General features: G+C 38.5%; 2 protein-coding genes, 2 non-coding genes and 5 pseudogenes across 7 annotated transcripts; 8 read left to right on the top strand and 1 right to left on the bottom strand.

Moving 5' to 3' along the window:
- Positions 1 to 14,375: 14,375 nt before the first annotated feature.
- LOC142423903 (checkpoint protein HUS1 pseudogene) lies at positions 14,376 to 15,408 on the bottom strand (annotated as a pseudogene).
- A 98,553-nt stretch (positions 15,409 to 113,961) lies between these two features.
- LOC142425005 (U1 spliceosomal RNA) lies at positions 113,962 to 114,121 on the top strand. Its single transcript, XR_012779410.1, has one exon. It is a non-coding gene; the product is annotated as a U1 spliceosomal RNA (small nuclear RNA).
- A 66,146-nt stretch (positions 114,122 to 180,267) lies between these two features.
- Positions 180,268 to 198,507, top strand: LOC142424023 (peptidyl-prolyl cis-trans isomerase A pseudogene; annotated as a pseudogene).
- Positions 198,508 to 222,579: 24,072 nt separating this feature from the next.
- Positions 222,580 to 223,275, top strand: LOC142424488 (MARCKS-related protein pseudogene; annotated as a pseudogene).
- Positions 223,276 to 226,884: 3,609 nt separating this feature from the next.
- On the top strand, positions 226,885 to 227,015 carry LOC142425186 (small nucleolar RNA SNORA69). The gene has a single exon (XR_012779543.1). It is a non-coding gene; the product is annotated as a small nucleolar RNA SNORA69 (small nucleolar RNA).
- Positions 227,016 to 297,138: 70,123 nt separating this feature from the next.
- Positions 297,139 to 837,931, top strand: GALNT13 (polypeptide N-acetylgalactosaminyltransferase 13). 4 transcript variants are annotated; one of them, XM_075529412.1, is made up of 12 exons: positions 297,139 to 297,378; positions 301,915 to 301,933; positions 469,370 to 469,525; positions 583,950 to 584,116; positions 585,489 to 585,696; positions 590,602 to 590,772; positions 606,840 to 606,957; positions 640,240 to 640,420; positions 770,282 to 770,421; positions 788,984 to 789,082; positions 819,575 to 819,709; positions 837,643 to 837,931. In XM_075529412.1, exons 1-12 carry the CDS (start codon positions 297,237 to 297,239, stop codon positions 837,781 to 837,783), a joined length of 1,677 nt encoding a protein of 558 aa, XP_075385527.1. In that variant the 5' UTR covers positions 297,139 to 297,236; the 3' UTR covers positions 837,784 to 837,931. The 4 variants fall into 4 exon arrangements, with proteins under 4 accessions (XP_075385527.1, XP_075385528.1, XP_075385526.1 ...); XM_075529413.1 differs by lacking the exon at positions 301,915 to 301,933 and having other exon boundaries at positions 469,357 to 469,525; XM_075529411.1 differs by lacking the exons at positions 301,915 to 301,933; positions 837,643 to 837,931 and adding an exon at positions 832,609 to 832,767 and having other exon boundaries at positions 469,357 to 469,525.
- LOC142423905 (large ribosomal subunit protein uL24-like) lies at positions 425,238 to 425,690 on the top strand (annotated as a pseudogene).
- Positions 470,410 to 472,010, top strand: LOC142424733 (T-complex protein 1 subunit eta pseudogene; annotated as a pseudogene).
- Positions 537,360 to 538,794, top strand: LOC142424486 (serine/threonine-protein phosphatase PP1-gamma catalytic subunit). Its single transcript, XM_075529738.1, has one exon. The coding sequence runs from the start codon at positions 537,521 to 537,523 to the stop codon at positions 538,490 to 538,492; it is 972 nt and encodes a 323-aa protein (XP_075385853.1). The 5' UTR covers positions 537,360 to 537,520; the 3' UTR covers positions 538,493 to 538,794.
- Positions 837,932 to 1,153,433: the final 315,502 nt, after the last annotated feature.

Below are 1,153,433 nucleotides of genomic sequence, written 5' to 3'. Positions count from 1 at the left end.
CCTGACCTAGGACACAGAGCTGGGGCATTAGAAAAACAACGAGAGTGGCAGTCTACTGACAACAGCAGAACCAACAGCCCAAGCACAGGACAGAGGGTGGGCTTCCTGAGCCATTAAGCAAGTAAAGAAGAGCGTCTTCAGACAGGAAGCTCATTTGCAGAGTACAGTGCCTCCAGGCACTTAATGGGGGAAGCAAACCTATCTCCCCAATTAAGTGTCTTCAGTCATGCTTCAAGTTTTTTCCTTCAGAACCATTTGTTTTTGAAATGGTTGAATACCAACCAGTTCTTTGTGGTACAATGAATCAGTGTCTCTCCCCATCCCGACACCCCATTTTCCTTTGATGCTCCTATGTCTGTCAGTATTTTACCCATAGAATCCTTCCATCTTGTAACTTGATGCCGGGCTCTTTCCTTCAGCTCTTTCAGCTGGAGCTATGTGGAGTGGGTTCTTCCTTTTAAGATTTCAACTCCAGGGCTGTGCACATTTCATTTGGTCTCTTGTAGCTGCTCTTTGAAATGTTCTGTTCAGCTTTTTACTTCATCATTTCTTCCGTTTACTTTAGCTACCAGAAGTTGAGCAGCTAGTACCAGGGTCTCTTCTGATACCCAATTTGATCTTTCCTTTCTTTCTTGTATTTTTAATGACCTGCTTTCTTCATGTATGATGTTCTTGATGTCATCCCACAATACATCAGGTTTTCTGGCTGTAGGGTTCAATGCATCAAATCTGTTCTTGAGATGTTCTAGAAATCCAGGTAGAACATACTCAGGGTTGTAGCTTGGTTCTCTTGGGCGTGTTTTAATTCTCTTCTATTCAACTTGAACTTACACAGAAGTTGCTGATGTTCTGTTCCACAGACAACCCCTGGCTTCATTTTGGCTACCAATATTTCAAGTCTTCATTGTCTCTTTCCATAGATGTAGTCATGCTCTTCTCTCTGTATTCCAACAGGCCAAGGCTGTCACAGCAAAACTCTAACTACGGCCTGACCTGGTGGCACTCTTGGAGAACTTGAAAGAGAGAAAATGTGCTAGCCAGTGACTCAGAGGAACTAGCTTTGGGAGAGATTTGAGCCTCAAATGTTGGTGGGCATAGCATTTTCTACTTTCTCTTCAGGAGCAAGTTCCTGGGAGAGGGCAAGGTCACAGAAGTGGAATAGGCAGGAATTTCCAGTTCAGTTAAGGTCTTTAGTAAAGGGGATAGGGGAATAGGTGCATTCCAGGAATGAGGACGTACATGGGGTGTTCTAGTGAATTGGGTTTTAATTCCTAAGGTTAAAATTCCCCATTAATATTTCCCTTATAAGACCATGTATCCAATTGCCATTTATGCTGCTGAAAATGATTTTTGTGATGAAAAAGCCATGTCTTACAAAATCATGAAGTATCCAATTATCTTTGTATCACTAAGGCTATATTTTCAATGACTGTTCTTTCTCCCTTGTTTCTAACTTTGGCATTTGATTGCCAATAATTATGCATAGTGATTGTATGTTTGATCAATTTAAGACTGAAGAAGTCGGTAGAATTCTTCAATTCTTCATCAGCTTTAGTGCTTTGTGCATATATTTGAATAATCATTTTATTAACAGCATTTGTATGCATATTGATATTGTCATATCACAGACAGCATTTTACTTCAAGATTGATCTTGAAATGTTTAAAGATGATTGCTACCCCATTCCTTTTGAAATTGTCATTCTTGGCATAGTAAATTAAATCATTGTTGAATGTAAAATGGCCAATATCAGTCCATTTCAGTTCACTAATGCCTACGATATAACTCTTTATGTGTTCCACTTCTTTTATAATGAATTTCAATTTTCCTAGGTTCATACTTCCATAGATTTACACCAGGATTTTCTAACAGTTGGCCATACTCTGGTGGCTTGGCTTGGCTGTGATGCTGGAAGCTTTGTCACAGGTATTTGAAATACCAGCAGGGTCACTCATGGTGCACAGGTTTACAGACCACCGAGAAGGAATAGGCTGTTCGTTTCGAAGGGATTGGTCACTGAAAACCTCAGGAACAGCAGCAGGACACTGTCAGATCGAATGCTGGAAGATGAGCTCCTCAGGTTGGAAGGTCCTCAAAGTACAACCGAGGAAGAACGTCCTCCTCAAAGTAGAGCTGGTCATAGTGATGTGGGTGGAGGGAGGCTTTCAAGACTTTCATTTGCTGAGGGGGCATGATATAAAATGAGTGTGAACAGTTGAAAACACCATAATCAGAACATTGGATTTATGAATAATGAACCTAATTATAAGGTATAGAACTAACTACCCCACATTGACCTTCTTAAATCTCTGTCCTTCACCCCATGGCTATGACCCTGAGTCTTGCTGCTCTTATAGATTCCTACCACCTTAGGACTTCGACAGATTGCTCAAGTGCATTTTCAAGGAGAGGCAGGTTGTATGGAAACTCTATATTTGTAGTCTGAGACAAAGATAGAACACTTTTGTCCCCAAAATCACTTCCTTGAGTTTTTATATTGAGTTTATGTTTGTGTTTCTTCCATTTCGCTTCATTAACAAATGTGTTAATGGGAAAACTGTGAACTCATGGCATCCTAGGTGTTCCTTCTCCACGCTTATATTCCACTTTTAGTCTTACAAAATCACTAGGAAGCACTTGTCAGTATGCTTCTTCTTTCAAAATTCACGGAAGAGAAAACGCCATCTGCATATGGTAAGCTCTCATGTCCTCACTATGGTGAAACATTTCTCTTAATTAAAAACATTAATACAAATTAAGCGTAAAGACTTAGAGGCGAGGTTACTTCAGATTACATCCTATAAGAATATGAAGAAAAATGTGTGCTTCGTGGCATAATGCTCTCTGCTGAGCTTGAGGCTGGATGTGGCCTAGCCCAAAGATGACTTATATACTTAATTTTACACATTAAAGTTTAATGACTTTTTAAACATAATATGCCTTTACCAAATAGCTTTTTTTCTTTCCCCAAAGCATAATTTCAGGGGAATGTAAGAATAATAGTTTGGGATGTACTGTCATGTTTTATTTTTTTCCTTCCTAGTATACTTTTAACTATTTATTATTGATTTTTAAGAAGCATTTTCTCTAATAGCACTGCTATTTCTTGCCAGGTTTTATAAAATTCTGAGATAAAAGGATCTGAAGCCAATTTTTTTTACTTCTTCTGCCTGGTGGAAAAAATTAAAATTATGCAAGGAGAATAATTTTCATTGATTGTGACATCTATCATCATATATGCATGCACAGTTGCTTTTCACTCCAGAATGATAGGTTTTCTAAATTAAGACAATCTTGGATCAAAGAAAATATTTTTTGAAGGAGCTCTCCATAAGTTTCCAGGGACAACATTTTCCAGGGAAAGTATTTTGATATGCGAGGCAATGCTTGTTTCAAAAGCACTTATATCAGAATGTTCCTGGGAAGACATTCATAGGATCTTAATTTCACATTCCTTTCTCCTGTGGACATTTTATTCCCCATGCAACAAAGGAGATAGTGAAAAGAGGTTACAGAGTGGCAGGGAGACTTCTTTTACAATAGGTCTCTAGGCAACTAGCTGTGGTGGCAGTGTTTGCTGCACAATGGCACTAGGATCTTAACTTTGTCCGCAGTGCTTAAAGCCCATTGCTGTGCAATCCATTCTTACTCACAGTGACCCAATAGGATAAAGGAGAACTGTTGCCGAGGCTGTTCAAGGCTGTAAAACTTTACAGAAGAAGGGCAAGATAGCTTTTGTAAATCTGTACAGAAGGGAGTGGACAGATCCTTCTCCATATCCCTTGTGAATTTGAACTGCCCAGTTCTTTGATTAGCAGCCAATCACTTAACTAGCACATTATTAAGTCTCTGTGGAGAGGTGTCTTACATGTTACCGAGTAGATTCATTCTCACATGACCTCACTTGATCCCCACCTTGTGTAGTATGTAAGAAAAATATTATTCTTTCTATTTTGTGCATGAATGTAAAAGTCAGAGTATATTGACCATGTAGGATCTCATAATAAACAGTGAAGATTAAATATAATACAGGAATACTTGGTCCCCATGTGTAATTCTTTCTGTGTACCTTATAGTCATGTACACTGGCTGAATGAATAAAAATTAAAATAATATTTTCTTTCAAATGATGTACACTGACTGAGTAAATAAAAATTAACAGAAAACTTTCTCTTTAGCTTAAATACAGCTATAATTAATCTAATTCAAATATTAATGACTTCTGAAAATTAGGATAATAATTTTAACTAATGAACACTTTATTCTAATAATAAAAAAGTTCAGTCACTATGAGATTAAAAATACTGAATGAAATAATTTAGAAACTTGGGGAAGTATTAAGTACACAGAATATCTTAAATGATTACTGTTCATTTTTAAAGTGCATATTTCATCCAGGTTTTATAATTAAAAGATTTTTTAATATGGAACATATTTACTTATAGGAATCAAACTAGTATTTATCAAATCTCAGGCATATTAGTAAAAACTGAAAGGAGAGATATGTGAACCTGTATTGTTGGACTGGCCTCTCTAATGCCTATCATGAAAGTAATTTCCTAACTGACTTAACAGATCAAAGATTCAAGTAAAGCAGAAAGTGGAGCAGTAGTTCTGGTCTATAGGAAGCCGAAGAGGCGTCTGTAGAACTAAAGGGGGCAAGGTGAGAATCAGTCATAGGATGGAGACTGATTTCAGGGTAATGAAAAAGAATCCATGAATAAGGACAATTGGGTGAAAAAGGAGTTCAACTTGATTATGTGGAGCAACTATTGGTACTTCTAACCGCACAATGGTGAGTGAATGAATTGATGTAGCAGCATAGGCAATCAAGGCAGAATAGACCATACCCTGTCTGCTGTACCCCCTGTTCCTCCAACATCACCAGCTTTCTTCTCCTTCCCAGGTGGAGGATGACTGGAGTTCACCTGCACACTGGCCTTAAGGATATTCCATCATTTCTAAGTAGACAATGCTCTTGAAATGGAAAGCATTCTTCATGTGAGAAGGACAAACTCTTCATGTGAGAGGACTATAGTTATAGGCATTCGAGCTTATGAGAGAGCTAAAATTATTACTAACAACACATTCTTTTTCTTTATAATAACAGGTCAGGAAAAGTGGTAACAATGAATTATTTGAGGAAAGTGGGATTTGGATGAATTAAGCAGATAACACAATGCTATTGGTTTGATCTCACATTTAACTACAAAGAACTAAGTGAGCAGCATTGAAAATCCATAAGTGAATACATTCACTTATGGAAACCTGATTCTTTAAAAAAGGACCAAAACACATTGAATAGGAAAAGAGATGCCTCTAACAGATGGTTCTAGTTAAACTGGATCTCCATATGCAGGAAAATGAAACATGATTCATACATTGACTCTATACAAAAATAACTTAAGTTGGACCAAAAGCCTAAATGTACACCCTGAAACCACACTTCCTGCGCTTCCTCCAAGATAGACTTGTTTATTCTCCTGCAAAAACAAACAGCCAACAAAAACATGCATAAATATGTATGAACTTGAAGAAAATTGAAGAATGATGTCAGCATTCAGTAAGGGAGAAAACAACACAAAAAAGATTAAGGCAAAGGAAGAGACTAGGAAAAACAGAAGAATAAATAAACAAAAAAAGCAAATACAACAAATATTACATACCCAATTCTGCAATAACAGCAGTAACACTAATCTACTAGTGGATACACAGATAAACAATCCAAACAAGAATGGGAAGATGATGATCACCACACTCACATACATACATACACACAAATAGGTGTCATAGATGATATCTTTACACATGTATTTATATGTGCTATAGATATATCCATGAATATAGTAGAGCAGAAAAGGGGTAAAATTACAAAAACTTCCTAGTCATAACCATTCCTTCAAAAATGTCATGAAAAAAAGGAATCAAAAGATCATGGAAACAATTCCATGAACTTTTTGAAGCTTCTTAGTACCCTTTCACCATACTTATTCAATCTGTATGCTGAGCAAATAATGTGAGGAACTGGGATCTCTGCAGTATCAGAATTGTAGGAAGACTCATTAATGACCTGAAATATGTGGATCTTTCTTGCTTAAAGCTGAGGACTTGAAGCACTTACTGATGAAGATCAAAGAATACAGTCTTCAATATCGATGAGAACTCAACAAAAACAAACAATACAAAATCCTCATAACTAGACCATTAAGCAACATCATGATAAGCAGGAATGGGATTGATAATGTTAAGAATTTCATTTTAATTGGATCCACAACCAACACCTATGGAAGCACCTGCCAAGATGGAATGAGTTACGTCATTGTGCTGTCTGCTACTAAAGGTCTCTGTACAGTGTTAAAAAGCAGAGATTTTGCTTAGAGAATTGAAATGTGCCTGTTCCAAACCATGGTATTTTCAGCTACTTCATATGCATGTGAATGTGGGTCAGCAGATAAGGAAGAAAACCCATTGGTGTGTTTGAATTACAGTGATAGAAAAAAATAATTAATGTGCCATGGACTGCCATAGCAATGAACAACATCTTCTTAAAAGAAGTAACACTACAATGTTTTTTGGATGTGAGGAAGGCAAGATGTTGTCTATTGCACTCACAGTCCTTGGAGAAGGATATCATGCTTATTAAAGTAGAGGGATCCTCAGAAAAGGAAGCCCTTCAGGAAGATGGGATGGAACAGTGGCTGCAACAATGGGCCCCAACATGGGAATGATTGAGGATCACATAGGATTGGCGTGCTGCAGTTTGTCATACATAGAGTTGGAAGCAACTCATAGGCACCTAATGAGAAGTAGTAACCTTACAGTTTCCATCAAAGAAGAGGACATGATTTTTGTGTATCCTTTATCTGCATATTTGCTTCATGTTACTAGCATCGATTCAAGCTTTCATCATTTTGAACACCAGTTGGTATCTTTCTGAATGAATAACCTGTAAGTTCCCCAGCTGACTATCCAGCTGATGAGCTTGCAAAAGGCACATAAATGGCTGCCGTAAACTAAGATAGAAGCAGCATGAGTTGTCATATTCAAAACACATTTCCAACTCTCTTTATCGTAGTTGCCTATACATAAATAAATAAAATATTGAATGCATCCCAAGGTAATTTTAAAAGTTTGAACTTATTAGAAATTTTATTTTGGCACTATCTCTTAGAGTTTAAGCAAATGTGTTTCATAATAAATTGGTACATTCATATAATATTAGACTCCATTGTCAAAGGTGATAAAAGTATTTTGCAATTACCTCCATAATAACATTATGAGACAAATGGATTCATAAATGTAGATGCAGAATGATAACAGTGGTTGATATATGCTACTCTGCTCTCTAGTTGTTAATTGAAAAGAAATGCAAAAATGTCATCAGTTCTTCTAAAAATAATTAACCTCACATATATTTGAAAATGTCTTGCAGTTTATTTCTTTTTCTTTTTACCATCTGAAGCAATGGTGTGTGTTTCACCAAAATGACAATAAAATGTTGGGGCCATTTTTCAACATAAATGTATTCTTTTTATTAAGATAATCTTGTAGTTAGATATGAAAACAAATATTTAAAAGTCATTCTAATATACTCCAGTCCTGATTGTCAGATTACTCAATTACCATGAGGCTTTGATTGACGTGGTTCCATCGGCACGTACTTTTGCACACGCTGTTGTTTGTGCTGCTGGAAATGTTTGCTTATTTCTTTTCCCCCAACAGTCTTGTTTGCACATAATTTACATATCATACGATTGAGGAGTTCAATCTTTCAATTATATGGAGTGGGAAGTGTTTTTAAAGTGGCTGATGCTGTAGTAGAGTAGCGATTAATATTTGTGAATCTGTATTGATATCTTTTTGAGAATGAAACAGTAATTAAAGGAAAAGAAGAAGATCATAAAAAATGTTTTCACTCAGTTACTAATAAGGCTGTAACTAATGATGTTATAATTCAGTGATAAAATAATCTTGTTAATGTTGAGGAAATTAAAAAATATTGTATTAGTCCATTTACAATTATATTTATCACATATTAATCTATGATTAAAATTGCATTGTCTGGGGTGGAAATGGGGCCTGGAGGGTAACAGCAGGAATTAAAGCACTGGGTCACATCAGCCCTGGTGACAGCATTAATTTGAAGCGGCTTTTCTGATGTGGCTTCAAAATCAGAAACAGATACATTCAGATTAGCACTACGTTTTCAAAGAAATCAGGGTGAGTCATGGAAATTACAATAGAAAAGGTCATGGAAATTACAATAGCCTTGATTTATTTTTTCATTTAATTAACATTAGGTGAATATGCTTATAATATCCATATTTCATTGACTACACAAAAAATCAACTGTGGTTCATAACCAATTATGGATAATATTGCCAAGAATGGATATTCCAGAATACCTAATCGTGCTCCTGTGGAATACAACAAGATAGATTTGTTTTAGAAAGGACATGCAATAGTTTAAATCCAGAAAGGTGAGCATCAGGGTTTATCTTTTCACCATTCACAATAGGTATGGTGAGAACCTGATCCAAGAAACTTGTCTGCTTGGAGAAAAACACAGCATCAGGACTGGAGGAAGACTCGCAACAACCTGCAATAGTAAGGAGACCAGACTTTCACATTGGGAAAGCAGGACACCAGCGGGACACTATTGAAAAAACTTATATCCACTTACTGTTTAACTTTTTTCCACTTCCACACTAAATGCCAAGTCCAGATGTCAAGTGAAGGTCTCAAACTCTGTGCTCCGCCCACAGCATTAAGGTGGACTCAGCTTGAGGGAGGAAAGCGCGTCCCCGGATGTGGGGTGTCTCGCAGCCTGAGGGGCTCATCTCCTAGGACTACATCAGAGGGTTTTCTGCTGGTGTTCAGAAGGCTGTCAGTGTTCAGTTTTTCAGAAGAGCATTGCCTCTTTCTTCCTCCTGGTTTATCTTAGCTTGGAAGTTCCACTGAAACCTGCCCACTAGGAGTGAACACATTGGCATTGAAATAAATTGCCAGCTCACAGCAAAATGCAAGCCATCGCAGGGCAATAACCTGAAACAGAAATGGTGGGATCTCCAGCACACCTTCAAAAAAATTTTTAAGTCCAATTAAAGCAGTGATTTCTGAGGCAAACTGCTGGGCCAGTTAAGTTCAAGGCAGAGAGGTCAGCTCAGAAAGTTATGGAGACCGTACTTGGGGGTTCCAAAGGGATCACCTACACAGATTTTCTCAAAAGATACAGGGTAATAATGAGGCCTTATTATGAAGATGCTTTAAGAAAATTGAAAGTGTAACAATGAGAACAGGCTAGCAAAGCGTGGCTGAGGATTTTTTCCCACCACAGCACTGCACTTGTTCATTCATGAAAAGTAGCAAGCACATCTCATTGGGAAACATTAAGGCATTCACCCTGTAGCTCTGCTCTTGCCAGTACAGACTTCTTCTTGTCCTCAAAACTCCAAGAATATCTGAAAGAAATACCAGTTAAATCCCTTGAGGAAACCATAATGGACATCTTAATGTGGTGTCTCCGTAAAAAAAAAAAGTGCATAATGTTTTCAGGGAATGTTAAAGAGGTAAATGCACAGATGCAGATGGAGAATATGTGAAGAAGCAATAGCTTCACGTGTTGATATTTCTAATAAAGGTTTCTAGCATTTTGTAGGAACACCTTCATATATGTACATTATGTGTGTGTATACACACATATGTGGGTGTATGTCAGAATCATAATATAGAAAGTATTCTAATTGGGTCCAACTGAAATCCACTGCCATCAAGTTGATTCCAACTCTTAGTGATGCTATATAATGTTCCCAAGGCTTTCTCTGATGGAGTGGCTGATGGTTTTGAAGGTGTGGTTAGCAGCCTCAAATCTACCCACCCTCATTTCTAGAAGTGTTTGCAAAGCACTGTACTTATCTTTGAGTTATCTGAGAACAGAAAACTATGGGGAAATGAGAGCGAGTTATTTAATCTCTTCCATTTGCAAATGACCTACCTACCTACCTACCTACCTACCTACCTACCTACCTGCCCTATACTGCCTTCAAGATGATTCAGACTTAAATGTCATAGAGACTACATGCATGCCAAATGTTAGGCAAACAGTAAAATAAAATGTGAGAATCATGCTATCATTTGTGTAAACATTAAATATGAAGACACATGAGACACAAAATATAAGCCTATATAGTTTTAGTCATAAATGCCATCGAGTCATTGGAAGGCTACTATGGGCTTGGGGGTTTAGAAAAGAGAAAGGGAGAGGGAAAGGACGCTAGCACTATAAAGAAGGTTACTTGCATCTCTTGTTGCTGGATGGACACCTCAGTCAGAGTGGAGGAAGGGATACAGACAGGTCCATTTATCTTGGGTAGAAACTACTGGAAGAAGTGGGAAACAGTCAATCTTCTAGATTCAGATAAGAAATGAGGTTATGGCCTAGAGTGGTGGAGTGCAATCCAGCTTTCAGAAAAAGTGACATTGCTGTAGCAATTATAACACAAACGTTAAGAAGACGTTGGCAAGACACCAAATCCTCAACAGTCCCAAACCGGACAGGTAATGATGAAGAAAACAATGAAATGGATGAACGTCTCATAGTGGGCTTGAGGGTGGTGGTGAATCTTCTGCGCCATCTCCATGAAGTCATTGGTTCTGGCACATAGTTGATCACTGGGACTTGGAGAAGTATGTTCTTTTCAGCTCCTTCAAAGATGCTAGAGAAATGCCCAGTGCAGCAAAGACACGTTTCAGATAGGAACATACAAGGGAATTCTTTCATCATTTGACAGCAAGAATGAGTGCCTCAGAAGTGTGTATTGGGACAATGTTCAGGGTGAGTGAAAAAGGGAAGAGACAGTAGGGAGCTATAAGAATATATAGCAACATTTCTCATTTACTCTCACAATAATCATATGAAATGGATAATGATTCATCCGCTCTCTGACAATTGAAGAATAGGAGGCACAAAAAAGAGTACATGGTTTGCTAAGATCAAAAGTGCTGGGTCATTCCAGACATCTGTGGCTAAGCTCTGACTCAACAAGATCCACTACCTTCATAGATGTCATTCAGGATTATATTTATTACAACCTTTAGAATAAAGTGGCTCTTTAGATCAACATTTTCAACTTCAATTTTTCACAATATTTTCCAAGTCAACATTTTTCAGGTGTACAATTGAGTTTTATCATTTACATTGACCAGGCTGTACACCCATCACCCATAATCATGGCCAAATTCCCTGTCACCGTGCACTCACGTTTTTAAGTTTAAGGTCACCTCTTTTTAATCTCCAATTATTCTCTTAGAACCTAAAGCAGTTGACCGTCTATTTGAGACAAGCTTGGCAAATTTCACTATAACATAGCAAATTTGAGCTCTCACTACCCTTCCCATGTGTGTTCGTGTGCGCCTTAGCTACAGTCTCGGGCTGACTTTGGATATTGATTTCATTTGGTTGCCAACATCCCTCAATTGATGTAGAGAAAGCAGGCTGGTCTATTAATATACACAGGGCTGCCTTCTGCAGCATAGGCTTGAAGTGACTTTTTTTTTTTTTTCAGAAAAATAATTTATTTATATAATAGTTTTTAGGAAATACATAAATTGAAATAAAAACCAGAGAAAAAAACGTATGTTTTATATATATACCTTCTGAATCTTTTACTCAGACATGTATTTTCTCTAGAACCAGAATTATAATACAAATATCATTGTCTAATTTGTTTTCTTCACTTACTTATAAGTAATAAACATTTTACCATACCAGTACCTATTTCTATTACATTTACATTTTAGAGTATAAAATATTGTATCAACAATAGATTATTTAGCCATCATCTATGTGCTCATTTTTAAGGACAGCTCCACTGTGGCAGTAAAATAGTGATTCAACTTCTTTATTAGTACATATTCCTATAGGTAAATGTAAAATGTCAAAGGGTACATATATTTTTTCATAAGGCTTCTCATATATAAGACCAAATTGGACTCTAGAAGTTATTCTGATTTACAATCCTACCAGCAGTGTGTAAATGGGTTCATTTCTTTCCCTAATAATATTCAAGTAATACCAGTTGTAATAAATTATCTTAATAATTTTATAACTGTCTTTCAAGCTTTCTTTTTAGACTACACCTATTAGTATCCATACAGACATATAGAAATTGTTAATACAAGATATTCATCAATGTCATGAAATATCTTCCCGACCTGGCAGCAGATATCCGAATTCCAGGCCCAAGCCCTCAAAGATACGGTGTGAACACAGCCCTTCAGAGCAAGCAAGGTGTCACACTGTACATCCAGCCTGGGGGAAGTATGTCGTCCATTCCTAGCTTTAACAAGGAAGGAAGGAGGATTATGAGACCACCTTGATATCAATCACCTACTTGCTGGCTCAGAGATTCTTAACTATCTTTGGTTCAGCACAGGAAATGGTCACCAAAGTAGTGTGGCACGCTGAGCAAGACTCCGCCTGCTCCAGCACTGAGGACAGCAGGCAGTAAATTCTCACATCACCACAAACAGCGTGTTTCCCTTGAAAGCTCAGGAAGCCATTTCAAAGAGATTTAAACACCTTAAATGTTACTCTTAAATAACTTATAAAATTACATTTGTTGCTCCATGCGGGGCTGCTAAACACAGGCCAGCTGTCTGAAACCAGCAGTCGCTGTGTGGGAAGAAGAGGAAGCTTGTACTCCTGTAAGGGTTTTCAGTCCGGGAGGCTCACAGTGAAGTTCTACTCTGTCCTCTCGAGTTCCTGGCAGAATTTGTCCTTAGGATTGTTCAATGAAACACCAGGCATAGTTCCATAAAGTCTATGGTTTTCTCTTTCCATTACGGGAGGTTAGAATTATCCTGTTTTTATAGGCATCTGAGTGTTGGAGGACTTGATAAACACTCAGAAATAGCAAACCTGGTACAAGAAGCAGAAAGATATCTGTTTCAGGACTCCTGATGAAAAACTCTTTGAATTAGCCACATTCCACACACAGGAAATAACCTTGAGCCATATTGCCAAAAACAAGTAGTATCTGGAAAAAAAAAAAACCCAAAACTTCACTATCTAGCAGCTTGTTCTTGTTCGGTGCCAGCAACTAGTCTTCTGCCAGTCTCATGCCTCTTCTGTTGTGTGCTGCTGCTGACTCCAGTGTCAGAGACAGCCAGCGCCACGTGTCTCCTCAGTCCAGGAGTTCTCAGCACAGGCACCCTGGTTCCAAAGGAATTTTTTCCCCCTTTCTTAATGGTAGTGATATCTTCCTTCAGTCTCTGGAATTGGTACTTTTAAAGCCTGGTGGGTTGGCAAAACTGATTAATTCAACTTGGGTTCTATATACTTTATTTGTAGTAACAAGCCCACTCCCCTTTATAATGGTTTCTAAAACTCATTTGCTTTAGCCTACAGTCCAATCTGCACAAGGGTTCCATCCACCTTAATTGCAGAATTGGAGCAAATCATATAGTGGAAATTATAAAACCATAGCTTGAAAGGCCGAGATAGAAGCAATTCTTTACAAAACACAATCATTCAGCAAGGAAGTGTGAAGATAAGGGTCATGCCTCATAAGCCCTGGGTTCAAATCCCATCCCCGACACTATCTGTATGACCCTGGGCAGATTAATGTGCCAATCCTGCAAAATGAAGCCACAGCACACTCCTTAAGATGCCTCCACTGTCTTCTTCTGGATGGTCCAGAAAGAAAGGCCTTTCTCAGGCTGCACCTTGACATCTGGCTTGCGAACAACAGAATGCACAAGTACAAAGGTGAAGATCATAGCAAAACCAGAGGGCACTGTGTGCAATGCAAATGAGGAAGGCTATTAACTACAAGCAATATATTTCCTTACAAAATCAAAATCATCTTTTAAAAATTCAGAACTGATTTTCTAGATTGGTAAGTCCCTGTTTTAATAGCAAATGTAAAATTTTATAAAAGAATTTTCAGATACTGTTTCATTTTGCATCATGAATTTTAAGTTTTATATCTATAGTTGGAATTTTTACTAAGAGATTTTAAATAAACAAAATTATAGCCTCCAATTTTAAAATTTAATGACAAAATATCACAGCCCATTTAAACACTTTTAAACAAAAGAAGTGACATTTGAGTTATTCATTTTCCTAAATCTGAAAAAGCCAAAAACCTACTACTGTTAAGTCAATTCCAACTTAAAGTGACTATCTAGAACAGACAGAATTGCTCCATAGTGTTTCTGAGACTGTGAACCTTTATGGTAGCAGATAAGCTCATCTTCCGCCCATGGGATGGCTGATGGTTTTGATTGCCAATAGTAGTCCAACATTTAGCTCACTGCACCTTTAAGACTCCAAAGCCAAAAAAGATTAAAATAATTTTTTCTTTGCGCTAATTTCCAATTTTTGCATACTCTTACAAATTCTGATACTATACCAGGTCTGAAATAACATGAAATTTTCACAACTTCGCCATTAAAAACAGGTATTTAAGGTCTGGATAAATAACTTCCAACTTTTCTTCTACCATAAAAGCAAAACAAAACAGATGTGAAAATAAAGAAGTTTTATGAAATAATGTGCTTATCCAGCTGTTTCCTTAATTCACTCTTTAGTTAGAACGTGTTCAACATATTATTCTGAGAATGGTGACAAATGACTTAGAATCCATGAACCTATAACCTCTTTCTCATCACAACAAAGGTCTTTGGGGCCCAAGGTTGGTGTTAAGACAGCGCTGGAATGAAATACTGAAGGGACACATCTTCATGAAGCAAATCGAAATGAATTATCCGGTTATTCACAATATTGCACAAGGCCTTTGTAGGATTTACTTGTTGTCCAGCAAGAAACTGTAGGAACTTCTTAATATCTATGCGTACTTCAGCCATTTCTTCCAGGTTTCTACTTTGAGAAGGACTTTCAGAACCTAAAGGAGGGCTTCCAAGATCTTTAAAATGAGTTGTAACACACACTAAATCAGTTTCTATTTTCAAGTTCAATTCTCCATTTAGGTTTGCTTCAATAATAAGGTGATTGCTAATATTTTTCATTTTTTCCACAACACTCTTCATAGTCTTCAGCACTGGTAAGTAAATACTAACATCCGATTCTGGAACTGTAAGTCCTTCCACAGCTTTCTAGGAATAACTCTTATGGGGATGTCATGTGTCACAGTGCGACTACTGTTTGATATAGACAACAGTTCTAGAGAGACTGTCAGGCAGGGGAAATGCTTATTAGTCAGCTTGACTTTCAAGGCTCTGGCATTCTGCGCAGTTTTCAAGGCTCGAGATAAGTTTTCTGAAGTCAATTCTACATAAATCTCATTGTTTTCTTCTGATATACCTTCCATTTGAAATTCATTGAAGAAATTCTCGCGTGAAGTTGTTCAGACAGGCCGCGTCCACGATCTTGGCCCGAAACTTCATGGCTGGCCTCGCAGTCCGACCAGCGGAGCATCGGCTGGCGTCGGACCAGCGTCCCGTCGGCCTGAAGTGACTTTTAAAGAGGGTGTTTGAAGGAAACTTGATGTCTAGATCCTAGTACATAGGATTACCAATAATAAGATCCAAAACTAGATAGCAGTCTCAGTCAAGATCTCTCCGGAACTTTGGCTTCCCAAGCCACATCTCCCCAGATTATCTTATAGAAACATCCTTGAGCCTCATGTAGCCTGACAACCCATTGACTTGTCAACTGCTCTCCTTTTCATAGATTAACTGCTTAGGAACATTCTTTGAAACAAATATCACAACCTACTTCTGGCTCAACTGCCCAGCTTACGTGGATCTCTATCGCCCCTGCATTGTTATTGCACTGATTAGATGCATCACTCATCAGTGATTTCATCTTTAGATTATAATGTGGCCAATTATATATACATATACATATACACATATATATATATACTATTTTATTAGGGACTCATACAACTCTTATCACAATCCATACATACATCAATTGTATAAAGCACATCCGTACATTCTTTGCCCTCATCATTTTCAAAGCATTTGCTCTCCACTTAAGCCCTTTGCATCAGGTCCTCCTTTGTCCCCTCCCTCACCAATTATATTTTTATGAGGCTCTATAATATGTAATTCAGTAGACTAGAGATAACTCACTCACCCTATGGAGTATGCTTTTGATTCTCCTATCAATTTTTATGTCCCATGAGCATATTGTGTATGTATTTCATGTTATTTCCAACAATGCAAGCCAGATTCAGAAGAGGACATGGAATGAACTATATCAAGATGTCATAAGAATGTTGGATGGAAACAGAGAAGATATAAAAAAAGTTTCACTCTGTTTCTTTTTTATGTAAGGGCATTTGACTGTTTGGGTCCTAAAAGTTATGAAAACATTACAAAGAATGGGATTGCCAGAACAATTCATTGTGCTCATACAGAACCTGTAAACAGACTGAGGAAGTCATTCAAATAAGGGGTTATTTCATGTTTTAAATGAGGAAATGTATGTGTCAACATTAAAGTTTTTCACAATATTTATTCAGTGAGTATGCTGAGTAAATAATACCAGCAACTAGACAATGTGAAGAAGAATAGAGCATCCGAATGTAAGGGAAATTTATTAAAAACTTATGATATGCAGATGACAAAAACAATAGCTGAGGATGAAGAGAACTTGAAGCACTAACGGATTATGATTAAATAATACAATCTTCAGTGTGGATTATGCCATAACATTAAAATTTTTTTCACAACTTGCCCAATAAGCAACATTATGATAAGTAAATAAAGGATAACGTTGTCAAGAATTTCATTGCACCTGAATCCACTATGAACACTAACAGAATCAACAGTCAAGAGCTCATCAAAGGACGCATGGCCGAGCTACTGCAAAAGGATTCTTGAAAGTTCTTAAAAGAAACGATGTCACTTTGAGGATATAATGTGTGTCTGATCCAAGTCAGGGTAGTTTCAATCACCTCATATGGCTCTGAAAACTGAAAAATATGTAAGACAGACAAAAGAAGAACAATTGCATTTGCATTGCGGTGTTGATGACAATATTGAATCCACGGCTGTCCTGAAGAATAAACATATCGGTACTGGAAGAAGTACAACCGGAATGCTCCTCTGAAGTGAGGATCATGAGACTCGAGCTCAGTATTTGGGACATGTTGGAAGGAGAGAGCAGGCCTTGGAGAAAAGGACATCATATTTGGTAACATAGGGTCAGTGAAACTGAGGCAGATTCTCAGTGAGATGGGTTGACATAGTAGCTGCAACAATGTTCCAAACACAGCAATGATTATGACAGTGGTGCAGGACCAGGTGCTGTCTTGTTCTGTTGTACCTGTGGCTGGTGTTACTGACTGGACAGCATCCAATAACAACAACGAATATGTTGCAGGAGACCCAGTCTCGAGTTTATGAAGTCCACTGGTGATGACCTGCCCTATTTATAATGGATAACTTTTTCACATGGGAAATTATTGCAACGTACCAATGCATGCTTGTTGCTGGTAGATTTGCATTTTTCCCCTCAAGACAATTCAGAAATCCAAACTCTACTGTGAAATTTATTCAATATTGAATATTTGTTTAAACTAATTTGAAACATCATGTGAGGCAAATAAATTCATCAGTTGATCTATGAATCCACATGGTTTTACCTTTCGGTGAATATGTATCTGATATTTTGATATAATATTTAGAACACTGAACTCAAAAACATGAACATCATAACCTAATATTTTATCACATACTGTTTATTTCTGTAAACCAGAGTATAACATACAAAATTATCTAGGATGATTAAGAAACCCTATTTCATGTACATATATTACCAAAGGGTTTTTTGAACATTTTAATGTTATATCGAAATACAGTAATGATGGGAAATTCAACTATCTGGTCTGAATTCCTACAATCATGAATTAATACATCATTTATAAACAATATTAATATAGACATTCGTAGATCCTAATGACAGTAACCAGATTCTACAGATGCGAGAGTCAAACCTTTTTGTGAAACTCCAAGGAGATGCAATATTCTGTTCTTTCTTAGGTCTGGGTTTCAGCTCAATTTAACAAACATATCTCGAGTGTCTGTTCTGTGTGAGACATCCTGATAGATGTACAGAGAACAAAAAGATGAGTTAAAATTTCATACCTTCCCTACGCATCTGCTTACATCATCTTTGCTTATGTAATTTCTGCCAATTCCCACAAGTCCAAATCTTATCCAACTTCTCTTAAATGCAAACCACTAAACACAAATTAAAAAACACAGTACAAAAGAGAAACTAAAACAATCCTATGAGTACTCACCTTTCAAAATACAAGCCTTTATTAGTTTCAGCGAAGGGGAAAATGTATTAATTCAAACTATGAGGTGCAGCCTCATGCAAATAAGCAGATCACCACAAAGATAATACAAGGCAATTTTCTAGTAATGTGGTAAGGAGGCCTATGGCATAGCTATGACTAACCAAAAACAGGAGTTTTCCAAAATATTATAATTTATGTCTCAATAAATCAGAGATAAGACCAGTTATGTGTATTCACTTATTTTTACAGACAACGCACTGTCTCCTATGGCATTGCATTGCTCTAGATGCTGGACACTTAGCTGTGAACGAGATCGCCAACCTCTTACTCTCATGGTATGTACATTAGAGTGGCAAAGACGGATGCTGAACAAAAAAGAATTATAGTTCAATTGCACAGAATGCTTTGATGAAAATAAAACAGCATAATGTGATAGGAAATGCGTAAGTAGAAAGTAAGAGCAACGTTAGTTGGTTTGGTCATTAAACGTGGAGGTGGTGTGTGAGCAGAGATCTGGTAATATGGAGTAACTAGAAATGGGACTACCAGTAAACCAAGCAGAGAACACAGAATTCGCATCTTTTAAGAATAAAAGAGAGTAAGTGTAGCAAGGACCTGAAGGAACAAGGGATAGAGCAGCAGACAACAACTACAAGTAAAACAGCAGGCTTTGTTTACCAGTATAAGAATTTTGGGATTTATTTGCAATGTAATGAGCAATCATTGAAGGATTTTAAGCAGGAAATTGATTCAATATTTCAGAGATCACTGTGGTAATTGGACTTGATGGATGGTTTTTAATTTTGTGAGATGAAAAAAAAAGATTGGTAAGCTCAGCAGTTCTGAGTGTATTAGCTTTGCCATAGTAGCAACTCACCAATCTCAATGGTATAAAAACAAACATTTCTCATGCTACCTGTCAGCAGCTGCAGTTCGGCTGCTGGCGCTCTGCTCTGTGTGCCTGTTTAGCTCCAGTCCAGGCTGATGGAGCAGCCTCTCTTTGAAACACAGTCCCACGGCAAGGGGTGGGTACCTGGTAATGCCTCATTTTTCTTAAAGCTTCTGCCCAGATCTAATTTGAAGCTGCTTTTGTCACTTTCGTCCAGGTAAGTTCTAGCCACTTTCACTCGCAATGGTCAGAGAAAGTCCTATGACTGAGCACTCTAAGACGCTGGGACAACCTTCTTCTCCCAAAGCGGACGCTGCAGGTGCACAGCACCGTGTGAGTCGAGGCCAGCCTTTTACAGAGGAGGAATTGAATAGCTAGGAGTAATATGACCTGCTGCAAGAAGTAAAAGTGATAGGTTTAGATGGGGAAAAAAAGAAGTGTGATGGAAATATCTTCTGAAACGGGCAAGTCTCAAGCACAAGATTCTTGTGACAAGAGAAAGACGTCAGAATCCATTGTATGAGAACAAACAAGCACTTTGCTTTGCCATCAGCAAACTTTGGACCCTGAGCAATTTACTGCACTTGTTCAGGATCTATTTTCTTCATCTGTAACATAAATGGGTTGGTACTACAATTAAGGATGATTAATGATAATGAACTTGGCTTTCAAGGGGCCCTTGTTACAATTATATGGAAGATAACTTTCATTTTAGTTTTTATTATTTTTACTTCATCAGGTAAATAATTTTATATAGTATATATTGTATTTACACAAAAGTATATATTATATAATGATTTATTTCATTATTTTTATTTTATTATGTGGATATGCATATTTTCCCGGGGTGGGGGGTTGTGTTGGGGGGATCTACATTGGCTGCTCCAAAATCACTGGAATCTGACAAACAACGAGAGCTTTTTTTTCTTCTAACAGGATTGTCTCCTTGAAAATGACTCTGCATATGCACCGAGTCTTCTTGCCGCGGGAAGTTTAATGACTTTCTTTCCCATTCCTGCCTTTTTTATGTACGTTTGTGTGTTCAGTGCCATGGAGCCTCTTCCAGAGCACGGGAATCCCAGGCACGGCAGAAGGAGACACTGCCTGGTCCTGAGCCACCCTAGTCCTTTAAAAAATTATATTAAAGAACATGAATTGTAACAAAGCGACAAAAAGGAAACGATTCAAAACCAACAAATAGCCTGCTAATTAAAATTAGTACTCTAATATCATTTCTTCCACATCCTTTTCCATGGGTATACTAGTATATATAATCAATTCTCTCATGCATAGCTAAATCTAGCTTATTAAAAACGAACACAGAGGAGGTCGAAACAAACATTCTGCGGCTTTCTTTTTTGATAATGATTTTTGAAGATCCTTCCATAGTGACATTATATACATGTATATGTCTATTGTGTGTACACTATATGTAAACAACTGTACTAACAGACAATATCATGTTAGGTGGGGGAAAATGGAAATGGTCAAGAAAATTTTACTGTATTCAGTCCACAACCAATACTCCTGGAAGCAGCAGTCAAGAAATCAAATAACATATACTGCATAGGAAAAATCTGTTGCATGCGATCTGTTTAAAGTATTAGAGAGCAAAGATGTCATGTGAGGATTACGTTGTGCCTAACCCAAGCCATCATTTGTTCAATCTCCTCATAAACACATGCCAGCTGGAAAATGAATCAGGAAGATGGGTTAGAATTTTTACAGTTGAATGATGGTGCTGGCAAAGACCACTGAAAGAACCATGGAGTGCCAGAAGAACAAGCAAACCAATCTTGGAGGAAGCGCCACCCGAATGCTCCTTAAAAGTGAAGCTGGTCAGGACGTCTGTCTCATGTAACTTGGACATCTTATCAGGAGCATGGCAAAGGAGAGGGGCACCAAACAAACCCAACAACACAAAGGAAGATCCTCAATGAGACGGATTGATCCACTGACTCTTACAATCAGTTCAAACATAACAATTGTGAGGCGGGTACAGGACCAGGGAGTGCTTCTGTCTCTGCATGCGTTCACTGTGCATCAAAGCTGACTCAGTGGCACCTGACGACAACTGCTTTCTCTTTGTTCCTGGCACTGGAAGGCTTTGGGCATTTATTTTTTTCCAGGATGTTAATGTTTGTCCTGGATTGAATTGTGCTCTCCTAAAAAATAGGTCAATATTATTAATTATCCTATATCTAGTTACCAGATACAATGATCCTATTTGTTGCAAATCTTAACTACTGTGCAGGTCACAAGGCAGGATTAGAAGTAGTTATGTTAATGAGGCAGGATACAATATGCAGGGTTATGTTGAATCTTGAGTCTATCTCTTTTGAAATATAAAAGAGATTAAGCAAGTGATTAAACTAGAGTAGAGAGGAAGGGGCTTACTACCATCAAGTAAAAAGAATTAGAGCTAAAGGTGTCCTTTGAACGTAAGGTGCCTGTGCTGAGAACCTCCTAGATCCAAGGGAAGACGGACGTGAAGGCACATCCAAGGATCACTGAGCCTACAGATTTGGAAGCACTATGTCGTAGTTACATGATTTTATGTCAACTTGAAGATGGAAGAAACTGTAGGGTGGAATGTAAGCTTTCAATCAGCTCACAGCCTGACGATGTCTCCTTGGGGGGTGTGGCTTTCTTATAGTCTGGTGTCCTGCCATGTTCCCACTGATCATGGATCCACCCATCGTCTATGATCTTCCTCTATTCTGCAGCATTGCATGTAGATAAGTGAGTCTGAAGAGGGACTGATGGACTTGTATCAGGCGTATGGACTTGAGTTGGAATGGGCCGGGATGGCTTCTTGATACATAATTATTTCTTGATGAAAAGCCCTTTCTTGTGCACAGTTGAGTGTCACTGAATTGGTTTCTCTAGTCAACCTGGCCTAACACAGAAGACAAAGGTCTTACTCCAGAGCTAACACAGAAAGAAAACCTTCTCCTAAAGCTAGTGCCCTGGATTCTGAATTCTAGAGCCCTAAACTGTGAGACAATACATTTCCATTCTTCAAATCTGTGGTATTCCTGTTATAAAACAAAAAAAGCAAACCCATTCCCATGGAGCCAATTCTGACTCCTAGCAAGCTTAGGGCTTTTTGAGAAGAAATCTTTTCAGGAAAAGAAAGCCTCATTTGTCTTCCATGGAGATTGCTGGTTTGAATCCATGACCTTGAGGTTAGCAGTCCTATGCTTCCCTGACAATACCAAGAGAGTTCCTTCTTTCTGCCATAGCAACATTTAATAGCTAAGATATTGTCTTTATTTCTTTATTATAGACCCCCCTGCAGAGCCTTGTTATATCTAGGAAATGTACAATCTTTGTTTTGTGAGACGGGGTAGTGACCACTGTGGTGCACTGCCCAGATTCTACCTCTGAGACTGTGACATTCAGTTCCTCACTGCTAATGGAACCTGGTGGCCCCATGGGTTTCACATTGGGCTCTTAACCAGGTTGGCAATATGAAGTCACTGGCTGCTCTTCAGAAGAAAGATGAAGTGTTCTGTTCCAGTATAAGTCTGCGGTCTTGAAAACCCACAGGGACAACTCTATTTTGTCGGTTGGAGTCACTACGGGTTGGAGTCAATTCTGGAATCTACAGGTTGGAAACATTCTAATGGATGACTTTTCACCACTGAATTCCTCTAGAGGATTTTTCCCTTGGTTTTGGAGGAATGAATAATCCAAAAATCAGCTCCCCTCTCTACAGTTAACCCACATCAGATGACTGGATAATGAAGGTCTATAAGGATTTAGTTCCCTTGCTCCAACGTGGAAAAGTTCTCAGGCACCGTCCCAGCTCCAGAGGCCTTGGCATAATTGGCAGTTGCAATAAATGTCAGCTTCTCCCTTACCCTTTATTGAAGAGCATTCTCTGAGAGACTTTCTGCTCACACATTCTGCTTACCTCCATCTCTGCTTTCTAGAGAAGACGGTCTGGAAAGGTCAGAGACAGATTAATTTCTGTAATAACTGCTTAGATCTCTCTGACAATCAAGAAGTCAAATCTAATAACATTGCGCTGTGGGCTCATCAGCAATGTACAGTTTCTGTTGCATGAAGCATCCGACTGCACAGATCTCCTCAGCAATAATTTGCTCATCTAATTGCAATGTGTCCTATAATGAAAATCCACCACAGTAAATGTTGTTTTTTTCCTGTTTGAATAATTATCTTCTACAATCAAAGACTAATTTTGTTGTTGTTGTTGTTGCTTTAAAAACCGACCTGTTTAGAAGAAGTATGGGCAGAGTATTCCTTAGAGGCGAGGATGGAAAGACATGACTTGCGTGCTTTGGACATATTGCCAGAAGAGACCAGCTCCCGGGGGGTAGCATTCTTGGTAAAGTGGAGGGGCAGCATAAAAGAGGAAGGCCTCCAAAGAGATGGATTGATGCCGTGGTTGCAACAATGGGCTCAGGCACAGGGACAATTATGAGGAGGATGCAGGACCGCGCAGGGCTGCATTTTGTTCTGTACAGGGTCGCTATGGGTCAGAACCAACCGTAGGACCTAACAACATACTCTCAAAGAAGCATACTGCAGGATCTTGATGGAAATCATGTATTTGATATGACTGTTTTGTTCTTACAATGGAATAAACAAAGGCTTTCAACGTTGAGTTCACATTTTTGTTTACTGGTATACAAGCACAAAAGGCAAACATTTGTGTTATTATTTTGTTTCCTGCTCTCAGCTAAACCAAAAAAAAAAAAAAAAGCCAAATGCACTTCCATCAAGTCAATGCCTACTCATTGTGTTGTTGTAGGACATGCTAGAACTGCCCCTGTGAGTTTCCTTGACAAATGTCTAAGGGAGTAGACAGCCCCATTTGGACAGGACAGAACTGTCCCTGTGAGTTTCCGTGACAAATGTCTAAGGGAGTAGGCAGCCCCATGTGTTTCCCTTAGAGTGGCTGGTGGTTTGGAACTGCTGACCTTGCCGTCAGCAGCCCAATGCGTAAGCACCACGACACTAGGTTCTCTCTATGTCTTCAGTCTTAGGACAGTTTCCTAGATGCACACTAGTGAGTAGAAATTGTCCAAGAAATTCTTCCCTGTGGAAATCCTTTCAGAGTATTCCCTAGTCTTCTTGCCAGCCCGACCTATTACCCAATGCAGGAGAGCCATCGGGGGAAGGGAAGAATGAGAGGTGTAAGCAGGAAAAATAAACTCTAGCACTGTTGTTTTTCTTCTATGAGTAAATGGATATCTGGCAGGAATTTTAAGTTTCCAATGAACACCTTACCACAGAAGCTTCTACAATTGGTCCACATTTACCTTCCAAGTGGACACATAATACACAATAAGAAGTATATCAAATATGATCAGCAATGTCAGCAAAAAAAACAAAATCATAATTAAAATGTCGTAAAACTAGACTTTTCATGTGTCCCTTCAGAGCTGTAGGAAGAGAGGAAGAGACCCATATGGAAATAATATACTTGAAGTTGATAAGGTTTCTGGTAATGTGCTGACAGCAAATCACTATTTAATTTTGGTCATGTGAAGGGAAAAGAAGAAAATGTTTACTGAGCTTTAAGCTAGTCAGTCGGCTGCAGAGAAATAAAATAGATCGATTTCATTACCTGAATGCAGATGATTGACATTCTGAGTGTCAGTTTGAAATCTGGCTGCAATGAGTCTCTTCCAATTAGAGAATTTTCCCGAAGGACAATTTTCAGTGGCTCTATACTGAGGGGCATGTCTTGCTCATGATAATAAAGGACATGTTAGCAGCTGCCAGTAGAATTCTACTTCTTCATCGTCTACCATGTGCCCTGCTAATTAGTTCAACTTCACCCTGGGAGAGCTGTCGATGTGGGGAAGGGAAGCTATTCTTTCTCATTGCCAGCTTGCTTTTTATTCCTTCCTGAAAAGAAAATGTCAGTCATGCTTAATTGTGTTAAATTAGGTGTGATGGGTTTAAAACAGTCCTGGTCTTCTTGGAACTCAACTAAATCATTCAAATTCTCACTTCTTTCTGAGCCCCACATCGGGGTTTCAAACCTTATCGGAGACGTGTCATCTTTGTGAATTAAATTGCTACATGTGCCCAAGGTTACCTAACTGCTTTTTCTGACCACATGTCATCATCATTGTCATGAGGCCTTAAATGTCATCCTATGTATAGAGTTCTACAAGGAAAGAGTCAGAGCACCAGAGCCTTCAAGGACCCTTTCATGGAATTCTGAATCAGACAATATGGCTGATCACACACACAAGTGTCGGGATGAATGTAAAGTCCTTATTAATTTGAACTTGACACATTTGAAATTGCTAATCTTCCAGACCTCAGACAATTCTCATCCTCGAAGAAAGAATGACTAAGAAAATAACAGATTTCACAGCAGAGACTGGCTGCAAAGAAAAAAAGAAATATGCTTTCAAGCATGTGTGCATTGACTTATGTGTTTTACTTGTATGTGAATTCATTCATTCCACCATAATTCATAGTGCTATGGATGCTTTCGAATCATATAGGAGCGCTCTAGGATCTGAAGGATACAAACCAAATAAAGGTCGCGCAAGCACGGTCTTAAGAAGCTGGTTATATAATTAGATTGTACCGATATCTGTGGTTAGTAAAATTGGGTTGAACCAGTAGGGCATATCCTTTCAAAGACAGTTTGGGCTGCTTTAATTTTGGATTTAAAGATTGTTTTCGCAGGTAATATTTTGTTCTCATTTAATCCCAGTTGACTCATTCTATCAACACCTATTCCAAACTGATTCCAGCTGACGTCCTATTTATAAATTTTATGTAAATTTTACCAGATGTAGTTAATATAACCTGACATAAACAACCTTCAGGGAAAGCAAAGATAACAAACACAAAACATGTATCCCTTTCCAAATACCATATAAATTAACATTGAAAGCACCAGAGACCCAAGCACATAATATGTGTAAAGTGAGTATATGGTGATATAATTTATAAAATATATTTGGGAAAAAAAGGAAAAAGCTTATTTGCATAATTTAGTAAATTTTCTCAGTTGAACTTACAGTTCCTTTTAAATTTGTACTTCATTCATTGATTTCCTGTAATATGTTTTCAACTATCTCAGAATTTTCATTTTATATTAGAACATAGTATTCTATCTAGTACTTATATCTGAAAAAATGAGCGTGATAAAACAGGGCATTATAGCATGTGACCGCTATGTTTTAGGATACTATGTAAGGGTACGTCAAACAGTATCACTTGTATGGTCTCCGTTTACATGTGCATGGGTTTCTACCAAACACAATGTGTTTAAACAAGTGTCTGTGGTCAATCAATGGATGTGGACAAATTCTATCAGAACTGTACTTGGCTTGGTTTGTTAGGGAGTTTTCAAAAAATAAGTATAATCAACTAAGTGACTCCTGAGGGAATTTGCTAAGGCACTTAAATTCAAGTTAGAGAGATGAGCTCAGGTTAAAGGATGGGCTACTGAGTTAAACGTGGGACTGCTGTTTGACAGGTCAGCACTTCTAGACTGCCAGCTCACCTCACCTCCTTGGTGGAGAGAGATGAAGCTGTCTGCTCCGCTAGAGTTTTGGAAAACCGACAGGTGGTTTTTCTCTGTCCTACAGGGTGGCTATTAGTTGACATTTACTCTATAGCCATGAATTTTGAGTTTGAGACTACTGATAGATTTTATCGAAGGATGTAGGTCAATAACAGAGGCTTATTTTGATAGTTTATTTTAGAAAATTTAAAACCGCATCAGAAAGAAAAAGGCCAGCTTTTTAAAAATTTCTCTTTCTCATCAGAATAATGTACCTGTTCATTGTTTGAGGGTTAGCAAGTGCTACTGTATGAGCCTGTCACTGGGAAATCTTATCTACTCCACAGCCCAAATGTTGTGCCTCCAGGCTTCTATTTGTTCCCCAAGCTAAATATATGTATATATACATATATATGGAAGATTATTTGAATTCAAGGATGCCCAAACTGCCATTTGACATGATGAAAATCAAAGAGCACAGAATTCCTTGGGGAATGGCTAGAGAGATGGAAACTCTGCCCTCAGAGTGGACAGACCTAGACTGGGGATATGGTGAGGAATAATAGTTTCATATGTTGATATTTCTTGTTTCATAAGAGATTCTCTGCTTTTAAGGCAACATTCGTTTACTTACCCTTAGTATTCTGACTTTTATATCACAGTAGAAAAATCTGAGGAACTATTGAGCTAAATTGTTTCTGCACAAATTAAAGCATTATATGAAGGTCTTAATTTCAACTAAGATGTTGATTTTTTAAGTTGTCTTAGCCTGTCAGTTGACTTATTCATCAACCTACCCATCTTTCACTTATTTGTCCAACCTTCAGTCATGTATTCAAACAACAGCTATCCAATTAGATACTGTAAATTGTTGTTGTTGTTAGGTGTTAGGTGCTACCAAATCAGTTCCAGCTCATAGCCTTCCTATGTACACCGTAACGAATACTGGCTGGTCCTACACCATCCTCACAATTGTTGGGGACCATAGTTGCACCACTGTGTAAATCCATATCTAGAGATGGGGGCATAGACATTCCAGTGGGAGAAAGTAGTATGAGCAATGCTGTGCGAACAGGAAACCAGACAATGTGAAAGGGGATAAAAACTATAAAGATAGTTGGATGAGTTGGTCATTCTGTATTACTTTACTATGGTTTCACGCTCTTTGACATTTCTCCATTAAAGATTAATGTCGACATCCCCTTTGAATCAGAACAGGTTTGTGACTAATGGAGTAGAGTGGAAGCAATCGGGTTATGAAAGGCCAGGCACCCTGTGCCTGCTTCTCAGGAGGTTCGCTCTGGGGATGGCAGCCACCACATAGAAATAAGACCACCTTGAGACTGCCACGTGGGGAAGGCCATGTAAAGGTACTGGAGTTGACACTAGGCATAGCATGCTGCTTTTACGGCCAGCCCAGCCAAACCTGATTCCTGAACCCCTAGGCTGTAATTATCTGCAACAAAGTGAGAACTGCCCCATGATTCCTTTGGGAATGTTCTGACCCACAAACGGTAAGCTAAATATAATAGTTGTTTCTTTACGCCATTGAGGTGAGGAGAAGGTCTGGTATGGAGAAAACCCACCAGGGTCCCTTTTTAATTTTACTATTCATTGTAAATTATTAAAAGCAATCTGTAATACTTTACTCAGTTTCTTGTCAAGCATTTATTGAGCATCTGTATATTGCTAGACCTTATGAAGAAAAAATTTTCATCCTTTTCCTACTTTCCAGAAACGTGTGGTCTATTGGCAGGGAGAATTTTTTTTTTTTAAAGCCACCCAATGTCATCAAGTAAATCCTACCTCATAGTGACCCCATAGGACATAGTAGAATGCTTCTTTCTGTTTCTGAGACCATAGATGCTTACAGGCACATACAGCCTCATCTTTCTCCTGTGAAGGAGCTGATGGATTTGAACCACTGACCTTGTAGTTAGTGGATCAATATTTAACCCACTCTGTCACCAGGGCTATTTAAGAGTTGGTATATTTTTTAAATGAAAGACTATTACACACAATAAAGTATTGCTACACAATTGTATAAGCCTTTATTAAAAATATTAAAATGTGAAGTTATTGTTTCTTGGCATAGCTTCCATCTAAGGTTGTATACTTCTGAAGGCAGTGATGCCATCTGGTTACCTGGTTCCTGGAGATTTCTGCACTCTTCAGTTTACTTTGGCTTACTCTGTGTCAAAATCAAAGTTTTGGCACTCGCAAAAAGACAAGCCAAAAAACACTGCCATCGAGTCAATTCTGACTCATGGCGACTCATAGGTGAGGGTAGAACTGCCCTGGTGGGCTTCTGAGACTGTAACTCTTTGGGGGAGAAGAAAACTGTGTCTTTCTCTCTCCTTGGTGGCTTCAAAAGGCATACTTTGCTGATGGAAACTTGTAACTTGCGATCGCTACACTACCATGGTTACCTAGAGGGACTAGAATCATATTCTTTTGAAATGATCTTTCAGCTTGGACAAACAAAAAGTCTGAAGAGGCAATATCAGGACTAAGATGAATGGGAAAAGGTTTCACAATGCATTTTTTTTGCATTTGAATTATGGTGTTGTCAAGGAATATTGAAAGAACCATGGACTGCCATAAGAAGATTAAAGACAACAACAACAACAACAAAATGGAACCAATGAGACAGCAGCTAGCAACAACCATCAGAACAACCATCAATGCTGACACTGGACTGTATCTTAGATTTTTGTCACTCTGGATTGTTATTGTTAGATAAGTGGTAGACTTTTGAATGTGAAATTTCAAGTAATTTCTATTTGTAATTTTTTTCAATTATGGCTTTTAGTATTTGCTGTGTTAGTTACTTTGGTTTCCCTTTTAAAATTTCTTATTAAAACTTATAAATTAGGTGTGATTTATATTTCAGATCATCTACTTTGTATGCAACAGTTTAACAGCGCAAATTGTCAATCAAACTCCCCAGTAATTTACCCTCCCCCACTCTCTGATGTCTTTTCTCCAACGTGTGAATTCCTTCATCTCTGTTAACACCTGCCCACTCTGCAGCCCATGGCTTCATCTTCCCTCTGCTGTCACCCTCCCTCCGGCATTCCCCAAAGTCTCTTTCTCTTTGGCATGAAAATATTCATCTTTAATTTGTTCTCCCTTATAACAGTGGTCCTATATAATATTTATCCTTTCATAATTTTTGTAATTTCACTCAGCTAGATATTCTTTTTAAAAAATCATTTTATTGGGGGCCCTAACAACTGTTATCACAATCCATACATCTATCCACTGTGGAAAGCACATTTGTACATCTGTTGTCATCATCGTTTTCAAAATATTTGCTTTCTACTTGAGCTCTTGGTATCAGCTCCTCATTTTCCCCACTCCCTCCCTTATGAACCCTTAATCATTTATAAATTATTATTTTTCATGTCTTACACTGACCACTGTCTCCCTTCACCCACTTTTCTGTTGTTCATCTCCCTAGGAGAAAGGGGTAAAATGTAGATCATTGTGATCAGTTTTCTCTTTCTACCCATCCCTTCCCCCTACCAACCTGGTATCGCTACTTCATTATTGGTCCTGAGGGTTTATCTGTCCTGGATTCCCTGTGTTGCGAGCATTTATCCGTCCCAGTGTACATGCTCTGGTTTTGCCAGATTTATAAGGTAGAATTGTCGGCATAATATCCTTGAAGTCCATCTATGTTGTGAAGTACTTCATGGTTTCATTATTGATTTTTAGTATTCCATTGTGTGTATGTACCAAAATTTCTTTATTACTGATTTGCCTTTGGGTTGTTTCTATATTCTTGCTGTTGTGAACAGTGCCACCATGAACGTAGGTGTGTATATGTTTGTTTGTGCTATGACTTACTTCTTTAGCATGTATACCCAGCAGAGGGATTACTGGATCACATGGACCTTCTATTGCCAGTTGTTTGAGGTAGCCCCCTATCTCTTTTGCTAGTGGTGATATATATTTGCAGTTCCACCAGAAGCATATGAGGGTTTTGATCTCTCTGCAGCTTCTCCAGCATTTGCTACTGTCTGTGTTTTTGAACTTGGCTGTCAATATCTGTGTAATGCGATATCTCATCATTGCTTTGATGAGATGGCTAATGATCCCAGACAGCTAGTGATCAAGAGCATTTCTTCCTATGTCTATTGGCCATTTGGATGGTGTGTTCGACAGGGTTCTCTAGAGAGACAAACCAGATTGCTAGTAATTATATATAAATATATTTATAAAGATAGATATATAATATTAGAAATGAACCGTTAAATTATATACAGATAGATAATACAAGAAATTAACAGTTAAATTATAAAACAGTGAGACACTAACAGTCCTTTAAGGCTTGAGAGCCGCCAGTTGCCAGTTCCCTACTGTAGCGAGAGCTGGGCTATATATCTCCAGGCAGCAAACAGCAAGGCAGGTCCCCAACTGTCATCAACTGTCGGTCCCCAGCTCCAGAGATGAACATTCCAATCATGTGGGCTTAAAGGGACCTCAACTTACAGCGACACAGTCCACAGGCTAGGCATCGCACAGGTACTGTACCCCTTTAAACTGAGGCACAGAGCAAGCAAGGTGAGGCTCACCGAGCCATTTATCCCTCTGCCTTTCAGCTAATCCTACTTGTGTTTATCGGCCAGGCTGGCACAATAAACTATCGCAGATGGCTTATTTGGTGAATTGTTTTTTTCCTTTGTCCACTTAAAAAAAACAATTTGAGTGACATATATTCATTTACCAAACAATTCAATGAGTAAAATATTTTTAAATTCTACAATCATCACCACAGTCAACATTGGGGCCTTTTATTCAGTCTTGTACTCCAGTTGTTATTAGATTGTTATTAGCTCTCCATCTCTCCCCAAACCTCCCTGCTTTAGTGCTAACACACTATTAGTCGTTACTGTCTCTGTAGATTTAGCTATCCTGGATGTCATAAAAAGAAATTCATACAAAGAAAAACATCATTACAACAAAATAAAACACAGATAAACCTCAATCCAAAAGAAAACAGAACAAATTAAGAATGAATCAAAGGGAAAACAAATGATAAAATCTTAAATGTAAGATGCTGGGCAATATAAGATAACATAATAATTTATAAATTATTAAGGGTTCATGAGGGAGGGGGAACAGAGAAGGAGGGGGAGGGAAAAAAAGGAAAACCAGCTGATTCCAGGAACCCAAGCGGAAGGCGAAGTTTGAGAATGATGAGGGCAACGAATGTATAAGGGTGCTTTACTCAACTGATGTATGCATGGATTGTGATAAGAGTTGTATGAGCCCCAATAAAATTAGTTTTAAAATATCTTACATTTAAATTTAATTAAATCTGCATTAATCCACTTTCCTCTGTACTCTAAGAGCAAGGCTATTCATGTTTCTAGGCAATAGTTTTAGTAAGTTTAATGGAGATTCTTCCACCAGGAGACTGCAAAATGATTTTGGGTTTTCTGTAATCTATGGCCTTCTACATTCCAAGTGCTCAGATTTTAAGCTGTAATACAGTTCCCTCCTCTGATCTAAGATGTTATTGTTTACAATCCTTAGACCACACAGGCTGGTGTGCTTCTTCCATGTAGACTTAGCTGATAGCCTAGGTGACTGCTTGTTTTAAGATAAGGATTTAAAACCCCAAGACACTATTCTTTAGGATAGCTGGTCTTTTGACTACTTTTTAATTGGGGTTTTTATTTTTTTTTATTGAAGTGTTACAGTTTTCTATAGATTTTAGAGACTAGTTGTTGTGTTTATTATTATCATAATTGTTAACATAATTAATAAACATTGTTAATTATTATCAGTTACTACTCTTTTGATAAAATCTTCTGACGCACATAGGTGTCTCATTTTTAGTAGATCCCTGTCATCTATTTTGTCATCGATTGTGTGTGCTTCCTTCATTATATCAGATGTTGTGTCTATATTCTGCCCTGTACTAAGGCCCTTATGTTAGGATGGCTTTTTTATGTCTTGTGAAAAAGTGAACAAAATACTAGAGTCACCCAGTACAAGTCTGCTAAGGGTCTAGACGTTTCAGAGATGAAAGTTTAGGTCACCTATCAATCAAACAAACATGACCATCTGAGGTGTGTGCTGACAGCACAGAGAGTGCAGACTGAATAGGAGAAAAAGAACATTATACATATTAGCTCAACCACATGATCAGTTGTAGAAAATATGCAATAGTTATGAATATTTTACCCTTGTCTGTAAATATTTTTGTGAAATTATGAATCAGTACTCTCCTTTCTCTTTGTTCCTCTAGCATCTAAAATAGACTATATTATTAGTAATGTAACTTTACATCTGATTTTTTAAATTAAATATATCAAAAGGGTAGAGTGACTCAGAAGAGGAATAAGCATCTTCTAAAAGATGGATGAAAGGAATTTATTGGAGAGAGGTTAGCGTTGTTGGCTACACTCAACAAGCGTCCATTCTGGTGGCTCAAAGCATGCTTCTATTACTGTATTTATTTGGAAGCTTCAAGTGTGGTTATAAGAATATAGTTTCAGTATAGTGCTAAACTGTCAATGGATAGAACATCGTGGCTTCGTACTGCTTCAGCTTAGCCACGTTTGAATCAGTTTTCCAGAAGACCATGAAAGAAAGTAGATAAACGTGAAGCAGCAGTCATCTCGTTATGCTCGGAAGGCCTTGATAGGGCTAGGTACTGCTGAAAATTAAGCAAGTTTCTGATGATCTATCTGCGGTTCATCTTGCATTTTATGTATCTCTTTTTTCAACTTCTCTGAGAAGAGAAGTTCTCTTTTCAGGTTCTCTTTTCTGGTCCAGGTGTAATACCAGTCAGAGAGGGAAGAGAGATAACTTACCTTGTAAAACGCCTGCTTCACTATGATTGACATTTCTGATACACATAGGTTCTACTTTGTCTTTGTGGATTCCCATTTTTTCTTAGAATTTGGAGTTTGTCCTCAGAGATGCTAATATTTCCTTGCTTCCTCCTACGTTACACCCACAATTCCTTCTCAGATATAAAGGTAATTGCATTACCCTAGTCTGCACCAAACAAACCATGATTGCATAAAGTCTAAGTCCTGGAAGTCCCTTGGGGTGTAACGCTCACAGTGATTCTGCTTCTCTAAGCAAATCCTGACTGATACATGAAACAGCTTCAGAAAGTTTGTTTGGAGTTTTATACTATTTTTTTTTCCCCGCCGAGTTGTGGGTGTGGGTTGTCTGGTTCACTAAATACATTTTGGTATATGTCTTTGCTCTAGTTTCCTCATTTTGAAAATTACAAGAAAAATTCAATACATCACAGAAACATGCATACTTTGTGCATTGCACAAATCATCCATTGTTGCATCTTAAGTTTGACAACTTTGTCCAATTCCATCTTCATCCAGGTATCCTTTCAGCATTTCGAACATAGTATATCCAAAACAAAAACAACATATTCTTTCCCAAAATCTTCTGCCTTTTATAAAAGTCAAACAGTATCACTTTTTTTTCACCATTAGCAGACTTCAATAGATCAGTTTAACTCTGCAGATTATATCCCTCCTTTGAATTTTAGAGAGGATACAGCAAAATCTCTTCTGTGCACTTCCCCCTTTTTCCTCATTTCTCTACAACTTATCCTTCAAGCTCAAACTGAATTCAGTTTCTTTCACGTCTTACTTTAATTCATTTCTATACCTTCAACCCAATGCACTCTAATATAGTCCCTCATTATTCTGAATCCCATAATGTATTTTCACTTTTCTGGAGAATTTATCATAATGTTGTTAGTTTATTATATATACATTAGTTTAATACATATATCTATCACCTGTATTATACCTGCATACCACAGAACCATCGGGTAGGGGTCCTATTTTAGTTTCCATTTGACTAAATAAATATTTCTTGAATAGGTGCTTTAATATAGGAAGAGATGTAGAAAAAGGAAGAGAAGTTTTCAAATGAAGCAGATGAATATCCCGTGGAACAAGCATCACACCGTACTATGGGATAAATGAGGAACGGACTTAAGAGAAGGCATCAGCTGTTTTATTTCTGGTCCTACAGAGAGAAAAATGAATATGCCTGCTCCTATTCCCCAAAGGAAATTTTAAAAATGTTTTTGTTCCCTACCTGAAGCAAAAATAATTAGAAAATTTAAAAACAGAAGATAATAAACAGCAGGCATTTATGGACCAAAATGATTTAGTGATAGAATCATATAAGAATTTGTATAAAGGAATGTAAAAATATGCTCAAATTGCAAGGGATAATAATATAAGGATTACATAATTTCTGTCACCATAAACTTGGCACAAATACATTGTACCTTAAAGAGCTGTACAAAGCTCATAGTCTGTTTTAAATTTGATCATCTACTATTTAGGTAGAATTAACACATTGCCTACATGTTGTTTACAGAACCAATGAAAGTGGATGTGACATTCCCAGTTTTCTTTATGGGGTGCCGTTTCCTACGTCACTGGTCATGTGATGACATTCCGAATGTCTCTGTGCCTTTCTCTCATGCAACTCCATACCCTGCCCATCCTATGAGGGGATGACTATATATGAATCTCTTACTCTTTTCTAGTTTCTCATTTTATCATGAGTCCACCTCATAAGACTAGAGGTTCAAGTTGATTCTGACTCAGGTTGACCCTATGTACTCCAGTGGAAAAATACACTCCACGAGCGTTTTGAAGATGGCAAGCAGATAGTGCCACTTTCCGTGGCCATCATGTGCTTGACTGCAACCCCTGGAGCCTCATAATATGTGAATTCCAGTTACAGCTAATACTAATTTTACAGCTTTACACAAAGAGCCTTAATGATATGGGTGATTTCGTCTCCTTCCTCTTCCTCTCCTCCTCCTTTCCTTAATTCCTCCTCCTCCTCCTCTTCTTTCCTATCCCATACCTCTCTCTCTCTCTTTTTGTCTTAAGGTCTCAGACCAAAATTTAGCCTCTGACTTGTCAAAAATATGAAGAGATATGCCCTCCAAAATGGCATGTCAGTCAAATTCCCTAAGGATGTGAGCACCACCGATGATCATCTTAAATTAAGTTGTCTGATATAGGCATAAGAATGTATATTGAGGGGACGAGGATGAAGCTTCGGGCCCACAGTCATTACACCTGCTATAAATTGGTAAAGTGTCTTTGTCAAAATATGCCTTTCAAGGGATACAGCAAATCAAGCAGATCTGAGTTTGTTTGTGGAAAAGATCCCATTGTGACCTTGAATTTTGTCCTGGTCATATTAATCTTGGGAGATTGTACTCATTTCATATTGCTTCTCTGTAGTTTATTCTTATAATCTTCCTGGAATGTTGGTCCACTTATTGTTTTTCTCTTAACTATTATTCTCTTCAGTAGGACTACATCCTTTCGATATAAAGCGTGCTAATTTCCTCACTCACCCTCATAGTATCCGTCCCAATAAAAAGATTTATTAATAAAAAATGACAACAACTAAATAAGGAACAAAAATACAGCCAAAAGTTTCTGTTCATGCTATTATACCCTTCTCAACTTCCTTTTGTCTTTCTTCAGAGTCATCTTCACTCACTACCTGTGTCCTTATTTTGTGCCTTCATCTCCCACTCTTGGACACTGAAACCAGTGTTCTTTTGTCAACTGAAATTGCTCTTTGCATCATTTGTCACGATCTGTGTGACTGTGAAATTCAATGTGTCTGTGCTAGAATCACAGCCTCATTGCAAAAGTCCAAATATAAGAAATATATCTCAAAGGCGGGGTATTGGGGTCTATTTTGTTTATTAAAAAACAAAAATATTATGGACTTGAAATGTGGCAAAGTGAGCATTCTTAAACACACACACGTATATATACATGTTATTTAATATTGCTCTAATCCTCAACTTCAGTGGATACTCCTTGGCACATTTTTTAAGCTCCCATGTACCCAGCTTGCATTGTGGGGATTCTATCTTATTGAGTTACAAATGTGTATCCTAGCAACTCAGCATCACTCTGGATGCTCGGTGTCATAACATGTACTCTAGTGGACACTGTATGTCATTTATCTTAAGAAAATTATGTTGAGTTCACCAGAGTGCATGTTTGATAACCTACCCATAATACACCGCATATTCTTGTTTATTCTTTTTATTTGTATCATTTTTAGCAGATGAAGAGGTTAATTAACCACATTCTTTTGGCTCTCCAACTTCTATTTCTTGTTAATTGAAATTACACAGACTTCTTTAACATCCTAGTAACATTTCTATTTTATGCTCACCTCCTTGCGTATCTTATAATTTTACTACACCTAGGTTTATCCCTCTAATTTAATATCTTACAAAGGCTTATCTTTTGAGCTCCTGCTAAATACTTCCAACTGGTTTTTTTCTAGTCCACAAGCTTATATTTTCATCTCTGAAAGCAATCCATTATTTTCTACATTTAGGAGACAGTCAAAATCCCTGTCCTTGCATAAAATAATAGATAATATGTTGATAATGTAGTTCTTTGGAAATATATATCAAGAATCTTCATCAACAAATTTGGTAAGGCCACAAGTTACTTTATCATGAAATTTACAGAAAACTAGATTTTGTAACATGTTTGTATATACTTGAGGTCTATGTGATTTTGAAATACTTAGTAAGATGAAATTATTTGATGCCTACAAAATGTAATGGAGTGAAAGGACAAGTTTTCAGAACCTCTGGTTTCTGAAAAGATTGCATAAGTACAGAAACATGTCATGGGGAAAGAATGTGACTTCAGTGTAATGATAATCCAGATTAATTTAATTAGAAAATAAATGACCAGAGGGAGGAAATGGTCATTTCTTGTCTGAATTGATTAGAATGCATCTGGGTTATTACCATTAGTTATGGTTTCTACCCTTAGACATCTTTCATAAATGGAATGAAGGATGTTTTGAAAGCCAGGTGAGTGATTAGAATAAAATAAAATTGAGACTACTTAACCAGGGAGGGAAATGTGTATGATAGTTCCATTGATTGATTTTAAATACTTTACAGGATTTTGTGCAGATCAGAGAGATGTGAAGCACAGTGATTGTAACTAATTGAATTATGTTTCCTAAAAATGATGTGCTAAAGTCTTAATTCCTGTGCTTGTGACTGCGATGTTATGAAATAATTTTTTTCCTCTTCTAATGTTATTGACATTATATGCGATTAAGCTGTGTTTTATAAAACATGAAAAATAGACCAGAGATGCCCTGGGCAAGACAGCATATGATGACCTGTCTGTATGTCAAGGAATACCAAAAAATTCCCATGGTTTCTTTGGAGTGGTGATTCAACATCAAAAGATCAAGGACATTTCTCTTACTCCCTGAAAAGAAACAAGAAACGATATCTCGGCAGAGTGTAACTCTGAGTTCCGAATTCTAGCCTTCAAAACGAATTCCCATCATTTCAATAAATTCCCATCATTGTGGTATTTTGATTTCAGCAGCACTAGCAAACTAAAACAGTAATTAATATTCAAGGGTTAATATCAAGCAAACTTGAATTGAAATCTTGGCCATGGCATTCCATAGTTGTGTGCAATTTTAGCAAATCATTTAACCCTTCAGTTTCCATTCATTTCCTCTAGCTTCATTAAGTGTCTGGGACATTGACATGAATAATCTTTGACTAGTATGTAATACTCACTCACTGCCATCGCCATTGAGTCAACTCTGACTCATAGCAATCCTAAAGGACAAAGTAGAAGTGGCCCTGTAGTTTTTGAAGCTGTAACTGTTTATGGAAACAGAAAGCCTCATCTGTATTCCCCTGAGCAGCTGATGAATTTTAACTGCTTACCTTTTTGGTTAGCAGGCCAATGGAAAACCCATGATGCTGCCAGGGTACATTGATGCATAGTAAATTGTCAGTGGTTATCATTATTTTTATCTGTAAGTGTAAACTACAAAAGTAGATTTTAGCAAAATGAAAAGTTTTCATCCACAAATACAGAGAACATGTATAAATTAGAAAGATTACTCTCAAGACATATCTCATCATATGGCTCAACTTCATCTCAATAAATTCCAGTGTGATTTCAGGGGATTAATGAGTTGAAACATATGATCTCTAATCACGTTACAATTGTACTCTATGATGATCCTCAACCAGTGCATATCCAAAGCAACACATGTTCCTGGAAGAAATGAGTAGATGAGTTTAACACTAAGGTAGTGAGAGAAATGACCTTGATCTTCTGACGTAAAATAACCCTCCCTGCTTCCGCATTTGATCTGTTAAAGCACGAGTGAAAATAATGGTAAAAATAACTTTTGCCAGGTACCTTCATTAATATGTTTTTGGGAGTAACTCCTCTTTCCGGAATCCCTACAACCTTAATGAAAAATGATTTGACACACCTGGGAACTTCTTTTTTTTTTTCTTCAAGGAAGTTGGTTGTGCTTTATTTTCAGAATCAGAATCACATCACCCACACAGCATACACTTCAATCATTCAATCATATCAAGAAGAATTGGGCAATCATGGCCACAGCCCATTTTAGAAGCTTTTATTCCTTTCTCTTTTTCATGGTTAAATCGCCTTTAACATGGGTTGTGTAATCACCGCCAGTTCTAGTGCTGCCTCCCCCTTCCTCCTGCCTTCATGGTTTGCTCCCTGCATTCCCTCCCCCTCCCTAAGTAAGGTGTATTTTTTGCTTGTTTTGTTGTTATTGTTTTTAATAATTTTATTGGGGGCTCATACAGTTCTTTTCACAATCCATACAACCATCCATTGTGTCAAGTACATTTGTACATATGTTGCCATCGTTATTTTCAAACCTTTTTCTTTCCACTTGAGCCCTTGGCACAACTGCTGGCTCTTAACAGTTATCCTTTGGGTCAGATTCAGCTGCCTATTTTTTAAACGTTTTATTAGGGGTTCGTACAACTCTTATCACAATCCATACATACATCAATTGTTTAAAGCACCCTTGTACATTCATTGCCCTCATCATTTTCAAAGCATTGGCTCTCCTCTTAAGGCCTTGGCATCAGGTCCTCTTTTCCCCCTCCATCCCCACTCTCCCTCCCTCATGAGCCTTTGATAATGTATAAATTATTATTTTGTCACATCCTTCCCTGTCCAACGTCTCCCTTCACCCCCTTTTCTGTTGTCCATCCCCCAGGGAGGAGGTCACATGCAGATCCCTGTAATCGGTTCCCTCTTTCCAACCCACTCTCCCTCTACCCTCCCAGTATCACCACTCACATCCCTGGTCCTGAAGGTATCATCCTCTCTGGATTCCCTGTGCCTCTAGCTCCCATCTGCACCAGTATACATCCTCTGCTCTAGATAGACTTGCAAGGCACAATTTGGATCATGATAGTGGGGCAGGGGGTAGGGGGAGGGAAGAAGCATTTAGGAACTAGAGGAAAGCTGTATTCTTCATCGGTGCTAGATCACACCCTGACTGACTCATCTCCTCCTCTAGACCCCTCTGCAAGGGGATCTTCAGTAGCCAACAAATGGGCTTTGGGTCTCCACTCTGCACTTCCCCCTTCATTCACTATGGTAAGATTTTTTTGTTCTGATGATGCCTTATACCTGATCCCTTCGACACCTCGTGATCACACAGGCTGGTGTGCTTCTTCCGTGTGGGTTTTGTTGCTTCTGGGCTAGATGGCCACTTGAAGAAAGCTGTGGTGCCCATCTATCAAAAGATATAGGGCCTGGGGCCTTAAAGGCTTGAAGATAAACAAGCGGCCAACTAGCTCAGAAGCAACAAAGCTCAAATGGAAGAGCAAACCAGCCTGTGTGATCACGAGGTTCCAAAGGGATCAGTTACCAGGTATCAAAGAACAAAAATTCATATCATTGGGTGCACACCTCCATGATACATTCTCTAAGGACAAACGGGTACATAAGGAAATGTGGCGAAGGAAGCTGATGGTGGCCGGCTATCAAAAGATATAGCGTCTGGGGTCTTAAAGACCCATCTGGGAACTTCTATGCTTTCAATTTAAAGCAGTCATGGCAGAAGGAAGACATTAACTGTAAAAACCTGTCTTCACTTTTAGCTACCACTGTCCCCTACAAAACAGATACCGGCATTTAAAAAAATTAACTAATGATACGAGTTGTACGAGCCCCCAATAAAATGATTAAACAACAATAGCAAGAATAAAACAAAGAAAATCTTGGTGAAATCAGCAGCTCTTACTGTGGTCCTATGATAATTTTGCCATACAACACATGTATCCTGGGTGAGTCATGCAGTGCTGTGACTCAAACTCTTGCTGCGATTTACTCCAAACAAAACATGGTAGTCAACATGTCTTTAGTTCTCTAGAGACCACAACCTGGGCCAATAAAAAATCTAATTTTTGTAGAATTTGAAAAGTTTTACATCATTTTACTTATTATCTGGAAGAAACTAAAAGTTCACGCGGATAATACAATATTGAGAGAGATATACAAACAACTTAGATGAGTGACAGGAGTGGAATTTGTTAAGACAATTTTAAGTATAAGTTTATATAGAAGTTTTTTCTTCGTTGCTTTCACATTATGCCTAAGCCATTTCCACAGCAGTTGCCTGCACGATTATGTGTGTATTATGCTTCTGCTATCGCTGCACATGAACTCTTTATTGCTTAATGGGGAAAAATAGTATTTTCTGCCAAGTAAATACTACAAAAGGGTAATTAACCTAATTCTTTCTTCTTGAGAGTCACATTGAATTAATATTAAAATATTTAACTTGGGTACCAGGCATTTCCATGAAGCACTCAGCCATGCAGAGTGTTGACAAACTGTGAAACATCATTGGAGCATGCATTTGCTTTGGCCTCATTATTCTTTCAAATTGTTCATTCCTGGGTGATTTTCTCATTGATAGTGTTAGGATAAGGAGTGTATATCACTCATTCAGAATTCATTTCATTTATTTTGGTAACCCCGCTTCTACCCAAATTAGTACAGCATTTCACTAGCCCAGTTAATAGTAATTTACTGTTTGATCCTAATGGAGTTTCAAATACTTTGTTAGTGCAATCACCCGAGTCCATAAGAAAGCACAGAACCCAATAAAAGTAAATGATTTTCATGTACTGAAGAAGCCGTCAGCACCCACCTATAATTGAGAGAGATTGTCTATGACAGGGGTGCTCACATTTTTCCAGCATGCAAGCTACTTACAAAATGATCAAGTCGAAATGATCTATCAACTACAAAAATGAACAACATATATTTATTTATTACATTTATTCATGAATGCATTGAGAATTCTTTATATGTGCAATGTATGTGTATGTACCTTGCATAACCACAGGAGTCAATATTGCACAACACAACACACTTTTAATTATGTGCATTTTTGGCATTACCTGAGTTGACTCTGATGACTTGCACTGAATGCAATGAGCCAGGGATGCATAGTCCGGACAGTAGCTGCTGACAGCCCGCCTCAAACACACTTCCAAATGATCATCAGTCATGGTGGAACGGTACTTGGACTTATTAATCTTTATGTGGGAAAAGGCTGAATCTCATGAATAAGTAGAGTCGAATCATGCAGTCAAGAGGTAGCATATTTTCTCATGTCTGGGTACTTTCCCTCTGCGAGTAAGTTCCAGGAACTTTTCATGCTCTCTGGACTTCAGCTGAATGTCAGCTTGTAGTGCCAAAATCTCCCATTCCGTATGAAAGTGATACGTCTTTGTTTTCTTACTTGGCCCAACTTCCCACTCACTTTAATACCCTTTCTTAAAAATTGGCCAGTATCTTAGCTTGTCAGTTTTGCACACTTAGCGCAGTTGTTTGCACAATCGTTTGACACCTAAGATTGCATGTGATTGTGTGCACTGTTGATCAATTAAGTGACGGGATTGATGATAGGTTTACATCTATTTTTTTTAATACCATGCGATCTACCCCCTCTACATTTGCGATCGACGGATAGATCGTGATCAGCGTATTGAGCACCCCTGATCTATAAACACAATCTTGACAAATCACAGAAATTAGAAGAGGAAGGAAAAATAATTTTTGTTTGTTATTTTCTTAGGTTGTGTTCTTTCAAATTAAGCTTATGAGAATCAATGATTACTGTTAAGCTTTCATATTAAAAATATATTTAGTATTGAGTTATGTTTTCCCCAAAGATAGGCTGAAATCCTCACCCCTATCTACACTCTTTTTAGGTTTCCTGCATTATTCAACGTTTTACTCATAGAATCCCTCAATATTAAAAGTAGATGCTTCAAATGTTTCTTTAGTTTTTTGTCAGCTAGGGAAATTCAGGTTATGTTATTTTATTTTAGTTTTCTAACTCCAGTTCCTTAAACATTTCATTATAACATATAACTTTTATTTGTCTTTTCAAGCTGCCTTTTGAAAATTCTTGTTCCATTCTTTACCATTTCTGAAAGTCACTCTGGTTACTCTGTAGTCAAGATCAAATTTTAGAGTGTCTTTGGATGCTCAACTTGATCTTCTCTTTTCCCTTTCTTGTCTTTTTAATGACTTTCTGCTTTTATTGCATGTGCTGTTCTTGATACTATCCCATATTTCCTTTGGTTTGGGGTTTTTAGTTCTTGATGCACCAAAATTCTTCGTGAAATAGCCTCTAAATTTCAGTGGAAAATATATCAGGTCATATTTGGGGTATCGTGGATATTTTAATTTTCTTCAGCTTCTTCCTAAATATGTAAGTAAGCAATTGGTGATCTGTTTCCCAACATTCCAATGGCCTTGTTTAGACTGGTGATACTTGGTTTTTCCATGATCTGTTTCCACAAATGGAGTCAACTTAGCCCCTGCTTTTCTCATCTGGTGAGATTCAGATGCCTAGGCAGTCTCTTTGTTGTTTCACAAAGATATCACAGTGAACACCTCATTGGCTTAAATATTCTATAATGTGGCCTTTAGTGTTATTTCTATCCCCAAAGCCCTGTATTCCATCAATGAATCCTTCCTTTCTATCTTTCCCATTTAAATTGCCAGCAATGTATCTTGATACATATTTGATCCAATTCAGCTGTAGAAATCAGTAAAATTCATCATTTTTGAGTAATTTACTGTAGTGTTTGGTATGTAAATTTGATTCTTAGTTGTATTAACTGGACTCATTTGTAGGTATGTGCACATTATCCCCTCACAGACAGCATTGTCCTTCAAGATATATCTTTTAAAAATACCTTTATTGGCATATATGTCGCATGTAATACAATTTGATTGTTTAATCACATCAAGAAGAGTTGTGCAATCATCACTACAATCAATTTCAGAACATTTTCTTCACATACTTATTGTTGTGAGCTCTCCAGCTCCCCAGCTCACAACCTGTTCTGCCATGCCCCTTGGTAAATGCCAGTCCAGTCACGGCATCTACGGATTTACCAATCCTGGATTTAATATACAGAAAATCATATAACACATGGAGAAAACAGGAATATAAAAACAGAAAACAACATGCAACTGCTTTGTCCCTGGTTTTTGTCAGTCCTGTAATAATCAATTACATGTTTACCCAACTCAGCATAGCCAATAAACAGGCATTTCATCTCACTAATGCCTAGGTTGTCAATTGTTATGTGCTCCATTTTATTTTTTACTACTCATTTTCCTAAATTTATACTTTGTACATTCCATGTTCAATTACTAAGAGATGTTTGAGGCTGTTTCTTTTCCTATTGAGTCATGCCACCTGGGCAAATGCAGACCCTGAAAACTTTGCTCCATCCACATCATCAGAGCTGACTCTAAGGAGGCAGCTCTTTTTGGATCATATTTACCATGTGCTACCACCAGAGGAGATCATCTCCCAGCAGCATACCCGACAGTGTGCCAGCATGATCCGCGAGGTTTACAATCAGTCATTTTTCCGAAGTGGTCTGCATGTTTCTTCTTCCTGCCTTCTCAGTCCAGAAACTACTGAACTCTGTTCGCCACGAGTAAACCTGCCAGCATTGGAAATACTGATGGCATAGCTTCACCCATCGCAGCAACATTCAACCCACCACAGTACGACAAACTGATAGACAAGTGGTGGATGATAGTTCCAGGTGTTGCTTTTCTATTGTGTCCCACTACTCAGGGAGTGGGAACCAAGGGCGGTCAGATGACAGAATTATACGTCGATTGATTCAGTCTTACAGTGGGCCCAGTACATCCAGAAAACTATCAGTAATCACTATAAAGAGTTTTTTTTCTTTCAACCTATTTTATTAGGACCTCATCCAGACATCATACCACTCTGTGGTTCGATTATATCAGGCAGGGTCATGCAATCGCTACCACAAGCAGTTTCAAAACATTTTCTTCCTTCTTTACCCATCATATCAGCTCCCCTTTAAACCCGCCCCCCTCTCCACCACCTGTTATACCACCAAGGGACCCTCATTTTAGTCATTTTCTCTGCTGTTCACCTGGTCTAGGTTTCATATGCCGGAAAACATAGAAAACTACATAACAGAAAGTCAAGAAGACTACCAACAGTGTCAGAATACAACAGCCAAACCCCAATATATATCATTTTTTAAGCAGAAAATTTTTAAATATCCAATCAAGCAAAAAGTGTATCAAAGAGGAGGTCAAATGACAAGGATTTAACCATCCAAGTCAGATTTATCAGTTCAATCTACTACAGCAGTCCCTCCAATATTTTCTGATAGCTAGGTTATTCATTCCCCCTCAATTAGGATTAGCGAGAAATTGCCAGAGGCTTCTTTATTCCCTGTGTGGATCCTGGCTTCCACTGTATTTTTGGCTTCCACTGTCATTCATAGCCTCTGCATACCAGAATTCGGCTTTGGATTCTATAATCATTGGACCCCAAATATTGGTGTGCTTCTTCTACATGGGCTTAGTTGATGCCTCACTTACATGGCTACTTATTTGAAAACATCTTTGCCATATGCAGAAGGCCATCTTGCTTTGTGAAAGTAGAGAGGACATGAAGCCATTACTGATGCAAACCAACGACTACAACGCACAGATTAGTATGACATAGAAAAAGTTTCTCACTCCTGGACCAATAAACAATATCATGATGAAAGAATAAAAGAATGAAGTTTTCAAGGATTCTATTTTACTTAGATCCATAATCCATGCATAGGGAAGAACCAGTGAAGAAATAAAATGACATTGCATACAGTAAATCTACTGGGAAAAAGAAAACCCAACTCTTTAAAGGTTAAAAAACAAAAACCTCACTTTGAGGACTGAGGTGTACCTGCTAGTCGTGGTATTTCCAGTTACCTCGTGCATGTGAACGCTGGACAGTGAATAAGGAAGGGTGGAGAAGAATTGCTGCCCTCCAATGATTGGACTGGTGAAGAATGATGCCTACCTTCGCTGCAAGGAAAGCAGATAAACCCATGTTGGAAAAGGTGCAACTGGGATGCTTCTAGAATCAAGGATGTGGAGACATCGGCTCACATGTGTTGGACATGGTATCAGGAGGGGTCACTTGCTGGAGAATGAACGTCGTGCTCATAGACAGTCGGAGAAAAAGAAGACTCTCATTCAGTGAGACGAATTGACACAGTGGCTTGAAAACTGGCCTCACATAGAGCAATGAGTGTGAGAATGGGGCAATGCTTGCTGTTTTATACGTAAAATTGCCGTGAGTTAAATCTACTTGATCTCATCTTAAAACAACAACAACGAAAGTAATATTCTATTTATATGGCAGTTGTTTACCTGGTACATTTGTTCTTAAAAACTTTCCCAGCTATCTTATATATTATGAGCATTCTTATTATGTGTACGAGGGGGCTTTCAAATGGCTGTGGGAAAACCGAATTAAAGATAATCGATTATGTCCACACCATTTTGAAGTCCACGTGGATAATACTTTAACAAAATAAAAATAATAAAGCATAGCTTATCCCAGAAAATACCACCAAAGGTGGTGCCATGAGAAGATGTATGTGTGTTCATTCTTTCTGCCCAGTGGAAAAGAAAAATGAGTCTTGTAGAATGGAGCTATAAACTTAATCAGGTCTTGACTTCAGTTGTAACTGCTATTCCAGCTATCTTTGCTTTGGTGGAATAAATCAGCTGAGGCTCTGGTGCCTGATATGCAGCTATTGATTTGGAAAAAGCTATTTTCTCTATATTGATTAGCAAAGACCACCAGAAGCAGTTCGCCTTCATTTGGCAGGACAGCAACACACCTTAGTTATCTGACTCTTTGTCATAATCTCCTATGCAACAGTCTCACTCACTTGCCTTTCCATCTGTTCATGGGACATACGTGTGGTCCATTTCATTGACATAATTTTGCTGTTTGAATATGATGAACCGGGTCCCTAGAGACCAAAGGTAAGAGGGTAAAGATTACTGCTCATGACACCCACAAAGTTGCTACTTCAGGGAGCTAGCCACACTGGAAATACTCCTTCCAAATGAAAGAATGCTTTTATACATTTCACTCCAAATACTATGAATAAAATAAAATCACAGCTTGGTAGATCATTCTTATCTTAGAGGCAATATATAGTAAATTTTTGTAGTCTCTCAGGTCCATTTAGTATTTAGTGCTTATCATTGCTAGCTCTGAGAGAATCTCAGAAAAATAAACTACTGGGAATCTGGTCCCACATACACTATCAATTGTTCTGCTCAGGATTTTTCGATCTCATTAGATTCAATTGTAATCCAGATGTTTGTTACAGTTAGAAATGCTTTTATAATCTCTTGCAAGTCCTAGTAACAGAACCACAAAGTAAACTTTTGGATTTGGAGTCAAAATCCCTGCCTTCTGCAGGAAATTATTCTGTTGTTGTAGAAAAGGTTCAGGTTTACACCTGGGACCTGGGAGGCCTGACAAAGCCCCTGCATGAGTGTGTAGTTGTACAGTTGAGTGGATATCGTGACACTCCTTAATCAAATGCATCTTAAATTAGGCTACCAAATCCCCAAGCCAAGCCACCGACTACGGTTGAGTCTTCCTCACAGCAACCCCCTGGGACAAAAGTGGAACGGCCATGTTGGTCTCCAAGGCTGTCGTTATGGAGCAACTGGTGAAGTCTCACTGCTGGTGTTCTGGTTAGCAATGGTGAGCAGCCAATGAGGGACCCATGGCACCAACCCAAATGCCTGACTCCTGGCGAATTCCCCAGGAGTTGTTGACAGAGAATTGACATCTTCAGGGCTGATTCATTGTGCAGTTTGGGTCACCAAACGATTTCAGTGGGGCTGGTGATCTAGTCACCGTAAATCCACATTCGTATGACCCAAATTTCAGATTCTTAAAATAAAGCCAAGTCTTCAGCATGAACAAAGTTTTGTATCCACACAGGTTAGGCACAACGTGCAATTCTGATCAGGGAATGATAGCATCCCTCTCCAAATTCAAGTTCCCAGACACTAGCCAATCTTAAAAGCAAATCTCAATATGCATCTCAGGCCTGCTATGCTAGTGGTTTTCTGCACAGTAATCAAATATGTGCAGGCCTCCTATCACTTCCAATCTTTCAAAATGAGGATTTGATTCATCCTACCAACTAAGAAGCACTATCAATTGAAGGATGGAAATGAAAGATTCTCAGAATATGTGCTAAAAGATCAAAGTCATTAAGTGTCAAGTATGACCTCCTAACCAGATTTACTTTGAGAAAGGAGAACATTGGGAGTTGTGTATGGTCTCTTCCTATCTATTTAAATGAAATTTTAATGTATCTTTATAGAAAGTAAAATGTAACTAAATTGAAAGGATTAAACATGTCAGAAGATGGGAATTCAGGTTTTCCTTTTGGAGGAAGTGATACAGTTTTTATTTTCCAAAGGCTAATTGCATAACATTTGGCAAACAAACAGATTGTTTTCTATTCTTTTCCCCATCCAGCCTGTCAGGAGGATGCGGTTAGCATGTTGATACTGTTAGCCAAAGTAGGGAAGTGTAGTCATTTCTTTTTTCCATCCTGGCTTTTTCTAGGACTTCATCTCTTGGGACTGTTATTTCTCAGGCCCTCTTGTTTGGAAGGATCAGACAATTTTGTGTTTCTACAACCTAAACTCTTCCCAGGAGATCCACTCTCATAAGAACTAACAGAGGTGGGCAGGGAGGGGGAAAATGAGGACCTGATGCCAGGGGCTTAAGTGGAGAATGATGAGGGCAATGAATGTACAGATGTGCTTTACACAAATGATGTATATATGGATTGTGATAAGAGTTGTATGAGCCCCCAATAAAATGATTAAAAGAGAAAGAGAAATGTTAAGGTACTGGAAAAAAAAGAACTAACAGAGGTGGGAATCGGAAGTAGTTTTCTAAAATGATTCCTCTAATGCTGCCTATGGGCGTGGGTCCTAAAAGTGTGATGATCAGCAAAAGCCTTTAAGTGTTTTCCTGCAAGTAACCTCCCCATCGTTTCCAGGAAGCTGTATTTCACCAGCAGTTCCCCGCCCCCGGCCCCCAACCATTAGAGTGGCAGCATGCTCTTTTCTTTCCACACTACAACAGGAGTTGTAACCCTCAAAGTTAACAGTAGTCTCTTGCACCTGCTGCTCCTCTAGACCCAGCATTAGTTCTGCAAGTATCTAGTTTTCAACATAAAGTTTATCTTTGTGGATAAAGACTGTGGTGGCTGGTTTTATATGACTTTATGCCTGCTTCCCCTTCATTTCCATCTTCTGCAACTGTGTGGCTTCCTGAAATCATCACAATATTTTCATATTTCTCTCAGACTTGGGAGAGAGACATTGGTGATCCTGCAGGACTCAGGCCAGAAATGGCATCACTCTGTCTCACATTTTATTGTCACATGACCCTGCTGTGCTGCGTGGATTTGGGAGCCGTAACCTTCCATCGTTTCAAGAAAGTATGGAGCACTAGATTTTTGTGACTATGATTTGTGAATATGTCAGGAGAAGCTTTCCAGGCACTGAAAAGAGCTAAGACCTTGAGACATTCAAGAAACAGCGAGGGGACCAGTGTGGTTGGAGCTGGTTAATGTATGGGGTGAATAATAGGAGGTGGAATGAGATGTAATGGAGTGCTAGCATTGGCTTTTAATCTGAATGACATGGATGGACTGGAGATATTAGAACTGTGGAGTAACATGATGTGATTTGTATTTTAATAAGGATTTCCATTTGTCGTTTCTGCAAGTAGTTCGTAGTCATTAGCTAGAGGACAGATAACTGAGAGCAGCAGAGTAGCTAAGAGAGGTATGAGACATGTTAATTTTCTTTACATGCTTTGCACAGTTCACAAGCAGGATATGTTCATAGACTGGATAAAAAGAACATCAAATTTTGGGTCTGAAAAAAAGAAAGTATGGACTTGCCCTCCACTCACACCACATATTTACCAGAAGAATCCATTTGGGAAGATATTAGATGCTTGTTTCTAGACATGCTAAGTTTAAGATTAAAATACCAAACAGAAAGATTATTCTACACGTGCATGGATAAGATGTGTATTAAAGAGGTATACTTTGAGTCATCATAAGTTAGATAACAACTAGGTGCATGAAACAGGGAGATAGTGCAGAGAGTAAGTAGATATGGAGAAGAAGCAAGGACCACCCCTTCAGATATGTCAGCATTAGGCAGACAGAACGAGGAAACACTAGATGAGGGACTGAAGAGTAGCCTATGACATAATAGTAAGGCAACCGAGGTGTCCTAGAAACCACATCAATAATGAAGAGGCTTCGAGGCTGAGTAAGTGATCCAGATTACTGATAATCAGGTAACATCAAGTAACATGAGGTCTAGGAATTGACTTTGGGTTTTAGTAAGATAACCACCCTCACAAAAGCAGTCTGCCCAATGGTGTAATTAAAGTATGATGAATACTTGTTTTCCATATTCTCTTCATGCTTTAAATCTTTTGTTGTCTTAGTCTTTCTTCTTTCCATTAAAAAAAACTTAATGCTTTCTTGCAAGTTACTAGCTCTGTTTTTCACTTGATCTAACTTGAAAAATCTATCATTTTATTACTTTCTAACGGTATAAGCTTTTACCTAGAATTCCTTCTATTATTTTTCATCCCCTCTTTAATTTTACTTCTTATTCTGCAAGCTCTTCTCCTAGAGGTTAGAAATCTCATTAGCATGCTTTTCTCAATTGGTAGCATGTGTGTTGTTCTAGGTCAGGTGCTTCACTTGCCTACCTTTCTCTCCCCTTCCTTCCTTCTTTCTATCTTTGCCATCGTTCTGTGTTCTGTCTTAGTAATTTTAAAGTGGTTTTGCTTGTTTGTTTATTTGTTTGTTTGCTTGTTTGTGTTTAGCGTATGCATGAAGACGTCTCATCCACATTCTTATTTGGCTAACATTATGGTGGCTAGATTGGGATTGGAGTCCAACCCTTTTTGCCCATCTTGTCAGATCTCCATTACTCTCTCAATTCAATTGGAGACTGCTCACTGCTACCAAGCCTACTCTGATAAATAGAGATTGTACAAGACAGGGCAGACCTGCCCTTTTCGATCTCTGAGAGTTTTCATCTTTGGAGTAGACTGCCTCATCTTTCTCCCAGAAAAGTGGGTAGGTTCAAACCGCTGACTTTGAGGTAAGCGTCTCAGCACATAGACAACTATGCAACCAGGGCCTGGCATTCTGTTAATATATCTAGTTATGGAAAGTCTGTACTTTCCTTTGAACAAATTATTAAGGGAAAAGTACCCAAAACAACAGTCTACACATTGCTTAGCTTGAAAGCATCAAATAAAGACTACTAAACTTGAAGTGAGACACTTCTGCTGTGTAATTTCTATCAAGCTACTTAATGATGCTATTTAAGTCACCCTACGGCATTTGGCACAGCTTCTTTTGAGTAAAAGAGTATTGAATTAGATGATTTCTAAAGACTATTCCATATGAAAATTTCTAATTTTTTCAAATACTTCAACATATTCTACAGTTCTAAAGGTTATTTTATGTTCCAAATTCCCAAATGTTTTAGCACATATTTTAATCAGCAGATAATCCACATATCATGCAATCCATTAGTTTAATCCTATTATGAAGAATTGTGTAATCTTCACCACAGACAATTTTAGAACATTTTCTTCTTTCTTGCAATTATTGTTGCTAGCTCCCCATTTCTCTCCAACATCCCCTAACCCGTCCTTGTGTAATTATTCATTCAGTTACTATCGCTATAGATTTACCATTCCTGTATTTCACATACAGAAAAATAGTCAAAGCAAAATCAAGAAACAAATACACCAAAAATACTCATCAACATGACAAACATCAAACAGAAAAACTTCAATAAAATAGAAAGCATAAATATAACAGTGTATCTTAAAAACATTAATATTATCATTCTGGTTTAAACACAACCCTATTGAGATGTTAAAATAGTAAAACTCAAGAGAAAATGAGTGAGTTTTAAATATCAAGCATTTTATTATTCAAAACTGACTTTTATTCTCATCAACAAAACATTAAATATAAGTATCATTCAACAGTTTGACTCATAGAAATTGACTTTTTATGTAATAACTAAAATTTGCGATTAAATGCTAACATGCTTGTAGACATATTTCATAGGTTTTCTTTTCTTTTCTCTTTTAACGTTTAGAAAATCAAAGCTAAGGAAAATAAGTTATTCACTTGACTGACACTAAGCACAACTATATTATTTGAGCATTATATTAACTTTTCTTGAAACACCTCTAATTTTTAGTGACTTTCTGTGCACAGCAAGCGGCTGCCGTATAATTTTCCCATTGGAAACATAATGCACTTCCCTCTTAATACACAGATGTACCTAGTTTCCGATGAACACGCAAAAATCTCTCCTTTTAAAGCATTACACTTTTTGTAATTATAATAGAATAGCAAAGTGGCTTTTGTTTGAGTGTGCGTGCGACTTTGGAGAACTATTTGCAAATGAATTATAGTTTCATTTTTCTGCTACCTCCTTTCTGAGATATGTCATCTGAACCAATGACTTATTTCCAGCCAGATAGCAAATGCAGGCTGAAGTCTTGCTGTTAGGTTCACCGAAACCCAAATATTTCCACCCAGATTAGCAACACAAGGGATTTCTGGCAGCGTCAGAGTAGAGCATTCTTTTCAATATATGTTTAATGTAATAAGTCCCACAAGACTGTCACCCAGTGAATTCTTGTTTTACTCATAAGTCAGATGCTAAATGCTAACTGTAAAGCTAGAGTAGTGGGGGAAATTCAGTCATTTCATTTATCCTGATCCAGTTAATTTTGCAATGGTCATGTCAGCTGCAGAACATTGCATACCTCAGCATTCTTAGAAGCAGCCACATATATTAGACTGTTCAAAATATTTTGCTGTATGTGTAGATTTTGCAACAGGGAAGATTAGGTGCAGACACTTATTTTTGCATAGATCTATCATTAAAAATGGCCAATGGTAATATTTGGAAGCAAGAGCTCTGGATTTAGGCGAAAGCTGATTTTTGAATTATAGCTCCTCAGTGGACTAACCTTGGGCAAGTCATTTGGAGTTCGTCTCTATTTCCTCCCTGTAAAATAAATATCAGTACTATCTAAGTCATCTGTGTTAGGAGGATTAGTGATAAATACCTTATTGCCAAACTTTCTGTTCCTTGATAGAGGCATTGACTATTGAACAAGGGATAATAAGTCATCACAAAACGTGGTGACATTTTTTTTAAAGGAGTCTACTCAAAATAGTGGCTGCCAGGGGGGTCTGCTGAGCCAGTTAAATTCAAAGTAGATAGGGAAGCTCACAAGATTCCAACTGCTTTTGGGATTGCCAAAAGGAGTCCTGGTGGTGTAGACGCTTACAGGTTGGGCTTCTGACCACAAGGTGAATAGTTCAAGACCACCAGCTCTCTGAGCAAGGCAAGATGAGGCTTTCTAATCCCATAAAAAGTTTCAGTCTCAGAAACCCATAGGGCAGTTCTTATCTGTCCAAGAGGGTCACAATGAGAAAGCAAAATGGTTTTTGGTAATCTTAATAAAATTTTTTTCTAAAAAGATACATGAGGATCAAAGGGGTTATTAGGAAGAAGTTTAAATAAAAATTGAAAACTGCATTGATGAGACAAAGGCCAAGAAAACTTCAGCAAGAAACTTTTTTACCCCCTTCTCCAATCACTGAAATGCACCTTCTCATGCTAAGGGCTGCCTTATGAGAATGTTGCTGAGAAACCTTAAGCCATCCATCAAAAAACCCTGTATTGCTCCTTCCAAATTCTTTTTGTTCTCCAAAGACACACACAAAAAAAACTTTTACAAGAAACACAGTTTGAGGTAGTGTAAATTGAGAGGAGTATTATGTGGGTAAGAGTTAAAGAGATAGTAACATCTTCGTTAGGAGTGTGTGGACTTAGTGGAGAGGATGTTGAGCAATGATAGCTTCATTTCGATTTTTTTGTAATAAAGGTGTCCATGGTTATGTAGCACTCAATACCTTTTGATTGACACGCCTATAACAGTAACTCAATTGGCTGGTGCTCATCTGATTTAGAATGGGGTTTTTAATCATGAATTAAAATATAGGTTATTTCCAGATCTGTTATATATGGATATTATTTTCCTGGGACCATTGAAACACATTCTTTTTTGTGACAAAGCACATACGATGGAAAGCCCACATTTCAAGCCTTTGATCCCTCTGCATACCTGTGAAAAAACTTCCCACTGTCAAAGCAAGTCATATAGACCATCCTAGAACCCAAGAGGATGAGAAAGTGGTAGAATCACATTGCAGCAGACATGGGTACAGTGGAGATGAAATAATTGGGACTCAGCAACATGCACCACCAGCACAAGTTTCTCTTAGTATGATTTCTTAACTTTGTAAACTTAAAAACATAAAATAGCACCTGTCATGTTATTTTCCTCTTCAATTAGCTTTTTAAAAGTCTCTGCTTCTTGTTGATGACTATATATTTTTACTGCTATTGATTATTTAAATATAGTTCTACAGAAGGCCGTATCAACTCTAGCACCAATATAAAGAGCAGTATTTGCAAATGAAAACCAGTTATAAATTTGTGTTGAAATCAAAAGTGTGCAAACACATTTCCATGGGTTCTAGATGCATAATTTAAATTATGTCAAATCATTTAATTTTTATATGTAACGACTCAATGAAATTGATAGATCATGACCTCACTCTTAAACATTTCTATTCTGTACATGTGAACAAACGAAAATGCACAGATGTAAATAGACTCAGTTTTGCACCTCATGAAATAGACCTTCATATTCTGAGATGTACATTTCACAGCACTTCCTATGTGCCCATTTCTTTCTTTCTTTCTCATCATTTTTACTGTTCTTTTATTTTCTTCCCTTTCAGAATGATTTCTATTTCAATTTACTTTCCACTTCTCGTTCAGGATGTAAGTTCTACTTCAAATGTTGTTCCTTCTCAGGGCAGCACAGAGGAAATGAGCATGACTGTGGGAGCGCTTGTCCTTCATTCAATGAAATGAATTACCAAGACTTTCTGAACTATTATATCCTATCCTCAAAGTAACATTAGGAATTTAAAACTACATTTCACAATTGGAAAAATAAATGTCTTGAGTCTTACAACAACCCCCTGGCTAAAGGGTGAATAGTCAGATGCTTTATCTATATCATCGTACACACCATTCATTATGAAACTATAAGACCAATTATAAAAAGATACAACCAATCCACAGGGAATCCTGATCATATTTGTGGTTGGTAAGCAATATCAACATTTGAAGAAACATAATTATGTTCATACCTCCTCAGATAAAAGCCAGAATGTCATTTCCCAGCTTCCTTTGAGGCATGGGGCTAAAACCTATCAATGAGATCCATGAGTGAAAGACCTCAGCATATGCACTAGAGGCCATGAGCCTCTGCACCTCTGCTCTGTGTGATCAAGCTTGAGGATGCTGTGAAGGCTTCCCTTGAGAGAGTAACTTTCAGGGGTAAGTCAGTTGTCTTCTGTTTCCCCTCCGTTACCTCTCTTTACCTCCAAGCCAATTACTAACTTCATACTGCAAAATGTTCCTTGGGAGAATTACAATTCAAACTTGAAAGTAGAAATCGCATGTGAAAAAAATGGGTTACATAAGAGGATGAAATCTGAAGGTATTAGACCATGGAGATAGGGACACAGTCTTAGACCAGAGCAAAGTTATCAGCATCATTGTAGTGCCAGAAGTTTATAATTGTATGTTTGAAGGTTGCTAACATCAAGGTGTTGCTATACATATTTCAGGTTAAGTAGGCCAAAATTAATCTGTCATCACCTGCAGTAAATTGCAGTAATATGCCAAAAAGGTATTTGGTAAAATGAGGAGAAAGGCCACGGGGAGATGGCAGCATTGGGTTCAGTTCAGTGTGTTCAACTGTTGCCTCCTTCCCACCTGTCTTCCATTGTGACGACACTCTGGCTCACTTTAATTTTCATATTTGTAATTTCTATTTTCTGTGTGAAACCATCTCTAAGCAACCTTTATTCTGAAACAAAACGATAATTATTCTGATTAGAAGAGAGCCTCCTGGAACAAGTGGTATGTGTTTGCTCTCAACAGTTTATGAAAAAGAGTGGGGCATTATTGGGGTATTCATTCCACAGTCTTTACAGAGACTTAAAAGAAGCTCATTTCTCTTAGACTGACGAGCCTCTTTAGGACACACATGTGAATAATAATTTTTTAAAGTACTGCTACTAGAGTTCCAACTTATATGTGCTTGGGCTTATTCCAAACAAAACATATTTAAACCTGGCTCAGCAATCCATAAGTTACAGCTGACAGGTTCTCTCAGTAACATACTGCTCTTAATCTCTTAATTCATGACACACTTAATTAGTGTGTCATTTAAAAAAGAACAAGAAGGTACATTCAAAACAGTGGCTTTCAAGAATATCTGCTATTGTTAGGTGCCATCATGTCTACTTTGATTGGCAGTGACCTTAAGCACTGCACTGTCCTGTCCCATCCTCAGACCTGTTCCTGTGCTGGAGCCCCTGCTGCCGGCCTTATGTTAACTGTCTCACTGGGGGCCTTCCTCTTTTCTACTGGCCCTCGACTGTACCAAGCATAATGATCTTCCCCAGAGACTGGTCTCTCTTTATAATGCGTCCAAAGTGTGAAAGATGGAGTCTTGCCATCCTTGCCTCTAAGGAGCACTCTGGCCATACTTCTTCCAGGAGAGATTTCTTTGTCGTTTTTATCAGTCCATGACACTTTCAATATTCTTCTCTAGCACCACAATTCAAATGTATCAATTCTGTTTTGGTCATCCTTATTCAATGTCCAACTTTCCTATGCATATAAGGCAATATCATTGCTTCGGTCAGGCCCACCTCAGTCCTCAAAGTTAACATCCTTGCGTTGTAATACTTTATTTTTAAAAATCATTTTGTTGGGGACGTGAAGAACTCTTATCACAATCTATACATGCATCCATTGTGTCAAGCACATTTGTACATTTGTTGCCATCATCCTTCTCAAAACATTTGCTTTCTACTAGAGCCCTTGGTATCAGTTCCTTATTTTCCCCCTCCCTCCCTGTTCCCTCTCCCTCATTAACCCTTGATAATTTATCAATTATTATTATTTTGTCATATCTTACACTCTCTGACATCTTCCTTCGCCCACGTTTCTTTTGTCCATACCCCAGGGAGGATGTTATATGTAGATCCTTATAATCGGTTCCTCCTTTCTCCCTCACCTTCCCTCCACCCTCCAGGTATCACCACTCTCACCACTGGTCTTGAAGGGATCATCTCTTTTGGATTCCCTGTGTTTCCAGTTCCTGTCTGTACCAGTGTACATCCTCTAGTCTAGCCAGATTTGTAAGGTAGAATTGGGATCATGATAGTGGCGGAGGAAGCCTTTAAGAACTAGAGGAAAGCTGTATGTTTCAATGTTGCTGCACCCTGACTGGCTTGTCTCCTTCCCGTGACCATTCTGTAAGGGGGTGTCCAGTTGCCTACAGATGACCTTTGGGTCTCCACTCTGCACTCACCCTCATTTACAATGATGGGATTTTTTTGTTCTTTGACATCTAATACCTGATCCCTTCGACACCTCATGGTCACACGGGGTGGTGTGCTTCTTCCATGTGGGTTTTGTTGCTTCTGAGCTAGATGGTTGCTTGTTTTCCTTCAAGCCTTTAAGACCCCAGATGCTATACCTTTTGATAGCCAGGCACCACCAGCTTTCTTCACCACATTTGCTTATGCACCCATTTTTCTTCAGTGATTGTATCAGGGAGGTGAGCACACAATGATATGAATTTTTGTTCTTTGATGCCTGATAACTGATCCCTTCGGCACCTCGTGGTCATACAGGCTGGTGTTCTTCATTTATGAAAGAAAAATAGATGTTTTTGAATTATGGTGCTACTAAAGAATATCCTGTGTGCCTTGAATTATCAGAAGAATTAAAAAATTTGTCTTAAAACAAGTATGGTACAAAGGCTTCGTAGAAGTGAGAATAGCAGGACGTCATCTCGTGTGTTCTGGTCATGTGGTCAGGAGGGAACAGTCCCTGGAGAAGAGCATCATTCTGAGCAAGGTGGAGGGCCCACAACAAAGAGGAAGACCCTCAATGAGAGATCAGTTGACACAGTGGCTGCGACAAAGTGTTCAAACTTAGAAACCATTGTTAGGATGGTGTCGGACTGGGAAGTGTCCTATTCTCTTGTACATTGGTTATTACTGTGAGTCAGAACCCACTCAGCGGTACTTAAAAATGACAGTATGTCTATTTGTATTTACTATATTAGAAGTTAAACAATGAGAATTTTTTGAAACATAACATAAAAGTACAGATTTCATTAGCTGTCACAGAGACGGCATCATCATACATCTTGGAATCTCTGAAAAATCCCACATAGACTCATAAGGGAATAAAGGCGAAAAGGGCCAACTGTATCTCTACACTATTATAAAACTATTTTTGACCTGTGGATTACCTGAAAAGGCCTCAGTATTCCCAAGAGGCCTGAACCATGTTGGTCTCAACATTGAGAATAATTGGTCTAAATTATTTTATGTATCCCCACCTCCTGATGCAATTATCATCTAAACTGTACACTTTAATCTTTTTTTTTCTTTTCTTCTTTTACATTTTATTAGGGACTCATACAACTCTTACCACAATCCATACATATACATACATCAATTGTATAAAGCACATCCATACATTCCCTGCCCCAATCATTCTCAAGGCATTTGCTCTCCACTTAAGCCCCTTGCATCAGGTCCTCTTTTTTTTCCCCTCCTCCCTCCCTATTCCCCCCTCCCTCCCCATTCCCCCCTCCCTCATATGCCCTTGGTAATTTATACATCGTTGTTTTGTCATATCTTGCCCTATCCGGAGTCTCCCTTCCCCCCTTCTCTGCTGTCCCTCTCCCAGGGAAGAGGTCACATGTGGATCCTTGTAATCAGTTCCCCCTTTCCGAAGTGCATATTTTACTTTGCCAATTAGATTATCGCTCCTAGAAAGTCTATACTTGTTTTCTTTCTTTTTCACTATTAACACGAGTAGGCAGGGCGATGCAGAGTTTCGTTCTGTGGTGCATAGGGTCACTGTGGGTCAGAGCTGACTCTTGATGGCATCTAATAACAATCACCACCACCATGTGTGATTTGTATCTAAATAAAGATAATGTTTTCTTGGAAAAAAAAACACGAGTAGGTAGCTATTCAATATCGTTTTTGGTTTACTCAGTATGTAGCTATTTAATAACTATAGACATTGGTACTATTTTAAGTGACCTTATTATGGTAAATGATATGTAAGTTACATTAACTCATTTTGATTCTTAGTATCTTTGTTAAATTAGGAATTTTATTATTTTAAAGAATCAAGTACCCTTGAGAGTGCCCAATTCCCAAAGTGAGGGTACAGTATGTTAAAAAGACCACCATTCCCAGTTTATCATTCTTAATCTGTTTCTTTTAAGAGTCAAACTCTTAGAAATTCAATTGGATGATAATGAGGGGAAAAAATGTTTGTCCTGTAAGTGAAAAGAACTAACTTTAAAACAATATTTAAAACCTCCATTCCTCTGAGCTTTGTCATGAAAAAGTTGTTGTGCAATTACTCTGCTCTAAAGTGAGCTCACTAAACCATTTGCAATCATTACTAAAGCCAAGTCTTTGAAGGAGTCATCTATCAACATTATGAAGAATGCTGAAATTGATTCATGAAAATTGCTATTATAATTTGACCCAAATCTGTAGCTTTATACCATTCACAGTGTGAACTGAGGAACACTAGTGAAAATATTATCAAAAATATGACCTCAAGTTAGAGCTTGATGTTATTGTCAAAACCCAAAAGCTCCAATGATGTCACTATAGGTAACTTGAAATAGCTTAATCTATCATTTCTCTCAGAGATAATCACAATAAAAGTTATCATGTATTGAGCACCTCATTAGGGCCTGCTAAGAATCCTTTGCATTTCTCCCTTTCAATCCCTGCAGCCACTCTGTGAAGTAGTGATCATTATTCCCTTTCAAGGTTCAGTAAATGGAAGTTCGGGGAGGCTTAGATTATTCCTACCATCATTTAGCTAAAAGTGGCAGTCAGAAATGTAACCAAAGTTTGTTTAATGTTAAAGCTGCAGTTTTTAATAAATGTCTTAATGGAAAATTAAGTGATTTATATTGGTTAGATGAAGGTCTCTTAGTAGTAGCAAATATACCCCAATTCTCAGTGGCTTCATAAGCCAAACACTTGCTGGTGGTACAAATGATCACCAAGCCAACTAGTGCCAAAAGGTCAGAGATGCCAGTCTGCCCAGATGCACACTGAAATTAAGGTCTTGGAAACTACTTCTGAATGTTTACCCATAAAAAATTCCATGGAGCATAGTATTAGCCTGGCGCAGATGAGGTCCCTGAGAGCTGGCGTTGACCAGAAGGCAACTGATACTGGGGTTATGCCGCCAAAATATGTTGCTCATTCATGATAGATGTTCATCATAGGTAGGCTCAGCTGCACACATTTTTTTAAACATGCAAATTAACAAAGGCTAATCCATTGGATGATCATTGGATGTTGTGGCAATATAAAGGATACAAGGAGAATTATGCACTGGCTGTTAAAAGCTTAGCTTTCGAATATATTTTATTTATCATATCAAATGGCGAGGCCTGACTTCATTGACTATGTGATGGGAAGATTGAAAATTATAATTAAGGTAGTCATTTTGATATTCTAAGTAAAGATTAAAATTTTAAAAAGGATCTACCACTTCAAATGTTAACTCTTTTAGTCTCACTAAGAATAAAGGACTTTATAGCTCTTTTTGAGGTGAAGGACAGTAATACCTGAAATTATTAGTATGTTTTTAGAAACTTCAAGAGTGGCAAGTCATAAAATATGTATTAAATAATTGACCATTGTTTTCATACCTCTATTTTTATCAACAAGGTTAAGAATGTACTTCTAGTGTAAACATGTTTACATTATTTCAAAATAGCAGTTATAGCTGTTGCATGTATGTATTATTTCAAAATAACAGCATAACTATTGCACACCAATAGAAATAGTAGGTTGCATTTTAAAAGAAGCTACTAATTTATTAGTTCTTCAAAGAAGAAGAATCACTGAAATTTAACAAATCCATTTTTATGCCTCCTGCCCGATCTCTTTATTAATATTATTCTAGTCTCTCATCAGTATTATCGTAGTCTGTCTTTAATCTTGTTCCATTGATTGTTCTTCTCACGAGGGCGTGTGGAGAACCATATCAATGTTACATTGGATTATCACTTCTACCTAGAGTAACTGAATCCCAGAACAAAATCTTCTCGTTTATCCTGCATCATGGTGAGCTCTTGTGAACCTGGGACATAATCCCTGGAAGTATCGGCATATTTATTGGCTTTTCAAATTTTAAATCAATCATTGTGATGTGGCAGTATTTATGAATCATTATTTCCAGGAAGATCTCCACAATCTGTCTAAGATCTAGAGACCTGTTCTCTATAAGTGTTTTCAAGGTAATGTTTCATATTAGGAAATTACATAAAATATACTTTGGGTTCATGTATGAATAATGAAATACTACCTTTGTTCATCTGTTTGACCATACGCATTCCAAAATATTTCCCCAATTCTACCATTCTCCAGAAAACTAAATCCCAATAGCACTTTGGACTGGCCATTGGACTACTACCCACAAGGTCAGCGGTCCAAACTCACCAGTCCCTTCACAAAAGAAGGGTTAGGTTGTCTGCTACCATAAGCATGTCATCTTGGACAGTGTGTTATCAGGTCAGTTGGCAGGTTGCTGAAGACTGTCAAGGTGGGTCAGCAATTTAGCTGGCTGTTGGTTCAAGTCCAAAGAACCAGAGGTTGATAAGCCAGATGCAGGATTCAGACTCAGCCAGAAGAAAACAAGTTTTCCCACAGTATCTACTTAGATTCGAAGTAGGCCACACCCGTGGGGCAATTAATAGCATCAGGGCCACAACCTGAAGAAGTGTGTGCCATTTCATGCTAATCTTATCACGTAATGAGTGCTTTCAACAGATTGGCTGTGACTACATTGTGTTAAGTGGGGGGTCAAGAGGGATGCTTACTGCCATTGAGTCAACTTTGACACATAATTGACCCTATAGGTCAAAGTAGAACCACCCCTGTAGGTTCCCCAGACTGCAATCTTTACAGAAGCAGAAAACTTCACCTTTCTCCTGGAAAGCAGCTAGTGTTTTCTAACTGTTGACATGTACCCGACTGTGCCACCAGGTTCCCTGCAAGGGGCATGCCTGGGCATTAAGTGCCAAACCACTGAGGACCCTGCTCAGGGAAACTCACACAAGACCTTAACTGCCACAATTAGAAAGAACATTCTTCGTATGAAGCATCTTTATGCCCTGCCATTCTTATTTCCCACTATTCTAAAGAAAGTGATACATCGTGGTCACAGACATATTTTTTGAATGAGGAATCACTGGGACTTTTAAAAATGTTTAGTGTTATAATTAAGGATAGGAAAGAATGGGCAGTGAACAAGTATTAAATAAGAAATACTTAAGGCATTGTTTCAATCATTGCAAGAATTCCCATCAGCCTAAATGAAGACAAAATTAAAATGGCAAAAGCTAAAATTATAGATACACACACTTGAGAGTTTTCTACTGAGCCTGTTAGTTCGTATAGTTATTGAGTCTGCACAGAGATCTTAGAAAAAAAGTAGGCAAACACACAGTCAGTAAAATTACTTTGTCTGTAACCCTTACCTCCTTGCATCCTTCTCATTCCTTCCATGTCTCCCCCACGTGCTTTGTTTTAGATAGCAGTGCTGGAGAAGATTGCTGTAGCTGTTAATTGAGAGCTAATTAAAATTTCAAATGCCACTTGGAAATTTCACAGTCCTATTTCCTGAGGTTAACCATGAATAGAAACCATACATGTGGAGTGGGTGGTTTTCTCTGCCAGGGTTTCCCTTCTGACACTTGATTCCAGCTCACCTCTGGGCCTAGCACTCAAGTGGCTTAGCAGTTCCGAAGGGTTCTTCAGACTTTCACACTGGCTTCATCTTGAAATCCTGTTGCTTGCTCATCCATCTCAGTGGTTAACTTCACTGGGCTCAGTGGAATTTACTACATAATTGATCTCTAAGAGATCATTGTAATTAAGGGTATTTTTTGCGTGTTCCTACCAAGTGGTCATTGCTACCAATAGCTTTGGAAATCATTGGGTAGATTGAAGTCTGGAGCACACTGTCTTCAGTAACACTAGGGACCTCAGAGCACGGCTGTCTGCTCGGCACCCTCCTGCCTCCCAAGGCTTTGGGCTGACCTTGGCCCTTCCTTGGCATGTCAGCGCTCTCCCAGCTGCGACTGGTGCACTGCCTTTGAACAGTTTTAAATAGTAGATGCGAATGGCTTTAGGGTCTTGCAGTTCTCCCAGCAGGTATCAGGACCTTCTATTACTTTAAACGCAATGTGCTTTGAAAATACACATAAATTAAAGCTACAGTTCCATCTCCATTGTTTGGCATACACTACTTGTCAACTTTTCAGAAAGCAAAAGGCTGATGTAAGGCACTCATACCAGCAGGCTTGGGTCAGAGTATTTCCTTCATCTGCGCCGCCCCACCCCCCGACTTCTTCTTTACTCCACCCATTCCTCTTTTCCTTATCCTGCAGTCACACTCGCAAGACTCAGTTTGCTTTCTGTTTTTTTAAAGCTATCTGCTAACCCCAGGTATTTTCTCACTTTGCAGGGCTGAAATGGACACCGTCTCAGACTAGCGTCTTCTCATTTTCGGTACACGTACAAAGGGGGCCTGGGTTTTCTGAGTAAAGAACTCTGGGATGTTGACTCTCACAATCAATCCCCCCGCCCCCAATCCCCATGTTGTTGAATAGACAGAAGTGTTTGCATCGGTAACAAAGGGTTGTGAATTTAGAAGGGATGGAGGCGTGTAAAACAGAACATGTGCCCTGTTACATGTCAGTTGAGCCGGTTCCTTCCTCACCTATAGCAGCGACTGCCATCGTCTGTACAGCAATGATGGAGAGTGAGAAAGAGAACGAGGCGAACTAATTGTGTGAAGGAGCTTTGGTCTCAGTAAACAGCTCAGATACCCCGGAGCTGGCTCAGTGATAGGCGCCATGGCCAGTGCAACGACTTTACTGCTGGTAGTCAGACATCATATCTTTTGTTAGACTCTGTGACGGAGTCATTCTGGAGCGCACACCGTTCTGGTGAGAATTGTTTACTGTAATTTACTGATAGGTTACAGTCGCCATTTCAGCCTTCTTCGCTCGTAGGACTCCGGGAGACCGGGCTCATCACACTGGGAAACCGTCTCCACGATGCCTCTCGGAGTTCCCGGTCACCCGTAGTGCAATCTGCGTGTCCTCGGAGAAATAGCCGCTGTGTCGCATGACTGGCCATTGCTTCTCCACTGGAAGGGGGTCTCTAAATGTGGGTGCCATCACAATGTCCGACCACCAGACACTTTCTTAGGACTCCGTAATGATTTATGGAATTTTAAATAACATCCCACTTAGCACTAGAGAAGAACTTATGTCTAATACATCTCAAAGAAAATAACTTTATGTCTAATACTCCCCTCATTTCTCTGTTCCAAACAGGAAAGTCTCTTTCTGAAAACATACCGTAACTTTTTGTAATGAGCACATTTCTCTTCACCAGGGCAGCTGGTGGTCTGGAATCGCCCACCTTTCAAGGATCAGTTGGTAAGAGAGATTTTAGGACTTAAAAGGGCTGGAGGAGATGCCAAGCAAAACTCACGCTTGGTTAAATGGCCATCCACCTGGCTCCTTTCTCCCCTGTAGTAGACAGCGCCATCGTTACGTCAAGTGTGATTGAGCGTTAGAGCGGGCCATTAAACTGTTGGTGTAAGCACTGCACCCCACGTCTTCTCAAAACACGGACCAGATAGAATATCTTCTATTGTGTTATCATGAAGCAAACCTGCTCCTTTCCAAAGAAATCTGGAATCTTAATAAAACCACTGACTCCAGATGACGTCGGTTTGACGGCATCTCACTTGGCACGCTCTCCACCCCGCCCTGGCACCTCATCTACAACAGTGAAGATTAAGGCGCCAGAATGTTCATAACCTTATTCACTAGGACACTTGGGACAAAACGTGCCAGCCTGGGTGGCAGTGCTTATCCCCATGATATAGGCACACTCCCTGTTGCACCTCTCAAAATAATAAACATTCTACTCGCTCTCTCTTCCCCCGCTCCTTCTATTGGCTGCTCGTTGTGCCTAATTGCTAACAGTGTGATCACTTGCGGGAAAGAAAAGCACTTATTAGGGAGTCCCACTGCATTCTGCAGGGATTCATTCCAGTTTAGCATTCTTTCAGACAAGTAGTAAAGCAGACGTTTGCGAGTACTATCGCATTTTAAGGAGAGAAGGAGGCCCCTATGGAGAAAACAACTTCTAATATACCAGGACAGGTGTCCTCCTAATTCATTTGGAAGTTATTCTTCCACCACCACCACCCCCCATCTCCTCCTAGTGGAGGGGACTTCAACTAGATGTTATCCAGAGAGAGAAGGCAACTAAGAGGACTATATCAACATTTTCACATATAAGCACGGTACAGATTGGCTTCCTGCCATTTAATATTTACAGATAATTTTTAAACTTCCACAAATAGATTTTCTGCACTGCTACGACTTTTCATAGCAAGCACATATTCCCATCCAAAGCACAAACCCTTAATGTTTCAGAAGCACGCTGAATTTTTTAAGACTGAAGCTCTTGTAGTAATGGTTAACCTAGTCTTATCGCAGTCTGATAGCTGGGTTACTTTGAGTAAGAACTGAACAGATTGTATAGAAATCAGGCAAAATTGCCTTAACATTTAGTACTGGGTCATCAATTATTTATAGCTTGATTCACTTATAAAATTAATAAGCCCAGCAGAGACAAGAAACAAAGATACTTAAAAATTAGTAAAATTCTTACTCACAGTCACCAGATGTCTGTAACCTCTTTACATCACTGTGGAGGAGGGGCAGGAAGGAGAACTGAGTGTGAGAATTCTGTTCATGTCTCTTTTTGTTTTAAACAGGTCAGCAGAGTCTTGTGAATCTAATAGTGGTGGATGCATCTCCAGGGGTCCGGTAGCAACCAGGGTCCGCCAGCAAGACGATGAAGGCAGAGAGAGGGGGAGATTTCCAGGACCTTCTATATGAGAAGGCCATGCCCCTAAGGAGTTACCCTCAGGCTGTGACCTGATTGACAGGTTAAACTCCATCCCCACACTTTTATATACAAATTGACATAAAATTATGTGAGTTAGTTTATTGTGCCAACCTGGCCAATAAACACACGTGGGGTTAATTGAAGGGCAGAGGATTAAATGGCTCAGTGAGCCTCGCCTTTTGAGTTCTCGAGTCTCTTGCTTTCTGATGGTCGAACCAGGGTGCAGCTGCCTTAGCCAGGTCCCTGGTTCACTTGGCAAGGCTCACTTCTGCAAGACATCCCTGAGGAAAAGCCACATGGACCTACCCCGATGCAGCCCTGTGTGCTTGAACGTCCGTGTGGAGTTCCCTGCCAGCGCTGAGATGCTACAATACTGACCGGGCTTTCCTCCTGAAGTCGGTGTCATTGTGTGTGTTTTTTGATGTGGAGGAGAACTTTGTGGATTGGCGTCAGACATATGGGTTAGTGTTGGACTTGTGGGCTTGGAATGCGCTGGCTTGGGATGTTTTCTTGATGCACATTTAACCTTTATGTAGAACTCTCTCTCATACATGAGTTTCTGTGGATTTGTTTCTCTACTGTACCCAGACTAGCACATTATGTAACTCCCACAACACTTGAAGTTTGAGTCCATCCACAAGCACCTCAGAAGATAATCTATTTATAAAAAACCAGCCACTAGAAATCTAATGGAACACATTTCTGCTGTGAGACACAAGAAGGCCTTGCTTTGAAATCAATGCGATGGCAACTCCATGACCCTTCCATTCTTTTTATTTACTTATTTTGTTGTTGTTATTTTGAAGAAAATACACAGGAAAACATAGGCTACTTCAACAAGTTCTACATGTAGACTTTAGTGACATTGATTCAATCCTTTGAAGTGTGGGACTATTCTTACTCCCCTTTTTTGAGTTATTCCTCCCTCATGAACATCAACTTCATTGTCCTCTGAGGTTCCTCTTTAGTCTTTTGAGTTGTTTCTGTCAATTTGATCCAATATAGAGAATTTTTAAAAGAACACAGTGATCAAGGCAGACGTTTATCATGAGATAAGCTAAACTACTGACCCATCCCCACCCTATAAACCTTAATGAGTCTTAGCTTTCTTATCTATATATTATAAATGACAATAATACCTACTCATGTTAACTTCAGTGTCATGAGGGTCTACCTTAGTACTTAAAAAACCCCAAGGTCCTGTATGAACACAATATGCTGCTGCTGGCAGGGGCTTTTAAATCTGTATGTAAGTCCTATGTTTCTCCACTAGTTGGCTCGTTAAACTCTGAGGTTCCATATTTTTGTAGAAAAGAAAGTCATGGAGATCATCTTTCCATTCTTTGAGAAGGGCTGTCCACTAAGCATCATTAACTAGGTCAAGGTGAGTCCCACTGGGACACCCCCCCCTCTGTTTTAATTGTGTTGATGATGATGGGGTGGGGAGTGTAACTTTGAGTTTTATGTGTCCCATTTGGGGCTGAGAGGGTCTAGCTACTGTGACGGCAACAATCCCCTAATCAACAGTGGCTGGTAGGATCTGAGAATGGTTAGCTGGAAAAAGGAGCGACTTGGGTAATATGATTAATGTTAGAGTTTGGGGGTTAGCAAAAGTTTGAATTGCTACTATCTGAAACGGAAAATATTTATGGTCCCTAACACACGTCATACTGTGTCCCAGTAGTTACCTATAAGTAGCTTTTCTAAAGGCTTAATTGACATTGATTGAAAGATAACTCTTTAATAGTCAATATATTTGTTTCCATGTTTTTTTTTTTATCAAATTCCACCTGGAAAAGGTAATATCATTTAGAAACCTTTATATCCCAAATTACTATGAAGACGTGAGGAAAAGATAAACAAACACACAAGCAAATGAATACAATTAAGTAAACAAGGATCTTGTGAAAAATGTTTAAGAATACCTTTTGAAAAATAAAAGTTTAAAAAGCATGTACCATTCTACTCCACAGTGTCCAAAAATCTGGCCCAATCTGCCAGCTTCACAGATGTTCCTTTTGAGGGAGATGGCTGCCACTAGCAGTTGGTCCCAAAAATGTAATTTGAACACTAATTGGCATTCTTAATGTGCTGCAAATTTTAATCATATGAAAAAATGAGGCATTTCATACTATCCCACTTTATCAAGCATTTCACATGATGGTGAATGTTTTGAAGTATTTTCCCTTTGTTCTGAGTACATTCTTTACAATGTCTTGTGTGCCTGAGTGTACAACTTCACTAGTAATAATCGGAGTGTAAAATATTACTGGAAAATACAGACCAAAAAACCAAACTCACAGTCATTGGGTCGATGCCGACACATAGCCACCCTGACTGTAACTGTTTACAGGGGTAGAAAGCTCACTTTTTCTACTGAAGGTCTGCTAGTGGTTTTGAACTGTGGGCCAAAACGGCTTCTGGCAGTGTGTTTGTTTGTTTATCTGTTTTATATTAATATGAGATTACCATTCTCTTAGGAAGCTTTTTGATTCCAATATAATAAATCTTAAAATAAATATATCATGGGGAAAGAGAAAAATATTTAGAATAGAGTTTTTGTTTATGGAGATGGAAATTTGGGCAGCAGTTATTGATAATGGTTACATAGTTTGATGTATGACTAGTTTTATTGAGTTGTACATATGGGATTGGCAAAAATATGTCCTTTATATTTTTACTACAATAAAAATTTATTAATGAAGACTTCAAGGGAAATTCCAAACAATTTTCATGAATATTTGAAATGGTTTTGGGAATCCTTCACTGGAAATAAACATATCAAACATACATACTCACACGTATGTGCAGAAATTGTACACAAATTTGGCAAAGTATTTCTGTACCTAAACTCCATGTATCATTGTAGTGGTTGTGAAGTATAGTTGTATTTACTCCCATTCATAAAACCCCTGCGCAGAGCAGAGGAAGCAGTGCCTGGTGCACAGCATCCTCACATTCTTTGCCACGCTGGGGCACTGTTGCAGCTCTCGTGTCCATCCATCTCATTGAGGGCCTTCCTCTTTTTTGCTGACCCTCTCCTTTATCAAGCATGATGATTTTCCCCAGTGAATGATCCTTCCTAGGCAGAGGACCTAAGATGAACTCTCACCACCCTCATTTCCAGGGAACACCCTTGCCGTCCTTCTCCCAACACAGATTTAATTGATTTTTCCTGGCAGTTAATGTGCAGTAAATTATCTTCCCGACATAATTCAGAGGCATCAGCTATTCATCTATCTTCACTCATTCTTCAACTTTCATATGCACTGGATGAAAATAAAAATACCATGCCTTGGGTTAGGACTTAAATCTTCAAAGTGACGTCTTTGTGTTTCTACATTTGAAAAATTAGCAGATTTGCCTAATACAGTATGTCATTTGATTTCTTGGCTACTGTCTCCATGGATGTTGATTGTAGATCTAAGTAAAACACAATCATTGACAACATCATTCTTTACCTATCTTGATGTTGTTTATTGCTTTATTTATGTTGAGATGAGTTTTTGATCATCACCAGTAAGTGCTTCATGTACTCTTTGGTTTCAGCAAACAAAATTGCATCATTTGCAAATTTACAAGTCATCAGTCTTCTTCCAACCCTGATGCCACCTTCTTCTCCATACAGTCCAACAAACACGAGCACGTTCTTTCCTTTGTTCAGCGTGCATATTGGATAAGTACACGAACTCTGGCACAAAGCTTGCCTGATTTTAGACCATGTGGTGACGCCTTGCTCTGTTCAAACTATGGCCTCTTTGTCTGTCTACTGATTCCACATGAGCACAAAGTTCCATTGTCTGCAATGTTACTCATATTGTGCTATGTTTCACACAATGGAATGCCTTTGTGTAGTCAATAAAACACAAGAAAACATCTTTCTGGTATTCTCTGCTTTTAGTCAAGAGACATTTGGCATTAGCATTGATAAGCTTCCTATCAAGTGATCTTTTGAATCTGGCTTGAATTTCTGACAGTTCCTTATCAATGTCCTGCTGCCAGCACTGTAGACTCGTCATCAAAATATGGTCACATCTCCATGTGCATACACTCCATACATAAGTTCATCTAAATTGTAACTTTAGCCACTTGGGAAATTTTAATTAGAAAGATTGACTGAAATGACAGGTCAAAGTTATATCTAGTAGTACTCATCAACATAAAAAAACCTACAAGGTTTTTTTTTTATTGAGAAGCAATACTCTATGTTAATTTTTCTTAAACCATTTCCCATTGTAGGCATGATTTGAGTGTAATAAAATATGGTTTATCAAGGCATGTTTTAATGAGATTCCTTCAAACTGAATTTAATAAGATACTCCAGGTGTTGCCAGGCCAAAGAAAACTCACTCACAGTGAAAGTCTAACCTTGTACTTATTCTATTTTCCACAAATAAAACCACCTTATTTTAAAGGTATATGCAAATAAGATATCATATTTAACTCACATTATTCTCATTATTTGAAAAGCAAAACAAAAAAACAGCCTTCAAACTGGTTCAGAGTGGCTACTATGCTACTGAAAATAAGAGTATCTTACATATTACAGAGCACCCACACCTCTTGTGCACAAGTAGTGACCTAAATATGAGGCAGACGCCACTTAAAGATGGAGTCCAGCACATCCAGAGTTGCCTGATGAGCTAAGAGATGTCGTTGCTATGCAATACAGACATGACCGCTTTGCTTTAGTAGATTGTGAGTGGGCCATTTAGAAAAATTAAGACCTAAAGAAAGTGAAAAAAATTAATCTTCAAGGTCCAATCTTGTTTTTTTGTTCAAATTGAATATTAGGTTAGTACTATTCTGCAGTCTAACAGAATAGACTGGTTTGCCTATTTGAGAGTTTTGCATAAATTGAATTGTAAAGTCTATACACTTAATTCTGGCTTCCTTTGCTCAACAATGCATATGATAGGTTTGCATATAGCTTTGCATAAGTTTTCACATCAGTTACTGTAATTGTTGCATGTTATCTCATTTGATGTAGGCCACCACTTCTTCATCTGTTCTACAAATGTTTGACATTTGGTAAGCTCCACTTTTATGTGATTATCAGTAGGGTTGCAATGAACATTCCAGTTTTCACATTTTTGTTAGGATGAGAAGGAAGAGGAATGGAGTGGAATGAGATGGATTTACTGGGTTACAGTGCACTTGTTCAGTTTTAATAAATTCTGCCATGGAGTCTTTTAAAGCGGTTTGCAGATTTCCACTCCCAATAGCAGCAAACGGGTTTTACACAAAATCTATAATCTGCACTTTAAAACTGGGTGGTTTCTGCATTTAGCATTTGGGCTGGTCCGGTTGGTGTGCATTAGTAACATTTTGTTACTTGATGTCATAGTTCCTAATTACTAATCAAGTTTAGGCAACTGAAATAATAAGCAGCAGCATGATAAATAGAGCAAATATTGAAATTGTCAAATATTTCATTTTACTTGGATCCACAGGCAGCGTCCACAAAAAGAGCAGTCAAAAATTAAAAGACATGTTCTACTGGGCAAATTTACTACTCCATCCCTCTTTAAAGTGTTAAAAGAACAGCGATGTCACCGTGCGGATTAACGTAACCTGATTCAAGCCATACTGTTGTTAATCCCCTCATGTGCAGGTGAGAGCTGGACAATGGACAATAAGAAAAATCGATTCATTAGAATTATGGGCTTCGTTAAGAATACTGAAGTTACCACGGCCTGCCAGAAAACCAAGCACATTGGTCACGGTGGAAGTACAGTCAGAACGCCCCTTAGAAGCCATACTGGTGAAGATTCTTCTGGTGAACTTTGCACAGGATATCAGCAGGGACTAGTCCTGGGAGAGCACATCACTCTTCGTAATCTAAAGGGTCAGCAGAAAGGAGAAAATCCCAAGGACTGGCCCAGTAGCTGTACCAGTGGGCTCAGACATAGCAATTCTGCGGAGGGCGCAGTGCTGAACTGTCTTGTTCTGTTGAACATAGGATCCTAGGGGCGCAGAGCCAACTCGATGAGTCCTACCAAAAACAAAAACAACAACAATCACTTTTTGTATGTTTCATGACCATTTGAATATCTCCTTGTGTTGAATGTCTGTACAAAAGAGTTCTTACACTTGCTATTATTATTTATTTATAGGATGAATTTAGATATTTTGGATTTAAATATTTGGGCAAATAGATGTATTGTGAATATGTTCTTATTGCTGAGGATTGACTTTCCAGTTTTTAATCTTATTTCTTAGTTTTAATTTTCCACAATGTGTCTTTTTAGAAACTGAAAATGCATAGCTCCACTTGGATATATAAAAACACTGTAAATATATCCTCTTTCAGAAATGAGGGACACTGTATGTCATACCAGGTCACTAAAGCCACTTACTCATGACTCAATATGACAGGAGTAGATGGAGAACTGTGGAGGTCTTGCTCGAAGCTTGTAATATGCTAACGGCTATAGCACAAGATGTGGTGAAAAAGTGAGCGATACAATTCAACGTGCTAACATGCCTGTGAGAAAGGTGGAAAGATGATTGAATCCTGATGAATCATTGACAGCCACTACCTACCTCCGTGTATCTAAGCCACCTGAGGTTTATTTGTGGTGAAAACATTTGTATCAAACAAAACTTAAACATTATTAGGTTGCAAATAGTATCTTCTCACTCATTTGAATGATCACTCTCTAGATTAAAATCTGCAAGAAATTAAACTCTTGACTTTAGCCTGCCCTTTGAGTCATTGATAAGCTTCAAGATGGCAGGGACTATGTCTGTTTATTCATATGATAACACCTAACACAGTTCCTGAAAGGTTAATATATATATAATATAATATAGTACAATATAAATATAATATATATTTGTAGAATCATTTTCTTTAAACCATAGTGATATAAGCAGTTGCATGCAGTTGCTTCCTCATCTTCTTAATCATTTTTGCACTGTATCCCAGTACCTGCCTAGATATACATATATTTGCACACTTTTTCTGCTGTATATAAATGGATAATTTCAGCAACCCTGCATGCAGCTCATTTCAGTGAGGATCTTTGGAACGGATGTTATTAAGTCTCAAAAGCAGCTTCTCTGTGTGTAAGACATTTAGCTGCTATTTGAGCAAATGGTTATTGGCAATAACGTGACAGTCTGAAGTAGAAGCCACGGCAGGCATGTAGTGCCAACGTGTTCATTTCATAGCAGGTGAACTCAGGGAATACGACTGACTCTCAGAAATAATTGTGAATAATGCAAGAAAATGGACTTGGGCTCTTCAGGGATTTTTCAGCATCGTAGTTTATACATTTAAGTCACTTCTCCTTTTCAACAATGTTCCCTTCCAACTTGCTGAAACTATCGGGGACTCACCCCTTCAGTATCGGAGTCATTTCTTCCACCTTACTCTTTCTTGGTGGCCTAGTTGCGTAGCTGCCTTACACGCTATGGTACAGCTCAGGGAAATCTTGGGTGTCTGTTTCGTTTCTTAAATTGACATCGTTAAATGAGAGTAAGTCTTGAGACCCCCTTAAGACATCTTTGCCCTATGTACCTCATTGAAGTTTGCTCGCACCCCAAAAGTCTCTGTTCTTTGTATGTCCTTACAGGCCCTCTCGCATACCCTGTATAATGTTTTCCAGGGAGGTTTCGCCTTTACAACTAAAATTGTGTTATAATTAACATTCCCTCACACAAGCATTTGCTTTCTTCTTTTTCTCATCTTCAAGGTCCTCCTGGATTTTCTCTTGGGAAAAACGTAGGGACACAAAAACTCAAAGATATCTGATTGCAACTATTCCAACTAATTGACTTATCAAAACACAGCTCTACCAAAATTTACCATGGGCAAACAAGCTTGAAGTTGAGTCTTAAGAGAAGTAAACAAAGATCAAGGGATAGGTTTGCATACAAGGGCGTCTGCATGGAGTTGAGTCAATTCTGGCTCATGATGACCCCATGTGAGAGATCAAAAATGTAAACATGCCTCATACAGTCATCTTTACTGGAGAAGATTGTCAAGTCTTTCCTATTAAGCTTCTGGGTGCTTTTGAACTGCCAAACTTTCTGAGGAGCAAAAATCCCGTGAATATACAAATCATCCAAAGTTGTGTTAGCGTTGAGTGGGTGTCCAAGGAATGGGCTCTCTTCCATGGCTCTGCATTGCTTGCCTTTCAGTAACAGCAGATGCAATTGGATTCTGCACTACGCTGGAGGTCAGAAACCGTACTCTGATCAAGTCAAAGTTTTTGGCTTAAGTAAAGATGAACTATTTCAAGCCAGTCACTGTATTAAAGTTCCATCCATTTTAAATTCTGCTTTTTTAAATCAAAAATACTAGCTTTGAAATGCTGGATAGTAACTTGCCAGAAGGCCACAACCCAAACCTAGATCTCTCTTTTCTGCACCTTCCTGCATCCATCCTGTGATGCGGCCACAAACCTGGCAGTCTCCATCAGCACTTTTAGCCCACTGGCTGCTTGACAGTCAGACCGAACTCCTGTCTGACACTATCGGGAGACAAGCATGAGAGTCACCGCTGCAGGGCTTCCACTTAAGAGAGCTCAGTGTCAAATTTGGATTGGCACCTCTGAATTTTTATTTTCAGAGAGTTTAATTAATATCCATGGACATGCCCTATCTACTTTTATTTGATGAGAGCAAGGCTTGCTTAACAGACTTATTTTAAAGAACCAAATTTTGAGTTTGTACTCTGGAGCCTACTTTTGTTTTGCTTGAGTGCAAGACTATTGCTCAGTAGAAAGAATAGACTTTGACTCTCCAAACTCTTAGGCACCCAAAGCCTTAATCATCATACTCATAACATTGTACCATGTGGCATGCAAAATCAGCTACCCTTGTAAGGGTTGCAATGATATTAGACAAAAGTGATATTATTGGGAAAGCAACTCTAAAAAGTCTTTTTGGAATTAGGCCATCTCAATGACAGGCACAGTGGGTTTTTTAATTGTAAAAACTCTAATGAGATGGCTTTTTGTCTTTTGTCAAAGCAGCAGAAAGTTTTAATTAATTGGGATAACTGATTCGCATGACTTGATCATTACAGAAGAGTCTAATTAATTGGGCTAGTTAACTCAGTTGACCTTTTCATAGTAGGCGCACCTAAAGTGCCAAATAAGCACGTCACTGATTTAGGTACAGGCATCAGTATTATTTCCAATCAGCTGAAAACCGTACATCTGCATTCTCAGATCAAATCGGGCTAGCCTTTCTGCCAATGCCGACTTGTAAGGTAGCATTCATGGTTTCCCAGCTACAGTTTAGTCAAGTGACTGCTATTTTTGCATTTGTGTCAGAAATGTTATGCTTTGCTAACCTTATTTTTGGCAATGCTCTGTAGTACAAAGAATGAAACTGGGGGCAGCGGGGGTGGGGTGGGTGTAGTTGCTCTCAGAGAAAGAAAACATCCCCCCCCAAAAAAAATTCCTCAACTGGGCTCTATAAGAACCTGATGTCTTTTTTTAATGTGAAAAAGATAAAACTACCAATGCGCATTACATTGAGAAATGTGAAATGTAAAAGATACAACATGCAAGTGCTTAGTACAAAATTTAGTAGGCTATTAGGCTTTCCTAGTATAGGTGTGTCTTCTGAATTCCTAGATAAATAACTACATCATTACCACTACCACTTCTGATGATTTAATGATATATAAGAAGTTTATTTCAGTATTTTCTTTAACAATACTATATTTGTTTCTATATTTTCATTGGTCTGTGCTTTTAAAAATTATACTATTCTTTCTTAAAATATGTATTTCTCATTTATTCACAGTGGATCAATTATATTAATCTACCTTCAAATCCACTGATTCCTTTTTTAGCTATCTCCATTTAGCTGTTAGCCTAACTAGTGAGATTTTAATTACAGTATCATATTTTTCAATCTCTAAAATTTCTATTATACCTATTTCTGTTCTTATGCTAAAAATTCCTCTCTTCTCCTATTGCAAGCATATTGCCTGTACTTAATGTCATTGTTAGGTTCTATTCAGTCATTTCCAACTCATAGCAACCTTGTGTGTAATAGAAAGAAAAACTGGTGGGTCCATTGTTATGTTCCTGGCTAATCCCTCTGAGATGGATGACTTACAAGTCTGTTCTGGGTCTGGAAGCCCCATGAGTGACCTTGCTGGTGTGAAAAATACCAGTGACATAGCTTCCAAAATGGTAGTAACACGCAAGCCACCACAGAGAGAGAAACATACAGACAAGGGGGGCTTTCACTGAATGGCTCCATTTCATTTCTTGTCGCCACATCCAGCATCTGGGTCATTTCACACTGGTCTCTTCTCTCAGGAGTCATTAAACATTTCATGGATCTTTTCTTATTGAGCGATTTTAGATTTGAAATCAAGAGTGGCTTCTGAGGGGATCTGCTAGGTCAATTAAATTCAAGATAGAGAGGTCAGTTTGAAAAGATTGTGATGCCTGCTCTTTTGGGGGACCCCAAAGGAGTCATATGGATAGACTTTCCGCCAAGAACACAGCATGATCATGAAGATTTAATATGAAGAATTTTAAGAAAAATGAAAACTGCACTGGTGAGAAAAACATCAAGAAAGTTACATAGAGGATTCCCCACCACCATCCCCCCAAAGACAATCCCACTGCCTTTGAGTTGACGCTGACTCACAGTGTCACTACAGGTCAGGGTGGAACTGCTCCTGCAAGTTTCAGAGACTAACTGTTTACAGGAGTAGAAAGCCCCTTCTTTCCTCCAGGAAGTGATTGGATGGTGGTTTCAAACCGCCGACCTTGTGGATCAAAGCCCAATGGGTAACCTGTCTGCCAACCTGCGAATTCTTCAAGGGAAGCAAGTCCTACAAGTGTTTCATAGGGAACCTTACCCCATCCACTCTAAATCCCTGATCTTGCCCCTTCAGACTTCTTTTGCTCCTAAAATGCAAACATTAAAAAGAAACACAACTGCCGTTTGACGTGGTATAAATCAGAGATAACAGGATACTTTGGGCTATGGGCAGAGAGAGTGAAACGTCCCTGGAAAGAGGGCACCTTCAAACATAATAGCTTCATATTTCTGTTTAATCGATGTTTCCATGATTTTGAACAATACTTTTTAAGAAAGATATGTATCTTTCTAATCAAACGTGATTAAACTCTAGACACCTGTCATCTTCTGCCTAAAACTTTGCAAAACCGTTGAGATATCCTTGTTCCGTGTCTCTTTACCACTGGGACGGGGGGTGTTAATGAAACTGTCAAACCTACAAGTGAAATGAATCTTGAGATTTTTTAAAGTGTTAGAAAGAAAGAAAATGAGACAGCACTTGTCAATGCTGTTGAAGTTTTCAAAATAGCACCAGTAAGAGTTAAACATTAGTAAAGCCATTCCAGCGGCGTTTAGGAAATGCAGTTTGTTCAACCTCTGTTGTCCCCTTAAAAAAGCAACGTATCATGACATTAAAAAAGGAATTTAAAACTCTCTAGAGGGAGGTACAAAGTTACAGCAGTTTCCCAGCGCCCTGTGCCATCTCGCGGGTAAGGTGAAAGCTGTGTTTCTGCCCCTGGCACTCACTGCTTCTGGGTTAGAAGAGGGAGGAGGCATCGGGTATCATGCACCACATCTAGGGACCTTTGCCTGCTTGAGAGTAGGCTGCAGAGGTGTGCTCCTCTTAGGAGGGGAGAGTTATACTTTCCCTCGCTCCTTCATCTCACACGGAGAGAGGGACACTGAGATGCTGTCCTTGTCTAAGTAACATGTAGCTTGGAACTCAGCCTCTAGTCCTTCCTGAGAGGCAACTGGTCTACTGCAACCACCAGGAGGGATTTAGCTAAGGTGGCCCGGCCCTTGGGTTTGGGGCTGGGGAGTAGCCCAGAAAGTGATCATGACAACATCCCTGATGAAATAATCATTGATGTGGGAAATATTCCACATGCGTCACCAGGAGACTAGGTAGGGCCCATGGACTGAGGCAAGGGGTCCCTGAAATCGACACATCACTCTGTTACTGCTGCTAGCCTAAAAGAAGAAGAAAAAAACATTCCAGGGCCTTTCGATGTCCCTTAGCTACCTGTTTGCAGCAAACACTAACAAGTAGTCTTTGAAGTCATGTAATAACTGTCTTAAGGGATCTTTCTGCATTAACCCGAGTCTTGATTTTGGTCTTATACCCATTGTTTCTCTTAGTGGTAAACAAACAATGGATATTAAGAACAAAACAAAAAAGCAATGTTGCTACCTATTTCAGATTTTAAAGTTTTACACACACAAAAAAATGAACATCGTGGGCTAGCCCACCACCTAGCCTTGCCCTATAACTATATATATATAGCCTAGCCCTATAACTATATATATATATATAGCCCTATAACTTATTATATTAGGCTGGGTTAACTAGCGAAACAAATCCACTGACACTCATATATGTGTAAAAAAGAGTTTTACATCAAGAAGTAATTATAGGAAAATATCCTCGCCCAGTCCAACTGAAGTCCACAAGTCCCTCTTCAGACTCATGCAGTCACATATAGTGATGCAGAATGCAGAAAGAGCACAGGCTGGTGGGTGCCAAGGGCAGAGGTTCTAGCAGGTATATCATAGTGGCTGGCTAGCAGGAGGATGAAGCAAGAGAGAGCAGGAGGTTCATAGGGCCCTCCTTAAGAGAAGGACAGTACCATCTCACTGTGACTGGATTAACAGGCTAGACCACCCCTACACGTTTATGTATCAAGTTGACATGAAATTATGTAGCTATCACATTTATCCTCATATTCTTCCAGAGAAAGATTATTTATTTGTTGTCACATATTTTTCTTTTAAAAAAATTAATTGGGATTAATACATATATCAAATCATTCCATGTTTCAATCATGTCTGTGTTAGTCTGGGTTGCCTAGAGAAACAAATTCATAGACACTCATATGTGTAAGAAAGAGATTTTTATATAAGAGCAATTGAATATTGAGAAAACATCCCAACCCAGTCCAGATCAAGTCCATAAGTCTGATATTAGCCCATATATCTGTTCCCTATCTACAAAGTCCTCTTCAGACTCACGAAACACATGCAATGATGCCGATTGCAGGAATGTCACGGGCCAGTGGGTGGGAAGTCTTGTGGATCCAGTGGCATTGTAAGCATCTCAGCTATGGCAGGGGTCTCCACATGGCTTCTCCAGCGCAGGGTGCTAGCGTAGTGCCATGTGTCTAGTCAGATGCAATGTCTCCCAGGGAGTGAGTCGAGAGAGTGTGTGTCTCCTGCCTCCAAAGAAGAAATACAGGAGTTCTCAAAATCCTCAGGAGAAGGCCATGCCCACAGAGAGGCCTCATTGACTATGACCTGATTGACAGCCTAGACTCCAGCCCTTCGCTCTTAATCCTCTCAAATTGACAAACAAATAGATAACTACCACAGCGTCCAACAGAATTGTACATTCACTACCACAATCAGTTTTCAAACACCCTTTTTCGATACGGACCCTTTGAGGTCATCATCCCTTCAGCCTTCAGTGTTGTTTTGGAAGGCAATTGACTTCATTCAGTTGTTGTTTTAGAAGGCAATTCACTTCACTTCATTCAAATGGTAGCCACTACTGAGCATCTCAGTTGGGCAGCTTTGGGAATGTCCAATATGTGGAGCTCAGTGCTAGCTAGAGACTGAAGCAGCATTAGTGTAGTGGATTTTGGTCACCCGCTATCAGTTCTTCCTTTTAGGGATCCGCTTTTGCTTACCAGTAGCTTTTCTCTGATTTGTAAGACCCAAAAGGCCATATGTTACAATGAGTTTTAGCCTCCTTGTGAATTGTATTTAAGCTGAAAGCTATAAATCTGGAGAGTGTAGCCACACTGGTGGTGGAAGATAGACTTCATTGTACTCTGTCATTTAAGTGGATTAAAATAAGTCTGAAAGCATCTCCTGCATTTCTGTCCAGCTTCTTACATTTAGGTTTCTTAAGATTATTCCTTTGGATTTGCATTTTTAAATTCATCATAATTGTATTGTATCATCAGCATTTTATGTTGGTGTTCAAAATGCAATTGAATTTCATTATTTGTGGGTTACAATCATAAACCATTTTACTCATCCAGAACTTTCATCTTGTATTATATGCCTAGATATGATTCCTGTTTCAATACTTCAGTTTCCTCCTCCAATCTTATCAAATATCCATGTGTTAACTAGCATTACCTTTCTGTTCTATCAGCTCCGATTTATATCTTCCATGGTTTTGTCTTTTCTTCTTTTCTTTGGGAGACTTTTCTTCAACTGCTGATATTATTTAATTCTGCTTCCTGGAGGTTTTTAATCTACTTTTTTGCACAATGGTTTTGCATAAGCCCATTTTATTGCTAATTTCTCAGTCTAGCTTCCCTTCTCATCCCTAGAGTATATGGTTGATGAACAATAAACCTCCGTCCTTGAGTGAGGAATCCAAATAATAGAACTAATATACTTTAATATATTTTGCAGTGTAACACTAGAACTGTTCCTGTTTATATTGGTGTTGCTTTTTATTTCTCCTTTTATGTCTTTTTCTCTATTGCAGGGTGTTTTCTCAAGGTAAATTGTAAAGCCACACACATTTGACCTCTGCTCTCAAATAGGAGACTTGTCCATTTTCCTTTAGAGCATCACACTCTGAATGTTTAATAATTTAGGTGTGATGAGTATTCAAACTTTATTTCTTCATTTAATTACAACCACATTATTGTAGTTGGTCATTTTTATATCTTCTGGCAAGGTATTTATAAGTATCCTCCAGCAGATCATTAAAATGAGTACCCAAATCCTCATCTCCAACTTACTTTCCTCAACAGAGCATAAAGAAATGGATATATCCTGTGATTATTACTGATTGATGTTTTTACCATATTGATTTTGTAAGAAGTTACTTCCTGCCACCCTCTACCATATACCTGACAGACAATGCCCCTTATGTAGATTGTGTAAAAATTATGTTTAAAAATTATGTTGCCACGATAACATCAATCTAAGGAGGAAATATATATATACATTTATATATATATATTTATATATATACAATTATATAGTAAAGTTGAAGAATATTATTTAGACATTTTATCTTTCTTAAAATAAATGCATACGTGTAATGAGAACTATTATACATTTAAGTTTGAAATGCAAAAGAAGAAATAAATAGCATTAAGTTTGGAATGCAAAATATTTTATTCAGAGAATAATCATACAGTTAAGATCACATGAATGGTTTTCTGGGGCTCAATTTAGTATATTGATGAAAAACTAATTATTAAACTAAATATTTTGCCTCATTTAAACTAAAAAGAGAAAAACACTTTAGTGATAAATAACATATATTTATGTAATAAAATATGTAGCTTTAGGCTCTTCTAAAATATGTTTTGCTCTATTAATTTTATCATTTTAATGTGATAGCTTTGTTTGAAATTATTGGTTCACAAAATTAAATCAATTTCCGTTTATTTTGTGTTCTTTTAGTAGAATTTAATAAGATCAACAACTCACATTTTAACATGCAATTTATGTAAGCTTGATTTTTACTATTAAGGAGCACTTTAAAAAAGTAAACTTTTAATCGCCCTGCTAAATACACATGTATAAGTAGACAGAGACAGTTTAAACATCAAACACATAGGTAGGCAAGATATAAGTCTTTTGAAAGTTAAAAATGCCATTCACATGTAAGGTACTTTTGCTACTTCAGCTTGTTGATTTATCACAAAAGAGATGGTGTCTCTAAGACACCCTTAGCATCGTTGTTATTTACAACTGTTGATTGGTACTACTGAATTGACTTATAGAGAGAAAAAACTAATTTCATAGTGGAGACTTGCTTGAATTTTGATGTTTCTATTCCACTTACAAAAAATATCTAGAAGAGACAAGTGTGTAGAAAACACAGTGTGTTCGTCATTTCTTGAGTTGTGAGGAGAACTAGAGAGAATTGTTTCTTAGAGTTTCCTGAGCTTCTGTTAAGGAGCATAGGAAATTTTGGAAATGAATAGTGGGTGTAGCCACACATGAAAAACCTAACTAATGTCCCTCAAGTATAATATATACACAAAAATATTGAAATGTTATGTATACCAGAAGGCTTCACAAACTTTGTGGGGGGAAATGTAATGTAAAGATAATGGAATTCCTCCACAACCTTGTGAGATTTCCCTCAGATGTACCTAAAATGTTTTTTTTTTCCTTTAAAAGAAGGTGATTTAGCACTTTTATTCTAATGAAGGGCTGGGCCAAGTAAGAATTCAGAAATAGTCTTGAGCATAAAAAACATCACTGTCATAGAGTCAATTCCAACTCAGAGGGACACTAGCTGCCCCTGTGGGTTTTCAAACCCATAAATCTCCACCAGAGCAGACAGGCCCAGCTTTTGCCTTCAGAGTGGCTGCAATTAACAGCCCAGCAGGCAATCCACTATGTCAACTAGTCGTGAAATGTATTACAGTTGGAAACATTATAATTTATCTTTTTTTAATGTAGCCGTACTTTTGTCCAATTGATAGACTGTAAAATATATTTCCTTGGGAAGAAAGACCGGATGATCTACTTCCATAAAGATTACAGCAAAGAAAACCCTATGGGGCAGTTCTACACTGTTACATGGGTCACTATGAGTCAGAATTGATTCAGTCACACCCCACACAGCAACTGGACAAAGGGGAGCTTGTGGTGCTGTGGATTAAGTGCTGGATGGCCATCGGAGCTCTTTGGGAGAAGGATGTAGCAGGCTGCTTCCATAAACATGTGTAACTCTGCAAACCCGATGGAGTAGTTCTATTCTGTTCATGGGTTCTTACTTAACTCATCGTTTTTCTATAAACCCAGCTCTAATTCTCAACATCAACACTAATAAGAACAAATGTTGTTCTTATTGTTAGGTTCCTTCAAGTTAATTTCATTTTATAGCTACCCTATGCATAACAGAACAAAATACTTCCCAGTCCTTTGCCATCTTGGCAAATGTTTGAGCCTATTGTTGCAACCACTGTTTCAATTCATCTTGCTGAAGACCATCCATTTCCGTGCTGTCATTCTCCTCTACCAGTAGAGAGCATAGTGGTCATGCACACTGGTTAAGCTCAGCAGTTTGAAAACAGTTCTTTGTGGGAGGAAAATGGAACTTTCTACTCCCATAAAGAGAGTCATGAGAAAGGGGGAACCCATCACAAGGTTGGATATATAGCTCCCCTCACCAAAGGGGACAAATAACAGAAATGTAGGTGAAGGGAGGAAATGAACAGTATAAGATATGAAATATCAATAACAGTCTATAATTGACCAAGAATACACAAGGGTGGAAGAAGGGGAGGAGCTTATACCAGGGGTTCAAGTAGAAAATGTTTTGGAAATGATAATGATAACATTAGTACAAACATCCTTGATACAATTGATGTATGGCACGTTATAAGAGCTGTAAGAGCCCCCAATAAAATAGGTTTTTATTTTTAAAGTTACATCTCAGAAATTCACAAAGGCAGTTCTACCTAGTCCTATTGGATTGCTATGAATCAGAATTAATTCGATGGCAGAGAGTTTGATTTTGGTGCTACTTTACCAAACATGATGTCTTTCTCTAGGGACAGGTCTCTCCTAACAGCATGTCCAAAGTACATGATATGAAGTGTTAGCATCCTTGCCCTTAAGGAGCACCTGGCTGTATTTTTCAAGACAGGTGGTTCTTTTTCAATATTCTTCACCAGCACAACAATTCAAAAAGATTGATTCTTCTTTATCTTCCTTAATCAATGTCCGACTCTCACATGCATATGAGGCAATTGAAAATACTGTGGCTTGGGTTAAGCCCACCTAAATAGTCAACGTAACCTCCTTGCTTTTCAACACTTTGACGAAGCCTTATGCCGCGGTTTCACCCAATGAAATGTGTCCTTTGACAGCTTATCCACTGCCTCCTACAGCATTGGTTGTGGATCCAAGCAAGATTGAATTCTTGATAACTTGAATCTTTTCTCTGTTTATCATGATGTTACCTATTGGTCCACTGGTGAGAACTTTGGTTTTCTCTACAAAGAATTATAATCCACACTGAAGGCTGCAATCCTTGATCTTTATCAGCAAGTGCTTCAAGTCCTCACTTTCAGCAAGCAAGGCTGTGTTATGTTCATAACAAAGGTTGTCAATAAGCCTTCTTCCAATTCTGATGCCACATTCTTTTCCGTATAAGCCAGTTTCTCTGAGTATTTGCTCAGCATGCAGAATGAATGATTATGGCAAGAGAAAACAACCCTGGTGCACACTTTCCTGATTTTAAACAATGCAGGATTCCCTTGTTTCATTTGTACAACTGCATCTTGACCAATATGCAGGATCCTAAGGAGCAAAATGAAGTCTTCTGGAATTCCTAGTCTTCTCAAGACTATCCATAGTTAGTTATAATCAAGACAGTCAAATGCCTTTGCATAGTCAATAAAACACAAGTAAACATCTTTCTGGTATTCTACGCTTTGAGCCAAGATCCATCTGACATCAACAACAGTATCCTTAGTTTCATGTCTTCTGAATCTGGCATGAACCTCTGGAAGCTTCCTGTCAATAGACTGCTAATGTTATTTGATTATTTTCAGCAACATTTTGCTACCATGTGATATCAATGATATGATTCCATAATTTGAGCATTCTGATGGGTCACCTTACTTTGGAATGGGTGCAAACATATTTCTTCCAGTCAGGTAGCCAAGAAGCTCTCTTCCTAATTTCCTGGCATAGACAATTGAGTGCTCCCTGTGTGTCATGAACTTGTTGAAACATTTCACTTGATAGTCCATCAATTACTGGAGCCTTGGTTTTAGCTAATGCTTTCAGGGCAGCTTAAACATTTTCCTTCAGAACCATCCATTTGTCCTTGCTCTTCGGGGATATGTTATCCCGGAAATGGTGGAAGGTCAACTAGTTCTTTTGGGCGCAGTGGCCGTATATTTTTTCATTTTCTTCTGATGCTTCCCGCATCATTCAATATTTTCCCCAAAGAATCTTTCAATATTGCAACTTGAGGTTTGAATTTAGTTCTTTCAGTTAAGGTATGCTTGGTGTATTCTTTCTTTGGGGGCTTCTAACTCCAGGTCTTTGCACATTTTATTATGATATTTTACATTGTCTTCTGGAGATTCCCTTTAAAATTTTCAATTAAACTCTTTTACTTCACCATTTCTTCTACTTGGCTTAGCTACTCTACAATTAGGGACAAGCTCCAGTCTCTTCTACATCCACTTTGATCGTTCTTTTCTTTCCTTTATTTAATGACCATTTGCATTCTGTGTGTGAGAGGTTCTTGATGTCATCCCACAGCTTTACATCTTCTGTCATGAGCATTCCATGGGTCAGATCTATTCTTGAAACCTTCTCAAAATTCAGGTGAAATATACTCAGCATCATATTTTGGTTCTAGTGGGATTGTTTCCATTTTCTTCAGCTTCAACTTCAATTCATATACGAGCAGAAAGCCTAGTTCACAGGTGCCTGGACTGGTTTCAGGTGCTAATATGCATTGCACTTCTCCAGTGACTCTCCCCACAGATGTGGTCAATTTGATTTTCGTGTATTCCAGCTGGCGAAGTCCTTATGTATAGTCACCTTTTGTGTTCTTGAAAAAAAAAGTTATTTGTGAATTCCAGCCAATTTCTATCACCAAGACCTTATTTTCCGGCTTCTGTACCTTCCCTGTTTGTATTTCAATCACTAAAAAGTATTAGTGCCTCTTGATTGCTGTTTGATAGATTTCAGACTGAAGACATTGGCAGAATACTTTAAGTTTGACATCAGTAACGTTAGTGGCTGTAGTGTAGATTTGAATATTAATGTATGATTAGATTGCCTTGTCTAGAGACATATATTATCACAGTCAGTATTTTACTTCAGGAGAGATACTGCAGTGTTCTTTTGGATGAGGTTTCCTCTTAAATGTGATGCGGTTCCTTCTGGGCATCATAAGCCATGTGGTTTTCTGATTCAAAAGGGCACTATCAGTCCATGTATACTCAGCAAAACATAGAATATCGATCTACCTGCATTGCAATTCATTTGTTACAGCTTCAAATTTTCCTATCTTCATCCTTTGTGCATTCCAAGTTCCAGTGATTAATTGATGTCTGTAGCTGTTTCCTTTCTTTTTGAGATATGCTTTGTCAGCAGACGAAGGTCCTGCAGGTTCTACTCCACTGCTATCATTGTGGTTGACTCTACTCAGGCTTCCTCGGTCATCGTTTGAGCACCTTCTGACCTCAGGGGCTCATTTTCTTGCCTTGCTCTAACGATGCATTGCTCTTGTTCATGAGTTTTCACATCTGGCAATGTTTTGGTGCTGTCCATAAGACTTTCCGCCACCATTCCTCACAGTGGACAGCATATTCCATCTGTGTAGTGTGTTTCTTAGTCTCAAAGATCTGCTGAAACCTGTTTGTTTGTTTGTTTGTTTGTTTGTTTTTTGAGGGGTGACCCTGGTGGTATTTGAAATACCAGTGACATACATCACTGGCATATGAGCACTTAGCAGAATTTTAAAATAACTTAGACTTCATAGAGCTAGGAATATCACACATGCATCTATACACTTACCTCAACTGGCTATTTTTGGTTATTTGATTAATTTATAATCAATTCATACATTACTGGTGGAGTCAGTAATCTTTCTGGAAAGGTATTGAAATATATATTATTGTCTACTATGTTAAATAATCTATGGTATGTTATACAGCGTTTAAATTATGTATGTAAATTTTTACTACTGGAAAATTAATATAATAAATCCAACAAGTAATATACATAAATAAATCATAGTAAAAATTCATAGAAATCAAGATTGAATAATGGAATGTGATATGGTAATATATGTTTAGTGACTACATCTGCATGGTGATCTTATAGATAGTATTTCACACAATAATTTATGATTTCTCACATAAATTTTCCTCATTGCTTCCCTAAACTTGAATCACCTTTGGTCCAATAAGTAAATTTACAAGATTAAGGGCAATATACCTAAAATTTTAATTTTTTATCATATACTCAGAATATACTCTATATTTGATTTGATGCTATGTTAAAAGCATTTTAAAATTATACATTTACTTATTTTAGTGCAAGAAATAATTTTTCTACAGCCTTCACTAAATGCAATGCACTGAATAATACTGAAAGACTAGCTTCTATACAATTACTAGAAAATAAGCACATATATTATTCCAAGATATGTTTGAACATCTGTGGCAGTCCATCATCTACTGTCAACTTGCAAAGGGGTGGAGTCTAGCCTTTCGGTCAAGTCTCAGCTTGATGACCTCATTTGGATGCATGAAGAAGATAAATAGCTCCCTGGAGGACAGATACTTAACTCCCTGTGAGACATTCCTGTTGACAGGCCACATGATGCTATGCTGATGGCAGCCAGCATATTGGAGGTGGAGAAACCACGTGAAGACCCACACCAGCACTAACATGCTTCCACTGCCACGGGATCCACAAGACTTCCCATCCACTAGCCTGTGATCTTCCTAAATTCGGCATCATTGCATGGCTGCGTGAGTCTAAAGAGGAATTTATGGACTAGTTTTGACATATGGGGTAATATCAGACTTATGGACTTGATATGGACTGGGCTGGGATGTTTTCTTAATGTACAATTGCTCTTTGATATAAAATTCTCTCTTACACACATATGAGTATCTGTGAATTTGTTTCTCTAGTCAACCCAGATTAATACTGTATCTTCTTCTAATTTTATAATTCATTATCACTATTATCTTATTAAGATCTATAGTTATTCGTTATAAAATTAGTTGATAATAAACAATGAACTCACTCTTCAAATAAGGTAGCAATCTCCTAACTGGAAATACAAATAATGAATAGAAAATTTAAGAAGAGAAAATAATGTTTTAGTACAGATTTATTATTAACATAAGGAAAGCAGATTGTGCTTGTTCACTCTTCTATTTAACTCAGAATTTTGACACCAGTGTAAATCTTATGGGCATCAAGCAAGTCTATCATTTCCTTTGAAGTATGTTTTAATCTCAAAAATGTGGTTGAGAAAAAAATATTCTAAGTTTGTACTTGTATTCTTCTGATAGACTGTAAAAATTCCTCTTGAAATGTGCTCCATAAGGTCAAGGTTCACCAGCACTTTGGGTTTCTCTGCTTATTTTCCCCATAGCACCACATTAGCTTTCTCCGAGTACAACACAGCTTCACTGCCTCACGGCAGCTATTGAATTACTACTTGTAGCTTCAGAATGTCAATGCCAGCAAAGTATTAACATCCAAGGGGAGCCGCGTTCCATTTCTCAATTACTAGTTCTTCCATTCCTTGTGCTATCTATCATGACAATTCCTGAACGAACTACCTCTAAAGCACACATTTACTGAAAACATTTGTAAAGTGAATGTTAAGGGGGGTGGGGGAAAGCCTGTCATCTTCTGGAAGAATTTTTGCAGCTCTCTTTGCTCTGCATCTCTGACATTTCAGAAATTGCTTCAACCTCAGTGAATCTGGGCTTTGAGTCTATTTCCTAGACTCCTTATTTTAGAAGTTCTCCACTTCAATTTCAAAGCCACTAAGTTTCTCCTCTGCCCTGGCCCAGGCTGCTTTTAGCCTGTCAACAGTCTGATTTCTTCAGTGAAATGGAGCACCCATAATGAAAAAGTGGTTTCATCACATCTTGTTTGTCTTCTTTTAAGGTTCCCTCTGGGTGAGCTACATTTATTTGCTGAACTTCTGTTTGCTTTTTAAAATGAGACTTTGGCAATTTGTAATAATTACTATAATGAGATGAACTGTGTCCCCACCTCAAAAATATGTGTACTAATTCCTAGCCTCTTTGCTTGTGGGAATAGTCCCATTGGGGGATGGGTTTTCTTTGTCATGTTAATGTGACAGGATTAGTGTAGGTTGTATTTTGAGATATAGAAGAGGTGAGATGCAAATTAGCAAGCATAGCTGGGGGCAGAGACTTGTCAAGAAACTTGGAGAACTCTAAAGATTCAGAAAGCAGAAGCTGCAGGGGTGAAGACCTGCCTCCAGAGCCTACAGAGAACACATGTGCTCTCCTGGATCTTGTATTTGGAGTTCATACGTCTAGCTAGTCTCCTAAGCTGGGAGCATATAAAGTTCTGTTTATTAAACCACCAACCTGTGCTATATCTGTCATGGCAGCACTAGATAAGGCACCCATTGGAAAAACTACTGAAAAGTTATGTTTATAATAAGTGTATCAGCTGCTCTTGATTTGTTTAAATCGGTGGTTGGCCATCAAGATTGTTTCTAATTGAAGTAAAACCTTACACACACAATGTAGACAACTTCAATACTACCTAATGCAATCTAAAATGCAACACAATTCGCACCAAGTCCCAACGTCATTCGTTAAAGAAATGGGAAAACTAGCTACAGACTTCATATGGACAGGGAAAAGGCCCAGGATGAGAATGAACAAACTCACAGTCATCAAGCTCGTGCCCACTCAGAGGGACCCATTAGAACAGGGTTGAAATGCCCCATGAATTTCCCAAGCGCAATCTCAGTCTTTCTCCAGCAGCAAATCTGCTAGTTTCAAATTGCTGACCTTGTGGATGGCAACCCACAGCATAACCGACCAAGACTCCTGAGAAGGAACAGAGATTCTTTCATTCTTTCTTTTTTTAAAAGAATAAAGTAGGAAGGTTCAGACCACTAGACTTCCAAAACTATTTCACAGCCATGGTTGTCAAAACCGCCTGGGACTGGTACAATGATGGATACGTAGAACAATGATGGATACATAGAACAAAGCAACAGAATAGAAAAGCCAGGAATAAATGCATTACCTACAGGCAACGGATTCTTTTTACTGAGGACTAAAACACATCAAATAGGAAAGGGACACACTCTTAAACAAAGGATGCTGGGAAAATTGGATCTACATCTACAGAAAATTAAATAGGACCCATCCCTTGTCCTGTACACAGCAATGAATTCAAGATGAACTAGAAACCTAAATATAAACCCCAGAGCTATAAGGATCATCAATGAGAAAATTAGGACACACTCAAAATCCCTATTGTAGGTCATACACAAACAATCAAATCAAATAAAGGTAACGCACAGAGTGGACGACAAAATAGATGATTTGGACTTACTAAAAATGAAACGTTCATGCACATCAAAAGACTTTTCAAAGGAGTAAAATGAGAGCCTACAATGGCACAATGGACAAGGGGCTAATTCGTAAAATCTAGAGACTTCTCCACCACCTCAAAAGAAAAAACAATCCAATTAGGCCAGCCCCATTACCAACTAAGTGGACAGCACCACCCTCCCTCCTCACCCCCCCACCCCGCCCCCAGATGTATTAACGTCAGGAGACAGCACTGAAGCTACAGCTCAAGAGGGACTGGTCTGGTCAGAGCACACAGGTGCAAAGGAAGATGGGGAAAAAAAAGAGTGAAGCACAGTTGGCTCACCAAACCCTGAGGACAATGTCCCTGCTCAGAACAGCAATGCACAGAGATGACCACAGGGCCGGACCCACCACGAGACACAGCATTCCTAAGTGACCCATAACACCACAGGGGACAACACTAGAGACACACAGCAGAAATTGTACCCGCCATGAGTTCACTACCCCGAAGCCAGCCTCTGGGGACATGTAGCCGAGCAGCAGGGGGAGCAGAACAATGAAGTCCCCAGGGATAGAGGCAGTGCCAGGGAATGGCACTCCATCAGACTCAACTGGAAAGCACCCGTGAAGGACAACAAATAGACCCTGAACTATTTATACATTTTTAGGTGTGTGTTGTTGTTGTAGCTTTTGTTTTACTTTCAATTGTTGCTTAATTGTACTCAGTCTTGTGGTGGTACATAGCATGTCTACCTGGAAGGGATAGGCGGGATAAACAAGCCAAAAGAGAGAACAATGGGATGACAGTTCTGGGGGGACATGAGAGTAGGGGAGGCAGGGGAAAGGAAGTGGGTGTTAACAAACCCAGGGACAAGAGACCAACAAATGATACAAAATCAGTGGCAAGGAGGGTGTAAGAGGTCTGGCAGGACTGGATCAAGGGCAATGTAACCAAGAGGAATTCCCAAAACCCAACTGAAGGCTGAACATGATAGTGGGACAAGAGGAAAGTACAAAGAAATAGAGGAAAGAAGTAGGAGGCAAACGGTAGTCATAGAGATTTAAATATAAAGCCGCAAATATTTTTATATACGAGGGGGAAATAGGTTTATGTACATATATTTATAGGTTGAGTATTAAGAAAACAGATGGACAAATACTCCCTCAACACAAGAACATTTTGTTCTAACCATTTGGTAGTCTGAGATTCTCACCTTCCTGGAATGATTGCTGAAGACAATGGGTGCACAAGCAAACATGGTGAAGAAAACTGATGGTGCCCGGCTACCAAAAGATGTAGCATCTGAAGTCTCGAAGACCTGAAGATAAACAAGCAGCCATCTAGCTGAGAAACAACAAAACACACATGGAAGAAGCGAACCAGCCTGTCACGACTCAATCACTGAGGACAAAGTGAGTGCATAAGCAAAAGTGGTGAAGAAAGCTGACGGTGTCTGGCTGTCAAAAGATATAGAATCTGGCATCCTATAGGCTAAAAGATAAACAAGAGTCCATCTAACTGAGAAACAATAAAGCCTACATGGAAGAAGAACACCAGCCTGTGAGATCACAAGGCGTTAAAAAGATCAGGTATCAGATATCAAAGACCAAAAAAAAAAAAAAAGTCACAACATCGTGAATGAGTGGGAGTGCGGAGAGGGGACCAGAGCCTATCTTTGGACATCCCCTTACAAAAGGGCTATGAAGAGGAGATGAACCAGTCAGGGTGCAGTGTAGCAACAATGAAATATACAATTTTCCTCTAGTTCTTAAATGCTTCCTTCCCCCCACCTATCATGATCCCAGTTCTACCTTATATATCTGGCTGGACCAGAGGATGTACACTGGCAAAAATAGCAACTGGAAATACAGGGAATCCAGGACAGATGAACCCCTCAGGACCAGTGGTGAGAGTGGCGATATCGGAAGGGTGGAGGGAAGGTGAAGGAGAAAAGGGGAACAGATTACAAGGTCTACATATAACCTCCTCCCTGGGGGATGGACAGTGGAGAAGTGGGTAAGGGGAGATGTCAGATGGTGTAAGATATGACAAAATAATAATTTATAAATTATCAAAGATTAAGGGGTTAGGAGCAGGGGGAGCAGAGAGAAAGGGGGAAAATGAGGAGCTGATATCAAGGGCTCCAGTAGAAAGCAGGTGTTTTGAGAATGATAATGGCAACATATATGCAAATGTGCTTGACACAATGCATGCATATATGGATTGTGATAGGAATTGTATGAGCCCCCAATAAAATGATATAATAAAAAGTGTGCGAATGACAGGGACAGTTCACCAACAATGAAACTCAAATGGCTAACAAACACATTTTTTAAATGCTCAAGATCACTAACCATCTATATCACCTTATATCCATAATGATAGCTCAATTAAAAATTTAAATTAAAAAAAAGGGACAGAACCTCAAATGCTGGAGGAGAAACAAAGGGTTTGGAAAGCTTACACACATGCCCACAGGTAGGCCTGTAAATATATACCACCATTGTGGAAAGCAATCTAGCTCTACTAAAAGTAACTGGGACAAATGCCACATGTTTACCATTAAGAATATCAGCTATACCTTTGCATCTACCCCAAAGAAGAAGCAGGCAGAACACGAACAATGTGTGCTCTCCCATGTCCATTGCCCCACAATTCATAATAGCACAAAGCTGAAAACAGCCCACCTGTACAAGAAGATCTAAAGAAACTCTGGTACAAACACATAATGGAATACTAAGCATCCCTAAAATCAGTGATGAAATCATGAAACACCTCATGAAATGGATGGACCTGGAAACCATTATACTAAGAGAAGCAAATAAATCATAAAAGGAAACGTATTGAATGAGTCCACTACTATAAAGATAAACACCAAGGCAAAGGCAGGCTTCTGTTCTAAGGTCATGCAATCTTCTAATCCAGTCTTCCAACCAACGAAGTTGTTGGTTTGCCTAGTATTCATGAACTGTATATCACCCCCTTAGTTATATGTCTTAAAGACTCTGGAAGAGGAGGCTTCACCTCGGCCGGAATGAGTTTCTGAAGAGGGGGCGGGAGATCAATCACTCCCTACAATATAACATCGGTCTACAGTCACCCCAAATCAACAGATCCTCCTACAAAAGTGATTAGTGAATTGACTGAAAATTCAAGTCAAGAGGTGATTGGGGTGGACGTTCAGGATAGGTCTCTTTTGAAGAAGCAACTACTCTTCTGTTGGTGGGTAAACCAGGTAGAGCAACCTACCACTGGGAGGCAATGTATAACATCATTTGTATAGACCCAAAGGGGAGAATCCGTCCAATACTATGTTCCTAATTAGATACTTTCAATTTCGTTTCTGTCCAACCCCGGTGATCCAGGCTGAGTATTGCAAGCAACTGGGAATTTAGACTCTGTCCTTTGGAGGTACACAACTTCCTTCATAGCTCACAGCAAAAGGATCCAATTTGGAAATCCTACTAAGTGAACTGGCCTTTACCTTAAACTCGCCTGTATTAAACTTACAGAAATTGGATTATTTGGGTGTTTTTCAGAACTCCCTTGGACTTACGAGCCTAGTGTGAGAAGAAGCAGAAGACTGCTGCCCCAAAGTTATGGAATTGGGGTCATTAGACTTGGGCTCAGACCTCCGGCTCTGAGGGTGGCCTGGAATTACTATGTGTTTCCCGTTTTCATGTTTTCTTTGCTTTTTTATGGCACATGTTAGCCTAGCAGGCATAGTTCTGCCTTTGTGAATGAATCTTATTGAAAGTTTTGCCCTATCCAGACCCTCATTATTTATGTAAATAGTACCCCATCATTTAAGCTTTTAATCTGTACAAGTCAATGATTCATGTTTTTCCTGTCTAAATCCCTGATTGATATGTGTATAATTTCCTTTTCTTTCAACAGTATTTAAATTGTATACCATTTGCTAAGCTAATGATACTATAAATAAAATGCCTTATGCTTCATGGGAAAGATTTTTAATGTCTCCAACAAAATAATAATGAGGCCTCTAAAGTGAATCAGAGGCATATAAAGACCATAGATAAATTAATGAACGTTGGGCTCATTCCCAATCATTGCTTTTACCTAAGAACACAGTTTTATGAATAATCACCCTCATGAAAAGTTCACTGAAGATATGGGTGCTGTCGGTGGTGTGGTGAAGCAATAAGGTGATGCCCAGCTATCAGAAAGAATGGCATTTTGAGGTCTTACACTCTTATTTTAAAACAAGCAACCATTCAAGTGAGGTATCAACAAAACAGATGAGCAAGAAGCATACCAGCCTGTGCGACCCAACGTTGTAAATAATTAAAGGCAAATCCAGAGGATGGAAATGGTACCTGAGGTTAAACTGTGAATACCTTTTTTTTGCAAAAGGTTATAGATGACAACAGAAGCCCCAAATTCATTTGCTGGGGTCCCCACGTGGATAAAGCCTTCAGTGGATCCCCTCTGACCACAGTGCAGGGATGTAAATTGCCTTGCTCTCAGACAGAGAGCAGGTATCCACCAGCCTGTGGCCCTCCTGTTTCTTCATCCTCCTTCCTTATGAGCTTATGGAGCTACCTTAGTCAGAGAAGCCATCAGTTCACATCTGCTCTGTGGATTTAAACTGTCCTGTACTTACCCACTTCTTCAACTGTGCAGCCACTTATATACATATCTGTGTGTGTCTGTCGGTATGACTGTCTGTATGTGTATGTGTGTGTGTGTTGTACCTATGGCGGAAAAAAAAACTAACTGGAGAATGTTCTGTTATCTATATTTTGGCACAAAGCAAAAAAGTCAAGTGAGTTTTAGAACAATGAAATTATATTTTGCCTTGAGTTAGTGAACAACTGGATGTTGTTAGGTACTGTGGAGCCGGTTCTGACACATAGCAACCCTGTTCAACAAAACGTAACACTGCCTCCGTATCGCTTGAAGTCACCACTAGGGGATGATCTGCTGTACACTAAAAGTGGATCATTGCTACATTTTCATGTGCTATTTTTCCAGAAGTACTTATACATCAATAATTCACACCATAAATTACGGTGCAATTTCAGGTATTGATGTACTGAAATGATGTGTGTGTTAGAGGGGGCTCCTCTTTTTCCGTGAAATAGGGTTTTAGGACAATGGCACACTATTTAAGGTTAAGAATCACTGTATCCACCAGTATACAATAGCCTTTGCTGTAATGAAAAACAATACTACAAATCGGTGACTTAGTACAACAAAGAGGAGTCCTGGGCACATAGTGGTTATTTATTGGGCTGTGAACCACAAGGCCAGCAGTTCAAAACCACCAGTTACTCCATGGGAGAAAGATGAGGCTTTCTAATATTGTAAAGAGTTATAGTCTCAGACATTCTCAGGGGCAGGGCTGCACTGTCATTACAGCGTCACTATAAGTCCACATTGAGTTGATGACAGTGAGTACTAGAGCAAGCATACCCAATGTACTCCTTTGATAATTAAGGCAAGGAAGAGAGGGCTGGAGAGTTGACTCATTGTGTCCATGGACAGAACTAACAGATTTTCTTACCACTCACATTTCTTTGGTCAAAGTCATTGAGAAAAGAGTTTTGAGAGGAAGTTGTTAAAATAAGTTTTTAAAATAAAATATTATCTAAGAAGATTATATAGATATCATATTTAAAATCCTTTAATCAATTTTGTTACTTCTCTGACTAAATTTTCCCATGTCGAAGTGCTCACAGAATATCTAACTTGAGTGATTTAGTGTTAACTGAAAGTTAGATAAGGAGACTAGCCTGAAGAAAACTCAAAGATGCATAGAAGGATACGCCCCTAGAGAGACGTTTCCATTAAGAACATTCACATTGTCCAAAGGACCAAGGGGCAGTCTGTCCCAGGATGTAGATCCTGTAACTCAGTGAAATGTAGATTGTACTGCCGGATGGGAATACCATTAAACTCTGAAAAAAGAATACAACAATACAGATGTACTGACCGAGGGGTATAAAGGTCCCAACCATATGGGAGAAGGCAAGAAAGACTTTGAAAGAAATCTCACTGTCTTCCAGACCTGTCAGTAAAATGTATGCTAATTCTGATCCTATCTCTGTGATTGACTGCAGTGGCTGGTGGCCTGTCCTTTAGTTCAGGTTCATAATCACGTGGGTGAATGTTACCTTTAAGAGACAAGTGGATGAAATTGACTCTCCACTAATGGAAGATAACAGGATATTGGAAACAGTAGACATGCCTGCTAAAATAGCTTCTCATCCATCCTATTGAAATCTATTTCCAAATAGGCGATGGCTAGAAGTAGGAGATGGAGCCTTGGTGAAGTGTTGGGTCGTGCGTTTGGCTGATAACCATAGGACAGCAACTTGAAACCGCCAGCTGCCCTACAGGAGAAAAGGTACCAGCTCAGAAAGTCACAAGGGCAGGTTGATTCTGTCCTACAGGGTCTCTATGAGTTGGAATCATTCAGTGGCGATGATTGTGACTTGTGTGTTTGCTAGTTTGTTGGTTTTTAAGTAACAGAAGAAGTGTTTGATGGCTAACCAAAAAGTTAGAGATTCAAGTCCATCCAAAGGCACCAAAGATCGCTGGTCTTTTTTTCTCTCGCTGCTAAGAAGTTTAAATATTCTCAACTCTGTCATAAACTGCTAATTATTCTTCATTTTCCTCCTGAACTTTACTTTGAATGCCAGAAGTTAATGCATATAGCAAAGTAGGAACAGCAATGAAAGTGTGTAAGAAGCAGGTATAGGAGGCAGATCTGGATTCAAATCCCTGATCTAAAATTGACGTAGCATTTTGTCTTGGAATAATTAATCTCTCAGAGTTCAAATTTTCAATGTCTATTCTTAGGGTTTTTTTGGTTTGGTTTTGTGTTTTGAACTGCTACATTAGCTGTGACTGTAACTCAGTGCGTGTCTAGTATTTTGTAAATTGAGCAAAGTTCAGAGATGGCGTGGTGGTTCTACAGCTTCATGTCAACTTGATACATGAGTGCAGCGGAGGAATCTAACTTGTCAATGAAGCCACAGCTTGATGTTGCCTCCTGGTAGGTAAGGCCTTCTCATGAAGATTCTGGAAACTTCCTGTCTTTCTCCCTAGAAATGGGCCACATTCTCTCTCTGGTTCATTTTCCTGTTGAGGAGCCACACTCAGGAGCTAGAGGAGCCAGGTGGAGATGCTTCCACCATCACTAGACCCACAAGTGGATCCACTTTTTACCCACCGGCTCGTGATCTTCCTGCATTTGGCATCATTACATGTGCTTTGTGAGTCTGAAGAGGAATTTGTGGACTACTATCAGACATGTGGTTAATATAAGACTTATGGACTTGATCTGGACTGGGCTGTTTTCTTAATATATAATTGCTCTTTTATAAAAGCTCTTTCCTATACATACCTGGTGTCTCTGGCTTTGTTTCTCTTGTCAATCTGGACTAACACAGATGGGAACATAGATCAGGTGATGATTTTCCCCTTTGGTCCTCTAGAAAGAAGTCCAGGCTGAAGAGTGAACATGAAAATTCATTTATTCTGTTTATTAAAGGCTTGACATTTGTTCTGAGCCTGTGAAGAGATGTTCATTAGTAGTTAAAGTGTTAGAAGTATTCTGTCTATTAAAAACTTAGCCAATGGCACTGATATAATTTTCAAGTCATGTTTTACAGTTACTACAAAGATGTCAATTCTTATTCTCAGGTGTCTCATTTTAAAAATGCATTATTGTATCTTGATTTCTATGGCATACATACCATATTATGAATACTTGCATTTTAAAATGTCAATAAAATTGAATGTACAATACAATTCAAATAAAATAGCCTTTAACTTCAACTACATGATATGTAAGGAAACTTTAAAATAGTATACTTATTATTTCCACATAGTATTATGAGTAGGGAATTCAATATTAGTCCCAAATGCATTGCTATGTTCCATTTTTATATTAAAAAAATAATCTGGCAGAAAAAGCTGATCTGTATGTTTCAAGATTCATAATAAAAACAATATTTCATGACTGGTAGTTTTACTAGGAAAAGCAGTTTTCATAAAACATCTGGCTTACAATAGCGAAGTTGGTTCCAATTTTTCTTAGATGTAAATATAATATTCAAAAATAAGAAAACAAGATTTCTAGTTTTTCTTTTCTATTTTTTATCAGCCACTATAGTCTTTGAATAAATCAATAAATGTTTACATTCTTTTACTGTTCAGCTTCATTTCCATCTAGTTTAACATGTGTGGTGAATGTAATGTAGCCTCTCAACAAACTTCTGTTCTATTACATCCTGCATGATTCAACAAGACATCATCAGAGTCTATAATAGCTTTGGTGAACTACCCTGCTATCTCAGTCAGACCACAAGAATGAACTCTACAGTAAAACAAGGAGTCGGTAGATAGCATTTTCCCTTTTCCATGACAATGATCCATTACATAATGGTTTCATACAAGTCATACCTTAAATCATGTCATCCTAGCTACTATCATTTTCTTGGGAACAGACATCATAAGTTATCTTCCTGTCCCTTCGACCTTCATATCACTCCTCGTAAACTTTACTTAACCCACCTTTGGGGCCCCTGAAGTCACTTAAACTGTCAAGGTGGGATGCTGACCCACAATGATGTGCAGGGGTGGAGGTTAGCTTGTCAATCAGGTCACAGCTTGATGGTAACTCCTTGTGGGCATGGTCTTCTCATAATGAGGGTCCTGAGAACCTCCCCCGCCCTCACTCTGCCTTCACCTTCCTGCTGGCTGACCCTTGGTGGCCGCTAGAGCCCTTGCTATGTGTCCACTGCCATTGCATCCACAAGATTTTGCCCCCACCAGCCTGTGATACTCCTGCATTCTGCATCATTGCACGTGGCTTTGTGAGTCTGAAAAGGAACCTCTGGACAAGTATTGGGCTTATAGACTTGAGCTGGACTGAATAAATAATTATTTCTTGATATAAATCTCTCTCGCATTTATATGAGTGTCACTGGATTTGTTTCTCTTGTCAAACTGGCTTAACATAGAGCCTCTTGCTCTTTTCACACACATAATCTGCTCTACTATTTACAGAGTAAGCCAATCACTACATCATTTCCTACTGGTCATTGTCAAGAGAATGACTTGGGTATGGAAGACTTCAAGACACATAGTGAGTTGAGACTTTTTTTTTTTAAAACTCACTATTCTCAAAATAGCAGTGTAGTTTCCTCCCAGATGTGAAAGCTGTGAACAAAAATGCGTATTTATCTTATATCTTGGTTATATGCCAAGCTCCCAGACCAGTGCCTGGGACACAGCAATGGCTAATAGAGACATAAAGGAGATCTGGTGGTGCTGTTAGGTGAGCATCAGATCACTAACCGCTAGGCACTCAACAGGACAAGCAGTAGTCTACCTGCTCCCATCGGGATTTGCAGCTTTGAAACCCCTCTGCAGGGTTGTTATGATTTGGAATGGAGACAATGGCAGTGGGTTAGAAGAGAGGCACAACTTCTGCTTTCTTGGAGCTTGCAGTTTAATGGGGACGATGAGTAGCAACCACAGGAAAATTATAATGGAGTATGGTAATATATGATACTCTCTGATGGACACCCGAGGGTGCTCTGTACTGCGTGAAGGATAGTCCTATAAACCAGGATATGAGAGGAAATTTGATATTAGCTATGTGACGTGCCAAGACCAGAGCAAAGCGTGCCAGGGGCAATGGCATTCTGGACAAGGGAAACCTCAGGTTCTAAGGGATGGAGATTTTTTGTCCACTTTCTTGCAGGAACTGAAAATCTTTTTTCCTCAAATATTAGAATCACCACGGAGCCTTAAAATTACTTTTTGCCATGTCCGTTTGCAGCATATTGGATTGAAAACAATAATGGTCTCAGAAACTATGCAGTTGTTACATTAGCTTTGTCGCTGAGCAAGTTCAGGAATGTGGCCATGACTTTCTATTACCTCATTTTCTTCATTCTGCCCATGCCATCATGACGGTTGCAAGAAAGATGCACCTGGGGACTTCTTGGTGTCAGAGGTCAAGCGACGACACCTGTAGAGGGTTGATTAACTTCCTTTCCAATTCAGATGTACAACACGCACTGGATGATGAAGCGCATATATACATGCCACGCAGGGATGAGGAGGCAGTTGCTCCCTAGCATATGGATTCTTTTTGGGGCTCATAAACTCTATGACATTTGAAAAGGGTGCTTCAAGTATCTAACATGTGACGGTAGGTATAAGTGATTTTCACAAACCTCATAAAGAATACTAAAGATGAGTTGGTTTGGTTTTGAGAAAAACTTTCCCCAAATAAAAAGAAACAAAAATGTAAATTTTGATTGTCTAAATAGTTTCAGAAGAATTTGCATATCCACAATACACTTGCTTCCTAATAAAATCAAAGTATTGTTTTCCATTGACTACCAGGAGGAGACATGAGGTTTTGAGTCTCTCCTTTCTCGCGCAAGAAGGAATTTAGGTGAGGGGCAGCAGTAAGATAATCGTTCATGTGAAGGAACGATTGCTTTTATTGAAGGGGTGCTTGGATGTGGAGTGCCAAAGGGCCCCCTGCTAATCTTAGGGGTAGGGTTTTATTCAGCAAATGACAGACTTCCACCATTGGCTAGTTTACTAGCTGGCCTTCTTCTATTGGCTGGCTTCTGCTATTTCTGGCAGGTCTCCTCTTGGTTGAGAACCTACCTGTTCCAGGTAGATGCATCGCTGCACCTCAGAATTCATGCTATGCCCTTGTTGCCAGTCTATTCAGCCACTGATGGGGTAGGGAACATGCCATCTCTCTCATCTCACACCCTTTCACTCCCTCTGCCTCTCCTATGGAGGAGGAAATACGTCTTCTCTGCCCTTCACCTTCCTTTGTGCTGAGCAGGCTTAGGAGATGTGTGCCTCTTCACCTTCCTTTGACCACTTCACAAAGCTCCGTGAGCTCACATCCCTCTCCTTTTCCAAGCGACACTGTTCAAATCCTTTTGGAAGCTGAGGGGTGAAGATCATCCTTCTGGAACTGCTTCCCAGTGGACAAGGAGGAAGAGCTGATTTGTGTGGTAGCATTTTTATTCCCCAGTGGGCAAAGGGCAAGCACATGCATGAAATCTGGTAGCAATCCAATCTAAGCAGTTGAGAGGTAGGCTGGACAATGCTGGCTGAATGATGACCACACAGCTTCCAGCCTGGAAGAGACAAGACAGACAAGGGCAACAAAAATACACGGACCAAAAAAGAAGCAGGAGAATAACAGAGGTCAAAGGACCCAGGAAGGGTAGAAACCAGAAGGCCCATTACCATATATCAGACCAGGTGCTCCATTCACATGCAGCTTGAGCCTCTAGTTCTCTTGCACATCCCAGGAGCTGGCAGTTATGTTCTTGAACTAGGCCCATTTAGTTTGCCCAGGAGCTGCATTCATCCTTGAGCATGGTACCAATTCCACCTTTGGCTGCTGTCAGCATGTCTAGCCTCCATCACTTCTGGAGAACAACTGCCAGAAGAGAATTGATCTGAGCAAGCATCATACTGAATGGCTGTTCTGTCTTAATGTGGGGTTGTGCTAGTTCAGAAGGAAGGTTAACATATATACTTCTGTCAGAGCCCATCCCAGTGGGTCTGGCAGAGGTCCCTCCAATTCCCGCTGCATGCTGATCTTTAATTGAGAGGGTTCAGTGGCCCTGCTCTTTTGGACATTCCACGTGTGGCGCTATGGGAATGGGCATTATGGGTTGTGGCAAGACAACAGGTAGAGTAGGTATGGCACATCCTAGACTACAGACCCCTCTCCAGTTAGTTGGTGAACATTGACAGGCAGAACTTCTGTAGACAAAATGCATTCCCTTTGGGGGAGAGAGAGATCCTGACATATAGTATGAGGCTGAGTGGATCTTATTAGTTCAATTCCATCAAAGCACATATTATTAACCATAAGTATTAGCAAAGGGTGCTGGTGTGAGAGGCTGAGACAGGGAGCAGTGTGCTGAATAGAGCTGCCAGGTCATCTTCCCCAAACATGACATGCCCAGTATTGTCATGAAAAACTCTTCCTTTTGAACTATGAGAAATAAGGCACCAGTTATCTGATTTTATATACCACCGCCCTCCCCCACTAGAGTTAGCCGTTAAAGGTCAATGTCACACCCTGGAAGCCTCCCTTGGTAAAACCTCCCCATACAATATAGTCTCTCAGAGATATGGAGAGGAGAAATGGTTGATTCCTTAAGGAGGATCTGAGAGGTGGGAAAATTTCCTATTGGAAAATGGATGGCCACTAGGCTTTCTACTTCCATCAACAGTACTGCTCCAGAAATCCACAGAGGCGTCTACTCTGACCTGTAGGGGCCATATGCGTGGACAATATCTTGATGGCAGTGAATAGACTTGTAAGACGAATAGATTAGGATTTCCACTGGACACCCATTAATAAAGGAAGGCAGGGGGCTGAAGACAAAGCAGAGCCTGAGCTTTAAGGACAATGCCAGTTTAAGCCAGTCCTACAACCGGATGGGCAAAGACCATTTTTGCCATGGATGCACATATACCCTGATATCTAGAGGGAGCTGAGTAATGCATTAATCCCTCTACTTGGGTTCAAAGCCACAGGGGGAAGACCATGCTTCCCTAGACCAAGCTAGGGCCTCGACATGCACCCAACAAGAATTGCTCTAAGAGATGAGAGCTAACAGCTGAACCCCTAACAGGTGAACAGATTAACTGATTGCAGTGTGGCAGTAAAAGAGATTTAGCTGGTGTAGGCACAATATAACAAGAAAAGAATCCTTGTGTAGCTTATAGTCATTAGGTTTTTTTTAAGTACTCCAGATCCCCCAGTGGCTTCTTATAGGTCCTGTTGATAGCCTTGAACTCATTAGTTTCAGATGATGCCTGGTGGTAACGTTTGACTCTGAAATGGGGTGACCAGCTGGTTAGTCCTGAGAGTCTAGTTTGTATAGTGCATTTAAAGCAGGTGGGGTGACAACTTTGATCTCAGATTTCGAGTGTGTTTGTTAAAATTTAGCCAAAGTTGTGGCAAATGGAAGGAGTTGGTCCAGTTCTGTATCTGGCCCAGCACTCTATCCCTTGCTGTGAAGGGTTCCATATAAAGCCTCAAAGGGGCTGAACCCTTTGAGTGGGGTTGGACTATTTCTAATCCTGAGCAAAGGAAGAATTTGTGGACAATTTTGACCCATTTCCTAGCAAATTTTGGTGACGGATCTTTTGAACAATTGATTACCCCTTTTTAATATTCTTAATGATTGGGGTCACTAGGCTGAGAATTGCTGCCAAGTATTGCCCAGGGCATTATTAGCTCTGGTAAAGCCAGTGGTACCATTGTCACTCTGCAGAGAGGCCAAAGCAGGAATCACTTCTTATAATACTATCTTGACCACAACCTGTGCTCTTGCTGCGCTCCTTGGGAAGGCTTCCATCCAGGCTGTAAAGAGAAGCTAAGAGGTATCAATATCCCCGGCCTATACGTGTTTGGGTGTGATCAGGCAACCAGTCCTCTCCAGGGCAGGTCCCTCTTCTTTGACCTGCCTCCACGAACTGCAGGCGTCGCTGGGGATTTTGCATAGCCCATGAGTGGCTGCTTTGACTCACTTGTTTGATAACATTTTGTAATCCCTTTCCCATGAAAAATTTCCTACACGTTTGAGTCAATGTTTCCTCCCAAAATATCGGATGTCACGCAGACCATGAACCACTTTCCATGGTATTCTCTGAGGCCGGTGTCAGCCTGCGCATGCCTGAAACCAATCTCCAGCACCCTTGTCATCCTATTCTGTGCAGCCCCCTTCACCCCCCACGCCCCCAGCACCACCATGTTGCTCTGTGAGCGTAGCAAGGCGAGTATTCTTTCAGGGTCACATTAGGGGTGAGAGCTCCCCGGGCGTTCATTTCCTTCATAGAAGCCGGCTTCGTTGCGTGATCTGCAAGATGATTTCTTTGGGGAATTTCATCCTTCTCTTCGGATGCCCTTTGCAGTAAACTCCTGCTAGTTCTTGAGGAAATGGTACAGCGTCTGAAAGCCTCAAAACGTAGACCCATATTTCATTGGTCCCAGTTTCGCATTTAGGCAGCCTCTTGCTCTACAGAGAGTGGCATAAGAGTAAAGAGTGTGCACCTTGAATCAACATAAATATTTGATTTCTTCCCTACTCCCTGCCCAGGGCCCCGGGCTCCTGTGACTGCTGCATATCCCGCATAGCAGCCCCGTTTACAACGCTGCTTCTGTCTGACACCCCCTTCATCAGGTTTGAAGGCTCTGGTGGCCTAGCGCAAACCACTAGCGTTTACCCGATGGGCCCTCTCACTCGGGGACAGAAGCCGTGTGGGGAGCTGGCGTTCGAGCAGCCAACTCAAGCCTGGCAGCACGGTATGTGATGGTGAATGAACCTTTAATATTGACTAAAAGCCAAGCTGATATGAGGTGTGCACAGTGATATCATACCCAGCGGTGTGTTAAATGCCCCCTCTAGACGCATTGCTGCTGCTGCTACCAACCGGAGGCAATGGAACCACCCTGGACCATTGTGTCCAGTTCTCTGGGAAAGGACCTTATGTCAGTAGAACATGGGTCGTCGGGTTCTCTATATTTGGTAGGTTTAGGATTGGAGCTTGTATCAGGGCCTTTTGTAAATGCTCCAAGTCTTTTTGTTCCTTGTTCCCAACTGATGTTGGTCGGTGCTTCCTGACTGCTCTCTTTTAAGGCATTTTAAACGGGTGGGTTTTCAAAACATAACCCCATATCCATAGTCTACAATACTATAGGAAGGCTCAGAATTATTTTTGAGGTTTTTTTGAGAGGTGGACTCAGAAAGTCCCAGGATGGCTCACACTCTATTAGATCAGGGGATCGATCTCCAACCCACCCCCACCCAGCCCAGCCCCTGCCAAAGGACAATACTTGGCCCACGTATTTGATTTTTTTTGGTAGAATTTGGTTCTTTTTGGAATGGAGGAGGGACAGGGTGTATTTTCTATTCCCTTTCTTGAGAAAAATTTAGGATTTGTGTTACACGCTGTAGAGGAGACCTGGTGGCATAGGGGTTATGCATTGGGCTGCTAATCGCAAGGTCAGCAATTTGAAACTACCAACCACTCTGTAAGAGAAAGATGAGGCTTTCTAGTCCTATACAAAGTTACTCTTTCAAAAACTCACAGGGACAGTTCTTCCCTGTAGGGTCACCAAGAGTCAGAACTGACTCAAGGGCGATAACTTTGGTTTGGGGTTTTTCCATGGGATATTCAGGATCCAGCTCAGTATGTGTAATTAGTGCCTCTCTCTCAGTTGTTTCACAAAGGCAGTTGGATTCTTCTGAAGCCATTGGTTAAGGGTTACACATTTGTTATAATTAATTGTTTTCCGTTGGAAATTTCTCACTTCTTGTAAAAGACAGAGAGCACATGGTCTCTTCACCATTTCCCTTCTGTTGAATCGGAATCCAAGTTGGACTCAGTAGCATGTGAGGTACGGCTTCTCTCCTCGGTGGGGCATTGTCATTCTGATATGCATTTCATAAGCATATGGAAATGTTTTTCTCTTAATACCCTTGTTCTTAGAGATGGTCAAAGCATCTTGAAAGATCATATTGCCATCTTTCTGAGACAAATGACATGTTAGTGTTATCTTTCTCCATTCCTTAATAAATTGGCTGGAGTCATCTGTAAAGCTCTGTAATTTATCTCTAATGCTTCCTAAGGCCTGTGTGCTGAATGGGGCTTGGATTGGCACTATGCCATCTGGCCCCGGGGTTTCTCATAAAAGTTAAGGGCACCTGCCCAGAGGGCAGTGACTCAGACTCTTTCTGCCTTGCCACCGTGCTTTCCCTGGGCTCTGAATGGTTCTGAATGAGGTGGGCTCTGTTGTAGGCTGAACTAGCCATTGGCTCCTGGAGCCCCATGTGGGAAGGCTGAGTGCTGGCTTTTACATTCTTGGATTCTGGTTTATTCTGTCCCCAGATTTATAAGAAGGCAGCATCAATTTGTAAATTTTGGCATAATTGGGGAGCTGTTCACAGACCTATGAAAACCTGCATATAGGGGACTTATGTCCATTCCCCTTGCCTTTTGCCAAACAAGTCTAGTTGTAAGATGATATAATTTAGACTACCATTTTCAGACCAAATTTTCCCACTGTCTAGTTTATACTGAGGCCAAGAATACTGTTGCAAAAGAATACTGGTTGCAAAAGAATAAAGAACACTGGTGTTTTTGCTTTGTCGGGCCAGAGGATCAAACCTGTGTCAGTGGTTAAGGAAGGAGCTCAGCGGTGTATCGGAAGTGTTGTGTTTTGGTGTCTGTTTTGTCATAGTCCACAGTCTCTACGTTTTCCCGCTGCGTTCAATGAATCATTGCAATAGCCACTCAGCACTCCTGGGCAGTGTTCGTGATGAAAGGGTTTAAAGAAAGATTACAGTACAGGTGGAAATGCTCACAATATAGTTGTTCAACCAGTCCACGTTACAAAATGCTTTGAGAGCTGCTCGGATGCCCAAAGGGCATGCCGCTCCAATGTGAACCTCTTTCCAAAGGCACCCCAATTCCAGCTCTTTGGGTCATCGAACCCAAGTACCTGAATTAAGTACCCAGAGGCACCCCCACTCCTCAATGTAGCCTCTTGCCCCAAAGCACTCAGCTTGTCTTGCTCTGCGGTGGGAAGTCCACCATCCTGCCTCATGTTCTGGTTCCTGCTCCTTTTGCCACTGGTCCTTTGCCTCTCCTCTGACATCACAGCCCTCTCCTGGACCTCAGAGTCCAGCGGGCATGCTCCACTCCCAGCTCTTGCCAATAGTTAGATCCCCTCCCCTGCTTCTCACAGGGCCCAATTTAAGTCCAGTAGGAGGACAATGGCACTGAAACTGGTAACAATTACTCACAGGTGACTCTTATCAGTGTCTCCCCCACCTTCTTACCCAGATTCATTTAGAGAAAGGTCGCTTGGTATGACTAACAGAGACTTTAACTACAGGAGTCATATTAAATACCTCACTTCCCCTGCAGTTTCCCATCTGAATGAAAGCAGAGATCATGGCCAAGGCAGGTCTTGAGTGATTCTGTCCTAGAAAAATGTCACATGCCATTTGAGGGACCAAATAATGCAGCCTTTGAAGGAGCTTGCCAGTACAGCATATTACACTCGCGTTCCTTCCATTTCACATTAGGAATGAAAACCGCAGGCCTGAAATCTATTTTGATTTTGAAAACACTCTTTGAAGATAGATAATAGGCTCATTTGTTTTCTTTGTTCTTTTACACACAAGGGAATAGCGTTTCTATTTTACATGTTTCAAAGGAAAATGCAAATTTTTTAATTTAAAGACTAATGAATCTAACAGAATTTTAAAAATGTTAACTATTTTTATTGTCTTTTACATTAGGGTATTTCTTTAATTCTTATTTCAATTATACTTTATCTTCCTTCGTAATACTAATAATGGTTGAAATAAAAGTACATAGTAAACAAATAATTTAATCTTAGAAATCTATTCAAAGGTCTTTCACAGTATATGTCTATTTTTATCTAATAGGGAGATTGATTCTTATAAGGCTATCTACAGTTTCATAGTCCATATGTAGGTTACTTTAAATTATCAGAAAGTGGAAGAAATATTCCTTTAGTTATGAAGTGTCGGTTTTAGAAATTACTACCAAAGAGATGAATTCCATTTCACTATGGAAGACTGGGCAGTTTAATCAAAATTCAACTCTTGTATATAAAATTAATTATTTATTTTCCTAGGGTCTATGTTGATAACCTTTAAAGATCACCGATATTTTCTCTCAAAATAAATAAAAGCTAAGTAAAAAATCATAAAATTAAAACATTAGGTATGGTATGTTAAATGTGTTTAGTGTTTCCTTTTAAGTTAAGAGAATTCAATCTTCTTTTCTATGCTCTTTTAAAACTTGCTCTTTTAGTTTATTTCATTTAGCTTAATTTTTCTCTTTTAGCTTATTGTCAGTTATTTAGAAAGAACCCAACACCATAAAAGATAATTTAATGTAAGAACATGCTGCTAAGCAGAGCTATGTTCAAAACATTTAAGACAAACATGCATTATCTTCGTTTCTGAGTTTACTAACTATATTACAACAAAAACATTAAAATGCTATTTGAAGAAGAAATAATAAGCATTTAAACAATGATATGATAAGCGTGGTAAAATATGTCTCATTCATATCTGTACTAAAGAAATGCTTCACATACAAATATAACAATGCTCTAGGACAGATTGTTCTATTTCGATCCTTACTATAGTTTCAAAACAAGGTGAAGAAGGAGAGAGACAGATCACACAAACTCAGCCAATCTGCCTTTCAGATGAGCCAGCCCAGTGGGAATGGATGCCCTGACTGTAGTTAATTTTCTTTAAAACAATTTCATTAGTAGTATCATACTAGTGATGGATAATCCAGTTACAAAAGTATAATTTTTTGAGACAATGATGTGCCAACAAAGTTAACTGAATACAAAATTCAGAACCAATTATTGCGCATTAGATCATTTTGCAGATATATTTGATGATTAAAAATATATACCTTGTTTACCAAGGTTTCCATCAGATTCATTTCCAATTCCAACTTCCACTAAGATTTGCATTCTTTGAATCTACATTATAACAATATTATCAGGTGGTTCTTGCGTATACATATGGTTTTGTGTGATTATAAACTGTAGATTTTGATTCAGTATATCTGAATGAAAATGCAAATTCTCAGCAGTAAGTGATACTGGAATGAACCAGCTAGAAGCCCTGCTGTTTACTGACATCAAAGCTGAAGGAATTATTCTCAGTGGAAAAAACAGTGGGCTGTATTACCTAATCTTGGAATTGATTCACACCTGCCAATGATTACAGTAAAATAGGACTAGGGTGACTTTCTGGACCAAAAACAAGTTTTATACTCAGACTCAGGAAAAGAAATCCCACATCTTTGACATCTTTGTATTCATTTATTTATTTTATTCATTTAACCATTTATTCTGGGTCCTTCAGAGAAACAAAACCAGTGATTAATATATATTATAATTAGAAATACTATAAATAGAAATTATGTATATGATTACATATATAATTACATACACAGTTACTATTTAGAATGATATGAATAGAAACATTATAAGAAGACATCATTTACATATTTATAAATAAGAAATTATGTATATATTATAAATACAAGTATAGCTTTATATACATTATATACATTGTTCCAATTTATATCCATAGAATTTCTATTTATAGCATTTCTCTATTTATACTTATCTTTATAGTTATATCATAAAGCGGCTCACATAGTTGTAGAAATGGCTACCTGCAGTCCAGTTCAAACCATGCGTCAGATATTAAGCAGGAGACTTTTTCTGACTCATGTAACTGCCAAGGCTGGTGAACATCAAAGCAGGAAGACCACAGGCTGGTGGTGACCGAGGAGGATGAATCCCAGTTCAGCAGACCAGGACCATGATTGCAGAGTTAAATTAATCCTAGCTCCAGAGTTGCAATCTGGTAGGTCCCCAAACTCCCAGAATTGGCAGTGAGCCAATTACTGTGGGACAGAGGGCAAGAGAGGATAGAGAGGGGGAGATTCTTCTCTCTGGTAAATATTCATGTGGCATACATTATAGTATGAATATCCATGTGGTATATATATCTATGTGGTATAAACATATATGGCACACATTGTAATTAAATTACACATTACATAATTAAATTTATATGTGGTGCATATTGTAATAAAACCACACGTTGTCCATAATTGAAACACTGTAACTGTCACAATTCAGCAAACTCAGATGCTTATATTCTGTAAGCAATCAGGTGATGTAAAGTACTCATGTTAAAGAAACTAATAGGAATTTTTAACTCGTCAAATGCCATGGTAAGCGATTTATGTATAAAAATAAAGATGATCAGTTAAGTACAACAACATAAGATCCTAAATTTACTACATAACCTTTTAAAGGACAAACTCTTGGTACTATAAAATGACTGAAATTCACAACATGCTTTGAAGCACACTAAGGCAATATTACAGTAAAACATATTTTTTGGTCAAGATATTCTATTTCAGGGGGATAGGAAAACATGGATTGATGTTAATGGGTATGAGGTTTTCACTTGGAATGATGAAATTGTATTTGAATTAGATTGCCATAATGATGTAGGACACTGAATGTACTAAATGCCACGGTACACTATATAATGGTCTATTTTATTTAACATGTATTTCATCTCAATAAAACAAAAATCTAAAAGAAGTCTATAGTAGTTGGATGATTTTATGTCAACTGGATGGCTAGGAATGCCGTTAAATAGTCAATCAAGTGGTTGCTTAATGGTCCTTCCCTGTGGGGTGGGGGTAGCCTTTTGTTATGAGTGAGGGACTCTGGGGACTGCTCTGGCCACTCATCCTCCCTGCCTACTGAAACTCAGTGTGCCTACAGTCACCAGAGCACTGCCATGTTTCCACAGACTTTGTATCCACAAGACTCTGCACCCACCGGCCTGTGATCTTCTTGCATTGTGTATCACCCCTCTGCCTCATCAGCTCACGGATACATGAGTCTGAAGAGGGTCCTGGCTTCCATCAGACTTGTAGACTGGAGTTGGACTTGGCTGGGATGCTTTCTTACGTGTTGATATAAAATTCTTTCTCATTCATAGAGGGGTGTCATCATTTTCTTTAGGTAACCATGAATCACAAAGAGGATCCATGTTTCGAATATATTATTTTTATGTACAATCAAGTCAATTATGGCTGTGACCTGGTGGTGTAATGGTTACACATTGGACTGCTAATCACAAAGTCAGCAGTTCAAAACCACCATCCACACCACAAGGCAGAAAGAGAAGACTTCTACTTCAATAAAGACTTACATCTCGGAAAGTCACAGGGGCACTTCCTCCCTGTCCTATAGTATCAGAATCCACTTGATGGCAGTGTGCTTGACTGGAGTTGATCACATCAATTCTAACTCACAGTGACACTCTGTGATAGAGTGGAACTACTCCAGAGTCGTTCTTACGTTGTAATCTTCGAGGTAGAAGTGTGTGTAAGATCCCAAGAAAGTGAAAGACGTCTTGTCCCAAAATTTGGTATAATGAATTAAAATAATAATAATAACAGAACTTCCTTTCTGTTTATTCAAAGTTACTCTACCCTTCTGTTTGAGACAAAGAGCACATTTATTTATCTCAGCAATTAAATAGCCATAATTAGTAGGGAAAAAAACCATGAGTGTGTTTGATGCAATAAATGGAATACATTTATTTCTCTCATCAGTTCACTTTAGCACATTTTTTAACAAATGGAAAGAAATGGTTTGTATTTTAACTCTGTATGATATACATTATCAAAGGGAGAATCAGTAACACGCTTGGTGACTATTAACGTGAAAGCTAGTAGTAGGGAACAATTAATGCTTACTTTTCAGTCACCACGGAGGAGAACTGAATAACAAAGCTTCTAACAGCAAGTCTACTAGATGGGAATGGACTGAAACTTGCTTCTTTGTTGTTTTCTAAACAGGATACACATTTGGTATGCAACTTCAATCTGAAAGAGAAAAGCATTCAGAAGCATTTTCATTAGGCTATAAATCATGACCGGACAGAGGTAAGAGGTACATGTATGCTATGTTTCCATAAGTAGTTACATAGAATGACTTGTGATGTTCCCAGTCTTTGCAAGAGTGTTAGGTTATAATCTGACCAATGGCCCCTTTTTAACTACTCTCTAGACTGACCGAGTAACATCCACTATACACAGTAACGGAACCGCAGTCATCCTAAATATTAATCCCATTGACTCAATATATTTCATCTCAAAGGATTCCACTAGAATGGTTCCACTGTGTGCGCTTCCTTCTCCACCTTCAGTGAGCATGGGTGGAGGCTTAATGTGTTTCCCTGAACCCCATCAGTAACGCTCCTTGTGGTCACTGGAAGTGCATTATGAAAGAATGAAAAATCTCCCTGTGGGATTAGAGGCTGATATTCTGGTGAGATTCAGTTAAACTTCTATGCTTTGAAATAAAGTTAAGAATAAAATTTTGATGAAGACAGGCTGGTACTATTTGACCTATGGTGAATTCTATTCCAATCTCCCTGTGAGGAAGGCCCATTGAAGAATTCAGCCAATTAGAAGTGCAATCATATTTGGGAAAAACTGATGGAAGAAGGTAAAATAGGACTTTCATATTTGACTGTGTCTTTCTGGGGTATTTTTGAAATAGAGTTTACTGTCAAAAAGCACCAGGATATTCCATGTGTGGTTTGTGCATCACCAGCATTGTCATTGCCTGGACATTTGTATGCAGCCTGAAATTCTAAAAGTCCTACTACACAATGTCCCGATTTGATTCACGTTAATTCATTGTCTCTGGGTTAGCCAATGATTTGTCTTGAACTTATAATACAGATCTGTTGTGGCTCTTTTTTTCCCCCCTGCTATTTCCATTTTTAACTTCATAAATATAAAATACTTGAATGGGAAACAGTATAACATTGGCTTGTTCAGTTTCCAATTAAGTGTTTGAATAAATTTACTATCTCATGAAAATATGCATGGAATATTTTGAAAAGAATGCTTGGTGGTAAAGCAAAGCATATGCTTGAATAGGTGAATGATATATTTTCATAGTTTATTTCTGATTCCGCGTTTTTGTCACTGCAATAACTGGCATCAGTGGCCGTAACTGATCTCCTCGGGTCTCTCCATTGCCAGGAGGCAGGACCCAGATATGCCTCCATGCTCTATCCGTCTTTCCTGCTCTGGCACTGCTAGTTCTTCCTACCAGCTCTGCCTCTGTGCAGAGCTTGATGACTCACAGAACTCAAAGACAATGCTCAGAATGATGGGGGTAATTAGAGAAGCTAGGAGCCCTAGTGGTCTAATAGTTATGCAATGAGCTGCTAACTACAAGGTCAGCAGTTCAAATCTACCAGCCACTTGTAGGAAGAAAGATGAGGCTTTCTAATCTCATAATTTGTCTCTGAAACACACAAGGACAGTTTTACCCTGCATTAAAGGGTTGCTATGAATTAGCACGAACGTGCTGACATTGAGCTAGGTTTTCAATTTCAGGTAAATTAATAGGTGACCACTAGTCAGGATAAGTTATTAATCAAGATACAGGCACTGGCCCACAGCAACACCTCTCCTCAGCCAGCCAGCAAGTCTCTCTCCGGTCCCCAACCTTTCATCTGCATAGTCCCTTGGCCTGTGCTTCCAGGGCCCAGGAATCCAGTCCACTGGTTGCTCTATCCCACAGTTCTACAGTCTGCAGCGACTATGGGGAGAAGACACTCCATAGTCTTGATTCTGTTCTGTACCACAGTCTCTGGTGCATCTGGTCTCAAAGGACTTCGTTCACCACTGCAGACAGAAATTTTGCACATGCTCTTTCAAGGTGCTGAACATTCTCTCTCTTCGCCGTTGCTTCAAAGATGTAATGTCCTCATAGCCTGGGCGGGGGGCGGGGTATAGGGGACTCAGTACCAAAAAATGATCCAAGCCCCTCTATTTGTGTTATGCACACACCCTATTTACGTAGCCACACACAGTCATTTGGTGGGAATTACAGGGGCTTGAACACAAGAGTCATATTATCAACATGAATTGTTTAATATCTTGAAGGCTTGTCTTCAAACAGCCTTCTAAGTGAAGCATCAACTAAGTCCACATGAAAGAAGCACTCCTTACACATACCTGGCAAGGTCAATGCCATTATTATGAATGTGGTCTTCCCATGGTGAGGCGTATTGCACTCCAGATGTGCTGACCCCTGTGATTTCCCCAAATGTGGGAAACTCGACAGCATAATTTGTGGTAGTGGGGGACTTCGTTTACTCTCTCCCCTGATAAAGGGGGGGGGGAGAAAGACACACTCCAGCCTTTGTGATCCAAAGGTGGTGAATAATAAAATCCAAATCCAAAGAAGGGAGTGGTATTAGAACTTAAATTGTGAACACCTGGTTTGTAGAAGACTGCAGATGACAGTGGAAGCCCAAAATCCATCTGTAAGGTCCACACATGGATGAAGCCTCTGGTGACTCCCCTCTGACCATAATTGAGGGATGTGAATACTCCTGCTATCATACAGAGAGCATTGTGAAGTCAGACATAGCTAGGTTAAAATGTAATACCTTATTATTGGGTCTCCCTGTGGATAAGTTATTTCAATTTAAAAAGTTGAGGGAAATACATGTGGATTAAGCCTGTGCGAAATCCCCTCTGACCTTCTCATTTGATCTACCTTTCAACCCATTTTAAATTTATTCTAATTTTTAATACTTTTTGCTTTATTTTCCACTGAAGTTTTCCCTCTGTTTTACATTGTTAATATATTTCGTTCATTTAAAAAATTGTGTGAGCATGAGATTCAGGATAAGTAAATCTATAGAGACCATAACTGGATCAATGGTTCCGTAAGGGTTTGGTGGGAAAAGTTGAAGGGAAATGGGGACCTATTAATCATGAGGGCAAGAATGAAGAAAATGTCCTAAAATCGATTACGATGATGATTGTACAACTCTTCTTAATATGATTGAACTACTGTAGTTTTGATTTTTTAATTACATGCCAATAAAACTATTTATGAAAAAAGAAATTTCATTAAACCACTATGTTAGTCTTGGTACATTAGAGAAACAAATCCACAGAAACTCATATGTATAAGGCAGAGTTTTATGTAAAGGGTAAGTGCACATCAAGAAACCATCCCAAGCCAGTGCTGCCCAAGCCCACAAGTCCAACATTAGCCCATATGCCCGACACCAATCTACAAAGTCCTCCTCCATCTCACAAAACACACACAATGATGCCGACTGCAGGAGGAAAGCCGAGTCAATGAACATGTAAGCATCTCAACACTGGCTGGGTTCTCCACTTGTCTGCTCCAGCACCCAGGACTGCATCAGATTAGGTCTATGTGGCTTCTCCTTGGGGATGTCTTGCAGAAAGTGAGCCTTGCAAGCTGAAGCAGGGAACTGGCAATGGCAGCTGCACCCTGGTCTGACGATCACAAAACAAGAGACCCGAGAACTAGGCAGGTGAGGCTCGCCGAGCCATTTATACCTCCACCCTTCAATTAACCCCACATGTGTTTATTGGCCAGGTTGGCACAATAAACTAACTACCTCAACCACCATCACCATTAGAGTTTGGGTGTTTTATGTGAATTCATCTCCTAACATGGATACAGTGTTTACTGATGATGATGAAGTACTAGCACAACTTAATTATAAATTTTTCAAATACGAACGTGATTTTCACTGATATAGCATAAAAATCATTGTTAGATTTAATATAAAGATATATTTAGAAGCAGTTCACTCTTGTTTAATAATTAAAAGGGAATAATTCAAAGAAAGAATTTTCAAAAAAAAAAAAGAAAGAGTTTTCTATAGAAATGATTCTAAGGGAAATGATCAAATATATGAGGAGGTACCCCCTCAAAAATTGAATTTTTTTCAAAGCTATGTATTATATTATTTTTGCAAAACAACTTTATCACATTCAAAGCACTCTCCATTACACTTAATACATTACTCGAACTGTGATTCCATTTTGGAAACATTTTTCAAATTCATCTGTTGGAAGACTGGCGGCACTTCCCTTCTTTTTCTCGTCACCTCTTCATCTTCAAGTTGCTGTCCTTTCATGTTCCTCTGCATTCACATAAACAAAAAGAAGTCACACAGTGAGGTCAGGTAAGTAAAGTGCATGGGGCAAGAGAGGCATGGCTGTTTTTTGTCAAAAGTTTGCACACAATGAGATGGATGCATGAGCAGGTGCATTGTTGTGGTTGCAAAACTAGTCCCCCATCTGCAACAAATCAGACCTTTTTTGGTTTCACACTGTTATGGAATCTTTTCAGAACCTCTAAATCAGTGGTTCTCAACCTTCCTAATGCTGTGACCCTTTGATACAGTTCATGTTGTGGTGACTGACCAACCATAAAATTATTTTCATTGCTACTTCATCACTGTAATTTTGCTACGGTTATGAATTGGGTGACTCCTGTGAAAGGGTCGATTAGCCTCCAAAGGGGTCACAACCCACAGGTTGAGAACCATTGCTGTAAATAGAGAGCTGATTAACAGTTTGACGTGGCGGAATGAAATTCAAATGCACTACTAGTCAACATTTCATTTGTTCAGCAAGTTGACGGAAGTCCAGAAGAGGTTTTATCAACAATTGACATTTTACCTCTTTTGAAATGACAAAACCACTGGTACACTTGAGTTTTTCCCAAAGTGCTGTCCCTGTAAGTTGTGTTCAACATCACATCACAACAGTTTCTCCAGGAAACAAAATTTCACAGCTGCACACTGTTCTCTTAAATTGCCAATCATAAAAAGCAAGGTTTCAGCAAAACCGCTTTTACGAAAAATTCCACTGTGACCAGAGAGAACCTTCCTGGGTGAGGCCACTGGGTGCACTAACCTAGAGCAAGTTGCTTGATGCTTGCTTAGCCGAAACATTTCACACTACAAAAGCTCTGCTCTACCCAGAACAATTCCAGTTTTCTTGGTGGGGTACTTCTGAATATGAAGGGACTGGCAAGAGAAAAGATGACACACTATGCTAGATAAGAGGGTAGACAAGTGTTAACTAGGAAGCAAGGGTAGATACCATTCTGCAAGAAGGAGAACAGAAAACAAAGAAGGCACAGGGCAAGCTATTGGGTGGTTAGATAAGTACTTTAAGTTGCTGAATACAAACCTGATTATCTGAAGTGTAAACCTCCAGCTAAATCACAATTTTAAAATGTGTAATTAGTGAAAAAGTTCATCATCTCTCCATGTCATTTTCCATGATTTGAAGCCTCCTTGCAGTGTTGGGTGTGGAGCAGTTGTGTTTCTTACCTTGGTCATAACTCATTTACGACATTTGAAATTGGAGTCATCAAAAGTTATCTTACCATAGTTGGTGTTTTTCCTGATATCATTCGTTATCTAGACTTAAGCGGCCATCTAGCTCAGAAGCAACAAAGCCCACATGAAGAAGCACACCAGCCTATGTGACCATGAGCTTTTGAAGGGATCAGGTATCAAGCATCAAAGAACAAAAAACCATATCATTGTAAATGAGGGTGAGTGCAGAGTGGAGACTCAAAGCTCATAGGCAGGCAACTGGAAACCCCCTTACTGAAGGGTTGTGGGGAGGAGATGAGCCAGTCAGGGTGCGGGGTAGCAATGATGAAACATATAACTTTCCTCTAGTTCTTAAATGCTTCCCCCCACACACTATCATGATCCCAATTCTACCTTACAAATCTGGCTAGACCATAGGATGCACATTGGTACAGATAGCAACTGGAAACACAGGGAATCCAGGACAGGTGACCCCTTTAGGACCAGTGGTGAGAGTGGCAATGTGGAGGGAATGTGGGGTGGGAAGGGGGAACCAATTACAAGAATCTACATATGGCCTCATCCCTGGGGCATGGACAGCAGAGAAGAGGGCAGGGGGAGACATAGGACAGTGGAACATATGACAAAATAATAATTTATGAATTATGAAGGGTTCATGAGGAAGGGGTAATGGGGAGGGAGGGGAAAAATGAGGAGCCGATATTAAGGGCTCAAGTAGAAAGTATATGTTTTGAGAATGATGATGGCAACAAATGTACATATGTACTTGACACAATGTATGTATGTATGTATGTATATATTGTGATAAGAATTGTACGAGTCCCCAATAAAATGATTTAAAGAACCCTTTTGAAATGAAAGTTGGGACTATTATAAGTTTTTTCAAGACTTATTTTTAAACTTTAGTTTCCTATGTTTACTCTTTAATATTTGTTTATAAATAACAATCATTTCTTAAATGTAATAGTTAAAATTATGGAAATTTTAATAATAAAGACATGTTCCCTTTAAAAAAAGACTTACTTTGGTTTTATTATGTCATTCTCACAAAACAGAGGACTCATGTCACTGTCAGGTCAGCAATGTGTTGCTAACCACAAAGTTGTGTTAAAACCTACCACGTGATCTGTAGCAGGAAGGTGAGGTTATCTGTTCCTTTATAGGTTTGCAGCCTCAGAAATTCCTTATATTGTTGCTGAGATTCACCATTCACTCATGGCTTTGGGTTTACTAAAAAAAAAAAAAAAGGCAAAATTGTCTTTCTCCTGTTCCTATCTGAATTTCATTAGTATTGTTGCTGGTACTTGAAGGGTATGTTTAAATATCTGTTGATATATATATATATATATATGTAGGTGCATCTAAGATTAATAGTAGGTTATTTCAGATCATATTAAATGATCCAAAGATGACTCTGACTCTTGGTGCCAAGTAAACTCAAAGCTTTAGACATCTAATTATTTTTAAAATAGCCAAGAACAGAATTTTAACCATTTAGAGTCTGCAAAGAAAAAGGATGCTTCCTCCCCCCAACTACCATGATCCGAATTCTACCTTGCAGGGCTGGATAGGACAGAGGCTGTACACTGGTACATATGAGGGTAGGAGGTACAGGGAATCCAGGGTGGATGATACCTTCAGGACCAAGGGCGTGAGGGACGATGCTGGGAGAGTGGAGGGTGAGTGGGTTGGAAAGGGGGAACTGATTACAAGGAGCCACATGTGACCTCTTCCCTGGGAGAGGGACAGCAGAGAAGGGGGGAAGGGAGACCCCGAATAGGGCAAGATATGACAAAATAACGAGGTATAAATTACCAAGGGCAAATGAGGGAGGGGGGAAAGGGGAGGGAGGGGGGGAAAAAAAAGAGGACCTGATGCAAGGGGCTTAAGTGGAGAGCAAATGCCTTGAGAATGATTGGGGCAGGGAATGTATGGATGTGCTTTATACAATTGATGTATGTATATGTATGAATTGTGGTAAGAGTTTTTGGAGTCCCTAATAAAATGTAAAAGAAGAAAAGAGAAAAAAATGATAAGGGCAAAGACTGTACAGATGTGCTTTATACAGTTGATGTATGTATATGTATGAACTGTGAAAAGAATTGTATCAGCCCCAATAAATTGTTAAGAAAAAAAAAAAGAAAAAGGATGGAGGAAAGCTACAGCTGTCTTTGTTGTATATAATTAAAATGATAAGTAAGCATTTAACTCTGTTAGCCATTAATAATTTGGAGATTATTTGTTACTACATACTAGGCTTGCCTAAACTTACTGACACAGGGATCAGTTGTTCCCTGTCAATCAACTAATGTCACAATCTAAATTCATTTTAACCTCTTCCCCCAAACTCCCCTTGTTTCTGTGTTATGGCTTCGCTTTACTCCTTATTTCTGTTTCTATGTGGTATCACTTGATCTATTTCTTCTTCTGCTATAATTTCAATTATTTTTTTATTTCCTTCCCTTTCTGCTTTTCACACCTACCATTGACTCTCTAACTGGTATCTCCCAAGAGTATTGGTCTTTTGAGCATAATATTTGTTTTATACTACTTAATAGCTATTAACCTTAATTTTAGCACATATGTGAGCTATGGTGTAGCATGCCAATTGCTATAATTAAATTTATAACATATGTACTTATATTTTCTTCTTAGAATAATGAAGTGATATGATAGTTTCTGTCTTCTAGATTTTCTCAAAATGTTAGCATATAAAGGTGCAATGATTTATTTTTTTGTCCATATATGCACTAAGAATCTGTAATATAAATGAAAAGAAAACTCAGTTGCTACTGTTCTTTTTTCTATTAACCAAAATATAGACTTTAATGAAAATCACAATGAGATCTTATTTCAGCATCTATTTGGTTTGACATAGCATCAGTCACTTTAGTATTAGTCACAGGAGAGGAATAATATCATTCTATTCAATTTTCTCAGTTGTGATTTTGTTAATATAAACTTTATAGTAGAAAGGAAGAGTTCTTCATAATCTCCCGGAACTCCTCATTCTACTGTGTTTATGAAGCCATCTTATCCTTACAACCACCTTTTAGCGTGTTCATTCTTAAAACATCAGAGACTATGGCTGCCAATCTCATGAAGTATCTCTGAGAATAATACATTTGAATTACTTTTATCACTTACAATATTTATCTTATCAGGAGATATATAATGAAAACTTTTTAACTTTTATTCAATTTTCACAAATTCTTATTCTTATACAGGTTTATTTCATTTACTCACTATGTTACAGAAACCAAAAACTCAAAATACCGCTAAAATTTTGAGTGGAATCCAGTCGGAATAGGAGCAGGCTCATAACCCATCAGCTTCCAGAACAAAGCTGTGGTATACGTAATGGCCACAGATGGGAGAAGTAGTATTAGATATTGCACTGATTTATCCCCACACATTTGTAGGGAAAATACCAATGCGGCTATTCTCTGAGTGTTTGATACTCACTTCACTGAGTTTCAGTTCTCTCAACAATAAAGCAAATTCATTTTCCCATTCATTAAAGCAAATGGGAGAGCTCATTTTGATGACATGCCCATTCCACAATTTCACTGGCAGTGTTACCAGGCTACCTTTCAGCATTCCCAGCTGATCAGCTTGGAATTCTGTCAGGAACTTTCCAAGGACTTTTAGGCTCAAAGTGTTTTGTACTTCTTGCCTTTTCCAGGAGCATCCTTTAACATTTCCCCAATTCTAATGGATAATTTCATTATGACTCTCAACAGCTAACCTTGAGATTGGCAATCTGAATTTACCCAGTGGTTCTTTGTAAGAAAGAGCTGCCAATCTGCTCCCATAATGACTGCAGCCTGGAACATTCTATGGGGCTGTTGTCTCTGTTACACAGTGTCCTTCTGAATCATAATTGGCTTCAACACCTAAGAAGAGAAATAACATTTCATTATGTGAGCTACCATTTCCTAACTTTCAAATACACACCCTTTTGGAGTGAACACAACTTTATTAATGAAAGGGGGGATATTATATAATATAAATCAGACAAGGTTAACTTTTAAAACCCTGTGAGTGGACAAGCAATGAGGGAGTCAGATGGAATCCAGGTAGAAACACCTGCCCAGGACTCCTGTTGCTAGACCATAAAATTAAGAGGTGAGGAGGCCAATACTGGGAAGTAGGGTGCTAAAAATAGATTCAGTGTAAAGGGTCTGGTTCAGACCGCCCCCTGTGAATTTCACCCAGGGAGCAACCTGAGAACGCGCTGAAACACTCTAAGCTCACTGTATCTGTCCATGGGCTCTACTAAACACTTGCCAGGATGGCATCCGCCATCCCTTCCTGGGCCCAAAATAAAAGACCTGCAGTGAGCCGTAATTTACCCAGGCTGCTGTCTAAAAGAGGTCATAATCCCCAGTTCGTGGAAAACCTCTGAGAACTATCCATAAGACCTCACAACAGAGTTCCTCTCTCTGCTATTCTTCATGCTCCTGAAGTCCAGGAACTGGGTGACTATATTGGTCCCCTCTTTACCCATCTATCCAGCTCCATGCCTGCCAGTGTGGGTAACAATAGATAATTAGATAATAATTTGCTGTGATTGAAGACCCCCTGGGATATTTACCCTTGACAGAACGCAATTCCCCAGAATACAACTGGCAGGCTGTGCGTGATAGTGGTGGGAGTGATGCAGGAGTGAAGCTAGGGGAGAATTCAATTACAGTCAGCCCCAAACCCACTCCGCCAATCTGATCCCCTTCTCTGGGGTACAGCGCAGCACAGCCCTGATACCAGGGCACCACACAAGCCCATTATAAAAAGGAGAAAATTTTAAAAAGAAGAAGAAGCAAACAAACAACAAAAACGCTCTCAATTCCAGTCTGTGGTCCATTGTGTAACTTTGAATGCAAGCAGCCAGAACTCTGTCCTGTCTTTGAGCATAAAATAACAACTCATCTCCATAGCACAACCTAGAAATTTAACATAACAAAATGGGGAAATTGAACAGGTCTGGTAGCTATCAGCCCAAGCCAAAAGCCAGTTCTGGGTTCCACAGAAAGTCTTTAAAAGGCTGCAAATTGTGAACAGGCAGACTATACCAGGCCCTTACCCATGCTACAGTCCTGCCCCAGCCCAGTCAGTGGCAACCTACAGTCACATGCCTCAGCCAAGACTCCAAGGCCCTCCAATTGCCAGTGGCAACTGAGTCTTCGCAGCACCCTGCCTAAATAGCAGTCTGACTCACCACCATAGTAGGTAACAGGTAGTCCTCAAAACCAGAAAGCTCAGGGCCCCTTGGTCTCCAGAGACATGATACCTAGTTCCAAAATGACATGCAAAGAGCAACATACTTCAACACCCTCAAGAATAAAACAAGAAAAACAAAATGCAACAATGGAAGTAGTCACAAATCTAATGACACTCATAGAATCAGACACTAATCTGCCACAAAAATAAATTTTCAGAATGCTGCTTAGAGTAATTCAGGATATGACGGAAGCAATGCAGGAGAAGGATGCAATGATAGAGGAGATGGAGCCTATAATAGAGGGAATGAAGTCCATACCACCAAAGGGAAATACAGGAACTAATGGATGAAGTAACAAGCAAAATACAAGATCACTGACCTCACCAACAGATTAGTAGATGCATAGAATCATACCAGCAACCTCAAGGACATCCAGACAGACTTCAACAAACAGGAAAGACAGTCAAACAAGATAATCAGAAAGGCAGAAGAAAATCTGACATCAATGACAGATGCTGTGAAGAGGAAAAATATTTAAATAATTTATCTACCAGAACAAGACTCAACAAAGAAGCCAAAGCTAAATTAGCAAGGGAATTTCTGGAAGCAAACTTCACCACCTTAATGAATGAGAATCAGACACTCATACAGGAAGCAAAGAAAGTACCATTTAGACTCAACCTCAGAATTAATCACCAAGGTTGTATTACCCAACTTTGAGGAAAAAGAGAAAACTTAAAGAGAAGCAAGAGGTAAAAAAAAAGGTGGTCACGAACAATGGTGCTTAGGTAAGAATGTGCTCATATCTATCAGCAGAAACCATGAAGAGGAGGAGAGAGTGAAGTAGCATCTTCTAAAAGTTGAAAGAAAAAAATGCCCCCACGGGAATCCTCTACTTTGCCAAATTTTCTATTAAGATAGATGGTGAGGTAAGAGTCTTCCAGGACAAGGGGAAACACAGAGAATACACCATAAGACACTCATCCCTGAAGAAAATCCTTGCCAAATCACTATGGTCAGAAGACCAACATCCACCAATCACAAACAGGAAACCGCCAAATAGAGCAACTCCACTTGGATGTGAATGCACTGAAAACAATTACCAAGATAAAATTGCCTCAGAGGGAAAAGGCAAGAATGGAGCCTCAAACAGAGAGCACACTGATATGAAGGGAGATAGAAAAACACCAAACACAACACAGGTACAAGATGACAGCAATGAACCCACAGATCGTGATAACTCTGAATGTCAATGGCCCCAACTCATCCATTAATAGAAAAAGGCTAGCAGAGTGGCTCAGAAAACATAACCCATCAAACTGTTGCCTGAAAGAGAAATATCTGAAACTCACAGAAAAAAAAAAACTAAGAAGAAAAGACTGGCAGAAAATATACCAGGCAAATGGTAACTTAAAAAAAAAAACAGGGTTTGCAATCCTAATCTCTGACAAAATTGACCTAAAGGTGCAAACCATAATGAGACAAGGAAAAGCACTATATAATGCCATTCCTCAATATTCCTCTATCGCTGCCAGTACACCTGTTGTGGAGCTTTGGGGATTTTCATGTCAACTGCAAAAAGCAATAGTTTCACCTGCTCCTCTCCCAGATACAGAGCAAAACCAAGCAAAATATACAACAAAGCAACAACAACAACAAACCAATGACAAAAAAAACAAAACACAAGAAAGAAAAGTTTGTAGTTAGTTCATGAATTGTTCAATGGCCTTAAGGAGTGTTTTCCAGTCCAGTCTGTTAGGGCACCATGCCCTGGCCCCAGAGTCCACCATCAGCATCCCTGGGGACCTTGCCCTCCGTTCCCTTGTTCTTCTGTTGCACCCCCTTAGTGTTTTGCCTCAGTGTGGTGGGATCAGATCAGGCACAATTCCCACACTATGTCTCCGGTGTTGTCCCCTGTAGGGCTATGGGTCAGTGAGGGATGTTCTGTCTCATAGTGGGGCTGGCCATGTAGTCCTCTCTGTGGACTGGCTGCTCTAACCGGGAACATTGTCCTCAAGGCCTGGTGGACCAGGATGTGCTCCACTCTCTCCTCATCCCCCTTCATCTGGTCTCGTGTTCTCTGATCAGATATGTCTCACTCCCAGAGCTTCAGATTCAGTGCCATCCTATCAAATACATTCTTCTGGTGGGAGGGTCAGGTGCAGGACTAATAATTACCTGAGAACATGCAAAGGGAGGCTGGGGCCCATGGAGAATCAATCATAATGGGTACAATAAGAAAATGTTCTAAAGGTGTTTGTGGTGATGACTGCATAACTCTTCTTAATATGAGTGAACTGTTGACTTGCATGACATGATAATTCTGTCCCAATAAGGCTATTTTTTAAAATACTAGGGCTTGATATAATGGAAGTTAATGTTAAAAATCTGTAACGCGAAATTGAAGGAATTACCAGAAGGAGACAAACTCAGCTCATCAAACAAGGATTTCAATGTAGATTTTGTCTGTTACAATACTTTGGACTATGTATATTTGTTTTTTCTTCTATTTTTATGTAAGTGAGGTAATAATATTTGACCTTTTTCATTGGCTTATATCATTCAGCATCTTTTTAGCCTCACAGATACTAAAATATGTATCAAAATTTAATTTCATCTCCTGAGTGCAGGAAGAAGACTGAGCTTTCTACTCCGGTATTCTAGTGTCTGTACAGACTACATTTTGTTTATTCATTTATCCAACGATGGGATTTTTGATGTTGTGACTACTCCTGCAATGGCTATTGGTGTACAAGTCTCATTGCGTCTCTGCTTTCAAGGTTTTGGCTATATACCTAAGAATGGGATGGTTGAGTCAGGTGGTAAGTCTGTTTTTAGTTTGTTTGAGAAACCATGGCACTGTTTTCCACACTGACAGTTTCAGTTTGCATGCCATGCAAAAGACATTGAGGCCATATCTGACCTCCGGTGGCTAGGAAACGGAGGAGAATCCAACTCCTCATCAGCCTAAGGGCGATAGCCATGAGAGAGAGATCAGACTTGCCTCCCTCCTCCATTCTTCTTCCTTACTCTAGTCAAACACCAACTGCTCCTCCTTTGACTCTCTACTTTCCTGCTCGATTTGATAATTCTTTGCAATGGCCCCACAGAAAACAGTCACACTACAGGGGTTTTATTAGAGAAGTTAATCCAAAAACTCTCAAGGTCACTACCATCGAGTTGATTCAAACTCCACAAGTCAGGAATAGTAAATAGAAAGTAAACAGCCATTGGTTATTCATAGTAACCCCGCACATCAACCAGCAGCCAAGTCTCTCAGCCAGGTGGTCACTTGGCCACTGCCTCCATGGTTCAGGAAGCCAGCCCACTGCTCTGGCTCAAAGTCCTAGCATCTCAGTGTTGTTCCTCTGCTCTATATTATGGTCTCCTGATCTTGACTTCTATTCTCGGCAGGGCACCTTGGCTGCTGCCTTCACCATATCGAACAGGGGTTTCTAATGAGCTCTGCTGGTGGCTCTTCTTCCTTGATGGTCCCTGATATTCTCTCCTGTTTCCAGCTTCCTTTTTTTAGTCACAGGAATGGCACCTTAAACTGACCAATTCCCTCCATTCATGCTCCACACCCTCCATTTGCTTATTGTTGTTAGGGGCCACTGAGTCAGTTCCCACTCATATGTACAACAGGACATACAACTCCCACCTTTGTGCAACAGAATGAAACACTCCCTGGTCCTGCACTATCCTTACCACTGTTTTGATATTTGTGCCCAGTGCTAAAGCCACTGTGTCAATACTTTGAGTTGAGGGCCTTCCTCTTTCTCTGTGCCTCCACTTTACCAAGTATGATGTGTTTCTCCAGGGATTGGTCTCTCTGATAACTTGTCCAAAGTACTAGAGATGAAATCTCAACACCCTTGCCTCTAAGGATCCATCTGTACTTCTTCCAGGACAGATTTTTTTTTTTTTAGCAGTTTGTGGTACTTTCAATATTCTTTGCCAACATTATAGTTCAAATGTATCAAATTTTCTTCTGTCATCCTTATTCAGTGTTCAATTATCACATGCATATGAGACAATTGAAAATTCCGTGGTTTGGGTCAGGCATACCTTAGCCCTGGAAGTAACATCCTTGCTTTTCAACACTGTAGGGAAGTCTTGTGTAGCAAATTGACCCAAGGCAATGTGTCATTTGATCTCTTGGCTGCTGCTTCTATGAGCTTTGATTGTGAATTCAAGCAAGACAAAATCCTAGACTATTCAACCCTTTGCCCGTTTATCATGATGTTACCTATTAGACCAATTGGAAGGATTTTTTTTCTGTACATCAAGTTTTAATTCATACTGCAGGTTCCCATTCTCGATCTTCATCAGCAAGAGTGCAAGCCCTCCTCACTTTCAATGAGCAAGGTTTTGTCATTGGCATATCACAGATTGTTAAGAAGCCCTCCCACAATCCTAATGCCACATTCTTCTCCATATAATCCAGCTTTTCTGATTATTTGCTCAGCGTATGGAACCGTTATTGTCACTAGCTTTTTTGTTTCTTTGTTTCAGTGTGTTTTCTGATATATGAAATCCAGGCTAGATGAATCTACAGAGATAGAAATGGGAGTAATGATTTATTGGGGGGGGTGACAGGGGAGGATGGGGAAAATGAGGAGCTACAAGGAGCACAAGAAAGAAGAAAATATTCTTTAAAAGACTGTGGTGATGATTGTACAACCCTTCTTGATCTGATTCAACTATTGAATTGTATGATGTGGATTATGTCAATAAACTTTAAAAAATTAAAATCACTATGTGAAGTAAAGCAAGCAAAAGGACATATATGCTTCCAATTGTATAAAATATTCAGAACAGGCAAAGCCATAGACACAGAAGGTAGATTAGTGGTTGTCAAAACTTTGGAGAAGGGCAATTCAGAATGACTGCTAATGTGTACAGGGTTTCTCTTCAGAGAGATAAGAATGTTCTAAAACTTCATACTCTGCAAATGTGCACTTTAAAGGATAAACTTTATGGTATGGTAGGTAGAGTACATCTCAATGAAGCTACTAAAACAAAAGTAAGCCACTATCTTTAAGGTCTCTATCTGTCACACATGTTCCCATTCTCTCATACACGTTACTCTACTAATCAACCTGGCAATTCTTTTAAGAAATATTTCTTCACTCATCAATTCAAGTTTTTATTACTCTAAAAGCACTGTGAATAGTTATTTAAAGGTCTGTATCTGATCATTCTAATTTCATTATTCCTGAGATATGATTATACCATCTAGTACTTCTATTTGTGGTATCCCGATTATTTGCGTTTTGTGAATTTTTTCTTACTCTTTTTTCCCCTTGTTTAATTGTGAAGCCATCATTTTTTATTAAAGGTGTTTTTTGTTCCTTAAAGAATGTTAGCAGATACTTTTGTTAGATACCTGACTAAAATATTAAACTAGATTCTGTTTTGACTGAATCCTGTGAGCTAAAGTGAGTTTTCTTATCCCTGTTTGTGTGTGTGTGTGTCTACGAACAGTGTAGGAAACCAAATAAAACATCAATACATCCTTTAAAATGTGAAACTGTGTTTTCATTCTATGCCAACGGTAGCTTTAAAAAAAAAACGTTTTCTCATTTTATCTTCAAACTCCTCTAGAAATTCAATATTAGCAACATTCAGCTCAACAACTAAAAGGAAACATTGCTAAGGAATGTGAAGTTTATAAAATGTAGCTTTTTCCTGCAGCATTCCCAGGTGGCGCCCATTCTCTTTCGTTCATCCCATTACCCTTGTGCCCGCAGGTGGTAAGATTGGCTTCCTGGTTCTCGTTCCATCCCTCTTCTCCTTCTGCTCCCTTCACTGCAGGTTATCAGGCTAGGCTTTCAGCCGATCCCTTACCAGCCCTCTTTGTGACTGTTATCCACTGATCTCCACAGTTCTTTTCATTTTGAAAGTATCTTAGGAGTGGCTTCATCATTTTTATAACCCTCTTCCCATTATTATGCAATAGCAACTTCAAGCTTTAGTTTATTGACCCATTCAACAGTGAGTTTCAAAAATTCCATATGCAAACACCCACGCTGACCATTACATGTCCTTTGCCTAATTCACCCTAGTCTCTTCTCTCCAACAATGATTTTCCCCCCATTGAAGCATCCAGTTCGTTGACCCAACATATTCTTCACTTTCGTCTGCCTTATCTTATTCTCCATTTTCCCTTCCCACACGCTGCTCTCCATGATTAATCACTTTAATCACCTCCTTGCAGAGACCCTCAACTCCCTTGCTTTGCTCTTGTGCTCACCAACTGGCCCGGAAAAATGCTGACCTTGATTAAGCTCATCATTTTGCTTACTCCGTGCATGCACCTGAATATCTGAACATGCCTGGAGAAAAACACAAAATCATGCTGTTTGCACTTTAAATTTACAGTCACTAATCTTCAGTGGGCACTCAGGAGCACTAAGCATTACTGTGATGTCTCCCTCGTGCACTAGCTTGCCTGCTCATCAGAGCTCTTTCATATTTCATCTTAAACCCTCTCACCATCTTCACTGAAAAATTATGAAAACTCTTCTTGCTTCACTGATGGCATGCAAGCCTCTATGAGAAGATATTCTCATCTTTATTTTTTCCATCAAATATTCCAGCTTTCATTTACCTGCACCCCGTTGCACATTGTATCGGCTGGGACGCATTTGCAATCAAGGAGCAAAATACACTACTACAATGCTTTTAAGAAGAAGGTTTTTAATATACATTACAAGAAGATCAGAGATGTGTGGCTTCAGGATTGGCTAAATTATTTTCACACCTAATGGTGACCATTTTTTAACGATCCTCATGATCTCAAGGGAGCCTCCACAATCCTAATATTCTAATACATTTTAGTACACCATGTACTGATACATTTTAACAAAGAAGCATTTCTCCTTGCTCCTCTCTTTCAATAAGTGGTGGTAGAGAATCCCCAAAATTCTCCAAAAATCTTTCACATACATCAACTTGAGCAGAATTGAATCATGCTCCCACCCCTGAATCAATCATTTTCAATAGTAAATATCATCGATCATTTTCAATTGTAAATATCATGGTTGGTTGTACTAAATCCATTCAAGTTGGCCCTCTTATACTAAATTATCATTGCCCAAGTTCTGAACATATTTTGGAAAGCAGGAAATAGAAGTTATTGTAGAACATTAACTTCGTAGTTTGCTTTTTCCACTCTTACAGTGGATGGCTTGTCTCTGTATCTATTAAAGTCAAACTCACCATGGGGATGAGTACATTGGGTTCTATCCTTGCTTCCGCAAGGGGTTGTCTCTCTTTTTTGGGAAATATCAACAATTTTATTATTTCTGTCAGGTATTATTGAATATTTTAAATTAATATTTAATTTTTATTTATTTTTTGATCATTTTATTGGGGGCTCATACAACTCTTATCACAATCCATAATCCATCCATTGTATCTAGCACATTTGTACATTTGTTGCCATCATCATTCTCAAAATATTTGCTTTCTACTTGAGCCCTTGGTATCAATCAGCTCCTCATTTTCCCCCTCCCCCTTACCATGAACCCTTGATAACTTATAAATTATTATTATTTTGTCATATCTTACACCATCTGACATTTCCCTTCACCCACTTCTCTGCTGTCCACCCCCCAGGGAGGAGGTTATATGTAGATCCTTGTCATCTGTTCCCACCTTCTCCCTCACCTTCCCTCTACACTCCTGGTATTTCTACTCTCAGCATTGGTCCTGAGGGATTCATCTGTCCTGATTCCCTGTGTTTCCAGTTCCTATCTGTGCCAGTGTATATCCTCCAGTCCAGCCGGATTTGTAAGGTCGAATTGGGATCATGATAGTGGGGGGGGAGGAAGCATTCAAAAATTTGAGGAAAATTGCATATTTCATCATTGTTATACTGTGGCCATCTAGCTAAGGAGCAACAAAGCTCACATGGAAGAAGCACACCAGCCTACCTGGACAGGTTCACTACAGACAAAGCAGGTGCATAAGCAAATGCGGTGAAGGAAGCTGATGGTGCCTCTGGCAATCAAAAGATATAGAATTTGGGATCCTATAGGCTGGAAGACAAACAAGGGGCCACCTAACTGAGAAACCACAAAGCCCACATGGAAGATGCACACCAACCTGTGAAATCACAAGGCATTGAAGGGATCAGGCATCAAAGACAAAAAAAAAATCACAGCATTGTGAATGAGGAGTGTGGGGTGGGGACCCAGGGCCCATCTGTGGGAAATTGGACATCCCCTTGCAGAAGGGCTGCGGGGCGGAGACGAGCCAGTCAGGGTGCAGTGTAGCAAGGGGATTGTCTCTTAAACAGAACCTTTTTCTTCTGCATCCATAACCTCTCCCTTTCTATTCTAGCATAACATCAACTTATGCACATATGATTTATTGTCAAACAAATACTCTGTTTTGACCTGGATTCCTTCTAACTATGCCAGAAAACATGTTAAAAGTATCATGTATACCCACAATTTCCACATTTTTTAATTCTGTATAGTCGGATTAAATTATTAGAGCTTCACATTTTAAAAGCTTTAACTGTATGTGCATTTATTTATCTGAGTATGTGTGAATAAATATCTAGTGATTATAGTTTCCTCTCATTAAAAACATTCTGAACATGTTTCTCTAAATGCCATCAATATTTTAAGGCCCCCCTATATAACTTGTTATTTTACATTGCATCCAATCTTTCAAATTGAGCTGGAGAGAGAGAAGAGAAAATTAAGAATAACAAGCCTAGAAAAGATCAGCAAAATGAGTAGAGAAGTGTAGAAAATAATGGGACTAAGGGAAGCCATTTTAATATGAGCACCTGTCAAATTCATTGACTTTAAAGCATGGTAACTTTTTTTAAAACAAGACCGAGTGCCATTTCCTTCTGTGTGTAAGCCAATGTGTTTAGCAAAATGCTTTTCTTATAAATAGATACAAGTAGTTATTTTCCATGAATAATTTTTCAAGATATACAGCATTTTCAGAAAGATTAATCAAACGTCACACGTGAATTTCACGACCACTTGGTGAGAGAGGCTCAAAAAGAATATCATTGTTTTACTACTGTGTGATTTTAGAAAGTCACATAACCTCTCTGTGCCCCATTTCATCCTAAGGACAATGAGGACCAGATCTTGGCAAAACTGTACTGAGGACCTATTTTCTTTAATACCCAAAGAACAGCAAAGCAAAATAGAGAAACTGAGATGCAGAGAGGTTAAGATCACCCAATTGATGAGTGATGGGTCCTTGATCAAAATTTAGGTCTTATTCTCAGTGATGATTATTATAAATTTCCCGGACAATTAACCCCCATTGTTTATTTAATTGGCATCCAGCCACAAAGGATTGATTCTGTACAAATGAATAATGCAGGTACTGTGATATGGAGTTAGCCTACTTTGGCCCAATATCCCTCTTTCAACTTTAAAAATGTAGTACCGGGGGCTAATCAAAGATAATAATATTGGAAGATCTTTATGCCCCAGGGGATGATCATGAGTCTCTCTACCATAAATTAACCACGAGGTTTTGAAAGAAAACCAAAGGCAAATAAAACAAACAAACGAAAAACATAGGCCCTGGAATGGATTGTGGGCTCGGACTAAATTCTAGCTCCAACTTAAGAATAATTACTTCTTGCATCATGGCCCTGTTCGATACTCAGTACTCGCCCTCAGGAAGTGAGCACCAAAGATATAGTTGCTATAGCAAAAATGTGATGAAGAAATTAGATGGTTCCTGGCTATCAGATAAAATAGCACCTGGGTCTTAAAGGACTGTCTCCAAACAAGCAGCCATCTAAGTGAGATGTCAACTAAATTCACATGGAAGAAGCACACCCTCATCAGTCACCATCATATAATCAAAGGAGGGATTACTATCAGAATTTACATTGTGAGAATCTGGCTTGCAGAAAGCTACGGATGACAGTAGGAGGCCAAGATACATTTGTAAGACTCCAGTGAAATCCCTTTAGCCACAATTGAAGGATTGGAAGGAAGTGGCTACTAAACAGAGTGCATTAAAGAGCTGACTATAGAAGATCAAAGGGATAAACCTCACTTAAACAGTTAAAACTTTGTCAGTTGATCCCCCTCTGATGCATGCAGGAGCTAATCTGGTTTTCAACATTTTCTGTATTTTTGTTTTGCTTTCTTCATCTTAGAGTTTATCTCAGAAAATGCTGTTATTGGGTTCATCCTCTTGAAGTCGTTTTTCAGTATATGGAACCTAGGACTGAAGAACCTATAGGGAAAGCAGGCAGAATAAGGGGTGCAGGGGACAGCACAGTGGATGTAGGAGGCGGGTGGGCAAAGGGGAGATGATATCAAGGAGTCTGGGAAGGAAAGAAATGTCTGGAAACTGATTGTGGTAGTAATTGTACATTACTGCTTGATGTGATTGAACTAGGGAATGATATATGTATTAACTTATAATTAATAATAGATTTTGTTTTAAAATTAGGTCTTTTACTTTAATATTTTAACTTTGTCATATTATTGTATTCAATAAATATAACTTTATGATTTAAAAATAACTTCAATGCCAGGAAAACAGAAAAAGAAACTTTTGAGAAATTGGTATTTGTCTTCCTTCCTGACAATGAGCATTAAAACACTGATTAGCTCTATCTCTTTTTTCAGGCTGCTGAGAAACTGAATCAAATTTAAAGCATAATCATCGCATTTGTCTGTCTTTATTGCCTTTATCTTCATTGCCTTTATCTATGTCTAATTTGTATTCCGTTTTCCCCTAGTAATTACCTCTGACATACATTTTCTTATTAGTGTTCTTCTGAATTTCTTTGAAGAGTTACTCACTCTCGTTGAATAAATAAATTCTTGCTATCTACCCTAGTCAGAATTTTCGACATAGAGTTACCCAGGAGAGAAGTAGATGAATCGCAAGCCAAAGCCTACAACTTGGACCTTCCACCCTGTGGCTATGTATTTAGGGCGCATAATTGAAACCACGATTGGTTTCTCTCTGTGAGATGTCTTAATATATGCGGAATGCCTCTTCCATTGTCAGTGACACAGGACTCTTTTTGTGTCCAAGGCTCAGCTGCCCTGGCACCAACAGTCTTTCTTTCTTTCTTTCTTTCTTTCTTTCTTTTTTTTTTTAACATTTTATTAGGGGTTCATACAACTCTTATCACAATCCATACATATACATACATCAATTGTGTAAAGCACATCTGTACATTCCCTTCCCTAATCATTTTCAAAGCATTTGCTCTCCACTTAAGCCCTTTGCATCAGGTCCTCTTTTTTTACCCCTCCCTCCCCGCTACCCTCTCCCTCATGAGCCCTTGATAATTTATAGATTGCTATTTTGTCATATCTTGCCCTATCTGGCGTTTCCCTTCACCCCCTTCTCTGCTGCCCATCCCCCAGGGAGGAGGTCATACGCCGATTCCTGTAATCAGTTCCCCCTTTCCAAACCACTCACCCCCTACTCTCCAAACATCGCCCCTCACCCCGTGGTTCTGAAGGTATCATCCACCCTGGATTCCCTGTGCCTCCAGCTCCTATATGCACCAGTGTACAACCTCTGCTCTATCCAGACTTGCAAGGTAGAATTCAGATCATGGTAGTTGAGGGGGAGGAAACATCCAGGATCTGGAGGAAAGCTGTATTCTTCATCGGTGCCATATCGCACCCTGACTGACTCATCTCCTCCCCCAGAACCCTCTGTGAGGGGTCTCCAGTGGACAACAAATGGGCTTTGGGTCTCCACTCTGCACTTTCCCCTTCATTCACTATGGTAAGATTTTTTTTTTTTTTGATGATGATGATGCCTTATCCCTGATCCCTTTGGCACCTCGTGATTGCATAGGCTGGTGTGCTTCTTCCATGTGGGCTTTGTTGCTTCTGAGCGAGCTAGATGGCCGCTAGTTTATCTTCAAGCCTTTAAGACCCCAGTCACTATCTCTTTTGATAGCCAGGCATCATCAGCTTTCTTCGCCACATTTACTTATTCACCCGCTTTGGCTTCAGCAGTTGTGTCAGGAGGGTGAGCATCATAGAATGCCAATTTAATAGAAAAAAGTATTCATGCATTGAGGGAGTGCTTGAGTAGAGGCCCAAGTCCTTCCGCCATCTTAATACTAAATCTATAAATATAGACACATAGATCTATTTCCCCATCCATATATATATATTTGCATGTACATGTCTTTGTCTAGACCTCCATAAATGCCCCTTGACTCCTAGCTCTTTCCTCGATTTCCCTTGACTTTCCTCCTGCCCCACTATCATGCTCCATCCCCACCTGGGTTACAGCTATACCTCTTCTTTACTTTACCTTACCCTTGATCATTCCCTACCAGGCCTGCCACTCCCCACTCACCAGCAATTTAGAACCCATGTTGTTCCCTTGTCCCTGGGTTTGTTAACACCACTTCCTTACCCCCCCCACCTCCCCCTATCCCAAGTTCCCCCAGAACTGTCGGTCCCATTGTTTTTCCTCCAGTTAGTTCATCCAGCCTGTCTTATTTAGACAGACCTGTGGAGATAATAACATGCACAAAAACAAGACAGAGGAAAACAAAGCAACAGTATACAACAAAACAACAAACCACTGACAAAGACCAAAACAAAATACATCAAGAAAGAAAAGCTTGTAGTTAGTTCAAGGATCATTTGTTGGGCTTTAGGGGTGTTTTCCAGTCCAGTCTGTTGGGGCACCACGCCCTGGCCCCAAAGTCCACTTTCAGCATTCCCTGGGGACCTTGCCACTCCATTCCCTTGCTGTTCCACTGCATTCCCCCAGTGATTTGCCTCGGTGTGGTGGAGTCAGGTCAGGTGCAATTCCCACACTGTGTCTCCAGTGCTGTCCCCTGTAGTGCCATTGGTCACTGAGGGGCATCATGTCTCATAGTGGGGCCAGCCAGGTTGTCCTCTCTGTGGACTGGCTGCTCTACTCAGGAACATTATCCTCATGACCTGGTGGGCCAGTTTGTGGTCCACTGTCTCCTCCTCCTCCTTCATCTGCTCCCTTGTACTCTGATCAGACATGTTCCTCTCCCAGAGCTGCAGAATCAATGTCGTCCTTTGAAACAAATTCTTCTTGGGGGAGGGGCAGGAATCCACTTAAGTTTTGGTGCTGGGGCCAGCCTCCCAGACCTCTCCACTGGTTCCCTACTCCACACCGGGATGTTGCATTCCCACCTTGCAGTACTGGGTTGAAGTCTGATCCCACTTTCCCTGTGGAGATATAAACAATACCCTCCCCTTTGGTGGGTTAGTGCCCCATGCCCCCGCTTCCCTTTTCTTCCTTATATTCATCATTTTATTTTCCTTTCCCCACTTCCTCCCCAGTTGTCTAACATGTGCATCCCCGGTTTTGATCTGGTCTCTGCCATACTACACAGTTTTCAGCCCCCAAATTTTTGTAAACAGTAGCTTTTTCCCTATGCCCCTTTTGCATTTTATTTTATTTTTATTTTGTTAATACTTACCTCAGCGGACTCATGTTGTACTTGACCTTTTGTGCCTGACTTACTTCGCTTAGCATAATTTCCTCCAGTTCTTCCCATGCCGCTATGTGCCTCATACATTCATCACTGCTTTTTAGTGATGCGTAGTACTCCATTGTATGTATATACCACAGTTTTTTAATCCAATCGTCAGTTGATGAAAAATTGGGTTGCTTCCAGCTCCTTGCAATTGTGAACTGTGCCCCAATGAACATTGGAGCTCACACCGGGGTTCTTCAAAACTCACACATTTGCCACAGAGCCTATACATTTCTTCCCTGTCTCTCTCTCTCTCCTTTTAAGATATATTCTAGTTCTAGAACCATTTTACAAATACAGAATAAATGTGAATAAAAATATAAAGTGCTCTTATGACCCCCACCGCCCTTGCTCCAAAACAGATTTTCTTATTATTAAAATCTAGCATGAATGTGGTCCATTCGTAACAATTGATGAACCAATGTTGATGTATGCTTAACTAAACTCCATAGTCTATATTTGGATTCACTTACTTTGACAAATAGACAATGTCATATGACCAATGTTAACATATCTTGCACAAGAAATTCACTGCTCTTAAAATAATCTGTATTTCCCCTAATTATTCCTACGACCCCAGAGTCTTTGGTAGCTACTAGTATTTTCACTGTTTTGTCTTTTAAAGAATGTCGTGTGTTTAGAACAAAATAATATTAAGTGGTGCAGCCTGGTTTGACTCAACAGTATGCACTCAAGTTTCCTCCACACTCCTTGATAACTCATTTCTTTTGCTATCAGAATAGCATTCTATTGTGTAGATGCATCATTGTTCACTTGGTCATTTACCTATCAAAGGATATCGTTGATTATTTAAAACTCACAGCAGTTTGAAAACCCCACCAGCCAGCCTCAAGGGAGAAAGATAAGGTTCACTATTCCCTTTAAGAGATCTAATCTGAGAAACCCTTGGGGGCAGTCCTGCTCTGTCCTATAGGGTTGCTATGAGTCAGAATTGACTTAATGGAAGTCAGGCTTTGTTTCTTTGTTGGTTTTTGTTTGTTTGTTTTGTTTTTTCAGCATAATATTTATGAATAAAGGTACTATAAACACTCATGGGAACATTTTGTATGGACATACATTTCCAATTTATTTGAGTAAATACCTGGGCCAGTGGTTGCTAGATCATATGGTAAGCCAATATTCATTTTGGTAAGAAATTGCCAGATTTTCTTCCTGAGTTGCTGTTCATTTCACATTCCTACCAGACATGAATGAGGATTTATGTTGCTCAAAATCCTTGTCAACATTTGGTTTTGTCAGTAATTTGGATTTTAGCTCTGTTAATAGGCATGGAGTGGAATTTTAAAGTTGTTAACTTTACAAGTCACATAGCTGCTGAGAATCATTTCCTTTGCTTGCCTGCCATATGTTTATACTCTTTGGTGAAATATAGAGATATATCTTTTGCCCATTTTAATTGAGTTGTTTGTGTTCTTCTGTTTGAGGTCTGAGAGCTCTTTTTATATCTTGGGTACAAATTTATTTATCAAATATGTATTTTACCAATTATCTCTCACTGTGTGACCTGTCGTTTTTATATATATAATTTTTTTCATGGAGCAGGACATTATGCTTGGTGAAGAGGATCCGTAAAGGAAAGAAAGACCTCCAACAAGGTGAGTTACATGGTGACTACACCACCGGCTCAAGTACAGCAATAATTATGAGGATGGCGTGAGACCAGGTGACATATTGTCCTGTTATATATAAGGCCTACATGAGTCACAATCTCTAGGATTCTACAGCACCTAACCACAACATATAACATCCAAATTTAACATTTTCCAACTACATTCAACATATTTCCATCAGTCAATTCTGATTTAAACCAACACAATAGGATACAGTGTAACTGTCCCTTAGGGTTCAAGGCTGTAATCTTTATGGAATCAAATTGTCACCTCCTTCTCCACAGAGCAGATGTAGCTTTTAAACTATTGACCTTCTGTTAGTAGTAAGTACTTAATCACTATGCCACTGTGTTCGTCTGAGTACATTAGAGAAACAAATCCATATGTATAAGAGAGAGTTTGATATACAGGGTAAGGGCACATCAAGAAAACATCCCAAGCCAGTGCTGCCCAAGCCCACACGTCCAACATTAGCCCATACGTCCAACACCAATCCACAAAGTCCTCCTCCATCCCACAAAACACACGCAATGATGTGGCTGCAGGAGGAAACCTGAGTCAGTGAACATGTAAACAACTCAGTGCTAGCAGGGGTCTCCACACGGCTGCTCCAGCACCCAGGGCTGCATCAGGGTAGGTCCATATGGATTCTCTTCAAGGATGTATTGCAGGAAGTGAGCTTTGCCAGTTGAAGCGGGGAACTGGCTAAGGCAGCTGCACCCTGGTCCGACCATCAGAAAGCAAGAGACCTGAGAACTACAAAGAAGGAAGCTCACGGAGCCATTTATCTCTCCGCCCTTCAATTAACCACACATGTGTTTATCAGTCAGGTTGGCACAGTAAACTTTAACTATCTCAGGCACCATAGCTCCTTTGTCTAAGTATATTAACATTAATTATGCAGTTTAATAATTATTTACATGAGCTTGAAACCTTTCAACTACCTTTCAGATCAAGATATAGAACATTTTCAAGGTCTCCATCAGATTCCATTATGCCCTATCTTATCTATAACAACCCACCAAAAGGAAGAGATATTTGGAAAAGAATCAGGTATTTAAAAAAGAATTAGGTATTAATGGACACACAAAGAAAGCTGAATACGAACCCAAGGTGGGTAGTTGGTTATGCCCTGTGCTGCCAATTACGAGGTCAGTTGTTGAAGCCACCATTCACTCTGCAGGCTTTTAAAGATGTAAAGGTTTGGAAATCCAAAGGGAAGTTCTTCGCTGTGCTATTGCATCACGATGAGCTAGAATCCATTAGGTGGCAGACGGCATTTCCTTCTTTCATATGGGAGGCTGTGCAACGTAGACAGGGACTACAAGCTTAATATTGCAACACCAGAACCCAGCTTGAGGAGAGTGAAAAAGAAAAATGTAAAGGTATCTACATGAAAGGTGTGAGGGTAATTTAGAATGATGGAAATGTAAGACTTCATAGCAATGTTCATGAATATTTTGAAAATCCAAATTTTTCCTCCTCAAATAACATAATAAACATCTCAGAGCACACCTTAATATACAGAAGACAATGGTTAATTCATGTTAAATGTTTCAGAAGCGAGGTTGCCTCAAAGCTTCTTCACAAGAAACATACTAACTTTTCTTTTAAGAATTTCTGTTCAGAGGTGAAGAAGTGCCATCTTATGACAAGAAGGTAGCATTTTAATTTTAATAAAAGAAATGGAACTCTGGCAGACCCATTTTGGGTTTCAGAACATTGGGATCCCTTTTTTTGGGGGGATCCCTTTTTATTGTACCAAGCTCACTACCAGTCAGTTGATTCCAATTGATAGCAACCCTGTAGGACAAAGTGGACTATTTCCTGTGGGTTCTGAGGCTGTAACTATGTGCAGAAGCAGAAAACTTCATCCTTCTCTTGCAGAGGGCTGGGTGGGCTCAGAGCTGACCTTGTGGTTAGGGGTCAAACACATAACCCATTACGTCATCAGGGTTCCTTATTGTACAGAGACTTATTTCTGGTGACTATTAAGGTAACAAATTGTAACTGCCTCTATTCAGTGCCTAATGAAGGTGGCAAGATAACTGGGTTAAATTCCAAGTTCGTGTAATTTGCACGGTTCAAATATGTCTTTGGATCAAATGACACCGTATGGAGTATTACTTAACCTAAATATTTAGTACAACATAGCCTAGTTTAAATAAAGCCGGCACATGCGTCCTCTACCTCGGGCTAGCTAACGCCTTAAACTATGCAGCTTTTCCATGGGCGAGCAGAGTGAAGAGTGGTAAATGGCATGTGTTCTATATGTGAACAACTAGAGCTGATCAGGGCAAACTGGTGCCATTTTTGAATCAGGATGTCAAAATATTTCCAGAAAGAAGTCTAACATGTGAGTTACCAAAATGTGTGCCATGTAAGCCCAATATTATCTGGATCACATTGTCCATTCCTCGATGCATTCCCTATGCAAACAAAGCATCCTGTTCCTTCTCTTCTGTAAATGGTTACATCTTATAGAAATGCTGACTATCTGTGCGCCTCCAGGTTTTCATTCTCTGTTTGCAAAATTATCTGAGCCATTTTACATAATTTTTGTTACTTGAGTCACTGGTATTGCTGATAGACTAAACTGTGTCAAAAATTTCAGAATGTTCATCTAACAACTACGCTTTTACCGGTCTCCGTCATTTCTTATCAGCGTTTTGTAGAGATTTGACTTCTTCTTGAGTTTATCATTTCATTATAATTTCTGCTTCACATGAGTCCATCTGTCAGTTTTTAATTATTATCTATTTTCCTTTTGGGTATCCAGAATCTAAGTGTACATTTCCCTGTTACAAATAAGTAAGAAACAGTTCCTGAAGTGGAGCTAGGGATATGGTGAAGATGGAACAAGGCTGGCACACTGTTTTTCAGGACTCGGAGGTGCTAAAGAATTTGTACATAAAACATACTCAATATGGTACAATAGATTCACATTGTTACATCATTTAAATTTTGCTTAGCTATTTGCAATATGTTTAGATGTTTGTTAGTATCCAAAATACTATCAAACAGAAACCAAACTCACTGCCTTGAGGACTCAAGCATGTGGACTCAAGCATCCCTATAGGACAGGGTAGAACTGCCCGCTGAGTGTCCACGACTGTGACCATTTGCAGAGGAGAAAGTTCAGTCTTTCTCCCGCACAGCAGCTGGAGGTTTCAAACTGTTGACCTTGAGTTTAGTAGCCCAACAGGTAACGACTGCACCACAAGACCTCCCGACGAGTACTAAGAGTACTACAGATGTGTAAATAGCCTCAACTTTATGGTCTACGTGTACCCAAACAGCTTTGAATAAATTCTGGAATCAGAAAGTAGCGGATCATGAAGACAAGTTCCCTAAAGATGAGCTTTAAGGAAAAGCATGCATTTTCTCTGCCTCTTCTTACCTCCTGTACAGAGTAAGGCTAAGAGTATATTCTTAAATTATTCAGCTCTGAGGACCTCAGAGATCAAGCTACCTAAGCTATACTTACTTGCTTTCTACAACTTCCCTCCAAGTTCCTCTCTATAATCGAGGATCCCTGGTGGCATAATGGTTACCTATGGGGCTGTCAACCACTATAGCAGCACCTTGAAACCACTAACTGCTCCTGGGTGAGAAAGGAAGCTTTCTTCTTCCATAAAGAGATACAGTGTCAGAAGCCCTCAGGGGCAGTTCTCCTCTGTCCTATAATCGCTATGAGTTGGAACCAACTCAATCACAGTGAATTTTTGTCTCTATCATCAGTGTCTGGAAATCTCAGTCTAGCAAGAACATGCCCTCCAAGCTCTTCATAAACACCCAAGTCTAAGGCATCCACTTGCATCGGGCTGTTGGATTGCCAAACAAGAGATCAGCAGTTCAAAGCCACCAGGAGAAAGATAAGGCTGTCTGTTCCCATTAAGATGTAGAACCGCAGACACCCTGTATATGGTTGCTATGAGTCAGAATCAACCCTGATGGCTGCGGGCCTGTTTTGTTTGGTTTAATCTATGTCATAGTTAAGGGCTTATAACAAAAACCTTTTTTATTCAGTCCCCCTCCCCGCCCCGCCTCACGTTCTACAGGTCAGGGATTTTTCACAAGGATGATCAAGACTTGTATTTAATTTACATTTTATCAGTGAGGACATTCACTTATCTCTATTTAATTGGCTACTAGACGTAACCAGGAGATTCAATAAGCTTCCTATGAATCAACTTGATGTTTTTGCACATGATCTCTCTGTCTTTTCTTCTGGTATGTCACCAACCACGTAGATGTCCTTTACATATTTGAATCATGCCACTTAGCTTCCAAGAGGGAAGACAAAAGGTAGTAGGCATCTTAAAGTCTGGTTCAGATCAGGTGCATCATTGCTTCTTCCACATTTTACTAGTCCAAACTGATTCGAGAGGAGGAGAAACTGACTTGACTATTTGGTTAAAGGAGCTGCCATCTCTTTTCCAATGCGAGTTGATATCCTTGCAGCCACCACTGCAAACACTGTACCCCCGGGAGACATAATACTGTTGTCCAGGATCACCAGATCGCTCTACTCCTGGCCAGGCAAAGTTTCTGATGGATTGCATTGATTGTTCTCTTGACTCAGCTTCAAATACCTTCTGACTTAGACCTTCGGCTCCCTAAACTCGCTTCCTAATTTCAAGCCCAGCTAAATTTGCTGCATACATGCACTCTCCTGGAATAGGGTTTGGCTCATTCTTCTAACTCTCTGAGGGAGAAACCCCTGTATCCTGGGGGCAAGGTGGGACGGAGGAGGGAAGCATAGCAGTGCTCTTCATGTCAGGCTGAGACCTCTCTCTTTTTTCATAGAGTCTAGAATCAACTCGAAGGTAGTGACTTGTTTTGTTTCGCTTTTTCATATCTTGTAAATTGCCTCCATTTATCTTAAATTTACCTGTAAGAGCTCCAGTGATCCTACAAAAGCTTGTGCTGACTATTTGCCAAATACTCCTCTCTTCTGTCATTATTTCCAAGCTTATTATTAACCTGATCATTCTTTTGCAGGTGAGATCCATTTGGCTGAAATTCCTTCAGGTGAACACACTTAACTTGGGGAGCATAAATAGGGCAAAGCAAGTGCAGCAGCCGATGCCTTAGTAACAGTAGTTTTTGAATAATACTTTTTTTGGTTTTTTTTTTTTACATTTTCAGTTCTCTTGCCCTATAATTACTATACCGCTCTTGATGTATATAATCATGCTGTGTAAAAACTTAGGTGAGATGCCTGGGGGAAATTGGAGGCACCATTGAGAATATTCATTTGCTACACTCCATTCAGGTAGAACTATACCATCACATGAAGGACTATGTTGTTTTGGGTATTAGCTGCCAGTTGAGCCACTTCTATCTCTAACGCCATCTACAACCGATTCCAGTGCCAGCATCCATTTGGCCATCCACTGGGATAATCCATCTCCTTAAGGTCCTCCTCTTTTCAATGCTTTAGCAAGCATGATGTCCTTCATCATAGACTGGTCCCTCCTGATAACAAATCCAAAATACATGAGATGAAGTCTCCATCCTCAATTCTGTGTCTTTTCAAGCATAGACTTGTTTGCTTTTTTGGCTCTCCACGTTATATTTAATGTTCATTACTAACACCTTAATCAAAAGTCATCAATTATTCTTAGTGATTCATTATTTATTGTCCAATTTTCACATGCGTAGGAGGTGATTGGAAAGACCATAGCTTGATTCAGGTGTTCCTGAGCCAAGCCTTCAAAGTCAACTTTGCTTTTTAACACTTCAAGGACTTCTCTTGCAGCATGTTTACCTAACTCCATGCATTGTTCTATTTTCTGACAACTGCTTCCATGGATGTTGATTGTGGTGCTAAGTAAAGGTAAAGTATTAAAATTTTCTATCTGTTCTCTTTTTATAATGACGTCACATATTGATCCAGGACGGAGTGGGTTTTTTGTTTTGCTTTGTTTTTGTATCTTAATGTTGATGTGAAATGATCTTCATTTTTGCAACAAAGATTATGTTGTATTCATACTTCAGGTTTTTAATTCAGGATCTTATTTTGAGTGTCTTCCAACCAGGGAAGTCATCTTCTAGCACTGTATCAGATACTGTTCCTCGCTCTTCATAAGGTTTTCACTGGCCACTTGGTCAGAAATGGACCATCAGTTCTTAGCATGTCTTATTCTGGAAGCTCTACTGAAACATATCCACCATTGCTGATCCTAATACTATTTCAAGTACCACTGTCATATCTTCCAGCTTCACAACAACATATAAGGATGATAACATGACAGGCAGGCAGATATATAAAGTATATACAAGGGAAACAGTGTTTTTTAACTTTTTTATTGTGAGAAGAGTCTGGAAAGTATAGCAGTTGGTTACGTGTTGGGTTGCTAACTGCAAGGTCGCAAGGTCAACAGCTCTAAACCATTAGCAGCTCCGCTGGAGAAAGATGAAGCATTGTACTCCCATAAAGAATGTGTGCCGGAAGCCCGCAGGAGCAGTTCTACTCTGTGTAAAGTGTATGAGTTGGATTTGACTTGACGGTAGTGAGTTTGATTTTGTACATATGAAAAAGTATATATTTATATATAGTGCATTCAACAACTTAAACAACTTATGAAGCCTCCCAGTGGCTTCCCTATCCATCCTTTCTTTGATCAGCTCCCTCTTGAAGAATATTGTTTTCCCTTTCACCTACGTTAACACCTGTCTACCCTCTAGCCTATTACTATAACCATCAAAGTCTATTTCTTATGATAGAAAACCTTTTCTTGATTATTTTTCATAACGGTGGTCTCCTACAATATTTGTGCTTTTGTGTTTGCCTCATTTCACTCAATATGCTGTCCTCCAAATCCATCCATCATAAGGAGTTTCACAATTATTCTTTAACGATGTGTATTATTCTATTGTGTGTGTATATCAGTTTATGAATCCAGTCTTCCACTGATGGGCATTTAGGCTGCTTCCATCTTCTTGCTGTGGAGAGTGGCAAGCACCTGGGTGCACATCGGTAGGTTTGTGCTCTGTCCCTTATTTTTGTAGGGTAGCAATCAAGTAGTGTGATTGCAGGGCTCTAACGTGCTTCTATTCCCAAGTGCTTGAGGAAGCTCCACATGGCTTTCCACAGTCATTGTACTGTTGGATAATCCCACTAACAGTGTAGGAGGGTTTCCATTTTACTATGCCTCCTCCAGCAGTTGTTGTTCTCTGCTTTTTTGAAATTTGTTATTAATTCTGGGTTAAAGTAGGATCTTATCATGCTTTGTGTACATTCCAGGGATGACTTGGGGTGCAGATCATTTCTTCACTTGTTTGTTGGCCACCTGAACGCCTTTATTAGCATGCTGTCTGTTCATGTCCTCTGTCCATTTTTAATTGAGTTATTCATCTTTTTCTGGTTGATGCTTAAGTTTTCTATAGGTTTAGAGATCAATCCAAATTGTACATCCCCACTGGGAATTTTTGAAGTCACCTTGTATCTATTTTCAAATAGAAATTGCTAAATGGGGAAGGCATAATGTGTAGTAACTCTAAGACTTATTCTTTCAGTCTTCTTATTCTCAAAACCTACAAGTGCGAGTGTGTGGAGGTAATAGCTACAAGCCATTTCATAATGCGAGTGAGTGCAGATCTGGCCTATGAGGACAATAATTCTGCAGGGCTTGCAATAAGTGCTTCCACTTTTTTTGCTTTTTGTTAAACAAAATGGCACAATAAGAAAAATATCCTCAAATAGTCACTTGTCACAAAATCCCAAGGCACGATTTTGTTATTGTTCTCAGCTACTGTTACTATGTTTTCATTAGAATGTGGTGAAAGTTTATTCTTTTATGTTTAGAAAAGCTGTCAAACCTTAAATTCATTTCTCTGAGACTCACATCAAATTTTTAATCCTGTACCCCAATATACATTTATTTATTCCTTTAACATTTCTATTTCTTATGTTTGTGAAATGACTATTTACGACTACTCCTCTGATTCTTTGATTTTCTCACTCAGCCGCTGTGCTAAATGAGGTGCGCGTACAAGTGCACCATGTATATGCATGCAGCCTTCCACAAAGCTTACGTTCTAGGGGCTGAGGGAGAAAACAAACGAGTAAGCAAATGAATGTGTGTTGCAATCTTAGAGTCAAGTTTTATAAAGAAATAGAGAATTGGGATAGAAAGTAATTCACTAGAGGAAAAAGTGGATGGTGGGTGGTGGGAGGTTCTCATTTATACAGTCTTTGAAAGGCTTTCTGACTCTGAAATGGTGGTATTTGATCAGAGAATCGACTGAGCGTGAAAAAATGTATAGGCAGAACATTCAAACCTGGCACAGAATCTACACAGGCCTGAGGAGTTATTAAATTATATATGTACAAGAAGTAGTAAGAGAGTCAAGAGAAGCAAATAGGGAGCGAAAGTAGCCGAGTTAGGAGAGGTCTGAGGCAGGGTGTGATGAAATTATTTGTATGTCATACATAATGTCTAATAGATTAAGGGCAGTGGAACTTATCAGGCATTGATGATGCCATACATAAGTACTCTGATCCACTGATCAGGTTCCTTAGTGGGTGCCAGTTTGAAGAGAATTCACAGATGGTTACATGACCTTTGAGCTTATGGTGCATGTAGTCCTACTACTTGGTTCATATCACCTTATAATTTCTAGATTTCTGGAAGTATATGTGGTAGGTAATGGCAACATGTTGAGTCACACCCAAGCACCAATAGGAAAGTTGTAAAGTAGACTCTGTGTTCTGGAGCAAAACCCATATATTTAAAGTAAAAGAAATGTTCTCTGTTTAAGAAGCATCTCCTGGCAAGGCATCCAGCCAGCCAGCCTAAGAGACTACCTTCGTCTCCCATTTTCCTAGGAGACTAAAAAGCTACTTGGAACAAATTTATAGCATCAGATATACTCCATCCATGTAGTGGCATCAATTCAAATTATTTAGATGAATACATATTATTGGTATGGGTTTATCTTTCATGCCAAGCATCACTATTAAAAGGATCCCGATGAGTCTAATTTTCCAGTAAGAATCCTGCATAATAGAAGGGCAAATTGACTTTTGTTGAAGGAAACACGATAAGGGGCACATGGCATGCGGAAGCTGAGGTTTGCTAGAACTTTGCGATGGTGTGATGGGCAGAATGGTAAGATGGGTTTGCAAGCTTGTCGGCCTCTATTCACTAGTGTATTCACACTTTCTTCTGATTATACCATCAAATGCTAAGTTAGTTGTTACTGTGAAGGGAGTTTACAAGTATATTAAATGCCCCCAAATTAATCAAACAAACTAACTCAGTATTACTGGATCGACTCCTTCTCATAGCTACCCTACAGGACGAGGTAGACCTGCACCTGTGAGTTTCCTAGACCATAACTCTTTATGGGACCAGGAAAATCTACCCTTCTTCCTCCCAGGTGTTGGTGGTTTCCAACTGCTGACCTGGGAGTTAGCAACCAAATGTGTAACCACTATACCAACAGGGTTCCTAAAGCAGTTGACTTTAACATCGGAGTTGTTTTGTTTTGTTTCATTTTGCTTTTTGGTTTGTTTTGTATTGGTGGACCTAAATACACAAGGCCTTTACAAGCAAAGAGATTTCTGGTTGGTACCACGGAAGAAACCCTCATGATACAGTGTTCAGTGCTCAACTGGTCACCAAAAGGTTTGTAGTCCGGGCTCACCTTGTGAGAAAGATGTGACAGTCTCCCATGAAGATTCAAAGCCTTGGAAACACCATGGGACAGGTCCACTGTCATAAAGGGTAATTATAAGTCAGGATCACCTCAAAGGCAGTAGGTTTAGATGGAAAGAAAACATAGTCTCAAACACTGGAGAGATATGGTGCCTCATTGCTGAACTGGAGATTAACGGGCTACTTGGCAAAACATGCAGGCAGTGTCTATGAACTGAGAGTGGCTCCCCCATGACATCAAGCCTTAGTCATCTTAGTCCTCCAACAACCAAGAACTAAATCAGCTGATCAGCCAGACAAATTCCCCCAGAGGCTCTGCATGAGAATTCCATTTAGCCAACATTCTGATTACATTTCAACCTGGTGAAGTCAGCAAAGAACCTATATACACCCACATGCTAAATCTCTTACTTACAGAAATCTAACACATGAGTCTTCTTTTAAGCTACTAAACGGTCACTTACTGCTTAGTTATTTTGTGACAAGTGGGCAGATGAATGAAGAGCAGCAACAGAAGCAGAAAGACCAGACATAAGATTATTTAAAGGGTCAAAAAGAGCTTCTGGGGCTTTGACAATGGTGGCTGCATTAGATTGAGTTAAAACTAAACCCAGGATTGGTGAAGTTCCAGAGACAGCAAGTAGACTAAGGGTTTCTAGGGGGTGGGAGTGGGGGTACTCTGGGGTTAGGGGATAGTGATGATGTCAAAGGGTCCAGGATGGAAAAAAATGCTTGGAAACTGGTTGTGGTAGCAATTGTATGATACTGATTGATGTGATTGAACTATCGAATGATTTGATACATGTATTAATCCCCAATTTAAACAACTAAATAAAGGCAAAAATATAGAAACAAACTAGACAGATTTAAGAGTAAACTGAAGATTCAGAAAAGTTGAACTTTGGCTTGAGCAATTAGACTGATGTGTTGTAGGAAAATGTGGAAAAGAAAGCTGCTGATGCAGGGCTGGTAGGAGATAGGATGAGGGCAGAGGGAGCAGACATGTCTATTTTGAACATGTTAATTTTGTGAATTCTATTAGAGTCCCAAGGTAAGATACCGAGGGGACTGTTAAATATGTGAACTTGGAGCTTACGGAGTAGGTCGGTAAATAAAATTTGGAATAATAAATATATAAATGGCATTTTATATTTTAAACTAGAAAGTAGAATTTCATAGTAGGTATTTGGAAAATGCTAACTCAAACTCTCCCAAAAGGCATTTACACTATTGGAACTTTAAAGAACTAGCTTTTGATATTTAGAAAAGATAAATTCCCTTTATTATATTGGTTATTGCAAAAGCCTCATCTAAGTTTGGTTTGGAGGGAATAATAGAGCAACCTACTAATTCTGAGAATTTATTGAAGTTAGTGCATATATTACTCAACAGTTTTATATTTTATAAAACGTATGTGATTTAGTCTTAAATTTTTATGAATGGCAATTGGAAAATACTTTAAGAAGTACAGCATTCATAATTTTTCCTTCTGAAATAATTACTCTAAAACTTGTTGTGTTTTCTAGAATCATACCCAAGGCATTATTTTTTATTTAGATTTTTATGTTTCCTTTTACTTTACTTGTTTAAAGAGTTTCAAGATGTATTAATGTATATTTTTAGGATGTGCTTTTCAATTAATTCAAAATATCTCATCACATGGCTCTGCCATAATTTTATTCTTGGTTAGACATTTAGTTCATTTACAGTTTGTATTATTATAAATGGAATTTCTCTTTATTTCATATCTCTTTACTAAAGCCTTGCTCATCTGCATGTGAAAGCTAGATAATGAATAAGAAAGACTGCAGAAAAATCGATTCCTTTGAATTGTAGTGTTGGCAAAGAATACTGAAATTACCATAGACTGCATAAGGATCGAATAACTCAGTCTTGAAAGATGTCCCACCAGATGCTCCTTATATGTGCAGATGGCAAGGTGCTGTCATATGTACTTTGGACATGTGCTCAGGAGAGACCGATCCCTAGAACAGGACAGTGCACTTGGCAAAGAAGAGGGTCTGAGAAAAGAGCATGACTCTCAACAAGCCAGAGGGACACTATGGCTGGGACAGTGGATCCAAGCACAAAACCCTTGGGAGGAGTGCCCGGGACATGGCCGTGTCTCATATTATAGGCAGGCTCGCTATGATTCAGGATCCATTAGACAGCACCCCAGGTCTGCAGTTTTACGTCCACCAGCAATTTAGTGGGAGAATAGACTTGGTGACCTTAAGGTTCACAGCTGAGAAAACTCTGTGATGCACTTCCATCGTACAAGATCACTATGAACTGCAATAGATTCCTTGGCACACGGCAATAACAAGACCCTGATTCATTACATATTTATTTGCATGGAAATAAAATCTCTAAATACATTTGGGGAAAAGGGGGGGCATCCTTTGAGCCAGTTATTACATCATTGCCTCCCAGTCAAATCGACTCATTTCCTCTCCAGTAAAGGAGCCCTGTGGAGCCCTGGGGGTGTAGTGGCTATGCATTAGGTATGGTCCGCATGGTCAGGGGCAGCTCCGTGAGAGAAAGACTGGGCTCTCTGCTGCTGTAAACAGCTTCAGTCTTGGAAACCCACAGGTGGTTGCTGTGAGTCAGCGTTGACTAGAAGGAAGTGAGAGAGAGAATCCTTGTGAAATCATAAATGTTTATTGTGCCAACCTGGCCATGAACACTTGTGGGATTAATTGAAGGGCATTGAGATAAATGACTAGGAGAGTCTCGCCTTTCTTGTCTCTTGCTCTTTGATCATTGGACCAGTGTGCGGCTGCCTTGTTTGTTCTGTACCTCAGTTTGCAAGCTGCACTATCTGTGGGACACCTAACTCCTGGACTGTGTCGCTGTAATTTGAGGTTCCTTCGAGACCTGCCTCGTCACACTATAGGAACTTACATCTCTTGAGATGGGGACTGTCGGACCCTGTCATCTGGCTGACTGTTGGTGACCTGCCTTGCTGTTTGCTGCCTGTGCATAGATAGCCTGAATTGCTCTATAGAGGACTACCCAGCGGCCCTCAAGACTTGACGGACTGCCAGTGCCTCACAGCTGTCTCATGGGAGTGATTTGCATTGAGCCATCTGTACTGCTTTATAGATGAATTAACTATTTATGTTATCCATCTATCTATATAAATATATATCTAGAACTATGAGAGTTCTGATTTGGTTTCTCTAGAGAACCCTGTCTAACGCACCTTGGAAAACCAGCAGTTACCCTTTGGGGTGCAAGGTCATCAGTTTGAAGCCACCAGCTGCTGTGAGGAAGAAAGGTGGCACTCTATTTCTGTAAAGAGTTATAGTCTTGGAAACTCACAGGGAGCAGTTCTAACCTGTCCTCTGGGGTCAATAAGCATTGGATCAGCAGTTCAAGTTCACCAGGTGTGGGAAAGAAAGTTGAGATTTTCTACTCCTGTAAAGATTTACATTCTCAGAACCATGCAGGAACAGAGAGTTGACTCAATGATAGTGAGAAAGTTGCTCTGTGTCAGATTCTGCCTACAGGAGCTTGCTAGAGGGAGGCTCCAAGCAGGATAACAGACTAGAGAATTATTCCTACCTATCTACCTCCTGCAAAGAGCTCTGGGGGTTACACAATGAGCTGCTAACTGCAAGGTCAGCAGTTCAAAACCACTAGCCCTCACCTTAGGAGAGAGATGGGGCTTTCTACTCCCATGAAGAGCTACAGTCTTGGAAATCATGGGGGGAGTTCTATGCTTTCATGTAGGGTCACTATTTGTCATACTGGACTTGGTGACAGTGAGTTTGGTTTGTGTGTTATTCTGGGTAGACTAGAGACAATTCATAAACATTCATATTCTATGAGAGCTTTATCTAAAGGGTAATGGTACATTAATCATCCCAACACAGTCCAGTGTAAGCCCCTATGTCCAACATCGATCTACAAAGTCCTCCTCAAATTCACAAAACACACACAATGATGCCGACTACAGGAGGAAAGCTGAATCAGTGAGCGTGTAAGCATCTCAGCTCTGCCAGGGGTCTCCACGTGGCTGCTCCAGCACCCAGGGCTGTAGGATGTGGCTTCTCAGGGATGTCTCACAAGAAGTGAACCTTGCTGGCTGAGGCAGAGAACTAGCTAAGGCAGGCGCAACTGGTCTTACCATCAGAGAGCAATAGACCAGACAGGTGAGGCTCACGAAGCCATTTATCTCTCTGCCCATCAATTAACGCCACATATATTCATCGGTCAGGTTGGCACAATAAACCTTAACTATCACTGTTTGGTGTTTGGATCTGCTTCCTGTAGAAATCTAATGTTCTAGTGGGTAACATTTTTGGCTGCTAACTGCAAGGTCAACAGTTCAAATCCACCAACACTCCTCAACAAAAGATGAGGCTGTCTACTTCTATAAAGATTTTCAGTCTCGGAACTCCTAGGAAGCAGTTCTACTCCCTAGGAGTCAGTGTCAATTCAGTAGCAGTGTTTTTGTTTTTCACTCTTCTTCTGAAGCGTTACCAGACCACTTGTGTTTCTGCGAGTCTCCCCTTAGCAGTACATTTCCACCCTGCCGGCAATAATCTCTTCCTCTGCAGCGATATCCACTTTGCAGTTCTCACCACTTAACAGGACGGGCTTCCCTACAGCCCCTCAGAGATCTCCACACATACCTATAGCACACGCTCGGAAGTCTGAGTTTCATCTCTGGGGTAACTCTCATTCTAAGTATTAGAAATTAGAACATCTTCCTTTTGTTTCTTCAGCCGTAGATGTGATGACGCCTTCTATAAAAGAAAACAGTTCTCTTTTTACCTTTTTCCATTATCTGCTGAACAACTTTAGACCTAGTATATATTCCAGTAACTGAGTTGGCTTTTCTCTTAATTATACACCAAGTAACAACTAGAATAGTATAGTTTCTCCATTTATTGATTTCTTTTGTCTTTATAAAGAATATTATATTTCTACATTCATTTTCACATGTCTACTTAATTTTGAGCTATTTTGTTTTCGGGGCGTATCTTTCCAATACACAGCAGAGAGCTAGCAAAAGCTGGAACAAGGGAAAACATTTTACTTCTATCTTGATTTTAGTAAAAAAAAATTTTTGCAATGAAAAATCACTATTTCAGGGGCTTAGCATTGGAGCTGTTTCTAGTAGAATACATGTTTCAAAAGACCAAGTTTTAAAGTGAAGTCTACCTATTCCACCAATGTTTGAATAACTTGACTTTCCAGGTAAAGGTCTGATTCAAAATACACATTCACTGTGAAAAAAATGGGACAGGCAAAATGTAAAATAATAAAGACAAGAAAAAATCACAGTGGGCATTTCTAAAAATAGCAATTATTTTCAAAGGAAGCGGTATTTGTAGTGAGTTACAAATGTTATTGGTGATGTGATCCATGAAGGCATAAAATAAAATTTTCTTTGTTTCAGTGTGAAAGTCTTGATAGGTCCATTTTGCCATGATCAAAACAAGTTTAAAAATAAGTGAAGTGATCACAGTAAATAAATTGCTCAGAGAATTAGGTCTGTCATCATGAAAGTTCTTTATATAAATATTTATCATCAGGGAGTATGATAATCATACAATAAAAGTTAGGATTTCAGTTGTAGAAAGGCAGATCTGATTGTTTGCTAACAGATTGCATTGTTAATGAGCATTATATATAACATTGTATTGCAGTTCTTTATTTCTATCAAGGTTAAGATGATAAAATTAAATAAAGCCAAAACTGGTTAAGTTACCTGTGATGGATATCGGATGGCATGTTACATGTGTTACATATGCATTGGACTGCTTCCCTTCAGATCAGCCATTCAAATTCAACTCGCATCGCCTCCTCCAGAAAAAGATGAGGCTCTCTGCTCCTGGAAAGACTGATAATCTTGAAAACTCAAGGGAGCATTTTTACTCTGCCCTGTAGGTTAGATATGAGTTGGAATAAACTCGATGGCAAGAGGAAGAAGAATATTATTGGGCTTAGGGGCCATGAAGTCAGTTCCACCCATAGCAACCATGTTCACACACAAAAGTGAAGCGCTGGCCAGTCTTGCTCCGTCCTGAAACCACAGCTACGTTTGAGCCCTTTGTCTCAGCCACTGTATTCACCCGTATTCCTGCTTTTCACTGACTCTCCACTTTGCCAAGCAGGATGTCTTTCTCTAGGGACTGGTCCCTCTTTTGACATGTATAAATTACAGAAGACAAAGTTTAACCTTTCTCACTTCTAAGTGTTCTGGCTGCCCTTTTTTCAGGACAGATTTGTTTGTTCTTCTGGCAGTCTGGTAATTTCAATATTCTTTCCCGACTCTATAATTTATATACATCAATTCTTCTGTCGTCTTTATTCATTGTTCAGTTGTTGCATCCATATGAAGCTTAGATTGCGTGCACCTTAGTCCACAAAGTCACCTGCTTGTTTTTCAGGATTTTAAAGAGATCTGGTGTGGCAGAATTACCCAAAGAAATGGGTCCTTTGATCTCTTGACTGCTGCTTCCATGGCACTGATTGTGAATCCAAGCAAAACAAAATCCATTACAACTTCAAACTTTTCTCTACTTGTCATGATATTATCTATGGGTCCAGTTATAAGATGTAATCCCTACTGAAGTTTGCAATCCTCAATCTTCAGCAGCAAGTCCTTCAAGTCTTCCTTATTTTGAGTAAGCAAGGTTGTATCATCTGCATATCTCAGGTTGTTAAAAAGCCTTTCTTTGATACTGATACCACATTCTTCTTCATAGAATCCACCTTCTCTTATTATTTGCTGAGCATACAAATTGAGCAAGTATGATGAAATAATACAATCCTGACACACACCTTTCTTGTTTTTAAACCATGCAATATTTCCTTGTTCTGTTCACACAACTGCCTCTTGATCCATGTACAGGTGCACTTGAGCACAAGTAAGAAAAACCTCAGAAGAGCCAAATGTATTATGTGTTTTGGGGATAATGCTATATATTTATTTAGAACAAAGTAGGAAAGCATTGTTTTTAAAGGACTGGCTTGTAAATATTTTAGATTTTGTGGGCCAGCTCATCTCTATCACAACTACTCAACTTGGCCAATGTGTACACAAAACAGCTACAGGTATGAGTACACAAATAAACATGACTATGGTGCAAGGAAACCTTGTTTACAGGAGCAGAGAGTGGGCTGAATTTGGTCCGTGGATTATAGTTTGCCAACTTCTGCCTTAGACAGTGGGCCAAAGAGACTATGTAATCAATGAACCAAGGACAAACATGTTGCGGTGCTAGGTTCCTATGATTTTAAAATATGGTGAGAATGTGGTAATGGTACGCTATCAAGTTTCGCTGCATATGATCATCTTCAAGTGAACTATGCTGTAGCTACATCCCCAATATTATGACTTCAAAATCATGTTACTGACAAAACTTGTTGAATCTGCAGAAATTTTTCCTCTTGCTAGTTAAATACACCAAACTAAACTCATGGCCATTGAGTGGGTTTCAATTCACCGCGATCCTATATGACAGGATAGAACTTCCCTTTGGATTTATGAGATTGTACCTGTTTATAAGAGTAGAAAGAAAATAAAAGTAGAAAGCTATTCTTTCTCACAAAAGTCCAGTCAGAATGCTCTTTAACGTGAAAATGGCAAGATTTCGTCTCAACTGCTTTGAGCGTGTCATTAGGAGACCATTCGCTGGAGAAGGGCATACTGCTTAGTAAACTAGAGGGACAACGAGGAAGAGGAAAGCTTTTGATGAAACAGATTGACAAAGTGGCTACAATGATGGCTTCAAACATAAGAAACGTTGTGAGGATTGTCCAGAGCTGGGAGTGTTTGGTTCTGATGTACATCCATCCATTCACTATGAGTCAGAACTGACTTAATAGCATGTAACAACAACTTTGAGAGAAAAGAAATTAGGACTCTAAAAAACTCTTCCTCAACTTTTAAATGTTGAAAATTAATATGATTTTTTAAAATTCTGTGTGTTGGGGTGGGAGGTGGGACTTGGAGGGGACAAAGCAGTGTGTGAGTGTGCAAAATGCATCCGATGGCTTAGAGTGACCTAGGAACCACTAGGCACAACTTTTCTTCGGTGAATTCAAATTTGGAACACGGGGAGGCAGAGTTTTGAAGAAGAAAAGAAACTGACAGCTATTGAGGCGGCGGTGGAGTCATGGCAAGATGAAGGCATATGTGTCTGAAGCATGGTCTGCGCTTAGTAAATATTTGCTTTTCAAATTAAATAAACAATTCTTTGAGTTAAATATTTGAACTACTATAAAATATGCGCAAGCAGAATAAGTCAATTGGCAGTAAATCACTTGAGAGAACAGTAGAAAAGAGATGCAAAGAAAAACAGATGCTCAAAAGGAGATATTTAGGACATGAGAAAGAAGCTGGTTCCTAGAGTAGTATCTTTTTAACCAAGTTTATCTTTTTCTGAACCAAAAATGTAACCCTTGTTACAGAACCAGTAAAGTATGAAAACGTTGTTGTTTTTAGATGCTGTTGAGTTTGTTGTGACTCATGGAGACCCTGTGTACAACAGAACAAAGCACTGCCAGTCTTGTCCCATCCTCACAATTGCTGCTATGTTTGTGTCCGTGTTACAGTCACTGTGTGAATCCACCTTGTGGAGACTCTTCCTCTTTTTCACTGACGATCTGCTTGACTGAGCATCATGACCTTTTCCCGACATCATGTCCCGCGTAAGTAAGACGAAATCTCCCCACCCTGCTTCTGAGGAACATTTGGGCAGTACCTCTCAAAGGCAAATGTCTCTGTTTTTCTGAAAGTCCTTGTTACTTTCCACGCTGTCTGCCAAGCACACAATTTAAAAGCATTGATTCTCCTTTGGTCTTCCTAATTCATTATCCAATTTTGCCATGATTATGAGGTGATTGAAAATACCCTGGGCTCAGGTGAAGCTTAATCCTCAAAGTGACATGCTGGAATGAGTTGGTTTCTTGATGCCACCTTCCATGAGCATTGAATGTAGATCCAAATCGAAGTTAAATGCTCGACATCTTCATCGACGGGTGTGTAAAGACCTCATTCTTTCAGCAAACAAGATTATATCATCTGGCTGTGAGGTTTAATCTTTCTTGTGGGGTTCCAGAGAAGTGCCCATGCAGAATACATATGGAAACTTCAAAAAGTTCATGGAAAGGGTAAATTAAAAGATAAAATGATAAAATATGAACTTAACTTCTCAACATAAGTTTCATTAAATTAGAGGCACTTTTGTAAGCAATGATATTTGCCATTTACTCCATCCATCCCTTAACAAATAAGGGTGCTGGAAACTTAATCATGTCTGTGCCTTTGATGCATAATTAACTCAAGAAAATTAGGTGCCCTCTAAGGATTATTTTTTTAAGGTTAGAAAACAAAAAGAACTCAAAAGAAGCCGAATCAGGTCTGAAAAGCAGATGCCTAATGATTTCCCGTGAAAATTCTCACAAAGTTACCCTTGTTTACTGAAAGGAATGAGCAGGAGCCTGATCAGAAGGGAGAAGGATTCTCTGGTGAAATATTTTTCTACAACTCTTTGGCTAACGTTCTCAAATTACTTTTGTAATAAGCAGACAGTATCATTATTTGTACTACCAGAAAGTCAGTAAGCAAAATTCCTTTCCAAGTAACCAAACCAAATCCGAAATATGTCAAGTATATTCTGACCCATCACAACCATATAAGACAGATTATGATTGCCTAGAGGGGGTTCTGAGGGTGTCAATTTTTATAACCGAAAGCTTCACCTTTCTCTAGCAGAGAGGCTAATGAGTTCAAACTACCAACCAACATTGCCTTTCTTATAAGGTGCAGTTGAGTGCATTCTAAATCACAGGGACTCCGTGTTATGACACTCTGTCCAATCCTATGCTATTCTCGCAATTCTTCATGTTTGACCTCATTTTTTCCGCCAAGGAGTCAATCTATCTTATCCAGGAACTTCCTGTTTTCTCTGCTACTTTTCCAAGCAGGATGTTCTCCAGAGACTAGCCCCTGCTTATAACACATCTAAAGTACAAGAAACAAAGTCTTGTCATCCTTGCTCCTAAGAAGCTCACTGGCTGTACTGCTTCCAAGACAGATATTTTTTATTTTAATTGGCAGTCCATGGAACTTTCGATGTTCTTTGATAGCACCACAATTCAAATGAACAGAATTTTCTTCAGTCTTCATTATTCAATGTCCAATTTTCACACACACACGCACACACACACACACGAGGTGATTGAAACTATAATGGCACATCTTAATCCCTAAAGTAACATCTTTGCTTTTCAACATTTTAAAGAGGTTTTGTGCAGTGGATTTACCTAATACAATGTCTTATTTGACTGGTACATCCCTGAGTATTGATTGTAAATGCAGGAAAGATTAGATCCTTGACAATTTCACTATTTGCTCTGTTTACCACGATGTTACTTCATGGTCTAGTTGTAAAGGTTCTGGTTTTCTTTATGTTAAATTTTAAACCACACTGAAGGTTGCAATCCTTGATCTGCATCAGGAAGTATTTCAAGTCCTCCTCCTTACTTTCAGAAGGCAAAGTTGTGTCATCTGCACACCACAGGTTAAGAAACCTCCTTCCAATCCTAAGGCTACATTCTTCTTCATATAGCCCAGCTTCTCTGATTATTTGCTCAGCCCACAGATTGAATAATTATGGTGAGAGGACACATACTCCTCTAATTTAAACTTTGTAGCTCTCCAGTTTTCTGCTCTTGAAGAACAGACTAAATGGTCCTTTGATTTATGTAGCGTTTCCACATGAGCACAGTGAAGTGTTTTGGAATTCCCCTTCTTCTCAGGCTACACATAGCTTTTTATAATCCACACAGTCAAAATCCTTGGCATAGTCAATGAAACCAAGTAAACATCTTTCTGGTATTCTCTGCTCTCAGGCAAGGTTCATCTTACATTAGCAATGCTATCCCTTGTTCCAAGTCCTCGTCTCAATTCAGCCTGAGTTTCTGGCAACTCCCTGTCAATGTACTGCTGTAATCACTGTTGGATGATCATCACCAAAATTTACTTGCATGTGATATTTTTCAATAATTTTTTTAGTTTGTAGGGTTACCTTTCTTGGAATGGTCACAAATATGGATCTCTTCCAGTCAGTTGTACAAGAAACTGTCTCCAGTTTTCTTAACATCGAGGAGTGGGTGTTTTCAGTGCTTTATCAGCTTGTTGAAATATTTCAATTAGTATTCCACTAGTTCTTGGGGCCTAGCTTTAGGTGAATGCTTTCAGTGCAGCTTGGACTTCCTCCTTCAGCACCATTGCCTCTTGCTCATAGACTACCTCTTAAAATGATTTTATGCCAACTATTTCTTTTTGTTACAGTGACTGTGTATTCTTTCCATCTTCTTGTGATGCTTTCCACATCATTAAACATTTTATCCATAGAATATTTCAATGTTACAACTCGGGGCTTGGATTTTTTTCTTTAGTTCTTTCCATTGAAGCTATGTTGAGCATATTCTTCAGTTTTGGTTTTTGAAATCTAGGTCTTTATTTTATTATAGTACTTTGTCTTCTGCAGTTACCCTTTGAAGTTTTCTGGTCAGCTATTTGACTTCATCATTTCTTCTATTTGTCTTAGCTAATCTATGATTAAGAGCACAGTTCAGAGTCTCTCTAACACTCATTCTGATTTTTCTTTTTTCCTGTATTTTTTTCTTTTAAAAATAATTTTATTGGGGACTCGTACAACTCTTATCACAATCCATACATACATCCATGTGTCACGCACATTTGTACATTTGTTGCCATCATCATTGTTGAAATATTTTCTTTCTGTTCGAGCCCTTGGTATCAGCTCCTAATTTTTCCCTCCCTCCCTGCCCTCCCTACCTCACAAGCCCTTGATAATTTATAAATGATTATTATTTTGTCATGTCTTACACTATGTGATGTCGCCCTTCACCGAATTTTCTGTTGTTCACCCTTTCTACCCCACCTTCCCCTTACCCTCCTGGTAATGCTACTCTCATTATTGGTCCTGACGAGTTCATCTGTCCTGGATTCCCTGTGTTTCCAGTTTTTATCTGTACCAGTGTACATCCTCTGGTCTGGACAGGTTTGTAAGGTAGAACTGGGATCATTATAGTGGTGGGGGGAAGACAGAGGAAGCATTAAAAAAATAGAGGAAAGTTGTATGTTTCAGTGGTGCTATACTGCACCCTGACTGTCTTGTCTCCTCCACATAACCCTTCTATAAGGGATGTCCAGTTGCCTACAGATGGGTTTGGGGACTCCATTCAGCACTCTCCCTCATTCACAATGATATGATTTTTTGTTCTTTGATGCCTGATTCCGGATACCATTAATACCTCGTGATCACACAGACTGGTGTGCTTCTTCCATGTCGGCTTTGTTGCTTCTCAGTTAGATAGCTGCATGTTTACCTTCAAGCCTTTAAGACCCCAGATGCTATATCTCTTGATAGTCGGGCACCATCAGCTTTCTTCACATTTGCTTATGCACTGATTTTGTCTTCAGCGGTAATCGTGTCAGGAAAGTAAGCACCATGGAATGCCAGAACAAAGTATTTTTGCATTGAGGGAGTACTTGAGTAGAGGTTCAAAGTCCATCTGCTACCTTAATACTAAACCTATAAATATATGCACATAGATCTATATCCCCATCATATATAAACATATTTATATATGTACGTGTTTGTATTTAGACCTCTGTAAATGCCCTTTGCCTCCTAGTACTTTCTTCTATTTCCTTTTACTTTCCTCTTGTCCCACTATCATGCTCAGCCTTCTATTGAATTTCAGTAATTCCCCTCGGTTACATTTCCCTTGATCAAGCACTACCAGGCCTCCTACACCCTCCTTGCCATCTATTTTGTATCACTTGCTGTTCCCCTGTCCCTGGGTTTGTTAACACTCACTTTCTTTCCCCTGCCTCCCTCTGTCTCATGTTCCCTTGGAACTGTTTGTCCCGTTGCTTTCTCCTCCAGATTGTTTATCCTGCCAATCTTATCTAGATAGACCTGCAGAGATAATAATATGCACAAAAACAAGACAGAGCAAAACAAAGCAGCAAAACAACAAACCAATGACAAAAAAATAAGGAAAGCCTGTAAATAGTTCAAGATCTGTTTGCTGACTTTTAGGAGTATTTTCTGGTCAAATTTGATGTGGTGCCAAGCCCTGGCCCCAAAGTCTAGTTTTGTTATTCCCTTGGGACGTCCTTGCTCAGCTCCCCTTGCTGCTCTGTTGCACACACTTAGTGTTTTGCCTCGGTATGATGAGCTCAGATCTGGAGCAACTCCCACACTGTGTCTCCAATGTTGTGGCCCTGTAGGGCTATGGGATAGTGAAGGATTTCATGTCTTTTAGTGGGGCCAGCCATATGGTCCTCTCTATGCATTCATTAGCTGCTCTGAGCAGGAATATGGTCCTCAAGGCTTGATGGGCTAGGATGTGCTCCACTCTCGCTTCCTCGCCCTTCATTTGCTCCTTGTGCTCTGATCAGACTTATCCATCTCCCTGACCTTCAGTGCCGTCCTCTGAAGTAAATTCTTCTGCGGGGAGGGGTATCTGACCACGTAGTTGGGATTGGGGCCGGCCACTCAGACCTCTCAGTTGGTTCCCTGCTTCATGCCTGTATGTTACGTTCACATCTTGGCACCATGGGTTGAAGTCTGGTCCCTCTTTCCCAGTGGAGATATAAACAATATCCTCCCCTTGGTGGGTGAGTGCCCTGTTCCCATGCTACCCATTTTTTTTCTTTTTCCTTCCCTCCTTTTTAATTGGCTGCCATATGTATCACTGGATTTGGACTGGCCACTGCCACATTATCTGGACCTCACCCCAGGAATATTTGTATACAGTAGCTTATTCCCTATGCCCCCTTTGTATTTTTTTTTAAACTCACCTCAGCAGACTCATGTTGTACTTGTCCTTTTGTGCTTGGCTTACTTCGCTTAGTATAATTTCCTCAAGTTCTTCCCATGCAGCGATGTGCTTCATGTATTCACCACTGCATTTTAGCAATGTGTATGAATGTATGTACCAGTTTTTTAATCCATTTGTGTGTTGATGGAAATTTGGGTTGTTTCCAAGTCCTTGCAATTGTGACCTGTGCCACGATGAACATTGGAGCACAAATGTCTGGCCGTGGTTTGTTTCTTGCCTCTTCTGGGCATATGTCCAGTAGGGGGAATTGCTGGGTCATATGGTAGCTCGATTTCCATCTGTTTTAGACATCGCCAGATCGATTTCCATAGTGTCTGTACATACCAATGGGGCCACCTGCAGTGGATAGTTCCCATCTCACCACAGCCCCTCCAACACTTGTTGCATTCTGATTTTTTGCATGGGGCTATCTTTGAGGGTGTAAGTTAGTATCTCATAGTTCTTTTAATTTGCATTTCTCTTATGGCTAAAGGTTGGGAACATTATATCATTTGTTTATTGGCCATTCGGATTTCTGGTCATGTGAAACTTCTGTTCAGGTCCTCTGCCCACCTCCTAAGTGGGCAATTATTTTTTTTTCTTTTGAAAGCTACCTGAGTATTATAGATTTTAGTAATAAGGCCTTTGTCTGATTTGTCATTGCTAAAGATATGTTCCCAGTCCGTGAGCTCTCTTATCTTTACCTCGAGGTCTGTGATTCACCTTGAGTTTATTCTTGTACATGGAGTAAGATAAGGGTCTTGCTTCATTTTTCTGCAGGTACATATCCATGTTTTCCAGCACCACTTGTTGAAGAGGGCATCTACTTCCCATTGGATATTTTTGGGCCCTTATCAAATATTAGTTATCTGTATGCTGATGATTGTATTTCTGGGTTTCAGTTCTTTTCCATTGGACTGAGTATCTGTCATAACAATACCATGCGGTTACGACCACTGCGGCTGTATAATATGTGCTCTGTGGCTGTATAATATGTGCTAAAGTCAGGTAAAGCAAGCCCTCCCACTGTGTCCTTCTTCTTGAGGAGTTCTTTGCTAATTCTGGGCTTCTTCCCTCTCCATAAGAAGTTGGTAATTATTTTTTTTCCATTTCTTTGAAGAAAGATGAGGGTAATTCTATCAAGATTGCATTAAATTTATATAGTGCCTGGGGCAGAACTAACATCTTGACTTTATTGAGTCTTCCAATCCACGAGCATGGGATATCCTTCCATTTGTTGAGGTCACTCCTTGTTTCTTATAATAGTGTTCTGTGGTTTTCCCCGTATCCTCATCTATCGATATCATCATGTGGTTCTTATAATTTTTAATGTCAATTTGACAAATGATACTGTCTTTCATATGTTGAACTATCCATGCATCCGTGATATGAATCCCACTTGGTCATGGTGAATTATTTGTTTTATATACTGTTGTATTCTATTGGCCAGTATGTTGTTAAGGATTTTTGCATCGATGTTCATTAGGAATATTGTTCTGTATTTCTCTATTCTTATGGGATGCCTTCCTAATTTCAGTATCAGAGTAATATTAGTTTCATAGAAGGAGTTCGGGGGTTTGCCATCTTTTTCTATGTTCTTGAAGAGTTTGTGTAAGATTGGTGTCAGTTCTTCCCTGAATGCTTGGTAGAAATCTTCTTATTTGGGAAACTTTATATGTGATTGTTTGTTTTCCCTAGCTGTTCTCATGATTTTCTCCTTTCCCTCAAAGTTAGATAGGTTAACTATTAAGTGCTTTGGTGACGTCTTCTTAGGATTCAGTCTAGCTGGTGTTCTTTCAGCCTCCTGAATGGTTGCCTGGTTTTCATTCATTAAGTTTGGGGAATTTTCCTCCCAAGAATTTTCTCACTAGTTTTGCAGATGACTTCTTTGTTGTGTCTTCTTCTGGTTATCCAATTGTTCTGATGTTGTTCCTCGTCATAGCATCAGACATAGCTATTAGGTTTTCTTCAGCTTCTCTAATGATCTTATTAAATTTTTATTCGCATTTGTTAAAGTCATCTTGGGTATCCTCTAGGTCACTGGTGCGGTTCTCTGCCTCCTCCAGTTTGCTGGTGAAGTCCATGAGTCTGCTACTGGTTTTTGTTATGTTTTCACTAAGCTCTTGTATCTCCCTTTGGTGTATGGTCTTTATCTCCTCTATCATTGCATCCTGTTTTGTATTATTTCCCTAATACTTGTATGACTTCAACCGGCAATCTGAAAATTTCTTTCCGTGACAAATCAATGTCCGCTTCTTCTATGCACATTGTTAGGCTCAGGACATTTTCGGCCATTGCCTTTGATTTCTCCTGTTTTTTTCATTGAGTTTGTTGAGGCTGATTGCTGTTTGCATTGTGTGGTTTTAGAGGAGCCAGGTTCCATTTTACAGGGAGTCAAAGAGCACTGCCTTTCTCCATGAGACTCATAGGAATGCTTCTTTGAATTGCCTGCAGCTAATTGCACTATGAAATTTGCTTACCGTTTTATCCTCATGTGGCTTCACTCTTTCCCAGTAACCAGTATTCTGTTATTTGGAGGGCAAATTGGATGGTCCTCTCAGGGGACACTGGGTGGGTGGTTTGGAACCCACGAGGATGGTGCTTTATTGGGTGATCTCACAAGCCATGGTGGTGCGGCCTATAGCAGCTTGGGGTTCCACAGAGCATGTGTGAGTATGCCTGCTGCAACAGGAGTGCCACAGAAGGCTGGTGGGTTGCCAGCTTTGTTGTAGAGTACAGAAAATGGTGGGTGGAATTGTCCTGGTGTGGTAGATCACCGCGGAGTGTGGGCAGAGATTCCTGCAGCAGCATGAAGCATTGGCGAGTGTTGGCCAAGATGCTTTAGGCTGTGTGAGGCACTACAGCAGGAGGGAGGAAGAAGTTCCCTCAATCACATGGGACCACAGAGGACAGGTAGGAGCTCCCCCACTCATGCAGGCAGGATTTACCCTGAAGAAGGTGGGCATGATTTCCCCAGCCATGTGTTAAGCACTGTAGAGGGTGGGTGGGCAGAATTTTCCCCAGAAGAGGGTGGGCAGGATTTCCACCTGCAAGAAGTTGGGCAGCACATCCCCTGGTGGATGGTGGGTGGGCTTTCCCCAGCCTCAGGTTATGTTGCAGAGGGTGTAGCACTCCCAGCTGGGTGCATGGCAGGCATAAATGCCCTAGGCTAAGAGGTGTGGTCTGGAGGTCTGCAGTAGTGTGTGAGAGAAAAGGGAATTTTAAAAAGTAAAAAAATAATAATAATAATGCCGCTGAATCTGTGAGGGGATAGAGAGAAGGGAAACTAAAGTAACAATATAGCTGAGCCCCGATCCCTGACTGTGGGGCTAGAGGGGTTTAATCCCTGCCCCAAGGCAGAGGCAAACTGTGGCTGTGCTAATCTAAAGCCCCTGCACCGACTGCAAATGGTCCCGCCTTCTGCTGAGACAATGTTGGGAGTGATAAGGGCAAACCCTTGTGGGCTTCCATGGTGGTAAGCCAAAAGCCCCCAGCTCCTCAAAAATTAGTGTATCTGTGCCTACTTTTCTTTATGCTGCTCCTCCTGCAACCCGGTAGTGTGGCATGTCCCTTTTAGTAACTCTCCTGCACTGATTTCTGCAGAGTCCCTTCTCATTCCTGTATTTTTAATGACCTTTTGCTTTCTTCATGTGTGGTATTCTTGATGCCATACCATAGCACCTCAAGTAGTATACCATTGGTGTTCGAGTTTATTCTTGAGGTGTTCTAGAAATTCAGGTAAGATATACTCAAGGTCATATTTTATTTCTTGTGACATTTTCCTTGATTCATACTTCATAATCCCACATTATGATTATTAATAAGTGTTTACAATGGTTTCCTCTAATTTTGAGTCATGTCCCCATCAGAAAATAAAGGTCTTGAAGGCTTTATTCCATCTATGTTATTATGATTAACTACTTTAAGAAATAAACTCTTCCTCAGTCATATTTTAAGCACCTTCTGATCTGACGGACTCCTCTTCTGTACTGACTCGGAACATTCTCTGCTTGTCTTCGTTAGTCTTTCAATGTATGACTATTATTCTGTTATTCACAAGCTGTGTGGTGGCTAATTCCGCAGAAGTGGACAGCCTGTTCCTTCTTTGTAGTCTATGCTCAGTCTGAAAGCTCGGCTCAAATGTCTTCCTTGGTGACCCTGCTGGCATTTGAAATGCCAGGACCTAGATTTCAGCATCACAGGAACACACCAGCTACCACAGTTCAACAAAGTGTATCTTGGTCCCCCCAAAACTGAACTCAACACCATCGAGTGAATGCTGACTCATAGTGATTCCCTGTGAGTTTCCAGGGGCGTAACGGTTTATGGAAATAGAAAGCCCAGTCTTTCTCTCTCAGAGCTGCAGGTGGTTTGGATCTGCCCACCATATGGACTACACCCCAACAAGTAACCACTAAGCCACCAGAGCACTCTATCTTAATCCTGCTTATTTAAAATTTCTGTAGAAAGTTCTGTCTGTAGCTGGTCTAAGAAGAAGAGTTTTGGCAGCCATCAAACAGCAAATTTGCTCCACTTTATTTTTCAATTAACATTGTGTAATCTGAGCCAATTGAGATGTTAAGGAGACAATGTGTTTTTTCATGTGGCTCTGCTAGCCAAAGTCTTTAACCCCAACCAAGCAAACTTTTTTCTGTATGGTCCTGGGCAAGCATTTAGGGCAAACCACTGATTCATCTGTGGGCGATTGTTAAAAGGATTCATTGACTTTCCATTCTACCAGGTATAAAATATCAGTGTTCTGGGAAGGAGGAGGGATGAATTAACTTCGAGCAAAAGCTCTAGAATGGAGCATATCTTCTGTACCCTGAGATTCCTGTCCAGTGCACCTCCTTGATTAAGAAGAGAGCTGTGATATCAGTGGAGAAGTAGAAGAACCAGGAGACGGAGCATGAATAATTTTAGAAAGAAGTTTGAATTGTGGAGTGGGGTACTTTGGGGACTTAATTGGGGGAGGTGGGCTTGCCAACACACAGTGTTGGAGCTGAGTCCCTTCAGTCTGTGGCTTACCAAAGTGGGGTGTCTCTGGGCACCTAATTTTGGAAGCTCATCATGCTTACCCACAGAGCTTGAGCTGAGTGCCTTTGGGTTGAGGTTTATATTGGAGCAACATGCTTTTAGCTCATTTATTATAGGCCCTACAGAACTTTATAATATGTTTCGACTGAATAACGATATCCTGAGCATTGCTTTCCTGCCTTGAAACCTGTTAACTCCCTTAATAAACTCTAGTCCTAGAGTTCTGTGTGGCCAAAGCAATGAATTATCAAACTAAGTAGTTTGAAAAGTAGAGAGTTTTGTGAATCACAGAACAGATGTTTATGGTATTTGCAATTTTTTTCTGCTGTTAGTCATTGTTACTTTTAAATTCAGGCAATAAGAAGACTGTTTCCTTAAAAACTGATGTAATGGTATGCTGTGTGGGCCTTCATCATCAACCTTACCTTGATTGCCCTTTCTTGAAACAAATTATCCATTTGTAAATTACTCCCACCAAAAGAACTTTTCCTGCACGGGTCTGATAAGAAGCTGGGCAATTCACCTGTGCATAATTGTGACCAGGATTCCCTGTAATGTCTTCCTGCTGTGCATAAAATGAACCCTGTGGAAGACAGAAGAGGAATATAATTACCAGCAAAGAGAGGATCACACCCTCTAGAACCGGGATCGTGTGCAATGTATCTATCTCCTCGATCCAGAATGCAGGACATTTGAGATGCAGCCGTAGAACCAGGAGCCAGAGCATAGAAAGAATGATGGATGTCCCAACCCATAGAGAAAATAGAGATGAGTGCTTTTGTGCAGAAGGCTGTCTTGCAAAATCAGGTGTCTCTGAGCCCTTAATGAAAGGGGACTTGTTGACTCATGGAGCTTGAACTGAATCCCTTCAGGCGGAAGTGTACAGAAGAGTGGTTGTTCTTTGAGCATTTTATTAGCAGGCCTGAAAGAACTTTGTTACATGTCCTGATAACCTACTCATCATTGAGCATTTCTCACTGTCATTGCAACTTCTTGACTGCCTTAATAAATCATGTAATTATGAATTTTGTGTTCTGTGTAGTCATTGAAATGGGGAAAAAAAGAAATAAAAAATAATGTGGCATACTTTTCAATCTTCTGATAAATGATATCTTGTGTGGATAGTTTAACCGGTCAACTAATCAATAATTTCCATATTAAAAAAAGAAAGTCAGAAAGGTAAAATAGATCATTCTAATTAAGACACACAAGGTCCACTTCCTCTTCATAATTTGAGGTGATTTGACCATTCTAATTGAGTATCTTTTTCATCTGCCCCAAATATCTGTTGGCCCCAAACAAATCAGATCAATACAGGCCCCAACTGCTGATCTTACATGTATCACTTTCTCTTCTGACCTCAACCACTGGGAGCTAGGTCATGCTGCACAAGTCTCAGGCAAGCTGCCAAGTTAGCCCAAGACCTCTGATGCCTGCTACAAGCTTAAAAGTTACTTTCACATTTGTACTTTTGACCTACTTGCTATAAATGGAGGTTCCTTCTACCAACTCAGGGTCCCAGCCTCCTGCACATCTGACATGCTACTTCACACTAAAGTCTTGATTCTAATATTTCAATAAAATGACTCAGTAATTTCAGATAGTGCTGTACTTACAGTTGCAATTTTATTATAGGGAACATCCCAATGAAGAGACACAGACTTACGTCTAGGGAAGTTCTCAGCTCACAATTGCATGTCTGTAAAAGGGCTGTGCTACCTTTCCAATCATACTGAGGTATTTTCCCAACCAGCAAGTCCATGAAACACTGGGGCCTTATTGCATAGACCTGATTAATTCAGCCATGTTCCCCTTCCAACCTTGGTGTTCTTTGTGGACTAACCAGTTCCTTCCTGGGTCCCTCATTAGAATAAGCTTGAAGGTGTGATCTAAGGGACTTAATAAAAGACACTTTAATCACTTGAGAAAGTTAAACATTTTCAAAAGTTCTTTCCCAGGAAAGAACACTTGACTGTGTGGTCATCACAAGCTATGGATAGTCTTGAGAAGAATGGTAATTCCAGAACACTTTCTGTGCCCATGTAGAACTTGTACATGGACCAAGAGGTAGACATGAGAACAGAATAAGGGAATGCTGTATGGTTTAAAATCGAGGAAGGTGTGCATCAAGGTTGTATCCTTTCACCACGCTTGTCCACTCTGGATGTAGAGCAAATAATCAGAGAAGCTGGGCTATATCAAGAAGAACACAGCATCAGGATTCAAGGAAGGCTTATTAACTCCCTTCTATGTGCACTTGACACAATTTACCTTGCTGAAAGTTTGGAGGACTTGAAGCACTTGCTGATGAAGATCAAGGACCTAAGGCTTTAATATAGATTACAACCCAATGTAGAGAAAACCAAAATCCTTACAACTGGACCAAAAGACAGCATCATGATAAATGAGAAAAGATTGACATTGTCAAGGATTTCCTCTTGCTTGGATCCGCAATCAATGCTCATGGAAGCAGCAGTTAAGTGATCCAGTGATGCATTGCATTGAGTAAATCTGCTGTACAGACCTCTTTAAAGTAGTAAGAAGCAAGAATATTACTTTGAGAACTAAGGCATGCCTGACCCAAGCCCTGGTATTTTCAATTGCCTCATGTGCATGTGAAATTGGAGATCGAATAAGGAAGGCTGAAGAAAAATCAATGCATTTGAACTATGGTGCCGGTGAAAAAATATTCAAAGCATTGTGGACTGCAAAAAGAACCAAAAAACTCTCTTGGAAGAATTACAGCCTGAATGCTTCTCAGAGGCAAATCACTCAGAGACCAAATCACTCCTATTTTGGTCATGTTGTAAGAAGAGACATATCTCTGGACAAAGATATTATGCTTGGTAAAGTGGGGGTGCATAGGAAAAGAAGACGACCCTCAGTGTGATTGATTGACAGAGTGGCTGCAACAATGGGCTTGCTCAAGTAGAGGGACTTTGTGAGAATGGCAGATACCAGGATGTGTTTCATTGTTTTGTAGGTAGGATAGCTTTGAGTTGGAACTGACTTGATGGCACTCTGCAACAACATCTAGGAAATATAGACAATTTTAACTCTGATTTCAACATCTGAATGCAATGAAGCCAAAGTACTAATTATGAATTATGTAAACCACCGGAAAATATTTCTGAATTTGAAATTCATGTATCTAACCGATTACTCATAATTTGCAGCTTCATTAGTTGCTGAACTTTCTTGAACTATTTTGGATTACATATCTATTATTTTTTCATCATTGATGAAATTAGATACTGAAAAATCTGGGCCTTGATTAGATGAATTTTCACTGCCAAGGCACTCTATGAACAAGGTGTGTTCATGAATTAAGAGATGCAGGGCTTCACAACAAGAAGTAAATAAAACAAACAAATAAACAAAAACCCAAAAGAAATATTCCATGACCTGCCTCCATCATGGAAACTTGCCATTATGTAAAGCTAAATTTGTGACCAATAGATGAAGTAGTAGTGGGAAAAGTCTGATTTTCTTAAAACACAATCATATAGGAGATGGGTATGATGCTTCTCTTAAGTCATAATACCTACTTTCTTTGTTGCTTATTGATGTGGTAATGTGGCATATTACAGACATTACTTGCCTAAAACTGGCATTATCCATAGAGTTGTCCCTAATGAACTAAAATACAGAATAAATAAATAGGCTAACAAATAGAAATAATTTCATAAACCCATGAGCAATAGCAATTCATTTAGCTCTTTTTGAAACATTATTTTTCTCTTGAGTTTTAAAAATGTCTAGTGCTTTACTTTTATTATCTATAAATATTATATAAATTTGCTTTTATAATTAAAGCTATATGCTAGGAAGTTACATAGGAATGTATAACATTACAGTGATAATGCTCTTCTTATGAATATTCAGAAGCCCCGGTGGCATGGTTGGGCTATGGTTCAAGGTCAGTGGTTCAAACCCACCAGCCACCACATGGGAGAAAGATGAGGCTGTCTGCTTCCGTAAAGATTTATGGTCTTGGAAACCCTAAAGAACAGTGCTACTCTGTCCAATAGGGTCACTATGAGCAGGAATCAAATTAGTGAGTGTGATTAAGAAGCATTGCATCAATCTGTATAATCTATTTTAAAATGCAATAACCTCCAAGGTCGCAATATTGAGGGGGAAATGTCTACCAATAATCTAATACATGCTGAACTCTCAGTGAGCTCTCAATGTGTCAAAATACTTGCAGATAAAAGCTGCCACAAGCAATTGAGTGATTTTAGGAATGTTTCATAAAAGGCTAAGCATAGGTAAGCCACAGGGTAATAGAGTACCTCGAGACAGAACTGCAGCTTGCAAGAGCGATGTGGTAAGGATTTCCTGCAGACAAAATAACCTTAAGTCAAGAAATACAGTGAGGCTAGAGCGATATTGGAGGGAAGTAGTGGAGGCATTATATATCTTGCTCTCATTCACCTACTCTAATCTCCTGATCGTGTTGCCCATTGGCCAATGCCAAGCAGAAGTCTGGAGTCACTCTTTATAGGTCAACCTTTCAGAAAACTGATCAGTTTGCAAAGGGTGAAGATTGCAACTGAAGAGGTAAATTGAAGGCATTCAGCACAGATTCTAATCTGGTATTTGTGGCTTCTTTTTGTGGGTGTAAGCTTGAAAAGTTACTTACACAGAGTGGATCTGAGACTCCTTATCTTTCAAATAAGTTCCCTTATAAATTCTAAATTGTCATGGTTCCTTGAAAGCAAATTTCAAATTACTTGTACTTGTATCAGAAAGGTGTTACACTACTTACTGAAAAAAAAAAATATGTCAGGTTCTCTTAATAATTTAAGGGTTTACGTCAATTACTACTTTTATATGGCTTTAGGACCACATTACTTACTGTTGGCAATTAACTTAGCCTTTAAGTACAAAGGCTCTACAGTAAGAATTTTAGCTATTTAATATTTTCTTTCCTATGGAGGAATTCTTTTGAACCTCACTTCATTTCTCCACTATAATTTATCTCATTTTATGTATAAAATTATTCACCACTTTAAAAATAGTACCTATCCCATTTAAAACAATCTATTCTATTGTAACTTTAAAATATAAAATTTAGGCTTAATTTAATTCATCTGTAGGTACTTTAACTTAGCTGAGGAGCCCTGGTGGTACAGTGGTTAAAGGGATTGGCTGCTTATCAAAAGGTAGGCTGTTTGCACTCATGAGTGGTTCTGCTAGAGTCAGATATGGAGGTTGACTTCTCTCAAGATTTATAGATTTGGAAACCCTCTGTGAAGTTCTACCCCATTCTATAGGGTTGACGAGAGTTGATATCAACTCGGTGGTAGGGTGCTTGGATTTTACTTAGCTCAGGAAATTATTGTCAGAGAATATGATGGGATAACTAACCATCTTTGAGCACATCTTCATAATAAATTATATTAGGATAGGACTTAAAACTGAAGAGTAAAGATATTAAATAGAAAGTCCTAGATGACATAGCTAAGTGGAGAAGCCAGGATTTGACAATAGAGCTATTTCATTACAAAGCAGAAGAACTTCCTTGAAATACAGAGAATAGTATTTATTCACTTCTCCCACTATTTCTGATAAATTTTATTCTACAATGTATGCCTGTTCTGAAGAAAATTACATCGGGATCTCTGTTATGGCTAGAGCTCAAATTTAAAGTGGGCAGTCTGAACGTATTGAATTATAAGTTCCTTGTAATCAAATGGTCTCTAATTATGACAAGGTATTTTTGACATCCAGGAAAATGTAACTCTACACTTAAACAAGTACCAGAAGATGGCGTTTACATTTCAGATGGTAATTGATGGCATATTTCAGGTTTAGGATTTAAGCTTTTTCAGCCAAGGGAAGGCAAAGGCAGTAAGTACTCAGGTCGTGTGGCTTCTGACAGAAAAGAAAATAACGGGGGCTGAGGAGAGGACAGGAAGTTCAGAAAGATTCTGTTTCATGTCGGTAGCTTATTGAAGAACAATTCTGTTACTGAGGATAATTTGAAAACTGAAGAAACATAAAATATGCCCATAATCCCAAAGAACTATTAAAGAAATGAGTACATGAAATATGAAAGAAAATTGAAGCTAACCCATCATCCTTTAAAATCATATCCCTGTCATGCGTACCTGAGAAGCCATGTTGAGGAAAGAAGAAAAACTGAGCAGCACTTAATGGTCTTATGGCCAGAGGATACACTATTGGAGATCATGGACTACCAAAGAAGAGAAGTCCTGGACAATACATACTGAAGATCATGGACTAGCAAAGAAAACAACACCAGGAAGCATCCTGCCTCAGAGGAAGGGAGAAATGGAAATACAAGAGACCTAGCAAAAGACTGAAAAGTAACTTCAAATTCGCTCAGTCACAGACAAGATGAAGGTTCTCTTCTCTGACTGAAACTGCTGTCAGAACTCACACACACACAAATCCCCTGAGAGAATGATTATGTCAGCCAAAACTTCAGGTAGGTTTCCTTTTTTTTAATACACAAAGGCTGACATCCGGTTTAAAAAACAAAACAAAAAAATTGACAAGCTTGGCAAAAGAAAGTCAAATGACAAAAACAAAAAGGAAAAATCAAGAGAAAAAGAAGTCAATGCAAGCAAGATAGAAGAGTAAGCATACATGATTTTTAAATCATAGTGATTGATATGCCAATGAAACTATTTGACAAGATTGAGAATTTCACCAATCTTTGAAAACAAAAACACCTCACTTCCATTGAGTTGATTCTGCTTCCTGGGACACCATGGGTCAGGGCAGACCTGTCCTGGAGGGTTTCCAAGACTATTACTCTTCAGGGGAACATAAAGCTTTGTCTGTTTCCCACAACGCTGATGGTTTCAAACTGCATTCCTTGTGGTTATCAGCCGCATGCGTAACCATTATGTTACCAGGCTCCTGTCACCAAAAATTAGAATACGCATGATATAAGGTCTAATAGACATTTTAGAGCTGAACAATTGTTCTATTAAGAATTCAGTAGATGCATTTTACCACAGAGTAAACACAGCACAAGACACGATGAGTGAAATAGAACATAGGGAAATAGGGAAAAGCGACACTAAAGCTATCTGAGATGTGACGGAAAGATGAAACATGAGTGTTTGTAAGTGCTGGATAGAAGAGGAAGAAAGAACCTGAATCGGTAGTTGAGGACACAATGGTGAGTCTTCTCCATAACTGACCACACATTCAACCATTCTGAAACTTGCACAGGATAAATAAAGAATGCACTAATTCTGTATGTACCTCTAACACTGCTGGGAACCAAACACAAATATTAAAGCCAGGAAGAAAATGGGTTATTTTCAAAGAAATAGCACTAGACCAGAGAGCTGACATCTCAATAAAAGTTAATGAAAAAATAAGACAGTGAGATGGCATCTTCAAGTGCCGAAAGAAAGCCAACAAAGACTTTTACATCCAGAAACAAGTACCCTTCAGGAATAAAGGCAAAGTAAAAGTTTGTTAAAATCTTCAGACGGACAGCAATTCTTTATCAGCAGATCACCACTAAAAATAAACACTTAATCTAAATTATTCAGGCATGAGTAAAATGATCCCATAAAAAACAAATAAAAATGTAGAAAGAAAAGAAGATAGAAAATATAAATATATGGAAAAAATAAAAATTGATAATTTATAAAATAATAAGTATTGCCTCTAAGATTTAACTCCCCCTTAAACATGTACCAAATAAAACAGAATCTTGGAATCCTTGTAAGGTGAGAAAGTAGTAAAGAAATATGAAGTTGTCATAGGTACTATCATTGTCAGGAAAAATCATAGTAAAATGCATTTTCTTAGGTCTATAGTAATCACTGAAAAAATAATGGATGAATAAGAAATCAATGACATTCTAAAAATGAAAATAACTAATTTCTCAAACTATTTTTAAAGTAAGATATCTACCTTAAACTTAGACAGAAATCAAATGAAACGTCAGCAATCTAAATAGTATAATTTTAAAAAATCATTTTATTGGGACTCATAAAATTCTTATCACAATCCGTACATACATCAATTTTGTAAAGCACACTTATACATTTGTTGCCCTCATCATTCTCAAAATTCGCCTTCCGCTTGGGTTCCTGGAATCAGCTCCTCATTTTCCTTTTTTCCCTCCCCCTCCCTCCTCCCTCCCTCAGCCCTCATGAACTCTTAATAATTTATAAATTATTGTTTTACTCACACTGTCTGGCATCTCCCTTCACCCACTTTTCTGTTGCCCATCACCCAGAGATGAGGTTATATGTAGATCCCCATGATCAGTTCCCCCTTTCTAGCCCACCTTCCCTCCCGGTATTGCCACTCTCACTGCTGGTCCTGAGGGGTTCATCTGTCCTAGATTCCCTGTGTTTCCTATTCCCATCTATACTGCTGTGCATCCTCTGGTCTAACCAGGTTTGCAAGGTAGAATTGGGATCATGATAGTTGGGGGGAGGATGCGTTTAAGAACTGGAGGAAGGTTGTGAGTTTCATTATTGCTACACCGAACCCTGAGTGACTCATTTTCTCCCCCACTACCCCTCTGCAAGGGATGTCCAGTTGTCTACAGATGGCATTGGGTCCCCATCATGTGCTCCCTCATTTACAATGATGTCATCCCTCCCACACCTTTGGTGCTGGAAACCTGGTCCCCTCGGCCCTTAGTGTTCACACATGTTGGTGTGCTGCTTCCATGTGGACTTTGTTGTTTCTGGGCTAGATGGCCACTTATTTACTTTTAAGCCTTTAAGTCCCCAGATGCTATATCTCTCAATAGCTAGGCACCATCAGCCTTCTTCACCACATTTGCTTATGCACACATTGTCTTCAGTGTTTATGTGGGGAAGGTGATCACACTTAGTAATATAATTTAAAGATAACATTAAAACATAATTTTCATGAAAGTTAAATTATAACTACAAAATAAATATATGCTAAATACGTCATTTAACTTATGAGTGGACCTTGCAGATGTTACAAGCATTAGAAAAGAGAATCTTAAATGCAGACACATTTATAAATCACAAATATTGACATGACATCTAAGTAGAAGCAGACCTTATTCAAGATATGAGAAATGGAAATAACTGAATTTCCACAAAATGGTTTAGAATTTGCTTGCCTATAAGTTTACAGAGTTATCAAATATGTCATCAATAATGAAAGGTCAGAATTATATAATCTAGAAAAATATAAGGAAGCACAATTTTATGTGTAGACCTAATGTATGATCTTTAAAAGGAACATAGGTTAAGTATGTTTACATGAAAGCTGAAAATAATGAAAAATGCATCTCATGTAAATACTAATGAAAAGAGCTATAATAGCCAAATTAATTAGACAAAGTAGACTTTCAAAGAAGAGTCATGCATTTCATAATGATAATCTACTTAAGAAGATAATATAATAATTGTAAATTTTAAGCACTCAAATATGATCATAAGGAGCCCTGGTGGTGTAGTCAGTCACATGTTGGGCTGCCACAGACCCACCAGCTGCCCCACAGAAGGAAGATAAGCCTTTCTGCTCTTAAAAAGGTTGACAGTCACAGAAACCCAAAGAGGAAGTTCAACTCCCTCTTATAGAATTGCTATGAGTTGGAATCAACTCAGTGGCTGGGAGATCAGGGTTTTGTTCTTGATTTTTAGAACTCTACTTTCCCTTTTAAATATATGGGCAAAAATGGACAGATTTTAATCAACAGACAAATATAAAAGTATGATGACATTTTAAACACAAGTTTCTTGGTTAGTGATACAAGCAAACAAAAACTTAGTAAAATGTAGAATATTAAGTATTCTTGATATCAAATTATTATGTTTAGTGCACACATATACACTGCATACATAATACTGTATCCAAAACTAGGAGTAAATATAGACATGGAACATACACCAAAGACTCAACAGAACCCCAAATAATGAAATCATCCATTCTCTGACAACAGTGAGATAGCAGTCAATAACAGAACATGAAATTTCCTAGATATTTGGAAAATAAGCATGCCACATGACACTTCTAAACAACCCACTGGTAGAAGTTGTACTTATGATGGGAATTAGAAAGTATTTTGAACTGTGTGATAATAAATATATGTATGAAAATTATTATGTATATAAAGCAGTGTTTACAGAAAACTGTGTGTTGCCTCTTAAATTTTTCTCCCTCACAATAGCCAAGGATTTATTAGGAAATGCTCTCAAGAGAAACTGGTGAGGGGATGAAGCAGGCCAGTGATAAAGGCTAAAAACCTATGAAAAACAATGATTTTACTAAAAGCTTAACCTCTAACTGATGCTAGGGGGCTTTGTAGAGCTTAAATTGCCTTTTAGCGTGAGTCCTACATGGAGTCAAGACAGTTGGCTTATGAATATCTGAGTCAGTCAGTAACAGAATTAGCTAGTAGCACCCCAGAAAGATGTAAATTGCCAGACATTTCAAGCTTTTCAAATAGTCTAGGCAATTCTCTGAAGTAGGTCGCAGCTATAAACCATAAGCTGCAAAAGGTAAAGAAATTTAAAAATGGAAAATACGGTGATTTGGTCCCCGAAAAATTATACCTTAAATAATCCTATGGGTGAAGTTCTACTGTTATATATGGTCTCTATGGAATTCAACTGCATGTGCAAAACAATAGTAAAATGGACGGCCTCTGGGAAATTTAAACTCCTAAGTCTTCATGGATCTCCATATGGGTAAGGTAGCTCCAGTATTCAGTCCTGTCAAGTAGTCCTCGCAGTAATCCCTGAAGAAGGTACCACACACTATTAGCAGCAAAGCACATAGAAATGGAAGTGTGGGCTTATAGCACTTTTAAAGGGAATACAAAGGGGTTTGGGCAAATCATTGTCTTAGAAAATCAATGCGTAAGATTATATCTGGACGAGGTGTCGAAGGGATCAGGTATAAGGCATCATCAGAAAAAAAAAAAAAACTTACCATAGTGAATGACGGGGAAAGTACAGAGTGGAGACCCAAAGCCCATTTGTCGGCCACTAGAGATCCTCTCACAGAGGGGTCTAGGGGAGGAGATGAGTCAGTCAGGGTGCGATGTAGCACCGATGAAGAATATAGCTTTCCTCCAGTTCCTAAATGCTTCCTCCCCCCCCCCCAAATACCATGATCCGAGTTCTACCTTGCAAGTCTGGATGGAGCAGAGAATGTACACTGGTGCAGATAGGAGCTGGAGGCACAGGGAATCCAGGGTGGATGATACCTTCAGGACCAGGGGTGTGAGGGGCGATATTGGGAGAGTAGAGGGTGAGTGGGTTGGAAAGGGGGAACCGATTACAAGGATCTACATGTGACCCCTCCCTGAGGGACGGACAACAGAAAAGGGGGTGAAGGGAGACGCCAGACAGGCAAAGATATGACAAAATAATAATCTATAAATTATCAAGGGCTCATGAGGGAGGGGGGAGCGGGGAGGGAGGGGAAAAAGAGGACCTGATGCAAAGGGCTTAAGTGGAGAGCAAATGCTTTAAAAATGATGAGGACAAAGAATGTACAGATATGCTTTACACAAGTGACGTATGTATGGATTGTGATAAGAGTTGTATGAGTCCCTAATAAAATGTTAAAAAAAGAAGTTACAAAGATAAAAGCAAGTCAAATGCAAAACATTGTAAAAATGGAGAAAATAATAAGTATGTGAGCTGAAATGAATGAACTAGAAGACATATAAAATGGAGAACATCAATAAAGCCAAAAGTTATGTTTTTAATGACAATAAAAGTAAAAACCAAACTCACTGCCATTGGGTCTCTTCCTGCTCACAGCGACCCTGTAGAACAGGATAGAACTGTCCGTGTGGTTCTCTGAGACTGTACATCTTAATGGAAGTATAAAGTGTCCTTTTCTCCCACACTCATAAAACAGGTTTGGTAAAAGGATCAAGATCTGAAAGAAACATAATTAAAATATAATGAAAGGGAACCTCAAGTATTAGGGATTCTTAAAAAGGAATAAGCACTATAGATTTTACAGAGAATACAAATATAGGACAATCTAATAGAAGGCAGTGAATACAGAGATGGTGTATACATCCCCAATAGTCAGTCACATCCATTACACTTGTAACTCACCTACTCAGTTATATCTAATTGGAATTCCAAAATAAGAAGAGATGAAAAAGAAACAGAAAATTATTGAGAATTTATTGGCAGAATATTTCTCTACTGTCATTTAAAAAGAGAAGATATCCACCCAGAAAGCTAAAAACAATACGTAACAGAATAGATGCCTAAGAAAATAATCGAGATATATGATAGTCAAATTTTCCAAAGACAAACCTTAGAGCAGCTTAGGAAAAACAAAATGTTATCAATAAAGGGATTCAATACGATTAAGTGCTGATTATCAGAAATCATGCAGTAAAGAGGGAATGGAGTGGCATAAACAAAATCCTCAGGGAAGGGGTTGCAAACAAGAATTATCTATTCAGATAAATTGTCCCTCAAATATGATGGTGAATAAGGAGATAACCAAGCAGTGGAAATTAAGAAAATTTGTAGAAACATAACTAACCTCATAAGAAACACTAAAAGAAGTCTATTGTAGAGTACCAGCAATATCACATAACAACTTGAGATTAAGACATACAGTAACATTCATTACCTGTTAAGAAACTCAGATAAAGTTTTTAAAAAATGAAAAAAAATAAAACTCTAGAACTAAAAAAAGAAAAATATAAATATGTAAACAGTGACAATTACAAAGCATAAAGAGGGAATAAATAATGTACTTAGTGAGCTTCCAGATAGAGCAATTTAAGATGATATCAGGATAACAAAGACTGTTTTACTCTTAGAAAGATAAAAAAAATTCAGAGTAAACATGCACACAAAAATGAATAAACTTTTTAAAGAAAAAAGAAGAAAATCTTAAGGATAAAACAAATAATCAGTACAATGGAAGTAAATGAAAATATAAATCATAAACAAAATTAGCTCAGCACAGAAGTCTATGAAACAAACAAATGATCAGCTACACATGCACACAGCACAGCAAAACAACTGCAGTAATTCATATCTATTAATAACTATATGAAATGTATATGAATTATGTATACCAATGAAAAGACAGAATTGCAGAATGGATTCCAAGAAAGATCATAAGTAGCATTACTGATTTTTGATAAAACAGACTCTGAAGCACAAACAAGCATAAGAAACCAGGGAAGACATTAACGATTAAAGTGTCAACTCAACCAGAGAACATTACCATGATGTATGTCTACACACCCAATGAAAAAACTCTCAAATACATAACCCAAATTTTAACATGAACGAAAATAGAAACGAACACTTTTAAAAGTGGAATTTTTAACACACTACTTTGAAGGAAATGACAGGGCAGTTAGAAAGACATTCAACAAAGATACAGAAATTTTAAATAATGCAATCGACCAATCTGATCGCATAGACCGATATAGAACACTCCTCCTAACCACAGCACATACCATATACACTCAAGTAGTAGCTGACCTGAATATAAGCCAAAGCACATAATTTTATCACAAAAACTGGAAAAACATTGACTCGAGTATAAGGTGGGAAATGCAGCAGCTACTGGTAAATTTTGAAATAAAAATAGATATCAATAAAATTACATTAATTGAGGCATCATTAGGTTAAATGTTTTTGAATATTTATTTCAAAGAAAAACAGTAAACTAGCTCTGTAAGTGGAAAAGAGGGTCAACAAAAACAATACGGTTTCAACAATAACTATGCACGCTGCCTTACTGCATGCACACAACTCAGCTTGTATAGTTTGAGGCCTAGCGCAGGCTGATGATATTCTAGAATGTGATGACATGACTGTTTGCACAGAGCAGCCTGTGACAGGGCTCATAATATGCACGCTGCATTGTGTACGCACTGTGTACGCATGCACTGCATTACTGCATACGCAGTGTTACCGCATATGACGGAAAGTGCTAACAACACATGCAGTAACACAGTGCGTACACAGTGTGGTGTGTATATCATGAGCCCTAACACAGGCTGCTCTATGCAAGCATAGTCATCACTGGGTCCAGATAGGGGTTAATAAGAAAATAAAACATAAAATATAGCAGACTAAGTACTGTAAATAGACGTACTGTATATCCAAGACCAGAGATATACCAGTACTTGTATACCAGTACTTGTATTCAACAATGCTTGGGCAGAGCAAGGGGGCGTGACCAGCATGAGTAAGACTAAAGGCTACATCATTGGTCACAGCCCTGGAGAGGAGCAGAAGAAGAGCAGCCACATCCGACGTTCATCTGACAAGGATGCGGTGCGCCCCAGGTACCAGTGCACAGAAGCAGGCAGGGTCTCACCCAGTACAGCACGGACAACACAGAGGCTGCCAGCGTGCAGGAGAAAAGAAGGGCGATGGTCTCAGCAGTCATTGGATCGCCCACAGAGGCTGCAGGCAACCACAGATGAGCGAGAGAGTCCAGTGAACACTCAAACTGCACAGGAAAACAGGTAAGTGAGACCTCCACGCCAGTATAAACGGAGGGGAGCATTTTCAGCATAAAACCTGCGCTGAAACACTCGGCTTATACATGAGTAGATGCGGTAATCTTTTTCCGCACACATGGATCACTCTCCAGAAAAGACTGGATGTTAAGCCCGAAAACAAGTCCCAATCAATAATAAAAAGATGTAAATAATACAAATCATCTTCTTTGACCACAACCAAAAAAAAATTAGAAATCAATAAAAGGGAAAACATCAAAAACATGAAACTGCATAACATTTTCCTTAAAAATCAGAAGTAGAAGAAATAAACATTGAAACCACAAAATTCCCAGAACCAAACAAGAACAAAAACAAGGTATTCAAACATGTAGGTCCCACTAAGTTCTCAGAGACCAATTGATAGCAACAAATGCACACATCAAAAAAAGAAGAGAGATAAAAAGAATCAAAAATTAACCGCTAATCGAACTCCAACAATGAGAAAAAGAACAGGAAAAAAAATGCCAGCCCAGAAGAAAGGAGTGTATAAGATAGGAAAACAGTAGAAAGAGTTTAAAAGACTAGGAATTGGTTCATCGAAAAGATTAAGAAAATGTACAAGCACAGGTCAATTTAAGAGCAGAAAATAAAATGCAAAGGACGAGTAAGAGATAAAATAGGTGATGTTACAAGCAATGCAAATGAAACAAAAAGGATACTAGAGTATTATCAGGAAGTTTACTTCACTAAATTTATAAACCTAGGAGAAGTGGAAAAATTTCTAGACATGCACTGTCTACTTAAACTAACACAGGTTGAGGTAGAAACTTTGGATAGACCCAAGAGAAGAAATTGAGCAAGTTATTAAAAAATAATAAATCCTCCAAACAATAATAAAAATTCTGGGGCCAGCTGGCTTCACTGGTAAATTTTACTAAATGCTAAGAGCAGGGCTGACATCCTTTCTATTCAAACTATTCCAGAACATAGAAAAGGCTCGAATTATCCTAAATTCATTCTATAAAGAAAGCCTAGCCCTGATACCAGGGTCAAGCAAAGACCTCACCCAAAAAAGAAACTTATAGACTAATATCTCTCAGGAACACAGACACAAAAAGTCTCAACAATATCCTATGCAATAGATCCCAACATCATATAAAAATACAGCATGATCAACTGACATTCATACCAGAAATACTCCCTTTGGATTCCCGATGCTATAAATCTTGGCAAGAGAGCTTCCTTATTTTCCCATGGGGAAGCTACTAGTTTTGAATTGCTGACTTTACAGTTAGAAGTCCAGTTTGTAATGTCCTGTCCCAGCTAGGCATTACATAAAAATTCATCATCAAATAATGAATACTGAATAAAAATGGATGAATCAGATTCATGGTGCTTGAGAAGAATATTGCACGTTTCAGGGAGTGTTTAAAAGGACCAATGGTTCTGTTTTGCAAGAAGTACAGGCAGAGTGCTCCTTAGAGGCAAGGATGGTGGCCTTTGCTTTCTTACTTTGCACATGCTGTCAGCAGGGACAGGCCCTGGAGAAGGACTTCATGCGTGGTAAAGCAGAGGGACAGCGAAAGAGAGGAAGGCTCTCAAGAAGGTGGCCTGACACCATGACCGCCATAATGATCTCAGGCAAAGAACAACTGTGAGAATGTTGCACGATGGGACAGTGTTTTGTTCTGTTGTGCATAAGGTCTCCATGGATCAGAACGGAAGCAATGGCACCTAACAAGACCGCCAGAGCTCACAATGAGTGTGAATGAACTTGATGGCAATTAGTTTGCTTTTTAGAAAAAAAAAATAGCAATGTAATCTAAATGGGGCTTAATGGGATCCATCCAGCCATTTCATTGATAGTTTATTCAAGGGAGAGAAGAGTAAATACAGGGCTATTGTGATAACTGACATCATAAATTATGCCTGCTTTGTTCATTGAGATTGCTTTGTTTTTATATTTGGCACTGTGGTTCATTGTTCCCAGACCTCATATTTTAAGAGAAACCAAGAATGAAGATTTGTGAAATAAGAAAAATCTTAATTTTCTAGAAATTGTTCACTCTGTTTTGTTCTGAAGACACACACAGTCTATATAGCGTTTGGCTGGAATTGTGCTACTGAATCCTGCTCCTTAACCTCCAAGCTACTTTCCTTTATCTTGCAGGGACTGGTCTCTGACAACACGTCCAAAGTCCAGGAGACAAAGCCTCCCAGTCCTGGCCTCCAAGCAGCACTCTTGGCCTTGTCTTCCAAGACAGAGTGGTTTGTTCTTTCAGCAGTTCATGAAACATTCAATATTCGTCACCAGCTCCATAATTCAAATGCACTCTTTCTTTTGGTCTTCCTTTTTCAATGTCCAATTTTCACACGCCTATGAGACAATTGAAAATAGCATGGCTTAATACACAGATGAGTCTCCAAGCAGGTGCTGGTTTGATTTCTGTTTTTACTCTTTAACTTTCAGTGAGATTTTCCTTTTCCTTTGCAGAGTCTTCTGACATGACCAGTTGTTTGAGGGCTGCATTGCAAAGTGGAAATGGCAAGGAGGAAAAGAATTGTTTCCGTTCCAGTGCCTTTGGCGGCCACATTTTTCTTGGATATTTATTTCGCAATATAGAGAAGTTAATAATTGATAAAAGAAAAATGTGAGTAAAACACTTTCCAACTACTAGTTAGCATTGGGTAAAAACGCTAACTAATGAAAGAACTTACATTGACCCTGATTCAGAGAGAGTGATTATAAAACGCAACCTTGAAAATACTTCCTAAATGTCATTAAAATACTCGTGTAAATTTCTATTCAAAGACTACATATTTATTTTAAAATCTTGAAACCATCACACACAGTTTTGATAGAATATTGTAAATACTGTAATACTATTCAATATGAGCAGTCAGAATAATTGGTTTAAAATTCTGTTCAAATATTTATAGAAGATGTTATATTACAGATGACATTCATAAACATATGTATAAAACTAGTTCCTTCCTCCATTGACACTGCTAACAAAAAATGTAATGGTTAAAAGGTAGATAAAGAAATTGGAAAAAGAAGTCCTAGATAATCCATGTTTCAATAATAGGAAAGTAAATTGCATGTGAACACATACACTTATTCAAGGATTATATATATATTAGAAACTCTGGAAATTGAACTGACAAAAGAATGTGTGATAAGCTTGAAGTTATTTTCCATACTTCTTCGTAAAGAAAAGTTCTGTCTTTTCAAACTGTTGGCATGATCATCAAAGTGCTTTCTGTCATGTTTCCATTTTGGTGCCTTCTTGAAAGGTACTTATTTTTCACTTCCTAAGCACATTGGGACATCTCTTTTCTTGTTAGAGAAATGTTTCAGTGGTGAAAATGGATATTGTTGTTGCTAGGTGCCATCAAGTCAATGATGCAACTCTGTGCACAATGGAAAGAAACACTGCCCGGTTCTGTAACATCTTCACAATGGTTTCTATGTCTGAGCTCTTTGTTGGGGCCGCTGTATCAGGACATCTCCTTGCGGGCCTTCTTTTGTGCTCCCCCTCAACTTTACCAAGCACGATGTCCTTCTCCAGTGACTGGTCTCTCCTGACAACATGTTCAAATACAGGAGACCAAGTTTCACCATCCTTGCCTCTACGGAGCACTCTTGGCCATATTCTTCCAAGACAGTTGGTTTGTTCTTTTGGCAGTCTGTGGCACTTTCAATATTCGTCACCAGCTCCATAATTCAAATACACTGATTCTCCTTTGGTCTTCCTTATTCAATGTGCAATTTTCATACGCTTATGAAGTAATTGGAAATATCATGGGTTCTGTTAGGTACATCTTAGGCCTTAAATTAACATTCTTGCTTTTTTAATACTCTGAAGAGGTCTTCTGCAGCAGATTCAATCAATGCAATGCACCCTTTGATCTCCTGACTGCTGCTTCCCTGAGCATTTTGGATCCAATCAAGAAAGAAACCTTGACAAATTCAACTCAGTCTCCATTGATCATGATTTTACCTATTGGTCCAATTTGGAGGATTTTGCTCTTCTTTACATTGAGTTGCAATCCATAATAAATTGGTCTTCATCGGCAAGCACTTTAAGGGATCCTCATTCAGCAAGCAAGCAAGAATGTGTCATCTGCATCTCACAGATTGTTAATAAGCCTAACTCTAATCGTGATGCTACACTCTTCTTTATATAATCCAGCTTCTCTGATGATTTGCTCAACGTAAAGATTGAATAAGTATGGTGAAAGGATACAATGCGGATGCACACCTTTCCTGATTTTAAACCATGCAGTATTCACTTGTTCTGTTTGCATACGTGCCTCTTGTTCCATGTACAAGTTCTGTGTGAGCACAATGAATATTCTGCAATTCCCATTCTTCTCAAGAGTACCCATAGTTTCTTATAAGACACACAGTTGAGTGCCTGGGCATAGTCAGTAAAACACAAGCAAACATCTTTCTAGGATTCTCTGCTTTCAGTCAAGAGCCATCTGATATAAGCAATGATATGTCGTGTCTTATGTCCTCTTCTGAATCTGGCCTGAACCTCCTACAGCTCCCTTGATGGATGATCATGCAAATTTGTTGGATGATCTTCAGCAAAATTTTGCTAGCATTTGATGTGAATGGTGTTCTATAGGAGTCTACTACTATTAGAAGAAATACCAACTTAAATCTTAGCCCTATAATGCTGGAATTTTTAATTTCAGGAAAAACATTTTTTAATTCATTACTTTCATAGTTATCAATATATATAAAAACCAAAATATATTTTAAAAATATAAAATTTGCAATGTTTTTTTAAATGCAACCAAATTGTCACATTCGTCCATGCATTTATAATACAAGAATAAAAATGCACTTTCATTTCTATATTATTTTTCATCTTATGTTATTTATAAAATATAATACAAAATTTATTTGTTTATAATTTTAGTTAGTGTGAAATTGAACAAAACATTTTTTTCTTTTGTGATACAAAAATGAACTTTGCATTTGCTGCAGAAAAATACTAGTGGACTCTTTCAATTTAAAATTTTGCATCTTCCTCTGTGACCTCAGGGTAATGGTGAAGACCATCCAAATGGGTAACTCTTCCAAGAATAATTTTGATGGCAGGACCTCTTCTCTTTTTGTTAGCAAACTCAACATCAGTAAAGCTAGTAGAAGGTCTGCCTCTTTTTGTTTGTCTATTACTTTTTCCTTCAAGAAGAGGAGCTTCAGTGATGTTCATTTTAAACTCTTGCAGACTTTGGATTTTTTTTTTTAACTGAAGGCTCTCAGTCTCTACGATAAAGTAGACAAGAGTTCACAACAGTCACATCTATAAAATGAAAAAGAAATGTGATAATATTTTTTGATCTGATGTGAATTCTGTACAGTGCAATTAGCAAGTCTATCAAATTAAGCAGTGTACCCCAAAATTGCTTAAGTTCCTGGCTACTCAGTGCAAGATGTTTATTGGGATTTTGCTGGATTGCATAAAGATTTGATTGGTTGACAATATGAGTAATGATATCCTTTGAGAAAAAATGTCTAAAATATTCAACAGAATATTTTACTACCTCAGAAGAATTTACTTGTCCTAAGCATTCAGGCATAGGTCTAGCTGTACCATCTCCATAATGTGCCGCCAAAGAGGAATTCTTTGATTTCTTGATGTAGCTGGCTTTGAACTTGTAGTTATTGGAATTGATGCTTCAACTTCAACAACTGAAGTTTCTAACTCACCTTCACTAGTATTATCATTACTAACTATGAGGTCTTCTCATTTATCCAAATCAGAATAATCTGGCGTATATTCACTTCCTATCATAGTAAAAAATAAATATTGTTATCAAAATAGTTTGAATAGCAATATAATTAAAATTTTATATTGTAAAATCAAAAATTTAAAATATAATACATGTTTTATTTACCGATTTCATCCATATTAGCATCTGCTACCTTGTCTAAGTCTGTACTGCTTCCATCTAGGTCATAAATTGACCATTTTCTATAAAACAAATCACAATCCATGCTGTGGTAATTTTTGTCACTGTCGATTCAAAAGACAAATGTAATTAAGTTGTTACGTTTTGAAAAATGGAAATATATAATAAATATGTTTTTATGAGTATTACACCTTTGACATAAAAACTACAGTTATATGAACATATACAAAAAAAATCAACACTAATACTTCACTAGATTGAAAATTATCGTAAAATGCACTGAACGCAAACAACCACTTAACCTCAAACGCATAATCGGTCAAACCATGTGCCACTAGTCAAGCATTTTGCCGCTAAAATGCGTTACTAGCGGTTTGTATTTGTACTAGTCAAGTGCTGTGATTTCATCGACATCTTTGTCGGCTCCAAAAGCTTTATATTTCGGTACCAGACGCGTTTTAATTAATTGTTATGAAAACGTCGCGTTCGGCATTATAGGGTTAGGAACTAATTCCTGAACAAAAGGAGAGAAGGCTACCTACCAGCTGTGAACCACACATCATCTCCTGTTTGCAGCACTTCACAAGAGCCCATGTGAAGGAGGAGATCCCACATTGCCTAGGTCATTCCTTCCAGAGGCGGGCATTTGGAGATGACCATCTACTGGGTTCTATACAACACCCAAATGAGGCTGGGGAAAATCAATGGGCTCCATGTGGTAGCTCAATTTCCATCTGTTTTAGATATCGCTAAATTGATTTCCATAATGGCTGAACGTAACTACAGGACCACCAGCACTATCTCCCCACATCCCCTCCAACACTTGTTGCTTTCTTATTTTTTGAATTGGGCTATCTTTGATGGTGTTACGTAGTATCTCATTGTTTTAATTTGCATTTCTCTTATGGCTAATCATCAGGAACATTTTCTTATATATTTATTGGTCATTCAGATTTCTGCCCTTGTGAAACTTCTGTTTAGATCCTTTGCCCACCTCCTCATTGGGCAATTAGTTTTTTTTCTTTTTGGAAGCTAGCTGGGTATTGTAGATTTTAGTAATAAGGCGTTTATCTGACGTGTCATTGCTAAAGATGGTTTCCCAGTCCGTGGGCTCTCTTATTACTCTCTTGCTAAATTCTTTCTGTGTACACAGGTGTTTCATCTTCAGTTTATCCCACTTGTCAATCTGTGACTCATCTGTATTTGTGTCCTTCCCTATTTCTGATAGCCTATGGGTTCCCTGCACCAAAGTTCTCAAGTTGGTTCCAGTTCCCTCATTATTGGCCCCAATAGTTTGGAGTTTTATGCTGAGGTCTGTGATCCACCTTGAGTTTATTCTTGTGCATGGAGTGAGATAAGGGTCTTGCTTCATTTTTCTGCAGGTAGATATCCTTTTTCTGAGCATTTGATATTTTTGGGCCCTTATCAAAGATCAATTGTCTGTATGCTGATGATTTTATTTCTGGGGTTTCAGTTATTTTCCATTGATCTGAGTATCTGTCATACCAATATCATGGGAGTTTGACATGCTAAAGTCAGGTAAGGCAAGCCTTTCCCTTGTGTCCTTCTTCTTGAGGAATTCTCTGCGAATTCTTGGCTTATTCCCTCTCTATATAAAGTTGGTAATCAGTTTTTCCATTTCTTTGAAGAAAGATGAGGGTAATTTTATCGGGATTGAATTATACTTATACAGTGCCATTGGCAGAACTGACATCTTTATTACATTGAGTCTTCCAATCCACAAACATGGGATATTCTTCCATTTGTTGAGGTCACACTTCATTTCTTGTAATAGTGTTCTGTAGTTTTCCTTATATAATTATTTTGTTCTTTTAGTCAGCTATATCCCTGGATATTTGAATTTGTGCTTGTCTATTGTCAAGGGTACCACCTTTTTGATCTCCTCTTCTGTGGTCTTATCTGATGTGTATAGCAGTCTGATGGATTTGTTTGTTGATCTTGTATCCTGCCACTCTGCCAAACTCCTCTACTGCTTCCAGTACTCTACTCGTGGAGCTTTTGGAATTTTCCATTTATAAAATCATATCACCTGCAAATACCGATAGTTTCACCTCTTTTTTCCCCTGGTGAATACCTTGGTGTCTCTTCTTTCCTTATGCTGTTAGCTAAAACCTCCAGTAATATGTTAAATAAGAGTGGGGACAAGTAGTATCCTTGTTTGGTCCCTTTTTTTTCAGTGGAACTGTGTTTGTCTTTTCTCCATTGACTACCTCATTGACTGTTGGCTTTTCATATATAGCTTGTATTATCTTGAGGAATTTTCCTTCCATTCCTATCTTCTTGAGTTTCTTAAACAGGAATTGATGTTGGATGTTGTTGAACACTTTTTCCTCATCTATCGATATTATCATATGGTTCTTATAGCTTTTCATGTCAATTTGGTAAATGATACTAATGGTCTTTTGCATATGGAACCATCTCTGCACCCCTGGTATGAATCCTACTTGATCATGGTGAATTATTTGTTTTATATACTGTTGTATTCTACTGGATAGTATTTTGTTAAGGATTTTTGCATTAATGTTCATTAAGGGTATTTATCTATCATTCTCAGTTCTTGTGGGACCCCTCCCTGGTTTTGGTTTCAGAGTTATACTAGTTTCATAGAAGGAGTTTGGGAGTTTGCCGTCCTTTTCTATGTTCTGGAAGAGTTTGTGTAGGATTGGTGTCAGTTCTTCCCTGAATGCTTGGTAGAATTCTCCTGTGAAGCCATCTGGTCCAGGGAATTCTTTGTTGGTAATCCCTTGATAACCTTGTCTATTTCTTATATTGCTATGGGTCTATTGAGATTCTTGACATCCTTCAGGGATAGTCTAGGGAGGGATTGTTCTTCTAAGAATTTGTCCGTGTCTTCCAAGTTATTGAATTTTATTCCATTAGGTTCTGGTTTAATGTCCTCTCTTTTATCCCTCATCCTTGCTATTGAAATATGTTCCCTCCTTTCTTTGGTTATGTTTGACAGTGGTCTGTCAATTCTGGTTATCCTTTCAAAGAACCAACTTTTAGCAGCATTAATATATTTTATTTTGCTTTCTTGCTTATACTTTCCTTTCTGTATTGTTTTTGGTTATTTTTCTTTTTAGGTGTGTGTGTGTGTGTGTGTGTGTGTGTTCTGTTTGTTTAGTTGTTGGGTGGCTTATGGCTGCTATTGTAGCAGATGGTCTTATAGGTTTGTGATTTTGCCATAGTACAACCACCAAAGTAAACTTGAGGTGTGCAAACCTCGTGGACAAGCAGATGGAGTCCAGGCTCCTAATTAACTGTAGCCCCAATTCAAGAACATCTAGTTCTGAGAAAAGACCCTGATCAATACTGACCTTCATGAAATGATCACTAAATATAAGGATTCTAAAGCAAAATGCGATGAAGAAAGTAGAAGGTGCCCAGCTGTCTGGGGTCTTAAAGGCTTGCATACAAACTAGCAGCCATCTAAGGGAGGAGTCATCTAAGTCCACATGGGAGAAGCATACCAATTTGTGTTATCCAAAGATGACAATTAAAAAATTGTAATATGGTGAAGGGAAAAGTATCAAAGCTACATTTGTCAGAGCTAAAATTATGAACACCCAATTTGTAGAAGGCTATGGAGGGCATTGAGAGCCCCAAACCCATCCACAGAGTATCTAGTCAGCCTGAGCTGCTGGCAGATATGCGTTGGCCACCAATAAGAGTCTAGAACAGCCTTATTATCAGGGATAGAACATTGTACTCTTGATTATGCTGGAGAAAACTTGAAACTTGGCCAGTTGACTTTTCTATACACCCAAGCTGACTTGGTTCTGGGTGCAAGTATCTCTTACTTGCTCTAATGCAGAAATTTCTTCCCTGGCTTTTTGAATGTTAATGGGGGGTCTTTTCTTGCTTACTCGTAATTTGTAGTTTTGTTTTTATATTATTATTAGTTTATCCTTACCAACTTATGATTATTTTTTATATTGTTTATCTTGCGTTTCCCAGTTTGTGACACACAGGAGGAGTGGGTGCAGAGTGATAATAATTGATACGGGGTTGATGGGGACTGAAGATGGGATAGGGAGGGAAACGGGATTTCACGAGTAAAAAAATGAAGGGTGGTGTGGGGAGGGAGCAGTGGAACTGAATGTGATTGCACAACTCATTTTAAAGGCAATTTAACCATTGCGGAGGTGATTTCTAAAATCAATGTGGTAATGATTGTTGTACATGAACTGAACAAGAACAACTCAGATTCCGGTAAGAAGCAGAATAGTTTATTAAAGGGGACAGAAAGGAGAAAAAGAACCTGCACAGAGACCAGCCCTCTGAAGAGAGAGGGTGGTCTCGATCACTCACAGACTTGGGTTTATATATGGTGGGGTCAACAATGGGGTTTTGCAGCTGTGCGAGCAAGCAGGAACAGAAGCAGACCTGTGGTTGGCCTTTAGCTGAGCATTTTGGGAACTTTATCTGTAAGTTTCTGATCACAATGTCCTGAACATTCTGGGGATCTTATCTGTAAGTTTCTGGTCATTAGATCCTCTAGTCCCTTTGTACTTAAACAAATGTTACTAAGTTTTGATTTTTCTAAGCATCTGAGTCATTTATGGGAACTTTCCCACTCCCCTTCTTGTATGACTTTTAAATACAAAATGGCTTCGCTGAGGCTATGTCCCACATGATCATACAATTATCCCTGATATGGTTGAATGATTGAATTGTATTACATGTAAATTATGTGCCAATAAAAGTGTTTTAATCAGTAATCAAGAACAAAGATGTCACTTTGGGACTAAGATGTACTTCACCTAAGCTATGATATCTTCACCTCCTATGATTGAGAAGGCTAGACAATGAATAAATAGGATTGCATTTGGATTATAGTGTTGATGAAGAATGTCGAAAGTACCATGGAGAGGCAGAGGAACGTACACATTTCTTTGGGAAGCGTCTTGTGAGACTGTGCCTTGGAGGAGAGTGTGGTGACATTTGGTCTCACATTCTTTGGACATATTATCAGGAGAAATTACTCCTTGGAAAAAGATACCATGCTTGGTAAAATGGAAAATCAGTGGGAAAAGTGAACAAAGTCAAGATGGATTGTCATAGTGGCTTCAACAATGGGCTTAAACATAACCAGTGAGGATGGCCCAGTGAAATGTTATGATTTTGAGTAGACAGTGTATTATTTAATTATAAAATATATATATTCTCCCTGTTGTTAGTTTGATTCATGAAGACCTCAGGCACATTGGATTACAAACTATGATTAAATGTAGATTGGATTGGTTTGGTGTATTATTTAATTATAAAAATATATCTATTGTCCCTGTTGTTAGTTTGATTAATGAAGACCTCAGGCACATTGGATTACAAACTATGATTAAATGTAGATTGGATTGTTTTGACCCATACGGTTTTCAATGACTCATTTTCACAAGTGGATTGCCAAATCTCATGGTCCTCCTTAAGTCTAGAAACTCCACTGAAACCTGTTCAACAGCAAAGCAAGAAGCCAGCCTCGATTGACACATAGATAATGGCTGCATTTCACATGCATTATCTGACAATCACATGTGGATCTCCTATATGGAAAATGATAATACTATCTTTGAACAATCACTGCCCTCTACAATACACTAAAAACCCAAACCCATTGCCATGAAACCAATTCCATCTCACAGGGATACTTATTTTTATCAAAAAATAACTCCTATTAGAGAGGCACACAGTGAGTATAACATAGCTGCTAGGTGATACAATTGCACATGTTCATTTAAAGTCTATCAACCGTACACCCTTGAGTTTAAGAAAGAATATTTAAAGGTGGAAAGCCAAACAAATAAAAAACAACTCCCCCCCCCAAAAAAAAGCTATTGTGTAGGTCATCCCGTGAAAGCGGGTTTGATTTTTCATTTCCTGGTTTCTATGGTTTGCTTGTGAAGATTAGGGAAGTAGGAGCCACACTGTGGAAAGAGATGACCCTGCTGTTTTTGCTGTACATTCCTTTCTTTAGTGAGTGCCTGGTGTCCATGACAGTGAGGTTAAAATCTAGCTACTGGAGCTCATAGAATTGTTACATTTGTGGCAAAGAAAGTGGTATTGTTTTCAATTTTTAACCCTTCTAAATCTGTTCATCATTCTACTGATGAAAAGTCCTTAAAAATCTATTTCAAATCATACACATCAAACAACACAATTAGTTCTAATTATCTATGTTATAAGCGGTAGCTATAAAGCCCAAATTTTGAATGGCTATTTGAAATATAACTTTAGAATAAAATCAAAATTAAAACCAATAAAAACTTTTATTATACTAATAAATATTTATTTACTAATTAATAAAATATTTTATACTAATTTTTATAAGATCTTACATCCAAAATCAAAATATGAAATTCGAACTTTTAGGTATTTAAAACATCTTAATGGTTAATTAACTTCATTGATTTTATATGATATGGATTATTGATCCAAGACAATCTTCTTTCAAACATTGTTACATACTCAATCCAGTATTTTTACTCTAATACCATAGATTTATCTTAGAATCATGAAATTTATTTAAAATTTATAGATTTGTTTTCTTGTTCCTGACTGATTTAATGCAATGCTTGTTTTACTATAGTTTTCAAATGATAAAAGGAAATAGATATAGCAATATAACCCATTTCCATCACGTCAATTCTGAATCATGGCCCAATATAGGGTTTCTGAGGCTATAAATACTTACAGGAACAAATAGTTGCATCTTTTTCTTATGGAGAGGTTGATGGGCTTGAACCATAGACCTTTCCATTAGCAGTCCAATACTTAGTTGAAAGTGTCACTAGAACTCCTTAGAGATCTGTGTGTTTGTGTATGAATGATATTATACATTTTCAAAAACTTAATGGACTCTTAAGTATTTCAAGATAAAGAAAAACCAAATAATGCATTCATTTTGTATATTTATTATGTCATTCAAATTTAAGTCAAAGTTTAAGTATTTCAATAAAGTGAAATATAACATCTGTTCAGTCAAGTTTAGTTTGGTTACTTGAATTTCACACATTTTATTTTAATTATTGTCATTTTATTAATAAATGGTAGTCATTGTTCTGTTATTCTCTTAAATACTGGGAAAATTGAACCTTTATTTTAGTTTGGTAATATAGATGGATTGAAAGTGAAATGGACTACTTCATTTTTATCCAAATCCATAAAAATATCTTGGTTGGATCTAGGACTATTGAAACATTCAACTTAAGACTTTCCCCCTTTTTTCCGATTAAATACTGCACAATTTATTAATGCACTTATTTTAATTATCTCATGCAGTACACATAAACAGTTCTGTTTTGTATATGGTACAACACAAATATTTGTTTTGAATGTGATTGCTATAAAATAATGAGGTTGAAGAGGAAAACCTAATTTGATTCTGAGAATCTTAAAAAAATAAACTTTTAAAATCTGGCTAGACGAGAGGTTGTACACTGGTACAGTTATGAACTGGAAACATAGGGAATCCAGGGCAGATGATCTCTTCAGGACCAGTGATGACAGTGGCGATACAAGGAGGGTGCAGGGAGGGTAAGGTGGAAAGAGGGAACCGATTATGAGAATCTACATATAACCTCCTCCCTAGGAGATGGACAACAGAAAAGTGGGTGAAGGGAGACATTGGGAAAGTGTAAGATATGACTAAATAATAATTTATAAATTATCAAGTGTTCATGAGGGAGTAGGGAGAAAGGGGGAAAATGAGGAGGTGATGCCAGGGGCTTAGGTGGAGAGCAAATATTTTAAGAATGATTAGGGCAATGGATGTACAGATGTGCTTTACACAATTGACACATGTATAGATTATCGTAAGAGTTGTATGAGCCCCTAATAAAATGATTAAATTTTTTAAATAGTGGCTTTGATCCTTTTATGTTCCTTTATATCTGACTCACTCAAACTCTACAATACAATAACTATTACATTTAAGCATTGATAGAAAAGAGCACTAAAGTGGTGATCTATAACCACTGCTGGTTAAAGGGTTTTCTGTTTGTTACACTTAGTATGTTGTGATTATGAGTAAAGTCCCCAAATAATGAGTTGAAAAGTACTGGAAACCAAAAGGGTGACATTTGTCCAAACACAAATCCCAAAAGGCAGGGATATTGGACATGGAAAACTCAGGAAGGAAATTGGAAGAGTATAGCTATATTGAGGGAATTGTAACCAATGTCACAAAACAAAAGTTTCTGAATTGTTGAATGAAAAATGAATTTTTTCCTGTAAATTTTACCCAAAATAGTAACAAAAAAGTGTATGTCTGATGCGATTAAGAAATATGTGACTGTGTTATTTTGTGCATATTATTATCTCTGCAGGTCTATCTATAAAAGATAGGCGGGGTAAGCAATCTGGAGGAGAAAACAATTGGACCGATGGTTCTGGGGGTGCATGGGAGAGAGGGAGGTGGGGGAAAGGAAGTGGGTGTTAACAAGCCCAGGGACAAGGGAACAATAAGGGATCCAAAATGATGGCGAGAGGGTGTAGGAGGCGTGGTAGGGCTTGATCAAAGGCATTATAACCAAGATGAATTACTGAAATCCAAATGAAGCCTGAGCATGATAGTGGGGCAAGAAGAAAGTAAAAGTAAACAGAGGAGAGAACTAGGAGGCAAAGGGCATTTATAGGGGGTCTAAATACAGGCATGTGCATATGTAAATATATTTATATATGATGATGGGGAAATAGATCTATGTGCATATGTTTATAGGTTTAGTATTAAGGTAGCAGATCGACATTGGGCCTCAACTCAAGTACTGCCTCAATGCAAAAATACTTTTTTCTATTAAACTGGCATTCCATGATACTCTCCTTCCCAGCACAATTGCAGAAGACAAAGCAGGTGCATAAGCAAATGTGTTGAAGAAAGCTGATGGTGCCAAGTTATCAAAAGATATAGCATCTGGGCTCTTAAAGGCTTGAAGCTAAACAAGCGGCCATCTAACTGAAAAGCAACAACGCCCACATGGAAGAAGCACACCAGCCTGAGTGATCACGAGGTGCTGATAGGATCAGGTATCAGGCTTCAAAGAACAAAAAGTCGTATCATTGTGTATGAGGGAGATTGCGGAGTGGAGTCACAAAGCACATCTGTAGACAACTGGACATCCCATTACAGAAAGGTCGTGGGGAGGAGACCAGCCAGTCAGGGTGCAGTATAGCACCAATGAAACATACAACTTTCCTCTCATTTTTTAATGCTACCTCCCTCACTATCATGATCCCAAGGCTACCTTATAAATCCAGCCAGAGCATGTACACTGGTACAGATTAGAGCTGGAAACACAGGGAATCCAGGACAGATAAACCCCTCAGGACCAGTAATGAGTAGTGTTACCAGGAGAGCAAGGGGAAGGTGGGGTAGAAAGGGGGAACTGATCACCATGATCTACATATAACCCCCTTCCTAGGGGACAGACATCAGAAAAGTAGGTGAAGGTAGACATCAGACAGTGAAAGACATGAAAAAATAATAATTTATAAATTATCAAGAGTTTGTGAGGGAGGAAGGGTGGGGAAAATGAGGAGCTCATACCAAGGGCTCAAGTAGAAAGCGAATGTTTTGAGAATGATGATGGCAACAAATGTTCAAATGTGCTTGACACAATGGATGGATGGATGGATGGATGGATGGATTGTGATAAGAGCCTTATGAGCCCCAATAAAAAGATTTTTAAAAAAAGAGAAAAGAATGGGCTATTTAAAATATAGCTTTAGAATAAAATCAAATTTAAAACCAATAAAATATTTTATTTTAGTAATATTTATTTATAAATAAATAACACATTTTATTTTATACTAATTTTATAAGATCTTACATCCAAAATCAAAATATGAAATTAGAACATTTTTAGGTATTTAAAATATCTTCTTTAGCTAATGGGTTATTTGAACTTTAATGAGCATGGAAAATATTCTTGGCATGATGATGTAATATATATGTATATATATATATGTAATGTATAAATTACTGCCTACTATGTGTCAGGCAATCAGCTCATATGACTGTAAAAGCTGGACAATGGTAAATAACAAACAATTGATTTATTCCAACTATGGTGTTACTGAAGTACATTGAATCGCCCACAGACTGTGAGAGCTATGACCAAAGTGGACTTTGTAGCGATACAATCAAAATGCTCTTTATAAGGCAAAACTTTTCCTAACTATGGATGCATCATCAGGAAACATCAGTTTCTAGAAAAGCACACAAATCTGGTAAAGTAAATTGTCAATAAATGAAGGACATCCTCAATGAGTTGGCTACAACAATGAACTCAAATATACCAAGTATCATGATCATAGTACAAGACTGGTTAATCTTTCTTTCTTCTTCGTTTTCTTTGTTGTGCATAAGATCACCATGAACCTGAGTTGACCCAAAGCAACTTCCAAGAGCAATATGCTAGACATAATCCTCTTACTGGAAATAATGGCATGGCCTCTGTCTTCCCAGAATTCAACTTCTAAATCGAATGTATCCATACAATTTACTCATAGTTGAGTGAAAAATTGTTGAATTGGGGATATGTAATTGCTTTATTCTTTTAATGCTGATGGCACCTAAGAGTTTATATTTGCCACTCAATTTAATAAAGATACAGGGAGTTTAAGTGACAACTAAACCACTTTCTCTTATAAATGCCAATGTTTTCCCACATTGTCTGACTTTTCATCTATTTACTTATCTGTATTTATCTATACTTAATGGTACAGTCAGGCATTTTCACGTTACCCTAAGCTCCATCCTATTTTCTTATCTTTCTCAATGCATTGTGAATAATGGTGTAGTGTGACCGCAGCATTATAGGGAGAAACCCATTTGTTGCTCTCCGTGGTGCTGGAAAAATCACTGCAAGATGAACTTGGTTGTTTCCACTAACACTTTGGCTGTGATGCATACTTCCTAATTAGGATTTCAGAACAAAGGGTAAAAAGGACTAGCACCGAGGAGAATAATACACAAGGAAGGTTTACAGGAGAGGCTTAGACATTTATTACCTATTGTCACTGAATTGATTCTGATTCATAGTGAACCAAAGGGCACAGTAGGAATTCTCAAGGCTGAAATCATGACCAGTTCAGATTGCCACGTCTGTCTTCCCAGAGCTGATGGTACAAATCCCTGACCCTTCTAATTAACAGCTGAGTACTTTAACCACTGCTCCATCAGAGTTACCTATTACTAGATAGGTAGATTGATTGATTCATTCTACTAAAGTTACTATACAATAGGCACTGTGTGTGGAGGGAATATAAAACAACAACCCTCATATAAAAACAAATCTGTTTTTCTGCACTTCTGTACCCTGTATACAAATGGAGAAAATAGACATTTATCACACAACATGGAACAATGTAAACTTTCAAATGTATTAACTTCAAAGAAGGATGCAGGGTATTATGAGTGAAGATATAAACTAGAGAAAATTTTAGTGTACCAATGTGGCACTTGCTTAAAAATGATTTGTAGCTTTGCAGATGTTGCCGCCTGAATTTGTAGTCTTGTCTGGCCCTGTTGTGTCCAGACACGGGCAACCCTAGTTTGTTTGTCAACGTAGCCATTGACGGCAAGCCCCTCGACTGCGTCTCTTTCGAGCTATTTGCAGACAAAGGTCCAAAGACAGCAGAAAACTCGGGCACTCTGAGCACCGGGAGAAAGGTTTTGGTGATAAAGATTCCTGCCTTCACAGAATCATTCCAGGGTTTATGTGCCAGGGTGGTGACTTCACACGCCATAATGGCACTAGTTGGCAAGTCCATCTATGGAGAGAAATTTGAAGACGAGAAATTCATCCTGAAGCACACAGGTCCTGGCATCCTTTCTATGGCAGATGCTGGGCCCAATGCGAATGGTTCCCAGGCTTTTATCTGCACTGCTAAGACTGAATGGTTGATGGTAAGCACATGGTCTAAGGTCATGAAAGAAGGCATGAGCACTGTGTGAGCCATGGAGCATTTTGGTTCCAGGATTGGCAAGACATTCGAGAAGATCACCATAGCTGACTGTGGACAACTCTAATTAAATTTGATCTGGGTTTTCATGTTTTTTATCTTAAGTGCCAGACCATTCCTTGTGTAGCTTGGGAAATCACCCTTCTGTTCCCCATGTGCTTGCAGTATCGTTTAATCTTGGGCTCTCACTCAAGGTCTTTGGGTTTCCTACTTTCCTTACTCCCCCTAAGTCCAGGTGGAAAGCAGAGTTAAGTTTATGATTATGAAATAAAGCTAAACAATAAATATGATTTATGAATTTTCACATTATTAAATTATGGGGCAAAATTTGTTGAAAAACATCATTTATTAAATTGTCTAAGAGTCCAAATGAAAATATTATGATAACTTGCCACCACAACCTCAATTTTTATGGATAGATTTTATACTTGAAATGGTTGTAATATCTCCTGATGATGCTATTTATAATAGTTGAGCATCATGCTGATAAAATTTGTTTGCCCAATTAGGTGAGAGAGATTTTAAACATTTAAATTTATGATCAAATATTTATATTACTTAAAATTATACTTAAATACATTGGTTCTACTTTTCTTTCGTGATATTTATGATTTAAATTACTTGGGGGTTATAAATGAATTTTAAATCTAATCAACCTTATCAGAGAATCCAAAATTATGATAACATTTAACTTGAAAATGTCCACGAATTATTAGAATAACCAATTTACAGCTTATGTAGTTAGATGTAAAATAAAAATCAACAGTTCTCACATATAGAACAGAATTATCTGATATTTATGTTGCCCAAATGTGGGTCATTACTGGACATTCTGCCTACAAAGAGTTTCTGATTAATCTCCTTGTTCCTCCATGACCATGAACTGAAGCTCAAATTGCATGTCATAATTTTGGGGTTTTTTTGGGGGAGGATAAATCATTTAGCGATTTCATGAGTCCTTTTCCACTGACCTACAGCTTAATGCTGAACTAGATATCCTGAAGCATATGTCTCCTTACCAATGTAATTTTCAAAAATAGTAGAAAACAAACTCAGACCCTTCTCTGTTTAAGTCATCTTCCAAGAATCCCTCTTCAGGTTACATATGCCCAGAGAGTATGTAACTATGATGTCTGGCAACTTGAGGTCTCCCTACTTGGTCATTGCTAAAGAATTAGATGATTAGTACATTGTGGCACATCTGTATATCATTTTGGTGCACTAGTTGGAAAATTGTCATCTTACCTTGCTTATTTTTCATGAAAATTTATAACCATTCTATACAAGTACATATTTATTTAATTAGAACTTAGGTTTCCAATCTTGTTAGGCCAATCACCTTCATTTCAGAAACAAAAAGCAAACAACATCAACAACAAAACTTCTGTTCTCTTCTTTGGCAATGAACAATTTTGTACTATAGTTCATAATCCAGGAGAAAGTGTAAATACTTGCCTTTGCAGGTCCCTCCCTCCCATCATTCCAGTCCCAGGGAGTGGTACTTCCTGTTTGGGAAATAGTGGTTTATAACATACCTCACTAGAAGGTAATACCTCATGAAAGTATGGTATTTCCCCCCTCACTGTTGTGTTTTCCGAGCCTTGGAAATAACTGTCATGCTGTAGACACTCAATAAATATTCTTTGGGTGAATTGTCTATTCTTTGAGGGCTGTCTTTATTTTCCTCTTTTATTTCAGCATCTATCCAAGTGTAGACCCTAATGAGATAAGAGGAGTTTTATACAGTTTTTTTCTGTAGGGGATGCTAAAATTTTAGACTGTTTCTTAAGAACAAGGAGAAGTTGCTGAAGTGTTACAATGAGAAAGAAATGTTACTATATTTTCATCTTACACCTAACACGTTCTTTTTGTTTCTGTTAATAATGGTACCTCCAGTCTCCAAGTCATCTAATCTTAGAAATCTGAAAGAGAATGTAACATTATTTTTCTTGCTACTACATTGCTAACAATTTGTCTTGACCTGACAATTTAATTTCAGAAGCTATATCTGTACCAACCGTACATTTCCACCTGAATTCAAGCCTTGGCAACTACCGAGCAGGTAACCGTCACAGCCAAATCCTTCTCCCTGTTTTCAGTGTTCTCCATTAAAGCTGCTCTGTGTTGTACAGCCTGTTGAGTAATATTCATCATATATATATAATCATGATATCTGTTCACCGATTAAAGTAAAATTGTTAGTTCTCTATTAAACAAACAAAAGCATAACATAACTTAAAAAATTCTCAACACTCATTCCCATAAATATCTCACATATGTCTTCTTATGAGGTGGGTAAAGATGGCTGTACACTTAGAGATGCATACAGAGGCCAACATTATGAAAATCCTTAGCCATAATCTAACCCCTTAGGGCTCAGGATCATAGTCTCATGGGACACCTAGATCAATTGGCATACCATAACCTTCACAGACAATGTTCTATGTCCAACTTTGGTGATTTGAAAGGGGGGTCCTTAAAGCTCATGAACAGCCATCTCAGTTGCAACTATTGTTTGTACCTGTCTGGAGGATAGAAGATTGTTGGAAATAGAAGATGCATGGGCATGTCATCCAAAGGAGCAATGGACCACATGGACATTGTAGGACCCTGAGAAAAGAAGAATTAGATGGTGCCTGGATACTGCTACCAATGGCTCTGAATGGGATCCCATCAGAATGTCCTGGATGGGATGGGAGAAGAAAAAAAGCTTAAAATAATTTAAAAAGACCAGACTTGCAGGCCAGATAGAGACTGGAGGTTTCTCTGAAACTAAGGTCCATACTCACCCTAAAGTAATAAATGAACTCATCCTCATGGTTCAATTTTCCATCAAGTAATAGTCTATAAGGGAACAACTCTATTAGTAAGGTACAACAATGCCTTAGAATAATCAACCATTTGAGATCAAAAGAGTAGCATTTACCCAAGGATAAAAATGCAGAAGTATTAGGGAAGCAGAAAAAATGTACCCGGGAAACACAATGAGGAAGTGAGGAAAATGATGTTTTCTTATGGCAATTGTGATTAATGAGATGGAACAAAATGTGTATGAGATATTGAACGAAAAATGGATCTAATCTACTCTGTAAACCTTCACCCAATTCACAATAATGAGTAAAAAATAAAAAAAATAGACAACTTCCATGTAAAAGAAATGCAATTAAATGATTACAAAATATTCCTACATATTCTTCCATCATACTTACCAGTTGTTAACAGTTCATTTCATTGGCTACATCATTCTCTTTCTGTGAGTATGCATACATACATCTACATAGATAACATTTTATTTTTAGGTGAAAACTCGCACCATGAATTTTATTCACATTTAACAATTTTTAAGCAAATTGTTCTACCTCATTTGTAATTTTCACAGTGTGTCAGTATTCTTATTATTTCTATTCTGTTTCCATTGATACAGGTTCCCTTTCCCTCTTTGCCTTCTCACCTTTGCTTCTGGATAAATGGCAGTTTGCTCACGTAGTTAAATGCAGAGCTACATTAACCATAGGTGATATTGCTTATTTTATAATCCAATATATAGTTTGGCTGAAATGTGGCCTCGGGGATTGGTTTCAATTCTAGATGAAAAGAGTATTGTAGAGCAATAATCTCAGCGGCTCCTCTTGGCACAATCAGTCCAATTAACCTGGCCTCTCTCTATGTATTTTTGAACAGTTTGCAAATAATTTATGGGATTCATACTCTTTTTAATCGAAGATATTTTGTATGCATTTATTAAAAGCAATTGCTTTCTCAAATCCAATAGTAAAAATGATTAAAATACAGTGATTTAAAGTTAATATAAAACTTATATAATTTAACATTAACAATAGTCTAAGTTTAGATATTGGAGGTTTCATTCACATTTTCACTATTATTTCAATAATGTCTTTGATAGCTATTTTCCCTGTCAAGGTTCCAATTCTGGATTATATATTGCATTTAGTAGTCATGTACAAGGTGTCAAATTATGCCCCCCCCAACATATGTGTTGTAAATCTTAATCCCTATAACAATGGTAAAATTATCATTGGGAAATGGGTTTTCTTTGCTATGTTAATCAGGCCCTATCATGCTGAGTTTTAAGCCATTTGAGACATAAAAAGTAGAATTTAGTACAAGCAAAGATAGGAGAAAGTAGATTTCATGCTACATCAAATCAGCAAGGACTCATGTATAAGACTTTCTCTGTGATCCATCAGAGAAAGAAAGCCCGCGCCTACAGTTAACACTCTGAATTTGGACTTCTAGTCTCCTCAGCTGAAAGATCATGCAATTCTGTTGATCAGTGTCAGCCTCATAGGGTATTACTGTTAGAACGGAAGTCTCTTTAATCTCTTTTTTCCTTAAACAATTCCTCATCTGTGATTTTCAAGACAAGCCATTCTGAAACAACAGACACAGGATATTTTGTGGAGATTTCCCTGAATTTGTATTTTTCTCAGTTTCTTCAGAAGTACATTACATTATGACTTTTAGCTAAAATACAGAGACCAGTCAGCAACCTGCTCAGCCTTTGTAAGTAAATTCCACAGCTTCTTGCCAAAGGAGGCTGCTCTTAGGATATGAGAGATTGTCACAGGTGTTGGGATATACCTCCTATACTGCCCATAATCAACCTATACTTTCTTTCCTGATGATCTATCTCTTTTCAACCCTTTGCTTCCAGGGAAAGTATCTCATCACAGCAAATGGACATCATTTATGATCAGACCTGGACCACTGAGCATGTGCAAGAAGGCAATTATAATCCTCAGGCCACCTCAGAACAAAAGGAGTTTGGTTAAGGAACTAATAGACGCTGGAAAGACATCACCAATCCAACTCAGAAGACTTTTGAAAGCAAGGGGTTCGTTAAGGCATATCCTGTCAAGACATATAATGCTACCCTATGCATATTTATGATCGTTCTGTGAAATCTGTTACATATTCATAAACCTCTCAATTAATGTCTTGGTGTGAAAGTATAGAACTCTAACGTGAGTCAGAAATACAGGATTCTGGTAGTAGGGCAGGAGGAAAGTCAAGGGAGATGGAGGAAAGAGTTAGGAGTCAAAGGGCATTCATGGAAGTCTAGACAAAGACATGTACATGCAAATATATATAGGAGGATGGGGAAATAGATCTATGTGTCTATATTTATAGGTCAAATATTAAGGTGGCGGAAGGACCTTGGGCCTCTACTCAAACACTCCCTCAATGCATGAATACCTTCTTTTATTAAATTGGAACTCTATGATGCTCACTCTCCTGACACAACGGCTGGAGCCAAAGTGGGTGAACAAGTAAATGTGGTGAAGAAAGCTGATGGTGCCCGGCTATCAAAAGAGATAGTGACTGGGGTCTTAAAGGCTTGAAGATAAACAAGCGGCCATCTAGCTCAGAAGCAACAAAGTCCACATGGAAGAACACACCAGCCTGTGTGATCGAGTGGTCCCAAAGGGATCAGTTACCAGGCATCAAAGAACAAAAAATCATATCATTGACTGCACACCTCCATGATAGGATCGCTGAAGACAAATGGGTGCATAAGCAAATGTGGTGAAGAAAGCTGATGGTGCCCGGCTATCAAAAGAGATAGTGTCTGGGGTCTTAAAGGCTTGAAGGTGAACAAGCGGCCATCTAGCTCAGAAGCAAAGAAGCCCACATGGAAGAAGCACACCGGCCAGTGCGATCACGAGGTGCCAAGGGACCAGGTATAAGGCATCATGCAACAACAACAAAAAAAGATATAAGTGTGTGTATGTATGTGTATATATGTGTATATGTATATATATACCATATTAAATGAAGGGGGAAGTGCAGAGTGGAGACCCAAGGCCCAAGTGTCGACCAATGGAGATCCCCTCATAGAGGGGTTTAGGAGAAGAGATGGGTTAATTAGGGTGTGAGGTAGTACCGATGAAGAACACAGCTTTCTCCCAGATCCTGGATGCTTCCTCCCCCCAACTACCATGATCCGAATTCTACCTTGCAGGGCTGGATAGGACAGAGGCTGTACACTGGTGCATATGAGGGTTGGAGGTACAGGGAATCCAGGGTGGATGATACCTTAAGGACCAAGGGTGTGAGGGACGATGCTGGGAGAGTGGAGGGTGAGTGGGTTGGAAAGGGGGAAGTGATTACAAGGATCCACATGTGACCTCTTCCCTGGGAGAGGAACAGCAGAGAAGGGGGGAAGGGAGACTCCGGATAGGGCAAGATATGACAAAACAACGATGTATAAATTACCAAGGGCATATGAGGGAGGGGGGAATGGGGAGGGAGGGGGGAAAAAAAAGAGGACCTGATGCAAGGGGCTTAAGTGGAGAGCAAATGCCTTGAGAATGTTTGGGGCAGAGAATGTATGGATGTGCTTTATACAATTGATGTATGTATATGTATGGATTGTGGTAAGAGTTGTATGAGTCCCTAATAAAATGTAAAAGAAGAAAAGAGAAAAAAATGATTAGGGCAAAGACTGTACAGATGTGCTTTATACAATTGATGTATGTATATGTATGAACTGTGAAAAGAATTGTATGAGCCCCAATAAATTGTTAAAATAAAAAATAAAAAAAATCTTCCCTACAAAAAAAAAGAAATACAGGATTCGATAAAGCATTTTAAAGACAAAAGTAAAATAAAATAAAACTGTAATCCTCTTTTACAGTAGCTTACCTTAGCGATTAGCCCATGTTTGATCCTTGCTTGATTAACTAAAGTTTTTTTCTTTTACTTTTACATAGTCTCTATCTTTGTTTCTCAATTTTTCTGAGTGAGACCTAGGTTGGTAACAATATCAAACACATAATATCATGTTCTTTTCAGTGCAGGACATAATATGAAACATGATGCCACCTGGTTCTATTAATCTTGATGGCTTGGCTAAACTACCAGATTATCTATCAGAGTTGTCCACTATATCATATTTTTTTTATTCTGTTGTACTCCAGAATAGTGTATCGTAATGTATACTTTAAAAAATGGTCTCAAATGATTCCTATTTGTGCGTATATCTCCTTTATAAAATGTTTGCAAGTTTAGTCACTGGGATATGGAATATGTTCCTCCACCCCTACAAACAAGCCTCCACCATCTGATTTCCTTGGGCTAATGGGACACTGATAAGTAAATGTGTGTCTGAGGGGTGTTTTGAAAGTTGGCAAATGCTATCAGTGAAGACAGAACTAACCTACTGGAGGATGGTAGATCAAGTTGAACAAAATGAACTCTCCCTGTTGAGCTGGCCTCTCAACATTAATAACGCATGCCAGCCACTAGACATGTGAATTAGGTCATCCCAGAGTCCAGGAAGTGATCCAACCAGCATAGTGGTTATGTTTAGCGACCTGAAATGGACTGGTATTGGCTATTTTGAATCAGAAAAAGCATATGGTTTACTATGCCAGGCATGACACAATTCAGAGGAATGGTATTACATTTATTGTCAAAAGTACATATTAAGGTCTATCTAATCCCTGCAATAGGATTATACATATCTACCTTCAAGGGAATCCAATCAATATAACTATTATTCAAATTTATGCACTAATAACCAAAGCTAATGATGAAGAAATCAAAGAATTCTGCTAACATCTTCAGTCTGAAATTGATGAAACATGTAACCAAGATGTATTATTAGTGCTGATTATTAGTGATTGGAAGCAAATTTGAAACAGATAGGAAAGACCAGTAGTTAGAGAATATGGTCTTCATGATAGAAATGAGGGTGGAAATCCCAAGATACAATTTTTCAAGCCAACATCTTTTTCCTAGCAAATGCCTTTCTTCAACAATAAAATGCTGTCTATATACAAGCACTTCTTCAGATGGAATACACAGAAATCATATTGAATACATCTGTGGAAAGAGATGATGGAGCAGCTCAATACCAGCAGCTAAAACCAGGCCAAGGCCTGACTGTGGAACAGACTCAGTCGCTCATATGAAAGTTCAGGTTGATGCTGAAGAAAATTAAATCACGTTCACAAGAGGCTAAGTATGTCGTTCACCCTGTCCCACCTGCATATCAAGAACATCTCAAGAACAGACGTGCCTCACTGAAAACTAATGACAAAAGGCCTGATGAGCTATGGGAGCACAGCAAGAAGATCATTCATGAAGCAACAAAAGGTTGTTAAAATACAAGAAAGAAAGAAAAGATCAAAGTGGATGCCAGAAGGGACTCTGAAATTTGCACTTATTATAGAGTAGCTTAGACAAATGGCAGAAATTATGAAGTCAGAGAGTTGAATAGAAAATGTCAAAAGGCCAGTTTGGGAAGACAAAGTCAAATATTATAATAAAATTTGCAAAGACCAAGAGTTAGAAAAGCAAAAAGGAAGAACATGCTTAGCACATCTTAAACTGTATTAACTCAAGAGAAATTCCAAGCCTTGGGTTGAAAGATTCTGTGGACAAACTACTTAGTGGTTCAGAAAGCATCAAAAGAACATGGAAAGACACAGAATCACTGTACCAAAGAGAAGCCAACATTCCAGCACCTCAGGAGGTAGCATAGGAACCAGTGGTGCTGAAGGAAGACTTTAAAGCTGCATGAACACACTAGCCAAATACAAGGATCCAGGAATAGATGAAATATCAACTGAAATGTTTTAACATGCTATTGAAGCACTGGAAATACTTAATCCTTTATGCCAGGAATTAGGAAGACAGCTACTTGGCCAACTGATTGGGAGAGATCCATATTTCTATTCATTCCAAATAAAAATCACCAAACAGAATTGATATCACATGCAAATAAAATGTTACTGAAGATCACCCAACAATGGTTGTAGCATTATATTGATAGAGAGGTGTAAGCAGTTCAGGCTGGAGTCAGAAGAGACCATGAAATACAGAGCTAGTATGTGGATGGTCTTGAAAAGAATGGCAATTCAAGAACACTTCATTGTGGTCATGCCAAAATTTTGTAAGGATCAAGAGGCAGTTGTGTGCATAGAACAAAAGAATTTTGCATGCTTTAAAATCAAGAAATATATCAGAGTTGTATCCTCTCACCATACTTATTCAATCTATATATGCTGAGTAAATCATCAGAGAAACTGGATTCTCTGAAAAAGAACGCAGCATCAGGATTAGTGGAAGGGTTGTTAGCAACCTGTGAGATGCAGATGACACAGCTTGCTTGCTGAATGTGAAGATTGCTTGAAGCACTTGATGTTGAAGATCCCAGATTGCAGCCTTCAGTATGGATGACAACTCAATGTAACTAGATCCATTGGTAACCTCATGATAAGTGGAGAAAAGACAGAAGTTGTCAAGGACTTTGTCTTGTTTGGATCCATCATCAATGCTCATGGAAGCAGCAGTCAAGAGATCAAATGATGGATTGCACTGGGTAAATCTGCTGCAGAAAACCTCTTTCTTTATAGTGAAAAGCAAGGATGTTATTTTAAGGACTAAGGTGTGGCTGATCCGCAATGGTATTCTCAGTTGCCTCATTATGCATGTGAAAGTTGCACATTGGATAAAGAAGACCAAAGAAGAGTTAATGAGTTTGAATTATGATGCTGGAAAAGATTATTGAAAGTACCATGGACCACTAACAGGACCAATACATCTCTCTAGGAAGAAGTATGGCCAGACTTCTGCTCAGAGGCATGAATAGGGAGACTTCATCTCACACATTTTAGACATGTTGTCAGGAGAGACCAGTCTCCATAGGACGGCAGGCTTAGTAAAGTAGAGGGGCTGGGAAAAGAGGAAGGCCGTCAATGAGTTGTCACGAAGTGTCTGCACCAATGGGCTCGAGCAGAGGAGCAATTGTGAAGGGGGCACATTTTCATTTCCTGTGCACAGGGTCGCTGTGGGTCTGAAACCACTGGATGGCACCTAACAAGGAAAACAACATTTTGCCAAAAACACCCCACAAACCCCAACATGCGATTTAGAAAGGAGAGCGAAAGCACATGCGAAGGCACTTTTTGAGAATGAATGGACCCTTATATCACTCCTTTCATGTAAGAAATCGGAGACTGAAGAAACTTCAGCCACTGTAGGGAGCCCAGAGGAAACAGGGAATCAATGGCAAAGTAGGGACTTGAATTCAGCCATCCAGTTTTTTAAAAGAGTTCGCATGGCAGTTGGGAAATAGATCCTGCCCCCCGTCCCCCCACCAGTTACTCAAAGTTTAAAACTCATAGACATCCAGTTGGTCTGAACTTGATCAAGTGGAGTCTGAAGGCATCCCTGAGGCAGGCACTGTTTTAAGACCCTTCCGTGAATTTAACTCAGCAAGTATCATGGACTTTCAGCTTGCCCAAACTTTACTTAGAAATAAAAGCATCGGGCTTCTGAGCATGTGAATGTCTGTTAAGCAATGAAAGGATACCTTCCCGACTGAGCAGGGAATTTTTAGGTCTCCTTCCCAGAACCAGTCAAAGTCTGCCTTTGGTCTTTCACTCTCCACAGAAATCCACAACGTAGGGCAGCACTCTGTGGTTCCAGTTCTCTTACGGCGCATTCGGTGGCAGCAGCCGCTGCCTACCGCAACGCAGGCATCGCCTCTGGATGGGTAAACTTGAATGGGCAACAGGACATCTTCTGTCTGTCCTTTCTATCTCAGGGCGCCAAAACCTCAAGTCCTCCGAGCATCATTTCATTGGAGAGAGGACTGCGGGATGGGGTTCCCCGAACTTTCCCCGAGGGCAGTTCCTGATGCCCCAACCGCCCAGTCGGAGGCTCGCAGGTCTGAGCGTCGACCGCGGAGTAAGCCTGCCGGCTGGGGACGGGTCCCCGGGGTAGTCGGGGTGGCGCGTCACTCTCGGAGGACCAGAACAGACCCCTCGGTGGTTCTCGGGGGCCGTGCCTGCCAAGTATCGCGGGACTTGTGCACATCGCAGAAGCGGCTGCTCCCGGAGCAGCTGGAGCGCGCTCGGTGCGCAGCGCCCCAGCCCGGGAGAAGCTGGAGGGAGGAGGGAGCCGGGTTGGGGGTGCTGGTTACGTAAATGATACCGGCCCAGTGAGAGGCCTCCAGGCTGGGGCTGCTGGAGGGGGAGGGGCTGCGAGGAGGAGGGGCTGCGAGGAGGAGGGGCTGCGAGGGAGGGGGTCAGGGGGCGGGGGCGAAGTGACCAGGCGGCGGCGGCGGCGGCTTTGCTGAGGTGACGAGTGTGCCCGGAGCCCTCGCTCCGTCTCCTGCGCTCCGTCGGCCGCGCGCGCCCCGCCTGCCAGCCCGCCGCCGCCGCGCTATGAGGGCTCCTCTCCGGGGCTGGCCGCAGCCGGAGGCGGCTCGCTCGGCTCAACGGGAAGTGTGAAAACCGCGGCGCGGGCGGGAGCCGGCCGACTCCAGGTGAGCGCGGGCTCGGCGGCGCGTCGGCAAGACCCGGGTGGGGACTCCGTGCGTGGACGCCGGTGCCTCTTTTTGGGGACCTTGGCCGCGGACCGCAGGGCTCCGTCTGCCTCGCTGCTTCATACTCGGCTGAGGCGAGCGCAGCCCCGCGGCCAAAGTGCCGGGGCAAAGTCGTGCGGCGAGCGCGGGCGTGCGGAGCCGTGCGCCCCGGCTGGTCCCAGGACAGGGCTGCGGGCACAGCAGACGCGGCGGGCGCCCCAGCGCCCCGAGCGCGCTTCCCCGGGTCCGCCGGCGCGGCGCGGGGACCGCGAGGCGCAGAACTTTCTGCCGCGCCCTGCCCTCTCCGGAGCCTTTCGCTGCCACTCGCCGGAGCGGAGGGCGTCCGCGCCCCCTGCGTCCCGGTGGCCCTTGGCGGCGGGAGTGCCTTGACCTTCCCGCCCGGCAACTTTGTCCAAGCAGCAGCAGCCGGCGGGTGAGCGTTTCTACGTTGGGGTTCCCGGCGAGCTCGGGGTGTCGGGCGTCTACCTCAAAGGGTGCTTTCTCCCCTCTGTACCTCTCCCTGCGCGTCTCCCTCTCCCTCTCTCTGTGTCTCTGACTCCCCCCCACCTGTCTCTGTTGGGACGTCTCTACGGCCCGTCTCTTCTATCTTTGCAGCTGATTCTCTGTCGGGTAATATTTTCTCATCTTTCTGCCTTTCCCTGCCGCTCTTCCAACTCCCCTTCTGCGATCCCCCTGCTTCAGCTCCCGGATCCGATCCCAAGACGCTTGGGCTCCAGGGGCAGCTCCGGCACGTCTGGGACCGACGTGTCATGGACCAGCCTCTGTGGGGCTGTTGCGGAGTCTTGAGCTAAGTGAGCGGCACTGGAGGCAGAGGGGAGGGCGCCTCGTCTGCTCCCCAGTCCGAAGGCGCCGCGCTGCTGCGGGTCAGAGCGCAGGGAGACTCTCCGTGGGCACAGCGACCGTTTTGCGAGCTTCCACAGTTGAGTCTTCAGGGGGAGAAGTCACGGTCTGCATCAGCTGGAGATGAACCAGCGGGCAGAAGCAGAAGCTACAGGCAGCCGGGAGGATACTAACGTCAGAAGAGATTGGGGCAAAGGTGGTGTCAGCAGAGGAGGGATGAGAGCACAGGGACAGAGGAGCCAGGTCTGCCTCCAACTACCTTGCGCTCAGCCTTGGGAAAGCGGTTTCCAGGGGAGAAATCCCAGGTTCCGCCCGGAAACCGCCTACTGGGTGTATTTTGAAAGGTTTTTGGCTGCTCTGCTCCAGCCCCCTGAAATGGAATGTTTCCTCAGAGACCTCAGATTTTCAGCAACCTTTATATGAGGACTCCAAAGTGTCTGCTCTCTGTCTCCCCCTTTTTGCGTGTGTGTGTTTGCGCGCGTGTGTGTGTACACGCGCGCGCGTGCATAAGCACGTTTTGGCGTTCTTGCCCTCCAGTGTTCTAGACAACCACGGGTTTGAGAGTATGGAGAAGGCAGCCCAGCCTTTTAGCGACCCCTGCTTTGAGCCTCTCCTCTCCTGGACCATTCTTCCCCACGCCTGTCTTTTTCCTTGTCTTGACTGGAATTGCATTGCTAATCTTCCCTTAGCTGATCCCTTGTTGCTCTCTAGCAACTCCTCCTCCTTGGCATGGAAAGCCTGCTCGTGTGTTTTCAAAGGACAGATCTCGAGACTTTTCATAGCCTAAGGCGACTTAGAAGACAAGGAGATATTTTTCTGTATTGTTCGCCACAAACTAGGATTTCACAGGAGTTCTGCTTGCCCATTCCCACCTTCAACCCAACTGACAGTTTTCCGTGGTTGTTTTTACTTGTTTAAGGAACTGTCTTAAATTCGCCATTTCTATACTGCTTATCCCATTCGAGGGTTTACCTGTTTGGATACACAGAACCCTGAAGTCTCCTATCAGGCTTGGTTGGAGTGGAAGAAAGCAAAGTGTTGGTGAAGTAATTTGGAGTGTGTGTGGGGGGGATTAGACAGGGATGTAGATTGTGTTACATTTGCAGATCCTCCTGCAGTGGGGGAAGGAAGTGAGTGGTCAAGGGGAACTTGGATAGTTGACTATAGGCAGCTGTCATGGACTGTGCCAATGAACCTAACCCTAGAAGCTGAATGATAGCTCGTCTCTGTTTTATTTAGTCATTTATGGATGAGAATTGAGGACTAGTAGATGGGATATAGAAACAGGAGCCCACTGCTCTATTTAAGCTAGCTTGCAGGGCTTCAAACCGGTTCATTCTAGTTGACCACCTGCTGAAAATTTGCATTTCCACCACAGACTTATTAAATCAGGATCTACCTTTTAGAATCTTATGAGGCAATATCTCTGTATAAGAATCTGTTCAAGCATAGCTTCTGATTCAGTATATTAAGTGCACATTCTCAGAAGAGGGTTGAATGAAGCTGTTTGAAACTCCACTGTACTTTTGCCCCCTCTGCAAGTTTTTAATTTGACAAGTGTTCTTTGATAGCCATCACAGAACCAAAGGAATGAGTGCAGAGGAACTGCTGAATGCCATCCCTCCATCGTCTTACCTGAAAGTAAACTGGGGCATGACACAATTTTGGTTGAATACCTTTGTGTAGCTCTTCATAGGTGAAAACTTGACATTTCAATGCAAAGAACAGATGTGTCACCTTAAGATATTTTGGAGCTATAAATCGATCTATGAACTGCATCACTTACCCTAGATAATTTATAGGTTTCATTAGTGCTTCAAATATAGTGTGATACAAGATGCATATAAAAATATTGCCAAAATACCTGGAGACAACCTTCCTGATGAACGATGTTGAGGGGACTCCATTGGCTATTTTTTTAATAATATACTGGTGGCCTCCTAAAATAGTTGGAGATTTACCATGGTTCTGTGCAATATTATTGCAAGGCAACTTGCTTATAGAATATTACTTATAAATCACTTGATAGCCTCATCTACCTAACCTTTGCATTTAAAAGCTGTATTTAAAAAGGTGGTATTTCTGGTGGATGAGGTGTCTTCTGATTTCTTATGGATTTAATGACACACATTTAACTCAAAATGTGTGTTTATTTCCGGCTAGGCAGTTGTGTCAGAGGGAAGGTTTCCATCATTGTCAACCTGCTTTTTAGAAGTGGTGGTTCCAACACGAACAGTTCTCTTTAATAGGGATAATACCCTTAATCAAGACTTTGGAATTTTAGGGGAGGGTGCGAGCAAAAGCAGCTAAGAGATCATTCTTAGTGGTTTTCCTTTCTAATTGGGCAAACTGGGCTAGCTCTACTGTTGTCCTAAGTGATGAGAGTAAGGAAAATGAGTCATCGGCCGAAAACATGAATGGAACTAAGAACTACGTGAAAAAAGCACAATGCCATATTGCTGATGAGTGCTCATTGTGTTTTCCAAAAATGAACACTCCCTAGAGTCTTGCCTTCTAACTCACTGGCCTTATTAGACATTTTATTATCCAGTGACACATCTTGTTATAACCAGACTGTTGATTGTGGCTTTCAATAAACCACTTTCCTTGGGGTTGTGTCTTTGTCAGTGGGACTATTTAGGCATCTTAAAACTAAGGGATATAATGAGATTGCAACTTTGAAGTCTGAGTACCTAATATCAAAGGATTTTAATAGGTAAGTCTAAATCCTTCTGCTAATCTGAGAGTAAACACCTTTGGAACCGCAAATCAAAACCTAAGCATATATGCTCAATGTTGACTCTATTTAACTTGGCATTTTTGAATATCAGCTACATCATGTGTGTGTACACATACACCCAGAGCATATGTCTGAAAATATTAACATCATTTAAAAAACTGTTTCTGATTTTAGTAGATTAGATTTACACTTAAAATTCCTATCTTAAGACACAGTGTTAATTAAGCTCTTTTTTTACTGACTTACAGACAGATATATTTTGAAGAGTCTAGAATTCTGTCATGAAATTGAATGCTTAGAGAATTCAAAGAAATTAGGCACAAATTATTATGCATGAAAATTCAATAATAATTGGTCATTCATTTGAGACACTGCACTTGTCTTTGGGAGCAGAATTATAAACCAAACAGACAATTCATTGGGTACTTGTTTCTCTTGCTTTAGATTTAAACCTATTTCCATCTTTTCAATGTAGTGGGTTAATAATAATTTATTAAATCGGCTTAGTTTGATTACTAAGAAATGCTAACAGGTGGTTACAAACACTGGAATGATTCTGACTAATCTATTTTCTAATGCCTCTTGTTAAAGGTGTTAGCTGGAAATACTTTTCAGCTGTGGCTATTACAGGTGTGCTTTCTTGGTATATCTCAGGACCTATTTATTTCTGGTGAGATGCTTAACTTTTATGGGTCTGTGTCACAAGCTATTAACAGATTGTTGCAGCTAAAATTCTAAAGGGTAAAGATATGCTAGAGGGAGCCTGCCTTTCTTCCAAGGGCCCAACATCACTCAAATATCCACAAAATTGTCATCCTTATGAACTCTTTGCTGAGATTTTTCATTCTTTTGAAGGCTACCCTGCTGTAATGTGGAACTATTGTTCTCTCTTCCTAATAGGACAAAACACTGTGGGTTATTAATTTTTAATTCTCCCAAGAAATCTTGAAAGGGATGTAGAAGACAATTACCATTTTCATCTTAGGAAGGGACATATTTGTGCCAAGTTATAGGTTATGTGAGAATATTAAATACAGTGTCTGTATCAAAAAGTCAGGATTCCTTTGTATTATTATCTTTTTGGAAGTGCCCACTGTTAAGATAGAGGGGGGCTGGCCAAGTTATATCCTGGTTTTCATTGTGGTGGTGAATTAATTGGGACTCTGTTTCATACATTAAACTATATTGTATTGTCACTTCAATCTTATTTAAGCACTTGTAGAGCGTTATAGGAAGAGTGTGATTAAATGTTAATTGATGCTTTTGGTGAGCATAATGCATGTGGTGTTGTGAAGATAAACAGAAAAGAATGTAAAAATAGGTCTTATTGACATATACTTCACCTATTGTACCGTGAACCAATCAGTCATATTAATAAGTGCACAGTCAACACCACAATATCAGAACATTTTCTCCTCACACTTATTGTTGTTCATGCCTCATTTTCCGCCAACCTTCTTTGCCAATCCCCTAAGTAACTATTAATTCAGTTACTGTGTAGTGGTTTTTGTATACAGAAAACCATTCAAAACAAACAGAAAGTAAACAAAAAATCCAACAACAATGAATGGACAAAACAGAAAAATCTCATTTTAAAAGAAAGCAGAAAATGTTAAAAATAGAAAAACTTTAAAATGGATCAAAAGGGGAATCAAAGGATGAAGTGTTTCATTTTAACCTAACGGCATCTGTCGGAATAGCTTTACAGTGCTCTCTGCTGGATAGCAAGGCTGCTCACTTGATCGGAGGGCATTCCCTGGAGGTTCACCCATGGGGCCTGCGAATAGATTTGGGCTTCCACTGTCGTCATTGCCTGGGCACACTGGGTGCCATAATTGAGTCCTTTTCCTCCTTTAGATTTGGATTTCATGATTTACAATCTTTGGTCACACAGGCTGGTGTGCTTCGCCCGTGCAGACTTAATTGATGCCTCACTTAGATGACTGCTTATTTGAAGGCAAGACTTCAAAACCTCAGATGCTATTCTTTTATTGTTATCATTTTATTGAGCAGTCTAACAGATATCATGACATTCCAAAGTTCAATCACATCAAGCAAAGTTGTAAAAATGCTACCACATTCAGTTTCAAACATTTTCTCTCTTCTTGAACTCCTTGATATCAGCTCCCTTTATCCCCTCCCTCCCCCACCATATCTCTCCTACCTTCCTTCCTTCCTTCCTTCCTTCCTTCCTTCCTTCCTTCCTTCCTTCCTTCCTTCCTTCCTTCCTTCCTCTCTCTCTCTCTCTCTTTCTGGTTTGCCATATCTTACACAATCCAATATATCCATTTACATACAGTTCTGTTGTTGAAGCCCATCAAGTGGGGTTATACAGTCATCAGTGCTGTCAGCTCCCCATTCCACAACCCCACCCCCACTCTGCCCGTACCCTCAGGGACCCCTTACTCCTGTTACTGTTGACTTTTATCTACCAAAGGATCTTAACTATAGAAATGAACATATGCAGCTCTACCATGATTAATGAGGTAAAACAAGTGAAAACTATAATAGTAAGGGAGGAAATATTAAAGAACTAGAGGATAATTATGTGGTTCATCAGTGCCATTCCGCACCCTGGATTTATCATCCCTTCCATGTATCCCTTCTAAGAGGGACTATCTAATTACCTTACAATGAGTTTTTGATCTCCCTTACGTCCACACCCCTTCACATTGATTTGGTTGCTTGTTTTGGAACTTCTAATACCTCTTCTTATCAACACCTCATGATCACATAGCTGGTGTGCTTCTTCCACGTGGGCTTTTTTGCTCCTCTGCTAGATGGCCTCATGTTTAACTATACGCCTTTAAGACCTCAGGTACTGTATCTTTTGATAGCCTGGCACCATCATCTTTCTCACTACATTTGCTTATGCACCCATTTTATCTTCAGCGATCATGTCAGGAATGTGAGTATCGTATATTGCGACATTATTAGAACTAACCGTTCTTGTACTGAGGTATGTTTTAAGTAGAGGCCCAGAGTCCATCTGCTTCCTTGTTGCATCTGCTTATATATACATGTATAAACAAAGACACACACACACATATATATTTTTGCTTATTTCCTCTTTTTTTTCCCCTCACTGCACTTTGCTATCAGACCTGTGTCTTCATTGGCCTCGTGTAATAAGAACTAATTGTTCTTAGGTTAGGGTTAGAATTAAGTATGAGTCTCAAATCCATTCATTTATTGATGGTTTACATATGTCTTTGGTTCACTTTAGTAACACCATTATCATTTTATGATAGAGAATGGATTGGGATTTTATTGTTTATAAATCATAATTCACCCCCCTGCAGCACACGGTGATTTTATTGATAGTGTCATTAATTCAGTCCATGGTGTACAATTTAAAACATTAATGAGAAAAAGAAATTATGTAAGTGCAGGTGGTCATTAGGCCTGAGTACATGAATTGCTGACTCGCACCGATTAAATTCCTAAGTAACTAGACACTGCATGAACAGTGGGGAGTTGGTTATGGGGAAAAACTAGACAAAAAACTTAAAGCTTCCCCTGTACATTAAAAATATCATCTAAATGTGATTTCACAGATATGAGTAAATGTCATCATAGTCTCCTAATATTAGTTTCCTGGATAGATTATAAAGCAGATCACCTTTTCTTTACTAATAAAGTGAATTTTGACATATGGGGAGGATTATGCATATTCTTGTAGATCAGAAGTGTAATAACTGACTTAATTTCCTCTTGAGGTTTTTAATTCATAATTAGCTTCTTATGATGGAGAAGGTAGGAGTTATATGACTATCGAGATTCCACAATAGTCTGAAGAATGAAACAAAAGACGAAAACAAAACATCACTATCTTGGCAATAAATACATCTGTCCAAAGCTTACTTATGATGAAGTTAAAATTCTGGATTCATTTCAATAACTAAAATGTATTGGGTGCTTTGTTTGTCTTCAAATGTAGCAAATGCTCCACAGGTCTTATCACGTTGTATAGCCATCCCCATTGTGTAATGAACACTCAGCGCTCAGTGTCACAAGCTAGTGTGTGTAACAGTCAACTGCCCTATCGTTCTTTCTGGCTCCCAAATCTGTCCCCTCATCGTTCTCAATCTGAAATTTTCACTGACTAGTAAAATTTCAACAACAACAAGATCAAAATAGCAAAATAAAATGAGGCAACAGCCTAGGCTTATGAAGGTTTCTTTTGCTGAGTAAACCTTACTTGAAAAGTCTGCTTATATTAGAATCATTTGATAAGAGTCGGTGTTCTAACCCCAACTAAAGTAGAAACATGAAATCTCAAAAAAGCAGCTCTTTAAATAGATTAAATTTAGCTTCCTATTCATTTTTCTACATTATCCCTATTTGTCTAATTTAACCTGATTTTATCAGAGTGCTGTTTATTTCATCGCTGTATGTAGACAGTTCTTGGGAACCCTTGCCTGATCTGAACTAGTCTGATCGTTTACACTGCTCCCAGTCCACAGCCATACAGCACAGGCCAGCATGGTAGCTGTATCCCAGCCTCTCTGAGACATAATACCGCTGACTTAGTCTGTCCTTTTTTTAGTTGCAAGTGTGGATAACAGAATCTGGACCCAGGAAAGAAGCTAGAAAATTGCTCTAGTGTCATTTGACTGCATTTGAGTTTATTGAAAGAAATGCGTATTGGAGATAACTTACTCTTTTGCAGTACTTACTATAAAACATGGCCAGTGATTTGTAGCTGTTAAGAGCTCAGTTGCTAACTGAAAAGTTGACCGTTTGAATTTACCCAGTGGCTCCATGGGAGAAAGATTTAGTGATCTGCCTCTATAAATATTACAACCAAGAAACACCTATGGACTAGTTCTACCCTGGCATATACATGTATATGCTATGAGCTGGCATATACTCAACCCAGCAACAAGATGGTGCCCACTGTGAGTTGAGGACATGCATGGCTGTAGAATTTGCTCCTCTGGCCTTTCCTGTAGTCGATAACCTCCAATGTCTTAAGAGTTTATGCTGCTGTCCTAAAATCAACAACAACTTTTTTTTTGCCTTAGGACAAAGCAATTTTGCTTTAGGAAAGAAAGAAAATTTCAAGATTAATCCTCTTTAACTTCTTTTGTAAAACTGATGGGTAGTAAATCCCAATTTGCTTTGGAGAGTGACTTGTGGCTATCAAAGAGGAAAACAATGCTGGTAAGGTATGAAATCTAGCTAAATTGACCTAAGGTATTATTTGTCTAATTGCTACCAAGCCAGCCTGTAAATCAAAATGATTGAAGAGTTGAAAACATAAAACAGCTTGTTCAATTTTACTGATGCTGATTCTTAGTTACTTAAGATGGGTCCAGGGTTTTTTTCTGTACCAGTAGTTACTGTGTTTCTGAAGTTCAGTGAAATTTGGAGCAACAAGTCTAGTTGATACAACTCTTTTGGGGAGTAGAAAGCCCTGTTTTTCTCCCACAGAGCGGCTGTAGTGGTTGATGGTATATGAACTGATGACCTTGTAGATTATAGCCCAACGTGTTATCACTAAGCCACTAGAGGTTCCATAAAGAGTTATAGTCTTGGAAACACTGTGTTCTATACTGACATTATGAGTGGGCATTGATTCAAGGGCCTTGAGATTTTTGTTTGAATCTAGTTTAAGAACAAAGTCTTAAAGCTTTTAAAATTATTTTAATTTAACAAAATTACCTACACTCTGCTATGGGCACTATTTGTGTTATATCCATGATGAGTATTGAATCGATGATACTTAATCATAACAAACTGAAATAGTAGGTTTTATTAGTACGAGGAAACCGAGGTTGAAACACAGAAAGGCTAAGCAAGTTGTCAAATGTAGTCTTCCAATGTAACTGAGGTACGTAGAGTTGGACACACACACACAAAATACTTATCTTTTAAGAGCCATAGCATTAAATTAGAAAAGGAAGGCATTGACAAAGAAGACAGTTAAACTTGGGGAAATCAGTGGTTTTCTTCAAATACATTCATCATTGACTTTATCCCTACTTAGATACCCAACAACATATACCAAGAAATTAACACAGAGTAATATACATAAGTTAACAAGCAAAAACAAAGAAAAGTTAAAAATATTATAAATCAATATTGTTTCAATCCTAATTAATATATTTAAAAACTATATTATTTATATCTCTAAAAATCTCTATATTACAGACTTCAGTTTATGACTAAGGTACAGTTATAACTGAACTATGAATAATCCATTTTATTGATATACTATTGATAAATTATAAAAATAATGCTAGGAACTACATATTTATAAATTTTTGGAATTTTGACAATTCTGGATAGCTTAAGTATGATTTATTTTGGGAGCATTTTATATCATGGAATATCTAAAATAACTTAGAATCACTTAACTGATATTTTACTCTTTAACAAAATAAAATTTCCTCTAACATCTAGGTTCTGTGTGATTTCTGCAGACTCCTGCTGCTAAATGTTTTTGTTTAATATACCAAAGCAGTTTTTTAAATTGTGGCTTTTCTTTTGTATTTTTGTAAAATAAACTTGAGCGTAGACTAAGTGATGTTTGATTAGATTTTATAATATATATTTGAATTAGATATGTCCTGTAATGTGTCCAAGGGGCCCTGTTGGCATAGTGGTTACGCTTTGGGTAGGTGGGTATTCCTCAAGGTAAACCTTGCATTCCTCAAGGTCGGCAGTTTGAAACTGCCAGCTGCTATGCAGGAGAAAGATCAGGTTCAGCTCAAGTTAATAATTACAGTCCTGTAACTCACAGGGCAGTTCTACCCTCTTGTATAAGGTTGCTGTGTGTCAACATTGACTTGATGGCAGTGAATTTGGTTTGCGTTTTATAATGAGTCCAAAGTCCCTGGGTGGTAAAATGGTTTACTCACCTGAAGATTGGTAGTTCAAATCCATCCACCATTGCTGTGGTAGAAAGGCGTGGTGATCTCTTTCCATGAAATTGCACCCAAGACTGCTCTATGGATCTCAGTGCTGCCTTTAACACCAAGACTCAGAAAGGTTAAGCAAGTCATTTTTGAGTCAGCTCAATGGCAATGAGTTTTGTTCTCGGTTTTTTCTTAATACTGTGCTTCTGAAGTCCTGGGTGGTGGACCACTTAATGCTTTTGGCTGCTTACTGAAAAGTTGGCGGTTTGTGTCGCCCAAAAGTGCCCAGAAGAAGGTTCTGATGGTCTACTTAGAAAACCTTGCAAATCCCATCAAGTACAGTTCTCTGAGACACACAAGACGTCACCTTTAGTTGCGCTGGACTCCAAGACAACTTTTATTCTTAATTTAAATCACGAGTCACTTTTATTTTTCTATTCAAATGGCATTTTCCAGATTCTGTGTTGAATTAAGGGTTAAAGGTATTAACAATGATATATGTTGCAAGGCTCAGTACAATCTATTCTCCATTTCTCATCGTGAATTCCAATTATTTGTTTGAATCCCTAAGGCATATTTCTTTGATCCTGTTGATACTTCAGCCTCAAAAGGGATTGTACTAATGTTACCTATCTTGAAAAATAATGGAAAGTCTTATGGCTCTGGTCATCATGTAAATTTTACCTCTTACTGTTTAGATTTTAAATGGGCTGCTATATTTTCTGAGCACTGTATTGTTGTTTCTTAATATTCCTGTTCTTGCTGCTCCCCTCTCCCCCCACACACATTTCCTTCCTCCTTTCTTTTGTTCCTATGGTGTTTCATAAATTCAATACATCTTGATATATTTGAATTGAATTATATAATAGTACTATTGACACTGAAAAAATAAATAAATAAGAGGTTCTGTTAGTTTTATCCCTTAGTTTTTGAGTAGATATGAGACAAACATCGCCATTCTTGCATCTAGGTCATTTAACAGGAGGCTGGGGATGCTAAATCTGCATCTCATTACCCTTTTCTACTTTTAGAATTGTGTGCTCAGGCCCTATGGTCAGTTGGCAAGCCTATGGTTCCAAGGGAACACTGTGCATTTGAGGGGATGCCAATTTCAGTTACCACCAAGTTCCCCTATTCCTTGATCAGGTGTTCCTTTAAAAATAATGTCTTCTATTAATAACGCTACACAACTGACTGCATGTCAAAAACTCATTTTGATCCTGATAAAATGTGGTCAACTGTTAGAACGATTTTTGCCCTGTTGCTTCCACACTCTGACATAGAATAGTATCCCACCCTACTCCACTCCCCCTCTCCCCCCCCCCCGTGTTTAGGGAACTTAGAGAAGACATTTTGTCACAGATTTCTAAAGATTTTTATTGTTTGTACTAAATTGAGATGAATCATAGGTAATTGGATGGTGCAGCTGAATTAACAAATTGAATTGCTACTTATGAGACACTTCATTTGCTGTTGCAGACAACAATAGACCCATTCTGCTTCTAAAATGCACACGTCCTCATTATCTATATAAAGTTTGAATTCAAGTAGGATAACAGCTGTACGTCATTCCCATTTCTTTGGAAGGGAAACTACCTTCTATAGATGTAAGGTATTTGCAACTACCTCATTAAATAAATTTAAACTTAAAAACAAAGCAAACCCCTTAAAAAATGTTAATCCGTGGCCTCATTCCCTACAAACAGGACAAAGTACAAGACATTTCATCAACAGGACATCAATATTATTACTGTCATCCTGTGTACCTCAAGATTGGTACAGATGTGGAATTTGCATTTATGTCAAGAGAGCCCTGTTTGAATCATTTTGAATAGCATCATTACCATGATCACTATGGTTATCAGTGATAGTGTAATGATTTTGCTTATTCTTGGGCTTCTCATCGTTGAAATACCTAAATGTTTCAAGGGTACCTTCAGGGGCCTTGGTGGCACACTGGCCAAGCAGTCAGGCACTAATCAAAGCGTTGGTGGTTTGAGACTGCCAGCGGCACCTCGGGGCATGAACAGTGGCAGACTGCTGCTATGAAGGTGACAGCCTTTGAAAGCCTGAGGCCCAGTTCTGATCACTCACTGTGAGTTGCACCATCTCACCAATTGGCCTTCCAAGACTCTACTAATGGAATATCGAGTGAAAAAACAAAACAAAAATAGTTGGAATAGTTATTAAAGAGTTAAAGGAATAATTCTCAAATTTCAGAAGGAGATAATTTCCATATCCACTCAAAATATCAATAATTGTAAGGATAAAGCCAGGACACTTTCAGACATGTAAAGACTAAAAATGTTCTCTTAAAATATAACCTTTCTGAGCCAGGCCTACCCCGCCGAACTATCCCTGCGGCGCGAGCCCGGGGCGGCTCTGGGCGCCCCCGAAGACCCCCACCCAGCATGGGCAGCCAGAGCTCTAAGGCTCCCCAGGGCGACGTGAACGCCGAGGAGGCCGCGGGCGCTTCCCCCGCCAAGGCCAATGGACAGGAGAACGGCCACGTGAAAAGCAATGGAGACTTGTCCCCCAAGGGTGAAGGGGAGTCGGCCCCTGCGAACGGAACAGAGGAGGCTGCTGGGGCGACCGGCGATGCCATCGAGCCAGCACCCCCCACCCAGGGCATTGAAGCCAAGGGGGAGGCCCCCCACAAGGAGACCCCCAAGAAGAAGAAGAAATTCTCTTTCAAGAAGCCTTTCAAATTGAGCGGCCTGTCCTTCAAGAGAAATCGCAAGGAGGGTGGGGGGGACTCCTCGGCCTCCTCCCCCACAGAGGAAGAGCAAGAGCAGGGGGAGACGGGTGCCTGCAGTGACGAAGGCACTGCCCTGGAAGGGAAGGCTGCCACCCCTGAGAGCCAGGAGCCCCAGGCCAAGGGGGCAGAGGCTGGTGCCGCCTCTCAGGGAGGAGACACGGAAGAAGAGCCAGGGCCCCAGGCTGCTGAGCCGTCCACTCCCTCAGAGCCAGAGAGTGGCCCGACAGCGGCCAGCGAGCAGAATGAGTAGCTGGGTGGGGGCAGGTGGGTGATCTCGAAGCTCCAAGAACTGTGCTGTCCTTGCGAGGTCACTGCCTGGACCTGGTGCCCCGGCTGCTTTCCTGTGCCCAGAAAGGAAGGGGCTGTCGCCCCCTCCCAGCCACGTCCCCTCTCCCTCCTGTGGATTCTCCCATCATCCATCAGGCCTTCCTCATGGGGCCAGTTGAAGATGGTCCTTACAGTCCCCCAAGTTAGGTTAGTGATGTGAAATGCCCTCCCTCCTTCCCTGTCCCTACCCCTGCACAAGCAATTGCTGGTTTTCTTCCCTAAATCTTATCCAATAGGTTTTGTTTATCCTGCTCCCCGAGTCCCTGAGCCAGAAGTGGGGTGCCTACACTCCAAAACCAGCTTTCCCCCAGTTGAGTTTTTAGTCTCTTGTGCTGTGCCTAGTGGCCCCAGGGCTGGGGAGGACACTGTCCCGTCTAGGTTTTTATAAACATCTTACTCAAGTTCAAACCTCTCAGCTGTGAATCCACTTGTGTCTCTTTTTTGACTTGGTGAGCAAGTATTAGGCTTTGGGGTGGGAGAGATGTAATGTGAAAACAACTCCTTTCCTCTGTTCCCTGCCCCCTCCCTCTCGTTGTAAATAACTTTTAATGGCCAACCCCCGATTTGTATCTTCTTTTGTTTTTCTATTTTAATTGCTAAAACCACTCTCTTCCACCTGGTCTCACTGTCACCTTTGTAAAAGGAATAAATGTTGTCCCTTAAAAAAAATATATAACCTTTCTTCCAAGATTACTTGAGGTGGTACCCCAGAAAAATGACTATAATTTAGAGAAAGGAAGATATGACATCATAGATATAAAGTAGTCCTAGATGGCAAATAATTCATGTTCTTTCAATCCCATGTGAATTGGTTTAAGTAAATGAAGGGGTTTGCTTGGTGGAAGGCCCCAAGACTAAAGAGGTATATTATAGAGCATTTAAGGTAAAAGAAGTATTTGAAAACATAGTTACAAGAAAGAAAAATTACAAACAATAGAATACACAAGAGGAAAATAATCTCATAAAACTTTCTGGCTCTAAAATGAACAATATTTTCATATTTATTAAGTATAAATAGTAGAAACAGATTTTCAAATTTTAGTATTACTTTTTAGATAGAATTGTAGAAGATAATCATGTCCTAGGACACAATGTAAATATTGTCAACATTGACATTGTCATAGCAAATGTATAAATGGTTGAGACTGGGTGTAGGGCATAGGAATTGAAGAAAACTATACAATTTGTTGACTTTAACTACATTTGTCAGGAGTCCTTATGGCATAGTGAATTAGGAGTGGCTGATATGTGCAAGATTGGTAGTTCAAACCAACAGTCCTGCTTAGGGAGAAAGATGAGGCTTCCTCTTACAGGCTCAGTTCTACTCTTCTCTATGGGGCCACTATGAGTTGGACTTGGCTTGATGGCATGCTGTCTTTGCTGGGGCCATTGAGTCAGTCCCAACTCAACAGCAACCCTTTGTGTAGCCGAACAAATCACTGCCTAGTCCCGCACCCTCCTCAAACTGTTATGTTTGAGATTGTTGTTGTGACCACTATGAAAATCCATTTCCTGGAGGTCTTCCTCTTTTTTGCTGACTTTTTGCTTTACAAAGCAGATGTTCTTCTCCGGGGGTCTGGTCTCTACTCATAATATGTCCAAATGCATGAAATGAATTCTTGCCATTCATGCCTCTAAGTAGTATTCTAGTTGTACTTCTTCCAAGACAGATTTGTTTGTTCTTCCGGCATTCCCCATTACTTTCAGTGTGTTCTGCCAATACCGTAGTTCAAACGCATCCATTCTTCTTTGTCGTCCTACACATTTACATTCATCATACTGTGCAGCCACCACTTATAAACATTGCTAAAAGAATTCCATCAATCCTAACAGAAGGTCAGTGTTCCCTAAGCAATGACCCTTTCTCTCCTCTTCCTCCAAGTACTAGCAATTACGAATAAGCTTTGGTCTCTGTCTTAAACAAAAAAACAAAAAGCAAAAAAAAACAACAACCAAGTCCTTTACCACTCAATCGATTCTGACTCATAGTGACTACTTCACAGGGTTTCGAAGCTACAAATCTTTACAAAGCAAACTTCCACATCTTTTCCCTCATGGAGTGGCCAGTGGATTTGAATCATTGATCTTTTGGTTGGCAGCAAAGTGCTTGACCACTGTTCCACCACGGCATTTATTTGCATAGTGTAGCTATTTCATGTAAATGAGTTGATTCACTATTTGTGCCTTTGGAACTGACTGGTTTTATGCAACATAATCATTTTAAAGTTCTTCCACGGAGAAGCATTTCTCAGTTTTCCTTTTTTTTTATATTGTGGAATAGTATTCCACAATATATATGTACCATACTTACGGAATTCCCAGTTCCTGTCGTGTACTCATGGCTTAGCATCATTTACCTATGACCATCAATTTAACAAACGGAAAACTTTTTTAAAAAGGTAATTAACTTTCTGAAAAGAAAAGATGTGGCAGAGGGAGAGAGAGAAAGAAGGTGAAGGAGGGAGGATGGGGAGATAGAGCTGGAGAAGGAGGGAGGGAGAACATAAAGATAAAAAAACAAAACAAAACAACATAGACATATGGAGGCTCAGCATCCCAAGACTCAAAAAAAAAAGACAGGGTATTAGCTCAAATGAGAGATGAAATTAGGAGCTTCCTTAGGAGGGAGGGAGGGTGAGATAAATGGAGGGTGGGCATGTGAGGGAGAGACAGAGCGAGAAAGAGAGAAATAAATTAGGAAGCTTCTAAGCTCTTCCAACCATGGTTTAGGACTATATAAACCAAAAAGGTTTTATGAAACTTGAGAGTAAAGTTTGCTTTCAATATATGTTAAAGTTATAGTATTTTTGAGATCTGAAAAGTGAAGGGGTCCTGAAATAACCGAAAAAGGGATATTAACAAATCATTCTTTAAGTGAATACGTGGTTTCTGATTGCGATTGCTGTTTCTTCCTTTGGTTATAGCCTTTTACCAGGTGTGAGGTGATCTAGTTTTGCGGGCACACATTGGGAACAGCCAGAATTTCTTTGTTCTATTAAAGCACCCTAGTTTGATGAACCAGGTGTCCCTTACATATCTTTTTTAAAAGTCAGAATTTTGACCATTAATTAGCAATTGTTAGCATATATGTTCATTCTAGTGTAAGAAAAATGAGATGCAAGTGTGCAGGAGGCCACAAAACCCAGTTAACTTTTTAAAAATTGCCACAGAGTCAATTCTGACACGTGTCACTCCCTCCTATCCATTCACCTATTACCTGTCTTCTCATCGTAGAAATGCAATCCATTGAGTTTTCGATCGCTGATTTTTGGCAAGTACTTCTCCTCATCTTTAGTTTGAGGTACTTTTGGGTGATAGAATGTTGCTAGACCGATGGTTTGTTCATAGAAAATATATTTTTTCAGACACATAAACAGTGACTATAGAAGTGAGCTTCTCCAGATGGAATGCCCAGAAATCAAATTAACTGCATCTGTGGAAAGAGGAAACAGAGAATCTCAATTTTGGCAGTTAATACCAGGCCAGGAGCTGAATATGGAACAGAGTATCAATTGCACATATGTAAGTTCAAGTTCATGCAGAAGAAAATTCAAACAAAAGCTGACTGCAATTACAGTATTTCGGTTTGTAGAAGTACTGCCATTATCCTGCTGAGAGAAAAAGCCATGTTGGCCAGCTCTAGTTTTGCTTCTGCAGGCGAGATCATGACTGGTCAGCACATACAATTATGAAGAATAGAGAAAAAAAGAAGAAAATTCAAACAAGTCCATGATAGCCAAAATAGAACCTTGAGTCTATCTGACCTGAATATCAAGAACATCTTAAGAATAGATTTATTGCATTGAGAACTAATGACAGAAGATCCGATGAACTGTGGGAGGACATCAAAAACATAATTTATGAAGCAAGCAAGAAGTCATTCAAAAGACAAGAAATAAAATGTCAATGTGGATGTCAAAAGAAATTCTGAAATTTGTTCTTAACTGTATAGTACCTTAGGCAAATGGAAGAAATGATAAAGTTAAAGAGTCAAATGGGAAATTTCAAAGGGCAGCTCGAGAAGACAAAGTAAAATATGATACTGAAATGTGCAAAGACCTAGAGTTAGATAACCAAACAGGGAGAATCTGCTTAGCATATCTTAAAGAACTCAAGGGGGGAAAAAAATCAAGCCTTGAGTTGCAATATTGAAAGATTCTATGGGCAAAATATTGAATGATGCAGGAAGCATCAAGGGAAGATGGAAAGAATACACAGAGTCACTGTACTGAAAGAACTAGTCCACACTCCACCATTCATGAGATAACAGTGCAAGAACAAATGACCTTGAAGAAAAAATTTCAAGCACTGAGAATTATCCAAAAACAAGGCTCCAGGAATTGATGGAAATGTTTCAACAAGCTGATGAATAAGATAGCTATTTGCCCAACTGATTAGAAGAGAACCATATTATTCCAATTCCAAAGAAAGATGACCCAAATGAATGTTCAAATTTAGAAAAATACCATTAATACAACATTCCAGTAAAATTCTGCTGTGGATCATCCAACAATGACTGCAGCAGTACATTGAGGCTTCAGTTGCCAGGCTAGATTTAGAAGAGGACATGGAACAAGGAATATCATGGCTGATGTCAAATGAGCTTTGCTGAAAGCAGGGGATGCCAGAGATGTTTACTTGTGTTTTATCAACTGTGCCAAGGCATTTGACTGTGTATGCATTTTAATGTTGGACCTTGAATAAGGAAGACTAAAGAAGACATGAAGCATTTGAATTATGGTGCTGGTGAAGAATATTAAGATTACCACAGACTACCAAAATAGCAAATAAATCTATCTTGGGAGAAGTTCAGCCAGAGTGGTCTCTAAAGGCAAGGATGGCGAGACTTTGTCTCACATACTTTGAACATGCCGTCAAAAGAAACCCGTTCCTGAAGAAGATCATCATACTTGGTCAAATAGAGGGGCAGTTTGAGAAGGATTAATACAAAGTTAGTCTTGAAGGAATTGAAAGTTAAAGTTGTCTTCAAAAGTCCAGTTTTTCCAATTTGCTATACCACTTTTGTATCCCTGATATTAACCACCACACCTCCCCTCCAATTTGTGCAATTCACTGCAATGTCTCAGAGATTGTGGAGTTGGCAATACCCAGATTTAAGTTCAGATGTCTGTCTGGAGTATTCTCATGTAGACTACATTGGGTTGCTGACTCACAAGGCTGTCAAGGCTGATAGATCAAGTTGAACAACAGGCTGCCTGCTGTTCAGTTAAGTCTCAAGAATCAGGGTTCAGGTAGAGCCATGTCAGACACAGCATCCAGAGCAAGAGAGTGAACTTTTTCAAAATTGCTCAATGTAGGTCAAGATGGCTACTGTGGTCCTAGCCAAAAGTTTTCTTAGGGCGGTAACTCATAATTGATTGGTGTTCATCAAAGGGTGTCTCAACACTAGTCTTTTGTGCACACTCAGTTGGGAAGTGGTAGATTATAACCATAGTGGCTAACCCAACTCTGGGGTTTTGATCTTAGCCCAAAATCAAACTCACTGCCATCGAGTTGATTCTGTCTCATAACGACCCTCTAAAACAGGGTAGAACTACCTCTGGGTTTCTGAGACTGTAACTTTTTTCAAGAGGAGAAAAGCCCCATCTTTTTCTTATGGAGGGCTGGTGATTTTGAACTATTGACCTAGGGTTAGCAGCCCACCATGGGACCACTAAGCCACTAGTACTGGCTTTTGTCTTCTGTTGTCATAAGGTTAGGTAGAAGGCACATGGATGGCTTTCCTGGATTTTGGCTATGTCTGAAATAGTCAGCCAGCTCATGACCCCAGCATCCTGCTTCTAATCAAGCAGCTGGCAGTTTGCTTATTAAGAAAACCACTTAAGATCAGAAGTTAGTTCTTGTTTTAATACAGATATTAAAGATGATTGCTAATCAGTAGACTACCTCCAAGGAAGCGAAGGATGATTACTTGAGTCCCAGCCCCTAGTAAGGTGGGGACTTAAAATGTATCTCATCATAATTCTGCTTCATTAGCATAACAGATAACGCACTCCAATATGGAATTATAACCAAAGATGTAGAGACTAAGATCTATAATACATTGCAAAATGAAAGACTATGACTCGGAGGGCCATATTATGGACTATGCTGCACATATTTTGTTACTGGATTATTAAAATGAAGGCAATAGGAACACTCATTAATGCAAACATAGGTAAGTCTCACTGTGTCCCTTGGTCTCTTTTAAGTGCTTTACACAATATTAACTCATTTAATTCTCACAACATTATTATATATTTATTTTAAGTCACATCATGATTGTAACTACTTCAGTAGGTTTCCATGAAGGTAAAAGTAACAATGTATTTTACATATACAGATTATTGTGAGTGGTACTTTGGTCCAAAAATTCAAAACCAAACTCATAGCCCTCAAGTCGATTTGAACTCACAATGGCCCTATAGGACAAGGTAGAACTGCCATTTCCAGTTTCCAGGAATGTAAATTTTTATGGGAGTGGAAAGCATTGTTGTTTTTTCCCAAGGAGTGGCTAATGGTTTCAAACTACACTTTTCCCAGTGTTTAACCACTGGGCACGTAGGAAGTGCTTAGTCAGTGCTAGCGATTATGGAAATTGGATGACACAGACGCATCAAAAGCTGGTGGAAGAAATACACAGAATGACTGTCCCCCAAATAATTGGTTGGCATATAGCCATTTGAAGAAGTAGCATCTGATCAAGAACGGACAGTACTGAAGGTCGTGGCAAAAAGCAAGGCTCTGGGAATTGCTGGGATACTACATGAAATATTGCAACAAAAATTTTCAGTGATGGAGGGACATACTCATTTATTCCAAGAAATCTGTAAGATAGCTATCTGGCCAACTTGGTGGAGGAAATCTCTATATGTGTTCATTTTGAAAAAAAGCATCTACTAGAATGTGAATATTATGGAATATTAATGATATCACAAGAAACTGTAATTTTGATGAAGATACTTCAAAATAGTTGCAGTAGAGTATCAACAGGGAATTATCACAAATTCTAGACATCCTCAAAAGAGGATATGGAATAAGGATATCATTTTTAACATCATGTTGGCAGGAAAGAGAGACTACTAGAGAGATGTTAGCCTGTGTTTTATTAGCTATGCAAAGACATTTGACTAGGTGAGTCATAACAAAATAAGATAACTTTGCAGAGAATAAGCTTCCCAGACACTGAATTGTGCTCACGTGGAACCTGTACGGGGCTGAGGCCGTTGTTTGACCAGAACAAGGTGATTCTGTGCAGTTTAAAATCAGAAAAGGTGTGCATCAGGGTTGTGTCCTTTGAGCACACAGTAAATCCTTATGCTTTACCTTGTTCGATTTTCTGTCGGCTAGACTGGGCCATGAGTCTCAGTAGTTTCACAACTGAGGCCTCCTCCGTATTATGCCTGGACAGTGTAATCAGCTCCATAGTGAATCTGCTAGGAGCAGCAAGGCAGTTAGTTGTAAGAGGAATAGCGAAGTACAACTTCCTTACTCGGGTCATAGTCTTGGTGCAATTGAAAGAAACTTTCCTTGCCGGGGGGGGGGGGGGGAAGGTGTGTGTGTGTGTGTGTGTGTGTGTGTCCTACTCCTGTTTAAGCAGACTTTCTAGAAAGGCTTGTCTTTTCTGGCTGGCGTTGATCCTGAATCTATCCCATTGACCTTTGGTTCTTTGGTCATGAACCAACAACCTTTTATATTGCCTGCTGACCTTGGATTCATTTAACTCTGCCATCATGAACCTGTGCTCTTCCTGTTTTCTATTTCATTTTCCTGTCTCTGATTCCTTAGCCCCAGCAGATATGTTAGTCAGGATTCCTTACAGCTTAACATCTAACCAATGGAACTGAATTTAACGGCACTTACTTGCTTCTTGATATAAATTTATATGAGTATTTGGTTTTGCTTCTTTGGAGAACCAGCCTAACACAATGGAGAAATAATCTGAGAAACTAAGACTATTTGGAGAAGAATAGGTTGGTAGAAAGACTCATTTACAACCTGCAATATGCAGATGATCACAACTTTGCTGAAAATGAAGGGGACAAATTATACTTACTGATGAAGATCAAAAACTATATCCTTCAATTACACACCAACAAAGAGAAAATTAAAATCCTTACAATTGGACCAATGAGGAAGATCATGATCAATGGAGAAGGGATTGAGGTTTTCAAGAATTTCATTTTTCTAGGTTCCATAATCAATACAAAAATAGCGGTCAAGAAAGCACATGTCTTATTGAAATTGGACAAATCTGCCATAAATGATCTCTTAATTGTTAAAAAGCAGGGACATCACTTTGAGACCTAAGCAACATTATTTTCAAAAGTCTCATATACATTAAAAGCTGAACAACTGAAAAATGATTGATATATTTGAATTATTGTGAAAAAATTAAAATATACCATGGACTGTATGAAGAAAGGACAAATCTGCCTTGGAATATATATATATGTATATATATTCATGTCATATACTGTCATATACTGTCCACACATTATATATGAGGATAGACTAGTCACTAAAAAGACCTGCTTGGAGTGCGAGGCTGAGTTCTCTAGAGAAGCAAAACCAGTGACATTTCTATATGTATATATGAGAGAAATTTAAATCAAGAAAATGGCTCAGGCAGTTGTCGAAATGGTCAAGACTGAGTGAAAATAAAAGAAGCTTCCCCACAGTGTCTTTATGTGGGAATTAGGCCACATCTTTCAATTGCTTGCAGGTCTTTGACCTGAGCAAGGCGATTATCTCAAAACTCACTGCCATGGAGGTGATTCTGACTCATTGTGGCTCTATAGGACACAGTAAAACTGGCTCTGCGAGTTTCCAAGAGTGTCACTTTTTACAGGAGTAGAAAGCCCTATTTTTTCCCCCTGAAGTTAGCTGCTGTGATATCGAACTGCTAACCTTGAAGTTAATAACCCAATAGGTAACCCCTAAACCACCAGGGCTTCAAGAGTTTATATTCCTTCCAAGTCTTCCTATAACTGATTTGTTGTTCACAGCAGACCCCATTATGGAGTTGATGGCCTTGAGTTTGGTCACATCATTGGGCATTACCAAATCTTCAGGAAAAAAACACAGACTCCTGACCCAACTAAATTGACAAAAAAAATCCATCTTTTAGTCTTGGTAAAGAAGAGGACCATCAATAACGAGCAGACCCTCAGTGAAATATGGCTGAAACAGTGGACTTCAATGAGCTTACAGTTGTGAGGATGCTGCAGTCTTTCATTATGTTATACACAGAATCACTATGAATCGTGATGGACTCAGTGGCACTGGACAGTGACATTATTTGTGTACATTTTCTGCTAAGGTCCTCTAATGGCTTCAGTGTGATAGTTGCCTAATAGATAGAGCTTGGCTTACTGATTTGCAAAATAAAATTCTTAGACCTGGAAAAGTTTGTATATAACCTCCAGGAACAACTACAACATTGGGTCCTAGGTGATAATAAATAAATGGCAGTCAAATATAGAATTGAAACCAAGCCAAATGAATCACAGTAAAATTGCACTAGTTAAATATTTTCAAATCTTAACTGTAGAGAAAAGGAAAGGTAAATGGGTGAAGACAAAGGTAAATTCATATATAATAAATATTAACATTGTACACACACAGTGCTTAACAAGATAATATCAGTTTGCAAAAAATATATATGTGTATACATTCTTCATATCCCTTGTAAAATTCAATCATACTGCGGATTTTTGTTAGGTATTCTTGGTTATGTTAAATCTTCAGCCTCCATTTCTCTCTTCGTTTTTTGATAAGTGTTGACTGGGTTGTTTTTGGAGGCTCCTTGGAGACACTGGTAAATAAGTGTGTTTTCTGGGAACATGAAAATCTAAAAGTTTTAAAACATATTGTCATAGAAACCTTATTCCTTTGAATGAAAAATACAAAAGGTTAGTGTTATTTTCTATATTTTAGAGACAGAGATTTCATTTTCAGTATGTCTTGTTCTTTTAATTGATTTGGAGATTTTGATTTTATTATTTAGAAGAAATCACAATTTAAATAAATTATAATTGATTTCCCTTTTAGAAATATTTGAATTTAACTTTTCTTATCACATGAAGAGAATATTTGGTTTTGGTTACTGATATTCTATCATTTCCTTCAGAGTAATTTGTGCAAATGATAATGATACATAAATTAATAAACTGCTGGTGGGAATCTAATGATACCTCTTGCTGTTTTTGATTTATTTCTCGATCACTTGCAGACTTGAAGTGTACCAGAACTAATATTTTAATTTAACCTACAACCTTTTCAACTCCCAAAACATGTTCAGTAAAGTGTAAATATTAAGGAAAATAGTAAAGGACTAAATTGTTTTATGATTTTTGGGAGTTTAAGAAGTGACATGCTATTAAGTATATACATGTTTATCTGTGTTTGTTAAAAACGTATTTATATTACAAGGCAAATAATGAAAGCTAGTTACATAATCTATTAGTATGTTTCCCATTGTGATTTAAGTAATTTTCTAGTGCTGCCTAAAATAATGTTGAGACTTCAGCTTGAATTTGCCTCTCATCTTGCTTTTGCGTGACATTTGAATATAGTTTGAAAGTGATGAAGATGAAAACTTTATGAAAAACTTCAGTAATTTCACAAAGACTTCCTCCATGATAAAAGTAGAAATGCAAGGGATAACACCTGATTTGTCTAAGAACTCTGCCCAAGGTGAGCAATTCTCAAGCACGCTGTATCAAGTCCTCTAGTTTTGTTGGCATGTGCCTACCAAAATGTCCCACCACCAGTAATGCTTTCATAGGGTGAGTGCCAATTAAATTAACCCTGTAAACTTATTTTGTGAGTAATCTTCATTTTCTTTAACACCAAATTCTGGAAATTAATAATAGTAACTTTTACTCCATTTTTAATAAAGACCAAAATATACAAAGATTAAGCAATAGGATTTTGCAATTGATTTTTGACTGACATCAAATCAGGGAAACACTGTGCCTGATGTTTGATGGAGGGCCAATGTATGCTATATCTCTGTGTCTGTGTTTTCTGAAAAGTTGGTATTAAATGGGGGTTTTAAGTTTTATGTACTACTTAGGTGGTTCTTTAAAACTACGTTATCGTGTTCTGGGTGAAAGTATATGAAGCAAAGTGTTCTCCTTCAATAATTTCTACCCTTGTTGTTCACTAACGTTGTTTACATTCTTCACATTTTGTCCACATTTGACCCAACAAAATGCAGAAATTATTGATCAATATCATTAACCTGTAAGTAAAATTTTGCTGAAGATAATTCAAATATAGTTGCAGCAATACACCGATAGGGAGCTGCCCCCAATTCAGCTTGGATTCTGAAGGGATACACGACATAGTGTATCAGTATAGCATTTTTCTTGAGTGTGGCTTAGTAGCATCATTTATATTAATCAAATCGTGCACACTTCACTCACATTCGTGCTGTTTTTCCTATCACCATAAATAGAAGTGACTTTTCCTAGAGATGTTTCTCCTTCTATCACTGGTCCCAAACAAAACAAACTTCACAGCAATGGAGTCAATGCCAGCTCAGAGTGACCTCCCAGGACCAGCTGAAACCTGCCCTGTGAGTTGCTGGGAACAGAAAGCTCCATCTTTCTGCTGAAGTGGGGCTGGTGGTTTCTTTCAAACTTGCAGTTAGCAAGTCAACGCGGAAACTCCCCAGCAGCAGGGCTCCTTCACTTCACCTCTGCACAAATGGCGCTGTTCCAAAAAATAGTAAGTAACAAAGTTCTCAAAGATGCAGGGACAATGGGACACAGTAATACGCTTTTAGGAATGTAAAATGATGGAACCACTGTGGAAAACAGTCTGGTGATTCCCCCAAAAGTTGAAAATTGTAGGACATTATACTGAGCAAGATAATCAATCACAAACGAACAGAAATTGATATCACTTTTAAGAACTTATAAAAAGGATACCCAGTATTTACTGGTGAGTACTGACCTATTCCTTAACTTACACATACAGGGACTCAATGTTTATGGAGTCCTTGCTCCTCACCATCACTCAATTGAAGTAAAAAGTATTGATCTTCTTTTGATAGTTCAGATTTATTCTTAATTTGAAATTGCTTAATTAGGTGTAGTTTCTTTTGCTCTTATGTTAGACTAAATGAACTTTTGTCAATAATAAAAAGTTATAGCTTCTTTGTCTAAAACCTTTCCTTTCTGTACAGTTTCAATAGAACTTTTAAAAAATCAAATTTTACAAGTAGTTACTCAAGTGTTTAGTCAATTTCAATTTTTTTGATATACTTTTCTCTTTCCCTTAAAATGAAAATGTAAATCCATACAGATATTCACACATACCTTAAAACTACCGTAATTAGTATGGAACATCACTTAATGTATGTGTTTTAATGACTCTTGAGCTATTTTCTGATTCTTTGTATTTTCAAAAGCTCCTATACATTTAGTGATTTCCATGGTAAAAGTATTATATAATATCAATCTAAATATCATGTTATTATAATATTCTCAAAACTTGTATACTTGTATTTGGTGAAAGGTCTATATTCATAATTATATGATATGTATAATTGTAGGACAGTAAAACCTTGCCACATATTTATACAGAAGCGTCTGTACTTCATTGGTGCATGAAATGATTCTTACTTAATCAGTCAATATACATAATAAATCTGGCCAGTGATTTTGGGATCCACTTACTTTAAGGCACGATGTTAGTGAAAGATCAGATGCTCCCAAAATTTCATTAAGAGGCATCCACTTAAACTCGACTTTAAGCAATGGGTTAATTTACCCTGTGAAATTACGGAGTACTTTTGCAATTCTAAAACCCTGGGAAATCCCCTAGGCAAAATTCTTTTTCCCGTGTGTCTGCATTTCTGCTTGCTCTCTGTCACATCTCTGCGTCACTGAAGTCTCTTATGCTATTATGAAGCTGATTTTCTTATTCTTGCTTCTGAAGATTATTTCCTCATTCAGGGATGAAAAACATTTGTAAAATAGAGTACATCTTATCATAAGGTCATGCTTTCAAAATTAAGAAATGGCCTCTTGTACCATGAGCAAGCGTAAATCGCACTTGTCTAAAAGAACAGTATTACACATTCACAAAAATATGAGATAGTACACATTGCTATTTTGTGGGCATTTTTGTTTTTCTTCCCATGTTTTCCCCATGTCTTCATACCATAACTGTGTTTTAGAGGAAAATGTGAGCCTCATTTGTTCATGTGCCACTGCACAGGGGTTTCAAGGACAGTGAAGTTCTTTAGTATCGAGAATTCTGATCTGATGATATGCTTGGCTGATTGCCATCAAGCAAGTGATTCAGAGGCCTTAAGAATTCTGATCTCACACACTGTGCATTTGGTCTCAGGGATAAATGAAACTATATGAAAACAATTTTTCTCGCATATATTTTTCTTATTCTGGATGCACACTTTCTATTTATTAAAATAAATCTTGAGTGTATAGCTCTTGCTGACTCCCATAGATGAGTCTGCCTATGTGCTTGCTGGAATGGTCCAATAGCAGCAACAGCACAAACAACAGACAACAAGCGAAGCAACTTGTATCCCCAGGTTGGTGCTGTGTTGGTGTTGCCCTGTTTCCCCTCCCTTCAAGCGCCCACACTCCTGTGACACGTAGTGCCTGAGATTGCTTGGCTGCTCTTAGGGTTAGTGCTGTCACACCTGAATAGGGAGTAGCTTCCCTTTATTATCCTGTAGCTCTCGGGAGTGTAGAGCTAGTCAACTGCATTGACTTTCTGACCCTTCCGTATGTTTCTCTAAGAATGGATCTGATCAAAGATTTGATACTTATGAAATATTTAATACAAGCATTTTAACCTGTGCCTATAGTTCATTGAACCCCTTCTATCTGCATAAATGGTAATTGTTTATCTTTAATCTCTCTGTCTAGTATGGTTAATGAAAGGAAAGCTGACAGTCCAACATGGCTTTTTTTTTTGGTGCTGTAGCTAGCAAAATGCTGTACACAATTAAGTTCTCACTACATGCACTTGACTAGATTGCATATGCCAGATATGTCCCCTGGGCTTTCCAGAGCAGCACAGGCCCTTTGGAAAACCATGCAGACCAGGGAGGATGGAGGTCAGTCGAATTTTCATCTGGCTTTCGCAGTGGGATAGTTGAAATTGCCTCTCCAATGTGCTATATTAATGACTTTTTGTGATTCCCCCACCCTCCGATGTTCCATTGTCAGTCAGTCAAAGAGCGTGCACTTTATATACTCTTGTCACACTCATTGGGTATTTGAAATAGCAATCCCTTCATGATTTTCAGAGTGACCCTAGAGTTCTGCCACTCTGTCATTTATAAGAATTTGTCTGGAACATGAAGTCACAGAGTTTAAGAGGGAAAGAGATTTCAAGGTATGATCCTGTCAACCACTTGCCCTCATCCAAGGTTGTGCTTAGTATAAACCACAGACTGACATGTTTCTCTAATAGGAATCTACCTCACACCATGCAGTCTGTTACATATTGCATGTAGCCAGCCGATAGAAGGATCTCTCTAAATATAGCTGAACACTATAAACCTTTGAGAGTTCTTCAGGCTACATTTTAAATTCATTAGTATGTCATTCAAGACACTTCAAAGCTTATCTCTCACGACCTTTAAAGCCCTACAGCTTTTCTTTTGTCTATTTTCCGAGGTTTCTGAATTATTTTCCTGTACCTGCACACGTCATAGATGCCCATGATACGGTTTCTTTACTCACACTGCTTCTTACCTTAAGAATTACCTGTCTTCATATATAATGCATCCAGGAATAGCTCAAGTGACCTCACTTCTGTAATTCCTTGGGAGGATTGCTTTTTTTCCTTTTATCTGTTCCCTTAGCATGCTTTCTTTTATTAAAATAATTTTATCGACATAAAATCCACATATTATACAATTCCGTAGTTCAGTCATAGTAAGAAGAAATGTGCATGCAGCACCACAATCAATTTTAGAACATTTCCTCATTTTCTTAGTGATTGTTAGCTCCCCATTTCTCCCTAACCATGCCCAAGAAGCTGTTGTTGGGTGCTGCTGTTGGTTCTGACCCATAGTGACCTTATGCACAATGAGTGGAATGATGCTCAGCCCTGCACCATCCTCCCAAGTGTTTCCATGCTTGAGCTCCTTGTTGCAGCCACTGTGCAAATCTATCTTGCTGAGGGCCTTCCTCTTTTTCGCTGACCCTCGACTCTGCCAAGCGTGATGTCCTTCTCTCGGGACTGGTCTCTCCTGACATCATGCCCAAAGTATAGAAGATGAAGTTTTGCCAACTTTGCCTCTGAGGAGCACTCTGGCTTTATTTTTTCTGACAGGTTTGTTTCTTCTTGGCAGACTATGGTGATTTCAAAATCCTTTGCCAGCACTGCAATTCAAGCACTTCAATTCTTCGATCTCATCCACCGTTCAGCTTTCACATACATATGAAGTGATTGAAAACAAATACTACCTTAGTCCTTAAAGTGACCTCCTTGCCTTTCATCACGCTAAAGAGTCCTTGTGCAGCAGGTTAACCCAAGACAACCTTGATCTTGAATGTTGCTTCCATCAGCCTTCTTGTGGGTCCAAACCAGATGAAGCCCTTCAATCTTTTCTCCTTTTATCATGAGGCTACCTATTGGTTCAGTCGTGATGATCTGGGTCTTTACATTGAGCTGAAATTCCTACTGAAGACTGCAATTCTTGATCTTCATCAGCAAGTGCTTCAAGTCCTACTCACATTCAGCAAGCAGGGCTGTGCTATCTGTATGTATCAGGTTGTTACTAAGCCTCCATCAGTCATGATGCTACTTTCTCAGCTTCTCTGAGGATTTGCTTAGCATATATATTGAATAAGTATGGTGAGAGGATACAACCCTTACAAACACCTTTCCTAATTTTAAACCTTACAGTATTCCCTTCTCTGTTTGTACAACTGCCTCTTGATCCATGTATGCGGGGGATTAGACCAGCTATCCCGCATCAAGCTGGGTTCGAACTGAGGTGTGCAGATGATAGGAAAACAAAGAGCTATGTACAAAGCATGGGATCGGGAGGACTCCAATCTGATGGACTGGAGTCTGGAGTATATTTGAAGCTTGGTGTATATACTCTTCTTACAAAAGGGAATTGGTCACAAAACAAACATCAAAGAACTTAAATGTTTCCAAACTTTTATCTATGCAAATGTTACTTAACTAGGCACAGTTTCTTAACTTTAGAATAACAAAAGCACTAGGTTCAAGGACAATCACACGGATATGCAGGATTCAAGAGGGTCTCAAAGAGATCATAAATAGCTGAGTTATCCCTCAATGCTTTTAGCAGCAAAGTCACAAACAGTCGTTTTGCAATGCTTTTGTCTGCAGAGACACAGAGGCACCAGGAATTAGTCACCATCAGTAAATACCTCGAGCAGCCGGATGCTTCCTACACATGTACAAGTTCAGCATGAACGCCATGAAATGTTCTAGAATTCTCATTTTTCTTCAGGCTATCCGCCATAGTTTGTTACTATTCATACAGTGGAATGGTTCAGCAACATCAGTGAAACACAAGTAAGTATCTTTCTGGTATTCTCTGCTTTGAGCCAAGATCCATCTGACATCAACAATGATATTCCATGTTCCATGTTATCTTCTGAACCCAGCCTGAACCTGGCAGTTCCCTGTCATTGTTGTTGGACGATCTACAGCAGAATTTTACTTGCATGTGTTATTAATGCTCTTTTTCTATAATTTGAGCATTTTGGAGGTGGATTTTTTTTTTGAAAAGGTACAAATATGGATCTCTTCACTAACTGCCAACTAACTGCCTTCCATATTTCCCGGCATAGATCGATGAGTGAATGCTTTCAGAGCTCTCATCAGCTTGTTGAAACTTTTCAATTGGTATTTCATCAATTTTTGGAGTTTTGTTTTGGGCTATTGTTTTCAGTGCAGCTTGAACTTCTTTCTTCAGTACCATTGGTTCTTGCTCTTCTGCATTATTTCATATTTGCCCTTAAGGTCTCTCATGATTGCAATTCGAGTTTTAGTTTTGAATTCTTTCAGTTTAAGATAGGCTGAGTGTGTTTTGCCTTTTTGGCTTTCTAACTCTCAGTCTTCTCACATTTCATTATAATTTTAGACTTTGTGTTCTTGAGCTGCCCTTTGAAATGTTCTGTTCTGCTCTCTCACCCCCTCATTTCTTCCGTTTGCCTTAGCTGTTCTACAAGTAAGAGCACGATTCAGAGACTCTTCTGACATCCATTTTGCCCTTTTCTTTTTTTATTCTTTTAATGACCTATTGCTTTCTTCATGTATGATGTTCAGATGTCCTCTCGCAGCTCATCTGGTCTTCTTTCATTGGTGTTCAGTGCAACAAACCTGCTTTGGAGATATTTTTGATATTCAGGTGGGATAGAGTTGTATTTTTCCTTTCGTAAACTTATTTTATTTTTCTTTGGTTATATTCTGAACATACAGATGAGAAATTGATGGTCTACTGATATTGAGCCTCTCCATCAACTCTTCCCACAGATGTAGTTAATTTGATTGCTACATGTTCCAGCTGGAGAAGTCCATGTTGTTGAAAACAGATATTTGCTATGTAGAAGTTGTTATTCTTACAAAATTCTATCATGCATTCTCCAACTTCATGTCGATCACTAAGACCCGATTTTTAAGATACTCTTCATTCCTTGTTTCCACCTTTTCCACTCTATTACCAGTTATTAGCAATGATTGTATGTTTGATAAATTTCAGACTGAAGAAAGTTTTTGATTTCTGCACCATTACCTTTAGCGGTTGGTACATAAATTTGAATAATAATTGTATTTAATGGACATCCTTCCTTGGAGGCAGGCAGATCTAATTCTGTCCCAGGCAGCATTGTACTTCAAGGTAGACTTGAACTCTCCTTTTTGATGATGAACGCAGCCCCGTTCCTCTTGATTGTTTAATTCCAGGGAGTGTAACCCATATGATTCAGTGATTCAAAATGGCCAATGTCAGCCCACTTGAGCTCAGTGACCCCATGCTATTATTGGCATGCATTCCATGCAACACTTGATGACCTGCAATTGTCCTCGAGTCATAGTTTGTGTATTCCAAGTTCCAATTACTTATTGATATTTGCATCTGTTTTTTCTTTCTCCTTTTGAGTTGTGCCCCATTAGCAACAGTTGATCCCAAAGGTTCCACCCCCACTGGCTTTACTCCATTCATGTCACCACAGTTGATGCTTCTTTGAGAGGACAGCTTCCTCTCAGTCATAGCTGGAGCGCCTTCTGTCCCAAGGGGCCCTTCGTGTTGCACTGTATCTGCCAGTGTTGAGCTTCCATTAATTCGGCCTTCAGTACTACCTGACAATATTTGGATTCTGTGCATAAAGTTTTCTGGGGCTATTTCCTTGTAAGTGCACAGCCAATTCCTTCATCATATTCTGTTCTTATTCTGAAAGTTCTGCTGATACCTGTTCACTTTGGGTGACTCTTCTGGCCTTTATAGCTTCCAGTATTACAGGAATAAAATGTCACCACAGTATGACAAACTGAGGACAATTGTGCCCCGACATAATGATTAATTTAGTTACTTTCTATAAAGATTAACCAATCCTAGATTTCATATATGGAAAACATACAAAACAACAAGGAGAAAAATGGCAAAATAATGCAGAGAAAAACCCTAGATAAATATAAAGCAGAATATATTAAAAACTGGAACAAATTTAAAATAGGTCAAAACTAAGGTCAAGCGATAAAGTGTTATATTTTAACCTAATTGCCCCTGCAATAATCCACTTTACAGTGCACTCTGTTAGCAAAGTTAGTTACATCCTTGGTCTGTGGGCAGAGGGAATTCATCAGAGGCTTAAGCTACGTGGGGACACTGGATGAATTTTGAGCTTCCACTGTCATCTATAGTCATTAAACTCTAATACAGTTTCTTCCTCCATATTTGAATTTTATTATTTGCAATTCTTGGAACACACAGATGCTTCCCCTGGGTGGACTTAGCTGTCATCTCACTTAGATGGCTTCTAGTTTTAATACACAATCCTTCAAGACCCTAGATGCTGTTCTTTCTGATAGTAGGGCAATATCTGATAGATGATATTACAGAAAGGATTGGTATGTCAAGATAGAACCTGAAATACTGTTTTGGATGGTGAATATGACATCATTCCTTTTGGATCTGTTACCCAGCATAACATAGTTTCCCTTTGACCACACTTTGCTGTAGAACCTGTCTGTTTTTAGTGATCTCTTCATGGGAGAGTATGTAGGGCCATGTCATACAAACTAATTGTTTTAGATTAGGGTTACGATTAACTTAGCATTTTATCCCTATAGCTTTTGCTAATTCTGAGCATTTTATCATAGGTAGCTAGTTCCGTATTTGTCTATTTTATATCAGAAGCTATCTCAAAATAGAGATACATCATTCCTCATTGTACCACTCACTGCAAGCTAGCAACTCCGTAAAATGAAGGGTATTCAAAATTTCTTAGAAACATATGATTATCTTTAATTTCATTTTTCCACAAGCTTTTTGAGGCACTGTCATACAGCAGACTACTCAACCAATGTCTTGACTGTATTGTTAAATGTTGATTCAGTACAATAAAGTGCTGTGGGCTTAATCATGCACTACTGAGTGAATCTTGTTGAGGCATCCTTTTCCTGGAATAAAATGACAATATGAAAATATTAATATAGTTTTTCCAAAAATAATTATCACAGATTTTTGAAAATCTGAGCTTCAAAAACCAAAATTCAAACAGACTACCTTTGAGCATATTCCTACTCATAGTGTCCCTATAGGTTGTGTTTCTGAGACTATACATTTTTATATGAGCAAAGGTCTCATCTTTCCATGGTGCATTTTTTAGCTGCATCTGTTAGGCTTCTTTCCATGGTGCAACTGTTAGGCTCAAACTGCTGACGTTGCAGTTAGCAGCCAATCATGTAACCCACTGTGCCACCAGGGCTCCTTAGGTTCGAAAGGGACATACAAGACCATTTGCTATATGAATTCAGTGTGAAAGTTTTCCCATGGGCTGAGCTTACATTTGATTCCTTGTAAGATTCCCCTTATTGTGTTAGTATTGTTTTTAGTGAGCAGAGAGAACACATTTATACTCTTTTTCGCAGTATTCTTGTAGGTTTGTTGCTTTTGTTTATGCTTTATATTTTCCATTATAGTGGATGAATGCTTCTCTACCATCCAAGTATAATTAACATGTGTGCCAGTAGACATCATCAACTAACTAGAAAAACAACTAGATATAATTTTAAATAATTGAGCATAATATAACTGACATAGCTAGAATATAGAGACAGATAAAATAAAAATGTAATTGAAATTTTGGTCAGCATATACTCATTAGCATACGTGATTTCAGATGTATAAATACCTAAGCAATATCATATCAATGCAATGTGCTTCTAGATTTTAGACTCTAGGATGATCATTTTGTGATTGCTCTGGAGGAAACCATCTTTAAATTCCATGGCTTAAAACATAAATTTTTAAAAATCATTTTTAAGTTCAGGGGTTTGGAAGGAGCTCTGTGGGGGACTCTGGATTATGCTGGAAATGACAGATCAGAGGGAATGATGTGGATTCACCATCAAAAACAACATTTCAGACTCTATGTAGAAGTGCAATTCTTTATGTGATAGAATCGTATCTGAATTCCTACAAGGAATGCCACTTAATGCAGTATTATTCAAATGACCCACCCAGCTAGCATTGAAGAAACTGAAGAGTTCTACCAACTTTTTAAGTCTGAAATTGATTAAACATGCATTGATTATTATTGATGATTGTATTGCAAAGTTGAAAACAATGAAGGATTAGTAGTTGGAATATATGGCCTTGGTTATAGTAACAAAGCTGAAGATCACATAATAGAATTTCGCAAGACTAATGATTTCTTCATTACAATTTCCTTTTACTATATGATTTATTATATATGTGGCCTCACCAATTAGAAATCAAATGAACTACATCATTTCTCTGGGAAAAGATGATGGGGAAACTCAATATTATCAGCCAAAACAAGAGCACAAGCCTACTTCAGAACTGACTATCAGTTGCTCATGGGTAAATTCAGGTTGAAGCAGAAGAAGTTTAAAACATCTGCAAAAGCTAAAATACAACCATGAAGATTTGCTACCTAAATTTAGAAAAGATCTCAAGAACACACTTTAGTCATTGAACACTGATGACCAAAGACCAAGATGAGTTGAGAATGATGTCAAGAATATCATTAAAAAGATAGGGGAAAAAAACTCAAATGCACACCAGAAGAGACTCTGAAACTTTGATGGAGAATAGCTAAAATCAAAGGGAAGAAATGATAAAGTAAAATTGCTGAGCAGAAAAAAATCAAAGTCATCTCGAAGACAAAATATAGCATTACAATGAACTGTGAAAAATTGGAACTTGAAAATCAAAAGGGAAGAACACACTCAGATGAAAAATTGAAGAAGCAATTCAAGCATTGAACAGTAATATTGAAGGATTGTGTGGGGACAATATAGAACGATACAGGCAGTAGCAAATGAAGATAGAAGGGATAGACAGTTACTGTATCAAAAAAATTTTGTCAATATTCAACAATTTCAAGAGCTAGCATGTGACAAAGAATTGATAATATTGAAAGAAGAAATCCAAACTGTACTGAAGGCATTAGCAAAAAACAAAGTTTTAGGAATTGACAAAATATCAATTGAAATGTGTCAAGAAAATGATACAGTGCTGTAAGCACTCAGTAGCCTATGCCAAAAATTTCAGAACATAGCTTTGGCCAATCAAACAGGAGATATCCATATTTGTGTTCATTCCAGAGGAACTTGAACCAACAGGATGAGGAAGTTATTGAACAATGTCATTAATATCATATAAGTAAAGTTCTGCTAACGATAATTCAAAAACAGTAGTAGCAGTACATTTGACAGGAGGATACCAGAAATTGAAACAGATTCAGAAGAGGAGGACAGAAAACAAGATATATTTGCTTATATCAGATGAAACTTGGTTGATAATATAGAGTATCAGAAAGATATTTGTTTGTGTTTCATTGACTATGCAAAATCATTCAGTAGTGTAGGTCTTGATAAACTATGACTAATTTTATAAAGAATGAGAATTCCAAAACACTTCATAACATTGCATTGCGCTCATGCAGCACTGCTACTTGGAATACAGGAGGTTGCTTGAATATAATATGGGAATACTCCCTGGTTTAAAATCCAGGAAGTTATTTCAGGGTTATATCCTTTCATCATATTTGATCTTTCTGTATGCTGAGTAAATCATTTGTAAAGCAAAACTCTATGAAGAAAAGGATAGTAGAATTGGAAGAAGACACATTAGCATATAATACCTGTAATATGCAGATAATGCAACTTTGCTTGATGGAAGCTGAGAGGATTTAAAGCACTTACTGTTGAAGTTCAAAGGTTACATCTTTCAGTATGAATTACAACTCAATGGAAAGAAATGAAAAATACACAGATACAGGAAAAAGATTGAAGTTGTCAAGAACTTCACTTTACTGAATCCATAGTCAATGCTCAGGCATCAGTCAGGCAACTGCTGCACATGACCTGTTAAAAGTGTTCAAGGGTGCAGATACCACCAAGAGGACCAAGGTGTGCCTGGCCCAATTGGTATGTTCTATCACTTCGTGGGGCTGTGAAACTTTACCGTGAATAAGGAAGACAGAAAAATGGATCCATTTGAATTAATGGTGTTGGAGAGGAATATTGAAAGTACCATGGACTGCCAGAGGAACAGCTGAAGCTGGTCTGGAGAAAATTCATCCAGAAGCCTCCTTCGAAGTGAAGGTAGCCAGATTTCACCTCAGACACTCTGGAAATGTTATCAGGAGGGCCCAGTCCCTGGAGAAGGACATCATGCTTGATCAAGTAGCGTGTCAGTGAAGATGAAGAAAGCTTTTGCATGAGATGGATTGATATAATGCTTGCAACAATCAGCTCAAACATAGCAATGCTAGTGATGATGCTGTAGGATTGAGCAATGAATGTTTCATTCTGTTGCACATAAGTTCACTATGAGTTTTCTCTGACTCTGTGACACTCAGCAATAACATGCAGGCTAAAGTCATCTAATGACTCAAAGAAATGGCTGACCAGTGTGTTCCTTTACTTCTATGCCGGGTACCTGTGTGCTTCTATCCCTGGCCTTGCTCCCCTACAGGGTCATCTGCAAGTTTTACTTGTCTGAATAGGGTTCCAAGAGGTCGGAAGCAGAAGATGGCATTCCAATTCAAAGGCTGTGCTTAGAAATGGTACCATATTCTGTCACTTCCACCCTACTGCCTTGATGAAAGGAATCCCAGAGTCGGTTCAGATTTCAGGAGAGGAAATCAACCTCACTTGCTACTGGGAGACTGGCAAACTCACGACAGAAGAATGTGTGGCATAGAAAATGTTACTTTTTTTCAAAATAAAACCTATCCCCCAACATATGGATGGTGTAGTGCAGTCAGGGAATTTATTTCTAACTTTTGAAACCTTATTCTCAGAAGTATGTGCAAAATGTGATAAGTTAAAACAGTGGCATAACACAGGGAAAATCATAAGTAATAATCATAAGCCATTGAGGTAGTTAGTTTATTGTCCCAACCTGGCCAATAAACACAAGTGGGGTTAATTGAAGGGTGGAGGGATTAATGGCTCAATGAGCTTAGCCTTTCTAGTTCTCAGGTTTCTTGCTTTGTGATGGTCGCACCAGGGTGCAGCTGCCTTATAAGTTCCCTGCTTCAGCTGGCAAGGCTGATTTCCTGCAAGACATCCCCAAGGAGAAGCCTCATGGGCCTACCCTGATGCAGCCCTGGGGGCTGGAGCAGCTGTGTGGAGGCGCTGGCAGCGCTGAAATACTTCCATGTTCAGCAACTCTGCTTTTCTCCTGTAGTCGGCATCACTGTTTCTGTTTTGTGAGATGGAGGAGGACTTTGTGGACTGGTGTTGGACATATGGGTTAATATTAGACTTGTGGGCTTGGGCAGCATTGGGTTCAGATGTTTTCTTGATGCGCACTTAACCTTTTTATAAAACTCTCTCTTATACATGAGTTTCTGTGGATTTGTTTCTCTAAAGTACCCAGAATAACACAGCCATGAAATTAAATGAAGTCACATCCTTCACAGAAGTTCAGAACATTTTCAGAACACTCTCCCAATTGTACCTTGTCATTTGAAAGGCCCTGGCTTTACTTCTAGCTCTAAAGTTGATAAAATTTCGTTAAAAAATTTATAACTATTATCTCAATAATTTTTAGTTTTTGCTCCTGTTAAAGCCATTTCCTTTCTTTAAATCTAATTTTAAAAGAATCCTTCAAACAATTAGATATAATTAAATTTATAAATTATTTCCTTTTACCAAACGTAACTATTGCTATGTGAGTTATTTTGAATGTATCCTAAATGTTAATTCCTTTTACTTCTATGCACTGAATCTCAGAAAAATTTTCATTTTAATTGATTTTACTTGGGAGAGTTAATATTTGTTAGCTAAATAATCAATAAAACCATGATAGAGAAAATTTTAATTTGTACTTACTGCAATTTTTAGATAATATGTATCAGAGTTGTATTTAGTGTCTACATGGTAGCATTGAATAACGACTACTCATTTTCTTTAAAAAAAAATGAAGTCCTGATATTCACAGTCCATGCGTGGATTTATAATATCTATATATTGGGTCTTTGTAGCTATAGAATGATATAGTAATTATTCTCATGTTCTCAAAATAGCTATGAGGGTTTCAATCTTTATGTCTACACATAACAGCTAAGGAACGAGATAGTTTCTCTTAGAAAACAACTGGGAGGCCCATTCACTTCACATGAAGAAATTGCACTCTATTAAAATTTTTGATATCTTCATCTTACTGCTTAATTAAGCCCCAATTTTGTTTGTACTAGTTCATAGCTCTTTTAAAAAATACATTGTTTTATTTGTGTTGATATAGCAAATATACACAGCAGAACATACACCAGTTCAACAATTTTTTCAAGTAGAGTTTAGTAACATTGATTAAATTCTTTGACTTGTGCATCCATTCTTTCCTTTCCAAATTGTTCCTCTCACATTAACATAAACTTACTGCCCTGAATGTTATGTATTGGATCTTTCTAGTTGCTCTTGTCAATTTGATCCCATACTCATTGTGGTAGGTAGGAGATTTTATGTCAACATGAAGATGTATGAAGGTGGAGGGGTGGAGTCCAACCTGTCAATCAGGTCACAGCCTGATGGTACCTCCTTGGGGTGTGGCCTTCTTAAAAGTGGGGAAATTAGGAATCTCCCCTCTTCTCTGCCCCTTTACCTTCTTGCTCACTGGGACTCTGCTACCAACCCAGGGAGCTGCTGGAGCCCTACCGTGTTTCCACGGACCTTGGATCCACATGACTTTGCACCCACTGGCCTAAAAACTTAATGCATTTTGTGTCATTGTATGTGGCTTTGTGAGTCTGAGGAGCGATTTATGGACTAGCATCAGATTTCTGGATTTGAATTGGGCTAGGCTAGGATGCCTTCTTGATATGGAATTACTTCTCACATGGTTGCATGTCACAGGGTTTGTTTCTTATACACAGTCGAGTCTCACTGGATTTGTTTCTCGAGACTCCCCAGCCTAACACACTCGTATACCCTACCAGACCGATTAACATTAAGTCTTATTTGACTCATAGTGATTCTATAAGATAGGGAAGAAAAATGCTCCACAGAGTTTTCAAGACAGTGGTCTCTGTGATTTTAATTTTGTTCCACGTTTTCTATCATTATATCAAGGACCTTCTAATGTAATCTTTTTTTTAAGAGCAATTTGTAATGGTAGCAGGGAATCATGTAGTTCCTCTGACTTACGGGTTGTAGAGATTAATGTTTGTGTGGATCATTAGTACATCACTGTAATTGTTTCTCTACGTCTTTCAATTGCTTTCCTCCAGCTGGGGAGAGACCAATTATATAATAATTGTATATTAGACAGCCTCTCATGAGCTTTTAAAACTTCAAATACTATTTCAAAGTAGGATATTGTACAACATTGCCTTTGTGAACTGTGTTAAAACATTCAACTTTAATATCACCCAAAACAATGGTTCTGAACCCCTAGCCCTGCCGCTCATTCTTCCTATGTGTTTGGTTATGTATATTTTCATAGCTTTTCCCTCTCTGTTTTATACTACATTCATGGATTTATTTGTAGTAAAGGTAAAGACACATGTACAGATATATTTTGTGAAGCATATATATATATAGTCATGCCCTGTCAATCTTTATAAATATTCATGAATACATATATATCTATCTATATATGCAGATATGTGTTCATATATGAATATCTATGTATAATTACACAAGTGCCACTCTATTATAATTTTAGGAAAAAAATATTTTAAACCATGTATCTTCAAAAGTTCATGCAAACCTTTCATTATCTTTGAATTTAGTTTTTTCTATGAACTCTTTGAAGCCTTCTTTTATGATTTCTGCATATGAATAAATAATATTTCTAAACAAGAATTTTGTGAGTTGATGGTATTTATATCATACATATAGCCATCATTTACTTAGTTGATCCCTGATGATTAAATATTTTATTTTTCTCTTCTGGTTTTACAATTATAAATGATACTGTGATTAAGTGTTTTGATTGTGAATATTTGAATCTCTAGTTCTTACAACAACTTCATGGAATTGGAAACACTAGTGAAAAAATAAAGATATTGAAAGAAAAGGTGACATTTCTTCCCCAGAGAGTTGGAAAGAATGAAATGAAGGCGTAGAAAATGCATTACTTCCGTCTGTGTTTGTGGGCACAGGCAGAGTGAGTCCTCATACTGCCCTAGTGAAGCCCTTGCCTATCATCTGAAAGACCAGAAATGTAGACCCACCAGTGATTCTGAGAGAAAAGCTCTGGTGATCTGGCCCTGTACTGATTCCAGCCTCAGAAATGCCTGGGGCGTTTCTACTTTGCCCCTTAGGTTCCCTACTGATTGGAGTCAGCTGGATGGCACATAACAGCTACAGCAGAAATCATCTTTTGAGTTCTTGGGGCACTTGATAAACTCTTTATTCATTAAACATTCAGTGGAAAACAATAAGTACGAAGTACAGGAATTGACTGAAAACTCACCTGAGTTAAGAAATGGGTCTCTGATTTCTTCCTAACCACATAGGCAAAGAAGAGGTATGAAGGAAATAATTTGAAGTCAAGATTTCCACAATGCACTTTGTCACAGATCAATTGGCAGGGGTGTCCAGGATCCTGGTGAAGGTACTCCTGAGGGATTTAATCCTGGTTGGAAGAATGAATATGGAAGTATGTACTAATAATGTAATATATAATAATATAAGTTAATAGCACAATAATATAAGTTAATTGCAAGAAAATTACGTTACAACAACCAGGAGATCTTGATTTGTCCCATAATCCATGATTGAAATGAGCACAGAACCATTATTAAGTTGTATTGGTAGTAGAAAAGACTATGAATTTCAGCTTTAAGCTCTTTAAGGTAAAAATGAAAATGTAAGGTAGATAGAGAAAGAGACAGAGACAGACTAGAGATAGCATTAAAAGTTTTAGATTAATTGACCTTGCTTTGATATCTAGGAAAATGGAGGAATAAATCAAGAAGACAATTGATTTTAATATATCCCAAAGAAGAGGGAAAACGGGAGTGACAAACAGCATGACTGTGAAAGCAGTAAATCACCTTTGAGTTCATTTAATTTTATTCTCTAACCCAATGACAGGACTTAAAAATTAGAAGAAGCCAGAGTTCATATATCTTCACTGCAGTAAGCTTACGTTTCTTTGTTACACAATGTTCTCATCAACCAGTAGAGAAAATGTAGTCTTGAGAAAACGGAAGTATAGCTTGTTATTTGCCAAGTAAGCATCCAGACAAACCTATTAGATGTTTATAAGATGCTAATTGTATTCATTTCTAGAAATTAAGACTGATAAATGTGTAATTGTCTGTCTAAGAAAGATGCTAAATTTGTGGTAGATTTACAGGATTCCAAAATTTGAAATAAGTTGGATGGTTAAAAATGTGATGAGTTGTATGATCCCCCAATAAAATGATTTTTTTAAAAGGTAAACTTCTGCAATGTGGATATTTTCCTTCGTATTTATTTACTTTGAGATTTGAAGCACTCAGGTCAGATATTTTGTAGAGCATCATCAGTTTAGATTTGCCTCGGTTTCCTAGGATTACAGTCAGCTTTATGCATGCTTGGTCAGTGTGGCCCACAATTACGTTCTGTTCTTCTCAGTACAGTATACCTAGAGACACTGATATGTATTATTCTCATTATCAATGCTCTTGACATCTATTACTTGTTTAAGGTTGTCTCCCAAATTTTTTCCACTACTGGTCACTATTTTTCCTATTATTAACACGTATTTCTTGTGACTGCATTATGGAAAAACTTTGTCATACAATTTCAACTGTAAGTGCTGATACACTTTTTTGTCCTCTACTTTATAAATTCTTACTTCAGTGTTCCCTTAATACCGCTTCTCTGGTCTTACAATGAGTTAGGAGGTAAACCTGGTGGTGTCATGGGTACACACTGGGCTTCTGTCCTCAAGATGGGCAGTTCTAAACCCTGAACCACTCCGCTGGAGAAAGTCTGAGTTTGCTACTTCCCTGGACAGTTAGTCTCGGAAATTCACAGGGGCAGGTCTAGCCTGTCCTAAAGGATCACTATGAGTCAGCATCCATTCTATGGCAGATAGATAATGAATGAGTTAAGTCTTGAGCTGCTAACTGCATGGTCAGAGGTTCAAACCCCACAGTTACTCAGAGGGATATTGTTTGCTCCTGTAAAGTCTTAGTTTTACAAATCCAAAGGAAAAGTTCTATTCTGTCTTATAAGGTCACTATGAGTCTGGATGGATTTGATAGCAGTGAATGAGTAGTGAAACTCCATCATCTCATCTATATTTGATAGGTGGCATTCTACTTTAAAGAGACAGTTTTCTTTTCCAAAATACATGTTTTTAAAAAATCTGTTGCTTGGTGTCTTTGTTTAGCGATTCTAATATTTTATAATAGCCATTTTCATTGTGCAATTGACCCCCATTTTGCCTGTGGGAGACTCTAAAAGCTGGGGTCTGTGACCCTTTTTCATGGCCCTATCATTTAAAAAACTTCTCTGGGAAAAAAATATCTTGTCGCTTCAAACACTGTATGCATTTAAGTCTCTTCTGTGTAGTCAGTGTGCTAATATGCCAGCCTAGTTTCAGTATGTGGCAATTTAAACAGGCATTTTTTTTCTGCAAGTGATATTTTTGTGTCACTGTTAGGATTTATATTTTCCTATACTTCTTGGTTCTTTTAAAAAATTTGTGTTTGGACCATTCTATATTTATGAAATACCTCTGATAGGAGCTTGAAAGATAGTTCTGCTCAAATTTCTGTCTGAGTCTCTATTTATAGATACTTTAACATTTTTATTATTCTCAAATTCCCAGTTAAATCGAAGGCCTAGGATTTATGTGTTTTTATTTCTTTTTGTTGGCTGTAAATATATATATATAAAGGAATACATATATTAAAATATATAGATTTATTTTTGAAGATATGTAGAGTTTCAGATTTAAGAAATTGCTATTACCACAGCTACCTAGAAATTCAAGGTTGATTTGTGAATAATCTGCAAAATATGTTATTTCAGTACTCTTTGCAGTATGCCATGGTGTAACCAGAATTTTGGGGTTTCGTGGTTTCACCTTTGTGGTAAAAGCTTTCATAATAATGTGGATCTAGTTAAATGGAAGGTTTTTTAATGTTTTCTTTAAAATCATTTAAATGTTTTATCAAAGGATAGAAATATCAATCCCTAAGATACTTGTTTTCTGGACCTATGATAAATGTAAAGCAATTATTTTAGATCATGGGTTATATACCAATTCATTGTGTTTGTTACTTTCTCTGTTAACATTAAAATGACCAAATATATGGAAATTAGAAATCAAACCCTTATAATACACATGTATAGATTAAAACAATAATCAATGGGTTGATTGTTACAAGTCCAGTGAAAAATAATAGTCGTAGACAGTCCCTTTAACTGATGAATACACTTCTTAGACATCAATAAAATATTTTCTATAGCTTCATAGGGCAGGGAGAACTTACTTTGTTGGTAGATAAAAGCAAGCTTGAGTCAGGAACAAATCTTAAAATTGACAGAGTAGAAGACAGTTTGCAAAAAGATTGCCCGGAGCGCTGTCTAGGGTGGAAGAACCCTTCCTGTGGCCCGCATGGAAGCTGCAGTTAGACACTTGAATTCTTATGAGAATTAGGCTAATTTTAAATAGTGAACTCTTCTACTGCATGCGGTGTGACAAACAATACACGTCAGTCATCAGGCTTGATGCTGTATTAGCCGTCCAATTGGCAATCCCTCTTCTGGGCGCTACCACATAGCTGGTTCTTGTAGCGAGAAGAGGGTCAGAAACCCACCACTTTGGACCTCGGTTCTGTCAAAATAGGCACGTCACAGGATGGGTCAACCTCAGTTATCGTGCCTGTGGGCTTAATATGTTAACAGATGAAGGAATATGCAGATGAGCTTTTTAAAATACCTTCATAATTCTCTTCAAATACCATATGCTAGTTGAATTAGTATCTTCTACTGAAATGTGGAAGCATTCCATTTGTAAAGATAAATAATTTTTTGACTTTTGCCCTTCAACTATAAGTTTACTAACTATATAGAATTTCTTCTTGTTTGAGAGACTTCATATTGAGCGTTAATAAAATCATTTAGCTCTGTACCAGGGAGAGCTCACTGCCTTTCTGGTGTCTTTCACACATCAGAGGAAGATAAATTAGTCTTTCTACTTAGAATAATTGTTCTGCATGTTGCACAGTTGATTTGGTTACAGTTGGTTTGGGTGAGTGTAAGAGCACCTTTCCTGTATTAGGAAACTGCTGTTTCTGCTTGGGCTATGAAAAACCTAATCTCTCTGGGCAGAAATTCCGTTGGTGTTATGATGAAAGATGATGTTCTTGCAAATATTCTCGCTCTCACATGGTAATATTTATTTGTATTGTCTAGTGTGTATATGATTGGTTTTAAACAACATTCTAAAAGAGTTATGGGTAATTTTTATGAGAATTCATTTTATCTGGCTTCTTTTAAACAATTCCTTTATAAAGCACTATACGTAGTGACATAAGATCCATTTAAGTGGAGCATATTTTAAGCAATGTAATTAATATATGGTCTTTTCAAACCCCTCCTGTATTTTTGAGGAAATATCATTGTACTTACGGTGACTTCCTGGAAAATAGAGATCAAGTCTGATGTGGAGGTTTGTGATAAGTGCAAATGGCATACCTGAATTTTTCAGTGTGTTTGGTTTTCAATTAGAATTGAAAGGCAATTACAAAGTGTATTGATGCAATTCTCTGGATAAGTAAAGAAAAATTCTCTTCTCCTTAGTTATCTACACATATCAGACAAAAGGGCATTTTGCAAACTTGAATTATTTGAATAATCCCCTTAGCTCTCCAGCTAAATTTATGTATAAACATCTCATATTTTAAAATTGCTTTCCTCAGTTCTGTCAATCTTGTGGGGATAGAGTGTTCTTTTGAAATAATTCTCAAGCCAACGGAGAGTTTTCCTACTTAACCGTCCCCTCCTGGACTGATCTTTAGAATATTTGCATATACTTGGGAATACTTGCATTCATCATCCCATTTACGGTTTGCTAGTGGTATGCTTGCAGATCCTTAGTTCAGTATGTTAGCGTCTGAGTGTATGTTGGTCTAGATTCTTTTTTCCTGTGACCTTGGCAAATTGCTTACTCTTTTGGATTTTTTGCTTCTTCCACAGATGCATTTTGTAGGAGTATTTTGAGGATGAATGTTTGCAAATCATTTTGAAATTGCCAAGGACTATATACAGTAAGTAATACATATTTTTATTTTCCCTCTCAATTGCAGTCAGGCTGAATGAATTTGGCAGACAGTCATAAAAGAACCCATTTCTACTTACAGTTCTTGACATTTGTGAATATTGAAGGAAAATGTATATAAAAGCTAAGAATTTGATCAGCAATTTGCGAGTCTGAATTAAATTGTACAATTTCAAGGTTTCTCAATGGCTGGTTTTATTATTGTTCTGTGTCTATAGCACATAATGTTTCCCACATATTCTTTAAATGAAAAGTGTAAAGAGAATGCTTAATGATATTAACCACTGTCGATAGTGACATTAAAATAAATGACAGAAAGGTTTGTTCTGATAGCACTGTTGGGTATGTGTTAGACGGCTAACCTTGAGGTTCAAAGGTCTCTTCAGGAGAAAAATGGTCCCGTTTGCTCCTACAAAGTTCGACAGTTTCCGACATTCTATAGAAGGGTCACTATGAGCCAGAGTGGAGTTCATGTAGTAGGTTTGGTTTGGTTAAAGTTTTGCTATTTATCAAGTTAATTTGTAGGATTCTTATATTAATCTTTCTAAAATATTTTGTAAACCCTCCTAATTTCTATTCCGATTTTGTAAATAAAAACTGAGGCCTGGGAAGGTTTAGTTGCTTGTTCATTATCTCTTCTAAGGGATGAATCTTGGCTTTGAAAACAAGACTTTACTAAATGTTGCCTCCAGCAATCATTTAGAAAAAATTAACTAATTTTGACCCAAGAACCAGAAAAATAAGAGTTTAACCCAATCTAGTGATTTCACTTAAATTATTGTCTGCTTATCTAGAAAATGTTCCAGATTTAAAATTTTTATTATTATTTATCATTTCATGACTTTTGTTTCAAAAGATGGTTTACAATTTCTGATTTGGACTGCTTTAACTTAGTTCAGAAATAAGTGAAAATGTGGTTGTCTGAAAGAATGTTAAGAATTATCTAAGCTATTCTTTGATAAAAGGTGTTCTAAATGAAAGTTCTAAAGCTACTTAAGTCTTCTTCCAGCTAGTAAAACAGCAAGGAAACTGTACAGTATGATGTACATCTTAAAATTGGCAGGGTCTGTAGAATTGGAGTCTGAGTCTTACATCCCTGTCACTTGATTTGATTTTGGGATCTGATGTGATTTATTGATATGGGATTATCTAATGGGCAATTTCAGAATATAACTTCCAGAAAAATATAGAAAAACCATGGCAGTATTGGTGTTTGTACATTTTCTCCCAATGTACCTAGTTTAAAAAAGGTATTGTAGTTATTTAAGAATCCAACTCTAAACTCTGACTTCTTAGCTTTAAAACCTAGCTGTTTCCACTTTTTAACGATCTAATATTGAACAAATTGTGTAGTACTTTTTCTATAAGATAGATACGAGGTTGGGATCTACTATATTTGTGATGAATGAGTTAATCTAAGTAAAATACGTGGCTTAGTTCTTAGTAACTTTGAAGTAAATATTAGCATTTATCAAACTATCATTGGTTAATTTGGACATATCAATTCAAGTATATTTGAGAATCAGACCTCCTTATTTCATAAACTGACCATACAATGTATGTAGCACAGGTACTTAGTGGATACTGTTGACTGCTCAAGACGATTAAAAGTTTCGCTTTTATAAGCAAGATGAGTTAATAGATTATTTTACTTCAGATAATCCATTGAGCCAAGAAGTATTTATGTATACCTACATGAAGAAACAAGCTGTGGGTTCAATTGAGGGCTTCAGAAAGTTCATGAAAAAATGGAATTAAAACACAATGGAATTATGTCCCATTTTTTTACTCCCCTTCTTGTATACAAAACCAAACCAAACCCATTGGTGTCACATTGAATTCAACTGATAGTGACTTCTCAGGCAGAATAGAACTACCCCATGGGGTTTCCAAGGCTGCCTGTCATCTTTGCAGAGAAGAGACAGCCTGGCATATCTTTTTCTTGTGAAATCCTGGTGGGTTTGCATTGCCAGCCTTTTGACTTGTAGCTGAGTGCTGTGCATATAATACAGAAGCTATATGTGTGAGTATTCTGTTTATTGAGCATGCGTATAATACGGTATATATATTTGGTTTATTGACCATAGAAATAAGAGTGAAAGTGTGTATTTGTATATTTCTGGAGAGAAATGGCACTTATGAAGTACCTGTGGAGTCTGAAACGCTTACCTTGAAGGAGACAGGGCGGGGTCATTAAAAATAAATGAAGAAAATAGTTGGCAGGTTTGTTGAATAATTTGTAAGAACAATCATACCCATGGTTTTATTAAATATTTCATAGAAACTGAAGGATTGGTGAAAAGAATGCTATATAACATATTAATATCATCTCGTATACTTTACATAAACATCTTACTTAATCTAAGCAATAATATCATTCATTAGGAATATATGTTATCTTCTCCATTTTTCATATGAGGGAATGTACAACAGAAAGTTTAAATCTCTCATTATGGTAATGAAACTCCAGGCTAATCTAATTCTAAAGCTTTTCTTTATCCTCTTAACCTAGGTATTAAGTATGGTGAATCTCTGGCTGATCTTTCTGTTTTTAACTTGTATAAAAACATTGTTTCCAAATCTCATTTCATAAAACCATGCATGCCTTTAGTAGATGAGTAGTTTATGATTACATTTCAAGTAAAATAAAATAAATAACAATTGCCTTGTATTGTCAATAGAATTACTTAATGTCTAAAATGAATTGCCCTGAAAAAAATTGGTTAGTGATTAAAGAACAACTTAGCAAATTAAAAAGCTCTTTTTGAGGGCAGAAGCCATCCTTTATAATTTTAACTTGTCAGAAGTGACTGCACTTTTTCTCTTGTAGGCCTTCAACCACTCCATGAGGTGCAGAGTAGTTTAGAATAGGGAGTTCCCCTTGACTTAAAGATTTTTTCCCCCATTTTCTTGTGTTTCAGAGTGCATTTTTTTTTTTTTACACCTTGGCTACCTTGAAGCTTCCTGTACCTTTTCAATTCTTTACTAATCTTAATGGGATCCCTAGAGGTGCAGTGGGTTATGTATTGGGCTGTTAACTGTAAGGTTAGCTGTTTGAAACCACCAGCCACTCTGAAGGAGAAAGATAAAGCTTTCTACTCCCTTAAAGAGGGAGGTCGGTAGTTTATTGTGCCAACCTGGCAGATAAACACATGTGAGATTAATTGAAGGGCGGAGAGAAAAATGGCTCCTTGAGCCTCGCCTTTCTAGTTCTCAGGTCTCTTGCTTTCTGATAGTCGGACCAGGGTGCAGCTGCCTTAGCCAGTTCCCTGCTTTAGCTGACAAGGCTGACTTCCTGGTGTCATAGTGTGTGTTTTGTGAGATAAAGGAGGACTTTGTGGATTGGTGTCACACATAAGGGTTAATGTTGGACTTGTGGTCTTGGGCAGCACTGGGTTGGGATGTTTTCTTGATGTATACTTACCCTATATATAAAACTCTCTCTTATATATGAGTTTCTGTGGATTTGTTTCTCTAAAGTACCCAGACTAACACAAAGAGTTACAGTCTCAGAAAACCACAGAGCCCCTTCTACTCTGTCCTATTGAGTTCTGATCTGGATTGACTCAATGACAGTGAGTTTTCCTTGAGTAATATTTAGCTTATTATACTTAAGGCACGCATTATTCTGAATCTCATGCCATTTTCACTTTACTAAGCAAACATCTTCAACATTCTACTTTGGTCATATTTTCCAACTTAATTCTTATTTAAAGGAATGCCAGTCCCAGTTACTATAGAGTAGAGATTCTTAATCATGATGACCCCATAATTTTCAGAGTAAAAACATTTGTATTCAATGACTGATTCTTTTTTGAAATAGATACCTGGCTCTTTCTTCTCATGTGCATATGTTGGACCTGAGTCTCAGTATGTCAGTTAAAAGTTGAGCTCATTAACCATTTGCTCTTTTGAAAGATCATAACTATAGAAATGGATTAAGTCTTGTACTTCCTGTTTATTTTACTTCTGCGAGGGAAGAGTTTACAGATTACTTCTTTTAATTTTCAGTATTGGTCTCTGGAAGACAAAGGTAGTGATTTCATTTCATAATTTTATTTCATCCTATCTAATAAATATTTATTGCCATCTTCTATACTCTATGAGCCATGGTGAGAAAATAGAAAAGAAAGACAAGAATTACTCTCAAGGTCAGTTTGAGATCACTGTCTCCTCCTCAGGAGAGACATGGGGCTTTCTACTGTGAAGAGTTACAGCCTCGTAACCCACAGGGCCAGGTCCACTCTGTCATGGGGTCACTCTGAATCACCATTAACTCGATGGCAGTGAGTGTGGAGTTTTGATATATATACATAAAGCAGTAGATAGAGTAAATTACATCTGAGGAATGGTAAAAACTAAGCAAAATAATAAAATAAATTTCAAATGATTAAAGTAATAATAAAAGGTCCAGACCTGTGGAAACATAAAATGTTAAAAGATTTACCAGAAAGGAGATATCATCTTGAATTGCATCAGTCCAAAGTTTCACCCAGGAGATTGCATTGGAGTTTTGTCTTGATGTGAGTGGGAAATTTTAACATAAAAGTGAAAGCAAATGGCATACTCAGGCTTCAAGGTGAAAAGGCATAACTCACACTCAAGAATAATAAAGCAATACATTCAGAAACTACATTTCTTATGTTTGACTAGATATAGTTAATACTAGAAAATAGAGCTTGAGCTATAATACAAATGATAACCAATATAAGAAATTTGAATGTAACTGTTAGGACAATTAAAGAGATGTAAGAATAAATATTTTGTCAGGGCCAATTCTGTGCACAACAAATAAAGTTTCTCTTTTGCATATTAGTCTGGTGGTATCTTCCTAACATGTTGCAGCTGGCAGACTTAGATGCCAGTTGTCCCTCGTGGAGCAGGTGGTTAGTGCTGAAATGTGCATGGTTCAAACCCTCAGAGAGGGACCTTAGGAGCCAGGACCGGCAATCTCCTTCTCAAAGCCTTGAAAATCCAATGGAGCAGTTCCATGCTGTAAACATGAGATCCAGGCAAGTTGGCATAAACATCCAAAAATAGCAAAATGTACTATAAGAAAGAAGGACAATGGTCATCATAGTGGAAATAATGAGGAAGGAATGGATGCCGTTGAGATTTTGAAGGAAATAGGGTCAGGGAATAATATTAATAATTAACACTTGTATAGAATTTACTAAGCACCAAGCTGTGTTGTAATTGCTTTACATTTGTTGTTTTATTTTAACAAACTCCAGGAACACAGCTAAGCCCACAGGCATCAAGGCTTCAAGTATGTTCTGATTCACAGCCACGCTAAAAAAAATCCTGAGCGGTAGACACGGATGCGTCTTCACTTTACACAAGAGGAAACAGAAAAAAGAGTTAATGAAGTAAATCATTCCTGGTCACATCACTGGAAGCTAGCAGAGCTGGTAATTGAGTGCCGTCTAAATCAAAACCCACTGTCATAGATTTCGGTCCCTAAAGAACTAGCCTAAGAAGTGGTAAACTTTAGAGGTGGGGTGTCAGTTTCTCTGACAATTGATCATTTATTTTCCAATTCTGTTAACCTTGAAAACTCAGTTAGCTATTTAAACCCACACTTAGAATGAATCAGTCTCTGAAACTATAAATCTCTAGGAGAGCAGGCTCATAATCCTTGTCCCGCAGAGGAGCTCTTGGTTTTGAACAACTGACTTTGGGATTTGCAGCCCGATGCCTAGCCCTCAGAGGCACTGAGGAGGGTGGCAATTTCCTGACTTTTAGGAAGATATCCCTTATGGCTAGTGATGCATGGCTTGTATATTTTCACTTGTTCTGGGAAACAGTGTAATTTATGATATTACTCGATTATAAATTAGAATAGTAAATATGCCATCTTAATATGATTTCCTACCTCAGCAGAGTTTAAAAGGAAACAAGAGTAGAGTCCTAAATTAAAGGTTGACTGTGTTGAGTCCAGGAAAGGCCAATATTTTAGACTTGGTTTACCCATCATTCTAAACAATAATTTTGACAAGGGGAAAAATAGCACTCAACATAGGGAATGTCTTTTTTTTTTCAAATTGTAGCATATGCAGATCATGGATTCTAAAATCATACTGTATGGGTTTGAATTTGAGACAGACCTGTGTTGTTGTGTTAGCTGTGGGACTATGGGTTCATTAAGCTTTCTCTGGTGTCCTAATTGCTTCACCACTGACATGTGATCAAATAGTACTATCTCATCTGAGTATTGTAAATGTTAAATGGGAGTGTATAAATAAAAGCTAGTTATCATAATGATTCCCTTAATCTAAAACAATTTTGGGTTTATAAATATAAATAAAGTTAAAACTACTCTAAGATTTTTATTGAGTGTTTTAGTGTATTGAGGGCACAAAGTAAAGATTTTTTACCAGTAAAGACCATTTGACTATTACAAATGTCAAGAAATAGTGCATTTCCTGCTTCTGAGAAGCTGTTTTTGCCACTTTTTTGTAATTTCATCAACCAACTCACCGACAGATAACATTATCTTGACCTTTGTGATATTCATTTCTTTGCGTTTCTTTTATAATTTTAACATCTCAGCATGTATCCCTAAATACTTATGTACATAGTAATCATAAAACTTGAATTTCTTATGTCAGGCTTCGATGCCTGAGATTATATTTATAAGCTCCATCATTTTTGTGTGGTTCATTAATTTTAATTATTATATACTATTCCTTCTATAAAAAATAGCACCTATTCTTTTTAGTGTCTGTGGATGCTTGAGCAGTTTTTAGCTGTGGATCATGATAGACAATGTTGCTATTGACATTCTTTTAATGTTTCTTGACGCACATGCACATACATTTCTCTTTGATATATATTAAAGTTTTGTGGCTGTCATCACTTGCTCAAATGACTTGGGTGTTTATTGTGTCATCCTTTTTTTTTCTTAAACATTTTATTGGGGGCTCTTAAAGCTCGTATCAAAATCCATCCATCCCATCCATTGTGTCAAGCACATTTGTACATATGTTGCCATCATCATTCTCAAACCATTTTCTTTCTACTTGAGCCCTTATGTATCAGCACCTTATTTTTTCTCTATCTCTCATCCACCATTGTTCCCTATGAATCCTTGATAATTTATAAATTATTATTATTTATTCATGTCTTACACTAACTGATATCTCCTTTTACCCACTTTTCTGTTGTCCATCGCCCCTGGGCGGGGGTTATATGTAGAGCACTGTGATCAGGTCCGCATTTCTGCCCTACCTTCCCCTTACCCTCCTGGTATGGCTAATCTCATTATTGCCCCTGAGGGGTTTATCTGTCCTGGATTCCCTGTGTTTCCAGTCTTATCTATACCAGTGTACATGCACTGGTCTAGCCAGATTTGTGAGGTAGAATTGGGTCATGATAGGGGGCAGGGGAAGAATCATTAAAGAACTAGAGGAAAGTTGTATGTTTCATTGGTACTATAGTGTACCCTGACTGGTTTATCTCTTCCTTGTGACCTTTCTGTAAGAGGATGTCTAGTTGCCTACAGATAAGCCTTGAGTTCCCAATCTGAACTCCCCCTCATTCATGATATGATTTTTTTGTTCTTGGTCTTTGATGTCTGATACCTGATCCCATTGACACCTCATGATCACACAGGCTGGTGTGCTTCTTTCATGTGGACTTTGTTTTATGGTTATTTATAGAAGCTAGTTATATTTGGCTTTCCTTTAAATGTGCAGTTTTTTTTCTTTTTTGGGTTCTTTTTCACTTCTTTCTACTTTATTTTATTATTTCAATTTTATTAGGAGTTCTACAGATATCATAACAATCCATGCTTCAATTAGATCAAGCATGCTTGTACAGTTGTTGCCACCATGATTTTCAAAAAATTTTCTTTCATTCTTTGGTATCAGCTCCCCTTTATCTCCTTCCTACCCCACCGACTCCCCCAGGAACTCTTGTTATTATATTAAATATTGTTGTGATCCTAACTTCCCCGACCCCAATATCTCACACCATCCAGTGTATATGTTCACTTGTCACTCTGTTATGAGTTCCCCTCTAGTGGGTTACAGAGATTTCATTGACATCAGTCCCCTGCCCCTGCCCCTCTTTCTGGACCCTCAGGGAATCATTGCCCCTTTTACAATTCCTGAAGGTTTCGTCTCTCTGGGATTTCATGTGTGGAAAAATCTCCCTTCTACTTGGCTTGCTCACCAGGCCTTTCTTAAGGAATCTCTGGGTGGACTGGAATTCCCAACATTTTGGTTAGCAACCAAATATCTTAATTGTTTATACCATGCAGTTATCGACATAAAATAAATCCACTGCCATCCATTCAATCCTGACTCATATTGCCCCTGTGAGACTGTAAATTATTTTAGGGACAGACAACTTTAACTCTTTTTCAATAGAATGACTGATAAGTTTAAAACACTGGCCTTGTGGTTAGCAACCCAGTTCGTGACTCACAAAGGGCATTGTATAACTTTTATTTATTTAGGTCTTGAAAATGTCTCTCATCTCAAGTGTATTGTATGGTCCTCTGCACATTGATGTGAGGATCTCAGTTGCCCCAGTGGCTACACTGCTCTGAGAGCTCAGTGGTCTATATCTTCCATCCACGCCACAGGAGAAAGACTCAGCGCTCTGCTCACAAACATGACAGCCTCGGGAAGCCTTGGGCAGTTCCACTCTTTCCTCCAGGGCATGCTGAACTGAAGTCCACCTGATGGCAAGGGTTTGGTTTGGTTTGGGTGTATAATGATGTTATATATTTTGGTGCATTTTATACCTAGATGTTTTAGGAGCTTTTAATATTGTTATAAACCATGCATTTACAAATATTTTATGTTTGTTATTTGTGTAAAGAAATGCAAGTTTTATGTTAACTGTACTGCTTTCGTGCTCACAAATGTGTAGCGTATTGATCTTTTGGCATTCCATATCTTTTTTGACAACTTTCAATTTTCTTAGGTTAATACTGTGCACATTCCACTTATGAATGAATGTGTGTAGTTATTTAGTTTGAGTTGTGCCCTATCAACTGGTGAAGGTCCCTCCAAACGTGTTCCATCCTCTTAATTCAGGACAGCTCAACATTGAGGTTGCAGCTCTTCCTTAGTCACACACAACTACCCTGAGGAGCACATCTTGCAGCCTTTCTACACTGCTTAAGGCTAATAATCCCTCAGGAGTGCCAGCGTAGTCTGGTGGTTCTGCTGATACCTGTCCACCAGGGATGATTCTGCTGGTATTTGAAATTCTGTGGTATAACGTCCATCATGACAGCAACATACAATCCACTGCACTGACAAATGAGTGTGGGTGACAGATGAGCCTTAGATGTGTCACTAAATGAGGAATATAATTTACAGCTGTGATGAGGAGCAGAGATATGTGTGATCTAAAAGTACATCGACACATTGAGCAGATTTACTATGCTAAACACTTAAAGGTTCAGTTGGTAAAGTACATAAAATACCTTCACCCTTCCATTCTGGAGGTTATAAGTAAAAAAAAAAAAAAACAACAGTAGAATAGAACTATCAGTAAACCCTTGTTTTGAAGTTTGCATTCGATTCTGAAAATCATTTAATCATTCTACACTATTCCATAAGGTGTGTGCTAACTGGGTTCCCGTGCACACTATTGGGCAGAAACTAGCAAGGCATGACCATGACCAGGTGTGTGAGGTGTCTCCCTGAGGTCAACTTTCAGATACGATATTTCACTACATCTGCAGCACCCTGTGTCCGGCTGACACAAATAGCAAATCACCGTGTGGCTCTAGTGCTGTTTGCTTTTCCTGAATTTTCTAGTCTGAATCCATGTTAAAGGTTCAGTCTTTATAAATAGCAAGTTATTATTAAATGCCTGATTGCCATATAGGAAGCTAGTTTTCTTAATTAAATGAATTTAATGCAACACAATTTCCAGTTTTTAAGAAGATACATGTATATGAAGAATATATATGTATATATATATTTGTTTATTTCAAAGCTAACAAATTCTAAGTTTATCTAGCATCATCTGAGTGTATGTTTATTTATATGGTTGCTACCATAAAATTCTTTAATGGAAATATATATATATATATATATATATATATATATATGTTCATGAATTATATTTGTGTGCTGCATCGTGGTTATGTGTTGCGCTGCGATTGCATGGTCAGTAGTTCGAAGCCACCAGCAGCTCTGCAGGAGAAGCCTGGGCGTTCTCTCCCATAAACAGTTACCAGCCCAGAAACCCACAGGAGGCTGCTTGCTGTAAGCCAGCATTGATTGCATGGGAGCAAGTGTGACTCTTTTTAAAGTTTGTGTGTGTGTGTGTGTGTGTGTGTGTGTGTGTGTGTGAGAGAGAGAGAGAGAGAGAGAGAGAGAGGAACTAGAATTAATGTAAGCAGCAGTCAGGAAAATAAATGATTGCATTGGGCAAATAAAATACATCTTAAAAGTGTTACAGAGTAAAGATGTCACTTTGAGGACTAAGGTGTGCCTGACACGGGCCATTGCATTTTCAATCGCCCCATATGCCTGCAAAAATGGGATTAGGAAGACTGGATTAGGAAGAACTGATGTATTGGAAATGTGGTGCTGGCAAAGATTATTCACTATTCTGTGAACTGCCAGAAGAAAAAGTAACTGTTTGTTAGTACAGCCAGCATGCTCCTTACAAGCGAGGATGGCAATACTTTATCTCAGGTACTTTGGGGCATCTTGTCAGGAGGCACCAGTTCCTGGAAGGACATCATGCTTGATACAGTAGAGGGTGAGTGGACAAGAGAAACCTTCCACAAGAGGAGCTGACACGGTGGCTTAAACTGGGCCTCAGTGGATTTAAACTTAGGAGCAATTGTGAAGATGGCACAGCGCTGGACATTGTTCTGTTGTATATTCAGTCAATATTAGTAGGAATTTACTGGGCAGAATCTAAAAACAACACAGTTACCATTTTAAATATAGAGATTCATGTGATTGTGCATGTTTATAGATTTGGTAACTACTACCCCAAATCAGAATATGAAACATTTACAATACCCAAAAGGTTTCCTTCATGTCCTTGTCTTAGTTAATGAGTGCTGTTTTGACAGAAATATTGTAAATGAGTGGCTTTAGAATATACAAATTTATTTCCTTACATCTTAGAAAGCTAGTAATCTGAATACTCTAGAGGAGGCCGTATCTCCCTCTTTGCTCTGGAGCAAGGTCCTTGTCTTTCAGAGCTTCTGCCCTTGGGTGAATTTCACGTAGCTTCACATTTATATCTCCCATATCTGCTTCCTTTGCTTTCTTTATTAATATGTTTATATCTCAAAAGAGATTGAGTCAAGATGCACTGTACACCAATGTGCTTCATTCCCAAATGGGATTATAATCATAGATGTAGTTATTAGGAATTGCATTTTATATTTTTGAGGGACATAATTCAATATATAACATTCTCCTCTTTAGTGATCAAAAATTCATGTCTTCCCACATGCAAAACACATTTACCCCATTATTACATTATCTCAAAAGTCTTAAATCTACTCTAAGCTGATCTCATAGTCTTGAGATTCGATAAGCGGCTGCCCCGTTCTTGGATCCAGGACACATTGGACTCACTAGCTTCTTGGAAACCAAGACGACTATTTTGCTTCTGCACCTTCTAATTGTTCTACTGATCTTTCAGCTGTTCCAGGGATGGCCTTTTCCTTTTAATGTCAAGCAGGGGTTTCAACCTGGCGGCTGTGGGCCACATGTGGCCCCGAGGTAATTTTTTATGGCCTGCGATGCTCTGAAATAAAATGAATATAGAAAAAAATTGTTATGAAGAAAATAGCGCTTAGGGGAGATCAAGGCAATACCGCACACACAATTCCCGCGTTAACCCTTTAAGTACTGAAGATGAGTACACACGTGGCGCAGGGCCTTTCCTGGGCGCCTGTGGACCTGTATAAACACGCTGACTCCGTTCCGGTGACGTTTGGAAGTGATGTGTCTGCCACCCTCAGTGTCACGTAATGTAAACCGATCCCAATAGCGGAAAGGTTAAAAAGAGCACTCTGGGCTGTGCTGTTACGAATCATACCTAGCGGCTGCGCTAGTTCACATTTTTAGAGGGAAGCCATTACGATTGTGCATCATATTTGTCAGCTGTCCTACATTTTGTTGTTTTGTTTTAGCGACTTTGTTATCTTTTCCGGTCACAACATAACTGGTAAGTGAAAACTACCCTGTTTCCCCCAAAATAAGACAGTGTCTTACATTAATTTTTTCTCCCAAAGATGCGCTAGGTCTTATTTTCAGGGATGTCTTATTTTTCCATGAAGAAGAATATGGTACACATTTATGGTTGAGCAAAACAAAAAGGAAATTTATTACCTCTATACAGTACGGTAGTAGTTGTTATCATAAACCAGCATAACCAGACAAACTGTGAATCCCACAGTATCAAGCATTTCTTGTAACTACCATTATTTCCATGTACAACAATCTATAGTACTTTTACTCAATTATTCAATGACAGTCATGTCATATATTCTGGAACATCATCATCACAATCCAAGCCCTTATTTTCAGGGAGGTCTTCTTTTTGGGGGGGGGGATGCCTTATATTTCAGCAAGAGGCAAAACTAAGTAGGTCTTCTTTTAGGGGGATGTCTTACTTTCACGGAAACAGTAGTAGTATGAAAGCGCTGGCAAGTTTTGGTTTAAAAGAATAATTTTAGTTTTATAAATACACTAAGTAAAATAAATGTTTAAATACAAGCAATTATATAGTGTTTTAATGTTCCCATCCATATTCCTGCATCCTCACTTCAAAATATAAACTTAACAAAATTTGTAAATATGATGTGATCCACGTGAATCTTGCCTGTTGCGCCAAATGGCTTGCATTTTAATGGAGTGTGACACCCCTGATATAAGGCAACAAATGCACCTTCTGTGATTATTTGCTAACGATAGCATTACAACAGACAGATAGCACACTTTCCTTTCCTTCTTTCTCTGTGCACTGATGGATTTCTCCTGCGGTAGCTCATTAGATTAATCCGTCACCAGGTTCATTCTCTTCAGAAAGATGTAGTCATGTTCTTGATGAACGTTCTAGGACACTTGCCCTCAGTTTGCATCATATCCTTGGCTAAATATTTAGATTGTTTTCATTTTGTATAATTCAACGTTAAGTCCATCTTTTTCCTTTTGCATTTTACTGTAAGTAAGCAGCAAGGAGAGAAACCATGTGTCCCACTTAAGATCTTGTTTCAAAATATCCACAGGTAGATATTCAAGTTGATCACTTACAAGTTCTACCTTCCTCCAGATATGGGAAGATAATTCAGATAGTTTTTGTTTGCCACTGTATAAAAACTGTCACCTCTCCTCTGTTGTTCATTCAAAGGCTCGCCATTTACCTTTAAAGCCTCACCAGTAGCACACTTTAACGTCCACATTTCTAGCAATGTTCTGCTGTTGTTGCCCTAGCTATTCTCCAAGGCAATAGACTTCCTACATATCTCTCTTAATTTGCTTCTAAATTCTCACCATGTTACCCAAATATTGGGCTCGTGCCCTGGAGCAATGAACCTCATCAGCAGCCACTCCACGTTGAGCAAAGAAAGAAAAAAAACAACTGGTTTATTTCAGGAGGCTAGCCAATGATGCATCTTTCCAGTAATTAATGCTGTCTAGTGGGTGCTCTAATTTTTCCAGTTTGCAAGTGATGTTTATACTAATTTTTCTATCAACCATTTATTACATGCAGGAGAGCTATAATTTGCACATAACAGGTTGCACAAAGCCATAAAGCACAATAAGTGAAGAAAACATTGTGTAGATATTTTAAAATGTCCATTATCTTGACATCTACTTTACAAATGACCATATCTTATCAATTTTATCCAATGACCTAGAAAGCTGGAGGGATAAATTCTACTCCAAACTCAGAAAACCAAATTCCCTACCATTCAGTCAACTCCACACACAGCTATCCTACAGGACGGAGTATGGGCTGCCCTGGCTGTACATCTTTTAAGGGAGGAAAAAGCCTCATCTTTCTCCTTCCAAGTGATTGGTGGGTTTGAATTGTTGCCCTTGTGGTTAGCAGTACAAAGGTGTATCCGCTGCACTACCAGGTCTCCTTTAATTTGTAAATACACAACAGGCTACACCAAACCCAAACCAAACACTACCATTGATTCAATGTCGACTCATAGCAGCCCTATAAGTCAGGGTAGACCTTTCCTTGTGGGTTTCCCGGATTGTAACTCTTTAGAGGAGTAGAAGTTCCTGTCTACACAAGCAGTAATTCACCTTCCAAACTCTGTTTCAACCCTGGGAAACAGTGGAAACACACAGTGTATATATGCAGAGCAAAACTGATTATACTAAAACTGATTATATTTAAACATAAACCAAAACCAAACTCACTGTAGGAGAAAGATGAGACTTTCTGCTCCCAAAAAGACTTAGTTTCAAAACCCACAGGGCAGTTCTACATTGTCCTACAGGGTCACTCTGAGTTGGCATCAACATCATGTGCACACGTTTGATTTTGGTCGAAGGTTAAGAAGTTGAAATTTAGGGTGCTAGCTCCAGGAGAAGGCTTTCTTGTCCTCTTGGCCTTGGAGGTATGCCCTTGTCCATTTGAGCTTCTGCTTTTGGCTCATCCCCATGTGGCCGGATATCACTCCTTCCTCATTTCTGCTTCTCTTGCCTCCTTGTTTAATGTTTTAAAAATGAATAAATAAATAAAATTTAAACCATTTTTTGACATAGATTCCATGTACCATAAAATTTAATTTTTGTTTAATCTATTTTATATTTCAAAAGAGATGGAATCAAGACATACCTTTTTTTTTTTTTTTGCAAAATCTGCCAAATTACTCTTAACAGTGACAACCCATCCCAAAATGGAATTATTACCAAATATGTAAAAACACATGAAAATACATATTTTTTGGTGAAAACAATTCAATCTGTAACAGTCAATTCCAGTCAAGAACCTTTTAACTTATATATATATATTTTTTAATTTTTATTTTTACCTCCTTAGGGAAAGCATGAAATACTATGCAGGTAAATTTCAGTGTTTTAAATTTTTCTACACGTAACAATAATTCTGCCCCGAATAAAAACTTCTAAGTAGTACTGACGATTGCAATAAAACATAACAATACTATTGCAAGTAATAAGCCTTATGTACACTTACTGAAATGAAATAGTTGCATTTTGAAAACCTCATAAAATTTTATCCAAATCTTCCATCTGCAAACTAAAAAATAGAGCCACAAGACAGACTGGTGAGTGTTTTATTGGTCATGTTGCCAGGCAACCTCAGGCAGTATCAGAGACACCCAATTGAGCAGCCATAGAGTCAGACTCCAAGGTTTCTTGGAAACAGAAGGGTCCTGCTGACAGGGACAGAAAGGAAAGAGAGAGGGAGAGAGGAAGGACAAGAGGGGGATGAGGGAGGGAGGGAGGGAGGGAGAGAGAGAGAGAGAGAGAGAGAGAGAGAGAGAGAGAGTGTTATCTGAGCATTTATCTATGTTAATCATGACTTTAACAGTTTCTTCTAGAGATGTGCAGTTAGCTTAAAGGAAAATCTTCTGAGTTTCTCTTCCTCTACTGTGTTACCCTGCTTTTCTGCCTTTACATATGAGTGCAAAGGTTTGGCAAGCTGCATTCTCACTATTCTTTAGACAAATGTTGCAAATCATTTAAACTATATTCAAACTCTGTTTAAGAATCCAATGATGTTTTAATCATAGATTTTTATGTTTGAGCTGCAATATTTAAAATAGTTAATTTGAATTTTCAATGGATATATTTAGTTGAAAAACATTGAAATGTGAATGCACACATTAAAAAAACACCATAAAAGAGCCAATTCGAGTTAATCCTTTTTTGTACATATGCCACATCTTCTGATAGAGATGAACAGAATATGTCTCACACAAAGGAAGAAATAAGATAATTAGTTGAGAAATTAACAATCTTACCAAAAGATTGCCTACTGTTTTTTTCCTATGGAGTGAAATCCTCTACTATAGCTAAGTGACATTATTGAGAAGGCTGTAATTTCTCAGGAATATAATTACCATGTAAATAGCAATAAAACAGAGTGAGAAAAATTAATCGTTGATGCCTTCCTTTATCACACACTTCCTTTTGTGCCGCATTACTCTCTGTTGCACTTAAGGGCTTAGACGTTAGTCACTGTAGCCTCAGTTCGTCGAAGGCAAAGACTGTTTCATAAATTGATTAGCTATGAATTAATAGCTATAACTTTCATAAATTGCAGAGTCTAGACACACAGTAGGTACCAGTAAATGTGTATAGTATTCAGAATTATTGTGAAGATGACTATCATTAGCAAACTTTTCATTATGAATCTTGGAAATGATGACTTTGAAGGGATATATATTTATATCTAAACATTAAAGAGTTGGTATGCTTTAGTAGTTTAGAACAGGGCTTTGGCTCAGACTACATGGGTGTGTAAGCTAGTCCAGCCAGTTATCAACTAAATAACCCAAGGTTACATAGTTATACAGCAAGGTTCTATAACCCTCTGGACTACTTCACTTTCGTTGGTTTCACCTGGAGTGAGAATACCCTTATCCAAAGGTGGTGGGGAAACTGATTTGTGTCCATAAAAATAAATGTTAGAAAATGTTTAGACATTAGACATAATAGTTAATAGGAAAACTATCAGACTATTAAGATCATCGTAGTACCATAGAGTCTTCAAAAAGCCACCCAACTCTCACCGTTGGTGGTTTAACATTATCAAAAGCTGTAGCCACTTGAATGTTTAAAACAGAAATGAAATACTTTTTTATACATCATTTGTTCTCTTTATTTTGCTGGCAAAATATTACTAGGGAGCAAATATAGCTGTTGAAAGATTTTGGAAAGTATAGCCTATTAGCATATCTTTCATTAAAAGATAGGAAGCCACGTGTATATGTTGCTAGAAAAAAAATACTGCCATGTACCATCTCCAGTCATGCTTACTTTGTCGCCCCTGGTTGTTAGAAGTCTGCGACTGCTTATGGGTAATATATGGTGCATCTAAGTGTAGTAGTCATAAGGAGGGCAGCATGAATTATGTGGATGAGGTTTGACTCCTCTATTATGTAATCCTCGCTCTAAGAATTTGGGATGAAACCCTCAAGTGCATCCTCGACTCTGCAAAGAAATGTTTACGCACCTGAGTTAGTTTATTGTGCCAACCTGGCTGATAAACACATGTGGGATTAATTGAAGGGCGAAGGGATAAATGGCTTGGTGAGCCTCGCCTTTCTAGTTCTTGGGCCTCTTGCTTTGTGATGGTCACACCAGGGTGTAGCTGCCTTAGCAGTTCCCTGCTTCAGCTGGCTAGGCTAACTTCCTACAAGGCATCCCCAAGGAGAAGCCACATGGACCTACCCTGATGCAGCCCTGGGTGCTGGAGCAGCCGTGTGGAGACCCCTGCCAGCGCTGAGATGTTTACACGTGCACTGACTCGGCTTTCCTCCTGCAGTCGGCATCATTGTGTGTGTTTTGTGAGATGGAGGAGCACTTTGTTGGATTGGTGTTGGACATATGGGTTAATGTTGGACTTGTGAGCTTGGGCAGCACTGGGTTGGGATGTTTTCTTGATGTGCACGTACCCTTTATATAAAACTCTGTCTTATACATGAGTTTCTGTGGATTTGTGTCTCTAAAGTGCCCAGACTTACATATTATGGTACCTTGGGAGTGGGGCGCTAGAGAAACAAATCATAAGTAGATGTTTATTTGACCTCTCCCTCATGGTAGTTTTTCTTTGTCTAGCCAGAGGTCAGATAAAGCCACACTTTACTCAGCTGTTTTATGGGGAAATATAGGAAGTAGAAAAATAGAAAGTAAGCCTACTTGCTTTGAGCCATGAAAATTTGGTCTTTAGATGGGTTTAGGCCATGCCTGCAAAGAGAGCTTTGAAAATGTCTCTCCTAGTGCTTTGGAGTACTCAGGAACCAGTAGTCTTTGTCAGAAGCTGGAAAAAATCTGGCACCATGAAAACTCTCTTCTAGGACTGAATGTTAAAGGAGCCTGAGAGCAGGCTGAAATGCTGGTTAGGTGACCACCTGGATTTACTTGTTGAGTGGAAGTGAGAGAAATGCTGCAATAAAGAGACGAGTTGAGTTTAGCCACTGACACCTGTGCACGTGGTTTACAGGAAAATGAGGAGAAATGAGAGCGGGCTGACTGGTCTAAGGTTCATGATCTGCGTGAGAGGACAAGGCGAACAATGGGCGCCCTGTGGAGGCTGAGTGAGGCAGCCCACATTGATTTGACCAGAACCCGACCAGCTGGAGATTTTTGAGCCTGTGAACTGGTGCATATTGTTGCTTACTTTATAGATGGCCTGTCCAGATTTGACTTTGCTTACAGATGCAGACTGTACAAGGTTCTAACTGGAATGAAGACTTTTCATGTTGAAAAATATGTTTGTCTTTTCAGAGAACTGGGTTGATGGAAGTGGGCAGTATGTAAATTGGATACCCAAAATTGGAGGAGATAAAAGACATGAAGGGTTTGGCTTTCATTGGTGGTGGTGGGGGGGGTGGGTGGAAATTCACAGGATTACAGGCTTAAGGTGTAGGTATTACTAAAATGCAATGTGAAGCTAAAGAATTATGTACAAGTGCCAGGTTGGCAAGGGGTGGATTGAGTTAGTTAATTGGGCCAACCTGGCCGATAAACACATGTGGGATTAATTGAAGGACAGATGGATAAATGGTTCTGTGAGTCTCGCCTTTCTAGTTCTTGGGTCTCTTGCTTTGTGATGGTAGCACCAGGGTGTAGCTGCCTTAGCAGTTCCCTGCTTCAGCTTGCAAGGCTGACTTCCTGCAAGGCATCCCCAAGGAGAAGCCACATGGACCTACCCCGATGCAGCCCTGGGTGCTGGAGTAGCCGTGTGGAGACTCCTGCCAGCGCTGAGATGTTTACACATTCACTGACTCTGCTTTCCTCCTGCATTCGGCATCGTTGCATGTGTTTTGTGAGATGGAGGAGGACTTTGTGAATTGATGTCCGACATATGGGCTAATGGATTAATGTTGGACTTGTGGGCTTGGGAAGCACTGGGTTGGGATGTTTTATTGATACTCACTTAACCTTTATATAAAACTCTCTTATACATGAGTTTCTATGGATTTGTTTCTCTAAAGTACCCAGCTTTCTATAGGGGTATTGATCTACAAAGTCACATACCTTTGCATAGTCAGTAAAACATGAGTGCATATCTTTTTGTTATTTGTTGTTTTCATTAAAGATTCATCTGATATCAGCAATGATATCCCTTGTTCCACCTACATTTCTGAATACAGTTTGAACCTCTGGCAGCTTCCTCTCAATGTATTGCTGTGACTTTTGTTGGATGATTGTCAGCAAAATTTTAATTTCATGTGGTATCAAAGATATTCTGTAAATTGAACATTGTTAGGTCACCTTTCTTTGGAATGGGCATATATATTCATTTCTTGCAGTCAGTTGATCAAGTATCTGCTTTCCAGATGTCTTGGAATTGTCAATGAGTGCTTCTAGTTCTTCATTTGTTTTTTTGAAACATTTCACAAGGTATTCCATCAATTCTTGCATCCTTGTATTTGGCTAATCCTTCTTGTGTAGCTTGAGCTTCTTTTAGTACCATGGGCTCTCACTCTTATGCTAAGTTTTGAAATGATTGAATGTTGACTAGTTCTTTTGGGTACAGTACGTCTATGTGCTCATATCCTTTGGAAGCTTTCTGCATCATGTAATATTTTACCTCAGAATTCTTTATGATTGCAACTCGAAGTTTTGATTTTTCCTATAGTTCTTTCAATTTAAGATATACTGAATGTGTTCTTCCTTTTTCATTTTATAATCCTAGGTCTTTGCATATTTCACTATAATATTTTACATTGCCTTCTCAAGGTGCCCTTTGAAATTTGCTGTTCAGTTTATTTACTTTATGTTTTCTTCCACTTGTCTTTGTTACCTTATGATTAAGAGCAAGTTTCAGAGTCTCTTTGACATCTACTAGGAATTTCTCTTTCTTTCCTGACTTTGTAGTAGCCTTTTGCTTCCTTCACGTCTGATGCTCTTGATGTTATCCCACCACGCTTCAGCTCTCCTGTCATCAGTGTCCAACGCAGTGCATCTGTTCTTCAGATGGCCTCAAATTTCAAGTGAAACAGACTCTTATTTTGGTTTTCGTGGACTTGTTTTCTTTCTCTTCAGATTCATCCTGAAGTCATATATGAGTAATTGATGGTCTGCTCCACAGTTGGCTCCTGGCCTTGTTTTAACGGCTTATATTTATATCCTTCATTATCTCTTCTCACAGAGGTAGTCTCTTTGAGTTTTTGTGTGTTCTATCTAGAGACGTCCATGTGCATAGTTGCCTTTTGTATTTTTGAAAAAAGCTATTTGCTATGTAGAAGTCATTTGTCATGCATAATTCTATCATCTGGTCTCCAGCTTTTTTTCTATCAAGACTATATTTTCCAACTACTGTTCCTCTCTATTTCCAACTTTTGCATTCCAATGGCCAATAAGTATCAATGCATCTTGACTGCATGTTTGATCAATTTCAGACTGAAGATGGTGGTAGAATTCTTCAATTCCTTCATCATATGCTTTCATGATTGGTGTGCCAATGTGAACAATAGTTGTATTGACTGGATTGTATGTCCATATAGATTATTGTATCTGAGGAAATGTTGTACTTTGTCACAAAGGTCAATGGACACTCCTGGTGTAATATAGTTTTTTTTTCTTCCCCCCACCCCCTCAATTTTTGTTTTCTTTTTGTTTGGTCTCTTGTCATTGTTGGTTTGCCTACTTTTATAAGGCAGGTGTGGGAAGCTAGCTTGAGGAGAAATCCATGGGATTGATGGTCCCGGAGGGAACTGGGGAGAGGTAGTAGGGGAAGCATGTGGTGAGCAAACAACATCATAGACAGCTGCACAACTAGGGAATTAAAATCAACAAAAAGGCTGTAGAAATAATGTCTCCAGATAGAATACCTGGGGGTGATGGAGCAACAGCAATCTAGCTGAGAGGAAGTACTAAGAGGTGAAAGTAGGGCAGGAGTAAGGTAAAAGGAAACAGAGGAAGGATTTAGGAAGCAAAACTGGATAGAGGTATAAGCTGAGGTATGTACATGTATACATATATTAATCCATAAAATAGAGGCATTGGCTTATGTGCATCTCTTTATATGACAATACACTGAGGTAGTAGACTTCCCTCAATGCAAGGACACTTTGTTCTAACAAATTGGCATTCTGTGATGCTCACCCTGCCAGCATGATCACTGAAGACAAAATGGGTGCATAAGCAAATGTGGTGAAGAAAACAGATGGTGTCCAGCTATTAAAAGATTTAGCATCTGGGGTCTTAAAGGCTTGAAGATAAACAAGTGGCCATTCAGCACAGAGAAGCAACAAGACCACAGGGAAGAAGCACACCAGCTGGTGTGATCATTAGGTGTCATCGCAACTAGGTAACAGGCATCAGTAGATCCATAACAAACAAACCAACATATCTTTGAAAACTAGGGGGGTAGGAGCAGAGACCTAACGCTCATCTGTAGACAATGAAACACCCCGCCCCCTTGCCCCCCTCCCCCCACAGTTGGGTTACAGGGAAGTAATGAGTCAATCGGGGCAGTAAAGTACCAATGAAACACAATATTCCTCTGGTTCTTTGATGCTTCCTGAGCCCCCACAGTAATGACCCAATGCTGCGTCTCACTTCGGACTAGACCAGAGCATGTACACAGGTATATGTAAGAGATAGAGAGTTCGCAGCACACACAATCCAGGAACAGGAATGGGAATATCAATACCAGAGGGTAGGGGAAGTCTGGAGAGGAGAGGAGAAGGGGGGAACAAATGGCATTGAATGACACAGAACCACACACACCCCTTTGGGGGGCAAGTAACAGAAACCATTGGGTAAGGGAGACAGTGATCAGTGTGAGATGAAAATAGTAAAAATTTAATCTATCAAGGGGTCGTGAGGGTAGGGTCCAGAAGGAGGGACAAAAGAGCTGATGCCAAGAACTCAATAGAAAATAAATGTCTAGAAAAGAGTGATGGCAACATATATACAAATATGCCTGATATAATTAATGTATGGATTGTGATAAGAGTTGCAAGAGCCCCAATAAAAACTTTTTATTAAAAAATAAAAGATCTGGAAGGGTCCCTTTTGAGAACGAATGCAGTGCCAGATCTCTTGAATCTTTCATTCCTGCAATGGGGAATCATGATTTTCTGATTCAAAATGCCCACTATCGGTCCATAACAGCCCACTAGTACCTAGAATATCAATCTTCATGCGTTCTGTTCCAATTTTGACCCCTTCCAATTTTCATACTGTGGACGTTCAACTCCCAGTTGTTAGTAGATGTTTGCAGCGACTTCTTCTTTGGAGCCTTGCCCCATCAGCAATTGAAAGTCCTAACGGCTTTAATTTCCAAGGCTTCACTCCATACACTTCATGATGCTCGACTCTCCTTTGAGAAGGCAGCTCTTCGGCAGTCATGTTTTGAGTGCCTTCTGACCTGATGAGCTCATCTTCTGGCACTATCTCTGACAATGTTCTACTTCTGTTCTTTAAGTTTTCAGTGTCACAACATTCTATGTAAAAGGTTTTCAGTGGCTAATTACTCAGGAGTAGACACCCTGTCCCTTATTTGAAGTGTGCTCTTAGTCTGGAAGCTCTGCTGAAACCTGTTCACTTGGGTGGCCCTGCTGCAATTTGAAATACCAATGACATAACTTCCAGCATCACAGTAACACATAAGCCACCGCAGTACTAGAAACTGACAGACAAGTGCTATCTAAGATGTAAATTTACCCATTTCCATAATCCTTTGTGATACCCTTTTGCATAAATTAATATTTACATGCCTTCTCTGGTACTTATGTCTCTAAGAATTGTATATATTCTAAAAAATCTAATTCAAAGAAATCCTTTCTTTAGATGCAGCCTCCCTCCTTTTTGTTTATGTGTTGTCATTGGAAATATGTCAAATTTCCTTTCTGCCTCAAAACAAAAGTGCATGTGGGCACAACTCCTCTCTTTATTCTAAGTCTACTTTCAGACGTACCCTAATTCTGATTCTACTCACCAACACGTTTTCCAGGAATTGTCTATAATCCCTGTCTTATATCCTCACATTCCATTCACACTCACACTTCCAACACACTTAGGCTGGTGTTGACTCCTATCGATTTTCTGAAATTGCTCTAAGGTCACCAACATAAATCCTGTGACTAAATATAGAATCTATTCCATGGATGTCTTAGAACTATTTTGTACCGTCGATCACTCCTATTTGCAAATCATCTCTCTGCTGGAATCTATGGCTTTGCGCTCCTCTGTCTTCGTTCTTTGATAGCCCTTGTCCAATCCCATTTGCGGACTTAAACTTCCTACAAATTTGTATTCTTTAAGATTCTCTTTAACACCTTTTTTTTGGCCCTAGAATTCTGTATTTTTCGTGGCTTCAATTAGCATCTGTTTCTTGCCTCCCCCACATTTACCTCTCCTGAAATCCAGTTCCTACGCTCACCCCCCTTCTGTGTAGCTCGACTCATAGGACTCTCAGAGCTTCAAAATCAACAAATTCTACCAGCATATTTATGAATACTTCTTAATGTTTTTAAAGTAAATTGTAAACAATATATTTATTATAAACTACTAATTAGAATTTATAAAGGAAAATAAAAGTAATAAAATTGTACTTTTAAAAAATAGTACTGGTCCGGGATGTCTTAATCTTAAACCATCTAAAAAAAAATAAATTCATTATCATCAAGTCGGCTCTACCCTAAAGAAACCCTTCAAGACAGAGTAGAACTGCCCTTTTGGATTTCCAAACCTGTAAGTTTTTATGGAAGCAGAAAGCCTCATCCTTCTCTCACGGAGCAGCTGATGAGTTTAAATCGCTGCCCTTGCCCTTAGCAGCCTAACCCACTGCTGGTAGTCTAACACACTGCTACTCTGTACTCTTGAGTGGGCCTTAGATTTCCTCCACAACTGCTAATATTACAGACTTCTATAAAGGAAAGTGTCCTAAGCTACTAACACGGTAGGGAAAATTTAGATACGCATTTTTTCTTTTCTAAAATAAATAAAATGAACAGCTTCCATGTGGTTAAATTTGAATCTCCTCTTTCTACATTGTATTAACAGATTATTTTGAACAGTATTATATGGAGCTAGATGCTAGCAATAGTTAACATGAGTAATTACTGTATGCTAGTTATTCTGCTTTCTTGCTTCTTCCTTTATGCTCATAATTTTTCACTATGAGCCTATAAGTGGGTACAAATCTTAATGCCACTTTGTAAGTGTGGAAACTGGGACTCATTAACCTGTCTGTTATCTTCAGATTAGGGTGTAGCAGAGGGAAAATTGGGACCACAGTCTGTGTAATACTCTTAATTATACTATATATTGTGTTTTAAAAAATATTTTTTCTATATTTCTGACAATTATGCAAACATTTACTGTTTTTGGTGCTTTAGGGATTTTGCCTCATTAGTGTCTCATCCTGACATTTGACTACAGGTACAGACTTTCTTCTGTCTCAGCAGTTATAACTCTGGTTTAAATTGGAATGAAGAGGAATTTAGATAATGCCGTCAGGCTTTACCAAAATCAAAACCTTTTGCCATTGAATGAATTCCTACTTGGATTTCCAAGTCTGTTAGTCTTCATGGGAGCAGAGAGCCTCATGTTTTCCCATTGGAGTGGCTACTTGCCTTGAAACACTCACCTTAAGGTTAGAAACCCAAAGCAAAACAAGGGTTTTCTGCAGGATAGAAAATGGAGATTTATGGAGGAATGTTGTAATGGCTAAGTGATAATTCTGACTTTTTCCAAGGTCGAGGATGAAGATATGAATATAGACATTTGAAAAAGAATTGGAGAAACAATTGATAAGTGGAAAAAAAAGCTGTTCTGTATTGCCAGTTGAAACTGAAAAGAATAATTCACATCAGGTAATTTTTAATCACTGGGAGGAGAGGACAATAATGAGAGGAAGTGAGATGAATTAAAAGGGGATGCAAGACATATAATAAAGTATAAAAGCAAATTGTAATATAAAATATGAAAGAATTGGGAATAACCAGGAATTAACAATGGCATAAAAAGCAAACTCCCATCCATCAGTGACAAGATATTATTGACTCAGAATCCTGCTTTAGTACATGTCGTTTAACGAAATATGAAGCAAAGAAGGAAACTATGAAGTTGATTGCTGTTCTGCTGGGGTGGAGCTGAATGGATATGAAAAATCTGAGAAGAATTTTTATACTTGTGGGTTTGGGTGGGAGGGGATTCATGCCAGCATTTTCTTTCTCAATTAGAACACTTTCAGTCTACACAAATTAATAGATAAGAGATTTGGGAATGGAGCACACTTACTGATTTCTTCTGTTGTCATTCAGCAGTTAGGATGTATTTACTATGCTTATCAAAATCAAAAGAAAATATTACAAGCATTCAGCCACTAAATTCATAGAGCTTTTCCTTGGGCTAACCAAATATTATTGATTTTGAGACTTTTTCCCTTTGTTGTTTGAGATATAAACTATAAAATTTTCTATAGAAAATATATAAAATATTTGCTTTTATTATTTGACCTTTGACTAAAAACAGTGAGAAGAAAAATTATTTAATGGTTTATTGCTTATCAGTCCTCTCTTCTAAATTTAAGAGGTCTTATTTCAAGAAAGGAAACCTAATGATTGAGATTAGATTCTGATGGATTGGAAGCCACATTCTTTTTCTTCCTTTCCTCCCTTTGCCAAAATACTGCATCTACAAATTCTCCAACTTCTGGTGGATAATCTGAAAGAAAAATTACTTTCAGAATTGGAGTTAATTGGCAGTGAGTAGCAAAAGAAACTAAACAAGCATGCAACTCTTGTTGAGCCAGAGATGTAAGGTTATTTTGCTGTTGTTTAAAAAATAATTGTTGTCATTCGACTCACTGCCATTGAGTTGATTCTGACACAAAGCATCCTTCTAGGGCAAGGTAGAATTTCCTTGTGGGTTTGAGACTGTAGCTTTCATCTCAGTAGAAACCCTCACTTTTCTCCGTCAGCATATCTGGTGGTTTTGAACTGCTGATATTTCAGTTAGCAGTCCAACATGTAATCCACAGTGCTATATTTTTAAGTTAGGGATTTAGAAACACTCTATAGAATATATAATATTTTAATTAAAACAGATTATGTCATAGATTATTTTATTCTCTCAAAGTAAACACTGGCCTGCTTTATTTTAATAGTGATTTTTTTTTTTGCTCGTGCTAATTCAATTTTGAAATTTGGTTATTTTAGTGGAGTTCAGGAAGAAAGATGGGGAATTCTACTACTGTAAAAAATTACAGTCTTGGAAACCCTATAGGTTTGTCCTATAGGCTTGCTAACAAGTCGGAATCAACTCTTGGTGGTGTGTTTTGAGTGGAGTTGACTATAACTCACACCAATGATTGAATGAAGCTATACAAATCGCTAACAGGGGCCTGCTGAGTTTCCACTTCACTGGCTCTAAAGATGAGCCTTCTTGGAAGCAGGAGAAGAGACAAATCCTAGGAATCTGGGGAGAAGAGTCCTCAATGTAGCAGGTTTGGGATCTCCACCATAAGTTGTGGAGGCCAAGATCAAAGGCACCAAGGGAAAGAACCATGAGCCAGAAGAGAGGAGTAGCCCTGAGACGGAGGCTGTGAGGCAGAGCAGTAGCCTGGTTTCCAGGCCCATGGAGCCAGAAGTCAAAGGATCACTTGGCAAAGAGGATAAGGACAGAGAGTCTAGGCTGCCGCCAGTGAGGGCATGACTGTCTTTGTACTGTTTACTGATTCTGGTTTGTGGTTCCCTGTTGACTCCCCAATAGACCTTCCTAAATGTGAGCATTGTCTGTGGGTTCTGTCTGGCCATTGCTGTGAATCATTGAACCAAGCAAAGAAGTGGAGCTCTGGCAGCAATGGTGGGGTCAGGACGGGAAAGGAGGTTGGAAGTTGGAGGCATGTCCTGCCCCTGCCTCGTGACAGCAGTGACAACACCAGAGGAGGTCGGATTTGGCCCCTTCCTCCATGTCATTTTCACAGTGACTTGCTGGCATTAGTGCCACCATATATATTTTTCCAAATTATTATATGTGACTGATATGAATGCAGGTTTTTTGTTAACCAACATTATCTTTCTTGGCTATCTCGATTAACCTACCATTTCCATCTACATTCTATATTGATTTCCACCAATTAGCCTACCATTTCCATCTATATTATACATTATCTACTTGGACTATTTGGGGGTCCAAGTAGATATTTTAAAATTACATGTATCATGTTCTTCACCTAAGTGAAAAAGGAAACTCATTTGTGTTGCTTATTATTAAAATCATAGTTGGATTTCAGTGGAATAGAAGATACAGCGTTGATAGCGTTTAGAACTGAACGGTCTTCCTCACTTTCCCGATCCCTTTGAACTACTGATCCCGATGGTTTAAAGAGGATCTTTACTTTGAATAAAAGCCACATGTGCAACAAGAAAAAGATAGTTCCTGAGTCCTCAGTGAGACCTCAGGCTTGGAGAGTTAGCCACTTTCATCAAAGGAAAGTAGAGTTTTATAGAATTTGACATGTAGGGCAAGCTTCGATCTTTCTGAAGCCACATACATTCTGTATGTACGAGAGACTAGAAAAAGAAATTTGGAAACCATGTGCTTAAATCAACACCCCCCCATGAGAGCCTCTTCCTTCTTTCCTTTCCCATTTACTATATTTTACAAATAACTTTGAAAGTGCTTTATGCCCCTTTTATTTCACTGTACTTCATTATAACTGTTGGCACACGTGCATTTGTACATAGGTAACTCAGGATTTTATTATATAGCACTGTCGGTGGCTTTCTTATTTATTTTTAAATGAAAAATGATCTTCCCTGTCCTACTGGTAATACACTAGTGTACCGAAAACCAAACCAACTGCCATCGCCCGGTGCGATGCATAGTTATCCTGCGGGCACAGGAGGACTGCTCCATGGCCTTTCAAAATCCAAACTCACCGTCATCAAGTGACTTCCAGTTCACATCGACACCACCGGACAGGGTAGCCCTGCCCCTGTGCGTTTCCCAGACTCTCACTGTGCGTGGGAGGAGGATGGCTTGTCTTCCTCCCTCCGAGCAGCTTATGTTTCAAACTGCTAACCTTGCGGTTAGAAGCGCAAGGCTTGACCCCTATGCCGTCAGGCTTTAGAGGGCTGCAAACCTGTGGGAGCAGACTGCAGCCTGTTTCTCTCTCGGGGTAATTGGTGGGTTTGAATCACTAACCTGTTGGTTAGCAGCTGAGTACTTTGACCACGAGTCATCAGGGCTCTTTTGGGTACAGTTTCTGGATAGTTTAGAAAGTTAGAAGAGTACAAAAATAAAATCCCATTTCCCCCCCTCCTTTCTCCAGTGTTTTCATATACACAAGTTAACAAACAAGTTGCGATCACGGTGTATAAGCAATGGGTATCTTGATGTGTTCAATTTCATACGATCAAGTAAGCATTTCTCATGTTATTACCAAATGTCATAAATTTTATAACAGCTGAATAATATACTGTCAATTAGATATGTATCAATTTGAATTCTTTTAAATAAATAATGCTGTTTAGCATCTCTGCATAAAGCCTTTTCTCTGAGAATTTTACAGAAGAGTTTTTCAGTAGAGAAATTACTAATTCCCTGTATATGATTATTCCTAAGAAACTAGGTCAAAAAGCATTTCATTTTTAAAATTTATTAAGCCATGTTTATCACAAAATGTTTCCAAAGGATAGTTTATGCACTAAAACAATAGGGCAGTGTCCAAAGCTCACTGGGGTCTGAGACAGTGCACAAATGAGCCCGGCTTTAGTTTTCTAGACTGAGCCTGAGATTTTATTTTAACATCTTTCTCACGCTGCTTATAATTATCAGAATGTTGCAGGGAATAGAGTCTCTCTGCTAAAGGATAATAAACCACACACATTTCTTTGTGAGGGAAAATTACCAATATATATTTTCAACTGATACATTTTAATGAATGATCTGTTTCATCTAAGCTTTGCTTGAATACAAATTTTCGTTAAAAAGTTTAAAATTTTAATTCATATTTCTTTAATTATCAAAATTCCTAATTAAATTCATATGTAGTTTTTCCAGATGTTGGAAACACTCTCACCTTATTTGTGGGTAACTATTTGTGTCTTTTTTATATGTAGTGTCAATCCTTGCCTAGCTTTTAAATGTTGAAAATTTTTATATGTCTAGAATTTTATTTTATGTAGGTACTGAATTGGGGACTACTGAATCAGTATTCTGATTATTTAGTTTTTTATTTGTCACTTAACTTGTGATTGATACCTCCACCAGTATGCAGGGGGGAAAATGGAACTTGTACCTAAGTACATGTCAATTTTGATAAGATATTCGTTTGCATCTTTGTTTTGTGTGGACAAAGTTAAACACTTCACTTGTTCCCACTTTTACTTATTTATCTTTTTCAAAAAGAATTCCATTTATCACATGTGGTAAAAAAATTCACTGAGCTAATATGTGCAGGCAGTTAAAGAAAAATTACATTTCAATATTGTACTACAAACTAAGAAAGGAATTCTAAGCCATAATACTTAGGAGTGAAGCCCGTCCTCCACCCCAGACCTGGGTCTAGTGCAGTGGGTCCATTGGGTTAGGAGTTGGACTGCTAGCTCCAAGGTCAAGCCTTTGGAAACCACCAGCTGCTCCACATGAGAAAGAGGAGGCTTTCTTCCTCCCATAAGATTGACAGCCTCAGAAATTCCTAGTGGTTGCTATGAGTTGGTGTTCAAAATAACACCCACTGCCATAGACTCCATTCTGGTGCACAGAGGCCTAATCGCAGGGGGTCAGACTGCTGCTGTGGATTTCTGAGACTGGAACCCTGCACAGGAGTGGAAAGCCCTGTCATTTTCCCATGGAGCAGATGGGGGTTCTCAACAGCCGGCCTTGTGGTTAGCAACACAAACATACTCACCACACCACCGGGGCTCCTGAGTTTGGGTTTGAGGACGTCTTTTAATCACTAGGAGTCGTGGTTACACGATTGGGTAAGTGTTCGACTGCTACTGTCTGTGCTCATGAAACGTTCCACAGCCTCTGATACCCCCTGTAGTGTTGTTATAAGTCAGAATCAAGCAGGTGGCAGTGTATTTTTTTAATCATTTCAATTAATGAATTAATGTGTTTGAGACTTAGAATTCTAATCTCTGTGCTTAAAAAAAAGTCCTAATTTCTCCCTCTCATTAATTGCCAACTGTAACACTCAGGAGAGAAAGATGAGGCTCTCTGCTACTGTAAAGTATTCCTGTAAGGCACGGGTGTCAAACTGGTGGCCCATGGGCCACATGTGGTCCCCAAGGCAATTTTTTTGTGGCCCACGATACTCTGAAATAAAATTAAAATAGAAAAAATTGTTATGAAGAAAGTAGTGCTTAGGGGAGATCAAGGCAATACCGTACACACAATTCTCTTGTTACATTTTATTTCAGAGCAACGGGGCCCACAAAAAATTACCTTGGGGGCTGCATACGGCCTGCAGGCTACCAGTTTGACCCGTGCTGTAAAGAGTTACAGTCTTGGAAATCCACTCGGGCAATTATGCCCTGTCCTGAAGGGGTGCTGTGAGTTGGAATTGACACAGTGGTGGTGAGTTTGGTTTGGTTTGGCAATAGTCAGGTTGACCCAAATATTTTTGGAGGATAATTTTATATTATTCTTCATTATCTTTCACAAAATGTGTGTGTTTTTTTGGGGGGAAAAAGACCAACAAAACCCTAGACAAGGAATGGCCACATTGTCTTACACATTTCAAAGCAAGAACTCTTGTGACTCGTTCCATAGTTTTTCCATTCTGATGAATTCTGAAGCCTTAAGCCCAACTGGGAAGCTGAGGTTAAGACTTTCTAATGGCCTGATGTCTCAGTGGAAACCTTTATTTTATTTTAATCACGAGATTTATGGCAGAAGATGGCCAGCTAGCTGGTATGTGTCTATTGGGAACTGTCTAGAGGCTTTAGTGTTGTCTTAAATCTTTAGTTTTTATATCTAGTTGAACATTTTGGTTTTCTGGTTTCTCCTCTTGGTGACTATTAATGGACATTCTTAAACCACTAGTATTCTGTGTTAAGATAACATAGATATAGATGCTGAGCAGACATTAAACACATTAAACAATTTAAATGAATTTTGAGCAATTTTATATTGAATAAAATTTTAAGACTACTTAGTTTCATTACCTTTTTAAGCTTTGTATATTGCTTTTTAAACAAGTTTTCTTTAAGATCATTTTTATTTCATTATCTTTCAGTGATCAAATATTACTTAAGGTCCATTATATTGTCTTTTGGACTGACATGTGTAACAACATGTCATAGAATGACTATCTGCACATGGAAACATGGCTGGAAAAAAATCAATGTTAAGCCACCTGACCCACTGATGCAGGGGCTGACTGTGGAAGAGACTGTCAATTGTTCATATGTAAGTTCAAGTTGAGGGTTAAAATATTAAAACAGATACAGGAGAGTCAGAATGTGACCTTGAGTACAGTGTAGTCTACCTAAATTTCAAGAACATTTCAAGAGTACACTTTAATCATTGAACACTAATGGCAAAAGACCTAAGGAGCTGTGGGATGACATCATGCTTAAGGAAAGCAAAACATAGCACAAAACAAAAATACAGGAAAGAAAAAACAAACTGCTTGGTAGAAGAGACTCTGAAATTTCCTCTTGAACATAAAATAGCTAAAGCAAATTTGGGGAAAACAGTTAAAAGAGATAAACAAAGGGAGTCTTGAGAAAACAAGGTTATTTATTAGAGTGCAATGAACAAAGTCCCGACGGCAGAAAAACAAAAAGGACGAACACTCTCAACATATTTCAAGCTGAAATAAATGAAAAAAAAAAAGTCTTAAGGTGCAGTACTGAATGATTCTCTGGACCAAACACTGAGCAACATAGGAAGCATTAAAAGATGATGGAAGGGAGTACACAGTCACTTTACCAAAATGAACTGGTTAACATTCAACAATTTCAAGAGATAGCATACTAATAAGAATCAATGGTGCTAGACGAAGTCCAAGCTGCACTGAAAACATTAACCAAAAAAAGGGTGTCTCAGTGGGAGTTAACAGAATACCAGTATACATGATGTAGCACTGGGAGCACTCACCCATCTAGGTCAAGGATTTGAAAGACAACAACCTGGCCAACCAACTGTAAAAGATTGCTATTTGTGCCCATTCCAAAGACAGGCGATCCAACAGAATGTGAAAATTATTGAACAGTATCATTAAGATCACATGCAAGCCAAATTTTGCTGAATATCACTCAACATCGGTTGCAGCAGTTATTGATAGGGAGTTGCCAGAAATTAAAATCAGATTTGGAAGAGGATTTGGCATGAAGGACATCATTGTTGATGTCAGATAGATCTTGACTGAGAGCAGAGAATAACAGAAATTTGTTTACTTGTGCTTTATTGGTCATTATACAAAGCTATTCCGCAGTGTGGATCCAACAAACTGGATAGTCTGGAGAAGAATGAGAATTCCACTCCACATCATTGTGCTCATGCACAATCTGTATATGGACCAAGAGACTGTCACTTGAACAGAAAAAGGGAATACTGCTTTTCTTAAAATTAGGAAGGGTGTGCATCTGGGTTATATCATTTCACTACATTTATTCAAGCTGTATGTTCAGCAACTTACCTGAGAAGCTGGATTATATAAAGAAGTAAGTGGCAACAGGATTGGAAGAAGGCTCACTAACAACCTTTGTTATGGTACAAAGTTGCTTGTTTAAAGTGAGGTGTTGATGCACTTGCTGCTGATGATCTGGGGCCTTCATTGTGGACTACAATTGAGTGTTAAGAAAAACAAAATCCTCACAACTGGACAAATAGGTAACATAATAAACTGAGGTAAGATTGAAATTGTGAAGGGTTTAATTTTGCTTGAATTCACAATCAATGCTCATGAAAACATCAGTCAAGAAACCAAAGGACGTATTGAATTGGGTAAATCTGCTGCATAAGACTTCTTCCAAGTGTTGAAGAGCAGGGGTTATTTTGAGGAGTAAGGTCTATATTTTTATTCCACTTTTTAGTTCAGTCATATTGTAATCACCTTATCTGCATGTGGAAGTTTGACACTGTACAAGGAAGACTGTAGAAGAATTGATGCATTTGAATTTTGGTGCTGGTGAAGAATATTGAAACTACCATGCACTACCGGAGAAACAAGCCAATCTGATGGCAAAAGGAAGTCAGAATGCTCTTTGGATGGGAGGATAGCAAGACTTTATATTCCATATCTTGAATGTGTGATCTGGAGAGACTGGCCCCTGGAAAAGGACATCATCCTTGGAAAGTAGAGGGTCACTGAAAAGCGGGAAGACCCTCAACAAGACAAGTTGACACAGTGGGTGCACCAATTGCTCAGAAAAAAACAAACAGGATGCACAGGATCTGGCACTGTGTCAGTCTATTGTTCTTCATTCAATAACAGTTGGCAAGACAGCAGCACTTCACAACATCTGATTTATGAACATATTTTTGCTTATGAACGTTTTTTCCAGCTTCATAATTTTAAGGAATCTCTCTAAGCCCAGCTAAAGGAGCCCTGGTGGCTTGTTTACTGGGTTTTGAGTTGGTTTGCTCACCACAAGGTCAGTGATTCAAATCCATCAGCCACCTGTGAAGACTGACCTTTTCTGAAATGTTTAGGAGAAGTTCTCCTCTTCCCAATAGAGTTGTTTTGAGTCAATAACAGCAGGTTTGGTTTGCGTTTATTAGGCCAAACTCTATTTGTTGTTATATTCTCTCAACACTAATAATTACACATAATGGCTCTTAAATAAAACATTATTTAAAGTAGTTTACACTTTGCAGGCACTCTAGATGCTTCATTTACAGGCATTCCTTGGAGACATTTTGGGGTTGGTTCTAGATCACCACGCTAAAGTGAGTACCACAATCAAGAGGGTCACATTTTCCCCCAGTGCATGCAAGAAAAATTATTTACAATATGCTCCAGTCTACTAACGGTGCACTAACATTAGAAAAGTTTAATAGTACAACTCCGTGATATGATTGGAACTGTTCAATTGTATGATGTAAATTATATGCCAATAAAACTGTTAAAAAAAAAAAGGAAAAAGTTTGAAACTGAGAGAATCACCAAAATGTGACATGGAGACACAGAGTGTGCACATGCTGTTGGAAAAAAATGGTGCTTATAGGCTTGTGAAATGCAACCTTGGTACAAGCTTTCAAGTTTTAAAAAGCAAAATATCTGAGAAACACAATTTAAAAAATGTAATAAAGGGAGGTATGCCTGTTCTCCCTTTCTGAGCCCTACACCGATACTCCTGTTGATCGTCCTGGCTCCTAAACCAGAGGTGGGGATTGTGTCTTCTGTTTTAATTTGGAGTCTACCTGGCAGGTATAGAGTTAAATATAAGTATATCAATGAGAGAAGCATTTTACTTTTTATCATTAAGTTAGCAGTTTTAGTCTGAAAGTAATACATGCTCATATTAAAACTTCAAACCCACAGCAGACTATTGAGTAAAATATAAAAGCTATCTACTAATCATTTCTAAGCCTCAGAGATACCAAGTGTAGCTAGTGAATCCTACCAGATATTTTCTACACATAAAAAAAAAATCACACAAATACACCTAGTCACACTTGCTGACTTTTCTGTATATGATGCATTGAGGTTTGTAAAGAGACTGGAATTGGATTTCGCCCTATTTAAATCTAGTAAGTTCATTTCTCACTGTCTTTATGAAGCTGGTATAAGACATGTTCAAGTCAGAGCAAAAGATACTTTAACTCATGGTATAGCCAAGCAGCACGGGCATCAGAAGTGTCTGAGTCAGTTCCATTTGCATTTTCCGTCCCATGAGGACAGAGTTGACAGCCCAAATCATGACGACATACTTACTGAGTTGCATTAGAGGAAAAGAAAAATAATGTTGAGGAATCTACTACTTTATAGCAAGTAGTGAAAGTCTGTCTTTTTATCTCAGCAGGAGATCTCACCTTATTCTTCAAGGTTGCTTGTGGCAAACACAGCCCTATAAATGACCTTGGTACAGAGTAGTCATGACCTTGAATTCTAGGACATGTAGGGGCATGCCCTAAACATGTAGGCATGCCCTAGACATGTAGGCATGAAGGAAACCAATGAAGTGTCTTCCTCTTTGTCCTCTATCAGCTTGATTTCTGGCGAATTTTCATATACCATGCCACTGGACACTCTGATTAACAGAGATTAAGACCAATGATTCAATTTGTAACAGTTAAAAAATTTAAGGCTACTGTTAACTGCCCAGGATCTCTGGTGGTGTAATGATTATGCATTGAGTTGCGATCTGTAAGGTCCTCAGTTCTGAGTCGCCAGCCTCGAGAGTTACTTTAGCCGTTACTCTGCTATAGAGTCACAGCCTCAGAGCCCCACAGGGGCAGTTCTACCCTGTTCTATAGGGTTTCCATGAGTCAGAATTGACTCGATGGTAGTGAGTTTGAGACACTGTTAACTACAAGGTGAGGCCTACAGTGTGAATCTCAATCATGTACTGCATTCAGTATCTTGGATTCAATCACTGTACATATATCTCAGGAAGCGTAAAGTATTCTTTTATAGAGCAAGGATGTAGCCTAGGCTCTGTCAGTTTTCAGTGAAACTAGTGTGAGGCAGTGAAGGCTGATTAGGTGATCTTAGTTATCATTGCAATGAATGGTCTCAAATCCCAATCCTTAATGATGAGATACAATCCATGGCCCATTCTTCCATGCATGTAGACATAGAACCGAATGGGGCACAGGTCAGTCCTGTTTAAGATTTGTTGTTAAATTTGATTTGTGTCACCATTATGTTGCTTAAACATATGCACTCTTGTCTAAGGTGTGTAGCTTAGATTGCCATGCATGGCATAACTCAAAGCAATTCCCATATCAGAAGGAGGTGAATTCCTATCACCCAGATTAAAATGAATTTACCTGTGTTCTTGTCTTTATGGGTTAGGAGGACAGGCCTCTCTTTAGGACCTATTACTTAGAACTATCAATAAATAACAGGAGAATATTATTGGACCAACTATGTTCACGTGAACTTTTGGTTTCAAAGTACTTGGAAGAGGGCAGCAGATAAAGCAGCACACCACCTTGCTAGCTGCGACCGCTACTTGTCGCAGGCAGGCTGTGCATTGCTGTGTCATGATGTGATGTTGGATCTAAGTGACAAGATTGAATGGACATTCCTTCTCATCTCTCTGGGTCTAAGCTGCTGCTTCATCAAGTCTAGGCTAGTTGTTGCCTCACCATAACAATGACATGTGGGGTCTTCCTTCTCGGTAACTACAACTTTATTTATTTCAGTTATCTCTTACTCTCACTGGGACTTTTTCTATGGAGCTTAAGTGTGAATGGTATTAGAACCATTTTACACAATGTATAAGGCCTCATTATGTTTTCCACGTTACTTTATATGAGTCTTTGTCATAGTATTCAGTGAGCAGTGTACTGAAACATGTTCTTATTACTTTAATGATCTAGTATCCTTTCAAATCAACAGAATAATCCTAGTTGAACCAGAGTTAAATTAGAAAGTCTTGTCTTTAGCAAGGCTGCCACTTGAAGGTATATCATGCCATCAGATTAGCTTGAAGTTGCTGATAGGGCGAAGAAAGATATCATGCCAAGGAGTGGTCAGAGTATAAGCTATATTCACAAAATATGTCTATGGAATCTCTCACCTCTTCTATCATGATCATTGCCCTGGAAATGGTCAAAGGAAGGTGAACTGGTTGGCAAATATCTTTTTTTCAGACAGCTTTGGAAGAGATCATTCTAGAACTTGAGGACAGAAGGAAGTATGAAAGATCTACCTAATACACTGGCTGATCTATTGTTGAGTAGCCTCTGTGTAAGGCATATCCCTGTTAAATTGTAGATGCTCTGGAACTTTGACACGTGACCAACTTTAGTTTCATAAACTGCAATGGTACTACTGGAGGTGGATGGTTGGGTTAGATTGAAGTTTCTATAACCCGACACTAAGTAGGATAGTGACTTGGATTCTTTTATCAAATAGAGCCATATACATCCCTATCTCTAGAAACAGCCATCTCATTCTGAAGTATACTGGAACTGGTACAGATGGACTTGAGTTTTCTTTAACAGGAAGATGTGAACCTCACTGTTAGTTTCCTCCTCCTCTTCCTCCTCCACCTCCTTCTTCTGCAAGCTTCTGAAATTAGGCTACCGGACTCTGGATAGATTGAGGGCAGAAAGGAGAGAGAAGCTCCATGCTGATGAACAACTTTTGCATTTACTTTGAGATTAGAATGGCCACTCAAATGCACTTTGAATATTTCTGCAATTCAAAGTTCTATGTTGACTAATAAGGCCCTCATGACTGGAATCATTTATCAGTGTTGTGAACTCTAGCCCAAACCACGTTGTCTTTTTGTGGACTTTATGGTTTGCTGCCCCATTGTCATGAAAATGTCCCTTCCTTTGGCCCAGAGGGGAATAACCACGCAGGTATTTTTCAAGAGTCTTAATGGCTGAGCTGTTGTTGCAGCTGCTTTATCATTCCTTGTCATGAGGGACTTCCTCCTGTCCTCTGACCCTCTGCTTCATCCTCCTGATGACAGGTCCAAAAGAGGTGAGATGAAGTCTTGTCGTTATTGCTCTAAAGAGTATCATAGCTACACCTCTCCCTCCAGTATTGCGGCTGGAGCTTTGAATATTGTCTTCAGTCTTCTCAGCTGAGTGCATTCTGCCATTTTAGCTTGGCATAGCTCATGATATTATTTTACTTTGTCCTTTTGATCCACTCTTAAAAAAAATCTTCTTTTCAACTCTTTTTATTTTCCCAGTTTCCCTTAGCTCATCTATGCATTTTAGATGTATTAATTCATTTAATAAGCATCCACCTTATGAATAAGTATAAACATTATTCTTACTTTGTATATAGGGAAGCTGGAGCATAGAACACTTCAGTAACTTGAATAAAGGCTTACAATTAGTGATTGTGTTTGTACCCAAATACACATTATGGCAAAATAACTGCAATATTCTTTTTTTAAGGTTATATGATTACCTCATGATGATCAACTTGCCGCATAATCCTCTTGTTAGTTAACTGAAAGGAGACCTGTGGTGCTAACAAAAGTTCCACAATTTGAACTCAGAAGTGGTTTCTTGGGCGGAACTGGCACTATTTGCTTTCATAAAAGAGTCCAGCTTTGAGAAGCAGATAAGGCAGTTCTATCCTGTCCTACATAGTCACTGTGTTTTAATTGCATTTGATAGTAATGATTTGTTTTTTTTTGTGGGGGAGTTGGTTTAATTAAATGTAATTCAGGACAGTTTTGTATTTATTTCTTCATCTCTCCAAGTATGCATCGAACATTATTTTTGTCTCAATGTATCTTTTTATGTGGATTGACTTTACAGCTATGAATGGATTTCCTTGTTGTAACTTAATATTTAATCTTCATTTATAACTAGATGAGTCTTTTTATCAATCTTGAACCTAATTACAGACATTTTCAGTGCTTTATAGGATTAATCATTTCATAAAGTAAATTTGGCAAAATTGCCCAGTCATCTGCTCACCAAAGCTCCTACAGAGTTATTTAAAACCTTTTCAGTGTGTTGGGTACCGGAAACTTCTGGGAGCACAACCTGCAGTCTTATGTACTATCTTTCAGAATCTTTCTGCAGCCTCATCAAAGAGACGGAACACATTTGTACCTATTATGTAATTTTATACAAAAGGGAATATATGACTATAGATAAAAATTTGTCTAGAAGTAACTCTACTAGATTTGCTGGGCAAGTTTATGGTTGTTTAGAGATCACTTCTGATTTATAACAGATTTCTTCTTATTTTAAAAAATATGATTACTGAACCGGAAAACTATGGAGATTTTATTCTACTATTATTTTTTCAAACCAGTGCTTGATATAGCTCACTTATTAGTCAAAATTGATTTGATGGCAGTCAGTTTTGCTTAGTTTTAGTAAATATAGGACAAATGGCATGCATTTTAAAGGTAAAATCCAATAACATCGTATAGACTATGCGATTCGCTATATAGGGGCAAGGAGAAAAGAGAGGCAACATGACTAACAAAAGGACAGATGGGACTAAATGATTTTCTAGGTGCATTATGTAGAGGCATATTTTTGAAGAGGGGACTATCTACCTTCAAACGGTATTTAGAACAATTAGAAGAGTGTCATATTTTTTATAGAAGATCCTGTAGTTTATGGAATTTGGTTATTATCCAAGTGGAGCTGGCAAACTAGTGAAAATGTAGACCTTTAATTTCCCGATTACTTGAGAAACCAAACTATGTTTGCAAATAAATAAGGGCTTATTGGAATAAGAATAATAATACAGATGCTGGTTTTCTTAAATAAACCTGGTCCACCAGCTGTGTTGATATTGGTTAATGTTCTTGTGTATAATGTACCATCTTTCTGCTTAATCAGTTGTGTTCTTTTGAAAAAGAGTCTTAGAACATGATCCCCGGCATTTCTACTTTGTGAATAGTAAAATTCTGTATTTTTCGGGTATAGTTAAATAATTAGAAATTTTAAATACAAAAAGAAAGGCTGTTTCATACATAAGACCATGCAAATATCAATTTAGTTTTGTCACAAAAAACACAAGAGTGTTAATGTCTTGATACATTGATCTAGCAGACTATAAAATTAGAATAATTTGAGTAATGCTTGGAGTGGCCATAGCTGATTAGAACTTTATTCATAACTATAGCCTAAATTAAATTCATTAACTTCAACTATACAGTTCCTATTGGAAATGGACTCATATTAGACAGTTTAAAATTCAATATTAAGTCATTTAAGTAATTAAAGACTTTCTTTTAGAGTGATATCTTCCTATTTTCTTTTAAAACAACCCTCTCCTACCTCATCTGCTAAGCCTCAAAATATTTGGTGAAGTCAACAGCGCAGGAAATATGTTAAAGGAAAAGAAATGAAGCACATGGGCACAATGTCTACTTCAAGGTCATCTATTTATTCAATTGCAGAACCAAGGATGGCGTTGTTTATAAGCTTCAAAGACCTTTACAACCTCTACAACCTAGGGGTAATCATTTGCTAACCATCTTTGTATTGGATATGTGGAATATTATCTTCAATAAACTGAAGGACTGAGTCCATCTTAGGACCAAGAGAAATGAAAAATTTCATAGCTTGAATGATTATTTCAAGTTCAGAAAAGCTTATTCAAGCTATAGGGGGAAACTATTTTCCAGTTACCCAGTTTAGAGGCTGAGTAACAATATTTAACTACCATTTTTACAAAAAGTGAAATGGAAATAAAATGAGCTAGATAATTAGGTTGCCATATATTTAAAAGAGAAGCAGCAAATAAGCAACGAAACAAACAAGTCCCAAATGTCATGTGTTCATTGCATTTGCACATTTTGATGATCTTTTTGTTTTAGAAAAAAAGGACATCCTCAATGAATAGAAATCTTATATGGAAAATTGAAAATAGACTTTGTTATAATAATTGCTTTGTTAATTGCCACTCTGTGAATTTTAATTTGTTAGACTAGAACAGTCAGCAGCTTTTGTGTTGCTTTTTGATGCTTAAGTCAGCTGCCATTAATTTAGAGAGCCTCCTCCTGAGCAAATTGTCCTTTGATATTTTTATGTTGACAAATGTTATGAAAGACGTGTACTGTCCTTACGTTTAATGGCAGTTTACTGGAAATATTTCTGTCACAAACATGTTATCCTGTTCACATCACATTGTTTAACTCACTTGATCTTGTATAAAATATAGCAATTGATATGTGATTAGTTTGAGTTGAATTTATCACACAGATAGAAGCTGATTGGGTAGCTGTTATTTGTATAAGTCAAAGAATACAAATAGATATCTGTAGACATACGATGTTAATTTTACATTTAATTTTGAATATGTCTTTACTATGCCCTTTAGAATTCTGGATCTGGTTGTTTTAAATCACTTTGCACTAATATATAGTTTCTCCTCTACTAAAATGTTTGAATGTATACTAGCTATTCTAGAATACACATCTGTTGTGGTGCCTTTTGTGCAGACCAGATGGGGTCGTAACAGCTAAATAACGGTTGATTTATTTCATGAATTGCCTATTTGAGAGTCTGAGGAAGTTTTGTTTTTTTTCCTGTTTTCTATCTCTGTGATGATGCTCTCAAGATGTGCTGCACGAGCGATCGTGCTTAGTCACCGCAGCAGAGGCTCACGGTTGGCATTGATATCCTCATTCTACAGATAAGAAAATTGAGGTTCGGAAAGACCTCCACAGCTAGGAAGTTGGTAAACCAAGATGGTAATCTCTGAAGGCTAACTCTTAGCTGGTATATTAAATTGTAATCACATGATTATTCTGATTTCAACACTATCAACTCTTTAGAAATATGATTCATGATAATTTTAGAACTGTGCTATTTGACCACCTGGTACCATAAGAATATTATGGCAGGACTTTAAAGCAGAGATGACACACTTTGAAGGAATCACATGATTTGTCAAGGGTTCCAAAGAGTAGTGGCAGATGTGGGATTTGTTGTTAGAATTTTAGCTACTAGGCTTGCTTACAACATTCATCCATGTGAGCTTCTAGTTTTGCATCTCAAGGCCCAGGTGATTAATTATATGGACACTTTATTCTTTATAGTAGATATTATTTAAATGAAACAAAATATATAATAAATGATATATCCCTTTTATTAATTTTTTACAGTGGGATGCATCCTGCTTTCCTTCTGGAGTTCAACTCAGTGGCTTGGATTTCTCACAGCCACGTCTGTCTTTGATCTGCGTGCTAACTAAAAATCAAGGAGCGACATGAGGAGATTCGTTTACTGCAAGGTGGTGCTAGCCACTTCACTGATGTGGGTGCTCGTTGATGTCTTCTTGCTTCTCTACTTCAGCGAGTGTAACAAATGCGACGACAGGAAGGAGAGACCCTTGCTGCCTGCACTGAGGGGTAAGTGGGGAGGAAGTGGAACTGATTTTTCCAGAGATCAGGGTGGAGATTCATGACAAAACATGAAACTTGAAAATAAGGGTTATTTCTGCATCCTGACTTAGATGAGCCCTGGGCATATTTATTAATGTGCATTAAACTATTGGGAAGCCACTTTGGTTTTCTGGGAGAACTTTCCAGCTACAATAGTTCTAACATGCTGTGACTGCAGGGGAAGACTGATTTGGTGACCATTGCGTCTAATTTGGGATCCAAGCTCACAAAATCTCAAAGTATTTACACAGCAAGGAAATAACATTAAAGTGAAATGCATACGAGAATGAGGCAAATGGGAGGTATAGCAAGCTGGAGCTGTGCAGGTCACCTCTAACACTTTGTAATGCAATTAATAGCAAGAAAACACTTATTAAAGAAAACACATGTTGGTGGCAAGATCCAACATGTGGGCCACTGCTTTGTGAGCCCTACTTTAAAGGTAAATGATAATTTCAAATGTTTTATAAAGATATTTCGGCTACAGTATTTTACTCTATTGGGAACCAGTTTCAATGATTAGTCAGCAATGAATTCTACGGGAAAAGAAGTCTTAAATAAAGATTTATATAAATGCCGATTTGTTAAATTGAGACTAGATATTTATTTCCTGCAGAATGATTCCAAGTAATTTCCACTAGGAAATTTTTGTTAATTTCTAGATTTGGGGGTATAATTCTATTTCTGAAATATACCTAGTATATGAGTGTATTTTAAAGTATGCAAGCATATTTGACATTAGTTTATTCCCATGAAATTAAACATTTTTTACTTGTAATTTGGCTTAGAACCTTAGTTTTTTGCTTAGTAAAACTTTTATTTTTTAACAGAACACAAGGTAAATTTAACTGAGATCCAGTTGAAATGTTTGTATCTTTTGAAAAACTACTGAATTTAGATTTTCACTTAATGAATTCACAGCCTTTGATGTTACTTATGTTTTACAAGTTATTATTAATAAGCATAAAAATACACAGAAATGCATTGACACTATCTAGTTTTATTAGGTTTCAGGAAGAACAAGAGAGCATTTCTAAAAACTAATTTTTGTTGAAACAGTATTTTGGGTATTCTAAGTTTGCGTAGGATTGTAATAATGCTCTCAAGTTATATAGGAGAGACTCAAATATTTTTGTCTACTTTTCCAAGTGGGTTTTTCTTTCACTGTAGTGTTTAACGAGCACAAAGTATTAAGAGGGATTACTTTGGAAAGGAGTACGTTTCAACTCATTTAGATAGTTTATATGCATTTTTAATGCTTTAATACTATAATTATTCAGAGAAGAGAACTGTATGAGCCTATCAGTTTTGATAAATGGACATGGGATTGATTTGCTGACCTTTGGGTAAAATCCAAGAATAAATCAAGTGCCTCTGCTTCTTTGTGAAATCAATTGGGCTGCTGCTTGCCTGAACGTGGAAGTGTGTTTTGATTGATTTCATGAGTTTGGAACGATCACTCTGTCACTTCTTGAATGGAAGCCTCAGGATTGGTCACACGCAAAGAAATGCTATGACCTGACTCAGCAAGATTTTGACTTCTTTTATTGGTGCAGTTTTGATGGTTTAAGTTCTTATTATTCAGTCTTAAATCTTAGAATATGAAATTTAATGATTCAAGGCAAAAAAATCATGATTTTTCCTTGTCCTTAAATTTCAAGATTCAATATATTCTCTCTATTTTTGACTTGTGTATTGCTCTACATTAAGGACATTTTACTTTGAATAAGAGGGATGAACAACAGAAACTTGGGTGAAGGGAGACAGTGGTCAGTCTAAGATATAAAAACAGTATTTATAATTTATGAAGGAGTCACGAGGTTAGGGAGAAGAGGAGGGCTAAAAAGAAGAGCTGGATGCAAGGGCTCAAACAGAAAGTAAATGTTTAGAAAATGATGATGACAACTTATGTACAAATGTGCTGGACATAACTGATGTATGCAATGTTATAAGAGCTGTGAGAGCCCCTGATCAAATGATTTTTTAAAAAAGGAGGTGCTTTCAAAATTCCCTTCTAGTTCTAAATTTTAAACAATTCCTAAATATCTACTATTAGCACACACTATATTTTGAGGACTTTTATTCATTTAATAAACTATCATTTATGTGATATATAACTTCTATCAGAGTCTATAATGAACAATAGAGTAAACGTCTCTCACTTCCTTGAAATATGTCAACATATCTATAAATATACATATATCTGTAGCTTAATAAAACAATTAATTTGTTTTCTAAAAAGAGGAAACAATGTGGATCTAGTATAAGAGGAAAATTAAAGTATAGCGTTTAAGTGGAAATATAAGAGATGAAAGTAGAAAACAGCTGCTTGAAGTACAAAATAAAAACTCTTCACTGAATGATAAATAATTTAGAACACAGTGGAGTCTTCTTAAGGAGGAAAATACAGAATTGGAATGCAACTTAGAAGATACTGGGTTTTATAATCTTTATAAATTTTACCAGTGAATTAGAAATACATCCCAGAAAGAAACCCACACATATTTGACACATTTAGTATATGACAGAAGAGGCACTGCAGATCATTGGGGAAATGGGTCTATTCAATGAATGAAGCTAAATATAAAATGTTAAGAACACAAATATGTTAGGGTTCTCTAGAGAAACAAAACCAGGAAAATTATTTTATATATATATATATATGGGGAGAGAGAGAGAGAGAGAGAGAGAGAGAGAGAGAGAGAGAGAGAGAGAGAGAGAGAGAGAGAGAGAGAGATACAACATACAAAAATAAACAGCGAATTAATCTATGGAGCAGTACAAATGTCTCAGTGCAACTCTACCATGAGACAGCTAATACACTGGAAGTCCTTCAAGACTTGATTGCTGCTGGGTGCAAGTCAAGGAAACAGACAGCTGAGTCCTCTGTAGGGCAATTCAGGTAATCTGGGCACAGGCAGCAAATGCAGCGAGGCAGGTCACCATCAGTCAGCCAGATGACAAGGTCCAACAGCCCCCAGCTCAAGCAATGCATACTCCAGTAACATGGCAAAGCAGGTGTTGAAAGAACCTCAAACTACAGTGACACAGTCCACGGGTTAGGTGTACCACCAGTAGTGTAGCTTGCAGATTGAGGCAGAGAACCAGCTAAGGCAGCCACACACTGCTCTGATCATCAAACAGCAAGAGACAAGAAAGGTGAGGCTCGCCAAGCCATTTATCTCTCTGTCTTTCAATTAATCCTACATGTGTTAATTGGCACCTATCACAACATGCAGAAATGAAATCGATGTCATAACTCAAGATAAACTTTGGAAATATTAAGGATTTAAATGTAAACCAACAATAGCAACAACAATACAGCAATATTTTTGCAATTTTAACAAAAAATAAATAGGTATGTGTAAGTGCTTTGATTAAGCAACATTTTCTTAAGCAAAAGACAAAAACATTTGTTATAAAAGGAAATATACATTGGACTGTACTAAAAATGAAGAATTTAGTTGATTCACAATTGACTTCCATAATATAGAAAAATATCACTACCTACTTTAGAACATATTCAAAGAACAACTGACAGATTAGTTTCAATTAGTATCTATATAAAACCTCTATTTTAATAAGAAAGTCTCAAATAGAAAAAAAGGTATGAAATGTGAAAAAATATCATAAAAAGGAAGCCAATCAATAACCCCCAAAAAACAAAAATGAAAAAAACCATATTAATCCCAAACAAAGGCAAATCCTGCCATCCTGTCAATGCTGACTCAAAGTGACCCTTTAGGACAGCAAAGAACTGCCGCTTTGAGTTTCTCTGAGACTGTAACTCTTGTTGGGAGTAGAAAGCATAGTTTTTCTCAAAAAGGAAGCGCATACTGCAAATAAACGTATGCAGAAATAGCATCAGTTATGAACAGGGAAATTTTAGTCAGGAATGTAGTAACACTTATCTCTATTCAATTTGCAGATTTAAAAAGACTCCTCTTGCAGATCTTTAAAAGGCTGATAGATCAATTTTAGTGTCGATTAGCACCCTTTTGTAATAACTCCAGATACAAAGTATGCCTTTACAGTTGGTTACACATATGGATCTCTTCTAGTCAGTTGGCCATGAGCTCCAAATTGCTTCGAGCAGACGAAGGAGAGCTTCCAGCATTGCATCGACTTGTTGAATGTCTCGATCGATATTTTGTCAATTCCCAGAGCCCCGTTGTCCCCCATTGCCTTCAGTGTAGTTTGGATTTCTGTATTCAGTATCATTGGTTCTAGATCACATGCTACCTTTTGAAATGACTGAATGTTGATGGAGTCTTTTTTGTACAGTGATTCTGTGTATATTCCTTCTGCCCTCTCTTGATGTTTCTTTTGCTATTCAATGTGTTGCCCACAATATTACAACTAGAGGCTTGACCTTTTCTTTATTTCTTCCGGCTGGAGACATGTTGTGTGACTTCTTTCCTTTTGGTTTCCTTACTCCTGGCCTTTTTTGCCTTCTGTTTCAGCTTTGCTCCTCATTACTTCTTTTGCATTCGCTCTCTGCAGTTCAAGAGCCAGTTGCAGAGTCTTTTCTGACAGCCACTTTGCCTTTTGTTTTCCCCCGTGTCGTGTCTTTAATGCCCCTTGGGCTTCTTCATGTAGGATGTTTTGGAGGTCATCTCACAGCTCATCTGGTGTTTGCTCATTAGTTTTCACGAGAGTCAAATTGGTTTTTGAAATGGTCTTTAAATTCATATGCTATATATTCAAGGCTGTTTCTTGACTCTCATGGACTTGTTTTAATTTTTTTCAACTTGAACTTAGAGGATCCCTGTTGGCCTAGTGGTTACGTATTTGGCTACTAACTACAAGTTCAGCAGTTCGAAACCACCAGCTTCTGAGCGAGAAAGATGGGGCTTTCTATGTCTGTATAGAGATACAATCTCAGAAACTCACAGGGGGTGCTCTGCCTTGTCCTATCGGCATGCTGTGATTTGGCAGCTACTTGATCACGGTGAGTTTTGTTTTTTTTTCTCATATCTTAACTTAAACCTGCATAAGAGCAATTTATTGTCTGTGCCTCACTGTCCCTGGCCTTGTTCTGATTGACAATATTGAGTTTCTCCATTGTCTTATTCCATAGCTGTAATTGATTCCTTTCTATTCCGCCCCATGTGGTCCACATATATAGTTGCTGCTTATGTTGTTGGATAAAGCTATTTTGAATGAATATATTATTTGTCTTGACAAGTTCCCTCCATTGGTGGTGTTATTCCTGTCACCAAGCCCATCTATTTCAACTACTGCTTTTTTCTTTTTAAGTAGCATTGATGGTGCAGTGAAATATGATTTGGGCTGCTAATTGCAAGGTCCGTAATTTAATCTCACCAGGTAAAGATGAGTTTTCTGTTTCATACAGATTCACAGCCTCAGAAGCCCAAAGGAGCAGTTTTCCTTTGTCTGTAGGGTTGCTCTCTGTTGCAGTGAGAATGGTAGCGGCGCTGACTTTTTATTTGTATCCTCTTTCTATGTTTCCAATTTATGTATTGCAATCCCAAGTAATTATCAGTGCATTTTATTTTTTAATTGATCGATTGAAGATGCCAATACAAAGCCTTCAACTTCTTAAACTTGGCAATTAGTGGTTGGTGTGTGTACTTGAGTAGTAGTTGTGTGATCTAACTTTCCTTGTAAGCATATGGACCTTATCCAATCGCTGACAACGTCGGGCTTTAAGATAGATCTTGAAATGTTCTGTTTGAAAATGTGCTCCATTTCTCTTTAATGTGTCTTTCCTGTCATAGTAGACTCTACGAGTATGTTTATTCAATTAAAAAATGGCCACTGGAAGTCCTTTTAATTATAGCTGTATTAATACTGAGGTCAGATGGCTGAAAGGAGAGACTACCAGAAACATATTTAGTTGTGTTTTAAAAACATTTGACTGAGTGGATCATAACAAACTCTGGATAACATTGTGAAGAATGAGAATTCTAGAACACTTAATTATGTTCACGTGGAACCTGTGCATAGATCAAGAGGCAGTCTTTCAAACAGAACAAAAGGATAGTGAATGGTTTAAAATCAGGAAAGCTGTGTGACAGGGTTTACATTTCAGCACACGTACAAGTCTGCATACTGAACAGATAATCTAAGAAACTAGCCTATATGAAGAAGTAAATTGCCACAGGACTGGAAGAAGTTTCATTAACGAACTGGGCTATGCAAATAACACATCTTGCTTGCTGAAAGTGAGGACGATTTGTAGGATTTACTGGTGAAGTTTAAAGACTAGTTTCCAGTAGAAATTTACATCTCAATTTAAACATATTGACAGTTTTCTCACTTAGACAAATAAAACACAATCATGATAATTTGAGAAAAGAATGAAATTATCAACTCTTTCATTTTACCTGGACCCACAATCAATGCCTATGGAAGCAGCTTTCCAATAATCTTATGAATAAAACCTGGAGAATGGGTTGAAGAAGCTTGTTAGAAATTCTGGGTAGAAGGTTGTAAGGGTCTTCTGTATATTTCCTGTAAGTTGTGATAATAACTTATAAGATATGAGAGAAATAATTAGAATCTAGAGGTATTTACAATATGTACATGTGAAGGCGGATCCTTGTCCAGCTCTGAAAGATAAAGGATTTGATGGAAATGTAAGGAGAAACAGCAGTTTGGTTGCAGAGCAGTTTCGATCCCATTTTTGGGAAAGGGTAGCAGGTAGCAGGAGATGACTGGAAGGTAAGCTTTGAATTAATTTTGTACGTGTTTCAACTGCAGCACCTATAGGCAACTGATGGGAAAATTTCCATAGCAAGTTGGCTAACTTACCTAATCCATCAAAATCAAATATTAGAAATGCCACTTTTATGGACATCCTTTTTAAAATGAATTTTCTCTTCCTTATTAAATGGAGTATGGAATATAATTGATTGCTACTGACTCTGCATTTTCGTTGTGTCCATCAATTATTAAATGATGCTGTAAGTAAGAGATGATTTTAGGGACTCTATGGGGGCACATAGATAGGCTCCAATTTTAGAATCAAGTGTAAGAATCCCCTTTCCTGTCTTTGTGTTGTGTTGCTTTTTTAAGGTCTCTTTTTGTTGTCATAGGCATGTATTTTGGGAAGATGCTAATTTTTTTTGCAATCTGGAACTAAAATGTTTTAAATTAAACTAAAACTAAAATGTACAAGAGGACATTTATACATTCAAACTGAACTGGAAATGTAAGGGGTACATCTTACTTTCAAGTTGGAATAGTTCCAATTGGTATTTGAGAGGAAAAGTCTTTTCAAAGACCAATGCTTCTGGGAATTGTGCTAGATCTGATCCCACCAGACTAAGGCAAAACACTAAGGTCGTGCAGCAGAATAGCAAGGGGAGCAGAGCAACAAAGTCCACAGGGAATACTAAAAATAGATTTTGGAACCAGAGCGTGGTACCCCATCAGACTCGACCAAAAAACACCCTTAAAGGCCAACAAACAGTTCTTGAATTAACTACAGGCCTTCCCCCCCCCCACACACACACACTGGCTTTTTGTTGTTGTTTTCTTTTGTTGTTTTGTTTTGCTCTCTCTTGTTTTTGTGCATGTTATTATCTCTGCAGGTCTATCTAAATAAGATAGGATGGATGAACAATCTGGAGGAGAAAACAATGGCACCAATGGTTGGGGGGAGAGGGCCATGGGAGATGGGAGGTGGGGGACAAGGAAGTGGTGTTACCAAACCCAGGGACAAGGGAACAACAAGTGATCCAAGTCATTGGCGAGGAGGGTGTAGGAGACCTGGTAGGGAATGAACAAGGGTAATGTAACCAAGAGGTATTACTGAAACCCAGAGGAAGGCTGAGCATTATAGCAGGACAAGAGCAAAGTAAAAGGAAATAGAGTCAAGAATTAGGAGACAAAGGGCATTTATAGAGATCTAAATAAAATTTTAATAAAGGCGTGTCCATATGTAAATATATATATGAGGATAGGAAATAGATTTATGTGCATATATTTACAGGTTTAGTATTAAGGTAGCAGATGGACATTGGGCCTCCACTCAAGTACTCCCTCAATGCAAGAATACTTTATTCTATGAAACTGGCATTCCATGAGGCTCACCTTCCTGACACCATCACTGAAGACAAAGTGAGTGCATAAGCAAATGTGGTGTAGAAATCTGATGGTACCCGCCTATCAAAAGATATGACACCTGGCGTCTTAAAGTCTTGAAGGCAAACAAGCAGCTATCAAGCTCAGAAGCAACAAAGCCCCACATGGAAGAAGCACACTAGCTTGTGTGGTCACAAGGTGCCAAAGAGATCAGTTATCAGGCATCAAAGAACAAAAAAAAATATCGCTGTGAATGAGGGGGACTGCAGATTGGCCACCCAAGACCCATCTTTAGGCAACTGGACATCCCCTTACAGAAGGGTCACGGGGAGGAGATGAACTAGTCAGGGTGCAGTGTAGCAGCCATGAAACATACAACTTTCCTCTGCTCATTCCTAAATGCTTCCTCTCCCACCACGCCGCCGCCCTTCCCCCCTTACTATCATGATACCAATTCTACCTTGCAAGTCTGGCTAGACCAGAGAATGTACTGGAAACACAGGGAATCCAGGACAGATGATCTCTTCAGGACCAGTGGTGAGAGTGGCGATACCAGGAGAGTGGAGGGAGGATGGGGTGAAAAGGGGAAACTGATTACAAGGATCTACATTTAACCTCCTATCTGGGTGATAGACAACAGAAAGGTGGATGAAAGCAGAAGGCAGACTGTGTAAGATATGACAAAATAATAATTTATAAATTATCAAATGTTCATGATGGAGAGGGGAGTGAGGATGGAGGGGGAAAATGAGCTGATACAAAGAGCTCAAGTAGAAATCAAATGTTTTTAGAATGATGATGGCAACAAATGTACCAATGTGCTCGACACAATGGATGTATTTATGGATTGTGATAAGAGTTGTATGAGCCCCAAATAAAATGATTAAATAATCTTTTAAAAGACTAGTGCTTCTACAGTACCGTAGCACATACTTTGGGGATTTTTACTGTTGTATGGCAGGTCTGTATTCTTACATGTCCTAGTCCTAGCTTCCCTACTAATAGTCCAGATCTTTAGTCAAGATGCCTCTGGTCATGTTGCAAATAAGGTGACCATAAATATTGATTTATATTCATTTTGATTTTTAAATATATAAAAACAGTTTATAGCAATATGTAACATTGATTTATATATTTATATTTCTAGAAAATAAGATGAATCCTCAAATGAATAATTGCATCTTTCTAGTTTTCATTTCCAAGCCACTCCCAGCAACCTACCCTGTGCACTGTCCAGGGCTGCACCCCCTCATAACTGTTTTAGGGTTTGCACTCCTTCTTGCAGCCACTATGCCAACCCATCTTTCCTGTTGGCATGCATGCTCAGAGTATGTGAAAGGAAAGCTTGCCAGTCTTGCCGCTAAAGAATACTCCAGCTGTATTTCTTACAAGACAGGTCTACTTGTTGCTTTGGTAGTCCATAATACCTTCAGTATCCTTCACCAGAACCATACTTCAAGTGCTTAGACTCTTCTTGGGGTTTTCCTCATTATTATCTAAATTTTGCATGAATCTGAGGCAATTAAGAATACTATGGGGTGGATCCGGCACACCTGGGCCCTCCCTCAAAGTAACAGCAGTGCTTTTCAGCACTTTGAAGAGGTCCGTGCAGCAGATGGACTCAGTGCAATGAAGGCATCAGTACATCTCTTCACTGCGGCTTCTGTGAGCATTGATTGTGGATCCAAGCAAGACACAATTCTCAGCCATTTCCAACTTTCCTTCATTTCTCATGATGTTACCGACTGATCCACTTGTGCGGATTTGGGGCTTCTTTACAGTGATTTGTACTCTATACCAAAGGCTGCAATCATTTATCTTCATCAGCAAATGCTTCAAGTCCCCTCATTTTAAACAAGCAAGGGCCTGTGATGTGCATATCACAAGGTGCTGCTAAACGTTCCTCAAATTCCGATACCTCATTCTTCTTCATATAATCCAGTCTCTGATTATTTGCTCAGCTTCCCTGTGTGTATCAGGGGAGAAAGGAAGTTAGCATTATAGAAGTGACAAGGCATAACGATGATGTACCAGCAGGAGAAAGACTATATGAAATGCACACAAGAAAAGAAAATGGAGTTTGGTAATATTCTTTGATTTAAAGATACAATTTTCAATTATATACTGAATAGAGTTTACGGGGTAGTAAATTGGGGACAAGACTGTATAGCAGATAATCCAATAAAAAAAATGAGAAGGGACAGATGTTATTTCTGTCCAGTAAAAGTTCTTGTCATTTCAAGGCTTCTTTATGTTGTAGTTCAGTCAACTGAATAAAATAGACTTTATATTAGTTTTCTCTGCCTTTTGCACTTAAAAGAGTGCCTTGTTCATGGTAAGAACTCAATTAACTATTTTAAAAAGGATGAAGGGTGAATGTATAATTAGCCTGGCATGTTATGAGAGTTCACATGATCACAAAGTAACTAATTTCAATTTTGGATCAACACATTCACAATAATTCATTTATCACAACTAAAGTTGGCATTTTGCAATTGTTTGGTCTGCATTTATCATCTACATGTATCGCAGATTGATAATTACTTTATTTTGCCCAAACACACACACGCAATTTGGCTTCTACCCAAATAGGCAATTTTATGACTAAGGGACTGTGCTTTAGTTCTATTTTATTCTAGCATCCGTCTCACTTTGCAGAGGGTTTGAGAAGATAAGCAAGCACCTATTGACACTGTGATAGTGCATTCAGTGAATGGCATTCTGAATGGAGCAGGCTTGTCCTGTAGGATGTATGGTAGGGAGGAACCAATACATAGAGGACCAATACACAAGAAGGGCATTTATGTAAATTAGACTGAGGTACTTTAACAAGTGGAGGTAGTTTTGTGTTATGTTTAATTAATTTGTAAAATAGGGATAAGGAGAAAGAGGAAAATAGAAAATAACAATGAGACTGCTGGATAGTTTGAGAAGTGTGAAGAATCAACTTAAGGAAAATTACTGAGAGTGAAGAGATGAAATATAGAATAGGACTCATAATGGCTTCATATAAATACAGTTTTGTGTGTTAGTCTGGGCAGACTAGAGAAACAAATCCATGGTCACACATTTGTGTATAAGAAAGAGGTTTATATACAAGAGCAATTGAACATGGAAAAAAAAATCCCAGCCTCTTCCAGATCAAACCCATAAGTCCAATATTAGCCTATATGTCTGATCCCAATCTATAAAGTCCTCTTCAGACTCATGAAACACATGCAATGATGCCAAATGCAGGACTATCACAAGACAGTGGGTAGAAAGTCTTTTGAACCAGTGGCGTAAGTATCTCAGCACTGGCAGGGGTCTCTCTGTGGCTTCTCTGGCCTCCGAGGTCTGGTTGCATCCATGTGGCTTGTCTTCTGCAATGTCTCCCAGGGAGTTGCAGAGGGAGAGACGTGTCTTCTATCTCCAAGGAAGAAGTACCAGATTTCCCAGAATTCTCAGGAGAAGGCCAGACCCACAGATGTCTCATTGGCTAGCTCCAGTTTGACAGCCTAGACTCCACCCCTATATTCTTAATCCTTAAATTGACATCAGATTAAGTGACTACCCACTTTGCAATATGATTGAGGCTAAAAGTAGTTAAGGAATCGTGTTGTTTGTAATCATCTCTGCCACTGGGCCAATGGTGACTCACAGTGACTCCCCTGTGGGTTTCCATGACTGTAACTGTTTAGGGGAGCAGAATTCAGTCTTTCTCCCCCAGAGCTGCTGGTGGTTTTGAACAGCCCACCATGTGGACCATACTCAGACCAATGCACAGCAACTACACCACCAAGGCACATAATAATCTATAATGAGGTTCAATTTATCCTAATAAAATGCCCTATTTAAGTGTATGGTTTGATGAGTTTTGACAACTGGATGCCTTGGCTCAAAACCGCATGCCCCTTCATAGTCATTTCTAAAGCCTACCCCAAAGCGATCACTGATGTGATTGCATGAATCATCGATTAGTGTGTTACCTGGTTTAGAATGTTGTAAGAATGGAATTATGCGTGTGTGTCAGCTCTGTTGCTGTGAGGAGTCCCACAGTATGTGTGAGCCACCGTTTGTTCATTCACCTGTTGGTGTGCACTTGGATGCTTCTGTCTCGACTATTGTGAGCAAACTTGTTACACTTGTACCCAAGTCTGTGTGTGAACATATGTTTTCACATTTCTTGGGCAATTACCAAGTCGTGGAAGTGCTGAGTAGTTTGCTAAGTGCATGTTTAATTTTATAAGAAGCTGCCAAACTGTTCTCCCAAGTTGTTATACAATTTTATATTTCTATCAACAATCTAGGCGAGATCTAGTTACTCCACTATCTTACCAGAACTTCCAATTTTAGCCATTTTAGTGATTCTTTATGGCTGTTTCATTTTGACTTTAATTTATATTTCTATTGATTATGGAATGTAAGGATTCCACCAAGAAACCACCAGTAACTTCCTAAGTGATCTCAGCAAATCCAGTCTCTTTACTAAAGTCCTGGTGGTACACTGGTGACACGCTGGGCTACTAACCACAGTATCAGTAGGTCAAAACCACTAGAGACTGGGGGAAAATAAACTTTCGACTTCACCCCATAAAGAGTTACTGCCCCAGAAACTGCAAGGGCAATTTTTATCCTGCTCCATGAGTTGGAATTGACTTGATGGCAGTGAGTTTGATATCAAAGACTGCAATATATATATTCATTTCAAACCCCTCTCTGAAATTTTAGACCCTTGTGGTCACGACTTACTTGACATATTCTTTTGGATGCTAAGAAACATCTCAAACTAGGTCCAAAACAGGACTTCCATCAGAGCTTTTCTGCCTGTATTTTCTCAATTTCACTTTAAGCAACCCTGCCATTCCTGGCACTTAGGCAAAGCTTGTGGCTGTTGTGACGTGCCTTCGGGTCAGCTCCTCCTTGAGTTACTCTATAAACAACAGAAAGCACCACTGCCCGCTCCTGTGCCACCCTCACAATTGTTGTGTTGGAGCCCGTTATTGCGTCCCTGTGTCAATGCATCTTACGTTCCTCTTTTTTGCTGCCTTTCTACTTCCCCAACCATGACGTGCCTGTTCCAGGGACTGGCCTCTCCTGATAACATATCTAACGTGCTCGCATGCTTCTAAGGAGCATTCTAACTCTTCTTTCAAGCCAGATTTGTATATTCTTTTGGCAGTAAAGGTCCTCTCAGTATTCTCCCCTAGCACCATCATTCAGATACAGCGATTCCTGTTCTGTCTTCCTTATTCAATGCCCTATTTTCACATGCATATGATCCGGCAAATTGGAATGCATGGCTTACGTCAAACCTTAGTCATCCTTACCTTTCCCAACCCCTCTCTCATATTCTACTTTAGTAGACCCTATTTACTCTTTCTTCCACATACATTTGGAATTCAACCACTCTTACCAATTCACTAAGTCTCTTTGTTCCTAACCTCACTCATATATCACATATTCTCAACAGCGCAGCCAGAGTGGTTCTTTTGCAATCCAAGCGAGATTGGCTTTCCTTTGCTCAAATCCCTTTGCGAGCTTTCTGCCATTAGGAACCTAGTACTGCCATCACTAGAAGAAAGAGAGACGATGGCAAGGGGTCCAGATAGGAAAAGAATGGTTGAAAACTTATTGTGGTAGCAATTGTGCAATTCTGCTTGATGGGATTGAACTGTGGAATAATATGTTATGTGTCTTAAATCCCCACTAATAAATATAATAATAAAAAGGAGGAGAAGGAGGAAGGGGAGAAGGAGGAGCACAACAATAACCACATACTCTCTCTCTCTCGCTCTCTCTCTCTCTCTCTCTCTCGCTCTCTCTCAGGTCGGAGGGTTTAAGGGACTTGATGTTATTGTCTTGGCTTTCAGTAGGCCGAGAAATCTGAAGTCAGGCTGTGACTCTAGAGGAAAATCCTCCTCTATGTCTGTGTCTTGAAGCTCCTGGTAATCTTGTCTTTCTAAGCTTGCTGATGCACCTACTGTGCGCGTCTGTATTCACATACAATCTTTCCCTTAAATGTGTGCGTTTCTACCTATTCTGCCATTTTTATAAGATACCACTCAGAAGTGATTAGGTTTAGGGCACACTTCACATGTGTATGGCCTCGTAAACATAACAAAAGACAGACAGCCCCTGTGTTCAGAGGGTCTTATTTGCTGATACTGGGATTTAGGACTTCCATACTTTTTAGGGGGCCATACAACTCAATCCATACGGTCCAGTCACTCAGAGTAAAATGTAAGCCCTTATAATGACCTACCATTTGCCATGCAATATGCCTGATGTCATTACTGCCTGTCCCAGTTTTCATCCCATTCACTTCACTTTAGTTATACTGATTTACTTGCTATTCTTTGAACACACCAGGTGTCTTCTGTACGTGGTTGGCATTTATGTTTTACTGCGCTCAAGCTACTTACCTGATGGAATTACTTTACTCTTCTAACACATTTTTAAGGCATTTATTCAAGTGTTCTTGTCTTAGTGTAGCCTCCACGGTTGGTTGTACCATTTGAAACATAAACCACTGTTCACCTATGGTCCCCATATCTTTCTTTCCAGCTCTATTGTTTTCCATTATACTCTTTATCACCTGATATATATTTCCCTCATTTACATTTTTCTTTTATTCCCCACCTCTTGTCTAACAAGAATGACACACGTGCTGTCACATGAATGAAGAGGGAGCTTTGGTGGCATGGTGCATTCAACAGTGGGCTGCTGACTGCAGGTTGGTCAGCACGCCAAGTCCACCAGCCCCGCAGACCCGTGTGAGGGAGGAAGCTGTTGAAGCAGATATGTCTGTAGGTCTCTAAGAATTAGGACTGCGCAGTGCATTTGCTGTTTCACACAGTTGGATTTGACTTGATGGCACCCAATAACAGTGACAATATGAGAGGAAGGAATATTTTTCTTTCTTCATATTTATCGTATTACTCCATTTCCTAATACCAGTTGTGCCTGGCCAACAGATGTGTGAATGAGACAAGGAATACTGTGTTGTCAAGATAGAACGATCCCTGAAGCAAGATTTTAACTTCGGTTCGAACAATACTTTAATGCAAGAGAGAATAATGTCTCTAATTAGAAATCTGTACACACATAAACAGTATGTAAACATTACCAAGAGATAATGGTGGCATGAATTGTTCAAATACGGGTTTTCCAGCAGCTGGAACAGTCAAAGATTTTGTATTTAATCACATAATTTTACAGTATTAAAAATACATATTACTGCATATGGTAAATTTTCTCACTTTTTATAGACATTTTTTGAAAAACTTTTAACCACTAGTAACCATTGTTCAGAATTCTAGAGGGATAAGCTTACACAAAGAATGAAAACAGGGCTTATCCCAAATTATCAAGTAATTTATTCTGGATACTGAAGGTGGTGACAGGAAGTCTTCGTCTTTGATGTTATATGCTGTCGCAAATACATCTCTCCATCTTCTTAACAGTAAAGTGTTTCATAGTCCTCTGAGGGCATGAATAAATATTTAACCAAGTTACCTATTGTAGAAAAATGGGTATGGAACTAATAATGTGTAAGTTTTTACCGATTCAGGTAAGTAGATGGTTATATAATCATATTTCATCATTTAAATTTCTCAATTCATTGGACAAAAGGAATTACAAATGAGCTACAAGCCATGTTATAATATCTTCATATGACTTTTAGGTTCACAGAGTAAAACGTATTTGTTTCTAATAAATCATATTAGAACACCTTGACCTTGATACCCACGCGACCAGCAACAAATGGAAAGAGCAGTGAGCTGATGCTGAGCTGTAGAACTGCTAACGGACTCGGAGTCACCTGGCCTCGAAACTTTCATGGACACAGAACATAGTTTCTCAAATAAAATCTGATTTATAGAACTAGAATTATGTGAATAGACTTATTGATAGATAAAATACATAAATTTCCAATATAATTTATCAATTTGTGGTACATAGTTTATTGGGTTTTTTTTCCCTGACAAGGAAATGGAGATTGGACAAACATATACAAATTATCAGTTAGAAAGTGAGTCAGAGGCTAAGAGAAAAATGCTAAGGACCTTGAGGATCCTATACTGAGTCTAAAATGGCCTGTAACATTTACATCCCTCTTTCCTTTCTTAAAATCTCACGAATTTTATATATTTTCCTGCAACAAATGACCAAGACTCACCATTGCTTACCAAGAATTAGCATTGTTCATGAATTCATTATTCATCATGCACTTTGTTGGGGTACTGGTCATAGTTCAAGTACTACCGACCTGTGGGAGAAAGACGTGGCAGTCTGCTGAAATAAAGATTGTAGCCTTGAACATCTTATTTGGGCAATTCTACTCTGTCCTATAGAGTTGTTATGAATTAAAATTAATATCACAGCAACAGGTTTGATTTTAGGTGACCAGTAGTCCACTGATTTTTTTTGTAGTCCCATGCTTAAGTTAACCCATTGCTCTTCCAAACTCTTATAGTGCCGTATCTAAGTGTCTGATTCTGTAACGTCCCCTAGTGTCTGTTTGGTTTTGCTTTGTTTTTCCTTGATAACTGAAATTGGTTTGAGTTCAGGATTTATGATTCGATGATGACTTCAGAAAAATATATCTACGAAGTATCTTCCATAGAACATACATGGAACCAATATGTGGTGAATGAATAAAGTTTTAGAAATACCTCGAATGGATGTTTAACGGAGACAAAAATATTTTCTCATAGTTTGGGTGCATTAATTCCATCTTCAATCAGCCTATCCTTATCACCTGTAGGCAAACTACCTCTCCCTGCCTCCCAAATTTATCAAGGTGATTGATCAGGTCTACTGCCCGTCCTTGTAACTTTGGGATTTCACCTGGGAAGTTCACTGGTCAGAAGAGTATGTGTAAAGTTTCTGAAAGAGGATGTGGCTACCGTAAGGTTTGGGATAGTAGCAGGACCCTCCAGGGGAACACATGACTTTGTTTCAGGCACTAATGAACACTTCAGAAGACTTGGCCTGTGATCTGATTCTAAGAGGTCACAGACTCAAAAATTTTAATGAGCAAAATGCTGCACACATGGGGTTACCACGAGTTACCTTGAATGAAAGGCAACCAATGCTGATGGTGGTTGGCACAGTGGACTTTAGTGTGAAACAAGCCCGAATCTTAATACAAACCTTTCGTTCCATAGAGGTTTAACTATGTTCAGTCCATTTGTCATGGTGCGATTCAAGTTCTTCATATGGAAGACACTAATTCACTTAAAAAATATCTATTGAATGCCTGGTATAAGCTTGACATTTCTCTCTGTGCTGGAATGAGTCAACAAAACAAAAAGGAAACTTTTGTGGTTTGCCTAACAGTAGGGAGATGGGATATATAATAACTGAATTGATAATCAGTTGAGGATTCATGTCCCCATAAAGTTGTATAACCTTGGAAAGCCAAAGGAGCAGTTCTATTCTGCCCTATAGGGTCACTAGCAGTCAGAATTAACTTGATGGCAGTGGGTTTGTTTTATTGGTTTATGTTTTATAATAAGTACTATTAAAGTAAAACAACACAATGTGTGTGAGGGTATTAGGATTTGGGAAGGGTGGTAATGAAGGGAAAGGATGGAAATTTATCTTTCCATAATTGAGGTATTCTTCTTGCCCAGATTTCTAGAAATCATAGAGCTACTAGAAGAATTTTTATTTTAGAAATAAAGATTGATTTGGACTACCTATTACTTTGGCCTGTCAGATGGTCCTAGGGAATTGGATTGTGTGGAAGTAAAGAAAGTTGGCTTTGACAGTTTAATCTTCCTAGGCCTTTATTACATAACATGATGTATTGCATATATATATACACACACATATATAGGACATTATATATATATAATTTTTTTAAATGACGAGTACTCAAAGCCTAAACAAACCCACTGCCTTTGAGTCAATTCTGACTCATATTGACCTTATAATGTTTCTGGCGTTATCAGTCTTAAGTGAGCAGAAACTCATCTTTCTCCTGTGGAGCATCTCTTGGGTTTGACCTGCTAAGCTTGGTGGTAGCAGTCCACCAGTTAACACACAACCCTGAACTTCTTTATTAGTATAATAAATTTATGGGTGTCACCATTGGAAATTACTGAAATTATTTTACACCATGGTTCTCAACCTTCCTAATACCATGATCCTTTAATATGGTGTGGTGACCCCTCAACCATAAAATTATTTTGTTGCTTCTTCATAACTGTAATTTTGCTATTGTTATGATTGGGGCGGCCCCTGTGAAAGGGTCATTTGACTGCAAAGGGGTCATGACCCACAGCTTGTGAACCACTGGTTTACACCATTATCTGGATTGTCTATGATTTTAAAACCACCATTAATTGATGTGACTCATAGCCACCTTGTAGGACAGGGTAGAAGTTTCCCTGTGAGTTTGTGACTGTTACTCTTTACAGGAGTAGAAAGACACGTCTTTCTGTAGTGTAGTGCTGGGTGGGTTTTAGCCTGCTGGCCCATAATTAGCAACCAAATGCGTAACCACTACACCACCAGGGTTCCTTGAGTCTATCCATTAGTGAGGGGAAAAAGCTAAGGATGATTTAATTTAGGCAATATACATGTATAAGATAATATCCATATATAATTAATTTTATTTTCTTAATAATGTTTTCTCCTCCTTATAAGCATATCATAGCATTCAGCTAGGATTGGCTAAATCCAAAATTCTTGTTGTGTCTTTAAATCTCTTGATCAGTTGCTGCTTATCCAGAATCCATGCTAGATTTGCCCAGAGCGCTTGGAAGCAAATGGTTCTGAATGGACATCACTTCCCCTTTACTTTTCTGCTAGAACTGGTCCTGGATGTGACCCAAGCATTCGTGTTTTGAAATTTTCTCCCTTATATATCATCTGCAGCCCATTTCGAGGACCAGGGGCACTCGGGACCTTTATTCTCCTGCCATTCCTTCCACCACGTTCTCTTCTCTCATGGAAACGGTTTTCCATTCGCCTCATTATAAGTTATGCCCAGCTCAGAGCTTTTGTATATTCAACTTCAACTACTTAAAAAGCCCCCCCCTACTCCTAAATTCATGAATTTTATATTTCAACAATTTTTTATTACTTACATACTCTGTGGATAGAACAGAAGTCAACAAAGCAAAACAAAAAAACACATTTCTCTGAGATTGTCTTCCTTTCTCATCATTAAATCATTAACTTTAAGTATCACATCCCTGCACTCTTTCCCTGACCACCTAAACTAGTCTTTCTCAACTTCTCTGTCTCCTTACTGTTTTAATTTCTTATTTAGGATGAATGTGTCCTATGTTTTTCTATGATATTGTGTTTCTCACTGTTAGAACAAATGTATAATTAAGGGGAAATTTGCATGTCTGACTACATTGTATTGTCTGCTGTAATATTGACTGGGCAAAGAAGATACTCAGTAATTAACCAATCAATTATATAACATAACCAAATGTATCTACTATAGTTTCTAAATGGACTTATATTTGCCATACATTTAATGAAGTGTTTGAGCTTTATAGGGCCCTGTAAAATCATGAATGATAATTTTCAATTTTGATTTCTTTGTAAAGAGTACCTCCAAATATTGATATGTTTCAGGTCCCATGAAACTTGGATCTATCCTGTTCCTCACCTAAATGGCCCTTCCATCCTCTGAGACTATTACTTTCAGTCTCCCTTTAGGTCTAGGAATGAATTCACTCATGGGACTCGGATTTCAGCAGAAGCCTAGAGAGAGGTCTGCATGTTGGGCAATGACGCTAGGGCGATTCTAGTCACCGCTGAGAATAACCAACTCTTTGATATCAAAAGGACGACATTTACAGAAGGACAAAGCTCACAAGGCAGAAAGGAGTAGGGAAGAAGAAGGAATTGGAAACACAGAGAAGTGGAATATGTTACATTGTCAGGATTGCAACCAATGGCAGGAAAATGTCCGTGAATTGTTGAATGAAAAATTGATTTCTTCTGTAAATCTTCACCCAATTCTCAGTAAAATCCTAAGCTAATTGATCATTAGTCATCAAAGTAACATTTGATCACTTCATTTGGGCTGGTAAACTATTTCTACTTTTAAGATGAACAGCCTGTGTTGAAATCTGTGGATAAATCATTTGGAAGCAAAATCAATATTTGAGGTAATAGTTATTTTGGAAAAGGAGTTCATATTGGCTATTGCTACAGAACCAGCTGTTTTGGTCTATCTGCTGTGTTGAACTATTTACAATAAGAAGTATAGGAATATATTTAATTTTATACTAGTGATTTCTTTTTAAATCATTTTTGGGGGGCTTATACAACTCATCCATTGGGTCAAGCACTTTTGTACATTTGTTTCCCTCATCATTCTCAAAACATTTGCTTTCTACTTGAGCTCTTGGTATCAGCTCCTTATTTTTCACTCCCTTCTCCCCGCTCCCCCATCCCTCATGAACCCTTGATAATTTATAAATTAGGGCTTTGTTATTACACCATCCGACATCTCCCTTCATCCACTTCTCCGCTGTCTGTCCCCTAGGTAGGAGGTTATATGTAGATCCTTGTACTAAGTTCCCCCTTTCTACCCCACCTTCCCTCCACCCTCCCAGCACCACCACTTTCACCACTGGTTCTGAGGGGTTCATCTGTCCTGGATTCCCCATGTTTCCAGTTCCTATCTGTACCAGTATACATCCTCCGGTCCAGCCTGATTTGTACGGTAGAATTGGGGTCATGATGGGGGGGTGAGCATTCAAGAACTAGAGGACAGTTGTATGTTTCGTCATTGCTACACTGCACCCTGACTGGCTCGTCTCCTCCTTGTGGTCCTTCTGCAAGCAATGTCCAATTTCCCACAGATGCGCCCTGGGTCCTCACTCCGCACTCCCCCTCATTCACCATGCTATGATTTTTTTAAAGTAATTTCTAAGGTGCTCTGATGGCACAGGGCTTAAAATGCTCAGCTGTCAACTGAAAGATCCATGAGTTCAAATCTACCAACCACCCCAAAGGAGGAAGCGATGTGACAGTCTGATTATTTGGAAGTATATGATTAATTATTTTATTTTATATTTGCATATTTTAGAACTCTTTTTGTTAAAGCATGAATAGGAAATATTTGAATTGACAATATTCAGTGTTCATTTGAGAGTTGTAAAATTACCCTTTATTAAAAAATGATGATGTGCATGTTTAAATGCATTTTAACTTTATTAGGATAAAGTATGGGCATAGGTACATTTAAAGAAAACTTCATGAGCACGAACCCTGCCTCCTCTAATAATAAAGGACCTGTTAGCATTAACGAGATCGACACGTTCTCCTTGCAGTCCTTTAAAGAACATTACTTCTGTCAATGAGGGAGAATGATTTTCTTTGAGAAAGACCTGTGAATAAGTATTGTACCTGAAACAAAGTCTAAAAATAGTAACTTGCCATTCAAAGCTTTTCAGATTTTGTTTCAATATTTCTTTACATCTATTTCCACTCCAGGGAAAGGGCTCTAGTCAGGATTCTTTAAAGTATTCTGTTTTTTCCTTTAAAGTATTCTTGAATCATTTAAACTGTGTGTTTTTGTGCATCTCTTTTACTTGGTTTGTGGTGTGCTGTTTATTGTGTTAGAAATTTAAACCTATGAGCTGCGCTGTAGGAGAAAGATAAGGTGGTCTGCTCCCCCTCTTCCTCCTCCTCCTTCTCCAAGATGCACTGCTTTGTTACCCCTACAGAGCAGTTCTGTGTTGTATAGGGTCACTGTGGATTGACATGACCTCATGAGCAGTGGGTTTTTATTTGTCTAGCTCGTTCTTGATAGTGAAGGGTGATCCTCAGAAAAATAGCATCCATATTACCTGGACTATTTTTGAAAAGTTCAGACGCTCAGTTTCCACTCAAACATACTAACTCGGAATCAGAAGAGTAACAAGACCCACAGGTGATTGACCTACACAGTGTTAGTCTGGGTGGACTAGAGAAACAAATTCACAGATACTTGTGTGTATAAGAAAGAGCTTTATATACAAGAGCAATTGAATATTGAGAAAACAGTCCAACCCAGTCCAGAACAAGTCCTTAAATTCGGTATTACCCCATATGTCCAATACCAATCTATAAATTCCTCTTTAGACTCACGAACCAAATGCAGTGATGCTGAATGCAGGAAGATCACAGGCCAAAGGGTGCAACGTATTGTGGATCCAGTGGTGGTAGGTGCATCTCAGCGCAAGCAAGGGTCTCCATGAGGTTCCTTCAGCTACAAGACTCTGAAAGCCTCAGCGTAGCTCCATCAGTCTCATCGTCAGTAATACCTCGCAGGGAGTGTGTCTGTGTCCGGTGAGCTATTTATTTCCTTCGTGCCTCCAAATGAGGTCATCAAGCTGCGACCTGATTGACAGGCTAACCTCCACCCCGTCACTCTTTTCTCAAATTGACAAGAGATTCTGTAATAACCACATAGACATTAAAGATTAAAGAGGATGGTTGAATGTAGGTCTTTAAAGTTTCAGCTTTGAGAATTCCTTCTACCTTCTCCTCAACACCACACTCAAGTACCCCCTCGCCTCTGAAGTCTTCCCTGCGTGCTCTAGGGAAATGTGATCCCTCAGTGTGCTCTCTAGTTTTGAGAACGTAAACCGTCTCCTAGTGAAATGACTTTCAGGTAGATTAAAAAATGTTTAGATATCTATTAACACCTCTTAGAATGAATGTACTCATGCTCCCCAGAATATTGTAATGGTGTGCTGAATCTGGTGAAAACAGTTTCTCATAAGTAAAAAGCCCAAGCTACTGGTAACTGTTAGGATTGTTGGTTCTCGGGTCAGAAACACCCCATCATCTCTGTCCTTGACTGAAACAGTAGCATAGGATGGAGATCTTAAAAGGCTCCCTACATTCTCATTATGGCTGAGATCTCTGAACCTAGGTTTCAAACATCATCCTTCTTTGGAAACCTGTAATTTAAGCAGGTTGGATGTGATTCTTTAGCTTGCTGTCCACTGTGTGAATATTTCTACATTCTAAGCCTTACTTTTCATATCTGTTAAACACATGTACTAACAATGCAATAATATACACTCATAAAGTAATTATTAGGATTAAAGTATGAAATGTCTAGAACATTTAGCATAGTACTTTCTGTTCAATGAAAATTATTAAATGACTGATTATAGTTTATTTTAAATCAGCATTACTGTTATTGTGACTGTATGAGGAAAGTTGATTATTTTAAAAAATTAACTTATCTCATTTATATTTACCTTCAGAGACTTATACCAAATCAGGTGTTTTGAGCTTTACGTAAGAATATTTTCATGAAGCTTGTTGGTGAGTCAGCTGGCTCGCCACACTGATTTAAATAATGTGTCGGGTTGCTGAGGGGCAAGGGGCCAACATTTAATGTGGTGATAAAGGCTTCTTGCTTTTGTGCCAATCGATAACCTGTAAGTGAATCAGAGGCACTTACAACTAGATATCCAGAAATGAATTAAAAATAGATTCACTGCTGGGTGGAGTCAGGGATATGATATCAAGCTTCTGCCAACATGAAGTGACCTTTGATGCATATTCCTCTTTTACCTTCTGCCCTCCCTTAATGTTTGCTGATTTTAAGAGTTGGTTGGCATGCCTTTATGCTTAAAAGGACACCGAAGGCTTGAGCGGTTTAATTAGTAATAACTTTGAAAATAATTTCAAATCATGGTCATTCTCTAGCTGTAGAGTCATCATGTGAAGGGATTTTATGTAGGATTATTGATAGGCTTCAGACTAATCCAAAATATAACAAATCTAAAAAAAAGGAGTACATTTAGCCATCTAATGTGAAGCTAAGGAGTTCTGTTAGCCTCTGGTTAGGTAGTCTGTTGCCAATCTCAAGGTCAGGGGTTTAAAGCCACCAGCCACTCTGCAGGAGGCAGAATAGCCTGTCTACTTCTGGAAAGATCCAGAATCTCAGAAACCCTGTCTTGGGTCATGATATGTCTTGGTCGACTTCATGGCAATGGACTCGCTTCTTTTAGTTTAACTCTGCTTCTTACTAGAGAGTCATAGGATGCAAACTTATAAATCTGGAAATACAGCAATTTAGCTTGGTCAAGAATATGAGAAAATTAAGTGGAAATTAGGTTTTATTCTTCAGGAGGTTATATAATCTATTTTGTATTGAGGGACGATATGAGCTGAGGCCCAAGGTCCATCGTATCCTCAGTTTATTGCCTTATAAATACATGTACATAAGCCAATACCTCTATTTTTATGGATTAATGTATTTACATAAGTGCACACCTCTGTTAATACCTCTAAAGCTTTGCTTCCTAGAGCTTTCCTTTGTTTCCTTTTGCCTACTCCTACCCCACCATCATGTTCCCCCTTCTTCCACCTCTTAGTACTTCCTCTTAGCTAGATTGGTGTTGGTCTAATAGCCACAGGATCTCTACAGCCTCCTAGATATTGGTTTTAATTCCCTAGTTGTTCCCTATCTATGGCGTTGTTTGCTTACCACAACCTTCCCTGAACTACCTTCTCCCTGCAAGACCCTCTGGGGCTGTTGGCCCCATTGCTTTCTCTAGAGTTTGCTTCCCATGCCTGTCACATATAAGTAGGCAAACCAGCAATGCCCTAGGCCAAAAAATAAGAAAACAAAAGGTTGAAAAAAAGAAGAGACAAAAAAACCCCAAGCATACATAGTTCCAGGTCTGTCTGCTGGCCTTTATGAATCTCTCCCCCCTGGTCCTGGGGGAGTTCCAGGGGCTGCCCCTCCTAGCCCAAAATCTTTAAGAGATTTGTGGATTGACTCTGCTCCAATTGCTTATCTGTTCTGCTCCCTTCTTGGTTTTTCCCACTGTGGGGGATTCAGGCCACTTTATCTACCCGTAGTTCGTCCCCATTATTGTCCTCTGCCACCATCCAGTCCAGTTAGGGGACAACATGTCTTGAGTGGCTGGGAGTCCTAGAGTCTTCTCTGTGCTTTAGCAGCTCCATGGAGGGACATCATCTTCTGGGCTTTGTGTACCAATATGGAGTCGAGGCTGACTGTCCCTTTCTCTCTTTCCTTCTTGGTTTGCTTCCCTGTGGATGTGGGAAGTCAGCTCCTTTCCCCCACCTGGAGGTGTAGTGTTGTTCTCTGTGGCACATACTTCCAGGGTAGGGGTCAGATTGGCTCTGGTTTGGGCCAGCCGTGTAGCCTACTCTTTTCATTCAGCTCCCCATGTGGTTATGTTGCCCCCCTGGGTTGGTGTGCCATGGCGGGGTCTGTACGCATGTAGAAGCAAGAGTTAAAGCTCATGACACATGGAACCAGGAACAAGAGTAGAAATAGCGATACCAAAAGGGTAGGGTGAAGTCAGGGAGAATGGGGAGGAAGGGGGGTTACTGATCACAATAAGTAGCAGATAACCACACATACCTCTCCTAGGAGAAGAACATCAGAAACCAGAGGGAAAAGAAGGCAGAAGTCGGTTTGAGATATGAACATAATCACAATCTATAATGTATCAAGGGGCTAGGAGGGTGGCGGGTGGGAGGAAGGGATTAAAAAGAGGAGCTGATCTCAAGGGCTCAATAGAAAGTAAATGTCTAAAAAAGAACGATGGTAATATATGTACAAATATGTCTGCTACAATTGATGTATGGATTGTAATAAGAGCCCCCCAAAATGATCTTAAAAAACAAAACAAAAATGAATCCACTATTTAACTGATGAAAGCTTAAGGAACTATATATAGTCTGTGTAAGACAGCTTTCTTAGTGCTGGTGTATATATGATGGTGAGCCAGAGGGCCCTACCAACACAAAAGAGAAAAAACCTTTAAAAACAGAATTGCAATTTGAGTTACCCTGTGGTAAGTACTTCAAATTATATATGATCCCATAAATGGAATTCTATGATCCCATAAATGGTGGCTTGATCTTCAATGCGGTCAGGTCTAGGACAGGAAGGAATTGACAATATATGAAGGACTTTTATTATTGCTGGACCACACGGACCAAGGCGGCTAGTAGAAAAGCAAATCATTCAAGGCCATATTTAGGTTTTCTTTTATAATTCTAAAAGTATAGGGGAACCATTTACGTATTTTAAATAAGGATATCATAAAGTCATGTATGCAAATATATGTTAACTTCTGTATGACAAAATAGACTAGAAGACATAAAGAAATGGATGAGAGGGAAGATTGTTAGGAGAATATTTCAGTCATGTAGGAAGTAATCATGGCCACTGGGACCAAGTTCCTAGTCAGTAAGTATTGGACTGCGAACTTGAAGGAGGCAGTTGACACCCACTAACTGCTCATTGGGAGAAAGATTAGTCTGTCTCATAAATATTTACAGCCTCCAGTGCACCACATTCAAAGGGTTTCTTTCCATCAGAATCAATTCAATGGCAGTGGGTTTGGGTGGATAAGGTTAGTGGCAGTTGAGATGGAGAAGAACTAACTGACTTTGGAAAGATACAGGGAGCGCAATGAGCACCACTTGGAAAGGGTTGATACTGGTTAGAGGTGAATGAAAGGGAGGTACTCCAGATGATCCCTGGTTTCTTGCTTGGATTGTTACAAGACAGCAACCTGTCCTTTGAACTTGAATTTAATCTTGGCTACATTGTTTTTGAGAGACTGATGTAGGTTCCTGAGTAGGAATTTAGATATATGTCTCTGGAGTGTAGAAGACAAATAAGGGGACTCGGTGTAAGTTGAAAACTATCTTGAAGATAAATGCAAGGGAATCGTTTTTTACGTATTTAAAACTTGCTATTTGCCATGTCCCCTTCCTTGAACTGTTGGTAGACAAGAGAAGTTTTTACAGAATTTCCACGCATGCACTGCTTTGCTCTCTAATTTTCCGACCCCTGAGGACCCATGGAGGTGCCTTAGAGCACCTGTGGGCATTGAGGAAAGGGTGCGTGCTTCACCAGTTTCATCAATTTCCATCTCACTCTTGAAAAAGGATTTATGTTGTTTTTTAATTCACCACATTAACTGATAGGGACTCTTTAATATTTTATTTTTTAAAGGGGTGGAAGCTCATTTTTCATTCTGAAAATATAAAGGTCAACTATTAAACTTACCTGTCAACATATGTCTTTAGAGATGCATCTGGAGTCAAAGGGACTTGTTTGATCTCATATGAAACTATTTTCATTCCTGTAATAGTCTTGTAAGATAATTATCAGAAATAGTAGGGCAGCAGCGTCTTCAATTCACAATAGAACATTATACATTTTGTCCTCTCTACTGAGATCAGTAATTCATTCTGCTAGTCAGCTTTAAGTTTTCTCTACTAGTTGTATGGAAAGGAAAACAGTGGTCCATATCAAAATTCTTTTTCCTTGGATGGAACAATCTAAGATTATATATAGGAATTTTGATATATATATATATATATATAGTTAGTTACTTTTAATGTCTGTTAGTTAATTTATTAGTTGGAGCTGACGATGGCTTCTGACAACATTGTGCTTGTTAATAGCATATCATTTTCAGAAGTATCAGGGACCCTTGCCCTTTCACTTGCAAGGAAGAACAAATAATTATCACACACAGAACATCCCTTTACTACAAGAACTGAAAAGGTGTATAATTTCAACTTTCTGATGATTTTTCAAACTGACATTCAACTCTTACAAGTGTGTGCTGAGAGAAATTAATGTTTTTTTCTCTTGTATTTCATTACAGCCCACAAAAACAAACACAGTACCAACATTTATCATTTTAGGCAAGTGAAATGTCAGGAATCAGAGTGTCAGGCTCAGAGAGAAGTAGAATAAAATTCTGTGGAATAGAGCTTTATGATCCATTTGCAAAGATGGAAACATACTTGGCTCATCTTAGTAAGTAAATACAGCTAAATTTATTTAAATATTGATCTGTTTTCAGTGGAAGGATTAAATGAATTTTAAAATGTGGATGTTATAAAAGTATGCAGAGCATTTTCTACTGTGATACAAATACTGGGCTGTGTCTCTTTACAAGTCTGTAAATAGGTTGCTGATAACTGCAAATTCTCTTGTAAATTGTCACTGTCATCTATCACCAAGTTTATGTGATGAAGTCAGTGTTCCTAAGAAAAAATAGTGACATGGACAGATTAGTTTCTGCATAGCACCTGTCAGTGTAGGTAGGTCTAGCATTTTATCGGTGGATACTTCTCTCTTTGTAGTAACTGGAATAACATCCATCTCTAATTCTTTAACAAAGGGTATGAAGTGTCCACTTTTATGCTTTCTATATATACACTCATGTGTATAAAGATGCATGTTTCATTTCCCAAGAGGATTTATAGTTACTCATAAATGCAACTTTTTAAGAAATTCCAAATGACAATAGTTTGGTCAAGGAAGATAAAAAGCTGATATTTCCTATGAAAGGATTCTGAGACTCTCTAAGTGTGAAGGTGTTTCAGATGGTGGAAGTTACTGTCCTTTTTTGAGAGGAAAATAAAGAAGAATAACTTGAGGTTATCGACAGATGGATTGACTGCTGCTTCCTTGGGTATTGATTGTGGTCCCAAGTAAGAACAAACCCTTGACAATTTTAATATTTTCTATTTATTGTGATGCTACTCATTTATATGAGGTGTAACGTCACCTTTCTGAAGGGTGGAATTTTGTATCTTCATCAGTAAGTGTATCAAGTCCTTTTCACTATCAGCAAGCGAAGCTGTACCTCTGCATGTGGCAGGTTGGTCGAGAGCTTTCCCCCTGCCCTTGCTGTTTTCCCAGCACACATCATTACAGATTGGGGAAGTCTGGGCAGAGGAGGCCACTCTGACACGCAGCTCTCCTGACGTGAATGCACACAGCATCCACGTCTCTTCTAACAGCTGCTCTTGCTTTATGTACAGGTTCCGCATGAGCACAAGGAAGTGTCCTGGAATTCCATTTTTTGCAGTTTTATCCATAATTTTCTATGATCTGCATAGCCCAATGCTTTTGCATAGTGAATACAACACAGGTAAACATCTTTGTGGTTTTCTCTGCGTACACAACCAATGCCTGTTGAATCAGCAGTCAAGGAATCAAAGGACACATTGCAGCGAGGCGCTTTATGACCCAGGACCTCAGAAGTGCTCAGAAGGCACATGGCACTTGGAGGATTAATGCGTACCTGATCCAGACCATGGCATTTTCTGTCTCCTCGGGTGCCTGTGAAAGCTGGCCTCGGAGGAAGGAAGAACGAAGACGGATTTGGCCTTGAATGACGCTGTTGGCAGTCCGCTGCCAGATGAGTGAGTGAATCGGTCCCCGGAGAGTTATGGGTAGAGTACCTCTCGAGAGCCAGTTAGCCGGGACCTTTCCCCATGTATTTGGGCCATGTCATCAGGAGAACAGTCTCCAGTTCGTGGAGAATGACAGACTGCGTTGTAAAGTAGAGATTGAGCCAAAAAGAGGAAGACGTTCAAGAAGGTGGCGTGACGCAGTGTCTGCAACAGTGGGCGGAACGTGGGAATGGTTGTATTCCGCATTGCCACTCTGGGCCAGAGCTGATTTTACCCCACCTAACAGCATTCGCGGCAACATGGGAAGGGCTATTTCTACTTGGAAATGATTTAGCAATCTTTATTAAGCTAGTCAAAAACAGAAAATGCAATCTTAAAGTATGTCTAATTTATTTATAAGCTTTCTAATATTCTTAGGTACAAATTAGGACTAAGTATTGGTAATATATGATGAAATTTGCTATAGTTCCTTTAATTTTTACCAATTTTTGGTGTAAATATGAATGTGGGTTTCATTTCTGGATAGCTTAGTTTCAGATAGAATTTCCAAAGAAATCTGGTCTAAGTTATTAGATTAATAAGTAAATTACAATCATTTATGAAACTGAAGTATATCAAGTTTTAAGTTCATCATCTCAAATAAGAAAATGTTTGTTTGCCCTTTAAGTAGCACACCAGTCATATCTATCTAAAAATTAAGCTCAGTGTGATACTCAGACAAAAATTTGGCTTTTATTTACAGGTTATTTAATTATTTTAAAACTAGAACTCCGAATATACATTTCAAACGGCATAATGTAATTCTCTCCCTTCTATTCCCCATTTAATTTTATGATTTGTTGCGGTTATTGGCTAATGTGGTTCCATGTCCAGCTACTGCATTGTTCAATACCTGATAGTTTATGTTCACAGTAGTGAACCATTTAAGCTTTAGGCATTCCCGCAAGCTCTGATTTCCAAATATGAGAAGCTAAAATGAGATTTCATTTGCACAATAAAGTAGTAAATTGAAATTTATTCCAGGGCAATCCTTCATGTCTTTGGCATTCTACTTTGATTTTGTAACACTTGTTTAATATGTGACAGTGTGTATTGGTCTTAATGAAATGAACATATTTTATTCTGTGCCCTTTATAATGTGCCATCCTGACATTTTCAAGAAAGATGTCATTTGTCTTGTTTCTTTTCAAGAAAATATTGTGTGTCTCCCTCCAAGAGAGGAAAGATAATGTGAGAAAAGATAGGCAAATATTTAATAGTACCATAGAACTACAGCATTTTTACTTAGCTTAACGAATGATCTATCATATTTGATTATCTAGTCATTTTAATTGGAGGGTTTTATGTTTTACAATGAAACATTACTAAAGGAAAATGATTGAATGTTTTATTTTTTAGTTCTAGGAAATTTAGCTTTAGAAGTTTAATGAAACACTTAATTCTGAAGCTGTGTTTTGCTCAGGAATGATATTTCAAGGCAATTCCTTGATTATTATGTTTCAGTATTTAATCGTTATTTGAACTTATATACTAGATCCTTGGCAATGTATTTGTAAGCTAGTATAATAAAGGACTCTAGCCAAACACCAGGTAACATTGGTAGACTGCAAGGACCAGAGAAGCTAACATTCAAATATATCCTAAAATGAGATTTAAAGAAAGATATTTGTTACCGTTAATATTATTTAAATTTTATTACTTGAGTTGCATAAAATCTAACTTTAAAAATTTCCACTATATAATAATTTTTCACCAGTCATTTTTTCTCCTTAACGAGTTTAAGCTGAAGTGTACATATGCATACAGTTAGCAGTCAGTACTTTCAAGTGTATGCTAGTTATGATTAGTTTTTTCAAGTGTTGTATAATCACCTATCCATTCCACATTCCTCAGTTTACCCTGAAAATTACTAGTCAGCTTTTTGTGTATTATTCAGTATTTCTACACTGATATTTCTGATTTGTTTTTTGTCTTTTTTCCTCTCTGCTTCTTTTAGGATAGTGTTTTTGCTGTCAAGTTTACTGATTGTGTCTTTTGCTGTACTGAATCTCTTTAATCCTACTGAGATCATAATTTTCTACAACATGTTTTATCTCCAGATGAGCTTCTCTAACAAATAAGCACCATCTTTCTGTAAGAGTTACCTGAAATAATTTTGAACATTATTATCCATATAACTATTGAGAACAAATATGTATATTTTTGTAAATATATATTTTATAAAAATAAATTAATTTTGTACTAAATTTCAGTGACTAAACTATTTAGAATCAAATGCTATCTTAAATGGTAGACCTTACTTAACTATTTAGTGTTTGGGGGAAGTAACTGCATCTACCTCATAAGCTTAATTGATATTGCTCATCCATGGAGGCTTCAAAAAGAGAACAAAAACTGTTCCCAAGCTTTCCAAAGCCCCTCTGTATATAGCACTTCATAGGAAATAATAAAGTAGTAAAGACTATTATAGTTACCACGGTTATTACTTGGTATTCATGATTTCTAAATGCTAAAATTTAATTTGTATTATTCAAATGTAATGAGGTTTATTATTTCTAAATCTCAGGAACATCACTTTTTCAAGAAAAGGCTACCATCCTTTAAAAACTCACCTCTCAAAAGCCAGCTTAAATGTCAATTTCTCGATCATTTTCTGACAGTATCCTGCACATCTCTCCTCTTCACCTTAGCTAAATAAGGACGCTTCAAACCATTTATGGAAGAGTGGAATCAAAAGATACGGAAAATGTTCAAGCACTTTTGCAGGCCCTCATGTAACATAAACTTTTTATTTTCAAATGTACTTTTGCTTTTTCTGTGATTTGAGTGAAGGTTAACATAGAAAACTTGTTGCCCTTTCAACAGTTCACACCCCTTTATTCCATGTCAATTATCACAGCACCCTACCCACTCCTGTGTTCACTGTTCCCTCTGGGCCTCCTTTCCTTTCCCCCTTCCCCTTCCCCCTTCCCCCTTCCCTCTTCCCCCTTCTCCCTTCCCCCTTCCCCCTTGCCCCCTCCCCTCCCCTTCCCCCCTCCCCTTCCCCCCTCGCCCCCTCCCCTCCCCTTCCCCCCTCCCCTTCCCCCCTCCTCTCCCCTCCCCTTCCCTTCCCTTCCCTTCCTGCCTCCTGAGGTTTCTCTCAGGAGGAGCACTGGCTTTTATGTTTCACCTGGTGGCTGCTTGCTGGGTTTAAGGGAGGTACACCCCCCTGATGTTATTGTCTCCTTCTCCAGTGACAGTGGAGCCTGGAGTGTGCCTTCAGTTCAGTCACAAGGTGATGAATGTAATCCACTCTTTTTCACATGCTATTCCTCATGCATCTTGCTTTTTGCCTTAAACTTTGATCGTTTTACTTATGAATGTTTTCCCCTTGGACCATGATTTCCTGTAAGGCTTGAATTTTAATTTTTAAAATTTATTTTCATGAAACACAATACCTGTCATAACAGGTGTGTAATGTTGAGGAACCATATACAACAAATCAAACAAAATCTCAAAAAATAAAAGTGAACTTTTACATGTACAATTTTTGTTTCGTTAGTTTGAGTTACTCTCATAAACAGACTTGCACAGCTTCCTTGTCTCAATAAGCTACAGAATATAAAATGTTCAGTCCTAACTGAACATCTCCTAGACTTCCAGGCCTGTTGACCTGATACAGTTTCCTATTTCATTATTTATTAAAATGCTATCCAGGAAGCTGAATTTGGTGATGGTTTGCAATACTGCGTTTTTATTGGAAATCTTTGCCTGTATTTAGTTTCATTGATGTAAGTTGTTACATGACCCTAGGTTGGCCGTCCAGGGCAGAGCACTGGTGCAGTGTTGTGTTAGTTCTGCAATTGGCTCTCAGTCAGCTAAGCAGTACTACAAGTTCTGTGAAGTTACCTAGAGCGCAGTACTACAAGTTCTGTGAAGTTACTTAGAGAGCAGTACTACAAGTACTATGAAGTTACTTAGAGAGCAGTACTACAAATACTATGAAGTTACTTAGAGAGCAGTACTACAAGTTCTGTGAAGTTACTTAGAGAGCAGTACTACAAGTTCTGTGAAGTTACTTAGAGAGCAGTACTACAAGTACTATGAAGTTACTTAGAGAGCAGTACTACAAGTACTATGAAGTTACTTAGAGAGCAGTACTACAAGTTCTGTGAAGTTACTTAGAGAGCAGTACTACAAGTTCTGTGAAGTTACTTAGAGAGCAGTACTACAAGTTCTGTGAAGTTACTTAGAGAGCAGTACTACAAGTACTATGAAGTTACTTAGAGAGCAGTACTACAAATACTATGAAGTTACTTAGAGAGCAGTACTACAAGTACTGTGAAGTTACTTAGGTGGCATTACTAATGATGAGGCACTGAGACTTTGAGCAGAAGTCCTTGAGAAATAGCTGTTTTCTACTACTTGGTTCTGGTATTAGAGAGAGAGGGGCGGGGAGAGAGAAAGAGAGAGAGAGAGAGCTGCATCTCTGTGATTCTTTCTTATTAATTTTAGCTATTTTATCTAATAAAGAATTTGTTTTGAAATACCAAATGCTTAATTTCGAGGTTGATGTACTATGGAAGAGTACCAGTGAGAGATTGTAACCCTTTTAAAAAATAAATGTACTTCGGACTTCTTAATAAAGGAGTTATATATACTTGAAAGATAATTTTGCTCATGTAAAACAAAAGATTTCTCGTTCCAAATGAAATGCTCCATATGAATTAGTTGCCATGTGTAGTAGCACTTGCTGTGACTTCAGTGTCCTTGGTCATGTGATAAGCGTCAACTTGGTGACTATCAGAGTCTGGTATAGCGCATTCGAACATTGCTCACCTGGTGCCGTGCTCCCAGCAGTACTCCATGTGAATTTATGGATACTCACAATCATAAAGATGATTTGTGCGTTTATTCCCTGCCTCCGAATATATTTTAAGTTATGTTTATTATATTTATGTGTGTGTAGATCTATGTTTGGGATTATTCTTTGAAAAAAGGTAACCGGTCTGTTGGTGGAAAGCCTCTGAAAGGTTTTGCTATGCTCAAACAATATTTTATTTTTTGAGATAAAAGATGGTGAAAGGGGAATTATAAAAGATAATATGGGAATTTAGATAAGAAATGTCTCATGCAAGGGGATTCTTGGTCCTGGTAAAGTTTCTACTTCCTGTGAGCTCAGGTCATTAGTTAGAACAGGACCTCTGATTTAGGCATAGATCCAGTTAATATGAGGGGATTTCAAAAAGTTTATTGTCAATTGAATGAAAAGGTCATAGAAAATTTTCCTGAATGTTTTGAAGACTTTAATAGATCAAAATGGACAATTTTGGGTGTCAGAAAATCAATGATCTTTATGGCTTATGAGTGTCTCCATATTGGATTTAAATTAAGGCATTTTTGATTTTGCAACCTGCAAAATTTGGGTACTCATATTTGTCATAAGAGATGGAAGTTCAATTATGAAGAAAAAATTTTTAGTAATCCTGATAAAGTCATATTCCTCTTATAACTGTAAAAGGCCACATTCTTTGTCTTTCCTTATTCAATATTTGACTTTCATATTCAGATGAGACAATTGAGAATACCATGGCTTAGGTCAGGCACACCTTAGTTCTCAAAATATCATTCTTATTTTCAGCACTTGAAAAAGTCTTGTGCCGCAGACTTACCCAATTCAGTACATCATTTGCTCTCTTTACTGCTGCTTCCATGAGATTGATTGTGGATCCAAGCAAAATGAAATCCTGACAAGTGCAATCTTTTCCCCATTTATCATGATATTACCCGTTGTTCCAGTGATGCAGATTTTGGTCTTCCTTACACTGAGTTGTAATCCATATGGAAATCTGCACTCCTTGCTCTTCAGCCAGTGCTTCAAGTCTTCCCCACTTTCAGCAAGCAAGGTCGTGTCTTCTGTCTATAACAACTTGTTATAAGCAGAACTTCCTCTTTTTAGATGTCAACCAATATTTATATAGGGCCCAATAATTATAATAAAACCTAACCAATTTAATTTTTTAGTCTTTGGGACTGAGCATAAAGTAACATGAATGAAGCAGAGTTTCTTCTCTTTTTAAGGCAACTTGTGGGTAAAAATCTCGATGTGGAAGGATGTTTCTGGCAGGCTGTATTGCATGTTGAAAGGACCACGTGTGGCCAAACCTAGGAAGCTATCACAGAGTGTATGTAGCACAGAGCTCTTGGTTGCACCATTGTTTTGTGCATGCACACAGCAGACTACTATAGCAATGAAAACATGCATATTCTCTTTTCTCTCCTGACATGTTTTACAAATTTGGTTGAAAGTGCTAGGTAGTTAAAAAGTTAGTGACGAGGTCTTGGCTTGCTTGTGCGGTCTGGTGGTCTTCGTGGGAGGAGAGAGATCCTTGCGTGTCCCGGAGCAGTCTATGCCAGGCTGCATGGTCAAAGGAATCCTATGGGTGCCGCGTAAAACCTGAAGCTTCTTTGAACTTTCATTAAATTCACTTGGATCATGAAAAAAAAAAAAAAGTTAGTGACGATGTGCAATTCTGAGCTAGAGCTGTTTGATCTTAGAATCCCTAGTGTGTTGGACAAAGAAAAGTTTAGAGGTGAATAAACTTGTTTGACTACCATAACAAGAGGTCCAATATGATAAGGATGATCAGTACCTGCAGAGATAAAGCAAAAAATAAATGGTCATAATACATGGAAATAAGACCTTAGAAACAAAGAGAATAAAAAGTCGGAGATTATGCTTTCGTTTATTTTCTTTTTAAAATTATTTCACTGGGGCTCATATAACTCTGATAACAATCCATATATAATTATGCCAAGCACATCTGTACATCTGCTGTCATCATCATTCTCAAAACATCCTGAGCCCTTGGTATCAGCTCCTCATTTTTCCCCTCCTCACTCACGAACCCTTGATTATTTACAAATTTCTATTATTTTGTCATGTCCTACATTGTCCGATGTCTCCCTTTACCCACTTTTTTGTTGTCTGTTCCCCAAGAAGGGAGTTGTATGTAGATCCTTGTGAATGGTTCCCCCTTTCTACCCTACCTTCCCCTGCCCCTCCTGGTATCAGCACTCTCATTATTGATCCTCAGCGGTTTATCTGTACTGGATTCCCTGTGTTATCTGTACCAGTGTACATGTTCTATCGTAGCCGGATTTGTAAGGTAGAATTGGGATCATGATAGTGGGGGGAAAGGTGGAGGAAGCATTAAAGAATTAGAGGAATGCTGTATGTTTCATTGGTGCTATACTGTACCCTGGCTGGCTCGTCTCTTCCCCATGACCCTCCTGTAAGGGGATCCTTCTAAAAGTAGATCCCATGACCCTTCTAAAAGGGGTGCCCCTTTTATTTTCTTTTTATTGGGATTTAACATTCCATTGTTCAATGACTTCAAGTAGAATTGTACAATGCATACCCCAATCAGTTTCCAGACATATTTTTCCTACATGGACTCCTTGACATTGTCTCCCTCTCACTACACCACCACCACTGTACCCCCAAACCCTTCTTCTGCTTGTTGTCTCTATAGGCTCCTCAATTCTGGGTTTCATACACTGAAAACTGGAAAAGCACATAAGACAGCTTCAAGAGGGTGATCCCCAATGACATAACACCTCTTAATACACTGTAATATGAACACACAGAAACCACAAAAACCAGTACAAACCAAAAATACATAAAATTTGGAAACCAGATCAGGTTCGGCCTGCATCAAAGGTGGGATCTACTGAGAAGGTTTTACTGTCCAAGTCAGATTTATGCCTTTGATCTTCTATACTCATCTCTCCCAAGCACTCTGGTTGGTGACCACTTTCCTCGCATCCTTCAGTTTTTAGATAGGGGAGTTCTCCGGAGGCTTACCTCTTCCAGTTCCCCAAATGAATCTTGGGCTCCCACTGTCACCTGTTGCCGTTTGCACACCAGATTCTCACAATTTACTCTCTGACTTCAGATTATATGCATTACAATCCTTTGTTGACTGGTGATGGTGTGCTTCTTCCAATTTAGTTGACATCTCATTTAGATGGCTGCTGCTTTGGAGACAAGTCTTTAAGGTCCTAGTGACTGATAGCTGACACCATCTAAATTCTTTGCCACATTTTGTTATTGCTTCCATATCTTCTGTGTGTTTTTCCTGAGGGTGAGTGTGGATCAGGGCCACGATGTAAGAAGTAATTGTTCTTAAATGGAGGTAGGATTTAATGTGAGCCCCAAACCCATTTCTGGATTTATGATTTTTTTTGGTTGTAATTTGTTATTGCCTGGGAGTTAATACATATGTCGTATCATTCAATAGTTAATCCTGTCAAACAGAATTGTACAGTTGCTTTCATAATCAGTCTCCAAGTACACTTTTCCTTCCTTGACTCCTTGACATTATCTCCCCACCCCTCCTATGACCCGGCCCCCACCCTCTGGAAACCTTGCTCTCTTTGCTGTCCCCACAGGCTTGTCAATCCTGGGGTTCATTTATTGACAAAAACCCAGGAAAACAAATAACTTCAGCACCTCCAAGTTACACCCTAATATGAACAAGCATGAACAAAATAAAACACAATGTCCACAGGCTTGCTAGAATAATAGAAACCTTAAGACAGCATGTAGGCTGTGGATGTAGCAAGACCTCATTTATCCGCCAACAGCAGTCCACCGCTCTTGGTACAGCTGTCTTCCACTTCCTCAGACACCATGCGTTTTCCGACTTCAGTCCTCATGGTGCACGTGTGTCTGCGGTGCAGCCCAGTTCACCCAGCGGGGTTCCTGCATGGGGTCTCTCTAATGTAGCCTCTGGAGCATGTCATGCGCACAGAAGATCGGGGACTCGGTGACCAGGTGTCCCAAGGCCCCAGGTCTGGGTTCCTGGGATACTTTCAGATCCCTGAGTTCAGTATTGCCCACCTGCTGCACACCGCCGAGGACACTCCCCACCTAGTGTCCTCCAAACAGTCCTCTTTCATCCCACTTGGAGGTCTGCCTTCCCTCCCTCCTACCAAAAGACACTCACAGGCACTGCCCCAAACACGACTTTCCCCTCTGCTCTCTCCTGCACTGCCTCTCCAGTCAGGAAGCTTCATCCCTCTGTCAGGGCCAGCTCCCTCTCTGGGGACCCTCACCAGAGATCCACAGGCAACCACTCGGCAGATAACACCCCCAACACCCCCCCCCACCACCACCACCAAGTTGATACTAAAAAACCCTTTAATTGGATGCTGCCAAATGAATTCTGACTCATAGCCACCATATCTTGGGTTCTGAGCTGGAATATCTTTATGCAAACAATCGTGAGGCTGGCGCAGGACTGGGCCGTGTCTTGTTCTGTAGTACATAGGGTTGCTGTGAATTGCAACGGACTTGATGTTCACTGAACACACAGCAATCTTTAGGTGATCACAGATCCTCACCTTGCTCTTGTGGAGCAGCTGGTTGGTGTGAAACTGCCGACCTCTCGGTTAGCAGTCTACTGCTACCTCTTCCACGAGTCCACTGTGTCACTGACAGTTCTGACAAGTTACCTTTCTTCGTCATCATAATACATTTAACTTTTCTTGGATTCATTTCTGATGGTTCTTGGGGTGATATGTATCATATGATCAAATATATTGTAGCCGGAGCAAATGTTGCCTATTACATATGCTGTTTAATTCAAACCATAGCATTTCATTTGAAGCAATGTGGCTGGTGGTTTTGAACTGGTGACTTTGGGGATTAGGAGCTTAACAAATAAGCTACAATTCTACCAGGCCACACTTTTCTTAATCAAGAGCAGGTCAGTTATGCACAAGTAACATTTATAGAAGGGTTCTTATGAGCATTTATTATGCAAATATTATTCCACTAATATAACTATTTATAGATTTTTCCTTCTATATTTTCCATTTCTACATCTAAAAAGCTGCCTTTTTGGTTTCTATTTTTTTCTTTTTGGTTAATTTAAAAAGCTAAGGCACTACGAGGTTAATTAGCTTGCGAAAGATCACACGATTAATAAATGTGGAGCTGGTATTCTAAGTCAGGCATCTGTCATTTAAAAAAAGATTGAAGAAGAAAAAGAGATGTAAGGAAGGCGGCAAGTTGTGACAAAAGATCAAGCAGGAGATGGATTTGTCATCAGGGGATTGCCTGTATCATAATTTGTTTTTAAAGACTTCTCTAAAATTAATTCCATGGGTTGTAAATGTTAGAATTCCAAATCTCTGTAATATGAGGTATACTTGTAGTAAATAATTGGGTATCTTATAAGTATTTTCAGTTTCATAGAAAAAGTCTCCCCATATTTAATGCTGACATGAAAATGAGTCATTGGGGAATGACAGATTTCAGTAATCTGTGTTGAGGAAAATTAGGCTTACTTAATCATATTTAAAAAAATATGTTTCAGAGTCTGGTATGACATTCATTACATATAGTGGTGCACTGATCTTTGGAAAATAAAACAAGAGTAGGCTTGAGAATATGGAATGATAGATATCCCAAAGTAGTGCTTAGAAACAAGTCTAAATGAATAATGTGTACTTTCTAAGCTTACACAGCAAACCTGAAAACTTCCTTCTGTAACTTTGAACTAGTTCAGAGTGAGAATTTTAGAAAACTGGTGCACAAATGGTTGTAGCAATTGTTTCGCCATTAGACGAGCAGACTGGAACATAAAATTGGCTATTAGCCTCAACTTTAAATACTTTGTAGAATGGTGAAAACAACTGAGGCTAGCAAATTGACTTCCTTTGGGGATGAGCGCCCCGGGTTTGACTAAATTTGCGTGCGGTAATTTCCTAATCTCTCGGGCCATATGTTCAACTGACCTTTGGGAAATTGAACAAAGGGAAACAACATGCTGGCTTCCTACAAAACCACCCTCGTTCTTCCACCCAGCAAAGCCTTCTCCCTGGTAGTCAACCAGAACAGAACATCACATGGATTTAACAAAATCAAACCAAACAAGAAACCGAAGACAGAATGGAGGGTGGTGGGCAAACAACTAATGGGAACACTGGGGCTATTGTGTAATTCATTCCAGTAAAGCATGTTGTAGGCTACATTGTGGGGGGGAGAGATAAATGAAGGGTAGCTGACACTGTGCCTTGATGAAGGGCTGAGGGCTGGAGAGACTAGGGTGGGATCAAGTCGGTGACAGAGGGGAGCTCTGAGTCAGGAGGACCTTCAGGTCAGTGGCAGACTGATGAAGCATAGGAAGGATATTGACAAGATCTTGCATAACCAGACCAGATATCACCAAGTAGAACAACTTTGCTTGGAATATTTAATGGCTGATTTTTTAATATATTTTTTGGAAGTTGATCATGGGACTTTCACCCAAGACATCTCTTTAGTAGTGGAGTACATTACTGGTTTACACCATTCTGGGATTCAGAATTTGAGAAACCATGTTGAGAGATCCAAGTCAGGGACAAAAGTAGAAGCAGGCACGTGGATTCCATGGTTCTCTATTAAAAAGAAAGGATCCCTGACTCTTAAATACTTTGTAAGTAACCGCTACTTTATAAGGAGAGTAACTTGGCAATAAAGAGATTTTTGGCTTTGGTTTGTGTGGTTCATGATATTGAGGGAATTATTAAATTGAGGTGGAGATATATCTATGGAGAAATAATTATAATTCGTTAAGCACTGTATCAGAGACACTGTGTGGAGTCATTAAGGGATGGATTTAGCACAGGTTTTCATGTCATTACAGTTTTTACCGGCTGTAATGCCCTCAATAAATTGTTCAATTTTTAAACTTACTTCTCCACATCTTTAAAAGGGAGTAATTATATTATGGGTCATTGATTTTTGTCTTGGATCAGTGTACTGAATATCATCAAATACTTCTGTTTCCTTACTGACAGTTTTGAACTCAATATTGCTAAAGATAGAACTAAAGAAAGTGGAAGACTGATAGTATCAATAATGTTCTTGAAATAATGGGTGAGTGAAATTTAAAAGCACAATATCAACCTTGATAATTATTAACTCTATTTTGAAGAACTAAACCTCTTAGAGAAATAATATCTAATTATTTTGTACTAGGATCTAATGCATTACTAATTATGATTGCTCCATTTTTATATTATGCTTTAAATCTGAGTTTTTAAAAATAGAGAAATAGAAACCACTTAATTTAAATATTCAGCACTCATGAAGAAATGGAAATAAAAATGAAGTGATTAATACTTTAGTGGATTTCAATATCTTGCATGCGTGTGTGCTAAGAGGGTATACATTTGTTCATTTGACTAATTTCTAGGGGAGAGGTTCAGTACAAACTATTATGATGAAATAAAATGACAGTGGATGTCAGGATTGTTCAGTAAGAATTATAAATTGCAATTTATTAGTTTGTGGAAATGTATCTGGAATTAAAATAGAATAAAGTTATATATTTTAAGTACAATAGTTTGAAAAAGAAATGCAGTGGACGAAGTTCGGTTTAACCTCAACATTGACAAATCTAATTGTACATTTCTCAATATTTCTATGTTAGTAAAGGTAAAGGTGGTCCTAGAGCAAGTGTGAGTACTTCTCTTCAGTACCTCATCTGAAAAACAAAGTGAATTTGTAACATTCTGCTCTGGCTTATTAGGAAGACAATACAGCACTCTTGCAATTTTTGTTGATTTTATAAAAAAGTAAAAGCAAACAAACAAAAATTAGAAAGCTTATGGCAGTATTCAAAGTATAAAAGTTAAAAACACGTGTAAAAGTCAATGTGCCCTAAGCATAGCCCTAGAACCCATGTCTATTAGGAGCATCAGTGATTTTCCTTGAGACCTATAGATATAAATTAATTATCATGATATTTTTCTTGTACATCTTATATATTTCCAAAATACTCAATTGTCTGCCATCATTACAATTTTTCAAATGTCTACTTTATTAGAGAATATACTATGAAGTTAAGCATGATATAGTCTAGGGAAGCATTTACTTGATTAGTAAAGGCTAGTCCTATCTATTTTATGAAGTAGTTCTGAGACATTCAGCAGGTCAGACATTCATAACTTATATATTTTGATCATCCCACTCAAAATGGCAATTGAACTTATAAAACATGGAATGGTTATCTAGATCATAGATTCCCAAACTTATTTGGCCTACCAATGCTTTTCCAAAAAAAAGAAATTACTCAGTACCTTCCTGGCAATTAGCATTTTTTGTTCTCTAGCCCCTAAGTTGGGATAACATGTAGGTATCTGTTTTTACAGCTCCCCTGGAATGTTCCAGTGTCCCCCCTGGGGCAGTGTTACCCACTTTGGGAAACACTGAATTGGAACTTTGAAGATTCACCACTATTTTTATATTTTCTTAGACTGAATATTTGCTATCAACTCACCATGCAGTTTGCTCATCCAACATACATTGTAAAAGATGATATTATTATGACTAAATTCTACTAACATGTTAGAGAATATGCAATAACAATATAAAATTTTGTTGGTTGTATATAATCCCTTAATTTTCAACGAAGTATGGAAATTCATTGTTCATCTATGACCCTATTTCAGATACACACACACACACACGAAGGGGCTTTTAAAAGGTTTGTTGAGAAATGGAAAGAAAAGATAATAATTTTTTTCATAAATGTCTTGAACCCTTATATATATTTAAATTCATTGTATATAATTTAAAGGCTTACATAATGATCACTCATTGGCTATTAGGTGCTGTGAAGTCAATCCCCACTCTTAGTCACACAAGAGAATGAGATCCTGCTGGCTCCTTGGCCATCCTCACACTCCTTGCTTTGGTTGCGCCCATTCTCACAGTTTTTGTGCCAGTCCATCTACTTGAGAACCGTACACTTTGTGGCTAACTCTCAACTTCCCCAGCCACGATGTCTTTCTCCAGACACTAATGTCTCATGACAACGCATCTCAAGTAAGTGTGAGGATGTTCGAACTTCTCCACTACCAAGGAGTATTGTGGGTATGCTTCTTCCAAGAGAGATGACTTTGTCCTTCTGGTGTTTCATGCTATAGTGCACATTTTTGTTTTGTTTTGCTAACAACATAGCTCAAATGCCTCAGTCCTTTTGAATTGCTTGTTAAAGGTTTTATAAAGCTCTCAACACATTTTAATTAACATGGTTTGTGTTCCCTCTTCTCTCCTTGGTGTTATGTTAGATAGGCGGTTATGAGGGGACCGCTAATAAAAAAAGGTCTGCAGGTGGAAACCACCAACCACTCTACGGGAGAAAGATGAGGCTTTCTATGTCCCAAATGGTGTTCTTTTGGAAACTCACAGGGGGAGTTCTCTGCCAGAATCTACTCGATGGCAGTATTTTTTATATAATATGTATATATTATATATCTATATCTATAGGTATAAATACACAAATAATTGTTGAGCACACAGAAGCCCCGTTTGCTCAGTCGAAGCCCTGGCGATACAGTGGGTTTTGCGCTGAACTGGAAATTTTGAACCTACCAGCCGCTCCTTGGAAGAAAGAGGAGGTATCTGTACCTGTAAAGATGTACCACCTCCGAAAGCCACAGGGCCAGTTTTAGGTCAGTTGTCTGGTTCAGAATCTGTTTGGTTTAGGAGGCATTGTGTCTGTGTTGAATTGTTACTGCAAGGCTGATAGTTCAAACCTACCATTTGCCCTGAGAGGAAAACGAAGCTAGCAGCTCCTGTTAAGATTTGCAATTTTGGAAATGCTATTTAGAGTCCACGTGAGTCAAAATCCAGTCGACAGTATTGGGTTTGGCTTAGTTTGGGGCTTATATATTAATGTATAATCCCCAGGCAACTAGTGTTTATAACTTGTCTGCTAACCTGAAGATCCAAGGTTCAAACCCTTAGTCTACTCCAGAAGAGAAGTCTGCTTCTGCAGTGCTGTCAGCCTGTCTTATAGGGTTGGTATGAACTGGAATCAACTAAATGATAATGGGTTATATTTTCATTTTGGAACCAAGGCAGGGCTATCTATAAATTAATAAGAGATTCTTTTTGCTCTTAAGAGTTTAAAAGGAACTTAGACATATTTTATGTTATACCCTAGCTGGTGTCTTAATTTTCTTTCAATTGTTGTATACAAGTCTTTGATCAACCTTTGATTTTATCATAGGATTACTTCAAATGTTTTGATTTATAATAGAGAATTCAAATACAGTATTAAACTCCTCTGAGATATTAAGCTATTCATTATTGACCTGACTTCATACGATGGAGTAATATGATAAATGAAAGTGCATTTGTTTTGATTTTGACAGAATAAGAACCATAAAATAAACATAGGTTCGATGTTCTATGTACTCATAATTTGAGCTTTCCGTGTTTTTATTTGAAGCAACTATTTAATTGGTTTTATAGATCAGACCTTACTGAGGATATAACAGTTAATCTAACTTTCCTTAATCATCACTGGCGGGAAGAGGTATACGATTTCTGCACTGCTGGGAGTAATTTTGCGACAGATATCGCTGACACATGTATGTACACCTGCAAGGGAAATACATGTTTACAAAAAAGAGCAAACAGATAAACATACTAGTTGGGTGGTGATGCCACACTATCAGAATTGTATATATTTTTATTGTTTATAATTTCAGGGGAAAAATCAGTACAGAGTGTGTTTAAAGGTAGAAAGAATGGAATGACAAATTTAGCAGTTGATTAATACAGGATTTATATAATCTGTCGCTTTATAACCTCATCACTATGTTAAGAAAGTATTGCACCCTGTGCTGCATTTTTCAATCTAGGCTTTAGTATTTTTAACTTCTATGAATACTATATATTCATATATTTTGAATTTGATCTTTTGAAATTGTATGAGATAAGTAAACTTTAAATGTATTGTATGATGGCTTACTGATAATAATTTAAAATTGTGGAAATGGCTGTCATATTTACATTGAAGTCAGGCAATGATTACCTTATATTGTAGTGATATTTTAAACAAGATAATACTATTCAGTGATTAAGGATATTTAATTATGTAAATCATATTTCTTGATTACTTTTGGAATCAAACTTTTATTATCTGTGATACTTGATCGTTAGAAATTTGCGCCCATTATTGTATTTTTTTAAATGTCCAATATAGATTCCTTAGCACATTATATTTAAGATTAAACTGCTGGCGGCTTTTATTTATTGTTCAGTTGTTTGTCCCCCACATGGAATTTATGCCCCGGGACCATAATGTTAGATTGAAGAACAACCCCCGAATTTATATTCAGGGAAGGATCCTTTGCCCTGGAACCCAGAAGACAAACCAAACCCGGGGTGAGTTTATCTTCTTCTTCAGAAGACAGCCTGCTGACAATTCACAGATGGATCAAAATATATTTAGGAGAAATTTCGCATATGTAGTGTAATCTGTCTCTTTTCTTGTGTTTAAAATCAGAACTCCTGGTTCCATCAAGGTTAACTAAATAAAGTCTTTTCAAATGGTCATGTGCATAACAATCACTAAGAGAGACTTATACCAGTTTTAACAATTCCCTCCACCAGACTTTGATTCAAATATGTCTAGGAGTACTGGTGATTTAGAATTTGCATTTTTAATAAGGATTCAAGTGTTACTGGTGCTGCTATTCAAGGACACATGATGAATAGCACTGAGGCCGATAAAGTTAATTACTCATATATTAGTCTAATGTTAAAACTTTTGAGGGTAATATGTTCATTTAGTGATTAGACACACAGAAATATTTTCTACATGCTTGGATGCTAAAATTAGTAAAATTTTGAAGGTATAAATTTGGTGATAATTATATTGAACATCTAGTTTTACTCAATAAAAAGTTAACAATGAATAATTACATGAAATTCTTAATTCCAAGGATCATGGGCCTGTAGAAATCAAAATGAAAGCAGCATTTATTGATGATCATGGATTTGAAAATCACATGGATTATTAATTTAAAGAGAATATTAAAAATTGATTATACCTCATATATACAGTAAAATGCTTAATGCCTGCGAATGAGGGAAGCAATCGATCAAGTTTATATTTAAGCTAAATCGTTAAAATTAAAAACTCATTTTAAAAATATATTTCCTAATGAATTCATCACAGATTTTAATGCTGAAAAGCAGAAGTAAATTTTCTTTAAAAGTGTACCGGTCTCTAGCTTACTATCAAGGAACCTTGGTGGCATAGTGGCCACACATTGGGCTGCTCACTGCAAAGTCAGCTGTTCAAAACCACCAGCCACTCAAAGGAGAAAGATGGAGTTTTCTCCTCCCTTAAAGAGATACAGTCTCAGAAACTTACGGGAACAGTTCCGTCTTGCCCTGTAGTTTGCTACGAGTTGGCATTGACTGGATGGTAATGAGCTTGGAGCTTTAGAAATTATTAGTGCTCCATCTTATAATTTGGTGACAACTATCTTAAAATAAAATCTTGCAAAATACAAGATGGATTTTTTGAATCCCAACAATTAAGAACCATCTCTTTGCAAATGAAATGTCCTAAAGAGAAAGAAGTATAAAACACATCACTATGAGCATAGGTCTGAAAATAAAAGTTACCAAAGAGTGGACACTTGAGGAACTAACATTCTAGAAAGAGGGGAGAGCCCATCATTAAACACGGCTTTATCTTTTGGACATTTCCCAGTTTGCATGAGCATATTTTGTTATAAGAGGGAAACTGTCCAAGGAGGAGCTACAGTGCTAGACACGCACCCTAAAAGGGCGCTCCTATCGGAGAGTGGTCCTGATAGCTGGAATACTAAGGTGACCCCAATACTGTGGCATGCAACATGCTAAGATGATGCCTAAGGCACGCAACTTTGGACACGAGGGTTCCCCAGACTTGTGGAAGCATATAGTTCAACACTCCTGGAACTTTCCCAGGAACTGTTTCAAGGCCCACACGGTGAGCAAAAACAAACAAGCTCACGGTCATCCAGTCTATGCTGACTTACACTGACCTTATCGAACAGGAAGAATTGCCTGTGTGAGTTTTCCACACTGTCACTCTTTGTGGGAGTAGAAAGCCCTGTCTTTTTCCTGTGGTGCGACTGCTAGTTTCAAACTTCTAACCTTCAGGATGGCAGCCTAGCACGTAATCACTACGCCCCCAGTGCTCTTCTTGAATGTGGGCAAGAGCTATGATGGTAGCTAATTACTGTAATAGTAATGGTGAAGACATTCTACAGATGTAATCCATGCCCTTAAACAGCTCCTTCTGAGTTAATCACATATGTGATCATGGGTGTCTATGGTTCTCATATTGATCCCTTTCTAACTTATCCTTTGTATACGGGAGCTTCAGAATCTTCAGTGATCAAATGTAAGGTTATGGCTACTCAATCCATACAACTTGTTTCATTTCTCAATATTTTATTCTGAAATTGTGGTAATAATATGTTCTTCATTAGATTTGTACGAGTTGATTCAGCTTGATTTCTTCTTCGTTTCAATGATATAAACCAAGGATAAGATCTGGATAAACATTCACCAAGGCTTTAACAGTGGCTGCCTTAGGTATCGGACTGTGAGGTGCTGAATTGGAGAAAGAGAAGGGAAACTTCACGTCTTCTTCATGCACAACTTTCCTTCTTACTTATTTTTCATAGGAGCATGGTTTACTCTTTTGCGTTCTGATTTCTAAAGTTGAACCAACAGTTCTATATGACAGGGCCCAAATCATTTCATTAATAATTCAATTAGTCTTAAGGAAAGTCATGACTAATTACAGACTAGTTTAGACCTGATGACACAGTGGGTAACCCCTCCCATGTTCAATGCCGAGACACAGCCTTTCCTGTTACCCATGTTCATCAGAGTGTTACCTCTGGATGCCAGTCTCAGTTGATCATGTACTTCATATAATTTATTAGACTCTCCTTGAAATTAGTTCTGTCATTCAATGCCTTTCTCTTTCAAAAGGCAGTGGATCAGGTCTTCTCATTCAGTTCAACTTCAAGAGCATAAGGTCCATTATGTTCTCAAAACACACTATATATCCTTTTCCCATCTCCTAGCTAGGCTTAGTACATTACTACCTATAGTAATGTGTTTTTTGTTTACATTCATTTTCTAGTCTCTTATTTCTTATTTATGCTGGCCCCAATGTATGTCCTTTATAATAAATCCATAATTATAAATATAATGCTTTCCTGGTTATATGTATCAACTTAGTGTATTCCTTGAAGAGGTAGTAGAAGGCTCCAAATTTGTAGTTAGTAAAAGAAAAGTGAGTCGCCTCAAGGAGCCGACAAGCATATGGATTCGATCTGAAGTCTAGGGCTGATCTGGCCGACTGGAGGACTTAAATTTGGGAAATCTGACGAATCCAGTTGTGTAGGAAAGAAGTATTGCCTTTGTAGTTTGTGTTGGAGGACACAAACACATGCAGCATTTTGTAACTTAAAATATGCGAGGTTACTGTTTGAGGAAATAAAATTTGACAGATATATCATAATTTTATTATAGCTTGTGAATTGATTTTTATCATTTCTTCCAATATTTTCCCAAGAATGCTATTTAAGGTAAGGGTCTCTATCATTAGCAGATGTATTCCTGCAGGTACTTCTGCCTCCATAAAGATACACTTAAAAATGTATATTTCCCAATTCCAATCCTTTAATATTCAAAAAAAATTCTCTCTGCATTCTAATATGTCATATTTTTCCTGTGATTATTTTAGCAAGTTCTCTAGAGTACCTGAGCATTTGAAAGTGTATATAAAATCTATCATTTAATCAGTCTCATATATTGATCAGAATTTTTTGTTACTTTATTCAGAGTATTGAATTCTGGGGCATTTTAAGGGACATGCTTATATTTTTATAGAGAAATACATTAATGCAATTTAAACATATGGATTAAAACTGGACAAAATACTCATAGCTTTAGATTTCTATAGAAACTTGCAAAGACTATTATTTAAACCCAGTGGTTCTCAACCTTCCTACTGCCGCAACCCTTTAATACAGCTCCTCATGTTGTGGTGACCCCCCAACCATAAAATTATTTTCATTGCTACTTCATAACTGTAATATTGCTACTGTTATGAATTTGGTGACCCCTGTTAAAGGGTCATTCAACCTCTAAAGGGGTCGTGACCCACAGGTAGAGAACTATCGCTTTAACCATAAAAAAACAAAAGAAAAAAACAACAACAGTAACAATAAACTAGACAATGTGCAACTACATTGTTTTTCTACAACTCATGAAAGAACTGAGATCACAGGGAAACCAGCCAATCTGAAACCTACAGTAGAATAAGGATAAATTTATGTAGTTGGGGCTGATGTCACTGGACCTCAGTAATAATTTAACACACTGGATGGTGATTAAAAAAATAATGAGAACCCTCAGATTGCATTTATTTTTCCCTCTGGTGTGGGATTCAGTTTTCACTGTGGAAACTGCTGAAAACACCAGTCATATCCTTTTCTTCTTATGAGGCAGTAAATTATTTTAATCTAACAGTACTAATAATCATATAAGTAAAATAATGTAAATGTACCACTAAAACAGAAAATCACAAGATCCAAATAGACTTGAAAGACATCTTAAACATGAAAACATAGTAAAATAAAGGAAAAAGCTAACCTAATTACTATTGAGTAAATACTGACACATATTGACACCATAGAACACAGGAGAAATGACCCTTTGGGTTTCTAAGGTTATAAATCTTTACTTGCGGAAAAGCCGCATCTTTCTTCTGTAGAATGGCTGATGGATTTGAACTATTAACCTTATGGATTGAAGTCCCACATGAATCCACTACACCACCAAGGCTACATAGTGAAGTAAAAAGGATGGAAAAAATAGACATATCATGCTAACTACAAATACCTATAGATCCATATCCATATATATGAATATCAGCAAATATAAATAAGCAATACTAACTGCTTCAAAAGGACATTAGGGTTGCTATTGTTTCGTGTTGTCACATTGACTCGAATGCATAGCGACCCTTGCTGACAGAGAGCTTCCTGATAGGGTGTCCAGGCCATGGACCTTTTGCAGGCAGATCACCAGCCCTTGCTTTTCTCCTGTGGACGGACTGCTGAACTCGAATTTCACTTCACAGCTGAGACCTTAACCATGACACCTTGGACCTTTCTCAGCAATGATAAAGGAGGCCACTTTTCCTGGAAGGCAAATGTGCACACATTTTCATTCACCTAGCAGCAGAGCCTCAGAGTATGTGAAACAAAAATGTATAAAATCTAAAGAAACGGTAATTCCACATTTATAGTTTATGTTTTCCACATATTTCTCAGTCATTAATAGAATAACAAAGAAGATCATCGTCCATGTACAGCACTATAGATTCCCTGTAAATCCTTGCTTGTTGAGAGACGTACTCATATCTGGTTTTCTGGTAGACAGTGATTGTCTAATGACTTCTCTTGTCTTCACCTTTTAAATTTATACCAAATTAGAACTGATTGGCTGTTTCTCCCCAAAGTATATATAAATGTATTTGTTCTGAAGGGTTGTATATTAAGACAAATTAAATCTGTGTTTCATTTATTATTGCATTTTGCCAACTATTAGTGTCCAAGTTAAGAAATATTGCGATAGCAACAGTTATTTCTCCAGAGCCCTTCATAAATCACCAAGTGAAAATATTTCATACTATATCGCTCCTTTGTTCAAATTGATCTACTCTGAAAGTTGAAAAGGAAAGAAAAACGTTGATATACCTGACCATTCCAGCTGCTTAGAATGGGAGTCACACAGTTTGCATTGCAGACGCCATCAGAGTTAAAGCTGTTAAACCTATGCAGATGTCACAGAATGTGGAAAAACAGAAGCATCCCACAGAGTAGGTGTTTCCCTGCAAACAACTTAAACATCAAGTGCCATTCCTAAACTGTAAGTCTGTCTTAGAACAAAGCAAAAACAGAAGGCACTGCCATGTAGTAGGTACTGACTCCTAGAGACTCTATAGGACAAGGTAGAACTGGCCCTGTGAGTGTATAACACTTTACTGTGTACAGAGAAAGCCCTGTCTGCCCTGCGGAGCAGCTCATAGTATCAAACTGCTGACCCTGGGTTAGCAGCTCCACTTGCAACCACAATGCCACCAGGGCTCCTTCAACTGAACTCACCTGCTATTCATTTGGTGCACACTTAGAAATTATCATGTTTTAGATATACAAGTGTTCCCTACTTCTCTAAAGTGTGCTTTCCACTACTTTTATGAAAGATCTACCTTAGTATCTGTACTAACCAAAAGAAATTAAAAGTTGTTTTTTTCTTGTAAGAGAAAAGGTGACAAAACAAGCATTCAGCATTTATATTACAGAGAGCCATGAAAGAGGCCAAGCAAACTCCAGTGAGAGTAGCATTTCGAAGCCTCTCCCCTTGGGAACTACTTTCAACATGTCTTTATTAAGTTCTTCTCGCTTTGCACTGTGCCTATAAACTCTACCTATTAGTCCTTTAAGGTTTTATTGTTACTTGATATTATTTGTTAGTTTACCTTTTGGGTTTGGGAATGGTCCAAAAAATCCTCCGTATACATTAATGGTCCCTGCTGCTCTGCTACGTATTGTTTTGCCTTAAGAAAGGGTTCATAGAGATTCTTTACATTCTGTAGTGCAGGGAAGCTCTGTACTCTCAATAATTTATGTATCTGCATGTTTGTGAATATACAAATATGACATTTTTTATATATACTGGTCATTAAATGAAAATAAATTGTTATTAAAGTGCATTTGCTTTACATTGTCACGTTCCATGATATTATTTTTATATCAGCTCTGGCTCTTCAATTAGCTTAGAAAGAACTAATGAAACTGAAGTGTTGTACAGCTCTCAGGTCCAGTCACCAAGAGCCTGATTCTGACCTCTCCAGGGTGGAAAGGTCATGTTTGTTGAGATCACTTTACTGGAAAATTGTCGTTCCATTAGGTATCAATTCTCTAAGGGAACCATTCGTCTGTAAATGCTTTCTACTGGACTGTCAGCTTTGCTGGGTCCAGAGCTAAGTGATTCCTGGTTCTATCAAACAGATCATTGTCTGGAGCAGAAGATGTGCACACAGATACACACACGTGCACACACACACACACACACACACACATACATTACAGTAACTTTTGAGAAATGTTATGACAGATGGTGGCAAAGGTGCTGTGAAAGCAGAAATTCTAATGTGTTAACTGGTTTTCCCAATTAAAATTAATTATTTGTTGTGTCTTTATAACATTTTTATTAATTCAAACTAAAATAGTAGAAAAACTACACATACAAGTATACACGCATACATGAAGGTAAGTAAAAAAATATTTCTGCAAAATAATAGATACCTGTATTGAACAAACATATCAAAATGTGAAAGCATTATTTCTCCATATATCTTCTACCGAGCTTTTCACCTTCTGTAGGCATTGTTTCCGTATCTCTAACTTTCTCCTGAAGAGTTCTTCTCGGTGTCATTACACCATATCAAAATGGCAGTGTGGACATCCTCCATGGACTCAAGTTTTATTCATTTTCAATATTCTCTGATTTGGAGGAATAAAATGAAGTCTGTAGGAACCAGAGGAGGGCCATTGTCTGGCTGAGGTAACCTTTCCTGGCAGAATTTTCATAGCACAGCACTTGCTTGCCCCCTCCCCCCAATTAACAGATTCCTTGTTATGATAGGGGACAACAAAAATCCTTGGCACAACTTTCCTGGTTTTTCCCCCCTCAGTTTACCATTTAGTACTTAAAATGTGTGTTTATGGTCAGCCCCTTGATGGTCCCTGTCCTTTGAGGATCTCTGTGAAGTTTGTGGGGATGGAGCCGGGTTAGTCTTTTTTTATTTATAAGGCTGCTGTGAGTTGGCGCCAGCTAGGTGGCACCTAACAACAATATCATTAAGATTATAACTTTGAAGTCCCCCCAAATAGTCATAACTTTATAAGCTGACCTCTCTGCCTTGAGTTGAATCAGCCCTCCAGACCCCCTCCCCGCCCCCCCCACGCCACAGAAGCCATTGTTTGATTTGATATTTTTTGAACTCCCCCCCCCCCAATTAGATTAAAAATTCAAACTCTCTGCCATCAAGTTGATTCTGACCCACAGAGACCCGAGAGGACCTGGTAGAACTGCCCCTGTGGGTTACCGAGGCTGTAACACTTTACAGGAGTAGAAAGCTTCATCTTTTTCCCATGGAACCCCTGATGGTTTTGAACTGCTGACTTCTTGGTTAGCAGCCCAATGCTTACCAATATGTCACCAGGACTTCTCCCTAATAAGTCTCGTGAATTGCTTAGAGAACTTGTCTGCCAACAGTAATCATAGAGATGTTTAAACATACTTTTGGTTTGGAGTTAACCGGTACATTGGTGTAGTGAATCCTAGTATCATACATTTTGACTTACATACTTTTTGCTATTTATATGTTGAAATTGTTCTTAGGAAAAAAAGTTTATGCTTATGGTCCCACTCACTGCAGTGAGTTGATTTTACTTCCTCGTGACGTAATATAGCATTTCTTGGGCTGGAGATCCAGAAGCAGTAGGCGTATCTTACTCCCGAGGAATGACTGACTACTAGGTTTAAACTGCCAGCCTTTGATTTCCAGTCCAATGCTCACCTGACGGCACCATCAGCTCTCCCATTCTTAGGTGCTCGTAATCATTAACAACAACATAAAAAATTCATCAGCAAAATATAGAAAAAATATGGCAAAGACAAACACTTTTAATTCCACAAATCAACTTTTTTTTTTGCTTCTTTTTTGGCTCAAACCTATTCCTTATTATTCACAGGATGTTCACATCCTCTCTGTGGTGCCATGTGGTAATTTTAAGGATAGCATCTGTTTTTGTAGAAAATGCTGCTGTGAAACTTCATGAATAATAATAATAAAACAACCAGAAACCCAAATTTAATGCTTGGAGCTGCAGCTAAGGTGTGGGGTCATGTTGGTAGTTCATCACTCATATCACATGGCTAGATATTATGAATGTAGTGGTTATCTTGTTTATAGCTAATAATGTCTGTTTTATAGACTTCAGGACTTGTGTGTGGTCTTATGGTCTCTGTAATGCCTCCATTGCTGAAAGTTTTGGCTATAGAAACTACACAGCTGGCTTTTAAAAATTCTTGACATTTGACAACTATCAACTTTTTCTTGTTTGCCACAGTGATTTCATTGTTATTTTCAAACCTTGTATCTGAGTAATCTGTCTCACTGCCTTTTTAACTTTTTAAAAAGACAGACTTGATTGGGCTTTGAAAATGCAAATTTTTCATCGTCTCTAAAATGTATGATTTTATCTTAGGCAATATGAAGTGGTTTTCTTCTTTGGAAAATATTAAGACAATCCATCAAATCTAATATGAAAACAGTGATGTTAAATTTACACCCCCAAATGAGGTGTTTTGTGAATTAGTTTATATAAATTACCAAGACAGTTAAAAATAAGGATTTGACAAATGCTAAGTTCAGAATTTCTAGTACGTGGCTTATCATGTTGAGCGAATACACTTTCAGAGACAGACATTAAAGTTTATGCCAATACTAGAGAAATATTCTCTTATGACAAAACCATATTATATAATTGCTGTTGATAGAGAAAATTTATAGTGTTTTCTGAAATCCCCCCAAAATTGGGAATATATATCTAAATATAAATTTCATTTTTTTCTTTGGTTTGTACAATATCTTATACCAATCAAAATCAGATTTGAACTGTGGCATGCTTTGGATCAAATGGCATGAATATGGCTTGATATTATTTTGCCAAAATTTCTGTTCAGCCAAAAATCAACTGCTCATTTTACTTTGCTTTTTCAGACTTCTAAGAAATTAGAGAGAAATACAGAGAAATTTAGAATAGGTGCAACAACGTTCATCAATTTACAAAGATTCCATCGGCTTTAATCAGTTCAGCCGTATATTAATGTGCTTCCCCCCTTGAATTATACAACCGTCTTTGAAATCTCATGGGGGGCAGGGAGGGAGGGTGGAAAGGTCTGTGTGTTTTTCTTTTTCTTTGTACTTTGAACCCACAACACTGAAATTAAACTAACCTGTTACCATAGATTTGATTCTGATTCATAGTGATCCTACAGATAGAATAGAATCACCCTGTAGATTTCCAAGATTAAATCAGTATGGACACAACCTGCCACATTTTTCTGCTGTGGAGTTGCTGGTGGGTTTGAACTGACCGCCATTTGGTTGACACCCAAGCACTGCACCACCATACCACCAGGAGCTTTACAGTACCTTCAGGGGCTCTTTATTCATGTGGACGATGCTGCTTCTGTGTTTACATCGAATTATATGCCTTGTGTTGTGGCATATGGTTTGTTCATGTTTGCCATCCCGACTGCTTTGTAAACCTCATGGCAATGAGTACTGGGATTTAATTATATTTATTCATTGTATAAAACAGGTGTTTGGTAATTTGATTGAATTGGATTGAACCAAGTGGTAGCTACCTGGAACATGTTTTGTAATTGATCTATAAAAGACCTATAAGTAACATTAATAGGTCTTTTACATTTAACAGTTAATAAGTAACATTTCCTATACAATAGCTGTTCTGTATTTATCTGCTCTAATCGGTATCAGGGCTGCGGCTGCAGTACAGGTTGTCAGGCCTTGTGTCAGACATCTGTAAAGGAGAGGAGAGGGAGAAACAGTTTGATGGGTGCAGAGGGTCCTGGAAGAGGCCGTTACAAGTAGAATTTGGGTTCTTCCCTGAATATTCACTCTTACTTAATTTTACCTGGTTTGTTACCTTGAACATAACGTAGAAAGAATGACACTTGTACATTAATTTCAGTTTTCTTCCCAGTCACTGCAGAAATAGATATTGATGATCAAATATGTATTCGTGATTTTATGTACATAGTATATAGTCCCTCCATTAAAAGAAAGCTATTCAGTCCGTGGGATAATAAAATATGAGTCTGGACTATAGTGCAATATGTATATTCAAAAGGGAATAGATGAGTGAGATAGGCTTGATTTATTATGGAAGACTCTGCGGAAGATCATATTGGAATTGGATGTTGCAAAAAAAAAAACCAAAACATATATAATCCTAAGCAAGTGGGGGAATGGGAGTGCTGGTGATAAGAAAGGCAGGAGGCCCTAGTCTTGTTCATAAGAATTTGCTAAGTGAAGTGTCAGAAGTTATCGAATAGATTGATTTTGGGGAAAGATCAAGTTAAAGAGCTATAAAAATGAAACCTTAATAAAAGCTACTTCAAGAAAATATTTTAATGAAGCAGTTCTGGGAAAATGATTTATACTGGGGGAATAATTTAATAGTTAATATTCTGGAGTAACAGGCAAATTTTAAGAAATCTTGTTGTCATTTATGTACATGTTCAAATTTTGAATGATGTTCCTATGTAATATAAATTGAGGCTTCTTTAAAAGCTTCATTTAAAAGTTAACTTTCTAGGACACTTTTCTTGTGTCACTGAATTGTTTTCTCACATCCTAAATTTTTATTTTCAAAATGTATTTGAAAATAATATTTATACAAAGATTTTATTACATGGCATTTAAAATAACAAAATATTACTTCTTGAATTTGCTAAAATCTAGTATTCAGTGACATAACTAATATAATTTTGATGAATTATCAAGTCTCTATCCCATGTAATTCTATATTGTGAGATTTTTGTGGAATATTTTATGACATCATTTTTCATATTGTAACTCATAATCTTTATTAAAATATTATTGTTATTATATCACTAATAGACTTGCACTCACTTCTAATATAAATCATAAAACTTCAAGACTTAACATCTAATTAAGACTTAAATTAAGAAATTTTGTAGACTTTAAAGTAAAACACTGAATTACCTTGACATCTGTAATTCATACATTATGTGTTCTCTAATGCTTCTAACTAATGCAATGCCTTACATTTATCAGACAGTAACTTGTGTTTATTCACATATCATTTACATATTGAACACTCTGTAAAATAGTTATCTCATTTTCTAGAAAATTGTAGATAAAAGAATTAATGCCTCAAAATGCTATTAGCAGACATAAGGTGCAAGGATGGAATGATGCAATATACTCCTTGTTAAAACAAATACCGAGCGAGATAATCTTAAATTGTGGGAAGACACAAACCGGCAGCCTACTGAAGTCAGAGAACCAAACCCCCAAACTGTTTAACCCCTGCCGTAGAGTCCATTCCAATTTGAAGTTACCCTGTAAGACAAAATAGAGCTGTTTGGATGTCCCAGACTGTCAATCTTTGCTTCTTATGTGGAGGTCTTCTTTGAGCAAGGTCTGGAACCATTTGATAGCACTATTGTGGCAACATGGCATTGTTGACTTGGGGATCAGTCAGTGCTGCAGATTAATTACAACTCCAGGCACGCTATCATTTTCAAGGTGGACTTTAATTGACCTACAGAGAGCTATACTTTGGCACATTGTAAGACGACCGAGAGACAAGAAACTGCTTTATGAAACTAATGTGGCAGGATGTCTGAGATATGAATAACTAGGTAAAAGGAAAAGAGAAGGGATAAACCCATATCAAGCTCATTGCCATCTAGTCCATGCTGCTTTTAGCAGCCCTGCAGGGCAGGGCAGAACTGCCCCCATGGGTTTCTGAGACTGTAACTAATTAAGGGAGTGGAAAGCCTCATCTCTCTCCTTTGGAGCTGCTGATGGTTTTGAACTGCTGATCTTGTAAGTAGCAGCCTAACCTTGTAACCCTAGATGTTGAAGACTTATAAGAAGTCAGCTCGCAGGCCTTAATGAATGATTGCATAGAGAGGTTGAAGAGAAAGAAGGTCAACACGGTGTTTTTTGTGGTTACTAATCGAATATGTATATAAATGGAACACTTAGGCAGACACAGTATTTTGAAGGAGATAATAAAATCAAGCTGAGTCATGTTTAATCTGAAGGTCATAATAGATCTAGTTCTGGTGTTAACCATTTGGAAGCTATTACCTGGAAATGGATTCGATTCTAACTGATATGGACAACGGCTGTGATGGATAGGGCAAAAAGAAGCGGAGGGCATTCTAGACAGACTCACATGTTCTTTGAATAATGAAGGAACTGGTGATAGAAACTTGAATATATCAACACAATAGGAAATAAAGGTGGGTTATGGATTGGAACCTTGAGGCCCAATTATGGAGGGAAAAGATCCAATGGTTGAAAGCTGATGTGCTTTTTAATTGAAGAAAGTTATAGGAAAGTTACATGAATGCCACGATGCTAATCAAGTAGTGGTGGAATGGGTGGATTTTATGTAGTCATACCTGTGTGGCTTTTGGCTGTTGTCATTGGAAAGTATAAAAAGCAAACAAATAAGACAGAAAATTCACTGCCCTCAAGTTGAATCTTAGCAACTTACAAGACAGAGAAGAGGTGTCCCATAGGCGTCCCCAGGATGGAGCATTCCCCGAAGGGAGGGTCTCTGGCGAGTGGACACTCCCACGTGTCAGTTGGCAGCCACATGCTTCAGCACCGTGCCACCAAGCCTCTCTTTCGAACCTAGCACCCTCTGTCACCCTTGCTCCAGCCATCTTTCCACAGACTTTCCCTTCTGGACTACCTGACTTAGCTAGATATTTCCTTTTGTTTCTGTAACCTGTTGAATAGGCAGACAGCTCTGGAGACACACTCTTTGGCTTCAGGAAAAAAGGAGGAAAAAAACACTATCCTGCTGTTACACGCCTGCTTTCCCAGGCAGATGAGAAGCAGGCTTCAGTGTCTCAGGAAAGCACCGGCCTCCGATTCCGGGCAGCAGGCCTGCCGTTCCTGTGAGGGGAAAACAAAACAACCCCAGTGAAATGATGAAAGCAAACCGAAACAAAAGCGAAGCCACAGCCAGGTTTAAAAAACATTGGTTCTTACCATTCCGCTCCCTGATAAGATTCAACACCCACCTGCTGTTATTTCCATATTTCTTTAAAAGTTTCTCTCCCCCCTTGAGAAGTAAACATGGGGAAACACAGGATTATACATCCTATCCGGATGGCCATTTGTAGACACTGCACATTTCAAGTAGGCGCTGGCATGACATCTCCTTTTAGGTGTGGGACCTATGATGAGCTATGTCATACCGGGTTGACGCAGTCCTGTGTTTTCTCTACATAATATATTTTCCCTAATATTTGGCAAACTTTTCTTTTAAATGCTGCAGGAGAAAATTTTAGGCATAGCACCATGCCATCTTAGAAATTTTTCTTGTTATACTTTTCATATAGTAAGTATGATTTTTCCTTAGGTAAATTTTTATTTCATGTAACTTATTTCTACTGCTGTGGAAAATAACTAGACTTGCAATGACTTTATGAGCCTTTCTGTCATCCTAACTCACATTTACACTTGTAACATTATACCCAAGCAGCTGCCTTGTCTTTCTGGTTTTCTAGTTAATATGATATGTTTCACTGACTTGCATTTTTCAATTTTCTAGATATTTTGGATACATTTGCTAAAGCTGGAAGGAGAATCTTAATAAATAATGATTTAATGACATCTGCTCTGTTCCTGAACTTTTATTGATCTTCAAGAATGAGACTTTTCCAGTAGAGACTAATACACCAGGGGTACTAGAAATCTTGTATTTCCCACTTCTGTCAGAAAGTAGGTTTTCTGATCAACCTGAAGATAGCATATGATGTAGCCAGGAGTACATGCGTGTAAGTTAGCAGACTAGTTTAATCTTGCCTGATCTGGAATGTTGGTGGCATTAAGCAAGAAAAAATATTTGAAAGCTTCATTTTCTTTAGCTATAAAACAAGGATGAAAGTTGTGATGCTTAACTAACTTTGCTGTCATTAATAATTTGTTAATTAATAAGCTGCTCTATTTTAACTCCTGTAAAGTGTTACTTTCAATGGCAGTTCGTGAGTGAGTCTGGCGTATGGAATGCTTCCCATGTCAAGGATATTACAGCTTTTCTGCATACTACAGAATGCTTGCCTGAATCATCATGTTGATTTAATGTTGTTCCTGTTGGAGACTCACGTCGTTGTTCTGTGCCCTCAAGTTGATCGCCACGCACAGTGACCCTGTCTGGATGACGGAACAGTCGCTTTGTAGGGCTTTCTAGACTGTAATCTTTAACTAACATTTGGACTCGTGGGTTTGACTCTCATAGTTTCACACCTTAGCCTCTTCACCCACTAGGTTCCTTATGGGACCCTTATTGTGAAACTTACAGCTGTTTTTCTCAACTTCAGCACTGTGGACATTAGGTCTAGGGAAATCTTTGTGGTGAGAGGTATATTGTGCATTGCAGGCGCTTAGCGGAATCTTTCATTTCATCCCACTAGATACTAGTAGTAACAACCACCTCTAATTTGACATCTAAAAATATCTCCAAAAAAGAAAAATCAAACAAAATCAAAATAAACTCACTGCCTTCCATTGAACTCTGATACATTGCAACCCTGTAGGACAGGGTAGAACTGCTCCTGTGGGTTTCTGAGAGTGTAACTCCTTACAGGAGTAGAAAGCCCCATCTTTCCCTCAGTGGAGTGACTTGTGGTTTTGAACCAGAGGCTGACCTTGCAGTTGACCTTGCATATTGCTGGTTGTTAATAATCTTTCCTCTAGTCCTGATGCTGTATTTTTCTTTACATAATTTCAAAAGTGAGAATACATAAGCATATCTTCCTTTCACAATTATATTGCATATTTATTGTGTTATGAATTTGTCTATTTTTGTGTTAGCTTTTATAATTGAAAATATATTATCTACGAAGTAGCTGGAGCCCTCTTGGTGACTAGATTACATTCTAGGTGTCTAACTGCACCGTCCACAGTTAGTCACTGTAGTCAGCTCTGCCAGAGAAAGATGAGGCTGTCTGCTCGCACCGAGATTTATAGTCTTGGAAACCCAAAGAGGCAGTTAGGCCCTGTCCTACAGGAGTCTGGAAACGACTCCGTGGCAGTGGGGGAATGCCCCAAGTGCGGCAGGTACCGTTCAGTTCTCCCTATTCTTAGTTTCACAGCTAATTCTCTAAATGAATTACAAGAAGAGACATGGGGAGCAGGGCTCTCAAAAATATTGCATCTAAGTGATTCTGTCATGAATTTCGAAAAGAGAAGTATTGCCCCACTTTAGGTTTCTGAGGCTGTAAATCTTTGCAAAAGTAAGAACCTTGCCTTGCCCGTCTCCCAAGAAGTGGCTCTAGATTTAGCCGTTGACCTGTGGTTAGTGGTCCAGTGCTTACCTGACAGCACCACTATGCCCATGTTGCTGTTGTGGCTATGTGTCATTGAGTTGGTTCCAACCCATTGCTACCCTTTGTACAGCAAAGCAAAACCCTGCCCATTCCCGCTCCAGCTTCACAATTGTTCCTGTGCCCACTCCCCTTGTTGCAGCCCCCGTGCCAAGCCATCTTGTTCAGCGCTTTCCTCTCTTTGGCTGACCGTTTACTTTGCCAGACATGGTGTCCTTCCGAGGATTGTTCTCTCTGACAGCCGGTCAAAAATAGGTCAGACGAAGTCTCGCTATCCCTGCCTTTCAGGCACACTCTTGCTGTACTTTTTCTAAGACAGTTTGCTTCTCCTTTAACAGCCATGGTGCTTTCAGCATTGTTTGCCGGCACCACAACTGAAAGGCATAGATTCGTCTTCAGTCTTCCTTATTCAGTGTTCAATGTTCACATTCATATGAGGTAATTAAATACCGTGGCTTCAGTTAGGCACATGTTCGTCCTTAAAGTAATGTCTTTGCTTTTTCCATAAAGAGGTCTTGAGCAAGTGCAACATGTCAACCCTTCCTTTGATCTCTTGACTGCCGCTTCCATGAGCATTGATTGTGGATCCAAGTAAGATGAAATCCATGACAACTTAAACAGTTTCTCCATTTATCATGAATTTACTGGCTCAGTGTGAGGATTTTGATTTTTTTCTACATTGAGTTACAATCCAGAATTGAGGCTACAATCCTTGAACTTCATTAGCAAGTGCTTCAAGTCCTCCTCACATTAAAAAAGTGAGGTGTGTCCTCTGCATATTGCACGTTGTTAATAAGCCTTCCTCTACTCCTGATGCTCTATTCTTCTTTACATAATCTAGATTATCTGATTGCTTGCTTAACTAAGCACATAGGACAGTGTAAACTCTGAAATAAGATTTTCCTGAAGAAATTCTATTGTAGAGTTTATGTAAAGCACATAGGGTAGTATGAACTGATAGAATTTCTTCTGGGAAACTTCAGGAACATCGTGTGAGACTGAGAGACAATACTGCGATAAGAACCAGCAACATTTCTAACTCTCAGAAACAATATCCACCTTATTATCTCCTTGATCAGAGATTGAGTGGAAATCAGAAGATACTGCCAAGGAGACCTCAGGTGTCAGAATATCCTGTTCTGTACTGTAAAACCTGTTAAATTTCACTCCTATTTAAATCTCAATCACAGACCGAATGACATGGTAAAAAAGTATTTCATTCGCTTTTGAAGTTGAAGTCTTCAAGAATCAATCGTTAAGATAACTGTTTGGATCAGTGTGGTGAAGTAAATATTGTTAGTGTGGCTCTTCTACTTATTTCCCCATAACTGTCACAGTGACTGGGTGGAACCATGCAGATAAGATGTAGAGAACTCTAACTCAGGGGTTAGTCAATTCTGCCATTTCTCTGGCTGTAAGACTGAGAAGCAGGAACAGAGAGAATTTCTAGGCCCATCAAAGAAGAGGAACTATCGACTGAGCACTTGCATGCATGATCCCTGCCTGGAGTGGGGGAAGTAACAGAAGCCAGCCATGCTCTGAGATCATGTGGCAGCTAGACAAAGCAGCAGATGTGTTTCCTGAGTTATGCAGGCAGAAGCCAAAGATCCATGGAACTAAGAGTGTGAGGACCAGGAAGAGAATTGGCTGCAGGCTAAGAAGGGATGATGCTGTCGACCAGTGTCTGCTTCCTTAATATTGTCTGATCCTGGCCTGTGCTTAGGTAACCTGTTAACTTCCCCAATGACCCCACACTCCAATAATTGTAGATATTATCTGTGAGTTCTACATGGCCACTGCAATGTTTTATTGAACCCAGACATGAAATGGCTGCACAGATCGATTAATAATCTTAGCATTGAATGCATAACATATGAATCTAGAAAACGGAAAGTCATCAAAAACAAAATGGAGCTTGCAAACCACTCTCCTGGTCATTAATGAGCTGAAATGAACGGAGTCAGACAATAATCTGATTTACTATGTGGGGAAGAACAAATGCAAGAGGAATCGTGTCACCTTCATCATCAGAAAGAACATTGCAGGCTCTACCTCAAAGCATAATGCTTTCTCTGATAGGATAATATGTTATTCCTCAAATTTACATACAAACTGCTAAAGCTAGTAATGAAAAAAATTGAAAAATTCTACCAATTCTTCGGTCTGAATTCATTAAACATACACCAGATACATTGATAATTACTTGGGATTTGAATGCAAATATTGAAAACAAAAATAAAAAGTAACTAATTGGATTCTGTGATGGTGATTGAAGTAAGCTTTTAAGACAACATAAACAGTGACAATATATGTGGACTTCATGAGGTTGATTTAGCAAGAATCAAACTGACTGCATATGTGGGAAAAGCCGAGAGAGAACCTCAATATTCTCAGTCAAAACAAAGCCTGGGTCAGTTGTGCAACAGATCAGTTGTTCACATGCAAGTTCAGGTTCAGGTTAAAAGTAAAACAAGTTAACGATCACCAAAATGCAAAATATAGTCCACCTGAATTCAGAGAAGACCTCAAGAACAAATGTAACCCATTGAACACTGATGATTGAAGGTGAGAAGAGCAGTGGGATCATCATGCACCAAGAAAGACAAGGGACTTTAAAAGACAGGAACGAAAGAGAATAGAAAGTGAAGGTCAGAAAAGAGTCCAAGACTAGCTTGGGAACGTACAGTAGCTAAAGCAAGTGAAAGAAACAATGAAGTAAAAACACAGAGAAATTCAAAAGCCAACTTCAGAAGAAATAATCAAGCATGAAGATAAAATATGGAAAATCCTTGAGATAGAAAACTGAAAGGGACCATGTCCTGCTCTTCTCAAGATGAAAGAACTGAAGATAACAATTCTAGCTTAGAGCTGCAATATTAAAAGCCTCCACGGTGCTAAAGGAAGCATTAGAAGAAGATGGAAACAATGCAGCCATTGTGCCCTCCAAAATCGGTTGCTATTCAATCATTTCAGTTTGTCCTTGTTAGTTGCCAACACACAGTGACCCTGTGTACAAAACTGCCCAGTCTTCACCATCTCATCATTGCTACCATTTTTTAGCTCCGTGTTGCAGCCATTGGGTCAATCCATTTTGTCGAATGTCTTTTGCTTTTTTGCTGCCCGTCTAATTAGCCATGATGTCTCTTTTCCAGGAACTGGTTTTTCCAAATAACAAGTACATGAGACACCATTCTAAGAGATTGTATGTAATTAAGAACAGATGGTATTTCAGGAAACACTCCAACATGAAATGGAGGCACTAGCTCTAAATAAAGCTCTAGGAATTAAAAAGCTACCAATTGAAATATTTCAACAAACCAAAGGAGTTCTGGAAGATTCACTAATATATGACAAGACATTTGGAAGAGAGCTACCTGACTGACTGACGACTGAACAGGATCCACATCTGGGCCCATTCCAAAGAACAGTGACTTAACAGACTAAGAAAACCATTGAACAATATCATTAATATCATAAGGAATTAAAATTTTGCAGAAGATAAAATATTGCAGCAATACACTGACAAGATATTACCATGAATTCAAGCCATTTTTAGAAGAGGACATGGAAGGAGGGATATCATTAGTAACGGCAGCTGATCTTGGCTGAAAGCAGAGCATATCAGAATCCGGTGTACTGGTGAGTCATAAGCAACTATGGATAACATTGTGAAATATGAGTAGTTCAGATGATTTTTGTGCTTATGTAGAACTTGTACATAATCCAAGAGTCAGTTCAAACAGAATATGAGGATGGTACATGGTTTAAAATCAGGAAAAGTGTGCTTCAGGGTTGCACATTTCAATATTTGTGCTGAGCAAATAATCTGAAAATCTTGATGATATGACTAAGAATAATTTTAGCCTGTGCTATGTGAATCACACAAACTTGCTGGCTGTCAATTTTTTTAAAAAAGAGCATTTAAAGAATGTACTCATAAAAATTAAAGACTACATCCTTGAGTAAGGATTACAACTCAATATAACAAACAAATAAATAAAATAAAAACATTCACAACTGGCTGAACAGAGATCATCATGATAAGTGGAAAAAAGACTTAAATTGTCAGGGATTTCATTTTACTTGTATCCTCAATCATTGTTCATGAAGCAACAGTCAAGAAATCAAATGACATGTTGTAGGAAGCAAATCTGCTACTCAAGATTTCTTTAAAATGTTAAAGTAGAAGGATGTCACTATGAGGACCAAGATGCACCTGACCCGAGCCATGTTATTTTCTGCTGCCTCTATGCATATGTAAACTCGACAGTGATTAAGGACCTGATGCATTGGCGTTATTATGTTGGTTAAGAATATTGCAAGCATGATCGACTGTCAGAAGAACAAACATCTTGTCTTTGAGGAAATGCAGGCAGACACATTTTGGAAGTTATGAAGGTGAGCCTTCGTCTCATCTACTCTGAACAGTGTATCAGGGGAGACCACTCCTTGAGAAGGGCATCCACTCTATGAGGTAAATGGTCAGCTTTAAAGAAGGAAACCCTGCTGGACACAGTGGCGGGCGGCATCAATGGGCTCAGGCATAACTCTCGTGAGATGGCACATTTCTGATCATCGTTTCGTTTCTTTGCATATAAGGTAGGTGTGAGTTGGCACCAGCTTCATGATAACTAACGCAGCAACATGATTCATAATCATTTTCATGTACCTGTTGATTACCTGAAGATCCTCTTTGGTGTATGCCCATTTAAAAATTTTTGTTTGTCTTTTTATTGTTGAGGGGTTGAAGTTTCTGTACATGTTGCAAAATGCTTTCCCAGTCTCTGTACTGTGTTCTCTTGTTAAAGTCCTTGGATAAGTATGCACATAGAATTTGTAGACGGTCCCAGTGATTCTACTTTATCTTCTGTTTGTGCTGTCATAGTTTAGTGTGATAGGCTACTTCTCTTGAAAATTAGGTCCCCAAGTTTTGACCTATGTTATTTTCCAGGAAGTGAATATTTTTACCTTTAACATTTTCATTGGTGTCCATTTTGCGCTAGTTTTTGAGCATGGTTTAAGCATGAATCCTTATTCATTTTTCTATGTTGGTATTTCCAGTTTTTCCATCGCCATTTGGTAGACTATTTCTTATCTTTTGAATGAACTTTCTCTCAAGTCATGAGCTGTCAATGGTCAGATGCCTGTTTCTGGATGAGTTTCCTTCTGTGTTCCTAATTCTATTGTACAGTTACTTACCATGACTGTATAGGAAGTTTTGAAATCAAGAAGTGTGAAGTCCCAAATTTGCTCTCCTTCTTCAATATTATTTTGGCTCCTGGGGCCTTCTTTTTGTTTCTACAGGTCACTTTTAGCTCTCTGCAATAGTTTTCTTAGTAATTTATGTCTCTGGTTAGACTTACTCCTTTTGGGTAAACTAATATTATTCTATTACTTTCTTTTCTAAAGTTTTTTTTTTACTGTAGAGAAGTTCAGTAGAAATGTGTATGTTGATTTCTTTGTGCTGGGTTTTTTTTTTTCAAAGGGGGGATTTTTTCTTTTATTAATTCTGGTATTTTCAATATCTTCTTTGTTATGATTTTGTTCAAATTTATATCTCCATTTGGGAAAGTTCAGGTAGGCAGTATGTTTCTAGAAATTTGTTTAATTTGTTTTCAAATTTGTTGGAGTAGTTTTTTTTTTGGTCTTGCTTCCGTCTTTATTTCTTTTTTTTTTTAAATTTATTTTAACAATTTATTGGGGCTCATACAATTCTTTTCACAGTTCATACATATACATACATCAATTGTATAAAGCCCATCTGTACAGTCTTTGCCCTAATCATTTTTTTTCTCTTTTCTTCTTTTACATTTTATTAGGGACTCATACAACTCTTACCACAATCCATACATATACATACATCAATTGTATAAAGCATATCCATACATTCCCTGCCCCAATTATTCTCAAGGCATTTGCTCTCCACTTAAGCCCCTTGCATCAGGTCCTCTTTTTTTTTTTCCCCCTCCCTCCCCATTCCCCCTTCCCTCATATGCCCTTGGTAATTTATACCTCGTTATTTTGTCATATCTTGCCCTATCCGGAGTCTCCCTTCCCCCCTTGTCTGCTGTCCCTCTCCCAGGGAAGAGGTCACATGTGGATCCTTGTAATCAGTTCCCCCTTTCCAACCCACTCACCCTCCACTCTCCCAGCATCGTCCCTCACACCCTTGGTCCTGAAGGTATCATCCACCCTGGATTCCCTGTACCTCCAACCCTCATATGAACCAGTGTACAGCCTGTGTCCTATCCAGCCCTGCAAGGTAGAATTCGGATCATGGTAGTTGGGGGGAGGAAGCATCCAGGATCTGGGGGAAAGCTGTGTTCTTCATCGATACTACCTCACACCCTAATTAACCCATCTGTTGGAGTAGTTTTATAGATGATTCTATCAAGAATCTTTTTATTTCACGATTCGGTTATAATATCATACTTCTCATTTCCTATTTTCATTAAACTGTATATTCTCTTTTTTCTTATGTAAATTTTGCCAGCAGTTTGTTGATTTTATTGATTCACTCAAAGAAACAATTTCTAGGCTTGTTATTTCCATTTTCTAATAGTCAGTATTTTTAAAATGATGCATAAGGCAGTTCTTACATGTTTAATATTTTTGTTGTTCTTTCTGCTATTGATTTCTAGTTTAATATTATATGGTCAGAGATGCTGTGTATTGCTTAAAGGCTTTTTAATTTATTGAAACTTGCTCTTGGGTCTAACACATGTTCTCTTCCTGAATATGAGCCATGTGCATTGGAATAGAAGTTAACGTTGTTGCTGTTGGTTGCTGTATCCTGTACATATGTATGGGGTTTAGTAGTTGAATATTCTGTTTAGATCATCTGTATCTTTTTTGGAATTTTTTCTCATTGTTTAACCCATCAAAAGTGACATGTGCATCGTCTATTCTTGCGGATCAGTTCACACGCTTTTCAATGTCGTCAGAATTTGTTTTATGTATTTTGGAGCACTTATTTTGGTGGGTACTTAACCATGCAATATGGTTAAATTTATTGCTATATAATAGCCTTTTGTATCTAAGAGAGGATTTTGAAATAAAGTTTATATTATCAGAGACTGCCATTTCTGCTTCTTTTTGGTTACCATTTTCTTTATATATATATATTTATTTCACCTTTTGAAGTTTAGCTTATTTATGCTTTAGTGTCTTCTGTGGGTCCCTTCTTGGTAACTTGTTGGTGGCTGTTTCAGCCACTCTACAATACGTATGACTCTATACATGTGCCTTTAAACCATACCCATGTGATTACTGATAGATATTAATTTACTGTAGTCATTTTGTCATGCTTTTTTTGTATGTGTGTGTATGAGATTTTTGTCATGTTTGTTATTCTACTTAATTTTTGTGCTGTTACTGTTATTTAATATTTTCCATTTTGTTTCCTTCATTGTTGGTGATTTTATGTTTATTGAGTTTGTGGTTTTCTTCTTCCTTATATTGTGGATTAGACTTATGGTTGGTTGGTTAGTTAGTTAGTTTAGTTAGTTAGTTAGTTAGTTGTTAGCTGTCCTCAGAATTCTTTCTCTGCTGTTCAATATGGAAAGTTTTATTGTGGTATGTATTTGTGTCTTTCTATTGGGGTCTATCCATATGAACTTTTTAGCTTCGTGGATGGGCACCTGTTTCTCTTTCATGATATCAGGGAAGTTGTTTGTCCATGAATTCTCTGTACTTTCCCCCCCCACTCTCCTTTTCTGCTGACATACTATTATGTAGAGAATATTCTACTGTATAATAATTCCTATAAAAATACCTCTGCTTTAAAAACAATTCTTTAGTCTTTTTTCTGATTGTTCCTATAACAAGTTAGTGTCAAGTGATTTGCTATTCCTTTTTCAGAATTTATTCATCAATCAATTATAATTCTGTATTTTTTCAAGTTACTTTTTTCTGAAAGTTCACTGTAAATTCTTGGATTTCTGCTTGTTTCTTTGTATTGTCATTGTCTGTATTTTGTTCTTGTGTTGATTTTCTAAATTGTATGTCTGTGATTGTATGGTGTGTGTGTGTGTTTCTTCATCTCTTTGAAGAGCTTATGTAGAAACATTTCAATGTCTTATCATTAGTTCTTCTACCATTGTTTCCTCAAGACAGTTTTCTGCCTATTTTACTCACTTGTTTGAGACATCTTTTTCCATTTTTACATATGATTTTTTTTCCTTTTTGTCTTCTGTTTTCAAGACATTGAGATTTCACAATACTTATGAAGGAATTTAATAATGTTCTGGAAAATTTAATTAAAAGATAATAAAATATAGGGTTAAGGGTCTACTATACTGGCTATTGTTCTGACCTTACTTTCTGGTTAAATCCTCTCTTTATGGTCACCTGGATTCCTAGGACTTTCTTGCTCTTTCTTTCTTTAGATCCAGTGCATATTTAATATAGTTTGCTTGGCTTTGGGTTTATCTACACGTTACATGACTCCTACTGGGCATTCTGTCAACTTGTCTTCCTTTGCTTCTCATCTGGGGATGTTACTTCCTTTATCTCATGATGACAGTGCTGCACCTGGCCAAATGGCAGGGCAACTATAGTCTATAAATCACCTTGTTTGCTTATTTTTTAAATAAATCATCTTACTGGGGGATGTTATGTATATTATAACAATCCATACCTCCATCATCACATGGACATGTACAGTTGTTGGCATTAACAGTTTCTAAACATCTTTCTTCTTGAGCCCTTTGATATTAATTCCTCTTTTTCCCCCTCCCTCCCCTCCCTGCCACCCTACCACCCGTGAGAACCCTTAATAGATTATGTATTGTTATTATGTATACATATCTTACACCACCTATTCCATCCCTTTACCTACTATCCTGATATTTGTCCCCCTCAAGGGAGGTTATTCTTCCATCATTGTTATCCATGATCCATTTCCATACTTCCTCCATCTTTCCTTACCCTACCCTCCTGGCATCATTACTCCCATTTCTGATTTCGAGAGGGTTTACCTTTCCTGGATTCCATATATTGAAAGCTCTCGTCTGTGCCACAGCATGTACACTTGTCTAGTGGGATTTGGAAGGTGGGGCTGATATCATATTAATTGAGGAAGGACAAATTAAAGAACCAGAGTAGCTTTGTGTGTTTTGTTGGTACCAAACTGTCCCCTGGTTGTAATTTCTCCTCCAAGCAACCCCTCTGCACCTGGATGTCCCATTATCCACTGATGGGCTCTAGGTCTCCACCTTGTCCTCCCTCCATCACCTCAGTGAGGTTGTTTATTTTTGTCATTGCTGTTTTTATTCAGTGTCCCTTTCCTTTGGTGTTTAATTTTTGTGTGTTTTTGTTGGCTATTTGTTTGGTTTCAAAATTTTTATCGGTATCCATTTAATTCTGTTTCGCTGTTTCTCACTGTAGCAGAGCAGTGTATAGAACTAAGTCACCATCATGGGCTGTCGTAATGCTTACTGCCTTTGAATAAAGGCCAAGTTTGTTCTTCTCTAGTCTTTTACCTTCATGAAAGCAGTCAATGCTTGTTTCCTGTTTGTGCCTATAGAACCTGTGCTTGTTGTTGTACCTATCTCATAGTGCAGGAAATGTTTATGAAAGGATACATGTCTTAAGTAAACCACTGCCTTCCTGACCCGTCTCCTTTCCTAATGTCAACTCGAATTTATATCCACATACTCTTTAACCCAATGAAATTATTTAGTTTTCCTCTGACATGTCCCCTATACATTTTATTTCTACTTTCTTCTGTTTAAAATAGCTTTCCTCTCCCTTTTCTCCATATTGAAGTTTGCCAAATCCTAAGAACCATTAGATTCAAGCATACCGTCTTCCTAAATTCCCTATAATATTCTTGCCCAGTTTTTCCCCTTTAAAATCTTCCTCTGTGTTTTATCTGCATTTAGTTTGCTACATTTACTTTCTTTCTTTTTAGCCAAACTTATTGACTATGTTTTCTCTTCCTTAGGTAAGGTAAGTGAATGTAGAAGGTAGGAAAGACCTTCAGTCCTCTTTATTCTTGTGTTCAAGATATTGGAACGAATGAACAAATGATGTCTTTACTCAAATTCATAACAGAAATAGGATTATTTTAATGGGTATTTTCCCTTCTAGATATTTGTAAAACTCCCTGTAGCTGATAAGGTTCATTAAATTGTAGCAAAACATGGGTCTTGACGATGCTTGAATAACTTATTTGAGATACAGAGTAAAAAAGAACATTGAATTTGGAGTTGGGTCTTGAGTTCTCTATCTAGTTTCTCTATAGACTGGTTGCGTAACCTTGACCTCAAACTCCACTCAAGATCCTCCGTACTTTGTCTAAAAATAACCAATGTGGTACCTGGCAATAATGGTGACCAGTAAGTGCTTCTACCCCCTACTTTTCTTATTATTCTTTTTCTTGGGGTTTCTTCTCTTTTTCTTCACATTCCTCCCCTTAAAACTAATAATTTTCTTCAAATGTTTTAAGCCTTTCGAATAAAAAAATTATTGTATATATTTTATAGCAAACCAATTTGGTCTTCTATTATAGTACTTTTGATTCATTTATGTAAATATGGGGGGTACATTTGTTTTTTATTGGCAGTCAGCAGATTTATTAAACATAGTGACAATATGCCTACAATGAAAGTATATACATACTTTGAAAAATTTTATTGGTTAACAATAGTTAGATATGTTGCTTACATCTACCTCCCCAATCTGCTTCAGGATGAGTTACTTGAATAGAAAGGACAAATACTGATTTAACAAAGGAGCAAAGACAATTAAATGGAGAAAAGGATTTAACAAATGATAGTTGAGCATTTGAGCATCTGTATGCATAAATAATTAACCTTCCATATGTCAAACCCTATACAAAACTTAACTTAAATCATTGCTCATGACAAGAATCTGGCAATATATTGCCACTCAACACATTCCAAAGGACACGGAGTAGAAAATTTATCTATAAATAGAGAATAGACAGAAAATATTATTAGGCATTAAAAAACAAAACCAAAAGCAAACTCCTCTGGAAGAACATTATAATGGAATTAAGACTGTAAGATGATTTCACAATGTGTTATAGCTCATTTTTTGCCCCAAGAAGACACACAAGGGAGAAGACCTACATGCACAGGATGTGTGGGACAAATTTTATCCTGATGTCTCTCCTCAGTAAATTTAGGAAGACAAGACTTTGCCACCACCAACGCCTTCAGCACATCTGGAAGGATTTGAGAACTCTATGGACCCCGGGAGGGAAATAAGTTGGGATTGATTAGATAGCAATGAGTTTTTTGTTTGTTTGTTTATTGCTGACTTTTTTTGTTTGATCCCTCGATTGGGAGTAAAGATGTCAGTGACACTTTGTAAAAATCCATGCTTTATAATTAAATAGAATAGAAAGAAAACCTCACTTAGATATTTTGAGAATGATTGATTTTTTTGCTTACATACATCAGGTCTTTCTCATGTTTTGCTGTTCTGTGATTTCAATAAAAGTTTTTATAATCCTTAAAAGAGGTCACAGATCTACAAGTATATGTAAAAAAACACAAACTATAAAAATGTCCAGAAGTAAACAGGGCAATTTTGTAACCCATGCTTAAGGCAAAGATAGCTGAGATCAAACTTTACAGAACAGTTCATAAAATGAAAATACCGATAGACAGAACTTCATAAAACTAAGAACATTACTTTTTCAATGTCAGTGTTATAAAAAAAATAAAATCATAGCAACCAAGAGAAAATGAATGCAAATCATGTATCGATAAGTATCTTTTATTAAAAATTTGTGTAACCCCTTTAAAAGATCACAAACTGGTTCTATTTATATAATATCCTATGTGAAATATACTTTTTAAAAAGACAAAACATATTGGTGTATGTCAGAGGATAGTGTTAAAGGGTACATTTTTCTGCAAAAGAACACTGGTGAATCTCTGGAAAGAAGAAATGTTTTATATCTTGTTGCGGTGAGTGTCATAATTATGTTTTCCAAATTTATAGAACTATACATCAAAATTTATAGAACTATACATCAAAAGGTTCCCTGGTGGCATAGTGGTTACACATTGGTTTGCTAACTGCGGTGTTAGCAGTTCAAAACCACTAGTCCACTTGGTAGGAGAAAGATGAGGCTTTCTATGTGTGTGAACAGTTGGAAACCCACAGGTTTCCTGTCCTATAGGGTCCCTATGAGCCAGAATCGACTCGATGCCAGTGGTTTCATTTGGTTATTTTTTGCAGCATTAAAAAGTGTGAATGCCATTATATAATTCATGATTCAATTAAAATCGGAAATATCAATGTATGAATTAATGTTAACTCACACTTCATTTTAAGACACATGTAAGTAGAGAGGGACCGTGGTTGGCTGTGCTAATTTCATACTTGAGGCAAAAGATATCTCAACTAAGATAATTGGCTAAGATATTGGAAGGGGGAAGATCTCTTGGGAAAAGGTAGGAATTTCTAGTTTGAGGTAAAGTGTGACAAACCAAAAGATTCTGGTTGAAGGAGCCTGCAGGAGGCACCCTTCCCTTGGCAGATCCAAACAACGTGATTTTTTTTTTTTTAATTTGGGACTCTTACATCTCTTATCACAATCCATACATTCATCCACTGGGTCAAGCCCATTTGCACATATGCCACCATCATCATTTTCAAAGCATTCTCTTCCCACTTGAGCCCTTGATGTCAGCTCCCCAATTCTTCCCCCTCTCTCCCCTGCCTGCACTCCCTCAGGAACCCCTGATAAATTATGGAAACTTAGTTTCATATTTCACATCGTCCTCAGTCACCCCTCACCCACTTTTCATCCCCATGGGAGGGGGCTATAGGTCAGGTTGATCCTTGTGATTGATTCCCCCTTCCCCCTCCCACCCTCCTCTAATCTTCCTGGTGTCTCTACTCTCATTGTTACCCAGGAGGGGTTTATCTATCCGGAGTCCCTGTGTTGTGGGATCTTATCTGTAGCACTGTGCATGTTCTGGTCTAATCTGATTTGTAGGGTAGATTTGAGGTCATGATAGTGGGATGAAGGAAGCTAGATGAAAGTTGTGTGTTTCATCAGTGCTATACTGCACCCTCACTGGCTCATCTCTTCCCTGTGACCCCTCTGTGAGGGGATGTCCAAGTGTCTACAGATGGGCATTGGGTCTCCACTGCATGTCCCTCCTCATTCACATTGGGTATGATTTTGTTCTGGGTCTTAGATACCTGATACCTCATCCCATTGATACCTCATGATCACACAGGGTGGTGTGCTTCTTCCATGTGGGTTGTGTTGCTTCTGAGCTAGATGGCAATCTGTTTATCTTCAAGCCTTGAAGACCCCAGACACTGTATCTTTTCATAAGCAGACACCATCAGCTTTCTTCACGACATTTGCTTATGCACCCATTTTGTCTCCAGTGATAGTGTTGGGAAGGTGAGCATCACAGAATGTTGGATTGTTAGAACAGTGTTCTTGTTTTGAGGGAGTACTTGATTCAACGCCCAATTGCTTTCTGCAACCTTAATTCTTAACATATAGATATGAGTACATAGTCTATTCCTCTCTTGATATAAATATATATTGCATATATGTGTGTATATATATTTGTGTACATGTGCACATGCCTATATTTAGATCTCTATAAATGTCCTTTGCCTCCTGGTTCTTTCATCTATTTCCTTTTACACTGTTCTTATCCCAACCTCATGTTCACCCCTTAATCGGGATTAGTAATTCCTCACTGCTACATTGCCCTTCATTAAGCCCCGCTGGTCATCCTATGGTCTTCTTTCCATTGATTTTAGTTCATTTATTGTTCCCTTGTCTCTGGGTTGGTACTCCCCTAGTCCCATAGACCCTGGAACAATTGGTCCCTTTCTTTTCATCTCCAAATTATTTATCCGACCTCTTCTCTAGATAGACATGCACATCCATTAATAAGTGCAAAAAGCAGGCAACGCCAAATAAAACAACAAAGGAAGCCAAATTAAACAAAACAATAACAACCAATAAAAAAACCCCAAACAAATTAACAATAACATAAAGAAGGCCACTGACAAAAATTGAAAAGCCTATAAATAGTTCAAGGTCTTTTTGTGCACCTTTAAGAGTGTTTTCCAGTTGAGTCTGATGGGATGACACACTCCCAAGTCTATTTTTGGAATACCTCAAGCATTTCCTCACTTTGCTCCCCTTCCTGCTCTCTTGCATGCCCTTAATGTTTTGCCCCACCATGATGGGGTCAGATTGTGTGCAATTCCTGTATTATGTCTCCAGTGTTGTCTCTTGCAGCAATAAGGTTTAGTGAGGAACGTCTTGTCTCATAGTGGGACCAGTCCGATGCTCCTCTCTGTGGGTTGTCTGCTCTGATCAGGAATATCGTCCTAGGGGCTTGGTGTGCCAGGGGAGCCTCTCCTCCCTCTCTGTCCCTTTTTGTTTCTCCCATGTGCTCTGATCTGATGCGCCCCTCGCACCAAGCTGTAGCCCAGGGTTGTCCTCTGAAGTACATTAGTTGGATTAGGGCCGGCCCCGCAGACCTCTCTTGGTTCCCTGGTACATGCCACTATGTTGTATTCATGTCTTGGCTCATTGGGATGAAGCCTGTGGAGGTATAAACAAAAACCTCCCGTTGAGGGGTTAGTGCCCCCCACCTACCCATGTCTTTTTTTCTTATTCTCTCTCCCCCCTCTCTTATTTAGTTGGCTGCCGTATGTATCCCTGGTTTGCGTTTGGCCCCTGCCATAGTTGCTGGACCTCATTCCAGGGATGTATGTATAATAGTAGCTTTTCCCCTATGCCCTGTTTTAAAAATTTTTTTAAATTTTAAGCTTACCTCAGTGGACTCGTGTTGTACTTGTTCTTTTGACAATATAATTTCTAAGTGTTGTGGCTTCCTTATGGTTGAAATAAGCAGTCATGATTCTCATGGCTTCTTTAATTATATGTATAGAAAAATGCAATGAGCTAATATTGTCCTCTCATATCATCACAGAAAAATTTGTTAATATAAAGACAAATGGGGGTTCTTCCCTTTTCTTAAAAAAAGAAGGAATATTTCATCTCATTGTATTGCCTCAAAGGCTGGACTATTATTTCAAGAAAGGTTTTATATGTGGAAGCTAGTTATTTTCACTGTGATGACAAGCATATGTAGTGATTTTACAATTGCGGCATATCTGGAAAGTTTAAATGTAATTTGCCTATATCTACCTAGCTAGTCAGTTGCCAGATAAGCCTTTCAACTCAGCAATTTTGACGATTAATTTTTCAGCCTTTTGAGTTTGCCCATGTTAAATTCACCTCCTTTTACCCAGCCTGTAGGACTTAGGGTTTATGAGTGATATAGTTGGTTATACGTTGGGATGCTAACTTCAAGGTTGGCAGTTTTATCACCACGTCTTTACACGAGAAAGCAGAGGCATTCTGCTCACGTAAAGATGTAGTCTCGGAGACCTACAGAGACCATTCGGGTCATGATGGATGTGATGGCAGAGAGTGATAACTTTGGGCAATATATTTAATTCTATGTACACAGTTTATCAAGATATTTGAAATAATAGCCTTAACCCTTAAATCAAACAAATATGAACAGCAACCAAAATAACCTCACTGTGATCTAGTCAATGCCAACTCCTGAGGTTATGGGCAGAGAAAGCCTTGTCTTTCTCCAGTGGGACTACTGGTGATGTTGAACTATTGAGCTTATAGATACATTGTAAAATGCTACATGTACATAGAAATGGGGTACACAGAAGTATGTACTCAGGAAGGTAGCTGATTGTACCTAAATCAATTTTTTGCTTCCTCCCTTTCTCCCTGAGTTGGTTTGGATTTAGTTCTTTTTACATCAGGCCATTTAGGTCCTTTGTCAAACAGTGATGTGGATATTTATAATATTATAATATGACAAATATTAGAATATTTGTCAAAGGGTTTTGATAGTGTGTGGTCTGTGACTTACAGCTTAAGGAACCCCTACTGTATGGATCTAAAGAAATATATAGTTTGTTTGAGTTTACCATGGATGAATGACCCAAGATATTTGCAAGGTGAAAACATCTTAATAGCTAAAGGTCATCCCTTTGTTTCTTGTTTTCTTTTTCCTTCTGAAAACTCAGATCACATCTGTCCTACTGTATTCTTGGTGTGTATAAACATCTTGAACAGAAGGAAGGCATCTTTCTATTATTATACCTGCATATAAACACTGAGGTTCATGACTCTTTTCTTTCCCCTTTTATCAGTTTCTTGCCTGAGGAATTCTGATTTATTCATTTTCCCTTTATCTTATATTCAATATTTTTCTCCTTTCCTGCTCTAAACCTCTGCTTATGAATAAAATGCCTTCTTTTTGCATGGAGCTATTTTTACAAATACATGCACATTTATTTACTGCGTTCTGTTTTGATTCCCTATTGTGCTGATAGGAATTTTTTTTGTACATGATTGTTTCTCTTTTATGACACAGGTTCAGTTTCTTCATTGGCTTTCTTTTCCCTTCTGCCCCCTCCTCAGAATGTTTTCTCTGCTATTTTTTCCTTTATTATTTCAGGAATGCATTCTGATCAAGTGTGGCGAGAATTTAAAATAATCCATTTTTGTTTTCACGCTTTGAAGTGGCGTTCTCTGCCTGCACTATTACTACGATGAGGAGCAAAGATAGAAGGGTGATGAAAGGAACAGAAACCATGCCATAGAAGTTACCACCCGTTGAATATTTATTCTAGAATTTAGGAAATATATTTATAAAATAATTTACATTTAGCTTTAAAAAACTTTGATAGGTTTTCTTTTTATTTTTTTTAAATTAAGGTGAAAAGCATACCTGCTAAGGTATGCCATAATCCCTCAAAATGATATTTTTTCATATACATATTAACAAAATTAATTTCTCTCCTTATTTACTGGCCTCCCATTGGCTGAAGGGAGTGTGGATGCCTTATATGTTCCTTTACAAGCATTGCCTCAGCAATACATCCCAAGAGCCAATAACTAACTTCAGTGTGGGAGGTGAAAAAGAAAATCCGTCAAATTGACAGCAAAATTGTTTGGTAAACATTTTGTCACAGAAAGCTGTGTGAATTGAAAACTACATCTACTATAAGATGTCTCAGAAAATGGAAATTATGAGTGTACCATTAAATGGTTTTTATATATACTGTACCATTTCAGTTGACTACATGACATATTTGGAATCGACTCAGTGGCAGTGAGTTTAATTGGTTTGGGATATGACATATTCAGTGTCAAATTATATTGCTAAAATATGATATTGATACATAATTTTGTTAATGCGAATTAGTGTCTGTTGGAAGTTCATAAATCTGCCACCACCACCAGCAGCAGCTGCTGTTGAATCAATTCTATTCACCTCTTTAGGCATCAGAGTAGAACTTTTCTCTGTAAGGTTTTCAGTAGTTAATATCTCAGTAGCTCACCAGGTTCTTTCTTTCTCTACACAGAGGGGTAGACTTGAATGTCTCTAACTTTTTGGTTGTGGATAAGCATGTTAATCACTTGTACCATACGGGGTATATTTATGTCAGAGGATCAGTCTAGACAATGTTTGATGAGATCCTAGTCTCTCTGGTTAACTAAACCCAACACAATTATTTCTCTATTCAGGATTTTCCTCATATGTTGGGGTCTTTCATACACATATGAATACATGTACATATGTTTACTTTGGTGCTGTGTTTCTGAAGACACATCTGTCCCCTGGGAACAGCAATCTTCCTATGAGAAAGTGGGAACACAGTTTTAATGGTCTTTAATCTTTCTTCACCTTTTTCAACATGTACCCTTTTTAAAAATTGAAACAGCAGGTACATAAAGAGTTATAGCTGTATGTGGACTGAAGAAAATGCAATATGCTTTTAAAATGGGCATGTGATGTAGAGTTTATTGTACTACATGCCTTAGTAGTCATGGAAGATTTATTTTCTGACCATACACTTCACATTAATTAAAATATATCCTATCCTTGGTGGCATATGCACTATTTCAGAGACAAAATAACTGTACAAAAACTAAACTAGAGATAAGCACATAATTATAAGATTTCATTAAATTCCATCTAATTGAATGAGAATAAATAATTGGGGGAAGTGTCCTACATATGAAATTTAAGGGAAGAAGCCTTCTGGATAAGAAAGAGGAGGGACACTTTTTCTGCCGATAGAATGTCTGTGTGCAGGAGTAGAGGTTCACTTGTTAAAATACACAGCTAACTTCAAAGACAGCACAAAAGCAAGCTAGTGTCTGTGTCCAGACACAGTCTTGTAAAATTATATGTTTTCTCCCCACAATTTCAGAATTACTTGAATTAGTAATATTGCATTTTCAAGTCATGCTTTTAGAGGCTTGTGGTCTAAACAAAATAAAAGCAGTAAGGACTAATGGTCCCTGTCCAACTTTAGCACATAATGTACATCGCTACTGAATCAAGTCCTGGATTTTTCTTCAGAGGTTAGCTAAGGGAACACTGGCAGAATTGTAGGCTAGGCATTGGGCTGCTATTCCCAAGGTTAGCAGATTGAAACCACCAGCCACCGGCAGGAGAAAGGTGAGGCTTCCCTGAGTTTGGGGCTCACACTAAGTCCTAGCTTTAATGTAAGAATAATCCGTTCATATATCATGGCCTTGCCCAATACTCCCCTTCACGACAGGCTCACCTGGCTACCAACGGAATAGTGTCTGGGGTCTTAAAAGCTTGTATTCAAGCGAGCAGCCATCTAAGTGAGGAGTCAACTGAGACTACTAGGAAGAAGCAGAGATGACAATTAACAAAATTCAAACATGGCGAAAGGAAAGGCATCAGAATGTGAGGGATGGCGAAAGCCCAAATCCCATCTTCAGAGTCTCTAGTCACACTGAGCCGTTGGTATGTCTGCTCTAGCCACAAGCAAGAGCCTCAAACACTCTAACAATCAGGCAGACACTATTGTAATCTTGATTATGCTGGACCACCTCAGTACTTGGCCAGCTGACCATCCTATAGACACTACCTGAATTTGTTCTGGGTAGAGTATCTTTTAATTGGTCCATGACATAAATTTATTCCCAGGCTTTTTGAATGTTGATGGGTTTATTTTCCTTCTTAGCATTATTTGCATTTTTTACATCATTATGGTTTTATCCTTACCATTTAGTGTGACTGTTTTTGATTGTTTTCTGTTGGGTATCCGAGCTGTGAAGCACAGGAGCGGTGGATTCATAATGAGAATAACTTATACAAGGGGATGTAAGGAAAACAGGAGTGGGGGTGTGTGCGATAGGGAATGAAAGAGGATTTCGGGAGTAAATGATGAAGGGGGATGGGGGAGGGAGCACTAAATGGATTTTGAATGCACAACTCATTTTAAAGCTGACTTTCCATGGTGGGGGGAGGGGCACTCTAAAATTGATGTGGTGATGCTAGTGTAATTCTCCTTCATATGACTGAATGGTTGAGCTATTATATTGTATGATCTGTAAATTGTGTGCCAAAAAACGATGGCAAAAAGAAATATAGAAAACAAAGCAACCAAACAAAGGAAAGATGCTCCATCTCAGAAACACTTCAGGGCCAGCTGTACTCTTCCTATAGGGTCACTGTCAATTGGAATGAACTCAGTGGCAATGAGGTTTTGTTGTTTTTGGTTTTGCTTGCTACTGCAATTCTCTGATAGGCTTTTCTTAGAATCAGAATTATTATCCATCCAAGTGAAACAGCTTTAACTCACTCCCTTCCCTTGAGTCAATTCCAACATATTGTGACAGAGTAGAACTGCCCCTGAGGGTTCTGAGACTATAAAGCCTTGGAGAAGCAGACAGACTTACCTTGTTACTCCTGCGGAGTGACTATTAGGCTTGAACTACTGGCGTTGTTGGTAGCACTTCACCGTCTAATCCAAGCCCCAAGTATGTTAAACTGATTTTATCTTAATTAATGAGAATTGAAATTTACTTTTAACAATATAAAGTTGAAAATCAAAAGAAAAATACTGGGTTATTTTTTTCAGGATAAAATATAGTTGGATGGTTTCAGGCAAAAGTCAGTACAACTGTTGAATCTGATATTCTCCAACTGTGTCTTCCAATTTGTTTAAAAAATCCCTTCCACAGTATATTGTACTGTCTGATAATAATTTATTGCACTACATCTAGGTTTATATTATTCTCATAAAAGTAACCTTACATTTTAAACCTAAGGTGAGATATTGGTCAGTTTATCCTACAACCTCTTGAAATCAAACTCACTTCAATGAGTTGATTGCAAGTCATTTTGACCCAATAGTGCAGAGTGAGTGGAACTGCTTGACAGGGTTTTTGAAGCTGGAAGTCTTTGCCAAAACAGACAGCCTACCTCTCTGCTACCTAGTGGCCAGCGGATTTAGACTGTTCTCCTCTCTGTGCCCAGGACTCCACCTAGCTATGATTTAACCAATATACTATCTAATCAACTGAACAGTTTAGAGAGCTTCCCAATAGTTTGTCCTTTTTATATTACTACCTAGAATTTTTGGTTCTTCCTTTTGGGTTAATTATCAGTAATTTTAATGCATTTATATTTATTAATTTTACAGCTTTCCTTCAATCCAGAGAAATTGAAATAAAATTGTATCTGATATTTATGATGACGGTCAAATTTTAGTTAAGCTCTTAAGTGTGTCTTTGCTTAAATCCTGATGACTAAGATTACATCTTAAAAGCAGTTAATTGTATACTTGGAACTAGCACAAAACAAGACCCTAGGAATTGATAGAACACGAGTGAAATGCTTCAGCAAGCTAATGAACTGGAAGCACTCCCTTGTCTGTGCAAAGGGATTTGGAAGATGGCTATTTGGCTAATTAACTGTAAGACATCCATATTTGTGCCCATTTCAAAGAAAAGTGACCCAACCGAGTGCTCACACTATAGAACAGTATCATTGATATCACATGCAAGTAAAATTTTGATGAAGATTATCCAACAACAATTGCAGCAACACTCTGACAGAGAACTGCCATAGGTTCAGGCCTGACTCAGAAGAGGAAATGGAACAAGGGATGTCATTGCTGTTGTCAGATGAATCTTGGGCAAAAGCAGAGAATTCAAGAAAGATGTTTATTGTGTTTTATTGATTATGCAAAAGCATTAGACTGTGTGAACCATAATACTTTATGGAAAAGCTTGAGAAGAACGGGAATTCTAGAACACTTCATTGTGCTCATTTGGATCTTATATATGGAACAAGAGGCAGTTGTTTGAACCGAACAAAGCTATGCTGCATGGTTTAAAATCAGGAAAGGTGGAAGTCAGAGTTCTATCCTCTCACTATACTGGTTCAATCTGTATGCTGAGCAAATAAACAAAGAAGCTGGTTTACATGAAAAAGAATGTGGCATCAGTGTTATAAAAAGTCTGATTAACAGCCTGCAGTATGCAGAAAATACAAGATTGATGGCTGAAAGATAGGAAGATTGTTAGTACTTGCTGATGAAGATCAAGGAATGTAGCCTTCAGTATGGATTACACCTGGATGTCAAGAAGACCCAAATCCTCACAACTGAACCAATAGGTAACCTGGTGATAAATGAAGAAAAGGTTGACGTTGTCAAGGATTTTGTTTTTCTTGGATCCACAATCAGTGCTCATGGAAGTAGCAGTCAAGAGATCAAAGGGCACATTGAATTAGGCAAATCTTTTAATAGCATTGAAAGCAAGTAGGTTTCTTTGAGGACTAAGGTTTGTCTGACCCAAGCCATGGTATTTTCCATTGCCTCATCTGCATGTGTAAGTTAGACAATGAAAACGAAGACCAAAGAAGAATTGATGCATTTGAATTGTGGTGCTGGAAAAGAATATTGAATATACCATGGACAACTAAGAGAACAAACTGATCTCTCTTGGATGGAATATTGCCAGAGTGCTCCTTAGAGGCAAGGATGGCAAGACTTTGTCTTACATACTTCGTACATGTTTTCAGGAGAGACTAGGTCCTGAGAAGGACCTCATGCTTTGTGAAGTGGAGTAGTGGAAAAAAGAATGACTGTCTGGCCCCAGGACCATAAATTAAGTGGATTCCTGCCCCTCCCCCGAGAAGAATTTGTTCCAAAGGGCGACATTGATTCTGCAGCTCCGGGACATGGACATATGTGATCAGAGCACACGGGAGCAGATGAAGGGGGAGGAGGAGAGAGTGGAGCACAGCCTGGCCCACCAGGCTGTGAGGATGATGTTCCTGAATAGAGGAGCCAGTCCACAGAGAGAACAATATAGCTGGTCCCACTATGAGACATGATGCCCCTCAGTGACCAAGGGCGATACAGGGGACAGCACCGGAAACACAGTGTGGGAATTGCACCTGACGTGATCCCACCACACCGAGGCAAAGCACTGGGGGAGTGCAGCGGAACAGCAAGGGAATGGAGTGGCTAGGTCCCCAGGGAATGCTGAAAGTGGACTTTGGGGCCAGGGTGTGGTGCCCCAACAGACTGGACTGGAAAACACTCCTAAGGGCCAGCAAACGATCCCTGAACTAACTACAAGCTTTTCTTTCTTGATTTGTTCTTTGTCAGTGGTTTATTGTTGTTGTTTTGTTGTCTGGTTGTATACTGTTGCTTTGTTTTCCTCTGTCTTGTTTTCGTGCATATTATTGTTTTCACAGGTCTGTCTAAATAAGACAGGCTTGATGAACTATCTGGAGGAAAAACAACGGGACTGACAGTTCGGGCGGGGGGGGGGAGGTTGACTTGGGATAGGGGGAAATGAGGGGGTAAGGAAGTGGTGTTAACAAACACAGTGACAAGGGAACAACATGCGACCCAAAATAGTAGTGAGGGGGGAGTGGCAGGCCTGGTAGGGAATGATCAAGGGTAAGGTAACTTAAGAAGAGGTATAGCTGTAGCCCAGGTGGGGACGGCGAATGGTAGTAGGGCAGGAGGAAAGTCATTGGAGGTGGAGGAAAGGGCTAGGAGTCAAAGGGCATTTATAGAGGTCTAGACAAAGACATGTACATGCAAATATATATATGAGGATGGGGAAATAGATCTATGTGTCTATATAGGTTTAGTATTAAGATGGCAGAAGGACCTTGGGCCTCTACTCAAGCACTCCCTCAATGCATGAATACTTTCTTTTATTAAATTGGCACTCTACGATGCTCACCCTCCCAACACAACAGCTGAAACCAAAGCGGGTAAACAAGTAAATGTGGTGAAGAAAGCTGATGGTGCCCGGCTATCAAAAGAGATAGTGTCTGGGGTCTTAAAGGCTTGAAGATAAACTAGCGGCCATCTAGCTCAGAAGCAACAAAGCCCAAATGGAAGAACACACCAGTCTGTGTGATCATGTGGTCCCGAAGGGATCAGTTATCAGGCATCAAAGAACAATAAATCATATCATTGACTGCACACCTCCATGATACGATCACCGAAGACAAACGAGTGCGTAAGCAAATGTGGCGAAGAAAGCTGATGGTGCTCGGCTACCAAAAGAAATAGTGTCTGGGGTCTTAAAGGCTTGAAGGTGAACAAGTGGCCATCTAGCTCAGAAGCAATAAAGCCCACATGGAAGAAGCACACCAGCCTGTGAAATCACGAGGTGCCAAAGGGACCAAGTATAAGGCATCATATACCATAGTGAATGAAGGGGGGAGTGCAGAGTGGAGACCCAAAGCCCATTTGTCGGCCACTGGAGATCCCCTCATAGAGGGGTTTAGGAGAGGAGATGGGTCAGTCAGGGTGTAATGTAGTACCGATGAAGAATACAGCTTTCCCCCGGATCCTGGATGCTTCCTCCCTCTAACTACCATGATCCAAATTCTACCTTGCAGGACTGGATAGGGCAGAGGTTGTACACTGGTGCATATGGGAGCTGGAGGCACAGGGAATCCAGGGTGGATGATACCTTCAGGACCAGGGGTGTGAGGGGCGATACTGGGAGAGTGGAGGGTGAGTGGGTTGGAAAGGGGGAACTGATTACTAGGAGCCACATGTGACCTCCTCCCTGGGAGATGGACGGCAGAGAAGTGGGGGGGGAAGGGAGACTCTGGATAGGGCAAGATATGACAAAATAACAATATATAAATTATCAAGGGCTCATGAGGGAGGGGGCAGCAGGGAGGGAGGGGAAAAAAAGGAGAACCTGATGCAAGGGGCTTAAGTGGAGAGCAAGTGCTTTGAAAATAATTAGGGCAAAGAATGTATGGATGTGCTTTATACAATTGATGTATGTATATGTATGGATTGTGATAAGAGTTGTATGAGCCCCTAATAAAATGTAAAAAAAATAATGACTGTTGAGGAGATGGACTGACCCTGCGGCCTCAAAGACGGGATGATGAGGCATAGGACAAGTTGTAAGGTTGGCTCAGGGCTATACAGTGCTCCTTTCTGTTGTGCACAGAACAGACTCAATGGCACCTCACAAGAGCCACAGTAGAGCTTGAGTCTTAGAACGTTAAGGAGAATAATGTAAATGTATCCATTGTATTCCTTGAATTTTCAAGACTCAAGAATTTCTACAAAGACTGTGTTTTATTTCTGACAACCTGCAACTGAAGAAGACATAAAGAAGAGGGAACCTAGTTCATTTTAGAATATTGAATAAAACAAAGCAAACAAAAACATGATCAGAGGGTAGGTGTGTCCTGTGCACCATATTTCTTGTCTTTCCCTCCCTCTTATTCCCTAAGTTCATTCAGCACTAATTGGTTAAGTTCTTGTGAAACAAAGGGGAACAAAAGAGCCTTTGTCCTAGAAAATTTTATAATCTATAATGCAGCTGAGATGCACTAATAGACAACAGCCACAAAACCTATGCAGCTTCATGTTAGGGGTGGGGGTGGGGGGTAAAGCAGGAAAACATAACCCAGCTGTGGGGTGAGACACAACAAAGGTATCTTTTTGAAGGAACTAGACTTAACATGTTTCTTTAGAAAATCAGTAATGTTTAATAAATATTTGAGTAGGATTTACATAAAAATTAGACTTTTGACTGTTATCCTGGTTTATATATGACTTAGAATCCATGGCTCTTTACTAAGAAAGATGTGCTTTTGGAGCACTTATTTCTGTAGATATCAAACATACATTGATTTTTTAATTTCATCAATACAGGTAGTACGTATTGAATACATGCTTTGTGTGTGTCATTACTCATGAGACACAGGAAATCATATACTCTAAATATAATAGACCACTAGAAAGAAATAAATGTCTTGTTGGACAAAGATAAAGGCGGACAGAAAATGGTGCAGGTTGGGGGAAGTGACATTAATTAAGGATGCGAGGGATGAAGGAGGCTAGGTCACTTAAGGCCTTTTAATCCATTGCAGACTTTGCATTTCACTCTCGGTGAAAAGAAAAATTATTTGTGAGGTTTTTAGGAGAAAATTGCCATAGTGTGTATATTACTTCTGAAAGGATTATACTGGCCATTGTTCTCAGGCTTCAGGAAGAGACCGGGTAAAAGCAAGCCTACCAGTTAGAAGGTGATTACACAACCCAATTGCAGCTCGCTCTGACTAGAGTAGAGTAGAGAGATGCAGTCAGAGTCTACGTTTCGAAGTTAGCGCTGAGAGGTTTGGCTGATAAGTCATTTGAGAAAAAGACGGCAATGAAGGATGAACCAAGATTTTAAGCCTGGACAAATGGAAAGATGCAGTTATCATGAATTGAATGAAAGAAACTGTTTGACCCCTTCCCCTGATCTGCTGATACTGCTGTTTTGTGGTAGGATGTAGATGAATCTGGTTGTAGAATATTGATGGTGTACTTTGAGAAAAATGGGGAAAAGTTTTTAAAAATACTATTGTTTTTAATTAAAGGGGTTTTAGCAATTTTCAACCTTTCTTTCTATTGAAAAAGGAGCCCTGTTGCCAATGTGGGTTAAGCACTGAAACGTCAGCAATCAGAACACACCAGTTCTCCAGCTTCTCTGGGCAAGAAAGAGGAGACTCCTTGTTTCGACATTGACGCGTGACACCGAAAAGCATGGGGGCAGTTCTCAGAGATCTGAGTGAGAGTCAAGTCTACCACAGTGAGGGTTGGGCTTTCTTTTTCCTCTCTTCCCAGTGAATAATCTTTAGAATTTTGCAGTCTCTAGGAGAATAGGAAAAATCATATTGCTAATAATTTAATAGGTAAATATTCCCAGTAATAACAGGTATCAAGTTGTATTTAAAGTATCGTGTTTGGTCTCCATGTATAAATATTTAATTCTCCTCTGATTGTCTATGCACCATTATGATAAGCAACTCTATAGAATTATTCTGAAAAAAATGTACAGTGCTATTTTAACAATTAAATAAATCTCATCCATTTGTCACTTATGCAGCAACTCTTGCAGATTTTCAAAATGATTATATTTTTTCATAGTTACTCACCAAGTTGCTGCTAATGCTTTAGCTTCATAATGTACATAGTTTTCACAGTAATTCTGTTATTTAAATAAATTTCTCATAGCTTTGGAGCCCTGATAGCCTAGTGGTTATGCATTGGACTCCTAGGTATACGTTAAAGTGATTAGAAAATACTAGGCACTCCATGGGACAAAGACAATGGCTTTCTAAGCCAGTAAAGAGATACACTATTCTCAGGTTGCATTATGATCCCTTTTTGGTATGAAGTGGCGAGCTAACAGAAAGGTCTAGTCTTCAGGCTGGCTCCAGTCTGACCTTTGCTGACCTCCTCCCAAGAAGAATGCACTGCAGAAAACAGCACTGGAGATACAGTCCCTGGAGAGGGGCCCTTCAGCCCAGACCACAGAGGAGTCAACTAAGGGAGAAAGGAGGTGCAGGCACAGAGAGAGGGAGAGAGAGAGAGAGAGAGAGAGAGAGAGAGAGAGAGAGAGAGAGAGAGAGAGAGAGAGAGAGAACACGAACTGCATTCTGCTCAGAGCAGCAAATGTACCAATGCACAGAGAGGACCTTGGGGCTGGCTTCACCCCATGACAAGAAACCCCTCACTGACTCCCAGTGCTAAGGGGGAAAGCACTGGAGACACAGTGCAGGTGTTGTGCCTGGTCTGTTGTACCCACCCCCCTCCACACATACACACCACAGTGAAACACCAAGGGAACGCAACAGAGCAGCAAGAGGTGAGGTTCACGAGGAGTCCTGAAAATAGACTTCAGAATTGTGGATGGGGCATGGCACTGCGTCAGACCCGATTGGAAAACATTCAGAGGTTCAGCAGAAAGACCTGGAACTATTTATAGGCTTTCTTTCTTTTCTCTCTCTTTCTTTTTCTTTTTTTTTAAACTCATGTCTATAACCAGTCCTGAGGAGAAAACAGGGCCAAGCACTCTGGGGGGACACTGGAGAGGAGGAGGTGGGAGAAAGGGAGGGGGAACTAACAAAGGCAGGAAAAAGAGAAAAAGGAGAGCTCTGAAATCGATGGTGAGGAGGCTGTAGAATGCCTGGTGGGGTTTGATCAAAAGCACTGCAGCCAAGAGAATATTGAGAGTCCAATGGAAGTCAAATATGATAGTGGGACGGGAGAAACGTACCAAGGAGTAGAGGAAGGAACTAGGAGGCAAAAAACATTTATAGAGGTATAAATGTAGGCATGCACATATGTAAATATATTAATACATAGTAGAGATGTAAGTTTATATACATATATTTAAATGTTAAGTATTAAGGTAGCAGATGGGCGCATTGGGTCACTACTCAAGAACTCCCTCAATGTAAGAACACTTTGTTCTAACAATCTGCGACTCTATGGTTCTTACCTTCCTGAGAGGATCACCAAAGTCAAAATGGGTACATAAGCAAATGTGGTGTAGAAAGCTGATGGTACCTGGCTATTAAAAGATAGCATCTGGGTCATAATAGCTTGAAGGTAAACAAGCGACCACCTAGCAGGGAAGCAACAAAGCCCACAATGAAGAACAACACCAACCTGTGTGATCACGAGGTGTTGATGGGATCAGGTATTAGAAGATCCCAAACAAACAAATATATTGATGCAAATGAGGATCTAAGTGGAAACCCAAAGCTCATCTGTAGAAAATTGTACATTTCCGCACAGAAGGGTCAGAAGGGAGGAATGAATAAGACAGGGTGCAGTATAGCACCTAAAAACACACAACATTCCTCTAGTTCTTTAATGCTTCCTCTCCCCCACTATCATGGCCCCAGTTCCACCTTACAAATCCAGCTAGACCAGAGCATGTACACTGGTACAGATAAGAGTTCTGGACACATGGAATCCAGGACAGATAAACCCCTCAGGAACAGTAATGGGAGTAGCTATACCATGAGGGTAAGAGTAAGGTGCAGGAGAGGGGGAGAGATGGGGAACTGACTACAATGATAGATGTATAACACCTCCTTACCTACCCCCCCCACACCCACCAGCGGGGCAAGCAACAGAAATGTGGGCAAAGGGAGACAGCAGATGGTGTAAGATATGAAAATAATTCATCAGGGGTCCACGAGGGTGGGAGGGTGGGGAAAGGAGTGAAAAGAGGTGCTGGTACCAAAATGATGATGGCAACTATGTTAGTCTGGGTAGAATAGAGAAACAAATTCATGGACACTCATATGTGTATAGAAAGAGCTTTATATACAAGAGCAATTGAATATTGAGTCCAGATCAAGTCCTTAAGTCTGGTATTAGTCCATATGTCTGATACCAATCTATATAATCCTCTTTAGACTCACGAATCACATGCAATGATGCTGAGTGCAGGACAGTCACAGGCCAGTGGGTGGGAAGTCCTGTGGATCCAGTGAAGGTGTGAGCATCTCAGCACTGGCAGGGGTCTCCATGTGGCTTCTCCAGCTCCCTGGGCACAGGCTCTGTCAGCATAGCACCATGTGTCTTGTCAGTAGAGCATCTCTCAGGGAGTGAGCTGAGAGAGTGTCTCCACCTCCAAGGAGAAAATACAGGAGTTCCCTGGCAAACACAGCAGAACACTACCCAGGAAACAAGGGGAGGGAGTAGTTTCCTGCACCTAGGGGAACGGAGTTGTACTTTTAAGTCCAGTTGCGTATGTACAAAATATTCCCTCCAAAGAAACAATAAACTTTGGAGGATAAATAAAGGTACCACAGTGTGCAGCACCAGGAAAGTTGCTAGTTTGACAAAACTCTTTTTAAATGTCTGAACTTGCTTGAATTTCTTCAAAAACTTGAATTTCTAATAAAAATTAATCAGAAAGAAGGCTGGTGATCTACTTCTGAAAAAATTAACCCTTGAAAAGCCCCGGGAAGACAGGTTAATTCTGAAACACCTGCTCTCTCATAAGTTGGAATTTACTAAATGGCACTTTTTATTTTTTGGTATTTTTTTAACCCAACAGGATGCCTTAGGACATGCAGGCTAAAGAGATTGGGAGCAGATTTGGAGACACAAAGAAATACAGCTAACCTGAGGTTTTCTTTTTAAATGAGGAGTTTATATTGAGATAATAAAAGCAATCAAATATGATACCTTTTGAAAAATAATTTTCTTGGTGTGTTTTTTACAATTTTTAGAAATATCATCTAACTTGTAGAAAAGCAATGAAAAGAATATTATAAATAACTCCCATATATCTTTACCCAGATTTTATGTTCTTTACATTTCTTTTCATCTGTCAAATATATTTTATGCATCCTGGTCTTATTTTAAGTAGTTCAGTGTTTATGTCCAAAATTCTTTTTGAAATTCCCTTATGTGAGCACACTGAAGTTATCAATAAAAATGATAACTGGTAAACATTTGAATCTGTTCCTGTATCCCAATTATGTATATGCCTAGATGCCATTACTCACTGCACTCCTCCAGTCCAGGGTATATTCAACAATCCGATAGTGCCTTTGATTAGCATGTTTGGACTCCTTAATCTGACATTAGGCTGTGCTAGGTTGCTTATTGAAAGGCCAGAGGTTCAATTCCTCCAATCACTGCCTGGGAGAAAGATGGCTTCGTCCACTTCTGTAAAGACTTTCAACCTTAGAACCCTTTGAGACAGTTCTTCTCGGTTCTAAAGGGTTGCTCTGATTTGGAATTGACTTGATGGCAGTGTGTTTTGTTGGCTTGCTTTTGGTAACCTGACTTATTTCTCTAGCCTTTCTTGACATGATTTCATTGGATTAGTAAAAGGAGAAAGATGGATTGGGTCTGAATAGAAACAGGATTAGCCTTGGCATTAAAATAGAGATCCCCTTTTAAATGATAGAATATTCTTCAATTTGGTTTTGTCAGATATATTCTCATTAATAGGTCTAGGTTATGTCTCTTTAGCAGGATTTTACATAGGTGATATTTTAGTAAATTTTATTGTCATTAATGTGAGTATACCTTTATATACCCATATTTGCATCCCTTCCTGTCTTGTGACATAAGTATTATTTATTATTTGATACCTAGATAGTAGTCAGAACTATTATTTCTTTATTACGGAATGAAGTTTTTAATGTAAAATGCTCTTTTTTCTCATTTTGTCCATTTGGGATTAATTTTTATATGATACCATCAGAATCACTGTGTCTGCTTTTTTATGATTTTAATTTGTCTGCAACATATTTTCCATCCATGCATTTTCAGCTTCTTTGAACCAATATGTTATACACTGTGTAGTATAGAATTAAGGTTTATTTAAGAACACACAAATATAACTTTCTTTCAATAGAGAAGACACACTAATTGACACTTATTGGCATATTTCAGATATTTTGTTTCAATTTGGTCAGATCTTTTGTGGTGAGTGCTTTATATTTATTGTAAATTCATTTGATACATGAAATATTCTTATATGTTTTATATGTTACCTATATGCATATTTTATAAATCTATCAAACATACATACACTTATGTATGTATGTATGCATGTATCTATGTATGTTTGTTTATTGTCAACTTGGCTGGGCCAAGATTCTAAGTAGTTGGCAGTTGAGGGCTCCCCTGTGATGTGATCAAACATAATGTAATAAAGGCCATGAAGGAATCTGCTGTGAGCAGCCAAGCAGTTGTGGTCAGATTATTATGGAGTTCAGCCCCTTAATCAGATCATAACCCTAATGATGTATCTTCAGGTTAGTGACTGACTTCATATATACGCTGACACTGCTGGGAAACAGCTTGCTTTTTGCTATTCTGGATTCTTCACCCAGCTCATTAGCCTTCAGTTCTTTGGGCTTGAGGAGCCCTGTAGGCATATGGTTGTACATTGGCCTGGAATCCACAGGCCAGGTGTTAGAAGCCACCAGCGATGCCAAGGGAGAAAGATGGGACTTTCTCCTCCTGTAAAGAGTTGTAGTCTCAGAAACACACAAGCCGTTCTGTTCTACCCTGCCCTTTAGGGTTGCTATGAGTGGGCATTGACTCAATGGTAATGAGTTGTTGAATGGTTTACTGGACTTGAGCCAAGGGTTGTCCTACTGCCTGCAGACCCTGCAAGCCATCAGAGTCTGACATCTGACCTGCTGACCTTGGTTTCATCTGCCTCTGCATCCAGTAGGTCTGGTCTTCCTGCTTCCTGTTAGCTACAGGCATCTGGAAAAGCCTACTGGTTAACATCTGACCCACTAACTTAAACCAGTCTGGGCTTACCTGCTTTTGAAATTGTGAGAGCCACTTTCTTGATATAAACAATGTTATATATATGTTCCTTCTTTAGACAACCCAGTCTAACACAATATGTAATATTGTTCTGTATACATTTGGTATATATGCCAACTCAATGTTAAACATTGTTACTATTACACATATTAAGTGTCTCTTTAACTTTTTTCTATTTGAGTATATAGAAACGTTTTAAAATTTTATTCTCGTATACATCTAGGTTGTTAGTACTGTGTTTATTCCCTTTCCTTATGCAACATTTATGATTTTATAAGCCTATGTGGACTGTATCTTTTGACTACCTAATTAGCAATACAATAATAATTTTCTGCTTTTCCTCTTTCATTTCCTTTTTCAGATTCTTATAGATACATTATCTGAGATCATAATCCATGTATATAATACTTATAACTGTTTCTATTTTTGTAGTCGTAGCTATGTAAAAATTATATAATGCTCACCATCTTGCCTTTCATATAACAAACAATCAAAAACTGAAAACACCTTTTCTCTTTTGCTTGGTTGAAGCTAATCTTCAAATAGATCTCGTAGGAATGTTACATATGTACAAAATTCCTTCAATTCTCAAACACTCACATATATTTTTCTGTAGTTCTGATATTCAAAAGAAGTTTTAACTGAATGGAATATCCTTGACTCACACATAAAAGCAGATTTAAAAGCCCATCCTTTATCATGAATTAGGTGAAGATTTACAGAGCAGTCACTTTTACATTCAATAATTCATACACATTTTTTTTTACAACTCATCCACTGTAATCCCTTCAAGGTGAACTCACCTACTCTGACTTTTTCCTCTGTTCTTGTTTTTACTCCTCTTCCTCTGCAAACCCTGGGGACTTTTATTTGGATTAATAATGCTCTTTTATTTTCATTTAGCTGATTATTTTCCTTATTAGCATTACCACTGGGGGAGGGACGATCATTTCCAGACCTGAAGGGTGACTCCAGACCCAAATGTTGAAGATCCCACCTGTCTTTTTCCACCTAGCAAACCAGCTCTCCATTATGACTCTCACTATTGTTTCTCATTTGCTCCCACTTTGCTGTCCGGAACCTTGCACTGTGATCCTTTCCAGAGTTGTTGACAGTCGTAGTTTCTCTGGTCTCGGGTTTGAGGAGATTGAGGTTAGCATGGTCTCTCAGTCCCTTGGGTTGTTTCCATGTCTTTTGATTTTTACCACTCTTCTTTCCTCCAGGGAGGGACATCAACGTTGCACGTTAGAGAGCTGCTCACACATTCTTCAGATGCGAGTTGCTATTCAGTCAAGTAGATGTAGACCCTTGTGTTTTTGAACTATTGTGTATTTGAACCAAAGACTCTGTCCTGGTTCTACTTCCGACTTTGCTTAATAAATTCTCTCTCCTTCCTGAGTTTTGTCCATTTCTGGCATTATTGTGTGCTCATGATTCAGGGTATAATTTCATGTCTCTAATTCTAAGTGTAGGTATACTTGGTTCTCTTTGAAGTGTTTCGTGTTTCTTTCGGTTTCATGTTTGTTTTTGAGAAAACAGTTTTGACAGCAGATTTATTTTCTCACAATCATTGCTTTGGTTAGCGCTTCATGGAAACTGCTTTTCCCACCTAATCTTATTTATTTGGTGAACAGGACTCTCAGTTGAAGAACATTCCTTCTTATGATTTATGCTTCTTTTTCCCAGTTTGTTTTTCAGTGTCCATAGTGGTGGGGAGAAGGTAGGTTTAGTGCATATTGCTGCTCTTTTTTCCCTGCAAGAAACATAATTATCTCCTATTATTTCCTCATTTTTCTTTACAAGCACACATTTCTTACTTTTCTTTATATCTGATTATCTCTGGGCAATAATATTTATTCAAGGCTCCACTTGCAATCCTGTTGTGTGTGTGTGTGTGTGTATACAGTTATAGTTATATATTGAATCACTTAACTACTAAATAACTCAGTCCAAGCAGTGATTCATTTCTTCAATATATATTGAATAGCATGAACTACATGACCACTGAGTGTTATGCTTTTTGACAATATGGTGGTAGGATGTCCAGATGTTTAAAAATTGTCAGCTTTTCCACATATCACGGTCAGAACGAGTCTGGACCTCAAATGACTCCTTCCTATTCAAAGTGATGTCGATTTTATTCTGGAATTATTCAGTATTTTTTCTCACTATTGACATGCTATCTTAAACCCCCGATTATCAGTTATTTTTAGGTGTCATTGAGTTGCTTCTGATCTGTAAGGATGCTGTGTACAATGGAATAAAGCACTCCTTGGTCCTAACCTCTTCTCGCATCAGTTGCTATGTTTGACCTCATTGTGTCAACCCATAGCTCTGAGAATTTTTTCACTTTTTTACTGACTCTTTACTATGTCAAATGTGATGTCCTTCTCTCAGCCTCAGGTCCTTTCTAATAAGATGGACATCCAACACCCCCATTCTCGAATCTAACAAGCATTCTGGCTGTACATCTCCTAAGACAGATTTGGAATTCTCCTTTCAATACCACTAATTCTTGTTTATTTACTGTGCTTTCAAATGATGGATACTGTGTACAGTGTCCATTTATGTGTAAAGTTATTTCCTATGAATAAGTCATTGTTTCACAACATTCTATCCTTCCTGTTTGCTTCCAACTTTTGCTTTCCACTCACCAATAATTATAAATGCACCAATTTTATACTGAAGACATTGATAGACTTCTGCAATTTCTTCATCCCTAGCTTTAGTGGTTGCTGAGTAAATGTGAAGAAGAGACATATTAACTGGACTTCCTTGTAGGTGTATAGTTATTATCCTGTCACGAAAGCGTTATTTTTCTAGATAAATCTTGAAATGTTCTTTCTCACAATGAATACAATGCTATTTCTCTAGGGTGTTTCATTTCCACCGTAGGAAACTATGATTGTCTGAATCAAATAGCCATTTCAACTCAAGAATTGCTTAGGATATTGATGTTTGTATGTTCCATTCCCGTCTTCCTAGATTCACCATTAAAATATGCAAAGTTCTGATTATTAATGTTTCTACTAATTTTGAGTTGTGCCCTATTTGAAAATAAGTCTTCAAAGCTTTTCTCCAAATCATATCATTATGGAAAATGCTTCTTCGAAGAAGAAACTCTTCCTCTGCCATATTTTCTTTTTCCAGTTTTAACGGCTCAAATTCAGGAAGTATATCTGACAATATTCCATTGATATTCATATGATTTTCAGTGAGTTATCTCTTGGAATTGGATCGCCTGTTCCTTCTCTGTAATCTGTTCTTAGTCTCAAAGCTCCACTTAAACTTGTTCAGCTTGGATGTCCCTGTGAGTATTTGAGCATAGTTCCAGTATCATAGCAACACTGATACTAAGATAGTAGAGCAAAGTTAAAAGTGGGGGATAATGTCTCCATACAGCCCCTGCTCCCTCCAAAAGAATGTACTTCAGAGGACAGCACTGAAACTAGAGCTCAGGGAGAGGGACATGTCTGATCAGAGCATGCAGGAGCAAATGAAGGGAGAGGAAGAGAGAGTGGGGCACATCCTGGCCCACCAAGCCTTGACGATGATATCCCTGCTCAGAGAAGCCAATGCACAGAGCGGATCATATGGCTAACCCCATTATGAGACATGTCATTCCTCAGTGACCCATATCCCTATTGGGACAACACTGGAAACACAGTGTGGAAATCGTACCCGATCTGACCCTGCCACACCAAGGCAAACACTAAGGGTGTGCAACAGAACAGCAAGAGAAGCAGAGAAAGGAAGTCCCGAGGGAATACCATGGTGTGGCACCCCATAAGACGACCTGAAAACACTCCTAAAGGTCAACAAACAGACCTTGAACTATTAAAAAAAGACAGAAAATTTTGATATTCTGGGATCATGATAGTGGGGGTGAGGAAGCATTTAAGAACTAGAGGAAAGTTATGTTTCATCATTGCTACCCTGCACCCTGACTGGCTCATCTCCTCCCCACAACCCTTCAGTAATGGGGTGTCTGGTTGGCTACCGATGGGTTTTGAATCTCTATTCAGCAATCACTCACATTTACAATGATAAGATTTTTTTTGTTCCTTGATGCTTGATACCTAATCCCTTTGACAGCTCGTGGTCACACAGACTGTTGTGTTTCTTCCATGTGGGCTTAGTTGCTTCTGAACTAGATGGCCACTTGTTTATCTTTGAGCCTTTAAGACCCCAAACACTATATCTTTTGATAGCAGGCACCATCAGATTTCTTCACTACATTTGCTTATGCACGTTTGTCTTCAGTGATCATATCATGAAGGTGGGCACCCACTGATAAAGTTTTTAGTTCTTTGATGTCTGATAACTGGTCCTTTCTACACCTCGTGGTCAGACAGGCTGGTGTGCTTCTTCCATGTGGGCTTTGATGCTTCTGAGCTAGATGGAAACTTGTTTATCTTCACGCCTTTAATACCCCAGATGTGATATCTTTTGATAGCCAGGCACCATCAGGTTTCTTCACCACATTTGCTCATGTACACATTTTTCTTCAGCAATCGTGTCGGGAAGGTGTGCATCCTGGATTAACAACGTGTTCTTGCACTGAGTAAATGCTTGAGTGGAGCCCCAATGTCCGCTTAATACTAAAACCTATAAATATACGCTCATAGATCTGTTTCCCCACACTCTTATATAAATATATTTACATATGTACATTCTAGTCTTTAGAGGTCTATAAATACCCTGTGTCACCTAGTTCTTTCCTCTATTTCCTATTACTTTCCTCTTGTTCCACAATCATGCTCAGCCTTCATCTGGGTTTCATTAATTTCTCTCAGTTACTTTGCCCTTGCTGAATCCCTACCAGGCCTCTCACACCCTCCTTGCTACTGATTTTGGATCACTTATTGCTCCCCTGTCCCTAGTTTGGTCAGTAACACCTCCTTACCCTCTCCACCCCCTCTCCCATGTCCCTTCAGAACCATTGGTCTTTTTGTTTTCTCCTCCAGACTATTCATCCAGTCTATCTTATCTAGATACATCTGTATAGATAATAATATGTACCAACAATCAAGTTATAGCAAGATAGGAGATGAGTGAGAACATAGCAATGACAACAACAAAGAAACCCAATTTCCCATAGAAGAATAAATTAATTAAAAGAAAAAAATTAAAAAAGAAAGAAAAACCTGTAAATAGATCAAGATCTGATTTTTGATCTCTAGCCCTGTCCTTCAATCAGGTCCAATGGGGCACCATGCTTTGGCCCCAGCGTCTGTCCTTTGTACTCCCTTGGTGGCTCCCAGCTCTGCTCCCACAGTTGCTCTGCCGCACACTTTTTGTGGTTTGTCTCAGTGTCACAGGGTCAGTCTGGGTCAGTCCCAACCCTGAGTCTCCAGTGTTGTCCCCCTTAGGGCCCTGGGCCATCAAGTGATGGCGTGTCTCGTGGTGGGCTAATCCATATTGTCCACTCTGTCCATTGGTTGTTCAGAGCAGGGATATCATCCTCCAGGCCTGATGGACCAGGATGTGCTCCACTCTCTCTTCCTCCCCCTTCTTTGCTCCCATTTGCTCTGATCAAACATACCCCTCTCCCCTAGCTGTGGCTTCAGTGCTGTCCTCTCAAGTAAAACCTTCTGAGGTGAGGGGCAGTTGTCCACGTAGCTGGTATGGGGGCCGAGCCCTCAGGCCTCTCCACTGGCTCCCCACCCCTTGTCAGCATACTGCATTCGTCTGGCACTGGCTTTATATCTGGTCCCTCTTTCCGTGTGTAGACCCAAACAATACCCTCCCTTGGGTGGGTCAGTGCCCTATTCCCCCATCACACATCATTTTTTTTCTTTCCACTTCATTTAGCAATAAAAAATTCATTTTCTCATTGCAAAATGAATTTTTTAAAACTGCATTCACAAAAGGGCTCAAACAGAATGCCTAGTAAGGAATCTCAAAGAAGATGTATGAGTCATTTATGCTGACAACTTCTAAGCACCCCTGAGAGAAATGATGAAGAACAGTATAAATCTGTAGGTTTAAAGTAATTTCCATTAATATAATTATATTTTAGTTGTACGTTTATAATCTAATTCTAATATTTAAATAGACAAACTTTGGATAACATAGCATGCCTTGAATAATGTGTATCAAGAAGAACGCATACAGATTTTGGAATTCATAAATTTTCAGTATGTAACAGACTATATGGCTGGTGCGAGGGTCAACAAATCGTCCATTGGAGTAGACTGTAAAGTGCAGCAAGAGGCCAAGACATACACACTGAGGCAGAAAAGGTGATCTCTTACTTAGATTGGAGATTCCATCTTTCCATGCATTGAAATCAATTTGAAATGGATTAAGGGCACTTTAGAGGTTCTATCATTTTTCTATCCAGACTTATTGAATATTGAGTACATAGTTTATGAATCAATGGCAATTGGCATAAAATTCATTCTGAGGCAATTATGAGACTACTAACTGGAAAACAATTTTAAATTCATTAACTTATACTCAAAATTATGCTCATCTATATAAACATACAGTGCATCTCAGTTAGTAATTTTTCTCTGCCCATACTTAAAGTTCATTCCTTAATGTTTCTTTATTTCCATGGTTTTATTCAAGAGATCATGAAATGACTGTCAACACTAGTAAAATAGTGTTGAGTGGTCATACCTAGTAGACAATTGGAATTGCGTGTCTGTCTCCTTCTGGGAAACATCACGGCAGTCTGAGGTGGGGCAATTATAGCTCCAAGTCATAGATAAAATGGAATGATAAGGTCACAATATTCTGCCACATTTTAATTCTGAACATTAAAATGCTTCTCACGAATAAAAGAATTAAATAAAGCCAAAGGGCTTATCTTCTGGATCAGTAAAACAAAGTGTGACCATTTCTGAAATGGGCAGACATGTGCATGGTGGATGGATTTGAATTTGCTCTATGACAGCGATTCCCAAAGTGTATCTGTCTAGTTGAGGAAGCTTCAAAAGTCATGAAAAAATGGAACTCAAAGGTAAAGACAATTTTGCACAAATTTTTTAAACCATCTTCTAGCTGTGGTTTCCTGAGGTCTTTACATAAAGCGCATGAATTCATTCCCCCCCCCCCCCGCCTGTTGTTGTGACACCTCACAACATGAAGTCAGTTTTGACCCATATCAACACTTTGCACAACAGAAGGAAACCCTGCCTGGTCCTGTGTCATCCTCTCAATGGTTTCTATGCTTGGGCCCACTGTTGCCATGGTTGCAATCCATCTTGTTGAGGGATCTTCCTCTTTTTCACGGACCATCCACTTTAGCAAGCATGACATCTTTCTCTAGGGACTGGTCTCTCCTGATAATATGTCCAAAATATATAAGACGAAGGTCTTGCCATCCTTCTCTCTCAAGGGCACTCTTGCCATACAATACAAAAATGTCCTTAACCTATGCCATAAGCAAGAAGTGGTCAGCAAAGTTATTGATGTCGAATCAAGGCAGTGGGTATACTTATAATTTATGTGAAATGGGAAGTCATAATACAGGGCTTTTCTTGTAAAGCCAAGAGAAAAGGCAGTCAAGAGGAAAGGTACATGTGCAGTTGGTTAACTATCATATTGAAATGTTCATCTAGTTTTCTTATAGCATATCTATCTATCATCTATATATCTATTTATTCATTCATTCATTTATTAGCATCATTTGTAAATGAAAGACTCACAGAGAACTCCAGGTATTCAAACCTGATTACCTAGCACAGATTTTTCTTGAATACTTGTGAAATGAACTTTTGATTTTATGCAACCAATTGCAGTATTTTTCCCCAGTGATGCAAATTAAGCATTCATGTGAGAAATACAACTTTAGAAAACTTGCAACTTTTATTGTGAACTTGGTAGCTACCCAACATTTTGCATTTGCTCTGAGGAGATCTGTGATGATAGAAATCAATGTGATGTTTTGTGTTGCACAATGGGTTAATATTTGGATGAGCCGAAAACTCAATAAACCAATATTCTCCAAATGAACAATACTTGATGTTACAGAATCATACATAAGGATAGAGTAAGTAGTGAGACAGGACGAATCTCTGGCCCATGCTTCTGATTGTAAACTTACAGAGCATTCCCTTGTTCTGTTCAAATGCCTGCCTTGTCGTAATGTCCAGGTTCCGCCTGAGCGCTCCATGGTGGTCTGGAATTCTCCTTCATCGGCGTGCTCTCTATAGTTTGCTATAAAGCACACGGTCGATTGCCTTTGTATAGTCAGTGAAACACAAGAAAACATCTTCCAGTTAGTCTCTGCTTGCAGCCAAGATCAATCTGATGTTTGCAAAGAAATTCCTTATTCTGAGCCCTCTTCTGGTCCAGCTTGGATTTCTGGCAGCTCCTTGTCAATGAGCTGATGCAGCCATTATTGAATTCATTTCAGCAAATTTTACTTTCCTGTGATATTAATTATATTGTAAAATTTTCACCTATGACTTTCCAAGTCTGTGAGTCTTTACAGGAACAGACAGCCTCATCTTTCTCCCATGGAGTGGCTGAGGAGTTTCCACCACTGAACTTTCCGGTCGCAGCTGACTGCTCTCACTCAGCTTTCACTCACTCTCTTGGGCTATGGCTTAATGGAACCGAGAGCTTTAATTCTTCCACACGCTAAGTCAAAGGGATAGGAACGTTGTCAGAAAGAGAAGGAGGTGGTAGCATTCCCTGTTGAGGAGCAGCAAATATTTGATAAGGTGAAATATAACCTCTAACTTATAAAACCAGAGCCAGCTGCCATTGAATCAATTCTGATTCATAGCAATCCAATATATGATCTTATAACATGAGGTACTATTATTCAAATTGTGGATATGAGAAAATTGAGATACAGAGAGTCTAGGTAACTTGCCCAAGCTCAGAGATATAATAAATGGTGGCGCTGGGGTGCAAACCTCAGCATTTCCGTTTCAGAGACTCCTGTGGTCCCAAGAGAGATCAATTACATTCAATTGAAAGTACCTCGTCCCTTAGAGTATATTATAAATACGAAACCCTATATTTGATTGAACTAGTTGGATAAATTCTTTGATAAGTGATAAGCTTGATGCAATGGCTCAATTCAGTTTTAAACTGAGACTGCCTAAAATAAACCAAGCTCTGTTGTCAACATAGAGGCAAGTGTTGCAAACCTACTGTATTTTCGGCAGGAATTAAGGACTTTGGTAAGTTTGGGTAAGGAGGACTCATCCTGTAAACACTTGAGGAGGATTCATTACAGAATACATGAAATACTGTCCTCCAAGGCGTAGTAAATCTCTAAATTGGTTTGGCTTCCTTGGTATATACTGTAAGTGAAACTTATTAATGTTTGTAGCATTTCCTAAAATAGCCTCTAAAATCTATTCTACATTAAGTTCACTTTTAACTACTATTTGAAGTAATAACTTTTCCTAAAGGATGCCAAATATAAGTTCTAAAGTTTTAATAGTTAGGGTAGAATGAATACCAAAATTTATAGAACCATCAATTAGTGTTAACCGTGAAAAGAAGTAGGATATCCTGCCCTGAGGTTATGTGCCTATTATTTTGTATGTTTAGTGGAGGAATTTATCAATGCAGTTGAGTATACAGCTACAAAACCTCATTAATTTTAGCTTTGCTTGCTCATGTACTAGAGCCCCTTAGGGGAGTTTTGGTTTGCAAGGCTTTATAGATTTACCAGACCCATAATTGTCCTAGAATAATTTATTTCCAGGATTCCCACTAGGTTATATCTATCATTTGAAACCAGATAATTTGAAAGTGAAGCATAACTTTCCCCGGATCCAAATAGGAGCAGATAATTCTCTTAAAATATACAAAAGAGTAATCAAATTTAAATGGTTAACATTATTTGTGACATTATCCATGGTTAAATGGACACAAATTAAAATAAAATGTCATTTTATAAATTTGATAGAAATTGAATTGTATCATAAAGGGTTGGTGAGGGTGGGGCTAATGGACATGCTTATACAGTGTTAGTGAGAGCACAACTTTTGGAGAATGTAATTCGAGATCATATATAGAATTATATATAGGCCTCGATGTAGACTTACATTAGGGCCCTAGACATTGACTTCTAAGAATACTCAAGGGTTTTAGTGAAAGGTTTACCTGGCCAGGTCCTTTGTAGCATTGAGCAAATGGATACAATGCTGAAGGTTTGAATCAACTATGGTCTGTATAGAGCAATCTTTCCCATGTTCTTGTGGGTTGTCAAAATGATTCTGACTCGGGGCAACCCCATGGGACAGGGTAGCCCGTATGTCACTAGAGCTCTTATTGTCCAGTGTAGGACATAGTAAGTGTTCAATGCTGAGTAAAAACAGCAAATTTCACAAGTTGCTAACACAGGATGATCCCAGTTTTTGAAATGTCAAAATTTATATCAAACTGTTGACAGCAGCTATTAACTGTGCTGGAAAGAAATGGGTGACTCTTGTTACTTATAAAAACCTGTATTTTCCAAATATTTTGAAAATCATTTGATTATTGTATAATCTTTAACAGGAGCTCTGGTTACATGTTGGTTCCTGCCTGCATGACCTGCAGTTTGAAACCACCGGACGCTGTGAGAGAATGACCGGGCTTTCTACTCCCATAAAGAGTTACAGTCTCAGAATCCCACAGGACACTCCACTCCAGTCCTGTAGAGTCCGGTGATTGTGCAATCAGCAAAGACTTTAAAAAATCAAATGACATAAATAATGTATAAATATCTCAGTTGGAGGAGTTAGCTTCTTGACTACCATCTGCTTTAGCAAATGTCTTTCAATCCACAGCAAAGGGGTGTGTGTTTTGTGTGTGTGTGTGTGTGTGTAGTTCATTTAATTCAAGTAGAGTCTGACCATTTGTATTTTGGGTGTAAGTTATCTTTAATGAAATTCACTGATGCTAGAGGTAGAACAAATGCATGTGATTTGTTCATTGTACATTCACATTCGTTTGGTAAATGCTCTCTCTCAGACTAAAGTCAAGTCTCTCAGACTTTAGACTCTCAGACTAATATAAAGAAAGATGTTAAATATCCTATGAGGCTCCAAGGAGGGTGATTTTAGGCATAATGAAATTTATTTTATCTTTCTCTACCCTTGAGTGATGTTAAGGTGGCATCGCTGTGCACTGCTGACCATGTCTTCATGGGGACTTGGAGTTCTTGGGTGGGAAACAAGTGAGCGCTAGGCTATTAACTTAAAAATTGGTAGCTTGAATCCACCCAGTGGTGCCTCAGACATAGGTCTAGTGTTCTCCTGGAAGGTCACTGTCAGAATGTACTGAATAGCAGCTTTTTTTTTTTTTTTTTTGATGACTTCCATTCATGAAACAGTTATTTCATTTCAAAGTAATTAAACTGGTATCATTCGTATTTTATTGTCCTATGTGTTGAATAGTTTGAGTGTAAAAAACTCGATATTTTCTTCTTTCTGTCTCTCCCAACTACCAGATGCATTATGTTTTTGAGAACATAATAAATGATAGAGAATAAATCGCTAGGCTCAGGTTTGTATTCCTGCATAAATGCAGTACATCTAGAAGTTCAGAGAGCAGACGCAAGGAGTATTATTGTCATGTAACCTACTAAATACGATTCCATTCCTCTGTGCCTCAGTTGCCTCAGTACAGTAAAGTGAGAAAATAATACCACTCATCTTTGAAGTTGTGGAATTACATGAGATAACGCTTAAAAATCACTTAGAATAGGGCCTGGCACAGCGAGTGTGCCATTGCCATTGTTATGCGATGAGTTCTTTGCTAAGGGGCTATGAAGTCTATCATGCCTAACTTTGGCTTTTAGGAATGCGTAAATGTATTCAAAGCTGGGAATAGTTTTTGGCCCAGTACTCTCATATGAAGGGATGTAGAAGGCAATAAACATATGTAGAGTTAATCATCAAGATATTTCTGGATTTAGAAAAAAATGCATGATAACCAGCATATTCATTGATTAATTCATAATTAGGGAGATAAAATTTATGAATACTGTGGGATATCATTAAAGTGCTCTTAGCAGGGCACATTGTGAAGGGACGCACAAGGCAGTAGAGTAATAAATAATTGGGAATTGGAATAAAAGCAGCTCATTCCATTTTGATAGAAGGCATTATGCAAGCAGTTTCCCCTAATTGAACATTTTCTTCTTGAAACTAGATAATTAAATAAAGCAGAATGATTTTGGAATAAAATAACCTTTTAGGTAATTTGAAGAACCATGGTAGTGTAGTGGTTATGCCTTGGACTGTTCGCTGCAGTGGCAGCAGTTCAAAAACCCCCAGCTGTCCCACTGGAGAAGGATGAACCTTTCTTCTCTTGTAAAGAGTTACAGTCTTGAAAAACCACCAGGGCAGTTCTTCCCTGCCCTCTAGGGTCACTATGAATTGGATCCAATTGAATGACAGTGAGGTTGTTTTTGCTTTTTAAGTAATTTATGATTAAGGTTTATAATGATAATTATTAATAAGCATGACCATCAAAAAGAGTGAAATGAAAATAAGATGAAATTTTGCTTGAACCTTCTTAAATGATATTGAAATTATAGAAATATTGAAATATTAATAAAGATTATTGAACACAATGCATATTATATATCATCCTTTTGTTTAATATGCATTTTTAGGTAATCAGAACTTTGTAGTAGCATGTATTTGGACATATTTTTATTAGATAGCACTAAGCTACTTTCAATTTATAATGACCCATTATACAAGAGTATGAAACACTGCTCCATCTTATGGTGTTGTCAAAATTAATACAATATTTGAGCCCATTGTTTTAGCCACTGTGTCAATGCATCTCATTGAAGGTCTTCCTCTTTTACACCAACCCTCAACTTGAAGAAGAATGGTGTTATACAGGGATGGGTCCTTTCGGATGAGATGTCCAAAAATTCAAAGTAATTCTTCTACTTCTTTATTCATTTACAAGGTTTTTCATGTATATGAGGTAGTTGGTTAGACCAGGGCATGGGTCGAGTACACTTCCATCTTCAAAGTGAAATCTTAGATTCTGAACACTTTAAGACAGTGGTTCTCAACCTATGGGTCACGACCCCTTTTGGGGGTTGAACAACCTTTTCACAGGGGTCACCAATTCATAACAATAGCAAAATGAGTTATGAAGTATCAACGAAAATAATTTTATGATTGGGGGATCACCACAACATGAAGAACTGTATTAAAGGGTCACGGCGTCAGGAAGGTTGAGAACCACTGCTTTAAGAGATCATTTGCAGCAGAGTTACCCAATGCAGCAATACATGACTTTATTTCTTGACAGCTCCTTCCAGGTTTGTTGATTGCAAATCTGTGGAAAATGCCATTTTTGGCAACATCAATCTTCATTTTCTATAATATTTTCAGCTGTGAATATTTTTTTAAATTCATACTAAAGGCTATAGTCTTTTTAATATAATTTGTAATAATTTATTACAGAAGCAATAGGAAGCTAATAGTATTTTTTAAGCTTTTACTTATTTTAATAGTTTTATTAGGGCCTCATATAACTCTTATCACAGTCCATACATATATCAATTGTATAAATCACATTTGTACATTCATTGCTCTCATCATTATCAAAACATTTGCTCTCCACTTAAGCCCCTGCCATCAGGTCCTTTTTTTTCCCCCTCGCTCCCCGCTCCCCCCTCCCTCATGAACCCTTGATAATTTATAAATTATTATTTTGTCATATCTTGCCCTGTCCGATGTCTCCCTTCACCCACTTTTCTGTTGTCCATCCCCCAGGGAGAAGGTCACATGTAGATCTTTGTAATCAGTTCCCCCTTCCCAAACCACATTCCCTCTACCCTCCCAATATCACCACTCTCACCACTGGCCCTGAAGGGATCATCTGCCCTGGATTCCCTGTGTTGCTAGTTCCTATCTGTACATCCTCTGGTCTAGCCAGACTTGCAAGGTAGAATTGGGGTCATGATAATTGGAGGGGGGAGGGGAGGAGTGGAGGGAAAAGTAACCTATAGGAACTAGAGAAAAGTTGTATTTTTCATCGTTGCTACATAGCACCCTGACTGACTTGTCTCCTCCCCTTAACCCCTCTGTAAGGGGATATCCAGTGGCCTACAAATGTGTTTTGTGTCTGCTCTGCATGCCCCCCCTCTCATTCACTATGGTAAGATTTTTTGTTTTGATGATGCCTGATACCTGATCCCTTCCACACCTTGTGATCACACAGGCTGGTGTACTTCTTCCATGTGGATTTTGTTGCTTCTGAGCTAGATGACCGCATGTTTACCTTCAAGCCTTTAAAACCCCAGAAGCTATATCTTCTATAGCCAGGCATCATCAGCTTTTTTTCGCCACATGTGCTTATGCACCCATTTGTCTTCAGCATTCATATCATGGAGGTGTGCACCCAATGATATGATTTTTATGTTCTTTTATGCCTGATAACTGATCCCTTCAGCACCTCATCACACAGGCTGGTGTGCTTCTTGCATGTGGCTTTGTTGCTTCTAAGCTAGATGGCCACTTGTTTAACTTCAAGCCATTAAGACCCCAGACACTATGTCTTTTGAATGCCAGGCACCATCAGCTTTCTTCACCACATTTGCTTATGCACCGCTTTGTCTTCAGCAGTTGTGTCAGAAAGGTGAGCATCATAGAATGCGAATTTAATAGAAGAAAGTATTCTTGTATTGAGGGAGTGCTTGAGTGGAGGCCATGTCCTTCTGCTACCTTAATACTAAACCTATAAATATATGCACATACATCTATTTCCCCATCCTCATAAATATATTTGCATATGTATATGTCCTTATCTAGATCTCTATAAATAAGGCTATATAGTCTTTTATCTTTATCAGTAAGTACTTAAAGTCCTCTTTGCTTATAAAAGAAAGGTCGTGTCATCTTCATATCACATCTTGTTATTGAGATTTTTCCAGACCTTATTCCTTATAATCACATTCTGCTTATTAGGAGATATATGTATATATATCACATTATTTGCTCACATTATATATATATGTATATATATCACATTATTTGCTCAACATGCAGAATAAATAAATATAGTGAAAGGATGCTTTGGAGGCTTTGTACAGGCAACTGGTCCACTTATTCATCCCACAGAACTGTACTGGGCAAGAACTGAACTACAACTGCTCCCCTCAACTCTACGCCACTTAAGAGGAATGATTGCAACTGTTAAAAAAAGAATAAATTATGTAAGACACTTCAAAAGATGATGGAAGGAATGTGTACAGAACTGGTATACCTTCAACCATTTCCAGGAGTAGCATATAATCCTGAACTGATGTTACTGAATAAAAGTCCAATCTGCACTTTCACTGAAGGCACTAGTCTAAAACAAGAAGTCAGGAATTGAAGGAATACCAAGTGAATTGAAATGTGTCCTCAAGCTGATGAAGCACTTGAAATACTCTTTAACCTAGGCCAATAAATTTGAATGATATCTATATGGCCAATTGACTAGAAGAAAGCCACGTTTGTGCTCATTCCAAAGCAAGGTGATCCAACCGAGTGTGGAAACTGTTCATCAATATCATTAATATCACATGCAACTAAAATTTTGTTGGAGAAAATTCAACAAAGGTTGGAGCAGTGCATGGACCGAGACATGCTAGAATTCCAAGACAGAGTAAGAAGACGACAAAGCACAATGGACATCATCACTCAGGTGAGATTGATCTTGGATGAAACAGAGTATCAGGGAAGTGTTTGTTTGTGTTTTATTGACAATACCAAGTTATTCTACTGTGTGGGTCACAACAAGCTATGGATGACCTTGCAAAGAAAGAGACTTCCAGAATACCCCATTGATCAGAAGCTGAACCAGCGTACGGAGCAAGAGACAATTGTTTGAAGAGAACAGTGGTGCATGGTTCAAATCAGGAAAAGTGTTTGTCAAAATTGGTTCCTTTCACCTACTTACTGATTCTGTATGTTTAACAAATGCTCTGAGAAGCTGGACCACATGCCGAATAGTGTGACATCGGGATTAGAGAAAGACAGTATAACAGCCTACAATGTGCAGATTTTCTGGTGAAAGTGAGGAGCACTTGAAAGACTTGTGCTGAAGATCATGGCCTGCCGCTTTAAGACTGAATTGCCACAATGTAAAGGAAACCAGAATCCTCCCCTCTCGTCTGTCAGACAGCACTAGTTTACATGGAGAAAGGATTGAAACCTCTTCAAAGTGCTGAAGAGCAAGGATGACACTCTGAGGACTTTGGTGTGCCTGACCCAAGCTATGGTTTTACAAATCACTTCATCTACATGTGAAAAATGGACAGTGAATAAGGAAGAAGGCAGACGGATGATGGCAACATATGTGCAAATGTGTGTAACACAGAGGATGCATGGATTGTTATAAGCGCTGTAAGAGCCACCAATAAAATGATTAAGAATAAAAAGAATGAAGAAGAATCAATGCATTTGAATGATGGCATAGGCGAAGAATATTCAAAGTACCATATACTTCCAGAAGAACAAACTAATCTGCCTTTGAAGTAGTGCACCCAGAACGTTCCCTAAAAAGAGGATGACAAGACTTTATTTTTCATATTTTGGGCATCTTAACAGGAGAGGGAAATCCCTGGAAAAGAACATCAGCCTTGGAAAACTCGAAAGTCATGAAAACAGGAGACCTTCAATGAGAGCCACTGACACGATGGCTGCAATGACAGGCTCAACCAGAACAGCAGTTTTGCAGATGGCGCAGGACTACCATCAGAACCTATACCAATGTGAGTCAGAACCTACACCAAAGTGCCTAACTAGAACAACAGCAGCAAAAGATCACCCTTCATGATTAAGGTTTTCAAGTGATTCCTTTAAAATTTAATGAAGAAAATAAGTAAACATAAGAGAGGTATAATTTAAAAAATTAAAATAGACTAAGAAATGTGCTTTCTCTTACAATATTTTGTTTCTCTTCTGATTTTTATAATTTATTACCATTGCCACACAGAATTCACAGACAATGCTCATGGTGATGGGGTGGATTAAGGAGATTACCAGGTTACAATTCAGATGATACATGCCCACTGCAGAGTTGTTTAGATAGGACAGTTTCTTCTCTGCCATGCCTTCTGGCAGGAGTCTTTCTAACCCTCTGCCTGGTCCTAAACATGGTCTTTGGCATGCTCAGGAAATTTACAAAGCTCTTTTAGGGTTCCCAATGAATACTTCAGAGCCTACCACATTGCTTTAAGCCTTAACCTGAAGGCAATTAGCTACAGTTCTGTGGGTCAGCAAAATTCAGCTCCACCAAGAACTGTCCAAAGACAACCCACTCCACAGGCCAGCTTCCTTTCTTAAAGGATCCTTCTTGCTTACTCTTTGGGCTGGGGATCCATTGCTTTGGCTCAAGCTCTGGCTTGTGTTTCTGCTCCTGCTATTCCTCTTGTACTCCAGCACACAGGGCTCTCAGGATCTAAATGGCTTGCTCCATTCCCAGCTCTTTCTTGCTGCTAGCGACATTCCCCACCTCCCGCTTCTGAGAATGGCTCATTTTATACTCAGTAGGATGACAGTCACGATGAACCCTGTCAGCAATCACTCACAGGTGTATCATAATACAAACAATACCCTTCCCTACTTTCTTACTCAGACCCATCAGCAAAATGAAGCCCATTTGATAGGAGTAACAAAGGCTATGACTAGGAAGTCGAGATCTTTAAAATGACTTTTTGTTTCTTAGGATGGGGCAAGGAGTGAATCATTTACCTGATTTTTAATTTGCCAACTTCTTTGGGTACTCCTGATATGTGAAAGATAGAACCAGATTACAGCATATACACAGAGCTCAATGACCCTTTAGATGATCACATCTTGTGGAAACATCTACATATGTACTTGCCCTCTATACATCGACCAATCAGAGGATACTATCAAAGCACTGACATTTCAGCTACTTTACTTTCATAGTTATCAATGTATATATATATATATATATATATATATATATATATATATATATATATATATATATAATTAACTATTATGAAAACGTCGTACTTGGCCTTATAGGGCTAACTATCTGGATGTGCATGTAATATCCAGGCTGATCCCTGTAGTTACCTGGGAGCCTTTGATTTGGCTAACTTTAACATAAACTCAATCGGGACAGCTGCTATCTAAACATTGGTCTCATTTCTGGAGACTGGTCTTCATCCTGTCATGATTTGTATATTTCAATTCTACATTTTTTTCTGTTCTCTCTCAATATTTCAAATCACCCCCAAATCAATACTCTAATTTCTCTTGATATTGAAGCACTTATTTTAAGACAGGCACAGTTGCTCACCTATGCCCTTTACTTCAAGACAACTTGTGTTCAGGACTCAGTAATTTCTCATCTCCTTTTATCACACTGTGTTAGGCAGGGTTCTCTAGAGAAACAAAACCAGGACACTTATGATTAGACATATAGGCTTATGCAACAAGAAGGAATATAATAGTTAATTAGTCCACACAGCAGCATAGAGGGTTCAGTTCAACTCACTTCCATGGAACAGTTAATATACTGGAAGCCCTTCAACTCATGTAGGCTGCTGTGTCCAAGGTCAAGGAAGTAGGCAGAAGAGTCCTCCCTAGGGTAAGGCAGACAGAGTCTGCCCATAGGTACCAAACAACAGGATGGCTCAGCAACAATCAGTAGCTCTGGAGCGTAGCAAAGAAGGTCTGGATGGGACATTGAACTCAAGCAACACTGGGTGACAAGATCCACCAGCCTCAAGCTCAGGCTATGCATGCATCGGCAGCATGACAAGGTGTAGCTCCATGATCCCTGGTTGGCTTGGAACACAGGTAACTCACACACAGCAACTCACAGGTTGAGGCCGAGAAGCAGCTAAAGCAGCAGCACTTGGGTGCAATCACCAAAGGGATTACCAGCGAGCTAGAGAGGAGGCTGGGTGTTGCAGAGCCATTTATCTGTTTGCTCTCCAATCAAACTGTGACCTCACTAATCCCACAGGTTCCTATTAGCCATGGTTGACAAAATAAACCTAACTGTCACACATAGTCATGCTTGCCATTTCCATTTTTTGACAACAGAAACAATTCCATTAAAGATAGAAAAATACGTAATGATGAATCCAGTGTTATTCATTGTAAAGGTTCCACACTCAGAGCGCAAGTTACAGATCTGAAACACACCCTCAAATACTTTCTCTTTACATTGCATACCCAAATCATGCGCCTTTAGCCGTACTACATTGTTGTTGTTTTCTCCCATACTACTGAACAGCATTTTCATAAATATTATGCTATCCAGTATCCAAATGTAGTTTGCCTCGAAGGTAGACCATTGTCAAATGACCATCGATTTATCTTCCTCATGCCTTTATAATAAATCTGGTATTTAACCATTTGTAGTAGATTCAACCTTTAATGGACACTTGTGGTTGGGCCACAATAAAATATTGTGCTTGAGCCTTGAGTCGCTTAGTCTCCCTGGACTATAATTCAAGCAGTTTCCTGTCAGCTCAACCCAAAGATCCTTTAAGCATTTTATGAATATGGACATGTTCTTATTATATCACAGATTGTTAGCATTCTAGCTCCTTGTTAAAGTCTCAAAACTGGTTCCAAATCCTGTATCCAAATGCAGGTATGCATCACTTAACTTCCACAAAATACATTCTATTAAATAGGGCATTATTTGATTTGGAAATGGTTTGAACCCCAGATTATATTAAGATAGTTTCTCATTAAGTCTAGTATGTTAAAACCATGTGGTGGCCTTTTAGGCAGAGTCCAAGAGCTTTATCCAGTGGATATAGGAGGCCAGCCTTACAGGTGGGTGGCAGGGACTGTGCCAAGAACTGGACTGGGGATTTGGAAGAGGGTCACAAAGGAGTGTCAAAGGCACACAGGGAACCTGAAGGGAGTGGGTGTGCAGGTGTTGGGGGCAAGACTGAAAGTGATGGCCGTGGCTGCGGCTGGCTGGTTGCTGCAGCCATTTCCTGAGCAATTGTAGCTGCAACTGCGGCCTGAAATGGGGAGTGTGTGAGCGCACTGAGTCCCACTAGCACATCCAGGGCCTGTTGCAGGAAGACAGGCTCTTCCCTGCACTAGGGAGTAAACATTTGCGTGACTGCAGAGTAAGTGACAATAGCTAGCGAGGGGAGTGGGCGGGCAGAGGGAATAGGTGGTGCTGGTGTGTGGTGTGATCTGGAATCCTGCTGTGTGATCGCTCTGCTGTATGCTTTAGGTCTGGGAAACTTAGTGGGGAATAATAGTATAAAGAAATCTACTGTACCTTAAAAATAAAGCAAATGGTTGGGATCATGTGTGTATATGTGGTCAGCTCTTGCTCAAATGAATGTTCTACTATGTAGGAGTGATAGTCAAGCAGTTCTTCTAGTACTTCTACCAGCAGACGTGTTCTGCTCAATTCTTAGGCGCTCCTGATAGCAAGGTGCTCGAAAGTATAAAGACAAGGGAGGTTGGATTGCCTTGATTTCATAAACGGATGCATGTTAGTGATCTGCCCTCTTTGTGTCTTTAAACATTATGATATACTCATGAATTATATAAACGGAAACTAAGGTGAAATAAATTAGCTAAACATAGCTGCAGATGAGCTGCCATTTGGCTTGGTGCTGTGGGTCTTCGTAGTAAGAATTTCCCATCATCTTATGTGCCAGAGTTGTTGAGATTTCTGCATGCTATTTGAAATGTCTCGATGTCCATGGCACAAACTTCAAAACTTAATTTGATTGTATTTATGTATATATATATATATATATATATATATATATATATATATATATATATATATATTTCTGTATCCTCATTTCTTCATGAAGGTGTTGACTGCTGATGCTGACAATTCTTAATGTTCTTACGTGCTGAAGTGGGAGGGTTACTTAGGTTTTCAGAATACACACGGGCAGATGGATAGTGCAGAAAATGGTTCTTTTTCTCAAAAGAACAAATCCTATATACTAAATATTTGGTTGAAGAAGTAAGCATTAATTTGTTCTTATTTCTTAGTTGAAGAAAGAGGTAGTGATCTTGAGGACATCGCTTTGACCTAGACCAGGGGTTCTTAACCGTCCTAATGCCTCAACCCTTTAATACAGTTCCTCATGTTATGGTGACCTCAAACCATAAAATGATTTTTGTTGCTACTTCATAACTGTAATTTTGCTACTGTTATGAATTGGGAGACCCCTGTGAAAGGGTTGTTTTATCCCCAATGGATCCCAACCCACAGGTTAAGAACCGCTGACCTAGAAGTTCCTTCAACCCTTTGACTTCTACTCCGTGGCTATGTTTTTTTAGCACTCACCTTGTGATGACTTGCAACACTGATCATTAAGCAGTTTCCTGTTGTCCTTTCACGGCTCCCAGCTCTGCCCACCATTCCCCTTGCTGTGGTAGTGGCCGCAGTTCTATTGTAGTGCCTATGACAAAGGAAGAGGCAGCAGCAGCAAGGGTCTGCAAGAGGAGGTCACGATGATCCACTTTTGTATTTAGAGGAGATTAACAGCATGGAGGGTGATGGAAAATTAGTATTAACTGTTATGGAAATGATTTACAGTTAGTATAGGAATAGAGAGAAATCGTATCCTAAATTGAAAGAATGAAGGGGTAAGATTTTGAAAAAGTCTTTGTGGTGGGAATGGAGTCCAGATTAAAGGGATTTGAGAAAGTTGCAGTCCAGCCACACTTTATTAACAACAAGAGTAGCTTCCAAAGATTAGGTAATAGTGTGAAACTTGGTGCTCTGCACAAAGGGGTGTTGACCATATCAGCCCTTCTCTATACTGTGAATGCCTTACTGGACACTTTGTGAGATCACATGTCATCCCCCTCACCCACACCCTCTCTGGACAGAACAGCCCCTCCTTCACCTGGAGAAGAAGTCCATATTGTTTTGTGGAGCTAGATTTCCCCCAGGACCACCCCTCTCTGTGTTTTCCGTATTAACCCTCATATTATTTTCAGGATGGGTGGCCCTGGCTTACCCTCAGTGCCAAAATATTGCTGGTGACTGTGAGGGGCAGGGGCCTCTCTGTTCATGACTGGGAGGTTCTGCATGCCTCTGATGGGTTGCATACTGCTCAATGGTCCATTGCTCAATCTGGGCCACCCTGTGGCTCTTTCTGGGTCACCCTCACTCTCCTTTCTTATATCCTCATTTGAATTGACAGTCTAGTACAGGGAGCAGCAAACTATACCTCTTGAGTTATACACATCTCTTTCAGTAGGTATATGTGACTCTGAAGGAAAATTAAAATTTTTACTGAAGATAATGGTGATTTTATTTGTTTGTTAAAATATATTGCTGTCTCTTGAATAATGTTAAATTGTTGTGAGGGCAGTTTTGGCTCTTCATCTCAAAAGTTTGCTGACCCCTGATCGAGAACATTTTCAGAGGCTCTGATGTCCAGGCCCAGGCTCTGTCCTGGAACTGTAGCTACTACTCACCACTCACCCACCCAGCCAACTTGACCCTCCATCTCCTTTGACCCCTAGGGGAAGGAGTCTAGGAAGTTAACGGGGCCTAGTGAACTGACATGTGGTCCCCAGCCACCTATCTCAGAGACCCTTGTGACCACAGCCCAACCCATTCATGACATTCCTTGGATTCCGATTGCATATCTAAGCATATGTATTTATTGATTTGCAAGGCAGGCCCTTCTTCAGGACACCAAGCTCTTGTGGGAACCGAGGACCTGATGGGCAGTGTCTCCTCCTGGCTGGCCCACTGCAGACCCTGCTGTGCTCCTCCAGCACCATGGCATATATGAGAGACTGTGTACTCTCCTCTTTTCAGTGGTAAAATGCTTCAAAACTGGAGCTTCCTCGCTCTAGTCTTCTGTGCTCTCTCCACCAGTCAGAGACTTCTTCAAAGACTACTGCATTTTTTTATTGCCAGATGTGTGCCATTAATGTGCAAAACAGTCAAATAATAGGTGTTTTACTATTGTAAATGTGGAATGCTACATAAGGATGTAGTCCATAAATGAAGTGCAGTTGTTTATGTAAATAGACCTACACTGGTCTTCTAAAACACTGCTGCATTTTTATTGTAGAAAAGATGAAAATACATCCATTGGTTGCTTTTTAGAGTTCCAAGTAGTAACAGTCTAAAAGTGATATTTTAATCTATGTGTGGGCTGTGCATATGGAGTTTGGTCTTCTGTTGTCATCCATAGCCTTCTGCCCCCCTGACCATAGTGGAGGGAAGTGAATGCAGCCTTGTTATTAGACAGAGAGCCTTGTGACGTTTATTATGGTAGCTGTAGCTGGTTATAATGTGTTAACTTACTTGCATTTTGTTTGGACTCATTTTAAAGTCATTTCAGTTAGAGAGATAGCAAAAACAATGTGAATTAAGCCTCTCTTCAATCACCTCTCACCATAGACTGGGGGTGTGCATAGCCTAGCTATCATGCTGCGCGCAGTAGGAAGCGGATTATTGCAGAAACAGTGAGGTTAAAATTTAGGATCTTATGATTGGATTTTCCTTTTGATACATTTTAAAGTTGTTCTAGTACTTAATACTTTCTGCTTTATTTTTTATTCAGATTTTTCTCTGTTTTACTATGCTATTGTCCTTAGTGATATTTTATTATTTTTGTATATATTTTGCATATGAAATCTAGGATAGAAAAATCTATAGACACACTAACTGGATATCTTGGCTACTTGCGGGCATTAGAGGAAGTTAGAGAGAAATGGGGAGCTAATAAGTATAGAAAAGAAAAGATATTCTGAAATTGATTGTGGTGATAATCATATGGCTCTTTTGATGTAATTAAACTGTCATTGTGTGATATGTGGATTATGTGCCAACAAAACTGTTAAATGTGATATTTTAATAGTTAGTGTCATTGTATAATAATAATAGTTAAATCTCTACAAGATCGTTTTCATTAAATTTCTCACTTTCATTTTCAAGGCCATTTTCTAAAATAAGCCACTTGACTTTATTTTGGGAAATGTGATGCTGAACTCAATAACAAGATTTTAGGTTTATAGGCATTCTAATACACCAAACCAACCTGAGTTGTAAAAAAAAAAAAAAAAAAAGGAGGTTGTTCTATTTTCAATATGAAAAGAACAAGGAACTACTTAAAACTAAATTGAGACCCGGAAACACTATGACAAGTGGAAGGCAAGCTCAAAAAAGCCTTGATGGAACCAGGACTAAGGGTCCGGCTGCCGCTCTGTGGGGCGAGGGGGCTTGGAAAGCTACTTCGGGGAAGATTCTAGCTCCGGAAGCCGGTGGGCATTTCTCCTGTGGACTATTTTGCTCTGTCACAAAGGTTGGCTTGATCTGTTGATACCTACCACCAACAATAGCAAGATAAACTCACTACATCTTAGGTTATTTATTTTAAATGAGTACAATATAGTCTCCAACTTACATAAATGCTCTTCCAAAAAACTCCTGGCTATCCACTCAACTCCAACTCAAAATAACCTATTGGACAAAGGAGAACCTTCATTTTTCTGAGACTTTAAGTTTTTACGATGTAAGTCGCCTCATATTTCTTCTGTAGAACGCCTGGTGGGTTCAAACCACTGACTTTGTTACTAGCAGCTCAACTATTAGCCACTATGCCACCAGTACTCCTATAACACTGCTTACAGCAAAACTGAGTATTAAAAGTAATCCATGTACGTGCCAACTAAATCACAGGGATTTGTTTTAGTGAAAATGATAGAGAAGGTCATTGTTAATGCTCATGTAGGATTTCACAATATTGTTGACTAAGAAAACTGCATATTATTATTAACAATGCTCTCTTATTTCTAGCTGACAGTCTCTTCTGTGTTCACTAGTCAATGTAGACAGGTTCTAGTAACACTGTTTAAAAGTGATTAGATGCACCTTTTTATTTTGGATAATTTAGGATGATCATCAATTTTGAACATTCACATCAAGTTTCTTGCTTATGTTTGAAGCTCCTTTATCCTCTTTCACCGGTAACTCTTTCTTCTTGCTCATGAAGGCAATTTAATTGCTTTCAAGTAATTCCAAGGTCATGCTTAGTTATTGGTCCTGTGCCTGTTTTTCCAGAAGATTTTCTATAATGAAACTGCCAGAAAACCCCATTTTATACAATTGATCTATATTTATACTGCTGCCAAGTGGTGCTAGCTCCCCACCATCTCCAGGAAATCGAAATATTTGGCAGAACTTATTCTCAAAAGATAAAAACACTCCCAATACAAGAAAGTACCAATTTAGATGATTTCTTTGTAGAAGAACAGGGCTCTTTATTTGTTTTTTGCTTAGGTTAAATTTGTGGCAACTAAAAATTGTACATTGAAACTAATTGCTGATTTAAGCCAAATACAGTTAGAATTCTAATACACCCTGGAAGAATAGCTATGTGAATGTATTCTCTTTGCTCTTATAAATTGCTCATATTAAATGTAGCATTTTCAGGTACCAAATAGCTTCTTAAAAACTAATTGTAAAAAAAATTACACCTGAATGCATATATTAGGGAAAATTGAGGTAGATAATTCATTAAAAATTCATGGACTTTATAAGAAATCAATAAACTGTCCCATCAAGTCAGTTCCCACTCAGGGTGACCTTGTGCAGTACAGTCTAGCTGCTCCACCAGTTTTCTTGGCTGTTGTTTCTATGGAGGTAGATGCTAAGCCATATTTTATTATCTCACTGGATGCGTTTGAGCAACCCAAAGGCCATGGGAGGATGGTCCCAGAGCTCTGGAGTTCCAGAGTCTCAGGCTAGCTTTCTGCTTCCATCATTTACTTTCAGTACACTTCAGGCAACATCCCTAAACTCTGAACTTCAGTATCTTTGTTATTCATACAACAGTATTTATTTGAAGATTACCTATGGTAATGTGTCTTAAACTTTCGTGGTAGATGGAGTTTATCTCCCACATTCTGCCTTTTATGAATAATTCAAGAATGAAAATTACATTTTCTCAAATAGTTTGTATTTTACCTTGAAAATTTTAGAGCTCCATGTGTGGTATATAGTTCAGAATATATTAGCATCGTATACGCTTGTAAAATTTTATAGTGTCGTTTGTTAAACTGTTGTTGCCTATTGTCAGTCAGTAAGATTATAAAAAACTGTAATGTGAAACTAGAAAAAAGTTATATATCCATAATATTGTTTTTTCCAAAAATTCATTTTACGTTTTCTCTCTGGAAACAAAAAGAATGGGCTAAAGGTAAATTTCTTAGGCTTTCCAATAGATTATACTAGAAAATTTTAAGGCAATAATTTTGCAGTCTTGAACTATGTTGCATATCAACTGAAGACACATGTTGGTAGAATTCTACCACTTGTTATATTCGAATTTTACAGGAAAGTTTTTTTACCTTTAGCATGCACAAATCCATCTTATACTTTCTTCAGTGTTCTTTCATTTTATTGAGCCTATGACATTCTTATAATACTACTGAATTGTACTTTGGGGTGGTTCTCTCGTCTGCATCCATTGTCAAGTGAATTTATGAATTGTATTAATTGTAAGACAGTTGTTTAGGTCATGAAGCACTTTCATGGTCTTTGTCTATCATAGCCATAATTAATCTTTTTGCTGTCCAGTGCACACTGACTCATTGATTCTATAAGACAGAGTGGAACTTACCCCTATATTTTTAAGGCTATAATATATATGGCGTTAGACTGCCACATCTTTTTCCGATGCAGCAGCTGGTGGATTTGAGCTGTCACCATTTAGGTTAGCAGTCAAGGATTAACCACTGTGGTGGTCTTGGATATCAAATTTCAACCACTACCCTCCCTTCCACTAAATAATTGAAATACTTTATCCCTTTATTTGCTTAACCAACCAAAAATGCAAACCCATTGCCATTGAATTAATGTTTACTTATGGTTTTACATAAGAGCACTACTCTATATTGTTTAAAATGTTTGTTTTATTTTTGGCTGAAATCATTGTGGGTCTACAGGGTTTTCTTTCATGATACCACTATATTAGTAATGAAGTATAACTAATTTGCTCCCTTCAGGGCCCTTTTAGCTTTGTTAATACTCTTCAAATAATGCTGTTCACAGTTCTCTTAAAAGAAGTGTGAGGATCATCAATAGCAAAGAGGGTGGGAGTGGCCTGGTAGGGATTCAGCAAGTGCAAGGTAACCTAGGGAAATTACTGAAACCAAAATTAAGGCTGAACATGACAGTGGGATAAGAGGAAACTAAAAGGAAATAGCGGGAGGAACTAGGTGACAAAGAGTATTTATAGAGGTCCAAAGACTGGAATGTACATATTGAAATATATTTATTTGAGTGTGGGGAAACAGATCTATGTACATATATTTATAGGGTTAGTATTAAGGCAGCAGATGGACATTGGGCCTCCACTCAAGCACTTACTCAATGCAAGAACACTTTGTTCTATTAATTTGGCATTCCAGGATGCACACCTTCCCGACATGATTGCTGAAGAAAAAGGTGTGCATAAGCAAATGTGGTGAAGAAAGTTTATGGTGACCGGATATCAAAAGATAAAGCATTTAGGGTTTTAAAGACTTGAAGATAAACAAGAGGCCATCTAGCTGAGAAGCATCAAAGCCCACGTGGAAGAAGCACACCAGCTTGACTGACCATGAGGTGTAGAAGGGACCAGTTATCAGACATCAAAGAACTAAAAACCATATCAGTGTGTGCCCACCTTACTGACATGACCAATAAAGACAAAAGTGTGCATAAACATATATGAAGAAAGCTAATGGTGCCCGGCTATCAAAAGATATAGCGTCTGGGGTCTTAAAGGCTTAACGATAAACAAGCGGCCATCTAGCTGAGAAGCATCAAAGCCCACATGGAAAAAGCAAACAAGCCTGTCTGATCACAAGGTACAGAAGGGACCAGTTATCAGACATCAAAGAGCTAAAAATCATATCAATGGGTGCCCACCTCCCTAATAACGATCAATGAAGACAAACGTGTGCATAAGCAAATGTGGTAAAGAAAGCTGATGTTGCCCAACTATCAAAGGATATAGCATCTAGGGTCTTAAAAGTTCGAAGATAAACTAGTGGTCATCTAGTTCAGAAGCAACAAAGCCCACATGGAAGAAACACACTAGCCTGTGTGACCACGAGCTGTCAAAGGGATCAGGTATCAAGCATCAAGGACCAAAAAAATCCTATCATTGAAAATGTGGGTAGTGCAGAGTGGAGACTCAAAGCCCAGTGGTAGTGAACCAGACACCGCTTGCTGAAGGGTTGTGGGGAGGAGATGAACCAGGCAGGGTGTAGGGTAGCAACGATGAAACCTATAACTTTTCTCTAGTTCTTAAATACTTCCCCCTCCCCCACTATCATGATCCCAATTCTACCTTACAAATCTGGCTAGACCAGAGGATGTACATTGGCACAGATAGCAACTGGAAACACTGGGAATCCAGGACAAATGACTCCTCCAGGACCAGTGGTGAGAGTGGCGATGCCTGGAGGGTGGAGAAAATGTGGGATAGAAAGGGGGAACTGATTACAAGAATCTATGCATAACCTCCTCCCTGGGGGGGGGGGGCGGTGTCAGCAGAGAAGAAGGTGGCGGGAGGCGTCAGACAGTGTAATATATGGCAAAATAATAATAATTTATGAATGATGAAGGTTTCATAAGGTCGGGGGAGTGGGGAGGGAGGGGGAAATGAGCAGCAGATATTAAGGGCTCAAGTAGAAGACAATTGTTTTGAGAATGATGATGGCAACAAATTACATATGTTCTTGACACAATGGATGTATGTATGGATTGTGATAAGAATTGTACAAGCCCCCAATAAAATGATTAAAAACAAACAAACAAACGAAGAGATCAGACGACAGAGCATTGAGGGAAACAGGAATCGTGAGGGGAAGTGTGCACTTTTACATAACCGTCTTTTCAGTCCAACTCAAAACCCCACGTCCATTGAGTTGATTCAAACTTAGAATAACCCTTTGTAGAGTTTCTGAGTCAGGAGTCGCAGGGCCCATGCTATTGGAACTCAGATTCACAATCAATGCTCATGGAAGCAGCAGTCAGGAAATTAAACAATACATGACAGTGGACAAATCTGTTGCAGAAGACCTCTTTAGTGTTTTGAAGAACAAGAATGTCCCTTTGAGGACTCAAGTATGCCTACACCAACACATGCATGGTGTTCTTAATCACATCAGAAGCGTGTGAATGTACAGCAGTGAATAAGGATGATGTGTAAGTATTGACTGTTGGTGTAGACTGCTAGAAGAACAAAGAGATCTGTCTTGGAGGAGTACAACCAGGATGCTCCTCAGAAGGGAGAATGGGGAGATTTGTCTCATGCACTTTGGGTATGTTATCAGGAGAGACCAATCCTTGGACGAAGACATCATGTTTGGTAAAGTAATGGGTTGGAGAAAAAGTGGAAGACTCTCGATGACATCGATTAATATGGTAGCTGCCACAATGGGATCAAACTAACAGCAATTGTGAGGATGGTGCCGAACTCAAAAGTGTGTGGCTCTGTTGTACAAAGGGTCTCTATAAATGGAAACAGATTGGATGGGAAGTAACAATAGCATCAGTTCAGGGATTGTAATTATGCTAGAATACTGTGTAAGTTTTGTCATTTTTGTCTCGTTATCCACAAGAATTTCAGAGAATTGAACATCATTGTTTAACATGTCTTTTTCCAGTCTTCAATTCTCTTTCTTTGAAATAATCTTATACATATACATCTATACAGATGGGGATGGAAGACTGGTGAGATGAGATTTATCAAGATAGGGATTGTAATGCAGTATTTGAAAATTTGATACCAAAAAGAAAGAACAAATCATCTATTTTTAAACAGAGAAAGTAAAATGATTGATATGGAAAGAGTGTTAGATAGGTCTGACCAGAGAAAACCAATGGCACTCATATATGTATGTGAAAGGACTTTATATCAGGAAGTAATTTGATATCAAAATGTCCCAACCTAGACCAACTTAAGTCCATGGATCTGATGCTAGTTGAAGTCTTCCTCAGGTTCGTGTAGCCACATACCTACGAAGCAGAAAGGGGAAGGGGAAGCAGGGGAATCACAGGTCTGTGGGTGCACAGTCCCAAGGTTCTGCGGTTAGTGGGAGTATGGCAGGGCACCGACGGTTCCCAGGGTCAGCAGCCCACACTGTGGCACCTCTGGATGCACACACGGAATCCAAGCAGGGTGAAAGGTGAAGGGCAAGAGAGTGAGATAGTATGTCCTTCTTGTAAACAGGCCACACCTACAAAGAGGCATTACCAGGCTACCAACTCACTGACAGATCAGACCCCACCCCTACCTCCACAGAGGAACCATGGAGTTGACATAAAATCTGACCACCTTAGTAAGTGAATTTGACTTTCAGTGCTAATAGAGTTGAAAAATAAATGAACAAATCTTATCTATAATATTAATATCCCCAGAATATGGACACACATATCAGAGATTTCTCTTGGATTTTGGATATTCTGACCCTTAGAGAAAATTATAATTTCATTAAAATGCAAATATTAAATGTATACCTCTTTAGCCTTTCTCTTTTCTTTGCAAAAGTCCCCCCAGAATCTTAAAACTAAATCTTTGTCTGAGCTTTCATAATCACATTTTATCTTATAGCATTTCTGTAGTCATTTTTTCATCATGATATACTACTGATTGTGTTTCACTTTATGTTAATGCTTTTTATCAGGATAAAGTTTTAATAAATTAGCTCATATTATTTGTGAAGAAGGAGATTGTAAAGACATAATTATGTGCACAGAAGTATAATACAATGTGAAAAGTTTTAGCACACAGTTAAAAAGGTATCAGTACAAGTGCCCACAGATTGTGTTTCATACACTAAAATTATTTTACAAAGACCTTGAATCTCCAATTTATTTTGTTAATGTAACCCTGGCATTTACCTGTGTTGTTACATTCTAATGTTCTTATATTTTATTGTTTTATTTTATTTTTAGTATATGTAAAGTACATATTCTGTACTTTCACTAGATTCAAGCTCTTTTTCCTTTTTCTAATTGGTCTTATTGTAACTCTCTTTAGGCTGTATTTTAATATTTTTAAAATATTGGGATCTGTATATTCTGGAAACGTGCTCCATTCTGGAAACTATTCTGGAAATTAATGTCAGTTAATTTTTTCTACATACATTATAAAAGGTGTAATTGTACTTATTTTAAAATGAAATATCAAACAATTGGGAGAAATTGTTGCAAAAAAAGTTTCAGTGGCTTTTTTTTTTGCAAACACAGTAATGCAAACGCATAGGATAAATGCTGAGATACATACATAGATTGGTATGCAAGACCAATGAGCTAAGGAGATTAACAAGACAAGAATTTTAAAGAGTGTTTTGAAATATGATACCAAAAAGAAAGAACAACACCCATGTTTGCTTGAATTTAGTTTTTATTGCTGGATTTTCTTTCTTTTTAACTGATTGTGATTAATATATATATTAAGTGATTCCATAGTTCAACCATGTCCAGCAGAATTGTACATTTGCTACCACAATCAGTTTGCAAGCATTCTTTTTCTAAATGAACCTGTTGATGTAGTCACCCCTTTCCTTCACCCCCACCTCTGTACCCCTTCCTACCAAACCCACCCACTTTTGATAACAGTGAAGGTAAAATGTTTACATATCTTCAATAAAGGGGAAAAAAGAGCTAATGTAGTCCTTTGAATGAGCATTAATAAAGTGATCAAGTAAGTGATTGCTTGTGAGGTAAATGGTGGTCTGAAACACACACAAAATGAGTAGTGGGTACAAATGTCTGAAAAAGAAGAGACATGTTTAAGTACCTACTAACTAGTACCTTAGTGAAACTGTGCAATCCTAAAAATGATTATGAAGATGATGAAGCTACAAGAAAAATAGTCTGTAGTGAAGATCAATGGAAACATAGACAAATCCCTTATTTCCCATGTACTATGGTTACTAAGCATGTTTTGTCATGCTTCTTATAATAAGGACACTGGAAATACCAATGGTCTCCCGAACTTGCCCTTCCATCGTAAACCTCTGTCATACACGTGAAGTGAGGCAAGGTTATAGTGATAAGAACCCGCGATTTTTGACACATCAGGCCCAGTGTAGAGCTTCCACCCTGGAAATGGGGAAGGTATTTTTTCAATTATTTTCACCTGGGATAGGTCTACCACAGCTGGGTCATGGAGGGAAAGAGAAATGGTGATGCTCTGTTCTCCCAGGAGGATGGATACCTTCTCTCTTGATTGTGAATGAGGAGAGTTCTCTGTGTTTGCATTGTGTGGAGTGGAGCTTCTCTCTCAGCCTGAGCTGTGTATGGAGAGAAGAAATAGGTTAATGGCTCAAGATATGGTAGATTTTCTCCTGCTGTAGTGACATTTTCACAGTACCAGAAATAAAATCAACCGTTTTTGTGGAAGGATAACACGTTTCTCAAAATTGGGTGGCATGCAATTCTCTCAGTTGTTGAAATGTTCCAAACTGCAGGGAGAGAACTGTGAAGCTTTTATTTGGTGAAGCAAAGACTTAGTGCTTGCAATGGGTTTTAGAAAACAGAAAACCAAAAATGGGTTGGCTATTCAACTACACTCTTTCTTTACATTACTCTACCATCTGCCATTAAACTCTAGTGTGGGATTAGACACCAATGCTAATTTCTTAACTTCTTGGAATAGGTTTGACCGAGACACTTTTTGAGCATCATTACATCATTAATCTAGTCCTACGAAACTGAGCAAGCTCTATGCATGTTTTTTTTTTATTTCTCACAGAAACAAGCTATACTTCTACCTAATTATGAATTTTACAAAAAAATTAGCAGAAAAATGGTGAAGGTCACATTATGTGAATAAAGTTTAGTTTGTAGGCTTGGTTAATTGACTTATACCTTATCTTGGTTTCAGAGTAATCAGAGAATTGTATGACATCATCTTTAACATAATAATCTCATGTTGACCAAAGTATTTCTCCCTAGGACAAGCTGAAAAAACATTGAGAATATTTTTTAATAAAAATTCCTAGCATAAGCAAAACAAACAAATGAAAACACATTCCCTTCCTTACTCATTTTATGTTACAAGCAGTTAAACTCTGACAATAAGTTGAATTGCTTCTTCAGTGTGACAGATAAGACTTCAAGCCTAGTTACAGCTTGATATAAAAATGGAATTTGGTTTATATCGATTTTTAAATTCTTACCAAGCACCTCAAGTTTTGGGATCTACACACACCTTCATCTTTATGAGATTTTTCTCAAGTAAATCATTCTTTACTTGCTGGGTACCTTCAGACAAATTTTCAGAGATTTTAAAAGAAAATAAAAGTTGTGTTAGTCTGGGTGGACTACAGATCAAATTCATAAACATGCATACGGCTACAAGGGGAAGGTTTATAGACAAGAGCAATTGAGCATTGAGAAAACATCCCAGCCCAATCCAGATCAAGTCCATAATCTGATATTAGCCCATATTTCCTATATCAACCTAAAAAGTTCTCCTCAGACTCAGGAACACACGCAATGACACCGAATGCAGAAGATCACAGGCCAGTGGGTAGAAAGTCTGTGGATCCAGTGTCATTGGAAACATCTCAGTCCTGGTATGGGTCTCTCTGTGGTTTCTCCGGCTTCCAAGGTCTGGTTGCATCCATGTGACTTTTCTTCTGCAATGTCTCCCAGGGAGTGGCAGAGTGAGAGAGAGAGAGAGAGGAGAGAGGAGAGAGAGGTGTTTTCATCCTCCAAATAGAAAGTACCAGATTTCCCAGAATTTTCAGGAGAAGGCCATGCCCACACAGAAGTCTCTATGGCTTATCTCCAGAATGACAGCCTAGATTCCACCCCTACACTCTTCATCCTTAAATTGACACCAGATTAGGTGACTGCCACAAAAGTTAACCACTTTTGTTACCATGTTCTTATACTTGTAGAGAGTTCTCTCCTATAGAGCGTCCATGTACTTCCTTCCACTATTCCAGAAGACATTGTTTCCTGCGTGTTGAATTGCCACCACTTAAATGAGTGTTACGTATACTTACATGTCAATAATTATGGCCTATCCTGGAATGGAGGGGGGGGGGAACATGTTTGTCAGGAATGTTCTAAAGAAGCAGAAACAGGAAGACTGGAAACAGTATTACCATTTATTAAAAAATATAAACTGATGTGAGTAGATTGGCATTGTTTTGAAAGATATCTCTATATAAGAAGATATATATTGATCACTACTTTGAAATGCACTTTTGAAATAATTAAAGAATTAAAGTGTGGGGATTTTCAATTTTGTTTAAAAAATTAAGTGAAATAACTTTACGAATATGATCTTTTATGGAACTGGGTAAAAAAATTATAGCAAGTCATAGTCTGCATTTGTGTCTTCTCAATATCTACATGAAGATATCAAATGTAAGTTAATCAATCCAATTTTATAATATAAAAATATATATTGACATCATGTATTATTCCAATAGAAATCATTGTATTTTTGCAGTGTTAAATTTATTAATGTCATCCAAAATAAATATAAGCTCATCAAAAAAATCAAACTTGATTTACTCATTTCATCCTTTTGAAAACCTAGATATTTTGTCTTACAAAATGTATCTTCAGCACATTTCCCAGTCTGTTTTAAAATAACCTGTGTGATTGAGTTTCCACCACAGAATCAGGAAGCTGTTCCATAATTCATTTATTTTTCATAGTCAGGAAATAGCTCCAGATATTCAACCCCAATTTCCTTTACCTTTATAAAAATAACTTTTCTCTATTAGGATAATTTATTTTTATTCTGCTCACTTATGCCTATAGATTTTCTCCATTTGACACATCTTTATGGAAGAGTTACGTATTCACTATTTTTATATTTGAAAATTTAAATAAAGCATTAAAAAATCCAAACCATAATGCTGAATAGAATAAGATTTTGTGGTTACAACAAGAAAACAACACAATTTTCAACTCAAATTTTTTATATACTGGTTTAGGACACTTTATTTGATGAACCAGACTAATTAGTAAATCTGTGTTATTAGTAAGAATGAAAGACATCAGGAAACTTACGGAACCGGAAGAGGCTTGTAACTCTTTTCCCTGTTGGGGTCATCGCTGAAGGAGTAGCCGCCAAAATGAAGTTCAATCCCTTTGTGACTTTGGACCAGAGCAAAAACCGGAAAAGGCATTTCAATGCCCCTTCCCACGTTCGCAGGAAGATTATGTCTTCCCTGCTTTCCAAGGAACTTAGAAATACAATGTCTGGTCCATGCCTATCCGCAAGGATGATGAAGTTCAGGTTGTGCGAGGACACTACAAAGGTCAGCAGATTGGCAAAGTGGTCCAGGTTTACCGGAAGAAGTACGTCATCTACATTGAGCGGGTGCAGCGAGATAAAGCTAACGGCACCACTGTCCATGTGGGCATTCACCCCAGCAAGGTGGTGATTACGAGGTTAAAACTGGACAAAGACCGCAAAAAGATCCTGGAGCAGAAAGCCAAATCTCTCCAAGTCGGAAAGGAAAAGGGAAAATACAAGGAAGATTCACTTGAGAAGATGCAAGAGTGAAATATCTTGTACACAACTTCCATTAAAAGCAGCACATTTGAAAAAAAAAAGAATGAAAGAAATCATTTAATAACAGTCAATTCTTTGTAGTAGATGTAACAACTGCTTAAGCTATCTTAGGCTGCACTATTGAATTTTACTTTTGTAATTTTATATAGTTATTGAAACTTTCTTGTTTTATTGCTCAGGCTAAAATTGAAGTGTAGTGTTCAAAATATTTGATGAAGTATCTCATGGCATCGTTGTCAAGATTTCTATATATCCATTTGGAACTGATATTAAACAGATAGGCTTAAGACAATGTATGCTGATTTTAAAATTTTATATAATTCTTAATACTTTGGGAAATATGATAGATGGATTTCTACTCAATTTTTAATTTTCTATTTTTATCTCTGATTTAAATCAAACAAAAGGACATTTTACATCTTATTACAAGTGTAAGTTATGACCAAGTAGGAGAATATATTGAATATAATGCCTCAAAAATTCAATATTCTTAAAATAATATTCACCAACCGAAAAAAAGACTATTATATCTTCACATACAATATATTAAGCATTAAAAGATATGGTAAATTAAAAAGATTAAAATCAAAATATATTATTTGTATCATCTCTATATTTGCCAAAGTATTTTCATTGCACTTTATTATTAAATTTATGTTTTGATAATTTTAAACAAAATAATTGAGCTTATTTATCGAACGTGTCATCTTCAGTCCCTTTTGTATTAAATCAAGGTTATTGTATTATCTTTAAATGGTTGAATGTCTTATAAAATGTTAGTAAACATTTTTGCTCATAGTTACTTAGTTTGGTTAGACAATGACACCTAATCGTTTATCTGAATTGTTTTTATCCTATCATAGCAATTTTAATATTCCCTAAAAAATGGAGTAATTGTTACCCACTTTTGTAAGATCTACCAAATAATCCGTTTCAGGCTCTATAATGAATACTACATATAACGGGGTTTCAAAAATTGTGGATGCTACTGGCATCCAGGTGCCCTCTAATCCACTGTTTGTGAACACTGCTCTGTGTTTGATCCATTTTTCTGCTGGGCTAATTATTTACACTAGTGTTTTGATTTCCGTCTCTCTTCTTTCATCTAAACCAGCAGTTGCACCTTAGATGGCCACTCTCCAAAGTAGGGTGTAGAACCTTGCTTTTGTGAACTATGCCAACAAAATCCACCTTGGTGACCCACCAGATTACTGGAGAAGCAGGAAATATAGGTAGAAAGTGGGATACGTGATGGTACTCTGATTATGTGTTCTGTAAATCTTTACCCATTTCCCAATTTAAAAAATTGTTTAAATAGTTTGGGGAAAAATATCCCATTATCTGTTCATTCTATTTTTTTGAAGCCTCATTTTGAACATTGAAATCTCAAGACTGCTTTGTGCTCATTAGGGATCGTTCCTTTCTTTGCTTGTTTTAGTATCAAACGACTCTGTCACTACAAGCTAAGTGTAGAGATCCTTGCTGCCAGTAGAGGCAGTTCATGCTTCCTGTTGGCAGAAAAAAACAAACAAGAACCAAACTCAAAAGCAAAATCAAATTTAAAGGGCTATAATTTAATTATGTATGGTTGTTCAACTCATTTCCAGCTACTCAGGCCTGTGAGTCAGTCCTTAAAAATTGTAAAATCTCAGCAAGTTAACGGCAGTCATTTTTTGTTAAAGCTCATCTCTATTGGTTCAGGTAATTGTACATGGCTCACTTTAAACCTAATTCGGTTTTAAAATAAGAACTAATTAGAATCATTAAGAAGAAAAGCTGCAGTCAATGTTTGACATTGTGTATGCATTAGAAGGCCCTGTCATTTTTCTGAAGGTGCTTTGCTAGACTAAGTGAGATATGCAAGATGTCTATTATAATATGGAACTTTAGGCGGTTAAAAGCAACTACCCAATTTGACACGCATGCTCCGTGCGGACTCTGTCTCCTGCAGTGCTGAAAATATCTCCTCCAATTTACTTAATTAACTGAAAACTGTCACTGTTGGAGTTGCGCTGGCATAGCCAGAGCCTTAGAAATGCACAATTATTCATGCTGGAGTCAGAGTGGTTATAAGGGCGTCTATGGAAGTTCTGGGTTAGTTCAGTTTCAACACTGAGAGAAATGTACAGTGTAGCAGTGACAGTGGATGTGAGATCAAAGAAGCAAGTAGCTTATTTTTAATGAGAAATGTGATATGTAAAGTAACAGATATGAAAACAGAAAATGTGTCGGGTATAGGTAGAGAGGGTATTTCTTAAAAGAGCTCCCTGGTAGCCTAGTAGGTTATGCTCTAGGCTTCAAGCTTTAAGGTCTGCAGTTCGAAATCACCAGTCACTCCGTGGGAGAAAGCTGTTTTCTGCTCCAGATTCTGTGAAGATTTACAGCTGTGGAAACCCCGGTGGCTGTTCTACTCCTATGGGATCGATTTAAATCTGAATTAACTCAGTGGCGGTGAGCTTGTCTTCGGTATTTTTTTCCCTTGTAAGAAGAAATGGAGAGCTGGGCGTACAGTGTGATAAGCCGTTCAAACTTACCAGCTGCTCTGCGGAAGAAGGATGCGGCTCTACTTCTGCAGACTTCTGGCCACCCACAAACTAGCGAGCAGCTCCACTCTGCCCTATCAGGCTGTGATGAGTCGGGATAAATCTCATATAGTGAGTTTGGGTTGGTTTGTGAGTTTGGATAAATCTCATATAGTGAGTTTGGATTGGTTTGTAAAGACGAGTAACTTCAATTTCTATGCTATGCCAAGCAAATATTTAGGCTTTGTCCTAGTGTTCATTTGAAAACATAGAATGCTCAACACATCAACATTCAAAGTAGCAAGTAGAAAAATGTAAAATACAAACTCAAGTACTTATAGCTGTAAAATATTTCATGTATCATTAAAGGAAAATATTCTGTATCATATTTCATAAGGCTCCATTGTTGAGAAATAAAACAGTCTGAATAAAGAAAACGAGATGTGAAATAGGAAGTAATTGGTGAATAGTTCTCTTAGACTGTAACTTTATAAATTGCTGGATAGCAGATAATTCTGGTGAGTATTTTTTGCTTTTTAATGATATTGGCAACCCACATGATATCAATGATTACTGAAGTTATTAAGAGAAACAAAAATATAATTAATATTTTATTATCTTAAAATCTAGTAAACAAGTTTTTATGTTTAATTTTTGCATAGTAAAGCAATATTTATTTAACATCTTTAGAATTTGTGCCCACCATTACATAAAAAGGCTGTGATTTTTAGGTGCTCTCAATCAGTTGACTCGTAGCAACCCCATATGAAACAGAATAATGTACTACCCAGTCCTGTGCCTTTGTTCTTGCCGTTATATTTGAGTGTGTTGATACCGCCTCCATGTTAATCTGCCTTGTTAAGTCTTCGTCTGTTTTGCTAACCCTTCCGCTATTCCAAATGGGGTTTCCCTTTCAAAGAACTGGTCTCTCCTGACAACACATCCAAAGAACAAGAGTCCAAATCGTCCCAGTCTCACTTCTAAGAGCATTCTGGCTGTACTTCTTCCAAGACCGGTGTTTTTGTTCTTCTGGCAATCCATACGACTTTCAATATTCTTCACCAAATGTATCAGTTCTTCTGTGATATTTTTTATTCATTATGCAACTTTCACATGCATACAAGGAAGTACCATGGCGTGGGCCAGGCCACCTGTGTCTTCAAAGAGACATGATCTCTCTTGAACACGTTAAGAGCACTTTTGCAGCAGATGTGCCCAATGCACTGTGTTATATGATCCCTTCAGCATTGCTTGATGACCACTGTTTGTGGATCCAGGCAAAATGAAATTCCTGACAACTTCAATCTCTGCACCGTTTGTCATGATGTGGTCAGCATGGTTATTTGCATGTTTCATGAGAACGATACATTAGCTATAACCAGATCAAACAAACGAAAACAACCAAATGCATTGACACAGAGTTAATTTTTGACTCATAATGACCCTTTAGGGCATAGTACAATCTCCCAACTGGGTTTTAAATGTTGTAACTTTGGTGTTGCTGTGATTTAGATTCTGGGCTGGTAAGCACAAGGTTAAAAAAAATGTATACTCTCTTTAGGGTGGCTCTGAGGCAAAATTAACTCCTTGGCCATGGGCTAAGGATTTTGGTCAGAATATTTATGAAACACGACTGTTACAGCTTTCTCCCACAGAAATGCTGGGAGGGTCCAAGCGCTGATCTCTTGATTAAAAGACAAACACTTAATCACTGTGCTACCAGGGCCCCAAATTAGCTGTCTTCTTTAATAAACATTTCTGCAGAGTATTAAAAGAAGGCACATTATCCAAAATGAAGAAGACTTGTCAGAATCAATAACATATTAAAATAGTTAAATAAAAATATAGAACAACAACAATAAAAACTATTTGTGTATAAAGCATTTTGGCAGATACCATTTTATATGGAGCCAGTAGAAATTCATGAGATGTTTCCCTAATTTTAAAAATTAGAAAGTTTGCCATATGGTAAAGCCCCTGAACAATCCTGCACAACTACTATATAACAAAGCTCAACTGAAACCCAGGAAATTTTGGCCTAAATTTTGTTGTTTTTCTCTCTAAACCAGCTACTTGTTGGATTAAATAAAAGCAATATGTAAATATAACCGTATAGTGCGATAAGTGACCTGACTTGTCATTTAAATAAGACTCCTAGTGTGGCACTTTTGTGGCTGATTCCTATCTATAGAACCTGTCATTCTTTAGAGATTGGTGTTCTATTTTCACATGTCTAACAAGGAGTTTTCTCTGAGGCCATCATGTAAAGCTCCTTTCAGATTGGGGATACATTTTGTGTTGCTGAGTTATCGTTGTTTTCTGAGTGCTGATTTTTATTTGTTTGCTTGTTTTAAAAAATGCTACTGAGCAGATCTTTAAAGCCAACTCAACGAGTTTCTCTAAAATTAGGTCACTAAGGAGAGTTTCCACGGTAGCCAAGTGTTCTTTTCCTGTGAGAACAGCAGAGGCACAAATCTCAGATCAAATGTGTGAACCATGGCCTGTTCTCCTCTTTGGCTATTTCCATGTTGAAAGCCTTGGTGTAATGTTGCACAACTTTATCCTACATTCTTATCTGTTCTCTGTTACTCTAGACTCTTTGGGTTGCTAATGCCTTCATTTTTTAAAACAAACTAAAATAAGAAATGTGAAACAGTCATTTGTCAGGACTGATCCTTGCCTTAAGTTGCCATTTCAACTGTTCTCTAAGTGCACATTTGGTTCAAAGAAAACGTTACCTGTCCAAATAAGACTTGGGATTTTACATTTTAATTGATGTTGATTATAATAGAACTTTCTGTGCCCTTCTCCCCAGACACTTGTCAATATTTAACTTGGCAATAAGTACTACTGTACCATATTTTATTGGCAGATCGGTTTTAATATTTAAGGAATGTGTTAGTCAATTAAAACATTCTGTTGATTTAAACATTTTACATATGACAATTTTTGTCACTATAGCACCTTCTATTTATTATTTTTTCTAATTGAATATATGTATATTTTATTAACTGACTTTCTTCCCCCTTTTTTAGTGGAAGAAATTCTTATGGAAGTTTTGTCAAAAAGTGTTACTATTAGGATTCCAATTAAGACCAAATATATTTAAGCGTACCTCTGCAATAAGTAGACTCATTCAGATAAGTGTCCTCAGTTACATACTTGTCTTAGTCTCAACTGAATGTCTTTTAAAAATCCAATCAAAATAGTGAATCTGATCATGAATATATTTACATATGTGCATGTCTGTATTTAGGCGTCTCTGTATGTACTTTGCCTCCTACTCCTTTCCTCTATTTCCTTTCGCTTTCCTCCCGTCCCACTACCATGTTCAGCCTTCATTCTGGTTTCAGTAATTCCTCTCAGTTACCTTGCCCTTGGCACTCCCTACCAGTCCTCCCATCCCCTCCCTCCTCTTGTTTTGAACCACTCAGTGTTCCCTTGTCCCTGTGTTGGGCAACACCTCCTCCCTTCCCCTACCTCCCACGCTCTCCTGTCCCTCCAGGACCGTTGGTCCCGTTATTTTCTTCTCTCAATATTTGTCCAGCCTATCTTGTCTAGGTGGACCTGCTGATATAGTAATATGTGCATACAAATTCAGAAGACTTTGACAGTGCCTAAGTGGCACATATGAACATGGCTTTGACAGCAGCAACACCAACAAGCTGATATGATTATGGGGGCAATAGGCCTAAATAGGTTCAGTAGTAGGGTAGCAGATGGACATTGGGCCTCCTCATGCATACTCCCCCAATACAATAGCACCTCGCTCTGCTAAACGGTCATTGCATGATACCCACCTTCCCGACATGATCACAGAAGACAGACGTGTGTGTAAGCAAAAGTGGTGAAGAAAGCTGATGGTGCCCAGCTATCAAAAAGATACAGCGTCTGGGGTCTTAACGGCTTGAAGGCAAACAAGCGGCCATCTAGCTCAGAAGCAACAAAGCCCACAGAGAAGAAGCACACAGCCTAAGCGAATACAAGGTGTTGAATGGACCATATAGCAGACACCAAGGAACAAAAACAATCATTGTGTGATCACCTTCCTCACATAATCGCTGAAGATGAAAGTGTGCATAAGCAAGTGTGAAGAAGGTTGATGGTGCCCGGCTACTGAGAGATATAGTGTCTGGGGACTTAAAGACTTGCCCAGAAGCAACCAAGCCCACACGGAAGCAGCACACCAACATAGGTGATCGTGAAGGGCAGAGGAGACCAGGTCTCAAACAACAAAGGCGGGGTGGTGGTGAGAATCACATTACCGTGAATGAGGGGGAGTGCATGATGGGGACCCAATGCCCATCTGTAGACAGCTGGACATCCCTTCCAGAGAGGTAGTGGGGAGGAGATGAGTCACTCAGGGTTCAGTGTAGCAACAATGAAACTCAAAACCTTCCTCTAGTTCCTGAACGCTTCCTCCCCTCCCAATTATCATGACCCCAATTCTACCTTACGGACCTGGTTATACCAGAGTATGTACAGCGGTGCAGTTGGGATCTGGAAACAGAGGGAATCTAGCACAAACCCCCTCAACACCTGCGGTAGGAGTGGCAACTCCAGGAGGGAAGGTGGTGTAGAAAGGGAGAACCGATCTTGGAGATCTATGTATAACCTCCTCTCTGGGAAATGGGCAATGGGGAGGTGGGTGAGGGGAGACACCGGGCAGTGTAAGATAAGATATAATAATTATTTATAAACTATTAAGGGACCAGGGGGAAGGGGGGAGGGAGGGGGAGGGGGAGGAAGGAAACCGAGCTGATTCCAGGAACCCAAGTGGAAGGTGAATTTTGAGAATGACGAGTGCAACGAATGTATAAGGGTTCTTTGTTCCATTGATGTATGTATGGATTGTGATAAGAGTTCTATGAGCCCCAATAAAAAGATTTATTAATTTAAAAAAATAGTGAATCTGATGAAATCTGTAAGGCCAGTTAACTTCAAGGCAAAAAACTCAAGTGACTTATTTCGGGGTGGGTGTGCATGTGCATGTGTGTGTCTAAATGGGTAATTTTTATATATTTTCCTGAAGAACAACCAGAGGGTCTCGTAGGACAAAAATAAGAAAAATGAAACCATATTGAAAAGAAAATGACAATTTTTTTTCTTGGGAGGAATTGTTTTCCATCATACAAATACTCGTGATCATTTTTCAAAGGTAGTTAGGGATGTCATGTGGGAATTTTATTGGGGAGGTATCCACCCTACAGCCTGGATATTACCCCTTCAGAATTTTCCTTCCTCAAACAAAGAACATTAACATGGAACACAATTTGTGTCCCTCTAGTATGGCAGATATTCATTTTGATGAGGTATAAATTGAAGAGTGCAGAGTTCTTTGTGAATGGTTAGAGAGATGGAAAACTTTCAAATGTGTATAGACTTCGATGGAGGACATATCAAGGAATAGTAGCTTCATTTTTAAAAGTTTTGCTCAAGAAAGGTTTGGATTCATTTACAGCAATACTTTCTGCCTCAGTCTGTGCATGACGTTTATTGTATAATTTCAACTGGATGGAATAGTAATTTCTGTGAGAAATGTTTTCAAAGCAAGGAACCCAACTCTGCTTGCCCAGGACTCAGTAAAACTGACAGGAGCTGTTCACAGAGGGCCAAGTGGTTGTAGTGAAGTTTACTGACTATTGCTTTCATGTAGTTCCTGCAGCTGCTAACTTAATTTTCAGAATTTTAACTACCATTAAGTCTTACTGCTTGTTTACAGTTACTTGTGCTATTAATGTATAACATGATTTACTAGCACAGAAGCATATATTATTCTATCACATATTTTCTATATATGATGATAACTGTATTTCAGTATAATTCCCCTCAAATTGGCATGGAAATGGCTAGGACAGTCTCATTTAAAAATGATAGACATACCGTATGTCTCAACAATGATATGATTCTAGAAGCTTCTCATTCTCTATGTATAGACTCTTAATTTATTTTCCCGTACAGTATCCTCTCAATTGATATTGATACTTGTGGTTCCAATGAAACAAATACTTCTCTTTGTTACTACTGATTAGTTATGAAATGCCACAGTTATGCTTTGTAAAAGGTCAAACACTATTGACAATTTCCTGTTGAACCTCAGAAGAATGCAAACTCGTTGGCTTATTTATCAAGTCCTGGTGGGAATGATGGTGAGTCTGTTAAGATGTGGCACCATTCTTTCTTGCATGATTTGAAACATTGAAAATATGAAAAGGTGTCAACATTCTGCAGCTTAAATGTCATCTTTATTATTGAACAATATTTTGTTAGACATAGATCTTGCAGGAGGGCCAAATGACTCTTATCTAAATCTGATTATTAGGCAGATCTAACCAGCCTGACAGTTTGTTTTGGAAAAGTTCCAAAAAAATCAAGAATCAAGACCACTGCCTTTTCATCTATTCTGATTTATAGCAATCTTACAAGACAGAGTAAAACTGTACCATGATGATTCTCAAGTTGTAATTCCTTAGGAATTGCACAACATGCTGAGGTGGAGCAGGGGAGTGAACTGCCCATCTTGTTCTTAGTAGTCCAACACTTTACCAACTGTGCCACCAGGGGTACTTGGGCCCTCTTGGCAAGTCTGGTGCCCACAATCTACCCTTCTAATGTGTGTGCTTCGCAAGTGAAACAGACTGAGCCACTGGGCCAGGGGTGTGACAGGAAACACAGTTTCTATCAGAATAAAAAGTGGCAACAAACCATAATACTTGACTCCTTAGGAGGGAGGGAATGGAACAGCTTGCCAGTATCATTTGAGATCAACTTTGATAATGAATCCCAAGAACACTGAAAATAGGGAAATGGGGAAAAAATGAATGAACAGATTTATTTGAAAACATTGTCAAAAGAGGCAAGGAATGTATCTTCTCTGGGATAGAAGGCTTGCTAATTATCGTGCTTTTACATTACATGACAGCAGAGTTGGAGTCACACCCAACTAAATATATGGAACAAGTACAGCTTTACAGAAAGTATATGTTCTCATGCGTAATACATATTATATACCATACTTGCGGTGGCGCTTCAGTAAGTTTTGGGGGAAATTAGATTTTTCCATGAACTTTTTAAGGCCCCTCAAACATTTGGATACATAGGAATTCAAAACATATTATTATGAAATCATAGACTCCCTTTAATTTGCAAAAGTATAAAAAGATGACCCTGTTGCTCAACAGTCCGCCCTTGTGGTTGATGCACTTCTGAAGATGGTCTTTCCTGCTCTCTCAGCCTTCCCCAGAGAAGTCTCCATTCTGAGCCGTGGACCCCATCAGAATGGCATTCTCAAAGCAGTCCATCCACGTGCTCCTTTGTTTACATTCTTGCACTTTTAGCGACAAGCAGACATCTAAAAGCCAAGGCCAGGACTCTTTGGTGAATTGGATTAGGCTTCCAGGCAAAAGTATCATAGGACAGCCTTTGTTACCCTCACAGAATAAAAGCATGCAATGTTATGCTGGACAAATATTCCTCATCAGAGCTAGTTTGAACTTTACCTCACTAATGCACTTTTCAATCTATTTTTCTTTTTAAATCTTACTATATATTTTTTCTTTTTAAATCTTACTATAAGTCCTCATGATGGATTCCTGGTGGTGTAGTGGTCACATAAGGGGGTGCTAACTGCAAGGTTCACAGTTCAAAACCACCAGCTGCTCCAAGGGAGGAAGAAAAGGCTGGCTTTACAGTCTTGGGCATCTCTGGGCAGTTCTACTCTGCCCTAGAAGGTCAACATCGGTTGCGATTGAGTGAGTTTATTTATCTGTTTGGTGTTTAAGCCCCCACAATCAGTCTGTGTATTTCAAGAAAGTCTACTAGGATTACCCCTTTAGAATTCAAAAAAATTACCTTCTGACCGACCCTCTGTCTTGACTATAATTGACCCCAAAGGTCCCTTTGATTTGGCCTATTTTTTTTCTGCTTGGCACCCTAATAAGACGTAGGAGCCCTCGTGCTGTAGTAGATTATGCATGGGTGTACACAAGGTCAGCAGTTCTAAACCACCCATCCAGGGACAAAGATGAGGCTTTCTGTTCCTATGATGATTTCCAGTCTTGGAGAGCCACAAGGGCCTGTTCTACTTCACTCTATAGTACCATAATGAGTAAGAATTGGCTTGATGGCAATGAGTTTGATTTAAAAAAAACTTTTTCTAATGAGACTAAGACAACTATGTTGAGAGGATTTGTCTACAGCCATCGATGGGTTTCAGTGACATGTTTGAGCATGTTTTGTTCGAAATGAACTTGTGCATGCATGAATTGGGAGCGTAGTAGCAATATTTTTTAATTTACTCATATAGTATGTATTACATATTATATAAGAATACATATGACTATATAGTGATAAATAAAATAAAAATGATTGATTGTGGGTCTTGCGATGTGGGATTATTATTTTCCTTAGAAACATTATATGGTTTCCAGTTAATCTTTTGCAGTTGCCACCCCCAAAATGTCTGGCCCTTCGGATGGCGACCCCTATGTCGCACAGTAGAACCAGGCTCTGTAGAGCACGCTGCGCTGATCTTTGGAAGGACAGTAGCAAGCCTTCTCCAGCTGTGCCTATGGAGCCCTGGGCTGTACCACTAAGGACTCCTTGCTTAATTACCATCGCTTCATGCTGCAAAAAGAAAAATACAGTTTACATGCCAGAGCAGCGGAACAGAATCCTAAAACTGTTCCGATGGATCTAAGGTGCAGGACTAACAGCAGGAATTTTTAGAGTCATAGGATCAGCACCCGGTCCGATGCTTCATAATTGTACCATTGGACCAAGCAGTTAAATTTCCTCTTTTTCAGTTTATATATCTTTACCCTAGGCTTCTCTTTATGTACATCACAGGGTGTTTAGACCAGCATTAGAACATTATTGAAGTAAGTAATATGGCAACATTTTAGAAAGCTGCATACTCTAAAGCTGAAACCTATGATTTAGATTTTTAAAAGCCAGGTAAGCCATAAAAGAAGCAAGGGAAACACTGTACAAATTTTAAAGTGGGATCATTCAATTGTGGGAGTAAGAATTTATTCAAATAAAAAAAGTGTTCATCTTGAATTTTTTGGGGGGGAGAGCAGATATTTTCAAAGATAAATATATGCCTGGAGGGAGCCACCATGACAGTTCACAAACAGAAACCTGATGGCAGTGCATGTCCTCGCTCAGAAATACTGTGTGCTAACACAGTACAGAATAAGGGAAGAATGACGCTGGCCTTTCTGGACTGATGAAGACTCATCATAGATGATTTGAAGGAATATCTTCAAGGATTATCATACAGGGGTAAATAGCATGTTTTGAGGACCTACTACATTCCAGGATCTGCACTGAAAACAAAATAAATCCCATTGCCATCGATTTGACCCTGCATAAGGTTCTGAAACTCTAAATCATTATAGGACCGGAAAACAGCATCTTTTCCCCATGGGGGGTGGGTTTGAACCTCTGAACTTGTAGTTTCCAATCCAACACCCAATCCACAACATAAGGTGAGTTGCAGTCTATTTTCATCAGTGTACATGAGGGATCAAAACACATAAAGATGAAGTAAATATATCTGTCATATGCCTGGCGGTGTGATATTCACTCCATTGCTGAAGAGGTGGTTTGTAATGAAAGTCTGGTCATTCCTCCAACATCACTTACATCTGGCTACTTATCTTTCGGATACCACATGATGTATAATTTCTTAAAGGGCACTTTTCATTCGGTTGGATCGTCCTGTTAATGAGTAGGTTTCATTCGGTTAGATCGTTCTGCTAATAGGTAGATTAGGTCAGGTAGTCCTGTTAATGAGAACACCCTGAAGTTGAAGTGGGTAAGTGCTTGGCTGCTGACTGAAAGGTTCCCCATTTGACCTACCAGCCACCCTGTGGAGAAAGATGTGGCAGTCTGCTTCTCTGATTATAGCCGTGGAACTGCTGTGATAATACTACCCAGTGTGATAGGGATACTCTGATTTCCAGATTTGGTTCCCTTTTTTGCTTTTGTTTTTGTTATTTCTATTGACTGTGCTCAGGATTCCGTGGAGACCTCCACCATAATATATCTCATGCTTTATTGTGCCAACTCTTCAATGTTGCCCTCCATGATGCCAGGGTGCAGCATGCCCTGCTGGTGTAGTTGGTACACAGGGGCTGCTAACTGAAAGTTTAGCGATTAGAAAGTACCAGCCACAGTGTGGAAGGTGAGGCTTTGTACTCCTTTAAAGGGTACAGTCCTGGAAACACTGAGTCAGAATTTACTCGATGACCGTGAGCTATCTTCAAGGAAAAATCCATCTTTTACAATTGTTAAGTGTTCAGTAATATTTGTTGGATGAGAGAATGAGTAAATGAATGAATGGAGTCTATAGTCTCAATATGATAAGAGTCGGCCTAGTGGAAAGAGCACATAAATACATTTCAGCTACACATAATGAGAGGAGCCATGGTGGCACAGAGGGTTAAGCATTAGACAACACGATTGAATCAAGTCACTCAGTGGAAGAGCTGTGGTGCTTGTGATCTTGGAGGGGCTCTGGGTCAGTGAGGTAAAAAGCAGAAGTACAGGGATCATGTGACATTAAGATTTGTGCCAGCATGCACATTCATTGTTTGATGTGGGATTTCTTGAGCATGACGCCTGACACCAGCTACAAAAACAAAAACAAACCCGATCACCTTTCTTACAAAATGTACACGCCACCTTTGAGCTCCAATAGCCCAATAATCAGCTGCTCCATTGCTGAGAGATCAGTGCTCTACAGCCATCCGACTGTTCTGCGAGAGAAAGACCTGGCAATTGCCTCCTGTAGGAATGACAACCAAGAAAAAGCGATGAGACACTTCTGCTCTGTCTGATTCGATCCCTGTGAGTCCGACATCTCCCCTGCTCCTGAGATCTTTAGAAGCACGGGTCTCTGAATCATCTTTTACATTAGCCTGTCTCCTGGAAACCAACTAGCACAATGTGTATATATTTCATTGTGGAACTAGATTTCCATTATGTTATTTTATATAATGCTATACATGGCTTCTTTTTTGCACAATACATATATGTGATCTTTTTAAAGCCAATGTAGAAATACAGTATGTGAACATATAATTTATAGTTATGTACATGCACTTCTTTAAAAATTCAAGTTGTATTCTCCTTTAACCTTTCTGATACAAAATTGCAAAGATTAAAGAAACAGTCTCCCTTGATTAGAAATTCAGCGAAAAAAGGGAAGCACATCAAATAGAAAATAATCTGTTTGAAAGAAAAGATTTGTTTTAAAATTCTGCAAGAATAAATATTCATATGGAATAAAAAACACGTAAGATAAGCAAATGAAAGACAGTGGTATATTAAATAAATAAAATAAAACCATTTCATTTAGCAATAAAACAAACATCAAAAATCATATCCCCAGTTTATTTCAATGAAAGGAGGCTTTTATTTTCACATGAGGATGTCATAAATTGCACTTTTTTCTTTCAAATTAATGCTACATTATTATTTCAATGAAATTCTATTGCATATCTGCTCTATTCAAAGCTGCAGATTAGACTTCACGGGAAACAGAGACTAGAAACATCTATGTTTTCCCTTAGGTTGTAATCTAGTGGACAAAGTGGATACGTGCATAAAAATAAACAATACCATAAAGCCTCTGGGATGTGGCTGAACTGGAGAAGTGTCCTGGTCAGGAAATGATGGGCAATGCCAGTAGAAGGACATTTTCATCAGGACAACACATCCTGCTTTTAAAAAAGGATATTGTTTAAGGAATCTACATAGAGTTCAAGCCCATTTTGTATAAGTATCTTGTTAAACTAACCACTTTATTAAAATAATCAAACTTTTGAAACATCTCATCGCCGATATCCTGAAACATGAGATGTCAATCATTTTGTTATAACCCTTTGCCTGAAACATGAGATGTCAATCATTTTGTTATAACCCTTTGCCAGGTGAGGCAATATCATAATCTTCATTAAATATACTTAACACAATAGCTACAGATGGTAAAAGTTCTTTAGAAACCACACTTTTGCTTGTAAACATGTAAGAGAACTGAACAGAATCTGATTTTAACAAAACCAAGGGACTCTGTTATAAATTTTATTTCATACTGATTTATATAAATTTAAAAGAGCCACATGTACCTAGTAACTACCACATTGGGAAGCATAACATCACATTTGACATGTTTTCATTGATATTAAATATGTTTACTTTAATCAGTTAAACAAGTGTTCATTGATGAGGTACCGAACACAAGATATGGCCAAGTATGGTAGTCATCTAATCTGGTGTCAATTTAAGAATTAAAAGTACAGACATGGAGTCTAGGCTGTCAGTCTGGAGATAGCCAATGAGACTTCTGTGGGCCTGGCCTTCTGAGAATTCTGGGAAATCTGGTACTTAATCCTTGGAGGTGTAAGACACCTCTCTCTCTCTCTCTGCCACTCCCTGGGAGACATTGAAGAAGACAAGCCACATGGACACAACCAGACCTCAGAAGCCAGAGAAGCCACAGAGCAGAGATGCTTACAACGCCACTGGACCCAAAGACTTCCTACCCACTGGCTTGTGATTGTCCTGCATTTGGCTTCATTGTTTGTGTTTCGTGAGTCTGAAGAGGACTTTATAGGTTGGTATCGGACATGTGGGCTAGTATCGGAATTATGGACTTGATCTGAACTGCGTTGGTATCTTTTCTCAGTGTTCAATTGCTCTTGTATATAAACCTCTCCCTTATATACATATGTGTTGATTAATTTGTTTCTCTAGTCTACCCAGACTAACACACCAAGTAAGAGCAAATTAAGGAGTCTCTCCGATTCTCAGCAATTCATTCAGCCTTCACTGCCAGTGAAAATCCACAGGAGGTTGGCCTCCTGAAACATGATGTAAAGCTAAAGGAACAAAGGGTCAAGGCAGTTGGAAGATGAAAACCGTGCATAGGGGATGTGGTCATAGATTTTAGAGCAGCATTATGGTAGCATCATATGGACCTTTTTAATTGCCTTCTCTTCCATATGCATGTCCAATAAAACACAGTAAATATACTCAGTAGTTTGTTCTTGTTGTTGAGTGGATCAGTTGTTAAAGATATCAGCTATAAAATGAGAAGGATTGAGGAACACATTGCAGTTGTACAATGTACAATTAAAAGAAAAACAGAGAACTCACTTCCATCATGTCCAATGTGACTGATAGCAACCCCATGTGACAAGGTAGAACTGCCCCTATGGGTTCTCAAGGCTGAAACTCTTTACTGGAGAAGACCACTTTGTGTTTCTCTAAAGGACCAGCAGTAGTTTCAAGCTGATGACCTTTCAGGTAGGGGCTTGATGAGCAACCCCTGTACCACCAGGGTAGAACGTATAAGGTTTGATAATTAATGGAATGAGAAGCTTGACAGCAAAGTTGGATTCAAAGTAATTGCAGAAAAAAAAGTGGGTAAGGGGCTGGTTTGGAGTGCCCCCTGCACTGTGACCGTTTTAAAAGTCTGGAGAAGTGGCCAAGCAACTACAGGTGGAACAAAATTCACCCCTTATTATTGATGAACGTGTAATGAATTATTTAAAGTCTGACCAAGCTATTTGTTGAACATGTTAACAAACATTAGTTCAGTTTCAGTTAAGGAACCTTTCATAAGACCTTAAATATAAAAAAATACACAAACCAGACTCCTTGCCATCAAGTTGATTCCAATTCCTAATGGCCCTATAGAACAGAGTAAGATTTCCCCAAACTGAACTACTGCCCTAGTGGTTAAAACCTAAACCTGCTATGGCACCAGGGTTCTTAAGATTATAAAGTGATACCAAACTCACTGCCATCAAGTCAATGCTGTTTTAGACACCCTATCATATATAGGACAGGGTAGAACTGCCCCTTGATTTTCTAAGATTATAACTCTTTCTGGTGGTGGAAAGCCCTGACTTGCTCCCCAGAGGTGGCTGGTCATTTCGAAGTGCTGGCCTTGAGGATTATAGTCCAACATATAACCACTAAGCCATCAGGGCTTCTATAAAGTTATACAAAAATAAAGATATATACTTACCTTTCAAACGTTAAAGGAAACACAATGTTTTTACTAATGCTACTGAAGCCAAAATGAGATAACTGAATAAAATTAACAAACATAGGTTCAGATAGATTAGTAAAGATCATTTGGTTTGCGTTTTAAAAACACCATATGAATGACAAATTGTCATCTTTTGTTTTTCTATAATTGCACAGGATTTTTGATGGAAGATAGAAAAGAAAACGAGTTGTTAGGTTTTTATAAACAGCTTGATAATATAAGGCTGAATCCAAAAGTATTGCTAAAACTCATAGAAACCCTTATTACACAAAAGTATACAAAAGTGAAGCTATTGTTTCTGCCGTAGCCTCCATCATTTGTACACCTTTGAAGACAGTGGTTCCCTATCTCCAACAGCTCTTCCCCAAAGAACTCTGCATTCTTTGGTGCACACCACGTCAAAATGACAATGTGAACAACCTGCAGGGACTGAAATACTCTTCCTTGAATTCTGTTCTTTGAATTACTATATTTTGCATATTTTCCTTTAATTTAGAATACAAAATGAAGTCTGATAGGGTGAATTCTCTTAAGCCAACACTTGCTCTCAAACCAAACCAAACTATTGCCAATAAGTCAATGCTGACTTCTAGTGACCCAATAAGACAAGGGTCAAACTGTCCCTGGGAATTTCGGGGACAATAATTGTCTACAGGAAGAGAAAGCTCAGTCTTTCTTCTGCAGGGCTGCTGGTGATTCCCAACTGCGAACCTTCTGGATCTCAGCCCAATATGGAATCACTACACCACCAGGGCTGCTGCAAGCCAATACTTGCAACTTTTGAAAGTGAACAGGCGGATTGTCATGTTGATGCATGTTGAGTTATCTCATGTGTAATTCTTTTAATTCCAGGAGGTATGTTTGTCACTACTCTCTTCAATACAGGCTGGACTTCTTCCTTTAATACCATTTATTCTTGATCATCTGCTAGCTATCTTCCAAAATGATTGATTGCTTACCATTACTTCTGGCATATGTCTGTGCCTTGCTCCCACCTTATTTTTATGCTACCAGAGTTGTTCATTATGTAGCTTGTAGAATCTGTAAATCAAAGCAATAATTTTTCTTTACAACTTTCCATTTGAGAGAAGCCCATTGTGTTCTTCCCTTTTGGTTTTCTAACTCAAGATCTTTGCATGTTATTATAATACATCACGTTGCCTTCTAAATCAGCCCTTTGAAATCTTCTGTTCAGCTCTGTTATTTAATTATTTCTTCAAACATTTATTTTAATGGATGTCAATTTTCTGGCTTTCCAAGAAGAATAATCAGTTCACTAGTAAAGAGAAACTCTTTGTAACAGTGATAATGGGATAACGTAAAAATTGATTAAAGTACAAATATGCTTTAAGAATTATCCAATGAAATATTATGATTTTAAATCATATTTTATTTATGCAGCCACATTTTATTAAATGAGAGATCAGAATTGCTTTTAAGTTTATGTTGATCAGATAATTAACCACATTAAAACATATGTTTATGTAATTCTTCATCGTGGGGACATTTGAGAAAAAGGTGAAAGGGCACAGACCCAGGGTTCAAGCTTCCTGGATATGATTCATACTTCACCATTTGCTGGCTGGGTAAGCTTGGAAATTACTTACACTTTTTGTGCTTTCTCTGCTGTACAACTGAAGAGCACTCATCCTGTAGGCTTGTTCTGCAGATTAAATCAGTCATTGTATGTAAGGCACTTTAGATAGTTGAGCACATGAAGACAATATTAAAATTACTGGTTTCATTCATTTTGCTTTACATTGAACCAATTGTCATTGGAAGCATTTCTCCTGAGACCAGTACCAAAGGATATCATCTACGGATATGAAAACACACAGTGTGTCAAAGAGAATGATGAATTACGTGTGTGCCGGAGGCAGGACGATAAGGCCTTTGACTGGTTTGGGTTTTTTTTTGGCTGGCACACTCCAGCTCTCTTTTCTAGAGCTTGCTGGACTGGTACATTTGGATCAATACATACTTGGTTAATTAAAATGAAATATTTGAATTAAAATGCATACAAAGAGACATTATCATTCTCTGCTACATTTACAAGAGTAAAATGTTCATTTATATTGAACAGTTATAACTAAAGAGAAAATGCAGAACTGCTTTAAGAAAGATTTGTACAAGGAAACATCCTTGGATTAGACCATTTTTTAGGGGGTAAAAAAAAAGACTGCAAAATGTGTTGTTATGTCATTGGGATACGATTGCACAAAAGAAGATAGCAGTTGTCAAAACATGAGGGAAACTTAGAAGGCGAGGGAAAGTAACAAAGGGTAGGATGCTTGTTAGTCATAATGAATCCTGAACTTGCCGTCTAAGAGAAATGTATTACCTTGAATATTGCACAGTGTAAAATTTGATACATTTTGGTTTTACCTCTTTTGTTTCCTTTCCCCCCCCTATTCTGCTAACTCACCGATATCAATGAAGAATCAAGGTTGCCTAAATAATTACAGGAAAAGTAAAACTTCATGACTCTGTCTTTGGAGCTACCTATACGATTTGTTTTTAAAAAGACACAAGAACATATTTTCACAGTAAAATAGTGTCATTACAGAATGATACTCTAGCTCTACCTTATAAAGGAGATAATCTACCTTTTTTAAGACTTACAGGTTGGACTTTTTTACTTTTTTATGAAGCAACACAGATTTCCTCAGAGAGCAAATAATTGTACTTCATAAGCACCTCGCTTTGGTACTTTTCAGGGTTCTGTTGAAGAAGGGTCTGTGGTGGTGTTGTGGTTATGTGTTGGGCTGCTACCGAAAGGCCAGCAGTTCAAAACCACCAGCTGCTTTGCCATAGACAGACAGGTACTGCAACTCTCATAAACAATTAAAGTGTGGAATCTCACAGGGCCAGTCCTACCCTGTCCTACTAGTCAGCGTTGATTTGATGACAGTGTTTTTTGTTCTGTTTTTAATATTGAGTATGATAATCAGGACATAAAGAAACTTGGCTGCACCACTGTTGCTTCCATCAGTCTATTTTTTTTCTGAAATCACATGTTTTTGAATTAAATGATTGTTAAAAATATGAAGATAAATCACAAGACTTCTTGAATTGAAAGCTAAACTTTTGTTATTTTAATTTGTGACATATAGACTAGGTAAAAGAATATATTCTTACTCAAAAAAGCTTCATTTAGAACTACATTTTTATATTAACAATAAATGAATCAAACCCCATTTTCCCTATTGTGACATTTTTGTGGTTCTGGAATTGTGTCTGATAAATCTGTAGGGATCTAGGTTTTGTGAACTGCAAAGATATATGTGTTTAAACATATAATGCTTATATCTGCCTAGTTTAACCATTTTTAATTATTTTATCTCTCATACATGAGTGCAGCAAATAGACTAGATATAGGAGAAAAGAGACCAGAGTAAAGCAATTGAGGTGGAAGGTCTTTCCAAGGAATGATGAAATGCTTTTGTGCTTCCTCAGTAGGAAGATGAAAAAAAAAAATCGTTCAATATGTAATCTTAAAGCTGACATCCAAAAGAGTTTCTTGTAGCAACACTTAAAAAAAAAGCAATTTTGAAATAACATGAGTATTTTTACTCTGTGTGCTCTAAAATAAATTAATAAAGAGAATGATTTAAAATTATGTGATGCAAGGGAATAAATATAAAATAAGTATGAAAAATTAGAGTGATACTTAAGATATATACTAAATTAATACATTAGTTGCCACTCTGCAGTAGTATGAAAAAAGTGAAATTAGCCACAAATTGCAATGAGATTGCCTATTCTCTGATCTTCTGATATTAAAATACTTTAAATTTTAGAATTTTTAATTACTGCTATTATTTGTTTCTGCAGAAAGCATGATCTTGGAGTAAAGTGTGGAACGTGACAGTGCTGGAGTAAGCTTTCATTGATACTGAATAGACTGTACATCGGGTCTCAGATTGTTCATAGTGAACTGGACAATCAAATAAAGTGCAGAAACTCCCCAAAAGTATATATATATATAAACACATATATGTAAACCACAAAAACTGAATTTCAGTATTTAAATTAGTAATGTGTGTGTCCTGAAATTAAAGACATCTATATACAGGTGTGAAATTGTTGAGAAGACATAACCACATAGTATACATTTATTCTATACATGACTACAAATATAGAAGATATTTAAATATTTACCAACCAAAATATGGCCATATATTTATATTTGCATTTGAATAGACACATATAAGTACATATATGTGTTTGTATATATATTTATTATATATAATCTGATAGAGTAAGGATTTTAATAGGAAACTAGAAAGGAAGAGAAGATTTGCTGCTTACCCTTAGGCTTCATCTATTGTCAGTCACTTTGTGCTGGTTTGCTAATTTAATCTGTGGCTTATCTGGGTGCATAACGAATCACAATCTCTCCTGGTCCTTGTGGAGCTACCAAAATTCTGTTACAATAATAGCATTTTGATCTCACAACGGCGGGTAGATTCGACAACAATTTATATGAATCTGAGGAGTTGTGGCAAAGAGTGTGCCCATGCAATTATACACACTATTAATGATGTTTATTCTAATGTCAGTATTTAAACATTGGAATTATGCATTCCATGAATGCGTGCTAAATGATTGTTGACTTATCCCTTGTTCTGGATGGCTGAGTTCCTAGGACTCGTGAACACTTTAATAAAGGGCAGGTGTAGTGTGTGGCAAGCTCTGAAACATTAATGGCATATTTGCATTATTCAGACACTACATTGAATTTAATCCTTTTAACTATTAAATAAAGTCATTATTTATTTTGGCATGTTATTAATATCCTACTTATGCTTAATAGTATTAACCAATAGAAATGCTCCAATGCAATAAAGAATTTTAAAACTCAGACTAAATTAATGCTAAATTATTAAAATAAGATTTTTAATAACTCTGAGTAAATGCAAACATCAGCTGGCTTTATACAGATGGCCAATAAAGCATTGGAATGCTCCAAAAGCTAACCATAAGGGGTGGCAGTAGGAGGCAGGTAGTGATTAGCTGCATGATCCTTGAGATTAACTTTTAGTTTTGATAAAATTGAATTTTTTTTCTCTCTTGCTGTTTTTCTCCATAGAAAAATAATGATCAAAATGCCACCTGGCAAGGGATATAGTTCACATTGTGAATTTTTGTACAAATTTACATCAATTTTTTGATGGTCAGATAATTTTTTTGATTTAGAAATCAAAGAACCATTTAGGCAATAGGACACTTGGGTCCATTGCTTAAAAAGCAATGTAGAAGAAATGTCACCATATATTTGACATGAGTCTAAGGAGTAGGACAGATGGTCTGGCATTCTCTCCAAGATGCACAAGATTTTGTCTCCTAACTGGTTCTCTAGCAGTCTTCAGATACTGTTTTATTCTTATCTAGCCGACTGCTTCTGGAGGCTTCAGACAAGTGGATATTCTTAGCAGGAATCTCTGCTGTATTTCATTTTCTATACAATGAGTAGATTGTATCATAATCGCAAGTCAACAGTGAGCAATTTATATGGCAACAAATGGAAGGTGCTGACAAATTTGTTAAAGCCAGAAAAAGTGATTTCCAGATTTTTGCCTCTCCTGGAAGAAAATATTTTAAACAAAATGTGAAAGGTGTTTAATTGAATCAACCTCCACCAATTTGTCATGAATGGTGCCTTATGTGGGTCTCATTGCTGGCTCGTGTTGTTGACAAAGAGGATGGTCATCACCATATCAATTTTGGTGAAAAGTTCATGTTATAATTCTTGTGTATAGTCTTCATGTATGCTATTCTGGCCACTTAATCCTTTTCTCATCGAGCAAACACTGGGTTTACTGTAAAACAGACTGACCAGCAGCCAGAAGCATATTTTTGTGCCCATGTAGTTATTGAGAAATGCCTCTGTAGCGGGTGTGAATATTTATTATGTATACCTGCTTGCAGAGGGCCACTCATATAGCCAGCCATCAGACCTGCTTGCCATTCATCTTCAGACCTTGTTCTTCGCAAGTCCCTTTACGGTCAGCATGCCTGTTAGGAACTTCTCATGGGATTGGGCAGATCTATACCCTGGGCCATAGTTTCCTGGTAACCGGGTTCAGTCTGATTGAATCTGAATTTTTACCTGATGGGGAAGTTCCTTTTACCTATAGACACCAGAGTGGGATTGTAAAGAAGCAGTTTCCAATGGATTCTGGAAAACATCAAACAATAACAAGTGCATTACCATCGAGTTGATTTCAGACCCTGGCCTGATAGAGAATAGAACTATAAAGAATCAGGGAGGTCGATATGCAACCCATTTTCCTGCAACCCCTTGGGGTGCATTCATACCACCAACCCTTTCAGTTGTACTGATTGCTAACCTTGCAGCACCCAAGCATTTCTGGTGTTAGCATACAGGGTATATTATTATTTAATCTAGGCCTATACTTTTCTTCTATTCACTGGTCATAAAATTATAGCTGGGAGCGACAACTCCACAACAGCTCCACAGAGGGACAAGAGCAATCCTTCGTCTTTGCTCCAGTCCTGTCTTTTCCTCTCCTGTCGGGGATTTGCTGAGGAGCAGCCAGCGGACAAAGGTGGCAGCATCTCAGGATACAGAGCAAACGGTAAAGGTTCTGAGTGATCTCTGCAGTGGGAAATGAAAGGCACTTCTCACTAGTGCTGCCAACAAGGCCTCATAGTCAAAAGTTAGGCGCCCTCAAGTCGTCTCTGATACACGGTGCCTCCGCAACAGAACGAACGCTGCCTGGCCGTGTGCCACCATCACAATTCCGAGGGTCAAGCCCATTGCTGCAGCCGCTTCTCAATAACTCTCCTTGACAATCTTCCTGGTTTTTTGTTGACCATCCACTTTACCGAGCTTGATGTCCTTTGATAGCACCGGTTTTCAACCTATGGGTGTCAATCAGGTGTTGCCTGATTCATAAAAGAAGCAAAATGATAGTTATAGAGTAGCAACCAAAATAATTTTATGGTTGGAGGATCACCACAACATGAGGAACTGCATTAAAAGGTTGCGGCATTAGGAAGGTTGAGAACCACTCTTCTATAGGGACGAGGGTAGCATAGTGGTTATGGATTGGGCTGCTCACGAAAAGGTCAGCTGTTTGAAACCACCAGCTACTCCAAGGAAGAAAGGCACAGCTTCTGTGCATGCAGAGGGTTACAGTCTAGGAAAGCCACAGGTAGTTCTGCCCTGTCCTGTGGGGTTGCTTTGAGTTGGCATCTACTCAATGCCAGTGAGTTGAGATTTCTCTTGATAGCATGGCCAAAGTCTATGAGACCAACCTTTGCCATTCTTGATTGGAAGGAGATTTCTCGCTGAGATTTATTCGTTCTCCTGGGAGTGCATGGGAATTTGAATATTCCTTGCTAGCACTATAATTAAAATGCATCAGTTAGTCTTTGGTCTTTTTTTTATTCATGGTCCAACATGCATATGAAGCAATTGATGATACCATGGCTGTGTTTAGGTGTACCTTCAAAGTGACATCCTTGCTCACAATCTGTAGTAGATTTTGTTTTTCACAACAAGATATTTTAGGGTATTTGAGGTTATCTATAATACTTTGGTGTTCACACTTGATTCAGTAATATTTAATAATTTATAATTACTGACATTAATAAATAATATTTTTATCTTGTCATAGACTGAGAAGATCCTTCTAAAAATTTTCCTCATATTTCATTTAGTGAATAACAATAAATTCAGAGATTATGAAACATTCAGTACAATTCCATTATAATATTGAACATTACCTTAGGAAATCAGCATTAAGATATATTTCCATGTCTTCACATAGATGGAAAGGCAGATACTGCAATTCCCTTTGTCTTTTAGACGAAAATGCATTTGTTTGTAAACTTAGGGAATCCTGTCTGTCGTGATATATTGAACACTAGAGATTTATTATTGTCCACCTCAGGAATAATTTATAATAAATGTAGGGCTGTGGAAGGAACGTCTTTAAAATGATCATAATTCTATTGGAGATATCCTCCTACAAAAGACTTGCAAAGCATCTTGCAGCCAAAATTGGTGCATTGATTTCCAAGGACTTTGTGTAGTTTTATTGAGTTATTTATTTTCTCCCAACAATGAAAGTAGTGGTGGTGGGGGCTGGATAGAATTTCTATTTAAACTGAATCTGAAGAACCACTCCAAGATGAAGGCTTTTTACATGTTCTTAATGAAGGAGCTCATTTCTAATGCAGGAGGAAATGATTTCACATTTCAGCATTATTTTATTACCTTAGGGCACATTTTAAAAGTTGAGACAACATTCCCCGCCCCACCCCACCCCGGACACATTTATGACTGTAACATGTGCCAAACAACCTCTTACTGTATTTAAGAATAGTATGGTTTTAATGGATGTGCAGAATGCTTTTGTAGGGATGATTGAGAAATTGATGTCAGACATGCTTATATTACTGGGCAGATTTATCTTTTCCTAAACAGTGAAACAAGGACCTTGTTACTTGTTCTTCCTCAATCTCAGTGTTTTTCTTATTTTTGAATTTTAATGATATTCCTTTGAGGAACTTCTCTCATGGAAAGAATATTCTTCTTTCCAGACAATCTTCTATCTGACTGTATCTTACATAGATTAAGATACAGCTATTATATATGACTTCCATCAGGTATTATACATGATACATATCCTGCTTCTTAAAAAGGCTGACATTCACAGATTTTACTTTCTACTTGTCATTGTAAAGGAAAAGTTTTGTCCATTTTCACTGAAGTTATAGTTTTGATTATTCCATTACTAAAATAATCTTTTTGGGTAATGTTGACCTGAGTTAGAAACTACAGATAATACAAAAGAAAATTGAAAAAAGTTTCTTTTAAATTAATGAATCGTTGCTAATCTTTTAACATATATATCATCTTTGTTTTATTTCTATTTTTTACAAAAATGGGTGTACTTTGTAACATAGTGTAATGGCCTTATTTTTTCACCAGGTGTAGTGTAACATCTTTATCATTAAATATTCTTTTACAGCATACTTTTAGTTATTGTATCATTTTAGCATATGTGCATTGTTATGTGCTCAGTCAATGCCTGTTCACAGAAACATGTGCGTTACTGAGTCCTGCACCATCCTCCTGATTGTGCTTATGTGTGAATATGTCGTTGCAGCCTGTGTCGGTCCATCTTGTTGGGGATCTTCCCCTTTGTCACTGCACCTCCACTTTATCAGTAAAGGTCTCTTCTGCCAGGGGCTGGTCTTTCTTGACATGTCCAGGGTCTCACACTGCTTGCTTTTACAGAGAATTCTAGCTCCATTTGTTCCAAGACAGGTTGTGTGGTTCTTCTGGCCACCCATTGTATTTTCAATACCTTCATTAGCATCATAATTCAAATCTGTGGCTTCCTTAGTGAGTGTTAGTCTTTCACATGCATATGAATCAATCAAAAACATCATGATTGGGCCTGACCTACCTTAGTCCTCAAAATAACCTCCTTATTTTTCAGTCTTGACTCTTTAAGCAGGCCCTGTGCCCCTGATGTACTTTAATGCAATGCATTGTTGCACCTCTTGACATCTGCTTTCAGGAGCATTGATTGTGGATCCTAGCAAGATGAGTTTCTTGCCAACTTCAGTCTTTTCGCCTTTTAGCATGTGTTACTTATTGGTCCATTTGTGAGGGCGTTTTGTTTTCTTTGCATTGACTTGTAATCCAAAGCTGAAGGCTGCACCCCTTGATGTTCATCAGCAAGTTATTCAAGTCCTCCTCGCTTTCAGCCAGCAAGATTGAATCATCTGCATATTGCAGGTTGTTAATAAGCTTTCCTCCAATCATTATGTCTCATTCTTCTTCATATAAATTAGCTTCTTGGCATATTTGCTAAGTGCACTGAGTGGATACGTGTGATGAGAGGATACAGCCCTGACACACACCTCTCTTGATTTTTTACACCATTCAGTATTCCCTTGTCCCTTTCCCACAAGCACCTCTTGATCCAAGAACAGTTTCCACAGTAGCACAATGCAGGGTTCTGGAATTCCCATTCTTCTCAAGCTTATCCATAGCTTATTACAATCCAGACAGTCGGATGTCTTTATAGTCACACAAGTAAACATCTTTCTGGTTTTCTCTGCTTTGACTTAGGGTTGGATGCTTTGATCAGTCTCATAGGCAGAAGATGAGTGTGGGTGGGGCTCAATCACACTAATAGAAATAGCATGGTCAGCTAAACTTAAAAATCAGTGATTTGATAGTGGTTTAGCACAGTGGTGTTTCTCCTCCCTGCTGAAATATACATGATGAAGTTGGTATTCCTGGTCAACAGTTGGCCTTTCTCTGAGTGATGATGCACAGGCTTGGTTACAACCTTCTTTTGGCGCAGCTCTCTGGAACAAAAGGCTTCGAGTAGTGTGACAGCATGGTAAATGGAATAGAGACTCACCCATGGGAAGTATGTATAGGCTAGGTCTGGCTTTGGCATATTTGATTTGCATGTTCTTTTCACTGCACCAGAATCAGTTACATGTGCCCACTTGGCTGCAGCAGAGGCTGCAGAAGGTTCTATGTCCAGAGACAGAAAAAATGGATTTGTTCAATATTTAGGAACACTCTGTAACATGCAAACATAATGTTACCATAGTTTTATAACATGAATATTGGAATAATATAAAAGCTATTCAACCAACGAAGAGAGATTGATTCCATACCAGAAAGTTAAATTCAATCCATCTTGTGGAGATCCTTCTACTTTACCAAGCTTGATGTCCTGCTCCAGGGGCTGTTCTCTCCTGACAGTACGTGAAAAATATGTCAGACTAAGTCTTGCTCACTGTCCTTGCCTCTAAGGAGTACTCTGGCTGCACTTTGTTCAGAATTGATGTGTTTGTCATTTTAGCAGTCCGTGAGACTTTGAATATTCTTCGTCAGCCCAATATTTCAAATCTATTGTTTCTTTTTTTGTCTTTGTTGTTCATTGTTCAACTTTGACATATGCCTGAAGCAAATAAAAAGTATCATCCTGGCTCTAAAGAGGTCTTGCACAGAAGATTTACCTAATGCAGCGCTTCTTTTGATTTCCTGACTGCTGCTTCCCTGAGCGTTGATTGTGGATCCAAGCAAGACAGAATCCTTGACCATGTCAGCCTTTTCTCCGTTTTTGGTGATGTTACCTATTGGTCCAGTTGCGAGGATTACACATTGACTTTTAATTCATAATGAAGATTTTAATCATTGATCATCATCAGCAAGTGCTTTGGTGGCTCCTCAATTTCAGCAAGCAAAGTTGTGTCATTTGCATGCAATAGGTTGTTAATAAATAAGAGTTTAGGGGGTTTGTTTGTTTAATGGTGTAAAGGTGTTTTTTTCCAGCGGAAACATTTTAGGAGTTCTTTCAGATCTAAGGCTCAGAAAATCAGGATTTTATGAGAATGTGATAAAAAACCTATTCTTCCTTTACACCCTTTCAATCAGAATTCTTTTATATCTTCTTTGATCAAAACGCACAGCAATTACAGCTTGGCACCATTCAGCACTTGTGAAATTATGGTAAAGGAAGTAATTGTGCATGGAGGCAATTCTTATTTATATTTTTTAAAAGAAGGAAAGATGAATTTGGAGTTCAGTGTTCCCTTGGCTCGGCAGATGATCTTTCACTTATTTTGCTAGCTGATGAAAAATACTCTCTATTGATTATCTAGTTGGAGACACACTCCCGGGAAGCATTAGCTAATGTCTGCTGCATTTGATCCAGTCTGGACTTGCTATTTACAACCTTCTGCCTGCATAACAGGATTGCTGAAATGTAAGGAAGGAAAGTCAGATCACCACTAAGGTCGTCATAAAAGATGAAAAATGAAGATATTATCAGACGTGTTGGTTTAATGAGGTGATTTTTTTCAAAGTCATAGTCAACGAATTACTCTGTGTTGTTACATTGATAGAATTAATTTGGTTGTTGAATTTTTAAGTTAAATACAATATTGCTATTTAAAGCCATTTACATTCTCCCACAGAAATGGGCCACAGAACATTTATATCGAGCTTCTTTTTTTTTTTTTAAACATTTTATTAGGGGCTCATACAACACTTATCACAATCCATACATAGACATACATCAATTGTATAAAGCACATCTGTACATATTTTGCCCTAATCATTTTCTTTTTTTTTTTTTTCTTCTTTTACATTTTATTAGGGACTCCAACAACTCTTACCACAATCCATACATATACATACATCAATTGTACAAAGCACACCCATACACTCCCTGTCCCAATCACTCTCAAGGCATTTGCTCTTCACCTAAGCCCCTTGCATCAGGTCCTCCTTTTTTTCCCCCCCTCCCTCCCTTTTCCCCCCTCCCTCATATGCCCTTGGTAATTTATACCTCGTTATTTTGTCATATCTTGCCCTATTCGGGGTCTCCCTTCCCCCCTTCTCTGCTGTCCCTCTCCCAGGGAAGAGGTCACATGTGGCTCCTTGTAATCAGTTTCCCCTTTCCAACCCACTCACCCTCCACTCTCCCAGCATCGTCCCTCACTCCCTTGGTCCTGGACGTATCATCCACCCTGGATTCCCTGTATCTCCAACCCTCCTATGTACCAGTGTACAGCCTCTGTCCTATCCAGCCCTGCAAGGTAGAATTCGGATCATGGTAGTTGGGGGGAGGAAGCATCCAGGATCTGGGGGAAAGCTGTGTTCTTCATCGATACTACCTCACACCCTAATTAACCCATCTCCTCTCCTATCGAGCTTCTTTTAACAAGAACTATCCTTGGCAAGTCTGGGTAGTTCATTTGGCAAGAGAGCGTGGTCTAGAAGCTAAAGTTTCAATGCTAGTTCTAGTGTGTTTCCTCTTCCATAGATTTTGGTAGATTTTTATTATTATAGACAACTGAAATTTTCTTGTTTGTTATAATGGGGATCACACACTTCATTAATGATCTATGAAACTGGAGAGACAGGAGCATGCATTTATTTATATTTCCTTCTAAAGGTTGACTATATTGCACACACATACACACACATTAAAAAGGACAAACAGAAAATGTAGGAGGTAATATCAAGTAAAGAAAATTCCTAAGGACCAAATATAGACCAAAAAGCGGTGACTAATTTAGGGAACCATTCTCTTTCCCCTCTTAGTTTACGTCAGCATTATCTATTCAGTAAGCATTGTCTACTACTAGAAGTCATTCCCCGAGAATACCAGTGTCAGATACAGCTGTCCGTCACAAGGTCCGCTGAATTCACAGAGCTGGGATCTTAGCTCCAAGTACTCCTACAGATAAAAAGAATAAGGTAGGAGAAGCCGGACATCCCCGCCTCTTGCTGCTCCTTCTGTTTCCTTCCTAACCACCTTGTGTGGAAGACTAGAGCCAGCCAGGTTGCTGTAGCCTGTTGATGAAGTAAGGGAAAAAAGAAGACAGATAATAATAGTAATAATGTAAGAAGCACAGCATATACATCTGTTGCAAAGCGAAGGTGCCGTTTTCTAATGGGTGGTGGGCAACTGAACTCAAGGACATATATGCCTCTTATGAGTCAGTGACCATTCTGATCAATGTTTAGAACATGATTAGTTCATTGCAGCTGGTCTAGTTTATCTACCTGACACCATGACAAAAGAAAAACCAACCCAAAAAACTGGACCTTTTAAAGTCTCGCTGTGGAAAGTAGGAGTCGTGTGTGCTAAGGCAGTTCATCTGCCATTTATATATAAGAAGGCGAAGTTTCGCCTCCTCTTTCTACCTTGTTCAAAGCCAAGTGAAGTGGGGAGATAGCTAAAAAGTGTCCCAAAGATGGGGGGACTGCGCTATTGGAGTGACTGGAGGTTGGGCTGCCCATCGAATAGGCCTGCTCTCGGGTGCTACTGGGACAGTAAAGGGAGAGATCTTAGGGAAACTTGACTGGCGCCTTTGGAGTTTGAAAGCATATGTGAACCAAACCAATAATTGGTGGCTTCTGCCTGGAGTATTCCTAAACCACGAGTGGACCTGGGTTGCGACAGAGGAAGAGGAGAGACTAGATATCACGGTGACGTTTACTCCCGACACTTTGTATGGCAAAGGTGTTTGAACTTCCTTTGCATAGGGGGGAACTGTCCACACAAATAAAAATATTTTTAGTGAACTACTTCCATTCTTCCCATCCCTCTGAGGAATAAGATGCCATTCTTTGTGTGTCTGTCTTTGTCCGTGTGCTTGATTCTGAGAGCAGAGAGTACGAACTCAGTCAATTTTTGTGTTCAGAAGGATTGGAAATCAAAGACAGAGTAAACCAGTTTACCTGAGAAATGAGTCGCGGAAGGAGTCTGGTGATGAATTATCTTCCAAATGAGATTTGTGCTAGCTTCTGGAAACCCTGAAAGCAACTCAGAGGAACTGGGTTTATTTTGTGGTAAGCTGAGTCATATTTAAAGTCTTTCCATTTCGTGAAGCCTGATAGAGACAGAATGGGACAGGTCTGCCTTGTCTTTTCAGGTCTGGCAAGTTTTCAGCCGTTGAGAGGGTCTTGTCACTGTCCCAGTGCTCCTTCCCAAGGAAAGCATTTGTGTTTTCCTTCTCTGACAGGTTTCCCACTAACACAGTGTGTGCCTTTCACAGATTTTAGCGGACAAGCAGTCCCCAGGTTACAAGCCTCTGATGTACATGTAACTATAGATAAAACCATGTGCTTAACATCTCTTACATTAAACAGTGGTTCACCATAATAGGTTTACCTTGTGTCCTGAATGTAGACATTTTTATTACTATTGTTATTACATTATGAGAGAGTAAAAAGTATTTTTAGTGGTTTCCAGCACATACCTGCATGAATTAATTCCAAACATGCCTCTCCAACCCAGCGGATGGCTGCGAGTAAGTTTTCTCAGTGATACACTTGTCTTTGTCTCTGTAGGCTACCTTCAAAACAAAACAAGATGGACCCAATTAAAATAGTGACTTCTCAGGAGAGCTCCTGGGTTAGTTTAAATGCAAGGCCAGCAGGTCATCTCAGAAAGCTAGGGCAACTCTGTTTGGTGATTCCAAAGGCTTATTAGGCTTGACAGATGTTCTCAGACGACACAGGGCTATCATGGGACCTTTTAAAACTTTGAATAAAATAAAAAACAGCTTTTGAGAGAAAAGAGCAAGAAAGTTGTGCATTGATTTGTTTCCATCATGATTATGCACCTGCATGTTCTTTTAGGGTAACAAAACTGTCCTATAAAATTTTTTCTTGTGAAACTTTACCCTATCTACCCTATAGCCCAGATCTTGCCCCTTTGGCCATCTTATTGTTTCCAACACACACACACACACACACACACAAACACACACGCACAACATTGAAAAGGAACATGCTTAGACTCGCTCGAGGATGGCACACCGACTTTTTTGACTTGTATAAATTGAAAGGCTCCGAATGCCTTGCAAAATGGTTACTCAAAGCTAAACACACCGCCAATGAGTCCATACTGATTCACAGAAACCCTTATGAGACTGGGTAGTGCATTTCTGAGACTGTAACTCTTTACAGGAGGAGGTTAGTGGTTTTGAACTGCTGACCTTGCAGCCCAACACATAAGCACTCTATCAGCAGAGCTCTTCTATGGTTAGCAAGAGGGAAAGTCTGCCTTTAGGATTGTATAGATATACATGGAGGATAAGTCAAGAAACAAAAGGTTCATATTTACCTATCTTTAATAATGGTTCCCATGATTTTATATCAATAGTTTTTGACTTGCCTTCTTCCTATGGTATTAAAGATATTCTAGTGTACCCGGAAGTTTTTTTTTTTAAAGTCTTGCACTATGCATTAACTCCTGAGAAAATAATTTGACTAATGTATGTGAGATACAAAGTATACTCAATTGTTTCAATTTACATACATGCTTGAACTGAAAGAAATGAGCAATGAAATTGGTTCATAATCCAGGTTTGTCTGTAAGTGATGTACAAGGAAAACGACCCATTACTTGAGGAAATTTAACTTTATGACCATTGGGTCTGAATATATAAAGATGAGACAGACTAAAATTCAATGTTTCTAATGTATTACATTGGAAGAAAGAAAAGCAAAAGAAGAATTACATTGTCAATGAAGAGATTTTAAATGTAGTAATAGATCTGAGTTAGCAAGGAAGGTGACTCTACAAAAATTGTGAATGTGTGCATGCACATATGTGTGCATGAGCATGTGTGTGAGAGCATGGCACACGTGTGTGACAGCATGGCACATAATAACTATTAAAGTTGGTTCAATATTAACTTTTTAATGAAATATCTAGTCATTGTTGGAGATTTTTGTCTGTTTGCTTCCTGTTTGTGTTTCCTATGAGTTTCTGTATGTGAAGCCCAGCACAGGTAGATCGACTGAGACAGTATGTAACTGGACTGACAATTAGTGGGGGAGGTAAGGTAAATGAGAACAGGAAGAAAATATTCTTAAATTGCTTGCAGTGATGATTGTCCAAATCTTCTTAATATAATTGAATGATGAAATTGTAGGATATGTGAGGTATATCCCAATAAATATACAGTAATATGTATTTTAATGTTTTTAGAAAAATTGATATATTCATTCTTTAACAAAAAATCATTACCCTAAATTCCAGATTAAATGTGTTCTTAAAATTCTATATTTGGGCTGCACGACTCCTTTCAAATGGAAAATGTTTTCTTGCTGTGCGTGGAACATGTCTAAAAATAAGAAAATGATTACTATTCAATGTGGATAAATAAATAATGCTATTAATATGTAGCGCATTTATCTTATATAGACTTACAGTTGGTTGGTTTATATTTTGGGGATCATCTGCCCTCTTGAATATTCCAATATTAGAGTAAAGCTTTTAAATCTTTACAATATGTCTTATATAAAAACCAAACCAAACTTGCTGCTATCGAGTAGATTCCAACTCAGAGTGACCCCAGAGGGAAAAATAGAACTGCCTCTGGGTTTCTGAGACTGCAACTCTTTCTGGGGATAAAAAGCCTCATCTACCTTTACGGGAGCAGCTGGTGGATTTGAACTGCCGACCTTGGAGTTAGCAGCCTACCTAAAAACCACTCTGCCACCAGTGTTATATAAATATAATGAAAATATTTATTAAATGGGTCTGCTTTTATCATATTTATGCAAATTATACAATGCTATTTTGATTCAAATTAGTTTTATATATCTGTTTAATGATTACAGAATATAATTTGGATGTGAAAATAACTTCAAAATAATGTTTATGTTTATGTCATCCAAAGCAGATTTGGAGTTGGGACAATTCAAACTAGAGTCAATAACAAAGGATCCACAAATTATGCCGTTGAGTTGATCCCTTTGTATAACATCTGATGAGGCCTGTATGCTTAGTTGCCATTTATGTTGTTGGGAAAAATTATTTTCAATAGCTAAGTCATTGATCTTTCAAAATTCCATCCTACAAGTTTTGGCTTAATTTCTTATCACCAATGCCACATTTTCTAACTACTAATTCATCTTATTTCTATTTTATATTCCAATTTTCAATAATTACTAACACATCTTGATAGCATATTTGATCAATTTCAGACTACAGAAATTGGTACAATATTTTCAATTTCTTCATGTTTGGGAATACTTGGTGCATAAATTTGAATAAAAGTTATATTAACTGTTCTATGAAGGCATAGAGATATTGTTCTCTCACCAGTAGTGTTGCAATTTAGGATAAATGTTAAAATTTTCTTTATTTTGATGGATGCATTGCTATTCCTGTTCAATTTATCATTTCTGGCATAGTACACTGTATCACTGTACGATTCATAATGGCCCATACCTAGTTATTTCACCTCACTATTGCCTAGCATATCAATCTTGAAGTGTTCCATTTTTCCCTCTTTTTTAGTTGTTGTTTTGGTAAATTCTTGCCAGTGAAATTTAGTTTTCATTCAGCAACGCATACATGTTTACTTCATAATCGTAGTGCAATTTCCTCAGTATCACGCATTCTTCCACTTCCTTCCTGGGTGCAGCGAGTAGCCCTTTCTTGCCTTCTGCTGAAGTCTCACATAACTACTTGTTAGCGAATGCTGCTGTTCTGCCCAGGGTTAAGTTAAAAGGTGATCCTCAGGAGATGCCTTCATTTCAATGTGAAAGATCTTCAAGGCCCACCTCATCTCAGGAGTTTCACCATTCTCTATCAGAGCATCAACTTTGTTTTGTTTGTTTTATGAAAGGTTTTCATTCAGTGATCCCTTTTGTGATGCTAATCAGAACAGTTAATAGCAATAGCTGGGCACCATCTAGTTCTGGCAGGGTAATGGAGGCTGTGCTTCATGCGATTCCTTACTTCGCTGGATTATTTATTCCCTTAAATCCCTGATTATGGTTCCTTGCTAGCCTCTTTGGTTGGCCCCTGTCACTGGACTTGAAGACTTAAACCTTACGCTCATGGGACATGTAGGCCAATTGGCATAACATAGTTCACAGACAATATGCTATGTTCTTCTGTGGTGAGTTATGACTGAGTCAAAGAATCCCTTTCATTTTTTTACAACTTCGAGTTTTCCTAGATTCAGACTTTAGGCCTTTCATGTTCTATTGCTCTTGGATGTTCTCCTTCTTGAAGGTAGACTTTCCTTGGATAAAGCTGTTCGTCCCTAGTCTCATAATTTGAGTGCTTTCCCACTGGAGGGGCTCAGTTTCCAGCACCATGGTAACCAATGTTCTAGTACCTCAGTAGTCATTGTTCACTAGACAAATATTCTAGATGTAGATAGCTAGTCCTTTCTCCTAATTGTCTTTGTCTGGAAGCTCTGCTGAAACCTTGTGCTGTGAGTGACTGTGACGATATCTGAAATATCACAGGAATAGCTATCACGATCACAGCAACATGCAAACCACCACAGTGCCACTGGCATGCGTGTGGCAGCTTAAGCTATAAAGGGGGATAAATTAGCATGTGAACACACTGCGAGAGCCCCTTGTAAAGATATCTGTAAATCAGACAAATCACATAGCCCAGTTGCTTATTCTTTTCCATTTCCTATTTCTGTTACTTGAACAGAAAAAGTTGCACTCTTTTTTTTTCTAGCTAGATCAGTGGTTCTCAACCTATGGGTTGCGAGCCCTTTGGGGGTCGAACGACCCTTTCACAGGGTCACTTAACACATAGTGCAAATCAGGTCTTTGCATTTCTATTCATAACAGTAGCAAAATTAGAGTGATGAAGTAGCAACGAAAATCATGTTATGTGTGAGGGTCACCCCCACAAGAGGAACTGTATGAAAGGATGACGGCAGTAGGAAGGGGGAGAACCACTGAGCTAGATACATTCTTGCAGGTAAAATCCACTAACAGGGAAACCAAATGATTGGTTGCACAGTGTAGTCAGTTAGCATTCTTTGTATCTGAGCAATGTGCAAAACGCCAGTGTTTCTTCAAGCATAATAAAACAACTGATACGATGTCAAATGTACATTCATCAGAGGCGTTGAGACGTAAATACATTTAACTCTGAGGAAAAGACACTTAACATGATGTACATGAAACTGTTGTCTAATTATCCACCAAGAAACTGAGAACCATTAAGGAGAAAGATTGTAGATGCTTACATAATAGCTCTAGCTATAAGGGCTGCTGCTTTTTTTTGATGCTGCATTATCCCTGATCCCTTGGCCCCTCGTGATCGCACAGGCTGGTGTGCTTCTTCCATGTGGGTTTTGCTGCTTCTGAGAAGGCTGCTGCTTTATAACAATTTAGGTTTTATTGATCATAGTATTCAAAGTATAACTTAATGCATTTATTTCAATTGTAGTTGACAAAAGTCTTAATAATATTCCACAGAGAGTATGGTCACATCTTTGAATATATTGCTGATACCAGCACCTTTTTTGGCCCTAACTTGATCTTCATATCAAAGATGTTGACCTTGAGCCTCATGTGCTTTCAAGTATGGGTAAAAGAAAAATTAAATCATCTACCCTTTCAAATTTGAAGCCATTCTATGGAATCTGGTATTTTCTCTGCCATATTGTTATTATTAGGTATTATTGAGCCAGTTCTGACTCATAGTGGCCCTGTGCACAACAGAGGGAAGCCAGGCGTGGTCCTGCACCATCACGCAATTGCTATGTTATAGTCCATTGTTGCTGCCACTGTGTCAGTTCACTTCATCATGCATGATGTCCTTTTCCAGAGACAAGTGGCTCCTGATAACATGTCCAAAGTTGATGAGAGGAAATCTTGCCATCCTCATTCACTGGACCATACTGGTAGTACTGCCTGCAAAATATGAGGTGGTCCCCTTCCCAAAATTGGATTTTTTTTTCAAAGCTACGTATTTAATTTTTTTCTCCAAACAACCCTTATCACCTTCAAAATACTATCCAGTACACTTGATCCATTTGTCAAGTCTGTGATTCTATTCTTGGAAAACGTTTCTCAAACTCATCTATTTAGATGGCTTATAGCACCTCCGACTTTTTTTGTGTGTGACCTCTTCTATGTCATCAAATCACTGTCCTTTCATGTCCCTCTGTATTCATGGACACTAAAAGAAGTTACACAGCGAGTTCAGGTGCGTGATGCAAGAAAGGCATGTTATTTTTTGCCTAAAACTGGAGCACTGAGATGGCTGTGTGAGCAGGCGCACGGTGGTGGCAAAACCAGTTCCCTGTCTGCCACAAATCACGCCTTTTTTGTCGCACACTGTTATGCAATCTTTTCAGAACCTCTAAATAGAAAGCTTGAGTAACAGTCTGGCCTGGTGGAACAAACTTCAAATGCATTTAAGTTCACATTTTCTACTGTCAAGGAAGTTGATGAATATCCAGAACAAGGTTTGTCATCAATTGACATTTTACCTGTTTTGAAATAAGAAAACTACCCATACACTTGCGTTTTTCCCATAGAGCTATCCTTGTAAGGTGTGTTCAACATCAAAACAGTTCCGGCAGCATTTTTCAAGAGCAGGAAACAAAATTTCACAATGGCATGCTATTCTCTTAAATCGGCCCTCACAATAAATGAGGTTCAAGCAAAACTGATTTTAGGGAATAAAAATCACCGTGACCAGAGAGAACCTTCCCTGGTGCTGTCACTGGATGCACTGACTCAGAGTAAGTTGATGGAGGCCTGCAAAATGGGAAAAATGCCTATTCTGAAAGCTCTGCTCCGGGTGCCCTCTCTCAGATTTGTTTGTTCTTCTGGCAAACCATGATACTTTATATATTTTTTCGCCATCCCCAGATTTCAAATGCATCAATTGTTCTCTGGCATTTTAATGTCCCACTTTTACATACGTTTGAGTCAATTGAAGATACTAAAGTTTGAATTAGGCACACCGCAGCACTTAAAGCAACATCATCTTTGTTCTTCAATAAAGAGATCACGTGCAACAGATTTGCCTATTGCGAAGTGTCCTTTGATTTTTTGACTGCTGCTTCCATGAGCGTTGATTGTGGATCTAACAACTTCAATATTTTCTCCATTTTCCATGATGGTCCAGTTGTGAAGATTTTGTTGTGTTGTTTAAATGAAGTGTTAGGAGCCTTGATGGTTACATGTTGTGGTGCTAACTGCAAGGTCAGACGTGTGAATTGACAATCTATTCCATGGAGTAAAAATGACATTTTCTAATCCTGTTAGGATTTATAGTCTGGAAACCTGCAAGGGAAGTTCGACTTTGTTATTTTATGGTCACAATCAGTCAGAATCGACCTGATGGCAGTGAATTTGGAGTTTTGAGTTTGGCTTTGAAGTATAATTCATATTGAACACTGTAGTTCTTGATCTTCAAGAGCCTCAAGTACTTATTTTCAGCCAGCAAGGTTGTGTAGTCTGTCTGTTGCACGCTGTTAATAACGTTTCCCCAATCCCGATGCCTCATTCTTCTTCCTATAGCTCTGCTTCTTGAATTATTTGCTCAGTATAGAGATTGAATAAGTATGTGTCAGGATACAATCTTAACACACTTTTCTTGATTTTAAACTTTACAGTAATCCCTTGTTCTGTTTGAATGACTCCCTGTTGGTCCATGTGCAGGTTCTGGGATTCCCGTTATTTTCAATGATACTCACAGTTTATTATGATCATTACAGCCGAATTTCTTTGCATGGTCAATAAAACACTAGTAAACGTTTCATTTTTCCTGGTACTCTTTGCTTGCAGTCCATCTGATGTGGGAGATGGTACTCCTTGCTTCATATGTTCCCTGAATTCAGTTTGAATTTCTGGCCGCTCCTCATCTTTGTACTGCTGCAACCACTCTGGAATGATCTTTAGCAAATTTTACTTGCATGTCACATTAATAATAAATACATATTTTTTAATTTGTGCATTCTGTTGGGTCATCTTTCTTTGGAATGGATATAAATGTGGATTTCTTCCAATCAGTTGGCCAGGTAGCTGTCTCTAAGTTTTCTTGGTATAGGGGACTGAGTGCAGTACTACGTGCTTCATTAGCTTATTGAAATATATCTGCTGGTATTCTGGCCATTCCCAGAGCCTTGATTTCCACTAATATTTCAGTGCAACTTGGAATTCTTTCTTCAGTACCATTGGTTCTTTCTTATATGCTACTGAAATGGCAGAATGTTGACTAATTTTTTTGTTGTGGTTGTTATTTTGGGGGAAGGTAGAGCCAATTTGTGTATTCTTTCCATCTTCTTTTGATGCATCCACTATGATTCAAGATTGTTCCTGTAGAATTTTTCAATTCTGCAACTAGAGACTTGAACTCCCACACGCCCGTCAGTTCTTTCAGTATAGGGTATACTAAGCTTGTTCTTCCATTTTAATTAACTCAAGTTCTTTGCACATTTTCTTATAATAGTTTACTTGTCTTCTTGAGCTGCCTTTGAAATTTTCTTTTCAGCTTTTTTACTTCATTGTATCTTCCATATTATTTAGCTATTCATTTTCTCCCATCCAGTTTTCTTCCTGTCTTTTAATGAATCTTTGTTTTCTTCAAGTAGGATGTTCTTGATGGCATCCCAGTGATATCCAGGTCTCTGTCCTTAGTGTTTAGTGAATTAAATCTGTTCTCTATATCTTCTCTAACTTCAGAGATTATCCCAAAAGGTGAGTTATACTCAAGGTCATATTTTGGCTCTCATTGACTTGATTTAATTTTCTTCAACATTAACTCAAGGTCATATTTTGGCTCTCATTGACTTGCTTTAATTTTTTTCAACATTAACATGAGCCATTGATGATTTGTTCCACAATCAGCCCTGCCTGGCCTGGGTTTAGCTGCTGATATTGAGCTTCTACATCATCTCTTCCCACAGATGTAATCAGTTTGATTTCTGTGTATTTTGTCTGGAGAAGACCACATCTATAGGTTACATTAATATTGTTAAAAGACAGAGTTTGCAATGAAGTCATTGGTTTTGCAAAATTCAATCATGTGATCTTCAGATTTGTTTTTATTATTGGGGTCATATTTTCCAACCACTGTTACTTCCTCTTTGTTTCCAACTTTTCCATTTCAGTTGTGCATCTTCTGGCACAAGAGCCAGCAATGCTCCACTGCTATTGAGGAGTTTTCAGTGCTGGATAATGTTTAACTACTATCCATAATGTTTTCAGTTTTCAGCATATCTTGATGGCCCATTTAATTAAATCCAGAGTCTAGGATGTTTTAGAAGTATTCAATTTCTTCACATCTAGCTTTAGTGGACACTGCATAAGTTTCATTAACTAAATTGCCTTGTACACAGGTAGATATTCTGTCACTAACTGCAATGTACTTCAAGATAGATTTTGAAATTTTCTTTTAATGACGAATGCAACACCATTCCTCTTGAATCTGCCATTCTGAGAATAATAACTTATACGGTCATCTGGTCCTAAATAGTCAACACCAGTTCATTTCACTTCACGAATGCCTAGAGCATTGATCTTTATGCATTCCGGTTCATTTTTAATGACTGAATTTTTCTAAATTCACACTTTGTAAGTATCATGTCCAATTATTAATAGATGTTTGTACCTGCTTCTTCTAATTTTGAGTCATCTTCCATCACTAAATGGAGGTCCTGAGAGCCTTCCTCCCTCCATGTTATTATTGTTGGTCTATGTTGAGTAGATAACTTCCATTCCCGTATTGTGATTGCCTTCCAACTCCATCTTTTGGCACTATATCCAATAATATGCCACTATCATTAATGAGCTTTCCAGTCTCTCAAGGTCCCCCGGCTACCTGTATGCCTTTCAGTGGCGCATTCCTTAGACATGAACATCCTATTCCTTCTTCATCTTCTCATCTTGATTTAGAAGCTCTGCTGAAACCTGGTGAATTTGTTTGACCCCAGTGGTGTTTGAAAAACCAGCAGCAAAGCTTCCAGCAACACGGGAAGACAAATGGTGGTCCCTGCTATTAAAATATCTCATTTTGTTTTGACTTTTGTGGAGGACATTGTGTAGACATCAGGGGTGAGTGGCTTTATTAATTTATAAAGTTTAAAAGATAGCTGACATAAATTTCTTTACGCCAGAATTATTCATTGTACTTCTATAAAAAAGAAACTTTACCCAGCAAAACTAAAGAATTCCTATTCCTGTCTCTTTAAATTAAGGCTACAGATTATAATATGTAAACAGACAAAAATCATTCTCGATTCAAATGTACGGGTCGGGAGAGAGTGATATTGTCCTTCACTTCAAACGTGAAGTACTGCCTTTGGGAAATGTAAATATTGGTTGTTAATACTAACAGTGCTTTGTTTAAAAAGAAAAAAACATTAGAGATGGAAGGTACATTACTGACTCTCAAAGTCATTCTCTCACCAAGGGCACAAATTAACCCAAGCTTATGCTGACAACTGCATCTAATTTTAGGGTCAACTCCTCATATAAATTACCACTAGTAAAGTTTTCTTCCATACATTAAGTGGCATATGCCTACTTATATTTTTTCTGCCATTATTTCATTGTTAAATATGAAGGAGTTATTAATGGTGACATAGTGGGTTATGTGCTGGGAGCTAACAAAGTCAGCAGGTCAAACCCACCAGCAGCTCCGGGGAAGAAAGATGAGTCTTTCTCCTTCTGTGATGATGTATAGTCTCAGAAATCCAAAGAAATCTCAGTTTTATTCTGTCCTGTCGGGTTGCTGTGAGTCAGAAGTAACTATGGCATTAAGTAGATGTGAGAGATACTTTCTTAATATAAAACTTTTAAATGTTTCAAGTTCTGATACATATTAGTTTTTTAATTTTCCAGTTCTTACCATTTTTTCTCTATTTGGGAAATTTTCTAGGCTAATTAACTATCTGTTAACCATATCTGAAAGTATTCAGAAATGCCTGTACTCTTTTGTTATTTGACTCATATCATTGGGAAGTTATGTGAAGCACAATCAAAAGGATAACCAATTATATATTAGTACACTCTTGATATTCTATAACTGTGAATATCAAATCAGAGAACAGTTTATTCATTATATCCAATTGTAACTTTCAGCTATATTCTTATGTTATTTAAACATTTGCATTTTTACTAAATGCTATCATATACCAGGAGTCTTGGTGGCACAGTGGTAAAAGTACTCAACTGTCCAGTGATAGGTGTATACTTTGAACCCACCAGCCACGCCATGGGGAGAAGATGCAGCAGTGTGCTTCCATGAAGATTAATGGCCTCAACAATCACATTGAGCAGGCTGACTCTGTCCTACGGTATCAATATGAGTCAGAATCGACTCCAGGGTACTAGATTTGGTCTGAGTATTACTTATAATGTATGAATTATTTTCACACACATTATCATTAAGTTTTTAAAAAATAATTCTTAAAGTAGGCTGGATCCAAATATCTGTTTGGAAATGGATGTTAGTCATTTTCATGTGTTGGTTGTGATCAAGGTATCTTCTACTCATAAAGTTCATGGTGAATTCATCTTCCAGTTAGTATTCTGTAGTGATCTCTAGGGTTTTAATAAAGTCAGTTTTGGAAATAGATTTCAATCCCTCCCCCCCACCTAATCTTTCTCAGTCTGGGGAGTTTACTGAAACCTGTTCACAATAGGTGATCCCGAAATACTGACAGCATAGTTCCCAATGGCATAGCCGTGCACAGGCCACTAAAGTATTGCAAATTAACTAAAGTTTGGATGAGTCAGGACCAGAATTGCATTTCCCCCCATTTTATCCTCATTTAATAGCAAATTAAAGGAACCCTGGGAGAACTATAGTTAAGATTGTGGCTGCTACCTCCAAGGTCTTTAGGAGAAATATGTGAGATCTTTCTGGGAACTGATAACTTATTCGCTGCTGTGGACTTGATTCCAACATGGAAACCCCATGGGACAATCCTGTTCTATTCTATAGGTCCCTATGGATCAGAACATAGCCTTGACAGCAATAGGTTAAAGGATAAATTAGGGCTCAATAAGATTGACTAAAACTTGATTGTATTCTTCTCTTTTAAGGCATATACACACATGTACATGCACACATGTAAATATGTATTTAGAAGCTGCTTTGGTATCATGATGATTTGGAGGAAATAATAACAGTCTGGGATTGTCATACTGAACAGCCACACCCACTTTGGCTTTTTAATTTCTGTTGAGGAGTGCCAAGTAGTCAACACTAACTTGACAGCTGAAATTATATGTCACCATCATGAAACTTAATTGTATTCATTTCAAAATACTTTTGGCAAATGAATCCATTTTCTGTGGGGAAATGGAGTCATTGGCTATCTTTTCAAAAAGACACAATGGCAATAGATATGTAAACTAAGGAAACATATTTGATAGGAAAAGAGATTAATATTAGTAAACTTTGAAAAGTACTTTTTGTTTCAAAGCTTTTGTTGTGGCCAGGGCAAAATTTTATGTCTAAGTTATGGAACACATAAACAAAAAAGTTCAGGTTTTGGTATTTTGTATTAATTTTTAAATATTAATAACTGCTCAGATCATATATATTAACTATAAAGGTATAATTGATATAATAAATTAAATTGCCTCTATTATATGTTTTATAAATAAGCTATAAAATTTCCTAAAGATATTAATAAATTAATATGCAAATTAATACTTCAGAATTGAACTCAAGGCATGAGTTTATTTATCCAGTTCATTATCTCTGTGTTTGTATATGTGTGTGTACCTGTGTATGTTTTACAGCTGTTATTTCAAGGAACCAAGAAGGACCAGGAGAGATGGGAAAAGCTGTGCTGATTCCTAAAGATGACCAGGAGAAGATGAAAGAACTGTTTAAAATCAATCAGTTTAACCTTATGGCCAGTGATTTGATTGCCCTTAACAGAAGTCTGCCAGATGTAAGATTAGAAGGGTGAGTTTAAAAGTGTTATATGATTTCATTTTTTTGTCAGTCCCTATATTTCAAAGTATTTCAGAATATTGGCTAACTCACTTTATTTTAATTCTAGAACTATACTATTGTGAGTATGATATTGAAGGAAATTTTGGTGCAGGCATGAGAAATACGGACTTTTTCTCTCTGACAGAGAAAATACACAACGACTTGCGAAAACTTTTAGAATGCTTAGGTCCAGTAAGGTTTTCATCATGAACTGTTTTTGTTTTGCTTTGTCTTATCTTGCCCAGAACAGAACAAACCTGCTATTTGATAGATAATTTGCTTCTCTACATAGAAAGATTTATGTACTTTGATATGAAAATCTGTCAGCTTTGCTATTGCAGTATAAATATTGTCATTGCTTCTTGATTCTTTGGACCTTTAGAATTCATTTAGTAAGGGGTCTAGTATTTTATGCAGCTATTTATAATAAGAATGCTCAGTTATCATCCATAGAAGTAGTATTCACTTGAAATAATAATTCTGCAGAAAAATTATATTGAAAAATATAACTGTGCCTGATTAATGGTAAGCTATGTGCTAGATAGTTGGCCATATTTTGAATAGATGTAGTAAAACTAAAAAAGATTATTGGCAGTTTTGCCCTCCTAGTATTTATTTAGTCCCTATAAAACAAACCCAACATTAACAAAATTTTGCCTTGATATTTTTGAAGAGCTCTAAGTTTAAAGACATACCAACATGCATTTCTCTATAAACATGTTATTCATATGGAAATAATGGTTTCCGTGGAGGCCGGGACTTAGAGAAGGGAGGAGCAAGGGCGGTGCACTAGATGAGCTATCCACCGCAGTTATCCTGTTGAAAGAGGGGACAGCTAGCGCGCAGGGCTTCCCCAGCTCGCGAGTAACATGGGTGCCTGCCAGGTGATCGCCGAGGCTGTGGGGCCACCCTGGGCCCTCGGGACATGGACAAGCTCGTTGTGCATGGGCGAAGTGAAGCAACAATTTCGAATGATGGAGCTACAATTCTGAAGTTCCTCAATGTTGCCCATCCTGTAGTAAAGATTTTAATAGACAATGCCAAGTCCCAAGACGCTGAGGTTGGTGACCCTCTTGGCTGCGGAGTTTCTCAAGCAAGTGAATCACTGTGTGGAGGAATGGTTGCACCCCCAGATCATCATCTGAGCTTTCTGCACTGCCACCCAATTGGCAGTTAGCAAGATCGAAGAAATCACCGTGACTGTGAAGAGAGAAGAGAGAGTGGAGCAGAGGAAGCTGCTGGAGACGTGTTCCAAGTCCGCGCTGGGCTCCACGCTGATCTCCCAGCAGAAAACCTTCTTTGCGAAGATGGCGGTTGAGGCTGTGATGATGCTCGATGACCTGCTGCCACTCAAGATGATTGGCATCACGAAAGTACAAGGTGGAGCCCTGGAGCAGTCCCAGCTGGTCGCTGGCGTTGAGTTCAAGAAGACGTTCTCTTACGCCGGCTTTGAAATGCAGCCCCCAAAGTACAGTAACCCCAAGATTGAATGCCCTGCTGACCGTGGAGCTGGAGCTGAAAGCCGAGAAGGACAGCGCAGGGGTCCGAGTGCACACGGGAGCATTGCCAGGCAATTGTTGATGCTGAGTGGACCATCTCGATTACCAGTTGGAGAAGATCCATCGCTCTGGAGCCAAAGTCGTCTTGTACAAACTCCCTATCGGGGAGGTGGCCACCCAACACTTTGCTGACCGGGACTGGTTCTGTGCTGGCCGAGTGCCCGAAGAGGAGCTGATTCTGATTAGAACAGTGACGGCCCGCGGAGGCTCCGTCCAGACCAGTGTGAACGCTCTGTCTGCAGAAGGTCTTCCAGGAGACCCAGATTGGAGGCGAGAGGTACAATTTCTTCACGGGCTGCCCCAAGGCCGAGACCTGCACGATCACCCTCGGCGGCGGGCCTGAGCAGTTTATGGAGGAGACAGAGCACTCCCTGCACGACACCATCATGATCGTCAAGCGCGCCATCAAGAACGATTCGGTGGTGGCTGGCGGTGGGAACATTGAGATGGAGCTCTCCAAGAACCCCCGGGATTACGCCAGGACCATCCCCGCGAAGCAGCAGCTGCTGATCGGGGCCTATGCCAAGGCCTTGGAGTTCATCCCACGCCAGCCGTGCGACAACGCGGGCTTGGATGCCACCAACATCCTCAACAAGCTGTGTGTGTGGCGTGCCCAGGGAGGCATGTGGTACAGGGTGGACATGAACAACAAGGACATTGATGATAACTTCGAGGCCTTCGTGTGGGAGCCAGCCGTGGTGCGTGTCAATGCCCTGATGGCACCTAGGAAGTAGCATTGCCTCATCGTGTCTGTAGATGGAACTGCAGATGCTCCACCATGCGGAGCTGGCAGGGGGCGGGGAGAGGGGGGTTTGGAATTGAGCAATAGCCTGCTCAGCATGGGATTGCTTCACAGCTGGCTCGAAGGTAGTGATTGGCACACTGTGTGCTCATAAGGAGTTATTTAAATAAACTTAAGGTCTAGTGTTATCTTTACAGAAAAAAAAGAAATAATGATTTTCTTTATATATAGTAAATCACAAGTAATTTAAATATACCGTGCCCTTACACCTCTATAGTACAATATTACATTGTCAGTGTGGTGATATTGCCATCATATTTACTAAATTTAATAGTAAAATTTTCTTTCAGAAACGTTTCGAGTAAGACCAAATGAGAATACCCAACATTTTTTTGAGATTCATTTTACCAGAAGGTGCATTCTGTAGCTAAGTAACTGTTACTTCACACTTTTCATTGGAAGTTATTGCAACATCTTTTTCAACAAGATTACAAATAACCACATGTTATAGACAATTTTAGTCCCCAGTAAATGATCAAAACTTAACACTTTAAATTTTTGCATCCCAAGGACCTCATGTAATTTAATGTCTAATTTTGCTCATATGTGTCTGTTTGTTTGTATATATGCAAACAATTGTTATGTTGATATGCTTATCTTCGAAATAAGTTCTAGCATTTCAGATGCTAACTTTCATCATGTTAGAATGCTACATTCATCACTTTCATTGCTTTCTTTTGTATGACAAGTTGTGATGAAATGAATAAATCTGATTGTAAAGTATTCAGGAAATCTACATATACAATACTTCTGAGTTTTCAAAGATATTGATATAAAACTATCAGAATGTAAACAATTTAAATTTTATACCAGAGTTGGGATTTTCACAGTAAAACTTGCTTTAGTAGAGAGCCAGGGCTTAAAATAACACGTTAATAGAGCAGTCACTTCAAAGTTTTGTGGCCAAAAATTATGTCTTCTTTTTTAGAGTCACATAGCGTATTAATTACCCGAGCACTTAAAGCTTATACTGTGGAACACCTGAAAATTTTTAAGTGGAATATAAAAGTCACTTAATGGAAAAGGTATATAAAACATCAGATTTAATTTGGTTATTATTGTTTCAACTGTGAGATTTATCAAGTATTCCATAAGATATTTGTGAAATAAGTCACTGTAAATTTTATGTTTATATTGTATCATAGTGCACACTATTATCAAGGATGCAGAAATGCCATTCAAAATTCCTAGACAAATCATAAAGTGTGTATGAGGTTCATTAGGGACAATTGCAAGTCATCTTAAAATATTCATTTGTGTGATTGTCTGGAAACAAATAATGTAGAATGTTGTCCCAAGAATCAGAACTCTACATTGTCATTTAAAAGATGTTGAAATGTGCTAACACTCATTTGATCTAAAAACATATTTTTTAGTTTTAGCACTATAATTTATGGTTCATTTTGCATAGTTATATTTAATAAATATATGTATTATTAAACTAGACTAATTGATGACATATATAAATATGAAAAATAATATCCACTAATAGGAAACAGAACTCATTCCATCTAATTGATTCCAACTCATAGCAACCCTACAAATAATTGTTTAAGAAATAGATCTAATTGATTTCGTTGGAAATTTTGAGTTGCTAGGTAAGAAGTATCTGAAGTGCTAAGCAGTCAATTCATTCAAACATCTGGCCATATTTAACTTTACGGTACCCTTAAAACTGGTTTGACTCTTGGGGAAATCGTCCAAATATGTTCATGTTATGCATATCTCAACGTGAATCTACAAATATTTAAGGTATGTTCAGAGGGCTAACTCTGAATAAAGATTCCATGTTTTCTTTGACTGGAGGCTAGATAAACATAGCTCTTCTTGGAGGCGATTGTGAGGAAACAGGAAACTGGATAATAGATCATTCCTAAGAAAGTTTAAAATAATGTATTTAATATAGTTATCTTATTAATATATGTGATGCATTTATATAATAATTATTTCAGAGGCATAAAAACATTTATTACAGACTATCAGAGTGTTTGGATCCTTTTGGTAAAAGCAGGATTGGAGACCTTTTTCAAGGCCTCCCATTACTGATATTTTTGTTGTAGTCTGTTTATATGTACGATACAACACCAGAAAGCTGTAACTAACTTCCTTCCACTATACACCTTGCAGAAAATTAAAAAAGTACAACTGTTATAAAATTCTGTGTGATTCAGAACTTTGAGAAAATTGGGTACTTAATTGAAAAAATGGATTATTGCATCAGCATTTAGGGTTTTGTTATTATGTGCTCATTTTTTAGATTTTGTAAATTTCTGTATAGTTTATATTTTAGGAAAGAGGATTTAAATACTTCTGTTTTCAGCAAGTAAATAAATACTCGGAGCTATTAATTTATTTTGGTTTTTTAATGTTATGTTCAGTGAGAAAATGAGAGAGAAAAAGAAGTTAATAAACTAAAGAAACACATTGAGATATTAAACATGTATTTTTGAACATGTGTTATATAACAAAATCTGTTCTACATGAAAAAAAGCATCTTTCCTCCCAGTTTCATTGAACTGGACACAAATAAAAGAGTTAAAGTGTGGAGAATAGAGTAGTAAGAGAGAGTTTCTTTGAGAAACTCACATTAAAAAGGCTTGAATAGGCAGTAACTATTCAAGAGTCTTGGTGGCACCAGGGGATAAGCATTGGGCTGTTAACTTACAGGTCGGCAGTTCAAACCTACCAGGTACTCTATATGGGCACTGTACCTTGGCATCAACTGGATAGCACTGGGTTTGATTTTAGTTCATTAAAATATTAAAATTGTTAATTTTTTATATAGTGAGCTGCTAACTATTGACTATGTTCCTAGAGCAGAGAATGTTAGAAATATAACCAACTAAGAAAGAACTCTGATGGTACAATGGCTAAAGCATTCGCCCGCTAACTGAAAGTCCAATGGTTTAAACACACCAGATGCCTCCCAGAAGGAAGGAGGGGCATTTCATTTGCGTCCGTGAATATGTACAACCTATAGACTCTCTGAGGAAGTTATATGAGTAGGAAGTAATTCAAGTTCAAGGAATTTTGGGGGGTGGTGGGTAGGGGGAACCAACCAAGAAGTGCCTTAATGAAAGGCCTGATGGTAAACATCTGAAAAGTCACAGCCGTGGAAACCCTGTGGAGTATCGTGTTCCTCTGCTGGCATGGGTCTCCGTGTGTCAGAATCAATTTGAGAAAAATTGGTTTGGGTTGATAGATATAAAATGTCATAAAGATACAAAAACAACTATACAAATATTAAGCAAGTGTATGGATACACACATGCGTATGTATTATTTAAAGGAAGTACTGAATTTTCATTTTTGAAAGTTTATAACATTATTTTATTTCCTAAGTTATATATTTTTAAAATTCATAGATGTATAAAAATACCTTATAAGAGGTTCTTATGCACTAGCCAAAACAGATCTTGGCAACTGATGATAACCCTTTCTTGTATGCTTTTGTGGAAGTAGATAAATAAATATCATCATGATCATTATTAATTGGGTATGTACATGATTTTACTCCATTAAATGCAAAAAAAATGGGATTAAGAACCACATGTGGATATATGTTTGAACAATAGGAGAAAACTCTGTAGACATGTAGTCAAAACTCAGGATGCAAATCTGACTCTCTAGTTTAATCTCAGGAAAGTCATTCATTTCCCAGCACCCTGTAGTGACTTAAAAAAAATCTATATGTAGGGTCCTGGGATCATTGGCTTGAATCTTTAATAGTTTAAAAAAGAGATAGCGAGCATTGTGACAGGATTTTATTCAGGAAAGAATGTAAAGTTTTATAATTTTATCCCCTTACCCAATGTCAATTTATAGTAAACTTTTCATCTACTCCACTTTCTATTAGATTGAGGTGTCAGTTTTGTCTGACTCTTCTTGATGGGTCCTTGGTTGGCGCCTGCCCCGAGCATGCATGGGGAAACTGGGATGGAAGGAAATGCAAACATGGTAAAGGGACTGATGACTGCCTGGGGACCCACAGTAGTAGGGAGGAGACGATGGGGAATCCACCTCAATGAGTAAAAGGAAAATACAAGATTCCAAAGTTGATTGTGAAGTGATTGCACAGAATTTCGTAATATGATTGAATCATTGAATTGTATATGTTAATTATAACTACAAAAAATTTTTAAAGAAATCAGAAGATACATGAAAAGAAAAGAAAAAATAAGAAAGAAAAGAGTTGCCCTGATTTCCTACTGAAATTATATATATATGTGAAAGACTTGGGGGCTCCATTATTATTGTATTATCAATTGGTTGAATTATCTTTAGGCCTCAAATTCTTTTTTGTTCTAAGAGAAAATTATTAAGCAATTGCCTTTTCCTTTTAACTTGTGCAATTCTTATTGTATACCAAGTTAACAGTATTTAATGGCTGAATATGAATTTTTAAAAGTTATATACAATTAACACAAAACTCTAAGTTTCTCTAGCACTTACTTATAATCAGACATTTCATAACACTTAGAGCTCTACTATTGATTGGTTTGAAGGTCCTAATTCACTTGGCCTTTAAATATATTTCATCACAAAAAGATGAAATAGAAAATGTGCATCAGGTATTTATATCCTAGACTAAGTATGTGCTATTTATGTAAGCATACTTCCAAGCTGATAAAATGAAAAAGACAAACAATCCTCCATTGTTAACAGAAAAGAGTGTTAATAATCAGATATTGAATAAGTTGCTCTCAAAGGACATAGTTTATTTACTATATAAAATACAAGTAGGCCAAAGTATGTATTTTCTAGCTTGAACCTCATAAGCACATCTGTCTGTTCATATGCATTGCCTTTACATAAATTAAAATATGATAAATGCAGCATGGGTTTCTAAGGACAATGGAAAATGAGAATGTTAATTGGATTTCTGATCTCTGTTCCACATCTTTTCTTTTTAATTTTAGAAATATAATATTTATATGCTAAATTTTTTGCCAGCAAAGATAATCATGCTATCTATAATCCATTGACTTATGTAATGTATTCTTGTGTATGGTAGAATTCACTACCCAATATGTAGGTACAAACATGCCTCTTTGATTGTGCTTCACTTTATTGTGTTTTGCAGATATTGTCTTTTTACAAAGTGAAGATTTGTGGCAGCCTCTATTGAACACAAGTTTATTGGTACTATTTCTCCAACATTATGTGTTCACTTTGTGACTCTGTGTCACATTTTGGTACTTCTCACAATATCTCAAACTCTTTCATAATACTATGGCAAACTTAGTAGACTACCAGAACCAACCTGCTGCCACCTTCTTAATCCATGGGTCCATTGGGGACCCTTAGTAGGCCTCAATATCAGGTACACATGAACTTGACAGGCAGTGGGAAAGCCAAACTACATGTGAGTTGCTTTCTTGTTTTGTCAGCTCTGTTGTCAATTGGTGGCACTGAAGGTGCAGTATCACTGAGGTACGCCTGTCGTATGATAGGATGTCTTTCTGTACGTGTGCCTGTGTGTGAAGGGAGAGGTAGTGATATTTTACTGTTACCTTTTGTTAATAGTATTGCTGAACTATTTAACTTTTATTTTACATGTGATGTGGGTCAGACATATCTAGGTAGGATTTTTTTAATAAAAAATGTGTGTAGTAGAATTGTCTGTCGACATAACAACATATTTCACAAGTTCGCTTACATTTGAACTGTCCCTAACACGCCTCATATAATTTTCTGACATTATTATTATGAACTTTTTGCAATGTTTACTTTCCTCTGTTGTTGCAACTTAGTGACAGGTGTCTATTCATAACCTCATCTTACCGCCCCCCCAAAATTTATTATTTCATATGTTCAGCATTTATCACTATCTAATTGTGAATTCATGAAACCAGGAGAACAAATAAGGATGTTACATGTACAAGATTTGAATGATCTAAAACACTATGGCACGTGTCAGTGTGAATTCAGAAATACAATTGTGTGAAGCCAGACTTTATAGAATGATTGTATATGGATCCAGGCTTAGACAAAAACAAGACATTTTTACACAGGAGAATAAAAATATATAAAAATGATAAATATCAAAGGGTTGAGTAATAGTGTAAACGTTAAATACAAATTTGCTTATCTGAAATGTAAAGTCCCACCTAAATTGCAATTTTACAATGTTAAAAAAGAAGAAGGAAAAGAAAAAGAATGAGGAGCCACCAACAGACCTCGCAGAGGCACTGGAAGCGCCCAAGGGTGCAGCAGGAAGGCTCTGGAACAGTGCACAGGAGCCTTGTCAAGACCGATCCAATAGCTGCAGTGCTTCCTGGGCCCTGGAGGCAGAGGCCAAGGGACCATGTGGTTGAGAAATGGAGAACCTGAACAGCATGCCTACCGCAATGACCGTGAAGAGGACAAATGAACTTTATCCTCACCCCAGAATTATGGGGTGCAGAGGGGAGCAAATGTGTGAGAGCTGTGTGTTGAGGGGACAGCTAGTCCTCATTAGAGGAAGGGAAATGAAAGCACTGGGTTAGAATATGAATTTTAGATGGACATTGATATGGAGCCTTCTTGTCATCTGTCCTCCCAAGGGCTTCAGGAGCTCTGGTGGCATTGTGGGTTAGGTGTTCGCCTGCTAACCACGAGGTTGGCGGTTTAAATCCACCAGCCATGCTTTAGGAGAAAGCGAGGTCTATCGACTCCCGTAAAGATGTATAAGGTCACTAAGAGTCAACACAAGGAACACTGGCGGTGTAGTGGGTGCAGCACTGGGCAGCGAACCTCAAGGTCAGTTCAAGACCACCAGGTGGGATAAAGGAGAAAGCTCACTGGTGGGCTTGAACTGTCGGTGTTGTGATTTGCAGTCCATCGTGTCACCTGTATGTCAGCAGAGCTCCTTAGTTAACACTGATGACTGTTAATGTTTGCTTGTATGTCTAATATATTCTTGGTTTTGTATTTTTTGATTCTACATGACTTGAAACAAAATTGCTTATTTTTTATCTTCATTGAAAATCAGATCTCATAATAAAAAATGTGAATGTTCTTGTTTTTTTAAAGTATAGATTTTTTAAAAGAAAGGAAAATATAAACGCGTTGGGCAATTTAAGAATGGGAAAACTGGTACATTTAGAGAAGGAGCATATGCAGTGCTTGGAAGAAACTGCCAAAGTAACTAATCATTCCACATGAAAGGCTGTGTTAGACTGGATTCTCAGGAGAAGTGAAAGCAGTGGAATTTGTGTGTGTATTCATATAGAAAGAGATTTACATCAAGAAATGCTTCACATAGTTGTACAAGTGAAATGCAGTACACTCAGTTCCTATGGGTCAGATGAAAGCTGGGAGCTTCTCCTAATTACTGTGCTGCAGCCGATGACACACAGGAAGCAGAAGCAGGAAGCCACAGGCTGGTGAGTGCAGAGGCTGAATGAATTTGAGATTAGTCAAATGAATCCAAGGTAACCATTCAGTGGATGGCACTCCGAATCCATAGATGATCTAACAGGAAGTTGAAGGATGAGTTGCAGGAGACAGATCCATCAGAAGTCAGCTTACTTCCCCACAGCATCAGTCAAGTTTAGCTACCTCCTGAATGAAACCCCCCATGAATTGTATAAAGAGTGTGAACAAACTAAGGTGGTCATTCTTCCCACAACTGCTTGGCTGCTTCACAGAAGATCCCTTTATGGAGTTGACCACACTGTGTTAGATAACATCATGGGAGAATTTGGAGCACCCAATTTGACGTGAAACCTAACTCTTGCATAGGCCTAGAAAGGATGACAGAGAACTCCCAAAACAAGATTTCTTCCTTTTAAACATGACTTGGCAGATGGCTCTGTGGCATAGTAGATTTTGTTTATTATTATTTTTAAAGATTTTCTTGTAGAATGTCATAAAAATACTAAATAAGGGAAGTCTAGGTTTAATAAGACCTTATAGTTGCTATTCTATTTATTTAGATATATAAAGACAAGAGAGAAGTATAGGGCAGTTTCCCCAGAAATAACATACTATGCATATTTAGAAATATAATGAAGGGACAGCATAAACAATAACTTTCCTAGTGATGAACAGGTGACTGAGTTTTCAATCGCGTGCACGTGTGTGTGTGAATCTGACGTAGACAGTGCTCAGGAAGGACTTGTAAATACAAGTTATCCAAAATACATTTTAAAGTGGCATTTCAGAATTAATTACTGACTGGATATAAGAAGATTCTTAGTCTTCAGAAGATGATCCTAATTCAAATTTGGTTAACTCAGATATTGGTATTATTGCTAGTAGATTACACACATACAAACTACATACACATATGTAAAAATAAACTCAGACACAGAGAGATAGGTGTACTTAAATATTACTTTTAATCTGGGTACTAAAATTCATTCCATGGGTGAGCACGTTGTATAAACCAATGCATGAAAGAAATTATTATCATTTGCCAACATTTTTATCACTGTATGAATGTTGTAGTAAATCTCAAATTAAGAAGAGAGCATTTGGGAAAGAAACTAGAGATCTAATTAATATTCTCTTTTTCTAGTTCTCCTTTGTGAGATCAATGCTAGATTTATCTAAATAATGTTGCCATGAATATAAAATGAATCTATATAATTTGCTTAAGCTATAATATTTTTATAATTCATCCTTTAAATGTAAGTCTTTTGTGTACAGAATTTAGTTTTTTCCTGTCTACATGAAAGAATATTTTTAAAAATAGAGATGATGTCCTAACAGATATATGCAAATTGGTTGCACTTTAGAAAGCATACACTACTCCTATTGTGGGGAGGAGGGGAAGCAGACATAAGAAGAATATATGACTCCCGAAAGAAATTCTTCCTGGATTCCTCTTATTATGGACAGATATTTTCTGCACACATATCAATGTCTTAAGGGAAGGCTAAATTGTTCTAGTGACAAATTGCAATGTTATTTTCAGGGAAAATTATATTTCATCGCTAATATAGTTTTAGCTCATAGCAGTGAGGACATTTATTTATTGATACGGGAAATGTTGGCATATGTAAAAATTCTAATTGCAGAATATAATTGAAACCCTCATGAATTACAAAATCTCTTTGTAGAAGGCAATGCACTTTGTGGATGGCAATTGCCATAAAAGAAAACATTTAGGGTTTGAATTTTAATTTTGATAATTTTGTTGCACTAAACCTATCAAACATGGTGTCAAAAGTAGATAAAGATAATTTTGTTCACTATAAATCCAACTTGAAAAACTAAACTGTTATGCACTGACTTATATCCTATAAAAATATATGTCGGCTTATTAAACTATGATTCTTGGTATTATGCAATTATCCTCAATTTTGTGATCAGATCTAATTATCCTATGTGCTCTAAATCCTAAACTCTGTGATATAAATTCACAAGTCTTCTGTCAGTTTATCATATTTTGGTGGTTTGTATTGCTTTGATGGTGCAAGCGAGGGCGGCAGTATCTCAAATACAAGCAGGGTCATTCTCTTGGGTAAGTTGCAGTGGAACTGCGACACTGAAAAGACAGTGAAGAAAGGCCTGTAGATTCACTTCTTAAAAAAAAAAAATCATTGATGATCTTCTGAATCGGTTTGCCTGACAGTGTGCAGAGATGAAGATGTACCCTTTATTGTGGAAGACACTCCAGCTACAATTAGAAGAATTCCCTCCTTGAAGTGTCTCCAAACTCACTGCCACTGAGGTGATTCCAGCTCGCAGTGACTTGGACCTTGAATGACAAGGATGGCATAGGGTTCACTATATCTTCCTTAGCTGATATGACATGACGCAGATGTTATAAAAAAAACAAGCTGTAATGATACAAAGTATGAATGTAGGAAAAATTGGAAGTTGTAATAAATGAAATGATGTGCATTAAGAGTCGTAACCTAGGCATTAATGAACTAAAATGGACTGACTTTAATCACATTGAATTGGACAGTTATATGGTTTTCTCTGCAGGAATGACAAATTAAAAAGTAATAGTGTTTTACTGATTTAAATTCAAGGTTTATGCTAAAATACAGTAATGAATTAATAGGGTAATATCTATAGGTCCATGTTGAAAACCAGTTAATAACATAAAATGAATATATAGAATTAAAATAAAGGGAAAGTATAAACAATAATTTCAGGAGTGATGAACAGGTGACTGAATTTTCAATCATGTATGTGTGTGTTTTAGTAGACAGTGCTCAGGGAGGACTTGTTAAAATATGCTTATTGTTCAAATTTACACTCCAACCTCTAAAACAAAGATGAATAAATTTCAACATTTACTAACTTTTACAAACATGTAATCAAGATGCACTGATAACTGTGATTGATTGGAATGCAAAAGTTGGGAAGAAAAGAAATAGGATTCGGAGGTGGGAAATATGGCCTTGGTAATCTGCAGAAGCAAGATAGAATTGTGTAAGGTCAGCAACACAACCTGTGCAGATACCACTTTTCATCAATGCAGACACCTAGCTACTTGGAACTCGCTGGATAGGATATCCAGGAATCAAATCCACAACAGCTGTGGACAGAGGCAATGGAGAAGGTGTGATCAAGTGAAATTTCTTACTATAACTCTTCTACCTGTGTTTCTTTCATTCCCACAAGGTGCTTAGGTGGATGCGTAACACTAACAGAAAGGTTGATCTGTTTAATTGCCACAATTCTGCTTCAAGGATAAACTGTGGCCCTGGGAAGAGGGAGACCCCCCTGGACCAGTACAAGTGGATCACACTTGAGATCTCTACCTGATGCGGCAGAGCACAAGGCCCGAGGTTTAGGAGAGGAGACCATGAGATGGACCAGAGGAGGAGCATCACCACTAGGAGACTGTGAGGCAGACAATGGGGCTGGCTTCATGGCTTACAAAGGCAGAGACCAAGGGAGCACACAGCGGAGAGGGTTATTAGTAGACGAAGACTTGGCTGCTGGTTGAGAGAGCTGTTGCTGTGGACCAGTCACTGCATTGGTCATTAATCCTGGCTTGTGGTGACCTGTTAATTCACCTAAAATACTCATTACTGGTGAGTTTTCTTTGTGAGAAACTTTAAACAAATCATAAAATAAGATTTTTAATTATTTCGACTGAATTAAAGAACTTCTCAAGACTCCATTTGGGGCTTTGAACTCTAATTACTCCAGGTCAGATTGAACACTAATTACTCCAGGTCAGGATATTACTCATGAAGACAGCAAAAGGCTATTTAAAAAGTAGGAAAGGAAGGCCAAAATGTATATCCAAGTTAAAAAAACAAACAAAACTAATGGGCACTAGATGTACAGGAGCTACCATGAGAGGAAGAGATAATAAAAATAAAAAGCTCAGCAGAAGATTTCACAAAACAGCACGATAAGGCAAAGTAAACTGTTACAATGAAATTTGTATAAAAACAGGAGTTAGGAAACCACAAAGGAAGAAGATGCACAATGTCTTCAAGCTGGAAGAAATGAAGAAAAAATTCAAACTTCCAGTTGTCTTATTAAAGGATTCTGTGAAAATAAACATTGATCTATTTGGGAGACAACACAATAAGATGGAAGGAATGCACAGGTGGCTGTAGTGACATTAGTCCATGTTCAACCGTTTCAAAAGATAGTTTATGTTAAAAGTGACCGTAATGAAGCACTTGATGAAAAGCATGGATCTTGGAATTGGCGGAATGCCAATGAGGGTTGTGGCATTAGGAAGGTTGAGAACCACTGATCTATATCAAGGTTTTGGAAGACCACTACTTGGTCAAATAACTGGAAAAATCATATTCATATTTCAAAGAAAAGTAATCCAACAGTATGGGTGTGGGAGTTATTGAAAAATATCATTACTATCAGACACATAAAATGCTAATAAATATAATTAGCATAAGGTTGCAGCAGTACTTCTGCAAGGATCATAGCCCACTATGGATAGCAATATAAAGAATGGGAATCCTTGACCACCTCATTAGACTCCGGGGAACCTGTTTATAGACCAGCAGACTGTTCATTGACCAGAACACAGGGCTGCTGGGTGGTTTAAAATTAAGAAAGCACTATGTCAAGGTTCTCAACTTATAGAACATTTATTTAATCTGTTTGCTGAACAAATAATCTTAGAAACTCGATGATATGAAGCACTTAGCATCCAGACTGAAGGATGAAAACTAATGACCGCAGGTTTGATGGCTGAAAGCACAGGGGATTGGAAGTACTTCCTGATGGAAACCAAAGCTGACAACCTTCAATATACACAGAGGACACCGTCTTTACAGGTGGGCGAATGAACAATATTACAGTAAATGAGAAAATAATGAGCCTGGTGAGATTTTTATGAACCCATAGCAAACTTTCATGGAAGCGGGAGTTCCTGCTTCCTTCTGTTTGTCCTTCCTACTTAGCTATGGTTGTGATAGAGTAATAACGTAATTGGGTGGCTTTTAAAAACACACATCAGTTTTGGAGGCTAGCGGTGCAAATTCAGGGTGCCATCTCTAAGGGAAGGTTTAAGTTAAGGCTGTTCCGGTTCCAAAAACAGTGCTGGGCCTCTTTGTTGAAAGGTGTTTATTGCATTGTCCAAATCTGCAAAAGATTTTTTTTAATTTGTTACAAAAGCAAGGATGTCACTTTCAGGACAAAGGTGCACCTGTTCCAAGCCATGGTTTTTCAATCACTCCTACATGTGCAAAAGCTGGGCAATGAAGAATGAAGGCTGGAGAAAACATGATGCATTTGAACTGTAGTATTGGCAAAGAATATCACATATGCCACGGCTGCAAGAATATGGAAGGAATCTTTCTTGGCCGAAGAGTAAGAGTGAAAGCGCTCCTCCAAAGGGTGGATGTCAAGAATTGTCCCCTGTCTTTTGTGTTTATAACTGGAGATACCAGTCACTGGAGAGGCACATCGTGCTTGGTACAGGGCTGGTGAAAAGAACGAAGGCCTTTAATAAGATGAAATGGCACAGTGGCTGCAACAGGGACACACACATGGACACAATTGTGAAGATGACAGCAGATTGAGCCTTAAGTAGGAGTGCTATAAGTCGGACGAATTTTTTTTTTAATTTTAACAATTTATTAGGGGCTCATACAATTCTTATCACAGTTCATACATATATATACATCAATTGTATAAAGCACATCTGTACAGTTTTTACCCTAATCATTTTTTTCTCCTCTTTTCTTTTTTTACATTTTATTAGGGACTCATACAACTCTTATCACCATCCATACATATACACACATCAATTGTATAAAGCATATCCATACATTCCCTGCCCCAATCATTCTCAAGGCATTTGCTCTCCACTTAAGCCCTTTGCATCAGGTCCTCTTTTTTTTCCCCCTAAGTCGGACGAATTTTATGGCATCTAATAATTTGATGTTAATGAGGTAGAGTTAAAGACAATTTTGTTAATGAGGACGGATACAGCTGCATGATTGGGTTGTACAGATAAGATCGACTCCTGTACACCAAGAAAGGGAGTAGTGTGTCCTTCAGACCCTTCTATTTTTGCTGAGAAGCTCTCCACGCATTAGAAGATTGAGCCCGAGAAGCATGGGGAACTGCCATGAATGCTGGTTCCACAGGAGTTGACAGGAGAAAAGAATCTCCTCTCAGAGCCAACAGGATAATAAGCCTTCCCCCTGACCTGGAAGACGGGATTGGACTGCTAGCCACAAACTGTGAGAAAATTCATTAGGTTTTATAAAGCCATCCAACCATGGTGTTTCTATTATAACAGCATTAAATAGCTAGGACAGGCACGTAGGTAATGATTATAGTTTTGGTAAAAATGCATGCATAACTTATATATTTCCCGGTATTTCCTACATTCCAGTGTCTTATTTTTTCAATGAGGGAATGAATTCTTCTGTTCCTATGTGTTCTTGATTAATATATATGTATTATTAGTACATTGTCATTGGAAGACTTCTGCTCTTTTTTACATAATATGCAATGTATGAGGGGGTACACCCTCAAAAAACCAGATTTTTTTCAAAGCAATATTTTTTACAAAACAACCTTATCATCTTCAAAGTATTCTCATTACACTTAAAATATTTGTCAAATCTGCAATTCCCTTCTTGGAAACATCTTTCAAACTCAGATGTTTGGGTGGCTGACAGCACCTCCCTCATTTTTTTTTGTCATCAAATCTCTGTCCTTTCATGTCCCTCTTCATTCACACATAAAAAGAGAAGTCACTTTGAGTGAGGTTAGGTGAGTAATGTGTGTGGATGTTTTTTTGCCCAAAACTGGTGCACTGAGATGACTGCATGAGCAGGTGCAATGTCACGATGGCAAAACCAGTGCCCCATCTGCCACAAATCAGACTTTTATTGTTGCACACTGACACGCCATCTTTTCAAAACCTCTAAATGGAAAGCTGGGTTAACAGTCTGACCTGGTGGAAAGAACTCCAAATGCACTACAAGTCAACACTTTGGTCCATTTGGGAAGTTGATGGATGTCCAGAACGAGGTTTTTCATCGGTGGACATTTCACCTTTTGGAAATGAGAAAACCACTCTTCCACTTGAGTTTTTCCCATAGCGCTGTCCTTGTGAGCAGTGTTCAACATCACGACAGTTTCGGAGGCATTTTTCCCAAGCAGGAAACAACACTTCACAGCTGTACACTGTTCCTTTAAATCAGCCAACACACAAAAAATGAGATTCCAGCAAAACTGCTTCTATGAAAGATTCCATGTGACCAGAGAGAGCCTTCCCAGGTGACACCGCAGGGTGCGCTGACTGATGAGTTGCTAGATGCTTGCCTCTTGATGCTTCTCTTTTGTCTTGTGAATGAAGAGGGACATGAAAGGACACTAGATCACAGGGAAAATGCATGCTAAGAAAGCTCCTCTCTACCCAATGCAATGCTGGCATTTGAGGGGTGTAGCCCCTGGTCATTTCTGTGATTTTCATTCAGAAATTCAAATGTAAAGACTGCTATAAAGAAGCTATTTTATCCTCGTACTATGCAAGATGGTGTTGAATTTTACAATGTCAATTATTAGATAAAATTCATTTTAGTAGTACTTATCTAGAGTGTCCCTTTGAATAGTATTTAGTGATAATTTTACAAGTAAGTATTACACACAGAATTATGTTTGTAAGCATCTATACCATAAATGAGCACTGGTGGGTAAATATTGGACTGCTTATGAAATAGTCAAGTGCTCGAAATCACCAGCTTCTTCATGGGAGAAAGACGAGGCTGTCTGCTTACATAAAGATTCAAAGCTTCAGATCCATATATAGACTCAGAATTGACTCAATGGCAGTGAGTGAGTAAACAAACTAGGAAAGTTGTTTACTCCAGACATAATTATTAACATGTATTAATAAATTGCCTGATAATCGTTAATGTAGCTATTAGACCAAATGTACGAAATGTTTACTGTGTGGACAAGATTATATTAAGTAGCTACGTTCCTGAATTATCTCTTGGAACTCTCCGTAAGTGTGCCATGTTTTACAGAAAAGGAATATATCTAAAGGGATTAAGGAATTATCCAGATTCGTGCAGTCAATATTTTAATTCGGGGAATCTATCTCCAAGTACCTGCTTTCCAAAACTCTAAAACATCAATATGGATATAAAAGTGGATGGAGACAAAATTAAGTTATGTGACTAATACCTTAAAAGGAACAATGTAGAGTGTTAGACGTTGAATGATGAGTGACATCTGTCTCAGACGTAAGGAAGAAAGCAGAACTTCCAGGTAGAAGAGTGCTGGAGAAGAGGCAGAAAGTAACATGATTATATGGGGGTTTGAAAAGACATTATAATCCTGAGTTTATTTAGAACAATACTTGTACTGTCATGCTGGCTTATATTAAATATCCTCAAGCATACCTCTAAGGTGTTGGTCACCAATTATTTATATTTCTTGTACAGTGTCCTTTTTACCTTGTAAGTGATCACTTCATAATTACAATACTTTTTTCATTCCTTATAAACTTGCTCTCTGATTGTCACTATCGGTTAATAATCTTGTACCACTGAGCAAAAGGAGCAAATAAAAGAAAATCCCTACTAGTTCCACCATGACGTGTTTGTGCTGAGATGCATTTGTAATTCTATATCTGCTCTTCAATTGTTGCGAACGTGTTGTCTGTGTTCATAACGCTAGCAAACTCGTATTGCGCACTAGATTACAAAGTGCCCTTTTCTGAATTACAAAGGACCTTTTACAGCAGTTATCTCTGCCCTTCCACCATCTATTCTTGTATCTCTCTTGGGTTATTACTAACAACATGCAAACATGCTGTTTATTCTCCCTTCAAAACAAAAGGTGCATAGCATTTTTACATAATTAATCATCTTCTCCTAGATATGTCTATTTCCCGTACATTGTTGTTTCTAAAACTTTTTGTAGTTGACTGTATTCATCATAAAGGACTCCTCCTTCTATTTTGTCCGAAGTCCACTTCAGTTAACTTTTATCCTCACAATACCAACAATCTACTCGTGCCAAAATGTCTAGTGTCCCCTATGTTGTTATATTTAATGATCCGTCTTCGATACACTTGTCTCTTTACTAGCAACAAAATTGGACACAGCTGATTACAATCTCTTTCTTGAAATTATTTTCACTTGACTTTCAAGTCATTATAGACTCCAATTTCCTCTTCTCTATTACTTCCTAGTTTATTTGTAAATATCACTTTTTCTAACTTTTAAACCAGGTGTGCCCAAATGATCAATTATTGGAAAGGTCTTATATTCTATTGACACTTCCTTGTGATTTGATGTAGTTTCTTAATTCTTAATATTACCTCAATTTCCAGGTCATTCTTCTTCTCTGACATCCAGAATTGAATATCTGTTTTGTTTTCTGCTTCAGATGAGATGGAAATCTCATCTAAAGCTCAACAAGTACAAAACTTAGCACCATACAAGATAGTCCATACAAGACCTCTCCTTTTTGTCCCCCAAGGAATTCATTATTTTAAAAAGTGAAAACTTAATTCTCCCGCTTCATCAAATCACACCTTAGAGTCAACATCGATTGCTTTCTTCCTCTTAAAACCTACCTCTGCTTCTTTAATAAAAAAAAAAAAAAGCTTTTGCCCAACCTTGTATCACAGCGACCCTATATGCCAGGGTAGAACTGACAGGGTAAGTTTCCAAGTTGTAGTTGTTTACAGGAATAGGAAGCCCCGTCTTCCTCTGATGGAGTGTTTTGTTGCTTTCAAACTGCTGGCCTGACCCTTACCAGTCCAACACCTAACAGTTCGGCTACCAGTGTTTGCGACTCAGTGGCAGTGAGAGCACTTTATTTGTATGGCTACGTTTTAGTCCAAGCCAGTATTTTTCACCTAAATTATTGCAGTTACCCAACTAAATGTTCTGCTGATTTTCATTGTGATGTTTCCTTTGAAGACTTACAATCTCTGATTGCTGTAGAAAGCATAGGGGTCCTTGCAGTTTATGCTACTACTAGGGGACTGCATGATTTAAAATTAGGAAAGATCGGCATCGGGTGTGTGTGTTCTTTGTTTTCACAATACCTATTCAATCCATCTGCTGAGCAAATAGTTCAAGAAGCTGGATTCTATGAAAACTAATGTGGCGTATGGAATGCAGGAGGCTTATTAACAGCCTGCGGTATGCAGATGGCACTATCTGGCTCACTGACAGTGAGGAGGACTTGAAGCACTTACTGTTGAATGTCAAGGAGAGCAGCCTTCAATATGGATTGCAACCCAATGTAAAGAAAAGCTCACAGCATAACCATAGTTAACATAATGACGAATGGACAGAGGCTTGAAGTTGTCAAGAACTGCATCTTACACGGATCCTTAATCAGTGCTCAGGGAAGTAGCAGTCAAGACACTGCATTGGGCTAGTCTCCTGTACGAGACCTCTTACAAGTATTCAGAGAATAGATGTCACTTTGAAGTTTTCTCGATACCTCTGGGTCCTTTCCTCAAATGGCACATTATATAAAATTACACTTACCATGATGATTCATATCTCCCTGGTATGATTTATTTTATACTATTGAGCAGCTGTCCTCCAACTGTGGCCTGAGGGCCACATGAAGCCCGCCAAGGACATTTATCCGGCCCACTGGGTGTTTTTGTCCCATTTGGTTTTTTTACTTCAAAATAAGATAAGTGCAGTATGCATAGGGATTTGTTCATATATACTTTTAAATTACCATCCAGCCCTCCAACGGGAATGAAGGACAGTGAACTGGCCCCTGTTTAAAAAGTCTGAGGACCCCTGCTATTGAGTATCTAATACAGTATGCTTAGTTATGTATCTGTTTTTGTCTACTTCCTGTAATTGACCATAAGTTCATCGGACTCAGATTTATTTGTATGTTTTGTACACTGCTATTTGCTCAGTTCTTGAGAAAGACCTTCGCTGTAATTTGGACACAGTAAATCTTTGTTTTACAAAATAAATAAATGACAATCTATATTCCAATTGAGGAAGCAGTAAGAAGAAAAGCTTCCCTTTGATATTTTTAATTTAAGAGCCATTAACTTTTTGAGTCGGGAATACTAAAATGATAGAGGTATATTTGTGTGGCGCATGGTTATCCTTTTTGCCATTCTTCCCCTCAAGCAGAGTAGTTGGGTGTGGAGCAGAATATGAAATGTGGCAATGGGAAATAGTACAATATTGAATTACTACAATGTGGTCTATAAAATATCACAGCCACTGCTAAAACTAGTTCATATGCAGTTGTTTCTAAGAGGGGATTAACAGTTGACTAAATTTAAAATCATTGGTCCTCATTTACCTCCTAGATTTTGAACAAGCATTGTATGTCAATCATGCTTGAACGTTCTGAATCCCCAGGCCTTAGTTACCTTCTCCAATTTCCCAAAGGCTTTAAGCACAGGGATCATTGTTCCCATCTTACAATTAAGAAAACGGAGCCATAAAGAGGGAAGTTGCTTGTTAGGGCTAAACTATTGGGAAACGTTTTGTCCAAAAATCTGACTTTGCTCTCAGATCTCCCTGGCCAGGCTTTGGATAATTCATATAGTCTCTTTGCTAATTTTAGCTCTTAGAAAACCCTCATTATGAGATTCTAAAATGTAGAGTCTAGTTTGGGGGCTAATACTGGTTGGCCATCATAGGGTCCAATGCACTAAAGACTCAGGAGCTGACTTCTGTCAACTTCCCAGTAATTTCCTATTTTGGACAATCCACCCCACTACCTAAAACAAACAATCTGCTTCCAGATTTCTCAGGCTGAGCTATCGGGCTTCTACACTGTCCACTTGCTCTTAAGAATCTGAGGAATTTTCACAACCAAAATGTGGAAGTGTAACTTCTCCAACCATTGACTCTCCTCCTCTACCCATACAGACTCCTACAGTGGTTGGTTCCTGTCTAGTATGTCTCTGAATATCCGATAACAATTACAGTCTCCCAAGTACATTCTCAGTGTGTTCTTTCATGTCATAATAGGAGTCGCCTTTGGCCACACTCCCAGCACCTTTAAAGTATCTCACCAAGACGGAGTTGCTGATTTTATTAGCTGTCACAAACTGAGATCAGATCCCTGGGGTCATTACAACTTGACGTGAGGGATGAAAAAAAAATTTTCTCCTTTGCTCCAGAAGTAAGAAGCACCTACGTGCACATACCCAGTGCTTTGAATTCCCTTACCTCATTGACCTTAGGGAGTGGCTGATGCCCTAAGGAACATGTGTTTTTCTCTGCCCATTATACTTCCTTGCTGTATTTGTGTGTTCACACAGTATTAATATTGCAAAGCCCAGGTTTGGATAATGTCCCTCTGTGCTCCTGATGCCTCGTACTGGGCTTCCTTGGGAGGACAAAGGACATGGATTTGTGTGTGCAGCAATGGTGGCAGGGATGGCAAGAAGACTGCGATCATAAAGTTGAAGCATACATGTCTACAAAATGCCACAGTGTTGTCTCCGATGTATACCAGGGATCCAAATGAATGTCCTATATACTATTCATGAGTAATCAGCTACAATGGATATTATTCATTTGCGGCATCTAAAACTAAATGCCAAATGCATCTCAAAACCAGACCATTGCGATACACTTTGGCGTAGAAAGGAAAATACGAGTTCCCTGCTGTCCAGGATACGCATTGTGGTGGGAGTAAGGGTAATAGGGAAGAACAGGGAAGGTTAAAGTGAGTGGGTTAGACAGATGGCTCGGACTTAAAGAACGCAGAGAATGGTTGATAAAAAAAATAATGAGCGCGGCATTGGGGAGTCAAAGGAACATGAACAATCCCAGCAGGAAGATTTAAGGAACATAGTATGAGATGAGACCTTAAAAGGTTTGCTATAGTCGACCACCAAAGGTACGCAGTAACAAATAACACTTGAAAAGCATTTCTTTCAGAGGTAGAAAAACAGGCTAAAAAAAAAAAAACAAGAAAAAAAGAAAGCAGGCGATAGGAGAAGTTAAGGTTGAGTGATATAACGTAATCGTGTGAAATTTTTCTTTTGAAAAGTAGCATTGTGGATTTTCACTTGAACACACTCTATATCAGTAACAATAAAAAATGTGCAATATACTTGAAATCTAAGGACTACAGAAATCTTTGTTAAGAGAAAAACTGCTAATGTTTACGTGTGGGCAAGTGTCCATTTAGTTGTTATATTTTTACATCATGTACAATTCAACCACAACATAATAACTTTAAAAAGATATTTAGGGCCTTTTGTAAACCGTTTTGGTATCTGACAGCCAGTTTAGCTGTCAGAGATTTTAACAGAATTAAATTGCTTCTGTGGTGTGCTTAATATCCTTTGTACCAAAATGTCAACCTAGAGAGCAGGAGGCTGAGAGAAATGACCTAGAGGGGAGGGGCCTATGTCTCAATTGCAGACTGGCTCCAGTGAACCAAGTCTGGAAGAACTTCATTGGAACTGCACAACTTTTATTCCTTTGGATGATATTGAAGGTAGGCACAGAGTATCTGTAATTTATATCTGCCTTTGTACTAATGGAATACTGTTGACCCACCAAGAACACCACTAGGTGTAGTGATAGAGATAAGTAACAGCAAAGTGCCCTTTTGGCCCTACTTAAAAATGGTAACCATCAAATATTTGTTGGCAGATTGTGGGTTTTACTATCATGAATATATAATGCTAGCAATTAATATGTCACTTTTAAAAATATGAATAAACTGTTCTTTACTATACTTGTAGCAATCCTATAAGAGTTTTTATGATTGTGTGTTTATGTATATTTCCCACTCAGATAGTTTAAACTATTTTCAACAGTTTAGCTGTCAAATGAATTATTGTTTTACTCATCACTTATAGATGAGGAGTAATGGACAGCCATAGGTGTAGTTTCCCCAAACCATTTGTAGAACAGCGCAAACCTCTCTCTCCACTGACGTTGCTCGAGCGCATGCGTGTTCATCTCACTGCTGTTTTTATCTGACCCACACTGGCTGTGGTGGTCACGTGTGGATTGGTATCCAGGACCTCGGTTGGTCTGTTCTTTCTGCACATGAACTACCCAGAAGGAGCCACAGGAGTAGAGTGAGTCAACATGAGAAAAGACGTCTATTCTGAGGAAGAAGATAATAATTTCAGGGCATTAAGAGAAATGAGAGAGATTAGGTAATGAGTGGTAGAAATAGCTGGTTTAAACTGAAATTTTTTTAAAAAAACCTATTCAAAATATGCATTTTTAAGAGCTTCCCCCTTCTCATAAGCTGCTACATTCCTTCTGATCCAATATTTGCCTTCCAAAGATTTGGGTCTCTTATTTATAAAAGCATTGAACTCGATGTAATTCAGATTTTCACAGTTCTACACTTCTTTATTATGTCATGCAGATGTAGTGGTTTATGCAACAGGCTGCTAATTGCAAAGTCGGTAATTTAACTTTCCCTGCTGCTCCTTTAAAGATTTACAGTTCTGGAAATATACGGGGTACGTCTAGTCTGTCCTATAGGGTTGCGATGAGTCAGAATTGATTTTATGATAGTGAAATTATTTTTAAAGATTTCATATTAAAATGAAGGTTTTCTTAAGATGTAAACATTGTTGTTTGATGAGGACAATTGGGCTACTGTGTACTCCCCAGCATGAGAGAACTTTCTATCACACTGATTCACAGGGGCTGGTGTTATTTTTGAAACCTTCTAGAAGGCATTTTGTAGGCTATCCCAATGTTTAAAGTCAAGCAATATTCAGAAGAAAAGAAGTTATACATTCAGCTATTCAATTTTTGAAGGCTTTATCAGGTAATAGGGATTTCCTTAATAATAATCATAAAGTGATGTTTGGACAATTAATGTCTTAAGTATATCAAAATACGGATGGAAAGGCTATAGCCTTCCATTTCTGAGTTGGTTTAGAGGTTGGAATTATAACTTAAAGACTTTAAATATGTATATGGCTTCATCAATTACAACTATTATCAACAAAAAATTATGAAGTTATGAGTGCCTGCCATTGAAATGAGAGCTACGATGAACTCAAGGAAACAGTTAAAAAAGAAACATAGTTATATATTACTTTTCATGAAAATAATATATAGGGCTAAGAGTTCCAAAGATGAAACTTTGCTTACTGGGAAGGGAAAGATAAAACTTACTTTATTTAAAAGTTTATTCGATTTATTTGTTCAAAAAGTTTGTGTCATTTTAGCATTGAAAAAATATTCCTGAGGAATTTTAGCAGATGATGTTTTAGTTTTATGTACTACAAATTCCCACTTAGAATTTGAATATAGAATGGTTGTAATTTCAATTTTGAATATGTTACATATATGCGTATTTATCCTGATATAAAATTCAGAAAATTTAAAAAGGAAAAAGCAACTTTATTATTTATTTGCACAAATAGAAAGATATTTATGTTTTTACAATAGGCTTTATTTTTAGGAAACTGACTTCTTGTTTTTTCACTATTAATATTCTATTGTCTAACAGAATATTTGTCAGAAAGTCTAATACTCAATATTTAAATATTAAGTTTAAAAAGATACTCTTTAAAAATCATTTTATTTGGGGCACTTACAGGTCTTATCACAATCCATACATCCATCCATTGCATCAAGCACAGTTGTACACATGTTGCCATCGTCATTTTCAAAACATTTTCTTTCTACTGAACCCTTGATATCAGCTCTTTTTCCCCATTCTCCACCTTCCCTCCTTCATGAACCCTTGATAACTTATAACCCCTCCCCCCATCTTATACTTACCACTGTTTCTCTTCACCCACTTTTTTGTTGTCCTTCCCCCAAGGAAGGAGTTATATATAGGTCATTGTGACTGATTTCCCCTTTCTCCCCCCACCTACCCCTTCCCCTCCTGTTTTCTCTATTCTCCTTATTGGCCCTGAGGGATTTATCTGTCCTGATTCCCTGTGTTGAAAGCTCTTATCTGTACCTGTGTGCATGCTCTGGTCTAGTCAGAAGTGTAAGGAAGAACTGAGGTCATTATAGTGGGGGGTGGGGAGAAAGCGTTAAAGGACTAGAGGAAAGTTGTATGTTTCATTGGTGCACATACAAACTGCACTTTGAGACTGGCCATTTTTGAAAAACCAAAAGTCCAAGCGAATGGGAAGTTCCACATTCACTGTGAAGTATGCCTGTGTCTCCAGAGAGTCTCAAGAGTGAATTCAGAAATGGAAAGCAAATGGAAATGTCAGGATAAAACTTTTATTTTTTGTTAAATAAACATTAGTTTGAGTGCAATATTTTAAAAAGAAATCAAAAGCGATTACTGCCTTTTAGAGTAGACTAAAGCAATCCAACAAATGTCTCTCAAGTAGAAAGACTTGATAGTCTTGTGTTTTTATATTATTGCATTTTCATTTCTGTCTTCCTTCACCCCCACCCTCAAATCAATACATTTGGAAATAATCTACCTGTCTGTTTTTATTATAGGAAAGTCCCTTTCTCTATTGGGTTTCTCTTTGATCTTTCTTTTACACATTGGGTAATTGTCACAGTTTTCAGTGCTTGGAAAATAAGTAGTGTATATGTATTTATTTACAGCTGCATCATTTCAGCAGAGTTCAAATAAAATCAATTCTAAAAAGTATGATACATTGGCTAAATAATTCTTACATATGGTTGAAGAAACTGTGAATGGTTATTTGCTGTTTCTTATTTTAATATTTTTCTATCTATTTTCATAAGTAGATTTCATCTATCTGAGGTATTAAATAATATTGCTATTTTTGTTAGTGGACTGATACCATGATGTAACAGGTCTGTAATTCTTTATAGTAAAATCATTTTAAGCATATTGTGCCTCTTTCTGTTGGGTGATGGGCAAGTCAGAATGAAGGACTAGTAAGGGGCACTGATTATAATCTTGGACAAGAGAAAGAAAGTGAAATTGGAACAAAATCTGACTCCATGCTGAGAAGAAAATTGCACAAAGATAAAGGCTATCAGTAGAACTTACTAGTAAGGATATCACTGGTTCAAATACACTAGGTGGCAGAGGATTTTGAATTGATTGTATACTCAAGAGATTATTGGTAAAAGCCACTGTTTGCTTGGGTATTTGGAATTAAGACTTCTTTAAGTCTTTGTGAGAAGTCTGACTATCTATGACCTCTAGCTGGTATGCCATTTAATTTCTGTTAGAGTCTCACTAAATAAAATTGTTTTATCCTTATTTTAAAAGACTGATCTAGGAGGTCTCAACTACTTCAAAAAAGAAATACTGTTAGGGGCTACCAGGTGCCAGACACTCTACCAGATACCTTATTGGTACATACAAGACATTTCCTTGGCAATATGGAATCGCATTCTAAGTGAAGAAATGTACACTCAAAACACTGTCTGCATGAACATATTTTTTATATGAACATCTTGTAGCATAACAAATTGATCTGTTTCTGGAGGAGACGTTTATGTTAATTGTTTGGTAGCTGCTGTTGAGTTGGCCCCGATGTATGGCAACTCCATGTAGATATCTGTAACATGTAGACAATATGTTATTGGACTGATTGAGGAGGTCTGGGCTCATTGAACTATTGCCAATTAAGCGACTTTCACAAATTGGTTTAAATGCTTCAAACCTGAAACAGAACCCACTCCGCGGATCACCTGGCAGCCAATGGAGGCATGTCTATAAATGAACAGCCATACTTGTGAGGAATGTACTCCTCAGAATAATGAGCTGTATCACACCAAAGGGGTAGATTTTACACAAAAACAAAGGTCAGAAGGCAAGGACAGACAGGGAACATGATAAGCAAAGACAAGGAAGCCGGGAGGAAGGAGGATGGGTGCATTGAGAGAATTGCCGCTGATATTAGGAAACAACATATATAAAAATAAATAAATGGAAAATTGATGTTCTCTGTAAACTTGTAGCCAAGCCACAATAAAAAAAGGTTTTAAAACAAGCCAAAATAGCCAAAATGACATAAGAGCTTTGTAACATAGACTGTGGACACCAAAGTTCATTGCAGCATTATTTGCAGTTCCAAAAAGATGAAATCAGTTTAAGTGTCGACAGCATCAATGAAATTAAGGGATAAACCAACCAAGGCAGCTGCCATAAAAATACAAGTATTGTATGAAACCACTATTTTAAAAAAGCACAAATTTATAAAATCACAGATTTTTACAAAAGGTTTGTACACACACACGCACACTACATTATTTGATGGTCACCAGGGATGAGAGAGGAAGGCAGGGAAAATACTAATGGATCGAAGACAGGTATTAATAATTTTGATGAGAAAGACAATAAACACGAGAGGGGAAATCAGCTGAACATAACCAAAGCAAGGAAGGCACTGAGAAGAATGTAAGAATAAAGGATGCATATTCTAATTAGTATAAGAGCCAATCTTGGGACAAGAGTGTTAACAGTACTCTAAAAATGACTACTGAGGTAGATGGATATGCTAAAGAGGTGAGTGAAGGGTACAAAGAAGCCTTCCTGCCTGCAGATGTAGGTGGTTGTGGATGTTTCTGCACACACAACTGTAGGTCCATGTGTACATCAGTAAGACAGTCGAAGATGCAGAGAGCTCAGTCTAATGGGGACTTTGCAGACATCAGTAAGCACCTCACAGGAAAAAGTTTCTAGGCTTGAAAGCGAAGGAATATAGAGTCTGATAACAAGGAAAATGGAATTGAAATGTAATGGAAGTTTGCACTAACTTTTGAAGCCTCATTGTATGACATAATTATATTAATTATATTTTATTCCAAAGAGGTGGTTAATGTTAAAGATTACCATTTCCATCAGCATTATAATAATAATGCTCTTTATTTTGTATATTGTTGTGAGCATTCAATGAAGTAAATGAGCAAAGATAGATAATGTCCAGTTATTTAAATAGCATTTGAATATTATTACACTTTCCTATAAGAAACTTAATGAAGTAAACACAATAACATTGCCACATGAAAGTATGAGCCCCTATAATAAAATGCAAGAGTTTATTTAGCAAATTGATGCTGTGGGGCAACTTTATGTCAATTTTTTGGAAAAGGTGTGGATTTCTCGACGAGTCATATCCAAATACATCTGCAGTAGTTGAACCTTGGGTTATGTACTTAAATTTTCTTGGTTTCAATTTTCTCCACTGATCGGTCACTGATGATCAAAGGGACGAGACTGTTGAAGCACATAGTTTTGTCTCATCTTGTTTGACATTCAATAATATTGATTTCCCTTATCTTGGCTGAAAAACAGAAGTGAGCTTAGAAATGCTATTGAGATTAAACCATGACATAAAGGCCTTGTTAGGAATTTTCCAAATGAACCTTCCCAGGCAGAGAATTTTTCTTTCTCAACCACTCCTTATGAAATAACAGTATTGTCATTCACAGAGCAGGGTGGGAGAGTTCGGAGGGAGATAATAACACCTGCCACTTCAAGAATCTGCTTTCAATTCCATTTGCCTCCCACCTAACTCTCCTACAACATTTTGAAACATGATTTTTCTAGTAGGGCATACTGAAAATTTTACAATTTTGATCTATGTAATAATTGTTATTGTTGCTGCTGTTACACGCCTTTGAACCTGTTTTGATTCATAGTGCCCTGTGTGCAACAGACGGAGATCCCACCCTCCTATACCATTTCCCAAAGTGTTCTTCTGTGTGAGCCCATTCTTGCCCCCACTGTGTCCGTCCATCTTGTCAAGGGCCTTCCTCTTTTGGCTGCCCCTCTGCTTTATCAAGCATGATGTCCTCCTCCGGGGCCTGGTCTCTCCTTAGCTCATATCCAAATCGCAAGAGATGAAGGCATGCCATCTGCGCATCTAGGGAGAATTCTGGCTGTACTTCTTCTAAGACAGATTTGCTGGTTATTTGGCAGTCCATATAATTTTAATAGTCTTTGCCAACACCTTTGGATGCAAATATTCTTTTTTTATCTACCTTATAACTTTCACATGCATATGAGGCTATTGAAAGTACCATAACTTAGATTAGACATACCTTAGTCTTACTTTTCAGCAACTTCCAGAGGCCCTCTGCTGCCAATGTATCCAATACAATGCATCTTCTGATATCTTGCTTGCTGCTTCTGTGAGCACTGATTGTGGATCCTAGAAAAATTAAATTCTTGACAATTTAAATCCATTTATTATAGTATTACGTATTGGTCCAATTGTGAGGAGTTTGTTGTTCTTTATGTTGAGTTGTAATCTATATTGAGGGCTGCCAACCTTAATCTTCATCAGCTAGTGTTTCAAGTCCTCCCCACTTTCAGCAGTAAGGTGGTACCATCTGCATATTGCAGGTTCATAAGCCTTCCTCTAATCCAGAGGACAAGAGGCCCAGGGACAGCAGGAGGCCTGACTATAGGGGTCACAAAGGAGAAACTGTCCTGGATGAATAACTGTATCCTGGGCATTTATCACCTGAATTGTAATCTGTTCACTTCCCTGATAAACCCTAATCATGAGTGTAGTCTGTGAGCTCTGGGTTGCAATGAATTATCCAACCTATCTGTGTTGGAACACTAGTGAAATAGTGGTTACTATTTGGGATGCTCACTGCTAGGTCAGGAGTTCGACCCAGCAGCCTCTCCTCTGGAGACTGTTGGATTTTCTATTCACATAAAATGTTACAGTCTGAGACACTCACAGGTCCAGTTCTACCCTGCCGTACAGGGTCATGAGTTGGCAACAGTTTGATGGCAGAGAGTTTAAACACGGTGTTAGAATAGGGCGGAAAGGAAGAGTAGGTGGTGGCAAGCCTGACCTCTTGTTGTGGACATCAGCTTTGGGAGCAGGAGGAGAACCGATGTCAACCCCTACCCTCACAATTTAACTCACAACACTGCGTGAATTAGACATCAGACATCACCTAGAGAATCACAAGCCATCCCATAGAGTTTATAACTGGATGAGACAGATAAGATACAAACATGGGTTTGGGGGTTCCCAGGAAATGCTCGGTCTACATTGGGCAGTCGGAGCCCCTTGGCAGTTCAGTAGAATCTCCTGACTGTCTTTTAAAGGAAGGCACCAGGGATGTATGAGCACAGAAGTGCTAAACTGTTTCTCAGGTTCACAGCTTGTTTTATCAGCGATTTCAAGAAGATTCCACTTGAGAGCTTTGTATTCCTGGCCTGCTGCTAGTCACTAATGATATAATCCACTTGTGAAAAGGGCGGTAAATGGTGGGTTATATTAACTCTGCTTTGAATTTCCTTTTCATAATTATTTTCCATTTCTTTTTATCCCTACTATTTGCTTTGAATTTCCTTTTCATAATTATTTTCCATTTCTTTTTATCCCTACTATTTTTTTGTTTAGTAGACATAAATTTTGTTTGCACTGCACAATGGAACACACACACACACACACACAGAATCATCCAAAGTTAAATGTAAGTTTACATTTCACCTGACTTTAAGTTAAACATCAAATATAAATCTGAATCTCTGAAAAACTGAGGTTAAACTAAGTTTACAAATCAAAGGGGTTATTTTTACAGATCGCTTCAAATGATCTCACCCCCAGATCTAAATCTTAGAATGATACCTAACCATTTTTTATTGAGTTTGCTCTTAGCCAGGTGACCCTGTACAAGGCAGACTAGAACTGTTCCATAGGCTTTTCCGTGGTGGGTGTTTTCTGGGTCGTTTTTCAGGCCTTTCTTTAGAAGCACTCTGGGTAATCTCAAATGTCTGCCAAGTTGGTGTGTGCCTAAGCGTTTTAATGGGTGGTGTCACCTGGGACTCTGCACATAAAATAAGTAAACAGTAATTCATTTGCAATGAGTTTGAAATTCAGGATTACTTAGTAAAGAGAATGCTTAAATGAAATAATTTCACATGGAATCTCTTTTTTCCTTTACATTGTATCCTGCATTGGATGAAAGTGCACGAAGTGAATGTTTTCTGTTTATACCCCTTTTGTTTCATGTCATTGGTGGCAGTCCCCACAATCTATAACTTCCCTCCTCCTCCTCTGTCTTCCCTGTTTCCATTCCTCATTCTTTTGTAGCCCTTCTGCAGGTTGTCCCTGGAGAAATGTGGCTTTCTTAATTGCAAGGAGTTGAATGATCCAAAGCATGCACGCCTCCTTCCTGTCCTTGTTCCTCTTTCAGCCCTGTCTGTGCTGTGGTCGGGGAATGAGTTCATTTGTGCACCTGAAGGATGACTGCAAGTCATAGTCCCAAGGTTTCCACTAGTCACTATCTGACCAGTAACCCTGGTTGGTCTTTTCTAAGATTGTTCATCTTTCCCCATATGTTGACCCCACTGGATCCAAAACATTCGAATGTGGTCCCTTTCCGAGCAGTTCGTAGTGGTGGCCAGGCACCATCTAGTTTTTGTCTCAGGGTAGTAGAGCGTAGGGCGACATGTTTCCATGCAGCTTTGATTTTTCTCTGCTTTTCTTTGTGACAGGGAGAGACCAATAGTTACAGCTTATGTCATTGTTGAAGGCTTTTTATCCCCAGTTACTGCTCGACAGGGCAGGACGCAGAGCATTTTCTTTGTAGACTGTTCTGTGCTATTTGACCTTGGTGTCTTTAAAGGCCATGGCCCTGAGTCTCCACATTCAGAGACTAATTCCTTTCCTAGGTTTGGTTCTGTCTAAGACGCCTCTGAACGTTGCCCCATTGTGTTCCACCATCCCCACGGAGATATTTATCACAAAGATCAATGCACATGCATAGATAGCCTGTGTCAGACCCCCATGCACTTGCGGATAAATTGACATCTTCCCTCGCATGCCAGTCAGTCGTGCAGCTACTCACATGTATGTGTCCAACCATGCAACTAAAGATCACCCCTTTGTGGGGTTGTGTAGGTAACAGTGTATATCTTTGTTGCTTTCACTCCCTCAGCATGTTTCCTGCCTCCCTTATATTTTGCTGGTCTCCATCTTACTACATTATCTTCCCTTTCATTCAAATGAACATGTCTACCCGCTTGTCAGTGACTTCCCCTCTCATTTCATCCCATTCCTGGTGATCAGCTAAGAATATTTATTTTAGTGTGAAAATCATGTTTTAACTTTCTTCAACATATATACTTGTCCCTCCGTGGCTGATCTTTCATTCAGCATGATGTCCCCCAGATTCACCCACAGTATAAGTTGTTTCATAGATTCAGCTCATGTCGAGTAGTATTCCATTGTGCTCATGGGTCATGGTTTGTTAATTAGAAAAGATAATTGAAGTTAAATTCACATTACGTGCTTTCCGTTCTCTCACTGATCTGATCAGTTGGCTGTTCTTAGAGGAGGTTCATCAGGCAATTTCCTCACAGTGCTTGCAAACTCTTCAACAAACATCAATATTCCTTAAGAGAGTTGTGGATCCACTAGAAGAAATGGAGATAGTGAGCCATGAGAGATGGCAAATGAGTTTGTACATGTCTCATCCGCGCCTATTGCCCTGGCCCCTGGAAGTGAGGAATCAGAAGCAGAGACAATGGACTTGCTGGTCTGAAGTGTGTGTGTGTGTCTGTTGGGGGGGTGGGGGTGGACTCACGGTCTTACAGCTGGTACCAGGAATCTAGTGTGAAGGGCTGTAGGTGAGACGAGCAAAGCTGGCCAAATGAGAAACGTGGTTGACATCGTAAACCCAAACCAAAGACTCACTGCCATCCAGTCTTTGCTGACTCACAGCTCGCCTGTAGGACAGGATAGAACTATTAGGAGATTCTAACAGTTTACAGGAGTAGAAAACCCTGTGTTTTTTTTTTCCTGAGGAGCAGCTGGTGGTTTTGAACTGCTGATCTTTTGGACAATGTATGCTTCCATAAATTGCCACAATTTGATGACTTGATCTTCACTAGACTTTGCTAAGAATGCAGATGCTCAGAGTTATAACCAGTAGAGAAAATCTTCAGATCAAAGAGCAGGGTTCCTCCTCAGAGTTTTGGTTTGAGAGTTACAGAAAATTTAAAACTTGGTTCTCTAAATGGAGAGATAAAGGGAATGAAGTGGTTGGCTTACATAACTTCGTGGGTGTGCTTACATTAAGACGCTGGGGAACAAAGAAGATTCCCACTACAGAGTTTCTTCTTTTACTGTTGGGTGTGGGAAGGGGATGGTGTGGGGAGATGTTGACCAAGTTATACTATTCACTTGTGAGTGCTGTTTGCTTACAGAGTTCCTTGTGATTGTAAAAAACTGTAATTGTAGAGTGCTGACCATGGAAAATCCTGCTAGACTAGATTACAGTGGCCAAACCTAACCCCCTATAATGCTTTGTTATGCTGATGGGGATAATCTTTTCTGAGTTAAACTATAGCAGACACCAGGACATTTGAAGCTGAGATGGTTTTTTGAGAACCCAACAAGATTTGAAGGATACCTGCAGTAGCCTGAGGAACTAACCTCAATGACTGTAGCCTGAGGACTTTCTCCTTCCTGAAGTACTGATTATTATTGTGACTGGGAAGGGGAAATTGTTCTTAAAGTATGAGAAGGCCGTGGCCAGACATGAAGTACCTGTGGTACAATGGATCGCTTTTATTTGGCCTTTCTAGCTAGTACGGTTTTTTATACATGGAAGAGAATTTTCCTACCCAATCACTTTGCAAATAACTTTTGTGGAACTCTGAGATGGGGGTGGGTTGGCTTTGATAACTTTCTAGGCTGAAAATGGGCCATCCCAGAGGTGAAAAAGGAAACTTTAATATAAACTAAAATGATAAGCCAGTATAGTGCATCCTTTGAACCCAAGATTCCTGAAATGAGAACCTCAGTAGATGAGGTAGAGCGCTCTGATGTAAGAGATGATGAGAGACAGCAAGCAGGAGCAATAGCAGCAACAGCAGAGACATGATTACGACAGAGACAACAGAAGCAGTAAAACCAGGAGCCAAGCATGTGGGTTTCCCATTCCACAGATACAATAGAAAGTGGGGTGCCTTTTGGAAGAATCCTTGCTTGTAAAGAGTGCCCCATGGGCACTTATCAGCAGAGGGAAATAAGCTTTGTAACTCTTTCCTGCACAAGGCAAAGACCAAGGGAGGGAGGCCTGGAGAGACATGTGTCTGTGGACAATGCTGATAATAGGCTGTCTTGAACAAAGAACTGTAACCTGGTCATTTCTGATCTGGAATTGTAACCTGTTGCTTCCTTAATAAACTCCAAAATCCTGAGTATCGTTTGTGAGTTCTGTGTGGCCAATGCAAAGAATAATTGGACTCTGCAGAAATGATGAAACCCAGAAGTGGTGTGCATCTTGAGAGGATCTTTAGAGTGACAGATTTGATAAATTTTGAAGACTGGAGGAATACATTGTAGGAATCAGCCTTAGGCTGTTGATCTTGATCTTGTCAATTTAGAACAGTGGTTCTCAAATTTCCTAATGTCATGACCCTTGAATACAGTTCCTCATGTTGTGGTGACCCTCCCCAACCATAAAATTATTTTCATTGCTACTTCATAACTGTAATTTTGCTACTGTTATAATTCGGGTGACTCCTGTGAAAGGGTCATTTGACCTCCAGAGGGGGTCGGTTGAGGACTGCTAATTTAGAGGAAGCAGAAGTCCCTTCCATTATTGCGATTTCTTTTCCCAAATACATTGCATTTAAAGTTCTACACACTCTTTCCAGGTCCATTTGCAGTCACGTCTCCACATCTTCCATGTCGTCCAGACACACTGACTCACCATGTAGTTTCTGGAGCCTGCAGTTGCTTCTCATTGATAGCATCTTTTTACCACGCTGTTCCTTTTGGTAAATTTCTTGTCTTCATCAACCCCACTTGCAAAACAGTCGCGTGACCCATCAAAATCATCCTTAATTTAAACTGAGAGTCCCTTTCTCATTTTCCCCACATCCACTTATTCTTTCCGAAAATGGGAAGTAGTTCCCTTCCCTATGTCTCCAGTGCACTCTTATTTATATCCTCTTGAGATATAGATATAGATATATCATATATATATATATATATATATATTAGGTGCATCCTCACCCATAGACAGGGCATTTTTTTCAAAACCATTTTATTGGGAGTGAATACAGATATCATATAATTTCATAGTTCAATGACATCAAGCAGTATTGTACAATTGCGACCACAGTTAACTAACATTTTTTTTCCTTCCTGGACTCCTTGACATTGTCAGCCTTTATCTCCAAACACAGCACCACTACTGTATGCCCACCCCCACCCCCCAGAAACCCTTAACCTACTTGTTGTCCCTATAGGTTTATCAATCCTGGGTGTTCTTTACTCTGATTGCCCTTTACATGCCGGCTTCCTGCTCTAGAGGGTAAGTCAGAGATTGTCTTTCCCTAAGATATAGGGAATTTTTAGGAATTGTTCAGTGGACAAAGGAATAAATGGGTAATGAATCTGTGTGTATGTGAACTATATAGTGTTATTTCCCGCCCCATTTCTTATAATTAAATTAAGAAAGGAGAAATGTGTTGATTAACTGCATATGATGGAACATTGTGTTGAGCCTTCTCAAACAGATTTAAAATTACAAGTGAACATAGAATACTTTCTAAATGGGAAAGTTGAGGAGAAGCTATGTAAAATGTGGGAGATGTTCTTAATATTCTCACTACATGTCAGCATCTCACAGCAGAGTGATTTTTGCAAGTTAATAAGGTCGAGAATTCAAGGACTATTCTGACATTCATTTTGAAATGAAATGTCTTGTGTTTGCTTATTTTATTCTTAAACAAGTTATCAAGGCACGCTAGATGCTAATTTTAAGAGTTCGTCCTTCTTATCTGACATTTATAACTAAAAGAAGCTTCAGCTACAGCTTCTTATCCAAGCATAGCAACTTCCGAAGCAAGGACATTTAAGTGTCAGTATGCATATTTTTGCATGTGGGGGGCTCCCGTTTCTGGATGAAAATCCTGAAAAGTGTGTTTTCAGCTACTCTGACATAATTCTATTTGTTACTTGACTGCATATCCAATCAAATACTTTGGGAGGCAGATGTTTTTGGACACACATTTTTCTATAACTGGCTTAGAGTGCATTTTATTATGTGCTTGATTTGAAAACAAATTTCACAGCAAAATTTACAGAAATATGCTGCTTAGTTTGTAGTGCAATTCACATACTCAGCATGAATACCAATTTATGAAGGTGTCATCAAGTTGTGTAAACCAACCCAAACACAGATCATACAGATGGCGTTGAAGGCATCGGTGCCAGAAAAATAATCTGTGACATCTGGAGCCTTCTCTTAACTGTTTCATCTGTGTGTGTGTGTGTGTTGGTTATTTTTTTTTTAATCAGTTACTATTTTAATCTATTTCCAAATCCAGGCCAGTGCATGGAAACATGGAAATTGTTTTCCTGAGCATTAAAAGCAAAAGGCTAATTGTAGATAATTATTGTTCTTTAATTTTATATTGCTTTAACATAATTAGCATGTGGGATATATTTTGGTAGTTTATTTTCTTCCATTGATTTTTGTCCTTTGTGTTCTTGTTGTTTTGTGTCTGGCCATCCAACAAACTAGTTACTTTAAAAAAATTAGTGTATACAATCATTTTTCAATATCTTCATTTATTATTTCTTATTTTTCTATATTACTGAAAAAAAACACATTTTCCCTTCTGCTTATAGCATTGATAATACATGTTGGAAAAAATAAATGCAAATATATAAAAAAGAATATTAAAATAACCACCTAAAATAAATTAGCCATTCATGATTAAAAACTCCTTGTTCTAAATTATTATCTTTGATTGGGTATCTCTACTTGTATGATTAACTGAAATGATAATGATTCATGTCTCTTTTTACTTAGGATGAGTAGACTTTATTATGATTATAAAAACTGCTCTATAATTAATTTCATGGATATCTGTCAATGTCAGCAACTATAGATCTGCATAAGTATTCTAGAGATAAAACTAGTGTTCCCGGAATATACTATTTTATATTTAATCTTTTACCAATATATATTTAGTCACTTTTATGGCTTTGAAGACTATATTGACAGTACATTATTTAACAGGGGAACAATTTTAGGAATCAGATCAGAATCTATTAGGAAAGCAACATTTCAAGTTCATATCCTTTAAAATAAAATGAATGATTCTTAAACATAAAACTTTCTCAGTCTTTTTCAACAAAGAAGCATTTATTTAATGCCCATAAAATTTCTCTCATTTACTTAACTCTATTTCTGGTAAATAATTCAAAAAATAACAATTTTAAGGGTTATTACTTGTTTAAAGTGAATGTGAACTTATTCTGGACCGGATCTACAAACTTGAAGATGAATTAATGCTGCTTTACTATTTTAAACAAGCAAATGTGATAGGTTTTCACAATAGGAAATATAAGCTTTAATAACAAAGCACTTTTCTTTAATTCACTCTGAATAACTATTGGATCCCATAAGCACAAACAGAAATAATTTTCATTTTAGTTGATTCTGTATAATTGAAAACTGGAAAGAAATAAAAAGAAAACTGAGGATTTGCATGTTAGAGATGTCAAAAATGTTTTGAATTTTTATTTTTTTAATTGCAGATACTGAGTATCAGCAGTATTTCACCATTTTGATCAGTTTTTTTTAGTGTCTAAGTTAATGGTTTGCATGCTAAAGTCTACTAATTAGCGTACTCCTCAAAAGTTTCAGACTTTTTTCTTTCTTCAAATAATCATTTATTACTTCTTTCTCCTAAGTTTTAAGTCTGCTAACCTAAAAAGAATAATTATAAGAATGATAGCATCATTGAAATAACAAATAATATGTATTTAGAGAGTTCTTAATAAATGTCAAATGTATGTTAGACATTTTATATAGCTTGCCCATATAATTCTTTAGCACTGAGTTTAATGCTATTCACAGCACTTTTTATAAAATAAGGACACAGAGACTCAACGAGGTCCACAAATAAGGGCACGTAGGCTTAAAGAGGCCCAAGAAGGCTATGCTAGTGCATTGAGAAATAGAACTCCAAATCAAGTTTGTTTCCCTCCCAAAATTATGTGACCACATAACTAAAGTAGCTCAGTTCACGAAATTATTTGATTTATTTAATGTTTCTTTCCTTGTATAAACTGTACAATGTCAAATTACTACTGATTCCTTGACTGGGTCTTAGCAATGTTTGTCGATATTTGGAGGTTTTCCTAGCATAAAAAGAACTGGTCTGGTACTTCAGTGACCAACTGATTTCTGTGTACAGTGGTTCCAGGTTTATTCTGGGGTTATTCGGCCTTCTTCTCTCTGAATAATAAACCAGCTGTCCTTGAGTCAGTTCAGACTCATAGCACTGGTATCTCAAAATACTGTCAGAACCTGCAGTGTCTTCATAATTGCTTTTGTGTTTGAAGATATCGTTGCAACTACTGTGTCAATCCATCCCATTGAGAGTCTTTCCATTTCTTACCCGACCCTCTCATTTCCCAACCTTGGTGTCTTTCTCCATGAACTCTCCTGAGTCTCCTGACAACATGTCCAAAGTACCTAAGACCAAAGCAAGCCATCCTTATAAATGCAACATTATAGCTGTATTTCTTCCAAGACAATTGTATTTGTTCGCCTGGCAATGCAAGGTATATTGAATATTCTTTAATATTATTTTCCCACATTCTAAGTAAGAGACTTCCTTATCCATGATCCAGCTTTTGAATATATCATATATATTTGTGTATGAGCCGAATTTTTTTTAGCACATTTTAATGTAGTTTTGTGGTAAAATTAGGTGCCTCGGCTGATATTTGGGTCGGCTTATACTCGAGTATATAGGATACATACGAGGTGGCTGAAAATACCGTGACTTGAGTTAGATCTAAGTTTTCAAAGTGGCGTCTTTTCTGTTTAAACACTTTAAAGATACATTTTGCAGCAGATTTGTCTAATGCAACACGTTAAGCGATGTCCAGATTGCTGTCTTCATAGGCGGTGTTTGTGGATTCAAGCAAAATGAAATTCTTGACAACTTTACTCTTTTCTCCTGACTTCCTTTATTTGCCCAGTTGTGAAGATTTTTGTTTTCTTTATGTTGATGTGAAGCAGCCGAGCCCTGGTGGGGTAGTGGTTATGAGTCGGGCTGCTGCTAACCACAAGGTCTGCAGCTTGAAAGCACCAGACACATCTTTCTACTCCTATCAAAAGGGAGTCTGATCTGGGAAATCCGCAGGGGCAGAGCTACCTTGTCCTGCTGAGTCGCTATGCTTCTGAATCAGCTGTGACTTCATTTGTTTCTTGTGGTTATGTTAAAGGATGGTTCAGACTATAGTCTTGTATCTTATTCAGGAAGTGTTCATGTATCTCTTGCTTTCAGCAAGCAAGATTGGGTTATCTACATAGCCCAGGTTGTTAATGGACTTGTCTCCAATTCTGAGGTAGTATTCCTCATGTGGTCCCGCTTCTTTGGTTATGTGACCAACATGCAGATCAAATAAGTATCATGAAAAGATTTAACTCTGACACACATCTTTCCTGATTTTAAACCATTCTGTATCTCCTCATTCTGTTTCAACAACTACATTTTGGTCTCTGTACAGTTTCCACATGAGCACAATGTACTATTCTGGGTTTCCTATTTCCCACAGTGATAGATGTAAATTGTCATGATCTGCACAATTGAATGACTTTCTAGTCAATAGAACACAAGTAAGTATCTTTCTGGTGTTCTGTACTTCCAGCCAAGTTTCATCCGATATCAGCAGTGAGATCCCTTGTTATTCATTCTCCTCTAAATCCGGCTTGAATTTGTGGCAGCTCCCTCAGGATGCGCTGCTGCAACTGTTTTTGAAACTTTTCCAGCAAAATTTTGCTTGCATGTGCAAGTAAATGATAATGTTTGATGCTTTTTGTGTTCAGTTGGATCTCCTTTCTTTGGAATAGACATGGGCATAGGTTATTTCCAGGACATGAGCTGTCTTCCTGATTGCTTTGCCTACACAGACTATGGGTACCTCTAGCATTGTATTCATTTGTTGAAATATTTCTACTGGTTTCCACCAATTCCTGGACCCTTGTTTTTCAACAAGATCATCAATCCAGTGTGCCTGTTTCCTTCCATAGCTTTGCTTCTTGGTCAAATGTTATCTGCTGAAATAGTGGAGTGCAGACACTTTTCAGTACAATGACACAGTTGTGTACTACTAACTTCTATTTTTGATACCTTCCTACATCATATTTTGCCCAAATAATTTTCAGTGTTGAAACTCAAGCTTAAATTTCTCCCCCAGCTTTTTCAGCTTGAAAAATGCTCCCTGTGTTCTTTCTTGTTGTTTTTTTAACTACGTGTCCCTTCACATTGTATTGCAGTATTGTCCCTTGTCTTCTTGAATCACCCTTTGAAATCTTCTGTTCAGCTCTTTACCTCATGCCCCCCCCTTTTTTCTTTAGGTTCCATACGTTGTAGAGCAAGGTTCCCTCTCTTCTGACGTCCATTTTCTTCTGCTCTTCGGTTCTTAGTGTTTAAAACATCAAATCTACACTTGAGATGGTTTCCTAATCAGGTGAAACATTCTCAATATAATAAGGCTAGAAAAAATTATCAATGGAGTTTTTGTACTCTGCAATATTTAAACTCACTTGTCTTGCTAGCATTTTCAGAACATTTTCTACTTATGCACAAGCATATCATCTTGCGGTTCATGTGTGCCCATTTTATTTCACATAATTTGAGACATGTACAATATCAGAAAGTCACTTTGGTTAATATCACAACGTTAACAGAGAAGCATTTACTGAGAGATAAGTATTGTAATTGCAATCCTTTCAAGGTTAACATGAAGAATATGAAGAACACACAATTTTGAAAATTCCAATGTTTGTATAATTAACTTCTTAATCCTCAGCAAAAAACCTCAGCCACTTGGAGTCCTTAAATTGTCAGAATCACTTTGTTAATTGTCCAAGAACATGCTGTCCAAGTTTCCAATTAATTAGTTATAATTTGTCAATCATTCATTCAGTTAACAACATTACTGCTTGAGAAACAACACTTTCCCCGGTGCTTTTATACTACATACCCGTGATGTTAGGGAAAGTAGCAGAAGTGCTTTAGGCTTGCTTTCCATTTCACTAGATTATTTCAAAGATGCTGTGAACATGTGTTGGCAAAGAGTCTAAGGACAAGTAGTACAGTTTGATCCTGGTGTTGTGATTCATGCTGAGGGGTCCGTCACTACCCCACCATTGCTTTAACATACTTGAAAACTTGAAAAACACTGCAACTACCCGTCTGCATCTCTTTACTGGATTCTTTTTACTGTCAACTTTCTATATTGAGAAGCTGAAGGTGTCAAATAGGGTTTTGAATGTAATTGATTTTATTCATGAAACCCAATCCTTTGACCCCATAGGTGCATACATGGGCCCTGTAGAGGAATGAGTTGCATAACTTGTAGTCACTTTGTTTATCTTCATTTTTAAACCTAAGCATTTTTTTACAGCTAGATGTTCAGGATGTGACCTAACATATCTGCCACATTTTCAAGTATGACTGAACTGTATTTTGGGAAAGCAACATCCTCATTTGTCAGCAACATTAGCCTGAGTAGAAGTCAGAAATATGGTCAATAATAGAAGCAAAAGAAACAATCATGTAGGAAAATTAAATTCCACCAAAATTATCTGCAATATTTTTGCTTTTATGTATCTTATACCACCAGTAAGAACTGTTAAGATTATGATGCTGTAGAAACTCTCATTGATGTGTGAGAGAGTGGGGTCTAGATTAACAATAAATGGTACTTAATGAAGTCAAAATAAAAATCTTTGTACTGTACTTGGTACTTGTGTAAGACCTAGCTAAGTTTAAATTATTTGCAGCAATTATTTTTCATGTATTTATAATATAGCTTCAGTGATTTTCCATCATTCTGCAGAAAATTCTTGAAAGATGATAGAAAGGTAAACAAGAAAGCAATAGAAAAATGTGTTTAAAAATATTGTGTTGAACCAATTCCAAGGGCACTGACTAGGAATAGACATGCCATTTTCTGTCTCTCATATCTACATTTCTCTCTCTCTTAGCACTACCTCCTTTCACTGCAGTGCAACTTGCCCCAAATTGGGGGTAGGAAGCGTAGTTGTTGAAGTTTCTACTTGTAGTAATGTGAAGTCCTTGGTGGACAGATGTCTCGATATCACAGGGAAGAAACCCTGACATCAATGGTCAGACAGTCACACAAAACAATGACCAGGATTTAGAACCAGACAGCCCTCACATGGACATTATGGCTGGAGTAAGGATTAGAGTATGACTCGAGTGTTTATTATTTAGATAACCCTCAAGTAATGATTAGTTATTATCCTTGGGAAAGAGACTGGTGGTTGTGAAGAAAAAATAAATGTGTACACTATAGAGACTCATTGTTTTAAGATTTCTTAAATATATTCAAAGATATTATAAATTACAGTTTTAAAATATATTCATGTTGAATAAAAATAAAATTCATTACCAGGCAGACTGCCAGCTGGGAAAAAGAAAACACAAAAAGATGCTGTTTGTGAGCCGAGCTAAGGTTTTTCAAGTAACCTAATTAGTATTTATTAATGTTAAGTATAAAAAGATGAGCATATTAATCTAACAGCAAAAATATTTGATTAACAGCAGACTTTCTGAATATACTTTGTTCTCAAAGTATAAAATATTATTTCATACTCAAAGTATGGCCTTTTGTGTTAGTCATTATTGCCCTAGTTTAAAATAGATTTTAAGTCCCTGGTTCTTCCACTTTTAATTGTGGTAGAATCAATTATCTAAACTTTCTGAGCCTCAATTTTCTAATTTAAAAATCTGATTTCATCATCCTACCTTGTGGGGTTAAAAATTTTTCAAGGTAATGTAAGGGAGCCATTTACAAATACAGTGATGGTTATTTTCTTAAAATTGTTTATATGATCATGCTTTCTAATCTTTTAGATAGACATAGAGTGAGAGTATGGATGTTTTAAAAGTGATCAATATTACATATAAAATGAAAAAGGAGTAAACATTGGAAGTCAATTTCAAAAATAGAGATTAATTTGATGGTTAAACTTAAGAGCATTGCCAATAAACACACCACTAATGATATTTTAGGGCCCCTGGGGGTGCTCCTTGGTGAACACCGGTCTGCTGATCTCAAGAGTTCAAACCCACCAGCACCTCCTAGGGGGGAGGATGAGGTCCAGCTCACATAAAGATTTACAGCCTCAGAAATGCTATGTAGGCCACTGTGAGTTGATACCTACTTGACCTAAGTGGGGAGTGCTGGTAAAGCTGCCTTTTACTCCGTCAGCCCTCCTGGGATTGGGTGTTTGTCCAAGGATACATAAAGCTGCTCCCCGGTGTTAGCAGTATTTCCTTCAACTTGTAGGAAGAAAACAAAATGGGAAATAATTCACATTTTTGTACCTATGACACTGTTAAATTGAATTTTTCTCTTTAGTTTCAATATGTCAGATGCATGTGGTTTTAAACACCATAAGAATAACATGGCAATTAAACATTTTAATGCTAAAATGTTAGATCATAAAATACACCTTATTTGTGGGTTTGCTTTTCAGTCTTGTTCTCTTTAAAATTCCCCCAAATACTCCTTAGAGGCAGGCTTGCTTGCAGCAGGGTCCATGATGTGAGAAGACTGTAACTCAATTTTCTGATTTAATAGTGCAGGGCTATTCGAGCATGAAATTACCTCCTTCATGTAGAGCAATCCCCTTTGCCTGGCAAGTCAAGGCTCAAAAACTTGATGTCTACTGTGATTACAGTTGTTGACCCAACCGATTGTTGCTGGAATCAGAGTCAAGCTTTTCTGTATGGCCCACTGAAGAATATATGTCTCTTCAAACAGTTAAAAGGTGAATATAGGTATGTGCCTGCTCTTAGACTCTCAACACTGTGTGATCAACCTGCCGGGTTAAAGGGAAAACAAACATGATGATGGGCCAGATGGAAAGTGTTGTGTTTTTAAGTGAATAGAAAGTGCTTTTCCCAAGAAAGAAAATAAGTTTCTTGTAATAAAAATGCAAGCAGGTTTGAGGATTACAGAGAAGGGAAAGTCCAGCTCAGTGATGTCTGTGAACATCTGCTATGTAGGAAACAATCCGTTTGCTCTTTCCTCATTAACTTAATCAAACACCACACTGTGCTGCTGTTTGCAGCCTCTGAAGTCTGAACATAGAAATTGCGTCAAAGCTGGCCAGTAGTAACTGACTGTGTACCCCAAAGGGCGGGCACATGTGCATTTTTAGGGATTCTTCGTCGTATTTGGCTCTTTTAAACGCAGCAGGGGAATCACAGAGTGTTGAAATTCTGAGCAGAACCACGTCCTTATTTATTAGGTGCATTTTATTATTATCTTTAATAGTCACTCGAAACCAACAGGATGAGAGATGAAACTGATTTTAATAATATATTTAAATATGTATTTCATCAATAGCATAGCCATTTAACACACAAAATATCATTATTTGATCTTTTTCTTTCTTGTTTTAAATGATGTCTTCAAAATCTTTGCAAATTGCACTTCCAGCATATTTCAAGTCCTCAGTAGCACGTATGTTCCTATCCACTACAGGGGAAGTATCTTTAATATCTTAACATCATAAAATATTCTCTCTGATTCAAGATGTTTTGTGATTTGCAGAATCCTTTAACAAACGGTAAACACTGGAAAGAACTAATAACGAAAAATGGGCAAGGGCAGCTGCTTTAGTGAGACTTCCTTAATATGACATGGGCATAAAATATTTATTTATTTGCATATACAATGGTAACCATGACACATTTCACATGCACACACACACACACAAATATGTGTCTTCTTGGCTTACTGAATTTTGTTGTCCTCAGCAGAGTAATGAATTGTGGAGTTAGGTTTACTTAGAATTTAAAGACTAAACAACTGCTACTCAGTAGAACAAGACAGATCTGGAAGGCTGTATTTATGCACAGGGCCCGGGTGGTTGCTGGGAAGATTTTGTGGGGACCTCTCAGAGCGATTGGGGATATCGAGATACGAGCGGAGAAAGGCAGCAAGCCATCTTTTGTTGTGTGATGTGAGATGAACTGCCCTGTATTACCGTTGTCAGTGCTTTAGATGAAAATGTTAAGGGATTCTCCATTGGGGAACAACAGAATCGATGTTTTTGAAGTTTCTCTTGAATTTTAACATGGTGTCATGAATTTAGCTGAAATTCTATGGGTTTTATATTGTGGGTTATATGTTTATATTCACTGGAGTTAAATGACCACAAACGTAGCTTTGCTTTAAAGTAAAGTCTGTGCCTATTACCAGTTTTGGAGTATACACATTTGTTTAAACTTGACAACAGTCTGAAGTGAATCATGTATTTTGCTTCTTTTCATGTATGTATGAGAGAACAAGGCATATGATTTACATATATCTTTCTAAAATTTGTTTATGTTTCCTACCCAACAATGAAGTCTACACTTATAGATTTCTAATATCTCATTGTCACTTCTTCAGTGAATGGAACTCTTGTGGCATTGTGGGTTATGTATTGGGCTGATAATTACAAGATCAGCAGTTCAAAACCACCTCGTCTGTGGGAGAAGGATGAGATTGTCTACTGTCCTGAAGAATCCCAGTCTTGGACCCCCACAGGAGCAGTTTTCCTCTATCATACAAATCTGTTATGAATCCAAATTGATTCACTAGCTTTGAGTCCAATGATGGAAAATCCAGAAACCTTTAGAAATACATTTTTACATTATTTAATGGCACATGATGTAACAGCAGTCATTTCTAAGGAAATATCTAAGATTTTGAATGTTCTAATTTTTTATTTTCTAAAATTTTAGGTGTCGCTTGAATAAAATGGCAAAACGCATTGTAAAATGCTTGTTTCCATATTTTAAAAATGTAGACATTAAAACTCATGAACAGCTCACATTCACATTATGGAAATTCAAATTTGTTAGCATTTCTTTAAATTGACTATATGTTTTATTTATGGAATAAAAGAACTATTGATAAGCATTAATTAAAATAGAAGTTAAAGTCACACATGTTTTAAAATGTTTTTTGATGTGTCGTTTAGCAAAATATACAAATTAATGAAATTGATATGCATGTGTTTTGCCCTGTGTCAGAATAAGATTACAAATATTACTGTTTCTGGATGATGAAAGCAAGTGTTTTTATTATGAAATATAAAGATGTATCTTAGTGTACATTTTCACTCCAACTTCTCTCCTATACTCTTAAGCAGTGCTATTTCGGGTGGTCCATTCTTTCATTCCTTGTACATAGAGCCAAGAATCCTCAGGCTGGGAAATATGCAAGTGTGCATCTTTCTATTGTGTCTATCTGGAAGCTTTGTTCAGGAGACAATAAGTGTCCTTGTTCAAAGTTGTGCAGACTGCTATAGTCATTTGCTTTCTGAAGGATCAAGGCCATGGTTAACCATCACTTGAATGATCTAGCTTTTTCTTCCTCTGCAAATTCCTTGGAAGAACTTACTTCCTCCAGATACCTGGTCTTTGATGAACCCTCCTTGTTTTTGATGTGGAGTGGTGGAAGCCCACTCTCTGTCTTAATAAACTTTGTCACTCTATATTGGATTTTCTTAGTTCCTTGAGATAACAATTGATGACATTTGTTCTCATATAATTTACAACCCAACTTATTTCTTGTGTGTAGTTATCAACAATTCCTGTTGCTTTCTAATATTAAGAGACAAAAAAATTGTCTCTGGAGCCAAGAGTTCTGTGTCTCCGTTCCAGGTCTACCTCTTATTAACTGCTTTGTGTTAAGTTACTTAACCTCCTTGTGCCTTAGTTTGTCCTATCTGAAGTAGGTATAATAGTTACAGACCTACTTATAGGCTTACTTTGAGGGCTAGATGTGTTAAGTCACTTAAAATACTTTGAATAGTGCCTGTTATTTGGTCAGCAGCCAATATGCATCCAGTATCAATATCATTTTCAGATACCACTTTTGTACAGCATTATTCTAGACTGTATATCAGAATTCTCTGATGAACAAGTTCAAATCTAGCTATATGAACCTTAACCTAACTTATATAAACTAAAATTCTTGGATAGCTAATCCTTTCAAATAGAATATCCATACGTGATTCTGGTGTTCGTATAGGTATGTGAGTATGACTACTGTAGACAGACATTGTCAATTGAATTTGTTTACTTTTGATTAATTACAAACTGAACATATACTAATATGGCCTTGTTCTTTTTCAGTGACTCTAGACTACTACTCAATATTATTTTGTGATTGTTCACTTAAAATGAGAGACCAAAACCCTTGTTTTATTTTATTTTTTCTTGCCAGCATTCAATTGGCAAAAAAGCAGAGTTGGAAATATGAATACACTGGGTCACTGTTTCCCAAATAAGCTATAATGGATAGAACGCAAGGCGATGTGATTTGTGCTAACCTTCATTGTGGACAGCCATGTCTTACTACAGGGACGGTGACCAATTGGTCTGTTTTAGCCAGGTGATGCCTCTAAAGGTCTCTGTGTCTTAATTTCCATCGATATTTTTCTGTTCCATTCAGAGTATAGCTTCAGTTTTCTCCAGATAAACATTTTAGTTTCCCCCAATAGTATTATTAACTACATATTACTGCATAACCCCTAGAAGTCTAGCCATCTTATGGGGATTATCTATATCCTCACAATAATGTGATGAATCTGTCACTGTATTGCCTATAAGGAGTCCGTGGTCTTAGGTCATAAAGTTTTAATGTGGTATTTACATAATCTAGTGTCAATTTGAGGATTAAGAGTATAGAGGTGGAGTCTAGGCTGTTAATCAGGATATGGCCAATGAGATCTCTGTGTGAGCATGCCCTTCCCCTAAGGATTCTCGGAATTGCTGAACTTTCCTCTTTAGAGGTGGGAGACTCTCTGCTCACACCCTGCGAGACATAGCAGTTGACAAGACACATGGACCCACCCTGATGCAGCCCTGGGTGCTGAAGAAGCCATACAGAGACCTCTGCCAGCACTGAGATGTTTCCAGTGACACTGGACCCAAAGACTTTCTACCCACTGGCCTGTGATCTTCTACATTCGGCGCCATTGCGTGTGTTTTGTCAGTCTGAAGAAGACTTAATAAATTGGTATCGGACATATGGGCTAATATCGGACTTATGAGCTTGATCTGGACTGGGCTGGGATGTTTTCTCAATGTTTAATTGATCTTGTATATAAATCTCTTATACACATATGTGTGTCCATGGATTTGTTTCTCTAGTCTATCCAGACTAACACATTTAGAAACATGCCCCTATTTATCCCAGGCCTAAGTGATACACTAGTATTTTCAACATTTAGCCTCAAGAGTCTGACTTGAAGGCCACCTTGTCACCATCGCTCTGTGCTGCTGCCCCCTTCAATGACAGTTCTTCTGCCGGATCCTCTGGAGAATAAATGCAGCCGCTTAAGGACTGCTGTTTCTGGGAAGCGGGACTAGTCTTAGTCTTGAATTTTTCTCTCTTGCTCTTTCCTAACTTGTTCTTAGCATTTCAAGTTTGGACGCCACTGAGACCTGCTTTCCATCTTCTTCCCAAAAGCTCACCACGGAAGAAAAGCCGCGTGTTCTCCATCAGGGCCCTTTCCTTCAGGCATAATTAAATAATCCACACCAATAAAGGCACTGGACCATGTGAAACCGAGAGTTCCCGAGGAACCATCGTTCTCCTAAGTTTTAAAGGTGGCTGCTCATTTCAAATGTTTCCAATAAAATACGTTACCTTAAATTCAACTTTCATGTTGTGATCTGGATCTTCTGGGTGCCTGGCCCTGTTGGAGATTTTCAGCTCTTCCAGTCTGACACAGCTTTCCTTGTCTGAGCTTGCTTTGTTTAGTGGGGGAGACCTTGCCTACAAGCAGAGTTTTATAGCATCTTGGTGGTAATTAAACATGAGCCTTTACATATTTAGCAAAAATATTCTTGGCTTTGGGCCTTAAACCAAGCCCTGGAGGTGGTACTGAGTAAGCATCAGATGGCTAACTGTAAGGTCCGTTGTTCAAATCTACCCACCACTGTGTGGGAGAAAGATGAGGCAATCCTGTACGGATTTCAAGCTTCAGGAACCCTTTGTAGGGTCACTGTAAGTCAGAGTCCATTTGATGTCAGTGGATGTTTCGAGGGTTATGAACTTAAATGAATCATTCTGGTTCAACTTTTAAATCAAAGGATAAAGGCATGTACAAACTAGCCCTGCACAGCTACACCTGTATAATGAAAAAAAAATCACTGGACAGTATCCATTCATCCTGTTGGCTCCTGCTCCACCTGCAAGGGAACAGAGCCCCAGCATCTCTCCTGTGTCCAAACACATGGAAACAGTAACATCTAAACCACTATAGAAGTTGGAGCCCATTCCCTTCCCCACATTGATTTCCTGAGAACATCATCTTTCCATTAGTCAGGGACAATGGGGCATCACAAATACTTGCTGGCATCTTCAGAGTAAGAAGCATCTTCTTTCCCCCCGTACCCCCCCCCACCCCACTCCTCGGGAGCTATGGGAGAAGAGAGACTTTCTTTTCCTATACTTTTGCACACAAGATTGTGAATCCTGCAACAGTTGCAGCTATTTCTGGTACAAAGAGCAAAAAAAAAGTCTCACAAAGATAAGACACTCAGACAAAAGAAAAAAGAAGGCCTGATGGCATTGTTAGACTTCTCTGGGCTTTTCAATTCCTGTTTATGCTTCAAGTTGCGTTGTCTGGGATTTTGATTACATACACCAAAGAGCATCTTCAAAGAACTTCAGGAGACACAGTACTTACTTGAATCATAAACCTCTGTATTAATTATTTCTTAGTCCTACCAAAGGCACAGAGGTAAGTCCTTAGCTAAAATTCAGATGGCCTAAAGAAAGAAATTCAAAGTAAATGATAACAAATGTTATTTCCTGTTTTGTGTAAAGACTGTAGTTAAAAGGCTATTATCCAGACAACCTAATGAGCAATCGGTATTTGAAACACCAGTACTATTAGAAGAGACCCGTCTCTGGAGGAGTATAAGATGCTTGGTAAAGGAACAGGACAGTAAAAAAGAGTAAAACTTGACAAGACGGATTGGCACAGCGGCTGCATGGATGAGCTCAGACAGAAGAACAATCATGGGGATGACACGGGGCCAGGCAGTGTTTCTAACTGTTGGACTTAGGATCTCTATGAGTCGGCACCAACTGGAGCATGTCTAACAATAACAAGCTCGCTTTAAGCGGCTTGCCAGGGTGATTAAGGTTATTTTTATTATGCCAACTTTAGTGATCATGGCAAATAAAACCATGGTTTATTAGTCACTTTTTAATTGTAGATTTATACTTTACAAATAAAAGCTAATGTTCTTTGATACTTATTGTACTTAAATGTCAACTAATTCATTGCTCTTAAAGTCGTCTTTCCATAACTCTGCTGCTGAATGTCCTTTGTCCTTATGGCCTTTCACAGCTTACTGCTATTCCAACTCATGGCCACCCTACATAGGGATTTCAGAGAGGTGATCTTTATGAACGCTGAATGCCACATCTGTTTCCTGTTGAATGGTCTAGGGCAGGGGTGGTGGTTTGGGGAGGGGGGTGATCTTGTGTGTGATTTCCCTTTCAATTAGCATCCTAATGCCCACCTATGAGGACATTCTGCCTATAGCTGAGAACTATGAGTTCCTCATTTGGTCAGCTCTGATTACATGCTTTTCTTCATCAAGCCATGAAGGATCCCTTTGCTATGTATTTCCCTTGGCTCAATAAAAAATGTGTATTTACACGGGAGGTTTTTTTTTTTTTTTTTTTAGAAATTTACACTTATACCTTAATTTTCTACTTACAATCTTTACACATCTTCAGAATAAATTCCTTGAGCTTCCTGAAGGTGTTTGATTATTTTAAAATAGTCCATAGCTATAACAAGTTCTCCTGAGCTTAAAGACATGGCTACCATCTGGGAACAGAAAACTGGGGTGGGTCTTAAAAGGGTTTACATCTGAAGAAAGCAAGATTTTGAACACGAAGGGGTCTTTTTGAAGTGAATTTCCTAAGTGAAGTGTACTTTCCAAATGAAAGTACAAAACAAAAATATAAGTCCTCTTGATCTTGACATGGAGTAAAATGATCCCGTAAAAATTATAAGTTGGAAGTGGGGGTGGTTAAGGTTTGAGAAATTAATATGCCCATTTCATAAAGTGCACTATCAAGATATATGTGGGTAATGCAGCAAGAAACAGACATTTGGGCATAAAACACTAAAAAAACATAAGAAAATACATCTAATAGAATAATTGATAATAGTACTGCCACAACAGTATGATATTTGTGAAAGAAATGCACTGAGCCTCGGGTTAGTATTACAAAATTTCAAAAATAAAATCAGATATTCCGTGTAAAATGCTTACATACTTTAAATTTAAAACACGTTATTTAGTGCTCCCTAAAGTTAACCGTCAAGAGTGCTGTAATGCCTGCAACTTTCCTATGGATGTGACCTCCAGGTAGCAGGAGATGAGGAGACTATGGCTTTTCATTATAAACTTTGCTGCGTTTTTTATCCATTAGCATGTCATTTTCAGTGAAAAATGTTCATCCAGTTAGTTTCAGAGAATTGATTCTGTTCCACCATTAATGTCTCTCTTGGATTTGTCTTATTTAAATTTTACTAATAGAAAAATAATAGCCTAGTCAAAAATTTCTGTGAAAATAGGAATGCAAGTAGAAAGAGGGAGTATTTTTTTGTTTAAGAAACATTAAAAAGAAAACCCATAACACTGTACATAATTAGTTTAGGTTTCATTTGACTCTTATAACTTAGGTACAATTTAAACTTAACTGTAGTGAAAATTTTTAACTTTGAAAAAAAAATTCAAATACAAGTTCATAATATATTAAACTTCAGTAAGTTGACATCTGATAATGTTTCCTTTTTAAATATATGATCAAATGTAATAATTAGTTTAATTTTGTGTTTTATGACAGTTTCTAAGACAAGGTAGTTTATATGAGATTTTACAGTTGTTGGGAATTAAATAAGATATGTCTGAGTGGAATAATGTTTCCTTATGTACATGTTAGTTTCATTTTTTTAGATGGAAAAGTAATGTTGTAATTTCAACCTAAAATGTTATTAGGGACATAAATGTAGAGATTTTAATACTATTAGGGTGAAAATACTTCAAATGTTTGAAATCTAATTTCAGAATGTGTCCTTTTCACATAGCAAGCAAAGACAGGATTTTTTTTACTTCAGAGTAAGGAATCTTTTATCTGAACTGTGTCTTGCAATTTCTGAGACTTGTAATAATCAAGGCTTGGCTTTAAAGAGTAATAAATTATTCAGATATACAGTATACCTTTGATTTTAGTTTTCTGAGTCAGAACCCCAGAGGGATGAGTAGGAGCCACATTGCAATGAGTGTCTCAGAAAGCATTACCTCCACCCAAGTCAGCACATTTCCCTGAATGTCACGGGCATCTCTAAGAGTCAGGTAGCTTTAACATCCAGGAATATATTTTATCACAGTTGAAGAGGCGAAAAGCCCAATGTAGAACACCTATCTGCTTGGAACATAGGTCCTTGTCTCTTGTACATATTTGTGGGCTGAGCCTTCCGTTTGAGATTCTGTGCCTGGGCTTCAACATGCTCTGGGTCTGGAATGCTGTCAATACCAGGAACTTGGGTCCACAGATGTGCTTCTTCGGGACTTTTATTTTCTGGTGCAACCAGGTCCTTTTTTCTTCTGTGTATTTCTTCTTCCTTTTATCTCGTATGAGATAACAAGTCCTGTGTGCCGAAATAGAGGAAAGAAGTAGGTGACAAAGGGTATTTACAAAGGTCTAAATTCAGGCATGTACACGTGTAAATATGTTTATATAGGATAGTGGGGAAATAGATCTACGTGCATATATTTAGAGGTTTAGTATTAAGGCAGCAGATGGACATTGGGCCTCCACTCAAATACTTACTCAATGCAAGAACACTTTGTTCTATTAAATTGGCATTCCATGATGCACACCTTCCCGGCACAATTGCTGAAGACAAATGTGTGCATAAACAAATGTGAAGAAAGCTGATGGTGCCTGGCTATCAAAAGATATAGCATCTGACGTCTTAAAGGCTTGAAGATAAACAAGCGGCCATCTAGCTCAGAAGCAACAAAGCCCACATGGAAGAAGCACACCAGCCTGTGTGACCACGAGCTTTCGAAGGAATCAGGTATCAAGCATCAAAGAACAAAAAATCATATCTTTATAAATGAGGGTGAGTGCAGAGTGGAGACTCAAAGCCCATCTGTAGGCAACTGAATACCCCCCATATTGATGGGTTGTGGGGAGAAGTTGAGCCAGTCAGGGTGCCTTGTAACAATGATGAGGCATATAACTTCCCTCTAGTTCTTAAATGCTTCCTCCTCCCCACTATCATGATCCAAATTCTGCCTTACAAATCTGGCTAGATCAGAGGATGTATATTGGTACAGATAGTAACTGGAAACACAGGGAATCCAGGACAGATGACCCCTTCAGGACCAGTGGTAAGAATGGCGATGCCTGGAGGGTGGAGGGAATGTGGGATGGAAAGGGAGAACCGATGACAAGCATCTACATATAGCCTCCTCCCTGGGGGATGGACAGCAGAGAAATGGGTGGGGGGAGAAGACATCAGACAGTGTAACATATGAAAAAAAATTATGAATTATGAAGGGTTCGTGAGGAAGGAGGGAGTGAGGAGGGAGGGGTAAAAATGAGTAGATATTAAGGGCTCAAGTAGAAGGCAAATGTTTTGAGAATGATGGTGGCAACAAATGTACAAACGTGCTTGATACAATGGATGCGTGTATGGATTGTACGTGTCTCCAATAAAATGATTTTAAAAAAAAGAAGTCCTATATGCCATACCCCAGGGAAATTCCCTGCCAGGAGAGCAGGTAAAGGCATGGCATACCAGGCTAATGTCCTACAGCTGAATGAATGACTGATCACATCAGACCATACTCTGGGGGAAGAACGCTTCACATACATCACTTGCCAACTGTATCATCACATAACAGCCAAACCACTGAGGATAAAGGCACAACCAAGTGAATTCACTATTCAGAACATAGTTCAATTCAGGCCAACTAACAAATCTTTTCTTTTTTTTCCAGAGGGGCAGATGTTAGATGGGTGAATCAATCTTTAAAGAATTACAAATAGTAAAGCATCAACATTTTGAGAAACCTTTATATCTGTACATTTTAATTTTAGGAATATATTTGGTACATCATTTTAATTTTATTCAGTCATTAGCCCTGATGATTTCTAAGTTGTTGAAATATCTTTTTTTTTTTAATTGGGAGCTCTTACAACTCTTATCACAATCCACACATATATCCATTATATCAACTACATCTGTACATATGTTGCCATCATCTTTTTCAAACCATTTTATACTTGAGCCGTTGGTATCAACTCCTCATTTTTTACCTCCCTCCACCATGAACCAATGACAATTTATAAACTTTTTTTCAGGTCTTACACTCACCGCTGTGCCCATTCGCCTTTTCTGTTGTCTGTCCCCCTGGGAGGGTGTTATATTGTCAATCATTGTGATCAGTTCCCCCTTACTCATCCCCCACCCCCTTTTCCTTAGCCTCCTAGTATTGCTACTTCTGTATTGTCCTGAACAGTTTATCTGTACTGGATTCCCTGCGTTGGAGCTCTGATTTTGTATCAGGGTACATGTTCTGTTTCATTGGTGCTATACTATACCCTAATTGACTCATCTCTTCCTTGTGGTTCTTCTAACAGGGGAAGTCCAATTGACCACTGATGGGCTTTGGGTCTCCATTCTTCTCTCCCTCTCATTCACATCAATGATATTTTGTTTTGTTTTGTGTCTTTGATACCTGATACCTGACCCATCAATACCCCCAAGTCACAGTTTGTTGTGATTTTTCCATGTGGGCTTTGTTGCTTCTCAACTAGATGGCCACTTGTTTAACTGCAAGCCTTTAAGATCCCAGATGCAATATCTTTTGATAGCTGGGCACCATCTGCTTTCTTCACCATATTGCTTCTGCACCCATTTTGTCTTCAGCTGTCCTGCCGGGAAGGTGAGAATCATAGAGTGCTGGGTTATTAAAACAAAGTGTTCTTGCATTGAGGGAGTACTTGAGTAGAGGCCCAATGTCCATCTGCTACCTTAATACTTATAAATATACGTACATAGATCTATTCCATGCGATTGTATATAAATGTATTTACATATATTCATGCCTTTATTTAGACCTCTATAAATGTCCTTTGCCTCCTAGTTCTTTCTTCTATTTCCTTTTACTTTTCTCTTGTCCCACTATCATGTTCGGTCCTTGTTCAGGTTTTTGGTGATTCCTCTTGGCTATATTGCCCTTCTTCTAACCCCCAACCCAACAACCGTCCTATGCCCTCTTGGCCATCAACTTTAGATCACTTATTCTTCCTCTGTCCCTGGATTTGTAAGTACCCCCATCCTTTCCCCCACCTCCTTTTTCCCATGTCTCCTTGGAACAGTCGGTCCCATTGTTCTCTCTTCTGGATTGTTCATCCCACCTACTTGGTCCAGATAGACATGCAGAGAAATTGATACATGCTAAAACAAAGCAAAGCAAAACATAACAACAAAAGAAAACAAAATCAACTAAAAAGTAAATACAGATTTTTATTTTTAATTTTATTAATCTTAATTATGTGTTGAGCCTGAGAAAAATCTTTGAAGTTGCCCTTGCAAATTGAAACCAATGCCTTGCCTATTTTTTAAAATGTATATATGAAAATCTTTTCTCATTTTCTTTAATTCTATGCAAATCCCCTCCGTCTTTCACTCGGAGAGTGCAGTACTAGTAAGCATGACAGCTCTAGAAAAGAGATGAATACGTGGTCTGGTGAGTGTCTGGAGGGGAGGTAAAGAAAATGCTGCCCAGCCTTTTAAATGAATTATCTCATTTGCCTCTCATTGTCACAAAATTGAGAAAAGCCCAGATAGTGTCGTGGAATACACACTGAGATGCTAATCACAATGTTGGGGGTTAAAAATCCAACAGCTGCTCCAGAGGCGAAAGATGAAGATTCTACCCTGTCAAAGAGTTATAACTGGGAAACCCCACTCGCTCTCCGCCCTACAGGGTCGCTGTGACTTACTCTGACTCCTTAGCAACAAGGTTTTTGGTTACAAAGTTTGATTAATGAATATGATGGAGCTATTCATATTTTTCAGTGTATTGTGAGGTATGTCTAGAAGCTAGCTAAAACTTTAATATCTATATTTAATATCTATATGACTTATATAGGTGTTAAATAACAACCTTTATTTAACATCTATATTTTAACTTTATAATTCTGTGTTTCCATGAAAAGACAGTCTAATTTTACAATTACCAAATTAACTTAAAATAACTTTAAAATGTAATAACTTCTTATGTTTGGGATCTGTGTATGCGTGTGGGAATGTATGTGTGTGATAATGTAGGGAAGTATAAAAATACGTGTATAATTTCTGTGTATGTAAAGTGAATTTTGTATTACTTTGTGAGTGGTATTACTAAGAGCAGCTGGCTATCTGAAGGAATCATGACCAGCCTACAAAGAATTGTCGCAGGTATTAATAATGTAATCTGAATGACTGCACAGTGATGAAATTATACTGTCAGTAGTTAATAAAGACAATAGAAAGTCTTGCATGAATGTATATTGATGACAGTGTGGGGGAATAATTCTCTCTAGGTTCACTGTGAAATCCTGGCATGTCATAGAGGCTTTGTTTGATTTGTTGCTGTTGCATTCTTGACAGAAATTCAATTTGGGGAGGATGCTCTGAGACCAACGCATCTGTTACCTGCTTTGTGAAGCATAGTATTAAAGGCTGCCTCATCCCTATTAGCAATCATGAGGAGAAGGCCTCCGTGACTCCGGCGCACATGTACATCATCACCTCCGATCTTATGTAGCGTAGCAGGGGATTGCGCCCTTTAGATAGCTATTCCTTGTGGAGTTAGATAATTTTGCAGCTTAAACACACAAAAGCAATGAAAATCATAGACCATTAAATGTTGTTTTTCACCAAGGCTTTAATTTTTTTACCCTAAATCTTTTTGCCTGAGAAATTTTCAACATGAGAAAGCATTTCCAGATTCATTATGTGTTTGATTTTGAATTAATCTTTGTTCATTGCATATTCTGAAAGTTTTTATTGTTACCAATTTTTTGGAGATTCCCCCACACCTTCAGTTACTGAACCCCCTATGGAATTGCCAGAGAGAGAGGGGGAGAGAGAGAATCCTTCGTTATGTCCATCTTTCACCCGAAGTCTCCTTTCTCTTCATTTGTCGTCTTGTAATGGTAAGACACAATTTTAATTCGACCTTAATATTCATGTGTCCAAAGGTGAGGTAAGAAGAATTGCTACTAGGCTTTCCGTTCATACGTGCCTGGGTTTACTCCAAACCAACTGCATTTAAATGCGTTTCTGCGACCAGTGGATGGTTGCCATGGGTCTGTTAGTCAAACGTTCCTCTGGGGGTCGTGAGAATCTATTTCAAAACCTGGTCCAATCACAATGTGATCACACAGAGGATCTTCTAGCTCAGCTGCATTTACAGCTACAGAGAGGACAACTCAGATGTATTAACTCCCAATTAATAATAATATTTTTTAAGGCAAATGTACTGGGATAATCTTGGTGTGTTTTCCCAAAATCACACAAATCCATTAAGAATATTTATCATGTGAAAGTTTTAAGAAAACGGAGCGCTGTGTTGCTGAGAAAAAGGGTTGGAAATTTGCACAAGGAATTTTTTTTCCCATTAAGACAGTGCATCTACTAATTCTTCATGGGTTGCCAGGGCTGCCCGACACGAATTCCATTGAATCACTGTATCCCATCCACCCTACAGTGCTTATCATAGTCTTTCATGTTTCTTTTTGATCCTCAATCTCAAAGAACATTTAAAAGGAACGTGGTTTGAGCACCCTTGCGGGACTCAATGCTGATACGCTGATATGGTCTAAATCAAAGACTAGAACAGAAGAATGCAGTATGTGGAGAACAAAATAATTCACTTTTTTATTTTCTTTTAACAAATACATCTATGATTTTATAGCAATATGTTTGACTTACTCTTTTATTTGAGAATTATTTGCTTGTGACTTAAAAAGTAGTGTCTAGTTGAGAAGATGTTTTCAAAAGATGGATTTGTGCCCGCCATGTCTTTGTCTTCCCTTAACTTCCTTGCGGCTACCGGGACCTATTGATGAGCGCTGGCCCTGGGGTTTGCCCTGGCCTCTAGGCTATCCATCTGACGTTGTTCTCATTGTTTACAGTTTCTCTCTTGACAGTCACATTTTCATAAGTAAGCTGCCCTATTGAAAGCAGCCTTCTGCTTCTGTAATGTTTGTACTGCTTACTCTTCAATGTGCTTACATCCAAATTGCTCTTGTGAAGCACCTAGCGTGCGTCAGAGAAGATAGACGAATGACATTAGGACAGAAGAATAATGGACATCCAGAGAATTTTAGCAAATCATTGATACAAGAGAACATGAAAACTTTGTCTTCGTAGGAAATGGTTGGATCAGGGGCATTGAGCAAGATCCTAGTCAGATAATGTTTGAGCTAGATTTTGAAGGGTATCTATCTACATTTTAATCTTGTCTTTAACCTGCTGAAAGATCTTATTTTTCAGGCACTACAGTTTCTCTTAAGGTATTTGAGCACTTGAACCTGCTTTAAGAATTTTTTCTCAATTAAGATAAGCATAAAGTGATTATATTATAATTTTTAGCTGTAACTCTTCAGGTAAACTCTTCAGAGATTAGCATTACAGATGTATGGCATGTTGCCTCTCCTCAGTCATGGTCCATATTGCTCACAGTGACTTAACATCACTTAGGAAAAGAATAAAACATTAGTCTGGAAAAAAAGCAAGGTATTTTACTGTCTAACGGATGGCTAATACACAAATTCAACCTTTCCATATAAAACATTTATAAATTAAATGAGTCCCAGCCCTTCACTGGCCTGTTCATCTTTCAATTATTTTAAAATGTGGAGATATATATAAATAATAGCAAATTACCATCAATAGTTTCTATATAAAAGTGCATCATACACACTCAGATATATGAATAAAGACTCTGAATCTTGAGCCTACAACTGAATTGTTTGCTACGCTAGATCTTTTAATAGATTGGAGGAGATTAAAAGACTTTTATTATATAATTCAGGGGATTTTGAATCTATCAGCCTATGAAACATGCCTATAAATCATTGATCTAAATTTTGTATACCAGGCAATGGAAATACATAGTTTTTACATTTTTAATGTGTTTTTTTTCTCAGACCCTCTAATAAAAAATATCCTTGAACTTGAAACTTCTTGTAACTCCATTTTGGTGGGATATAAAATAATTTAGTATGAACATTCATCACAAGTTTTTCTTAAAGCAGACCTACCAGAAAAAAATGAAGAATTCGATGCAAATGTTTCATGGTCTTCCTCATTCACTTCCAATTCTGTTTTTACATTTAACATCTGGATGATTAATAACATATTAATATTCCAAAATATGACACTCTCAACTTACCAAGGTTGACTTACTGTCAATCTATCAGGCCTGGCATCCCTAATTGTACTAGAGTTGTCTTCTCTGTGTCACATTTTCTGTACTGTTTTTTTCATGGCATTTTTTTTTTTCTGAAACGCTTCCTGCTTGGAAATGACTTTCAAACATGTTCAAACCTGAAATTTGAAAGCTCTCCCCGCTTCCTGATTTACAGAGAAGTCTTTTCCTCCACTCCTGCTCCAGTTGCCCCTGCATTCCTAAATGGCAATCCTTCGGAGAAAACTCAGGGACCTGTCCTAATAGTTTGTTTTCATTTATAATTTCCATTTCAGCTAGTGGGCATACTTTGCCACATATCCTGAATCCTCTAGAAAACAACAACAAATGTTCTTGAGTCCATTTGGCCTCAGGGGAAGCCGGTGTGTGTCAGAGGAGAAGGAATCCATAGGGCTTTATTGGCGGCTGCCTTTACAGAAACAAATTGCCTGGCTATTATTATGCTGTGCCATTGGGAGGGCTTCAGCCACCCACCTTTGGGTTAGTTGTCTAGCACATACTTTTAGGTTCCGATTGCATTTCAGTAAATCCCAGAGTTCTTCTCTCCTAAGCCATTGGTCACATGGCTTCTCTCTACCTCCTCTAGTACCACATTATACAAGTCTATTTCGATCAGGACTCGGTGTGCGTTCAATATTCCATCCCATTCTCTAGGACCCATTATTCTTTTCTCCTCTTTGAGGTTTTCTGATGTATAAATCATCTCAGATTGATTTTGGTAGATTAGTCAAATCTAAATTCAAATATTGACTTTCTCAGGTAGCCCTTCACTTGCCAACCTTACTGTACAGTGCGCAAACCCAGCAGCTCCCTCAGTACATTATTAGCCTCTGTGATTATTGTCATGGACCTTTGTCTTTTTAAATATTATGTACTGATTTACTCCAAATTTTTTGCCACAAACATGTACGTTTTTGACTTCCTTATGCCTATGGGAGTCCTAGCTTGGAAGAGTGCTATAAAAGCAGGCACACAATAAATATATTAATAGAGATTATTTTTCTCAGCAGTATAACTGAGTTCATTAGTTGACATTCTTATTTCCACTTAGAAAGCTCCTGCGTGGTGAGAGAATGGTACCCTAGTTCGTTCTCTCTCTCTCTCTCTCTCTCTCTCTCTCTCTCTCTATATATATATATATATATATATATATATATATATATATATATATATGTGTGTGTGTGTGTGTGTGTGTATGTATGTGTATATATGTGTGTGTATATGTGTAATAACACTATATCTATATAGATATTGTTTTAATAAAACTATATATATAGTTTTATTAGGGGCTCATACAAATCATCACAATACATACATACTTCAGTTGTGTAAAGGACATTTGTACATTCATTGCCCTCATCATTCTCAAAACATTTGCTCTCCACCTAAGCCCCTGGCATCAGCTCCTCATTTTCCCCTTCCTCCCCACTCCCCCCTCCTTCATGAACCCTTGATAATCTATTAATTATTATTTTGTCATATCTTGCCCTATCCAACGTCTCCTTCACCTACTTTTCTATTGTCTGTCCCCCATGGAGGAGGTTATATGTAGATCCTTGTAATTGGTTCCCCCTTTCCAACCCACCCTCCTTCAACCCTCCAAGTATCGCCACTCACACCACTGGTCCTGAAGGGATTATCCACCCTGGGTTTCCTGTGTTTCCAGTTCCTAATATGGTCTAGCCATATATGTAAGGTAAAATTGAGATCATGATAGTGGGGTGGAGGGAAGCATTTAGGAACTAGAAGAAAGTAGTATGTATCAACATTAGTACATCACACCCTGACTGGCTTGTCTCCTCCCGAGACCCTTCTGTAAGGCGATATCCAGTGGCCTACAAATGGACTTTGGGTCTCCACTCCACACTCCTTCACTCATTCAAAATGATGATTTTTTGTTTTGATGATGCCTGATACCTGATCCCTTCAACACCTGGTGATTGCACAGGCTGGTGTGCTTCTTCCATGTGGGCTTTGTTGCTTCTGAGCTAGATGGCCCCTTGCTTACCTTCAAGCTTTGAGACCCCAGATGCTATATCTTTTGAATGCCGGGCACCATCAGCTCTCTTCACCACATTTGCTTATTCACCCACTTTGTCTTCAGTGATTGTGTTAGGAAGGTGAGCATCATAGAATGCCAATTCAATAGAAGAAAATATTCTTGCATTGAGGGAGTACTTGAGTGGAGGCCCAATCTCCTTCTGCTACATTAACTCTAAACCTGTAAATATATGCACATAGATCTAATGCCTCATCCTCAAATATAAATACATTTACATATACTCATGCCTTTATTTAGACCTCTATAAATGCCCTTTGCCTCCGAGGTCTTTCCTCTATTTCCTTTGGCTTTCCTCTTGTTCTACTCTCATGCTCAGTTTTAATTTGGGTTTCAGTGATTCCTCTTGGTTATATTACTTGTTAAAGAGAGCATCTGCTTCCCATTGGATATTTTGGGGGCCCTTATTAAAGATCAGTTGTCTGTATGCTCATAATTTTATTTCTGTGTTTTCAGTTATTTTACATTGGTCTGAGTATCTGTCACTGTACCAATACCATGTGGTTTTGACAACTGTGGCTGTATAGTAATGTGCTAATGTCAGATAAAGCAAGTGCTCCAACTGAATCCTTCTTGAGGAGTTCTCTGCTAATTCTGGGCCTCTTCCCTCTCCATATGCAGTTGGTAATCAGTTTTTCCATTTCTTTGAAGAAAGATGGGGGAAATTGTATCGGGATTGCTTTAATTTATATAGTGCCTTCTACAGAACTGACATCTTTACTATGTTGAGTTTTCTAATCACAAGCATGGGATATTCTTCCATTTGTGAGGTTGCTCTTGGTTTCTTGCAATAGTGTTCTGTAGTTTTCCCCATATAGATTTTTGTCCTTTTAATCAGGTATATCCCTAGATATTTCAGTTTGTGTGTTGCTATTGTGAAGGGTACCGCCTTCTTGATCTTCTCTTTTGCGGTCTTATCTGATGTGTATAGCAGTCTGATGTACTTTTGTTTCTTGATCTTGTATCCTGTCACTCTGCCAAACTCCTCTATTGCTTCCAGTACTCCCCTTGTGGAATTTTTTGGATTTTTCATATATAGAATCATATCATCCGTGAATAATGATGATTTCACCTCTTCATTACCCAGACGAATATCTTTGATGTCTTTTCTTTCCCTTATGCCATTAGCTAAAACCTCCAGCATGAAATTACATAAGAGTGGGTACATAGGGTATCCTTGTCTGGTTCCCTTTTTCAGTGGGATTATGTTAGTCTTTTTTCCATTGACTACCACGTTGGCTGTTGGTTTTTCATATATAACTTGTATTGTCTTGAAGAATTTTCCTTCCATTCCTATCTTCTCAAGTGTCTTAAACAGGAATTGGTGTTGTATGTTGTTGAATGATTTTTCTGCATATGTCAATATTATCATGTGGTTCTTATAATTTTTCATGTCAATATGGCGAGTGATATTAATGGTCTTTCATATGTTGAACCATCACTGCATCCCTGGTATGAAGCCCACTTGGTCATGGTTAATTATTTGCTTTCTGTACTTTGTCTTCTATTGGCCAATATTTTGTTAAGGATTCTTGCATCGATGTTCATTAGGAATATTGGCCTGTAGTTCTCAATTTTTGTGGGATCCTTACCCAGTTTTGGTATCAGAGTTATACTAGCTTCCTAGAAGGAATTCTGGAGTTGCTGTCTTTATTTATGTTCTTGAAGAGTTTGTGTAGGATTGGTGTTAGTTCTTCCCTAAATGTTTGGTAGAATTCTCTAGTGAAGCCATCAGGTCCATGGGATTTTTTTCTTGGTAATCCCTCGATATCCATGTGTATTTCTTCTATTGCTATGGGTCTGTTGAGCTTCCTGATATCCTTTGGGGACACTCTGGGGACGGATTGTTTTTCCAAGAATTTGTCCATGTCATCCAAGTTGTTGAATTCATTGGAGTACAATCCTTCGTAGTACTGTGTAATTATCTTTTTTATTTCATTAGTGTCTGTTGTAATGGCCCCTCTTTCATTCCTTATTCTTTCTATTGAAATGTGTTCCTTTCTTTGTTTAGATTTTCCAGTGGTCTGTCAATTCTGTTTATAATTTCAAAGAACCAACTTTTAGCAGCATTTAATTTTTCTATAATTTTCTTATTTTCCCTCTCCTGAATCTCAGCCCTAATTTTTATTATTAATTTTCTTTTGCTATTAGTAGGATTGTCTAGCTTATTCTGCTCTAGTTGTTGTAAATTCTGTGCCAGTATATCAATCATGACTCTCTCTTCCTTTCTCAAGTGTTCATGTATTGCTATTAATCTTCCTATGTTTACTGCCTTTGCTATGTCCCATAAGTTTTGGTACATTATGTTGTCATTCTTGTTGGTTTCTAGAAATTTCCTAATTTCATCGCTGATCTGTGCCAGTATGCACTCCTTTTGCAGTACAGAGTTATTCATCCTCTAATGGTTTTTTCTTGTTTCCTTAGTCTTCCTTTAATTGATTTCCAGCCTTAAGGCACAGTTGTCAGTGAGAGAGATGTCTGTATGATACTAATATGCTTAAATTTATGTTGATTTTCCTTATGGCTCAGCATGTGGTCTATCTTAGAATATGTGCCATGTGTGCTTGAAAAGATTTGGAATTTCTTTGTATTTGGATGAAAAGCTCTATAAATATATATCAGGTCAAATTATCAAATTGTAGTGTTTAGATCTATAGTTTACTTGTTGAGGTTCTTTTTTTGTGATCTATCTATCTCAGAACAGTGTATTAAAGGCACCCACTATAATTGTTGAGGCTATGATTTCTTTCTTCATCTTTTGGAGTATTTGTTTGACATATTCATCGGGTCTGTCATTCAAGGAATATGTGTTTACAATGCTTAGTGGTTCTTTGTGTACCATTTCTATGAGCATTATATAATGTCACTCCTTAACTCTTTTTATGGGTTGCACACTGAGGTCAATTTTATCCGAGATTAGGATTGCAACCCCTGCTTTTCTTGAATTTCTGTTTGCTTGGTGTGCCATTCTTCAGCCTTTGCTTCTCAGCTTATTTTTGTCTGTAGCCTTGAGCTGTGTTTCCTGTACTGCAGCACATTGATGGGTTGTGTTTTCTAAGCCAGTCTGCTAGCCTCAGTCTTTTAATGTCTGAGTTCAGGCCATTGATATTCAGGGTTATTATTTCCATCTGAAGACTCAGTGATGTCATCTTATATCTTTTGTGTTGGGTGTTACCCCACCTTCCTTTCTCAGTATGTTGTGCATGTCTGTGCATGTGTATCATACTTGACTTCTTTCCATCCTTAAGCCAATGCTATCTTGGGATCTGTTTTCTTTTTATTGCCCCCTGGGTGAGGTTTTTCTGTGTGGTGGTCTCTTATTTATGCTTAGTGAGTGTTGTTTTTCTGTCATACTGGGTTGGCAAGGATCTTTTGTAGGGCTGTGTCTTAGTCTTCATATATCGTGTGGTAATTAGTTATTTTAATGCTATGCTAGCCCTGAGACTAACAGGGAGATCAGTCTGTGTTTCCTATGGTCACATTAAATAAGTTATGGATGAATCCAAATGGATGCACAAATTCATAGGTGGATGGATGGCTAATGAAGGGCAGGACAGTAAGACAAGGGACCCTGGAGGTACACTGATTGTGATTTTTATATTTTGTGTTTTTTACTCTAAGATTATATATATATAGTTTTTACTCTAAGACATATATGTATAGTTTTTTACTCTGAGACATATATATAGTGTAAATTATATATATATTAAATATGTATTATAAAAATATATTTGGTAAAACCATGCTTTAAATACACCTGCTAACTTGGACTCAATTATTTGTCTACTAAACAGATTAGAGTCATATTTGTATAAAAGGAATAGAGTTTTGCAGTTAAGAGATACTTTTAAGGTCCAGAACAACAAAGTATTCCACTGTGCAGAAGCAACATAGCTTTTTTTTCCAAATGTATCTATCGTCTCTATGATAACATGTGCTAGTCTCAAATTAACCAAATTTACTGCTACTGATTTTGGAGTCGATGATATGATGGGCTGCTAACTGATAGGTCAGCAGTTAGAAACCACCAGCCACTCAGCAAAAGAAAGATTAATCTCTTTGCTTCTGTAAAGATTTATAGGAAACCCTCAAGGGCACTTCTACTCCATCGTATGGGACCGCTATGAATGTACACTTTTCTTGTTCCTAATTATATCTTACCTATGTGCCTTTAACAGGCTTGTGCTATCCTTTTTCCAGTATTATTTTCATCAAGTCCATTCCTCTTTCTGCTACTTGAAAGATATTGAAATATTTATAATATAAAACATCGCTTTACTAAGTGTCAAACATTTGAATTATGGTGTTGATGAATATGGGAAGCACACTGAAAGTATCATGGCCTGCCAGAGGAACAAATCAATCTGTATTGAAAGAACTAAGGCCAAAATACTCCTCAGTAGCAAGGATGACAGACTTTGTCTTGCATACTTTGGAAATGCTATCAGGAGACACCTGTTCTTGGATAAGGACATGATACGTGGTAAAGTGAAAAAGCAGAAGACCTTCTTCTATGGGATGGAGTCAGTCACCCAGTGACTGCCATAATGGCCTTAAACATGTTAACAATTGTGAGGATTTCAACGTACCAGTCAGTGTTTCTTTCTGTTGAACATAAGCTTGCTATGAATTCGATCTAGGGGTGTAGTAGTCCCATGTTGGGCAGTTAACCTGATGGGAAGCAGTTGGAAACCACCAGCTTGTACAAGGGAGAAAAACTAGTAGTTCAATTTCTAAAGAGTTACCGACTTGGAAACCCATAGGGACAGTTTTATCCTGTCCTATAAAGTCACTATGAGTTGGAATAGATAAAATGCCAGGGATGGATTGAGTCGTGCTCCTCAGAAATATCAATCAACTAGGATGGGCCAAGGTTCTTTGGGTTTGACATTTATGTGATGATGTAATGTGAAAGTTATGTAATGATGTAATCATCCTCTATGATGTGATCAGCCAATTAGTTGTTAAGGTGATTAAAGTAAGATGCAATACTCTTACTTGGGTCTGAGCCCTGACTGGAAATAAGGGGCATTTCCCTGGGGTCTGACCTTCACCACCTCTCACCACATGAGGGCTAACAAGAGAGAGAAGCAATCAGAAGAGGAACCAGACCAGCATCAAGAAAGAATGTCCAGCAGTAGAATGCACCCTTTGGGCTCAGTCTCTGTGCTGAGAACCTTTTAGACCAGGGGAAAACAGATGCTAAGATACTGGGAACCCCCATGGGACTGTTGGCCCACAGATGTTGAAAAGACACAAAAACCTGTCTCCAGATCTGATAACATGATAAAGTCTCCTATTAGACCCAGCACACTGAAATGGGATTTAGAGTCTCTTAAATGGTGAGAACATGAATTTCAGGATGTTGAAACCATCCAATTTGGGAAGTTGTTGTAGGTCTAGAAAACTGAAACACTAAATAAGGTCCCCTGTTGCCTTCTACTGATTGTTGCTAAGTGTGTTAAATTAGGTATGCTTGTCTCGTGGTTCCAGTGGGGAGTGAAGGAGGAAGCAGGGAGCGGGGCGGCTGGGGGGGACCCGCCGCGGCTGCTGCCACCGCCGCCACCACCGCCTCTGTGCTCATGGCGTGGGAAGGAGGTGTGAGTCCCGGGCGGGAGCCGGCGGCGGCGCCGCTGCGGGAGGGTAGGCGGTGGGACGGCGATGGCGGATATAGATAAACTCAACATCGACAGCATCATCCAACGGCTGCTGGAAGTGAGAGGGTCCAAGCCTGGGAAGAATGTCCAACTCCAGGAGAATGAAATCAGGGGTCTGTGCTTAAAGTCTCGGGAGATCTTTCTCAGTCAGCCTATCCTGCTGGAACTTGAAGCGCCACTCAAAATATGTGGTGACATCCATGGGCAGTACTATGATTTGCTTCGACTCTTTGAGTACGGTGGTTTCCCACCAGAAAGCAACTACCTATTTCTTGGGGACTACGTAGACCGGGGGAAGCAGTCCTTGGAGACTATCTGCCTCTTACTGGCCTACAAAATAAAATACCCGGAGAACTTTTTTCTTCTCAGAGGGAACCATGAATGTGCCAGCATCAATAGAATTTATGGATTTTATGATGAATGTAAAAGAAAATACAATATTAAACTCTGGAAAACGTTTACAGACTGCTTTAACTGTTTGCCGATAGCCGCCATCGTGGATGAGAAAATATTCTGCTGTCATGGAGGTTTGTCACCAGATCTTCAATCTATGGAGCAGATTCGGCGAATTATGCGACCAACTGATGTACCCGATCAAGGTCTCCTTTGTGATCTTTTGTGGTCTGACCCCGATAAAGACGTCTTAGGCTGGGGTGAAAACGACAGAGGAGTGTCCTTCACATTTGGTGCGGAAGTGGTTGCAAAATTTCTTCATAAGCATGATCTGGATCTTATTTGTAGAGCCCATCAGGTGGTTGAAGATGGATATGAATTTTTTGCCAAGAGGCAGTTGGTCACTCTGTTTTCGGCCCCCAATTACTGTGGAGAGTTTGACAATGCTGGTGCCATGATGAGTGTGGATGAGACGCTGATGTGCTCTTTTCAGATTTTAAAGCCGGCAGAGAAAAAGAAGCCGAATGCCACTAGACCCGTCACACCGCCAAGGGGTATGATCACAAAGCAAGCCAAGAAATAGATGTCCTTTTGACACTGCCTAGTTGGGACTTGTACCATAGAGTATATAACTTTCCTTTCTGAAACTGCAATGTGTACTGGTCAGCTTGCTCAAATAGATCTGTGTTAGTGGGCCCTCCCCCCATTTTTGATGACTGAACATCATTTGCTGGTTATAGCAGCAAATGAAAGCCCCTCTCCACTCCCAAGACAAAGAATTTGTTTGGTTTTTAAATTCTCTAGTCCTTTTGCAAACACCTTGAATAATGGCGTTAAAGCTGCTTACACCCAGGACAGTTTGGCCTGTCTTAAGGGTGCAAAGGCAGTTGATTTTTCCCCCACCCCCAATTCAGTACAACCCGTGCATAATGTAAATGCGTTTTCTTTAGGGCATAAAGAGAGCCCTAGGGTGCTCTGAATCTGTACATGAATCTATGTCATTGTCATAAAATGCATACTGTTGATATATAAAAAAAATTAGGTATGCTTGTAACTTCAGTTATGTTTTATTTCTCATCTCCATATCCCCATGTAGCTTTCCCATTGCTGAACCTTTTGTTATCTATCCTTTTCTTTATTATTTTGTATTATTTTTCTTTTATTTCCATACTTAATTTTGTTATACATTTTTATTGTAAGCATTTCCACTTGTGTATTTTTTCTAAAAGATCATCCAAAGGCAGACGTCTTTCCAGTTTCTCTCTGATTTATTTCCCTCATCAGGCAAAAGGGATACTAAATTACTTATTTTGTAGAAAGATTGTTAAGTGACTACTTATGTTTGGCATAAGCCATGATTATTAGGTTCTAGTTATATCATGATCATTATTGATTACTAATGTAATAATTTCTTATTACCACAGTCCTGCTCATGTTTATAAAGAATTAATAAAGATCAGGTAACTAACTACATTTATGAACCTAGGATTAAGGGACAGAAAGAGTAAAACTATGGGGAAAATGTTAGAAATTAACTGAAACTAGTGAAACCTCTACACTGGCTTAACTCTTTATCTCTTAGTATGTTTACCAACTTTGCCTTGAGAAATTATTCTTTCTAAGATGCACACTGAGTTTCTTCATAGATCGTAGTATGCGTTCAGCACCATTGGGTGATATTCAGGTGTGTAAATAGCTTTGAAAAATAACTTCACTGTGTATCCTTTACAGTAATACCCTTATTTCTAACACTTCCATAAAATTCATTTTGTTATTTTCCAATTCAACAATAAATAGATAAAGAACTTATTATTTTAGTAACCATTAAGGGTACCTGCAATTTTCAGTAATTTTCCAATTAGATCAAAGAGGAGACTATATCATATAGTTCAGAAAAATGGAATTAGCAATCAAAAAGTCATTCTAGAAATAGCTGTATAAAGAGCAGGAATTATCTTATATAAATTAATAGTTGCTTATTTTTGTAGCTGACATTCACAATATTATTCATTATGTATTATATGCTCATTCTTAAAACTGACCAGGTGACTGGACTTTCAACTTTTTCTACTGTGGAAAATATAAAATAAAGTCAGATAATTTATTTGAATATACTATATATGTGTATATATATGTATATATATATATAATTATAAAACAAGTGCAATGGTTCCTTCAAGCTTGAAACTGACTCCACTCATAGGAATCAGTTTTCAGCCAAACAATGTCAGAATAATAATACAATTAAAGGAAATTAGGTAGGCATTTATCCCTCAGTAACAATGTATGCATAGGAATGCATCCCTCAATACCAAATCAGCTATCTAGGACTGAAATGGCATTTGTCCAAAATGAAATCTCAGAACAAGGAAAGAGCAAGAGCGAAGGGCGAATGGAAAGGAACATGAAAAGGAAGCGGGAGATGTGGTGTTACATTGCAGGGATTGCAACCAATGTGTATAAATTGTCGAATGGAAAACTGCCCTAATTTGTAAACTTTCACCGAAACCAGTAAAGAAGTTTAAAGAAAAATCAATACATACAGCTATAAATATATAACATAATGTGTGAAATTTCATAACATTTCATAATATTTGTTGAGCATGTATTCATTTCCCTATTTAATCCTCAAAACTCTGAGGCCAGAGCTAATTACCCTGAGGTACCCTCCTAGAACCCAGATTCAATCAAGCTTCCGTTTGATCAGAGAGCCTGATAATCTAATATACAAAACACTGCACTATTCATGCTGATACCCTAAAGAGTACATACATGACTTAATAAAATACTTGAACCAGTGCTAGGTATATATAATATGCGCATCATATATTTTATTACCACAGATGCCTTAGTTATTCATAATCACTTAGTTTTTCATAACCGCCTAATCTCTTTGAAATTGTATATATTTTAATCCTACATGAATAATTATACTGAGATTAATATATGTATTTCCTACATTGAGGGACAAAGAAGAGTAAATTCTTTTTTTTTTAACTCACATTCTTTCTGCTATGCTTCAAGGGTGCCCATAATCATAGTATTGGAGAGTTTGATGGGTAAAGCCCTATTTCCCCTTTGTGTTTTCTGTATAACTTTATAAGCATTGATCAAATCAGGTCATAGCTCCAGACTGAAGAGACAGAATTGTCAGTTTGTTTGGATAGAACAAAAAATTAGGAAGAACGACTTTCTAAGGAGAGAGAGAGAGAGAGAGAGAGAGAGAGAGAGAGAGAGAGAGAAGGGTTAGACAAGTTCAGAAAAAAAGAGAAAGTACCAATAAATAAAAGTAAATGATATTATTGGGCCTGAATTAAATGAGAATGCCCAAATCCCTCATAAAAGCCAATTTAATTAAATCTCAGGATACAGTTCAGTTTTGTAGCATTTGTTGTTGACCTTTTTTTAGGTTCCAAATTCAGTAGAGAATTTAATGAAAGTTAAGAATTTTTTCTCCCAAGCTAAATGCGTGCATGCAAATACATACCAGCTCTTGTGGTATAATTTATCAGACAGAATCCAGTGGATGAACTTCAGGTTAATAACTTCTGACCAAATCTATCAATTAGGATTCACTCTAGCAAATTGCACTCGATTTGCACTCTCTCTTGCTAAAGAACTTTTTCCCCTGGTAATTTTTTTGCTTAAAAAAAATTTTTTTTTTTTACTGATTTAACCCATGATGTTTTTCCCTATCATGTATAATGCCTGCACTGTTCCATCTCTCTAAATCTTCTAGACAACATTTCATTTTCTTTCAGATTAGGGATTCGTAATTTCCAAAGATTTCAACGCATGCAAAGTAGGTTTTGGTGGCATTGTCTCATATCTATTGTATGTTAATTGAATTTGAAAGATGTACACTGTACACCTCCATTGAGAAAATTGGTACATTTTAAATTCTAGAAGAATGAAATTATACAAGCCTTATATCTAAATTTTAAATTGGATAGACTCTACTGTGGTAGTTTTATAATATATTGTTAGTTTGAGAGGATTAAGAGTGAAGGGGTGGAGTTTAGCCTGTCAATCAGGTCGTAGCTTGACGACCTCATTTGGAAGCACTAAGGAGATAAATACCTCTTTGGAGGTGGGACACATGCTCAGTCCCTGTGAGACATACTCATTGACATGGCCCATGGAGACTGGCTGATGGCAGCCAGAGCTGGAGAAGCCACATGGAGACCCCTGCCAGGTTGACATGCTTACAATACAACCGAACCCACAAAACTTCCCACCCACTGGACTGTGATCTCCGGCATTTGGTGACATTGCATGTGTTTTGTGAGTCTGAAGAGAACTTGCACGTTGGTATTGGATATATGGGTTGCTATCAGCCTTATGGACTGGATCCAGCCCGGGCTGGAAGGTTTGCTCAATATTCAGTTCTCTTGTACATAAAGCTTTTTCTCATGTAATATGAGTGTCTTTGAATTTGTTTTTGTAGTCTACCCAGACTAACACACTACTAGAGCAACATTCAATTCTGTGTATTTTAAATCACTGACATGTTCATTAAAAACCCGTTGATTGATCTCCCTGGAATAGTTGGACAATTTATCTTGATAGTAATGTTTTTAGTTTTTGATATTTTCCTCATGTTATGGATTTTTTGTTACTGAGGATACAACCTACTTTGAGAAATATGGGTCAAAGTACTGAGTTAGTTACCATATAGACTCGTGTATATGATGAGTTTTTCAGCGCAAAAAAGTGCTGAAAAACGGGTCCTGCTTATACAAGGGTCAGTGGTACCCCTGCAAGGTGTAACATCTCACTACCCCCCCCACCCTCCCCAGGTAATGGGATGAGCGCCCGTTATCTCACGGGTGATTGCCGCTTCTCTGCTGTTCATTCAAAGCCCTGCTGACACTGCTGGGCTTTGAATGCTTATTTACTCACATCTAACCAATCAGAGCCATCCTATGATGTGTATCTTTGAATAAGCCTTTTAAAGACCATGTGTGAATGATGTGGCATGAATGGATGTCATCTGGTCAAGCCCGACTAACAAAAGGAGGAAATCTCATGAAGCCTGGCATAGAGTAAATAGCAAAGTGGGTTCGAGATGCATGGGAAGACATTCCAGAAGACATGGTGCGACATGCCTTCCAGAAATGTAGTATTAGTAATGCTATGGATGGCAGTGAAGACTGAGCTTTGTATGAAAATGACAGCATTGATGGTGATGACGGCGATCTCAGTGAGGACAGCATCTATGATGACCTCACACCAGCTGAAGCTCTGCATTGGGATACGGATGATGATGAGGAATCCAGTTTTGAAGGATTTTAACTCTTTACATTTTAGCTTGGTTACTGATTGAGCTCAGGGAATAGTGCTCTTAAGGTATCACTGTTGAAACCTTATTGTTTCTGTTGAACCTATTTTCCACTTACTGTGCTGGTTTACTGTTAAATGCCTTGTTCTTTTATTTAAAATACATATTTAAATACTTTACCCCACTGATGTCTCAATTTTTAGTAATTTTATTTTCATTTGTTTGAATTATTGAAACTCATCAATAGCTTCTGCATTTTCCACCCTAGGCTTATACTCGAGTCAATCAGTTTTTCTGGTTTCCCAGGTAATAATTAGGTACCTTAGCTTATACTCGGGTCAGCTTATATTTGAGTATATATGGTTGCTTATTGTGCCAACCTGGCCGATAAACACATATGGGGTTAATTGAAGGGCGGAGGGATTAAATGGCTCTGTAAGCCTTGCCTTTCTAGTTCTCAGGTCTCTTGCTTTGTGATGGTCGGACCAGGGTGCATCTGCCTTAGCAGTTCCCTGTTTCAGCTTGCAAGGCTGACTTCCTGCAAGACATCCCCAAGGAAAAGCCACATGGACCTACCCTGATGCAGCCTTGGGTGCTGGAAAAGCCATGTGGAGGCCCCTGCCAGCATTGAGATGCTTATACATTCACTGATTCGGCTTTCCTCCTGCAGTCGGGATCATTGTGTCTGTTTTGTGAGATAGAGGAAGACTTTGTGGATTGGTGTCCGACATACTGGTTAATGGGTTACTGTTGGACTTCTGGGCTTGGGCCGCACTGGGTTGGGATGTTTTCTTGATGCGCACTTAACCTTTGTATAAAACTTTCTCTTATACATGAGTTTCTGTGGATTTGTTTCTCTAAAGTAGACTAAAACAAGTACAATTTAAATTATAGTAATGTTTTATTTATTTATGGAATTAAGGGCCCAGTGATTTGCTAGTTACTTGGAATATAATATGATTAATATACAAGTGGCCTTGTTCCCATGAGGCTTTCAAGTTATTTAAGACAGATGGTTAGCCATTAAAATACAAAATGAATTTCATATTATATATTGTGATAGTAAAGTGGAGGAAGACATAATTTTGAAGGGACACTTTTCCTTGAGGCTTGTATTCCTGGATTAATAAATATTTATGTGTGTATATATTTAAGCTTATGTCAGCAAGATGACCAGTATCTGAGTTTACAGTAGTGGTTGAGGGAAAACAATTCCTTGAATGGAAGGTTCCTAGCACACTTAGGGACCTGAATAAAGAACAAGGTCCCTTAGCATTATAAGTTATTGCAAGAGTTAAAGCAATCATTGTTTGACAAAAAAGCTGTTGATGTTGCTGTTGAGTGTCTTTAAGTTACCTCAAGCTCATTAAGACATGACAGGCAACAGAAAACTTGCCCCTTCTCTCCCCACCCTCATTGTTTGTTTCCTTTGAGTCCATTGGTGCAGTCATTGTGTCAATTCATCTCATTGAAAGTCTCCTTTTTTATTCTGACTTTCTAAATTATCCAACCTGCTTGCCTTTTTAAGTGGTAGGGTCTTATACTATGTCTAAGCTATGTGAAATAAAGCCTTCCCTTTTTCACCTTTAAGGAGTATTAGAGCCATAGACAGGTGTGTTGATTCTGTCTGGCAGTAGAGAACATTCAATATCCTTCCGCAATGCAGTAATTCCACAGCATCAACTCTACCCTGGTTTTCCCTCTTGGCTGTCCCACTTCACATGTATATGAGGGTATTGAAAATATGCCGTGGATCAGAAAAACCTGAATCCTCACAGTAATATATTTGTTCTTTAGTTATCTCAGTATATCTTTGTGCTGCAGATTTTCCCAGCGCATTTCTTGATTGCCGCTGCTATGAGCTTTGATTGTGGATCCAAGGAATATGAAATGATTGACAATCTGAATGTTTTCTCCACTTGTCTATTGATCCAGTTGTGGAGAGTTTGGTTTTCTTTGCATTGAATTATCATCTATACTGAAGGGCGCAGTGTTGGTTTCTCGTAAGCTATGGTCTGTCTCCAACCCTGATGCTGCCCTCTACTTTGTTGTCTTATTTCTCAAATTGTTTGCTCAGACGACAGATTGAAAACATGTGGTGAGGGGACCCATCCCTGATGCACATCTTTGCTGATTTTGAAGTATGTCAAATCCTCTTGTCCTTGTCAAATGTCTGCCTCCTTTTCTAGTTTCCTGTTTAACATGAGCAAGATTAAGTGCTCTGTAACTCTCATTCTTTACAATGGCATCCATTGTTTTCCATGATCCACACAGTTGATTGCCTTTGCTTAGCCAATAAAATGCAAATGACCATCTTTCTGGTACTCTCTGCTTTCAGCCAAGATCCATCTAATATCAGCAGTGATATCCCTCATGGCACCACCTTTTCTAAATCTGGCTCAAGTTTCTGTCAGTTCCCTGATGATGAACTGCTGCATCCATTTTTAGAGGCTTTTATTTATTATTTTTTTTCTTTTAGGAAATATTTGCTTGAACATATTAATGATTTTGTTTGATAATTCCCACATTCTGGTGGGTCACCTTTCTTTGGAAAACTCACAAATAGAGATCTCTTCTATTCAACTGTCTACCTAACTCTCTTCCAGATTTCTTGGCATCGACTAGAGAGAGCTTCCAGTAGTCCTGCATTAGTTTGTTGAAACATTCCAATTGGTATTCAACCAATTCCTGAAGCATTTTTGTTTTTCTGTTTGTTTGTTATTAATTTCAGAGCATCTTGGACTTCTTTCTTAAAATAACATCAGTTCTTGATCATATGCTATCTCTTGAAGTGCTTTAATGTAGACAAATGATTTTGTTTCAGTGATTATGTGTATCCTTTCTATCTTCTTTGATAGATGCTTCTTTGAATGATGCTTTCCTGCATCATTCAAAATTTTGCTATGAAATACTTTAATAATTCAATTGGAGGATTGAATATTTTCTTCGGTTATTTAAGTTTGAGATATTTTGAGCATATTTCCGTTTTGTTTTCTAATTCCAGGTATTTTCACATGTCATGCTACTGCTTTAAATCAGTGGTTCTCAGCCTGTGGGTCACGATCGCTTTGGGGGTTGAATGACCCTTCCCTAGGGGTTGCCCAATTCACAACAGTATCAAAATTACAGTTATGAAATAGCAACAATATAATTTTATGCTTGGGAGACTCACCACAACATGAGGAGCAGTATTAAAGGGTCATGGCATTCGGACGGCTGAGAACCTCTGCTGTAAATAATCTTCTCGAGCTACCCTTTAAATGTTCCTGCTCATTTCTTTCACTTCACTATTTCTTCCCTTTGCTTGAGCTATTTTACATTCAAAAAAAAGTTTCAGAATCTGCTCTGACATACACCTTGGTTTTTTTTTCCTCCCTGTTATATCTTTAAAATAAATGTATTGTAAAATATATCTGGATTTACATATCAGATCATTGTTTTTATATGAAACAAATGGTAGGAGCAGGCAAGTTGAAGGCATGCACCAAGTCCCTCGATCCATTATTACGCTGGAGGGCTCTTATAAGCAAAGGTTGATGAGCCCAAGATTGGCACAAAGACTCCAGGTTGGTCGCTTCAGATGTTGGTGGGTCAAATGGCAGGCTGCTGACCATTGAAGGATCCCCAGAAAACGTATCATGTTGTTGGTTCAAGTCGAAAGAGCCAGGGAGGTCAATGAGCCAGGTACCAAGCAGCTTTACCACGGAGTCCACAAGTCTAGGAAGCTGGTCACACCATCATCAGGGGTATGATCAGGGTAAGGCCGTTGCATATCACCTTAACCTTCTTATTCCATGATGGAGTTGACTACATTGTGTTGGTTCTATTTCACAGGGGATTAATTGGTCTTAACTGTCAAATCTCTGAAAATCATAGCCCAGTCAATTTGATTCAAAATTCTTTTTTTTTTTTGTGGCTCTTTTCAGTTTATTGCATGAAGGAGTTACACTAGTCAAAGTTAAAAGTGGACCCCAAATGGTTACATCATACAAGCTGTGAGGTTTTAAACTTGTGACAAGGGACAGAGGGAATTTTTCTACTCATTGCAAGGAAATCCTCACTTAAGCTTCCGTGAGCCACAAGCACTTAAAACCCATGAACCTTCAGCTGGTCATCCTTAGCAAGTCCAGTCTCTACAAGGAACTGGCATATGTTCTTGTGCTGGTCACCCTGGAGCTGAATCACTTCTCCATATTCTGGATGCTCAGTCACAGTACCATTGCAGGCAAACTTCTTCTTAAAGGCCTTCCCTAGCTTCCTTTTGTTGTAGTCATCAGCGATCCCTTGGACAGTGGTCAGGGTCTTCCTGCCGTTGCGCTGTTGAATTCTTATCTGGATATAATCCTCTGTCCCCGCAGGCAGCAGGTCATCACCCTTACTTGCATGAGCAAAGGGGTGGAAAGAGTGGAGGTTCTGGATAGCGGACATACGATACGATTCCTTTTCCTCGGTGGAAACGGCCTGAGGAAGGCGGCGGCTGGAGAAGGCGGGCAGGGGGGACGGAGCGTCAGAAGCAAGGGGGCTCGAGGGGGAGGCTGCTGAGACCTCGGCGGCGGCTCAGTGACTGGGGCCTCAAAATTCTTACTATCCCAATCTAACTCTTGTCATCTTTGCACCGTGAACCATATATTATCCCTAAATAAAAATGATAAAGTCATATTTTCCTCTAACATGATAAAACTAATATGCATACAACTGAAAATGCACTAACCACTTTAAGCATTAGATGTCATAACTCAATATAATTAAATAATTGATACATATATACAAGGAGTAAAGACTCATACAAGTGGCAGTCCTTGTTTCCATAACTTATCACAGGACCATGCTTGGCATTTAGAACTCTTTCCTTCCCCGACCTATGTCTTTTTCTCCACGTTTTCAACAAACACCTCTGATGGTTATGGTTCTTTGTCTGGCTGGATGATTCATACTTTCATTCCTGAAGGATATGAGCCATCAGTAGTTGTGTTAGGCAGAGTTCTCTAGAGACAAAACCGGTAATGTTTATGTGTACATTAATAGAAAGAGATATATATCAAGAAATGAATCACACAGTTGTTGTTGTTTGTTGTTAGATTCCATCAAGTCAGCTCTGACTCACAGAGACCTTGGATACAACAGAATAAAACACTGCTTGGTCCTGTTTCATCCTCCAAATTGTTCTTATGTTTGAGCCTGTCAATGCAGCCATGGGGTCAATCCGTCTTGTTGAAAGTCTTCCTCTGTCTGCCTTGCCTATAACTTTACTAAATATGATGTCATTCTCCAGGGCTGCTCTCTCCTGACAACATGTCCAAAATACTTGAGACAAAGTCTTGCCATCCTTGTCTGCAAGCATATTTTGACTGATTCTTCCAAGACAGGTTGGTTTGTTCTTTGGGCATTCCATGGAGCTTTCCGTATTCTTTGCCAGCACCATAATTCAAACGAGTTGGTCTTCTTTCTTCAAGTTTCCAACTTGCACATGCATATAAGGCAACTGAAAATAGCCTGGCTTGGGTTAGACACACCGCAGTTCTTAGTTCTTACCAGCCTTGGTTTTCCAAACTTTAAACAGACCTTGTGCAGCAGATATGCAATGCCATGCACTGTTTTATCTCCTGACTGCTACTTCCATAATCATTTGTCGTGGGTCCATGTAAAACTAAATCCTTGACAAATCTACTTTTTCTGCATTTATCATGACGTTACCTATTGATCCAATTGTAAGGATTTGGGGGTTTCTTTTAATTGAGTATGGTCTATACTGAAGACTGTGATCCCTGGTCTTCATCAGGAGTGCTTCAAGTCCTTACTTTCAGCAAGCAAGATTGTGTTTATCTGCATATTACAGGTTGTTAATAAGCCTCCTTTCAATCCTGATGCTACATTCTTCTTCATAAATCTAGCTTCTCTGTAGAAATTGTAGAAGAAGGTAAGTCTGATCCAGTTCAAGTCCATATGACAGATGGCAAGCTTGAGGCACTCTAGACCAGTGTAGCAACAGGAATTAAGACAAAAGAGAAAGACCACAGGCTGGTGAATGCAGAGCCTCATTGATCTAAGGTTGACTCAATGGCTTCAAGATCTATGGTCAGTTGATTGCTCTTGGGGTCAGCAGGTGATATGACAAGATCTTGACAGATGAGATGCAAGATCCAGATCCATCAGAAGACATGAGCTGGCTTCCCACAGTGTAGAAGCTTGGTCAGTATGCACTAGAAGAGTAGGCCACACCCTGGATGAAGCCGCCCATCAATCATATAAAGGCTATGACCAGATTAAGGAATTGTTATTCACCCTATTCTTTCCGCAACTGCTTGGCTGCTTCACCGAAGATCCCAACATGGAGTTGACCATCCGATGTTGGAAGACTTCATGGGAAAATCCTGGCAAACCACAAGTGACACAAAGCCTAACGATCACAGTGGCTGTAGTTTACCATTGCTTTTTATCACAGCAGAGCAGTACTAACAGCCATACTAAAAGATCTCCTGGATTCAAGACAGAGTCTTTTTTCCCTTGTTTATGCAATTTCCCCTTTGTAACATTACTGGGAGGTGACTGAAGGTTCTGAGCCTATCCACTCCTCAGTTCTTAGCCCACTCACAAGGAATATTACAGGATAGGGACACAATTCAAACCAGACTCAGATTAAAAGGGTTGAACTGAAATGTGAGTTTCTTGACTAGATATGTTGGGGGGAAATACAAAGGGCCCTTAGCTTGGGAAAATGTAGAGCCACACCTTTTTTTTTTTTAATTCTGTTCATGGCAGACCTCCTATCATTGGCTGGCTTTCTGGTGGGTCCTCTGTCTTGCACTCTAACACCCCAGACTTTATGCTGTGCCTTGTCTCAAAACCAGAGTCTCTTCATTCATTTGGGGAACTTCCTTTCTTTCTCTACCCAGCCTTTTCACTCTCTGTGGTCTCTTCAATTGATGAGAAAATGTGTCTTACTGCTCTTCACCTTCTTTTGTGCTGGAGATAAAACACTGCTCCACCTCTCTTTGTCACCTGTCATTGTCACCTTTCCCCCTGCCCATTTCCATCTGGCTATCAGTATTCATTTTCAATACAAGAATTCTCTGCTTTGTCTGTTGATCTATAGGCCTGAGGGGCCCAAAGTAGTTGGCAGCATTCTTAAGCTCCTGTCCAATTGAATAAGTATTGTCTCCAGATGGGAATGCCCTTTGGTTTGGAACTAAGGTCTCTAGGCATGAAGGGCATAAATATCTTAGAAACAGGAAGCAAACATGTTGTGAGTGGGTCATTAAGAGTAACAGAAAGGGGTGCTATTCCCATTTTCACCCCTTAGCTCCTAGACCCAGAAATCTTGGTTATTGTAGAAAAGGAAGTAAAACACTTAAAAAAAAAAAAGGGGGGGGGGGCATTGTGCTTTCAAAATCCAAAGATGTCCACAAAGTGTTGTGCCTCCTTTTTAGATGTGGGAGGGGCTCGATGCTATGACTTACATTTCATATTAGTAGGAAGACCTTGTTGTGTGCCACATCTTCAGATGCTTCGACATTTCATAGTGGAAGCGGCCTTGATACTTGCCATGCAAACCTCACTATCAAGCAGAATACACTCAGGGTTGCATTTTGGCTCTAGTGGAATTATTTTAAATTTCATCAGTTTCTACATAAGCTTACATATGAGCAACTGATGATTGCTCCACAGAAAACTCTTGGCCTTCTTTTTGCTGATGGTATTGGATTTTTTCATTATCTCTTCCCTCAGATATTGTTAATTTGATCCCTCTCCATTTCATGTGGCAAGATCCATGTGTATGGCCTCAGCTTATATTGTTGTTAAAAGAGGTTTACAATGAAAAAGTTACTGAACTTTCAAAATTCTATCATAGGATCTCTTACTATGTTTCTAGCACCAAAGCCATATTTTTCAACTACTGATCCTCACTATTTTGAGGGTCCATTATTTGACAAGATCTTTATATTTCTGTGCCATAGTAAGATTTTTTTATTTCATATAATCACCACCCATCAATTAGTTGTCATACTTTGATTGCATATTGCTATGCTATATCAGATACTATGGTGGGAAAGTTTTAGGTGATCTGAGGTTTATGGTTTCAGACTAGGGAGAGAAATTAGGCTGTCTCTACCTGTAGAAAGCTGTATTGTTTACAATACAATATTATCTTTTATAGTGCTGAAATGAGCCCCTGGGTTATAAGGCAATCAAAATAAAAGGGATTGCAACAATGGAATTGAGTATAATTTATCACATAAATGGTTAAAATGACATATATCCTGGCAATGTTTAATTCTGCTGCATATGGGGCCACCATGAGTCAGCTTAGAGTCCATGACAACTATCGAAACCTATCATGTAATATAATTGAGATCATTTAGACATTTCATCCTGAAGAATTATATGATGATTCTTTAAACATAATTTTGAATTGGATATGAAAAACTCTTTGAATTGGCAGTAAACATCACCATCCATTGCTCCCAAACTCAATTATCTGCCATCTAGTTCATGCTGACTCACAGCGAACCCCGTGGGGTTTCTGAGACTGTAACTTTTTATAAGAATAGAAAGCCCAGGCTTTCTCCCCATTGCTATCAATTTGATTACAATTCATAGGACCCATATAAGACTGAGTAAACCTGCTCCTGAGGGCTTCTGAAATGATTTGGGGGACAGCCTGCATCATCTTTGTCCTTCAGCGTGGTTTGTACCACTGACCTTTAGTTATAGATATGCATTATTCACTGCACCACCATGGATCCTTGGAAATAAGTACAATGACAAGGAAATTATTTAGAAAGGTACTTTTCTACCACAGAAAAGTCAATTATAGCGGTTTGAATAAGGAGGGAGAGTGAAGGTAGACAAAAGACAATGAAATCAAGATACATTTAGGAAGTAGATTACACAGAACTAGGATGTGGAGAAGCAGTGTTAGAAATGGCTCGGAGGTTTATGGTTTAAATAACTTGATGGGTGTAAATATATTTTTAGAAAGGGGGAAAGCTAAAAAAGTGGCTGGTTTGATATTTCAATTTTGGATATGTTCATTTTGAGATGCCAGTGAGACATTAAAGTGAATAAATCAAGTTGAGAACCCAGAGGAGAGATTAGGACTTGGTAAAAAATATGGGGATTGTCAGCATGCAAATGATATTGAAAGCTATGGCTCTTGATGAGATTTCCTAAAAGGTAATTATAGACGTGGAAAAGCAGATGATCCAAAGTTAGTCTTGAGGATATATAGAGATGAAGTAGAAGAAGACAATCCATGGAAGCATACTGGAAAGGAATTATTAGAGAGAAACAGAATATCCCAGAAAGCGGGTATTTCAAGAATGTTGTCAAAAAGGAATGTTAACCTATGATAAAGTTCTACTACGATAAAGGCTGAACAATGTCCATTGAGTGTGAACAATGAAAGGTATTAGGGACAAAAATTTTGGGTAGATGTTTGAGAATTAATTGTCACAGAAAATGATAAGTGGAGGGCAATGGATGTATAAATGTGCTTTATACAATTGATGTATGTATGGATTGTGAAAAGAGTTGTATGGCCCCCTAATAAAACAATTAATAAATAAACAAGGAAAAAGGGAAAAAATGATAATGGAAGAAGTGGAGACAGCTATGGTAGGCAATTTTTAAAAACTTATTCTCTGAAAGGGTGCAAAGTAACTTTTAGTGGGTAAAAATTTGAAAATATACCATCAAACAAATATGTTCAATGTGCTTCTCCTTACTTACTCTCTCAGTCTCCCTTTCTTACTTTTTTTTAAGCCAAATATATACTAAAGCAAGTTGAAATGCCTGGAAAAATAATCCAAAATTAGATAGATATTTGCATAATAAATATAATCCAAGGAGGCTTCTAAAGTTTGTGGATCAATGGAATTGAAAGACAATTGCTGGTAGATGGACATTGGGCCTCAACTCAAGTACTCCTTCAATACAAGAACACTTTGTTCTAACAATCTGTCATTCTGTGATGCTCAACTTCCCAACACAATCGCTGAAGACAAAATGGTACCTAAATAAATGTGGTGAAGAAAGTTGATGGTGCCTGGCTATCAAAAGATAAAGCATCTGGGGTCTTAAAGGCTTGAAGATTAAAAAACGACCATCTAGCCAAGAAACAACAAAGCCCACATGGAACAACTCACCAGCCTGTGTGATTTTGAAGTGTTGATAGGATCAGGTACCAGGCATCTAAGACCCAGACAAAATCATACCCAAGGTGAATGATGGGAGGGTGAGGGGGAAGGGAGCATGAAGTGAAAACCCAATACCCATCTGTAGATAATTGGACATCCTCCTACAGTGGGGTCACTGGGAAGAAATGAGCCACTCAGGATGCAGTATAGCACCAATGAAACACAACTTTTCTCTAGTTCTGTGGTACTTCCTTCACCCCACTATGATGACCTCAATTCTACCTTACAAATTGAATTAGACCAGAACCTGTGCACTGGTTCAGATAAGAGCCTGAAACACAAGGAATCCTGGATAGATATACCCCCCAGAGCCAACAATGAGAGTAGAGATACCAGGAAGAGTAGGGGAGGGTGTGGAGAGAAAGGAGGAATGGGTCACAAGGATCAACCTATAACCCCCTCTCTACAGAAAAGTGTGTGAGGGGCAACAGAGGACGATGTAAGATATGAAAATAATAATTTATAACTTATGAAGGGTTTGTGAGGGAGGGAAGGTGGAGGAGAGAGAGGGAAGAAATGGGGAGCTGATATCAGGGGTTCAAGTGGGAAGAGAATGCTTTGAAAATGATGATGGCAGCATATGTGCAACTGTGCTTGACACACTGGATGAATGTATGGATTGTGACGAGATGTAAGAGACCCCAATAAAAGTATTTAATAAAAATAGATAAAAAGAGACAATTGTATATTTGAGTCCAATTTATATCCCTTTGATATGATATAATGCTTACTTATAATTGTGGATATTCTTTTCCAATTTCTGTTCAGTTAGTGATGCTTAGTTCAGTTAGTTTACCCTGCCAACTAGGCCTCTGCTGGGACATGTGGGCAGATTTTAATCAGGTCACAGCTTGATTGGAGGGCAACCAAGATAAATGATTTCAGAGGCTGACCTTCCATCTTTCTTCCTCCCTGGTGGTCAAACCAGTATGCTGCTGCTTGAGCTAGTCTTTTGCCTCAACTGTGTGCTGCACTACCTGTGGGCCAAGCCAACCCTTGGAGCATGTTGCCTTGCTGTGCATCACTAGAGACCTAGTGAAGGACCTACAGTATATTAACTGTTCTAAGAAAGTGAGTTAAACTGAGCAATCTGTTTATGCTGTATTGACTAATTAGCTGTTATCTTCCATATATATATATATATATATATATATATATAAAGTGTCCTGGCTTTGTTTCTCTAGAGAAACTTGCTTAATACAGTTTGATACATACTTTTTCATTAACTACAATAGTAGATATAAAATAGGATTTAGTTAAAAATCATTTTAAAAATCATTGTGAAAATAGAGAAGTAAGGGGTACTTATTCATCACGATAGTTCAAGTCAAAGGACAAAACACCAAATACAGATTACTTTCAAGACTTGATTTGAAGAGAAAGCATGATCTTATCTTCTATAAAGATGAAGGAGAGTGGATTTAGGTAGGAAGCTTGCCTGTTTTGTTTTTCTTTAAAGTATTGAGGTAAGGGGCGGGGTAGTGTAATGGGTTGCAAATTAGGCTGGACACCACAAGGTCAGCAGTTTCAAATCACTCACTGCTTTGTGGGAGAAAGATGAGGTTTTCTATTCCTGTAAAGATTTAGTCTTGGAAAATCCCAGAGGTAGCTTTGTTTTGTTCTGTAGGATCGCTTTGAATTGGAATGGAATATGGTAGTGAGCTTGGTTTTTGGAGTTTGGAGTGGACAAAAGATAGAGTAGAAAAATAAGTGATACAAATAGGCTAATAAAGAACAGAGTTGTGGATGTAATTTCCAAACCCTGGGTTTGGCAGTCTACTGATTGAAATATTTCAACAAATGCATGTGACACTGGAAGCCTGTGTCAAGAATTTGGAGAGCAGTGACCTGTCAAACCACCAGCAATTACATGGGAGTATTAAATATGTCAACACTGCTTTTTGTTGTGCTGTTGTTTTTTGTTTACTTTTGTCTCCCAAACTCACTCTCGTGTTACTTAAATGATATCATTCCAAGTTTTGTTTTTAATTTTATGTATCATATGTTCTACTTGATTTATCTGCCTTTTAATTTTCATGAAGGAGTTCTGGTTTTAAAATAGTTAGGTGCTCATCTGCTAACAAAAAGGTCAGCGGTTTAAACCCAGCAGCTGTTCCATAGGAGGAAGCAGCAGCAGTCAGCTTCACTAAACATTTACAGCCTGAGACATTCTGGAGGACAGGTCTACACTGATCTATAGGGTTGCTCTGCGTTGGAACCGATTCTATGGTGGTCCACTAGGAGTTTGCGTTCAGTGCCATCAAACAATATTCCTAAACATGTTCTTCTGGCAGTATTGGTATCATGGGTTTTATGGGGCTTGCTAATTTTGAGGATTTCTCATGTACATAAAGTCTTAGAGATATGTACATTTAGAAAATCCTTGCTAAGTAATTCACATTCTTGTGACTTGAGAATCAAGTTATATGAAGATTAAAATTATTTCCTTGAGTAATGCATGTTCATGGTTTACAATATAAAGAAGAAAGCAGTAGCCAAACTTCACTGAAATATTTGAAGTAGAAATTGAAAACCCAAACAACAAAGTAAAACCGAGTGCTTTGGAAAACACTTCTAAGATATTTTCAGAGATTCTGTGTGACCACAATGTATTTCTGCTTCCTGATAATCAGGAGCCCAGGCAGCACTGTTGGATAAGAGTTGGTGTGCTCACCAAAGAATGAGCAGTTCGGACCCAGCAGCGACCCCGAGGGAGAAAGATGAGTCTACCTAGTCGGATAAAAGTTTACAGTCTCAGGAAACCTCTACTGGGTTGCTATGTGTCAGAATTGACTCAAGAACAATATGGCTTGATGGATTTTTGTTGATACTATACAAAATCGCTCAGCGTATATCCCAGGTATATAGTACAGGTCTAAAAATCTACAAAGCTATTGACAGTGAGTCAACCCATAGCTACCCTGTAGGGAGCAGGAAAAACTGTCCCATAGGGTTTCCCAGACTATAGGTCTTTGTGGAAGATGACTGCCACATGTTTCGCTTGTGGAGCAGCTAGTGGATTAGAAACATCCACCCTTCAGTTCAAAGCTGAATGCTTAACCATTACATTACCAAAACTATTGTAAGGGTCAAAAAGTGTTACCAGTCTCTGACAAAAAGTATTGTTACTAAGCTTCCAGTTTGTACATGCATGGATTTATTCCCTCAAATGTCCTAGCATTTCTCTGCCACCAGTGGAAGCCTGCAGGTAAGTTTTCACAGTAACACCTTGTCTTAGTTTTATCAGGGCACCTACAAAATGAACGTCCAATCAGAACAGTAGCTTCAGAGGGTATCTGCTGAGTCAGCTGAATTCAAAGACCAGAGGTCAGCTCAGAAGGTTATTATATTGGTTTGAGGGACTCTGAAGGCAAATTCTTGATAGATTTTCTTTAAGAATGCGGATGATCCCAGAAGCATATTATGAAGAAGTTTTAAGAAAATGGAACTGCACTGTTTAGGGAAAGCTTGGGAAAGTTCGGCCAAGGATTTTTGTTTTTCTAGCTTGACAGTGCATCTCTTTGCTCCTCTTTGAGTTTAGCCAGCATATTCTGAGGAGGATCTTATTGGGAAATCCACCCTTTCGTCTTTACCTTGCCCTTTTGCACTTAGTTTTCTTGTTCCTAAATATCAAAGAGCATTTAAAAGGAACATGATTGGCATTCATCAAGGATGCTAAAACTATGATTTTGGTATGTGCTAAGTCAAACCATGCAGGATTTCCTCAGGATGCCACTGACCTCACTGTCTTCAAGTTGATTCTGTCTCTTAGCAACCCTGTAGGCAAGAGTAGAATTGTCCCAGGGAGTTTCTGAGACGACCTCTTCATGAGAGTAGAAAGTCTTTGTTTTCTCCAGTGAAGGTCCTAGGAATCTCAAATTGCTGACCTTGGAGTTAGTAGTCCAATGCATAACCCGGCACAGCACGAGGGCTCCTTCTTTATATCCACTAAGGCAGGGAGAATGCAACAAACACATGCTATGAGACCAGGAGGATATTTTAGTTTTCAGGCTACTGGGATATCCTATCAATAAGAATGATAGATCAAATCCTAGGAAATAAAAGCCAATAGATATTTTACAAAGAAGCTAGACAATAAAAGTTCAAGTACATAAACCCGTCAACCTAAAGAGCGAATGATCCAGCCTTCATCACTGGAGTTGTGTAGTCAGCCAGGAGCACTGACATTCAAATAGGATGATATTTACTCAGCTTGTCAACCAAGAATGCCCTGTGTATTCTAGTATCAGCTGTACACAGAAATGAGATAATAAACACATTTCTTCCTCAGTCTTTAATTTCTCCTTCCCTAGTGACTCTTCTCTAGAATTACAGACACTTCCACTTGGCTTCCATTCAATAAATAAAATAAACTATATATATATTCATGTGGATACTTTAGAAAAACAAATCCATGGAAACCCATGTATAAGAGAGTTTTACGTAAAGGTTAAGTGCACATCAAGAAAATATCCCAACCCAGTGCTGCCCAAGCCCCATATGTCCAACACCAGTCCACAACGTCCTCCTCCATCTCACAAAACAGACACAACAATGCCAAATGCAGGAGGAAAGCTGAGTCTGAATGTGTAAACATCTCAGCTCTGGCAGGAGTCTCCACAAGGCTGATCCAGCACCCAGGGCTGCATCTGGGGAGGTCTATGTGGCTTCTCCTGGGGATGTCTTGCAGGAAGTCAGCCTTGCAAGCTGAAGCAGGGCACTGGCTAAGGCAGCTGCACCCTGCTGCGACCATCACAAAGCAGAGACCTGAGAGAACTATAAAGGCGAGGCTCACTGAGCCATTTATCCCACTGCCCTTCAATTAACCCCACATGTGTTTATCAGCCAGGTTGGCACAATACATTAACTCAATATTTATATATAATACACACACACTTGTATGAGTATACATGTATACCTTTCCTTGGCCCTGATTCTTACATTGACCATGACACTATTTCTCACTTTGTCTACTCAAGAGAGATTTTAGGGAAAGTATTCTATTCTGATTTAGTCACCTCCAATTTACTACTTAAATCTGTCTAATTGGAAACCTGACCTACAAGAACATCTGTTTAATCTCATCTCATCAGAATTGTTAAGAGTCTCAATGGCAGGAAGTCCAGTAGTCAGATTTTTCTATCTTATTACCTATTACTTAACACTGTTTTCAAAGCCAGCATCTATTATAATTTTTATTCTTATTGGAATAACCCTTTGATGAAATATTTTATCTAATTAAATAGTTTTCTCATGCAGTTAGGTATTTGTTTTGACTGTTGGCTTGAGGTTGATGCTGTTCCCCAAGTGTGGAATCCTAATTATAAAATGGAGTATAATTTGAGATCTGGGTGGATTCCTTTGTATTTAATATTTAATAATCATAAACACGGTAATATTCTCATTAGGAGATGGAAAAGCAGTTCTACTCGGTGCTAGTAACTCATTCCAATGACAGTGCATTCCCTCCTGTAACATGTATGAAATGTTTAGATTCCAAACACTAACTTTATTCACTGCCACCTTTGAATACTGTATTCTCTGCTGCCTTCCTCAGAATGCAGAAGCTTCTATTTAAAGAACACAAAGATTGACATAAAAATGAACATTGTTCTTATACTTAGAAAAATAATATGTTTATCTTATTATAGAAAATTCCATTTTGGTTCTGTTCAATGACTTTTTGTTTTTTTTTAACCTCACTCTTTGAAGTACAGCACAAACTGGCTTTCTTGTTCCTGAGAAAGCCACGTTGTTTAGCACTTTCATGAAATAATGAAACCACGCACTATTTCTCAAAGCAAGTTCCTCAATAGTTGTCACAATAAAAAATCTGTTCATCTTGGGGGAAAAATGGAAATGTTATGAGTCACTGTCTGATCTTGACATTACAGGAAACTCACCATTTTTCACTTTTCTCATCTTGAGTTCTCTACATATTTCTTTTCTTTAGTTTCTTTTTAGGTTGATGATACTCTCAGTGGAGAATAAAGTACCACACTTTGTCTATATTTTATTTTAAAATTTTTTGATGGAATCATATCTAACCTTGAAAATCTTAAAATAACTATTTAATTTCCTTAAATAATATTTGATAAATGGTTTGGTGAATCAGCATTGGCCAATGAAAGAAACCTTTGAAATATGTGATTGCTATTCCTCATCAATACTGTTATTTCATATAAACAATATGTTGAACCTCCATCATCCTGAAAGATAAAGATTATTTAGTAATAATAAATTCAGATGTGGATTAACTTTATAAAACATGAAATAGCCCACCCACTGCTGTTAAATCAGGTCTGACTTATAAACCTATGTAGCATTTCTGAGGATATAAACCTTCAGGAAATAAGATAAATGCATATTTTTTCTCAAGGTGGGTTTGAATTGCTGACCTCTGAGTTCACAGTCCAAAGCTTATCTGAGTGCCACCAGGAGTCGTTTTATATTATTTTAATCCCTGCCATTGTTTTTATAAATGTCTGAAATAATTTTGACGGAGACTATTATTTTTGTTCCCTGCCTGTTGCTATATCCTTTATAACTTTGAACTGTATGAGGAAATTTTCCCTGCTCACTCCTGGGACCAGCAGAGACTAGATCTGTTCTCAGCACAGCCACCAATATTTTCAAGATTTGTCATATTGTTTTCCTAATATATATATCTAGAAATCATCTACTAAGTTTATGAATCTTTAAACTCTATTATAAATAAAATTTGAAATAATGAGTAAATATATTTACACAGAGTGCATAGATAGATAGATAGATAGATAGATAGATAGATAGATAGATAAATTATTTTATTGGGGGCTCACACAACTCTTATCATAATCCATACATACATCCATTGTGTTAATCACATTTGTACATTTGTTGCCATCATCATTCTCCAAACATTTCCTTTCTGCTTGAGCCCTTGGTATCAGCTCCTCATTTTTTCCTCTTTTTCCCTGCTCCCCCTCCCTCATGAACCCTTGATAATTTATAAATTATTATTATTTTGTCATATCTGACATTGTCTGATGTCTCCCTTCACCCACTTTTCTACTGTTCATCCCCCAGGGAGGAGGTTGTATGTAGATCCTTGTAATCAGTTACTCCTTTGTACCCTACCTTCCCTCCACCCTCCTGGTATCGCCCCTCTCAGCACTGGTCTTGAATGGTCATCTGTCCTGGATTCCCTGTGTTTCCATTCCTGTACTAGTGTACATCCTCTGGTCTAGCCAGATTTGTAAGGTAGAATTGGGATCATGGTAGTGGGGGGTGGGGGGAGGAGGAAACATTTAGGAATTAGAGGAAAGTTGTGTGTTTTATCATTGCTACACTTCACTCCGACTGGCTCATATCCTCCTGTGAACCTTCTTTAAGGGATTTCCAGTTGCCTACAGATGTATCTTGTGTCCCCAAAAAGCACTCCCCCACATTCACAATGATTTTATTTTTTGTTCTTTGATGCCTGATACCTAATCCTTTCGACACCTCATGATCACACAGACTGGTGTTCTTCTTCCATGTGGGCTTGGTTGCTTCTTAGTTAGATGGCTGTTTATTTACCTTCAAGCCTTTAAGACATCAGACACTATATCTATTGATAGCTGGGCACCATTCACTTTCTTCACCACTTTTGCTTATGTACCCATTTGTCTTCAGCAAATAAATGATATTTTTTAAAGATTTGTCTTTCTTAGTAAGTCCCAGGCACAATATTAGTCATTTCTAACTTCTGCCAGCTTCTACCCCTTCTTTCCTCATCATGGATCCATATTTACCTGAGGAAATTCTCTTGTCAGGGATTATTTTAACTGTATAAAGAACAAATCCTAGTGCTGGTTTCAGTATGCCAATCCATCTGACAATGATCAACATGGAAGTTGCAGTAGGGAAACAGAAAGTATATATACCCTAAGTGGTTACACCTCAGAATTGTTTTTGTTGAGGTTTTGTGATTTCAAGTAAATTCTTACTCACAGTTAGTGTGTTAGGTTGAGTTTTATACTGCAGGACAAGTGACACGTGTATATGTGTGTGTGTGTGTATACCTGGAGCCTTCTCTTGATTCCATCACTATGAGGACTGAAGAACTATGAAGCACAAAGACCAATCAGGAAGCAGGACTACAAAGTAGGAAGATCACAGGCTTGAGGTTCAGAACTAGATGATTCAAAGTCAGCAGGCCAAGTTTCTGACAAGAGTTCAATGAAGCCAAGGTTAGCAAGCCAGATGGCAGCTGCTGATGGCTCCCAGTGTCGGCAGGTAATATGGCTGAAGTCCACAGAACCAGAGGTCGATTAACCAGATACAGGATCCAGATCCAGCAAGAAGCAAACTAGCTTTCCCCACAGTGTCAATGTATGTAGGAATCAGGTCACACCACCAAAGAAACTTCCTCTCAATTGCATTAAGACTTCGTCCTGAATAAGGGGGTTATGCATCACCCTAATTTCCCACCAATACTTGGCTACTCACAGCATATCCCATTATGGAGTTATTACATTATGTTAGGTCACACCATGGGGAACACACCATACTACTGAGAATCCTACCCAGTCCTATTGACACATACCTAACCATCCTGTTGTCTTCATAAATTATAGGTCATGACCTCATATGGGGTCATGTAACTGAATATGTAGGTCACAAAAATTGCTGAGAAGGAAAGGTTTTTGAATAGCCTACCACCAAAAGTTTATTTAAAATCAAATGCATAACGAATCTGCGGTGTTTCTGAGAGCACTTGCCCATGGGTGAAAAGAATTTGTGAAATGAAAGAAAAGTTTGAGGGGCCTTATGACAGGACCTATAGGACAAATTAGATCTTCCCAATTCAGCTTCCTATAAAAAGATTATAGGAATATAAATTATCTCTTAAAGCTTGGGCTAGTTCAGTAAATGTGAGCACATTAGTGTCAGTGGCCTTAAATAGGGAGCTATCTGTGTAATAACAAAGATTAAATCAACATGTTTTATGTAGCTCACTACAATAGTGATCGCCAAGTTATTTAGGCTGCTGAATAGATACCACATGTATAGGGGAGAGATTATATCACTGTGCTTTCCAGTGTGTAACTTCTGATGAATTGGTGACTTTATTTCTTAGAATTCTTTGCTAGAATTCAAATTGCATATTTTAAACAAACCATTTGTCAATTATCTTATTGCTAGTAAGTGTATGTGTCACCAGAATTTTAATTTTTCAATAGTAATGGCTGTTCTTTACTATGTTACATTGAAAGTAAGAATGGGTATGTTTGACATTTTGATATGGCTTTCAGCTACTGAGGCATGACATTTTATATTACATTTAGCAATACCAATGCGACTAAAGGCATTTATGAGGTGTTACTGATGGCATAGGAGGACTTGACATATGGAGCTTGCTTTGCCAATTTGGAAAATTCTCAGTAAGAAGGACATGCTTGTAAGCTTTAGGTAGAAAGAGGCATTTACACTGCTAGTTGGTGTGTGTGTATGTGTGTAAGACAATGCATCCTCTGCAAGTTGTCCTAGTGTTATTTACAACTAATGGTGGGTAAACCCATGTGTTGCAGACAAAATGAGATTCCTCGTATCTTGAAGGTTGTGACCTTTCAGGAATAGGTTGTTTCCTGACTCACCTCAGGGTGGGATTGAACCACCAATTTTGGGGCTGGTAGTCAAAAGGGAGAGGTCATAAAAATGCACAAGAATGCATGTTATAAATTGAAAATATGTCAAATCTGACTAGAAACACAGCCTAATTCGTCTCGAATTCCTGCAGCACAGCATTAGTTCTGAGGTATCTACATGTTTTAACTCTGTAATAACTCTGCCTCTTTTGTCTGAGATCTGGGACAGTGTATTTGTCTCCTGTCTGTGGAAGTCATGGCCTTCTAGAATTCAGGATGTACTACTCAGTCTAGATCAGCCTTTGCCTTCCTTTGCTTTCGTGGAAGCCTACCCAAGGTTGTCAAGGTGACCTTAAGCCAGAGAATAATGTAGATATGGTGCCCTTGGAAACCATATTTCTTTCCTCCCTGACTCCTCCCACTTCATTATCTTAAACCCCTTACACCTAATGGCCATTCAAAGACCACACTCTGCTCACAAGGACAGTCCACTTAGGAAACCCATGTGGTCAAACACCTGTTCCATTCTCTACCAGTCTTCAATCTTCACATAATTCCAATTTTCTCCTTTCCTGAATGCTTTTTGATATCAAAAAAGGGAAGAAAATATACATTTAGCATTTACGATGTGCCCAACACACACTTTATATATCTACTCTTTGCTTAACAGGGATCCCTGGTGGTTAAGAGAGTAGCCATGAGGTTGCTAAGTGCAAAGTCAGCCAATCAAACCCACCATCCCCATCTGGAAGATGAGGCTTTCTCCTTCTATGGAAATTTACTACCTCTGAACCCCAAAAATGGCAGGTCCACTCTGTCCTGTAGGATAATTATGAGTCAATCAACTCAATGATAGTGAGCTTGTTTGTTTTTGTTTAATATTAGCCTTTTTTTCTCCCTTGTCTTTTTTTGTAATCGTGTCATCCTACAATTCTTATCACAGTCCACACATCATGCATTGTGTCAAGCATATTTGCACATTTGTTGCCATCATCATTCTCAAAACATTTGCTTTCTACTTGAGCCCTTAGTATCAGCTCTTCATTTTCCCCCTCCCTCCCCACTGCCCCTCCCTCATGAACTCTTGATTATTTATGAATTATTGTTTTGTCATATCTTACATTGTCCGACTCTCTCTTCATGCACTTTTCTGTTGTCCATCTCCCAGGGAGGAGGTTATATGTATATCGTCGTAATCAGTTACCCCTTTCTACCCCATCCTTCCCTCTACCATCCCGTATTGCCCCTCTCATAATTGTTCCTGAAGAGATCATCTGTCCTGAATTCCCTGTGTTTCCAGTTCCTATCTGTACACCTCTGGTCTAACCAGATTTGTAAGGTAGAATTGGGATCATGATAGTTGGGGGAGGAAGAACTAGAGGAAAGTTGTATGTTTCATCGTTGATATCCTGCACCCTGATTGGCTCCTCTCCTCCCCATGATCCTTCTGTAAGGGAGTGTCCAGTTGCCTACAGATAGGTTTTGGGTCTCCACTCTGCACTCACTCTCATTTACAATGATATGATTTTTTTGTTCTTTGATGCCTGATACCTGATCCCTTCGACAGCTCTTAGTCTTCAGAGAGTGTGTCGGGAAGATGTGCATCATGGGATGCCAATTTAATAGAACAAAGTGTTCTTGTATTGAGTAATTACTTGAGTGGAGGTCCACTGTCCATCTGCTGCCTTAATACTAAACCTATAAATATATGTATGTGGATCTATTTTCCCCCATCCTATGTACATATATTTACATACATACATGCCTGTATTTAGACCTCTATAAATACCCTTTACTTTCCAGTTCTTTCCTCTATTTCCTTTTACTTTTCTCTTGTTCCACTATCATGCTCAGCCTTCATTTGGGTTTCAGTCATTTCTTTCGGTTACATTGCCTTTGCCGAATCCCTACCAGGCCTCTCACACCCTCATTGCCACTAATTTTGGATCACTTGTTGTTCCCTTGCCTGTGGGTTAATCAACACCACCTCTTTTCCCCCACCTCCCCCTCTTCCTTTTCCTCCAAAAACTATTGGTCCTGTTGTTTTCTCCTCCAGACTGTTCATCCAACCTATATTATCAAGATAATCTGCAGAGATAATAATATGCACCAAAAAACAAGGCATAGCAAGACAAAGCAACCAAAAAATAGTAATGTCGCTTTGTCTTGCTATTTTTCTTTTACTCTATCAGTGAATCCTGTCCATTCCACTTTTACAGTAACTTTCGTTTCCATCACTTCTCATTTTCCACCCCCACCAGCACCCTCCTGGATTACAGCAGTTGCCTCCTAAAGGGACTCCCTACACCAGTCCTTGTCTTTACAGTTTTATACCAGCACAGCAGGCAGAGTGATCCTTTTACAACAGCAGTCCAATCATGTAATACCCCTCTTTAGAATCTCTAGAAGGTCCCCATTTTAGGCAGAGCAAACCGCCCCCAAACATACACAGGTCTACAAAGCCCTGGGTGCTCTGCAGCCTCCTGCTTCCCTGGCCTCGTTCCCACCACAGGTTCCCTGTCTCCTTTCACTCCAGCCACCCTGGAGTCTTCTCTGTTGCTCAGAAACGTAAGCACAGTAATGACTGCCTCAGAGCCTTCCCACTTGCCAGAAACCAGGTCCATCAGATATCTGCATGAGCATCTATCACCCTATGTGAAAATGAAATATTTTATAGAACTGATGACTGAGCAGCTGCTATTGATTTGTTAATCTCTTCATCCCCTCAATGATTGGCTGCTTCCGGAGGGCAAGCGCGGTGGCTGTTTTGTTCACTGCTCTGTCCTGTGCAACTGCAGTAGTCCCTGGCTCAAAGTAGGCAAGGGGACAGTCATAGGGCTTAAAAAAAGAAGAAGAAAAAAACACGTTAGGTTAGACAGGTGAAGGCATTTGTCAAAGTTTAGGTAATATAAATGAATTTTGTATATTTTATTACATATATATTTTTTTATTATTCAAAGAAAGCACTGAACCCAAACTAGCATTCTAGTGAATGATTAGAATGCTGGAATAATTAGTGTTCTGAATAACATGAAGTTATTCTGGAAGCCTAAACTAGTTAATCTACATGAGAGAATTACTCTTGAAGAAAGATGAGGCCGTCTGTTCTTATAAAGATTTATGGTCTCAGACACCCTAGGAAGCAATTCTCTGTGCTGTTGGGTTGCTATGAGTCAGAGTTGATGATAGGGGGTTGAGTTGGAATTATATATTAAAACATCATATATAGTTCTATAATTAGAAGTGTGATTTAGGGCGTGGGTAAATGAATAGAAATAGAAATCCCAAAACCTCATTGTCCTTCAGGACCAGTGGTGAGAGAGGCGATACTGGAGGGTAGCGGGAAGGTGGGGTAGAAAGGGGGAACCAATTATAAGGATCTACATATAACCTCCTCCCTGGGGGATGGACAACAGAAAAGCAGGTGAAGGTAGATGTCGGCCAATGTAAGATATGACAAAACAACAGTAATTTATGAATTATGAAGGGTTCATGAGGCAGGGGGAGCAGGGAGGGAGGGGGAAAATGAGCTGATACCAAAGGCTTAACTGGAGAGCAAATATTTTGAGAATGATGAGGGCAACAAATGTACAAATGTGCTTGACCCAATTGATGTATGTAAGGATTGTGATAAGAGTTGTATGAGCCCCTAATAAAATGATTCAAACAAAGAAACAAACCTCATTGTCATCTCTTAGCGACGTTAGAGCACAGGGTGAATTTCTTGGTGAGTTTCCCAGACAGAAACACAAGCAGAGCTTCATGGGTTGGCTAGTGATTTTCAGCACTGGACATTGCAGTTAGCAGCCCAATGTACAAGTGCTATGGCATCGGGGCTCCTAAAATGGTGGAAAGGTACTCAAAGGATAGGATATAGAAGCAAACCAAAAACACATGAGTATTTAATAAACAAATGCCATCTCATGTCACTGTCATAACTCAAAGTAATCCTGGGAACACTGGTTAGTCATATGGCAATCGATAAAATTAGAGCCATACTCCACAAAATCAAAATAACTAAGTTCCACATCAATCAATCAATTAGTTGGTGACCTAAATGCTACAAATAAATAAATAAATAAAACTAATTCAATTCCTCTATGACAAGGGTGAAGGAAAATGCTCTGAATCCATAATGAAAATGCACATGCAATAACAATTTATGAATTTGATTATATAAAATAAAACAAACTCTTGCATGAAAATACAAATAATAAACTGGAATATATTACCACATATCTCACAGATAAAGCATAAATACACCTATAATCTAAAGAAACACAAGCATACAAAACAAACAAATAAGAACTCAACAATACAAAAAATTTGAATGGACAGTTCGCAAAAATAATATTCAATATTGACTTTTGAACAAATTAAGATGTGGTATACACCTCTTTGCTAATTAGAAAATAAAAAGTTAAAATCACACCACCAGACTGTTTCTCTCACCTACCATACTGTTGACTATGTAAACGTAAGATAACACATTTGATTTTCACGTATATAATAAAATAAAATCTATCACCCAGTCATGGTGGTAATGCAGACTGGAGCAAACCTTATGGAGAGGAGTTTGTGCAATCTAACAACGGGCAGATGCATTGGCCATTTGACTCGGTCCACTTCTAGGAATGTACCCTGAGGATACAGCTTAATATGTTTGGAAAATGATATGTGTAAGTTATATGTTACAGGAATTAGTCATCTATAGATAATGTACCAACTACATGAGAGAGTGTGAAAATAAGGAATTCTACAGCTCCAAAAGGACCTTCCTAAAAAGTGCTCCTTAATTACAAAGCAAACAAGGCAGTGGAGCAACCAGGGAGACGCGATCTTACTGCAGTACGTCAACGTTAGCATTATCAGTGGCACACGCTGACATCATGTTCTCCCTGATACGATGCGCTATGAGGAAAGAGTACACTCTTTTGTGTCTTGCCAGAAAAAAAAAAACTTTCATGCATTCACTGCTGTGGAAACATCAGACAATACTCCTCTCCACAAAAGTATTTGCCTGTTGCTATTATTAATGCTTATGGCTGCACTCCAAAGGCAAAGGGTATGAATTTTTAAAAAGATGATTTTCTTTACAAAATGGGGTGCAAAGGTGTATGCACCAGAAATTCACAGCGTATATAGTAAGTTCATTGATTTTCCAACTGCTGTTGCTGGTAGGTGCTGTGGGGCCAACTGTACCTCTTAGCAGCATATGTTATCCCTGGAGGAGACACTGCCCTGCGCTCCCCCATCCTCACAGTTTTTAAACGTGTGCACGCATTGTTGTAGCCACCGTGGAACCCATCTCTCGGAGGGTCTCCCACTTTGTGATGACCTTTGGTTTCACCCAGCCTGGCACCCATACCCAGGAACTGTTCCCCTGGTAGAACATTTCCAAATTACTTGAGATGAAAACTCACCATCCTTGCTTCCCAGAAGCGTTCACGTTGGACCCTCCCAACACAGATTTGTCTGTGCTGCTGGTGGTCCCGGATACTTTCAACAATCTTCATCAGCATCATCAGTTAAAAGCGTCAATTCTTTTGCAGTCTTATTCATTTTCCAGTTTCCATATGTAGATGAGGAGATTGGACATACGACAGCTTGGATCAGGCAAACCTTGGTCCTCAAAGGGACATCCTTGCTTTTCAGCAGATTAAAAAGGTTTGTGCAGCTGGTTTGTCTAATGCAATACGTTTGGGTTCTTGACTGATGTTTCTGTGAGCATTCCATGTGGATCCAAGCAAAAGGAAATCTTTGATAATGTCAGTCTGTTCTTTGTTTAGCATGATGCTGTTGTCCAGTTGTGGGGATTTCATTTTATTTATATTGATTTATAATCCATACTGAAGGCTGCAGTCTTCGATTTTTATCAGCAAGTATTTCTAGTCCACCTCACTTTCAGAAATAAAAATTGTCTTTCTTCTCAATGCTATACATATTTTACTATGATCACACAGTTGATTGCCTTTCAATACTCAACAAAACTAAATAAACACCTTGCTGGTATTCTGTTTTCAGCTAAGATCAAGCTGTCATCCGCATGGATGTTCTAGATATGTGTGTATGTTTGTATATAAGCCAAAATAAGTATTATTACCAGGGTTACAGTTTGTAAAGCACGGGTTTATTCCAAAGAAAGTCTGTTTCCATATATCTTTACCATCAGTGCATCACCACTGACAAGTTCTCCCATGTATTTGCTGGTCTTAATCTCATTAAAGTGTCTTTAAAAAACAAAAGAAAACAAAAAAGTGTCCAGTAAAAACGGTGGCTTCATGGGAGACATGTTGGACCAGTTATGTTGAAGGCAGAGGTCAGCTCAGAACTCTATGATGATGTTTTTTGAAATCTCAAGTGCTAGTTTTGTTAAGAATATTGTAAACTGTCTTCGTTTAAAAGAAAGACAGGAAAGTCAAAACAAGTCCTCTTTTTTGTCCATCACAACACAGCGTCTGCTCATCTTTGGGATTAGCAGGAGCTTTGTTCAAGGAGAATTTCAGTGGGAACTCCCCCACCCCCGTACAGCCCCGATCTTGTCCCTTCTGACTTCTCTTTGTTCCCCAAACTCAAAGAATATTGAAAAGAACAACATTTGAGTCCCTTACAGATGATAAAACTGCTATTTTGTCATTGTGTAAATGCAAGAGCACAGGATTCTTCAGGGAAAGTTTAGAGAGATGGAAATACCACCTTCAAAAGTTCATAGTCCTGGATGGAAGATATGTCAACAAAAAATAGCTTCATATTTTGTTATTTTTCAATAAAATGTTTTGTAATACTTTCTAAACTTATTTTACCCCACCCATGACATACACACATTAGAACAACAACAGAAAGCATCTCTACTCTGGAGTCCATTCTGACTCATATAAGCCCTGTAGAAGTCCTATTCCGTGGTACCACTGCCCAGCAGTCCTGGGTACAACAGAATGAAACTCTGTCTGACTTTACTTTGTTACTACATTTTCACCTATATATAAAGCCATATATATATATCTATATATAAAAGTATACCTACAAAAACATACCAATTTTTATCAAACAAACTTCAAAATGTGTAGCTGTTGTTTCTTGCCACATCCTCTATCCAGGTCAGTCTATCTATTTATGTTTATAATTAACACCATCAAAAGGGAAAAGCTTCTGAAGCAGTGGGAAAATAATCCCCCAAAGCTCACAAATTTTACTCTGTACAAAAATCGAGGAGACTCTTCACCTTCACCTTGTTTAAATAAATGCAATAAAGAAATAAAATAAATGACTGTCTGTTCCGCATGCATTCCATCCCTTATTTGTAACCTAAAACTGCAGCTGCATCTCTGGAGACAGAATCCATCATCTTCATTGGAACAACTTCCACTTGTTCTGGCCTCAGGGCATCCAGGCAGACTGGTCTAATGTGGCCGGTGCACAAAGATGCCCACCTGAATGGTGAGTGGGAGCTGAATTCGAGCCTGGATTCTTCTCAGCATGCTGTGCACCTGGCTAGGAAGAGTCTGTGTCTCAGTGGGAGAAAGAGAGCCTTATTCTGGTCACAAAAACTTAATTTTATTTTTTAAATCTTAAGCAGCAAGATTCCTACTGTAGAGAGGTGAAACATTTTTCTCATAGCTCAAATCTCAATACAGGTTAGCTAGCCAGATTCTACTTCAGTGAGTCACATTTACCCCTTCAGTGAACGCTGGTATCTCTCTCTGTTGCCTCTTTAGCCCTGAGCTCTACTTCCCTGGTTATACCTCTGACCGATGACCAGATTATCTGTTTCCCTTTGTGTTTGCTAATGTCCATTGAAGCATGTGAAATGTCAATATTTTACATGATAAGTGGTGTCCACATTTATCATGCTGTTCAACCACTGCACCTATTTGTTCTCAAAGTGTCCCATCAACATTAACAGCCATAAGAAGAAATGACATCATGATACATGTAAAAATATGGATGAAGTTTGAAATCATGATCCTGAGTGAAATGAAATCACTTCCTAATACCTTTTATAGCCAATCCTCTGGAACTTTCACCAAATGAGTGGATGGGACGATGTGACAAATTGTAGAGGATTGAACTCAAGAATTGGTCACTTTTTTCATTCCTCTGCATGTAAATAAAGCCACCTGCTAATCAAGAAGAGAGAGGATCCTGAGACCATAAGAAAGAATAGCCACCAGCAAAACATCTAAGATCTTCATTTGAGCGATAGAGGCAGCCGAAGCTTCAAGGCTGCGACCATGAGACAGAACAGAGGGGCAGGGCAGAGCCTATGAACTTGAGTGCTGGGCTACCTGGTTCACAAACAAGACTGAGGCCAAGGCACCATATGCTTAAGAGACTGAGGACCAGAGGGCTGGATGAGATTTCTCTCTGAATTAATGTAGTTTTTCTCTTTCTGACCTTTCATGAAAATTCTCTTCTGGATTTGGACTCAGTTGCACGATACTTTATCTGATATTAGCGTTATATTTTTTGTTTTTGGGCACCTCGTGGCAATATCCACCTCTTGTTAGTACCAGGCTGTTATCAATACAGACTGCAACTCTTTATGGGAGTAGAAAGCCCCCTCTTTGTACTGCGCTGCAACTAGTGGTTTAAAACTGCCGACCTTGTGGTTAGCAACCCAGTGCATAACAACTGTAGGCTGGCTTCTCTTTGAAACATATAAATCAAAAGGAACTCGAGTGGTGTAGTGGCGTACGCATTGGGATGCTCACTGCAAGATTATCAGTTTGAACCCACTAGCTGCTCAGAGGGGGCAAGATGAGGCTTTCTGCTTATGAACAGCCGTGTAAAGGTGCAACTATGACTCTCTCCCCATCCAGAGGAAAGAGAAGAGATGAAAATCAAAGATAACATGGAAGCGCTGAGTCCCGTGGTTTAATGGAATTTAAGAATATAGGTTTCCACCCTGCTGCGATCAGAACGAGATATTTCGTGGCTGCCATGACCACCTGCTCTGAACAGGGTTTGCATTAGGACCTGAGGAGAGTGGGAGAAAAATGTGGAACTAGACTTGGAATCATCAAGAGACCAGTCTTGTTCAAGAGAGACTGGTGGACTCCCTGGAACTGTAGCCCGTGGTCACTTTTCAGGATTGGAATTGAAATCACTCCATGACACAGATTGTAGCCATATCATTGAAAATGTTTATGAAAGGGAACAATGGCACTAGGAGGGATCTCACCTTAGAATAGTCAACCATTGGAAATGGAAGAAGGTGGACAGTTACTCAGGAACCGTCTCTACAAGGATTCAGAAGGAAGGAGGCATGGAAACAGGAAACACAGGGAGGAAGTGGAATCCCTGATGTTGCCTTGTTGGATTGCAATCAGTGAGAGGAAGCAGCCTGTTTTTGAATTTCTAAAGGAAAATCGTCTTTGGAAACCTTCACCCAATTAAGAACAAAATTAACAATCAAAAGACAGATGAAGAATATTTGGACATTAACTTCTGGGCGTTGTTTGATTTTAACATCAGGAAAGGAAGAGCCATCAAAAAAGTTTAAATGGAGAGAATATGGAGTGTTTCATTTTGGTCTGTATGAAGATTTATCTTTGGAAAGAGACTGTTTCCACAGATGCCCCATATTTACTTGATATCATCACTGAGCGGAAGAGAAATGGTACAGGGAGAGGATTCAGTAGTTGGGAAGGATTAAAAGTAATAATAATAACTCAGAGGAATAATAACTGACTTAGAGACTGATTGATGTTGGCAGAGAAGGAAAGGAAAAATTGTCGATGCATCCCAATTTTTTTGCTTTGAATCTCGCTAAATGGTGTCAGAGAACTGAAAAAGACGAGGCCCCTGTGGTTATTGACCTGGTGGTCCCGGTCCACTGATATAAAAGGCGTTGTCATTTTTACTAAGAGATGCAAGCTTTAAAATTTATGAATGGCCCTAGTGGATAAATATGTGGCAAAGTTACTTTAATTATAGTTATCACACTCAATAAATGCATCTACTGTAAACAAAGTATGGTTAAGTACTCTTACTAGCATGGAAGAGTTATATTCAGTGGTTACAGAAGCAGAGCCTCATAAATTAATGTTCCAAAGTCACATAGACCATAGAAGTTACTTTTATGGAATTGTTTACTTTCAGCTGCAAGCTTAGTTATATTTCATTTTAAAATTCAGCAGTTATTCACAATTGAAAGAACATTTAACTTGCTTACACTGTATTCTTGACTTTCTTTCTCATTTTTATGGCTTAAAAAAGACTGTTTATTAACTATTGCCATCATGGAAGTAACAGGAATAAGTGTGTGTTATTGTTATTTATTTGGTAGAAATTAAACTCCCGATCAATTGTGTTTTAAAACATGCAGCCCAGGTGTCAGTAAGGGCATTCATTGTTTCAGTATCAAGAAATTAGTAGTCAAAATTCCTGGAGAATAATCTATGGAAGCCTAGAACCCTTTTAAGATGTATGTAATTTATTTAGACCTATGATTTTATGACCATCTTTGTTCCTGCATTCTCTGTTGCTCACAGGGAAACCAGATATGAACTTTAACTTACTTCTTCAATTAGAGGTTTAATCACAAAAGCACTATACAACCCATTTGTCGATAGATTAGGTCTGATGCACAATCAGAGGGAAGATTGGACTACGCTATAACACTTCAGTCTTTGGTGGGAGAGATGGTCAACTCTGTCTAAAGTTGTGGCTATGCAGGGAGAACATGACCCTCTGGTTTTTTTCCCAGTGAAAACCTATATGCAGAGATTAAGGTAAATTAGCAATAGATCTAACTAAGATCCGAGCCAGCCAGAGAAGTTTAGGGTTAATGGCCGTACATGATTTAGAAGTGAGAGAGAAATAGAATCTTCAGTTCATACTGCTGTTCTGGTCAGACAAGCACAGCACTTCTCAAGCCTGGATGACCTAGATACCAGATAGATTATGGGAACTGCAGTGGAAGCGACAAATAAAATGGAGGCTTAGTTACAGGAATCAAAGAATAAAATTCACCTTCTTAGAACCCATGTCAGTGGTTAGAAGCCAATCTGCAACAAGACAAACTCAATGATTTTGGAGATTGTATATTTAATTTTGAGCCCCAGTGGCATAGTGGGTTAAAAAGCCTTGGGCTGTCAACTGCAAGGTCGGCACTTCAAACCCACCAGACACTCGATGGGAGAAAGGTGAGTCTTTCTGCTCCCGGACAGAGATACAGACTTAGCGACCTTAAGGAGCAGTTCTGCTCTGTACTCTAGGGTCAATCTGAGTTGGAATTAATCTGATGACAGTAAATTTGGATTTCTTAAATATTTTTATATATAATATACACTGCTTCATAATGTGAGACTAGCATAATGATCATTTAATCACATAATTCTCTATATTTTAAGTTGGTCTCCTCAGAGATCCTTCAGGGTAGGTATGGCTGCTGTTCTACTCTGGTCTCGGTACTGAAAAAAAAGTGAAATTTATGGAGGTTGTTAACATATCTCAACTGATGGAATAAAGATGCCAACAAGTCTTTCAACTACTGAGCTTGGTCCACTATGTTCAAATAGGAATAATATTACTTAGACTTGAGGATAAGGTGTTATAAGCTAAAGTATATTTTTGCCATTCCTTAGTTCTTATATATTTGTTTGTCTTGGTTTGAAAAGCTAGGAAAACAAAATCAATTCAAGCTATGCAAAATCGTTTCACAATGGTACATCTCTAGTTTAAAGTATAAAGAGCCCCACTGGCACAGTGGGTTAAGCATCAAGTTGCTAACCAGAAGGCCAGCAGTCACAGCCCACCAAGCATGATGACAGAGGAAGAGGAGGCTGTCGGTTCCTATCAGAATGTATCACGTCAGAAAGCAGAGGAGCGGGTCTGCTCTAGCTACAGGGTCTCTGTGATCAGAATTGACTAGATAGCAATGTGTGGGCTAGCCTAGATTATTGCAATGATAAAATATCATGAGGACACTGATCCAATAATACATGAAATAAGAGCCTGCCTCCCCGTGACATTTTCATTAATTTCTTCTGTTACTAAATATATATTTTTGAGACATATAGTTTGTTCGATTCTGGAGAGTCACTAACAAATAAATGTTTTTTCTTTCTTTTTAAGACACCCCTAGTCAATTACCTGTCGTTGATTTATGGTGAAAAAAGGAGCGGGCTGTATTGTTTTCTCTGGGATTACAGGACAGAAGGAAGTTGACAGACTTCTAGTTACTTCCAGTCAAGTAATCTCCAACCAGGAATCTCAATGACTGATTTCAAACAAAAGCCACAAATACAAGGGAATTTGGGGGGGGGGGGAATGTTCTTCAGAGTAATCTCACTTTTTTCAACAATCTTAAAAAGTAAAAGTAAGAAACATGGAGTGTAGCCAATAGAAAATTAGCCAAGGATTAGCACAGATCCCATATAGGTTGCAAATAAAGGCATTTGAGATGTTGAATAAAAATCTGATTCTATTTTACTTGAATTTCCTGGTTAATTGTGACTCATGGGGACTTATTTTTAGAAGGCCTTATATAGAAAGGGAACTCACGGTCAGTTTGACTCAGAATGACCCTGTAAGACAGGGTGGAATTGCCCTGTGAGTTTCTGAGACTGTAATTTTTTTACGAGTAGAAAATCCTGTCTTCCTATTATAGAACAGGCTGGTGGTTTTGAATTTTCGATCTCCCAGTTAGCTGTCCGGCTTGTAACCACGACACCACCTGGATGTAACCACAACCAGCGTGTCAAAACTGGGGCACAATCAAGAGCTTCCTTTTATTTGCCAGCCCAGGTTGTTCAGTTAGTATGAAAGCATCTTCTTTCTGTTGGCCATGTTTTCTTTTCCTGGACCCATGGAGAAGGGTAGCGCTTCCTCTGGGTATGTGAAGGCTAATTATTAGGAAACGTGGTGATTACCCATATGCTGCAAAGCAGTGCAATTCACTTAGCTCTTAACAAAAAGAACTATATCAAGAATTTGCGTTGCAAGTCTTATATTTTTAATTACTGTTATTAATCATCTTTGCCTGAGGCAGTGAAAAGTAACCATTGACTCACGGAGGAGCCCTCTACCCAGCCATGGGAAGGAGTGCCACAGTCTTTGTTTTAAGGCCGAATACTGTTGCTTGTAACCAAGGCACTGTGTAATTACGGACCGTTTGTTATTTCACAATCTCATCTTACTGTCTATGTTTCTCATTTTGATGTGGAATGTTGTGGTTAGTAGCTTATCTGCAAACATTAGTATGGTTTTGAAAAGGACGACATCAAATTTTAACTGTTTATGTTCCCATAATATGTACACTGCCAAAAGGAGAGATGGTAAGTAGCTACATTGTCTTGCTGAGTTTTCTTGTTCCAGACATGGGAAGCATACTTTTATCCCTACAGTCTCTTCACAGTAGCACGGCTAGATGTATTTCTCATATATTTATCAATAATAGATAAAACACTGGACCAACATTGTGTACATCCGCAGGAGAGAGAAACTGCAAATAAAACGAGACTTTCTGAGCTCCCATGCTCACCCTCTGAGGGAATAATGTCTTATTCGTTTCAATCCATGTAAATAAAAAGGTAATACTGGCCTCATCATCTCGTGTGAAGCGATTACAAGGAGGCCAAAAGTTTTACATCTATTTTAAATAACTATCTCTCGTTCATTAATTTGCTGCACAAATGAATTTCAAAGCGGCCAGCTGCTGCCGTCTAGCGGCCTGGTCCTGGGATGGGTAATGCTTTTGAGTGCTCATCCCTCTGTCAGCGATTTGAACCCACCAATGCGACTCTCTGCCCCCGGGAAGAGTTAGAACAGCGCTTCTCAGCCTCACTGATGCCGCTGCGACCCTTCATATCGTTCCTCACGCGGTGGTGACCCCCAACCATCATGTGATTTCCGATGCTCCTTCGTGACTGTCATTTTGCTACTGTTATGAATCGTCATGTAAATATCCAATCTGCAGGATGCATTTTCATTGTTAGAAATTGAACATCATGAAAGCATAGTGATTCATCACAAAACAATATGACATTATTATATTGTGAAATATTTATTTCTAATAACAAATCAATGAAATTTTGTCTTGAAGCATTGCACGCTGGGTACTTGTCTGAGGGTTTTTCCGCATGTGGGCGGACCAAACATGGAGACAGAGAGATGAGTTGTGTCTCGGTTCCTGAGACCATTGGAAATATGTATTTTCCAATGGTCTTAGGTGATCCCTGTGAAAGGGTCGTTTGACTCCCAAAGGGGTCGCAATCCACAGGTTGAGAACCACTGATTTATATCTTCAGAAACCCACAAGAGCAGTTCTACTCTGTCCATAGGTTGGTTATGAGTTAGAATCACTGAACTGTATGACAATGAGACATTTGTATTAAATAATACTAGGTGAAAATCCCCTACTTTTGCTAAACATTTGAATCATTAAGGTAGTTTAACAACAAAAAACACCCCATTGGCTGTAACCGTGTGCCAGACATTTCAGTCTAAATCAGATTTTCTGTTGCTATAAGCCATACACCAGTTTTCTTTTCTCGAAGCTCATGAAGCATTTCCAATGTGTGTCCAAGATTGAACTACGCATGTATTATTGCAGAATTAAAAGAGAACACATTTTCAATATTTACAATCATTATAGATTCAAGGTGTTACAATATAGTAAAAATATAAACTATTGCCATGATAATAGTTTGTATTTTTTATTTCTGATTTTAATGAAATACCAGATTTTAAGAAGTTGATTTTATCCATGGACATAGAAGTATTCCTTTCAAATCGATAAAAATTACCAGTTTGTCACATTTTCTTAACGTGATTACATGTATGGTATACCTCCATAATAAAGTGAATTTCTGCCAATCTCACTACCATTGAGTCGATTCTGACTCATGGCAACCCTACAGCACAGAGGAGAACTGCCCTGTGGATTTCTGAGACTGTACCTCCTTATGGGAGTAGAAAGCCCCGTCTGGTTTCAAACACTAACACTGTGGTTAGAATAGCCCAAGACATATCCTACTATGCCTCCCTCCACCACCACCATCGCCAGGGGGCAGAGTCAGTCCAGCTCATGGTCTCTGGTGAAGCAGTGCATTAAGCATTGGGCTGCTAGCCGGAAGCTTAGCAGTTTGAAACCACTAACCACTCTGAAAGAGAAAGATGAGGGATTCCCCTCCCGCTCAGACTGACAAATATTTAACAAATATTTTAGAGAAGAATATTTGGTCAGAATGCAAATGTTTTAAGGGGAAAGTGACTTCCTATGTTTAGTTTTATTGAAATTATAATAAAAGGTTATTTTTGTTTGATTTAAAGAAATATTGTGAGTGTTAGAATAAGATATACTTTAACTCAAATGTGTCTTCTTCCTAATTTCTCAAACCCCAATGATATCCTTTAATATATCTTGCATGATATGTAATATAAAATGTTGATAATTATTGCTATTATTACTTTATTATTTCACACATCACTGAACTAGCCAACCTGAGGTTGTATTTTTTGCTTGGGCTTACTAGACAGAATTTATTTTACATTGGTACATAAAATCATGGCATATCTTACTATAGTGGAAATCACGATTTTGCTGAAATATAGGCAACAGAAACTATATAATGCAAAATGCTTACTCATATAAGTCTATGCTTTTAAGAAATGGACATATTAAACAATTAATTTTATAACTTAAACTATCCTAGTACACAATGTCTTCTCAGCTCAATAACTATGTCTTTACAGTGGAAGAAGAACTAATGTAAATACTAGTCACATTTTGTTTTTATGCCACATTACGTAATGACATAAAGGAAATGCTCTGAAATTATATATAATAGCTGTATTAATGGTAAATTAGTTCATTATAACTTTGACAGATACAATAAATACACAATTATCATGTGCAAGTACATTTCTATTTAATTATCAAAACAAAGTACATAAAATAAGTTGGCATAGCTAATTATCTGCTTTTTGATGGACACTTTAAATTATTTATCTAAAAGTGAATATATCATCCATATTCTTTTGTTATCATTTAATAGAGCATACATATATTACGGTATAGAATAAAGCATTTTTTTCTTTTCTGCAAGCCTGTGGAAGCCAACGGTTGTGACAGTTTCATTGCTTCCAGCCTGTGTTCCCAGCGTCAGTCGATGTGGCATGCCTTTCCACACACTGATGATCAGGAGGCTGGTGCTGCTGACAGTGATCCTGACCATGCTGTTACGAGCATCTCAGTGGGATGTGCTTTTTTGTTGCAACAGATTAAGGGAGACCTGAGGGAAATGGTGGTGAGCAATTTTCTGACTTTGCAAGGTGCATTTATTGATGCATTTCTTGAGGTTGAGAGTCAAATTATAAAGCACATAGAAATCATTTGAGTCTTGCAGCCAGGGTGAAGAGAAAAAAAACGAAAAATCAAACTCCCCCTGCCTATAATTTGATTTTTCTAGTAGGCACAATATCTTAGAAATTGTGGGCACTTAATAAATGTTTGTCAAATAAGATATATAGACCAAATGCTATAATAGGGTATACTCACATTCTTACTTTGACGTATTGCAGAATGCATTGTTGAATAGGTGATATTTTAGTTTGTTTCAAAAGATACTTAACATACACAGTTTTATTATATTCCCTCATCTCCTAAATCTTATTGGCTTTTTAAATTTATGAGTGAAGGAAAATTAGCTGTCATGATGCTATATTGTATCATGTTTTTGGTGGCTCGTGAGTGCTTGATTAATTTTATTTTATGCAATTGTTTTTGTCTTTTTCTCCAGAAGATTTTATTTTAAAAAATTACATCAAGCTGCATAAAATTCTCCTGTTCTTGATTTCTGGTAATGTCTTTTGATAGTCTATAATCAGGATGATTAAAGATTACATGACCACAAGTATGTTAACTTTGTGCTGAGCAGCTAGAGGAGTACACAGATTATTTAGCAGAATTTATAATTTTGGATTGCTTGAAAAAATAATGTGGGCTTCATTGGACTCATAAAGGAGCCCTGGTGGCATTGTGGGTTAGACGATTGGCTGCAAAGCTCAAGGGCCATGGTTCAATCCCCCAGCTGATCCTTGGGATAAAGATGAGGTTTTCTGCTCCCTTAAAGATTTACTGTCTCAGGTCTGAGGAGCCAGCCCCAATCCCAACTACATGGACACCTGCCCCTCGCCCTAGAAGAATTTATTTCAGAGGACAGCACTGAAGCTGCATCTCAGGGAGAGGGACATGTCTGATCAGAGCACACAGGAGCAAATGAAGGGGGAGGAAGAGAGAGTGGACCACAACCTGGCCCACCAAGCCTTGAGGACTATATTCCCGCTCAGAGCAGCCAATGCACGGAGGGAACCACATGGCTGGCCCCACTATGAGACACGACTTCCCTTACTGATCCATGGAACAACACTGGAGCCACAGTGTGGGAATTGCGCCTGATCTGATCCCACCACACCGAGGCAAAACACGGTGTGCAACAGAACAGCAAAGGAAGCAGAGGAACGAAGTCCCCAGGGAACACCACAAATAGACTCTGGGGCCAGGTCTTGGCACCCCATCTGACTCAACCGGAAAACACTCCTAAAGGCCAACAAACAGTCCTTGAACTAACTACAGGGTTTTTTTTCTTTTATTGTTTTTTTTTTGTCATTGGCTTTTTCTTGTTATTGTTTTGCTTTCTTTTGTTGCTTTGTTTTGTTCTGTCTTGTTTTGTGCATGTTATTATCTCTGCAGGTATGTTTATATAAAATAGGCTGGATGAATAATCTAGAGGAGAAAACAATGGGACTGATGGTTCCAGGGGACCTGAGAGATGGGGAATGAAGTGGGGAGGAGGTGGTGTTAACAAACCCAGGCACAAGGCAACAACAAGTGATTTAAATCAGTGGTGAGGATGGTGTAGGAGGCCTGGTAGGGTGTGATCAAGGGTAATGTAACTGAGAGGAATTAACCGAAACCCAAATGTAGGCTGAGCATGATGTGGGACAAGTGGAAAGTAAAAGGAAATAGAGGAAAGAGCTAGGAGGCAAAAGACATGTATAGAGGTCTAAATAAAGACATATACATATGCAAGTATATTTATAAGGATAGGGAAATAGATCTCTGTGCATACATATATACAGGTTTAGTATTAAGGTAGCAGATGAGCACTGGGCCTCCACTCAAGTACTCCCTCAGTGCAAGAACACTTTGTTCTATTAAACTGGCATTCCATGATGCTCACCTTGACACGATCACAGAAGACAAAGCGGGTGCATAAGCTGATGGAGCCCGGCTATCAAAAGATATAGCATTTCAGGTCTTAAAGGCTTGAAGGCAAACAAGCGGCCATCTAGTTTAGAAGCAACAAAGCCCACATGGAAGAAACACACCAGCCTGTGTGATCACAAGGTGCCCAAGGGATCAGTTATCAGGCATCAAAGAATAAAAAAAACCATATCACTGTGAATGAGGGGAGTGCAGATTGGGGACCCAAGACTCATCTATAGGCCACTGAACATCTCCTTACAGAAGGGCCACAGGGAGGAGAAAAGCCAGTCGGGGTGCCATGTAGCAATGATGAAACACAACTTTCCTCTAGTTCCTAAATGCTTCCTTCCCTCATCCCCCGCTAACATACTCCCAATTATACTTTATAAATCTGGCTAGACCAGAGGATGTACACTGGTACATATAGGAACCAGAAACACAGGGAATCCAGGACAGATGATCCCTTCAGGACCAGTTGTGAGAGTGGTGATACCGGGAGGGTGGAAGGAGGGTGGAGTGGAAAGGGGGAACCGATTACAAAGACCTACGTATAAACTCCCCCCTGGGGGATGGACGACAGAAAAGTGGGTGAAGGGAAATGGCGGACAGTGTAAGATATGACAAAATAATAATTTATAAATTATCAAGGGCTCAAGAGGGAGTGGGGAGCGGAGAGAGAGGGGAAAAATGAGGAGCTGATACCAAGAGTTCAAGCAGAAAGCAAATGTTTTGAGAACGATGATGGCACATACAAATGTGCTCGACACAATGGTTGTATCTATGAATTGTGATAAGAGTTGTACAAACCCCCCAAAATGATTAAAAAAAGATTTACTGTCTCAGTCACCCATTGAGATGTTTTACTCTGTCCTCTCAGGTAGCTATGAGTCAGAATCAACTATATAACCCTGGTTTTTCTTCGGGGTTGGATTCTGAAGCAAAGTTAAAAGCTTTTCAAAATATCATTATTTTCTAAAATGATGACATTTTTTTAGTAGCTCCTTACCTATCTGTGCTCCAGGGATCACAAGCATTTGGATCAACTGGGAATTTTTAGAGATGTAGAATCTTAGGGTCTATCGCAAACTTATTGAATTCAATATGACTTCAAATCCCCAGGTGTTCCTAGGAATCGAAAAGTTTTAGAAGCACTGATAGCTTAGTCTTTCGTTGATCTCTTATTTTTATAATAAAATTGATGTGTGGATTGTTATGAGAGCTGGAACAGTCCCCAATAAAATAAGGCACTACATTAGATTATATAAAGTCTTCCCAGAATGTATGTCAACTCAGAGACTGTGGATATGACCTTATTTGAAAATAGGCTATTGAGAGAAGTGATCAAATTAAAGTGAGGTCATACTTGATCAGGTTGGACTCTAATCCAATGATTTCACCATTTCTGTCCAGTAGATTCTAGTTCATAGTGACCTCCACGAAATTGCCCCTCTTCATACAAGAAGATCACGTCATATTTCTTCCCCTAAGTGACTGGTGGCTTCACACCACTAACCTTTTAGGAAGCTGCTTAACATTTAACCACTATGCCATCAGGGTCTCGTATCCACTGGCTAATTTCCATGTAAGAAGAGGGAAATTTGCACACAGAAATGCATACAGAGAATCAGTTCTGTAAAGATAGAGGCATAAATTTCAGTGAGTGCTGTAACTTCAAGCAAAGGGCTCTCAGGTATGACGAGCAATCACCAGAAGCAGACACGGGCAAGGGTAGAATATTTACTAGAACTTTTTGAAATTGTGTCCCTGCAATACCTTGATTTTTAGCCTTCAGAAGTATGAGAGAATACATTTCAATTGCTGTAAAACACCGGTTTGTGGTACTTTGTTACAGTAGCTTTAGAAATCTACACAGGTATTAAATGGGAATCTGAAATAAGGTATCTATCATCCTAGACTTACCCGTTGGATTGTTAGTTCAAATGGCAGTTTGAAAACACCAGGCTCCACAGGACAGAGATGAGATTTTCTATTCCCAAGAGATTTAGTCTTGGAAACCAACAGGGCCAGATCTACCCTGCCCTATAGGTTTGCTACGAGTCAAAATTAGCTCATGGCAGTGAGATTTTTCTATGGATAGCATTTACAAATCGAATGAAAAACATTCATTTTACAGGCTTCAAACCCCTCTGAATATGTGTCTTTTAATATTCTTGACTGATTTATAAAAAAAACAAACAACTCTCAACAAAAATAAAATTCTGTCCATTGAATGAGTTCTTTATTCTCTGTTGTCACTGATCTTGTGTCTACAGGCTCAAATTATTATTTTAGATTCTTAAACTCATGAGAATCATGATGCTTTGTTCCCTATAGGAATTAAAATAAAAGAGAAAATAATAATTATGCATATTTCATTTTCCAAATGCCAAGTGATTACTCAGAGCATGTCTGAAAAGAAAATAATTTTAGGTATTTATAAAATGCTTTCTTAGTGATGAGCTTTCAAGATTAAAGTCATGTGACTACTGGTGTTTTGGATTCTTGGGATCAGAATAAAGGACCATGGTGGTGCCATGGGTTAAGCACAGGGTTGCCAAGCTGAAAGTCAGCATTTTCACACACCAGACAACAAGGTGAGGTTTTCCTCTCCATTATAGATTTATGATCTGAAGGAGCAGTTGGCCGATAGGGTCACTATAAGTCAGAATAAACTATAGATGGGTGATCAGAATGAAAAATAAAGTGATTTTCATGCTCTCTTCTTCACTGTTTTTCAGATGCAAGACAAAGGTCTACCCTGACGACCTTCCCAACACGAGTGTAGTGATAGTGTTTCATAACGAGGCTTGGAGCACCCTGCTGAGAACCGTGCACAGTGTCATCAACCGTTCCCCACACTATCTGCTCTCTGAGGTTATCTTGGTGGATGATGCCAGTGAAAGAGGTATAACTGTTTGTCTTATATAATTTTAATTAGTGTGTTAGTCCCGGTAGACTAGCGAAACAAATTCATAAACATGCATATGTGTATGTGTATAGGAGAGAGTTTTATGTAAAGGGTGATTGTACATTAAGAAAGCATCCCTTCCCAGTCCAGTCCAAGCCCAGATGTCTGATACCAATCTAGAAAGTTCTCTTCAGACTCATGAAACACATGCAATGACACCGAATGCAGGATGATCACAGGCCAGTAGAAAGTCTTTGGATCCAGTGGTGTTGTAAGCATCTCAGAGCTGGCAGGAGTCTCCACATAGCTTCTCCAGCTTCCTGGGCTGCATCAGGGTAGGTCCATGTGGCTTCTCCTCAGGGATATCTCTCAGGGAGTCAGCAGAGAGAGAGAATGTCTCCTGACTCCAAGGAGGAAAACTAGGAATTCCCGGAATTCTCAGGAGAAGGCCATGTCCACACAGATACTTCATGGGTTATATCTTGATTGATAGGCTAGATTCCACCCCTTCACTCATAAGCTTCTCAAGTCCCAAATTGACACCATATTATGTAACTACCATAATTAGAAAGGCTGATAATGATGATCAAAGACATAGCTGATGAACAATTTGTATGTGCAAGTTACCCACAAGCACCTATAATATTTTCATCAGCATACTTTATCAATGTCAGCTATACAAGAAGTAATGATTTCTTTCATGTACTCTCATGACTCCATTTGGTTCTTCCTGTTGTTCGAAAAGGGGTCTCAGTGGTGTATTGGAGTAAGTCATGCATTGCTAACCGCAAGGTTGATGGTTCAAGCCTCCAGGTTGATGGTTCAACCTTGTTGATGGTTTAAGCCACTTCTTAGGAAACAGATGAACCTTCTCCTCCAATTATCTCAGAAACCTGAGGGAGCACTTCTCTTCAGTTCTACAGGGTGACTCTATGACAGTGACCTTGAACTTTTAAGCTAATCTGAGAAATCGGCAAAACATATCTTTCAAAAAGTTCCAGTGTTTACCTTCTTTTTTACAACCCATATAATTACGTTACTGAGAATTTATGTGACTTCCTTGCCTTCTCTTCTTTTCATCAGACAAAAGCAAATAACCTCTAATTCAAGAGACTGTGTTTTCCATTGTGACCAAGTTTTCAAAATTAGAGTGTAGAATCATATTAACTTCTGATTTTATCCTTATACTTGTCAGCCAAGTATCACAGAGGGTAGATAGGTAGAGTGATTGATGCAAACTCTCTATCTTTATTTCATCTAATGAGAACAAATAAACAAATGGATAATAAGAATTTGACCCTGATCTTTGCGTATTGCTTTTCTCCCAGTGCAGTAGCTCTGTACAACAGTCTCTAATTGTATGTTACAGATTTTCTCAAGTTGACATTAGAGAATTATGTGAAAAATTTGGAAGTGCCAGTAAAAATTATTAGGATGGAAGAGCGCTCCGGGTTAATACGTGCCCGCCTTCGCGGAGCAGCTGCTTCAAAAGGGCAGGTCATAACTTTTCTGGATGCACATTGTGAATGCACTTTCGGATGGCTGGAACCCTTGCTGGCCAGAATAAAGGAAGACAGGTAGGAAATAATGTTGCATGTTTCTCTGGGTTTTGTCTGAACCTTAGGACAATCCTGCTATCCCCCAGAACTCCCTTGCTTCAGTTATCAGAAGGATTAGTCTCTAGCCTTAAAAAATTGCTTTTGTTGTTTTAATAAATAAAATCTTGTCTTATTTATGCTGGATGTGGTGGGGCACTTGATTGATAAAATTGCCAAATAAGTCAAACAAGAAAAGACGTGTTGAATATATATATATGGAGAAAAAGATCAGTTCAATTTGAAGTAGTATCGTATTTGATAAAGCACATTTTGAAAGCACCACATTGATTCTTACAACCTCTGATGAGGTAGGTAATGCATCTATTCTTATCTGTAGCTAGTAGGAAGAAACAAAGGAGTAAAACACATTGCCTTCCTGCTTACTGAATATTCTGATAACATCAATAACAATTCACTTTTCCCCATTTCAAGATCAGGGGTCTTTTTCCCGTATCAACACCCTCAGTCAGAATCTAGTTCAAATACCTTGAGGACCTTAAAAACAGATGTGCATTTAAACAGTTACATACCCCCCACTGGCAAACAAGCCATGCTTGGAAACAATATGCACAGCATCATTATAACCATAGCAAACTGTACTCATTTAAAAATCTTGCCACTTTGTATGTAGACATCTGAAAATTTTATTAACCCTTCAAAAAATTAAAATTCCTTAATGAAAATTTCTTCTGATTATGATGCTACAAGGTATCAGCTTTATTTTTCAGATATTCATAAACACTGAAATAAATGAATACAAATTGCAAGTCCCTAATGCTGCCAACCATCTTAAAAGCCTATCTAGCAAGATTTACATAACACTCCTTGCATAGTCATTTCACCTACAATAGAAAGCGCTCTCTGGACTTGAAGTTTTTAATTACACATCTAAGACATATGCTCCTTAGCCTAACCTAGCACAGGCACATCACATAAATGACAGGATTTGGTTCTTGCCAGGAAGATGGATGGAGACTGTCAGTAAAATGAACCATAGCAGTTGAAGTTAGCAGTAGGAACCGTTCAGTAAGCTGAGTGTAATACATAGCTAATTACAGTTTTCCACTCTATGTGTCCCACCATACCCACAGGAGGGTAAGCTTGCAAAATAAGCAGAATTTGGAGCATCTAACATGCATTTACTAGCCAATTTTCATATACTATCATTCTTTTGAAAACACAAATTTTATTTTCAAGTTGGGAGATTTTAATATAATATTGTCTTAATGTAGACATGCACAAGAGATTTATTCCTAAGTCAATAACACATTTAAATTATAGTCACAGATAGAAGTTAACTCTAAACTGTTGTTCTGGACATTAATTCTAGTAGGGTGTTGTCATAACCAACCAGTTACAATCAAGTTGATCTGATTCATGACAATTCTGTATGTGTCCAAGAAAAACTGTCTTCATTCTCTCTCTCTCTCTCTCTCTCCCTCCCTCCCTCCCTCCCCACCCTCCCTCTCCCCTTTTCTTTATAATCCAAGAAAGGCTATTTATTGGTGGAATTTCAGATGTGAGAGTTGGAGGGTTCCCACTGATAAACTAAAAATTACATCTTCTATAGAATCATCTGTTTCCTTTTCCTTCTGTATATATGACATAATTTGCTAGGAACTGGAGTGCAAGTTGTTCTTGACTCAATTTTTTTGGCTGTTTTTAAAAATAATATATTATGGCATAAGTAAACACTTACAAACCAAGTTAGTTTTCCAGCCAGCAATTCATATGCATAACTGGTTGCAATCCCTGTTAGTACACTCCCCAATTTCACGTCTGTCTGTCCATTTCCATTCGTCCAGTTTCCCCCTGCCCCCCCCAATCCTCTCCACTCCACCCCACCCCTGCCTTCTGCTTCCTTTGGGAAAATGCTGCTCTTAGGATCATGTCCGTGATTTTTTCTGAGCCTGACTTTATAGAATAAGAGGTGACTTTTCAGAGAGGCTTCAGTTATATGTGAGAAGTTTAAGACCATTGTTTTGGGGTTCTAGCATTTTCTATGAGACTAATAAATGTAGCTGGTGTTTTATGAGTTTATAAATTGAATTTTGTCCCACCTTTTGCCCTTTTATATCCGGGATTTCTAAGAAGATCCTGGTCAGATCAGAAGGTAATTGTAGCCAGACACTCTCTAGTTCTTCTGGTCTCGGGTTAGTAGAGGCTGTGGTCCCGGGGATCTATTACGCATTTGAACAATTTCTCCCCGCCCCTCTGGAATCTCTGGTTTTCCTCTTCCTTCTTTGCTCTGGACAAAAAGAGACCTATAGTTGTGACTTACAAAGTACTCACAACTTTTAAGGCCCTAGCCGCTACTCACCACAATTAAGATGTAGAACATTCTCTTTATATCCATGTTCTCCCACACTGGTTCAGCTTACATAACTGGCGATATATCCATGCACACAGTATTATTTGTTATGAATGTTGCAGGATTATATATGTAATAGCTTTTCCATTGCTGCCTTTCAGTGACATCTTTGAACTTTGGCTATGTTATCCTGACATCCACTATGTTGTGTGTTGTCCTTTTGTCACCAAAGTTGGCATGTGTATACTACCTTATTGATTCTTCCCCTCTTCCCGTCCAATCCCTGGTTCCCCCAAATATTGTTTCTCCTTGTGGGTAAACCTCTTCTTGACCTGTCATAATAGTAATCTCACAAGGTATCTCTCCTTTTGTGATTGGCTTATTGCACTCAGCACGTTCTCTGGATCCTTCCATGTTGTGAGATATTTTGTGGACTTACGATTGTTTTAACGCTGTGCTAAAAGATATGTAACTCCAGTGTATGCATGCACTACAGTTTACTTAGCCATTTATCCCTTGATTGGCATATGGACTCTTTATATTTTTAATTTCTGAACATGTGTGCACATGTCTATATATGTATGTGGGATTGCTGGATCATATAATATTTCTATTTCTAACTTTTGCAGGAAGTGCCTATACTGCTTTCATTAATGTTCACTGTTTTACCTCTCTAGCTTCAATTATCCCTTACAAAAGCTACACAGAACTCACTGAAAAAATCATGACTAAAAGATATTAAAGAAGTTAACAAGTTGTAGTTCCAGGGAAAAATACTCAGGGTTGAATTGGTTATCGGGACACGTAACCAAGTTCTTTCTGGTCTGCTACTAAATGACCAAAGGGCATGCCCTCTGCTATAAGCTTCAACCCTGCAAAAAGCAAAGGCTCGAAACCCTTGGGAGGGCAGTTCTACCCTGTCCTAGAGTGTCACTGTGAGTCAGAATTGACTTGCTGGCTGGGAGTTTCGTGTGTGTGTGTGTGTGTGTGTGTGTGTGTGTGTGTGTTTGGGTCTCCTGTGCTCTAAGCTGTGATCTGCAGGGTCAGCAGTTTGAAACTACCAGCTGCTCTGCTGGTATGGCTACTTCCACCAAGAGCTCAGTGATGGAAACCCACAGGGGGCGCTGCCCAGTACTGTGGGCTCCATGCGAGTTGGTAGCAACTTGTTGGCAGTGCGAGTTCTTTTGTGCAGCACTCTACTTTTTGTTTCGGTTCTATAATCCATTGCAGTGGCCACTCAGAAGTCGCAGATAATATTCAAGATTAAGGGGTTTGTTAAAGGAGTTAACAGGCGAGAAATGCTCCAAATTCACTTGTTCAGTCAGGACAAATTATAGAATTGTTTCAGGGCAGCTAATAAATTCTCAAAGGCATGATACGCTGCTGTAAGCCTCCACTCAAAGGGGCTCAATGTCAGCTCCTTTGGTCAGCTTCCTGAAATTAAGTGCCACTGCCAAACTCCTGCCCAGAAGCACTTAGCCGATTGGCTTCTTGGGTGGGAAGTTCACTGCTGTGTTTCATGGTCTGGCTCCTGGCCTGTTGCTGCTTCCCTGTCACTCCCCTGATGTCAAGCTGTCTTCCTGGTCAGGGAAGTTTACTACACAGAAATCTTGGGGGAAAGGAGGCTGTGTGCCAATCGCAGGTTCCTTCTGAAAGTACACTTCCCCCCTCCTGCTTCTGAGATGGCTCATTTATACTCCGCAGGATGGCAAAAACAATGAATCCTGTTTATAACTACGCACAGCTGAAACCTATCACTTCCTCTACTTCCTCTTACCCTGGCCCATCAGGAAAAGGTTGATGGGAGCTACAGAGATGATGGCCAGAAGAACCACATTAAATAATCCACTGCCCTACAATGTCCTTTGCCTATTAATTGGATTGTCCTTTTGCTGTTTCCATGGGTATTGTTTGTGGATTCCACTAAAATAAATTCTATGACAACTTAAATATTTCATGCATCTGGCCTGGTATTGCCGATTATTCTATTGTGAGGATTTTCCCCCTTCTTTTTGATGTCTAATTTACATTCTTCCCAGCTAAAATATATTTTTAGATGAAGTAATAGATCATTATTTTCTATTATTGTTGTTTCTTTGTTTTTTTCTTCAGGATGCTTATCTCAGAATTCTCTCTATAAGCTATCCTATCTTATTTGAGATGCAAACGGGATCTAATTTGCTATCATCTAGTCTCCCCTCTGTGCATGCTATTGATTATCAGTGGGTTATAGCTACAATGATGCGTATTCTCAAAGCAGCGTCACTAATCATGCTGTGGATAGAGGGTTTATGAAAAATAGACCATGTTCATCCTGCTGAGTTATGACTTAGAACACACTTGGAAATCAGCTTGAAAGTCAATTAGTATATTTGATTAGATTCCATGTGATTCTATAAAGTAGATTATAAGGAAGTTGTGGTCAAAATAAATGTTTCCATAGAGAAAAAGATAAAATGAAAATAAAGTCATTAAAATCACAAAATAATTAATTTTAGTAGATCAATTATATTTTGATGGAGCTAATAAAAATGCATCATTTATATGTAAGTTGATTTTCATTTTTTCTGTAGGAAGACAGTTGTGTGCCCTATTATCGATGTGATTAGTGATGATACCTTTGAATATATGGCTGGGTCAGATATGACTTATGGGGGTTTTAACTGGAAACTGAATTTCCGCTGGTATCCAGTTCCCCAAAGAGAAATGGACAGAAGGAAAGGAGACAGAACATTGCCTGTCAGGTATGTGAATTATATCTGCTAAAAGTTAGCATGTATATTCCTGGAATAATAAAGCGAGTATTATAAATGTGTCTTCTTGTTTTAAGGTTTATTTGAAGTCATGTATTTACTCTTCACATATATATCTACATTGTATATAGTGCCAGGAAATATTTAAAATCAAATAAGTTAGTCTTGAGAACATTTAGTTCCTTAGTATTTTATGTGTTATATTTAAATATAGTATTTTATCACAAATAGCTCTCTGTAAAATCATTTATAGGTGATAAATAGGTTCAATAAATCAGTATTTAGTTGGAATAATAGAGACTTGCCCGAACATTGTAATGCACTCTTGGTCATTATCTGATTCAAGAAGACTGCCTCATAACCTATGGAAGAGATGGCTTATCATCGTAAGACTATTTATTTAAAAATGGATTTTTAAAAACTAAATTCAACAATGAGCTCAAGGAAAAGGTGAGTTCTAGCTATTTGCTGTTGAACAATTGAATGCTGAGGTCCAGTAGCCCACTTATAGAGGTATTATTACATGAATGAGAAAAATATATGTGGCTCCTGAAAGTGACCTTGAGATATATGAAGTCCTTCAATATTTGAAATATAATCTATCTAGTAACACTCAAATCTTACTATAATCTTTGGATTTACTAAGCTTTCTTGAGCCTTATCTTTAATAACCAGAGGCAAAACAGGGGGTCCCATTGTTTTTAGGAACCCAATTTTTCCACATTATAGTTTCACTTAATGTTAATTAATTTTTAAGCTTCCGACCTCAAATGAAAAACTATCATACTATTTTGTCAATATCTCTAAGTATTGATAAAGTTATTAATCCCTAAAAACCAAAGTTTAAAATAAAGCAAGTTTTTACTCATTGTTACTTTTTTGTTTTTGATTTTCATTCTTTGGCAAAATGCGTGCTTTGTTTAATTTGGATTCCTCACAGAGTCAAAGAGTGAATAATTAACAGTCAACATTTGTAGTAAGAAATTACTGATCTTACTCATAAAAGGAAAGGTCTACATAGAAATCAATCATTGTTTCTCAGTTCTCATTAACTGGAACAAATGTGAAATATTGAGCTTATTTTAGCCACCATTCATGTGAGTTTATTACAGTAATGAGGAGAGCTGATAAAACATAAGTATATTTCATTTGTTCACCCCAGGAACAGCCTATCATTTCATTTTCCAAAATGCTGAGGAAACCAGAGCAAGAGAAACCCAGAAACCTCAGTCCTTGCTTGAAGTCTTTAGATTTTTATGTCCAAAGGTTAATTAATTCACCGGCTGTGTTAGAGCAGCCTGCAGGTAATTTTCATCAGCATAGCTGTAATGTGAACTTCCTTTGTACGTGTAATCTATTACTTGAAGATGTGATCATTTTTCTCACATTCACACAAACAGATAAATCATTCTAGGTGTTGAATGCAGATTTTTTTTCTGCTTGATTAACAGAATTCTGAATAGCAAAGTGATTAAAATGAGGTTGAAATTTTAGTTTTCTTAGTGAAATGCATCATTTAAAATGCCATTTATGATAGAATATTATAGTCACTGTAATTGGCTAGTTAGTCATCATTTAGAAATACAATCATGGATATGCATAAATTGAGAACCAACTTGAACTTGTGACCGAAACTCACTGATGACATATGTAAAGCTTCTACAGAGTATAGTTCTCATTAATCTATTGGCCAGCTCTGGATCCTTGGTGGCCTACTGGTTGTGCCTTGAGCTGCTAACCTCAGTTGCAGCAGTTTGAAACCACAAGCCGGGCGGAAGAAGAAACTATAGCATAAAGTGTCACAGCCTCAGAAACCCATGTGGGAAGATCTACCCTGGTTTTCAGGGTTGCTATGAGTCAGAATCAACCTGATGGCAATGAGTTTGGTTTGCTTTTGGTTGGGATTTGATATGTTCATTTTGATAGGAAATGGAGTTCATGAGACACTGTCATTTATAAAAGTATAGGTATGGTCTAATCACATAATAACCCTGACTGGCCTTCCTTAATCAGTAAATTCTCCTTGACATTTTAGTGACTATATTTGATGACTTTTTAGGAATACCTCAATTATGTCTACAACAGTTGTATTATATTTGATTACAAAAGCAGTGGTTCTCCACCTTCCTAATGCGTGACCCTTTAATATAGTTCCTCATGCGGTGGCGATCCCCCAACATTAAAATTATTTTCATTGCTACTTCATAGCTGTAATTTTGCTACTGTTATGAATTGGGTGACCCCTTGTAAAGGGTCATTCAATCCCCAAAAGGGTCCTGACCCATAGGTTGAGAACCACTGCAATAGAATAAGTTATTTTAACAGAGGTTGGAAACTAAGAGCTTGTGTGCCAGATATGACCTGTAGATGTGTTTTGTTTTATACAAATCTTACATTTAATAAAACAACACATTTTTTTCAACATTTGAAATGTTTTAAATAAAAAATCAGTATTGCCAGGTTTTCTTGAAAAGTTGTCTTGTTTAAGTGACTCAGCTGGAGTTTTGTTGGAGCTAAGGAAGGAAGGGATAAGCCAGTCAGCGAGCAGTATAGCAAAGACAAAACACACAACTTTCCTCTAGTTCTTTAATGCTTCCTCCCCCGCCCCCTCACTGTCATGACCACGGTTCTACCTTACTAATCAAACTAGACTGGAGCATGGACACACATGGACTCCAGGACAGATAAACCCCTCAGCAACAGTAATGGGAGTTTCAATACCATGAGGGTAGGGGACTTGGGGGGAGAAAGGCATGAACAGGGGAACCAATTGCAATGATCGACATATTAATGTCCTCCCTCCCACCAGCCAGGAGGGAGAACAAAAGAAAAGTGGGTGAAGGGAGTCAGCGGTCAATGTAAAGTATGAAAATAGTAATAATTTATTATTTATCAAGGGTTCACGAGGTGGTAGGGTGGGAAAATGAGGGGAAAAAGAGGAGCTGATACTAAGAGCTCAAGTAGAAAGAAAACATTTTGAAAATGATGATAATACATATGTATAAATGTGTGTGAAATATGGAATGTTATAAGCGCCCCCAATAAAGTTATTTATTTGAAAACAATCAAATGAAAGTTTATCCCTTTCCTCACAATTCTTTATAAGTCTTTCCTTGATGGAGGCATGAGGTCAGTTGCTTCTTGGTATGATTTTTCTTTTTCTTTTTTTACATCAACTTTTCTTGCAGAAGTATTATTTTGCATTTGCATCTAAAACAAAATGAGAGAATTATGTTTATTGCAATCAACTTCCTTCAGGTGTTAACTCCATGTTTTCTGGCCTCTACCATTGAAGTAACAGTCTAGACCCAGAGCCATCTCTAACCCCCTCTGGTGACACAGAGGGAGATCCAATTTCACACCAGCCCAAGGTTGATTGCCACAAGGCCAAGGTCAGACACGCCTCTATCTTCCATTCCTTTTAACTCTTTTCTGATACCCTAGTCTCTTCCATGGCATTCTACTTCTTTTGCATAATTGTTTTTGCAATGTTTACACAGAACTCCCAGAAAATAACCACAATAATTGTGGATATTAGGGAAGTTAGGAAACCTTGGTGGCATAGTGAGATATGTGTTGTTCAGCAGATTGAAACTACCAGCCCCACAGAGGAAGAAATATGAGGCTTTCTATGGTCTTCAAAACCCATTGGGGAACTTCTATTCAATCCTATAGGGCTGTTTTGAGTTGGAATCATCTCAATGTCAATGAGTTTGATTTGGTTTGGATTAAGAAGTTAACAGGTTACCAAAGGTCAGGATCATAAAACATTAAGGATACAGTCACTACTTCACCGTAGTACCTCTTCTAAGACAGTGGCTAAGTCTAGTTCTTTGTCACACTCTCCATTGGCCTATCCCTCTGTGGATCAGGAAGCTCACTTGTGACCCTGGCTCTCTGCTGCATGGTCTAAGCAATGCAGTTCTTCTCTTCTGGTCCCTCTGCTGCTGCTGCTGCTGCTGCTGCTGCTGCTGCTGCCTCTACCATTTCAGAAAGGGATCTGATACCCACTGTAAAAGTGGCTCATCTTTCTTCATGGTCACAGAATTCTCTCTCTCTCTGCTTCTCACTTGGCTCTCCTATACCCAGTGGAATGGGAAAACTAACCGATCCCTAGTTAGAGACTTCCACACTTTATTTGCATGATCTTACCTGATCATTTGATGGAAGTTATAGAGAAATGGATAGAAGAATCCTAAGGAATTTTGTTTCACTCCATCACCTTTTTAATTTGTGACCCACATCTGAAAATATCATTCCAGTTGCCATTGAATCAATACTGACTTACATTGATCCCATGCGTGTTAGAATAGAATTATGGTCATAGAGTTTTTCAAAGGATTTTTGGGGAGTAGAATGGCAAAACTTTGGGAATTGATTAATAAGCCTTTCAAACTAAGATGCCTCTGGCTCCTACATTTCAGTTAGAAATCAATTTGCTCTTTGTCTGGGAAATGATTGAATCTGTAACTCATAAAATATATTAGTTCCAAACAAACAAACATGCATTTATATGATCTAATGGAATAGGTCTCTGGGAGAATAAATTAGCTTGTAGTGCATACACATTCACTGTCACCGAATCAACTCCAACCCATAGCAACATGGGACAGGGAAGAACTCTCCCTGTGGCTTGCCAAGACTCTAAGTCTCTAGAGGAGTAGAAAGCCTCATCTTTCTCCAGTGTAGTGGCCAGTGGTTTCAAACTAATGATCCTGCAGTTTGTAGCCCAATGCATAATCCACTCCAACACTAGGGTTCTTCTCTTCAAATCATTTGATTAGTTTGAGGATGCATTATACATTTTTTTCTAACACCTAAAATTCTCCAGTTCACTTGAATTAAGCTATCGGAATGAGTTTGATTCCATTTGTAAAATCTATGTATGCCCACTCTTCAGCATTGCGACAGGTACTAGGCAGACTGAAATGAATATGTCCTTCTCGGTTCTGAAGTCAGTCAGTATGGTACTGGCCATTTTTGTATTGGACAAAGCAGGGAGACCAATTTACATGGAATCAGTGTGTATTCCAGGGACAGCTATAATCACTATGGAAATGATGTTACATCTGGAAAAGAGCCAGGCTCAAATGTTATTGATTGTTTAACTTTTTAAATTGTACCCTGTAAATGACCCTCAATTAATAGGTTTGTAGATATTAGTTTAAAAGTCTAATGATGAAAAAAATCATTAGAAACCTATCATTTAAATTCTTTCTTGCCTAATGAACTTTTTATCCTTTTGTTTCTTACCTCATGAACTCTTTTCTAATGATATTTTATTGAGTTATAAAATATGTAATGCATATACAATGAGGGACATCCACAGCCCCATGAAGTATGGCTAATGCATACGTTCCTGTATGAACGACCCCCATGAACATCTACATCTGCACATGTACAAACTTCTTTATAGCATGCACAAAGCAAAGTAACTAATAATTTATTTTCATTTTCACAGACACTTTTTAATAGCCTTTCTTGGTCAAATTCCCTGTCTCCAGTAAGACAAGCATTGTATAGAATCAACTTGACGCCAAACAACAACATTTTCTATCACTATTTTTTAGTTTTGTATCAATGTATAAAAATAGATTCACTCACTGTTCTTTTGACTCATGGAGTCTTTTATATTATTTATTACTGATATGTTAAGATGACTTGCTCCATTTTCCACTTTGAGTATTATATTTAAGTACATTCTCAAAGTATAACAAGAGTTTTAGATTTTCTGAGTTCTTGCTATCATTATAAATCAAATGTAAATGTAATAATTAGTTATTCTTGACATCATTGAATGACTTTGATATCCCTTTTATTACCGTTGGATCGCTCATATTTATTTTTTCTCTCAGTTGGAGTTAGGAATTTATTAAAAAGATCAAATAAATTATGTACATGAGTAATAATATCCCGGATTACAACTCTTTTGCCTTAATTGTGAACAGCACAGAATATTCACATGTTATTTCTTGTAGGTTGTCAAAGAATATGCACTTAAATGAGCTCTGGCTGTTCTGGCTTCCTTTTTATTATTTTCCTTTTTATCAATCAGATATTCTGCAGTAAAAAAAAATTTCAGTCAAACTAGTATATACCTGCAGCATAGAAAAGCCTTTGTGACATTTCTAAAAAAAGAAATAGAGAAATAAATTCTAAAACAACAACACAAAAAAGGTCAATAATTTAAGCAAAGCAAAAACTTTGAAAGAATGTTTGAACTTTGGAATGTTCAACTACTCAACATCCATGCTTATCATTGTTAAGATCTCATATATGTTGGTTTTGAAGAAAATAGGGGAAAAAATTTCCCAGCACAGATGAGCCCACAAAGTCCCCAGAAGAAAAGACTCTGTAAGCTGCCTCTTTGTGATTACAGCCACGAAACCCAGTTTAGAAGAACAGTTCTACTCTGGAACCCTTGTTAGCCACCAGGAACTTGCTGGCAATAACAACATCAACAATTCATTTTGGAAGTAATAAATCTAATGAGAGCAAGAAAACCAATGAGAAATATAGAAAGTTTCAGGGTAATGGATTGCATTATCAATTTACAGTGAATATTTCATAATGTATCAAAATGTTTGAAAGGATTTGCTTCCTGTTTGCCCTATTATTTATTATTTGTTCCTTATTAAGAATAAAGTGAAGAATGAAAGGAAAATATTAAAATTCCCGCTAATTAGTGTATATCACTTTGGAAGTTTATGGCTATCTCAGGCTGTGAGGATTATGAAAAGGATTAAGGAAAGGGGAACCTATAACAACTCTTTTACTGTGAATATAGCCCTTAAAGCACAGCCAAGATCTCTGGTGCCAGTTCAGATTGGTAAATGGATTCTTCCGCAGCCAAACAAGCCACTTTGTCCATATTCAGCAGGACTTCCTTTAGCTTGCCTTCTTGTCCTTTAAAAGTAGCTTTCTCTGTGTTGCATCAGAGCTCCCGGGTTTGAGTCCACTCCTTTGCTCAAAGACCAAGCTAGCATCAACTCTGAAAGTAACTGTTTCTTCTTTATAGAAAGCTGTATCTTTATACAGATGCTCAAGTGAATGTCATGGTGCATAACAGTCCCAAATGTTCCATTTTTTTCACTGCAAAAATATTTAATCACATTCAAGATTTGATAATTCTGAGTATCTGAGCCTCCTCTTTTCCCTCTCTTCTCACTGTGTTGGGTTTAGAGGACAGAAAAAGGGAAATAGAAGAGAAGCAATGTTTACTTTCCACCTGGAATCTCAACCTGCAAATTATTTTACCATACAAAACTATTAATATTTATTATTAAAAAATAAATATAAATTTGAGGTGATTGAAATTACCATGGCTCAGGTGAGGTGCATAATATTCCTCAAAGTGAATTTTTTTCCCTGTAGCACATTAAAGAGGCTTTCTTCTAATGAATTGCCCGATCTAATAATTTGATTTCTTGAGCATTGCTTCCATCGGGTTGAGTATGGATTCAAGCAAAATGAAATCTTTGAAAACATCAGTTTTTTCGTTGCGTATCATGATTCATTACGACGCCTATTGGTCCAGTCGTGAGGACGTTCATAACGTTTGTAGGTTGGGGTGTAGTCCACACTGAAGGCTGTAGTCTCTGATATCCATGAGGATGTGCTGGAAGCCATCTTCACGTTCTGCAAGCAAAGTGGTGTCATCTGCATATCACAGTTTGTTCAGGGGCATCTTCTCATTCTGATGCTAAATTCATTTTGGAAGTAATAAACATCTTCGTATCCCAATTCAGTCTGGATTATTTGCTCAGCATACCAACTTAAAAAGTATGTTGAAAACATAAACTGGTGCATAGTTTTGCTGATTTTTAACAGTTTAGTATCTCTGTTTCCTTTTTAAACAATGGCCTCTTGGGCTTTGTGCGGGTCATGCGTGGATTCAAGTAAATGTTTTGGATTTCCCATTCTTGACAATGTTATCCATAAATTGTGGTGATCTACACTGTCAAATGCCTTTGCATTGCTGAAAACACGGAGGAAAACATCCTTCTACTGTTAGTTTCTTTTTTTTTTTTTTGGAATTACAAAGCTACATTTAATACTTTGGGGTGAGCCCCACAGGAATAAAAAACACTGGGAAGGGGTAACCCCCTCACCTCCCAGGTGTGGCCCAGGGGGCGAGGGGCTACCTGAGGGGAAGGGAGCACAACAGGGACCCACTGCAGACTCAGGGCAAAGGGAATGCCATCGGTGCTGGGACCTGTGAGCACTACAGGAGGAACGCGAGCGTGGTGGGACTGGCTCCAGGCACACAGGCGAAGGGCAAGAGGGTTGGACACGAAGCCACAGAGCTACTTGGGTTCCTCCTTCTTCTCGTTTGCCTTTTTCTGCTTCTGCTGCATGATCTCCGAGTCCCTCTGCTTGCGGGCAGCAGCAGAAAGCCCGTCATCTCGGCGCTTTCCATATTCTTTTGGCGGGCAAGCTCGCCTTGGTTACCGCGGGTCATGGCGACGGCAGACGGCAGCGGCTCCGGCCTGCCTAGGTTGCGTCCCCTCATTCTGGCTGACGTTGCAGGCCCTGTTAGTTTCTTTCAACCAAAATATATCTGGTAGGGCTTTTAAAAATCCTGGAAGAGTTCTCATTTATCAATTTGTTAGATGCAACAATTCCTTTTGTTATTGTATCGATGACATTGCAAGTCATTTTAACTTTTCAGATTTATTGTTCTAGGGCCACTGAGATATATGACTCGTGTGTTCATTTTATTTAAAAGTAACTAATCCAGTATATTTGACATATTTACATAAATATACATAAATATACTTTATAAGCATCACAAACCTTAGAAGGAGATAGAGTGAAAGAATAAGCTAGAAGGGGAAGATTTTGTCCAGATTGGGTGAAAGTGCTACAATTATCTTTTATGGAAATGATTTGGATAGCACTGTATATGCCAAAGATGAGAAGATGTGAAACATTTACCGAATGAACTAATGAAAAACAGAACTTTTTTTTTTAAGGAATCAGAGTAGTGAAAAGGGAGTAAACAGAATTTTCTCCATGCAGAAAACTTGAGTTCAGTTCCCAGGCAATAATACTCACGTGCAATTTCCACTTATCTGAGCTGATCCTGGATAAGTTTCAGAGCAGGCTTCAAACTTAGAAACATTAGGAAGAAAGGCCTACCCATCTGCTTCTGAAAACTGGCCAGTAAAAACCTGATAGATTACAATGCTTAAATCCAGAGCAGACTATGAAGATGTCTGAGAAACAGATAGCATTTTATTCCATTGTCCACCTGGTCACCATAATATTCGGAGTGAACATATGCATTAAGTGCCAATTTTGTAGAACTTAATAACAACAAAAGTTACAAAAAAGTTTATTGTGTGTGGTACCACATCACTGATTATAGTATCAGAGGCTGAAATTTGTGTACTGAAATGAATTTGAGGATCTGGCTAGTATTCCTAGAGGAATTTTTATTAAAAATAATTAATCTGGAGAATAACTTTGCTGTAACAGAAGCTAGCATTAACAAACAGAAATGGTGATTATGATAAAAGAGATCATAGAGTAAAAAGTTCTTTAGGAAAATGGAAGTATTTGGGAATTAATAGAATCTAGGCCAAAAATAAAGTGTTAAAATGAGATTTTGTCCATTTATAATAGGAAATCAGGAAAAATAGACCAGAAAGAAAGAAAAAAAATATGTGGAAAGGGTGGAAAATCAAAGTGGTACATTTTAACTATTGAGCAGAGTCAGAAATGTTATGTTGGAAGAAAACATCTAGTCAGTAATTAAAAAAATGTCTGGTGCAGAGGGAAGAAATGAGAAATTAAAACACCCATCAAAAGTCAGCCCCATAAACGGTACAGGTAAAGAAAAGGTCCTGACCAAAGAGCTTAAGCAGGAAGAGAATAGAGAGCGAAGAGACACTGAAAGACCCTTAGAAGAACTACATTTCAGAAAAAGAAAAGATAATTATTAAATACACTTATCTGAAAAAATATTACAATAATACTGTACTCACGTCACAGATGTCTTAACCAAGAACTTGTCCAGACTGATCACCAGAAGTGGAAAAGAAGAAGGGGCTTGAAAAGGTGTCGTACAATGAGTAGTCAGACTTGGAGAAGGGACGCCTCCGTGGAGCGATGCCACGGGGATGAGGGGTGGAAAGGTATTAGGGGCGCGGATACAGTGTGTGAAATGCTGAGAGAAGGCTGTTGGAGTTCAGAATCAACTGGAGCCTTTGAAAAAGAACGTAAGATTAGATGAAATACAGGATCTAAATTCTAGTTAGAAGGCCAAAGGAGTCGAGGGAGTACATAGAAAGTATCCTTTCAATAAGAATATTTCATTTGAAGGCAATCTAAAATATATGCCCTTGATTTGAATGAGTGCAATGGATTAAAACATGTATTTTAGTAAGAGATGGACTGTAACTGAGCAGATTTGTAATCTCCAGGTGAAAACTTGAGAAAACAAAGGTATGAAACATAAATGTAAGCGTCAATGCGTATACAGCTGGATGAATTGTAAGGAAAGAAATGTTGAAGGGCACAGTATGGCAGCCCCAAATGGGGGGAAAGGAATATATTTCACTCCCACACTAAAAGGAGGAGGTTGCCTGGAGGAAAATGAATAAACAATATCAAGGAGAAATTGAAGAAGTTTGAATTTCACACATTTATGAATCCCATCTTGAAAAGAGTCTGTTGTTTTTGCGTGTGTGTTTGGGTGGGTGGGTGCAGGGGGGAGGTGGGGGTGTTAGGGATTAGTTAAAAGGAGACATGGGTATAATTAAACATAAATGTAACGATTGTTAGTTGTCTGTGGAGCAAGCAGAGATTCGATAGCATGGATCTGTAGTATAATCAATTGGTCTCATCATATTACTTTTCTAATGATTCTTTGATTTACACAAAAATGTAGGTGAAGTAAAGAATAAATTTACCAAGACTGTGAGACACAAAAGTAAAATTAATTCAGGCAAGGACAAGGAACCAAAGGTGCTAAGCTCGACAATACAGACAGGGCAGAATAATAAAGCAGGGGGAGAGGAGAGGAGAGAGAATAAGGACTCATAATTACTGAAAAAGAATAAAAATGTAGGAAATTGTATTTTCCGAAGCAGCCTTAATTTCAAGTAAGGGTATGTGCATATGGAGAGTTAAAATCAAGTGCAAGGTAATTAGAGCTGACTAGTTTTGCAAACACTATGGCCATGGTACTTTAAGGGGTGTTCAAATGGATAGTGAAATCTCCACATATAACGGGAAGGGCTGATGAGAGGAAGACTTGAAGTTTATTTAAACCAACTGTAAGGCATATTTGAGAGATCTCAAGATATTATAAAAATGATATGTATATTTAATGTGATATGTTTTGAGAGGGAATAGGAGAAGGATGAGTTATTTGGCTGAGAAATTTTCAGAGGTACAATCTATTTTGGAAAAGGGTGTTTTGGGTACTAGACAATTTTTACTATTTCACAAAGATAGAAAAAATTACAGTTTTATGTTACAGACCATACTGAATTAAAAAAAAAAAACAACTGTTGGAATTTCCCGGTGTAAGAGAACACTTTATAAGTGGCTCTGAATGGAGTGTGGTAAGATAAAGCCACCACAGCAGAGTACTGAAATAAGTTTATTTATCTATTTACTTTCTTTTTTTAGAATTAGCATACCAGGACTTGATATGAAGCTAAATTATAGTAAATGTACAATTTGTATCTAATTATTTAAACATAGCCCCTAGGGCAAAAGAACATGCAAACTTAAGTGTAGCTCACTGAAAAATAAGTCGAATTTTAAAAAACACACACTAACCTAGATAGACTGATGTCTTCCATAGTTCGATGCAATATCATGACAATTGACCCTACAAACAGCTCTGTGGTCAGCAGAACTACTAGACCATTCATTTCCAGAGAGGAGCCAAGGTATGTGTCCTTCCATGTCTCTTTGCCCTTTGTATGTGTTCACCACCTTAAATCACTTCAGTATAAGCACCAACAACTCTCATCTGACCGCAGAGATACAAAGGCCCTCAGTTAGTAGATACCAAAAGTTAATAACACCCCACTCCTTTAGAAAGACTCATATATGAATCAACTTTACATTGTATTTTTCTCTATTTATGCCACCATTCAATAAAATGAAACAAGTAGAAGTAATCCAAAAGATGCTGCTTAACTAACTGACTGCAATAATGAATCGCCTAGCCCTTCTGAGACTTTATGTTGTGCGTGGCAGCGTGTTGCGTGCTTTCTGATATCCAGTCGCTTCATCCTATCTACTTACTGTGGGGGAGACAGTGCTCACAGGCATTTGGATGGTTATTCTTTTCCAAATATACTTGATTGAATATTTGGTTGGTTGTTTTGACATTGTGACTGACTGTACGAATCAAACAATTCTACTTAATTCAATTTTAATCCAAGTATTTAATTTGCTAGGCACTTTTGAACTCATTGTACACACCAAACAAGCCTACACTTTCAGCTGTTGAGTAAATTCTAACTTGTAGTGAGTGGATAGGATAGAGTTGAACTGCCCCATACGATTTCCAAGGCTATAAATCTTCAGGGTAGCAGACCTTGACATCCTTTCCCATGGATCCACTGTTGGATTTGCACTACTGACTTTCCAATTAGCAGCAGAATACTTGACCATTGCGCCCCAGGGCCTTCAGGTCCACAGGACTTATGTAAGGAAAGCATCACGCACCCGGCATTGTAGTGAACTCGGCACCGAGCATGTTGTACTGCATGACGGCGACTGTAGATGGTAAATACTATGTAACACAGCATGACATTTCTCGACTGTGTGAGAGAGCTGACATGGAACATCTGAGGGCTTGGGATCCTCTCTAGGTGTATCTTTCTTCAGAAAAGCACAGCGAGGTTTTTCTTTCTTTCGTGAGGAATTATAATCAAATTGTTTATTACCTTCAAGTGTAAGTAGAATTTATTATTGTTATTCTTATGTTTAAACATGCATAATTTATTTTTATCCATTAATTACATATTTTTTCACGTATTTATAAGAAGGATGACCGACTGAAAGAAGAAATTCATTATATATTCCCATACATTCATTCTTTATTAGTAAGCAGATAAGTGGTTAGGTGCTTGAAACTGATCATTAAAAATGCATCACTTAACATTCTTAAGCACTTGGTTGCGTTATGATAGGATAATTGCTACAATTTTTGTTTCACATTTTATTAAATAGACTAGCCAGCACGGTAATACCTTATGTAGTTATTGCTATAGAGTCCCAAAACCCCAATCAGGTGCGGGTCATGACTACTCCATAATTACCATCTGGTTAGCTTTGTTAGTGTTTCTCATTATAACTCAGAAGGTCAATGATACTATTCATGACAGGAACCCAGCAAGGCTGGAAGTAATAAAACAGCTCTGAGGCTAGGCAAGGATTGGCCACACCTACTGATGGGGAGTTAATTACTTGAGTATAAAATAGTGAGAGCACTGGGAGAAATACAGAACTTTGCCATATGGTCAATGTCCAAGTATTAGATTATTTGATGGGTTTTCAATGAACTCTACTGTTCTATTAGAGATATGAAAATAACCTATGACAAAGGATGTTATCACTTACAGAAAAGCAGTACTCACTTCAAAAATAATAAATAAATCTCACTGCACTAGCCAGTATGAAAGGCGGGAGCCTGTAAGCCGTGATGTTACCTTCCATCCTTCTTTATCCTATTCTCATACTAACCATTCCTCCCATGGCACTCTACTTCTATGCTGGTTCCATAAATTTTTTTTAAATAATGATCATAAAGAACTCAAAGACCAGGCTCATGATTGAGGGAGTTTGTGAGGGAAGTTAATAGATAAGTTACACAAAGTCAGGATCAGTAAACAGTGCGAATACAATCATAGGTCATCTCACCTCAGCCAGCAACACAATCTCTCTGGTCCTCAGCTTCCCAGTCACCTGGTAGGAACCTGTCCACAGCAACACCTCTTCTCAGCTAAATTTATCTCAGATCGTCACTCTTTGTGGTCCCTTGGTTTCTGCCTTTGTAAACCAGGAAGTGATCCCGTCTGTCCCTCTGTTCCACAGTCCGGGGGAATAGCTTTGATGGAAGTGTGTTTGTTGATGGCTGACCAGTTCCCCAAAAGAAATGAAGGAAAATGTGACCGTAGAATTACAGTTACATTCCCACAAGCCCACAGGGCCAGTTCTACCTGTCCTATGGGGTCAGACATGGACTTAATGACAGTTAAGTTTTCTGCTTTATCCTGTAAAAGGAGCCTTGGTGTCATAATGATTATGCGTTGGGTTGTTAACCTCAAGATCAGCAGGTCAAAATTACCAGCTACACTTTGGGAGAGAGATGAGAGATAATCCATTAACTTGCCTGGGAAACCCACAGGGGCAATTCTACCCTACCTTTATAGGGTCATGACAGGGTTAAATTCACTGGCTGGAAGTGAGTGAGTTTGGGTTTTATCCTATAACACAGAACTCTTTCCAAAAGGGAACCATAGCCACAGGCATGGAGTACGGAATTATAATAAATCCCATCACGAATTATGGTTAGAAAGCCTATATGCATTTACTGCATCTTACTCACAGATTACTTAGTTGATTATTCTGAATCTAAATATGCTGATCAGTGTTTCTGATCATTGGCAGTTCATCAGAATACCCCGGGACTTTATAACATACCTAATGTCTGGCATAGCCCCAGACTAATTAAATCTGAACTTTTCAAGAATGGTATGCAGGCATAAGTTCTCTTTCTAAAGTGTCCGGACCCGCGGGAACTTCAATGCGGACCCTGGACGAGGGAGTGGGAATTGGGGGGACAAGAGACAGAAAAATGGAGACAAGACAGCAGTCTGATCAAGTCTCATTTATTGAGTAAAAGACTACAGTTTATATAGGCCAGGGAAAGAGAAACAAGACGCAGGTGTTTCCCTGAGAACAATGACCGCAGAACAAACAGTTCCTGTGGAAAGTTACAGAGCTCAGGCAAGAAAGATCAAGACAATGGCCCGGCCTCATGGCTCCGGACAGGCAAGGTTATGGCCGGGCCTCATGGCTCCCGACACATGGCTGCTAACACCACCGCCAGGCTGATAAACACGAAATACATCCTAATGATAGGAGTGGGCATGAGTTGAGCGCACACAGCAATAGCAGCATGTGACTGCTAACTTTCAAACATGGTCCATGTGGATCCAGGTGGGGAAAGCTAGACTTTTCCCGCTTTGCTTTAGTTCACGGTGCTTACATGGAGAGGCGGGTAGAGCTCACGCATTGATCGTTGTCTGTATGGAATTAATACATGTAAAACTTAACATGTTTACATCTCTTTAAAGGTATCTCAAATGTATGAACCACAAGTCATTTATTCCTAAGAGAAAATAATTTTAGAATCCATGCCAAATATCTTTCAAAATTACTGAATAGTGTATGACGTTTATCTTTACCCATGGGACTTTGTGATTACTTTTGTTATTTTTAATTAGATTCAGAAAATAAAAACAATGAGATGTAATATGATTATGCTAAGAATATTTTATAAAAATCATTAGGTGTTTATTTCCTATAAATATTTTATAGCATTTAACAATTTTCATAATGGATTAGGTGATTCATCTTTTCATAGTAAAACCATGTCTACAAGTTTCCAGTGTTCACATTAAAATTAGTTATAATTGTGTGACAAAAGACTATGGCTTGTAATTTCATGATCAGCTCATTATAGTAAGGGCAGGGCTAAAGGAACTAAATTCTCTTTACTACACCTTTCATAAGGGTTGTAGATCTCTCAGTCTTAAATGACCAGTGCTCATTCAATGTATCTATTTGATTATTCTAAGAAAAATATAGACTCATCTAAACAGTTCTATGGAAAATGTGAAATAAAATGCTGTTTGTAACTTTTGCAATCTCTTAAACTTTGACTTTAAATTTCCAGTTTGAGATTTTTGAGAACCTTTTTTATTTTTTAATTTAAAATGTCTCCGAAATACTTTGCTGCAATCTCATGAAACGCCACACATTGTTTTCAAAAGATATTCTTTTCTTTTTGTTTTTTCAACTAGGACCCCTACTATGGCTGGTGGCCTATTTTCTATTGACAGAAACTACTTTGAAGAGATAGGAACTTACGATGCAGGAATGGATATCTGGGGTGGAGAGAATCTTGAAATGTCTTTTAGGGTAATTGCATTTTACTTTATTTTTTGACACAACATATTATGCTGTAGCATGCACATATCAGACCCACTACTTTCCTATCAAATCTTTTTCTTTTTTTGAAGTGATGAAAATTACTGATCAGTTTATAATTCTAATACATATTTAGAAGCTTTGCTAGAATTTCATTGCATGCAATATTTACTGTAAAATGGTGGATTTAGGTATTTTTAAAGTTATGAAAATAATTATTTGATTAAAGAGAAAATATATCTGGATCTTTAATTATTTTTAATGGAGAAAGCTTTTATTTAAGTAAAACAATATTCTACTAAATTGCTTTGTGTTTTTAAATGAAATTTGGAAGGGATAATGTGAACTGAATTTGAAATTGCTTACTGACAGCATTCTTAAATACTAAGTATTTTAAAATAACTTTAAATGTGACACATTTATAAAAGAATTCTGGGTAGAACACTAAGTAATATGAATAATTTTTAATAATGCAAACTCTTTTATTAGATTTCTTTTCAAGTATAGAGCAGTTGGGGATCCATTTCTGGCAAATAATATCCTAGGAAACATATACCATAAATAATATTATTATTTTGGTATCTTCAAAATTTTAATTATGGACATATAAATATGCCACAATACTAAAGTTTAGTTAAAAATTGATATACTTTTTTCCCTTTATCTAAACTGCATATAGTTGTGTTTCCATTTTTTAAAAAGTTAATTAATAATAATGTTTTTTCTTCCACCAGAAATTTAGTGAAAAGTATTTAAATTGTTCTATGGTTTTGTCTAATTATTTGTATGATAAAATTATTAATATTAGATATTTTATATATGGAGTTCAAGTCATGTCTTAATTTCACAATTAGAAAGTTAATTTTTAAAAATTAATATTAAAAATACTATATAAGAGAATGTAAAAACTTGAAAATAAGACACTTCAATTATTTATGATTTCAGTTATTTTAAAAGTATAAGAATGAGCTTTATATATTAATTTGCCTATGAACTTCCTAGTGGCCTAATGTCTGAAAAAATAATTAGTTAATGTTATTTTGTTATTCTCATATTTGTTACGTGATTTTTTTAAATTATGTAATCTTGACATGAGTTCACTGGTACATTTTTGCACAGCCAACTGGGAAATTGGAGTACTAAAACTTGTTACAAAGCGTAGTTCTCAAAGTGAATAAAATAGTTGGTGTTTTTTAAGTCAGAGTATCCATGCATTGCTCATTGCTATTGAGTTTATGCCCACCCATAGTGAGCTTAAAGGACAGAGTGGAACTCCATGACTGTAAATCATTATGGGAGCCAGCAAACCCATCTTCTCCCTATAATGCACCTAGTGATTAGCAGCTCAAAGCTTAATCCACTGCAACACCCATGCTCCTGAGTTGATTGAACTTTTAAAAATAATTGGCTTTTACATTTAGATATAATGGTAACACTACTGTTTACTCATCCATTATTCAATAATCCTCAAGTATTGAGATTAATGAGAAGAAACAAAGTAACATAATAATATTGCTAATATCTATGATCTCGTTTCTTAACTTTTTCCTTTTCCTTTCTTAAATTACACTCCCTTTCCTTCTTGCTTGCTAAGCTTTTGGATCAGTGTATAAAGTAGGATATCACCAGGAAATGCAATAGGCATATAAATAAATCAGATATACACACATATATATGTGATAGTTGACATAGATACCAAGGAGACAAAGAGAGTGCAGCTAAAGGTACTAAGCATGATCAGAATGCATGATCAGATCCTTAGAAAATTAAACAGGTTTCCTCTAATTGGTAGCTTGATATTATGAAGAAATAAAATATTGTGACTATTTTTCAAATATTTTAAACCTATTTTAAAATATGATTTTAAATATTTTAAAAGTATATCCTTAATTTCAAATATAAATTTATTTTTACTGTAAGTTTGCTCTTTTTTATCCTTTTGTTTTTTATTCCACTCTTCATTTATATTTTGCTTTTCTCGACATGGGTTTGCTTAAAATTAGTACCCAAATGAAGAATATATTAAATAAGAGAATATGTTAAAATGTTATATTGATAAAAGAGTGAAATCATAACTCTTTAGATTAATTTGATGAGAATATACATGACAGTGAAATGAGAGTATATTGAGGATTTATAATCAGAAAGCTTGGGTCTGATATCCTATTCAGTTATTAGACAAAAACATATTAAACTGGTAGTATGTTCTCTACACTCTACGTGCTGAGGATAAAACAATGAATAAAGCAAAATATCTCTTTCCTCTCGAAGAACAACATTTGTATTGCAGAGATACACATATATTACTGACAATAAACTAATATTTCTTTTATATATTTGCGTAAGGTTTCTTTTTCATTGTCTATGAATGTAGACAAATATATTAACTTCAACTGCTAAAAGCCAATTACAGTATCACTGAAGTTCTTGAACTTGTGGTTCCTAAGTAAAAAGTATATACCAACTTAGAACACCATCCAATAAAAAGAACTGCATTATTGTACATCTACAACAGTGTTGCTTGATTTTTGATATCCAGGACAGTATGGGAATTTACAAGCATGTACAAATCTGATGAAATATTAAAAGCAACAATAACCAAATTTTACACCAACTAGGAAAGAGTTCCCACTATTACCAACCATGCTGGAAAACTTGGTAATTTCTGGGTATTTTTTATAGAAAGTTAAGTGTGAGTAGTATAAACCTGTTGTTATTATAATAAAAGAAGGAGCTAAAACTAATAAGACAACCATGAAGATAAAATGGAATTTAAACTCATAATCACTAAAAAGAAGGTAGTTAAAGAACAAAAAAAGAATAAAGGATCACAAATGGAAAAGATGAAAAAATTCAAACTGGACTAGAGTAGTAATCTTATTCAAATCAAACAAACACCTGAGTTAAGAGGTATTGAATAAAAAATTGAATAACAAGGGAAGATTCAACAGTAGGATATTTACAAAAAAAATACTTCACATACAAATATATCAATGCACTAAAAGTAAAAGATATGCCATAATAACACTACTCTTAAGAAGCATATTTACCTGTAGTTTTATTATAGAAAAATATACTTTCAAAGTGATATTGTGGCCAATTCATTCATAAAGTATAGGAAACAAACAATCATCTATCTAATAACAAAAATTAAAAATACATGAAGAGACAGTGATAAAAATAAAGGAGAAATAGCTAACCCCAAAATTAAAGCCAGAGATGAAGTATCACTTTACTAAATAATTGATAAAAAGCTAGACAAAATAAATCAGTAGAGTTAATAACTTTTCAATTTAATTAAGTGACATTTATAACGCACACTATCCAACCATAGTCAGACACACTTTTCCATCTGCACACAAAACACTTAACAATATAGAGGATTTTCTGGGCCACACATCAAGTTCAAAGATATATCATAGGATTCAACTAGTTACTGATCAAGATGAATCAAGTGAATAATTATTGCTGTTGTAAGGTGGCCTCAACTCAGTTGTGATGCACAGTGTACCCGCATGCAACAGAAGACAACACGGCTCTCTCCGGTCCCATTCTCACCCGAGTTTATGTTTGAGTCCATCAGTGTCGCGCCTGTGTCAATCTATCTTAGCGAAGTTCTTCCTCTCTTGTGCTCTCCCGTTACTTTTTCAAGCATCTCTCCATGGACTAGTGTCTGCTCACAATATGTCCAAAGTAGGTGAGAGGAAACCCTGGGGGGTTTCTGAGACTGAAAATTTTATGGAAGCAAAAAGTCCCATCTTTCTCCCACGGAACAGCTCAGTGGCTGGTTATGTATATATAATCTTACCAATATTTTAAGCGAAAATAAGGATCCTGCTCAAACTCATTCTATGACACCAAGGTTACTCAAATTCTAAAGCCCATTAAAGACATAGCAAGGAAAAAAAACAAACCTACCAGCTAATACTCCTTATGAGCATACTAAAAAAAAAAAAAAGATTTTTAAGTTGATTCTGACTCATAGTGCCCCCATGGGAGAAAGGAGAACAGTCCCCGTGGGTTTCTGAAACTCTAAAATTTTTTTTTAATTTTAACAATTTATTAGGGGCTCATACAATTCTCATCACAGTTCATACATATACATACATCAATTGTATAAAGCACATCTATACAGTCTTTGCCCTGATCATTTTTTTCTCCTCTTTTCTTTTTTACATTTTATTAGGGACTCATACAACTCTTATCACCATCCATACATATACATACATCAATTGTATAAAGCACATCCATACATTCCCTGCCCCAATCATTCTCAAGGCATTTGCTCTCCACTTAAGCCCCTTGCATCAGGTCCTCTTTTTTTTTTTTTCCCTCCCTCCCCTTTCCCCCATCCCTCATGTGCCCTTGGTAATTTATACCTCGTTATTTTGTCATATCTTGCCCTATCCGGAGTCTCTTTTCCCCCCCTTCAGAAGGGACACATGACATTTCTAGAGGGTCATGAAAATATGCTTTGATTTAATAATGATTGCGATTTCATAGCTGGCTGCATGTCATTAATTATCATGCAGTATAATTTAAACATGTTCAGTTTATAATAAGATGGCTTCAAAAAGTTTGTGAGAAAATAGAACTTAAAGATAATGGGATTTTTTCATGTACTTTTTGAAGACCCCGTATATGTCAATAAAGCTGTTAAAATGCGCGCGCGTGCACACACACACACACACACACACAAACACACACACACAGGCTTCCTCCCACTTTAGATGTCTGTATTTAAGACAGATTCTCAATATAACGTCAGTGATTTACGTTTAATTTTTCCTCTTGCTCTGGTTCCAACAATCTGCCTCTTATGACTGTTATATGGTTTAAATTGAATAATATATTAAAATTTTTAAGATGTAGTGCACTATGAAAATATTAGCTATATTCTCATGGCCTTTAACATTATAAATGGTTTTATAAGTGACAAATATTGTAAGAGGATGCAATTTAATTTACTTCAATAAGACTATGGAAATTGTGTTTTCCTTTTAAATTACAATAAAGACATACTATGTATTTATTGGACAAATATGTCAGTGAAATATTTCCCTATGTTAAATACATTTACTTCTACATTGCCCAAGGAATGAAGTGGAAATGAGAGTAAAGCTGACATGAGAAATCATGGAAAAACAAAAGGGGGAGGTCCCTATTAAATAGAATAGTATGGTAAATGAGGTGGAAAAGCTTGTAGCCATTTGGGGATTGCAGTGTCCATGTATTTTTAAATATTTTCTAGGAGTACCCATACCATTTCAAATTTTGACAGGTGAAAATGTCAGTCATAATAATTTGCTAGACAGAATCAGCCCAGGTCGTTTCTATTAGAGCCAGACCAAATCGTGAACACATTGCAGTCATGTGGATTGACTGTTTTAACATCAGTGCTCAGAGTGAGATTTGCTGGCATTTATACTACCATGTAGAGCCAAGGATGGCAAGACTTTATCTTCCCTACTTAGGACATATTGTCAGACATATTGCTCAAGGAGATGGATTGATACCGTGGCTGCCAGAATGGGCTCCAGCATGGGGAAAATTGTAAGGATGGTACAGGACTGGGCAGGGATTCGTTGTTCTATAAGGTTGCTTTGGGTCAGAACTGACTTGATGGTACCTAACAACAAAAACATACCGCAGCTTTGTTTTAAGTATTTTCGCACCTCTCACTAGTTCAAGAAAGCCTTGCTTAAATCATAGGTACAATATTTCTGAGAGATCACGGTGTTTTTATAGATAGTCTTACATCTGTCAAGTATTTTTTAAAAGCCCTGTCAGGAGAAACCATGAACTAATAATTAATTAAAGTGTTTACATGCACACTACTCATTCAAAATAATGTGATAGAACTTTATTTTTTTAAGTAAAAGGAATACTGATTTCTAAATTCCCTTCAACCACATCTGCCAGTTTGCTCTCCTGTGGTGGCTCGTCATTGGGATGCTCAGAGCTGTGATGCTGGCATTCCGAATACCAGCAGGGAAATTCAGGGTGAAGGGGTTTCAGTGGAGTTTACAAATTAAGACCAAATAGGAATAAAGACCTAGAATGTACTTCTAAAAATACTGTCTAATGTCAGCCTTACAAATAGAAGCAAAATGGTATTGTCCTGGGAAACAAAAATAACTGGCCAGTGTTTAAGCATTTCAAGAGGTGTGAGCAAAGCCAATAGTATTAAAGGAAGACATTTAGCCTACACTGAAGACGTAGGTGTAAAAGAATCTCCAGGATTTGGTGAACAAGCAGTTGAGAGGTTTCAACAGACTGATGAAACAGCAGAATTTCTCACTGATCCACGATGTCAAATATTCTGGAAGACATGGCCAGGCACCTGGGAGATATCTGTATCTGTGCCCTCAGAAAAGAAAGGTTATCCGACTAAATGCAGAGATTATTGAACAATATTATTATTATCACATACAGGAAAATGTTTGCTGACAAAAGTTCAAAAATATTTGCAGTAGTACATCAAAAAACGCTGCCAGAAATTCAAGCCAAATTCATAAAAGGATGTAGAACAAGAAATTCCATGGCTGATGCTAGATGAAAATTATGAGAAAGCAGGGAATATCAGGAAAGCGTTAACCAGTGCTTTACTGACTACGCAAAGGCATATGTTGGTTTGGATCATAACAAGCTGTGAATTTGCATAGATTTTCAAATAAAAGGATTTCCTGGACGCATAATTATGCCCAGGCAAAATCTGTACTTTGACCAAGAGTCATTCATTTGATGCTCAGTGGTTTAAAATTAGGACAACCGTGTGCCAGGTTTGTTTCCTTTCTCCATACTTCAATTGTATTCTCTGCAACTAATCTGAGAAGTTGACTAGATGGTGAAACGGGGCATTCCCATTGGAGGGAGCCTCACTGACAACCTGTGATAGGCAGAAAGCACAGGCTTCCTTGTTGAAAAAAAAAAAGAGGCCTTGAAGAATTGATGAAGATCAAAGATGTCCTCTTTCTGTATGGATTACACCTCAAGATAAGGAAAATGAAAATACTCAAGACAGAACCCAAAGCATCATCATGCTAAGTGCTGAAACACCCATGGAAGCAAAGTAATCAAGCATTTTAGTACCAGTTTGAGGCTTAAGGTTTCCCTGATCAAGGTCTGCAATTCTCAGAATAGCATGCAATGCAACATATGAATGAATGTGGAAGACAATAATAGTTGATGCCTTTGAATTCTGGTGTTGGTAGAGAATATTAAATATGCCATAGAATTACAGAAGAAGTAACCTATCTTTCCTTGAGAGAAGAGTCAGTATCTTTCTTATAAGCCAAGATTGTGGGACTTCACGTCATAAACTTTGGACATGTTACCAGGCTGTCATCCAGTAGAGGAAGAAGGCTCTACAAGATGGACTGGCATAGTGGCTGACACATGGATTCTAACAGCAATGATTGTGAGGTGGGCACAGGACTGGGCAATGTTTATTTCTGTTGTATGCAGATTTGCTATGAGTTGGAACCAACTTGTGGCATATGACATGTGTTACCTTAGGAAAAGCAAATGAACAATATGGAAAATAGACATTAATCTAACATTAGCAAAAATACTTGTACAGTTATAATAGGCTACGGCTTGATACATACATATCTCATCATTAAAAAGTCCTTATATACCACACTGGATAATGAGAATGGATTTATATTGCATGAGTCTCTGATGTGATTCTTCACCTTGTAAATTGTGAAAACATGCTTATATATTTGGAAATATAAAGTAGTTTAGGAGATCTAGGACGGTGGAACTTAATTCTAGTCTTTAGTTATATTTTATACCTATGTCACTATTTCTTAAAATAATATTTTTAAAGATTTATTTCTAGAGGAAAAATATTTGGGGCTTATTTGTTAATACTTATTAAAATACATGAGGTTACTTATATGTAACTCATTAAAATAATTCTAAGTATAAAGACATAAATCAATCACAAGTTTCAGAGAAATCGAAAATTAAGTGAGGTTTCATGCTTCTTTATGTCCTATTTCTGATACCGTCTGTTTCTTTTGGATATTCTCAATCTTCCTTAATCTATCCCAAGGTTCTGAGGATCCCTGGTGGCAGAGTGGTGACAAGCTGGGATAAGATGCACAAGCTTAGCTGTTCAAAACTGTAGTGGCTCCAAGAGAGAAAAGAGTTACTCTCAGAAATCCAGAGGGACAGTACTATCCTGTCTACAGAGTCGCCATGAATCATAACTGACAGAACTGAGTTGCTTCCCAAGTATGAGAATATAACAAAGCCTCATTTTCCCATTTTTCTATTCAATCTGACATTGTTGACTCATTTACCACTTTTCTCTCTGATCCTAAACACCTGGAGCTCGGCCAGCTCTCCCAAGTTCAAAGGATCTAGTCCTTCAGCCCACCAAAAAGGCAAATGGCCAGGACTTTTCCTACTTCCCTTCAGACCTGCTGGTTCCCTTGAGTCCATTGGGTGCAATAGTTGACTGGAACTCACAGAACTGACAGCAAAGGCGATACTTAAGGTTACATAGTTACTGTAACAAAAAGGATAGAAAACAGCATGAGCGCAAAGAACTGCCAACCAGGAACACATGGAGCGTTTCCAGGGGAATGCATCCTTCTTGGTGGAGTTGATGTCTTTCCACAGGAACTGCTGTCTTTTCCTAACCATTTCTGGTCTAGCTTCCAAGTCTGGACTAGTTTCCTGCTGGTGTCATGGTTGAGGTCTCATTATATTGGCATGACAAAGGTTTGCATGATTGGGCCCTCATTCCAAAGGAGTGTTAATGCTTTATTATATTAAATAATAAATAAAACTAAAATTCACTGCCACTGAGTCCATTCCAACTCATAGCAACCCTGTAGAACAATGGTTCTCAACCTGTAGGTCACGACCCCTTTGGGGTTCACAACAGTAGCAAAATTATAGTCATGAAGAAGCGATGAAAACAATTTTATGGTTGGTGGATCACCACAACCTGAGGAACTGTCGTAAAGGATCGCGGCATTAGGAAGGTTGAGAACCCCTGCTGTAGAATATAGTACAATTGCCGTTCTGGGTCTCTGAGGCTATCAAACTTTGTGGGAAAGAAAGTCCCATCTGGCTGGTGAATTCAACCTGCTGCACTTGCACTTGGCAGCCTGTCTAGGCCGCTGGTGCTCCTTGTTCCATAGACCTCATAAACCATGGCCACTTTCTTCCCTGATTTTGTTCTGATTTTTTGTTGTTGTCTGACTTTTCCCCACTCATTTGCACAACCACTCAAGTGTTAGCTAGAAATTATAAAAAACATGAGCAATGCACAAAATTTACTAAGAAAGTTTTTAAGATCTCTCTCAGATTAGATCCAAAACCCAAATTACTTTACTCAAGCTAATTTTTTTTGTCTCATAGGTAGAAACTTTGAGTAAGCACTAGGTCTGTAAAGAAGCTTCTTGGTGGCTAAATCAAACCATATTATTTAACCTCTCTTCAGAAAAGAGAAAATATATATGTCCATTTATAAAGAAACATCACTAGATGCAAAAGGCCACACCCAGTAGATAGAAACAGCAGATGTCTTCAGAGATATCCTGGTCACCCTCCAGTAGCACGCTTCCATCCTATTCTGAGTTTTTTCACAAGTAAATAATCAAATCCCGTTGCTTCTAGTGCTTTGATCTGTAAAGGACTGTCATTAAAAAAGATGTAACACCATGTAGACTTTCTCTCTTAGAGTAGCATTTAGACATTATTTTCTTAAATATAACACATCTCAATGAAAGCTAGCTAAACTGTTAGCTAATTCACGATTGAATTATCTTAAGAGTTGCCATAAATAACTTCTTTTTAACTGAAAGTAGAATCCAGACACTTGAGATGCAAACAGATAGGTATTAACATTAGTGTGCAGTCATGGAAAGTAGAGTATTAATATTTCCCCTTGCAGCAGCTTACCCCATATTTTCACAGCTTTGCTTAGCCAAATTGCTTGCGTGAAAAAATTAGAAAAAAACAATAACAAAACAAAAATAATTTAATCAAACATTGTAGGAATTAAAATTTAATTAAGATATAAATTTTCCTTATATTTTTGGGCATTCTCTGTTATCCATTCATCCAATAAATAATTGATAGTTAACCTGTTATGTGCCACACTGTGCCAGGTACTAGAGATAAATCTTTTAACTGGTTTCTTAGAACTAAACATGCAAAGTAAATATTATAGAGAAGTATAACATGAGCTTGTTAGTAAAATACATAAATCCTATAGGAAGATATAGGAAAATAAGATTGTGTTTTTTAAAATGAGTACCGGAAAACCAGTAGATGCTAACATTGAAAAGAATAATAATAAATCATTTTAGGCATATAATCTACTGGGAGAACACAATCATGAACAGTCAAGCTAACCTCTTCCAAAAAATAGCATGCCTGCTTCCCGTTCATGACCTCATGCAACTGGATTATTGGAATATTTATTTGGAGGAGTACAAAATCTATTTATTAGCTATGAATATATAGCTTATTCTGTCTACTATCTTTTTACTTCATACATCTCTGAATAACTGAATTTTTGTGTATGTGAGTGTATGTGAGTGTGAATAATTAAATATCTTGAAATCCTATAATGTAACTGTCTGACAGTAGTTATTATTAAGGACATTATGTGAAAATAAATATATGGATTAAAAAGATTACAGCAGGTGGGGTCTTTTTTGCAAATAAACGTGAGTGGTACTCCCCAGGCATTCTAAAAGAGGTGAAGCTTGCATAGCCTAGAACATTAGTAAATTATGGAACCTTGAAAGATAGACATTAAATGCAAAAAAAGAGGAAGAAATGGAATGAAAAATGGTACAAAACTAGTAATTTATTTTATTTCCACTAATATATAAATCAGAAAAGACATTTTTGTATGGTTTATTTAGAAATACGTGTGGAAATCTATTTTATCAGACCATTACTCTAGTTGTGAATTTTTTTTGTTTCTTCGTTTCCTGTCTTCTTATACTCTACCATTAATAGGAGATCTATGTATATGGAATTATAATAAATTTATTTCTGATATAAATTTATGAACTGTGATAGAAACATCTTCATGATGTTGTTTCTTTAAATATACAGGGTATGTTAAGTACACTAAGCAGAATTTCCCTGAATGTAAAAAATAACGAGCCAGTATGTTTGGCTCTTTAGAGGATTTTCAGTCCACAAAGGCACCAACAATATTGTGAGAGAAAGTTCTCTAGAAGGTCATGTTTAGAAAATACATCAAACATTTGAAACTGTTCTTCTCCTGCAATGCTCATGTGCACGGAGAGACCACAACTATGCATGTTACCTTTAATATATATATATATATACATGATCTCCCTGAGCTCGTAGCTGAAGGTCCTCAATCTGACCGTTGGGATTTATGGCCATAAAAGACCTGTAGGACAAATGGCATGTGCTCAGAATCACTGAACGAACAAGTTTGACATGTCTGTACTTTACGTGAGGCTCCCATTAAGTGTGCTTAATCATAAAAAAATGGTACATTATTCATGCTGATTTACATATATAACACCCCAAATAGCATGATAATGAAATGCTTCAGGATTGTTATTTTTCCTCCTCTAAATGTGTGCTGCTATTTATTGGCTTTACATTATTAATTTTACAAAATACAGGTCCCAGCTTTCTTTTATGAAAAGGAAACTTTAAAGTTCCAGTCTCCAAAAATAGCTTCTGGTTATGAAGTTTAAAAATTACTTATATATGGGTTGCAATTATGAGATCAGTCTGTCAATTAAATTCAAATGAGGTTTAAAACTCACATTGAGGGAGTTTTCGGGTTAATTTTAGAATATTTACTTTGTGCTAGGATGTGGGCCATATGGGGTTAAAAAGGCGAAGACAGAATTCCTGATCTCACAGAGCCTTTTCTAGAAGAAGATGATTGACAATAAATTCATAAAGAGCAAAATCACCCTGCTAATTTCAGACAGTGATGAATGCCTTACAATAAGAAAGTGTCCAGAGAGAGGTTGTGAGTATTAAGATGGGTGAGTGGCAGGGTTGAGTGTGGGGAGTAGAGCAGTACCTTAACTAGCATTCTATGTAAGGACACCTCAGGGCCATTTAATAAGACAGGATAGAACTGCCCCTGTAGGTTTCCAAGGGAAAAGCCTCTTCTTTCTCCCTCAGAGTACCTAGTGGTTTTGAATTGCTGACCTTGAAGTTAGGCATCCAACACATACCCCCAGAGCTCCTTAGATTCCAATATCCTGAATCTGTGGACAAGGATCCAATCTTTAGTGTATTTTCTCTGTAACCACAAACAGCAAAGAAACTCAATGGGAGAGAGTGAATTCCATTGCATAGTGACCCTATAGGACATGATTTTATATATATATATATATATATATATATATATATATATATATATATATATATATATGACAGGATTTTATATATATTTATATATATATATATTTATTAACTCTGTGAGTTTCCAAGTCTATAACTCTTGACAGCAGTAAAAAATCTCATCTTTCTCCCACTATGTACCAAAACTTGCTAAATATGAGGAATACAGAAGTTAGAAGAAACAGTTAAAAGAAAGCACTTGTTTTCTAGGAATTTGTGTTTCGACAAGATTACATTTGATTATCATTTTTATAGATTCTTTTGCAGTTACTAATCTGATGGATCTTATTATGATCTAAATATATGTAGAGTTGCTTTATTGCCATACAGTTTTTTCATTTACTCAATCTTGTAAATAGATCAAATGCTTTGCACTTGACTACCTCTGTAGTAGGCAGCTTTCGATCTTGCCTTATTTTTCCCGTTAATCCACATAGAGAGCTGCATACCTGTATCTGAACTAGGCATGAAAGGCAGATATACCAATTGCTGTTCCTGATTTCAATCAGTGTCTAGATCTATAAACTATCGAATAGAACATGGCAGATTAGGGTATTTCAGATATTATTTGGAGGCACATATTAAATCAAAAGAGAAGTAGATCACACTGGGGACAAGATCAGTCAGGAAGAAAACCGTAAATTAAAAACTCAAGTCTCATCTCACAGAAAGCAGAGGAAATCAAAGTCTTAGGATCACCATAGCTCACCTGTCCTCTCAGGTTACTATGTGGTGCTTGGAGCCTACATTTAGGCGAAAGTGTCCAACGCATCCCAACTTTTGTTTTCTCCCTTGAAAAGTACATGGATGAAGCATCACTAAACCGTTCAGTAAATATTTTGCAGAGGTTCAATAGGTTCACATGGCAGAACTAATGAAGTACCTATCAAAAACACAGTTTTCTAGCTGCTTAAGTGTGACCCCTAAAGATTGACAGCATAAAATTACAAATTGTTGTTTCTGTAGATGTGCATTCAGTTAGAAAACCTACTGCACCTTGCTTAGCCAAAATTAATGCATTCAAAATTATACTCAAGTACTTTTTATTAAAGAGCCAAAATTAAATCTCTATGGCAACAACTGCAATAAATGTGCAACATCTTAAGCTATGATTATTCTGTCAAGCATAGTGATGTCTTTCTTAAATAGATGACTTCCAATTGCTTCACTGTTGCTCTAGTCGACCAGAAATGTAATGTAAAAAGGAAAGCAATTATAAGATTTATTTAAATCAGGCTGAATGATTTCAGCAATAACAGAGTCTAGATACTAGAAATGTCTTCAGGATGTGAAGTAATAATGCTGAAAGAAGTCTTTGATCCGATGCACCTGTTCTGAACATGAACATGAACTACCAATGACTGATTTAAGTACTACTGAAAATCTAGGAGTGGGTTTCTAGTTGTGCTTTTATTAACTACCCTCAAAATGATATCTAATTTAACAATTATCATTTTATATATAATTATTAAAACTTGATGAATTATAAATTCTATAAGTATTATCACATTAGCTATAGTTTATACTGAAAAGTGCTAAATTGTTTTTTGTAATTGGCACGTAATTACTAGAGTGTACTTATTGCCCACATAATGAGGAGGGTAAGCCAAAATGTTGCTATAACAAAACTGCAGAAAATATCTTCAACAAATATATTGAAGTAGGAAATTATTTTTAAGCATCTTATCCTAAACTGAGACTTCTATAGGCAGTGTTTCTCTCTAACCCTTCTGATACCCCTCAATCCACCCCACCCCAAAAAAACACCTTTGAACCTGTTTGATTTATACCAGTCATAACAGCAATTTGGGCATCCATGAAAGCCTCATTGTATTTCTTTAAAGCATGGGGTCACAATGGCAGTCTGCAGGCCACATACAGCCCCCAAGGTAATTTTTTATGGCCCATGATGCTCTGAAATAAAATGAACATAGAAAAATTGTTAGGAAGAAAATAGCACATAGGGGAGATCGAGACAATACCAAACACACAATTCCCTCATTACGTTTTATTTCAGAGCATCATGGGACACAAAAAATTACCTCAGGGGCCTCATGCAGCCTGCGGGCCACCAGGTTGACACCCCTGCTCTAAAATGATCTTTGATTTAGAGGACTAAAAATATGTCACAAAGGTAAAATCAGGCTGTAGGGTGGATATGGTTTCTCAACAGAATTCTTGTAGCAGAGGCCTTGCTACCCTTGCAGAAGTAGTGTTGTCATGATGGGGGGTGGGGGATGGGGGAATCCCTTGGCACAATTTTCCTGACCCTTGTCTTACTAGTGCAGTTTCCAAATTTTCTTAAAATTTTCCTCAAATGAGCCCCTGTATCATATTATGACTTTTGAGAACTTTTATCAAACCTGGCCCTTTGGCATTCTTCCAAAGCCTACCATCATGTACTTTTGAGTTGACCTCTTTTCCTTGAACTTGACTGGGCTCGCAGATCACCTGGAAAGACACATGTTTCATTGTGCTTTTAAGGGAAGCACCCTCCTGAGACCAAGCCCAGTGTGCTATTGAGAAAACTGGTCTGCAGTCACCTACTGACGAGGGAAACATGTTGGACCACATTTTGTTTGGAATAAACCTACACACATAGGAGCAGAAACACACGAGTAGCAGTGTGTTCTGAGGTACACTCGTGTATCTGTAAGCCTACTCCAGCATTGGAAATTTTACTACATTTTTCAGCTGTTTAATTATTGTAGTTCTCATCTACATACAATCCCTACGCTAAACTTTTCCTCTATTTCAATATTAATTGGTGAACTAAATCCTATATATTGCTTTTAAAAATGTATAGTTAAATTGGTCAATCATTTTATATGCTGTAGTTTTGATTGATTAACCAAACTTACTGGGAGAAGGTATCAGAACTTCTGAAATTAGTGAATTAAAATATGAATACACACTAAACTGCTTTAGGTAAAATAGAGTACACTAATCTATAATGATATACTTGAGTAGTAATTAGACCCAAGGGCAAACTATTGCTCCTTGACCCCTTCTGTAGTCATGTAAGCGAAGAAGGACATTGAGATTGAAAGTGTCCATTTCAGACGTGAGGAGCAACAGGGACATTCTAGACTCTGTGAGGCCATGAAAAGTTCAAAGTGCACCTGGGAAAGTTGAAAATGTGCTGCAAAGCCGTGACAACGTATAAGGAAGGTGACAGATGTGAGAAGATGGCTTTACAGAATTTATAATTAAATGTTTGAGAGTAGATGAGTTTTCCAAGGAAGACAATAGGAGGAGTTGAAGAGCAAGGCATGTCTTGAGATAGCGCCTACATTGAGTAGTAGAAGAAAGATGATAAAGTGAATGCCAGGTCAAAGCTGTCAGAGAAAAATATCATGTCGCAGAAACTTAGAAAGTTACGGTGATTGGCAACGCTGTCAAGTATTGCAGGTTATAAAGAAGTGTGGAAAATGCAAGATCAGAAGAGGCTTCATGAGCAGTTCAGGAGAGAGTAGAACCAGAATTCTAAAATGTGAAGGGCTTAGATCATTGGTTTGCGAAAATTTTAGGGGGAAAGATATATATTTTAAAGAATATGTCAGTCAACTGGGAAAGGGGGAAGCATTGTAACCAGAAAGATAAATATGATGAAAGCCATTATTTTATCATTTCTATTCTTTTGTTTTAACCATGGGAATAATGTAGAATTTAAACTAATAGGAAGGGTTTGTAGGTTGAATTATGTCCCTCCAAAAAAAGATAGTTTCAAATACCCTTTACCTGTGAATGTGACCTTATTTGGAAATAGTCTTTGCAAATATGATCAAGTTAAAATGAGGTCATAGTGAATTTGAGCGCGCCCTCATCTAATGGCTAGTGTGCTATGAAGAAAAGAAATTTAGGCAGAAACACTCTCACGAAGACGGCCCTGTGAAGACAGAGGTACAAATGGAGGCAATTGCCGGTTACAAATTGCCAAAGACTGTCAGCAACCAACAGGAGCGAGGAAAGGCAAGAATGGAATACTTGTTTGTCTTCATACAGAGCACGACACTGCCACAACCTTGATATTAAACGTCTTACCTCAGCACTGGAAAAGAATGCATGTCTGTGGTTAAAAGCCATTCCATTACTAGTATATTGTTATGATGGTCACACTAAGCTAATATCAACGATTCAAAGGAGGTGATGAGATTGAGGAAGAAATTTGATGTTAGAAATACATGTAAGTATTGGGAAACTATGAAGTCAAGTCCAAAGAATAGCTACACAATCATAGCAAATGTTATTAAACCGGAGAATAGCAAGATACAATGCTGCTATTTCTTGATATCTCCTCCATCCAGGTCTCTGCAGTTCTTCTGGTGCTGTTTCCATCTTTCTAGCTTTTTACCCGAATAATTGGGTCCAGTTTCACCTATACCCTCTCAAAAGGGCAGTGTCGCCATTCTCGAAGGACTCACAGCATGCTCCTTTTACATTCTCTTTGAGTTCCTAGATCCAAAAGAGGCTGAAAGGGCAAGAGCAGGGCTCTTGTGTGGCTGGACATCTCACAGGATAGCCGTAGTAACCCTTGGAAAACGAGCGGGTGCATGGTTGTGAGAGGAGAAAAAAATCCCTCAGCACAGTATTCTCAGGCTTTCATCCAAATTAACCTCCCAAATGACCCTGTGTCCTTTGAACAGCTGTAACATGGCCCGTTGGAACCCCCCCTCCCAAGCTCTTGTCAAAACCTCTCTGCTTTTCATTGAACTCACCCAACATGTCCCTAGGAAACTACTGCTTTGGTGGATCTTGTTTTTGAAGGAATCGTAATGAAACGAAGACAAGTATATTGCTACAAAAACTATTCTGCACCCGTCCACTGCTCACTGCGACACATATAAACACAATTTGTTTAGGGAAAAATGCATGCACATATAAACTAGAACCCCAGCAGCAATACTTTTAAACTGGCCCTGGCGCTTGCCGTGACTTTTGGTTGGGCTACTTCTCTAGCACAATTTCTCTTTTTTGACAGTCCAGAAAGCCTCTCGGACTGTAATAAAGATGTTTCTGATGATGGAGTGTAGGATTTGCATAAACCTTGCCATTCAAAGAAATATTGTCCTATTTATAGAAATATTAAAGTACATCTTTGTAACATTTCATAGGCTGCATAGCAATTTCATACGCATTTATTTGCTATGGCCTCAATAAAATGATATGGATGAGTTCATTTTACCATATTCTATAGCTGAAGATGTAGTCAGTCAACCTACGTTTCCTGACTCAAAATTTAGCATGTTTTTGTTATGTGTTCAAGAGCCAAGATCAGAGTTGGTTGATTTTTCCCTCCGCTAAGATGGGAGAAGGAATTAAGCCCATATGAGACACTTCCAGGTGGCAATGAGGAGAAAGTCAGATCACCTATTCTTGAGCTCAAGCAAAGTAGGCAGTAAAAGATTTTCAAAAGAGAGGGCCATTGATTGTTATCGAGTCTTAATAAGAGAACATTTTGGATTAAACATTTGCCTCTTCCACAAGACTTTTTAACAAGTGTTTAGATGTTCTGTATGGAACAAACTTTAATTGCCACAAGAATAGCTTCCTTCAATTCCAGTGAATGAGAGAAAAGTGAATTATTTCTACTGTACTTTAAGTATCATACATGGAGAAACCAAGTTTTCACTGCTCTACTTTTTGTATGCCACTGACATGTAAGCATGTTAATATTTCTAGAGTTGCTATTTCTTGCTTCTTTCTTTCTTTACTCTTGTAACTCACATTGACTACTGTATTCGATATATGTGTATATGTAGATATACAAAGAAAAGCTATAGTTTCCTTCGAGGTGGATCAGTCTAGCAATTTTAACATATTATTTATCTCTTTAAATAAAGAAATACTTTATAGAAAGAAAAACAAAGGTGGCTACTAAATGATTTTTAAAATGGAATTCTAGTTTTCCATGGACAACTTTAGGATTTCATGTGTGCTCCTCAGGGAAAGTATTTATCTGAAGCAGAACATATAACGTCCTATGAAAATGTCTCTCAAGTGCCTGACACTCACACAAAAGCAAACTTTCTCTAACTGATTAGCACCAGGGAGCTGGTGTGTTTGGGGGGGGGGGGCTCAGGGTAATCTGTCGTTGAGTTGGGGAGTGAATAGCTTTCAAAATAATCTTTTCTTGTAGGTTTAAGAGACTACCCTTCAACTGTTAAATGCAAAATGATGGCTAGGCTTTAATATATCTAATTCGAAATCTCACAGCTAGACTTGGCTGTGAGCTCGTGGGAAGCCACGTAGTATTGGTTCTTTGTGTCCAGAGCCCAGCACAGTGCTTGGCACAAAGTCAGTGACTCATATATGCATACTCAATCGATGCTTGCCTTGTCCTAAGGGAAGCATTTGAGAGGAGAGAGGATATTTTCTACCTTCTAATGTAGCGTGGTGTCTTGCATTTGGAATGCACTGCTTGGACCTATTCCAAGTTTTACAGACAGTTCCTCAGTTTTGAACACCCAATTTGAAGACATTGTCTTCTTGCCCTTTAATGGTATGGAAGTTTGCCCTCACTCTGAAACGATTGAACCAACCCCTACCCCAGCAAATTCTTCATCACAATCACCGTCACATGCTGCACAGGCAGCTTTTAAATAAATGACTATGTTTCAAGCCTTTTGCGCTCTAAAACCTAAATCCAACTAAACCCAGAGTGATCAAGTCAGTTTCCACAGATAGTGTCCCTTCAGGACAGAGAATCCAGCCTTATAGACTCCCAAGGGCTCAACAGAAGAACATGTGTGAGGATGGACCAGGATTGGGTGAGAGGTCATTCTGTTGCATGTCGGGTGGCTGTGATTCCGTACTCTCTCAGCGGCACCTCACACCGGCAGACTTCCCCAGGCTGTACATCTTCACAGAGGCAGGCGGACTCTCTCTCCCCAGCTTCCTGCACAAAAGTAAAGCTAAGTAAACCCCATATGTCCTTGATCCCATGCACTTAACAATTTGACTCGAAAACATACAGATCTCGTTCATAACCAGGAACTGCGTGTAGTAAGACTCATTTAAACATATGCTATGGCTATGACCGGGTGAGGTGGACAAGTTACAGATGGAGACACTGAGTATTGGTCAGACCAGATTTCTTTCCTCATCTAAGCTCTTTTGAAATATTCTTGGCATCTGAAAAAGAGTCAGGGGATGTAGGCACACAGTGCAGCTGAGTACCCAGGTGGCTGCTAATATGCAGAGGGGACTGTTCTGGCATGCATTCCAGGGCAGCCTCACAGCTGTCCTGACATGTTCTGTGACTAGAAGCAGCAGATGTTACTGATAGCTGACAGGCGGTCAGACCATCGGGCATCGGACACCAATAAAAAATGCCCAGTGTCTGACCCAAATGTCACAGCCACCCAATTCTCTTCTCAAATAATTATGAATGTTTTATATTCAAACTTGAAGGGTTAATTGTACAACCAAGGAAAGCCAAAATTCCAATAATTTTTCTTTTGTCTTAGTAAGTATTCTGCTTCAGTGCTTTGGACATAATTCTAAGATTTTCACACAAAATTATTGACAGGAAAAATCACTGTACTACATATTATTTTTTGTTTCCATGAATTATTCATGGGAAATTTATACTAATAAAAATAATTGTGTGTGTGTAAATACGAAGAGCTACATGGTAATGTTCTCCTGCAGGCCTTCCTTGTACATTACCCAGGAGCTTCCAGAGCCACGAGGCTGCTTTATGCTCACTTTCATTTCTTGTCTGTGGCATTCCAACATGCCATTTAAGGAAAATAAAATATATTTGCCAATCAGTACTTCGTGTTCATCTGAAGTTTTAAAGGGATTGAAAATGTGATAAGCAGTCCCAGTAAGACGTGGAATGGTGGCTGATGAGAACTCTCGTGACCACGGGAAATACAGACGCCATAATGTGTGATAATTCTGAAGGCTACTTCTGAGCATAGAAGAAACTCAGCCATCATCAAACTCACTTCTCTTATTATATGTTAGTTTCTTTTCACAACTCTGATGATCGAGTGACTTGCTCTAAATTCTATAATCACTTGGTGACAACACCAAAATGCTACTTTCCAATTTCAAATCTGATGCAATCTTCTCTTTTCCATGCAAATAATAATTCGGTTTTCAAAAAACATTAAAACTTCAAGTAAATTGCTAAGCCTGTCTCTGGCCACTAGCAACGCAAGTGACTTCAGGGCATAGCAGCTTGCCGTATATGAATCTTCATTTTGACATATTTTGATTACCTTGGTTCTGCTCTAGAGACTTTTACAGATCTGATGAGTCTCTTCAATTGCATTATATAGTAAAACTAAGCCAAGAGGCATATGAAACAATTAGATTGAAGAAGGTGTTCCCCCAAGTAAGCGTGTCTATGAGGAATAACTAGCAAATATCATGTCATAAATAGCTTGAAATGCCTACTGAACCCAGTGTGTGCCACTCCTGAATAATGACTTTCACACGTCTTGTGCTTACCTATACTCACTCTTCAAGACTCACAGTTCTTGAGGATCTCAAGAGAGTCTTTTAGAGTTTGCTTTAACTGAAAAAAAAAATATTTTTCAACCTTTTTACATACCCTGTTTCCCTGAAAGAAAAACATCCCCTGAAAATGAGACCTATTTACAGTGTTGCCTCTTGCTGAAATATAAGCCATCCCCCCAAAAATAAGACTTTCCCGAAAATAAGCCCCCCCCCCCGAAGCTACTGTAACTCTGAATTCTGGACAGTAGCGGCGGCCACGCAACTCACTGTTGGCCACAGCGCAGCTGGAGCAGATAGGAAATGCGAGGTCTCTTTTAATAAAACAATAAACAATAAATGTGTACCATATTCTTCTTCATGGAAAAGTAGGACATCCCCTGAAAATAAGACCTAGCACATCTTTGGTAGCAAAAATTAATAAGACACTATCTTATTTTCAAGGAAACAGGGTATCAGCATAGTAGAGAGTAGAAATGTGGAAAATATTGTTTGTGAAAAACAATGGCAGAGAATGAAATATTTCAGAAACTGGGTCAGCAAGAGGACATTTGTCATTCCTTTGAAGGACTAAGAAAGTGATCGCTTTAGTTCCTTATTCCATTTTCCAGGAGTGATTGGGTGGGACTATACAAATCAGGCAGGTCTAACACTAATAGACGGCATTGGTCAAGCTTTGTTCCATGCCCAAACCCCTATCACAGTAAGGCTGGGCCATCTTTGAGGCAGAAGAGAAGAGAGAAACCCGGACCTTGAAAGACCACTGAGACCAGATGTGTCAGAAACCACAGACTCATGGGAGCAGTGCCAAGACTATGGGGTACCTTCTCTTCATCTACTCTGAAGCTGTGGGATGGTGGGATCAAGTGACAGGTGGACTGCTTTCCTGGCCCATGGAGGATAAGGGAAAGGAGCCACATGGCTGAGTGATTAATAACTGGAGAGAGACTTTGCCACCAGGTGGCTGAGGAGCTGTGACCTAGAAAGAGAGCTTTATCTACTGGCTGAGGACACCAATAATTGTATCCTTACTGTTGGCTGATCCTGATTTGTGGTGAACTATTGACTTCCTTAGGCACCCTGGTGGTGTCCTCCTTATAAGATGGCCTGTGATCAGCAAGGTCCAGAGTGTAAAAGCACCAGCCACTCAGTGGGGGAGACATGGGGCTGTCTATTCCCTCAGTAATTGTAGACTAAGAAGCTCACAGGGCCATTCTCCTCTGTCCTATGAGGTTGTTATGAGTCAGCGTCAACTAGATGGCAGTGAGTTTGGTTTTGATTTTTTTACTTCTCTAATAACCTTTCTTAATTGTGATTATTGTCTGTGAGTTTGGTGGACGATTGCAACAAATGACGAGCAGCGCATAGATATAGAATGGCATGGGAGGAGGAGTGGGTATTGTCAGAATAATAGCGAAGGATGGAGCCTGACGACATGTCTGAATCCTGCCTCTTGGCAATGGGGATGCCAAAAGAAGTCAGGTATACCCACCTCCCATGTTGTTTTCTATTACAATAAACCACAATGGAGAGCCATATCTGACCTCCTCTGGCTTCCCACCTGCCACAAGCTGCCAGGCATGTCCATTTCAGTTGTCATTTTCCATTGGAAGAAATGGCAATAGAAGGCAATATATGATTTTTTTATGGCTTTTCCATTGCCATGAGGCAGTGGTTAATCCTGCCTCCATGTTCTATCCTTCTCTATGAATTTGGACACCTGTCATTCTTTCTACACCCTTCTACAACTATGCTGTGTTTCATAATTTATTGCAATGGCCACATAGAACTCACAGATAATACTTGCAACTAAAGGGGATTAATACTGAAATCAATAGGTGACTACAAGTCAAGACCAGTAAACAGTAGGATATGGTCACTGGTCTCCTTGACCAGTAGCCACATCACTTTTTGGGGCATTAATCTCTTAACCACATAGCAACCAAGTCTCTCTCTGGTCCTTAATCTCTCAGCCATGTGGTTCCATGGGTTTTGCTTCCATGACCCAGCAAGAGCCATTCAGCTTGTCAATCAGCCCCACAATTCCATCGTCTTGGCCCAGATGAGAAGAAGGTACCCTATAATCTTGGCACTGCGCCTCTGAGGCTCCACTTCATGGTCTCTGACACATTCTGGTCTCTGTGTCCTCTGCCACTTCACACAGAGTTCTTGAAGTGCTCTTCCAAGGTCGTCTGGTTTTTTTTCTTGACTTCTGCTTCAAAGATGGCTCAGACTTACATCCTGGTCCCGGGTGGGCAGTAGTAGAAATTGACCAATCCTTACAGCCAGGAAGGCTGTTAATAACAACTGACAGACCCCCTCTTTTAGCGTCACACATGCCCTGTTTGCATAGTGCCAGTCATTTGATGGGTGTTACAGAGATTTTGGTAAAAGAACCATATGAAGAAATTCCACCCCACCAGACATATTTTTAAAACATTGCAGAAAATGCCCCTATGATTTTCTATGCTGATTCTAGTAGAGTAATCAATAAATAACATGCATTGCATGTCATTGCTGTTACGTACTATTGAGTTGGCTTCACCTCTCGTGACCTTGAAACTAACTGGCCTGGTACTATCCTCCTAATCATAGTGACGTTTGAGTCCATCCATGCAGCCGCCATGTAAATCCCTCTTGTCGAGAGACTTCCTCCTCGTGCTGACGTTCTCCTTTTCCAGAGCTGGTCTCTCCCGCTAGCATGTCTACAGTATTTGAGATGAACTCTCACCATCCTGGCTTCTAAGGAGCATTCTGGCTATACTTCTTCCAAGATAGATGTATTTTTCCTTTTGGCCGTCCAGATTGCCTCCCTCCTCTTCACCAGCACTATAATACAATTGTGCACACTCTTCTTTTGTCTTCCTTATTCCATGTCCAACTTTCACATGCTTTAGTCCTCAGATCTTTGCTCTTCAACACTTTGAAGTCTTGTTTAGCAGATTTACCCGATGCAATGTGTTGTTGGTTTTCTTGACATCTGCTTCCATGAGCAGATTGTGAATTCAAGAAAAATGAAATCCTGACAACTTCAAACTTTTCTTTGTTTATCATGATGAAAGACTGGGAAAACTTACTCGTCTATACCAGGAAATTTGGAAGGTGGCTGGTTACCTGGCCAACTGACTAGAAGAGATGTATATTTGTACCCATTCTACAAAAAGGTGATCCATCAGAAATTCACAAATGATGGAACAATATCATTGATATCACATGCAAATAAAAGTTTGCTGAAGATCCTTCAAGAAAGATAGCAGCAGTACATTGACAAGGAGCTGCCAGAGGTCCAGACCAGTTTCAGCAGAGGACATGGAACAAAGGACATCATTGCTGATGTCAGACAGACCTCATCTGAAAGCAGAGAATAGCAGAAAGGTGTTTACTTGTGTACTATTGACTATCCAAAGGCATTGAACTCTGTAGATCATTGAGCACTATTGTGATTTAAACGTATTTTTCACGGGTGCAAACACTGATTAAGTAGTATATTTGAATTTTTAATAGTATATCAATTACACTCTAATTTTTAAAAAGGAAAAATGTTAATTTTTAGTGAGAAAATGGGAGGGGAGATAATGTTAATGTGTATGAAGGACTAATATATATATGCATATGTACATATATAATCTTATATAAACAGGGTCTTTAAAAAGTCAACAGATATTAGAAATAGTAGATAATAAATTTTTCCATGAACTTTTTATAGTTCTTTCATACTATAGATACATATGAAATTAATTATAGCATAAAGTATGCATGCAAATGTATACATATATATGTACACACAGGGATTCCAAAGTTCACAGAAAAATGTTATACCTTAAAAAAAAGGTAATTCAGAATTTTCCATGAACTCCCTGTAGCCCAGGTGTGTGTGTGTTTGTGTGTATGCATGTATAGACATTTAGCCAGATAGCAAAGTATAACATTTAGATCTAAGTGGTGTCCTATAGAGGTTGATATTAAATGTTATAAGAATGGATTGAAAACATAAATTAACAAAAGCTGGCATAATCAAAATTTAGTTATTCGAAGATCATATCTTGTCTGACATTAGTGAGCCTCAATCCTCAGAGTGCTGTGTGACATTTTATCCTAGTCTCACAATGACCTAGAAATGGAAGCCTAGTGAGCAGAGATACCTGAAGCCCCCGTTAGAGATGCCCAGTCGGGATGTAATCTCTGTTACTAGAGCCTGTACTCATAACCGTTTGTCTATGTGCTCTCCATGGTGAATTGTTATTGTTGCTGATTTGGAGGCATATTTCAAAGGACGTTATGCCAGGGATAGTGTGTATATGAGGAAGGGAATAAAGATTCATTTAAAAACAATCTGCTGCCTTAATTTGGAACAAACACCATACAATGAAAAGCAACAGTATCACTAGTACTGAGATGAAAAAGTTGGAACTGATGAGGTTTTGAACTTTAATTAAAATGTTTCCAATATAGGTAGCAAAATACATAAAAAGGACAGGGTCTGTTAGGTCATTGTGTCCTAGCTACGGAAAGAAAATTAAATAGATAACCAAATGAACAATGAGCACTTTACAGTATGATTAACAACCTTCTCCATCATCGAAAATGCTCTCCTAAAAATATCTGGGGATGAAGGCAAACACCCAGCTTCAGTCCTCTGCGGATAAAAGGACGGGTTCTGTTTTATGCCTAGTAGCCTTTCTTTGAGAATGAGATGTGAATAGTAGTGTATGGGAAGCCTAGAAAATAAAAAGCAGACCTATTTGATGAAGCAAAGTCAGTTTGGATATCATGTGTTCATACGGACGAGGTACCATGTTTTATTCGGTTTACCGTGTTTGCCCAAGCATTTTAAAATAATTTCAGAAAGCCAAATGTAGTCTTTTACTTGACCGTTCTTTTAAACTTTCCATGCTGTACTTAAACTCTGAGACACTGCTATTACAATAAAAGGCACCTTTTCCTGACTTCGATACATTAAAAAATTCATTTGTTGTATACAGAAGTTGATTTCCCTGTGTTGTAGCAATAAAACATGCTAAATATTATTCAGGTTTCCTTTTGGTTTATCCTTTATGAAGTGTTAGGTATAATGTTTGATGCATACAGTTTTATTAGTGTGCAACTAAAACACCAGCCCTCCTGTCATGGAGTTAATTTTGACACATGGTGCTCCAATGTGTTACAGAGTAGAACTAGTCAAAGGATTTTTTTAAATAAATTAATCTGTCATTCAATTTTATTAAGCACACTTGTACATATGTTGCATAAACATTTCCAAAACATTTTCTTTCTACTTGAGCCCTGCATATCAAGTCCTCTTTTCCCCCTCCCTCCCCCAACCTCTTACCACATGAATCCTTGCTCAATTATGTATTATAGCTATTATTTTGTGACTTACACTGCCCGTTGTCTTCTTTCACCCACATTTCTGTTATTCATCTTTCTGGAGGGGTTGGCTATATATCCAATCTGGTGAGGGCTTTCCCCTTTCCATCCTCCTCACCCCCACCACTAGCTCCCTACCCTCGTGATATTGCTATTCCCACTAACTGTTATCTGTCCCAATTCCATGTGTCGAGAGCAATTATTTGTACAAGTGTTTGTACACTGTTCTAGCCACATTTGTTAGGTAGAAGTGGGTCATGGTAGTAGCGAGGAGGAACCATTCAGGAACTAAAGGAATGAGGTGGCTTCATTGGTGCTATCTTGTACCCTGGTTGAGTTGTCTGTTCTTTATAACCTTCCTGTGGGGGGATGTCAAATTGTATACCAATGGACTTTGGGTCTCCACTCCAACACCCCTCATTCACATCGATATAATTGTTTCTTTGGGATCTTTTGATACCAGATACCTGATCCTATTGATACCTCATGATCACACAGGTTGGTTTTACTGACTCTCTATTTTACCAAATATGATGCCCTTCCCAAGATCAGGTTCTTCCTGATAATATGTCCAAAGTAGTTAACATGATGTCACCCCATCCTCAAGTTTAAGAACTCTGTATTTCTTCCAAGACAGACTTGTTTGTTCTAGGAGTTATGGTTGGTTCAGTATTCATTGCCAACATCACAGTTCTTTTCAGGTGTCAATTCTTCTCCAGTATTGCTGACTCATTGTCCAGTGTCCATGCATAAAGAGGTGAATGGAAGGACCATAACTCGGGTCTGTCTCACCTGCATGATCTCAGTGAAATATTTCCTCTTTAAATCTTAAAAGTGGTCTCTGCCGTAGACTTGTCAAATGCAATGTGTCATTTAATTTCTTGATTGCTGCTTCCAGTAGCCTAGATTGCAGAGCCAGCTAAACTGACATTGATGGCAACGTCAATCTTTTCTCATAGGTCCACGTGAGGATTTTTTTGGTTTTGTTTTCTTCACACTGAACTGTGGTCTGTATTGAACTCTGTATTCTTTGACCTTCAGCAGTAAGTGCCCCAAGGCATCTCAGCTTTCAGTAGGCTGTTCATTTGCATATCTCAGATGCAGTGTTCTTCGTATAGACAGCCTCTTGGCCGATTTGCTAAATATACAGATTGTGTAAGTAATGTGAAATGACTCAACCTTGACATGCAGTTTCTGAATTTAAGGCAGTCTCACACCTTTGTTCTGTTCAAAAGAGGGCTTCTTGTTTTATGTACAGGTTTCATCTGAGCACAATAATGTATGCTATTAGTGATATTATTTTATAATATCCTTGTTATGAGTGTGTCGCCTTTCTTTGGAATAGTTGAAAATTGGATCTCTTCCTGTCAATATGTCAGGTAGTTGTCGTCCACATTCCTTAGCATAGATAAGTAGCTGTGTTGCGTACTGGATTGATTGTTGACGCTTTTCACTCAGTATTCCTTGTTTTTTGTAAATACCTTCAATGCGATTGATTTTTGATCATATGATCTTTCTTGAAATGGTTGTCCATAAATTTTGTTGTCGTTGCTATGAGGACTCTATGTGTGTAGTTTTCCTTTTTCTTTCAGTGTTTCATTCAATATTTTTTCATAAAATCTTTCAATATTGCAGTTCACGGACTCGCTACCATCTCTTCTTTCAGATGTACTCATATGAATCCCGTGTGGTGTATTTGGTTAGGTCTCCATGCATCACAATTCAAACCTCAAATTCTTCCTGTGAGTCCATTCTGATTCATGGCAACACTTTCTAACCAAGTAGGATGAGCTCCTTGGCTTTCTGAAGCTATATTCTTTACAGGAGCAGAGTGTCATCGTTCTTCACTAGAGTGGCTGGTTCTGAACTGCTGACCTTGTGCTTAGGAGCTCAACATGTAATCCACTCCACCAACAGGGCTCAAAAAAAGAGCTGAACAGAAAATTTCAAACTGCAGTTCAAGAAGACAAAGGTCATAACTGTAGAAAAGTACAAAGCACAAAAGTACAAAGATCTCTGTTTTTTTCATGTATGGTTGCCATTTATGTTGTTAGAGAATGTTTTCAATGGAGAAGTCATTAGTCTTGTGAGAATTGATCAATTAATGCCCTTGTAGTCATACTTTCTAATGTTTATAGTGTAATTCTGGGCTCTATGCTATGGGCTATAATCCCATTTTGATGGAAGCTCTCGGATATATTAGTGCACAGGTTTAAAGTGGAATTAATTTCTGATTTAGTGGAGGTGTGAACCAGGTCATACCCATTGTTTTCTTGGAGATATGGTGTTCAGAACACAAAAACCACACTTCAGAACCATTCATTTGCCTGTATAAGAGTGATCTTGGAAGCAAAGACAAATCCCAGGACAATTGGAAGAAGAGATACCAGAGTAGCCCATTGAGAACTCTGTTTAATGCATGAAGCAGCAAGGGAAAACCAGAAGCACCAGAGGTGGAGGCAAGGAGATCATGACTAACTAACACAGATGGAATGTGGATTTTCTTACTATTATTAGAAATGTGAAATGCCAATTAACAAAAGAAGTGTTAAATATGGAGTAAAGCAACCAAAACTAAACCTACTGCCACTGAGTCCATTCCAAAGCATGGCGACCCTACATCCAATTCCAAGGCTGTAAATCCGTATGGGAGCAGATAGTCTCCTTCTTCCTCAGAGCATCTGATGGGCTTGATCCACTGATTCAGTGACACTTTTTAACTGTAAAGCACTACCAGGCCTCTTAAGTGAGGAATAGGTGTATATAGTTGATGATATTTTACATAAAAATAGATAATATAATAGATAGGATTTACACTTTAACTGTAAAATAGAATTATATTTTATTGTGCCTTTTAAACTTTTTGTTTATATATTTTTGAACAAAAATCATAAAGGATAAGATTTGAACTAAGTTCCAATATAGTAGTGAGGACAAGGATTGCTAGTTTTTGAAAAAGCTAGAGAATAGGCAAACTAGTGAAACCATTAGGAAAACATAGGGATAGAGTCTAGGCCAGGCGTTGGCAAACTTTTGAAATGGGAGAGCCAATTCTGTCCCTCACAATGAGTTAAAAATTATTCAAGAGCTATAAATATATTTTTGAAAATGAATGGAATCACCATTATTTGAATATTATCCTTTAAATTTTTTCAATTTTCTATTTTATGCCAGAGCCACATGTAAATATCAAAAAAGCCACATATGGCTTGCAAGCCAGTTTGCCAACTCTGCTCTAAACTAGCATGCCATCTTTATAAAGAAAAATCAATTCCCCTGATTTTAGTAGCCAAGAAAATTGTGTGAAATTATAAGAATTATTAGATTTCATTCTGGAAAGGAAAGGAAGTTTCTAGTCCATTAAAGAACTGGACTACTTAAAAGTGCAGTGTCTTCTGCGCTCAGAAGGAAAATAAATTTCATTCTTTTTTTTATGAATTCTTTATCATTTCAGTATTGGGTTGGAACTCATTCTGCTAATGTTAGACTGTTTACAAATTTAGAAAAGGAGAAAGACTTGATTCCACTCGAAAGACACAAGCCATGTTATTAACTATCACTGGCTATTTGGCATCTCCCGCCCTCTGTTAAAAATAGATCTTTGTTACTGCTATGTAAGTCCAATAACAAAATTTCCTAAGTTGAATATCCCTTGAGGAGTCAGTTGGATAAAAATTTTTTTTAAAACAAGACAAGAGCAAAAACTGTCTTACTCTATCAGATGCAGCAAATAAAAACAGTGTTAGGTACCATATAAGACCAAGTCCTACAAATTTTATATTGAAGTCAATTTTACTACGTGGAAGAAGAAAACTGTAGTCTATTTATTATATAAATAATGTTACATTATTTGAAACAAATACCATTTACATGTAGTAACATGTATAAAATAGCACGGATTACCCAAAGATAAAAAAAATCTCTATTGGAGGAAGTACAATCAGAACGTTTCTATGAAGCAGGCATGTCGAGACATGGGCTCACATGTTTTGGATATGTTGTCAGGAGAGACCGGTCCCGGAAAAAGAACAGTGTGTTCTATTAAAGCAGAGAAGCAGTGAAAAAGAGGAATACGGATGGAAACAGTACCTTCAACAATGGCCCCCAAACGTAACCGCAATGATGCAGATGACACAGGACAGGGAATGTTTTGTTCTGCTGTGCGTAGAGTTGCTTTGTGTAGGAACTTACTCAATGGCACCTGACATCAAAAGTAACACATTACTACAAAATGATACAAACCTTGCTAAAGGAAAGTATCAAAATATGAAGCTATTTTTTTGTCTGAAAATATCCACTTCTGCCAGTGGTGTTTTCTTCTCTCTAACCTTACCCCCAAATAATTCTGCACCCTTAGCTATACCACAACCAAACCGAAATCCCAGCATTCTTGAGGGACTCAAGTCATTGGGTTTATTTGAAGTGTTCTTAGAATTGGAGGAAGAAAAGAAGTATGCGTGGACAAGATTAGGACTTCGATGTGGTTTGAATGGATGGCATATGGCTTCCCAGTGAAATCCCTGGACGGCCCTGGCTTCCCGTGATGCACTGTGAAAAGAATTCCTTGGCACAGATTTCTGATTTCTTTCTTCCCAATACTATTGCCAATCTTCTTAAAACTTCTTCCTAAGAAAACTCAGTGATCATATTGTGTGTTTAGAGAAAATAAGTTAAGGTTATCCTTTTTGTATCAAAAACAAAACCAAAAACTTCTCATCATTACCTGAGCTGGCATCTCTGTATTGAATGTAACTTGTGGAGAAAATCCCCTTGGAAACCATTGTTTGTACTGAGCCTTGTTCATAGTATCATATTGGTAGATTCAAGAATTGTATCAAGTCATTCCACAAAGTCTTCTCCGTTACCTTTAATAGTCCCTAACAGACTGATGGGAAATATCAGCTCTTTGAGTTTGCCAACTTTCATGTAACAATTTTGGCACATATTGAGCCAAAAGCTTGCTGAGACTAAAATGTGCTCTTAAAATTGAAAATGCCAACTCCCGTGAGATCCCAATCTCAGTAGCTGTCACATCAACGGTAATCTGCTCCTCTTCTCCAAGTCTTTGGACTTCAGCTGTGATGACCATCTTTCCTCTCTTGGCTCATATTTGAGGTCTTTCTGACCTTCTTTAACACACTTGACCCTTCCAAAATTGTTTCATGGGTGGCAACATGCCCTTAAACTTATTGCAATGCTTCAATGACTTGGGAATATGTCCTGTTCAGTTTTGTTAAAAATTTAATAATAAACTTGACCTCTAAAATGTTTTTAATGACACAAAAAGTATCATTTTTTTCTGGAGACATAAGATGACTAGTAGGTGGGGTCTTACAGGCATGTATCAAAACAAGCAGCCATCTCAGTGAGGCATCAATAAAATGTACATGAAAGAAGCATACTCGCCCATGTGATCCAAGGACTTTGAATGATAAAAGACAAATACAAAGGAGGGAGTGGTATCAGAGCTTATCTGGTTTGTAGAAGAATGAATGACAATGGAAGCTCAAAATCCATTTACAGAGTCTTTACCAAGATTAAGCCTTTAGCAAATACTCTGAGTTTAGTAGAGTGGAGTGAATGGGCTTGCTGTCAGACAGCAAGCACTGTAAAGTCAATTGTGGCAGGTAGAGTTATGTTAAAATATATGACCTTAGGAATATGAAATCCAGGAGAGGCAGATCTGTAGCCCTGTTGACAGCGGAACCTTGGTGGAGTATTGGTTACTCGTTGATCTGCTAACTTCAAGGTCAGCAGTTTGAAACCACCTTTCCCTCTGAGGGAGAAAGACAGAACATTCTTCTCCCATAAAGAGGTACAGTCTTGGAAACTCACAGGGGTCGTTTTATCCTGTCCTATAGGGTCACTATGAGTTGGCATCGTCTTGATGGCAGTGAGTTTTTGTTTTATAATGACAGCAACTGGGTTGGTGATTGCTTAGGGGTCTGGCCTGGGATGAATGGGTGGAAATGGGGTGCTAACAACCATGAGCATTGGAAGAAAATGCTCTGAAAATGAATGTGATCATGAGTGTACAAATATTCATAATATGATTGAATGATTATATTATATGATATGTAAAGCATATGCCAATAAAACTATTTTTTAAAAGTGAAAGAGAGAAACATAAGTTACTGAGAGAACATTTTTGCCACCAGACACTAATCATAAAGCTATTTAAACACATTATGTTTAAAATAAATCTGTGTATGCATGAACTAGATCACTAAGAGCAGTGCTTTTTGACTCATCCATGTATTGGTATGGCTTTTGGCCTTTAATTACAATTTATGTAATTACAAAATGATAAAGCATTTTGTAGAAGTAAGTGCTTCATCATTTTTTGTACAATACCTTGTTTCAACTGTATTCCACGAAATATAAGACACAGTTTCTGTCCTCAAAGAACTCATATTTTTAACAGCGAGATGGTAGAATCAAACAATTACTTATAATAAATTTCTCCAGTAAATGCATTTCTAAAATACAAAAGACACACAATACTAAATCTTCCCACAGAGTTTTCAAAAGGAAGTAATCTTGAAGTGATTTTGAAAGACACATAGATGTAAGTAGATGTTAATAAGTTCAAGCACAGTTTAATAAACAATAATGATGTACCCAACACCTATATTGCAAAGGGTATAAACAGCTTTAAATGCAAGGTCATTTAGGAGTCCAGCCAGATAGAGTGCAGTAAACCGATTTTTCTCCAAATCAAGTGCAGGATATCACATACTTACGCATTTATTCATTCATAGTACATTTCATATACCCAATGTCTATGAAACAACAAATACCTTAACTAATGGAAAGTAGATAATCCAAAGACAATAATTCTATCTTACTTCCATGTTTCTAGTGCTACAAATATTTACGTAGATCCAGTTGTTCAAAATTAGAATCCTTGCCAAAGGTTAGTTCCAAGTTTTACGTCCATTCTATATTTTCTTGAAATTGAAACATGGAATATGTAAGATGTGGTCATAGTGAGTCTCCATTGCTTCCGACGTTATTTATAATGATTGAGATTTAAAAATCATCTCCTTTCCGCAGATTTGGCAGTGTGGCGGCTCCTTGGAGATTGTGACCTGCTCCCACGTGGGCCACGTTTTTCGGAAGGCAACCCCCTACACTTTCCCTGGTGGGACTGGTCATGTCATAAACAAAAACAACCGGAGACTGGCAGAAGTCTGGATGGATGAATTTAAAGATTTCTTCTATATTATTTCCCCAGGTAAGCAATTCTGACATTCCTTTCTTGTGCTGAATGTGTTTCGTTGTTGCTACTACTTCATTATTGTTAAAGTAAACTATTGTTTATGGCCATACTATTATTTTCTAAAAGCACACTTGGTAAAGTTATACTAAAAGACCAGTCTGTTAGCTCTGTGCATCGTGTGCCTAGGCGGGAAAGACTGCACTGGTCTCAAATACGTATTCTTTGTTTTGTTTCCAGAACAAGCATCATGTCAGGAAACAGTGCAAACCATGCAGAGAGATCTGAATTTAATGCACATTTATCACTCTATTAAGGAAATATCTGTCAGGTTTAACAGGGTTGCTTTATACAGTCTTACTCTCCTAGGATCTGAAAGAGGAAATGAGTAAAAGAGTTTATGTTGGACGGCCATTATGCCACTGTTAAAAATGTGCACTTGAACTGTATTTAATGACATAGTAAATTGCTTTTGAATAAATTTGAGAGGCACCATAATGCACTCATTGCCTTCCTAGTGGCCTATTAGAGTAGAGAGTAGAGTAGAACTGCCACATTGGATTTTTCTTCGTCTTTTTAACCACTATTTTATTGTAAATATAAATTAGGTGGGGGTGGAGCTGGCTGTAGGGTGTCCAAGGTGATCTGGGAGCCCACCAATACATCCTTCTCATGTGGCGCTTTTGGGGGCTTTGAAGAGTTGGCCCTTTGGGTAGCAGCCAATCACCTAAGCCATTCCACCACCGGTGCTCCTTGAAACAATGCAGGACTAGGAGGTAGTATCCTACACTAGTCACAGAAAAGACTAAAGACAGTTAAGCAAAAATAGGGTATTAGTTGGTGGGATTATGAATAATTTCATTCATATTCCTATTATTTTCTCTATTTTCTCAAGAAATATGGGTTAAAAATGTTTTTTTCTAAATCATTAGCAGAAATAAAATAAGCCCGTGAGGCACTTTGATAAATGTTCACTACTATGATAATGTGGCATAACATTGTAAGTTAATTCAGTCTTTTCATAACTTTCTATAATTTCCCCAATATCTATATTATTTTTAATTATGCGAAGCATTAAGAAAGAAAATAAAACAGTTTGAGAATATACTGATAAAAACTCACAGGACTACCATGAAGAGCCCAAAACCTAGGAAGAAAAACTAAAGAATAAGTTACCTAATAGGGATGCAAGTTTATTTATAGCATCACCGAAATGCTCTATGTTGGTGTTCTACAGCTCTCGGTGGCCATGACGGTCATTATTATGTAATCCATCAGATTAACATGACCATAGCATCTTTCTATGGAATAATCTACATTGCTTGGGAGAAACAAATTGAGGTCTAATTGGCATGCTCTGTGTCCAGAATGTACATGAGCCTATTAAAACACCACTTCTAGTGAAGAGTGTGACCAGAAGATGAGCAGAAAAAACTTTTTTCTTATTAAGAACCACTATTGCTACATAGAGAAGAAAAATAAGGGTAATGTATATGCAAATGGGTGACTGGAGGATTGTTTTTCAGACGTTCTTCAGCCTCTTCTATGTCAGGTCACTATTGCCAGGAAGAGCGTCTCATGCATACATGTGCTACTCTGGGCTGTAGCTCCCAGTCCAGATGTTCGCAGAGTTGAGTTCAGCAAGATCATGTAAAATTTCAGCAAGGCAGTGACATTTATGTAACCTTTCTCATTTTTCGTTTCTTGGTGCTTTTTAAATTCACATCAAATGCTTGTAGAAATGTAGACGCTCAAATATGAATAAAGGGATAATAGGAGAAAGAAGTGTGTTATGTGAGATTACATGCAACTCACTCTCAGAAATATCAGTAACGCCCAGGGTCACTGCCACACAGGTATTTTATACTCATCCCTAATGAACATTATTCTCTTAAAGTCGTGTGGTCGTCTTTTGTATAATTTTTTCCTGAGTGAAAAAAGCAGATAAATGGGAGAAGCAATTCCCAAACGGCAATGAAATGACAAGTTTTCGCATTTAAAGGATGAGCAAGAAAGCCTGCTCTCTGGAACTAATGACTTCATGTTGCTCAGCAGGGTTGTTTGTATATCCTGTAAGCTATAGTTTCCCTATTACAATAAATATCATTTGGAAGCTTATTGTTCTTATGAAAAGGACACATTTGAATCTGGAAAGGTCCTTTGGAAAGCAGGGAAAGGGCATTTAGGGCATATGGTGCTCGGATCTGAGGACTTCCTAAGGGCAGTTCCACTTATGTATGTCTGAGACAGCCGCGTTGACAAGCACGCGGTCTGCCTCCCACGGTGCATGTGGGGGAGGAGGACAACCAAAACCATGAAGCAATAAATTGCTTCTCAGTGGAAACGAAATAATGGGATTAAATTGAAACCTGGAGCTGGATTTCTGAAAACCATTCTAGCCCTGGGCAGCCTTCAAGTCATCCCCAACAGATGATGTGTGTTGCTGTTAAGGCAAGACTCTGTTATTTATATGGTGTCCAGCATTTTGTGAGCAGGCAACTTTTATTCATTTTTTAGTCTATATGTGTTGACAGTTTCTATTTCTCCTAAAATCAAAATATAGATTTGTTGCTATTCTTTAAAATTGTTGATTTTATATTATTTTTTTATCCTTGAGGAATAGGTGAGTTTGTCTAGAGAAAAAGCTGTATATGTGTATATGTGTATGAGGGGCTAACAGGCACTCCTGCTTATATTGTTCCCTATAATATACCTATACACACATTTATCCAAAACTTACTTCATTTCCCAGAACACTTTTATAATTTGACTAAGGAAATTGTTCTCTTTAGAAGTGCCTCTGTACTTCTGTTACCGTATTCAGCACGTCTTGGGAGAAGACCTCTATTCGTTACACAAGTACTATTTTAGTATTGAATCTTATTTTCCATTTAGCAGTTTTTTAATATCAATATGTAAGTTCTGAGCTTTTATGACTAGATTCAGACATCGATTTTTCTCCCTTCCAATATGATCTAAAAAATACTTCCTGCCTGAAGGGATGAGTCAGCCAGGGTGCAGTATAGCACCAATGAAATGCACAGTATTCCTCGGTTCCTCGAGGCTTCCTCACCCCCCATATCATGACCCCAGCTCGACTTTACAAATCCGCTTAGACCAGAGCATGTATACTGTGACAGACAAGAGTGCTTGCCACATGGAATCCAGGACAGATAAAACTTTCAGGAGCAGAAATAGGAGTAGCAATACCAAGAGGGTAGGGGGAAGGAGGGGGGAAAGGAGTGGGAAAGGGGGAACTGATCACAATGCTCAATATATAACCACCACCACCACCCACCCACCCCAATGGGGAAGAACAACAGAAGCCTGGGCAAAGGGGGACAGTGGTTGGTGTAAGATATGAAAATAATAATAATTGATCAAGGGTTCACGAGGGTGGGAGGGGTGGGGGAAGGAGGGAAGGAAGAGGAGCTAATACCAAGGGCTCAAACAGAAATAAAATGTTTAGAAGATGATGATGGCAACATATGTACCAATGTGCTTGATGCAATTGACATATGGATTGTTATAAGAGCTGTAAGAGCTCCCAATAAAATGATGGGGGGAAAATGCCCAAACCTTCCTGCCTGCTTTCTTGGGTCACCTCAGGGATGCTTCCGCTCTGCCTTTTTCTCTGGAAATGATACATCTTCCAGCGTTGATAGCATGGCTAACACATCAGCCACTTGCTGGGCTGTTTACATGTTTGCTTTACAGTCTCTATATCCAAAGTAATCCATGAACTTGTATTTCTATTGGCTAGGAACATTCCTGTCACAGTCCTTGATTTAAAAAACAGTTGAATAATTAGAATGAATAAAGAATAAATACAATTTTAAGGAAGCTACTGTTGTCTCATCCTTTATTTTCAATTCCTCATGGATATTTGGTTTGTACCAAAGAATCTCTTCCCAGCATTGAATGGGGAGATTTTGTTCCATCTCTACTCCAGTCCTTGCTTCAGGACCCACTGATTTGGGAGGGGGAAAGGATGCTTTTCATATATCTGAAATCACATTTTTCTGTGCTTTCCGTCGGCTGGATTCCACCATTGTCAAAGTGCACACTGGGATAAAATCTCACTATCCAAAGCCAGTGGAAAAGCTTACAGACACGATGATAATATTCTCTAATGAAGCAGCATACTGCTTTAAATTGTTTTGACACAGAGTAGTTTTTATTTTTTCCCATATGATGTCCATTAATTTAAAGCTAAAATAAGACTGTAAAAAATCAATACAGAAGAATTAGCTTTATACTGCCCCCCTGACCCTGATACTCATTTTATGTCTGAACTGTCTTGGTCTTTAAAAGATCATTAGCTACGACAATATTGATAAAATTGACATTGTCTAATTATGTCCTTAACTGAGCTTATGGATGAAGAGTAGTGGTATATTGAAGTCGTGTAGATTTTAAACACTGATTTAGTTTCGTTTCTGGCTTTCTTCTTAAGGAGGTAAATACTAATGCATCATCGATTTTTAAAGGCCCTAGACTCTCAAAGCCCACAGCAGTTTTCACTCATAACTGGGCTGTTTCAGCTGAAGCCAATCTGACTGTCGTAGCAAATCCTCTGCAAGGAAACGAAGTAAGCAGAAGCCACGCCTCAAGGAGCACCCATTAGAAATGGCAACACATGTCCCCTTGTCGGCCACTGGTCAGACGCTTCAAAACCTTAATATAGGCAGGGTACAGTCCTAACACCGACCATGCATTAGAAATGCTGGGTGTCTGTACATAGTGATTTTCCTTCTTTAGGGACATTGATTTCTCCGTATGTTTGGATTGATATGGCGAGAAGCAGCTCTTCTTTAATTCTTAGTTCTTTGTTTGCTTAATAGGCAGGTTGTGCCCTTTTTGGTACAGAAACAAATAGAATTTCAAGATTCTCAAACCATGCTATTAAAGGTTTTTATATGTAAAGGAGTAAACAGCTTATTTTTCCTTTCTGCTATTGGAGTGTTTTGATCTGTCTTCCGGTTATGTACAAACTCTATTTTGAAATTAAATCTCCTGTTTGTTGATCTTTTGAAATGCCTCAGGATAATCAGTTTCTCAAAGACAGCTGCTTTTAAGTATCACTTTTGCATGATTAGTAAAGTAAAAGACATATTCTTGTCTGTAGTTATCTATAAAATACAAGTATGCATCAACATGGCGATTTTTAAAAAGATACAATAGTTAACCACCAGCCTTTGGAGTGTAGAAGATAATTTATTCTAAAAATCATTACAGTTCAGTTCAAATTCATACAAGCTGATTTTGTAAACATGGATTTTTATGTTCTAGCAAAAATTTCAGCATACAGATTTTATTTTTATAATAATTTAGGGATATCAGTTTTGTTTGAATTAATATGAATTTATCTACAAGGAAAGTGCCGCACTTGTAAAGGTAAAGTACATCTGTATCAATGTTTGTAGAATTATTATTCTTTTTTTTCAGCATCAGACCAGAAAGCATCAAGTGAATATCGTATCATGAAGAAAAAAAATCCAAATCACTTTAATATGCCACTTTCAGATGACATAGATGCCCCTTATTGTGTTTCCTGTTGAAATACTAATGTTTTAATAATTAATGGAAGAGCTATATTAGATGTTTTAGTACAGCAGGTAAACTACTACTTTTTCTAGCTACGATCAATCAAAAACACATTTCAATTCTATAAATCTTTAAGAATTAGGTAAATTTTTATAATTAGCCTTTTCCCTGATATGTTGTTAATTTGCATTTTATAATCCTGAAAACAGTTTGCATTTTGCTTCATTTGGTAAGCATTTATTAAGTCTCCACTTTACTCTGTAAGCAGAGAGCTAGAACGTCTTTCCTTGGCTCTTAAAGAGAACACTGTCTTCATGGTCACATTTAATCGGCTTAAACGAAAATAAGTGTTGAGCACCTAATCACCAGGCACCAAAGGTTAGGAGCTAACTGTAAGGCGCTCCGTGGCTGCTTCATCTTCTTGATCCTTCCTCCCTCCTGCACACTTCGCTGTCAAGAGTCCTCACACCCCATTTCCTCATTCCGACACTTAAACTTTGCCTACACTTAAAGCTTCCTACACGGAAGCTTCTGACTATCTTGATGGATCTCCTTCCGCAGATCTTGCCCACTCCCCATCCTATTTTTTTCCAAACAGATTTGTTAGCATATAATTCATATATCATGCAATCCAGTAGTTCACTCACATCAAGAAGAGTTGTATCATCATCACCGCAATCAGCTTTAGAAAATTTTGTTCACTCGTATACCCATCCTCATAAGCTCCCCATTCCTCCCCCAATCATATCCCCAAGGAACCATTAATCCTCACCTCTTACAAATCCACTTGCTAACCAAAGGAACCTACTCTTGACAACACTCCCACTTAACCAAAGGCAACTTCCATCTGATTTGCTCGTTCATGTAAAGGAGCCTGTTGCCCTTAGGGTTTCTTTCTTCTAATCATAAGCATTTATCTGTAGACCTGTGTTCCCTTGGACTCTACTAGATCCTCAAGTCTTTCTTAGAGGAATTTCAGGAGAAACTTGAATATCCAACATTTTGGTTAGGGGTCAAACATTTAAACTTTGGTACTGCCCTGGTACTCCTCTAATTTGCCTTTTCTTAAACAAACAAACAAACACATAAGTAAATAAATATATTTGTTGCTGAGAATATCACACACACAGAGATACCAGTTCAAGTTTCCACATATGCAGTTCAGTGACGCTGGTTCCATTCTTTGAGGGATGCTGTCGTTCTTGGCCTCCTCTTCTAAGTTGATTCTCCCCTATTAACATACTTGCTGTTCCCTAAGGTTCCTATCTGATCTGTCAAAGTGCTGTTTTCAATTTAACTCATACAGATAGATCTCAGAAGAACGTACTGCTCAAGGCAGACATTTTTTTTTACTAGTTAAGCCAAGCTATGATTTAGTTTTGTTGTTATTTTCTTCTTTCTGTTTTTTTATTGTTTCTTTTGATTCCCGAACTTATGAAGCCCAGAAGGAGGGGAAGCGTAGAGACAATAACTGATGCAGTGGTTTATGAGATGGGGTGTGGTGGGGGTGTAGGGAAGTGGGGAGAGTGAGGGAAACTGGGGGGCAAACAATGAATGCTGGAGCAGGGAGGAAGATTTGCAACTAATTGGGATGATATATGTACACGTTTTTTTAAAAGCTAATTCTGGCATGTGAATATTATATCAAAAAAGTAATGGGAACAAACAAAAACAAAGATATGAAACCAAACGACCTATACTTACCACGGGTGAAGGAGGAAGCTTTTGCTAAGGAAGTATTGGGTTTATGCTAATGATCGTGGAATAATTTGGAAGGGGTCTCAATAATGCTTATACAACATGAAGAGTGTGACCAATGGCACTGAACTGTACATGTAGAAGTTGTTAAATTGGAGAATATTTTGTTTGGTATATTTTTGCCAAAATTGAACAAAAAATTACAGGAAAAACAATGATTAAAAGGAAAAAGAAAATGTTCTAAAATTGATTGTGGTGATGCTCAGACAACTCATCTTTTAGAATTAACCATTGAATTTTATGATATGTGGATGAAGTGCCAAACTACTGTTAAAAAAGGAAGTGAGATGAAGTTTCACTATCCTCAAATTTTAAAAATAAAAGGAGAAAATTAGTGGATGTATTTGGTTTAAGGTTTAATGCAGCAGTTTCAAGGGTTCATCAAGCCTCCTTGGTTACAGAGCAGTTGAGTTTCATGAGAATTTGACATTCAGTTCTGGATTTCCCTGCCTACCATCAAGATTGTTCTTTAAAATCTTTGCCTCACCCACATAGAAGAAATACAGCAGCCTGTGTGATCACAAGGTGTCGAAGGGATCAGGCATCAAGGAACAAAAAATCAAATCATTGTGAATAAGGGGGAGTACAGATTCGGGACCCAAGACCCATCTGGAGGTAACTGGACATCCCCTTAGGGAGGAGATGAGCCAGTCAGGGTGCAGTGTAGCAATGATTAAAGATAAAAATTTCCTCTAGTTCCTAAATGCATCCTCCTGCCCTGACTATCATGATCTCAATTCTACCTTACAAATCTGGCTGAACCAGAAAATGCACACTGGTACAGATAGGAACCTGGAACACAGGGAATCCAGGACAGATGATCCCTTCAGGGCCAATGCTGAGAGTGGTGATATCTGGAGGGTGGAGAGAAAGTGGGGTATAAAAGGGGAACCGATTACAAGGATCTACATATAACCTCCTCCCTGGGGATGGACAACAGAAAAGTGGGTGAAGGGAGACATCGGACAGTGTGAGACATGACAAAATAATAATTTATAAATTATCAAGGGTTCATGAGTGAGTAGGGAGCAGGGAGGGAGGGGAAAACGAAGAGTGGATACCAAGGGTTCAAGTAGAAAGCAAATGTTGTGAGAATGATGGCAACAGGTATACAAATGTGCTTGACACAATGGATGGATGGATGGATGAATTGTGATAAGAGTTGTACGAGCCCCCAGCCCCCAATAAAATGATTAAAATACAATCTTTGCATCAAGTGCTCAGTAATAGTAGCAATGCTCTTCGGATCGTATGACAGAGGAGGCAGTTCTCCATGGGGACAGTTAGTCACATGGTCCGTATTCAGTTTGTGTTCAACCCACCAACATCTTAAGGGCCACAAAGAGTTGGAAGTCCAGATGTCGGAAAGGGCTCGGCCTTATCCAGTTCTTGCCTACCTCTCCAGACTTTCCCCCTACAGTTTCGGGCTTCACACCCCGCACGCCAGCCACTTTCTTTCCTTCAGCTTTATACAAGGAAACTCTATTTGTTGCGATGATGATGGTTTTTACATTTTTGCCTTTTTAGCACAAATATGTTTTTTAAATTGTTGGTTATTTTTTATATGTCAAGATGATAACATCTAGAAGTACCATTCACTACCACTGCTTCCCTGTCCCAAAATAATGCACCATTAATAGTTGGATAGTATTATTTAACGCATTGCCCTATACATTTGCATATTGTGGTAGTTACATAATCTAGTGTCAATTTAGGACTTGAGAGGATTCAGACTGAATGGGTGGAGTCTAGTCTGTCAATCTGGTCATAACCAGTGAGGCCTCTGTGTGGGCATGACCTTCTGAAAATTCTGGGATATCCAGTATTTCCTCCTGGGAGGCAAGAGACACCTCTCTCTCTGCTCTCTCTCTGGGAAACACTGCACCTGACAAGACTGATGGAACTACTCTAGTGCTCTGAGCTGGAGAAGCCACATGGACCTACCCCGATGCAACCAGACCTCTGAAGCCAGAGAAGCTACATGGAGACCCCTGCCAGTGCGATATGCTTACTCCTTTGGATCCAAAGACTGTCCACCCATTGGCCTGTGATCATCCTGAACTCAGTGTCATTACATGTGTTTTGTGAGTCTGAAGTGGACTTTATAGATTGGTATTAGACACATTGGCTAATATTGGATTTATGGGCTTGAACTAGACTGGGTCATGATGCTTTCTTAATGTACAATTACCCTTTATATAAAACTCTCTCTTATACACATATGAGTTTTTATGGACTTGTTTCTCTAGTCTACCTAGAATAACTCACACATATATAAAGAAACAGGGTGGTTAATAGAAAGTGTTTATTTTCTTCTTTAACTTATTAATATATTTTCTAGTGATCTGTACACACCTTAGACAGGATTTTGCCATTCTACTATAGAAGTATAATATCTTATACATTAAGCCACTGGTTTTCAACCTTCCTAATGCCAAGACCCTTTAATACAGTTCCTAGTGTGGTGGTGACCCCCCTCCTACCATAAAAATATTTTCATCGCTAGTTTATAATTATAATTTTGCTACTGTTATGAATCAGGCAACCCTTGTGAAAGGGTTGTTCAACCGCCAAAGGGCTCACAACACCCAGGTTGAGAACTGCTGCATTAAATAATTAAACACGTTATATTTGTTAGCTGCCAACAAGTTATATTTCCAAGTAAAACAGAGCAAAGCACTACCTTGACCTGCACTTCACAGTTGCTGTTTGGATTCAGTGTTGCAGCCACTGTGCTGACCTGCTTAATTAAGGGTCTTGTTGTTTGTGTCACTGTTGCTTTGCTTTACTAATCCTGAAATCTTTCTCCAGGGACTAGTTCCTCATTAGGACATGTTCAAAGTACATGAGACAAACTCTCCCCATCTTCTCCCATTCTAAAGGGCATTCTGGCTGTGATTCTTTCTATAGACTATCATCACTTTAGTTGTCACTTCTTTTATATTTTTTGTATCCATAGAGAGGTGTGTGAGTATTTGTGGTGTGTGTGTGTGTTGAGTCTATTCTGTTTCATAGTAGCCTACAGCACAGAAAAGAAGCCCCATAGTTTCCCAACCTGAAATCTTTACTGAAACCGACTGCTACATCCTGTGGAGCAATTGCTGCGTTTGAATCGCTGGCCTTTTGGTTAGCTATCCTGTGCTTAATGACTGCACCACCAAGGAGCTTATGAAAGGGGCCCTCGAAAGTTAATAGGAAAGTACTCTTATCTTTTAATTCCATGTTCACCAACTCTCTGAAGTCTGATTGTAAGTTTATGTTTTTCTTTACCATAAGTGCTACTAGAATCAGACATCTGACAATTTGTTGTTGACCCTTGGATTTCTAATTTAAAGAAATTAGAAATCATCATCAAAGTCATCTTTTCATTCATATTCACTTTTTGTTTTGCCGCTGCTTTGCTTTTCTGTTTCTCTTTTGTAATTTCATAGTTCTTTATGTTTTCTAACAATTCATATTTTATCCATTATATCCATTACAAATATTTTCTCTAGAATAAAATTTTGATGTGTATTAACTCAGAAAATAATTTAAATTTGGAAATAAAATAGTTAATTGTCTGAATATTTTAACTTAGATTTGGTAAAAACATTTTCTCTCAAACTTGACAAAATGCCTAACACTTTTTAGGGGCCAAGGAAATATTGGATGAATGATTAAAACTTCTGTTGAGTAAAATTTTGAAGTTAGTTTTTACTTTTGAAGCCAAAAATCTACATGGACAGTATTATTTTTATGACAGAGTAAGATGACTCTCGTGAGGAAAATATTATACTTCCATGAAGCATAAATAAAAGTATTAGTTATAGCATCTACTGTTTTGTTTCCCACATTTTATTTTATATTAAATTCAATCTATTACAATGATAGCATGGGTTCCTGTTAGAATAATTCTCTCTTTTTTTATCATTTGATTGGGGGCTTGCACAACTCCGACCATAATCCATATATATATCCATTTTCCTTCTACTTGAGCCCTTGATATCAGCTCTTCATCCCCCCCCCATCACGAACCCTGGATAATTTGTAAATTATTATGATTTTGTCATGTCTTACACTATCCGATGTCTTCCTTCGCCCACTTTTCTGTTGTCCATCCCCCCAAGGAGGTTTTATATGTAGATCCTTGTAATTGGTTTCCCCTTTGTCCCCACCTTCCCTCTACCCTCCCGATATTGCCACTCTCACTATTGGTCCTGAGGGGGTCCATTTGTCGTGTATTCCCTGTGTTTCCAGGTCTTATCTGTAACAATGTACATCCTTTTGTCCAGCCAGTTTGTAAGGTAAAATTGGGAACATGATAGTGGGGGTGGGGAGGAGGAAGCATTAGAGAACTAGAGGAAATTTGTATGTTTCATCGTTGCTACCCTGCACTCTGAGTGGCTCGTCTCCTCCCCGTGACCCTTCTGTAAGGGGATGTCCAGATGTCTACAGATGGGCTTTGGGTATCCACTCTGCTCCCGCCTCACTCACAGTGATATGCTTTTAGTTCTTTAATGCTCAATACCTGATCCTATAAATGCCTCATGATCACACAGGCTGGTGTGTTTCTTCCATGTGGGCTTTGTTGCTTCTCAGCTAGATATCCGTCTGTCTACCTTCAAACCTTTAAGACCCCAGATGCTATATCTTTTGATAGTTGGGCACCATCAGCTCTCCTCATCACATTTGCTTATGCACCCGCTTTGTCTTTGGTGATCATGTGGGGAAGGTGAGCATCATGGAATGCCAGTTTAATAGAGCAAAGTGTTCTTGTATTGAGAGAGTACTTGAGTAGAGTCCCAATGTCCATCTGCTTTCTTAATAATAGAACTATAAATATACACAGATCTATTTCCCCATCATCATATATAAATATATTTACATATGTACATGTCTGTACTTAGACCTCTGTAAATTCCCCTTGCCTCCTAGTTCTTTCTTCTATTTCTAGAGTAATTCTTTCAAAATATCATGCATTGTATTTTTGGTCTATAAAACTTAAAGAACAGATGACATAAATAGTATTTATTGAAAGGTGTTAAACTATTGACTTCAAAAACCGGAGTAGATCTCTGTGGAGTCCTACTCTCTGGTTAGCCATTCTACAATTAGTTGATGTAATTTAGTTTCATAAAGAAACACATTATTATCAACTGGAGTCCCTTCGCAGTATTTATAGACTGTATTTACTGTGCTATGTCTTAGTATCCCTGAGTGATGCAAAGGATTAAGCCCGGATTTCTACCTTAAAGATTGATGATGCCATGGCAAGCCTGGCAATTGACTTTCAAAGGGAAATGGCATCAAAACCGGATGGAGTGCCACTCCACACCACATGCTCGGGGCCCCCATGAGTTAGAGGGCACTCAGCAGCAACTTATATGGAAAATAACACTATAAACTGTCATACCCCTTGATCTAGTTATTGTTTTTTTTAATAAATGTGCTCTATATTCTATTTCAAGTGGGCTGGATACATCGTGGTTCTTTTTTACTTTTCTGTGGATCTGGTGGGAGAAAGGTTGTTCATGAGCTGACAGGAATTTCTATCCCCATAAAGAGTTACAGTCTCAGAAAAAGACAGGGACAATTTACCTTTTCCTATAAGGTTCCTGTGTTGGTATCAACTCAAGGACAGTGAGTTTGGCTTTTGGTTTTGTTTGTTTTAGAATTATTTCATCAATCATCTGTCAGTTTGTCCAGCTGGATTGGTGTGATGACGGTTAAGATGTGTGTCAACTTGACTGGGCCCTGATTCTCTGATCCAGCAGTTATGATGCCTTCATCTCCCACAATGAGATCTGATGTAATATAAACACCTCTCTCCAGGGTTAGATCTACTATGAATAGCCAATCTGCTGAAAGGGAGTCACCTGTTAATGTGGGCAACATCAAACACATGGAGCATTTTAAAACTTGGTGGGAAATAGAATGCAAAGATAATGAAAAATGTCCATAAATGTTCGGAAGCTATCTCATATATGGACACTCTAGCAAAGCTTGCTAGTTTTTCAATTGCTCTGTGCCCTGCATCCAGCTTGCCTTATTTGACTTTATGCTCTTAGACTTTGAGCCAGTGGCTGCTGTACTGCAAACATTAAAAAAAGAAACAACAAACAAACCAAAGAATAGGAAATCCAGGACACTCTACTGTGCTCATGGACCCTACTGTGCTCATTCCAAGGAACATACCCTTTAAACATGGGCAGAGAATTGTGTACATTTGTTAAAATAGAACAAAGAACTACCTCATGGCTTAAAATCAGGAAAAGCGTGTGTGAAGATCTTACCCTTTCACTGTAATTAGTCAATTTGTATGCTGTGAAAATAGTGCAAGTAGTGACCGAAGAAAAATCAAGCATCAAGATTAGAGAACAGCTCATTAACAACCTTTGATATGCAGATGACACAACCTTGTTTGCTAAAAGTAGAGAGGACTTGAAGCACTTGCCGAGAAAGATTCAAGAATATGCCCTTTAGTATGAGTTACAATTCAATGTACAGCAACACAAATCGTCACTCTGGAGAAAATGCTCCCGTTGGATTTCATTTTCTTTGGATTCACCATCAACAGTCATGGACTCAGCAGTTAGGAAATCAAACAGTCTGTTGCTTTGGGCAAATCTGCTGCAAAGACCTCTTTAATGTTTTAAAAAACAAAGATTTCACTTTGAGGACTAAAGTGCACCTGACCTAAGCCACAGGATTTTCCAGCACCTCATATGCATGTGAAAGCTAGACAATGAATAAGGAAGACCAAAAAGAATTGCTGCCTTTGAATTATGGTACTGGCAAAGAATATTGACTATATTCTGGGTTGCCAGGAGAATAAGCAATTCTGTCCTGATACAAGTACAGGTCGGATTGCTCCTTTGAAATGAGGATAAGAAGACTTTATCTCACAAGCTTTGGACATGTCATCAGAAGAAACCAGTCCCGGGAGAAGGGCCTCAAGTAAAGTAGAAATTCAGTGGGAAAAAAAGAAGGCTTGCAAGGACATGAATTGACACAGTAGCTGCAACCACGGGCTCAAACAGTAAAAACTGTGAGCAATAGGATTGGCCACTGTTTCATTCTCTTGTCGATGGGGTTTGTTTTGAAACCTAATCAAGGCTACCTAACAACAAGACTCTGTTGAACTAGTCAGAAGGAAGTTCAACCCTTTAAAAATAAGTCAAAATCATTGGGAATGAACACTTATGTAAGATGTTTGGGGCGTAATTCTCAACACTTGATTGAAGGGTTTTGGTTTGATAAAAAAGAGTATTAAATTTGAATAAAACATGGTGTACACAGAAGCTTTATTCTACCTACCTCTACCTGGCTGGTTATTCTTCAGAATGCCAACTTTCATTATTTAATTTTAGCATAATTCAACTTGAACAGCTTAGAATTATATAATTAAATCATTCTGTTTCAATTATGAATCTTACCTCACTTGAGCAGATCAATTTGACACCCTGAAGAAGTAAGCCACTTACATAAAATTATTGGGGTCGGGTGGATGTACAATACAGACATCTTGATGCTAGGGTTGTCAGCACAATTTGCCAGCATTATGTTGTTGGACCCGGTTTCCCAAGCATACCATATGGTCAAAGGAGAAGCTTTACTGAGCCAGTGCCCTAGAGTCAGCTCTCGCTCAATGTCTCTCAGTCTGGAGCTCTACACAAACTCTGGTTCATATAACAGCAAACCATGAGTGCGTACGGTGTCTTTCCACATCCAATCCCAAGTGCACATACTGACTAGGCCGGATGAACTACTCAAGGACTCCCCCCTGGTAACCATTATGCGCATGGGCAGCAGCCCACCAAAATTTTGAATCTGGTAGCTCTGAGCGGGAAAATTGTGCCAAAATGGCAAGCTTAAGCTATGGAAAAATACAGAAGTAAGATTCAGCAGGTTAGCAAATGAGCCCGAGGTTACTTCAACATGTATGGCAGATCACATTTGCCTTGGGAACTTATGTTGTCTTTTTCTATAGTCGGGTTCCTATTTCAAAATCCCCTTCACCTAATTTATGTTATACTTGTCTTCAGACAATTTTAAATAAAGAACGGGTTCAATTTGAGAAGGGCTAAGTTATGTGTATCCTCTAAGGAAAGTGATTAGTGTAGACTAGAGTAACATTTAAAGAATTGAGGAGCTCATCTTTTTATAGACTCATGAATTTAATTAATTATGTACAGTCAGAAATAAGTCATCATTCTGTATGAATTATCTAGAAAGTATAATTTAGCGAATGCATTTAAATTTACATATGATGTTATTAATAGAATGAAGGTGTGTTCTAGACTTAGGGGAACACTAATAAGATGTTCAAAAATTAATTCTTTAACTTGTATGATTTAAAATTAAATTAGTTGAAGTATAATGATAATGATCTTACTGCTGAAGGGTAACTCTGTTAGTATTCTCATTATTAAATGAATTTTTTGTTGTTCTTTATTCTTTAATCATTACTAGTTATTTGACTTATGTTGATATTATAAGCTGACTTAAAGTGATATTATGTTGCTGATGCATTATAGGTCATTGTTAATAAAAATGGAGTAATGAATTTGAAAATTATCATTGATTAGGAATTCTTAAATACATTTTAAAATGGGAGATTTTTATTATTTCAGCATACTATGATTTAAATACTGCAAACATTGTATGGGGACCACATCTGACCTACTTCAGCTTCAGTAAAGGGGAATCCAATTCCACATCTGCAGAAGAAGGATTTCTACAAAGCAGCGAGCACCCTTCTTTTGTCCTATTCTGACACACAGCATTGCAACCAGGGCAGTGCTTTTCGCTGGCTTCAGTAATGGTTGCAGTGGCCACACAGAAACCAGACAATACCCATAATTGTAAGGATTTCTTAAGACAGTTAAAAATTTACCAGAAGTCAGAATCCGAACACATTAAGGAAAGGGTCCTATGTCAATAGCAGTACCTCTTCTTGGCCATGCCAGTCGGTACATATGTAGTTCACAGCCTCTCAAGTTCAAAATCCATTGACCTCTGCCCTGCTTTTAAAAGTGTCACAAATTACCTTTAGAGCTGATGAGTGCCCAAAGGGCACCCCTCTCTGTAAGTCAGCCTCCCACCCAAAGGAACCTAGCTTTGTTCTGTGGGCGGAGAAGGTCACATTCCTATCAGTCTTGGTGCTTCTCTGTGCTCTGCATCTTGGTCTCAGTACGGTGCTCTGCTGCTTCTGACACGTCTGGCAGGGAACTTTACACATGCTCAGTCCACTCGTGGCTCTTCTTTCTTGAGGGTCAGGAATTCTGGTCCTGCTTCTGAGATATTGTATTCAGCAGGGTTCTCTAGAGAAACAAAACCAGAACATTTATGGTTATATATATGTATGAGAGGATAGTTTTATACAGCAAGAAGGAATATAACAGCTAATTAATCCACACAGCAGTATAGAGGGCTCAGTTCCACTCACTTGTTTGGAACAATTAATATACTGGAAGTCCTTCAACTCACTTGGGCTGCCTGGTCCAAGGTCAAGGAAACAAGCAGTAGAGTCTTCACTCAGGCAAGGCAGGCAGAGTCTAGCCTCAGCCAGCAGACAGCAGGGTGGGTCAGTAAAAGTCAGTAGCTTAGGACCTTAGTGAAGCTGGCCTTGATGGGATCTCAAACTCAAGCATGGTGACAGGATCCACTGGCCTCAAGCTCTAGTGATATATGCACCCGCAGTGTGGTGAAGCAGGTCTCCCTCAAGCTCCATGGGTTGACTTGGCCCACAGGTAGTGCAGCACACAGGTTGAGGCAGAGAACTAGCTAAAGTAGCAGCATACTGGTCTGATCACCAGGGAGCAAGAGGATGATGGGATGCCAACTGTTTTTATTTCAGTCATCCTCCAATCAAGCTGTGACTCAACCAAACTCCACCCACATTGTCCCGTTGACCTAGTTGGCACAATATACCCAACTATCACTAATCCCTGAGATAGAGTCCTTTACATTTTCTATGCACACTCACACCCAATTGCTGCGTCAAAGTTACAAAGACTATGAACTCCAGAGACAAACCAGGAAATTTCATGTCACCACTTCAAGTGTGTTTTCATTGAAATCATTATTGCAACAAAAGAACTTAGATTCCAAGGGTTGGCGTAAGTTACTTATTTAATTTAAGGTATTTAAATAAAAGTGGTTGGCTATACATTGTAGTTTGTGGTGGACTGTTGTTTATGACTTTTATCTTAGGTTAATGCTTTCACTCACAGAAGTTCCTGAGTGGAACGATAATTGAGATGAGCCCCTAGAGGGCCAGGGAGGCCAGATAATCATAACTATTATTCTAGCCTTGAGTGAGTGAAAGCTTCCTACCAAATTATAGAAAAATCCATGGTCTTTATGTTGACTTCTCATGTTCAATAATCTTTCTAACACTCACAACAAAAACAAAACAATCAAAAGCATGAACGTTATTTAAAATATTTAGCTCTGGCTTTACCTGTAAGAAGTACAGAAAATGAGGAAAGTGTAAAGGGGAGCCTGTAAAGCTAAATGCATACACAGTAGGTTTTTACAGACATCTGAAGAGGAGACACTTTTGTTTCACCAAGTGTAGGGGGACTGATTTCAATGAACCAGTCATACGGATGACTGTACAAATCACTAAAAAAAATCATCTAGGGAATCTTTCTAGCCATATTCATTTCTATTCTCCTATGTGATATCATGGGATTTCATTTTAACCAAATGGTGTTTTGATAATATTTTATAAAATATATCAATTGGACTAAGTATTATTTCAATATTAAGTACTATATTATAGAAATCAGACTCTTTTATTCAGTAGCATATTTTCATTTCTTTTGGTGGTAAGTTTACTTGTCTCATCATATTCATACAAAGTAACTTTCAATTCACTCCAAAAGGAATGATTCTAGATTTTATAGTAGCTTTAGGAGCCCTGGTGGTTTAGTGGCTAAGCAATAAACTGTGATCCACATGGTTGGTAGCTCAAAACCACCAGCAGCTCTACAGGAGCAAGATTGGGCTTTCTACTCCTGTAAACAGTTCATCTCAGAAATCCATAGGGGTGCTCTCTATGAGTTAGTGTTGACTCAAGTGCAGTGAGTTGATAGCAGATTTATAGTAAATAGAGCTTTATTATAAAACCCTTTATAGTAAAGATAAATGATGTAATGCTTGATGCATATATACATATATATTATGCAGGTGTCTTATAATTTTTGCATAAGAAAAAGACTCATTTACAAAATAATAAAACTCTCATTTCCTTATGTCATTGTTAACATTTGGGTAAGGGGAAAATAGATCAGAAACCCTCTTGAAGTCTGATCAAATAAATATTTTTCTCAAAAGCATCGTGTTCAACATTTTCATGCAAATTGGGAGTTTATTGATGTGTCTGTTTCCACTTATGGAAACAGGTGAATTGAAGACTCCAAGACCCCAAGAAAGATTGTTAATTTTTAAGTTAAGAAACTATTCAGATTTGCTAGTTTCAGTTCATAATATAAGCATGTTAAGGGTTACTTGCTCTCTCTAGCATTAAATACTTTCTGTTTAAAAGGCAATTGAAGAAGATAGTAATTCCAACTTTCACATTCTGTGGTCTTATGAAATAACTAGTGTCTTTAATTCATTTGAAATATGAGACCATACTTTGCCACTTGATCATGAAAGCAGGAGTGGGATGACTCAGCAGTACTCACAGAGAGGAAGTATATATTTATATATTATCTGACTCAGCCTTTTTAAAGCATGGGAACAAAGCTCATGGGACAAGAGCCTGAAATAGGGAGGACAAATGTCTTACTCTGAAAGACTAGGAAACCAATTAAACGGAAATAAACCTAGATATTAGTGGCTGCTTTGATTTGAAGAACTCTCTTTGACCAAAGGAAATGAGCAATTTTAGAATTTATGATGTAGTTTTGTTTACTTTCATTTTTCGGTAAGTTAGATTTTCTTTAACTCAATATTGGTGGTAGTTGGATATTGATATATTTTGATTGGCTTCATTCTTGTTTTCTATTTTTAAATAACCAGGTACGCTAACACACAACAATATTATTTTATAACTCAGCAGGGTGATCCGTCACTTTCCACAGGGCATGGACAAAGTTGGAGTTCAGCTGGCTGTTAGGCTACTCCGAAGGGTCCAAGTTGTTTCAGTCATGTGACTGGTGCCTTTGTATAATGGTTCAGCGCCTGCGCTGAAGAAGAACAGTTGACTTACATGCTTACCTGTGGCCTAACAAACTTCAGCTACTCCAAAAACTTTCATGGATGGCTGTCTCCCAGAACAAATGTTTTCAAGAGCCTGTACAAAAGTGGCAGCAAGTACCATGAACCAGTCTCAGAAACCCTGCCATGTCACTTCATCCACATTCTAATGATGAAGTAAGTCACGAAGGTGAACTCAGATTCAGGAAGAGGTATTTTATACCCAGCTCTACAAGGAAAGAATAGTAAACATTTGCAGCAATTTTTAATCAGTCTGTAGAAGGAGCCCTGGAAAGGCAAAAAAATTCTTGGTACGAGTAGCAACCTCAGTGGTTTGAAATGACTAACCTTTTTGCCCACTGAGTAAGGCAATACATGGCGATCTTGTATTTTATATTCTAATACATTTAAGTGACTAATTTTAAGAAGATATATGTTGTTATAAGTTACTTGGCAAATGCTCCTTCAGCAACTTTATGCAGCTCTGCTCTCTAAGGATGAGGATAAGGGATTGTCAGCCTGGAAGAGAAGAAATCAATCCTCTCTCAATTTCCACATTTCTGAGGTGAAACCACAGTGGGGAAAATAAGAAAGGACACCAAGACATCAGGAAGACCAGTGAATTGATTCAGGCGCTGTCAGAAAAAGTCGCTATGAATGCAATGATTGTGGTACAAAAGCGCATTTTGAGATCTTGAATTTTGACTAGTCTCACGGTCACCTCCTCCCTGGTTGAGTTTCCCTGTTGCAAATCACTCCATACTTCTGAGTTGCCTCGCCTGTTAGTGGTGTTTGCCTCTTGGCGTTCTGTCTCTTTCGGGGGGTCTCAGCTGCCACCACCTCCCCTGGATATTGACACTAGTGGCATTGTCTCACTGTATTTGCTATCTTCACCACAAGCTCCCTCAAAGGGTGAGGTGAATAGGAGATGAGGAAATAATCGATACTTTCAGTCAAGGTCCTGGGAACCCTTTTTTCAAGGAACAACCCTGTCTCTGCTCCTAAGCCTGAGAAATGATTCAGAAAATCTTCTAAGATAGCAAAACATCATCTCATTGCTTCTGGAAGTGAGGCTTTGCTTCTGCCTGCATTCTTAGGACAGTATTCATACAGTATTCAAGGTCAGTTTAAACTCAGTCATCGGCATTCTGGCCCACCTCTGCATCCAGCAAACTTGATTCAACTCTGCCAAGGTAGGGCGCTCAAGCACACTGGATCCTACGCAGGTAAATGCGATGGCGCCTTGAGAAGCCTTGCTACGTCTGCAATTAGGATCTAAGCTCACGGAGAGGCATTATTTGCACCCAACTTGTTTATAGGGGTTCCCCAGTTATATTCGTTTTATATTATGCTACTTCAAATTGCAAAATGAAAAGTGTTCTGAATTTGAACAATTTGACCCTCTTTCCCATTACTAAGTAATTATAAGCTCTCTTCCCTTTGTAATAACTCAAAGAAATTAAAATACAAACTTATCCCTCCACAATTTATTATTTTCCCATCTCAGCTGGATGGTAATAAGGACAGAAAACAATACAGGAAGAGTAGAACTGAAGTAATTAAGATGTCGAAATATTTTTTCTTCAGGATAAGGACTTTTAGAACACTTCTACCTCATCATAAATATTCCTTTTATAGCATTGAGTATTTTCCTTATTAAAAAGAAACATGGAATAAAACTAATAAAGGCCTGGGATATCATTTTAAAAATAATGAAAGATTTTTAAATAAGGGGGAAAGTAGATGGCAATAATTTGGCTAAATTATCTTTGGAAATAATCTACAGTGAGGAAGAACCAATTAAACGACCACATTTTTTTTACTTTGGTTTAGAAATTTCACTGCATTTAAAAATATTCTTTTAAGCCAACTGCCTCTAAATTTTTAATGAAAATAAATTCAGAGAAAAATGACAATAGGATATTATTTCGACAAAATCCATGTACTATGAATGATGCTCAATTTTATCAATTACCTAGCGATACTATTTTGTGAGCTTTGCAGCAAGGTAGTGAAAACTGATTTGAAACTCCTTTATTTTTATTCCATTAACCAATAACAGCTAACTCTTGGAATACATAGATCATTTTTGCTTAAAAAAAAACCCAGAAGGGCAAATGTGCTATCTTCATGGAAGAGAGAAGCTCTTTGGAGCAAAAGGCTCAAGGCAATTTCACTAAGGAAGAATTCATTCGGCTTGAACAGCAGCTAGGCATCGCTTGCGGATGCTCTATTTGGAGATTCAATGCATGTGTTATGTGTTGCATAATTTATTTTATCTTAGAGAAAAATATTAGCTCATTACCTCTTGGACTCCATATTCAGAATACCATTTTCTCACCATTGGTTAGCAATCCAGATATATTTTAGACTCTATGTAGTGGTTCAAACTCGTTCGCCAACCTGTGGTAGGAAGACGTGGTAGTCTTCTCCCCTCCGACTTGAACAGTTAAAACTGTCACTTGATCCGCCTCTGATGCATACTGGACTCGATCTGGTTTTCAATATTTTCTTGGTTTTGTTAGGGCGTATCTTAGAGATGTTATGTCATTGGAAGTCACCCTCATGAAGTTGTGTTATATGGTTTTTTTGTTATTTTATTGGGAGCTTATACAGCTCTTATCACAATCCAGACATCCATGTGTCAAACACATTTGTACCTATGTTGCCATCATCATTTTCAAAACATTTTCTTTATACTTGAGCCCTTAGTATCAGCTCCTCATTTTATTTTCCCTGCCTCATGAACCCTTGATCATTTATAAACTTTCATTTTAGTCATGTCCTAACATCGAACACTGTCTCCTTTCATCCACTTTTCTGTTGTCCGTCCCCCTGGGAGGGGATTATATGTAGATCATTGTGATCGGTTCCCCCTTTCTCCTCTTACCTTCTCCTCCCCCTCCTGATATCACTCCTCTCATTATTGGTCCTGAGGGTATTGTATATTCTTCTGTGATTTGGGATATGGAACTCAGGATTGGTGAACATATAGGGAAAGCAAGTAGAATGAAGGTTTCAGGATGGGGTGGGCACAGTGGGTATGTGTGGGTGAGTGAAAGGGAGACAGTGTCAAGGAGTTCAGGAAGAAAAAAGAATGTTTGGAAATTAATTGTGGGAGCAATTGTGCAAATCTACTTGACAAGATTGAACTACAGAATGATGTGATATTAACTCTCAACTGATAATACATTTAAGAATAGTGTAGTCTTGCAAAAGTCATATGTGGCAATTCCTATTCTGTTCTATAGGGTTGCTATGCATTGGAATCCACTGGAGGGCAAGACATTTGATTTTATCTTCCCATCCATTTGCTGTTGAGTTTATTCTAACACATGGCAACCCTATCTAAGCATATCAGAGTATAAATGTACTCCACAGAGTTTTCAGGGTCTGATTTTAGATCACTAGGGTTAGTTTTGTTTTTTAATTGATTTTTATTGGGGTCTTAGAGATATTATAATAATCCATAAATCAATTACATTACGCAAACTTGTTCAAAACATTTTCTTTGTACTTGAGCCCTTGATATTAGCTCCTCTTTATTCCCCCCTTCCCCCAACCTACCACCCTCGTGAACCCTATATAAATTATATATTATTATTGTTCTTTTTTTCATATCTTACACCATGCAATGTATCCCTTCACCACAGTTCAGTTTTTGTTCCCCTCGAGGGGAGTTATACATCCATCATTGCTATCAGTCCTCCCCCTGCAACTTATTGTGACCTCACAGAATCATCACTCTCATTACTGCTTCTGAGGGGTTTATCCATCCTGGCTTCCATTTGTCTAAAGCTCTTTCTGTACTAATGTACGTACACCAGTCTAACAGGATTTGTTAGATCAAATTGGGTCCATGGTGGGTGGGGAGGGGGGGTGAAGCATTAAAGAAGTAGAGGAATGTTGTGTGTTTCATTGGTGCTATGCTGCACCTTGAAAAGGGGTCACTTCCATGTGTCCCTTTTGTGAGGGAGTTTCCAATTATCAACAGATGACCTTTGGGTCTCCACTCTGACCCTTCTCCTTCATAACGATATGACTGTTTTTTATCTTCTGATAACTGATCCCATTGACACCTTGTGATCACACAGGCTGATGTGCTTCTTCCATGTGATCACTAGGCCTTTTTAACCACCTCTAAGTGGCCTTAAACATAGATCATTTTCACTTAGCATACAGATGCAAGAGGAAATGGTGTGCAGGCCATATTGGGCCTCCTCTGGCTTCAGAATGGAGAAGCCAATTCCATACAGGCCAAGGCCAGTTGTCACAATGCAAGACTGGACAAGCCGCTTCACCCTTCCTTAGCCTTTGGTGATTCCAAGCATTGTCCTCACAACACTCCACTTTTCGCTGGCTTACCACAATCCAGGGTCAGAAAACATTGAAGGCCTAGCCCTTTGTACACAGCAGCAGTCCGTCACATCATGCAAGCATCTGTGTCTTTCTCTGGACCTGAACCTATCAGACATGTGGCCCCTTATCCTCTGCCTGCTTCTGTGACTGAGGAGCCCCACCATTGTGTCTCATGATCTTGCCATGACTCCGTTACTCTTTCTCAAGGTCTCTGTGTTGTGGGTCTGGTGCCTCTGCCATTTCGGTTGGTGGCTCTTCAGTCTCCATGGTCACCAGATTTCATGTTCTTGCTTTTCTACCCCTGCATCCCCCTGCCCTCCCCACCAAATTGTTGGAAGTTACAAAGACAATGGAAGGGTGATGATCCATTCCAAGTGATTCCACTCACCACAATAAATTACCCATTTGAATCCCTTGGGGACTTCCGTATCTTTACATATCCTCCTTTTAGCCCAGATTGTTCTCGCTTCTTATTCATCTAGAAAATGCCTTTAAGACCTTGTTCAGGTCTACTTTTCTACCGAATCATTTTCTATGATACGTTATCTGTGTCCCTAAAACGGCCTTTATAAAAATAAAAGCAAAAAACAATATGCTTTTATATTTGCATGAGTCTAGTTACATCTTTCACTAACAAAGAGGGCCTCAAGTGTGCTTCAAGGACCCTTCTCTACCTGTAAATGGAATGAGAAGTTGCTGTGCTATATGAATGAACAAATAAAAATATTGTCTTTTTATATGACTCTGAATACACTTGAATATTATGAGATTTATGTCTCTGCTAGTGCATACCATGCCATTTTATCAGATGTTATGGCCTATAAGAAGAGCCATTCTGGAAATATTGAAGTAGGGAAAAAGCACTGAACATCTCCGAGTATATAGATGAATGTTGTGGGAGACATAACAGACAACAGCCTTCTTTCTCCACTGACTCTAGAAATTGGAAAATAAAAACTGACTTTGTAGCCAGAATATTCAAGTCTTGGTTTTATAATATTTCTCTATTTTGGATTAATCCTTGTATCCTGGTGAACTTCAACAACTTATTTGTAAATTAGAACTAATAAAATTTTCTCTGCCTGTCTTACTGAAATACTACATGTATCTAAACAATTGAGATAACGAAGATGAAGGAACGTGGACTATTAAATTCTGCCTCGTGCTTTTCAAATGAAATGTCTAATTTTCAGAAGGAATATTCCTTACTGATTCCAATTATCTAGATACTTCGAGCTCAGAAAAGCAAGGGTAGAGCACTCTTACAATACACCTACCTTTCTAAACTGTTAGCTGAGCCAAAAATAGATGTCATAGAACATGAATTTGTCTTCATTCTTCATGGGTTGTTTTCCCTGTATTCTGACTTGCCAAGAACTGTAGTCCATGCTTTCTCTCTCCCAGAGCCAGAGTTAGTAATAATATATGTGTTATAAGAGATCAATTTACAAAATCACATTAATTCAAGCCTACAAGCAAATTCCAAAGATTTGTTAGTTGTTTTTTATTTGAAGACTGAAGAACATGAGTAAAACACTTATTCACACATATGTTGACTGTGAGTTATTTGGGGGTAGGGCAAGCAATGTTAAACACATGGATGTTTGTCTTTCCTCTCCGGAAGCCTCCCTAATCTTTATGCCACCGTTTCTTCATGTTTTCCAAGAAAGAATCACTGGATTTCATTGAACTACTATAGAATTGCTCAAAGATTAGTTTTAAAATGTCACATTGCGTTGGATATGTGTATCTTCTCCAAAGAGAAAAACAGGTTTTTAAATGAAATCTGCCTGCCTTCTTTTTGCATTGCCAAGATGTACCTCCCGATCTCCACACCTGTGCCTTGTAAGGGCTCAGGTACAGTGATTCTTGAAAAATGATGGAGGTTTTGTTTCCTTTTATTTTTTTCTCTAGGTTCTTTAACACCAACTAAAGGAAATAAGATGATCTGAATATGAATAAAACGTGATTTATTTTTCCAGGGAATGGTCTCTCCTGATAATATTTCCTATGTACATAAGATTCTCCTTTCTTCTAAAGAGCATTCTGGCTGTACATCTTCCAAAACAGATGTGTTTATTCTTTTGGCAATCTATGGTATGTTCAGTATTCTTTACTATACATCCTTCCTTTTTAAGAATTTAAAGAGGTCTTGTACAGCAGATTTAACTAACGTAATGGTGCATGTGCTAGTCTAGTTTGACTAGAAACACAAATTCACAGACATTCATATGTGTATAAGAAAGAGCTTTATCTGTCCTGACACTATTGCCTAAGACAAAGTGGGTGCATAAGTAAATGTGAAGAAAGCTGATGGTGCCCGGCTATCAAAAGATATAGCGTCTGGGATCTTAAAAGCTTGAAGATGAACAGGCGGCCATCTAGCTGAGAAGCATCAAGGTCCACAGGGAAGAAGCACACCAGCTTATCACAAAACAATCACTGAAGACAAAGTGGATGTATAAGCAAATGTGGTGAAGAAAGCTGATGGTGCCTGGTTATCAAAAGATAGAGAGTCTGGGGTCCTATAGGCTAGAAGATAAACAAGCAGTAATCTAACTGAGAAACAACAAAGCCCACATGGAATAAGCACACCAATCTGTGAGATCACAAGGCGCCGAAGGTATCAGGTGCAAACATCAAAGACCAAATAAATCATAGCATTGGGAGTAAGAGGGAGTGCGGAGTGGAGACCCAGGGCCTGTCTATGGGCAATTGGACATCCCCTTGTAGAAGGGCTGCGGGGAGGAAATGAGCCAGTAAGGGTGCAGTGTAGCAATGATGAAACGTACAATTTTCCTCTAGTTCTCTAATGCTTCCTCCCCCCACTATCATGATCCCAATTCTACCTTACAAATCTGGCTGGGCCAGAGGATGTTTACTACTGGTACTGATAGGAACTGGAAACACAGGGAATCCAGGACAGATGAACCCCTCAGGACCAGTGGTGAGAGTGGTGATACCGGGAGGAAAGAGGGAAGGTGAGGGAGAAAGGGGGAACAGATTACAAGGGTCTATGTATAACCTCCTCCCTGGGGGACGGACAGCAGAGAAGTGGGTGAAGAGAGATGTCAGACAGTGTAAGATATGACAAAATAATAATAATTTAAATTATCAAGAGTTCATGAGGGTGGGGGGAGCAGAGAGGGAGGGGGAAAATGAAGAGCTGATACCAAGGGCTCAAGTAGAAAGCACATGGTTTGAGAAGGATTAGGGAAACAAATGTACAAATGTGCTTGACGCAATGGGTGGGTGTATGGATTTTGATAAGAGTTGTATGAGCCCCCAATAAAATGATTTTAAAAAAAGAAAGAGCTTTATATACAAGAGAAATTTAATATTAAGAAAATATACCAGCCCAGTCCAGATCAAGTCCATAAGTCCAATATTGGCCCATATGTCCAATACCAATTTATAAAGTCCTCTTCAGACTCATGAAAAACATGCAATAGTGCTGAATGCAAGATCACAGGCCAGAGAGTGGAAAGTCTTGTGGATCCAGTGGTGGTGTTAGCATCTCAGTGCTGGCATGGGTCTCCACATGGCTCCTCCAGCTCCAAACCTCTAGTGTAGCTCCATGTGTCTGTTCTACAGGAATGTCTCACAGGGAGTACGAGCTATTTATCTCCTTAGTATCTCCAAATGAGGTCATCAGGCTGCGACCTGACCTGATTGACAGGTTAAACTCTACCCTTTCACTCTTAAATCTCAAATCGACAACAGATTATGTAACTACCACAGAGCATTCGATCTCTTGACTGTTACTGCCATCAACATTGATTGTGGATACAAGCAAGACAAAATTCTTGACAACTGCAAACTTTTCTCCTTTTATCGTGATGTTACCTACTGGTCCAATCCCGAGGGTTTTTCTTTGCTTTACATTGAATTTAAGAGAAAGTTGAGGCTTTCAAATATTTTGCTGATAGGATCTTTCAACATTGCAACGTGAGGTTTGAGTCTCATAAATCCACCGGGGCAGTTCCCATCTTCTCTGTAGGGTTGCAATCAGTCAGAATTGACTAGAAGGCAGTTACATTAAAGTTGTAATCCATACTGAAGGCCACAGTCCTTGATCTTCATGAGCATGTGCCTTGAATACTCCTCACTTTCAGCAAGAAAGGTTATTCTATTAGTTTATCACAGGCTGTTACCAAACCTTCCTCCTTCCCTGATGCTGCATTCCTCTTCATGTAAGCCAGCCTCTCTGCTTATTCGCTCAGCACACAGATTGAATAAGAATGGTGAAAGGATGCAGCTGATGCACAAGTTTCTTGATTTTTGAACCATGAAGCATTCCTTGCTTTCTCCCCACAGCTGCCTCTTGATCCATGCACGTTTCTACAAGAGCACAATTCCATGTTCTGGTATTCTCCTTCTTCTGAATGCTATTCGGTTTACTATGGATTGTATGTCAAAACCTTAGCAGGTCAATAAAACACAATATATTTTTGGTATTGTCTATTGTCAGTCAAGAATCATTCAAGATGCACATTGATAATCTTTTCCCATTTTATAATTTGAATCTGACCTGAACCTCTGGTAGCTCCTTATCAATTTACAATTTCTGTTGGATGACCATCAGCAACATTTTATTTCCATGTGATATCAACGATATTGTTCTATACTGCATATTCCTTTGGGTCACCTTTCTTTGAAATGGGTGTAAGTATGGGTTTCTTCCAGTTAATTGGCCAAAATGTTGTCTTTTGAATTTCTTGGCATAGAGTTGCAATGTGCTCACAGTGCTTTATCAGCCTGTTGAAACATTTCATTTGGTATTCAATTTCTGGATCCTGGATTTTTGCCCTTCAGTGAATCTTGAACTTCTTCCTTCAGTTCCATTGCTCCCATATCATATGCATCCTTTTGTAAAAGTTGAAGATCAACTAGTTCTTTTTAGTAGAGTGACTTTGAATGTTTTCTCTATCTTCTTTTGATACTTCCTGCCTCATTAAATATTTTGCTGATAGAAACTTACAATATTGCAGCTTGAGGTTTGCGCTTTTTCTTGAGTTCTGTCAGTGTAAGATATGCTGAATGTGGTCTTCTTTTTGGTTTTCCAACTCTAAGGCTTTGCATATTTCATGGTATGTCTTTGTCCTCTTTAGCTGCCCATTGTAATTTTCTGTTTAGCTCTTTGAATCATTTCTTTCATTTATCTTAACTCTCTCCCATTAAGAGTAAGTTTCAAGAGTCTCTTCTGATGTCCACTTTGATAGTTTTTTCTTTTCTATATCTTTAATGGCCTTTTCCTCTCTTCATGTATGATGTTCTTCATGTTATCACACAGCGCCTCAGGCCTTCTGCTGTCAAATCAGTTCTTAAGGTGTTAATGAAATTCAAGTGGGATATACTCAAGGTGGCATTTTTGCTTCAGTGGACTTGGACTTGCATATGAGCAATAATGGTCTGTTTTAGAGTTTTAACTGATAATGCTATGCAAATAGCTTGGTATCAAACAGTTGAGGTTTTTTCTTTCTTTCTTTCTTCCTTTCACTCTTTCTTGAGAGGAGACAGACAAAAAAATTCTCAAGGAGCAGTGAAATATGGTATCACAAATATTACTAGAATACACTTCTCATTTCTCTGTCATGGCAAATAATTCTTATGAGGACCTTCTAGAAAGTATTTATAAGAGATCGAACTGAATGGTTAAGCATCTTGAGAAAAATGGGAAAGTAATGTCCCATGAGGAAACACAACCATGTGAGTTCAAAAGAAATATAAATGACTGAATGTGTGCTTGACATCTTCACCTTAAAGACCTCAGCTGCTGTGTAGTGTTGATAGGCTCTACAGTTGTAGATAAAGACCTCTATAATAGTATCATCCATGATTAATATCCAAGGAAAGACACAACATTAATTTCATTTGTTAAACCAAAAGGCTAGTTTCAAATGAAAGAATTAGGTGTCATTTGGAATTCAGTAAGAGAATAACTATCACTTTTTCTTTAGCAAGGAGAAACACCCATCACTTTAGTTTGTCTAGATTGAGGGAAAAGCTGCTAATTGCTGTTAGAATGGCAGGAGATATTCATATATAAACATTTCTAGTCATTGCTCAACACTGGTATTTTGAAGTGTTTCAGCATTTCTATTACATACAGACTTAAAGAATTCATTCCAATTTCAGTGATTTAAGAAGTAATCTAACACTAAATCATATGGAAAATAGGACAATATTATAGGGAAAAAAGTCTATTGAGTTGAATATGTGCACATTTATTTGCTCCCCTCAATGATTTTATTCAAAAAATGGCAAATACTAAACATCAATATTTCAATCCCAATAATATAATTGTGTTTCTTTGAAAGAATTGGTTCTCTAGGTAAAATGTTTATTTTTAATGCATTCCTAGAGCAATTGTATAAGAATCATTTTGTTCAATCACTAGACCATTTCATTTAGTAAATTTAATAATGTATATTTCCTTTATCATAGAATGAATACATGTTTATGCTGAAAAGTAAAAATATAGATTTTTTTAAGCAGTGAGAAACAACTGAAATTCTAGCAGCAAAGAAAATCACTGTGGAAAACTGTGTGTGTGTGTGTGTCTGTGTGTGTGTGTGTGTGTGTGTGTGTGTTCTTCTATTCCCTCAAAGGAACAGAAAGAAATAAAAGGGAGAAGAAAATAAAGAAAATGTTGTGTACCTTTTCTAAGTAAAAAATTATCATTAATTCCTAATATATGTTATTATATTATTATATAGATTAATCAAGTTTACCTAAATCCCAATTCCCATAATTCAAGTCATTTGATTGATACCACCTAGTAATATTGATATATTAGATAGTATGAATAGTGAATTAGAGAAGGAGCCACTTGCATATATAAGTACCCAATGAACCTAGAAGTTTCATTGAATAAATAAGGTCCTGCTATGCTTTAAATAGAAAAAGAAAAAAAAAGACACTTAGGGTCTAATGCAATCAGTAGTAATAGAACCAAAATCAAAACGACCGCCATCCAATCTATTCTGGCTCTTATAAGGAGAGAGTAGAATCGCCCCATAGGACTCTGGAGGCTATAAAACTTTATGGAAACTCAGGTGATGCGTTCTAATTGCCAACGTTTCATTTACCAGCCAAAATCTTACCCACCACACGGCTGGGGCCCCGACTTAGTGCTAGAGATATTTTAATAAGAGATCCAGAAGACAAGGCCCACTGACTTGCTAGTCTTCTTTTAAAAGCTGCTGACCTAAAGTCCTGTGGGAAAACTAGTGAGCTGTGACAACTCAGGTCCTGAGAAGTCACGTACATTCTTGATGACTGCTTCATTCAAATCCAGGCTACTCTTGCCTTCCACCTCAGATGGAAGACCACAGGGACCACAATTTACATTTCAAATCATCCCTTGGGTTTATTTCACTTGTAGAACCTCTCCTATTAAGCACCGAATGAATGCAAAGTTCCTGTTTGGGTGAAGCATTTTATTTTAAGTGCAGTTTTATTTCACAAGTGCCTTTAAAATGTAGCTTAGAATTCCAAGATCGAGGACAAGCTCTTTTATCTAAGTCAGCTTAATAAACACACAAGTTAAAAAAGAGTATAAAGTTCATTTGAGAATGATCAAATTTATATTCTGATGAGAGCCCTTGGAAGGCATTACAACTTACCATTCAATATTTGCAATTTTAATGTCCTGATACTTGTTAGGAAGGAAAGCTACAGAGAAATTATTTTTCATTAATTTAGCATTCCTTCGGCAGGAGCACACCTTCGCTGCGAGGACACTTTGGGACTCTCAATTGGTAAATCCCTTGGAAAGGAATCCTGAGTGGTTCAGTTTCTTAGTCCAAATTCTTTTCTATTCCAGTGTCCAGAATGATATCTTAGCCAAAAATAGATGTAATCTGAGTAATTCTGAAGATATACCATCCTAAATGATTAGCATATGAATATAAACTATAAATCTTATGAAATATGATTTTGTCAGAAGAAATGCAGGTGTCCTGGAGACATAGCAGGTTTTTCCTGGGGCTACTAACTGCAAGGTGAGCAGTCGGCAACCCCTCGCTGCAAGGCGGCGAAAGATGAGGATGAGGCCATCACTCTGACCAAGAGTTACAGTCTCAGCAACCGACAGGCTGTTTTCGTCGGTCCTGGGGGCTGCTGAGAGTTGGAATCAATGGAAGGGCAGTGAGGTGTTTTTCTTGTTAGTGTTAACTTTGTCCTTCCTTTTATTGTAGCTTATCAAAGTCAGCAGTACAAACTCCTACCCTTGCACCCTGCTCTAGCCCCACCTCTACCTGTCCACAGGTTGTCTGCTTCTGTAAATTTGTACCATCTTGGAAACTCTATGGAGCAGTGATTGTCTATCCTACAGGATTGTTAGGAGTCAGAATCAACTCTTGTCACAGGGATTAATGAAGAGCAATGAAAGTCCCTGGGTAAACAACTGGTGAAGCACGGAAACTCTAGTCCAAAGACAGGCAGTTCAAACCCTCTCCAAGACACTTCTGAAGACAAACCTGCCCATCACAGCCTTGGAAACCTAAGGGAGTCAAGTTCTACTCGCCACTCACCTGAGTGCCTTGAGTCAGAATCCATTGAAAGGCATCCCTCCAAAACAGAGTGAAGAAATTCACGTGTTTGCATTTCCATACCAGGCAGCCTCTGGGAACCTGCAAAGTAAGAATAATAAATTAAGGCCTATTAAAAAAAACAAATGAAACCTCACTGTCTTGGAGGCAGTGCTTACGCATGGTAGTGACCCTGGGAGGGCAGGGTCCCTGCCCCATTGAGTTTCTATGAAAGTGGAATGCCCCAACTTTCTCCAGCTGAGCCTCTGGTGGTCTCAAACAGCAGCCTTTCCAATCTCAGGCCAGCATGCAACCACGGTGCCACCAGGGCGCCTATATTTGAACTTAAAGCCTTAGTTTGTGGAAGACTAAGGTTTTCAGAGGGGCCTTTAACTCCATTCTTAGGCTTGACATACACTCTGCGTCCATTGGGGTCTTTGTAGCCATTAGCAATATAAAAGGCTTTGTGCTCCCCTCATGCCGAATGCGTTGAAAATAGATTATGTCTCCCCTAACCAGTCCAAGGCGGGCAGTCTCTCCCTCAAGGGAATTGACTGACTTGCCTTTAATGGTTACTGGGTGCCAGGGCTACATGGTCATGAACCCAGCACCCATCGTGTGAACTTTTCTAAGGTACAACAGTGTGTACCTGCCCCCATTATGGTCCCTTTCTAGCTTCTATGGTCCCAACTGGACACTGAAGAATTGATCTGCTGCCAATCAAAAATACGTGATAATTTCTTCTGTGATCTATAATTAGCTTGGGGATCCTTTGTATAACATCATGATGTCATGTTGATGGGTGTTTTTTTTTTATTATTGTTTTTTATCTGGATTATTTGCCTGTTTTGTCTTTGTCCTCCTTTGGACTTAATTAAGCAGTCTCTGTAAATTATATTTTTACATGAGTCTTTTATTCTCCTGGAATGTGCCAAATTTTAAAGTGAAAATGCTACCATTTAAAATGCTCTTGTTAGTGTAGTGGTTACATGTTGGGCTGCCATCTGCATGGCCACCGGTTCAAAACTACTAGCAGCTCCTCCAGAGAAAGACTGGGCTTTCTATTCCCATAAACAGTAACAGTCTCAGAAATCCAGAGGAGGTCACTTTGAGTCAGCATCGACTCCATGACAGTAAGTTTGGTTTATTGTTCAGAGTTAAGCATCTTACTCTTAGCTCACTATAAAAGATGTTATGCTATGATATGAGATAAATATAAAATATGGTTTTCCTGTTTTCAAAGTAATATGTGTTTGCTACTAAATTTGGAGAAAATGGATGAAGAAGACATTTGCTTTATGCATAAATTATGGGGGCGAAGGAAGCGAATGAGTATGGTTTGCAGTTGTGTTTTAATATTTTATGTTTTACAACGAGAGATTTGAGGTTAATATCTTCAAATATTTCAATTTTAAAAATATGCACACCTGAGTTGTAGATACAGAGTTATTCTCTCTATGAATATTTTATAATAGAAAATAACCATTTAAATGCTCATAGGCTTAGAACATAGTGATATTCACTTTTGTGTTAACCTTCTAGCCCTTGTAATATGAATATCCAAAAATACATACTCCTCACTTATCAACTATCGTGTTATTAAGCATTTTGGGCTTATGGAATCATTGAAAAAATGCTGATTATTTTCACCGTAGTTATAAATTCCTGATAGTAAAGAATTAAGAGATTCTAGTGAGAATAAGGCAAGAGGAGAAAGATGGGATGTTTCATTACAGCAAAGAGCTATAGTCTCAGAAACCCAGGGGGCCAGTTCTACCCTGTCCTATAAGGTAGCTGTATGTCAGAAAATACACAGTGGCAGTGAGTTTGGTTTGGAGTTTGAATGTGAGAGTAATTCTGTCTGTGATGATTATGTTTCAACTCAGCTAGAACACGATTCTCAATAATTCAGTCATATAGTAATGTAATTTTGCACTTATATGATGATGTAATTTGATAGTTACATAGTGAAGTAATATGAGAGTTATGTAAGGATGAAACAATATTTCATTTTGTGATCTGAAGCAGTCATCCTCCATTTTTGCTTAAAGCTTCTTGTTACATAACAGCCTGATCTTTGGAACCCAACCATGCCAAGAAATGAAGAGCAATTATATATGTTTTGTTCAAAAAAATGGAATTATATTTTATATCGATCATTAAACCATGTATTACACATTTACACATCAACATACATCAATGACATATATTATATGTAAATTACTATTTTTACATGTTGGTACTCTAGTATTAATTTTTATTATTATCAAAATAAAGCCAACTCACATGCAAAATAAAAAAAATCCAACTAACTGGTAGGCAAACGGCATAAGAAGACAATTCACAAAAGATGACATTCACAAACAAACACATGAGAAAATGCTTATGATCACTATCCATCAACAAAACAGAGACCAACAAATATTGGAGATGGTGCGGAGAGAAGGAAACTCTTCTACACGACTGGTGGTCTCATAAGTATGTACTATCATTGTCGACAGTGATGTGGAGCTACCTAAAGCAACTGGCCATAGAAATACCATGCATTCCATCAATCCCTCTGCTGGGTATCTACCTGAAGACATGAACTAGAATATAAACAGTTGTATGCTCCCCCACGGTTGCTACAGCACAGTTCACAATAGCCAGAAGTTGGCAGCAGATCAGAAACCCATTAGTAGAAGGAAGGATAAGGACGCCCTGGTACATACATACTATGGAATACTATGCATCCATAAAAAAACAGTGATGAGAACTTAAAACACCTCATGACATGGATGGATTTGGCAACCATTATGCTGAGTGAAGTCAGTCAATCCTAAAAGGGCAAATATTATATGCATTCACTTCTATAAGGATAAACACTTAGAGAAGATACCTTCTGCCTTCAGGTCATATAACCTTTAATCTGGTCTACCAAGCAATGAAGAAGAGAGCCAGCCTAGTGTCCATGAACCATGTGTGACCCCTCTATAGGTACATCTTACAAGTAAAAAACACACCTGAACAGAGGATCCCTGACCTTGACTGGGCTCAGTCCCTCGAGATGAGGAAAGAGAGAGAAATCCATTCAGTTGCTGCCATATACCATTGAACTAAACTCACCCCAAATCAACAGACACTCATACACCAGTGATAAGCGAACCTCAATGAAAATTCAACTCAATATGGGCAGAAGCGTCATGCATTTCTGGGAGAAGGTGAACAGATGTATGATGGCAGGCAAATTGGGTGATGCAACATCCCATTGAGGAAAAAAGCTCTTAACAGTATTTATATAGAAACCAAGGGAAGCATACACCATGTACTAGAATCTTAATCGGATATTTTTGACCTAGTTTCTATCCAGCTCTTTTTGACCCACTCAGTGAACTTGACTTTACCTCACACTCACATATAGCAGATTTATGGAACTGACGTACTTCCCTGGATTTAAAGCTGAAACATTCTCCCGTGAGAAGAAGCAGTTGGTTGCTCTCCCATGGTTATGGAATTGGCAGTCCTTGGATTTTGGTGAGATCCCTTGCTTTGAGTACCCAGTGATGGGGGACTGGGCCTACCATAGGCTGACGATTTCAAAGCCCTTCTTCCTCTCTTATGACATGCATTAACCTTGTGGGCACAGCTGTGCATTTATCAATGAGTACTACTGAAAGTGCTGCCCTGTCACCAACCTCCATTGCTTGTATACATAGTATTTAATTACTTAAGAAATTAATTAGTATAAATTAACAGTTAACATATTGTACTCTGAAACCTGCCTGTACTTGTATAATTTCCTCTTCTCAACAGCTTTTAAATTCTATATTATTGGCTAATTAATGACATCAATAGTATTACATTATGCCCTAGGGGATGGGATAGTCTTTATCATAAATTGATAATGCTATCTCTAAAACAAACCAGAAACATATTTAAACCACAGGCATATGAATGGATTTGGGGCTTGCTCTTAATTCTAAGAGCAAGTAGTTATTTGACATGGCCTGACTTGAAGCCCACCCTCATGAAAAGATCACTGAAGATCTGGTGCAAAATGTGGTGAAGAAACCAGATGGCGTCTGGCTATCAGGAAGATTCGGGGCTGAGGCATGGTGGGAAGAGCATTGGGCTGCTTCGTAGTAGGTTGTTTCATTGTTGCTCCAGTTGACCTCCAACTCATGAAATTCTGCACCATAACCACTATTCCTCTTGATTGGTTGTGATCCAGAGGGGTTTTAGTATCTGATTTTCAGAAGCAGGTTGTCAGGACTTTCTTCCTGGTCCATGCTAGACTGGTAACCAGACTAGCCATAATTCTCAACCAGCCTTTTATCACAACACAAAAGTCCCCACCAAGAAACTCAGAGTGACAGAGCATGAGAACCAATGGCTGGAAATGAGCCCAGGTCTCTTGCATGGAAAGCAATAATTCATCTACTAAATTATTGCTGTTCTCATAATTTAAATTGATAGAAGATATTTTAAAACGAGAGAAATATAATATGCTGTTGATAATTAATGTTTACCATTCTCTTTCTCTCTATAATGGCTTCTACAATTGGTTAGGTTTGGTGAACTCTTTGACAGATAATAAATAATATATAAATTTATTGTTCCTATTTTGAAATATCTTTGAAAAATTGAGGTGCTTTTCTTACAGTGAAATATTAAATTCTTTTAGGCTAAAGTTAAAGTGCTGTAATGTATTTCAATACTTAAAACATTTTGTTATTAAGAAACATGTCCAAATGTGAACTATATACAATATTTGAAAATAAATTTCAATTGTTCCCATCCCCAATATAGGTAGTCTTAAAGAAACATAGAGAATATGTGAATGGATATGCAGGATAACTTTTGGTGTTAGGTTTTAGGGAAAAAATTAATCTTGATTTATGTTCATACACATGAAAGGATATCTACTTCCCTGGCAATGGATATTAAATTATCTGATGTTTCTAATTACTGTTTTATATTTTGATTTCCAAGGAATCATTTGACCCTTTCTGTAGGAAAGCTCCATTTTCATAGTCATTTTGCTGCCTGGGTTGTCTCTCTGTGTACACAAGAAGTTTCAGATGGATAGCCTATCACCCAATGACTGGACGGGATTCTTTTGCTCAAATTATTAAAGGTTTATCAGTAGATGAATTATACTCCCAGGTCCAATACATGCCTTATAAACATATATTTAATATTCTTTTTTATCACAGGAATATTTTAAAGGTACATGAGATGGTGTTATACACACTGATTTTAAAAACCGTTGTCCTAATTCAATTTTCAAAATGACAGACATTGAAATAATCTCAATGCTATGTAATGGCATTGAAATAATAGATTCCCTCGACACTTCTTGGGTCAGTAAGGTTTAGTATTGTCTAGTCCCATTCCTTGGGTTTTAGTATTTAGCCTTTGCTACAACTTTCTAACTGAATCGGGATAGCATGATTACCTCCTCTCTCAGTGCTCTACCTGTAACCCACTCCATCCTCCTTGGGTGCCCTCAGCCTTCCTTATCTATGTTAAATGCATTATTGTTCAAACACCATGCCGGAAAAATGATTTGGCTCTACTGTCACTTCGCATTGAGTTTTTTATGACCTTGATTTAATAAAATGTTCTGAAATCAATATCTTTTTTTTACTTACTTTTATCCCCTGATGTCATAAATTGATGCTGATGGAAAAATGAAACGACTCGTTTCCTTTGGTAGTTGGAGGAAAATCATGTAGTCAAACAACCTGAATTTAAAGCAAAACTTGCCTTTCATTGAATTCCGCCTACAGAGTCTGTGGCATAAAGAGAATCCTGTGGCTGTAATTAAGCCTATTCTTTTGTTGGAAATCATCAGTAGAAAGATGCAGAATAACCCTTCATTGGTAATAAGCTGTTATTGAATAGCATTTTATGTTTTTGAAATATTTTTAAAAGCATTTTATCTTCATAATAATGTTGTAAGTTAGGCAGTCATAGATTTTATTTTATCATATATGTCCTAGGCATACATGTGTATAAAACACATATAATTCTATCTTACCATTTTAATTATTCTATAAATATTTACAGATATAGGACTTTTGAACTTATTCAAGATCTCATAAGTATAAAGTGATGTATCTGTGGCTTGAGGCAGATATTTGTATTTCTTTCTCCAAAATCTGTTCAGAGCCTTGACCGCCACCACCTTTTAATAGAAAATGAAAGCAGCCACAAAAATAAAGTTTTCTTACAATTGTAGCTCCAAATAATATGCCATTATTCAATACAGGTATTTTTAATTTCTACTTTACCAGTGAAATAAAACAGATGAAATGGTACCTTCATAGACTTTACAGTGTAGTAGAACAATGTAAATAGTTGAAATGTGTAGTATGTATAATATGGGGATAATGCTATGGAAAAATAAAGCAGGAAAATACTGGAGCATGGAATGTAGTTTTAACTAAATCGGTAATCAAATAATGTCTCATTGAGATGACTTTTGAACAAAAGCCTACTCATATAGCACAGTTTTCCAGGCTGAACAGGGAAGCCTCTGGAAGAACAGCACCATGGGTGCATGGATGGAACACCATATCACCAGACAGACTTCTGAAAAATGAGGTCAGTGGGGCTGATGGAGAAAAGCTCAGGGAAATGGGAAGTAAGGGCAAATTACTTAACATCTTGTAGGACACCGCAGAGACCCTTGCAGTTTTTGTAAATGAAGTTGAGAACCATGGAGAGTTTGAAGACAGGAGTGACATGATCTTACTTAGTTTATAACAGGTCCCTGTCTGTCTTATTGAAATAGATGGTAGATTGCTAGAGGGAAGTGAAACGACAAGTGGTGTTGTGGGTAGGTGGCTTTGAATCAGTTCTGACTCATAATCACTTACACACAACAGAATGAAACACCGCTGGATCCTACACCATCCGCACAATCATCGCCAGGTTGAGCCCTTTGTTACAGCCACTCTGTCAATCTAAATCCTCGACCATCTTCTCTTTAGCTGCTCCTCCACCGCACCATGCAGATGTCTCTCCTAATAACATGACCACATAAGTCATAGGAGTCTTGCTATCTTGCCTTCAAGAATTCTGGTTGTACTCCTTCAAAGACAGACTTGCTTGCCTTCCTGGCACCCTGGGGATGTTCAGTCTTCTGTGCCAACATCGTGATTCAAGCGATCAGTTCTGAGGTGATCCTTGTCCAGTGCTCTGCTCGCACATGCTCATGAAGAGTTTGAAAATATCGTGGCTTGGGCTAGGCACAACCCAAGCAAAATTAAATCCCTAGCAACTTCAATGTGGTCTCTGTTTATCATGATGTGTTCTGTTGGTCCAGCTGTGAGGATTTGGGTTTTCTTTGCATTGAGTTCCCATCCAGACCGAAGGCTGCAGTCTGATTTTCATCATCGGGTGCTTCAAGTTCTCATTTCCAGCAGGCAAGGTTCTATTACCTGCAAATGACTGGGCAATAAGAAGCCTTCCTCCTATCCTGATGCCATATTCTTCTTCATATAGCCCAGCCCCTCGGATTATTTGCTGAGCATCCGACTGGAGTTATATGGTTAAAGAATACACCCTAATGGACATCTTCTCTCATTGTAAACAATGCAATATTCTTTTGTGTTGGTATAAAATTGTTGTTTTTACAGGTTCTATGTGAGCATGATGAAATGTTCCAAAATTTCCTTTCTTATCAATCTAACTGTGAGATATTGTTAGAGGTAATTGGGAGATGGCATGCAAAGATTGGATTTCAGATATACTGTGGCAATAGAATCAATGATAATTTATATGGAAAACATGTGTGATATAAGAGAATGATAGAAAATAGAGATAGCACTTTTTTTTGCCTGAACAGGAAGTGGAATTTCCATTAATCTGGATGCAAGGACTGAGTGTAATATGTTTAGAAGGGAGTTCACATGATTTGTTTTAGACACTTTATGTTTGAAGTTAATTTAGACATGCAGATTTTAAAATAGAAGTCTATGGCTCAGCAAAAACATTCAGTCTGAAGATATAAATTTGCATATCATGTCCTCGTAGACAATTTTAACGTCAGAACTCAATAAGTTCACCAAGAGAGCATTAAAAAATAAATCTAATGTGGGGTGAATAATGAGGTAGTTCAATGTTCATAATCATAAAGTTACTTATTGATGTCTCAAATATTGGTTGAGTTATACAATAAGCTTTAATTTTAAACTCCATAACCTTCCATAAATTTCAGTGTATAGGGCGTAGTTTGTACAAAGGGTTAAGAAACTATGGTCCATGAGGTTAATCTAGTAGTTCATTGTGGTTTTTATAGCCTCTTAACACACATACATATTTATGAAATTTAGGCTTTGGTGTACATGAGTAAGATTTTAATACACACAGCCACGCTCATGGTGTAGGGCTGATTTAGATAGTTTACAAAACAAAGTTGAGTAGCTGTAACAGAAACCACAGAACCTAAAATATTTACTGTCTGGCCATTTATGAAGGAACACTGGTGGCGTGGCTGTTATGTGTTGGGCTATGATCTGCAAAGACAGCAGTTTGAAACCACCAGCTAGCTGCTCCAAGGGAGGCTGAGGGGGCTTTCTTCTCCTGTAAGGAGTTGCTGTGTGGGCAACTCATAGGGGCAGTTCTACCCTGTCCTATAGGGTTACTATGAGTTGGCATGAACTCGATGACTGTGAATTTGTTTTGAGCCCTTTATGGGGCAAAAAAATAAGAAGAAGACCATTTCTTGGTTTGTGCAATCCTATACAGTTGTAGGTATATACAACCATGTAGTTTATCAGAAATCTTCGCTGTAATGGAACTATTTAAACCTTGTTTATTAGAGCATGCATAGTTTAATTTACCAGAATGAAGTCCAGTGGCCTTGCTCCCTTGTTCCTGAGATGCTGCTATTTGAAAAGTGTTTTTCAAGCATCACAGCATGGACCTTTCTCTGACTGAAAGGAAAGTCATAGACACAGAGATCAAATAAGTTATTAGTGTACCAACTTGGCTATCTCTGGTTTGAAGCCTGAGCTCTCGTACTCTACTGCAAAGGCTGCCTCGTGGAGCTATGCACATAAAGCAGAAATACTGTGTGTGGCTTCAGCTGGTTCCTCTCAAAGGAGATTCCAGTGACGTGGAGAAGATGCAGAAAATGTTAGTAGGCAACTGTAATGAAAAAATAATATTAAAGAACTGTTACTATCCTCAGATGGCTAAAATTAATTGCTTTAGAGGAGAATGAGTGTATCAGTTAATACTCATCCATAAATTCATTAATTTTAATAAAATTCTCTAATAAGTTGTAACTGAAAAAATATGCATAGCATTTGCCATTTCAACATTTGCTATCTATATGAATCAGTGAGGCCTATTACCTCAATCCTGTATAAGGTAGCATTGAGAAGTTTTTTGTCATCATAAACATGAAAAGACTCACTTCTTCCTAAGCAGTGATTTCTCTATTTTTATCTACTTCCTAACTGTGGTAAAACCTATTAAATCCTTAGCTCCGTGCATTTACTTACTCTACCTATTTAATATTAGTGATATCATAGAAAATAGTTACTGTTTTCATTAATTACTTTACTCAGAATGTTTTCAATTTTCATCTATGTTGTAATAACTATTAGCAATTCATTTCTCTCTATAGCAATGCTCCACTTTGCGCGCGTGCGTGTGTGTGTGTGTAGGTAGATAGCATGTTTTGTTTAACCATATGTCTGTTGATGAACAATTGGGTTATTCTCACACTTTGTGAATATTGCTGGAAAGAACATTGGTGTATACATTAGAAAAAGTGGTTATTGGGACCTGTAGATAAAATGGTAATGGTATATTCCTTGATTCCAAGAAATGTTTATTGGAGTGAGCAAACCACCTAGTGGGCATCAGGGACACATAGGGTACATGCCTATAGGCCAGATATGTATTAGAACACTAGAGCTTTCTTTTTTTTCTTTTTAAATCATTTTATTGGGGGCTCTTGCAATTCTTATCACAATCCATACATCCATCCATTGTGTCAAGCACATATGTACATTTTTTGCCATCATCGTTCTCAAAACATCTGCCTTCTACTTGAGCCCTTAATATCGGCTGTTCATTTTCCCCCTCCCTCCCCACTCCCCCATACCTCATGAATCCTTCATAATTCATAAATTATAATTATTTTGTCATATGTTACAACACTAGAGCTTTCAATGAAAAAAAGGAGATGATTTGGAAATTCATTGCTAACCTTTGAAATTAAGATGAATGAGCCAATCAACAAGTAATTGTCATGCCCTTCTCCAAACAGCTTGGTGTTGCATCTGTCAAACATTCTGACATGATCGACTGTACACAGGATACGACCTTAGCATTTCTGGGTTTTCTGTATATGCTATCCCAAGTAATGGTTACAACATTGATGTGCATGGTAAATCAAGTTCATTTGTAATTACTAATATAATTAGAAAGAGACCGGCAGTCCTCCCAGGGATTTTAGTTACATAAAATGAGATAATGATTCTGAAAGAGACTATGAAAATATTTTACTTTTTGTTCTTATTTTAGGAAGGTTGCTTCTCTTGCTGTTGTTACTTTGCCTAATTGAACCCTTGACAATAATGTTTTACATTTTGAGAAGATATGCAATTCTGTCTCTTGTGACTATTTATAGACAGAATATTTCAGTGTGTTAAATGGCACCTTAGTGGCTTAAAAATATGAGTAAAGCTCCTAATATACTGTATTTTCTTTTTCCTCGTATTTTCTCTGACCCATTACTGTTTAGAACATGTTTTTAAATATGAGCTTTATTCAGAAATCTGTCCAGATTTCTTCAGATCCCTTATCAAGCAGACTTATTAACCTCAGATCTAAAGTACTTCACTTTCAAAACACAAAAAAAGACATTGTCTGTGGATTCCATAATTGCTTGGTATAAATTTATAAATTTTAAGCAAATCCATTCTAAAACTGTAGAACTCACAAATAAATTTATGTTTTGCTGTTGACTGACCTGAAAAAGATTTTAAACAAGTCACAGTGCTGCTGTTACTGTCGTCCTTTTATCTTTGAACTAACAGACAATGTTCTGACAGTGTTAAAGGACATTTGAATTTGTCTGCAGAAAACAGCCCTCAGCTGACATTAATGCTTTCACACAGGAATAAAATAAAACTCGCAAAGATATAAATTTGACATTATGGAGATACATTGTTTGAGTGAATTTCCATTCAAATCCATTATCCCATTCAATCTTTTTTAAAAAAGAATTTATAATATAGGTGTTATTATCCCCATTTTTTCTTGTGAAGAATGAGCCCAAGATAGTTGACTACTCTGTCTGTGACTGCATGATTAAGAAACGCTGGAGGCAGGATTAAGCTTGGTCATCCTCTTCCAATTTTATTCTCCCTCAATGATTTAATCTTTTAGTACTATCAATCCTACACTCAAAATTTCAAATATGCTCACCTCTAGGACACCCCATTATGTGTCATCATCAATCATTACTACACAGATAAAAATGATTTAGTCAATTAAGTAGACAGACAAGAAAACTGGAAAGGAATATTGTCATGGTGGATGGAGGAAGAGATTAAAGCAAGATAAACATTGACTTTGAAAGAGCTAAGTAGGATGCGGTCGGTGATGGGATCTGGAGCCACCAGCCTTGAGGGATTCAAGAACAACCCGGTGAAAGGGAGGTCAACGTTCTAGAGCAGTGGTTCTCCACCTTCGTCAGGCCTGACGCTTTCACATAGTTCCTCATATGGTGGTGACCCCAACCATACAATTGTTTCATTGTCACTTCATCACTGTCATTTTGCTACTGTTATTAATTGGGTGTGTCCCCTGTGAAAGGGTCATTTGATCCTCAAAAGGCTTGTAGCCCACAGGTTGAGAACTGCTTGCTGTTCTAGACAGATTCAAAGAATATGGGAAAGTTGGGGAAAAAAAGTTTGCTCTACAATTTAGCACCATGTTGAAAACACATTTTATGCTGCCCAACGCCGTTGAGTCGCGGTAAACTTGTGTATAAGACAACTAAGTATTGCCCGGTCCTGCACAATCTTCATGATCATTTGTATACCTAGATCAATTACTGTGGTTACCGTTTAATGCCTCTAACCCAGGGGCTCATCTTCCTGCATATAAATAATGCTATGTTGTGATCCACAGGCCTTTACCGACTAAGTTTAAGAAGTAGGTCACCAAGTTCCATCGGCCTTCGTACAAAAGCGCAGCTGAAATGCGGGACTCACATAGCTTAGCAACAGCCGCCTCACTGCCATCGCGACCTTTTACATATAGAAAGTGGCATACCCAAAGGTTGTTTATTATTTTATGAGTTAATCCTTAAATAATAATAAAAGGGGACAAAGATTATGGTATAATTTTTAAAATAATCATTACAAAATTGAATAATACCTGACCAGAAAACAATACACCTGCTATTTAAGCTATTTCTATACTGCTTCTATATTGCTATATTCTTCACTTTTATCTGAGCCTCGCTGGCTGTGTGATTTATCCTTCACCACCTTTTCACTGTAGGAGAAGGATCCCGTTCCTCTAGAGGTAGGCCAGTTAGACAATAGTCATTGTGTTTGACATATAAGAAACAGGTGACTTCTCTTCTCGGAACATATTATGTTCATCTTTGAAAAAAAATCTTTTCTGCTTCTGCTGTACTTACAGATATAGTTCTGACAACACATTTAGCTCTTTGAACACTGTCAGGCATTGCGTAATTCACACATTATATCTTGTGGCTATTTGGGTACAACACAAAGATGAAACAAATGACAGTGTGTCACCTTCTTGTTGAGCACTTTTTATGCGGTATGCTTGTTTACTGAAGTGACAAATGCAAGGGTTGTGTGGAATATTTCACTGAAAATATGAGTTTTATGAAATGAATACATAAATATTATGAGCATAGTTCCATATAATTGTTTATACCTGTGGACAGAATGAACAATACTACAGACACTTAGAATATGCTGTTGAGCAGATGAATGTTAAAAAAGAATAAGGAATATAAAATTGTGATTTCCATATTGGTTCACTGACCAGCTTCCCTCCTTAGCGAGAACCCTGATAGCAAGCGCCATTTTAACAACCTGTGTGCCAAATTCAACAAAGAATCAGGTATCGGTTCTGCCGAACTGGAGTGAACCAGCTGAATCCCACCAGTGGAACAGTTCTAGGTGTACTGTCCTGCAGAAGCTATCAGTGCGTGATAAACTGACAGACGGGTAATGGACCGTGCCTTAAGGTCCATGTTCTGGTGAAAGAAATCAACAAGGGCAGGATTTCTCATGAAGCATCTTTTTAGATCTCCTCAAACCGAATCAGCAAGGAGACTCGAACTGCTCATGCCCTTCACTCTTGAGAGTTCTCTTGATTGGCGACTGTTGGTTCTGTTGATTGGCGACTGTTGGTTCTGTTGATTGGCGAGGGATCCTTCTCTGACTTTTGCTGTTATTCTGACCCCTTGTCATTAGGTCTCACTGAGTGGGTTCTGACCCTTAACAACTCTAAGTGTAACAGAACCAATGCTGTTGAGTTCTGCACCATCCTCACTGCTCTTCCTAGATTTGAGCCCATTTTTGCAGCCCCTGTGTCAATCTATCTTGCCGAGGTGTTTCCCCTTCTGCACATCCCCTCCAGTGTATTAAGCATGATATCCTTGTCCAGGGACTCCTGTCTTCTGAGAACATGTCCAAAGGACATGAGACAAAATCGTGCCATCCTTGCTTCTAAGGAGCATTCTGGCTGTATTTCTTCCAGGACAAATTTGTCTGTGCTTTTGGCAGTCCACAGTACCTTCCATAGTCCTGGCCAGCACCACACTTCAAATGATCTGACCTCTTAGCAGGCCGCAAGTGTACAAGTAGTCCCCAAATCCTTGTAGCATAAACCAGATGGTCCACTTAGATCAAGAGCACCCCTACAGACTGAATCCAAGTTCATCAAATGATCCAACAACTCTTAGCTCATCGAGTTGGGGTATTTTTGTTTTGTTTTTCTTCCTCCCCATGGGAAGACTCTAGGCTCCAATAAAGTGTAATTCAATAGGATACCTTACAATCATGGAAGGATTCTGTGATTCGGTACCGTTTAGCACATCCAAAGGGATGCACTGAAACAGTGACTGCAACCATGGGCGGGCAGTCCTGTGAGGATGCAGCAGGACCTGGCAGTGTGTCCTTCTGCTGCGCAAGGGGTTGCTATGGGTTGGAACGGACTCCACGGCACCAAACAACAACAGGAGTGTGCAAATGTCATCTCTCCTGTACAGCCTTTCAAGTCAGTATGGACTGGCAGTGTTTTCACCTGCACTGCAGCCTGGCTTCTTCAGTGAGCTGTAGAGCCTTTTATTGGTTCCCAAACTAGGAGCTGCTGCCAAAAAAAAGTTCCTCTGTACGTCTTTTATCTCCCTCCCCGCCCCATTCACCAAAGCTGAAATGTCCTAATCCTGTACACAATCTCTATCATAGTCCAATTACCAACCCAGAGGCCACGGGGTTGGTTCCAACTCACAGCGACCCTGTGTGTTTTAAAGTATGTACCCCTGGGCTGCACATTTTCCAGAGCACAACCTTTTGGAAGCAGGTTGTTTTCCTTTCACAGTAACTCTGAGAAGGTTTACACCTCCAACCTTTTACTTACCGATAACTGGTTACGGATTTCACCTTCCAGGCGCCTATTATAATCTAAGGCATCACTTTATTGTTTGTAATGGAAACTCATACACAAGCTGGACAATGAATAGCTTTGTTATGTGTTGCTAGCACACTGTTTCAAATGCCTCCTTTTCTTGTTTTGCTAACAGATATCTAAGTCCCTAATTTTTATATTTGGGGCTACTCAGTCATTTTTTATTTGTCATTAAAGACAAAATTCTGCTCAACTTTGTAAATGACCCACCCTCTAATAGTTTCACCATGTAATTACTATTAGGTTGATTTCTCTATATCCATCATTCACTTATAGATATGTATCCCCTGAAGTCTATGTTTTCTCAGAATATTGAAACAAATACAACTGAGGTAGCATTGCCAACCGATGTCAAGGGAGAGAAATGTTTAGTCTTTTCAATTCTACCCAACTTAAATGATGATGCAGATCCAAGCCAGAATTGCATAATGAAGTCAGAAAGGAACAGCTAGACACGGCAGTCAGAACTTGGCGTGTGTGATTTGCATCGTGCTCACCACAAGTCTCTTTGGTCCTGCTGCCAGTAAATCGAATCTGTCTCATCTCCCTCCTATAAGACAGAGTAGACTGCTCTTGTGGATGTCTGGGCTGTTCATCTTTACAGGAGCAGTCTCGTCTTTCTCCCCAGGAACCAATGGAGGTTTTGAAGGGCCAACTTTTAGTCCAGCAACTCCACTTGTGACCCACTACGCAACCAAGCTTCTTACTCTCATGGTTAGCTACTCCTTGTTTTCATATTATGAAACTGGGGCTATGAAAGCCCAAGTAATTGTTTCAGATTATCCAGATAGAAACGAGTGGGGCCGATCTGTGCATCTAAAAACATCTGGCTCAGATGTTGCAATCTCTTCACTCAATGGACACTTCTAAGACTATTTAACTTACAAAGGGCATTCATGACTGTGCTTCCCTGAAAATAAGACAAACCCATAAAATAAGCTGTTGCAGGATTTCTAAGCTTTTGTGCAATATAAGCCATCCCCGGACAATAGGCAAGGCTCTGCAGCACACCGGCGCGGGGCGGTCATGGAGACAGACGGGCAGTCCTGCTCCTGTGCCCACAGTGACAGCTGCTATCTCGGAGCGGACCGGAGTGGTGCAGCAGCCCCATGAACAAGGTCGGCCCCCCCGTCAGGTCCCGGTGGCTTGTGCATGCTGCAAGCTGAGCCACAGAGGGAGATGCAGACATGAGAGTCAAAGTCTCCATGAAGTGAGGAGCAGGATGCTCTCTGCTTTCGGTGTTGTGTGTCCTCAGGGGGAAGAAGGAACGCTGTGACTGTCATTTGACTCAGCACCGTGGATGAATGTTCCCGAAGAAGACGACTTAACCATCTTTGGATCAATGCAGATGGTTGTACCCTACTGAATAAAAACAAGACATCCCCTGAAAATAAGCCAGCGTGTGTCCTCTTGAGGAAAAATAAATATGACAGTGTCTTATTTCCGGGAAAACACAGTAGTGATAGTATTGCTTCAGAAGTAGGTAGAAATGATTGAGTTCTTACTAGGTAACTATCACCTGGCTAAAGACTTGTGCTTTACATTATCTTAAATTGACCACAACATTGTCGAGCTGTACTTTAACTCTGCTTTACAGAGAAGGAAAGAGAGGCTTAGGTCACAGAGGTACCCAGTATTTGGAGAGAGACGTCTAATCTTGGTTGTGTTTTGCAACTTCTGACCCTTAAGCACTATATAATTAAGCCTCCATTTACTCTATATTGCCTTCAATTTTAAATGACTTCCTAGTCATTTGAGAGTGGAAGAAACCTTCGCTTTTGAATGGCTGCCCAGAGTTCCATGAGCACATTTGTTAGACTAGGCACTCTTAATATATTCACTGCCACTTTAATGGTGTTAATAGTGCTGATTAGTTTCACAGTGTTAAAATGAGCCTTCCCACTTTTTGTTGTTTTGTTTGTTTACTTAAGTATACTTTGTTTTTGGCAAAAAGCAAGAGGGAAGAAACACCCACACATCCCCAGATTTGTTAGTTCCCAGCTAGTGCGTGAGCTCCTTTGAAAAGTGGTGTGCATCCCCCCCTGACAGGAGCATTCACCCTGAAGTCTGTTATATTCATAAGAGAAGCAGGGTATCTATTTCATGTTTGGGCCTGGCCTGACTGGGACTGTGATGTGCTCTGAGTTGCTTCCAACTGTGTGTCCCAGCAGGGGAATCTATTTGAGGAAGTTCCTATATCATTTTATACCAGACAGTAGCAACACCTTCAAACAGAAGACCCTGACATCTTTATTCTGCAAGATCCTGGAAAGGCACTTAAATCTCTGGTTCTCTGGAGTCTGCACATTATTCAGCGGTGGGCATTGGGGATGAAAACGCATAGTCAGAATCAAACAGATGCCTATCCATAACTTTTTAAAGGGTCATGGAAATAAAAAGGGTCCGTGAATTCCTTCTGATAATTCTGCCTTTCTATGTTTTTCACTATTTTTTAATAGAAGTGAACACTGTAACTTCAACAGAACCTCTGCTGCAGGTTTGTTAAAATGATTTAAATACAAAAGTATTTGAAAATCTCATAACAACTTTTTTTCTCCTATTAATATAATCCTAAAGAGTATGAAAAAATGTTTGAAGAATATCCAGAAAGTATCACAAAATCCCCCAATCATGGTGTAACCTAGTGTTGTATCATCCAAAGAGAGGTTCATAAGCTGAGCATCTATGGAGCAGCATTTAATGATCACAGTCATAAAACCATCAACCTGAGTCAGAGGACACATAAGTTATGCTGGAGCATGGGCTTTACCCTGTTACAACCCTATCCATGAGATCTGGATAAAATACAGCCACCTGACATGATAGACAGGATGTGTGTGTATATAGCATATTCATATATGTATCTATACGCACATGCATGTATATATGTGTATGCCTATATGTATATGTACACACATGTGTGTATGTGTGTAAATACCACAGAGCACAACATAATGCTACATAAAATAGTTTATTACACATTTAGTAAAATGTGTAAAAAAAATAAAAATGTACAATATTTGAAAAAATTCCTAGCCAAAGTATAGATGAACATGGGAACATTTTTTTTTTAATTCTAGAGTTCTCGGAACTTGAATAAAATCAAATTCTTCACAGCCAACACTCGTGGCACCTCTAATATTAAAACTGTCACAACTCATTTCTTGGGATGCGAATGAACAAGGTTCTATTTACTGTGAAATCGTTAAAATGGAGAGAGTTGGGGTATACAATAAATCCAAAGCCTAGGCTGGCACAGGTGCAGAAAGGAGCTAGAGGGGACAGATGGACTTAACCAGAAGTTGGGAAATAGCTGATCCAGAAAAGTGACTTACTGTGCTAAATATTGGGGCACTGATAGCAGATGACTGTCCAGGCCCACAGGCAGCATAAAATCTACGTAGTTGAGGAGCTGAGTCTTTCTCACGTCTGTAGAGCGTGGTTCAGAGCAGAAGTAGGATTCTACCAGTGGAGTCTTCCAGAAGTATCAGGGCTCTAGTTATTAGACTGGGCGTAGTCCATAAATAGATGTCAGTGTCTTAGGTACTGCCAAGAGCAACTCAGAAACTCAGCCACCTAGAATTTCAGGGCTCTGTGGATAAAGTAATAATGCAGAAACTATTGTATTAGAAACAGAGCATTAATTCAGAGTCTGAATAACAGTAAAGGTGACTTTGATATATTTATTTAAACTTTATTCATTGGTTCTCCCTCTGTACAGATGGACATGCTGGGTACAGCAATGTATAGTAATACAGCGCGACAGCTCACACACGCTCATCTGGCAGTGTGGAGGACGGCGGGTATGAGAGGAGGCGTAACACTGCTTGGGAGTGGGAACCGAAAATATCAGGGATTAAACAGTGGCTTCCATGAGAATTTTTCACTTGAACCATGGCCTAAATTACAAGTAGACCTTAGCCTTTCCATTTCAAGAAGAACGTTTAAGATGGAGGAACTGCACATAAGAAGCATGATCTATAAGAGAAAAGTAAACAGTTTGTTTGGTGAAGATTAAGTTACATGCGTGAGAAATGAAAAGGATGCAGGATTTGAAGCTGGAAGCAAGGTGTTTACAGGAAGGTTCACATATGCCCTTTGGGCAAGATTGCAAGGTTTTTTTTTACTCAGAGATGACTTAACACACTTTACTTTTCATTCTTTATCATCATTTGTGGAAGGCCTTGAAATATATTTGAGAAATGGTGTTGTTGGGCATGGTCATATTATTTTGAAAGATACCAGATTCCATAAAGCATGAAGAATTTCAATAGAAAACATGAGTTAATATGTTATAATATTCTTCTTACATCATATTGCAGAAGTCTGCAGTTGTGAGTGGACATGAGGAAAAATGAAATAAGTAAGAGCTCTACTTTATGAAATCAAGCAGTCAGTTGTACAAATAAATCTCTTATAAGATTATGTGGATCCAGGCATCTCTATCACATGGAGTAATATACACTAAATATTTTGATCACTGAAACAAGTAATTTTATATAGTAGTTTATATAAAAGAGAGAAACCAAATACAAATATTAATCAACCATAGCTTATAATAATTTTATCACAGGCTTTCTTTTTCCTCTGAAGTAAATTGTTTGCTAAATGTACTATCCCTCAGGAAGACAAATATTTCACATGAAAATTTTCCATTATTTTGTTTTCATGAGGAAAATAATTTTCATATTTCTTTTTGTACATTAGACAATGATAACACAAAGCTAGTACGTAATGCATATGTGTTTTTACAATTGGGAAAATCTTACATGATTTTTTTATTGACATAATTGTGAGGTCGTATCAATTTGTTTCCAACCCCCAGCAAACCTAAGCTCAATAGAAAAGATCACAGCCCAGTCTTATGTCATCCGTAACAATCATTGTTATGTTTTAGAACATTGGTGCAAACACTGGCAATCCTTCTTCTTCGGAATCTTCCTTTTATTTATTAACCTTTTCTTTTTACCAAATATGATGTCCTACCTGGTTACGTATCCCTCCTGATAATATGTCCAAAGTAAGTGAGACAAAGAAATCTTTGCTTCTCAGGAGCATGCTGGCTATTTTTCAAATATTTATTTTATGAAATACTATCACTATTTTCATTAATGAAATTATAAATTGGGTATCAAGGATGTACAGTGAATCACAAGTGTCACCCTATCCCTTTAAGCCTGCCTAGCTTACAGTTTTGCTATGAGTCAGAACTGACGCTATGCCAGGGAGTTGGGTTTGGGACTGAGTCTATAGTTTGATAATAAGAAAGCAAACCCATAAATAAGATTAATTGGCATAGGCTCTCCTTGATCTACACATCGTCTCCTGTTCTGGAATACTACTGTTTTCTTTTAAACTTTAAGTCACAGGTAGATGACACAGAGTATAACCTTTGATCAGTAGATGCTATTATTTATCAAGTGCTCACATTTCATTGACTATAAGTACATTTATAGTTTACCAAGTACTTTCAGATTTGCCATCTCATTTGGTCCTTGCAATAAGTCATATGAAGAAAAGGGTCTCACCGCCTTTTCTTGTTTTTTAATACTAGGCTTTGTTGAGCCATTAAAAATTATTGATATTTGAACATTTTTTTATTTCCACAAATAAGTATTTCTTACGGTTCAATCTAATACCTCCTTAAATATGGAGAATGTGAGTGCTTTTTCCTATGCTAAATAATCATGGCTCTTAAGCTTCAGCAACCTGGCTCCCTGGCAAACTCACTGCATTTTGATGTCATGTTATTCACAACACGAAAATGAAAGAAGGACAATGTCAACATCAACTGTGGAACAGCAGAGTCAGCTTGCCCTATTGCTTTTCCCCTAAAACTAAAAAATCTAAAATCATGGTCATGTTTGCAAGGTTTCCCAAATGTTCTTACTTAGATTTATTTTCATTAATGCTTCTGCATTTATATTTTCAATATGGAAAAGACCAGAAAAATGTGAGTCAACCTATAAAGCATAGCATTAACCAATGTATCCTTCATAGCACAGTGCATGACACACAGTAGATACTCAATCTTCTTCAACTGATTAACCAATAAATTAATTAAAATAACTAGGCAATCAAGTATTAAGGAGTAGTAGAAAAGTGACATGCTAAATTTGGATTATGTCGAATATTTTTATAGATATTGTAATGTTAAACATAGGAAACTGAAAATAAGGTTTGTTTCCTGAACTCTATTCATGATGAGATATCTTCTTGAATGACATTAACTAAATAACATTACCTAGGACATTAATTTTCTCAAAGTAGGTGGAATGGCAACTAGGTCAATAAGACATTGTACTTTGGGCATTTATTTCAAAGTTGTTAAATATTTCCCTCTATTTTGAAAACACTTTTTGACTAGCTTACCTTTTGTGTCTGATGATGAAAAAGGAAGTTTGTGATTAGTATCATTATCAAACAAACTTTAGTGGATAATATATAACAAAAGATCTATTCAAAGTGTTAAAGAAGTCACTGTAAGGACTAAGGTGTGCATGACCTGAGCCAATATATGTTAAATTGTTTGTATCAGCAGTTCTCCATCTGTGGGTCGTGAACTTTTCACAGCAGTCACCTAAGACCTTCGGAAAACACATATTTCTGTGGATCTTAGGAACTGAGACACCGCTCCTCTATCCATCTCCAGGCGGGTCCACCCTATGCAGACATGCCCACATATGGTACCAGGTGTGAAGACTGTTACCCATGCTACACATGATTCAAGACGAAATTTCATTTATTTGCAATTAGAAATAAATGTTTCACAATATATAATTGTTTTGTGATTAATCACTATGCTTTCATTATGTTCAATTTTTAATAATGAAAATACATCCTGCATATCAGACACTTACATTATGATTCTTAACAGTAGCAAAATTACAGTTATGAAGTAGTGACGAAAGTCATTTTATGGTTGGGGGTCACCACCACATGAGGAACTGTATGAAAGGGTCGCAGCATGAGGAAGGTGAGAATTGCTGCTTTATATGCCTGTGAAAACTGGGCACTGAGCAAAGACGAGCGAGAAGAATTTATGCATTTGATATATGATATTGGTGAAGGGTATTGAGTGTACTTGCGGTTGACAGGAGAATAAATCAAAATGTTCTCTGAAAGGGATCATCTAAGTTGGACATGCTATGGAGGAGGACCCAAACCCAAACCAACTCACTGTCATCCAGTCGATGCCAGCTCAGAATGACCTTATAGGACAGAGGAGAGTACCCCTCGGTGTCCCCAAGACTAAATCCTCATCAGAGAAAACAATATTATCTTTTCCTACACAGTGGTGAGTGGGTTTCAACTGCTGATCTTGTGGTCAGTAGCCCCATGTGTAGACACTCTCGGAGCTCTTTGGGAGGTATCAGTCCATGGGAAAATTCAGGCTCAGAAAGCTAGAGCAGGCTTCTCAACACAATGGATTGACACAGTGGTTGCAAACATAGCTAAGATTGTGAGGAAGGCAATGACCTGGAAGGGGTTGAGTGCTATTGGCCTACTCCTAGAGTTGACACTACTTAACAACAGCATCTGTTTCGATAACCTGTATTTCATTGAAATGTTGAAGTATTTGGAGACATCAGTACATTGCTGTTTTGTGCTATTGAGTTGATTCCTATTGATAGAAACGCACATTGACGGAGTAGAACTCCCCTGTAGCTGTTGCTCGCCGTAATCTTCGTGGGATCCTTGGCTCTTTGCTACCACACAGCACTTGGTGGGTGTGAACAACTTGACTTTACAATTTTTTATTGACATATGATCCATATACCATACATTTCAAAGGGTTGAATGTGTTAGAAAGAGGTGTGCAATCTTCACTACCATCAATTTTAGAACATTTTCTTCATTTTGTCTTCATTATTATCTCATTTCCCCACAAGATAACTATTACATAACCCAAGAAACTATTATCTAGTGCTGTCCCTGTAGATGTAGCTATGCTGAATTTCATATTACAAAATCACACAAAAACCCCAGCAACCACCTCAAAATAAAGCAGAATAATATATCAACAAAAAATAAGAAAATAATAAACTATAACAAATTAAAAATGGTTCAAGTCTTGAGCTGCGCAAGGCAGCATTATAAGAACTAACTGTTCTTAGGTTAGGGTTTTTGGGAATCACCAACTTTTTGATGATCTATTAAGAGTTTAACAATTCTATCAGTCAGGCTCCTTGATATGAATATATTCCCATTTACATATGCATAGCATTAAAACTATTCAGTATTTGTATTTTAGCTAAAATTTACATAAAATAAATGATAACCCTCTTAAATTCATATTTGCTAACTTTTGATGAATGTACCAAACTTTTTAAACCAAATTCCTCTCCAAGTGGTAGTACATTACCATTACTCCAGAGAGCTTCCCTAGACTCTTGGTCAACCGGACCATTTTCCTAACAAAAGCAACCACGTTGATGGCTTCCTGTCATACATGTGATTTTTTTCTTGGTCTGTATTTTCAGATAAAGATGACATAGTTTGGGCTGTTGTACAGGACTTGTTTTATGCTGAAGTTTTTTTTTTCATTGCAATCTATCCATGAGGGTGTATGTGTAAGTAGTGTCCTTCTACTGTCATGTAGGATGCTCTTGCTTCAGAGATTGCATTTTATTGATGGATACCTAGATATTTCCACAATTGTTTTTCCAATATGAACATTTATGGACAACTTCTTGTCCTCATATAATATGGATAAGATCCAGAAGAAGAATTTCTTAGAGAGGCTAAGTACATATTTAATTAATGAGAAATAACCAAATTGCTTTTCAATCTCACCAACAATGTATGAAAGTTATGATTGCTCACATCCTCAGAAATTTAATGTCATCAATCACTATTTTTTTAATATTCTTGGTATATATGGTGCTATCACCTTATGGTTCTAATTTTAATTTCCCTAATGACTATATGTTTATTTAAGTACTTTTTTTACTGTGATTAGTAGTCATTTAAATATGTTTTGAAATATCTGTTCATATATTTTCTGGTTTTTAAATTGTCTTGTATTTTTATATTATTTATTTGTAGGAATTTTAATATAACTTGCATACTTGTTCATTGTCAGGTATGTTTCATCTGACTTCTCTATTATGTATTTTATTAATAGTGCATTTTTATAGGTAGAACTTTAAAAATATTTTCATGAAGTTTGAGTTTTATGGTTGTAGTTGTTTAATGTGTCTTCTTGAAAATATGATATCTACCCTCAAATTTCAATATTATTTTCCTGTGCTTATTTCAAAAGATGTAGGCTTTAACTTTTATATTATATTCCATGGTCAATTTTAAATTATTATCACTATGCTTAGTGTGAGAAAGGAGCACTAATGGCATCATTTGTTACGTGTTGGGCTGCTAACCACAAAGTTGATGGTTCAAACCCACCAGCTGCTTCTTGGAAAAGGAATGAGGTGTTCTGCTTCCATAAAGATTTGCAGCCTCAGAACCCTTCAGAGGCATTTTTACCCTTCTGTGCACTGTTATTAGGAGTCAGTATGAGTCAGACCACTGTAGCTTATTTCAGATCTAAATGAGGTTTTCTCTCATTTAAACTTTATTATTCTGTCATCTACATTCAGTAATCACTAAATTATTTAGAAAAATGCACCACCAGAACATCTTTTGGAAAACATTCCCATTCTTCGATTTTATATGTTTAATATGTACAATTTTAGGTGTGTATGTCCAAACCTCTGCTGTTAAATTTAGCTATATACTAATCTGTTATTCATATTTTATCATTAAATTGATTTTCAAGCAACACTATTTGTCTAAGCCGAAAGCTAAGAAAATACAGATGGATGGATGGATGGATTGTGCTTTTCAAATGAACATTAAATATTGAGCTATTAACATGTATATTAATATATTATATATAACTATCTTTCTCTTGAGAGCAACAAAATGTTCATGGCAAAATGAAATTAAAAGACAATGTAATTTTCCACAAAATTCTATAAGCCCCTCATATTTAACAGTGGTACAGGTATCTATGTGTTTAAGAAGCATTTTTGTTGTTTGTATCACCTATGTAAATACTTATATCTGATAATACTTGCTTTATCGATCAGGTAGTCAATTAAAAATAAATACAAATGTGGAAATTACAGTAGTATATTGGAAAGTGCAGTATTTTCCAGTATTATATTGGGAATTAAATAGGAGATATATGTTCTAATTGCATTTATATCTCTTCCTTGAAATATATTCTTGGGTTCATGTACACATGGAAAGCCTAGGATCATTATGTAGCCATGAGAATGTCTTCTAGATCTTAGCATTCTAGGAGTCTGAGAGATGCTATGTATTCTAGGCCAGATGACTATGAATATTTTAGTGTGTTATTGATAAGAATGCTCTTTGATTTTAGTGCTCTGTGTGAATTTTCATAATCTTATTAGAGATGAGTGGTTGGCTTAGGGTGCCGTGTCCATCCCTGGGGTCTCCCTTGACACTTCCTTTGGGGTTGGAAAGTCCAGGCTGCTGACGTAGGGAACACGAGGTCGTCCTCACTAACTGTAGTCACTAGTAAAATGTCATCACCAAGCACCATGAGTAGAAGCCAGCAGTAGAAAAATGCTTCTTATTGCAGCTCCCACGGTGTTTCTGACGATTGGGTGAGATAGTCGGGGCACAGGAGGTCACCACAAACCGCCTGTGACATTCAGCTCAGATGCTGGCTAGGTACCATTGGTGTGTGTCTGTGGATGGCAAGGAATCGCAGTTTCAACGCTGTTATGTCCAAATGGGCTTATAAAATAGACTATTGATTACATGATTACATAAAATAAACTCCACATTTTAACTTTTCTCTATTTAAATAAAAGCATGGACTCTTTTTGAACTTCTGTACTCCAATTCTAACTTACTCATCTCAGCACATTTTGACTGTGTCTTAGGTTGGAGTGCATTATGCCTTTTCATATGGTAAATATCCCTGGAGAATATGATATTTTTACATGCTGGGGATGGAAAAGTCACTGCCCTGGAGTGAATGCTGACCCCTCTGTGGTAGCAACCCTCTGGGGTTTCTGAGATACTAACTCTTTTGAAGAGCAGGGAGCCCAGTCTTTCACCCAAGGAGCTGCTGGTGGTTTTGAACTGCTGACCATGCACATCGCAATCCAACACTAGAAAACTACTTCTGGTTTTTTTCTGTTTTTACATAAATTAAAAGGTCCTCTATACACATACATTAAACCAAGAAGGCAACTCTGTAAAACAGTAAATTTGATTGCCATGAACTAGTGACTCCATTATTGCTGATAATATTGCCTAGAAATGAAAAGATTGAGGGTTTATTTATTATTGGAAACCAATTATATACATATCAAGGGACCTGCATTCACTTTTCTGAAAAAATTGGACAATATGTTATATATTAAAACTAGGTCTAGGTTCAAAATCATTAAAATGGAAAATTCCCCATCATATTATTACTTGTTCATCATTTACTTTAAATATTAGGAGAGGTACACCATTACCCAAAAGGAGGATAACAACCACTCCATCATTGTTTCCTTTGCTATTTGTCCTTTTTCTCTTCTCAGGATTGAAAAGAAATACACTGTAGTGTTTTCGTCAAATATATCCTCACTTACTAATTTGATTCCTACATGCCTGGAATTCTTTAATCATAATGCTCGCTCGTTTTGTTCACATCACTGTTGCTTTTACACAGGCAACATGACTACCTCCTCAGTACTTTCAGAGTGCTGCCCTCCAAGCTGTTAGCTTACAAGATGCTGCTTTGAAAGGAATGTGCTGCTTGTGGTCATGCCTGGGGATTTGTTAACTCGCTGAAATTCACTAAAAACAGACCCTGTTTTTGGCTGTTCCTTATTTCTATCTGAATTCCTTCTCTAAATAACTGTAATAAAATAGGACAAAACAAATTTCGATAGGTACTTCCATCGCAGCCCATCTGTTCAGTTATGCTATATGGCAAGGGCCTAGGCTTATCTCTCCTGCTGCTGGTAGGGCTGCCTTAATAAAGCGTGGTGAATCAGAACAGTGAGGCACTTCACTGACCTTCATTCCTGGGGGTGTGGGGAGGTTCAGCTCCCCTCCCCCACCCACTACAGGGGAGCCAAAACAGCAGTCAAGCAGCTAGGAGTCCTAGAGATGGGAGTACAAAGGGTATTGGACCCAGACCAGGTGCCCCTTTCAAGATCGTCCTGAAGACAGAGTGATGGCAGGACAAGTCCAACTTATACCCTACCAATAGACACATGAAATCCAGACATTAGAGACCAATATACCCTCCAAGTTCAAATGAAGAGTAGAGACATTTAAATGATGGTTCAGAGTCAAGAGTGAGCTGGTGGGCAGAGACCAGATAATTCAGCTCCAGAGCTGATCCTGACGCAGCTGAAAGGAAAAGGCCTCAGCAGCCTTCTCTGTATAAACTGGGGAATTGGTAGGATGAAGAGAACAGGACATGTTGAGAGCTATCTTAGCACTTGAAGGCTAGAATGAGGCAAGGGGGTACTCTGACTTTCTCCTTACCCTCCCAGTCACACTCCTCAGATTCTGCTTCTTTCAAAAGAATATAAAGTAAGACAATCTGCTTGATTCATGGGTCATCTGCTCTTTCTCCAAAATGGTCTTGCACATTTTATTATATTTTATTTGAATGTAAACACAATTACTGAGCAGTAAATAATGATTTTCCTTACTCACTGATTACTTAGTGCATGTTGATGCTAGAGATACATTGATTTTGTACAAGCCTGGCTTAAAATGGAGCAGATGAGGTATGTAAGGGCTTACTGAAAATCAATATGAATTAGATTGCCGCTCCCCAGTAAAACTGATTATAAGTTTAAATGGCTATTTTCTTAAACCTAATGTGATAGAATGCTGTCTAAGGCGATCTAAGATGGACTGGATGAAAATGAAACCTCAAAAATAGGTACAACAATAACAACAAAAATTGGTACAACAGTGGAAACTTATGAGTTAGGAATCATAGATAGTAGATGACATACTGTGTCTGGAAATAGTGAATTTTACTTAATCAGTGGATAGCATACTTGACAATAAGATCAAAAGATGGTTATGTTCTTTTGAGTTATTATTTCATGACCTTGACTACCTTTCTTCATAGAGTATGTATTTATGTGTATTCACATATACATGTTACAGCAATATATTCTCTGCTTTGTTCTAAATGTCAGAGAGCTGGCTGGATAAGTTCAGTTCAAGGAAGATCATTAGCATTTATGTCCTTGTTTACTGCAGTTGCTTCCAATGTAAAAAAAATAATAATCCCATTATGATTCCTTGGTCAATATTCTAGTGTCTTCTCCCCCTTTCACGTGGAAACATTCTTATTATTTGTATTACTGAAAATTTAAAAAAATAAGCAATTAATTTCCCAATTTCTTTCCTAACTAAAACTTGGTGGTTCGGAAAGGCTAGATGGGAGGTATATTTGCCAGCGAGGATTAATTGATTTTTTTATCCTAATACAGAGAAGTGAAACAATCTAAAATGATTGTGGACTTTTTGTTTCTCCATTACTAGAACTATTCACCAATTCTAGAAGTATTTCCTGTTCTAGAAATATTCACCGATTCACCAATGTAGGTTTTGCCTACATTGCATGTTCAGGTTAAAAATGATGCAGACTGGAAACAATGCATCTATGCGTGAACGGCTACTCTGAAAGTCTCTTATATTGAGGGAGACTATTGTATAAAATCCTTATTCAGAATATGTCTTGCAGCCTGTGATGTGTACTATCATGAAGATAGTGCAAAGAATGAGCAACCTTAAAAGTATACACAAAGTTAGCATGAGTTGGAGCTGACCAATGGCAACTGACAGCAAGTATGCAGTGCAGTTGGGATATGTAGAAACACAAAGCTGAGCTGCCGGTTTCAAGGAGCTCACACGTTGGCATAGGGTCATACTAACTATCAAAAATACTATCATTCTTATTCAAACTGTGAGTAGAGGTAAGCAAGGAGGCATTTGAAGAGGGTTGTGAAGATGAGCTATACTTTCAAAGAGCAAGGATTGCAGGATGAATATGGATTGATGAGAAAGGCAGGGGACACCAAAAGTTATGAAAACACGAAGCTGCATCATTCTATCGGTGTGTTATGCTAAGTCGCATGTGCTAAGCATGGCACAATTTGGGGGAAAATAACACCTAATTGCCATGCATGTTCGTCAAACTCAAACCCTTAAAGTTTGATCAGCTTTCTTCTACTCTTACAAAGTTTGATTCTGAGAGATTTTATTAAGGACACACTGCTGCTATGTTGGCCTATTTGTAAATCAATAGATGTACCAATAATCTAAATACACAGCTTATATGAAATTCAATATACACACTTCTTTCAAGGTTGGTGCATAAATATGTGCATTTGTGTGTGTTTTTGTACAAACCTAAATTAGGCTGTGGTTTAATCTCTGAAAGCGCCCACAGACATAACTTTTATTGATTTATTAGAACCAGTTGCTGGGGTGCTGCTTTGATGGTGGCCTCCTGTGTCACAGTAGAGCTGTGCTCCATCATATTTTTAATATCTTATTTTCAGAAAGCAGATCACTCCTTGTCTTAATTCCTCATGCCACTGTACTAGAAATGCCACACATGGGTGACTTTAAAACACAGAACTTAACGTCCTTACAGTTTAAGAGGCTGCAAATCTGAGTCCAGGGCTCCAGCTCCAAGGAAAGGCTCTCTTCCTACCCACCCCTCCCTTCACACCCCCCCCCAAAAAAACTTTCTTTCAGCTTCTCTGTCACTGACATTCCTTGGATTCTGGCTGATCTCCAGGTGGCATCTATCTATCTTTTGCATGCAGGTGTTGCTTGTGTCTTGTTCCTACTCTGTTCTTCTGATATGTCGAAAGGAGCAAGATTAAGACAGAGCCCATACTGACAGGGCTTCATGAACGGCATACAGAAGAGAATCGTTTCCAGCTTGGATAAAGTGTAGTTTAGGAGGCGATGATTTCGACGCATATTTTTGGTGGACGCAATTCAATCTGTAATGTCAGGCCTTTCACTTGAGGAGCCCCTGGTGTATGTATCTGACCTCCAGTTTTCCAATCAGAAGTTCAGCTCTTTAACTGCCACACCTAAGGACTCCAGCCAGTGGCTAATCCTTACCAAACAGCTCTGCCACTTCTCTCGGCTCTGTGATGCTTCCCATGGCTCTCTAATAAGCTAAACCAAACCCACTGATGCCAAGTCAACCATGACTCACAGCATCCCATTAGGAAAGAGTAGGACTGAGGGTTTCTGAGAACGTAAGCCCTCATGGGACAGACAAGTTTGTCTTTCTCCTCTGCAGTGATTGGTGATCACTCTATAATTAGCACCCCAATGCTCCACCCACCTTGCCACCAGGACTCCTAGAACCGAGTGCTACTGGAATCCTTTTGTATAAATTAAGATTAATAGTTGTATATCATCTTTCAGACACTGTAGACAGGATGGCTTTAGGATAAATGTAAATTGCCTAAGTCATTTCCTGTCTCATGGGGAGCACTTAGCAAATGTCCCTGTTACCAATTACGATTGTGTAGCCATTATTCGTTAGCACTATCATCATATCTACTCATGCTGAGTTGATGTCTCCCACTGAGGTAACTGATGGCATCACACCAGCCTCCCACCCCCTATGTGGACTTCCTTCCTGATATCTAGAATTCTAAGTATTAGTATCCATTTTAGTCATAAAATAATATTTAATAAATATAGTTATAAATTGCTTAGTGTAATAATTCTTAGATGATATGAATACTAACAAGAATATTGTTTTATAAAATATTTTTATACTGAATTAGATTTGTTACAATATCATTAATACCTTAAGGGGTAATGCTTTAGTTTCCTCTTATTCTTTTAAGTATTCATTCACAAAATGTTATTAATATTGGTTCACAAATATTCATTACCACAACATGGTGGATTAAAATTTCAAGCTCATAAGAGTTGTATGAGCCCCTAATAAAATGATTAAAACTAACTAACTAAATAAAAAAATCTCAAGCTCACTGCCACCGAGTAGATGCTGACTCATAAAAGTCCTGTAGGTCAGTGCAGAACTTCCCCATTTGAGTTTCTGAGAATTTAACTTACAACAGTAGACAGCTACATCTTTCTCCTTCATAGCACCTAGTGGGTTGGAACCACTGTCCTCGAGGCTAGCAGCTTAATCCATATTCCACCAGAGCCTATTGTATCTAAAACACAAGCAAATGTTATGATATTAGAGACTATAAAAATAATCAGCATCAACAAAAACACTGGGGAGGCTTGTGCCCCTTACAGATGAAACATGTGATTAATATCATCATTATAATTGAGTAATTATAACATCTATGTTTTAAAAAAGTAAAGAAGTATAGTGTTGACCCTTATGAGTATATTGATATATATAAGCTGGGCTTATGAAAAATAATTCTGTTGCTATAGCAAACCAACATGCTATTTTTATGAAATATAATAAAATTCAGCGGAAACACTGTGCATTTAATAGACAGTCATTTTGGTGTCATTCTCTCTGGTTGGGTCACCCACTGCAGCATGACGTCTCATACCCTTTTAGTGATGCCACTGTACTCAGTTTTTGAGCACAAACCCTAGCTCCTTTACCTTATCCCATATGCCTGATTTAGTCTTTCTACCAGTTTCGTTGAGCTGTGCCTTGGGCAATGACTCTCCAGCCTTGTAGTTCTGGTTTTCTGGGAACTTAATATTTTAGCGCCTGTTATCCTCTGAAGTGTTAATTCTTTGGGGAACCTAATTTGCACAGGTCTTAAAGTGAATCACCTTTGACTACTATATTTGATCAGTTTGTTCAGTTTCAGGTAAGAGATGCCACCACCGTCATATAAAGCCACGTAGAAGAGACAGAGTGTGGTCTATCTCTTTGAAAACAGGAAACAGGAGTGGCATGGGCAGTGAGGATATGGAGACAATCGGGACCACAGGTGAAGGTGGCAACCTATTATTTTTACAGAAGCGTAGACAATCAGAATTCAAATGACCCTTCGAAGTTTCCATTCTAATACTTATTAAGACAGTGTGCCATGAATTTCTCCCCTCACCTCAAAGAGTAAATCTAGTTGAATATGGGCTAGTCTTCTAACTTGTTTTTATAGTATAAGTTACTGTGAAATTTCAGAGCCCAGGACAGAGAGGTTTCTGTCTTTTATCGCTCTATCCTGAAAACGAGATGGACACTGAACAAGTCAGTTCGAACCTAATGGAGGACAAGGAACCACATGAAGAGTTCCCGTGGATGAAGCCTTCCCAGACCGAGTCCTCCAAAGTGAACTGTTGTTGCTGTTGATAGGAGCTGTCTAGACCATTCTAACCCTTAGCGACGCTCTGCACAGCAAACTAAAAGCTGCCCAGTGCTGGGCTATGCTCACAATCTTCTATGTTTAAGTCCATAGATGTCCTCACTGTGTCAATCCATCTTGTTGAAAGTCTTCCTCTTTTTCACTGCCCTACTAGTTTACCAATTAAGATGCCCTCCTCCAGGGATTTGTCTCTCTGACAGTATGTCCAAAATACATGAGAGAAAGTCTTGCTAGCCTTGATTCTAAGGAACATTTCAAGACAGATTTGATCATTCTTTTGCCAGTCCATGTTGCTTTCAATACTCTTAGCCGGCTCCACAATTCACCATTTTTCAGTCTTTTTCTTCTTCAATGTCCAACCTTCACATCCATATGATGCAATTGAAAATACCATGGCTTGGATCAGGTGCACTTTATTTATTTATTTTTAATCAGTTTATTGGGGGCTCATACAACTCTTATCACAATCCATCCACCCATTCATTGTGCCAAGCACATTTGTACATTTGTTGTCATCATCATTTTCCAAACATTTTCTTTCTACTTGAGCCATTGGTATCAGCTCCTCATTATTTCCCCTCACTAACCCACCCTCCCTCCCTCATGAACTCTTGATAGTCTATAAATTATTTTTTTCATGTGTTATACTGATCTATGTCTCCCTTTACCCACTTTTCTGTTGTTCATCCCCCGGGGAGGGGGTTGTAGGTAGATCATTATGAATGGTTCCCCCTTTCTCCTCCCACCTTCCCCTTATCCTCCTGGTATGGCTACTCTCAATATTGGTCCTGAGGGATTTATCTGTCTTGGATTCCCTGTATTTCCAGCTCTTATCTGCACCCATGTACATACTTTGGTCCAGCCAGATTTGTAAGGTAGAATGGGGGTCATGACAGTGGTGGGGAGGAAGCATTAAAGAACTAGAAGAAAGGTGTACTTTAATCCTCAAAGCAACATCCTTACTTTTCAATAATCTCAAGAGGTATTATGCACCACATTTGTCAAATGCTTTGATCTCTTGACTGCTGCTTCCATGAGCCTCGACTGTAGATCCAAGCAAGAGGAAAATCCTTGACAATTTGCATCTTTTCTGTTTATCATGATGTTACCTACTGCTCCGGTTGTGAGGATTTTGGTTTTGTTTCCATTGAGACGCCATCTACACTGTAGGCAGCAATCCTTGATCTGCATCAGCAAGTGCCCCAGCTTGTCCTTACTTTTGGCAAGCAATTATGTTATCTCCATAAGCCTTCCTCCAACTTTGATGCCTCATTGTTCTTCATATAATCCAGCTTCTCTAAGATTTCTTCATCCTGCTGATTAAGCCTGGTGAGAAGATACAACCCTGATGCACACCTTTCCTGATTTTAGTCAATGCATTGGACTCTTGTTCAGTTAGGACAACTGCCTCTTGGCCGATGTACTAGTTCCGAATAAGCACAATCAAGTGTTCTGGATCCCAATTCTTCTCAAGGCGCTCTATAGATTTTATTGATCCACACAAATACCTTGGCATAGTCAATAAAACACAAGTAGACATCTTTTTGGTTCTCTGCTTTCAGCCAAGATCCATCTGACATCAGCAATGACAGACCTTTTTCCACACCCTCTTCTGAATCCAGCCTGAACCTTTGGCAGCTCTCATTGGACTGCTTCAACATTTTAGACGATCTTCAGTAAAATGTACTTTCGTGTGGTATTACTCTCTACTCTGAGCATTCTGCTGGGTCACCTTTCTCTGGAATGGGCACCTCTGTTTCTCTTCCTGTGAGGTGCATAAGTAGCTGACTTCCACTTTTCCTGGCATAGACACGTAAGTGCTGAAACATTTCCATAGGTATCCCATCGATTCCTAGAGCCTTGCTTTTAGTTAATTATTGCAGTGCAGCTTGAACTTCTTTCCTCAGCGCCCTTGGGATTTGCTCATATGCTACCTCTTGAATGATTGAAGTTCAAGCAGCTCTGTTTGATACAGTGAATGTGTGTGTGCTTTCTGTCTTCTTTTCATAATCCCTGTCTCATCCAATATTTGCCCAGAGACTCTTTGAATATTGCAGCTCAAGGCTTGAACTTTTCTTTAGTATTTTCAGATGAAGATATGCCAAGGGTGTTCTTCCCTTTGGGTTTTCTATCTGTATTGCATTATGATATTTCGCTTTGTCTCTAGAACATGCCCTTTGGAACTTGTGATTCAGCTCTTTGACTTCATCATTTCTTCCATGTACCTTAGATGCACTGTGAGTAAGAGCAAGTTTCAGAGTCATTTCTGACATACGCATAGGTCTTTTCTTTACTATGTGTTTAATGATCTTTTGCTTCATGTGTGATGCTCTTGGCATCACACCACAGCCTCTCGGGTCTTCTGTAATTCATGTTTATGGCACCAAGTCTGATCTTGAAATGCTCTTGAAATTCAGGTGGGATAGATGGAAGATTAGATTTTGGCCTTTGTGGACTTGTTTTAATTTTATACAACTTCAAATTGAACTTACATAAGGACACTTGGTGGTCTTTTCCACAATTAGCCACTGGCCTAGTTTTAGCTACTGGTATTGAGCTTCTCCTGTGTCCCTGCCCACAGATGTAGTCAACTATATTTCTGTGGACTCCATTTGGACAAATCCATGTGTAGAGTTGCCTTTTGTATTGCTAAGAAAAAGGCCTTTGGGCTGAAAATGTCATTGGCCTTGCAAAATTCTAGCATGCAATCTCCAGGTTGGTTTCTCTCACCAAGACCATATTTCCCAACTACTGTTCCTTCATCTCTTTTCCCAGCTTTTTCATGCCAGGAGCACTCACTGCCACTGAGTCACTGTAGAGGATTGCTAGTCGGCGAGAGAGCATGCTGGAGCTGCCCCCCGTCAATTCCTAAGATTAATTCTTTATGGGAACAGAAAGCTCCGTTCGTTCTCTCGAGGACTGGCTGGCAATTTGAAACCACCCACCTTGTGGTTAGCAGCCCCACATAACTACGATGCCACCAGCACTACCGTTTGCACCCCAGTCATCAATAGGTAGCACACACCTTGATTGCATATTTGATCAATTTCAGATGGAAAACATTTGTAGAACTCTTCAGTACTTTTTGTTGACAGTGCATAAATATGAATAATATTAATTTTATTAATTATTTCCTTGTATCTGGATAGATATAATCCTATCACAAACAGCGCTGTATCTCCAGATAGATTTTGAAATATCCTTTTGGACAATGAGTTCAAGGCCATGATTCTTGATTATTTTATTCCTAGCATTATATACATATGGATTTGTGACTAAAAGTGGCCAATACCAGTCCATTTTAGCTCACTAATGCCTAGAATGTTGATTTTTATGCATTCCATTTCATTGTTTACAACTTTCCCCTTGCAACATTCATAGTTCGTGCAGTTCAGGCACTGACTAGTGATGGACATTTGCAGCCGTTTATTCATTTTTGAGTCCTGCCCCATCAGCAAAGGAAGCCTTTACTGCCACCGGCTTGATTCCACCGTGCCAACATGGGCAGCTCTCCTGTGAGAAGACAGCTCTGCCTCAGTCACCTTTTGAGTGAGAGACTGGTCGGAGAGGCTCATCTTCTGACACCGTCTCTGAAAAATCCCACTTTTTTTCATGAGATTTTCAATAGAAAACAATGTTATGATTCTATCCAGCAAGTTTTCAGTGACTAGCTCTTCAGAAATGGATAGTCTCTTTCTTCTCCAGTCTGTTCTTAATGTGGAAGCTCTACTGAAACCTGTTCCCCTGTCCACCCTGCTGACATCTGGAATACTGGGGCATCGCTCCCAGCGTCAAAGCAACACACAAGCCACCACAGTGTGACAAACTGACAGACACATGTGGCACAAACTAACTCGCTGCCATCAACTAAAAAACCCTCAGAAATGCATGAGGGCCTAAGGCAGAAAATTCTCTCTCTCTCTCTCTCTCTCTCTATCTCTCTCTCTCTCTCACACACACACACACACACACACACACACACACATCACAGACAAATAGCTCAATCCAGCCTGATTTTTCACATGCAGTATTGTAAGCTAAACATTACTCTTCTTAGGCACTCAATTTGGGGGTGGTTTGTTCTGCAGCCATGCTGTTACAATTACCAATGCATAAATCGCCTCTAAATCTATAGTATTCCTCACAATTGGCCAACAAGCTTCTGCATTACGTAAGAGATACTCTTGTTCCTTTTCATTGTTTGTCCTAATTTCTATGAGTGAGGAGACTCTCCCATCTAATCAATCCAGGTCAATCTTTAAATTCCATACTTATGAGTATATGACATTCATTAATTAAGCTTTCACTATAGTCAATTTAAATCATTTTTTAAAAAAATTCTCTCCATTTTTGTTATACTGAATTCCATTGTGCAGTTTTACATATTTTATTGTTCAGTATTTATTTTTGTTTATGATCTATTTAACTCCAGTTATAGGAGCTTGGATTTTCTTGGTTTAAAGTAGTTGAAGCTTGTTTTTGTTTCCCACCCAATATTATCAGTTTCTGGGACTTGATGAAAACTTTTCAATCTACTTGATTTTGTTCTTTAGAACATTTTTCTAGTGTTCTACCTCACTCAGAAATCTCACTGCCACCGAGTCAATGCCAATTCTTAGTTACCCACGGAACAGGGTGTATTGCTTCTGTAAGTTTCTGAGATTGTATGTCTAAGTCTTTATGGGAGTATAAAGCTGGTTGTTTTTGAACTGTTGACCCTGAAGATCACACCTAATACCACCAAGGCTCCTTTACTGCAGTCCAATGGTACCTAACAACCCAAACCCAAATCTGTACACTTGCCTTTATGGGACAGGTTTGAAATGCGCATAGGGTTTCCAAGACTGTCAATCTTTATGAAAGCAGAGAGTCACATGTTCTCCCACAAAGCAGACTGTGGATTTGCCTACCAACCTCTCAGTTAGCAACCAAGTGCTGAAATCACTGCAATGCCAATACAAACCCACGCCTAAACTCAGACTCAATTTTACCGTCAGTAAGCCAATTCTGCCACATGGTGACTGTATAGGGTATAGAACTTTTTCTCATGGTTTCTGAGCTAGTAAATATTTACCAGAGAGATCAGCTCATGGGTTTGAACCACTGTCCTTTCAGTTAGCAGCCTGACACCTAACCCACAGCATCATCAATTCTCATTAGTTGGGTAAAACCCCCATTGGCTAGGTATGCCAGATGTGTGCTTATTCAAGCAGCTCATTTTATTTGAAACACTACTCTTTCATCATTCCTGAATTCCCATTATGGCTGAGATGGTCCCAACATTTGACTTAGTCCCAGGGATTTGGGAGAAGTACTCTGAATTATGTATATGACTGCATGGTATTTGTTTTATTTTATTTCTTCAATTTCCTGATCATTTGTTATGAATTTCTGTGATGGACCCAGTGATGATTCTGCCAGTCATAGTTCTCTATCAATCCATCAGCTAATTATATGAGCTTATCATGAAAATTCAATTTTGTTACCATCGTAATTCTGCACACTCTGACCCATTATAGTAATTAAGAAGAATGAAAGTATATGTGTGCATGCACACACACTCTCTCTCTCACACACACACACCAAGAAGAGTGTGATGGAGTTAAATGGTTATGTGTATATCCTGAAATTTAAATGTGGGCAAAATCTTTGTCGGTTTGCTATTTATGTAGAGCTCTTTTAGAATAAATATGAAAAATAAAGCCTGGAGTTTAAAAAGACTATTGAAGTGATTTCTCATGCCTTTAATATCATGGTTATGCAGTTGTGTTGTTGAGTCAGTGCCTTTATTCATCTGAAAATATTATCCCAGTGCTTTATCTTACATAGAAAGGAATCACATTGGAGCACTGCTCAGTGGGTTGCCAAAAAGTTTTCATTCTTTATAGCCATTGGATCAAAATAACCGGGGATCTAATGAAACAAGTCTCAATCAGCTTACCTTTTAGTTGACTATTTTTGTAAAAAACATTTTAAAAAATCATCCTTAGTATGAAAATTACATAAGCTGATAATCACACAGTTATGTATTGAATGGAATAAAATTAAAAGGATTTTATATTGAGAAAACAGAGATGACATGTTAGAGTTAGACTTTTAACATTAAAATTATATCATAAATGTCTATTTGTGGACAAGCGATATTGAATTGAGAGGCAAAGGAAATAATGTGCCAATTAATAATTACAGAATGATAATTTCTAGTTTTATTTTATGCAGTTAAAACAAACAATTCTGAATTGCCTATGGCTCTAGAGGTTTAATTGTGCAATCTTTTCATTAGTTGAGAAGACTTTTAATGCAACTTTATAAAGATATTAATATATTGTTCAATATCTTTTATTCTATGTGAAATCAACAAAATTTTATGATTGTCCAGCACTGGACATAGAAGTTCAAGGGACATTATCTGTTTTGTAGGGGATTCTTTCAAGATTGAGAGAATAATGTGCTGGAAATTTAAATATATATACAGGGTATAATTTTTAAACTAACCTAAACAAAAATGAAATATTCTTAAAATCTATCAATAGTTTAACTTAACTAGTAAAGAAAGAGTATCTCATCTGAGCCTCTGCTCTTATTAGATCCACATGGGACCCATTTGAAAAAGGAACTTAAAAGATTAGATAGAAAACTTAAGGGACCGTGAGTTGATATTAATAAAGGCCTGCATACATGATGGTGAGAATTGTTGCCCAATTCAAATAATATAATCAAATGTCAATAAGATTTGTGCATGTAAAAATGATAGCATTGGTATATATGTTCTGCTGTGTATACTCTCAAAAGCAACACAACTAAGATCATCGAAAGAGCCTCAGGAAATGGTCAATAGATAACAGGCATGAAAAGATCTCAGCAACTACTGGAAGGTTCCCCAAGGAGGGCTATCCTGCACTTCCTGGGATGGAGAAAATGAATTAAAAAGCCAGACCAGAGTTTGTTAAAGAGAGAGCACAATGCTGCTGCCCACAGGCTCCACTTTACCACACTCTCTGTGCACCCTGCTCCACCCCAGCACAGCTGATATTTTCTGAGTCCTGAGGCAACCCAGCCAGCAAAGCTCTTCCCACGCTGGCTTCTGGGGACCCTGTGGATGGCAGATCGTGTGCGTAACATGGCAAAGACATTCTCAGTACCCAAGCGGCATTTTTCTTTTCTTTTTTTGGGCCATTTTTCCATTCCTTCTGTCATGCTTTCTTTAACAGAGCCCCCCTCTCCGTATGTCCCATCTCCCTCAGGGAGCAAACATTTACACACCATTTTATTTTCTTCAGTTGCTGTGCTTTTGTTCCAATATAATACTTTTATTACTTTTCTAGTTTTCTCCTAATTCCTCTCCAGAGCTACTCCACCCTACTGAGGCTGAGTACTGGCTACCCCCCCCCCCCGCCCCACTCCCTCCGCCACGCTGTCAAAGCCAGAGGAAGGTTTGTAAATTGAACACATCCACCCTCACTAGAGTGATTTTTTTCTCTTTGGTTCTCTCGGAGTGCACAGATGTGCCCACATTCACTGTCATAGCAACAGAACTGTAGTACCCAGGACCGAGCCACACCCGTCTGTTGCTGCTCTGTCTCTCCTACTCCTTCCCGCACATCCACCCATTATCCCTTCTCTTCTCTTTCTCTTTTGAAATATATTTCCATGAAACTTAATTGTGGATGCCCCTCTTCAAATACATTTCTCTTCATTTTTACCAATCCTTTGGTCTATGCAGAAAGCCACTTATTATTACTATCATTAATTTTATTTGAGTCTCTCTCCTCTTCCCACCCACTTCCCTACTTGCCCATCTCTCTCCCTTTCTGTTTTCCTCTATGTATTCCTACTCCTTTCAGAACTCCCCTATGTCATTACACAGACACAGCTACACTTGTAGGACCCAGCAGCTCACATTCCTCTCATAGCTGTACACGAAGACACAGGAGTCAACCACAGTGAACTGAAAAATCAACAAAAGTGACTCAAACCCAATGGAGTACTCTGAAAGGAATCCCTGGAACTTCTGAAAACAAAATTCAGAAGAATGATGGGGGTCTTTCAAGAGATGTGGGTATATTAGTCTGGGAGAATAGAGAAACAAAATTCATAGACACTCATATTGTATAAGAGAGAGTTTTATAGAAAGGGTAAGCGTACATTAAGAAAGCATTCCCACCCAGTCCAGTCCAAGCCCATAAGTCTAACATTAGCCCATATGTCCGAGACCGATCTGTAAAGTCCTCCACGATCTCACAAAACACACACAATGATGCCAAAGGCAGGAGGAAAGCCTAATCAGTGAGCATGTAAACATCTCAGCGCTCAGGGGTCTCCACACAGTGTCGCCAGCACCCAGGCTGCATCGGGGTAGGTCCATGTGGCTTCTCCTTAGGGAACTCTCACGTGAAGTGAGCCTTGCCAGCTGAGGCAGAGAGCTAGCTAAGGCAACCTCACACTGGTCTGACCACCAGAAAGCAAGAGATCAGAGAACTCAAAAGGTGAGGCTCACTGAGCCATTTATCTCTCCACCCTTCAATTAATCCTATATGTGTTTATCAGCCAGGTTGGCACACTTAGCCTTCACTATCACAGTGTGTAACACTCATGAGAGCAGAAACATTAAAAAACTGAAGTTGTTAAGTCAAAAGGAAACTCAGAAGATAAACAATTAAATAACAGAATTAGGAATCATAGTAAAAGACTCGAGGAACAGAATGGAAGAAGAGGAAATCAAATCAATGAACTCAAAGACAATCACTCTGCCTATAATCAGCAACATTCATAAAAAAGGAGGAACGAGTAGATAACCTCAAAATGAAATGGGCACTATCAAGAGAAACACTGTTCATCTTATCAGAAGAGTGCTGGAGCAAGAAGAAATAAAAAATGTACAGAGAAAATAATACAAGTAATTGTGGAAGAACATTTACCTAACTCACGAAGGCAAAATAACTATTTAAAAAGCTGAGAGAACCCTAAATTGAGACTCCAATGCTCTCCCAGTCAAAGTATAGGAGAGAATCCTGAAGGCAAAGGAAAAAGAACAGCACTTACAAAGGAAAACTGAAAAGGATAATGCAGTACTTCTCAGCAGAAACTATGCAGGCAAGAAGACAATGGAGTGACACATCTAAACTTCTGAAAGACCAAGAAAAAGAGAAAGAAGCTTACCAATTAAGAATCCCATAGCCATCAAAAGTATCTGGATTTAAGAAATCAGGTATTTCTACCTAGAGAAAAAGTGAAATAATTTCTAAACACAAGACTCTCATTACAAAACATTAACCAATTTACTTTGCACAGAGAATCAAAACAGCAGACAAACCCAAGAAGATCACACATCACAATTCTACCAAGAAACTAATACAATGAAAGCAGCCCTTGAACCACACAGAAGTAGAGGAGGAACAAATAAACTAATAAAACCACAAAAAATAAATAAATGAAAAGGGGATAGAAACACAAATAGAGCAAAATGACTGTAACGACAAAAAGGCAGGAATGGCAATTTTCATCTCTGATAAAACAGACTTCAAGGCAAATACAATGAGAGACAAAGATGGACACTGCATCACGATGAAAAGAACAACACACCAAGAACATATAACCTTTTACAACACAAATCCACCCAATGATAGACCCTAGAAATGTGCCAATCAAATTCTAATAGTAAGGAATACCGAAATAAACATCTGGCTAGTAATAGTAGGAGACTTCAACACACCACTCTCAAGGTAAAACAGATAATCAGTAAAGAAACTCAGTCAAGAAACAAAAGGGCTAAATAACACAAGCAGCCAGCTCAATTTCCTAGACATATACAGAGCACTCCAGCAAACAAATCATAATGTTGATTCTTCTCCAGTGTACTTGGTACGTACTCTACAAAGCAAGTGTCAAAAATTAAATAAACATTGATATTCTACAATCCATTTTTAAGATCCAAATTCTATAAGGCTGGAAATAAAAAATGGAAAGCCAGGAACATAAAGACAAATAAATGGAGAATGAACAACATACTACTTAAAAATGATGGAGTAATGACCAAATAAGGGATGTTATTAAAAAAATTCCTGATACAAGCAAGAACAATTACACCTTTGGGACACAGCAAAAGCAGTTGTCAGAGGGAAATTTATAGCAGTCAACATACACATAAAAAAAGAGAGAAAATCCCAAATCAGCACCTTACCACAGCACCTCCAAAAACTGGAACAAGGGCAACAACATAAACTCTCCAACAGAGAAAAAGAAAGCATAAAGATTAGTGTAGAAATAAATTGGAAAACATGAAATAAATCAACAAGACAAGAAGTTAAATTTTGAAAGGATTAGCAACATTGGCAAACTGCTGGTAAACTTAACAAAGGAAAAGAAAGATAATATGTAAATATTTAGAAGTAGAGATGAAAATCATGACATAGCATATTCAAATAAAAAACAATAACATATTACTACAAAAGATTATATTCCAACAAGCATAAAAAAATATATACCCAAGTGAACCCAGATGTATGTAGAAACCCTGAAAAGTCCCATAAGTAAAGAAGAAAAAGAGAAGGTCACCAAGGAATTTCCAACCAAGAAAAACCCAGAACCCACATAGCTTCCGAAGGGAACTCGAGCAAGTAGTCAGGGAAAAACCTTCTCCAATTCTACAGACTGTTCCACAATACAAAGAGGCACAGCACACTTATCCTGGGAAGTGAACATAATCAAAACACCACAGCTAGGTAAAGAGCACAAAAAGCACAGGAAATGACAGACCAATATTTCTCATGAACCTAGACACAAAAATTGTCATCAAAGTCTGGCCAATAGAATCCAACAACATCTCAGAAATAAAGTTCTCATGACCAAGTGTGATTTGCAAGGATAGTTCAACATGTGAAAAACAACTAATGTAATCCACCATAAAAGCAAGGCAAAGACTAAGAACCACGTAATCATATCAAAGGAGGCAGAAAAAGCATCTCTTCATGCTTTGTGACAATATCCAACACCCATTTCAGATTAAAAATATTGAATAAAAAAGGAATGGAATGGATATTCCACAGCACAATAAAGGCCATACATGGATAGCCAACAGTCGCTATCATGCTTATTGGGGAAGACCTGAAAAGAATTTCCCTAAAATTTGGAACTAGAGAAGGGTGCCCATTATTACCAATATTATTTAACATTACACTAGACATCTTAGTCAAAATCATTAGACAACATAAATAAATCAAGGGAATACAATTTGGCAAAGAAGAATTAAATTTTGCTATTGGCAAATGATATGATTTTATATAGAGAAAATGCCAAAGACTCCACAAACATATTGTTGAAACAGCTGAAGGATTTGGTAAGGTAACAGAATACAAAAAAACAAATAGAGATCCATTGAATTCCTCCATACCAGTGATGATAGGTGCTAAAATGACAGCAAAAATCATATCATTTCCAACAGCCGTACAAAAGATGAAATAATAGGAAATAGACCTAACTAAAGAAACAAAAGAGCTGAACAAATTAACTACACAAAACATTATTAGAAGAAACCTACACAAACAGAAGAATACACTATCTGTTTCACTAGAAAGCTTAATATTGTGAAAATATCAGTACTACCTTAATTAATCTCCAAAAAGAATGCAATTTTGGTCCAAAAATTGCATTTTTGGATAAAATGGAAAACTGATTGCCAACTTCATATGGAGAGAGAGAGGCCCACCTAAGCAAAGAACATATCTAAAATAAGCGCACAGTGGGAGATCGCACACTGTCCAGCCGAAAACGCACTGCATGGCCCCAGTAGTCCAAACTGCTCGCGTGCAACGATGAATACATGGAGCAGGAGAGAGAACCTGGGAATAAAAGCATCACCTGGTTTTCTAAAGAGGCCCAAAAAGATGAAATGGGAGAGGAACGCAATTTTCAACACATGGTGCTGGAAAAATCGGATGGTCATTTGCAGAAAAATGCAACAGGACTCGTCCTATGCCCCATGCATGAAAGATGAATTCAAAATGGATCAGAGATCTATATATAAACCCCAGTGTATCAATGAATACCTTGGCATAAACCTAAGGGCCTCATTGCAGGGCATGTACAGAAAACCAAATATACTAAAGGAAGGACCCACATTAGAAGGGAAGATAGATGACTGGGGCTGATTACAAGTAAACACTTATGCACATCAAAAGACTTCATCAGAAGACTAAAACTAGAGCTCATTGATTGGGAAAAACCTTTAGCAAAGTCACAACAAACAAGGGACTTATTACTAAAATCTAGAGAATTCTATAATACTTCAATAAGAAAAAACTCTATTAAAAAGGTGAACAAGCAGCCATCTAGCTCAGAAGCAATAAAGCCTACATGGAAGAAGCACACCAGCCAGTGCGATCACAAGGTGCCAAAGGGACCAGGTATAAGGCATCATGCAAAATATATATATATATGTATATATGTGTATATATATACCATAGTGAATGAAGGGGGAAGTGCAGAGTGTAGACCCAAGGCCCAAGTGTCGGCCACTGGAGATCCCCACTGGAGATGGGTCAGTCAGGGTGCGATGTAGCACCGATGAAGAACACAGCTTTCCCCCAGATCCTGCATGCTTCCTCTCCCCAACTCCCATGATCCGAATTCTACCTTGCAGGACTGGATAGGGCAGAGGTTGTACACTGGTACATATGGGAGCTGGAGGCACAGGGAATTCAGGGTGGATGATACCTTCAGGACCAGGGGTGTGAGGGGAGATGCTGGGAGAGTGGAGGGTGAGTGGGTTGGAAAGGGGGAACTGATTACAATGATCTACATGTGACCTCCTCCCTGGGAGATGGACAGCAGAGAAGTGGGGGGAAGGGAGACTCCGGATAGGGCAAGATATGACAAAATAACAATCTATAAATTATCAAGGGCTTATGAGGGAGGGGGGAGCGGAGAGGGAGGGGAAAAAAAGAGGACCTGATGCAAAGGGCTTAAGTGGAGAGCAAATGCTTTGAAAATGATTAGGGCAAAGAATGTACAGATGTGCTTTATACAATTGATGTATGTATATGTATGGATTGTGATAAGAGTTGCATGAGCCCCTAATAAAATGTAAAAAAAGAAAAAAGAAAATGATTAGGGCAAAGAATGTACAGATGTGCTTTATACAATTGATGTATGTATACGTATGGACTGTGATAAGAGTTGTATGAGCCCCTAATAAAATGTTAAAAAAAGGTGAACAAAGGATATGAACATAAGCAGTGGCACTCAAATGATTAAAAAATATGTGGAAATGCTCGCAATCACTAGCTGTCTGGAAGAGGAAAATCAAGACTATGGTTAGTTAATATCTTATACCCACAAAAATAGCACAATTACAAAATAAATAAAAGCAGAATAAAAAATGCTGGAGAGTGATGCGGAGAGATGCGAATTCTTCTACACTGCTGGAGGCTTGTCAATCAACCTTTTCACAACCACTGTGGAAAGTGATATGGTCCTCCCTGAACCGGTGCGAATGGAAATCTCATCCTGCTCAGCTCAGCAACCCCCTATAGATTAGAGAGAACCCGAGGAGATGGGCACTGTAGCACAGTTCCCAATAGCAAGAAACTGGAAAAATCCCAATGCTCATCAGTGGGAGAATGGATTAAAAACCCAAACCTGGAATATGCACACAATGGAGTAATATGGATCCCTAAAAGCCAAGCAAACAACAGCGATAAAATAACTCATGCTGTGAAGGGACCTGCAAATCACCATGCTGGGTGAAGTTAGTCAATCACAAAAGGAAAAACACCATGAGTCCACTTATGAAAGGATCAACACATAGATGAAGACAGGCTTCTCCTTCCAGGTCATATAATGTTCTAATCTGGTCTCCCAGGCAACGCAGTAGAGATGCCTAACATCAATGAACCATATATCAATCCCTTTGAATGTACATCTTAAAAAACACTTGACCGAAGAGACTTCACCTCAACTGGGGTCATTTTTTCAAAAGAAGGGAGAGAGAAAAAGTAGTTAGTTGCTATCATACAACGTTATGGTAACCACCACCCCCCCCCCCCACCACCACAAAACTTACTGCTACATAGTGGATTCCAATTCATAGCTACTCTGTAGGACGGGGTAGAACTGCCCCTGTAAGTTTCTGAGAGTGGGATTTTTCATGGAAGCAGGAAGGCACATCCTTCTCTGGCAGAGCAGCTGATGGAGTGAGTCAGTCGATTTAAACTGCTGACCTTGTGGTGAGCAGCCCAGCATGTAACTCACTCTTTCACCAGGCCTCCTAATGCTGTGCTAAGATCATCTCAAATAATCAGAAATTCTTTTTTATTATTAAATATTTTATTGGGGCTCTTACATCTCTTATCACAATCCATACATTCATCCTGTGTGTCAAGCACAATCGCACATTTGCCACCATCATCACTTTCAAAGCATTCTCATCCCACTTGAGACCCAGGTATCAGCTCCCCATTTCTCCCTCTCCCTCCCCCGCTCACCACCCTCATGAACTCTTGATAAGTTATAGATTAGTATTTTCATATCTTACATTGTCCTCCGTCATCCCTCACCCACTTTTTCATTTTTCGTCCCCCTGGGAGGGGGCTCTAGGGTGGTCCTTGTGATTCATTTTCCTTTTATCCCCCCACCCTCCCCTAATCCTCCTGGTATCTCTGCTGCCCTTGTTGGCCTTGAGGGGTTTATCGATCCTGGATTTCCTGTGTTGCAGGCGCTTATCTGTAGCGGTGTACATGCTCTGGTCTAATTTGTAAGGCAGAATTGAGGTCATGATGGTGGGGGGAAGGAAGCACCAAAGAAACTACAGCAGTGGTTCTCAACTTTCTGAATACCACTGCCCTTTAATACAGTTCATCATATTGTGGTGCCCCCAACCATAAAGTGATTTTCTTTGCTACTTCATAACTGTAATCTGGTTACTGTTATGAAGTGGGTGACCCCTGTGAAAGGGTCATTTGACCCCCAAAGGGATATGACCCACAGGTTGAGAACTTCTGAACTAGAGGAGACTTGCGTGTTTCATCAGTGCTATACTGAACCCTACCTGGCTCATCTTTTCCCAGTGAACCCTCTGTGAGGGGATGTCCAATTGTCTACTGATGGGCATTGGGTCTCCACTCCATGCTGCCCCTCCAAATTCACATTGGGTATGATTTTGTTCTAGGTCTTAGATGCATGATAACTGATCCCATCAATACCTCATGATCACACCGGCTGGTGTGCTTCTTTTATGTGGAATTTGTTTCTTCTTAGCTAGATGGCCAGTTGTTTATCTTCAAGCCTTTATGACCCCAGAGGCTATATTTTTTAACAGCCAGGCACCATTATGTTTATTCACCCCATTTGCTTATGCACCCATTTTGTCTTCAGTGATCATGTCTGGGGGTGAGCATCACAGAATGCCGGATTATTAGAACAAAGTGTTCTTGTCTTCAGGTAGTTCTTGAGTCGAGGCTCAATGTCCATCTGCAACCTTAATTCTTAGCATATAGATATGAGTACATAATTCTTTTGCCCTCTCGTTTTATATATATGTATATATAGTTACATATGTAATGCCTATATTTAGACCTCTATAAATCTCTTTTATCTCCTGGTTCTTTCCTCTATTTCCTTTTACTTTCCTCTTGTCCCACCATCTTGTTCGGCCTTCATTCGGGTTTATTAATTCCGTGCTACTACATTGCCCTTGATTAAGCACTACTAGGCATCCTATGCCCTTCTCTCCACTGATTTTAGTTCACTTGTTTGCTTGTCCCTGGGTTGGTTCCCCGCCCCTTCCTTTCTCCCACCTCCTCTTCTCCCTTATCACCCCCAGAACCATTGGTCCCGTTTTTCCATCTCCAAATTGTTTATTCCGCCTATAATATCTAGATAGACATGCAGATACATTAATCAGCACAAAACCAGGCAAAGACAAACAAAACAAAAAAGGAAGGTGAGACCAACAAAACAATAACAACAACAAAAAGTAAGCCACTGACAAAAATGGAAAAGCCTATAAATAGTTAAAGGTCTATTAATTGGCCTTTATGAGTGTTTTCCTGTTGAGTCTGATGGGGTGCCACACTCAATCTCCAAAGTCTACTTTTGGTATTCCTGGAGGGGGCGGGGGTGGATTTCATCACTTTGCTCCCCTTGCTGCTCTGTTGCACGCCCTTAGTGTTTCTCCCCAGTGTGATGGGGTCAGATTGTGTACAATTCCCACACTGTGTCTCCAATGTTGTCCCCCACAGCACTATGGCTTAGTGAGGGACATCGTGTGGTGGGGCCAGCCCTATGGTCCTCTCTGTGCAGTGTCTGCTCTGAGGATTATTGTCCTCAGGGCTTGATGGGCCAGGATGTTCTCCCCACCCCATCTACCCCTTTTCTTTTCTCCCATGTGCTCCAATCAGATGTGCCCCTCTCCCCAAGTTGTAGCCCCAGTGATGTCCTCTGAAGTGAATTCTTCTGAGGGGGAGAGTAGTGTCCACATAGTTAGGATTGGGACCGTCCCCGTAGACCTCTCTGTTGGTTCCCTGGTACATGCCAGTATGTGGTATTCACGTCCTGGTGCATATCTTCTAAGCCTAGTTTCTCTCTCCCTCTCCTGTGGAGATATAAACAATACCCTCCCCTTGGGTGGGTTAGTGCCCTGCTCCCCTTCTACCCATGTATTTTTTCTTCTTATTTAGTTGGCTGCCATATGTATCCCTGGACTGGGTTTGGCCCCTGACACAGTAGCAGGACCTCACCTGAGGGATATATGTATATAATATCTTTTCCCCTATGCCCCATTTTTTTAAGCTTACCTCAATGGACTCATGTTGTACTTGATCTTTGAGGCTTGGCTTACTTCACTTAGCATTGTTTCCTCCAGTTCTTCCCATGCGGCAATGTGCTTCATGCATTCATCACTCATTTTTAGAGACACGTAGTACTACATGTATGTATGTACAACAGTTTTTTGATCCATTCGTCTGTTGATGGAAATTTGGGTTGTTTCCAACTCCTTGCAATTGTAAACTGTGCCTTGATGAACATTGGAGCACAGATGTCTGGCCATGGTTTGTTTCTTGCCTCTTCTGGGTATATGCCCAGTAGGGAGATTGCTGGGTAATATGGTAGTTCAATTTATGTCTCTTTTAAATATAGCCAAATTGATTTCCATAATGGCTGTACATACCTAAAGGTCCACCAGCAGTGGATGAGAGTTCCTATCTAACTACAGCTCCTCCAAATCTTGTTACTTTCTGATATTTTGAATTGGGTTATCTTTGAGGCTGCTAGGTGGTATCTCATAGGTATTTTAATTTGCATTTCTCTTATGGCTAATAATCTGAAACATTTTCTCATATGTTTATTGGCCATTCAGATTTCTGCCCCTGTGAAACTTCTGTTCAGGTCCTTTGTCCACAACCTTTGTTAACAGTTAGATTATTTCTTATTGTAAGCTTGCAAAGTATTGTAGATTTTCGTAATAAGGGCTTTTCTTAATCAGAGAGATCTACCAGATAAGCAAGACTTGCTGGAAATTGACATCCAGCTGAGGGGAGGGAGACATGTACATCTCCGACATGGTTGTTACACTTCTGTTAGTGGGTATATTGGATGGAGAAACCGCCCATGGGGAAACAAATAAATATTAAAAAACTCTAAAAAATAGTTAACCCAAGGTGAGAATACACCTGCACTCTCTTCCTAATTGGACTTTTTTTTTCCTTTAGTAAATAAACTCTCATATTGAAAAGTAAAGCAAAACAAAGGAGACCAAATACTGCAAATAACCTCTGTATTTTCAAAACCTGTTATATAGAACTGCACATCGACAGTCTCCTTTACAATACCTTGGAAGCAGTTCTGGATTGTAATAGCAATGGATACATTCGAATCTTCTATAATGTGCATGTTAATACAAGTTGTGTTTTGGGGTGCCAACGTACTGAATAATTTCTTATGCATAAACATTGGTCACAGTGCATCCATGCTGACAGGAGCAGGAGTCAGTGATGCAGCCACTCTGCTCAGCGGCTGGTAGAGGCAAAGAACTTGTAGAGGACTCCTGAGAAACCGTTACCCCTGGACCCATTTTATGGGATGCAGGATCCTGCCAGAGATACCAAGAGTTGAAAAAAAAAAAAGACATCCTTCTAAAGGCTGTGTGAGACACCCCTATTATTAAAACAAAGAAGTAGGCTAATTGGATGCTTTTGACTTAGTTTCTATCCAGCCCTTGGCAGCCCAGGCTAAGCAAACTGGACTTTACTTCACACTCATCTATCACAGATTCAAGGAACTACTATACTCCCTTGGAGTTAGGGCTAAATAGCTCTAGTGTGAGAAGAAGCAGAGGATTGATATCTCAAGTTTATGGACTTGGAGGTCATTGTACTTTAGTTATAACTTTTTGTTCTGAGATTGTCCAATGAATGGCAGCCTGCGACTACCATGTATTTACTATTTTAATACTTTCTTGCCTTCTTATGCTATTAGCTTTCTTTGCCTTCTAATGTATTAGTTTGGTAGGCATGGTTCTGCCCTTGTGAATGTTATTGGAAGTTTTTCCCTATTACTAATTCCCATTGTTTATGTAAATAATGTCCATTCACTTAAAAGTTTAATCTGTATAAGTCAACAATTCATACACTGCAGTATGAATCCAGCCTATCTTTGTGCAAAAAACAGTGTTTTGAAATCTACACTATGAGCTAAATTAATATCAGTGGAATTACTACATGCCCCAGGGAGATGATTGATAAAATTCTCCATCATAAAATGATAATGATTTCTCTAAAGTGAACCAGAGATATATATATAAACCATAGATATATGAATGGATTTGGGGAACACACATAATTCAAGCCCATATCTAAGAATAATTCATTCTTAGGACACAGACCTACTCAATATTCCCCTTCATAAAGAGATCACTAGCGATGCGGGTACTGTAACTAACTGTGGTGAAGAAACCAAATGCAGCATAGCTATCAGAAAGAATAGCTGTCTGGGATTTAAATATCGATCTTAAAACAAGCAGCTATTTAATTAAAGTATCACCTCACTCCAAAGCAAACCAGTGTCTGTGATCCAAGGATTGTAAATAATAAAATCCAAATCTGAAGAAGGGAATGGTATTAGGACTTAAATCATGAATCCTCAGGTTTGCCGAAGACTTCTAATGACAGTGGAAGCCCCAAACCCATTTGCAAGGTCCCCACATGGACTAACGCTCTAGTGAATACACTCTGACCATAGTTGAGGGGTGTGGGACAGCTGTAAGCTCCATTATGGCAGATGTCGTCAGGTTAAACTGCAATGCCTTATCATTTCATCTCCTTATTGTTGTTAGGTGTCATCAAGTAAGTTCTGACTCATAGCAACCCTATGCACAACAGAACAAAACACGGCTTGGGTCTACTCCATCATCACAATTGGTCCTATACTTGAGTCTACTGTTGCAGCCAGGCTGTCAACCTATCTCCTTGAAGGCCTTCCTCTCTTGCCATACTCCTCTAGTAGCAAGCATAATCTTCTGGAACTGTTTTCTCCAGACAATATGTCCAAGCTATGTAAAATGAAGTTTCACCATCCTCACCACCAAGGAGCATTCTAGAAGGACTTGTTTGTCTTTGGGGGCAGCCTATGGGACTCTCAATATTCTTTTCTAACACCAAATTCAAACACATCAATTCCTCTCTGGTCTTCGCTATTCAATGTCCAACTTTCACATGCATATGAGGCCACTGAAAACACCATGGCCTGGGTCAGGCACACCTTAGTCCTCAGAGTAACATCTTTACTCTTCAATAAAGGGGTCTTGTGCAGCAGATTTATCCACTGCAACCCATCTTTTGCTCTCTATACTACTGCTTCCATGAACATTGGTTGTGGATCTAGGCAAGACAGAATCTGTGACTTTAATCTGATTTTGATTTATCATGATGATACCTCTTAATCCAGTTGTGAGATTCTTGATCTTCCTTACACTGAGTTGTAATCCATACTGAAGGATCTTCATCATCAAGTGCTTCAAGTCCTCCTCACTTTCAGCAAGAAAGATGTGTCATCCATATAGTGAAGGTTGTTAATAAGCCTTCCTGCAATCCTGATGCAACATTCTTCTTCATATAGTCCAGCTTCTCTGATGATTTGTCCAGCAGACAGATTGAATAATATGGTGAGAGGATGCAACCATGAAGCACATCTTTCCTGATTTGAAAACACACAGTATGCCCTTGTTCTGTTTGCACAACCGATTCTCAATCACATATAAGTTCTGCATGAACATGATCAAGTTTCCTGGAATTTTCATTCTACTCAGTGATTTTCATTAAGGCAGATTTAGTTAATTTAAAATGCAAAGCCTTATCATTTGATCTCACTTTGGGCCGATTTTGAAGTTGTTTCATTTTTTAATATTTTTCGCTTTCTTTTTATTGAGGTTTTCTGTTGAGTCATCAGTGTTGTGTATGTTTACTTCTTGTTTGTGTTGAAATCATAGCGGGGGGTTTCCTGGAAAATGAGGAGCTGACAACAATGAGTTCTTAAAGAAAAAAATCTGAAACTGTGGCGATGATTGCACAACTCTGCTTAATACGAATGAATAATGTGAAGAATATGCCAATGAAATTATTTTCAAAAGTAGGACAAATAATGTATTTGAAAAAAAAAGAGTGGCTCCTAGTTGATAATTATCAATACCACAGAAGGAATTGTACATTAAAATAATACTCTTAGAAAGACTACTTTTTTTAGGTCATTTAATTCATATCTCACTTCAAACAAATGTAGAAGTTAATTTTTATCTATTTTCTTTGATAATTGCTATTCTACTATTTTAATATATATTGAATTCTGATATTTTAATGCAAAAGTATAACTAAATGCCAATCTACTGCTCCTAAATTTAGCCCTGGGTAATACATTACTAAACTGAATGACTCTTGATAATCTAGTTCAACACTTCTTAATTTATCTATGAGAAATAGAATCCTACTTAGCGGGTGATGTTGACATCTACTCTATTATGTCCTTCCCTTTTGAATAGGTAAGATCATTAACTTTATAGAGGCGCTATCCATTCATTCCAGTCACTAAGAACTCTCAACAAGTAACATACACATTAGGCTTCGGGAATTCAGAAACACAGGTGTTGTTCACATTCAATTGCATATAAACACTGCAGTAGTTACACAATTTTATGTCAACTTGATAAATAAGTGTAGCAGTGGAGTCTAGCCTATCATTCAGGTAAGAGTTCTTTCTCTGCCTTGGTCTTCCTGTTGATGAGTTATGCTGAGACTTGCAGAGACCTGCAAGAGCCCTCTCTCTGCCTCTCTTTCCTGTTGAAGAGCCACCCTTGGAGACCTGGAGGAACCACATAGAGACTTGGCCATCACTGAGATGCTTCCACAGCCATTGGATCCACAAGATTTTGCACCCACCAGCCTGTGATCTTCTTGCGTCATTGCATGTGACTGTATAAGTCTGAAGAAGAATTTATAGGCTAGCATTGAACTTACAGGGTCATATCAGACATATAGATTTGATTTGAACTGGGCTGGGATGTTTTCTAAATATATAATTACTCTTTGATATAAAGCTCTTTCTTATACATCTATGAGTGCCTCTGGATTTGTTTCTCTAGCCAACCGGGCCTAACATAAATACATAGCTTATATGCAAGTCAAGCCTAACTATAATTTTCAGTTAAAAAGCAAAAACAGAGAAACACACAACTCTACTAACATGAAATAATAGAAAGGAATATATGATGTGCTCTTTTTCTAAATTGAAAATATTAAAACAAAGAGAATTTTTTAAATGTGTGCCAAAATGGTTCCATATATTGAACATATTTTATTGTTATAATTTGTCTTTCAATCTAATGTATTACTAGAAAAATCTCATACCAGTTTTGTTTTATAGGTTAGTTTTGCAACTATTAAATTCAATTTACAAAAAAGTATATTTATTTCTTAATGTGAAGTGGGCTCATAAAATAAGATCATTCTATCCATGGACTGAGGTTTGCCATTGTGACTAGAAGACAGGAAATGCTTTTACTTCAAAGCAAGAAAGAACAGTCATAGGCTTGGTATTCCAATGCCTGCATTCTTTCCTGTTAGATAGTCAATAAATGTAATTAGGTTGACTGACTGACTAAAGCTTACTTACAGAATAGAAGGAACTATCTCTATAAAAGGAAATTACTCTTTGCAGCCAAATCTTCTGAAGGATGTCTTTAATGCAAAGAGCAATGAGTATTTCCCTCCAGAGAACACTGACCCAATAACAGTCTGGTGAAGAGATCTAGGCCTGTGTCCATTAGTGTAAAGTCAATGCTGTCGATTATCATCAAATGCTTTCATCATTTCCACTGGCGTACTTAAGAAATAAATATCATTGAAGACAACTAAATCCTGTCTATGTGTTCTTGTAATTAATCTTAATTAATAATACATTAACTATTTTCCTGATTGTATGTACATACATCATTTGTCATTGATTCTTACCAAAGCCATTAGGGAGGATTTAGTGGCATATCATAGTCAGTCTCAAGGTTATTCTTTTTATGGCATTATTATTTCATTGCTCCTCCAAAAGGCTCTATATTATGAGAGTCAGCATATTTGCTGTTGGTATTAGAAAGAAAATTAAGGTTCTTGTATTCTTTATGAAAAATATTTTTTAAGGTTTTTTTGTGAGTTTTAAAAATATAGTTTTGAAAATACTATACATATACATACATACATACACAAACATATACACACATATATAAACACACACACTGCCATAGAGTCAATTCCAGCTCATCATGATCCTACAGGATAGAGTTAGTGTTGCTCCATAGGATTTTTGTAACACTCTCCTGAAGCTGTTAGCCTCATAATTTTCCCCAGGAGTGACTGCTGTGTTTGAACCAGTGAACATGCGGTTAGCAGGCCAATGCTTTTCCCACTGTGCCTCTAGTGTTAATAGTGCCTGTGTGTTTGTATATATATATATATATATATATATATATATATATATATATATATATATGTATATATATATGCTTATATGCATACAATAATATACACATGAGTGTGTATCATGTATATTTATTTCTGTTACTCTATCATTGATCACATGCACCATGCCTGTCATACATGACATAATGTGAAGGGTCAACCATAACCTAAGTAGGGAGACTAAGTAAACTAACAATTGTCTCTCCTCCTTGGGGCTGACAAAACTTCAAGTGCCACAAATAAAGTCTTTTTAAATCTTCTTCAAGCCATTATTAATTTCCAAAATGTATTATATTGTGTCAAGACTTCTAAGCAATGGTAATCAGGTGAGAATTGCTGGGTGAGAATCCAGATGACTCTTAAGATGAACCAAAGACAGTAGTTCCATTTCTGTAAGATAGATGGAGACAGGCAGCCCTGGATAGTAATTAATGTGTGTGTGTTTGGGGAAGCAATCGAGATAAAGGAAAGATAGAGGCTGTAATTACACAAAACAAGTCCAAGTTTAGGGCAGATGGTCATAAATGAGTCAATTGCAGGATGTCACGAAGGTACAGAGACTTCAACAAACTAGGCAAAAGGTTGAGGGTGAGTGTGTTGGGACTGATTAGCATGAATTATAAGTAATAGAAATGGAGACATCCGTGGAATCCCCTTTCCCTGAGGCCTGAGTGGACACTAGGAGAAAAACAGTCCACTGTTGCGTAGCTTCATTTTCTCCAAGTATTGTATATGGGTGCGATGATACATTTCCTTCCGGGTGCTGTTCCGTGTGCCATTGCTGGCCTCAAGTCCATTCTAACCCAGAGCAACTCTCTCGATTTTTTAAATGCGGAACCACCTCCTTGTCTTTCCTAGACTAAAAATCTTCAAAGGAGTATATCACGTCTTTCTTTTCTCCTGTGAGGTTTCTCAAACAAAACAAAAACTCACTGCCATCCAGTCATAGTGACCCACTATGTATTTCTGAGACTTTAAACTGGAGTAGAAAGCCTGATCTTTCTCTCAGGGAGCTGCTGGTGGTTTAGAATGCTGATCTTGCGGATCACAGTGCAACAGGTAACCACTACATCACGAGGACTCCTTTTGGTTAGCAGCCAAGCGCACAACCACTTTGCTACCAGGACTCCTTAAATTATGGACAAAATTGATATAGTAATAGGACCCAAAGTTGATTTGTTTATGGCAAAGTAAAATTCATTAGCTTTATTTGGAGGAAAAAAGTAAAGTTGTTAATAGTGCAGATCAGAAACGCCTGCATGTAGATCCAGCCAAACCCATTAACGTCTACCATCAGGTCAGTTCTAACTCACAGAAATGCTATCGAACACAATAGAACTACCCTTTGGGTTTTACACAGCTAACCATGTTTATGGAGTAACAACCTCATTTTTCTTCCCCAGAGAGGTTCGTGGGTTCAAACTGTTCATCTTGCAGTTAGTACCCCATGCTGTAGCCCACTATTCCACCAGGGTTCCTATGCATCTAGAGCCAGACTCCATTAATTAGTAGTTGCACAACATTGAAAGAATAATCTGGCGCCTTTCATCCTCAGACTATTTAATTTCTAAAATGGAGAACATCATTTATCTTTCAAAGTTTTTTAAAAAGTAATACGTATTAATTGAGAAAATGTGTGTAATTAATATTAGGCATATTATTTGGAACATATAAAGTCTCATTAAGTATTTGTTTTTGTTGCTCCTGCTTATTAGTAGTATATTCATTTATAAGTCATACTAAGATTGGATAGCTTAGTATGAACAATGAAAGTTAAAATAATCAAACCAGGAAAGATTGAATCCTAATAGAACTTGCAAATATGTGTTCCAATTCAAAGATTAGCACATATAGAGATAGATATAGCTGTAGATATCAAGTGTGGAAGCAATAAAATAAAGGAATAGACTTTTAAAATTTGTAATTGCTTTAGAGTTGTACAAAGGGAATTCTCTAGACCTAGTGCTGAAAGTTTCCAGTTTTAGGAACGTTAGGTGTAAACCTTGAATGTAGTGACAAAATTCATTGAAGCAAACCTAACAAGTTCATTCTAAGAATAACCATCAGTGACTGGAGAATTAAAACAAAAAACAATTACATCAATCGCCTCTCTATGTTTAATCTCTCAATGTCCTAAAATAATTCCCCCAAAAGGAACGAAACATTAAATAAAAGAAGGTTGGAGGATATTATAGAAACACCATCCAGCAAGGAGACAGCCAATGAAAGCACAGTTGTGTTCCCTACCCACTATCCGTGGAGCCTCTCTCTTCCATCCCCAGATTTACAGTCAAGGGTCCTGACTGATACTGTGAGCTGGCATTACAGGCAAATGGTGAAAGATAAGTTACTCTCAAAAGCTCAAGGTCAGTGTTGTTTACTTCATCTCAATAACAATAGATTTAGCTATTTTCTCCACCAGATATTTATGGCAAACATGAATTTTCCTGATTTCTTTTGAAAATTTCAATGGAATCTTTTATCACTGTGCAACCAGGGCACCTTATAAAATAATATAAAAGCTTTAAATTATATTATAATGACACATTAAGAATGAATTTTAATGATCTTACCAATTTTTCTATTGATAAAGTATAAGAAGGAAGGTTGGATATGATCAACAATTATCTAAAATGTAATAATTATAGAACAAAAGCATTAAAGGCTGAAAATATTTGTTGTCGAAAATAAGACTGAGGTAGAAAAAGAAAATACAAGAGTAAGGTCTATATATTTATGATATACAGATTCTCATAATCATTTCTGAAATGTAGTTGACTGACAAATGACCTTTAATACTCAGTAGTCGAGATTAGATTTAGAAAAATAATAAAATTTGAAATATATGGATTTTTTTAAAATTCCAGAAGTCAAATGGCTTTAATGAATTGACTTTGATCAAAAGAAAGCATAATAAATTGTATTAAATGATCTTCAACTTTCAGGAAAAGAGATATTACTACAGATGTTCTATAACATTACTACTTCCTACTAAAAGTCTACATGCATCTCCTTTTTTCTTTTAATATGCTCACGCCTTGGCCCTTGAACAACATGGGCTTGAACTGCACAGGACCCCTCGCACACGAATGTTTCCCCTCTTTGCTGTGTGCTCCGTGATGGAGATTGCCCACTAACATGCCACAGGACCGTAATCCTCTCGGCATGATGGTTCCCTTCTCTAGGGAAGGAGTTCAAAGGGGTGATGGGCTATCAGTTACCACAGAGAGGACCTGTTCAAGTGGAGAGGATGAGCTTCTGGTGGGGTGATGTCATTTTAAACCAAAACGCACCAATCTTGAAATCACCCCAATAGCAACAGAGGGGGGAAAAATCTGAGTGTAAGTGGTTCGGTGCAGTTCATACCCATGTGTTTCAAGGCTCAAATGAGTTTACTAAGACCGCTTTCCCCACCAAGGGACAGTGAGAATGTATATATTAGTCAGACAAAACTTGCCACAACGTAGAAATCCCTGCCAAAACTAAGATGAGATCAAAACTCCCTATGGGAGTGTGGAAGAGCCGTGCAGACTATCTTTTCCCTTAAATTGAGGTTGACCCTTTCCTCATGGGTACCTTTCTCAAGGAATGAGATACTTCTCCTGTGAACATTTTCAAGTCAGATATCTTCCAAGTAGACTTCTTTGACATGTTTCATGTGTAATGAGGTTTAGCTTTTGAGGACTGACCCGATCTGAAGCAGCAAGTGGGACCGGGTGGGCCTGCCGCCGGGATTACCGTATGAGAGCGAGTGCCAGAACCAGTCTAGTTGACTTGTGCTCCATTGTTGAAGTGCGCACTGTCGATTGATTTCTCATTACTTAATTGGTGGTGATACTTGCATTATGCAGTCATGAGAACTAGACTTGGGGTGGAGGCTATTGTCCATAAACTTGACTTTTAATGATTTTTTTTATTGTCACCACATAGAAATCCCTACCAAAATGAGGTGGAGGCATTTATATTTCAGATCATCAACTGCACTTAACAGTTTAAACTCATCCTTAGCCCCACGACCAATGTTTTACCCCACTGAGTTCCCCTCTCCTTAAGGACCTCCATTTTCACCTTCCCAAAAGTCGGTATCTGCCAACCTCCAGTCTGCTGCTTCGTCCTCACAACCCTGCCCTACCTCCCTTGCGAACCTGAATAATCTCTTATATGCAATAGTTGTCCTTTTATGATTGATTAACTTCACTCAGCTTAATGTTCTTCACATCCGTCCACGACGTGAGTTGTTTCATGGTTTCCTCATTGCTTTTACTGATGCATAGTACTCCACTGTATGTACCAACGTGTCTTTATCTAGTTCTTTACTATTGGGCACGTTAGCAATTTCTAACTTCTTGCCACTGTGGACAGTGCTGAGATGAACATGGGAGTGTATATGTCTTCTGTTCATCTTATGGTTCTGTCTTCTTCAGGGCATATAACCAGAAGGGATGTTGCTGGATCATATGGAATTTCTATTCCCAGTTGTCTGAGTTATCACCACCCCATTTTCCACAAAGTTGTACGCTTGGCTTTTTATTATTATCTCAATGTAACACCACAGAAAAGTCTCCAGTGCTTTGTTGTTGATCATAAAAGTTATCAAGGCCAACAAGACACCACTGAAGTGCTAATCCCCTTAGCTTCCTTTAAAGGTCATATTTTACTGGGTTTGTAGCACAAGTCAACATTTCACTTTATCATAAAATTGAAGAACATAGGGTAGAAAATACAAGTTCAGCAAGTTTATTTTATTGAAAATTGTATTGATTTATCTAAGGCAGAAGTTGTTCTTGTGTACAGTTTCCTGTACATTGCAACCAAACTCACGGTAGAATGAAACTGCCTCGTCCTGCTCTGCCCTCACAATCATTCTTACGCTGAGCCCATTGCTACAGCCACTGTGCCCACCCATCTTGTTGAAGGCCTTCCTTTCTTCACTTCCCCTCTTCTCTACCAAGCAGGATGCAGCTGTCCAGGAACTGGCCTCTCCTGACATGTTCAAAGTATGTCAGAGGACTTCTCTCCATCCTTGCTTCTAAGGAGCAGATGAACCATACTTCATCGAAGATGGTTTTGTTTGCCCTTTTAGCAGTCCTTGGTACTTTCAATATTCTTCACCAGCACCACAATTCAAATACACTGATTCTTCTTCAGTCTTTCTTATTCAGTGTCCAACTTTAATATGCAGATGAGGCAATTGAAAATACCTTAGCCTGAGTCAGGTACACCTTAGTCCCCAAAGTAACATCCTTGCTCTTCAATACTGTAAAGAGGTCTTGTGCAGCAAATTTACCTATTGCAAACCATCTTTTGCTATCTGGACTGCTGCATCCATGAGCATTGATTGTGGATCAAAGCCAGGCAAAATCTGTGACTTCAATCCTTTCTCCATTTATCATGTTACCTATTAATGCAGTGTGAGAATCTTGGTATGCCTTCCATTGAGTTGTAATCCATACAGAAGCCTGCATTCCAGGATCTTCTTTAGCAAACAAGTGCTTCTAGACCTTAATTTCGCAAGAAAGTTGAATCATCTGTATATCACACGTTATTAAAAACCCTTTCTCTAAAACTATTGCCACATTCTTCTGCATATAATCTCTGATGGTTTTGTCAGCATACTAAGTGTGGTAGGAAGATACAACCCTGGCACACACCTGTTGTGATTTGAAAGCATGCACTATCCCCTTGTTCTGTTTGCACAACTAACCGCCTCTTGATCCACATACAAGTTCTGCACGGGAACAATGAAGGGTCCTGGGATTCCCATTCTTCTCAAGGCTAATCAGAGTTTGTTATAGTCCCCACAAGTGAATACCTTAGCCTAGTCTATGCATGACTAATAAACATCTTTCTGGTATTCTTTGCGTCGAACCAAGGTCCATCTGAAGTCAGCAATAATATTCTTTGCTCCAAGTCTTCTTTTAATCCGGCCTGAACCTCTCCCAGCTCCCTGTCAATGTACTGCTGCAACCGTTGTTGGATGAACTTCAACAAAAATGTACTTGTATGTGATATCAGTGGTATGAGTTTATACTTTGAGCATTCTGTTGGGATATTATTCTTTGTAATAGATACAAATATGGATCACCCCCCCCCACCCCATCAAGTCTTCCCAATTTCCTAGCATTGAGGAGTAGTTGCTTCCAGTGTTTCATCAGTTTGATGAGACATTTCAATTAGTATTCCATCAATTCTTGAAGCTTTGTTTTTTCCTAATGCTTTCAGTGTAACTTGAGCTTATTCCTCCAGCACCATTGGCTCTTGCTCATATGCTACCTCTTGAATTAGTTAAATGTCAAAAGTTCTTTTTGGTACAGTGAATCTTTGTACTCTTTCCATCTTTTTTAATGCTTCCTGCCTTATTCAATATTTTGCCCATAGACTCAGTATTGCAACTCAAGATTTGAATCTATTTTTCAGTTCTTTCAGTTTAAGATATTCTGAGTGTGTTCTTTCTTTTTGGTTTTCTAACTCTAGGTCTTTGGACATATCATTATAATGAGTAACTTTTTCTTCTTAAGCTACCCTTTGAAATGTTCTATTCAGCTCCTTAGTTTCATTATTTATTCCACGTGGCTTAGCTGCTCTAGAATTTAGCTTCAGTCTCTTCTGGCATTCACTTTGATGCGTTCTTTCTTTGCTGTCTTTTTAATGATCTTTTGCTTTCTTCCTGAATCATGTACTTGATTTCATCAAGTCTTCTCTTATTTCAACAAAGTGTTCAATTGATCAAATATATTCTTGCGATATTCTCAAATTTCAGAAGGGAGAGACTCAAAGTCATACTTTGGTTATTGTGGTTTGTTTTCATTTTCATTAACTTCAACCTAACGCCGCATCTGTCTGTTACACAATTAGCTCCTAGCCTGGTTTTCACTGCTGATACTGAGCTTTTCCATTATGTCTTCTCATAGATGTACTCAAATTGATTTCTGTGTATTCCATCTGGAGAAGTCGTGTATATAGTTAATATGGAGTTAGAGTCAACAGACTTTGCTTGTGGATTGAATGAAGGAGGGTGGGGGAAAAACAGAAGTACAAACTTGTTTAAGTATAAATTTTAGTTATGAGCAGCCATGTGATGGAAGGTGCAATTTTCTAAGATAGAGAAACTTGAAGGAACAGCGGTTAGGAAGGCAGAGTCAATAAAATGTACTGGGGTGCTGACAGAAAGGTTGACAATTAGAACCCCCTCAAAGGCACCTCAGAAGAAAGTCCTCCAGATCTGCTTCTGAAAGATCACCCAATCCACTTAATCCACGTCATTGAGTCTATTTCAGAGCAGCCCTGTAGGGCAGAGTAAGGGTATCTTAAGGGTATCTAAGACTGTAAAACGTTATGCAGATAAACAGTCTCATTTTTGTCCTATGGCAATGCTGGTGACCTTGTAGTGAGCTGCTGACCTTGTACCCACAGTACCACCAGCGCTCCATTAGAAAGGTCACAGTATTAAGATTCCCAAGGAATGGAGCCTACTCTGAAATACATGTGGTCTCTATTGGTTGGAACTGACTCAAAAGCAGGATTTTATTTTATTTTGTGGAGGAAAACCTAGAGTTTTCTTTTGAGTATATTGAGGTAGCCTCATAAATATTAAAGTGTAGGGAGAAAGACTGGGCTTTTTACCCCCATAAACAATTACCGTCTCAGAAACCCACAGGGTATCTCTAAGTCAGCAGTGCATTCTTGGCAGTGAGTTTGGAGTTTGGGAGGTGTCAAACAGTTGGATTGATAACTCTTCAATCGGGATTAGTGTTAACACGTTGAGAGTGATCTACATATAGATAGAACTTAACTCCATCCAACACCATGAGCTTATTTAGGCAGAAAGTTTCAATTAAAACAAAGAGTTCATAATTGATTCTCAGCATTTCACCATTTAACAGGCCAGCAGGAAGCAACCTCAAATAGAAATCTGTAAGGGTATCCGGATAAAAAGAAAGCAATGGTAGGATGGTGATGTGGAGATCTGGAAAAGAGACATTGGTAGGAAAGGAATAGATATGTGTGTGGAATACGGCTAAGAAGCATGATGTTGACAAAGAATCGACTGTTAGAGCTGACAGTATGAAAGTAGTTGATATCCTTGCTTTGAAAGGTCAATGTCATGGGTGCTAGAAACCATAGGAGAGTAGGCAGAAGGTGGAATGGAAGGTGTATAACTGGAAAAAAAAATCTCAGACCCTCCACCCTGGTTTCATGTTAGAATCACCTGGGGTCTTGCTAAGTACTGATGTCTGATCGCAGACAGGTCAAATCTCAAAACAATTAGATCAGAATTTCTGGGCATGAATGGATGAGGAGTTTGGAAATTATCATTTAAAAACTATTCCCCAGGTGATTATGCTACCACTGAGAACCATTCATTATATAGGCAAATGTTTCCAAAAGTTTCTATTTTTGATTTTTTTTAATTTGGGAAGAGCAAATTTGCCACACAAAAAGTTTGTTTTCTTTTGTTGTTCACTTTATGGTAATGTCAATTATATTTTTATAAGGAATACTATCAGGATATTTATGTACTAAAATCAGTATGTATTATAGAAGGGAAAACTGGTGATTCGGGATAAAGAGGAGATAATAGCTGGAGGAAAGACCTTGAGGAGATCAAAAGGGAGAGAAACACTGCATATTTTTAGGTACCACATCTTTTGGTAGCAGCAAAGGCAATTATATTTTCGACTACTAGAGGAATTCATCTTGACTGATTTTCAAAAGTAGTAACTGCCTGAATGTAGAAAAGATAGGACATATGCCATTAACTATATTTTTTGCTTTCTGTAGTTTTGAATGCATATTCAAAAATGATTTAAAAAATCATACCTAATTTTACAAATCTTATATATTCTTATAATTGAAGATCAATCCTCACACATCAGGTTTTTATAAAATCTTAGTTTTCCATAGAAATATTAGTGTTTTGAGTATTAGTATTATGATTAAAAATCTGTGCACAGACATGAGGAAAGGTGCTTTCACAGCTCTTCTTGATCTGTTTGAAACATTTAATTGTATATGTTAATATCTCAATAAAAATAAAAAGTAAACAGTAATAAAGATTTAAGACTATATTGTGTGATTGTTTTTGCATGTCTATCTAGATAACATAAGTGGGATAAACAATCCCAAGGGAAAGAAAGATCATCAGTTCTGGGGGGACATGTGAGAGGGGTAGTGGGGGAAATGAAGGGGTGGGCCAACAAACCCAGGGACAATGGAATGACATGTAATCTAAAATCGATGGCTAGGAGGGTGGGGGATGCCTGGTGGGGATTAATCAAATGCAATGTAGCCAAGTGGAATTAACAAAAGTCAAATGAAGTTCAAGCATGATAGTGGGACAAGAGGAAAGTAAAAGGAAATAGAGGAAAGAAGTATCAGGAAAAGGACATTTATAGAGGTCTAAATACAAACATGACCATATATGTAAATATATTTGTATTTAAAAATAAGGAAATAGATCTATGTACATAAATTTATATATTAAGTATTAAGATAGCAGATGGCCATTGGACCTCAACTCAAGTACTCCCTCAATGCAAGAATACTTTGTCCTCATAACTGGCATTCTGTGATGTTCACTTTTCTGACATGGTTGCTGAAGACAAAAATGGGTACATAAGTGAATGGGGTGAATAAGGTTGATGGTGCATGGCTATCAAAAGATGTAGTGTCTGGGGTTTAAAGGCTTGAAGATATACAAGCATCCATCTAGCTGAGAAGCAACAAAACCTAAATGGAATAAGCATACCAGCCTATGTGACCATGAGGTGTTGATGGGTTCAGGTGTCACACATCAAAGACCCAGAACAAAAAATCTTATCTAAGTGAATGAGAGGGAGTGTGGAGTGGAGACGCAAAGCCCATCTGTGGACAATTGGACATCCCCTCACATAAGGGTCACAAGGAAGAGAGGATCCAGTCTGGGTGCAGTATAGAACTGATGAAACATGAAACTTTCCTCTAGTTCTTTAATGTTTCCTCACCCCACACCCCACTATCGTAACCCCAGTTCTACCTTACAAATCTAGCTAGACCAGAACATGTGCATGGGTACAGATAAGAGTTTGCAACACAGGGAATCCTGGACAGATAAACCCCTCAGGACCAATACTGAGAGTAGCGATACCAGGAGGCTAGGGAGAATGTGGGGGGAGAAAAAGGGAACCAATCACAATGATCAACATTTAACCCCCACAAGGCGACAAGTAGAAAAGTGGATGGAGGGAGACAGCAGTCTGTGTAAGACATGAAAAGAAAAGTATAAATCTTCAAGGGTTCATAGGGGTGGGAAAATGGGAGGAGGGAAAAAATAAGGAGCTGATACCAAGGGCTCAAAATGGAAAGCAAATGTTTTGAAAAAGATGATGACAACATATGTACAAATGTGCTTGACACAATGAATGGATGGATGGATTGTGATAGGAGCTATAAGAGACCCTAGTAAGATGATTTTTAAAAAAGAAGGGTACTTTTTGCTGAATAAGTTAGGCCTCTTTGTTAAAATTCTAAAGCCTACTTGTACTCTAAAAACAAACAAAAAGCCTTTTTTTAAATTAGGTTTTAAAGAAGTTACCTAGATTTTAAAAATGAATGCTTTAACTTAGAACTTGTAGAATTTATTCAAATTTAGTGATCATTTATTGTCCTAAAACCTTACATGAGATGTGTCTATTTGAGAAGAGACTAGAACTTCCTCAGCTAATAAGCCAGAGATTCTCAGTATTTGAGGATATGGAAGAATTCTTCTTTCTGCTTTACTGATTTATTTGTACAGTTGCAAATTTTCCTAGCAAGTAGAGGCAATAGAGGGAAGATTTAAGGTAATATAGGAAAAATTTAAGCCATGATCCATTAAAAAGAGGCTTATAGGTTATTACAAAATTCATACAAATAGTTATGTTCAGATGCATTCATCATCCCAATGCCATTTGTGATATTGTATAGGAATAAAACCAGATTTAACACTAGAGGAATAGGCAAGTTAAAAATGGCATATTACATATTAACAAAGTGATTTTAATTGGGAAGATATTTAGGAATAATGTATTGTGAAAAACGAAATACAAAATATAGCATATTTTATCTATCTAATTATATATATGCACTATATATATAATTATAGAAAATAAATGTGATAAATATTATTTTGGCTTATTTCTAGGTGGTGGGATTGTGTATAATTTATTTTTATTTATGTTAAAAGATTTCCAGAGTGAACATACATTGTATACATTCAGAAGTCTTATCTTTATATAGATATTTAATGATGTTCATGCTAACATTTCATCTATGTGGATTCCTTTTAAAATTTGATAATGTTAAAATGTTATAAGACAGACTGAGTCTTTCATTTGATCAATAATATGTCTAAAATTGGTACTTTGGAGCATGTATTATTAATTAAAATAAAAAATCTGTCTAGGAGGTGACTTAAAAAAGTTGAAGTGTTTTCCTCGCCAGTTCGAAGCCAGCAGTTGCTCCACAGGAGAAAAGACAACGCTTTTCACTGTAACAACATGCGCAAAGTACACATGAGAAGAAGCCTCATTCTCTTTGCCTCTAAGGAGCATTCTCGCTTTACTTCTTCCAAGACAGATTTATTTGTCATTTTGGCAGTCCTTGGTACTTTCAATATTCAATATCCCTTATCATCACCATCATTTCTACTGCATAGAGCATAATCCTGAGGAAATGTTCTTTCAATTGCATCAGGGCTATGACTTGTACAAGAGTGGTACTTCCTACCACTAATCTCCTTACAACTGATTGGCTATTAGGGGATGGATCCCATTATGGATTCCCTACATTGTGTTAGGCGCCATCATTGGGGATTAGTAGGTCTTACCTGTCAAACCACTGAGAATCCTTTATCAACAAAACTGGTATAAAACCTAATGACCACAGGTTCTATTCCTTGACTTTTCCCCCCCAAACAATCGTGCATTAAACATTAAAAAAAATTTTTGCATTAAACATTTTACCTACTTTTAAAATAAGTAATCATTCTTTGTTTCTGTTTTTTTTTATTCAGTTTTGTTTCTTTGGCTAACAAAATCACGTAGAAAAATATTGTTTTAATTACAGATGATAATAACAGTGAACACATTTCGTATTGGTTTTTCCACCTTGATCCTATAATAGTTTACTAGTATGACAATGTGATAGTTACATAATCTGTACTTTGGGAGTGGATTACTAGAGAAACAAATCATGAAGATGGAGAGTGGATATTTGTTTGACCCCTGCCTCATGGTAATTTCTCTTCTTTGGCTAGCTGGAGGTCAGATGTGTCCATGCAGTTTACTGGGTGGTTTTCTGGAAAGAATATGGGAAGTTAAAGTTTTGATTATTTTCTTTGGTTGTAGTCTTTGGTTATTCCTGGGTGAAATAGTGAAAGTGAATGTGATTAATATCTATTTTGAGCTCAGGCAACAAAATCGTCCCTTGAATTTCTCAGAGCTGCTTAGGGAAAATGCCTGACAGAAAGTCAAAATGGCTGACAGAAAGTCTGTTTCTGGCTTGATGCTGTCAGAGGATTAATCTCATATTTTGTATCATTAGAATAGTTTAGTCAAGGATTAAGATAAGATAGATAAGGATTGAACTTGACTGTTTTAAGAATTGAATTTAGGTTTTGATTTTACTTTGTTTATACTGATTTCTTATGCTTATTGTTATTGATATAATGATTGATGGAACTGATTATACGGAAGTATGAAAATAGTAAGCCCACCTGTTTTCAACCATTAAAATTGGAGCATTGAATGGGTTTAGGACATGCCTACAAAGAAGGCTCAGAAGAGATGAGCCCCACCAAGTGTCTTCAGTGCTCAGGACATTCAAAGATGAAAAGACTTGTCCAGGTGGCTTTTGACAGATTGAAGGAAAAATAGGAACTCTGGATTTTTGAATTTTGAACCACTGGTAACATCAGAAGCTGGAGAAAATCTGGAACCATGAGCAAAACTCTTCTCTAGGACTGAGTGTTAAAGGGAGCCTGTGTGGCAGCTGCTTGCATCCACTTGAGTGGAAGTGGGAGAAAAGCAGCAACAGAGAGATGGGCTGAGTCTGGCCACTGAACCTGTGGATCTGGTTCACAGGGACTAGAGCAGAAGAGGAGAGCGGATTGACTGGTCTGAAGTTCATGACCTAGAACAAGGGGGCTAGGGTTGTTGAGCATTTGTGACAGGGCTCATGGTCAAAAGGCAAGGCAGTCTATGGGCACCCTGGTGAGGCTAAGTGAGGCAGCCCACAATGACTAAGCTGACTAGAACCCAACCAAATGAAGAGAAGGTATTTGAGCCTGTGAACTGGTGCATGTTGCTGCTGACTTATAGATGGCCTGTCCTGATTTGACTTTGTTTGTGGATGTGGACTTCACAAGGTTCCACCTGGGATGAAGATTATTCACATCAAAGAATATGGTTGTCTCCTCACAGCACTGGGTTGATGTGGACAGAAAAAGGCATGAAGTGGCTAGCTTACAAACTTTCATAGGTGTAAGACTGTATTCATAGGAATAGGTTCATAGGATTATGGTGTATGTGTTCACATAAATATAGAATATTTGTGTTTTGTTCACTTATAGAATGTTATGTTTAAATGAGGGTGGCACATTTTGAATTGTATGCATTTTAGCCATATCCTGTTAGACACGGATATGATTTTTTTATTGTTTGTTTGAAAATTACATATGACTAAAGAGTTGTGTGAAAATGTCAAATTGACAAGGGGTGGCTGTGGTAGTTACATAAGCTGTTGTTAACTTGACACTATTTAAAGTGAGTCAATCAGGTCGCAGCTTGATGACCTCATTTGGAGGCACTAAGGAGATAAATAGCTCGCTGGAGGCAGGACACACACTCACTCCCGAAAGACATCCCTGTTGACAAGTCACAGAGTTATGCTGATGGCAGCCAGAGCCTTTGAGCTGGAGGAGACATGTGGAGACCCACACCAGCACTAAGAAGCTTCCACCACCACTGGATCCACAAGATTTTCCACCCACTGGCCTGTGACCTTCCTGCACTCGGCGTCATTGCATGTGTTGCCTGAGTATGAAGAGGAATTTACAGACTGGTACTGGACATATGGGCTAATATCAGATTTGTGGTCTTGATCTGGTCTGGGCTGGGATGTGTCCTTAATCTACGATTACACAAAAAGCTTTATATAAAATAAAGCTCTTTCCTATACACATATGAGTGTCTATGAATCTGTTTCTCTGGTCTACCCAGACTAACACAGATAAGAATATTCTTTCTGGGCCTATAAGGATGTTAGAATGTAATTTTTGAGGTTTCTGTGCGCGTTACTTTGTTTTTAAAGACCCATCGCATACATCAAAGTGCTTTGTTGATCTCAGAATATACTATAACTTCTCAAAGCCTTTGGTGATGGTCTCCATTTGTTGTGTCAACTGAGACTCTTCTTCAGTTACAGTATGAAAGGGCTACCTTTACTTCACTTCTTTCTCCGATCTCAGCGTCCTTCTTCATTCACAATATAGACATTGGAGCTGTGACTGTGAGACTTATTTCTGAAAGCCTTAGAGCCTCATGTGGATTTTAGGTACTCAGTAAACCTTATCCAAGTGTTTTGCCCAGTCTCCTTTTAGTTAGAGAAGCGATACCAGTATGATTATTACCCTAGTGAAGATGGTGTAGCCTTTTCAAGTCTTATGTAGGCATAATTACTTTTCACCCTTTAAAGCATATGGGAAGATGGTTAAATGCGTGTTCATTGACACGGGAACTGCCTTAGCACAAGAAAAACTGATGAGCAGTTAAAGCAGTTAGGGGCCATTACGAGAGATTAAGCTCTAAATTTAAGCTTAACTATAAACTTCAGAACTGAGCAAGAAAAAGGGAGTGGGGACCCATTACCTAATTATGATACATGTCCGTGGGGAGAGGATTTCAAGTACGTGAGCTACACTAGTCCAGACTTCAACGCACATAACTGCTTCATTAGCTCCACTTATCACCCCTTGCAAAAACACTATCTAATGCTTCCGTCTGAGTTCATGAAAGTGTGCCTTTCCTACCAAAGGGTCAATCCCATATGGAAGTTAGAATTGACAAAAGTTCAACCCAGACTCTTTTCTTATTTTGAAATTATTCTTCTGGTTTAATTTTAAACATTTCTTAGAAATAAAGTCAAATAACCAATTGAAGAGAAACCGTGATTTCATTCATCTTTATGATGAAATCCGTTCCAATTATTGAAAAATAATCAGTTTCACTGCCATTGAGTCACTTCTGACTTAGAGTAACACCATAAGTGTGTAGTTACATAATCTAGTGTCAACTTGTGAAGGGGTGGAGCCTAGCCTGCCAATCAGGTCACAGCTTGATGACCTCCTTGGGAGGCACCACGGAGATAAATAGCTCACTGGAGGCCAGATACACTATTCCCTGCAAGACATTCCTCCTGACAAACCACATGGAGCTAAGCTGATGTTAGTCAGTGTCCTGAAGCTGGAGGAGCCACGTGGAAACCCACACCGGCTATAAATGCTTCTACAGCCATTGGATCCACCTGACTTTCCACCCACTGGCGTACGATCTTCCTGCACTCGGCATTACTTCACTGCTGCGTGAGCCTGAGGAGGAATTTATGGACTGGTATCAGACATATAGGCTAATACTGGACTTATGGACTTGATCTGGACTGGACTAGAATGTTTTCTTAACATACAATTACTCTTTGCTTTGAAGTTCTTTCTTATACGTATTTGAGTTGCCTCTGGATTTGTATCTCTAGTTCCCCCAGAATAACACAATAAGGCAGAGTAAAACTTTGGGTTTCCAAGGTTACAGATCTTTACTGGAGCAGAAAACCTCATCTTTTTTCTACGCAGCAGCTGGTGGATTTGAACAGCTGACCTGTGGTTAGTAGTCCATAACTAATCTGCTCTACCTTTGGGGCTCCTTGATCAATTCTTTAGAACACAACTATTCATTCAATGGTCAAAACAGAATGATGAAGAACTAAGGGTGCTCAGGACTCTGGGAAAAGGGAAAAGTGATTACTGACCTAAGAGAGCATCACAGAAGCTACACCCAGGGACACAGATCAAATACACACCATGCACTTTTATCACACGCCTCAAGAGAAACCTTGGGCCCCTTGCTTTGCTCTTCTCAGGAGCTAGCAATTTAGAAGGTTCTTTCCTGCTGATCTGGGACTTGCCTTAAAAGAATTATAATAGACAGAAATAAATGCAGTTACTAGCCTAGATAATTGATTACTGAGAATGGCTACAGGAATGGGGACACTAATGCAGGAAGACAAACAAAACTGGGAAGCCACCAAAGGGCTGGCTGCAGTAATCAATCAATTTATTTATGCTTCCCTTTCTCATCCACCTCAAGGGGGTCAAAACAACTTTGATAATGCAATTTCCAAACCACTTACAAAGCAGGCAAATTGTGGTCTATCTGGTGTGCTCTTCAGAGAGCATGCATCTTCCTCCTGCTACTATTTCACGGGGATAGCAAACCTAACCACACTATTGGAAGCAGTGTGTTTTAAAAGGGAAAGACTTCCATCTGCTGGAGTCTATGAGTAATAAGGTGTGGGCAAGTCCATGTTAGATTTTTCTTTTGTGTTGGCAATGAATAATGTGGCATGTCCACGTAGAGGTTTCATAATTCATATAATTTGTATTTGATAGGGACAATCTAGTCATTAAAATGGACACTTTTAGATGTTAAAAATATGATGTCCAGAAGGGACTAAAAATGAATTAGATAACTTGAATTTCTTTTCATTTGAAAATGATATAAGGCAATTAAATATCTAATGCTGCTATTCTATTTATTAAGAAGAGAACTAAGACAATTAATAAGAATTAAAATAGATGAATAAAAACAGCTTTATTTGAATTGCCCAGATGATTAAAATTGAATAAGATTTTTAAAATTCACTTGGTTTAGTGTTCATAATTGTTTTGTTTTTTATCTATGGCTTTTTATGAGCAAAGCCCACCTTAATCAAAGTCCTCTCTGTTGAATTCAGCTAATGCAATTTAATGACTTGTCTTCTTGCTTATGTTACAATATTTGTCCACACACAAATGAGATAAAAAGGTAGTGCTACAAAATCATACAAAGCTTTATTAAACAAAGGGATCAAAATACAAAGCTACTGTTTCCTGATATACCCCACATCTAGGTGCATGTACTTCTGAAGGCGACGATCTCATCGCCCTAATTCCTCGTTAAAGAATCCTGGTCTCTTCAACTTGCCCACACCTCAGTGCACCTCCTCAAGGGACTCAAACCATGTTCTTTTCACATGTTCTTTGCATTGGGGAACCAAAAGAAGTCAAGTGGACAAGAACAAGAGTGCAGGCTGGATAGGATAGGTTGTTCAAGATCTCTTTAAAATATTGGAGGAGAAGGGTGTCACTTTGAAGGCCTAGCTGTACCTGACCCCAAATAGAGTATATTCAGTCAACTTATATGAGTGTGAAAATTGGACATGGCATTGAGTAAGAAAGGCCAAAGAAGAATCAATGCATTTGAATTGTGGTCATGGTGAAAAATATTGATAGTACCGGGGACTTCCGGAAGAACAAACAAATCTGCTTTCAAGAAGTACAGTTATAATGTTTCTTGGAAGTGAGGTGATTAAATGTCATCATGTGTACTTTGGACAGGTAATCAGGAGAGACCAATTTTGAGAGAAGGAGATCACGTTTAATAAAGTGGAGAGACAGTGAAAACGGTGAAGACCCTCAATGGGGTGGAATGATGTCGCTGAAATAGCAATGGGCTCAAGGATCATTCTGAGGATGGCATAGGGCATGGCTGTGTTTCATTCAGCTATAGGCGTAGTGTCACTATGATTTGGAACCACTTAAAGGCATCTAACACACACACACACATATTCCTCTTTGGTCTGTCCAGTCAGTTCTGACTCATAATGTTCATATATACAACTTAAGAGCACTCTGCCTGGCCCTGTACAATCTGCAAAATCATTGATATATTTGAGTCCATAGTTGAGGTACTGTGTCTATCCATCTTTATCAGAGTTGTCTTTTTACTGACCTCTAATTAAAAAGTGTGACATGCTTCTCCAGGAGTTAGTCCGTCCTCATATCAACAGCAGCCTCCCATGTAAGGAGAATTCTTATTCTACTTCCTATAGGATATATTTATCCATTCAGCCAGCTTGTGCTACATAGTATTCTCCAACTCTTTTAATTTACATTCATAAATTCTTCTTTGGTCTTTCTTCATCATTGCCCAGCTTTTGAATACATCTGAGGTAACTGAAAATATTATGGCTTATGTCAGATCCACCTTAGCCCTCAAAATGACTCCTTTGTTTCCAGGTAAAATGAAATCTTTGACAACTTTATTCTTTTTTTTTTTCTTTCGGTGTTTCATGTTGTTTCTTATAGAACACGTTGTGAGGATTTTTTTCTTTCTGTGGAGGCATAACTCAACTGAAGGCTGTTGCCGTTGATCTTCATCTTTAATACTTGAAATAAATGTTTCGAGTCCTCTTTCAGCAAGAAATGCTGTGTCTTCTGCATATGAAAAGCTATTAATAAATCATCCTCCAATTCTAGTGCTGCATTCTTCTCCATGTCATCCAGCGTCTGCATTGTTTGCTCAGCATGCAGATTGAATTAGTGTGGTGAGCAGATATATCCTCCTGTATACCTTTCCTGCTTTAAAACCACACGGTAGTCTCTTGGTCTGTTTGAATGATTGCCTTTTTCGTTGATGTTTAGATTAGATTGGCATGTACACAATTAAGTATTCTGAAGTTCCCTTTTATGATGTTATCCACAGTCTTCTATGATTGACATATTTGGTCACCTTCTCATTATCAATGGAAATAGTAATCATCTTTCCTGGTGTTCCTTGCTCTCAGACAAAATACATTCTGACGTCAGCAGTAGTATTCCTCAATCCACACCCTCTTCTGAATTTCTGGCAGTTTCCGATAGATGTACTACTATAACTTTTTAAAAATTATCTTCAGAAAAACTTACTTACCTGTGATATTCATGGTATTGTTAGTTTCCTGATTCGGTTGGATTGCCTTCCTTTGGGATGAACATCAATACGCACCTTCAGTTGGTTGGTCGGGTAGCTGTCTTCCACTATTCTCGGCATGGATGAGTGAATATTCCCAGTGTTGCTTCTGATATTTAAACAGCTCAGTTGATTTTCATTCAATTGCTCGACGAGCCTGATTTTACTCCATTTCCTTCAGTGCAATTTGAACTTCTTCAGTACCATCAATTCTTGATCATGTGCTACCTCATGAAATGGTTGAAAAAAATGAATACTTCTATTTGGTACCATGATTCTGTGTATCCTTGTCACCTATTTGTTGTTATTTCCTGCACTGTTCAATATTTTGTCTAAAATTCTTCAATAGCACACTTGAGGCTGAACTTTTCTTCAGTTCCTTCAGCTTGAGAAATGCTGAATGCACTTTTTTCTCTATACATTGTCTAGCCACAAATCTTTGCCTATTTCATTAGAATATTTTATTTTGCTTTCTTGTACCATCCTATGAAAATCTGTGATCTGTTCTTACATCACCTTTTCTAGCTGCTTTAGCATCTCTGCTTCTGAGAACAATATTCATTGTCTGTTCTTATCACCAATTTTGGTCATTTATAGCTTTTCTTTTTAATGACCTGTGCTTTTTGTCATATGCGGTGCTCTTGATGTCATCCCTCAGCTTTTCTGGTCTTTGCTCATTACTGTTCAGTAGATAAAATCTGTCCTTGTGATGGTTTCTAAATTTAAGCAGGACACACCAGGACCATACTTTGGCTCTCACTGATTGGTTTTAATTTTCTTCAGCAACAACTTGATCTTGCCCATGAGCCTATGGTGGTCTGTTCCACAGTTGACTCTAGACCTTCTTCTTTGTCACCGTATTGAGCTTCTCCATTGTCTATTTCCACAATGTGATTGAATTTATTCTTATTATGCTCTGGAGTGAGGTCCACGGGGATAGTTGCCATTTATATTGTTGATAAAGGCATTTGCAATGAATAAATCACTGGACTTACAAAGTTGTATTCTGCATTCTCTGTGTTTGTATCACCGTGGCCATATTTTTTCAGGTACCAATTCTGTTTTCTTACCATTACCAGTAATTAGCAATGCATTTTGATTACATGTTTGTTCCATTTCAGAATGCCAAGTTGGTAAAAATATTTAATTTTTTGTATTTGGCATCAGTGGTAGGTGCCTAAATTTGGATAACCACATTTACTGCTCTTCCTTGTTGGCATAATGCAATAGCATATGTTGTCATGGCTCTTTCCCCTTATATTTGTTTTTTATCCTTATTTTTAAAATAGTTTTATTGGGATATAATCATTCAATCATATTAGTGTTTTAGGAATGTCCACCACAATCAATAATAGAACATTTTCTCCTTGTACCCCTTGTCCTTAGCTCCCTATTTCTTCCCATCCTTCCTTGCCATGACCCTAGTCAATTATCCATCCAGCTCATCTCTGTAGTTCCACCTATCCTGGATTTAATAGACAGAAAATAATAGAAACCACAAACAGTATGTAAAACAAACAATAAACAAAGCAACAATGACGAGACAAAATAAAAAAAACTAAGAATGTTTGAATTTGGACTTTGTAGTGAGCAGCTCAGTACATAAATTATAAAAGGTAATGGAGCAGTCGTTCTTAAGTATTAGTTTGAAACTAATGATTTACTCTATCTAGTAAGTTGTCTGAGTTTTTCTCATCTTTTTCTGATCTACCATTTCACCAATTTATGGCCCATGCTTATTGACAGTGGTGGATTTTTTAAAATTTGATTTTATTTTTGAATCATAAAATGTCTTACTACTCACCCAAAATAAAGCATTATTTTTGTAATTTTTACACTTGCTTTCCTAGAAACCAAGACTCTCTAAATTTACCATGAAGGGAGAATTGCTGTGTGTTATGACTTTAGTCCATGTAATAATATGAAAATATGGAAAGGAAATGTTTTTTTTTAATAAAATTTAAAGGGAAATACCAAATAAATTAAAAGTTACAAAGGAAGTATTAGCATTTCTTAAAATAAGTTATTTATTCATTTAACAAACACTTATTGATTAATATGCACTAGTCATAGGTTTCTACATGAAATGTTTAAAAATCCTCATCTACCTGGAACCTGCCAGACAATAAACAAATGAATACTGTTTGATTGTGGTAATGGTAGAAGTGATTAAAAAATCATAGAATGGGGTAGAATGCACATAACATTTTAGATAGGGTAGTCAGGGAGGGCCTGAGAGAGTTTCTCATTTTGCCCATAGTTACAGTGTGCCTGGCTGTGGAACAAATCACAGGGTGTCCTGAGGACATACAACCCCCCTGACATGCATTCTTCAAGTTGTCTACTTTCTCTTCCTTCCTCAGAGCAACAAGAGAGAGAAACACTGCCTGGTCTTATGCCGTCCTGTCAATTGTTCATGATGCAGCCACCATGCTGATCTATCTTTCTGAGGGCCTTCTTCTGCTTTAATGCCCCTCCACTTTATCAGACATGGTGTCCTCTCCAGGGAGGAGTCTCCCCTGACAACATATCCGAAACCAGTTACATGAACTCCTGCCATCTGTGCTTCTAAGGGGCATTCTGGCTGTACTTCTTCCAAGACAGATTTGTTTGCTGTTTTGGTAGCCCGTGGTACTTTAATGTTCTTCACCAGCACCATAACTCCAACAAAATGATTCTTCCATGCTCTGCCTTATTTGATGCCCTGCTTTCACATGCATCTGAAGCAATTGAAATACTGTGACTGGAGCCAGGCACACCTAGCCTTCGAGCCAAGCTCCTTAATTTTCAACACCTAAATGCAGTGCTTTAACCAATACAGTGGATTGTTAGAGCTCTTGACTACTGCTTCCATGAACACTGATTGTAGATCCAAGCAAGTTGAAATCTTTGACAACATCAGTCCTTTCTGAATTTCATCCTGTTGTTACCTAGGAGGTTTGGGGCCTTCTTATATTGAACTGTAATCCATACCAAAGGGGGAAAGTCCAAGTAGACTACTCAAATTGAAGGCCCACAGACCATCTCATCTCTATTTTGTTTTCTACGAAACAGGCGCAGGGATAACCAGTTCTCTGTAAAAGGAACCTACTTGGCAAACCACACTTACATGCAACCCCATTCAAGGACCTCACGGTAGGGATGGGGGGAGAAGTTGTCCTGTGTTATACTGGCTCAAAGTACAGATGAATAATATATAATATTTCACAAATGTTACTAAATTCCTTGATTGACTCATTTTAAATGCTCTGAAATGTGTCACTTCATGCCTCTTCTCTTGAGACAATAGGCAATATAGAAATAGTACTTTATGGTCTAGAGAACAACTCCTTCTCTTAATTTCTGCCATCAAGAGAACTCAGATGCATAGAAAATGTACCCCCAATCATTATTCAAACTCTCTGGTGACCATGCTTAATATAACACAGTTTGCACCTCAGACTGCATTTTATGTGGCTTAAATTAACCATGTTTAGGGCAAATGGTTTGGAACAATTCATGTACTGCTAAGATATGTCCTAATACATCCAGTTCAAAGCTCAGCTGGCAGAAAAAAACACAGGAAAGAGTTAGGGAACCCTCCGACTTCACAAAGATGGAGGAACCTTAGTCTCAAATCAGCATCAGCTGCTCCTGGCCAATTCATGAGACCGAGGTCAAGCATCCACCTCCAACTTTCCTACCAAGTCACACACCAGCTCTCGCCTGCGACACACGCTACTGCTCAGCTGGGTTCGAGAATTCATTGCAATGACCACACATAACCCATGAAGCTTACTCATGCTTGTGTGCTTTAATGGGGAAATTAGCAGGATACAATCTTTACAAGAAAAGCCACATAAATATAATAATTTATTCTCTTGGCCAAATAACTTTTAAAATGTGGTTTGATGGTAATAAAATATGTCTTAATGGTTAAGAGGGAACATATATACTCTTATCAAATAAACTTGGCATGCAAAAAAAGCCACGTATTTCCTTTTCACCTCTCTCTTTGGAATACCTTAAATTAAATTGCTGCTAATAAGAACTGATGAAATTTTCCTAACATTTTAAAAATCCTGTTGTTACTAGTTGCCTTCCAGTTGATTCTAAGTCATGCTATGCCCGTGGACACAGAGGAGAAAAGTTCAGTAGGACTTCAAAGACCGTGGTGCTTCAAAAATAAATGACCGGGCCTAACTCCCTGGAAGCTTCTGCTTGTGTTTAAACCTGCAACTTTTCAGCTAGCACTCTATAGCTTAACCCAAACTCGATCTGTTTAATCATGGAGATCTTGCTTAGGAGACCATGAGTAAATATTAAAACAGGGCCTTAGCATAAATGATTTTAAAGTCATTCATTCTGGGCCTATTTACATTGTCTAACCAACTCCCACAGTCATTTCCTCAGTTACTTGATTCTCATGCTTTACATACAAAATAAACATCTAAAAGTTAATTATCTAGAAACTATTTAAAATATGAAAGCATACTCGTGTGTTAATAAAAGCAGAGACCCACAGTGTCTATATTCTGTAAATATTGAAATTTAATGCTGGCTTGTGATCAAACAGAAGTCTATAGTTATATTGTTTAGCAAGCTTACATTTTAGTCTTCTTTTAAATTAGCACACAGTCCCATCACAGTGCCTGACAGAGGGCCTTTAGCGCAGTGAACACTGACCGTTGAGCAAGAGGAAAGCAATGCAAGATGTGTTTATGTGTCGCTGCATGAAACAGATTACACTGCCTTAGATTACTGATCCCTATGAAAAGATAATAAAGCCCTGGCTTAATGACTGTTGTTTGAAGTAGCAAATATCTTCCTCCAGGGTTGAAGTATCTGAAAATTGCTTCTGAATTTTCTCAACTCTGACAGAAGGCACGCAAATTAAACTTAAAATTTTGTTTGCATTTGTATCTAAAATACAATAAAAGTGATTTGGTAATCTAAATATTTTATTTTATTTTTTCACATGACAGTAGTTAATTTTCTTAAGCTTTCATTCTGTGCCAGACACTTTTTTATGAATTCCCTAATTTATCTCCTCACAGTTATTCTATAAAGTGGTAACATTATATTTCTTGTATCCTCAAGGCCGACTGGCTAGTGAATGGTGGATCTGGGATGCTAACACACAGAAGGGTCATTTTCAGACATGGATTAGTCACACATTGAAACTATACTCTTTCCCTTTATTCTCTATGGTGATTATTAACACATACCATTTAGAACTTGGCATAATATCTTGGGAGATGGAGGTAGGATATATTTGTTTATGAATCCATAAATGGAACCTTTTGAGGAATTAATGATAATACTAATGGTTTATAACATTCCCTCCAGAAATTTTTCTTGTTTTTCTGGGATATTTATATAGGATTACAATCATCCTATACATACTGTGTTGGGGTGTAATGCCTCATATGGCTCTTCTACCAAAGTCCCTGTAATTCCCACCAAATTGTTGGGTGGGACTATGGAATGAGGGTATATGGAACACGAGTATAGGGGATTAGTCAGTTTCATTACCGTCCTCCTGACTATATGAATGAGCCATTTTTGAAATATCAGTAGAGAAGAGAAAGGCCCAGAGGACCTTGGGAGAGGACATTCAAGATCTCTGTCTGAAGTGGCAGAAGCCACTGAGACCAGCTCTGTCACAGACCGCGGCATTGAGACTCCAAGGAGCAGTGCTGAGACGAGGGGTTCCTTCTTATCTGACCTGTGACCAGGGAACTGTGGGACAGAGCAACAGGCAGGTTCCCTTCCTGGCCCATGGAGGCAAAGGCTGAGGGACTTTGTGGCTAAGAGACCAAGGTCCCGAGAGAGACTTGGAGACCATGTGGCTGAGAGGCTGAGAACCAAAGAGAAACATGGCTGCTAGCCGAGGATCGCTGATCCTGACTTGTGGTACCCCAGTAGCCATCCTCATTTAAACAGAAAAGGCACTGCCACCAAGTCCATGCCAACAAATAGTAGTTAGTGAGTGATGCCTTTTCACCTTGCCACCTCTAAGCCATCCTTGGTCACTGTCACGGGCACTTGCATTTTATTCTAGTCTAAAATAATTATTTTAATTTATATTTCACTAAGTCACTGTCACTGAATCATGGTCGAATCATGGCTACCTTATAACAGGATAGAATTGCCCCTGTGAGACCCAAAGTCCACCTGTAAGCAAGTGGACATCCCTTTACAGAGGGGTGGGGGGGTGAGGAGAAGAGCCAGTCAGGGTGCAGTGTAGCACCTTTGAAACATGCAACTTTCCTCTAGTTCTTTAATGCTCCCTCCCCCTTCCCCCACTATCATGATCCCAATTCTAGCTTACAAATCTGGTTAGACAAGAGGATGTACACTGGTGTAGATAGGAACTGGAAACACAGGAAATCCAGGACAGATGACTCCTTCAGGACCAGTGGTGGGAGTGGTGATGCCAGGAGGGTGGAGGGAGGGTGGAGTAGAAAGGGGGAACCAATCACACAGATCTACATATAACCTCCTCCCTGGGGGACAGGCAACAGAAAAGTAGGTGAAGGGAGATGTCAGACAGTGTAAGATATGACAAAATAATACTTTATAAATAACCAAGGGTTCATGAGGGAGGCGGGAGCGGGGAGGGAGGTGGAAAATGAGCTGATAACAAGGGCTCAAGTAGAAAGTAAGTGTTTTGAGAATGATGACGACAACAAATGTACACATGCGCTTGACACAATGGATGGATGTATGGATTGTGGTAAGAAGTGTACGAGCCCCCAATAAAATGATTTAAATAAACAAACAAAGAATTGTCCCCTGTGAGTTTTCGAAACAGGAACGCTTTACCTTCCAGGAATGGAAACTCCCATCTCCTCTGTACAGGGTGCTGGTGGTTTCCAACTGCAGACCTTGAGGGTCACAGCCCAACGTGTAACCATTACATCAGCAGAACCTCTTCCCTAATAAAGCCCCTTCAGTAGGAATCTTGACTGCAAGTTCTGTGTGGTCATTGCCAAGAATGATCAAACCCCGCATAGATGTGGGAGGATTGGTTGGTATCAGGACAAGTAAAGAATGGGTCATATTGGCTTGTTTATTCCTGCCTTGTGACAAACGGGAAGCCAGAGAGGGTCAGATATGTCGAGCGCCGTTGCTATTTATTACACAGACAAAAAAGAGAACATACTGCATCGTTTGAGATGATACACGAGGACAATGCCCACTTAGTTACCCATTGCTGTATAACAAAGGACCCCAGTTAGTGGCTTGAACCCCATGAATGTATCATTTCACAGCTTCCCTGGGTCCAGAGTCTGGACACAGCATGGCTTGATACAGGGCTCAGAATCTCTCCCATGGCTTCAATCTAGGTGACCCAAGGAGCCTCAGTAGCCTTCTGGGCTGAACTAGAGAAAGCTCCGCTTGCCAGTTCACGTAGGCATTGGCAAAATTGGTTCTCTGTACATGATCCGACTAAAGGCTTCGGTGTCTCATTGGCTGTTGCTTCTAAGCCATTTTCAGTTTCTTTTCCTGTATCTGTCTCCTTGGGACAGTTCACAACAAGCTTGGTTATGTCATCAAAGCCAGTAAGAGAGAGTTGAGAGAATCTGTGAGCATGATGTGTTACAGTCTTATGTAACATTAGTACAGAAATGACATCCCAATACCTGGTTATATTTTATTTGTTGGAAGCAATTCAGTTCACAGGGTCTGCTCACATGCCAAGGAAAGGAAGTCCACAAAGTTGTAAATATCAGGAAGTGAGGATAATTGAGGGCTATCTAACAGTCTGTTCACCAAAGACAAAATATGAAAAAATGGATTATATCTAAAAAGATCACTGGTTATAAAGGAAAATAAGACATCTCGATGATTCTCTTGTAATGTCTATTTGGTTGCTGTACAAACTCAGCATGATTCAAAGCTTTCTTCCTCAGAGAAATCATCCTTGACTGTATCTCCCCAATTATTAGTGAATTGATTGCCTATGCTGTGCATGTATTCTCTGTACGCCTTGCAAATATATCTGTAATCTTACAATTAGAAAATTGCAATAAATAGGGATTAAGCTTGTATTAAGCTGGATTCTTTAGAGAAGGAAGACCAACGACATTTGGGGAGTAATATATTGAGGAAATGGCTCACACCTTGTAGAAATAGGTGCCAAGTCTGATTTCAAGTCTGTAGATCAGATGTTAAGCTGGAGGCTTGTGGCTGGTGTAGCTTTGGGGACTGATGAACCTGGGATTGGAAGGGACACCACGGACTGCACAGGTGATTGAATTCATAGCTGGCAGGTCAGATGGCAGGTTTTGAAGGCTCCTGGAACTAGCAGGCAATCCTGAAGACCATTGACTCATGTTTTAAAAAGAGAGAAAGAAAGAGATCCAGATGCCAAATGCTGGATTCAGCAAAAAAGCAATTAAGCTTCCCCACAGTGTCCACTTCCATAGAAATTAGACCACACCCTCAAGGAAAAGTCATTTCATTTGCTTCAAGGCAGCACCCCGAGTAAATTGTCCCCAATTTAATGTCCCTAATGCCTGTTCTTTACTTCAACACATTTTACTTATTAGTCGCTTGAGACAGTCACTCGAGTTGGTGACTAAGGTAAATATGTTGAATTAAAGGCAGTCAGTTGAAAGTCAAGAAGCCTAGATTCCAAAGAAAGCTTTTCAGTTTGTCAGTCCTGCCACTTCATACAAGTCTAATCACCTTTTCTGATCCTCAGATTAAAAAAGAAAAATCTGTGACATCATTTCTAACCTAAATAATTACATTTATGATGCAAGTTTGTGATGCCATATGTTGATAATGAACATTTTTCTACTAGGTTGAATTTTTTCTCCCAGAATATTTCAGCACTTGCCTCTGTCATCTTCTAATCAATGATTCTGTGGTAGCTAACTAACTCGCAACAGACACAGACAAAGGAGAGGCAAACTTATATGAAAAACACATCTGATATTCTTAATAGAATTTGAATATTGAATACTTGAATATTACAGCTATGGTATAATTTACAATATTTCCCTTTCCTCTAGACAAATCAAACCCGCCCCAAATAAGACAGGAACGATACTCCAACCACCGCACACATACTCTTTCTTTTAAAATGTTACCCCCTTCCCAGTGGCTCCACAGTTCCCTCCAGACACTCGGAGGGTTTGTTAAATTAAACAGACTTAGAGGAATAAAAGCTGGAGGAAAAAATGTGATTATCCGGACGGGAAGAAAGTCATTGCAGGCATTCCGTAGACTGCTGTTGTTGGCTGCTATGTACACAGCTGTGGCCCAGAGCATCCAATGCACAGTGGAACAAAAAGTAGAGTGTCAGAACAGTAGACAGCTGACTGCCGTGTGCACAGTACAGCTGACACATCCGGCTGCTTTCATCGTGACTGAATAACGGCTGAGAAGGTCTCATACCAACCATATTAGGTCTGTTTTGTGAACTGTGTCCTACGCATGCAATAAATACACTTTCCTTTATTTTCATTATCAAGCATAGTATGATTATAGGAGATAAACCCTACACAGAGACCCCAGGAGCTATATATTTCTCTACCATTCCCCAAACCATAAGTTACTTTCATGCTTATTGAACTTTTTGTTGCTTCTAGAGTAACAGTACATACTATCCTGGAGTTAACTCACGCCACTTCTATCACCCTTTCCAATTCACCTATTTATAGTCGTCTATACCGCATGGGACAATGGATTGAACATAGAGTTGGAGAATGTTTTATGCAATTATTTTTGAAACTAGAAATTAGTATGCTCTCTTAGAACACTTTTTTAGCATCTCATTTTCTACTGTTTTTAATGGGTCATCTTAATTGAGAAGCCAGGCTGATTATGTAATTAGTTGCTTTGTTTGTCTGTTTTTTCCTTTTAGTTTAATTTGTAGCATCTGTGTCACAGTCCCTCCAAAGCACAATTACAGGCGGGGGAAGTGGCGAGTGCGGGGATGTGTCGAGTTTCAGTTTCATTTTATTAGTACTTTGGGTTCAGGAAAATAGTTGGGCTGAGACCTTCAACGATACCTGTAGGGCTGTGTTTGTGAGAAGCCATGACAGTGACGTGTAGACTTGCTTCCCTTTGAAAGGGTAGCTGTGCCAAAGTCAGTAGCTGACCTCCCACTCTTCATCAACACACAATGGAAGTGCTCAGGCTCAGGAAATCACCAGCCTACCCCTCTATTCAGAGATGGGGTGCCTCCTTAGGTCTCGATCCACATTAAAACCACCCAGATCATAAGGAACATTTAGGAAGCATTCACGGAGCCCTGCTGTCGTGTTTCCATGTTGGGCTGTGACCTTCGAGGTCAGTAGAGTGACAGCTTCGGACACTCACAGGGGCCGTTCTGCAAGTTGGCACCAACTCTATGGCAGTGAGTTTGGTTTACAGTTCAGTAAGCATTTACTATGTATCATGAATTTTATGAATGCTTGACATACTAAAATATTTATATTTTAATATAAATATAATATTTAATATAAATATTTATATTTATTTATAATATGTTTAACACTCTGAGGAAAGTGTTAATATGGTCTCCGTTTAATAAGTGAAGACACTAACATCTGATCAAATTCTTTTTTTTTAATTGAAATATTTCTTTAATTTTTCAACTACAACACTCAAGAGGTTGCCATGAGGTAAAATCAACTCAAAGACAAGAGGTACTAATCGATGTATACATACCTAAATACTCATGCATATATAACTGAGACATAAATTATAGAACCATGGTTATTAAAATAACTACGTGGTATTGCTCAACAATACATCCAACTTTTATTTTAACATAATGCGCAAACAATCCGAATCCACAAATAACAACTGTAATAGCAGCATTCAATAAATTAAATTATGTTTTTCATCAGGCAATTCTTTTTGATTATTAATCATTTTATTGAGGACTCTTGAAGATATTTTTTTAATCTTTTTATTGGGGCTCATAAGGCTCTTAAAAAATATGCCCCATGTCACAAATCCAGGACATCACCGAGGGGGGTTCAAATCCAAGAAGTTTGCTCTAGACTAATCGATCTGCTGGCTTCTTAATCACCTTTAACTGCAGCCCCATGTAGTCTAAGGCCTTTCCCTAGACTGTAGAGGGTAAACCTGTGCTCATTACATGACACAGCGGTAATTCCGTTTAAGAAATTATGCACTCTAGGTTTACATTCTGTTGACCTAGATAATCAAGAATTGGCTGAGTATATTCAGTTTGGAGTTAATGTGTTTTGTAATATAATCTCACATATTACTTGAGTTAATAAGATGTGACAACCAATCCACAATAATGTCCCTGGGCTATGTAAGTTATTGTTTTGTTTTCCCCCCAATAACTCATAATTTAAAAACATAATTAGATTTCCTTATTGACTTTGCAGAAAATAATACTGACTACATAAAACCTGGCTGGTCATTTCCCTAAATAATTCAAATTATTGTACAGTGTTATTTGTTAATAAGACGAAGTAACAAATGTGGGGTCATAGTGTAACATAAAGGGTAAGTAAGAAAGTATTGCCACAGGGGTTCCACTTTATGCATGCACTGATCAATTCCAAATGATATGTGTTTACAAGGTGTCTTTAAAATATGATCTACAAACTGACTGCTTTGCTATCTACTTGGTGAGTTTAGCCACCAAGAGGTCAGCTCAAACGAATGACCTACATACACCACTTCTGGTGTACCCTGGGGAGACTGTTCCTGAAACTAAGTCTAAGGCTGTCAAATTTTCTAAAATTTTGAGAAGAGTGAATAAAAGGCCACAGGGTGGCTGGGAGGGTTTTCAAGAGTGGGCCTACTGGAACCCTGTTGGCTCAGGTAGATATGGTGAAGGGTAGTTGACCAGAGGTGCCTTATATTTTTTTCTTTGTCGTTAACCTGACAACCATTGGCTTACACTCTTTCTGAGCATCTTTTTTTTTTGCTACAAAGCAATGGAGGCTTGAATGAATGAGTTCTTGTTCCACTCTCTTCCTTTTCACAAAGTAAATCTAGTTGACGCCTCGTATTATAGCTGAATAACTCTGGATCCACTTTCACTCATCCCAAGCCGGCAATGTTGGTAGGTGTCCTCCAGTCAGTTGTAATACATCGTCACGCTGTGCACAACTGAAACACTGCCGCTGTGTTACAGCCTTTGACAACCGGCTAGTGTTGTAGTCACACAATATGATAGAAGACATGTGTTTCTCTGGACAGCATGCCTCCTTTGTGAGGATGTTCTTGGATACTTGTCTGATTGTTCATTCCTTAGCCAGGACTCACATACTCACTCAAAACCAAACCTAGGTTAAACCTAGAATTATTTTCAAAATCCGAATCTGAACAGGCCTTAAGTCACAACTGTCTGTGCTACAAAGAAATAATGGAGATCATTCCTGGCCCTCCACAACTCATTGATGCATTCACAGAGATGTCTAATCAGTGTTTACATCAAGCTTCCAAAGGCGAATCCCAGTTTGTCTAACTCACATGGAAATTCTGATTAAGTTTCTTATTTTGCACCGCTTAAACCTGGGGAAACCTTCAGGTGTGCATTGGATTATTAACCACAAGTTTGGTAGTTCAAAGTCATTAGCTGAAACAGCGAGGAGCACAATGAGATTACCTGCTCCATGAAGATTTATAGCCTTAGAAATCTGATGTGGGATCTTTGAGTTGGAATGCACTATAAGGCAAGCAGGTTGCTGTGTTTTGCCTTTCTAAGACAGGGTGACCCACCCAAAAGACATTTTGGATGAAGCAAATTTCTGATTCTCAAAGACTGAGGTCTCTAGCCAGAGATCCCCTTTGCCCAGTTGCACCCATTCTTTCGAAACAAAGGCTCAGTTTGGGGAATGCTGAGGTTTGCTGGAGAGGGTGGAAGGAACTCAGCAGGGTCCTGAATCTTCATGTGTGCTCAATTGGAGCAGGCTTAACTGAGGGACCTAATATTCCCTACCCAACAAAACAAACAAATGAACAAATAAAACAATCTCACTGTCATTGACTCCATAGGAGAGGATGGAACTTCCCCTGTGAGTTTCTGATACTGTAACTCTACAAGAATGGGGGTTCCAGTCTTTCTCCCCCTCGGTGTCCCAAATAGACTGCCAACTTTTTACCTGACTCAGAGGGAGCCCCTCCCTAGGTGCATAGTCATTAATCTTTGCGAAAGAGAAAGTAGCTGTGATTGCAAAGTGCAGAGCAAGGAACGCCTCCAAACCCCAAACTCCCTTCAGTGGAGTCGATTCACACTCACTTCCGAGGCTGGTTTCCAGATCTGACTCCTTGAAAGGCTGGGATATTCGAATTTGTGGGGCGGTGGACAAGGAATTACACATATTTGTGAAATGGGATGGGCCAAGACAGGACTGATTGACTTCATGACACCTCAGTTTAAAGGACTGCACAATATTTCATGCTCGATGTAGGAGAAAACTGTGACTTTCTACTCCCATAAACAGACTCAGAAATCGACAGGAGGCAGTCCGGCTCTGTCCTCTAGGGTCGCAGTGAAGTGGCACCAGGTGGATGGCAGTGGGTTGGGTTTGAGTTTGGGTACAGAGGCATACAGAAAGTGTTTGGGATTTTGTGCTTTCAGAATGTTGTTCTAGGAGGTTTGATAAATTGGTACAATTGGCTGAGAGTTTCAGCGGACATGTGGATGCCGGAGGAGGTGAGTGTTTGGGAAAAGTTAGCTTCTGAGAGCTACTTCTGGGTTCTGAGAGAAAGGGAAGTTATACGCGACGATGAATTGCAAAAACAATAGGGTAACTGTGGGGAATTTCCTTTCTTAAAACAAAACAAAAACACTCACTACCTTTGGGTCAGTGCCAGCTCAGTGTGACCTTGTAAGACAGGGTAGAACTGCCCTTGTAAGGTTCTGAGATGGTAAGTCTCCCCTAGAGGAGAAATCCCCTCTGTCTTCTGCGGAGTGGCTGGTGGTTTTAAACTGCCAACCCTGCAGATCACAACCCAATGAGTAACCCCAAGACCACCTTTTTCTTAAAAAGGTCACTCATTTTGGTAGTTACATAATCTGTTGTCAATTTGAGAGGATTAAGAGCGAAGGGGTGGAGTGTAGCCTGCCAATCAGGGTGCAGCTTGATGACCTCATTTGGAGGCACTAAGGAGATAAATAGCTCGCTGTAGGCAGGGCAAGTGGTGCTCCCTCTCACTCCCATTGAGAAGCACATGGAGCTAGAGCCTGGATCTTCCCTGATGTGGCTGAGGCCTGGCAGCTGGAGGAGCCATGTGGAGACCCCTGCCAGTGCTGAGATGCTTAATGACACACGACTCTCCACCCACTGGCCTGTGATATTTCTGCATTCGGCATCATTGCATATGTTTCATGAGTCTGAAGAGCACTTTTTCTAGATCGGTATCAGATATATGGGCTAATATCAGACATATGGACTTGATCTGGACTGAGCCGGGATGTTTTCTCAATATTCAATTGCTCTTTTAGATAAGCCTCTTTCTTAGACACATATGAGTGTCTATGAATTTGTTTATTTAGTCTACCTGAACTAACACACTCATTAATACCCCTGGGAATTTCTTCCAAGTCCCTACAGCCTTTCAGCCAATGTCCGTGGCAGTGCAATCTAGAAAGTACCAAAGGAAGGTTATTTTTTTTTATTATTTTAGGCAACAGCCAGAGAATGATTCTCTTGCATCTACTCTAGTCATAGGTTTTTGCATGTGTAAATACTCATGTAGGAGCCCTGGCACTGCAGTGAGTTACAAGTCGGGCTGCTAACCACAGGCTCAACACTTAGAAACCACCGGTCTTCTGCTGGAGCGGATGAAGCTTTCTACTTCCATGCAGATTTACAGTCTCAGAAGCCCACAAGGGCAGTTACAATCTGCCTGTAGGGATGCTATGAGTCAGAATTGACTAGATGACATCGAGTTTGGGTTGTTTGGAATCTTTATGGTAGAGACAGTCGCATCTTTTTCCTAAAGAGCACCTGGTGGGGTTGAACTTACAGCCAGCAGCCCAGTGCTTCCCGAACCGAATCACCAGTGCTCCATCCCACGAGTTTAAAAACAACAAATAAAATCTGCTGCCATAGCATTGATACAACTCACAGCAACCTTACAGATTGTACAGAGTATAACTGTCCCTGTGGGTTTCTGAGGCTGTAAATCTTTCTGAACAGAGAAAATCTCATCTTTCCTGTCCAAGTAACTGATGGATTTGAACTGCTGGTTTTGTGGTTAGCAGCCCGACACATGTCCCACTAGCTGCCAGGGCGCCACTGATTAACAGAATTGTGAGCTGTTTTTAAAACTGAATTCCATAGGGGCATTAGAAACAATTATAGAAGAATATATGGGTTGGGGGAAGCATGTTGCAAATGCTTATTACAATATAAAGAACTTCAGAAAAAAACAGTTGTGTTTTTTAATATACATTGACTGAATGGAAATTAATCTTTTTTAATACATAAATAAAGGGTATATAAATAATTACCATATTATAAATATAGATATTTACAGGTGCTTTTAGATTATTTGACATGTTTATCTGTATTTTGGAATTGTTAACAAGAATGCATATTTCTCAAATAATTTCGTGCACATGAATCTATCCTTACTAACTGGGTAGAACGTGCACACAAGTGTGTTTCCTACATGCAGTACGACATGTGGGGCTGGTGGCCACACACTTCTACTGCTGTAGTCTCTGAAGGATGCGAAGCTCTGGCTGGAAAGTCCTTGCTTGGGGAAAGCTCCTAAGGAGTGCACATTTTATAGTCCATTTGCTTCTACGGATATCGAATTGACCTTTAATTTAAAAGGTTATTGTAAAGTTGCACTTTTCTTATTTCTCATGTTTTTATTCATCTGGGACAAAGAGGTAGAATATGAAATCTTTATTGTTACATTGAACTGAAGTTTGAAGCAATTACCTAGAAAACTCATCCCTAGCCTTGCTCTCGTCTTTGACTATAGAACAGACAGAGGTAACTAAGTTGAAAGGTTGCCTGGTGGTTGGTTCTTCTGCATAGCAAGCTCTCAGGGGAAGCTCTGTTCCCTATACAATTTATTGTCATTTTTATTCCATTAAAATAAAATTACAACACTAATAGTAAATGATAAATTCAAAAGCTAACTACTAAATATTATTAGCTGGCATGGCCATCATCTTCTTAATGTGTCCTGGCTAGTACTTCCTAATGAGAGGTTATGAGTCTGAGCAATTTGTGTGCATAGCAAAAATGAAAAAAGTAGTAGTTTTAATTTAAAAAACTAATAAGAGTTCCAACAATCCCCTAAGGCTCTGACATATTATAATACTTAGATATTCTGGAATAGAATCATCTTTAATAATCTTTACTATGGAGTACCTTAAACTCAGAACCCACTGGCATTGGCAGATTCTATGTCATAGCTATTGATAGGGCATACAAGAGCTGCCCCAGAGGTTTTTTAGGCTGTAACTTTTTGTTATTTTACTTGGGGGCTCTTATAGCTCTTATCATAATCCATACATGTATCCATTGTGTCAAACACTATTGTACATATGTTGTCATCATCTTTTTCAAAACATTTTCTTTCTACTTGAGCCCTTGATATCAGCTCCTCATTTTTGTCCCTCCCTCCCAAGGCTGTAATTCTTTATCAGGCAAAAAAAAAAAAGGCTCACCTTTCTCCTGTGGAGCATCCGGTGGATTTGAACTGTGGACTTTACAATTAGCATCCCAACAGGTGACTCAATTTACCGCCCGGGCTCAGGTGATACAGATGGCTAATATATTTGACTGCTGACTCAATGGATAGAGGCCTGGCAGTTTGCTTTGAAAGAATTATAGCCCTGAGGAGAACAGCCATTCTCTGACACACACAGAAACAGCACGAAGATGTGTAACTCAGGACCTCTGTTGTGAGGGTATGTGAGTAACGAGGTGCGAGGAGTTTTTCAAATTAATTAGCTTTTCATTTTAATTATAGTTTCTGAGGAGAGAGAAAAGAAAAAGCTGATCTGTATTCATAAAGTTAATGAGGACAATTGTTCAAATTATATAACTAACAAAATAAAATTATTTTAATTTCGATGGGACTTTGAAAAAATATATATGTATAAATGCTTACTCTGGAGCATGCAAACTGGTTTTCATCCTTGGCAAATGTGTTAATATAATTTCCTCATATTAAAAAATCCATATTTATTTGCAAAGTTTAAACTATTAAAAAGATGTATTTTTCTTTCTAATTTTTGAGTAGCAAAATTATTTTATCAGCGTTTTGCTTTCTTATTTCTTGTTTAATTTTATTTAGTTGTAATGAGAATATAACATTAAACATATTTTCATTTTCACATTGCAAGGTGTCGCCAATTGATTCACTCTCACAGTGACCCTATGCAGTAACCATTAACTGAGTCTTCGGCGTCTTCACCATAGTTGCTTCGTTTGACCCACTTGTTGAGAGTCTTGCTCTTTTTGCTGCCCCCCCCCCACTCTACCAAGCATGGTGACCTTCTCCAGGGACTGGTCCCTCCTGATAGCATGTCTAAAGCACCTGACACTTTTCCCCATTCTCCCTTGTAGGGAACATTCTGGCTATACTTTGTCAAGACAAATTTTTTCAGTTTCATAGATGTCCATGGTCCTTTCAATATCATTTGCTAACAATATGACTCAGATGCATCAATTCTTCTGGAGGTTGACTTTTTTATTGTCTAACTTTTGACTGCATATGAGATAAGTATTGCTACTAGGTATCCAGTTCTTACATGCACACATTATCCCAAAGGAATCATGTTTAACACATCTCTGTGATTATTGGATTGCTACAGAAAAGATGCAGGGTTTTAGAGAAACAACATCTTTACATTTTGATATTTTTGGAGATTAAATATTCAATGATTTTATAGCAATACGTTTTTCCCTATCCTCATAATACATTTGTATTGGATACACAGTCTTAGGAAGACCACCTGTGGTAACCCCAGAAGCTCCTGCCTTAAATCATTTTTAGTGTTAACAGGTGGAGAGGATACTAATTATAGACTTACAGTGGTCGCAGACAATTCTCAGAGTGCATGTCTATTAGACCCTTGTATTATTGTTTTTCATATGTCTGTCCTTAAACCGATCATTGGGGTCTGAGTTGGGTATAAGGTTGAGAAATGAACTGCTGGGACTGCCATGAGTGGTACTCAGTATTTGCCATGGGGGCAAAGGCTGCATCCCTTGGGAATTTGTGAGAAGTACAATGGCTAGGCCTTACTCCACAGCTACTGAATCAGAATCTTCACCTTCAACAGAGTCTCTTATGATAAGGCTTTAATCTGAGCTCCCCAACTGAGGAAGGGCGATGAGATCAGCCCAACACAACCTACCCAAACTGATAGCGAGAGTAGAATAGGATGGTTGGTGACCAAAAGATTATTTGAGTACTGTTACCAGACTCTATCAGGGGTCCTAAAACTTTTTAAACAGGGGGCCAGTTCACTGTCCCTCAGACCGATTGGAGGGCCAGACTATAGCTTTAAAAAAAAAACTATGAACAAATTCCTATGCACACTACACATATCTTATTTTGAAGTAAAACACTAAATGAGGCAAAAACACCTGGCAGGCCGGGTAAATGTCCTAGGTGGGTTACATGTGGCCCCTGGCCCATAGTTTGATGACCCCTACTCTAGATGTTTGCTGAACATGCAACATAATGATATCCATTATAATATACTATCTCACATGCTCATCACGTCACTGTAGATTCACAGTGACCCTGCGTGGGTTTCTGAGACGCTCACTATTTACAGTAGAAAGCCCAGTCTTGGGCTTAATAACAAAAAAAAAAGAAAGCCCACTTTTTCTTCTACGGGGATGCTAGTGATTTTGAACTGCTAACCATGCAGATTGAAATCTGACGTATAACCTCTACACCACCGGCACTCAAAATCTGCTATTCAGAAAGCATTTATATTCAGTAATAAATAATGCTGATGTTATTTTAACATTTTCTGGCATTACTTAATTTAAAATCCATAACACTTTATAAGACATGATTTGAAAAATCACTTCGGGCTTCAAGGAACGCACTAATTTTGTCTAAAGTGGTTATTGAGAGACAATGAATAAATCACTCTATAATTTGATAACTTTCTTAATCTATCATGCAATATCAATACATGTTATGGGGCAAGTACGGAGCATGGAAACATACAGACTATCTGAGGACAATGTGAAGAAGGAATTCCTTTGAGGTTCAGAGAAAACGTGAGGAATTGAAATGTAAGCAGAGACAGAAACAAAGTGCCAGGGTATTCACATTTCAAAATTAAATGGGAAGAGTAGCAAGTTTTGAATTCGGAGCATTCTTGGCATGTTTGAAGAAAAGCAGAGTAGGAGAAAGCCATGGTGACTAACAAGAAGTGAGCGCAGGTGAGGAGCTCTGTGAGATGGGCCAGAGCCAACTCATAACGGCTCTCTAGGCAGTGAGAGTGGCCATTATTTTTAATACAGTGGAAAAGCATAAGAATTTTTTGAGCAGCAGAGTTACATGATTTGATTTATATTCTTATAGACATTGTCTATAGACAATTTCAAATAAACAGCAGATGGGGGAATGAAAAATATCAGGGAGGCCAGGTAGGACGCTATTGCATGATATAAATGTCTACTAGTCTAGCAATGACTTTAAAATGACTGAGAGCAAGACGGTATAAATAGGCCAGAGATATAGTGCAAACACAGAGCTAACAGTAATTGGTGATAAATTGAGTATGTATTGGAGGTAAAGAGACTTAATCATGATTTTATGCAGGCAAAATGAGTGCTTGTGTGTGCTAGTTACAGAAACAGAACAAGTTGAAGAATTAAAATAACTATTTTGTGTATTAGCTTTGAACCTTTGTACTACATGGCCCAGGAGCCCTGGTGGCACAGTGATGTCATCAGGCCATGTTCAGTGGTGTGTATTCACCGTGCACTGTGTTGGGACAGAGGTCGTAGGCTGCGTCCTTAAACTGTCGCGTTCCTTGGAAACCCCATCTGGCCATTCTCTGTCACTCAGGGTTGCTATGGATCATAATTAGCTGCCTGGCCACACGTTCCTGCTTTTAAAATTAGGTATGGAAATAAAAATAATGGGCAAGACGTTGGAGGGGCATGTGATGTCATTTAGAATTTAGAGACGAGTGAGATAGTATTGGAAGTCATGGATCTGAATCATCTCATTGAAGCTCCTGGGATACTCTAATGTCTGTGGCCCCGATGAGGACTAAGCAAATGCCCCAGAGAAAGAGGCATCGGGCGGGGGAGGGTGGGGCATGGCGAGCTTGGGCTCCTGGTTTCCAAGGGGGCCAAGAAGGGAGTGGTGAGTTACACAGAAAGGTTCCTTTAAGGCAGAATAAACAAAGGTTGAGAATTGAACCCGAGGGGAGGCGAAGTCTTGTTTGGAAGAGTGTGTGAGAGCTAAGGTAATCGAATTAGCAGGTCGATCAGCGTGCAACAGAAGGTAGACAGAATCTCTGAAGGTGAGTTTTTTACTTTTTTATATGGTTGTTGGTTTTTGTATGGTATAAAAACAAACCAGATAATAGCCATTTTTCATTCCTCTCAGGAATGATCCAAAGTATCGGGGAAAATGATATTTCATGGAGGATAACTTGTTTTATCAACAACTCTTTCAAATAGCAGGAAACAATAGAATCCGAAGTGTTAGTAGAATCATTAACTTCAAAGAGTTCAGAAGAGTGTTGATCTGCTTACCAGGGGATCAGGCAGATACAAAAATCCATATTGACATGTGGGTCAGGTGGCTCTATTCTGAGTATTTTGATTTTCTTATAAAACATTCTTCACTGTTATTGGATGTGAATGGAAACAAGTACTGGAAATTTGAGACGTGAAAAGAAAGTATAACTGAGTCAGCATGGGAGCAAATGGCTTGCCGAAGAGAACATGTAATACAATTGGCCTCCAGTACAAAAGGGAATAATTAAGACTGATGACCACAAATAACTAGCAGACACATTTGCTCTTATTTTCTCTCCACAATCCTCAGTGAAGGGTTAGAGGGGGATAAAGGTAAATTGGTGAATGCAGGCTAGGTTAACAAAAAATTATAAGAGCTCATAGGTTTAAGAAAAAATAGATTTATACATGTTCCAGTTAAATGATGACGTGATGTGAAGGTGAGGGGAAGGGGAATGGATGGGGCTCTACTCCAGCACTCTGTGACCAGCCCTGTTAGTGTATAACCGCTCCATCTGGAATCAAGAAGAGAGGGTTGGACATTTTCATGCCTGCTCTTCTAGGATTTAGACTTGAAGTGACATACTCCACAGGTCAAGATCAATTGTTTGTCCCTGCCTAACTGAAAGAGTATGGGAAATTTGGTGGAGTACATAGAATGTTTGGTGAACTCTGCTGTCTCTTACAGAATCTCTCACTTATGAGATATATATATATATCTTAACCCAAATATAAGATATATATTTGCATATTCCTAAATAATTTGTTGGAGAAAGGAGAAGCTTTGAACTCTCATAAAAGGTTAGAATTTCAGAAACTCATAGGAGCAATTCTACCCTGTTCTATAGGGTCTAAATGACTTGCTATAGACTGAATAATTGAGTTTGGTTTAGGGAAATATTATTTAAAATAATTCTCCTAGATTGGAATAAAATGCAGGCCCCAGTGACAGTGACAGTGACAAAGGGTGGTTTAGAGGTGGCAGGTGAGAAGGGGTCACTACTCTTTGCCAAATATGATATGGGCAATGGATGTTTTCTCTGATCTAATGTAAAGTGATATGCAAATGAATCTCCAAGCAATCCTTCAGCTCAGAAAACTACTCATCAACTCCTCCCAGGGAAGTGTCCTGTAGCCATGACTCTTGCATATCTGCACGATGAAAGAGGGTGTGGCTATTATGAAATATCTCACCTGAATTAAATGGACTCAGACTCAAAAATGAAACCAGCACAGTAAGACTGACTACTGAAAAGAGTCTGGTTAAGGCACAGTGCATCCCTGTTCCCTAGACCCAATGGCATCTATTTATATGATTTTGAGGACTAAGCACTGGAATTAGATCATTTCAATTGCTAGAACATTTAATACAATTAAGCCATTAGTGGGTTGCTTCAATAAATGCTTTGAGTGTCTTTGAAGGTAATACTCCAGATTTGCAGTTCTAGAGAGAATTATTTTGAAAGCAAATAATTGTTTAAAAAGCCCAAAGATCTTGTTTTCTGTTCAAGGACCAACTAGAAAAATCAATATTTTTTAAGGAAGGAAATGGGTTGGCTGTCTGAACATCAATTGAATGCTTTCTAACCAAAAATAAAGAGTCTGTTCAGCAGAGGAGAGGGTAGCAGCAGAGAAGGAGGCCTAATGCATGATGAGCTTCAAACACACTGGCACTTTTGAGGGCACCAGATCCTGATATGAAAGGTCTTTAAACGATTCCTCCTTACTTGACAGAATGATCAAGCCTCTTTGTTCCTTGTCTGGCACAGAAAACCCTAAATATGCAGGTGTTTTTGCTTTTCTTTCCTTTTTGCCTCTGCCACCCCTGGTTATTTACTGGTCTGACAGATACAATTAACCTTTTCAAAATATCCTAGAGAGTAACTGAAAATGTGTGACAGTTATTTCATCCTTTCAGATAAATGTCATTGTGAGTACATAACAGCGAGAAATGTATAAGTTGCTATATGTGTTTATAAATATTAGTGATATTGTTTCTATTTTCAAACTATAAAGTGCTCTGTTATGATAAAAATGTTAATTTTTTATTTCATATAATCTGTTATATGAATTAAATATAAGCAACTTTAATATACACATGGATAAATTCCTGTCAGTTTGTTATTTTAGCTGATTTATACTTCTTCACTACTAACTTACTTTTTCCAAGGACTTGAAGTGATTTACAGTAAGTCATAAGCAATAACAACACAATCAATGAGGAAATAGTCAAGTCTACAGTAAACTTAGTCTAGAAGTTTGAAAAAAGGGAATAAGAACATTTACGTATAGTTCATTATGAGGACCACATTTATTTAAATTCTATCGTTGGTGAATAAATTAAACTATAAGAATAATATGAACATTTTCAAAAATTTTGGAGCCATTGACATTTTCTTAAGGAGAAACAGAACAGATCTTAAAATTTGATTGTAAGGTGCTAAATTGATATTAATCTTTTACTTACCAGTAATTGACTAATTGTTCAATCAAAGAAGTACAAATACTTGGTAATAAACATTTGCTTTTTAAAAGTCATAACGAGAGAAGAGACTGTATGTTGTCTTCTTTTAATGTTGCTAATTGAATGATAGCAGGAAAGCCAGAGTAGCAGCAGCTGCCATGGTAATTATAGAGGGAGACACACCTGAGAGTAAACAGGATGACAGTGCTGAAACGAAACTAGCACACACTCATTTACGTGTTTCTGTGAAATATTCCAGGTGTTGTCAAAGTGGATTACGGAGATGTGTCGATCAGAAAGACACTCAGAGAGAATCTGCAGTGTAAGCCCTTTTCTTGGTACCTTGAAAACATCTATCCGGACTCCCAGATCCCAAGACGTTATTACTCACTTGGTGAGGTATGAATTATTTATTTTGGTTAAGTTATAAATATATTTGCAAATGGAGCAGTTTCTAAGGTGCTTAGTAGTTTTCGTGTTATGAATAAAATCCTTTAAGAGTTTTAGAATGGATCCGTGGTAAATAACTTCTCATATTTCACAAGGACTCGATGGGTCCTTATCATTGGAAATTATAATAGAAAAGGAAATGTTTAACACTAGATGAATAATATTTTCTTGTTTTGGTAACAACAGTTTAAAAGTTGGGGATCTAAAATTTACCGTAGGCACCAAGGAGCTTGCATTTTTACCAGACACATTTATTAATATTTGTACATTTAAAATAAAATTCGATAACTTAAAATACATATATTGATTTATTGAAAACAATGTAACAACCTATTCTATGTTAACATGAGCATATTTTATGAAAAATAATAAGTTTACAAAATGGAAAACAGATGAATAGTATTGTTTCTCATTTTTGTAAATTCTGTTATTATCTAGCTTAATAGAAAATAGCTAGATCCTCATATCTGCTTTGACATTCAGTCTGTTATAAGGCTAACACCTGCAATTTTATATGTATCTCAACTCGGGAAAATTACAGAGACATCTATGAGAGAGTAAGAGTGAAAAATGGCAAATAATATGTCAGAATGATTATTACAATCATATTGACTTTTTAAGCCTCTTGGGAAATATTGGTCTATACCATTTGAAAACAATTATACTTAGAACTACAAACAACTGGTATTATATAACTATATAAACACATATATTTAATTGTTCAAATGATTATTCCCTTATGAATCATATGAATATTATAAATTAGTACCACCACTGATCAATCAGTTTGTCTTACTGTGGTGGCTTGTGTACTTCTGTGATGTGGGAAGCCATGGCAAATCCCAGCAGTGTCTCCCAAGGTGGCCAGGTTTCAGCAAAGAAGGACTAGACTTTATACTTCAGAGAAATTAGCCACTGAAACCCTCTGAACAGCAGCAGAACATTGTCAGATACTGAAATTCTCATAAATCGCAGCGGAAAATTCTGAGATTCTGTTCCAAAAGATCAACCCCTCAGGTTGAAAGAGATATGACTGAGGAAGAGCTACCTTTTCAAAGTAGACTTGACCATAATTGAAAGGATGCAGTAAAGTTAAGGGGGCCTCCATTTGTTGATGGAGCATGATGCAAAATAGAAAATAACAACTGGAAGCATCTATTAATAATTAGAGCTTGGAACGTATGAAACCTGAATCTAGGAAAATTGGAAGTGATCAAAAATTAAATGAAATCCACAAAGATCAAGAACCTAGCATTAGTGAAGTGAAATGGACTGGTATTTTCCATTTTGAATCTGATAATCAGATGACTTAGTATACCAGGAATGTCAAATTCAAATAGAATGCTGTCACCTGCATTGGCAAAAAAGGACATTTCAAGATTTATATTGAAGTACATTGTTGTCTGTGACAGGATTATATCCTCATATCCATATGAATTGCAAGAAAGCCAATCAATACAACTATTATTCAAATTTATGCCCCACCACCAATGCTAGTAATGAAGAAATTGAAGAATTGTACTGACTTTTTCAGTCTGAAATTGATCAAACATGAAATCAAGATGCATCGATAATTATTGGTGATTAGAACTCAAAAGTTGGAAACAAAGAAAAGGGAACAGTAGATGGAAAACTTGTCCTTGTAATAGAAACAAAGCTGGAGACCTCATGATCATAGATTGCAAGACCCACAGCTTGTTCGTTGCAAATACCTTTTCAACAACACAAAAATCACTATACATGCACAAGATGGAATACTCACAAATGACGTTAGCCACATCTGTGAGAAGAAATAACTGAGAAGTTCAGTATGCACAGTCAAATGAGGCCAAGAGTTGACTGCAGAAGAGACCATCAATTGCTCATATGTAAGTCAGATTGAAGTTGAATAAAAGTAAAACACATCCATAAGTGCCCCAAAAAACCGACCTTGACTATATCCTTCCTGAATTTCAAGAACATCTCAAGAATACATTTACCTTCTAAGAATAGGTTTAATTCATTGATTTAATTAAAGAAGACTTAATGAGCTGCATGCATGAGTAAAACAGAAGGTCATTAAAAAGACCGGAAAGAAAGAAAAGTTCAAAGTGATATCAGAAGAGGTTCAGAAATCTGCTCTTGAGTGTAGAGAAGCTGAGGAAAATGGAGAAAATGAAGAAATGAAGGATCAGAACAGAAGATTTCAAAAGGCAGCTCCAGATGACAAAGTATTATAACGAAATGTGCAAAGACCTAGAGTTAGAAACCCTTAAAGGAAGATCATACTCATCGTATCTTAAGTTGAAAGATCGGAGGGGGGGGGGGACGGGGAGGATCCTTGAGTTGCAATATTAAAAGATTCTGTGGACAGAATTTTGAAATATGGAGGAAGCATCAAAAGAAGATGGCAGGAATACCAAAAATTACTCTACCAAAGGAAAGTGGTCAGCATTCAACCATTTCAAGAGACGGCATATAACCAAAAACTGAAGGAACAAGTCCAAGCTTCGTTTAATGCATTAGCCAAAAAATGTCCAGGAACTGATAGAACATCAATATTGAGAAACCCCATAATCTCACAATTGGACCAATATGCAGCATCAATATTAATAGAGAAAAGATTGAAGTTGACAAGGCTTTCATTTGCTGGGCCCACAGTCAATGCGCATAGAAGCAGCAGTCAAGAAATCAAAGCACTGGGTAAATGTGTTGTACAAATCTCCTTAAAGTGTTGAAAAACACAGATTTTGAAGATTAAGGTGCAACTGACTTGTTTTTAGGTGCTGTTGAGATGGTTTCTACTCAGAGAGACCATAGGGTCAGGGAGAACTGCCCCTGTGACTGTCTGAGACTTCAACTCTTGACAGGAGTAGAAAGGCCAGTCTTTCTCCCATGGAGTTGGTGGTAGTTTGCAACTGCTGACCTTGCTGTCAACAACCCAGTGTATAACCACTGTGCCACAAGGGCCCATAAACCATAGTATTTTCTATCACCTTATATGCATATGGACATTGTCATTGAGAAAAGAAAAGTCTGAACAATAATTTATATATTAGCATTTTGGTCTCCGCCAAGAATGTAGAAAGTACCACGGACTGGTCCAAACAAACATGTCTGTCTTGGAAGAAGTACAGCTATGATCCTCTGTAAACCTAGGATGAGGAGACGTTGTCTCACATACGTTGAAGATGTTACCAGGAAAGACCAGTCCCTAGAAAAGTTACCATGCTACTTGAAGTGGAAGGGAAATAAAAATTAGGAAGGCTCTTGAGATGGATTGACTGTGACTGCAACAATGGTCTCAAACACAATAACAATTGTGCGGGTGGTGTATGAGTGAAGAGTTATTTGTACTTAGGTTTGCTATGAATTGGAACCAGCTAGATTGAACCTAACAACAATAAATATGTTAGTAATTTCCAATTTCATAGGGTTTGGGTTTAAGATTCAGATTTTAATTCAATATTGGTTGTAAAAAATCAGTCAGCACCAATTGTATAATATATTAGGGACTAATTACTAAATAGGTTGCTTCTTAGGTTAAAATTCTTTTGTTTTCTTTTTTCTATTACAATGATAGAATATCTGAAAATGTATATGGTCCAACGATGGGCTTTTCTGGGTCTTGCAACTTTAATATTAACTTGCATTATTTATAATTAACTGAAAAACAATGAAAGAATGATTTCAAATAGTCAAGATCTATATGCTATCACTAATGCCATAAGGTTTTTGTATTCCATTTGCAAAATAAGTGAGGATGCTTTATAAGCTTAAGAACGCTGTTTATGTGTCAGTGTTTAAAATAGAGTTCTACAGAAGCTTCCCAATGAAATGATTCTCTATTTAAAATTTGTTGTGTACTGAATACAAGAAATGAAGAAATAAGATCTTTTGTTCTGGTGGTAGAGAGTTTCTCCCACTGGAGCCAAAAACCCAGCTGATAAGTAAACATTGATTTCTTTCTTTAAAAAAAAAAAGGATGTTGGACCAGAGGTGGAAATAAGGCAAATATGAGCCAAGATTATAGTTTGTAAATTCCCTGGGGTCACCAGTGTGACTCCTGTGGGCTACTCAGGGCTCTGAGATAGAACCTAGATTTACTTCCAAGTTATAATCTAATTTTATGCTTTCCTGCACTACATCATGGAAACCTAATTGACCTTCTAAAACCAGGTAAAATATATAGTATACATCAACCTCTACGTGATGTATAAATTTCTTTGTACAACCTACTCATTTTAAATTAGCTATCATATATAATGGATCATGTGGCCATATTTTAAGTTATAGAAATATCTTGAAATTCCTTTTTGGTTGTTGTTTGTTTTTTTAGAGAGCAAAAGAGTTTCTCTGTTTTTTAAATTATTCAGGAAAAGCAGCATGTTGAGATGTGTAAAGACCAAGCTCTCTAGTCAAATCAAGAAGGACGGAAATCTTGGTCACACAGCTTATAAGCTGAGTAGTCTCTGATACCTTTCTCAGCTAATTGAAGCAATACCATCAGTGTTTCTTATTCATGGATTAAACCAAACACGGATTGAAAGTATTAGGGAAAAAACAGCTCCTAAAACAGCAATAAAGTCAAAACAATCCCTCAGAATCCAAGAGGAAGCATACACTTTATGTGTAGCATTGACACTGTGTTAGTTATTTTATGTGTTAACCCCACTGCCGTCCAGTTGAGTGGGACTCACAGCAAGTCTGTATAACGTTTCCCAGCTATAAATGCTGACTGGAGCAGAGAGCCTCGGCTTCCTCCATAAAAGTGGCTGGTGGTTTGAACAGTTGGCCTTAAAGCTAGCAGTCCAATGTTTACAGTCCCCCTAGGGCTCCATACAAGTAATCTAGATATCATTTGAATTATAATGGAGGATGCTAGTAGCTTATATGCAAGGAGTGTGCCATTGTCTCTAGGGAGCTTGAGAATCCATGTATTTTGGTTTTCATGGAGAGTCCTGGAAATAATCGCCATGCATATACCATTGGGCAGCTCTACAGGATTCTAGTGATGACTGGAATCCCTGCATGGCACAAATGATTAAGGTAATAGGGGTATTTCAAACATAGGACTGCTGATTTCCTTCTGAAAATTCAGCCATTGAAAACTCAGGTTCACTTCAGTTTCACTCGCAGTCAGAACCAACTCTATAATCACTGATTATAGTCAACTCTAGATAATAGAAAGCTTAGTATAATAGTTGACAAGGAGTTGTAGCAGCAATATTAGTAATTGTTATAGTAAATATTATAGCTATCACTTATTGATCTCTAAATAAACAAAGCATTGTGAGAGGTTGTTTTATGAGAACTTTGTCCTATAAAAATAGCAACTGCAAGACTTGGGTGCTGGGTAGAAAGTCTACTTTCTACTGCGTAGAAAATCTAAGGGAGTGGCCTCTGGTTTGCACAGCAAGGTAACCAATGACATCAGGGTTCAAGTCCATATTAGTCTGACCCTAGAGCTCACTTTTTAATGTAAATGACAGAGAAAGGAGCTTATTTTTTAGAATGTATTTATTAAGATATTATTATTAAGTAAGAGGGTGGACTACTAGTTGTGACATATATTGAGGACATGAAGTTAAATAAGGAAAGATCCTTACACTTAAGCAATCCACTGTGTGGTAATGTGAGGCAATGATAGAGATAATTTGAAAATGTAAAAAATTCATAAGAGATATGAATGCTATGAATCACTGTTTTTAAACCCAGTTCATCAAGATACCTAGGAGATATATTTAGCTTTTAACATCCTGGTGTATGAAGGTATCATAGTTCACCATGTTCAAACTAGTCTTCTATGGAAACAGAAGAACTTATTCCCTAAGCACTAGTTTCCCATTCCATTTCTTTTTTAAGTACTTTTATTGGGAGCTCTTACGTATCTTATCACAATCCACACATTCCTCCAATGTGTCAAGCACACTTGCCACCATCATCATTTTCAAAGCATTCTCTTCTTACTTGAGCCCCTGATATCAGCTCCCCATTTCTTCCCCCTTCCTCTCCCGCCCTCCCTCCCTCATGAACCCTTGATAAGTTATAGATTATTTCTTCCATATCTTACATCGTTCTCCGTTGCCCACTTTTCCATTATTTGTCCTCCTGGGAGGGGGTTCTAGTTTGATCCTTGTGATCAATTCCCCCTTTATACCCCCACCATCCCCTAATCCTCCTGGTATCTCTACTCTCCTTATTGGCCTTATCTAATCCAATTTGTAAGGTAGAATTGAGGCCATGGTAATGGGGTGAATGAAGCATCAAAGAGCTAGAGGAAAGCTGTGTGTTTCATTGGTGCTATACTGCACCCTGATTGGCTCATCTCTTCCTTGTGACCCCTCTGTGAGGGGATGTCCAATTGTCTGCAGATGGGCATTGGGTCTCCACTCCATTCCCCCCATGCACCTTAGGTATGGTTTTATTCTGGGTCTTAGATGTCTGATACCTGATCCCATCAACACCTCATGATCACATAGGCTGGTTTGCTTCTTCCATGTGGGCTTTGTTGCTTCTCAGCTAGATGGCTACTTGTTTCTCTTCAAGCCTTTAAGACTTCAGATGCTTTATATTTTGATAGCTGGGCACCATCAAGAAGGTGAGCATCACAGAATGCTGGATTGTTAGAACGAAGTGTTCTTGCATTAAGGGAGTACTTGATTTGAGGCCAATGTCCATCTGCAACCTTAATTCTTAACATATAGATATGAGTACATAGTTCTATTCACTGCTCATTATATATATTTGCATATATGCATGCCTATATTTAGGCCTCTATAAATGTCCTTCATCTCCAGGTTCTTCCCTCTATTTCCTTTTCACTTCCCTCTTGGCCCACCATCATGTTCGGTCTTCATCCGGGTTTAGTAATTCCATGCTGCTACATTGCCCTTCATTGAGCCCCAGTAGACATTCTACAGCCTTCCTTCCATTGATATTTAGTTCATTTGTTGTTCTTTTGTCCCTGGGTTGGGCCCCCAGCTGCCTTTCTCCCCCCTCCCCTTCTCCTGTACCCCCAGAATCATTGGTCTTGTTCTTTTCAATTTTTTATCCTTCCTATCTTATCTAGATAATAAGTGCAAAAACCAGGTAAAGTCAAATAAAATAATAAGGGAAGTCAAAACCAACAAAACATAACAACAACAAAAAAGAAAAACAAAATAACCATAGCAAAAAGAAAGCCACTGACAAAAATGGAAAAACCTATAAAGAATTCAAGGTCTGCTTGTTGGCCTTTATGAGTGTTTTCCAGTCGGGTCTGATGGGGTACCCCACTCAGTCTCCCAAGTCTATTTTTGGTATTCCCTGAGGGTTTCATCACTCTGCTCCCCCTGCTGCTCTGCTGGATGCCCTCAGTGCCTCGCCCCAGCGTGATGGGGCCAGACCAGACACTATTCCTGCACTGTGTCTTCAGTGCTGTGCCCCGCAGCACCATGGTTCAATGAGGGTAGCCTTGGTGCGTGGTGGGGCCACCCCTATGGTTCTCCCTGTGCATTGTCTGATGGGAGCCGGAACATCGTCCTTGGGGCTTGGAGGGCCAGGATATCCTCCCCTCTCTCCCCATCCCTTTGCATTTCTCCATGTGCTCTAATCTGACACGCCCCTCTCCCCAAGCTGTAGTCCCAGAGCTGTCCTCTGCTGTTCATTCTTCTGAGGTGGGGGTGGGGTGGGATGGGGGTGTCCACATAGTTGGGATTGGTCCCGGCCTGCAGACTTCTCTAATGGTTCCCTGATACATGCTGGTACATTGTATTCACGTCTTGGTGCATTGGGTTGAAGCCTGGTTTCTCTCTCCTCCTGTGGAGATACAAACAGTACCCTCCCCTTGGGTGTATTAGTGCCCTGCTCCCCCCTACCCATGTCTTTTTCTCTTTCTCTCTATCTTTCCCCTTCTTATTTCAATTTCATGTAGCCATGTATACATAATTTAAGAGGAACAATTTGATAATGAGTTAGAGTGAGTTCTTAATGGATAATAGACATTTACCTAAAGCCTTTCTCAGCAAAACCATTTTGCTGCTTGGCATTAACTTTCATTGGAGGAATGTCAAATGCTGTTTTTTCTTGTACATATAAAGGTCATTCTCTTGAAAAGTTGAGTCCCAAAGTGCTCACGCTCCTTGTTATCAGGCAACCAAGGCAGTATCGGTTTTGTAGCATCTTCATATGGGAGCTGTGGTGGCGCAGTGGTTAAGCATGTGGATGCTAACCTAAAGATCAGCTCCCACTCACTGGCCATGTCCTGGGCGAAATGGGACAGTCTGTCTCCATAAAGATTACACCCTTGAAAATTTGGAGTCGAGTTCTACTCTATCCTGTAGGGCAGTGGTTCTCAACCTTCCTAATGCCGCGACCATTTAATAGAGTTCCTCTGTTTTGGTGACCCCTCAACCATAACATTATTTTTGTTGTTACTTCATAACTGTAATTTTGTTACTATTGTGAATTGGGTGACTCCTGTAAAAGGGTCATTCGACTCCCAAAGGGGCCACGACCCACAGATTGAGAACCACTGCTGTAGGGTCATTGTGAGTAATAGTTGACTTGAAGATGATAGATTTTTTTGTTTGCTGTATTCATCACTCAGTTTCAAGTTAAATATTTAAAATTTTATTTATTAAGTTTCAATATTTTCCTAAAGCATTTATACTTAATATTGCTACTACCGGTGAATAAAAACCTTTTTAAGTTGATTCATTTTTTAATCATTTTACTGGGGGCTCTTATAGCTCTTATCACAATACACATATACAACCATTGTGTCAAACACATTTGCGTATTTTTTGCCATCATCATTTTCAAAACATTTTCTTTCTACTTGAGCCCTTGGTATCAGCTCATGTTTCCTCTCCTTTCCTCCCTCCCTCATGAACTGTCGATAATTTATGTTATTATGTTTTGATAGCATTTTTTGCTATATTGGAAGATGCAGTGGCAAATGATGTATTCCAGCTCCCTACTCTAATATACATATAAACAAAAAAGCCATTGCTGTGGAGTCTGTTCTGATGCCTGTTGGCCCTATTGAACAAAGCCCACTCCCCGTTGGAATTTCAAGACTGTCATCTTTACAGGGACAGACCACCATAGCTATAGGCTATTAGATTTGTGTTTAGCTGTGCCAGGTGCCACTGTACCATGAGGCCCCTTCCATACACATGTTGATGTTGTTGTTGCTGGAAGGAGCCAGCTAGTAAGTCCTGCTTCATAGCAGGCCTTTATACACCAGAGCAAAACACTGCTGGGGCCGGCACCCTCCTCACAGCAGTTGCTGTGATTGAGCTCATTGTTAACAGCCAGTGTGTCCATTTACCCCACTGAGGGGCTTTCTCCTTTCTCTGAACCTCTCTTTTACTAAGAATAATGTAGTCCCAGGACTTCCCAATAGAAAGCCCACAGCACATGAGGAGAAGTCTTACTCTCCTTGCTTTGAGGAACATTCCAGCATTTCTTTCAGGACAGATGTTGTTTGCTCTTCTGGAAGTCCATTCCACATTTAATAACCTTTGCCAGCCCTATAATTTAATATATAGACAGTGCCTTGGTGGCTCAGGGATGACATGTTCAATTGCTAACCAAGAAGTCAATTGTTCTAATCTGCTAGCGCTCCGCAGGAGAACAGTATGGCGATCTGCTTCAGTAAAGACTTGTAGGTTCTCTGGCTTGATGGCAATGAGGTTTTCTTTTTCTTTTTTGGTTATTATCACAATGGTTATTAGAATTATTGATATCAGACATCATTGTTGTACTTTTTAATATAAGTGCATCTTACCCACATAATTGAAATATGACTTTACCCATCCCATAAATTGCATGCAATGTCCAATGGGAAGTTCAAAGTTGTTCAATTGCTTTGAACTAAAACCGCTAAGTAGGTTAATGAGGCATGCTCCTTTTAGACTCAGTAAGGAAGTTAAGCTCTTTGAAGTATTAAATTCTCTACTTAACTGGCCCTTTAGATTCTGATCTTATAAACACAAAGAGTAATTCAAGTAATCTATGGAAAGATATTACTCCAAAGTACTAATACCTCATTTCAAATGTTGGACTGTGACATGCTAGCATTCTGAGAAAGGCGGGGAGTGGGATGGAGGGGAGATTGTAAAGAATATTACAGGTCAAAGAAAGAAGAAAAGGATTTCTAAAGCCTAAACATTTAGCCCTTGGGACTTAACATTTTCGTGTTGCTTTCAAGATTATTTGACATGAGTGTTAGGAATTGTGTATTCCCTATTTCACCTCCGCACGGCTTTCATAAAGATGTGCAGCCTCGGACACCCACGGAAGCAGCTCTACTCTATCCTAAGAGTTATGATGAGTCAGAATTGACAGGTCAGTGGAAGGTTTTTATCTTCTAACCATGACAACTTTTAAACAAGTATGAAGTTCCTTGTGTACACTGGCATTGTATTGCTGAAGTGTTGTTTCAGAGTACCCTTATGTAACTAAATATAAACATTTCTGAAGCTGTTCTTTTTTGGAGATTATGAGCAAAATCAGAAATGGCCAAATGCAGATGCAGACCCACTTAGTGTTTTATCCTCTTTGTTAGCGATCAGGGGATCTATTGATAGATTCTCCAGCTTCTTGCCTCTTTAATCTGATAACCAGTTGTTTTTTAAAGCCTCATTTCTGCTAACTAACACAGATGAGGACATACTCTCTGCCCATGTTTGTTTGTTTTCTTATTTTAGACCCAAACGTTTGATGATCTAGTAGCTAGTATCTAATTTCCATTGCAGGGGATCTGAAGAAGGATATTTATAGGCATAGTATTTCATTCTTCAGATGCCAGCCTGCAATAGAGTAAGTAGACTGTATAACACATCTGTGAACAAAATGAACTATTACTTGATTAAAAATATTGCTAATAAATAGATTTAAATGGATTACAATTTTAATACTCAAATATATACTGGAACAAATATTGCAACAAACTATCAGTTTGATTCTTATTATAGGCTCTCAAATTGCTGTAATACACTAATGCAAATGAAAACATTCATTTTTTATGTTCTTTAGTTTCATTTTTATGGAATGCAGTTAAGATATCATTAACATAAATATTTAAATCTCAGTCGTTAATCAGGATATTCTAAACTAGGCTACATAAGCAAAATCAGCCTGGATGTATTAAATATACATATAGATGTTGCTTTCATCCTGTGATTTATTCCCAATTTAGTAAACAGAAAATAAACCCTGATATGTATACACCAGAGCAATTATAAAAAACATTAATATTAAATTCTGAAATTCACTGTAAATGTGCCTATTTCGTTCATTGCCAAGCAAAGACAAGCCAAATATGATAGAGTTATGTAAAACAATGAGTAACGCAATGTGCTATTGACAAATAAGTACATGTTAAAGCAAAAAAAAGATAATATAAAGTTTAGCTTGTGTTATCTTTAGAACTGGATTCACGTATTAGTTTATAAAATACAAAAGTTGGGAAAAGGTATGTCATTTTTTTTTTAAGTTGCTGGTGCAGTTTGCCTTTACAGACCAGCAGAGGGAGCAAGAGGTAAAAAAACAAATTCCTGCCTGGTGAGAACCTGCCCATAATGCTGCAGCGGCTGAAAACAAACGTTTAGAAAAAGATTCTCCAATTTCCAGTTTCAAAACCTAAGTGGGAAAAGTGCTCTCAAATATATATTATATCCTTAGGAATTGTGCTTTCCAGTAATAAAAAGTTGTGTGCAAACAAAGAAATCTCAGAGCTGACAATGAAAATGAACACCATGCTGATAATAGATGGTATATTCAAAGTCATCATATAAAATGAAGAATGGCTCCCCCACCCTAATATAATTATCATCATAGAGGTCATAGGATAGACTGAAAAAGAATTTTTTGAGATTTTAAAATATAAATTTCATTCGTTCTTATCTACTTCAAAATACAATATTGAATCTGTTCTTATCTTTTCCTGTGCAAGTAAACACATTTCCCTCAAATCTCTCTTTTCTCCCTACTGTTTTATTGTTATAAAATTCACATATCATATAATCCCATAGTTTAGTTGCCTTTAAAAACAGTTGTATATACATCATTACAATCAGTTCTAACGCATCTTCTTCCCTCCTGCATTCATAATTCTTCTCAATTACCTCCTCTATCCCCCTCCACCATTGCATCAATTATTGTCCCTACACATACAATCTTTCTGTGTTTCATAAACTAGGAAACATCAGAAACAATTAAATATGAAATAAAACAATTCAGAAAAATAAATGAAAAGATGTGAATGCAAATACAGAGGAAGAATGAGAAGACCACCAGCAATAATAAGCTAAGTCAGACAGAACATTTCTGTTGTGGAACATGAGAGGAGAAATATTTTAATCTAGAGAAAATTCAGGTTGGGACAAGAAGGAGGGCACTTGACCAGAAATCATATTATACTTTAGCTCCCTCCACCCTACTCAAGTTTACAATAATCTATGTCTAATAGAAAATCTATTCCCACCCCTTGATTCATCCAGAGGAAATTATCCAGAGGCCAGAGAACTTTTAGCTCCCTCCACCCTACTCAAGTTTACAATAATCTATGTCTAATAGAAAAGCTATTCCCACCCCTTGATTCATCCAGAGGAAATTATCCAGAGGCCAGAGAACTGGGTGCATTGCAGATGGATTTGGGCTCCCTCTGTCCTTCATAACCTTCTACAATTAGAGTTTTCACAATTTAACTCTTGTGCTAGTTAGGTTTGTCTAGAGAAGCAAATCCAGGGAGACTCATGTGTATATAGGAAGAACTTTATATAAAAGGTCAATTGTATATTAAGAAACTATCCCAGCTCAGTCCAGATCAACTCCATAGGTCTGATATTAGCCCATATGTTCCATATCATCTATAAATTCCTCTTTAGACTTACAAACACATGCAATGACACCAAATGCAGGGAGATCACAGGCTTGTGGATGGAAAGTCTGGTGGCAGTGGAAGCATCTCAGCACTGGCACGAGTCTCCATATGGGTCCTTCAGCTCCAGGGCTCTGGCAGTAATCAGAGTAGTTCCATGTGGCTTGTCAATAGGAATGTGTAGCAGAGACTGTGAGTCTGGCCTCCAGTGAGCTATTTATCCCCATGACACCACCAGATGAGGTCATCAAGCCACAACTTGATTGACAGGCTAGATTCCACCCCTTCACAAGTTGGCAGGAGATTATGTCACTGGCTCAACTCTGATACCTTTCCGTTCATCATATTTGGGTTTTGTTATTTGTTGTTGTTGGTTAACAGGCTGCTTTGCTTCTTCCATGTGGACTTAGTTGATGCCTCACATAGATGACTGCTTGTTGAGTACAAGCCTTTAAGACCCCGGACACTGTTCCATTTGATAGCCAGGCACCAGCTGCTTTCTGAATAAGAAAAATTTTAATGGATTTACAGACTTTTCTGGTTGTCTAGATTTTTTATTTGTTTTGTTAGGATTAGTGTTATGACCACCTAAGTAATTGATGTGGTCAGGTAATATGGATTCTGTAAAAGGATCTTTTACTTCTTTGCTAAAGCATCATTCTCTAGGAGTATTTATTTGGCTGAGGTCCTAGTATTTTTTTTAAATGTTATAATTTTTGTTCTTGTTCTTGAATCACACAAGATCATGCTAGATCTAATTATGGTTTGCATCTTGGACAGTGAAGAAAATAAGCTGCTGCATTGGAACTTTGGGGTTTTGAATGTTTCATTGTGCCCATTAAGATTTTCTTTATGAGAATCATAAAAACAACAACGAAAAAAAATCAAAACTAGTAACCATTTATTCAATTGAAGAAAAGAAAAACAGAAACCTAACACTGGACTCATAGACTTGAGAACACCCACTTTACAACACCTTGATCCCTCGATGCCCAAGGATTTTTTCTCCCCATCATGAAGATTAAAAATCCAGTGACAAAACCCCTCATTTGTCAATAGTGTGAGGGGTTCATGCTGCTGTGACGCTGGAAGCTATAACACCGGCGACATCAAATGTAGTACACGTTTGTTTTCAGTCCAGCTTCTTGATGAACCTGGCTGGACTGGGAAGGAGCATCTGACCAGTCCTTCTGAAAGACCTGGGCGGGGGGGACTCCTGAAGAACGGGATTTGGAGCACCGTCTGAAATGGCGCTGGGGGATGAGCTCCTAAGCAAGGGCGGCATATAAGCAGCCACCAATGCCAAAGATGAAAGTATCGAGGGTTTTCCCAACTTATGCACGTTAGTGTTGATTCAGTGTGAAATTAAAGTGCAATGACAGGTGGCTGAAGACTGGATTACTGGAATAAAGAATGCTTGGTAATTGGAAAATAAGCCTGAGAGTGAATGAGAGATTTGCACAAGATTTGTTGATTTTTTTGGGAAATGCATAATTTCCAACAACACAAATAGCAATGATACATGTGGTCCCTACCAGATAGATGCACCCAGCCAAGTCAACTATATTTGTGAAAAGCGACAAACAAAATAAGGCTGGGGGTCTGCTGGAGACTATACCATCAGACAGGTTAAAGTTAAAACGCATCCACCAGTCTGAGTATGACTTTTAGTATATAGCATGTGATATTAAATACCATCTCAATAAAGGGTGGGATGCATTGAACCTTAGAGACAAAAGACCACACAAGTTGTAGCATGATATCACACATCGTGCATGAAGAGGGCAAAAGATAATGGAAAGCACAAGAAAGTATGAAAGGACAAAAAAAAGGCAGCAATGGGGGAAGAGGGCACTAATTCACCCAAGAGGAGGCCATTGTTTATGTCTCCACAGGAAAAGGAGAGAGAGTAGACTTCATTCCAGTGTGCCACGCCCAGAGGGTGATGCTTCTGCTTGGGGCAGCTCATGAAGGGAGGACTCAGCTTGAGACACAATGGACAGCACCACCGAGGACAACACTGAAGACACGGTTCAGCGATTGTGCTCAGTCTGACCTGCCCACATGGGGGCAAACCAAGAGAGGAACACAACAGACAAGCCAAGGGAGAAACACCACGAAGTCCCAGAGCAATCCTGATTATAGACTTCTGACCTGGGGGGCAGTGCTTGGAACTTCATTTTAGCTGCTTGGAGGTTACTCCTAAGGGGGCCACACTGAAAGCCTTAAGGTGTAACGGGGCGGGGCACTAGACCACTCCGTCCTTGACTTCAGGAAGAGCCACGGGGTCTTGTAGAAAGCACGCCCCTTGGAATGCAGAGGACTCAAGGGGAGTAAGTGCTGTTAGGTAAAAGTGGGAAGGGGTCCTGGGAGATGGATCCCGGAAAGTAAAGGGGATGACGGATGGATTCAACCAGGGCCTGTTCACTGTTTAACACACTCATCTATTCTGGATCAGGACAAAGGTTAGACTTGGAACTATTTCTATGGTTTCTCTCTCTCTATCTCTCTCTCGCTCTCGCTCTTTTTCTTTTGGTGTCTATATAAGATAGGCACAATAGGCAATCCCGAGGAGACAGCAATGGGACCAACAGTTCAGGGCCTGTGGGCCGGGTGGGGGTAGGGAGAACAGTAAGCCAATAAGGACAGGAACAGGAGAATAGCAAAGGATCTAAAATTGATGCTGAGGGGTTGTCATGTTTGATCCATGGAAATATATTTGAGAGGAATTACTGAGAGGTGAAAGATAGGTAAACATGATAGTGGGGCAGGAGAAGAGGAAAAAGAAAAAGAAGAAAGAACAAGAAAGTAAAAAGTATAAAGAGAGTTATAAATGTAGATATGTATATATGTAAATAAATAAACATAGCTGTATTTGTGTGTATACAAATACAAGGAAGCAGATGGACTTTGGGCTTCTACTTAAATCTTACCTCCTTACAAGAATGGTTTGTTCTAATAATGTGGCAATTGATGATGCTTACCTTCCCAACACAATCCCTGAACACTAAATGGGTTCATAGCAAATGTGAAGAAAGTTGACAGTGCCTGGCTATTAAAAGATACAGCATCTGGGGTCTTAAAGGCTTGAAATTAAATAAGCAACCATCTAGAAGGGAAGCAACAAAGCCGACATGGAAGTAGAACTCCAGCCTGTCTGAGCATGAGGTGCCATCAGGAGTAGGTATCAGAAATTCAAACACAAGGAATTAAATGGACGCGAGGGAGCACAAAGTGGAGACCCAAAGACCACCTGCAATATAATTGGATAGTCCCTCACAGAAGGGTCACATAGAAGGAATGTAGTACAGCACTGATGAAACACATAACTATCTTCTACATCCTTAATATTTCTGCCCCTTACTATTATGGTCTTAGTTTTACCCCATTAATCTTGTTAGACCTGTGTATGTCCATTTGTAAAATTAAAATAGTTCTATGCATGAAATCCAAGATAGATAAACCCTTCACAAATAGTAAGAGTAATGATTCCCTGAGGGTACTGGAAGAGACTATATAATCCCACTCAGGTCTCAGGGGAATAACTGAGAGAATTATAGGTGAATGGATACCTTGGATGGTATAATCTATGGCAATAATAAGAATAATATATCACATAGCAATAAGGGTTCCTGGGGGCTTGGACTGGGAAGGGAGGGGATAAAGGAGAGTTAATATCAAAGAGTTCAAGGAGAAGAAAATGTTTTGAAACTGATGGTGGCAGCAATTATACAGTTATGATTGGTCTATTGAATTATGGAATGTTATAATATCTGTAAGAGCTCCCAAGAAAATTACCTTTTGTAAAAAGTAGAGGGTCTGCAAAAAAAGGGGAAGATCTTCAGAGGGATTAGATGATAGTGACTGCAACTATTTTCTCAAACATAGTAACTATTATGAGACTGTCCCAGCACCGGGCATTAAGTTCAACATGGTATCCTACTGTGAGAATGTCACAGCACCAGACAGTGAGTTCAACATGGGGTCCCACTATGAGAATGTCTCAGCACCAGACAGTGAGTTCAACATGGGGTCCCTGGATCCTACTTGCAGGCATCTAATATTAACAATAATGTCTCTCTCCAAAAGCTTGTAATGTGAATTATTTTTAATGTGAGGTAACATAGACTCAAAGCCCATAGAACTAAATACACACGTACTGTTGTACATAAGGTCACTACGGGTCAGAACCAGCTGGATGACACGTAGCATTATTTAGCATTTGAGGGAATTGGTTTCAGGGCCCTCATATCAAATATGAAGATTCTCAAGTCCCTTTATAAAACATCATAGTGTTTGCATTTAATTTATACACACCCTCTCCTAGACTTTAAATCAACTCTGGATTATGTATAATCTACCTAATGCAATATAAATGAATCCAGATATTACTTTATATGCCCTTTTACCTTTGAGGGCTTTCTTTGATGATTTAATTACCATTTAGGAGTCATTTTTATTCCTGAGGAACAGAAACGGTGTACAACATGAGTAGTTGGAGGCCATATCAGTACTATATATACGGTGTATAAACCGAATTTTTCAGCACATTTTTAATGTAGTTTTTGTGTTAAAATTAGGTATCTCAACTTTTATTCAGGTCGGCTTATATTTGTGTATATACGGTAGGTGTAGACATCACTTCATTAGGATGGATTCAGTGTAGTATTTGGTTTGGGGGTAAATTGGAATATATGTATGTATACATCTCAATCCACAATTCATTGAATCCAAGCAATACCTTCGTGCACACTGAGATATGCATGTTCAGATTTAAAGATAAAATTCATAAGCAATATAGAAAAGTATAAATATGTATTCGTGGTTAAGATTAAGGAAAGCATCTCAAATGTTTTATTTAAAAGGGATTTTTTTCTTCTTCCTACTCTTTGTATAAGTTGTGCTTGATTTTATAATGTTAGCACCTTTTAGCTCAGTGAGTGGTTTTTGTGATTACATATGACCCAAACATGTATGAGCTGTATGCTAATTGTAGGAGTAATGCTGTGTTTGAGTGAAAACCAAGATCTTTCTGTTTGCAACTGGCAATTTAATCTTGCTTTTGTAGAATTTGTTATACAAAATCAGCATTTATCCTTTCAGTAGTTTTGCTTACGGTCAAGTACTTTCCATTAAGTTTGGCATGCAGGATGGATGGAAAAACATGCATAGACTATATTTTAGTCACAGAAATTGCCAGTGCAATTAATTTTTATTAACTCCAAGAATGCAGCATCTAGTAATGCAACATGTATTTAAATGAACATTTAGTCAATTCATACATATTCCTTTGCATATGATACTGAAGGTTCAAGAATAGATTTTGCCTACTTGGACACTTCTCACTTTAAGAGGATTTTAAGAAGTGTTCCCAATTCTTCATGTGTGTATGATTTTCTTCTGAAACTATGATATGAATGAGAGGATATAGAATAGATGTTAATATCAATGCTAGTGCCAATTACATTTATTTCAGTACAAGATTAGTAACTTCTACGGTATCTAAGACTGGGCACTCCAAAATAAAATTCTTTGAAGCAAACTATTCTTAGAGGAATCTCCTTATTAGTTTGTATCATTTAGTGAACAATACAGGCTATTTGATATTATCAGAAACATTTTATTGTATGTTTACTTGCTTTTTTGTGTGTATTTGTTTAGATAAGAAATGTTGAGACGAATCAATGTTTAGACAACATGGGCCGAAAGGAAAATGAGAAAGTAGGTATATTCAATTGCCATGGTATGGGAGGAAATCAGGTAAGATCTTGATTGATTTATCAACTTCATATATATAATATATATTTGAAAATAGTTTTGTTAAATGAATAGATGTAGACCATGGCCCACTAGCAAGCAATAGCAATAAACTCTTTGCTTAGTAAATTAATAATTACTCAGTAAAATTTTCCTATTTCCTTTTCCCAAGTATCAAGAAAGCATTACAACACTTAATAAAAACGGCAACACTCTCAGTGAACCTACATGTATTGAATGAGGTTCTACAAAACTTTTAAACCCAGCTTACTATGCTAAGGATGAATAAAGGTGGACTACAATTTATTTAATAATAGAAAACTGCCCTTATACGATTGTGATGTCTTTCCAAAGGTGATCTAGGATACATATATACCATTTCATATACGTGGCATTTTTATGTCTCTTATGGCCTCTAGGACTTTCTAAGTTTCAATAAAACTTTTTTTAAAAACCTTAACCCTTTCCTTATTTTGGCTTTCTTTGGACACAGTGAAGATTTCGTATTTAAACAGACATAGCCTAGTCAGAATCTTGGGCAGTATTTTTGTTTGTGTACAAGTTAATTAATAGTTTGATTAAATTTGTCACAGACTTGTCAGGCATAAGGATTATTATGCTCTTAAGTGTGGGCACATGGCTCTGGAAGATGGCTTACGTGGGGGCAGCAGGTCCTCTGGCCAGAACAGCCCTGGGTCCCTGGCTACTCTAAGAGGCCGACTATGCAATCTCCAGGGACTCAGTGAGAGTCGCACTGGTTATGTGTTGCGCTGCTCTCCGCAAGAGCCCCGCTTTCTCTTTCTGTACACGCTTGCCATCTAGGAAATGCCCATAAGCACTATTGACAACAGTTAGCAGGGGGGCAGGTGGGGGGGGGAGTGACACAAAACTCCAAGTAATATAACTACAAAAAGGGCTTGACTGGTTAAAGGTGGACGGAATTTTTGAGATTATAATCCTTAATCGTATTTTGCCGATGGAACTGAGCATAGCCCATGGATCAATTTTCAGCAAAATAATTGATAGATAGGAAAGAAATAACACTGAGGAGGCATGCTAATCTTAAAATAATAAACAACTTAAGAAAGAGCAGCACTCCGAACAAAGTTTAGAGGCCGCACGCTTAGGAAAGGAGGGCAGGAAAGGGGAATACAGGGAGGGAGTGGACCTGTGACATCACATTGTCTGAATTATTTAATGAAAATCTGCTTTACTCTCTAAACTTTCACCTAATTCACAATGAATGTTACTTTAAAAGCAAAGTCTTAGCTTTTTGTTTCCATTTATGATTTCAGCTACTTTTGTTATTTATAAAAGTAAAAAAAAAAAATCGTTCAGTAGTTTATGCCTGAAACAAGATAAAAGGCCATACTACTTATCTTGTTGGTTAGTTCTGTAAAATGAAGGTTCTCGTGCTAGTCTAATATGTATATTTCTTTAAAAATATTAAATGATTATACAAAAGTCTCTGGTTATGGTTGTATTTTGCTGTAGTTCAGTATTTAAAGGATGGTGAGTGCCAGAAGATACTTAAATTTTTGTCGTGCTCACTTTTAAGAAGAAGATATTTTAGAATTGTATTCTCAGAACTACCTTTTCCATTTTTATATTGCTATATGTTTAAGCTGCCATGGAAATATATCTATTTCTATGGTTATTTAGCCTAAAATTGTCAAAGCAGCCTCTTTCCTGTAAGCACAAAAAAATAATCAAATCTCTCTAGTGCATTTACACAAATATTTTAACAAATGTAGCATAGGTCTACTTTATAAATAAATTTTGATGCTCTTGTTAGCTATACTTTTCTTAATCAAATATTTTTTTGAAATGCAAGTTTGTGCCAATGGAAGCTTTTTGTACCAGGATTAATCTAAAGACAAACCAACAAATCAAAAAGTATTATAAGCTTTAACATGATTGCTTTTTTAATTAATTGGGATTAATGCATATATCTAATCACTATAGTTCAATCATGTCCAGCAGAATAGTCCATTTACTACCACAAGCAGTTTCAAACATTTGTTTTTTTATACAGACCCCTTGACGTCATCACCCTTTCACCCTGTGACCCCCTCAGTTTCCCTCTCTCCCCAAAACCCTTATTCAACTTGCTGACTTTATAGGTTCATCAGCCCTGGTTTTCACACCCCTGCAAAATGAAAAGTCATATACCACAACATTGAGGGTGACCCCTGATAACATAACCCTTCTGATGGGTACATCAGAACCCCCTAATAGGTATATTCAAAAATCAAACAAAACAATAGAACCCCCCAAAACATAAGATTTTGAAAACCAGAACAGGTCCAACATGCATCCTACAGGGACTCTGCTGACAAGTTTTAAATCTTCAAGTCAGGATTCTACCTTTGACCTTCTATATGCAAATGCACTGCATTTAGTGACCATTTCCTCCTATCCCACAATTGTGGATAAGGGAGTCCACCAGAGGTCTGTTTCCTGTATAGTTCCACCAATCTATCTCAATGAATCTTGGTCTCCTACTCTCAAGCTGAGTCTTCTGCAAACTGGAGTCTCTGATATGAATCCCTCCCTTCAATTTCGGATTAAATGCTTCACGATCCTTCAGTGACTGCTGATGGTGTGCTTCTTCCATGTGGACTTAGTTGACATCTCACTTTTATGCCTGCTTGTTCAGAGACAAGCCTTTAAGACCACAGACACTGTTGTATCTGATAGCTGAGCACCAGGTAATTTCTTCCTCCCATTTTACTATAGCATCTGTCTCTTCTGTATTCCCTTTCTGGAGGCAAGTATTTGCAGGACCATCAGGTAAGAACTAATTCTTCTTAAATCGGAGCTGGGATTTAGTGTCACCCCCAAAACATTCCTTTGTCTGTGTTTGTTTCTTTTGTCTTTCAATTTATTTTTACTTGGGAATTAACCTAAATGCCATGTCAATCTTGTCAAGCAGAATTGTACTATTGCTCCTTCGCCTCAATTTGGTTGCTTGTTTTTGAACTTCTGATACCTATTGCCATTGACAGCTCTTGATCACACAGGCTCCTTCCATGTGGACTTTGTTGCTTCCCTGTTAGATGGCTGCTTGTTTAACTTCAAGCCATTAAGGCCCCAGACACTGTACCTTTTAATAGCCAGCCACCTTCAGCTTTCTTCACCACACTTGCTTATGTAAGTGGTTTGTTTTTAATAGGTTCCAGTCTTCTATTTTGTCTTCCACAAAGTGTATTTCCTTTGTTATCTCTGTTAGCTTGAGTAGTCCCTCCACTAGGACACTTAGATTTGTCCCGATTTTCTCATCAGTGATCCTGATAGCTTTGGGTTATACATTCAAGTCTTTGATCCACCTTGAGTTTGTCTGTGCATTGGGTGAGAGATGGGCCTTGTTTCATTCTTCTGCAGGTGCTTAGTCAATATGTCCAGTACCATTTATTGAAGCATTGACTTCCTCTTTAATGTGTTTTGGACCTTTATTGAAAATCAGTTGTCTGTAGGTGGATGTTTTTTATTTCTGGATTTTTTTGTCCTGATCCATTTGTCTGTGTATCTATCATTATACCTGTGACAGGCTGTTTGGACAATTGTAGCTGTACAGTAGATCTTGATGTCAGGTAAAGCAAGGCCACCTAATTTATTCTTCTTTTTGAGTTCTTAGCCTATTCTGGGCTTCTTCCCTCTCCATATGAAGTTGGTAACCCTTTTTTCCTTTTCATTTCTATGAAGAATGATGCTGGGATATGGTTCAGGATTACATAGAATCTGAATATTACTTTAGGTAATATTGATATTTTCACAATATTAAGTCCTCTTATCCATGAATATGGACATTCTTCCATTTGTGTAGATCCCTTCCGGTTTCTTGTAGTAATGTTAAGTACTTTTCTTCTTACAGGTCTTTTTTTTGTGGGGGGTATTAGGTTTATTCCCAAGTATTTCAGCTTCCGTGTGGCTATTGTGAATGGTTTTGTTTCCTTGATATCATTTTAGTATTCCCTTCACTTGTTTATAGAAAGCCAGTGATTTCTGCTTATTAATATTGTATCCCACTATACTACCAAACTCTATTATTCCCAGTAAACCTATTGTGGACAACTTGTGATTCTCGATGTATAAAATCATATTGTCTGCAAATAGCAAAAGATTCACTTCTTCTTTACACAATTGCCCTCCCTTGACTTCTTGTCATTTTCTTATGGTAATGGCTAGGAAATCCAGCACAATTTGAGTAAAAGTGAGGATAAAGGGATATCCTTGCTGGGTTCCCTTATTTAGTGGAAATATTTTCAGCTTTTTTCCATTGAGTGTAATATCAGCTATTGGTTTGTCTTATGTAGCCTTTATTGTTTTCGAGAAATTTCCCTTCCAATCCTATCATCTTGAGATCTTTTATTATGAAAACACTTTTTATTGTAAATGTATTTTCAAATAGGCAAACTATAATTTATTAAATCAATCTCTTCTTTAACACTTAAGAATATTTAATTTTCATCAATATAGACCAGACTCACCAGTATCTTTGTAGCTATTAACATATTAACTTCTTTAGAAATAATGTCCAGAAATAAATTTAATAGATGAGACGTTTTGCAATATAAAATTTCTAATTTATAGACAAATTATCATCTTTAAGGTTGTGCCAATTAAATAAGACTAATAACTAATGTAGGAAGATATATTATCATAAACACTTATGCTTATCCCCTTATGCTAATTTCAAATAGTTATGACCATAATTCCCACAACAATCTATAAAGTGCATAGTGTCATTATCTTGACTTTACAAGTGCTTTATGGGAAACTCTAAGAGACAATAACATGATTGGAGTGGCAATGCCACTTTGAAGCTAACTTTATCTGGTCCCAAAATATATATGTAAATATATGTTTATATTTCCTGAATTTGCAATTCAATTCCCATACTCTCCAAGGATTCCAGTAATACAGACCAACCATAACTGGGTGTATATTTCTTGTCTGGCTTAGAATAGGGACAATTTTGTTTATCTTGCTTTATATCATATTTCTAACATTATCAGTGCATTTAAGCATTTAAAATTTAGCACCAAGAATTTCTGAATTTCCCAGTTATTTTTCCTGTAAATTGTGGAGGTTCTTTCTCTTGTCCATTTATTAGAACACTTTATATAATAAGATAATTAACTGTGTCATATACATTGCAAGTCATTTTTAACTGTGTGTAGAGTGTGTGTTTTTAAATAAAAACTTCTAAAGCAATTCATGTGCTCAAATCTATATTTGCCTTTTTGCCTTCTCTTTTTGGTGTGGGAACCAGATTCCTTTTGAAATAGGCCCTTGTAGCATAATCCTTTAGGAGTCGATATCAATTAGTAACTAGATCATTAACTCATTGGGTATATATTTTTATACTCAAATATTAAAACTAACTTCCTATTTAATATGACATCACATAGATTCTTAATGGGCACACATGATGTTACTATAACACTTATAAAATCACCATTTTACTTTGTAGTCAAATATCACAGTAAAGATATTTAAAAATTCAATAATAAGCATTTCTCCATTGAACTCCAAAATATCTTTAATTAAAAATGTAAAGAAGCAGCCCCATACACAGTATACTCATGCATCTTAAAGACAAAATATATAAAGTGATGAAAAAATATTCAACTTGTAGCAAATGCATCTATGATGTTTCTCCCTGGGGTCACTCATTTGGAGAGAGCTAGAAAGCACATGAAAACATCCCATCTAATTTATTGCAGTAAACGATTCTGAGTCATTCTTCAGGAGAGAAACCTTTAGGGAAACTTATGCTATCCATTTATTAAAATCCCACTTCTTAGCTAAGCTAAAGGAGGGATTATTAAATATTATCTAGACTTTTCACCTCTAAAATGTTGTTATTAATGCCTAAAATTAATCTAACTTTCTGTTAGGTGTATTAACAATTTCTGGAGTAAATAATTACTTTCTTCATATAAAGACCCTTCTCCTAGAGAAACCTTGATTATTTTAGTAATGCATTCTAACGCACTCACAGATTGTAATGAATACATTCAACAGATATGCATTCACTTTTAAGTTTGCATTTTTATGACTACTATAATTACTTAGATGCCTTTTGTACACTCATTTCTTCCCCTTTTAGTCTCTGTCATAGTGGAACTAAAAAATCACGAGTGATTTCGCAAAGCAGATTTGCAAGTGAAATGGAATGGCCTTGTGAGGAAAGAAGGACAATTACCATTCATGAAATGTCAAAGGAGCTAGATATAGACAATCTTGAAGATAACAGTTCATGCTGCCTCTATTAAAATCAGGAAACTTTCCAAGAGTCTTTTAATTTCAGTAACATTTGAATGAAGAACCTGTCTGGTTTGTTGGTTTTTTTCCCGCTGGGGTTATGCATATACCAGAAGACTTTAATATAATGAGGATTTGCTACTAACTTATCCCACCCAATAATCCATCCAGAAAACAGCTATCCTAACCGGCAACCTACCCTCTACTTAGTTTAGGGGATTTTAAGAGAAACTACTCAGAGCAAACAAACATTTCATTTGACCTACTTTTTCAGAGGTGCTGAGCCATCTGTTCTTCCTCAGGACCCTCAACCCGGGAGTTCCTCTTCTCCCAAATCCCCGCAGGGTCTGATATCAATGAGTAAATAGGATTTCAACAAGGCCACTGGGATATATGTATAGGTCAGTGTATCTGTTATTTCCAGGCATACATACTTAATTCGTTATTCTTCATGGTTACGGCCCACATATATTCATCTTCTTAAATATATCTCTCAGGAAGGGTCCAAACTGTGCACCCACTCATCTTCTCAAAGTGAATAATGGGCATTTCTGTGAAGCAGCAGTGGTGCCGCAAGCCCAGGGTGGCTACAGTGATCTTACCTTTCGTTTGAAACCTTCCTCCCCTCAAATCTCTGTGTTAACCTAGCTTTTATATATTTCCGCTCTTCTCTTTTACCATCCCTGCCCTTCTCAACCAGCGCCAAGTCCAGGAGAGTTGTTCTACTTGTCTTTCTGTCCCATTTCTTCCTTTCCACCATTGCTATGCCTGCCTTTGCGATCTGTGCCTAGATTGCCTCACTACAAGCGGTTCCTAGGTAGGAGTCCCCGTGTTTTCATCCTATCTACATCTTCCATCTCCGCTTATTCAGTAATGAACTTTCCTCCAAAATAACACTACTTCCTAATGGAAAAATAAACAACAGGCCCTGCAACATCCTCCACCCTGAAGAGTTACCAATCATGCGCCTTCTTGCCTAGTCAAAGCGCTACACAACCGAACCTCTTCCTACTTTGTAACTGTCTTCTGTGACTTACTTACTCAGACTGCCCTCTATGAACCTATATTGAGTGGAGTTGGAGCATTGTATTGTTGTTGTCTATATGAATTGTTGATGTTTTGCTTATATATTTTTAACTGTAGCCTTAATATTTCTAGACTCATTTACCATGACCTTTCCTTCCCTTTTGAATATGTAAATGCTACTCATCTTGTCCCAGTCACACCTTCCTTTATAAAAAATATTTCTCCCAGAATGCCATTGAACTGCCTGCCTGTTTTTTTAGGTCTCAAATTCTTTCTGCCTTTGACAAGATGCAGCCTTTCCTCTTTGCTATCACTCTCTATTAAGAGGCATACCTCCCAATACCACGAGAGAGTGCTCCTTTTTATTTTATGATGCGCATGTGCATTTAAATAGTGTATACAGAGGAGCGTATATTATTCAACAAGGATATGAGTAAAAGTAACTTTCAAAATAAAAACACCTTACTTCAATTATGTAGGTTGTTCAATGAAATTGTGACAGCAATTTTTTAAATTAATAGCCTTCTCAAAAACTCTTGCTCTCCTTTAACTTCTCCAAATTCCCAGAAAGCATATATATATATATATATATATATATATATATATACACACACACACACACACATACCGGTTGACTCAAAGGCACAGGCTCTTCTAATAATGGGTTTTAAACCCTCACTGTCGTCTTCACATTCTGAGTTCACTGTTTCTGGCAGGCTTGTGTTGACTACGACTTCTTTGCTGACACCGATAAATGTAATGGTGGCATTCTGAACACGCCAACTAAGCCCAGCACATGAGCATTAACATTATTTTAAATAGTGTTTAATCTATACACAGTTAGGGCTAGATGTGGAGAATAACATTATTTTTCCTTAGTCCAGTAGTAAAAAAATTCATCTACTAACCTTTGAAAATCTTCAATACGTTTTTAAACTTGTTTTCAAACTATCTGAATTCTTCATTTCCAGCACATGGGGACATCATCTCCCTTGCCACCCTCCTCCCTCAGTCCAACACAGGTTGTTCCTGGTTGATGATCAATGGCTTAAGAAAGACCTGCCTCTTGCTTAAAAGAAATATTGTATATACACAAGTATAAGCCAACTTTTCAGCACATTTTAATGCAGTTTTTATGGTAAAATTAGGTGCCCCGGCTGATATTCTGGTTGGCTTATACTCAAATATATATGGTAAATGTTTCTGGACCTTTCTTCTGTATAGTCAAAAACACAAGACAAAGCCAGTTGCCAGTCCTGAGCCGACTGGGTAGCTGGATATAACTGTGCTCTGTAGGATTTTTAGTGCCAGATTTTTCAGAGGTTGGTCCCAAGCTTTTTTTCTGAAGCACATCTGGAGTATTTAAACTTATAAACTTTGAGTTAGCAGCCAAGCACATTAGCAATTTATATCACCCAAGGATTCCATTAGTAAGTATTAAGTAACAAGCTGGGTTAACTAGACTATTCCTGCCTCCATCAGCATGTTGATGAAAGCTCATGGCCCATGGACCCTTGAAGCTGGCAAGCTCTTCTGATATCATCCACATATTCTCATGAGAGAGAGTTAAATTTGTCTAGAAAATGACTCACCCAGTATAAGAGGGCAAGTCCACTCCAAATGCAGGCCAGTTCCAAATCTGTGGGGCAAAGGCTAACCCGGAGGCATTGCTGCTGCTGCTGCTGCTGGATCCGAGGTCATCAGATTAGGCTTGTAAATGGGAAAATGAATGAATCCAAGATGGACAGGTCATATGGTTCCTAAGATTGGCAAGCCATAAAGTTCTTTCACTCAAGTTCAAATAATCTTAGGTTGATGAAACAGATGCAGGATCCAGCCTCAGTGGGGAAGGAAAACAAAAGCAAGTTGTTCAGCAGTGTTCATTTATGTGGGAAATAGGCCACACTTCTGAAGAAGCTTTCTTTCAATTACACCAGGACTGTGACCTGAGTCAACGGACTGCATCCCACCCTAATTATCTTACAGCTGATTGGCTCATCACAGCAGATCCTATTATGAAGTTGATCGTATTGTGTTACATCACATCACAAGAGTTTATTGTACCTTAAATGTCAAATCCAGCCAGATTTACTAAAACTCTAACTAGGACAAAATCCCTACTAGAGTCTGCAGTATTTGATTTTTGTTAGCAACTGCTTCAAGGATTCCTCAATTTCAGCAAACAACAAAAAAAGTTGTGTGACATACAAATTTCAGGCCATTAATGCTCCTTCCTCAAATCATAAAGCTGCTTTAGGAGGACAACATGTATAATTGTCATTTTCATTGCTGAAAGAAAAGGTATTTATAGTGAAGAAGTCATTGGTGTTGAAAAAGTCTATCATGTGATATCCAGTTCTAATTCTATCACCAGTGACCTATTGTTCAACTACTGTTCTTTGCTCTTATTTCAACTGTCACATTGCATTTCATCAATACTTTGCGGTGCATACTGAATGCAGGTTTGATCAGTTTTCGATTGAAGAAGTTGCTAATATTTTTCAATTTCTTCACCACTAGTTTTGGTTATTTGCGTGTGAATTTGAATACTAGTTGTTGTTATTGGACTTCATTGTGTGTACATAAACATTATCCTATCACAGGCAGCACTGTACTTCGAGAGAGACCTGGAAATGTTGTTTTGGATGATGAATGTGAGACCGTTCCTCATGAATTTATCATTCCTGATACAGGAAACCATGTCATTATTCAACCTAAAATGATCAGAGCCAGGACATTCCAGCTCTTCAGTGCCTAAGAGATCAGTCTTTATGCATTTCATTTCATTTTTTATGACTTCCTATTCTCCTACTTCATAATTCATACTGTGTGTTATAAAAAACTATGGATAGCCTTGAGAAGATTGGAAATTCCAGAACAATTCATTGTATTTATGCAGAACCCATGCATGAATCAAGAGGCAGTTGTGGGAGCAGCACAAGAGAATAATGCGTGGTTTAAAATCAGGAAAGATTTCCATGGAATGCATCCTCTCACCATACTTATTCAATGTGTATCCTGAGCAAATAATCATATAAGCTGAATTTTATGAAGACAAACGACATCAGGACTGGACGAATGCTTATTCATAGCTTGTGATATGCAGATGACACAACTTTGCTGAAAAGTGAGGACGACTTGAAACACTTGCAAATGAAGGTAAAGAATTGCATATTTTGATATGGATTATGCCGCTGAATGTAAAGTTGACCAGCGTCCTCACAACTGAACCGATAGGTAACATCATGATAAATGGAGGAAATAAAAATGAAGCTGCCAAGGATTAATCTTTCTTGGATACGCAATCAGTGCTCATGGAAGCAGCAATCAAGAGATCCAAAGACACATTGTGATATGTGCGGACAAGACCTCTTCAAAGTATTGAAAAGCAAAGATACTCTTTTGAGGACGAAGGCACTCTTGACCCAAGCCACAGTATTTTCAGTTGTTTCATATGCATTTGAAAGTTTGACATTGAATAAGGAAAACCAAAAAAAATTTGAAGCATTTGAATTATGGTTATGGCAAAAAATATATTGCAAGTATAGCGGACTGCCGAAATAAACAAATTTAGGTGGCAGAAATATAGTGAGAATGCTCCTTCGAAGCAAGAATGGCAAGACTTCATTTCATGTGCATTGAGTATATAAGGAGATACTAGTGCCAGAAGGAAGACATCATGTTTGTTAAAGTAGAGCGGGGCAAAAAAGAAGGTCCTTGACAAGATGGATCGACACAGTCGCTATATCTAGGGGCTCAACCATTAGAACAATTGTGAGGATGGTGTAGAACTAAGCCATGTTTTATTCGGTTGAACCTGGGTTTCTGTGAGTTAGACCTGACCCGATAGCACCTACAACCACCACAACATACTTCATACATTCCACATTCCCATTACTAGCGGATTCCTGTAACCATTTCTTCACATTTTGAGTCACTTCATCAGCAAACGAAGGTCGCAAAATCTTAGCTCTGTTCCTATCATTAAAGTCAACTCCATTTTTCGAAGACAGCTCCACATAATTCTTATTCTGGGTGCCTTCCAACATCGGGGCCCATTCCCAGCATTATTGCTGACAATATTCTGACGCTTTTCATGGTTTTCAATGTCTGATCCCCACTCACTGGCCAAATGATAGGAATATATTCATGGCCCAAAGATAATTCAACAGAATGTGGCCATTATCATTCAATATAATTAATTTTGCATTCAGGTGAAAGGTTATTGAAGATAATTCAAAAGGGCTTTGTAGCAGTACATACACAAGGAAGGGCCAGAAATTTTAATTCCTTATTCAGAATAGGATATAGAACAACTGATTTATTTTTGATGTCAGATCAATTTTGACTAAAAGCAAAAAACACCAAAATGATAGTGATTTGAATTTTATTGGATATGTATAGACATCTGACTGTGTGGTTCAGAACACATTCTGGATAACATTGCAAATAATAGGCATTCCAGAGAAGTTCGTTGTGCTCATGTAAAACATGGACATGGGCCATGGAAACATTGTTTAAAAAAACCAGACATAAGTTATTTCTTGGTTTAAAATCAAGAAAAGTATGTGTCAGGGCTGTAACTCCTAATCATATGTATGCATTGTTCATGCTGAAAAAATACACCAAAAAGTGTATTATATGAAGAAGAACACAGCACCCGAATTGCAGGAACACCCCCTAAGAACCTGAGACATCCCAATGGTCAACATATGAACCCCTCCCAGCGGGACGGGCAAGAGAAAAGTGGGGGAAGTTGAGACAGCAGCCGGTGTAAGACATAAAAATAGTAATAATTTATAAAATTATCAAGGATTCACGAGGGAGGGAAGATGAGTAAGGGGGAAAATGAGCTCATACCAAGGACTCAAGTAGAAAGAAAATGTTTTGAAAATGATGGCAACATTTGTACACATGTGCTTGACATGACGGATGGATGGATTGTAATAAGAGCTGTAAAAGCCCCCAATAAAATGCTTATAAAAAAACACCTGTGGTATGCAGGAGACACGACCGTTCTTTTTAAAAAAGTGAAAGGACTTAAAGAGCGTATTAATGAAAAGCAAAGTCTGGATCGAACCTCAACATAAAGACAAAAAAATCCTAGTCAGCAATGCTATGACAAACAGGGCTAAGATGGACTTGTCGAGGATTCTATTTCACGTGGGTCCGTAATCCACCCCAGGAGCAGCAGTCCAGAACTCAAGTGATGACTTGCACCTGGAAGATCTGCAGCTAAAGCCCTGTAGAAAAGGTAAAAGCAGAGGCCCCTCTAGGTAGGAAAACGTGTCTGACTGAAGCTGTAGTAATTTCAGGTGCCTCAGGGCTAGGTGAAAACTGAACAATGAACAAGGAGGAATTATGAAGAATTAAAGATTTGAATTATGGTGTTGATTAAGATTATTGAATATATTATGTTAAATATTCCATATTGCTAAAACAAATAAATATATCCTTGAAAAAGTGAAGCAAAGATGGCAAAATTTCATCACACATACTTTGAGCTGATAACCATGTGGGACTAGTCTGGGGAGAAGCTCATCATGCCTGGTGATGTAGGGTATTAGTTACAAACAAACAACAGCAACAAAAGAGGCAGACTATTAGATGGATTGATACAGAGGCTGCCCCAGTGAGCTCACACAGCAATGACTGTGGAGACGGCACAGGACTGCGCAGCGCTGGTTCTCTTGGGCAAAGGATGCCTATTGGTTGGAATTGGCTGCACAGCAACGACTGTATCTAGTTTCATTATCACAGTGATCCTCACAGGAAGACATAATAGTAATTATTAGTGGTGTTCATATTAGCGAGTCGGTTGAGGTTAGGTCATTTAAACAGCCTGTGCATTGGCCCACAGGTGGCCCGTCAGGAGCAGAGGTTTGTTTAACATCAAAGATCTGATTTGCTTTCACTTCTCCATATTACCACTAAGAGCTTGCAAATGTGTATATTCTGAACACAGCCTACATGCCTAATGTACCAGGGGGCTTCAAACTGGTATGAAAATTCAATGGAATTTTCCCATGAACTTTGTAAAGTCCTCTTATAGCTTCTAAACTATATTATTTTATCAATGGATTAAAATTTGATTTTATTTTTGATTGTTTATGGCAGAGAGCAAGGAATCTTAGTTTATCTTTCTCTTGGTTGATATCAAGTGAATGACATTGTTTTTCACTCTTAAGGTAATCTTAGACAAGTTTGGGGGAACAGATGCTTCTAACCCCTATGTACAGCACTTAAATAACTACATGGTGTCTAGAAAACAGAACATTTAGGTAAACAAGCAACCATCTAGCTCAGAAAAAACAAAGCCCACATGGAAGAAGCATACCAGACTGTGTGATCACGAGGTGTTAAAGGGACCAGGTATCAGGCATCATCAGAACAAAAAAATCTTACCATAGTGAATGAGGGGGTGAGTGTGGAATGGAGACCCAAAACCTGTTTGTAGGCCACTGGACATCCCTTACAGAAGGGTCTCAGGGAGGAGATGGGCCAGTCAGGGTGCGATGTAGCAACGATGAAACATACAACTTTCCTCTAGTTCCGAAATGCTTCCTCTTCCCTCGCTATCATGATCCCAATTACACCTTTCAAATCTGGCTAGACCAGAGGATGTACACTGGTACAGATAGGAACTGGAAATGCAGGGAATCCAGGGAGGATGATCCCTTCAGGACCAGTGGTGTGAGTGGTGATATTGGGAGGGTAGAAGAATGGTGGGATAGAAAGGGGGAACTGATTACAAGGATCTACATATAATCTCCTCCCTGGGGGAAGGACAACAGAAAAGTGGGTGAAGAGAGATGTTGGACATTGGAAGATATGACAAAATGATCATTTGTAAATTATCAAGGCTTCATGAGGGAAGGGAGAGCGGGGAGGAAGGGGTGAAAAAGTGAGGAGCTGATGCCAGGGGCCTGGGTGGATAGCGGATATTTTGAGAATGATGAAGGCAATGAATGTACAAATGTGCTTCACACAATTGGTGTATGTATGGATTGTGATGGGAGTTGCATGGGCCCCTAATGAAACGATTAAAAATTTTAAAAAAGAATTTTTGCATATGCTCATCCAACCTTAACAATCTAACACATTTCTTCTACTTTCTAAAATGTGCAAGATTCAGAGTAAAAATAATTGCTTTCTCTATATTATTCATTAGCAATCAACATGAACAGAAATACCCTTTTGCCATGTACATAAGCCAACTTTTCTAGTATGGTTTAAATTGTTTTCTTATTTACAGATAGCTATTAAAAGACAAATTGATATACTATAAAGATGATCTACTATGCTTGCCCTCCCCTCGCACACACACATAAATTCTTTATCAGGAAGTGTCCGGAGCACTTAACTGCGGATTTACATCTGCAAGTACATGTGGAAGTGGAAGATCTATGATTCATACATGGAGAAAATTTCATATTTTGATGAAGGCTTCGAGGGTTTTCATCTGTGCACATGTGTATAGGTGTGTGTGCAGGGAGCGGGAAGGGAGCTAAGACACTGGCATGCCTGGTGCATCGTTCCAAGGCAGACAACCTATCACCAGGTTTACATAATGTCTTTCTCAGATGTTGACTCCCCTTAACTACACATCACTGGATCAACATCTAATGATTTTAGGAGGACACACACTCTCCTCATGTGCAGTGTACTCTGCCTTCACATGGCTCTCTACCTTCGTATGACTTACTAGAACACACAGACCTGGTCTAACTCAGAATTGGTGAAATAGAAAGGTGAAAGCCAAAGAGCCGTGTGTCAGACAACTGGCCTGTGAATGTGTGGGCATTCTTTGACCTGTGCAGACTTCGGTTTCTGTACACTGTACAATCCTGTACATTGATATGGTTGACAGACGCCCATCAGGTCTAAGATCTTTGATCTCTTCTTGATGGACAAATGAGAGGAGCAGGCCAGACGATTGTGAAAGCTTTGGTCCAGTGACAGGAGGCATGACTATTAAAACTGCAATGAAATATTTTAGAGAAGCACCTCAGAAAGGTCTGAAATTTTTGAGTAACCGGCCATCACTAAAAAAAAAAAAGTTAATTTAAAAGGGAAAATATCTTCTACAAATCAAGAATTCATGGAGGTCTGGGTATGTGCCCAGTAATATATAGGCATTAGGGAAGATTTTTTAAAATGAACAAACTGTATTGACCCATCTTTTGTGTGTGTCTAGGAAGTTGGTAAAGATATGCTATCTATTGCATGACATAAGTCTTCTACAAGATTTCTCGAAAGGACTTTCTTACAGGACTGAGTGCTGGGAGGAACCGCTTGTCTACCAAGGAGTTGGTTGGTTCTGTTGAAATCTCTTTGTTCAGGATGAAGTATAGACAGCAAATAGACAACAAAAGCCTGTAGTCAATCTTGTTGGGCGTACAGAAGCATCAGTCAGGAAGCAAAACTGCCCACGTTGCCTTTACAGGAAGCATTCAGGTGTCAGGGCAACCTCATGTGTGCACTGTTTAGAACTCACTCTATAGTTGGCAACGCTTTGGCTTTTTGGAAGTCGATTGCCAGGTCGTTCTTACATGGTGACTTGGGTGGATTTGAACTGCCAACATTCAGTTAGTATTCTAGGGCTTCCTATGTGTCCACCGAGGGATCTATGGCCAGGTGAAGAAAATACAAAGAGCACATGATGATTCCAACTCCCAATGGACCCCCTGAACTTCCCCACCCCCCCACTGCACTCCCAGCCCCTCTGGATTTCTGAGCCTGTAAATCTTACAGAAGCAGAAACCCTCCTCTTCCTCTCGCAGAGCACTTTGTGGGCACTAACCGTCCACGGGGAGAACCAAGAACCTTCACAGCATGGACGGGGTCCGACCAACTGCAGGCTGATACGGACAGGGTCCAACCAACTGCAGGCCGGTGAGGGCTCAAATGGAGGAGAAGGCTCGGATCAGAGGGAGGGGACTACCCTGCTTTATAAATAGATGAGCTAAGATTACAATGGAATGATGACGCCAAGCAAAGAAATTGTAACTTGAAAGCAAATAAATAAATAAAGTATTTTCACATTAGAGAGGTTGCCCAAAGGTTATTTGATAACATCTTGTAACCTATTTCTTATACAAATCCCTGAAAATACTAGGACATGCACTTTTGTTATTAAAAATGATCCAGTAAATGAAACCAAAATGCAGTGATTTTTATTCTTAGTGTTTATTACACAAATAGAATTTCACTGTAAACAAAAACAGACCAGAAATGAGCTCTCTTTTGTTCCCGTTCTTTATTCTGTTACACAAAGCCTTGGTCCGGTACAGAGTAGAAGCTACAGGTGGCATGTACCAATATATTTTTCCATTAAAAGGAAAAGCTTCAGTGTGTTGCCATGGAAACAGCCTGGGGTCCATTCCATTTTTTTTAATATAAAGAATCATAGTCCTTTGAGGAAAACCTCCTAGATAATATCTCTACTGCTGTAGTTTGTTACTTTCCACATAGATCCCCATGATCTTCTCCTTGGAAAACTCTTAATCCCTCTGTATGATGTGAAGAAATTGTCATTTGTTTTGTTTTTTAAATAGAGACTGCTTTTTCCAAGATCGACACCTAACAAATTTAGAGAGGTATCTATCCAGGTCATTGTTCCTCAAAGAAATGATCAAAATGGCCTCTGCAGGTCACCATGCCAGTGTTCAGTCCAGCAATGTAGTCATGGTCTCGGCACTGCTGGCGGCAAGTGACACTTTTAGGGATCAGAAATTGCTACATTCCAACCCATCCACTGAAGTAACCGGAATCTGAACTTTTATTTTCGTTTGATGAGCTAAAAAAGATGCCCATTAACTGGACTTAATTTTAAATCAGAGAAATCCTAATGAATTAATCATTGAGACACAGTGCCCTATTTTAGAGCACATTTTCAGGGATATTGTAAATGATCAATGAAATATCTTGTATAGAAGAATTTCAAATAATTTAATTTAATATAAATACATACCACTGCTAGGTAGAACTCATTGTTCTCACCCACAGGGTCGTGGACTGAGCTTAGTGACTGGCTTCCAAAGAGTATAGTGACTGCCGGGTCACATGGAGTCTCTCTCTATTATCACTTGTTTGAGGAAGAGCCGTATCTCTTTACACAGTGTTTGCACATTTGTATAGTCCCACCGGCATTGCATGAGGTTTCCAATCTCTCCACAGCTTCGCCAGCATTTGGTGTTTTCTAAAATTTTTATTGGTTGTTATTGTCTACATAAAGTGGTATACTATAGTTGTTTGGATTGGCATATCCCGGATTGTAGAAACCGGGAGCATCTCTTCATATGTTTGCTGGCTGTTTGGATGGCATCGTGGGTAAACTGTCCGCTCATGGTTTTGTCTACTTTTTCATTGGGATACTTGATTTTTCTTATTGAGGACTTTTCTGTCGATGTTAGAGATTAGCCCGTTGTTCATTGTGTATTGGGAATAATATCTTCTTGTTCCATGGGTCCTCTTTTCACTCTTTTGATGAAGTCTTTTGATGTGCATAGTGTCTTATTTTTAGTAGGCCCCAATGATCTATTTTATCACCTACCTACTTCGTATGCTTCCTCTGTTATATTTGACAGTGTGCCTGGGCCTTGCAATGGGGCCTTTAAGCTTATGCCTATTTTCTCATTGATGAACCATCAATCGTTCCAGGATTTACATCTAGGTCTTTGATCCACCTTGAGTTTGTTTTTGTACATGGGTTGAGGTACAGGTCCTGTTTCACCCTTCTGCAGATGAAGATCCCATTTTTGCTGAAAAGACTCTTTCCCACATAATGCTTTGGAACCCTTTGAAAGATCAGTTATTTCTAGGTGGCAGGATTTATCTCTACGTTCTTTGTTCTTTTCCATTCATCCATTTATCTAAAATTATACTCGTATCAAGCTGTTTTAACTTCTGTGACTGATTTTTTGCGGGATATATATCCTAAAGAAGTAAAAGTCATAACAGGAAGAGCTATATGCACACGCATGCTCATTGCAGCACTGTTCACAATAGGGAGACGGTGCAAACAACCTAAATGCCCATCAGTAAAACAGTAGTCAAAGAAACTCTGGTACAGACACATCATGAAATACTATGCATTGCTGGAAAAACAATGATAAAACCATGAAGCACCTCAAGGCATGCGTGGACCTTGAGAACATGATTAACCAATCACAAAACTACAACTATTCTATGCGACCACTATTTTCAAGGGGAAAAAGAACAAAATAAAAATGTTCTTACCAAAGGGAACAGCCGTTGAAGACGACCAAGGGGGTGGGGTGAAGAGAGTGCAGATAAAACAATGGGCTAGAATGCTGAGGGACATTAATGTAGGAGAAGAGGAAGACTGCAGTGCACAAGAGGGAGATGAGAAAATAAGGAGCAGGCGAGCAGAACTGTCGGGCATATTGATGGGTGAGAAAATTAAGTGGCTGGACTTCCCATTTTCCACAGTGCGAGTGATAGTTTTTACGCTATACACTCCTTCACACAGTCACTGAGGCACAGGACACATCCTTCTTGCAGTCTCTGCTTTCAGCCAAGATGCATCCGACAAAAGCTTGATATAATGCTTATTTCATGTCCTCTTCTGAGTTTACCATGAATTTCTGGTTGCTCTCTGTCAAAGTACTGCTGCAACTGGTTTTAAAATTAATGTTAGCTCAATTTACTTGCGTGTGGTATTTATGTTTGATAATTTCCACTTTCTGTTGGGTCACCTTTCTTTGAAACCAGCACAAATAGACTGGAGGAGATTCATACGAAGGCCTACTCCAAACATCGGGCAAATCATCCTCAGAAAAGCAACGCTGGTGTTTCAGTGGTTAAAGTGCTCAGTTGCTAGCCAAAAGATTCCTCTGCTCAACAGGAGAAAGATTGGCAGTCGGTTTCCGTAAGGATGTACAGCCTCGAAAACCCTATGGGACAACTCTGTTCTGCCTTTCCACGTTTTCTCTGAGTCAAAATTAACTCCATGACCATAGATAGGATTTTAATTTCCTAGAGTTGTCAAGGCCACCAAACACAAGGAAACCCTAAGAAACTGTCGCAGCAGGGGAAGTTGGGTTGTCTGAGGGCTCGTCAGACAATAAAATGTGCTCTTCTAGGTGAGATTACCGAAAACAGATGACCGCGGGATGGTAAGGGCACATTCAGGGAAGCCTATTGAAATCAGAATAAATTCAGAAGTTCTAATTAAAAGTAATAAATGCTCACCTAGTAATGATGTGGTACTTACATGCAGGCAGTATGGGTGGGATTTAGGGCAGGCTGACAATAGCTCCAAAGGTCGTTCTGCCCGTGGTAGGTGCTATCGATCACGTGCAAGTCAGCGTGGCTTTGAACAGTTGATTTAACTTGTAAGCTTCATAGTCCGCATTTGTAACAAAGGAGTAATATTGATCTCAAAAAGTTATTGAATAAATACAAATGATATGTTCTCTATGTTAAATGCTTGTTGTTTTGCCAAATACCCAGCGGACATTTCCAGAGATGTTTACCCTTTCTTATTTGTCTTGCTATCAGCCCCATATGCACAGGCCAGCACCTCTGTCCTGTTGCCCGAGGGCTGCCAGCGGACCTTTGCCTACCTAGTCACAGGCTGGAAATCCAAGGGATTAATTCTCGTCCACTCTTTGTGAACTGAAGGGAATTGGTATACAAATACAGCAGCTCCCTATCCCTGTAAGGAGTCTGCCTCTGCAGTTTTATTTTCTACTGGCTCTGAAATATTCCCCAAAGGAACTAAGTTCCAACAATTCCAATGTAACTTATTATGTAATATTCCCTTTCTTTGCTACTTTCCTTTCCTCTTGGGCATTTACTGGGGCCATCTCCCTAATAAACTACAGATCCAGAATCAACTCTATGGCTTCTGTTTCTGTGTGTGTGTGTGTGTGTGTGTGTGTGTTACTCTGTTTCACTTGAATCGTGATTGAAGTGTCTGATTTTTAAATTCTCATCCCTGAAATGAAAATCTAACAGGAGTCCCTGATCTTATCTTCAGGAAAACAGAATACCATGGAATAATGAGATTTCTTAAAGCCACCTAGAGAAAACTTTTTAAAAATGTGCATCCAATAGAAATGTTGGGGTAATAATCTAGAGATTAATTTTTAAATTATGTTTAATTTGAACTAGCATATAGAAGCACCCTTATATGTCCCATAGTAGAATTGTGTATACCTCTACACAAAGAGGAAGTTGTAGGCTATATGAAGGCCAACTAGATTAGTGTCAAATTAAACATTACAGTTGGATTCATGAGAATTGTTTTATATATTTAATCATTTTATCAGATTAGAGATCCATTTTACTTAGTTATGAGGCACTACCAAGGTTTGGAGGAGAGACTTATGAGACAGTATCAGCCCAACCTTTTAAGACACAGAACATGCCCCCCAAAATAACAAACCTAAAAACAGTGAAAACATTTGGAAACAGGACAGCACAGAATCTTTTACCACTAATTTGATGCTAGTAGAACGAGCACTAAAAAAGTACCCCAATAGTTTCTATAAATGTCATGGGCTTGATATATATCACTGTTGTTATGTGTGTTTAACTTTCACAGACATGGATCTGTAAGACTCTCCAAGGCTAGGTAGATACTTTGCTATTTAATGGTACCAGACAGTTATATAAGCATAAAGAGAAACTTGAATTGATGCTGCCCGAGACTCAAAGGCAATGCTTCATTCAGGGATTCACTTGACTTTGCTTATCATTTGCTTAAGACACCCCCCACCCCACACACACACCTTTTAAAAAAATGGGAATAAATCTTTTAAGAATGAAGCAATAGGACAAAACCAGGGAAAGTGTACCATCAAGTGAAAGCTAATGGTCAGAGAAAATCTTTACAAGGAGAGCAGAGAGGGGAGATTTCAAGGCAGGTGGAATGAATAGGGAAATTCTTGTACAAATGCTGGCTCTCAATTAGGTGTTTATGTTCAGATTCAAGGTTTTGTGAAGGATATATGTTATTTAGATAAAGCCTGACCCATTCAGCAAAAGTATATTTTGAGTGAATGGGTGAATGACTAAGTAATTGTAATAAACCATGAGAAAATACATTCTACATTTTGAAAATAGCTCTTGCCATTCTGTTCCCCGGTTGGTCGCTGTGTTCCCATTAATGCAGATCCTTGCCCTGGAGAAGAAGAACTGATTCACTGACTGATTCACTGACTCGGCGTGAGAGAGAAACAGAGAAATAGGCTACAAGGTGGCTGCTCTGTCTCACCCCGTTCTCTGCATTTATCTCCCTGTGTCACACGGCACCCTTTCTTTGTCGTGTCTTCTGTTATGTAACCCATTGCAATGGCTACACAGGCTTTTCAGACTATATCCGAGATTTGGTTTTATTTGTTTGATTACAACAGCAATCTAGCTGAGAGGAAGGACTATGAGACAGAAGGAGGGCGAGCGTGATGGTGGGGCAGGAGGAAGGAAAAGCTAACGGAGGAATGATCTGGAAAGCAAAGCTATGTAGATAGAGGTCTAAGCATAGGTGTGTCCATATGCAAATGCACTAATCCATAGAAATAGAGGTCTAAGCATAGGTGTGTCCATATGCAAATGCACTAATCCATAGAAATAGAGGTCTAAGCATAGGTGTGTCCATATGTAAATGCACTAATCCATAGAAATAGAGGTCTAAGCATAGGTGTGTCCATATGTAAATGCACTAATCCATAGAAATAGAGGTCTAAGCATAGGTGTGTCCATATGTAAATGCACTAATCCATAGAAATAGAGGTCTAAGCATAGGTGTGTCCATATGTAAATGCACTAATCCATAGAAATAGAGGTCTAAGCATAGGTGTGTCCATATGTAAATGCACTAATCCATAGAAATAGAGGTCTAAGCATAGGTGTGTCCATATGTAAATGCACTAATCCATAGAAATAGAGGTCTAAGCATAGGTGTGTCCATATGTAAATGCACTAATCCATAGAAATAGAGGTGTAAGCATAGGTGTGTCCATATGTAAATGCACTAATCCATAGAAATAGAGGTCTAAGCATAGGTGTGTCCATATGTAAATGCACTAATCCATAAAATAGAGGTCTAAGCATAGGTGTGTCCATATGTAAATGCACTAATCCATAGAAATAGAGGTATAAGCATAGGTGTGTCCATATGTAAATGCACTAATCCATAGAAATAGAGGTATGGGCCTGTGTACATACGTATATTTATATGACAATACACTGAGGTAGTGGACAGACTGCGGGCCTCTGCTCATATCCTCCCTCAATACAAGAACACATTCTAACAAATTGGCATTTGAGATTCTTACCCTCTCTGCATAATCGCTGAAGACAAAATGGATACATAAGCAAATGTGGTGAAGAAAGAAGATGGTGCCCAGTTATTAAAAGACATAGCGTCTTGGGTCTTAATGGCTTGAAGTGAAACAAGCAGCCATCCAGCAGAGAAACCACATGCCCACATGGAAGAAGCACGCCAGCCTATGCGATCATGAGATGTCATCGGGACCGGGTAACAGGCATCAGAAGACCCTTAGCAAAGTTCTTTTAGGGATACTAATGAACACCCAAAAGGCATGTCACTTTGCTGTGAACCTTAACCCAACGTCATTCACTGCCATCGCCTTAGGTCAGCAAACCCAACCCCAGAAAGAAAGGCCCAGAAGAACCCCACTCCAGTGAACGCAACTTGAAGGCACTCAGCTCCAGTTCCTAGGGTTGGCAAAACCAGCTCCCACCACATGCCCAAGAGCACCCCACTGTTGACACCAGTCTCCTGCCCCACAGCACTGAGCTTTACTTGCTCTGTGGGCTGGGAAGTCGACCACTTTTCTTCATGAACCGGCTCCTCTTCTGCTGCTGCTACTTCTGTGTCGCTCCTCTGACGTCGAAGCTCCCTTCTGGATCCAGGAGGCTTACTGCACAGAGATCTGTCCAGAACAAGTGCTCCACTCCTGGCTCTTTCTGATAATGAAATCCCCCTCCTGCTTCTCAGATGGCTCATTTTATATGTTGCAGGATGGTAGTCACAATTAGCCCTGTTAAACAAGCACTCACAGCTGAATCCTATGAGAATCTCCCCCACCTTCTCTTTCCCAGACCATCAGCAAAGGTGGGTGGATGGAAGTTAGAGATTAAGGCTAGAACAGTGGTTCTCAACCTGTGAGTCATGACCCCTTTGGGGGTCAAACGACCCTTTCACAGGGATCACCTGATTCATAACAGTAGCAAAATTACAGTTAAGAAGTAGAAGCAAAAATTATTTTATGGGAGGAGCGGGGAGGGAGGGGAAAATTTGAGGAGCTGATACCAAGGACTCAAGTAGAAAGCAGGTATTTTGAGAATGATGATGGCAACCTATGTAGCAATGTGCTTGACACAATTGATGTATGTATGAATTGTGATAAAACTTGTATGAGCCCCTAATAAAATGATTTAAAAAATAATACTTTTATGGTTGGGGGATCACAACAACAGGAGGAACTGTATTAAAGGGTGGTGGCATTAGGAAGGTGGGGAACCACTGTCCTACAGGTTTTCTACATGTCAGAATTGATTTGATGGCAGTAAGTTTGAAGCCCTTTTTTTATATATATGATTTATTTCTGCATGTTAACTTGTCAGGATATGTGATATGTAGAAAGAGCGAACATTTTAGAAAAACAAATAACATTGCTTAAGGTCTGAGCTATTGTTGAGAAAGAATCCTATTTCAGCACACATTTCTTTGGACTACTTACAGAATGAAAGAAAAAAGTTACATATATTCTTAAACTTTATTTGTATTGGTGGTATTTAACATTTCAAAAATTGACCTACTTGCACTTCTAGCGTGTAAAGAGATTCTCCAGAGAGCCCCGGGGTCCACACTAACTAAGTGATGTTGCCTCTGGGCTGCCTATTTAAGTGACAGGACAGTGGGCAGGAGGTTAGGGGGAGGGAGAAAATGCGTCCTTAGACAACTCTGGCTGTGTGGGTGAATCAAGCAACAGTCTTGGCCTCAGTTTGCTTATCTAGAAAGTGAAGGATTGTTATAATACAACATACAGATTCTCTTCCAAATATGAGCCTTTGCAGTAAATACTGGCAGAATCAACCTGATGGCCGTGGGTCTGATTTGCTATTTGGATTGTCCAGGAGTGCTCAACAATAAATGCGATTTGTAAATCTCACACACACACATTCTGTTTAAAGATAATACAAACTTTGCCAAAAAAGAGCCAGCAGAGGGCGTTTGGATCCTGAGTTCCTTGCTGAAGGAGGCCTGGTTCAGGTTTCTGTTATCAGTGTACATTATTCTGGCTTCTCCCCTTGTACTCCTTGAATACAATTTTCTGTTCTAGAGGTCTGGGGGAAAAATAAGTTTTCACTGCAGTAAAAAGAAGCAGTATTGATTTCAAGAATTAACTATACATTTGGGGGTTTTTAAATATTATGCAATTGCTAAATATTTAAATATTCTATAGATGAAGTATACAGATTAATATATAGATTAAGTAAAAGAAAAAATAGTATTGCTCGTAAGAATTAATTGTACATTTGGGGGATTGTAAACACTTTGCAATTTTTTAAAATCATAGACATTAAGTAATCTTCCATTGTGTGAAATAAAGCATAAATATAATGCTGCAAATCTTAAAAGATACTTTTACTAACAGCACTGGAAGTTTGTTTAATTTTGTAAAATTATATGTCTTTGAAATATTTTTGAAGAAATAAATAAAATATCTTTGGGTCCATTCCCTAATAAGAACAAACCATACGTTTGTATAAAATTATGAAAAATAGGCATCCGACAGAAGAAAACCATGACTGAAAGGATTAGAGATTAGAATTTGCTGTGATTCTTTATAGATTGTTTACAATTTCTAAACAAATGTGAATACAACATCAATGAAAAGACACTGGGCTCAGATCACCTAATCACAGTAAAGAACAACTTTATGGCAATACATTTAAATAGAAAAACATGATTGAAGAAATGTTATGGTTTTGGAAGAGTAACGGAATATTAACATTTTTCAGCAAAGACACCGAGGTCTGAATGATTTTAAATTCTGAAGTCCGCTCGGGTGATCTGAAGCAGTTCTGAACTCCACACATGGGGTCTCGCTGAGGAGTAACCGCCTTGACAGCAACTGACAACAACAACAGCAAAGATGTGGGACTTTGAAGAAGGCGTGGCAATACATTTGTAGGTTTTACAGCAATGAGCTGGGCCAACTGGGGGCAATGACCTTCCTGATTCTATGATATGGGACCAGTTAAGTGACATGGCAAACAGTGGAAAAGATTGTTAAACTTTTGGTGAAACAAGCTACTAAAAAGAGGAGTCAGGGCAACTTCTGGGCATATTAGCCACGCAATCCCACAACGCCGCACCTTTAGAAGTATTTCCCCATCGGTGGCAGTCACCCAATCTGGTGTCGATTTAAGGAGTAAGAGTGTAGGGGTGGAGTCTAGTCTGTCATTCTGGAGACAGCCAATGAGACTTCTGTGTGGCCTTGGCTTTCTCCTGAGAATTCTGGGATATCTGGTACTTTTTCCTTGGAGGCAGAAGACACCTCCCTCTCTCTCTGCTACTACCTGGGAGACATTACAGAAGACAAGCCACATGGATGCCACCAGAACTAGGTAGCCGGGGAAGCCACAAATAGACCCCTGCCAGCACTGAGATGCTTACAATGCTACTGGACCCAAAGACTTTCTAGCCACTGGCTTGTGATCATCCTCCATTTGGCTTCATTGCATGTGTTTCGTGAGTCTGAAGAGGACTTTATAGATTGGTGTCAGACATATGGGCTAATATCAGACTTATGGCCTTGGCCTCGACTGGGTTGGGTGTTTTCTGTAGGTTCAATTGTTCTTATATATAAATCTCTTTCTTATACACATAGGTGTCTCAATGGATTTGTTTCTCTAGCCTACCCAGCCCAACACACCATCCCACTTTCCTATTTGACCTTATCAAGCTTGAAATTCTTTTGAATTTTGAAAGCATGGATCCTATATTTTCCATGTATACTTTAGTTAGCTGACATCAAGTCAGTTCCACCTCCCGGCAGCACCATGTGTGTAAACTAGCACTGCTTCACAGAGTTCTTGAGGATGTGACCTTTTACACGCAGATCACTGGACCCATCACCTGAGATGACGCGGCATGGGTTCTGCCCGTCACCTGTTTAGTTAGTAATGAAATATTCAGCTATATGGACCAACCCAGGACTCTAGTTGGTACCGGGCCCTGTAAATTGTACAGAGGACCACTCCGAGTGCTGATCTGTGTTTCTTACCGTTCGGGAGCATGGCGATTGCACCCTAACTGTAAAAGAAAGAAAATGATGTGAGGGTAGTGTTTGACCTCTGGCATTCCCAAGGAGGAAGGAAAGTCAGACTCAACATCAGCATCAACCACTGCTGATTTCTCTGAGGCTGTGGATGCTTCCACCCTCCTTCTAATCCTCCCAAGGCACTCTGCTTCTCAGCGCGTTTCAGCAATTCAGTGGAAGAGCCACACGGTGCCCACAGAAGATGCTCATAACCATGGGGTTTATTAGGTTCAGGTTCAGATGATAAATGCTCAGAATACAGTCGTTCAGTCAGGACAATTTCTTCTCTGGCATGCCCACAAGACCTCTCTCTGGTCTTCAGTTTCTTGGCCTTGCCTTTTCCCTCCTTGGGCAATGTTAAGAAGCTCTTTAAGAAAACCAGTAAATTCCCAAAAAGCATGTCACTCTGATATAAGTCTCGACTTGGAGACATTGAACTCCAACTCCCAAGGTCAGCAAAACAGCTTCCCCGATTGAGTGCCCAGACTCCCTCATTCCACAAGCCAGCTTGCTGCCCCAAAGCACGTAGATTCCCTGCTCCCTGGACCACACGCTCTGGCTCCGTGTTCCATCGCTGCTGCGTCACTGCTGTTGCGCTGCTGCACCCTGGATGCTAAAGCTCTCTCCCCAACCACCAGGTGCAGAGCACGGGGATCTTGGGGTACACATGGCACTCTCCAAGCCTGCCTCTTCCTCACCTGTTGGGAAGGAGATTCCCCCCACCTCAATCTTCCTGCTTTATACCCAGTAGGATAGCAATCATAATTTTTCCTGTTGACAGTCACTATGGGTAAACCATGTAATCCAAACGGTATGCTTTCCCTGACAATGTACTCTCGCCCATCAGGAAAATGTAAAACACTTGGTGGGAAAAACAAGGGCTATGATGGCTTGAAGAGCCACATTAATTCACTGAACTATAATTCACTCTTGGAGATAGAACTTCTGGTATCCCCGTCAGAGGTGAGGGGGCTGCCCTTGGGTCAGATGTATCTCAAAGTATTTCCAAGTCATAAAACATCGGGGTAGAAATGTACTTGTAGAATGTGACAAAAAGTTGTATTTTCAGAGTATTATCTATGAAGCGTATTACATCTGCTTTCTGACAACCGGAGGTGATAAGTTGATTTTAGCTTCATATTTCCTCTTTGATAATGGAATAAAGAACACCAAGACTGATTAATTTAATCTGTTTCTATTTATCTTAGTTTAATTAAAGTGATGAGACTGTAATCCAATTAATTCCCATTAGAGTCCCTGTGTATTTGAAGCAACTGCAAACATATGCTAAACCTATAGATTGTGTAATTTGTGTCTGGCTTAATGAAATCTAATATTGGTAAACAGTGGTGAAACAATTTGGGTGATAAGTAGATAAGGAGGAATGCTTCCCGGTTTTGGTAAGAGAATTTACATATCATCAAACTCTTTGGCTGAGGAAGGAATAGTCATCAGAATGGGTGCTAGTGTACTCTGAGAAGTTAAAATGCTTCATGTACACTCAGGTTTAAAATATTTTCTCTTATGTTTGGTCCAGCATCAAAGTCCTCCCTACAGCAGGAAGAGGCTGAACAAGACCTACACATAGCAGGGCTGGGAACTACCCACATACCACACAGCCCATGGGGTATGGAGTCAAGCAGCGGGAAAGCGCCCTAGGAAACGATGTCCACCTAGAAACCTATCAGGAGATGAAGGGTTGTTACCAAGGTCATCAATATTCATCGATATGAAAGGGCAGGATTTGTAAATGGTTAAAAAATTTTGCACAATGTAACCACTATAGAGTGCACACATAGCTTCCTATAGGACAGAATCCGTGATGAATTGGAGTGTTTCTGAGATTGTAAATCTTTACAGAGCAGTTTGTGGGTTTGAACTTTTCCCTTAGGAGCCAAATGCTTAACTCACTGCACCATCAGGTGTCCTTGCAGATGGCACTAGGCTGAAAGTGTCCAGGACAGGCGTCATCATGGCTTGTGCTGGCCAAAGGGTGGGCACAGATTAGCAATGATTGAATTACAGTATAGAAGCAATGCTTAATTTGGAAGCAATAGTGTCCATGCACCATGTACATGCCTCTAAACAATTATAATGAAGGAATTTCAATATGTAAAATTACCCTTGACTATGAAAATAACTCTAAACTTTGACAAAAGAAATGTTTCACTTTCAAAGTAATGTTTACTGCCAGAAGCAGTCATTATGTGTTCATAATTGTGTAAAGAAAATGCTAATTTGTTGTGGAAGTGTTTAATAAAGAGTTCTGTAAGGAAACAGACTGGCAAGAGATAGAAATTTAACAGATTGATAATATATAGACAGACAGATTTTAAGAGATTGGTTTATACAATTATAGGGATGTAGCAAGTCTAAAATATGTAAATCAAGTAACCCTTCCAAGATTAAATAGTTTATATACTAGGGTTCTAGAATTCCTAAGAATGAGGGCGATTGGGCAAAACATCTCCTTATAGTCTGCAGGTATAAAACATACTGGAAAATCTCCCCTGCTGCGTGTGAAGGCTTCATCTGGTCAGCTGGGGCTCACCCACATTCAACTCACTGCCATTTAATGGATTCCGAGTCATCATGATCCTATCGGACAGAACAGAGCTGCTCATGTGCTCCAACTGTAAACCTTTATGGGGGTAGAAAGCCTCATCTTTGCTGGTGGACAGCTCCTCGTTTGGAACTGGGAGCCTTGATGTTAGCAGCCCAACGCTTAACCCCCTTTGCTACCATCATCGCATGAATGTTAGTTTGGTTTCCTTGGTGCCAGTTGATGCCTTAGTAACAGCAACTAGACTAGGAATTTCCCAGGAAACCTGAGATCACCAATCACTAAGAGATGTACCAAATGTATCTTTAATAGTGTTTCTTTCAGTTACTCTATGTTTTTCATGAAAAATAAAAAAGAATAAAGATAAAGATCTTATTTCTGTATTCCTTATAGAAAATTCATAGTATGTGTTGCATAACTAATTAAACGCACTTGTTAAATTTATATATGGTTGAGTTGAATGTATATAAACTTTGGGGAGAATGTCCTTAATATGTCTGGTTCCATCACTGACTTTGTAACTTTGTCTTGCTGTTTCCTGTTCTCAGAGGAGCTCTAAACCGCAAGTGGTAGGGGTGACCCTTTCAGGGTTAACCAGTTGGCATACTGAGGTTCTAGAATTAATAAGTAAGTTGTGGCCTCAGACTTCTCTGGCAAACAAAAAGACCCTGAGGTGACCTTGCTCATTACACTTGCTCTTGACATTGCAACAACAAAACAAGAGCCCAGAGCCTTCTACACCATGCCTATCAGAGCTAAAAATCAGAAAACGACTTTAGTAATTATGTCATTAATAACAATCATGAAGCTTTAATCATCAATGCTATAAATAAATTGTTCACACTAGGAACGAAATAATAAAGATTGCTATAGTATTCATTTGGATTGTCTAACAATAAGTTCACTTTTCAATTCTACATTTATTTGATATTTTGGAAGCATTGAGAAGGTCAGTCTAGCAATACTGTATTAGAGTCTTAGGTATGGAGAAAGACAGGGCTTTCTACTCTGTTAGCAACGCCAGTCTCAGAAACTCACAGGGGCAGTTCTACTGTCCTATAGAGAGTCTCCATGAGTCAGCATTGACCCAATCACAGCAACTCAGACTTCCTCAAAACCTTAGAAGCATATGACCTTGCCCATAGTTTTCCTCTGAGGAAAGAGACTCTGAAGAAGGAACCCTTTCTCAAGATCACTGAGCAGATTATGTAACACCTATTTATTTGATTTGAAAATTTCTACAGATCGCCCTTATACACATGCTATGATTCGTTAAAATACTCCTTTATTTGTTGAACTTTATATTTTCAGGTTTTTTCTTATACTGCCGACAAAGAAATCCGAACCGATGACTTATGCTTGGATGTTTCTAGACTCAATGGACCTGTAATTATGTTAAAATGCCACCACATGAGAGGAAATCAATTATGGGAATATGATGCGGAGGTATAGTATTTTTGTTTATTAAAGTATTATGACTTTTAAGCTAAGTTACATATTTCAAATATCTTTAGGTTACCTTTATACATTACCCAAACTGTATTTTCAAACATACACATGTCCGAAAATATTAGGATTCTATATCATTTGCTTTCAAATTGTTCATTAGTATACCACATAAACTAGGAAAATAAATTCATCTTTATGAGCTTAAAATGTACTATAACCATATACCTGCTCAATGTAAATTAGGCAGGCGGCAAGCTAAACTTACCTGAGATGTATGTATGAAGATTTACATACAAGACAATATTGGTAATCTGTTCATAGTTTCAAATGTTAACTTTAGACCGTTAGTATGTCTGATGTGTAAGCTTCCTAACATAAAGGTAGAAAAGAGAGAAGACAACAAGATAGGCATGAAGTCTTTGTACAATAAGAAATAATGTGTATATTTCAAAAACAAATTAGGTGCATAATAATGTGAATAGTCTCTTCTCAAAATTGTGTACCTTTCTGATAGAGTAGAAGATAAAGAGAAAGTGACATGATTGTTGCGATTTTTATAGCCAGGCCGTGTGTAAAAACCAGTTCAGCCATCAGATGGAGCTAATCAAAAAGAAATCTTTCCCACGCCCGCAGGTGGTGGGCTTGAACCAGCTGCATTTCCTTAGGTTCTCTTTTTTTAGCAAAATAACTTGGTCATCTGTGTTACAACTCTCACATTATTATTAAGTGGTTGGTGATCCGTTTGCAAAAGGAAACAAGTTTATCCCTACGTGATAACGGACACAGTAAAGGAGCCTCACAGAGGCTGTGCTCTCTTCAAGCCTGCAAGAAGACCATCTGGAAAGCTACCAAAGAGATTTTAGATATAGGGTTAACCTATTTGGGATATATTGTTTATATTTTAACAAAGCTTTCAACCGTGTTTTGGATGTCATTTTCGTGTAATGTTGTAATTTCTGAAGTGGAATACTAGAAAATCTTACTGTGATACAGCTTTGAAGCTGGTTAATGTAAGTGTGCTGAAATTGGGGGTAACGTTTGTGTCTCCAGGCTGTACGGACACATAGTCATCTTTTCTGGGCCCTAAGTAAGACCTACTCCCGTGCACTAGCACTGACACATAGCAACCCGGTGGACCGGACAGAACCGCCCCATGTGGTTTCCAGGCTGAGATGGTCACAGACAGACTCCTGCGGAGCAGCTGGTGGGCTTGAACCATTGACCTTTCCATTAACTCCTGTACCAGTAGGACTTCTCATAATTAAGAATAAAAACCCTGAAACCTTTCTAGGTTGCACCAGCCTGTTCTGTCCTCGCCTAGCTGCCTTCTCAATGTTTTATGCGCCTTATTTGACTGCTGTTTTTTCTGTTCAACTCTTGATCTGCCATCACTACCCTGCCAAACAGACCCGCAGAAGGCATTTTAAAGTAGAAATTCCTTTATGTATTTTTTTAAATGTTGCAGCTGTTTGTCATAGTTACCCAATGCTGCTATAACAGAAACCCACAAGTGGATTGCCTGAACAAACAACTGTATCCTTTCTGTTAAGGAGCCCTGCTCTCTTTGGGTTTCAGCTGTAGGGTCAGCTTCCTTGAGGGGAAGTTCCCTGTTGCCTTTCCACAACTGTGGGTCCGTTCTCCCCTGGACAGTGCCAGGTGTCCAGGCGTCACACTTCCCTTGGTCTTCTCACTGCAGGGGCCCTACGTCCGAAGGCTAAGCTCCACTCCCCACTCTTCATTCTTTTGCTACTGATCGCCCGCCTTCACTACCTATTTGTTTAATCTCTTTTTATTTTAAAATACATTGACTAAGATATAATTTAATACTGTAGATTGTATCTTGCCTCATTAAAATAACTACCTCTAACCCTGTCCCATTAATTTCATAGAGGTAAAACTTTACTACATGTGTGATAATTACATCAGATCACAACATGGAAAATAATACATATTAGGGATGATACCCTAGTCAGTTGACAAATATGGTAAGGAGGCACAATTGAATCCATAACTATTGTTGTTACTATTTAGCTTCAACCAGGAGCTCATGGCTTTACTGCGATCATGCTAAAATAAGACATTTATTGTTCATTCACATAGAAAGGGAGCAAATGTATATTTTTAAAATAAGATGAAACAGTATTGACTTTCAGAATACAGTTGACCCTTGAGCAACATGAGTTTGGGACGCACAGGTCAACTTATAGACAGATATCTTAAACCAGCTTGTGAGGGAAATCGTCTCTACATGAGTTACTATTGCTAAGGAACTCCTTCTTACAGTAAGAAGTGATGTCTTATGGTTCCTGCGGAGTTCTCATTGTGTTTAGTGTAATACAATAAACGTTAAGTAGCACCATAAGACCCACCCAGTGTTCCACTAGTGATGCTGGAAATGTTCCCAAGAAGCTGAGAACTGTCATGGAATTGCAAAGAAAAGGTGAATCACTTGATATGTACTCTATATTGAAGTCTGAAGCTTCAAATGCCTGCCATTTCAAGATAAATGAATTCAGTGCAAACCATGACAAAAATAATAAGAAAGTTTAAGGACCATGATTTAAAAAGAAGAAGAAATTTGTGAAGCTATTTCTGTCACTATGCCAGGAGATGCAAAATCTTGCATTTTTTGCAAGACATCTTTCTCTCAGGAATTGAAAGTGCCGCTTTTATATAATACAGTATATAATATAACATAGAACATGTGTAAAACATGTGCTAATTTACTGCTAATGTTATCTCTATGATTTCTAGTCAATAATAGACTATTAGGAGCTACGTTTTGGGGAACTTCCATGTTATATGTGTATCTTTGACATTGTGAATATCCCACATTGTTTAAGGCTCAATTATACCACTTTTAAACTTCGCTTTAGCTCAGAAACAGACACTGTCTTCTATAGTCAAAACTTGTATCACTTTATGTATAAAACGATAATTCTTGGTTATCAAGTATCTTTTTAATTTATATTTTCTGTTAACCAGTAATTGATCCCAATAGAATATAATCGAAAAGTGAAAAATTCGTTGGATTTACTTCATATTTTTTATTTAATGATATGTGTAAATTTACTATTTTGGAAGATTATAATTATTTGTTGCAGTATTTTTAGAGAATCATAACATTTGTGCCATGTAACTTTACTTTTTAGAGCACAATATGCACATACCACAAATTCTGAAAAATGCTTACTTTGAAAGAAAACATATAGCAAAACTGGATTTACATGTCTATATGTTTATGTTTTAAAATCTAAAAGTTGTGTTGTTCAACTTGTTCAGTGACAACATTTAGCCAAATTTTAGGATGTATAAATCATGACATGGAGAAATCATCTGAGTCTAAAATGTAGGATGAATATATTACCTTTCTGAAAATTTGAGTTTTGAAATAAAAGTCTCATTTTTGAGGTGGTCATACAGAACAAAATAATTTTGAGAAAGATAATTGAAGATAATATTTACTTTTTATTATTTTTTCTTTCAAGGGTTAAAGCTAGGATCCTCTTAAACTATAGAAGACTAGTCTAGGCGCTTGCAATCCAGAAGGTAATTGTGGTAATACTAACTGAGAATTCATTAGAAATGTAGATTCTGTGACAACTTCACAGCATATGAAACCTCTGGTTATTCATATGCACCTTAAAGTTTGAGGGACAGTCTAGACAGTGGCCAAACATTTACTTATTTTTATTAATCTTTCTGTACGCTGTTCAAAAAATATTGCAAAGTTAGGAAAACGTGTCAATGCATTTGGAGAATAATCGGGCTTCCCAGGGTAAGTGAATCTGATGTGGCAGTTGCTTAAATGGGAAAAAGAAACAAGAGCTTATTTTCTCTTCAAACATAGAATTAGGCAAGGACTGCACACTGCTTCTTTAATGCAAATATTTATCTTTTGCTAGAAAGGGAAAATTATTATTCTTTGAGAAATTTCTGAAAAAGTCTCATTTCTGTGTTTCTGAGCTCTTCACCAAGTACGCTCTGGCAAAGATCCTTGAATCACAGAATTGAAATTTAGCTTCAGGTTCTCTCTGGACAGCCTTTATCAGGCGGAAACTAAACTCCAAAGATTACAGCAGCAGTAGCCAAGCCAGAATTTGCTCCTAAGAAAGTATTCAAAAAAGCGTATTATCAGTGCAATTTTTAATCTCTAAGTTTGAACAGCAGAAACATTCCATCTCTGCAGTCCTTTCAATCCTAGAAAGCAATCAGAAGTAGGTGCAGGGCTGTTGGACGATCAGAAATAAGTGGAAGGAGTTGTTCATTACTGAACCACCAAACAGGGAGCCTCTCTGAGTGCTCTGGGGTTTGCTCCCTTCTTAAGTGAGTGGGTAAAAAGGAAAACAATCAAATTTATGGGAATTTATAATGTTCCATCTATATCCGCTTTCTCACAGTAGTTGTATAAGGTAGTCTAATGGTCTGTACTTTTGAAATGAAGATCAACCACCTTAGAATGACTGAATAACTTGTCTGAGATTGTATTGGAACTCTGGGTGGTGCAAACAGGTAAGCACTTGACGTCTCCCTAAAGGGTTAGTGGTTCAAACTCACCCAGCGGCACTTCAGAAAACAGGCCTGGTAATCTGATTCTGAAAAGTCAGAGCTTCAAAAGCCCCGTGGAGCCCTGTGACTCTGCACACAAGGGTCTCTGTCCGCCAAATTCAACCGCAAGTAACAACACCAACAAAGCTGCACGCTCCAAGTATCTGCTTCTAAATCCAGAAATCGTGTTCTTGTACACGAAATTCCTTGTCAATATGACTGAAAAATTGCAAACAATTCCGTATTATCCATGGGTCTCCTCTAAATGGTAAAATGTATATTACTACAAAGGAAATGAATAAATAAATATTACTGATTATTTGTGGTACTAAATTGTATTCACATAGAATTTCTCTTTCCCTTATGAGAACTATGCTCTATAACAAATATATTTTTATTAGATAAACAGGTTTGAAGGAAAACTAATTACTGGATAATATCTATGTTCTTACAAACAACTGTACATATTAAAAAATGATTACTATCCAGTTCCTTGTTTTAAATTGAATTAAACTAAGTACATACAAGTAATAAATGCATGTCTTCAGTTGATTTTAATTTGAAATATAAAACCCCTCACCATCTTAATTAAGTATTTTAAAAATATTAGGTTGTTGCAGTTATGGGGTTAATTTACACTTTGGCAGTAGGACCAGAAACTTAACTCGGGGTTACTTTGTGCCATTCCTAACCTGTTCAAAGCTGATATAATTTGAATATTGGAAGCAAATCCGAAGCATATCCCGCTCACTTAGAAACTTCTGAATCAATTACCTGGTTATTTTGGTGCTATGAAATTTCACACAGTTTAAGCAACCCAGGAAAATCTTTAAAAACCTAAATTCTACTCCACTGCTACAGTGAAGTTATTTTTATAAATGTCTGCCATCCTTCCATTGTATTTTATTCGCGTTTCTTAGAGTCTGTGCAAATATCATAATTGCATTCCAAGCCATCTGATAAGTATAATTTCTTGCAATAAGTGCACATAATCACATTTCTTTTGAGCCTCCAGGCAGTGACATACAGTATAAGGATCTTTTTTTAGAACAGGCACTTTTGCTCAGTAAACACGATGCAACAAAGGAAAAAAAGGAGACTGTGATGCTGAAAATAAGTCCTGCTTTTCATGAGATGGAGAAACTTGACTAAGGAGTTATTTGTTATGCATATAACAGCTATATCAGTTTTTCACATACCCACATGATATAAAAATTTTCATGTAAAATATATGGGATTTATATTTAGTGCATATTACTTATATTTAGGCTCTCTATAACAACTCCTTCCTTTTTATTTACCTTTATCAGAAAGCAGGAAAGTGGGAATATAATTTCCAGGTAAGTAATCTATAACAAGTAGCCCAGCCTAGTTCCCAATGTAGTGTCCTTAAAAATATTCATATAATGAAAGTTGTACATATCATTCTGACATTACCTTTTGAGAGTCCTATTGACCGATAGCTGTGATTTCTAATGTAGACAATTAGTGGATAGAAATATGAGTAGTTTAGTGTTGTATTGATTAAGTTCCTATTGATTAAGCATTTAGATTTTATATTTAGACTATGAAGGGGTACCCCCCAAAACCAAAATTGCACTGGGAAGAGTGAAGTTTTTGTAGTATGCTCTGAGTTGGTGCATCCAGTAGCGTCACCTAGGAAGATTCTCTCTGGTCACAGTGAATTTTTTTGTAAAAGCTGTTTCACTTGAACCTGATTTTTTGTGATGGCCAATTTAAGAGAACAGCGTGTGGCTTTGAAATTTTGTTTTCTGTTCAGGAAAAGTACTGCAGAAACTGTTGTGAAGTTGGACACAGCTTACAAGGGCAGTGCTAGGGGAAAATCTCAGGAGTATGAGCGGTTTTCTTATTTCAAAAAGCTTGCATGTCGACCGATGACAAACCTCGTCCTCAAACCAACATCCAACAACTTCCCAAACAGATGAAAATATTGACTCCTAGTGAATTTGGAGTATGACCCACCTAGTCAGCCTGTTAATCAAGCTTTCTAGTTAGCTGTTCTGAAAAGATAATGTAATAGTATGTGACAAAAAAGGCCAGATTTTGGCAGACAGGGACTGGTTTTGCAACCATGACAATTCTCCTGCTAATGAAGCCATCTCAGTGCATCAGTTTTTGGTGGGGAAAGCAGTACGCCTCTCATGCCCCATGCACTGTTCTCACCTGACTTGGCTTGGTGCAACTTCTTTTTGTCTCTGTGAATCCAGAGGGACATGGAAGGACAGCGATTTGACTATGTAGAAGCGGGGGAGAAAAAACGAGGGAGGTGCTGTCAGCCTTCCAAACAGATGAGTTTGAAAAATGTTTCCAAGAATGGAATTGCAGATTTGACAAATGTATTAAGTGTAATAAAGAGTACTTTGAAAGTGATAAAGTTATGTCATAAAAATTTTTAATATATATATTTTTAAATAATTCCATTTTGGGGGTACCCCTTCATACTCATTTTTATTCGTGAGTGCACAGATTTGTTTATCATATAATTATCATAAATATTTTAATTAAAATGTTTTATTATTAAAATAATTATTATAATATACTTATTCAATACAGAACATCTGATTGCCTCACTTTTAATTGAAAGTCTATACTCGTCTAACATTCCTACTTTAGCTACAATTATATATATATATTGTAATATAATCAACTCAGTATTATTTTAGATTCAACTTGCTGTCTTTTAAATTGAGGGCTCAATGATCTTCCCATAAATGCACTGTGTAACTAGTTCTAATTATTCACTCAAATATTAATGTTTTTTAAAGGTAGTGCCTTTTAGTACAATGATTTGAACTGATTTTACAATATTAAGATTATTGTTTTGTCACAAAAGTTGTATCCTGGCATGAAATCCCAATTCACTTTAAGCAGGCATTCTTCCAAAGTGTAGACATAGAGATATCCCACAGCATATTTATTTCTAGCAATATGAATATATCTCTGAAGGCTGGAATCCATATTTTTTCTCATGGGTCTTAAAACACTCTGGTTAAGTTTGGACATTCCAATAAATAGTGATGCTTTACACTTCAGACAAGACCAATTAGGCAATGGTGTATTTTAAATCCACCACTGTCTGTCATTTGGTTTTATGTGACAGTGTATACATTGCTTTGATGCTGGAAGTCATGTTTGGGTGTGTGAAACACTAACAGCATCACCCACAGGTAAGAGAGGTTTCGGTGGAGCTTTCGGACTATGACAGACTCAAAAGGAGGCAGATGCAATTCAGCTCGGAAAAATGAACCATGGGCAGCTTTACGAATGACAGTGACACATTGTCTAATACAGTTCCAGAAGATCAACTGTCAGGTTGTAATCCAACATTGAGCCAAGGAATTACTGATGAGTGGATTGCAAAAGTTGGAAACAAGGCGACTTAGGAGCTGGAAAATGGAGCCTTAGTGGTAGAAAGGATGCTGAAGAGTGTCTGAAGGAATCTTGCAAGAGCATGAGGAGTTGGTCAACATACACTGTTCAGCAACATCGATGGCCAGCACCCATGTGGACCTCGCCATTTGGAATGCACAGGGATGAAATCTGCATTTGTGAAAGGAGAATGGAGACGCTCAAGAGCATCAAGAGGACTATGTCAAAGGAGAATGAAAAAGACAGCGGAGAAGCTCGACCTCATCAGAACAGTGCCAGGGCTCAGTTGAAGGGCAGATGATCGATTGCTGAAGATAAAGACATTTTTTAAAACCCAAGAGAGTCAAAGTGCAGTCTTGAGTTGTTCGTAAAATGAGAAACCATCTCAAGGACCGTTTTAACACATTGTATGTAATGACTGAAAACAGACGCGATGTGGGATGATGTCACGTACTTCATACAGGAAGAAAGCAAAAATTATTTTAAAAGATAGGTATAGAGAGAACAAAATCATTGTCAGAAGAGAATTTGAACCTTGGTCTTAAATGTAGAGTAATTAAAGTGAAAGAAATGTAGCGAAGGTGGATGAAATGATGAAATAAAGGAGCTGAACAAAAGATTTCAACTGAGAAACCAAAGTAGAATGTGATCAGGAAATTTGCAAAGAATTGGAATAGGACAATAAAAGGAAAGAACATACTTTACATTTTGTGATTGTAAAGTATGCGGCATTCTCTTGGTCTATGCACAGGTTCAACAAGAGCACAAATAAGTGTTCTGGAATATATAATTTTTGCAATATTGCCAATAGTTTGTTATGATCCACAGTCAGAGGTTTTTGTATTGTCAATAAAAAGCAAGTAAGTATCTTTCTGGTTTTCTCTGCTTTTAGGTAATCTCTCTCTCTTAGGTAATCTCTATCTATCTATCTATCTCTCTTTCTATCTCTATCTGGTATAATTACACACTGTATCCCTAGTCCCACATTCTCTTCAAACCCTGGTTTGAATTTCTTGCAGCTCACTGCAGTTATAGCTATTTTTAAATGAGCTTCAACAAAAGGTTACTGTGATGTGCTATGGATGATATATTTGATTATTTCTACATCACCTTGGCTTGCCTTTCTTTGGAATTGGCATAAGTCTGTATCTCTTCCAGTGGGGTGGCCAGGTAGCTGCCTTCCAGGGTTTGGCGCATAGACGGGTGACCACTTCCAGCGCTGCACTAGCTTCTTCCCTGCGAACATTCCAAGGCACCGTCGACCTTCCTTTAGCGCCATGAGTTCTTGTTCACACGCTACCTCCCCAAATCGGTACGCTGATCAACTAATATGACAAACGGGATTGTATGAAGAAGAACGTAACAGGAGGATTGGAGGGAGCTTCACTAACAGCCTGAGATAGGCAACTGGCATAACCTTGCCTACTGAAGACAAAGCACCTTTGAATCACTTGCTGATGAAAAACAAACATTTCAGCCTTCAATGTAGACTATGCTCAACATGAAAAAGCAACCATCTTCATAACTGGACCAATAAGCAATATCATGATAAATTGAGGAAAGATAAGGGTTTACTTTGATTTGGATCCAAATTCAATATCCAGTGCAGAAAGCAATTGATGTATACCAGTGGTTAAATCTGCTACCAAAGAACTCTGTAAAGTGTTTTAAAAAATCATAGATGTCACTTTGAGGACTTTGGTGCACCTGTCCCAACCTATGACATTTTCAATCTCCTCAGCTTACAAAAGCTGGTCAATGAATAAAGAAGACAAAAGAAACATAATCCATTTGAATTTGGGGGCCAGCAGAGAATGCTAAACCCTGGACTGCCAGAGGAGTGAACAACTCTGACTTAGAAAAAGTGCGCTTGAAGTAAAACTCTCTTACTCAATGCCATGAAGTCAATACTGACTCATAGCGACCCCTGTGGTTTCCAAGACTATCACTTTGGGTTTTGAACTGCTGACCATGTGGAACGCAGCCCAACATATGACCAATACACCACCGGGACTTCATTCCTAGAAGCCAAGAGCATAATATTTTCTCACATAATTTGGATATGTTATCAGAAGGAACCGATCCCTAGAGAGGGCCATTAAGCTTGAGAAAGTAGGATCAGCTAAAAAGAACGTCCTCACTGAGATCACCTGACGCCGTGATGTGACAATGACAATGACCGTGAGATTGCTACAGGAACTGGCAGTGCTGTGCTGTAGTGGACCTCGGAGCACAATTACTCCGAACTGACTATACCTTACAACAACACGCATTACATATAAGACCTATTCATAATGTAGGGATGATATTCCCTTATTTTCTAATCAATATTTTCAATAAACCAAAGAAGACAGTGTATATTAAGCTGCTTTTTACTCTAGATGCCAAAATTGAGTTAACATAAAAATATCCTAAAGTTGTGAAAGCATTTATAGCAATTATAACAAAGGACTGCCATGTTTATAAAGAGCATTTTAAAGAGAAAAAAAGTTCACCTGATTGATTGATTAGTTCTACATAAAACAGATAACCAATCAAAAGAAGGAAACAAAATTAATATTATTATATAATGATATTTAAAATAATTTCATGTGTGTTCTTTTATTTGTTTATCCTATCAAGAGAGGAAAAATATTTGTGATGGAAACAAATAATACCACTGAGGGTGTAGTAAAACCAAACAATGTTCTAGCGTATAGTACACATGAGAAATATTAGCTGCTCCTGTCTTACTAGAGCATTATCATAGTATACTTTATAAAAAGCATACTTCGCTAATCTGCAGTAAATGTCCCGACATCGATCAAATCATTCTCAGAATCACAGCTAGAGAAACAACCAGAGATTTAGAGGGAGATGGTCAGGATGGTTATTACAGCATTCTCTATATAAGTTCTCAACTGGAAAAACATTCCCCAGAGTGGAAAACTTAAGTGAATTTTAGAAAAACTATTTCATAAAACTTGTAACTTCTTAAAAGTATGTTTTTAGATTATGATAGTAATAGGAAAAACAAATAGAAAAATAGAACATTTAATTAGGTGACCTCCATTATATACATGTCCATAATCTGATTTTAAAATGCATGAGAATATATCAAATAGTAATAATTACTGTCTCTCCCAGACAGAATATTAAGAGTAAATAACTTATTGTTAGCTTTAAACACAGGAATGTGGTAAATATTTTATTGTGTTAAATAAAAAGTAATAGTTGTTTTAATGAGACTGTTTAGATTTTTTAACATACCTAGAATAAAAGCCTCTTCATTTTTTATTTGTTGCTTATGTAATATAAAATTTTGAGAAAAAGTTACATGGGTGTTTGTTATTAAAAAAACATCATACACATGTTCAAGATATCAGTCTCACAAGCACATAAAAAGTATTCTTTTTTGGTTTTTTTGCTTTATTATTTTTTTTACATTTTATTAGGCGCTCATACAACTCTTATCACAATCCATACGTATACATACAACAATTGTATAAAGCTCATACGTACATTCTTTGCCCTAATCATTTTCAAAGCATTTGCTCTCCACTTAAGCCCTTTGCATCAGGTCCTTTTTTTTCCCCCTCCCTCCCCGCTCCCCCCTCCCTCATCAGCCCTTGATAATTTATAGATTGTTATTTTGTCATATCTTGCCCTATCCGGAGTCTCCCTTGCCCCCCTTCTCTGCCGTCCGTCTCCCAGAGAGGAGGTCACATGTGGATCTTTGTAATCAGTCTTTTTTGTTTTATACCATATCAAAATCTACATTTTTTTCTCTTTAATGGTACATGAAATCCACAATCACTAATATTAAGTACTTTAATGCAGCTTGATATTTATCAAGATAAATTAATTATAGGAATTAAAATCATTGAGAAATAACGATGATCTACCTTCAAAAAATCAAACAATCTGAATAGGTAACTTGAATTCCATTAAAAAACAGCACACAAGTACATTCACTTACCAATTAAACAATATAATAAATAGTTAACGTGATAGGATATGTATTATATGAATACAGATCATTTATCATTTTACTGTAAATTTCAAGCTATTTGAAAATTAAAATAATAAATACAATTCATTTTTCTAATTAGCTTTCTAGGAGAAGTAGTTTAATTTTAAGATCATTTATTTTCTGCATTGCTTTCTCATAAGTGTGCCACATAGCAAACTTCTCGAGGGCTTCCTGTGGTTGGGACTGAACTTGATGATGGAGTTATCCATGGTCTGTTGCATTGTCATGTGAAGGAAAAATGGAAAGCAAGGAACAAGCAGACAATTACTCGTATAAGTTATGCTTAGAGAATTAGGCCAAGAGACCCGATGGAGATGATAATTTTCTATTTCTTCCCTTTATGACTTTTCTAATTGGCATCCAGATTGATGTAGCTAGTCATACATAGATCCCTTATTAACACCACGAAATTAGTCCTCTGAAAACAAATGGAAGGAAGCAATCTGAGGTTCATAATATACAAAGTACATTAAATCTGTAAATCTGTCCCTGCAGCTTCCTTCCGATCACTCACTTGTCCCTCAAGATCAGTGTAAGGGAGGAGGCAAACAAATAGAATATGAAACTCTCTAGGGAGACTAATTAGTCACATGTTTTGAATGTCTAGTCACACAATAACTCATTTAGCATTAAAAGCATGTTATGTGTACACTTATGTCCAGATGTTTGTCCAAACATTTCCTCATTTAATCTCAGGCTTCGCTACGTATCATCAGCCTTAGCTCCATTTACTACTGCTGAATAAAATCCATATTAAAGCCGTCTAAAAGGATGCAGCTCACAGATCCATGGATACAATTATTGTGATGTGTGCCTTTCATACTTCAGAAGAAATTGTACGTTGCCCAGGATGATTGATTGATTACTGCCTTTATAGTTGATTTTGTCATTATTCATTATTTCCTTTGTCAAACAGACCCATACTCTTCTTCACAAAACCACCCAGTCCTGTCTCTCTGTAAGGAAAGTAGCTGCCGATGGCTCTGAACACCCCGCTATGGAAGCGTGTAATGATAGCCCTTGGCACAAATGGCTCCTTAGAAACTCTACAAGAATGGAAGTTTTAGAAAATATTCTTGAGAATTCTACTAATTACTTTCTCTAATAGATTTTGGAGGTTGGTGCTGCAAACCTTGTGGTATTTATTTTCTATGTTCATTTATTGAAATCTGAAAGCTCCTAGGAGATGAGGTTAAAAATGTAATTGTATATTTTCACTATGGAGTTATCTTTCTATCTATTAATTCTTATCTGTTCCCTAATTTAAGCCTGCATATATCATGTCATGTAATCTGTCATTAATGAATATACATGTTTTCCATCTTTATTTATTTTAAATTCATATATGTATGTACGATAATGTACTTTCCCATTTGGTTCTTGTAAGGCTAATTTTAGCATATCTATATTAGAATAGATTTTTAATCAGAGCTGAAAATGATTAATCAAACTACAAGTAAACAAACAAAACCTAACATAGTTCCCTCAAAAGACTTATATGCAAAAACTGAAAAGATTTAATTTTGTTAATGTTTAGCCTTATCCTACAGTTGAGTTTCAAATACAGCAGATCTTTTATAGAGTTTGTAATTATTTTAGTCTGTAACGTTAAGGGGAAATGCACTGTTAAAAAATAAAGAATAACTAAGATATAATTTTCAACAATTTTTGAAGTAAATGCTCTCTAAGCATTTTTAGTGGTTGGTTAAGTGATATAATTATAACAGCAAAGACATTTTTAATAATACCTTTTGTCTCTAACTTATTACCCAATTTATGTTTTTCATAAGCAATAAAATGAATTATTGTTCTGTTCAAGTAAAAAACAGGTCTGCACTTACTATGAATAAAAAAATAAATATGTATCCTAGTTCTTTGTTTTAAGGAGTTTATTTTACAGTAAATAAAAGGAATTACATTTTGAAATTCCTTAGTATGAGGGCATATGGGAGGCTAGGGGTGTACTGTGGTTCAAATGAATCAAATAAGGTTATTAGAAGACACAATTGAGTTTGAGTTATTGTAGAAAAATTGGGAGTCTGAAAGTAGAAATGTAGAGGATGTAATTCTAACTGCTTAGAATAGAGTTACTTTCACTAGAAGGTCTCCTAATATAAAGATGAAAAAGCTGGGTAAGTCCTGCCCTTTTACACAGAGAGAATTGTGTACTGTGGAAATTTCATATATTAGCTTAATGCGTCTGCAAGGTAATTATAAACCTATTATAATCAAGCCAATTCTGTTATAACAACACTAAAGGACAGAGTAGAACTTGTGTTCCTTAGGGATTCCTACAGTATAAATCTTTAAGGAAGTAGACAGTAGACGTGGCTTAGAACCACTGTCCAGTCCAGTGTTTATCCCACAATATAAACCACCCAGGCTCCTAGCTCAATCATGGCTGGCAGGTATGGTTTACAGCTTGTGGTCTTGATGGTTTTAAAGTCTCTATTCCCAGTGACCTCTGTGTAGAACTGCTCCATAGGTTTTTCTATCCCCGGTGTCACAGTCGAGTAATCAGTGAACTGCTAATTTAAAGGTTGGTGGTTCAAACCCATCAGAAACTCCCCAGTAGAAAGATGAGACTCATCAGCTCCTGTGAAGTCTCAGCAAAAAAGGATGGCTATAAGTGGGATTGAATAGATGACGGTGGCTTTGTTTTCGTTTAGGTCACCTCAAAGAGAGGCCACCACTGGTCTGTCAGTAAAGTCAAGTCTGTAAAGTGATTGGCAGGCTGTCAGAGGATGGGCTAACGCAGTGGCTCCAACAGTGGGCTCAAGCATAGGAGCAATGATGATGGCACAGGACCAGGCAGAGTGTCATTCTACTGGGCATGGGGTCATTGGAGGTCAGAGCTCAGGCCATGGTACCTACCAACAATAACAATGGAGCAGATTCTATGCTGACATTGGCTAGCTTTGAACCACCATCTTTTCTATTAAGGTGCACAATTGGTGCCTCACCTGCATTCTTCACTGCTTGCTTAGGCTTAAATAAACGTCCAGTGTCAGAAAACATCAGTCCACTCAAGAGAGTACTAGGGCAAAGAGCACAAAAGGGGAACTGCAGCATTTCCCAAGTGAATTGTGCATCCTTCTAGTAGGCCAAAGCAAAAGGATGAAATCCACACTTGACTGGTGTGGAAACCAGCCTGCTAGATAGCTTCATATTCACTGAGGACAATAGTTTTTGTAATAACTTTCAGGAATTCAAGGAAACACGAACAATTATAAGAGTATCTGCACTTCGAGAAACTCCTCATTTGACTTGCCAGATGTACAGTTTATATTTAGAACCTTTGGTGGCACAGGGGCACATATTGGACTGCTAACCAATCCAAGGCCAGCAGTTCAAAACCACCAGCTGCTCCCCTGGAGAAAGACAAGGCTTTCTACTCCCAGAAAGAGTTACAATCTCAGAAACCTACAGACACATTTCTATCCTGTTCTAGAGGGTCTTTTGAGCTGGAATGGAGCAGTGAGTGCGTGCGTGCGTGCGTGCGTGAGTGTCAGAAAGCAAGATGCAATTTGAGTCAGAGGGCGTTGTTAGCGTAAGTACTGTTTCCTACAAACATAATTAACATTTGTACTCTTGCCAAGGGTCCAAACCTAGATATTTCAGTAACTAAAGTTTATATTTTTAAAGCAGAAGGAAAGGGATATTTCTAAGTTTTTCTGACAAAGAATCTCTTTCTTAGGGTGGTTTGAGAGCTAGCCCATATTTTCAAAGGGAATGAGTGGAAAGGCAGACATTCACACTCAGGCCTGAGTCTAAAGTATCTGCTCTTTTTCCTATGCCGCACTGAAAATATTGCTTTTGGTAGATTATCTTTTTCATCTATGACTTTTTTACCATTAATAAATTCCTACAAGGAAAATACTTGTGAATACTATTGTTACAAAGAATACTTGCTAGATTTTAGCAATTATTATTGTTTAATAATTGACTAGGAACCTGCCTGAGTGACACACTTAGTTGTTTTCAGCTCATCTAAAAGGGAGTGGTTTGGACCCACCCGCTGGTTCGTATCCAAAGGGCCATCAAGTCGATTCCAACTCAGAGACGCTATACAATGATCCTATACAACAGGACAGAACTGCCTCTCTGGATTCCTGAGACTGTAACCTTTTCTGAAATATTCTTAATATGCTTGAATGATTAAATGGTATGTCAAGTGCATGCCAATGAAACTATTTTTTTAAAAATTACAGCCAAGGAAACCCTAAGAAATAGGTCTCTAGAACACACTATATCTCCCTGAGTCAGGGCCCAACTCAGTGGCAGCTAACAGCAGTAACAGTACAATTAAGAGCACATATTCAATTTGATCTTTAATCAAACCCACTAACTCCTATTAGAGGCGATCCAATTAAAGTAAGAAAAGAGCGGTGCTTCTTGGAGCAGCTCCGTGGGCAATAGCATACTTATGTATAAGAAATCACAAAATTGTTCTTTGAAAGGAACTAATAGAAGCAAGCAAGGCTAAGTGGCTTCTGGGAAGGAAGATGTACACACAAAGAATATCAGGTATGTAACACGGATGTAGAATGTTTAGTAGATATTAGCTAGAAATTTTTATTAAAAAGTGTTGGTTTGGGTTCGTCTTTTTTTTTTTCAAGTTGGTAGCTAGTTCAATATAAAGTATCATAAGAATAAATCAACCATCTTTTTTACTATCTTTGGCCATTTCTTGTTTTCTCCAGTTTTAGGATTAGAAAGTTTAATTCAATGTATTGAAAGAACAATGACAAAGGCTTCAATCTTCAAATCTCTTTCATATCTAATAACTTGACTCTTTTAATTTCCTGCTTCTTTGAGATTAAATATCTTCTTCCTAAGGTTATTATCTATTTTTCTTTTTTCAGACGTGTATTCTAAGGTAGTTTCAGTCCTAATCCAAATGACAATAATTTTGCATGTATTTCCCCACAATTTTTATTGAGCGCCTCCTGAAATATTTCTTTTCATTCCATTTTCATGTAATATCAAGAGACAAAATATATACTTGTCCATCTTTAATTTCAGCAGTTTGCAGTCGAAGTCTATGGGGTGCTTGTTTTCAATATGTGCCTCCAAATGCCCTCCCACACGTTCATCTCCTTCTATACCAGGTGGAGGTTTTTTCATATTATTTAGTCCTAGACATTGTCCATAAAACGTGGCTGGTATACCTAGTACACAGAAAGAAAGCACAGTGATTTAAATATATTTCTAAAAACCAAAAATATTATTTCATAATATAAGGGAGCACCCAAGAGAAGTCATCTAATAACTGATTAGCATGATGCAATGACCGGAACTGCAGCTCAGCATCTGAGTCCAGAGAGGATGATTATTATTAAAAATTAAAATGTAAATCTTGCATGTAAAATATATGACCACCACGTGTCTGTCTTTATTTGATACAGGGTTATATTTTTGAAGATCTTTCATAATATAAACCAAAGTATAATGAGCATAGTCTGAAGTAACACAAATTATTTGTTGCTATGATAATCACTCTTCCACAAGGAATGTCTCACAATCACAAATGCTATGGTTTGTGGAGTGTATTGAAATAAGAACAGTACTAGAAGTTTCATGCATTTGGGTCACAGCTGTGACATCCATTTGAGCATTTAACCAATGGTTACTGAATAACATATGCCTAAGAAAACCAGTCTATTTAGGAAGCTTGTTAATATTTGCAGCCCTCAACTGAACTCTGAGCTCACAAATAGGTATTTTGCAAAGCAGCCTGAATTCTTGGCAGCTAATGACAAATGCCAGCCAATTTCTTTAACCATCTGGAAATAAAGGTGTATTAAACAATGGTGAAACCATAGCCGTTGGAGTTGTGTAATAATTCATTCAGAGACACCTGTTCACAGTTTTTGATACGCACAGTTTGTTATACTAAAGTAAAACAAAGCATTGAATCGGATGTGCAAGGGGCATTAAAAACGATCAAGCTGCACTGATTATTGGTTATCTTTTACAGAGACTCACCTTGAGACATGTGAACAGTAACCAGTGTCTTGATGAGCCTTCTGAAGAAGACAAAATGGTGCCTACCATGCAGAACTGTAGTGGAAGCAGATCCCAGCAATGGCTGCTGAGGAATATGACCTTGGGGACATGAATCTTGAAGACATTTCCCCCAACCCATGGAAGTGTCTACACTTTTCTTTTCCATTCTTTCAATTAGGAGAAAATATTAACTTTACTTAATGGAAAGTTTTAAAATCCTTTTAGTATTCTAAGACACAGCTGTTTATAATTCATTTTTAGGAATGTTTGCTTATTTCCCTACTGAAATTTGTATCTGATAAAGAAGCACATCAAACAGTACAAATAACAGCAATTATTAAACATTGCAGTTATTAAACATTGCAACAACTTGAAAAAATGAATTGTGTTTGTTTAAAAAATGTTCAATGCTCTCATCTCATAGGGTCAGTTGGGTGTTATTTTAATATTTATTGTCCCTTATCATAATGATTGAGAGGCCATGAAAAATACCTTATAAAATATTTTTGTTATGCTATATTATCAATTAGTTCATAAACACTTTTGTTTCTAATGGACTTTCATGGAAAAATGTTGAATTTACACATCAACATCAGAGCTACATCTGATTTCTCAGCACTGACTTCATCATAAGAATAAGTTCCCAGTGTTGTGCCAGGGAGAAAAATAAATCAGATTAATAACACAAAGCATCCTTACAAAAGCATCATATTAAAACAAAACCAAAAAAAGTAAAAGTGAATTAGAAATTTCAGTTACATTTAATCAGAAGTTAAAGGGTCATTGAGTGGAGAAAGATAACACTAAAGAGTAACAATGGGATGATTTTTAAGAGCCTCTAGCTAGTTTGAGTCATTCTGAACACAGGATGATGTGAGAGAGCCATGTGAGTCAGAGAGAAGATGCTGGAAACTGCTTCGTTAACCACTCTCTCCACCTCATTTGCATGTGCCTCCTGTCGGAGAAGATAGAGGCTGATCGTTGAACTCCAAATTTTAGTTCTCTTGCATTTGAAAATCAAGTTAGGTCACCATTTCCATTTTAATTCTTTGTTTAAATAAGAATGCATTATTATTAGAATTCCATCCATGTACTGTGCCATCTAAATATTTCACGACCATAGGAGATCATTCAATGTAAACTCACTAAACATCTACTCTAATTAAAATTGCTAGATAGTATTCACAATAAGTTATAACCCAAGGAACACAGTGTGGGACTAGTGCTACACACTCTTCTTCTATCTTAAAACAACAAGAGCAGAAGACAAGGAAAGCGAAAAAAAAATACCAGGGGGATTTTGATCAATAAATTTCTGGGTTCAGCAGCATTTCAAATGCCATTAGCCATAAAATTGTGCTGCTCACCACCTGTGAGCTAATTGCACTTCATAGCGGTCCTACGGGTTTTCAAAGACTAAATCTATGGAAGCCGACAGTCACGTCTTTTTTTACTGAGAAGTGACTGGTGTCTTTCAACCTCTGCCCTTTCTGTTAACAGCTGAACCCTAACCACTGTGCTACGAGGACTCCCATGAATTTCCATAGAAGCTCCGAGACTCTCAAAGATAAGAAGGAAGAAGTGTGCTCTTAGCAAAGGACACCACATCTTTTCTTTCCCCTGTTCTTAAAAAAAATGTTGCCGAAGGTATTCATCAATTTAACTACACACAACCCTCCCTGTCTACATCACACACACACACACACACACACACACACACACACACACACTCAAAGACTGCTTTATAGTGAAAAGGGAGACACTGTGCAGAGCAGTAAAATCGTTCATGAATTTCGCAGTTAGCTTTTCTTTCTCTTTTGGTTTTATATGGGTACAACACTAGGGAAGAATTCTGTTTGTTGTTAGATACCATGAGTTGGCTTCAGCGCACTGGCCCTGCCTGGCCTTGCCCTATCACCTGGACTATTCCTCAGCAGGTTCTTCAGGAAACCAGTGGTTTAATCCTGCAGACACACCTGCTACCCTGAGGTCTTCGGAAAGCGCTGAGTCTCCTAAAACTGTAAGCTAAAGTATACAGGACAGTTTTCTAAGCTAAAAATTTATACGATGCAATATACTCTTAACGAAAGCTGCGACTCCCAAGAGGGTGAGGACCAAATTGATAGTGACCTCTCAGTCCACCTAAGCCCCAAATAACAATTATATTTTTCATTCCGTTCTCACTGCAAGAAGGTAAAATAACCCCGCACAGCAGTCTCCTATACATGTCAAATGCTTAAAGGTAAAGTCTTCTGAATTCCTTTGTACAACTGTTCCACTTCTTATTAATTTATCAAACAAAATGCACATGCTATCTAGCAGATGATCATTGACATTAAAGAAAATATAAATACCTATGTGCAATGGCAAATATACATAGATGATCAATGTAATTAAAGAAAATTTACTAACACACTTTAGCAGCATGTAAATATTTGAAAGCTCATTATGATCAAAGCAAAATTACAGGAAAAAATCAGATTGCATGAGATTCATGACAGAGAAGAATTTTTGATGTGTGAACACATGCTCATAAAATATTTAACCAGTAGATGTGGCATAAAGTATTGGAAAGCATAAAATCCAGAAAGCAACAATGTAACATTCCAATTTGCTTTCCAAGGTATTTCTTGTGTTTAGTGCCCAACTAAAATCAAACCACAATTCAGTTCCAAGTCAGTGTCTCCACATAAAATTATTGAGTCTTTATGGAGGTAGACAATCTCATCTTTCTCAGGTGGAGTGGTTGGTAGGTTTGAACCACTGACCTTGCTGTTAGCAGTCAACCCTTACCTGGCTGCACCACCATGGCTCTTCTGTATTGAATACAGAAAATTAAAACCTTGATTGGATCCATAATGTATCATATTTTTATATATGTTGCATGAAATGGGGTACTAATAGAAATGTAAAGACACATTTGACCTCTCTCATTTCTCTTTCATGAATCAGAAAATTCCACTAAGGCTACTTTTAAAATATAACCAGAAACGATTGTTTTACCACATCTGCTATGTACCATCGCCTCCGATGTCTTTCACTGCAATGTACTTATAATTTGATTTACTACTTTCTCACTCCTTCCCTTAACTGTCTTTCTCAATACAATTGTCATATTGATTCTGTTTCTACATAACTTTTATTATGGCATTTTTCTGCTCAGCAGCTTCCAGTGAGTTCTCGTATCTCGCAAATACCTCTTCTTTAGGTGGCCTTTCATGTCCTTTTCAAATAACGCTCCCAGGCACTAAGCTGCTTAACCAAAGGTCTGCAGTTCAAGTGGACAAGCCACTCCACAGAGAACTGGCTCATTGGTTAAACTCTGCTTCCATAGATTTACAGTCTTGAAAATGATATCAGGTTCTTCTACTTTGTCTTACAGCGTGTATGTGAGTTAGAATAAATTCTAAGGTAACGGGTTGCACACAGAGAGAGAGAGAGAGCACAGTCCTTGGCTGGAGCAATTCGTTTAAGTTAATGTGCTTGGCAGCTGTCTGAAAAGAACTTACTTCAAGTCCAATCAGAAGTACCTCACAAAGCATGTCTAGCAATCGGTTTCTGAAAAACATTAGCCATGGGAAACTGGGAAACATAGTTCCACTCTGATGCATGTGAGTCAGAAAGGCTAGAAGCAACTGGGCGCACACACACACACACACACACACACACACACACACACACACACACATTTCTACCTGCTTCCCTGACCAAGGCCAAGCAGGGGTCTGCCACCATGTTTGGTGTCCTACAGCACTCCCCTTTCCTTTAAGTAGCTTCTGAAATCTCATCTCATCAGTAAGATAACCTATTATCTAGCGTACTCTCTCTCTCGTCTGTACCTCAGACAAATTATCCATTTTGTTGTTTTCATTCCTCCTCTTTCCCAACCCCCCATTCCCCCCGTCAGCATCTCTGTACCACAGTCTAGAATGGCGGGGCTTTGGCAGAATTGTGCACCTTGATTTCCCCAACAGTTAGTATCCTGGTTGGCACACATTAAGTATTCTTTCAATATTTCTTGAATTAATTAGCTAAAAGATGTAGTGCAAAGCTGCTAAGTGCTATTGCTAGTACCCCTCATAGTGGAGTGCGTTACACATTGGGTGGCTAATTTCAAGTCAGCAGTTCAAGTTCACAACCACCTCTCAGGGAGAAAGATGAGGTGTTCTGCTCCCATAAAGATTGATAGACTTGGGAAAGTCACAGGGACAGCTAGCTCTTGTCTGTCCTGCAGGGTCTATATGAATCAGATTCCTCTTGATGGCAGTGAGAAGTGTGTGTGTGTGTGTGTGTGTGTGTGTGTGTGTGCTACTGTATCACACTCTGTTTGCACGGTATTAAATATTTTTAAATATAGTAATATTTTAATAGGGTTTGTTTAACACTGTCTCCAAATGATAATTTTCTTCTTAACATTCTTCATAGTACCTCTTGCACTATATTTTGTTTTATAGGCTAAAAATAGTCGACATTATGAAAATAAAATAAGACCTTTTATATACAGGCTGCTATATTATATAAATTGCTTCGAAAAGCTAAAATTATATTTTAATTGGGGGGTGTTGTTTAGTGTACACCAGAAGAAATAAGACTTTTTTCTATAAGAGGGACATCTAGCATTCTTGTAAAAAATCATATATATTTTCATGGTCTTAGAAGAGCTATTATTAAATTTATTTTCTATGTGCAGGTTGTGAACACAATATAATACTAGTTTTCAGACAGTGAGAAAAAGCAGCTCAGATGCGTCAGTGGTTAAACAATTCTGTTGCTAATGGAAAGGTTCCTGGCTCAAAATGCCCCACTAATTCCACAGAAGAAGGATATTGTAATCGGACTCTCTGAAGATTTACACCTTGGAAACTGTGTGGGCAATCCTGCTCTGTTCCCCAGGGTCCCTGTGAATCAGACTCTCCTCCATGGTAAGGAGTGCGTTAAATTTGAAGGATTTTACAGCTTTCCTCTTCTTATGGTCTATGTCTATAGCTAATTAGTGTCAGATCCAAATTTATAACACAGCTTTCCCAAGGTTTACACAGCTAAAAACAGTCTTGCTGGAGTCTTGATTGAATCTAATACTGCTTTCAACACAGGAGCGCATCCAAATCTAAGAGAAAAGGTGCCATCGTGGAAGATTTATCTTTGATTTTTTAAGGATCCCTGGCCTGCAGCTCTGGTGGTATAGTGGGCTACCATTGTGCTACTAACTTCAGGGTCAGCAGTTTGAAGCCACTCGGAGGCGTTGTTGTGAGGTGCCGTCCAGTGGTTTCCGACACACAGTAGCAAGCACCGCCCGGTCCTGCACCAACCTCACCACTGTTCTGATACTTGAACCCATTGTTGCAGCCACCTTTGTATTTGCGGTCTGGAAAACCCAAATGAGTCAAAATCAGCTTTAGGGGAGTAAGATTGTTTGCTTTGGGGGAAGCATTGTGATGTTCACCCCAACATCCAAGTGAGAACTGACCCGTTGCTCCATGGGAAAGGAAAGACATTGGGCTTACATGAAGATGCCCAGTCTGGAAAATGCTCTCCATAGGTTCTCCTCTGTCCTATCCAGTCATTATAAAGTGGAATTGACTTGATGGCAGTTGATAGATTGGAATATATTTTTTGACTATTCTTCTACAAGGATTTCTGACCTTAAGTTGTGAATGGGATGACAGTTTTAATTAGAAAATCAAATAATGAATAGTCATTAAGGAGTTGGAAATTGTGAGGGTATAGAGATATATGAATTTTAAACTTTCATTTTCCCCCTTTAGCTCAAAATCTATTCAATAAAATTAAAGAGCTATACTTATAAATAGTAACAAAAATATATTCTGTGATTAGTTTGTGTATTCCTTAGAAATATTTAAATTCCCGTGACCTTTTGTACTTTAAACATTTACTTTCTGTGAAGTCACATCAATGACAAGGTAGATATTCCTATCCCAGGAAAGCATACTGGAAGTAAACAGAGTGATTCTGCAACATGCTACTGTTATTGAGCGCACCGGGCTTCTGCAAAGTAAAGCTTCTTCGGGAATAAGTGAAGGGCAGTCATTTATTCTCACTTTCATTTTCCTTACTATTTTCTTTAAATTAAAGGTAAAGTTGGCTAGAACCAGCTTTAAAATTAGACCCTCTATCATTGTGAACATTCATGAGGTTCAATGCTATGCACCTTTAAAGACAGAAGGGCAATCGTCAAGGCTCCTAGCCTTCTCAGCCTTGTCGACTTTGACATAGCCCACACATTGGAGTTTGCTGGGCTGCTTAGAATTAATCTGAGAACAAAAAGGGGAGTGCGTGAGAGAAAGAAAACAGAAAAATAACTACAACAATAAAATAATAGAAATAGTAACTTTGAAAAATAAATGTAGGGGAAAGTAGGACGATAGAACAAAATAGCTCAGTAAACCTCCCAATGCTGATTTTCCCATACACAATTGTCACCAGTTTGAGACATGATGATTGTATATAATCATGAGCATTTTCTTTGCATCTTCACTATAGATGCTAACTCTAATAGTACTGACATAAACTTGTGATTTTTAAATTATAAGGTATCCTAATTTTACATACGAAGAGCTGAAGAAATTCAAGACTTTAATGGAAGAAATTCAAGACACTGTGTATACACTGTCTTTCTCCGTATCTAATATTTGTAAATACAAATAAATTAATAATTTAGGTCGACAGAAAAATCTGTGCAGTCTTAAGACAGCTTGACTTCAGGACTGAGTCATCACCCTATAGTCTGTCAGGATAGAGTAGATAAGCTGGGCTTGTTCTCTGTCCAGTTCCTGAGCACATCTAGTGGGTTACATGTTCACAAGGTGTTTACATATAGCTCTTTATGGGCTTAAGATTTTGAAGGAGCATCAGTAATGTGGTTTAAACATCTATACTCATAAGAGGCATCATTCGTTTTCAAATTGCACAAACCGTCATGTTATTTTCATAGGACTGATTTTTCAGGACTTTGAAAAGAAAAAGATCCCTTGTTGAATGGATTTGTTGATTTCCTGTCACCACAACAAAACTGACCCCATGAAACTTTGAGGGAGGTGTTTCTTTCCCTGCCAAGTGCAACCACAGTGACTACTGAAGGGCATGGGCGCCACGCTGAAACCAGAGCATGAATGAAGAAGGCAGCACTTAGTCGCAACATCTCCTATATCTACAAGCCCAAGAACAGGATGTTGCTGATTTCTTTTTGCTTTCATAGAGTTTAAAACTGCAGCATGTGTGTTTGATAGCAATGCTTTTGAACCAACAAATAAGTCGCCAAAATGTATGCTTTCATCTTAAAAAAGGTTACTCTAATTTATTCATTATCATTATCATCTGATTCGGAGAACCCTTGAAAATCTGATCTAGTAGCACTCTCGTCCTTTACAGATCTCAGAGCTGCCTCGCTCCATCCGTTGTTCCTGTTGGTTTTCTACGGGCTCAGGATGGCGGTCTTTCTGCGTCCATGCATTGCTTCCATGGATTCTAGAAACATTGCCTACTGTAGGTGTCCTGGTGGGGGAGCTCCGGGATCTCAGAGTGCACTCTAGTCTCACTCAGAGTCTTGTCTGGGTGCTCGAGCAGCGTACCTACAACTGCAGCTTTACCCAGGGGGCCACCACCTGTGACGGTTAAGAGCTAAGCTACTCTATTTGAATAGCATTTCTTTATGAACAACCATGCCATTGAAAATTGACTTCTTTAAAAAGACTTCCCCAGTCCTGTTCTTATAGCATTTATCACCTCACACTTTCATACCATCATACTCTAGCTCTCCCTTTGTGGTATAATAAACAACTACAGTTTGGGGGGGCTCCTGAAAATCCCCATCTACTTTGATTTTTACCCTACTCAGAGTGGAGCCAAGATTTGTAATGGCTATAGGTTTTGAACCAGAAGCAGTTACGGCCCTGACGACTACAATGTCAAAAAATATCAGAGTCTCCTCCGTATTTATTGCATCCATTAGGAGGTACTAAGTTCAGAAATGTATTTGGTGACAAATTTATGGAAGTTGGCCCTCTTTGATTGCCAGTCTTCTGGAAGTTGCTGGTCTGCAGTGGTTTTCCTTCTCCTGAAAAGATTATTCCTTTTCATGAATTTAGAAGTGCGGGTGAAACGCTTCCTGAAATCAGGGATTCTCTTTTCTTTCTTTTGAAGTTTCACTTTGATCTGAATCAGGACATTAGAGGCAACTTAACACTGTCCCCTTCCAGACACAATCTGCTTTTTAGATTCTTCCTCTCACGTGGGCCCATAATGTGATATACGTTTCAATGCTCCATCTTCTCAATCTCTCTTTTCTTTTTCTTTGATTGGTGAATAAACGCTCCACATCTCCAACATTGACCCACCTCGCTCATTGCCACTCGGTTGATTGTTTCTTTTGCCCCCACAACCACTTATCGCTGGGAATTGGTGTAGGCTTTGCATTTACTTACTAACATCAGCATCAAGGGCTCTACAATTTATATTTAAAAACTAATCAAATATATTGGATAACCGATTATCTAGTAAAGAGATTCCAAATTCAAATGTGAGAAGGTATAATGATCCTTTTATCTGCTCACAAGTTTAAGACTAAGGTGATTCCTGGTCTTTGATTAAAGACACTGGTGTTTTCAGAGGGCATTGGATTATGAAATTAGCACATTTAACCTAACTAAATGGTTTTATTCCAGATGCTTGTTAAGGTTTTCACATTCAGCTGTTGAGCCAAGACTGATCATGTATCAGTTTTACATTGTTTGCTCTTCCCATTGAAACCCAGAGCCAGAATGAGTGTGGTCATTATGAGAACGCAGGTGGAATCCCGAGTTTTGGATATTAACCACTGGGAGCATGGATGCTGGAGCAGGCTTCCCTTTGGGTAGGCCTCTAAGTCCTAGGACTTGATTATGGACAGAGTTAGTAAGCTTAAGGATCCAACGGATGACACAAATGTGAAAGTTATAATTACCCACTTAAATTAATAGAAACAAACCCACGGTTTCGATTGGTTTCTGATTATGGGGACACGACCACAAAACTTAATCTATGACTTTGGGCCATACCTGATACATTTATAATATAAAATATGATGAAAATTAACATCTCTTAGACTATTGAATGAGGGTGAAGGATGTTGAAATTCCTTCTGGAAATGTCAGGGCATGTGTGTGTCTGATATGTAGGCATGTTGTGCCAACACATTTAAACATAAACTAGTAATTTCCATGAAGTATTTGTATGTGTGTATTATTTATATGGGAGCAAAGATAAGTAGTTTTCCTGGATATGTGTTCAAATTTCTTTTGTAGTTTTAAAAATGTCCCTTTCTACTAAGGATGCTGGGCAGCTCTTACCTTTAATGAATTTAAAGATAAAAATCACTTCTATGATATGTGTGGTGTCATTTTTAAAAGATTCTAGTTTTCATTTTTGTCTTAGGGAGAACAAAACACCTAATATGTTTTTAATGAATTGAACAAGAATGGGAAATTAAATGATTAGGGCTATATCTGTAATGGCTAAAAATGAGATTTTCATCGTGCATTTATTTGTTATTAAAAATAATGTAAAATGCTGCTTGAATCCAATTACACTTAAAGATGAAACTAGTACAAGAAAAAATACTGATAATCATATGATTTTGAAGTTTTTTCCCCTTTCATATTTCTCTTCTCGCAGAGTAGTTATGACTAAAAGGACGTGATTAAAAAATGTTTTGGATATATGCATGCTACATGCTTAGTTAGCACATATAAAAGTAGATTGTATATAAAAATCAGACATTTTAAATATTGTAAATTTACTAAATGGTATGATTGTTGTTTTGCTGTAATTTAAAATATTTGTTTTTGTAGAATTAAAATTCCACAGTTTAGTTTTCTTTTGGGATTTGTTGTCTTTTGTTTTCATTGGTTAGCATTTACATAGATTAAAATTTTCAATATTTTATGTTTAACGATTGTGTTTATGAATATATCTTAGCATAAAATATTATTGGTAGAATCTTGATACAAAAACATATGATAGAAACATTAAAACATGTACAATCTTTAAAGTTTTACTTATTTATTTTCTAATAATAAGCTGAGATGGTCTGATTTGTTTGATTCTATTTTTAAATGACTTGCATCACAAAGTTAAAATGCAGCATAGTAGGGTTGTGTTATTTGGTGCCTTCAAGTCAGCTTGGACTCAGAGCAAACGCATTCTCAACAGAACAAAATATTGTCCTGCTATGCACCGTCTACACAATTGTTGCACTTGATAGAATTGTTGCAGACACTGTTTTAATCCATCCCTTTGAGAAACTTCCTCTTTTTCCACTTCTCCTCTACTTTATCAATCATAGTGTCTTTCTCCAGGAACTGCTCTCTCCTGATAATGTGTCCTAAGTGCTTGAAAACAGCATCGCTGTCCTTATTTCTAAGGAGCATGCTGGCTGTATGTCTTTCGAGACAGGTTTGTTTGTTCTTCTGGCAGTCCGTGGTGTTTTCAATATCCATTGCCACACCATGATTCGAGCGCAGCAGTTCTTTTCCTGTCTGCTTTGCTCATTACACAGCATCACATGCACACGAGGCACCTGAAAATACCAAGGGTTGGGTCAGGCACAGCTTAGTAACATCTTTGCTCTTTAATGCTTTAAGTAGTTCTTTGGCAGCAAGTTTGTTGATTGTAATGCATCTTTTTAAAATCATTTTATTAGAAGCATTGGCAGATGTTGTAACAATTCATAATTCAATTAGATTGAGCAGAATTGTAATTTCTTGACAGTGTTGATCGTGAATCAAATTCAAAAAGAAAACCTTGACAAATTTCATCCCTCTCCTTTCATCATGATGTTGCCATCTATGAGTCCGGTTTGGAGGATTTTCAGTTTTCTTTTCACTGAGCTATACTCCACACGGAAGGGTGCAGTCTTCGATTTCTCTCAGTAAATTCTTCGAGTCCTCTTGGTTTTCAGCAAGCAAGTGTGTGTCATCCTCCTATCTCCGGTTGTTAATAAATCTCCAACCCTGATGTTAGCTTCTTCAAAGACAAACTTTTTGAATTATTTGCTTAGCCTACAGGTTGAATAAATATGATGAAAGGATACAGCACTGACTCACACTTTTACTGGTCTTAAACATACAGTACAACATACCTGGTACTTGGTCTGTACAAATTCCTGGTGAGCACAAGTAAGTGTCCTGGGATTCCTATTCTTTGCAATGTTGTCCATTGTTTTTTCTGATGCTCCCTTCTGTCGGTTTCATTTGCATAGTCAATAAAATCAAGCCAATATCTTCCCGGTGTCCTCTCCTTTCAGCCAAGATCCATCTTCTGTCAGGAATAGCATCATTTGTTGTGTGTTCCCTCTGAACCCAGCTTGATTTTCTGGGTATTGCTTGTCAGTGTATTGGTTCAGTTAGTTTTGAAATATCCCTAACAAAATATTACTTGTATGTGATATTAGGGGGTATTGTTCAATGATTTTCACATTCGCTTGGGTTGCCTTTTTGAACAACTTCAAATAAGGATCTCTTCCAGTTAGTTGGTCCAGTAGCCGTTTTACAGATTCTTTGGATTAAACTTGTGAATGCTTTCAGTGATGCATCATTAGGTTGTTAAAACTTACTAATAGGTATTAAATCAATTCCTTGTGCCTAATTTTTTGGCTGATACCTTCATTGATGTTTAGATTCTTTCCTTCAGTGTTATTGGTTCTTCATTACATGCTACCCCTTAAAATGGTTTAATTCTTTTAGTACAGTGATCCTGTGTAAGCCGTCCATTTTTTGGATGTTCCTGCATTGTTCAATAATTTGCCCATAAATCCTTCACCACTGGAACCTAAGGCTTGACTTTTTACTTAATTTCTTTCAGTCTAAGAGATGATGAGTGTGTTCTTCACTTTATTTTTAACTCCAAATCTTTGTACATTTCATTATCATGCTTTATTTAATATTCTTAAACTTCCAGTTGAAATTTCATTTTCCACTCTTTTACTTCACCATTTAGCCTGTGCTTTAGCTGTTCTGTTTTCAAGAGCACATTTCAGAGTCTTTTATGACATCCACTTTGTCTGTCTTCCCTATTTTGCAAACAGCCATTTTCTTTCTGTATGTATGATGTGCTTCATGCCATTTCACGGCCAGTCTGGTCTCTAGTCTTGAATGTTCAGTGCATCAGTTCTTATTATGGTCTCTAAAATCACTTGGGAAGTACTCAAGGTCATATTTTGGCTCTTGTGACCTTGTTTTCATTTTCTTTAATTTCCACCTGAACTTGCCTATTAACAATTAATGATCTGTTCCACAATAAGTCTCCACCCGAGTTTTGAGTGATGACATTGAGCTTCTCAATCATTTCTTCCCACAAATATAGTCAATTTGATTCATGTGTATTCCATTTGGTGACGTCCACAGATCAGGTGATGTTAATTAACGATCTTTGCTTCTTTTCTATGGAAGAGTTGGTAGACAGAGAATGGACTGAACTGCTGCTGACAGAAATCTCTATCCCAAGGTTGTGAAATTAAATGTGGACCAGCATGCAAGCATCGCTTTCATCGTTTCCTTGACAACATGAAATGTGTGTCTGTGATAGACCAAACATCCACACATACTGCACGGGAACTTACACAAAGGAGATACTGTTGTTTGGTAGAGTTAAGAAATCAACACTCACTTAACATGAAGATCATAATTGAAAACATCTTCTTTCAGATGAATCAAGGACCCTGGTGTGACTATGGAGTATGTTTGGGGCTGCTAACTGCACGGTGATGTTTCAAAACTCTCGTGGAAGTGGGAGGAAGATTAAGGCGCCTTCTCCAGTAAAGCTTTGGAGTCTCAGAAGCCCTGTCTAAACAGCTGTTTTATAAGTAAAAATTGACTCGATGACAACGGGTGGGTTCTTAAAGATGAATAGTATCTGTGCCTCTAACTCCTGAGTCGACAGTTTGATGTCACTGGCACTTTGAGTTCTTCGTGTACATGTAGAAGTTTCTGGCCTTTGAAAAGAATGTGCTTAAATTTACATATACAGAAGTACTTTAACATCCTTCCTTTTTAATATATGCACCAACGTGGTTTGTGTCACCCCACATATTTTCCTTCTCATTAGCAGAATGACAGATACTTAACCCCACATAGCACAGGTCTGCCTTTGGATGGATCATCTTATGACTTGGTTTTCCTCCTACTGCACAACCATTTGGTCTTCATCTTCTTTTCTGGGATTTGCCTCTCCCTCAAATTTCTTAACATGGAAGTAATCCAGGGTGACAATCCTGGGGCCTTTTCGCAATTTGCACACACTCTTTTGGTGGTGTCATGCAGGAATAAAAATTGAAGTATCTTCCTCATGTTGATAACGACCAAATGTAAATCTCTAGCTCAGAATTCTTTCATTTTCAAGTAACTTGTGGGCTTCTTTCCTTGGTAGACAATGAGGGGACTACAGAAAGGTCATGGGAAAAAAACAGAATTAAAATGAATATATTTTCAATGAAGTTACTTTCAGGTAAAGTGCTGGGCAGCTAGCCACATAGGTCCCCTTTCAAATCTACCAGCTTCTGCACAGACAAAAGATGAGTCTCTCTCCTCTTGTAAACATATATGACCTGGAAAACTGTATAGAGCGTCCCTATGCATGGGAATCAACTTGACTGCGGTGGGTCTTTGGTGGATTTGTTTGAGACATTTTGAATTTAAGGATGTCCAAACCCAAACTTCTCTCCCAAAGTGGGGAGTTCAACATAGAGAGATTTTCCATTGAGAATGATGACAACGTCATTCTGCCAAATGCTCAAATATTATTATTAATAATAATAATAAGGTTCATTGACATCTATCTCTACATAAAGAAACCAAAATTATTCTGCCTTCACAATATGTCCAGAATCTGACTACTTTTTAAGTCCTTTATTGTTAACATCTTTGAGGAATCATCTGAATTACTACAATTGCCTTCTGATTTGTTCCCCGCTTGTTCCCTTGTTTCCTCCACAAACCATTGTTAACAAAAGTGATGTTACTATAAGGTACACCTAATTATGTTTCCCATCTTCTCACCACCCTGGAATGGCTTCCAAGCTTTCCCAGTGAAAGACAAGATCCTTACAAGAGCCAGAACGGCCCTGTGTGAACTGACCCCTGTTGGCGCTCATAGCTTACGTGCCATTGTCTCCCCATGTTCACTTTTCTCTTTCTAGACTATTCACTTTGCTCTTCCAGTTTTTGAACAAACTAAACAGGTTTTTGGCTTATGGCCTTTGGCTAGATATCCCTCCGTTCACAATATTGGCTCCTAGGTATCCAAATGTCCAGTCCATCATCTTTCACACTTTCAGCAATATCTCCCATCCACCTTTTGGAATACTAGGCTCTCTATTCTTTCTCCAGACATGGGTAAACACTAAAATTTTCACCCCAAAGTTGACATTTCAAACCCCCTCAGTGACCACAGTATGCTTCCCAAAGGTCAGGGCAATCAGCTTCGTCAAGGCGATCATCAGGAAAACCCTGTCCAGTGGGGTCACCATGAGTCAGTCAACTTTAGGCCACTGAAGAGCAACACTCTTTGTTTATTTGCATATGCATGTTTCATAAGATTTCCTATCTGTGGATGTTTTTTGAATGTATTTACTTACTATTTGTCATCTTTATTTACTTATTTACTCTTTTCCACTACCTTACCACTACCCATCCCCTGCCAGCAAGCTTCTGTGTTTTGAATGTCAGATACAAGACAGTGCCTTAGATTTCATCAGAGTTCTATTGCAAGTATCTAGACAATATTTGACTTAAACTAGGCCCCCCAAAATATTACTGCTTCAAATCAATGTCCATCTTCTTTCTCCTGCACTATTGCTCTGTACTAGGTATGAGAGAGGACAGACACATCGAAGAAATGAAAGATGCTGCTTGTTCTTTTTGTGTTGATACACTTCCGCCTTCACTTGTTAACCGTCCTCCTACTAAAAGGATTATATTGTCTTACTTCATTGAAAAACTATTAATTTTAAGGAAATAGTTGCATTTGAAACTTGGGACAACACAACACCATAATTATATGAGTATTAGGGTAATTAAATTTGATAGGCCCCAGATGGGTCTTTTTCCTTTAATAGAATCCTGGTCTTTTGTGATAGGATAATAGGATGCTAGCATGACAAGGCAGCTGGTGATTGTGATCAACCCCTGAGTCAGAAAATGTCATTATCACAGATTAACTCTATTCTAATTAATTAAGTCCCCTTCCCCCGAAACCTGTGTATGCACGATGTATGCATCTCTGTTGTAGGTAACTCCAATGGACTACCCCACTGGTTCTGACTCAGCGACCCTGTGCACAACAGAACAAAATGACGGGGTCTTGAGCAAGATTTACCCAAGGCAATAAGTCACTTAGTTCTTATAGTTTCCATGGGCATTATTTTGGATCAAGTAAAATGAAATCATTGAGTTCAAGATTTTGTTCATTTGACATTACGTTACTTGTTGCTATAGTTGTGAGTCTTTTTTTGTTGTTGTTTATGGAGTGATGCATTGCACCCTGAATGATGCAGGTTTTTGTCTTTACCTTTTAATAACTTCAATGCCTTCATGTCATCTGCTTACTGTAAGTTGTTGATAAGCCTTCTCCAAGTCCTGATGCTGCATTCTTCTTCCTAGTATCCACTTGCTCTGCTATGTAGATTCGATATATATGATGAAATAAAATAATCCTGATCCATACCTTTCCTGATTTGAAGCCCCATAATATGTTGTTCTCTTAGAACAACTGTCTGTTGGTGTTTGTATAGGTTACTCATGAATACAATAAAATTCTCTGGAATTTTTATGATTCTCAACGTTATTCATTGTCTGTTATGCTCTACACTGTTGAATATTTTTGCATAGTCAACTAAACAAATTAACATCTTTCTGAACCTCTTGCCTTCAGGCTAGATCCATCTGATGTCAGTAATGATTTCCCTCTTGTCATATTCTATGTTGAATCCTACATAAATTTCTGATAGCTTGTTATGAATGTACTGCTAAATAGATTGGAAATATTTTCAACAAAAATGTACAGGTGGGCAATACAAAATTGATATCATGTTGGATACTTTCCACATTCTGTTGTATCATTTTCTCTCTCCTAAGAGAGGAATATAGAGATCTTCCAATTGGTTGTCCAGGAAACTTGTTTCCCAAATTTGGGGGCATAGATGGGTGACCACTGCAGTATCACATCCTCTTATTGAAACAACTGTATTGATATTCCCTCAATAGTTATAGGATTGTTTTTTGACAGTGCCTTTAGGGAAGTTTGTATTTCTTCCTTTCATCCCATCTATTCATGATCACATAATACCTCCCGAAATGAATGAGAGTCAACCAATTTTTTTGATATAGCAGTTCTGTGTATTTCTTTCATTGTGTTGCTTTCTTTTTATAGTTTTGTTGACATATAAATCACATACATGTTAATGGTTTGCACATTAAAACAAGTTGTGAAATAATCACCATAATCAATTTTAGAACATTTCTTCCTTGTTTGCTCACTATTATTAGCTCTTCATTTCTCTGAAACTTCCGATGTCATACCCCTAAGAAACTATTAATCCAATTTCAGTCTCTATAGATTTACCTGTCTTGGATTTCATATAAAGAAAAGCATACAGTCCCTCACAACATCAGTTACAAAAGAAAACACAGAAAGAACTCAAGCCAAAAGAAAGCATAGAATAATAACATCTAAAACAAATGTAAAATGGATCAAAGGCAAGAACATATTATAAGGTGTTAAATTGGAACCTAAATTCATCAGCTGTAAGCCACTGCCCAATAAATTCAATCTGGTAGTCAGGCTGTTCTTATCCCTTGTCCGTAGTCTGAAAAGACTGTCCAGAAGCTTCACACACTTGGTGATGCTGCCAATGGATGTTAAGCTCTCGTTGTCACCAATAGTCTTCTGTAAACCAGGTGGTCAAACTTTAAGCTCCAAAACTTTTGCCTCCTCTGGTCTTGCATTTTATTATTTAAATCTCCGAGTTACACAGGCTAGTATGCTTATTAGTCCATGTATATGTAGTTGTCATCTCATTTCGTTCGCGGCTTGTTTGAAGACAAACATGTATGATCCCCCATGCTATTCGCTTTCATAGGAGGCCGCTGTCTGATTTCTCTCCCACACTTGGCTACAGCACTCCGATCTTCAGTGATCTCTTCGGGAGGGCACGAATCGAGTAGGACCACATCAGAAGAACTAAGTGCCCTTAGAGTAGAGTCTGTCTAAGATTAGATGTGTGCTAAACATCCATTCATATAGTTTAGTTTTTACATGCCACTGGCCCACTTGAGATATATAATTATCCTTTTGTTATGGAATATTATAAATCATCCCCTTGGGGCATAAGGTAATTGTGTTGATGTATCATGAATTTAGCTGATGATATAGAATTTAAAATACTGCTTAGAAAACTAAACTATACATGGATAGGGAAGCTAGTTAGAATAACATAAATGGATGGATGGTTGATTTGTACAAATAAAAACTAAAGTGGGAGGGAGGGAGGGGAGGAAAAGAGGACCTGATGCAAAGGGTTTAAGCGGAGAGCAAATGCTCTGAAAATGATTAGGGCAAAGAATGTACGATGTGCTTTATACAATTGATGTATGTATATGTATGGAGTGTGACAAGAGTTGTATGAGCCCCTAATAAAATGTTAAATAAATAAATAAATCGATAGATAAAACAAATAAAAAATAAAGAGAAAGACAAAAAAACTAAAGGGATGGACACTATTTACACAAAAAATGAATTTTGGACTTAGGGCAAAACTTAGGTAAAAGTATACCTGTTGACCTAAGGCATGTCCTAATAGAGCAAAGATAGTATGAATACGGCTGTTTCAAAAACAAAAGCAAACCAATTGCCACCAAGTCGATGTGACTCATTGTGTCTCCATAGGTCAGGGTAGAACTGCCCTGGCGGGCTGTCAGGGTTGTAACTATTTTGTGAGTAGAAAGCCTAAATTTCTCCCGCAGACCAGCTGGTGGTTTTGAGCTGCAGACCTTAAATTAGCAGCTCAACTTGTAGCCACTACACCATCAGCGCTCCCAAAATATCAGTCATCCTCAAACAAGAAATCTAAACCAAAGTATTGATTTTGAACTTCATAATCTTGGTATGGTAGTTATCTGCTTCCTTTCACCCAAGGGCTTTTTCAGCCTTAAATCCAACGGAGTAGTTTAGTTTATTTACTCTGCTACAGGTATGTTTAAAGTAATTCCTGGTCCACTTATTGGGGTTACAAATCAGATCCTTCTGCTATGGCCTATGAAGGGTGTTGTACACCTGGAAAAGACACATTCTACAGTCCTAGTTGTCTATAAGAAAGGGTGGTCTGGGTCATCAAGGACCTGATAGAACCTTTGTCAAAAGTCCCTGATTAGGAACATAAAACAGGGCGCTTTTATCCCATGGGGAGGGTGGGGTCTACATACGTCATGCTATGCATTTTTCCAAATGGCAGGTGGATATCCATCTACAGAAATGAAATCAACCCTCCTGGGACAGAGATCCACCCCTTGTTTCTGGATTTGAATTTTCATTAAGGTTCACTGAGCACCCTTGTGGGAGTGTTTGTTGATGTGGGGTGACCACGGCGATGTTAGTTTTAGGTGCTGTGTCCCTTTCGACTCCTGGGGACCCACTGCATTCCAGTAGGCAATGCCGCCCAGTCGTGTGCCACCATACAATTGTTCTTAGGTTCGAGCCCCTTGTAGCCACTATGTCAATCCACCTCATCGGGGGCCTTCCTCCTTTCTGCGGCCTCTCCACTTTACCAAGCGTTTTGTCCTCCCCCAGGGACTGGTTTCGCTTAACAACCTGTCCAAAGTATGGAGAGCAAGTCTGGCATCCTTGCCTCTCTGAGGCGTTCTGGCTGACCGTCTTCCAGGTCAGGTCTGTTTGTTCTATTGGCAGTCCGTGGGACTTGCATTATACTTTGCCAATAACTTGGTTCAAATGCATCAGTTTTTCTTCCATGTCCAACTCTCATGTGCATATTAGGCAATTAAAATATTTCCTGCATCATTCCATATTTTCCCAAAGAATCTTTCCATATTGCAGCATGAGGCTTTCACATTTTTCTTGAATTCTAGGTTAAGATATGCTGAGCACACTTTTCCTTGGTTATTTTTTCAGTCTGAGTCTTTGTCAATTTCATTATGATATTTGACTTTGCCTTCTTGAGCTGCCTTTTGAAAATTCCTGCTCAGGTCTTTGACTTCATTTATTTGATTTAGCTATTCTATCATTAACAGGAAGTTTCAGTCTCTCCAGACAACAAAACTGATCTTTATTCTCTTCCTAGTATTTTTAAAGATGTTTTGCTTACTTGGTGCATGGTGTACTTGATGTCATTCTCTTGCTCATTTGATCCTCTGCCATTAGTGTTTAATGCATCAAATATGTTCATTAGATGGTCTCAAAAATTGGGTCTCATATCCTGAATGTAGTATATTGGTTCTCCTGACCTGTTTTCAGTTTCTTCAACTTCAACCTGCACTGACTTATGGGGAATTGACAGTCTGTTCCACAGCCATCCCCTGGCCTCGATTTAGCTGCTGACGGGGAATTTCTCCATCATCTGTTTCTTCCCACAGATGTAGTCAGTTTGATTTCTGTAGGTTAGTCCATGTGTATGGTCACCATTTGTGTGGCCCCCAAAAGGTATTTACTATGAAAAAGTCATTGGTCCTGCAAAATTCTCTTGTGTCATCTCCAACTTCATTTCTGTCACCGAGCATATTGTCCAACTGCTCTCCCTTCCTCTGTTTGCAGACTTTGCATTCTAATTGACAATAATTATCAGTGCATCTTGATCATTTTCCTACTGAAGATGTTAGTAGAATTCTTCAATTTCTTCACCCCTCATCTTGGTGGTTGATGTATACACTTGAACAAGAGTTTCATAGATTGGATTTTCTTGTATGTGGTAGACAGAACCCTGTCACACACAGCAATGCACGTCAACATAGGTCTCGAAATGTCCTTTTTGTGGATAAATGCAATGCCCTTCTTCTTGATTGTGTCAATCTCAGAATGGTAAACCATATGATTTATAATTTCAAATGATCAAAGACAGTCCCATTCTGATCACTAATGCCTAGACAACCCGTAGCATTGTTTCAATTTTCAAGACTTCCGATTTTCCCACATTCATACGTCATACAATCCAAGTTCCAATGTGACTTGATGTTTGCAGCTGTCACTTTTCATTTTGAGTTGTGCCACATCAGCAAATGAAAGTCCTGACGACTTTATCTCACAGGTTTACTCCACCTGCATCTTGATGGTCAACTCAGTTTTGAGAAGGCAGCTCTTCTTCAAGCGATCATCTTTTGAGTGCCTTCTGACCCGAGCACTGTACCTGGCAAAGTTCTGCTTCTGTTCAGTAGGTTTTCAGTAACTAACGAGGTTAACTATAAGGTTTTCAGTGATTCATTCCTGGTAAGTGGACAGACAGCGCATCCCTTTTTCATAGTCTGTTCTTATTCGGTAAACTCTGCTGAAACCTGTTCCCTTTCGGGGGGTACTGCTGGTAGTTGAAATACCAGTGACATAGCTTTCAGCACCACAGAAACACACAAGCCAGCACAATACGACAAACTGACAGGTGGTGGGAGGTGACCGTGAGACAGTGGTACATGGCAGGAACTGGGAGGTCTTCTACCTCCCTCCAAAAGGTGACATTTACCTCTGATGCATTGAGGCCTCTTCTGACAGTGGTTTTCAAGATGTACCAATTGGGGGATGATACATAGATAACAAGCACTAGGAAGCCCATAACCTCATTGCTTGGAAGACGGGATTAAAAGATAACAGGACCTGAGAACCCCACCTGCCCCCCCTTTTAATGTTTATCCTTTAAGACATTTTCTCATATCATATGTGTCCTTCTGTGATGAACTAGCTTCACTCAGCACATTGTTTCTCGGTCCATCAATGTCATGAGGTGTTTTGTGGTGTCCTCATTATTGTTTAGGGATGTACAGTTCTCCTTTGTGCTTATGTAGCAGTCTCTTCATCCATGTCGACCTTTTACTGTTTCTAGCCTCTGGTTATTGTGATCTGTGCTGTAATATCATCTTCAGATCTTCTTTGGTGCTTCTGTGTTCTTTAATACTTTATTTATAGGATCTTTCAATATTGCAACTCAGAGCATGAAGTTTTTCTTTAGGTCTTTCTGTCTGAGAAATGGCCTTTCAATTTTAACTTCCGGGATTTTCCTGAGAATATTTTATTTTGTCTTTCCTAACCACCCTTCAAAAACTTTTATTCAGCTGTTTACCTCATTATTTATTTCATTTGTCTTGGCTACTCTCAGTACAGTGAATCTCCCAGAAATTTTCAGAAAGGTATTTAGAGTCATCAGGCATGTGAAATTGTGTCCCACAGTCTCCAATCTCTGGCATCTTTCATCAACATGGCCAGATTTTTCAGTTACAGATACTTTGCTTGCAGCCTGTGCATTGCAATCTCCAGGAAGAGGCAAAGCCGAGGCCGTCTAAAGACTCCCTCACTTTGGGAAGGAGATGCAGTTGTAAGCTTTCCTTGAGAATTCACTACACAAGGCCGACTCTGAAGATCAGAGTGCTTCTTGTAACTCGTTCATATTCATGGTTCCAGTTTCCTAGGGCTGCCGTAACAAGATGCCAATGAAAAAATACCATCGAAGGGGTGGCTTCTGATATTAATAATAATTAAAATATCCCACAGTTCTACGGGCTAGTAGTTTACATTCGAAATCAGCAGGGTTATATTCTTTCTAAAAGCTCAAGGGGAAGATATTTCTCTACTTCTAGCAGTCCTAATATTCCTTGGTTTATAACTGCAAAAGCTCCACGGTTTTCTTCCGTCTGTCTGTCTGCGTCTTTCGTCCGAGTAGCAGAGGAGCCCTTGGTGCTTAGATGGCTACTCAGATCCGTTTGGGACTTTTCTGTGGCCTTAAAACAGACCACGATCTTTTAAGGTACAATTACGATGTCGTGTGAAGTGTGTGGATTTTGAAAGCATGAAACATAAACGACCATCTTATCTGGGCCATTTAACAGCTGAGCTGGCAGGCTTCTTGGTTGCAATAATAAACATGTACACCTAAGGCATATCTTGCAGGACGCCTGTGAGGATTAACAGCTACGCACGTGGCGTGCGTCTCACACCGAACTTTCAGAAAGGCAGATGGGTTCCCATGTTGTCTGTCAGAGCGCATGTTAACTGCTCCATCTCAGACAATAAAAAGAGTATGTTCGATGAGAGGAAATAATCAAACAGTATTGAGTTTATTCTTTCCATCATTTTTCCACATGTAAGAAAGTTGGCTTCTATTCTTCATCATAAACAAAGATTCTTATTTTTTATCCCTGTGAACTTAGAAGTCTGCAGTGAAGTAATTAAGCAAGAGCACCCAGAGGCAGACACATTTTAGAAATTAAGATCTTTTTCTCTAAAAACTGCTTCAAATCAGGTTCTCTTAGAAATAGCACACTAGATTTGCAGAAGTAAGCCTAGAATGCAAATACCAAAATACAAAACTATATTTGATAATCTCTTATAATCTGTAATGACTCACATTTTATTTTTCAAAAGATGGAATTATCAGCAAAACTAAATATTCTCCTTCTGTGCCTGTACATGAATCCTTATTTAATTTGTTTCTTATTTTGAGAGCTAATATTCCTTATTACATGTAACTTGAAAGTATTATTGATTATTAAAAATAATAGAAAATTAGAAACATACATTTCCCTTTAAAAACTTTGAAACATTTTTGTAGTATTTCTAATTATGTCTTCATCTATTTAAAGAAAAAAATCAAATCGGAAACATTTGTCAATAGATGAATAGTACCATTTAGGTATATTTGTACTTATGAAACAACTATTAGATTTTGGTTCAATGTTGGATTCTCTTATGAGGATAAAATTACCATTTGTAATGCTCTGATTTTTGCTAGGAGGCTCCATACAAGAAAACTACCACTTCACATCATGGAGTATATGGATTTGTTACAGTGTGTCTATTGATTAAAACATTAAGCATCAGTTATTAAATGGTTATCTATTGGATGTCAACATTTAAAAATTAAAGAAAAATAAAGACAATAATGTGTTTGAATTATTTTCAGTTAAATTTAAATTGAATAATTGAATTGAAATCCTTATAAAAGGTAAGGCAGCCAGGGAAACAGAAGAGTTCTTGCCATCCTTTGTTCCCTCAGGAGGCTATGTCATGTCTGATCACAAGACCTCTTTACCCCAAAGAGCGAAGATGTCACTTTCATGACTAGTGTGCACATAATGCGAGCCATGGTATTTTCAATCACCTCCTATATAGATGATAGTTGTACGTTGAATATGGAAACCACAAAAGAATTGATGTATTAGAACGATGATGTTAGCAACAATATTGGAAGTACCACGAACTACTAGTAGAGCAAACCATCTGCCTTGGAAGAAGTATAGCTAAACTGCTCCTTGGTGGTGAGGATGGCAAGATTTTGCTTTGCATACTTATGTACTTTGGACACACTGTCAGGAGAGAACCACACCTGGAGGACAGTATGCTCGGTTATAGTGGATCAGCAGAAAGGGCATAAGGCTCAATAGGAGGGGTTGACATCGTGGCTGCAATATTGTGCTCATACACAGAAATGACTGTGCAGAAGACTGTGCAAATAGAGTTTATTTCAGCTGTACGTTAGATCACTATGAGCCAGAAGTAACTGGGCCAACAGTGTCTCTAACTAACTTCTTGTTTTTCTGCCTACTCAATGCAATTGGAAAGGTGGTGTCCATTTGGCATGTTCTAGAAATTTGACAAGACCTCAATCGGTAGGAATTAAAAAGAAAACGGAGTGTCAAATTAGTTGGGTTGTTTTAAAATTTTAATTGGCACTTTTGTAAACTTCAGTTAAAATGTAGAGAAATTTATTTATACAATCATGATTAAAATAGCATGCAGAGCTTACCAATGATTGTCCTCACTTAACTGGAACACATTGAAAGCAAGTGTGGTTATATGCCAATATGTTTTAATTACAGATTGTGGTTAAAAATAATGTTCAAATTAAAACCTTGAGTCAACTTGTGATTAGATGAATCTAATGTCTGACAAATGCTCTGTGACCAGATTGCTTCTTGAATATTAAATTGGACACCAGATGAGTGGACAGATAGAATGATTCATGAATTGATTATGATGCAGTAGTATTTTGTGCATTTCCACTTATTAACTACATTTTAAAGGTCGTTCCTAAATAAAAGTTTGTATTCAAGGTCAGAGTTTAATTGCTTTAAAATAAAATAGAGAGAGAGATAAAATCTGTTGTTTCTTCAAAGTATTCCTTGAGTCAATTTTTTACCCAAAGCCACAAATATTAGAGCAAATGTGCTTTATTACATTGTGGTATATTAAAGAGAACTGCACTGAAGTTTGTAGATAATTAGCCAATTCCCAATTTTAGGATCCAGAAAATTTTATTTATTTTTTTAGTAAGTGCTTCTTGTGGAACCAGTGGAAACAATCCCGTTACTTCTAAAGAACAACTAGAGAAAAGAGCCTCATGCTGAGCTGATTTGAACAAAGACACCACAAAGAAAAAGTAGCTGTGGATATGTGTGGGCTGTGTGTGATCCACTCGGTCGGCAGTTCAAATCACCAGCAGCACCTCAGGAATAAGACTGGGCTTTCTACTCCAGTAAACAGTTGCAGTCGCAGAAAGCCACAGGGCTTCACTACAGTTAGCATTGACTTGATGGCAGTGAGTCAAGTTTGGGTTTTACTGATTAAATTGTGTCCTTAAATATGTGTCAACCTGGCTGGGCCATGATTGTGTGGTTGTCCTCCATTTTGTAATCTGATGTAATTATCTTCTGAAGTAAACAGATTGAGAGGCAGCCATATCTGACCTCCTCTGGTTTCCCTACTACCAAGGGGCAGGGGTCAGAAACACCTCCACCCTCCACTCTTCTTAACTGACTCTGATACAAACCACTCCTCCAGCACTCTCTCTCGATGCAGAGCTCCATAATATTGTTTCAGGGGCAACAGGGAACTCACAGACAATACTCACACTATGGATGGTTACTGAGAAATATAATTGGTTATCATAAGTCAGGATCAATAAATGGTAACCATATAGTAATTGGCCCGCAGCAACACTTCTTCTCAACCACCAACCATGTCTCTTTTCTGGTCCCTTGGCCTCTACGTCACTGTCCCATAGTCTCAGCACTGCTCCTCTTGCTGTGTCCCCACCGCCTCTGCTCCCTGGGGCTCACACTCCACCACTTCAGCGAGACATCTGGAATGTGTGCTTCTGATGGTCCTGGGCCTTCTCTCTCTGAAACTGCTTCAAAAGTGGCTCCTCCTTATATCAGCTTAGTGGTCATGGAAACGGATTCTAGCCCCTCCATAAGTGTTCCACACACTGTATTTGAGTGGTCCCACCAACTTATTTGGTGGGTAATTCAGAAACTTGAGAGTAGAAGAGCCACATTAAGAAATTTTACTCCACTACATCTCCTGTTTTGAATAGGTTCCTAAACTTGTTTGGCCGACTGCCTCATTTCAGACAGAAAATTACTCAACGCCCAGGTAATCACAAGTTTTTGTAATAAAGCCCTTAACCCTTGATAAGGTACAGTTTTGTTTGTTTTGTTTTGTTTTTTGCAGCCCCCTGGATTGTTCTAGCTCCCACCAGGGGACAGTGCCACATACTTTGGGAAACAGCATTACAATAAAAGTAAACAAATCCTACCCTCTCTGTGTTAATGAGGTGGAAGATAGGAAAGGTGTCTAAGCAGAAAGCACAACTCAGCTCCTGGCCTTTCTGAAATTACCAAACTTACTCAAGTAACCATCCTCCAGTCACCCTCTGGCTTGAGGCGCACCTTTTACTTGACGAGAAATCCAAAGACAGACAGAGGAGCCCAGAGGAGCAGCATCTCATTAGCACCAAGAAAAAAGATCCGAGAGTGGGGTGCATTTTATGGAGCCAAGGAAAGAGTGATGACAAAGCACAAGGAGATCTTCAGGGAACATTGGCCCCACAGGTGTTGAATCGAGATAAAAGCCCTCCCCTTGAGCAGGCACCCTGAATTCGGATTTCCAGCCTCCAAAACTCGGGAAAACAGATTTTTCATCATGAAAGCGATCTCTTTCTGGTATTTCTGCTGTAGCAACACTGGATAACTGTGTTGCCTGCTGTTGTCACTATGGATTAGAACCCCCTCCACCACCCTTACACCAAGAGTAGCACAATGCCTGGAATCAGACCTCACTCATTCCACTTCCTCTCTTCCATTTGTATACAAACACCAACGCATTTCTCTGATGCTTAGACCTGTTCAGGTCGCTTTTCACACGTCTGTAAATAAAAGTGCACTGGCTAGCCCATGACTTAATCTAGCCGACAGTGTTTCTTCATTTATAAAAATGCAAGTGACAAAGGCACACAATTTATTTCTCCTAAAATTGTAATCTGTGCAAAGTGATTAAGGGTGCTTTGCCCAAGAACTTCGTAGCAACTCACTACTCTTGTTTCTAATACCGAATGCATGGGGCATGTGCGTCAGTACTTCTTATCTGCTCCAGAGAACTGCCTCCACACTGAGGACAGCCCTAGGGAAGGAAGTCTTCACACTAAACGGAGTCCGTGGCTGTCTAGTCTACTCCGACTGACGGGGAGTCCATGCGAGCGGCATGAAACTGTTTTTCATGGGATTTTAGAAGCAGATTTCATGTTTTTTTCTGAGGTATCTCTGATGAGTTTGAACAGATATTTTTCCTTTTATTTTCAGTATTTTATGGTAATAAAGAACTGTGCTTTATAGAAGGATTCTTTTTAATTGAGTATTATTTACGCTCTTATGGAAGACAATCTAATAGACTCCATAAACAACTTTTCAAATGTAGTGTTTTTAAAATGGAGTCGTGCTTATTAAAATAATTTCTGAGGTATATTATTTTATGCTAGGATTTTTTTTTGTTTTTCACTAATACTTTATATCCCTGCTACAGGGTGGCCTTGAATCAGAAAAAAATATATATTTTTTAAATTCACCCTTCCATAAATCAAGTTTTCCAAGTTTACGGCAGACAAGAAAAGCCCTCTTAAAGGCAAGACATGGCTAGAAGCTCATTGTAGTCATGGCTGACAAGGAATGTGATTGGATCAGAAGCGTGGTGGAACTTACATCTGAAAAGAAAAAGTCAATTACCTTGTATTTCATTTAAGTTGAGCAAATGTTTCGAACAGCATCGAAGTCATTTTTAAGCATCTGTTTCCTCAGGCTTCGAATAAAGTGCTTTGTGAGTTATTTAACTCAGTCTCCACTTTTCCTAGGCTCATGAGCTAAGATGATTAAATAACATCACAAGAATAGCAAGAAAATTGGCAATTAGGCCAATACATTAATTATCTGAAAATTAACTAATTGTATAATTTGATTTAGCGTGATAGGTTATTTGTAAGATTGTAGTAGTCTGGTATCATTTACAATCATATCTTTTGCAAAGGGGTAGTACTGAGTTGCTGTTTAAATGATGAAGCCAAGTTACTTTTGCAGCTAGTAAGAATGTAAAATCTCAAGAGTGACCTCTCAGGTGTGAAAAGTAATAAAAAGCCTTTAAATGGTTAAGATTTCTTGTAAAGTTTTGAAATCAAGACTCCAAGTAGCTCCAAAATATAAACCTAAAGTCATTTTTAAAATGATAAATTTTGTAACTATTTTAACCCCTATTAAAATTAATTTTCAAAATTGCCCATCAATTACTGCACACTTGTGTGGGTGTGTAGAATTATCACAAGTAAAATAACAAACAGGTGTTTTACAGGCTTGGAACCAGGCTGAAATAGAGATTCAGTAGTAGAAATCTTGCCTTGTGGAATTGTTTCTCAAAATAGGTCTTGTAAATCCTAACTCCTTATATCTGTAGCTGGAAATTGGATTTTTGTTAGGTTAATAAGGAAATATTAATATTGGGTTTCTTTAAGGAAATTTATTTTAGATCTAAAAGAACAGATTAGGCAAACAAACACACCAATGGCGGGGGTGATACGTGCCACACGGTTGCCAAGGGCCCTAAGATCATAGACTAGAGACAACAGAGGGAAAGAGTAAGGGAGGGAATGACACTGCCTTTCCCTAGAGCAGGAGCTCTGAATGTAGTCTTCTTGTGCCTGACCTGTGAGAAAATCAATTTCTGCTTGGTAACCTGGTCTACTTCAGGTGCTCTGCTAGAGTAACCAACAGTAGGTAAGGAAGACCATGAGGGTCACTTGGGGTTCATTCTTGACCACTGCAACACCACAACACCACAACCACAACACCTCTGGCACTGTAAGTTTGTATATTGTTTTCAGTAGGTGTTAAGTTTCCTAAGATCTAGAAAGATAGACTGAGTTATCAATTTCTGAAAATTAGTCAATAAAAACCAAACAGACTATAAGAATCTGCCTGCTACCAGTCCTGCAGATGGAGCAAGAAGCCTTGGTTGGGAAAATTTGCTGGCAGCTAACACCAACCTCGGAGATTCATGTAAAAGATTTGGAGCTCAGTGTTGGTTAAGCAGAATTGTCATTAACGGACCCTCAGTGTGTCAGTCCGGGTTAACTATAGAAACAAATCCAGAGGCACTCACACGTGTGTAAGAAAGAGCTGTATATAAAGAGTAATTGTATATTCAGAAAACATCCTACCCCATTGGATGTCCATGCTATTAACCCATATGTCTGATACCAGTCTGTAAATTCCTCTTCAGACTCACACAACACATGCAATGGTGATGAATGCAGGCAGATCACAGGCCAGGGGGTGAAAAGTCGTGTGGATTCAGTGGCTGTAGAAGCCTCTTAGCTCTGGCATGGGTCTCTATGTGGGTCCTCCAGCTCCAAATCAAGAAGACAAAGCAGAGAGAGTCCATCTGGCCTCCAACGAGCTATTTATCTCTTTTACGCCTCCAAATGAGGTCTTCAAGATGCACCCTGATTGGCAAGCTAACCTCCACCCCTTCACTCTGGTTAGTCTCAAGGTGACACCAGATTATGTAACTGCCACACTCTGACTTCAGCAAACAATGCTACAAGGAGGTTTTAAATCATTTTTGAGAGTGGAAAGATTAATAGTGTTTTCCATGAGGATTCTCTGTATGGTTAGCCCGGCGGGGTTGGTTTCTACATTTCCACAGTACCCAAGTACTTTGTATAGAATTTGCTTTCATAGTATTTGCTTCTTCAGAGCTGGTTCACGAATGTGATCATATAAAGAAAATGGTGGTGACAGCCTCCACCATTCTTAGTTGTGAAGGTGAAACCATGTAGGGAACAGAAATAGACCTGGACCAGAGACTGAGGCAAGCACAATTCCTTTGTATAACTCGATGGAACAAGATAGCAGAGAGCCTCCAGGAATCAGGCCTTCTCTTAATGAAACGTTTAAGCTATTTAAACAGAACAGGTGCTGCCTTGTGGATTGACGATCCCAGAAGGGACAATATTTTTTCCCTGATGTCATTTTAAGGGAATAGAGAATCCCTGGACCGAAGTTCCAAGAGTATGGTCTGAGGGAAACCTTAAAAAAGACTCATCATCCACATGCAAGGAAATGAACCCATTAGGGCTGCCGTAGTGGGTGAGACTTCCCTCCTTGTAAGGGCTTATAATAATATTCTCCAGTGGTATCTCCATGTCTAATGGGAGTAAATGTTTCTCTTGGTAAAGACAAGAAAGGCAACAGGCATAAAGAAGTTAGTTATATTTACATTTGGAAATCATCTTTAAAATCAGAGATGAGGCTGGGTTTGGTAGTCAAAGAATTTGAAATTGTTTAAATTGTTTAAATAGAATGGTGGTTTCAGGAATGAGTTTCAGAGCTTGGTAAGAGATTAAAATCCGTGACAGTAAGTAGAAATGTTATGTGGATGAAGTGGAATGCAGAATCAAGGCCAAGAATAGAAGGTCACACTGTGTGATAACCCTGATTTGAATGAATTTCTGGAGAGCTCGATTCAGAGGGGTCGAGGACTGTATGGGTGTGTACCAGGAGACTGATAGATTAACAACAGTTGCTGTGCTATAAAAGGGAAGATGGTGAGCACCTGTGTGAAAATGATAATGTTGATTGACTAACTTGTTATCATTTTCCAATTCTTGCTTCCTTCCAGAACCCCAATTCATTCACATAGTCATTCTTCTATAATACAGTCTATATTCTTTTAGAAAAATCAAACACATAGAACAGCTTCAGTGGATAATCGTGATAAATTGCTCTGCCCACTTTGTTGAGAGATTGGTTCCTGAGTCTGTACCAAAGCAGCCCAGCATGTCACCTGTCTCAAACAAAGAAGGCGGTTTAGGAACCAGTGAGAATCAAGGAGAGTTTTTTTTTTTTCTGTTGGAGTTTGATAAGGGACTTTCTTTGTCCTGAAAAGTGAATCACTATTATGCCAGCCTGAATGAATCAATAAATATCTGTATTGTTTAAAACAGTTTGAGATGAGAGTTCTGTTTCTTGTACTCAAAATACATATCAATTAATGATATCTACTTTTTTGATCTCAGTAGGAATCCCAACTCACTGTTTTCAGCAACTAGGTGGATGGTTTTGCCTTCATCAACCTAAGTATCAGAAGAGGCGGTGATGCTTTAATCCTCAAAAACCAAACTCATTGCCATCAAGTCCAATCCGGTTCCAGTTCTGATTCATAGCTACCCTAATGGACAGAGTACAACTGCTAGTCAGTCCCCTAACTGAGCCTTGGAAAAGCCAATCCATCCTGCTAACAGGCCAAATGGATGAGGTATTAAATAAATGTCAGGACTGCTGAATTGCAGGGGATGAATCCATTGTAACACTGGCCATAAAATTTGTTTCTCAGTCAGAAGTGATGCTATATGGCATAACACGAAGGAGAAGAGTCATGTTATAAACCTAAGGATGGTGAATTTAGGAGAAACATCATTAGAGCAAATGCAAATCCATATTTTTTTAACTACCTTTTTCTGTGAAAATAAAATATTGACCTGGCATGGATACTGGCTAACCTGGTGGCAGACAAAAGCGAAATTACTTTACAGAAGCTAGCCCTGGAAGATGCATCATGTCACTCTTCCAGTGTTTGAGGAAGTAAAATAAACTCCTCAGGTGTCCAGGTGGAGGAGATATACAGGCCACCTCAGGACAGGAGAGCTAAAGAATTCTGAGGAAACTGCTGAATGTTGGATGGAATGAATGCTGTACTATTGTAAGAAAATAAGGTTTGCCAATCCTCTGCAACTTGATGTTTTTATCAAACAATAGATGTTAGTAATTATTTCAGTGCCACAGAGAGATTTTCCTTATTTCTGCTTATAGTTACATAACTATTATGAAATTATATCATAGCTTATTCAACTTTTCCCTATTGTACATTTAAATTGTTTTGCGAAACAAACATCTAAACTATAAAACAATGTTGTGATAAATAGCCTTCTTCATAAGACATGTATTTCCTAGTTTTTATTTTTTAAGTATCTCCACATTAAAGTATTATATATTTTGATAATTTTAATATTTACTCTTTTCAGAGATGATTTGAAGACCAATACTTTCTGATTTTTTCCTTCAGATGAATTTCTTTTATTTACAAGTTCTCAAAGGAATATTTTTATGGATCATACATTAGTATTCTACCATGAAAGTTGTGTTAGACAGGGATCCCTAGGGAAACAAAATCAGGACACTTACAATTATAGAAATGGGTAGATATGTAGAGCATGAAGGAATATAACAGCTAATTAGTCCACACAGCAGTACAGAGGGCTCAGTTCAACTCACTTCCATGGAACAGTTAATCTACTGGAAGTCCTTCAACTCACAAGGATTGCTGGATCCAAGGTCAAGGGAGCAGACAGTGGAGTCTTCTGTAGAGTAATGCAGGCAGTCTGGCCACAGGCAGCAAACAACAGGGCAGGTCACCAACAGTCAGCCAGATGACAGGGATTTTAATGTCTGAATTCTGTTGGAAATAAAGTTTTGTGTCACCCACCAGGCAAAAAACATCATTAATCGAGATGCTTGCCCATGTAAAATGGGTTATGAATGGTAAAATTGAAAATGATAATCATAAATATCATCTATGATTATTTGACCAGAAATTAGTTAACAGTCATAAATATTTATTCCACATCTGATGTGAATTACACACACATTGTGTGTATTTGTCTATATTTGGATCTTTATGAGCTTGTAGCAAAGATGGAATTAAAAGATAATGGTTTCAGTGAGTAGGCATCAACTCGATGACAGTGCATATGATATCATATTTTGGAATATTATATTTTAGGCTCCTTAGTGGCACATTGGGTTAGGTTTTGCACTGCTAACCAAAATAGCTCCGTGGCTCACACACACCAGCCACTCCGCAGGGGAAGATGACTCCGTCCGTTTCCTTAAAGATTTGAAGTCTCAGAAGTCTGAGTCTGAATCCTATGAGTTACGATCAAGGCAGTAGGTTTTGTGTCTGTTTGGTAACTTTTCAGCTTAATATCATATATCCATATTTAAATTACAAAATACCAATGTGATTAGAGTTCAATAAACAGGAAAGAACATCGCTCAAAGATGGATAGGGCAATTTTTAATCTTCTTTTGGGTAGACGGTGAGTGGGCATCTGGCTACACGAAGTATAGTTCATTGCATCATGCTTGGTGTAATCATAGTATTATTATTGTCTTTACTGAAGAATTAAGTAAGATTAAAAGAGGGGTGTACATTGGTATCAAATAGGCAAGGGATTGACTGTGGTGGGTTTATATTGTGTTAACTTAGTTTTATTGGGATTCTTATGCACGTGTCTAGTTCAGTGTTAGACACAGAGGCATTGGCCCTAGGTTTATGAAACTAACAAGAATTAGTAGCCATGTTTACACTCCAATCAGCTTGAGGTTCCTACAGTATGAATGACGTAATGGTGGATTATGTGTAGAGCAGCCCCTCAGCCTACGGTTCTTCCATTCCTGCGGAGCCTCCCTTGTTCAACCTCTCTGAATACTGGACTCACTGGAAGTTAATTTTTGGCAAAAAAAAAAAAAAGTTTCATCCCTTTTGCAAGTCACCCACATCAGCAAAGCAGGAGGTAGAGGGTCCTTTGATACCACTACAAGTTTAGGTGAGGACAAACGGTTTCTAGTTCAACTGCATGGTTTCTGCTTTGCCCCTGCTCACCTCACTTCACATGCACGTTCCCTCTTCCCGTCAAGTCTGGCGCCAGAGCCGAGAGCAACGGCCATACATGGACTTTCAGCTAGCTCTCACAATTGAGGAAGGCCTATACCCTTTTATAAAATATTTATATTACTCAAAGTTGTTCTGCTGCATGGTGCAAACTCAAGGTGGTTCGAGAGTTTATATGGTTTACTCAGTCTGTTTTTTAAAAGCATTCGTGGTGAGACCATCTGAAAAGTAAAATAAGGATGAGAGAATAAGGAGACAGGTTTAGGATGCCTGTGAATAAAAGTATTATTACTCATAGTTTTAACTTTGGAATCAGGTAAATGAGTCAAAAAATTAAACAAAACTAAATAAAAACAGAATATGTAAAAATATATAATATGTTACATATCATATAAATATATAATATCATATAATAATGCCCCAATAGTATTTAAAAATTGATGGAATAGTCAGATATGAAAGAGTTATTTTAAATAACTTCAAACACAGATATTTGACTCAAAGTCACACGCATCTTGAACAGCTTCCGTGGGCTGTACGCGGCTCTTAATCAAAGGTTCTTGGTTGGACTGCCCCTAGAAGCTCCATAGGAGAATGCTCTGGCAAGCTGCACCCACAAATATTACAGCCAAGAAAACTCGATGGGGCAGGTCTACTCCATTACATGGGGTCCACTATGAATCAGAACGACTCGTGGTACCCAACAACTGCAACCATTTAAAACACAGTGTTGAGAATTGGATACCGAAACCGTTATATGCATTGTTGTTATTGTTAGTTGAAGTCTGGTTGATGCTGCTTCGTGAAAACTCGTGAGTTCCAGAGTGGAACTACTCTGCAGGGTTTTCTTATATTAAAAGTAGCAGATCATAATTAAAATAAAAAGAACCTAAAACAACAAACAGCATTGCCATCCTGTTAGTTCCAACTCATACTGACTCTATAGAATTGAGTGGCATTGTCCCACAGGGTTTGCTTGGCTGTGATCATTATGGAAACCGACTGTAGCATCTTTCTCCAGTGGAGCAAATGGTGAGATTGAGCTGCCAATCTTTTAGTTAGCAACCACTGCTAGTCAATAGTTCAATTAGCAAGCCCAAAGCACTGATCCATTAAGGCTCCTTTTACTGTAACATAGTGCAAGAGAATTATGTCGATGCCATCTGGATCCAAATATTCACAAAAATAAAACAAATCCATGAAAAAATTACACTTTAAGTAAAACCCTTTCATGTGAATCCTGAGTTAAGTCTGATTCATTATTTCTCTTAACATTATATGCTTTTTAGCTCTGGCCATTGAAAAGAGCTAAAAACGATGAACAGTTCTGATGTCCAGACTGTCATTTCTAAATACAGTTTTTCATGGAAAGAAACTACCAAATAGGATGAAAGGTTGATTCTTGGTCTAGGGAAGGACAAGAGCAAGATGAACCTAAAAGATCCCTGTGTCCCTAAAGTCCTCCATCAAAGGACAAACCAAATAAAGCTATGGTAGTTAGGATGGATTCTAACTCGTCATTACAATCCTATAGGACAAAACGAAACTGCTCCACAAAAAGTGCAAACCTTTAGGGAAGAGGTTGCCACAGAATTCTCCAGCAGAGCTGACGATGGCTTGGAACTCCTGACCTTTTGGTTGGTTGTTGAGCACTTTAGCCACCGTGTCATGATCAAAGAGAGGGAAGCAAAACTGTAGGAGCTTCCACTGACCGAGGACAATATTGTTTGTGGACCAAACAGAACAATATTAGTGAAGAACTGAGACACATAAACCGTACTACCGCCTGTGGTTTTAAAATGAACAGGAAAACAAAGCAATAATTATTGATCTCTGGAAGAATTTACAGGGCAGCCAACTCATCCTGATGAGAATTGACAAAGGGAAAGGTCAAGTGTTGATCTTTGTTTCCTCTGTGGTCTTTACGTAGAAGTAATCAAGTTGATGTGTTTTTTTCTTAAGTAATATGCTGTGAAGCAATCAAGTCAAATCAATGCTGATGGAGTAATGAATAAAAACTCACTATTTTGTCATATCTAATATAATTATTACTTAGATAATTCCATCAATGGATGCTAAAGTACTTAGGTGAAGAAGTGACGGCGACTTTATTATAGACAGTTGGCATCATTAAAATCTATTAAATTTAACAGTTAATTGGTGCAATCAATTGTGTTTCCTGATGGAATGCAATAGGATGCTTAACAGACTGTTAATTATGTAGCGCTAGCTACCTATTTCCAGGAAGCACAGGAAAAGGGAAACATGATCAATAACACCAAGAGGCTGTGAGCAGTGAAGTCTAGAATTGAAGAAATTCAACAAGACAAAAGGACAGTTTCAATAGAGAAGAGAGTGGAGGGTGTGGAGAGGGAGAAAAATGAAGGAAAGGGGAGGAAAACATCACTTACAAAGATTTATAGGAATGTAACAAATGCCAAATTCAGTATGCAGACTTTAACAAACCAATTGTGAAAAGATATTTTTGAAGTAATTAGTGGATGCTATATAAACAGAGTATCAGATAATGTTATGAATTTTCTGTATTGATTGTAAAAATCATGACTGCTTTTAGATTCTTAAATGTTAACTATACTGTCTGAAGGACATACAGGTTGAGGCCTTGTGATATCTCTGATTTTCTTTAAAAGACACCACAACAAACACGATGCATTTGGTAGTTTGATGAAACAAACAAAATTTATTAGCATTAAATATGGATTTTGGAAACATGGAAGGTTGTTTTCATCCTCTTGACCTTTCTGTGTCTTTAAAAAATTATAATTAAATTACGTATTTGAAAATTCTGATGATATATTTGGTTTTGGGAGAGTAAGTGAAACCTACACTTTTTTTGAAGAAACACCCATTTTTTAGGAGGAGCCTAATTTAAAACTCCTTATTACTGCAAATTATGTGAAATCATGATTTGTTTAGTTTTCCTTCTCTATCCTATCACGAGTAATAGGATATACTCGTAACTTTTATTTTATAGTAAAAACTCTTGAACTTGAATATGAGCAACAGATAGTTGGTTCCACATTTTGCCCCTGGCCTTGTCTTGACTAATCATGTTGAGTTCCTCATTATCTCTTTCCACAGCTGAACTAGAATTTCATTCAGTCAGGTTCACATATATAGCTTCTATTTATACAGTTGGAGGGAAATTTGCAATGAATAAGTAATTTGTCTTGAGAAGTTCTATCATGCAATCTCCGGCATATTTTTTGTCACCAAGGCCCTGTTTTCTAGCTACCGATCCTGCTTGTCTCCAACTTTCACATTCCAATGACCAGTAATTATCAAAGCATCTTGATCACATTTTTAGCTGATTTCAGACAAAAGAAGTTGGGAAAAGTCTTCAGTTTCTTCATCTGTAGACCTAGTAGTTGGCGTATAATTTAAATGACAGCCATAGTAGTTGGCCTTCCTTGTAGGCATACAGATATTGTCCTATCATGACAGTGTTAAACTAAGGAGAGATCTTGAAATATTCTTTAGGGTGATTATGTTGATGCTAGTTGCTTCCATTTGTCACTTCTTGCATTGTAAAGCGTATGTCAGTCTGATTCTAAAAGAACTAATATCAGCCAGATTATTAATGAATATTTTCAGCTGTTTCTACTCATTTTGAAATATGACACATCAGCAAATGAAGGTCCTGGAAACTTCTCCACCCATGTCCTTAGGGCTGAACCCATTTTTGGTGGCAGCTTTTCTCCAGTCATATTTAGCAGATCTCCTAATTGAGGGGGGCATCTTCCAACATTTCATCAACAGATATTCTGTTCCTCTTCAAAACAATTTCACCAGACAATTTTTTCAGAAGTATATCATCCGGTCATTCTTCCTCATCTGTCATGGTGAAGAAGCTGCACTGAAATGTGCAGGTGATCCGACGGGTAATTAAACCGCCGGTGGCATAGGTGGCCGCATCAGAGCAGTGTGGAATTTTCTGTAGAGTAGAAAGTTAAAACAATTCAAGAACAGCCAGAGTATGGCATTGAGTTTATACCAGTTCAATTTAGAAATAGCTCAAGAATAGATTTGATGCTTTGAATTCTAATGAACAAAGACTAGAAATGCTATGGAATGGCATCAAGAACTTTATACATGAAGAAAACAAAGTGTCATTAAAGAAAGGAGGGAAAGGAAAGCCTATAATGGATGTCTAAACAGACTCTGAAACTTGCTCTTGGATACAGAGTAACTGAAGACACTGGAAGAATGATGAAGTCAAAGAACAGAACAGTAGATTTCAAAGGGCAGCTCAAGAAGAGGAAATATTACAATAAAATGTGCAAAAATCTGGCGTAGGAAAACCAAAGGGAAGAAGACGCTCTTCATTTCTCAAGGTGAAAGCATGAAGGAAGACAACAAAACAACTAACTGAAGCCGCATTTGCAATATTGAGGACTTTATGGGCCAAATATTGAATGATATGGGAGGCATCAAGACAAAATGGAAAAATTACACAGTCACTATGCCAGAATTACTTCAAGCAATGGAAGAGGCATGATATGATCAAGATCTGATGGCATTGAAGGAAGGGATCTAAGCTAAACTCAAGGTGGCAGAAAAAAAATAAGGCTCCATGAATTAATGCATACCAATCAAAGGGCTTCAATAAACTGATGAAGTACTGGAGGTACTAATTGTTTTCTGTCACCAAATTGAGAAGACAGCCACGTGGCCCATGGGAAATCCACATATGTGTCCATTCAGAGAAAGGTGGCCCAAGAGCACGTGGGCCTTTCAAAGAGTATTATTAGCATTGTTAATCGGAAGAAGAAACAGGCAGCTCATTTCTGAGATATCAGCTACCCAAAACTTGATGAATAGCAACAGAACATTAGTATCACAGGCCAGTGAAATGTTGTTGAAGATAATTCTAAAATGGTTGCAATAACAGTAAACTACCAGAAATTCAAGCTAGAGTCTAAAGAGGACGTGGAACAAAATATATCGTTGCTAATGTAAGCTGGATCTTGATTAAATGGACGCAATCCCAAAAATATGTGCACTTGTGTTTTATAGAATAATAAAATTGTGTAAATTTAAAATCATTTAGCTGCAAATCATTGAAATTCCAGAACATATTGTTGTGTTCACGCAGAGCCTGCACATAGATAGAAAGGTAGTCACTCAAACAGAAGACGAGGATACGGAGTGGTTTAAAATTAGAAAACTGTGCATCTAGGCTATATTATTCTTTCAGGATCCTGTTAAATATATATGCTGAGCAAACAATTCAAAGATATATGCTGAGCAAATAATTCAAGACACTTCTCTGTATGAAGAAGATTGCTGCATCAGGGCTGGGAGAAAACTCATTAGAAACCTGTGCTGCGCAGATCACATGACTTTGCTTGCTGAAATTTAAGCTGACTTGCCCCCTTTACTGATGAAGATCAAAGACTACAGCCTTAGACATGAATTACACTCAAAACAAAACAGTAACTTCACAACTGGGTCAATAAATATCTTCATGATAAAGGGAGAAAACATTGACATTATCAGAGATTTAATTCTACTTGGATCTACAGTCAATAGCCATAGAAACAACGGTCCAAAAATCAAATGATATAATGAATTGGTAACACTGTTGCAAAAGGCCTCTTTAAAGTGTTACTGGGAAAAGATGTCACGTTAAAGGATAAGGACCACATGATCCAGACCAAGATAATTTTAATGACCTCATATGCATTTGAAAGCTATAGTCAAAAAGGAAGTCTGAAGATGACTTGATGTCTTTGAAGTATGGTGTTGACAAAGAATATGAAAAGTCACGTGGACTGCCCGAAAAAGAAACACATCTATCTGGCGAGAAGTATAGCCAGAATGTTCCTCAGAAGAGACGATAGTGAGACTTTGTCTCGTGTACTTTGAACACAATATCAGGAGGGATCAGTCCTTAGAGAAAGACATCCAACTGGATAAACAGAGATGAAAAAGAACAAGAGCCCAAATGGTATGGATTAGCGCAGTGGCTGCAACAGTGGGTCCCAATACAGGACAGCACAGGTCCTGGCACCGTTTTATTGTGTTATACTTAGAGCGGTCATGAGTTAGGGTGACCTAAAGGCATCGAACAACAGCCTGGTACAAATTATAACCTATTCAACTATTAGGATAGGAGGATTTCCACTTGCAGAGAGATCTAATTCATAATTTCATGTCAACTTGATAAATTAAAGTTTAGGGGTGGAGGCTAGCTTGTCAATCAGGTGACAGCCTGATGGTACCTTTTTGTGGGTGCGACCTTCTCATAGGGACGGTCTTAGGAACCTCTCCCTGTCACTTTCCTGTTGAGGAGCCACACTGAGACCTGCCAGAGCCCTGTGATGCTTCCACCGCTATTGGATCCACGAGACTTTGTGCCCAGCGGCTGGTAATGTTCCTGAATTCTGCATCACTGCATGCAGTTTCATGATTCTGAAGAGGGACTTGTGGGCTGGCACTGGACATGTGGACTTGAGTTGGACGTGGCTGGGATTTTTTATTGATACATAATTACTTCTTGATATAAAGTTCTTTGTACACAGATATGAGTGTCCGTGAATCTGTTTCTCTAGTCAGCCAGTCCTAACCCAGCTACTCAGCTGTCAGCGTGTTGTACTGAGTGGGCTGGTGTGTTGTTAGAAGTTATGCCACTGGGAGTTCAGATAGCAGTCAACCACCATGGATAAGACTTTGTGGAAGTTCCAGTCTAAGGCAGAATAGGAAGGAAGATCTGATGACTTACTTTAGAAAAATATTCAATGTGCACCCTATGGATAAAGACAGAATGTCCTCCAATACATTGCTGGGAGACGAGCCCTCCAGCTTGCAAGGCACTCAGAATATACTGCCACGGAAACAATGGTTTTAAGCAAACTCGTGATCCTGAAGATCGTGGAAGACCAGCCAACATATACTTTTGCTGTGCATGTGCTCATCATAAACTGGAGTTGATTTGACTAGTTAATAAATGCACGAGGGACTGAGGGAGGGAAGGAGTGAGTGGAATCAGATATGAAAATTGTTAGCTCACCAGCTCTCAGTTTAAGCAAGGAACTGAAGAGAAATGCAGCCAGCATCGTGAAGATGGCCTCACTCCAACCCCATCACCAGGGGAGGTTTTCCAGGGCAGCTGCACACCTATACCCAGAAGAGCAGGACAGCTTTCCTCAAACGTTCCGAAAAAGGCTTCCTCTGGGCTTCTGCCTCCTCTTGCGGATAGATCCATAGAGTAAATTAAGTGGTGGCCGAGAGGAGCATGCTGTGAGTGGTTGTTCAAGGCATTATTTTTCCCTACAGTTTGCCTCGGGGAACATTTTTCAAAATGTTTCTAAAGGTCACTTAGAATCTTGTTGAAACTTAAAAAAAAAAAAATGAGCTGCCTGGACGTGCTGAAACGCTGCCTTTTGAATGGATAGCTGGGAACAGGGTAAGCCTTTTGCACAGGCCATTATCCAGACTGCCCTTGTGGAATGCAGGGTTGGACTCTTTCTCAGGAAGCAACCAGACCTCAGTTGACAGAGTTCAGCCTAATCAGGACCGATGTTCTTCTGATATCATTAGATGCTGCTAACCTCCTTCCTATCCTAAAGCATTTTGCATAGTTACAGGAATATAATTTCATTTCTGCCACATGCGATTTCCACTTAGTAAAAGGCAGTGTGGTGACATGTGGGTTGTTTTTTTTTTTTGTCTGAGTTCTTTGGAAAGCCAGCTTGGGAGATTGTCCCCCTAAGTTCTCATGAGTTGGTTATCTTTGACCTAGTTTTATACCCCCAAAGAGTTTATTACTTCTGCCAAGAACATTAACCTGGTTAGCAGGAAACAAGGCCGGTTTGGTACTTTGTGACTGTTCCTGGCCTGCAGCCTCCCCTGTGACTGCCCTTGTGGGGATCAACGGAGTATGGCAGTGAGGTGGGTGGTGGTTTGGTGTTAAATGAAGTGTCTGTGAACTACTGAGAAGGTGTTGATTGGCCAGTTTGGGAGCAGATGTCAGGAGGGGCCATACTTGAAATTGTCAAGGAGCTATGTGTATAATCAGCCAACCCCACAGAAGAGTTTTAGACAGAAGGAAGCAGCAGGAATGGGCGGAGGGGAGAAAGCATATGGGGCAAGGACTGTATCACTGAAGGTCACTCGGGACCCTAGATGTGGCCTAGAGGCAGAGTTGGTGGGAGCAAATGGCAAAATGAACGGGATCTCTCCTGAGGGGACTGAAAAGAGGCCTCTATAGAGGGCGCTGCCCTGCACTTGAAAAGGGAGATTTTCCCCCAAAGCTTCCTGAGCCTGCTGATCCTAATTATACCACTAATTAATAAATCACTTCACTGTAAGTATAGTTTGTGTTCCTTGTGGTCATTGCAATCAATTCTCAATTTTGAATACAGTAGACAATGCCATGAGAGGGGACATTCATGTCAGAATCAGTAAAAGATTGTCAAGTGGAGATATAAGCTCCACTTTATAGGGATTGCCTTGATTCCCCTTACCCATACCCCTGCCCACCAACCAAGGGAGTTAGGCAGGTTCTGCTATATTACAACTGAAATTTTCAAGAAGTTATTAAAATAAGAACGCATTCCTCACAAAAGTGAAACTAATCATTCTTCCTTTTTTGGACAAAAGACGGATGCCCCACAACCACCCAATAAGACAGCCATACTATTTCTTACTCCAATTTCATTTTAGTAAAATTCATAAAGATAATGTTGATGATTGAAATAATGTTCATTGGGAGAAGCAAGCATGTAATATTTTCTGCTTTCATATGAAGACAAAATTTTACTCTATTAGACTACAGATGTTAAAAAAAAAGGAAAGTTTTACCTAATAATTTGACACCAGTAAAAACAATCCATTCCAGGAGATTGTCAGAGGAAGGCTTCTAAAATCCAGAGCTGTCATCAGTCACCATGATCATCTCCTCTCACCTCCAGCTTCCTCACAGGGCAAACAGGAGATTCAGGGTGCTGTTTATTGGCCTACTGTAATCTGTTTCCGTGTTGATCTTTAGATCAGGAAGACAGAGAAGCAGTAAGATTGGCCACTGCGCCACCATCTTTTAGAGCTCAGCATTTCTGGGCCTGGACAGTTTCCACTTTGTTTTATTTCATTTACATGTCCTCATTCTCTATTTACTCATCATGCCATCTCCAAGCAGGAAGCACAGAGTACCTGTTGAGGCAGGGCATTTATGTCTAAAAGGAATACAGGCTTCCTTGCGATAATTCATGAAGGTGGACCTGTCTTCTCAGTACTCTCAAGTGGAGGGGCAGCGAAGGATAGGGAGGACCTTGACGAGATGGACTGACTCAGTGGCTGCATCCATGTGCTCAGGCAGAGGAACAATCGTGGGGCTAGCAAAGGACCAGGCAATATTTCCTTCCATGATGCAGACGGTCACCAGGGGTCAAGGATGACTGAATGGCATCTAAGAATAACAACAGATGTGTCTCAAACTTAGATAGGATTGATATAAATAACATATTCCAAGGCACTTTTTGTTATTTTATTTAAATTGCTTATAACTGTACAAAATAGTTAGATATGATATAAGAAAGCACTTAGGATTTTAAGAGATTATTAGTTAATTAGAGCCTGAGTTAGAATTTGAACCCAAAGCTTATGATTCCAGAGTCAGGGCTCTTAACCATTACTTTATGCCAGATCTGACAATTATGTTAATTTCACCAATGAAAATTGTATCTTTCAGTTAATTTTTGAACCTTATCTTAGTTAGCTTAGATGGAAATCTCACATTATGGCATATGTCTTTTACCACAATCCCTACCTCACTATCATTGATACTATTTTCAGCTCCCCCCACCCCCACCCCCAGGAGTCCTACCTATGAAATGAAACTCACCAGTCTACTCAACAAAATATGCCAGTTGGGATATCAAGCGTTGATCTGGGGAGGGGGATTGGGAAGCAATAGAGAAGGTGTATAGAACACCTAAGTTATATGTGGAAGAAACAATTAATACTCTAAGTCTAAGTTTATATTATCTAGGATGTACTTATCTGAACTACTTAGGGCATTTGATCCAGAAACACCGGTCCCTGGCACAGGACATTACACTGGATAAAGGGAGGGAAGGGGCAGCTAACAAGATGACCGTACAGGGATGGATTGACACCGTGGGCTTATCAACCGGCTGAAACATGACAGTAAAAATGAAGGGCGCACAGGACCTGGCTGGATTTGGTTCCGTTATACGTAATCACTACATCTCAGAACGAAACCGATGCCTCCTGACAACAAAGAGATTGAATAGAGAGTTTTGCATGAATTTCCCTTAAACAAGAGCACGAGATGGCGACTTATGTATTTTTCCAAGGAAAGCAAGGGGTTTCTAGCACGGGAATTGTGCAGAGTGGCTTTTAAGAAATATTGAGTGCTGCCAATTGTGAGTGCCAAAGTCCCCTTTCTTCTGTATTGATTAGTGTGAACAGTGCACCCCGCTCTCGTTTGAAGTGGGTGAGTTCACTGGGGCAGTGAGTGATGAGAGAACCAAGGTTTCTTTTGAGCTTTCAACAAAAAAATCACATGCATTTTTCTTTCTTAGCCTCCCCTGAACTGACAATGGAAAAGGTCAAGCAATTTCTTAAAGATCTTTCCCATACACCAACTAAAAGAAGCCAACAAATGTTGTTTAAAGAATGTCAGCAGGATTAACCGACCTGCCCTGCCCGAGTAGACAGAGTAGACTAGGATTTCAAAATCCTTTCCTCCCAAGAGAAACTAGAATATTAAAGCAGAAAATGCAACTTCTTAATAATGCAAAACTGGAAAATGGTCGTCAATTTGGTACTAATTTGTAATTATCTTATCCAATGAATTTTCCTTTAATCAAAATTGAGATTAAACATTTTAATGCTCAGGTTATCTGTACATAAATTTGATGATTCTGGGCCTATTTTATTTTACAAAATGTGTGTGCATATCCATATAGTATATTAGTTTGGGATGGAAAGTCTGCTAGATTAATTCTCCTTGTTCTATTCTAGGAGAACACATGTATTGAACCCTGCAACAAAGCTTACAGAGAAGGTTGGCTCATATTCAAAGATGTCCTTGCTTCCAAAACATAGAAATAAGAAAAATGGTTATCACTTTCAGTCTCTGCTCACTAATACAACTCTCCTCTGCTTAATAATTGACGTTATTAAACTCTCTTTAGAACACTCTCAAATTTAAGATTTTTAGAAAACTTTTTACTCTGAATTAGTTAGTGGTTTCAAAATGAGTCCGTTTTCCACTCAGCAACTCACACACATATTGTTTCATGTTATTGATCTCAAATCCCTTTGGCTGCAATCCCCCACAGTGTAACATTGCTTACCCCATTTCCTCCCTGGGTTTCCAGCTTGCATTCATTTTTCTTTTCAGACTTTTCCTGTCTTCTGAACTTTGTCCATGTTCAAATGCTGTGCCTTTGATCTTGAATGATTTCTTATTCTGAGGAGTTCAGACCTCCCTTGTGTTCTTGTTCACCTGATAGAGCTGTCAATTGTTGGACTGAAAATTAAGCTGCTGGTGTGAGTTAAATTCCAGGCATAGAATGTGACTATGGGCCACTTCTCAAGGATTCCATCCATTTGCATTTGACCAGCAAGCCAGATAGTCTTTATGATTTTGAATTTTGTTCCATGTTTTTCTCTCATTCTGTCTAGGACCTTTTAATGGGTTTGCTTTCAGAGTGGTCAGTGGTAGAATCCAACCAACATCTAGCTAATTTAGTCTCAGTATCATGGAAGTTGAGCTTTGCATAATCCATTAGTCTTTGGATTAATTTGTTTCCATAAACCCTAGATTTTCTTCATTCTTCTTTGCTCCAGAAGGTTATAGACTGAAAGTTGCTCACTAGGCTTGTTCGTTAGCTTTTAAGACCATAGTTGCTACTCACCAAAACAGGTTCTAGAACACAAAGTGGATTCTGTTGTGCCAGTCTGGACCCTACCTGAGCCCCAAATTTAGTGATTCATTCCATCAAGGTAGGTGATTATGACTAAGACTTTTTCATATATTTTACTATATTCATAGATGCAGTTATAACATACATAAATATATATTTTTAAGTATTCAAAAGTTTACAGAAAAAATTCCATCTTTTAATTACATTTTTTCTAGGAATATTTTGAAGCTCCCTGGGATGGAGAAGTATCCCCTGTCAAATATATATGTTCAGTGGGTATTGCCTCATTTTTCCTCCCAGTGTTTGCTCAGCTTGTTTGTCTATTGGTGCATTCACTTATAGATTTTTACTAATATGATTCGTCCATATATTACACATATAATAGCACTTGCCTATATTGCCAGTAACTTGTATACTTCTCCCAGTTTCTTCCTCTGCCTTGATCATTTTTCTTTTGCTGACCTCCCTTCCCCTTTATTGTATATTGCCTTCCTCTTTAGTCAAGTTAATATGTGTCAGCCCTCTAGTTAAAGATTCATCTACCCTTCCTCATTCACCCTTGTTAATCATCGGAGAATGTTTCTCTTGTGTGAAAATTTTTCCTTGGATTTTTAAATTACTGGCCTAAGTCCTGGAGAAGAATATTGAAAGTACCATGGACTGCTAAAAGGACAAACCAATCTGTCTTGGAAGAATTAAGACCAGAGGACTCCTTAGAGGCAAGGATAGAAAGACTATTTTGGACATCTGGTCAGGAGAGACTAGTCCCTGGAGAAGGACATTATGTTTGGTAAAGTGGAGAGGCTGTGGAAAAGAGGAAGGCCCTTGATGAGATGGATTGACACGGTGGCTGCATCAATGGACTCAGGCATAGGAACAATTGTGTAGTGTTTTGTTCTGTTATTCATAGGGTGGCTATGAGTTGGAGCCCACTAGATGGCATTAAAGAACATATTCCCATAAAAATTCACAAACTACAAAACCCACAGAGGCTGATCTAGCCTGTCCTCTTGGGTAACTATGCTTGTGAGTTTCTTGGTCACATGTAATATTTATCGTTATGTGATTAATTTCACTCAGCAAATTATGTCCTTCAGGTCCATTCATGCTATGACCTGTTTGGAAGATTCATGGTTATAATGTAACATTAAATAATATTCTATTGTGTAAATATTAATCCATTCCTCTGTTGGCTAAAATTTTGGTTTTTTCCATATTTTGCTTCGGTAAATAGTATTGCAATGAACATAAGTAGATGAGTGTAAAATTAGCCATTAGCTTAAACATAAAACAAAACAAACTAACTTCCCTACAGTGGATGCCTACTCATTTGACCAATAGCACTTGGCAGGACTGCTCCTGTGAGTTTCCAAGACTAACTCTTTTTAGGAGGAGAAAGCCCCATTTTTCTCCCCAGGAGGGATTATTCCTTAGGATGAGTATTGGATTTTGTCAAATTCCTTTTCTGCAGAGGTTTATATGATTTGATATTCTTTGCCTTGGATTTATTTACCTAGTAGATGATACTAATTGTTTTCTAATGCTGGGCCATCCTGTGTAAAAACCAAACAACCGACTGCCACTAAATCAATGTCAACAACTCCACTTTGTCAAGACATATTTTGTGTGTGTGTGTGTGTGTTTTGTTGGGGTCTTTTGAGTAGAATTTTCTTTAGATTTTTTTGTGTCTATGTTCATGAAGAAATTAAACATATCATTAAAAAAATCCCAACCAAAAAGTTCTAGTCCAGACGACCTGTTTAGTTTTTTTTCTTTCTTTTATTGTATATCTGTTCAAATTTTCCGCTTGTCTTCATTTGTTTAGGTAGGTAGTGTGGTTCTCAAATTTTGTCCGTGTCTTCTTCCAAGTTTTCAAATTTGTTTGACTATTGTTCTTAATAAAACATAAAATTAAAAAAGAAGGAAAAGCAGACATTGAATCAATTTTTAGAGTTTCTGAAGCCAGATAGCTTCACTGGTAAGCGTCATCTTTCTCTTGCAGAATGGCTGGTGTGTTTGAACTGCTAACATGTTGGTTAGCAACCCAACGCTTATCCAACAGAGCCACTGGGGCTCCTTCTCAAGTTCGGAACCCTAGTTCTTATAGTACTCTGTTATTATCTGGTTTCATTTCTATCACCATTTCATTTCATCACTTGCATCTTCTCCTTTCTTGCCTCTGCTGGATTTTTGCCAGTGGTTTATCAATGTTCTTACTGCTTTCAAAGAATACCTGTATGCAGTCTCGACTTTGGAAAGGTCAGGAGAGAGGAATCCCTAGAGAAGGACACCATTCTTGGTAAAGAAGCAGGCCTATGAGGAAAGAGGAACACAGATGAATGGACACCAGGGCCTCAACCGTGGGCTCAAACACAAGAACAATTGTGAGGGTGGCTCAGGACCGGGCGGTGCTATAAGTCGAGATGCTATGAGTCGGGACCCACCTGACAGCACCTAACAACAACAGCAGGTTGGTTTCACGTGTGTTGGTCTCAGGTGGTTGTCTACCACTGACAGTTCTCCTTGGGAAGAATTCCCTTTATTATTTCGTGTTAGGTTTGTCTAGTTTCATAAATTTCCTGATGTGTCCTCTTATAACCTCTTTGCTTCCACAATTTCTATTGAAAGAAAAGCTCCATCTTATTGATTATCATTGATAGATGGTTTCTAATACTTTTCTGAGTGTGCTCGGGGTTCTTTCATAGTCTGGTTTACAAATGGTTGATTACAGCATGTCTTGGTTATTTCCTTTCCTGCTTGCAGTTTGCTGAGCTTCTGGAGTGCATATTTTTGTATCTTTCATGGTATTTTAAAAGTTCTCTTCCAACAAATATCAATTTGCTCTTTTGCTTTTATTTCTCTGTTTGTTCTGAAATTTGAATCACAAGTTCATTGAGTTCTCTTGATGGCATCCCACATAACTCTCCATTTGTCTTCATTTTTTTTTCTTTTTGTGCGTGATTGTTCCTCTCACAGATTAGTATTGAGAGAGTTGCCTTCAATCTCACTGTCTCCCTTCCATGGATTCAGGTCTATGTTCTTTCAATATGTCATCTATTTCTTGAATCTTAGTGATAATTTTCTGAAATTCTATTGTCTACATTTATATGGCTTCTTATTTTTCAGTTTCATTTTGTTAGTACATAGAGTGTGTGTATGAATTCTTCTAGAGCAGTGGTTCTCAACCTTCCTAATGCCATGACCCTTTAATATAGTTCCTCATGCTGTGGTGACCCCAACCATAAAAAATATTTTCATTGCTATTTCATAACTGTAATTTCACTACTGTTATGAAAGGGGATACCCCTGTGAAAGGATCGTCCAACCCCCAAAGGGGTGATGACCCACAGGTTGAAAACCGCTGTCTTAAGCATGGTGTCTGTGTTCCTTTACTTGGCCTACACTTTCCTAGTTCATTCTCTAAATCCATTGAAAGTAACCAAACATCTTTATTTTGAGTTCTCCTCTGGTAACTCCAATGGCATTTCTCCCACAGGAAGGTGTATAGCCCTACATTTTAATCACTTGTTTGAACCACTTTGTCTTGTTTCTTGCCAAATACTGAAGTTATCTGCTATCTAGGAGACCTTGTGCTGTTATTATTCTTATGTTTAATTGATGGATTATGTTGATGTGTTTTGATCAGCTTCATTTTAATTTCTTATAATATAGCAAGTAGGGTAAATGTACTACTCTGCGTGCTGGCTTTGCAACACACAGGTGCTCACTGCCTGTCCCCAGTGGATGTGATAGAAAATGGTGGTATGTACCGTTTGTTATTTGTTATTTTTCATGCATGCTAGTCATCCTCTATCTTTAATCAAGTGGTGGAGGAGGCTCAAGTGGCTGCTACCCAGAGAGTGAGACTGTGGGAGGGGTGAGTTACTGTCTCCTCCCAACTGGGATTGAAGAACGAAGGGAGAAAAACAAAAGGGAAATGAGAAAACAACATCAACAAAAATACAGAAAATAATATAGGATTCGTTAAAAAATAAGTTTTGAAGAAAACAAAAGGGGGGAAAGCACCCAAAATACCAAAATAAATAAACAAAGCAGATGAGAGAAGAAAACAAAAATAAAAAATATAAAACAAAAATAAGAACTGGGATTGGGGAAAGAGAAAAACAGAAAAATCAAATAGTAAAGGCCAATGCAAGTAACAGAAAAAGGGACAGAAAATAAATAAATAGATAAATACATAAACAAAGAAATAGAAAAAAAACAAAAACACAATAAGAGTGTTTAGTAAACAGCATCTTTTTTTAAAAAAGGAAAGGAAATAAGAAAGGAGAAAACTAGGTGTGGTGAGGGGACCGGTCACCTGGGTGCGACTCTGCCTGCCCAGGAGGAAGTGGGAGCAGAGTATCCAGTACTTAGCCTCACACAGTACTGGCCAAGATAACAATGAGGACAGGGCACTGCATCCTGGAGGAAGCTCTCAAAAAGGGTGACTGGGCAGTGCACCAGAAAGCACTCCCAAAGAGATGGAGAGGGTGTGCTTCCCAGGTCGGTGTGTACCTGGCACCAAATACATGAGGTGCGGTCCAACCTTAGGCAGATTAGTAGCACCATAGGAGCTTTATGGAGATGGCATGTTGGGGGAGAGTGTGGAGTCACAAGGTGGAAGGGTGGGTTGGGTGGGCAGGTTCTCTTCACACTCAGACCTATGGGAATAATGGGGAAATTGCAGTTTTTTGGTCACCAGCGACCAGATCCAGCATTGATGAAGTCTTGGGGCAGGGGAACCAATTCTCAATGGGAGACCCTGATCAGAAGGTGCTTACAGAATTTCAGAATTGTCACACTGGCATCCTGGTGGCATAGAGGGTTAGGAATTGGGCAGCTAACCACCAGGTCAGGAGTTCCACACCACCAGCTGCTCTACTCCTATAAAGATGTGCAGACGAGGAAACCGATAGAGGCAGTTCTACGTGGTCCTATACAGAAACCATGAGTCAGAATCAACCCAATGACACTGAGTTTTGTGTTTGTGATCAGTTCACAATTCACCCTTCTGTTTGCCTCTATATTTGCTGTCTTCTAGTTTATTTTTCTAATCAATGTTTGATCCATTTCTTTATCTTCCTTTTGAAGTTTAGGGTTCTAGGATTACCATTTGCAACTCTTGCATATGATTTGCCATACCTTTGTCATAGAGGGTCTCAGTAGTTTCTCTGCTCAGTCTGCCATTTTGCCAGGCTGCCTTCTTGAAGGACGGCTTCAGCTTTACTGTTTTGCTTAGTTCTGACACATGGTAGGGACATTATAAATTTATTTAAAGAAGTGTATGGATCACATTTAGTCCAAATTGTTAAAAAAAAAAAACCAACAAAACAATGTATCAAAATGTGATGGAACTAGTTGAAATCAGGATCTGAAGACCTGTAGTAAGCAGAGGTTAGGCCCTTGCTTGGAATGGCAGAGAAAGACGAGTTGGCCAATAAATGCTGCGCAGAAAGGAAGGGCCAAAGGCAAAACTTGAAGTTCATAAACGTGAACAGCTATGGATATGGAGTTAATAAATGGAAACAAGTGAGAGACATTGCTATATAAACAGGAAATCTACCAATTATTTATTATTACTCTTATTATTTTGAGGATAACTCTAATGGTAAACTATTAGAAATGGTATTTGAAAATCTTTTAAAGACTGATTAGGGAATATTCAAATTTGAGACATTACAGAGAACACAAAGAAATCCTGGAAGGGGGAAAAAGGCTCCTATTCTGTTTATTTAACAGCAGTCTCAACCTGTGGGTCACAACCACTTTGGGGGTTGAACGACCCTTTCACAGGGATCACCTGATTCATATCAGTAGCCACATTACAGTTATGAAGTAGCAATGAAAATAATTTTCTATTTGGTGAGTCATCACAACATGAAGAACTGTATTAAAGGCTCGTGGCATTAAGAAGTTTGAGAACCACTGCTTTAGAAGCTAAAATACCAGTTAAAATGGAAATTACTTGTTCGTATGCTATAGTCAGGCAAATGGTGCTCAGGCCTACTAAGGACACTGGTTAAAGTTGCAAAGTTATTAAGAAACTAAACTGCATATAAAATATATTCTTTGTCTACTCAGAAAATTCATAGTAAGTACCAATATCCTTGTAGAAATCAGAGTATGGATAAATCACTGTGACTACACTTTAGAAATTTCATAACATGGGCCCTAAGTATGTGCTAATGAGTGGGTATTATATGTAACACATAGTAATCTCCAAATTATTTTTCACTGATTTACATTACTTACTTGTAACATCCTAAACACCTCGCTGCCATTAAGTCCGTTCTGGCTCATCGTGAACCTGTGAGACAAGGCAGACTGCCCGCTGTGAATTTCCCAGACTGTAACACTTTTTGGGAGTAAAGAGCCTCTTATTCAGTGGTTCTCAATCTGTGGGTCCCGAATCCTTTGGTGGGGGACAAATGACCCTTTCCCAGAGGTCCCCTAAGACTATCAGAAAACACACATTTCTGATAGTGACACTGCTATCAGAAGCAGTGACACTGAGACACTGCTTCTCGATCCACTTCCAGGCAGATCTGCTCACATGCACATCCTCCCATATACGAGTATGTAACATCATCGCCCTAACTCCATTACATACACACCATACATATACAGGTGTATGTGACAGGGTTGGTGACATAATGTACTTATGCAGACCCATCACACGTGTAGAGAGCAGCTGCTGTGTTGAAAGCAGCTATTTTGTCAAAAGCAGTTACTATGTTGAAAGCAGCAGTATTGGAGGTAAAATGACACTTCATGAATTATAATTATTGGGTAAATGTAAAATCGTGTACTGTAAAATCATCAACTACTGCAAAACAAATTTATATATATATGTACTATGGGAACTTAATCTGGATGCTGATTGGTCTTTTTATATTCAGTTGTGGTTGGTGCGAATACTGCCCCCTTGTGATAGTAACAGGTATATAAAAGAAACAACAGAATGGGAAATCATAGGAAACTTTAATGAACTGTATTGACTGAATCATCTTTTGCATTATTAAAGCTATTATATATTTTCATTAGTAAACCATTCCATGACAATGGATCATGTATAGAAGAATGTTAAGAACAGAAAAATACAATGAGAATTTTTTTACAGTATGGATTTACCTCAATAAGAACAGCAGGAATTGAGAAACTGCAATGTGTTATTTGTTGTGAAGTTCTATCAGCTGAATCTATGAAGCTGAACAAACTTAAACGCCATTTTGGTAGCAAGAATCTGAGCTTTGCCAGCAAGGATACCAACTATTTTAGAAGCAAATATGATGGCCTCAAGAAAGCCAGACTTGACACTGGTGGCAAGTACCCCAAACAAAATATAGCAGCCATTACAGCTTCATATTGGGTGGCAGTCAGAATCTCCAGAGCTATGAAACCTCACACCATTACTGAGGATTTACTGTGCCAGCGGTCAAAGACATTGTTCGAGTTATGATCAGAATGGAATGTTTTACGAAATCCAGGGCAATTTCCTTCTCTAAAGACACTCTTCACAGAAGAATACATGGCATGTCTGCTGATATTCTTGATCAGGTCATCCAGGAAATTAAATCTGCTCCACTTTCAATATTTAGCATCCAGCGGGATGAATCTACAGATGTTGCAAACTGTTCACAGTTACTGGTTTACATGAGGTATATTGATGATGGCGATTTTAAAGATGAGTTTCTTTTTTACCAAACCCATGAAATGACAACTACTGCACACGATGTATTTGACACAGTTGGTTCATTTCTGAGAGAACATAAGATCTCTTGGGAAAAGGGCTGTGGTGCTTTCGCAGATGGTGCTCCAGCGAGGCTAGGATGTCAATCCATATTTCAACGTTTGGTACTGAATGAGTCACCAAAAGTCATCAGAACTCACTGTATGATTCATCGGCAAATATGAGTAACAAAGATGCTGTCACAAGAGTCACAAGAAGTAATGAAAAGCATCATAGGTTCTGTCAATTTTGTGAAGGGGAGCGCTCTAAACAGTCAACTGTTTTCGCAAATGTGCAATGAGTTGGATGTGCCAAATGATGTTCTGCTATTTCACACTGAAGTGATATGGTTGTCGAGAGGAAAAGTTTTAAAATATATTTTTGAGCTTCATGATGAACTCAAAATATTTTATAATCAGAAGCAAGACCGCAGGTCAAAGCGCTTTTCAGTGATAAAAGTGAACTGCAGATAATAGCTTAAAAGATTGTCATCTTTGCCATCTTGAATGAGTTAAAGTGATCACTCCAAGGACAAAATGCAACATGCCTCGGTTTGTTTGAAAAGATCTGATCATTCCAAATGAAACTTCAGCGTTTGCAAAAAAAAAAAAATTGGATGAAAATAAAATTTACCTGTTGCCTACCTTATCTGCTTTCTTTGAGGAACATGACATTGAACCAGACAAAAGGATTACAATGATCATTTCTGTGAGAAAACACTTGCACATACTTATAGACAAAATTTCATTGTACTTTCCAAATCTACCCGACACCCTATTTGTACTTGCCAGAAGCCCATTCACGGTCAAAGTTGAAGATGGTCCTGAGATGGCACAAGAGGAGTTCATTGAACTTATTAACAGCGATGCAGCGAGAACTGATTTCTCTATAATGCCAGTTATAAAATTCTGGATTAAGTGTTTGTAGTCAGATCCTGTTCTCTCTGAGACTGTGTTGCACCTTCTTCCATTTCCAACAGCACATCTTTATGACACAGGGGTTTCCAGCTTGTTGGTTACCAAGTCTAAATATAGAAACAGACTTGTCGTGGAAGATGATCTTCCATAACATTCCCTGAGAATTTCTGATCTGGTGAGAAAGAAGCTTTCTCAACCTTCTAACTGACGCTGGCATTTTTATGCATGCTGTTGCAAAACGTAGCAATGTAGTTTACTGTTGCTTTATTAAGACTGTTACCCATGCTACACCATGCTTCAAGACAAAATTTCATTTATTTGTAATTAGAAATAAATATTTCATGATATATAAATTACATTGTTTTTTTGATTAATCACCATGCTTTAATTATGTTCAATTTGTAACAATGAAAATACATTCTGCATATCAGATATTTACATTATGATTCACACAGTAGCAAAATTACAGTTATGAAGTTGCAATGAAAATAATTTTATGGTTGCGGGTGTCACCACACCTGGAGGAACTGTATTAAAGAGTCGCAGCATTAGGAAGGCTGAGAACCACTGCTCTTATTTCTCCTACATACAGTTGATAACTTTGAACTGCTGGCCTTATGCTTAGTAACCCAATATATAACCACTACACCACTAGGGGTCCTTATCTATATAATGAGAAGGTCTTTATTTTCCCCTCTTCTGCCTAGACAGGCTGATGGCCTACTTCAATTTTCTGGTTTCATATCAACAAAAAGATTCAATGTGTAGTGACTTATATTGTCACTAGAGGATTTTCATGCTTTAGCCACTGAAGAGTGAATTTTTTAAAGTCAAATTAGAAAATGTATTTGTTTTGTTCTTTACACAATTTTGAGTTAGATCTTCAGATCAGAAACCAAATTTTGTTAACTTACAAAGTTATACAGGATCAAGGAACTCAGTTTTTTAAGAGACAAAATTGAAAAGGGAATAGATCTTAATCCTCTGTACATTCTCCAGAGGTTATTTATATTTTCCAAAGCAAGTTCAAACCATGGTTTCAAATGTCCTTGAGGAAATTTGTTTAAAAAGCAGGGAAGTGGGAGTGGACTTTGTTCTATTTTTATATCTCCCTGGAAATTCTCCAGCATGTTCACACAAAGAAGTGTTGAGAAGAATGGTATAACTAATTAATTTCTTTCATTTTATGTATTTGTTTATTTTCATCTGAAGGCTGTAGGATTTGATTTCTTGGGAAAATATGAAACACACCAGGACATAAGAGTGGAGTGAACCTCGGTTGTCAGATGTATATAAGGTGGTGGGTGTAAAAGTACTAATCTATGAAGCGGCATCTTGACTTGTTGTCTGTCTGAACTATGACACCTGAAGTGGTGAGAATGGAAGGATGCCACCGGTGAACTTGACTCTTTAAATGGGTTAGCTTGTAAATCTAAGAATAGAACTCATCTTTAAATTCAGCATGTTAAAATATACTTTTTAAAGCCCTGCTATTGATAAAAAATGATCTCATTTGTTCATAAGTAAGGAATCAGTTGAGAACACACATTGAACATAAGATCCTAGTTCTAACATTTCCTAAACATGTCACCTAGTGAAGTTATCTAGCCTCTTCAAACCTCAGCTTCTTCCTCAGAAAAATGGTCACAGTAGTAGTGTACTTCAATTATTGTTCTGAAAATTGAATGAATTAATTCTCATTAATTAATACCCGAGAGCCTATCATAAATGAATGCTCAAAATTATTACTGTTGTTTTTATTTTCTTCTTATTATTACCATTGTGAAGAATTCATGTTGCTCTCATGCCTATGGCTTTATTTCTCCTGAGACTAATACAATATAAGTGTTAGTCTTAGTTTCTCAAAAGTTCAATGGTAAGATCCATGACAGTGATTCCTTGAAATCAAAGAAATCTTCTATTAATTTAAAAACAAATAAGAAAAAAACAGTAAAACTAGGAAGAGCCAAGTTGAGAAAGGAAGATTTTCTTACTTTGGTTCAAAGGTGTATTTTTTTTAATGCTTAAAACTCAGAGGAAAAACATAACAGTAAACCTTCCCTGTTACTGTTACACTGAGCTATGGCTTGTCAGGGTCACATTGTTGGTACATGCTGTTGACTCACTTCAACTCATGATAATCCCATGTGACAAAATACAGCTGAAACAAACAGTTTTCTAGGCTGCAGTCTTCATGAGAGATGAGGTTTCCTACTCCCACGAAGAGCTACATCCTGGGAACCCCGTAGGAGCAGTGTTACCTGTCCTGTTGGGTTCTAAGAGTTAGCATTCACCCCATGCTAATGAGCTTTGTGTTGTGGGTTGAGCCCTTCTGGGAGCAGATGACCATGTTTCTCTGGGTAGTGGTTGAGTACGTTTGAATGTCACCGGAGTTCCCATTAAGTCTTCCCAAGGTTCAACTCTGACTTTTTTTTTCTAATCCTCACCTTCTGTGTTTCTACTACTTTGCAATGGAGTTTTATTATTAAGGGTATTAAAAATGTATTAAATATTTCTGAGATAATATTTTCCCTACCAAGTTAAAACCACACAAATGACTCCAAACCAAATTCATTGCTGTGAGTCATAACTGACTCATAGTGAATCCCTCTGGGTTTCAGAGACTGTTTTCTGGGAGTAGAAAGCCCCAGCTGTTGGTGGTTTCGCTCCTGATCAGGCAGATCACAGCCAAACGTGTAACCACTACTCCACTGAGGCTGCTGCTCCACACAGAGAAAGGTCATTATTGCTTCAGGGGAAGCAAAGGGCACGTTATCTGGGCTTGTAGTCTATTCATTGAGCACTAGGTTTAGATCTTAAATCACATCAACTTAAATGGAAGGGAAAAAAAGTTCATTTCAGTTGTTTTAACTAAGCAACATTCCTAAAATCAGGTATGCAAATAAACCTTTTCTTATTTTGGTAAACATGAGGTTGTTGTTTTTTTTTAATAACAAATTTGCCATAGAGAAAGCAAAGCCAGAATGTTCTTGAGTAGAGAGGATGGTGAGACTTTGTGTCCTGTACTTTGGACATATTATCAAGAGAAACCAGTTCCTTAAAGAGATGTCAGAGCTTAAAATGTCAATATCCAGTTTACAGAAGGTGATGGTTGGCAGGGGAAGCCCCAAATCAACTTGCAGCCTCCACACAAAGATTAAGCCTCTGGTGAATCTTCTCTGGACATAGTTGAGCCATGTGAATAACCTTGTTGCAAAGTTTGTTTGGGAAGCTATGGTTAGGTTAAAACGTAATAGCTCATCATTTGATCTCCATTTTTACCCATTAAGTTGCGTCCTTTTTTGCAAAGTGAAGGGGAATGTATACATGGACTAAATCTCCAGTGAATCCCCCCTGACAATAGACAAGGATGGAAAGAGCCTTGCCCAGCTGCAGAGGGCATTGGAAGAGGATGGTTGCAGGTGCAGTTAGCTTCAAATTTAACACCATTTGATTTCCCTTCTGGTCTATTCTAAATTTGCACTCATTTTCAGCTTTCTTTTCAATTGAGGTCTTTCTCTGTTCTCATTTGTGGTTGTGTTGGTTTTGTTGTCATTGTTGTTTTGTATGTTTTCACATATGAAATCCAAGATAGGTAAAGCTATAGAGAGAGTCACTGGATTAATAGTTTCTTAGGGATATGGCAGGAGGGCAGGGGGGTGGCGAGCTAATAATGAGTACAGAAAGAAAAAAATGTTCTAAAATTGATTGTGGTGATAATTGTACAATTTTTAATATGATTAAACTATCGCATCGTATGATTTGTTAATTATATGCCAGAATCTATTAGTAAAGACACAAGCAAACTAACATCAAGCTTGGTAATGTAGAAGGTCGATGGAAAAAAGCGGCGCTCAGTGGGATTGACTTGGCTGTAACAATGGACTCAAACTGCCACTTGGGGGTGCTGTTCACCAGCCCACCCGCTAAAGGAGGGCGCTCACCTTCGACTAAAAACAAATCAGTAAAGGTCAAACTTTTCCACACGAACAAAGGCTTATTTAAAAGAAAGAGATATATTAGTATTGGTGGAAATGATGAGGTTCTTAGGCAGTGCTGACGTTCCTCTTTCTAACCGGTAGGAGCTTAGAATATATATTCATTTTCCTATGTTGATTGCTTTCTACATATTGATGAAACGATGAGGCAAAGGTGAGGTTTGTCTGGAATCGGCCAGTCTATGCTGGCAGGTGTTCCCGCAATTGGTCTCCACGATCGATTTGGTTGCAAGGGCTCTGGTATGGGTGGGTGGGAATTATTTGGCCGTTGGCTAGGACGCTGGCCGGTCAGGGTAAGTGCTCCCTCTTGGTGTTTTTCCATTCCACGAGGACACCCTCCGTTTAAAAAAATTTCTGCCAGTCAATTATATTATGAACATGACTTCTTTGAGGCATTTTCTCTAGGAACCCTACTTCCCTTGTCAAAAACACAGCACAAACGCGAGGACGGCTCAAGCCTGATCATGATGGTTTGTGCTGTCACAAACCACAACTAACAACAGCAAAACGTGTCTCATACAGTGCCCGAGGCTACCACAATCATCATTACCACAATCATCATGTGTCAGACTGACATGATCATGTTTAGAGTTCTTTCTTGTGCCCCTTGTCAGGAGGTTTGTTTTCAAATTGTAGATGCTCTTCTGCTTCATTCATGAAATTCCGTTTGAATCAATGTTGAATTAATCCCACTTGGTTAACTTCCTGAATCCCTCAGCTTTCTCTTTCCCTTTCACTTCCTCAGGGCATTCTGGCCTGATCCTCACTCAAGGTCAATGTCCTTGTTATACGTGCCTTCCTTCTTCCCAAACTCTCATCTTTTGTCTTTAGGGCATTGATCTTGTAAGTGATTTGCATTCTTTATTGTCCTTAGTTCCTTAATGTTCAACTACCTCACCAAACTAGTCTCAGAACAGAAGTTGCTTCTGTTGCTCACCAAGATCTCTGCAGAACATCAGGAACGGAGTAAAGTAAATACCTAACAAACATTTCCTGAATGTTTACTTGTTTGGGATTCAATGGAGAAATGACTTGTGGTTCACCATAGCTAACTTACCCATGTTAATTTGGGAAGCTAAACTACATAAGAAGAATCTGACATCAGGATTTAGAAGGAGACTCTTGGATTGCATCCCAATCTCAGCAGTTCAAAACCATCAGACGCGTCAAGGGAGAAAGAAGAGGCTTTTTCCAGAGGTAAAGAGCTATAGTCTGGAAACCCCTCAAGGGCAGTTCTACCCTCCTCTAGGGGTTCTCGGCAGTGAGTTGGTTTGGGGGATATGTGAGGGCCTGGGGGCTTCTCGTGGGTTACTCCTTGCTCTGCTAGGTGCAAGCTCAGCAATTTGAAACCACCAGCTGCTCCATGGTAGAAAGATGAGGCTTTCTGCTCTCCTAAAGTTGTACAACCTCCAAAAGCCACAGGGACAGCTCCACCGTGCCTGACAGGGTTACTAGGCGTCAGAATTGATGACTCAGTGGCCGTGAGCGTGTAGAGATGACACCACTCGGCTTGTTCATAGCAAAGGTGGCTTGAAACAATTACCGATGAAATGCAAGCATTGCAGCTTTCAATGTGGTCCACAGCTCGATGTAAAGAAAGCAAAATCCTCACGACTGGCTGCAAAAGGAAGCATCATGGTAACCAGAGGAATGATTCAGCATTAATTTTACCTGGATCCGCAATCAGCCTTAATGTAAACCACCAGACCAACCACCCCAGTGGATCCGCAATCAGCCTTAATGTAAACCACCAGACCAACCACCCCAGTGGATCCGCAATCAGCCTTAATGTAAACCACCAGACCAACCACCCCAGTGGATCCGCAATCAGCCTTAATGTAAACCACCAGACCAACCACCCCAGTGGATCCGCAATCAGCCTTAATGTAAACCACCAGACCAACCACCCCAGTGGATCCGCAATCAGCCTTAATGTAAACCACCAGACCAACCACCCCAGTGGATCCGCAATCAGCCTTAATGTAAACCACCAGACCAACCACCCCAGTGGATCCGCAATCAGCCTTAATGTAAACCACCAGACCAACCACCCCAGTGGATCCGCAATCAGCCTTAATGTAAACCACCAGACCAACCACCCCAGTGGATCCGCAATCAGCCTTAATGTAAACCACCAGACCAACCACCCCAGTGGATCCGCAATCAGCCTTAATGTAAACCACCAGACCAACCACCCCAGTGGATCCGCAATCAGCCTTAATGTAAACCACCAGACCAACCACCCCAGTGGATCCGCAATCAGCCTTAATGTAAACCACCAGACCAACCACCCCAGTGGATCCGCAATCAGCCTTAATGTAAACCACCAGACCAACCACCCCAGTGGATCCGCAATCAGCCTTAATGTAAACCACCAGACCAACCACCCCAGTGGATCCGCAATCAGCCTTAATGTAAACCACCAGACCAACCACCCCAGTGGATCCGCAATCAGCCTTAATGTAAACCACCAGACCAACCACCCCAGTGGATCCGCAATCAGCCTTAATGTAAACCACCAGACCAACCACCCCAGTGGATCCGCAATCAGCCTTAATGTAAACCACCAGACCAACCACCCCAGTGGATCCGCAATCAGCCTTAATGTAAACCACCAGACCAACCACCCCAGTGGATCCGCAATCAGCCTTAATGTAAACCACCAGACCAACCACCCCAGTGCCATCAAGCTAATTTTGACCCTATAGGACCTCTGGCTTTGCAAGGCCGTGTGTCTTTGTAGGAACAGAAAGCCTTACTCCCTCAGAGTGGCATTGTTGTTTTTGGGTGCCATCGAATCCGCTCAGACTCATAGTGACCTTTTGCACAACAGAACGAAACACTGTAGGGCCCTGTGCCATCTTCACACTTGTTCTAATGGCTGAGCCCATTGCTGCAGCCACTGTGTCAGCCCACCTCCTTGAAGGCTTTGCCTTCCTTCCCTGCCCCTCCACTTCACCAAACATGCTGCCTTTCCCCAGGAGGCTCGATCCTGACAGTATGTCCAAAATGTGTGAGATGGAGTCTTGCCTTCTTGCCTCTGAGGAGCACTCTGGCTTTATTTTTCCAATAGAGATCAGTTTGTCCTTTTAGCCATGGTACTTTTGACATTCTTCTCCAGCACCACAATGCGTTCTTCTTCCTCATTCAATGCCCAACGGTGTTATGCATATGGCACCTAATTGTCAGGGTGGCTGGTGGGTTTGAACTGCCGACCCAGTATTCTAGCCGGTCTCCTTCCCAGAGCAACATTCATCAAGCAGTCAAACGGTGTATGCACTGGGGAAATGTGTTGACTTGAAAATCTTTAAAATATTAACGAGCAAACAAAGATGCCCCTTTGAGGACTGACCCAAGGGTAATGTTTTCAATTATCTTGTATGCAGGGGAAACCTGAACAACGAATCTGGAAGACAAAAAGAAGTAGTCCCTTTCCATTACAGCGTTGGGGAAGAATGGTGAAGGGGCCGTGGGCTGGCAGGAGAACAAAGTAATCGTCTTAGAAGTACAATTAGAATGCTCGTGAGACGTGAGGATGGCAAGACTCCTCTTCTGTACATGGGATATGTTATCAGGAGGGATTAATCGCTGGAAAAGTCAAGCTTTGTAAAGGGTCAGCAAAATAAAAGAAGTAGATTTCAATGAGATGGATTATATAGTTGATACAACAATGTGCTCCAATAAAGACAAGATTGTGAGGCTGATGCAGGACCAGGCAGTACTGCTTAATGGTGTGCATTGGGTTACAGGGAAGAGAAACTAACTCAATCACACCTAACAACAACATCAATGGGCACATTTTAATCCTCATAAAACTTGTAACCACTGATTTTTTTCATGACTTTTTCCTTGGTTATTTCTCATGGAAGAATTTATTGAGCTTGTATTGGTGGTGGTGTTCACCAAATGGGTAAATCAGAAAATTCAAGTTTTTGATTGGTGGTTGGCTTTTAACTTCTATTAAATGTTGAAAATTTTATCAAGGGTGTTCTTAAAATGCACGTGATATTTGAAATTGATAGTTGTGTCGTGAACGATGCACATAAAGTCCGTCCTAGATATCCTGGTGACGTAGTAGTTATGCTATGGGCTGTGATCCACGTGGTCAGCAGTTTGAAACCACCAGTAGCTCATCCAGAGAAAGATGGGGCTTTCTACTCCCATAAACAGTTATAGTGTCAAAATCCACAGAGGAGTCACCATGAGTCAGCATTGACTCCATGACAGTGAGTTTGATTCGGCGCTATCTTGGTTCGTCTTCAGCTCCTTGGCAAACACCTGGGTGATTGATTCTAGAATGGATAGCTAAGATATCTATAGATAGAGATGGAGGCAGAGAGCAAGAGAGATACAAAGAAAGAAATGCAGCATGCGATCAGCTTCTTCATGCATTTCCTAAGAAAATGAGCTCTTGGATGTTTCTGGTTTTGGTAGTTTCTGTCAATTATTTAATTAGACTTTAAACTAGAAATGACCGATAGCTGTTCATTAAGGATGTCAGAGGCACAGAAAGCTTTGTCCCAGTTGTTGAAAGGAATTACCACAGTTGTATTTTACATAAACCATTAACTATTTTAGTACCAATGTGATGCCTTCATCTTCTTGCCATTCTCTCTGGCTCTCAGTTCACTCTGACTCTCTAATTACTTTTGGTAGATAAATTTAGTCGTTGCCTTTACACACCCATGAAAATGCCAATACCCATCTCAGACCAGAAAACTCATTGCTATTGAATCAATTCTGACTCACAGGGACCCTATAGGACAGAGCAGAGCTACCCCAGAAGAGGTTCTGAGACTATAGAACACTATAGGGGTACGAGGCCTCATCTTTGTGTCCAACGGGCAGTGTCATATGTTCCCCCAGGATGCCACTGTGGCTCCCCCGGCCAGAGGAGACTGCTCTCTCTCTTCCTCTGTTTAAAGAGTCAGTGTGCTGGGATAGAGTCTTGCTAATGTTGATGCAGACGCAAATGTATTTCAGCCTTACTGCTTAGACAGAGGAACCTACTGTGAGAATCCTCAATGGGAAGCTGAAAGCAAACTGACTCTTTTTCCATCACTATCTATTTTTTCACCAATTTTTACCACTCTCGGGGGAAACTGCGATCTTCTTATTCTGTAAACAATGCCCACCTCAATTATTCTGGCTTCCCAAATAACTTAGTATTATTTTGTATGCTTAAAAAGCAAAGGTCTTTCCACGACAGTCCTTAACAAGATAAGCTATTATTCGGATGTTAATAATTGATGGTAACTGATAAGTGAGGGTTGATACTATCATGGAATGCTTACGAGTAAAATAGTTGGACATCTAAATTATTTTTAAATTAATATGTGGGAAAGTGGATCTTTGAAAAGTCACCTTGTTATTTTTCTCCTGGCAATGAACTGTACGTAATCAATGTTATAGTCACACAATTCCCTACCTAGTTTGTTATAATTTTGTATGACTGTTCAACATTCAGGTTATAGTAATGGAAACAAGAGACAAGTATACATTAATGGAATGTAGGAGCCAGTAAAATACCACATTTAGAAATGATTTCACCTGAACTTTAAGATACTGGAAGAAAACAATGGCTAAATAAATCCTCTCAGCAACTGAATTCAGGAAAATATCTTTCTGCAAATAATTCATATCCTCAAATGATTTGTGAGGTGGCTTATTGATTGTGTGCTGGGTGTCCAACCTCAAGGTCAGCAATTCAAAACTACTAGACTATTTGAGAGAGGAGAACAGACTTTCCACTCCTGCAAAGGGTTACAGTTTCAGAAACCCACAGGACATTTCTACTTTGTTCTATAAGGTGGTACAGGGTTGACTGTGAAGTTTTTGTTTTCAAATTATTTATTAGTAGATAGTATTCACAGGTGCCTTTTATCGACCTCTGACATTTCCCAACCCTTATTTTTGGATAATAATTTTCGTGCAGCTTGAATTTCATCATGCAGCATTGTTGTTTCTTGCTTATAAACTCTCTCCTGAGATGTGAAATGTCGATTACTTCGACTGTGTGTATTCTTTCCGTTTTCTCTGATGCTTCCTACATCATTCAATGTTTTTCCCATAGAATCCTGAAATAATACAACCTGAGGCTTGATTTTTTTTTTTCTTGAGCTCTTTCAATTTAATGTATGTTGAATGTGTTCTTTTATTTTCTACCTCTAGGTCTTTACACATTTCGGTACAATAGTTGTCCTTCCCAACATCTGATTCAAAATGGTCACTATCGTTTCATTTCAGTTCACTACCGCCTAGGAGCTCACTCGCCATCTGTTTTGTATCATTTTTGACTCCTCGCCATTTTCCTGGATTCATAGTTGGTGCATTCCAAGTTGGGTCATCCGTAGACTTCTGTAGCTCTTTCTCCTTATCTCGAGTCACAGCCTATCAGGAAAACGAAGATCGCGAAGGCTCTACTCTCACAGGCTTTGCCCTTCGCACGTCACCACGGTCCACTCCACTCTGAAAGTGCAGCTCCTCCCCAGTCACATGTCAAGTGCATTCCCACCCAAGAGGTCCGTTCTTTGGTACGATCTCCAAAAAACATTCTACTCCCGTTCATTAGGCCCTCAGTATCTGACAACGTTTTGACGCTATGTCTAAGGTGTATAGTCGTTACTTCCTTCGAAGTGGGGAGCCAATTTACATGCTATTTACAGATGGAGAAATAAATGTTTATTGGAATGAAACAGATTGACAATCTTCCTATCACACTTAGAATATTTAACTGTGGTTAACATGTGCATTTCCATGGGAAATATAAAACAAACCAGAATCTGCAGTGGCTTGCTCATGAATATTTTTGAAATTCCCTAAGATATTTAGAGTTTGGTTTGAGAGTCACATGTGCAGTTGCTTTTCCTATAGTATTGCATTCTAAAACCCTAAATGGATTCTGAGGATGTTTTTCATACCCAATTTCCTTTCATTTGCCCTCATGGTTTTCCTACTGGCTCAGATATATTACATTTGGTGACTGTGTAGGTATTTCAGGTTTAATGATGCTATGTATAGAGTTTGTGTTTGGTTAGGCGAATAGAATAAATTCTTACAGAAACCCTTGGTTGCTTTATGCTCTTTTGTTTCTACATTCCCATTTTTATATGAGAACAAGCTCACGGAATGCAGACCATGCCCCGATCTGGGGAATGATTGGTCAGACAATGAACCTGTGTGTCTCCTTTTACTTAAAGATTCCTTTAGCAGTATATACGGCACAGCTCTGGAAAATATGATGCAAATGCAACCTGTTGGAAGGCCTATGGGAAGGACTGCTGTCCTCAATGTAAAGTAATAGCGATCTTGCCCCTTTTTTCCTTTTCTTATTCTGAATTCATGTGTAACCTCTGATGCTTAGCACTAAGCCAGCCATTCCTAGAAACAGGAGGTAACCAACTTAGTGAGGATGTTTCCTCCATTGAACGCGGGAGAGTGGAGCGTTAATAAGAGCCTGGGTTCTTAGTAGGAGTATTATACTAGTACGTTAGTGACCTAACAACCAGGCAGGTGGTCTGAGCCCACTACTCCCTCAAAGAGCTACAGTCTCGGAAACTCACAGGGCAGTCCTGCCCTGTCAGGGTTGCTGGGTGTTGGCATCCCCTCGACGGCCATGAGTTGCCTTGCTTTGCTTTGTTTGGGTAGCTCCTCCTCAGGAGAGAGAACAAGATGCTTCAGAGAGATGTAAAGTCTCAGAACCCAAAGGGGCATGTCTACTTTGCCCTACAGGTTCACTTAAGAGTCAGAATCACCTACTTGCAGATAACCTTTTCCTTTCCATTCCATTTCCCCTCGATTAAGCCAAAGTTAGTGAGCTATGATTGTACTTGCGACTGAAAACATTCTGCGTCATGGCGGTTCTATCACATGATCTGCTAAAACACAGAAAGAAACAAAAAAACATGACTAATGAAGAGGTTCAAGACCTCATCAATAATAGAAAGGGTGTGTTCTTTCTAGGTCTTTCCACATGCCCAGAGCTCTTCTCTCCTTCAACAACTTAATACTAGAAACTATGTGAGATTGTCCCTTGTTTTAAAATTATTGATGTGTGTGTCTCTTTCTCCTAATGGGCTGTGATCCCTTGGAGGTTGAAGACTAAGTTATATTTATCTTAGTGTCCCCTGAAGTCCCAACGTAATGTTTTTCACAGGTTGGTTGCTCAATAAATGTTGAACCGAGTGGATTGAAGTTTGAGGTCAGCAGTTGAGTGATTGATGAAGAGTGAGATGATAAATGAGTTGAATAGAATGCTCCAAGAACATAAAAGTGTTGGTAGGATTTAATACCTTTTAAAAAACATCCCTGGTGGTGTAGTGTGTTAGATGTTAGGTTACTAAACACAAGGCCAGCAGTTGGAATCCATCAGCCACTTCTTGGAAGAAAGAAGAGGTTTGCTGCTTCCATAAAGATTTTAGTCTGAGAGCCACAAGGGGCAGTTCTGCACTATGAGCTGGAATTCACCCAATGGCAGAGGGCTTGGATTTTGCTTGGACTGAATGTAAATACTTCCTTTTGAATTAATTCATTTCTCATCTTCATTACCTCAAAGCATACATTTTTTTGGCTTTAGTGGAATAATTAATTCAGAAAGTCCTAATAACTTCATTTTTTCAGTATTACCAGATGTGGTATATCGGAATAGTCATTACAAAGGTGGTTTTGTTTTATTTTTCATTGCCGTCTTTTCCAGTGCTAGCCATTACCCTGAAGCATGATGGAGTGTGTGGCTCTATTTCAATCTCCTTGGCCTCAGTACTAGCACAATAACACTCCGCCCGGTTCCCTTGCCCTGCCAGGACAGTCACGCGCACTGAGATTGGAGCTAAACATAGTTCTATCTATTTAGAATTCAGGATGAGTTCAAGCCTCATCAGCCTCCCAGGCCACAGGCTTTAAGAGTCGTCAACTGCCACTCAAGGGACCCAGCATAGCTTCAAGGCATTCCAATACCAAATATTTCCCCACAGCCTAAAATGATTCCAATGTGGAACAGGGAAGAAAGCCCACTAAAGGGCTGAATGCAAATGGTCTTCTTGTGAAAAATGTTCTGAATGATTGTTTCATATTATTATTTAATTGCACATAAACTTTTGCAATCATAGGAGGCTCTGTGCTCCTATCATCTTGACTCCAGTCAGATCAGTGCCTACATCATCTGTTTTGTAGTACTGGCTCTTCAAACTTGAAAATTGCCTGGCATGGAGATTATACTAGGATCGCACAGACCTTGACCTGGTGCTAATAAGCATCAGAGAAAAGAAGGTATTCTTTCTGATCAATTAAACTCAGTTATTATCATAAATGATGCATCTATCACCTTGTCAGGAGGTGATAAATGCCCAATCTAAAAATAGTCAATAAATAAAATTTAAAAATTCACCACTTACAAATTACATGCATAACAATAGTCGCATAAATCCTAATACCTTCTCAAGTTTCATTCCAAACCTGCATCTACCACCACTAGCCTTTCCCACTCTTAGAAGTTTTATTATCACTTATCACAATCATTTTGCTGGGAATTGTCCTGCCTTATTTCATAGACAAATTTTGCAAATAATATGTTTGCTATAAACACTGTATCTGAAAATATAAACAGAACATTCAAACTAATTCTAAAAAGAGCAAAACAAAAGTCAACCTACTAAAAATGACCAAGACATTTACTGACTAATAAGCGGGAATCGTGTAGTCACAGAACAGCCAATAGAAAGGAAGTCAGATAAGTTGTTTTGGCTTCCTTTGAGGACTCAAAACATGCTCATTTTAACTGGTCTTTGAGTTTGAGGAACCAAAAAAGAGCCCAAGTGTCAAGATCAAGGCCAACACAATTATCAGCAAACAGTCCTTGTCATCGTTGAAGAAGGAGGAGGTACCGTATATTGTCAAGTGGGGAAACTGTTCCTGGGTGCCCATTTCCAGACCTTTTCCTTACCAGTTCCATTTTCAACGTGCTTTAAAAAATAATTTTACTGGGATATCCTTCACCTATCATCATGTTAAATCATATTAAAAATGTTTGTGTCATCCTCACCTCCATCAATCTGAGGACATTTTTGTCTTGCACTCCTTGTTAGCTCCTCGTTTCCCTCATCTTCTCCTGCCGTGCCCCTCTCCAGTTACCATGTCTATAGATCTATCTAACCTGGATTTCCTTTAAAGAAAATATTTCAAAACAAAAAGAAGGCATAAAATAACAAAAATATAAACAACAATTAGACAAAACAGAAAATCTCAATCAAAGAGAAAGTAGAAAATATTAAAAACCAATACAACTTTAAGATGGCTCCAAAGAGCATAAAATAGTAAAATAAAACATTTTAACCTAACTACATCTGCCACAAGAGACTTTTTCAATACTTGCTCTGAGCATTTCAAACCCCTTGACTATGGTTAGAGGGTATTCATTGGAGATTTAATCCATGGGGGGACCCTGCATATGGATCTGGGGTCTCATCCATAGTCTTATGCAAACTAGTTATTTGCAATTTAAACTATGGTATCACCCTGTCCTTCAGGTTGTGGTTTTATTATTTATAATCCTTGGGTCACAGGAATTTGTGTGCTTCTTCCCTATGGACTTAGTTGATGTCTCATATAGCTGCCAGATTGTTTAAAGACAACCACAGAACCCAGATGCTATTCTTTCTCCTAGCTAGATACCATCTGCTTTCTTTACCAGATTTTGCTATGTTGTAACACTCATTATCTTCAGTGATCTCTTCATGAGGGTGAGCATTGAGCAAGGCCATGTCATAAAAAGGAATTGTTCTTAGATTGAGATTAGAATGAAATCTGTGGTTCATATATGTCTCTGGTTCACTTTAAAAATATAATTACTATTTTATGATAGAGAACTTTATAAATTCTCCTCCTGGGACATAAGGTAATTCTATTGATAGTGCCATGCATTTAGCCAATGGTAGAGAATTTAAAACATTGTTGCTGAAAGGAAATTATGTAAGTGAGGGCTGGCTTCAGACTGCAATAAACGAATTGTTGACTTGTACAGATTAAATACTTAGTGACTGGAAACTATTTACACAAATAAATAGACCACCATTCAATGAGTACTCTAAAAGCAAGGGATCTAAGTCAATGTCCAACAACTGCCAATTGCATAACCTGTGGATAGCAGTCATCTGCCTTTAATTTGAACATACTTTGAGAAATTGTATAGAGATTACATATTTGGAATCTCCCAAAAGCTTCACTACAACCTTCCGAATTTATCCCTTTGCCTTGCATTTGACTGACCCAGCTGGTCCCTTTGGAAGCCACTCTTTTGATTAAACTCTGCTCTCTGGAGCATATTAATACATTCAAAGCCTGTCTAAATTTATAATCTGCTGCATAAAATCATCTTCAATAGCTTGATCTTGCTTAAATGATTGTTGGAAAGATCAGCCCTTCAAGCTAGCTAATCTTCCTGAAAGACTTTTCACAAGCATCTGGTTTTAAGCTTACTCAAGCCAAGATATTTCTACTTAACATTGAAAATGTTCCTTCATGTAAGATGCTAACTTCAGTAGGTATGGTATTAATGCAATTCTTGGGCTTCTTCCACCAGTTTTTTTTTTTAACTTTACCCACAATTTCATCATTCGTCAGTGTTGAGGGTCTTTCCTTCTTGGCTCACCTCTGAGATCTTTCCAGCCTTCATTAAAATGCTCGATCCTCCTTTAAAGTGTTGTCTTATGTGGTGTAGCATTCCATATACTGCTGTCTTATGTGGGGTAATGTTCCTGTTAATTTTTACAAAGCTTCAAGGATTTGGAAAATAAAGTTCACTTGAGTTGTATTAAAATTTTTTTTTATCCCTGAGTTCAAAATTATTTTGTTTGTTTGCCCTGTGGCAAAGAAAGTATCCTTTTTTTTATTTTTTGAAGGCAACCTAACAAAACATGGAATAAGGAAAACAGAAGAAGAACCAATGGATTTGAATTACGGAGCTGTCAAAGAATATCGAAAGCATCACGGACTGCCAAAAGCACAAACAAATCTGTCTTGGAAGGAGTACAGTCAGGATGCCCCTTAGAGGCAAGGATGGTGCGACTTCTTTTCACATGCTTCGGACCTGTTGTTGGGGAGATCAGTCCTTGGGCATCATACTTGGTAAAGCAGAGGGGCAAGGAAAATGAGAAATGCCCTCGAAAAAGAGGAATGCCTCGATAAGACTGGTTGACACGGTTTACGCAACAATGGATTCAGACATAACAATTGTGAGGACTGTGTGGGAGTGGCAGTCTTTGTTCTGTTGTACACAGGGCTGTGATGGGTACGAACCCAGCCGACCCACACACAGCAAAAACAGGGGAGCTTCACTCTTCCTTCCCCAGATGAAGCTAGAAGTCTGACACAACCCTATGCCCTTCTTATAAAAACATATATGTACTGTGTTTACTTTTAAAAATTTAATCAAGTTGGATCAAATATTGGGCACATGTAGTCTCCATCCCCTACAAATAGAAAGTTATGTCAATAGGCTACATTATATATATTTTTAGTTTAGCCATTAGCATAAAAACTGACTCTCAATCTTCAAATGTGTCAATGAAAAAGTTTAAGCAAAAAATGTAAACATTTTCTCTAGTTTGTTAACAATGAACCTTGAAATCATAAAATTTAAATCATAAATTTCAATAATGATGTCACTTATATACCAGTTTACTCCTTCATATTCCTAATAAGGCAGAAATGGAATTGTCTACAAGGGGCAAACCAAAATGCTAAATCCTATAGTTTTCATTCCAATGAATTGTCTTTACTTTCCCTTCCAATGTCTATCTTTTTCTCCCCTTCATACTTGAGACAGGAAAGGTTTCCTATTCACTTCATATCATTTCCTCCTTTCAAAACCGAGAAGACATTTGTTTCTTCTTTTGAAACTGTTTATTGATAGGCTAATCAAGCTTTTAGGAAGTTTCAGTTTCAAAAAGCATCTTTATTCAGCCAACCATTTGTCTTTTAAGACTTTCATTTCTAAGTATAAACATTGTAGACATGTTCAAACATATGGTAAGGTATTTTGAAGAGCTGGTAGATACCTGAAATTATATCGATTAGTAGGAAACATTGATGATAGGAGTGACTATAATTCAGAGCTTGATCAATCAAATTGTCAGAAATTACTTGTCTCATAGATAATTACCTTTGATAATTATAAATTGCCTCCACAGAGCTACCCTGTCAGAACTGTGAAGTCGACTGTCAGTGTCACTTTGCATTCATTCCAGGAAATGATGACTCATGGTAATCGTGCTGTATGCAAATACATTCCAGGAATTCCAGGAAATGATGACTCATGGTAATCGTGCTGTATGCAAATACATTCCAGGAATTCCAGGAAAGTATTTTTTTAGGCAAACAGTTTGCTCACCTGAACAAACCACTCACTTGCCAGACAACAATTTGCATTGCGATATTTGCTTCAATCCCCTTACTTTGCCAAATCTATTATTCTTAATCTATTTTGTCATAATTTTTTACCGTTCCTAATTGATTTTCAGCCTTGAAATCTCTGAAATAAATCACTTAAACCCCACCCACTAACACCATAAATATCTTTATCTGTTCTTCTTCTTGTAATAGTGGTGTCAACATCAGCCTTTTCACTGCCCACACATATGGACTCTTATGTCCTTGAAAATTTAATACAGAAAACATGAACACAGTATAAACAGTACAAATTAACAAATATATATATATAAACACACTCTGTTGTAATTAAATCTTAATGATAAAGAGTAACTATTATATGATGCTTAGTTTTAGCAGGTGTATTAGATCATGTTTTATTTTGGAGTAGATGGCTAGGCCTTGCTAATTGCAGACCAGAGGTTTGAATTCATGCTGCTTTGAGGAAGCACGATAAGGCTCTCTGTTCCTGCTTCTCCTTTTTAAGTTTTTTGTTGATTTACAGCCTCAGAAGCCATAGTAATCAGGGTCACTATGAATTGAGATTGAAAGTTGGTATTTTTTGGAATGCAATAGAATTGATCATTTACTTTCATTCTGAAAAAGTAAAAAAAAAAAGATACACATACAAAAACAAAATCTAATTGCCTAGGATAATTAGAACTAAGAAAAGGAATAAAAAGCAGTATTCTTGTTTAATACTACTTTGTGTCTTCAAAGCCTTTTATCTACAAGAAGACTTAACAATCTGGTTTCTCAAAACACAGTTTAGGTCCCTGGTTGGGGGGGGGGGGTTTACTCCCACCCAGTGCAGTGTAGTAGATGCACTGTGTTTTCCTGAATTCCCAACATCAGTTACTTTCAAGGACATTTCTATGACGAGTCTGACTCATAGTGCCATCCCAGGACAAGTTCAAGGAGTATAGTAATGCATAGTTGTGTGTGTATGTATATGTATATAAATAAATATATATACTTTACATGCCTCAGAATGACCTTGAACTTTTTTCTTGCTTCCATCTTTTTTCTTTTACCTCCTAACTCTGTATTTTATAAACAAACCATATTCATTTATGGACACAAAGAAATATATAATGTAAATCCCAAGAAATTAATAGGTTCCTTTCACATTTAATAGGGACCATAGCCATCCCCTGCTCAACCTGGGAGTTGGATTTCTCTTTTGAGTTAGGGCGACTTCGTTTCAAATCGCTGGCCCAAATCAGTCTCACTGCCCCAGGTCAATTCCTACTCAGAGTGACCCTTATAGGACCAAATGCAACTGCCCTGTGGGTTTCTGATCCTGTGACTCTTTAACACAAAGCCTTGTCTGTCTTCAGGGAGCACCTGATGGTTTCCAAATGCCAACGTTGCAGGAGAAAGATTAAGGAGTAACCACGGTGAGGGTTCCAATAGCTGCCTAAGCTCTGTAAGAAGTCAGACAGGTGCACTAGAGGTATGGGCACATTTAAGTCTGTGGAAGCAAGGAGCCTATGCTGACAATTACATTACAGTCATCATGAATGTAAAGCAATATGCCAAAATTTACACAGATAGCACATTATGTGTTTTGTGTTAGTCCGGGTGACTAGAGAAACAAATCCACAGACTCTCATGTATGTGTCAGAGAGAACCTTGTATAAAGAAGTAATTATGCATCAATAAAACATCCTAGTCCAGTTCAAGTCCATAAGTTCGATATTAGACCATAAGTCCGATAATAGCCCATGAATTCCACTTCTGACTCACACAGCACATGTAATTATGCCAACTGCAGGAAGATCACCGGCCCGTGGATGGAAAGTCCTGTGGGTCCAGTGGCAGTGGAAGCATCTACAGAGCTCTGGCTGCCATCAGCGTGGTTCTGCGTGGCTTGTCAACAGGAATGTCAAGCAGAGAGAAGAGAGTGTGTCCCAGAAAGAAGAGAGGAAGTTCCCAGAATCCTTCTGATTATGCCAAGCCCACAAGGGGACATCTTTAGGCTGTGACCTGACTGACAAACTAGGCTCCACCCCTTCATTCTACTTATCAAATTGACATGCAGTCATGTAACTACCATAGCATTCATGCCAAACAACCTCTGCATGTCATTTTCATAATAGTACTATTTCAATCATTTGTACATGCTCCTGATATCAATTGAATTTTATTTTCTTTCCAATAGATTGAATGTTCAGTCTTCATCTTGGTAGACAGAGTTCCAGAGGTTTCGTTCCCAGCCGCAGACGCTCACTGGGCTACCCAAGAATTTAAAAAAATAGCCCTTCCAACATCCAAACCCATTCCCTGCTATGCAAACTGCCTGATCCAATCTAGGAAGAAATCACATTTTTCTCCCTCGAGATAATTGTTGCAGGTGTGGACAGGCACCTGTATTATGATGGAGAGTCTTCTCGGCCTTTCGAAGGCTGGAAAGCTGTGGCCATACACCTTCTGCCTCACCATCCAACCAGCCAGTCTACATGGTCAGTCAGTTTGACTCTCCTGTGGGCACAGAAAACAACGTGAAAAATGCAGGCACAGAGGGGTTGTCTGTCCATTATTCAGATAAGACAGTTATGACTGGCTATTTCTCAGGCCCATGTGACTGGACCCATGCATGGCCACATCAGCACTATCCTGCCACTCAATTTCACATGGTTACAGCACTGCAGGACCCACCACTGCAATAGCCCAGCTTAGGGAAGGACCAGACTGAGCTGGTTTGTGCCAGCACTCCATCTACCATCAGCCCCTCTCCTTTCACATGGGAAACACATAGGCACAGATTGGCTTCTAGGCACTCCGTTACTCCAGGGCTGGCTGTGAACTATCTTAGAGCAATGCAGGTTCCGTTGTTCATGTTCTTGTTACTGGGGCATTTATTACCAAGGAGGCCTTGGCATCGTGGTTATCTCCTGGGCTGCCGCATGCAGGGTCAGCAGTTCAAAAACCACCAGCCACCCTGCAGGAGAAAGACAGGGCCTTTCCACTCCCATAAAGAATTGCAGTCTGGGAAAATCACAAGTGCAGTTCCACAAGTACACTGTCCTATGGGTCTTTATGAGTAGACATCGTTGTCAATGAGTTTGGCTTTTGGCTATTTGGAGTCCTACCAAAACTCCATCCATTGGCTGCTCCACCATCAGCTTACACACACATTTCTTGTACAAATATCAAAAGTAACATTTTCAGACTTTTGAATGAAAGTGAACAGGACAAAATTTACATCTGAAAATGTCACAAGACAAGTAGGGTGTGCTATGCTTGAATATTTAAACATAACTTTATCATTTCCATCCATGTGTGTGGGTATTATTTACATGGATGTGCTCTCTGTAAAAAAAAATTCTGTAGTCAGAAAAATCAGCAATCACATTATGGAACATAAAGAACATTGAAAGAAAGATCAAATAATTTTAATCTTCTGAGGATATTTTAAAATTACTTTTGGAAAAAAAAATTACTTTTGGAAATGTGGTTATTGGAGTAGATGCTAAATTTTGTTTCCATATATTCAAAAGGAAAAAAAAGTTAAATAATAAATTAATAAAATAATAATGTGGCAGATTAATTTCTAAATAAAGCTCCTGAATAGTTTTCCTAAAAATGTACCAGGAAGCTTGAAAAAGATGTGGAAGGTCTATTATCTTCTAGTTCTTTTCCCCATGAACTTTTGAAGCCCCTGGTAGAATTTTCAATTTTTCAGACAAATATATATGGAAAGCTTCCTTCCTGGTATGGCCTATTCAGAGAGTCTACGTGTATTTGGTGCACAACACTCTGCCTTTCTGCACACACAAAGAGAAATCTGGAAATGATGAGGTAGGACAAATGTGACGTATGTCAACACTTCTTCCTCTTTGCAACAATGTTCACCTAGTCTCTCGGTTTGGTTATGCCAGAAATATTCCAGATATTTCTGTCAAAAATTCAAAACAACAACCCCCTCACTGTCATTTCATCATGCTGACTCACAGCGACCCCTGTGGGTCTCTGAGACTGTAACTGTTTAAGGAGGTAGCAAACCCCGTCTTTCTCTCACCGAAATGCTGCTGATTTCAATTTGTTGACCATGCGGATCGCAGCTCACCAAGTAACCGCTACCCCGCCAGGGATCCTGAAAATCCCTGCCTACATCTTCCATTCTTCTAAAACAACCACTTCCCAAGAACCTTCAGGTATAAGAAATGCTCTTGGACTTGCCGGATGTCTCACTTTCACCCAGTACAGCTAGAAGGGAAGGAACAGCCAAAATGGCAAAGAATAATCAAAACCAAACAAAACCGTGAAAGCAAAGCGTCGGAAAAGAAAATGACAGCAGACTGATAATGCACTGTCTGGATACTTGTTGTCATCGTATAACACGTAAGCACAGCCACCTCCCAATTGCTTAAACATCCCTTTCTTTTCAGGACTCTTCGAATAATCACATAAGTGTAGATATTGATCATATACTATTGAGCAAAGGCACAGAAAGCATACCAATGTGGTGATTATTCTCATCTAGTAGATAGACCATTTTAAATGATAAGCAGTCTCTGGCTTATGAATGAGGTCTGCTCCTATGTGCCTCTTTTAAGTCTAAATAAGTCTTGAAGTTGATATTGTAGGTAAGTAGAAGAGGTGCATTTTGTTCTTATTATTTGAGAACAACAGAGGCCCTGCTGATACAGTAGTTAAAGCATTTGGTTGTTAACCAAAAGGTTGGTAGTTCAAACCCACCAGCAACTTCATGGGAGATGACCGAGGCAGTCGGCTTCTCTAGTGGTTTTGATTCTTAGGGAGGTTTAGCAGGAGTTTGACAATCACATAAAGTCCCTGACCCATTCTATTGTTGTGAGCAATTTCTATAATTGTTGACAGCAGGGGACAAGGGAGACAAATAAGAATGCAATGGGGGAGCAGGGGTGCAGTCAATTAACATGGTTGAAATAAAGTATTTACAGTTGTTGTCCATAACTAAGAGGGATTCAGATTTCAACTTCTGCTCCGTATACCCTTAATTCACTGGATTTAGCAGTTATTTATCCTAAGCTCAAATCTGGGTAAAACTATGGATATCCAGTTTTGTCTTCAAAGGCCCAACATATGTGCAACATTTGGGATTTGTGAATAATGTACTTTGCTGGGCCAACAGTCTCAATGCCAGACTAATTGTTCCAAGAAGTAGTTTGTTCCCTAATGAAGATGCCACAATGCAATTGTAGAAAAAAAAAAAAATTACTTCAGGACAGATGGCAAAGTGTCAAGATGGGGAAATTGTCCATAGAATTCTGCTTCTAGATGCTGAACTTGCTGAAGGATGAGAGTTTGGCTGAGTACTCCAGGAGGATGATTTACACAGCCCAGAATCACCCACGCATTGCTCCACTCTTCATTTTCTTCTCTAAAATAATGAAATCTATGCTTAACGGCTGGAAGAGTAGATGATAATATTAATCCTTTAAATAAATACTTTCTCTGAGTAATGCCAAAGCATTATTGTGTTTTGGGGTGTCTTTAAGGGGCATGTGTGTATTCTAAATTCTGAAATTAAAAATAATAAATAAACAACTCACTGCCATTGAGTCAATGCTTCCAAGGTCTTGTTTCCAAGACTGTGACTGTTCACATGAGTAGAAAGCCCAGCCTTTCTCTGCGGGGCTGTTGGTGGTGATTTTAACCTGTCCATCATAGAACCCACTCTACCACTTGGGCTCCCTCCGAAATGGAAGAGGACCAATAATTTTGAAAATATAGTCATATATATTTTAATAACTTATATACACATATGTCAACCATCTGGATATAAAAAATTAAATGTTAATATTACATATTTTTAACTTTTACAATTGTTCTTTCAGGAGTGATTTATATTTGAATAGCCTTTATACCTTTATTTCATCACATATCTCCGTGGGAATTAGCCAATATACATATAGTTTACTTGACTCAGTAAATAAAATATTTGATCTATTGTATCAAAAATAATTTTGATTGACATGTTATTTTTCGATGAATCCTTTGCCTTCCTGATTGGAATATACAACAATGCTGATATTTTTAATGTAATATTTTAACATTATCTAAGTATTAAATAAATTCATGATTGGTTATAATAGGCAATGTTTGCTTAATCTCAGCAAAGTTATTGAAATGGTATATAAAAATTGGTGAATGAATGTTTACATATACTTTTTCCCCCCTTGAGACTGCCTATAATTAATATTCATTTAATCACCACAAAATGGGTTTGTAATTTAAATCAGTAAAGACTAACAAAATTAGTATGGTGCTAAGGTAGAGAGATTTTGCCAAACTATTCTGAGGTCTTTCATGGGACACGGTCCGAGAGCAGGCAGGTACAAATCAGTGGCCACATGAATGGTCCCTTAGGAGTAGCATGTGTGTCAGACTGCCATGGAACTGTTTGTATTGACGACCACTTCTGCATAGTTAAGGACTGTAGAACTCTATATGACCCTTTCTTGAATGTACATAACTTTGTCCAGCCATACACGATAATTTAACACATTTCTTCTATTCATTCATCCACTTTTGAAATTTTCTTGTGGCATGTCTATATCTCTATACATATTGTCAGGCAGAGGCAGGAGTTAGCAGGGCAGGCAGGCTAGGAGATAGAGCTGGTCTAAACACTTCAAGGACGCTATGAGAGGCCAGACCCCCTTCCCTCCTCCTCCTCCTCCTCCTCCTCCTTCAGGCCCAGGGGCAGAAGACTAGCCATTACAGATAACATTGAATGCTGTTGCTTAGCTCCTCGCCTGCAGACAACAAAGTTGCAGTGGAAAATTCCCCAGCTACTCCCTCCCTCAAGTCCAGGGGTATAAAACGCTCCACCTCTCACCTGGACATATAAAACGCTCCACCTCTCACCTGGACATATAAAACGCTCCACCTCTCGCCTGGACATATAAAACGCTCCACCTCTCGCCTGGACATATAAAACGCTCCACCTCTCACCTGGACAGGTGTGACTTTGAGCGGCTCCTACTGGCCGCTCGCATACTCCCTTCCCTTTCTCTGCTCTCCCTTCCCCCCCCTAGCTCTGAAATATCCCCTTGAAACTGTTTTCTACTTTGCCTTCTTTCTTCCTTTCCATCGCCACATCGCCCTCACACACACACCTATACCAAAACGTTTGCCATTTCAGCATGGGCATTTGAACACTTTTTAACATCGCTAAATTTCCCATAAAATATTTCATGAATGATTGAAACCAAAGAACTGATACTAGAAGCATCATTAGATTCATGTCGCCCAAAGTTTACATGGCAGGCTAAGTATATTTAAATAGATTTGTAGAAAATACGAAGGCATTGAAGGGTTTTAAGATAGAAATTACACATTGAATTTGCTTTTTCTGTAGCTCAATCTGGCAGGCTGTAGAGAAAAAAAATGAGTTCGAAGAGAGTACGTTCAGAGAGGAAACGTGCACATGAAAACCTGCTTTTAGCAAAAAGAGGCAGGAATCGGAAAACTTGACCTATTTAAGTAAATATAGCTATAGCATAATTTACTTTAGCTATAAATGGAGATAGGTAAGATGAGCTAGGGGAAAAAACAAAGATTAACATTTGGAATTGTGTGTGTGAGTGTGCTTACTTCTCCAACGTTCCAGCTGAGCACACGAAGACTCCATGTGTGGTGGTTAAATGATTTTATGTTCCCTGCTTTATGACACTCCTCCAGGGGTGCAGTCAAACTTGTCAAACCAGTGATTCCTCCAGGGCACCTCACTGGGGCGTGGCCTTTTGTAGAAGAATGAAGGACCCAGGGATCTGCCTCTTTCTCTCCTCCTTGCTTTCTTGCTTGCTGAGATTCTGTGCCTGCCTCAAGGAATGGCCCTACATGGGCTTCCCAAACCTGAAATCCCTTCCAGGCTCCTACTGGCCTTGGATCCATTTGACTTTACATCCACTGTTGTGATTCCCTTGCTTCCTGCTTAGTTTTCTGAATTACCAGCCTGCAGCTATGTGAGTCAGGAGAGGGATTTGTGGACTAGCATTGGACTTCTGGATTTGAGTTTGGCTGGGCTAGGGTGCCTTCTGGATATATCATTACTTCTTGATATAAAGCTCTTTCTTATACTGCTATGCGTGTCACTGGATGTCTTTCTCTGGACAGCATGGACTAAAACGCCATGTCCAAGGGGGGAGGGATGTCACAATGCCATGAAGCCAAGGACATGGGGGTCTTGAGGAGCAGAAATGTCATGCAGACAGGTCACGGACGGAGGAGCAGAATACCCATTTTTTCACCTGCAAGTTTGGGCCGTGAGAATATAGGTAGCATTCTGATCAGAGAATGCATTTTCTTGTGACTCATTTGCTGTTTCGTCTAAGCCTGTTGATTGCCTGTCCCCTTCAAGTGATTGGCAAAGCTTGATTCAAGGTATATTTATTTCATAAAGCTGCCAAAACGATGTACCACAAACTATGAACTTGAAATAACAGATTTTTATTCTTTTACAGTTCTGGGAGCCAAAAGTCTAAAGCAAGGCCATGCTATCTTTGAATGGTTTAGGCCAATGGTTCTCAGCCTTCCTAATGCCACAACCCTTTCATACAGTTCCTCATGTTGTGGTGACCCCCAAACATAAAATTATTTTCATTCCTATTTCATAACTGTAATTTCACTACTGTTATGAATTGGGCGACCCCTGTGAAAGGGTTGTTTGACTCCCCAAAGGGGTCGCAACCCACAGGTAGAGAACTGCTGGTTTAGGTGAATAGTGTTTCCTTGCCTTTTCTAGTGACTTGGAGTGGTGGGAAAATCCTTGGTATTCCATGGTTTATTGTTGAATTACCCCAAGCTCTGCTTCTAGCTTCACAGAACCTTATCCCTGTATGTCGATTTCCAAATGTCTCCCTTCTTATAAGAATGTCAATTATCTTAATAGAGTCTAACCTAATCCAGTATGTTATCTTAACTTGTTTTCCTCTTCAGTGACTATTTCCAAATACCATTACATTCACAGGTACTGAGGATTGAGACTTCTACGAAGCACCATTAAACCCACAACACTGGATTTAAAACTCTGATGCTCATAACCATGACTTGACAATTCGACCATTTGTGTTAATTCATTTATGGTGACATCTTCTCTATGAATTTTAAAGATAAAAATAATTACATAGGGAAATATGCCAATAATAAATATCATTGTTTGTTTATTCTCATTGACTAAATAACAAAGCAAGATAGCTAAACCTAATTCCATTTTCTATGAACCCCCTGAACCATTTTCATACAAAGGTATCCTGCTATCTTATGTTGTAAACTGTCTCACACTTGAGATAATATGATTAAGCCAGTGTTTTATCTAAAGGTCAGTGTATTATCTGAAGGTAGCTTGCTTGACTGATTTCTATTTATATTACCCTAGTGCAGTTACTTCTATATATGGGACAAAATATTAAACTAATAATAAGGAGAGGGACAGGAAAAAAATAGAAATGCAATCCATTTTCATCATCTGTTGATTTCAAATTTTTCCTCTCTTAATTCTGCATTGTTTTTCCATTTCCACTTTCTAGGTCTTTCCTTCCTATAGGCCTCATTCAATCAGTGCTTTACAATGCAGTCATGTTAATTGTCTGAAATGGATTTTGGATTATCCCACTTTCTTGCTTTGAGGGAAACTATCGCATGGAGGCTAGTTATGGAGTGAAGTTGCATAAATTTGCATTCCAGCTTCACTATGGAAAGCAAGTCACTCAAATTCTTTATAACCAATCTTAGCTAATACATTAGCCATGGCGGGGGAGGGGGGCGGTGAAGGGGTGGAGTGGGGGGGAATGTAGTCCTACCTTATAGCATTGTTGTGAAAATTCAGTATCATTACTGCCTTACATCAGGTTTCCTCAGAAGTCTATTCAAAGGCAAAAGCTGCCTGTAGCAAGTTTATTGTTCATCAATAGGACCCCTGATGGCATAGTGTTTCTGTGTGTCGAGGGAGCCCTGTTGGTGTAGTGCTTACAGGTTGGGCTCATAAGGGAAAGGTGTGGTAGTTACATAATCTCGTGTCAATTTAAGAGTATTAAGAATGAAGGGGTGTCAATCTGGTGTCAGCTTGATTGGAGGACAACTGAGGTAAATGGCTCACTGGAGGCAGGGCGCAATCTCTGCTCTGCCTTCCTATTGACAAGCCACTGGGAGCCACACTGAACACTGTGAGAGCCCTGGAGATGCTTTTGCTGCCACTGGATCTACAAGACATTGCACCCACTGGTCTGCAATCTTCCGGCCTTTTTCCTCATTGCATGCGTGAGTCTGAAGAGGCATCTGTGGACCAGTATCAGACTATGGGCTAATATCAGACTTATGGACTTGATCTGGACAAGGCTGGGCCGTTTCTTTGGTATACAATGACTCTTTGATATAAATGAGTATCTCTGGTTTTGTTTCCCTAGTCAGCTCAGTCTAACACACAAGATCAGGAGTTTGAAATCACCAGCCCGTTTGCAGGACAAAGATGGGGCTTTCTAGTCCCATCAAGAGTTTTAGTATCAGAAACTCACAAAGGCTGGTCCACTCCATCTTATGAGGTCACTGTGAGTGGGCATCAACTCAATGGCAGTGAGTGAGATCTTTTGAGTTTTGCTGTTTGCAGTTCAAAGTTATCTGCTTAACAAGCGTTCTACCTCTATAAAGACTTACAATCTTAGAAACCCTCAGGAGTAGTTCTACCCTGACCTATAGAGTAGCTCTTACTGGAATTGACTTGGTGGCAATGAGTTTGCTTATTTCAGCAACAACACCTGAGAGGGAATGAAGGAAGTAAGATTAGGCAGAGGAGGACATGGATGATGATGGTAGAGTTACAACAAAGGAGCAGTGTTGCTAGCGCAGCTCTTCAGAGGCACCTGAATTGAGGCCAGGAGGAGTGTGCCCTTGAACACCAGTATAGACCCATCATGGGATGAAGGTTGCGAGAAGGGAGTGGACTTAACTGTAGAGGAGGCAGCTGCCTTGATCAAGAGCAACCCCTGGGGCGGGACTAGCCTATGTGTTAGCAAGCCCCGTGTGAGTAGGGAGCCCATGTGTTAGCAAGCCTATGTGTGACTAGCCTCTGTGTGAGTGGGGAGAATAAGTGTCTCAATCTGAATCTGGAAGTGTGGATTCTGGGAAATACCCACAACTTATCCTACAGACATGCCTGTCAGACAGGTGTACAGAACCTGGCATAGAGGACAGTTATACTCAATTTTTGAGGCCTCTGGATTTGTGCAAAATGTTACTTGAAACCCTGAAATCAGTACTCAACATGCCTTCTAGAACACACTTGCACACAGCAGAACATACAGTCCCAGTTGAGACAAAGATTTCAGTTTGGTGTTTGCTAATTCGGTGTTCACAGGCACATCATAGAACCTAACAGCTAAGAATAACGAGAATCAACTTACTAGTATATGCTCCGTCAATGTTAACTGATCTTTTAAGCACTCAGCCCGCTTGTTGCCATCAAGTCAATCCCAAAGCATCTCAATCCTACACAAGGTTCCAGGCTGTAAATGTATTCAGAAGCAGAGAGCCTCATCTTTCACCCATGGAGCTGGTGGGTTCAAACCAATGACCTTGAGTTGAGCCTTCCAGGTTAGCTAACTCAATGCATCAGAATGTGTTCTTATTAGGATCCCAAGGTGGCACCAAGAGTTAACCTCTCAGCCATTAACAGAAAGTCTTGCAATTCAAACTAAACCAGAGTTACCTTGGAGCAGAGACCTGGAGGTCTGCTCCTAAAATATCATAGCCTCGAAAACTTAGTAGGCAACAGAAATGATGGTGTCTCCATGCGTCTGATCATTATTCAAGTTCTTTTTGGTTATATTTTACTAGCCTGCATTGAAGAAAGGAGGAGGAGGAGGAAGAGAAAAAGGAGAAGTATTATTAGAAGAATAAGAGAACATGGTGGCATACGTTCACATATAAAGAGGAAGCGAATTTAAAGTCCACCATCTATCTGTCAATTCGTCATAAGGTGATGGATAACTTGCACATTACTATGATGCTGGAAGATATACCACCAGTGTTTCAAATACCAGCAGTGTTACCCATGGTGAACGGGCTTCAGCAAAGATGCCAGACTAAAACACACTAGGAAGAAAGGCCTGGGGATATAATTTCACAAGTCCACCAATGAAAATCCGATGGGTCACAGCAGAATATTGTCTAACATGCTGATGGCAGGTGAGTCCGTTAGTTTGGAAGGCACTGAAAACAAGCAGCAGCTGCAATCACAGACTCTATGATACCAACAATTGAGCATATGCATAGGACTGGACAACAGTTAATTCTGTTGATCATGGGGTCACTGTGAGCTGGTGCCAACCGATGGCAGAAAATAAAAAGCCTCAATTAATTGTGGGCAATGCAATCACTAGGAATGTATCATTTAATGAATTAGGGAGTGTCATTAAATAGTAGTCACTTTCCCCCACCTCTTGTTTTTTTTTTTTATAATGAACCAGAAGGCTTACTCTGAAAGCAAGGGGCTATTGCAAATCTTGCTATAATCTGAATCCTTATAACAATGATAGAGTGTTATTCTCTTGTCACCACTATTATCTCACAGCTGAAAATATATTTCTGACTTTACGATGAAATAGCTACTTGTACTTCAATTTCCTGAAAAATGTGCAAACAAACAGTATATTTCCAATTATAATTTATTCTAGAGTCAGAATTTGCTCACTGTGCTAATGGTTCTTATTAACTAAAATTAATGGCGGATAAATGCTGCTGCAGCTTGGTCTATAAAGGCAATATTGAGAGACTATAGAAGCTGAGATAACGGTAAGCATCAGCCTGGCCTAGTTCTAGCATGGGAAATATTTATGAGCAATATTCTGTAATTGCTCAGCATGAAATTTTCCTGAAAAGTCTGATCCTTGTGCCACAGTAGTTTCCTGCTGGGGGGGCGAGGGGGGTGGGAGCTTAACTTTTCATATACTGAAAAATCACCTGGAGAGCTTGTTAGAAAGTATGGGGTTTATTAAGGAACAGTGATAATTCAAGATCAGAAATGGACAAACTTCTCAATCAGGACAGTTTCTTCTGAGCAGTGCTCACAAGCAAACTTCTTTCGGATCCTTAGTCTTTTGGCTGCTTGGCCACTGTGCTGGTTCTGGATTATGTCAACTAGACACTCCTGCCTGAGGGTAGGAGTAGAGCCCAATGTGCCAGTCAGGTCATAGCCTGATGACACCTCCTTGAGGTTGTGGCCTTTTGTATTAGAGCTAGACTAAACCGTGTTGATTTTCTCTTTGGCCCTTCAACTTCTGCTGAAATTAGATGCTGTGTCTAGTTCACTGACTTCATGTTGTGTTGCCTGCCTATCCCAGAAATGGTCAGAGGACTACCGACCTCGGATGCATTTACCTCTGCATACACCAGCCTGTGTCCACCAACCCTTCCTCACTCTTCCCTTAATCATCCTGCCTCTCCTGTCCATTACCTTCCACAGCTACACAAGTCAGAAGCTTGATTTGAAACAGACTGCACTTACCTAATCCTACAACTGTGCACCCATTTCTTTATATAAATATCTTTCTACATACAAACACATACAAACATCACTGGTTTTCCTTCTCCAAAGAACGCAACCCAGCACAGCCCCTGGGTTCTTCCCTGCATGGGCTGGCATAACAAAGTCCTGTGTTAATTTCCCAGAGGCATCATGCACAGCAGGAGGGCACGGAGCTCAATACCTCCATGAGCTAGGAAGTCAACTGCTCAGTCTCATGTTGGTCTCTTGTGGCCGTTACATAATTTTATGTCAACTTGATAAATAGAATATAGCGGTGGAGTCCTGCCTGTCAAGCAGGTCACAAGGTAACACACACCCGGAGGATTCTGGGAGCGTCCTCTTTTTCTCCTGCGAGGAGGACCACATTCCTATTGGCAAGCCACATGGAGCTATACTGATGGCAGCCAGAGCCCTAAAGCTGGAGGAGCCACGTGGAGACTTACACCAGTGTTGAGATGCTTCAAAAACCAATGGATCTACGAGACTTTGCACCCACTGGTCCGCGATCTTCCTGCATGTAGCATCATTGCATGTGTTGTGTGAGTCTGAAAAAGAATTTATAGGCTGGTATCAGACATATGGGCTACTATCGGACTTGTGGACTTCTGGACTGGGCTGGGATATTTTCTTAATATGATTACTCTGATATAAAGCTCTCTTTAGATACATGAGTATCCCTGGACTAACACATCTCTGTTTTGCCCACTATGTTGTTTCTCTTACAAGTATTTACCTGATAATGTTTGTCACCATCTACTGCCATCTCGGGTATCTCAGTTCTCTTGGATCAATGCATTCTCAGCAGAGGAATCCTGGGATAAAGGCATCCTCTACTTGAGTCTTCTTTCTTAGTGGGGGTGGTAAGATACCTTTTTTGCCCTGTGAGATGACTCATTTTGTGTTTCGTAGGATGACAAAATTTACCAATGCACGTTTAGTGTCTATGTCTTATTTGTATTATTAACATACTATTCCAGTCCCTGGGTGTGCCACAAGCACCTTATATTGTGCAATCTTACATGTTCATGTCCCATTTCCTTTCATTGCATAAGCTATTCTATTGTTTACCAAGGCTGTAACCTGTTGCTTCAGTTTTGTTTTTGTTGAGTCTCTGTCTTCCTTTCCAAACTAGGCACTCTCTCTTCAAAACCTCATCAAATATAGCCATTGTCAAGAGTAAGCACTGTGTAGTTTCCTGCAGTAGTAAACAATGAGATGAATAGATCAACCAGGAGTGAACCATGTGATATTCTTTATTATATTTGTATATTGATCTTTCCAAGGTACAGTAAATGCTTTTTGAAGGTGCAATCTTTGTCTTATCAATTTCACATTTATAAGGCTGAGTCATTTACTTCCTAGATACAGGCAATCAGAAGGATTCGTTGATTGCTCATTGTAAGCAGGTGAATTTGAGCACTTTATGTTTCTATGAGAATGTGGCTATTCTTATCACAATGGATTTTACTCTACCTCTAAGGGGGGTGGGGGCAGGGAGGGCTTTAAGCATCTGGCTTGTACAAAGAATACATTTTACCTAATGTGTTATGCATATAAGACATTTTTGAAGGAATACTCATTAGTGATTAAACATTTTGTGAAAAATATTTCTACTGAAAGAAAGAACCCAATTGTATGAAATGAGGTGTGTGTTAGATAAATGTAGCAGATTGGTCATCTGTGCTTTGCATATTTGTTGTTGCATAATCAACTGTCTAGTTAATTCAGGCCGACCAAGAAATAGATGACAAATGGGATTGGAGCTGCAAGACATTTATTGGGAGAAGCACCTTGGAATTATACAGGAGAGAGAGTCAGAGAAACCACATAGGGTCTTCAGATTGTGATGTGGATCTACCACCTTGGAAGGAGATGAAAACAAAAGATGGATTGAATCAAAATAATCTCAGATTATTTGTAACACAATTCGGAGAATGTTTTGTCAGGCCCATGGAGAGTCCTCCAGCTCAAGTTCTTTGTTAAAGGAGATCTGAATCTCTCAGAAATGGACGTGCTTTCCTAGCACTAAATCGTCCCTGATTGGCCTAGAGGGGTCAGAGGCAAGTGTGCCCTTTGTGGAGATGAAGGGTAAATCTAGCCACTGCTGAGCGCTCCCCACTAATTAGACTCTCTCCATGATCCGGTGAGGATTACGCATGAAATAACGAGAGCTCTCCTTCTATTGCAAACCACAGCAGTGTTCTCAAAGAACGTCCAGACTGAAGAGGAGGAGAATTTAACACCCCCACCCATGATCGAGAAAATGTAAAGAACTTGTGCTAATTTTATCTGGCAGCTTTTTGCCCTCAAGCTAACACATCTGACCTTGGTAAGTCTCTCCTCCTTCTGGAAAGCTCCTAAAAATTCGCTTTTTGGGGTTTGTTTAAGTTTGGATTAGGTTGGTCACAAAAGGAATTGGTACCACATTGAAAGTAGAAGCTAAATAACTACGCTTAGCTTCTGAAGGTCTGCTTAGCCCTCAGCAGCTAGAATTTACAACACATCACAAAGTAGAGAACTATTACTCCAACTCAATCAGACTCACCGCCATTGAGTCAATATAAAGTAACCCTATAGGTCCGCCCTATGGATTTAGGATACCTAAATATTTATGCGAGTGTGGGGGGAGGTCAGATGCTCACAGGCATCCTTCCAGAGGGTGATCAGTTGCCAGACTGAAGTAGGCCCCACTCCCTGCTGTTAAGGATAATGGACGCCTGCAGTCATCTATTTGGTTCCTGTAGGTGGGGTTTACACCTTACTGATAATGGATCCTATGGTGACCCAGAGAACAGGTCCAAGTTAAGCTGCCATCCTACATCTAGGATCCGCCCATCTTGTCACATGTATACCCCAATCCCTCCTCTTCCTATTGCGTGTATGTCCCTCTCATTACTGTATTACCTATAGCACAGCCCCTTCCTGTGACATATGTCCTCACCTGTAATTAGGGGGTTTGCATATCCCCAGAGAAGATAAAAAGCCTGGGCTAGCATTAAAGATCTCTCTCTCCCTCCACGTGGACCACCAAGAGTGGCTGAGCATGCTACCATGAATTGTGTCTGGCTCCATTTATTTGAATACTTCTCTTCTATCTCTCATGCGCTCTATAACTTTACTATGATCTTTACTTATTATTGCTGTACAATTGCGCCTACCGGACCCATAATGATGTGTTCGGGGCTGGCTTCCCCTGACATGCAAGTAGAAACCTTCTCCCGCAGTGCTGGTGGCTTCTGAACTATTGGCCTTTCAGTTGACATCCAGTACATAACCCATTTCTCGGCCAAGGCTCCTTTGACTATGACTCAAACCAAAATTCACTGCCATCCAGTCTAATTCCACTCATATCGACCACATAGACCAAGGCAGAACTGCTTCTGTGGATGGGATGTAGATGTCTTTCTTCTGAAGAGTGGTGGGTGGTTTCGAATAGCTGACTCTGTGGTTAGAAAACCAAAATGTAACCACTATGCCTTGAGCCCTCCTCACCACATTTCAGTAGCACTATAGGACAGAGTAGAATAGCCCCACATGGATTTCAAGACTGAAGCCATTGTACTATGAAGTGGCATTTGGAATCCAAGTACAGAAGGTTTTGCTAAGCAGTCAAGTGTTTTAATCACTGTACTACCAAGTCTTAGTGAAATTTCAAAGAGATCAGGTAGATGGGGGAAATTTAAATGTTTGGGTCTCCCTCACTCTTGTCTGCCACATAGAAGGAATATATATTAAAACCCTGAAGGAACTTTTACAAAATACCTTAAAGTACAAATAAACAAATAATAAGGTAAATTCCAAAGCCAAAAAGAATTATTTGAATTAGGTGATCAATTATCTTAGGCAGAATTCTTTTAGTGGGGAAAAAACACAAAAGAAGCATTGAAGAAAATGACTAAGGATGTAGTGACGATGGAGGAATCATGGTGCATGGGGGTTTAGGCGTTGGGCTGTTAATGGCAAGATCACCAGTTGGAATTCCCCAGCCACTCAGCAGGAGACAGAGGAGCTTTGCTACTCCCATGACAGTTACAGTCTCAGGAACCCACAGAGGCAGTTCTACTCTGTCTGAGAGCGTCGCTGTGAGTCAGAATTGATTTGTTGGCAGTGCACCGTTGAACATGAATGAGTGTCATTAATAGGCAAATCGTTCAGATAAAAGAATAAAGTTTTTGACTGGTGATTAAGTGCTGACAAGTAATTGCTGCAAATTAAGTGCCTCTGGAAGAAGATCTTCCTCCCAGTGACAGAATCATGTAAAAAGGTGAACTGAAATCTAATAGAGAGTTCAGGTGCAAAGATTGAGAGGAAGGACATAAAAAAATATCGAAAAGTTGGCTTTTCAGATTTACATTTTTCCTTGTATCTAGTATTTATCTATCTACCTATCATTTATTTTTACAGTGTAACCGAGCAGTCATGTTAGGAGAAGATGGAGAGAAGGGATGGACATGTGCTGATATGTCCTTATTAGACATTAGTACATCCATTTCCGGAACAAAGCAATTCTTCATGAAACAATTTATGAAGCAAATTGGCTATTGGTTTATGATCTTTTCGAGACCAAAATACTATGTTACCATAGATAAATTCCATTTCTCATCTCCAGACAGCTGAATTATTTTGACATCAAACTGAGCAAAACCAAATCCAGTGTCCTTAGTTGACTCTGTAAGAAAGTAGAACTGCTCTCTTGGGTTCCTGAGGCTATAAATGTTGCCTGAAGCAGACAGGCTGGCTCACTTTTCTCCCTCGGACCACCAGGTGGGTTCAAATTGCTCACCTTGCAGTTCGTAGCCCAAAGCCTAACACTTGGGATTTCACTTCTCTCAAGGGAAGCATGCTCAAAGAGTACTAGGGTTGAGTTGTGAATTCGCTACAGCAGCTTTGAGGAAGGAGTGGAAATGGAGTACAGGATTGACAAACTGTTGAGCTAGAGAATTAGGAAATGCCTCTCTTGAGGAGTCTGTGATCTCTATTTCTAATATAAATGATCTGAAAAAATGATATGTTGTGATAATTATGGAAGAGGAAATTAAAATTTCCGCATTCACTTTCAAATTACTGACAGTGGGAATTTCATGAATGAGTAAATAAATGTACAAAGACAATAATTATGAGATGAAGTATTGAAAGGATTCTTGATAATCAGCTTAAGGATGATAGCAGTTAATAACCAATAAATTGAAACAAATTAGAAAAATAAATTGATGCCAGGAAATGAGAGAAGAGAAGATTACTATTTTGAAAGCTGTGGGTTGATTTGTAGGCACACAATTAATACTAGCTTAATGCTGGCTCATAAACTACAGCAAGAGTTTTATTTCACAAATAAGAAAACTGATGTCAAGAATGGTTGTGATTTAGGTGAGATCATTCATTCAACTGGTTTCTGGCAGAGATAGAATTTAAAGCTGGGCTTCTGAATTTTGGGCTGCCCTCTATAACACAAGCAGGCTCTAGTAGTCATTAGCTAAGTACCGTTCATTGCCTTGAAAGGTAACACTCCATTCTAACTGCTTATTCATATTGATGTCCCATTAGCCTTTCATAAAATAACAAATTGATAGTCAAAAGCCCTCAGGATATTGTGTTGGCTTTACAAAGGAGGAAAATTATCAACTAGCTTTTTGTGTGTGTGATGTTATGATAAAATAGACCGAGTGGCAAGGTCATGAGGAGCAGAAATGGTGAGGAAAGAGAGAGGCTGGAGGAATATGTATGGTTTAGGGAAGGTTGTGGTAGTAATTAAGAAATATTTGTATTGTATTGGCTATTGTATTTGTATTAGCTATTTCAGCTGAATTGAGAGTTATGCTTTTTTTCAGTACTAAGGTCTGTACTTTGTATTTTTAGGATTTTCCACTTTTACTTCTAATTTTTTTTTGCAACATAGACTCATAAAATGCAACTTTAAAAGGTCAAACCTATTAAAAGCAAAAAAAAAGTGGGTTATATTTTTCTGTTCTTTCTTTACAGCCTGACTTAATTTTGAATGGTTCATTAGAGACCAGTTTCCATTGCAACTGCCTAGATGCAGTTGAAAAATCGACTACCACTGTGACTATGCTGTGCTAGCTGACTGTCAGGGCTACTCCATTAGGACATGCCTTTACTTATTGGAGGAGACGTAAAAGCTGATTTAAGGCATCAAGGGAGCACAGGCGGCTAAGCATTGGGTTTCTAACCACAAAGTCCTATGTTCCATTAAATCGGCCCAGGATCTGTGCAAAGAACGATGAGGTTGTCTGCCCCCTAATAGTTCTCACTGCCATGAAGTCAATGCTGACACATAGCGACACACTGTGGGTTTCGGAGACTGAAACTGTTTACCTGAGTAGAAAGCCCAGTCTGTCTCCCTCAGAGCTGCTGGTGATTTCAAACTGCTGAACACGTGACCCGCAGCCCAACGTGTAGCCACTGCACAGCCAGGATTTCCGCGAGTTGGAATCACCTGGAGGTAGTTGGAGAATGTATTTGACCCAAAGCACTGAATTCCCAAGGTTAAGGAGAACAGTTGGTGCTTTTAGCTCTGTCGGCATATAAGCAAGAAGGAAGTCATTAGCCCTTTGACAAATCCTGTCAATACTAGAAATTCCATTCTGCTAATGTGTCTGGTTCGTCTTTTAAATTTGAAGGTGATCTTAGATGGCCAAGAAGTCATAGCGGCGCAGTGGTTTAGCTCTGGACTTCTGACCCAAAGGTTGGCAGTTGAAGCCTCCATAGAGAAAAAACCTGATGAGCCGTTCCCATAAAGGTATCGAAACCCACCTGGAGAGCTGACTCTCTGAGTCCTGACCAACTCAATGGTGCCTAAGCACACCTTCTATTGACCGGCTGCTAAATCACCCCAACACCCCTTCTCCTAGTAGGTAACAGTATGGCTCGTAGTCTTTTCATAGGAATTGCACACCTCTCTGGTTAAGACACCATCTGATTCTCCATCACGAGGGCCCAGAATTTCTCTTGTCAGGCAAGCTTTATGGGTTTCACTTTTGTCGGTCACCACTTTGATGGATAACAGAATCCATCATACAAGTTTCTGTTGAAGATTTAATGAGAAGACCCTTGAGATGTTATCTATCTACTACTATGGAAATATTAAATAAATTGCTCTACTCTCCAAAGCAAATAGATGGTGGGATATGGATTTAATTTTGAATATATGTCTTTTCTCAAAAAATACGTAATGATTTTTTTCATAAGTGTGGGCTCCTGTACTTGAGAAATGTTGCTAATTCTGGTGGATTCTACAAATGAATTAGACCTCTTTATACTCATACATTACCTCAGTGCAATAATAAATAAAAGAAAAAAGGACATTTACATCAATTACAAATACTACTCAGGAGCTTCTAATGTGTGCCAAATTAGCAGCAATCATTAGGAATGGTAAGCTAGAGGGAAAGGGTTTACTTAGGGCTGCCTGTGAACTTCACGAAGGAGAAAGAATCTGAGCAAAACTTTGGAAGAGTAACCAAGAATGCAGGAGGAAGAAAGCGAGAATTGAATGCTTAATGGCCCCGGAGCTGGTTTGGAAGCGGGAGTGACCAGCAAGTTTGACTGCTGAAGTGATTTGTGGAAGGAAAATGAGACAAGCATTTAAAGAGAAAAACTGAGTCTTCAAAGTGTGACAAGGTAGGCCTGCTTCGGAATATCTTCTTGTTTGTAATCTTTACGGCAGTATTTGAATGGTCACTTCGGAGCCCCGGTGGCATGGTGGTTATTGTGTTGGTCTGCTGACTGCCAGGTCAGCTGTTGGAAACGGCCAGCCACTCCTAAGAAAAAGATACAGTGTCAAGAGTGGGCCTAGACAGTGGCGATGAGCCAAACTTGACTCCAAGCAGTGAGTGAGTGAGAGAGTGAGCGAGTTCCTTGGAGACTGAATGAGTTTGAACAGTCCTCCTTTATGTTGGCAAGGAAAGGTGACTGAGTCAACCACACCCCCTTAAAGAGAGAAGGCAGGGGTTAATGGTAAAGAATATGAATGTTAAAGTAGTGTTTAGACAACGATAAATTACTAATGGGCTTAAGATATTTGCATCGACAGAATCTAATCTAATTTACTTGAAAATATTACCTATTATTTTGCCATTTGGCATAACTGTGTCCCAAGCCATATATATTATCTCAGAATCCCAGTTTCACTCATGTTTGTAGGATTTAATCCTCAAACTTTTTTTTATAACACAGAGGATCAAAATGCAAATGTGAGGGTTCCTTTGAAAATATTAAAGTAAATAACTATAGACACATAAAAACATTTTAACACAATTTTTAAAAAGAAGACACAGCAGAACAAGTACATTTTCCCCAGAACAGACACATATTTATACCTAATTTTATATTTAAATTATGGAGATAATACTACAAACGATCTAAAACACAGGTACATGATGTTGTTTTACGACCCATGTTGTCATTGCTAGATGCTGTGGGGTCATTTCAGAGTCAGTGTCGCTAAGTAGAACAGAATGAAACACTGTCCAGTCTTGCTCCAACCTCACAATTGTCATGTTTGAATCATTACATCGGCCACTGGGTCGACCTATCTCTTCCCCTTTGAGCTGCCCTTCTATTTTACCAAGCATGATATCCTTTTCCAGGAACCAGTCTTTCCCAGTAACATATCCAAAATATGCCCATAGGCAAATCCATTTAACTGATGTAGAAACTGACATACTGGAGTTTGTGGGAGGGGCTTCCTAGGCTGTATATCTTTCCCCTCCTAGGTCTTCGTAGACTTTGCCTTTGTTAATATGGTAGGTGAGTCATGAAACTAAGCATTGATAACACTTGGTCACAACAAAACAAAAAAAATGCATTCCTAAACCTTCACAGTTATATCCTTTCCAATATATTCTACCACTCTTTTCTAGTTCTCCCTTTAACAATAGACAAATATAGATGGTCGCGATCAAGCATGGTAAATTTTTAGGAATACAATTCAGCTCTATAGTTAAAAGTGTCAACATTCCTCTTCCCAAATCTCTATTTGTAGGGGTTTACCAGTCAGTTCCAAAACACTGTGGTGATTGAGAAGGCAGTGTGCATGAACTTAGTCAAAGCAAGATTGTTGCACATATTTCTGTTTCTCTTTAAAACAGGCTGTTTTGGCTATATCTTAATTTTAGGGGGAAAAACTGAAATGGGAAATTGTCATTTTCATACTTACTTTCTTGCAGTTAACTACGTAGCTTCATATAATGGAGTAAACAATTTTAAAATTATTATACTCTTATATTCAGGGAAACATATTTAGGAGACTAACAAGTAGTCAACATTTTACATAGTCAAATTGAAAAAAAATCTGGTTAATGATTAACTACTAAATATCTGTAATATAGGAAAGATTAAAAAACAAGGATATTTTCCTTTGAATTATTTTAATCATTTTTGACTCATGATTTATTTAAAAATTGACTATAGTCGTCTGTACTTGAATGTGCTTTCCAATTAACTTTTAATTATTTTTTATTCATGGAGAGTTAGATTTAAAGCATAGTGTTAGTATACTATTGCTTATTGTTCAGATGTATAGGGTAAACTTTTTTTATTCATCAAAGAAGAAAATGACCGTAATGGAAACACTATAGCAAAAAGTGATTTATCAATAACTGTGAGGCATGTGGTCAATTTTATTTTATTATTCATACATATTACTCATATCTCATGGAGCTTAACAGCTTTCAAGTAACTTTCTAATAAGATTACATAATATTACAACCCTTGTAACAAAGGAGAAATGGGAGCATTGGAGTGAATATCCATTTAGCAGTAAGTGAAATGAACATGGCCAGATTTGCACTTCCCTTTATCGAACTGCTGCCATCTTCAGCCACAGTCTTTGTGTGAGTGTGCGAAATCAGAGTGTATTTCTGGAAACATATTCATTGCTTTGTCTCTAGCATCCATTTTAAGCTCTGTTATTTCACCTACAGCTTAAAATTTAGTTGAGGAATGAGGCTGAGATGTTACTTCCCTCTATAATTGTCCCCCTGTCATGTCACCATCCCAGGCATGGGAATCATATGTCCCAAGCAGTAGGTAGCAACTACCCTGGTTAGTCAGTTTTCTCTGTTTCATATTTTGTTAAAATTTACTCTCGGTATTAATATTCTAATTCCAAGTCCCCTTTCCCACTTTCCTATCAGATTTATAAATTACATGATTAAACTATAAACACAGAAACACTCATTAGTTTGAGGTTCGGGGTTTTGTTTTTTTGTGTGCAGCTAGTAATACTGCTGCAGTGGTTGTTATAGTAACCAGTTTTCTTCAGGAGAGGAAGCGAGAAAGGGCATTGGAAAGTGCTTAAGATTTAAGAGACGGCAATGAAGGGCCAAGCTTTCTTATACCACTAGACGATAATTCTAGAACAACAGCTGTTTTCTAAGGACACGATTTTGAAATAGTCAAGTAGATCAACTACTGCTAGCTACCCTTCTTCCTGAATTAACCTGGATAAGTTTAGTCTATATCAGACATTATGTATTTATCAAAATAGTTCCAGAAAAAAGTTCCTAGATTGCCCAGAAAACTGAGTAAATTGCATAAAGCTACAAAGGCAGAATTATATTCCATGGTTACTCACCATAACCATTTACAAAGCACAAATAAGTTCTCAGTTGGTGATTATCTTTTTAATGTCTTTATTTAGTTTACTTGCTAATTTATTCTTTATTTCAAAATATGGTTGGTTGATTCAAGACACAATTCTTCACTCTCTTGTAGTTGCCAATATATAACGGTAGGGAAATAAGTATTGCTATAAAATCATGGGAATATTTATTAAACAAGAATCACAATGTGAAGCTATTATTTCTCAATGTTTCCTCTATCTTGGTGTATATACTTCTGATGACAGTGTTTCCATTTCTTCAGAATTGTCCCATGGAATTCTGGACTTTCTATTTACACCACATCAAAACATTAGTTTTGGCATGCTTGAGGTGCTCCAGTTGTCTCTATTTAAAATGCTCTTTGTGCTCGGGAAACAAGGCAATCTGAAAGGGCACGATGCGGGCTGCAGGGTGGACAAAGGAAAGCGTGTTGACGACATTTTCACCGGGTCAGTCCTGCTACCCTCAAAGAATGAGCAGGAACCGCCACGATGGAAAAGATGTTCATTGGTGCTACTTTCCTGGGATTTTCCCAAGGCAGATTTGAATTTCCTTAAAATATACTCCTAAACTCGATGATTATCTTGTATCCTTTGGGAAATTCTAATGAGACTTCCCCATGGAATCTCCAAAACGTGTCACCACAATGTTCTAAACTGACCTTCCTGCCTTGAATGTCATTGACCAAGCGGATCCCCCGGGGAAACCATGGTTTGTTTGGAAGGCACCCTAATTTGGCCTGCTAATCAAAAGATCAGCAGTTTGACACCACCAGCCACTCCACGGGAGAAAGATGAGGAAGAAAGAGTTGTAGTTTTGGAAACCCACAGGGGCAATTCTACCCTGTTCCCAAGGATGCTATGAGCGTCATTCGACTCAATGGCAATGAGTTCAGTTTTATTTTTGAGACTAAGATAAGTGCATTGTTGAAAAAATTTGTCTGATGCCACCCACGGGTCACATGCATTGCTTAGAAAACACACCTGAAAGCATCTATGAACTGTCATCCTAGTAGCAATGCCGTTTAATTTACATACATTATACTTCAGTCAATATCCATATACATCTAGAGAAATTTAAAGTACCGTATATACTGGAGTATAATCTGAGTTTTTCAGCACATTTTTATGGAGTTTTTGTGGTAAAATTAGATGCCTTGGCTGATATTCACGTTGGTTTATACTTGAGTATATAGAATACACATATTTAATCCCAGGGTACAGTACATACTTTCACTTAATATACTATAAAACATTTTTCATGTTAATGCATAAAGGTATAGCTTTTAAAAATAAGAGTGCCTGGGGTGTTTTTCCATAATTTATATAAACAGTGCTTATTAATGAAAGTCAAGAATGTTAGAATTTGTGGCCCTGATTAACTTTGGAAATGTTCTCGGGAGAGACCAGGCACCAGACAAGGGCGTCATACGTGGTACAATAGAAGGGAAACTTGGCAGGAGAGCACCCTCAAAGAAGCAGATTGCCTCAGTGACTCCACGAGGTGACAGCAGGAATAGGTGCAAACATGACAATAATTAGGAGGATGGTGCAGGATCAATCAATGTTTTCAGACATGAGAGAACTATCTATAGATCGAAAAAATCGCTACATCATGTGACAGGAATGTCTCATGTTTTATAAATATTTCTACATAACCATCCAAAAATATGTCATCAGTGATATGTGAGGGTGCCAGTTTCTTCATGCTTTCATCCATGAGTTGTGTTGGCTATCATCAAGTCAGTTCTGACCCATAGCAACCACATGTACAGAAGAACGAAGTGCGCCTGCTCCTGCACCACCGTCACCATAGTTCTCCTTTGAGCCCCTCGTTGCCGCCACGGTGCCGATCTATCTCGCAGAGGCTCTCTCTCTGTTTCATCATCCCTCTATTTCACCAAGCATGATGTCCTTTTCCAGGGACTAGTCTGTTCTGATAACTTGTCCACGTGTATGAGACAAAGTCCCATCCCCGTGTCTGAGTAGCATTCTTGCGCTTCTTCCAAGAGAGCTCTGTTTTCTTCTGGCAGTTGATGGTACTTTCAATATTTTTTTCTAGCGTCATATCAGTGACAGATAGCCTCAAAACTATATTGCTAATCTCATGGACAAAAATAAAGTTATATTACATTGGTGTCTTTCTTTTGAATACCCTGAATTTTGTTTCTTTGTTTAAGTTTTAGCACTTTTCACAATTATGAGATAATTATATTTCTTCTTTAGATGCCTTGTGTCTATATTAAGTGTAAACTATTTTTGTAGATATGTATATCTATATGTAGATATATGTATCTCTTTGTTGTTAGGGGCCATCAAGCAGTTTCTGACTCGTAGTGACTCTGAACAACAGAGTGAAGCACTGCCTGGCCCTGCACTGTTCTCACAACGGTTCCAATGTTTAGCTCACTGTCGCAGCCACCATGTCACTCCATCTTGTCACAGGCTCTCCTCTTTTACGCTGCCTTTCCACTTACCAGGGACCTGTTTCTCCTGAAAACATGTCCAAAGCATGTGAGACGCAGTCCTACCATCTTGCCTCAAAGGAGCATTCTAGTTGTATTCCTTTAAAGACCCATTTGTTTGTCTTTTTGGTAGTGAATTAGCCTTGGTTGCCTAGTGGTTACACATTGGGCTACTAACCACAAGGTCAGCAGTTCAAACCCACCAGCCTTTCCAAGGGCGTAAGATGAGGCTTTATACTCCCAGAAAGAATTACAATCTTGGTAGCCCACCAGCACAGTTCTACCCTGCTCTACACTGGGAGTCAGAATCAGCTAAATGGCAGTAAGTCTGACTGGGTTTATGTATGTAATATATATATATATATATATATATTTATATTTAATTTGTGAGGTGGATTTATGAAGATGTTTTTTTCTAAGTATGGACACATAAATACTAACAATTTTTTGTTTTATTATGTTGCTTGTGTATGTGTGTGTTTGAGTGTATGTGTATATTTTTCACCAAGTTTGACTCTTTTAAAAAAATTACAGACCAAAGGGGGTGAAGGGAGACATCGGACAGGGCAAGATATGACAAAATAATAATTTATAAATTATCAAGGGCTCATGAGGAAGAGGGGGGCAGGAAGGGAGGGGAAAAAAGAGGACCTGATGCCAAGGGCTTAAGTGGAAAGCAAATGCTTTGAAAAAGATGAGGGCAATGAATGTATGGATTGTGATAAGAATTGTATGAGCCCCTAATAAAACGTTCTTAAAAATTTTTTTAATTAAAAAAAACAGGCAAAAAAATTACAGACCTTCTTAGAGAAGTTTTAAATTTTTGAGTAACCAAATTTGCCTGAGTTTGCCTTGGTTTTCTGCTTTTATATGGTTTGTCCCCACTTTTTTAGTGTATCATTTAAAAATTTACATACTAATGTAACTTGAGTTTTGTGTATCATATGAAAACGCACTTAACGTTTCCCTTCCAAATACATAGATTCCTCAACAACATTCTGAGTTATGCTGGGTTTTCTAGAGAACAGAACTAGTGACATTTATATGGATATAAAAAATAAATTTATATCAAAAAAAGCAGCCCACATAGTTGCAGAGTAGGCTAGCGCCAGTCCAACTTAAATCTGTGAGACATGCTAAGCTGTAGACCCTTCCCCATTCATGTAGTTGCTGGGCAGATGGACCAGGGAAAGGAAAGCTGAGCAGGAGGTAGGAAGACCATGAACCAGTAGAGGCAAAGTTAAATGGATCTATAGCAGGAAATAATGAAGGCTACTAGCAGTTCCCAAAGTCAGCAAGCCATATGGCAGGCCATTGGCTCAAGCCCCAAGAGAGCAGATGCAGAATCCAAGCCAGTAGGAGGAAGACGTAAAGGAAGTACTCTACAAGGTCAAATTATACCTATGAAGTAGGTCATACCTCCAAGGGTCCATCATCAGTCTGTGTACTGGGCAAGGGTTGGATCACCTGGAGTTGTTAACATTATTAATTAAATTATTGAGGATAAATTATTGAGGTTAAATTATTGAGGATCCTGAGCTAGCCAAGTTGATACAAAGCCTAAATCTCACAAATTCATCGAATCATGTATCTGTGTCAATTGGATAGAAAATCACACTTTGCTATTTAACAACTTTCACATATATACCAATAAAAACCCATTGCTGTGTGTCGCTTCCAACAAATATGCATCCTGTAGGATAGAAGTGTCCCTTGACTTTTCCAGTGCTGTACATTTGCTCTCGTGTGGAGCAGCTGTCAGGTTCAAACGTCTGACTTTCTGGTTAGCAGCCAAGTTTTAAACCACTGCACCACTGATGCTTCTTTCAACATCGAAAGAGCTATTTTTAGGCCAGGGGAAAAAGGAGGCTTTCTCTTCCCATAATGAGTTACAGTATCAGAAACCCACAGGCGATGTTTTACCCTGTCTAATGGGGTTGCTATGAGCCGGAATCAATTTGAGGGCCGTGAGTATATAACCTTTTGCATTTATTTATGTATGTATGTATGTATGTATGTATGTATGTATGTATGTATGTAACATTACTGTAAACATACAATAACACACACATGTAGGGGCTTCAAAATTCTTTGGAAAATTCAGTTATCTTTGAGTTTCATTTTGTGCATAATCTATTTGAAGACAGTCCATATTCACAAATTGGAAGATTCACCACAATACATAATATCAATTTTCCACAGATCAATCTAAAAAATGCAAAGTCATTTTTTTGTTTGTTTGTTGTTTTTATTTTTTTGCAAAGTCATTTTAGACAAAATTCTAGAAGGTCTTATTTTAGAAAATACATGATAGTTTTAAAATAGTGATTAGGAAAGATAAAGGATCAAAAAGAAATAAAAATCTTGAAACAAAGCTAAGTTGAAGGATTTCCCCTATCATGCATTAAAAGTTAATTCATGATGCAGTAATAAAGTTAGCATCTCATTCACAGCCCTTGTGAGTCAATAGTCAATGCCAACTCATAGTGACCCTATAGGACAGGGTAGAACTGCCCTATCAATGCTGAGATTTTACCTCTTTAAGAGAATAGAAAACCCAACACCTAACAGTGCAAAGCCAGGGTTCCTAAGAGAGCATAGTAGAGATAGCACAGTACTGGAAAAACAATCTTCAGACAAATGACTTCTGTGGAGCATTTTATTACAAAACACTCTTATTTTCTCTTTCTACATCAACTATTACTGTTTTCCTTGGCTCACTTCTCTGAGTGTGACTCTTTCCCCATGTCCTTTGTATTGATTTTCAAACGTCCTCAATGTTTCCATTCTATTCAGGTAACCATTTCTAAAATACATATGCGTGACTGGTGTAGACTTTAATTTGTCATTATTTCTGCTATTCTTCACATTTTCTAAGGCAGGAGTTTGTTTGTTTCCCCCAGTCACTCATTTTTAGTTGGAAATATGCGTGCTCCTTTTGTAAGTCGACACAACAGAACTGCTTTTGATTCAGCTTGGCTCTGCTCCCTGAAGGGTCATTTTTTATATGTACGACCTGATGGGTGGTTTGATGATTTGGAGTACAGTTAGTCAGAGAATATCAAGTCTTGAGAAAATGTCACTTTGATCAAAGAGCCTACATTACAAATCAGGTTGAAAACTTCTCCATTGCTTTCTGACAATGTACCTATTGGACTAAATGGATTTTAAAATAAACAAGTTGATTTTTTTCCCTGTAAAAAACATATATATATATATATATATATATTAGATTTATTTTTATTGTACTCTTTCAATACACTATAGTTACCTTGGTCCAGGAGAAGCTGATATGTTGCCTTGACAACATTTAATACTCCAGGAACATTTACTGCTAAAAAAAATAAATAAACAATGGCTTTACAAACCCATAAAATATTATCATGACTAGCTGCTTTTTTTTCCCTCTGCAGCATGCCAAGGGAAAGATGAGTGATGAGCAGACCTGATTATCTTTTTGTGCCTATTAAAAGTACCAAAGTGAGAACTCTGTGCTTTGAGATAGGAAACACAAATGCAATCAATGTTCTCATGGCAACAAATGCCCAAGCCATTGTGTTCCTCAGGAAGCTGTCAGAGTGTGAGATAGGGCTTTGGGGGTGATGCCAGTGTCAGGGAGTGGCAACTACCTTTTTCTTTTTTTAGAACTATCCATCTGTAGTTATAGAATTGTCATTTTTCATCCTTGTCTGAATATAATGTATTCTCCCCTTGCCAATGTATTTCAGAATTTTCACACCCGTATCTGAACACTGATAATTCTATCCAATGACATTCAGTTGTATGTGCGATGGATTTGGGAATTTATATGGCACTGAGAGAAGCAAGGGCTGAGATTCAATAGATTGTGTGCCAATCTGGGTTAGAACAGCTGTTAACGATGGGGTCCTAGGCAAACAGAGCACTGTGCTGGATCGTTAGAAAGACTGAAGAGGGTGTTTGGATTTGCAAGTACAAAAAGCTTCTGGATTTTAGTAGAAGAGTAATAAATGTCGATTATCTTACACTCCGCTTATATGTATTTCGCCCAAAGACACAACCTTCAAAAAGGACTACATCTCAAAAGCAAAATCAAAAATCCTCATAACTAGGTCAATGACAAACATGATAATAAATAAAATATTGAAAAATCAAAAATTGTCATTGAGGCGCCAAGGATTTCATTTTCTTGGACCCACCATCAGTGGAAATCAAGTGGAAAGCCTGCTGCAAAAGACCTCTCCAAAGAGTGTAAAAGCAAAAATGTCACTTAATATACTTCAGTGCACCTGATCCAAGCCGTTGTATTTTCAGCCACCTCAGATGCGTGTGACAGCAGAACAATAAGCAAGGGGGACTGGTAAAATAAACTTAATGAATTTGGATTATGATGTTGGTGAAAACACTGACTATCCCCGGGACTGTCCTAAGAACAAGCAAATCTATCTTGGAAGAAGTAGAGCCAGAATACTGCTTCCAAGAGAGGATGGAGAGACTCTGTCTCATGTATTTTGAATGTAGCATTATGATGGACGAGGCCCTGGAGAAGGAGATGGTGTTTGCTAAAGTAAAAGGTCACTGAACAAAACCAAGCCAGACTCCTAATGAGAATGGATTGACACACCTGCAGCCACAATAGACTCAAACAAAGCAATGATTATGAAGGTAACGCAATACCTGAGGTGTACATATAACTGAACCTACTGACCAGCATCGGAAAGCAACATTTAATGTATCGAATAATTCTGCATCATTCGTTCATTAAATTATTAAATGCCTCCCCCCAAAACCATGTAATCACAACTACTCAGAGAAATTAGTATAATATGCAGTCCCCTAGTACAATGGAAGAAAATGGGCCAAAAATGTCAAGTCCTGAGTGTGTGTCGTCTGCATTTATGAAGAACTTGACACCTAACAAAATTTCATCCAGGTTATGAGTAAATGAGAATGCTAATAAATTCCATAGGACGTTGCAAAAAATGCATGTATTATTAAGTTCTAAGAAAGTTGACTGATTTTGAGAATTTACTTCGTCTTTGCAAAATTTCATTGAAATCGCAGAAAAATGTGATTGTAAATAGATCAGTAATAATACAAATAACCGTGTGCTTGTCATTTTTTACATACTGTTCACTTGGGGGTTGCTATGACTCTGGAAGATATGTTACTGGCATTTCAAATACTAACAGGGTCAGCCAAAGTGAATGGGTTTCAGCAGGGCTTCCAGACTAAGGACAGTTACCAAGAATGAATAAGCTGTCCACTTCTGAGAAATTAACTGCAGAAACATTATGTCTAGTATTGAAACATTGTCAGATAGTGAAGGTTTAATGAAAAGAAGAAGAATATTGTCTGAAGACAATGCCAGAAGATGAGCCCCTCAGGTCAGAAGGCACACAAAATCTGAGTGAGGAAAAGCTGCCTTCTCAAACTAGAGGTGACCACAGTGATGTAAGTGAGAATCTTCAAGCCCATCAATTGCTGATGTGCCACAACTCAGAAGAAGAAACAGATGCAAAAAAATCTAATAAGAACTTGAAATGTGTGAACTATGAGTCTAGGAACATTGGAAGTCAGCAAAAATTAAGGGGAGCGGCGGCCATCTAGCTCAGAAGCAAAAAAGCCCACATGGAAGAAGCACACCGGCCAGTGCGATCACGAGGTGCCAAGGGACCAGGTATAAGGCATCATGCAAAAAAAACAACAACGATATAAGTGTGTGTATATATGTGTATATGTATATGTATATATATACCATATTAAATGAAGGGGGAAGTGCAGAGTGGAGACCCAAGGCCCAAGTGTCGGCCAATGGAGAGCCCCTCATAGAGGCGTTTAGGAGAGGAGATGGGTTAATTAGGGTGCGAGGTAGTACCGATGGGGAACACAGCTTTCCCCCAGATCCTGGATGCTTCCTCCCCCCAACTACCATGATCCGAATTCTACCTTGCAGGCCTGGATAGGACAGAGGCTGTACACTGGTGCATATGAGGGCTGGAGGTACAGGAAATCCAGGGTGGATGATACCTTCAGGACCAAGGGTGTGAGGGACGATGCTGGGAGAGTGGAGGGTGAGTGGGTTGGAAGGGGGGAACTGATTGCAAGGATCCACATGTGACCTCTTCCCTGGGAGAGGGACAGCAGAGAAGGGGGGAAGGGAGACTCTGGATAGGGCAAGATATGACAAAATAACGAGGTATAAATTACCAAGGGCACATGAGGGAGGGGGGAAAGGGGAGGGAGGGGGGGAAAAAAAGAGGACCAGATGCAAGGGGCTTAAGTGGAGAGCAATTGCTTTGAGAATGATTGGGGCAGGGAATGTATGGATGTGCTTTATACAATTGATATATGTATATGTATGGATGGTGATAAGAGTTGTATGGGTCCCTAATAAAATGTAAAAAAAGAAAAGAGGAGAAAAAAATGATTAGGGCAGGGACTGTACAGATGTGCTTTATACAATTGATGTATGTATATGTATGAACTGTGATAAGAATTGTATGAGCCCCTAATAAATTGTTAAAATTAAAAAAAAATTAAGGGGAGCGCATAAAGATCAATATGCTAGTCTTTAGTGAGCTGAAAGGTTCTGGTAGCAGCCCTTCTGAACCATAAAATCATGTGGTTTACTATACACGGAATGAGACAATCAAGAATGCCCTTGCAGCCATGATCAAAGAGACTATTCCGGCATCTATTTTTAAATGCAATGCTGTCTATAATTGGATTACCTCTATCCATATTCAAGAAAATCCTGTCAATACAACTTCTATTAAAATTTATGTAATAACCACCAACGCTATGGATAAAGAAAGTGAGGACTTCTACCAAGCCTTCATTTTGAAATTGATCAAGCATGCGATCAAGATGCACTGGTAAATATTGAAAGTATTTGGTAATTATTTGGAATGCAAAAATTAGAAACAAAGGGGAAGGAGTAGTTGGCAAGTATGGTTCTTGGTGATAGAAACTAAGGCAGATATTGCATGACAAACTCTTGCAGGACCAGCAACTTATTCGTGGCAAACAGCTTTTTCCAACAACACAAATTGAAGCTGCACACATGGACTTGTCCAGATGGAATACACAGAAATCAAGTTGACTAAATCTGTAGAAAGAGACAGTGGAGAAGCTCATATCAGTAGCTAAAAACAGGCAAGGGGCAGCACACTGTGGAAGAGATCATCAATTGCTCATAAGTAAGTACAGGTTGAAGCTGAGGAAATTGAAACAAATGCACAAGAGCTAAGTAAGATCCCTGGGGTGAGGTCCAGTAACCCTGGCAGGGGTCAAACCCAATCCAGGATTACATAGGGCAACTAAATAAGAGAAGGAGAGAGGGAGGGAAGGAGGGAGTGAAGAAGGGAGAGAGAGGGACATGGGTAGAGGGGTAGCAGGTCAGTAACCTACCCAAGGGGAGGGTATTGTTTATATCTTCACAGGAGATGGAGAGACCAGCCTTCAATCTGATGTGCCAAGGCATGAATACAACATACTGGCATGTACCAGGGAAATAATAGATCTTTAGTACATCCCAACTATGTGCACACCCCCCTCCCCCCCCCCCCAGAAGAATGCACTTCAGAGGACAGTCCTGGGGCTACAGCTTGGGGAGAGAGATGTGTCCAATTAGAGCACACAGGAGAAATGAAAAGGGATGGAGAGGGAGGGGAGGACATCCTGGTCCACCAAGCTCTGAGGACAATATTCCTGCTCAGAGCAAACAATGCACAGAGAGGACCATAGGGCCGACCCCACCATGAGACATGACATCCGTCACTAAACCGTAGCTCTGCGAGGCACAACACTGGAGACATATTGCAGGAATTGTGCACAATATATATGGAGAGGGGAATAAAACTATTTGCTCATATCTTTATGTTAACAATTAAGGTTGCAGATGGACATTGGGCCTCGAATCAGGTACTCCCTCAGTGCAAGAACACTTTTTTCTAACAATCTGGCATTCTGTGATGCTCACCTCCCTGACACGATCACTGAAGACAAAATGGGTACATAAACAAATGTGGTGAAGAAAGCTGATGGTGCCTAGCTATCCAAAGATATAGCATCTGGAGTCTTAAAGGCTTGAAGATAAACAATCAGCCATCTAGCTGAGAAGCAACAAATCCCACATGGAAGAAGCACACCAGCTTGTATGATCATTAGGTATCTATGGGATCAGGTATCAGGCATCTACGTCTTAGACCTCAAACAAAATCATACCCAATGTGAATGGGGCATGGGGCATGGAGTGGAGACCCAATGTCCATTTGTAGACAATTGGACATCCCCTCACATGAGGGTCACAGGGAACAGATGAGCCAGTAAGGGTGCAGTATAGCACTAATGAAAGGTACAACTTTCCTTTAGATCTTTGGTGCTTCCTTCCCCCCACTATCATGCCCTCAATGCTACCTTACAAATTGGATTTGACCAGAGCATACACACTGCTACATATAAGAGTCCACAACACAGGGAATCCACGATAGATAAACCCTTCAGGGTCAACAATGAGATTAGAGATACCAGGAGGATTAAGAGAGGGTGGGGGGAGAAAGGAGGAATCAATCACAAGGATCAGCATATAACCCCCTCCCAGGGGAATGAACAATGGAAAAGTGGGTGAGGGGCAACAGACGACTATGTAAGATATGAAAATAATAATCCATAACTTATCAAGGGTCTATGAGGGAGGGGGAAGACATGGGGAGCTGATTTCAGGGGCTCAAATGGGAAGACAATGCTTTGAAAATGATGGCAGCGTATGTGCAAATGTGCTTGACACACTGGATGAATGTATGGATTTTGATAGAGATGTAAGAGCCCCTAATAAAAGTACTTTTTTAAAGAGTTAAGTATGACCTTGAATCTGTCTCACATGAATGTCAAGAGCATCTCAAGAATAGATTTGCTGCATTAAACACTATTGGTTGAAAACCTGATGAGCTATGGGAGAGCATTAAGAACATCATTCATGAAGAAAGCAAAAGATCAATTACAAGACAGGCAAGAAATAAAACATCAAATTGGATGTCAGAAGAGATTCCCAAACGATGTAGCTAGTGGAAATGGAAGAAATTATGAAGTTAAGGAGCTGAACAGAAAATTTCAAGGAGAAACCCTAGAAGATAAAATAAAATGTTATAATGAAATGTACAAAGACATTTCATAGAGTTACCAAGCCAATAAGGAACAACATGCTCAGTATATTTAAGCTAAAAGAACTAAAGAAAAAACCAAGCCTCAAATTCCAAAATGAAATAGTCTATGGAAAAAATATTGAATGATACAGGAAACATCAAAAGAAGACAGAACATCAAAAGAAGTCACAAAGTCACTGTCAGAAACAGAACGAGTCCACATTCCACCAGTTCAGGACTATTAACTATCAAAAAGACAGATAGCAGGAGTCTCAAGACAGTGTCCAGGTAAAATCACTCACCTGGTGCTCCCATGGTTAGGTCGGAAAATTAAGAGGTCAGGAGGCCAGGTGCTAGAAATAGAATTGCAGTGTACTAAGGTTTGTGGTTCAAACCTCCCCTTATGATTTCACCCACAGAGAGACTTGAGGGCTCACAGTGATGCTCCATGTTTACCACATCTGCCTGTGGGGTTGCCACATCCCTCACCAGGTCCAGTGGGACATTGTCAGCTGCCCCATGCTGCCCCTGAGATCCAAGCATGCAATAATTTCTCCAGACTGCTGTCTAAGGATGGTCATAATCCCAGGCTTGCAGACAGCTTCCAAAAACTAGCCACAAAAGTTCACTCCAGTACTCCCCTCTCTGATAACCTCTTTGCTTGTACATTTACAGGCTTTGCACCTCCCCATCCCCACCCAGGGACACAGCAACCATATCAGCCACCCCCTCTCGTATTCTCCCCAGCTAGCTCAGCCTGCCAGCGTGGGTAATGATAGAGAATCAGACACTAATTTACTATCATCAGAGAGACTCAGAGTCTGGGCTATTTACCTGTGGCAGATGAGATTCCCTGGAACACAGCCTATACATAGCCATACAGGAGTGAGCCAGGAGGGCAGCTAGAAGATCTCAGACCCAGTGAGCACCAAACCCACTTGGCCAATCTAATCCCCCTTGCCTGGGGGACAGCACAGCCCCAATACCAGGACACCCTACAAGCCCCAAACAACAACAGACCTCAAAAATCGCTGGTCATTCTGAGGCTGTGTTCCTTTTTGTAACTTTGAATGGAAGCCTCTACTGCTGGGTTCATTAATAAAGCTTTAACATAATAAAGCAGGAAAAACCACAAGGAACTAATGTCCTAGGCCTCAGCCCCAAACAGGCTTTACCAGTTTGGGCTTGACAAACAGTCTTTGAAAGACTGTTCAAAGACCACAAATAGTAAGTCAGCAAAAAAGCCTTCCATATAAGACACCAGCCTGTTGAGTAAGACATTGCTATACTCCATCCCCCTAAGCTACCTAGGTAGGCTACAGGAATAGACCCCATTCTCTTACCCCCACTTGGCCACCTCCACCATTCCCAGCCCCTCTGACTGGATTCAACAGAAACATATTCTCTCAAGATAATTAACACAACCACATGAACACAGCTCTCATATCCATACCAGACACCAAGCAATCCCCCTAGCCTGAATCTTACCCCCTCTTAGACACCCTACAAGACCACAAGACAGTAAAACATCATACAAGCAAACACTGTCCCGAGATAATATGCAGGGTCAACATGGGACCCTGTTGGATTCACTATATTCCTCCTTTACCCCAACCATCATCAACTCTGGGACCTGTTCCCTTCATGCCACACACAACCTCCTTTAAACACACCAATTAAAATGGCAGCTTTCTAGGGCGAGAGCCAGCCCACAGGGAGACAGAGACACAACATGAAGTCTCTGCATAGTTAGTCCCAGATAGGTGTTAGACCTATTCACATTAGCTTCAGAGAAAGCACACACAGCACTCCTTTCCCCACCACAGGAATTAGGACTCATCACGTCAGAGTTACTCAGTGACCTTCCCCACTCTTGGCAAGATAGCCAGGGAACACGGAGTCCCATTGAGCCTACCCAGACCACCTTCTGAACAGTGACATGGCCTCACAGGGGCACCCACAGTAACAGCCGCTAGCTACCTAGGGATTGTACAGAAGGAGAGGAGAACTCAGAGATGTTCAGCATCCTACTATAAGGAGGCCTTCTGTTATAAGCACAAAAATTAAAGGTCTGTACTCCTCCCTTCACAATTTATAGGTTTGATAAAGGACCCTGGTAGATTTAACATACCCATCACGCACCCCACCACCACAACGTCTAGAATCTACTTCCTACCCCTCAACAATGCCTAGTCTTCTCCAACTTACCAACTAAATAGGTATTCCCCCATCACCCTCTGTGCCCAGGTCCCCAGGAACGCTCATCTGCCTGTGTGTGATCAGCCTGCCCAGCCCCACCCTTACTGCCTGCAATCGCCCCAACATCTCTGCCTACGAGAGCTATCTACATCGTCCTGCAAATATATAGACAGTTTGGGCTGTCAAAGGAGAGAGTCACCTACAGTGAGATAGAGATGCAGATCAAATGCACAGCCAGCTGCCTCCAATTAGTCCTTAGAATCATTTATACTAGTTTCTGAGAAAGAAATCACAGGGTTCCTTGACTCTAAGGGAAAAAACACCAAGATCCACCAAAATGCCACACAGACAACAACTCACATCAGCAGCCACTACAAAAAAAGCAAGACAAACAAAGCATAATGTCTGTGGAGGACCTGAACCTCGCAATGTACCTAGAAGAAACAGACTTGGAATTGCCACAGAAAGAGGCCTGTGCTAGTTCAGGTAGACTAGAGAAACAAATCCACAGAAACAAATCCACAGAAACTCATCTGTATAAGAGAGAGTTTTATACAAAGGGTAATTTGTGTGTGTGTGTGTGTGTGTGTATATATATATACACACACACACACAAGCATTTTATTAGGGGCTCATACAACTCTTATCACAATCCATACATATATATACATCAATTGTATAAAGCACATCTGTACATTCTTTGCCCTCATCATTTTCAAAGCATTTGCTCTCCACTTAAGCCCTTTGCATCAAGTCCTCTTTTTTCCCCTCCCTCCCCACTGCCCCTCCCTCATGAGCCCTTGATAATTTATAAATTATTATCTTGTCCTATCCGGCGTCTCCCTTCACCCCCTTTTCTGTTGTCCGTCCCCCAGGGAGGAGGTCACATGTAGATCCTTGTAATCGGTTCCCCCTTTCCAACCCACTCACCTTCAACCCTCCCAGTATCGCCCCTCACACCCCTGGTCCTGAAGGTATCATCCACCCTGGATTCTCTGTGCCTCCAGCTCCTATCTGTACCAGTGTACAACCTCTGCTCTATCTAGTCTTGCAAAGTAGAATTTGGATCATGGTAGTCGGGGGGCGGGGGGAGGGCTAAGAAGCATTTAGGATCTGGAAGAAAGCTGTATTCTTCATTAGTGCTACGTCACACCCTGACTGACACATCTCCTTCCCTAGACCCCTGTGTGAGGAGATCTCCAGTGGCCGACAAATGGGCTTTGGGTCTCCACTCTGCACTTCCCTTTTCATTCACTATGATAAGATTTTTTTTTGATGATGCCTTATACCTGATCTCTTCGACACCTCATGATTGCACAGGCTGTTGTGCTTCTTCCATGTGGGTTTTGTTGCTTCTGAGCTAGATGACTGCATGTTCACCTTCAAGCCTTTAAAACCCCAGACACTATCTCTTTTGATAGCCAGGCACCATCAGCTTTCTTTGCCACATTTACTTATTCACCCGTTTGTTCTCAGCGATCGTATCATGGAGGTGTACACCCAATGATATGATTTTTTGTTCTTTGATGCCTGATAACTGATCTCTTCGGAACCACGTGATCACACAGGCTGGTGTGTTCTTCCATGTGGGCTTTGTTGCTTCTCAGCTAGATGGCCGCTTGTTTATCTTCAAGCCTGTAGCACCCCAGATGCTATCTCTTTTGATAGCCTGGTACCATCAGCTTTCTTCAGCACATTTGCTTGTTCACCGCTTTGGCTTCAGCGGTTGTATTGGGAGGGTGAGCATTATAGAATGCCAATTTAATAGAAGAAAGTATTCATGCATTGAGGGAGTGCTTGAGTAGAGGCCCAATGTCATTCCGTCACCTTAATATTAAACCTATAAATATAGGCACATAGATCTATTTCCTCATCCTCATATATATATTTGCAGGGTAATTGTATATTAAGAGAGCATCCCAACCCAGTCCAGTCCAAGCCCATAAGTCCAATATTAGCCAATATGTCCAATACCCATCAACAAAGTCCTCTTCTGAATCACAAAGCACATACAATGATGCCAAATACAGGATGACCAGAGGCCAGTGGGTAGAAGGTCTTTGAATCTAGTGGCGTTGTAGGCATATCAGCGCTGGTAGGGATCTCTATGTAGCTTCTCTAGCTCCAGATGTCTGGTTGCATCAGGGTAGGTACATTTGGCTTCTCAACCTCAGGGCACTAGTGTAGCTCCATGTGTCTTGTCAGCTGCAGTGTCTCCCAGGGAACGAGTCGAGAGAGAATGTGTCTCCCACCTCCAAGGAGGGAAAACAGGAGTTCCCAGAATTCTCCAGAGAAGGCCATGTTCACACCGAGGTCTCATTGGCTATTTCTGGATCGACAGGCTAGACTCCACCTTTTCACATTTAATTCTAAAATTGACACCAGATTAGGTAACTACCACAAGGCCCTATGGCCCTTTGGGTGTATTGGTTGTTCTGAGCAGGAAAATCATCCTCTGGGCTTGGTGGGCCAGGATATGTTCCACTCTCTCCTTCCCTCTTCATCTGCTCCTGTGTGCTCTGACCTGAAAATAATATTTCAGAATGGCTCTCACCACAGGTCACCATAAATATTTGCAGGGTAATTGTATATACTGGGTGCGTTAGTTCCTGGGCCTGTTATAACTATGCACCGCAAGCACGGTGACTAATAACAATATAACTCAGTCTTTCACAATTCTGGAGACTAGTAGATAGGATTCAAGATATCAGCAGATTATATTCTCTGTATCTGGGTTTTCAGGTCTGGTCACCCTGAATTACAAAGTTTATCTGTTAGGCCTTAGATGGAAGCCTGCCCTTTTGAGCCATGTTTGGTTATAGCCAATAAATCACAGTCTCCGAAAGGAATCAGCTAACCATTAAGCCTCCTTCCATAGGACCCGCTGACTAGCCATATTCCTCCGCTGCAATTTTGCACATCCAATCCACATGCTTTCATACAGAGGCTTCTTTCTCATGTACCATGGTCAGAAGCCTTAACACTACTTAAGCTCTCATCAAGGGGAAGGGGAGGATTTGAAACTACTTTTCTCTGTTCTGACACACTATCCAGTACTTTTCCACTACTAGTCTTCCTTTTATCCCCCTCTCTACCCTCTGGAATCCGTAAAACTTCCGGATCCTTTTGTGGGTCAACGTGCCAGGGAAACCCTGTTCTGGGGGGAAGGTAGGAAAGAGGGGTAAACCAGGTGCCTTCTTACTAACTTTCTCTTGCTTTTCACTATGATGATCCAAACCAAACCATGTGCCTTCGAGTCAATTTATGGCCACCATAAGGGTTTACTTATTATTTGAAATAGCCAATTTTCTTTATAAAATGTGTGCTCTATGTCTATAGATTTATTTCAGAAATATAATACCACATGGGTCATCCAAAGAATGATACACAAATCCCTAAAGTGTAAGAACTGTCCTATTGAGCAAATGATTCCTGGGAGCAGAAATAGTGCTTTATGATCTATATTTAAAGTAGTGAGATATATCGCAAGACTCTTCAGGAAATACACATGCGTTAAAACCTAAAACTATAAAAAAACAGCTTGTGCTCTAAATAGAATATCTAATATAGAAAATAGGAATAGGCTAATTTTAGTTCTGAAAATTCCAGATAACAAGTCTGCTGGAAGCTTTTGTAGAATTTGGTGATGAGAGCTATGCATAGCAATTGTACATTATAGTCTAATGATGACTGTCACTGTCTTATACAGACTAAACCTATAATGGTGTCTCTATTATACAATAAGAAAAAACACAGAGAAAAACAAAAACAGCACTGCCCTTAATTTTCCAGATATAAATTTGTAAAATATAGCATTTTTATTAAGATCCATGAATCTAAATTTCCAACCACAAAAAAGTACCCTATGCAAATAAATGCTTCAGATGGAAATTTGAGTTTATGGCACCAAAACAAGTTATAATTGGTGTTCCTTTTCTAATACAGTCATAGTTGTTTCATCTGGGTCGCATGAAGAACAGGAAGAAAGATACATCTGTTAATCTGGTGTCTAATCATGAACAATGGAACTTGTGGATCTCTTTCTTTCCTTCTGACCTAAAATTCCTCCAGTCTTGCTCAGCAACAGCAGCAACACCTATGAAGGCACTCCAATGTTGTCTTGCATTCACCAATGGGAGGGACCTATATGCAGACCTGTAGCTAGTATGAATTCTGGGAATGAAATGTTTAAATTTCTTGAGTGTTAAGTAAAGGAAAAATGGAGACTTGGTGGTGTTTTGGGTTTCATGTTAGCCTGCTAACCCCACCAGCTGCTCCTTGAGAGAAAGGGGGGGCTTTCTGCTCCTGTAAAGATTTATATCCTCAAAGGGGTAGTTTTATTCTGTCTGATAGGGTCGCAATGAGAATAGACTTGAGGACCGGGAGTTTAAGTATAGAAAGAGAATAGGAGTAAGAATGAAGATGTTTATCGATCAAATAGAGCATAAAAATATATTTTCAAAGATGTGGGAAACAGTAGGCTTTTCACCAAGTTGTCTCCCCCAAATATATGCCAAACTTAGCTGCTTGCAAATGACTGCACTTGGAGGTCATTAGAAGTAGGTCAGGGTTATTCTCCCTAAGGGAGAATAGCCATCTAGACCGAGCAGACACCACTGCTTAGCCCACAACAAATAGGGCCCCCTCCCTTCTGATAAGGATAGTAGTTGTCTGCTTCCTTGTAGGAGATGCCAGAGAGGTCAAACCTGCCCTAGGATGACAAAGGTTAGGCTGCCATCATGATTCTAGGATCTGCCCATCTTGTCACATGTACACCCCTAGACCTTTGTATTCCTATGAACATCCCCCTAGCTCATCCCCTTCCTGTCATGCTTGTGCCTATCATACATCCCCTTCCTACGATATGTATATGCCTATTGTACTGCCCCTTCCTGGGACATGTGGTTCCCTGTAATCATACCCCCCTAAGGAGATATAACCCTTGGTTAGCAATAAAGTTGGAGCTCTCTCCTGCTCTCACGGCCGGGCTCTCCCCACGAGGACCACCAAGCGGGACTGAGGTGAGCATGCTGCCATGCATTGTGTCGGGCTCCATTATTCTAATCTCTCCTCTACCTCTCATGCTCTCTAGGACTTTACTATAAGCTTTACTTATTATCGCTGTACAATTGTGCCTACTGGACCTGTGATGATTTGTTAGGGACCCTCCTCTCCCCACACAAAGAATGTTTTAAACCATAGATAGTTCAGAAATACTCTGTTATGATATTTGCATAGATGGTTCTTTTTGTTTGTTTGTTTTTGCTTGATGGTTTGATTTTAGCCAATAGAAGATTATCTGTGGAATGGTGTTTAAAAGATTATGTTCTGAGTTCACCCTTTGGTTTCTGCATGTGTAAAAAGCAGTGGATAAACACAATGGTTCAATGTGTCATTGCAAAAGTTATTTCTCTTATAAAATTAATGCAAGACTAGACATGAAGTTATGGGGATTAAAATGTTCAAGATTTTCAGATAGCTATACCTTTCCATTATCCCTAATATCAAACACCATTCTTGCCCTTCATCTGGTACTTCAAATTTTAACATTCCGAAGTTCAATCAGTGTCTCACAGAACTCAAGAACTATGAAGGAAATGGCTCATCTTGTTGTGGGCACTGGTAAATCCCCATTCCAGAGGCTGAGGAAGCTGGTGAAGCCAGCACAGCAGATATGCCACACTCCCCAGTCCCAACCACTAGTAGTCAAAAAGAAGTAACCCAGATGTAGGAGCCAGAATCAAAATCGATCAAAGTGCCCTTGCTTCTGCACTGGTTCAAGTACAAATAGGAAGTCAGCGAAAGAATGGCTTTAATAAGGTATTGGTTTTGCCTTCTGCAGAACATGCTCCCAAGTAATCACCCTCTCTAGTAATGTGAGGACTCAGAATATATCCCACCATGATTTTATCTCATTGGCACAATAGACAACTCCTTCCAAAATGGGAATACAGCCACAGGAGTAGCAGCTAGAATTTACAATGCACCAGAAAAGGGAGAACAATGACTTAGCTGATTCTGACTCATAACAACCCTATAAGACAGGATAGAACTGCCCATGTGGGTTTCCATACCATTAAACATTATGAGAGTAGAAAACCTCTTTCTCATTTTGAGCAGCTGATGGTTTCAAACTGTTGATCTTGTGGCTAGCATCTCAACATGTAACCCACTACACCACCAGGTTACCTGAACTACATAATGAGAAGAGTCATATTAAGTAATTATCTACATGTCAGTTATTATCTATTACAACAAAAATTGAAAACAATATCTACCCTAGGATACTGATCAAACATGACATTTTACTCCCCATAAAATGAAACCTATATATATTTGCTATTTCTTACAGAATACTGTAAGAATTCTGAAAGTATAAATTAGAAACTAATATAATCATCTATAATAAGTGGAGGGAGGAGAATGGAAGGAATCAGTGAAAAAGAGGCTTCTTAAAATAAGATTTTTCTATGATTTTGGCTTTGTCTTATATATATGTTTACATATTCTTTTAAAAAGGAAATGTAAAAAAGCAAACATTTAAAATTCAAAATTATATTATTTGTATCAGTTTATGTGATGAGATGAGCAATCTTGGAAGTGAACTATTATGTTAGAATCGATAATCTTAGATGAAGATCAATATCCCAAAATACAATGTTTCTTGATCATACATCAGTTCTATAACAGGTGTGAATCCTAATTTTAAGAGAACCCCAGTTCTACTGTGACATTTTATCCTGCAATTTATAAGTACTTGTGAATTATGCTTTTGATAGCATACTACCTAACCTTGGCATACTAATGTAAAACTCTCATGCATTTTAACTTGAATAACAAAAAAATAAGTCTTGATTTTGCTTTTTATACTGTGAATACTAAGTGAGCAATGACTGAGTACTAAATCAGGAAGATTATTTGAACATTTGCCTCATAGAACCATCAGTGAATATTCTATTTTAAATAAGAATTAGAGAGCCAGTCTATTTTTAGAAGGTTATGAAAACTAGATAAAACTAAGGATAAGAAAACATTTAAGGAATAATGATTCAACTCCTGGAGAACAATAGAAATATCAGATTTCTCTGATCTAGTAAGGAAGAGCATCTAAAATAGATGGTGATTCGTGCTGAGTTCCTTCTTTGTATTTCCAGCCATTAGTTCATCCATCTACAAGGGCAATAATACGACATTTGTAATGTTGCACCTATTGAGAAAAATTCAACTTGTGCTACCATGTTTTAAATGAATTATAGCTTCCCAAAATTAAGAATGCAAACTACAGGGACACCTGGACGGATGATCACTTCAAGACCAGTGGTGAGAGTGGTGATACTGGGAGGGTGGAGGGAGGGTGAGGTGGAAAGGGGGAACCAATTACAAGGATCTACATATAACCTTCTCCCTGGGGGACAGACAACAGAAAAGTGGGTGAAGGCAGATGTCGGACGGTGTAAGATATGACAAAATAAGAGTTTATAAATGATCAAGGGTTCATGAGGGAATGGAAATCAGGGAGGGAGTGGGGAAATGAGGAGCTGATTCCAGGGGCTCAAGTGGAGAGTAAATGTTTTGAGAATGATGAGGGCAATGAATGTACAAATGTGCTTTACACAATTGATGTATGTATGGCTTGTGATATGAGTTGTATGAGCCCCCAATAAAATGATTTAGAAAAAAGAATGCAAGCTATAGTATAGTCAATGACAAAAACGATTGTTTCATATAGGTGAAAAAATAACCTTTGTGACAAATATTAGGTGAGTTTAACATTAATACTTCTCACCCAGATGCTGGTAATTTTAACAATACTCTGTAAACTAACTGAAAACAATCTAACATTGCAGAGATAATTATTTATATTTGTACAGGAAAGTAGAGCTAGAGTTAATAATTTGATGCTACAGTTGGAGGGAGTAAAATATGAAAAGTGAAAATTCAATGGGATAGAAGACAGATGAAGAAAAAAAGAAAAGGGGGAAGTATCAATGTTTTAGGTAATCCAAGAGTCAACAAAGAAGTCCTGGGCATGTAGTGACTTACTTGTTTGGCTGCAAATCACAAGGCCTATTTTGGATCCCACCCGCTAATGAGGCCTGCCTGACCCCTAACATCCCCGTCTCTTTTTATGTTGTTATTATTATTATTTATTAATAAGTCATTTTCTTGGGGGCTTTTACATCTCTTATAACAATCCATACATCAAATGTATCAAATACATTTGTACATATGTTACCATCATCTTTTTAAAAATTGTTTTATTAGGGGTTCATTTGTACATTCATTGTCCTCATCATTCTCAAAACATTTGCTCTCCACTTAAGCCCCTGGCATCAGGTCCTCATTTTACACACCCCCCTCCCTATTCCCTTCTCCCTCATGAACTCTTGATAATTTATAAATTATTATTTTGTCATATCTTTCCCTATCCGATGTCTCCATTCACCCAATTTTCTTTTGTCCATCCCCCAGGGAGAAGGTTATATGTAGATCCTTGTAATCGGTTCCCCCTTTCTAATCAACCCTCTCTACGTTCCCAGTATCGTCACTCAAACCATTGGTCCTGAAGGGATCATTCACCCTGGAATCCCTGTGTTTCTGGTTCCTATCTGTATCAGTATACATTCTCTGATCTATCCACACTTGCAAGGTAGAATTAGGATCATCATTGTGGGTTGGGGGGGAGAGGGGGAGGCATTTAGGAATTAGAGGAAAGTTGCATTTTTAATTGTTGCTACATTGCTCCCTATCTGGCTCATCTCCTCACTGAAATCCCTCTGCAAGGGGAATTCCAGTGGCCTACAAATGGGCTTTGGGTCTTCACTCTGCACTCCCCCCTCATTCACTATGGTAAGATTTTTTGTTATGATGATGTCTGATACCTGATCCTTTCAACACCTCTTGATCACACAGGCTGGTGTGCTTTTTCCATGTGGGCTTTGTTGCTTCTGAGCTAGATGGTCACTTGTTTACCTTCAAGCCTTTAAGACCCCAGACAGTATATCTTTTGATAGCTGGGCACCATCAGCTTTCTTCATCACATTTGCTTATTCAACCATCTTTGTCCTCAGTGGTTGTGTCAGGAAGGTGAGCATCACAGAATGCCAATTTAATATAAGAAAGTATTCCTGTATTGAGGGAGTACTTGAGTGGAGGCCCAATGTCCTTCTGCTACTTTAATACTAAACCTATAAATATATGCACGTAGATCTATTTCCCCATCCTCATATATAAATATATTTGTATTTATACATGTCTTTAGACCTATATAAATGCCCTTTGTCCCCCAGCTCTTTTCTCTATTTCCCTTGACTTTCCTCCTGTCCCACTATCATGCAGATTCCCCACCAGAGTTTCAGCAATTCCTATTTGTTACATTACCCTTGATCATGCCATACCAGGCCTCCCACACCCTCCTCACCACCAATTTGAACCACTTGTTGTTCCCTTGTCCCTGGGTTTGTTAACACCACTTCCTCTCCCTCCACCACCCACCTCCTATGTCCCTCTGGAACTGTCGGTTCCGTTGTTTTCTCCTCCAGATTGTTCATCCAGCCTTTCTTATTTAGACAGACCTGGAGAGATAAAAACATTCACAAAAAACAAGACAGAGAAAGACCAAGCAACAATATACAACAAAACAAAAACAACAAACCAATGACAAAAAAAAAAAAACACCAAACTACAACAAGCAAGAAAAGCTTGTAGTTAGTACAAGGATCATTTGTTGGTGTTTAGGAGTGTTTTCCAGGTCAGTCTGTTGGGGCACCACGCCCTGGGCCCAAAGTCCACCTTCAGCATTCCCTGGGGACCTCACCGCTCCTTTCCCTTGTTGTTCTGTTGCACCCCCTTAGTGTTTTCCCTCGGTGTGGAGGGATTAGATGGGGTGTAATTCCCAAACTGTGTCTCCAGTGTTGTCCTCTGTAGAGCTATGGGCCAGTAAGGGGTGTCATATCTCATAGTGGGGCTGGCCATATGGTCCTCTCTGTGGACTGGCTGCTCTAATTGGGATCATCATCCTCAAGGCCTGGCGGGCCAGTATGTGTGCCACTCTCGCCTCCTTCCCCTTCATCAGCACCTGTGTGCTCTGATCAGTTATATCCCTCTTTGAGAGCTGCAGATTCAATGCCATCTTTTAAAGCAAATTCTTATGGGAGGATGGGAAAGTGTCCACTTAGCAGTTGGAATTGGGGCCAGCCCCCGGACCTCTCCACTGGTTCCCTACTCCACACCGGCATGTTGCATTCATATCTAGTAAAATTGCATTGATGTCTGGGTTGAAATCTGGTCCCTCTTTCCCTGTGGAAATATAAACAACACTCTCCCTTTGGGTGGGTTAGTGCCCTGTACCCCCCCTACCCATTTCTTTTTTATTATTTTTTTCCCCATTCCCCACCTACTTTTAAGTTGTCTACCATGTGTATCGCTGTATTTGTTCTGGTCCCTGCCATATTACCTGGTCCTCACCCCAGGAATGTTTGTACATAGTTGCCTTTTTCGTATGCTCCTTTTGCCTTTTTTTTGAAAGCTTACGTCAGTGGACTCATGCTGTACTTGTCCTTTTGTGCCTGACTTACTTCTCTTAGCATGATTTCTTCTAGTTCTTCTCATGCAGCGATGTGCTTCATACGTTCATCACTGCTTTTTAGCGATGCGTAGTACTCCATTGTATGAATATAACATTGTTTTAATCCAATCGTCAGTTGATGGAAATTTGGGTTGCTTCCAACTCCTTGCAATTGTGAACTGTGCCGCAATGAACACTGGAGCACAGATGTCTGGTCTTGGTTTGTTTCTTGCCTCTTCTGGGTATATGCCCAGTAGGGAGATTGCTGGGTCGTATGGTAACTCAGTTTCCATCTGTTTTAGATACCGCCAGATTGATTTCCATAGTGGTCATATATACTTACAAGTCCACCAGCAGTAGATAAGAGTTCCTGTCTCCCCACAGCCCCTCCAACACTTGTTGCTTTCTGATTTTTTGAATTGGGCTACCTTTTAGGGTGTCAGGTGGTACCTCATTGTTTTATTTTGCATTTCTCTTATGGCTAAAGATTGGGAACATTTTCTCATATGTTTGTTGGCCATTCGGATTTCTGCCCCTGTGAAACTTCTGTTCAAGTCCTTTGCCCACCTCTCAAGTAGGCAACTAGTTTTTTTTTTTTTTGGAAGCTAGCAGAGTATTGTAGATTTTAGTAATACGGACTTTGTCTGATGTGTCATTGCTAAAGATGTTTTCCCACTCGTGGACTCTCTTATTACTCTCTGGGTGGATTCTTTTGATGTCCACAGGTGTTTTATCTTCAGTGTATCCCATTTGTCAATTTGTGACTCCTCTGTGTTTGGGTCCTCCCTATTTCTGGTTGCCTAAGTATTCCCTGCGCCAAAGGTCTCAAGTTGGTCCCAATTCCCTCATTAAGGCCCTAATATTTTGGGGTTTAACTTCAAAGTCTGTGATCTACCTTGAGTTTATTCTTGTGCATGGAGTGAGATAAGGATCTTGCTTCATTTTTCTGCAGGTAAATATCCATTTTTTCCAGCACCACTTGTTAAAGAGGGCATCTGCTTTTCATTTGATATTTTTGGGGCCCTTATCAAAGATAAATTTTCTGTATGCTGATGATTTTATTTCTGTGTTTTCAGTTATTTTCCATTGGTCTGAGTATCTGTCATTGTACCAATACCATGCAGTTTTGACAACTGTGGCTGTATAGTATGTGCTAAAGTCAGATAAAGCAACTGTATCCTTCTTGCGGAGTTCTCTGCTAATACAGGGCTTCTCTCTCCATATGAAGTTGGTAATCAGTTTTTCCATTTCTTTGAAGAAAGATGAGGGCAATTGTTTTGGGATTGCATTAAGTTTACATAGTGCCGATAGACATCTTGACTATATCGAGTCTTCCAATCCACGAACATTGGATATCCTTCCATTTGTTGAGGTTGCTCTTGGTTTCTTATAATAGTATTCTGTAACTTTCCCCAGATAGATCTTTTGTTCTTTTTGTCAGGTATATCCATATATATTTAAATTTGTGTTTGGCTATTGTGAAGGGTACCACCTTTTTTGATCTCCTCTTCTGTGTTCTTGTCCGATGTGTATAACAGTCTGATGATCTTGTATCCTACAACTCTGCCAAACTTCTCTATTGCTTCTAGTACTCTCCTTGTGGAATTTTTGGGATTTTCCATATATAAAATCATATCATCTGCAAATAAAGATCATTTCGCCTCTTCCTTTCCCAGAGGAAGACCTTTGAAGTCTTTCCTTTGCCTTATACTCTTCGCTAAAACCTCCAGCATGATATTAAATAAGAGTGGGGAAAAGGCGCATCCTTGTCTGATCCCCTTTTTCAGTGGAATTGTGTTAGTCTTTTCTCCATTGACTACCAGGTTGGTTGTTGGCTTTTCATATATAGCTTGTATTGTGTTTAGGAATTTTCCTTCCATTCCTATCTTCTCAAGTGTCTTCAACAGGTGTTGGATGTTGTTGAATGATTTTTCTGCTTCTATCGATATTATCATGTGGTTCTTATAGTTTTTCATGTCAATGTGAGGAATGATACTAATGGTCTTTTGCATGTTGAACCATCCCTGCATCCCTAGTATGAATCCCACTTGGTCATGGTGAATTATTTGTTTTATATACTTCTATATTCTGTTGGCTAGTATTTTGTTAAGGATTTTTGCATCGGGATATTTGTCTATAGTTCTCACTTCTTGTGGGATCCTTGCTTGCCCTGTTTTGCTATCAGAATACTAGCTTCATAGAAGGACTTCAGGCATTTGCCATCGTTTTCTATGTTCTGGAAGAGTTTGTGTAGGATTGCCATTAGCTCTTCCTTAAATGCTTGGTAGAATTCTCCAGTGAAGCCATCTGGACCAGAGGATTTTTTTTGTTGGTAATCCCTTGATACCCTTCTCTAGTTCTTCTATTGCTGTGGGTTTGTTGAAATTCTTGACGTTCATCGAGGATAGTACAGGAGGAATGGTTTTTCCAAGAATGTGTCCATATCTTCCAAATTATTGGATTCATTGTAGTACAATCCTTCATAGTACTGTGTAATTATCCTTTTCATTTCATTAGGGTCTGTTGTAATATCCCCTCTTTCATCCCTTATTCTTGCTATTGAATTTTTTTTGCCCTCCTTTCTTTGGTTAAGTTTGACAGTGGTCTGTCCATTCTGTTTATCCTTTCAAAGAACCAACTTTTTAGCAGCATTAATTTTTTCCCATAGTTTTCTTATTTTCCCTCTCTTGAATCTCAGCCCAGATTCTTATAATTTCTTTTCTTTGCTATTAGTAGGATTGTCCTGCTGACTCTGCATCTGTGTTGATAGCAAGGCCCCCTATGCTATGGGCTCCAAATTGTTCTGGCTCTGCAGAGACAGTGGTGGGGCCAAGGTCAAGCCCCAGCCGGCTTCTAATGAGGTAAGCCAAAAGCCCCCGGCCCCTCAAAAACCCATGGGTCTGTGTCTACTTATCTTTATGATGCTCCTCTTCTGTTCCAACCACTTTGAATTTCCCTCTAAGCAATTCTCATGGGCTGAATTCTGCAGAGTCTCTCTGGTATGTGCAAATCCATCGCCATCTTCCCAGAAGTCAATATCCCCTTCTCAATGCAGGTCACAGCCAAGGAAGTATTGGCATGAGATTAAGGCCTACCACTCTGACCTCACATGAAAAAGGTCTGAAAGTTTACCATATTATTACTGTGAGACGAGCAGAGAGAGTTTCACCATTCACTATATTCCTATATCTAAATCTTACTTCTTTCTCTGCCTTACACTTGCTTCTCTTTGACTTCCAGTTGTTGGGATGTGAGAGTTGTGGCATGTCTCCTCTGCTGGCTTCACCAGCTCTCTCAGCCTCTGGAATTTGGATTTAACAGCACCCACAACAAGATGAGCCATTTCCTTCATAGTTCTTGAGTTCTGTGAGACACTGTATTGAATTTCAGAATGTTAGGATTTGAAGGACTAGCTGAAGGGCAGGAGTGGTGTTTGATATCAGGGATAATGGAAGTGTGTAGCATTCTGAAAATGTTGAACATTTTAATCCCCATAACCTCATGTCTAGTCTTGCATTAAGTTTATAAAAGAAATAGCTTTTGCTATGACACATTGAACCATTATATTTATCCACTGCATTTTTTTTCTGTAGAAACCAAAGGGTGAACTTTGAACATGTTATTTTAGAGATTCTGGGTATGTCCCATTTTAGAATAGTAATTTCTAAACAATAGAATATTTTACAGAACATAAAATAATGCAATTTGTAAAAAGACTGAATTAGAAGGGAATGAATAGAGACAATGTGGACCGACCACATTTTTTTTAAAAGCTTCATGATTTATTTATAAAGAAGGTGAAGGTGTAGACTTTCTAAAATAACCTTTATATTCTATCAGGTAATCTATTCAATACAACAAATACTCTGCATGTTTAATTTAGATGATAAAAACTTACTTATTATATACAAATTAAGTTATACTAATCTGTTTTAATGTATTACAATGCACTAGTAATATAACAACCTAATAAGACCTTCCAAAAAAGTTTGTACATTTTTCTTGAACAAATAAGACTGAATCCAAAATCCAATATTAGTGTCTACCAAACTATCAAGCTTTATCTTCTTTAAAGAACTTCATTTTATAAGAAACAGGGCCAGGATCAAGGTTAATTCCCCTATTCAAATATTATTATTTTGGGTCATTGTTATATTGAAACTCTGAGATTTATGAGTACTTGTATTGCAAATCGTTTACATCTTAACTGCTGACTGAAAGGCTGAAGGTTCAAGTTCCCCCAGAAGAAAGGCTTGGTGATTTACGTCTGAGAAACCAATAAGCAAACAAACAAGAACAGCCAAGGAGAGCCCAGGGATCATGAATCTGCTCTGGCACAGAGAGGGTCACCCTGACAGCTTCCCTGGAAAGCAACTGCTAATGGCCTTCTAGAAGACAAACCAATTTGGTTTTGTTCTTTATTTTACTGGCTTTACACTGAACGGTTAATTTACAAAATCTATCATACCTACTTCCATCGTATTCACTACCTTTTAAATGTTTCTCACATTTTAACCTACCTTCCCACTCAACACTCCTAAAGTGGTTATCCGTTTTCTTTAGTGCATGTGTATGAGAAATAGCTTGTTTTTAGTAATTAGTCATTCTATTTACCTTGCCAATAACTGATGTCTTATTACACTGTTCTAGGGGACTAACTGGCTTCATTAAAATTTAAGCAAAACCCTTAAATTATATAAAAGTACTGTTGATTAATCAGGCAGGGAGAAGAAAATTAGCTTTACTCTGTTAAACATTAGCACACGAGAAAATTGCTTAATAACTCTACATCAAAATTTTAATTTACATAATCAAAATATGGCAGCATTCCATGTAGTATCATTTGCATGTTTCTCTCTTAAGCACACTGTGGATTTTAAATAAAATTGAAATGATCCTACTCTATTTGTAGTCAAATCTCAAAAATGAACAATCATGTTTTTTAAAAATTTTTTTAAATTAAATCTATGGAGAAATCACAATTTCTTTTACCAGTTAAGGAAACGCAAAGACATAGATAAAGTGTATATATGAGAGCAATTTTGGCTCTTTCTACTTTATAAAATTCAGTATCCAGGCCATTTATGTAGTGATTTTAAGTTACCCAATCCACACATTCCTTGTTCTTGAAAGTCAATTTGTATTCAGAGATAGCTAATGTTGCCAAAGAGGAAAAAAAAGAAGCAAAAAATAAACTTTTTATTAATAATTAAATTTATAGAAATTAAACCATTTTATTAAAAATAATCCAAATAGCACTTACAAAATCCTTTGTGATTATTATATTAGTTTATTTCAGCCATCAAGTGGATGCAGACTTAAGTGATGCCATGGCACAGAGCAGAGCTGCCTTTGACAGCTATCAAACAGTAACTCTGTAGGAGTGGACACAGCCTCCTCTTTCTCCCTAGGAGGTGCTGGTGATTCTAAACTAATGACCTCCTGGACTTGTGGGTGACATAACTACCACTCCACTTTTAACCAGTCCTACAGGGTCATTATGAGTCTGCATCAACTTGATGACAGTGAATTTGTTTGCTTGGTTGTTTTTCCAATATACTATATTAATTTGTATAATTTCAGTGTTATTTCAAAGATCTATCTTTGGATTTAGACAATTCATTGATCTATCTGTATGATAGCTGAACAAATAAACAAGCATGAGGGTAATCTACATTTTTAAAAGAATATAAATATAGATCTATCTTTTGATTTAGGCAATTCATTGATCTATCTATATGATAACTGAACACATAAACAAGTGTGAGGGTAATCTACATTTTTTTTAAAGAATATAAAGTGATAAATAGTTATTTCATTTGAAAGTCAAACTTTGAACTATAAGGAAAATAAAGTTAGTATTTTAAGAGAAAAGAAAAATGTTAAAGGTTTGGAACATCCATAGCACATATCTTGATAATTCAGATTAGATATCATATATGATTATAATATATAATATAAATGATACTGTCATATATTAATAGTGCTATTTTGCATTTACACAATAAAATGTAAAGATACACAGAATCCAGAAAAGCTCTGGTTCAAATCATGCTATATTTCTCATTTGGGCACATTTCTTAATTTCTTCTTTGTTTCACTTTGGTTTTCTTTAAAAAGGAAGGGGATACTAATTGCACTGAATACTCTTTTAAAGTGGTCCAGGATAAGTATGCAAATAAGCAATAGCCGGTATCACTTTGCCAGCCTTATAAGAAGTACTTTATATTTTTTAAGTCTCAAAAATCCTTTCAGGTAAATTGTATTATTATCTCTCATTTACAAATAGAAAAAAATAGGACTGGAGTTCTGAGAATGTAAACATATACTTTAAAGTCACACAGTGTGTGTGGCCAAGGATTCAAATCCAGTTACTTTTGCCTCTCAATTCACTGCCCTCTAATGTATACAGTAGATGCTCAATAAATGCTGGGTGTGTCCCTCACTCTGTCCTAAAATCTTGGGCAAGTGAATACATTCTAACTTTAGCAAGACATATTTACATTCAGTAAGGGAAGAAATGGCAGGGGGGTGACTCTGACCTTTTCTGGCTTCACTTGGGGGAAGGAGATTCCAAGTCTGCATCTCCCCAAGGATGATTCTTGTGAGGCAAAGTCAGGCATGCCTCCAGCCTCTACCCTTCTTTCACTCTGTTCTGACAATGACCCTCCTTCATAATCAAAGCAATTGCATTCTCTGTTGCGTTTGATAGGCTTATCCAATTACCACACAGAACTTACAAACAATAAAATACTTATGCTTTTAGCACTTACTAGGAAACAGCATGTTATAAGAAGTTCAGATCAGAAATGTTAAAAATGCAGTTCTTTTGTCCATTGTACATCTTCTCAATCATGCTATCTTTGGTTCTTAGCCTCTCAGCCACATATGGTCCCTGTGCACTTCCCAGCTTGAACAGATCTTACCAATTCCTTTAGCACTTGGTGTTGCTGCATCTGGTACCACTTGGACTTTTCCCTGTAGGGATCTGCGTTATTCCGGGAAGACTAGCGAAACAAAGTCATAGACACTTATATGTGTATAGGAAAGAAATTTACATACAAGAGCAATTGTATATTGAGAAAATATCCCAGCCTAGTCCACATCAAGTTCATAAGTCCGATATTAGCCCATATGTCCAATACTAGTCTATATATTCTTCTTCATACTCATGCAACACATGGTATGGTGCTGAATGCAGGAAGATCACAGGCCAGTGGGTGGAAAGTGTTGTGGATCCAGTGGCAGTATAAGCATCTCAGTCCTGGCATGGGTCTTCATGTGGATCCTTCAACACCTGGGCTCTGGCGTAACCCATGTATCTTGTCATCAGCAATACAAAATGGAGAGTCTGTATTTATCTGGCCTTCAGTGAGCTATTTATCTCTGTGGAGCCTCTAAAGTAGGTCATCAAGCTGCCACCTGATTGACAGGCTAGACTCCATCCAATCGCATTTTGACACCAGATTATATAACTACCACAGACCACCTCTTGTCAACTTGGCACTCTTGCACAACTATTTAGCCATATATTTTTAAAAAACAAAACAGTAATAAAATTATATCTGTACCTAACAGGATAAAATTAAAATACATACAATTAAATATGTGCCATCCTCATGTGAACATAATATTCTATAAATGAACAAAGCAGTATTCTATGCTTAACAATTGCAGTTAAGTAACACCTACACCATAATCCTATGAATATGTTCCAGCATCTATGGGACTTTATAAGTCAGCTACTTAATGTCTTTTTCCTCCCCAATTTCTATACTGTCCACTTACATCAACCCAGTGCTCTGAGGAGAGCATCATATTCTTTGACATGACGAATCTTCATTAATTTTGAAACCTTGTAAGTCTACATCCATAAGCAAAGCAAAGCAGGACAGGCGAACCATAAAATCAGCAGCAAAATGCACCAGTTTACAGGCTAAAAAGTGTCTCTTCTTCTGACTGGGTTCATCAACCCAATGTAGGCTGCCTCACTTAGCCTCACCAGGATGTTCATTGGTCACCTTGCCTTTAGACCAGGGGTACTGTCACAAATTCTCAGTAGCCCTAGTCTCCTTGTGCTAGGTCATGAACTTCAGACCAGTCAACCTGCTCTCATTTTCTCCTCTAGCCCCTGTGAACCAGTTCCATGGGTGCCAGTGCTCACACTCAACCCATCTCTGTATTGCTCAATTTCTCTCACTTCCACTCAATAAGTGGATCCAGGTAGTCACCTAGGAAGCATTTCAGCCTGCTACAGATTCTCTTTATGTTCAATCCTAGAGAGGAGTTTCTTCAGGGTTCCAGACTTTTCCAGCCTCAAGCAGAAACCACTAGTTCAAAATTCAAAAGTCTAAAGAGCTCCCTTCTTTCCCTTCAATCTCAAGAGTCATCCAGGCAAGGCTCTTGACCTTCAAATGCCCCGACTGCTCAAGACACTTGGCGGGGCTTATCTTTCCAGAGCCTTCATTGAAGGCATATCCTAAAGTCATTTAATGATGATCCAATGTTAATGGTGGAAGAAAAGTGGGCTTACAAGCTCTCTATTTCATACTCTGCAATAATTATTTCCATAAATCCTTATATCCACAATAACAAGCAATAACAAGCAGAAGAAATCAGTTTAAACAAAGTAGAATCACATACTAAACTCAATTCTTAAAGCAGTCAAGTTCAATCCTTATTTAGCTTATCTTAATCCTTATCTAAACTATTCCATTGATATAAAATATGGCCTTAGGCCTGACTGCATCAAGCCAAGGTGGGGCCTTCTGTCTGCCATTCTGATCTTCTGTCAGGCATTTTCTCTAAGCAGCATGGTCTTTGAGAGATTCAAGGGGCAATTTTACCCCCTGAGCTCAAAATATACATTAGCTCCAGGGCTCTGTCATCAGGAACATGAAGTAGAGAGTCTGTATATATCTGGCCTCCAGTGAGCTATTGATCTCTATGGTACCTCCAAATGAAGTCATCGAGTTGCCACCTGACTGACAGGCTAGACTCCACCCCTTCACAAGTTGACACTAGATTATGTAACTACCACAGGATCTCATGAGATTCTACATTTTTGCTTCTGAGATGGCTCATTTCATGCCAAGAAAAAAGGCAAAACTGAACTGTTCTCTCAGTTTCACACATCTATTCTCATGGTCCCACACAATCGTTTGGTGGGAGTTATGAAGACTGTGTATGGAAGGGCCACACTAAGTTATTCAACACATTAAGGAACAATGGATAATATAACCTTTCCACTTTTACTAATTTCCCTCTATCCATAAAGGAGGGATGGTAATAAACTGGCTACCAAACAAAGTGCATTTGAGAGATGACTGTAGGAGATCAAAATGATAAACCTGACCTAAATGGTTAAAACCTTGTCAGTTGATTCCCACTCTGATACATGATGGGCCTGATCTGGTTTTCAACATTTGTGTGGTTGTATTTTTTTCCCTCTTTCTTATGTTGGGATTTAACGCTGATGTATTTTGTCATTTGTGGTAGCCCTCCTGAATTTTTTTTATATACATTTCAGTATATGAAACCTAGGACTGATGAACCTGGAGAGACACCAAGCAGAATAAGGGTTCCGGCGCGGCGGGGGGGGGGGGGGTGTCATACAGTGGGGGAGGGAAGGCAAATAGAGCAGATGTCAAGGTGTTCAAGAAGAAACATAATGTTTTGAAATTGATTATGATAGCAATTGTACAATATTGTTTGATGTGACTGGATGATGGAATGATATGACATCTGTACTGGGAGCGCATAAAATTGCTTTGAAAAATAATTGACAAAGAAGATATGATTTTACTTTTTTAAATGGGAATACGTCTATGGGAAATAGGCTATTTAGAAAAACATTTAATCTCATGCATTTTTTAAATGAAGGAGCCCTGGTGGCATTGTCAGGTGTGTGTTGGACTGCTAACCTCTACGTGATGGTCCAAACCTACAGGTGACTGAGCAGAAGAAAGGTTTCTATCATTCCTGCAAAGCTTTACAGCCTGGGAAACTCAAGGTAGGGTCACTCAATGGCACTGGATTTGCAGTCTAACACCTCCGTGACAGCACCCCCAGGATTTCTTCTTCAAGCATACAGATAAAGATTAAAATTTCCCTTTAAATGCTCTGTTTACACAATTATATTCCTATTATGTAACATTAAGTGTTTATTACTCACATTTTGTTTATATCTGTTTCTATAAAAAGTTGCAAAAATAACATCATGATGATTCGTTTCTAGGAAACATCAAAGGATTCTTTTTCTTATCAAGTGAGTTATTCAAGTAGTATGAGTACTGCTCCAGTGATTGATTGTGGAGGTCCTGTGCTGCCAAGATGGTGAGAAATCTGTAGACTCGGGCTGGATTATTGGTTATCACTTGTCACCTAGATAGCTTCAAAAATAGTACAAACTTAATTTCTTAGTAGATGAATTTGGATAATATTACTTTATCTATGTATCATGTAGTAAGGTTTAGCGCTATATCGCAAGCACTGTAGAAATTCAGGAATCTAAAAACTTTATTAATAATATCTATGCCCTGTGATGTTTTAGTGCTGGATACATAACACTAGACATTTACCAAAACCTAAAAAAAGATTATGAGGATCTCAGAATGGAATGAAATATGTGACTAAACAGTAACAGTATTACAAATGTGCAAGGAGACTTCAAAACATTGTGGGAAAATTCCATTATCTTGTCATTCTACTTTTGCTTTTCTTTTTTTAAAAAATCATTTTATTGGGGGCTCATGCAACTCTTATCACAATGCATTATTATACATCCATTGTGTCAAGCACATTTGTGCATTTGTTGCCATCATCATTCCCAAAACATTTGTTTTCTACTTGAGTTCTTGGTATCAGGTCCTCATTTTTCCCCTCCTCCCCACCCCTCCTCCCGCACAAGCCCTCGATAATTTATAAATTATTATTATTTTGCCATCTCTTACACTGTCTGACATCTCAGTAGATCCTTGTAATCAGTTCCCGCTTTCTCCCCCACCTTCCTTACCCTCCTGGTATTTGCTACTCTCATGAATGGTCTGGAGGGGGTTAACTATCTTGGATTCCCCGTGTTTCCAGATCTGATCTGTACCAGTGTACATCCTCTGGTCTAGCCAGATATGTAATGTAGAATTGGGATCATGGGAGTGGGGGAGAGGAAGCATTAAAGAACTCAAGAAAATTTGTATGTTTCATGGTCTCCACCCTGCGACCCTTCTGTAACGGGATGTCCAGTTGCCTGCAGATAGGTTTGGGTCTCCACTCCACACTCACCCTCATTCACAATAAAATGACTTTTTGTTCTTTGATGTCTGACACCTCATCCTATGGACACCTCGTGGTCACACGGCCTGGTGTGCTTCTTCCATGGCCACTCCACTTTTTCACGGAGTTTTTGAAGCCCTTCATATGAATCAGTGTGAGAAAGTGTGGACCTAACTCAATTTTGAAATGAATGGAGTCTGTAATCTAAAGGCAAAAGAATTACAAATAGGCACCTTATTTGGAAAAATTGTTCGCCATGTTGGTATGGGTTATTCTGAAACTATTATACATGTTTACTGAAGAAATTGAACAGTTGGTTAAGTAAATAGGTGATTAATGGTAGAAGGCAGAATTTTCACTATTGGAGTGGAAAGCACTGAAAATGATGCATGTATTTATTAGATTTTGAAATGTCAGGATACACTCATATTCACTTTAAAATAAATACAGTTGGCTATATGTAGAACTATTTAGAGATTTGTTCCTGCACATATATAGTTAGTATAACAAAAACCCATTGTCAGCGAGTGGCTTCTGACTCATAGTAATCCTATGGGATAGGGTAGAATATTCTTATCGGGGTTCCAAGTCTATACATCTTTAAGGGAAGCAATTTGCATTTTCTTGCTCTGCCAATATAGAGGATTTGCAGACAAAGACACCTGGTAGCAATAAGCTGAACTAACACCCATACCTGCTTTACAATATGATTTTCATATAAAAGGAACCAGATCTTGGCAGAATGTTTTGTTTACCACAACTGGGCAAGAAATATACAAGATGAACCTGTCATGCCAGAAAGTGAAAACTTCTCAGAAACAAAGCACAATAAAACACTTAGCAATAATGAGGGTACAGCAAGGGACACAGAAGCCAAATGACAGAGCACATGCGCAAAGGTGCAGCAATTTGAGCACAATGTAACTAAAGTAATACTGAACTTTGACCCCAAGAAACCACTATCCATGCAGTCATATGGCTTAAACAAATGCCTGAGCAAGGCAATGCCGGAGAATAGAAGCACTCTCACTCTCCCCCATGCCAAAGAATTCCAAATTATTTATGTAGATATACAGATTAAGGGGACATCTTTATCTGTGGATTAATGCCACACCTTTCCATCGTTCACAGAATAGACACGGGGGAAACAAGGAAGAAAGGCAGTCACAAGGGGGATGATACTAAATAAGGGCTAAGCAACGCCACCTGTAAGAGTGGACCCTATGCTCCTTCTAGCTTGTCTAATTCAACCCATTGTTTCTCATAGGAAGAGATCAGAACCCAAAGAAGCATTACTGTTGTTGCTATAGTTTTTAAAATGCCCAAGGACCCATAAATCATATTATTGCAAACTTGAGGAGGCTTAACAAAGTTTGTGGAAAACTAAAAGTGAAAGATAATGGCAAAGCTCCATAGACGTTTTGAAGCCGCCTCCTGGATGGTTCCCGGTACCCATTACCAACGTCTCCAAAAAGATATTAGGTCCTAAATCCAGGAAGAAAAAAAATTTCAAAACAAACTGAAAAATTATAAAAAAGACAGGCTTACTGGTTGATTAGAGACTGGTGGAACCTCTGAGATGATGAGCTTTTGTCACCCTTCAAGGTGGGAACTAAACGAACCTGCTGGTTCAGTTTGTAGGCAAACAATGGTAGTGGTGTTCTTAGGTGTCATTGAGTCAGATCCATGTACAACAGAAAGAAACACTGTCCTGCCCTGCCCCACTCTCAGAAACGTTGTTAGATTTGGTCCCATTGCTTCAGTCACTGTGTCAATCTTGCCAAAGGTCTTCCTCTTTACCAACCCTCTACTTCATCAAGCATGATCTCTTTTTCAAGGTACGAGTCTCTCCTGGTGTTACCTCTTGGCCCACTTGTGAGGATTATGGTCTGATTTACATTGAATCCTACTTATCACTGAAGGCTGCAGCCCTTGATCTCTATAAACAAGTGCTTCAAGTCCTCCTTGCATATCAGGGTAACAGGTAACTTTAGGATAAGTGGAGAAATGGTTGAAGTTGTCAATGATTTTGTCTTTCTTGGCTCTACAATCAATGCTCATGGAGTAAGGGATCAGAAGAGGAGTTGTTTAGGTAAATCAGCTGCACAAGACTTCTTTAGAGTATTGAAAAGCAAGGGTGTTACTTTGAGGGCTAAGTTGTGCACCTGGCTCAAGCCATGGTATTTTCAATTGCCTCATATGCATGTGAAAGTTGGACATTGGATAAAAATAGGGGAAGAAGAATAGATGCACTTGGGTTGCTGTGCTGAAGAAGAATATTGAAAACTACCACAGACTGTTAAAAGAACAAAACCATGTCTTGGAAGAAGTACAGTCAGAGTGCTCCCAATAGGCAAGGCGAGACTGCATTTTACATTGAGCATATTGTCAGAAGAGACTAGTCCCTGGAGAAGAACATCATGCTTGGTAAATAGAGGGCCCTCCAGGACATAGATTGTCACAGTGGCTTCAGCAATGGACTCAAGCATAGGAACAATTGTGAGGCTGGCGCAGGACGGGGCAGTGTTTCATTCTGTTGTGCATAAGTTTGCGATGGGTTGAAACTGACTCAATCACAAAAGGAGTCTCTCATGATCGTGTATGAAATTACAGCCAAAGAAGTCTCACCATATTCATTCTAAAAAGCATTATAGAAAAGTCAATGAGATGAATAACACTAGGTGATATAAGTACTCCTTAGAATAATCAATCATTTGAATCATAATGTTGAATTTAACCAAAGACAAAATTAAATAAGCAGGAAGTAACTAATTTAAAAATAATGTTAAATCTAGAAATCAGATTACATTGTGGATAATCTCCAATAATAACAATCACATTTGTGTTATACGTTTCTACAGCAACAAAGTATTAACAGTCAATTTTTCACGTTTCGACACTGTTAGGTTTCTATTTAGTGGTATACTGGGACTAGCCCTTATCTTCTTCCAAGAGCTAATTGTAAACATCTCTTCCAGAGGCAATTGTTAAACACTTCACAGCATATTACTGCCTTTACATGTTAAATTCTTTTTAAAAATGTTCTCTACCATTTTACCTAATTTTTTTAAAGCTTTGTATCCATCCCTAGGATTCAGGCTAATGGGAATCCTCCCAAACATCATCGTTGATGTTTGCTATGTTTTATAGGTATACACATGGGTTGCCATAGGTACGAATAAGATAGAGAGAGAAGATGCCCAAGTAAACATTGTTTAGTATTCACAAGATGGCCTGTGAAAAAAGACATCCCGTGGTTTTGATTGTGTAATAAAGTGTCCCAACAATGTCCACATCACAGAAGAACTAAGGTCGCCCGAGTTCACCCGAGTTTCAGGGTGGCTACTGTCTGTGTCTGCCCTCTCTGCAGAGCTGGAGGGTGGTGCCCCTTTCCAGGGACAGAGAACTCCCAACTCACAAGAGGGGCCAGAGGAACGCTTACTCCTGACCAGGGATGCTGGTTCCCTTACTCCCTTTGACTGTTGTAGTCGTGATGGGATTGGGGGCTGGAAACTGAGTTGAGAGCTAAGAAATCTTCTACCCTGAGATTCTCAGTTTTTCTCAGACAGTGAGCTGGACCTCTGAATTGTGAAAATCTTCAAGAGGCATTGGAGAAGATTGCAGCCCTAAGGGATGATCAGGTGTCCCTTCCTGTTCTACTCCCTGCCATTCTCTTATTACTCAAAACAGTTCCCCTTAACCTATGCATATCAATATGACCCCCTTCGATAACTACGAGGTACTCTCCTAACCACAGTTGGAAGAAGTGTCTGTCCAGGACCTCCAAGATATTAATGAAGTCAAGATCAAGAGAAATACCTCGTGATCCTCTTCTGAGTTGGAGCCTGAGAAAACAACATCATTTCACAAGGGTTCCTGAGGTGGGAGTGTGCTAGGATTCATAGGTACTTAAGTTTCTCTGCCCTGAGGACTTAAGGATGGGTTCAGTTTTTAGGTCAGAGACTGCATCCAGAAGAGGAGATCTTGGTTTGGTTTGACACCCTCTTTTGGTGAGTATAGAATGGATCTTGCAAGTTTGTAAGTAGTGCTCTGAGATACAACTCTTGATCTCTACTCATGTAGTGCCAAAGAGCAAGAAAGAAAACAAGGTCTCTAACAGGAATGTCATCTACCCCACGACCAAAAAATTAGATGGTACCTGACTACCAAAAATAACCATTCTGATCAGTGCCACAATAGATGTGCCCTGATAGGAGAAAAATAGGGGGCAGAACCTCAGATGTCTTAAAGCAAAAGAACATAATCAAGTGCAATTGACTTGACTGGAGAACTCCCCAAGACAAGCGCCAGTCACTATGCACAGAGGCCTCTATTCACCAGGAAGTTTGTTCTCAGGCCCCTCACTGTCGCCCTCTGCTTGCTGTTTTCGTGTGCTGTCCTGTAATTCTACTCAACACTGTGTGGCAGGGTAGGAACTGTTTCATAGGGTTTCCCAACGGTAAACCTTAAGGGAGCTGGTCTTTACTCCCATGGAATTGCTGCCTGGGTTTGAACTGCAGATCTTTTAGTTTGCAACTGAGAACTGAACAATTTTGTGGTGGAGGGAAATTTCTGAAGATTGCTTTTGAATCTAAGTCTCCATAACTCCTTCCATGTGATTGGGTGAGACTACGCAAACAGGTGTGTATAACACTGATAGAGAAGGTTGGTCAATTTTTGTTACTATCCCCTCACTATAAGAACTAGCTAACTTTGAAGCAAACATAAAAGAGCAGCCCGGATGGAGGCCCTTGAAAAAGTACATAGAAGATCTTTGAGGTGGTGGAGGCGGCCGGGAGCAGAGGTACTGCTGAGTGTGTCACAGAACAGCGAAGTGGCACTGACACCTGGGGGACCTTCTTCTCATCTGCTCTAAGGCAAGGATGTTGGGCAGAGGGACAGGCAGGCTGCATTCCTGGGCCATGGACACAAAGACCAAGGAACCACGCGGTGGGGAGACTAAGGCCAGCGATATCTGCCTCCATGGCTATTTTCTGCAAATTGTGTCATCAGTCTTGATTTCTCCATATATGGTATTTTTTTCTTTAAAATCTTCACATGTAGCAGTCCTATTGTTTAAGGTCTTAAAACAAAAACAAAACAAACCAACAAGCCACACCACCACCAACTTTACTGAATTTTAGTGTAAGTTTTCCCAACAAATTATGTTTCACTTTACAATTTCCATGCAAATTATTCAGGGACATCAATTACGTTCTTCACAATGTAGTTGTGTTCTACGTTTTCCCTTTGAGGTCACTAATTGTAGCTAAATGGCAAGTAGCTAATTAAGTAGACTGACCATCTGTCTTAATAAGATAATCGTGTACATAATACAATATGCTTGGTACATTCTTAAGTACTTTACATATATCAAATCAAACAAATAGTATTCATGTAGCCTTGACTTATAGAAGAAGAAATTAAAGAGTAAAGACACAACAGGACTAGAGTAAGCTCCCACACTTACTTGGCTGGCCTTCAAACCCAAGGACTGGGTTTAGAGACAGTACTTTTAATACCTTTGACAGAGGTTTCCCCAATCCCTCCTTGCAAACTTTAATACTGAATCACAATCACCTCTACGGCTTCTTAAAAATACAGGATTCTGCTCTCCAAAGTTTCTGATTTATTAGTTCTGAGGTAGGGTCTAATCCTTTGCTGTTTTAAGTGAAATTTCTGTGTGTCTGGTGCTGCTGGTTACCATGTTTTGATAACCGCTTCCTTGTGCCATATACACGTAATTATGTAAGAATAGGTTCCTATTTTAACTTAATGTTACATTTTAAAACTCCCTTTTTGTAGGAAAAGAATTTAAAATTGAATGAAAGATATGACTTGAGCACCTTCAGATCCTTTGAAGACAGAAATTTCAATCAAGTGAGAACTATTTGCAGTTAACTGGTACCACAGACTCTTACTGAGAATACAACAAAGCCTTTCATAGAAATTGTGTTCATAAATGATTCTTGTATCCAGCAAGAAAATTTTTCTAGATTTTTGACATGCACAAAAATATTCAGCTCTAGTCCTGAAGTATTAGGGAAAATAGCCACATGTTTGAAGAAACAGAACCCCTAGATATCCTACTTATTTCTGCTTTGTCATTAATTACCTGCATGACTCTGAAAGATCATATGACATCCATTTTCTTACCATTAAATATGAGTTTCAGAGTAAGTATAATTATTGTTTTATATTTTTCCTCCATCTGTGGATGAACAATTCAAAAGTGAGGGCCAACTCTCTCCCTGCAGGGACCTGATTAGAGGCCCTACTGCAGAGCTATTTTATGATGTTGCAAGGAGACGTGTGTCTTTCTTGTTAGTGAAAAGGAGAAAATAGAAGGGAACTCTGTCAGTGGCCTACTAATCATGAATCTATGCAACAGTGACAGTTAATCTTCTCTTCCTATTAATAGATGCATCTGCCTTTGGGCTTAACATTTTTCTACTAGCTTAATAAGGAGAAAACTATTGAATGAGTGGCAGGGAGAGATGCTTAATTACGTAGCCAGGAGCTATTGATGTACTGCTCAAAGGGATAAAATCAAGCGAAAAGGCAGGATGGCAATTTGGGATTGGCCATGCCAGCAAGTTGTCCCCAGCAGAAATGAAAAGCAAGTCATTTTGATCTGTTTTGGTGCATCTCAAGGAGCACATTCAATTAAAACCCCAGATGAACTTTCAGTAACTATCACACTTTACCAGCTGTCTACAAAAGAGCTCGAGATATATTGAACTTCCAGAATGTGCTTTGGGCTACTTCCTACAATGCACAAAAGAAAAATAAAGTTAAGGTCCCCTGAATTTTCAAGACCATTGGGACTTCCACTTTAAGGAGGCACTGTGCCCTGTGCTCAGTTGCGCCAGGGACACGTGAACACAGGAATCTCGGGTGCAGGTGAGCTAGCCGCGTGCACAGGTGAACTAGAAAGCCCTTCACATCAATGTGAATGCGTGCTGCTGTTTTATACCATTTCTATTCTTAATTTAAATGGATTTTTATCTCATCTGAAGCACAATGCTCTGGCAGTTGCTCTGAGTTCTTCAAATATTTTTTCCCAGTACTTATAAATAGTCCTTTGATAGAAAGTTATATAAATAGTCTAGATCTTGAATATTGAATGGATTTATCATTGAATACTCATTAAATTCCTATACTTTATAAGTATAAAAATAATATTAAACTTCTTTTCTGGTGTTTTAGGTATTACCTTGATGAACCATATTGCATAGAATCAAACTTAAAACTAGACACTACTTAATAAATTTAAGCTAGTCAATCACATTTGAATGCTAACTATAAGGACAGTCTTTGCTAAATGTTGAGCCTACAGGTATGAAAGATAATTGCCTTAGCCCAGTATGTTATATTAGTGAGAAAGCAAACTCCTTTGCATAAAAATAATAAAATATTTCTAAATATAGTTTCTTTGGTTTCCTCAAAGTAGGAAAGTTGTGTTTGGTTCTTGGGCTACTTGTGGTAATGAATATCCACCATAACTCTAGAAAAAGCTGGTATAATTTAGCACAAATATGAGGGTTGCTTTAAATTATCTGGGAAATCAGTAAAATATTCCTAGAGGTCATAGTATTTGAACTTAAGTTGAGTTATGAATACCTTCAACTTTCCAAAAATAGTACCATATTGTTCTCTCACGTTGACTGTCCCAACCTAAACCACAGCTCACACTGAGTACCTGTTGTTCTGCTTTCTGTCAACATTTAGCATTGTCGGACATAGGATGTTTGGGCACATTCAGAACTGCTTCATTCTCCATCTAAATAGAGAAGTTCTGAGAAGCACATGTTGTGCAATGCTTAGTGATTACAGTCCCAATGTCCATTATGACATTACTTGGCTGTCTTACCTTGACTACACGGCCCCACATTTCCCTGTAAAATGAAGACGATGCCCTATGGATTGCTTTAGGAAATAAATGAGCTAGTATGGCAGTGCCTATGTGCAGTGAAGTTACACTGAATCTTGTCTTTAATAAGTATCGCATGTGCAAACGGAGGCATAAAGGTGCTTACACTGGATTTTTAAATGAGACCATCATCTACTGGACTTCTGGTGTGCTTCCGGCCCTGTAAAGCAACATTAACATATTGAAAAATATAAAATATAACTGTTGGTGAGACTGTACAATTGTACCATCACTGTGGAGAGTGGCGTGTCACTACTTCAAGCTACAGGGAATGGAAATACGACGGGAATCAGCAATCCCTTGACTTGGTGTCTACCCTAAAGAAATCAGCAATGCTCAAGCTGATATATGCGCACACATGTTCACTGCCGTACTATTCATAGTAACAAGAAGATGAAAAATACCTAAATGTTCACCAGTGGAAAAATGGGTAAACTTTAGTACATACACACAGTGGAATAACACACATCATTAAACAATATTGATGGAATTGTGACATACTTCATGATGCACTTGGATGACATGGAGCTAAGTGAAGGTCTCAAGCACAAGAAGACAAATATTGTATGAGACCACTGTTATAAAAGAAGCCGAGACATAGGTTTTCATACCAAAGAAAGAAGGCTTCGATAGTTAGTTGGAGTGGCAGGGAAAAGGAGGGAAGTAAAAACAGTAAGCTGGAGGGTAAACAAGGTGTTCAGCTGAGTGAAGGGGAAAATCATATCCCACAAGAGGAAAAAGGGAAAAGAGGGTGCATGGCAAGGTATTGGGAGGGTGGAGGTTGTTTAACTTGTCGAATATAAAAAAAAGTTAAGAGCTAAAATTGAATTCTCCCCTAGTTCACAATAACTAAAACAACCCAACAAATCACTACCAGCTAGTTGAGTCAGAATCACAGTGTCCCTATAGGAGAGAGCAGAACTGTCTCTGAAGATTTCTGAGATGGAATCTTCATGAGAGCAGAAATCGCTTTCTTATGGAGAGGCAGGGTTTTTTTTTTTTTTTCAAACATCTGACCTTGGGGTTAGCAGCCCAAAATATTTCCCACTATGTCACCAACATTCTGAATTTAAAAATAAATTCCACTTAAATCCTATCAATCCAGGTTTCAATAAATCTCTTAATGATAATACTTACAGATAGCATTTGTATTATACTATGTTTCGAGAACTGTTCTAGGAATATTTTAACTAATTAACTATGAATAAGCCTTTCGGAAATTACTAGTATTTCCACTAGCCCTATTTTATAAATGAGAAAACTGAGACATGAGTGTTTTAGTCATTTGCACAAAATACCACAATATTTAGGAATTGCGAATAGGATATGAAGAATTAGAATCCACACTAGCTAGTTCTAAACCCCATACTTTTAAAATCTATGCTATATCAGCTTGTAGAGCAAACTGTTCTATCTAAACTTTGGGTTATTCATCTCAAGTATTAAAACTAAGATAAACACATACACACCTGCAGGAATTATTATGAAAATTAAATAATGTTTTACCAATGAAAAGCTTTATTTAAAAAGCGTATTATGCTGTAAAACACAGGTCTTTGAATGCTCATATTTTTGTGTCACGGGTAACAATTTAAACCCCCAAGATGAATAAAGTGTAATCTTCATAGTTTAATACCTTTCATGGTATTATATCCAAAATAGACTGTCAACATAGAGACATTCGCCACCTTTTTCTGAAAAAAAAAAAAGAATTTCATTAGAGTGATCATATCTTGATTATAATTTACAAATACTTATTTACAATTTCCTGCTCCCTATAACAATGACTAATCACAAACCATCTATTCTGGAGTGAATTAAGGAACATTGAATTTTTTTACATTATCAAAGACTTGGATACCCAAAATGAGTTGATTATTGTCAAAAGGATGAGTGCCTTTGCATAGTGGAGATTAAAATTTATATTATTCAGACTTGAAATCTGGGGAAGGACAAGATATAATAAGAGATTTTACAACTTGGTGGGAAAATAAGATTAAAAGATAATGTAACTTTTTCACAAACATTTGAAGTGTGTGTGTGTGTGTGTGTGTGTGTGTGTGTATAGAGAGAGTTGGAGACCAAATTAAAGTACACAAATTTCAAGAAGAAATCAAGAGTAAATTTGACACATTGAACACTAATGACAGAAGACTTCATGAGCTGTGGGATGATATCAAGAACAGCATACGTGAGTAAAGCAAAAAAAAAATCACTAAAATTACAGGAAATAAAAGGAAAGATTGAAGTGATGTCAGAAGAGCCTCTGAAATTTGCTCTTGATTGTAGAGAAGCTAGAGCAAATGGGATAAATGATGGATTCAAAGAGCTGAACAGAAAATTTCAAAGAGTTTCTCAAGTAGACAAAGTATTATAATTAAATGTGCAAAGAATTGTCCAATTTCCCCCAGATGGGCCCTGAGTCCCCACTCCACACTCCCCCTCATTCACAGTGCTATGAATTGAAGAAAAGAAAGAACATGCTCAGCATATCTTAAACTTAAACAACTGAAGAAAAAATTCAAGCCTCAAACTGATACATCTAAGGACTCGGTGGGGGTGAAAATATATGAATGATGCAGGAAGCATCCAAAGAAGATGGAAATAATTCACAGAGTCCCTGCGCCGAAAGAACAAGTTCACAATGGAGAGAGGGCACAGGATGCTTAGTGGGGCTTATTCAAGGACAATGTAGCAGTGAGGAATTACTAAACCCGAATGAAGGCCAAACATGATTGTGGGACAAAAGGAAAGTAAAAGGAGAGGAAAGAACTAGGAGGCAAAGGGCATTTATAGAGTTCTAAATACAGGCATGTACATATGTAAATATATATATAATGAGAGGGGACTAGAACTGTGTACTCATATCTATATGTTAAGAATTAAGGTTGCAGATGGACATTAGGCCTTGACTCAAGTACTCCCTCAACACAAGAACACTTTGTTCTAATAATCCAGCATTCTGTGATGGTCACCTTCCTGACATGATCACTGAAGACAAAGTGGGTGCATAAGCAAATGTGGTGAAGAAAACTGATGGTTCCCCTAGCTATCAAAAGATATAGCATCTGGGGTCTTAAAAGTTAGAAGATAAGCAAATGGCCATGTAGCTGATAAGCAACAAAATCCACCTGGGAGAAGCACACCAGCCTGTGTGATCATGAGGTATCGATGGAATCAGGTATCAGGCATCTAATACCCAGAACAAAATCAAACCCGATGTAAATGGGGTGGTGGGGTGGTGGTATGGAGTGGAGACTCAATGCCCATCTGTAGACAATTGAACATCTCCTCACAGAGGGGTTACAGGGAAGAGATGAGCCAGTCAGGATGCAGAATAGCACCGATGAAACACACAACTTTCCTCTAGTTCTTTGGTGCTTCCTTCCCCCCACTATCATGACCTCAATTCTACCTTACAAATCAGATTAGCCCAGAATGTATACATTGCTGCATATAAGAGCCCACAACACAGGGAATCCAGGATAGACAAACTCCTCAGTGCCAACAATGAGAGTAGAGATACCAGGAGGATTAGGGGAGGGTGAGGGGAGAAAGAAGAAATCGATCACAAGGATCAACCTAGAATCCCCTCTCAGGGGGATGAACAATGGAAAAGTGCCTGAGGGGCAACAGAAGATGATGTAAGATATGAAAATAATGATCTATAACTTATCAAGGTTTTGTGAGAGGGGAAGAAATAGGGAGTTGATATCAGGGGCTCAAGTGGGAAGAGAATGCTTGGAAAATGATGATGGCAGCATATGTGCAAATGTGCTTGACACACTGGATGAATGTATGGATTGTGATGAGATTTAAGAGCCCCCAGTAGAAGTATTTAATAAAAAAAATTTAAAAAGAATAAGTTCACATTCAAACATTTCAAAAAGTAGCATATGATCAAGCGCCAATGTCACTGAAGAAAGAAGTTTAAGCTACACTGAAGGCATGAGCCACAAACAAGACTCCAGAAATTGACAGAATGTCAATTGAGATATTGAGATGTTTCAATAAGACAAGGAAGCATTGAACTTGCTCATCTCTGCCCCAAATTTGGAAGACAGCTACATGGCCAAATAACTGGAAGAGAACCATACTTGTACCCATCCAACGAAAAGTTGCTCAACACATGTGCAATTCGAAGAAAAATATTATTGATATTATATGCAAGTAAAATTTTATTGATGCTCATTCACAAATGGTTGGAGTAGTACATTGACAGAGAGCTACTAACAACATTGGCCAGATTCAGAAAAGGACATGGCAACAGGGCTAGCCTTACTGAAGTCAGGTAGACCTTAGCTGCAAGTAGAGAATTTCAGAAATATGTTTACTTGAATTTTAATGACTATGCACACATATTCTACTGTGTGCATCATAATAAAGTATGGATTTCCTTAGGAAGCATGGGGATTCTGGCACACTCAGTTTTACTCATTGGGATCCTGTGCATGAATCGAGAAAAGTGTGTGAACAGAACAAGAGAACACTGTGCGGTTTAAAATAAGGAAATGTGTATCTCTGGGCTATATCCTCTTACCATATTTATTCAATTTGTGTACTGGGAAAATAATAAGAGAGCTAGACTATATGAAGAAGAATGTGGCATCAGGATTGGAGCAAGGCTTATTAACAACTTTCCATCTCCAAAGGACACAATCTTTCTTCCTGAAAGCAGTTGCTAGAGAAGACCAAGGATTTCCACCATCACTATGGGCTATGTGTGCATTGAGTGCTCTAAATTGCCTTCTGATAACTGCCATCAATATAGATTAAAAGTTTATATAAAGAAAACCCAAATCCTTACATCTGTACCAACTTGTAACACCATGATACATGGAGAATAGATCGAAGTTGTCAATGACTTTGTTTTGCTTGGATCCACTATCAATGCTTTTGGATGCAGCAGTGAAAGATCAAATAACCCATTGCATTTGGTGAATCTGATACATACCACCTCTTTAATTTTTTTAAAGGAAGGATGTTATTTTGAGGACTAAGCAGCACCTGGCCTTATAACGGACACTTTGCAATCACCTCATATGTACGGATAGTTGGACAATGAATAAAGAGATCACAGAAGGATAGTTGCTTTTCAATTGCAGTGCTGGAGAGGAATCTTGAAAGACCGTGAAGTGCCCAAAGAACAAACATGTCTTGAAAGACCGTGAACTGCCCAAAGAACAAGCATGTCTTGAAAGAAGTACAGCAAGAGTAGTTCTTCAAAGTAAGGATGCCATGACTTCGTGAAGAGTATTTTGGGCATGTCATCAGGACAGACCAGTCCTTGGAAACGGACACCATGCTTGGTAAAATAGATGGGCAGCGAAAAAGAGGAAGAAGATAGACAAGATATTTTGACACAGTGGCTGCAAATATGGCCTTGAACATAGCAATTATGAGGCTGACACAGCCCCGGCAGTGTGCCGTTCTGTTTAACAGGGTTGCTATGAGTTGCAACCTACTCAGTGGCACCAGACCACAAACAACTCCCTGCATCATGCAAGTACAGTAGATTTTTCTTTAAACTTTTCATAAAATATAATTTTTGGGCAGATAATCCTGAATAGTAAGTGAGATAGTTAACATTTATTGTGTCTACATGGCCAATGAGTATATGTAGGATTAATTGAAGGGCGGAGAGATAAGTGGCCCAGCGAGCCTTGCCTTTCTTCTCTCTTGCTTTTTGATCACCAGACCAGTGTGTGGCTGCCTTGCTTGTTCTGTGCCTCAATTTGCAAGCTACACTACCTATGGGACACTTAACCCCTGGATTGTGTCGCTGTAATCTGAGGTTCCTTCAAGACCTGCTTCACCACACCATTGGAACTTACATCTCTTGAGCTGGGGACTGTCGGATGCTGTCTTCTGGCTAACTGTTGGTGACCTGCCTTGCTGTTTGCTCCCTGTGGCCGGATAGCCTGAATTGCTTCATGGAGGACTACCTGGCAGCTCTCAAGACTTGAAGGACTTCCAGTGTCTCACAGCTGTCTCATAGGCGTGAGTTTCAGGGAACCATTTGTACTGCTTTATAGATTGTTTCTTCTGTTTCTATATAAATATATATATAATTATTAGCATTCTGGCTTTATTTCCTAGAGAACCCTGTCTAACATAGTAAGAGAAAATAAAAACTTGAGGTGGTGAACTCTTTAAATATTCAAAATAATCTAATGTGAAAATAATATTTTGGAAATTATTTGAATATAAATATCATTTAAATATAAAAGTCTTCAAGACCATATACTGATCATATAACTTTCAAATTGAGATTAATACCAATCTTTTAAAAATACTATACATACATACTATGTGCTTACTCTATATTAGTTTTGATAAACTCATAAAAATAATGTAATACAATAGAAATCTCATAACATCTTCAGTTTTCATTAACATATTAATTATAGTGTTTAGCTGCAGGGAACTGTTAAAAGATTGATATGAGTTTGAAAATGTGGCTTAATATTAGAAAAAAATCAATGTAATTCACCAGATAAACAAAATATAGTAACTATATGATTATATCATTCATGCAGAAAAGTCATTTGATAAAATTAAATGTTAATCTTGAGAAAAACACTCAGCAAAGTAGTTATAGAAAGGCGATCCTTAACATAATAATGGTAATTTATGTGAAACCAATGACGAGCATCTCACTTAATGGAGAGAAATTGAAAATATTCTCCCTTCACACGGGGTTGCCATTTATCCCTATTCTTATTTAATATCTTCCTAGACGGGTATTAAACATATTCATAGTGCCATAGAAGAAACAAAATGTTCATTATTTTCAGATGATATAATCCTATATATCGAAAATCCCAAGCTGCCCATTTAAAAACTACTGGAACTGATCAAAAAACTTCTCAGGATAGCAGGCTATAAGATCAACATACAGAAATCAGTTAGATTCTTGTGGATTAAAGAAGAAGACATTGAAAACCATATTAAAAGAATAATACCATTTAAAATAACTACCCCAAAGAGAAAATATTTAAGAATAAATATTACCAGAGACAAAATACACATATAAATAAAAATACAAAATACTATGACAAGAAACCCAAAGAAACTTCAATCCATCACTCCCACTGCTATTGAGTTGGTGCTAACTCATGGACTCATAGAACAAGGTGGAAATGCCTCTGTGGGTTCCAAGGGTGTGACTGTGTACAGGAGGGGCAGCCCAGCATATAACCGTTAGGCCACCAGGGATCCTAAAGAGACATACACAAAGGAAACAAACTGCCATGATCCTTGATAGATGGACTAAATATTGCAAAAATTTCAATATTATCATAAAAATACTTTACAAATTTAATGAATTTCTAACCCAAATTCCAACACAATTCTCAATGGAAAAGAATGATTAACTTTATATAGAAAATGAAGAAATCCAGGAAAATAGAACACAATTAAAAAGCAAAACCAAGCTCGGAGGTCTTCCAGTTGCAGGCATCTGCGTCTGTTGCGTAGCCATGGGAATCACAATAGCTTGGCATTGCTACAATGAGACACATAAAGACCAATGGATTAGAAATTAGAACCCAGAAATATAACCAAGTACCCACAACACCTGGGATTTTATAAATTATGTGGAAAACAGATAGCCTTTTCAATAAACGGTGCTGGAAAAATTGAATCTTGTACAAGAAAGAAACAGAAACCATACATCACACCGTGTACAAAAATGAACCCAAGAGGGGTCAAAGACTTACATGTAAACCTCAGAACCATAAAGACCATCAACAAAAAATAGGGACACACAAAAGGCATAAATGCTCTACATAATGCAAAGCAGAACATATACTAATGAACATCATGAAAAATACCCACAATAGATGACAAAATAAAGGAAGAGGAACTTCTAAAAATACATCATGTATGTACTTCCAAAGACTTCATCTAAAGAGTTATAAAAGAACCCACAGATTGGGGAAATATATAATAATGACACATCAGATAAATGAATAAGTTTTAAAAGCTATAGACAACTACAACACCTCAGTAAGAAAAGTACAAATAACTCAGTTTTAAAAATAGTCGCAAGACATGAGTAGAGAATTCACTAAAGATGACATCCTGTGGGCCAGTGACCACATGAAGAAATGTTTGAGTTCCTTGGCAATAAAGTAATTATAAGTAAAAACCACAATGAGATACCACCTCACATCAGCCAAAACCCAAACCCACACCCACTGCCATTGAGTGGACGCCTACTCATCGCAATAGACAGGGGAGGGTAGAGCTACCCCTGTGGGTTTCCTTGATTATAACTGTTTAGGGGGGTAGAAAGCCCCCTTCATTCTCTCTCATTTCCAAATTAAAAAAAACACAAAATTTAAAAAGCAGAAAATAACAAATGCTGGAGAGGATTTGGAGAGATTGAGACGCTCACACATTGCTGGTTAGACTAGAATTTGCCAAGCACTATGAAAATCTAATGGTTCTTCATTTAAAAAGTGCAGGGTCATTTTAGGAACCTTCAATCACTACTGAGTATGTTCACTAAAGAAATAACAGGCACAGCACGAGCAGATAGATGCACCCTGTTTATTGTAGTAATTTCCATAATAGCAAAAAGACGAAGACAACCAAAAACTTCAGTTATAAAGAAATACCATATATACTCGTGTATATATACACATCTAACCAATCAGAGCCGTCCTATGACGTGGATGGCTCCAATTCACAGAAGCACTGTAGTGATTCACTTACTCTGGCAGCTGAACTGGTAAGGATGTGTCTGTGGCTGTGCGCTGTCTCTCCCCTCTGGTCTCTGTGTGAATTCACATCCTGCATTTCCCACCCTAGGCTTATACTTGAGTCAATCAGTTTTTCTGGTTTCCCAGGTAATAATTAGGCACCTCGGCTTATAGTCAAGTGTATACTGTAGGTAAACAAACTCTTGTACACTCATACAGTGTACACAGTCCCCGTCATTCAGTCATGCTTAAGAAAATAAGCATTGTATCCATTAGTTTTTAAACTGTGATTGTTGATTTTATTAGTTAGTCCAGAGTATATGCTAATCTATAGTGACCCCAAGTGTGCAGAATAGATTTGCATTTCATATGTTTCCCCCACCAACGCTGCAACCTTTTGAAAGCAGGCTGTATGGTCTTAGTTCTAAGTGTCTCTGTATGCATTTAAACCAACAAACCTTTGCTGAATAGTCTAATGCTTTACTCTTCATACCATACCACCTAGGGCCTCCTTAAACGGTGGAGCTCCTCTTTTTAATTTATCTTTAGATTTAGCACAGTATAAATCTTTATTAATAAAGTGGTTTTGATTTTAATAAAAATAAATGAATGAAATGGTTTGCTTTTCGACAAAGGCAATTTCATAGGGAAAAGCACCAGGGACTCCCAAAGGCAAGTTTGTGAATCTCAGAAAAACAAAGTTCAAATATGATATTTTCTATCAAAATTTTGTGGTGTTCTGTTGTTGCTGTGAGGTTATTGTGGATAATGGTGTTTGATGTCAAAGTTGTGTAAAATTGTATTTGAAGTAATCTATATTAATCACAATTTGGCTTGTCTTTTAAAAAACAGATAAAAACCACTGAATCTTGAACTAAACGTAGACAGTGCTCATAATGATGATCCCATTTCAGGAAACTGTTCTCCATTCAAATGGTCATTTTAAATGGTTGTGGGGTTCATATGGAAGTCTTTATGTGCAGCCACAGGCCTTCATAGAGAAAGCCTTCTAGTTCCCGGTCATTGATGATGAAACAAGAATAAAACGAAAAGTGAGAAGAGAAGCAGGCCTAGCAGAACTCTCATTTTTAACTAGCTCTCCACCTTAGAAAACGGAGCCATCCGGATGGGAGTTTTCAAGCCTGAGTAGTTAACTTAGTAACATTAAGATTAATTGACATGGCTTTGCATATATGGGGGTAAATAAAAAGCATGGCTATGTTTAATCAGCCTTGATTTTAAAAGGTTTATTGTTTATTTAAAAATAAAATCTTATTAAATACACGTTAAAATTTAAAATTAGTTTTTCCAAACCACTTTATTAGGAGCTAACCCAGACATCATATCATCCCTGCTTCAATCACATCAAGCAGTACTGTGTAATTGCTGCCACATCCGTTTCAACACATTTTCTTCCTTCTGGAACACCTTGATATCAGCTCCCCTTTAACCCTTCCCCTACTACACCCCCCCAAGAGTCCTTATTCCAGTTGTTTCCCTTATTGGTTCCTCAGTCCTGGGGTTCATGTACCACAAAACATAAAAACACATAACAAAGATTCAAGAAGGCTATCCGCAATGACAAAATATATCAGAAATATCAATATGAAACACACAGACAGAAACTATTGAAAACCAGATGGAGCCCAAAATTTATCAGTGGGGGAGATCAAGTGACAAAGGTTGGCTGTTCAAGTCAGGTTTATCATTTTAATCCTCTACATTCATCTCTTCAGCACCGTTTGGTAGCCAGCGTATTCCCATCTCTTGATTATGTTTAGAAGGAAATCACTGAAGGCTTCCTTCCTGGGTAGATCTTGCAAATATATTTTGGGCTTCCACGGTCACCGATAGCTTTCTGTAAACCAGAATCTCACAATTTAAGCTCTGATACTATTCCTTCCTTCAGTTTTGGATTATATAATTTACAATCCTTGGGTCTCAGGTATTGGTGTGCTTCTTCCATGTATACTTAGGTGACATCTCACTTAAATGGCTGCTTGTTGGGAAACAAGCCTTTAAGACCCCAGACTCTATCTGATACCTGGTACCATCTAGTTTATTCACCACACTTTGCTATATTTATTAAATTAAAATATAGGTGTATTAAATCATTATTTAAAAGGTTTGCCATTTAATAAACCTTTATTAAACTAAATATCAAAATGTGATGTTATTGCTTATCTGCATATCTCCTACCTAGGGCTATATTCTCCAGAAAATTTAATGTTCAAACTTTTTCTCTCCTGGGGAATAAGTACTTCTGGCAGTTTTGTCATACTTGAAGAACTCAAATTGTATAATTTTTAAATACTCTTTGAGTTCAGGTATTAAAAAGAAGTCACAAGGATCAACCTAGAACCCCCTCTCAGGGGGATGGATAATGAAAAAGTGAGTGAGGGGCGATGGAGGACGATGTAAGATGTGGAGAAAATAATCTATAATTATCAAGGGTTCATGAGGGAGGGTGGGCAGGGAAGGGAGGGGGGAAGGAATGTGGAGCTGATATCAAGGGCTCAAGTGGGAAGAGAATGCTTTGAAATGATGATGGCGGCATATGTGCTTGACACAATGGATGTATGTATGGATTGTAAGAAGAGATGTAAGAGCCCCAATGAAAGTATTTTTTTTTTAATGGGAAAAAAATCTGAATGGGCAAGAGCATGCCTTTCATTTGGATATTACAGATTTTCTCAGTAAAATTCTCATAAGAAAGCCCTTGCTGGCCTCACCAGTGTGAGCAGATGCATTGGCGAGATGGAAGATAATACGTTGGTGTAGCTTTCCCAGCCTTTGAGTCAGCGATACCTTTTTACAGTTCCCTAAAACTTCTCCTAATCTGTCTCTGCTATTGTACTATGTCCTTGGAGAAAATATATGAAGGTTGTCCCTTAATAATAAAAGTATTTCCAGAATCATCTGAACTGACCTCTGTGCCTTGAATTTAACTGGCCCAACAGATTCCATCAAAAGCCATGGTTCTGATTGGATTTTCTTTAGATCACCCGAAGAAGGTTCGCACAGTGTATTGCTAAGAGAACTTCTCTCCAGTCACCCCTGATAACAGAGACATATTTAAATACATTTTGCTTGGAATAAACCAATTCCATAAATGTACTGTAATGTTAGTAGTTATATATATACTTTTGCTGGTATATATTATATTGGTGCTCCAAATATGACTTTGATTTCACTTGAAATCCACTTAAAATTTTGAAAGCACTAGTTATGAACAAAAGCTTCTAGAATATGCTTTTACTTTCAGGTTTGGTGATTATAACAACTTGCTACATAAGAAGTTGCTACAATTTTAAATTACTAAACAGTACACAGGTTGCTAAGTAATTTTATGCATTATTAGTTCAATCAAAAAAAGTTTAAAATAAAATCTTTGAATAAAAAATGGAGCCCATTTACTTTTCATAAAGAATTATTTTAGAAAATAAAAAAGTAAGCATAGGTCCCAAACTAATGCATTAAATAAAGCCTCTTTCTTGCTGCAAAACTTTCATTTATATTATATGAAATCTAAATCTAATATGATATTCTAGAAGCAATAAAGGGAGGGGTTTTTTGTTTTTCCAATCATTTTGTTGGGGGCTTGTACAACTCATCACAATCCAAACATACATACATCCATTGTGGGTCAAGCACATTTGTTGCCCTCATCATTCTCAAAACATTTGCTTTCCACTTGAGCCCTTGATAAGTTATAAATTATTATTTTATCATATCTTACACTGCTTGACATCTCCCTTCACCCACATTTTTGTTGTCATCTCCAAGGGAGGAGATTATATGTAGATCCTTGTAATCAGTTCCCCCTTTCTACCCTTCCCACTACCCTCCAAGTATCACCACTCTCACCACTTGTCCTGAGGGGTTCATCTGTCCTAGATTCCCTGTGTTCCAAGTTCCTATCTGAACCAGTGTACATCCTCTGCTCTAGCCAGGTTTGTAAGGTAGAATTGGGATCATGATAGTGGGCGGAGGAAGCATTTAAGGACTAGAGGAAAGTTGTGTGTTTCATTGATGCTACACTGCATCCTGAGTGACTCATCTCCTTCCGGCTACCCCTCTGCAAAAGGATGTCCAGTTGCCTACAGATGGGTCTTGGGTCCTCACCCCGCATGATACCTAATCCATTCGACACCTCATGATCACACAAGCTGGTGTGCTTCTCCATGTGGGCTTTGTTGCTTCTGAGCTAGATGGCTGCTTATTTACCTTCAAGCCTTTAAGACCCCAGATATTATATCTTTTGATAGCCATTCACCAATAGCTTTATTCACCACATTTGCTTATGTACCTATTTATTTTCAGCAATTATATCAGCAAGGTGAGCACACAATGATATGATTTTTTGTTTTTTGGTGTCTGCTACCTGATCCCTTCGATACCCCATGATCACACAGGCTGGTGTGCTTCCATGGGGGCTTTGTTGCTTCTCAGCTAGATGACCACTTGTTTACCTTCAAGCCTTTAAGATCCCAGGTGCTATGTCTTTTGATAGCTGAGCACCATCAACTTTCTTCACCACATTTGCTTATGCACCCATTTGTCTTCAGCGATCATGTTGGGAAGGTGGGTATCATGGAATGTCCCTTCAATTGAGCAAAGTGTTCTCACATTGAGGGAGTACTTGAATGGAGGCCCAATGTACATCTGCTACCTTAATACTAAGCTTATAAATATATGTACATATATCTATTTCCCATCATATATATAAATACTTTTATTTATGTAAATGCCTGCATTTAGGGCTCTATACATTCCCTTTGCTTCCTAGTTCTTTCCTCTATTTCCTTTGACTTTCCTCTTGTCCCATTATCATGTTCAGCCTTCATTTGGGTTTCAGTAATTCCCCTTGGCTACATTGCCCTTGATCACTCCCTACCATGCCTTCCACCCCCTCCTTACCACTGGTTTTGAATCACTTGTTGTTTCCTTGTCCTGGGTTGGTTAACACCACTTCCTTTCCCCCACCTCCTCCTCTCCTATATTGCCCCGGAACCATCATTCCTGTTGTTTACTTCTCCACATTGTTTACCCAGCCTATCTTATCTAGATAGACCTGTAGATAATATGCACATAAAAACACGACACTGTCAAAGTGACAAAGAAAAACAAAGCGATTACAGCAACAACAACAACAAAAAGCCAATGGCATACAAAATCAAAAATTAAAAAAAGAAAGAAAAGCCTGTAAATAGCTCAAGGTCTGTTTGTTGACCTTTAAGGGTGTTTTCTGGTCGGTCTGATGGGAAGACATGCTCTAGCCCCAAAGTCTATTTTTGAGACTGCCTTGGGACTTCTTTGTTCCCCTTGCTGTTCTATTGCACACCCTTAGTGTTATGCTTTGGTGTGGTAGGGTCGCTCAGTCACACATCCCACACTTTATCTCTAGTGCTGACCCATGTAGAGCTATGGGTCAGTGTGGGATGTTGCGTATCATAGTGGGGACGGCCATATGGTTCTCTCTGTTCATTGGCTGCTCTGATTAGGACTCTTGTCCTCAGTCATGGCTCAGAGCGCCAGGGTGTGCTCTACTCCCTCCCTTCCCCATTATTTGCTTACACTTCCCTCTGAGTATGTTAGGTTGGTTCCTTTCCCCCACCAGAATTTACTTTGTCATCCTCTGTGGCACACTCTTCCATGGTGGCGGTCAGACTGCCTCTGGTTGGGGTCAGCCCTGTAGTCCAGTTTTTTTATGGATTCCTCCACATGTTATGCTGCCCTCCTGGTTTGGCGCATCACGGTGGGGTCTGTATGCACAATCCAATTATGTGGGGACACAACCAATACTCTCCCCTACATGGGTTAGTGCCCTGTTCCTCCCATGTTATCATCTCAGTTTCTCCCCACCCCAAAGGAATTTTTTTAAGAACTGAATTATCAAAGCAAACTCAATCATATTTAACCTAAAGGAGCAAGCAACATAAATTTATCATATTACATTCTTGGAGGTCAGAAGTTTGAAATCTGTATCACTAGGCTAAAATCAAGATGTATGCGGAAGTGGCTTCTTCAGGAAACCGTGGAGTTGTAGCCTACCATGTCATCTACATATGCTCAATCCCTTAAATAGGAATTTTACATATATTATCAGCAAATTCTGAATTCTACCAGTGTCTAAATTTTTGTTTGTTTCTAAAATATTTTTACATATTAGAATTTTGTAGTAATTAAAAATTTTCTTATAATAATATTGTCATATGTTGCTGTTTTATTGTATCCTTTTGCATTCCTGACATTGTTTTATGGTGATTTTCCTCACTTTCTCTCTCTCTCTTGCACACGTGTAAACATTCTCTTGTTCAATCTGGAATTCTTTCTCGTTATCAAAATTGCTGTACGTATGTGCTTTTAACTTACATTGTCTATGAATCAATGTTTAGTTTTGTGGGTCACTTCATTATTAATTAGGTTTCCATTGTATTTGTTTTCAAATTCCAAATTGCTCCTTTTACTATTTTTGGCTTTATTTTGTGCTTGTTTGTTTTAATTTCTTGGGATGGATTTTAAGAAATTAATTTTTCCCATATATACATATTTAACTAGATGAATATTATTGAAATAGGCATCCATACATGATTCTTAATATATATTCTTATTTTTTAACTGCTTGAATTAGATTCATATCCCTAAAGCTGTTGGACAATGATTTATAAAATGAAAGTAGTAAAACCTAATGTTTTATTCTATCATATATACTTTTCACTCATTATAATAATACTCCCATAGTAGGTTCAAAAGTTAATCATTATAAAACACCACCCAAAACAACAAAAAGACTTATATGAGGGAAACTACAGGACCCTGTTATAGGAAACCAAAAGTGACCTCCATAAAGGGAAGAACAACCCATGCTTGTGGATTGGAAAACTCAATATGGTAAAGATAATGATCTTACCCAAGGCACTGGATAAGTTTAACGATGTCCTGATAAAAGACCAACAACCTTTTTCAAAGAATTGGAAAAACTGACCACCAATTTCACTTGGAGAGGGAAGAAGCCCAGAATTATTAGAGAACTCCTCAAGAAGGACAAAGTTGGATGGCTCTTTTACACCTACTACACAGCCACAGTGGTCAAAACAGCATGGTACTGGGATAATGACAGGGACTCAGATAAATGGAAAAGAACAGAAAACTCAGAAATAAAGCCATCAGCACACAGACAACTGATCTTTGACAAGGGCCCCAAAAGCATCAAGTGGGAGGTGGATGCCCTCTTTAACAAATCCTAGAAACACTGGATATACACCTGTAGAAAAAATGAAGCAGGATATGTCCCTCACCCCAGGCACAAGAACAAACTCAAGGTAAATCACAGACCTAGAAGTAAAACCCCAAACTATCAGGAGCATCAACGAAGGAATTAGGACAAACCTAAAAGCCTAGCCAGGGAATGCATAGGCTAACTGCATTAGGGAAGGGTACATGCACAGGTGAAGCTGAAACTGACAAGTGGGATGCACCAAGAATAAAACACTGGTGCGCTGAAAGACTTCACCAGGAGGGTAACAGGAGACCCCCAGACTGAGAGGGGATTTTTAGCAATGACACAACAGACAGGGGGCTTATTACTAAAATCTACAATATGCTCTTAGCCTGCAAAAAGAGGAAAACATTTAACCCTCGGAGGAAGTGGACAAAAGACCTGAAAAGAAGTTTCACTAAGGAGTAGACCTGAATGGCCAATAAACATATGAGGAAATGCTCCTGATCATTAGCCACCAGAGAATTCAGATTAAAACAACCATGAACTACCATCTAATACCCTTGAGGCTAGCCCAAATCAGAAAACTAGAGAGCAACAAATGTTGAAGAGATGTGTCATGATAGGAACTCCTCCCCCACTGCTGGTGGTCACGTAGATATGTACAGCCTCTGTGGAAAGAGATCTGGCAATATTTAAAGCAAATGGAAATTGAGCTACCTTATGACTCAGCTATCTCTCTACTGGGCAAATACCCAGAAGAGGTCAGAAGTAAACCATGACCAGTCTTTTGTGCTCCAATGCTTATTGTGGCGCAATTCACAATCGCGAAGAATTAGGAGCAACCTAAATTTCCATCGATAGATGAGTGGATTAGTAAACTCTGGTGCATACACACAATGGAATACTATACATCACTTAAAAGCACTAATGATAACTTGAAGCATGTGGTTTCATGGGAAGAGTTGGAGGAAATGATGGTAAGCAAAGTCAGCCAATCACAACAGGACATGTACAACACGAATCCACTGAGGTAAGTAAAGCAGCACAGCGGATGTAGAAGAAAAGCCTCTTATCTCACAATATACAGTTTGAGGGACAGGCAGTCGGGTGGAGGTCAGACCAAACCCCTGTTATTCCAAAACAAAGAAAGGGAAAGGAAAGAGGGATAGGGAATAAAGGGGGTATTAAAAAGGGGAGAGGATTGCATGGGGAGAGCAGGGCACTAACCCACCCAGGGAGACAGGACTGATTATGTCTCAACAGAAGTGGGAGTGTGCATATACAGAGGGCAATGTAACCATGTGCAAATATGCATGTAAAGATTGGGCTACAGGGCAGGCCCAAATCAGAGCCACACTGGTCCGCTCCCTAGAAGTTTGTGTGGACGGGAACAATACTAAGCCTACAAGTTGGAGAGTGGGGCCGGCATACCATGCCCACACAGAAGCAAACCAAGAAGGAAAAAGAGAAAGGGACAGTCTAGACCCCATATCAGCACACCAAGCCGGGAGGCCGGACTTCCTGTATGGAGGGGCCAATGCACTGAACAAACTGTAGGCCAACAGATCAAGACATGTGTTCCCTTACTGGAGCATACCGTGACAGGACAGAGGACAATACCAGAGACACATGGCAGGGAGATAGTCTGGTCTGAACCCTAGCCCCCAACACCCCCTCAGTGGGGCGAACCAAGAAGGGAACATAACAGATCAGCAATGGAAAGAAAGCAAAGCCAAAAAGCCCCCAAAGAGCCCCAAATAGATTTCAGGCTAGGAGGGACAGCTCCCGGAATCCCACCAGAACCAGTGGGGAGATTGTGATAAAGGTCAGCCGACATACCTGGAATTATGTATGTATTTTTGTCTTTTTTTTTCGTTAAATCTTTTGTTTTTGTTTTGTTTGGTCTATGTTCTATAGCCCACCTATAAAAGATAGGCATGGGAAGCAAACTCAAGGAGAAAGCAATGGGACAGATAGTCCTGGACTGACTTTGGGGGAGAAGGAGATGGGGGAAGGAAGTGGTGGGTAAACAACACCATAGACAGGGAACAACTAGGGAATTAAAATCAACAACAAGGAGGATGTAGAGATCCTTGGGGTGTTAGATCAATAGCAATCTAGCTGAGAGGAAGTACCAAGAGGCAGAAATAGGGGGAGGGTGATGGTGGGGCAGAAGAACGGTAAAAGGAAACAGGAATAATTTAGGAAGCAAAACTATGGATAGAGGTACAAACATAGGTGTGTACATATGTAAATATATTAATTCATAAAAATCGAGGGATTGGCCTATGCACATATATTTATATGGCAATACACTAAAGTAGTGGATGGGCTTCTGGCCTCTCCTCATACCCTCTCCCAATACAAGAACACTTTGTTCTAACAAACTGGCATTCTGTGATACTCCACCTCCCAGTACAATTACTGAAGACAAAATGGGTGCATAAGCAAATGTGGTGAAGAAAGTGGATGGTGCTTGGCTATTAAAAGATACAGTGTCTGGGGTCATAAAGGCCTAAAGTTAAGTAAGCAGCCATCTAGGAGAAAAGCACAAGCCCACATGGAAGAAGCAAACCAGCCTATGTGATCATGAGGTGTTGTCAGGACCAGGTAACTGGCATCAGAATACACATAAGAAACCAACAAACAAAACCATATTGTTGAGAATGAGGGTGGAGATGTAGCAGAGACCCAAAACCCATCTGTAGACAATGGAACATCCCCCCATAGAGGGGTCACAAGGAAGGGATGAGTCAATCAGGGTGCAGTAAATCACGATGAAATCACAATATTCCTCTGCTTCCTTGAGGTTTCCTCACCCCCACTGTCATGACCTCAGGGCTGCCTCTCACTTCAGACTAGACCAGAGATAAGAGCTCATGGCACAGGAGCTAGTGATACCAGAAGGGGACTAGTGATACCAGAAGGGGAAGGGGAAACCGGTCCAAATGATTGACACACAGCCACCACCACCCCTTCCAGGGGGATGAACAACAGAAACCAGAGAAAGTAGTTGGTGTAAGAAATGAACATAATAAAAATTTATAATTTATCAAGGGAGCACGAGCATGTGGGGGCAGAGGGGAAAAAAAGAGGAGCTGATACCAAGCAATAAATCATTTGTTGTTAATTAACTGTCTTGACATGCATGGACATATGTTAAGTATTGATATTCTATTGATATAAATATCTTAAAATAGCACACATTCAGTATCTTACATTTGTGATGGTCAAAAGATTGACATCTGTTTCAATAGACTAACGTCAAGATGTCAGCAAGGGTGGTTCCTTCTGGCAGCTGGGGGATTTAGTACCACGTCCTGACATTTCTGTGTTGACTCAGTTTTAGAGTGAGTCTATCCCCTTCTTGAGCACTTCACAAAGTTTACTACTTAGAAACTTTAGCAAGTCTTCATACAATTGCACCACTAGGCACCTACTTTGATCCCTCATAGCCCTTGAATCTGCAGACTTATTCAAATGAATGCAGCTCCATCGATCTGCAATTTTTCATCTCATGATGGTCAGAATTTAAATGACCAATATCAATACAGTTTAAATCACTAAAGCTAGGTTATTCACCGTTAGGGGTTTCATTTCATTTTTGACAACTTCCAGTTTTCCTAAATTAATATATTTTATATTGCACATTCAGATTATTAATGGATATTTATGAGGTTTCTTCTCATTTTAAATTATGCCTTATCAGCAAATCAAGGTTCTGAAAAGTTTCTCCATCCACATCTTTAAGTTTGACTTTAAGAAAACAGCTCTTCCCCCTGGGTAGCTTCTTCAAACCTGGGTAGCTCCTCTTGTGATACTGTATCAGACGATGTCCTCTTGCTATTCATAACACTGTCGTGGCTAAGCAATCAGAAATGGTCCAACTACTTCTTCCTAGTTTGCCTTAGTCCTAAAGCTCCACTAAAATGTATTTTTCATTAGGGAATCTGCTGGTATTTTAAAAACCAGTTACATTAATTTCCAACATTACAGCAATATGCAAGCTGCCACAGAAAAACAAAGTGACAGAGGGATCGTGGAAAATTTACCTTAGTCTTTTTTTTTACCCCACCCTCTCCACCCTACCACCTTAGTCTTATATGTTCTGCAAACTACTTAAAAGAAACTTTGAAGGGTTTCAAAAGACAAAGAGTGGAGAAAATTTCATGTGCAGCTTTATAATTTCCCAAGAAAAATGTCAAAAACTGAATAGATTGATCCATGTTTTTCTTCTGTGATAAGGTTAGTTGCAGAAACAAATGATCCTGAGTCACAAAAGGTATAAGATCATTTGTTATTGTTGTTTTTTTTTCAAGCTCAGCTATGTACCCAAGTTTCAAACCAGTTCCTCAGGGAAAGTAAGAAAAATTATCTATTCTTTCAGCTACAAATTTTATTACAGTAAACTTACCAGGTATCTGTTAGCCGCGATGATTAAAGAGTTGCTAAAGGCATGCCTGTGCAAGTCCTATATCTCATATTCCTGATATTCCAGGGACTTAAGCGACTTTCAATGAATTAAAGTGCCCCAACCTATCATTTCAAAATAGGAAAGGGGAACCATAAACTTTCTAATATTACTATATAAACTTTCTACAATTACAAAGGCTTGACTTGCCAGATAAAGTATCATTAAAGAATAGTCCATGGCATATCATTTTGAATTTTTGAGAAGGCAAAAAGGGAAATCCTCTCTTGAGTTTCTTTTTGTAGATAATCTTGGAAACACTGTGATGCTATAAAATGGAAGTGTTATCCCTAGGTGGTGCAAACTGTTGAAACAACGTGTTGCTAATGAAAGGCTGTATGCTCAGGTTCACTCAAAGGCTCATCAGAAGGAAGATTTGGTGATAAATTTTAGGGAAAAATGATTAAAATCCTATGCATATAGTTTTTTCTGGATAGATATGGAACTGCCATGAGGAAGAGTCCATTGATGGAGAGCTATCTAAACAATGTTCAATTATGGAAACGAATGAGTAGAAGGATGGCGGATGATGGGGTGAAACCAGAAAGTTCTGCTAGAGAATTATAGGTACAGTGCATTCTTTTTCAAAGGAAACACAGAATTTCTTTTTTCTCAGTACATAATGTCTACAGGATTTTTACCCAGTATTTTAATTCATCTTATCTATTTGAGACATATTGTCAGGAGAGACCAGTCCCTGGAAAAGGACATCGTGTCGGTTAAAGTAGAAGGGCGGCACAACAGAGGAATTGATACAGTGGCTGCATCCATGGGCTCAGCCGCCGGAGCAACTGTGAGGACAGCGCCAGCCCGGCTTTCGCTGTGGTGCATGGATCACTGTGGGTCGGAGCCCGCTCTATGGCACCTCACAGCTGCAAGATTTTTATCTGTGTGACCGTGTTTGCAAGTCTGAATTTTTATCAGGAAAAAAGACACTTGCTATGATTCTGCATGGCTCATTGTACCTTCAAAATGAATATTATTTGAGAAGGATTTAGTGCATTGCCAGGCTCTTCTCCCCAGGAGCATAATAATGTTTATAATTATTCTTAGGTATTATGTGTGATGCTCAAGGAATTAAATGCATGTTCTATTTTAAGGTCAATGAATTCATATTCAATAATAAATAATTAATAAGCACTCAATTCATTCAAGTCATTGTAGAAGAAAATTTCAGGATTCTAAACATATCTAATTTTATTTCCCTAATTTAAATATGAATGTGGTTATTTGAATTATCGCTTCAAAGGCTATTAGAATAATACTTTGTTCAATGGAAGAATTCGAAAGGCTTAAATTGTGGTGGGGTTTTTTTTTTCATTGAAAAGTAGTAATTGGCTTTATTGCGACTGCCAGTTAAATATGTAGGAATAATTTGACCATGTTTTCTAGACCCCTAGAGACAGTCAGATACCAGTTTGTATGTCCCTTTAAAGCCTCATTATTTTATATTGCATAAAACAAAACAAGAGTGGTTAGGTGGTGTCAGTCATTCCAATTCATAATGACCTTGTAGACAACAGAACAAACTGCTGTTTCACCCTGTCCCATCTGATGTTTTGTTGTAGCCTGTTTCAAGCTACATTGTGAGGACCTTCTCTTTTTGACTGACCCACTACTTGTCCAAGCATCGTGTTCTTCTCGGGAAGCCAGCCAAGTGATAACATGCCCCAAATGTGTGAGGTGATGTCTTGCATTCATGCTCCTACGGGGCATACTGACTTTACTTCTTCTAGTAGATATCTGTTCCTTCTTCTAGCAGCTCATGGTATAGTGAATTTCCTTCACCAGCACCATAATCCAAAGGTATCAACCCTCTTCAATATTTCTTGTCTAGATTTTGCTAATCAAAAGCACAAAGGCTCAGGTCAGGTGCTTCTTGGTTCTAATAGTGACATCTTTAGTTTAGAAAATTATAGAGGTCTTTGGCAGAAAGTTATCCGAAGGCAATATTTTGTTTGATTTCTTCACTGTTTCTTTAGTGGGAATTGATAGTGCTTCGAGGTAACAGATCATTGACAACTCTAGTCTTCTCTCCATTTGTCTCAATATTTTTTATTGGCCCAAATGTGATCTTTCCCCCACCTTCTTTCTGTTGAGGTATAATCCATAAAGAAGCCAAGTCTTTAGTCTCCATAAGAAGCGCTTCACTTAATATATATATATATATATATATATATATATATATATATATATATATATATATATATATAAATAGATCTATGTGCCTATATTTATAAGTTTAGTATTAAGGCAGAGGAAGGACATTGGGCCTCCACTCAAGTACTCCCTCAATGCAAGAATACTTTCTTCTATTAAATTGGCATTCTATGATGCTCAACCTCCTGACAAAACCACTGAAGACAAAGCGGGTGAATGAGTAAATGTGGTGAAGGAAGGTGATGGTGCCCAGCTAGAAAAAGATATAGCGTCTGGGGTCTTAAAGGCTTGAAGATAAACAAGTGGCCCTCTAACTCAGAAGTAACAAAGCCCACATGGAAGAACACACCAGCCTGTGTTATCACGAGGTTCTGAAGGGATCAGTTATCAGGCATCAAAGAACAAAAAATCATATCATTGGGGGCACACCTCCATGATACGATCGCTGAGGACAAATGGGTGCATAAGCAAATGTAGCGAAGGAAGCTGATGGTGCCTGGCTATCAAAAGGTATAGCATCTGGGGTCTTAAAGGCTTGAAGATAAACAAGTGGCCCTCTAACTCAGAAGAAACAAAGCCCACATGGGAGACGCACACCAGCCTGTGCGATCACGAGGTGTTGTAGGGATCAGGTATAAGGCATCATCAGAACAAAAAAGTCTTACCATAGTGAATGAAGGGAGAAGTGCAGAGTGGAGACCCAAAACCCATTTGTCAGGCCACTGTAGATCCCCTTGCAGAGGGGCCTAGGGGAGGAGATGAGTCAGTCAGGGTGCAATGTAGCACCGATGAAAATTACAATTTTCCTCTAGTTCCTAAATGCTTCCCCTGACCCCCTCCACTATCATGATCCGAATTTTACCTTGCAAGTCTGGCTAGACCAGAGGATGTACACTGGTACAGATAGGAACTAGAAACACAGGGAATCCAGGGCAATGATCCCTTCAGGACCAGGGGTGTGAGTGGTAATACTGGGGGGGTAGAGGGAGAGTGGGTTGGAAAGAGGGAACCAATTACAGGGATCTACATTTGACTTCCTCCTTGGGAGACAGACAACAGAAAAGGGGGTGAAGGGAGACGTCGGACAGAGCAAGATATGACAAAATAATAATTTATAAATTATCAAGGGCTCATAAGGGAGAGGGGAGCGGGGAGGGAGGGGAAAATGATGAGGGCAGTGAATGTAAAGATGTGCTTTACACAATTGATGGGTGTATGGATTGTGATAAGAGTTGTATGAGCCCCCAATAAAACATTAAAAAAAAGGGCTTCACTCTTCTTTCCTTTCATCAAGCAAGGTTGTGTCATTTGCACACGGCAAGTTGTTATTGAGCCTTCCGTCAATTTGGATGCCACGTTCTTCAGACAGTCCACCTTCTTTGGCCATTTTCTCAGTGTGCAAATTTATTACATATATGGTGAAAAAATAAAACTCTGATGTACACGTTCATGATTTTCAACCATGCCCTATCTCCCTTGTTCTATTCAAATGATTGCTTCTTGCTCTAATAGAATGAAATATTTGTATTAAACAAAACATGTGCTCATCTATAATTCCTTTTAATTACATTGCTGTTGGGAGTCACAGAAGGTACTTCTGTTAATTTGAGCTTATTGAAATCATTAAAGTCACCACATTTTTTGAAAATTAAAAAGAAAAATTAGATTGTCATTCACTTCCAGATTGCTTTTTCTCCTAAGTAAAATAGCACCATTTTTCAATTGTTTACTGATATATTGCTCAAATTCTATTATATTAAACCTCAGGCATTCTTTCAAAGATAACCATGAACTATGATATAGTTTACACATTAACTCAAAGATTTTATTCAAATACCTGCATAATTTGAGAGCAGGCACAGCCTGGGTATTCGCTTCCCTCGCTAATGCTATAGATTAAGTTAGAATAGGTGGGAATTTGGGGAGGTCGTGATGTGGACGGTTCTGAGGAAATCAGTATAAGGGAAAAACTTACACAGTCAGTTCATAAGGTTTGCCAATCTTTCAATGAGTTACTTCACGAGCAACATTTTTCTGAATCTTCTCAACAGCTCTGAGAGTAAGAAATGATTTCACCCATTATTCAAAAATAAACTACTAGATTTACACATGAAAGAAATGCAGATATTTGAATTCTAATAGGATAGTTTACTTAGAATCCTGCCTACATTTTTCTTTAATGCCTTCTCCTGGAGGTAAAGCATTTCTCTGTTTCAGCTATCTTGGGCCATTGATCCCAAATCCTTTTTGTCTTGTACATGCCTTGAAGTAAGAGCGAGGGAAGACATCTGGAGGAAGCCCTAATGGAAATATTGACTCAGATCAAGTCTTACTTTTAGCTTCGTGGAGCTGTTTACCACCTATGGCGACTCACAGTTTGTGGGCTGAATGACCCTGCAATTTCATTTCTGGAACCTAAGTAGTGCTTGCTTGCTCAGTAGGAAGGGTTAGAAGACCCTGATACGCAAATTCTACAAGAGAATATCAACAGAAACTCTGGACAGCCTGAAACGCAGATTGAAATGCCCAGATCTTCCAAATTTGACTGACTGTGCCTGCTCTACCCAGCTCCTTGCACAACAAAAGCAATGGGATATGAAGCCCTTCCCATGGGGTACTACATACAATGCATCCAGCCTTGGCTGGTGCCTCATATTTCCCCACGCTGTGCTGAAATCTAAGGAAGGCCATCCGTCATTCTTCTCGCTCTGTGCTTGAGAACAACTGTTTTACGATGTTACTGTGTGTTAGGGGTGATGTGTGTTTAGCTCTCTTCTTAATTCAAAAATAGCTTGATGGAAATTATTCGCCTGCCTACATGCATGTAGAACCACAGGCATGGCCTGTGGCAGCAATGGTGTTTGTAAAATTGGAAAGGCAAAACTCACTATTGATTACCATCTGCGTTAGAGAGTGAGAAAACCTTCTCTTACACTATTTTCTCACCATTTTTGAGCTTGGCACTTCAATTTTCTATGGGAAAAAAGCCAAAACAGTTAAATTCTAGAAAGCAATCACTACACTCTATATAATAATATAAAAACCTTGCATTACAAAAATTGAGTTTATATTACCCGCTAGGCCACCTTCTGAGTTTTATGTACATCAATGAGGTGTGAGAAGAGAAAGACAGTTCAATCATACAGGGAGAAGATTCCCTTTGTTTTTAATTAAGAGGAAAGACCCGTCAAACAGTTAAGAAAAGTTTTTTATTTGTGTGTGTAATGACTAAGCTGATGAGAATCGAAAACCGTCTGTGTATGGCCTAGTAATTACTTTTTTGTACTTTGTATTTCTGCATATTATAGTTGCTACAGGAGGTATGTTTTCAAATAAACCCTGGGAATAGAGAATTCACCCATGTTCTGCTTTGTCATTTATTTCTCCCTCAAATGCTTGGCCTTAGCTTGCTTTCAGATTTACACCCTGCCTTTTCATAACTAGTCAGTGTATGTTTAGCAAAACTGGTGTCAGTCTACTTGAAAGTACATTCCATTACTTCAGCAGGCAAATTGTCTCCTTCCGCCCAGTCTACGCTGGCCGATATTGTGATTCAAGTTCCAGATGATTAAACAAATGATAGCATTTTGAGCACAAAGAGGTGGAATTTGACTTACTGCCCTTCATGAGAAAGATGAGGCGCTTGAGAGTTACATTAAGGAGCTAAAGCCAATGCAGCAGTTGTAGATTTGCTAATGCCACTGTATTTTTCTGCTCATAGCATGGACCCATTCATTTGACTAATTTAGGCACAGGCTTCTCCAGTCAGAGTGAGATGGAAGGTGCTGGATTCAAGCCAGCAAGTTCCTCCGGCAAAGAGCGAGAGAGGGACAGGTGAGTTTGTTGGAACGTGATTGAATGAACCCATTCAGGTGTTGCTTGTGCCATTCGTGATAGTAATGATCATTGCTGCACACTTGGATCGCGTTTGTGTAATTGATGCAATAATGGAAAATGGTAAAGCCTTTCCCAGGCTTAGAAGAAGTTGTGTTCTACTTTAAATGATCTTGTACATCTAAGACGTCTTTCATTGTCTGCATCTTGACCATTTTCTTACTACTTGGGATCATGGGATATTGTAGATGGCATCAGAATAGAGCAAGACTGAGCAAAGTTCAACTGCTTGAGCAGAATATTATAATGAAATATCACAAATGGTAAAAAGTCTAGCTGTAATCTATATGTTTACTTCATTGGACAGATGTCAATATGGCACTTGCTAATGATGTATGAAATGGTGACTTGGGATCTGTCTTAAAGCAGCAAATGATCATTATGTCTTAGATGTCTTCAGTATTTCCTTTTGAATGGCAATCTGATATTTAACTAAACTAGTTTAAATTGAAATGAATTTCAATTGCACAATTTCCTTTGTGAGCTTGAGCAGATTGCAATTTTAAAATTCCGTAGGCTGTGATATATCGGATATTACCATTCCAAGCAGAGAGACTGGTTTCTCAACCAAATGTCATTTGGGAGAAAAAGTAAAAGAATAGCCTTGGGTATGAAAATGGAAAACATAAAATATTTGTTTTTAATACAGAAAAACAAAAATTGAAGCAAATTCTAAACGAAGTCCTGATTTATGGTATATATCTAACTAATCATACTATTTGGTTTCATTAGACAGCTGTATAGAATATCTAAAAATAAAATAGTATTGATTTTATAGTTAAATACCACATCTACAGGATATTATGTTTCTTCAATTGATTACTTATACATGAATTCCTCTATGGATTCATTAATAGACATTTTATTTTTAAATATGATAGAGTTTGCTTCAATTCAGAGCAAGCCAGTGCACAACAGAAGGAGATGCTGATGGATACTGTACAACACTAACTTGGTGCCTAAGAGCCCCATACTGACTCCGCGGTGCCAGTCCATCTCCTCAATGTTCTTCCCCTTTTACACTGAGCTGATACTTTGCCAAGCACATGAGGCCTGGTATCTAAGCTGCTAACTGAATTTAGTTGCCTCTCCAATCATAAGCCTTACAGGTTGACCTTGGATTCATCCACACTTGCAGCCTCTCTTTAGCTTAAATCTGACCCATGGACCTGAAACCAGGCAGTATTCACCTACCATATATACTCGTGTATAAGGCGGGTTTTTCAGCTTAAAAACGTGCTGAAAAACTGGGGTTTGGCTTATACACAGGTCAGTGGTACCCCAGCGAGGTGTAACATCTTGCTGCGCACCCCCCCACCCCAGGAAATGGGGACAAGTGCCCGTTATCTCCGTGGTGATTGCCATTTCTCCGCTGTTCATTCAAAGCCCACTGACACTGCAGGCCTTTGAATGTTTGTTTACTCACATGTAACTGATCAGAGCCATCCTATGATGTGTATCTTTGAATAAGCCTTTTAAAGATCGTGTGTGAAGGATGTGGCATGAATGGATGTCATCTGATCAAGCCCAACTAACCAAAGGAGGAAATCTCATGAAGCCTGACACAGAATTAATAGCAAAGTGGGTTTGAGATACATGGGAAGATATTCCAGAAGACATGGTGCGACAGGCCTTCCAGAAATGTAGTATTAGTCATGCTATGGATGGCAGTGAAGACTGCGCTTTGTATGAAAATGACAGCAGTGATGGTGATGACGGCGATCTCAGTGAGGACACCATCTATGATGACCTCTCACCAGCTGAAGCTCTGCATTGGGATGCTGATGATGATGAGGAATCCAGTTTTGAAGGATTTTAACTCTTTACATTTTAGCTTGGTTGCTGGTTGAACTAAGGGAATAGTACTCTTAAGGTATCATTGTTGATACCTTATTGTTTTTGTTGAACCTATTTTCCACTTACTGTGCTGATTTACTAATGTTAAATGACTTCTTGTCCTTTTATTTATATTTTTATTTAAAATAAATATAAGTACATTACCCCACTGATGTGTCAATTTTTAGTAATTTTGTTTTCATTTGTTTTGATTATTGAAACTCACCAATAGCTTCTGCATTTACCACCCTAAGCTTAAACTTGAGTCAATCAGTTGTTCTGGTTTCCCAGGTAATAATTAGGTACCTCGGCTTATACTCGGGTCGGCTGATATTCGAGTATATCTGGTACTTTTACAACTGTGTGAGTCATATTCTTGATACATATCATCACTCATTTTTCCATTCTATAGAACCCAGCCTGATACAACCATGATAATAGTTTTAGAGCATTTTAGAACTTTTCATATTTCTTTCTTATATACTTCACACCCCTCCTACAAGTTACTCTGCATTCAGATGAATTGTTGTGCGATTCATTTTGTTCAAATTCTACTGGGTATGCAGTGTTAATAAAAAAGTATAGCTTTCACTGTATAATTAATTCACTGTTAGCTCACTTGTTAATTTAAATTATTTATTTATTTAAATAAACAAACAAATGACCTGGACAACTTTGAAAAGAAAAGTGTTCCATTGTTAAGGGAAAACAAAAAAACATTAGCCTCCATGAATGTAGGGCATCCCTCCCTGGTGCAAATGGCTAAGTATTTAACTACAAGTCAAAAGATTGATGGTTCAAATCCACCCAGAGGCCCTAACAGTACCGTATGCTTCTAACAGATCGAAGCCTTGAAAATGCTGCGGGAGTACCCCACACTGCAGGTATGGAGTGGTTATAAATTAGAAATTTTGAGGGCAAGTAGCAGCATAGGAATGTAGGAAAAGGAGAGATCTTATTATATATGAATTTCCTTTTATATTTCTTAAGCCATAAATTTATGCCCAGGGTCAACTTGATCTTTTATTTTTACTTCATTGAAAAACATTGATAGTCTTTTTAAAAAATAAATATTTAAAAAGAATTATTTCCAACACATTCTAGTTCAAAATTAAATAAATTTAATCACATTCTGTCATCATCTTATATTCAGGATTTATTAAACAACCGTTTGGGAACTCTGACTCTTTCGTTGAGTTCTTTTTCCTCTCTTAATTAGCCCCCACGGATGTTTGGAATCTTCAGCGTTTTAAAAGAACCACACATCATATCCTCTCCATCTTTCCCAAACGGATTATATTTTATGCCGTTTTATAAGCGAAGATAGTGAACTGCCATTACTGATCATTAATTCTTGCTATGTGGGGCCATTTCATCACCTGTCTCAGTCACCGACAATGTTTATATGACTGTAGACATTCATTCTTTGTTCTTCGAGCAAAATGATGTCAAAATAAGCATTTGGGGCATTCAAGTGATTTATTGAAGATAATTTAATATCGACTTGGTTGCACTGAAATATGTATCGCTTTGTCACCTCACTTGGAGTTGAAACTTTTGCCTGCACGTCGAGCTGGCTGCCTCTTGGACGCTACGGCAAGGCACAGCTCAAGCTACAGGTGCTGCCCTTTGAATTGCCTAAAAGAATGGCTATCCTAGGAAGACGTCAACTCCTGTAACAAAGTCGACAATTGTGCCTTTAAATATTTATGTCAGTCTTTAACTCATTTCTTTTCTTGTGATCACACCTGTGTGTGGGTGTATTCAAATAGACAGGGATAGCAGTTTGGATTTTAACTGTCTGAAAAGCATGCTCTCGTTCACGTATTTCTTCAACTAACCTTGAACTTTTAAGTGTGCCTATTACCCTTGTCAGTAAAAATTGGGATCGGCTTTACTTGTTTCAATTCAGCCTGTCTTAAGGAGTCACATGAAACTTGAAAGAATTGGAAGGGCAGAGAGCGAACCTTTTGACACCTCACTTGCATAACTTCCTAGCAGAAATTCTTTGTTCAAGTTAAAATATAAACTGAAGATGCCATTGCTGCTGCAATTGAATTTACCTGAGAATTCAACAGGTGAGGATGATTTGAGCCAACAGCTAAATGAATACAGAATGTGCATAAAAACAGTAATTTGGAAAATAAGCAATGTTATCAATCAAAAACCAAGCAGACTTATTTTAAATAGAACTTATATTCCATGTTAAATGTTGTTTCTATTCTCTTGAAAACACTTTTAAGTTCTAAAATAATTTCTACCCATAATATTTCCAAAATTATTCTGCAAAAGACATTTTCAGACAAAGCATTCATATATTTTACCTTAAAGACAATTGATACTGTTTTTAAAATTAGACTTTGAGAGAAATTTAACAATCTTTACCTTAGATATCTTATAATAAGGTACCAAAAATAAAGATATGATCTTTTAAAAAAAACCGAACACATCCTATTCAATTGTACTGAAATCTGACATAAAACTATAAATTGCCCTGAATTGTTATATTTATAATTCATAAGATAGATTGAAAATGATAGTATAGATGAATTTTGTGTCAAAATTTAGATTTACAGAGAGGCTTCAAAAAGGTTGTTTTGATTCCATTTTTACATAAACTTTTTGAAGTTCCTTTGCATATGCTCTGCCCATATTGTAATTGATATTATAATGTTGAGGTTTGCAGAACCTCTTGATCCATGCATAGGTTCCCAGAGAGCATGCTCTGGAATTCCCATTCTTCTCAAAGCTATCCACGGTTAGATATGGTCCGCACAGTCGAATGCCTTGAAATAGTCAATACAACACAAGAAAATATCTTCCTGATATTTTCTGCTTTCAGCCAAGAAGCATAAAATGTCAGCAGCGATATCCTTTCCACCACTACCTTTTCTGAATCTGGCCCAAACCTCTGGCAGCTTCCTGTCAATGTACTGCTGCGATGGTTGCTGGAAAATCTTCAAAAAACTTTTATTTGCGTGTGATATTAATGACATTGTCTATGACCTGAGTATTCTGTTGGGTCATCTTTCTGTGAAATGGGCACAACATGGCTCTTTTCCAGTCAGTTGGGCAAACAGCTATCTTCTAAAGGGACAGACGAGTGAGTACTTCCAGGATTTCATCAGCGCGGTGAAGTATTCCAGCTTTCGTTCCATCTGTTCCTGGAGTCTTCGTTTTTGTTCATGCTTTCTGTGCAGCCTGGCCTACTTCTGTCAGAACCATTGGTTCTTGCTCATAGGCCACCTTATGAAATGGTAGAATGATTCTTTATTTATGAGTTCTTAAAGTTTGAAGATGTGCTGAGCGTGTTCTTCAGTTTTGGTTTTCTAAGTCTAGGTTTTCCCCCCTATTTTATTAGAATATTTATCTTTGTCCTTTGGAGCTGCCCTGTGAAGTTCTCTGTTCAGTTCTTTGCCTTCACCATTTCTTCCATGTGCCATAGCTATTCTATGATAAAACAAGTTTTATAGTTTCTTCAGGTGCTTTCTTCATGTACAATGTTGTTAATGTCATCCCATACTGCATCAGGTCTTCTATCATTAGTGCTAAAATCACCTAATCTGCTCTTGAGATATTATGAAAATTCAAGGGCATAAACTCAAGGTGTTATTTGGCTTTCTTGTGCCTGTTTTAGTTTTCTTGTTCAGATTCAACCTGAACTTACACATGAGCAATTGGTAATCTGTGCCACAACCAGCTCTGACCCTAAAATATTGACCTTATCCATTGACTCTTCAAGTAGATGTAGTCAATTTAATTTCTGTTTATTCCATCTAGAGAAGTCCACGTAATAGTAGCTTTTTGTGTTATCTGGAGGGAAAAAGTATTTGCGATGAATGTCATTGATCTTGCAAAATTCTATCATGTGCTTTTCATATTAATTTTTATCACCAAGCACATGTTTGCCAATTTCATTTCTTCCTCTTTGTTTCCAACTTTCATATTCCTATCAACAACAATTATAAATGCATTGTCATTGAATGTTTGATCAATTTCTGACTGAAGACATTGGTAGAATCCTTCAACTTCTTCATTACTAATTTTGGTATGGACTGGATTTCTCAGGATATGGATAGATGAAATCTTATTGCTGATAGCATTGTACTTTGAGATAGATCTTTACATGTCCTTTTTGAAGATGAATGCTACACCATTTCTCTTGATTATTTCATTCCCAGCATAGTAAACCATAGTAATTTTCTGATTCAAATTAGCCATTACAAGACCTTTTCATCTTACTAATGTCTGGAATGTCATCTTTTAAGCATTCTATTTGATTTTCAACAACTTCCAATTTTCCTATATTTACACTTCATGCATTCAAAGTAACAAATTTCAACTGATATTTGCAGCTCTTACTGGTTTGAGTTGTAACCCGTCAGCCAATGAAGGTCCTAAAGTGTTTTCTCCCATAGACTTGACTCCATCTACGTCATTAGGATTTGGGGGAAGACAGTTCTTCCTCAGTCATGTTTATAGGGCCTTCCGACCGGAGACGCTTTCCTCTGACACTATACCGCATAATGTTCTGCTTCTTTTTATGGGGTTTTAAGTATCTGATAATGTTTCTATTCTGCCCATAAGGTTTTCCATGTCTACCTGCAGAAGTAGAAAGCCTTCTTCTTCATGTGTTCTTAGACTGGAAGGTCTGCGAACACCTGTTCACTCTGGGTGACCCTGCTGGTGCTTGAGATGCCAGTGATGTAGTTTCGAGCATCACAGCACCACACAAGCCACCATAATAAGAAAACCTGACAGACAAGTGGTTTCTAAATCATATAAACCTTAAACAAAATACCGAAATATGAAGCTATTGTTTCTTATAATACCGTACTTCTAGGTTTGTATACTGATGTGCCTATCTCCTTAGTCTTTGCTTACAGAATTCTGTGCTCTTTTGCTTTCACCACATTCAAACTGCTGTTTGGGGACCCTAGAAGGACTCAAATTCGGTAACTTTTAAATGTTCATTGAACCTTGGGAACAAAATAAATTAGAAAGCACAAAGTCAGCCCTGCTCTCCTCAGAGAAAGAGCTGGTGCATTGTCATGGAAGATAAAAAGAAGACACATTTCTGGTTTGAATCTCTCCCGTGCAGTTTTCTTAACACTTCTTCCTAATACACACTTGTAATCATCCTCCGAGAAAGACGACTCTCTGTGTAATTCCATCAAACAGTTCTTAGAGTCTCCTGAGCTGGCCTCACTGAGTCTAGCTGGCTCAGCAGGTAGCCTTGGAAGCCACTGCTGTGACTAACTTTGTCTTCTGGATTGTATTGATAAATCTCAACTTAGTCCTCAGTTATGATTTGTTCCATAAATTGGCTTCAGTAGCTTTCATGGTGATTAAAAGACTGATGGAAAAGTCACCTCTTTGAGCTAGATGATCTTCACACAAGACTTTTGTCATCCAGCCATAAGCTTGATGAGGTCAAAATGTTTCCTTAAAATCAACAATAAAAACCATATGGGAGCCCAGCTTTGTGACTAGCAAATCGATAGGTTTCTGGGGGTGATCTATCTGTGTTCTTGCTTCTCAAGACTGAAAGAATTCACGCAGCAGAAGCATTTTTGTGAATCCAAGAGACTTTTATTAAGGAAAGGGAAGTTTCAGGTATTAGAGTCTCAAAAACTACATGCTATCTCTGGAGAGTGTACACAACCACGCCAGAGTTCATTATAGAAGATGGCCACTGCAGGAGAGCAAAAAACCCTGTGAAAAGGATACCTGAACAGGAGCACAAAATCCTGTGTGTGTGTGTGTGTGTGTGTGTGTGTGTGTGTGTGTGTGTGCTGAACCAAGAACAGGAAATCCCCAGAATCCAAGAGAGTGAGTGGGCCATTGGGTAGTCGGGCCCTACCTTTATCCCCATTCTGTATTACCGGAGAGGGCATGGTTGAAGGTATTGGCCAACCTTATTGGTTGAGTTCAGGTGCACCTGTGTGATGTCACATGGCTGGTGCCTAAGTGCTTTCCTCTAGGTGTCTGATGGGTGCCTGACTTCCCAGCAACCCCTCTATGGTGGCCCTGCCACCAAGTTCTGCCAGCGTAGGCATTTGGGGAAGACAACCTCCCTTTATCCCTTATCTATCTGCCTATTAAATTAAATGGTAATGGTGTGATGTTCTTCTACAAGTTCCTGAACATTAGCCTCAGTTTCCTCATTTGTCAGAATTGATGGTCTTCCCTCTATTGACTCATCCTTGAGGTCCTGTAGACTTTTCTTAAAACACTTGAACCATCCCAAAATTGTTATTTTATCTGAAGGGATATTCCTACATTCCTGTACACTTGCAGCAAAATTTCAATTTGTTATTAGCCTTGAAATCAATTTTTTCCCTTGGGGAAAAATATATTCCCTTGTTTAAACAGACTCTAATAAAATGAAGACTGATGTATCAATGAGAGAGTTTGCCTGCAGCTCTCATTGATCACCAATGAATATTTTGTTTGGAATAAATCGTACATATATGAGCTGGAACTCCAGTAACCATAGTATTGACTTACCCTTAAATCACTCATTCTCCATTTTACTTATTTGGTTAATTTTGTTGAATAACTAATATGTTCTCTGTTATGTGCTAAGGACCTATTTCTAAGTCTAATAGGTAAGGCCAATCTTGCCCTCAAGGAGTTTACATTATATTCAAGGAAATCACTTAAAAATAAACTAATAATTCAAATAATTGAATATGGGGGGGTTCTATAGTCAGCGCCTGAAGTAATAAGCATGATGTTATATTAATCAGGGTGATTCAGCAAGACCTTTTCAAGAACACAACTGAGCTGAGATATAGGTAAAAAAAAATGAACCAGATATGTAAGAAGGCTCTGGATATGGGAAACTACAATAACTACCTCTCTGAGGTTGTGCTTTGATTAAATATTGAAAATTGGTTGAATTGAAGTTTACTGAATCGGGCAGGAGCCCCAGCATGGCACAAGTGGTTAACTGATTCACTACGAGTAAGAGAGGTTGGTGATTTGAACCCACCGAGATGCGTATTAGAAAACAAGTGTCTTTAAGACCTGCACGGAGCAGTTCCCTCTGTGCCCACGAGGCCACGATGCAGCTGGTGGACTGACGAAGACGATCACTAACAGCAGTGCATGCTGAGGCACGGATGCGCAGGGAGAGACCATGGCAGTGAATGTGTGACCAATGTGAGAGTGATCTATTTGGAAATTTTCATTTATCTAATAACATTAGATAGGCTCCCATTTTTTCTTTTGAAATAATATGAATAGAGAGTGGATCCAAACTACATGGAAAGTCGACTCCTTTGAGTAGAGTATGGATTAATCTGTATGACTATCCCAGCGTGGCTTTATATAAGATAGTGTCTCTCTTTAAAAGGCAGTGTGCTGCAGTTGCACAATGATTTCCACAATCTTTCCTAATAGAGCTCAAATAAAATTGTGGCCAAAGACACAGCTAATCGTGTCTTACATTTGCACTTTTCATTTATTTGTGGCTTTTCAGGCTAAATATGAAGGAGATCCCATCCACTGGTACAGAGACGAGGGAGTCTACTTCCAGTAAAGTCTCCTTCTTCTCCACGTCCAATCTCATCCAACACAGTAGGAACTTAAGAACATTGAAGGCTCACTGTTACATTAATAGCCAAGAATAGTAGAGAGGACACTCTCTCAAATATATGCCACCAGTGTAATCCCATGGACATTGGTCAACAACTAAGAGAGCAAGCACCTCCCACTTGGAGAAGATGGGAAAGATTTCACAGAGCTTATGGTATTTGAGTGAGGCTCTCAAGATGACTAAGGAGATATTATCAATACGTAGAAATAATCTTTAAGTTTTAAGGAGAGGATGAAAAATATGTAAATATCGGATATATTCTATTTGAAAATAATATTAAAATACATTATTTTAGAATCATTGGCAGTGATAAGAAATGAAAATGGAAAATGTTGATATTTGAAAGCCATGGTAAGGAGTTTGCTCACATTTTATTGCTCCTTGGTGGAGAATTAGTGAAAGATTTTTGAGCATTAGATTGACTTTAATAACTTCTAAAAATTACTATAAAGGCACTGGTAAGGAATAATATATGTAATGTATTATATGAGCAAGATATTAAGCATTTAAAGATAAGCTGGTCAGGTCCTGCAATATGGGAGTAATAGAAATAAAAATAGTGACCAGGATGGAATCAGAAATTATGTTTCTGTGAAATGGTAAGACAATAACTGATCAGGCTTGTCTTTGAAGGGAAGGCGCTGAGAAGTTTAAAGATTTCTAGAAAGTTTCAGATGACTACTTGGTGGATGATAACGCTGAGAACTGAGTAACCCTGTACCTGACCTAGTTATAAGATGTGTTTAGGGATACAATCACTCGGTAGACCCTCTAGTCTGTTAGGTGCTTTTGTTTTTGATTTGGGGTTGAGGGTGAGTGGGCTTAATGGTTTTTACCTCCTTCATAACTGAATTAATTTTGACTAAGACATTGCTACTAAAAGTCAATCACTTCATATAATGGTGTGGCTCTTGCTACAGGACGCAGCAGTTTTGTTTGTTTTGCTTTCTTCTTTTTTTGTGGGGGGCGGATTATTTTTACCAATGACACATCAGACAAAGGGCTAAATACAAAATATACAGAACTCTGTAACATCTCAATAAAAAATAACGAGACCCAATAAAAAATCGGAAGATATGAACGGACAATTCACCAAACGTGAAGTACAAATGATTAACAAACATATAAAAAAAAGTTCTCACGATCATTAGCCTTCAGGAAGATGCAAATTCAAGCCACAATGAGAAAGCATTTAACCCCTGTGATGCCATCCCAAACCACAGAATCAAAACAACAAATGCTGGAGAGGATATGGAGGGATTGCTGGTGGACTTATAAACATATACAACTGGCATCTGGGTGGTCACTCCTGCTTGGTCCATCTGTGATCCAGAAGCACCAGGTTCAGCTCTCTTTCGGGCACTGAGAGCTGGAAAAGCAATGAGGTTCCCATGTACCCTGTGGAAGTCTGGAAGGTCCTCTCCCCACAAAGGTGGGCAATCTCAGTAGCGGGACAGCAATGCAAAACATGGGTCCCCGTATGGTAAGTCACAATTATCTGTTCCTATGCTTGGCCCAGGCCAAACTCTAGCACCTTTCCTCTGCTTTGAAAGCTTTGTTACACTAACTCCAATGAAAGATTTTCTTGTTGGGAATATTCTCATGTTTAACAAGACCTGACTTCCACATATAAGATTTTCCACATGTAATTTATACAAAGGGCTTCTTTCCTTTGTGAAATCTCTGATGTGCTGTAAGACATTGCATCTGGCTGAAAACTTTACCACGCTCACCACATACAGAGGGTTTTTCTCCAGTGAAATCTTACATGAGTTTTGAGATTTCTTTCTGAATGAAGCTTTTGCCAAATTCACTACATACATGGGGTTTCTCTCCAGTGTGAGTTCCCTGATGAACACTGAGGTCCTTCCTGACAAAACCTTTGCCACATTCATCACATACATGGGGTTTCTCTCCAGTATGAGTGTGCTGATGAACAGTGAGAGCAGTCTTCCTGATAGAGCCTTTTCCACATTCCCCAGGTACATGGGGTTTCTCTCCAGTATGAGTTTGCTGATGAACAGTGAGAGCAGTCTTCCTGATAGAGCCTTTTCCACATTCATCACATACATGGGGTTTCTCTCCAGTATGAGTTTGCTGATGAACAGTGAGAGCAGTCTTCCTGATAGAGCCTTTTCCACATTCATCACAGACATGGGGTTTCTCTCCAGTATGAGTTTGCTGATGAACAGTGAGAGCAGTCTTCCTGATAGAGCCTTTTCCACATTCCCCAGGTAAATGGGGTTTCTCTCCAGTACGAGTTCACAGATGAACAATGAAAGCAGTCTTCCTGCTAAACCTTTGTCACATTGACCACATACATAGGGTTTCTCTCCGGTATGAGTCCGCTGATGAAGAGTGAGCTCATCTTCTTGAAAAGGGCGTTTCCAGATTCACCACGTACATAGGGTTTCTCTCCAGTGTGAGTTCCCTGATGAACAGTGAGAGCAGTCTTCCTTAGAAAGGCTTTTCCACATTGACCCTGTACGTGCGGGTTATCGCCTGTATAAAATATCTTATGTGCTATCAGGTGTTGCTTCTGGTTGAAAGCTTTACCACACTCAGCACATACATAGGGTTTTTCTCCTGCGTGCGTTTGTAGATGAGTTTTGAGATATGCATTCTGAATGAGGCCTTTGCCCCCTTCATCACAGACATGGGGTTGCTCTCCAGTACGAGTTTGCTGATGAGCAGTGAGATCACTCTTCCTGGTGAAGCCTTTCCCACATCCACTGCATACATAGGGCGTTCCTGACACATGAGGTTCCTTGATATCCCTTGAGGTATGATTTATTGTGAAAAGTTTTGCCACATTGCAAGCATGTTCCTAGCTTTTGTCCTTCATGAGCTTTTTGATAATGTTCATTGAATTTGAACACTTTCTCGAAGTTTTGCCCACACTGACTGCATTCACAGGTCTTATCTGGTACATGAATGATCTGGTGCTCAAAGAGCAAAGACTCCTCAATGAAGGTTGTCCCACATTTATCACCTGTGTGTGGATTCTCAATTTCATCAGGTTGCTGATGCTGCATGCAGTGTGACTTCATGAACCTGGATTGTTCACACTCAGGGAATTTCCTTTCAGTACAAAATTGCTCTTGTTCAACATGGAGAAAAGTTTCTCATCTTCATTGAGCACAACTGACTTATTTATTTTGTTGCTTCTGTTTTGATTTAATTCCAGTATGCTTAAATCTGATTTTATAATTTTTATTTCATGTAAACCAAACATCTCATAACTTTCCTTTGGGGGAATATTATTTTTGTGCTGAGAAACAATACTTTCCAATGTGTTAAATTTATAGCATTATTCCGTTCAGTCCATGCATCTTTCACACTGGAAGTACTCAAGCAAATGATCATCATCTTTCTGGATTTCAATGGAAACCAGGTTGCGATAGTTCTCCAACATCATATCCTGATATAGGATCTTCTGAGTAGTGTTTAGGAGCTGCCATTCCTCCCAGGTGAACTTTACAGCCACATTATTTAATGCCAGTGATGCCTGAGCTTTGGACGTCTTCTTTGATCCTTATAAGACTGCCAGCAACTGGGATGCTCTGTTTGTCTTATCTGGATCAGCTGTAATTATGTTCACATATTTCAATCTCTCATGAGGACACCCCCAAAATAATAATACCAATCACTTCTTCTTCCTTCCTCTAAGCTGCTGGTGATGCACCATCTGCAGGTGTCAAGTAGAGTTATACTTATAAGCTGCAGATAGGACACTAGAGATCTGCTGTACAGAGTTTCTGAGGCTCTACAGCCATGACAGGAAGCTAATCAGTGTGTACCTCTGACCCTGTTTGGAGTCAGTTGAATGGATTTGGTTTACAACCCATCAGAAGTTGAAATCCTTCCTTGTGATACTTCAATATACAAGACAGTAGTAACAGATTTCTAGCTCCGTGGACTGGACAATATTTCTCTGTGATAAATCTTTGTTCTTCTGAGGCCAGGTTTCTAAAAGTTTCCATCATCACACGTCTATAGTTCCTCTGAACAGGATCCAGCAATGCCCATTCTTCCTAGGAGAAGTTCGCAGCCACCTCTTCAACAGCCACAGTGTCCCTTGTGGGAACCCTCGCACTGCACCTTCTCAGTTAGAGGAATTGGGTTTGGCAGGCTGTTTTACTTTCTGCTGATTTATATCTTATTCTCATGCCTTTAGTTTTATTCGTGCCTATCAGTTGTCCCAGTAGGAGATGATAGGGGGTTGTAATTTTCTATTGGTAACATAAATATAAACTGGCAGCTCTATACAGTTAAGATGTGCTTAGAAATTTTTGTGTGGAAATGATTCTTTTCTTAAATGGTAGCTCTATAAAGTTAAGATGTGCTTAGTTTCAAATAAGAAAAGATCCAGCACAAATATTTTTAACAAGCACAGCTTATCTCATTAGAAAAAAAGAAACGGTTAATGACCAAACTAATGGCTGAAAGGTAAAATATCCCAGATAGGGCTTTCTTTTGATCCTTTTGCACTGCTATTCCTGTGGTACCTTGTTGTCCTTTAGAGCACCTCCTTTCATGCTCCAACATGACTCATAGTTTTGGACATCACAGCAGTACGGAGATTCCTGTTGGTGTTTGTCCCTTTACAAAAGTTAGGAAATCGTCCTAGACATTGTCAACTCGATCTCCCTTCGCCTATTATTATTCAAACTGAATCACTTGCCCACAACCAAGCCAGTCAATTACAGGGACAATGGGCATACAATTACCTTGATCGGCTTAGCCCAATTGTGGTTCAACTCTCAAGACTAGGCAAGAGATTACCCTGCTTTGAAATATATGGATATGTAATTTCTGAACAAATTAGGGGTTTCATTTGTAAGGGCAAGAATAATGGCTTTATGGATAAAGGCCCTGTATCATCCTTCTTTCCATGTTTTTCCATTTTGTGATGTAATTTAAATCCCAGTCTCTACACCTGTGGGTACAGTCTGTGTTGAAATAAGACATAACCTCTGATTTTAAGCTCTTCCCTTATCACGGAAGTCAAGCCCTAGTGGTCTACACACTTAGATGCTAACTAAAAGGTCAGTTCTTTGAATTTGCCTGCTGCTCTGTGGAAGAAAGAAGAGGCTGTCTACTCCCATAAGGAGACCCTAGGGGACAGTTCTACTCAGCCCTGTAGGGTCATTATGAATGAGAGTTTATTTGGTAGGAGTGAGTTTTCTAGTTTTTTTTTAAACATTTTATTAGGGGCTCATACAACTCTTATCACAATCCACTCATATATATACATCAATTGTATAAAGCACATCTGTACATTCTTTGCCCTAATCATTTTCTTTCTTTTTTTTACATTTTATTAGGGGCTCATACAACTCTTATCACAATCCATTCATATACATACATCAATTGTATAAAGCACATCCATACATTCTTTGCCCTAATCACTCTCAAAGCATTTGCTCTCCACTTAAGCCCTCTCCATCAGGTCCTCTTTTTTTCCCCCTCCCTCCCCGCTTCCCCCTCCCTGATGAGCCCTTGATAATCCACAGATTGTTATTTGGTCATATCTTGCCCTATCCGGAGTCTCCCTTCGCCCCCTTCTCTGCCATCTCTCTCCCAGGGAGGAGGTCACATGTGGATCCTTTTAATCAGTTCCCCCTTTCCAACCCACTCACCCTCCACTCTCCCAGCCTCGCCCCTCACACCCCTGGTCCTGAAGGTAGCGTCCACCCTGGATTCCCTGTGTCTCCAGCTCCCATATGCACCAGTGTACAATCTCTGCCCTATCCAGTCCTGCAAGGTAGAATTCGGATCATGGTAGTTGGGGGGAGGAAGCATCCAGGATCTGGGGGAAAGCTGTGTTCTTCATTGGTACTACATCACACCCTGACTGACCCATCTCCTCTCCTAAACCCCTCTATGAGGGGATCTCCAGTGGCCGACACTTGGGCCCTGGGTGTCCACTCTGCACTTCCCCCTTCATTCACTATGGTATATATATATATATATATTCTTTTTTTTCTTTTTTTTTTTTTTTTGCATGATGCCTTATACCTGGTCCCGTTGGCACCTCATGATCGCACCGGCTGGTGTGCTTCTTCCATATGGGCTTTATTGCTTCTGAGCTAGATGGCCGCTAGTTCACCTTCAAGCCTTTAAGACCCCAGACACTATCTCTTTTGATAGCCGGGCACCATCAGCTTTCGTCGCCACATTTACTTGTTCACCCGCTTTGGCTTCAGCAGTTGTGTCGGAAGAGTGAGCATCATAGAGTGCAAGTTTAATAAAAGAAAGTGTTCATGCATTGAAGTAGTGCTTGAGTAGAGGCCCAAGGTCCTTCCACCACCTTAATACTAAACCTATAAATATAGACACATAGATCTATTTCCCCATCATCATATACATATTTGCATGTACGTGTCTTTGTCTAGACCTCCATAAATGCCCCTTGACTCCCAGCTCCTTCCTCCATCCCCCTTGACTTTCCTCCTGCCCCAATACCATGCTCCGTCCCCACCTGGGCTACAGCTATACCTCTTCTCTGCGCAACCTTACCCTTGATCATTCCCCACCAGGCCTGCCACTCCCCCCTCACTACCATTTTGGGTACCATGTTGTTCCCTTGTCCCTGTGTTTGTTAACACCACTTCCTTACCCCCCTCCCCCACTCCAGGTCCCCCCGGAACTGCCGGTCCCGTTGTTTTTCCTCCAGATAGCTCATCCAGCCTGTCCTATTCAGACAGACCTGTGGAGACACTAACATGCACGAAAACAAGACAGAGGAAAACAAAGTAACAGTATACAACCAGACAACAAGAAACCACTGACAAAGAACAAAACAGTTCATAAAAGAAAAGCTTGTAGTTCGTTCAAGGATCCTTTGCTGGTCCTTAGGAGCGTTTTCCAGTCCATTCTGTTGGGGCACCACGCCCTGGCCCCAAAGTCCACTTTCAGCATTCCCTGGGGACCTTGCCGCTCCATTCCCTTGCTGTTCCGCTGCACTCCCCCAGTGATTTGCCTCGGTGTGGTGGGATCAGGTCAGGTGCAATTCCCACACTGTGTCTCCGGTGCAGTCCCCTGTATCGCCCTTAGCCACTGAGGGGCATCATTTCTCATAGTGGGTCCAGCCATGTTGTTCTCTCTGTGGGCTGGCTGCTCTACTCAGGAACATCATCCTCACAGCCTGGTGGGCAGGCTGTGTTCCACTCTCTCCTCCTGCCCCTTCATCTGCTCCCGTGTGCTCTGATCAGATATGTCTATCTCCCGGAGCTGCAGAATCAATGTCGTCCTTTGAAGCAAATTCTTTTCAGAGGAGGGGCAGGAATCCACTTAATTTTTGGTGCTGGGACCAGTCTCCCAGACCTCTCCACTGGTTCCCTACTCCATACCAGAAGTTTTTTAGTTTTAAGAGAAAAAAATATGCCAGTCGCCTGTTTAACTGAGAAAAGCAGGAAGCTGGGGTTATGAAACTTACTAACACTAGAGCCGACCACTTAAAATATGCAAAATGCTTAGCAATTTTTTCTACTTAGCCTTTTGATGTCAGAAGTGTGTTAGGCTAAGTTGACTAGAGAAACCATTTCAGAGACACTCATACAGGTATAAGAGAGACCTTTTTATCAAAGAATAATGGTATATTAAGAAAACATCCCAGCCCAATTCAGATCAAGTTTATAGATATGATATTAGCCCATATGTCCATTACTAGTCTGTACATTTCTCTTGAGACTCACGCAGCCAGTCACAATGATGTCGAATGTAGGAAGGTCACAGACTGGTAGGTAAAAAGTCTTGTGGATCCAGTGGCAATGGAAGCATCTCATTGTTGGCAGGGGACTCCACATGTCTCCTCCACAGGAAGGCAAAGCAGAAAGAGAGTGTGGCCCACCTTCAGGATCTAATGGAAGTAGGAGCATCTCCATGGTTCTGGATGCCCTCAGTGTGACTTCATGTGGCTTTTCAACAGGAATGTGAAGCGAAGAGTGTGAGGCCCTGCTCCTGGGAGGAAGAGAGTAACTGCCAAGAATCCTCAGGAGAAGGCCACACCAATAAGGAAGCATTATCAGACTGTCACCTTGTTGACAGGCTAGACACCACCCTTTCCCTCTGGAGTTGACACTAGATAATGTAACTAGGACAGAAGACAAAGACTTGGAGATAGACCTGTTGTTATCTTATCAGCTGTTTCCCTCCCTGTCAGCCTTTTGATTGAGCATATGTAGAAATCCAGTTCTGAGTCACGTCTTGACAAAATTAACAAGCAAACAAAACAGATGCCAGTTATCTTCCTAAAAGGTGCAAATCTTGACATGAGGTCCACCCAGCGTGCTCCTTTCCTGACTAGCAAGCAATACCTATTTTACCTTTTGAATGCTGTGTTAATCTGGGTAGACTAGAGAAACAAATTCATGAAGACACTTATGTGTGTGTGAGAGTTTTATATCAAAGAGTAATTGTACATTAAGAAAACATCCCTGGCCAAATCAAGTCCATATTAGCCCATTTGTGTAATACCAACCTATAAAGTCCTCTTCAGACTCACAAAACACATGTAATGATGCCAAATACAGGATAATCACAGGCCAGTGGGTGCAAATTCTTGTGGGTTTGGTGGCATTGTAAACATCTCAGTGCTGGCAGGGGTCTCCATGGGGTGTCTCCAGGTCAGGACACTAGCGCAGTTCCATATGTTTTGTCAGCTGCAAAGTCTCCCAGGGAGTGAGCAGAGAGAGAAAAATGTCTCGGGACTCCAAGGAGGAAAATACTGGAATTCCCAGAATCCTTAGGGGAAAGCCAGGCCCACACAGAAACCTCATTGGCTATGACCCAATTGACAGAGTTGACTCCACCCTTTCACTCTTAATCATTTTAAATCCTAAATTGACACCAAATTATCTACCTACCACAAATGTCTTTGCATTTCTGTACAATAGGTAGCTAATGGTTGAAGTAGCATTCACAATGATCCTGGCTCTCTCTCTCTCTCTCTCTCTCTGCAGCCTATTGCCTAACCTGATTCGCTTATTTATGTAGTATTGTAAATCAACAGCCTATTTTGGTGTTGAGGAAAATCCTCCAAGCAGACTTTGAACATCAGTTTTGAATTTGTCAGTCTCCTCCACAGTGTGAGTCATTTCCTGGAAGGTTCCTGAGCTCTGGAAGACATTGCAATGGATTACTTCACCTTGGTACATGAAGGAGAATACTGAAGGAGGGGTGTTAATTGATACCAGGAGTCCCGGTATGGTATAGCAATTTGAAAAAGTCAACCACTTGCGGCATCTTTACTCTCCACCTCATTGAGACCCGCCTTGTACTGATTCTTCTAAAAGGAATTGTTATCGCAGTAATTAACAGTATTCAGTAAGCAACACTGCTTTTAAACAACATCCTGAAAGACGTTGCCCCTAGAATACTTTGTTCTTTTCTAATTGCATTACATATCCTTGAGATAAATTACGCTCTATTAAAATCTGCTTTAACCTGGAGTTTTCAAGTATCAATTAATCATTACTTAGAGACAAAAGAGAAGACGAGATATTAAGACTATTGTATATTAGGATAGATTCTCAGGAAAATTACCTAAGCATTGGTAAGTTTCAATGCAGGTGTTTGTTCAGCTTTTTTTTAAGTGGCAACCATTTTTTCCATTGCAATCTTGGTACTAGTTGCAGACTCCTCTCTTTCCTCAAAGTGTATCTCTATTCAAACCTCAAACCTTTTGTGAAAAATCTCAGAAACTAAACTCTCTTTTTGTATTAACTGGGAGTTATGGATTTTTAAAAATTTCATTTCACAAGTAACAAAAATATTTTGGCAAAGGTCTGAAGATTCTGAAGATTATCAAACATCTAACATTTTTGGAGCAGAATTTTTAGTCTGATGCCTACTCGACACTTGACCAGTTACTGGTGATATCACCTTGCTATATTAAATCCCTCCTGCCTCCTTCACAGTAAGAACCAGGTGAAATAATAATTGTGAGCGGGTTCTCTCACCAGGAGATTTGCCAACTTTGCTGTTAAATTCTGGTAGAGAACTTAGCAAAAAAATGTAATTTGAAAGTCAACAGCATTATAAATGGTGTGCTAGCCATTAGCTAACTTTTGTACAGAACTGAAACATGAAATGTCTAGTAGACCATGGTGTCAGTTATGAGGTGATCACTCTATTCAATTCTCTGGAAAGCTGTGAAGTAATCACTATATAAATTGTTAATTCTTGGTGCCCAGGTACCTAAGAATAATCTACTAAGTCTCTATAATTAATGAATATATTTGGAACAGTCAGAAAATGATAGCACCACATGTCATTTCTTCATGTAAAAATGTAGCATCGATATAATTTAATGTCAACAGCTCTGCCGATTCAAATGGTACAGAAAGTAATTCAGCTGAAATCTATAGTGGCATAATAAATATTAGTAGCTTTACAAGCTATAAATTTTCTGAAATTCAATGTCAAATTGATTTAAAATGTTCAGAGCATTTAATATATAAAAAAAGCTCTTATGTTAAATATTTTCAAAGCAGAAAAGGATTGTTAAAGAAAGTTTCATTTCATTCTTCTTTCCCCTGCCCCTTTAGTCTGTCCAGGTATTATATCAGGCTTTTACTTCCCTGAAAGTTAAAAATATTGCATATTAAATTGGTAGGGTCTTGAAAAACAATTTAAATCCTTAAAATATAGCTCTCATAGATATAAGGATTTCATCCATACAGTTTATTCTTCACTATTTCAGAATGACTTCCTGTCCTCCTACGAACAATGTGGCCTTCTCCACTTGTCTGAGCACAGTGATAGCTTTTATGTACAAAGACTCTAGTGAAGTGCCACGGATCGTTTCCTTTGTAATAGTTCTCATCGCGCCTTCCCTCTCTCTGTCAAACAGGGATCCACAGAATTCATTTTTAGATTCAACGCTGAGACATTTGCTTTTCGCTTGGAGTAATTTCCCATCTCACTTTGCCTCTGCATTCTTACATCAGAATTCTTGAGTACAGGCTTCTGTAAGCCCACAGGATTGCTTTATGTTCAGTACAACAGGACACTCAAAACCACTCCCTGATAGCATAACTATATGCAAAGGCAAAAGGAAAAGTATTGCTACAAAAACAAGATACCTTTATGGGAAAAAAATGTGAAGTTATTGTTTCTAAACACATCCTCCATCTGGGTCTCTTTATTTTGAGGCAGGGGTTTCCATCTCTTTAAATCTTCACCAAATAATTCTACACGCTTGATTTATAGCACGGCAAAACTGCAGTTGTGGCTTCCACAGGAAATTTGTGGCAGTCGCCTAATCTGGTGTCAATTTAAGGATTAAGAGTGTAGGGGGTGGAGTTTAGGCTGTCAGTCTGGAGATAGCCAATGAGACTGCTGTGTGGGCATGGCCTTCTGAGAATTCTGGGAAATCTGGTACTTCCTCCTTGGAGGCGGAAGACACCCTGTCTCTCTGCTACTCTCTGCTAAGACATTGCAGAAGACAAGCCACATGGACACAACCAGACTTTGGAAGTTGGAGAAGCCACAGAGAGACCCCTGCCAGTGCTGAGATGTTTCCAATTACACTGGATCCAAATCTACCAACTGACCTGTGATCATCCTACATTCAGCTTCATTGTATGTGTTTTGTGAGTCTGAAGATGACCTTATAGATTGGTATCAGACATATGGGCTAATGTCAGACTTATGGACTTGATCTGGACTAGACTGGGATGTTTCTCAATGCTCAATTACTCTTCTATACAAACCTCTCCCTTATATACCTATGCATGTTTATGAATTTGTTTAGTCTACCCAGACTAACACACCAATATTCTTAAAACTTATTTATACTAAGCGATCATCTTGTCCCTTTGAGAAAAGGTATCGAGATGAGCCCTAGAAAATAAAAACCCAAACAAACAAATCAATGAAAAAAAGGTACCATAATCTTCTCAGAAGACCTCTCTGTCTGAATGTCACTGGCCCAGCAGATCCCCTTGGGAGCCATGGTTTTGAGTGGACATTCTTTGCGAAGACACCCTCATGAGACCAAGACAAGTTGTTACTGAAAGCACTTGTTTGCAGCCATGCACTGATGATAGAGGCTTTTTTTTACAGCAATAATTTTTACTTCTAGCCCTAGAAACAATATGTTTTTTCACTTAACATCATATTAAATGGATAGAGTCTAATAAATTACGATGAATTGTAATTATTAGAAATGTCGATAAATGTAATTTTTGAAATAAGCAATAACATTACCAAAGACAAAATTACATTTTCATTCTTTGGCAACCCTATGTGTGGAGTAATAGGGCAATCACTAGCCCTGAATTCATAAGACACCTAATAAGAATCCATGCATTTGTATGAGTGCTTTTACTGGGCTGGCCTCTGTTTCCCCATTCATAAATATATGAATTTGGGACTAGATGATCTCTAAGATAGCTTCTTAGTAAAACAGTGATTGTTAATATGATAAAATTATCCATCAGACTACTTTATATTTTCCTAGAAAAAATGTCATCTTGGTGTTCTTAGCTAAATAGAAAATTTGAAGCCCCTTTCTCTCTATATATATACTTTTTGTGTATAGTCTTATCATAAAGTATAAGAGAGGGTATCCGCCAAAACATAGAATTTTTTTCAAATATACATATATATATATTACAAAAAAATGATCACTTCCAAAGTACTCTTCATTACACTTAATACATTTGCCAAATCTGTGATTCCATTCTTGGAACATTTTTCAAACTCATGTATTTGGATGGCTGACAGCACCTCCTTCGTTTTTTTCTTCACCTCATCTGCATCATCAAATCACTATCCTTTCAAGTCCCTCTTTATTCATAGCAATAAAAAGAAGTCACATAGAGCAGGGTCAGTGAGTAAGGTGTGTGGGACAAAAATGGCCTGCTGTTTTTTGTCAAAATGTGACACACTGAGATGACTGCATGAGCAGGTGCATTATCGTGGTGGCAAAACCAGTCCCAAATCTGCCACAAATCTGACATTTGTGGTTGCACAATGTTATGCAATGTTTTCGGAACCTCTAAATAAAAAGCTTGATTGACAGTCTGACACAGCTGAACAAACTCCACAGACACTACAAGTCAACATTTTTGTCATTTCAGGAAGTCGAAGGATGTCCAGAATGAGGTTTGTCATCAATTGACATTTCACCTTTTTGGAAATGAGAAAACCACTCGTACACTTGAGATTTTCCCCTAACACTGTCCTTGTGAGCTGTTTAACATCAGAACAGTTTCTGTGACTTTTTTCCCAAGGAGGAAGCAGAATTTCACAGCTTAAATCAGCCACCACAAAAAATGAAGTTCAAAGGAAACTGCTTTTATGAAAAAATTCACTGTGACCAGAGAGAGCTTTCCCAACTGGGTGCACTAACAGAGCGTTTCTGGATGCCCGCCTCATGGGGAACATGCATATTATGAAAACTATCCCTTTGTCATTATTTGCTACTAAATTTAATTGAGTTTGAGCAAGAAAAGCTAAGAGTAAGAAAAGAATATATATAAGGCAATATTGCGGGGTCTATTCACTCCTGGAGTGTTTGGACAGTAAGAATGCTTGAACTCTGGTGGCGTGGTGCTTCAGTTCGGCTATTTACTGAAAAGTCAGCGTTTTGAGTACACCAGCCACTCTGAGAGAGAAAAATGAGGCTTTCTACTCATGTACAAGTTGCGATCTTGGAAACTCACAGGGGCGGTTCTGCACTGTCCAAAGAGCCACTATGAGTTGGAATCAGCTCATGGCAATGAGTTTGTTGTTTTTAATCCATGCAGTATGAGTTTGGGTGTTAGGAAGCCCACGGCACTATGTAAACATTCAGAAGCACGGTGACTTGGTTAATAGTCTCAGGTCCTTTTCCTACTAAGGACAAAGGAATGCCCTTGAACAAAGGAATTTAATATGTCTGCATATAAATAAATGTATAAATGACAAATTTCAGTTTCTAAGTAAAAGAGTTCACGTCTGGCTAATTAAATGAGATGTAGTACACTGGAAAAGTTTATGGAATTTTGGAGACTGAGAAGAATTAATTCTAAACCAATTACTTTTAGGAAGGGAGAGAAAGAAGGAAAAGCCAATAAGATTAAAACTGATTCTCAGTGGTTATCAAGACAATACTAACTAATGCAATCATGCCTGAGCCAGAGAGATTACCTGAAAATGCTCTTTATTCCTTGACTGTATTTCTTAGGAGGCGGTGTCTCTAAAGTGAGGGTTCCCAAGAGTGATGATACACTGGGGGTTCATGCATTCTAGGCCGAAAGAAAGGAGGGCTCGTTTGGCTGTGACTTTGTCAATTGATTGCTCCATTTGAATGGAAACAAAGTGAGGGAGAGGCTGATTCCTCAGTAGGAAATTGAGGTGCTATTAGGGAGGGGACAAAGACACTGAGAAGCTAAAAGTTGACTAATGTCAACTACAAAGTAAATTAACAAACATAATTTTTTCCATTTTTCTGAGCTGTAGTTTCTTCAAAATTATTGTTAGGTGTCCTCTAATTGTTTTTGCCATCCCATTCCCACTCATGCAGTAGAATGAAAAATGGCTTGTTCCTGCACTATCTTCACAATTACTTCTATGTAAGCCACTTTTTTCACTAGTGTGTCAGTCTTAATTGAGAGTCTTCCATTTTTAGTTGACACCTACTTAATAAAATATAATGTCTTTCTCCAGGGTTTGGTTCCTCTTGATAACATGTGAGATGAAGGTTCACCATCATCCCTTCTAAGGAACATTCTGGCTCTACTTATCCCAAAATAGATTCATTCTTTTTCTGGAAATCCATCAACCAAACTCCCTGCCCTAGAGTCAATTCTGACTCATCATGACCCTTATCGGACAGGGTCGAAGTGCCTCTGTTGCCTTCTGGGACTTTCTAGTAGAAAGCCTTGTCTTTCACTTCCAGAGGGGCTGTTGGTTTTGAGCTACTGACCTGACCATTAACAGCCCAGTTTGTAACCACTATATTCAATATTCTTTATCAACATCATAATTCAAATACATCAATTATATTCATTAATTGTCCAGGAGGCGATTGAAAATCCTATGACTTCAGTCAGGCACACCTTAGTGTTAAAAGTGACACTTCACTTTTTAACCTTTTAAAGACACCCTTTGCAGCCCAAATAACTAAACCTCAACCTACTCATAGCAACTCTAGAAAGGATGGAGTGCAACCGACGTGGTGGGTTTCCAAACCCTAACTCTTCATGGGAGTAGGAATCCTAGGCTTTTGCACCAGACATATCCAATATAATCATTGTGTGATTTCTTGACAACAGCACCTGCCATTCTTGTTTATTAAGAATCCAAACAATATGAAGTCCGTGCTAATTTCAATATTTTCTTTATTATCCTTATATTGCCTATTGGCCCAGGTGTGAGGATTTTAGTTTGTTTATATCAAGTTGTAATAGAACTTGAGGGTCATAGTCTTTCATCTTCATGAGTAAGTGCTTCAAGTTCTCTTGGTTGTTGTTTTTTTTCAACCCATCCTCTTGGTTTTCAGGGACACAGATTGTATCATCTACACATTGTAGGCTGTAAATGAATCTTCTTTCAATTCCGACAGCACATTCTTCTTTGTATAGATGAGTTCTTAGGTCATTTGCTCAGCCTACAGCTTTAATAAATAAGGAATATAATCCCAGTACACACCTTTCCTGATTTTATAGTGTACGGTGTCCCTCATACTATTTGAACAATTGCCTTTTGTTCTATGTCCAAGTTCAACATGAGCATAATAAAATCTTCTAGAATGCTTGTTATTCATAATGCTATCCAAAATTCATATGATCTCCACAGCTGAATGACATTGCATAGTCAATAAAACATAACCATATTTCTAATATTCTATGTGTAAATCAAAGATTCATCATCTAACATCAACAGTGATATCTCTGCCTCCACATCCTCTTCTCAGCTTGAATTTCTAGGCGTTCCTTTTTGCAATATATATATTTAGTTATCTCCAGCAAAATTTGTTTTGTTAGTTATCTACAGCAAAATTTATTTGTATGTCATGCTAATGATACTTTTAGATACTCTCTAAATTCTACTGCATTATCTTTCTTTGAATACATAGCGAATATACATCTCTTCTAGTTGGTTATTGGTATTCCAGATAATTATTTTCCAAATTCTTGGCATAGAAGAATGATTGCTTCCAGTATTACACTAACTGAAGTATTGTACTTGGTATTTTCTCAGTGTCTGGAGCTTTGCTTTTCCCCAATGCATATAAGGGCAGCTGGAACCATTTCCTTCAATACCATCGGTTCTTGGTCATATGCTACATCCTGATATGGCTGAACTTAAAACCAATTCTTATTGTACAATTACTTGGTCTATTCTTCCATATTCTTTTGAAGATTTCTCTGTTACTCATTAATTTGCTCATCGAATCTTTCAGTATTAAAACTTGAGGGGTCAACTGGTTATACAGTTCTTTTGGTTTGAGAAATACTGAGTATGTTGGACTAGATTCTCTAGTATGTTGGAGAGATATTTATAGCAGGAAAATGGCTGGCATGGTTTTAAAAATTAGTCGGTTGTATCTAAATCAGTTAAGTTCCAAGTGTGTGGATCATATGTTAATATGGAAGCTTGTACTAACTTGCATAGTTTGGGGGAATTATGAAACCAATATTGACAGGAAGATCACAGGCTGATGGCTGTAGATGGGTAGGAACCCAAGATCAGTAGGCCAGGCTTGGAACAGGAGAAGCAAATTAATCCAAGGTCAGTGAGTCAAATCATAGTTCATATAGCAGGCCACTGATGGCTTTGGAGATCATCAGGCAATGTTGCAGGATGAGAGCCCGAACTCAGTGGGCCAGATGCAGACTCCAGATCTAGAACACAGCAAGAAACTTTTCCACACACCCTTTTATATAGGAAGTGGATCACACCCCTAATCCTTTTAGTACTGATGACAGCTCAGAACTGTTTTTATTATGGAGTTGATTATATCATATTAGCTCACATAGTGCTCATCTTTAACTGCCAAACCCGAGAATCTTGGCCCAGCTAAGTTGGCACAAAATCTATCATGCTGAGCATAGTCTTTCTTTATGATTTTTCTGATTCAAATTCTTTGCATGTTTTATTCTTTAGCCACTCTTTAACATCTTCTGCTCAAAGCTTTTTATTTTATTTCTTCCATCATTTGAGCTAATCTACACTTAAGAACAAGTTTCTTTTCTGACATTAATTTTGGTATTTTCTCTCTTTCCTGCCTTCTTAATGACTTGGTTTCCTTCTTGTATGCTATCTCACAATTCTTCTGGTCTTTGGTCTTTAGTATTCAGAGTCAAGTCTATTCTTGCTATGTTCTTCAACTCTGACGTGGTACACTCTGTTCAGACTCTCACAGACAAGCTCTAATGATCCGCTTCCACTTGAACTGCTGACGGTCTGGGTGGCAGTCAGTCTTCTGACTGATGAGACGAGTCTTTTCAGCACTTCTAGAGATGTGACTGATTTGATTCCTAGGTATCCCTTCTGGTGAGATCCGTGTGTATAGTAACTGTTTATGTTATCGAGAAGAGGAATTTTCAAAGAAGATGTTGAAAAATTCTCTTGTGCAATCTCAGATATTGCTTTGATGAATAAGGCCATAGTTTCCAGTTACCGATTCCTATTTTTTATTTCCAACTTTTATATTCCAATCATTGGCAGTTACCTATGCATTTTGATTGTGTGTTTGAACAATTTCAGCCGATAAAATTTGGCTAAAATCTTCATTTTTTTCATCGTGGAAATTAATCATTGACATGTAAATTTGAATATTAGTGGGATTAACAGGACTTCCTTATAATCAGGCAAAACCAAGCCCTCTGCCTTTGAGACAGTTGTGACCCATAGTGATCATATATAAGGTTGCTTTATGGGAGCAGATAACTTCATCTTTTTCCATGGAGTGGATATTGTGTTGGAACCACCAACCTTCACATAGTAACCCAAAGCCTAACCTCACTACCATCAGGGATCCTTGTCTCCTTTATGGGAGGAGGGATTTCTGTCATTCCCAGAGTTGTAAGCCCTAGACTTCCCCTATTGAAAGCCATCAATCCAGTAATGATTTCAACTCACTAATACCTAAAACATCAACCTTGATGTCCTTCTCATTTTCAAAGGCTTCCAATGAAAAAGATGTATACTTCATAATTTCCCTATTCTGGTTCTTAATGGCTATATGTAACCGTTTCTTCTCACTTGGGGAAGTGCTACATAAGCGAATGAAGGTGCTGGAAGTTTTGCTCCCCTCGTGTCGTTAAGATGACTCAACTGTGAGGAGGGAAGAAGCTTCCCGAGTCGTATTTGGAATTCCCTCCAAGCGTCGGAGCTCGTTTTCTGACACTATGTCAGACGCTGCTCCCCTTTCTGTTCGAAAAGTTTTCAGTGACTAATCTTTCAGAAGTCATTTGTTTGTCCCATATGTCTAGCTGTTTCAGTCTGGAAGCTCTTGTAACCTGTCCACCATGATGGGCCCTTCTGGCCTTGTACAAATTGGTAGCATAACTTCCAGAATCACAGTAACACACAAGTCACACCAACATTGACGGCTGTCTTCAGGTTATACATTTAATAAAACGTTCTTAGCATTCTGCTTTTAGCTCTAGTGTGCCTTAGGTTTCACTGTGGCTTTCATAAACTGTAAATGATCGTTGTTTACATTTACCAGTGAGAATACACAGCACCAAAGCATAAATTTTAATTTGATTTTTGAAAAACTTAAAAAATAGTTCGTAAGGTAATAATAGCACATAGAAGACTATCAAGATTAACCCCCAAAGTCTGTAATATTCCTTAAAAAAAGATGCAGGGCAAAGAGCATAGTAAGGAATTATGCATAAGTATGATTTCATTTTACTGTTTTGCTACCTCATATGGAAATCAGCATAATATAGCATAACAGTTGAGAGCATCTGAAATCTGACTGGCTGTTGGTCATCTTACCTCACAGTTTGCTTTCTGTATAAAATGAACCAAGCATGTCTATCTCATAGGGTTACATGCCTATCTCATAGGGTTACATGCATTCATAGTCATCAGAGCAATTTATATGAAACATTACAATAAAATCAAGTAGCATCTTTCCAAATGTAGGCGCTCCCAAATCCACACAATTAAGTTTGTATCAGATTATTGTTTCTTCCTTCAATTCGAAGTGTCTTGGGCCTTGGTGGCATTCTGGCTATGCATTTTGCTGCTAACCACAAGGCCAGCAGTTTAAAACCAGCAGCTTCTCTGAAGGACAAAGATGAGGTTTTCTACACCCATTAAAAACTGCAGTCTAGGAAATCCACAGCACAGTTCTATCCTGACCTGTGGGGTTACTGTGAGTCAGACTTCACTCAATGGAGTGAGTTTGTTTTTTTGAGTTTGTGTAGAGCTGTACTCGTAATAGATGCTTAATATAGAGAAAATGTCCGTGGGTGAGTAAAAAAGTGAAATAAAGAAAGGGAAAAGATTTCTGAATGTGCTTTGCTCTGCTGTATTTCCATTGAAATTACATTGTACAGTAGCATATATTGTATTATAGATATTCACACCATCTTGAGGACGATTTGCTATATCAATTATATTTGATTTCTAATACAATTTCTTGATTAAGTGGTTATAAGTTTAGTGCATGGAAACCTTTGGTTGCTATTTAGCTAATGAAATACTTGGAATCCTACCATAATGCTTGGGCATCACAAAGGTCGGTGTCTTAGTGTTCTCTTTGTCCAAGATATCTCTGGTTGGACTTGAACCTTTAACCTCAGCAGATGAATGTGTTAACCGCTTGCACCGCCCAGGGTCGGAAGAATAAGGGCAGATAGCTTATTTTTCATCAAGGTGGCATGCATTTATGAGATTACCCTAGTTAGAATGGTTGTTGTTTGTCTAATGCCATGTTCACATGCATGACATGCTTGCTAAACATGCACATTTCTGGGTTCCATTCCCAGAGATTCTGATTTGGTTGATATTAAAAAACTACCCTATGTGAAATATGATGCAGAGGCCTAAAGATTAATTTGGTCACAATATCAAGGGTGGCTTCAGGTAGTTTCCAGTGTTTCTTAAGGCATCACCCCACTGGTAATCATAAGTGTGTAGGTGAACCCATTACCTGTGGCTTCTTCTTCAAATTCAATCGCAGCAAAAATCTATCCTGTTAGCAGGATTTTGACTGTAATGGCATGTAGCATTTTCCTCGGGCATCTTTGTCCAAATAATGACAAGCCAGCACTTTAAATGCAGTTCCCATGACCTGTGAAACTTCTATTACTGTCAGTGAACAGGTGCAGGAAATCAAGTGAACCTGGAAAATAGTAACCACTTACTTTTAGCCACCAGCATTTTCTTGTGATGGGATCTTCTGTCCGTGAAAGTACTTGTTATTTCAACATAAATGACAATGCACGGACTCACTCACTCACACTAGCAGCGTCAATTAGAGTAGAACAATAGATAGCACACAATTACACCCAAGCTGTAGAGCAGAGATGTGCTGACTCAATTTCTTACGTGGCCACTGTGCTGAAACTATCTAATACCGGTGTTGTGCTTTTTAAAAATAGCCATCATCTAATTCTACTAACAAAGTCAGCTCAATGATCTTCTTGAACTCTTCAACCTGGCCTTTGGAGCTATCTTCCTAATGAATCTGATCTCTGTTTCCAAAATCATAGACACAACACACATGGAATGATTTCCTATTGCACAGCTGAAAACAAACAAACAAAAGGAACTATTATTTGAAGGCAGAGGAGAATAAAATGTCACATTCCATGAAAAATGTTTTAAATGAAGTGAAACAATTAATGGTCTGTGTTAGAGGTGTCATTATGAGGCTTTTTGTGCTTTATAGTCACCAGGATTTGAATCTATGTTAATACACCTAATATTTTTTGCTTGTTTATATTCTTTTGTTATAGACCATTAGGTAATTTATTAGGAAGTAACAGGCTAATAATAAGGGTCAGGATCAACTTGAAAGTAACATGATACAACTTATAAGGCAGATGCTGTTCTTGATCAGGACAGATTTCCACCGGGACAGTTCTCTCTCAGTGTTGTCATATTAGCAAGCCCTTTTATAGGCCATGTATGATTGTCTATCTCTGGCTGCCGCACTGCTGCCTGGGGTCTGCACAGCTTCTCCAGTGGCATCTGTTCTGCTATAGGTCACACCGGATCTGGCCTCTGCTGCTGGGCTACATCAACTCATGCGTCCTCAGTGTGACAATTCCCTCTTCTAGATCTAGGAGAGTCTCAGTACAGGGATATAGATTTCAAATAATACGCTTTGCTCCAAGACTCTTCATGACGGTAATGAGTTCCCCTAAACCTCTGAAGGACTGGCCCCTGTTAGCGTCAATGGAAAATCATGGCTCACTGGGTCAGGACACAAAACAACTAATCCCTGTAGGGACATTGCATCATTTTTGTTGTTGTTAGGTCCCATCAAGTCAGCCCTGACCCATAGCAACCCTGTGCACAATAGAACTAAATGCTCCGTGGTCCACTGCCACCCTCACAATCATTCCAATGGCTGAGACCATGGATGGAGCCACTGTGCTGATCCATCTCATTGAAGGCATTCCTCTTCTTCTCTGTCCTTCCAATTTACCAAACAGGAAGTCCTTCTCTGGGAACTGGGCTCTCTTGGCAGTATGTGCAGAGTACGTAAAACAAAATCTTGCCATTCCTGCCTCTAAGGAGCAGCACTCTGGCCTTACTTTATCCAAGACAGATCCTGTTAGCAGTCCATGATATTTTCAGTTTTCTTCTCCAGCACCTCAATTCAAGTGCATCAGTCCTTCTACGGTCTTCTTTATTCAGTGACTTTTACATGCATAAGATGCAATGGAGATTACCATGGCTTGGGTCAGGCCCACCACAGTACTCAAAGTAGCATCCTTGCTCTTCAATACTCTGAAGAGGTCTTGTGCAGCAGATTTACCTACTTTAATAGGTCTTTTGATCTATTGCTTCCAGGAGCATTTAATGTGGATCCAACCCAGACAAAATCCACGGCAAGTTAAACTTTTCTCCTTTTATCATGATGCTATCTATTGGTTCAGTTGTGAGGATTTGGGTCTTCCTTACATTGAGTTGTAATCCATCCTATAATGGAAAGCTACAATCCTTGATCTTCATCCGCAAGGTTTCACTTGCTCCTCACCCTGAGCCCACCACAGGGAGGGAAGCAACTATGTTTCAGAGTAGGCAGTGATCTTTATGTTGGTGGGTAAACAGGGAGGAACAACCACACATCTGGAAGCGGTGCTAACTTTAAGTGTAGGGAATATAAGAGGAGAATAACCTGGTTCTATGTCCCTGAGTAGACACTTTAAATATGTTTCTACCAAACTCTCAGTGAACCACACCATGGACTAAGCACTATGATGGCCTTAGAAGCTAGCCTTACAGGCAACATGTAATCCCCCAAGGGCCTCATCAGAAGGACCCAACGTGAAAACCCAACTGAACGAACTGGGTCCTACCTCAAAGCTACCCGGACCCTTGGACTGAAATATTCTGATGGGAGATGAAGCAAAGGATGCCCACCCCAAGACTGTGGAAATGGCAGCCGTTGGACTTTGGGTGGGACCCCTGGTTTAGTAGGTGTCCAATAAAAGGGACCAAGAAACACCATGTATTTAGTACCTCAGTACTCCTCTTGCATTAATATAACAGGTTTTAATCTGATAGACAAGTATCTCCCATTGTAAGAAACAACAGGAAAATTTCCCCTAGTACCAACCCCCATGCTCAATATAAACAGAGCTCAAGCAATTAAGAAATCAATCTGTACAAAGCAACAGCTCATGGGTTGAAGCCTGCAGTTGGCCTATGCTCGCATAAACTCCTCATATCGAGTACCTTAAATTCTATGCCTTCGGATAAACTATTGATGTTGTCAATGCAATTGCCTTATAGCCCAGAGGGATGATTGACAATGTTTTTTCTTGTTTGTTTTTGTTGTTCTTGACTCTTGTTTTTGTCATAATGTGACTGCCAAAGTAACCCAGAATCTTTCATAACCAGGGACAAGCAAATGAATTCTTGGTTCCCACATAATTCTGGCTCCACTCCAAGAACAGTGAGTTCTTATAACATGCCCCTGCTTGATATTTACCTTCATGAAGAGATCAATTAAGATAAGGGTGCTACAGCAAAGTATAGTGAAGAAAGCATATCGTGCACGGCTATCAATTGGAATATTGTCTGGCAACTTAAAGGCTTGTATTCAAGTAAGCAAACATCTAAGAGAGATGTCAACTAAGTCCATTCAGAAGAAGCACACTAGTCTGTGTGATCCAAAGATGATGATAACAAAATTCAAATATGATGAAGGGAAAAGCACCAGAGCTTAAATTGTGAACACCAACTTGTAGAAGGCCATGGGAGAACAGTGGAAGCCCAAAGTCCATCGGCAGAATAGCTAGTCAGAGTCAGCCTCTGGCAGATCCCCTCTGCCCATAGCTTTACTCTCAGACAGAGATTATTGGAAACTTGATTTTGGTGGATCGAACCGTGGTATAATAGGGTACTTGGTCATCTCACCTCCCTTTTGACCCCACCTAGATTTGTTATGGGCTCAAATATTCCTTGCTTGTTCCACAACAGAAATTTCTTCTCTGGCTTTTTAAATATTGTTGGTGGTTTTTTCTTGCTTACTTTTAATCTTGATATTATTTTCTCCTTTCTGTTTCATTTTGTTTTTTATTGTTTATGTTGGGTTTCCCAGTTTGAGACACACAGGAGTGGATGTGTCGAGACAATAACTGATATAAAGGTTTAATCCCAGAATTGGTGGGGTGAGGTAAGGGGAATTGGAAAGCAAACAATGAATATGGGAAGAGAAAGGGAGCATTACAACTGATTGTGATGATGTAGCTACAAGTTTTTGCATTTTATTTATTAATTTTATTAATAATTTATTAATAAATTAAATGGAAGTTAATACATATATCATATCATTCCATAGTTCAATCACATCAATTGCTACCACAATCAGTTTGTAAACATGCTTTCTTTCCTTGACTCCTTGGAATCATCTACCTTATACTCCAGCACCACCACCACTGTACCCCACTGAACCCCGTGCTGTCTCTGTAGATTAATCAATCCTGAGTTTCATAGACCAAAGAACAGAAAAACATACAACACAACATCAAGAGGGTGACTGACCCCAAAAGAAATGACACCTCTGAGATAAACCCTAATATGAACAAACGAAAAGCCAAAGCTGAAACAGAAAATGTTGAAAACCTTATCAGGTGCAGCATGCATCAACTGACAAGGTTTTAACTGCTCAAGTCAGGTTTATACTCTTTTATCTTCTACAATCATCTCTCCAAGTACTCTGTTTAGTAACCACTTTCCTGCCAAACTTCAATTATGGATAGAGGGAGGTCGCTAGAGGCTTATTTCCTATGTAGTTCCCACAAATGTATCCTGGTTTCCCATTGTCATCTGTAGTCTTCTGAAAACCCAATTCTCACAATTTAGCCTCTGATACTAATCCATCCTTCGACTTCAGGAGGGATTATATAATTTACAATCCTTTTGTGACTGATGATGGTGTGCTTCTTCCATGTGGACTTAGTTGACATCTCATTTAGATGGCTGCTTCTTCGAATACAGCACTTTAAGACCCCAGACACTGTTTAACCTATGGGAGTATATGGTATATGTATCAAGATAATTAGTTAAAAAAATTATTGTGTCAAGCGAATTAGTTTTACAAAAACGAAACCAAACTTGATCATTGGTTACCATGGGTGAAAAAGAAAAAAATTTTGCTTCTGGGCTATTGCATTTATGTTAATTATGGTGGAATAATTAGGAAAAGAATATCAATAATGGTTGTACAACATAATCAAAGGTACTGAATTATACATGCAAAAGTTGAACTGGATATTGTTTCATTGTGTATATTTTGCCACACTTTAAAAAAAAAGATTAATTATATGCATAACAATGAGTACAAGGAAGAAGAAATTGTTCTAAAATTTATTGGGGTGATGATGACTGAAGTATTGAATTATATGATATGTGAAGTGGCAACAAAACTGTCAAAAAAAAGAAAAAGAAAATGTCCTTGGCCGCTACCAAATGAGGCCATGAAGTTCTGCCTCGTGAGATTACTCTGAGGGTGTGATGAGCCAACACAACTGAAATGTCAAATTCTGCCTCACTGGATTTGAGTCCCCTTCTGTAGGTTACTAGGTGTGGAAAATAGCCTTCTTGTGGTTAGCAGCCCAACACATAACTGACTATGTTGGGTTGAGTTAGTATCCTTCTTCTTCATGCTCTCAAGGGGCCATATTTTTGTTGTGTGCCTTCTCTTTGGGCTGTCAGTCACATCACCATAAAAGGACTCGTAGTAGCAAAGGCAGAGTCATGATTTTCATGCTCTGAGCTCAGCATCAAGAGAGTAAGTGGATTTATTCTATATAATGCCATGTGTCTCTACAGATACTCCAATCTGTAGTTATTTAAATGATTACCATGGTCCAAAAATATTTTTACTTTAGAATTTATTTACACTTCATCATTTCATACATGAAAACTTTAGCCCTTTACAACAGAAATCTAAGTAGGAAAGACAATAAAAATAAAGTTAGAAATAACTTACCTAAATAATGCTCCCAATAGCTAATATGCTACATGAAAATTTAATTCGGAATGTTTGTTCCCAACTGCTTTCAGCCAGTATGAGAAAAACAAGTCTCAGAGATTTTGTTATCAGAAAGGACAATATATATCATTCTCTCTTCCCCAGAGACACAGGAAAGTTTTCACAGTGATCCTCTAAAACAGGTATTAGATGATATAATAAGTAATGCCATTAAGTAATTCATATTAAAAGAAACTTTAATGTATCAATTTAAAAATATCGAATAAACTTTAAAGACATAATATGCATTTACAATATAATGCAATTTATTCCAAGAAGCAGTGTGATGATGTCACACAGGTGTGTGTCTTCCCTATTGGATCCAAATAAGAAAACAGTGGTAGTAGTGGATGGGGAATGGTGTGCATGCTCCTGAAATAATTTTTGCTGGAATATCATGCCCATCATATGATATTTAAGAGTGATTAATTTGATGTGGCAAGTAGCATTTCTGTTCCACTATGCTGATAGAGTATAGAATAATGCTTGAATCTGTGATTAAACCGGTGTTAGGAAAGCTGAGATGTGTATTCTGTGTACTGTCTTCATTAGACGCTTCTCTACTTGCACAAATGTGGTTTAAGATACTCTGCAGACTATATATGGTAATTAATTTCTTATAAACTGATCTATTCTACCTCCTGCTTGCAAAATTATGGCACTAAAATTGTCCTTGATTATTTTCTTTTAAAATGTATTGACCAAGTCGTTTTGTGTTATTTTGGTTGATTCTCCGGAAGCATGTAAGTTCACTGTCATTGGGCTGATGATAGTTCAGTGGTTGCGTTTTTTCTTTTCTCATGAGACACATCCTTTGGACTCCTCAGTAATATGCAACCGCTACCCACATCTCAGTGGAGGCTTTTGTGTTGCTCTGGTGCTTCACAATTTACCACAGAGCTTCCAGACTAATCTGGACTAGAGAAAAAAAGCCTAATGATCTTACAAAAATCCATCCATGAAAAAAAAAACCATGGATCACAGTGGTCTGAAGCGTGCCTTGTCGGGAGACGGCACAGGACTGGGTAATGTCAGTTTTGTTGGGCATGGAGTAACTGAGTCAGAGGTTGATTGGATGGCAGCTAACAGAAAAACACATTTCATCAAAAGAAAGTCCATCAAGGTGAATTCATCAGCGCCTGGCACTTATTACAAATTAATGGACTTCTCAGCTATTGCTCTCGCTCTTATCTCTGTCTCCCATTCAATCGCATCCTAAGTGTTGCAAGGCACTTCTTGATTTTAGTGCACTGCCTCTTAAATCTGTCCGTTTGACTTTCTCTTCTGGCCTCCGCTGCTCTCCTCACATGCTCTACAGGCAAATATACCCGTTCCCTTCCAACCAGAACTTAACCATCAACGATGAGTTGTAACAACTGGCATATAAATAGTTGAGCCCTCTTGCCCCTTAGATAGAATAACTCTGAGGCACATCCTCAACCTAGCTCTCAGAGTTCACCAGTGGGATTACATTTAAAGACCTACAATAGACACTGCCTTAATAACGCTCCCTTTATTGCTCTCGCCCCTTCCCTGTCTCACTTCCCCAATCCCTATACCCAGCAGTGCTCCCTGAATCACTTGTACAGTTATTCATAGTCATTCATTGCATTTAGATAATCTTCACTGTAAATCACTTCACCATGTCAACACTTTATATAGAGGGTGAAATGTTTCCAGTGGGACAAAACATTCGCAATCTACATGCCATGAGCAGCTTACAAATAGTACACATGGATTCGTAATGCCTGCTCTATGAAGAAACTAGATCATCACAGTAGCAATTGCAAACCATTGATTTGGAAAAATAACTGCCTCTGGGTTTCAATATGAAAATAATTGGAGACACACAAAAATGTTTTAGTCATGATTTGGAAAAGCCTCATTAGAATCCTTCATTATTTCCTACCGATCTTGACCCACCATGATCTTGAAGTTCTCTGACCATTGCTTGTCACTCCTAATTTCTCAATACTTGGGAGGAAAGTGAGGAACCGTGTCAAACTCTTAGATGTGAAGATGCTTTTCTCTGTGTGACCCACAGTCCAGCAGAGGGAGCAATGAAGCACCCTGAGCAGCTTAAGCCACCTGCACTACTGACTGGTGGGCAATGTGAGAGAGACAGATAACATGTGAATTCTCATGTGGTACTATCACTGATAGAAGCAGAGTAGACAGTCAATGAAAAATACTAGTGAAAATGGAGGGAGTAGTCATGTATTTGGTGGCATTTGAGAGACTGGGACAAACATCTCAATGTGAAATCTCTATCATATTCAGTTCTTCTTACTAGTGCATTTAAAAACTTCAAAAATAAAAAAGAATTTTCTTTTCAGAGAATGAACACCCTTTATAATTCTGAGACCTTAACAGGGCTCATCAGGAGAGAGTAGTGACTATTGACTATAAGCATGCTGCCCTTTGAGTTCACTTTTTGGCTCTTTAGTGCATTACCTGTGGCATTATCCAAGAGTAATAACTCCTGTAACACTCATGAGGTGTCGAAGGGATCAGGTATCAGGCATCATCAGAACAAAAAAATCTTACCATAGTGAATGAAGGGGGAGGTGCAGAGTGGATACCCCAAACCCATTTGTCGGCCACTCGAGATCCCATTTGCAGAGGGGTCCAGAGGAGGAGATGAGTCAGTCAGGGTGCAATGTAACACCGGTGAAGAATACAGCTTTCCTCTAGTTCCTAAATGCTTCTCTCCGCCCACCCCCCCATCATGATCCAAATTCTACCTTGCAAGTCTGGATAGAGCACAGGATGTACACTGGTGCAGATAGGAGCTGGAGGCACAGGGAATGCAGGGTGGATGATAACTTCAGGACCAGAGGTGTGAGTGGCAATACTGGGAGGGTAGAGGGAGAGTGGATTGGAAAGAGGGAACCGATTACAAGAATCTACATGTGACCTCTTCCCTGGGGTTGGACAACAGAAAAGGGGGAGAGGGAAATGTCAGACAGGGCAAGATATGACAAAACAATAATAAATTATCAAGGGCTCATGAGAGAAGGGGGAGCGGGGAGGGAGGGGAAAAAAGAGGACCTGATGCAAAGGGCTTAAGTGGAGAGCAAATGCTTTGAAAATGATGAGGGCAATGAATGTACAGATGTGCTTTTCACAATTGATGTATGTATGGATTGTGATAAGAGTTGTATGAGCCCCTAATAAAACATTTTAAAAAAAGAATTTAACTGCCCATCCACCCCACTCCTGGGAACAAATGACTAAAATGTGGTTAATGGGAGACATCAGACAGTATAAGAAATTAAAATAATAATAATTTATCAAGGGGTCACAAGGATGGAAGGGGAGGGGACGGAGGGAAAAAAGAGGAGCTGATACCAAGTAGAAAGAAAATGTTTTTAAAATGATGATGGCAGCATATGTACAAATGTGCTTGATACAATTGATGTACAGATTGTTATAAGAGCTGTAAAAGCCCCCAATAAAAAGATATTTTTTTAAAAAAGAAATCACAATAAGCACATTACAGCATAGTAACCACTTCAGTGAGATCAAATTGATCCAGGTTCGTAACTGCACTCTAGGACAGATTAGAACTTTTCCGTAGGGTTTCTGGAACGGTCAACCATCATGGAAGCTACTAGTCTCACAATGATTATTTCCTCGGTCAGAGTGGATTGGGAATTGGAATAGCCTGACCTTTAGCAGCCTGACCTGGAATCCACAACACCGCTGGGGCTTCTTCATCCGTACAAAAAAACTCAGTGTCCTCAAATTGATTCCAATTCCCAAGGACCTGATACGGGGGATCCCAGGCTCTAAATCTTTATAGGAGAAGAAAGCCTCATCCGTATCCCACAGAGAAATTGATGAATTTGAACCACTGACCTTGGAGTTAGCAGCCCAATGCACAGCCCACTACATCGCCCCGGGGTCCTTCTTCCCTCCTGCTGCCATTGAATCAATTCCAACTCACAGTGGGCTCCTTCAGAAGCCAAACCAAACATGCTGACTCACCGCGCGACGCCCTGCAGGTTTCTGGGACAGTAACTGTTTACCGGAGTGGAAAGCCCAGTCTTTCTTCGGCCGAGCTGCGGTGACTTCAAACTGCCGACCACGCGGATCTAGCCCAAAGCGTAACCACGGCATCGCCAGGGCGCCTCATGAGTATTAAATGGGAAACCCAAATGCCTAAAAAGAGACAAGCCAAGAATATCCCAATAAATTCGATCTCTTCTTACTGGTTGAGTAAGTTATTTACCATGACTACAAAAAGTGGACAGGATAAAGGGATTTTTGTTTTCACAGTGAATAAAGAAAAAAAGGAAATTTATAGGAGAAGAAATCACTCATGGTTAGGCTAAATGCTCAGCTACTACTTGAGAGATCAGAGGTTCAAACTCACCCTGCTGCATCTTGGAAGAAAGACTTAGTGCCATGCTTCAGGATGATTATAGCCGTAACAGTTCTGCGGAGTCCTCTCAAGCACACAGGGTTGGCGTGAGCCAGAGTGAACTGAAGAGCAGCGGGTGTGGTAGGAGCTGTCCAGTTGGTGCTCATTCACAGAAACCATCCGTACAAAAGAGCAAACACCACTCAGCCCTGCGCCCTCGTCACCATTGTTGGATTTGTGCCCGTGGTTGCAGCCACTGTGTGACTGCATCTTATGAGCCTTCTTTTCCACCGTCCCTCTGCTTTAAGAGCAGCTCTGGTCGTGCAGTGGTGACAAGGTGGGCAGCGAACCTCAAGGGCAGCAGTTTGAAACCACCAGTTACTGCTGGGGAGAAATACGGGCCTTTCTACTCTTGCGACCAATTACAATGGGAAAAACTCAGGAGGGTATTTCTACTCTATAGGGTCGCTGTGAGTCAACATTAACTCCTCCGTAAGAATGAGTTTGGTTTGATGTGGGCCACTTTACCAAGCATGATCTCCTTTCCCGGGATTGGTCCTTCCTGACATCATGTCCAATGTATGTGGATTCCAAAGCACCAGCCCCGCCCTTCAGGAGAAAGATGAGATTTTCTACTTTTCAAAGAGTCTCAGAAATCCAGAAGGGCAGAACCGCCCTGCCAGGTTATTGAAAGTCAGAATTGACTGGATGGCGGTGAGACCATCTGGTGGAGAAAAAGAAATTCTGAAGAGAGGAGAAAATGATTTTGGAGGTCAGCCAGTGGGCAGTTGTAAGTATCTGGGAATCAAACTCTAAAAGTAGGAGCCACCCATAGAAGTAGAGATAAGATATCTTTAAAAAGCACTGCCTCTTTATATGGTTAAATTCAATGCTGAACATGTTTCAAGTCCGTTTTTCTTCAGACTCTGTTCAGTGTAAACATAGCTAAAACGAGTGAATACCTGACATAGAAGGAAATGGGGACTGCAGGTGATCTGAGCTTCCATGTAGCGTGGCAATTTCTTCTAGGAATTCTTTGGTGATGGAACAGCCCTTATGGTATATTTTGTCCCCTACTCCTACCTCCAAAATCACCTTTTTCTGTACATATTCCTTTCCTATCTTTTAGGAGCAACATCACTTCTGTGTAAGGGTTCCTGGAGGTGTACCAGAATTCTGTGAAACCAGAGATTATTGGCTTGTTTGGCATTTGATCTTCTCTTTTTTTCCTGGTTCCCCTGGAGATGTTATCGCTTCCTTGGAAATCAACTACTATACTAGTTTGCCTCCACCCTCTGCCTTCAAGACCATCCTAACTGTTAGCAGCACTATGTCGGGATTCTGACACTCTAAACGTTTCTAAGAAAAGACAACTTCTTCTTTCTTCCACTATTACTTTGCATGCCCACTGCATTTTTTACCTCTATTACCCCCCCTCAGTCACAAGCATGTAAATTGAGTGATGTTGCTGTGGCAACCTTCTGGGAGAAAGCTTTAGAACCATTCTCTTACTATACATTAAAGTAGGTTATAGCATAGGGAGTTTAAATTTTTTTAAAGGAAGATGTTTAACCTAATTTATTTCTAAAAATTAGAAAGAATTAGAACTAAAAGTATTAAAAATGCTTTGAGTTCATCTTTTACCAATATTATTAGAGTAATTATTCTTTAGATCCATTTTACTTGGGTTCAAACAACTAGTTCATTTTCTTTAATTTTCTTCTATATTTTAAAACCCTAGAACCTACTGCAAATTGGCATCAGGTACAATTGTTCTCAAGTGTACATCTCAATATGTATAGTGATAGGTGTTTCTCTTCTTACTTTCTTGGATTTTTTCAATAAACATTTAGACATAATTTTCCTTTCCTCCTCTGCACTTCTCAGTAAAATGAAAGACTAGAAGAGGTGGCTTTAGTTTTGGGGAGCTGCCATGTCCCAGAGCATCAGGAACTCAGTGCACCATGGGAATACTGATTTCTTAGGATTCCCTACATGGTACAAATGGTTAAATAATTTGACTGCATAATCTACTTCCAAAAATAAAATATTGAAAACCCCAGGAGTGAAACATTACTCTGAGACACATAGGATTTACACTCTATAGAATCCATCCCATAGAAAGTAGAGTAGTGGGGAAGTGCAGAGTGGAGACCCAAAGCCCATTTGTCGGCCACTGGAGATCCCCTCACAGAGGGGTCTAGGGGAGGAGATGAGTCAGTCGGAGTGCGACCTAGCACCGATGAAGAATACAGCTTTCCTCCAGTTCCTAAATGCTTCCTCCCCCCCAACTACCGTGGTCCAAATTCTACCTTGCAAGTCTGGATAGAGCAGAAGATGTACACTGGTGCATATAGGAGTTGGAGGCACAGGGAAGCCAGGGCAGATGATACTTTCAGGACCAGGGGTGAAAGGGGTGATACTGGGAGGGTAGAGGGTGAGTGGGTTGGAAAGAGGGAACTGATTATAAGGATCTACATGTGACCTCCTCCCTGGGGGACAGACAACAGAAAAGGGGGTAAAGAGAGACGCTGGACAGGGCAAGATATGACAAAATAATAATTTATAAATTATCAAGGACTCATGAGGGAGGGGGGAGCGGGGAGAGAGGGGAAAAAAGAGGACTTGATGCAAAGGGCTTAAGTGGAGAGCAAATGCTTTGAAAATGATGAGGGCAAAGAATGTACAGATGTGCTTTATACAGTTGATGTATGTATGGATTGTGATAAGAGTTGTATGAGTCCCTAATAAACTGTTTTAAATAAAAAAGAAACTAGAGTAGTATGATGATTTCTAAATGTGACTCTCTGGGGAATATTGGGAAGTAAAATATAATTTCTGTCATGTCTACTTTTTATTCTGTAGCATGTACAAAGCAAGTGTTGTTTTAATTGTTCATCGTATGCTCTATTGCACACATGTGCACACATGTGCTCAGGCACACACGCTCATACATAGAATCTCTGGGTCCACCTAATGAATTTATGTATTGTTGTGGGGAACTGATAGAAGAAAGGTTTTTGCCCTTTCTTTTCTTTCAACACTCACACTCAACATTTTTCAAGTCTGTGGCATTTGATGATTATTATTTTTAAGTGCAACACTGAGAGCACTTTAGAGGAGGGGTTACAGCTTGCATAATGGTTAGAACATTGAAGACATCTAATCAATGATTTGTGGAGTAACATAATAAAGGACATAAAGATAAAATATATTCCCTGTATTATAAACATGGGCAAAATATTATTATAATATCATAACCTAAAATAAAATATGGCTTCAAATTATCACAAGGTTTAAAAATTATATAGTTTATTGATGCTATCATTTAAAATAATCATATTTCATTCTAAATGTCACCAATCATGATACAATTTATAAATATAAAAATCCTACAATGAACATTTTTGGCAAATATAGATTTGATGCATATTGATCAAAAGATAATTTCCCATTGTAATATTTTATGTGTGCTGGCACTAAACTGCCAGTAAAAAAGTAGTTCCATAATTCTGTGATATGGACTATTTATTTTTAACATTTAGTTATTCCATTTTGGGATGTGATGATTGCTTATTTTTCCATGAAGATTTTTGTAGAAGGCTATATGAAATCACATGTTTCTTAAAGCATTGGTTTTCTAATATTTCATAGTGACAGATCACAAATACATATTTATAACTCAGTAGATAATTTCGAAACATAGTGTAATATTTTAAAAATATTTATGTACATATACATGAATATCATATATAATACCTTAAACGTATTGAACTCACTTCTTTTCATGTGCAAACAAAAGTGACTCAACTGAATGATTTCTAGCCACTTTTTGTTCTTTTAACTTTCTGATTCTCTGTCTAAATTTATCTAGCACTCACAATTGTCTTATTCTTTGATTTTCTTCTTCCATTTTTACTAATTTCATGGATAATCACCACCACTCATACTGCTTCATAAGTCTAAGTAGAATATGCTTTAAAAATTCCTCTCTAATATGTCACCAACTCCTAATCTATTACTATATATCTTACAAATGGATCTGCCAAATGAATCCAAGATCATCATCCATTGATGGTACCTGAAACTGGCAGGCAATATAACAAGAGTTCAACCAACCAGATAATGCAGGATCCAGATCCAGCAAAAGAATAGAACTAGTTGCAGTACACTGTCGATACACACTGAGGAGGTGACATCTCAAATGGAAACTCCCTCGACTGTATTAAGACTATGACTTGATTGAGGAGGTGCTCCTCTACCCTACACACTGAAAGCTGGACATTGAACAAAGAAGAATGAAAAAGAGCAGAAACATTTGTATTGTGGAGCTGGAGAAGAATGTTGGAAGTACCATGGACTGCTAAAAGGACAAACCAACCTATATCGGAAGAAGTACAACCAGAAAGCTCTTTAGAGGTAAGGATGGTGAAGCTTCGTCTTACATACTTTGGACATCAGGAGAGACCAGTCTCTGGAGAAGGACCTCATGCTTGGTAAAGTAGAGGGACAGAATAGCACATGGAACTAGGGATATCATTGCTGACATAAGATTATTATTGGCTGGAAACAGAGTACCAGAAAGATGTGAGAATTAGGTTTTATGTCAACTTAGGTGGGTAGGATTCTCCCATGATATATATAATCTATCATAATGCTGTCAGTTCCATGATGGGATCTTTTGTTATGCAGCTCAGCAGCTAGGAGAGAAATTGGATGTCATTTTGTTGCTGTTAGATTATTGGGTCTGTTTTGAGCCACAGAGACCTTACGCACACCAGAACAAAACTCTGCAAGCCATGCACTGTCTTCATAATTGTTCCTCTGCCTGACCCCACTGTGGCAGCCAGGCAGTCTACCTGCCTCCTTGATGGCTGTCCTCATCTTCACTGCTCCTGTTCATTTTTTATAACCTCCAACTTTTCTAAATTTATACTTTGTGCACTATGAATTTCAACAAAGTGTAACACCATTGTTCATATTCTTCTGAGCATGAAAGGTCTATAAAGCTCTGAATTTGAGTAATGAATAGGTCAGAGACTCTGTCATCCTACAAAAGAAAACCAAGTGACTTCATATCTAACTAAGCTGAGCTGTGTCAACATTTTCACGGAGTGACCTGAAAAGATGTGTGTGTTCTCTTTGTATCACCGGTCTGTTTTTACTTTCCATAATCTATCATGAAAGAATCATAACAACATATCACATGCATTAATAACCAAGACTCAAACTCCAAACTAAGCTTTTTGTTGATTCCAATTCAAAGCAACCCCGTAGACAGAGTAGAACTGCTTCATTAAGTTTCCAAAGATATATTCATTAAAAGATTAGGCTGACACATCTTTCTCCCACAGAGAGACTAGTGGGTTTGAACAACAGACCTTACAGTTAGCAAGTGAGTGCTTAGCAGTACAACCTGAGATCCTAAAATAAGCCAAGCATTATCACTAATTCATGATATCAACCAGAACCCCTTTTACCTAATGTTCACATCTTCTTTTCTTGTATTTTTCCATGTGTGAAAAATCAATTTCTCATTTTTATCATTCAAAATGATAGTAATTTACAATAAGATTCTAATATAAGTAAACTTAATTATAATTTTTCACATCAGGAAAAAGATTGTGTAATTTAATTAATTTATTAGATATTATGCAATTTAACTAGAAGTTTCTGTTTTTTTGTATTTTGCCTTTTCTCTATATCAAGCAAACAAAAAATACAACAGAAAGTTTAAAAACTCTAGTTGCACTTTGTTTCTCACTTATGCCATCATAAATTTCCCTAGAACAACTAGTTCTTAAGATTTTCCTCATTTCAACAACTATTTCTTAAAAGAACAAAGTCAAGCCATTGCTATCCCTGTGTCTGCATCAAAAGAACCAAGTTCTTTGCAAATGTTGCATCTTGTCTGTCTCTTCAGTATGTTTGCTTCTTGGTTTAACCTGCTCTCTATAACTCAGAGGTGATTAAGTTCAGAAGACAACCAGTAATATACACCCTAATTAGCATAACAAAGACTGTCCTCTTCCTAAATGGGTTTACATCCATAATGATTGGTGTTAAGAGTCCATTGCATATATATGCAATTTCAATCCATAATTGGGGTGAATCTAAATGGCACTGAGGTATACACTTGAAAGTGGTTAAATGGTGCATTTAATGTTATGTATGTTCTGTCATTGAGTAAATAGTGAGAGAATTTGGATTATATGGTAAAGAGTGTCATCTCAGGATTGGAGAAGGCTTATTAACAACGTTTGGTGTGGCAGCTTGCTGAAAGTGCAGAGGACTTATAGCATTTGTTGACAAGGTCACTGATGGCAGCCAATGTAAAACCCAAAATCCTTACAACTGGGCCAATACATAACGTCATGATGAATCGGAAAAGATTGGAGTTGCCAAGGATTTCATTTTGCTTGGATCTACAAGCAATGTTCGTGGAATCTGTAGTCAAGAGGTCAGGGGATGCATTGCATTATGTATTTATGTAAATCTACTGCACGAGACTGCTTTAAATTTTTGAAAAGCAAGGATGTTACTTTGAGGACTGAAGTATACCTGACTGAAGCAATTTTAATACAAGAGAATTTTAATTGTCTCAGATGCATGTGAAAGCTGGACATTGAATAAGGAAGACTGGAGAAAAATCAATGCATTTGAACTGATGTTGGCAATGAATTTGCAAAGAATTATGGACCGCTGAAAGGACAAACAAAAATGTCTTGGAAGACATGGGGCTAAAATGATCCTTAGAGGCAAGGATAGTCAAACTGCATCTCATGTGCTTTAGACACATTATCTGGAGAGACCGGTCCTTGGAGAAGGACGTCAAGCTTGGTAAAGTAGATGGGCAGTGAAGAAGAGGAAGTCCTCAAGGAGAAGGGTTGGACCACAATGGGCTCAAATATGAGAACAATTGTGAGGTTTGGCACAAGGCCAGGTGGTGTTTCATTCTGTTGTACATAGGGCACTGACTAGGTGGCACGGAACAATATATTTTATCTTAGGAAAAAATAAGAAATAATGTGAAATCCAAAGGGCTCTCTCAATATTGTAGTCTATTGGGACTCACTAAAAAGTTGAGAGTAACAGGAGCCTAATTCATGGTGACTGCATTTTGGAGGGCTCCTTAGTATGCAGGTCCGCATTTGTGGTAGTACAAATGCTGCTTTCCTGAGATCCAAAATAAAATTTTCCCCAGAATTAAAACAGTACGCTGATGATTTGAGCATATGTGTGTGACACAGTTCTTTAAGAAAAAACGCTATAGGGCCAGTGAATTATTTGATGTGACTCTTCTAATCAAAGTCTCTAACTCCCACCAAATGACTTTTTCCTGCATGAGTCTAACACAAAATTGAGAACATACTGATAGGATGTACCTGTGAGTAACCCTGGTTACTGGCACAGTGCTTACGTGTTGGGCTGCTAGCCACATGATCGGCAGTTTCAAACCAACAGCCACTCTGTGGGAGATAGATGAGGTTATCTATTCCATGAAAGAGCTGCAGTCTTGGAAATTCACAGGGATAGTTCTACCCAGTCCTGTAGGGTTGCTATGGGTCAGAATAGACTAGATTGCAGTGAGGTTTTGTTTTAACATGTTTTTCTGGAGTGCTATCCTGCTTGCTGTAAAATAAGCCTGCTGAGAGAAAGAAAGAATCTCATTACCTGCAAGATCTAGGAGAAGAGGCAGTCCTCTGGGACCAGAGTTTCCTGTGCAGTGAACCTTGTGAGTCCAGAAGACAACTGTAACAACAGAAAAGCAGCAGCAGAGGATCGAACGCATGGATCAGGTTGTCGGCAGAAGTAGAGCTGAGTGTTTTTGTGTAGGAGGCTGGCTTGCTGACTGGGGTGCCTCCAGGCACTTAATTGGAGAAATTTGGCTTGCTGGCCCATTGAAGTGGAGCTGAGTGCCTTCAGGCTGCATTGTACAGTAGAGTGGTATACCCCTTTGAGCATGTATTGGCAGACCTGAAAGAACATTGAAGCATGTCCTGATAAACAATGCAGCCCCGAGCATCCCTCACTGCCCTTACAACTGCTTAAATTCCTTAACAAACCCTTTCATCATGATTGTTATCCTAGAGATCCTGTAGTCATTGCATTGGAAGTTAGAATGCAGAAATCAAGTAGAGAGTATTAACTAAGACTCCACAAAAATCATAAATTATTTATTTGATCTCTCCTCAAAACATGAGCCCGGAAAATGAGTTGGATTTTTCTCAGTTTGCAGGATTTCTTGAACTACCATGTTAATATTCTGTACATTCATAGCAAAATCAAATTTAAGAAGGGAAACTCAAGGTAAATTTTCTAGAAGAGATTGTCATCACTAGACCAGCGAATTTTCTATTAAATAGTTGTATGTTTTTGCTTTGTTTTTAATTCCCAGCTAGAGAATTAGTTCGATTTTCACTTCTATAGGTAATGAATATGCATGCATGCAATTTATCCCTTCTGTTCCTCTGGAAATGAGTTATTTTACTTTTTAGAGTAAGTCCCTTTTATGTTGTTCTCATTCCTTCATTTTTTACATGAAAGTTATTTCTTATTATGAAGGTCAGGCTTAAGGACAACAGGGAAAAAACACTGCATTCATTGTAACATGCATCTTTTTAAAATTAATTATTTTATAATACAGTTATTTATTTAGCATTAATTTAAAAAATCATTTTATTGGGGCTCATACAACTCTTATCACAATCCATATATACATCAGTTGTGTAAAGCACACTTATACATTCATTGCCCTCATCATTCTCAAAATTCGCTTTCCGCTTGGGTTCCTGGAATCAGCTCCTCATTTTCCTTTTTTCCCTCCCTCTCCCCCCACCATGAACCCTTTATAAATTATTATTTTAACTTATCTTACACTGCCTGGTGTCTCCCTTCACCCACTTTTCTGTTGCACATCCCCCAGAGAGGAGGTTATATGTAGATCCTTGTGATCCGTTGGTTCCCTCTTTCTACACACACCTCCCTCCCAGTATTGCCACTCTCACCATTGGTCCTGAGGGGATCATCTGTCCTAGATTCCCTGTGTTTCCAATAACCATATGTACAGCTGTGCATCCTCTGGTTTAACTAGGTTTTCAAGGTAGATTGGGATCATGACAGTTGGAGGGAGGAAGCATTTAAGAACTAGAGGAAGGTTGTGAGTTTCATTATTGCAATGCTGAACCCTGAGTGACTCATCTCCTCCCCATTACCCCTCTGCAAGGAATGTCCAGTTGTCTGCAGATGGGCATTGGGTCCCCATCACACACTCCAATCATTCGCGATGATATGATCCCCCCACACCCCGCCTTTGGTGCTTGAAGCCTGGTCCCCTTGGCCCTTCATGATCACACATGTTGGTGTGCTGCTTCTATGTGGGCTTTGTTGTTTCTGGGATAGATGGCTGCTTGTTTACTTTCAAGCCTTTAACACCCCAGATGCTACATCTCTCGATAGCCGGACACCATCAGCCTTCTTCACCATACTTATGCACATATTCGTGTTTGGCGTTTATGTGGGGAAGGTGATCACACAATGATGGTTTTTGTTCTTTGGTGTCTGCTACCTGATCCCTTCCACATCTCGTGTTTGCGCAGGCTTGTGTGCTTCTCTGTGGGCTTTGTTGCTTCCAAACTGGATGGCCCCTTGTTTGCCTTCAAGCCTTTAAGACCCCAGATGCTATATCTTTTTATATCCGGGCACCATCAGCTATCTTCACCATGTTTGCTTATGCACACGTCTGTCTTCAGCGATCATGTCGGGAAGGTGGGTATCATGAAATGACCGTTTAGCTGAGCAAGTTGCTCTTGTATTAAGGGAATGCATGCGAGGAGGCCCAATGTCCACTTGTGACCCTACTACTAAATCTATAAATATATGCACATAGGTCTATTTCCCCCATAATCATAAAAATGTTTACATATGTACATGTCTGTATTTAGGCTTCTATGTATGCCCGATCAAGGTTGGGTCGCTCCTGTCCCTCTTTCGCCTGTCTCGAGGGCCGGCGGTAGCCGGGTATGGGCCTGACACTCCAGCGCCATCCATTTTCAGGGCTAGTTGATTCGGCTGGTTAGTTGTTACACACTCCTTAGCAGATTCAGGCTTCCATGGCCACCATCCTGCTGCAACATGCATCTTTAAGTAAGAGGCATGGGAAGCATAGGGCTTTTGTATTTCAACTAATGGATAGGGGAACAAAACCTCTTTATGAAAGTCTCATTCAATTGTTCCTATGAGCAAACTGTGACAATCCTCACAAATGCATGGTGTCATGAAACAAATTTATTTTTGTTTAAGGTTGAATTTATTTTAAAATTATGCTTAAAAAAGCAATTATTTTCTCTCTTGCAAAGCAGAAAGTAAACTCCAGAAATTCAACATTATTTTGGGGCAGAGATTATATGGTTGATAGCATTTACTTAGCATTGTAATAATTGTATAAATGGAAGGATTACAGAATGGGTCAAATAATGGCTAACTGAAAACTATTATGTTGACGTGCTGTGCTAAATCTAGGGTATCAATCAAGTATCTAGGGTATGTAATGAAGAAGGTAAACAGTACAAATATTTTAAGGTAATTGGCCTGATACTTTAATATTTTTTATTGTTTTTCAAAATTATGGAGCACACACAATCAAGCTAATGGCGACTCATCGTGATCTTCTGGGAGAGTCTAGAACTGCCCTCGCCTCTCCTCCCCCACCCCCACCCCCTCGCGTTTCCGTAACTGTAACTCTTCACGGAGTAGAAAGTCCCATCGTTGTCCCGACCTTGTGGATCTCAAAACCACTTCGCCAACACCACAGGGCTCAACAAGTTACCAGTGACCAAACTTCCCGCATCACATCAGCACAGAAGCCACAGAGTGAGACAAACTGATGGATGAGCATTCCATTTTATTTTTGACAACATCCAGTTTTTAATAGATGTTTACAGATGTATCTTCTCAGTGTGAGTCATGTCATCTCTTTGAAGGAAGGTCCTGAAAACTTTCTTTCATCCAGCTCATTAACATACCACCTAAGTTTGAGGCGGCAGCTCATCCTTCCAGCCTGAGCGCCTCAGACCTGGTGGTACTCTCTCAGATTGTGTTTAACTGGTATTCACATGGTTTTCAGTGCCTGCCCCAGCCCCCTTTTTTCAGATGTAGATGTCAGGTCCTTCTCACCATTCTATCTTAGTCTGAAATGTGTCTTAGTTCTTGGTCCTAGTTGTGCTGAAATCTGTCCGCCCTTGATGACACTGTTGGCATTTGAAATATCAGTGGTGTAACTTCTAACAGAGCAACCTGCAAGCCATAACTGTGCAACTAATTGACAGATGGGTAGTGGATAAGTTTATTTATTTTCATAGAGAAAAAAAATCCCTGATTTTTTTCCATATAGAGTTTCCTATTGCTAGTTGTTAGTGGTGCTGGTGCATGGAGACATCAGGAATAAAATGTGACCTTGTCTGGGCTAGTAGCGTGGTTACTGATCTGTATGAATTCCAGAGTTGCCCGTAGCATCCTGACAATTAGAAAGATAATTTCTAAGATTTCAGTCCCATTAATCTGAAAATAAAAATTAAATTTTCAGAGGTCTAGGTATCATATTTGAAGAGGAAAATCCCCCAGTGCACATGTATTTTAAATTTCACAGTTACAAAACCTGAAAGCAAAACACAAACTTGCATGACTAGAATTATTTTAAACTTTATATGTAAGATATTGTTCTCGAGTAACCATGGAACACGGTCTCAATATCTTGAGAAAGAGCTCTGAACATTTCCTAACTATGGGTAGACCTGGTGTCATTTATGTTCACTGTTTTGACTCTTTCTAATGTGTTTTATACATTAAGATGGCTTTGTTCATTTAACCCTCTTCTCTTTATTTCATGTTATCATAAGTCGTAATCTACACCTTTATCCTTGACTTAGGTAGTTTGGACAGATGACAATTCATGAACAGAATTAAAATATAACACTTCAAATTGTAACAGTCAAGTCTTCAGAGAGGGAATTTTTGGAAAGTATAATATGCCAGAAATAATTTTGTACCCCAAGCAGAGCAAATGACAACTTTGTTCTTTCTGGCATATTTAAGAGTATTCAATTCTTAAGTAATTTTCTTTTCTCCCCACTTGCATCAACATTTACATTTAGGAGTGTTCATTATAACTCTACTCACTGATGAACCCTGTGTGCTAAAAGTATTAATAATAGATTTGAATGAAATCATACCATTGAATTAAAAAGGACAAGTTAATTACTGTAAACTATCAATTAAAAAATCTGATTCATTGGTTGTTTTGGTATTGTGAAAGATTAATGATTACTTTAGTATATTAGTCATATTAAATTGAAAGTTTAGATGAAAGCTTATAAAACAAATTAATTTCCTATTAACTTATTTTTACATAGCTTTTTTTTCTTTTACTTTTGGAAATTTTACTTAGTTTCCTGGTTGATTTTCTTATCTTCTTTTTTTTTTTCAAAACCATTTTATAAGGAGGTAGTCCAGATATTATACCATTCCATAGATGAATCAAATCAAGCAGTGTTATACAATCGCTACCATTACCAGTTCCTAAATATTTTCTTCCTTTTTGAACTTGATGTCAACTCCTTCGTCCACCCTCACCTCTCCCACAATGTCCCCAGGAACAATGATTCTAGTTGTTGTCTTCCTTAGAAAGCTGTTTTTTGAAAACAAACCTTTAAGAGAGCCGGACCCATCTAATTTCTTCACCACAATTTTTTGCGTGACGTTAGTTGTGGTACCCTCCATAAACAAACAGCACTCACCTCTTCCACTCCAAGTAACCCATTACCATTTGATACTATTTTCGGTCCCTTCCTATCTTCTGAATAAATGTTGTTAAATGCTCTGAGAAACATGTCCCCAGGGATGTTATTGCTTACTTAAAGAGCTGCTTACTGTAAGGTGTTCTTGGAAATATGTTAAATTCTAAGTTTGAAGTAGTTCTGATCTATTTATATTCATCTGGATTTGTTCTACATTTTTCTCTCACTCTACCCAGACTTCTATTGTGATCTAACTAAGCTGTGATAGCCAGGCACCATCTACTCTGGATTCCTGCTAGGGTACACATTGTTTCCTTGGTTTAGACTGGAAGAGATCAATAACTGTATCTTGGACCCTTTCATGCTTTTAAGGCCCTAGTTGCTACTAACTGAAGTAGAATATAGAATATTGTTCTTGTGAACTGAATATTGTTCTTATGAACTGAATATTGTTCTTATGTCAACTGAGTGGATGTCCCCTAAAATTTTGATTCCTATCCCTGAAATCCATTAACTCAGATGCTGGAATTGTTTGTACATGACCATGCTTTGCTGACTCTACCTTGGTTGAGTTGCATTAAGTTCTTCAAGTACTGTGTTATCACTCCTATCACTAAAGTTAACATTTGTCAACCATCTAATGAGGACCCCTGGTGATATAGTGAATAACACGTTGGGCTGAGAACCTTACAGTCAGTAGCTTGAAACCATCAACAGCTCCATTGGAGAATAATATGTCTGCCTGACCCTATGAAGATTCACAGTCTTGGAAATCCAGAGTGTCAGATCTACTCTATACTACAGGGTTGCTATGAGTCAGACTCCACTTGATGTCAATGAGTTTGGGATACTTTTTGGAGTTCCATCAAGTGATTTTCCTTTCTTCCCCTGGTAACCATCAATATTTTTGTGTGAAAGCCTTTTCTTGACTTTTCAAAATAGTGGTCTAAATGCAATATTTGTCCTTTTTTGATTGACTTATTTAATGTAGCATAATATCCTCCAGATTAATCCAATTTGTGAGACATTTAATGGCGCTTTGGTATTTATTTTAACATTGGGCACTATTCCATTGTGTGTATGTACCACAGTTTAACTATTCAACTGTTGATGAAAGCTTAGGTTATTACTGTGTTTTTGCAATTGTTACTGGACCTGAGTGTGCATATATCTACTGGTATGGTGTCTCATATTTCTCTTAGATATAGATCAAAGAGTGGGATTGCTGGATCATCTGAGAATTCTATTTCTAGCCTTTAAAAGAAATGACATATGGTTTTCTAGTGAGTGTGCTAATTTACATTCTCACGGCAGTGTTTGAGAGTTCCAATCTCCTCACTGTCATCGGTATTTGTTTTCTGTTTTTATTATCAACAAAACTTGGTAGTTTTGATTTGCATTTATCTCATATGTTTATTGACTACCTAAATGTCTTCTTTGGTAGAGTGTCTGTTTATGTTTTCTGCCCATGTTTTTAATAGGATAGTTGTCTTTTTGATGTTGAAGTACTGCATTTTTCTTTAAATTTTTCCCAGACAAGTCATTGGAAAAATATTATTCTGAATTTGTAAGTACTTTTTGGAGGAATATTTTGATGCACAAATGTGTTTAATTTTTAGGAAGTCCCCCATTGTTTATATTCTGTTTAAAAAACATTTTTGTTATTTTTGGTAGTTTATTTAAGTCATAAATTAGGGATCCTAGCTTTGATTTCTGTTTTCTTCCATGATATTTCTACTTTTAGGTTTTACATTTGGGTTTTTGATCTATCTTGGCTTACATTTTTGTTTATCATCAGAAGTAGGGATCCTGTTTTATTTTCCTGGAAATGAATAACCAGTTTTGTCAGTACCATTTAATAAAGAGACTAACTTTTGCATTTAATGGGGAATGAGTTTGCTGAAACTTAATTGCCTTTACGTGATTGAGTTACATGCCTTTTGGGTTCTTAATTCTGCTCCACTTGTCCATGTGTCTATCCCGAAACCAGTACTATCCTCTTTTGACTAGTGTGGCTGTATCACAGGTTCTAAGATTGGGGAACGTGAAACTTCCTACATTAGTCTACTTTTTCACTAAGGCTTCATTTATCTGGGACCTGTTTCCATTCCACATAAAATTTGTGATTAGTTTTTCCATCTTGTTAAAAATGTTTCTACAATTTGTGTTGGGATTGCATTATAGATCACTTTGAATAATATTTGTTTCCACAATACTAAGTCTTCCTATAGGTATTAGCCATCTAGGGTGCAAACAGAAATACTACAAGAGGTGCTGTTATAACAGAAGTATTATAAGTGGATGATTTTAACAAACACATTTTCCTCACAATGTTTATGCAGCTATTAACAGAATTCAAGGTGTTAGCTTAAGTTTTGTCTCTCCATTAAATTACAATTTAGACGGAAAATAATTGTTTCCCTTCACCATCTGTTGGCCTAGAATTTCGTGGAGATAGCATGTATTTCATTAGCCATCTTCCCTCGGGTCTAGAAGATTCAACACACAAGGACTCTGGATTTGGAGGACACCCTCAATTGCTGGATCTTTTTCTTGGTGGTAGTAGGTTTATCTCTCTCTGCTCAACCCTTTAATATCTCAGAAGATATTGCCTCAAGATACAACCTAATCCTATGGATTGCATCTTTTCTCATTGCCATCACTCGCACTAGCCCTTCCTAACAATATAGAGGTTAAAGTTTACAAAACATTGCATCAGATCATAACATTGAAGATAATTATATCTGAGAATGATTGCCTAGAGAAGTTCACACATATTATTGGAGAATACAAATCAACCCAAAACATTATTGATGAACACAGTCTGTTTGTTTGGGCTTGTTTACTTTCATTTATGTAGGTGCTTTGTGTGTTTTTTTTCTTTGAATCATGTTCTATAACTTTTATATCTTTTACACTGTTAATTATATTTATTTCTCAGCCATGCCCACCAGTATGCCTCTCTCCATTCCTCAACCTCAAGCCATGTGGCACTGCAAGTCTCTACTCAGGTAAATATTACAAAATTCCTTTAGCACCGTCAGTAAATGTCTTAAAGGCCATGACACGCTACCACACTTCTCAGCCTGTGAGTCAACACAATGAGCACCCCAATCAGTATCTGAAGATTCCTAACTCCACAAGTGAGCCTCCACCCAAAGGCACTGAACTCTCTTCATTCTATGGACCAGAAAGTCTACCATACTCTATTGTGCTCTGGATCTCAGTTCTGCTATTTCTTTCTGCCATCCCTCTGGTGTTTCTCTGGGGTCACAAACCTTTCTGCTGAACTGAGGAGGTTCAGCTCCTCAGTCCCACCACGTTGTTTTGTGACAGTTACAAAGGTCAGGGCTAACAGAGTCACATCAAGTACATCACTGGTCCACACCTTTGTAAGAGCTTTCTATTTCTCTAGCGTTCCTTTAAGGATTCTTTTTCTTTAGTTTGGAAACTTGATTATGAGATGTTTCAGTGATTTTCTTTTGTGGTCTGTCCCAGTGGGGGCTTGGTGAATTGTTTAAATGCAAAGCTTTTTGTGTTTCATGATATTAGGGAAGTTTTCTACAAAAAATAAAATCTACAATTTTCTTAGTATTTTTTCTATTTTGTCTTGTCCTGTTCTTTGCTTCTGAGCACATGTAAGTTATTAAGTTGTTAGCTTGTTTCATTTTGTCCTGTTTGTTTCTATACCACATAAATAATAAGAAATCTGTCTTCAATTTTTTTAACTCTTTCATTAATTCCATTCTACTCCTATGTCCTCACAATGTGATACTTATGTCTGCAATTTAGTATTAATCTAGATTTGTGTTTGCTGTTTGGGTATGGTTTCTAATTTTCCATTACACTTATCAAATATTCCAGAAATTTACCAGTGGTTTTTTAAAAATTATGTTTTGTTTTCCTTCATCTTCTTAATTAAAAAATCTGCTATATGGCTGCTTGTTTAACTTCAACCCTTTAAGATACTATGACTTTTGATAGCCAGGCACCATCTGCTTTCTTTACCACATTTACTTTTGTACCCATTTTGCCTTCAGCAAATGTTCTGGGAGAGTGAGCATTATAGAATGCCAGTTTCTTAGAACAAAGTGTTCTTGCATTGAGGGAGGGTGTGAGCAGAGGCCCAAAGTCCATCTACTACCTCGATGTATTGCCATATAAATATATGTATGAAGGCCAATACCTCCATTTTTATTAATTAATGTAGTTCCATACGTACACACCTATGCTATAGCTCTATCCATAACTGTACTTCCGAGATCATTCCTCTGTTTCCTTTTATCTTTCTCCTGCCCCATCATCAAGCTTGCCCTCTTCTGCCTCTTGGGAACAGAGGGGAGGAAGGAGAACCAGATTGCAATGATCAACATATAACCACACCACACCCACCCCTCCAGGGGGATGAACAAAAGAAATCTTGGGGGAAGGGAGACAGCAGTCAGTGTAAGGTAGGAAAATAATAATAATTTATCAAGGGGTCACAGGGATGGGGAAGAGGGTAGGGAGAGAAGAGGAGCTAATTCCAAGGGCTCAATAGAAAGTAAATGTCTATGAAAGAATGATGATAATATATGTTCAAATATGCTAGGTACAATCGATGTATGGATTGTTCTAAGATTGTAGGAGCCTCCAATGAAAATGATCTTTTAATTAAAGAAAAAATCTGAAATATTCTAAAAATCAATATTTTTAATTCTATAAAAGCAGTCAGTTCAAATACTGTCTTCTTCAAAACGTTATTATGCCTTTGTATCTTGGTTGCTTTTGTGTCATCTTTTCTTGTTTCTTTGGGTGGACCAAGATTATCTGTTGTCTCCCTTACATTATACTCCTATGGTACTTACCTGGTGATTGTAAGTAGGCATTTTCGGTCTATATTTTATGCTTTACTTTGGTTTCATCAATGTGGGTAGGTTGAAAGCCATGCTACTTTAGTAGCTAGTTTGGCAGTGGATAGACACTCCCTACTACCTTGTAGTGGACAAAGTAGCATGTGAAAGTATTTGCACACGACTTTGTTCACTACTTGTGCAGGTGAGGCAGGGTGACTGATAGTGACTTCTGTCTGTCATTAATAAAGTTGCGCAGCTCTCGCTGAGGTGTTTTTGTGTCACAAATGAGTTTGCCCGTGAGTTTCATGTCTCTTGGCCTTTAATACACGCTCCATCAAATTTAAGCAAGTATTTGCTTCTAGCCTGTAAAAGCGAAATCTGATTGTTTTCTGTGTTGGTGGGAACTTTCCTCGTATTCTGATAGTGAATTGAAATGTCTACATATAGCTATTCTATCCATGTCCCAGTAATTCATGCAACCTGAAATGCTGTGAGTGAAACACTCATAGAGACAATTGGTCAGTTTTAGTTGCCATTCCAGCTTGCATAAGAGAGCCATTTCACAAGCAGGGAAAGAGAGAATTCTTAGGACCATCGAGGAAGAACCGCCTTCAGGAATCACATTCTTCCCAGATCCTTGCCTCAAGCGGCAGAGGTAGGAGAGGCCATGCCATCCAGAGATCGAAACATCACAACAGAAGAGCTGCAGCCATGAGAACAGAGATAATTTATTGGGCTGTTAGAGCACTGATGATTGTTGCTGGTTGAGAGGATAAGTCAGAGGCCAAGGGACCATGTGGCTGAGAGGCTACAGATTAGAGGGTGACTTCCTGTCTGGCTGAAGGGACCAGTGAGTATATGCTTGCTGCCTTGTGTTCCTGACTTGTAGTGAACTGTTAGCCTCCTTAATAAAGCCCCATAATTGTAAATAAAGTTGTGCAAGCCATGATGGTGTAACTCGCCTAAAGGATGGCTTGAATATTGGGAGGGTGAGGCTAAAAAATGTGTATGGTTTTTGTCTATTTCTGGATGGGGGGGGGGTGGGCAAAGGAATGAGGATAAAAGAAAGTAGAAGAAATAAGCTCAGTACTAACCAGCAGTGTGGAGGTTCAAACTCATCCAGAGGACCTTTGGAAAAAAGATCTTATAATCTACTTCCCAAAATTCTCTCACTGAAAACCATGGAGCACAGGTCCACTCTGGCACACATGAGGTCACCTGGAATGGAGAGAGATTCCGTCTCAACTGGTGACTAGTTGCATATTAATGAAGTTGATATTTCCTTTGGTTTTCTGAATCGGAGCTAAGATCCAGTCAATTGGGCTGTTCTCCTAAGCATCATATTTTTGCTGTTTTAGGTAAGTTCCATTAAATTGCTTCCAACTCACAGCAACACTATGTACACTAGAATAAAACACTGCTGGGTTCTGTGCTATGCCCCAATCCATTATTCACCTAAGCCTAGACCAAACTCATTACCATTGACTTGATGACAGCTCATCATTGCCCTCTGCAACAGGGTAGAACTACCGCTCTGGGTTTCCCACACTGTAACTCCATTTTCACCGATAAATGGGATGTTCAAACTTCAATGTCTGTTTTTTGTTTCCTATTGTAAGTTCTGGGAATGTTCACTATATATCATTTGAAATTGGGTGAAGCTACATGCCTCTTATTCAATAAAGAAATATTAGTTTGGTTGCTTAGAAACTAACGTCATTCTTTATCAGCACACTTTTTCTCTGCAAATCCCACGTAAAGTTGAAATATGGATAGCGTTCCTTTATGGTGAGTTGTCAAGAATCCCTTATCTTGAGTTGGGGATGTTTGTGCATCTGTTTTCCAGCTACTTTAGTGAGCTGGCTATTGAAATCCATTAATTCTAATTTTAATAACACAAATGTATTGTGTATACTATATATTGCAGCACTATTTTTGAGTGCATACATAGTCCCTTTTATTTTCTCTAGTATTCCTCCGTGATGGTGCTGTGGGTTACGCGTTGTCCACAGATCACACCATCAGCGACTCTGGGTGGTTTGGGGGCAGTAGGCTTAATTTCTTTGGTTTACTCTCTTCTTTAGGACATGCTCCTGGCAGTCTGGTGTGTAATACGTGGCACTCATTTCTTACCAGGGTCTCCGATTTACTGATTACTTTGAACTTCAGTTGGACTTTAAAATAGCTTGAGTAACTTCTCTTTTGAAAAATGAAATATTCAAATTTATTGATTAAACCATCAAATGCTTCATTTGTTCTTGTGGATCTTCTGGACAGTGTTAAATAAAAAATCCAGTGGTTGAATGTTGTGAAATTAAATAAAGATGGCTACAGGTCATTTGTATACAAGCGGATTCTTAATACTCAAAATCTGGTCATGTGCAAGTATGAAAACACAATTAAAGGTTATTAATGAAGTCATTCGTACAACTGGACACTATACCTTGGCTTCCGCAATGTGCAATGACCTCACTTTTTTCAGGGAGTCAACAGTTCTGCTTGACTAATATTAAAATAGAGAGGGAATTTACATAGTGATTAAATCTGTTAGCTGTGAAGTTAGGCAGCAATTTAATACTGACACTTTCTAGGAGCATACCCTTGAGCATGTTACTTTACACTCTTTTACAGATTCTCTAAACTGAATATAATAGTAGTGACTTTCTTAAGGCTGTTGTAGTATTTAAATGTATTAATGCATTCTTAATAATGCTATGTAGAAATTTTCATTGCATTATTCTTATGATGAACCAAAGTAATTTATTCTATATTATCTAAAATTTTGTTCATATTAAATTAGCTTAGAATGTATAAATATTCCTTAGAGACATTTACATTTTTATTCTAGCACAGATTCATCAGGGAACAAGTGTTTTACTCTGAATGGTCTCATGATAACAATTTGAGTTCCATTTCAATCTAGTTAATTTCATCATTTTCATAAGAGTGCCAGGTCTACATAAAACTCAATTATGTTCTCATAAACCATACAGAGGCTTCTAGTCCTTGTGCCAAACCTTCATGCAAGAAAGGGCAGAACGACACTTTGAAAGATTTTATCACCTTCACAAAGCTTCTTAGAAATACAGCAAATATTATGTGCCTGCAAATCATCCTCTCTGTTAGGAAGCTTAGAAACAGAAGCTCACTGCACTTCATAAAGTGTTGTAACAAACAGGGTGAATTATTCTTAATTCGAAAAAGTGTGTGGTGATTTGTGGTTAGATCAAGATCTGTTAGACTCTCTTTCTCTGATTTGCTATGTGGCAAAATGTCTCCCCTACCTTAAAAGACTTCCATCTTCTCTCTCTCTCTCTCACACACACACACACACACACACACACACACACACACACACACACACACACACACGAATACCACAATAAGCAGAGGGACATAAAGTACATTACGTAATTTATGTCCCTCTATTGATTTTATTTCAACCTTCATTACATTGCGTAGATATACATATAACATTGTTTTTAGTTCTAACAGCATTAAGAGATGAGATGATGAATTGTTTGCTTAATTGGTTTCATGATTATCTTTAGTCTTCCCTTTAAATCTGAGAGCAAAGTACTTCAGTGTTTGGCAGGGAGAGGAGTTTCCAAAATAAATTTCCTTCTGTGAGGTGAATTGCCAGGAAAGTATAAGAGAGAGGAGAGATAGATAGATAGAGAGAGAGAGAGAGAGTTTTAGCAGAAAGTACATTCAATGCAGTGTTGCATGGGTGGTACAGAAATTAAAGTGCTTGGTTTTTACTGGAAAATTAGAGGATCAAATCTACCCAAAACCACTGAGAAGAAAAGTAGATTGATCTGTTGTTGAACCATTGACCATTGAAAAACCCTATGGAAGACCATTAAAATTGGAAACACATGGCATATCCAGGAGTTGATTTTGGTTTGAAGGCAACTAGTTGAGTATATTCCAAACAAAACCTGGATCATAGAACGGATGGATTCCGGACTGGGTGCAATCATGGGAGACCCTGCAGCTCTTTTCTGTCATGTTCCGGGCACTGTGTTAATTGGTCAAAAAGATTCTGAGATGAATAATAAATTCTAGTTCCTTCATAATCACATGCACTGAATAGGGAATTGTAATGCCTGAACAAATCGTGGTTTTATTTGGAAGAATACAGAGTATGATTTGTAGATAAGTTAGCAAACTTGCTGCCACAACTGTGTTCTAAAGTGGTTGGGGGGCGGGAATGTGACAATTGAAAATTACTAACATTTACTAAACTTTGAGCATGTTGTCTGATTTTAAACGCATGATAAAGTATGTTTCCTAATTAATGAATTTTCAGATATTTGGTGATCAAGGACAAATGAGAAGAGAGTAATAGATTATAGGACAGGGATACACTGTTTCAGAGAGCAGGAACTCAATCAGAAAATTTGATGGATAGTCAGCATTTGTTAAATACTTTCTCTTTTCAAAGTATTTTTTGCCAAGTTTCCTATGTGAGTTATCTCAGTTAATGTCCTCAATACACCCATGAAATAGCTGTTCAGGATCATATCACTGCCACTTGATGTAATTAGGGTTTTAAATAAATTCATATAATTTCAAACACTTCAAAATCAGAATGTATTGGAACTTCTGATGCCTCATCATCATGCACCCCTCCTTATGATCCATCAACTATAAAACAGAACAGGGGTTCAAAAATTATGTGAGCCAAATACACTAAGAACTGGTTTAAAACCCAAGATAATTGGGCCTGAACTCCAGCTGAAGAAAGAAAACAAAGCAACTGCGATGGGGTGGCCATTGCTCAATGTGCACAGAGCTTCGCAAGTCCATCCCATATTGAGACCAACTGCTTCTAAGACTGATGCAAACTTTTCATGCTGCTGGAAGGAAAATTCCTTCTTGAGGTGGATTCACAAACTGACAGAGAAAGAACTTTCCCATGAACAGCATAAATGCCCATGGTTGACACGACCTAGAGATAATATTGATAATTGAATATTGATAATATTTAATCCAACATGGAGGAATTACTACCCATCTGCCTTAGCCCTCTCTTATGGACACGGTTCATTGATAACCTCACATACAGGCGCAAACCCATGCCATCTCCTAAACCAAGTATTTTAAAGAATTGAGTGTTTACACTTTCATGTTCGTCTGGGTTGACTAGAGAAAACAAATCCAGAGACACTCCTGTATGTGTAAGAGAGAGCTTTATATCAAAGAGCAATTGTATATTGAGAAACCATCCCAGCCCAGTCCAGATCAAGGCCGTAAGTCTGATATTAGCCAACATATCTGATACTAGTCCATAAATTCCTCTTCAGACTACACACAGCACATATAATGCTGGTGAATGCAGGAAGGTCACAGGCTCTGCATGAAAAAAAGTCTTGCTGACCCAGTGTGGTTGGAATCATCTTAGCACTGGCAGGGTCCCTGCATGCCTCCCGCAGCTCTCTGAATGCGGTTCTTCAACCGGAAGGTGAAGCAGAGATGGGGAGGCCTTCCAAGTCTCCCTGAGGCTTGTCAACAGCAAGATGAAGACACACAGAGAGAGGAAGTTCCCAAAATCCTCCTGAGAAGGCCCTGCTCACAAAGAATAATCATCAGGCTGTGACCTGATTGACAGGCTAGACTTCACCCCTGTACCTATTTATCAAGTCGGCATAAAATTATGTAAGTGCCATAACTTTCTTAGTCTCTTTAAGTCCTTTTGCTTCTTGTAAGAATTCAATATTTCATTCAAAAGGAAATTTCAATCCCATAGTAAAAGACCAGTTACATTTTCAATATCTAACCTGAAATTTATCATCATAATGATACCACTGAGTCCTACATTTTGCTATAAGTTACAACTAATTTGTTTCGATGTCAGCCTTTTCTGATATTTTGGTTCCTGATTATTTTCCTGAGCCTAAAATTTCAGATGTCATTCAGTAATGGTATGGATCCTATTTAGAATACTCCAAAATTATGTAGTGTCCCTGAATTATCATGTAAATGTTTTTTCTTGCTTTCCCTTGTGACTCTCCTCATAGCTTGAACACTGACTCTTGCTGTTATAACTTGCCTCAACTCTAAGTAGTGATGGTTATTTTTGTTATTGGGTGTCATTGAGATAAATCCAGATTATGACAGTGTCCCAAGTGACAGTGCAGAATTGTGCTATATGATTTTTACTCCGGTAATCTTTATGGAGAAAGATTCCAAAATCGTTGTCTCACAGACTCACTTGGTGAATTCATTCGTCATTCTTTTGCCATTCAATGTATCTTGAATGAAGTTGCTATAATTCTTCAGTTTTTTCATTACTAGCTTCAGTAATTGGGAAATAATTTTTATATTGTTTAAAGCAGAATAAAAGTAAGGGGCTAATATATATTTCTTTTATTTTAAAATATATTATTTCATTACTATTATGGGATATTTAATACCTTTATCTTTCTGATTTTCAGACAAGATAATTCCAGTAATCCTTTGATCTAATGTTAAAAATATGCTATGTATGCTTCAACATAATTCTGGTGCCATGAAGAGCTATTAATTGGGCTGCTAGCCACAAGGTCTGTAGTTCAAACCCACTCCATAGAAGCATGATGAGGCTATCTGCTCCTGTGAAGATTTACAGCAGCTTCAGAAACCCAAAGGTACAGGTTCTACTCTGCTCTATGGGGTCACTATGTGTTAGAATCAGCTCAATTGTAATGAGTATTTTGGTATATATACTACATATGTGAATAAACTAGGCCAAATGCAGGGATACACATGGTAGCCAAATAAAGAGGAGGTGGGGAAAGGAATAATAATAATAATAAATGAATGGATAGTAGGGGCACAGGGCACTAACCCACCCAAGGGGAGGGCATTGTTTATATTGCCACAGGGAAAGAGGGACCAGACTTCAACCCAGTGCTCCAAGATGTGAACCAGTAGAGAGGTTTGAGAGGCCAGCCCCAATTCCAGCTACTACGTGGACACCTGCCCCTCCCCACAGAAGAATTTATTTCAAAGGACAACACTGAATCTGCAGCTCCGGGAGAGGGACATATCTCACCAGCACACACAGGAGCAGATGAAGGGGGAGGAGGAGAGAGTGGAGCACATCCTGGCCCACCAGGCCTTGAGGACGATGTTCCCAATTAGAACAGTTGGTCCACAGAGAGGACCACATGGCCAGCCTCACTATGAGACATGATGTTCTTCACTGATCTAAGGAGTGCAACAGAACAGAAAGAGAAGGGAGCGGTGAGGTACCCAGGGAATGCTGAAAGTGGACTTTGAGGCCAGGGCTTGGTGCCCCAACAGACTGGAATGGAAAACATTCCTAAAGGCCAACAAACAGTCCTTGAACTTACTACAAGTTTTTTCTTTCTTGTATGTGTGTGTGTTTTTTTTTGTCATTGGTTTGTTGTTGTTTTGTTGTATATTGTTGCTTGGTTGTGTGCTGTCTTGGTTTTTTTTGTATATTATTATCTCCACAGGTCTGTCTAAATAAGATAGGCTGGATGAACAATCTGGAGGAGAAAGCAACGGGACCAATGGTTCTGGGGGACATGGGAGAGGGGGAGGTGGGTGGAAAGGTAGTGGTCTTAACAAATCCAGGGAAGAGGTAAAAATAAGTGATCTAAATCGGTGGTGAGGAAGGTGTAGGAGGCCTGATAGGGCATGATCAAGGATAATGTAACCAAGAGGAATTAATGAAACACAAATGAAGACTGAGCATGATAGTGGGACAAGGGGAAAGTCAAAGGAAATAGAGGAAAGAGCTAGGCAGCAAAAGGCATTTATAGAGGTCTAAATAAAGGCATGTACATATGCAAATATATCTATATATGAGGATGGGGAAATAGATCTATGTGCATATATTTATAGGTTTAGTATTAATGTAGCAGAGGGACATTGGACCTCCACTCAAGTACTCCCTCAATGCAAGAATACTTTCTTCTATTAAATTGGCATTCTATGATGCTCACCTTCCCGATACAACCACTGAAGACAAAGTGGGTGAATAAGCATATGTGGTGAAGAAAACTGATGATACCCAGCTATCAAATGGTATAGTGTCTGGGGGTCTTAAAGGCTTGAAGGTGAACAAGCAACCATCTAGCTCATAAGCAACAAAGCCCACATGGAAGAAGCACACCAGCCTGTGTGATCACGAAGTGCTGAAAGGTCAGTTATCAGGCATCAAAGAACAAAAAATCATATCATTTTGTGCTCACCTCCCTGATACAATCTCTGAAGACAAATGGGTGCATAAGCAAATGTGGTGAAGAAAGCTGATGGTGCCCGGCTATCAAAAGATATAGCATCTGGGTTCTTAAAGGCTTGAAGGTAAATAAGTGGCCATCTAGCTCAGAATCAACAAAGTCCACATGTAAGAAACACACCAACTTGTGCGATCTCGAGGTGTCAATGGGATCGGGTATCAGGCACCATCAGAACAAAAAATCATATCATAGTGAATGATGGGGGAGTGCAGAGTAGAGACCCAACCAAAGCCCATTTGTAGGTTACTGGAGATCCCTTACAGAAGGGTCTCAGGGAGGAGACAAGCCAGTCAACATGCAATGTAGCAACGATGAAACATACAACTTTCAGTTCCTAAAGACTTCCTCCTCTCCCACTATCATGATCTCAATCCTACCTTACAAATATGGCTAGACTAGAGGATGTACACTGGTACAGATAGGAACTGGAAACACAGGGAATCCCAGGCAGATGATCTCTTCAGGACCAGTGGTGTGAATGGCGATACTGGGAGGGTAGAGGGAGGGTGGTTTGTAAAGGGGGGAACCGATTTCAAGGAGCTACATGTGACCTCCTCCCTGGGGAATGGACAACAGAATATTGGGTGAAGGGAGATGCTGGAAATGGCAAGATATGACAAAATAATAATTTATAAATTAGCAAGGATTCACGAGAAAGGGGGTAGTAGGGAGGGAGGGGGAAAATGAGGAGCTGATACCAGGGGCTTAGGTGGAGAGCAAATGTTTTGAGAATGATGAGGGCAATGAATGTACAAATGTGCTTTACACAACTGATGTATGTATGGATTGTGATAAGAGTTGGATCAGCCCCCAATAAAATGATTAAAAGTAAATAAATAAATATAAAATTTTAAAAATAAATACTTTTCAAGATGGTGTGAGAAATGGAGTCTCTGGGTCATGAAATTGGTGAACCCATTTGACTGTTAAATGAAGAGTTAACAGTTCAAGTTCATCCAAAATGATTTTAGAAGAAGCACTGACAATCTAATTTTGAACCATCAGCCATCTGGAACTCTCTGGGGCAGTTTAACTCTGATACCCACAGGGTCACTGGGAGTTAAAATGTCAACTTTGAAGGAAATTACCTCTTTTTTATGCCATATTGATGTTCTGAGGTGATCTTCAATATGGCCTTTTCCAATAAGCAATCCTGCTTCCAAAGTACAAGCCCCCAATAAAATGATTAAAAAGAAAATGGATTTAATAAATAGAGCATTGGGAAAAATTGATCATATTTTATCACACAATTAGTTTGTCATCTACAGATATAATGTAGGTTAAAATGATTAAAGTTAGCAATATAAAGATGATTGAGAGGAAATCAAATTTTTTATTAACATGTTCAAGTAAGAATACATACTATTGCGATTTACGAAAACTTTGATTAGTGGAGACCTCTCAAAGTTACTGATTTCATATTATTAAGGCATCCCTTATTTTTTGATGTGCTTCATTCAGGAATTGGTGCTTTGATTTGGCACATAAAAGACAAGAAAGATGATTTTTGAATCAGCTTTAAGTTCAAGAATGTAAAGACTGGTGTGCTTTATTCTTTATTTTATGATTTCCCTGAAAACAATAGGAAGTTCAGATTCAGTATTTAAATGACCCTAATCTCTCACCATCACATATATTAAACTTATTTTATTTGATGTTTAAACACTTATAATTAAAAGTACGTGATCATAAAATATAAGTTAGGTATAATATAGTATAATTAGTTGATTCAGACCCTATAGGACAAAGTGGAACTGCTCATGAGGGTTTTCAAAGCTGTCATCTTTACAAGAGTATACCACCACATCTTCTTACATTGACTACCTGCTGGTTTGGACAGACAAACTTCAGTAACAGCCAAGCTCATACATTTGTGTCACAGATGGTCCTTTAGTGTCATAATAAATAGCCTTAAAGAGACAGCATTTTAAAGATAGTAGAGCACATATGGTAAAGGCACTTCAGTGTCATAGCAGTCTCTAAACATTAAATGAATGAATTTAGCTGTTCCTCATGCTCCATGCAAGATGTACATTGTATATTGATACAGTTCTTGTCCAGGATATGAAATTCAGTGTGGCTCTTAGAGAACTGAAAGGAACAGGCATATTAACATTTATAAATGGATTTTAAACACACAGAAGGTAATTATTATGAGTCAAAGCTTCCAATTTAGAAAACTGGGAGAATTTAAAATGTTCTCTGAAAGATCAGAATTAATGAATGGTTATTTAATTGTAATTTTTGAAAGTGGAAATATAATTTTGGCATAATGAAAAAAGATACTAATGAAAACATAGTTATATTTTCTGTGCTATATTCTGGAAGAATATATATTTTTGTCAGTTTAATCTCCTAGGGACAACTTCCAACTCCATATCATCAATTGCACCACCTCAAAATCCACCATCCAAATCAAGAGATATTTCAAATGAGACATTTCATTTGTGTATGAATGAGAGCACTAATAATAATTTCTACAGGCAAAATGGGACATCATAGGTTCACCTAAGGTTCCTTAGATTAAAATCCTATGCCTACTCTTATAGGTGGTACAGGGCCATTGGAAAAGTTTTTATTTTCTATATATCTCAGTTTTCTCCCCAGTATTATAGTAATATTTATTTCACAGGAATGTTTTTGGTTATCTTCCAAATACAATACACAATTTTCTATTTTACTCTCTTATTTTTTCATGGCATTCCATTAATTGTTGTGCATAATTAATATAATCAATGTGAATTATTTTCAGTATTTTCAGTTATATGAAATGCATTCATATAAAATAAACTATATTTATGTAATTTAACAAATGTGGACTTTATTTGGTAAATAACCAGATATGGTATTGTTTAGTCAAAAGACGTATGCATTAAATGTATTTCTAGACGTTCAAAAAGTTATTGTTGCTCTTGGAACATTTGAAAGGACATTTTTAACAAAAGACAAAGTAATCCAGTCAGAGAATCAAATATATTTATATTTCTCAATTTCTTCTGTCAGAATTATTATTGAATTTCTTTCATGAAGAGAATTTTTTGTGGCTTTAATATAACATTATTAATGATCACGTGGCATTGATTTTTTTCTCTGAAAATTTTAATTGTCTTAAGCTCTTTAAGTAATTATCTGAGAAAATTTTTATATGAGAAGATAAATAAGGAATAAAAAGGGAAAGTAAAATAACATGGCACATTGTCTATAAAGAAAGATGACAAGTAAAATGCCACTTTAATTCCTACCTTTGAAATAATGATTGGAGATAATTAATATTCAGGATTTGGACAGAATTGTTGACATTTATAATTTCTTTCGTCTGGCTGACATTTGGCAATGTGCCATCACGTGGATTTGGGCTGATGAGCACCCTCTGCCCAAGAGAAGACAGGGCGGCCAGGTTCTGTGCCACACTGACAGTTGCTCTCATGCTTGAACCACCAAAACACTCTTCTTCACTGACCCAGTGCTTGGCCAAGCATGTGGTCCTTCTCCAGGAAATGGCCTTGCTTGACAACATGGCCAAAGTGTGTGAGACAAGGTCTCATCATGCTTGCCTCTAAGGGGTATTCTGGTTGTGCTTTTGATAAGACAGATGTGTTTGTTCTTTGGGCCGTTCAGAGTACTTTCAACATTCTTCGCCAACACTGTAACACAAATGCTTTGATTGGTTTTCAGTCTTCCTTATTCAATGTACAACTTCGACATGTCTATGAAGTGGTTGAAAGTAATATAGCCTGAATCAGGTTCATCGAAGTCCTCAATGCAACACCCTTGGTTTTTGTAATGCTAAATAGGTCTTGTGGAATCACCTTTTAAAATAAATAATTAATTAATGTTAATATCCTCTTATGAGAATCCATACATCAACTATATTGGTAGATATGTTGCCATAATCATTTTCAAAATATGTTCTTTCTGTTTGAACCCTTGGTATCATCTCCTCTTTTTTCCTCCTTCCCCCACCCTTATAGCCCCCTGATAAATTATACATTATTATTGTATTCATATCTTACACTGCCCAGTGTCTCCTTCCGCCTATGTTACTATTTTTCGTCCCTCTGGGGTGGGGTGGAGGTATAGGTTATACATTGATCATTTTAGTTGGTTTGCTGTTTCATGGAGCAGATTACTTAATGCAATGTGTCCTTTTATCTCTCAACTGCTTTTTCCATTAGAATTGATAGTAGATCCAAGCTAGATGAAATCCTTCACAACTTCAATGTTACTCTATTTATCATGGTATTATGATGCACTGCTCCAGATGTGAGGATTTTCATTTCCTTTGCATTAACTTGTAATCCATATGGAAGGTGCCAGTCCTTGATCTTCATAAGCAAATGATTCAAGTCCCCAGTTTCAGCAAACACTCTAGAGTCATCTGCATGGCACAGAAAGTTAAAATCTTTTTCCAATCCACCACTTATCTATCAGTTTGTTGTATGGTGGTGGCTGTGTGTTGCTGTGATGGTGGAAGCTACGTCACTGGTATTTCACATGCCACCAGGATCACCCAAAGTGAATAGACTTCAGCTAGCTTCCAGACTAGCAACAAACTATGAGGAAGGAATAACCTGTCTGTCTCTGAGGAATTTAACCACTGAAAACCTTATGGACAGAATCAAAACATTGTCAGATACTGAAAATCTAATGGAAATAAGCAGAACATTGTTGGAGATATTGCCACAAGATAAGTCACTCATGAAGGAAGGCATGCAAAATGTGACTGAAACAGCTGCTATTTCAAAGTGGAGTTAGCCATAATGACATGGATAGAGTAGAGCCTTCTAGACTCCCAGCTTCAAGACTCAAAAAAGAAGAAATAGCTGCAAACATCAATTAATAATCAGAGTTTGGAATGTAAAAGTATGAATCTAGGCAAATTGGAAGTTGTCAAAAATAATATGGAAGGCGTACAAATCAACAAACTAGGGACTCATGCACTGAAACGGTCTGGTATTGACTATTTCAATTCATAAAATTATGGGGATTACTGTGTGTGTTAATCTGGGTAGACTAGAGAAACAAATTCAGACGATATTCCTATGTGTATAAAAAAGAGCTTTATATTCAAGAGAAATTGAATATTGAGAAAACATCCCAGCCCAGTCCAGATCAAGTCCATAAATCCCATATGTCTGATACCAATCTATAAAGTCTTCTTCAGACTTTCATGAACACATACAATGACGCCCATTGCAGGAAGATCATAGGCCATAAGGTGCAAAGTCTTGTGGATCCAGTGGTGGTTGAAGCATGTCAGCACTGGCATGGTCTCCACGTGGCTCCTCCAGTTCCCAGGGCATGGGTTCTATCAGCGTAGTGTCATGTGTCTTGTCAGTAGAGTCTCTCAGGGAGTGAGCAGAGAGAAAGTGTCTCCAGCTTCATGGAGGAAAAATAGGAATTCCCAGAATCCTCAAGGGAAGGCCATGCCCACACAGAGGCCTCATTGGCTATAACCCGATTGACAGACTGGACTCCACCTCTTCATTCTTAATCCTAAATCCCAATTTGACACCAGATTATGAAACTACCACACTATGCTGGGAATGCAACAAGCAAGAGGAAAGGAATTGTATTCATTGTCAAAAGGGACATTTTGAAATCCTTGAGATACAAGACTGTCTGTAATAGGATTATACCTATCCACATTCCAGGGAATTAAACCAATATACTGTTATTCAAATTTATGTACCAAGCACCAATGCTGAAGAAGTTGAAGAATTCTACCTGATGATTAAACTGTAATCTATCTGATGATTAAACTGTAATCAAAATGTATTGATAATTATTGACAATTGGAATACAAAAATTGGGAAAAAGAGGTAGGAATAGTAGTTGGAAAATATGGCCTTGGTGATAGAAAGGAAGCCAAAGATCACATGATAAAATTTTGCAAGACCAACATTTTTTCTTTCATCTTTTTTTAAAATTTATTTATGTTTTTACATTTTATTAGGGACTCATACAACTCTTATCACAATCCATCCATATACATACATCAATTGCATAAAGCACATCCGTACATTCTTTGCCCTAATCATTTTCAAAGCATTTGCTCTCCACTTAAGCCCTTTGCATCAGGTCCTCTTTTTTTCCCCTCCCTCCCCACTCTCCCCTCCCTCATGAGCCCTTGATAATTTATAGATTGTTATTTTGTCATATCTTGCCCTATCCGGAGTCTCCCTTCCCCCCCTTCTCTGCCGTCCGTCTCCCAGGGAGGAGGTCACATGTGGATCCTTGTAATCAGTTCCCCCTTTCCAACCCACTCACCCTCCACTCTCCCAGCATCACTCCTCACACATCTGGTCCTAAAGGTATCATCCACCTTGGATTCCCTGTGCCTCCAGCTCCCATATGCACCAGTGTACAACCTCTGCCCTATCCAGTGCTGCAAGGTAGAATTCGGATCATGGTAGTTGGGGGGAGGAAGCATCCAGGATCTGGGGGAAAGCTGTGTTCTTCATTGGTACTACATCGCACCCTGACTGACCCATCTCCTCTCCTAAACCCCTCTATGAGGGGATCTCCAGTGACGGACAAATGGGCCTTGGGTCTCCACTCTGCACTTCCCCCCTCATTCACTATGGTATGTATGTATATATTTTTTCTTTTATTATATATTTTCTTTTTTTTTGCATGATGCCTTATACCTGAAGACCAACATTTTTATTGCAAATACATATTTTCAATAACGTGAAAGACCTACTCAAGAAGACAAAGCAAAAACATTATAATGAAATAGACATAGACCTAGAGCTAGTAAACCAAAAGGAAGAACGTGCTCAATATATCTTAAACGGAAAGAACCCAAGGAAATATTTGAACTTGAAGTTGCAATATTGAAAGATTCCACTGACAAACTATTGAATGATGCATGTCGGGAGGTAGCATATGAGCAAGAACAAATGATACTGAACGAAGAAGTCTATGCTTCACTGAAAATATTCACCAAAACAAAGCTCCAGCAATTGTTGAAATAACAATTGAAATGTTTTAACAAACCGATGAAGCACTGGAAGCACTGACTCTTCTGTGTCCGGATATTTAGAAGACAGCTGTTTGACCAAATGACAGGAAGAGATTCATAATTGTATCTATTTCTAGAAAAGGTAACTCAATCGGATGTTCAAATTATGGAACAATCTCACTGATAAAATATGAAAATAAATATTTCTGAAGATCATCCAACAAGAATTGCAGCAGAATATATTGACAGGGAGCTGCCAGAGATTCAGTGTAGATTCAGAACAGGATGTGGAACAAGGGACGTCATTGCAGATATTAGAAAATAGGAAATTTCAGAAAGGTATTTACTCTTGTTTTATTGACTGTGCTAAGATAAATGATTGTGCGGACCATAACCAACTATAGAAAACTGTGAGAAGTATGGGAATCCAGAAAACTACATTGTACTCTGGTGGAAGTGGTGCATGGATCAAAAGGAAGTTGTTAACAAAACAGGAGACACTGCATGATTTAAATTCAGGAAAGGTGCGCCTCAATGTTGAATCCTCTCATCATAGCTGTGTTACATGAGTCTTACTAATATCCTCCTAATATCATTGCTAATGTTATCCCCATAGTAAGCATACCCTTTCTAGTAAGTTTCCAAAAGTACAGTTCTTGTTTTTGTTGTTTTTGGTTTTTGTTGTTATTCTTATCTCACAGAGTTGCTTCTGACTTACAGAGACTTCATGTGAGGGAGGAGAACTGCCCCACAGATATTTTATGACCTAAATCTTTGTTAAATTGGGTCCTTCTTCCAAGGCACCACTGTGGAAAGCAGCAATTTTAGGCTCTTGGCTAAGTTCTTAACTATTTCCCACTTGTTAATTATTTAAAATGAAAATAATGAATCTAGAATCAAATTAATCAATATATTATTATTACTATTACCCAAACAAATTGATAAATCATGATTCATTAACATGCTTGGGTTTATGATTAGAATTCTTTATTTTTGCTATGATTTTTTCAGGCATTGTTTTTAAGGTGAAATAGAATCGAGCCATGGTATTTCATTCACTTCATATACATATGAAAGTTGGATAATGAATAAGGAATACGAAAGGAGAATTGATGTATTTGGATGATGGTGTTAGCAAAGAATATTGAAAGTGCCAAAGACTATCAGAAGAGCAAATAAATCTGTCTTGAAGAAATAATGCCAAAATGCTCCTTAGCAAAAAGATGGTGATACTTTGTCTCATATATTTTGGACATGTTATCAGGAGAGACTAGTCCCTGCTAAAGGCTATTATATTTGGCAAAATATAAGGTAAGCAAAAAACAGGAAGACTGTCAAGGAAGTGGACTCAAAAATAAATATGAGTATGAGGATTGTGCAGGGCTAAGAGAGTCTCCTCCTGTTGTGTGTCAGGTAGCTACAAGGCACCTGGCGACAATAATTAATCCTTAACCAATTGTTACTTTTTGGAGACCAATAAAGAAATAGATAAATAAATATAGCTCTCTGTTGCTGCTCATCCTGCCTTGTTTATCCTAGGATTTCTCAGAGAAGCATTTTGTCATATTCTTGTGGAATTTTGAGATTTCACGATACACAGTACCAAGTCTGTAAGCTGGAAAAAAATCCCTAGGCACATCAAAGTACTCCAGTAATTTGGGTCCAGGGTTATTATTTTGAATTTCCATTTAAGAACACCAAAGCACTTTGTAATGTTCAGTTGAAGATTTTCAGGAAAGAATGTAGATTGGTATCTTGTAGATTCGTTGAATAGATATGTAGGATAATACAGAAATATATACTTTGCCAAGTCAATGAAATAAAGGAAATTCCTCAATAATAAAATTTGACACTAGAAATCTCTTCCTGCACTTACATTCTAATAGAAAATTATCTCTATAATTATTCCTAGCAAGTTTTCCTTATTTAGGAAATTGTAATTACAATTATTGATTGCCATCAAGTTGGCTAAGACTCATAGCTACTATGAAGAAGGGAGTAGAACTAGCCCATTGGAATTCCAAAACTGTAATCTTATGGAAGCAGCAAGTCACACCTTTCTCCTACAGAACAGCTGGTGAATTTGAACACGTGACCTGTCAATTAACAGCTGATCACTTAACCACTATGCTGAAAGGTGGAGAAGTTACCTAATATAAAGGTTGAATGGCAATAAGAAAGATCTGGTCACACCACCACTTTTTAACTCTTAAAAATTCAGTAATTTTTTAAACTGCTTTTGCCTCAATTAACCCATCTGTGAATGGGCTGGTAGGATGATTAGATAAAATAATATCCTGGAAAAATGCTTTCAACAATTCTTTATATGAAATAAGAATTCAACATAATTTATCATTATAATAATTATTTTCATAATTTTTATTATTATTGCATTCTTTGATTTTTAAAAGATAACTAAAGATTTACAAAATGTCCATAATTTGTTAAATGGAAAAATCTAAATACTATAATTTTTTATCTTCAACTGTATAAAATGTGTTAGTAAGCGTAAAAGACCAGATAATTATTTACAATAGTGGTACTATAGCGATTTTTTAAACCATCATTAATAATAATGTTTTTTCATTATAGTATTAATAAACTATTCAGGTTATTCTTGATTTAAACCTATACTCCTCCTTTGATCCTGACAATTAATATCGCACAAATTTACTTTTAACCTGGTCTGTGCACATGTACAAGTGAGTGCCATTCACAGAAACATAATAACAATTGTGTAGGGCTGGGTAGTAATTTTTTTGTACATAGTTTTCTGATAAGTCAGAGCAGACTCGATGGCAATAAATAATACAGTCGCTGTTTGATATCTTGTGTGGTACATTTAAGTGCTAAACTACTAATAGAAAGATTGGAAGAAAGGTCTAAGATCTGCTTCCAAAAGGCCACGCCCTTTAAAATTCAAAGGGGTCCAATTTGAGTCTGCAACACATGGGGTTGGCAGGAGTAGAAATGGACTTCCCCACAACTGGCAGGTCACTTGTGCTGCACTACTTCTCTATCCTTGAAAATCTGCCAGTCTCCTAGGGAAATCCATACTTCTAAGTCACTACTTCATAGAGCTCTCATTGCTGGAGTGTTCTTGTACTGCGTTTGATGTTTGCTAATGGCATGCTTGAACTGATTGTAGTTCTGCCTTCTATACACATTCTATATAGCATCCTTTCAACAGAGCATCCTTTAACATTTGTGAATAGGGAATTTGTGGGGACTTAATCAATGCCAGAAATTAGACCCTCTGATCAGAAGGCACTCAAAATCTGATTGAGGAAGAATTCCCTTCCCAAAGAAGAGTGGACCATGATGGTGTGAATGGAGTAGGCGGGTGGGGGTAAAGGTTTCCAGTCCTTTGTTTACTAATGAAGTACAATGTAGTCACTGATAGGATTATATATATCTGCATTCAAGGAAATCCAAACAATCCAACTACTATCAAATTGATGCAACAACCATTAACACTAGTTGTGAAATGATGAAGGAATGGAATAATTCTACCAACATCTTCAGTCTGAAATTGATCAAGCATGGAATCAATTCATTGCTTCATGGATAATTACTGGCATTGGGTAAATCTTCTGCCCAAGACCTCTTTAAAGTGTTGTGCAGCAGTAGTACCCCGAGGACTAAGGCACGCCTGCTCTAAACTATGATGTTTTAAATTGACTTATATGCAGATGAAAATTGGACATCGAATAAGGAAGACTGAAGAAGAATTGATGAGTTTGAATTATGGGTGCTGAGGAAGAATATTGAAAGTGCCATGAACTGCCAAAAGAACAATTATCTCTAGGTAAGAGTACAGCCGGAAAACTCCTAAAGACAAGGATGGTGACACTTGGTGTCATGTGCTTTCGACATATATTGTCAGGAGAGACCAGTTCCTGGAGAAAGACATCATATTTGGTAAAATACGAGGGCAGTGAAAAAGAGGAAACCCTAATATGTGACACAGTGGCTGCAACAATGGTCTCAAATGTAAGAACAATTGTGAGGATGGCAAGAGACTGGGAAGCGTTTCATTCTCTTATGCATAGTGTACAGTATGACCCTCAGTAGCACCTCACAAAAAGCAAAAATGTTCATGAATGTTTAAGGTTTTTTTTAATAAAGGTCAATATTAAGAAAATAAGACCACTAACATAAAATTATATAGCTACCCTTTCATTTTAAGAGTCTAATTTAAATGTGATTTTTAAGTTTAATATCATAAATGGATGATGAATCTTTCATTAAATGCTGGAATATGGATTGTGAGTATTCAGTATCAAATGCTGATGATAAAACACTTTCTTAATATTTAAATTCAAAAGCAAATTTAGGTGTGCCATTGAAATATGTTAAAACATTTACAATAAATTAATTTTCTATGATGTTTATTTTAATATATATGTAGCAAGCTTCCCCTTTAGAGTAAATGGGATTTTTAATTATCTTCATATCTCGATCTATAAAAGATACATCTAAATAATTTCCCTTGAGCTTTTGAAAGAAGTGCTTTTTGGTACACTAACCTTGCAAATGTCAGCCCAGCAGGAGAAGCTTGGGGAGCTCTGAGTAAGAGAAAACACAGCTTACTAATCATAGCTATCTTGCTGGTGGTTTTTCTTTTAAAAACACTATAATGCATAGTTTCAAAGAATACTAAATTTCCAAATGGGAGGATACATTTGACTCTGAAGGATTTCTTCTCTATTTTTGGTACTTTACCTTTAATCTGATATTTATTTTGAATACACTAAAAGCAATAAATGCATAACACTCTCTGAATTAAAAATATTTCATCTATAAATATAGCATTTAACACGAGTTAGCTTTTTTTTACTTTAGTAAAAGAACATCTATTTTATTATTTTTTAATCATTTTATTAGGGGCTCATATAACTTATCACAATCCATATATACATCAATTATGTAAAGCACCCTTGTATATTCATTTCCCTCATCATTTTCAAAGCATTTGCTCTCCACTTAAAACCTTGGCATCAGGTCCTCATTTTTCCCCTTCCCTCCTGCTCCTTCATGAGCCCTTGATAATTTAAAATTATTATTTTGTCATATATTGCCATGACCGACGTCTCCCTTCACCCCGTTTTCTGTTGTCCATCCCCCAAGGAGAAAGTCATATGTAGATCCTTGTAATCGGTTCCCACTTTCCAACCCACTCTCACTCTACCCTCCCAGTAGTGCCACTCACATCGCTGGTCCTAAAGGTATCATCTGCCCTGGATTCCCTGAGTTTCCAGTTCCTGTCTGTACCAGTGTACATCTGCTGGTCTGGCCAGACTTGCAAGGTAGAATTCGGATCATGATAGTGGGGGTGGGAGTGGGGGGAAGGAGGAAGCATTTAAGAACTAGAGGCAATTTATTTTTCATTGGTGCTACATTGCACCTTGACTTGCTCATCTCCTCCCCTAGACCCTTCTGCAAGGGGATCTCCAGTGGCCGACAAATGGGCTTTGGGGCTCCACTCTGCACTACCAGCCTCATTCACTATGGTAAGATATTTTTTTTGTTCTGATGATGCCTTATACCTGATCCCTTCGACATCTCGTGACCACACAGGCTGTTGTGCTTTTTTCCATGTGGGCTTTGTTGCTTCTGAGCTAGATGGCCGCTTGTTTACCTTCAAGCATTTAAGACCCAAGATGCCATAACTTTTGATATCTGGGCACTACCAGCTTTCTTCGCCACATTTGCTTATGAACCCATTTGTCCTCAGTGATCATATCATGGAGGTGTGCAGCCAATGATATGATTTTTTTGTTCTTTGATGCCTGATAACTGATCCCTACAGTACCTCGTGATCTCACAGACTGGTGTGTTCTTCCATGTGGACTTTGTTGCTTCTGACCTAGATGGCCAATTGTTTACCCTCAAGCTTTTAAGACCCCAGACACTTTACCTTTAGATAGCTGAATACCATTAGTTTTCTTCACCACATTTGCTTATTCACCCACTTTGTCTTCAGTGGTTGTGTTAGGAGGGTGAGCATCATAATCATAGAATGCCAATTTAATAGAAGTAAGTATTCTTGCATTGAGGGAGCACTTGAGTAGAGGCCCAATAACCTTCTGCTTCCTTAATACTAAACCTATAAATATAGGCACATAGATCTATTTCCCCATCCTCATATATAGTTATTTTTGCACACGTGCATGTCATTATCTAGACCTCTATGAATACCCTTTGCCACCTAGCTCTTTCCTCTATTTCCCTTGATTTTCCTCCTGTCCCACTATCATGCTCAGTCCCCACCGTGGTTTCAGTAATACCTCTTCGTTACATTACCCTTGATCATGCCCTATCAGACCTCTCACACCCACCTCACCACCACTTTGGATCACTTGTTGTTCCCTTGTCCCTGGGATTGTTAATACCACTTCCTTTCGCTCTACCTCCCCCTATCCCATGCCCCCTCAGAACTATTGGTCCCATTGTTTTCTCCTCCAGATTGTTCACCCAGCCTATCTTATTTAGACAGACCTGTGGAGATAATAACATGCACAAAAACAAAATAGAGCAAAACCAAGCAACAGTATACAACAAAACAACAACAAACCACTGACAAAGAACAAAACAAAACACAAGAAAGAAAAGCTTGTAGTTAGTTCAAGGATCATTTGCTGTCCTTTATGAGTGTTTTCCAGTCCAGTCTGTTGGGGCACCACGCCCTGGCCCCAAAGTCCACCTTCAGCATTCCCTGGGAACTTGCCACTCCACTCCCTTACTGTTCTGCTGCACTCCAGGAGTGCTTTATGGTGTGGTGGGATCAGGTCGGGCACAATTCTCACACTGTGTTTCTGGTGCTGTCCCCCGCAAGGCCATGGGTAAGTGAGGGGGTGTCATGTCTCATAGTGGGGCTGGACATGTAGTCCTCTCTATGGGCTGGGTGCTCTAATTGGGGTCCTCATCCTCAAGGCCTGGTGGGCCAGGATGTGTTCCACTCTCTCCTACCCCCCCCCCCCCTTCATCTGCTTCCATGTGTTCCAATCAGATATGTCCCTCTCCTGGAGATACAGATTCAATGCTGACCTTTGAAATAAATTCTTCTGGGGGAGGGGAAGGCATCCACTTAGTATTTGGTACTGAAGTCAGCCCCTCAGACCTTACCACTGGTTCCCTATACCACGACAGAAAGTTGCATTCACTCCTTGGGGCACTGGGTTGAAGTCTGGTCCCTCCTTCCCAGTGGAGATATCAACAATACCCTCCCCTTGGGTGGGTTAGCCCCTTTTGTCCCCACTACCTTATTTTCATCAATGTTTTTTCCTTTCCCCATCTCCTCCCCAGTTGTCTACCATGTGCATCACTGTATTTGATCTGGTCCCTGCCATACTACATGGCCTTCACACCAAGAATGTGTGTATACAGTAGCTTTTTCCCTATGCCCCTTTTGCATTTTTTTAATGCTTACCTCAGCAGAGTCATGTTGTACTTGTCCTTTTGTGCCTGACTTACTTCGCTTAGCATGATTTCCTCCAGTTCTTTCCATGCAGCGATGTGTTTCATATGATCATCACTGCATTTTAGCGATGTGTAGTACTCTATTGTATGTATACAATCATTAGTTGATGGAAATTGGGGTTGCTTCCAACTCCTTGAAATTGTGAACTGCCACAGTGAACATTGGAGCACAGATGTCTGGCCTTGGTTTGGTTCTTGCCTCTTCTGGGTATACGCCCAGTAGGGGGATTGCTGGGTCATATGGTAACTCAATTTCCATCTGTTTTAGATATCGCCAGATTGATTCCCATAGTGGCCGTACAGACTTACAGGTCCACCAGCAGTAGATGAGAGTTCCTGTGTCCCCACAGCCCCTCCAACACTTTTGCTTTCTGATTTTTTTGAATTGGGATACCTTTGAAGGTGTTAAATGGTACCTCATTGTTGTTTTAATTTGCATTTCTCTTATGGCTAAAGATCAGGAACACTTTCTCCTATATTTGTTTACCATTCGGATTTCTGCCCCTGTGAAACTTCTGGTCAAGTCCTTTGCCCACCTCTCAAGTGGGCAATTCTTTTTCTTTTTGAAAACTAGCAGAGTATTGTAGATTTTAGTAATAATGCCTTTGTTTGATTTGTCATTGCTAAAGATGTTTTCCTACATGTGGACTCTCTTATTACTCTCTGGGTGAATTCTTTTAATGTACACAGGTGTTTTATCTTCAGTATATCCCATTTGTCAATTTGTGCCTCCTCTGTGTTTGGGTCCTTGACTATTTCTGATAGCCTATGTATTCCCTGTGCCAAAGGTCTCAATTTGGTCCCAATTCCCTCATTGATGGCCCTAATAGTTTGAGGTTTAACTTCAAGGTCTGTGATCCCCCTTGAGTTTATTCTTGTGCCTGGACTGGGATAAGGATCTTGCTTCGTTCTTCTGTGTCAGGGGAAGCCAGCCCCTAACACATCATTATGTGTCTGGTAGGTGCAATTGTACAGCGATAATAAGTAAAGATCATAGTAAAGTTATAGAAAGCATGAGAGATAGAAGTGGAGTATTGAAATAAATGGAGTCAGTCACGATTCATGGTAGCATGCTCACCTCTGCCCCGCATGATGGTCCTCATGGAGGGAGAGAGAGAGCGATTTAATGCTAGCCCAGGCCAAGCCCCCTAATTACAAGTGAGGACATACATCACTGGAAGGGGCTGTCCTATGGGTAATACAGTAAATGAGACAGGTGTGGTCTAGGGATATACACGCAATAGGAAGGGGAGGGATTGGGGTTAAACATGTGACAAAATGGGCAGACCCTAGGTTTAGGATGGCTGCTTAACTTTGACCTATTCTCTAGATCTCCATAGGAACCATTATCAGTAGGGTGTAAACCCCACCTACTGGAACCAAATAGATGACTGTAGGCGTCCATTGTCTTTAACAGCAGGGAGTGAGGCCTGCCATATAGTCTGGCAATTGATCATCCTCTGGGAGGATGTCTGTGAGCATCTGACCTCCTCCCACACTTCTGCAGGTAAATATCCATTTTGTCAAGGACCATATGTTAAAGAGGGCATCTCTTCCGATTTGATAATTTTGGGGCCCTTATCAAAGATCAGTTGTCTGTATGCTGATGATTTTACTTCTGGGTTTTCAGTTCTTTTTCATTGGTCTGAGTATCTGCCATTGTACCAATACCATGCAGTTTTGACAACTGTGGCTATATAGTATGTGCTAAAGTCAGGTAAAGCAAGCGCTCACACTGTGTCCTTGAGGAGTTCTCTGCTAATTCTGGGCTTCTTCTCTATCCATATGAAGTTGGTAATCCCTTTTTCCATTTCTTTGAATAAAGATGAGGGTAATTGTTTTTGGATTGCAAGATAGCAGAACTGACATCTTGACTATATTGAGTCTTCCAATCCACAAGCATGGGATATTCTTCCATTTGTTGAGGTTGCTCTTGGTTTCTTGTCATAGTGTTCTATAGTTTTCTCCATTTAGATATTTTGTTCTTTTAGTCAGGTATATCCCTAAATATTCCAATTTGTGCTTGGCTATTGTGAAGGGTACCACCATTTTGATCTCCTCTTCTGTGGTCTTACCCGACGTGTATAATAGTCCGATGGACTTCTGTTTGTTGATCTTGTATCCTGGCACTCTGACAAACTCCTCCATTGGTTCCAGTGCTCCCCATGTGGAACTTTTGGGTTTTTCCATATATTAAATCAAATAATCTGCAAATAATGATAGTTTCACCTCTTCCTTCCCCAGACGAATATCTTTGACATCTCTTCTTTGCCTTATGCTGTTCGCTAAAACCTCCAGCATGATATTAAATAACAGTGGGGACAAGGTGCATCCTTGTCTGGTCCCCTTTTTCAGAGGTATTGTGTTAGTTTTTTTTCCATTGACTACAACGTTGGCTATTGGTTTTTCATATATAGCTTGTGCTGTCTTGAGGAACTTTCCTTCCATTCCTATCTTCTTAAGTGTCTTAAAAGGAATTGGTGTTGGATGTTGTCAAATGCTTTTTCTGCATCTATCAATATTATCACGTGGTTCTTTTAGATTTTCATGTCAATGTGATGAATAATACTAATGGTCTTTAGTATGTTGAACCATCCCTGCATCGATGGTAAGAATCCCACTTGGTCATGGTGAATTACTTGTTTATATACTTTTGTATTCTGTTGGCTAGTATTTTGTTAAGGATTTTTGCATCGATGTTCATTAGGGATATTGGTCTGTAGTTCTCAGTAGTTGGTCTGTAGTTCTCTCCTTGCCTGGCTTGTGTATCAGAGTTATACTAGCTTCATATAAGGAGTTCTGGAGTTTGCCATGTTTTTCTATTTTATGGAAGAGTTTGTGTGGGATTAGTGTTAGTTCTTCCCTAAATGCTTTGTGGAATTCTCTAGTAAAGCCATCTGGTACAGGGGACTTTTTGGTTGGTTATCCCTTGATACCCTTGTCTATTTCTTCTTGACGTCCACCAAGGATAGTCTAGGTGTGATTGTTTTTCCAAGAATTTGTTCATGTCTTCCAAATTGTTGAATTCATTGGAGTACAATCCATTGTAGTACTGTGTAACTATCCTTTTGATTTCATTAGGGTCTCTTGTAATGTCCCCTATTTCATACCTTATTCTTGCTATTAAAATTTGTTCCCTCCATTCTTTGGTTAAGTTTGCCAGTGGTCTATAGATTCTGTTTATCCTTTCAAAGAACCAACTTTTAGCAGCATTAATTTTTCCATAGTTTTATTTTCCCTCTCCTGAATCTCAGCCCTGATTTGTATAATTTGTTTTCTTTTGTTATGAGTAGGATTGTCCTGCTGACTCTGCTCTAGTTGTAAATTTTGTGCCAGCATATCAATCATGAGTCTCTCTTCCTTTCTTGGGTGTGCATGTATTGCTATGGAACTTCCTCTGATGACTGCCTTTGCTGTGTCCCAAAAGTTTTGGTTCATCGTGTGCTCATTCTCGTTGGTTTCTAGAATTTCCTAATTTCATCTCTTATCTGCGCCAGTACACACTCTTTTTGCAGTACAGAGTTATTCATCCTCCAATTGTTTGCTCTTGTTTCCTTTTTCTTCCTTTTGTTGATTTCCCACCTTACGGCACAGTGGTCAGAGAGAGAGGTCTGTATGATCTCAATGTGCTTAAATTTATGCAGATTCACCTTAGGCCCCAGCATGTGGTCTATCTTCGAATATGTGCCATGTGGGCTTGAAAAGAATGTACATTTTTTGTATTTGGATGAAAAACTCTGTAAAATATCTATCAGGTCAAATTGTCTAATTGTGGTGTTTACATCTCTAGACTCCTTGCTGAGTTTCTTTCTCTGTGATCTATATTTCTCAGGGAGTGGTGTGTTGACATCACCCACTATAATTGTTGAGGCTGTGATTTCTTTTTTAATCTTTTGGAGTGTTTGTTTGACATATTTAGAGGGTCTCTCATTCAGGGTATATATGTTCACAATGCTTAGTGGTTCTGTGTCTCCAATTCCCTTGAGCATTATATAGTGGCCCTCCTTATCTCTTTTTATGGTTTGCCCTTTGAGGTCAATTTTATCCGAGATTAGGATTGCAATCCCTGCTTTTTTTTTTCTTGTATTGCTGTTTGTTTGGTATGATTTTTTCCAGCCTTTGATTCTCAGCCTAATTTTCTTTGTAGCCTTAAGTTGTGTCTCCTATAGGCAGCAGATTGATTTGTTGTTTTCTAAGCCAGTCTGCCAGTCTTAGTCTTTTAATGCTTGAGTTCAGGCCATTGATATTCAGGGTTATCATCTCCATCTGTGGACTCTGTGATGTCATGTTATTCCATTTGTGTTGGGAGTTTTCCTACTTTCATTTATCATTAGTGTGTTGTGCATCTGTGTGTATCATTCTTGACTTCTTTCCATCCTTAAGCCAATGCTATCTTGGGGTCTGTTTTCTCTTTGTTGCCCTCTGGGTGAGGTTGTTCTATGTGGAAGTGTCTTATTTATGCTTGGTGAGTGTTGTTCTTCTGCCCATACTGGATAAGCAATGATGTTTTGTAAAGGGTGGGTTTCTTCTAACATATTCTTTGAGTTTTTCCTTGTCTTCGAAGAATCTTACTTCTCCATCTATCATGATTGATAATTTGGTTGGGTAGAGTATTCTTTGGTTTGCATTGTTTTCCTTCAATTTTTTGAATATGTTATTCCACTCTCTCCTCTTCTTCATAGTTTCTGCTGATTGGTCAAAGCATATTCTTATTTTGGAACCTTTGTATGTGATTCCTTGTTTCCCCCTAGCTGATCTCATGATTTTCTCCTTTTCTTCAAAGTTTGATAGTTTAACTATTTTGTGCCTTAGTGACTCTTTCTTGGGATTCAGGTTAGTTGGTGTTCTTTCAGCCTCCTGAATGGTTCCCTGGCTTTCATTCATTAAGCTGGGGAAGTTTTCTTCCAAGAATTCTCTCACTATTGTTGCAGATGACTTCTTTGTTGTTTCTTCCTCTGGTAAGCCAATAATTCTAATGTTGTTCTGCTTCGTAGCATCAGACATATAGTCCCTGCCCTGAAGCAGAGGCGGCAAGCTACAACTGAGCTGAGAAAAAGCCCCTGGGCAGCCCTCCATAGATCATGGGGGCACAGACGGCCGAGATGTAAACAGAAGAAACAATTTAACTGAACCCTGATCCCTGCCGGTGGAGCTGTAAGGGTCCTGTCCCTACCATGAGGCAGGCAACGGGGTGGGGGGAGGCAAGCTCTGGCTGTGTTGAGACTAAGCCCCCCTACAGTTTCCAAATGGTCCGGGCTCCTGCAGGTACAGTGGCGGGGTCAAGGTCAAGCCCCAGCCAGCTTCCACTGAGGTAAGCCAAAAGCCCCAGCCCCTCAAAACCCCATGGGTCTGTGTCTACTTATCTTTATGATGCTCCTCCTGCATTCTAGCAGTGTTGAATTTCCCTCTAAGCAACTCTTCTGGGCAGGATTCTGTGGAGTCCCTCTGGTATGTGTCAATCTATCACCATCTTCCTGGAATTCCACCGAATCTAGTAAAATAACATTTAATAAAATGATAATTGGGATGTATAGGTAATACAACAGTAGCATTACAATTTTAATTTTTTTGACAAGAAGTTAAAAAAACAATAACTATGCATATATTTATAGTTTTAGAGTTTATATTTTCACTCTTGTATACATAAAGGTGAAATAGAAATGAGGAATATATTTCTAGAGCTGCATGCTATAATAGTTAACACTTAAATTATAAAACGGTTATTTCATAGTCAAGGAAACAGCATAAAAGTTCATTTTTGCCAGCTTTATGCTAGAATCAAGAGGTATTTACATATTTGTCCTTAATCTCTTCCCTTTCAATCTAATTTGGTCCTTTAATTGGAAAAAGAATGATCAAATTAACAAAGAAAGATATTTGAAAGTGTTTTTAAAAGTAAACTAGTGATTTATTCTATAGATTGTTGAATATTGAAACAAGTAATTATTATTAACTTTTTGCTATTGTAGACATTTTCATACATACATTTCATCCTCTTTACTACCCTAAGGGATTCATGTTATTATATCCATTTTTCAGATGAAGAAACAGGCTAAAATAAATTTTCAGTATGCCTTAAGTCAAATAACTCTTTAGAAATGCAGTTTTAACTCAAGTAACGTTTAATTTTATAAACCAAAAAAAAGTGAACTGACTGCCATAGAGTTAATTCTTGCTGATAGTGGCCCCTTGTGGGCTTCCAAAGGCTGGGTTTGTTTACAGGAGTAGAAAGCCCTGTCTGCCTCCTGTGGAGCTGCTAGTTTTGAACTGCCAACCATACAATTTGTAGGTCCAACTACAATCTGGTGTGACCACTACACCATCAGGGCTACTACTCACCACTAGGGCTCCTTTAACTCTATAGTTCTAGTATTTTTCCATTCTCCTGCTTCCACTACTAAAACAACATTCCTGGTAATTAAACTAGTGATACAGGAATGCTGAGTTCGTAAGACACACTCTGATGGAAAGAGTTTGGAAATTTCACATACAGAATCTCTGTGACACTCAACTATGCAATTATGATATGGCATACTATTTATTTTGATTGATCTCAAAGCCATTATTTCATATAAAGTAAAAATTGATAACAGGTGTTCATTGACAACCATGATTTCCTTAGCTTTATAACTTGGAATTCAGGCATGGTCTCAAGCTCTACTCAGTTTATAATAAGTGTGATGATCTATTTATGTGCTTTTGACAAGACAATCATGCACAACTGAATAACTAAACCAGGTGTTGCTGAGAAACCATTTAAAAAATATAATTGACATTTACAGTCAGTTAACTATTTAACCAGTACCTGGCCCACTGACTGGAAGAGATCATATCTGACCCCATTCCAAAGAAAAATGACCCATCAGAACGCTTAAACTATAGAATAATATCCTTGATATTGCAGGCAAGTAAAATTTTACTTAAGATCATCCAACAGTGGTTACATTACCACTTTGACAGGGAACTGTCAGAAGTTCAGGATGGATTCAGATGGAGGAAATCATCAAGGTGTTTTTCTTAGTAGGATTAAGTTGTGCAACAAGGAATATTATTGATGTCAGATAGGTCTTAGATCAAAGTATAGAATGCTAGAAAGGTATTAACTTGTGTTTTATTGATTATGCAAAGGCATCAAACTATGTGAACCATACTAAACTGTGGATACCCTTTAGAAGCATGGAAATTCTGGAACACTTCATTGTTCCTTCAGAATGTGGACACGGATAAAGAGAAAGTGGTCTGAACAGAACTGGGAATACTTCATGGCTTAACATTAGGAAAGGTGTGAATTAGGGTAATATTCTCTCACCATATTCGTTCAATCTATGTGCTGAGAAGGTCATCAGAGAGGCAGATTTATATGAAGAAGAATTAGGTACTGATATTGGTGAAAGGCTTATTCAGAACCTGCTGAATGCAGATGACACAAACTGGCTTGCTAAAAAGGGGGTACTTGAAGCCTTTGATGATGAATGTCAAGGATTGTAGCCTTAAGTATGGATTACACCATTGTAAGGAAAACTAAAATCCTCACAACTGGAACAGTAAACAACATCAAGGTTGAAATCACCAAGGTTTATTTCTTAGCAGGATCCACAATCAGTGCTCATAGAGGCAGCAGACAAGAGGTCAAAAGACATGTTGCAGTAGGTAAACAGCTGCACATTAAGAGTATTGAAGAGTAAAGATCTGACTTTGAGGATAAGGCGTGCCTGGACCAAACCATGGCATTCCCCATTGTCTTATGCATGTCAAAGTTGAACCTGGAGTAAGGAAGACCTTATTTTGGTGCTGAATCGATGCATTTGAATTGTGGTGCTGGAGAAGAATGTTGAAAGTACCATGGACCGCTTAAAGGACAAATGGATTTGTATTAGGAGAAGTAAATCCAGAGTGCTCCTTAGAGGTCAGGATGGCAAGACTTCACCTTAGATATTTTGGACATATTGTCAGGAAAAGACTAGTCCCTGGAGAAAGACATCATGTTTGGTAAAGTGGAGAAGCAGCTAAAAGGCAGAGGGCTCACAATAAGATATATCGACGCAGTGGCTGCATCAAGGGACTCAGGACTAGGAGCCACTATGAGGATGGTGCAGTGATTTTGGTTTAGAAACAACCTGCAGATTTGGGCCTTACTAGCTCCCCAAATAGCAAAAGCCAATTCCTTAAAATCCATGTATTTGTCCAATTCTCCTACTGATTGTGTTTCTTTTTTTTTTCTCCTAAATTTTTATTGTGGATTAAGTAAAATGTTACAGAGAAGATCGTGAATTCTACTCACTCATAACACATTACTTCAACTCATCTCTTTCCATCTTCTCCACATGCCACTGCTTATCCTACCTTCCCCTTGTATTTTCTGTTACCATTATGTCTTTGAAGCTATGAGTAAGCTTTCAGTGGCCCCTTCCTTCAAAGTGGAGAGCTAAGTCCTTCTTTGTTGTCTGTTCTTAGGGGAAAGCTCCACTGAAACTTGTTTACTTTGGATGCCCCTGGTGACATTTGAAATACCACTGACATATCTTCCAGGATCACATAAGCCACTACAGTGGGACAAACGGACAGACAATTCTGCATTTGCATTGTGGTCCTGGAAAGAAATATTGAAAGGACCATGGACTACCACAAGGGCGAATAAACCTGTCTGGGAAGAAGTATTATCAGAGTGTTCCTTAGAGGCAAGGATAGCAAGAGTTCGCCTCATATACCTTGGGCATACTGTCAGCCAACACTAGTCCCCAGAGAAGGACATCATGCATGGTAAGTAGAGGGACATTGGAAAAGAGGAAGGCTGTCAATATGAGATGGATTGATACAATAGCTGCAATGGACTGAGGCATAAGAACAATTGTGAGGATGACACTGGACCACATAATGTTTCATTGTGTTGTGCATAGGTTCACTCAGTGACCCCTAATGACAACAATAGCAATACATCTTCCATCCTAAGCCCGTGTCCTGAGGTCAATGCCCTTCCAATCATTGACAGCCTGATTATTCTAGCACTGGAGTGCATTCTGATCCAGATATAAATGGTGACTCAACGTCACAATATTGAGAGTCCCATCAATCCCTAGCCAACCAATAAATACATTTGGACTCTTTTATGATATCGAGGTCCCTTCTACATTTTTTTCTCCCTCTCTAACCAGTACCTTCTAACATGTTCCTGCTTAGAGCACTTTGTAGTAGATCTGGGCACAATCTCATTCTTCTGGTCTCAGTTCCATATAGATTGCATGTTCCATTAATCCAATGCGTTGATTGTTTCCATGTGTTTTCCTTATATTTACTTAAATGAACGTTTTCTTGTGAATTAGATAGGGAGTTTACATTTCAGATCATCAACTCTGCTTCCCGCAGTTCAGACCCCTTACTCCAAATTTTAACTCACCCCTTCCCCTATTTCTCATCTCCCTCTTATCGTTCCTCCCTTTGACCCAAGTCAATCTCTGTCAACTTTCTCGTCATCAGTAAAGCAGTAAGCACCTGTTGAACTCCTTCCCCAAAGTTGCTTAAAAATTTTACAAGACAATGTGATCTTCTAGGTTGAAATTTTAAACTACAACTTGTGTGACTTACACACTGGAAACAGAAACAATACAGAAATGTATTCTATTTTTTATAAAGCAACATAAGTTTAAAGAAGAAATAACTCACCATCAATTAAATTTTATGGAAAAATACAAAGAACAAATGCTCAGAAATATTGTGACTTAAATGGTTATTATATCTTTCCATTTTATCCTTTTCAAACTGATGTGGATCTTGCACACCTGTGCACAGGATGACCCTAATGAAATGCTTGTCAGTGAAGGGCACACAGGCCGCAGAGCCCAGCATTCGGAAATGGAACTGGGAACACTTTAAAAGGCTTCCTTCTGCCATTTTCACAAGACAGTTGTAGAATGCAAAATGGAAAGTATGCCTTAGACATAACTGTTTAAAGTTATCTGTCTTCATCTAACAGTATTAGACTGAAAAGCCTTTGTAAGTAAAATCCTTGCTTTGGAAACCTGGCTGAACAATTCCACTTTTTACATGACTCCGTGATTCTTTAAAATGCCTCCATAGATCCAACACAGGCTTTTGTATAACATAGCTCTGAAGTGCTGGTGGCGGAATGTGCTGGACACTGGGCTACTGACCACAAGATCAACTGTTTGGAGCCACCAAACACGCGAGGGAAAATAGATGATATTTTCTGCTCTTGTGCAGTTACCACACTGGAAACCCAAAGAGGTAGTTCTACTTGGTTCTTAAGCATCAGACCAAGTCAAAATGGACTACACTTCAAGTGTTTTTTTGTGTACTCTCTGGGATAATGACCCTCAGGCAAGAGTGCTGGTGGCCTCGTTGAGTAAGTGAGATTGCTAACCCAAAGGTGGGTGATTCAAACTGATTATCTATGTCAAAATCAACGGATGGTAGTGAGATTTAGGGGGTTATATTCTGATCCCCTAGTCCAAGATGTTGTAATTGTACTAAACAAAAAAAAGGTTTCAGACAGTTTTGTTGACTTATAAAAATTACCCCCATTGAAACTAGCAGGCTATTGTTGTTTGCTCACCTATTATTAACATATTGAAAGCAAAACATAATTTGAAGTTAACAGTGGACATTTTGTTTCTGTTTGAAATGGACATGTAGGTAAAAAGATGATCTAAAAAAATCCATGCTCCAACAATAGCTATAAGTATAAATTTGTCTCAATACTTTTCAGGTTAAGTGGTAATCCACACTTGAACCCACTGCCACCACATTGATTACTCCTCAGAGAACCCTGTGCATAGTTTCTGAGGCTGTAAATTCTTACAGAAGCAGCCAGCCTCATGGTTCTGCAGAGGAACACCTGGTGGGATTGCACCACCCACCTTGGACTTGGCAGTCCAACATGTAGCCAACAGTATCACTGGATCCTCTTTCAAGTGTAAAATGGAGAAAAAAGTAAAATAATTAAATTTTTATATGAATGTTGAATCTGGATTTTTAGTATAGAAACACTGTCTGTTACCTATGTCTAGAAATAAAGGGTCATTTTCCTATTATATGTGTAAGTAAAATAAGTCATTTACTACATCTAAAAATTCATTGCTATTAGATCAATTCTGACTCATAATGACGCTATAGTACAGGATAAAACTACCCCTTGGTTCCCAAAGATTTTAATTCCTTATAGGATCATAAATCTTTACAGGAAAAGACAGCCTCATCTTTTAAAATATTTCTCCTGGGGGAGTGCCTGGTACTTTATCTATCTATCTATCTATCTATCTATCTATCTATCTATCTATCTATCTAATCTACCTATCATCTATCTATCATCTACCTATTTCATTGTTAGAAATGAATTTATATGTCATTAAAGACTCCATGTTCATTTTAGTTTATTTTCCTCCTTAATTAGTCACTCAGACCAATATTTAAATCTGAGGGGTAAAGAATTTGGAGGTTATGTGTTCCCATGAAATATTATTATTTTACTTTATTTTTAATTTTCTTTGTGTTAAATCCTGCATATTTCTTCTCCCATCCATCCCTCCCCTCTCTCTATATCCACTCCCATTTATGGCCTCTGCCTAGTCGCCAGTCTAGGTGTATAAATCACATTTCTTCCTCTTTGTTTTTCCTTATAAGTAGCGACATAAAAGACTCACTGAGGTTGTTGAGCAAATGTTCTCTAGTTTGTCCATGTCTTGTGGTGCTTAAAGGACCTGTTCCTGTTATGTTTTTAATCGCTTTGGGTTATACACCCAGTGGAGAGATTGCTGGATCATAAGCTACTTGGATTTACATTTGTTTAAAGAAATGACACTTTGTTTTGCTTTATTCCCACTAGCAATAGAAAAGTGTTCATATCTTTCCACATCATCTCCAGCATTAATGGTATTATTGAATTTTACCAAAAATGCTGATGATATTTCATTGTTGTTTTCATTTGTATTTCTTTTTTTTTTCATTTGTATTTCTTGTATTGCTAGCTATCAGAAACGTTTCTTCTTATGGTTGTTATAACTGCCTATATGTTGTCTTTTGTAAGTTGCCTATTTGCATCTCATGCACATTTTTATTAGATTATTTGCATTTTCTTGTTTAAATGTATTTTTCTATAGATTTTAGAGATTGCCCTTTTATGTGATGATAACTGAATGGTTTTCCCCCAAAATCTGTGGGTCCTCTCTTGTTAATTGCAACTCCATGCAACCAAATACAAGAGCCAGAAAATTTTGGTATTATTTGCTCCAATTTCTGCAGTGCTGAAAATGCCTTCCATCACTTCCCTCATCCACTTATACATATAATTACCCCCGAAGTGTATACTACTTAGTACTACCTCTGAATTCTAATTGTATTCCCAAAGAGGATAAAGTGAAATGTGATAGGGAGATTATTTTTATTAAATTGAAAAATTATGAGCCTAAAAGAAAATAGGAACTTCTAAATTTGATCTGAGAGATTATTGCGAATGTGCTATAGAGGGGAATAATGATTTCCAGGTATAAGCATGTACATGTATGTACATAATTCAGAAAGACTTAGAAGAAATTATATTCAGACAGGGAGGTAAGCCACTATAATAGATGATGTTTGAAGATAAAGAATTAGATAAGATATCCCTACCCCCAGCCATCCTGGGGCTTTGGGCTCGGCTCAAGGGGAGTCCCTCTGCGACACAGGGGCACAGTGAATGGTGTGACCCTTGGCTGGGCATGCCTACACAGTAGGATATGCTGAGCCCCCCTAGGGTTTCCCACAGGGGCTCCCTTTTGCTTAATAAAAGAGAAAAGGAACTAGATAAGAAAAGAAATAGAAGAGACTAATCTGAAATGGTTTCCATGCTCTATTCTAACTACCGACCACTTCCTTTTCTCTGTATATAACTAAAGCGTGGGTTACATAGTGTGCAGAAAGTGTAATTTTCATATAATACTAAATTCCTTTTCTCAAAGTATGTACTTGATGTATTTTTGGTATTCAATCTAATGCCACATTTGACACATAGGGATTTTATTTCCATTGCAATTTCAGTTTAAATAACTAGAAGTAATGAGTAAATGACTTTTGTGTTTACTGTTGAGATCAATTTTGATTTTGCCCAAGTTGACTTAGAAAGGATATTGCCTGAATAAATATACACTTATGAGTCATCAATTGTTTTATACTTTTAACTTATATTTTATTCATTTTTAGTTCCCCACCCCTAGATTTATCTTGAAGTTCTGTCAATAAGTGGTGTTACTTTTCTAAATGAATAACCAGGTGCTACAAAGGTCTAAGGATATCATATGCAGCAAGCTTTACTAATGTGTTTATGTACACTTAGTTTTATTTTTGTATGATCTGAGATGTTTTAGATAAAAGAGTTGAATTATAACTGGTAATAAAATCTTGGTAACTTTTCCAGGATAATTGTGAAAAGCATTTCTTTGTAAATGATATAATTCATGGCATTCCTAAGATTGACTTATAATTAAATATCATCAATAAGTCTACTCTTTGTAATACTTAAATAAAATTTGAAAATTAAATTTTGAAAATACAAACCTACAGTTCAAAAATCAGTGAAACTATGCTTCCAAGCAAAAATGAAATAAAGGAAACTTTTCAGACCTGATCTAGAAGAAATACTGAAAGGCATTCTATTTTAAAAAGGAATGTTCGACTAGTTTAAAATGTGAGCATTCCAGATGAAATAAAGAGCAATAGAAAAGCTAAAATGTATTGGAAAATATAACTGAATATTGAATACACAGTAAGAATTTGGAATATTTTTAAAAATTGGAATACATATAGGAATAAATTACATGCAATAATAAGGAAAGTATTTGGAGTAATAAAAATATATTTCTAGGTAATGGTGTTCAAATTTTGCAGATGAAGACCTCTAACCTCATCAACATAAGCTGATAAGATGGGCAAAATTCATATTCTTGGGTTCTAATCCCAAACTATCAAATCTGAAACTCTGGAGGTGAGGCTCAGCATATTTACATTAGGAAACTTCATAAACCAAAATCCCATTGCCACCAAGTGGACTCTGACTCCTACCCCAGCTGACGGGGTAGAACTTCCTTCTTGGCCTTCTGTGGCTGTAAATCTTTAAGGCAGCAGAAAGGCTCCTCTTTCTCCCGAAGAGTAGTTGGTCGGTTTCAACTGCTGCCTTTTGAGTCACCTTCGAGTTAATAGTACGACTAGCCCACTATACCACCAGGGCTCCTAAGACGTTTCATTGGTTAATCTGAAACATGCCAGCCTTTAAGAATCACTGCTTTGGGATAACAAGTGAATAAAAATATTATTTAATAAGAACTTGGGCAAAAAATGAGCAGAAGTTAGACATGCCACGTTTCCAACAACTCCAAGCTGCTGTACTACGCGGTCATCTACCATTCTTCCTCTCCTCAGGTCTCATCTCTTTCTGCTGGATTTTGTGATTTGATGTAATGCTTCCCAGAACTCACGAACTGTACTTTTAGGTTGTTAGTAGGGGATGACTCCTGAACAATCATAATGTTTATCAGAGAAATACTAGGCTCATTGGGATTAGGATCAAGTTGGAAGTAACAGGATATAGCAAGGGATCAGTGTGGGGAAACACACGGCCATACCTGTAGCTTTGAAGTAAAATTGGAAAAAAAAATTAAATGTCATTATTCAGACAATAGTGATTTCACTAATTTTAATAAATATATTTATGATATCAAATCATTTTAAAATCATTTTGAAGGAAGGGATTGGCTCTTCTGTCTCAAAGTGCGCCGATTACTGGTCGGGAAGAGTGAGTCCCTTTCTTCTTCGGTGTTGGATAGTTCCAACTTCTTTGAGGTTGTGCACATCTTTTCAGGACAAATCTTCTCTCTGCTTTGAATGCTTCTAAAATCTCTCTTTTTCTCTCCCCCGTGTTAGCTATGTTCAGTGTTATAGCAATAATCTATATCCTGCTTTGAGTTCCACTGAAGGCACTTGATTCTGTCTCTCTTGGGCCCATTTCCCTTGTTGCTGACTACCTCAATAGCTGTGAATCCTTATACACACACGTGTTTCAGTCTTATTAGACACAATTTACAAGTACAATTGGCATAATTGAATGACACCAAGCAATGAAAAGAAGATAGAAGGAAAACACAGAATCACAGTACCAAATAGAATGTTGGAGTGCAACTATTACATTAGGTAGCATATGATGAAGAACTCAGATGTAATGAAAGAGGGCCATGTGGTCTTGTAGGTCTGTGTAAAATTTAAGGCTCCAGAAATTGATGAAATACTAACTGAGATGTTTCCACAAATGGAAGCAGTGCTGTTGGTATTTATTTATTTATGCATGGAAATTTGGAAGACAGCTACGTGGCAAAGTAGCTTGATAAAAATTATAAACCCATTTCAAAGGAAAATGCTTCTCCTAAATAAAAGCAAACAAACCAAACCTCCCAAAAAACAACTAACTGCAATCAAGGCATTTATGTCTTCTAGTGAGCCTATATGGCAGAATAAAATTTCCCCTGTGGGTCCCTGTGGTTGTAAATTATTATGGGAACAAAAAGACATATTTTTCTCCCACGGAGCTGTTGGTGGATCCAAACTGTTGACCCAATATACTATGAGGTAGTTACATAATCTGGTGTCAACTTCAGACTATTAAGAGTAAAGGGTGCAGTTTAGCCTGTCAATCAGATCGCAGCTTGATGACCTCATATGGACATATAAATAGCTCATGGGAGGCCAAACACACACTCTCTCTCTTCATCTTCCTCCTGACAAGACACATGTAGCTACAATCATGGCAGCCAGATCTCTGGAGCTGGAGGAGCCACATGGAGAGCCCCGCCAGCATTGAGATGTTTCCAGCACCACTGGATCCACAAGACTTTCCACCCACTGACCTGTGATCTTCCTGCATTCATTTGGCATCATCGCATGTGTTGGACAAGTCAGAAGAGGAATTTATGGATTGGCAGCAAACATATGGACCAATATCAGACTATGGACTTGATCTGGACTGGGCTGGGATGTTTGCTTAATATACTCTTTGATATAAAGTTCTCTTTGATATAAATGTAAAGTTCTCTTTTGATATACATTGCTCTTTGATATAAAGTTCTTTCTTACACACATATGTGTTTCCCTGGATATGTTTCTCTAGTCTACTCGGACTAACACAGAGTGTTCCCTAATGAATATGATGCACAATACATTACCAAAATCATTTTATGGAGCAAGTGTAACCAGGAAAAGAAAACCAGGCAAAATTATCACCCAAGTAGAAAACTATAAACCACTATCCCTTATGAATATAAATGTAAAACATTTCAATAAATATTAGCTAGTAGAATTCAACAAAACATTTGAAAAATACACCATGATCAAGTGAGAGTTTTAAAATAACAAATATAATATTTATTTAATTTAAATATTAAAAATAATTTTACTGGGGCTCTTACAGCTCTTATCACCATATATACGTACATACATTGTGTCCAGCACATTTGTACATAAGTTGCCATCATAAATTTTCAAAACATTTTTTCTACTTGAGCCCTTGATATCAGCCCCTCATTTCCCCTTCCCCCACACTCCCTCCCTCATGAACTCTTGAAAATTTATTAATCCTCCCTCCCCCATGTCTTACACCAAACACTGTCTCCCTTCACCTACTTTTCTGCTGCCCATTCCCCAAGGATGGGGTGATATGTAGGTCATTGTGATCAGTTCCCCCTTTCTCCCCGCACCTTCCCCTTCCCCTCCTGATGTCTCTATTCTCATTTTTGGTTGGTCCTGAGGGGTTTATCTGTCCTGAATTCCCTGTGTTAGAAGTTCTTATCTGTAACAATGAACAAGTTCTGGTCTAGTCAGATTTGTAAGGTAGAATTGAGGTCATGATAGTAGGTGGGGGTGGGGAAGGGAGCATTAGAGAACTAGAGGAAAGTTGTATGTTTCATTGTACTATACTGCACACTGACTGACTCATCTCTTCCTTGTCTCCCTTTCTTAAGGGGATGTCCAATTGTCTCAGATGGGCTTTGGGTCTCTACTCTGCATCCCACCTCCCCACCACCCATTCACATTGATAATTTTTTGTTCTGGGTCTTTGATGCCTGATACCTGATCCCATCGACACTTTATGATCATGCAGGCTGCTGTGCTTCTTCCAGGTTGATTTTGTTGCTTTTTAGCTAGATGGCCGCTTGTTTATCTTCAAGCCTTTAAGACCCCAGACACTATATCTTTTGATGACCAGGCACAATCAACTTTCTTCACCACATTTGCCTATGCACCCATTTTGTCTTCAGTGATCATGTTGGGAATGTGAGCATCACAGAAGGCTGGATTATTAGAACCAAAGTGTTCTTGCATTGAGGGAGTACTTGAGTTGAGGACCAATGTCTGTCTGCTACCTGAATACTTAACATAAATATATAAGTATATAGATCTATTTCCCTAATGTTTTATATAAATACATTTACATATATACATGCCTGTATGTAGACCTCTATTAGTGCTCATTTCCTCCTAGTTCTTTCCTCTATTTCCTTTTACTTTCCTTTTATCCCCCTATCATGTTCAACTTTCATTCAGGTTTCAGTACTTCCTCTTGGTTACATTACCCTTGATTAAGTCCCAGCATGCATCCTATGCCCTTCTCTCCATCAATTTTAGATCACTGTTGTTCCCTTGTCCATAGGTTGGTTGAGACCTCCCTTTCTCCCACTCCCCCATCTCCTGTGTCTCCCCCAGAACCGTCAGTCCTATTGCTTTCTCCTCTGAATTATTTATTCCGCCTATCTTATCTAGATGGACATGCAGAGACAATAATAAGCACAAAACAAGCCATCCAGACAAAAGAACAAAGGAAGACAAAAATAATAATTTTAAAATAACAACAAACGACAGAAAAGAAAAAAGTCTCTAAATAGTCGCAGGTCTGTTTTTTGACCTTTAGGCATGTTTTCCAGTCAGGTCTGATGGGGTGCCATGCTATGGCCCCAAAGTCTATTTTTGGTATTACCCAAGGACTTTATTGATTTGCTCCCCTTGCTGCTCTGTTGCATGCCTTTAGTGTTTTGTCCCAATGTGATGTGATCCGATTGGGCACAATTCCCACTCTGTGCCTCCAGTGCTGTCCCCCATAGTGTTATGGTTCAGTGAGGGACATCATGTCTCATGGTGGGGTGGCCCTATGGTCCTTACTGTGTATTGGGTGCTCTGAGCAGTAATATCATCCTTGGTCTTTTGTGAGCCAGGATGTGTTCCACTCACTCTCCTTCCCTCTGCATTGCACCTGTGTGCTCTGATCAGACCTGCTCTTCTCCATGAGCTATAGTTTCAGTGTTACATTTTCAGAGGATTGGGGGGTTGTGGGGAGTCTACATAGTTGGGATTCAGGCCAGCCCTGAAGACCTCTCTATTGGTTCCCTGCTACATGTGAGTATGTTGTATTCACATCTTGGCTTACCAGGTGGAAGCCTGGTCTCTCTCTCCCTCTTCTGTGGAGATATAAACAATACTCTCCCCTTAGGTGGGTTAGTGTCCTACTCCCCCACTACACTTGTCTTTTTCTCTCTCTCTCTTTCTTTTCCCCTCTAATTTACTTGGCTGCCATATGTATCCCTCTGTTAGGTTTGATCCCTGCCATAGTATCTGGACCTCACTCCAGGAATGTATTTATACAGTAGCTTTTCCTCTTTGCCCCATTTTTTTAAGCTTACCTCAGTGGACTCATGTTGTACTTGTCCTTTTGTGCTTAGCTTACTTTGCTTACCATAATTTCCTCCAGTTCTTCCCATAGGGCAATTGTGCTTCATGTGTTCATCTCTGCTTTTTAAGGATGTATAGTACTCCATTGTATGTATGTACCACAGTTTTTGGATCCATTCATTGTTGATTGAAATTTGGGTTGTCTCCAACTCCTTGCAATTGTGAATGGCACCACAATGAACATTGGAGTGCAGATGTCTGGCCGTGGTTTGTGTCTTGCCTTTTATGGATATTTTCCCAATAGGGGGATTGCTGGATCATGTGGTAGCTCAATTTCCCTCTGTTTTAGATATTGACAATCAATATCCATAATGGCTGCATATACCTACAGTTCCACCAGCAGTGGATGAGAATTCTTATCTCACCACAGCCCCACCAACATTAGTCACTTTCTGATTTTTTGAATTGGGCTATCTTTGAGGGTGCTAGGTGGTATCTCATAGTTGTTTTAATTTTAATTTCTCTTATGGCTAATGATCAGGAACATTTTTTCATATGTTTATTGGCCATTTGAATTTCTGCCCTAGGGAATCTTCTGTTCAGGCCCTTTGCCCACCTCCTTAGTGGGGAATTAGTTTGGTTTTTTTTCTTATTGTAAACTAGGAAAGTATCATAGATTTTAGTAATAAGGTCTTTATCTGGTGTGTCATTGCTAAAGATGTTTTTCCAATCTGAGGGCTTTCATATTATTCTCTTTGTGAATTCTTTCGATGTACATAGGTGTTTTGTCTTCAGTATATCCCACTTGTCTATTTGTGCCTCCTCTGTATTTGTGTCCTTCCCTATTTCTGATAGCCTTTATATTCCCTGAACCAAAGTTCTCAGGCTTGTCCCAGTTCCCTCACTAATGGCCCTAATAGTTTGGAGTTTTATCTAACGGTCTGTGATCCACCTTGAGGTTATTCTTGTGCATGGAGTGAGGTAAGGTCTGCTTTCATTTTTCTGCAGGTAGATATCCATTTTTTCCAAGCACCACTTATTGAAGCGGGTATCTATTTCCCATTTTATATTTTGGGCCCCTTATCAAAGATCAGTTGTCTGAACACTGATGTTTTTATTTCTGTGTTTTTGGTTCTTTCCCTTTGGGCTAAGTATCTGTCATTATATCAGACACACGGTTTTGACCACTGTGATTATGTAATAGGTACTAAAGTCAGTTAGAGCAATCCCTCCTACTTTTTCCTTATCCTTCAGGAATTCTCTGCTAATTCTGGACTTCATCCCTCTCCATATGAAGTTTGTAATCAGTGTTTCCAATTCTTTGAAGAAGGATGATAGTATTTGTATTTGGATGATAGCATTTGGGCAGAACTAACATCTTTATTATCTTGAATCTTCTGATCCACTAGCATGGGATAATCTTCCATTTATTGAGGTCACCCTTGGTTTCTTGTAATAGTATTCTGTAGTTTTCCTCATACAAATCTTTTGGTGTTGTTTTTTTTTTTAATTCAGCCATATCCCTAGATATTTCATTTTGTGCTTGGCTATTGTGAAGGCACTCCCGTTTTGATCACCTCTTCTGTGGTCTTGTCTTATGTGTATAGCAATTCGATAGACTTCTGCTTGTTCATCTTGTATCCTGCCACTGTGCCTTGTTCCGCTATCACTTCTAACACTGCACTTGTGGAATTTTCAATATATAAAATCATATCACCTGAGAATAATGATACTTTCATCTCTTCCTTCTCCAGACAAATACCTTTGATGGCTTTTCTTTTCCTTATGCTGTAGCTAGGACCTCCAGTACAATGTTAAATAGGAGTGAGGACAGGGGCCACCCTTGTCTGGTCCCCTTTTGCAGAAGAATTGATCTCATCTTTTCTCCATTGACTAACATATAGGCTGTTGGTAGTCCATATATAGATACTATAATACTGAGGAATTTTCCTTCCATTCCTATCTTCTTGAGTGTCTTAAACAGGAATGGGTGGTTGATGTTGTCAAATGCTTTTTCCACATCTATCAATGTCATATGGTTGTTATAAGTTTTCATGTCAATGGGGTGAATAATACGAATGGTCTTTCATATGTCCAACCATCCCTCATATGAATCCCACTTGGTCATGGTGACTTATTTGTTTTATATGCTTTTATAGTCTATTGGCCAGTATTTTGTCAAGGATTTTTGCATCAATGTTCACTAGGGTCATTGGTCTGTAGTTCTCAATTCTGTGAGATCATTGCTCACGTTAGGTATCAGGGTTCATAGAAAGAGTTCAGTAGTTTGCTGTCTTTTTCTATGATCTCAAAGAGTTTGTGTAGGATGGGTGTCAGTTCTTCCTTGAATGCTTGGTAGAATTCTCCTGTGAAGCCACCTGGCCCTTGGGGAATTTTTTGTTGGTAACCCTTTGATAAACTTGTCTACTTCTTGTATTGCTAGGGAGGACTCTGTTGAGAATTTTGATGTCCATCTGGAATTGTCTAGGGAGGGATTTTTTCCAAGTATTTGCCCATGTCTTCCAAGTTGTTGAATTCATTAGAGTACAGGTCTTCGTGGTACTGTGCAATTATCATTTTGATTTCATTAGGGTCCATTGTAATATCTCCTGTTTCATCCCTTATCCTTGTTTTGAAATATGTTCCTTCCTTTCTTTGGTTAGGTTTGCCAGTTGTCTGTTAATTTTGTTAATCCTTTCAAGGAACCAACTTTTAGCTGCATTAATTTTTCCATACTTTCCTTGTTTAACCTCTCCTGTATGTCAGCCCTGATTTCTATTATTTTTTATCTTTGTTATTAGTAGGATTGTCTGTTGGTTTGAGTTTTGTGCTAGCGTATCATCCATAAGTCTCTCTTCCTTTTTCATGTGTGCATGTATTGCTATCATACTTCCTCTATTAACTGGCTTTTCTATGTCCCAAAGGTTTTGGTACATCATATTTTCATATTCATTGGTTTCTAGTAACTTCCTAATTTTATCTTTGACCTGGGCCTATACCCACTCCTTTTGCAAAAGAGATTTAATTGTCCTCCAATTGTTAGCCCTTGGTTTCTTAATTGTCCTTTTGTTTATTTCCAGCTTTATGGTACACTTGTTGAAAAGCTTGTATGATCTCTTTGTGCTTGAATTTACACAGATTTGACTTGTGTCCCAACATCTGATCTATCTTTGAGTATGTGCCATGTGGGGTTGTAAAGAATTATTATTTTTGCATTTGGGTGGAGGACTCTGAAAATATCTATCAAGTCAAGTCGTTCAATTGTAATGTTTAGATCTGTAACCTCCTTGTTAGATTTCTTTTCCTGTGATCTCTATTTCTCAGAGAGTGGTGTATTAAAATCACCTACTATAATTGTTGAGCCTAAGATTTCTTTTTTCATCTTTTGGAGTGTTTTATTTATCAATTTCCTGCATCTCTCCTTGGGGATATATATATATATATATATATATATATATATATATATATATATATATATATATATATATATATATATATATATATATCACTTGTTCTTGGTCTACTGTTCCCTTGAGCATTATATAGTGCCCCTCCTTGTCTCCTGTCATGGCTTGCACCTTGAGATCACTTTGTCCTAAATTAGCATTGCAACCCCTGCTTTTTTTGAATTGCCATTTGCTTTGTATATTTTTTCCAGCCTTTGATTCTCAGCCTGTTTATTGTCTATAATCCTGAGATGTGTCTCCTGTAGGCAGCAGATCAAAGGGCTATATTTTCTAAGCTAGTATGCTAGTCTTTGCCTTTTAATACCTGTTAAGTTCATTGATAGAGTTATTGTATCCATCTGTTGAATCTGTGATATCATCTTTTACCATTTGTGTTGGGTGCTGTGCTACCTGCATTTCTTATCAGTGTGTGTGTGTGTGGGGGGGGTGTTCATTCTTGCCTTCTGCCCACCATTGAGCTAATGCTATCTTAATGCTGAACTGTTTTCTCTTTGTTTCCCTCTGGATGGAGTTGTTCTATGTGACGGTCTGTTATTTATACTCAGTGAGTATTTATTTTCTGCCCATACTGGGTCGGCAAGGATCTTTTGTAGGGCTGGTTTTTTGTTTTGTTTTGTTTTATGTATTCTTTACGTTTTTTCTTGTCTGGGAAGACTCTTACTTCTCCATCTATCTTAATAGATAATTTGGCTGGGTAGGGTATCCTTGGGTTTGCATTATTTTTCTTCAATTTTTGGAATATGTTGCTCCTCTACCTCCTCTTCTTCATCACTTCCACTGATAGGTGTGAATATATTCATTTTTGTGTACCTTCATAGATGACTGCTTGTTTTTCCCTAGCTGCTTTTACAATTTTCCCTTTTACTCAAAGTTGGATAATTTAACTATTATATAGTTTGGTGACTTCTTATTGGGATTCATTCTAGCTAGTATTCTTTCAGCCTCATGAATGGTTGCCTGATTTCCATTTATTAAATTGGGGAAGTTTTCCTCTAAGAATTCCCTCGATATTTTTACTGTTGAATTCTTCATTTTGTCTTGTTTTGCTAGTCCAATTGTTCTAATATTGTTCTTCTTCATAGCATCAGACATGGCTGTCAGGTTTTCTTCTGTTTCTCTGATTATCGTATCTGACTGCCTTCCCATTTCTTGAAGTCTGCTTGGTTATCCTCTAGGTCACTGGATCAATTCTCTGCCTCCTCAAGTCTGTTGGCAAAGTCAGTGAATGTGTTACTGGATTTTGTTATCTCTTCCCTTAGGTCTTGTACTTCCCTTTGGTGCATGGCCTTTATCTCTTCTATCATTCATCCTTTTTCTGAATTGCTTCCCTCATATCCTGTATGACTCCAAGCAGCATTCTGAAGAATTCTTTCTGTGGCAAATAAATGTCTACTAGTATTCACATGGTTAGGTTCATGACTTTTTTCAACATTACCTTTTGTTTCTCTTGCTTTTTCATTAAGGTTGTTGGGGCTAGTTGCTGTTTATATGTTGTTTTAGAGGAGCCCGGCACCATTTTCCAGAGTCAAAGAACATTGAGCTCTTTCTTTGGGAGACTCATAGGAGTGCTTCTTCAAACTACCTGCAGCTAACTGAATTTGGGGGTTGGTCTACCGCTTTATCCTACTGTTGTTTCACTCTTACCCTAGCCAACCAGTATGCCTTTATTAGAAGGGTAAATTGGATGATTCTCTCAGAGGTCGCTTGTTAGGTGGCTGTGGGCCCCTGAAGATGTCACTGCACTGGCTGATCTCCCAAGAAGCTGTGGTGGTGTGGCCCATGAAGCTTTGAGCACTTCAGATTGTGTGTGGTGGTGACCACTGGAATGGGAGTGCCACAGAGGGCAGGTATTTATACCTGCTTTGGTGTAGACCACCATGGATGGTGGGTGGAATTACCCTATTGGCGAGATCACTGTGGAGGATGGGCGGAGGTTCCCACAGCAGTGTTGAGTACCAGAAAGGGCAGGCAGGAATTCCTCCAGCTGCTTATATGACTTTGGGGAACAGGCAGGATTTCCCCCAGTTGTTTGAAGAGGTGATCCGCCAGCCATTTGGGGTGTAGCAGAAGGTGGTTGGGATTTCCCCAGGTGTGTGTAAGCCACCGAGGGTGGCCAGGAACTCCCCCTCTTGAGCTATCAGAGTTTCCCTCGGTGGTGTGAAGTACCCTGGAGACCAGCAGTGTCATGTGATAGGAAAGAGAGGGAAAAATGAAGAAAAAGAGAGAAGAGAAAAAACAGAAATAAATAAAAAGCAAAACTAAAAAACAAAACAAAACCCAAACAGATCCTGCTGAGACTGTGACAAGAAAGAATAAAAAGAAGAAGAAGAAGAAAAGTAAAAAGATAGCAGAGCCCCGATCACCCAACCATGGGGTTGAAGGGGTTTAAATCCTGACCAGAGATGTCAGGTGCGTGTGCCGACTTTGTTGAAGAGCCTCACAGATGCTGGGCAGAATTGCCCTCGTTAGTAAGGTCGTCATGGGGGCCAGGTGGAGGTTTCTGCAGCAGCATGGAGCACTGGAGAGGGCTGAGTAGCTGTCTCATGCTGTGTGCAGCACTTCCAGACGGCAGACTGGAGCCCAATCGCCCCCTACTGGGGTTGCCCTAAGTGGAGGGAAGTGAGCTGGAAGCCAGTAGTGGCATGTGAAAGGGAAGAGAGGGGGAAAAAGAAGAAAAAGAAAGATAAAAGACAAATCAAAATATTTGGGCTTGCTGAGACTGACTGTGGTGGGGAAAAGAGGAAGGAGAGCAAAAAGAGACGGGGGAAAAAGCACAGAGATAGCTGAGCCCTGATGACCTGACGGTGGGGATGGAGGGGTTTCTGCACAAAGGTGGGGGGTAAGTGCGCTTGCATTGGTGTAGAGACCCGTAGATGCTGGGTGGAATTTCCCTCGTTGGCAAGAACACAGCGAAGGTCGGGTGGGGGAAGGGGCTCCTCAGCAGCGTGAAGCGCTGGAGATGACTGGTGTCGTAGCCTCCTTGTGCCATTAGCAGCGTCAAAGCAGGCGGGAGGAAGGAAGTTCCCTCTTCCATGTAGGATGGACAAGCGATCTCCCAGCCACAAGAAACACCATAAAGGGAGGGCAGGATTTCCCCAGCCATGTGAACGGCCACTGAGGGTGGACAGGGGCTCCCTCAGTTGGGTGTTTGGGGTTGCCCTCGTTTGTGCTCATTGAGCCTGGTATATGACCCAGCAGCTCAGAGATTTGTTTGTTTGTTTGTTTTGTCCAGCCAACTGGAACTGAATTCAACCCCTGGCTATGGGTTATCCTTTATTGCTCCATGACACTGTGTCCCGAGATTGATACATGACCCAGAGGCTTTTGTTCTGGTCAAGTCCTCTGGGCTGTGCTCTGGAGATTACCTCTGGCTTCCTTAGCAATGGCTCCCTTGTTACATTAACATATGCTAAAGGACAGTGTTTTCAGATTTGAGTTTGGCGTTACACAAAGGGCCACAGGCTGGATTTGGAAGTTTTGCCAAGAAAATATTTCTTCTCCTTTTTATATTGGGCTTGTGGGGTGCCCTGATTTTGGGTCTGCCATTCTGACCCCTAGGGGAGGAGGAACAGCTTATCAGAGGTTTATTGTTTTTTTTTCGGCTATCTGAATTTGCCCTCCCAATATTGGCTATCCACTTGTGCTCTGCAAAACTGTGATCTCACATGGGTAAATAACCCAGCATTTCTTCAATGGCTGCAAACTATTATCTATTTCTTGCTACCTGCGCTGGTAGGCAGGGAGCTGGGGAGAGGTGGAAGAGATTTCTGATGTACCATATGCATTCCTGGCTGGGAGCAGAGGGAAGCTGCACCCCTAGACTGCAAGCGCAGGGTAGCAGCGGGGAACTCTGGTGGGGGGTCTTGTGACTAGCTCTTGGGGGTTCTCTTCAAGTCTGGGATTATGACCACTTTTAGACTGGGGTAATTTCTCATTGTGGGACTAGGGCTCAGGGCCAGCAGAGCCTGCAAGCTGGTACAATGAAACAAGAGCATTTCAGTGCATTCTTTATTCACCTTATGTATGAAATTGAAAAAAAAAATAAAAAGAGGGGGGTTTGGGCTAAACCTTAATACGCCAATTCTATTTTTAGTACTTGTCCTCCCAGTCTTGGTCTCCTTACTTCTTAATTTTCTGGTCTGGCAGCAGGAGCACCGGGCAGGTAATTCTACCTGGATATCATCTTGTGCTGATCTCGCTGATCAAGTACAATTTTTAATAGTTATGCAATGATGGCTTGATATTAGAAAATCAATATAATCCATCAGATAAATAAAATAAAGAACGGTAATATGAAATCAATGGATCCAGAGGAAGCACTAGAAAAAATCCAACACTTATTTTAGATAAAAACACTTAATAATCCCCTCCCCTCCCCCAACTACCATGATCTGAATTCTACCTTGCAAGTCTGGATAGAGCAGAGGTTGTACACTTGTGCATATAGGAGCTGGAGGCACAGGGAATCCAGGGTGGATGATACGTTCAGAACCAGGGGGTGAGGGGCGATACTGGGAGAGTAGAGGGTGAGTGGTTTGGAAAGGGGGAACTGATTACAAGGATCTACATGTGACCTTCTCCCTGGGGGACAGACACAGAGAAGGGGTTGAAGGGAGATGCCGGATAGGGCAAGATATGACAAAATAATAATCTATAAATTATCAAGGGCTCAGGAGGTAGGAGGGAGCGGGGAGGGAGGGGAAAAAAGAGGACCTGATGCAAAGGGCTTAAGTGGAGAGAAAATGCTTTGAAAATGACAAGGGCAAATAATGTACAGATGTGCTTTATACAATTGATGTATGTATATGTATGGACTGTGATAAGAGTTGTATGAGCCTCTAATAAAACGTTAAAAACTACTTGATAAAATGCGCAAATACCTCAGCATAATAAAGTAAATATAGACAAAATCAACATTGAGCATTTCAGTCAATGGAGAAAAACTAAAAGCATTCCTCTTTTGAAAAGGAGCCAGACAGGGTTGCAGTTTATCACCATTCTTATATACAGTCCGGAAAGAATTTGGCAATGGAATAGACTGTATGCAGAGATCAATATTCAAAAATTGATAGGATTGTTGTATAATAAGGAAGAGAACTCTGAAGATGAAATTTAGAATGAACACTGTTTACAATCCCTAAGCGAAGGTGAAATACTTTTAATAAACTTAGTCAGAGATACAAAAGACTTATTCAAAGAAAGCTAAAGACACTTCTAGAGGAAACCAAAGAACCATACATAAATAGAAGAATGTCTCATGTTTATGTATAGGAACATTCAATATAGTGAAAACATCAGTATTACAGAAAGCACTCCATAAATTCAAGATAATTACTCTCCAAATCCCAGCACAGTGTTCAAAGAAATTTTATAAAGAATCCACTTCATATGGAATGTCATCACATCCATTGTCCAAAAGAATATCACCAATATATATCTTGAAGTACAATGCTGACTGTGACAGGATAAAATCTATCTAAAGAAATACAATTAATACAATTATGACTCAACTTTATGCACCAACCACAAAAGCTAACTACACAGTAACTGAAGAATTTTACTAATATCTTCAATCTGCAATTGATAAAAATATAATCAAGATATAATTCTAAGTATTTATATTCGGAATTCAAATTTGGAAACAAAGAAGAAGTAACAGTAGTTGGAAAATATGAACTTGGTGGTAAAAGCAGAGTTGGATATTGCATGATAGAAATTTTCAAGACCATAAGACCAACAACTTTTTCATCAGAAATACTTTATTTGAACAATAAAAAAGATATCTATACACATGGACTTCTCCAGATGGAAAAAGCAGAAATAAAATTGATAACATCTTTTAGAAGAGAAGATCGAGGAACACCATATCAATAACTAAAATGAGGTTAGTGGGTAACAGTGGAACAGACCACCAATTACTCGTATCAAAATTCAAGCTGAATTTGAAGAAAATGAGAAGAAGTCCATGAGAACCAAAATAAGATCAGGAATTTATCCCACCTGAATTTTGAGACATCAGATCTGCTGCATTGAACATTGCACTCAAGAAAAGAGCTGACGAGCTGTGGAATGACATCAAGAACATCATAAATGGAAACGCAACACGGCCTGACAAAGGACATCCTGCTTGGGAAAATAAAGGGGTGGTTAAAAAGGAAGATCCTCCAGCAGGTAGAGTGACACCGTGACTACAACAATGGAGTTGGACATAACAATTTTGAGGTGCAGGACGGGGGTGTGCTGTTGCAAATAGGGTGGCTATGAGTTGAACTAAACAACAAGAGAAGAGAATAAATGGATGAAACAAAATCAGTAGAGTGAACAAGCTTAGATTTATTTCTTTGAAAATATTTGTAAAATTGACAAAACCACTGTCAAAATAAGCAAAGTAATAGGTACAAATAACATGAATAAATAAATCAACTGAGCACTGTCACAAGAGATCAACTAAAATAAAAAGGATAATGGAATACTATTAAGTTCTGTACTCCAACAAATTTGAAAACCTAGAAGAAATTTTAGAAACATATAACCTACATAAACACAATGAAACAAGAAATTTGAGCAAACTCATAACAAAAGAAGAAATCAGGTCATTTAAAAACTCCCAACAACAAAATATCAGATCCAGTGGTTTCACTACTAAACCTGCCACCAAACATACTGAGTAGAGCTGAAACCAATTTAACTCAAATTATTCCAGAATATAGAAAACTATATAATACTTTCAGTCATTTTAGAAATGGAGCTCAACACTAAACTTCAAAACCAGCCACACCAAACCCAACTGACGGCCATCAAGTCAATTCCAACAAAGCAACCATCATAGGGTTTTTGAGACTGTAAATGTTTCTATAGGTGGACAGCCTCATACACAGTGGTTTTGAATTGACACCCTTGTAATTAGCGGTTAGATGCTTACCTGCCAAGGTCATTATGAAAATAAAGTGTAGACCAATATCCTTCATAAAATCACAAAATTTTAGCCAGTAGAATCTAAAATGATATCAAAAAAGAATCCATAATGTTCATGTAAGATTCATACCAAATATGCAAGAATGATACATTATTAAAAAACAGTCAGTGCAAAGAATCACATAAATTTTATAAAAGAAAAGAGCCACCTGATTATACCAACTGGTCTAGAAAAGGCACTTGAAAAAAATTCAACAATGCTTATTGATATAAACATTTAACAAAATATGAATAGAAGGGAAATTCCTAAACAAAATTTAAGTCATATGTCCAAAATTGATTTTCAACATTAGTATCAATAGCGATTGAACAAATTCTTTTATGCACAGAAACTAGACAAGCATTTATCAGTTACTCCTATTCAATATTTTATGGGAAATCATAGTCACAATGCAAGAAAGATAAATCAAAGACATCTAAATTGGCAGAGGAAATTAAGTTATCTCTATTTGCAGATAATATGATCTGATACATAGAATATCCCAAAGACTTGGTAAGGAAATTATTTTAACTAATTGAAACATTCAACAAAGTGGAAGGGTTCAAGTTCACCAGACAAAAACATCCATATAATTCCTGACATTGGCAAAGAGAACTATGAAAGGAAATTCAGAGAAACAGTGACATTTACAGTAGCCCCCAAATGATGAAATGCATAGGAATAAATATAACCAGAGATACAAAAGACCTACATAAAAGCAAAAGAAAACAAAACAATAAACTAAAAGCACAACCACAAACACGTAAAAATTAGATACCTCCATGCTAATGAAAAAGAATACTTACAGATTTAAAGCCAATACAATTTAAAGAGATCTACAAATAAAATATAACTATAATCTAGATTACATAATCATTTTAAAAAAATGTTAAAACTATTTCCCAGTTTATAAGAAAATAAAGGCCATATTATAAAACACAGCTAAAAAAGAATAACAAAGTAAAAGCATAACAATGTCTGAGCTCAAAACTTATTATACATTATGCTAGTCAAAACATTATGGGATTGTTGCAACAAAAGGAGCATAGTCCAATGGAGCAGCATTGACAGCCCAGAACTAAATTTATCTGCCAATAGAGAGCTAATCTTTAACAAAGGGCCAAACACATTAAATAGAGGAAGATGCCTCTTTAACAAATTGTGTTGGCAAAGTCAGATTGTTATTTTCAGAAAAATAAATCAGAATTCATATCTCATTCAGTTTTTAAAAATGCACTCAAAAAGGATAAAAAAACCAAATTATAAAACCTATAATTATAAAGAGCATCGATAAAAATATAGGGACAATCTTTTAGGGGCTAAAATATTCCATAAACACACTATGAAATATAACTGAAAACACACAAAAAGTAGAAGACAAACTAGATGACTGGGGCTTTATAAAAATTAGACATTCATGAGACTCAAAATATTTCACCAGAAGTGTAAAATGAGAACCCACAGACTGGGAAAATAGTTTTGACGATGGCACATCAGATGAGGGATTAATCTTGATATTGTATAAAAAAAATCAACACCTCAACAACAAATAGGAAAATAATCCAATTAAAAATGGGCAGAGGACATGAATAGAAATACCAGCAAGGAAGACATTTAGACATATGAAGAAATGCTCACAATGATTAGTCATTGAAACTATGAAATTCTCCCTGCCAGCGTGTCAATTCTGACTGATAGCTGTCCTATAGGGTAGGATTTCCCCCGAGATTTTCAGAAACAGTCCTCTTTATGGGAGTAGGAAACCTCGTCTTTCTCCCGTGTTGCCGCTGGTGGTTTCGAATGACTGAACTTGCAGTTAGCAGTCCAATGCATAGCCCCAAGAAATGGGAGAGAGAGAGAGAGAGAGAGAGAGAGAGAGAGAGAGAGAGAGAGAGAGAGAGAGAGAGAGAGAGAGAGAGAGAGAGAGAGAGAGAGAGAGAGAGAGAGAAGTGAGAGAGATGAGAGATATCATCTCACCCCAGCATTAACAGGAAAATCACAAAGACAAACAGAAAACAGTAAATGCTGATAAGAGTGTGGAGGAATTTCTTGAATGGGAATAAAAATGTTGACTTGTAGTGCATTTGGAGTTCACTTCCTCAGGTCAGTCTGTTAATCAAGCTTTCTATTTAGAGATTCTGAAAAGATTGCATAAGAGTGTGTGATCAAAAAAGGCCTAATTTGTATCAGGCTGGGGATGATTTTATAGCCACGCCAATGCACCCGCTCATGCAGCCTTCTCCATGTGCCGTTTGGGGCAGAAAACAACATGGTTCTCTTGCCCCACACACCTTACCCACTTGACCTCATTTCATGTGACTTCTTTTTGTTTCTATGAATGAAGAGGGACAAGAAAGGACAGCGATTTGACGAAATAGACGAGGTGAAGAAAAAAATGAGGGAGGTGCCGTCAGCCATCCAAGCAGATGAGTTTGAAAACATGTTTCCAAGAATGGAATCACAGATTTGACAAATGTATTAAATATAATGGAGAGTGCTTTGAAGGTTATAAGATTCTTTTATTAAAAATTAATACGTAGCTTTGAAGAAATATTCTAGTTTCTTTTGGTACCCCCATATGCATACAATATAGGGAGTAAAATAAGTCAATTACAAAAGGACAAATATTGTATGATATTACTATTGTAAAAAGTCAAGGACTGATTATCACACTAATGGAATCATTCTTACACAAGTAACCAGGGACGAGGAGGAAGGCAAACTATTGCCTAGAGCAATACCTGCTAACTTGAGTGAAAGGGGAAGCAACATGTGGAAAGAGGGGGGCTATCAAAAATATGGAGGCAGGGGAAGATACTGGAACAAGTGCAACCCTAAAATAAACGTTTTCCCCAAGGAGCTTCTTTTCATATGGTTTTCAGTGGCTACATCCTCTGACGTGCGCAGCTGATTTCTTCTTCGTAGACCATTCTTAGTCTGGACGCTCTGCTGACACCTGTTTCCCGTGGGTGACCAAGCTGCTCTTTGAGATACCAGGGACACGGCTTCTAGTGCCCCAGCAACACACAAACCACCACAACACAACAAACTGCATTTGAATTGTGGTGCTGGAGAATATTGAAAGACTATTGAAAACATCATGGACTACTAAAAGGACAAGGAAATCTGTGCTGGAAGCCTATGGGTTACAACTCAAAGTAAAGAAGAGGAAAATGCCGATAACTGGAACAATAGGTAACCTCGTGATAAATGGAGAAAAGTTCGAAGAAACCATGGTAAAGGATATTTTCTTGTTTGGATCAACAATCTGCTTAGGGAAGCAGATGTCAAGAGATCAACAGATACATGAATTATTTTTTGAGGAAAATTTGCTATTACGATGTATGTTCCATTTGGAATGGAAGGCTATGCACACAACACCTGAAGAACTTCAACAAGGCCCCTTTAGAGCAACCACTGTTGGTAAAAATTTTCTCAAGATAGCTATCAAGCAAAACCGTGTAACTTGCTAGCAAGAAAGTCATGGATTGAAGTGATTAACTCATAAAGATATATCTTTATTATAAGAAATATTATCAAATACTTTAGATGTTGTTTTGCTCCTCAAATTTTAAGTTAAAAATAAATGACTCCTTTATTGATAATAGTGAATTTAACACATATAAAAATAGAGAGCCAAAGAGCTTATTAACATATCACACCAGGAGTAATTTATTTCAGAAGTTATTTTAAAATATAAAAGGACAGAAAAGTAAGTTTCCAGTCCAGAGCAGCATTATATTTTCAGCACCATAATTATTGTCATTTACAGTGCTGTAAAGCTTTAATCCAGGGGGAACTCATCAGGGACTATGACTCAGTTTGATCTGAATGTCCTTGAGAGGAGGAGAAATATCTGCAGATGGTTGCTCATCTGCATCTCATAATTATAGTATATGTTCACACTCTAATAAACCTAAAAATATATGAAGACCGATATAGCCAATCCTCCGAATAAGCAATAACTAATGAACATCTGGAAACGGCTGCATAACTTATGAGTGAGTAGATAATTTCCAAGGAAAGCAATGAAGTGGTAGCTCTTAATTTCATAATGTAAATACTCAATGCTATTCAGGTATTTAAAAATCACTAGACCTATTTCAAACATGTATTTATGCAAATTGTACATTCTTTAAATCCAAGTCTGTGGATGAACATACACTTCTTGGGAGATAATCAGCACGTAGTTTGCTAAGTCTCTGGAAAAACTGACAAAATGATTCTAGAAAAAGCCGTGAGGCAGGTGAACAGATCAGTTCCACTTGTGTATTCTCTATGTCTATGACTGAGAGACAAACGGAGCCAGCTCTAGGAGTAAGGCTTATAGCCAATTAGTACTAACCTCAGTTTCAAAGATCTCTCTCTCTTGTTGCCTGCATTCTAATGTACTTAACATTTTGTGGCTTTTACAGAAAACGAATTGCTAAGCTTATTCAATGGGAAATATGACATAGTCTTGGGTAATCATTTTCTAAAAATATAATTTTTGGTTCATGTTCTGGGACCTTGGCTTCCTGACCCTTCCTCATCCAAAGTAGCTCTGCTTCTCTGTTTTATATATTTAAATGCTATTGCACCTTTGTCTTAATGAAATGCTCTACCTTGAAACACAAGGTTTGAAACCTAGTTTGGGGAATAAACTTCTCTTTTAAAGAAAAGAGATCAAGGCTTTGTATTAGCAAATGAGTCATTCAATGAGAATATCAGGAGAATAACACAATGAATCTGAAAAATAAATATCCTTAAAAGAGGGCTTTCATGGTGCTATTTTCACCTTGGAGACAAACTATCCAACCTACAGGAAGTACTGGGGCTGCTCTCGCATTAAGAAGCACATAAAATAATCATGGGAAAATAATATTTACATAATAATAGATTTGGTATGCTTTACATATTCCTGGTTTCTGAAATTCAAAATATCACCTTTTTCCTGGCTTTGTGGATAAAGGAGAATAAGAATTGAAGGAAGAGAATCCTTTTTTAAAATCAATTGGAGGCATTAAGCTAAATGCATAATGAGCATTATTTTACTTATTTTTTACAGTAATTTGAATAATCCTCAACAAAAATAATAAGTCTTACCACCAAGATCAGTTGGTATATAAAAAATTAGATCTATATTCTTTAACACTTATGACAAATCCCATTATGGGCATGAATTTATGTGAATAAACTAGTCCTACCCATACTTTCTTTAATACACTTTTCTTAGCAATTTGAGCAGTTAAAATATATATAGAGAAAGATTTTTTTTAATTTATGGAAAACTGGAATTAAGAGATAATAGAATCTTTCTACAAACCTTTTCAAGTCCCCTGTTACTTATTCACATGAAGGTGCTTCAAATCATTTGTGGAAATTCTTGCTTAGATATTATGGATTTTTTCCCACCAAGATAATATAATTTTTTCCATAAAACTTTTCGAAATCTCCTCTCATTTGGCTTCATGAATTAATATTAATATACTTCCTTGTCTGTTACTATTTGGCTTTATTAGTAAGTTTAGGAACAGTAATTTGCTTTCCTGCACTAGATGCTGTCTTCCTTTAGCATTTCCCACCGCATTTTTCTTAGTCCTCAATCGAACTAGTAACAGTAGTATTCTAACTGAGAACAGTCTATCTAATATTGCACACTTGATATCAAATCTGGTTTCTAGGATATATAGATATACATTTTTCTATATAAGTGGTGCTAATTTTAAGAGTTTTTTTGCTTTGTAGGAATGAAAATAAATATCCTTTTTGTTATTATTTTTAATTGATTTATATTTATAATAGTTTTCCATTCACATACATTGCTGTTGTTCAATTTCCATCGAGTCAAGTTACACAGGCATCAATGTTATCAGCTCCCCGTGCCCCCCCTCTTCCTGTATCCTCAGGAAACCAGTACTCCTCTTAGTGTTTCTACAATTATCTATCTAGACTTTCACATACAGAACAATCTTAAATATATAAATGAACATACTCAAATTTAACATGATTATTGAGGTTAAACAAATAACCTTGATAGTGAGGGGAGGAAAGAATTTAAAACCTAGTGATTAATTATGTAGTTCATCAGTGTCACACCACACCGGAATTATCATCCTTTCCGTGGGGCTCTTCTGAGAGGGACTGCCCTATTACCTTGTAGGTGGGTTTGCGGTCTCTATTGCAGCCATGCCCCTTCACATTGAGTTGGTTGCATGTTTTTGAACATCTGATACCTCTTGCCATCAACAGCTCATGATCACACAGAGTGGTGTGTTTCTTCCATATGGACTTTGTTGCTTCCCTGATAGATGGCTGCTTGTTATATTACAAGCCTTCAAGACACCAGCCACTAATATCTTTTGTTAACAGAGCACCATCAGCTTTCTTCACCACATCTGCCTTCAGTGATCATGTCAGAAAGGTGGGTATCACACAATGTCAAGTTATTAGAACACACTGTTCTTGTACTAAGGTGAGATTTCGTAGAAGCTCAAAGTTCATCTGCTTTCTTGATAGATATGTTTTTCCTCTTACCCCATTTACCCATCACTCACATTCAGTCATTTCTCTCAGATATCATTCAATTGTTCAGATACATCAAGAGAAGCTACCTTCTCCTTGCTGACAATTTTAGAGCAATTATTATTTTCTTGTACCTGTCATTATTGGCTTCTCCCCCTCCCCCTTCAGATGGTCCCTGGAACCATCTGTTCCTACCAGCCGTCTCTGTAAGGTTGCCTATCCTGGTTTTCTTTTTTAGACAAACACACCGACACACAGAAAACATGCAAATAGTCACAAGTCTAGCAAAAATAATGATATAGAACAGATAAAGCCTCTATGTTTAAAGAAAGAAAAAGATGTTAAAAAAAACATCATTCCAGTCCCCATTTCTTAAAGGGTTACCTATCCAGGGTCCCACTTACCCAACCACTCACACATCCTTTTAGTCTTCAGTAACCGAGTCTGAAGGGAGAGCACCCTACAGGTCCACATTGCTAGTCCAGCAATCAAGGAACGGGGAGGTCTAGTGCCCCCACGCTCTACTCCCATTTGCTGATTTCGTCTTTTCAGAAGGAGTGCCAATTGCTGCCCTCTTATTCATACAATTCATCAGAATAATTGTGGCTGACTTACTGAAATTATTTTTTTATTTTGATACATGAGAAGAACAAAATGAAGAAAGCAAATAAACTGCCTACTTATATTCCATTCTTTATCCAATATCTTCCAAAAAATATTTAAGCACTCTGGAAAGAAATCCCCTAAAGCAATGTATTAAATCCATTAAATGAAAATTCTATTGTTATTCTTTTATATAGAATGTTCAGATATTGAAATGTTAATCATAATGATCATTGTGATTTTTGCAGACTATTTAAATAGTTAGCAATGACATAACATTAGACTCCAATTATAAACATGTAAAATAATCAAATATATTTTTAAAGATATTGAATGAAATACACTATAATCAAACAAGCAAGCAACAAGAACAATAAGCTCTGAGTATCATCAAATCTTCCCCCATCTCTTATCTGCCTCTATATTCCTTCCAATTCTTCTTCTTATCAAAAGAACTATTTTTCTAAAATTCATTTGATTATACCACTTTGCTGAAAGTCTTCCCCATTGATTCTCCACCAATGTAACTTTTAGACACCCTGTTGTCAGTTGCCATCACTGTCAGCTTGAATATCTGCCACCTTCCCAGATTTCTCACTCTTTACTCTCCAGTGAATGCTTCATAGTCCAATACTATCAACTCTGCAGCCACTCCATCTGCTGGGTTCTGGGCTTTTTCACCTCTCTGCCATTTTAACGGCTTCTATCTGATTGGGAGTATTATTGACTAGATCCCATCATGGCTGATTAAGAAGTTTACGATTAGGAAGATTAGGGATTTTGGAGTTAAACCTTGTGGATTCAAATTTCAGTTTTGTCAATAACAAGTTTGAATTCCCTTTTTCACTTTTCTTATCTGTATCATAAAAAAATTAATATCATAAAATGGCTGTCATATTTATATAATTAATAAACTGAGGTATGTGAAGAGAGCATCTTAAGAACTCAGTAAGTGCTAACTATCAAGATTGAACATAGGACCTCTTCTTCAAGAAATTCTCCCTAAGCTTCTCTACCAGCCTGTGTTAGGTACTTCCTATGAATTTCTATGTTATCATATCCTTATCACAATCTATTTTAATTGTCTGTCCAGTACAATAGCCCCATCACATACACCTTGAATGCAAGAATAATATCAATTAATCTTAGAATTTTAAGTATATATTGTAGTAGTGTACACATTGAGTACTTTATAAGTATTTATTGGGGAAATAAACAAATGAGCCAAAGATCAATGTTAAAAAACTTAAACAACAACAATAAAAACACCCGATGGAGATACTATGATTACACTGATTGTCTAGCATATGAGCATTATCTACAATTTAATAAATCTACCATTTACTATGTTCTTTTTTATTTTAATCATTTTATTGGGGGCTCATACAACTCTTATCACAATCCATACGTACGTCAATTGTGTAAAGCACACTTGTACATTTGTTGCCTTCATCATTCTCAAAACATTTGCTTTCCTCTTGGGTTCTTGGAATCAGCTTCTCATTTTTCATTTTTTCCCTCCTTTACTGCTCCCCCTCCCTCATGAACCCTTGATAATTTATAAATTATTATTATTTTATCATATCTTATACTGCCCGACATCTCCCTTCACCCACTTTTCTGTGTTCATCTCCTAGGAAGGAGGTTATAAGTAGATCCTTGTAATTGGTTCTCCCTTTCTACCTGTCCTTTCCTCCACCCTCCCAGTATCACCACTGGTCCTGAAGGGATCATCTGTCCTGGATTTCCTGTGTTTCCAGTTCCTCTCTGCATCACTGTACATCCTCTGGTCTAACCAGGTTTTTAAGGTAGAATTGGGATCAAGGTAGTGGGGAAGAGGGGGAGCATTTAAAAACTAAAGGAAAGTTGTGTGTTTCATAGCTACTACACTGCACCCTGAGTGATTCTCTCCTCCCACCACATTCTTAAATATTGAAGCAACAGAAGCAATTTTCCTTATAAAGCCATTAAAAACTTATTAATAAAATTCTCCAAAAATATAAAAACACAAAAATAGTGATAGAACACACTTACAATCATATAATGTAAATCAATATTTTTAATACTCAGTATACTTATTTGTTTCTTAAATGTACATTTCTATGATGTAGATAATTTTGATCAAAGTTAATCCATAATTTTGACCTCTTCCTCCTTAAAAAAAGCTAATGAACATATTTTCTATGCTTTTGGAATATCTTTACAAACATCATTTTAAATCCATCAAATAAATGAGCATTTTTGTGTACATATCCCTTATTATAGGTCATTTGGGTTTGATAAATTTTATTATAATTAATACTCATCTTCATAATTGTAAAAGGAGATGGAATATTGTTCATGAATCTTGTTCTGAGTTAGAAATAATTCTTACAATATTATTTGAATAATTGAGTTTCTGGTCCAAAGTCTGTGGGTGCTTTTAAGAAACTTAAAAACAACTGATAAATTGCTTTCTAAAGGACTTATGCATACCAACATTTATTCCACTAGAAATGTACACTCATTCCCGCAAACATTGCCAGAAGTAAACATTATGTTTATTTAATTCATTGTATTTAATACATTATAAAAGTAAATATTGTTACTTCATTTCCCCACATATTAGGTTTCCCCCCTATTTATTCTGAATTTTCTCTAGGATTTGTAATTGCTATCATAACTAAGGGAATTTTTTACCTATTGAATATAGGGATTGATGAAAATAATCTCTTTTCCATCAGTAAATTCATTCATTTAGTCTTGTTTCTTATGGGATTAACTTATATTTCATCTGTAAAGAAGTAATAATTTTCTATATCAGAATTCTTTTTAGGATAATTATTGTGAATTAGCAAAAGTGTCAAATAACATCACTATTTATAATCATCAATCATCTTCTTTTAATGGAAGGGCAGATAAGCAAAATCAGAAGGAAAAAGAGGCACAAAGGCAGAGTGGGATGCTCCCCGGGCAGAATGACTAGTTACAAAGATCGGGTTCCACCTTCCACAGTCTGTCTCTACTTAGCTCACAACTAGAAACTACGTAATTAAAATTAGGGATTACAAAGGTGTGGGGGACAGTTGGCTGATAGGACTGATAAACATGTTTGCAAGGATCTGAAGCATAATTATCAGAATGTTAAATGACTAATAATCAAAAAATGATAATTGTATTCATTTCTAAAGAAAATTCTACATGGAAAGCCAAATCTGTAGAAAATACCGGGTGTGTGTTGTGACCTAAATTATGTGGCCCAAAATGTGTTGTACAATCTCTAAATCTGGTTCTAATTTTGCTTTCTTAGATCCATGAGGCAGGATTAATGTAGGGTACAGGTTAAGCCACCATAAAGAAGATTAGGACAGACAAACCAGTAAAGATTGAGAAAGAGGAATGTCAAGCCTCAAGAAAATCACCCGTGAGCTGCGGCTCAAGAGACACCGGGTCTTCCCCCAAAGCCTATAGAAAGAGGAAGCATTCCCTAGGGTCAGCAGTCTGAATTTGTATTGCTGGCCCCCTAACCTAAGAAAATAGGTGTCCCAGTGGCATAGTAGCAAGTGTTGGGTCAAGGTTAGCCTTTCCAAAACATCAGTGGTGCCAAGGGTACAAGATAAAGCTTTCTACTCCCATGAAGAGTTAGTCTTTGAAACCCACATGGGACAGGCCTATCCTGTCCTGTGTGGTCATTATCTGTCAGCATCAACTAAAGAGCAGTGAGTTGAGGTTTTAACCTGAGAAGATAAATTTGTTTACTAAAGTCCCTTGTATGTGCTAGTTCTGTTAAATAAGTGACCGAGAACTTAGAAAATGGAACATTAAAACACAGTTTTTTTTTTCAGGTCAATGCTGAGTAAATTCTGACTGAGGATAACTCGATTTGTGACAGGACAGAGCTATGATCCACAGCATGCTCTTTCTTTTTTTTAAAATCATTTTATTTGGGGCTCGTACAACTCTTATCATAATCGATCTATCCACCCATCCATCCATCCATTGTGTCAAGTACATTTGTACATTTGTTGCCATCATCAGTTGGACAGTGTAAGATATGACCAAATAACAATAATTGATAAATTATCAAGAGTTCATGAAGGAGGGAGGAGAAGGCAGGGAGGGGAAAAACAATCAGGAGCTGATACCAAGGTCTCAAGTAGAAAGCTGATGTTTTGAGAATGATGGCAACGAATGTACAAATGTGCTTGACACAATGGATGTATGTATGGATTATGATAAGAGTTGTATGAACCCCCAATAAAATTATTAAATTAAAACAAAAAACATTTTCTTTCTACTTGAGCCCTTGGTATCAGCTCAAGGGTGGTGAGGGAGGGGAAAAATGAGGAGCTGAGGTATAGGATTTTCAATGACTCATTTTTCAGAGACAAATCTCCAAACTTCTTTCTAGTTACATCCAGATGAAGATGAACCCCAACTTCTGGGTTATTCTTCGAGTGCATTAGCAATGTTCCCTACCGGGGGATTCTGAGAGCTGGTGCTGTTAGATGTTCACAGTGATCTATGGTAAGAGAATAAAACACTGCCTAGTCCCACATCAAGGAGGTTGGGTGATACAGTGGTTACATGGTGATCTGCCACCCACAAGATTTGTGGTTGATACCCACCAGTCTCTCCGCCAGAGGAAGACCAGCTTTCTACTCTCAGAAACCCACAGGGGCAGTTCTACCCTGTCATACAGGGTCGCTATGAGTCGGTACCAACTCCATGGCAGTGAATTTGGTTGGTTTTAGTCCCATATCATCTTTATAATGTTTCTGTGTTGAGCCTTTATCACTTTATCAAACCATTTTTTAAAGGTTGTGCTCTACTTTTTGAAGCATGGTGACCTTCTCCAGGGATTAGTCTCTATTAGTAACGTGGCCCAAATGCAAAAGATGATATCTCATTATCCTCATGTTCGAGGGATAATTGGGTTGTACTTCATCCAAGACAGATATTTTTGTTCTTCTGGCGTTCTGTGGTGCTTTCAATCGTCTTCGCCAACACTGTAACTTAAAAGCATAGACTTTTCTTTAGTATTTGTTAGGCTTCATCCAACTTTCAAAAGCCTATGAGATGATTGAAAATATGGCAGTGTCATGTGTAACACTTGAGTCTTTAATGCAACATATTTGCTACTTTAAAGACTTTAAGTGGGTCTTTTGCAGCCAATTTTCCCAAATAAATAAGTTGTTTAGTTTCTTTATTGCATCTGCCATTGGTCTTTATTGTCTGTCCAAGTCAAATGAAATCCCTGGCAACTTCAAACATTTCTTCATGTAGTATGATGTTTCTTAATGGTCTCACTCACACTCACTGCCATCCAGTTGATTCCAGTTCACGGTGACACTGTAGGGCACTCTGTAGAAGTGTACCTCTGCATTTCCGAGAATGTAACCCTTCACAGTACTAGAAAGCCCTGTGTTTCTCCTAAGCAGTGACTGGTGGTTTTGAACTGCTGACTTTAAGGATAGCACTACACAACCAGGGTTCATACATATTGGTCTGGTGGTACAAATTTTTCTTTTATTTATGTATCAGGTTCTTCTTCATATAGTCTGGATTCTTGGATTATTGCTGGACATGCAGATTGAACAAGTATAGTGAATGGGTAGAACTGTCACCAATAACTGTTCTAATTATAAACCATGTGGTAAATCCTTGTTCAGGCAGAGCAACCATGTTCTGTTCTCTGTACAGGTTCCAAATAATAGCAATTTGAAGTGTTCTGGAATTACCACTGATAGATGTATTATCCAAAATTTTCCATGAGCCACACAGTTCAATAACTTCACAAAGTCAAGAAAACAGAGACAAACATATTTCAAGGTACCCTACTTACAGTCAAGATCCATCAGACATCAGCAATGACATTCCTTGTTCCACTTCCTCAGTGGAACTCAGCTTGAACATTTGGGGTTCTCTGTTGTTATACATTTTTTAAGTATCTTCAGCAAAAGTTTATTTTGTGTGAAATGAATGATATTGTTCAATAATTTTACCTTCCACAGGATTATCTTTCTTCGTAAGGAGAAAGAATGTGTTTTCCAGTGAATTGGTGAGAGAGGTGTCTTTCACATTATTTGGCAAGAACCAGTGAAGGCTTCCAAGGTTGGCTCCATGTCAGCTGGGCCTTGCAGCTTCTTTGTTGGCTTTCTAATGTTAGGTCTGTACATTTCATTATTCTTTACTCATTTTCTTTTCTCAAGCTGCCCTTTGATTCTTTTTCTCAGCTTTCTTCACCATTTCTGCCATTCTCTTTAGCTTTCTATGTTAAAAAATAAGTTTTAGTCCTTTCTGACATCATGTAGCTCTGTCCTGCCTTTCTCATCTTTTAATGACTTTGTTCTTTTTTCAGACTTTGTTCTTTTTTTGCCATCATACCACAACTTGCGGGTCTCTCTTCACTAGTGTTTGCTGTGTCTGATCCATTAATGTTCTGTAAAGTCAAGTGGAGGATATACATAAGGTTGTATTTTGGACTGCATGGGCTTTTTAAAATTTCCCTTAGCTTAATTTGTACTTGCATACAAGTAACCAATAATTGGAGTTGCAGTTGCTTTGGGCTCTGGTCTGGTGATGTTGAATTTCTTCATTGTGTCTCCCCACAGATGTAATTAATTTAGGCCTGTGCATTCCACCCTGCAGAGTCCACATGTGTAGGTACCCTTTATGTTATTGAAAACTATCTTTTACAGTGATTCTGCCATTGGTCTTGCAAAACTCTATCATGTGATCTCTATCACTGTTTCTTTCACTAGGCTATATTTTCCAAATAGTAAGCTTGCTTAGTGCATCTTGGTTGAGTGTTTGATCAATTCTAGATGGCAGAAGTTGCTTAAAATCTTCAGTTTCTTCATCTTTTGCATTAGTGCTTAGTGTATAAACTTAAATAATAGTTTTATTTAAATAAATGATGTCCCTTTTAGATATATATATGTGTTTTCCTGTCACTAATACTATTTTACTTGAAATGCTATTTTTGGTAATAAATGTGACACCATTTTTATTCAATTTTTCCTTCACAACATAGGAAGCTTATGATTATTCAATTGTAAATGGACAATAGCTATCAACTTTGGCTTTCTTGGGCCTAGTATATCTTGAAGTGTTCTGTTTCATTTTTGGCAATTCTAATTTTCCTAGATTCATATTTCATATACTAGATATTTCAATTATTAATGTATATTCACAGCTCCCCGCACACCAATTGGGAGTCATGCCAGAACAGCAAATGAAAGTCCCAGAAGCTTTACTCTACCCACGTCAATAAGATCCACTCTACTTTGAGGATGCAACCCTTCCTAATCATACATGGAGTACTTTCCACTCTGAGGGGGGTTATCTCTTAGAGTATGTTAGATAGTGTTACACTGCTGTTCATACGGTTTTCACTACCACCTTTTCAGATCACCACGTTCTTTCTAGTATATTTTAGTTTGAAAACTCTTCTGGAACTTATCCATGTAGGTGACCTTGGTTTTATTTAAAATACCGGTGACACAGCAAGCAGTAGCACAGCAACACACTAGCACCAACACAGTAAACAAGTTGACAGACTCCTGGTAAAGAAATATCTTAATGATCACCGCTATTGAGCTGTAAAATTGATGCAACATCCCAAAATCCTGCATATATTCTTCATGTAGATCTGCTGCTTTTGCTTCTAGAGTATTCTGTTGGCACTTCAGTAGTTGCCTGCATTGCCTAGTTTTTTCCTCTGTTTATAGTAAATAAATACATATATTGATAGATTCATACTGATTAAATATCAGTGTAGTACAGCTGATTGTTCTATGATAAAGATGATGGGCATTATTGTAGTAATAATATATTTGAAACCTTCTTTGTATTTCTCATCCTTGATAGTCTTTAGGTGGGTTCTATCATTTAATTCTTGAATGAAAATATTTTTCCTTTAAAAATTATTTTTATATACGAGGTTATGGACTAGGATGAAGAGCAAGGCACCTCACAGTTCTCTAATGTACTTATTTAAAAATAGAGCATGCATACATATTACACAGAGAATGGAAAGTTCATAGACTATCAATAAATAATTGATACAATTAAGAGATACAGATTTGTGCTCATTCCAAATAAAGGTGACACAGCGGAATGCTCAAACCGTAGAACAATATCAATGATATCACATGCAAAAAACATTTTCCTGAAGATCACACAACAGTTGCAGCAAGATCCAGGCCAGGTTCGGAAGATATACTTGGAATAGTGGAGATCATTACTGATGCCAGAAGGATCTTGGTTCAAAGCAGAGAACACCAGAAAGACCTTTGGCTATGTTTCATTGACTATGCAAAGGCATTTCACTGTGTGAACCATAATAAAGCACAGGCAACCTTGAGCAGAATGGGGATTCCTGGGCAGTTCATTTGGAGCTTGTACAAGGATGAAGAGGCACTGTGCCAACAGAACAAGGCAATGCGGCCTGCTTTAAAATCAGGACAGGTGAGCATCAGGCTTGCATTCTCTCACCATACTTGTTCAATATGTTTGCTGTGGAAGTCATCAGGGAAGCTGGATTATATGAAGAAGCATGTGCCATCAGATAATGGAAGAATCATTAGCAGCTTGCAATACAGAGATGGCACAACCTTGCTTGCTGAAAGTGAGGAATACATGAAGCACTTTCTGATTAATGCCAAGGACTGTAGCCTTCAGAATAGATTCAAACTCAATGTAAGAGACCAGATCCTCACAATTGGACCAATAGGTAAATGGAGAAAAGATAGAAGTTGTCAAGGTTTTTGTCTTACTTGGATCCGCAATCAGTGCTCGTGGAAACAGCAGCCAGAGATCAAAAGACCCATTGCATTAGGTAAATCTGCTGTACAAGGCTTCTTTAAAGTATCGAAAAGAAAGGATGTTATTTTGGGGAATAAGGTCCTTCTAACCCATGCCACACTATTTTCCACTTCCTCACATGCCTGCGAATGTTGAACATTTAATAAAGGAGACCAAAGAAGAATTGATTCGTTGGAGTTATGGTGCTGGTGAAGAATATTCAAAGTACCATGGACTGCTAAAAGGACGAACAAATCTATCTTGGCAGAAATGTGACCAGAGCGCTCCCTAGAAGCAAGGATGGTAAGATTTCGTCTTACATGCTTTGGCCATATTGTCAGGAAAAGAGCAGTTCCTGGAGAAGGACAGCATGCTGGTCAAGTGTAGGGCCAGTGAAAAAGAAGAAGGCTCTCAAAGAGACAGACCCAGGGACACAGTGGTGGCAACAATGGAGTGGGGTATAAGGATAATTGTGATGATGACCTAGGACTGTCCTGTTTGGCTTAAGGACATTATGCGTCATGACCAAATCACTGACACCTAACAACAACAACAGCAGTGATATCTTTAATATGATGTAATATTATGAATTCTTGTTTTAAATGACAGTAAATCAGGACCCCAGAGGTGGCCCAAATTTTATTTTGCCAGGTTATAAGGTAATGTACGTCTCTCACTTTATTATCTTTTCATACTGAGGGCCAGTTGGTGATTCAAGAATAAATGGAGTTCCTTGAAATATTTCAGATTCTGCTGAGTACTCAATTGTTAACTCAATTGATGTCTTCAACTGAAGTGACCTATATTGACTTTCTGCATCTTTCTCTGTGACTGCTATTGCTGAAATGGATTTAAATTCTGTTTTATTTATCATAACCCTGCTTTTCCATTTGTTGCGGATGACGGGTTTGTTCATTAGGCTCACATGTTACTGCAGTAGAAAGTACAATGCGGGGCAACCCCTTACCCTAGCAGCCTGTGTCAGGGGGCCCTTTAATTAAAAGACTCACTGGCAGCTCTTCTTACTGTAGGATGTGCCTAACGATGCATGGCCAATATTTGATTCTAGGAGAAAACAATGACCTCGCTGAGAATTTAAACAATAGCACCACAGGCTATTGTTAGCAGAGTGTGCTTATAGTTTTAAAAAATTATTTCCACATAGAGACCCAGCAACGTGGCCAAGATTTTATCTTCTCGGCGTGTCATTGTGCAATCTCAGGATTAAAGATCAAAGGCACTACTGCAGCAAAAGCTTTGAGGCAATAGTAATTCTTTGTTTGTATTTGCCATCATATTGCAAAAAATGAAATATGATCTTGATGAATTTTGACCTTTGCTATTCTTGTTTAGCTTCTTAATAACCTAAGAAAAGCTGCTGAAAGGGCATTGTTATTACAATATAACAAAAGGAATATCAGTGAAGACCACTATACTCCCACAGCATTTCAAAAATATTGACAATGACCGCATGCCAACAGAAAGATCATGATGGAATAAAGGTAAATATAATGTACGTTATTTGATGTGTTGTTATTTTCATTAATTGCTAATGCTACTTCTGGTTAATCTTATTTTAACAAGAATTGCTTATTTCTCTGTACTCTCAAAATGTTGGGGTCAAACATTTCTATATCTGGTATCTATTGACCTTCTCTCGGGCTGCTGTCTTAGAATCAGGAACTTCTTAATTCATAATATAGAGATTAATTTTATAACTCCTTGTTATGTATTTTTGCAAACATACAGCTCAATTGAGTTGAAATACCGCAGACAACATAGATTTACAATGTTGTGCATTTGTGTGTGTGTTTACATGTATGTGAGTATGGGTAGAGAATAGAAAATGTGCTTATCAACTTCTGATTATCCAGAATAAAAATCTATTTCATATTAATTAATATTAACTGGCACCATTTATAATTTAACATCATTGACAGTTACTAATCAGGTTAATTACCTGTTTGTTGATTTACTATTTCAATTAGAAGCATTTTAGACGTTGTTAGTAACAGAAAGCTAACAACTGATTAACAAAAGACAGGAACATTGTTTTTGTGTTTGGTGAGGGAGGAAGGGCAAGACTCAGGCCTGATCCGATCCCGTGGTTTTCACGGGGGTCCAGCATTGTTTTTCTTATTACTGCGCATCATGGTTTATCTTCTTGATGACTTTACTAGTCATTACAGCAGACACAGACCTCGTGTCTACATATGAAAATAGCCAAAGACTAGTTTAATAGCCTTAACATTTACTGCTGTCGCATCAACTTAGAGTGAACGTTCAGAACAGATCCCAAGGAAGGTGGCAAAGGCACTGAGAAAAGTGCTTAGTCAGGTCACATTCCCCAGACCTAAAGCTGAGAAGGTGCCCATGTGGTGTCAGTATTTCTGAAGCACTAAGGTCTGAGCCCTGGTGGGGTAGTGGTTAGATGCTGGGATTTTGATCTGCATGGTTAGCAGTTCAAAACCAACTAGGAAGAAAGCCTGGGCTTCTACTCCTTAAACAGTTATGGTCTTGTTACCTTTCTGGGAAGGTTCCCCCTGGTCCTGCTTCTCAATGCTGAAAGAATTCATTCACGCGTCTGAAGGACTTTTATAATCCAAGTATGGAATTTCTTTGAGGGAAAGGAAAATTTGGCGTAAAACAGTCTGACAGTCCACGCTATCCACAGAGGGCATGCCAGGCTGGATGGCAGGGCCGTAGGAGTTCAAGGACGAAACGGGCTGCTTTGGAGGAGCACGAAAAACCACGTGGAAAATAGCTGCAAAGAGGTGGCCATGGCGCCGCAGGAGAGGGAGCAGGAGAGAGAGAGAGAGAGAAGGCGGAAGGGAGGTGGGGGGGCGGTGCTCAGGAACGGAAAAGCGGGAGGGACACACACACACAAACACACGAGAGATCCAGCACATCTGAAAAGAGAGGCCTGCCCTCAGTTTCCCACGTCAGGGGGGTCGTGGTTGAGGGCATTGTCTAGCGTGCACGTCCAGGTTGACTTCACCTGCTTGTAGGTGATTTCGGTCTGCGCGTGCCCACCTTCGCATTGTCTGCATCGGTGTTTAATGTGTGCTTGATTTCTTTCACCCCCCTTTATGGTGGCATGGCCAGGTAATTTGCCTTTAGCATAGGCATTCAGTGGAGGCAGCCACCTGTAACCCTAATCTTCCCACCTGTCAGTCTCAGAAACCCTCAGGGGTCACTATGAGTCAGCATGGACTAGATGGCAGTGAGTTTTAGTTTATTGGAGGCCCCTCACTGAAGGCCAAAGATTGTTGCAAAAGGATTAGAGAGCAATGCATGCTAAGGATCCATAAAGATAGACTCCAGTTCTTGAAAAAAATGCATTATCTGCTGCTGTTGATTCAAGAACAAACGCACTACAACTCTCATAGCCTTTAAGGAAGGGCTGTCATTATTCTAAGAGACATTTGAGCTCTTCCCTGTGATGTCTGGGGGTGGCTGCAGCGAGGAGTTTAGCAGAGAAGCATGTTGAAGAGAAAACTGGGCATTTTCCCAGCTCCCCTGAGTCAGGTCTTCACAGTATGGCTTCATTAATCTCTTTGAAGTGATTCTGAGAACATCAGACACACATTCAAATGTTCCTACAAAAATACATTTGAAAGCCAAATATGAATGCTTTTCATACTATGGACCATTTTGGATTACCCATAGCTCCTCGACAAGGTATGTCTATTCATAGAGATCTTAATCAATGAAGTCTTTAGGAGAGATTTTAAAAATATTTAATAAGTGGTATGTCATGAACCTCTGCTACCCAGAGAGATGGTTGCCAGTTGGTACCTCTAGCCTGTGAGTCCTGGCTCACTGACAGATCTGATTAGGTCTTTCAGTTGGGAATTCTTAAATAATTTAGTGATATTAAGATCTAAGAAAGATTCATTCTTTTAAAATGCAACCTTAATGCTAAAATACGATGCAATTTATAAGTAGGAGGTGCTCCTTTTGGATTTTTAATGATTTGGGGGTCCCTGGTTTTACTGCTGATCTTGCATACTTCTGCGCTTTTCCTTGTGTGAAGGAGCTCAAAAGAACACTTGGCGTAATGGAGGGGAAAGCTCTGCGAAAATTGTTGGCCAGGCTGTGTGTGTGTGTGTGTGTGTGTGTGTGTGTGTGTGCGTTTACTACTGGCTCTGAACTCACTAACCAGCCTACATAAGGATGCCTTTAGGCACCCTCCTTCCTTCTACCCACTGAGTCTCACAGCGTGCTCCCAGGAATGCCATCCATTCTGGCTGGCCCTGGAAACACATGGAGAAGCTGTTAAATGACTCAAACTTTACCATTAGGAAAAGAATGCTTAATGTCTGCTATTGAATGATTTTATAAAGGTCACTCAATCAGAATTTTCATGAAAAATTAGTACTTAATCAGATCCTTAGTACTTAAACTCTGTGAAAATGTCCTTTCCATGCAGTGCTTTGGTGAGTTTTACAAGCTATTGACAGATTCTGGACTGTTTGGTGACTTCGATACTCTGATTTTAACAGAGGCTCCTCTGCTTTTTGAAGTGCAGTGAGGGGTTTATTAAACATACTAGTTTGTTGACCTGGAAAAACAGACCAAACAATGTCCAAAATATAAATGAGTCCTGTACTCCTAGCCACTTTTTGTTTAGTTTGGTTTTTCTTCTGTTGCGAACAATCTCCATTACCTTTTATTTTTTCAAGCTGAGTTTGTGTTAACTAAAAATAATTAAAAAGCCACCAAATCTTTGCCACCCACTAATTGTCTGTGTGTAATCGCAGCTCTGCAAACTTCATAGAGGAGTCTGGTAACAAGGACATCTTCTAAATCATAAGGCAATAATCATTTTGTTTCAAATGAGATTATTCCCAGGGCGGGCATTACTGATAATTTCTGGAATTCATTCTAAGCTTTTTTGAGTGGCTACTGTGTTTCCACTGCCCATAGATTCCGGGGGCACAATTATGGGCATTGGGGTCATCCTAGAAGTAAAACCATTAAGAAACAAACCACGGCCAGACACCTGTGTCCCAATGTTCATCTCTAACCTGGATTTAGTGAACTGCTTCCGTTGTTCCAGGGTGCGAACCCTAACTAGAGGTATCAACTGTATTTACTAGTCATTTAACTCATGTGCCAGCTAGGTTTTGTCAACTTAATGGTACTTGTGTGGAGACTGGGGTAGAATCTATCACAGCCTGATGATATGTCTTTGGAGGTGTGGCCTTTTTAAAAGGAAGACACGTAGGACATCTCTCTCTCTCTCTCTCTCTCTCTCACTAGCTTGCTTGCTCCTTTTCACCTTTCTGTTTGCGTGAATTCGTTCTGGAATTTACAGCCTGTCCACCTTGGGAGTTCCCATGTTCCTGAGGACCTTGGATTCATACACCTCTGCACTCTCTGGCCTATGATCACCCAGCTTCCCACTTCATCCACTAGCAGCTGTGTGCATCTGAAGAGGGCTCCAACTAGACACTTGTAATCTGCTCCCCACTTCTCCCTCACCTTCCCTCTACCCTCCCGGTATCACCATTCTCACCACAGGTCCTGAGGGGTTCATCTGTCCTGGTGGTTTCCCTTTGTTTCCAGTTCCTATCTGTACCAGTGCACATTCTCTGGTCTAGCCGGATTTGTAAGGTATAAGTAGGATCGTGGGGGGCGGGGGAGCATTTAAGAACTAGAGAAAGGCTGTATGTTTCATCATTGTTACACTGCACCCTGACTGGCCCATGTCCTCCCCACAACCCCTCTGTAAGGGGATGTCCAGTTGCCTACAGATGGGCTTTGGGTCCCCACTGCACTCACCCTCATTCACTATGATATGCTTTTTTTTGTTCTTTGATATCTGATCCCTTCAACACCTCATGATCACACAGGCTGGTGTGCTTCTTCTATGTGGGCTTTGTTGTTTCTCAGCTAGATGGCCGCTTATTTATCTTCAAGCCTTTAATACCCCTGACACTCTATCTTTGGATGGTTAAGCACCGTAAGCTTTCTTCACCACATTTGCTTATGCACCTGCTTTGTCTTAAGCAATCATGTTGGGAAGGTGAGCATCTCAGAATGCCGAATTATTAGAACAAGGTGTTCTTGCATTGAGGGAGTACTTGAGTAGGGGGCTGCTGTCCATCTGTTTCCTCAGTACTAAACCAATAAATATATTTACATAGATCTATTTCCCCCTCATCATATATAAATATATTTTCATATATATATATATGACTGTATTTATACCTCTATAAATTTCCCTTGTCTCCTAGTTCTTTCCTCTATTTCTTTTGACTTTCCTCTTGTCCCACTATCATGTTCAGCCTTCATTTGGGTTTCACGAATTCCTCTCAGGCCCTTATCAAAGATCAGTTGTCTGTATGCTGATGGTTTTATTTCTGGGGTTTCAATCCTTTTCCGTTGGTCTGAATATCTATCATTATACCAATACTACACTCTTTTGACCACTGTGGTTCTTACCATTTTTCATTTCAATGTGGCAAATAACACTAATGGTCTTTCGTATGTTGAACCATTCCTGCTTCCTTGGTATGAATCCCACTTTGTCATAGTGAATTATTTATTTAATATACTTTTGTACTCTGTTGGCTAGTATTTTGTTAAGGATTTTTGCATCGATATTTATAAGGGAAATTGGCCTGTAGTTCTCCATTCATCAGAGCTATACTAGTTTCATAGAAGGAATTTGGGTGTTTGCCATCTTTTTCTATGTTCTGGAAGAGTTTGTATAGGATTGGTGTCAGTTCTTCCCTGAATATTTGATATAATTCTCCTGTGAACCCATCTAGTAATCCCTTGATAACCTTTTTTATTTCTTTAATTGATATGGGTCTGTTGAGGTTCTTGATGGCCATCAGGGATAGCCTGGGGTGTGTGTGTGTGAGTGTGTGTGTGTGTGTGTGTTGTTTTTCCAAGAATTTGACCATGTCTTCCAATTTTTTGAATTTTTTGCAATACAGTCCTTCATGGTACTGTCTAATTATACTTTTGATTTCACTAGGGTTCATTGTAATGTCTCTGCTTTGATCCTTCAGCCTTGCTATTGAAATGTGTTCCTTCCTTTCTTTGGTTAAATTCACAAGAGGTTTGTCTGTTCAATTTATCCTGTCAAAGAACCAACTTTTAGCAGCATTGATTTTTTTTCCCCATAGTTTTCTTATTTTCCCGCTCCTGAAGCTCAGACTTATTTTTTATTATTTCTTTTCTTATTGCTATTGGTTGGATTGGCTTGTTGATTCTTCTCTAGTTGCTATACATTTTGTGCCAGTGTAGCAATCATGAATCTCTCCTCCTGTTTTATGTGTTCATGTAATACTATGAAACTTCCTCTTAAGACTGCCTTTGCTGTGTCCCATAAGTTTTGGTATGTTGTGTTCTCATTCTCGTTGGTTTCTAGAAATTTCCTAATTTCGTCTCTGATCTGGGTCAGTACACACTCTGTTTGCAATAGAGAATTGTTCATCCTCCAATTATTTACCTTTGTTTTAATTATCTTCCTCTTGTTGATTTCCAGCCTTCTGGCACAGTGGTCAGAGAGAGAGGTCTATAAGATAACAAGGTGCTTAAATTTATGCAAATTCAACTTACGCCCTAGCATGTGGTCTATCTTTGAATATGTGCTCTGGGGACTTGAAAAGAACGTGAAATTTTTTGTATTTGGGTGGAGATATCTGTAGATATCTATCAGGTCAAATCGTCTAATTGTAGTGTTTAGATCTTTAACCTCCTTTTTGAGTTTCTTTTCCCATGATTTATCTTTCTCAGAGAGCGGTGTATTGAAGTCACCTACAATAATTGTTGAGGCTGTGATTTTGGTTTTCATCTTTTGGAGCGTTTGATGGACATATTCCTCTGAATGGTTGTTTTGGGAGAAAATGTTTATAATGCTTAGTGGTTCTTTGTCTACCATTCCCTTGAGCATTATATAGTGTCCCTCCTTATCTCTTTTGAGGGTTTGCACTTTGAGGTCAATTTTATCTGAGATTAGGATCGCAACCCTGCTTTTTTTTTGAATTGCTATTTGCTTGGTATATTTTTCTCCAGCTTTGATTCTTAGCCTATTTTTGTCTGCAAACGAGCTGTGTCTCCTGTAGGCAGCAGATTGAGGGGTTGTGTTTTCTAAATCAGTCTCTGTTTCTTAAGGCCTGAATTCATACCATTGATATTCAGGGTTATTACATCTATCTGTGGACTTTGTGATGTCATTTTATCCCTCTTGTGTTGTGTGTTTTCCTTCCTCCATTTCTCTTCTGTGGGTTGTGCATATGTATATTTATGGTTCACTCTTGCCTTCTTTCCATTGTTGGACCAGTCTTATCTTGGAGGCTATTCTCCCACTGATGGTCTCTGGGTGGAGTTGTTCAAACATAATATATTTTATCAAAAGGACTAGAGCTGTATTATTGTTGCCATTAACTACTGATAAGAACTGCTTATTAATCATTAAAAGACATTCTATATGGCTTGAGGGAAAAAATGTTACCACTTTAAAGGAACTTTTAGAAACTTTATCTTTGTATACCTCCTTCTCAGAGCAGGCACTTCAATATCTTAGTATTGTCTAATGAAGCACATATTAATCATGCTTTTAAAAGTTAAAAATATATATATTTTACTGTAACTTTAAACATTTGCTTCTAGAACCCACTTTCTTTGTCTCTGCATAAATCTGTAGTCCATAAAACAGAGTGAGTGTCAACACGGGAGAGGATAATGAATGAACATCAGTGTGATCTTCACAAATCAATTCCTGTATTTCAAAATCAATGTAATCAATTGGAGTTCAAACCTCTACCACACAGCACTCTTTTCCCTTCAGCAAATCTTGTTCTACATGCTACATCATCTGTGTGTAGCATGTAGAAACCCAGGAGTCAACCCTGACCATTGTACACGCTCCAATGCCGACACTCATCCAATTATTACTGGTAGGTTATTTAGGATTTTGAGACTCTCCTCTCTTGGTCCTTGTCCCACTCACTACACAGAGAGAGGACACACTGCTGTGTGCTGCTCCTCAAAACTCTCCATTCAAGGGAGTAGGGTGGGAAGTGGAAGTAAACCAAAAGAATGGAGGTTCAAGAGACTGTTTTCAAAAGCTTTCCATGGGTCTGCTGAAGCTTAAAGGGCACTGGAAGAAGCATCTGAAACCTACCTGAATAGTGTAACGGAGATGAGATATACCTGGATCGAACAGCAAAGCATACAAGTTCAAGTGTTTTCACAAAAAGCACTTGCTGGCTCAAAGTTATGTATGAGTATTTGTGGGGAGGTGGGTTTCAGAAAGGACAGTCAGGGGTGCACCCAGTAGAAAAGCAAAAAGAGAGACAAGAGGTGAATTCTCAAACGAGGAAAGCTAAGAGAGCTCTGGTGACATCAGAAATCCTATATAGGGTCTCTTTGAATCAGCATTGACTTGATGGCAGTGGATAGAATGGTCTAGGAGCCCTGGTAGAACTGTAGGGGAAGTATTGTACCACAAAGTTGGTGCTTCAAACCCACCACCAGTCACTCCATGGGAAAAAGATAAAGACTCATAGCCTCTACAACCCTAGTAAAGATTCTTTGAGTTAGAATCGACTCAATGGCAGTTGGTGGTATGTTCTATGCAATAATTTTGCAATTGCAGAGCCCCACAAGAGAAATCTAAGTGTTATTAAAAGAACACATTTTAAAAGTCTTCAAAATAGACATTAAATACTTCAATCCAACAGACAAATGTTCATTGTGCTGTTTCCTTTGATTTCTTTTGCCATCTACAAATATGAGATCATGAGATTCAGGCTATGGTTGATGCGAGTATTAGGCCCATAGGAACTACTGAATAGTAAGGGGGATTAAGATGAGGAAACTGATTACAGGGATTAGAAAACTGTTGGGGAGAACTGTCCTATTTTCCCAAAGCTCTTGTTCTGGTAACCAAGATTTTTGTATCATATATAAATAAATTAACCAGTTTTCCAGGAACACACATCTACTCTTATTAGTCATGAAGTAAAACCCAACCACGAAAGCTTATACTTTAGGGAAGGAAAACTCTTATTTCCCACTAAAGCAAGTAATAAAAAATGTATATGACTTCACTCTGTCAAAGGTAGAAAACATTTAAGACCCAGAAAACCCAAGGTATCTTGTTAAATTCTCTCTCTCTCAGGTTTAACTCTAAAATGTCCACTACCCACCATATTTTGGTGGGGATCATTTATTTTATGGTCACTCATCTTTGTTGCTGTAATAGTGTGGTAAGGAAGCGTAACCTTGTTTTTGTTTTGTTTTCCTCCTTTGACTTTCCAGCAGAAGGAGGCTGCCCCTTTCCATTCTACATAAAAGAGAAACCTCTGTACACTGCCCTGCCAATTCTTTAGGCTTCTGTCTGAAGAACTGTTTCTGGAACTGCCTCCATTCTGCATCCTACTCTCCATCACAGCCAACCCCCTACTTTGGACAAGTCATTATGAGGAACCAGTCTGCAGAGAAAGATGCCAAGCTTGGGAAGGTGGAAGAGCAGAGCTTAAAAAGGAGGACTTTTGATAACATAGTGGACACAGGGACTGTGGCAATGAACTCCAACATATCAATTGCCAGATGGCACAGAATTGGGCAGTGTTTCCTTCTGTTGTATTAGAGTCCCTAGGAGTTGAAATGGACTTGACAACACCCAATGACAACCTATAAAAATTGGGATCAGCCCACTGCATCCTACAGAAGCAGTCCAGGAGTACATTGCGTACTCCAATGCTTGGAAACCAAATATTTCCAAAAACAGTTTTCCCTTCTGCTGTGTTACATTTTTCTACATGGGTACCAATGCATGCTACTTATACTCATCATCTAATTAAATAGAATCATTAAAATAATTATTTTTATTTATAATCCCACCAAATTTTTCCATGCCTGTAAAATTCAAACATTTATTAGACCATTAGTGTCAGGATAACTGACTTTATTTGTGACAAGTAACTTACAGCAGAATTGCTCACCCCTCAATGACTAAGATGTTAGTCTTAGTCTGCCTCACTCCCTCTTCCTTTTGATGGGATGAGTTGTCCTTTAGGAAGTTTCCCAAGTTCTTCAAACACATTCACATTAAAAAAAATCATTTTATTAGGGCCTCATACAACTCTTAGCACATCCATACATACATCAATTGTGTAAAATACATTTGTACATTCATTGCCCTCATCATTCTCAAAACATTTGCTCTCCAGCCAAGCCCCTGGCATCAGGTCCTTTTTTTCCCCTCCCTCCCCCGCCCTCCCTCCCCCCTCCCTCATGAACCCTTGAAAATTTATAAATTATTATTTTGTCATATCTTGCTCTGTCCCACATCTCCCTTCACCCACTTTTCTGTTGTCTGTCCCCCAGGGAGGAGGTCACATTTAGATCCTTTAAATCAGTCCCCCCTTTCCAACCCACTCTCCCTCTGCCCTCCCAGTATAGCTACTCACACCACTGGTCCTGAGGGGATCACCCGCCCTGGGTTCCCTGCGTTTCCAGTTCCCATCTGTACCAGTGTACATCCTCTGGTCTAGCCAGACTTGCAAGGTAGGATTCAGATCATGTCGGTTCTAGCTCATTATTTTCAAATATGAGAGAATCTTTGAAGCAGACCTAGCTTGGACTGAAATTGACATCCATCTTTCACCTTATACTTATTCCCTTTATCTATGAAATTTCGTAAAATGATAAACGGTGAACTATGTACCTGGAGTCTATTTCCTCATTGCTCCCTTTGGGATCACCACGAGGAAGGAGAACGGGTTTGAACTTGTGGGGCTTTGTAACCCCATCTAGTTTCACGGAGATTATCTTTAATATCACCAGCTCTATCTTCCTCCCTCAAAAGCCTTTTGTGTTTTTAAGGAAGCATTCCAGCATTTTTATCCCCCTCAGGCTCAGACATAGTTCTACAAGGTGTATAAGGTTATGAGTTGTAAGTGCTCCTTCCTTAGTACCGCATTATCATACAGTTCACGGACAATGATTGCTACTGCTAGAATGCCTTTCCTGCTGCTGACTTTACCCCCATGTCCTTCTTTCTCCTATTCTTTTTCTTCCCTCACAGAAGTGACATGTAATTCGTGGTGCCTCAGCCTGAGATATTTCTATTATCTTTCAGATATTCCAGAGTCTGTCCAAACACTTCCATTTCCTACTAGTGTCATGGTGAAGTCATCTTTCACCATTTTGTTACAAGAAGAACTAAAAAAATGTTCTGCTGCTTCATTTGCTATGCTTCTTGTAGTTGTTATTTTAGTGAGTGGATGGGTGGGGCATCTCTTGTTGGACTAGTAAGAAGCCAGTCATTTTTCATATCTAAAACTAAGCATTTCCTGGGTATCAGGTGATCTATAAATTGATTTATTTTTGATGTGCAAGGATATTATAAATGAAAGTGAAAGAAATTACCCATTAGACAACAGAGAGAAGAGCCAGTGTAGAGTAACTTCAGATATGCCAATAGGAAGAGACAATAGAGAGAAAATGGGAGCGTATAGGGAGTAAAACATATACTTTATTCTCTCTGACATGAACTGATAAGACAGCTTTTACAATTTATAAGCCTATATTGTTATAATGAAGAGAAGCAACATCAGAAATCTTTTGAATTTAATTATTGCTTTAATGTCTGTATATTTCTTGACCCCCTCTGTAACCTAATAGCAAATAGCGACTGTAGTCTAATAGCAAATATTTAGATATGATCCATAGAAATTATATTTGATTTTTACTTAAAGACAATTTTTTTCAATTGATCTGATTTTCTCAATTCTCACAGCGCACTTTTGAGAGATAGGAGCTACTCTATATTATTTTAACAATGGGCCAAGTTAAGTTCTGAGACATTAGTGGCTAGCCTAATTGCCCACAAGTACAAAGCAAGGAGTCAATCTCCAGTAACCTCAAGGGAATTTCAAATGTCTAAGTTATGCTGTCCGCACCAATGCCATTTCATTCCAAAGCATCACAGCCCGAGAGTGGAACTGTACAACACACGGCTTTCGGTGCCTGATTTTCCAGAAGTAGACCATCATGTGCTTTCTTCTGAGGTCGCTCTGAGTGGACTCCAAGTTAGCATTCCAGTTAGCAGCCGTGCTAGCTTGGTTTTACCAACCGTGATCTTCCTAGTCCAGCTACTCAGAGCCATAATGATGAGGTAAGTTTGAATTGTGTGTTTGATCCTTCCACTGTCAGTACGATTAATGTTGTAGGGGCGGTGTGTTGTAAAGTGATGCTGGCCTCCTAGTTACCCCATGTGACATAGTAGAATTGCCTCATGTAGTGGCATTTTAATTTCATTTCATATGAAGCAGTTCCAAATAATTCTATATTAAATTATTGTTTTGTACCATTTAAAATATTTATGAGATTTGTAGCTAACTTTCCAATTTAATGTAGTGTTTTGGTAAAATGTTTTCATAATATATGTTTCTGTCTCATGAACCAGTGTGCTGTGCCTCTTATTCATAGCTGAGCAGAGTTGGTACTAGAGATCACATTGAATTTCGGAACAACAGAGAAGTTGAAAATCGGAGCCGCTCTCTAACTGCTTTGCTGAGACACAGTCATGGTGGCATTGGGGTTTGTTTTGCTTTATCCAGTTTTCATTAGGAACTACAGTGTCCTTTATGTTTGTAGACTGTGCATTCAATTTTAGAAGAAAAGACAATGAATAATTAAAGGAAAAAAATAAATGGCACTTCCCTTTCAGTATGAATATCTGCTTGATAGCAGAGATACACAAACGCATGCTAATTGGTAAATGCTTTGCATTAAATTGTTTAGTCAATATTTTTCTTTCAAGAGAAACACTGTAGTATTTACTGTTGGTCATGGATAATATATCTAATTTAATGGCACAGTCTAAATGAATTTTGATGACATTGTCCTTCATCTGTTACCTCTAACAATTGGTATGCAACCTTTCACAGCCACAGGGAGCATCCTTGTCACTCATTGGTATTGTCAAGAAGCATAAATAATCACCATGTGACATTTTGACACCAGGGTTTATTTAGTGATGTTTGCATTCTGACATTGACAGAATACGTGAGGGCATTCCATCAGCAGCAAGTCCAGCCTAGCAGAACCTCAAAAAGAATACAGACTTTATTGAGAGCTAGGACTGATTTTGATCTCCCTTTTCCCACCTTTCTTTTTTTCTCCCCGCCCCACCCACCCCTGGTTCCTGTAATTAATATATTCATATTCTCTACTAAAAATAACTTGCTGAAAGGATATTTCTCTATGTACGCAGGAAGTTACTTCATTATTTGGTCATTTCGTAACGTTTTTATTTATTTTTTGATCTTATATTTTGATGGAAAGCAAAAAGAGTTATAGAAATACAAATGCAAAAAGGCAGGCATACCTCTTTATGTTATATGGACTTTATGTGATACGGACAGCAGAGTGCTGACACCCATCTACTCTTTCTAATGGAGAGCATCCTTCCTTGTATTTTATTTTAGTATATTAGTTATTTAATCCCTCGAGGGAGAATAGACAGTTCAATTGGGAGTGATAAGAGAAGGAAACAAAGCAATTGTAGAAGTTTATGAAATGTAATCATCACTTCAATATCAGTCTGTTTCTAATGCCATAAAATCACCTGTGGGGCCTAACAAATCATTATGAATGAATTGTATCCAGTTCCTATTTTCATATCAGTTTTGAAGAATAATTTCTCTTTACTCAACCGGAAATTTGAGTTTCTTAAACCCAAGCCTTTGTAAACTAGAGGAGGGACCCCCTAGCACGGATGTTGAGAGCTTGACTACAGGTCAATGTCCTACACATGAATACTCAGGGCATTTCCGGTACTTAATGGGGAATTTGAAGGTGATCTGTGGACAGCTGGTTAGTCATTATAGTAGGGGAGTTCACTCTGTAATTTTACTGGGCAGACTGAAAGTACTACTTCTCCTGAGTGTAAATTGAAAAGACCATTATTGAGAAGGTTCCCTGGGGGAAACTGGAACGGATCTTAGAGTTCTACAAAAATAAAACAGAAGAGGAATTCTGAAAAAGACTTATAAAAATGATATTTTAGCTTCTAATGACTCGTCTTTGTTTTTCAACTCTTCTTTACCATTCTCCTTCGAAATAAGCACATTACATAAAATGAATGGGAAGCATTAACGATCTCAGCCTGGCTCTTGTCCTGTGACCACACAGAGCTCTTTTATTGTTTTGCCAGTAGTCTTCCTAAGAGTATATTAAAACCCTCTCTCTCTCTCTCTCTCTCTCTCTCTCTCTCTCTCTCTATATATATATATATATATATATATATATATATATATATATATATATACACATATACACATATATACACACATATATATACACATATATGTATATTTAAATGGTGCTTTGAGAACATTTATATACCAAATCAATTTCTCATTTTATAATCCAGGTACATTTTATTCAGACCATTGATTATGCTTTTCCCCACAATATATCAGCATTCTGACTATGTCCATTTTAGTTGCTCTGTTTTGATGCCTCTGTTTTCTATGTTTAATACAGCTTCCTGCTTCCTCCTTACCTTCTCAGTTTGGATGAGATTAAATGTTCACTGTTTGGCCTCATTGAGATTATTGTTTAGTACTTAGAGTTGATGTTATCTATTTTATGAACCACTATGCCTTTATGCTGACAGATGACAGTCAAGAGTGAGTTCACATACATGTTCAAAGAGTATACCAGGAAATAAATCTCAGAGGTTTCTCTAGTCTTTACCAGTAACATAATTTTGTACTTTTTAAGGAGTTTTCATTTGCTCATATGTATTTCTCCCATTTTACACGGGACCATCTACTGTTCCCCTAAGTCAGAATGGTAAGTACTGAGTACCTAAGTAATGGGTACCTAAGCATAGTCTAATGGTAAGTACTGGGTACCTAATATTGGGTGCCTAAGCATCATCTAATGGTATTGAGTAACTAAGAATTGGGTACTTAAACATCGTCTGTTTTCAAAGTAAGGGAGAACACAGTGTAGACTATTAGTCATGTAGAGTAGTTTGAAATCTGTTATGATGTTGAACAAGTTGCTCTAAAAATTATGGTCTTAAAGCCCTCAAACCAGCTAAATCAATTCCATGAAATGTTTGATTATCTCTAGGAACTCTCCATAACTCTGTTCTCTATTTGTCTTATTTTATATAGGAGTTCATGTGCAGCACACAAACATGTACACATACACACAAAACTATGTTTGCCTCGAGAACTCTTTATACATAGATACCTCTATATTCATAAGTGTTTACCAATACTACTAGAAAGACTAGTTGTGTCACTCAAGGGAAGGCATTGGGCTGAACCAATAAGTTGGTGGTTTAAACTCATTAGCAACAAGGTTGGTGGTTTAAATATTCCAAGGGATGGAGATGGGACTATTTTCCTTTCATGTATGACGTAGAGCTCAGAACCCCTAACAAAAAAATTCTACAATGTCCTGTATGGTTTCTTTAAGTTGGAATTGACTCCATGGAAGTGGATTGGACCCCTGGGTTTAGATTTTGAACTTGGTACACATGTGTGGTAAAATGAAATTTCGTGGTCTTACTCTTTTATCCAGAGTTGCAACCCACATCAAATGACTGGATTAAACAAACAAACAAACAAACAAACAACAACAAGCAACTCACTATCATCAGGTCAGTTTTAATATCTTGTGGTCTCATAGGACAATGTAGAACTGCACCATCTAGTGGCTAAAGCTCATTGAGACCCTAGGAACAGCAGAAGAAAACACTGCCTGGTCCTGCGCCAACCTCACAATTGTTCTTCTGCTTGACCCCTTGTTGATGCTACTGTGTCATCCACATGATGGAAGGCCTTCTTTTTGTGTTGCCCCTCTTCCAAGCATGCTGTCCTACTCCAGGGACTGGGATCTCCTGCAAGCATGTCCAAAGTATGAAAGACTAAGTCTCACCATCCTTGCTTGAAGAAGCAATCTGGCTGTACTTTTTCCAAGAGAGTTGTTTCTAACACCCACGGTACTTTCAATACTCTTCATTAGCATCATAATTCACACGTTTGGATTCTTCTTCCATCTTCCTTTTTCAATATCCAGATTTCACATGAAATGAGGCATTGGAAAATACCTGTGTTGGGCACGCGTCGTCCTCAAAGTAAGACCCTTTCTTGGCAACACTCTCAAAAGCTCTTGTACAGCAAACTTGTCCAATCAATGCATCTTTTGATCTCTTGACTTAAACTTCTGTGAGCATTGATTGTGGATCAAAGCAAGACATTTATTATGATGTTAACTATTGGTCCATTTATGAGGACTTTGATCTTTACAATGAGTTGTAAACCATACTGAAGGCTGCAAATCCTTGATCTTTATTACCAAGTGCTTCAAGTCCTCCTCACACTCAGCAAGTAAGGTTACGTCTTCTCATTTCTTCAGTTTTCTTTAGCTACTCTATGATTAAGAGCAATCTGAAATCCATTTTTAATTTTGTTCTTTCTTCTTTTCTAAATGGTTTTGTGCTTTCTTCATGAATGATATTCTTGACATTTTCCCACAGCTCATCAGGTCTTCTAACATTAGTTTTCAATGCAGTAAATATGTTCTTAAGATGTTCTGGGAAGTCAGTGGAATAGATTTGTGGTAGCTGAATGCTTTTCTGGCAACTTGCATTGCATGAACGTGTAGGGATGGAATCCACCCTATCAATCAGATCATAGCCTGATGATGCTTCCTTAGGAATGTGGCCTTCTTATAAGGAAGAACCTGGGAAATTCTTTCTCTTTGTCCCTTTGCATCCTGCTTGCTGGGATTCTGCCTGCCTCCAGGCAGGACCCTGAGAGCTAATGGCCAGGTTTCCATCTACCTTAGATCCACGAGATTCTGTACCCACTCTCCTGGGATCTTTCTGCCTCGTTGGCCTGCAGCTTTATGAGTGAGGTAGGCAGTTTATTGTGCCAACCTGGCTGACAAACACATGTGGGGTTAATTGAAGGGCAGAGGGATAAATGGCTCTGTGAGCCTTGCCTTTCTAGTTCTCAGGTTTCTTGCCTTGTGATAATCCCACCAGGGTGCAGCTGCTTTAGCCAATTACCTGCTTCAGCTGACAAGGCTTACTTCCTGCAAGGCATCCCCAAGAAGAAAACTCATGGACCTAACCCAATGCAGCCCTGGGTGCTGGAGCTGCCAGGTGGAGACTCCTGCCAGCGCTGAGATGCTTACACATTCACTGACTCGGCTTTTCTCCTGCACTCAGTGTCATTGCCTGTTTAGTGAGATGGAGGAGGACTTTATGGATTGGTGTTAGATATATGGGTTAATGGGTTAATGTTGGACTTGTGGGCCTGGGCAGCACTGGGTTGGGGTGTTTCCTTGATGCACAATTAACCTTTATATAAAACTCTCTCTTGTCCATGAGTTTCTGTGGATTTGTTTCTCTAAAGTACCCAGACTAACACAATGAGTCTTAAGAAGGCCCAACTTGTATGAAATCTTTTTGTCTTTATCTTTTTAGTGGTCTCATACAGCATTAGTCCTTGTGTGACTGACTAACTTCACGCAGCATAATGCTCTCCACTTCCATCCAGGTCATGAGTTGTTTCATGGTTTCATTATTGCTTTTCAGAGCTGTATAATACTGTGTGCATGGATCAAATTTTCTTTAACTATTCTTCTACTGATGGGCATTTGAGTTTTTTCCATGTTCTTGTGACTTTGAATAGTGTTGCAATGAGCATATGTGTGTTCATGCTATAGCTTTTTCTTCTTTTTTTCAATCATATTTTGGGGGTTCTTACAGCTCTCATAGAAATCCATACATCTATTGTATCAAGCACATTTGTATATAGGTAGCCATCATTACCCTCAAACCATTTTCTTTCTAGGTGAGCCCTTAGTATCAGCTCCTCATTTTTCCCTCCCTTCACCACACTCCCATCCTTGTAACCCCTTGATAAATTATAACTTACTATTTTCATATCTTACACTATCTGCTGTTTCCCTTTACCCAAGTTTCTGTTGTTCTTCCTCATGTGGGGGGGTGGGGTAGAGGGGGTGTGTGGATTATACATCCATGACAGTGATTGGTTCCTCCTTTCTCACCCTTCTTCCCCCCCTTCCCCTTCCCCTCCCCTCATGGTATTGCTACTCCCATTTCTGTTCCTGAGGAGTTATCTGTCATGGATCCATATGTCAAAATCTGTTATCTGTGGCAGTGAACTGGGGTCATGATAGTTGGGAGGAGGACGGGGAGCATTGAAGAACTAGAGGAATGTGTGTTTCACTGGTGCTATACTGCACCCTAGCTGGCTTGTCCCTTCCTTGTGACCCTTCTCTGTGTGGGGGTGGGGGGGTGGGAGGGCAGTGACCAATTGTCTACAAATAGACCTTGAGTTTCTGCTTTAACCCCCCTCATTCACATCAGTATGATTGTTTGTTTGGGGTCTTCAGGTGTCTGATACCTCATGACCTTGACACCTTATGATCAGGCTGGTGTGCTTTTTGCATGTGGGCTTTGTTGTTTCCCAACTAGGTGGCTGTTTTTTAACCTCAAACATTTAAGACTCCAAATCCTATATCTTCTATTAGCTGGGCAACATCAGTTTCCTTCACCACAATTTCTTATGCTTCCATTTTGACTTCGCGATTGTGTCAGGAAGGTGAGCATCACAGAATGCCAGATTATCAGAACAGAGCGTTCTTGCATCAAGGGAGGGCTTTAGTAGAGGCCCAGAGTTTTGCATCGGTCAAGGGTCTGAAAGGTGTAGTGGTGCCTGCTTGAGTCTTCACAGATCTTCCTCATGGAGATGTTGGGGTCTCAAGTACTAGCTGCTTGTATTTGAGGGAGTAGGTGGTAAGTGTGCTTGGACTTATGAGTCTTAATGTGTACTTTTGAAAGCAGGTAGCATGGCCTGGTTTGCTGTATAGACCTCCTGCATCTTAGGAAGGGGTAGTGTTCATGGTTGGGTGTATGCTTATAAATATGAGCCTCTGGAATCTTCCTTGGTTGACTGTAAAGGCTTATAGGCATCAGCATGGGCCTTCTACATGTCAGGGACAGGTTGGTGGGTAATGTACATACGAAGGCAGATATCTGAGATGGGAGGGTAGTGAAGGGGCTTTTGAAGGGACAGGACTGGATAGCTGCTGGTTCTAGCAGAGAATATAAGTTGTCATACTGTGAGTAGGCTATGGCTTTCGCCACCCCACCCCTATAAATGGCCTCATTCTTCCACTGGCAAGCAGTCATTGTGCTAATTCCTAGCTGCCTGACTTCTAGTACTTCCCAGAGGGTTTGGAGCTTGGGCCAACCCTCTGATTCTCCTCTTGATTCTTCCACAAATGGGCATTCCATGTCTGTACTCCCTCCAAGGCTCGGATGACTCTATCTGTCCAACTTTGCTCTAGAGTCTCCGTGGTTTCCTGGATTTAAAGCTACGCCACTCCCATGCTGCTCCACCTGAGGAATGTCTCTCGCTGGTCACACCTTGTCATTGCTCAGAGTCTATGCCACTAACGGTGCTTTCCTCGTGTTGCTGTCCTGGGCTTCACACCCCTAACTGGTTTTCAGTGCCATCTCCAAATGACCATAGTGCTTTGCCTCAGCAGATTGGGTGTAGATGTGCCAATCTCTTGTCTCCCCTGCCAGTCAATGCTCTGTCTGTTTCAAGTCTTCATTGGATAGTCTAGCATCCAAGGTCATCCACTTGGGTCTCTTTTACCTAGCCTTGAGTTTGTGTCCTAATGGAATCTTTGCAATGCATGTATCATATTGATCTGGAACCTAGTGAGTTTTGATTTTTGCCTTCCTTCCTTCCTTCCTTCCTTCCTTCCTTCCTATTTTACTTTCCTCCTTCCTACCTTCTTCCTTTAAAGCAGCAAAGTATTATGCAATGTAATGAGAGAGTTTTAAAGCAGAATGTCCACATGCACATACACAGACAGAAAGTAGTAAAAACATTATTAATGAGAAAATATGAACTTCAAAGTTTCAGTAGCCTTAGACTCTCTCACTCATGTTCATTATTTGTGAATGTATATTTAGTAGAATTGGTTTAAATTACAGTCACCTCTCAATGTGTCCTGCTTTGTCCAGGTGTTTTTCCTTCACCAAATAGTTGTATTCACTTATGATTGATCATGGTAATTTTCAAGAGTGCATGGGACCTGAGTTTCCTACTCCCTACTCTTTGTCTTTGCCTCCGAATAACAAGGGCTCTCAGGAGTTTGGAAAGAAGAGCCATGGTGCTTCTGTGTGTGATATTTCCTAATAAAGTTCCTCCACAAATTGAAGGCTTCGGTCATGTTTTTTTAAGCCTTGCTGTTGTCAGAATCACAAGAAAGCTTTTGAAAAACATCTACCTCTGTTCCCTGTTTCCAGAGAATTGGATTTAAATAGTCTTAGAGTCCTGAGGTTATTATAGCGCACATGTAGGGATCATAAACACACTGCTTATATTTCAGATAATCACATTCATCTTTCTACTTTCCTTTCTTAGCTTGGCCATGTGCTTTGAAATATTTGGTGAGTTCTTTTCCCCATCCTTTGCTTTTTCACTTCTTTTTATTCTGGCCCTAAACCAAAGAACAAAACTTATTGTCATTAAGCTGACTCCAACTTCAGTAGAGAAATAATCCATGGGATTGCTTCTCAAAAGCAGCTCAGCATCCTTTCTTACATAGTGTTGCTGCATGAATTCAAACTGGCCACCTTTACATTAGTCTGAGCACAAACTCACTGCGCCATTCTGTATAGCTCAACTCTTCCATTCTACCTACCTCTTTCTTTCCTTCATGCAGTCTTAATGAAGCCTCAGGGTTGGCTAATTACATTCATACTCTTAAAGACTACTATTAATGGAAAGATCATATAGCCATGAGCTCTATCCATCTCTTTCCCCAAAGAGATTAATGTAATTATTGTAGGATAAAGCTAAAGATCAAAGTATATACTCATAATAATTTTGGGTAGACTATACCTAGTATGTATGAAAAGTTGTAACATAATTTCTGAACTTACCTTGATAAACTCCTTCCTCATATAAGTTATGGTTTTGTGACAACCATGAGTTGATTACTCAATATTTACTCACAAACTTTTTGATGAGTTGAAAGTAGTGCTGACAGTCTTCAGTTAGAGTACCATTGGGATCTGAGAAGCATTTGGCCAAAGTAATTTTCTTCCAAGAGTAGTCTGGAGACAATGAGAGGTTGGTGAGGCCAGTGTACCTGGCCATTTGTGCTCCTCTAATTGACCATTTGTTCTCTAGAGCTCTCTTCTGGGTAGACAACATGTACATGTTTTGTTCATATCTATGTCTCACCTTACTTCATTCTGCTTCCACTCATCTTTTTCATTATCAATGACTGATTTACATCTCAATCTGATTGCTCTATATCCCCATTCTATGTCTTAACCTTTTATAAGCATGCTAATTTTAAAAAGTTTTTTATTATGGACAAAATATGTGTTATGAAATATTTTCCATTTAAATATATTTTATATACACAATTCTATAACATTCATCATGTCCATCATGTTAATTCAAACCACCAACCCTTGGTTACCCCAATGTGAATTTGCATCCATAAGATATCATTGCATACCCATCAAGAGGGTTTTAAAGCAGAATTCTCACACGCACATACACAGACACAGAAAGTACTAAAAACATTATTAATGAGAAAACATGAACATCAGAGGTTCAGGCCTGGTGGTTAAATGGTTAAGTACTCTGCTGCTAACCCCAAACTTGGCTCAGCTCTGAGAGGAGGAAAGACCTGGTAATCTGCTTCTATAAGTATTTCAATCTAGAAAACTCTCAGTGATAGTTCTACTCGGGGAGGCAGTTCTGACCCTTGACTTGAATGACACCCAGCAACAAAAAACAAAGACAACTATGGATACAATTTTTTTCTTTTTCTGAAAATTACTGGTATTTAAAAGAGTATTTAGAAACTTAAAATGATCCATTGCTAATGGGAATATGGAATGGTATAGTTGCTTTGCGAAACAATTTGATGCTCCTCCAAGAGTTAAACTTAGAACTAGCCCCTGACCAACAATTTCACTCCTAGACCTATGCCAAAAAGAATTGGAAGCAGGAATGCAGGTAATGGCACAATGTTCATGAGAGCTAAATGGCAGACACAAATGGTTCCTTTACTTCGTATCTTTCATAGGAATTACACTTCTTCCTCAATAAACTCCCTGCCTTCCTAATTTTGCATTAGCATCTACTCTCTAAAGGAAAAATCTACCTTCATTAAGAGGATTAGAGAAATTAAAAGATGGTATGACTTCACTAGTGGTCAAAGCCACTTCAGTTTACTCCTGACCCTGCACAAATGCCCTAATGGAAACCCATTCACCCCTACCATTGAGTGCCTCCTTCCCAGGTCACGTCCAACCCACCCTGCCGAATCTCTTGTTTCTCTTGCTTCCGGTGGCCCTGCAAGGATAGAAAGCTGAATAGGCAACTTGGTACAGACCTCTTCAAAGCCCAGTATAGTATTCCAAGCAATACTCCCCCCCTCATTTTTCCTTTGTTCTCTCTCTCTCTCTCTTTCTCCCTGTCTCTCTCTCTCTCTCTTTCCTATGGCACGGCCCTGTTTCCATGGACACACCCCTCCACAACTTCATGCAGCAAATGCTGCTGTGTACACAGTTACACTGCCAAAGGATCAGGAATCCCCATTGAGATTGAGGTGATTTTTTATTGTTCTATTTTGCTTTCTTTTTCCATCTTACCTCCCCATCTCATGTGGTCCTCAGCCCCCTGTGGATACAGAAGTCCTCAAGGAAGACAGAAGCCACTAACACGGTCTCAGATCCAGGTACACCCACGCAAGCCAGGTTTGTGTTTGTTTTGTTTTTTTCAATTCTTCAGCATGTGGGGACCTGAGGGGCAAGCCCACAGTCACATGGCTAGAGCAATAGAACTCTACACCCACAACCAAACTAGGAACCCCTCTTTCCCCACCCCCCTTCTTCTCTACCTCTTTATGCTTTCTCATTTTTCTTTATTTTTTCTTCTTCTCATTCACTTTTTCTATTTTCCTATTTATTTTTCTTCTTTAATCTTACTTCTTCATATAGACTGTACTATATATACACTATACATATATAATAGGTATATATAGTACTATACAATATGTATTGTATATACAAGACAAATTATGCCTACATATATAAAAAAATTTTTCTTTTAGTCTGATTGTTTGACTATACTTTTCTACTGCCACACCCACTATATCTTTCTGTTCAGTCTGCTTTTCCTTATGACATGTATTTCCATAATATCTGTTGATTCTTAATACCACTAAGATATATTTTCCCATTATTTATACAACCCTCTTGATCTATCTATATAGCATCTTATTATTATTACTACTACTTTTATTTGGTTCTTTATCTCCCACATATTCCCAATTTATCTATCCCTCTCCCTTTTGTGCTATTCTCCCCATGGATGTTATCCATTTTCTACTAGTCTTCTCTCATGACTCTTGACAGAGCCATCTACCCCTAAAAGACTCAGAAGTGAACCCATAACTAAAAGATGGATATGATGTTGTGGAAACAGCAGTTAACCACAGTTTATCCAATAATAATGTTGATGATGAAAAACAAACAAAAACTCATCCAAAGCCAATAAAGCACTCTGAAAAAGAAATCCTGGGTTCCCAGAAATAGAACTCACAAGAATGGTCCTTAGGTACCTTTCGGTGATATGTGGAATGCCCATGATAAACATAGAAGAAATTGAAAAACTGAAAACCCTACACCAAAAAAACAAAACAACCCCAGAAGATACACACGCAGTAAGATATCAGAATTAGACAATATGGTAGAAGACCTGAGTAATAGAACAGAAGAAAAGGAAAACCGAATCAATAAAGCTAAAGAGAATTACTCTGAATAAATCTAATGGAAGAACCAACCAATCAACAGAAAATACAAAAGAATCCTAAGAAATCCTGAGAAAAAGGTAGGACACTATCAAGAGACACAACCTATGTCTCATTGGGATCCTGGAGTAAAAAGAAAGAAAGAAAAAACATATCTACAGAGAAAATAGTATTAATAATGTTGGAAAATATCCCCAATACCATAAAAATGAGAAAGTATCTTTTTAATAACCAGAGAGAACTCAAAACAGGATAGTTGTCAAAAGAAAAACATTGCAACAATAGTAATCAAATACTTGAAGTTCAAGAACCAGGAGAGAAGCCGGAATGCAGCTAGAGGACAACTAACAACCTGCAGAGGAAAATCAATAAAGATAAGCTCGGGCTTCTCAGTAGAAACCATGCAGGGAAGATCATGTATTAACATACATAATTCTGAGAGAGAAAAATTGCAAGAATATTATACCCAGAAAACTTATCCCTCAAAAAGAAGGGAGAAATATAAGTATTTCCAGACAAGGGAAATGAAAGGAATTCATAGAACAAGACCAACGATTTCCAAATTTATTACTGAGACCATTATGGACAGAAAATGAACAAGAGCAGCCAAACCTTAGAGCAACATACAAGACAACAGCCCCCAGAAACCAACCCAGTGAGAGCATTATTC

Source organism: Tenrec ecaudatus, chromosome 13, assembly GCF_050624435.1.
Source record: "Tenrec ecaudatus isolate mTenEca1 chromosome 13, mTenEca1.hap1, whole genome shotgun sequence".
NCBI lineage: Eukaryota > Metazoa > Chordata > Mammalia > Afrosoricida > Tenrecidae > Tenrec > Tenrec ecaudatus.
This window is presented reverse-complemented; position numbering and strand designations above follow the sequence as displayed.

Coding starts and splice junctions, on each gene's coding strand:
- GALNT13 (XM_075529410.1), top strand. CDS start 297,237: ATGAGGAGATTCGTTTACTGCAAGGTGGTGCTAGCCACTTCACTGATG. Junction 585,697..590,601: donor GCCAGAATAAAGGAAGACAG/GTAGGAAATAAT, acceptor TTTTTTCTGTAG/GAAGACAGTTGTGTGCCCTA. Junction 789,083..819,574: donor ATGGTATGGGAGGAAATCAG/GTAAGATCTTGA, acceptor TTATATTTTCAG/GTTTTTTCTTATACTGCCGA.
- LOC142424486 (XM_075529738.1), top strand. CDS start 537,521: ATGGCGGATATAGATAAACTCAACATCGACAGCATCATCCAACGGCTG.